The sequence below is a fragment of the Saimiri boliviensis genome, chromosome 6 (genome assembly GCF_048565385.1).
Source record: "Saimiri boliviensis isolate mSaiBol1 chromosome 6, mSaiBol1.pri, whole genome shotgun sequence".
NCBI lineage: Eukaryota > Metazoa > Chordata > Mammalia > Primates > Cebidae > Saimiri > Saimiri boliviensis.
The window spans coordinates 98,767,763-99,921,195 of NC_133454.1; the positions used below are offsets into that span (position 1 = coordinate 98,767,763).

The following is a 1,153,433-nucleotide window of genomic DNA, read 5'->3' on the forward strand; positions in this document are numbered from 1 at the left end:
CTAACTGGTTCTTAAATTTCCATTCCCTAACGGGCTTGAGGAGATCGTATTTATCATACTGAGATGCTTGCTTTTAAGGATCAACGCATTCCAGCAAGGCTCTGGATTTCAGATCTCTGATCCATCCTCCTACCTTGGGCTTTTGCTATTCACAACAGATGAGAATCCTTGGGGACTAAGAAAGGAACACTGTCCTCTGACTCCCCTGTGAGAGACATAAAGCAAAATCATTCATTCATGGACAATATAACCTTGCAAAATATCTGGAGCAACTTGACCCCTCAGAAGTCTTTTGAATGCCCCACCTGTACCAATTTAAGCATTCAATGGCAGCAAATAACCACTGCGAAAAATATTCCCACTCCAGCCTTTAGCAGCTGCCTGTGTATGCCTGCAGTTTTTTTTTTTAAATTGCATTTTAGGTTTTGGGGTACCTGTGAAGAACATGCAAGATTGTTGCATAGGTACACACATGGCAGTGTGATTTGCTGCCTTCCTCCTCATCACCTATATCTGGCATTTCTCCCCATGCTATCTCTCCCCAACTCCCCACCCGCCCCGTCCCTCCCCTATTTCCCCCTGGACAGTTTTTCTTAAATTTCTTATCCTCTAGACTGCTTATTCCTGATGCTTAGCCATAACTATACATTTTATTGTTGCTATAAATTTAAGTCTTGAAAGTTGTCGGTAGTTTGTGTTGCAGAGCTGGTCTGGAATATGTGCCTTCTAATTCCATATTTCTGTTCAGTGAAACAAGGAGGCAGAGAAGGAAACCAAATGTATTAAAGGAAAGCCCAGGTTTACGTGCAAGCTCATAGTCATACCTTCCTACATCTGATCAGCTTTCACTCTTTCTTTCCTATAATTTCAGTTTAGGTGCCTGAATAGAATTATCTCCATTTCAACCATGAGTTTCAATGCTCTTTTTCAGTTTATTTTAAAAAATTAGAATAGTAACGCATACACATGCAAACTAGAATTCAAAAAGTGTAGAAAAATAGAAACGGAAAGTAAAATTCTTCCATTTCCTGTCCCAATCCTGGGGCGACTACTTAAGCAGCAATTAAAATTTACATGGTATGTTTTTGCCTCCATTTCTGGATATATCAAATTAAGTAGTAGCTAGTGATTCCCTGCAAAGACAGGACCACTAATAGGCTCAATCTTCTGCCTCTCTTCTTTATTTCTATATGTCATCTCTAATTTTTGTTAGGTATATTGTTATTGTCACATTTTCAAGGTTTACATTCTGTCTTGTAAGTGTAATTCAGTTTTTGTGCTTTGTATATAAATTCTAATATTGAAAACCGACAATATTCACAGTGTTGTGATTAAGAAAATATTATTTACTATATAATAAACTAATGTGATTAAATTAAGAGAAGTATCGAAGTTAAACTCTTAAAAGAGAAATTTCTAAGTTTCTCAAATGGATCCTCTTGCTTTCCTACCTTCTTTTCCATTTTCTGGGTCATACTTATCAGCCACTATTTCTTGCAGGGTAGTTTGTTCTTCACTTTCCTCTAGTAACTTTGGTATGGTATGGAGTATATATGTGGTAAACATATTGCAGTTCTTACATATGCAATAATGTATTTATTTTGCTTACATTTGGTTGATATTTGTTGACTTCATAATCATTAGGGCTCAATTACCTAATTTTGGTTGTAGAAATAATATTGTCTTAACTGTTTCACTGACTGAATTAAGTTTATGGTATTATTGTGAGATTCAAGGAAGATAAGTCATAAACAGCCACGAACATTCATAAACGGTCTATATAAATGCTTGAAAATGGTAGCTCACATGTGTCAGGTACCATGCCAAGCTCTTTACATTCATTTTCTCACTGAGCACTTTCAACAAACCCAAAAGATCAGTACGCTTATCACTACCGTTTTAATGATGAAGAGAGGCTCAAAGAAATTAAGTAATTTGATCAACACCTCACTAGCTAGTTGACAGTGGAGTCTTGTCCTGCTCTCTGACTCCGAATCCTATGTTAAAAATATGATACTAAAACGAAAGCTATTTTCCACTATTATCATCATCTCAGGTTCATGTTTTCAACCATGTGCCCTGTGAACTGACTTAACCATGTAATTAAAAATCAGTATATTATGGATTTTTTAAGTAGGCCAAACATCTTGGAAGAAAGGCTTTATAGTTTAGCTTGACCAATTCATTCCCTGACTTTGACCAACTAATTTCTCTAATTTGTAGGAAACAAAAGAAACTGGGCTGGGGATTTGTTATTAAGTTATTATCCTTGCAGATAAACATGGTACTAAGGATTCCCAAGAATACCTCATGGGCTATGAATTATCACAGCTTTTTTTCCTTCCACAGCAGAGTGAGATTTGCTTCAATTCACTCATGTTCTTTCATTCAATCTCCACAGTCATGCTAATGAGTTATTAAGTGATAGGGCTGAAATTGTTTGGGGTTGTGGATAAGAATAATGAATAATGTTTGTGAGGTTCACACCCAAAACTTGTCCTCATTAACACAATACTCTGACCCAAACTCTACCTACCTCACTCATTCCCATAAAGGACTATCTCTAGGACTTATATGATTGGGGCTACTGTTAATCAGATCAGGGGTGAACACATGACCTGGGGGTACCATTCATTCACTAGAAGAAAGCTGATTGGATGACTTTCTAAAAAAATTTTTAGTAAGCTGATTAGATTATTGGCTTTTTTTTTTTTTTTTTTTTTCTAAGAATCAGATAGAAGGTCCATGAACAACTACTCAGATTACATGAGGCTACTAAGGTGCCTGAAGATTCTTGGTTCTTTCCCTCTCCGGGCTTCTTGTTTCTTGCAATTCATTATGTCTGTATCCTATAACAAACCTCTCTTTTACTGATCAAATTGGAGTGCGTTTTAGTTCCTTGCAATTAAACATCACCCAGCAGAGAAAGAGATTTTAAACTTTCCTTAAGATCAGAAAAAAACTCTTTTCAAGTATAAATATGTCAAGGTCTATCCACTAAGAAGCATAAAATGGAATGCGTTAGACTAGAAAGAATTAACTTGCCAACCAAAAGCTAAAGACTTTACTTCTCTCTCTTCAGTTGGGCCCAGGTTAATTTTGGTTGGTTATAATGGTTATAAATGGTTTTTTATTCAAGAGGCATGAGACATACGTGATAAATGTGAGGACAATCATGTGTCTTATAAAGAGCTAATTGTTTGTGAAAGATGCTACACCAGTGACACACACAAGTCTGATATACCCTGGCGGCCAGCTCTTCTACAACGATTTCATTAAACCAACAACCCTTACATGAAAACATAATGTGACAAAACAGATATTGTCCTCTTTGACCTTGGCAGGATATGGAAACATTTTTTTAAAAAAGATCCAATATTTTTTTTTAAATAGACAACATTGTGAGACCTAATCACCCTGCATATTAAATTCAAGTGCAGGACTTAAAAGCCAACCATTTTCTCATTAACACTGTTGTTAATTTTTCATGCTGTATCCAATTTTCTCTATGTCCCAGACAAATCACTTACTCTAATTTATTAGCCTAAGAATTGCCAAATTACAAAGGTAAGAAAAAAAATTACATGTTTCTCCTTTCCTCCAGAATTAAGACTCCCATCACAGAGAAAGGGAATTCTTGACTCAAGAAATCATTTCTTCCAATCTTTTAAATTGGTATTTTATCAATTCTCTGTCCTCTGGAATGCTGGCAGGCATCACACAGAGTAGAACGTAATGTACTGTTTTGTGTCTTTGTAAAAGTCATTTTGCATTCATCTTCAGAATTATTTCATCCTTTTATGAACAGATTAACATATTTACTCATGTGTAAATGAACAATGGCTGAAGATTAGAGAGGTTTCATTTACAGACAAGACCTGACTCATGTAGAGTCTCAGTAAATAAATTCATAAAAATAGATTGAATTACCAGCTAAAGTTTATAAATTGTAGATACCAAATTATGGTCATGAACTCTAACCTTTAAGATTTTACTTTAAACAGGCTGAAAAATATTGGGAGAAAAAATATATATATTACAAAGATATGTACACATTTATACCTTCTAACATGTTTGTATCCGTATATACGTTTTTTTATTACCAGCCTGACAACAAAGGCAGACCTAAACCTCAACACCATATTAAAGATACATTTAAACTCTTAAGCTTGTAGTAATATCTTTCACTGTAATTAGAGATAAATATTTGTGGAAAGTTTATTTATTTAGATGCAAGAAATATTTTTTGGCAGTTGAGGGATCAGGGTTATATAGCATATTACTTTTTAATTTCTTTAGAGATAGGATCTTGCTCTGTCATCCAGGCTGGAATAGAATGTCACAATCACAACTCACTGTAACCTCAAGCTCCTGCTTCAGCCTCCCCAATCAGCCTCCTGAGTAGCTAGGGTTACAGGTGCATGCTACCACACCCAGTTAATTAAAAAAATATGTTTTTAGAGATGGGGGTGTTGCTATGTTGCCCAGGCTGGTCTTGAACTCCTGGCCCCAAGCAATCCTCCCACTCCTGCCTCCCAAAGCTTTGGGATTACAAAAGTGAACCACTGCACCTGGCCCTATGGAGAGTATTTTAACTTAACTTATTTGCCTTAGTGGAATGAAATACCCTAAAACTGTAGGAAAGTCTGGGAAATGTCCAAAGCTTCAGGGTGATCAAGACCTTGGCCATTCTTCATTATTTGGGTGTCCATTCCAATATTACTTTGCAGATGTCAATGCTAATATTAGCCAGACATGTCCTAAATCTTTGAAGCTAGAGCATTCACTCATCAACCTATCATGAGAGATCATCCAAAGAGTGAAAAGTTTAAAAGGACTAAAACTTTAATTAACAGAATTTAACATTAGCCAGACTTCTCTGGCTTATAGACATGTACTCCAAGCTACATCATTCAAAGGTCAATTACCATTCTTTTTTTTCCAGTAAAATATATTTATCATCAAACATGCTTTTTTTCTTTTTTTAGATAACATCTTGCTCTGTCACCCAGGCTGGAGTACAGTGGCACAATCATGGCTCACTGCAGCCTCGACCTGCCAGGCTCAAGCAATCCTCTTGCCTCAGCCTCCCGAGTTGCTGGGAACACAGGTGCATGCCACAACGCTCAGCTTACTTTTTGATTTTTAGTAGAAACAAGGTCTTTCCATGTTGCCCAGGCTGGTCTAGAACTCCTGAGCTCAACTGATCTTCCTGCCTCAGTCTCCCACAGTGCTGGGATTACAGGTGTGAGCCACTGTGCCTGGCTAAACATTCTTAAATGAATTTACTGATATCTTTTCCCATTTATACATATCATGGCCCCCAAAAAGTGCTATAAAAATAGCATGGTTTTCAAAAAATCAGTAGAGAAGATTGTGACTGAGTGTTACAGGACAGCAAGTGGAGAAAACAGAACGGCACCACCGATTTTCATTCCCGTCACTTAGAGAGAAACAGGCTCATTTGCCCTGGTGCTGTGGCTAAGGCTAATAGTTAAGGCTTTGGTTGGATTATCTCTTTGGCCTAACTCTGGACTGAATCTTATGTTAAGTAAAGTGCCCGGCACAAGAGGGTCTTATGATATCGTTTACCTGTTGCGTGGCTTCCAATGCTGACCTCAATCCAACTTCCTTTAAGTGCAAGTCACTGGACACTAAAAACACCTGAAAAGATATATAATGGATGTGCCATCTCCCTTCTAAGCCTCATCTCTAGAACAGTGCTAAAACAGAATACTTTACCCTCCTGTGGGTAGCAGAAGCATTTTCTAACAAATTAAAGGAACTATATCCATAGATTCAAGCTAAAGAAATTATAATTTTTCAAAATTTTCCAATGAAAGAGAACTACATAAGAATTTTAAAACGGCTAACATACACCTCCTTTCAGAATTGCCTCTGGGTCAGCAATAATTATTTGGAGGGTTATGAAAGGAGACTGTATCTACTGAATTGTTTTTAACATTGGTCCAAAGTGGCGGTGATGAAGGGGTTCTTTAAATAGCTTTGAGAATGCTGAGCTTTAAAAACAGTAGGTGATGTCCTCAGCATCCCAGCCAAGCTATTCACTGCAAACACTACCAACAGCCACAGCACTGCTGACATGGATATAAATATTCATATCAATAAATGGGATACTGCTGAATACACAAGTATAGCCAGAATAACCTGCATGTTGTCACTTCACAAAAGTCTCTTATGTGCTATTTTGCTGGAAAAGCCTATCCCAGACAGATTGCGATGAGGGGTCCAGCTCTTCTGGTCCCCCATAAAAGCCAGCAGAGCTCATATTAATAAAACAACCAGGCTACTCACCTGTTCCCTTTGTTCAAGGCTGTCCCGACATCACCGAAGACAAATCTATTAATTTATAATTTTGAGAAAAATAGTGATCAAACGATGTACACAAGTCATGCATATATATCAACCTGGGAAATCAAAAGGTTCATTCAGTTTTGGGTTTGGACCATTTCCTCCTTCCTATTCCCATCCTCCCACTCCCATCTCGGTTTTTTATTGAGTAAATTTATTTGAATATTCTCTGAACTCAAATACATTTTACAGTTATTACTGGATGCTGTACTCATGGATATCTCACTTCTTTGGGAAAATGAACTATTAACATGTGAGAAGTACAATGCCAATTTACCATAGTTTCTGAATCTCAGAACACAGATTCCATTCATAAGATGTGAAACCAGCATATTGCTTCCACTGCAGCTTATGATTAGCTCTGGATTTTTAAGTTTGGTTATTCAGCCGGTTAAAAAACAATGTAGGAAGTTACTGTCCTTTGTACACCTTACTTCGACTTCACTGGTACTCAGAAATATAGCCAGTCACAGGAAAGAATTAATATATTAGACATAGCATCATTGAGGTAGATACACACATACAACTCACCAAAAATACTTTAATGCAGAAACAATGTGTGATGAGTATTGTTATTTTTCTTGTTCCTACAGAATTGATTTAAACAAATTTTCTCAGGTAAAACCTTCCAAATTACATTTTTCAGCTTTTTGAAACAGGAACTAAGAAGGTAAACATGGTATTTCAAACCTCATCACAATTTATTAATGCTACAGACAGGAATACTGTGTTTAATCTCCCAGGATCTCTAACCATTTGATGCTTCAAACCTTTTATCTTCATTATCACCATCCTCTAATGAGACAAAAGCTATGTGGAGTAGCCCCTTCTGTTGTCTGAGACAGTAGTAGATCCTACTTAAATACTTTGGCTTCTTTCAATAAATCTTCAGCAGGTAAGAATTACCTTGATGTTCCTACTTATTTTCCATTTCTGATCTACTACTGTGCAAAAATCAGAAGAAAAAGGAGCTATATGTCTTCACTGTGGGGAGATGGAGTTTAAGGAATTGAGATGAATTGAAAAAGGAAAAGGAAATGCACTCACATATGTAATACCCTTTCTCTTCCTGTTATGAGTTCTAGAGAGCTCATGGGACTCCCATTGCTTGTTCAAATGCCCACTCATAGCCAAAGGCCAAAGCCCTGGTTTTCGTATCCTATCATCCAACCCTAGTAGCCATACACAGAAGAATACAAGGTCTTGCATCTGGGAGTTCCATACCACCATGGAGACCTGGCCCAGACACTGGTCAGGAGGATACCATTACAACCCAGATCAAAGTTACCCTTTGATACAAGCTGAGAGATGCACAAAGAAATAAGTGCTCAGGGTAGTATTTCTCCAGAGAGCTATTTTAGATTCCATATAAGAGTAACTGGTGGCCTTGGATAAATCATTCCTCTCATTTATGTGCTGAAAGGGAGAAAACAAGTCAACAACTGATGCATGCAAAAGCATTTGGAGGTGATAGATGGAGACATTATGGTGCATTTTGTCAATGGCATGCCATTAGAGAAAACCATTTCATAGAGTAAATTAAAAAAACAAACCAGCTACGTGACATACTTAGAATTGCCACCGGCCATGCCTGTTTTTCTCCTCCAGGAATGAAGCTACATGGGATTGACGTGGTCATTAGCGTGCAGACTCCCTTTCCTAGGCTAGCTGCCTGTATTTGTCTGAGTCTTATGCCCCACCTCACCCATCCCCATACCTATGACCACTCATAAAACTGGAGAAACCTGTGCATTCCAGATCTCAGCTGTCTTTCATTGTTAACTATTATTTATATCTTTTATTACCATTTACCTTCACGTGTCAATATCTGTTTCCTGCACCTAGTTATAAGACTCTTTCATGGTAAATACTGGGTCTTACAAATGAAGTTTACCAGCACAGCACCTGGTTTAGAGTGTTCAGTACATATTTGTTGATTTCATCTGTGATTAATCTCGCCTATCTTTCTCGCATACCTGACTGCTATTTCCCAAACAGTGATTAATTCATTAAGAAGGTGTTTCTTCGGACTTCGATGCTGGGAATGTGGAGAGAAGGCATGGTTTCTGACCTCAGAGAGCTCATATGTGGACAAGCAACAAGGACGTATGTATGGGAGGCTATGGCAGCACCAAAGGGGGCAGTTCTGGGTCGAGGTAGGTTGGGGGACCCAGAAAAGGCTTCCAGAAAATGGGAGTCCCTTTCAGGATTATATAGTTGCTACCTAAACATTATAGCCCATTTGTGCAAAGGCATGTTGGTGAGCCCATGCAAACACGGAGCATTTGGGTTCCAAGTCATTTGTGTTTCAGGATATCCAGCTAAAAAACTCGACCTCTTCCCAGCGTCATCCACTAAGGTCGGGAAAGAAATGGGTATGAAATCACAGGCCCTTTCCCCTTGGCAAGCAGGCTCTGAGAGTGTTCAGATGCACCTCAGGGTAACTGTGGCTTCATAACAATCAAAGCTGATTGATGGGAGGAGGCTCTCTGTGTTCATGTGTTTAGTCTATCCATGCTTTTAGTTCCACTGTGACTGTGCTTACTAATGGAAATGCATTTCTCTCTCTCACCATTACCCAGATATAGACGCTCTCGGATATGAAAGAACCTTTTTACCTCAAGATTTTGTCTTGTAAGGCATCCCTAATTCAGGAAGGAAATGAGGAGGAGTTGACAAAAAAAAAAAAAAAAAAGAAAAAAAAAACCCACCACAAATGTTTTGTCAGGTAGTTCAAAGAGAGAGAGAAAGTTAAAGAGCTCATTTTCTGTATGGTTTCTTACACAGTCCAGTTCAAGGAGTTCGCTTTCTCGTCAAGGGCTGTAACCATCAGAAAATAAAATAAATGTTAATTTTTGCCCTCTGCCCCTGCTGTTTATTGTTGTTGTTTCTGTTTGTTTTGTTTTGTTTTGCTTTGCTTTAGGAAATTACAACTGACAGAATAAAAATCTTCAACCCAGGGTCCTGACGATATTACAGTATCAATTCTGACAAATCCACTGTGATATGCAAATGATTCCTTTTCTACAAGTGTGGAATATGAGGCTGAAAGAAATAAAAGAGCACATCCAAGGCTACGTATCACGTCTGATTCCAAGGTTGAGGGCTCCTACCAACACCCAACAGCTTCTAGACCGGACATGCACATGTATGTCAAAATGCATGACAAACAGTCATCCATGTTCTGAGGTAGAAAAGGTAGAAATTGAGCACCAATCTCTCTTGTAGAAGGAGGAATTAGAAGCCTGTAAGAATTGTTGCGGGTGGAGGGTTGAAGCAAAGGAAAGTGAACCCTTATGGGAATACTCATGGGAAACCTCAGATTCTGAGGTTTCTTTCAAATAATCTGGTTTTCTCCTCACAGACTGGCAGGTTGTCCTGTGCTACAAAATGACACTATGTTGGGCCAGAACTGATCTATCCATCTTTGATTACTTCTGAATGCCAAGCTGAAAAATTAGTTCATGCCCCAAATGGAATGTCCAAATGCCAAGGTGGGGCATTACCTTTGAAACACTCTGTGATCATGGTGAGGCCACTGACCCTCTCTGAACCTCTCCTGATCTACAGAGGCTGACTTTATAGGGGAAGACTGGAGCTTCCCAGGGAGTCTTGTGAATCTGTGTTTTTCTCTTCTGTGAAAGAGCAAAGTAGGAGGAGGAAGGTAAAGGGGATACTTAGAAAAGGAAGGGGAAAGTAGCTCTAACCTTTTGTAAGGGCCATGCTAGAAGGCGGACACATCCTGCTGTTGAATGCAAAACAGGAGGAAAAAGACCATTTTGTGCTAAGAACCTGACATCCAGAAGTGGTCCTGGAGCCTTTCGTGAAAACACACATTAAGACCGTCCAATCCTGGAACCTTCCCCATAAGCAATTTTTCCTACCCCAACCTAGCAGTGTTTCCAGATGCCTCAGCTTATGGCCAAATCCTCCAAACAAAGTAGATCTTAATTCACTTTTGTTTAATAATTAAACAAAAATCATCTTAAAACTTTCAGGAAGACCGGGCGCGGTGGCTCAAGCCTGTAATCCCAGCACTTTGGGAGGCTGAGGCGGGTGGATCACGGGGTCGAGAGATCGAGACCATCCTGGTCAACATGGTGAAACCTCGTATCTACTAAAAATACTAGAAATTAGCTGGGCATGGTGGCACGTGCCTGTAATCCCAGCTACTCAGGAGGCTGAGGCAGGAGAACTGCCTGAACCCAGGAGGCGGAGGCTGTGGTGAGCCGAGATCGCGCCATTGCACTCCAGCCTGGGTAAAGAGAGTGAAACTCTGTCTCAAAAAAAAAAAAAAAAAAAAAAAAAAAAAAAAAAAAAACCTTTCAGGAAAGTGGGAATAGGGTATGAAAAGGGACTAGGAAGCAAAATAATGTCTGGATGTTGACTCTGCCAAAGCTGCACATCCTTGCTGGATGAGCGTGGGGATGGGGCATTATTCTGAGACACAGCAAGTGTTTTATCTACAACTGACAAATCCCAAATCCTCCCAGCTTCCGTTTCTCCCTACTTAAGACCTGGGTCATGGTATTTATTTACTTAAATGATGGAGATGAAGGCAGGCTTAAAGCTGGCCACCTGTCAGAATAACAGTGACCTGTTTCTTAAAAGGATTTCAGCAACTTCCCAACGTAAGACAAAAGGGAATTGTGTGGAAAACATATAGAAAAGAGCTCACTAATTGCGCTAAAAGAGGATGGTGAGGTGGAGTGGAAAGATTTTAAGGGCAGAGAGATGCTGTCAGAACTAAGCAGATCTGTGGGTGCCCTACCAAGCAACTTGAAAGAGTAGAAATCCCCTCCTCTTTGGAGATTAGAAGTGATTTTGCAAAGTATGATAGCCAAACTAGGAAGTTAGGCACCCTTATCGCCTCTCATTAATGCCCTTGGGCTTCTTCCTATCCTTATGAAGAGAGGCTTGTTACAGTTCCTAAGCAATGCAAACAAACTTTCTCAGAAACAACACCACTTCTGCTTTTGAGGCTGGAGAGTCAACAGATAGAATCCTAACTGGAGGCCAGGCAAGGTGGTTCAGGCCAGTAATGAGGCAGGCCGATCACCTGAGCTCAGGAGTTAGAGACCGGCCTGGGCAACATAGGGAAACCCTGTCTCTACTAAAAATACAAAATTAGCTGGACGCAGTGGTGCAGGCCTGTAGTCTCAGCCACTCAGAAGGCGGAGAGGCAGGATAATTGCTTGAGCCCTTGGGGTGGAGGTTGCAGTGAGCTGGGATTGTGCCACTGCACTCCAGCTTAGGCGACGGAGCAAGACTCTGTCTTAATCTCTCTCTCTCTTACACACACACACCCAAAAAAGAAGGGGTACAGAATCCTGCCTGGAAAATCTAAAGACAAAGCATGGATGACCTTCTTTAACAAACACATGTGAACCACTTACTAGGTATCAGGCAGTGATCTCCAACAATGATCTCGTGTGGCACTTAGAAAACTTCCTCCTCCTCATCACTCCCATTTTACAGAGAAAGTGAGCACCCAGGCGAAGCACTAGTCCGCGGAGAGGCCAGTATGTGGACAGGCACACTGTCCCAAGGGTCTGTGCTCTTATCCACTGTTCTGTGCTGAGCCTCGGCAGAGAGGATGTGGTGCCATGTGAGGTTGTCATAGAGCCACATCGCAGGGTGTTTCAGAGAGCTGCTACCTGAGGGATAGAGTATATCCCCAGGCTTGTGCCAGTCTTTTATCAGCTCTCAGAGGGTATCAACTTATCAAGTCCAGACACAGAACGATTAAAAGGGCATGGGTTATGGACGGATCTGCTTGCAAACCTTCCATTTTCCTAGGGCAAGTTAATTAATTTTGGTACCTCTTACTTTCCTATCTGTAAAGCAGGGCTAATGTGACCTTACTCAGGATTCTGTGAAGATTAGAAGCAAAATACACAACCTGCTCGACAGATTGCCTGGTGATGGAAGGATAGGAAGTGCCTAATTTGTAAGAACTGTTTTGAATATTTACTTGTTGTAAGGCCCAGTGAAGAAAGCTCTGGGCATCTGGACAGTGATTACGAATCCCTCAGAGGCAGTTCCTGCATATGAAATGGTGGACTGGCTGAACAAAGCTTTATCCACAGAGTCTGCCTTCTAGATTTAGCACACAAGGTAGCTCCCTGCTTCCACAAAATGGAAAGCAATTTTATTAAGTGCTTAGTTCAATTAGTTTGTGTCCAGACAAAACTCTTAAGGGCTGTGCAGACACAGTTGTCATCATGATTACCCACGTACATCTGGAAGGCTCGTTTTTCCAGAAGCCAGAGGCCTAAGCCTAACTTCTGGTACAAGAACCAGGTGAAATTTCCATTTAGTAGTCTACCACCCACCCCAACTCCTTAGGAAAGGGCTCGAAGTCAATCCATTCTTCTACTGGTGTAGAAAGTCAAAGAAGGATTGTTCACTTGTCATAGTACCTCTTTTGGTCCATGTTAGCTACCATGGCCATGAGCTCCTTCAGGGAAGCCCACGGGAAGCTCAAGCATCTTCTCTACAAGCGTGGACCCAAATGTCCATCACACCTTACAGTGACATCCAAAATACAAAATAACTTAACAACTACAGCATACCAAGATGGTTATATGTGAATCTGAGTGGGAATTCTGGCCTAGAACATTCTCTCAATTCTGCTGGTACTGAAATCAAGAACTCCTTTCAAGAATTGCACCAAAGGATCCACAATGGGTAGGAAGGAAGGAACATATATCCAGAATACAATCCAATGAGCCCTGGAACATAAGACTTTGGAGATGCATTGCAGATTCAAGATTATGCTGTCTTTCTTCAGTGGTTTTTCCGTGTGATGTTTTCATATTTTTCCTGGTTTTTGGCACCCTACTGCCTACCCACTCTTGGTTGCCGTTTTCCAACCAACCATTCTGTGGGTAGGCATCATTAAAAAACTGGTGAGGAGACGGTGACTGCTCTTGGGGAAAATGAGAATGTGCAGTGATTACTCTGTCATCAGCTGTTTCCCAAAACTCACTACCACAAACTTGCCCAAAATACATCCACAGCCTTAACTGCAGTTTCTCCATTCCTGTAGAAATTGCAACAGCCAAAGATGAAACCTAAGGCAAGACAGATGACAGTGTGATGGAAGGAAAGAGTATACTGAGTGCCTTATCGATCTACCTGCCAGCCTGTGAATGGTGGGTAATAAAAATTTATTGAAAATCAGGGAAAAAAATCACTTATTCTAATTCTTCTGAAAGGCATTACTGATGTAGCATATGAATAGATCCTTCCTTCCCCAGGAAAAAACTACCACCCTCCCACCAGCCAACCCTCCAAACAGCGCAAATTTAAAAATCTTGCAATTTTATTTGCATATAAAGGCCGCTAGATATAGAATATCACAATAAATTTAAAGAAACAACTGCTTTCCTAAATTTCATTAACAAGGTAACATAAAATAGAATAAAGCTCAACAGCATTTACAATGGGAAAACAGAAATGACTATTAGCGACAATATTTTGTGCTAGCGAAGATTGCATCGACACACAGTGCAAAATGGGAGGGGGAGGGGAAGTAAGAAGACAATTCAGGGTATTTAAATAGAAAGGACAACTAAGCCTTATTTTAGTTAGCTTCCATTGCATCCATTTAAGTCTATACACGCCTGTAACTGTACCTAGATTTAACTCAAGTTCTTTAAGAACTTGAGTTCTGAGAAAATATGTCAGTTCCTTCCGACTTCTGATGTGCTGCTATACAGCATCCCTTTGCAGTTGTACTGTCCTTGGCAATATTAAACTCCTAACATAGTCATAATACACAAAAAATACTTATATATATAAACCCATATTGAAAAGGAGTCTGCATGTTCCTTTTTTTTTAACTGTATGAAATACCTGCTCTTGATAGATTCCATTTCTGTATTTTTAAAGCTAAAATAATTTAAAAGAAACAAACAAACAATGAGACCTTGTATAACCACAATAGGAATCTCACTAGCTAAACCATCCTTTAAATGATGGCCATTATCTTCTCAATGCAGCTTTCTTTATAGTGAGAGTATGAAGAGAAGTCTTTTCCATGCCTACTTCTGTTGAGAAGATTGCTATAAATCAGGACCACATCTGCAAAGAAGAAGCATTACCAAGAAAACAACGACAAAACATCAAAAGTTAAAATATTTCAAACAATACTCTTAAACAGTTGTGCAAATCCGGGTTGGTTTTTAAAACACTGCCTACCTGTTTCTTATTTTTTTTCTTTCAGCTTAAAGCATATTAAAATAAGACTTTTATCACTTTTTAAAAGAAAGCTTGGCTGTCCTTTGGCGAACACTAACAATTTACAATGGCATGGCCTTTGAGAAAACAGAAGTCATTTTACAAATTCACAATGTTCCTCTGATTTCAAATGGATGCCCCATTTAAAATAAAATAAAATAAAGAGAAGCACAACCTCTAGCATCATTTGTGTTCCAACAATTTACAAAAAGAACTCACAGGGTTTGGAAAGAAGTAAGAGAATGTAAGTTATAACTAGAAAAATGGCAGTTTATAGACCTTCCCTCACATTCCAATAGGGCATTTAGAGCTTCAGGAACCCTGTGGGTTTGGAAGGTCAAATATAATGGGAGGGTTGGTCGGCTGAAAGCTGACTGTACACGTCGAGGCATTGATGTACGTTGTGTAACCGTCAGTCATGATGCCATAACCTGTGGGGAGAGAGTGTCACATTTACTGTAATATATACAAATGAGAGTGACGGAATGTAGGGTTGTCAGACAAGGAAAACAAACAATTTTTGTCAGTGGGCAGTTAGATGAAATTCAATAGCACCTCCTCAGATATAATGGATATACTGACTTTCAGAAGCTACTGCCCAATTTTATTCTATTTTCTTTAAATGGGAAAATCCACCCCTTCAATTAACAATGATTTTTTTTTCTTTATTTAAATGCCAAACTTGTTGGAAAAGGGCTATAATTTTTTTACTAGGGAGAATAAAGAAAAAACATTTTATTTCCTCCTTTTAAAATAGGATTTTCATTTAAAAGCCTTGTGTTGACTACTGAGTTCTAGGGAATAAAATGAATAATATAAGGATTACTCCTCAGGGGCAAACAAAACCAAATTTCAAGTGGGATACGGGGCAGGTGAGAAGGAAAGGATACTGCATTAGGAGTTAAGAAACACAGATGCTCAGTTTACTTATTTAGGAAATAATCTCTTAACTGCCTTTATGAAAGTTAACCATACATGATTTTTGAATTGTGTGGCTTTATTACTAAGCTCCCTTTCATTCCAAAGTGTCAGCTAGTCACATGTCCAAGTGATGTGTAGAAACATCACCCTAGGACACTGTTTCCTCAGTTTACCTGGATACTAGATCAAGCAATAACACATCCCATATGCAATATAAACCTTTTGTGATTTACTGGAGAAAGCTGTTTCCCTAGGTCTTTGGTGTATATAGTCCTCGGATAATTTTCAACATGTTAAAATGTTTAGCATATTTGCAAGTTTGCACATTTCCCTGAATACCTTATATTTGCCTTATAGCCTCTTCAACTAAGATTGTAATTCTATGCTGGTATCAGGCTCTTACGGCATATAAAAATATAGCTGTGAAAAAAATAAAACTACCAAGATGTATGGAAGTAACTGAAAAGGCTTTTTTCCACATTTGCTAAAAATTTCTCCAAGTAGGCCTGTGGAGAGCTTAATGAGGGTCAATAGAAAAATCTCTTAAGAAAAGAAAAGAGGCATTTAAAATTTGCGCTGTTTAGTTCTGGGGTCATAAAGTCTTGTTATCTCTCTCCATCAAGAGGTTGGTATTTGCCCTCTTCCTGCCCTCTTCAGCTGTCTTAAGTGAATAAAAGTGAGACAAGTTTATTTGAATACGATCTCCTCTCTTTTAGGCAAGTTTATTATTTTGGGGCTTCAGTAGAATTCCTCAACTATTTGGCTAGTTTAAAGGTAATTAACGATTTTTTTTTAAAAGATAAAACGCAAACTCATAGGCATGCTGCAGAAATTCAGACCCATTTTCAGAATAACGGCCCCCCAGAAATGTTGCTTAATTTAGAAATGAGGTCCCACCTCTCTGGTCTCCCCTTCAGGTGTTCCCTTCATCATACCTTAGGGCAGTGCCCTCCTCTTCAGGGAGCACAGCTCAAATCCAGGGCAGGCTGACATCCACTCTCTGGGAGCTGCACCCTGCTTTCCATCCACTCAGCTGGTACCTGCACTTGGAGCAAGCTGAATTTTCTCTGGCCTCAGTAGGATGATTTTCAATATGCTCTTTATTACCTGCCTAACCAGGAAGCCACTGGATTTGCGGGCTTTGAAAAAGCAAACTTTGTTTTTTGCTTCCTCAGGCACAGAGCCTTAAACACCTCAACTTGACTGCAGATTCATAAATAACTCCAGAGAGCCTCTATAAGCAGGAGCTGGAGAGAATATAGTAGCTGCCCACGTAAACATGGCCACTGCACACAGCGAGTGTAACTGGGAGAGTCTGGTAGGGACAGAGATCCTCAGGCTTGCTGAAAGAGGGCTTTGTGTCTCTCCCAAAGCCCAGTTACCCCTAATTTGAAAAAGGCAGCTCAGAGAAAACCCAGATCCCTGAAGTTTCCTGTGAGGCTTTCGGTTCTGTGAACCTGGCTCAGCTTACCTTGAAAGGCAGATAAATGGCAACTGGACCAGTTCCCATTTAAGAGAGATTTAATTATTCTGCTTAACCTCAGCCTGAGCTAATAGCTCTGATGATTTCTGAGAAGTCTGATATAGTTTTCTGAGGTTAGTAAGGAAATGTCTTCCTGCAAATGTGTGGGTTCCCGCCACTTCTGTTACATTATCTTTCATTGGATGTCCCAGCTATTTTTCAGAGACTACCTTGTCTTCCTGAGTCTTTGTGTTAATTCCATATGAAACACAGTATTTACAGGTAGGAGGGGACTACAGAGGCTTAAAATAGCTTCTAATATCCAGGCCATTTCTTCTAACTCTCTTAAGGAGAAAATGACTCCTTGTGTACCTCAGGGTTGCTCTAAAGCAGTGGTTATCAAACATTCCTCCTTAAAGCCCTGAGATTCCAGAAGCTGCCAGGGGGAGTGCTGGGTTTGCAGTAAAGTAGACCAGACGTGGTTCCTACTTTCCACTCTCCTTACAAGAGAGAAGGTCCGTATGAAATATTTATCAGCTTTATATGCAGATGTTTCTCATAAGAGTTCATCCTATAAAAGGCTCCCACTGTTAAAAAGTTTGAAAACAATGACTCCAGTTAATCCTAGTTGTAGACTGAGATTGTGGATAGTGACATGGCATGTTTTGAATTCTTTCTGCTATTCTTACCTTCATGGATTCCACCAAACACGTGGAGCTTGGGCCGGACTCGCCTCTGAACCGTGTTTAACAGCTCCACACAGCCCACTCTTTGAAGCTCCTTTGGAACCCAGTCTCGGAAACCTAAGAGCAAAATGCAATCAATACACTTAATTTTCTTTCTTCAGGTAAGGTTTCATTTAGACTTTCAGGAAGCCATAACTCACAGAAGGTTTATTACATTATCTGTAATACTAGCTTCTCCATTAAAGCTCACAATGGCTTTTAAGAAACTTTTCACTCGTCACTTCGTCTTCTTTAGGTTCTTGAAATTTTTTTTTTTTGCTTTCCATTTTTTTCTTCCTGTTAATTAACATTTTTTTTTCTATAACAGATTTGATTTATTCAGCGATGGGTTTCAAATCTTCTTCATGAGCTCAATGACATTTATTCCCAGCAGTCCCATATCTCTTTCTCCCTCAATTCAGTTACTTTCTCTTTTTTGTTACATCTTTCTTATAGCAGTTTACTTCTAAGATGGTTCAAAGAAGAAGGACCAGGAGGGGCTGCCTGTAAACTGGTCACGAGATACCTGGCTCTCTTTGGATACACTAACTCTTACCCCTTGTGGTTCCCGATGACCAAAGCTTTGGAAAGCCAGTTTGTTCCTGTGGTCCCATCCTCTCCAGCTACAGGCAACAATGTGACCTCATGGTGGCATCCAGCAAGCTGGGGCTAATTGACTACTTTTAAAGTAAAAGCCACTTAGTTCTACACTTAATGCAGAAAATCCATAAAAACTGACATCAATTATAGCAAAAGTCAGCTATCTGGATGATTATGGCCTGGAATTGGAATCCATACGCCTCAGCAGGATAGGGCATAAAAAGGCAGTAGGATGAAAGGCTAAATCGTAATCTCTGGAAATCCATTCCACAGAGCCATTAGGTTATTTCTATTATTTAGAAATAACAGGGCAGTAAGGAACAGCTTTCTGCTTTGTTGGGCCAAACTGCAGACGTGAATGTTTAGTGTCTCTATAAAGACACATTTGCTGCGGGGTGAGGAGTGACCAGAGAGTCTGAGAACAGATGAAAATTGGGGCCCTAGCAAAAATCTATCCAGCATTTTCAAAACTTTTTCAATGGGGGGAAAACCTTAGTCTACATTGATTGGCATATTACCTCATGCATGTGTTTTTCCTGAAGGGGGAAATACTTCATTTCATATGCAAACATCTGAGAAAGCATCTTGCTCATACCATGACAGTGAAGTCCCATGGCACTGTGACTCCCCTCACCAGTACGAAAAAATTCAAGGCCAGTCTCTCCACTCCCCTCTCCAAAGTTGTGTTTTCACAAAAATTTCAATAGCTGTATTAACTAAGGTTCAATATTATCTTATTAAAACTTTGCCCGACCTTTTATTTGGGAACTCTTTGATGTAGCTCTCACTCTGCTTGACCCACAGCCACTCTCTCATTTACTCCATCTTTACCATAAAGAGAGGGATGCTAGCTTCCCTACTAAGAGTTCCTGCCTGAGCTGACTGAAATCCTTGGGAGCGTAGAATTCAGACTTACTCTTATTGCCATTTGCTTTAATACCAAAATTAATGACTTGATAAAGTTTGTTTTGCTCAAAGTTATATTCCAAATAATACCCCAGCCATGTAAACGTTTCTCTGCTGAAGATGTCCAAGTCCCTTGAAATAAACAGCCAAAGGGAAATCATGCCGGCCCCCAGTTAGGCTGTTCAGGCAAAAGGATGAAGGTAGCTGTAATAACTCTGTAGGGTGCTCTCACTGGCTAACTCATGCTGATCGGAATATTTAGCTAGCAATTTAATGATGTTGCTACTCTAATGGTTGTAAAATAGGGAACTTAATTAATTAGGACTTGATAAAAGTTGTTGACAAGTGTAATATTTTAAAACATGGGTTGGGGTGATCTGGAGATGAGAAAAAAGCATGGGAATGGTGACTCTGAAGCGTTAAAAAGGTCAGGAACTGGGGACCCTGTGGAAATCTGTACAATTCCCATGTCTGCAACAGAGCTGGCTCTTCTCTTGCTTCCCTCATCACTAAAATGTGCCACTATGGCCTCCGCCGTGGAGCTCCCTTCCACTGTTTCTTTGTGAAACATGGACCGCTTCCCTTGTAAGAGAGGGAAAGTGTCTTGGAGGAGAAGCATCAAGTGTCTTGGAGGAGAAAATATCTACAAAGATTAAATTTGCATTAGGAAATGAATGTTAGTCTTTTAAATTTATTTTTAGGAATGGCAGAGGAGGGAAGCAACATGGATAAAAATGCTAAACCACAAGAAAATTTGTGGAAATTATATTTGTATAAAATGTTCTCCCCCTCTCCAAACCAAGATGATTAAGAAACTCTTTTAGCACTGTACACTGAAAAATTTGTTAAAAGGGCAGATTTCATGTTATGTGTGTGTGTGTTTTAGCCACAATTTTAAAAAGAAAGAAAAAAGAGAACACTCTTCTATTAGAAGTGGAACATCTGAATTTCCTGAGCACACCTCATTTGTTTACAAAGGGTCCTTGCATAATGAGTACTGAGTAGATGTGGGATCAGGGTGGTAGTCCTGGTTGAAGAATGTTTTGTAGCTAAACCACAGATAACAAGCTCATGAAAAATTAGAAGGTAGTAAGTCAAATGATCATTCTCTGACCCATAATGTGGATCACTAGCGGATAGGCTTTGAAGCACACAGACCATATAAATCCGGATGCAGACTCCATGTTCCTCTAGGATGAGTATCCTTAAGTAACTTTCAGCGCAAGTTCTTATTGAAATACCTTAGCTTAAAAAAAACGATTCTTTTCTAAAATTATCAGCTCAAATGTTAAACTTTAAAGGTCTCCCAGGTTCCAGCATTATATGGAAAAGGAAAATGAGCTCCTTTGAACAAAAATTTCCATCATTTCATTGCCATTCAAAAGCCCTGTGATTGGGAGGTCCGTGTCTTCCTTCCTTTTCCACCCCACCCCCTTACTCCAAAGTGAATACAGTTCTAAAATAAATTACCAAGCTCAAAAGACTGTGGTGCACCATGCTCATTTGATTTTTCCCTGACTTGACTAAATCAAAAAATTTAATTTCAAGAACACCTGTAAGCCCAGCAGAACTGCTGAGTTTAATTATCATACTGAGTTTCTTTAAAGACATTGACTTTTCTTTTCGTATTCACTTTTTTTTTTTTTTTTTTTGGAGGAAAATGATTATGTCCCTGAAGCATTATTCATTATGCCTGGAAAAAAAGGCATCTGGATGACAAAGGACAACCTTTGCTTCACTTACCTAGAGGAGGTCCATGTGTCATGAGTATGTCAATGCCCTCAGGGATGAGGTTCCACTTGTCCAGCAGAGACTGACCTCTGGGTAGGTTAAAGCCCCATCCATTAAACCACGGGGTCCTTTGGGGGAGATAATGCACATGGTATCAGGCCAGCAGAGCCACGGCTCTGCTCTGCAATATTTCTCTCTCGCACATTCCCCCACGGTTTGCATTGCTCTCTTTTCTCTTTTTGATGGTTGGCCCTGGCAGCAGGATGCTTTTTTGTTGACTGCTTCAAAACCAATCCATTTGAAAGCAAGCGTGGAGCCTACGAATTGTTCCACTAGAAAGGGGCACAGGAGCCTTTACAGTGGAGACTTTCCCAGCAGGCCTCTATCAAAATCTTGACAATGCTTTGTCTTCCCCCAAATCTCAGTGCTTCCTAAGATACCCAGCCCCGATCCAAAGCATTTCCACCCTTCCTGTAGTGCCTCAGAGCTAAGAAATTCTGCAGTACTCCTTCCCCCTCCCAATCACTGTGGAACTACTTCTCTAGAAAGATTCTCACTAAAGTCCTTGGAGAAATGGATAAGGGCTCTGATATAGACACCTCTGTCCATCGAGATGGTCTGAATACCCTGGAGTGACATTTCTGAAAAAACATGGGGGCTCTGAAAAGTGAGAAGGAACACAGTGAACAAAAAGTAAACGTAGAACTTTTCTCCTGCCACCAAAGGGAAGATTTGGGGACATCTTTGGTCACTTTGGAATCCACTCTCCTGACAATGAACATGAGCTTTTTGCCATCACAGGAACTTGCGCTCTAGGAATGAGTTTTTGAGACTGTTTTCCATGTAAAAGGGAATGGAGTCTTTGTCCATCCACTGAGCATTTCTAATTGGTGTTAAAAATGTCTCTACCATTTAAAATACAGGTAATGGAAGACTGATCAATTTCTCTCTGCAAATACTATAGTCTAAATCACATTAGAAGTAAGTAGTTCCCAGTGTTATCGTATTCCCAAACATCCAGATCTTATTGGTATTCTTTAAAACTGTTCTCTTTTGTTCTGTGAGTAAATTCCAATTTGCTGAGGCATACTTGTAAAAGACAAGTTGATCAATTTTCTGGCCAAGTCCAACTTTCCTTTTCAGCTTAACCTGCTCCTTCCATGACAAATGAAAGAGGTAAGCCTGTGTATAAAGTGACCCTAACCTTGTCAGTCACAACTAATCAAATGGATTAAAGCCAGTCACTGGTCAGACTAAGCAGATTCTTTCAAGAATTTGAACTCAGAAACATTGATACAGCATTAATTTGGTGGTGGACATGTATAGTCAAGCCCAGAGAGAGAAGAATGGTCATTAAAAGCCATGCAAAAATCAGTGTTACACGTGCAAACCTCGGTTCACACTGAGATGGTGGAGAAAGTTCCAGAGAGGAGAGCCTGTGTGGCCTTAGCAAGAAAAGAAGAAACTAGGAAAGTATCAGACTTTCTTCCTCACCACTTTCCAAGTCCTTAAGCCATGCCCAAGGTGCTTACTTATAATAAAAATATGAATATGAGAATAATACTTATTATAGCTATTATTTGATGCTTTTTTTCTGTGTCAAGGTACCATTCTAAGCACTTTATTTGTATTAATTCATTTAAGCCTCACAACAGACTCATGAGGTGGGCACTATTATCATCTCTACTTTACGATGTGGAAACTGAGGCACATATTGGTTAGGTAAACACTATTAATAACTTGGATATAAACTTAGGCCGACTGCTCCCAAAATCAATGTTTACCACCGTGCAATTCCTCTTCTTATATACTATCTGAATTAATTTACTTCTTGCTCTGGATGAGACTTTTCTGTACTCTTTCAAGTTTGGACATCTTGTTGCTTGAAGCCTAACGATTTCTGAATTGGAATAATATTATCAATTTCATGGTTCTGAAATCCAGTAATAACATGGTGGAATGAACACCTATTGCTTCTTCCTGTTCAGATCTTTCCCCCTTGTTTTGGTGACAACTTGAGAGTTTCCTTTGGAGAACCCCTCCTTTTTCCACTCAATACATGTGCTTCTGGTAAGACTGACTCCATCCCTGCTCTAGAATGAGGCTTAGCAATATATACATATGACCCAACTTAGGTCAATGAGAGTCACCCTCAGGCTTTGGCTGGTGCTATCTAAGAAGAGCTCAAAGTTTTCTCTCTGGAATCCTGAGTTTTAAGACCTATGTGAGCCCAGAATTGCCTGAGAGCTATTTTATCTGTCCTATAGATATCCCCGGCTTGAGAAACCATCACAAAGAAACCCATGGCAAAAAAGAGAGTGCTCTAATGATATTGTTGGACATGTGAATCCAGTCGAACTTGAAGCCAATTGAACTTTTCCTTCTAAAAGCCAATAAAATCTTGTTCTTTTTATTAGCTTTAGTTAGGTCCTGTTTCTTGAAACTTAAAACATCCTAATATATACAATTATTGTATGTACCTGAGGTCAGCAATAACGCCTTCTCCACTCCTAGATGTCCATATCCTAATATCTGGAACCTGTGAATGTTACTGTACGTGGCAAAGGGAAATTAAGGTCACTGATGGAATTCAGCTGATCTGAAAATAGGAAGATTATCCAGGATTATCTAGGTCAGTCCAGTGTAACCCCAAGAGTCCCTAAAAGTGGAGGAGGGAGGTGGAAAAGAAGATCAAAGTGATGCAATATGAGAAGGACTCAACCTGCTATTGATGGCTTTGAAGACAAAAGAAGGAGACCAGGAGGCAAGTAAAGTGGGCAACGGTAGAAGCCGGAAAAGTTAAGAAAAACCCAGATCTTCCTATAGAGCCTCCAAAAAATAAATAAATAAATACAATACAGCACTGCTGACACCTGGATTTTAGTCCAGTGAGACCCAAGTCAGACTTTTGATCAATGTATTTGGAAGATAAATATGTGTTGTTAGAAGCCATTAAAGTTGCTGTGACTTGTTAGAGAAGAAATCGAAAATTGATACAGTACCTACAATGTCTGAGCTGGCTATAAAATGCAGGGACCGGGAGTGGCCCTGGACCTCAGCTGACATTTGGCACCTACTCAGTCAACACAGCCCATCCCAGCCACACTGCCTTGCTCAGCTAGATACAGTGCTTTTAGAGAGGAGAAGGCAGTGTTCTCTCTCTTCGATTTGCTTGGGAGGTACCTGGCATTGGAGTTCTGGGGATAATGCCAGGTATTCCCTTTGAAGAGTTTGATGAATCGGTCTTTCTCTTTCTTGTCCTCTAAGATTCCCCACTTTCAGGTTCTTAAACATTTTTATTGGAGTCTCAAATAGAGCTTTTCTAGTTTGGGATGCCCATCCTTCCCCTTCATTTTACAATGACTCTCTTCTAAGGTTTGTCTTAAAAGTAAAAACAAAACAAAAAGGCAACTTCGAAACCCAGTGAAAACTCAGTGAGCATTTTGGACAAAGAGAGACAGAGAAAAATAAGCAAAAGCATCTGTTTTGCTAGATTTTGAAAGCAAGCTTCTGGGCCTATGGTTCTCATCTGGATGTCTGATAAAGAAGGGTTTTAACAAGTCCCAAGCACACTCCAGTAGTTGGTACAAGAAGGGGATCTGATTTCGCTGTCAGTGTCTTTCAGAGGACACTCAACCTCTGAACCCACAGGACACCCAGGGGCTTCCAGAGGCAAAGGAACAGCACTTAATTTTTTCAGTCTTTCCAGTTTTCCCTTACAGAATTTTCTCTTAAAATCACACAGCCATATTGAGGAAATCCTCAGTTTTATAAGTGCTCTGTAAAAGATAAGACAAACCCATGTTCCCTATTTATAGAGACCCCAAATTTCATTTGGTTAATGTTAAGCTTGTGACAAAATCCAGAAGTTTCCAAGTTAAAGGTGAAGTTTAAAAATGTCTGGCTTTTATTTTAACTCAGATCCGTATGTGTATGTGAAGTTGAATAGTTATATTCCAGGAAAAAAACAAACAAACAAACAAACATGTATCATGTGTGTTTATATAGAGCTTTTACATAAATTATTGGATTTAGTTCTTTGCAGTAATTTTTAAGCTAAGTATTATCAGCTCTATTTTTAGTTAAAAACCTGAACATCAGTGATATCAGGTAACCTGTCCATGTTCCCAGAACCAGTAAGTAGTAAAGCCAAGATCTGAACTCAGGTCTGCAGGTTCCAAAGCCTGGGCTCTTCGCTTGCACAATGCCAACCAAAAAACCGTTCAGCCCAATTTCAGTTTTGCTCTCACATACGTAAAGTAAAAATAAGGCTGCTCCACGCAGTCTCTTAGTCTGTGTACTGCACAACTCCAAGAGTTGCCAGGGAATTGTGCAACTGAGGTGGCCCTTAGTAAAAACATAGTATGATATGGCCGTTCTGGGGGCTTTCCAGTCCTCTAAATCCTCTAGGTAAGACAGTGCCACAAGTCAGTGGCAGGCAATGGGAAAAGCAGCCCACTGATGGATTCCAGAATTATTCCAGCATGACATAACCAATGGGGCATACAGAAGTGAGGAGATGTGTGTGCTAATTCTCATGCTGAAATTAATTCATTCACTCCCTTGAATCTTAGGTTAGCAAAAGGTCCTCGCTGGTTCAGTTTCCTCATCTGAGGAATGAATGAGTAGGTGGACTCAGTTACTGGATTTCAAGATTGCTTTTAGGTTGTGGAAATCTTATGCAGAAGTGCAAAGCACAAAGCAGGCAAATGCAAAGGTGGGAACTGGGAAGAAGGGACTTGGAGCCTGCTCACTCACTCAGCTACCTCCTTCTTTTCAACCTGCACCCCTGAGCACAGCTGGCCAAACCTGGCACTTGATGATATTTCCATGATCTAAAAATTCTGATATTTTATAATTCTGTGCAGATTACCCATGTTCTGAGTAATTGCAGTGAATTGCTCTCAGTGCTTATGAAGGACCAAGCAGTGTGAGAGAAATATATAGAGATCAGAGACTGAATGTGTCAGCACCAATGAATAATGCTTTATCCAGTTGAGTTTCAACTGAAACATGAAACTCCAGCAGTGAGCCCATCAAGGGTTCACTGGAAAATATGTGCACAGCCAACCTCCAGAGCCCCACAATGGGTTTTGTTGTGCAGCAATGGGGGGTGAGGGGGGAAAAGGAGGAGGGCAAATCTAAGGGAACAGTGTCTATTGCCTCAGCCAAAGGACTTAATAATTAGCTGTGACTAACAAATAGCACATAGGAACCAACTTTTAAGAAAATGTCCCACAAAGCATCCTATTGCCAGTGGGCCAATTTGAGCCTGCAACCTATCCCCACCTAGGGAGGGATAAGAAAACTAGAAGGAAGGGGAGCAACTCCATCTGCCTGAAGTCACTGGACCAAAGATTCAGATGGATGGAAGCTGAGGATGATTTCAAGGCACCCTCCCCCTTCCTCTTGAAATTGCAAGCACTTGGCCTCCCTGGGCTGAAATTCCAGGGGCAGGGGCTAAGGGAGTTAACACCGGCAGAACTTACTCCAAACAATGTCAATACAAAACAGGTTTTCTATATGGAAGCAAGTTGGGATGAAATCGCTGCAAAGGTCATCTGTGTTTGCAGTACACAGTACGGTGGTGCAGGCAGAAGGGAGCTGTCAAGCCATAAATCCAGGGAGGCCTGGACAGGTGAATAGCTATTTACTCCCCTACAAACTTCAGTGAGGGCTGGGTGCATCCTAGGAAAGCAGGATTTGGAAACAGGAAGTTGGTGCCTGTTATCATCAGGAGGGCTACTCAGGATCACAGCCCTAGTGTTACAGATCAACGTCCACAAATTTTCAATGGACAGACAGGTCCTGAGCTCTCTGCATCACAGAGACTTGGGTTCTTATTACTGTGGTCTCCTGGGCACCTTCTGCAGGGATTATGGCTGGCAAGCCTTGGGGCAGCTCTGCTGGGATTTGGCACAGAAGCTGTGAAGGGGAAATTGTAAAGATCACATAGCACCCAGACTTCAGGGGCTGGCTGGCTGGCTGGCTGTGCCACTTAGCGTAATGAGGACCTGCAGGCTCTTTAAAAGTTAGCCATTCTTATTTTGAAGGCAGTGGTTAAAATAAATGGGATTATGGAGTCAAGCAGACCCATGTTGAAGTTCCAGGCTGGCCAATTTTTGGCTCCTCTGGACTTCAGTTTTTACAAATAAAAACAAACTGTTTGCGCATGTGAGTAAAGTGAGTGAACTTACATAAAATTTTTGGCACAGAAGTTAACGTGCAGCTTTTAATTTACATATGATATATATTAACACATACATGTAGGTGTGTGTACATATATATATATGCATGTGTATATGCATATATATATGTACACACACCTACATGTATGTGTTAATTTATATTGCTCACATTTTTTTTCTTCCTAGAATTTCCCAAACAATGGCTCATTTGTGCCCCAAACAAATGACACAATTGGTCACATTTTTTTCTTCCTAGAATTTCCCAGACAATGGCTCATCAAATCATAGATCCTCCTGCTCAAGACTTTTGAAAAGTCCCCAATGAATAGGCAAGTATTACTATGGCTAGACAGAACCTGATTTCCTCTGGCTGATTATTTATTAAAAGGCACTTCCTCAGTTCACTTTTGAGTGGAAGTTTTTCAGAAAGGCATTCGCTCACTAGCTCCCTTGCTCACACTCTCACTGGCTCAGTCTTGCATAGACAATCCTGTGGAATGCAAGAGCACAGGGCAAAACGGTTAGTCAAGGCTGCTTAGCCAGCTAGTACAGGTGGTTAGATTTTGACAAGATCTTAAATTGGGGAAGTTCAGACAAGGGGTTACTTTGGGTCCTTGGAATATTTATAATAGGGGGCACAGAGTGGTTCACCGGAGGAATTGACAAGCTACTAATTAATGCCATCACTGCTTCCTGGCACCTCCATTAAGCAAAATTCAGAAACCAGGAGCCAATTTTCACATATACTTTCTTTTCTAAATGGTAGCCCTTCTGAATTGCAACCTTCTTCATGCCTGGCACTCCCAGCCGCCATCGGCCCCTCTCCAACTGCATGTCACACCAGGTCCAAGAGAAGCTAATTTAACCACCGCTGGTTAAAATCATACTGCACTTCACAGCGCCTTTCACATGCCATGAAGCTGTCATGATAATTCTTGATCTCTAGCTCACCTGACAGCTCAGCCCTCCCTTGACTGCAAAGCCTCCCTGTCAGTTAGAAATAGCAGTTTCCCTGGCACCAGATGTGTCATCCTGAATATCCAGATGAAAGGCAGACACCTGGCCCCTGCTCCCTCCCCTCCCTGCCTCATTTTCCCTTCTTAGTTCTGGATTTTGTTTAAGAAGGCAGTGCATCACCCCACCTCCAACTCCCAAGTCCCTCCTCTGGGCAGCCTGGAAGTTCCTCTTCTGCACAATTAAAAAGATGTCTTGGATTAACCCACAGAACCACTTCACACCTTGTGCAGCAAAGAGACACACACACCAATTGACAACACTAGGAAAGGAAAACTTAACATCGGGGCAAGATTTCCACCCCTGTGCAGCTGCTTGTAAAGCCTGGCTAGCCCGAACCACCGGCCCAGCTGCCTCCAAAGGGCAGTGCTGGCTTCTCTCTCACCAGCTGTCTGGTCCCATCTCTTCACTATGACTTTGTAGCTTGGTCTTTCCTTATGAGGTCCTTGGGATGAAAAGAGATACTGTTTTGATAAAGGGCAGGCCTGGGTGAATAATGCAGTCTGTGTGTCGTGGGCAGGAAAGGAACAAATTGTGCCTGAGGTGGTCACCTGAGCCCCATGAGCTACTCACGGGGACTTTTAAAACCCAGGCAGCCCATGCGGACATCTTTACAAACACACCCGCTGTGTCCCCTTTTTGTAACTAATAAAGAACAAGTGTCAGAATTAAGCCTCTGTTACTGATTTTCTTTTCCCCTGCTGGAAAGGAGGCGGTGTAAGCAGAGCTTGCTGTAGAAACCAAGAAACAAAAGACATCATGAGCAGTTTTTGAACTTAGTGTGCTCTGAATTATTAACAATAATCTTACAGTGTCTGCCCAGCCCTCTCAAGTATACCTGCCTTTAATCTTGTAAACAAGTCCATAGCAGGAAGAGGAGTATTTTCAATCTGTTTCCTTCTATACGGCTGTAAGGGACACAGTGCCCATCCATCATGCAAGGAGAGCCTGACAGGGCAGAGGAAAGATCATGGCAGGACTTCTGTCTTGGTGGACAGGTGAGGCAGATTTTGGACATGACTTGATGCTTACGTAAGTGGCTCTTTGTTTTGCTTCTGCAGAAATCAGAGGACAAGGTACCGAGGTGCCCTCAGTGAAAACAAAGGCTGGTCCTGCTCAGCCCAGGGACCCTGACAAGAGTAAAGGTGGTGAACTTAGCAGCCCCCAGTGGGACCAGCACTGATGTCCAATCCCTGGCAGGGAGAATTCCTCAAACAGGACTATCACAGCTCCTGTTATCCAGGTTTGAAAGAAAGGGAGGCTTAACAGATGAAGAGAAGTAGATGTAAAGAAAAGAGGTATTTGTCTTCTCTCTCCTTTTTCTGTCGCAGTCTTTTCATTGTGATAAAATATACATAACACAAAATTTGCCATTGTAACTACTTTAGGTGTATAATTCAGCAGAAATAAATATTCAGTTGGTGCAAAAGTAATTGCGGTTTTTGCCATTACTTTCGATTACTTTCACTACCACTATCCATCCCCAAATTCTTTTCATCATCCTAAATAGAAGATCTGTACCCATTAAACACTAACTCCTCCATTCCTTCTCCTGCAGCCCCTAGTAACCACTATTATACTTTGTCTTTAATGATTTTAGGTACTTCAACGAAGTGGAATCAGACAGTAATAGTCCTTTTGTGTCTGGCTTATTTCATCACGCATAATGTTGTCAAGCTTCTTCCACGTTGCAGCATGTGTTAGAAATTCATTCATTTTTATGGCTGAATGATCTGCCATTGTATGGGTACGCAGAGTTCATTTTTCTTTCCATCTAAGAGAGTTTCTGAATGTGCCAGGCACTAAGCTTGACCATAGGGAGACCCAGATACAAATCCCAGTTCCTTCCTTCCCTTCCTTCCCTCCCTCCCCCGCTCTCTCTCTTTCTTTCTTTTGAGATGGAGTCTCACTCTGCCACCCAGGCTGGAGTGCAGTGGCAAAATCTCGACTCACTGAAACCTCTGCCTCCTGGATTCAAGGGATTCTCCTGCCTCAGCCTCCCAAGAAGCTGGGACTATAGGCATGTGCCACCACACCTGGCTAATTTTGTATTTTTAGTAGAGACAGGGTTTCACCATGTTGGCCAGGCTGGTCTCAAACTCCTGACCTCAGGTGATCCCCCGCCTTGGCAGCCCAAAGTGCCTTTCTTTGTGAAGTGCACAGTTGCTGGATTGAAAGCCCAGTGAGGTTGGGCTCAGTAAGGTACCTCCCAGGGCATACACTCATTCAACAGACATCACCTGGAGGCCTATAATGAGCCAGGTTCTGTCATGGTAGGTGCTGAGAAAACAAAATTGAATACCGTTTCCAGAACAAATCCACAGCCAGCCAGTTCAAAGGTAGCATTGCCCTGGACAGAAGTCTTTAAACTTTTGCCTTCTTTTCTAAATAACCTAATTTCAGAGAAGCTTGGGGAACATCAGAATGATGTGAACATTAATCCAGCAGTTCCAAATGCAGACAGGCCTTGAGGCCAAGAGGTGACCTGGGGCATCTGTGACAGGACTGGTGTGAGTGGGAGAAAGGTCCTTCCATTTCCTCCTATATATTCCCTAATAAGGCTCTGCAGCTGAAATCAGGACCACAACATACAAAAAACCACATCCTACTAGAGACCGAGCCTGCAAGGGCGGCGTGTGTCACATGCCTGGCTGATTCCAGAACACTGGACAAGCAGGACAGGGGAGGAGGTGGGAAGACTGCCAAGTACTCAAGAAACTCACAGAGAATACCTGTGCCTCCTCTTCTCCATTTCGCTCTTTAGACATGTCATGGCAACCAGGCAGGTGGGTTGTTTTTCTAACTTAGATTTCCCAACAAAATAAGAAAAAGAGGAAAGGCGGGTTCAGGATTAGCAGATTTTTGTCTTGTTACATGGTGAACTCTCAAGAATTGATGTTAATAAACAAGGAGTAACTGATGAATCTCTGCCTCCCAAATACAGGAGCATTCATAATTTTATTACGTTTGGTTTCATTTAGAATGTGTTTGTGTGTGTGTGTGTTTTTACACATTTATGTTGCTAATACTGGTTTCTTTGTATACTATTTAATATTCCAGGGCATTATCAACAGTATACAGCTGGGGAGCATTTTCCTGGTAAGAAAACTTGCTACCTGAAAAACAGACCTAAAGAGGACAATTGATAAGTGGACAATAAAATACCATGCAGCCACTAAACATAAGGTCGATTGGAAGCTCAATGAGTCTGGCTCACTACTGTGTCCCCAACACCCGGCACAGAGAACAGGCATATGTCAGTTGAATTAAGTTAAGAATGAATGTTCATGAAAAGTTTGTAAGTTCATAAGAAAATGTGTATTTCACTTGACGGTCGGTGGAAAAGTAAAGTATTGCCTTTTATATTTCAATATGAATTCAAACATGTAAAAAACACCTTAAAGAAAAAGAAACAGAAGGACATGCCTAATAGTTAGATTATCACTGGGAATTAAGGGAGAGGGAAAGGATTATGGGTGATGTGAATTTTTTTCCCTATTTCTCTCTCTCTCTCTCTCTCTCTCTCTCTCTCTCTCTTTTAGTTCCTCTATAATGACTATATATATCATACGGGGGAAAAATTATTCAATGTAAAACTCTGCAGATAGCTATATGTAAGTGGAACATGGATGGAAAAATTTGGAGAATTCAACATCTACTTCAACTCTACTCTTTCTAAGGTGGTTTTTTCGCACGCTACATCCCCTTAATGCCCTAGAATATTAATGGAGTAGCGAAATTAGTAGATTTGGGGACTTTTGCTCAGGAAGCTGATATACAATCTGCCTTCTTTTTCTCTACTGCCCGTTTCCATATGCGGCAATAAAAAAGCAACTTCAGCAATAGAAGTCTTTTTTTTTTTTTTTTTGAGACAGAGTCTCACTCTGTCACCAGATGCCAGGCTGGAGTGCAGTGGCACAATCTGGGCTCACTGCAACCTCCGCCTCCTGGGTTCAAGCAATTCTCCTGCCTCAGCCTCCTGAGTAGCTGGAACTACAGGCGCATGCCACCATGCCCAGCTAATTTTTGTATTTTTAGTAGAGATGAGGTTTCACCATGTTGGTCAGGATGGTCTCGATCTCTTGACCTCGTGATCCACCCATCTCAGCCTCCCAAAGTGCTGGGATTATAGGCTTGAGCCACTGCGCCCAGCCAGCAATAGAAGTCTTATATTCATTCATGGAATTCACACCACATTATAGAGCACCTGCTTAATGCCAGACATCGCTCTGTTGCTGGTATATATCTCTCATCTGACTGAGAAATTTCAGTTTAAATGTACACAGCATTATATATCTGTATACCACTTTTCTGCTTATGAATAAGTCTCACATTTATTAGTTCACCAAGAGGTGAGCAAAATATTAATGCTGGGAAAAACAGTTTACATAAGTAGGATTTTGGGAGCTGGGCATGGTGGCTCATGACTGTAGTCCCAGCTACTTGAGAGGCTGAGGTGAGAGGATCCCTTGAGCCCAGGAGTTTGAGGCTGCAGTGAGCTCTGATCACACCACTGCACTCCAGCCTTGGCTGTCTCTAAAAATAAAAAATAAATAGACGGTGTAGCAACTTGTCTAAGGTCATCTAAGCTAAGCTGGCATGAACCAGAACATTGTAGTGCAATGATTAAGTCAAGAGAGTTAGAAGTTAGGTCTGGATTCAAATTCCAACTGCTTTCTACTGAGCAATTGACCTTCAAGTTCATCCATTTGATCTCAGTTTTCTCATCTATAAAATGGAGATAAGAATTGCAACCACACACGTGTGCTGTGCAGATTAAATGTGATAATATATGTTAATGCATTTAGCAGACAGTCTGCCTATATAGATTAATTAAATGGTGACTCTTAAAATCATCATTATGAATGTTAATATCATTATCGATATTAATATCACCATCTCTTTGGTTTTTTGTTCCCTAAGTTATCTTCTTTATATCACCAAGTTTACCTTTTCTATTTTTCAGATGTAGGATGTGGATACCAAAGAATTGAGTAGATCTATTACAAAGCAATGGACAATGGTATTTGATATGGGTGGACCAGCTTCGAGTTAAAAGAAGATGTTGACTTGGGAGTTAGAAAATGAGATTCTAGTCATGGTTTTTCCAATTTCTTTGCTATATAACCTTGAGTAAGTATACTCTCTGAACTCCTGTCTCTTTACCTGTGGAATGAAGACAAAAATTTCTAAGGCTCTAGCAAGATTGTCCAACAAAGACCTGTATGCGTGAGTTGCAAATAAAAGGAAAGCACCTTCTGATAAGTGTCTTCTAATTCCCAAGTCATTTCTTGTCCCTGTGGCCTGTTTGTGCTGTTCGAAAGCTCGGGGGAACTGAATAAGTGACAAGGAGGTCAGATGTAAGTTAAAGTGTTAGCCCCCATTTATCTACCATTTTGGCTCTAAACGACTAGTTTCAGTCCAGACCGATTTAGTAAAGTGAGAAAACTGTGACTGCAACCTGGCAGTACACACAATCAGAAGAATGAGTAAAAGGCTTAGACTGCCCTTCAATTCAGAGGTTAAAGCAAGCACACAGACCCGGTGTCTCCCTCACCGGGTGCCAGCCAACCATATATTATTAATTGGGCTCAACAAACATTATTGAGCACCTTCTACTGCAAAACTCTGGCAGGGTGCTCTGGGGAGATCTAAATGCAATGCGAGGCAATGCCCCACCCTTCACCAACCTGCCATCTGGTTGGGATAACAAGATCGTCACAGGCAAAACTGTTCTCCCCTATCTCTGCCCATTAAAATTTCACTGAGCCCTCAAGGCTCAACTCATAATTAGATTCTCCCCAAGAAGCTTTCCCCAATCCCCTCAGCCCTTTGTTTAATCCTCATTTCTGGAATTTGTCATGCTCTGCATTATTACTTGCTTGTGTGTGTGTTTTTTAAAAATTATTCCCACCTCATTCCAACAAGCATTTGAATCCATGTTGTGTGATGGGTGTGTCTGTCTTCTCCTAACAGATTGCAAACCATGTCCTATTTATCTTGGTGTCCCCCAAGATCTAGCACAGTGCCTGAATGAAATAGAGGTCAAGAAAATATTCATAATAATGAAAAAGGCAAAACAGCTTAGAATAAGTGCCCAAGGGAGTAAGCCAGATAATATGTGTGACTGGAGGAAGTTAGGAAAAGGCAAGGCAGATTAAGGTTGGGCTTTTAAAAAGCAAAAGTCACTTAAAAATACTGGATTAGACATATCATAGGCCTGTGCTGCCCAATATGATATGTGTCTACTGAGCCCCTGAGATGTAGCTAGTCTGCACGGAGATGTGCTGTGAGTGTGAAACACATATCATATTTTGGATGCTTATATTGCAAAAAGAATGTGAAAATATCTTAATAGTTTTTATATTGAATACATGTTTAGATGATAGATATTTGATAATTATGTTAAATAAAATATATCATTAAATTTTATGTTTTTACTTTTTAATGTGGCTATCAGAAAATGTAAAATTACATATGTATTTCACATTATATTCATATTGGAAAATGCCATCACAGACAAATAAATGCTTATACTATGATTCGGTAATCCCTGTCTAGAAATTATATCTTAATATAATAATCCAAAATTAAGTAAAAATCTACATCTGGGCATACTCTTCCATTCATTCACTCATCATACATTTGTGGAACTATGACTTCCCACCAGGTTCTGTATTTAGGAAAGATCAGAATTAGAGATGAAAGAGGATGAGGAGGCAGCCAGATAAACAGAGAGTTGTGTATAAAATATATGCAATGTATATATGCAAAGTGAGATGAGCACCTGAAGGAGCTCACACCTAAGTTTTCTGAAGCTAAGAAATGGCCACGGAAAATGTGAAGAAAAACAGGAAAGCTATTCTTTTTGTTATGGGTTATATGGGTTTTTCTTGGGATTCCTAAGCTTCCTTGGATTATTATGATAAAAAGGCAGACGAGAGATCATCCTGTCTCCACATTGAGCCTCTGGCACAGAGTGTGTGTGTTCTCTGTTTGTTCACTGTTGGCTCTGTGAGGAGCAGAGAGCACAGCATTTAATGGTACGGCTCTGAAGTCAGACCTGTGTCTGAACCTGCTCTAACACCTCCAGAGGTGTGTGTGCATTTGGGTAAGCTGCTGCACCTCTCTGAATCTGTTTCTCCATCTGTAAGGTGGAGATAATTACATTATTGATGGCAGTGTTACATTGTTGGGAATATTAAATGAAATAATCCACATAAAGCTCCTAGCAAAGCACATGGCACATAATAACCCCTAAATAAATGTTGGCTTTATTGTTATTGTAAAGATTAGAAAACAGTATGATACATAATTGATCAGAATCATAAAACAGACGGTGGAAACTGCCTCCTTCCTACACTACCATTCTAGGTGTACCGGGTCATTTACTTTCAGTTTCTAGAATCTTCTATAGCCATTGAATTTATTCAACATGGTTTCTTTTCTATTTTTCTTTTTTTTTTTTTTGTTACTGCCTTGAAGGATGATGAAATTATAAATGTTCTATATAATGTGATATTGAAACAACCCGATAATTATTTAGGGCCTCTGTCTCTTACTCAGTGGCATAACTCATAAAAGACATACTGCACCTTCATTTCACATTACACTTTTTTTCAGCCAGATGTGGTGGCTCCCGCCTGTAATCCCAGCACTTTTAGAGGCCTAGGCAGGTGGATCACCTAAGGTCAGGAGTTCAAGACCAGCTTTGCCAACATGGTGAAACTCCATCTCTACTAAAAATACAAAAATTAGCCAGGTGTGGTGGCAGGCACTACAATCCCAGATACTCGGGAGTCTGAGGCATGAGAATTGCTTGAACCTGAGGAGGCAGAGGTTTCAAGGAGCCAAGATTGTGCCACTGCACTCCAGCCTGGGAGATAGAGCAAAGCTCTCTCTCAAAAAACAAACAAACAAACAAACAAAAAAACCAAAAAAACAAAAAAACCTTTTTTTTTTTTCCTGAAGGTGTTAATCATTCAGCTCCAATCTACTCAGTCAGAATATTAAGCACAATTTATCAATCTCCAGGTAACATCTCATTAGTCAAAACCAAAATCAGGTCAATTGCTTTGTTGTGTCTTAAAGAGATGCTGATGAATTCAAGAAATCTTAGAAACATTTCATTTTACTCAGCTTTGCTCTTTTTCTCTTATTACTAAGCAACTTTGCATAAAAACATGCTCTGTTTTATAAATAGAACATTGTGCAAGGTTTTCTAGAGATGCCTTCTAAAAATAAAGCAGGTTATAGTTTACTTCTTTATAGCTTTCAAAACAAAACAGTCTGAGCTTGACTAAATTTGCTATATTTCATTTTTGAAAGGTATCTTTATGCGAGCCAGGTCTGATTTCTTGAAATGTAATTCCCCAGAACTTAGATTTCCTATATTTACACAAGGTGTGCTTGTGCAAAGTGATGACACTAGTTTTTTTTAACACATACCCCAGAATGAATACAACTTAGTGATGCTATACCTCCACCCTAAAAAAATATGTAATTCTTTTTTTTTAAAACTGCTTACTTTGAAGAGTAAAATAAACATTTTATATATATATTTACAGGTTATTTGCTGGCAGATCAACAGCATTACTTTGAAGCTAAACTACAGGTCCCCAACTTGTGAACTATATTCTGAATATACTATTTCTGGGTTGCCTGATTGGAACTAGAGTGTCATGGTATGGAGACAATGCTAGGTCCACAGGCAATCCCCCAAGAGCCAAGCTAATTAATATGATAACACATAATGTTCGAACAATGTGAACATGGAAAAAGCCTCTAATCTTCAGCTCTTGATACTAGGGACATGCTTCTCCTTGCCCTGTTCTGGTGACGGTCCCTAATCTACAGTTCAATGATGGCCCTAGAAGCTGGGTACAGGGACTACGAGTTGGAGAGAGGTGAACCAAGGTTTCCTGGTGTAACGTTCCTGGGCAGTATTTGTCATACTACGCCCAATAAATCTAAGATTGTTACAGATCAGAAAGAGTTCTATGGTTAAATAACTTTGAGAAATGTTCTTGCATTTTCCCTCCGGTTTTGAGGTATAAAGTGAACATTGCCATAGTAAAGATTCTGGTATGCCCTGCAGAAAAGAAACCTATTTGATGTAATGGATCATGTTCCAAACATATTAGACCCCCTATAAATCCTGTTTCACTTTTTTAAAATAATGGCTATTAATAATAGCTAACATTTACATAAAGCTTGCCATGTAGTATGTACTATATGAAACATTTCACATACACGAACTCAATACACATAGTATCTCTTTGAGGTCAATGCTTTTGATTAACAGATGAGGAAATGCAGGCAAAAAGAGGTTAAAGATTTCCAAAGTCACAGGGAGACCTGTTTAACCACCATGCCAAAATAAACCCTGGAAACCAATCTCCTTGAACGTCACTTTAGGAAACATTATTCAAAGGGCAGGTCCAGTCCCTGTCACTGCTTTCTCTTTTTACATTGGTCCCTTGCTGTCATGTCTCAAGTCCATGATTATTCTGAAACTGGACTGGGAAATTTTCAAAGGGTTAAAAGTTTCTCTCTTTTGCAACAGAGAGAGATAGAAAATTCATTCACATTTTGGAGGAAATCTAGGCTTACTCTTTGCTGGTGTATTAGTTTCATATGGCTGCTGTAACAAAACAACCCACATTTATTATCTTATAGTTCTGAAAGTCAGAAGTCCAAAATTAGTCTCACTATACTAAAACCAAGGTATTGGCAGGGCTGGAGTCTTTTAGAGGCTCTGAGGGAGAATCTAATTCCTTGCCTTTTTATAGCTTCTAGAGGCCTCCCACATTCCTTGGCTCCTGGCCCTAAATTATTCTGACCTCTGCATCTGTGGTCATAACTCCTCTCACTCTGACCTTTCAGCCTCCCAGTTGTGAAGACCCATGTTATTACACTGGACCCTCTCTGCTAATCCAAGATAATCGTCCCATCTCATGGTCCTTAATTTAATCAAATCTGCAAAATCCTCCCTACCATATAATGTAACATTCACATATTTCTGGGATTAGGATGTGGACATCTTTAGGGAGGGGTTCATTATGCTGCCTACCACATTGGCATGGCACTATTGGTGAGCTGAAGAGGAGTGGGGTAGGGATCCAGAATTGGCAGGGAAAGGGGGAGGAGACAAGGTCATGGGGCATCTCCCTTCCTCACTTGCTCCTCTTACCATCACCAGCTCATCTACCATGGCCCCAGAACAGCAGAGGTGAGATAAATAGAGGAGTGTCAGGCTGTCATTCTCAAACCACGGCATGTTTACCCCCAGGAAGTGACACCTGGATCCATAGGTCATCCTGATTTATCAACCTGGAGCAATAATTTTCATTTAAGATATTGAGAATTTTCTAATTTAAATCCCAACTTTCGTATTAATACAAGCATGTGTATTTCTAGTTCTGCTTAAAAACATTTTAAAAGCCCTTCCTATTTGCCATAGTATATGGAGATAACACAATCTATCTCCAATAGTAATAGTGATATATAAATAAATTGATATGCCTATGGCAAGCTTAGATCAGCCTGGTACATAAGAAGCTCTCAGTAAGTGATACCTTTCCCTTTTGTTGTTATTCCACTATCACTGAAACAATTACATAGTTATCTGCTGGATATTTTCAATACTTTAGCTTCACAAGAACTCTGGAAGATATAAACTGTTATTTTTTTATTTTATTTTTTCAGTTTTACAGACAATCGAATGAGGAAAGGTCCACAGTGTTTAATTATTCAATTACGGTCATGCCTCTGACTGGCAAAGCTGAGTTCCAAACTCAGATCTGGTTGCCTTCAGAACCTCCAGTTTCAACATTTCTTCTTCTGCAAATTTGCTGCCCAGGTTCCTCTGGGGCCAGGAGAATGTGTTAGAATCATGAGTTAAAACAGAATTAGCACAGTTTGCGAGGGTATCCTAAGGGGCTCTTGTTTGTATGCTTTCTGAGTTACTAGTTCTGCGAAGCACACACTTCTTACTTCCTAGATTTACCAGTGTTTTAGAAGGTGAGGGAACAGAATTCTGTTCTCTGGAAAGTGGGTTATTACTGTGTGGTATACCCACTCTCCCTGTCCCATCTAATCTTTATCTGGTGACACACCATCTCTTATGTGAAATGTCTGCTAGCCAGTCAAATACCTTCGTCTTAAAGCCTTTTAACAAGCACACTATCAAAAGTGGTGCTGTCTGCCTTTTTCAACAAATGGAAATTTCCAGAAGTCAGGTTTCTGCTGGCTCTCTCTAAAACAGAAAACTTTGAACCAGGCTGGCAGTGACACTCGATCATGGTGGCTATACATTTGGAAGCATATGTAATATACACACAAAATCTATGCTGCTTCTAAGGACTCTGGCTAAGCATACTGCAGTAAGGAGGGAAAATCATATTTCGAAACCTCACAAAGATGAAGAGCAGGAAGTTTGGTGAGTCCATGAGCAGTGACAGACATTGGACCAACAAACCCTGACCACCTGTCATTCACACCCCTCCCCTAGATTGGAATCTCTTCCGGTTCTGTGACCTGGCAGGAACAGGGGGCTGGAATTTCCAGCTCTGCCTCTACCAACCACTATTAACTCTGTCCCCTAACCCCAATCCCAGGTCAGTTCGTGGGCAATGAAATCAGTAAGTGGCAGAACTAGGATTTGGTCTCAGGTCAGCCTGTCTATAAACCTCCTGTTTTTTTTCTCCCTAACAAGATACAGGGCAAAGGAGATGAGGAAAACATTCCCAGCATAGCACAGGAGAGACACTAAGATCAGGAATGAAGAGACCCGGGTGTCAACCTCAGTTATGTCACCTGAAATAAGCTACTAAACTTCTTTATGCGGCATTCTTTCCTCTGGCTATTAGTGTTAAAGTTTAGCATCTTTGTTTTTTACTAACTGACAATGTAATCTGCCAACCAGAGATAAGAGTGCTTGGCATTTGAATTACTTAATTTTCTTTAGATTCTATAAATTCTCTAGACTGAGAACTCCCAGAGGGGAGCATTTTTGCCTTTGCTATATCTCCAATAGTCCCTGCCACTTACTAGGTACTTGATAAATATTTATGGAATGTCAGAACCAAGTCTGGAAAAGTAGCATCCTGTAGTGCAATGTTTCTCAAAGTTTAAAGAGCAGCAGGATCACCTGAAGCCACTCTTCCCTAGTAGCTGGGACTAAAGGCACATGTCACCACTCCCAGCTAATTTTTGTATTTTTAGTATAGATGAGGTTTCACTATGTTGGCCAGGATGGTTTCGATCTCTTGACTTCGCGATCCAGTTGCCTTGGCCTCCCAAAGTGTTAAGATTACAGGCGTGAGCCACCATACCAGGCCAGAACTTGCATTTCTAATAAGATCCCAAGAGATGCAGATGCTGCAGGAAGCACTGTTGTTGGGGTTAAGAGTCAGAGTCTAAGGCAACCCTCCTGCATTCAAATCCCTGCTGTTAGCTTCATTTACCTGTTTAAACATCAGCTTCCTCATCTGAAAAAATGTAGATAACAAAAGCACCTACCGTACCAGGTCCATGATGAAAAAGACTTTAAACAGTGTAGAATTTAATAAACATTTTGTTTGCTATTATTATTACTGTAGAAGTTTACTCTCTTGCTTTGATGTTTTAGCCTGTGTTTATATTTGTTCCTCAAACAACAATGAATATGAATAATTCAGAAATCCTGGACACTGATGGGACTCACATTTTTCCCATCAGGTAAAATTACCTGAGTAATAGAGGAGATTTCATATTCAACAAAGCAATATACTTTTAGACTTTGAAAGTGAGCACCTATATTTTCCAAATCAGGCAACTTCTAGGTTGCAGAGATAAATAAAGGCATCAGCCCCTGCCTAAAGAGTGTGACATGATGGCTATTCTCTGGTGGGTGAATGCCATGATGGCTATCACCTCGCTGAAACTGCCAGGGCTTGCTGTGGGAGGGACAGAGAGCTTCCTCTCTTTAAGCGAAGGAAATTAGCAGTGAAACAAATTAAAACAACAATCAGATTTAAGTGGCCTCTACCAGGAAATTAACTTTAATGAATATTGTCATCACCAGGCCTACCTCAGCATCGCTGGGCTCAAGCATTGGGATGCAATAAAAAACTGGGACCTAAATACTAAGTTACCTACCCACAACTCAGAATGAATTTGCTTTTTACTACCTTATGTTTGTTTTAATACATCCCATTCTCTGTTCATTTAGGTTTTGCTATGACTCTATTAAACTGCTTACACACCTTTGCAAATATGTAATACTATGTTACCTGAAATAGCGGCTTAAAAAAAGGACCGGGAGACAGATTTTCTTGTGTTGTCATTGTAAGACCTGAAAGCTTCTGTTTTCCCCATCAGATTTCAACCCTACAATGTCAAAGAAGACTTGGAAGGGGCTGCTCTCTGTTTCTAAGTAAGTCCTTTCCTTTTAGGAAAACAAGAACCTCGCTTGTCACCTATCTATGACTCTGAGATGAGGCTCTTCTGGATCCACACTTACCTGAATACAGGTATTGATCAACTTACCACCTATGCAACTTAAGACCATTCGACTTTACGGCCACAATCGCTAGCCACGACTGCTCCATGTCTGGCAGCGCAAACGTTGCCCAGCTGGGCGTACGACAGTGCCGACCAGCTTCCGGCAGCACTACCATCTCCGCGTGCACCATTTCAACTGCGCACATAGCCTACTCAACTTACGACCAAATCATCTTACCACCGGTCCGCGGTCCCGACTGTGGTCCTAAGTCGAGCACCGGCTGTACTGGCCTAAATCTAGTCGCCAGCCTTCCACTACCCAGGTGACTTTTGCACAACCTTCCCTCTCATTTAAAACACCTGCAGACTCTGTGCTTTGAAATTTAGGCCTGTGGTTCATGTGTCATCTTGACTTATTATCCCGGAAAATCAAGAGGAGGACAAGAGAGGCAGATAGAAGAACTCTGACCTCACTGAAGAATTCCCTGACTTGTTAACAGAATGCGCCTCCAGGGCCAAGGAGAAGGAATCTTTGGGGAAACAAAGCTGATGGGTCCTGAACAACCTAACCCAGTCCTACTCACAGCAGCCCAGATGGGTAACAGCATGGACTTGGGAGCCAGAGTTGGGTTTGAGTCCTAATTCTACCACTTAATACTTGGGTGAACTCTGGCACACCTTCTTGGGCCTCAGTTTCCTAATCTGCATAATAGGTATAATAGTAGTTCTTCCACTCCAAGGGATTATAATAAAGCTCAGTTAAAATATGCAAACCACCTAGAATGGTGCCTGACACATTAAGTGCTAGGTGTTTGTTAAATAAACAAAGTATATTGAGCCGTACCATGTGTCAGAGATGACCAAGAAATAACTCTTATTCTCAAGGAGTTCATGATCCATTAAGGGAGGCAGACTTGAGAAGAAGTGTGATGAGTGAGCATGCAGTGATAAACTTGCTTACAACAGCTTTCATTTATTATTTCATTTATCCTACTATGTACTTTCACTTTGTTCTCTAGTTAATCTCTACGAGTCCTGCAACTGACTTACTGCAGTCTTAAATTACCTACAAAGAATAGGGATGAGAAAGTTTAAGTTAAGTTACTGACCTAAGGGTCAAAGCCAAGTGGCTGAGCTGGGTCTGGATGCAAAGCTGCCCAACTTCAATGTTCATACTCTTTGACAAGATAAAGCGGTGAGACATTTGGGAAACTATGTGCCATTTGCTAATGCATCCCAGTAAAAAAAAATATATATATATGGTGGGGCCAGGGGGTCGAAGACCTGTTATTATTTTTTAAACCCATACATAACTGCTTAACCTTAAAGAAATTAGCCAACTCTTCTGAGCTTCAGCTTCTTTAGGTGAAAGATATCACTGTTCTCTATCCTATCTGCACTACCTCCCAGAATTATTTTGAGATCAATGGAGATAACAAGGGAGCCCTAAAAAGCAATTAAAATGCTAGAGAAGAGTAGGATGCCCTGACTCTAAACCTCCAAGCACAGTAGACCTAAGTGAATGATCTGCCACCCCACGTCTTCTTTGGCTGTTACCATGAAATCATATCTCAACTAGACTATAAGCTCCTAGCAGGCAGGGATACCACCTTCCCCTTAGCACTTGGCTCAGTGTTAGACTCTGAGATGGAACATGCTAAATGGTTGTTAAAGTACAAGACTCTAGCCAGGAGAAATATCTAAATAGAACAAGACAAAATACTTACAAAGAACTCATAGAAGGGCGTGGGATTTGTTGGAAGAAGACTGGTAGAACTAAAATAATGAACTGGGAAAGGAATAGACTCTAGTTATGAAGTTTCCCGGGTCCAGATAAACTCAGGTTAGGCCCTTGTACTTCCAAATTCAGAAAAGAACAAAACCTTCAAACCTCTAAAGGTTTGCCAATCACTAATTATATGGCAATTATTCTATTTTAAGCCTTTGCTAATGAGATCTGGGAAGTGTCTTAATTACCCAAAATTATGAAAATAATTTCAAACTTGACTCTAGGGCTAGTTTTACTCCACTTAGGAAGTAAAACCTAAGTGTATGTACATAGGGTTATTTTTTATTAAGAAACAGTCTACATTTGCTGGAACTGTAGGCTCTGATGTTTCCTATTATACACTCAAGTCTACAGCATCCTGGCACCTTAATGTCTGAAGGTTTGGGCACATTTGCAGTGTCACTATTATATTCTATTGGCTGCTAGTGGATTTCAGTAATTTCCAGAAAAAGGCAATCTCTTTGAATTATGGTGCCCCAGAAATCCCAGTCATTGCCAAGCAAAAAGAAGGTGGGAGTACAGACAAGAGACAAAATTCTTTTCTGAATTTGGAAGTACAAGGGTACAGTATGGTAAACATACTGCATAATATACACTTTTTCTCATTAATTGCCTCCTATAGCCCAAGTAAAAGAGAATTTCCTCAGGTAATAGTACATCCTATCTGTATTTAACTTTGTATTTTATAACCTGGATGTCATAAGAGAAGGGAGTTCAGTATAGCAGGTAACTATTATTTATAGTAGGTCCTAATAAGGCCCTACTTATTAACTATATTGCCATAAGCAAGTAACTTAACATCTCTTTGCCTCAGTTTTCTCTGGTATAAATCTAGGTATTTCATCACTCCTTCAGGTTGAATTAGCCATAACAGAGGTAAAGACCGTGACATGCGTTAGACCAGGAATTAGCAAGCTGTGGCCTGTGGTCCAAATCCCTCTTGTTGCTTTTGTAAATAAAGTTTTACTGGGGTCTGGCATGGTGGTTCACGCCTGTAATCCCAGCACTTTTGGGTGGCCGAGCTGGGTGGATTACCTAAGTTCAGGAGTTCAAGACCAGCCTTGCCAATATGGCGAAACCCCGTCTCTACTAAAAGTACAAAAAATTAGCTGGACATGGTGGTGTGCACCTGCAATCCCAGCTACTCAGGAGCCTGAGGCAGGAGAAATCACTTGAACCTGGGATGAGGAGGTTGCAGTGAGCCGAGATTGTGCCATTGTACTCCAGCCTTGGTGACAGAGCGATACTTGGTTTCCAGGAAAAAAAGTTTTACTGGGACACAGCTATACCTACTCATTTACATATTATCTACAACTGCTTCCACACCACAATGGCAGAGATGAGTAGCCATGACAGATACTATGTGGGCTGCAAAGTCTAAGATATTTATTACACCTTCTAGTCCTTTACAGAAAACGTTTGCTGACCCCTGTTCTGGACTCTGGGGCACTGAATGAATGATGGGTATTAGGGCAGCTGTAGGGCAGGTAATAGCCATTTTACAGCGAAAAGAAGCTCAATGGGGTTAACCTCTTTACTCAAGGTAGCAAAACTAGTACTGCCAGGCCAAGAATAGGCTCTGACCTTCTGACTCCAAGCCCAGTGTTTTTTCCACTGCAGTCTACTGCTGACATGTTCATTTCACTCAATAAACGATCAGAGCTGCCAGTAAATCAGTGGCTGAGGCCTCTCCTTTGACTTCTGCATAAGGCATACCTGCTTGAAAGTCCTATTAGCTGAGAGTCACTGCAATGATGCATGCAGAGGACACTAAGAAATCCCATTAGTACTGTGTTTCCCAAAGTATGTTCTGTGGAATGGTAATATGTACTGGCTTAAAACAAGGTGACTTGCTCAAACATATATGTAAAAATCTGAATTAAAGACGTGTCTTTAGTGCAGGACTTCTCAGAGCCTTTAGTACATTAACACACCTGTGAATCTCCAAGAGGACAGAGTGAGCAGCAGATCCCAAACCAACCCATTCCCTGAGTTACTGAGCAAAACTAGTGGTCTTCAGAACATTCTTTCAGAAATACTGCTTTTTGGTCTCAGAAATCATATTTTCCCACATCTAGGAAGGGACTACAACTCTCCCTACACAGATGGCATATTTCTTAATTAATCAAAAAATTAAAACCAAGGAAATGCCCTTTTAATTACAGCTGGAGCATGTACTGACCAAATAGTTCCCAGGAGTTATTGCTGGAAACACATGCTTTCTGATGCTGCTGAGAAAAGGTTTAAGTAGCAGTTTATTCTCCTCCTAATCTTTCCAGACTGTCATAATTCTGAGTTGACCACGACACAATCAAGATCATCTGTTCTATGTGGAAAATCAGAAATGGAACAAGTGAGAGGTCATATTATCATGCAATGTTTGCCACAATCCCCTTCTACGAAACCAATCACTTAGAAATATCTGTAATGTATGAAATACTAACAACTGACAACAATCTTAGGGTAATGACTTAATTATGCCTCCAAAAGATGCCCCCTTATTCCAGGAGCCTGGCAACAGATCTGTTTCTGTGGTTTAGGCGCATATTTCTCTCTCACTGTGTCCTTTAATTCAATCCCAACTCTGAAAACGGGAAACATCTCTAAAGCTTTGGCCTCAGCTTTTCCAGCACCACAGATTTCATTCTCTTGCCCCTCTCTTTTTGCATAGGTTTCCCCATTCCCGATGCCCAGTGGGAACAAATGCTGAGGCCTCATCACGTTGTCACAGTCTGTTCCCCAGGCTAGGCTCGGCTGCTTCTTATTCCTGATTTATCCCTCTGAAACTCTTATTCACAAGCCAAGAAACTGCTCCTTCACAGGAGTGTAAGTTCCAGGGGGCAGAACCCTGTCTTGTTTACCATTGTATCCTTACAGCCTAATTCAGTGCCTGGCATGTAGAAGACGTGAAATAAAAAGCTCAGTTTGTTGATCTCTGGCTCATAGAAAAACTGGCTCAGAGATGGCCATAAGGGAGCATTATGCATCTTTTCAAGACACATAATTTAAGACAAAATGCAAAAATTGTTGGAAATTTGAGGGTGGGAAGAATATGAAGAATAACAGAGAAGACCTCCCAATGATGGCAGTTTAAGAAGAAAATCCTGAAACTCCAGAAGGAGCGAAAGATAGAAGAGCGATCTCCAGACTGAAATACTTAGGGAGTCTCTTAGAGAGAACATAGAAATAGAGCCTAACAAATTAGATCTACGATGTGAGTATTTAGCCAGACAAAATCTGTGAATGTTTGGAGACATGTCTCTGATAGGAGAGAGTCTACAAAAAGCAATCGGGGAAGCTTTGCTGATTGCCTACTATGTGTGAAAAAGTATGTCAGGACAGCAGGAACAGGGGAGAGACAAGACTCCTTTCTAGATCCAACCATATCAGAGTCTGGTCAGAGACCCAAACGTGAAAATATTTTAAAATAACGGGATGTGTTGTCATTCACTTGTTTCACTCATTCGGCTACATAATAAATGCTACTGAGCACTCCTTGTGTATATCTAGCGAATAGTGGCTAGAGTGACACAGAGGCTGGAGTGACCAACTCCAGAAAATATCACATTGTAGGTGACATTTCAACTGAGTATCAATTGGGGCTCTTAAAAAAAAGTTATCACCATTAAGCCAGGCATAGTGACACACCTATAATCCCAATACTTTAGGAGGCTGAAGCAGGAGGATCTCTTGAGCTTGGGAGTTGGAGGCCAGCCTGGGGAACATAAAGAGATCCCGTCTCTACAAAAATTGTTTTTAAAAGTTAATTGGATATGGTAGCTTGAGCCTGTAGCCCCTGCTACTAGGGAGACTAGGAAGGGAGGATTGCTTGAGCCAGGAGTTTGAGGCAGTAGCAACCTATGATCACACCACTGCACTCTAGCCTGGTTGACAGAGTAAAATCCTATCTCGGGGGGCGGGGAAAAGTTATTGGCATTAAGCTTTCATTCTTATCTTTTTTGAAACAAGTCACATAATAAATTCTTCAGGCACAATATAAATTTATACTTTCTCTGTTCATAGACACACAGACTCCTGAAACCAATCCTTCTCCACTCCTGCTTCCCTATCCACTCTGCTGGAAACCTAGTGGGAAACACTACTTTAAAAAAAATCATAGAATGAAAAAAGCATTTATGATGGGAAGATCGTAAATATAATAGCAGTTAACACTAAGTGAGGGCTTACTGCTTGCTCCATGTCGGGAAGGCAAGTGTGTTTGATATGCGTTAGACAGAGTGTTTTACGTCTTTAATAATAATAAGCTTATTATTATTACTTAAGTATCAGTCTCTTCTGTTTTCAGCGGAGGCACCTCCGGCTTTGGAAAGTTAGATAATTTGTCCAAGGTCACCCAGCACAGATGGGAGTAAAGCTCTGGTCTGTCTGACTTCAGGGTCAGGCTTCTGTCTCACTGTCTTCATACATCACTTTCTCACTGTAGGAAGGGAGGGAGGGAGAGACAGAAGACGGGGCAGGGATAGCAGGGGGTAGTGAAAGCAGGTAAGTGATAGGCTACATATTCCAAAAGGTGTCATGGTAATTGGAAAGTATCCAGACTGCAGCAGGAAGGACCTGGGTTAAAATCATGACTCTGTAGAATGAACTCAGGGAATAAGAAACACTTTGTAGGCAGGTGGAGATAATAAATACTCATCTCCTCCTCCACCATCTTCTATCTCAAGAGGATGACCAGTAACTAGTTTCACGGATTTTTCTGTCTACTTGAAGACAGTATGAATTACTGACAGTTCTCACCATACAGAGGACTGCATAACTAAACAGCAAACTCATCTTAAGCAGGGATGAGCCCACCTTATGCTTCTCCCTAGCGATCCTATGCTTGGAACAGTATGTTGCCCTCAATCCACATTTGATAAATAGATGAATGCAAATTGTTAAAGGACACAAGATCTTCTGGAAAAAAGCACTAGTTTCAAAGCAGAATAAATGTCTTTTTTGTGTGTGTTATTGCTATCTCACAAGAGTTAAAGCAAAAAAAAATTTTTTTAAGAAAACTGACTAAAGCTTATTATAATGAGTTCAAAAGCAAGTTGAATAAGAAGACGGCTATTCACTGGAAAAGCAAAAAAGAAACCAAATGGATAGAATCCTTGTGTTAAATGAAAAGTTCGCTCTTAAGGCACAGAAAGGTAGAATAAACAATACTGAGAGAGAAAACTGACCCAGCATGATCTGCATTCCACCTGCATCAGAATGTAATGAAAATGAAGCCATGTGCTTGGGGCAGGGTTGTCACTTTCAATTGCTCCAAATTGTTTTGCTTGTCTCACAAAGTGCTTCAAACATATCAAATGCACTTGCCTTCCTGAAGAAGGAGTCGATAGCAGGACTGAAAATTAACAGTGGTTTCTAAATTACTCTCAAACACACAGAACGTCGCCCACTCCCCGCTTTTTTTTTTTTTTTTTTAATAAAGAACACATTTTTCCAAGATGACCTAAATCCATGATGGCTAAATCCATTTAAAACAAACATTCCAAATAAACTCACCTCAGGGCTGAAACAAGAAATAAAATATACATTTACTATGGTTCCAAATAATGTTATAAGTTAAGATTTAAAAAGGGTAAATAAATTAGCTCATTTAAAAAATGACATTTATTATAATCTTGCTCCCTTTCTACATTATTTTTTTATTATCTGCACATTTTGGGCTATGCCAGTTTATAAGATTTTCCTCACTTGTTTAATTTCTTCTAGCTAAAAAATATTTGCAGTAAAACATTAAACACTTTTAGATGTACTGATGATAGCATTATTTTCATAAATTCCCATCACCGTGTGTAACATGGAGCCAGCCCCACACTACCTTAATTAAATAGATTTCAGCATATTCTCTGACTTATTTCTCAGGGATTTCTGGGAGTCAATGATCATTCACATTGGGATAAAAGAACAGGACACATGGCAATTTCTTAACAGCAGCTACATTAATTTCTTTTCCTTTTTGGGAATTGTGAAATTAAGTTTGGGAGAAATGAACAGTCCCTTTAAAGCTTCCATCTTCTCTTTCATTCTTTTCCCCTGACAACACCTAGTCTAGGTATGCAGTCATTGCCTGAATGACCTGTGGCAAAGAAAAAAAAAATAAAGAGAGCAAAATCCAGGCTGGCTTCATGACAATGTCCACTAGGAGACTCCCTGGCTGAGGAAGGGCTCTGGGTACGTAAGACTGGCAGAGGTGGAATTTTGTTCAACCCTGTATTGTAAATGGAAAACAAGGCTCAAAGGGCTAACATGATTTGTTGAAGACCTTCGACTAATACAAAGGAACTAAATTCCATCCCTGCTGGCTCCCAGACCAAACATCTTTCCGTTCTATCATTAGACTGGTATTAAAGGGATTTGCATTCCAGTCCAGTTGTCACTACTTAGTGTAATCTTTTATTATTATAGTAAAATATGCATAACAAATAATTTATCGTTTCAACCATTTTTAATGTATAGTTCAGTGGCATGAAGTATACTCACATTATTGTGCAACTATCACTACCATCCATTTCCAAAATTTTTTCATCTTCCCAAACTGAAGCTCTATCCATTCAATGATAACTCCCCTCACTTACCAGCCCCTGGCACCTACCATTCTACTTTCCATCTTTATGAATTTGACTACTCTAAGTACCTCAAATGGAATCATACAATATATGTCGTTTTGTGTCTCGCTTATTTCACTTAGCATAATGTTTTCAAGTCTCATCCATGTAGTAGTATGCGTTAGGATTTCCTTCTGTTTTAAGGCTGATTAATATTCCATTTTAGGTATGTATGCTTTGTTTATTCATTCACCTGTCAGTGGACACTTGAGGTGTTTCCGCCTTTTGGGAATAATGCTGCTATGAACACGGGTGTACGAATATCTATTCAAGTTCATGCAATCTTTAAGCAATCGCTCTCTTCCCTAGCGTCACTATTATCATCTTTCAAGTGGCCATGGTGGCACGTGTACCTTCTTGAAGGTCCTATTTCTGATACCATCATTTCTCCATGGCCCACCCAGTATTTCACTGAGCTGGTTGCAGATAGCTGCAAACTCAGCCCAAATTTAGACCAATATAAAATGATAGCTTTGTAGTCAAAGTCAAAAGCCAGGAGTTCCTTCCAGGCCCTGGGAATTCTGTGTGCTGTTAGAGGAGACTACCAAGTCCCCTCTCCTATTCTCTCTTCCTCTTCCTCTCACTCAATGAGAATTCCCCCTGTAAAGACTCATCATTCAGCACAGTCTGCCTACCATTTATTGAGTGCCCACCAAATACCAAGCTCTGCTAAGTATTCACTAACTTGATCTTGGCATCACTGAAATTATTTTTCTTTGGAGGAAGACACTGTAATAGAATGGCATGTTTCTAAAAGTGCTTGATGTTAGTAGGCATGCTTCAAAATAACAAATTAACTCACTGCAAAGGGAAAAACAAACAATACAAGCAGCAGAAACAAACAAAACAATACAAGTAAGCAGAAGAAACCAACAGTCTTCCATCTCTGGTCATCTTTATCCATGTTTGTTCGCCTGCTGCAGCCCCCATGCTCTGCCAGGCTGTTTCATTCTTCCTTGCAGGCAGGATTTTAAATATCTACAGAGCCTGCTCAGCAACACAATTAGAGAGCTCCTTGTATATTTCAATCTGGTTAATGGCTTCCCAAGCCATTCCCTCACTAAAGAAGTGCCTAACAGCAAAGGCAGCCAAGGAGCACCCCTCTGGATTCCACACTCTCTTAATGGAAAGCAAGCAGCCCAATTTGTTTGCCAAGACTGTCAGAACCCCCCACCACACACACACACCAAGTCCCAGTCTAAAATGACTTTTTATGTCCAAGTTACCGATTTCTCTGAAAACAACAACTTATAACGGAAATGTGGGCGTTTAACTCAAGTGCTCTTTTGTAACGGTTGTTCTGAGAGCCAAAGCAACCACAAAGTTAACATTCTGTGTTTTCTAGCAGGGAAGGAGGGACAGAGGGAAAGGAAAGCTGTGGAAAACAAAACGTCATGTTATTTGATAAAATTAAAAGAACATTAGATTTGCACTCTTATGAACTTGGCTGCATAAACAAGAGGTCACTCAAGGTAGACAGGCAGCTGTTGGCAGGTGAGTTCTCCCCTGCCCCTCTGTGCCTGGCATTCAAGTCCTATCTGTATGTGACAGATTCCACTGGACCAAAAGCCATCCTAGGCTGCTGCTGCTGCACGCCATGGAATTTCATACAAGTTCGTAACTTCCAACAGTCTGATTTGATAAAAATCCCAAACCCACAGTAGCCCATTATATGGGCAAACTATTCATTTTATATTCACCTCCTTGTTGTGTCAGTGCGGAGGTCATCTAAAGAGGAGGCCTAATTAATCAATCTGTCAGAGGCAATGAGGAGGAGCATGTTAATAGGACTTTTATTTCACCCAGGAAAGCAGTGGCCTGACAGGGACTGGAAAATATGGCTTTGGTGTTGCTGTTTATTAGCAATGCTGAGACCAGTTGTAATAGGAGCCAAGCAGTGTGTGGGTGATAAAGTGTGGGGTGTCAAGAAGCGGCAGCAACCAGAAATTAGACTGACAAGAGCCAGCACTCGCTGGATATTGATAGCTGATAAATCGGAAGCCGGGTGCAAAGGGGCATACAAAAGAGAGTGGCATGGCAAACAAGGGTTTGCACAGTTAAACAGGGGCAAGGAAGAAAGGCAGAGTGTGGATTTTGTCCTCTGCTGATAGCTAGAAAGGTCTGCTGCTGAATGAATCTTTACTTCAGTCAACCAGTATTTCCGGAGAGGTTGTTCTTCGCGAGTCTCTGCCCTAGCTGCTGGGGATACAAGGATGCCCCAGACACCACCCCTAGCATCCAGTGCTGCATTTATGATTTTAAGGAGCAGACCCCCTTAAGAATGTGAAGAAAGCTATAGACCCTCAAAAGAGAAAATTCATATTTCCACCAAGGACACACAACTTAACATGCAATTTCAGCGAGTTTACAAAACTAAAGCCCACTCTGAGATGTTTTCAGAGAGAAGCCCCAGTTTAGGATGAAGGAAATCTCTGTCTGTTGCCACTATTTACTATGCAGGGGGTAGTTTTTCAGAGGTGAATGAGCAGCCTTTGTTGGGGGAGAATGAGTCAAATCAAAAGGGCATCATTTTCCTAAGAGGAGAAAGGCTTTCCAATGGAAGACTAAAGGACATCTTCACACCACTCACATCGAGCCCCACCAATGTCATGCTTTCGGCAGCAACATCCCTGTTGTGGGGAAGGAGCCATGATGTTCAGAGAAGTCAGCCAGCCAAGAAATCATGCTCCTTTGGAGCCCCTGTGCATGTAAAATTAAAAACAGCAATAAAATCTGTATGCTTTTTCTCTTACTAACCTTTCTGGTGCCATTTGAATTCACAGGCTTCAGCCACAAAACATAAGAGGGTAGAGGAAAGGCTTTTTTCCCCCCTTCTTTCTTACCCTACAATATGATCTCATAACTTTATTCCAAAATATTAATTGAGCATCTGTTACTGCCAGGCCCTGTCAGACCTGAAGATGCAGTGGTTAATCTAACAGCCTTGGCCCTGCCTTCATGGGGTTCCAACAGTCTCACTCCTTGTCTAGATCAGAATAATAAAGATAACAACTAAAGCAAAATTACTAAAAACAGATGTTGTGTATAAGTTGTTCTTATATTTCAGGTGCTACACAGAGTAATTTGTATATACTATCTCATTGATAATCACAACTCTCTAATAAATTAGGTGCATTTATTGGTCTCATTTTACAGATGAAAATCTGAACTCGGAGAAGTGAAATAAATCACCAATAACCTGAATTGAGGAAATGGAAGAACCAGGATTTTTGACGATAGCTGACTCTGGTTCCAAAACCTGCATTTATAGGATAAGCAATATGACCACTCCTAGGCGCTTCTAAACACCCAATAAACAAATTCACAGAAAAATAATAGCTGTGTATGTGAACTTCCTGGGGGCCTCCTCAGCACCCACATTTTGTATTTAAGAGTTTAACAGCATATGTTTTAGTGAAGTTTTCTAGTTTGCAAAGCATTTACACATTAAGTGACGCATTTTACCTTCAGAGAAACTCTGTGTAGGGTACAGATAAACTATATTATGGTCCCCTTTTTCAGGAGAATTAATAACCTCAGAGGAGGTCTGACTCAGGGCCACACAGCTAGCAAACAGTAGAAATACCAAACTTGGTCTCATAGGTTCTCTGGCTTCCCAGTATTATTTAATTTTTGCATTTAAAGGATTCATAAACTATCCCAGTGGATCCATGGAAAATAATCTGTGAGCACCATTGTATCATGAGACATGAGAGAAACAGCTTGGTGTGATGACAAGAGCCACGTGGCTCCTTCATGTTGGCATCACCCCTAACTAGCTGCAAGGTTCTGAGCAAATCACTTATCCTCTCTGAGTCTAGCCTTCGTTCTCTGTAAAGATGGGGATGGGGACTTTGACTACATGATCTATAAATTGTCTTCCAGCATTGAAACTCAAAGTGAAGCTAGATTTCATCCCCTTATTTTTTTCTCCTTTTGGGCTTCCTTTCTTCACCTTTTAGCTGCTTTTATTACATTTAGAGATTAGACGTGACAAAGTTTAGGCCCCTCTTGTCTAAGGACCTTTGCTGTCAGGCCTTAGAAATGTAATTCCCACTGCTAACCTGGCCCCTCTGCAATCTGAAGTCAGAGTTCAGACTGAGGGATGTGGTCTTTGCCAGCAGGCAATATTTGTTATGATGGATAATGGAGATTCCAAATGTCCAGTGTCCTCTTATTTATCATTCAAACCTGGCTGATTCAAAGATTTTGCCAATAAGGAATCTTTAGGGCCAAAAGTACAATCTATTTGAAATCTAACCAAGAACCCCACCACTACCATCCTCACTCTCACTCCATGGATGAAGTTATCTTAATTTAAAAGAAGCCTGTATTACAAATGCCCACTTAATTTTTACTATTTCCATGTGTATTTCAACAACATTAGAGAAACTTTCAAAAGAAGACAATTGTTTTATGAGATGGGACTCATAATTATGCAATTTAAAGGGAGGGAGGGGACATTTTCAGGTGCCTGTGAATGTCTGCAGATGAATTTCACTGATTGACACGCTGCAGTGGGAAGTCAGCTGGAGATCTGGAGGCAGCAGACCTATGCCCTAGTTCCAGCTCGATACAATTGTGGGCAAGTCATTTAACCTTGATTTCTTAAATTGGGAATGGAATCACACCAATTAATTTGGCCTCAAAGGAATGTGTGAAGTAGGAGGGAGCCGTAAGAGGATTCCCATTTCCTGCCTCTTCTCATTTTGCCCTTTGTGTTCATTTAGTGCTGCCCAGAGCCACCTCAACTTCACTTCTGGTAACTATGGAAAGAAAGGAGAAAGCAGATTATTTCACTTCTCTACTTAAAAATCTTAAAGGGCTTCTCATGGCCTAAGACTAAACTCCAAATTCTTGAGCTCCAAACAGAATCCTCCCTGCACCCAGTGCTCTAGCTGCACTGGTCCCTATGTGCCCTTTCTTCTTTCACCTCAGTCACCTTGATCTTGTTTCCTGTTCAAAAGGCCTCCCCTCTAGTACTGCCAAGTGGCCACAGTTGAGTCATCCTTCAAGATCTAGCTTAAACATGATCCCGTCTGGGGGCCTGCCCAGACCCATCCTGTGACCCATACCTTCTCTGTTCCCACAGCACTCTGTGACTTTCGTTCAGGCAGTTCCTGCAGTTTTGTAATTCATGATGTTTCTGTGTTCTCTCCCCTTCATAACATCAGTATTTCTCTCAAGGTTTTTCATCAAAACACTACAGTGCTTGTTAGAAATGAAGATTTTGGGGTCCCACTCAAACTTACTAAATCACACCTCTAGGGGTAAGGTATGTCCTGCACACACTAAAGATTGAGAATGACTGTACTGGTTCATGAGTTCTAGAGTGGCAGGAGTTACGCCTGATTCACTGTTGTCCATCCAGATCTATATCCTTTTCTTGAAGATGAGTTGCCTTAGGTTGTCTCAAGAAAGACATTCTGTCTAGCACTGTGAGGATACACAAACCACTATTAGGATGAGAGAGCAAGGAGAGCATCACTAGGTTTCTCTGCCAACATCATTCTATGTAGCTCTGCAAAAAAGATGGTAGAACTTAGAACAAAAGAGGGATGTGGGGAAGAAAAAGAGTCTTTGGGGGCAGCTAAAGATGAGGACATTGCAAAAGGGACCCTCCTGACTAAGGATGCCCAGCCCATACTGCACCTTGCCCAAATGTGACTTCTTGATGAAGTTATCAGCCATTTGCTGCAAGGATGCACAATGAGTTATGTGCAGTGAGTACTGAAGGGAAACACAACCCTTGAACTTTTTTTCCCCCTGCTGAGAACATTAAATAAATATAAAAGGCTAATCTCTCAGCAGCTAAAATTAAGCCTCTGATGACCACCAAAATAGAAGCAATAGATTCCCTAAGACCTTGAGAATTTGGGGTTCAAACCTAAGGGATACACTGTTATGTCAAACTGAAGACTCAGTCTAAGAAGGCTCCACACCTCTCAAGTGTTCCAGGCCAGGAAAGATACTAAGGAAGCTGCAGATGAGGATGGGTTGCCTCTACACCATCTATTGGCTCTCAATATACCCTTCAATTTAGTCTTTTCAACAGTCATCTCTTTGAATTGAGGCTTTGCAGGAGCTCTAAGCAAAATGAAGATGGAGACCACTTTATTTTATTTCTGGGACAATCAAATTTCTCTCCAATTGGGCAATCTCAAGACTGCCTATTTTTGTAAATAGTGCACTGCAACCCCAATGGTAACAACAAGCCCTATGTACCTACTTCTGGCTGTGTATGGAGACATTCTTACTGAATTCATTTCCTTAGACATTGGGAAAATAACTGATTTTTCCTTCCCATGGGGAAAATTGAGGGCATCAACATTTCTGGTCATTTTCTACAGTTTGTTCTGTGATTTCAAAATGGTAGATATCGTTGAACACTGATGAGATCAAGCAAAGAAGACCGGCTCTTCTGCTCTATGCTTCCCCACTTGCCTTGAAAGGGCAAATGCCCTCCTGCTATGTCTAACTTGATTACTTTCTTCAAAGGCTGGCCAGGAATCTCAGATCCCATCTCTCTGAGACTGGCTTTGCCCTCCTTGAGGAGGGGACCAGGACCCCTTTTGAATGGCATTCGCGTGCAGCAATAGGCATCAACAAGGAGGCTTTGGGGGCTCTAGGTGTTGCTGTGATATATACAATGGAGTTCTGGGGAGTGTCATTTCTTTCCCAAAGAGGACATCCCTGACCGTGTCATCTCCTGGCCACACACCTTTGTTTCATGCATTTCTCTAAGCAAGCAACAACTTCCTCAAAAGATTCATTTAAAAGGGAGGGGGCTTCTTTTTACCTTGGCAAGGAGACTATTGTTGCTTGAAAACAAAAGGAATCTGCACCTTAATCCTGATGACATTGCTACAGGAACCTTATTTACAATATGTCAAAATCCCGTTCTGTTCTTACAGCCTCATTAAATCTAAGCCTCATTTAACTAGTAGGACATTTTTACAATGGGTTTACTGGCATACTGTGATAAATGGCTGTCTAACATCCTTCAACAATAGCCGGGCTACAGCCATAACCACGATGTGTATAAACACTACATCAGTTTAACAATACACAGTGCTGAATAGCAGGAAGTGAAGGCAAACATTTTCCCTGAGCGTTTTTTGTATGTGTTTGGCGTCGGGGTGGGGGGAGAAAAAAAATCACCAGAGGAAAAAAATTATAAATTTTTTTTACAAGTTTAATGTTTCTGCTGAGGATAATAAAGATGGCCTTTGAAAGTCATGACCTAGTTTAAAAAAAAAGTTGCCTGAAATTTGATAATTTGATCCCTGAAACATAAAAAGCGTTTGCAATAGAATGAAAATGACCCTGTTCTCTCTCCTTTTTAAAAAATCCTGTATCTGAAAAATGAATAGAATGGTGTGTGAATATATGCAGCTCACCCTTCTAGAGCTGAAGTCCTGCTTGCTTATTCAAGAATATGGGTTAGGTTGCTGGGCAAATCAAAACAACTAGTGCTGGGCCAGATTCTGAAGACCAAAGCACTTTAAAAGAAATCAGGGCATCTATAAGCTCTTCATTTTTTCCTCTGTGATAGAGAATCTAGTGATCACATTCCTATTCAAGACTGTTAGGGCCTCTTCCAGGTATTCGTCGGTGCTAAAAGGTGGAGAAGCATAAGGTTTCCTAAATTGGAGGAGAAACTTAAATATACTCAACACATTTAGATCCTACCTGGATTTTCACTAGACTCTGATTTAATTTCACACCAAATGCTATTGCATAACTGGACAGCAAAGCCTCTGGTATTTACACTAGAGACTAAGGTCTGACATTCTGTCTAAATGAAATTTCCCAGTTGTCCCAAGAAGTTTTTACCTGTTTCCATGCTAGCAGTTTGAAATGTCGCTACATATTGCTGCGATGACAGGTGAGCAAAAACCAAACCTGGCTTGGCTGGTGCTCAGAGCAAACAGGCCTGGGAACCAACCTGGTATTTTCTAGCCCAGCCCAGCTGTGGCACTAGCCCATGCTCTGTCCCACCAAGCAACATTGCCAAGCGGGGCACAAGCTCTGCCAGTGGCCCTCTCAAAAGGCCAGTTAGGAGGGACTACACACAGTTTTCATGGAAAAGAAAAGACACTTGATCTCTCCCCTCTCTCATTTTGTGCTTTAAGAAAAAAAAAAAAAAGGGCTGCCTTCTGGAGTGAATTGTGGCAATAGTTCTATTTTTATTACTAAAATATACATTTGAAACATAAAATGTGTTTTCCATTCATAGCATTAAAAAGAAAAAGCTAAGTATGTATCCTTAGGTTATTCCAGTGCCCTTCGTTTTTTAATGCCAAAAGGCAGCTTCTACAACCTATACCTTCCTCCCCATATGGGATGGTAGGCAACCAGAATTGACGTCTGTGTGCCTCATCAACAGTGCAAATCAATTAAGCATTGCTATGCTCCCCAGGAAGCCGTCCATTTGCAGATCAGCTTGGCTTAACATGATGAGGTATGGGAGTTCCCACTCACAAAGGTAAAGAACCCTCACCTGGGCAGTCCTGCCATGCTCAGAATTGCCTCTGGGTACATGCAGCACTCATTAACCTGCCAGTCATTTTGCTCTGCAAGATTGACATAGTGACGCTTTGACCAAGAGGCTCCATGACTCAGTTTCCCCACTCTAACACAGACAGGACACTGCCCCGTGTGTTTCATCACATCCTGCATTCAAAACCTCTATGTCTTGCCTTTCAAGCACAGCATACTTTCTAAGAATTTCACTGTCTCTGCACACGTCTTTATTTGTCCTTATAAATACCATTTCTCTATGGAAAACCTACACTATATAAATAGTGGAAGAAATCTATAGGCATTCCTTTAGTTTTGCTGGCCATTCTCAAAAATAAGGAGTAAATATAATCTAGGAAAATTCAAATGAAGAACAGACAACTAAGGAAAATGCCAAGTTCCTTTTGACTATTTGAGGAGTTGTCTGGCATATAGACAAAGACTTTAGGATGGATGTGGGTTCAAAGAAAGGAGGTTTGAGTAGAACACATTTTCTAACCTGATGCATGGTTCTCATTTCAGAGGAATAAACACATGGCAATGAGGGGAATAGGGACTGGTACCCAACCAACAAAAATCAATCTTGACCATATATACCATAAACAGGATAACTGGTATTGGGGTGACATTCCATATGCCACTTGGGAGGTAAGGCAGAGATGATAAATTCATTCACTCTCATTCTCTTTCTGTTTCTCCCCAATCCTGTGTGTGTGTATGTGTGTGTGTGTAGTACAGGACTATTGTAGAGAAATCCATGTACTTGATTAGATAAACTTTAAGCAATATTGCAATCCTGAGATTCTAGATTCTATAATCTAAGAATTAAATAGAAAGAGGAATAGAAAGAAGCGGCCAGCCTTCACTTTCTATGTTTTAGTCCAATTTTTTCTCATGGGCATGAAATATTTATTCTGGACCTTTCCAATTCCTTAAACAATGCCATAATAGTTTCATATATAAGACCCTGTACACTAGCACTGTCTTTCTAGGAAGGTTAACCTCTTAAAGCACTCAGTGGGCACTAATTATTCATGCAGTTACACAGTTAGCAGTAAGAACAAAAATGGTTTGGAATGACAAATACTTCACAATAGGAACTAATTTATACCTGGAAAAAAAGTAATCTATATTCCTGTTAAAAATTAATACTTCTTCAAGAGGAATAAGCTACAGAGAGAAAATTCCATTCCTGGTGGAGGTCAATCTTCTTACTCTTTCTTTGATAAATTTTCTTCTCTATCCTTTAATGCAAGGCAGTTTGCTTATATGACTTCTGTTAGTCTGGGAAAAAAACTCATCAGCATTTATGAGTACAGCAGCATGCTTTGAGAATGCACATCCAGAAATGTAACCTGGACACATTCTAAAGGAACTCTGAGAACAAGACAAAGTGGAGACAAAATAAGGGAGAGGTTTCCTGCCCTGGTCTGTGACAGGTTCCAATAATTAAGGGGCTGGATCCTTACTGATGTCATAAGCTCATATTATAAAAGCTCATAAAGAGCTTCTCATTTACAGATGAGTCTGGCATTTTGACTTTCTAATTTTCCAGAGACAGTTCTTTATTTTTAAGTTGCTGAAAGCTGATATACTGAGAAGTTTAAAATTACCCCCTTCACATTTTCAAATTGTTGATATGTGTCCCACATTTGCAAAGTTTCAAACTCTAATGATACCAACGAATAAGGAAAGGTCAATGAGCTGTTATTTACTCAGTGCCCACTAAATTCCAGGAATTGTTACATGTGAGATTGTATTTAATCCACAAATGTATTTAATTTCACAAGTTTTATGTTGATAAGGCTCAGAGAGGTAAGGTAACCTGCCCAGGGTTCCACAGTTAATAAATCCTCAAACCAGTATTTGAACACAGTTTGAAGTCATACCCTTCCTAGTACACTGCAGAAAAAAGTTAACAGTATCTGCTGTCTGGGTATTCTAGAGTTAGTAACAAGAGTCATCTGGGGTTTACTTGTGGCCTCCCAAACTCAGTGAGTCCCCCCAGAATCTCTGTCCCCAGATACAATTTGATGACACAAATGAATCAATCCCAGTGCATTGAATTCCTAATGTCCAAATGTGGACAGCAATCTCTGCTGCTGCTATACTGAATACTTACCGGGCAGGGCTGCAATGTAAGAAATGGAGCCCCACATATGATAGACAATTCATGCTACAGTGCAAGGAGTTCTACTGTGAGACATGAAGCCTCAGGCTCTCGTGTGGGCTCTCTCAAAGCAGCATCTCCTATTTGTTTCTCAGCTTATTTTCTCTTGTGCCTAACGAGAGATTAAGATGAAATGATCCCAAAGGGCCTTTCCAGTTCTATGCATGAGAAATTGTTTTGAGGGTGGAAGAGAAAAAGTTAGAAAATAAAGAAGGAAATCGTAAAACATTAGAGATGGAAAGAAACACAGAGCTCAAATAGTACAACGTTCCCATTTAAATGTCAAGAAAGTGAAGGCCAGAGCGAAAAGATGACATCCTAAATTATGGGACTAGTAAATGAACCATGTAAACTCAGGGTTCCCCTGAGTTTCACACTAACCCTCCTTCTATAACACAGAGCAGAATGCACTTGAAATACAGCAGAAAATTAAGGGAAAATATTTTAGAAATCAGCAAAAAGATCACAATCATCCATATACCAACCAACTCAGAACCTGAATTAACTGGATTTTAATTTAGTTTGCCTTCCATTTTAGAGGAAAGATACAGAAAGATGTCCTCATCAGAAGTCAAATTACACGGAGCAATTCTAGGAATAAATACGCCGCCAACCAAAACACCTACAGCTTCAAAGTCAGTTGTCTTCACACTTTAGTGGGCTTAAAAACCACCCTGGGTGCTAAAGTGCCAATTTCCTGCTCTACCACCAAAGGCTCTGATTCATGTCTAAGAAGGGCCCAGGCACTGGGTTAACAAGCACTGAGGTCAAGGCTGCTACTTGTATTCAGGAACCATGTGCTCTAAAAGCGGATGAGTGAGAACAATAACATTATGTTAACTATGGTCATCTAGAGACTAGACTGACAACATTTTTAGGACAATTTTTGACAGTTCTTAAGGTAGAGGAATTTATGTTTAATCCTCAGAAATTTAAATTTACTCAAATACTCCACCTACCAAAGATGCCTGTTTATCCGTATTGAGCTACTTTCTGTGCACAGTGTGAGCACATTCATAAAGAAATCCATTTCCTACAGTGGGACTTTTCTGTGACCATGGGATATCTGGTTTGAAATACACAACGTCACTATGACAACAATAATTTTATAATAAGAAAACCCACAAACATCCCAGCCTAGAAAATAAAACCTAAACTACGGCTTTTGAAATACTGAGTCTCTTGAGGTTTTTCTGCAACTGCAAATGTTCAGGACTTCACAAGATGAAAGCCATGGTAGCGCCTTGAGGTCACATGGTAAGGGGAGGCCTTGACAAGATCATAAAATATTCAGTATAGCAGTTTTCAAATCCACAAAGTTTCACATGGAAGCTCATGCTCTCATGCTCTCTCTCTCTCTCTCTCCACCCCCCCTCTCTTTCTCTGTCTCTCTGGTATTATATTATTCCAAGAAGCAGAATGAGTTAACAGTTACCTTAAATCAGAACTAATGTCCTCCTGCTCCCTCCTCTTGGCCCAAACCTGCCATACGCGTGGTTAGGTTGGGTAACATACACCAGTACCAAACATTTCTTTCTCTTTGGAAATCCTGAACTGAACACATATTGTGGTTAATTAGCTTTGCCCAAAGGTGGCAACTGTTTTCAGAAAGCCAAACAGACACTCTTTTATTTCCAGAAATGAAAGGAAATGGCTTGAACTATCTGGAGGCTAACAACAGCAAGGAGGCTTTATTGGAGAGTCAGCCTGGTGTCTGCTTCACTTGTAACCCACATGGCCACTATGGGAACGAGAAAGCACTGGGAGCTTGGCTGTTACAAAGGCACACGGGGCATTTTGTACTTGGCGCACATAAGATCAGGTGCACCCTAAAATGAAGCAGCAATGGACAGATTGAAGTTTCACACCTTGCTTATAGCATTTTCTGTTTAAATCCAGAGGACCCTATATCGTTTATGAATGCTGCCTTTTCTGCATTATGCCGTATTTTTTGCTTTTTTCTTCCTGTCTTCTTTTGTTACATTTCTGCTTTCCTTGGCAACAATATAAGCGCAGAGTCCAACTTTCCCCCTTACCCCCAAAATGAAGAAAACCCTTTACTGACAAGAATCAAGCTGAGCATGGTAGCTCATGCCTGTAATCCCAATACTTTGGAAGGTTGAGACAGGGGGATCACTTAAGGCTGGGAGTTTCTAAACCAGCCTGGGCAACAGAGTGAGATTCCTGTCTCTACAATTTTTTTTTTTTAATTAGCCAGGTGTGGTGGTGCACCTGTAGTTCCAGCTACTCTGGAGGCTGAGGAGGGAGGACTGTTTGTTCCAAGGAGTTCCAGGCTACAGTGAGCTATGATAGTGCCACTGCACTCCAGCCTGGCAACAGAGCAAGACCTTGTATCTAAAAAATAAAGACATTAAAGAAATAAATATTTAAAAAATTTTAAATTTTAAATTAAAAAAAATAATTGGATGAATACTGGTTTTATATTATTGAGAGTAGGGCATGGTGGGAATTATGTCTGCTAAAAAGTAGCTTGCAGATTGCTGGTGGGCATGTAAAATGGGGCAGTCACTGTGTACAATGGTATGACAATCCCTAAAAATACTAAGCACAGAATGACCATGTAACCCAGCAATTCCACTTCTAAGTGTATACCCAAAGGAAGTGAAAGCAGGAATCTGAACAGGTATTTGTACAACCACAATCATGGCAGCATTATTCATAATAGTCAATAGGTGGAAGCAACTCATGTGTCCATTGACGAATGGATAAACAAAATGTGGTCTATAAATACAGGAGAATGTTATTCAGCATTAAAAAAGAAGGAAATTCTGACATATGGATGACTCTTGAAGGCATTATGCTAAATGAAATAAGACAGACACAAAAGGGCAAAGATTGAATGATTTCCATTTATATGAGGCACTTAAAGTAGTCAAATTCATATAGACAGAAGGTAGAATGGTGATTGTGAGGGGCTCAGGTGAAGGAGGAATGGAAGTTATCGTTTAACCGGTACCGAGTTTCAATTTGAAATAATGAAAAAAGCTCTGGAGATGGATGGTGGTGATGGTTGCACAACAATGTGAATGTACTTCATACCACTGAACTGTATACTTAAAATATAGTTAAAAATGGCACAGTGGTTCACAACTGTAAACCCAGCACTCAGGAAGGCTGAGACGCGTGGATTACCTGAGGTCAGGAGTTTGAGACCGGCCTGACCAACACGGAGAAACCCTGTCTCTACTAAAAATACAAAATTAGTCGGCTGTGGTGGAGCCTATAGTCCCAGCTACTCAGGAGGCTGAGGCAGGAGAATCTCTTGAACCCGGGAGGTGGAGGTTGCAGTGAGCCGAGATTGCACCATTGCACTCCAGCCTGGGCAACAAGAGTGAAACTCTGTTTCAAAAAGAAAAAAGTGAAAAATGGTAAATTGTATGTGATATATGTTTTACCAATAAAAATATGAAAAGAATCTGTTAGGAAAATGGTGACGCTGCAGCAGAGATGCCACAGAACAGGCCTTGGTGAGTGCTGCATTTGTGCCACAGCGAAGTTGAGAGCCAGCAAGTCTGTCCTTGCTGGAGTGGAAAGCACTCTGTAGCTGCTGTGACTCAAACTACAACATCTGCACTAGGAGAAGGAGTCCCAAAGACTGCCAGGCCTATTGCAGGATAAAAAGATGGAGACTTGCCTGACCTTACAGTCACCCTGAGGCAGGCATATGATGAAAAGAAGACCTTGAAAAAACAGAGATGTTCCCTAGAAATGGACTACAGGGGTGACATCTTCTTGATGAAGAGTAAATATTCTTCTGGCCCTCACATAGTTAAGCAAAAATCATCCTGACAATTTCATCTCTAGAATTTTTTGCCATATCTTATTTCAGATTCTGAAGGGAAGCAGCATTTATTTCCTATCACAAATAGAAACTTTGCTACGTTCCAGGAGATTAGCCTGTGTCAACATGCAAGCAGAGATGCTGGGTACTCATTGTCTTGCATAAATTCATTTGATCAACTTATCAATTGTAGGTCAGCAAGCTTTTATGGCTTCTTCAAGGGCTGTCAGACTCAGAGGTCTGGGATATAGGTGCTGGAGGGAGGCCAAGGGAAATACTGTACCTATCAATACAATAATCTGCACTAACAAACTTGGAAAGCTTTGCCCTCATTTTGGGCACATTTCTGAGAAAATAAAACTGAAAGCTCACACTGAACACCTGTTCTTCATTACTTCCTGCTTTCCAGGGTAAAGATGTCCCCATTACCAGGGAGTAATCAAAGATAGAAGCATTACCTTAGCCTAACAATACACTGAAAACAGCAAAAAGCAAACAAAATGGAAACCTACAAGCACTAAGCCCCAGGATGAACTCGTTTGCATGATTCTATGACACAGCTGGAAAGAGAGCAAAAATCACCCAAATTTATACACTCAACTTGGGTGGGAAGGAATAATGACTTCAGTATATGCTCTGCCTTAAAAAAAATCACTGCATAATTATAAAATAATATGAAGATACCAAGAGTCTTTTAAAAGTATGTTCAAAAATACTCTTAAAAAGGAAAGGGACAATTAGTGTCTTTTAAATTTTTAAGTATTATTTTAAACAATGACTTCCTTTATTTAGAGGGGAAAAATGCTGTTTCTATTTCTGGGCAGCAATTTATTTTCCTGTACTGGATTGCCAAGAGAAGTTTACTAATGTCCAAGTACTTGCAAACAAGAAGTCTACTAATGTTCCATTCCCATTCCCCTCTAGCTTCCACATAATTGATTAAATAAAAAGCCACTGTAGTATTTTTAATTGATGGAAAATGAAGTAAGTAGATGTATTTATTACCCACATGGCAAAAAGTATGGAAAAGGGCACAGTCCCTATCATCTGGTATTTATTTGATGAATGGAAAGTTTAATAAGATGTTTTAAAAGGCACATATGAAGAGATTTTAAATCTGGAAAGAAAAGGGTCATACAGAAGGGGACCAGTTGGGGAAAAGAGTATTAACTGTAGGAGGGAGAAAAGCTGACTTTCCTGAAGAACCTGTGATTTTCAAAAAAGGAAACATAACAGCAATAGTTCAGCAATTTTGGAATTGAATCTGTTCATTTTTATTCAAATGGGAAACTTACAACAGGAGTACAATAGGTTAGAAATCTCTCCCACCTTTTCTTTGTGCAGATTTATTTCACTAGAAAATTTTCTCTGCCATCCACTCAGGGCAATTCTGAAATATCAGTTACAATGTAATCCTGATAACAACCGAAGAACATGAACGCCAAATGATTGGAATTGTGTAAACGAGCTTCAAAGACAGCTCGTTTATCTCCTATCCCCAGTAAACACCTCGTAGTGGACATTTGTTAGTTGATTTCTCATACTCATTCCTCCATTTCCTCGCCACGACTTCCATCTGGGGATCCACAGTGAAGCAGCTGCAGGTCAGGCCCAGTGAGGTGGAGCTTCTGACCCAGGCTAGGGCCATTTGTGCATGCCACCGTTTTAGCCCTGGAGGTTGGTGCAGGCCTGGGCCTAGGAGCCAAATCAGCCAGCAGGCAAAGTCTGGATTTTGCTGACTCTTTCCTGCTGGCTTAGTTTCGCCAAGTGGCCAGCAGCCGTTTAGAAAGGCTGAAGAGACAGCGTTCCTGAGGATGGAGCTGACCAGTCGGTGAGAAACGCAGCTCAGAAGTGGAAAGGAAGAAACATTGTCCGGGTTACCTGGTAAGGCCGCGTTAAAACTCTAAAGCCATATCTACCTTTGAAGTTTCAAAATATGTGAGACAATAGATTCCATTTGTACAAGGTAGTTTGGGTTGAGTTTTCTTAACATAAAATTGCTTAGATCATAAAAATCCTAACTGATATGGGATTATGTCCAAACTGTTCCTCTCTCTGTGTGTGTGTATGTATATATATATGTGTATATACATATATATGTGTGTATATATATATATATATATATATATATATAAACAAAGTAACACATAATTAATTTGAACCCTAAAATAGTGAATTTTAGGAAATATAGGTCAAGGAAGAACCTGGTTGAAATTTACCCATGCAGTACCTAAAAAACAAAATTCAGAGTATGTTTAAACGATTTGACTAAAAACTGGTATATAGTAAGTGTTCAATAAATATCTGATTAGTTATATTGACATATATTTATGATACCTTAATAACGATGTAAACATTGTCCTAACAAGTAAGTAATAAATACATCAGCCTGTTTGAGTTGATCTTTTATCAGAGACAGAGGTTATCAGACTTGGATCTCATGAACTAGTAAAATTTCAAGGAATTTTAGTTACTAATAAGTTATCAAGTTTTATTCTACCATGAAAGATACTAACACACACACACACACACACACACACACACACACACCCCACTTGACTATCATCTACATTTCAATTAAAACAATTTCAAGTCTAAAAAGTCAGATGGACATAATTTCATAATAAGGGATCAGATGGACATAATTTCATAATAAGGGATCATCCTTCCAAAGAAAGAGAAATTGTTAACACTGCATTAAAAACACAACATACTTACACACATCATCCTTTCTTTCTCACTTTGCCATGGTGATACCAAAAAGTTTACCTTTAGTTTCTCATTGTACTTGATTTTAATAAACCACTTTGAAACTCAGGCTTTTCACTACTTCAAACTGGCTATTTTCCAATCATCTAGATAAACTGTTGGCATTTCACGTATCTGTTCTGTGCCATTGGGCAGAAACCTGCTAAGTTATTTTGCTTATCAGAACAATCTCTGATCAACTTCAGACAAACCTGGGAATATTCAAAGCTACGACTTGTTTATCTCTAATCAATTCACTTTTATGATTTATAGTTTTATAAAATTATAATTTCATAATTTGTGTTTGGTTTTATTGTGATAATGCAGGGACTTAGATGAGTAACTAACTCCTTTTCAAGGAACTTATCAAGTTGGGGAGGCAATACTAACACCAGCGAGACACTGTGGATATCCATCACAGGCTCTACCGTTTAATCCAACCCAGTTAAGAGATGGGCTTTGGTAGTAAGCAAACAGTTCTATTTCTACTACGCAGTAGCTGTATAATTTTAGGCATGTAATCTCTAGGTCTTAGCACCGTGGTCTGAAAATTAGTTAGTATACCTTCTTCACAAGGTATGTTGTGAAGATGAACTGTTCGGCAGTATCTGGCATATGGTAAGTTCTCAAACAGAAGAAGTGATGCTAAACAAATTAAAATGATCTCAAATGGTTCAGGCTGGAACTGCATTTGGAGTTCCTATAGATACAGTAAGCTGGTGGAGCTGTAATATGAAACAATTGAAATAGCGATGGGAACTATTGCACACTGTAAATGTTCCACAAGAAGACGTTTAAACTTGTTTGGTTTTTGTGCAGTTTTTTCTTTGAAAATAGGGTCTCACTCTGTCTCCCAGGGATGGCCGGACTGTAGATGGCAGAGGTCAGATCTCAGCTCACTGCAACCTCTTCCTCCCTGGCTAAAGCAATCTGCCTTAAACTCCTGAATACCTAGGATTACAGGCCTGTGGCATTACAGCTGGCTACATTTGTTTTTGTTTTTGGTAGAGATGGGGTTTCACCGTGTTGCATAGACTGGTCCTGAACTCCTGGGCTCTGGCAATTCACACACCTGGATCTCCCAAAGTGCTGGGACTACAGGTGTGAGCTACCATGCCCAGCCCAGCCTTTTCTTCTTTGTTTAAACAAAATAGTGTACATGGAAAACAACATATTTAGATTCCAAATGTGGCCCTAATTTGTGACCTTCGGCAGGTAGAATATGAAGCAACAGCAAAACCATACAGTTGACCCTTGAACAATACAGGTTTGAACTGTGTGGGTCCACATTTACAGGGATATTTTTCAACCACATGCAGACTGAGAATACATTTGCAGGATGTGAAACTCATGTATATGGAGGGCTGGCTTTTTGTACATATGTGCTGATTTGAGTATATGTGGGGGTCCTGCAACCAATCTCCCATATATACTGAGGGATGACAGTATAGAGTTTCAGTGTCTTTGAAAGCTACACCCAAGCTTGTAGTAATTATTAGGCCTTCCCCACAGCAGCCTGTCATTAACACATCATCCTGTTTTACTCCTGTGCACAGCACTTCTCAGTGTCTGATATTCTTTGACTTTTCAGTCTGCCTGTTCCTTGCTAGAATGTAATTCCACGAGTGCACATGCTTTGCTCTTAAGTCTGCAAAAGAAGGTGCTCTTAAGCCTGCAAAGGAAGAATAGATCTATAACTATTGAGTGACAAAAATGAAAGAAGGTATTATTTGTTCCTGCAGATTTCTACATAGAATCTAAACTTCTGAGCTATAAATTTGTCTCTGAAACTTAATAGACTTATCTTCCCCTTTGAATCAGGATTCAGCTAGGAGAGCAAGGTATGATAGATTCAGGTAATTCAATCTAGGAATTGATATTAACATGGAGCATTAGTTTCAAAGGTGTTAGAAGAGGAACGTGGATTTAAAAACTGAAGGATGCCACTCCCTGCCATGGGGCTTGAGTGATGAAGGGAAGAGGTGCTGCTGCTGGAGACCAGGAGCACCCCAACCCCACCCCAGCTGGAAAGGGCTCTCCAGGGATAGCTGGACCCTAGATGGCAGAGGTCAGTCTTCCCTGTGACGCAGAGGGGAGCAGGGCAATGGGGAATGGGGCTGAATGCAAACAGCAAAGGATCAGGGTGGCCTCTGAGTTTGAAAACATCAATACTGAAGGAGCAGTGATGCAAATGAACCTAAGGTTTGACCAGAAACGGGTCTGATCCTCTGTTATCTTCTCCCAGTTTGAATGCTTTTGCAAATTCAACTGAAACAGTGCTTTCTGGCCCCAAATACTTAATGCATTTTAATGCATTTGGAAGATAATTATTAAGACCTACACAACCATGACATTCAGATTCTATAACTCCATGCCAACTCTGGTAACAATAGGAAACCATGCTGAATTCATATACCTATTTGAACACACTTCTAAGCCCCTGAATTGAGTGCATGTGTGTGTGTATGTATGTATATTATAACATACCCTTTATGCATATACAAAAATTTCAAATTTTTCCTTCGCACGACAGAATTGTTGATACAGGTATTAATCTGTGTTTGATTTTCTCTCCCTTATTTCAAGAAGACCTCGTGCTCCTTTGCCTCAGGGGTGTTTGTAGATGATGGTTTAAACAGAAGTTGCAAAAACAGCCCAACCCCACCGTTCCTGGTTTTTGCTGTCACCAAGGGCACAAGGCCTGATCAACACGTATGGGAGGAAAGCCAGGTGACTGCCTTTGGGGACAGGGGTGAGAGTGAAGGGCTTCCAGACACAGTTAAGATTAATCAGGAGGGGGACTCCCCTATAGTGAAAAGGAAAGGATTGTCTGGAGTAGTGAGGACTCAGCTGGACTTCTTGGCAAGGGGGCAGGCTGAGCGGGGGAGTGACAAGCCCTCAGCAGGAGCAGCTGTGTGATGTTTCAAATCATGCCATCACTCCCAGCTTAGGAAGGGATCCCCAAACCCAAGTAAGTGAAAACAGAGACATTGCCTGATTTCAAGGGCCCACGTGATGCTAACAAAAGACCCACAGGAGTGGCCAGTATGGACCACAGTCCAGAGGTCCCCCACTAAATGGCCTCGATCTGCCCCAGGCCCTGGGCTGGGAGCCAAGGTCGACTGAGCCTTCATTACAAGTGTGATCTAATTCTTTCCCACGCCAAGGGACAAAGGCTCAAATTTAGATTTACTTCCACTCTAAAAATAAACAAACACATACATTGATGCGAAATTTCTTGCATCTGCATATCATAGTAGAATAACATTCACACCTGCTACACATGTTTAAATGTTTAAAAACTCGAGTTGCTGGTGCAGAGTTATTGCTCACGCCTTGGGCTTTCATCAAGAGATGCAGCTGTGAAAATTGTTGGGGGTAGGAGGAGATTGGTTTTCTTCAGAATCCTTAGCTCTGAGATGGCCCTACTATGGCAGAACCAAGGCAAGACAACATGTAGACTCCTTGGAGATCACTCGGAAAAGACCAACAACCACATTCTACAGCTCTCCCCAGAGGCCCCCAATGCAAGTAAAAGATGCCATGTAATATGACAGTGTATCCCAAGCTTCAGTCCTCATGTACTAGAGTCATGATTCATTAGCTACATCTGTGTACCACCTGTACTAATATTTACTAAGTATTTCTCTACATATGGAATCACTTTTATTACTTAAATAAATTTACTGTCATCCTAAACAAGAATATCCATGAAATCACAAGTGTGGTATACTACAGACAGACACACACACACATACTCTCTCCCTCTCTTTCTTTTCAGTATGCATGCAACAAATATATAATCACTAAAGGACAAATGTGCACCTGTGCACTGCCTAAGACTGTGTCACACTTTACCATGTGGCATAGCCTACCACTGCATGCACTGCTGTAAACACAGTAGTTGCTGTGGATATTCTAACCTCATTTTCTCTTCCCGTCAATCTCCGTTTACAAACTTTGATAACATTTGGATCGTAAATAGTCTGAATAGAAAGTGGCACTAAGAGTTGGAAGAGAGGCAGAGGAAAAAAGGAGGGTAGGAAGAGGAGAAGAGGTAAAATAATTAGGAGAGAAGCAGAAAGAAGAAAGGAGAGAGAAAGAAAAGATCCCCAGGCAAGATATACAAATAAAAATATCAATCATACAGGAACCTCCCCATTGTGTCTGTGTGTGTGTGCAACACAATCACACCAGAAAGTCTGTTCACCAAAACCAGGACTACCTCATGAAGGGGCGGTATTATCTTAAATGATTACACAATACTGGTCCCAAGCATAAACCTGAAAATAGACAGCGTTTATACGCTGATCCTCCAGATTCTTCCCTTGTAGTTCCCTCCTCCACTGGATCTTTGCCTTTCACACCATGCAGTCTTAACAGCAAGCTGTACAGCCAGCCCTCCCTACACCTTCCCCACTTACCTTCCTTATCAGCTCAGGAAGAAATTTCTGCAAAACTCTTCCCTTGGTCACTGATATCTCTGGGAACCAAATACATGAAGATATTTTTGATCCTTACTCATGCTATTTTGAATGTCTAGTGCACAGGAAGGAACCGATAAAAATAGAATTACAATGCCCTTACCGCCAAAGCAAAGGAGCTGATTAAGATTGATGTCAGAATAAATATACAATAGCAGGCCCTACATGTAATAGTCTTTGATGGAAGCGGAAAAGAAGTGTAGTTTTCACTGACTTTATGAGTGTGCATGTCTGTTTCCGTACTATCTACTTTTTTCTTAAAACATAGGCTATCTTGTTTCTAATATTAAAAGTAGTATTGAATAGTAACGACAACAATAATACAAAATAATGGCTAATATTCATTGAGCACTTACTAGATGACAGACATGGTTCTAGCAAGTTTACAGGTATTAACTCACCTAGTCCTCATAGCAGCAAACAACCTAATAAGGATGCATGCATAGTGTTACCCCTTTTGATAGATGAAAAAACTCAGAATCGGAGATGTAGCAGCAGCATAGTAGAAAGATCCAAGTTCAGTGCTACTTCTCCAATTAAGTATATTTTCCTATTAAGCACATTACTATAACATTAATATCTCTTGAACCTAGCCTCCTCTTCTGTAGTCAGAGGTACCCAAGGAGCAGGTTGAGGACTAAATAGAGAGGCGTGTGAAGGCCTTCAGAGAGTGCCTCCCAAAGGAGTAAGCCCTCAAATGCAATGCATTATCATTATCATCTTCACCATCATTATCATTATCATGATCACTCCTTCCATATTCTCCATTGATTAGCAGGCAAATTGTTTCCCTCTCTGCACCTAGTAAACAAGTAAATTTCCCTAAGGGAGCATGGTCTGATTCTTAACATTCTTCAAGGAAAGAACTCAGGGCTCATTGTCAGTGTGTCACGGCAGGTACCCAGAGAACTCCATGGAGAGTAGCTTCAGCCCAGCTAGAATCATGTCATTTGACCAGCAATATCTAATCTATTATTTGCTGCAACCTCAACTTGTGGGTGGTTATACTAGTGCTGGGTGATTGCATTTTTTTAGCTGTCCATTTAAATCATTCTATCCACTTTGATTTTGGCATATTCTTTTACACAAATTTATTATTCATTTTCTTTTTTAAGGTTTACCTAAGATGGGCCATCATGAAGTGAAAGGCTGGACAGTCAGCTCATGATTCGAATATAAGAGGTTTTGGAAAACCTTCTCCCTTCACTTATCCCCTACCCCACTGGCCCAGTACAGTCAAGCAAACAAGTCCCCATCATAAGCAGCAAGCACCACTTAAAAGTTGATCGAAGTACATATAAATTATAGTTAGATGAAAGGGAATTTTTAAAATGTGTCCAGAGCCAGGGGGATTGAGGGCAGAGAAATGGCCATTAGTAGAATTAGAGAAATGATCTTTCGTGGTAATAAAGTTTCTTTTTTATGTGATGAAAATGTCCTAAAATTGACCATGGTGAAGACTGCCTAACTCTGTGAACATACCAAGAACCACTAACTTATACACTTTAAATGGGTGGTTTGTATGATACATGAATTATATCTCAACAAAACTTTTTATAAAAGTGGACTGTCAACACTTTCATATCACTTACATGATTATCTTATCTAAATCACATATTATCTTATCTAAATCCTCTGTGCCCTGAGCTACTTTTATCTACATCCCCCAAATCTCCCACTCTTCCCAGCTGAGGGCCTGGTAGCTTAATTCTTCTTCAGACTTCTGTTGCTACATTCTTTAACCTAACCCTTAGTACCAAGTTCTGGTTTCAATGACTCCTTCTTTCCTTGCTTCTTCCCCACCTCTTCTGCCTCTAGCCATCCTGCATAGATCAGCTTTTAACCTCTAAGACTCTCTCCATGAATATGCCTCCACGGATAATGGATGAAAGAGGCTTGCAGGATGTGTCACCTAGGAAGGCTGCCCAGCTATCTATCCTGAGCAAATCATCAAACTTCTCTCACAATAAAGCTCCTTGGAAAAAGACTGAATTAGTGGTTCATTATCAGATTACTAGAGAATCATTTAATATTAGTCAGCAAGTCAGAAATTTAATCTTAACTTCTCCCTTGGCCTCAGCCCATTAGTTCTAAATCTTTCAATTCTATCTTCTCTGCTTGTCTTGGGTCTTTCTTCCCTGTTCATCTCATGTGATGCTGTTTCAAAGTAAGATCCTCAAAATCTTGTTCTTGGACAATTATACCATTCCTGGTCTCATTTCCTTCCCATTCCCTCAGTCGTAGTCCACACTGCTGCTAGAGTTCTTTCCGAAAGAATATAGCCAAAGAATTGTTCTACTTAAAACCTCTCCATGGTTCACCAAAACCACAAGATATGATCCAAACTCCCTCACCCGGCACATGAGGCCTTTATGGCCTTCCCATCCTACCACACATGTACTGCATTCTTTTGTTTGTTTGTTTGTTCGAGACGAAGTTTCGCTCGTTATCCAGGCTGGAGTATAATGGCACGATCTCGGCTCATTGCAACTTTCGTCTCCTAGGTTCAAGCAATTCTCCTGCCTCAGCCTCCTGAGTAGCTGGGACTATAGGCACGCACCACCATGCCCAGCTAATTTTTGTGTTTTTAGTAGAGACGGGGTTTCACCATGTTGACCAGGATGGTCTCGATCTCTTGATCTCGTGATCCACCCACCTTGGCCTCCCAAAGTGCTGGGATTACAGGCGTGAGCCACCATGCCTGACCATGTCTTGCATTCTTAATTGTTTCTACTCATTGGGCATGCTGTTCTTTCTGCATTAAATGTCCTCTTCCAGATTCTTGTCAGTCTTCCTGAAGCTTGTGCTTACCCAATCTGAATTGGGTGCTCATCATGTCTGTCTCCCAAGTCATCTTACAAAATTGCTGTAGCACTTGTGACAATGTGTTAAATGATCTACTTCTCTCTTTTACTAAGAGACCAATGAGGTTTTCTAGGATCAGTATTTTATTTTGTTCATTCCCATATTCCCAGCACCTAACACTGTGCCTACACTACAGTGAGCAGGCATTCAATAAAGTTAAATTAACAAACAAATGAAACTCAAGACATAGGAATAAGTTTCTACCACTGATGCAGGGATTCCAAAGGGTGCACATCTGCTAATTCGCTATCTTTTTCCTTTGGGTGCATATTTTCCCTGATTTGCTCTTTTTCTCTTGGAACCAGGATTTCTGAAAAACAGCTAATCAATTTAAAGCCCAGACTCAGAATAATCTCTATAAACCACATGCAACCAAATGACAAAAAACATTTTTCAACGTTGATAAAGTCAAATCATGATTCTTGTCAATCCCACCTACAGTGTACGCCATTTGTGTACAACATTTGGGTATGTCTACAGAATGTGTCTCTCAAATTAATCATAAAGCTGAGTGCAGTGGCTCTTGGCTATAATCCCAACATTTTGGGGGGCCAAGGCAGGAGGATAGTTTGAGGCTAGCAATTTGAGACCAGCCTGGGCAATAAAAGACCCCATCTCAACAAAAAAACTAAAAACCTAGCCAGGGGTTGTGGCACATGCCTGTGGCCCAACTACTTGGGAGTCTGAGGTGGGAGGATTGCTCGAACCAAGAGGGTCGAGGCTGCAGTGAGCCATGATGGTGCCATAGCACTCCAGCCTAGGTGACAGAATGAGAGCCTGTATCAAAAGATAATAATAATCATGAAAATCAATGGAGAAGAGGACCGTAGATGCAGTTTAGGTTACTATGGCTTAACAGGGATTTTCAGCCTGATGCTCACAGGGAGGCTTCATAATTTTGCTCCAAGTACCTTCACAAGCCAAGTGCCCATCAACAAATAAATGGATAAACAAAATGTGGTGTATATATACAATGGCATATTACTCAGCCTTAAAAAGGAAGGAAATTCTAACACATGCTACAACATGGATGAACTCTGAAGGCATCATGCTAAGTGAAATAAGCTGGTCACAAAAGGACAAATGTGTAATTCCACTTATGTGAGTTACCTAATGTGAGTTACCTAGAGTAGTCAAATTCATTGAGACACAAAATAGAATGGTGCTTATGGGGGGCTGGGAAAGGAGGAAATGGGAGCTAGAGAACTAAGTTTTAGTTGGAGACATTGGAAAAGTTTTGGAGAGAGTGGTGACAGTTGCACAACAATGTGCATGTACTTAATGCCACTTAAAATGGTTAGAATTGTAAATTCTACAATATACACATTTTATCACAATAAAAATGTTGAGTAGAATTAAGCATATCAAAATACGTAGTACATATGATGGATAAACATCCTCTAAGGCATTTTTATTTTAGTTAAAATAGTTGTATATACTCATTTTTGTTGTAAAACAGATTTCTTACTACGTGAGTCATGGTTAAAAAAAAGTTTAAAAACCACTGTTCCAAAAAATTATCTTTAGCAGCTATATGGTATTCTATTGTATGGATATAATGCATCTGTTAGCTATTCCCTTGGTTTTGGGTATTTTTTGGCTAATGTCTGTGGTCAACACTCTAAATACAAGTCTTGGTATGTATCTCTATTTTACATCTCATTATGCATCTATTTTTTCAGCTTGTTTCTGTAATCATTTCTGTACCTCACAACCAAACTCTCCATTAGTTTCAGTTTTGTCTTTTTATTTGGTTTGCATTACTAATCATGAACATAAACTCCCTCTTGCCAAATGTCCTACCTTGCTTCTGGAAATGCCTCTGTCTACCTCAGGTATCCAGTCCATGATTTAAGGCTTTCAACAGAAAACTTCAATGGCAAGAGATGTGAGCAAAGTATTTCTTTTGTTGCCACTGCCACCGTGATGCACAGCCTCTAAGATGTTCCCAGTGATACCCATTCTGGTATTCATGCCCCTATGTAATTGTTGCTCCCTTGGGTATGGATGTGGGCTAAACCTAGTGACTTGCTTCTAAAATAATAATAATAAAAGGTTCAGCCAAAGTGATGGAGTATTACTTCTGAGATTAGGTTACCAGAAGACCCTGCTTTCCATCTTCCTGCCTCTTCTGCTCCTTCGGATTCAAGCCAGTTACCATGTAGTGAGCTGCCCTGTAGAGAGGTCTATATGGCAAGGAATAGAGGAAGGGCACTGGCCAATAGTCAACAGAAAACTGTGAGAAACTGAGGTCCTCAGTCCAACAACCTGCGAGTGACTGACTCCTATCAATAACCACCTGAGTAATGTTGGAAGTGGATTCCACGCAAGTCAAGCCTTGAAATAAGACCACTATTCTGCATGACATCTTCATTACCATCTTGTGAGAAAGACTGAGCTAGAGGACTCAGCTAAGCTGTGCTTTGGTTCCTGACTCATAGAAAGCATAAGAGAATAAATTTTTGTTATTTAAGGAGCTGCATTTTGTGATGATTTTTTAACATAGCTATACCTAACTAGTATAACGACACTGTCAGATTGCTGGGCTTAATGTAAGTTTAAGAAGGCATTTACCATTCCAGGATTTTCAATTCATTATCACCACCACCACCTTAAAGTATTTCTAGCTTCCTGTGCCAGAAACAAAGACATTGGGATAAACAAATGGCTGTGGTCCTTAGAAGGAGTCGTTCCAAGACAAATAGGACCAGGAACTTAAACATTTTACCACTAGCAAGGTTCCTCTTAATGACATTACTCATCTCCTGTGTTTATCTTTGAAAGAGGAGGTAACTGTTTTTTCTTTGCCTATGGAGCATTCAATCCACCTTATTCTGGTAACAACACACAACTTTTCCTCTGAAAATGAACTCTTATTCCACTGTTAATTTGTGTAGTATAGGTGGGATCCATTCATACCTAGCTTGGGAAGGAACACATGACTGTACCTCACCAATCAGTGCATTCCATCCTCCTCCTCATACTGATTGGTCCAAACAAAGACATGCAAATCAAGCTGAAACAATGAGAATCTCTTGACTAAATGTAAAGCTGAAACTGCTAGCAGCCACCACAAGAGGAGTCTGTCTACAGATGAATGATCATTAACCAACACTTAAAGATCCAGCCAATAATAAGAAATAAAAAATGGATTCCAATAATAACATGTGAATCAAGCCATGCTTAGTGTTGGTTATCCCTGAGAACTTCTAAATTATGTAAGCCAGTAATTTCTTCTTTTTTTTTTTGTCATTTTGAGTTGCTGTCCTGTTACTTGCAACCAAAAGATTTTTAACTAATATCCCCCTCCTGCTTTAACTAATATCCCCCTCCAAGATTTCAAGCAAATTGAAGTTTTCCCTTATTACTGACAGCAATAATAGCCTTGAATGTAAGTTATGGTGAACTTGGTTCTAGAAAGGTTATTCTTTGATATCTAAGATGGCTAGATATGAAATCTAGAAATTGTGTTGTTTTGTTTAAGAAGACTTGGATTTCTTTTCATCTTTTTTCTCTCCTATGACAGAAGTGACTGACACAAATTTATCTATCTCCCTTTCTTCTTTCATTCTTCAAATATTTTGATAAATCATGTTAAATAAATGTTGAATGAAATAAGCCCCAAAAGTTGACAGCCAGCCAAATATCCTAAAAAAAAAATTGTATTGGGATAAAATTTATGTACAATAAGCTGTGTATCTGAAAACAGTTTTATAAAATTTTGCAGATATATACATACTATAATGAAGACACATGGCCATAATTGAGATATCAATATTTTTATCACCCCTAGAATATTCCTCATATCCTTTGCAGTCTGTGCCCTTCCCTCTGTCCCCAGTATAAGCAATCCCTGATTCTTTTGTCACTTTAATTTGTGTTCTCTAAAATAGTATACAAATGGAATCACAGTAAATGTATTCTTTTGTATCTGGCGTCTTTCAATATAATGATCTTCAAACTCATTCATGTTATCCCTTGTTTTATTATAATGCATTTCTTTTATTTGGTTAGTAGTGTTCTGATGTACAGGTTGTTTCCTGGCCTTGGTTATTGTGAATAAAGCTACTAAGAATATTTGTGTACAAGTCTTTATGTGAACATATATTTTTATTTGTGTTGAGTAAATATCTAGGAGCAGTATGGCTACGTTGTATGGTAGATATGGGTTGACTTTTTAAGAAACTGTCAAAAAGTTTTCCAAAAAGGGTGTTCCATTTCACATTCATATCTGTAGTGCATAAGAGCTCTATTGGTTGATCCACATATTTGTCACTCTTGGTATTGTTAGCTTTTTAAATTTTAGCCATTCTATTTCATGTGCAGTAGTATCTTGCTATGGTTTTAACGTGCATTTCCACCATGACTAATTATTTTTTAAATATTTTTTCACATAATGGCAATTTGGATATATCCCTTTATGAAGAATCAATTCAAATTTTTCATCATTTTTCATTGGGTCTTTTTATTATTACTTTTTATTACTGGGTTCTAAGACTCCTTTATGTATTTGGATAGAGTTTTATGTAATTGCCAGATTTATAGGTTGCAAACATGTTCCCCTAGAATATGTTCCCCTAGACTATGGACTGCATTTTGATTTTTGTAATCATGTGTTCCAAAGACTGAAAATTTTTAAATTTTTGTAAAACTCCTATTTGTCATTATTTTCTTCAATAGTTCATGCTGATTATGTTTTGAGTGTCCCAATCTAAGAAATTTTGCCTATTCCAAGGTTGCAAAGATTAAGTGTTCTTCTAGAACTTTTATAGGTTTCATTTAAAAAAAATTAAGTGTAAGATCTGTTTTGTAATTATTTTTGTATATGGTGTGAGGTGTAAGGGTCAAGGTTTTCCATACTGATATTTATTTGTCCAGATACCATTTATCAAAGACTACTGTTTCCCCATTAAATTGCCTTGACATCATGCCAAATTCATTTGGCTGTATGCATATGGGTCTGTTTCTGGACTTACTTTTCTTTGACATTGATCTGTATGTCCACCTTACATATTACTTTGAATAACAAAAGATTCATAGTAAGCCTGAAATTAGATAGTATGGCCCATCAACTTTTTTTATTTATTTATTTTACTGTTTCTGACTATTCTAAATCTTTTCTTATTTTCAAAAAATATTAGAATCAGCTTGTTTATTTCCAAAACCCAAAAGCCTGATGAGATTTTTACCCGATCAGTAGATTGAGCTGAATCTGTTGATCAATTTAGGGAGAACTAAACAGTTCACAACATGATATATCTTCATTTGTTTAGCTCTTCTTTAATTTCTTTCAGCAATGTTGTTTGGTTTTCAGTGGAGAGATTCTACACATCTTTTGTTATATTTGCTCCTAAATATTTTAAGGTTTTGGTACTACTATAATTAACATTTTAAAAATTCATTTTAGATTTTATGCTGCAAATGTGAAAATATACAATTGGTTTTTGTATATTAATCCTGTATCCCATAACCTCATTATTATTGACTTATTACTTTTAGCAGTTGTTTTGCAGATTCCTTAAAATTTTCTATAGTGACAATCCTGTCATCTGCAAAACAGAATTTTACTTCTTTGTCTCCAATCTTCGCTCCTTTTATTTCTTTTTTTATGTTTTATTATACTGTTGAGGACCTTTGTAACAATGATAAATAGCAGTGTTGAGCCAATAATCCTTACTTGTTTCTGATCTTAGTGTAAAAGCATTCAATATCAGTTATGATGTTAACTACAGGATTGTAGTCCTTTATCAAATTGATGAATCTTTTTACTCCTAGTTGCTGAAAGTCTTTATTATGAATAATATTGAGTCTTTTTGAATGTTTTTTCTGCATCTATTAAAATAGTCACATAATTTTCCTCTTTTATCCTGTTAATAGGGTGAATTAGATAAATTTTTTTTTTCACTTTACACCCATCTTATATTCCCGGTATAAACCCAAATTGATAATAATCCATTAACCTTTCTATATGTTGTTGGATTTGATTTGCTAATCTTCTGGAAAGTGTTTTAGTTTCTGCTCATGAGGCATGTTATTCGGTAAGTTTTTTGTTAATATATTTTTGTCAGGTTTTGGTATTAATGTCATGCTGGCCATAAAATATGTTGGGAAGCATCTCGTCTTCAAATTTCTGAAAGGTTTTGTGTAAGATTTCATTATTTCTTCTTTGAATGTTTAAATGTTGGTTTCTATGGTGGGCCAGAGACTTTGTAGAATTTACACAAAGAATTTGGTGTTTCTCTTATTTGCCTCTCTCTTTTTTTCCCCTAGAATCCCCCCTCACCCTGGTGGCTCTGGCTTCTCTAGGCTTTTTCAAATGGTTTCTCCTGCCAAAAAGAGTACAGGGTGTCTGTGAGAACTTTAGCCATATCATGACACCATTATACTCAACTGTGGCTACCCTCCAGGTAAACCCACAGAAATGAAAAACTGTATTGGAGTTGCTTTCTCTAAGTTTCAACTCCTCTCCAAAAACCTACTTGCTTCTGTGCACTCTCCCGAGCCCTTGGGTAGTTATTTTATTTGTTATAGTTATTTGTGGGAGATTTAGTCTTTTAGGAGCTTATTACTCCATAACTAAAAGAGAAACCCACAGTATCTTTTGTATGAAGTTCAAAACCCATTAACTATATATTGTTTAGATGTGTGTGCATTATAAGAAGCATCTAAATAAGCAAAGGAATTAAAAAAAAAAACTCAGATTAATATATACCTGGAGAAAGAATGTAGGAGATAAGAGACAGGAAAGCACATAGATAAACACAAATTATTGTCCATGTTCTAGTCCTCAGGCTCTTTGTGGGTTAATGGATGTTCACTATATTACTTGTAAATGGAAAAATAACATGATGATAATAAAGGTTAGGCATAGACCAATGATGGCAATGCGTCATAAATAAAGGATTTTGATTAATTTAGTTCTATCCATCTAAAAACAAATGTTCTCAGAATCCCTATCTTGTTCCTGGACTCCTGAAAAGGCTCTCAACCAACAAGATTCAGAGCGTTGTAGTCACAGGGCCTATGAAATGGCTAAGGATTTATGAGATTCATTTATAGGTAAAATTTATGGCCCATTCAAATTTAGGCATGTCTTAGACACATAGTTAATAACAACAAAACACCTTAAATAACATTGTCATTTTGAATGGAAGAAGAAAGAAAGCCATGCCTGTGTGTAGTGTTGTGGGATTTGTTGTTGTTCACAATATGAGCAGGCTCTTTGACAGAAAAAAGTCCTTGATGGTTTAGAAGCAAGTAACAACAAGAAAAAAGACTGAATTTAAGAATATTGAAGCAGTCTCAAATCAGGAGAAAACTTCAGCTTGCATGCCTAAAAGCATATCCACATGTCAAGGGCCGTGGGACATTTTCCCAGAGGGGCCTGGACAAGAAGCCTCCCTGGTCTTATTATCCTAAACTAGGCTGAATGGAACACTAGGGAATATGCCGGAGGGAGAGAGATCACACTGGCCAAAAGGATGGAAAAAGTGATGCAATCAGAGAGCTCTTTCCCATCTCTAATTTTATGACTCTGTAAAAATGAAAGAGAATTCAAACTACTTCAAAATAAGATCACCGGAGACCTGATGTAGATGACTGGATCTGTTGAAAAATAAGTTTATAAAGATGCATTTTTCTGGTTGATAATCAATACAATGCCAAAAGATATCTCCACTTAGCTACTGCTTCATATCAAATATAGAGTAAAATTTTAAACTGAAGCAGAGTAATTTCTCTGCCAATTGAGAAGAGTAGGGGGAGAATCTACAAATAATAATGCTGAAAAGTAAGACTTCCCTCTCCAACAACCAAAAGCTTGACAAATCATGCCTGTTGTTTCTTTTCTCAGGATATTTAAAAGACGGTAAGCAGAAAGGTCTCTTCCACCTGCTTTGATTTTGAAGAAAGTGTAAAACTCCAAAAGACATATCTCTAAAGAAAAAGATACCATTCAATTTTCTTTCCATTTTGAAAACTTGATGTCATTAATAATATATTATATGTATTTTTCCCAAATCAAAGAGAGAAAAAGTTTATTAGTAGCTGTCTGTTGCTTACACTGAAACAGCCCTAAAAACATATTTTAAAAGCTATGCCTTATAAAAGTGCCTTTTTTAGGGAAAAAAAAAAAAGAGACTGAAAAATTTGCTAATTGCTCTCAAATTCAAATCTCCAATCAACTGAACAGGATTGTAAGTAAATAGGGCCTCTTTGGGGGAAGGTAATCCTAATTATGTGGCAAGCTAAAGGGACACCCAAGTTTATGTCAGTAGCAGATTCTGATAAGATATGCACCAAAGGAATCATGTCTGGACTGTTTCAATTGCGAGGGTGTTGGTGTAACGTTGGTATTTAGCTGTGATCTAGAGATCAGCAAAGGTCAGGCTGGACAAAACAGCGCCTAATGAAGCTTCTAGTGTTTGGGGTGAAAGAGCCACAAAGCCTTTCAAATTAGCAGCTGAATCCTGACACTCATTAGTGATTATATATGCAAGGGCTGCATCTTCAGCCCAACCAGTAAAACAGCCTAGACGCTCTGCATACACACAAAGGAAATAAAGTACATACAAACATAAAGAGCTAGAACCTTTTAAATGCCTTCCCCTTCACATTCCGATGTTTTTCTTGTCTTTCTTTCTTTCTTTTTTAAATATTAATGACAGGACTGCAGTGTGCTTACTTTCCAATTTCATGTTAAAATAATTACCATCACCATGACTAAAATGAGACTTTCAGTTTTTTATTTTAATCAAGGAAGGTCTAGTCAGAAATTGCTCTGCTAAGTTCTGTACAAGACATAATACACTCTTGTTAACTAACAAAGCCAATAAATCAAGCTGAAGCACTTATTAAACTATCTCACAGGACTAAATTTATCACTGATGACAAATTTAATTTGGAGTTCTGAGAGTTTGCTCCTTGCATATACTTCAACAGATTTTTTGGAGGGGGCAGCTATTTCACAAGTAATGAATGCTAAATTTACTTGAAATTTTTAGAGATAGAAAAGACAACTTCCAATAAAAAACTGTGTTCTTCCTAGAGCTTTGCTGTCACTAGAAAAAAAGTTATGCATTAAAATTCTTTTCCAGTGAGGCTATCCTTTACAGAGTTAGGAGAATTTTTTAAATGGTAATAATGAGCATCTTACAAAGTAATTTATAACCATCACTCAGTTAGCCCACACTCTATCTCCACAGGTAGGTCAGTTTTTGCCCCTTGATAATGAAGATAAGAAAATTGAGATACAGAGTTTTCCCTACATAACAGGTAGAATAATTTTAATCTGTGGCAAGGTCATTTGGCACGAGGCAGGGTGGAAAGAAAAAAGTAAGGAAATGCACAAAATTGTATTGGGTCTTCTTACAGTAGTTAATACTGTATCTAAAAGGATGATATTCCCACTTTAAAAGTCAAAAAAATTACACTCAAGTCCACATAAAATTTTATTAATAGGCAGCTTTTCCTTGACACCATACTTCTAGACTATAATACGAATAATGTCTTATTTTCTGTTCCAGCCAACTGCACTGTGCAGTTTATTATACACCACAGCCAGGTTACACAAGTTATATTTTCTATAAACTTTTCCTCCTCCTAAAACATCGCTCTACAATTCCACATTAGCATTTTCCTGTTGTCTTTTCAAACAGTATTTTCTTTCTTGACAGTGCAATCAGCATATAAAAACCAAATTTCACCACCTGGTCCTGTTTAAAGCAAACGGAGCAGCCCGAACCACAGCCTGACAAGGAGAACGCATTAAGCACTTGAACAAAAGCATCCAAGTCGACCTGTTTTGCAGACTGATTAATAGAAACAAGCACCAAGGACTAATCACAAGTCGGGCCCTGTTTTGCAGATTAATAGAACAAAGACACATGAGAGGAGAGGAGCTTACAGCACTAGAATACAAATAAGCAAAGGTAGGCGCAAGGCTTTACTTGACTGAAGTCACGTCCTGTGAAGCCAGACCCAGGAACCCAAGTACTAGGCTGTCACATTCAGGGATGAATCAAAACGCAGCACCAAAATGGACTGGGATTTATCATTCAACTCAGACTGGGTGAGACATTTAGGTTCTACTTTCTTAGGAGATTCCAATTTTAAAAAGGAAACATATTTTTTTCAGCAGAATAAATGCGTGGCTCTGGTGCTTTTGGGCGTTTCCTTGTATTTCAGGAAAACCATAGTACTTCTTGTTGAGGAGAGACCCTTCCACCTTCCCATCTTCAAATGGAGTAATCTGTGAAGAACATGCATATGTGCCAACCCACACACACACACGGATCATAGATGTGATGACGGCATCAAGTTAGAAGTACAGGGTTAATTTCCAGTTACCCATAGACACACATTATATGGCTAGAGAGTATGGCCATTCCTCCTGACTGTAAAAATAAAATCTACCCTCTGTAAGAATGTGCAAAATCCCAGGAAAAGTAGAATGAGAAAGAAAAAAAAAAAGAACATTCATAAGAGAAAATCGCTGTTATACTTGTGGTGTATTATCTCTCATTTTTTGTTTTCTGCCTATATTTATATATGTTTTTTTATAATACAATGATCCATCTGTACATTTTTGGTGAGGATATGGCTTTTAAAATGCTAACTACTAAATATAAGAAGAAAAACATACCATTGCTCTCTGATGACTGATGCTAATTCTTCAAGGGACAAAACCATTCAAGGTGAATGTAAGAATGCTTTTACTTGAATTGTGAAATCTTCATCCATGTGAGTATGTGGTTAACTGAGAAAAGTTTGCACAGCTTGGGAAACATAATTTTTAAGAATCAAGATGTCTACTTTCTGTGTGATTTCTATTTTTGACGATTTCCTACATTTAACTATTTTCCTTTCATTGTTTTTTTTTCTACTCTTACTTGTAGAAACTCAGACAAAAAGCTTTTTTGGTTTCGTTCAGATTATTTGGTGCAATTATTTTCAGAGTGAGACAAACAGAATGGATTTTCTCAGGCATACTTTATATTCTGCTTTATTAATAATCCACTAATTCTGTTTATCACAAGAATCAACAAAGGAAAAATGCATTCATAATTATACATAAAGAGTTACAAAGTCTCAAAACTGACTTTAGGGCATTGTTAAGCCTGTGGTTTACAGGCTAGCCAAACTTCAAAATTTCCTATGAAATGTTTCTATTTCTCTCAGACTTTTCAGAACATAGTTCAAACTCTATAGAAGGTAATTCCTACAGCAAATAACCTTAAATACCAATACTCTCCTTAAAAACCAATACCCTCTGATTTTCCCTTCAATAGTAATCCTGAACAGCACATACAGTGTGAATGTAGGAAGGCACTTAATACCCTGAAAATTCGTTTGCCTTTCATGGGCCTGCCTCTGAAGCTGCTATGCAAGCCGGCAACCACACAGAATTCGCCTCCGGTAAGAACTATTTAAAAGCATAAAGGTCAGACCCAGCATCGTACACACACACTTGGGTTTTCCGTTTTTTCTACTTATTCTACTGCCCAACAGGTAAGTACATCTTTCAGAATTTATCTTCTTAAGGGGAAGGGCTGAATGTGGATAAGAAAAGGAACTAGTCTTGGCTGTTTCTTCTGGAAGAAACAGGAAGCATTAATGTTTAGTAACAGAAACAGCAGCATCAGCATAGCCTAAAATCCTCATTCTCAAGTACTTCCTAATGATTATTTTAAAACTATATATAAATACAAAACCCACAAATAAAGCCATGAGTTTTAAAAACAACTTGTCTTCCATAATTTTTTCCTCTTAAATCATAATACCAAAGGAAGAGAAGAAAAGTGGGAATGAGGCTTCTGCCAACAGCCTATTCCAACTAGGTAGTGTTGCCATCCATAATTTTTGATTAGGCTTTAGTCTAGCATCTTTTATTTTGTTCTTCAAAGATGAAAGCAAGAAAGGTTTTTCTATTGACAACTGATTCAAAACAATTAGAGGCCTCAATTATGGCTAGTGATTTAAGGGTTGGACTTTTAAATCATTAAGACAATAAAACTTTCTTCCCCTCTGCTAGTGTCTGTCTTCGACAATCCTCTTTCTAGAACCGTGGTGCTCCAAAGCTACTTCCCATGGCTCATGAAGCCTTGTGTAGGCATGGAAAGTCAGCATAATCTATTAGGTTCAGCTTTAAGATTGATATATCCCAGAAATTCAGTACATACGGTAGCTTGAAATGTAGAGAGAGAAACAATAATCACAGTTTATTAAACCAGGCAGACAACAGAGGCACTCAGTTTGATATGCAATCATTTTGCACATAATGTATTAAAAAAGTGCATAACCGGTTTTAGGAAAGAATGAAAAATCAGTAAGTTGACTCTACCCTTCTTTTCCTCTACTTTACAAACACAGCATTGGTTTTACTTAGTCTTCAGTGTTGATTTACTGTTTATTCATACGTAATATTAGCACCACTTTTCATTTAATGTGATCCATCCTGTAAACCCACCACACCAAGACCTTGGGCCTGAAAATATCTAAATTAATTATTAAATATCATTGGCACCTTAGATGCTAGCTTGGAAAATTTTATCCTAGGGAGACTATGATTTTTCTTAACCACTTCCTCTAATATGCCCTTCTATACTAGGTACTTCTGTTCTCATTGCCTTTTTAATTTCTTTTCTTGCTACAAATTTTACACTTGGACATTATTACTCATAGTAACTGTATTTACACTTTAACCAAGCTGATATTTTATAGTTGAGCAAAATAGTCTTCCCATATCCTCTCCTGAATGAATGCAGGTTTGTAGCTCCCTTTTGCAGCTCTTTGCAGAATGCATATGCATTCTGCCCACTCAGTGACTTCAAAACTTGACACTCATTTGGTGTTGGAGCAGCCCTCATGGAACAGTCCACGTTTAATTATAGTCAACATCCAAGATTACCTTTATTCTTCCTGGGTGTAAACACACTGCCAACATTACTCATACACTGGAAATGATACTCCATATAAGTGACCTTAAAAATGCCCATATATCTTCATTTAACAGACATCTATCCATTCTTCCATGCCTTTTGACCAAATGGGGTTCCTTTCCTAAGTGGAAAGGAAGTGGTTTCGACTTATCCAGATCATAAGCAACCTGCCATGCAAAGAAACTGTATGATATTCACTTTCAAACATTTTCTCTCTTCCTTTATCCCCCTGCCTCCACCAACACACATACAGGGGTAAGAATTTTCCTAGACTAAGTTTCCTATTTATCTTATTTCTACCCTTTTTGCTTCTTCTTTTCTACCATGGTAATACCACCATAGAAACAAAACAAACAAAACAAAACCAAAAAATAATAGCCATGGCAAAACTAACAAGTGTTACCTTTTAGGGGAAAAAATAATATTAATTGAGCATTTACTGAGTGCCAGGAACTTAATGTACAGGATACTATTTTAATCTCATGAAAAATATACAGAAGTCATAAAAAACTCAGAGGATTTGGGACTGATTTACAGTTCTTTGCAAAGTAAGTATTCTTGGATGAATTATTTAACTTCTCTAACCTTTAATTTTCTCATATCCCAAATGAGGGTAATATCATCTCCTTTACAGGGTTGCTTTGAAGCTTAAAAACAATCTTACATATGGAACTTGTATGTAAATGGTGCTCAATAAATAGTAGTTATTAGTATTTATGTACACATTTCAGAGATGAAACTGTGGTTCAGAGAGATTGTATAACGTGTAACAAGTTAGATAAATTCTAAATGATCAAAGTGAGACTCAAGCTTATTGGGAACAGTCTATTTCTATGGCCAAAGCCTATGGAGCTCTATACTACTGCCTCCCTCCCTCTGTGAGTAGAACAGAGTTGTAGATGCTTGAGCTATGCCTGATGTGGGGACCACAGGCCTTCCTGCTGCGGAGGCCCTGCTAGAAGTTTTGTAGCCTAAGGAATTGTTTGTTTAAGGGAAGAGAGAATTAGCAAGAATTTTTTTGGAGAACAGTTTCAACAAAGCCTTCACCGTCAGAGCGGATATCACTAGGCACTTCATGGGTGTACTAGCCCGATCAAACCTCCCATGGGCTTACAGATGAATCCCTGACAGGGTGGTTGACATCATGCCTTGACATCCCTCTCACAGAGCAGCCTAGAAGGCAGGGGGCTTCTCCTGCATGAAGCAGAGAACACAACATGGCTTTGATTATTAAGGCTCTATTATGAAACAACTTTGGCAGCATACAGGCTCATCAGAAGGGGAAGAAGGAAGTCCTGCAGCTCTGCAGATGTGGTGCTGGCATAAGAGAAGCACCCAGTGGAAGGAGCAACCTCATCTCTCCAAAGATATGTGTGTTCCAAAACCCATCTCACCTTCATCAGAGATTAGGAGAAGCATTAAAGGATCCAGTGTGGTTACCTAGACTCACCTGTAAACACATCTGAGCCATAGAAGAGAAACGCATCACAGGAAGACGGAATCAGCTAAGACTGGAACCAAGTAAGTACAGGCTAAGACTGTCGATGGGATCCTAGTGAGCTCACTGACAAGACATGGAGAAGTTCACCCTACACATACAGTTCAGAGTACAAAATAAGTCACCCATGTTTGTCAAGTAGCCTGAAAACAAATGGTACAGAATCTACGTGATGCTAAGAACTCCATCACTGAGAATTCAGCCACCGAGAAAAGGGAATACCGCATATTTGAGAATTGATTTTTAGTGTCCAAAGGATGTTCTGAGGGTCCGCCTGGTCTAGCTTCCTACCAGTCTCAGACTTGATGCCAACTACTTTGACGGCAGCCTTGAAGTGACAGTTCCTATATCTAAGAGTGACTTCTAGAGCTGTTCACAGTATGGGAATGAGGTATCTGAGCTGCAGACATGATACCAAAGAGCCTACCTTAATGTGAGGTTTAATGTGAAGTTTGTCCTACTCCATTCCTCACTTTTATTAAACCATGCTCACCCAGAGATATGCTAGATTTCTGAGGGTTCAGGAAGAATCTAGGTAGATGTGCCCTGTTACAAATGTTATTAAAGCCCATAGACATCATTTAGGGCTTTGCTTGGTTCCATTTTGCTCTGTCACTTCTAGTCTTCTGTTTTGTATGTCCATGATCTTGTATTGGAAATATTTTCTTTCCTTTTGTCACTGGGTGTCTAAGCTGTGTAAACCCTTAGTTCACCAGCCAGAGATATATCTCTACCACCTCCTCCCTCATTCATTCATTCATTCAGAAGAGAGGAGCCGAGCATCTACTATGTGCCAGGCACTGAGCTAGCTTAGGGTATGCATAGAGGGCAAAGTACAGGTCCTGGCCCTGATGGAGCCTGTAATCACTTTACAATCCCTTTCTGTCCACCAGAAGCAACTCTGGATTAAAAGAAGGAGCCTGTTATGTAATAGGAGAAAATGAAAGAACACCCAGCAGCTAGCCACGTCCAAAAGTGGAGGTCGAAGTCTTCCGTGGAACACAGTGTGGGCCCATGGCAGGTCTGACTGCAGTGGATGTACACTGCTAGCACATCCCTCTTGGTGCATATGCCCGGGGTGTATATGCTCTCTGTCAGCTGCTGCATGGTTCTTCAGAGGGAAAAAGCCACATGCAACCTATACATGCCTCCTGATATGTGTTGTGGAGGGAGTTGTCTCTGCGGTACAGGAACAGCAGGAGCCGACTCATGCCTTACAACATGTTAAGGACATAAATTTTTGTGTGTGTCTGAGACAGGGTCTCACTCTGTCACTCAGGCTGGGTGCAGGGGTGTGCTCACAGCTCATTGCAACATTGACCTCCCGGACTCAGCAATCCTCCTGCCTCAGCCTCCCAAGTAGCTGGGACTACAGGCACACAACACCAAACCTGGCTAATCTTTTAACTTTGTAGAGATGGGGCCTCACAACATATTGCCCAGTCTGGTCTCAAGCACCTGAGCTCACATGATCCTCTTACCTCAACCTCCCAAAGTGTTAGGATTATAGACACAAGCCACTGCACCTGGACATTTTTTTTGAAACCCTAGTCTCTGGGTCACTTGCTTTTTCTGTTCCCTCAATGGTCCTATTTTCCCCTAGAAGCATACCTCACTGCTTAATCCTGAGAGCCCCGGAAGGGTGCTGGCCTGGATTTTTGTACACCCTTTTTGCACATAAATGAAAATGGCCAGGTCTTCTAAGATGAAAAGCAGTTACTTCCTGAGTTGTTCAGGCCAAGGAGTAGACAGACATCTAGGATATCCTGGTTTAGTCTAGCAAACTCTACAAAGGAAGCCTGGATTCTAGTCCTATATTGCCCTCAAATTAAGTCTGTAGCTTTGGGCAAGTTACTTTCTCTGTCAGAAACTCTCTATGTTGGTCTCTGTCAAAAGGAGGCAATAATTAACAGCAGCTGACATAAAAACACTTGTAAATGCTGGCTATTCATTATTAGTAGTAATACATACCCTGCTTATTTTAAAGCATTGTTGTGAGCCCCAAATGAGATAATACATATGAAAGTTCTCTGAGTGAAATAAACCACCCAAATGTAAATTATTGTTGTTTGCCAAGTTGCTCTCTCAGAATGTGCAGGCAAAAATATAAATTATGCCAACGGTTGCTATGAAGCATAATTGAATGCAGGCAAATACTTCTTTAGCACCTCCACATTCTTCCATACTACCACCACCAACACACCAGATAAAGGCACCCGGCAGCCTTTAAAGGCTGAGTTAGACAGAGCTGGTGGAAAGGGGCGAGTGAGATCCCACACAACCAGCTCTTCATAAACTGGCTTTGGAAATGGTATTTACTGATTTGGTCATCAATGGGAGGTAGGAAGCAAAGTGATCAGTTTTGCTTTCTCTTTTTTCAAATAAACAGGGCAGTTGTTAAACCAGAAGTGAATCTGATCCCGGCTTTAAGAGCAGTCAGCTGCATTCTGAAACAGGCAAAAATGTAAACAGCCCTGTAACTCTAGACTAGGGCAGAACAACCATAGTTTCATAATGGGAGAGTCTACGGGCCCTGTGCCAAGAAAAATGAAATGTTACCCTGGGCCTTTAAACAGAATCATGTAAGAGCAGAGTGTGTATTTGTTTAACACACACACACAAGACCGTTTTCTGTGCCAATATCTTTCTGAACCCTCCTGAATAAAAGCTGAAATCTCTGAAAACGTGGTACAGAACCAATATTGTTTGCATAGTCTCATTCTTTAATGCCAAAGGATTTTTCTGCTGAACAGGGAGCTGTTTCTTTCTTTTCTTTCTTCTTCTTGTTCTTTTTTTTCTTTGCCCAAGTTAATTATAAAGTATGACTGTGAAAATAAAATAAATGAGCCCATTCCACCCATCCCTGTATCTGAATTCTATCATATGAGTTGCCAATTGGTTTTCTATTCCTTTCATTCAATATCTGCTGTTAATTTGTTCGCTATTTCAAGAACTTGAAGACTGTCAGCAAAATACATGATGCATTACGAAACTTATAATTGGAAATAAAAACATCTGAAGCTTTTCTGACAGAGTAAACATAAAGTACTATTGCACTGATCAGAACAAGGGAAACGTGAGCAACCTTGTAGCTATTTGTGTGCAAACAATTAGAAATGCTGCTGAGAGTGAATCAACACTCAACTCCCACTTTGAAAAATGCTGAGAAAATTACATCTAAATGAATGAATGAATTCAACATGGTTGTGATAGGAAATGAGGGGAAGAGAGGAAGGGAAAACAAATCTTGCTCACACTTCCTTTGAAAATGCGACTCAACTGACTTTCTCTTCCTATTTCAGCCATTTTAGAATTACACTGCCTAGGCCTGATCTAATTTTCCTGCTGGAGAAGTTAAGGCACTTCCTCCACAGTTACTAAATCTGACAAATTACACCTGGGTCCACTCTAACGTGAAAAAATGTGCTCTTTGTTCCTGACCCCTTGGTCAGCCTAGAGATCAAATTCCTGGACATTGGAAAGCCCCACTCATATTCATTAAAAGCCACGGGAGACCAGCTCTGTATTTCTGTTCAAGAGAAGAACAAGGTGCAGGCTTTCGCTGAACAATACAACTGCTCTGCTCCAGTCGGCAGAATATAGACCTTTCACTTTTTGCAGCTTGGCTGCCGATCAATTAGTACGTGGATTTTTTTTTTTTTTTTTTTTTTTTTCTGCACAGCATCTTAGTATCAAAAGAGGGAAAGAAGAGCCTAGTGCCACAAGTGAGTTTACCCCAAACTGCTTGTGTTAAAAAGCTGGCTACAGATTCAGTAATCAAAAATACAAAGATGATTTCAAAATTCTACCCTCCCTCTACCCTGGCCAGACATGCCATTAGTTACCACAGTGGCTAATATTTGACAGATTAACATTTTTTCCCCTTTCTAAGCATACTCAGCCTTTGGGAAAGACATTCCAGAGCTGAGAGTGAGTCACAAAGACAAAATTGGGCACCGCCTTGGTGGTGGAGAATCAATACTAGGTACACAAGAAATCCACAAGCTCTCCCATGGTAAGAACTAAGTATGAAGCTGACCCACCTGCCTGATAACAAAAGACCTTCTTCTTCTGCACTCCCAAAAAAGAATGAAGAAAGAAAATGACTTTAGGAGAAGTGAAGCAAATCTGTGGCTGAACTGTAAAAAAGACACTCGATGCCTTTCTTCCAGATTCTTGGAAGAATGAGATAATGAAGGAATATATACAGAAGCCAGAAAACCAGCCTTAAGGCCTCCTGATGTAAGAGTGCCCCCAGAGACTTCATCAACTCTTGCCCTCCCATCTAAGGAACCCACTTTCCTTCCTAGACTTGGCATCCCACTTAAAACGTCTTCACTTTAGGCCACTGAATTTTTAGACCCATCAAACAACATTCAAAGCCTCTTCCTTGGGGATCTAATAAGAAAGAACATTACGGTTGCAAACGTATATGAATGCTCTGGTGTGTTGTTGTTATTTTCAACATACAAATTCCTGTTAAATTGTAAATTAGAAACTATTACTTTAATTTTCCCTAGTCTTGAGGTAGTTTTCAGCTGTGCTGCAAGTTATGAACGTGTAATGAATACAGACTAGTATTCTTCTTCTATAGCTAGACAAAGTCACAATCCATATTTTCAAAATACATGAATTATAGCTATTTTCCTAGTCTGATGGCATTTGCTTTTGAGAAACCTATGATAGGCTGGAAATCATTAATATTAGGGTTCTTATTTTGATTTCTATCTTTAAAACCACTAGCAGTATCAGCAATGCAGAACTTAACACTTCCTCCAAAAAAGTCACTGAAAAAATTGGGAAATCAAACAATCAATTTACATTATTTTGGGTTGAAATATAGGTTGGGTTACTAAGCAGGAACTCACCTATGGGTAATCTCAGAGATGGAAAAAAAATCTAATTTCTGAAGGGAGAAAAGTAATAGCTATGGCATAGGTTCTCAGAACATTGCTTCTGGGCAAATTAATAGCAAATGAGGTTAAAAATTGTATAAGATATTAAAGTAATTCAAGCATACCCACAAATATGTATTGTGTTTTAAAATTGTAACTTTGGTGACCATTTAAGTGGGTGGCATTGAAAGAAACTAGGGCAGACTTCATTCCTCATGTTTTACAACTAAATGAAGAAGTTAATTGACTCACCTAGTGTTACCCAATGAGCAGAAGGTGAACCAGGGATAAAACTCATTCAATCTCACTCCTAGTCCTATAGTCTCCTTATGAAGGTTGACGAAGTATAGAGTACTTTGGAAACACCAACACATCACTATTAGTAGTAATAGGTAACACTTACTAAATGCTTACTCCATGCTAGGAAGTCTTCTATGTGCTGTGGATGCATTAATCCTATCTTCCTAACACCCATGAAACTATAAAGTTTTTTTCCCATTTTAGAGATGAAACAGAGCCAGGCAGATGTTAAGAAACTCATCCAAGTTCCCACTCCACTGTATAAGTGGTAGAGATGGCAAATACTGTCCTCCCTAGCACAGAAATACTAATGCAGACATTTCTAAATCAATGTTCAGATTATCAGTAGTTTGGGAATGTTAATTTTGATGAAATATGTCACAGTGAGATCCAAACTATGGATGCCTCCCCAACACATATGATGAAACTGAAATATCCATTTTGTCAACCTCTGTATTCTTGATCAAAATACAAAGTATCAACAATTCCAATGGATGGGGCAAAAACCACTTAGGGATCTCCCTCATTGTAAAGAGATGCTTAATAGGAAATGGTTGAAGCTTTGTGGGAATCTCAACAGGCATTGTGTTTAATGACAACTTCAGGAAAACATTTCAGAAGACTGATTAGTGCTTATTTCCTTGACTTTGCTACCCTTGCCAGTATTAAAATTAAAACATCTTAAATGACATCCATCCAGTTCAGGTATTAACTTTGCAGTTTGCACCACCACCAAAAACAGACCATGCCTGTCATATCACATCTCTGAATTACTCTGTTTGTTCGATTTCTTGAGATGCTGCAAGATCCGCCTGAGGACCAAAATCATTCCCTCATTCATCACAGCTGTAATTTGGTTTAGCTGAACCCTGTCCTAAACAGATTTGAATCAGCTCAGATAATGGAGGAAGTTTGTTGCTGTCATCATTTCTGCAACTATCAATCCAAGGATCTCTGAATGTCCTGCTTGCTCAGGAACAGCCTTAAATGTCCTGTGTCTTTTAAAGATTTTTCAAAAGTAATCTTAAATAATTTTTAAACAATTAATCTTAACTTGCATGTAGAGTGTCTCTGCCCATCAGAGGTCATCCCTCAACTACTGCACAGTCATTAAGAACTGAGCTGTGAAGCTGGAAATGCTCTCTCTCCTGCCCCTAACCCAGAAACACTAATATCAACATCCTACATGACCCAGAGATAAGTTTTCAGATTACACTTTGATGGGACTGATTTATGCTCTTTATTCTCTTACCCTTTACCACGTTCTCACACATTAAAAATAAGTAAATTGACATATCTTACTAAAGCTAGGTATAAACTAGATCTGCAGATTATAACCACCAATACCACATCCCTACCCACACCACGCCTCAGTCATGCTATATACCCTGGAATCAGACTTGCCAGGTTCAAATCAAACCTCTTACTACCTGTGGCAATTCTTGAGCAATTACTTAACTTTTCTGCACCTGGGTTTTCTTATGTATCAAATGAGAATTGTAATAGTGCCCATCTCCTAAAGGTATTTTGAGGATTAAATGAGATAACACACGTACAAAAAACTCAGGACAATGCCTGGCATATAGGAAGTACTTAAGAGTTCAAAATCATTGTTGGGATTGATTTTAAACAGAAATTTACTTCCTGTACTCACTCACCAGTCTTTCTGGATACCAACTCGTAAAGCTAGAAAAAAGTTATAGAAAATATCTCAGCCTTTTAATTTACAGAGGACAGGCCAAACTGTCAAGTAAAGTGGCCCATCTGAATTCAGTCTGCCTGTCTTTTTCTAGTCCTATCCACAACTCCTAGGCAAGGACTGGTATAGTCCTCTGTATTGGATGAGTAAAAGTTATTTCTTCTGCTCTATATACACACATAGGTTAGTTCTGCTCTATATACACCCTCAGAAAAATCCTAGAACTTGCTAATATTGACAATCGTTTAGTCTAACACTCCCATTTTAAAGATTTTAAAAAACTGACTCTAGGACCTAAATGACTTTCCCAAGTTCCTATAAATACTTAAGTGGAAAAACCCAAGGCCAGAAAAATTATAATTCACACCCTAAGCAAACTACCTGATACTCTCTTAAATCCACCACAAACTTTACCTATCTTATCCTCATTATAACCCTCTAAAATAGGTATCATCTTCACCTCTTAGAGATGCGAAAACGGAGGCTCAGACACTGTGAAGTAAGTCCTTTAAAACCTGAAAACTGTCAACTGATAAGAGTCAAGACTGACATGCTTCTTGTCTGGCCCCCAAGGATATATGCCCATTTCAAGTTTTTCAGAGCTTAGTTCTGGGAATTCTAGCCCCAGCTCTCAACCAGTAACTTCCAGACCACCTGTGCATCAGTCTTGCCCAGGGAACTTTAAAATAATATGAACTGCTCGGCTTCATCTCAGGAAGGAGAATCAGAATCTCTGGAGGTGGGGCTTCAGAATCTGTATTTCTACAGAGCTGGAAATTCTGATGTCCAGGGAGATTTGAGAAACCCTAATTTAAACAAGATATTTTATGACTGCTTCAAGTACAAAATGAGAGGGAAATGAGTTACCTAAGGCTGATGGAATGTTCAGAGTAGCTGAATCTGTGTAAAGGGCAGCATTGTGACCTCCTCTCAAATCCTTCTGTGTCACATAGACATTCACCTGGACCCAGTAGCAAAAACATATACAGCCAGCCCTCCATACTCAGGGATTCCACATCCAGGGATTTAACCAACCAATAATAGAAAATATTAGAAAAAGGGCCAGGCACGGTGGCTCATGCCTGTAATCCCAGCACTTTGGGAGGCTGAGGCAGACAAATCGCCAGAGGTCAGAATTTTAAGACCAGCCTGGTCAACATGGTGAAACCACATCTCTACTAAAAATATAAAAATTATCTGGGCGCAGTTGTGAGCGCCTGTAATCCCAGCTACTTTGGAGGCTGGGGCAGGAGAATCGCTTGAACCTGGGAGGCAGAGGTTGCAGTGAGCAGAGATCACACCAGTGCACTCCAGCCTGGGCAACAGAGAGAGACTCCATCTCAAAAAAAAAAAAAAAAGAAAGAAAGAAAGAAAATATTAGAAAAAGAATTGCATCTGTGCTGGATTTTTTTTCCTGTCATTATTCCTTAAATCATAAAGTATAACAATGATTCACATCATATTTATGTTGTATTAGGTATTACACGTAATCTAGAGATGATTTAAAATATACATGAGGATGTGCATAGGTTATATTTAAATACCACACCATTTTATATAAAAGGCTTGAGCAAGCTGGAATTTTGCTATCTGCAGGAGGTCCTGGACCAATCCTCCATAGATACCAAAGGAAGGATGCCTGTATATAGTTGGAAGCCTTAACTCTCATTGATCTTGCCTAAAGGGCTTTCTATCACAATCAAAACAAGTGTTGCATTTTGTGGCAGTACAGTATGTATTTTGTTGGAAATACAGCAATAAGGTTTCCTTCCATCCTAATCATTTTCCTTTAAAGCATCTAACTCTGAGCCATGTTTTCTTGGTACTGAGCTAAAAAACAACGTGGAAAACTGTTTGAATCATCACTTACCAAGGTGCACCGTATATCCTGAATCCCTTCACTGTTACCTCCGAATCTTGTAAGTAAATACTGTTTGTCAGGAGGGACTGAACATTGTCAAAGTCCTCTGGTTTCAATTTGGACACAGAGGGAAAACGGTAGTAGTCCTGTTTAACAAGGTCTGCCATGAATTCCTTATCAAATGTCAGTTCATGATTCCCAGCAATCACTATTTTATATTCATATGGCAGGTTTCCTGAAATAAGAAAAAAGAGCACCAATTAGCATGTTTATTTCCCATCACAAAGTACAACAGCCGAGACTATGTGATTAGCAGACAGCTCACCCAAATGAAATAGCTCACACATTCCTTTACATTTCCATGCGAACCGGAATTTATGACTACTCCTTTATGCTAACAAAAATGACAATAACGGGCGATACGAAGCTGCTAAGTAGCTAAAATGTTGCTAAAAAGACATTAAGTTTTCTAGTTTCATTTCCCTCTTCTGTATGCTACTTATTCATTGTGATGAATCCACACTTTATATTTATCCAGTAAAAATCACTTTAATCACGATCCTGAAAAGAAGGTCTGGACCTGCCTTGGTCCTCAAAACATAATCTAACCACCTACTCTTAAGAACTCAGATAACTACTGGATTTTTAATACATCCTTCATACAAAAGACATGGCATAGTCAAATATTCCAAGACTGACATACATGAAAGGAACCACATAGTACAATTTCATATTTCAACTCTAATTTTAAGTTTACCTTTTGGCTTGTGAATAAAAAGAACATTAGTAAGGCCCCCTGATTAGAAGGCTCACTTTCCTCCCATTGGGATGGGAGAAGAAACTGTAAAGCTTAACCCCCTTTTAATATTTATGGTATGGAAATGTGAGTTCTCGGTGTGTGCTTTTTATGCAAAAGTTTCCCGATCAAAATGAGATAATTCTGGGAAGGAGAATGAAAGCTATAAAGGAAAACCCAAACACCAGACTTCTGCATAGATTTATAATGTTTGAATAAAGTACAGGTCATACATATTAATAACTCACCGTGATGCTATAAGAACCAAAATCCAAAGGGAGATAGTGCCAGGCAGCTGTCCCCACCTGAAATTAATGCTCTTTCCTTTACTCTACCCATCCCTCAAGCCTCACTGTTGATCTGCTGTTCTTTTATTTTATTTTATTTTGGAGGAAAAAATGGCACCTTAATTCTAGCTTTCTGAGACCTGTGGGTCCAATGCAAAATTAATGTTTCCTGCTATTCCAGGAAGAATTAAAGTTACCACTAGCAGGAAATGGATACACTTGTTGTAAGAAATGGTTCTTACCAGCAAGCCGGAGTCTCAATGATTTCATTAAGAAAGCTTAGTGGGGAAGACAATTTTGTGGGGGAGATGAGGGAAACAAGTTCTGTCGTCAGCAATTCAAACTCTAAAGATTACACTGTGAAGTCCACACAGTCTCAGCAGCACATCGCAAACGTATTTGCTAATATTGAAGCAGTTTTGAAGACTGCCAGATCATGTTTTGTAATATTACTGCCTTTTCTTTAGCTATTAATTCTTAGATTTCTGACAATAATAAAATTGCATATATAGCAAGGGCAACAATGGGGAGGCTTAAGAGACAGAGGAAAGCAGTCTGATAGAAAATAACACCGCAGAGAGAAGAAACCAGAAATGTTGAGGCCAAGTATCAATGGGTATCTTTGACTACTAGCCCACAGTGCTGTGTGTCACATCTTTGGCCTCCATTATTTGCAAGGCTATGCTGAAGAGTTCACAAACGAGTAGGAAGCCTCCCTCAAATGAAAGTTTATGTCAATTTAGTAATTAGGAGTATGATGTACATAGCAAAGTTGCTTGGATAGAATAGTGGTATTTTACACAATTCCCACACTTCAAGTGCACAAATTCCCAGCACTGCACATGCTAGAAATTTGTGAGAGGCCCTACAACTCTAATATCATGGCTCTGTGACCCTATGGGCCTAATATTGCTCCCCAACCCAATTCACCTGTGCTCCTAAAGCGGGAACAGGCTAAAATGTTTTACCAGGAAGCAATCTGTTCCAAGGCAGGTCCTAACTGTGTGATTCTTAGAGCAAAGGATTTTACCTGTACAAATCACACTGCAGTTGCCCAGTTCCCCTTTAATCATTCACAATGAAGTACTCACTGTAAACCTTTTCATTATGTGCCACTGCTTTTGCAGGAAGCCTGGGTTTCTCAATTTATCCTCATTTCAGGACTTTGGTTCAGGGGCAGCGTAGGTGAGACTAGCCACTATGGCAAAAGAGGTATATTTTCCCCCTTCAGACTCGGTTTTTTTCTTTTTCTTTTTCTTTAAGTGAAACTGTTGCAAAGTAAATCTTTCTCAGAAAGACAGGCATCTTTGTTGTCTTTTAAATCAAATTTTGGAGACTCACATAAAATGGTAGCCACCAAAATGAAGAGCCACAGAAAAGGTGATGATATTTACACATCACCAGCAAACTCATCTCTTTCCGAGAGCCCAAGAGTAGCTTCCAACTTCCATCCTCTGTTACCGATGTTATGAGATTGTCTGACATATTTTCTTTTTTGCTGAACTGACCTTTCATCTATAATCTGCCAACCTTTATGTTTTATATGAAAAGTGTAAGCAGAACAGCTGACAAATCTCCTGTTACTTGATGGCATTTTCGTTTTTTTCCAGACTAGATTAATTTGGAAGTCTCTGCAGTGAAGCTTCAAACTTCTTGGTATTCAAATGGCAACCCTTTAAAATTGTCAGGCAAAGAGGTCCCTGCCTTTATCCATTTTATTCAGATCAGGCCATCTAAGCCAACCTGCTTGTCTAAAAAAAACCAAGGCCACGTATATATACTCTAACATGGAAAAAAAAAAAAGATTCCTCTGAATGACATAAAGAGGTCTACTGGCCAGGCACAGTGGCTCACACCTGTAATCTCAGCACTTTGGGAGGCCCAGACAGGCATATCTCCTTCACCTGAGGTCAGGAGTTCAAGTCCAGCCTGGCCAACCTGGTGAAACCCCATCTCTACTAAAAATGCAAAAATTAGCTGGGCGCAGTAGCAGAATTGCTTGAACTCGGGAGGTGGAGGTTGCAGTGAGCTGAGATTGTGCCATTGCACTCCAGCCTGGGTGACAAGAGCAAAACTCTGTCTCAAAAAAAAAAAAAAAAAAAAAAGAACTCTACCAACCAACCAACCAGTTTCATTGTTTCCAAGGCATGGTATACGTTCTACTAATTATACACAAGATTATTTTAGGTGACATGGAAATGTCAAGTAATTTTATATTTTAATACCACTTTTAAGAATGCATTGTTTGCACAAATACAATATAAAAGTATAAGTACTTACATATAGCTTCCTTTTTTCTATCTTTATATGTAAAATAAGAGGTGATTTAAAGAAAATTACTGAGCAAATAGTAGAGGTAACTTACAGGTATAACAAATTGGCAATGATAGCAAGTGGATGAAAAGTGGAAAACTTGCTCATCAACTCAGGTTAGAGATACAGTATATAAGTAAGACCATAAGCTCACAGAGGCAATATTTGAGTCTTTCCTATTCTGTATCTTCTGCACTTAGTGGTTTCACATAAATAGGTACTCATGAACTGAAGTAAACTAGGTCCTCACTACTACTTGACAGTTCTAAGTGCCCTACACTCTAGCCACTACCTCCCCAAGCAGCCATCACAAAATTTGTCCAGGCTCCAACTGAGCCCCTTGCCAGTCAGGCAATATATCCTTTAACCACATGTATAAAGGAGGGAGATTCTCTTCACTTCTGCCTTTTCACTATCCCATCACTCCATCTGTTTGTATCTTCTCCTCTTTCTAACAGAGGTTGAGCATCCTTTATCTGAAATGCTCAAGACTAGAAGTGTTTTGGATTTTGGATTTTTTGAGATTTTGGAATATTTGTGTTATACTGATTGAACATTCCAAATCCAAAAAATCCAAAAGCTTACATGCTCCAGTGAACATTTCCACTGAGTGTCATGTCAGTGCTCAAAATGTTTCAGATTTTGGAACACTGGATTTCAGATTCTCATAGTAGGGATGTTCCCTTTGCAGTTGGCTTCTTAATCTGATTCCTCCCACTCGCACAAGCACCTTCCTTTTCCAGACACCTCCTCTCTTCATATTTTGGGCCTCTCTCTATTTATACATTAAATCCTCCTCCTTAGTGAGTTTATATTTACCCACTCCAAGAAAACAAAAACAAACAATGCTAGACACATACACACACACGTGCCTCAAACATGATCTTAAACATGCCTTGATCTTGCTGCTGCTTTGAGATGCTTCCTCATTTCACTTCTAAACTTCTAAAAAGAGGATTCCATAAGCTTGCTGCTGGTAGGACAAATTCAGCCCTCAGATGTGTTATGGTTAGCCCTCAATTAAGTTTATATTTTTAAAGTATTGAACTAACATCTAGAACTCAGGAAATATCACCCAGAAGTTTCTGTATTTCCAGCTTCTTGTGGAAAATCAAAAGATCAGGCAACACTGACCCCCAGTCTGCCAACAGATCTCCCCACTCTGATTTCTTCTCATACAGCCCACTTACCACATTTGCTTTGCCTGATGGGCCACTATATTATTAGATTTAACAACGTACTGCCAAATGGTTACTCAAAAGTTACTCAACACAATCTGGCTCCTAAAGCTTCCCTGGAATGTCACTAATAACCACCTAATGGCCAAAGCCAAGGCTTTTTCTGAATTCTGACCCCTCTGTTAATCACACTACTGTGGTGTAATGCGTTCCCTTGATTACTGCTGTGGCACTCTCCAAGTTCTCCCCCTTCCTCTCTGATTCTTCCTCTCCTCTGTCTTCTTCTTCCTCAGCCTCCTTTGCATTCCATCTCATCTGCAAGTTTATTCCATGACACTCTCTTTCTTCATCTTTACATCTATGGATAATATTTAATAATTTCTTACTGTGCTTCTCACATTTGTATTCCTAATAATTCAATTTAAACTGTGGAGGCAGCATGGGGATAAGAATGGGGCCTCTGCAAACTCTGCCACGTGTTAATTGTATGACCTTGGAGATTCCTTATGCTCTCTAAAGTGTACTAGCAAAATGGGGATAATAACAACACCTACTTTATAAGTTTTGGCACAGATAAAATGAAATATAGCCTCTAAAGCACATGCATGGTGCCGAGTAAACCAGCAGTGTGTGTTCACTATTATTACCGCATTTTTGAGTTTTGCTTTTGCATGTGACTTGTCCCCCCATAGCCTGGAACGGATAGATGATGGCTTGTGGTTCCTTGCTGATCCAAAGTACCTAGTCCCATAGCTTCAAAATGGCAGACGCACAACTCAAATTTGTTGAGTAAGTGAAGGAATGAATCAACCTCCACAAGATTTTCTGGGAGCTTCCTTTGAATTCCAGGAACTTGGTTTGTCCTCTTGGGCTATGGCAAAGTTTAAGCCAATTGTCACATATTCTTCCAAGTCTAATCCCTCTTCAAGTGTCCTGTTCCTTCTCCCCAACATCCAGTCTACCCGAATAATCTCTAGCTCTTTTTAAACTACAGTTTTTGCAAATATAAATAGGGTAAAAATAAAATACTGCTTCTAAAGTTTGGTGAGGACTAAACAAGATCCTGCATATAAAGAACCTGCACAGTTTCTGACACTTTATATTCACTCAGTAGACATTAGCTGTGTTGTTATGTTATTGTCATGACCACCCTTCCCAATTGCCATCAATAAACCATTGGTTTATCCACAAATTGAATCACTCCCTGAAGCCAGACACAATGTCACTACTCTCGAAGCAAAGCATCTGGGAAAAAAACACTTAGATTTTTCTCATGGCAGAAACTGACATTTTCTAACATGTCCTTCAAGCTAACAAAAGTATTATTAGGTCTAATAAGCATTTGGATCTAAAGGTGAAGGTCAGTGGGCCTATGAGGCCTCCAACCTGCTCAGAATGCAAACACAGAACCTCTGTTGAGATGATCCTAAGCTCGTACAAGGTATCCCCTGAACACATAACTTCTTGCCTCCTTCTCTTGCCCAGATGTCTCTCTCTTCCAGGAATTACCAAATGCCAAAAAATGTGTCAAGAGTGGCCTCTCATTCAGAAATGAACAGTATAACCTGCAATAGACAGTATCCAGACTATTTCTCTAAGAGTGACTAGTCATGTGGAATATCTCCAATTTCTTCTTGGAATCAGGTGGGTATTCTTCTATGAGCATGTAGCAAGGAACAAATGAACTAGAAAAGTTTAAGATCTTCAGCTATGCACATGTCTGATGAACTCTATAGCAATGTTAAACAAACACATAGTAACTTATGTCAAAGTCAGCATCCCTCCCTTATAAAACTCTATACATTTAACGTGGCACTTATAATGGCTCCAATGAATCACAGCACATGAACCTCTAAGGTTCCTCCAAGACAATCTGGTGGTTTGAAGTTGTGCTCCCTGAGGCCTCCCTGGGGCTGGAGAAGGGCAGAGGGGAACGACCTTCTCTGAGTTTTACTACATCAGCTATGCTTTCCTTGATTTTATCATCTGGTGAAAGATTTCATCGTTTGAGGAAAGTTATCCCTGGCTTAAAAAAATTAAGGAGAAACCACCGATTCATGCAACTCCCATTTTAATGGATGAAGAAACTGAGTGCCAGAGAGGTGTTGCCGCTTACTAAGCACAGTCACAGGCCGCAGGTAGGGCCAGAATCTAGCTCTTTGGCTCCCAGACCAGTAGTTTTTCAGATGATCCCAAATATGTGACAACTTGATGAAGTTGGACGTAAGGCCTACTCTTACATGGCTCCTCCTCATGCCAGTCTCCATCTATGGTAATCTTTTATCTAAGTCTAGGCATTGATGATCCTTTTTGTTTGTACCCATGAAACAGAACTCTCCATTCTAGATGCTTCACTGGCTATATCACAGACTTCTCCTGTAAGGGACATGAGGCAGTGTCAGCCTCACACTATGACAACACACATCCTGGCTCAATTAAAACATGCATCAAATGCTACTGCAGCTTTTGGTGTAATTTCTTACCTACAGGCTCCCAGGATAATGTGGTAGCCTACGCAATGAAGAGAAGGCTATAATTATGAGGATTAGGATGCGACTTTGATAGGAGAAAGGAAGTCTGAGGTAATAAATTCAAACACCTACATGAACTAGGGAGGTAAAGAAACAATGTGAATTGAGCTGAACTAGGTGGAAGATAATAGAGAGCAATGAGGACTGGGGGCATACGTGCATCAGCATTTTAGAATAAACATAGATAAGCACTGCTCTGGCCAAACATGATTTCCTCCCTAGCTTGCCCTTCTCCCTCAATACAAGTTAATGTTCCTCAAAATTAAGTATCATATAACTGTAATCTGGTTTCTGCTATAAATCATTATAGAATGAATTCCTCTAGAAAACTCAAGTTTAGGTCAAACCAAAATCCAAAATCAATTCCAGAACATTCATTTTTCCCAAGAATCTGCCTGTGATATGGTTTGGCTGTGTCCCCACCCAAATCTCATCTTGAATTGTAGTTCCCATAATACCCACGTGTTTGGGGAAGGATCCAGTGGGAAGTAATTCAATCATGGGGATGGTTAGCCTCATGCTGTTCTCATGACTAAGTTCTCACGAGAGCTGATGGTTTTATAAGGGGCTTTACCTCCTTTTGCTCAGCATTTCTCCTTGCTGCTGCCATGTGAAAAAGGGTCAACTGGCTTCCCCTTCTAAGGCCTATCCAGCCTTGTTGAACTAAGAGTTAATTAAACCTCTCTCCTTTATAAATTACCTGGTCTCAGATATATTTTTATTAGCAGTATGAGAATAGACTAATACAGCCTACCACCTGCTGGAAGACAAGTCTTGCCCCATACTCTTCATTCTTCATGAACAGGGAGTATGGAAAACAGGGGTAACCACAATGGCTCATCAGGTTGTGGTTAATATCAAATATCCTTTCCCCAAACCCTTTTATAAATCAGAGATCTGGTAGGCACAGCTAACTGATCATATCTCTTATCTACTCCTGCTAAAACCAAGAGAAAAACCGCAGTATTCAGCAGTAGTTCTTGGTGAAAGAGAGCCTTCAAAAGCAAACATGCGTTATTGTTTTCCTATGTAAAAGAAACCTGGTTCCACAAAGCTGACATATTTTAAGATTGCCAATCCCTATGCCCTCTCTCCTCTATTCTCCTAAATTATAGATTTTGGAAATATATAAGGAAACCAAAGATGTCTGTGGTATCACACTCACAGTCAGTAAAGCTCATTCTGCAGGAGGAGGAAAAACAATAGAGATGACAGGACGGAAGAAAAACTTAACGATGGCTCCCAAGTGCTCAGGAAAATCAAATTCACAAGGCACAGGCTTCAAGCTCACTTTCATTTGGGCATGTGCTAGAAAGAAAAGCTAACTTGTTGGGATTTATAAGAATCAAACATATATATAATCAGACCTATTATCACAGCACTGTTTCTAAACAAGAGATATATAACAATTTGATCATATTTCTGAAACCTGTCTGCAATGTGGCAGTGCCAGGGGCCTGTTTTAAAATACTGCTGCTCCCTAATGCCAATGATATAAAGCGACTTTGTTATACCCAATGCACATACAAGGAGGAATTTTTTCCTATTTAAAATTATTTTTATATGTTTATTACTGTAACTGCAACAGGAACAGGGAAAATGTAAAACTTTGAAACCTTTTTATTTCACTGAGGAACGAATAAGAATAAACTGGGCTTGAAAACTGGCCAAGGAGAAAATTCTGCAGGAGGATGAAAGGCAAAAACTAATACCAATGGCTAGGAACATGGAAGAACTATGAAGCTCAGGATGGTCTAAAGAGACATTTCATCTAATCCTTTCTTGGCAATTACTGGGGGCTGACAGCAGAAAAGGCCTGAGTCCAGCCTGGCAGTGAGGAGGGGGTTCTATGAGCTATGAGGAGGCAGAGCCAACTTTTTGCTGCTGTACCCCTGGCACCTAAAAGAATGCTTAGCACTTAGTTGGTACCCACTGCATACTTGTTAAATGAATGAATGGACCTCCAGAAATCCCCCTTGGCTCCACAGTTTGAACTCACTTGCCTCAGCTACAAAACCACTAGAAACATTCAGTCAGGGCAAGCTCCGTCTCTGACCTCAGTCTGTCCCCCGTCAGGCTCCATTAATTTCCACAAGTCCTGACAGCTCTAACGTTAATACTCACACTTGCTGATGGAGCCACACAGCAGGTTCAGACTGCTACCTTCTCCTCTGAAACTCATGCATTAGGGTTTCTTCCATGCTTGCAATGGGAAACCAAGTCTAAGAAATATTAAACACAGAAAACTATATTACAATAATGTCAGGGCTGAGCCAGAAACCCAGGAGAATGCAGGGGGATTCGGAATGAAAGCCCAGTGGTCCACCACAGGAATTAGCACCAGTGTAAGACACCACAGCAGAAATGCTCCCTCCTCCACTTCAGCCTCCTCCATAAAGAGAATCCCAAGACACCAGGAGATGTGATAAACCTTTCTTCACACAAAGGAAACAAAAGTCCATTCCCTTTCCCTCACAGTAGTCACTACTGTATTGCACTGATGGCAGGTCACAACTGGGAAGTGCAAACGATGGGGAAGCAGGTCATTAATACCCATAATTTTTAGACCATGAAAACAGCCCAGAGATTTTATTGCTGCTCAGCAACTCCTTGTTTGTAAGCATTCTTGCCTCAACCATAGCCGTCTTCCAACACAACTTTTTGTGACCTAAACACACACATACACACCTCCACATACTCATTCACACTATATATGTATTTAAGACATCTGCAGGTAGGAAAAATGAATGACAATATCCTCCTTGCTTCCCAGCTGAGTATCTCTAAGTTGCCACTCGAATCAACACGGTATCTTCTAAATGGGAATCCCTAGTGGCAACTGTCCACCTAAATGCAACTCCAATTATATTCCAGTATTGCCATTTGGCGGGACAACAAAAATGAATCATAAAGGAGACTCTTCCACTCTTTATTTTATCCAAACTTTCCTTTACAAATGAGGACCTTGGCTTAAGAAAGGTTTATACAACAAATTCAATCGGAACAATCAGACTAGCTTCTAGAGACACTTCAGTCTACTTCCTCAAGCATTGGAAAACTGCATCCAAATCAGGGTTCCACTGGATAGTCACAAGAAGAATTGGTGAAGGCACTGTCAGTTTTCATCTGGATCAGCTATGTACATATTTAAATTAACTTGAACTTAGAGGAATATATAAATATATGGCATAAAGCAAAGAGTGCAAACTTTGGAGTCAGACAGATTTGGGATCCAGTTCCTGGTTCTGTCACTTACTACCTGTTAAACTCAAACTCCAAACACACTATTTAAGCTTTACATTACTGATCAGAAAAGAAAGAAAATAATTGTACAGTCTACCTTATGAAGTGGGTATGAGAGCAGGAAAAGATCAAATACAATACCTGCCACATAAAGGATGATAATTATTATTGTTATTATTATTAGGCTGGAGTGCAGTGGCATGATCTCGGTTCACTGCAACATCTTCCTCCTGGGTTGAAGCAATTCTAGTGTCTTAGCTTCCCAAGTGGCTGGGATTATAGGAGCCTGTCACAACGCCTGGCTAATTTTTTGAATTTTTAGTAGAGACAGGGTTTCACTATGTTGGCCAGGATGGTCTCGAACCCCTCAGCCTCCAAAATTACTGGGATTACAGGCGCAAGCCACAATGCCCAGCCTATTATTGTTATTTTTATGTTGTCTTCTGTTTTGCAGAGTAACTTAGTTCAGAATAAGGAGCCCATCTCCTACTTTCTACCTCTTTAAAAGAGTATTTAATAAATATCTTTAATAAACTAGTAGTGTTGGCTGACAAAGTCTCTGATGAGCTGAAGAATGATGTTTGTTTTTCCCCACAAAGCCTTTTAAAAGCAGCTGAGAAAAAGGTGTTCCTCCAGCAATAATTATAAAATAAGTGGCAATTATTCTGCTGAATAATTAGAGGAACAAATGCAAAGCCTGTGTGTTTGCAGTTTAAACCATTAAGTATGGTGATGATCAAATTAAATAAAAATAACATGAGGCATAAATGCCATATCTTTTAAAAGAAATAACAATTTTAGAGGCTTTAAAAATTTTTCCCCTCCTTAAGCCTACAAATAAGAATTTAAAATATTTTTGTAATAACTACTATTTTTTGCATGCTGAAATAACATTTGGGTAGATGATGCAGAATTTCAACATGCAGGAATTCTGCGGGGCAGGGCTGCAGGAGCTAGAATGGAGAGTTGACAGTGGAAATAAAATCTCTGCTTTAATAGCGCCACTGGGGCTAGATGAAAATGGTCTTCCAGAACTTGATTAAAACTAAATTGAAAAAGAACATATTTGGCTAATATTACATTAGACTAAAATATAGAAATGAACCCTAATACTCTCAAAATCTAATAAGAAAAAGCCATCTCAATTTCCAAACTTTCAAAGCATCTTCTTTAAATGCATCACAGATCAATTTACATGGTACTTTTGTCAATAAGCAAAACCAAATCACAGGTTCCAATTGGCTTATATTGGAAAGTGTAAGAGCAAATGCTAGAAAATGCAATTACTGCAAACAAACTCCATTTTCTCCCCTCTGAAGGGAATTTCGGGGAATATTTTATTGCCATCAAATAATATTTCTGAAGGCATCAATACACAGTTCTATCCTCTTTTCAGAGTCCCCACTCACTGTATAATCTAATCCACTCTACAGAATATCCTGAAATTTAGAGAAGTGACTATGAAAGGGGATATTACCTTGCACATACATCCTATGTCAATTTTAATAATATATACTCTGGACAGAAAGCTGCATAGAGCAAAATTTAGGATCCAATAAAATTGATTCTTCCCATTTTATAACTCAAAACTTTAATGAAGCATTTCAAGGATAAAATTTACAAAGAAACTTCTCAGAGAAGGTTATTTTGATCAATAGTGACAGTGATAAGATAGAGGGAATGGAGACCATATTCATTTCCTCTTCCATTTTGCTTTCTCCACCCCTCAATAAGCAATTTTTACTACCATAGGAGCTCCCCTGAATCAGAGCTACTGAAACTTCCTGGGCGAGGGGGGGGAGGGTGAAATCATAGTCTCCTTTGGATAAGCTTTTGGTTCCATTGGAGCCCCAGTTCCAACAGTCTCTGATACTTCTTTGGGAATGGTTTTGTGGCTTTATGCCACAAGCCTCCTGCTGGCATGAAGCAGTACAAAGTATGTAGTATAATTGGAAGAAATGATTTCTGGAAATTCCATCATGGCCCTTGGTGCCCAAGGTTCCAAGAAGCGGACTTGGAGTTTGAATTTGCTTTCTACATTTTCATTTCTTACTCATGGTTTTCCAATTTCTAGAGATCTAGGCCCCAGCATCTTAAAATTTATCAAGGGATAAATTTACACTGTCTTTCTAAATCCATGTTTTCTCCTAATTAGTATACTTAAGGCATAAGGGGTTCCAGAAAGTTCTTCCTTAAATAATTTGAATTAAGTATTTTAAAGAATCCAGGTAATCAGAACACGGTTGGTGAGCGCATAATCTGTCTGCTGAACATTGTTCCCAAACAAGACAGTAAAATAAAAATAAAAATAAAATAAGGTGTTCGGCAAGACAGTAAAATGGGGAAAAAAAGGTGTTTGTTCTATGAGGGTCTCTGTTCTTAGACATGTGAAGTCAGGTAAATGCATACTACTTTAGCCTTAAATTGTTCATTTAAAAACATGTATATTTCTCTCCCTCCTCATACATATGCATGCACTCTGTCAAGGAGCAGATTTCCCCTACTTTTTGGTTTGCCTCTGTTATGGGCTGAATTGTGCTCCCCCAAAATTCATATTTTAAAGTCTTCATCCCCAGTATCTCAGAATTTGACCATGTTTGGAGATAGATCCTTTAAATAAGTGATTAAGTTAAAATGAGGCCATTAGGGTGAGCCCTAAACCAATATGAATGGTGTCCTTATTAGAAGAAATTTGGACACACAAACCAGGATGCACATGCATGGCTGAAAGGCCACATGAGGACACGGGGAGAACACAGGTATCTACAAACCCTGCAAGAGAGGCCTGAGGTGAGACCAAACCTGCCAGCACCTTGCTCTAGGACTTCTAGCCTCCAGAACTGTGAGAAAATAAATGCTTGTTGTTTAAACCTTACAGTCTGTGGTTCTGTGGTTGATAGCTCTAGCAAGGTAATACCCTTCTTAGAAGGCCACCTTGGCCTAATCCTTCCTACACTAACACTGGGTGATGTCATAAAAATACACATCTCTTCATATACATTCCCTCCACATACTTAAACACTCACCCAACTTGACATCTTCCCAGATTCTCTATTAATGCCTACAGACAAAGGGCCAAACATTCTGTGATATGCTGTGTAGAACTTTCTGTGATCTGGCCCTGCCAGCCACCTCCCCAATTGTATCTGGAGCTGTGAACTTGGAGTTCACAGAATGAGGATTTTTCTAATGAGTTACTTTTCTCCCACTTGACTATGGACCTCAGGAGGGTTTGAACTATATTCTATTCATCTTTGTATTCCCAGAAGGCTTCAATCATTATTTACCAAATGAATGAATGAAGAAATAATTCTATATTGCCTAAGAATCATGTGAATATGATTAGAGATAGAGCCTCAATTTTGGATGCAAAATGGCCTTTAAGTGTTATAAATCCTATTTTTATTTTCTTCAAGGATGACACCAATTATATACATCATAAAGTATACTGTTCATTTGTTATTAATAAACTAAATCTGCTTTTTAACACCTATTATACAGAGGCTTTCTTTTTACTGGGAAAGGCAACAGGGCAAAGAAATTGGCCCGCCTGTAGTAAGGGCTCAATTTTGCTGAATGAGTGAACAAATAAATGGATGAATAAATGAACAATATACATCACATAAATAATGTTATAATCTCAAAAGAGAAGGAAGTTATTGCTGCATGGTTGACACTATGCACTTAAAGCTTTTTCCAGCCTTTGTTCCCAGGATTCGGTAACTCAGAGGAGTAATCAATAGATGGAGTTAATGGAATAGCCATTCATTATTTGAGGAAGGTGCCTGTATTTCTTCTTCACTGTATCCCTTCATCTGAAAGTTTTCACCCCTAGGCTTCTCAGGAAAATCACTGCTGTTTTGACAGCTGGCTTTGCAGAGGCCACTCTTTGTAAATGAGCCTACAGCCCAGGCCCAAACAGGACACATGTGTGCATCTTCTCAGGCCCCCAAGTCACTGGGTCAGAAGAAAGAATCCATGCTAATTTATATTCAAGGCCAGTTCTATCATTTTGCTTCCAACAGAAAATCAAGGGACAGCAGGGTGCTCCTGACCTCTTATCCTCTAATTCCAGGCTTACCGAAATTCCAACCTAGCAGAGTCCTCAGAGATTTGAATCATTCCTTCCATGGAATGGGAAACTAAGACCTAGCAAGGCTAAATGACTCCTCCAAGGTCACCCAATGACTTAGTTGCAATACAGAACAACTTCTACTTTTGCAGGTCAATCATCTCCTTCTCCACCATATCCATAATCACAGGGTCAGAAATATAAATGATTCACTTTGCAAATCAGAATATTTAGGTTCAGAGAAACTAAGAAGCTTTTCTAGAGACTGTGCCTACCATCATGAATCCTGGGTCCTAACATTACCAGCCCCTACCAGCAAGTATCGTGCAGTAACACCCAACACATATAGTCATTCATTTCTTTATATTTCATAGATGCAGAGGACTAATCAAATTTCATTGTTAGGATACTCTTTTGTTTTTAACCTCTACTATCATGGTTTAAGTCCTTTTTTTTTTTTTTTTTTTTTTTTTTTTTTTTTCATTTGTCTCATGGAAAGCATCTATTTAGCCATCTTAACCATGAGCTTAAATCAGGGAGTAATTTAAGATGATAGAAATTATCTCTCTGGGTCTAGCTACTGTTCTTCCAAGCTTTTCTTCTGTCTCTGACACTATCACTGAGGTATCTTTAATGAAATTCAATGGTAAAGCTCTTCCATGTTGCCAACATCACAACTTTTACTTTTATTTTCATTAGAAGCTAAGGGGCTAAATTTGCTTATCCTCAGCCAATACAGCACCTCCTTTTCATATCAATACCACCAAAGCGGTTTCTCAAGGTTGAAAGCAAAAGATTTCCTAGATCGATGCCTTTTTTTACCATATGTAGGCTCATCTCAAGCTCAGAATTTCATTTCTACATGTCTAAAATGCCAGCTTTCACTTTTCACTGTGATTATTTTCCTCAGAGTGCAAGCTGAGGCCTAGATCATTTACTTAAATGGTAAAAATGAAGGGTGACTTCCTTTGAAAAAGGCTACTTTTATTTATTTTTTAAAACTGAATTACCTTGGAGTGTTCTGACCAGAAACTGGAGATTGGATACACTCGTTTTTTAAGAAGGTATTTTTGCAGGGTTTAACTTAATTCTCCAAAACTGGTAACTCCAACCTCTTCTATTCAAACCCATACAAAACTTGTGAAGTTGATCCCTTACTAGGAAAGTGTGGCCAGATTTTGGTTTTTCAGGTTAAACATTTTTTTACTTTTTAACCCTGCCATTTGGCATTTCAAACATTCTCATATTCACCCACTTTGTGGTTTAACTCTCTCTTCCCTCATTTTTCTTTACATTTTGGCTGATTTCAAGGGTCTTGCAAAGTCAGGTCTCAACCTAATTTTCTAATCCAGTATGCTTGGATAAAAGAATTCCCATTAGATTCCATTAAATCCCACTAAGCCTCTGACTCTCTCAAAAGTCAGGATGAGATTTGATAATCAAATAGGGCCCCAGAATGCCATGGTATGATCACAGTCTTTCTGCAACCTCCAAAAAATATTCCCTGAGGTCCTAGGATGTGACCAGCAGTATGATGGGGCTGGCCAAGAACATAATGATGCACCAAACAGAACAGGGTCTCTGGCCTTATGGAACTTATACTAAGGTGAGAGCAACAGATTCTAATAAAGAAGTAAATAACCTACTAACATAACTCAGATTATAATTGTGAAGAAGAGAATTGGCAGGTGCTATGAAAGAGAGTAACAGAAGATTACCAAGATATGGCAATCCAAGGCAGTGTCTTTGAGGGGGATCAGTAAATATTTTCTGTCTGCCAAGCCCTTTTTCAAAGAAAAGTAAGGATAGCTAAGAAATAAACCTCTCACTGTAAGAAGGCAGGAAATATATGCATGCATGCACACACACATACCCCAGAGATGTTTAGAATAGTATATTGGCTGGCCATGCTGGCGCATGCCTGTAATCCCAACACTTTGGGAGGCCAAAGCAGGTGGATCACCTGAGGCTGGGAGTTCAAGATCACCGTGACCAACATGGTGAAACCCCGTCTCTACTAAAAATACAAAAAAAATAGCCTAGTGTAGTGGTGCATGCCTGTAATCCCAGCTACTCAGTAAGCTGAGGCAAGAGAATTGCTTTAACCCAGGAGGCAGAGGTTGTGGTGAGCCAAGATTGCCATTGCACTCCAGCCTGGGCAACAAGATCGAAACTCTGTCTCAGAAAGAGAGAAAGAAATAACAGTATATCAAGCACATGGTTCCTTGTAAATCTCAATTTTCATAAGAACACTCAGTGCAATCACCTGTAGTTGATTTGCTGACAATTAGCTAGAGAAAAATTTTTAAAAATCTACCCTTGTGATGAAAAGTTTTTCTGAAATATTCTATTTTCTCCCTTCAGGAGGCAATCTACTGGGTCTAATGTTGAAGCAACTGAGAGGAGATTACGGTGTGCGAAATTGGGCTAAATGTGTGCGTACTCTGAACGTCAATTACTGTTGTTGCCCTTGTAGTTAACGTCTGGGCGTGGCTTGGAATGGTTCAACAAAGCTAATATATTTCTTTTATTTTCTTAGGCTCTACTTTTGGCTCCTTGAAAATTCTCATTATTATCAGGAATAGGACTCTGGGGAGTTGAGGTTTGCCATAGCATAATGACTTCACTGAGAAGATGCCAAATAGGCAGTAGTAACACAATGTCCTCTGAAGACTCTATTGTCATTGAACTTCCAGGAGTCCTGAGGGGGAAGATGTCCTCATGACTAGGGCCATGCGCCTCAGTTCCAGGGTCACCTTCCATGGTCATTCTCTTTGGCCCCTACTGACTTTCCATATCTTGTTCACGTGACCTCAGACATTCAGTGGCCTCAATGGGATTTTTCTCTGAGCTCTGCCAAGATGGCCGGATAATGGCATTAGGAAGTCATGGCACCCTGTGTCTTAGCCCAGAAACAGATCATTTCTGTTTGCATGGTGGGGCAAGGGGGGTGAAGGAAAAATTTTGTTCAAAGAAAAGTTTATGAAGAAGTTTGAATTAAAAAAAAAAAAACTGAAAGAGTCTGTTGTTGTTGTGGGGGAGAGGAGGGAGGGATAAACTTCTACCCCATGTGACACCATATTTCTAGCCCCTCAGGGCCCTTGGAAAAATCACTGCCCTAGAACTTGGATTGTACAAATCCTTTAACAATTGTAAGACCTGAGATAGTCACTTTAGGCCAGTACTTCCCAAACCCATTTGATCTTCCAAATTATGTATAAGTTAAAAAGTAAATCACGGCTGGTGCAGTGGCTCATGCTTATAATCTCAGCGCTCTGGGAGGCTAAGGTGGGCTTATCACCCAAGGTCAGGAGTTCAAGATCAGACTGGTCAATATAGTGAAACTTTGTCTCTACTAAAAATACAAAAATTAGCCAGTTGTGGTAGTGTGCACCTGCAATCCCAACTACTCGGGAGGCTGGGGTGAGAGAATGGCTTGAACCCAGGAGGCAGAGTTGCACTGAACCAAGATCACGGCCACTACACTCCAGTTTGGGCAACAGAGTGAGACTCTGTCTCAAAAAGTAAAAAAAAGAAGTAAATCCGATTGCAGACTTCATCCTGAAAGATTCTGTTCTCTAGGTCTGAATGAGCCATGATCTTAAACAAATATATTCTTCCATTTTTGCTTTGCATCTCTTGTGATAGATAATATTCAGTGACCAGCATTACCCTAGCAAGGAGGAGGGCTAATAGGGGACTCCTGCCCCACTTTTAATCTAGTCCAGAGGCAGAAAGAATCCTCAGTACATCCATGGTTAAGTCTGGTTCCGTTATAAAGGGAAATAAGCTCAAAACCATTAAAATAAAACAGATAACTGTTTTCCTTTATTTATTTTTTTCTTTTCTTTTTTTTGGTCAGGCCTTGTCTTCTGTGCCCATCTCTCTTTCAAGGGGTCTAGCTAGGGATTCTTGCTACACTGTATTAGTGAGTTCAGATATCAACGAAGTGTCCTGCCATCTTTTGGTGGCCAATTGATGGTGACAGATAATTAGCTTGGATTGTTAAAAGTATACATCTTATGCTATCTTCAGAATCTCAGTGTCAAATATGTGATCTTCAGGATCTAAAATACTCAACTCTAGATGTATAAGACAGACAGCAGGTTAAACTGCTCCAAACAGCCATGGAACATAATAAGTGATGATGGATTAAGCCTCTCAGAACTTTGGAATCTGACTCCATAACAGGAACATGTAATCTTTTCCTCTGAGATCATTTCTATGGGAAGGGGACACAGGTGGCTGGAAGTCTCTCTTATACATGAAGCCTGGTATGACATGGGCAAAAGAAGAAACAGAAGAATGAAAGAAAAGAGAACAAGGAATAGAAGAAAACGCAACAAGAAAAGTAAAGATTTCAGAATGAAAATAGGAAACAAGATGACAGGCACGATATTTTAAAATGTTACCCAAAGCTATCTCAGTTACTGCCCAATTCTTATTACAATGCTGTCCCCTGCCATGCCCAAAGGACTCCATTCTAGGAAAACCATAGGCTACTTTCCCCAAAGTGTCATGCAGTGATATTTCATTATGAGACTCATAAAGCAGATGCTATTGATGGCACACTGATATCTTCACCCCACCTTTCCTCAATAGTACAGCCCCCAGGTTTGTTTTGTTTTGTTTTGTTTGTTTTGAGATGGAGTCTTGCCCTGTCTTCCAGGCCGGAATGCAATGGCACAATTTCTGCTCACTGCAACCTCCGCCTCCTGGGTTCAAGCAATTCTCCTGCCTTGACCTCCCAAGTACTCAGGATTACAGGCATGCACCACAACACCCAGCTAATTTTTTATTTCTTTAGTAGAGACAAGGTTTCACTATGTTAACCAGACTGATCTCGAACTCCTGACCTCATGATCCGCGTGTCTCAGCCTCCCAAAGCGTTGGGATTACAGGCATGAGTCACTGAACCTGGCCCACAGCCCCAGTTTTATTCATGTATTCATCTTCCCCTGGAAAGCCATGTGCTCCAGAAAGGTAAACCTATTCATGGACCCAGGCGACTGTATCTTGAATAGTTAGCATGTCTATTTCCCTTGCCAATGACCAGTTTAAGGAAGTGCCCGTCACTTAATCCTGGCCGATGCAACATGAAGAAAAGTCTATAGAGGGACTTCAAGGAAATGGCCATCACCTATACAAAGAGACATACTGTAAAGAATGACCTTGTTTTTCCAGTGAACATTGTCATGACTTCATGCCACACCTGGAACTTTGGCAGCAGTCACTCTCAAACCTTGGAACAAGGCCACCATGTGAGAGGCCACCATGGTGAGAGAGAACCTGGGTTCCTAATATCATCACTGAGTCCATGAATTATCAGATACTGAAAACTGCTTTGTGCCTGGACTTTTTTTTTTTTTTAATGAGAGACTAAATTCCTTGTTGCTTACAGCATTTTGTTTCTTACAGCCAAAAGCCACCTAATTGATCTATGTTTACATGTCCATAAGCTAAAAATAAGTAATGCTTCAATCAAACAAAACTCTTTGTATACCTTCTACTTCTTATTACAGCCTGGTAAGAGATTATTATTTGATTTGCTGTCTCTAGCAAGGATACTCAATGTCCCTGTAAATGAAATCAAATGATGATGACAATTGTGAGACAACACATCCAATGTTTACCTCTGTCAGTCACCATCCTAAAAAACTTTAGGTCGGGCACAGTGGCTCACACCTTTAATCCCAACACTTTGGGAGGCCGAGGTGGGCAGATCACCTGAGGTCAGGAGTTCAAGACCAGCCTGGCCAATATGGTGAAATCCATCTCTACTAAAAATACAAAAATTAGCTGGGCATGGTGGCACACACCTGGAACCCCAGCTACTCAGGGGGTTAAAGCAGAAGAATCCCTTGAACCCAGGAGGTGGAGGTTGCAGTGAGCCAAGATTGCACCACTACACTCCAGCCTGGGCAGAAGAGTGAGACTCTGACCCAAAACAAACAAAAAAAACCTTTATACGTTAACCTACTTTATCTATACAGTAACCTGATGAGGCAAGATCTATTATCCTCTTTTGCAGATGAGCTAAATGAAGTCCACAGGGTCATCATGAAAAAAGAGTGGAAAAGAATTGCCTGATTTAGGATAATAAGAGTATGCAGAACATAACCCTAATCCCCACAATCCATTTTATCCATGAGCAAGAAGGTGGTAGTGCACTGGATGCGTGAGAACCAAGGAAGAGCTCATTACAGCTTTAATTATGAGGACTCGTCAGTTGAGAATTTGATTTAATAAGCCTGAACTAGATTCCAGGAATCTGAATGTTTAACCACCTGCCTGAGACATTCTGATGGGCAGTCAGGATCAGGAGATAGGAACTAGGGGCTAGATAAAACTGAGCTGCCCAAGATTTGGGGGATATAACAGGGTAAACTGAACTGAATGGTCTCTCGTGATCTCTGAATTCCTTTTCAAGTAGGTATGTAAAAAAGCTTCAAAAGCTAGCAACCATGAGAGTGGGTATACAACCTTAATTCTTACTACAGATTTAGTCATAAACCAAAGTTAATTTACTGCCTAAGTCCTATAGGACCCCAAGAGTTATACGTATTTTCTTGTCTTCTTGACAGGCTTACTAATATACTACCCCCAATTTGCCTCACAGACAGCTAAAAACCTCTTGCAACAGGCATAGAATAGCCGCTAATGTGAAGAAAACTTTAAAATCCCACCAAGCCATGATCACAGTCATTTCAGGAACTTTGTATTGGAGATATTCCAAAGTCTGGATTGACTCTAAAGAGTTAAAATAAAGTAGGCATACATTTTCACCATGGCAATTGTCTGCCTACCACAGTCATAGAGCATGAGTGTGAACAAAGACAATGACTATAGCAGGAACAGCAAATGCATGGTATGAGTCACCACACCCCTACCCTATAGCATGAGAGACACTCTGATCAGTGATAACATCTTTCCCACTGAGTCTGGATATAGCATGAGGATCCGCCTTAACAAAGTGCTTCACCACTTTGGATTGATCAGACTTGGCAAATGTGATGAACTCTCTCTGCCACACTTGTGCTGAAACCCCCTCAGAAGAGGAATAAAAATTAAGCTTGCTCCCTTCTAGAAGGAAAAAACAGTGTGCATTCATTTTCCAGACACTCTTCGGATGTATCCAAGTCTCATTATTATTATTTCTATAGCTCTTCATTTCTTGTTCATAAACGGTACTTGGATACATGTTTGCTGAATTTAATTTAATATTTTCTACTACTTTGGCTAAAGGATGTTGCATTGCCCTAACACGAATATTAAACTCAGTGAAGCCCATGAACCACTGGAACCAAAACAGTTAATTAGCAAGTCACCAAGGCTGGTAGCAAGAAGCAGGAGGCACGGCTTAGGAAGCTGCCCATTTTTCTTGCAATAAAGAAAATAAAGACAGTAATTCTAAGAACATTTATTAACCCCCCAGTATGGGTAATTACCATCAGATGTGGGTCTGTCAGTCTTGCATTAACATAAGCTACTGCATCTTGATTTTCAATGGCACTGTAATGCCCATGATACTGTAGATAAGTGCTAACGCTGGAATTTTGAGAACCAAGCCCTGTGTCCAGCAAATGCTTTTAAAAGAATTTCACTCTCAATGGTTTCTTGCCCAGAAGAAATTCATTTTATGGTTAAAAAAAAAAAGGAAGAAGAAAGAAAGAAAACAAGGAGGCATTCAATTGAGCAAGCATTTTCTTAACTCATTTTAAGATAATCTCTTACATTCCCCAACAATTTCTCCAAGGGATGCAAATGCGGAAAGAGACCCTGTATGGGTTGGCTGTATGCTCCATTCTGTATTGGTATATGACATAAAATAATGGAATGGCAATAAAACAACAAAAGAAAAGAGAAGGGCTTTATAATAGTCAGGACACGCCAACCAATTTTAAATTGAATTACACAGCCTGCTAATCTTTATGATGGGATAGAATTTCTTTCAACATCACGCATTATACTAAAATTTGCAGCACTTCTCCCTCCCTACTTCTTAAGCTGCTACTCCCCCATTCTCCCCACACATCTCCCCAGTGAGAAAGCTTCTCTTCAACCCCAAAAGCATTGTTCCTGCTGACTGGGAAAGCAGGGCACAGCTCTGTGCAAGATTTCATTTTTATAGCTATTGTTAGTTGTTATATATCTAGATTCCATGCCAGGGCATACACAAACACTTTTATGAACACTGGGCATATTTTCCTAATAACCACAAGAACAAAATTTTTAACAAGGTAGATTCAAATCTACGTATACGGTAAAAGAAATTCTTTAAAACAACAATATTGAGGAGCTTTGTTAAGTTTTGCAAATGAATGGACAGAACACTGTATGCTATATATTTGATGAAGCAATCACACTTTGGAAATTCTGAACTATCCAGGTCTAGAAGTTGCAGGAACCATGCTGAAGTATAGGCCTGTGTGTCTGTGACATGTCCTTCCTCCTCTTGCGTGTTTCTCTCTGTTTAGGCAATGGAACAGGGTACTAATGAGAAGGGAAAGAGCTTGTTCTGTAAGCACAGACACCCTCATATTTCAAGCCCTCTGGCCCTGATGAAAACAACTATGAAAGGACAAAGATAGAACTGCCATGCCAAGCTTCTTGATCCTTCGTCCTTCTGTCATGGGAGAAGGCGTCTCCATCATCACCCTAGTAAAATCATGTATAAACTACTTCTAAGAGATAAAACCCTTCCTAAAATTTTAAGTTCCTCCCTGATGCCTTATACTATGGAATCTTACTTTGCGATGCATTTTGGCTTATTTATAATAAAAATGAGGAACTCACCCACCGTGTACACTGACTTGTGAACAACATATTCATGCTATCACTGAACTATATCCATGACATTAAAAATAAAAATAAAATAAAATAAAATATAAACAATTCCTAGGCAGGCAAAGAGATCATACATTAGATCTGAGAGCAACTAGAGTTTATGATAAATTATGAGCTACAGAACAGCCACCAAGAACCACATACGGTCTCTGCTTAGGATCTTTCTAGATATTCTATACACTCTTTTAACCGACAGTCTCCAGTCACTCTGAGACACACACTGACTGCTGCACAACATGTACTTACTAACAGCAGCCAAGGACTGTCTCTAGGAGACACCTGTGCACTTCTGCTCCATGTACAGTTGTCCTAGAGCCACTTGAGTTTATCTCCAAATCTCCAAACCAGTTTATCCAGCTGTACTCTTTAATGCAATCATCTCATGTAATTATAAATGGCTTTAAAAATCAGGCCAGGCACAGTGGCTCCACCTGTAATCCTGGCACTTTCGGAGGCCAAGGCGGGCAGATCACCAGATCAGGAGATGGAGACCATCCTGGCCAACTTGGTGAAACCCCGTCTCTTCTAAAAATACAAAAACTAGCTGGGTGTAGTGGCGCATGCCTGTAATCCCAGCTACTTGGGAGGCTGAGGCAGGAGAATCACTTGAGCTTGGGAGGCAGAGATGGCAGTGAGCCAATATCGCACTACTGCACTCCAGCCTGAATGACAGAGCAAGACTCCATCTCATTAAAAAAAAAAAAAAAAAAAAAAAAAAAAAAAAAAAATGGCATTCTAGAAGGATTCTGCACTCATTGTTTCACAAGTATCTTTACGTTCACCAAAAAATATGCCAAAATGAAAATGTGATAAATATGATAAACTTCAAATAAAGACGAGAAATTACATGTGTGATTTACCCAAGAAAGACAGTGCTGACCTGTAATCATTGTGTCCATTCTTCTTTTTTTTCTTTTCTTTTTTTTTTTTTTTTTTTTGAGACGGAATTTCGCTCTTGTTACCCAGGCTGGAGTGCAATGGCGCGATCTCGGCTCACCGCAACCTCCGCCTCCTGGGTTCAGGCAATTCTCCTGCCTCAGCCTCCGGAGTAGCTGGGATTACAGGCATGCGCCACCATGCCCTGCTAATTTTTTGCACCTTTAGTAGAGACGGGGTTTCACCATGTTGACCAGGATGGTCTCGATCTCTTGACCTGGTGATCCACCCGCCTCGGCCTCCCAAAGTGCTGGGATTACAGGCTTGAGCCACCCCGCCCGGCCCATTGTATCCATTCTTAAAGAAGGGAAGGCTTCAGTTCTACCTTAGAACACTGGCCAAAGCATGCACATCTTATACTCCACATTAATATAAATTATTTAGCTATATGATTATCATTTGTATAGGTTCCTGTGTTAGCTGGCTTTTTTATGAACTGAACACTTTTTGTTCCTTGCCACGCTGGGTAAGAAGCCTCTAACAGGACTAGGAGCTGTGTATGCACAGGATTATGGAGACAGAAGGTCCCACCTGCCTTCCTACCACCCTTAACCCTTGCATGCACTTTTCAAAGGACAAAACCTCCAGATGCACTAAAAAAGATATACATTTTTGTTTGTAATTTTGGTTTCTCTCTATTTTATAGGAGAATGATTAGTTTACTCACTTTCGTAGTATTAAATGTGTACGTTTAAAGATTCATTTTGGAATTCATATATAAAAGCACATTCAGGATCAAGCACAGTGGCTCACACTTTTAATTCTAGCAAGGCGAGGGCAGGAGGATCATTTGAGGCCAGGAGTTTCAGACCAGCCTAAGTAACATAGGGAGACCTCCATCTCCACAAAAAGTTAAAATATTAGCTGGACATGGTGGTGTACAATGATGGTCTCAGCCACTCGGGAGGACTGCTTGAGCCCAAGAGGCAGAGGTTACAGTAAGTAGTGATCATACCGCTGCACGCCAGTCTAGGCAACAGAGCAAGATCCTGTCTCAAAAACAAACAAAATATTTATATACACAAGAAAAAGTATGTATGTGTGGGTGTGTATACACAAATATGTATGTGTGTATAAATATACACACACAAGCATATATATACACATATATATGAGTCTAAAACTATAAAAATGATTTTAAGGAGATATATCTATATCTATGTCTATATCTATCTATCTATATATATATCTCCATACACACACACACACACACACACACACACACACATAAATTTTAAGGCTCCATGGTTACACTGCTTCCTAAATCCAGGATTTCTATGGATTCACAAAATGAAGAATGTACAATGAAAATACTAAAGTATCAGGTTTCCTAAATCCCCCCCAAAATTCATAAATTACAGTTAACTATTTTAGCATTCCTACTGGTGGCCCCAGTACTATTATTACTGTTACTACCACTACGGCCACCATTACCACCACTAAAAACATCATTATATGCTCTTGGTTGATTATCAATTCCAAATTGAGATTAAAAAAAAAAGGGGGGGGAAGAATTACACAGGACTTAGTGGACACTGAGCCTCAAATGACTAGGGAATATGACTAATTGAGAGTCAGCAAGTAAAGAACTTCCTAACATTGCTATCAACATTTTACAGACAAATCAAAGCTCAGCGGTTGTATTAGTTAGATGTCTGCCCTCACAGGCAAGTACAGTCTCTTCAAAACCAAAAGGAGCTTTACCTCCTAATTTCCAAGCAAAGAAGGGTAAGCGAGATTCATAAAAACGGTAGCGAGAAGGGAGACAACGCAGTTTAATTGTACAAATTTACCTGAAATTAGAAAAAAAAAATGCTGCTTTCTTTCCTGCTCCTACAATTTGAACAGTTAAAAAAGATTTTGTTAATGAAAAAAAAAGTTTACTTCAATATCATAGTGTACACAAAACTTGCTACAAGATAGATAGATAATACATGATAGATCAATAATACATGTTATAGTTAGCTGCTCAATTACTCATTGCGGGTGTACTATAAATATGGCTTTAACACAAATTCCAGATGTGAAAAAAGCTCAGAAATAAAGGCAACGTAACCAAAATTGAAAGACTTTTTTTCCCTACATAAATGCTAAAATCAGGCAACCAAAAACAATGTTCATTTGGGGGACAAATCAGAACAGAAAACTTATTTCAGTTTGCCTTTTTTTTTTCATTTTTTATTACCTATCTTTGTTTAATGGTTTCTGATAGTATTTATTTTTGTCACTTACGACTTTTTGATATTGTCATATGTCATTTTCACGTACAGTGAGTATTTGGAAACAAGGAGGGAAGCATTTGATTTTAGCATTTGTAATAGCCTATAAAACATACACCATTTTTTAAAAGAATTATAAATTTCCTTAATGAAAATGTCACCTTTTATTTTCAAAGTTAGGGGAGATTTTTATGATGATTCCAGAAAATAATTATCTTGAAAGAAATGACTTTTGATTTTGGTTGCAAAGGTTGTTGACTGTACCACAATAACAGCCAAGGGGGTGAGTGGGGGCTATCTGCCATCCACTGAGTATGTACTTATCAGGCCCAGGGGGATACCTCTTTGCACTTTGTACAAAAGCACCTTATGGGCAAGCAGCAGCCCCGACCAGAAATAACATATTGCAAAAATACTGAGACATTTTTAAATGAAAATGTACAATTACCCCCACTTCCTTCCCCAAGCAATAAAATGAAAAGGAAAACACACAAACACACACAAGAATAAAAAAAAGCAAAAACAAATGTTGGGATGTAATCATAAGTTTGGCACTGAATCACCCCCACCAGCCCCATTTAGGCTAAATTATGAAAGCCTGCTAATCAAACACCTTTGAAAGGACCATTCAATTCACAACTCTGGAACATGCCTTCCAGTTTCTACAAGGACTAACAGCCAAGCCAGAAACACACAGAGTATCTAAGCGTCCAAGTGTCCAGTACCACAAGCCAGGTTATCAAGGCACTTTGGATTTCATTATTTAGCACTTTCTGGTCAGCAGTCTAGTAGCGTTCCATTAAACAAACCTAGTTTATCTGATATTTGTTACAAATTTCATTAAATTTTAAAATTAATTAGGACACCAGGCAGTATGTTTGGAAGCCAAAATATATATTAGGTAACTCTCTAATGTAAATCTATCTTCTAATCTTTGCCAATAAAATGTAAAAATGAAACACGAAACAAATATAGCACCAGTCGATTCCACATGGCCACTAGTCTCTAGGATTCTGAAGCCCACCCTTCCTGTATGCTGCAGCTAATGCAGGATGTGGGATGTAGATATTGCCCCTTGGAGCTTTGGGACCCAGAGCATGTTAACCTCTAGGAGGTGCAGCATCTGGAGCTGCAGATCAAGAATAACTTCCTTATATGTTTGCTGGGAGGAGTGAATGAGATAAGTTTGTTTGCAAAATACACACCTAGCATGGTGACTTGTCACTTAATATACAGCAATTCTCATGATTATTAGAAACATAAATCCAAATCCTAATTTCATAGGACCAAGTTTTCATTAAGATACCATTATTCCTTAAAACAACAAAGTAAGAAACAGTGTTTTGATTTAGTTTGTTTTTTAAAACTAACTGCAATGCATGATTCTGAATAGGAGCTTGGAATAGATAAAAATAATGCCATAAATGGCATGATTAGGACAACTGGCAAACTTTGAAAACTGTCTATAGATTACATAACAGAGTTGTATCAGTTTATATTTCTTGATTTTGATAACTGTAGTGAGCCCATGTAAATGAACATTGATGTTCTTAAGAAAGACACATTGAAATATTTAGGGTAAAGGGCATGACATCTATGACTTACACTCAAATGCATCAGGAAAACACACACACACACACACACACACACACACACACACACACACACCCCACACACTACAAAGAGAATAATAAAGCAAATGTAGCAAAACATTAACAATTGGGGAAATCTATGTGAAGGGTGTGTGAGTGTTCATTGCATTATTCTTGCAACTTTCCTGAAACTTCAAGAAATATTAATTAAACAATAATCAACGGAGGCCACCCATCGGTGTGAGAATTGCCAACTACACATTTAAGGGGTCTGATGTGAGGCCCTTCTGGGACTTCGCCTTGGACTCCACTCCACTTTCACCTCTCTAGGCTAGTGGCCTGCCCTGCATGTGGGAATGGCTGCATTGAATTATGTAGACAGTGCCGTAATTGTGTCCTCTTCCCTTTCATCTTCCTTGTAGGACTCCAAGTGAGAATGTGTGGAGTGAGCTAATGATTTGCCACATATCTCTGATGAGTACTATATTATTTGCATCATAATATTTTCATTTCCTCCCCTTGCACATAATGCCACGTTGACAGCAAGGTCAGTTAAGTTACTATAAGGGATTTTTAATGAAAACAATTATAAATTTAAAATAACTGTGTTTAAAGCATTTAACAGTCACTAGGGTCAAGTGATTACAGCAGTTACAAGCCCCATGGGACATGTTCACACCAAAACAAAGTGAATAAATTACCTCAGCTGGCGCATGTAATCACTAAGTGACCACAGGGGTCAGGCAGAGTAGAACCCTGAAGACTTTCACGCAAAACCAATAATGAAAATTTATCAGTCAAAGGTGGGGGTGGGTGGTGAACGTCAAGAATAAGTGAGTCCAGTGATAGACTGGAAGCAGAACTGACTCTCCTTACAGCTAGAAGGGCCAGGAAAATGGCATTCAAAAACCCAGGGGACAGATGGAATAAAAATTCCTGGAAACAATACACAGGCAGGCTGGGGGGAGGTGGGGGAATTCAGATGAAAGTGATCTACGCAGTACCGGCAAGTTCAAAGCCAAACCAAATGTCCCTTTGGTATAAGGATGACTATCCTTACCCAGAAACCTGTTGCAGGGACTGGACACGCATTGGGAGGTCTCCCACGTAGGGCAATAAGGGATGAGACAGGATGTTAACAATAAAATGATAATGTTTAACATACACATGACATTTGACATCTTCTAATGAGGGTCCTTCAATTTCATCCTCACAACTCTGTGGCAACTTCCCCTTGTGATAGAAAAGAGGGGGCTGAAGCCCAGGGAAGGAACACATCTTGCTCACAAAAGCACAACTACAAAGTGAGGAAAACCAAACATTTACTGGAGGATTGCTATTTGCTACAGATTCTGCTGCGCACATCCTCTCAGGCGGCTCATAATCAAAAGAAGATACCAAAAATTCTAAAGTACTGTGTGCTAATGGTCTCAACATGCTGTGCAGGGGAGGAAGGTCTGAGGACCCATTGGGAAAGCCAGGGCTACTTTCACAACAGAAACAATCTCTGAATTTGGTCTTAAAGAATGAACACAAGTTCACAGAAGAAATGGAACAAAATTGGCAGACAGGCAGTGGGACCCACATGAGCAAATATTCATTATTCAACAAAAACAAATTCAGTGCTTACTACACACAAGGCACTGTGCTTGTGATCTCATCAACAATAAGGAGCAAGAGAGACACGAGTCCTGTTCTTACGATGCATGCTTTCACTCACTCATTCACTCAATACCCAGTTTTTGAGCAGCTCCTGTGTCAGGCACTGTTGTAGGTAGAGGATACAGTGGTAAACAAAACAAGTCCAGACCCTCACGGAGCTAGCTTTCAGTGGAGGAGAACTAACAGTAAAGAAGGATATGCAAAAAGAGGTAAAATAAGAAGACCTTACAAAGGAGATGGCATTTGAGCAGAAACTGATAGATTGAGGAGATGATTAATTAAAAGGTTCAAAGTGGGAACAAACTTGAAAGTTCCTGTAGTTAAGAAGAGAGAACAAGGGGCCAGGCGTGGTGGCTCACACCTGTAATCCCAGTACTTTGGGAGGCTGAGGTGGGCAGAACACCTGAGGTCAGGAATTCGTGATCAGCCTGGCCAGCATGGTGAAATTCTGTCTCTGCTAAAAATACAAAAATTAGCTGGACATAGTGGCTGGTGCCTATAATCCCAGCTACTCAGCGGGAGGCTGAGACAGGAGAATTGCTTGTGTCTGGGAGCTGGAGGTTGCAATGAGCCAAGATCATGCCATGGACTCCAGCCTGGGCGACAAAAATGAGACTCCATCTCAAAAAACAAAAAGAAGAAGAGACAAGAAGGGAGAAAATGGTAATACACAAGTCCAAAGAGCAAGGGGAGAGGCCAGAAAGAAGTGTGTGGTGGGAAATGAAGCTGGACAGATAGATTGGACCAGTTCATGAAGAGCTCTGAATGCCAGAGCAGACTATTCCACCTGTTCATGGTTCCTAAAATGTATTCCACAAAATATTAGTCTGATGGAAGGCCCATAACAAAGAGGTACCAAGTCTTCATCAGTAAAAATGCTGATAACAGCATCAACCATTCTCAGAGTGTTGTGAGGATTAAATGAGTTAATGCAGGTACAGGGTCAGGCAATAATGGGTGATCAATGAGTGTTAGTTATTATTGGGAGATTCCAGAAGAGATAAATGGCAGGTTGGGGCTTGGCAGTCTTTTTTAGGCACCACAGAGGTCAGAAGCAACGAATAAAATATAGTCATAGTTACAGGAGATTTAGGTACCTGGATTAATGGTACTGTGTGTCAAAAGGGGAACTTAGAAGAACAAGCAATATTTGGGGGAGATATATTTCAGTTTGAGGTATCATCAGTTTTGAGGTGTCTGTGCACCTTCCACCATCTACGTCAAAAATATCAGTCTCCAGTTAGATGTAACTATCTGGAGCGCGAGGGAGAGATTAAGACAAAATCAGCACTCCATTCTAACAATAAAACCTCAAATAATTAGAATAATTTCCTAGGTATTGGTAGGCAGACTTGGCCTATGACGAGAAATGGCATCATATCTGAAGGAAAGACGAAGTTCCCAGTCCTAGGCCTCCTACTGACAAATCTGTGCAAAATTGGGCAAGATCTTTGAAGTCCCTGAGTTCTAGCTGCCTCATTTACAAAATGGGGAAAAATAAGGACAATCAGAGGCTGGATGCTAAAAGTAGCGACTTTGCTTCTACGTTCTCAGTGCCTCCCACAAAGCAGTACTTGGCACTTAAGAGACACGTAGAATATATGCAGATAATCTGAGGATGAAGTCCCTTCACGTGCTGGGACACAAGGACCCTGCTCTAGGATTTAAAGGACTTCAGTGTTCCCTCTTGGACCACATAGTTTGGAAAAGTTGAGGACTTTTTTGTTTTCAAAAAGCCACTTTTTAATTTTGTTTAACAGTGATATAATTTTCATATGGTAAAATTCCTAAAACATCACCGTGTTCAGGAAAGTGTTTTCTTGGCTTTTCTGCTACGCTGATAAAGTACTCATTATGTATGTCTTGACTATGTCTTTTTCTCTTTAGGACAGGCGTCCCCAAACTACCACCTGCGGGCCGCATGTGGCCCCCTGAGGCCATTTATTCAGCCCCCGCCGCACTTCAGGAGGGGGCACCTCTTTCATTGGTGGTCAGTGAGAGGAGCACAGTATGTGGCGGCCCTCCAACGGTCTGAGGGACACTGAACTGGCTCCCTGTGTAAAAAGTCTGGGAATGCCTGCTTTAGGAGATGGGGAAATTTCAGGAAAGGAGAAAGGAAGAAGCTTAAGAATTGAAGGCTGGAACACGAAGTCAGTCAATGACTTCAGCTCTCATGGTGGCTCCACTGCGACCCAGCCTATCCTTCTACCTCTCTGGATCTCCATCCATCCATCAGTAGGACAGGGATAATACCATCTGCCCATATCAATTCCCCTGAAACAATAAAAGCATTAATGATCTAATATACTCAAAAGGTACTTTGAGTCCTTTGGAGGAAAGACGTCATATAAATTAAAGGCATAATAATTAATGTAATTTAAGAAAATGGCTGCCTATAACACAGAGGATTAGGTTCACATGGATCACAAATGACCTAGCCATCATGTCCTCAGGTCACTAATGATCCCTTCTAATGGAACAAAATCCAATCTTACTTATTTTAGCATATTCAACTGTGCTGTGTTTGGGTTCATTATTTTTCCCAAGTACTTTACTTAATTCTGTATCAAAATTGAACTACACTTTAAAGTTAATTTTGTCCTATTGGAAAGATGCACTTTCATATGAATTAGACCATGAAATAATTCACATAGAAAAAAAATTCTTCAATGTAAAGAAAGATAGACAGATAATATACATGAATCAACAGTTATTTGTATTAGGCAAATACTGTTACCCTATACTATTACAGACAAAACAAGATGTGTTACAGCTACCTGATAAAACAGACAAACAACTCGTAGACACCTACTGAAATCTTAGAATTACACATCACAACAATGACAACAATGATGATGAGAAAGAGGAAAGAAAAAGATATTAAAAAAAAGACCCTAAGTGGATTTCTTCAACTAGAAAGAGAAGCTTTCAATAAATCATAACTCTAGGATGGTTGCTAGGAAAACAAAATTATGAATCAAAAACTGAAAAGTATACTTTTAGGTACAGTTTTTGTGAACTAACTAAAGATTAAGAAATTACTTGAGTATTAAACTCTCAACAATAAGAATCAGAGATCCGGACTCTAGGGAACCCTCTGGTGTATCTTCCTTTGTAAATTGTGGAAAGAGTTATCTTATCTGCCCTTCTTAAAGCCTCTTACCTTTACCTCTTTATTAGATGTGACTATTAAGTATTCACAAACTTATATGACAACAAACATTCAGTGAGGCTGCTCTGCTCATATCCTTTCCGAAGTGATTCTCTGGGAAGTGCCGGGCCCTTTACTAGAGAAAAGTTGCCAGGTATCAATCTCTATTTTCTATTCAAAATGGCATCTCCAACCTTGCCCAGTTCACCAGCTCCAGTCTCTAATTTTTTTTTAATTGTTTCAAAAAATCAGAAACCTTAAATGGTGTGAACCATGTCTGGAAAGTATTATGTGAAGCAGTTTTTTTTTTTTTTTTTTTTTTTTGAGACGGAGTTTTGCTCTTGTTACCCAGGCTGGAGTGCAATGGCGCGATCTCGGCTCACCGCAACCTCCGCCTCCTGGGTTCAGGCAATTCTCCTGCCTCAGCCTCCTGAGTAGCTGGGATTACAGGCACGAGCCACCATGCCTAGCTAATTTTTTGTATTTTTAGTAGAGATGGGGTTTCACCATGTTGACCAGGATGGTCTCGATCTCTCAACCTCGTGATCCACCCGCCTCAGCCTCCCAAAGTGCTGGGATTACAGGCTTGAGCCACCGCGCCCGGCTGAAAGAGTTTTTTAAAAACAAATTTTAAAAGTTCCCTGGTAAACGGGCTAATAAAACCTGGTGCTAGACACTCTAAGACAGGAGTGGGTGGGCAGGGGGAGTTTCTGGAAGGAGGGGTGGCAATGCTGAAGGGGAGAGTGGGTGGGTCAGAATAAAGAGGGGAGCAGAGGTGAAAGGAAATGGGGAAGAGGGAAAAGGAAAGGAGAGGCCCTGCCCCCACCCCCAGTCTGTGTGATTCGGATGTTAATCAGCGTTTAAGGTAGAGGCCCATGTTAAGTTTTGTCTGGAGTACCTGGAAGGGGACAGCATCAGGTTTTTGGTGGCCAGGTAGGGCCACGGTGTCACCATTTTCTCTGCCGTACAGGCAGAATGAGCCACAGGCCAGCAGGTCACTATGACCCAAGAAACTTCAAGGCCACTTTCCCTGGTTTTGCCCTCCCCATGTCTCTCCAATTTCTGCCCTCCCAGGAGTAACAGACCCTCTACAACAGAGCATGAAAGAGCTGTCACTGCACAGCATGCTCGGAAAATGTCATAGTAGCAAATAACATTCCTGACCAGTCACTACTTGTACACATTGGGTGTCTTTTATCTTATTTAACTTCACAACAACCCTTAGAGGCTGGCTACACTAAGCATTAATAAGTCTCCTTTTACAAATGAATACATTGAAGATCACAGAATTAATAATGTTGAAACCAGGATTTAAACATAGGCAGGCTCAATCCAATACTCACCATGCTTTTAACCTGATACCACACTGCCTTTTTATACACAATGCACACACACGTGCACATCTACCACAGCACAGGATACACATCAGCCATTAACAGCAGTTACATGTAAACCATATAGGATATGCTGGCAATTTTATTTTTTTCTGTATCATTATTTACTTTTTTTTTTTTTTTTTTTGAGACAGAGTTTCGCTCGATTGCCCAGGATGGAATGCAGTGCATCCATCCTGGCTCACTGCAGCCTCTTCCTCCTGGGTTCAAGCGATTCTTCTGCCTCAGCCTCTTGTGTAGCTGGGACTATAGACACACGCCACCACACCTGGCTAACTTTTGTATTTTTTTAGTAGAGACAGGGTTTTGTCATGTTGCCCAGGCTGGTCTCGAATTCCTGACCTCAAATGATCCACCCTCCTTGGCCTCCCAAAGTGTTGGGATTACAGGCATGAGCCACTGTGCCTGGTCTGAGTATTTACATGTTTTTACAATGAACATGTAAGCTTTCATAATTAGAAAATCATTTGTCGTCATTTATTTAGTTATTTATAATTGAGACAGGATCTCACTATGCTGCCCAGGCTGGTCTCGAACTCCTGTGTTCGAGTGATCCTTAGGCTTCAACCTCAAAGTAGCTCAAACTACAGATGTGTGCCACTGCATCCAGCTATCAACATCTTTTAAAACCCTTTAAAGGGTGAAGATTTGCTGCTACTGAGGCGACTCAAAAATGTGTGACACAGACTCTCAAACACTACTGAGAGTATTATGAAGAAATTACAATCTTTATGAAGAGAAATTTGACAATACATAATTTTTTTAAAATACACATCATCTAAAGAAACAACTCTACTTCTAGGAATACATCCTATGAATATAATTAAGGATGTTTGCAAAGAGAGAGCAAGAAGGAGTTTCATCACTCCAGTGCATAAAATAATAAAAGAATAGAAATACCTTACCTGTCTAGAAATAGACATCTAGCTAAATAAATTAGAGTGCACCAGTGTAACAGAATGCTATGCTGACACAGAGCATGATATGTTCATTTTTTTAAGTTACAAGATTACATGCATAGTTTCATCAATTTAAAAATAACAGTCCTTAACAAAAGCCCTTAATGGGTAAAGATTTCCTGCTATTGAGGCTATTAAAAACAGAAACAGAAAGTAGAAAAATTTTTGAAATGCAATACACCAAATAGTAAGTAGTTACTTTGGAAATAGGATTATGAAGAAATGTATACTTTATAGTTTACACATATTAAATATTTCAATTTTTATAATGTCATATGTACCTTACAATGAAAGTATTCTTCTTGGGAAAAAGTATTTTAACCATATTCAGTGATGTGAAAAATGCTTGATAATACATTGTTAAGATGAAAAACAGACTACAAAACAATACTACTTAAGACTTACATTTTGGTAAAAGACATGTGTCTGTGTGTAGGGGTGTATATGTGTATCAATAGAAGACATTCTATATGATTCACACTAATATTAACAGTAGTTACCTCTGTTCACAGGTAATTTTGTTTTCTTCTTTTCACTTATATTTAAGTTAAAAGGAATGCACATATATAACATGTATTATAAGAATAAAATAAATAGCTCAGGCTGTGAAGATTTTTCCTGAAGACCGGCTCCTAAACTTTAGGCCAACAGCAGGATCACTAGAAAGGGAATATATTCTTCTGAGCGAGGCAAAAATTAATGTGTGTGTCTGCAATCTGGGATGTTGGTTACAGTCACAGTCTGTTATAGCCATGCCTAACACAAGGCTCCTACAAATATGAATGACCTTCTTACTGAGATTTTCCTTGAAGCATCTTTGTTCTCCCTTTTCGGGCTGCAAAAACTGAAGCTCAGAACTATTAAATGACAACCCAAAGCAAAGAAAGGCCATAATTAAAAGTTCATGGCAATGGTGCTGTGTTAAAAGGAATTTTTGACTGATTGGATTGTTATATATAAATTTTGACTGAAAGAACAGACCACCCAAGAACCCTGTCTTTCTAATTATAAAGTGGGAAACTAAACAGCAACAATATACCCTTCTTATTTCTGCACAGGATATAGGAATCACTAACAACAGCCAATAGAATACTGTAGGTTCTTTGAGAATAAAAGAAAAAGAAAGGGGAGGGAAAGATTAGGCACTATACATACAGTGTGACTGAATTTTTCTTTTTATATACAGAGTCTTGCACTGCTGCCTGGGCTGGAGTGCAGTGGTACAATTTTGGCTAATTGCAACCTCCACCTCCCAGGTCCAAGTGATTCTCCTGCCTTGGCCTCCCAAGTAGCTGAGATTACAGGCACCCACCACTACGCCCAGCTAATTTTTTGTATTTTCAGTAGAGGTGGGGTTTCACCATGTTGGCCAGGCTGGTCTCAAACTGCTGATCTCCTGATTCACCCACCTTGCCTCAGCCTCCCAAAGTGCTGGGATTACAGGTGTCAGTCACTGTGCCCAGCCCAGTGTGACATAATTTTAAAGTTTGGCCAAAAGTACAGGCAGGAAAAAACATCTTGTACCTTTTGGTTCATCCACTCACTCAATTGATTCAACAAACATTTGTGTACGCCGACAATGTTCCAGGCCCTACACTCAGAACAAGGTGTACCAAGAGCACTCATGATGCACACTGCTATCCAGTAGGGCAGAGAAACAAATAAACAATGGCATAGCCATGGGAAGGGCCACACAGATGGGTGACCAATGCATTAAGGGAAATAGCTAACTGAAAAAGAACCTGTCATAAAGGATGAGTTCTCCTAGACACGGTCATTCCAGGGAGTGGGAACAGCTTTTGCAAAGGGAGAGAGGTGTGAAGGGGCATGCTGCACTTGAAGAATGGGAAGAAACTGGGTGTAAGCATAACAAAAAATCAGAAATAAGAAGGTGGATGTGCGATCAAACGATAAGGTCTTCTAATGCCCATTTGTGCAGCATCCATGAGCATAACTGCAATATTTAAGAAGGCTACCAAAAGTATGCTGAAGATGAAAGCATAACAGGGACGAAATCGAGTGAACAGTAAGTAATCTCAGAAGCACAGGTAGGAGGAACACAATGCCGAAGTGAAGGAAGGCCACACATGGTAAGAGGCTTTACAAAATATACCTTTATGGAAAGTAGTATGAGAAGCCACCGATGTTCAAGGCAATAAAAACAATCCCATTTTAACTGATAGGTACTTGAGTTCACAAGTTTATTTTTAAGCATTTTTGCCAAGATAAGAAGGAAAACGTGATTAACTGTTGGGTGGCAGGATCCCAGTTCAAATCACCAAAGCCTATTCATGACTTATCTAGAACACATCTGAGCTAAAATATTAACGAGACAATAGAAGTTGACTATCACTTTAAAAAGTATTTCTTTGTCCAGGCGTGGTGGTTTACACCTGTAATCCCAGCACTTTGGGATGCCGAGGCAGGCAAATCACCTGAGGTCAGGAGTTCGAGACCAGCCCGATTAACATGGAGAAACCCAGTCTCTACTAAAAATACAAAATTAGCCGGGCATGGTGGCAGGTGCCTGTAATCCCAGCTGTTCAGGAGGCTGAGGCAGGAGAACTACTTGAACTGGAAGGCAGAGGTTACAGTGAGCCAAGGTTGTACCACTGCACTTTAGCCTGGGCAAAAAGAGTGAAACTCTATCTCAAAAAAAAAAAAAATGTATATTTAAGAAATATTTACCTGTACCTCTTTCCAGATACTCTTACAGTAAATCTTTGGCAATAAGAAGCCACCTGTGGCTCTGACCCTAGACTGGATCCCCTGAGGACAGACAGCACAATGGGCAGCAACCGGGTAGAGAGAGGCACAGGTTGTCTGAGCGGATGGAGGACTGGGATGTCTGATTAGCCAGAATGGGGACAGACGGAAAACAGGGGCTCTGTCACTCCCTCCAGCTGTCAGATCTAGGGATTCAAAGTTTCATTTCCCAATCCATGACAGAGATTTGGGAGGAAAGGGATCATTGGGGTGGTAGCTGCAGTTTTTACAATATCCTGATCATTTCAAGTGTTCGTAAGTGGGAAAGACTTGCCCAAAAAGACAGTATTTCCAGGCTCCCATCAGTAGCTACTCATTTCCAGGACTGGTCAATGAAATGCTAATGTCATAACATAATTCAGACTATTCTTTAGAGCTTATGTGACCGGCTGCATCAGTATAATTCTTTATAGGTATTTGCTTTGTTGTAATTCACTGCCACTGGAATTGTCTGTACCAAATGGTGAGAATATTTGCCCACCTCACAGTGCTCTTCCATTGGCCAACTTACACAGAGAGACTGTGCCGTGAAACAACTTTCACAGGAAGTAAACCACCTTAGACCCTGAACATGCGTACGCCTAAGTACTTGTGTTAAAAGGAGGCAGTTATTTGAAGAACCATGGTTTTAGCCAGGATGTGGTTCCTTCAACAGGGATTTCAAGCCCCATTCTGGGAACAGAGATGATAAGGAAATACACTTGGGACTTGGAGTCTGAAGGACATAAGTTCAAATTGATGAGGCCACTGCTGAATCGTTAAGTTCACCGAGACTCAGTTTCCTCATGAGTTAAAAGGAAGCTAATGATACCTAGTTCACAAGTTGTCATGGGGCTCGTATGAAATGACATATGTAATGCAGGGGAATAGCATCTAGACCTTACATGACCTAACATGCACAGACGATACATGATAAGACATGTTAGTTCACCCACTCAACCCTGCCCCATCCATTTTCTATCCCAACTTGACTATTAATTATCTGAGAAACCGGGGACAATTCATTCAATCTCTCCAGTCTCCATTTCCACTTCTATCAAATTAGGAGGTGGGACACCATGGCCTCCAAGGTCTCTCCCTGTCTTCATATTCTGTCTGGTTAGTGTCACTGTTATGAGGAATGCTTGTTTTTATACATTTTGGTGCTCCTTCTTTACACTCTGGATCCCTCTTTAAATGTCCAGGGTCAGCTCCTTTTAACTTCTACATTTGGGATTCTATGCCACTGGCTCCATTGGTTTCTTCTACTCTGGTAGTTGAAAGTTGTGTATAGGCCAGAGGCTATTCTAAGAACAGTATTAGCAGCTGGGCGTGGTGGCTCACGCCTGTAATCCCAACACTTGGGGAGGCCTAGGCAGGCGGATCACGAGGTCAAGAGATCGAAACCATCCTGGCCAACATGATGAAACCCTGTCTCTACTAAAAATACAAAAATTATCTGGATGTGGTGACACATGCATGTAGTCCCAGCTACTCGGGAGACTGAGGCAAGAGAATTGCTTGAACCCAGGAGGCAGAGGTTGCAGTCAGCTGAGGTCGCGCCACTGCACTCCAGCCTGGTGGCTGGCAGCAGAGTGAGACTCTGTCTCAAAAAAAATAAAAAATAAAAAATAACAGTATTAGCTTTATCACAGAGCATATCTTCATCACCACTGTAGGGTGGTGTATTATCATTATGATGCCCATTTTAGAAATGAGTAAATCAAGGCTTAAGAGTTTACACAACTTATCAAAGGTAGTGAATTCAAAACTGGCAGCGTCTTCCCAGTTGTTCAGAATCATTACATGTTACACTCCTTCTCCATCCTGTAATGGTATCTGGTTTGAGTTCAATCTTCCTGTGAACTAAGATGAAGCTGTGCTAGATTATCTGATAAATTACCCATATTAATAACTTTCTCTGTTACACCTGCTAGGTGACATATGTACAGATTAACCAGGGACCATCATCTCTGAACCAACAAAGGACTCATGATGGGATTCCCAGGCCTTGCAGCTGCTAGGTCAAGGGTGAGATTCAAGATGGGCAGAGCTTAAACACATCTCTCAAATACGTGCACTGCTAGCACACAAACAGCTACTCAACTTAAGAAGCTACAGCACTTTCTAGTGCAAGCCTCAAATCTGCATGTTTCTAGATGTCACAAAGCCCTGTCGTAATATCACAGAATGACAAAGGAAAAAGGCTCACCTTTTGGAGTCAGAGAGCCCCAGGTCTACTAGCTGAGTAAACCTGGGTGGATATTCTGCCTCTATGAGCTTCTAATATACTAAATGACCTTCAGTAAAATGGGAATAACATTAGCAACTTCAGAGGGATGTTACAGGTATAGAGGGAGTGCCTGGCCTGTAGTCGAAACAAATTAGCCCAGAGACAGAATAAAAGAGCTTGGGAGACAGTGAGGCTGATTTCAATAATCAGGGTAGTCTACACCAGAGCAGAAAGACAGAAATCAGAGATTAACTGGACTCTAAATGCCTCCCAAATCTGTGAGACCCATGCCCCACTGACAGCTCAATGCCCTATTATGGCAAAAGCCCTAAAGCCCTAGACTGACTGATCTGACCTCTGACTCCACTCTGCCAGGCCACCTGGCAGCTGCTGCTAGAAGTACCCTTTCAGAAAGGCTCCTGATTGAGCCAAGTGGTAGAGTGATATCACACACCATCTCTTACCCTCTGAGCACCATGAGGTTGCCTGGGTAACAGTAAGCTATTCTTGGCCCTCTCTATGGGATCCCAACTTCTCTACCCATATCCCATGAGCTCCCTTTGGTCTCACATTCTGTACCCCATGCTGAAACCTCTTCCTCCTGCCTCACTAGATCAGAGAGGAAATGAGAAGAGAAGGAACTGGCCATGCAGCTGTGCCTTAGCATTTTATTTCCTTATCATCGTATTTCCTTAGTTACGGCACATTTCCATTTATGGAGTTCTTTCCCTTATAAAATCTCCCAGTGTTCACTTCTAATCTACTAAATAATTCCTCTGGCCTCTTCTTGTTTTTGCCCTTTAAATATATGTGGATGGTTCATTCGCCACATTCCCCATTCAGTTATTAATGGCCCACAAAAACTCACTAGCAGCAATCATTTACTGATTAATCTACACAACAATCCAGAAAGACAGGTAGTATTAATCCTTAGTCCTGCAGGGAGAAACCAAGGGGAAAAGGCAGGTTAACTCAGTTGCCCAAGGTCAGTGGCTAAACAAGATTATAAGCAGGACTATCCTGTCCTGTTTTTCTATAAACACTTCCCACAGTGCTGTTGTCCTCTTTTAAAAATCAACATTGTCTATGCAGCTTGATAATTTTTGTGCTGAAATTCCATTGACACAGACTAGTTTAAAATTGTCAAAATTTACTCAGCAATAATTTTAACTGCTAATAGTTCATGAATAAAATTTGCTAAAATAAAGAGATTATTGTACTTGAAATTTTACAGAGGCAAAAAAATAGAAGTGAAAAGATCTGGATTTAGAACCAACTCTGCCACTATGAAACTGAGAAAATCACTTAACTTCTCTACATCTCTGTGTCATCTGTAAAAATGAGATTATGCTAAATGGTATTTAAAATATCTTGCTGTTTTAAATAACATGATTGAGTGCTCACTAAAACAGCACAAAATATAAATGCTCCAACATCCAATGCTGCCAAGACCAGGGTAAAACTGGTAGCCATACATTTATTCACTGCAAGTGAAGCATACAGCCTCAGTGCCCTTGGAAAGCATCATGCCAACATGCAGCAAAAACCATAAAGAATTTCAGATCCTTTGACTTAGCAACTTAAATATAGCATTTTTTCCTAAGAAATAAATCAATGGAAACAAAACGACATACACAAACAAAAACACACATTTCAGTGCTAGCTACCAGAGGAAAAATTGACATCAGTTTAAATGCTTATTTTTAGAGAGATGTCTTATTAAAGAAAGGCATAGCAAACCGTGTGAATGCCTTGCTGCTATTAAAAAGGATAAATATGAAAATTATGCAAAAACATTTCAATTCTTACCAATAAATACTATTAAATGTAAACAGCCAAAAGTCAAGGAGCAGATATGTACTCAGATGTCAACCATATATATGAATAGATAAGCAAAGTCACATGAAAAATCAAAATAATTATGTTATTAGTTAAGTTTATTGCTTACAATTCTAAAATATCATCTTTCCATTAACACATACATCTTATCATTTAATCAAACATTAAAAAAAATTTCAAACCCTACTTTGGTTTGATGGAAAACAAGACTGCAAAGTTTTTGCCTAAATCTCCCAAGTTATTTTTGTTGGCTGACATATTATTGACGCTGTAATGTTCCCAGAGTGATGTCTGCTCTTTACTATATAATTCTTTACATCTTTAGAGATTCTAAAATCTGAGAACACTTGTACTTCTTTCCCTTTGAAAGTGGAACCAGGATCCAACATTTTACGGTAACTCTGACCTGTGAGTGCTTCCATAACACCCAGAAAGTTACTATTATCCTTTTTACAGGACATGGCAATTTCATATCCCAGTTTTCGGTTTACAGTAATACATCTGATGTTTTCAGGGGCCTTAGAACACCCTCCAGCTCACTTAGAAAATCTGCTCCCAAGTAGCACTGTGCTATAGGAACTTTGCTTCATGGAAGGACTTTTATATTCCCCTTCATTTTTAGAAGTGTTCTCTTACTAGTAGGTCATTTGTATATCTTTGCTTATAATATCTGGGAAAGATTGCAGAGCCAATGAATTAAAAATATGATTCTAGGTCTCCTGTGTGCCAATGCATGCCCTCATTAAAGCAGAATGAGTGAGATGAGATCGGTTTCAAAGCTTTCCATCCCTTTGCCCCAGAGCCGCCAAGGCCAGGCACTGAAAGGATGCACAGTAAAATTAAATATCTAAAAATTCATCTTTAATTAACAGAATTGGATTAAAGCTAGACACCACCGCATATCATACGAGAAATGGCTGAGCTGGCTTCCAAGTGCTCTAATTCAATTAGGACGCAGTGAGTGACACTCGGACGGGAAAGGTTAATTGGGGCCGCCAGAACGCAATCATTCCTTACCTAACCAGTCATTAAACTTCTTAACCTCTGAGGGCAGTCCCAGCTCGGTGAAATCGCCTGTGTGGAGAAGGATGTCCCCATAAGGCATCTGGATACCATCTGTTCTGGAGTGTGTGTCTGAGATGCAGACAAACCGCGTGTGGCCCGCTGGTTTTGGAGTGTCATATGGGATGGGGTCGACCCTAAAGTAGACATAACAGATCCCATAACAGTTAAACATATTAGAACCCTTGAAATTGTCATCACACATACATATTTATTGTTATTTGTGAACACATCTAGACAAACTGATGCAAAGGCAGAAGGGCCCATTGTAATAAGGGACACTTCTGGGTGTAAAGGAGACAGCATCACCCATCTACAAAACCACTGGGCAAATTCAAAAAGACTTACTTACCTGGTAGGAAAATTAAAAGGAAAGAATATCTTACATATAGAGTTGAAATAACCCAGGAAACAGATAGAGTGATTAATGGTGAAGTTTAGGGATATTGAACCCCAACTGGGGAAGCAAAATTATGCTATTTCTCTCTCATCATGCTCCAATTGATCCCACTACTCATTAGGAAATGGATAACTAATTTATTCCTTCTTAAACATGCATAACTTAAGCAATGAACTAATTTACAGAGAGCGGTCTGCACATGCTCTGCCAACTGAGATGTGAAGAGACAGCACTTATATTTAATTTCCTTTCCACAACCATTCAACACCTGTATCTTCTTGTTTTTGCTAAGAGATTCACAAATCAAACTGTAGGGAGAGAAGGTGATGCCAAAATAACAGGGCTTTGAAAAAGGGAAAAAAAGATGCTGGATGTTAAAAGAACTTTGTCAAACTCATTTTGACCACGATGAATTATTTGCAGTCCCAGTTATACCTGACATTACTAGAAATGCTCAAGTGCCTTGGGCAAAGAATATATTCAGTGCAAATATTAAGCCTTTTAATGGGATGTACATATCTACATATGCATTAATATATGTATAGTTTTAGAGACCTTAAGCACTATGAAACTACACCAGGGCATAAGAATCAAAAGGCAAAATGATCAACCCGAAGCAAAGAAAGTGAAACAGAACATTCTCATTTAATTGAGTGTAACAAAGTGTACTAAATAAACTTGGTAAAGAAATGCAAATCTGACTCTTCAAGCATACAGTTTTAATTATTTAAGGGGTTTGTTGCAGAGTTAAGGAAGCTTTAACTATATTAACTCTACACTGACAGCTTCCTTTCTCTGTAGGAATGTACACTTATTTTTGGACGCAAAGAGAAGGTCACAAGAGAAACAAATATGAAGTGCAGAGATTAGAGTGTGAAACGTTAAATAAGGAACAATATTTCATATCCCAGCCTCAACCCTTGGTAGTTAACATGCAGCAGTGAACACACTGAAAGCTCCACATAAGACTCCCTAAACATGTTGCCTCTACAGGCTTTGTTTAAGTTGTTTTCTCTTTTCCTTAACAATGACAATTTCCGTGAGGGAAATAGAAGACATCAGTGTGCAACCTGGATAGTCTCACATTTCTTCAATAACTAACCTTTTTGTTTCCTCTTACCTGTGTCGGAGAAGAAGGAAAGCAAGAGGGGCAAGAAGAAGCAATGGCAGAAGACGGGGGTGGAGGGAGAAAGGAACTATGAACTGGTGATGACAGTGGGTCTAATTGGAAGCCCAAAAGGAAAGTTTAACTTCTGCAAAAAATTAATGGATTTTACCTGACAGAAATGTTAGAAATTAATATGCTGTTACAACATAGAAAATTCACTAATCCACTGAGATCTCATCAGTAACCTGGAAACCCTCCTCCTTAGAGCCAATGTTGCTTTTTTAGATGTAAAAATGTTTGATGTCTTCCTTTCCATCACTGAGACTTGGTTATACTCAGTCTCAGTGCTTACAATCTTAACAACATTTTATGTCTTCGAAAAGTAGTTTTCCCGGTGAATGACTGATTGTTCCCTGCTGAGGCTGACCCTCTCTCTCTCAAAGTGGTAAGTAATATTCCTATACCAACAGTTAAATGCTCGTTAGAATGGGACTGTTTGCATTTATACTTAATGTACCAACATTTGAATGAAAATGTAATAAATCAACCAATGTATCTCTAAATATATGAATAAATGTAATATCTATCTATTCTAGTGTTTCTTTGTTTTCTTTCATCACAATACTAACATAGAGAAGCCAGTTTAACACGCCAAAAAAAGACCACCCCAGTGCTCTTTTTCTGTAAATCAGCTAAGCTACAGACCCAGCTACTGCATCAAAATCCTTTGGGAAGCCATCTCAGCTTATCAGAGAGACATCATTGTCATCATTTTGAATTAGACTGGAAGTAGCACAGATGTAAACCTCTTGCTGTAAACAGGTCCCTGTTCTATGAATCTACCCACTTTAGAGTAGCCAGTCATCACATGGTACACAATTGATTCCCCATCTTGGCTCCATACTGAGCAATAAATTTTCTGACATTATGGGGAACACCAGGCAAATTCTGAATCACTTCAAGCTCTTTCCCCACCTCTCAACTCCTTCAGAGAAACATTTAAACATCCAAAGGCCAAGGAACAGTAGAGTGGAGGGGGCTCAGTAAAAAGGAGAAAAGTGTTTCTTCTCAGCTTTGAGCTAAAATAATAAGTATTTCTTCTAAGCTTTGAGTCTAAAGTAGACAGCAAGGCAAACAAAGAAGGCTCGTCCATCAACACCACCACCATGATGCCACCAAAGAGAAACTATCTGTAGATATTAGGGAGAACGCACAGAGGATTGATTCAAAGCAGGGAATGGGGGAAGTGAGGTGCATATAGATGCATATGAAAATTTATATAGATCCCCTCACCCAGAAGCACTAAGAATCTTTGTTTTCCATAGGACTAAGTACAAAGCAAGAGATAGTATCAGAAGAGAAGCCAGTTTAACACGCCAAAACTACTCCGTAAGACAGTATGACAAATATCACCTGGAGCTAATAGGAAGAAGACATTCCCTGCCTCCCCTCCCCCAACCACAGGCATCCAGAGTTGAAAATAAGACCTCTAGTAGAGTGGACAAATTCCAGTGGAGAGCATTAAAACTGAGACCACCCTCAGGAAACTACTCTTCCCAAATTCAGCATTTGATAAACACCTTGAAAAGTGAAGACAGCCAAGCATTTTCACTATAAAAGTACATCAATATCTGACTGCTATTGGAAGATCCTATCCGATCATGTTGTGTGAAGAGCTTCACACTACATTTTCATCCTTAGTTTACAACTTTACCATTTGCTGTTTGTGCTGCTGGGTTTTCAAATGACATAACATTTCCCCCAAGGCATCATGTCAAATATCCTAGCAAGTGAATATCTTACCATGGCAATCTAAACCCCAGAGCCAGATTCAAATATTAGAGCGAGATTTGCACATATGTTTGAGTACACCTGGGGGAAAACAAGATGACATGGGAAGATGAGAAGAAAACACAGCAACATAAAATCCCAGAGCAGGACAAAACCTTATGGGGCATCTGGTTCAACGCTTTACGTGATGCCCGAATCTCCTCTATCCCTTCTCTCTAGATGATATAATGTTCTGTGTTTGGTTGGTTGGTTTTTTGTTTGTTTGTTTGTTTGAGACAGGATCTCATTCTGTCATCCAGATTGGAGTACAGTGGTGCAATCATAGCCTACTGCATCCTTGGCCTCCCAAACTCAAGCGATCCTCCCACCACAGCTTCCAGAATAGCTGGGATTATAGGCACAGGCCACTGCGCCCAGCTTATTTTTCTTGTTATTATTAGTAGTACAGATGAGGTCTTGATATGCTGCCTAAGCTAGTCTTGAACTCCTGGACTCAAGTAATCTTCCCACCTTTGCCTCCTAAAGTGCTGAGATTAAAGGCATGAGCCAGCCCACCTGCTCTAAATTTTCATTTCAAGATTTCCAGAGAAGGAGAGCTCCTTCTTCCCCCTGTGCAACCCATCCTGGTTTTTGATAGCTTTACTTGTTAGAAAGTCAGATTCTGTCCCTCTAAGAAAGCTGAGCATGGTCCGAAGACTTTGGCCTGGAACCTGAAGACTGAACAATAATTTTAACTTAGTCATTGGCTTTGAGAAACTTCCTTGATTCCTTTAAGCTTCATTTTTTCTCATCTGTAAAATGGGAATAATAACGCCTAATCTGCTATTTGCTATGAGGATATAAACTATCAAGTACATTTGACACACAACAAATGCTCCAAAAATACAGCAGCAGAATAGTATAAGGGTGAAGGATGTTTGGCTGTAGAGCCAGACTGCCTGGCTCTGAAATCCACTCAACTTATTAACATGCAAGTCCAAGCAAATGGCTTAACCCTTGTGCCTTGGTTCCCCCATCAGTAAAACGGATATAAATATAGTACCTATCTCCTAAGACTTTTACGAGAATAAAAAACGATAATGTACTCAAAGCATTTAGAACAGTATCTGACACAAAGTAGATACCCAATAAATGTTAGTTGTTGTTGTTGTTTTTACAAGCAACTAATAGTATTTTTACTAGTAGTAGTAGTAGTAGTATCATTTAACTTCTCTGATCTCCATCTCTTTGTCTGTTATAGGGAGATAACAACAGCTACCACTCAGGGACTTTGTGAAAATTAAAAGAAATCATGTACACAACACGCAGCATATGCTGGGAGCAGAATCCATGGTCTTTAATATATTTGTGTCCTGCTTGTCCCTCCTCCTTAATCCTAGTTCTGTCCTCTGAAATCACAAAAAAGTAAGAATCCAGTCCCTTTTCCATTGGACAGTTCTTCAACTATTTAAAAACAATCTATTATAATCCCCTGAAATCATCTCCACTCTAGTTGAGTAGCTACAGTTTCTTCCATTTTTCCTTGTGTGACAGGATGGCTAATGTTCTCAGAATTTAGGTGATTTCCTCCTAGATACAATTTCACTGGTGAGAACACCTCCCTTTGTAGTGTCAGAATTCATGGTCTGTGTGAATTCATGGACCAATGAGCTGTTCATCAAAGACAGGTGCTATTCCAGGCCATGGGAAGGTGGCAGTGCTGAATAAAATGGCAGATTTTTCTAGAGAAGGCCTAAGCTATCATGTTAAACCGTTTTCCAATTAACTCTCCAAGTTTTATGCCAAGCTTCAAATCTTGTTCTTAAAGCCTTATCATCAAACGCTTACATATCTCACTGCATATTCAAACAAATAAACCATTCGTTATTTATTCAGTATTGACATATTAGAGTTTTTTACCCACAAAAAAATGTGATAATATTATGGCTTCCATTCTGAGTCTTATTCTGGCCATATTTGTTATTTTTTTCCAATAACAAATGAATGCAGTATTGCAAATCTCATTGGTAGATCTTCATAAAAGCTGTCATGTGGTTTGTTGTGACATGGATTTCTTCTTCAGACCATGCATGCAGTATAACTTTTATGTGCACCGTCAACCTATAATTCAGTGAGAGAATAGAACTGTACCCTCACAAAGCATTTTAAAGGGATTTCGGCAACCCCCATCCCACTTTAAAACCCTGTTGTGTTCTTATGCATTCCACTGACTTTTTTTTTTTTTTTTTGAGATGAAGTCTCACTCTATTGCCCAAACTGAAGTACAGTGGCACAATCTCAGCTCACTGCAAACTCTGCCTCCCAGGTTCAAGCAATTCTCCTGTCTCAGCCTCCCAAGTAGCTAGGACTACAGGCATGTGCCATCATGCCTGCTTAATTTTGATATTTTTATAGAGATAAGCTTTCACCATGTTGGCCAGGCTGATCTCAAACTCTTGACCTCAGGTCATCCACCCACCTTGCCCTCCCAAAGTTTTGGGATTACAGGCATAAGCTATGGTGCCTGGCCCACTAACTTTGTCTCTAAAAAGTTTCCAATGTGATATCAAGGCTTCCATTTTTATTCAGAAAATTTAGATAGTATGAATGTTCAAATTATATTTGTGATGTTCTATCATCCAACCCAGACATACTATTGGATAAAGACAGATATATCCTGCCAGCACAACAATGAACAAATAAATCACAGGTTTAAGTTACCAGAATTATGGAATTTTTATGTTTAAAAGAACTTAGAGATGATCTGATCCTGTGTTCCACTTCTTTGAGTATAATCTTCATGGTCTTTACCTTACTCACTTGTACAGTCCTTAATTTTTGTTAAGTGCTTAATAGTTTTTACAGAAATATTTTTCAGTTTTGCCCTGAAAAATAGCATCTTTAAAGTCATCAGTCAGATATCATGGTTTTACTTTTCTACAACACATTCAAATAAACATGAGCCAGGCATGGTGGCTCTTATTTGTAATCCCAGTATTTTGGGAGGCCAAGATGGGTGGATTGCTTGAGCTCAGGAGTTCGAGATCAGCCTGGGCAACATGGCAACACTCATCTCTACCAAAAATATAAAGAAAAGGCCAGGTATGATGGTGCGCGCCTATAGTTCCAGCTACTCAGGAAGCTAAGTTAAGAGGATTGCTTGAGCCAAGGAGGTTGAGGCTGCAGTGAGCAGAGACTGTGCCACTGCACTCCAGCCTGGGTGACAGAGCGAGACTGTCTCAAATAAAAATAAAAATAAAAATGAAATAAAATAAACATATAAGTATTTAAATTTCATTTAAGGTGTATCTTCTCTAAAGTGTCTTGCTTATTAACACTAATGATGTATATTCCATGCTTTGGAAAACACTCATCTGGTTTAAAATAATTCATCTTACCATGACGAGTTTAAGCCATAACTAGAACTCAGATTTTCTTTTTTTTCTTTTTTTTTTTTTTGAGACAGAGTTTCTCTCTTGTTACCCAGGCTGGAGTGCAATGGCTCGATCTTGGCTCACCACAGCCTCTGCCTCCTGGGTTCAGGCAATTCTCCTGCCTCAGCCGCCTGAGTAGCTGGGATTACAGGCACGTGCCACCATGCCCAGCTAATTTTTTGTATTTCTAGTAGAGACAGGGTTTCACCATGTTGATCAGGATGGTCTCGATCTCTTGACCTCGTGATCCACCTGCCTCAGCCTCCCGAAGTGTTGGTATTACAGGGTTGAGCCACCGCACCCAGCGAGAACTCAGATTTTCTAACTTTCAATTCACTTATCTTTCCACCCATTTAATTTTGCAAGCTATAATATACCCGCATTAGGAGAATAAAAATAATTTTTAAATTATAAAATGCTGCCAAATTGGTCACCTAAACTCTGCCAACCATTAATAGAGAGACTGTCCAAAATTATTGGAATTCATTGTCAAAAATATCCAAGTTTTAGTGCTCTCTATCCAGTCATGGATAATTTACGTGAGAAGTGAAGTAATGAATTCTCCTAAACTAAATAAATCTCCTTAGGTTACCAAAAAAGTCTTCTAAATGAAAAAAAATGCATATTACAGAGAGTAAACAATACAGAAGTTTGAGTTTCAGAATACTGATAAAGATATAAGGGTTCCTGATTCTCAGAGATGCCAGGACACATGTACATACTGTTTTGGTTCCACATACAGGTCTCTTCAGCGTAACTACTTAGAGTTGACTGATGAGTCTCATTAAAAAAGATCCCTGGTTGTGGGGTCCAGGGGCTTTTGTGCTCTTACTACATATGTCACCAATCAGCTGTGTGACCCTGGGCATGTCACTTCCCCTCTTCTAGCATCTGTCCCTGGAGTGTGAAAAGAGAGCAAGACCAAATGACCCCAAAGTTCCATGATTAGCCACACAGTTTATACATCACTATTTACCGATGAAAGACCAGAAACAATTTAGGCTCTGAAGTCACTTCAAACATGTTCTTTCTCTTTGCAACTTTATGTTATGCTTTCCCATACAATGCAAAGATAAATGCCATCCAGATCCATCCATATATAATCAGAATCGGCAAGAGTTTACATAAACAAAAGTGAAACTGCAATTTATGACTATAAAGTGAGCTTCTAGGTACATCTACTGCAGAAGAGAGCAAAGGAGCCAGAATTCTAGTTACAACAACAAAACAAAAATTATAGGATATGTGATTGAACTAAGGGGTTCCAGAAATGGTGTTGTTCTTGTTTTTTCTTTTCTATTTTTTTAACTATGAGTTGGTAAAAATTCTCTTAGTTTAGCCATCATGCCACAGAACAGTAATCGTGCTGAAACACAGTAAGCAGAACAGAACCAGATGTATAAATATATTCACATTTGTACCACAGGCACTGCTTTCCTTTAACTGCTGAACTGCTGTATCAACACTGTTCTATCACCAACTAATTATAGCTAACAAAGCCCACTGCACGGAGTGTGTCTCCTCTATCTTTCCCTCATACAGAAGTACAGTGCCGACATCCAATGAATGTTAAGTGGTAACAATTTAATTCTTTGAGCACTGCATGCAATATGAATTCATGGTCCTTCTCCTAGTGCCATCTGAGGTGTTTTTATGTCCATCAGGCTAACTACTGTGTCAGCCACTGAAACCTCTCAGATGGCATATCGCTGGGTCATAAATATCCCACTGGAGATGTATTGTCCAGGGTTAAACGTTTCCCTCCCTTCTAACACGGCAATCACGTTAATCAGCCTAAAATTCTGGGTAATGGCCTTGCATTTGAGGGAAAAAAAAGGCATGTGATACTGTACTGAGTGCCCTTTATTCCACACAGTATGTTGGTCTCTCAGTTGGTCAGGCAGTAGGTCAATAACCATCACTTAAGCACCTACCTGTGTACCAGGTAACCTGGTAGGTGTAAGAAAGACAGAGAAGCAATAAAGATGGTTCCCTGAAGGATTCTGCAATTGATCTGTCAATTTACCATTCAACAAATGCATACTAAGATGCCTGGTAACTGCTCTGCCATCTAGTTATTTCACAAGCATTTATTGAGCACCTTTTATGGACCACAGACTTTGCCAGGAGCCGGGGAGACAGCTACCAGCAAGTGTGAGATGGTCTATGTGATATGTAAATAGATGATTTGTGAAATAACATGCAAAGTGTTATAATTAAGAATGTTTGAGGTGCTGTGGAGTAAAGGAAAAAATATCCATCACTGCCTATGGGCTAGGAAGAAAAACATTGCAGTGGGCACAGAACACAAGGTAGTATGTCAGTTTCAAGTGCATGAGACAAAAGACTGGCACTCTTAGGAGCTCAGAAAAAAAGAGGCATGAAAATGGTCTGAAGCTGGGACTTCACTTGGAATTAAAATAAACACAAGACTTGGAAAATCAGGAGAAGGGCATCTAGAGAACTATGAAGTGTGGTGTGAAAGCACTTAGCCTGTTCAGGGACTTGTGAGTAAACAAGAATGGGAGAAGCAGAGTCATGATCATGGTAATCAGTAGAAGACTTGAAAGGCTGTGGAGATTGGGGTCTGAACCTCAGAGAGCCAGACTATGGGGCTTGAACCTGGAGGGCATGGAAAACATCTTTCTCCCTCTACCCAGTAATAGGTTCAGAGGGCCACAGGGAAAGCTGAATTTTAGGAAAATTGCGGTTGCTTCCTACAGGATGGGAGTTGGGGGGATTCTTGAAGAAAGGTTGGTTTGAAATTTATTGCTAAGAATCTAGGAATATAGTGACAAAGCCAAATCCATTTGAGAAGAAAGCACAAAGGAGAGAATGTGAAGGAAAAGCAACAGAAAATTAATGGTTATCATAAACAGAAACCATCATGATAATCTCATAAATGTCTACTATAAGAGAGAACTGGAGAAGTGGCCAAAAATGAACCACAACATCCTATACCACTAAGTCTCCTACAGCTCTGTATTATACCCATCTTTATACGGATCAGGACACTAACTGATCTATACTTATCAGGACACTAACATCATTTTTTGGCTGACTGCAGTGATGATGATGATGATGATGAGTCATGGCAGCAGTTTTCATTTAGAGGCCAGGCACTGTGCAAGGCACTTTACATGGATCATTTTCATTTGACCTTTACAGCATAGGCTCTTTTTCCCATTTGACACACAAAGACACTGAGACTCAGATTAAGCAATATGGCAAAGGCATAGGGCTAGGAGGAGGCCCTGCCCCAGTGTGACTGCTCAGTGTGTGCTTTACTCCAGCTTCTACAATCTCTTCTTATACAAAACAGCACACAGAGATCTAAGAGCAGATTCTGTTCTAAAATGGGCCACATAGTTTTAAACATGACTGATTCTTTTTTTTTTTTTTTAGATGAGTCTTGCTCTTGTTGCCCAGGCTGGAGGGCAGCAGCACAATCTCAGCTCACTGCAACATCTGCCTCCCGGGTTCAAGTGATTCTCTAGCCTCAGCCTCCTGAGTAGCTGGGACTACAGGCGCCTGTCACCACGGCGGGGTAATTTTTGTACTTTTTAGTAGAGACGGGGTTTTGCCATGTTGGCCAGGCTGGTCTCGAACTCCTGACCTCCAGTGATCCGCCCACCTCAGCCTCCCAAAGTGCTGGGATTACAGGCAAGAGCCACCATGCCAGGCCCTGACAGATTCTTAAAAAGTAAATTTATCAATTCAACCCAAAGTTTGGAAAAACAGTACTGATATGCCTAAAGCTATGTTTTTAGAATTACAGTTTTAAAATCAATCATTACCATACCATGAAAAAAATGTGAATCATTTCCAAACACTGCCCAGCCTCAAACAGGTCTTCACCTAGCTCACTCCAGTAGAAAGAACATTAAGAGCCATCAAAAACACAAACTTGGGCTGGGCGCGATGCCTCACGCCTGTAATCCCAGCACTTTGGGAGGCCGAGGCAGGTGGATCACGAGGTCAAGAGATCGAGACCATCCTGGCCAACATGGTGAAACCCTGTCTCTACTAAAAATACAAAAAAATTAACTGGGCATGGTGATGCCTGCCGTAATCCCAGCTACTCAGGAGGCTGAGGCAGGAGAATTGCCTGAACCCAGGAGGCGGAGGTTGCGGTGAGCCGAGATCGCGCCATTGCAATCAAGCCTGGGTAACAAGAGCGAAACTCCGTCTCAAAAAAAAAAAAAAAAAAAAAAAAAAAAGCAAGTTTTTCTTTTTCTTTTTTTTTGAGACGGAGTTTCACTCTGGGTTGGATGGTCTCGATCTCTTGACCTCGTGATCTACCCGCCTTGGCCTCCCAAAGTGCTGGGATTACAGGCGTGAGCCACCAAGCCCGGCACAAACTTGCTTTCTTAATGTTGCAGGGGAGAGAGTTGGGAGTGGGATTTACTAAAAGCATTGGATCTAACTGACTAAACAAGATTTCTTTCGAATTAAAATTTAGCCCAAATTAAGAACAAATTCTGTCTTTCCTTCCTTTCCTACTCATCAAAGCCTAGTTTCCCCAAAGCTCAATGTCTCACAAGTAGTTGTTAATGGACTTCATTGTTTAGTTAATTGTGCTTATCTGAAGAAGGTAACTTCATATTTGCATGGCTAATGGGCCTTCTTTAAAGTGTGTGGCCATTTTAGTTGGCTTTTAATGGTCTTTATTGTTTTTTCCCAACTTTGGGTTGAATTGATAAACTTATTTTCGAGGACCCATTCACGCCTAAGACAAAAAGACCATTTTTTACTACCTATGGGACATCATATATGTGAGTTTGAAGACAAATACTTGTTAAGACAACATAATGTCAACAGTTAACCACCTTTCAAAATTAATCCAACACAATGATTATTAAGACTTAACATTTGTTTTTGGGGAGATGGTTTTGTACCTGTAAAGAAAAATATTACCCCACCTCTTAATCCCTTGCAGAAAAGGCTGGTTTTTTATCCAGCCACAAAAATTACATAGTTCACACTCAAAGAACACATGAAAGACTACTTTCTTCCCTCTCTGGAAATGCATACTTACTACCTTAGCAGAGTACTTCATAGTTTCCTCATGATTATCACAGGGTTGGTACATCCAAGTTGTAGACATCGTGGGTTGAGTTGCCCAAGATTGCCCAGCTAGTATGTGGTTAAGAAGAGAATCAAGTCTAAGTTTGACTGCAATTCCAGTGGTAAGTAACTTCAGACAATAACAAAGGGAAATGCCATCTACTGTGTTGTGCTACAACTGGAGTGGCATGTCCAGAACTCTTTCAACAGGAAAAACTTTGTCCACTCCCGTTTTAGTCACTCAACAAACATTTACTAAGCAACAACTGTTAAGGCCGGTTGCCTGGCCGGGAGCTCGGACACGCCCATCCCTCTGCGCGCCTGAAAACTCACCACTCCATGCTCCACATCAACCCCTGTATTCAGCATCTAGCTCCACCACATGGCTTCCCCAACGCCCGCTTCTGCACTCCGCAGGAGGAATCCGCACTCAACACTGAACTCTGCACCCAGCCCGCTGTTGGAAAACCCCGCCAAAATTTAAAAGAAGCCACGCCAAAACCTGCCCAATAGCATTGTGCCACATCCAGGTCTCACTCCCCTGGGTGGCCCGCTCACCCGAAATCCCGCCTACCTACCAATAGCAGCTTGCCCTCATAACCAATCAAGACACTCACTCGCCATAAAATCCCCAGGCCTTGGGAAGTCAGGCGGGACTTCCCTGGTCCCTTTCTCCGGACCATGGAACTTCGCCCGGGAGTTGAATAAATTGGCATTTAATTTTCTTATGCTGGTCTCAGTTTCCTCATTCCAAACTTGGCAATAACCCTTACAACAACTATATGTTAGAACTCTGATAGTGCTTTATTACTAATAATCAGGCCTAATATTTAGCACGATTTACTATATGCCAGGGGCTTTTTCTAAATTATTACCTTTTATCCTATCGAAATCTCTGTGTGATGTTTGCGTATGGGTATGTGTGTGTGTGATGTTTTGTATTCTCCAAACTTCACTTAAGGTCAAACATTAAGCTTGGGAGTTGGAATTTGGATTCCTGCTTGTCTAAACCATGAGCTTATGTTCTTTGTACTTTATAACTTTGTAACTTATAGATAACTAAAAGCAATGCAAATAATTTTGTCTACAGATGTAAATAAATTATGTCCAGTGGAGGTTCAATTGACATCCCCTCCACTTTTGATCCATTGGCAAATTAATTTCAGCATGTTCTTTATTCCATATAAATTCATGGTTCTACAAATCTGTTACAACTGTCTTAGTCCTCACATTTTCATTTGGGAGGGCATACATACCAAACTGTAATCAATGTGACCACAAATTGTATATACTTCTGTACATACTAGGGGAGGGAGAGTGACAAAGAATAAAGTGATTAAGAGGTCACTTCTGCAAATAATGAGGTCACTTAGGGAATCCACTCCTGGGTTTGGACCATGGCTCTCCCACTGCCTAGGTAAGAGACTCTGGACAAATTACTAAACCTCTCAAAGCCTCATTAACCTCGCCTACAAACTAGGGAAAATAAGCCTCATAAGACTATCAGTACAAAATTAAGTAACTATTTTTTGTTTATTTGTTTGTTTTGTGACGGGGTCTCTCTCTCTTACAGGCTGGAGTGCAATGGTGCAATCATAGCTCATTGCAACCTTGAATTCCTGGGTTCCAGGGATCCTCCCACCTCAGTCTCCCAAGTAGCTGGGACTACAGGCATGTGCCACCACACCCAGCTTATTTTTATTTTCTTATTTTTTGTATAGACAGAGACTTAACTATGCTGCCCAGGCTGGTCTCCAATTCTTGGCCTCAAATGATTCTCCCACTTTGGTCTCCCAAAGCACTGGGATTACAGGTGTTAGCCACCATGCCCAGCTTAAGTAACTATTGCTTGTAAAGGGCCCAGTGCATATCGAATGCTCCGTAAGTGTTAGTCATCATTATTGAGATTCTTCTATGAGAAATATTGATGAAAGAAATTAGTTCTATTTAAAAATAGGGAGATCTTCACTAAAGATGCATTTTACCTGGGACTTGAAAGGTTAGGTCACCAAGCAAAGAACTAGAGTAATGTTATTTGACATAAAAGAAACAAAATTTAAATTAAAGAGAGAGAGAGAGTTATGAAAGGGTCAATGAAGGTGAGTCATAGTGCCAAATTTACAAAGAAGGTAATTCCCAGGGGGTCACTGCATTTGTAATGTGACCTGAATTTTTCTAAATTTGTTAAAGCTTGTACCTCTCTACTTCGCAGTTGTATAAAGATTACTGAAGGCAAATAGGAATGCATTATCCAGGTACCAATTTACATAAAAATCTAGACACCAAATCATCATGACTATAGTTGTGACTACTCATCAGTTCAAATACCCTTCAGGAAAAGTGGTTAGTTTTTCTAAACTTGATAAGCAACAAAAAAATATGAGTTCAAAGTACAAACCACATTTTATACGGATCAAACTTTATACAACATACTTTAACAGTTAGCTTGCATTTGATGTCCACACATATGCATCCCTATACACACATGAAAATAACACACAAAGCCAATTACATCCTTGTTCTTATCCTGGACATAACTGCTTTCTTTCTGTACTTGGTTATATGTCATTTCTACATTTTATTGGTATTGTTATGGTTCACATCAAAATTTACCCTGCTCTATTTCCAATCAATTGCTTTCTTGGATACTTTGGACAGGAGAATAAACTTCAGATAATTCTCAGTTCTATGTCAACATTTGCTAGAGGTTTACTAGAAAGTCTTCATGCACCATGTTTGCATAATCCCATCAGTTTGCTCCTTTTTATTCCTTCATACACTCAAGTGAATGCTAAACTGTAGAAGACCCACTATCTATACATATGAGTTCCACAAAATTGCCTACTGTAGAGGCTTGCAGGTCTCCTATAACTCAGGACTATCAACTGTCTCTGTTAGAACAATGGTGGATAAGATGAAAACGGTTTAACTTTGAATTTTGGGCAGGAAGATTACTTCCTCAGAAAGCCTTCTCCTAAAAACAAAAACAAAAACCTTACAGATACTCCCTGTGCCCTACTATTAGAGCTCACCCCAACTCCGGCCTCTGGAGGTTCTGCCCTGTGATTGTTTCAAGCTCTCTTCCTCATGAAGAGGTGCACACGTGACTGCCGCCATCGATAAAAAGCTGAAGTGAGTGTACTTAGCTAAAGGGCACTGCAATAATTTTTCTCCTCCACGTGAGAAAGTTAGCCTTGAAAATTCTCTGGCTCACTGCCTGTTTTTAAATCATCTTTTGGGGAGGCGTGGCCAAAGAGGCATGTTAAGTTCAAATCAGCCCCTCTTCCTACTCCCTTATCAATTGTTATTTTAAAATAATAATAAGATAGTAGCACCTATCAAGCCTTCAGATTTGCTTTCAAGACAGTGCTAATGACTCAACATTTTAATGGGCGATGCCCCCCAATGTCCATTGTAGGAAAGCAGTTCTGGCTGATAGATTAAATTTGATTAGCACTGGGGCTGGCGCTGTTCCGTGAAGGCAACGTGATTCCTGTAGGACTCTAGGGTGAGTGGTGGCCTGAGAAACAGTCAGTGAAAAGATTTGTAATCCCCAACAACAAATCAGCCCCTGGTTCCAAAGAAATCATCGTGTCTTTCCCACCCCTGTGGCAGCATGTCATCTATACTAGTAAATACACTGAATATCTTGAACCCATTTCAATAAGTGCAGCACGACTAGAATATAATTTTTCTTTGTTTGCCCTGACTCTTAAATGTTTGCTTCCAGAGCCAAGGCCCATCAGTACTCCCATTGTGGCCCCGTAGAAGGGATGTGAGAATAGTCAGGAATTTTGATGGGAGTTTACCAAAGCAAAACTTCCCAGTGCACTGGTGGCAATTTAGGAAGCAGATAATTTTTACAAGCACTTGGCCTGAAGGGTATTGACAAGTTCACACACACATTTGATGCTTCCACTGCTTGCAGGGCTAAAGAAATGGGCTATTTCCATTCTCCTCTCGCTCCCTAGTGAAAGAATGAAACCTCAGCCAGGCCTGTCAGAGACCTTACTAACCAGAAAGCACAGCCTGGAGAAAAAAATGCACTAAGACCTCCCGCCAGGTTCAGTTGAGGCCCCTGCATGATGAGAGGCCAAGAATCAGGCACATTTGTGAGCAGTACTGTTAGGTTTCTGAGTTAAAGTGTTTTCTCACAAGAAATTGAGTTTAAGTCACTCAATTTGTTCTACGCAAACTGGACTTGTGTGAGAAAGTCCCAGTTAGGACTTACATCCAAAGAAAGTTAACTACTTTGCCCCTCTGACCTGCCTGCTATTCCCTTCCATCTTTTTCATGTATATTGGTAAAATCTTTCATACTTTTTCAAAAGTGGACTCATACATAATTTCAATTCGTTCTCATTTTATCAGTAAAAAGGACACTTAAAAAAAAAATTCCCATTGGAGTTTAAGATCCAGAAGGGTTGAGTGACTTGTTCATGGCCAATGTTAAGAGCAGAACTGGACCCACACACTATAATTCCTAACAGTAATAAAAATAATCACTACCATCAATGAACACTATTCCCATGCTTAGGCACTGTGCCAAGCACTTTATGAACATTACCTCATTGATTCCTTGTAAGAACCCTATAAGGTAGATATTATTAGTCCCATTTTACAGATGAGAAATACTAGACTTGTGAGGTTACATAATTTCCCCATGGTCAGAGATGCTATAAATCATGAGGCCTCTGTTATAAGGGGAATGTAACTCCTCAGCTTACCACTATTATAGTGCCTCCTAGTCCAGTGCTTTTGTCTATGCAAACTCAGTGCTAGACTGAAAAAATACGTTTTTCCTGATTTGCAATAAATTCCTTTTAAAATAGCAGATCAACTTATGAAATTCTAGTTTGGTCCACTTTGATATTGTCAAAAGAAAAACACTCTAAAAACTGAAAAGGGCTATCTTTTTTCAGGTGTTTTTACTGATCCACGTATTATTTGCTTCTGTCTCTTATTTCATTTAAAAGAAAAACAGATGGTTTAATATAAATTCCTGCATGAAGTTTTCTAGACTCCCCAGCAAACTTTACGAGCATAGTAAGTTCAAGAGACAGATAGCATGGATTTAAATCTCAAATACACAAATGCACAGTCCCTGGAATATGGGCAAGTTTCTCAACTTCATATTTCCATTTTCTCACGTCTGCATTAGGGGTAAAAATACCTCATAAAGATGTTATGAAAAAGAACTCATGAGAATGCATTGAGCATGGCGTAAGTGACCAATAATTACTGCAATTGTTTTGTTGTTATTTTTGCCTCTGCAAAATTTCTCAGGATTGCCCTAATTTCACTAGGTTGAAAAAACCTGAGTACTCGCCTTGATGAAGTGTTCCAACTACAGGTCTCCCATAAACAGATAATAAAGCATCCTACACCCTAACTGGGAAAAAAAAAATCATGTCATATACTTCGTAAGTCAACTCCATCTCTTAAAATTATTATTCATCTGATACTATTAAAACCACCATCTTCTATAGCACCTCAGTACTCTTATGAGATAGGTGTTCTAGAACACAATATCCTGTGTTAATTCGGTCAAACAGGAGCCACCTGCAAGCTAGAATGCTAACAGAAAAACAAATCCCTGATCCACAAAGGGGAGTTTCCCCAAAATATAAGAAGTTATATTTTTACTGTGAAAACGCTTTTTTTACCCTAGTTATATAATATATGCTTACTAAAGTTAGGGATAATTAAGTTTAGTGAAATTAAGAATATGTATATAAAAAGCAAAGAAAGATGAACCCATAATTCTGCCTCCCAGAGATAGCTACTAGTAACATTTTGGTGTCTTTCCATTTCATCTTTCTGCTATGCATTTTAAAAATATAATTGGAATCATTCTGCATGCAAAATGTTATATTCTGGGTTTTCTTTCTTTCTCTCTCTCTGTGTGTGTGTGTGTGTGTGTGTGTGTGTGTGTGTGTTTCTCTCTCTCTCCACTTAGACCATTATAAAGTCAGCATTTTCCATGTTACTGCAGACTCTTTATAAATGTTTTCACTGGCTGTGGGATATTTCATAGGTTAGTTTTGTCATGATTTTCTTAACCATTTCACTTTGCTGTACCCCCCAAACATTTTTAAGCTGTCAAGCCTAGACAAGATTTCGAGACACACAGCCCTAAGGATGGGGCCTGCCTGTGGTAGTGAACTGGCCATTTTGGGAACTAGCTACATCACTTTTCACCATAAGTAAGACATATCGTGAGTCCTACTCTTCAAATGCCAACAGACCCTGAGTCCAGTGATGTGTGAACCCCAAATGCCAGTAGTTCTGGTCAATAATTACAGCAACTCCTCCAAGACAAATAAAATAATGTTCTCGACAGGCCCGGCCACCCACGGTGAGCACAGGGAAGAACGCACACACCTCCCACCCACCTTTGCAGTCTGTGTTCCAACGCAAACCAAGGGCGCAGATGTGAATTCCTTCTTTTCTCCTCTTGCCCTACTCAGTTTATTTCTAAAAATCACTGTTCCGTCACCACTCAACACCATTTGCCATGAACTGCCCCATAAAACATACTTTTTAAATAATAGACCATGTTCCTTATATTTTATTTTTTTTTTTAAAAGAAGGCAGAAGGGCAACAATTAGGTAGAAAAAAACAATGTCGAACTTGCAGTAGTCATAGAATGTCACGCTGAAATCATAAATCACAACTATCAAGGCTCTCTTAACACCCTCATGCACATGCATGATCATCATCTTAAAATCCAAGATTCAAAGCCAAGTCTTCGAATTTAAAACTGGTTGTGTGGTCTTAAGAAAAAGTTCTAAGTTGCATTTGCATTTCTTATGGTTCAAACAAACATGAATTTTGGTTTAAGCAGTTAAAGGTTAAGCAAAGAGAAAAAAACAGCATTTTTGCACTTTTAGGTACAGTAGTTGGTGAAGATTTTTTGAAAATCTTCACCGTTCCTGTTAAAACAAGACTGAGAAACAGGAAAGAAACTGCTTCAAGTTGAAAGTCAGGATGGCTTAATGGAAAACAATGGGCTTTGTCAGGATAAGAGCTGGGCCTGAATTCTAACTGAAGCCACATGCGAGAGGGATAAGTAGCCACTTCAAAGGGTTCTTCGGGTGTTAAATATGGTACCTGCAATGCCAAGCACCATCCCTGGCACAGAGCAGGTATTAAAGTGTAAGGATTGCAGAATTACTGTAGACAAGAAGAAAATCCTATGTTGCAAGAAGGAGGAAGCTGTCAGGGAGTCATATTGCACTGGCAATGTATGAGTGTAAATAATCATAAGCATCAGATCAAGGACCTAGAGATTAAAACCTAGGACTATTGCTTCTTTTCATTAACTTCATGAAGCAAACCAAGAACTGAGAAGGAAAAGTACACCCTTCCTAGACTTCTTGGTTTGTCTTAAGGCAGCCTGCCAACTTTAGAGACCTCAGGTACTTTGTGAATTTCTCAACAACTCCAGAGACTGGTTCTCTGCCTTCACGTCAGTCCCCTACCCAGGGCCGTGGCAGCTTTATGCCTGCCACTCAGCTCAGTCCAAGGCCAGGCTCCTAAACCGACCCTGACTGTAGACGGCACTCAGAAAAACCCTAATCCAGGCTTCAGGCAGCTTCAGGGACAAGTCATTCTGCTTGCCTGCTTCTGCTTGTGTTTCACTTCAATTCTAGTAAATGGGCTTCTACCACTTTCCTGTTGTTAAGCTTTGCAATCCTACCACAGCTCCAGGGACTGCAGTATGCCTGGTCCTGTTCCTTGAAGGGTAGTCTCCAGTTTTATAATTTCTGCTCTGAAACTCCATCTGCTTGGCATTTTAGGGGTTGTTCTGTTTTGTTTTGAGACAGAGTCACTCTGTCACCCAGGGTGGAGTGCAGTGGCATGATCTCAACTGCAACCTCTGCCTCCAGGGTTTAAGAGATTTTCGTGCCTCAGCTTCCTGAGGAGCTGGGATTATGGGGGCCTGCCACCACACCCAGCAAATTTTTGCGTTCTTAGTAGAGATGGGGTTTCACCATGTTGGCTGGGCTAGTCTCGAACCAAGTGATCCACGTACCTTGGCCTCTCAAAGTGCTGGGATTACAGGCATGAGTCACTGTGCCCAGCCTGCTCCACATTTTCTTTGGGTTAGAAGATCTCCATGTGTGTCTGCCCTGAGGCCTGACATCATATGCTGACTTCTCTGACACCAGTTCTCTAAGTACATCACTCCGCAAGCCATGTCACGTATTGTCCTCTCCAAATCTGCAGTTCACACCAACCCCAAATGCAGATACTCTCCCAGATTCCATAGCAATGCTGGTCTAGACTATTCTGTCTGTGCCACCATTTCCTGGATGCCATGGCATATGAAAGCAGAATTATTATCAACTACTTAACTCACCCCACAGGACAAACTGTTCTCACCCAACTCTACAAACTATTTTCATAATGTTGAACTTTTCTTCTTCCTCCTCACAGAGACCATTTTAGTCTAGATCCACTGAACTGGTCACTCAGGCATGACTCAGTTCACTTGACAGTCCAGCCACCCCAAACACCACCTCAACACTGTTACTCTCTTGCTTTAGTGATATTGAGATACTCCGATTCACAGATATGTAGCACCAGAAAGCAGTTTTAGAAACTTATTTTATATCTTATAGATAAGAAAATGAGACCCAGATATTAATATCAAAGTGTGAGTCAGTGGCAAGGCTGAAACTAGGAATTTCCAGACCTGGAGTCCTTCAGGCCACTGTTCACATGGTCCTTAGATGAGTGATATGATTTTGGCTGTGTCCCCAACCTAATTTCATGTTGAATTGTAGCTCCCATAATCCCCCCATGTCATGGGAGGAACCAGGTGGGAGGTAATTGAATCACAGGGGTGGGTTTTTCCCCTGCCCTTCTCATGATAATGAGTAAGTCTCATGAGATCTGATGGTTTTATGAAAGGCAGTTCCCCCGCACATGCTCTCTTTCCTGTCACCATGCAAGACATACCTTTGCTCCTTCTTCACCTTCTGCCACGATTATGAGGTCTTCCCAGCCATTTGGAACTGTGAGTCCATTAAACCTCTTTTTCTTTATAAATTACTCAGTCTCAGGTATTTCTTCATAGCAGTATGAAAATGGACTAATAAAATGAGTATGTCTATGAACCAACCAAAAAAAACAAATCCTTTGCACATTCCCCTGGAATCTCAAATTCTTCATTCCAGCCCAGTCTCCACATCTTTTTTTAATACTCCCATACTGACATGTTCTTTTAGGAAATCTCTGTCTTCCACAGGCCCCCAAAGATTCCTCAAAGTAGAGAAAATCTTTTCCTTCTCAAATTTTTCACTCAGGTTTAGATGTTTAGCTGAAAAAGTTAACAGACTTGAGTGTTCCTTCTGTAATTCCATGACTTATGAGAGTGAGGTTTCCATTTGTCACTCTCTCCTGCATTATCATCAATCCCTGCAGGCTTTCATTGGAAAGTCCAGGAACTAATAACACAAATAATTCTAAGTAACTTCAGCCTAAAACCTCAGAATGCTTGAAATCTAAGGATCCTTGGAGACCATCTGCTCTAACCAGTATTAGTCTCATTTTACAGAGTAGGAAATGAGGCCTACACCATTTGACTCTCAACCCGATATGCTCTTCCCCATGCCACTCCCCAACCTCCAAATAATGAATTCCTCCATATTTGTATTTCCAAGGGAAGATGTCATCCTGGGTCATGTTTCTCTGTAGGACCTCAATCAGTGGAACTATCCCCAAAATATGTCTGTGGGTCTGGATTGCATTTACCTCATGCTTCTTCATGACTTCAATTCCACATGGTTTTATCAAGATTATCGTTTTAGAAAGAAAAGAAAATAGCTAAATCCAAATCTCTAATCCACAAGTCCATCACTGCCTCCTTGACAGAACAGCATGGCCTACAGATTCAGGCAAACTTGTGTGTCACGGACAAGTTGTGAAACCCAGGTCACCCCTGCCAGCCGCTTTTAGCCTTGGGTTTCTTATCTGCAAAATGGGAATAACACCATTCACTTCCTAGAGTTATGAAATAATGTATTATGACAATTAGCACTTGGCTTGATACACAATAAGCATTTCACAAATGGCAGCCATATTATTTTTGTTATTATTATCATTTCTATGGATTTCGCTTTGTCTGCTTTGTCTCTTTTTAACTGGTTTCCTTGTTCTAACTTAAGCCATTTGAGCCTATGGTCCAGAAAATGTTAGAAGAAAGAGAATGGGTTCCCCAAAAGCATTGTTGAACCAAGGTAGGGCAATAAGATGAAGAAACAATCATCAGAATAAAAAAATCAAAATAATAAGGGGGTTAGTTTTACACTCTAGGCTATCATACAAATTTTGTATGAAGACTAACACATTGGGCATTACATTGAACCATTTTCCCTCATAATTAATTTATGAAATTATCATTTCAATTTGTTAAACAGTCCTAGATTCAGATAATTTGTGTGCCTGGCACATAGCAGAAATTTAATGAGTGAATGAATAAAAGAATGACTATGCCAAATAAGCAAATATATATTTCAAAACTCTGAAACAACTGTATTTGCTATTTTATTTACAAGGTTAAACTAAGTTTTAGAATATTTCTATCTTAACTGGAGGTATCAATTCAAACATTTTGTTGGAGAAAGTACATGATTTCATATAATGCAAAATATAAGAATTCAAATATACTTTTGGAAATTTCTAGGTATTTTCATTTATTCATGATGGCTGATAGCCCAAAAGCAGCTATTATGTCAAGGCAAATTATTAGCTCTCACAATAGTATAATAAACAGAGTTATAATTCATGTTTATTTAGAAATATTCTTTCTAGTTAAGAGATTTAGCACATGTTCATCTATTATGACTGTTAGTTTCCTTTTGTTTTCTTTTAAGGAAAGGGTACTTGCTAAACAACCAATCAATAAACATCTCTAATCGGCTATCTTGGTGCCCTTAACAATGGAATGTGCAATTATTTCAGTCTCCCATATTCCCATTTATATAAAATGATCTGGATCAACTGCTGGGTCAACTTTCCTACAGTCAGTCCAATATATTTGCAGAGAAGTGAAAAGTTGCTATAGTAATATGTATGAGAACTCTTCATGACAATGACCATGAGGGAGTCAATCAAAGAAACATTTAGCCTGGTAAATCTGAAGTGCCTCATGGTCAGAGAGAGAAAGTCAAATGTGAGAACTCACTAATGAATTTTATTCCTTGGGCATGTTGAACTGAAACCATAAGGGCGTTGCTAGGAAGATATAAATAAATATGAGTAAAGATAATGTCTGTGGCTGGAAAGTATGAAGAACTCTTCTTTTGTGTGCCCACGACCTGGCTCCAAGGACAATCCTGAAAGAGGTAGTTTCACAATTGTTCTCAGCAATACTTGTATTGCAGGAGTTGGTCAGAAGAATATCCAGTAGAATACACACATACACATATACATACACACGTGTATATTTTGTATGTGTTTTATTATTATTATTTTACCTATTCTCGTAAATGTAATAAAAAGAAAAAGTCTGGCTGAGTAGTTTATAGTCACACTTTAAAACCAATAGTGGTTCTCAAGCTGAAATTCTAGGATCATCCTGTGTCTTTCTCTTTCCTGTAAAAGTACAGTTCAGCTATTCCTGGGTAAGAACTGCCTTGCTTATATGTACTTTGTAAACTTTTTCCACCTTTTTCTTTCTCTTTCATCTCCTTCCTCCTTTATTCTTTCTTATTATTTTGTTTTTGAAACAAGATTTTGTTCTGTCACCCAGGCTGTAGTGCAATGGCCTGATCACAGCTAGCTGCAGTGCAATGGCCTGATCACAGCTCACTGCAGTCCTGACCTCCCAGACTCAAACAATCCTCTGCTTCAGCCTCTCAAGCAGCTGGAAGTACAAGCATGTGCTACCACACCCAGCTATTATTATTATTATTGTTTTTTGTTTTTGTTGGCAGAGGCAGAGTCTTGCTATGTTGCCCAGGGTGGTCTCAAACTGCTGGTCTCAAGTCATCCGCCTGCCTTGGCCTCCCAAAGTGCCAGGATTATAGGCATGAGCCACCTTGCCAAGCTCTTTCTTCCTTCCTTCCTTCTTTCTTTTCTCCCTCCCTCTGTACTTCTTTCTTCTTTTTTTCCCCGTGGCTTCAGAACACACTAAAATTTGAAGAGAAAAATTGAAAGCAGAAAAAATGTTTTGAGTCAAAACTAATTCTTTTCAAATAGTCCGCAAACCTGGTCCTCCTCAGTTGGACAATTACAGCCAAAAGAAGGATCTAGTTTCAAAGTGCAGCTGCTCATTTGAAGTGGGATAAGCAAAGTTAATTTTTTCAATGACAAAATGTTGATGAATGGAATAGAAAATAAAGGTATCTTTAAAGCTAGACCAGAAAATTTTTGATTTTAACTCCAGAAGGTCATCAATCTGGAAGTATTATCCAGAGAATTTTTCAAATCACGGAGAAGAGCTTCCAGGAAATCTTAAGTGACTACTAATGAAAAGTATTCCTTTGAGTCCAGTTGAAATTAAAGTCACAATAGTCGCATATGTAACTCTATGCCCTGAAACACCCAGCTGAAAGGGAATCTATAGGAGCCCACTGGGATCCCAATGTTCACAATTTTCTTTGTAAACCACATAGCAATAGTAACAAAGGTCTTTACAATTTTTAAGAATAAAAATTTATTGTAAATTGCAATCATTTAAGTTCTTATGACTTCGTAATATTTTGCAGACCAAAACAAACAAAATCGTCTTTAAAACCATAGTTAATTGTGATCATACGAATATTTTGCTTTGTGGAAATTTACTGTATGAACATACTTAATTTGTATACATTTTAGTTTGCATGACGTGTCAATTAAAAGCTTGCTAATTAAAAAGAAACTATACTCAATCTTCTCCTTCCATATGAAATGTTTTTCCCAGATACACTTTTTAAAATAATACGGGAGCACAAAATTGTGAATCTCATTCAAATTCTTATTTAAAAAGTTATATGCTATATTAAAAAGTTATTTATTTTTTAAAAAATTATTTTTTAATATAATTTCAAAAATAAATTATTTTTATTCCATGTGATACATGCTAAATTTAATACGTCTACAAATAACCAAAGATTGTCTTTGTATCAAGCCCCTGCACTGTGTTGGCACATCATAATAACTGGCATGCCTTTTCTTTCTGGAAACAGTCTTCATATACAAGCAAAGGGCATAATGAGCACTAGAGCTGCTTGTTGCCTTGTGGGGTTTTATCAATAATGTAGTTAATAAACTGAGATTTTGTGGGTAACCACACTGTGTTAGAGGTTATCTAAGAACTCATACCTTTCCTTCGACTTCTACCTTAGCATTCATGAATTAAGAAAACCTCAGGGGAGAAGGGAGATGGTGTTGAAATAGAGCAATCTGATTTGCCACCAAAATTACTGATTTTTGAAGTCAGTAATTATTTTTATTGTGTTAAATTATTTATTTTCAAGAAAATAAGTGGGAAAATCTTACAATGACTTCTGAGTCCTCCATCTTAAGGATACCTCTTAAAGGGCCAATTAAGATATGTATTTCATACTAGTTACTTAAAAAAAAGACTAACAAGTCACTTTTTAAAATTATGTTAACCATTTTCTTTGACCAACTGCCTGAAAAGCTTCAGATTGTTTTATATTTCCAACCAACGCTGACTGGCATTTACTCTTAGTAAGCAGAAGTTGTTGCAAACGACAGAAAGTGATTAGCAATCACTTGCTACACGATAGAGATAGTCTTAAAACTCCCATTTACCCCCTACTGAACCAATATCTTAGCTCATTCTAGAGAACATGAATGAGTATTTCTCCAGCAACTAACAAAAGTGAAAATCCAGGCCCTACCTCTGTAGAATGCAACAAATTTGGTCACAAAGGAAAATGAAAGCAAGCACCCTAATACTAACTCAAGACACTTGGGGAAAAACAGCCTGCATCCCATAACATTTTATGATACCAAATGAGATGCAGGCAATGTAATTTCACTTATGTGATTCACTTACAGGCGATGCAAATGCAATCTTGCTGATTACATTTAAAACAAAGGACTGAATCTGCTTATTTATAGAGCAGGCCCATAGTCCTGCAAAAATCATGCTACCCCTCACTTGGTGTGAAAGAAAAAGAAAACAATCAGGCTAAAGACCTTTACATCTCCACAGAAAGAAAAATGATGTTAATGTGAACCCTGGGTTGACCCAATATGCTTAACAACGTGGCTTTTTGGTGACCTCAATAGAAAACAAGGTCAACTGTGTGACTAATCGTTAGCTGAGGTGTTCAACCCACATGCAAACATGTCCAATGTTTTGTTTTTTAAATAGACAAAAGAAGTGTTCTGTAAGCATTTTCATCTATGTTTAATTTTTAAACCTTTACATGGGTATGCGTATACACACACACGTACACACACACGCTTATTTCAATATAGACGGCATAGATGTATAATTTCTATAGTGAAATAAAGACTATGTATTCACAGTTGAACTCTGCACAATGCATATTTTATGAACTCTGCCTACTAAGTTAGGGTCTTGAGCATTTCAGAGCCACTATTTTTAATCATCACCAAAAACTAGAGCTTTTATTACATAATTTCCCCATTGTGAAGTTCAATAGTTCAGCTGAATATGAAGTTCAACAGTATCAACCGAATGTGAAGTTGCTGCCAAATGCCATCTCTGAACTTCCCAGAAAAGCAACAGAGCTATAAGAATTCTTGTATGTCCTGTGATGCCCAGTTTTTAAAGGTCTAACAGGTACTACGGGCCCAACACCAGCAAATAACCAATGCCCAGCCACCAGCCACTGCAACAACATCCTAGGAATCTGGCTGCAGCCTTACTGATATGATAGCTAGATCTGTAGCAACCTAGGCAAAAAGGATCATTGCCAAAGCCAACACGGGCCCAGCTGCAGTTCAACATAAAGAAGTTTAATGTGATATCTCATATCTGCCATGCCTCATTTTCCAAAAGGAAAACTGCCTGTGGCTAAAAGTGCTCCTTGTGGAACAACCTGTGACCACAGGCTTTCTCAACCCTAATGAAGAAGATGCTCTTCAGTAGCCTACTAAGTGATGCCAACACGAATGATAGATAACAGACCCAAATTTCTGTGCAAGATCACCACTTCCTTTTGGTCAGAGACATCATTTACAAACAGTAACCTCTGTGAACTTCTTAAAAATGGTAGGGCCTTTGAAGTTATTCTTGATCTTTGATACTCAACCATAGTCAGGTCTGAAAACTGCACTCAAATTGAGCTTTGTAACATGTACTGGGTTGAAGCATCCCACTTTTCATCTTCATATCTCCAAATGGAAAAGACCTAGAAGCATATAGGTTTGCTCATTTCCCCACACAGCAAGCAGTGGGCCAGAAACCATGTAACTTGTTTGAAATATAAGCCATTATCCAAGCCAAAGCATATGGCCACACACTTCTCAACTCCCACAACCAAGCAAAAATGCAATTGCTGTCCAAGTGTGCACAGGCTTTGAATAGGAAATGGCAATGGTTTCTGGAGCCCATAAGGCCAGAAGATGCTGCCAGACTTGAGAAGAACCAAAGGACAAAAGAGTGGTAGAAATAGGAGGACATATTCTCAAATGAAAGTGGAGTGAAATCCTCCAAGGCAGAAAATAGCTGCTCCTGTTTATTTCAAACTGCTTTCCATCACAGGGTGCCTCCTTTGGAAGCCTACCTTCTTTCATGTTTGGGAGAAGAATTCAAACCTGATGCATGTCTACAGGGAAAAACTAAGAAATATCATTGTTAAACCTTTCAATAGAACTAAGGCAGATGCCCAAAAAATCTTATTTTAGACATGTTATTGAAGAAATTCTTCCTTGCTTCTTTTACTTAGTTGGCATTTATTGTCTGCCCCAAACCGTTAAGTTCCTTAGGCACCTACAGATTATTAAGGGTCATAAAAAGTCACCTTCTGTACTGGAAACCAGCAGTCCTGCTTGACCTTGAACACATCACTCAACCTCTTTGGGCTGCCAGTAGGCTGTGCGTAAAGTTCTCTACTTCTATTTCCTTAACAGTGAGTGCAGAACACAAGTATCTTAAGAATCTTGATATTCTATTAACAATAATACACACGATTTTATTAAATATTATTTATTTCAAATGGATTTGATTGTCTCTCTAAACAGGCAAGACATGCTAGGAGTCTATATTATCCTGACTGCTAAACCCAATAAAACATTCCTTCATTAATTTGTTCACCAATAATTATATATGTGCCAGGCATTGTACTATGCATTGGGGATAAAATGAGAAGCAAAACAACCAGGATCTCTCCATCCCACGATACTTCCGATAAATTTTTATTGATTCATTTACCATAACATTTTCAATGACACCCAACTTTCCCCAGACATGCCACTCTCCTTGCTCATTTCCTCCCTCCCTATCCTATAGATCAGCAGTCCCCAACCTTTTTGGCACCAGGGACATGTTTGCTGAAAGACAGTTTTTCCATGGATGAAACTGGCCCTCCTCTGATCATCAGGCATTAGATTCTCATAAGGAGTGCACGACCTAGATCCCTTGTATGCACAGTTCACAATAGGTTTTGGGCTCCTGTGAGAATCTAATGCTGCAGCTGATCTGACAGGAGGCGGAGATTAGGCTGTCACGCTGGTGCAACTCACCTCCTGCTGTGTATCCCAGCACCTAACAGGCTAGGGACTGGTAAAATCCATGGCCCCGGGGATTGGGAATCTCTGCTATAGATAGTTTGCAAGATTCTCATCAAGCCGAAGTCTTTCCCCTATTCAAATATTTTAGAGTGAGTTTCTCATTTCCAAGTAAAAGTGTCAGAGGTCTACCCAAGGTAGCCTCAATCAGTGCCAAAATATGAGTTCCTAGAAAACCATTCTTAAAGTGTTGATGAGTGAGTGACAGGAGATGGCAGGGGAATTTCAGCAAACTGAAAGGAGGATCACTGGAGCAAGCACAGTAGGCCATTAACTAGTGCTTGGGTGAGCATGTTAGTAGTAGGGGTGATTCTATAGAGGGTGGGGAAATTTTGAGTTCAGAGAGAATTTGCTGTGAGGACAAAATGACAGGAGAAATACATATTGAAGACTGTTTATTGATTTGTCCAAGATGGATTTGTTACTGAGCCCATGGACAACACAGAGGATTCAAGATCAGCCAGCATCAATCCTGCCCTTATAAGGCTTCCAAGTCTAGAAAGGACAATATTGCTATGTATGGCTATCTCCTTATAGGAGCAAATAAAATGGAGGGAACTAGTACTGGGAAATTCATGGATTTAAGTCATGTGACACTGTGTAAGGCTGACCTTTTGATCTTTCTCCCACATGCTTCTTTGTTCTGGGAACAGGCCTTGAGAAACAACTAGAAAAAGGAAATTGGCAAACCCTTTCTTCTACTCTGGCAAGAGGAAAGCTAACTCTCTCTTTATACTCTGACTTAACCTTTTCTCAAGATCTTATGTTTATATCCCTGAGTCACCTGGGCTGGCAAGGTACACACATCTACTAAGCATTTTGTACTTTTAGTGACTTCTTCTAATTGACCCCAACTTTGCCTGCCCTCAGCGTTCATGTATATCTACCCACTCAAGCACACATATGTTTATAAATTCAGGCTCTGAGTGTTCTGTATCTAGTCATGCCCAGCTGCACTGGAAGGTCTTCCACCGCTGATGATGATAACACCAAAATGAAACACTTCTATAGAACTTATAACATTCCCAGAAAATTTCGTAGGTGCTATACATATAGCAGTTGATTTAACCTTCACAACAGCCCTTTGAGAAAGGTACTAATTGCTTCCCTCATTTATTGAAGAGAACACAGAGAGTAACTGGGCTATAGTCGCGCAGATAGTAAGAGGCAGACCAAGATTCAGACTTTGGCAGTCTGCTTCTAGAATCCATGTTCTTAAACACTATATTGCTTCCCTGTCTCCTCGGGCAATAAAGCCCAGAAATATATTTCCAGATCCTTAGACATTTATTTCAAATCTATTTATTGAAGACTTACAGGTTAAACTCAACTACATTTTCTTAATTTACTGAGCATTCACATTTATTTTAAAAATCTAACCAAGAGACCAAAATGAGGAAGAGAGTACCTGAAACAAATGCACTCAATTATATGTGCATGGAATACATTCATGCCCCCCAATCTGACTCCATGTGTGAGCGAACAAGATACATAAATCTGAGTAGCGTGGCTGTTCATGTAAACAGTTCAGAACCTTATCATCCCTCTCTGAACTGACTCCAATTCATCGAAAATGTAGGAGCTGGTTATATATGGCACCCTCCATTAACTGAAACACACCAATAAATTTCCAAAATGTAGGACTCAGCACCAAAAAGAAAGAAATGGGTAGAGAAATCCCCACATATATCGTGGAACTCCGTGCAGTCTGTGTCTCCCCTGTGCAGTCTTGAATCATGCATAATGCAACACCGCAACTGCTAACAGCAGGCGCACACCAGATAATTTACACTTGTTTTTATGGACACGAGGAACTGATCTTTGAAGCTGTCCCTAATGAGATTCCGCTTGGCCCTAACAGCATCCTGAGAGAGTGTTCCGGTTTTCTACTCGGCATCCGGTGCATATTTATAATGCAGAATACAGGCTCATTTAAATTGTGTATGTGGATTTTGGTGTCTTCCCTATTTTAAAGAAAGATTTTCATATACTAAGGAGCACTGACTCCTCAATTACTAAACCATACTTTACCTAAACAATGTCACTGCCAGCCCTACAGGTACTTATCAAAGAGGTAGGTCCATCAAAGCGCCTTTACCTGCAGGGTAAAAAGCTTCTCCAGCTCTAACCCTGCACCCAAGTCCAGAGACTCAATTAGGTCTTTAGCCAAAGGGCATCTCCAGAAAGTCTAATTATACAATACCTTCCTTAGTAGACACAGCCACAGGGAAAGTTACAGAGAAACCTGAAGCCAGTTATCTAAATTAAAAACTTCCTGCCCCAAAAGTGCTTGCGATGCAGACTTCTCTTTCTTAGTATCTTCCCTCTTTTAATTTCTGCTCCATATAAAATTTTCTTAAGCCTGGCACTTTACAGCAGGATCTTTTTCTCCTCATTTGGTTTTCAAGGGGTTTATAGTTTAGTTACCCACAATTAGAATTCCATTGCATACTTACTTTGAATTTCCTTTGTTTTACCTTTCAGTAAAGGTTTTTAAGAAAAATATTTAATCAATGTCATACCATGTATTTGACTGTGTTATCTGTATTTAACCCAAATCACAGATTTTTGTCAAAAAAGTTGTTCTATAAAAATTTTAAGAGTTTACTTTTAAAAAAAATTGTAAAGTCATTAGATATCAGAGTACAGAATAAAAATTGGTTTGCCTTATTCAAAATGCACGATTCCCATGATGACAGATGACCCATTTTCACGGTCTTCATTTCAAGTAAACTCCACATATTAGGAGCAGTTGTCAGTCAGCCTCCATGTAAGTGGGCTGAAATGTATCTTAATTAATTTCAGGCTTCTAACCAATAATTGTTGACTCTAAATAGGATCAATAAATGAGCATTTTACAAGTAGTTAAAACAATATACTTTCCAATGCCTCCATTTTTAAAGAACAATATAAAAAAACCCCAATCTCTAGGGTCAAATTGAAAGTGGAAGCTTTGATATTTTTTCCTATGTTAGAAATGAGAGTTTACTACTGTCAAAGCAAAAGTCAGCTGAAGGCAGAGATGACAGCATTAGTGTACGAGTATCAGAAATACTCACTCTGAGCTTCATCCAGCTCCACCCTGAAAAAAACATGGGAGACTTACATAAGTTACCCTTTTTAAAGCCAAGTACACCCTCAAGACTACATACATATTCTCAAAATGAATGAGTGATTTACAAGGCAGCCCTCGCTTCTTGGGGAAGCACATGTTAATCCCTTGAATCCTTGCAAACTCAGTTTGTATTTATTCATTCATTCAACAGGTGTTTTATAGAGTGTCCAGAATGTGTCTAGCTTTGTGATAGGTGTTGTGAATACAGACAGCAAAAAAACAAATAAAAAGAAAACGATAAGGTCATTTTCCTCACAGACCTTATATCCTAGTGGAATATAGACATTTCACAAACAATTCAAGAATATATTTATGATAAGTGCTACCAAAGGACAGTACCACTCACAGGTTCTGGGACTATGTATAAAGAGACACATAATCCAGAGAGAAGGATAGAAGCTCCCTAAAAAAGTGGCAAAGCCAGAGAGATAAAACGGTGTATAGGGAAGAAGACTTTCGATTTTCTTTTGTGGCTCTAAGTTTATGGCCAAGGATCAGCCTGTTGCTCTACGACTATCTATCATTATCTCTCTGCTTGAAAAAATAAAAAATACAGGAGGTGTGCCTAGAAAGCTGGACTTATAATGCATCTTTCCTTCAATATCAGCACTCAATCCAGATGGTTTTGAAGACCTTGGGAAAAATTCGGTGGACAGATCACCAAAGTTGGCACTAACTCTTGCCAAAAGTCTGGCTGGCACCAATGCACAGACTAAATTGGCCATAAAAACCTCACTGTAGTCTTGCTCCTCTCAAAGGAAATCATTTTGCAGTCAACAATGAGACTTACCCAGAGGCCAGTCTTAGGGCGAGGCCTAGAATTTTGAGCTTAACTCAATTGTAAGGTTTAGGGCAGGAGTTTCATGTTTCAGATGTGCAGTCAAGTAATCTGATCCCATCAGAGTTTTAATGGCTGCTAAAAAATCCAAAGTGTTAAATCCTTTTTCCCAGCCTCCCCAGAGCAATCAAAGGGTGCTTTTTTCCAGCTCCCAATCTCCTCCCTCCAGTTTCTTATTCTCAGACTCAAATAGTTACTAAGTCACTAATTTAATATATTTACTACTCATTTCTTAATCCTGAAGTCTGATTATAATCTGTATTCTAAAGTAGTGGTCAAGCACCTATCTGCCCCCTTTGAAAAACACTGAGAGAGAAGACATAAAAGGATAGTGAAAGTGGAATATTAAGAGCGGTGTTTTACTTCAGGGATGACACTATTATCATGAATCCCTATAAACCTGAGAACATTTTTGACCAAGCAAATTCCACAACTCCAGTAAAACACGTATCACAGAGTTACACTGTCCCAGGCAGCGGGCAGGGAGCTAAGTGTTTATTAAGTCTCTGCCCCTGGCTATCACGTTGACAGAGACTCAATCCTTCCCTCCCTGTGTCTCCCTTGGGAGACAGCAAAACCCTAAAAACTTCTTGACAAGAATAAAACAGACACACCAAACTTAAAGGCATGAAAAAAGTTATAGTGATGATGGACTATATATCACTACTAAAACTGCAGAAGCTCATGTTAATGTTTTAGAAACAATAATTATACACAATATTATTAACAATAATAGCCACCATACATGGAGCATTTAGATACTATACTAAGTGCTTTACCGGGCTCTAAGCATTTCTTCTATAACCCTCACCATTACTTTTTGAAGCATATATGATTATGATCCCCACTATAAAGATAAGACACCAGTAGTAGTTCTGGGTATACTTTTTTTTCTTTATTGAACTTCTCAAATGACTTCATTTTTTTTAACACTTTAACTGTGCCCAGATTTCTGCTAAGCAATAGTCACTCTATTCCCAAATGCTCCCCTCTAAAGTACAAACTTTCATTCTTCTCCCCCCCCTTTCATGTTCTTTTGTTTACCGCTTTATTAAGATATTAAGCTCAACCATAGCTCCTGCATTCTGTGGCACAGCACCTTGCAAAAACAGTGCTATCTGTTTATAACATAGCATGACCCTCCCTGCAGAGTGTGAGACCAGGACTAAAATCCACTAATGACTAGAAAGCTCATTTTAATTCTACACTTGACAAAATAAACACCTCATAAAGACAGGCAGGCAGAAGCTACTTCTCACTCTAGACTGCTTTGTCTTAATAATCTTTAAAAAAGAGGAAGTGACTGAAGGGAACAGGCCCTAGCATTTAAAAACACATACACAATTATGGCATAAAGAGACTGGGATAAAAAGCAAAACCCCTTATTTAAAGTTAAATTAGTTTTTCCCTCCAACGGTGGGTACCTGTTACTAAAGATCTGTATTAGACCATTGTTGAATTGCAAAGGCTCTTTCAGTGCAAATCCTGGCTACATTAGTAGGATCTCACTGAGCCCATCTGAAAAATCAGGGCACTTGATTTCCCTAAAACCGTTCCCAAAAGGGTTCTTTTTTTTTTTTTTTTTTTTTTTTTTGTTCTCTTTTGTCCACAGAAAATGAAGCTCCACTTACATGTTGGAGGAAATATTTCAAAACATTCCCTTTTTTCTCAAAGTGCAGAATTTATAGTAACAGATAATTAACAACAAATGACAAACAATCTGAGCGGTAAAGGTCCCAGTTTGGTTGCCAAGATGATGGGATCAAATTCCAAGATAAACAGTGGAGCGTGCCGACAGCCATTAACATCGTGGTGGGGTCGAGATGGAGAGATTCGAAACAGAGGAGCCATCCACCACCACCGAGGGGCACAAGGTGGAACAAACAGACTCCCACCGGGTTATTATTTCCCTCCCGAATTCTCAGGACAGTCAGTTGCAAGAGTGGTTGGAACAGGATTCTCACTACTGTACCAAACAGGATACTCAAGCCTTTACATGTATTTTACATGAAGGAAGCAGTAGACTCTTCGAACTGCATTATGGAAGAATTAATATCCTTTAGGAGTTAACACCTCCTAGTCTGTTTGTTCTTCCCAAAGACTCACCCCTCCCCATTCTTTTCTCTGAGTTTATTGAGTCAAGATAGGTTTCAGTGCTACAAGCTGTGCCCAAAATGCAGGGGTGAAGAACAAAGTGAAAACAAGTTAACCTGTAAAAGTCAGAATTTGAGCACAACAGATGGTAAGTCTCCTAGATACTAACAGATGGTGAACCTTGGGAAATCACAACTTCAGATATTCTTACATTTCTCGAAAGCCAGTTCAGAGTTCACTATTTGTCAAATGATTTTTTTAAAAATATTGAAATACAAGCCTGAAAGTTTTGAATTACCCAAAATTTTTTTCTTTCTCAGAGATCAACATAGGTCAAAGTATCAAAAATTGCTATCCTAATTTTTCATATGCTAGATTCATTGGTATATTGAGCCAGCATGTGTACCCTAGAAAGCTAAGGTGCAATTTTGTCTCATCTCCCTGTTGATGAAGTCTAGGGATACTGACCCACTCCTAGTTAAAGTCAAGCCCAAGGCCAGGACATCATAACTGCCAAGAAAGAGTTATGATCTCACAAATACATCTGCTATATATTCTCTCCTGTTTTCTCCCTCTCTCTTTCACAAATACCCCCATTTCTCCTCCTCTTCCCTCTATAAAATTAATCTTCCCATTATATTCCCTGCCTACCTGCCTTGGGCTGTTAGAGCTGCCATAACAAAATAGCATAGACTGGGTACCTTATAAACAACATGCATTTATCTCTCATAATTCTGGAGATTAGAAAGTCCGAGATCAAGGCAGATTCAGTGTCTGCTGATGGCCCAATTCCCAGCTTATAGGCAGGCATCTTTTCACTGTAACCTCATATGAAAGAAGAACAAGGGGTTACTCTGGGGCCTCTTTTATAAGGGCTCCATCCTCATGAAAAAATCACCTCTGAATGGCCTCACCTCCTAGTACCATCACCTTGGCAGTTCGAATTACAAAATACGCATTCTGGAGGGACACAAATACTCAAACCATAGCACCACCCAAGCAGAACCAGTACATAAAAGTCATATCATTCTTAGATATAGAATGTATTAAATAAAAGGTGCTGAGAGCAATAGGTATGATTTTTATGATTAAAAAAATCAAATACAGTTTGATAGGCTTCGATGGTTATCTTTGAAGTTTCCAGGCAAAGCAAAATAAAACAAACTGGAGAAAAATTTTCCGAAACTCAGGACTTAAATGGAGCTAGTAAAATGCCTATGTCATAGCAGACGGCTAACTCTTTCAGGAAATTAAGGAAACACGCTGAGATTGCTTAGCTGATGGGAGACTTCATTTTTTCTTGATTCCAGTTTAAAGTCTTTGTTCAAAACATATTTTAAACTAAGTATACAAATATGTACAAGGTTTGAAACTTGGTCTTTGGCCCAAATACCTAAAGTCAAATACCACAAGTAAGCCACTTTTCTTAGCCAATCAGTATAAATGCCAAAAAAGCCCACAGCATGACAGGAAAGGATATTTTTCCAATCCAAGAATTATCAAATCTTTGAGCTGGAAGGTTTCAGAGACTGTCTGTATAAAGAAATAAGTGAGTTTCAGTAAAGCCCATGTTTTGATGTAGAGTCCTGCAGTCTTTTAAGGAAGCCACTAGCAACAGAGGAACTTCAGTAATGGTCTAATTCTGACTTTGAATTTTAAAGCTAAATACTATCAAGTGTGAAAAAGTTATCTGTTCACTATCTTCCATGATGATGTTAGCTTTTTTTTTCTTTTTTTTTTTTTTAAACTAGTTTTAACAGGTCTGAGGCTTGATAAAAACTTGCACAAAAATGTAAATCAACTAGAGTAGCTTATATTCTTGATTTGTGGTAAAGAAGAAAAAATAAAAAATCTGCAAAAATGTTATTTTCTCATTTACATATATTTTGTCCCTTCTACAGGAACAGAAATTGAATAAATCCAATCTTCAAAGCAAAATAGAACAAAAATATGCAGACCCAAATATTCCAAGAGCCAATAAATCCAACAGAGTTTCCTCTTTGCAGTTAGTGTTTCCACACAGACAAAGCCTCTAAGTGTACTTTTTACGTTTTTTTTTTTTTTTAAAGCATACTAATATGGTGGTCTGCAAAAGTGTGGCAGTTTTGTCTATACTGATACTGAAATAATAGTATAACCATGCTAGGATAGCTACTTAAACATCTAGTTTCCAGTGTGCTATGAAAGTCTAAAAGGGAAAAAGACATGGGAAGGAAAGACTAAGGAAATACTGAAAAAGAAGGAAAACAAACAGACGAATAGATCGTCCAAGACTTAGTAAGCCTCTCCTTTTTGGAAACAGTTCAGAATTACCTAGAGTTTGCTATACAGGATGCAGTAAATTCAGCAGCATTAGCTTTGTTTCTACATCTTAAAAATCTCATCTTCTGAAACTTTAAATGCTCAGAAGCAAACCGAGTATGTCACAAACACAAACTACCTATTTCATTACTGCCTGTTAAGTTTGTCTTGCCACTTGAATAATTTTTACCAAAATATCCCCATGTAAGAAGTTTTAAAAACAAAAATTGTATTCAGAGCAGGATATAGATAGGTTCAATCCATAAGGAAAGGTGATCTGATGGCTCCCAGTTCCAGGATGTATCTATGCATTGACTATGGCTATGCTTTCTTTATGAATCTTTCTTTATCCCTACAAATGTAGATAACATTCAGAACCCCAAATCCAGGTATAACATAGAAGATAGGATTTGTTTTATTTCATCAAAATTATTTACCCTTCCCAAAATTCAAGTAGCCAACAAACAAACAAACAAACAAACAAACAAAAAGACCACTGTCCAATTATGCAACATACAGCTAGGGTTCTAGAAACAAATTCCTATGGACCAAAAAAAAAAATCTACTTTTAGATTGCTTCTTTAATGCTTGAGTGCAAACAAAGAAATGTACAGAATAGGGAAAAAGTCAGCTCTAAAATTAAGTCCAACTGTCACAGAACACAAGATGGGTACCCTCAGGGAGTGTATAAGAAAAATAACTTATTTTTAAAAATAAATTAGAGAAGAAAATAAAAATACCCAGATTTTATATATAAAGTGCAAACTAAAACAGCCATTCAGCATTTCTACTATGAATTTCAGATTGAAAACATTTTACAAATCATGGCCATGCTAATGTGCAGGACAGTGATGAATCTATAATTAAAATGAGAAAGTGCCTTACCAACAAAGAAGTGTAGGTCTAAATTTTTTTTTAAATAGTAAATGCAGCCAGACTCTGCAACAAAATAAATGTCTACCTTGTTAGTAAGTGCAATTTTCCAGAGTCCCAGACACATTTGCATTCATCCACTGATAGGACTTTTCTTCTGTGTGAGTGTTAGGGGTCATTTCTCTTCTCTCACCACCATATCTCAATGATGTCTCTATTATATTCTTTCCCTATAGAATATCACTAATGATGTGGGATTTGTGTTCTAATTTTGCATGGACAAATATAAAGGTAAGGAATACAAGAAATCCTGGACTGTTCAAATGAGAAGAGATGATGCTAAGGCCATCAAGTCTATTGGCTGGTATGGAACCTGAAATTCAGAGAGGCCCTGTTTGCTAAAGATCAGAGTTGATTACTGACCACGACAGGACTAGAATGCAGATTCCCTGAAACACTGTCAAGAAGACTATTTCTGTATACTCTTTTGGCTTCCCCAAATGGATTTGAAAATACAGTCATACACTGCATACTGACATTTTGGTCAATGACAGACCACATATATGAAGGTGGTCCCATAAGATTACAATGCAGTTGAAAATTTTCTGTCACCCAATGATACTATCTGTCATAATGTCATTGTGGTATAGCTTATTACCCATGTGTTTATGGTGATGCTGGTGTAAAGAAACCTACTGTGTGGCCAGTGGTATAAAGTATAGGACATACAATTATGTATAGTACATAATACTTGACAATGAAATAAACAACTCTGTCACTGGTTTGCTTATTTACTGTACTATATTTTTAATTGTTATTTTAGAGTGGACTCCTTCAAATTATTAAAAAACAAAGCTAACTGTAAAACCCTAGCTCCCTCAGGCAGGCTCTTCAAGAGGTATTCCAGAAGAAGAAACTGTCATCATAGGAGATAACAACCCCATACCTGTTACTGCCCCTGAAGACCTTCCAGTGGGACAAGATATACAGGTGGAAGGCAGTAATATGAATTATCTTGATCGTATGTAGGCCTAGGCTAATGTGTGTTCATGTCTTAGTTTTACACACACACACACACACACACACACACACACACACATTTTTTATTTCAATAGCTTTTGGGGTACAAGTGGTTTTTGGTTACATGGATAAGTTGTATAATGATGAAATCTGAGATTTTAGTGCACCCATCACCTGAGTAGTATACATTGTACCCAATAAGTAGTTTTTAAATCCTTCATTCCCCTCCCACCATGCCTTAATTTTTAACAAAAAGCTTAAAAAGCAAAAAATAAAATAAATTTTAGTGTAAAAGCAGCTTTTAGAATAAGAATATAAAGAAAGAAAATACTTTTGTACAGCTGTTTTTAAGCTGGGTTATAAAATAGTCAAAAAGTTAAACAAAATTAAAAAGTGCATAAAGTAAAAAAGTTACAGTAAGCTAAGTTTCTTTCTTTATTGTTGAATAAACAAAAATAAAGTTTATAAATTTAGGGCAGAGTGTTTATAAAGTCTACAGTAGTGTACAGTAATGTCCTGGGCCTTCACATTTACTCACTGCACACTTACTGACTCACCCAGAGCAGCTTCCAGTCCTGTATGCCCCATTCATGTAAGAGCCCTCTACAGGTGCACCATTTTTAATCTTTACACCCTATCCTTCTTATACCTTTTCTATGTTTAGATATGTTTAGATGCACATGGCCTTCAGCATTTAGTAAAGTAGGATGCTGTGCAGGTTTGCAGCCTAGGAGCAATAGGTTGTACTGTATAGCCTAGGTGTATAGTAGGTTATACCATCTAGGTTTGTGTAAATACACTCTATGATGTTTGCACAAAGATGAAATTGTCTGGAAGATGCGTTTCTCAGAATGTATCCTTGTTGTTAAGTGACACACGAGCATACTTCTTTAAAAATTTCCAATCACCATACTTCTTTAAAAATTTCCAATCAGTTACAAGACGATGAAGGAGGCAACACTGTTCTCATCTTCCCACACCTGAGCAAGTTGAGTTATACTGAACCAATGAACAGCCTTTGGCCTATTCCTTGACTATAATATAAAATAGAAGAATGTGTTACCCAAGGAAGTGAGGACAAAAGAAAATAGAAGATTGGCATGAGAGCAAGACTTTAAAGCAAATCTTACAGGCAAAGCATAAGGACTTGGAGAAAAATCATATTTTTTCTCATCTTTTAAAAAAAGTTTTGTCATAAAAGTGTTACATACTTACTATAAAAATAATTCAAATCATAGAAAAGTATAAGAAATAAAAAGTAAAAGGCCTTCATCCAACACTACCTACTGCAAATTCATTTCCAAAAGTGTTCCCTAAATAATCATCAGTAATGTTATTTATCCTTCCACACACTTTTATAGTTATTTAGCCAAAAGACACCTTTTCTATAACGCTCTTCTGTAACTTTGCTTTCATACGTAAGGATATCTAATACAGAACTAAAAGATAATTTACTTCCTACCACATTTTTGAACTGAATAAGAATAAAATCTCAGATCAGACAAACAAAATCTTAAAATACTTTGGCATGAAATTATCACTCAGATACCCTAAAAGCTACAGATCTCTTTTTTTTGTTAGTGATGCCCAAACATCACTGACAGATACTACACAATACGACAACAAAACAAGTTGAACCTGTCAGGCTTCATATAGCCAAGTAGTTTAGAAAGGAAAATGTTAACAGGTTCACCTGCTAGTAGACAATACCATAAATATTACCATAGAATCTGTTTACCAAGTGGTATCTTTTGGGCACTATATGTCATTGTTTATCATCTCATTTAATGCTCACAACCACATTAAAGGGTCATTAAACCTATTTTACAGATGAAAAGACAGGTTCAGCAATTTTTCCACCATCACCCAGCCAGGCCAGTAACTGGCAGGATCAACATTTGTATACAGATCTCTGATTTCAGGCCACATTCTCAGCTACCATGTGTACATTGTCCTCATTCCCCAGCCTAAGCAGTGCCTTTTGCACTCAATCCTGGTTATGTATAAGAGTTAACTGTTGATGTTTCTGTTTTAACCACAGACAGAGGTGGGAAGTCTAAGAAACTGAATGAGGTACAGAGAACCCAGGTCCAGCTCAAGTGGAGGAAGGCCACTGTGATTCCACAGAGAGCAACCAGTCAGCACTCAGCTCACAAGATTCCATCCCCACTTGGGATAGCCATGCCCATGGAGTAACTGGAGGTAGATAAGACACTCCTAGGCTGTTTATAATCTTGACAGGCACTAAACCAGGACACTTCTCAACCCTGACAAACCAAAATCTCACCTAGAAAAGATTGCATGACTCTTTGCTGTTCATGGCTCCTTGAGGAAGAAAGGACAAAATTTAGCAATGACTTTATTTACTCATTTATTTACACTCCACTGCTTTTCAGAATGAATTGGCAATTTAAAATTAAAAACCCAGAATCAATGAAACAATTATTAATGACAACAGCTGACACTTATTGAGCATAGATTATATATAAACATTAACATGTAATACTGTTTCATCCTCCTACCCTTCACAGCCTTTTGGGATAGGTACTACATTTATGGTACAGATTTTACAGATAGAAAAAGAAAACATAGGGAAGTTAGAATATTTCTCCACACTTGGTTACACAGCTAGTCAGTGGTGCAAGCAATTTTAAATCTGATAATCTGATTCCACAGGTGATGCTGACCACCAGGCTACCCTGCCTCATAGAACAAGGGTAAAAGAACAAGCACAGAGTTAAGATTCAAGGGGTGTTAACAACAGAAGGCACAGACAAGCAAAGTGGCTAAAACTGAAAACAAAACTTAATTTGAGTTCCCTACTCCTCAATCCTTAAAGAAAAAGATGAGGAATTAACCTCAGTAGGGTATCCTACTGTCCTGATTTTCATGGGGCTGAGGCGTTCCAATAACACAGGGCTTTCAATGCTAAAAGTGAGATGGCTGGATACCCTACTAATAAAGTTTCCTAACATTTGATTAGGCCTCAGATCGTGAAACACATACAAATTCTTTATGGTGTTTTCAGACCTATATTGGCTCCTTCAGCACCTCCTCCCACCATCATTAAAAATATTAAATAATTTTCTTATCATTCTGGTTGGGAAAGATGAAGGGGTTGTGGAGAAATGAAGCCTGTTAATTGCTGGGTTTCAATCATCACATCTATTAGTACGTTCAAGAGTCTGGGTAAGTGAGGCACACAAATGCTAGGTTAAATTTTGCTCTGCCAACTCCAGCTGTGCTTTAATTTCCTTTCCCAAGGTCATACAGGATTGCTTTCTTAAAAAAAAAAATATTTCCTACGTAACAAGCAGAGATTCAAGCCAGTCATTCTTAGAGAGCTTGGTAATGAATCCTGTCAGAACTCAAAGACGAAAACTAAACCAATGCTTCATAAAGCTGTTTGAAGCATCAGTTCTGAAATCAGCAATGAGCTTCATGAAGATGGGGACTGGATCTTATTTATTTTTGTTTCCTTCATAGCATTGCTTTGCAAATAAACATTATCTTAACCACAATCTTAATCTTAGCAAGTCAGAGCTAAAAAAAAACCCCTTAACTATTATTTGGTACAAATGTTTACCGGTGAGTAAACTGAGACTTGGAAAAGAAAATTTGTTAGTCAAAAAGCTGAGCTGGGACGAACTGAATTAAATGGGAAGTGACCTCTTCCTAATTAATGTGAAAAAAAAAAAAACAACAACAACAAAAACCCAACTACCACCACAAGGCTGTAGGAAAGAAATGAGACATCATTAAAGGGATGGGGATTTTAACTATAATCCAGGTGATCTGCCAGGGGTCTTCAGAGATCTCAAGTGTAAGTGAAAAAAGAAAGCAAATAATTTAAAAATTCCATGCAAAATAAATGAGCAACTATGCAAGTGGAAAAGACAAAATATCTTTACCATGGGGAGAGGAGGAAATTTCTGCCATGGCATGTTGAAATTTTCAGAAAAACTGAAGAAATTTTAGACTAAATATTTTATAGATATTTTCCAGTCAATTAAAGTTTCTATTTAGATTTAAGGCCAATTTTTTTTTCTTAATATAACAGAAATATGACATGATTGCATTCAACCAAGATCCCTGACCACCTACTATAGGCCAGTCACTGTGTGAGGTCATCAGACCTACAAAACAATGCCATGTTTTCAAGCAAGAAAGAGTGAAGCCAAGGAAAAGGTGAGTCAGCCTCCTAACAATATGTACCATCATTCAAACATTCAAAATGTCAAGACCTGACAGAAAAATTCCAGTGAAAATCTCCAAGCATCAATCCAATTCCTCTACTCAATGCATAACGAAATCAATTGATGAATCAGCCAAGTGTTTTCAAGCATCTGTCACCTGCTCAGAAGAATAAGCCTTTCTTTAAGTACAAAATGTAGGTAAGAGAATAAGAGACAGATAGGCAGACAGGCAGATAGATAGATAGGTAGATAGGTAGGGAGGCAGTTAAACAGATAGATTAAGGAAAATAATAATGGAGGTGGTATAAAGTATAGCCAAGTAACTTGGGCAGGCCCAATCATTTTAGATTGGAAAGGCTTAAGTGGAGGGACCTAAACTGGCTGTGAGGCATTTGATGAGCAGAGTGTAAGTATGTTAGAAACTCACTTATGTGAGAAACAGTGATGGCAATGGCACCAGGATGGAAGGGGCTAAAGTGTGCTCAGATGACAGGGAACAAAACTGTGTGGCTGGAGCAGAGGGTTCAGGTGGGAAGCTCTCACTGACAATAAAAGAGAAAAGGCACACTAGAACTAGCCTGCAGAAGAGTCCTCTATTCCAAGATTAGGAGTCTGGTGAAAGCACTACACAGCTGTCTAAGTTGCCCCTTTTTCAAACCCTTTTTTTCGAAAGAGGTATAATTTGATCCTTCAAATTTGTTATGGCTAAATGTAAGCAGATCAGCTTTAAAGTTACATGATTTTTAAAATATCTCTGTGCATTCACAGTTTGCCAGTGGAATCTGAAGACCAAAAACAAGTGAGCAGATGTCTGCAGACCTGAAGACTAAGCTGAGGTTCCCCAGCAGTCATTTTCCAAGGAATCTGAGCAAAACACACTTTCTTTTGCCTGAATGGAGACAGCATCTACAAAATTCCTTGTAGTTCTTTAATTAAAAAAAAAAAAATAGCAAAACAGAGCTGAAGCTATTCTAAAGTACAGCTTACACAAATACTTCAGCATATTTGAAGAAAAACAGATAAATAAAAACAGTAGAATGAAAAGAATAATTGAACATATATTTATTGTTCACTTAGAAAAATTTTATCCATCTTAAAACTTTTTCCTTAAAATCATGTTAGGAATCCTTCATAATCATGAATATATTCTTATTTAAAGAAAGTATGAAGTTCTTAGAAATAATTGAGCACTAACCACTTACAAGGACTGTTTTTCTTTTACCATTTTTTGGTCACTCAAGCATTCTGTTTTAGAATGGCTGCTTTGCAGCGATATCTCATCATAGGTAACTGAGTTGCTCTCCAGAATATACTTGCAAAGTAACATCCTAGTATTTACACTAATATCCAGGCAGTCAAGGGAAAGACCCTTTTGTTTGGTTAGTGTTTCTAAATTCCAAGGGGTTTGTGTGTGTTTAGGGTGTCCTACTATTCTTTTTTTAATGCTCACATAAAGCAATTACTAAAAAAAGAGCTTATGACTTGGACATGCCCCGAGTTCAATTCTTCCAGGAGTGGTAAAAACAGTCAACAGAGCCCTAACCTCCTTTCTATCTTGACCATACAATAGTTTTCAAAGAGGTTTAGTCCTACTATGAAAGACTTATGTTAGACATTGGAAGGGTCTCATAGAGAATGAGCACCAGGCCTTGAATAAACAAGAGAGATGGTGACCTTTTGCTCCTTTCTGCTGAAAGCCCAGCACATCCTGTAGCAGAGGACCAGAAAAAAAGTTGATGTGCAACCAGGTGCTGCAAAATCCTTGCCTCTGGGTTTCTGCCACACTTTGTTCCTTAAACAGTCTAAACCTCGACATGACTTAAATAGTATTAGGGAGTGAGAGAAAAGTACAATTCCTGGAACCAACTGTTCCACTGTCCCTTATTCCTTTGTTCCCCATATTGTTTGAGTCCTGAAGCATGCAGCACACGTTTCACTAGCAACAGGCAAGACAATGGATCTAGCAGTAGCTGGACAATTAGTCCCAATTAGGCCTATTTCCCAGCTGAATGTAAAGGGGTAGTGGGGTGAGGTGTGGGAAAAAAAAATCTACAGAAATTTTAAAGAAATATTTCAGAATGAAGGCTAGCAATACAATGCAAAGCAAATTGAACTAGGGGTCAGGAATCTCAGGCAAATTTGCTGTGTGGCATTGCAAATACTTTAACCTCTCTGTTCTTTCCTGTTCTTATCTATAAATATGAGCAACCAACCGCCAGCCCTCAGAGGCTCTGAAGATCTGATGTCAAATTGTGGTTGAAAGTGCTCTGAAATCTTGCAATGCTACACAGACATATGGGATTCCTCCTGAGCTGTATTTGAAACCACAGATACCCATCTGATTTGTAAATCATTTACCTTTTATTCTCCCTAGCAGAAGTCTGTAGTTAATGCTTTTCTTTTTTTTCTACTTTCTTGATTGCTAATTTTGTTAAGTTCATGAGCAATACTTACATATGTACATGTGGAGGCTGGAATCTGCTCTGGTTGATGTTGTAGTGTGTGAATGCCTGGGTGGGGTTTGAGCTGTACTCATCCACCGTTACAGTAACTTTGCCTTGAGAAGGAATCCCATGTGCCATCCTTCCTCCCTATAGGCATGAGCAATTCACAACTTTACAGAGCAAAAGATGGAAGCAGGCATGGTGCGTTTCAGCCAACCTCTGAATCCAAGGATCTACTCATCAATACCGCTGTGCATTTCTGAAAGAAAAAAAAATACATGTATAAAATAAGAACAAAGAGAAAGAGGGTGTTCTGAGAGACATTAAATTTGACATCTAGATGTGAAACTAGTTTAGGGAAAATCTGAATATGTGTTGTTGGCTTGTGGATACAACTGTTCCCAACTCTCTTCCCTTCGTGCACTTCAAAGCAGATATTACACTCTATACATCATTGCCGGGTGCTAGCAAATCATCTCAATGGACTTCAAACTAAGATTTCCTCTTTAATTATAATTATGGCACTTAACGTGAATTACGGAACGGGCATACCCACAGTTGCCATGGTATCTGACTATACATGGTTTGTGCTCAAAGTGAAGAATCTTCCAAACCTTCCCTGCTAATTGGAATGTTTGGTTTTTACAAAGTTGGTGTCACATAATGATTTGAAAGCTCCATGTTTAAAACAGCCATATAACACAACGACAGATAAGAACTTAAAATGTCGTGCGTATAACAAATACACGTGTATAACTATTATACGCACATAATACCCACGCGTGACACATATTTTCTTCTCTCACAAGCAGCTCCCAAAATACATAGGTAGGCAATGCTTGGCATTTCTCTCTGGCCCAGAACCTTATGGTAAGGCAAATCCTTCTTGTTAAATGTAGTGTCATTTCTTTCAACACTCCAGTCACTCTGGGAAAAGCCAAACGACTCCAAGTCTGGACCACCACTTTGAATGTATTCATTACCTCCCCTCTTCAAGCCCCAATGGAGCGGTAAAGGAGGGCGGCCGTTACATCTGCCACCTCATTCTTGGTGCAACATAATTCTCAGTAGTTGGTTTCATTTTTTAAAAAATTCCATTAGTTCTGATTTTTTTTCCATAAATGTCAATATATTATTTGCTACACTGGGTTGAGAAATGAAGATATCTATTTTTATGGTAGGTGTGCAAAGGCTGAGGAAAGCAAATTCTCATGTCCAAGTTCTTGAAATTGATCAGTGCGGTAGACAAGAAGCCGTAGTACACTCCTTGAATAACCCTTAGGTAATCCATGCTCTTACTTTAAGTGCCCCAAATCAGAAGAGGTTTGCCGTGTGCACCATTAAGCTCTGAGAATCTTAGCTGCTATTTCAAATAAAAATATTTAGAATAATAAAATTAGATTTAAATTTGGCATGAAACATCTTAAATATCGAGCAAAAGGCAGATGGCCTGCCATAGGCCATTTATTTTATTATTTTACAACCTGGGGCTTGTGTAGTCCTCCATATGCTAGCTGGGCTAAGAAATTCCAGAGTGTTCTACTCAAATCATTGCCTCCTTCCTATTCGCAAAGCAAGCTAAATCACACCCACCTTGCCTGCCTTCCTAATGCACAAGCACACTGCCAAGAGATGAATCCCCGTGCTCTGGCATTTTGAACAAAGTGTCACTTTGGGTTCTCCTTCTTTTTCATGACTTCATGGGAGGTATGCGTCTTTTAAGGGCTAGATGATAGACAACCAGGCTGGCAGGATTAACTAAATTAAAATCTTTTCCTGCTCTTCTGATGTAAGATATCTATAAGAACTGCTTACAAATCATAATGTAGCAGTTTTCATACCAAGTTTGCAGCTGTTTCCTTAATTTCCCCCACAATTATATTTTACTGTTATTTTGCATAACAGTAAAACACAACACCTGCTTCAAATTGCAGTCCTGTTCTAAGTACTGTAATTCTCTTTTGAGACACAAAGTACCGAGACACTACTGAAGCGCAAAACTGCATAATTGCGTGGCGCTGAAAAGTAAATACAAATGAAAACATCTTCCTGTTATAGAAATGACTGTCATTAAAAAGAATGTTAGCTATCAAAGCACAGAGGGGGAAAAATACACATTTTCAGACTGTGAGAACTTAGTGTTTGCATAAATTAGAGAGTGGTGTAAAAATTACTTGACAATTCTTATGTTCCTTCTTCCATTAATGTCTATTGTGTGAAATACTGAACATTGAGAAGCAAAGGAAATAAAATTCACGTCTAGACCACTGTGACCTCTGAGTAACCATCACTGCACCCAGTGCTAGAAACACTTTAAATATTTCTGGAGTAAACACTCTAATTAAAACAAGCAAATGTGGCCTAGAAATAAAATATACATACCTAATATTTAAACATCTATGCAATGACTTGTAGCAGTTAGCATGATACCCACCCAAGTTCTACTATTTGAAGCTAAGAAAAGACAGAACTTAGCAGCTGATCAATTTGCACTCCTAGATGATCCGCTTGATCCTAAAGTCATCCTTCTCTATCAGTGAACATCTATGCCTCTTTGCACCTTTGCCTCAGTAAGACAAATAGAACATCTTTTCATCAGCAAGCACAGGCCCCTGTAACTCTGAAAGGCTAAATGGGTGGCTGGCACCTCATTTGAATTCATCTTTGCCATGTTCCCTTTCAAATGTTTTATCGAAACAGTGCACCTGCAGCGTCTATCTTCTTTAATCTGGAGTCCTTTGAAGAAAATGTCAGACTGAGGCAGAGAGCTTCAAAACTTTCCCAGCACCTTTACAGACAAGTCAAGAAAAGGCTTATTTTTTTAAAATGCTATGTTCACTCCCACCCATATCTCAAAATGAACATATTCTAAGAATTTTAAACACAAACACCTGGAAAAGACTTTTTTTTTTTTTTTTTTTGTAAACTCTCAGGACAAGGGACAATGGACAACAATGGACAAAACCACCTCCTATAACCTGAGAAATTTGGAGAGAGCATGAAAGAAGACAGAAAGATACACTGCCTAAAACTACCAAGAAGCTGTATATTTAAGCAGTAAAACTTTCCAAATGATCAGATTTTGGTGCATCTCACCCTCTTCACACTTACTTTAACTTTTTACACAAAATATTTAAAGAGAGCACTATTCTTTTCACAAATTTTCATTTTATACTTCAATACACTTGCTCCACAAAACAAAGAAACCCACTACGAAATATCAAGAAGCCTAAAGAAAATCTAAAAGGGGCTGACACTGCCAAATAGTCATGCTGGTACTAGTTTCATTTTTCTCTTTAAAAAAAAAATCATGTGAATACATTTTGCATTTCCTAGACAGCAATCACTTCTGTCCTTTAAACTGTACAACTAGCAATGTTCTTTTTCAGGAATCTGGTTGGAAAACCTTTTAAAGTCGGTTGGCAATGAAGGGATTAAAAGCTGAGGAATTAAATAACTGTCTCCACCTCCTAGACACCAAAAGTCCAATTTACCAAACTTTCAAAGCAACAACTCATGACCTCTCTATCCGTGCACTGCCCAGCACAGCCTATGAGGAAAGAGCCCGCGGTTTCCTCGTTTCAACAAGGATGCTCATTTTAATCACTTGTCCCAAGATCTTCCGACCGAGCCTGGCGGGACTTGGGAACTTGCCTGCTCCAAATCCGCCAAATTTCACTCTCTCCTCCCTCTGCCGCGCTGATCCAGTGCGTTCTTAACTCACGCCCCTACTCTTTTATGCCCACTTCCAGTGACTGATCCCTCTATCTAGGAGATGCCCACACGCCTTTCCGGAGGGCTTCTCCGCCAGGGGTTTTTGGGGGGGATGCTGACATAAAGTTCCACGTGCTCTGTCCACCAAGCGCCCTCCCTCCCATCGCACTTACACCTGAACTTGTCTCCAGCACTGCGGACACCCGGCTGACACATTCTTTCGGAGAGGGAGGGCAAGACTTTTCTCCCGAGCCTCTGGTAACTCGTGGAGTCTATATAAGGTGGGGCGGTGGGGGGCGCGTAATTCTCTACTTTGGATTGGTTTGTTTGTTTTAAATCTAGGGTGGGCAGTTGCGGGGTGGGGGTGCTTCATCAACTACACCACACACACACACACACACACACACACACACACACACACACTCGCCCTGCCCTTCCAGGCTCACGGCCGGCTCTTCTCGGTTACAACTCCCCCTTTCTTCCTGGAGCACCAGAGCCTTGCTCGCTCAGTCCCCCGTCGCCACCTCCGTCCCCTCCGCAGCCGCCGCTCCAGCCGGCCCTGCCGGCGCTAGCGCTCGCGGCCCCGGGCTCCGCTGGACGCCCGTCTTTTTCCTCTCCCTCTTCCCTAGCTCTGGATTGATTGATGACCACCGGCGGCCAATGGCTCTGACACTACGCCATCCTCGGTCGGGCATCACAGCCCCATGTCCCCGACGTCAGCCTCCTGGGCGCGTTGGCATCCCCGAACCCACAGCGTGGAGCCCGAGCCCCGGGCCGCCGCCGCCTCCCAGCTCTCTGCCAGGGCGCTGCCAGGCTCCTTCCCTGGAGCGGCGGAGAAAGGAAGGGAGGGAGCCAGCGAGCGTTGGAAGTGGGTGTGGGGCCCACGGGGTCTCCCCTTCTTTTGAAATCTTTTTTCACTTAAACTTTTGCTTGTTTCCCCCCGCCCCCGACCTGTTTGTGTTTGTTTGCAGCATATCAAATCAATTACACATTTTTCATGACCCGCATTTGCACTTAATTTGGGGGGTGTGTGTTGGGGGGCTGGTGATGTACTATAAATCAACTCCACTGAGGCATCCTTAATTTATTTTCTTGCTGATGGATTCCAACCCGCTCTCGAGCCTCTAGAAAAATGCCCCCTTCACCTCCTAGGCCGCAAAACCCCGGAATTCAAAGGCTTTACAAAGATAACCTTGTTAAATGTAAATAGCAAAGAAACTCCTGCCTCTGTAAAGAGAAGAAATCCAGCGGCAACGGTTACTTTTCCTCTCCCAGCCCCGACCCCGGCTCGGGTCGCCGGGTCGCCCCGTAGGCTGAGAGCGCGGAGACCCAGGCAGCGGCGGAGAGTGAGGTTGGGGCGCGGGGACCGGGTGAGAAAGAGCCCGGAGCGAGAGCGGCGCGCGCGGGCGGCCCCGGGGACGGCCGCGGGGCGCAGCCGGAGCACAAAGCTGCGCGGCGCCTTCCCCCCGTCACTGCACCTGGCCTCGGGCCGCCGCGGGAGCCCAGGGATCCGGCCAACACAATGCGCCCGGGCCTAGGCCGGGGCGGCTCGAACACAGCACCCCGGGACTTTCTAGTAAACAGCTCTCGGAACCCTCGTCCCCACCCCCATCCCAGCCGCCTGGCTTTCGCCGCAGCTTCTCGCCTATACCCCCTCCTCTCCTCCTAAGAAATCCCGGCGGAGGAGGGGGCGAAAAGGTGGGGACCCCCAGAGGTCGGAGGCCGATAGCTGGCAGGGGTTGGGGAGAAGAGAAGGGGCGCAGGATGGAGAGTGGGAGGAAAGACAGCTCCTAAAAAAGAATTTGATTTTGGTCCGGGGTTGAAAATCAGCCCACCCCGGGCGCCGAATTGCCCGGGAGGCGCCCGCTCGAGCGGACGTCAGGGGCAGCGGGGCAGCTCGGGTTCACAGCCTCCGAGCCCCTCGCACGCGCCTCTGACAAGGCACCTCTCACCCGGGCTCCGCTTTGTGTGTGCATTTTTTTTTCCCTTCCCCTCGCGCTCGGCACCGGGCTCCCGGCCGCCTCCTCCCCCTCCCCCGCCCTCCGCCTCCCTTCCCGGGGCGGATTACCTTTCCCGGGCTGCGCTGCGGGTCCCGGGGATGCCTTCAGCGCCCGGCGAGCAGGCGATCCATCGCCGAGCGACCCGAGCCGGCCGGAGGAGCGCTGGGGGCGCGCGGGGGCGGCGAGGGGCGCGGGCGGGCCAGAACCTTCGACCCCGGAGGTCCCGCCGCGGGCTGGGGCTGGGGGCCAGGGGGCGCGGCACTAGAGGGAGGCGGGGGGAGAAAGGACCCGAGCAGCCTCGATCTGGGGAGAGAGCAAGCGAGGGGGCGAGGAGAGGGAGCGAGGGCGCGGCGAGCCGAAGGGAGCGCGAGCGGTGCAGTGACAGGGACTGCCACTGGGGTCAAAGGAGCACAGCTCCAGGAAGCAGGGCGGCCGAGGCGCCGCTCCGTGCGCGCTCCCCGGCGGGACCCCGCGCCCCTGCACGCCCCTCCTGCAGTCCCTGCCCACTCGGACCCCCACCGGTGCCCCGAAACCCCAGGGTTTCAAGAGGAGGAGGGAGCCCAGGGCGAGGCCCGGCAGCCTGCTGGTGCTCCCGGGTCAAGCAGGCGGCAGGAAGCTGAGCTGCAAGTTCATCATCATGAGTGTGATCTGGGTAAAAAATGATAGGGGAAGGGAGGCGGGCTAAGGTGCCCTAGGAAAATAAGGGAGCTTTCCCTCAAATGGTGTTTTTCTGCAAAGAGAACACCCAGGTCCCCCCACCCACCGACCTGCCAGGCTCTGTCAGAAGTCCTGGCACCGTTCCAGGACGCAGGGCTCACCGCGGGGGTAAGGGGAGCGGCTGGGACATTTCACTCAGACCTAGGAAGGCGACCCTAGGTTCCCTCCCATCTGCTGAGGCTTTCCTTGGGGAGAGCTGTGCTCCTTTTACCCCAAGCCTTTCAACACGCCAGACACACACACACACACACACACACACACACACACACACACACACACTCACCTCTTTCTCTCTGCAATGTTGTTGCTGAGAAAGAAAAGGCCAACCCAGCTGATCATTTTTTTCACCTCCGTGAATTAAGGCAGGTTCAGGACAGAAAGGTGAGGAGAGGCAAAGACTCTAATTGTTTCCATTTCCGTCTTTTGGATAAAATTTTCCTCAAAAGATAAGTACTTCAAAAGCATTTTAAAAAATTAAAGTTAGTCCAGTTTTGTCTGCTACTTTGAAAAATGGAAGAAACGGTTTTCAGAATTGTATGCAAACAGCACAAGGAAAGGAAATGCCGCTGAAATGCTGGAAGACAGAAGACAAGGGAGAGAAGGCTTTTAGAAAACTTGGTTGGCAGGATTGTCTCTGAAAGATGAGGTGGCCCTGTGATGTTATGTCATTGTCATTGCTGAAAGATTGGGACAGCAACCAGATCTAATTCCTTTCTAGGAGTCAGACTGAAAGATCTGTGCATTCTCCGAAGGGAAATCCAATGTATATGTGTGTGAGAGAGAAGTATGCTAAGTCTACTATGTGACAACTGACTAGACATCCTGGCTGAAATTATATCCCCTAAAAATAAAAAGAAGCCATTGCAACCTGGTCTATGGCCTCTGTGCTGAGACTAATTGGTTTCCAGGGTCTGGGGAGGAAGGGAGAGAGGCTTGTAGGAGCCCCTATAAAAAAAAGATCAAACGGAATTCACTTGAAAATATTTCCCTTTTACAATGGGCTTTCCTGGCACTTGAATTTTAAGTAACCCATCTCTTATGCCTAGGCTGAAATGAAAGGGGAAATGGTCTTACTAATGTATTTATTTTATTTTACAGCATGCCCAGAGTGTCGGTCCTTGTCAAATGTGCTGGAGTGGAAAGGACAGTGTCTTTCCTTGCCCAGCACAAATCAGAACAAGTGACATTGACATTAAAGGGTGCCAAAGATGGGGCGTAGGAACACCTTTAAATTTTGCTTTCTTTTGTCTTCTCACCCATCAGCACACGCTGACTAGAATCAGGTTTTTGAAGAAATGCTTGGTTTTGTTTCTCTTACTCTGTGACTGAGTAGTACATTCCTCATATCTAAATGGTTTGGATTTTTAGACTGATTTGGGCTGATTAAATCAGTTTTTTTTTTAAAGCATCAATAGCCAAATAATTTCTGTGGTTTCTTCCTTAAAAAAAGAAAGAAAGAAAGAAAACTAGCAGTCAAACAAAGCAGACAAACTAGTTTGAACATGATTCTGAATCTAAAAATGTGCACTTAGACGGTAAATAATCATGTGTTCTACTTGAGTGGCACATTTTACAGGATATTTAATGCCATAAAAAATCAAGTGAGTGATCCTTTACAAAGTTCATGAAAATTTGTATACCATTTTACCGAGTGGGGAAAATTGAGGTAAAAAGGCTTAAACTTGTAATTTGTAGGGCTAGAAGAAGTCAACTTGCTGATGGATCAATTATCCAATAGTGACCAAGGTATATTTGGATTATGAATTTTTATTTTCATTAGGCTACCAACAAGCTGGAGTTATGAAAATGAATTTAAATAATAAACCAGGAGCAAAAAGACACTCACCTTTCAAATAATTCTCTTTATGTGGATTTGAACATATTGCATTTTGTTAAATCATATTGTCCACAAATACAGCTACCTACACTAAACGCTTAATTTAAAATGATTGGATGTGAACCACATCTATCCCACCTCCCATATAAGCTTTGAAATGTCACCTCATTATAGCACATTTTAAATCCTATAAGCAGCAGCTTTTTAAAAGATAAATGAGTCTATAAGTTCCGTTTTTGTTGTTGTTGTTGTTAAATTCAGCTTGTATTGTGTATAATGGAAAAGAAAAGAAGGGTGAAAATCAAATGCTAAGTTTATGATTGGAGTCAAAGAAATATTACAATTTTTTTTATTTTAGTGGAATTCAAAGCTGGACCCTTTCCCCAATGATTTCATTGTAAGACCTGGTAAATATGCTTCCTGATAGCCCACTGCAATACCTTTTAAATTATCTTTCCAGAATGCATTTAAGAAAGAAAATGAGAAAGAGGAGTGTGGGAGAACTTTGGGTGGAAGCTTGGAAAGAAAATGATGCTTCCCTTGAAAGCTCAAATACTTTATTTGGAGTTGGCTTTCATCTTCCCTATGAGAACAGGTTTTCGTGTACTTCAGAGATGTGTACAGCTTAAAACTTGGTTCCATACTGTGATTCTTCTTCTCAAAAACAAATCATTGAAATTACTGCATTTTATTGAATAATTTCATTGAAATGATATATACCAGTTTAACTGTAGGAACAAACCTTAACTATTTTACTTCTTATTTTCTTTAAGTTGTAATCATTTTTATCCTTTCCCAGCAAAAGCTAAGATGTATATTATCAGAAATCAGAGGCTTTTAATAGAACTACCACCATGATGCAATTAGAAAATAAAACTGAACCCACAAACTATTTGTTTTCTGAATTCTCACAGTTCTTACATTTTTTTGACTTGTTTCATTCAAATGCTTTCATTGTAACCTCTCCAAGTTGAATAACAGTGTCCTGTATTTCTTTGGGTCCTTTATCTTTATGTTAGGAATAGTTGTTAAATGACTGTATGGGTCAATAAATGAGAAAGTAAAGAAGAAAACACATCCGTGAATGAGGCAAATACACAATGAAGGAAAATCCACACCAGATCTGCAGGAAAGGAAGTGATGTCATGAGGCAGTGTTATAGGATAAGAGCTAAGGACTTCCCAAGGAGTTAAAATAGCACATGTTAAAGGTCTTGCTAATGGCTTTAGAAACATGAAATAATCCCAAGACTGTTTCAAAGATTAATTTTCTTATAGAGACAAGGTTGTTACGTATCATGTCCATTTAAAGGTAGCCCTCCTTCTAAATACAGAATGCCACAATAAAAATAATTGTGAGTAAAACTTGTTCCTTAAAATTTACAGAGATGTACCAAGACATTCGCAAAAGAAACTTATATGATTAATCTAATTCTTTGATTGATTCTTTTTGAAATCCTCAAAATAAATACATGAATAATGTTGTTGTTTTTTAAAGTGTAGTACTTTATGTTTAAATTTTTCTTTGGTTAACCAGTAAAAATGTTTATGGGTTAAAAAAAAAAAAGAATCAGGAAGCACTAAAACTGATGAAATTTTATTTCATAAGGTAAATGTTATGCTCATTATCATCTTAGAAGGGCTAAATTTAATTCAGCTTTGCCTGCAGTTTAAGTAGCAAGCATTGGGAAAGAATCTTAAAATTTAGCAAAATACTCACAAATTCTTAACATGCTTACTAGCCAATATCTAGCATGTATTAAGAAATCAGATGAATATTATTTATGCAATAATTAATTTTAAAAGTCTGAAGCTGATACTGAGCCTGGATTCATGTATTCTTAGTGTTAGTAACCATCCTAACAGACATCTGTAATCACTGTGTTGACCTAGAAGGAATAGGCTAAGGCACAAAACATAATTTAAAGAGTTTGCTTTAGCCAAAGTGTGAGGACAACTTCCTGGAAGATTCACATCCAAGTAACATTGGATATGAGCTTCCTTTGGCCTTTGTTACAAACAAATTTTTAAAGACAAAAATGGGGGACAGGGAGTACCCTGACACGAAGTTTTCCGTAAAGAATTCTCATTGGTTTGCAGGAAAACATTGACTGGTGGTTGGCTGGACATTGTTAAGCTATAGGGTGTGAGTTATAGTTTCCACTGCAGCATTATTAGGTTAATTTATAGCTACTAGGGACAATAACAAGCTGTTTCAAGAGATGAATATGTAGCGCAAAAGGTGCAGGTTAGATTGGACTTACTGTCTCATTTTAATGTCTCTCTGGGCCTGATAATTTAAAAGGACCCACATTCCTCAAATAAAAGTTCTTTTCTCACTTTTAATCAATTAACACTTGCTGAGTCTTTCCCCAGATCATGGTCCCAATTATGGAAAAGTGGTAGCATCTAGTGGTACTTGGGCAGCCTTGTCAAGGTGAAAAAGAGCTTTCTCATTGAAGTAAATTCAAAATAATCTCTCTTGAAAGGCGCGGTGGCTCACGCCTGTAATTCCAGCACTTTGGGAGGCCAAGGCAGGCGGATCACAAGGTCAAGAGATCAAGACCATCCTGGTCAACACGGTGAAACCCCGTCTCTACCAAAAATACAAAAAAATCAGCTGGGCATGGTGGCACGTGCCTGTAATCCCAGCTACTCAGGAGGCTGAGGCAGGAGAATTGCCTGAACCCAGGAGGCGGAGGTTGCAGTGAGCCGAGATCGCACCATTGCACTCCAGCCTGGGTAACAAAAAAAAAAAAAAAAAAAGATGAGCGGTATAGAAACCCCATAAAAACCTGGTAAAGAAAAGGTATATGAGCATTTCGAAGTTGAATAATTCAATTGGGCAATCTAGCATAAGATATCTGGGCAATCTAGCATAAGATATCTGTATTTTGGGAAGGCAATGTATAATGTAACTTTCCTTCTCAGCAAAAATAAATGAATGAATGGATATAATTTGTGTATGAGAGACCAGCAGAATATAAAAACCTTTTTCTCAGTATATTATTAATGTAATGGCTTGATTACAGTATTCAGCAAATATTTTTAAGCTCTGCTCTGTGTGGGGCATAGTTCTTAAACCATGCTGATGGTCTAATGATATAAAAAAGCAGAGTTCTTTCCACATTATGAAGTACACAATCTCAGGGGAATGGGGTGACACTGACTTACAGCATTACCATAAATGAATGCAAATTATGGCCGTGTGAAGAAAACAAAACAGGAAAACCTTTTCTCCTCTGACGTTGAATGAAGTTCTCCCTGGTGGAGGAAATGAATATAAGGAGGTCACAGGAAAAAGAGAAGCCAGTGTGGCCAGGTATTGAGAGTGAAGATTTGCATGGTGGAAGAGCATCTGGGATTCATCTGGATATGTAGGTAGAGGCCAAAACTACAAGACCATGCTAAATATATTTGAAGGTCACAGTAAGGGCCTGTTTAAGATGTTTGATATTATCCTGAGGACAACAGGAAGCTGTTTAAAAATTTTAACTGGAAAGGGTAATATGATTAGATTAGTATTTTGAAAAGATCACTCTTACCCCATTGTGTAAAATGGATTTTAGGGAACTAGAGTGAACACAGGGAGGCCATTTGGGAGCTATTGCTATCACTGGGTTGGAGTTGATGATAGCCTTAGCCAGGACAGCTTTGGAATAGAAGATGAGACCCAGAGAGAAATGAATAGAAGAGTTTGAATACATTTTACCTAAGAAAAACAAAGATTACTGGAATCTGGAACGACTGGCTAACAGCACTGTGGTATCCAGCCAGAGAGACTGAGAGCCATACTCACCTAATGACTTTCTTAAGCATCTAATTCCACACACACTCCAGCCTCCCTATGTCTCTAAGCCATCTTCATTCTATCTTATACACACCTCTTGGGATTCTGTGTTTCAGGAAGAACTGCAGCATTAAATGCAACACTGGTATAAAATGTCACTAATCTAACTTTGTTCAAACTTACAGATCCTAAAACTAACTTTATCCTCCTTTCAATGCTCCATACCTATTTCTGGCCCACAAAAAAAACTTGTTCTTATTTCATGTGAGATGTAAAATGCAAGAGGCAAATGTATTTGTGTTTTTCCTTAAAGCTTTTGAATGCTACATCAATTCCTTATCTGTCTTCATCAGAACTAGTTCACAGATATTTAATATTCCATGCACTATTCTGAGATCCTTAATGAGTGGTCGCTTTTTATTGAGATCTTCAAAGAAACAGATATGCTTTCGAGGGAACACACAGAAGCCAACTACAAATAAGAATATTATTCTCTTGGTACAGGGATTGTGCCATATGGACCCCATCAGCCTCGAAAAGTCCATTGTAAGGAAGATACTCCAGTGGCTCTTTCCTTATAGATATAAGCTAAATTACTATGACCCTGCTCAGCAACTCAGATTGCCAAGAAAAGATGGGATAGAACATTCAGAAAATTTAAGACTAATACATGACAACTATATTTTCTAATCTTTATTCCTTTCTTAGCATTTCTGCATTTTGAAAGTTCTACAATTTCTTCTTCTGCTCTCCTTATTACCCATAGTGACCAACTGTAAACAAAGTAAAATCTGCACACAAGAGAACAGTTCAATAGCCAAGATCTAGGGCACATGTTTTACTAGATGCATAAAATGAAAGGAAGGTTTACTGGAGGACAGTTTAAAAAAAAATCACAGTGCTATATCCAAATCCCTATTTCATGCTTTAGTACAAAAAGAACTTTTAAAAGATTTTTTCCTTTCAAAAGCATTCTATTGATTGTTTTGTGAAAAACTGGAAAATACAGACAAGAAAAAAGAATTTTAAATTAGCCATAATTTTATCGCTCAGAAATATCTACTGTTAACATTTTGTAATATAGTTTTTCAGTCAAATATATTTCACAAAAATGGAACAATAATGGAATGCCAAGAGCGGAGAAGGATTTGAATTCCATCTCTGCCTCATAGTACCTGTGTGACCTTGGATAAGTATCTTAAGCTTTCTATGTCTTGGTTTCCTCATTTGTAAAACAGAAATATTAAAATTGTCTATTCAAGGAGTTGTTACAAGAATTGGGTTAATATTTTTAAACTACTTAGAATAATGCCTGATACATATCAAACATTATTATATAGTGTTATAATCCACTTAGAAAATTTTAATACACAGTCATTGTAAATAAATTAAATACAGAAGTAATTAAAAAGTGAAAGTTACTCCTCTTTCTTTGTTATATCCCATCACCTAGATAGCCTGTTCTTTCAACTGAATAAAACACTGAACATCTGTCCATGTCATTACGCATCTTTTTATGATTCTTTAGAATCTAACTTTCATTTAAAAAGTGCTATGCATGTTATAAGTTCAGAATAACTCAACAGTCCATATTGTATTTCAGGATATTGAATACATTTTATAATCATAGGGATTACTGTAAGAAATTTAGTAGTTCTAAAGCATATTAAGAAAACCCTTCTGATATTCATATTTTGGAGATTGATTGAGTTCATGTTTGAAAGACCAAAAGCTTTTCATTCAGTTTCCTGTGAGTTTAGCACTGATTATTTTAGTTCCTTCTCTTTAAGGCATGAACAATGTTCTAGAAAACAAATTGAAGATAATATACTTTGCTGACTATAGGCAGTTTTTATTTATGCTGTTTAAATTTATAAACAAAAAAAGTTGAAAGTTTGTTGAAAAATGGTGACCAATATTTAAACTTGATCAACAGTTATTGATATAACACTTGCATGCTTCAGAATTATCTGGAGTGTACTATGGGCCCTAATCTGTGGCATTTATCTGACAACAGGAGCTTCAAGATGTAACAGAAAGAACATGGGAAAGTGTAAAATTTAAGAGAGAAGGGATTTTAGAATTCTTTTGAACTTGTTAGTTCTTTGGCAAATTGTATGGCTGCTGCTTTTCCATCAGGTGGGATGTGAACTGTATGGAAGTATATACAGCCATTGTTTATGTTATAACATTTGCACATCAAAACTGAATAGTTTGCCATAGTCCTCAAACTTCACCATAGACCCAGGCTAAACTAGTTAAACAAATAATGTTGTATTTGGGTGTTAAGGGGTTGACCTGGTGTGTTATAAAATTTCATTTTAGAAAAGGCTATAGTAAGAGAAAAATGTGTTCAAGAGCAGCTATTATCTGGTATCTGAATTCACTTGTTGGCAAACTGGTTCTTGCATGTCTTTGAGGCATATGGAAATTGATATGAAAGTGTCTAGTGTAACTAGAAATATAATTTGATGAAAACTGAAGCAGTGAACTGTGAGAAACTGTTAAACCAGTGTCATCAAACAGCGCTTCAAAAATAATGAAACAGGAATACTAGCACTTTATGAGTAATATTAGGTAAAAATGAGAAAAGCACATGGTATGTGCAAAAAGTTTAAATATATGAGGTCATGCTTTTTAATTACTATTATTGTAAAGACCACTCCAAAATTCTACACCCAGACTCCTTTCCATTTATCTCTAAGTAGACAATGACATCACGTCTTCTCTAAATTATTCAGACACAGGATGGGATTGGCTCATTCAATAGGGAATGCCGTGTCTGGCATTGGCACAGTACTTAAAGCTTCTCTACACGTTATCCCCAAACTGAAAAGCACCTTTGATGGGAGCCAAATGATTTTTAAAAATTTTCCCTCTAGACTTTAAGCACTCAGAAACACACGAGAACAAAAATAGAACTGCACCATAAGGTATAATCATAAAACGTCATAGAAGGAAAAACTTAAGAAGTAAAAAATGCTCCAGTCATCTGAAGGCTAGCAGTTCGTGAAGTCATTAAAAGTCATTCCATACGGGCTGAGTTTGAGGAAAAGTCAGAGGTTGCTTTGTTCTTGACTCTGAGTGAAATCAAAACCTACCCAGACTCTATACAAAGGCAACGGCGACCTGCCTTTCTCTTGCCGAGTATATGCTACTAAACACACGTAAATGACTTATGTTCAGAAAAGTCTGTGATTCTGTTCATGTTAATCCATGTCGCAGGCTGGCAAAATGCCCAAGCACAATCAAAGAAGGGGGTAGAAGCCTGCCTTTTCAAGCAGGCTAGAAAATTTGTACCAAAAGATCACAGGGCCACAGAGACAGCTGGAAAAATTGGAGCTGGGGCTCTGGCTCTGATTTTTGTGCCAGTGTTACACCTAATGCAAAGGGAATGCAGATGATAGATTGAGAGTTATGTATGTTTAGTTCACCAGCCCTGTGCTTACACAGAGGCAAGAATGTAACATTTTTTTGAAGTAATGTCATAATAAACATAACATTTAAAACAACTTTACTGTAGCTAAAAAGTAACACAACAGAACCCAGCAACAAGTTGCTAATAAAACAAGAAAAACACACGCAAAGAATAAAGAGTGAAAGGATAGCTCTAAAATTAGTCAATATAAAGATTCTTTACTAATGTCCTTTAATAATCATTTCTTTGGAAAAGTAGCCCCTACAAGTGTTTTAACACACATAGAATTTTCTGCAAGATAGCTTAGGTCCTTTGGCCACGAGGAGTTTTCAGATCAAAGGTTTTGGGACATTTGTGATTCTAAAAAGAACATTGATAATTTTTCTTGGCTTTTGGTAGTGATTTTATTCATAATGCATAAGAAAAAACAACGTATTGGATGTAATTCTCTGTATTATTTCTCTGTTTGAATGGACCATTTCATTCAAGGTGTTATTTAATATAATTTTGTTCAGATGAAGTGTGTCACCCACAACTGAAATACTGTGTATAAAATGGAGATAATTGAAAGTTTTATTAAGATGCTGTTGAGAGTCTCTGGGGTCCATGCCGATTCAGGCTGTGTTTGCAGGCTTCCACACTCTGTGGCCTTTGACAGGCATGAAGAAAAGCCAGACCAAAACAGTTCTCACAACACAGCCGGTGGTCACAAAGAGCAGCCCATGGAGATGTCTGTCACGGAAAAGAGTGGTCTCTGGAAAAGAACCAAAGAGTAAAAGAGGTGGAAATGGAATTCGAGAAAGAGAGATTGAAAGTAGATGAAATATAATATTTGAACACTTAAAGGTAAAAATTAAATCCTGAAAAACATCAGTAGCTAGAATCATATGGATATATTTCTTTTTCTCTTTTACCTCCAACAGTGTTATCAATAAAAAGAGTTTGGAAGTACAGGTGATCAATCAAACAATTATGTTTTAAAAAATCTTCTAGAACATTCTGGCATCTTAAGAAAAATTGACTTATAAGTCCCAAAGGAGGAATGGAATGTTCCTAGAAACAGTGAACCTACTCTCTCACTCCATTATTTATTGTATTTTTTTTATTTATTTTTCATCTTTAATAAAGCAATATCACATTCTATATATTGATTATCTCATTTGCTGTTTTTTCTAACTGTATTATTGCTATTCATTTGCTTTTATGCCAAAATTATGTTCTTTTTAGGAGGGTCTTTTGATGACTGACTGATAATATTTTTTAGGATATACATTTATTTAAAATATCTACACACATGTCTTGAAGCTTTTTTTCTTAAAGCTTAAAGGACTGTAAACACACACAAACATATATGTACACACACATAAACTCATGAACCCCTAATATGTAAATTCTTTAAACTAGCCTGATTAAGATAAAATCATAAGTGAATATGTAGCTGAGCTTCTATTCTACCATTCTCTCACTGGTTTTTTTCCTGGTTTTCCAAATAAACAGCAGGCCCTAAGGGCTCTTTGAACTCACTAGAGTGTTTAGTTTAGCAATCACTGGTTCATGTAGCTTATCTTTTCCTGGTATTTCTATGTGATTTAATAGTTCCAGCCTGGCCCATGGAATGAAAACTTCTGGGTCTGTTTCTGGAAGCATTGCACTCCCCATTGCCATCTGTGATAAACCAAATAACCTTTCTCTGCCTCAGCTCTTTTCTTATAATCGTGTCTATTTTGCAGCAGTGGAGTGAAACTTGACAAAGCAGTTGCAGTTGTTCACCAGGGAAGCAAAGCCTTCTTCCTAGTCATGCAGGTATGTCTAGTAATTAATTAATGAATAAGTACCAACTTCTCAATGGTGATGTTAATTAAATATCCAACACTAAAGCGGTATTTAATTGTCAAGGGTTTAATAAAACAGATCCGTATTCTATTAGATAGGGATTCTTTTGTTATAAGTAGTAGAATCTGACCCTGGCTAAGATCAGCAACAGAAAGTTTATTGAAAATTAACAGGATTACATCTATCAGAAGGCTTGATGTGGTGGAGGAAATTTTCCAAAGTTGATTGTATTAGTATATATCCTGTCCCACATGTTCTTCTTACAGTGTGATATTGTCTGTAGTCCATTGAGAGGTGGGTGGGTCTACGTTCTTTGCCCTCATGCCTGAATGGACTTCTACAGTACTTCAATCAAAAGAATATGCAGAAATGACACCATATAACATGAAAGGCTGGGTCATCTATAAAAAAAGATGGGGGTTCTGTGTTGATCTCTCTTGGGGCATGGATCTTTGGATCCTTGAGCTGCCATTTAAGAAGTCCAGCCACCCTCTAGCCACCATGCTGGATAAGCCATTTAAAATTGTGAGAAATGCTCACAGGGCCCCATCTGTTCTGCTGACCAGGTGCCAGACATTTGAGCAATTCTTCAAGACCCTGCCTCTGAGCCACAATATTCAAAAAAGAGTCGAAGAGAAACAAGATGCCTCTGCTGAGCTGTCCCTGCTAAAACCTTGCCCCAGAGTGCAGAATCTTGAGAAAAGACAGATTTTGCTATTGCTATTCTTTTAAACCAGTAAGTTGGGGGTGGTTTGTTACACAGCCATAGTAATTGGAACACTTGGGTAGGAAGCAGGAATAAAAGAAGAAAGAATGATTTATAATCCTTTGGATATATACCCAGTAACGGGATTGCTGGGTCAAATGGAATTTCTATTTCTAGGTCATTGAGGAATCGCCACCCTGTCTTCCACAATGGTTGAACTAATTTACACTCCCACCAACAGTGTAAAAGTGTTCCTGTGACACATATACACCATGGAAAATTATGCAGCTATCAAAAACAATGAGTTTGTGTCCTTTGTAGGGACATGGATGAACCTGGAAACCATCATTCTCAGCAAACTGACACGAGAAGAGAAAATCAAACACCGCATGTTCTCACTCATAGGTGGGTGTTGAACAATGAGAACACATGGACACAGGAAGGGGAGCATCACACACTGGGGTCTGTCAGAAGAAAATAGGGGAGGGACAGTGGGGAGTGGAGAGTTGGGGAGAGATAGCCTGGGAAGAAATGCCAGACACAGGTGACAGGGAGGAAGGCAGCAAATCACACTGCCATGTGTATACCTATGCAACAATCTTGCATGTTCTTCATATGTATCCCCGAACCTAAAATGCAATAAAAAATAAATAAAAATACTATTCAAAAAAAAGAAGACAGAGTAAGAAAGTTGAGAACCAAGAACTAGAGAAATACCTCACAGCATTTGTAGTGTTGTGCTGCTGCCGCCAGGATGACTCAATTCAAAATCTCTCTTCAATCCTTGTATCACTTGCTTAAGATTCAAAGTCCTGGACAGCATATCCGCACACCAAGCTGAGACTGTAAATCTAACTCCTACCTGTAACTGAGTGATGCGGGAAAGATTTGGTAGAAAGAGCCCCCAGCAGCTCCAATGACTCCCCAGTAGGAAGGCATGATTTTCTAGCTCCTGGATCTATCACCCCCACTAAGACAATAACATGAAGGGAAAGAAATTCTCGGAAAAGAAATTGGAGTGTCTTTTAGAAGGGCAGATGGATGTCAGAAAGTAAAAACCAGTCAGGGTCCACTCAGAACACATTTTATTCTACTTAAATAAGCAATTTTCTGTAGTAGTAGTATCCTTGAATACAAATGAATTGTAAGTAAAATGTACCATCTTGTCTGCTAATAGTCTTCAAGATAAAATAATTCACTGGAGTTAGAAGATATTAGGCTGCTCTATTTCTTTTTCTTTTTTTAAAAAATGATCTTTAATAATTTAATATTTAGCACCCAGTCTATAAAATATTCACAAACATAAGACAAGAGTATGCAGATTATAAAAATACTTAAAGCTACCTTAAACCTCTTCTAGAACAAAACTGAGGAATAAATAAATAATAAATCAATAAAATACTGAAAAAAATTCCCTTTGCCATTGTTTCTCAAACTCTAGTCCTTTTTCATTGGTATTTAACCTGTTATCAAATGCTGTGGCCCGACACACACAGATACAATTGCCTCAATCATTTCCAATCTAATAAACTGTTTGATTTCTTGAAAATACTAATATTACTCACTGATTGCTGGACTGCATTGCAGGTTTACAGTATTTGATTGAATTGAAAGGCCATTGATCCAGCAGCCTCATGGATAGAAAATGTAAAGAATAATTTTTCTTTATTGTCATTTTTCATTCCGGTTTTAATATGCCTTAGTTATTTAACAGGAGACATTGCTCCTTTTTAAATGATAGTATAAGCAGCAGTGACAAAATGACTCTTCATCATTGAGATTTCTCTATGATATTAAACAAGAGAAATAAAGACATTTTTAAAACCCAGGATGCCTTTTTATTTGTAGAAAAAACAGCTTTAGAAGACTTATGATTTTCCTAAGTATTTCAATCAGATTACATACATTTAGATCAATATGTACTGAAACAGTACATCTTTGCTAAGAAACTTTAATAATGCACATGCATAGAATAGACCTGGTAATAGAACAAAATACAAAGTATTCCTTCCAATATGGGGAGTCTTACATAGTTTCAGACTTTGTTGGGAAAATTAGAAGATATATATATATATCTTCTAATTATATAATCTTTTAAATATATCTTATAATTATATAACTTATATGGATTATGTATCTAACATGTTATACATCCTTATATCTCATATATATATTTGGGAAATTGGGAATTCCAAATTCTGTTTGGAGGTTTTTCTTCTTCTTTTTCTGCTACCTCTGCTTTTATTTTAACAGTTTGATTTGGCTAATGAAATCTGATGAAATCAGGAAAGTGGCTTGAGTGTGGAAAAACAGCATAAGAGTGAAAAGACCAATATCAATAGACAGTCTCTAACTGTTGTTCTCTCAGTATTTTGTAAAAGCAAGATTTCTCAACTCCAGCACTACTGAAAATTCTTTGTTGTAGGAACTGGCCTGTGCATTGTGGGGTATTTGACCCCTACCCACTAGATGACGCCAGTCTTTTTATTAAATTGGAATATATATATATATAATTTTCCATTTAATAATTTTTAGTATACAGTTCAGTCAGTTCAGTGGCATTAAATGCATTTAAATTGTTCTGTAATCATCACCACCAGCCATCTCCAGAATATTTTTATTTTTCCAAACTGAAACTCCATACATGTTAAACAGTAGTTTCCCATTTCCTTCTGCTTGCAGCCCCTGGTAACCACCATTCTCATTTCTGTCAGTATGAATTAGACTACTCTAGGTACCTCATGTAAGTGAAATCATACAATATTTGTCTTTTTGTGACTGGTTTATTTCACTGAGCATATTGTTTTCAAGGTTTATTCATGTTACAGAATGTGTCAAAACTTCCTTTTAATAGATGAATAATTTTCCATTGTATGTATATACCATATTTTGTTTATTCATTCTGACAATGGACACTTGAGTTGCTTTCACTTTTTGGTTATTGTGAAAAATACGGCTATGAACATGGGTATACAAATATCTGCTTGAATTCCTACATCAATTCCCTTGGGTATTTACCTAGAAGTGAAATTGCTGAATGATACGGTAATTCCCTGTTTTCTCCTTTGAGGCATGTAACTCTGTCTTGACAACAAAGAATATCTCCAGACACTGCCAAATGTACTCTTGGGGTCAAAATGGCTCCTAATTAAGAACCAGTTGTCCAGGTAACAAACTTTTTTGAAAAATGGTGTTACCACAGAGCTGAATCCTGGATTTTTGGTTTAGAAGAGACATTTGAGGATTTGAGTGAATCATCTCCACCTGCTCTGTGAGGCTTGTATTTGACCACCAGAAGTGTTTGGGAAATCAATCACCTGTAGGGTTACCTCAATCTCGTCCCATCAATTCTTTGTTTCTTAATCTCTTTTAGTCTACTGGTTCACTCCTATCAGGCTACAAATGTTTGTGCCTCTGTATCTTCTACCTTCTAGTCACCAACAGACATCTTATCATGCTAATCTATGAAACTTCAACTCCCAATAATGGATTCTTCAATTAATTAACATCTGAAACTGCTTTATATATAGTCACCTAGATTTAATTATGCACTTTGGTTTATCTTTTTGCTTGACATAGTCATAGCAGGACAAGTTTAGGAGTCATGTCTCCTAGATTTGAGTCCTGGTTCTACCACGTGTTAGCTATATGAACTTACATGATTACTTAAACTCAGGTTGTCTGATAGAACTTTCTGTGAAGCTGTTCTATGTTTTACAATTTGAACTGAACAATGTAGTAGCTGCTGTTGAGCACCTGGAATTGGCCTGTGTAACTCAGAGACTAAATTTTAAATTGTATTTTAATTAAATTAAAATGTTAGTAGCCGTATGTGATGATATGGTTTGGCTGTGCTACCACCTGAGTCTCATCTTGAATTGTAGTTCCCATAATCCTCATATGTTGTGGGAGAGACCTTGAGGGAGGCGATTAGATTGTGGGGATGGTTCTCCTATGCTCTTCTTGTGATAGCGAGTGAGTTCTCACGAGATCTGATGGTTTTATGAAGAGCATTTCTTCCCTTCACTTGGCATTTCTCCTTCCTGCCACTATGTGAAGAATGACATGTTTGCTTCCCCTTCCACCATGATTACAAGTTTCCTGAGGCCTCCCCAGCCATGCAGAACTGTGAGTCAATTAAACCTCTTTCCTTTATAAATTACCCAGTCTTGAGCAGTTCTTTATAGCAGTGTGAAGATGAACTAATACATGTGGCTAATGGTTACTTTTTGGATGGTGTATATCTAAGAATCATATTTCTCATCTATAAAATAATGACAATGATAATATTTGCTTCCAGGGATAGTTTGAGAATTAAATGAGATAATGTATGTAAACTACTCAGTTTAGTGCTTGGCACAGCAAAAGAACCTGGTAAATATCAGCAATATATTTACCTAGCTTTATAGGCAACATGCTTCACCACTCTGAAACTCAGTTGTTGCTTTTGTTTTTTAATCTAGTAATATCTAAAATCCTCTGAGTACTGATGTATTGGAATTAGGTCTTCCATAAGATTCATGTGTAAGATGCATAATAAGCGTTCGATAATGAGGATCACAGGACAGCTTTTGCTTAGGGGATGGATTTTTAAATCTTATTTGCCCTAAATTTCAAAGCTCTTGGAGTTATGAAAGCTTAAATGTCTAAGACAATAAAAGAAAAATGCAGGGTGAAAAAAAGAAACTTTGAGTAAACTAAAAATATTATTTGTTGAATTGATTTTGTTGTGTGTTAAAGTTTCTGGTATTCTAGTCTCACTGTATCCAATAGCCTGCCTCTTTCCCTTAAGAAAAATGAGAGTTGCCGGGCATGGTGGCTCAAGCCTGTAATCCCAGCACTTTGGGAGGCTGAGGCGGGTGGATCACGAGGTCAAGAGATCGAGACCATCCTGGTCAACAACGTGAAACCCCGTCTCTACTAAAAATACAAAAAAATTAGCTAGGCATGGTGGCACGTGCCTGTAATCCCAGCTACTCAGGAGGCTGAGGCAGGAGAATTGCCTGAACCCAGGAGGCGGAGGTTGTGGTGAGCCGAGATCGCGCCATTGCACTCCAGCCTGGGTAACAAGAGTAAAACTCCATCTCAAAAAAAAAAAAAAAAAAAAAAAAGAGAGTTGCCATGAACTGAGTGCCTACGATATGCATAGTACTGTCCTGGTTATTACCGCTTATTCTACAAGTTTGCAAAGAAGGTATTGTTATCCCTATTGTGAAAGTTGGGAAACTGAGTCTTGGGAAAATTAAATGAGTTGCCCAAGGTCACAAGACTAAAAGTGGAACCGTGTCTTACCTGGTGCTAAAGCTTGCCATCTGCCCACTACAGAACACTACACCTCTGTAGGTGAGTATATTGAAACTGTAATAGCTGCCCAATCATTATATGATCCAATTAGCTTATACATTTGGCTTCATCTGAATCCATATAATTAATTTTTCTGAGTTCTTTCCAAACCTGTTGTCAAGTACTATAATGTGTTTATTTGTATATTTGAGGAAGTTCTACTGTAAAGGATAGAAAACAAATTACTAAGATATAGCTCACTTTTATAGCTAACATTCGTTGACAATTAATCAAAACTAAGATCTAAGTGCTTCACCTGGAATATCACTTTTAGTCCTTTTAATCCATTCCTACACATGCTATTTTTACATTCATTTCATTGCCAAGCAAACTGGGACACAGAGGACTAATATTTTAACTCAGATTACCCAACTGCAATCAGGATTTGGACCCAATACTGTGTCACCGGCATCTAAGCTAAAAACTACTACACCATGCTACCCGCTGGTAGTACTAACACGAGGCTTGAGCAGGTCTGTATTTGTGTGTCTGCATTGGGCATACAGATTTCTTTAGCAGCATCCTTATCATAACCTGTCGTACTCTTTTTATTGCCTCCCTTGTAATATTCCCATTGCATTCCTCTCCTTCTGTAGTTGACTTTTTATTCCAGTCTCTTCTATCTTCTGCCAATTTCACTACTGGGTAACATTAGAAAGTATGTGTCAAAAAAAGAAACTCTTTATTTACCAGAATAATGAATTTTCAGAGCACTTGGCATAAAAAACAATTTCATGAATTAAATAAGTAAACAAGTCCAAATCTCAGTTACTTCTTTATTTTGCCACTATAGTTTGAAATGGTAAAGAACAGCTATGTTGTACTGAAGCACCTGCAATATTTTATGTTCTGTTAAGAGAGTTTGGTTCCAAAAGAAAATCTATGTAACTTTTTGCTTTTAGAAAAACTGCAATTCTCAGGACTACAATATTTAAGGATATTAATAAGAAATATCCAAGGGAAACACTAATCATTTGAGGGGAAAATATATTTTCTATGTCAAGCAAAAGATATTCCAGTGTTGTAAGTGGGCCAAATTATGAGAATTATTCATAGACCTTTTTTTTATAGCACTTACCAGAGCAGTTAGGATAATCTATGCCCTATTGCATCATAAGATAGGTTCAGGATTTGGCATTTAAGTATGATACATGCTAAATTGAAAATATGCACTTGTTAAAAAAAGAGAGTAAGAGGATTCAATGCGTAGTTTCTCACCTGTCAGGGGTTATCGGAAGCTGTAATTCAGGAAAAAATGAAAGGAGAAGATATAGGTTGCCCAATAGATTAACACTGCTTAGTGAACTTTCAACCACTGTCAGTGGGGTTTTTACCGACAGGCAAAGAAGTGATATGCTTTGATGATGGCAATCATGGGATCCACCATAAAGGTATTAGAACAGTCCTAGAATGTATACAGGTCACTGATATATATGCAAAAAGAAATCCCAAAGAGCTAACCTTAATCAATAGTTTCTATTCTTTCAATACTGCCAGCCCAGAAATAATGTTACATGCTGAACAACATCATTTTTAATTTCATCTGAAAATTTACATTTATCTTAACAAACTGCTTTGGGGACACACTCTGAGGTTCTACAGACTATAAGTCTCCATGTTTCTGTAAACTATATGCTTTCATCAGGGAGGAAATTATATATAATAGGCAATATGAATGATATGTGTATCTGATGTCAACCTTGCAAGAAATGTGTTGATTCTAATAGAATCATATGAAATTTCAATATTTGACTGTTTTTGATCTACAAAATGTCAATTTCATGTGGTTCAATCTAATATTTTAAGGTGTGAGTAAATCACAATGCAAAAATGTTATTTTTGGACTTCTAACAGTAACTGGAATTGCACTGGAATTTGTTCAAGCTTGAAGCTATGATGATTTAAATATTTTTTATTTCAAAGTGATGGACTGATTGTATTTCAAAGTGATGGACTGAAAAATAAATAGAAATTTAAAGTATACTCTGACATTCTTATTCTTCTTCTTTTTTTTTTTTTTTTTTTTTTTTTTTTGAGAAGGAGTTTTGCTCTTGTTACCCAGGCTGGAGTGCAATGGTGCGATCTCGGCTCACTGCAACCTCCGCCTCCTGGGTTCAGGCAATTCTCCTGCCTCAGCCTCCTGAGTAGCTGGGATTACAGGCACGTGCCACCATGCCCAGCTAATTTTTTGTATTTTTAGTAGAAACGGGGTTTCACCATGTTGACCAGGATGGTCTCGATCTCTTGACCTCGTGATCCACCCGCCTCGGCCTCCCAAAGTGCTGGGATTACAGGCGTGAGCCACCGCGCCCGGCCGACATTCTTAAGTATTATATCAAATTTGTTCAATACAGCAGACACTTTCAAAATTATCAGAAAAACAAACAAATCATACATAGATAATGCAAAACATCTAATGATTAGATCGAGTATTTTCGATGTTAGTCTGAATTGTTATTATGGTAAAGAAGAGCACAGGCGGCTTTTTCTTTTTAGAAACTCTATAGCCATACAAAGGCTCCGTGCCTGTGTAATAACAGGGAAATGAACGCAGGAAGCAAAAAGGCTGCTGACACCAGGTAACGTTTAAAATCCTGATTCCTTGATTTAGAAACCTGGAATTCACTCTATCTTTTAACCTGTATAGAGACCTTTCCAAGAGTGAAAATAAAATGACTCATTAAAACTACAAAAACAAAGATCAGCTAGTTCCCAGAAATTATAATTAGTAAATTATTCCCTCCCCATTTTTTATTTTGAAATATTTCAAAACTGCAGAAAAGTTGTAAAACAATGCAATAATTATTCACATACTTCTCACCTAGATTCACCAAAGTACTAACCAATTGTTAGTACTAACCAATTGATAGTCATCTCTCTCTCTCTCTCTCTCTCTCTCTCTATATATATATATATATATATATACATATATATATATATATTTCAATTCTGACATTCATAAATAAGCAAAGTTATATTTTAAGGTTTTTCAATACTCTTCAAGTCAGGTGTGAATCTCTCGCTGGCCACCAGGTTAACCAATATGTCAAAGATTCATAGAAAGATTCTGTCGTTGGAAAGTACCCAGTTATCTCAGGAACTTACTCCTAATCTAGCCCATTCCATACCGCAGAGTTCTAAAGTTCTTTCTTTCAAGAAAGAGGAAGCACCGATGGTAATTTTATTGTTTATCCACAGGGCATGTAGGTGACAGTGATATATTCACTTGGTACCCTCAGTAACAAAACAAAGCTCCAAAAAATCAATTTGAAGGGGGAAGGGATTACATTATCTTCCTCCTATCAAGGCAGGGTCTACATTTCACAGCAAAACCCTTTAGGGAATTTGTGTGTTCTTCTCACCTTATCTTGTGCCTCTTCCGAAATAACCTGCTAATTGATTTCCTTGCGTCCCGTTTGCCCCTGCACTCTCTAACTTATCTTGCACACAGCTGCCAGCGCAACCTTTAGTAGGAAATCCTCCTTCAATCCTGTCATTCTTCTGACCAGAAACGTTTGTCAGTGTCCTTTGTCAAGCAGAATAGATTTCCAACTTCTTAGTCTAGGATTGATATTCAGCTGGTATGACTTAGTATGGTTATAACAGTTTATACAATATTGAAATACTTCCATACCACTTGATAAAGAGAAATACTTAACTTACTGTCTCTATAAATGACCTAAGGATCTAGCCCAGCAGCAGCTACGACAAATAGTAATGCGGCTTGGAAATGGTGTCGACATGAAGGTGGATGATCAGTGGTGATTGCTTGGTAGGCAAAGGTAATGGAGATGCTGCCAGTGGTGGTGGCCTGAGCAGATCCTGACAGCTCCAAATCAAGCTATCAACTTTATTTTAGGTCTTGCCTTCAGACTAGACCTAAATATATCCAGTCTGTCAAAAAGAAGTAAATAAACCTGGGTGTGGTGGCTCATGTCTGCAATCCTAGCACTTTGAGAGGCTGAAGCGGGAGATCACTTGAGGCCAGGAGTTCGAGACCAGCCTGGTCAATATGGTGAAATCCTGTCTCTATGAAAATTAAATTACAAAATTAGCTGGGCATAGTGGTATGCACCTTTAGTCCCAGCTATGTGGGAGGCTGAGGCAGGAGAATTTCTTGAACCAGGAGGCAGAGGTTGCAGTGAGCCAAGGTTGTGCCACTACACTCCAACCTGGGCAACAGGACTCCGTCTCAAAAAACAAAACAAAACAAAACAAAACAAAAAACACAAAGTAAATATATAAGAAATATGCCCATGTCTCACCAGTAGCACTGGTATACTCTAGTCCAGGCCACCATCAGCTCAGCCTGCACATTGGAGATCCTCCTCCTCCACTGGCTAGCCAGGGTGACCTTAATGCTTAAATCAAAACACACCAGGACACTGCTGAAAGCAGCAGCTCCTTGAGCACAGTGGATGAATATTCACACTCCCAATCATGGTCTACAATGCCATATGGCCCCTGCCTCCTCTCTGTGTTCATCTTCTTCTTCTCTTCCCTTACTCTAGTCACACTGGCTTCATTTCCATCCATCAATTATGCCAAACTTGCAGCCCTCTTGGGAACTTTAGTATCTAGTCTCCCTTCCACCTGGAATAAATGTCATAAGTCTCCTTCATGGTTGCCTCCTTCTCATAAGTCAAGTCTCTATTCAAAGTCAGTTCTTCGCAGAGGCCTTTCTTGACCAGCCTAGTCTCTCTCTACCCCATGACCTTATTTTCTTTATTATATCACAGGCTTATTTTCTATCTTCCTTCACTGGATCCTAAACTTCTAGGAGGCAGGGTTATCTGTTTTGTTCATTGCTTTACCCAAACACAAAGAACAGTGACTGGCCTAACACCTAACATGTTTGTTGACTGACTGAATGACAAAAGCACTGAGCATAGTACCTGGCACTTGTAACTAAGTACGTTAGTTATTTTGTCATCACAGTATTCTATGTAGTTATATGTCTGTTAGCCTCTCCTGATCTTTTGGCTTTACCTCGCTTACATTTATATCCCAGCACCAGCAGAGTGCTTGGCACTAAACTGATTTTGTCTAATCCAATTTTTTATTATAATAAATTATAATCAACCTGTTATAGACCTTGGACAGAGACTTCTTGGAGTAGCTTTATTCTTTTCTTTCTCTTAGTTTTGACTTTGGGAGTAGAAAGAATCAGATTCCTTATAAAGATTTGTCATAAATTTCTCAAGTTATGCATGTTGCCTGTAAAGCAAATGTTATAAACTGGCAGCCCGGAGGTTCAATATAGTGCTGGATGTTATTTGTTTTGCTCAGTGGTGGATTAAAGTTTTTTGAAGGTACATTTAAAAATCAAAAGAGTTTTTCTTAGAAAAAAGAAAATCCTATTTCAGGTTTTTATTTTAAAGGAAGGTCTGGACACAGCAAACTCAATTTCGTGCAACAATTGGCTAGAGCTGAGTTACAGTTGCTCACTTCAACCTGGGTATGAGCCCCTGGGGCTGCCCTAGTTACCACCTATCCTTTCTGATTCATTTGTCATCTGCCTGGATCCCAGGAAGAACTCGAGTTTGTGATTTCTATTGTAAAGGAAGTTTCCATAAGGGGTACAATGTTTTTTTTACACTTTGCTGTGTGGAATTAGAATTTTCCCAGCTTTTTCAATCCAGGATCCTGGTTTTATTTGATAGGATAGGAGTTAAAGAAGAAAATTTCGAAAAATACACTAGATTAGTTATGAGATGGAAATGAGCAGTTAGGAAAGGAGCAAATTCAGGTTTTATGGGAAAAGAAGCTTATACAATTTTTTTTTAAGGACACATAATTGTAAATTTTTTTAAAAAAATTGCTAGTATCTTTCCCAGGGCCTTAGAAGAGGCTGGAGCAAGAGAGGTGCCCTGAGGCTTATGAATTATTAGCTCTATTGTAAGTCCACCCCTCACTGGAGTGAGAAGAGAGGTGGAAAGCTTTATAAGCAATCATTTAGACATTAACATCTGTTCTGACTACAACGTCCAGCGCGAAACTGAAGAACCGACAAAGTGCAATACAGTTGATAGAGACTGAAGCGTAGGCTTTGTGCCAAAGCATATGTTTATTTTTTTCTTCATTATCTACTTTATGCTGGATATAATCCTCTTCTTGGATCTAAGATTCTTAAATCCTCTACAGTCTGTTTCCCAGGATCTTATGTCAGATGCCTTTGGCCAATAGGAGCCACTGGCTGGAGATGGGAGGGTGGGATGAGTTTTCACCCAGACCTCTCTGTCTGGGTGGCATCTTCATAAGCAGCTGCGTCTCCTCCTGTCTGTAGCTTTTACTGGATAAACCCTTTATGAATCTAACTTCCAAAAGGAGACATTAGCCCCCTGGGCTTTGTTTATGGGTCCCTTCCCTTTGTCTCTCCAGCAGAGTGGTAGTACACATTTCTGTTTGTTGTTAATCTCTGGGTTACTCCACTATTCCCCTTTGGCTTTTCTGTGCCTCCGTCAGCAGACAAGTAAAATGTAATCAATCCCCTGTAATCAATTTCCTGCATTAAAATACACTTCTTTTAAATACTAAGGGTGGATTCTTTTTCTTTTTTTTTCTATTGGACTCTCATGCATTGATTGGTATTGGGACAATTTTGTCTAGCTTTATTCATACATTGTACTGATGCTTAATTCTATGATCTTACAATTCTTATTTAAAACTGTCATTTTTCATACGGAGTCTTCATATTTTTGCCACTGTGTTCTTTACTTCATGAAGTTGGCTTTGGTTGGCTTGTTTGATTATTTAAAAGTATCTTTGAATTACCCATATTATGACAAACTTGGGTTGTATAAAAGTGACTTTCTTGTACAGATACGCATAGAGCAACCCTTATAAATGAAATAATGAAATACTAAAGTATGTCCCAAACACTATTTTTATAAAGTATGTGAACTTGGTATGGATCTAATATAAAAACATATATTAGAGGATGATATAAGTAATCCTCAATTGTATAAACTTTTTTTATTATAGAAAATTTCAAACATATACAAAGTAAGTAGAATTGCATAATGAATTCCTAGATTACTAACATCACCAGCTTCAACAATGATCAGTACTCTGTTCTTATATTATCTACACCTCCATCCAATCCCTACTTCCCCACTGAAATATTTTAATTCCTATAGTTTTTTATAGTAAAATTTTACACATGAAAATATAAATATATATACACATATATGTATATATATGTGTATATACATATATGTGTGTGTGTGTATATATATATATATATATATAGATATATATATATATATATTTTTTTTTAAATAAAGACAAGGTGTCTTTCTGTCACCCAGGTTAGAGGGGACTGGTGCAATCATAGCTCGCTGTAACCTCGAACAACTGACCTCAAAAGATCCTCCCACCTCTGGCTCTCAAAGTGCTGGGATCTGAGCCACCACATCCAGCCTAAAATAGACAAATTTTAGTTGTACAAATTTGACTGATGGATGTCCCTAGGTAACCTTATCTTTAACATAATATAGAGTTTTCAATCTCCTAAGAAGGTTGCCTCCTGTGCCTCCCCCTACCAGGCAATTCTTGTCCTATCCCTGAAGGAAACACATTTCTGGTATTTTTTAACTCTTGTATTAGTTTTGCCTCTTTTATAATATAGGCAAACATAAATATATACACTATGTAAGGGAAATCAGAAATATGTACACTTTTGTGTCTGGCTTTATTTGGTCAGCATATCTGTGATATTTATTTATGTTGTGTGTATTAACAATTCACTCCTGTTGGAATTGCATTGTATAGATATATTGAAATTTCTCCAGTTTGCAGACTTGGGAAGTTTCCTTGTTTTGTGTCCTTTGAATAAATTTTTAGTGTATGTTCTTATACATGTTTTTGTTTCGTTTTGTTTTGTTTTTTGGTGATCATATGTTTTCATGTCTCTTGGATAAGTAGGAGTAGAATTATTGAGTCAAGGAGAGATATTTAACTTCATACTAAACAACTAAAACTTTTTTTTTTTTTTTTTTTTTTTTTTTTTGAGACGGAGTTTTGCTCTTGTTACCTAGGCTGGAGTGCAATGGCGCGATCTCAGCTCACCACAACCTCCGCCTTCTGGGTTCAGGCAATTCTCCTGCCTCAGCCTCCTGGGTAGCTGGGATTACAGGCACGCGCCACCATGCCCAGCTAATTTTTTGTATTTTTAGTAGAGACGGGGTTTCACGATGTTGACCAGGATGGTCTCCATCTCTTGACCTCGTCATCCACCCGCCTCAGCCTCCCAAAGTGCTGGGATTACAGGCTTGAGCCACCGTGCCCAGCTCAACTAAAATTTTTTTATAGGTGAAGGGCCTTTTTACTTTCTCATCATCAATATATATGAGAGTTCCAGTCATGTCAGAATGTTGCAAATACTTGGTATTCTCACACTCTTTGTATTTTGCCATTCTAATGGGTGTGGAGTGGCACCTCATTGTGATTTTAATTTGCATATCTCTAAGAAGTAATGGTATTTCGTAACTTTTTCATGTGCTTCACTCTTTGAATTGTCTCTTGAAACTTTTTGTCCAATTTTTCAATTGAGTTGTTTGTCTTTCATTATTGGGTGGATGTAGAATTTCTTTATATATATTCAGAACATATATCTTATAAATGTATTCTTGATATCTGCGACTTGCCTGTATTTTATTTTATTTTGTTTTATTTTGAAGCAGCTCTCACTCTGTCACCCAGGCTGGCGTGCAGTGGCACAATCATGACTCAGCTCACTGTAGGCTTGACCTCCTCTGAAACTTTGGTGATTCTCCAACCTCAGCCTCCTGAGTAGCTGGGACTACAGGTGCATGCCACCATGCCTCCCAGCTAGTTGTTTTGTATTTTTTGTAGAGACAGGGTTTTGCCATGTTGCCCAGGCTGGTCTTGAATTCCTGGACTCAAGTGATTGGCCCTCTTCAGCCTCCCAGAGTGCTGGGATTACAAGTCACCACACCCTGAACTGTTTATTTTAAATAGTGAAATTGGAATTTGAATAGCAACGACTTTTTGATGTAGTTTAATTTATTCATAATTTCTTTTGCAGATATTGCTTTATGTCTCCTGGCTAATAAATCTTTCTCTACTCCCAAATTATAGTCTCTCATATTTTATTCCTAAAGCTTTGTAGTTTTATTTTTACATTTTTATCTATAACCTAGCCCAAATTAATTTTCATGTATGGTATGAGATAATTATTGTGGTTTATTCTTTTCCATACGTACACCAGTTGTTCCAGAACAAGTTATCAAAAGGTTTTTCTTTCTTCATAGAATTGTTTTGGAGCTTTTATCAAAAAATAACTGATTGCATAAGTGTGGACTTATTGCTGGACTCTCTAGTCTGTTCCATTATCTATTTGTCTGTCCTTATCCAATATGACAAGACTGCAGTCTTTATCACTGAAGGTTTAATGTAATTGTTTAGTATAGGTCCTTCACTTGTATTCTTTTTTCAAAACTGATTTGACTATTATAAATCTTTTGCATTTTCAAATACATTTAGTATCAGTTTATGAATTTCTATAAAAATGCCTGATGAGATCATAAAAGGGACTGTGTTGAATCTACATATTATGTTGGGAAAATTTGCATCTTAATGCTATTGATCCTACAAATTCATGAACATAGCATATCTCTCCATTTATTTAGTACTTCTTTAATGTTTTGGTTTTCACTGTAGAAGTTTTTGAATCTTTATAAACTTGATTCTTAATTTATATGTTTTTTGCCATACTAAAAAATTTCTTTTTCAAATATTTGTTGTCACAATAGAGATATTCATTTGTTTTTAAAAAAACTGACTTTATATCTGAGAACTTGCTAAAGTCACTTATTAGTTCTATTAAATTGTTTTCACATAAATAATTATGTCATCTGCCTATAGAGACAGTTTTATTCTTCCTTTCCTTTATTCCTATACTGCTATGTTAAATAAAAGAGTGAAAGGAGATTTTCTTTTTTATTTTTATTTTTATTTTTAATTTTAGGGGAGAAAGCATTAACTGTGACTTTTTCACAGATATACTATATCAGATTGAAGAAGTTTAAAAAAAATTTTTTTTCCTATTAAAAAAATTCTCTCTGTTCCTTAGACTGAAGTGCAGTGGTGTGATCATAGCTCTCTGCAGCCTTGAACTCCTGGTCACAAGCAATATTCTCATCTCAGCCTTCCAAGTCATTGGGATAATAGGTGGAAGCCACCACTCCCAGTATCTTTTGTTCTGTAGTTTGCTGTGAGTTCTTATCAGTAATAAGTGAAAAATTTTGTCAAATGTCTTTTCTACATATATTAAAATCATTATATATTTTTTGTTTGTTCAGTTGTATATTGTATTGTATCTATTAATTTTCAAATATTAAATCAATCTTGCATTCCTGGGATAAACTCTACTTCACCTGGTGCATTACCTTTCTACATTTTTTAAAACTTCCTCACATTTTGTGTTGTGGTTTTTTTAACATACATTTTCAGGAGAAAATTTGGTCTACTATTTTTCTGTTTTCTTTACTCTTTTTCTTTCCGTCTTACTTTTTTTCCCCTTGTTCTTCCTTTCCCTCTCTCTCACTTTTTCTTTCTTTCTATTGGGATATCAGAATTACTATTGCTTCCTAGAATAATTTTAGAGATGTTTCTTCTTGCTCCATTGTCTGAAATAGTTTGTGTAAGATAAGCATTACTTCTTTCTTAAATATTTCATAACATTTACTGATGAAAACATTGAGACTGGAATGTTTTTGTTTATTTTTGTGTGTATTTGAGGAAGATTTTGTTAACAAATTATTTTCTTTGATAGTAATATCAGCGTCCAAATATCTCATTTTATCGTGTTCACTTCTAAGTTGTGTCTTTTCAAATAATTAGTTGATTTTATTAAAGATGTCAAATGTATTCATATAATATTGTTAATAGTATGCCCTTATTTTCATTCTGATGTCTGAAAAGTCTATAGTGGAATCTTTTTTATTACTGGTAGTGGTATTTTGTATTTTTTCATGCTTAGTCTTTCTAGGTTTAAATTTTTTTCTTAATACTTTCAAGGAACTAAATTGTTAACTTTATTGATTTTATTCATTGTTTTCAATTTTACTGATTTCTGCTCCTTACATTCCCTTTTTCTACTTCATTAGGATGAAATTTTCTTCTCTTTTTGTCTAACTTCTTAAGACTGAAAATAAAGATCAATAATTGAAGCTTGCTTTTTTCTGCTATGAACACTTAAAGCTGTAAACTTGACTGTAAACATTGCTTTAATTGCATCTTGTCATTTCAGATGTGCTAAATTTTGTTATCATTCAATTCAGAACATTTAAAAATTTCCTTTTGATTTCTTTCTTTTTTGACCCATGGATTGTTGAGAAGTACTTATTTAATTTCCAAGTAGGTGAGACTCTCAAAATATCTATTGTTACTTAATTCAATTGTGGTTAGAAAATATACTCTATAAACCCTACACTTAATCTTTTTAAATTCACTTATTTATTAAAATATTATTTGCTTTTATATTTTTTGACATATAAAATCTGTATGTATTCAATGTGTACAACTTGATGAATTTCGGAATAAGTATACATCCATGAAAACATTATCACCATGAAAGTCAAACACATATCACCTCCCAAAGTTTCCTCTCATGCCTTTTATTACTATTATTTTTGTGGATGTGGTAAGAACACAGAATCTCTTTATTTTAACAAATTTTAAGTATATAATATAGTATTGTTAGCTATAGGCACTATGCTGCAGAGTAAATCTTTTTTTTCCCTGCAATCTCTACCTCCCAGGTTCAAGCCATTTTCCTGCCTCAGGCCCCCCAGTAACTGGGCTTACAGTTTCCCACTACCACATTTGGCTATTTTTTAAAAAAATATTTTTAGTAGAGATGGGGTTTCACTACATTGGCCAAGCTAGTTTTGAACTCCTGACCTCATGATATGCCTTCCTCAGCCCCCAAAATGCTGGGATTACAGGCGTGAGCCACCACGCCTGGCCACTGCATAGTAAATCGTTAGAACTTATCTTGCATAACTGAAACTTTATCCCCTTTGACCATCACCTCCCTGTTTTCCAATCCCCCTTACCTCTAGCAACCTCTATTCTACTCTCTGTTTCTGTGCATGTGATTATTTTAGGTTCCATAGATAAATGAGATCATATGGCATTTTTCTTTCTGTGTCTAGTTTATTTCCCTTAGCATAACTTCATCCAGGTTCATACATGTTGTCACAAATGGCAGGATTTTGTTCTTTTTTAATGCTGAATAATATTCTGCTATATATACGTATGCCACATTTTATTTATTCATTCATCCATGGACATTTAGGTAGTTTGCCTATCTTGGCTATTGTAAATAATGCTGCAATGAGCATAGGAGTGCAGATATCTCTTTGACATCTTGATTTAAATTATTTTGGGTAAATATCTAGAAGTAGGATTACTGGATCAAATGGTAGTTCTATTTTTAATTTTCTGAGGACTCTCCATACACTTTTCTATAATGGTTACCCCAATTTACATTTCCATTAACAGTGTACCAGAGTTCTATTTCCTCCATATTTTTGCCAACACTTTCTTTTTAAAATAATAATAACTATCTAATAGACATAAGGTGATAGCTCATTGTGGTTTTAATTTGCATTTCCTTGATGGTTAGTGATGTTGAGCATATTTTTGTATATTTGTTGGCCATTTGTATGTCTTCTTTAGAGAAACGTTTGTTCAGGTCCTTTCCCCATTTTTAAGCCAGGTTATATTGTTTTACTGCTATTGAGCTGTATAATTTCCTTATGTGTTTCAGATGTTAATCTCTTATCAGAGATATGGTTTGCAAATATTTTTTTCCCATTCCACGGATTGTTTTTTCATTTATTGATTGTTTCCTTTGTCGTGCAAAAGCCTTTTTAGTTTAATATAACCCCACGTGTTTATTTTCATGTTTCTTTTTGCTTTTGTTGTCTATGTTTTTGGTGTCATACCCAAACATTAATTGCCAAGACCCATGTCAAGGAACATTTTCCCTATTTTTTTTTAGGAGTTTTACAGCTTCAAGTCTTATGTTTAACTCTTTAATTAATTTCGAGTTGATTTTTGTGTATCATATATAATAAAGGTCCAATTTCATTATTTTGCATGTAGATATCATTTGACCAACACTGTTTATTGAATAAACTATTCTTTCTCTATTTTGTATTCTTGGCACTGCTGTTGAAGATTACTTGACTGAACATGCTGGAGTCTAGATTCTGTTATATTATTGTAAAGAGTGAGTTTTGTCTTAGTAGGTAGTGAATATAGTTGGATTCAATACCTAACTTCTGTTAGCCCTGTGGTCAACAACTGTGGGAATCTATCTATGCTTATTTATTTAAGTTTCTACTAAATTATCCTGCTGTCTCTGTTTTTCTTGTTTTAATATAGGAGGGCAAAAAACATGCTCAGAAAACTCTCTGTATTGAGCTTGCCTCCTTGAGTGTTTGAGTTAATGAATAGAGAGACTATGACATATACAATGCTGAGTTCAAATGCTGAAGATTAATTCATTCAAATTTTACTGAATAAATATTTCTTAAACCTGCTTTGTATCAGGTACTCTGCAAAGTTTCAGGAATACAAAAACAAAGATTTTCAAGGACCTTATAGTCTGGTGAGTGGGACAACCAATACATATATAAATATAAAGGAATATAATAAATATTTTAACAGAGACACAGAGTGAATTTGTAGGAGCACATAAGAGACGTATCTAACCCATCCTGGTAGTATTAAAATAGGAATTTTTGTTTGTTTGTTTTCTTTTCTTTTCTTTTTAACATAGGGTCTTGCTCTGTCACCTCCCAGGCTGGAGTCCATAGTGCCATTGTAACTCACTGCAACCTCAAACTTCTGGGCTTAAGTGATCCTCCTACATCAGCCTTTTGAGTAACTGGGACCAGTGTGCACCACCACACCTAGCTATTTCTGTGTGTGTATGTATTGTAAACCAAGGTCTGTGTTGCCCAGGCTGGTCTCAAACTCCTGGGCTCAAGCCAACTACTTGTCTGAGCCTCCCAAAGAGGGGATTACAGGCATGCGTCACTGTACCCAGGCTAGAAAGTTTATTAGAAGGAGGTATACCCTAACCAAAAACATGAAAATATGTAGAGACCACAAGGATGAATAAAAATATATCCACACATTTCTAGCATTTTTGTAAGATGTTTTATTTCATTTCAACTCAATTAAAATTTACTAAACATTACTGTGTGTTTCACACTGATGCAAACACTAAGGAAAAAATAAATTCTTATGAAGCGGCTCACAATATACCTAAGGAAAAGGAAGGAAAAATGGACACTCTTTTCACACACAAAAAAAATTCATTAGCCATCATCAAGACTTTTTAAAATACTTTTTTCCTAATTTTTAGGTAAAAAAATCGAATCTCAGAAAATTTAAATAACATACATGAAGTTATTATAGATAATAACTGAAAGAATCAAGAGTAAAAACCAAATCCATCTACTCCTAAATTCATGTTATTTCTACCAATTTTATAAGACAATATTAAGAAAAATTCCAACTTTATCAATTTTTATTTCATTTTTTAAAAATAAAAATCAATATGTCACATGTATGTATTTTAAAAATCAATTCTGACAATTATAATTTAAAACTCTTAAAAAAAACTAAAATTCTCAACCACAAACATCTAAAATGGAGAATTACATTCCAAAGCACAATAATTTATGTATTTATCTAGTGTTAATATAGTATAATGTTTGGAAAATGATAAAACATAATGGGTAGCTATACAATTCTGTGTAAGCTCTAATTTAAGCTACTTGTAATGTGCCCTTAATTTGGTGTTTTCAGAGTTTGCCCTGAGATTTTGCTAGTTTATAATGTGCCATTATAAAGAGGTAAAAAAGTAACAGAATGAAGACATATGGTTCTATGTCAGATATCTTTACAAAATAAACAATTAACAATATTTCAAATGATTCCTGAACACTCACCTACAATTCCAAGGAATTAACACAAGCAAACTTGTATTCATTCATTTTCACATCAAGAAATATTTAGAGTATATGATTTGAAATGATAGAACCTCACTATTGGGTTTACTTGATAAAATATGCAGGACATTACAAGTGTCATTTTATCTAGTAGCTGAGTTCTGTGACATGGAAACTAAGTTTGAACCATCTGCCACACTCAAGACAACAGCAAGTCATCCCCTGTTATGGCTCAAGAGAAAAAATATGTTTCAAATCATAAGGGGGACACAGTTAAGTCCTTGGTTAAAAACAAAACAAAGCAAAAAAGCATATTCCAATAAGAGAATAGCAAGAGAAATAATGAAGTGGCAAAAGTTAAAAATGACCAAATATTCCAAAGTGCACTGTGCACTACTTTGTACACTACCAGAGTTCTAGCACATGTAGCAATACCAACACTTCCTAAAAAATGCTTGGGTTTCAGATTTGTTTCTAGGGCAATTGTGTACAATCACAAACAACTTTCTAATTTAAACAAGTACTAAATGGTGTCTGAGTTCTAAGTTTAGGCCAGAGAAACTCATTTAATACTGAATAATTTGATTGTAACATAGTAATACTGTATAACATAAGCACTATTGAGAACATTCAAGAAAACACATTTTATTTTCTTCCTTGGAACTCTAGAAATACATTTTTCTTCATTGAGGAAGTGGCTTTAGTAGTCCACTGGGGTAGGGAGAGAAGAACAGGTTTCGAATTGGGAAAATGGAGGAAATTGCAGGAGGTAAGACTGGTAGGGGCAGTAGAAGTTGCAATGCTAGATGTGACTAGAATTTATTGGGTGGAGTTTCTGGAAAGGCACTTTAAAGAGGGCTAACTCAATTTGAGAAAAACACTCTTTGCTCCTTGCTTTTCCTGTCCTTAGTGCAGATGTAATGGTTGGAGTTGGTGTAAATGTCTTATAGATCATAAACAGACTTTAAATATGGAAGACATCCACTAAAGATGGGAAATAAGAAAGGATACACTTGGAAAAATTGGTAAAAGTAGAAACCGTCTTTCAGCTTGACACTGCCTGCGTTTAAACTTCATTTACATGAGATAAAATAAACATGAATCTTGTTTAAGTCACTCATATTTTGGACATTTGTTCCTAGCAACCAGATACTAGCCCTAAGTGACACAAAGGACATAATGAAAATTTATTGAGAACATTCTTTTTGCCAGGCAAAGTGAATCTGTTCTGAGGATAACAGATGAAAGACATTACTCTTACTTTCAAAGTGCTTAGTCTATAGCGAGTAAACCAATAACTATAATAATGTGTGATGAGTGTTTGTATGTTAGAAGAGCACTTAGGAGGAACACTCAATCTCACTTGTGCCATTTTTTCAGTTAAAAAAAAATCTCGTGTTATTTGGTCATGATCCTGATTTAGCTAAAGAATTTCATTATATTACAGCTGCAAAATACTTGTAGGATTAGATTTTTAATTTTCATTTCTCCTACCCCAATTTTTTTCTCATTTCAGTGAATGGCACTCACTCATCCAATTTAGATTTTCATTTTGCCTTTGATGATTTCTCTAGCTGTGAAGCAGTTCTATATGTCTGCTTGCAATTAGTTGTTTTGAATCTGTAAATTGATATCTATCAGCAGTTCTGAAAAATTCTTAGCCATTTTCTCTTCAAATGTGGCTTCTGCTTCTTATCTCCTTCCTGTTCCCTGAGGCTCAATCAAATGTGTATTAGACCTCTCCCTGTCTGTTCTGTGCTCAGTTTTGAATTTTCTATCCTTTTGTCTTTCCCTGCTTCATTATTGATATTTTCTTCTACTTCACTAATTATCCCTTCAACTACGTCAACCATCCATTGAATTCTTCATGTTGTCATTGTATTTTTCAATTATTCAATTTCTATTTGGTTTCTTCTTTCATTTGTTTTGTCACTTTTTAAGAGTTTCTGAGTCTGTTTGAAATTATTAGGATTGAATTTTATCTCCTTGAATATAGTTGATTTATATTCTGTGATCAAAAATTCCAAGATTTGAAGTATTGATTGGTTTATTTCTATTCATTTTACATCTGCTAGTCTTGTCTTCTCATGTATCTAATTAGGTTTGGTTTTATTCACAACTTGATCAAATATTTGTAGAAAAATGTGTAGAGAATACCATCTTTCTCTAGAAAGGATTTTTGTTGTAGACAGGTACCTGTGCATTAGTAATTAAACATTTTACTAACCCAATTTCCATGCCTGAAATTTTTCTGGGTCATGCAGATAACTGGAAGCTGGGTGCCATCTGTGCAAGCACTGTTTTGCCTTCATTTCACCTACCTTTCATGATATATCCTGTCAGGGTGCAAGGCCAAGGTAGAGATGGCTCAGCAGAGTTCCCACTCTTGGCAAACTCTGCACTGACTTGTATTTCCTACACTTCTTGAGGATGTTAAAAGTACAACTCAACCTCTGGGCTTCCTCCCCTGGATGGGCAAATACAGGGAAAAAAAACCTCAAATATTTGGCTTGTGTCTCTGAATTTTCATTCCTTTTTGGATGTTAGTCTATCGATTTCTCATGTATTTGTTAGGTCTTTGATTACCTTTAAAAGATTTTGAAAAAATGATTCTTAGTAGTTGTTACGGTCTGAATGTGCCCCCCAAAGTCATGTTGTAACTTGATGGTGAAAGTGAAAGTGATAGTATTAGGAGGTGGGGCCTTTAGAAGGTGATTAAGTCATGAGGGCAGGTTCCTCCTGGGTGGGATTAGGGTCCTTACAGAAAGAGCTCTGGGGAGTAGTTTTGCTCTTTTCTGCTATTTTGCCATGTAAGGACAGTATTCATCCTGCTTTGCCCTTTCTGTCTCTTCTGCCATGTAAGGACACCATCTATAAAGAATGGGCCTTCACCAGATACCAAAGCTTCCAGCAACTTGATCTTGGACTTCCCAACCTACAGAATAGTGAGAAAATTCTGGTTGTAAATTACTCAGCCTGCAACATTTTATTATAGCAGCACAAACAGAATAAGTCATTAATTTTCATCCCTGTGATTTGAATAACCTAATCTGCCATTATCAAAACTAGAAGTCCAGTTCCATCAGTATTTCTATAAACTACATCTTGAGTCAATCCACTTCTGTCTATTTCAATACGAACAACTTTGAAAAGTACCACCATTTCTTACCTAGACCATTGCAATAGTCACTTAATTTAATTTCCCTGCGTTCCTGGTTACTTCCTTCAGTCCATGGTTTCTCAGTCTTTGCACTATGGATATTTTGGTGCAGTAATTATTTTTGTGGATAGAGGCAGGAGATCTGTTTTGTGCATTATAGCATATTTAGCAGCAACCTTGACCTCTATCCACTAGATGTGAGTAACACTCTCTCCATTCCCTCTGCTTTAAGAGAGCCCAAACCATCTCCTAGGAGGAGACATTGCTAAATGTCTTCTGGGGAACAAAATTACCCTCCATTGAGAACCCCTCTTCTAATCCATCTATTACACAGACAAAGGTAAACTTAAAATATATAAGTTGTAAGCCCTCATTATTGAAAGTCCTTTAATGGCTCTAAGAAAATAATTCCAACCCTTTATAAAGCCCTTCAAGGGATTACATAAGAGGGTTTCTTTTTATATTCCTAATCACATCTCTTCCAATTTTCTCTTCAGACTTTGTTTTGCAACAAAACAAAAGTCTTTATATTGACTTTTCTTTCTCTCAAACTTTTGACAGCTGTAGGAACTTTGCATATGTGGTCCTTTTACTTTTGCCCTTCATCTGTCTTCTCATCCTATAGATCTGAGTTTTGTTGTCGTTTCCTCAAATCAGGCATTCTGTTGAATGAAAGAATGAATGAATAAAGCAATTTCAGTTCTAGGTTAGATACTACCTTAGAAGAGACACCTTATTCAAGACCTTCTTAACGAAACAAGCCAAACCCAAATAAAACAAAACCCAAATCAATCAACCTCCGTTATCCTCTGTATCATGGCAATCTATGATTTTCTACTAATTTTCTGAGTCCCAGAAAACACAGGTCCAAATAACACCCACTGACCAGTCATCAGTACTTTCTTCAATCTTTTTTCTCTAATGTTATCACTTAGATGGTTCCATGAACTTATGGCCAAACTAATGGTTTCTAAGAAAATTAGAAAGAAAACCAAATTTCTCTTTTTCTTTTATATTTTCCTCTCCCCTTCCTCCTTATTTCCGAAAACTGCAGTTTTAAAGCACACATCGAAATTATACAGTGTTTCTTGATGAGAATTTTATTTAAAGTGCTTTAGTTCATTTAGAAAAAATAAAAATATTAATTTGACTTTAAATTTATATTTTTTTCCTTTATAGATCTGGAAGGATGTTAAGTGATGGGATTTTTATTTAGCCTATTATTTCAAGGTTCAGCACACTGATGCCTCTGCCTTAAGGTAGAAGTTAGTTTAATTCTTCAAATCTCTGTTGAAAGAATTCTGGTAAACTCTATTCCAATCACCAGACATTCACATTAGCTAACTTCCTGATGGTGGAGAAACAGTCTGCAAATGCTGAATATGGAAGGCAGGCAGTAATGCTCTTCACAGTATTTTTTCCACTACTCCTGCTGTAAGTTAAGATTATAAAAGATAGAATATGAATTTCAATAAAAGTTTTAAATGTTAAGATTGTAGTAGAAAATATTTTGAAACCGTATACTGTCTTTTCATACGTAATGTTTATCTTCATTATTTATATCAGACTATGAGAAACAGATGCAAGATGTCTGTAGTTTTCTCTAGGGAGAAATAAGTAATACTAATGAAATACAGATTATGCTTAAACAGATAATCAAGAAATTAAAATTTATGGCACTGAACAACTCTTGGCATGGAAATGGTCTACTTGAAGCTTCTGAAGAATATGTGTACCTGAGAAGAAATATTAGATACACTGAGAAGAGAAAAAAAGACGTACTTGAACTGTATGCTTCTGTAATATTAAGATGAGGTCTTAGGAAAATCCTGAAATACAAATGAATCTAAACCCCATTTTCTCCATCTGAGTAATATATGTGGCATTAATCAGGATGTAACTAGAGGAACATCTGGGAAATTCTGATTCATTTATGAAAGAGTAAGTCAGGCTCTACAAAGGAAAGGGCACAGGACAAACAAATATTTTACCTAATTTTTCAGCATAAGAAACAAAAATTAAAACTGACAGGTGAGTAAGACGTGGTGTAATAGGGAAACTGCAAAAAAGGAGCTCCAGCTTCAAATATTTTCTCCAGCTGTGTGATCTTGGACAAGTTATTTACTTTTATCTTACTTATTATTTTACTTTTTCAAATAAACAAATTTTATTTGTAGAGAAGTTTTAAGTTCACAAGACAATTGAGCAGGAAGTACAGAGCATTCCTATTAATATACACTCTCTGTCTTCGTGCATGCACAGACTCCCCCATTACCAACGTCCCCACTGGAGTGGTACATTTGCTATAACTGATGAACCTACATTGACACTTCATAATCACCTGAAGCCCATAGCTTATATTAGGGTTTATTCTTGATATGGTATATTCTATAGGTTTTGATAAATGTTTGGTGACTTATCTTCATCATTGTAGTATATGGAATAGTTTCACAGCCACCAAAATTCTCTGCATTCTACCTATTCACCCATCCTTCCTTGTTCAAAAGTCTGCTCTGCAAAAAACTAATATGAAATTAATATGTAACTATGCCACCCTTCGTTTAATTAGTAGTAGCATGCTACATATTTGTCTGACCATTCACTTTTAATCCATATATGTCTGTATATTTAAAGTGGATATCTTTTCAACAACATATAATTGGGTCTTGTTTTTTAGTCCACTCCTACAATCCCTGCCTTTTAATTGGTATATTTAGATCATTGACTTTAAATTATTGATGCAGTTAAATTAATGTTTACCATATTTGTTTTTGGTTTCTACTTTTGCCATTGCTTTGTGTTTCTATTTTTGCCTTCCATACTCTTCCTCCTTTTTATGGTTTTAGTTATTTTATGTGATTTCATTTTCTTTCCTTTCTTAGCATATTAGCTATATTTCCTTTTTTTAGTTGTTGCCCTAGAATTTGCAATATACATTTACAATATATGTTTACAATTAATCCAAATCCACTTTCAAATACTTCTTTACAGATGATGCAATTACCTTAGAATGACAAAATATTCCTAATTGCTCCCTTCCATCCCCTATATCATTGCTTTCATTCACTTCACTTATACATAAGCACACATAATTCTATAATTGTTGCCATTACTAAGTGGAACAAACTGTTAATTGTTAGATTAATTGAAAATTTAAAAAATAAAGGTCTTTATTTACCTTCACTTAATCAGTCTCTGATGTTTGCTCTTCATTTGTGAAGATCCAATTTTCTGACCCGTATCACTTATCTGAAGAATTTTTAACATTTTTTGCAAGGTGGATCTACTGGCCACAAATTTGTCTGAGAAAATCTTTATGGATTTTTTTCTCTCATTTTAAATATTTTACTCCACTTTCTTGCTTGCATGGTTTCTAAGAAGGGTGTGATCCTTATCTGTGAGCCTCTATATGTAATTTTTATCCTCTGTCTTCTTTCAAGTTTGTTTCTTTATATTTATATACTCTGTATATGACATACAGAAATTTACTTTTTTTCCCTTTTGCATTTGTCCAGCTTGATGTTCTTTGAGTTTCTGAATCTGTAGTTTGGTGTCTGAAATTAATTTGGGGGAAATTCTCAGTCATTATTCCTTCAAATATTGCTTTTGTTCCTTTCTCTCTTTCTTCTTCTTCTGGTATTCTCAGTGTGCATAATTATATCTTTTGTCATGATCTCACAGTTCTTAGCTTTTCTGTCTTTTTTTTTTCAGTTTTCAGTCTTTTTTCTCTTTGTTTTTCAGTTTTGGAAGTTGCTATTTTTATATCCTTACATGCAGAGATTTTTTTTTTTTCTGTCAGCCATGTCCAATCTGCTAATGAGCCCATCAAAGGCATTCTTCATTTCTGTTACAGTGTTTGATCTCTAGCATTTCTTCATTATCTTTTAAAATTTTTCACCTCTCTGTTTACATTATCCATTTGTTTTTGCTTGTTGTATACTATTCATGAGGGAGGTAGAAACAGTGTTCTCTGGTCCTGTGATCAGATCCCAATCTTTGGGTGAGCCAACGGCCCTAGACTGTGAACTTCACCAGTGCTTCTGATCACCAGTGCTTTTTTTTTTTTTTTTTTTTTTTAATCCTCCCTTAGGGGAGACAGGATGGCTACAGTAGGCTGGAGTTGGGTGTTTCCCTTCCATAAGGTTAAAACTCCATCAGGTTAAGATCCAGTGAAATAGTTTCCCATGAGGGCGTTTTTCTTTAGTATTCACTTTAAGGACCTGTTAGAGATTCTGGGTAAAATTCACAAGGTTATTAAGGCCCTCCCATGTCGGTGACCCCTGGAGTTTTATTTCTCAGGCTCGTTCACAGTGAACCTCTAACAGTTCATCAGGTAGCTTAGTTTTTTCTTCCCCGGTATTTGTCCCTGCAAAGGTTTCTGCTTGTAGGTTTCTGCACTGACACATTGAGATTTTTTGTATAATGAATGTCTAATGTCTATCTCTATAACTTTGGGGGCAAAGGTTTGCCCTGTGAGCTCGCATCTCTGACAGATCTAAGAAGAGTTGTTGATTTTTCAGCTTGTTTAGTTTTTAACTTGTTGTTAGGATGAAGGGTTCTAAATTCCTTACATGTTGGGCCAGAAACTGGAAGTCAAATCATTTACTTTTTAAAGGCTCAGTTTCATTGGGTGTAAATGAATGAGTCTGTCCCCTCAATGATAATTAACTGTTGTTAAAGGAAAGAGCTATTCAGAAAAAAAAATCATATTATAAAGATCTATTTGTTTTTCATTCCAAACGAAAATTGCTTTATTGCATCTCCTGGAAAACGTGTACATTTATCATTTAGATTACCTATTTTGTTGAATAGAGTACTTCAATGAGAGTATTAGCACTGTTTTTTGCTACGGTCTTAATAACTGAATAAAGAAAAGAACCGAAAATATGGAGGCACTTTTCCAATCATCATGCTGAAATTAGATTTTGGATCCTATGGAGAATCTGGACAGGACTTCTCTGAGAACAATAGATGCTCATCAAATGACTGTGTTCATTCCAGGTTTAAGATTATGTAAATGCTAAAACCTTATGTAATACTACCACCCATTTTAAGATATTTAAAGCACCAGGAGATAATTTTTTTTTTGCTATTTTAGAGACTAGGAAAATTATATGTGTTGGAGTTAGAGATAGTGCTATAGTAAGTCAGAACCAGAGTTTTCAGAAAATTTGAAAAACTGAAATGATAGTTCAACTTTGTTTAACACTTTAATCAGTTTCTGAAAAAATAAGAGTTTACCCATGGACAAAAAAACTAAAATGAGATATGAATAGAGAAAATTCCAAAAATACCATGTAAACTTCAGAGCTCATCTGGTGCTCATTAGAAGTCTCAGAATATTTCAGAACTGCAAAGGAACCTTCCTTTGTAAGGATGAGTGAGAGGGATGAAGGCATGAATGGCTCCTGGGATTTTCAAGGAGCGGGTTCACAGGGTTGAGATTCATTCTAAGTGTTGAGTAGAGCAAGGGGACAAGGAAGAAAATGATGATCGCACTGAAGCAGAACAACCAAAAGGATTTCCTGAAGATCATGGGTCAAAAGAATAAAGTAGATATGAGAGTTCGGGGATTTAAATTGGCATCAGCTGTTGAAAAGTTTGCTCTTAACACATTGCTTATCCAGACCCAGATTTGCAGAGGTAAATGTTGGCCTTCTAATCTACTTAGGCCCCAAAGACACGAAAATAAGCAGGTAATTATGCAGAGGAAAACAGAGATGGAGATGATGCGTACATCAAGTGACAGGGCTGATGAATCTTTGACAACAGAAATCCTTTATGTTCTCCAACATTTAGGGAGTGAATATTCTTCTCCCTAAGGAACTGCCTGACCCTCTGCTTATTATTTCTTTCCATAGATTATATTGTGCCCCTCATGATTTCAATTTATCTGTGAAGTAACAGTTCCTGAAGGAAAACACACAACCCCAAGAAGAAGAGTTTCTCCTGTGCATATTTCTACTGTTGCCTGTGTAACTACATGTGGCAATGGGTCTCAGCTTTTTCAATTCTGAGCATAAAAAATTCAGCAGAACACGTGAAGTCATTAACTTATATTTACCAATGTCACTTTGTTCACTGGGTAGCCTTTTAGCTTTGTGCTTCTGTTTGAGAGGGACATTTCATACCCTGATTTACACACTCAGGAGGCAAATGTCTCAAGCTTTTCAATAGATGCACACTTTCTCAACAGCTCTGGCTTAACGTTGCATCTTTTCCTCCTCATGGTTTCTATCCTGCAATACATCACATTGCATGAGCTGCTTGACTTCTCATTTGTTCTCATAGTTTGTATCCTACTTTTTAATAAAGTTTTCAAGGTATGAATTCTGGCACATGTATGTGGAAGATACACGGTACATCTGAGCATCACTTTGTGGTGGTTGAGAACCAATGGTTTATCAAAATGGTTGAGTAAATTTTTTAAACTATTGACTATGACTAAATAAATAAAATATTAAACTTGGCATAAGATATTATAAATATTAAAATCTATATATTACAAATGGAGGAATTTAAATAACTTTTTAAAAATATGCAATGCCCTGAACTTTTAGTACTTAGTTTTTTTTTTTTTTTTTTTTTTTTTGAGACGGAGTTTCGCTCTTGTTACCCAGGCTGGAGTGCAATGGCGTGATCTCGGCTCACCGCAACCTCCGCCTCCTGGGTTCAGGCAATTCTCCTGTCTCAGCCTCCTGAGTAGCTGGGATTACAGGCTCGCGCCACCACGCCCAGCTAATTTTTTGTATTTTTAGTAGAGACGGGGTTTCACCATGTTGACCAGGATGGTCTCGATCTCTCGACCTCGTGATCCACCCGCCTCGGCCTCCCAAAGTGCTGGGATTACAGGCTTGAGCCACCGCGCCCGGCCCAGTACTTAGTTTTTAAAATACAAATCTTTGATTTATGCTACAACTAATTTTTGAAACTTTTACATAAAGATTTTGCAGACAGCTCACTCCTTCTTTCTTTATTATGTTCTCCCATTTGTCTTTTGTTTGGCACAAACTCTCTCTGCTCTTCCTTAAAATTTCAGTATAACTCAGAAGGTTACACAAACCTCAGCATGAGAAACTTCAAAACCTTAAACCTCTTTTTGTTTTCTTTTAAAGCTGAGGAATGTATTTTATGGGGTCTGCCCAAGAGAGTTCATTATTGCAAAGCCAGTTGTGGCACCTAAATAATTAACCTATAACCAATATATGTGTGAAATTTTTGCTTTAAGCTTGCCTTGGTGACTGTCTGCCATTAAATTAGTAGGATAAATAATTTACACCAAAATGTGGACCTGAGATAACACCATTAAATTAATAGGACTTATTCATTAATTGTAGGGAATTAGATGAAACACAATTCCCCAAGTGTGAGCTATCCTGTGGTGTAAACAGTGTGTTCATTCCATAGTTGCATAGAAGAATAGATGAAGACCCTGGAATTGCTCAGCTGCTGCAATATCTAATTGAATAGGGTATTTGTAAAACATTGTACCAAATATACGTAGAAGAAAGGAGGGGTGTCTGTGAAGCTTTGGAATGACTAGAAGCAAGAGAAAGCACAACATTTCTTGGCTTAAAAAAAATAGAACTATCCATTTTTGTTTTCAATTAATGGTAATTGTTTTTGAACTCTGCTGGTCTAAAATCACCAGAGATAATATTCCCCAAGAAAATATGATTCTGTAGGTCAAGGGTAGGACCTAAGAATATTCTTTTTAAACAAGCACTGCAAGTAATTCTGATGCAAGTGATATGGACCAAATTTCAAGTAACACTATTCAGTGTGATTCGATGGGTTTGATAACCCTGTGGGCAAAGTCCCTATCTTGTTTACTTGTACAGCTCCAGTGTTAAGCTTGGTGCCCTTAATCAATAAATATTATTTCTCCAAAGAGTACTTTATGCCTAGCTTTGTTGTGAAAGGTGGTCAGTAAGGCAGATGGAGCTTTGACTGCTCAGATAGACGGAGAGGTTTTTTTTTTTTTTTTTTTTTTTTTTACACCTCATGTTTCACTTTTGTTGGTACGTTGTCTCAATGTGGCTCCTTTCCAATAATTTTAAGGCAATATATTGACATGCTGGTGGGGGTATAACAAAAATCTGTCAAACGAAGCAGTTGAAACCAAGAGTTAGACTGTTTCATACATAATGGAAGCATCAGTGCTCACAGGAAGATACAGGTAAGAAGGTGTTGTGTTGCCTTCTTTATGTTTTGCTCTCTCACAAGCCAATAGGGCTGACCTTATTACCTGGCGTATTCTCTCCCTGAAAATGTTCTCCTGTTGTTAGAACCAGGCTGTGCCCCAGCCTAGTGAAAAAAACAGCATGAAACAGATAGTTTTCAGTCTGATGAGTGTTAACATAAAATGTGCTAAAGGAGAATACAACGTGTTGCTATCTTAGGCTAGGGTAGTCATAAGGAACATTACTGAGGAATTGCTGTTTAAGCTGAGAGTTGATAAGTCAATGGAATTTAGCTAAGCTAAGAATATGAGAGGAGGGATAGATAGGGGAGATTTCAATGGAAAGCAAACTGAATGTATGGTGAGATGACTTAGGAAGGAAGCCGAGTTTGTAACAAAAGCCAAAAAAAAAAACAGTGAGACTGCATAGAGAGTAATGGGAGACAGGCTACAAAGATTCACAAGGGCTAGACCAGTGAGAACTTCTCAAGTCACTGAAGTTTTAAGCAGGATGACTAGTCACTTAGTGAATATTGCAATTAAGTAGATTTCTGAACTGTATCAAGATACAAATAATCTCCAAGTTCACAGATTTCCTTGAAATCTGATTCTGACAGAACTTACTAATTTTCTATCCTCACTCTTACATGCTTTGGGAACCCCAATTTATTTGAGGCCAACAACATACCCAGACCAGGGGATGAATCAGAATAGATCTAACACAATCATGTCTATTTTATTTGTTTGTCAGCTACTTATTACCCCAGGGGCCCTTGTGTCTAGGAGTCACACATACGTGGCCTATATCTGGCCAATCCAATGTATAGGAAAGTGTACTCAGGAACTCATATTAGCTTATCACTGATGTTATAACAAATTGCTGCAAATTTAGAGGCTTAAAACACACACTTATTCACTTACAGCTCTGGTAGTGAGATGTCTAAAGTCAGTCTTGTTGGGCTAAAGCGGAGGTGTCAGCAGGGGTCTTCCTTCTTGAGACTTCAGGAAGAGTCAGTTTCCTTGCCTCTTCTAGTTTCTGGAGGCCACCTACATTCCTGGCTCATGAGTCCTTCCTCATATCATTCCAACCTCCCACTTCTACCTATCTCTCCTACTTCTCTTCTTTTTTGTCAAAGCTCCTGCTGTTTCCCTCTTATCAGGACACTGGTGATTATATTTAGGGTCCACTGAGTAATCCAGAATAATCTCGCCATCTCAACTTAATCACATCTGCAAAGTCCTTTTGCCATATAAGATTTCATTCACAGGTTCTGGGGACTAAAATAAGAATGTGGTAGCCACTATTTAGTCTACCACAAGGTCTCTGGGTAAATGTTTATTTCCTGATAATAAGAGATCTCTCTTCTTTCTTTCCTTTCTTCTTTCTAGGATTTTTTTGGGAGATAACTTGATGCCTGAAGCAGCTGCTGTCTTTTATGTAAATGACATCTAAGGATGAAAACAACACACAGTAAGCACAGAAAGATCTCAAGTTATTGGTAATAATGCTGAGCTGCTGTAAAGAATCGTAAGGAACATGCCTCCAAATTTTCTGTTAGATATGATCGTTAATTGTCTTTCCCTTTTCTGACAGTTGATTGGTTTTGTGACCTACAGCTGAATACAGTAGTCTCTACTTATCCACTGTTTCTCTTTCCTTAGTTTCAGTTACCCAAAGTACAGTGAAAGAAGATATTTTGAGAGGAAGAGAGACAGGAAGAGGGGGGACCACATTTTCCTAACTTTGGTTACAGTATATTATTATAATTATTATATTATTATTGTTCATCTCTTTACCTAATTTATAAATAAAATTTTATCATAGGTAAGTATAGAAAAAATATGGTAATATATATGATTTGGTACTATTCATGGTTTCAGGCATCCACTGAGGGTCTTGGAACATATCCCCTTGGATTAAGGAGACTACTACTGACTCCTTAATGCTCTATTTGACAAATGAAGTTTGGTCTTATTTGCAGCCAGCAAAATTTTATGATCAAGACTTTAATACTTATACAGAAACAGGAACTTCCAGTGATAGACAAGAATGAAGAGAACATTTGTTCCAGCTTCTTTATTTTAAAGATTTGGGGCTCAGAGAGGTGATATACTTCTTCAAAGCCAACAGCCAATTAGTTCACAACTGGAATTACAATTTCATCTCCTGGCTCTGGGTTTAATAATATTCTCCCACATCATAAAACTTTGGAGCTATTGAAATGATAGCTGTGAGGGGGAAAATAGATAAAGAACTAACATGTTAAGCTTTCCCTGGGATGTAGGCTTTAATCAGGTTTCAAGTTCTTCCAACATAATATAATTTAATGGGGAGAGCTCTTGACATTAAGAGGTGAAATTTATATTTAAAAGGCTAAGATCGTGACATATTAAAGCACTTCAAAAATGTTGGCAACAAATACCAAGAGTAACTGATGGTTGTTATTATTATACAAGAACAAAGAAGTTCAACCTCCGGAATTAAAGGTGTGTTAGTGTCATTGTTGCTCATGGGGAGGAGTAGGCACCTGACTTTCTTTTTTTCCTCAGAACAGCTTTATCCAAATAAAGCACGGTGTGTTTCATCACCCATAATGGAAAGTGCCTGTCACTCCTTGAACATCATCATATGGTTGGTGGCCGGTGGATAATGGACCACTGAGTGTCAAGGTGACTGGCTTTCAATGCACACAAAACTAAAAATTATAGACCTGTCATTTCACAGGCAGGCCACAATTAGCTGTCTATGCAACTTGAAATTTCCATTTTGCCAGCTGAGTAATCACTTGACTAGAGTTTTTCATTTGGAGGCATTTCTAAGCCTTTTTGTGTGCAAGTCTTTTAAAATGTGGGTCCTAAAGTAAATAAACAGTGCACTTAATCAGATGTATTCTTTTTAGAAACACCCTTTCGGAAACACACAGACAAACCCCAATATTGTTGCAATAGTAACAACAATAATGTGACAAAACACTGTAAGCTTTGGGTATTTTATTTAGGGATCTTATAAGTTCACATTGTGAAAAGTAAGAATTGTTTCTTAATACCTCAGAGTCCAGGATTTAGAAAGAGAAACTGAGATTTTGGCAGTCAGTAACTTGATAAGGTCACGAAAGGAGAAGTAAACTCAGAGCTAGGGGTCAAAACTTGAGAATTTCAGAGTTGGAAACATTCACTGATTCAAAACTATGCATTTATCACTTTTCTATTTACATTTGGTTTCCAGTTCCATATCTGAGTCCTATCTTTCCTCTGAATCTTCGATGGATAGAGAATTGATGCCAAGTGGAGTCTGTTGAAAAATTGTGTTGTAATTGCCATTCAGTTGCTATATGTGAAGTAAACTTCAGGATTCTGCAATCTCAGATCAGATTCTAGACCATCTAATTGAATCTGGATCTTCTTCACCCTCTTCCTACCCTGTTCCAGGTCCACAATACTCTCTTTCCTTCTCCCTTGGGTGATTTATACCTAAATTTAAATTGCTGAGCCACAAGGATACAAGTGAAGTTGACAATCAATATGAAATAAGGAAAAGATCAGAAATTTGATTTCAGAAGTGTTTGAGTGAAATTTTCCCTGTAAATTGTGGCAACCTCATGATTTTATTTAATTTTCCATCATGTTTTGAATTATTGGAAACGTTCGGCAAGGTTACACGGAATAAAAAAGATTTTTCTGGCACAGTAAAAGAACTGAATTTGTGTTGTACTGAAATAGACCGCAACTAGGCTGTTGATAGTGAAATATTGACAATTCTATTGTTTTGAATGACAGAGTGTCATATCTACTGGGAATTGATTTCTAAACTCCAGTCAAGGAGTGACTGAATTTGCAATTAGAGTCACTCTGTTGTGTAACTCAGATTATGCAAGGATCATTCTGAAACAGCAACCAAGATATAAGGCCAGATTTGGTGCATGGCTTTTCTTTAATTTCTAATTTTGTGTGTCTGCGTTCAGTTTTTAAAGGACCAAAAAGCATTTTTCCCCATCTCTCCAGGAAAAAAAGGAACATTTGTAGGATTACAAGATTCTTGATAATCTGTTTTATAAGAATCTTAACCCAGAAATTGGTTAATATTCTTTCTCTTATTTAGAAAATAGTAGACTTTGTCATTGATTCCTAATGATTAGCACAAAAAGAAAAAGGCTATTTAAAACCAGGATAAAATCTCTTTAATTCCAAAAGTGTCCATTTAAGAAATATGAACTGTGAAGATAAGCAATGTCTATTTTCTCTAAAGGAAGGTATTTTCAAATGAACAGAGTCTGAGAGTCGTATCACAAAGTATGCCTTCTTTTGAAAGGAGTCAAATTAGACCACAATTTTATTTAAAAATTTATGATAAATATACTGTGAATCACAATTGATAAACATTCCATTTCTTCAAATATAACTGAATTTTAGAGCAGGCAAATGTGGATTTAATTAGGTGAAGTCAGATGAGTATTAATTATTCACCTTTCCAGGGTGAGAATAATAGCATTGTTGCTAAAGAAATGAAATAAGGCATGATACTTCTTTCTTCTTCATTCTTTTAAGGCTGCTCTGATATAACTGACTAAAGATGGGATAACAAGAGGACAGACTGAAAATTTGCCCTTCCTTTCACAATTGTGAGTAGATAGTCTTTGGAGAGCGTAGCATCCTACATTGAAATAAAATATAATTGACTGCCTGCTTGGAGACATAAAAATATTCTCATGTTTGGAATGTACACATACTTGTTTGTTTTGCTCTCTTGAACACTTTCAAAATAGCTAAATAAAATCTGTCCTAATTTTTAGAGTTTTGTATGTTTTCGAATTGGAAATAGTGGCCAACAGTGAGTGATAATTCACACTGATGATAATCACACCAGACTAGGTTTGTTTAATTTTGTTATAGTCTCCAAAATGCATTTGTTAAGCATCTGCTCTGTTACACATGTAAGATGTCATGACAGATGTAGAGTCTACAAATGAAAAATACTTAAAACCACTGCAGTAAAAGGTCAACACTTACTTGAATACAATTTGTTAGTTCCAAGTGTCAAAAAGTGGGTTAAAAGAACCTAAGGCTAAGATTTAACAGATGTAGGGTCTAGTTCTGACACTGACAGTGACTACTTGTTACCTACCTCAATAATGGTCGCTTCTAAGAACTGTGAGTGTGAAGGTGTATGTTAAGTAGTGTAAGGGGTGTGGCTGGAAGCAGCTGGAGGAAATAGAGGCAGAGAAACTCAGCAACTCTGAGTTGCAAAAAAACAGGAGCTTTTTTAGTGTCCCTGAGAAGCAGAGTGAGTCTGTTATTATGTCTGCATACTAATTATACCTGTACTCTACATACTTTTAACTTTAGGTAACCTCGTGTTAACTGCCTTTTTAAGCTGAGGAATCCAATACCCATGAAGATAAAATGACTTGACCCAAATTGGACAGCTTGTCGATAGTAAACCTGGAACCAGACTCTAAAGATTCTGATTTCTTGTGTAAGATACATTTTTCCCCTAGATAACTTTGTTTTAAACACAGGGTTCTGAAAATAAACCATCTTTTCAAAGTAGCACTGTATCTCCATAGGTTGTTGCAAATAGTTCTTCAAAAGTTGAAATAACTATATCATCTTAACAAGTCCATTATAAATTCCAATTCAATATAAAAATATGATTTAGGTATATGTTAATTAGACTATCTTTTAAATTCCATGACCATAAAGGAAAATAGCTGTAGATATACAAAATAAGTCTATTCTTTATTTAAATAGATGTTCCTTGTGGGAGACGTGTTTAAACAACAGAAGCAAAAACACAGAGTCAAATTCTGCAAGGGCTGTTCAGGTAAAAATTTTTGGTGAAGCTGAAAACTGCTCAAAGAAATGTGTATCTGTAGAGATGTGGCAAAAGTTTGTCTTAACCTTGAATCAGCTGATATTGTTTTTAAAAGTAATATTCCATTTGGCAAAATCTGAGAGTCATATCACAATGTGTGCCTTTTTTTGAAAGGTGTTAAATTAGACCACAATTTTATTTAAAAACTTATGATAAATATACTGTGAATCACAATTGATAAACATTCCATGTCTCCAAATATAACTGAATTTTAGCCTCTAAGAGAAATTACAATACACCTCTGTAAATGTATTATTTTGTATTAGATGCTACATTTGTAAAGAAAGTGAGAAATAAATGCTCAAAACAAAATAAACAGAAACCAAATAAATGCTGTGGAGATCATTTTATTTATAGATGAATGTAATGAATAAATTCCAAATTAGTACAGAACTCATAATGCCTTCTACTTCTCTTCCAGATCTCAGTTTATTACCATTTTGTAACAGACTTTCTGCATATTGTAACTCACTGATGCCATGGTGTTGTTTCACAGGGAAAAGTACCTTTCTCAACAGAATAGAGGTTAAGTTTTATGTCTTAGTTAAGCTATTTTTTTGCAGATCACCAGAATTATGTATTACTATAAATAATCTTAAAATTATATGTACATAAAGATTGGCCATTGAATGAATGTATTATTCTTTGTTAACATTATAAGTAGGCTCATATTCCACACTAAAATGGTCATAAATAATATAGTGACTGCTAAGTCAGGTTAATTTTAAAAGCAGAGTTTTGTGGTGCATCTTAAATGCCAGCATTCGCAGTGCCATAGTTAACAACAACAACAAAAAAGTCACGTACGTAGTTTGTTCCTCCGCCCCTTGCCCCACAAATTCATCTGGATAAGTTTTGTGGGGCTTTTTCTTTTCATGAAAATTATTCTGTCACATCATGTGCGTGTATCTGTCACTTCATTTGAATTGCATATGAATTATACCTTGAATAGATTCCCCAAACTGGAGAAGCGAAAATGTTCCCCTTCTGAATATTTTAGACTTGTATGAGTTCTCTAATATTTTTGTTTTTGTGCAAGGCCGCTTGCAAGGCGGCCTGGAGCCTTGAATGCTGACAGCCTCCATTAGCATTAATGCTGTTCTCTTATCTCCCGGCGCTCTCCTCCGCTCCCCCCTCGCTCTTTCTTGTCTGATGGTTCACTGACACCGTTGACAAGGCTGACACCACCAATCAGCTTCGACTCAGCAAGGTCACTGTTCAGACTTGACTCGTGATTGGCTGCTGCGCTTCAGCGTGTTATTACTGTCTGATTTGATCGGAGGCAGGGGGTGGTCTCCAATCAAACAGAGAAAAGGTCCTAGAGAAGGTAATTAAATCCTGTCAGAGGCAATTATCGGTTCCAGGGCCATGACTCTGGCCCTGAATGCAGATGATCTGAAACTGTATTCTTGTAGAAATTCAAGAGGGCTCCTGGCATGGTTCAGTTAGGCATAAAAGAAGCAGCAGGCTTTCTGCAAACAATGCAGCCCTGTATTTTGAACCTTTCTGCCTCTTTTTCCCTTTACCCGAAGACTTCTGTTTTCACTGATCAAAAATATTCCTTTTCAGGCCACATTCTAATTAATTTAATAGACAAGGTTTTCCTTTCTTGTACATAAATAATGACAAGTTTTACCCAAGAACTTCTGCCCCTAAACACGGGTTGTGACAAACAGCCTTTATCAAAGCAAACCAAAGCATTTAATGGAAGGACACCAATCTGCAGTTTAGACCAAGGGATAAAGAAATTTTAAAGACTCTAACGTGGATGTCCTTCCTGTGGTGGCTTTTGCCCTGTCCGTTTATACATTGCAGTGCACATGATAGAGTTTGCTGCTGTGAGAAATCTTGAAGTTTCTACAAGGTAATCTAGTGATGGCAGCTTGCAGTTAATGGCTACAGTTTTTGTTTTTTTTTTTAACACAGAGAAAAACTGCAGCAGATTTCAGTATGTGGGGTAAATGCCTCCCCAAAAAATGTGTAGTGGAGTTAACATTTTAAAACTGAGTCCTGAAAAATAAAGACAGCAAGAAAGGAATGCTGTAGTTTTAATTGGGAAGAGAAAACAAACACCGTGGGTGTACTTTTGCTTTTAAATAACGAGAAGACTTCAGTTTTGTGTCCTGTGTGATTTCTCAATTGCTATTAAATAAGCTTTGTGATGTTGTTTTTGTCCAAGGACCCAGGGCTGAAAAGTAAACCTCTATCCATATCCTGAAAAATAGTAATTGTTCTCAGTAGTATTAATCAGTTTAGCATGAAAAATATTTGATCCAGCATAAAGGATGTATCATAGTTTCTATACCCACACACTACTGGCTTTAACAGACTTTATAAAATACTGCACTCAATAAATGCCAACCTTACAAATAGCCTTTATTTCAGTCTTTATGTTTTCTGAGCATGAGTATTATTTTTGCAAGAATAAGATGTTCAAAACACCATTAAAACAATTTCTGTATTGTTGCTGATGAAACAGTTTAACCACTAGGGTTTCTCCCCAGGGAACAGTTAACTTTCCTCTAATCTTGGTTGTTTTCTTTGTTTCTAAAACACCATATTCCTTAATATGCCTGCCTTTATTTGTTTTGTTGAAACATAAACAGATGCTCTAAGCAAAACACCATTTAAAAAAAGTAGTCCCTGCTACTAGTCCATTAATCAGAATGAGGTATCAGGCTGAGAAAGAAATTGGTGGGAGAAGATGTTAATAATAATGAAAAACGCTTTGGACACTGGTTGGGTGGATTAAAAAAAATCGCAAGTCCAAATCTTTACACATGACTCTGAAAATGATGTTTAATTCATTCCATATTGCGTTTTGGGAACATCAAAGGCTTCATCAACTTCCTTAATAAAGATAAAATAGATATGTAGAAAGAAGCAAACTACTCACAAATCTGGCAGCATATTTTAGATCATTAGAACCAAGGTTCATTGCTAGTACCAAAATATTTCTCTTTCTTCCATCTGAGTGACAACTCTATCTGTATCATTTTTGAGCTAGGGCATTCATTTTTATTTGATCCATCATTGTATATTATTGTGTTAAGTTGTTTTGTTTTGTTTTGTTTTGAATTGAAGTGCTGGCTGTTTTTAACGAAGACATTTTTTTTCAGAAAGAAATCTTTATTTGTGAAAAAAAGGAACAGTCCTTGTAATAAAACAAACAAAAATTGAAATGTTTTCCCCTGATATTTAAGATCAGTGATTCTAAAAGAGAAAAAAAAAAAGAAAAAGAAGAAAACCTGAATGATCTGAAACTGTATTCTGGTGGTAACTCAGGAGGGCTCCTGGCATGGTTCACTTAGGCATAAAACTGTACCTAGTTTATTGAAGAGTTATTTGTATTCCAGGCAACATCATTTTATTTGCTCTGGTTGCATCTTTCAAGCTTCCTCATTGGATTGAGAGCTACTTAATGGTAGGAATGTTGCACTATTCCATCTGGTATGCCCAAGAAACCAGTAAGTAGAAGACTACATTAATTCCACGGACCTTTATGGGGCTCATGTAAGCCTCTATGAGATGGCCCTACCTCCAAGTTGGGATTGTGGAAATCAGCAGTAACTACATTGCAACATGACTCAATCAGAGAGGGATTAACTATATAAAATATCTTATTAAAGAGTAGACCCTGGTGTGGCTGCTATTACCCGTGTCAAAGTCTAATTTGCTCTCTAAATAAAGATAGAAGCTTCTTTATGCTATTACTTAATTCTGTGAGCATTCAAGTCCTAAATATTAGGATTGCCTTAATGCAAAATATCTGAGATCATTTGAATTATAAAAGTGGGCTGTCTGCATGATGTGTCTTTAAATGGTTTGTAAACAGAACTCTCCAGGGGACATTATGTTTGTTCAGTATTAAAGTGTATTTGAAAATTTACAGTGTTTATGCAAAACATAGAAAATAATTCACATTTATCTCCTTATGTTCAGTTGCTTTGGTCAGCATTATTGGAACGGGAAGACAGGATTTGCCTTTTAATTGGTCTTTTCCAGATTTCTGGTGAGATTCCTAGCACCACCAACTGCAGGAATACACAGCCCAAACAAAGCCCACTGGGGTACATGTTCAGGATGGTGCATATGGGAACAATAATTTATGAACAGTAATAGGAGCTGGGTATGCAATTCCCTCCCCAACACCAGAGTAAGTATACCCCACTGATTACTGAGTGCACTGAAAATACTTAAGTAAATAAGATAAAAAGCCATCTACACATCTCTTTATTTGTAAGTTAGAATTCCTTGAAAGCAATTGAAAAAAAAAAGAATGACATGAAAATAACTACGAAGCAATATATACTAAGATATATATATATGTATTTAAAGAAAAGCTGGTGGTGAAAAATTATCTGGGCCTTGCTACACGGGGAATAAAAAAAAAAAGCTTTCACCTTTCTGTGATGTTGCTGTGAATTCTGTGTATTTCAGGCTGCATATTCACCCCTCTAGGGATCTGAAAACTTATCAGATTTTATTAATTTATTGGCTCTGCACTGAGGAGTACTGTAAACCAATTTTAAGTACTTCATTTTGGTATTTATTCACTGCTCACTAAAAGAAGCAGCCAAGCATTCTTTCCTAAAAACCCTGAGGGTTTCCATAATCAGTTATATTATGGTTTTCTCAACCTGAGGATATGAAATCTAAATACATTTAAATATTTCATTAGATATTTCTTAGTGGGTGTCACCTTCCTTCTTGATTTGCAAAATTAGGAACACATTCTTTCAGCAGCAGCATCAGAATTTCACTTGAGGTTGTGATTCCAGAAGATTGTCTTATCCCTATTTATTTCAGGTGGCAGTTTTACCCTCCTTCCAGAGACAAAAACTGAAAATGTGACTGGTGAGATAGACAAGCTAACTTCATAACAAATTTGAAGTTGAACTCTAAGATCAGAGAATGGTGTGCTGAACTAAAAGTTGGAGAACACAGTTCCAGACCTGGTTCTGCCCTGATTAGCCACTCGGAATATTAGCTGTGATCGGTCCTGCTAAGCATCGGCTTCATTTCCTTTCCTTAATCCAGGATTGGCACATAACATACAGGACGCTTAGTAAAGTCTGAATGTCAGACAAAGAATGATATTTTAGTAAACGTATGTCCCAAGTATTGCAGGGCACATACTTACATTAAAAGTTACTTTATGCTTATGAGAGATTCAAATTTTCCTGGACACCTTGTATTTTCTTTGCTAAATCTGGCAGCTATGTCCACTCTACCTGCAGAGATACTCGAACCCTAGCGTAGGCCAATGCAGAAGTTCTCCAAATATGAGGGCAATGTCAGTGTCAGTGCAAAAACTGCCCCTCGATGGAATTTCTACTCAAACTTGGAGGTTAATTTCTTGCCTACTACCTTTATCATCTTCAGAAACCCCTGCAAATATTTTCTTTTATATTCTAATATCCAAACTCGTCTGTTCATCTGCTGCTTCCCAATTAATCATTCCTTTTTGTTTCATTCTCCCAATTACTTGCACACATTCCCAGGGGCTCATAGTCCCATTATTCATAGAGTCCTCTTTATCTCAGTGTTGGAGTCTCCTCCTCTTGCCAGAGGCCTTTGAACCAGAGCAATTCCATCTTGAGTAGGGGCTGGGTAAAATAAGGCTGAGACCTACTGGGCTGCATTCCCAGACTGTTAGGCATTCTAAGTCACAGGATAAAATAGGAGGCCAGCACAAGATACAGGTCATAAAGACCTCACTGATAAAACAAGTTGCAGTAAAGAAACTGGCTAAAACCCACCAAAACCAAGATGGTGATGAGAGTGACCTCTGGTCATCCTCACTGCTACACTCCCACCAGTACCACAACAGTTTACAAATGCCATGGCAACATCAGGAAGTTATCCTATATGATCTAAAAAGGGAAGTCATGAATAATCCACCCCTTGTCTAGCATATCATGAAGAAGAAAATGGGCAGCCAACAGCCCTTTGGGCTGCTCTGCCTGTGGAGTAATCATTCTTTTATTTCTTTACTGCCTTAAGAAACATGCTTTCACTTTATGTACTTGGCTGAAATTCTTTCTTTCTTTCTTTCTTTCTTTTTTTTTTTTTTTTTTTTTGAGGCAGAGTTTCACTCTTGTTACCCAGGCTGGAGTGCAATGGCGCGATCTCGGCTCACCGCAACCTCCGCCTCCTGGATTCAGGCAATTCCCCTGCCTCAGCCTCCTGAGTAGCTGCGATTACAGGTACACGACACCATGCCCAGCTAATTTTTTGTATTTTTAGTAGAGACGGGGTTAACCAGGATGGTCTCGATCTCTTGACCTTGTGATCCACCCGCCTCAGCCTCCCAAAGTGCTGGGATTACAGGCTTGAGCCACTGTGCCTGGCCTGAAATTCTTTCTTGCACGAGATCCAAGAACCCTCTGTTGGAGTCTGGATCAGGACCCCTTTCTGGGAACTTGTCTCTGGTAACCATGAAGGGACAACACTAAGGAAATCCCTAACCGAAAGGCCAATTTTGGGTAAGTGGTGGGGTCTGATAACATCTTTCTGGTGACCACAGAAGGGACAACACTGAGGAGACCCCTGACCTAAAATAAAATGATCTGCACACACCAATTTGCTGACTTTGGGTAAGGTGCATATACTCAGGTAAAGGGTTGCATATACGCGGATTGGAATTCAGGTTCAACTTAGGGGAGCTGGAATCTCTCCTGAGACATAGAGGGTTAAAGGCTCCTCTCAATAAAAGGTAAGGACGCATGACCAAACTTGGATTTGAGGTCCAACTTACGAAGGTTAGAGTCCTTCTTAAGATTCAGGGGGTTAGAGGCCCCTCTCAGTAAAGTCCCTCTGCTAAGCATGGATTTGGCACCATGGGATGTTAACTGCTATTGTCTTTGAATTAATCTACCTTGCACTTTGCTGACAGCTATAAGTGATAGGATTAGGCACTTATAGGACCATAGGACATGGGGAGCTTTTTTCTCCCTAAAAAGGGTAGCTTGAGAGCTAATGGGACTGCTGGAACTGCTGGAAAAGATCCCTTCATCACTGACAAGCAATTGCCTGAACTTTTCATTGCCACTGGAATGGGTGGGTCTTTTCAGTGTCGCTAGGATGGGTAGGTTTTTCTCTGGCCTCTGTGAGCTGCTCACCTTCCCCATCCTGCTGCAGACAAGGCTTTTCTCTCTCTCTTTCTCTTTCCTATCTTTCTATTACTCAGAGTGATCATCTTGCCCAGAGACCACATGTTGAAAAACGTCCTTAAGAGCTTAACTTTGTAATGCCATGGCCATGCTTTCTGTTGGTCTCCTCTGCCACAAAAGTGGCCCAGGTTGAATCCCTGGCTTAGGAAATGAGGTCCTTTCTTGTTTAATATCTATCTGTGTGACCTTTGCCATTTGTTGATTGTCTTCCCCACCACCAATCATCTTAAATTTTCCTTTCCCAAAGCACCTGTGAAGTTACTATTGATAAAGTTCAAAAGCCAGATATATTGGCCATTTGGCCTGGCTAAAGTTGGGCAAGTAAGAAATTTTAAAAGGACTTTTTTTTTTCTTTAGAGTGCTGTGTTTAAAAGTCAGTTTAATTAAAAGGGGTTATCCAAGCTCTAACAGACTGGGACTCATTGGGAAAAGCAGAGGAGGCACCACAGACCCTGTTCTGGGAAAAACCTCTATTTTCCTCATGAAACGCCAGGAATTGGAAGTGCATCGATCCCTCTCAAAGTCTAAGGCTTTCTTCTGTTTTGCAGAACACTGGTGGGTTTTTTTGTTTGTTTGTTTGTTTGTTTTTTTACTTTTGGGGTAGCAGAAATTACTTTACATTATGAGAGAGCTTTAGTGTGTAATAACTAGGTAGGAAATTAAGTTTTGGAATGGGCTGATTCCCTCTTTTTGGGGGATCCAGGATCTGGTATAAAAATGGGACCCTTGGCTATACACAGTGGTTCACACCTGTAATCCCAGCACTTTGGGAGGCCCAGGTGGGCAGATCACCTGAGGTCAGGAGTTCAGAACCAGCCTGGCTAATATGCGAAACCCTGTCCCTACCAAATATACAAAAATTAGCCAGGAATGATGGTGGGTGCTTGTAATCCTAACTACTCAGGAGACTGAGGCAGGAGAATCTCTTGAACCCAGGAGGTGGAGGTTTCAGTGAGCTGAGATGGTGCCACTGCATTCCAGCCTGGGCAACAGAGCAAGATTCCATCTCATATAAATACATAAATACATAAAAAGGGACCCTTAATTTTTGGAGATCTGTTTTGCCTTCCAGTTGTGTTTGTTTATTAGGCCCTAAAAACTGCATACTCTCCTGATCCTGTTACTCCAGGGGCTCCACCCTGAAGCCAGAGATCCAATTAAGGAAGTGGTGAATAAAAAAATCTTACAACTACTGGATCTTCTTCTGTCTGCCTGTATGTTTATATGTGTTGTCAGTGTGATGTTTATGTATGAAAGAGCTTTAAATGGCTTAAAAATAATAACCTATTAAATATTTTGTGAGAAAAGTAAAAAGTGTAATGTCCTTTGGTTCACATGACTTTAGTAATCTTTGGGATATGAAAATAGTTTGAAAGATTATTGGTAAAAGTTGCTAAGAATTAACATGATAACATGTAATTGAGACTACTGAAAAAACAGTTTTATATGCAAGGTGTGTAAAGAAAGTGAAATGTGTTTTTGTAAAATATTATAAAAAGGCATGGAAATGTGGATTTTTTTTTTTTGGCCTAGATTAAAAGGTTAAAGGACTGTTTAAAGTTACGTAGAATAAAGCTGAAGCCTTGAGCAAATGTGAAAAGTTTGTGAAAAATTAATCTTGTAAAAAAATTCTGTGTGTGAACATATTGGCTGAAGTTAAAGAGGTATTATTCAGTTTTTTTCATAAATTGAGCCTTAGAATAAAAGCACAAGAAGGTTTTCTGAGAGTACTCATCTGCTCTTTTACAAAACATTTGTAGAGAGTTACGAAAGGTTTATAAAAATCTTACCTTATGGTTAAACTGATTTAGATTGTATAGATTTATCTATAAGATTTTATTAAAAATTGGAGTTTAACATTAATAGTATACTAATGTAAAGGTGAAATTGAATTTATTTGTTATGAAAGTCATACAGTAATCATTGTCAAATATGAAATTATGTTTGCTTTTCTTTGGGCTGTATTTGTATAAATGTGTTATTGTTATGTGTTCCAAAATTATGAGAAAATCCTATAAATCTGATACAGCTCAGTGTATGTTATTAATAATTTAATTGTTATAAAAAATTGTTGTATGCCACAGAAATAATCAATATTTTCTTTTCAATTGTGGCTTTAATAGTGACTCTGCTAAGACTTTTTGTCATTCATAGACAATTGTTGTTTTGCTTTGATTCTCTTTAAAGATGGTTTATATTCAGCCATAAGACCCTAACAGGTGTTCTTAGATGCAGGTTTCTAACAACTTCAGAGATTGTGACATTAGAATAGAGAAAAAAATTTTCAGGGCTCTCATGGAAAGCTAGAATGTTCATGATTATCAAGCAGAATCAGAGTTAACTGAATGGACTAATAGAAGACTGAATTAATATGCTTTGACTTTTTGCTTAAAACGTTGCTGATTCTTTGTTTTATTTTTCAGAGTCAAGGAAACTTTTATTTCGAGCTATGTGCAACTTGTAACAATTGAGTAATGTATACTCCTGTGAACAAAATTTGGAACATATTTGTTTCTCTCTACCTAATTTCTCCAGAATTTGGAAACTATTTGTGAGTATTCTTAACTTATGGCAGTACAGTTTTTTGTACAAGTACAATGAGAATCTGATTTCTTTTGGAACAGGACACAATTGGAGAAACTGGTTATTTTGCCAAGGCTTTGACTTGGAATGGCTTTGACTTGGATTCTTCTTAAAGAATCCTGTGATAAATAAGGGACCTCGAGAGAAAAGGAATTTACCCAACTCAAAGGTATTTGAGGGTACAAACCCATGACTGCGCTCAGCTTCAAAGAAAAGAAATTCGTATCTCAAATTCCTTTTATGGAACAAAGTTCCAGCAAAGCCTATTTAATAAGCCTATCTGAAAAATAATTATTCTTGTTGAACTTCTCACAAATAATCAGTCCATGTATAAAACTAAGGCTTATGTTTGCAAACTAATCAGTCTTGTTATGATTTACCTTTAGCAAAAATGGGAAACTGGAGAGAAAAAATTATGTTTCAAGAACTATGGTACACCTGTTATTAGATTCTAGTTTTACCAGTTTTTTATTCATTTATTTATTTACTTGTTTATTTACTTTTAAGATGGAGTCTGGCTCTGTCAGCAGGCTGAAGTACAGTGGCATGATCTCCGCTCACTGCAACCTCCACCTCCTGGGTTCAAGCGATTCTCCTTCTGGCCAGCCTCCTGAATAGCTGGGAATATAGGCATGTGCTACCACTCCCAGCTAATTTTTGTTTTTTTAGTAGAGACAGGGTTTCACCATTTTGGCCAGGATGGTCTTGAGCTCATGATCTCATGATCCACCCACCTTGGCCTCCCAAAGTGCTGGGATTACAAGAGTGAGCCACCATACCCAGCCCAGTTGTTGTTTTTGTAAAGTTGTTGTTGGTGTTTTTTCCCTGCATTTTAGGCTGACCTTGAGTATTCCTTTGAAGCAATCAGTGATCTCTAGCTGCTGCTCCGAAGAAAAAAGGACTGGTAATGTAAAAATCTGAATCAATATCCTAATTCTAAGCACATTGTAATCAGCTAGCAACCCCATATCTGCTTTGTTCCAACAATAACCCAGTTCATGGAAAGCCTTCTAATTTAGTTTACTTGGACAATTTTACTTATTTTGCTTTACTGTTGTGGAATATATTGCTGCTGTACTCTGTGTAGAAATGCAGGGTAAGCTTTCTTAAATTGAGCTCTTATTAATCTTCCAGATATCACCTTTTGTTAGAACTCAAGAATTATAAGTGGCCCTTGCCAATCACAGCTATCTGACTGAGCTCCTCTCTACCCTGAATACAAGAGACTCAGTAGTTAGGTGGGAATATCATCACCCCTGCTCAGCATGAAAAAGTTACATAAGATGGATCTTTGCCCCTCTACAACCCTTAGGATTAAGAATTCTCCCAGGAGGTGGAGGTTGCAGTGAGCTGAGATGGCGTCACTGCACTCCAACCGGGATGACAGAGCAACACTTTCTCAAAAAAAAAAAAAAAGTTATCTTGTAAAAGGGGGTGGGAAATATATCAGAGGCGTTTGAACCAGAGCAATTCCATCTTGAGTAGGGGCTGGGTAAAATAAGTCTGAGACCTACTGGGCTGAATTCCCAGAAGGTTAGCATTCTAAGTCACAGGATGACATATGGGTCATAAAGACCTTGTTGATAAAACAGGTTGCAGTAAAGAAGCTAGACAAAACTCACCAAATTTAAGATGGCAATGAGAGTGACCTCTGGTCATCCACACTGCTGCACTCCCACCGGTGTCATTACAGTTTATGAATGCCAGGGCAACATCAGGAAATTATCGTATATGGTCTAAAAAAGGGAGCCATGAGAAATCCATCCCTCATTTAGCATACAATCAATAAATAACCACAAAAAAGGGCAACCAGCAGCCTTCAGGGCTGCTCTGCCTGAAGTAGCCATTGTTTTATTCCTTTACTTTCTTTATGTCTTTTTGGTTTTTTTGAGATGGAGTTTTGCTCTTATTGCCCAGGCTGGGGTGCAATGGCATAATCTCAGCTCACTGAAACCTCAGCCTCCAGGATTCAAGCAATTCTTCTGCCTCAGCCTCTGAGTAGCTGGGATTATAGGCATATACCACCATGCCTGGATAATTTTGTATTTTTAGTAGAGATGGGGTTTCACCATATTGGCCAGGCTAATCTTGAACTCCTGACCTAAACTCCTGAACTCATGATCCATCCACCTCAGCCTCCCAAAGTGCTGGGATTACAGGTGTGAGCCACTGTGCCAGGCTTTATACATGAATTTTATCATTATCTTTGAGAATTTTAGCATCCATATAGAGATTTTACTAATATCCTTTCTTTGCATAATTTTGCTTCTTCATCTTTGAAGAAGTGTATCTTCATCTAAAAAAAATATGCACCTAACACTAATGGTCAGAATGTGGAGAAAGAGGCAGAAAAGGAAAAAAGGAGAGCAGGACCTCATTTCAAGGTTGTGATCTGAAGAGGTGAATTTTTTATTTTTTATTTTTATTTTTATTTTTTATTTTTTGCATTGGTAGCAGAACTGATATCAGGCAAGTGGAAACTTGTTAAAGGATAATCATGTCTAGACAATTTTATCAGAAGTATCTAAAAACTGTCTTCTCCCAAATTCACCATGAGCCATCTATCTCTGAATTAATATCCAAGAGAATGAATTGAACAATCATGGTCAGAGTTTGCATCAAATAGGTTGTAATTAAAGAGTGCCTATAATTATAGGGCCTCAAATAATCTAACAAAGCATTTTTTACAACATAATTGACACCTTAAGGTCTGCAGAGATGAGATGCCAACAGATGTATTTCAACAGCTTCTAGGAATTAGTATGGGAGTAATAAGCCCAACAGAGCTAGATTTGAAACTTTACAGAAAATAAGATGATGACGAAGTGAAGGTAAATGTTATGAACTTAGCAAACCTGATGAAGAGCTAGCATTGATAATGAGGAGGATGATGAAGGAGAATGAGAACAATTGAGCTTCATTAATCTCATGAATCAGCTGGGACAAAAAAAATTTTGACATGTTTACCATCACATTCGCTTTTCATGGCTAGAACCATCTTTAGTAATCAGTTATAACTTAATGTCCTGTTCAGTGGGGCTTCTGAATGAATCTCTTTCAATCCAGCAAGCCAGGCAACTCAATCAATACATTGAAAGTGACATATGAGATGAAATTCCATTTCTTTACCTTAGACTAGATTATATGAAACAACCTTTGCAGCATTAAAATTCTTTCATGTTTAACATGAAAAAGATCTCAATGAGTCTATCTCTGCTTTAGGAGATGATACAGACTGTAGCGTATTATAATCAGGCCACTCACACCAAATTACTTCAAGTTCCAGAAAAAAAGGAGATACAGACATTTGCTATCTTCAATCCATTTTTCAAAATTTTAAACACAGAAAACCAAAAAAGACGTTTAAATTTAATTTTGTGCAGATGAATGGGAAATTTCATTTTTGACATGTCTAACCACCACATTATCAGATATATAGATTTCAAGAAACCAACATTCAATTTTGTGAGCTTTTTTTCATTCCCCATATATGTCATGTTGTAAATCCATTTTGAAGATACAATGACAGAGTTGTTTTTTTTTTTCTTCAAGATTTCATTGGATTTTTTTTAAACCAGAACCTAAATCTAGCTTTGAAAACAAAAGTATTCTCAAAACACAAGAACAACTCTTTCCTTAAAGATCATCTGCATTTCTCCTTTTTGTACTGACAGAATGTGGCACTTTCCAAATTATCCACTGTGTTGGAAAATTGTATGGGGGGAAAACACTTAGTTTTTTTGTTTTTATTTGTTCGTCTGTTTGTTTAAAAAAAGAAAGCTTATTAACTTATCTTTAATAATCTTACCACTCCTCATGACACCAAAAGTTGAAGAAATGTAAGGTAATACATATTATGAATTTTATTCCACTAAACAATATTGAATAAGGCCAATATTGAATATATAGTTAGTTGAATTCTATGAAAATCTGATTTTCATAGAATGTCAACTTTTTTGTGTGTGTCATTTTATACTTTTAAAAACATACTGTTTGCCCTCTTCACAAATATAATTAATGATCCATGGAGAAAACTTGGAAAAGACAGAAAACAAAGGGAAAAATCATTCATATTTCTTTTACCCAAAAGTTTCTGGGCTTTTTATATTTCCATGTTCTTTGTGCTTTTCCCTCCTTCTCTCCCTCTCTGCCTATTTCCTTCCATCTCTCTGGCCCCATGAAGTACCCATTGTTATTGTTTCTGTTTTACCTCCAGCGCCATACTACGAAAAGTATTTCCATAAAAAATGTACATGCTTTCTTTATAAGTTTTTAAGATAAATCTTACAGTGAAACAGACTGTAGAATTTGATGAGATTTACAAATGTGTATAACCGCATGATCTACATTAAAATCCAGATATAGAACTGTCCCACCTTCCAGTTAATTCCCAGCACCAACCCCAAGATAACTAATGTTTAGTTTTTTCTGTTCTTGAATTTACTTAAATGGAATCATACAGTGTGTAGTGCTTTTGATTTGGCTTCTTTTGCTGGACATAATGCTTTTGAGGTTTGTTCACGTTGCTGCACAAAATAGTTCAATCTTTTTTATTGCTGAGTTGAATCTTATTTTATGACTCTCCCACAATTTGGCTAGGTTATCTGTTCTCTGGTTGAGGAACATTTGAGTTATTTCCAGTTGTCTATTTTGAGTGAAGCTGCTGAAAACATTCTAGTACAAGTCTCTTTTGGACATATACATGATTTTCAGTGGTCACACTGAATTTGTTTGCTGTATATACTTAATCCAACTGTGAATATTGCTCAGTAAATTATTTTCTGCTTTAGCAATCAGAAACAATGCTGTCTTGTAAATCTGTATGAGCTTTATATTATTCTTTTAAAAAATAAAATATAGATAACATAAAATTTCTCAGTTTAACCATTTTAAGTGTACAGTCCAGTGGCATTAAGTATATTGTGCAACCATCACCACTATCCATCTCCAAAACTCTCTTGTCATCCCAAACGGAAACTCTACACTCATTAAAAACTCCCATTCACACTCCCTCTAGCCCCTGCTAACTACTGTGTTATTTTCTGTTGCTATGAATTTGACTATTCCAGGGACCTCATATAAGTAGAATTGTACAACGTTTGCCTCTGTGTGTCTGCGTATTTCACTTAGCATGTTTCTATGATTCACCTATGTTATATTATCTTTCAGAATTTTATTTCTTTTTTAAGGTTCAATAATACTTCATATATGCATATGGTAATTTTGTTTATCCATTCATCTGTTGATGGATATTTGTGTTGATTCTACTTTTTGACTATCAGGAATATTGCTGCTATAAATTTCGGTATACAAGTATCTCTTCAAATCTCTGCTTTCAATTCTTTGGGGTCTTTACCTAGAAGTAAAATTACTGAATCATATGATATTTATGTTTAATTTTTTTGAAAAACCTTCATATTGTTCTCCAGAGTAGCTACACAATCACATTCCTACTCCATAAAATGTATGAGGGTTTTGATTTCTTCACTTTCTCAACAACACTTTTTATTTTATCTTTTGTTTTGTTTTATTTTTTGATAATCCTAATGGGTGTTAAGTGGCATCTCTTCGTGATTTTGACTTTGGGAGTTTTTGTGCCTAACTTTGAATATATTCCTGATTATGTGTTTAGGCAACATTTCTAGAAACATTGTGTGTCCAAGGTTATGTCCATTATGGTCCACATAATATGCGGGACCACACTTCATTCCAGAAAGGATATGCTACTTTATTCTATCAGCAGTGATATGAATTCTTTTTAGATTGGTATTTCCTTTCTTTTTTAGACAACTCTAAATTATTCTAAACCATTTTCTTGAAGGTTTTCAGTATCTGGGTATTTTGCCTTCATTGTGGTAATTATCCAGTTATTTGGAAATATTTTCATATTTTGCATACTGGTGATCACCGATGTTTGTGCTAATGGCCACTAATTAACTACTATATACGAATAACTTAAAATTTTCTCATCAATTAACTTTTTTTTTTGACACCCAGTCTCACTCTATCATTCAGGCTGGAGTGCAGTGGCATGATCTTGGCTCACTGAAACATCTATTTCCTGAGTTCAAGCTATTCTCTTATCTCAGCTTTCCTAGCAGCTGGGACTACAGGTGCCCGCCAATACACCTGGCTAATTTATGTATTTTTAGTAGAGACGGGGGTCTCACCATGTTGGCCAGGCTGGTCTCAAACCACCGACCTCAGGTGATCTGCTAGCCTCCGCCTCCCAAAATGCTGGGATTACCGGCATGAGCCGCTGTGCCTGGCCATCAATTAACTATTATTCATCAATAATTTGTAGGTTGTGCTTTCCTTATGTCCCTGTTCTCCGTGTAGTACTTTGTCTTCTTAAGGGATATTGCTATGGTCTGAATGTTTGTGTCCCCTAAATTTATATGTTCAAATTTTAACCCCCTAGGTGATTGTATCAGAAGGTGGGGACTTTGAGAGGTGATTAGGTCATGAGGCAGAGTCCTCATAAATGTATTAGTGCCCTTATAAAAGAGACCCCTGAGACATTCCTCACCCCTTCCATCATGTGAGGACACACTGAGAAGATCCCATCTATGAACTGAGAAATGAGCCCTCACCAGACACTGAATCTGCTGGCATCTTGAACTTGAACTTCCCAGCCACAGGAACTGTAAGCAATAAACTTCTATTGTTTGTAAACTGCCCAGTTTATGGTATTAGGTTATGGCAGTCCAAACAGATTAAGACAGATCTTGATAAATTATAGTAGCAATTTTGTAGCAATAATTATTTCTTATATTTGCATAGTGTTTTAACTATTTAAGCATTGTATTGTTTAAACTCTTTCACACACATTATCTTTCTGGAGTCTCATAAAATCCCTTCTAGGAAGGTAGGAAATGTACTGTTATTGTTATAGGTGAAGAGACAGATGCAGAGAAGTTAACTGTAAGGCCAGCAAGCTAGTTAGTGATAGCGGTAGGAGTAGAGGCTGACTCTTCCAACTCCTATTTAAAGCTCTTTCTTGGATACTATACAACCTTCCATAAATATATAAAAGGAGTCTTTTTAAAAAACACCATATGTATAACATTTAACATAAAATAAGTGAACTCAAATAGAATTTGCCACTTTGTCAGGCTCAACACACATAATTTTGATATGATGCCAGGATCTAATGAGGATAGGCATATAATTTCATCATTACACTGAAAATAGACATTTTGAAGCAAGCACAGTGGACAAATTAGCTCATCATGGACAGATGATAGTTGTTATTTTCAATTACTTCATGAGTATTTTTCTCAATAATGCTGTACAGTTGCAACTGTCTCATTTTACTTGGCGTCCAGTAAGACATGTGGCCTCTAGGGCAAGAAAAAGAAAATCTTTGTGATGCTTTCTTAGTCACAGAAAACTTATTAATATGGAAGGTGTCATACCTTTAAAAATTAAAATGTGTCTTTAAAAAATATAATTAAAATTTTACAACATTTTTAAAATTAAAAATTTTGAAATGATCACAGCTGAACAAAAGGCAAGAATTTTCCAAACGCTGAGCCTAGCTTCCTTCTGTAGGAATGACATTCCTGCACAGGTGTCTGCCGATTCAGTTTTGGCTTTATACTTGGAAACCCTGCCGAGGTAAATAAATTCCTAGCTCACGGCTGTCAAACATACTAAATCATTTTTTTAAAAAGGAAGTCTTTATGGAATTCCAATATAGGAAATTGAGAAAAGTAGGACAATGCTAGTTAAAGCAGAGGTGAAAGGAGCCTGTGTCCCTATGCCCCTTAAGATTTATATTATTTCTTATCATTCAGTTCTTGCTATGCTTGGTAACAGGGACTTAGTGAAGGGCAAAAGCAACAAGGTCCCTGCTCTCTTGAAACTTACAACCAATCAGTCCAATAGAGGAGACAGATAATCAGATTATTCTGACATCAAGTGTAAAGCTACAACTTTGATGCTTATGTGCAGAAGATGTGCACAATAAATTATAATAAAGAACATAGTCTAATTGAAGAGGTCAGGGAAGTATTCTCCAAGGAAGTGGTGCTTGGGCTTGAAGCTGAAAATGAATAAAAATTTACTAAGTGAAAAGAGGAATTAATAATATGCTTAGAAGGGGAAAATGTATGTTATGAGCAAAGGCCTGTACCCAGATGTAAATAAGAGGAACTGAAAAATTAAGAAGTGGGCCTGGGCCAAGTGCCGTGGCTCACACCTATAATCCTGGCACTTTGCGAGGGCCAAGACAGGAGGATTGCTTGAGCTCAGGAGTTCAAAATTAGACTGGGCAACATGACAAAACTCCATCTCTAGAAAAAAATACAAAGATTAGCTGAGCGTAGTGGTGCATGTCTGTGGTCCCAGCTTCTTGAGAGGCTGAGGCTGAAGTGTGATGATTGACTTGGGAGCGGGGGGTGCAAGGCTGCAGTGAGCCAAAGTCCTGCCACTGCATTCTAGCCTTGGTAACAGAGTAGCACACCTTGTCAAAAAATAAATAAATAAATAAAAAGGAAGGAAGGAAGGAAAGAAGCCAGGAAGGAAGGAAAGGAGGAAGAGAGGGAGGGAGGAAGGGAGGCAAGGGAAATGAATGGAGAAAGGGAAGAAAAAGAGAGAGAAAGAAATAAAGGAAAGAAAGAAAGAGAGAGAGAGAACAAAGGGAGGGAGGGAAGAGAGAGAAAGAGAGAAAAGAAAGAGAAGGAAGGAAAGAAAGAGAGAAAGAAAAAAGAAAGGAAGGAAGTGAAGGAGGGAGAGAGGGAAAAAGAAAAAGAAAAAAGAGAAGACAGAAGGAAGGGAAGGAGGGAAGGAGGAGGGAGGAAAAGAAAAGGAGGAAGGGAGGGAAGAAAGAGAGAGAAAAAAGAAATAAAAGAGAAGGAAGGAGGGAAGGAAGGAAGGAAGAGGGGAGGGAGGGAAGGAAGGACAGAGGGAAGGAAGGAGGGAAGGAAAAAAGAAAAAGAAAAAGAGAAGGAAAGAAAGAAAAGAAAGAGGGAAGGAGAGAGGGAGGGAGGGAGGGAGGAAGGGAAGGAGGGAGGGACAGAGAGAGGAAAGAAGGAAGGAAGGAAGGAAGGGAGGGAGGGAGGAAGGGAGGAAGGGAGGGAGGGAGGAAGGGAGGAAGGAAAGAAGGAAAGAGAGAGAGTGGGCCTGTATGGGGGAAAAAAAGAAAAGAATATATAGATCAAGAGAAGGTGAGGTTAGAGGGATGGGTAGAGCTGAGCTACGTAAAGAAAGAGATGACTGGCTGTATTAAGGAGTTTTGTCCTTGTCATAAGAACAATGGAGGTTATTGAGAGTCAGTGACACGGCTCAATGTACATTTTGAGAGGATAACCCTGCTGTGGTGTATAACTCTGGGAAAGGGCTGACAGTGGATGGGAGTAGACAAGTCAGTAGACTAGCTCTGTAAGCCAGGCAAAGGAAGACAAGGGGAAGCATGGATGGACTAGGAAGTAAAATTTACAGGACTGAGAGGATATCAAGGGAGAGTCATGAGAGGAAGGAAGATGCTAAATGCAGGATTCCGGCTGGTGTAATAGATAATGTAACTGATGGGGGGAGAATTCCTTTAGAGCGGGGGACAACAAACTATGGCATATGGGACAGATACTGCCTGCTGCCTGTTTCTGAAATCCAGTTTTATTGGAACACAGCCATGCTCATTTGTTTATGTAGTGAGTACGGCTACTTTTGTGCTGTAAATGCGGAGCTAAGTAGTTGCAACAGAGCCTGGCTCACAAAGCCTAAAAAATTTATTATCTATGTCTTTACAGAGAAAGTTTGCTGACCTGGCCCTAGAGACAATACGTATGTGTGTGTGTGTGTGTGTGTGTGTGCACGTGCACGTGCATGTGTGTGTGTGTGTATTTCACATATTCAATAAAATATATATATATATATATAGAGAGAGAGAGAGAGAGAGAGACATGAAAGGAAAAAATACATAGACAAAAATATACATTTATGTATATATTTATATATACATATATACACAGGTACACATACATACGTATATATACACACAAATATATGTCCATATATATATATATATATATATATATATATATATATATATAGTTGACCCTTGTGATTGGCCATTCTTGCATTGTTATAAAGGAATATCTGAGACTGCGTAATTTATAGAGAAAAGAGGTTTAATTGGCTCACAGTTCTGCAGGCTGTACAGGAAGCATAATGCCAGCATCTGCTTCTAGGGAAGCCTTAGGAAGCTTACAATCATGATGGAAGGCAAAGGGGAACAGACATCTCACATGATGGGAATAGGAGCAAGAGAGAGTTGGGAAGTAGGTGCCACACTTTACCACAACCAAATGTCAGTGGGACTCACTCACTATCACGAAGACAGCACCAAGCCATGAGGAATCCACCCCCATGACCCAAACACCTCCCATCAGGTTGCACCTCCAACACTGGGGATTACATTTCAGTGTGAGATCTGGGCAAGGACAAATATCCAAACTATATCAACCCTTGAACAGCACAAATTTGCACTGTGCAGGTCCAAATATACATGGATTTTCTTCTGCCTCTGCCACCCTTCATATGTCAAAACCAGCCTCTCCTTTTCTTCCTCCCCCTCAGCCTACTCGATGCGAAGATGACAAGGATAAAGACCTTTATAATGCTCTACCACAACCTAAAAAATAGTAAATATATTTTATCTTCCTTATAATCTTCTTAACATTTTCTTTTCTCTAGCTTTCTTTATTGTAGGAATACAGTATATAATACATACATAAAATATGAGTTAATTGATGGTTTATCTTTGGTCAGGCTTCTGATCTATAGTAGGCTATTAGCAGTTAAGTTTTTGTGGAGTCAAAACTTTTATGTGGATTGTCAACTGCATAGGAGGTTGGTGCATGTAACTTCCGTGTTGTTTAAGAGTCGTGTGTGTGTGTGTGTGTGTGTGTGTGTGTGTGTGTAAAAACCATGAGATTGGGAGGTAATGTGTTTGGTTTTGTTCTTGTGTGTTTTAAGTGCTCTGAAAAAGCCAAGAGATGAAGTCATGTAGGTGGTTACATATGGGACTTCAGAGGTGGTATCAACGTAGGAGTCAACTGTATGAAGGTTGAAATGGTCATAATGAGTATGGATTAGACCATGTAGGGGGAGATTAAAGTGAGAAAAAGAAGATGGCTAGGATAGAGCCTGGAGAAATTTCGTTGTTTATGAACTAGATAGAATGGTGATCAGACAAAGTATGAAGCCCAAGAATGCAACATTACATAAGTCAAGTACATTTATTTCCCAGGGCTGTAGCACCAAAATATCACAACTTAGTGGCTTAAAACAAATTTGTTCCCACACAGTTCACGAGGACAGAAATCTGAAATCAAGCTGATATTAGGGTTGGTTTCTTCTTGGGAGCTCATAAGGAGAATGCGAGTACATTCCATGTCGGTTTTAGCCACTGGTAATGCCATCAATCCTTCGCATTCTTTGGCTTGTAGACACATCACTCCACTCTCTATGTCTGTCATCACTTAGAGTTTTGCCTATATTCTCTGTCCCTGTGTTTCTTCTCCTCTTCTTATGAGATCACTAGTCATATGGGATTAAGGACCTGCCTCACTTCAGTTTGACTTTGTCCTAACAAATTGCATCTGGAATGATTCTATTTCCAAATAAAGTCATATTCTGAGGCTCCTGAAAAGGACATGATTTTAGAGAGACACTATCCAACCCACTACCCTGCAGGAAAACATAATTTCTAAGAGCAAGCAGGGTGAACAACATCTGATGCTGTGGAGATGTCCGAAGAATGGTTTTAAACTCATCCTGGTTTATTGGAAAGTAGACACCCAAAGGTAGAATTTAAGCCGATTATACTTGTATCTGAATGTGCAGATTCCCTTCCTGTCTCCCATCATCTGCAGCTTTATTGATGACTTGCATTGGAGAGCCTGTCTTTATCTTTGAGAGATGCCCCACTTGGTGTCCCTCATGTGGCACAGGGGTCTTGGCTCTGGAGCAATGTGAGAGTAGACATGCCACCTTTAGAATTTCTCTTTTTGACCTCTGCAACCACTTGATTTTCCTTGGAGATCTTTCCTTAAGTATATCCAAGCCTGTTCCTATTTAGAGTGCACAAGGGCTAATGGGATCACTAGCTGAGGTGAAATAGTTGCAGATGGTAATGTGAAGACTAATTTATTTTCAGAGGCTTTTAGGAATTCATGTACTTTTAATGATAGCTTACTATAACCACAAATCCCTCATTTTCATTTTTTAAAGGGAGAGGATATTGCCCATTATTAACAACACAGGAAGACAGAGTAGGCGGCTAATTGACCCAGCTAAGCTAACACAATTGTGGCGGGGTTATGAAAGCTGAAGGGCTTTACTATGCTCCTAGGACTTTTGTCTCACTTTTTATATCGACTTCTCTGACCTCTCTACAAGCCATTTTCACCCGCTTGTCTCTCTTCCTCAGTCAAGCTCCCATCTGGCAGGCCCACAGTGAGGTCTGTTGGGTGGTATTTTCTGTGATCCTTTCTTCCTTTCTCTTTCTTTCTTTCTTTCTTTCTTTCTTTCTTTCTTTCTTTCTTTCTTTCTTTCTTTCTTTCTTTCTTTCTTTCTTTCTTTCTTTCTTTCTTTTTTATCGAAAAGCTGAAGTTGCCTGTGCCCCTGCCAATAGGATGATGACTTTTTCTTGGAAAGGGTGAAAAGGGGCGGGATTACATCCTGTCAGTCACTCTGCTCTGGTGTCCTATTATCTGCTGTTTCTTAAGCTTAAAGGTGGGAATGACATTTTGGCTGACACTAGCCTGGGAGAGAGAAGGAGGGAAAAAGGAAGGATGAGAAATAAATAAATAAATAAATAAATAAATATATATATATATATATATATATATATATATATATATAATATAGATACAGAGAGAGAGAGACATGAAAGGAAAAAAATAAAGACTTACATAGACAAAAATTGTTAATTCCAGGAGAAAAAATGTTAATTGCTTCCCTGGTGTTTGAAGAAAGCTAGATTGCTGATGCCAGAGATCGATAAATTCATGAAGGCCAGAGGCTTCGCAAGCAGTCTGGCATGCAGGAGTTCTCCTTTGCTGATGACCTCTACTCCTTCTGCTCCCATCTCTTCTGATACCGGACTCTTGGTCCTGCTTCCCAGACTTAGGTCTGTCTCTGATGAGTTGTAGGCTCATATTTAGTTTTTCCAGGTCTTGAAGCTTGAATTTTTTGGAGGGATTTTCACAAGAGTTGCACTCCTGGCTGTTACCCATGCCCCATGCCTCTATACTGCCTTATACTCCACCTATCCCACCCAAGAAAGCCTGATTGCTTTGGGACACAGGATAACAGTCTGGGTCTGAGACCTAGAGATCTTCATGGTTTAGGAAATGACACATAATCCTTCTTGGTTAGAAAAGTGTGAATTTTGAAGTCAGGCCCACCCAAGATGAAATGTTGGCTGTAATCACTTTTATTTTTACTTAAAAAAATTCCACCAAGTGCATTCCAAAAACAATACACGAATGTTTATATATAAAATATACACAAAAAAACATGGGCTGAAGAATATGTATACAATGGAGGATCTTTATCACCCTGAGGTGAGTCTGGAAACCAGGTAGAACTAGGCAGGGAACAAAGGAAACTTCAGATTTTTCAGTAATAATTTAGGTATCTTCTTTTTTTTAAACAAAGAGCAAAAAAGTTAACTATAAAAAATTCTGGTCGTGGGTTGCTATTCTCCCTATTTTTCTCTGTTGAGCATATTTTCATAAATTTGTTTGCCATTTTTATTTCTTCTGTGAATTGTTTGTTCATAATTGCTTTCTATTTTTTCATTGGGTTGTTTATCCTTCCACATTGCTTTGAAGTTATTTATATTAGTCGAACATGTTCATTGTAGCATCTGCCTATGGTTTATCATTGCCTTTTTTTTTGGAATCTTTTGACAGGCAGTGAGTGACAGAAGTGGTAACAGAAGATGACTTATTGAAACTTTTCCTTTATGCCTTGAGCTTTTGATGTGATGCTAAACATTTCTTCTTACCTTAAGTTCAAAATGTTTGCTATTTTCCTATATTTTCTTCAGATAGAATTAAAGTTTTATTTTTCCTATAAGTCTCCAATCGCTCTGGGTTTAATATTTTTTAGCATGAGTAATTTACAGATTTAGTTTAATTTTTACCTATTAGGAAATCCAACTGTCCTGAAACTATTTAACGTTTTGTTACAAGAATACTGTTGATTTTGTACCCAAAAAATGTGCTGAATTCTCATACATTTTAATAACCATAGATTTTACTCAACTTTCTATGTAAATTAACTCCTAGTACTGCAAATAATGACAATTTTGTCTATTAGTAAGCCTCACATATCTTATTTCTTTTTCTCGCCTTACTGTAACATCAGAATCTCTAGTACAATGTTACATAGTAGTGAAGATAATGGGAATCCTTATCTCATTCTTGACATTAATAAAAATGCTGTCAAACTTTTACTACTAAGTAGAAGTTTCCTATAGGCTTTTGTTAGATATTATTTTATCAGGTTAAAGAAGTTTCCTTCTATTTCCAGTTTGCTGCAAATACACTTTTTAAAAACTATAAATAAATGGGACAAAGTTATGTCTTTCTTTCTCATATGGTAGTTCTGATGTGAATGCTTTAAATTGGTTGTTTGAACTTGATGCTCCTTGAGGTCTTTGAGGAGCCCAAGTAACTGCTCTACCTTTCCTTAGACCATTGTTCTTATTGGGGAAGCAGAGAAGAAAGACTTGGCAGAAGCATGAAGATCTGAAGACCCAGGCCCCAAAGTGGCATACAAAGATACTACTCTCATTCCACTGGGAAGAAATTAGTCACGTCACCATGAAGGAGGCCAGAAATTGTAGTGTACCACCATCTCTGCCAAAATACATATTTTATTCATTTTTTCAAAATCTCTATTTCTAGTTATTTTTACTAACATCATTGCTTATTTGTGTTTATCAGAGATAGGAAAATACCAAAGTGTTTCTGACACCAGTTGCGTAGGGGCTGTTTGCTGATGTGCCAACCAATTCTCCAGCAGTCTCCGGCTGGTAATCCTTTAATTCAAGTCAGTTATGACACCACATACCTGGAAATAGCATTAGGTCCCACAGGTTGCAGTTCCATGACTGGGCCCCTCCAGATGCCAGTTAGAAGACCCCAGTTGTGATCTGTGCTTCTGACCAACCAGCTATAAATCAGGGTTTCCACACTCCCCTTCCTCAGGTTCCATTAAATTTCTAGAGGTTCTCAAACAACTTAGGGAGACATTTTACTTATGTTTGCTGGTTTATTAACAAAGACTGTAAAATAGGATAAAGATATTCAGAGATAGATTGGGTGAGTCTGGAAGAGTCCTGAGAGCAGGCACTTCTGTTCCCATGGAGTTGGGATGTGCCATCTGCCCAGCCAGTTGATGCGTTCACCAATCTAGAGGTCTGAACTCCATAGTGCAGGATTAATCACATAGGCATTAACAACTTTTAACTATTTGCAGCCCCTCTATTCTCCCTGGAGAATGGGAGGGCGGGGCCAAAAGCTCCAAGCTTATAATCATGGCTTGGTCTTTCTGGTGACCATCCCTTAGTTAGGTCCCTACCAGGAGTCACCTCATTATAACAATAGTTGTTCTTATCATCCAGGAAATTCCAAGGAATTTAAGAGCTCTGTGTCAGATGCTCCTATCATTCAGGAAATTACAAAGATCTTAGGAGCTCTCTGTCAGGAATCAGGGTAAAAGACCAAATATTAGAATAAAAGATTCTCCTAGCATCCCTGTCTGCAAGGGAATTAGAAACACTGTCTCAGATACTGGGACAGGGACCAAGTATTATAACAAAAGCCCAGGCATGGTGACTCATACCTGTGATCCCAGCACTTTGGGAGGCCGAGGCTGGTGGATCGCTTGAGGTCATAAGTTCCAGATCAGCCTGGCCAACATGGCAAAACCCAGCTCCATTAAAAATACAAAAAATTAGCCAGGCATGGTGGCATGGGCCTATAGTCTCAGCTACTAGGAAGACTGAGGCAGGAGAATTGCTTGAACCTGGGAGGTGGAGGTTGCAGTGACCTGAGATTGTGCCACTGCACTCCAGCCTAGGAGACAAGGTGAGACTCTGTCTCAAAAAAAAAAAAGATTCTTCAGCACTGCTATAACTCGTGAAATTACAAGAGCTTTATGAGCTCTGTGTCAGAAACTGGAGGACTGGGGACAGAGACCAGGGTATATATACATATGTGTTTCTTATAATTTTATTTTTATTTTACACACACACACACACACACGGGGTGGGGGGAGAGAGAGAGAGAGAGAGAGAGAGAGAGAGAGAGACAGAGAGAGACAGAGAGAGACAGAGAGAGAGAGAATCTTGCTCTGTTGCCCAGGCTAGAGTGCAGTGTTACAATCACAGCTCACTGTAGCCTCAACCTCCTGGGCTCAAGCAATTGTCCCACCTCAGCCTCCCAAGTAGCTAGGACTACAAGCATGCACCACCATGCCCATCTATTTAAAAAAAAAATTGTAGAGATGAGGTCTCACTATATTGCCAAGGCTAGTCTTAACCTCTTGGACTCAAGCAATTCTCTCACCTCAGTCTCCTAAAGTGCTGGAGTTACAGGCATGAGCCACCATGTTCAGCTTCACACTATTTTTTTCTCCAACAGTTCTTAAAGTTTTTTCTATTCTATTGGTTTTCTTTTTCCCCCTATAGACTCTGACATTAGTGAAAAAAATGACAAAATCCAAATGAATCCTGGAGTTTAGTTAATAGTAATATATACCAAGGTTGATTTCTTAGTTTTGAAAACTGAATCATAATGGTGTTAGACACTTGCATTTAGGGAAAACTAATTGAAATACATAATATAATTTTATATCTGTAACTTTTCTCTAAAGCTAAAATTATTCCAAAATAAAAGCATTCTTTTTAAAAAGGCTTCAGTTTTGTTGACCATTACTACTCTCGTCTTGTTTTCTTTTTCATTGACTTGTGTCTTTCTTGGCACCACTTCCTTCCTTCTAATATCTTTGGGCTTAGCCTGTGTTTCTAACTGTTAAGTTCAAAGGGGTGTGTCATGTTGCCTAGAGGTTGCTACTTGAGCCATATGAGCTGTCTCAAATCACATAATACCTCTTAACCTGCTACTCCCTTTTTATATGAGTACCTATAAAATAAGGTAATGATGCTTTCCTTCTAAAGTGGATACAAGGATTAAATGAAAGCATACATTTAAAATACTCAAAACACAGTAAGCAGTTAATAAATAATTGTTGCAATAATAATACTAATCATTATCATCATTATCATCATCATCATCATTATCCTTACAAGGAGAATCCATGGTAAAGTGTTTTGGGTGTTTTGAACAATATATAATGAAATTTGATGGGGTTAATTTTTGGGTAATACTAGTTACATTACCTGCATGTGCACTTTTTTCATATTTTATTCACAATTTTACTTTCAAGTGTCATAAAATTCCTTAGAATGCTAATCAAAACTGATGACAAGTTATGTAGAGAGGTGTGGAAATAGGTATGCAGGAAAAAAATAAGTACAGAAATTGTATTTGCTTTTGGTGTTGTATGTTATATTGGACATTCTCTACTGGTCTTTCCATCCCATGCTCCACCCTTCTACATCCTGTTCTGCCTCCTGGGAATCTAATCCCTATGAACTGAGTCAACTGGATTCCCTGTCCTTTGTCAAGGAGAGATGTCAGTAGGAAACTAGAAGGTGAGAAGAAGGAACATGCAGAGTATTTTTTCTCCTGGCTCCTCTGTTGAGGACCACAACTCCTTCTAGGTAGTTCTCTTTACAATTACAGCTATAGATGCCTCCAAATTCAGGTAACCTATTTCTCCTTATTTCTTCTCCACCAGCCTGTCAGACCTAAGAATGGTAACATCCTAGAGTTTGCTAGTATTGCAATAGTTCTTCCTTTCTTTCAGGTTTCTCTTAACCTTGCCAACATCTTTGTGTTGCAATGATGAAGTTACCCTTCACTAAACTCTTCTCAGTTAAGCTGTTTAAGAGTGTTACCAATATTACACGAATGCATGCTTTTCACCATTTATAATTTAATTTGCCACCATAGCTGAGTTTTGAAAGCTGTTGTTAAAAATGGCACCCAAAGATCCAGAGAAAATTAATCCAATATACTTATCTGCAATTCCAAACATTAGTAAATGAAAGCACTGAAGTAATGACTGCTACACTCATCTTTAGATATACTGCTTTTTAAAAATACTATTATTTCAGTGCCTATTCCCAGGGATAATAGAGGGTACATGAACACATAAATTAAGCAGTCAACATTTGGAAGTCTTTGCTATATTCCAGGCATCCTTCGAAGCTATTTTAATCCTTGAAATTGCCCCATGAGGTAGTTGCCACTAGTATTCATTCTGTTTTATAGATGAGAAAGCTGAGATGTAGAAAAGTTAAGAAATGTATTTAGGATCACATGGTAAGCAAGTGGTCAGAATATGATTTTAACCCAAGCATTTGGATTCCCACACTAGTATGTGAAATCACTGAGTCCAACAATGTAGTTATGAGATGACTTTCAAGCCAATTTCAAAAAGTACCAGTCCGAGTTTTGGCATGAAATAGATGACATATTAAAAATTGACTAATTAAGGAGTATTTAATAAAGATCATATTTCAGGGTTTAGGGAGACCAACAAGGGATATTGCCATGCCTCAGGGCTAGTAATTGTGAGGAAATGTTACCACCCCCAGTCCTAAAAAACAAGTGGAGTAAATGAATGGTTATTGGAATCTGGAATTTTTACTAGCTATAGCTTTAGCTATAAGAGAAGGCTGCCAAGCAAGAGCTATGGTATTTGACTGAAAAATGCAGACAATCTGCCATGAACATGCAATGAAGGAGCCAGGAGAAGAAATACTTTTCTTTCATTTCCCTTCCATCTACCCATCTCCTGCTGATCTCTCTTATTGTTCAAACCCAGTTAGTTGTAAGCCAGAGAGCCAAGAGCCCAGATGATATAACCTGTAAAACTTTACCTCCCAGGGACCAGGGGTCAGAGCAGGGTGGGGAATAATATGGAGGGAAAATGGAAAATACCCAGAAGAGTGAATTTTTCTAATTAAGGAAATATTTTTGCTCCTGTAATAGTTTTATACAAGACTGAAATCTAAAATAAAATGACTATTATTTATCAAGGAGTTAACAAAGTTTCCTTCTCCTCTTTATTTTCACTGCTTTTGAAAGGAGTTAAACTTTTGTAAATATCCACACATACTGTTTGTTTCGTTAAGTCTCTATGGCAAAAATGTTTATATGTCTGTGAGTCTGTAGATTTAACTCAGTGGATGGAAGCCACAGTTTGGTCTACTATCTACTCAGGAATAGTGACACCTTTAGGCTATGTGTAGCATTGTCACAATACATAAAGAAATGTTATAGCCTAGAATAATTTAAAGCCATTCACATCTTTAATGCTGGAGATTAGTAGATCCAATCATAGAAGTTTCCTAGAACTTCAGCAACTGTATGAACTTTATGGATTATCTGTTTTAACTTCCCACTCACGGAGGGAATACTCTCCATTAGAAAATCCTAAAGTATCATTTTCCAATCTATAAATCAATTTTCCATCCATGAATCCACAAATCAAGGAGACGGAACTTCCTGAAATGCTATTTCACTACTGATCTGCAATTCTCACGTTTTTCATAATGGGCTTTTTCTACCTCTCCCGTCATTTTTTCTACAGTATCCTATTTTACACCAATACTTAATTTTTAAAATTTTTCTTTAAGTGATCTAATTTTTTCAGTGAACAAAAGTTAGACTATGACAAAGAGGAATGGAAGAGTGAGTTAAAACTCTGTTCACCTGTCTAAGCATTTTTTAGAGAAAGAGAAAAAAGTTAATACCTTATTCTTGGGGGAAGTTAGCATACTTACCAGGAAAGGCTTTGTGTATATCAGGGATTGTGTATTATGTGTTTCACTTGCTTCACACAATAAGGTGGATACTAACACATTTTTACAGATATGGTCATGGACATTAATTGATTTCCGATGAGTAGACAGCTAAATCCAAGCCCTAACTCTGTCACTTCAACCAACGTTTCTCAAGGAAGTAAAGAGAAAGAAGGAAAAATGCCTCTGGAAGGGATGCTTGAAAATATTTGTGGGCATTTTTCTTAAATGTCACAAAAATTGGGGAATGCTGTTGGTGGCCAAGGGCAGTCTTAAATATCCTGCAATGCTCTGGCCAGTCTAACATTACAAAGAATTCATCTACACAATCATGCTCAATTAAGAAATATTGACCTATACCACCCTAAAATAAAATGGAAGAACACTGAAATTGTTTATGTTTTCGAAGTAAAAATTATTATTATTATTATTATCTTAAGGATTTGGATATGTATCTATGTCTTTTTAAAAAATGTGATGGGGAAGAAGTTAAATTTTTATAGAGAAATCTTATGGATATGGATGACAAAAGCGAAAGCTGAAAGAAAGCTATCATACTCTAAAGCGAATAGAGGACTATGTGACTGTAAGGTCACATTCTGGAAGCCTCATTTTACATCATGGTTAAAATTGGTATGAGAAAGTAAAGAACTATTGTGTAAATTGCCAGTATTTATTAGTGTTTCAGGCAATGCTTTATAAGCAGCTGAACTGGCTTTTGAAAAATGCTTCTGGGAAGCCTTATTGTTAAGCTCATCTCTTCTTTCCCAGTGGAGAAGTTATGCCCCAGCCATTGGCTCGTGTGCTTTTTCATTTATGTCAGATAATGTAAATTGCTGGAGAAGGAGCGAACATTTTGAACTTGCTAAACGGGCCTCTCTTTTGCTCTGATTAGAGAGGTGCAGACAAAGAGATGGATCTTCTTTGATGATTCAGCTGCCATGTAAATCTTCCCATATGCAGACACTTTCTACTCCATGCCCATCTCTACACGTGCAGGGATTCTCTAACACAGTGATTTTAAATTTGTGTTCAGTGGCTACCACATGTTTCCTTGGGTGTAGGGATTGGGGTGTAAATGAGGGGTAGGGGGATTGTGGACTCCAGGCACACTAGAGTATATATCAGAATACTAGATTCCAGAACACTAGAGTATATATCAGGTTCAATTCTTGCTCTACCACTTATTGGTTATGTGACCTTTGGCTAGTTACTTAGCTTCTCCACATGTAAATTGGAGAGAAAATTGTAGCACTTACATCATGAAGTTGCTGTGAAAATTAAATGAAATGATGGGAATAAAAATATCTGACCCATAATAAATAGTCAATGAATGCAAAATATTAGTATTATCGTTGAACTCCATCTTATCTCCCCAGCTTCAACTCCTTCTTAACAATTCCTCACCATATTCTTTAGTTATGTCAGATTAACTAGTTAGCATTTCCTAAATGTATCAGTTCATTCTCACGCTGCTAATAAAGACATACCCAAGACTGGGTAGTTTATAAAGGAAAGAGGTTTAATGGACTCACAGTTCTGCAGGGCTGGGGATGCCTCAGGAAACTTTAGGAATCGTGGCAGAAGGGGAAGCAAATACATTTTTCTTCGCATGGCTATAGCAAAAAGTGCAGAGCAAAGAGGGAAAAAATAAAACCATCAGATCTTATGAGAACTCAGTCAGCATTATGAGAACAGCAGCATGGGGGTAAGCGCCCCTATGATCCAATTACCTCCCACTGGGTCTCTCACAAGACATATGGGAATTATGGGAACTGCAATTCAAGATGAGATTTGGGTGGGGACACCCAGCCCAACCATATCACCAAACTATGTTTCTACTGTGACTTGTGCTACAGTTCTTATAAGAAATACCACTCTTCTTTTTGTGCACAACCCCACTGTCTTTTTAAGTTCATGTCAAATGTCCACCAGGTTCACTTATCAGAATGAACTGTGCTCTCTTGACTTCTGTGGTAGGCACACAGCAAATATCCAGTCCTCAACTCCTCTTTTCTGATCTAACCCAGACTTTGTTTAAAGCCCAATATGCCAAGCCCCAGAAAGGATCATGCTTGCTTTACAGCAATTATTATGTTGGTGCAAAAGTAATGTGGCTTTTGCCATTAAAAGTAATGGCAACAATCTATTTTCTGTGTTCCCAAACCCCATTGTACCTGAGAGTGCTCATGTGACTCATTTCTGGACAGTATGATATAAGGGCAGGGCTGCTAGGACGATCTACCAGGAAACCTTCGCTTTCCTGTTAAACGAACTGGTGTGGCTGCAGTGCTTCTCATATGTCCCTTTCCTCTTTCCTTCATTGGAGATGGTAACTCCATAGCAGCAGTGGCTGTCTGTGACATTGGGCTATAAACACGAGGGAAAAGTCAAGACAATTGATGAGAGGTTGGCTCTATCATGACTGAGTTGTTAACTTAAGACTTGAAGCCACTTACCCTCATATTTATAAATATGTGAGAAGATTAGGCTTTATGTTTTTAAACTGCTGAAAGTCAAATTTTCTATTTGCAGCTAAATGTGTTTCTCGTTAAAGAAAAGTAAAATTTTTAAAAAATCAACAGCTCAGATATTTTTCTGTTAACAAATATTATATATACTCAGAAAATTTGTAAAGTACAGAAGGGTCTTTGGTAGATTATTTTTCTAAATATTTTGAATCTCTCCTTATAGGGGGAATATGTTTATTTCCCAAGAACATAGGATTTGGCAGTATGGCTTGTTTTGATCAATGAAATGTGAGAGAAGGGGCATGTGCCCCTTTCAAGAAAAAGCCTTTATTTTATTAAACCTCTGTTATGAGACTGCAGTATCCCAAATTGAGGAGTATCCTTCAGGCATGAATAAGAGAGAAGAGAATGTAGAGCTCTTATATCCAATCCCAGAGTGGACATGAAGACAACACAGAAATAAGATTTGGGATGATTTCTTTTTGAATCATAACTGAACCTAAGCTGACAGATTTGGAACAAGAAGAAGAAGGAGGGGGAGGAGGAGGCAGGGGAGAAAATGTGTAATTCCCCTAACAGGAAGCAAACACTGTTAGTGATTTTCTTCATTAAAATAACTGTTGGTAATTTGGTTAACTTACTAAATTACTAATAGAAGATATTCTTACTATTAGTACTATAATTACTATTAGTAATCTTATTGCATATTGTAAATATTTGAGATAGGTCATATTTTTCTCAAAAACCTATAATATTTTCCCTATTAAAAATCTGTAGCTTGTTATCAATGATTACTTAATGTCTCATTGTTCAGAAACCCTTTTTATAGACCACAAAGAGGGCATTTGTTTCATTTTATTCGTGTGAACATGAAGTCCTCCCTAGAATTTTTTACTTATTTATGTAGTTAAGAATCCAGCAGAATACCTGATATATAAGCTCTCAAAAAATTTTTTCAGGAGAAGTAATGAGGAAACCAACAAAAATCATAAAGTGGACAGAGATACAACAGAAGGCATGGAACAAATGTCAGTAATACACAACACATTTTGCCTGGTTCCGTTTCTTTTTGGAGTTAAACATTTATAACTTCTGGGTCTATATTCTCATTATAGCCCATTTCTCACTACCTTGTTAATATTCATGAGAAGATTCCAGAGAACCATGTGCTTAAAGGAGACTTTTTTTTAATCAAGTCATTAAGTTATTCATTCATATAAATTACTGATTTTGACTCAATAAATGCCTGTTATATGCCAGCTGTGTTCTAGGTCTGGCAGATACAGCAGTGAATATGACAGGCAAGTTCTCTGCTTTGTGGAACTTTGCATCCTGCTGATGACGGAGGGGAAGCAGAAAACAAAGAAGTTAAGAAATAAATGGATGAATAATTTTGTATAGTAGTAAGTGTTATGAAGAGATTAAAACAGGGAGTCATGAGAGCAAATGGGGAAGCAGGAAGGGAGTGGGTAGCTTTATCCTGGGTGGTGAGGAAAGTCCTCTCTCAGGAGGTGACATTTGAATTTTTGGCCTGAATGACAAGAAGTATGCAGCTACGTGAAGATGTGAGGGATCAGTGTGCCAAACAGGGAACAGCAGATTATCTCAAGAAAGGAAAAGAATAATAATAATGTGATGAGTGAGGAGAGTAGGAAGAGATGAACTGAGGTAGCCAAGAGTTCCCAGAGTCTGAAAGACCATGGTTAGGACTTTGGATTTATTCTAAGAGGAATGGAGATGCAAGTGGAAGGATTTATGCATTGGAGCAAAATCAGAGTAAAGTTCGATTTATATTTTCTAAAATGTTCATTTGGCTGCTCTCTGGAACATAGGTTGCTAGGGGATAAGAATGGAAGCAGAGAGAATAGTTGGAACCATTGTCATTCTCGAGAGAAGGGACGATGGTGTCTTCGACTAGGGTGGTGTTGGTGACAGACGGAAAAATGAATGCTCTGGTAACATGTTTTGAAAGTAGGGCCAGCAAAACTTGTTGGTAGATTGTACATGTGTTGGGTATCTTTTGTGATTTGTGCAGTGTTACTGGATGTGGACACTAGTGTCAAATGTCTCTGCTAGAATCCTGTCTCTACCACTTACTAAAATTGGGCAAGTTATTAAACAGCGCTTTAGTTTCTGTATCTGTGAGAAACTTCATAGAGGTGAATAAATGAGTTACTGAATGTGAAATGTTTAGCACCTGGCCCACAGGCAGCATTTGATAAATTTTAGCTATTACCATCATCATCCTTATTATTATTAAAACCATGCAATCTATAGATTTCTTTTATTCAGAATCAAGTGTACCCAAAGCACTTGGCTTTAAGTAGGTAGTGAATAGAGGACGTGGAACAAGTAATGCAGGTTTATCTCAGGAGACTCCTGTCTCTCAAAGGGATAGCTTCTCCAATTTTGCTCTACACTGAATGGATGGAGACTTATTTTCCTATGCCAGTGATAAGTCAGTGTGGGATATAAAAGGCTGTTCAGAATGAAGCATAATACTTTTTTTCATCTTTCATAATTCCCCCTAAGATCTTCCTCTTTATTCCTGCACATTATTCATCTGTAATATAAAGGAGATAATATGGAAATTAAAGTGCTAATTTCAGCTGTTATGGGAATCAGACCATAGTATGGGGATTAAGAAACTAAGGAACAGAAAACACACACACACACACACACACACACACACACACACACACACCGCACATACCCCACACACCCCACCTTCCCAGAGAGGTTGCTTTGAGCCTGTGGATTTTTATGAACAATTTTTCCAGCATTGAGTGGAAAAAAATCCCCTTTTATTGATAAATTTCTGAATACTGTAGGGTTTAGTGGCACTCACAGTAATTCGTGGTTCCATTCATAGGTTTCTTAACCAATAGACTATGAGAAATGTTGAAGGCAAAGTATATGCTCTGAAGTCTGTCTTATTGTTAGATTTTTTTTTCACTAATAGTAAAAGCTGCCATATGTTGAGTACCAACCACTTGCCAGACACTGTGCCAAGTTTCCCACGTATTTGATCTTATTTAATTCTTACTATAACCCTGCAAGATAAGAATTGTTATTCCCATTTTGGAGAAGATAAAACTAAGGCTTAAAGAAATTAGGTAACTGGTTCAAAGTTATTCACAGTAGATAGTTAAGCTGGGCACTTGAACCTAGATCCATCTCTAAATGCTATGCTCTTAACCACTGTATTATAATACCTATATCTGCCAAATATTTTATTGAACTTTATGTAAATTGCATATGAGCTTTAGGTGAAATAAAAATCCATGAAGATAAAAATATAGCTTTTTAGTGGAGTAAAGGCAAGCAGATTTATAGATGATTATTTTGTATATGATAATTCAGGTTGCATAGGATACGGTAACTCAATTTTAGAATCATGGTCTTATATTGCTCACCCTGTGGTTTAAGCACAAATGTATAAAGCTTGCTTTCTTCTTTTTTTCTAAGTTAAAAATCACTTGTCCTGCACTTTAAAGACAAGTGGACAGGAGAAATAAACCTTGAAATATTAGATTCATGTATGGCTTGGTTTTGTCTTCAAATCACTGGTCTAATCACTTCTGACCATGAGCCTTGTCAATTTGACATTTTGTTTATTTCAGTAAGAAATAATGTAAACTAAAGTCATAATGTCAGGAGAGTATATAAAAAATCCTCCCTACTCTATCTCATCCCAAAGCAAAATGCAATAATATTGCCTTTCACAGATTAACTCTTCAGTTCATAAGAAGAAAATATCCTAGGACTGCACTTTCCAAGATGGTAACATTAGTCTCATATGGCTATTGAAATATAGCTAATCTGAACTGAGATGTGCTCACAAGTGCAAAATATGCACCAGATTTTGAAGGCTTATGACAAAAAAGAACATAAAATATCTCAATCATTTGTATTGATTACGTGTTTAAATGATAGGTAATACTTTAGAAACAGTGAGTCAAATAAAATAGATTATTAAAATTAATTTTACGTACTACTTTTTCCATTTTTTTTTTTGAGACGGAGTTTCGCTCTTATTACCCAGGCTGGAGTGCAATGGCGCAATCTCGGCTTACCGCAACCTCCGCCTCCTGGGTTCAGGCAATTCTCCTGCCTCAGCCTCCTGAGTAGCTGGGATTACAGGCACGCGCCACCATGCCCAGCTAATTTTTTGTATTTTTAGTAGAGACGGGGTTTCACCATGTTGACCACGATGGTCTCGATCTCTTGACCTCGTGATCCACCCACCTCGGCCTCCCAAAGTGCTGGGATTACAGGCTTAAGCCACCGCGCCCAGCCCTACTTTTTCCATTTTTAATGTGGGTACTAAAGAAGTGAAAATTGCCCGTGTAGCTCACATTGCTTTTCTGCTTGATAGCACCATTCTACAGTCCTACATTTAGCATATTTATTTTTGAAACCCATTTTGGAGGTTAATGAGGGAAGAATTCACACCCTCAAATACACACAGAGTGGTTGTATAATGCTCCAGTTCTGATACAGTGTAAAATCAATACCAAATCCTCATCTAATTGCTGAGGATAATAAACACATTCTTAAGTTCCACAAAGCCAAATATCTTCTTGGAAACTCATGTGAATTATGGAAGGCACCCAAGCCCTGCAGTGAGGCAGGTCTGATTTGAAGTACTGAATAGTCATATGACCTTCAGTATTAGCCACCTCTTGTGTATCATTGTATGTCTTTCTAGCCCCACCTTTTGCTACAGCCACTGCTGTCCTGGCCATTTCTGCACAGGCTTGAACCAGCTTTGCATAGATCAAAGAAGTCAGTGCCTGCCTCACTCTACTCATATTTCTAGCTTACTGCCCCACGGCTTAGACACAGGGAGCCCATGAGAACACTTGGCGTTTGTACATGCAAATCTGATTATGCAAGGGAGTAAGCAGCTGTGGGGCAACCTTGACTAGCCAGAGGTAGAAGACTGATGATCAATGCTTCTCCCTTTTCTAACCTGGTGCACAGTTACTTGCCACATTTCACAAGCCTCCTAATAAGGGATAGACATTTGTCACCTTCAGAAGTGGGCAACTTTATAATGCATCCATGTACTGGCTTTTCCTTCTTCCTGGTTCCTTTCCCTTTGTCCTGCTCCCTGGCTCACATCCCAAACAAACCACTTGCACACAAACCTGTGTGTCAGGCTTTGCTTTGGGGGACCTAGGCTGATGTGCCTTAGGGAAGTGCACCTTGGGAAATCAGGATCTCAATATTCTCATAGATAAATTGTGGATAATAATACTTATTTTGAAGAACTGTGGGATTAGAGATAATGTATAAAGCACCTAGCAGAAATCTTTGGTAGCCATCATTATCATCTCTCTTGGTATTTGTTGGGGTAAAAGTTTACATCAAAGACAAAATAGGGCCCTTTATGGATGTTCTTTCACATGAGCCTTAGGAATGGCTGGGATTTTGAAGAGTTTTCTGATGGGAGTCTCCACTTTGCATTCAAAGATAACCTAAGTGGATTAGAAATAGAAATATATGTTGAAGGTAAAAAGATATCCTTGGGAAACTCATCCATGTGGAAATGAAAGGGATAAGGAAATGCTGATGTCATGGGGCATGGCTCTGGCCTCGGTTCTATCACCCTCCCCTTCTGTCTCTGAAGTATGAATGTTAGAAATACATAAGCACAGGAGAGATCACACACTCCCAATGGGTTTAGAGAAGAAAGCTGCTCTCTCCAGTTTGTTTTTTCAAAAGTGTTGAGAGCTTAATGTGCATTAAATATAAAAATCAAACATTTTTGCTATAAATACACCTAATTTTTATGTATAGCCTCCCAATTACTGATATTGGAAAATTAGTGATAGTCAGTTCCAGGGAAACTCAACTGATTTGGTGTTTCCTGTTTCTTTCTCTCCTTGATGTTACATCTAAGTTCATGGAAGAAAAGGAAAGGGAGCCAGGCATTAAATACCATGAAGTTACTGGGGTCAGGAAAAAAGAGGATGTCTAGTGCTTGGATGCTACATTTCCATGCTGGCAGCTGCCGAAATGTACCCAGGCCTCCCTGGTACCTAGTTTTTCATTCCTACCTACTGTTTCACTGTGTAAATCTTCTGCTATATTTTCCTGAGTTTGATAGCATAAACTGTTTGGGTCCTTGTGTATCTCATGCCCTGGCTCTGCTATTCTCAACTTCATAAGGAAAAACATTTTCTTATTCCCTATGATGCCTTGGGCATTCTGTGAAGTTGTCTCAGGCAACAGATACAGCTGTGGTAGGTAGAATAATGACTTCCCAAAGATGCCTATGTCCTGATCCCTGGAATTTGTGAATATGTTGTGTTTCATGGAAGAAGGAAATTAAAGGTTGCAGATAGAATTAAGGTATTTAATCAGTGGCCTTAAAACAGGAAGATCATCCTGGATTATCGAGTGGGCCCCATGTAATCACAAGGGCACTTAAACGTGGAAGAGGGAAACAGAAAAGTCAGTGGTACAGTGATTCAGTGTGAGATAGGCTTGGCTGGTTATGGTTAACTTTGAAGTTGAAAAGGGGAGGACATGAGAAAAGAAATATGGAAACCTCTAGAAGCTGGAAAAGGCAAGAAAACAAATTATCCCCTAAACCCTCCAGAAAGGAATGCAACTCTGCCCATACCTTGATTTTACCTCATTGAGACCCATTTTTGTCAGCCTTGCACTGGAGAAAACCAATAACTCTGACCAGTTACATATTCTTCCAAATATACTAACTATGCCAAGACCCTGTAAGAACCTCTTAAGCTGTATTATCCTCCCCTAAGTAAGAAAGTTTGGAATGCCTTAGCTGCTGCTTAGATAGGAGAAGTGTCCAGAAATTAAAAACAACAACAACAACAACAACAACAAAGATCCTCCAGTTAATAGATAAACAATATTATTATATCAGCCAGTTATTATTTTAAAATACTGTTTTGATTTAATTCAATGATTTTCATTTTTAATGTGGATTGTATGCGTATATGTGTGTTTCTATACAACACACAGAGATGCAAATGTGTGTATACTCATTAACAATGAAGGAAAGAGGAAGGACAGGTAACAGTAAAACAGTGAAAAGAATATAGAAGGCAGGAGGAACTAGAGAGAGGGGAACTCAACAGGACAGAGAGAAAGAAGCAAATCAGTGAGTGAGGATCTGCTGAACAGCTGCCCAGGAGTGCGCCTGCAAACCAGAACCAGACAACTCGTGGCTGAGGATGAGTAGACTTCTCCAGGGCCTCCTCTAGGAAATAGTGACTCCCTCTTCCTGCCAATTCATATGAATGCTTTATTTTTTTGCTCAGATTTTCTACCTTTCTTCAGTAACTTGTTTTCCATAGCTTTCTAATATTTATTCTCATTACTAAAATTTCCTAGGTATTCTACTGGAATTTTGTAACAGTTGTCAACATTTAGTGAACATTTACATTTATCTAACACCCCTTATGTGACAGATGTGCTGTTAAGTAGGCAGTGGAGATGAGATACATGCCAAGTGAACAATGGTAATTGTTTTTCTTACTGAATTCCTGTAAAGGGCAGAAATAATAACATAGATAGTCAAAAGAGATATAGAGTTATTTACCCCAGCATTTTTGCCACATTCAAAGAATTTATAGCTTTTTAATAAAGACAATTATAATTTACTTATGCAATGTAGCATCTAAGTGAAATGTCTGCATAAGAGTTTACAGTTTGTTCTATACAGAGCACTCTCTTACCAAATTTATGAGCACTTATTATTATTATTATCATTTTTTCAGTTTTACAATTAAGAAAACTGAATCTCAAAGAAGTTAAATGTTTTTACCCAGGTCATTTGAAGTGGGGCTTGAACCCAGGTTTTTTAAAACTTCAAATCAGATGAATATTTTAACATATTATCTTACTATATCATATGCCAGATATAGTAATAAAATGTGAATTTCGTGATGTATTGTACTTTATATTTTCTTTTACAAGCTGTTGAATTTATGTACATAGTTCATTCAGTAGCCATTATATGTTTGGTAGCAGTTTTTACATAGACTGGAGCATTATAATTAATTTTAGTACAAAAGAGTTTACCTTTCCACATTTAATTGACAACAGATGCTCTTTCATTGGGTGGAAGGACAATTTCAAAGTTTTCCTGTGTGAAATCTTCAAGAGTGCAGAAGTGTAGATTATCCTAAGTCAAATAGTAAATTCCAAGTCTACCATTAAAAGACTAAAAATGTGAAAGCCACTGGTAAAACAGGGCGTGCAAGCAACCATTCTCAATGGCAAAAGTTTTCTAATTTCAGTCTTTATTGATTACACTGAAGAAAGAAAATTTTTAATAGAAAAAAGTGTGCTTAAAAATTCTGCATAAGATTGACTGATAAATTCATAATGTTAAAAAATGATAAATTTTTAAATGTAAAAGCTTTTCCAAAAGTTTAAATTGTATTCTGAGATGAGCTCTTAACACTAGTCATCTGCAGACATTCTCTGACCCCGCTGAGGGAAGTGTTACTGCCTGTGATGTTTTTCTCCCTGGAGAACTCCAGGAAAACTCCCACTCTGTCAGTTGCTAGCTCTAAATCTTAGTCTAATCACAGTTCCAGATTAGCCATGTGGCTATGAATGAGTTACTTAATGAGTCTGGGACTCAGTTTCTTTATCTAGAATTTAATTCATTGCAAAATTTATTGAGCCTTTGTATGACTAACTCTCATTGAGCTCTTACTATGTACCAGAATATTCTAAGTGTTTGGTATAGATAAAATTTCAAAAACACTGTACGTTATGAGCTGTTATTATTTCAAATTTACAGATGAGGAAACTGATGCCCAGAAAGATTAAGTCACTTGCCTAAACTCACACAGCTAGTAGAAGTGCTACGACTAAGACTTGAGTCTAAGAAGTTCACCTCCAGCATCTTAGTTAACCACCTCATTATGTGTCAGGATGGGTACAGCAAAAAACAGGAAACTCAGCCAGAAAAAAGTTTACAATTAGAATATTTATTATCTTACAAACCTGAGATTCCAAAGACTGGTGATACCAGGGTTGATTTAATGGTTCCATGATATCATCAAGGACCTGGGCTATTCCCTGTCTTCCACTCTGCTTCCCTCAGCACATTGGCTCTTGTCTCCCAGGCTTGACTCTTTCCATTCAAAGGATAGCTGCTGTAACTGTAGGTATCACATACTCATTTTTATCAGGGGGGAAATCTTTCCCAAAAGCCTCAAGAGACTGGTCAAAACTGGGTTACATGTCCATCCTTAAACCAGGCACTAGCAAAGGAGAATGAGACTATAATTTTGTTTAGACCAATTATGGTTAACCCTTAAGTCTTGGGGAGTGCCTATCTTTACTGAGCACTTTTCCTCTGTGAGAATTTTATAAGTAAGAAAGGGTGGGATGCTTGGCAATTGGGTAGGGAAGGATGATGACTACCTCTGTAGTTAAAAGCCAATTCCCATGTTCATTGGATTTACTATTTTGTCTCTTAGCTTCTTTCACCTCCTGGATCCAACAGTAACCAAGTCCTAATCAGACTTTCATCCAGATTTACAAACATAGTATAGTTCTTCATTCACTAAAACATGAAGTCTCATCTTCAGAGAACACAAAAGTCCTGTCCTACCTGGGTGCACATTCCCTTTACCTCTCTAGTAACAACAGCTTCTCCCCACCATGTTATATATAGCCAAAGTGGAGGAGAATTGCTTGCAGTTCCCTGTGCACACAAAGTTGCTTTGTTTGTATCTTCAATTCATACTGCTCCTTCTGCCTCAACTACCTTCCTCTTCTTGCCTCCCTGGAAACTGCTACCCCAATAGTATTGTGTACAATTTAGTGATAGATAGAAAATTTGGGAACAAGAGAATCCATGTGCAAAACAGTTTTGTATCATCTCAGTGAGAGATAGGGTGGTAAAGTGGATCCAAAAGGAGGTTTTACAGTTTTGCTTTCCAAGGTTTCGGTTACATACCGTCAACCATCATTCAAAAATATTGAAGGGAAAATTCCAGAAACAACCAATTCATAAAGTTTTCAAATATGTGCTGTTCAGAGTAGCATGATGAAATCTGTCCTTCTCCTTGCTTAGAACATAAACCATCCCTTTGTTCAGTGAATCTACACTGTAGATGCTGCCTACCCGTTAGTCACTTAGTAGCCAGCTTGGTTATCAGATGGACTACTACAGTATTGCAGTATTTGTGTTCAAGTTACCTTCATTTTATACCACAGGGGCTCTGAAGCACAATAGTAATGTCCCTGGCAATTCAACTTTGCCAAAGGGAAGACATTAAGTGTTTCCATAAGTGAAAAAGTGAAAATTCTTGACTTAAGGAAAGGAAAAAAAATTGTATGCCTAAGTTGCTAAGATCTATGGCGAGAATGGATCTCTTATCCTTAAAATTGTGAAGAAGGAAAAAGAAATTTTCCAGCTTTGTTATCACATCTCAAACTGCAAAAGTTACAGTTATGCTGTGTGAGAAATAGTTAGTTAATATAGAAAAGGCATTAAATTTTTGGGTGGTAGATAGGAACAGAAAAGTGTTCTGATTGACAGCAACGTGTTGTGCCAGAAAGCAGTGGGCCTGTATGAAGACTTAAGTAAGGGATCCCCTGAAACGAGTGACACCAAGCCATCTGCTGCAAGTAGGAGACGGTTACACAGATTCAGTAATACAGAAGGCCAACTGGAGCCTCATGCTACATCATAATGCCTACCTCATTCACCTCACATCATCGCATCACATTGGCATTGCACCCACTCACATCATCACAAGAAGGGTAGTATAGTACAGCAAGATATTTTGAGAGACAGACCACATTCATAGTGTGTTTTTCACAATATGTTGTTGTGTGTGTAGGAGACTAACAGCACAATAATAAAATAGAATAATTATATCTCTTACTATACCTTCTTTACAAACTTTATCATAGGTATACATGTATAGGAGAAAACATAATGTATACATTCAAAGTTTCAGGCATCCACTGGAACCTTGAAAGTATCCCTTAAGGATCAGGAGGACTACTGTATATGAAGAAGAATTTGCTGAGTTAAAATTGACAAGTAGGAGGAAGTGTCAAATTTGGGTGTCTTTGAGGATGGTGAGGCCAGATAATCAAATTGAGAGTGAACATGGAGAAAGGTCAGTTCTACTAAGCACATCTTGCAACTAAAGTAATCGTGGGATCACTGTGAGGAAATTGTCCATCAAGAGCTGAATGACAGAATATGAAGCTCAGGATATAAGCTTGACCTAATGATTTAGAAGTCATATGATATGATTTGGCTGTGTCCCCACCGAAACCTCATCTTGAATTCTAGTTCCAATAATTCCCACATGTTATGGGAGGAACCTGATGGGAGGTAATTGAATCATGGGGTGGATCTTTCCCATGCTGTTTTTGTGATAGTGAATAAGTGTCATGAGATATGATGTTTTTATAAATGGGAGTGGCCCTGCACAAGCCCTTTTGCCTGCTGCCATTTAAGGTGTGACTTGCTCCTCCTTGCCTTCTGCCATGATTGTGAGGTCTCAGCCATGTGAATCTGTGAGTCAATTAAACCTCTTTCCTTTATGCTAATAAAGACATACCTAATCTCAGGTATGTCTTTATTAGCAGTGTGAGAACAGACTAATACATCATAGTATACATATGATAGATGGAGCCATTTTTTTCTGATTTTCTTCTCTTTACAGAGAGGATGACTGAAAAGTGGGCATGTGTGAGTCCATGGAACTAGGGAAGGACAGAGAAACAGCCCGTAGCAGAAGCAATGGAACATGAGTCATTGGACAAGAATGGAAACCAAGATTAGGGAATAGCAAGGACTAGTGGAAGAATTAAGTCTAAAGTAGCTTGTAAAAGTTGAGAAGATGGTCATTGGATGTGGGCTAAAAGTGAAGAAAAAAATTCAAGAAGTATCTGAAATGAGTACTCGGAGATGAAGTGTGAAGTTAAATAAAAATTAGAGGGCTAAGAAATATGAGATCAAGGAAGAAGAGTTTATAACATCAGGCAGAAGTGGTCTGAGTGATGCTAGCTTGAAGACATGGCAGGTGCCCACTGGAAAGCTTTGGCAGTCTTGTTTGTGGGTGGGTGGGTCAGGATTATTTGGAGAAGCAGAATTCATATAGATGCACAAGCAGGAACAATTTGGAGGTTACTCCTCAAAGGTTGATAGGATAAAAAGAGAAAAAGGAAGAAAACAGAAACCTGATGACCAACATACTTACAAGGTAGGCAAGGAAGAAAAAAAACCACAAAATATCCTAAAACAGGTCAATTACCACTTAAGAGAAAAAATGGTTGAGGGGAAGAATAAGGCAGTATCTATGATCTCCTCTGGCTCTGAAATTGTATGTAGAGAGAGTTCAGAAAAAAAGATCTCATTCATCTAATCCACTTATTAATTTACTGATATTGGTAATGGATTTGGGGACAGTAGGCATAGAAATATAATTCCTTCAGAAAGCAAGAAAGAAATATGATAGATAATTCTGAGTTTTTTGTGTAAAACAAAAATATCCTCAAATTTAGTTTTTCTTCCCTGCTTCTCCAATGAAGGATGACATGACTGCTTGTTCTCCTGGGGGAGTAAATAAAATGCTAGGAATTCAGGGACTCCAGCTTCTGACTGCCACTCTGCTTTATCTGTAGGAAGGGAATTGGTGACATCTGTCTTAGTAAGGATCTGGTGACAGCCCAAGAACACACAGGCACTGAGGGAGACCACATCCTTTTGAATCCCTTTGGATTGAAGAGCTTGCCTCTGAAGGCCTTGGGAATCAGAATAAGCTTGGAGGATTTTTATGAGGTAAAATGGCAGGCAAGTTTTGATGAATTGAAAGGAAGAGAATTTCACATGCCATTAAAATCTTTCTTTAAAATAACATATGATTTCATCATACGGCATACTGTTGCATCTTGGTTTGATTCACAAGCTTGGAAGAATAAGTGAACAAAAGGAGTGGCATAAATTTCTGGAAAAAGTTTCCTTGATTCCTCTCTGACAGGGCTGCCTTATGACTTAGGTAGACCCCAGAAACATCTGTGTTCATGGGATCCTTCTGCCATGAAAAAAATAAAAAATAAAAAAATTATGCTTTACAACTGTGTTAGTATAAAGACAAATTGAATCCAGGCTGGGTTGAATATTATATGTTAATTGTTGCTAGATTCATTGTCTTTCTTTGGTGAGAGAAATAACAAAAAAATTTTGTGGATGCCTAACAGTATTGTTGGTGCTAACCTTGTTGTGCCTATTGTGGCCCCTGAGTACCAGCCCTGTTGCTTAGGAACACCTTTCTGTTTTTTCTGACCATGCCTGAGTCCCACTGCCATACCCTGTTTCTCTATGGAACCCTGCTTGACTGATCCTGCCTGTGGGAATGCCTCCAATATTTATTGTCTGTCTGACTCATTATGCAATTAGTGTAGTCTGTGATCTATTAGCATTTATCTTTTATGTATGAGTCTTTTTATTCTAAATAAATTTTAAGTTGTTTGAGGCCAGGGACCATGGCTTATACTCTTTCTTCTCCTCAGTATTTACCACGTTCGGTGATAGCTGCCATTTATTGAGCACATGCCATGTGCCAGGCAGAGTTCTGCTTACACATGGAGTTATTCTCACTTTCCAAAAAAACTGCATCTAATGGAAGAAAAGCAACCTGGTCCAGGCCTCCCCTCCAGACCCAGAATATCAGTGTAAGTTTCAATGGTTCTGAAGTCAACCATTTTTCTCCTCAATAATGTCCACATGTGGGTTGTGGTGATGATGATGAAGATGAATGGGGGTGGGGAGAAGGGAAATAATATGAAATCAGTGTAAAATCTCAACAGGTGTTTAAATTATGCATAGTAAAACTTAAAGCACATCTTGTTTAGATCTAGCAATTTTTTCATAATTTACTTGAAATCTTTAAGTGTTTTTGATTATAGGATGTATTCATTTACCATAGTGACAACAATGGAATAAAAAACTTGTCCTTTCCATAGGGAAATTAAATTCCTCACTTCAATATCTTGAATGTTGCTCACATTTCAAGATCTTGTCTTCTTATTTTATTTTTTTAAAAAGAGAGACTAGAAAGAAAAGTAATTTATTTCCAAGGACAATATGGTCAGGTACTAATTCTCCCTTTAATACGTCATAATCACACCCCATATTTTAACCGATGTTGGGCAATGTCAGGGTTAAGCCCAATAACATCTATTCAAGTAATTTCAAATTTGAAGCAATATTAGTTATCCATGGATAAATTAAACACCAGTATGTTCGTATCTTATATGCTTTCATTACAATTCATGGAGAGACTTATGGTCTTGCCATTTTGTCATGATGCCATATAGCAGTCAATGAATATTAAGTTGTTTCTTTCTTAGCTTTTTTCCACCACAGTTTCAAGTGGGAACAGATTTCACCCATGTGTTGCAGTTTGTCCATTTAAAATCTTACCTGCCCTGTATGTGGGAAATCACAGAAACCCAGAAGAGAACACTATTTTTACATATACAGAGTTTGGTGTCATAGAAAGAGGATTTATTGTCTGTCTGACTCATTATGCAATTAGTATAGTCTATGATCTATTAGCATTTATCTTTTATGTATGAGTCTTTTTATTACAAATAAATTTTAAGTTGTTTGAGGCCAGGGACCATGGCTTATACCTCTTCTTCTCCTTGGATGAGCTGTGCACCCAAGTACACCTGATCCTTCCTCTACCACTTAAAGCTGATGTGGCCTCAGGAGTGTCTCTTGATTCTATATGCTCATATATAAAGTGGTGATAAAAAGTATTTACCTTTACAGGTTACTTGTAAGGCTAGGACATTTGCTATGGAAAATACTTCACCTAGTCTCTAGCGTGTAGTAGGTGCTTACTAGATGCTAGTTTATTAATATTATTGGTATTATCATTACCATCTCTGAATGGTGCTGAAGGACTAGTTAGAAAAGTTAAGATAAAAACAGCTCTTGAATGTATTCACTTGGGCCTTGATATGGACTGGGCCTTTTATGTTGCCGAAATAGCCAGGGAAATATGACTGTAAAGTCACATTAAAATGTTTCATGCAGGGAAAAATAAGTGGTCTCCTAACTTGATTTTGCTCATTTATTTTTCCAGCAAGCATTAAACCATAATCAGGCTCTTACAACTGGAAATATCACATAGCAATTAGAGTTTCACATGTCACAACTGAGGCCTTTTGGGAAAGAGATGCTACTGACACAGCAGCCCATTCTATCCTCTGCAGCCTAACGTCCCCTTTGTTACAAACAGCATTTTGTAATACACTTCTACTACCCTGAAATGAAACTCGTAGATAAAATAACCTATCTTCTCATTGGGTTTTTTAAAAAATGCCCTAAGTATCTATCATTAAAGGGAAAAGAAAAGGAAAGTAATATACAATAAAATAATCGAAAATGTTAGGGCACAACTACATTGGGAAACTTAATAAAGTTGTCAGACACTTTTGCTTAAAAATAGTATCACCTTGACTGCAACACCTACAAATACAGATTGATACAGATGGCTGAATTGGCAACTCAGACACCAAGAGCTGTATTACATCTTTGTTGTTATTTTCTGAAATGGTGAATGACTCTTGTTAAAGTTCCAAACATAGCCAAGCACGATCTTTCCCTAATTTATGCAGTTGTGTCCCTGGAAAATTTATTGTGTATTAAAACTGTGCAAAAATATTTTGTGTTATATGCATATATGGAGTTAGGCTCTATGCCAAGACAGTTATAAAGAGGTTTTTCATGGACACAAATGCCTGGAGGGACATCCCAAACTTGTCCAAACTTGAACTTGGGACAATTTTTCATTGCATGCAATTGTCTTGCCCATTGCAGCGCATCTACCATCAGTGACCCTTTCTCATTTTAAGGTTAGGAGTGCTTACTAATTACTGGGACCAAGAAAAAAATCATTAATTTTTCAAAACATCCTCTAGGGGGCGGTCCTGCTCCCATTGAGACTATCGCCATAGTCATACTAAGTTGCAGTTCTCTCAGCAGCCCGCCTTTGCTTATTCTTTTTTTTCTCTGCAGGAGATGCTCTTCCTCGACTTGGCCTTGCTATTAATGGCTTAACCCTAAAGACCGGCATCAGATATCTCTGGTCTAGGAAGTCGTCTGTAAAGCTCCAGTTGCCTTCCCTTTGTGTTCTCATAAGACCCTCTGTTTAAGGAATTTCTTCTTGGATTGTATAGTATTATCTGTTTTCCTATATCATGTAAGCGCTCCTGAAGGCAGAATCAATGAGTCAATTTATTTTTCTTTTTTTTTATTTACTTAATTTTACCTCTTCAAATTTAAATTTATTGGTTTCAGCCTGCCAGCTTTGAAGAATAGAAGTTCGGAAGAGGAGTGGTTCCCTGCAGTGCATCACGGTTGCCTTGCCAGATATACAGTCAGACTGCTTCTTTTTTTTTTTTTTTTTTTTTGTTTTTTTTTTTTTGTACTTTGGGCTCTGGGGTACATGTGCACATCCTGAATCCTGCAGGATTGTTGCATAGGTACATACATGACATGGTGGTTTGTCCATCCCCCTCATCCCCAACCCCCACCCCTCCCCAACCCCCACCCTCCCCACCCCCACCTACATCAGACATTTCTCCCAGTGTTATCCCTCCCCATCCTCCCCGCCTCTCCTCTTTCCGTCCCCTCCCCTCCCCTTCACCCCCTCACCTAGCCCAGTGAGTGTTGTTCTCTTCCCCGTACCCAAACAGTTCTCATTGTTCATCACCTGTCTATGAATGAAAACATGCAGTGTTTGGTTTTCTGTTCTTGTGTCAGTTTGCTGAGAATGATGGTTTCTAGATTCATCCCTGTCTCTACAAAGGCTGCTTCTTTAATCGGGCCCCCGATCTATTCCTCCTCACTGGGCAAGTCCTCCCTGTAGGAGCTTCAGCCACTCCAGCAAGGGTTCTACAGACAAAGTTCCGATTTCTCCCTGGGATGAAGCTCCCCCAGGGAGGCGCACCTGCCATCTTTGCAGTTCAGTAAACTGGGCCATTCCAGCCTGACAACTCTGGAAAATACAAACGGTCCAGGCAAGTAAGGGTCCCGGGCAATGCTGCTCACCTACTCTACCAAAGGGCAGTCAGACTGCTTCTTGGGGCGGGTCCCTGATCCTGGACCTCCCATTAGGGGTCTCCAGCCACCTCCTACAGGCATGTTCTTGCTGGCAACTTGTCAGTGACGCCCTGGGATGGAGCTTCCATAGGAAAGAGCAGGCTGCCATCTTTGCAGTTTTGCAGGCTTCACTGGCGATACCTCCAGGTATGGGGAATAACTGAAGCAACTAGGGTCTGGAGCGGACCCCCAGCAAACTGCAGCAGCACTGTGGAAGAATAGCATGACTGTTGAAAGAAAAACAAACAGAAAACAGTTAACATCAACAAAGAAGACCCCACAAAAAATACATTCATAGGTTAGCAGCCCTCAAAGATCAAAGGTAGATAAGCCCACGAAAATTAGAAAGAATCAATGCAAAAATGCTGACAACTCAAAAAGCCAGTGTGTCTCTTCTCTTCCAAATGATAGCAACATCTCTCCAGCAAGGGCACAGAACTGGGCTGAGGCTGAGATGCCTGAACTGACAGAAGTAGGCTTTGGAAGGTGGATAATGATGAACTTCACTGAGCTAAAGAAGCATGCTGTAATCTAATGCAAAGAAACCAAGAATCATCATAAAACAATACAGGAGCTGGTAGCCAGAATAACCAGTTTAGAGCGGAACATAACCAAACTGATGATGCTGAAAAACACAGCACAACAACTTCACAGTGCAATCACAAGTATCAATAGCAGAATAGACCAAGCAGAATAAAGAATCTCAGAGCCTGAAAAAAATCTCAGAGCTTGAAGACTATCATTCTGAAATAAGGCAGATAAGAATAGAGAAAAAAGGATGAAAAGGAATGAACAAAACCTATGAGAAATATGGTGTTATGTAAAAAGACCGAACCTACTACTGATTGGGATACCTAAAAGAGATGGGGAGATGGAACCCAGTTGGAAAACATACTTCAGGATGTCATCTAGTAGAACTTCCCCAATCTAGCAAGATAGGCCAACATTCAAACTGAGGAAATGCAGAGAACCCCAGTAAGATACTCCATGAGAAGATCAATCCCAAGATACATAATAATAAGATTCTTCAAGGTCAAAATGAAAGAAAAAATGTTACGGGCAGCCAGAGTGAAAGGCCAGGTCACCTACAAAGGGAAACCCATCAAACTAACAGAAAACCTCTCAGAAGAAACCCTACAAGCCAGAAAGGATTGTGATATTCAACTTTTTTTAAAGATAGAGCCTCGCTCTATTGCACAAGCTGGAATGCAGTGGCATGATCTCGATCACTGCAACCTACACCTCCCAGGTACAAGTGATTCTCCTGCTTCAAATACCCATCATGTGAAAAGACACACATACGCTTAAAATAAAGAGATAGAGGAAAGTTTACCAAGCAAACGGAAAACAGAAAAAAGCAGGGGCTGCAATCCTAGTTTCTGACAAAATAGACATTAAACCAATAAAGATTTAAAAAGACAAAGAAGATCATTACGTATTGGTAAAGGGTCAATTCAAGAAGAAGAGCTAACCATTCTAAATATATATGCACCCAATACAGGAGCACCCAGATTCATAAAGTAAGTTCTTAGGGACCTACAAAGAGACATGGAGACTCCCATACAATAATAGTGAGACACTCCACTATCAATATTAGGTCAACGAGATGGAAATTAACAAGGATATTCAGGACCTGAACGCAGCTCTGGATCAGGTGGACCTGACAGAACTCTCCATCCCCAAACAACAGAATATACATTCTTCTCATTGTCACATGGCACTTAGTCTAAAATTGATCACATAATTGAAAGTAAAACACTTCTCCGCAAACACAATAGAACTGAAATTGTAACGAACAGTCTTTCAGGCCAATGCAGTCAAATTAAAACTCAAGATTAAGAAATTTACTCAAAACCACACAACTACGTGGAAATTGAACAACCTGCTCCTGAATGACTTGAGTAAATAATGAAATTAAGGCAGAAATCAAGAAGTTCTTTGAAACTAATGAGAACAAACAGATGATGCACCAAAATCTCCAGGACGCAGCTGAAGCAGTATTAAGAGGGAAACTTATAGCACTAAATGCCTACCTCACAAAGCTAGAAAGATCTCAAGTTAATAACCTAACATCTCAACTGAAAGAACTAGAGAACCAAGAGCAAACAAAACCCAAAACTAGCAGAAGACAAGAAATAACCAGGATCAGAGCTAAACTGGAGGAGGTAAAAACATGAAAAACCCTTCAATTTTTAAAAAAATCAACAAATCAAGGAGCTGGTTTTTTGAAAAAAAAAATTAATAAAATAGATGGGCCAGGTGTGGTGGCTCACAGCTGTAATCCAAGCACTTTGAGAAACAGAGGCAGGCAGATCACCTGAGATCAGGAGTTTGAGACCAACCTGGCCAATGTGGTGAAACCCCATCTCTATTAAAAATACAAAAATTGGCTGGGCATGGTAGTGGGAACCTGTAATCCTGGCTACTCAGGAGGCTGAGGCAGGAGAATCACTTGAACCCAGGAAGTAAAGGTTGCGGTGAGCCGAGATTACACCACTGCACTCCAGCCTGGGTGACAAGAGCAAAACTCCATCTAAGAAAAAAAAAAAAAAAAAAAAAAAAAAAAAAGATAAACTGCTAGCTAGACTAATAAAGAAGAAAAGAGAGAAAAATAAAATAAACACAATCTTAAATGATAAGGGGGATATTACCACTGACTCCACAAAAATGCAGAAAACCATCATAAGAATACTATAAATACGTCTATGCACATAAACTAGACAATCTAGAAGAAATGAATAGATTGCTGAACACATACACTGTCTCAAGACCAAACCAGGAAGAAATTTAATTGCTGAATACACCAATAACAAGTTCTGAAATTGAGGCAGTGATAAATAGCCTAGCAATCTAAAAAAGGCCAGGACCAAATGGACTCACAGCTAAATTCTATCAGAGGTACAAAGAAGAGCTGGAACTATTTCTACTGAAACCATTCCAGAAAATCGAAATGGAGGGACTCCTTCCTAAGTCATTCTATAAGGTCAGCATCATCCTCATACTAAAACCTGGCAGAGATACAACAAAAAAAGAAATTTCAAGTCAATATTCTTGAACATTGATGCCAAAAATCCTCAATAAAATACTGGCAAACCAAATCCAGCAGCACATCAAAAAGCTTATCCATCACAACAAAGTAGGCTTTATCCCTGGGATACAAGGTTGGTTCAACATACACAAATCAACAAATGTGATTCCATCACACTAACAGAACTAAAGACAAAAAACACATGATTGTCTCAATAGATGCAGAAAAGATCTTTGGTAAAATTCAACGTCTTTTCATGTTAACAATGCTAAATAAACTAGGTATTGAAGAAACATACTTCAAAATAATAAGAGCTGCATATGACAACCCCATAGCCAATATCATACTGAATGGGCAAAAGTTGGAAGTATTTCTTTTGAAAACTTGCAAAAGACAAGTCTACAGTAACCAAAACAGCACAGTACTGGTACAAAAACAGACACATAGACCAATGAAACAGAATACAAAACTCAGAAATAAGACCACACATCTACAACTATCTGATCTTCAACAAACCTGACAAAAACAAGCTGTGGGAAAAAGATTCCCTATTTAATAAATGGTGCTGGGAGAACTGGCTGACCATATGCAGAAAATTTAAATATACAAAAAGTAACTCAAGATGAATTAAAGAATTAAATGTAAAACCCAAAACTATAAAACCTTAGAAGAAAATCTAGGTAATAGCATTCAGGGTATAGGCACAGCCAAAGATTTCATGATGAAGATGCCAAAAACAATTGCAATAAAAGCAAAAATTGACAAATGTGATATAATTAAACTAAAGAACTTCTGTACAGCAAAAGAAACAATCATCAGAGTGAACAGACAACCTACAGAATGAGAAAAAATTTTGTAGATCTGCAGTCTTATTTCTGAGTTCTGTATTCTTTTCCATTGGTCTATATGTCTGTTTTTGTACCAGTACTGTGCTGTTTGGTTACTGTAAACTAAAGAGCTTCTGCACAGCGCAAGAAACAACCATTAGAGTGAACAGGCAACCTACAGAATGGGGGAAAATGTTTGCAGTCTATCTATCTGACAAAGGTCTAATATCCAGAGTCCACAAAGAATCTAAACAAATTTACAAGAAAAAACAATGTAATTAAAAAGTGGGCAAAGGACATTAACGACACTTCTCAAAAGAAGACATACATGCAGCCAACAAACATATAAAAAAAGCTCAACATCACTGATCATTAGAGAAATCCAAATCAAAACCACAATGACATCATCTCACACCAGTCAGAATGGCTAAAAACTCAAAAAATAAGTGATGCTGATGAGGTTGTGGTTAAAAAAAAGGAGCACTTTTATTTATACTGTTGGTGTGAGTGTAAATTAGTTCAACCATTATGGAAGACAGTGTGGCAATTCATTAAAGACCTAGACCATTTGACCCAGTTAAATACCATTATTAGGTATATACCAAAAAGAATATAAATCATTCTATTATAAAGACACATGCACATATATGTTCATTGCAGCACTATTTACATTAGCAAAGACATGGAATCAACCCAAATGTCCACCAATGAGAGCCTGGGTAAAGAAAATGTGGTACATATACATCGTGGAATACTATGCAGCCATAAAAATGAGATCATGTCTTTTGTAGGGAGATGGATAGAGTTGGAAGCCATTATCCTCAGGAACAGAAAACCAAACACCACATGTCCTCCCTTATAAGTGGGAGCTGAATGACAGGAACACATGGAAACATTGCTGGGGAGCAACACACACTGAAGCCTGTTAGGAGGGGGCAGTGGAGGGAGGGGGAGCATCAGGAAGAATAGCTAATGGATGCTGGGCTTAATACCTAGGTGATGGGATGATCTGTGCCACAAACTACCATGGCACACATTTACCTGTGTAACAAACCTACACATCTGGCACATGTATCCCTGAACTTAAAAATAAAAGTTGAAGAAAAAAAAATTAATTTATCTCTTTATCCTTAGTGCCTGACTCATGACTGTCACATGTGAAAGATGGATGGGAAGAATATTTGAAAAAATTAATAAATAACTATTTTTTACCCAAATATTAATTAGCTACTTTTAAAAATATACTGTGATTGGCTCGCAGAAAGATAACTCAAAAGTGGATCCTGTTATCAAGATAGTGGTAGTCAAGGAGGGGACTTAGATCACTCATGGCCATTTTCAAAAAACAAGTATAAACCATGGCATGTTAATTAGATATGAGTTGAAAGTGGTCTACATGGTGCCATGTATTTTATTTAGAACTGGTGGAGGAAAAAAATGCCTTTGTAAAGCGTCAAGTTTAAGAATCATTAATGTTATTTCAGGTGGGTTACATAGGTTATTCTGATATGGAGCAGAACAGCACAGGACTGTTTTAAACAGCAGTTTTCATACTTGGAGTATTTTAAAGTACTTTAAAGTGCTTTACAAAGTAATGAGTTAAACATTGGTAGTGAGAAACTATGTATGCTAATAGAGAAAGCCATTATGCTCTTGACAGTAGCTCAAACGGGACTGTGGAAATTAGAAGCAGTTTTATTGATATTGGCCAGGATTTGGGATTAATCCTTGCTCCTTTAGAAAATTGCCATGGGATCTTTAAATTGCACTTGGATGGCTGCCGTGTTTAATAAGATTGTTTTCTAGACCTGAAACTCAACCAAAAAGTTTTTGCACAGACATTCTACAAATAAAGCATATTTGGAGGTAGCAATTTTTTCCATAATGAATTTGGATAATGAAAGACTTTTACGGAAGAAGCAGCAGGAATAAAAAAATCCCCATGACCCCTTCCTGGCTTTTAGAAGTAACCTCATTGGAGATTCTGAAATATTCAGATAAACGTGTTCCAATTTTGCCTTTGCTCTTCAGAGTTCTGGCTGGGACTATTATAAAGGTGCCAAAAATCTAATGAGGAAGCCTGTTCATGAACAATTTCCATGCCACTTTAAACAGACTTGCAAGGTTAAGAAGGTCTGAATAAATATGCAAACGTTATGATATCCAATGGAATAATTTCTCATGTCTTTGGCTTTTCAAAACTTTTGTACAAGATTCTGTCCAAATTCTATCCAAATATGAATGACAATTTAATTGGAAAGAGTAAAGCAATTTGAAGTTTAACATTTATTTTAATATATTGTATCATCTATTAATATGAAATGAAATGTTAATACTGTTATTAGTATGTTTGAGAAATGCCCACTATAAGCCTACAATGAATTTTATAACATAAATGATAGATATTAAAACTAAACATTTACTAAAATTCTTTAACATTTTATGCTTGAAAACTATGTCACTAGAATTCACTATTCATCTACCCAGTAGAATTTGATTGGGACTGAATGCTAAGACAGGAATACAAGTTAAGAAAGGAAACTTGGTAAAGAACCGGAAAGCAGAAGTTTATTGAATCCAGATTTTAGAGTTAGCAATAGTGAGACTATATATTGGTTCTGGAATTTAAATTAATCTCAAAACTATCAGCTTTTAGTTATGAACTCTGTCTTTTCATATCATACAGAGGTTTAATATGCTGAAATCATTGCCTTGAGGTCTGTTTCATTTCTAAATCTTTAAAGTCCATGCAGAATACATTCATCAATCCAGCTTTCAAGGAAAAACAAGAAGGAACTTTGTTAAGTATGAATATCCATATTGCTTGCCTTACTGCATACAAAACAAAACAACACATTTTTTATCAGTAAAAGTTACATAAGTTTGACCACAGATGAGCTTGCCTTACTTATCATAAGCAACATAAGCAAAATATAGAGCTTGACAGTGCTTAGGGCTCACAATGTAAGTTAGCCCCAGTGCGAGTGTTAGAAGTTGGGGATGGTTAAGGGGCAAGTGCTTCCCAGTTGTCAACATTTCAATGTAACCCCAAAACTTTGCAGAGGTGGAAACCAGTAAGGAATTGTAACTATCACAAGTATAAAAGACTTTTCAAGAACATGGGAAAAATCTGAAGGATAAGTATTATTTTTAAAGAATATACAATTTACCTATTTTTCTTGTAAAATTATTTATAAAAATTAGGCCAGGCGTGGTGGCTCAAGCCTGTAATCCCAGCACTTTGGGAGGCCGAGGTGGGTGGATCACGAGGTCAAGAGATCGAGACCATCCTGGTCAACATGGTGAAACCCTGTCTCTACTGAAAAAAAAAATACAAAAAAATTAGCTGGGCATGGTGGTGCGTGCCTGTAATCCCAGCTACTCAGGAGGCTGAGGCAGGAGAATTGCTTGAACCCAGGAGGCAGAGGTTGTGGTGAGCCAAGATTGTGCCATTGCACTCCAGCCTGGGTAACAAGAGTGAAACTCTGTCTCAAAAAAAAATATTAATAAAAATTAAAAGTAAACCATGAGGGCCACCTCATGGCAAAATCTACCTCTATGACGTTCCCCTTGCCTGCAGTTTCAAACATTGTAGTGATAATATGTCTTTCTCAGGGATTGTAATGATAACCCTAATTAAGACAAAAGCTGCATGTTAGACCAGCAGGAACTCTGATTTAGGACGTAATTCAGTTTGCGTAATCTCACTTCTGCCATGAACCCTGACTCCTCGTGAGACTATAAAGGCAAGGCTCACTCTACCATATTTGCCACTGTATTCCAAATGCCTCATGCATCTAGTATGGGTGTCCCTTAAATATTTCGTGAATGAATAAGTAACATTGTTTTGGCTTTGACTTCTATCTTGGTCTCAGCCTCTTCATTTGTAAAATAAGTGGGTTAGGCTAAATGTCTCCTTGTCCCCTTCCAGTCTCAGACACTGTTTCTTAACTACCAGCCCTTATTAAATATACAGATTTCAGGACCAAAATCAAAGTCTCTGGGGATGGGGCCTCAGCAATTGCCCTTTAAATGCTTCACAGATGCTTCTTATGTACAATAAATTTGTTCTAGGACCATACAAGTATCTTAAAGTAGGTTTAGGGGTAGAAATTTTGACTGTATCAAAGTACTTATATATAAAAGGCAGGCAGATGGTGAAGGTGACCATCTTGATAATTTGGCTCTCTAATTCCCAACACTCTGAACTTACAGATTATGAAATTTTTGTAAGTCCTTTCCACCCAGAGAATTTCCTCCATTCTTGATGGAGGTAGACAAGGATATAGTATTTCCAGGTTTGGTTAGTTGAAAAACCGTAACTTTAAAGCACACCATTCTTTGTTTCTTCATGAAGGTAGAATTTTCAAGCTGTTAATTTTTCCATATACATATATATTGCTAAACTAGGCTTTGAAATATGATATTATAAACATAGAAAAATCTCTTTAACTGACAGACCAAAATATAATTGGCTTTCTTAATATTCAAACACATCAATCTTTTAAAATGTTAATTGACATCTACTTTCCTGGATGAGTGTTTTCTTTCATAAAAGTGTGATTTAAAAAATCCTAAATTTAAAAGTTGGCATTGGTAAGTATAAATTTTTCATATTGACAACAGAAAAGACAACTTTTTCTACTCAAATTCCTACTAACCACAGAAAATACGAGCAAGACATGATTAATAAAACCACTTTAAGTCCTTTAGTTGACATTCCCAAAGACCAAAACTAACAGTTGGATTTAGGATGCTCAATTGCTTCTTTGTTCTTCCAAACTTCATACTCTTGATGAGGTGTAGATTGATATGACTCCAGAGAAGCCAAAGCAAAGATATTTGGTTTATATATCTGAACTCTAGTGAAAGTCAAATAGGTAGGCTTTTAAGGTAGACCCAGAGGCCAGATTTTCAGACATCACTCAAGCAGAACTTGTGCTGGGCTCCCTCTTATTTGGATGACTTGTCCAAACCAAACACAGCCAGTCATTTCCAGTTTCTTCCAACAGTGTGCATAGTTTCCAACTGCAGAAATGGAGAGACAATTTGCTTGACTTCATGTCAGATGTCAGGCCTGCTGACCTTCAAGGAAAGCTGAGCTTGACAATGGTGAACATTGCCCAGAGTATGCAAAGTTAAAATATGTGGTCCTTTGCCAGAAATACAGATGGATGTAAAATAGGAACATTTTAAAGATTCAAGTTTAAACAGTGTTCTTTAAATAACACATTATACTGAAACTTATTTTTTTAATCCAGAGCTATCATATACTTTAATTGTAGGTTCAAAGAGTATTATCGTTTGATTTCCAGTACATATTGTTACACGCACACACCGACACACACACACACACACATACACACACACACACACAAAAAGCGCATAAGAATATCTATAATACACTACCCTTTAAATAAGAAAAAAAGAAATTTGATTTTCTGCTCTTGTATGCAATAATAAAATAAAATAAAATAAAATAAAAAGAAAAAAGAAAAAAATTTGAAAAAAATATCAACTTTTTTGTGTAGAAGAGATACAGAGAGGGTAAAGCAGAAACTAAAGAGATTGGTTACATGATGGAGTGAGGTGAGAAAAGGATGGAAAGGATGGAGGAACTGAAACAGGTTAGCAGGAATGAGGAGGGCATGACATTTTTCTAAGTATATATTAGAGAGCTGTTACTCTTAGAATCATAGTAATGTTTCATGTATCTATCACATACCCAAAATAATAGACAATAAAAACCAAGCAGGATCTGAGGGGAGCTCAAAGTGGAACAAAAACACTAACACATCTGCAAATGAATAACATAACTATATTCAAAGGAATGGGGAAGAAAAGAAATAGGTTTGGAGAACACTGTCTTGGCTGGATATTCTAAAGCTAAAGGCACAAAGAACTATTATGCATGCATAAATTCTGAAATATTACAAGTAAATGTATTTCTCAAAGGTTTATGGTTTGGCAATTCTGAAACAATGGGTGTGCTAAAATTGAACAAATAGGTAAATATCCTGAAGATAATAAGAACTGGGTTTTTCATTGTCAGGGAAAAAATTTTAAAAATAAGGAAACGTTAAAGACTAAAGCAGCAGTCCCCAACCATTTTGGCACCAGAGACTGGTTTCCTGGAAGACAATTTTTCCATGAATGGGGTGGGGTGGGGTGATGGTCTTGGGATGAAACTGTCCCAGCTCAGATCATCAGGCATTAGATTATCATAAGGAGCACATAACCTAGATCCCTCACATGTGTAGTTCACAATAGGGTTTGTGCTGCTATGAGAACATAATGCCACCCCTAATCTGACCGGATGTGGAGCTCAGGTGGTAATGCTCCCTCACCTGCCACTCACTTCCTGCTGTGCAGTTCAGTTCCTAATAGGCCACAGACAGGGTACCAATCCAAGGCCCAGGGTTTGGGGACCCCTGGACTAAAGAGAACACTGAAATGTTGTACTGGAATCTGAGGTATCAGCATAAACTGGTGGATAGATAGTTAGATAGATAGATAGATAGATAGATAGATAGATAGATAGATAACTACAGATATGGTATGCATGTGGATTAAAGTACACAAGTATCTTTCCTAGCTCTGTCTGCTACTAAAGGGGCTTAGAAGCAATGGCATCCCAGTAGTAATACACATGCAGCACTCAGATTTTGGTTTCTAAACACCATTCCCCAGTGAAAGGAACCAGGGCCCACAGAAGTGGTTGGTTCCAGGGCTAAGGTCAGAAAAATACAAAATGAATCTGAATATTTTATACTAGCATAATGTAAGGATATGTTCACTAAAAGATGGGGGCCAACTAAAAAGAGTCAAATCTAGAACAATTTGAGTAACAAAATAAATGACAATATTGGATTGTAACCTACAGAATACCACAAATATCTATGAGTCCACACTAACATAAATAAATGCTTGGTTAAATAAATAAATGAGAAATAAAGGAAAACTATTCCTTAATGTAGAAGTATAATTAATAAAGGTACAAGAGAAAGGAAATAGACAATCAACATTAAGCAAACAATGTAGTATCCCAAATTAGACCCTGGACAAGATTCTGAACTAAAAAGTAACATGAATGGGAAAATGAATAAGATTCAGATAAGATCTGTAGTCTATTTAATAGTTTTGAGTTAGTGTTTGTATTAGTCTATTCTCACCCTACTAATAAAGACATACCTGAGACTGGGTAATTTATAAAGGAAAGAGCTTTAATTGACTCACAGTTCTGCAGGGCTGGGAAACTTACAATCATGGCAGAAGGGAAAACAAATGCATTCTTCTTCACATGGCAACAGGAGGGAGAAGTACCAAGAGAAAGGGAGAAAGCCCCTTATAAAACCATTAGTTCTCATGAAAATTTACTATCAAGAGAACAGCAGCATGACGGTAACCACGCTGATGATTCAACTACCTCCCATTAGCTCCCTCTCATGACCCATGGGGATGATGGGAACTACAATTCAAGATGAGATTTGGGCAGGGACACAGCTAAAACATACCAGTGTTAATTTCCTCTGATCATTGTACTGTGGCTATGTGGGATATGGACAGAAGAAGCTGAATGAGGACTATATAGACCATATCTCTGTGATTATTCTGTAAATCTGAAATGTGTTCAAAATGAAAAGTGAAAAAAATGAAATATAAAGTGATGTGTAAAAAATTGTTTTAAAGTAACTTTTGGATCTCTTAAAGGTTTTTGAAGAGCTGATGTAGTTCACTCTTTACCCTGAACTGCAAAGATTTGCACCATGAGCTCACTCTTACCACTCCTATGTCACCTCCAACCCTCTGCCATCCATGCTGGCTTCTTTCTTTTCCTTGAGTATGTCAGATGAATTCTCAACTACACACACACACACACACACACACACACACACACACACCCCTTCCCCAATCTTTGATCTTCTCAAAACTGACTCCTTCTCATTGTTCAGTAATATTTCTCAGTCAGCTCTGACCAGGTTATATTGTATCTCAAAAAATATAGTTTTATTTCTCATGTATGCTTATGCTTCATGGCCCATCCTTTAATGGTGAGTCAGCCATGGATCTGCTTCCCATGTCTTCTTCATTCCAGGATCCATGCCCAAAGAGAAAACTCAGTCTGTAATTTGGCCAACTCACGGGAGAAGGAAGAGAACAAGTCAGCTTTCAACAGCAAAAGATGTTTCTTGGAGCTTCTCTGTAGAGCTGGCAGGCTGGTGCTTGTGCTCACATTTCATTGGTTGAAGTCTATCACATGGCTAAGCCTGGTGTTGATGTAATTGAGAAGGAAACTTCTCCTTTAGAAGACACTGCAAGTCATATGGTAGGAATGTGTAATTTTCCAGGAAAGAGAGCAAGAATTTGGGAACAGTAAATAATCTATTATAAGACTCCTTGAAACTTTCTCAGAGGAATCTTCTTGTAGCACCTGCATCTAAAGTTATCATTCTTCCCGGGTTACTTAATATTCTATTATTTTGTTTTTCTTATCACTTTCTAGAATTATCTTACTTTATTAAGGTTTCCTTTTATGATTGGTCTTTCCCACCAGAATGTAAATTCTACGAGAGCGGACAATTTATCTAAATTAATTATCACTCTGTCCAATAGTTCCTTGCTCATATTTAAGTGCTCAATAAATATTTATGGGATAAAAGAAGGACACAGCCTGGAACTCCCAAATTTCCATGTTTTTATACAGCACATCATATGCAATGCCTCACCAAGAGCAGGCGCTGATAAATATTTGTTAAATAAATAAATGAATGCATGTTTATATTGAATGAAATTAAAGATGAAAATACATACATATATTTATATACACATTTTGGTATTTTCTATGACTACAACTGAGAAAAAAAATTTCCTATTAAGAAGGGACATTTCTATGCATGGTTTTTTCTCCTAGTGCACTTGGAAGAAGTAGATGAGATTTGATTTTCCTCATGTAGTTCCAGCTAATCTCTCCTATAAATGAATAAAGCATTTGAGGATTCAGTCTGGCAAATGTAGAGCAGGTCTGCAGAGCAGACATATTAACAAATTGTTTTGGAAGTAGAGCAGCAGCAGGATGGGAGATTGAAAGAGGCTGGGATACAGGAGACAACCAGCACAGACACACTGGTGTTGCAAGTGCTTTTTCCTTCTTTTGACAGGTAAGAGCTTCTATTGATAGCTCATTTTAATAAATGGTACTTCCTTGCAAAATTCTCTATCTTCTTTTGCATTGGATCTAGGAGAGTCCATATTAATTCCTTGTTTGGACTTCCACTTCCTCCCCTAAAAGGCAAAATTATGATCTAATTTCTTTAAATGAGTATTACCCAATAAAGTTTGCTTTATTTAGCATGACTGTTTGCAGGCTCAAAGTATGCACAGACCTGCTCAATTTTAGCCATAGGGATAGATGGAGTCAGTGCTATGACTACAGACATCTGGGTAGATGTTGCATTCCCTGATCATAGTTTTCCACTATTAATAATTCATTCCTGTGGCTTTTAACTATATAACCTACAATTTAAAGATTACTTTGCCTCTTAAATTTGAAAAAAAAAAACATAAAAAATATTTTGAATCTTTTAGTCACAATTTTTAAATTAGGTACAAGGAAAAAAGTGCTAGAGATGGCTGTTATTGGTGGGAAATGGGAAATGGAAAAGCATGGGAAAAGTAGAACTATGACGCTGAAAATTTTGTTTAATTTCCCAAGTATACTGTGAGCTGGCTTCGATCTTAGGGTAAATTACCCACAGTTGTCACCATAAGCCTGCAACCCATTACTGCACAAACTGAATTAAGATGAGGTCTGTAATAAAATCTGTTAAAGGAGGTTTAGCTAAGAAAAGTTATCAATGGACCAGTTATTCCAGCAGTCTTTCAGGGATACATTTTCATAGCATAGATACCATTAGTGTGAGTTTCTAGAATATTTACTTCTTTTCAATGTTTCTCAAATGCAGAGTTTAATGATTCCAGACAATAAACAATATTCATAATGGTTCGATGAACTGTAAATTTTTGTACCAAAATATTCTGAGAGTTAACATTTAGTCTGCCATCTGTCGGTGATCTATTATTGAGCAAGATACTTAACCTCTCTGAGCCTCAGTTTCTTCATTTGGAAAATGGCTACACTAATAATATCTATTTCAGAGCATATTGCAAAGATTAAATGAAAACATGCATGTGTAATGTTAGGATATCATCAGTTGTAGGTCCCCCCCAAAAATCCAACTCTAACTCAGATGAAAAGGAAACATATTAATTCATGCAACAGGAAATTGAAAGTGAAAGACTGGCTTTAGGCATGGTTAGATAAAGATGTTCAATGAATGTATTCAAAATTTGCCTTTTCTCCAATTCTTAGCTGTGCTGTCCTTTGGATTGGCTTTATTCTCAAGTATTTTCTCTTTATGTGTTGGCAAAGATGACCACCAGAAGCTAAAAAACAGCACCTCTTTTTTATAGTTCCAGAAAAAGGCCGAGGATTGAATCTTGCTTGTAGCTTGTGGGTCATGTACTCTAGACTGAAATCAAGAGAACAAGTTCTCAGATTGGCTGATCCTGGAGACAGTTGGTTGTGCCAGCCTCACTCAAATAGTATGGACAGAAAAAGGGTGAAGGGCAGCACCTTTCACCCAAAAAAGGTGATGTTGCATCACTACAAAAAAAAATATGGAGAGTGGGCAAAACAACGGCTGAATGTATTTAAAGTGCAACACAGTGCAAGCCATCCATGAATATTTGCTGTCATTAATGTCATCAATTTTTGGGAGAAGGAAATAGATGCTGACCTTAAGCAGAGATCACCAGGGGAGAATCTGGGTGACTAAAAGCTAACCAAAGATATGAAATGTGACAGCATGACCAATTCTTCTTGAACTTCCCATTCCCAGTACCAGCACAGTAGTTGGCACATAACAGTGCTCAAAAATGCATGGCAAGTGAATGAATGATATGTTAGGAATCCTGGTTAGTGCTTCTCTTCCAATGGCCGTTATAATAGGAATAGAACTAAAGCTGTTTCTTGGTCTGTTTTCCCAATAGACTCTTTCTTCTGAGAGGCCTGTTGTAGGGTGCTCTAAACTTTAAAGTGCATGTGAATTACCTGTGATCCTGTTACAATGCAGATTCTGACCGGGCATGTTGGCTCATGCCAGTAATCCCAACACTCTGGGAGGCTGAGGCTGGTGGATCACTTGAGATCAGGAGTTCGAGATCAGCCTGACCAATATGGTGAAACCCTGTCTCTACTAAAAATGCAAAAATTAGCTGGGCCTGGTGGTACATACCTGTAATCCCAGCTACTTGGGAGGCTGAGGTAAGAGAATTGCTTGAGCCTGGAAGGCAGAGGTTGCAGTGAGCTGAGATTATGCCACTGCACTCCAGCTTGTGTAATAGAGTGAAACTCAGTCTCAAAAAAGAAAAGAAAAGAAGATAAAAGAAAAGAAATGAAATGATGCAAATTCTGGAATAGGGTTTGAGATACTGCATTTCTAAGAAGCTCATAGGTGGTGCTATTTCTGCTGGCATGCAGACAACCCCTTGAATACTGTCTTAGTCTGTTCAGGCTGTTATAACAAAATACCATAAACTGTGGTGCTTATAAACAACAGAAATGTGTTTCTTACAGTTCTGGAGCTGGGAAGTTCAAGTTTATGGGGCTGGCAGATTCAGTGTCTGGCGGAAGGCTCTCCTTCTTGCTGTGTCCTCACAAGGTGGCAGGGACACGGCAACCCCCTGAGATTTCTTTTATAAGAGCACTAATCCCATTCAAGAGGGCTCCAGCCTCATGACCCAATCACCTCCCAAAAGGCCCCACCCCCAGTACCATCATACTGGGGGATAAGATTTCAACCAGTGAATTTAGGAGGTACACAAACATTCAGATTATAACAAATGACTAGGCTCTCAAGCTCTAACCTATTTCCAAGTGGGAACTGACATGAAGCTTTTACCAAGTTATTTAACACCACTGTTCACTAGAGACCCTACTTTAGGGTGTTCTTGTCATTTCCTTCATGGGTAAGGAGGGAGAAAGGAAGTAAGAGAGAATTTATGCTCAGAGGAGTTCTCCTAAAAGTCTGTGAAAATGGAGTAAACCATGTAAAATGTACTATTAAATAGATGAGTGAATCCGTTTCTAGCTCTTAATCTCTATATTTTAATTTATCATACAGACTACTCTAAAAATGTTAGAAAAATGCACCCATAGCTGTTTTTAAAACCAAGCATCATGAATTTTAAACCTTATTTCCTTTGGCACTTTATGGTGTGCAAAGCATTTTGGCATTTATTGCCTTATCTGATTTGGCTAGTCTGAGATAAACGCTGACCTTCTAAAATAAAATAGTGAAGATGCTATGATCAGTCTGAATAACCATATTTTCTCTTTTGGCCATATATCTCATTTTAATACACTTATTATCATCCTCAATCCTTCCCCCATCAACTCCACTTCTAGGATTTAGAATTCTTGGCTCCACACCTGAGATTCATAATTGCTTCCTTCTGTTTAGGCAGCTGCAAGAAGTTCACATGAAAACAGTCTCCTTCCTCTTTCTGTAGCCATGACATTGAACATACATTTTCCCTCCTCAGCAATTACATGGAGGTTACATAACCTACTTGTTGAATTGAAGTAGCATATCTAGACTAATAAAATTTAACCATTGACAGATACTTACAGGTGATCTGTGGGTAGACGAATCAGAAAGACATATTTGCAAATGTAACATAGCTAAGCAGAAAGATTTAAATGGATCTAGACATAGGAATCCAAGGAGAAAAAAAAGTTACCCTAAAGCACACTTGGCCTCTCCAAAGCACGTCCATGGCATCAGGCATGCCCTCAGGAAACTAGCGGCCGTTATGAAAGTTTCTGTCCAAATGTGATTATTCGAAGGCCAGACATTGGCAAGCTCTTAAATAGATAGCCTTATGTGTGCAACACCCTTTCTAACAAAGAACTATAAATTCAGCTCTGATGCAAAAACAGCCATAGACAATATGTAAATGAATGGTTGTGGTTGTCTTCCAATAAAACTTTATTTACAAAAACAGGTGGCAGATGAAATCTGGCCTACAGAATTGATTTGACAGAAACAAATTAGTGGCATTTCACTATTTTGACTTGTTTTAATTACCATGTTTGCAATGTTCCTGCATATTGTATATTTTCTATGTATTCAAAATGTTTTGTGGCATATAAGTCACTTTTGTTTCATGTCTTTTAATTTTCTTAAAAAAATTTTTTTTATTACATTTTAGGTTTTGGGGTACATGTGAAGAACATGCAAGATTGTTGCATAGGTACACACATGGCAGTGTGGTTTGCTGCCTTCCTTCCCCTCACCTGTATCTGTCATTTCTCCCCATGCTATCTTTTCCCAGCTCCCCGCCCCCCGTCCCTCCCCCATTTCCCCCCAACGGACCCCAGTGTGTAGTGCTCCCCTCCCTGTGTCCATGTGTTCTCATTGTTCAACACCCACCTATGAGTGAGAACATGCGGTGTTTGATTTTCTGCTCTTGTGTCAGTTTGCTGAGAATGATGGTTTCCAGGTTCATCCATGTCCCTACAAAGGACGTGAACTCATCGTTTTTGATGGATGCGTAATATTCCATGGTGTATATGTACCACATTTTCCCTATCCAGTCTATCATCAATGGGCATTTGGGTTGGTTCCAGGTCTTTGCTATTGTAAGAGTGCTGCAATGAACATTCTTGTGCATGTGTCCTTATAGTAGAATGATTTATAATCCTTTGGGTATATACCCAGTAATGGGATTGCTGGGTCAAATTGAATTTCTATTTCTAGGTCATTGAGGAATTGCCACACTGTCTTCCACAATGGTTGAATTAATTTACACTCCCACCAACAGTGTAAAAGTGTTTCTATTTCTCCACATCCTCTCCAGCATCTGTTGTCTCCAGATTTTTTAATGATCGCCATTCTAACTGGTGTGAGATGGTATCTCAATGTGCTTTTGATTTGCATTTCTCTAATGACCAGTGATGATGAGCATTTTTTCGTATGTTTGTTGGCCTCCTGTATGTCTTCTTTTGTAAAGTGTCTGTTCATATCCTTTGCCCATTTTTGGCAATGGGCTTGTTTGTCTTTTTCTTGTAGATCTGTTTTAGTTCTTTGTAAATTCTGGATATCAGCCCCTTGTCAGATGGGTAGACTGCAAAAACTTTTTCCCATTCTGTTGGTTGCCGATTCACTCTACTGACTGTTTCTTTTGCCATGCAGAAGCTGTGGAGTTTGATTAGGTCCCATTTGTCTATTTTGGCTTTTGTTGCCACTGCTTTTGGCGTTTTGGTCATGAAGTCCTTGCCTACGCCTATTTCCTGAATGGTTTTGCCTAGATTTTCTTCTAGGGTTTTTATGTTGTTAGGTCTGATGTTTAAGTCTTTAATCCATCTGGAGTTAATTTTGGAGTAGGGTGTCAGGAAGGGGTCCTGTTTCTGCTTTCTGCACATGGCTAGCCAGTTTTCCCAACACCATTTATTAAACAGGGAATCCTTTCCCCATTGCTTGTTTTTGTCAGGTTTGTTGAAGATTGGATGGCTGTAGATATGTTGTATTTCCTCTGAGGCCTCTGTTTTGTTCCATTGGTCTATAGCTCTGTTTTGGTACCAGTACCATGCTGTTTAGATTACTGTAGCCTTGTAATATAGTTTGAAGTCCGGTAGTGTGATGCCTCCAGCTTTGTTCTTTTTGCTTAGAATTGACTTGGCTATGCCAGCTCTCTTTTGGTTCCATATGAAGTTTAAGGTGTTTTTTCCAGTTCTGTGAAGAAGGTCATTGGTAGCTTGATGGGAATAGCGTTGAATTTGTAAATTACTTTGGGCAATATGGCCCTTTTCACAATGTTGATTCTTCCTAACCATGAACATGGAATGTGTCTCCATCTGTTTGTGTCTTCTCTTATTTCATCGAGCAGTGGCTTGTAGTTCTCCTTGAAGAGGTCCTTTACGTTCCTTGTTAGTTGTATTCCTAGGTATTTTATTTTCTTTGTAGCAATTGTGAATGGCAGTTTGTTCTTGATTTGGCTCTCTTTAAGTCTGTTACTGGTGTATAGGAATGCTTGTGATTTTTGCACGTTGATTTTGTATCCTGAGACTTTGCTGAAGTTGTTTATCAGTTTCAGGAGATTTTGGGCTGAGACGATGGAGTCTTCTAGATATACAATCATGTCTTCTGCAAATAGAGACAATTTGATTTCCTCCTTTCCAATATGAATACCCTTTATTTCTTTTTCTTGCCTGATTGCTCTGGCTAGAACTTCCAGTACTATATTGAATAGGAGTGGTGAGAGAGGGCACCCTTGTCTAGTGCCAGATTTCAAAGGGAATGCTTCCAGTTTTTGCCCATTCAGTATGATATTGGCTGATGGTTTGTCATAAATAGCTTTTATTATTTTGAGATACATTCCATCAATACCTAGTTTATTGAGGGTTTTTAGCATAAAGGGCTGTTGAATTTTGTCAAAGGCCTTCTCTGCATCAATTGAGATAGTCATGTGGTTTTTGTCTTTGGTTCTGTTTATGTGGTGAATTACAAAATCCATTATGACACTAAGGGAGATACAACCAGAGGTTGAATATAAATGGGTAGAATTAATCTCAGTAAATTAACTGTTACAACAGTTACTCTCAATCCTTGACTCTCAAGAGTTTAATACAGTAAATGTTTATTTCTCACTCATGATATAGTCCAACATACCTTTTGGTGACTCTGCTATATGGTGACATCCAATGACTGAGAATGGCAAAGCTCTGCCATCCTCAACACATTTTGTCCATGCACATGAGAATCCAGCTTGCAGTTTGGAAACCACTGTGTGGAGGAGGCAGGCCTTGCTTTGACTGTTTGAGTCTGAAAGTGACACAAGACCTTCACTCATCTCCTGATGGTGGTAACTTATTACATGGCCTTACCCAAGAGGGAGACAGAAATGCAGGTTAATCCTATACCCAGGAAGAGGAAATGGGTTTGGTGAGCATCTAGCCCATCTTGCCACATAATTAAAATTTAAATACTAGATTTCAAGACTTTGTTTCTGCTTTTTTTTTTTAGTTCTTTTGTAATTTATGGCAAAGATTAGTACGGTTTTATAAAAAAAAAAAATTGATGGAGGAAGAAACATAAATAGAAATACAATGAGATATCTTCTTACCACAGTTAAAATGACTTTTATCCAAAAGACAGATAATAATGAATCCTGGAATAGATGTGAAGGAAGAGAAATCCTCATACACCATTGATGGTAATATAAATTACAGGTAGCCACTAAGCCACTGTGGAGAAATAGCATGGAGGTTCTTCAAAAACTAACAATAGAACTCCCATATCATCCAGTGGTCCCACAGCTAGGTATATATGCAAAAGAAAGGAAATTGGTATATCAAAGAGATATCTGCACTCCCATGTTTGTTTGCAATCCTATTTATAATAGCCAACATATGAAATAACCTAAGTGTCCATCAATGGATGAACGAATAAAGAAAACGTGGCATATATATACAATGGAGTATTATTCAGCCATAAAAAGAATGAAAATTCTGTTATTTGCAGCAATGTGAATGGAACCGAAAATCATTATGTCAAGCGAAATAGGTCAGGCACAAAACGACGAATATTGCATGTTCACACTCAAATTTGGGAGCTAAAAAAAAAATTGTGCTAATGGAGATAGCGACTAGAATGATGGTTACTGGAGGATAGGAAAGGTAGCAGGGAGGGGGAGATAAAAAAGCAAAAGGTTGGTCAATGGGTACAAAAATGCAGTTAGAATGAATAGGATTTAGTATTCAGTAGCACAATAGGGTGACTATATGTCTATAGTTAACAACAATTTCTTTTATATTTTAAAATAACTAAAAGAATAAAATTGGAATGCTCCTAACCTAAAGAAGTGATGAATGCTTGAGGCGATGGACACCCTAATTACCCTGATTTGATAATTACATATTGGATGCCTGCATGAAAACATCACAAGTACCCCATAAATATATATAACTATGATAATAAATATTTATAATTAATTAATTAAAAATAAACATATTTTAAAGAAAACAAAGCTAAGCATGCTTGATTTTTTTCTCATTTTTTCTTTACTTTTCTGGTTTTTTTTTTTTTTTTTTTTTTTTAGATAGAGTCTTGTACTGTTACTCAGGCTGAAGTGCAGTTTTTGTATTTTTAGTAGAGTTGAAGTTTTGCCATGTTGGCCAGGCTGGTCCCAAACTCCTGACCTCACGTGATCCACCCACCTTGGCCTCCCCAAATGCTGGGATTACAGGTGTGAGCCACTGTGCCCCACTTCTTTGCTTTTCTTGCCTCCCTTCCTCTCTCCCTCCCTTCCTATCTTCCTTCCCTCCCTCCCTCCCTCCCTCCTTCCCTTCCTCCCTCCATCCCTTCTGCCTTTCTTCCTTCCTTTTCTTTCTTTCTTTTTTAGAGACAGAGTCTCACTCTGTTGCCCAGGCTGGAGTACAATGGCACAATCATAGCTCACTGAAGCCTCAAACTCTAGGGCGCAAGTTATCTTCCTTTTTTGGCCTCTTAAGTAGCTCAGACGACAGGTATGCACTACCACATCTAGCTGATTTTTCAAAATTTTTACAGAGAGAGGGTCTTGCTATGTTGCTCAGGCTGGTCTCAAACTCTTGATTTCAAGTGATCCTCTTGCCTTGGCCTCTTATAAGCGAACTTTCTTTAAAAACATTTTAGCTGACAAACACTAATATAAAGCATATATTTTATAAGAAAAACCAAAGAGCCAATGATAAAACTATATACACCTTGCTTTTGGGTCTCTACACTTAAAAGGTATATCTGCTTGCATTTGTAACTAAACCCATGCTATTATAACCATATGTAAAATTTGCATTAATTTTTATAATTTTCTCAAGATTAACAAATATTAGACCACGAACGAAATAGAAAATCAGTAGGTTAAATAACAAGAAAAGAAAGCATCTTTGAAGAGAAAATTCAAATATATTTTAAAACAATTTTTATAATAAATTACCATTAAATAAAAAAGACTAACATCACACTTAACCCACGAATACAATCTGCCTGTTATTGAATTCAGACAAACATAAGAAAAAGTAAGGAGATCACTAGAAATCAAGGCACAAAATGAGTATGAGAAAACTTTTCACATTTTTTCTTAGGTAATTTAGAATGCAAATGGAAATCAAGTTCTTATTCCTTTGATGCTTATGTATGGTCTTCTTATTGAGAAGGCTCAAAAGAGATCACTGTATTCCTCCTTATTTTAGGATGTTTATATTAATGCAGGATAACCTGGCCAGAAAAGCAAAGGGAAGTAAAGAGGCTGTTTAATGAAGGGAGTTTAGCACCAGAAATTCCAAAAGAATAGATTAACGTTGTCTGCCTCTAAACTCTTCAAAGAAAAACATAATTGTGCCTTTTATATCTTACCCCGTGCTCCAACTGCAGAATTCCTTAACTCCCAGGAGGAGCCTCATAGAGATGCTGTGCTGTTTGATTTGGCACTATTCACAAACCTTGGCAGATGATCAAATAGAGGGCACTGAAGTGCAGGAAAAGCCTTAAGAAACTGTCTTTGCTGTTGTCGTTACTGCCTTCATGAATTGAAATCTCAATGGTAAGCATAAAGAAGCCATAGATATTAACCGAGCGTGCATAACTCCAATTTAGATGTTTAACACACGTTGGCTTGGAGAAAGCATGCACATTTACAGCTCTATATGCTCTCCCTTTCGTTGTATTTGTCTTATCTTTCAAATAAACATGGTTTCTTAAAATAAAGTCTTTTTTTCCCCCAGAACTCCTGAACTAAGTGTATAGACATGATGCAATGAATGAGTCTTGTCTTACAACTCAAAAGATCTGGGTTCTAGTTCTGATGCTACCAGTTCCTAGCTCTTTAACCTTGGGCAACTTGCTTAACTCCACTGAGCCTTGGCTCATGGGTCTACTAAATAAATACTGCCCACTTCACCAATTTTCTCTTAGAAGCAAATGAAAATTATATTTAGGATCACATAAAAATAATATATAAAAGCATTTGGTAAAATATAGAGAGCAATGTTGTGAGAAATAATTGCTGTGATGAAATAGAATTTTGCAGCAATGCAAAGGGTCATTAAAGGACAGAGGTTTTAAACAATTGATTTATAGTGAAAAGATAAAACCCAGGAGAGAATCTATTAGATTGTTAGTGAGTTTAAAATATAAATGTAGCAAAAGTGCATACTTTTAAAAAAGGAAAAGAGAAAAGAAAATGAACAGCAAATTGCAAAAGGTTATACTAAGTATGGAAATAATTAGGAAAAGAGTGAAATTTCTAAGGCATGAAATTCTTTAAATAAGATTAATTATATATTTGGGAGAGTTTTTGAAATGGATTTCATGATCTCTAGATGATTTGTCTCAGCTTATATTCATTCATTCTTTCATTCATAGAATGTAAGCTCTTTGGGTTGTGTTCCCTGACTTATTATAAGGGTACAGAGAAGGTGCTCATTGACTATTTGTGAAGCAAATTAACTGATGAATTAATGAGATCATTAATTCACAGTTTTTTGGAGCATTCATTGTGCTAGTTGTTAGAGGTGAAAGAATTCTATAGAGACAGTTTCTGCCTTCTGGGAGCTCTTATCCTAGTGCGGGAAACAGGTACATAATGATACAATAATATAATATGAGTCCCATAGTCCTATGCTGACCAGTTCTGTTCAGAAAATAATCACAAATGTGAATGTAAGCTGCACCACGATTTTTACTTAAATTCTTTAAAATTTTCTTTTAAATTTCCATTCATTTTACTCTGTAAGAAATTATAACAGTACATGTATGTGGAGAGTTATTTGGTGGTTATTTCCAATCTCAGTCCCTTCCCTCTTCCCAAAAAGTAATTCTTGTTATGAGGTTATTTTCTGTACACACACACACACACACACACACACACACACACACAATCTGTGTACATATATATTCATATGTATATATACACATACATATATGCCTGTATATGTATGTGCACACACATGAATTATTGTTTTCAGGTGTATGTTAATTAAAATAATAGCATAAAGATATATTATTTTAAAACTTTTTTTCCCTCCACAACATTTCTTGGAAACCTATTAATACTAGTACATTTAAATCTAGTTCAATCTTTAGAATGTTGGAGTAGTGGCCACAGCAGGGCTATCATTCACACATGGTACCCTAGGGAGTTGTGTAGTAAACAGCCCGTACACCTGTTTGTGGCAGCTTTCTGCCCTGTTTACATAAACAACATAGCTACGCCATAGCTCATCTAGTTGTTCCTCTATTGCTAGACAGACACATAGGTTGTTTCCAGTTTTTCAATATTATCAACCATCTTTTAATGAATATTTTTGTACAAGTTATAATAGCTAAAATGTCGAAACAATGTAATAAAATTCTTCATCTATTTTAAATCCTGGACTTGAACTCTATGTATTGTGTGCACACTTTGCAGCAGAACTATTAAAAACCAAAACAAAATATAGCCTTTTGAGAAAATGGGAGGGACGAATAAACCGCTTTAACTCTTTAAACTCAGAAGCTTGCAGAGATTAAAGCCCTCTCTCTTTATTTGGGTATTTGGTAGGCACAGAAATTAAACTTTTCAGACTGTCTTTTTGCCTCACATTGATTTGATTTAGTTGTGGGATTCTGAAGATGTAATATGTATGCACCATTTGAGGCAAGCTGGGGCTTTATGTGTTTTTGAATGGCAACATTTCTTTTCCACAAAAGATAACTTTATGACAAGTTACATTTATATTGAACTGCTTTGACATTGTGTAAGAACAGATTCATATAGCTTGATACATTCGGCAGAGATAGATATTTCCTCTATGATGCCTTTGATCTCTTTTCTGTGCAGAATGCTTTTGAATATTGAGGGGGCTGTTTGTCCTGAGGCACAGCCACTTGTAAACACGTAGACACCCCCGAGGAGCTATGTATTACTCAGGTAACAGTTGCAGGGACCTATTCCATCTGGTGCCAAAGACAGCTTTTAGTGCAGACTGCTTAAGGAAACAAAGGCTAATGAAACTGACTTAATGAAATTGCTAGGCATTAGAAATAGCATTTCCACAGGGGGAGCAAATGGACAAGAGCCTTCTTGTTGTCATTTTGACAGTGATTTGTAGTATTGATTCTAGCCTTTGGCTGGAGCTTGAACTAAGTACAGCAGAGGTCCGAGTACCTTGACCTCAAATGAAATGTTTACTTCATCACAGAAGGAGCTGGCTTCCTGTATTTGAAGAGAGAATGGTGGCATAAAGATTGGGAGGAAGAGAAGACCAGAGAAAGCAATAGAAGCCAATCCCCAGGCTGGAGGGTCAAAAGACACACTCAGGGGCCGCACGAGGTTGCCTCCTTGATAGGGGACCTGATAAGCTGACCTCAGCTATCGTTTTCTTTCCAGATGTTTGGTGGAGAATTCTAAGGCTAGGGCAAGTCTTCTTATAGTGGCATTCCCAGACACCCCTGGGGCTGGTTCTGCGGCACGGGCAGCCTGCCTGACTGCCTTTGCAGGTCGAAGCACTCATGTCTCCTCTTAGGTTTGCATAAATATATATGACTCAACTTGCTCCTCCGCTTAGAGTTACGGATTTTTCAAACTGGAAAGGAGCATAAAGATTACCTATCAAAATCTCCTTCACTTGGAAGATGAGGGAACCAATCTCCAAAGTGGAAGGAGTGGCCTCTGCAGCTAGGTCGTTCACCTCCTTAGTGATTTCACCAATTGATTTCCCTCTCAACACTTTGAAGATTCCTGACAATGACTCCTCCTCCTCTTCCTCTCTGAATTATCACCACTATCATCACCATCAGCATCATCTTCAGATTCCTTGAATGTGCGTTCCATATCTTCTACTTAATAGCTACAGTTCTGTCAGCATTCAGTGTGACCCAGCAGCATTTGTCCTTGTTGCATAACGAAAAGAGCTCTGGATTCAGAAGCAGATACACTTGAATTTAAAAACAGACTTAACTCTTTATTTTCATTTGCATGACCTTGACAGTCACTTTATTCCTCTGAGCTTATTTCCTCATCTATAATGTGAAGACAATAATGTTTGCTTTAGAGTTCCTATGAGGCTGAAGTGAGAATGCTATCATTAGTGTCTATTGCCTGTACAGGATAGGTCCTCAGTAAATGGATACCTGGGATACTAGTATTGCTATTATTTCTCGGAGACTTGGCTTCTTGTATTTGAAGAGATGCTCTGAAAGTTATCACAAGTTAGTCCTGACTCAATTGTCTTAGCTTGAGCAAAGCAGTTTCTCTCTTGGCCAGGCCAGGTGGCTCATGTCCGTAATCCCAGCACTTTGGGAGGACAAGGTGGGAGGATCACTTTCACTTGGGCCTAGGAGTTCGAGACCAGCCTGGGCAACATATTGAGATCCTGTCTCTACAACAAACAAAAAAATGAGCAAGGCATAGTGGCATGTGCCTGTAGTCCCAGCTACTGGGGAGGCTGTGGTGGGAGGATCACTTGAGCCTGGGAGGCAGAGGTTGCAGGGAGCTGAGATGGAGCTAGATGGGTAACAGAGTGAGACACTGGTGAGAGAGGGAGAGAGAGAGAGAGAGAGAGAGAGAGAGAGAGAGAGAGAGAGAGAGAGAGCGCTTCATTTATAAACTGAAGAGTTGCACAAGATCCTTTCTAAAGCTCAGTGCATATTTTTTTTGTTTGTTTTCTTTTTTTTTTTTTGACATAGCATGATGTAGTGGTTCTCTGGTTTTGGTGAACATTCCAGTCGCCTGGGGAGTTCATGCCTAAGGTTTCTAATTGAGTAGGTCTGGGAGAAGGGCCTAAGAATCTGTATTTTTTGACAAAGACACCAAATCTTAGTTTCCTCTTGCTATAACTGAGAAAAGTAATAATACCAATGTGGCAGGAAAATGGTGAGAAGCACATGAAATAATGTCTATAAAGCACTTAGCATAGTTTCTAGCATATGACAATTGCTCTAATTGCCTAGTAAATATTAGCTGTTATTCCTCTTTCTCTTTTGAACTTTGGATAGCATATATTTGTAGTTGGTAGGCTAAATTTGGCTGATAAACAGAACTTTCCACATGTGAATGAGGCACAAATATTTGCGATTAGGGGATTTCTAGCTTCTCTTGAAAAACGAAGAGACCTAGCAACACCAAGCCAGAAACCATTTACAGTGGCTGTGTCTGAACGTTGGCTGCTCCTTTAGCTGTGGATTCCCTATTTAAAGCAGTCCTCACTCAGTCTGCCTTGTTGATTTACATTTCTTGTTTGGCTCCTATAGGCGTTTGGGTTTGTAGATTTCTGTTGTATGCCCTAATTAGTCCTCTCTATCCAAAGTTTTAGAAGAGCTAAGAGACCATTCGTTCATGTGTTATTCTAGCTATTCTAGATCAATTAACAGTTGTCCATGGGCAGAGGCACAGCCCCTGTCACAGCTCCCTCTTAACTTAGCAGAAGTGATAAAGGGAGTAGCTTGTCTTCATAACTTTTATGATTTAGGGGCATAATTTAGGATGAGTTCCAAGGGGCAGCATTATGAAAGTCTACTGAAATACTTTGCCAGGGAACCTAACCCAAGCTGAGATGTTGCCCAACAGAATCAAAGCAGGGTTTAAAGTCAGCTGTTACCTTTATTACACATTTAAAACTTGGCAAAGGAAGTTCTTTGGGTTGAGACCACATGAAAGAAATCAAGGCAGGTGAAGGGTGGTTCAAGAGAACAGATGGACTGGACATCTTAAACCATTAGAGTGATGCTGCAACTTCCAAAGATACCTGCTTGTATGCTCTGAAAGTTATCACAATCTTTGTATTTTTTTCTCTAGCTACGGGTGTCACACATGAAAAAAAAATGTGAGGCAAGAAAGGGCTTCATACAAAGGTATTGAGGCCACATTTGTCAAACCCAGGATCCCACGCAGATTTGGGAACTATGTTTCAAGCTGAGCTTAAAACTTTCAACTCTCAAAAGTGCTACTTACCCCAAGTAAAAGGCAATTTTCCAGCTCAAAGAATGGCAGTTCTGCAAGGTTCAGGAAAAAAGGTCAGAAGACTCCTTGTACATCAATCAGCTCTTGGAAAACAACATGTCAATGAGTTAAGTGAACACGAATCAGGCACATATGGATTGAATTTCCCTTGAAATACTCCTGGGGTCCAAGTTTAAGGGGTGGAGGGGAGGAGGGGTGAAAATTCTTAGGAATATCTGCAGACCCCAAATGCTTGAAAATACTTCCAAGATGTCGACTGGCTATGCTGCAAGCCCTGCTGGCCTGAATCAATGCTGAGCTGAGCTGACCTTTGCTTTCTGGAGATGAGAATGGATCTAAGGCCCATATAACAGTCAAGGACTTCCCTACCCTTGATCTAAACTTCATTCCATGGCATGAAAATAAGGAGATCTGGTAGCGAATGGCTTTGAAAACACAATCCATAGGAAATGTTCAAGGTTACCAGTTCTTATTGCCACTAGACTATGTTTTTAAGCAAGTAAATCAGTCCGTTTTCTTCCTTCCTGGAATCATAAGAAAAGCAACTTGGAAATTATATAGATGTGAGGGGAAAAAAACAAGTACAAGAAGAGTTTCCTAAAACCATTATGCATGGAAATGTGTGGAATAGTGAAAATATTTTTTTGTAAATAGAGATTCCTATAAAGTCTTAAGAGCGAGCCCAGTGCAAACATTGTGGTAGATTCTAACCCCAAACACTAAACAATGAACGTAGTGAGAAAAAAAGCATGTAGATTTTGCATTCAGCATAAGATTCATAGATGTTGGGGCTATTTAAATTTGATTTTAGGGTGAAATTGGACGAATGCAGTATCAAGGATAACCTACTTCACTATATCCATATATGATCTAAAATTGGTTAGTACTGAATCCTTTCCCAAGAAAGCAACATAGGATACTTAGAGTAGAATGGGATACATACATTGTAAACTCTAAAAGAAAACCTGTTGAGAAACAATAAGATATATTTCATTTTTTTTGTTTTATAGAGTATTTTGTAGTTGTACTATAATTTCAGTGCAAGAAAACTATAAGACTTCTTGGTGGCAGAGGAATTATTATGGCTTTCCCCCGATATACACCTTTTTTTTTTTCTTTTTTAAGGCAGGAGGTAATCAGGGATAAATGTTAATGGGATTTTTTTTAAAACAAATGATGTACTATCAAGAGAAAATTTTTTCACAATTGTCAAATTGTGTAGACAGTGTTCAAATGGATCATTCATTATTAGCAGCACCACCAAGTTGAAAACATACTTTTTCTAGTCTGCAGTTGATTGATGTACATTACTCATATCAGACTAATGGCACTTTATTTTCCAACAGTAGCAAGTAATGAGTGACCTTGAGTGCATATTGTTTTCCTGAAAGGGTTTGTTGCTCTGCTTCCTTCATAAGCACCCCAAGGAAACAAGGCCTCTGTATTGGTGTTTTGCAGCAAACCTCATTTCTTTCATGGCTTTCTGTAAAAGAATTTGATACAGGGATAGAAGCTAACCTCAGTGAGTAAATGAAATATTGATCCATGCTACTCTGGCCTTGCCTTCACCTTGTCCCAGGGCGGTGAGTTACTGACTTTTCCGTTTTGGCTGTAATAGGAATTATTACAACAGGCCTGTGCAAGTAATTACTTGGCATGGTAAAAAAGGAGGGTCCATCATATATTTCTGTAGAGACGTTAGTTTCCATCAGCCCAGCAGTCTGCTTTTTTGGCTCTGTCTTTCCTACTCTTGATTCAATTCTTTTAACCATCATTAATCACACTCCTTGTCAGCAGAAGTTTATCAAAAGTATTAAGTGAGCAAGGTTGCCTGGCCTCCTTAAAAAAAATCAGCCAACATGGGGCAGTAAATTTCAAAATATGGAAGGTTGGTTCCGTGATATATATGAGTGTCTCTTCAACTAGAATGAGCCGTTTGTTTTAGTGATAGATATTGTAGTTTGAGCTGTGATAGAATCCTTCTCAAGTTTATATGTCGTGGGCTATCGTTTATGAGAGACCATGTGTTTCTAAATGGTGAAGGTCATGGCTGATGGCAAAAGTAAAAGCAGTGGTAATTCATTAAAAATAGTTAATAGGGCCTGCGGCTGACAGGGATAAATCGGAACATGTGGCTTGCCAACCCACCGGCACCTAAGATGACATTGTGTTTCTTCAGTCCCAATCTGCCACTTGCAATTGCCAGACAGCTGTGAGCTGACAGACAGATGGAAACAAGATCACTTGTTTCTTGTTAACAGATTTAGAAAAACTTCTCAGAAAGAGAAAAAACCCTCTACTCTTCAGTTTGACTTGGCTGACACGTATTTCAAAGTTGTTACTGATTTTTTTTTGATCACAAATATGTTTATTACTTAAAATTCAAATATTATAGAAACACATGATGTGGAAAAAATGAAAATCTATATTATATCTGAAATGTTAATTTCTTTTTTAAAAATGACATGACGCAAAATATGGCATAATGTTAAGATTTGATACGCTGAGAGATGGTTCTGTGATGGTTTCTTATGATGGTCTACATTATATTCCTGGCTATCTAATTAGTTTACAACTAAATGTTTTTCCATTTTCACAACTAAAAGGAAACCAGCCACTGAATTCCATCTCGCAGAGAAAATCACTTTTATCATGTTGTGTATTTGTGTATATCCCTCTAGATTATTTTTTTACTGTATGTATATATATATGTGTGTGTGTGTATATATGTATATACATATATACACACACACATATATATACACATACATATATACGTATATATATACACACATATATATCTATACATACATATATATGTATGTGTATATATACACACACTGTACTATATGTCACAGCGTTTATTTGTGTCTATGTGTGTGTGTGTGTGTGTATGTGATATACACACACACACACACACACATAGACACAAATAAACGCTTGTGGCATATATAGTAAAGAAAAATATGTTCAATATAATAATAATCAAATATATAAAATATATTAAATGTTAGATTATGTTATAACACCAGTTTGCAACATCCTTTAAAAATTCCAAGATTTAAATATGAATATTTGAGTAAATTCATGGACTCATTCATTCATTCATTCAGAACGTATAACAACTGTCAACCAAACTATAGCAAAATATTCACATCCCTTGAAGGCAACACAGGGCCGGAGTTCTACTTCCAGCTTTCATTCAGAATTTTCCTAATAGATGCTTCTGTTCCTGGGTCTTACTATAACAGATGTCCTCTTTGAAAACTTTCTGGCTAAATTTCAAGACTCCTAAAAATGAGAAAACTAAAAGGATCCTGCTGATTACAATCAATAGAGTTTGATGATCCATTTAAGACTGTAGATCAACAAAGGAATGTATGGAAGTAGATGCAGCCCTTAGGCAATTTCCAAATAAGCAAGTATGGATTTTCTATACATTACGTCTAATGAAGACGGTTTTAAAAACAATAGTGTTTGGGGATTTGATTTTTGATTTTTGTTTTTGGGTTTTTTTTTCTCTTTCTCTCTAATTTGAGAAGTCAGTGAAAAATGACACAGTGGTTTGATATAATACTGGGAGATAAACATCTTCACTTTTCACTTTGGATTGCCTCTTTTCCCTAGAAAAACAAATTGGCTAATAGAGAGTGTTTGCTACCTCTGGATGGAAAAGGATAATAACTAAGCTGCATTGGAGAAACAGTTCCTGAATATAAGGAAATATATAAGTAGAAAAGGAAAAAGAAAAGCTGTTTTTGTTTGTTTGTTTTTTCCTTTGCAATCAGAGCCTTTGCCTTTGCCTGCAAAATCTGAGTTGATAACTCCAGGCCTCTCTACCTGCATACACAGTCTGGACAACAATCCTGCCTGGAGAACCTCAGTCTCACAAAAAGAACTCTCTCTTTCCATGATTTCAAAAGGCACAAGTAATTCAACAGTACAATGAGATTTGAGTTTTGCAGACTATGTCTTCAACTTAGCTTTGAGTTTTTTCATTTGTTGACAGTTTAGGCTTTGGAGGCCACCACCATCACAACAAAACTGCCCGGGCAACAGTGGTGCTTTTCGCTGAGGAGTATTCAGCAAGAAGACAGAACATCATTGCAAATTAACATGTGTACAGGGAAAGACACTTAGCTTCAAATTAGCGAGGGAGAGCAGGAGAAATGTGTTGTGCTTAATTCAAGGCCAAGTGACGATGGGCACAGAGGATGTTTCTGGTTACCATCGTCTCGAAGAATACATTCACAGTGGTTACAAATTGACTTTTTATAGAGAAACTAAGACTGTTTCTAACCTATTGCACTGATATTATATTTAGTTAATATTTTATGAAAGAAAGTCCTCCCATTAGAGGTGGCAAATTGCTTTATAATTATAGTACTTTACAGAACGACCGTCTGCTCCATTTTATGGCAAAAGCACAAAAATACAGCTGCCTTTCCCATGTAACTCTTCTGCAGAGTCCTTGTGGTAAGTGACTATCCCTCCCATGATTGTTTTTCTTCACTTCAAATATTAGTTTAATTTGCAGAGAAAGTCATGTTTCATACTCGGTATGAGTTAATGAAATATTGATGCAGAAATTTCAATGAAGCAGGTCTGGGACACATGAGGGACCAGAGGTGAGCAAAGATACCTTCTCAGTCTTCTAAACTCTGATCTGACTCCATGCCACTCTCATAGTGGCTACCAGCCATTAAACATGATGGTTATTTAGTAATGATGACTATAATGAATTGGTGGGCAGAACAGCATCAAATTTTCATAAAAGAGTATAGATTGAATGGAAATGGAGTCGGAGCTATTTTCTCTTCCTTGTTTCTCTTCTTTTGTTTTTATTCTTCAATGAGAAACAGCAGATCTAAGTTCCTAGCAGGCAAGGAACATGTTTTATTTATATTTGTATTCCAGAGTATATCACAATGTTGGCACTAAATAAATGTTTCCATGAAAAATCTCTCCTTTGATTGAAATGTGCTGTGTAGCAGAAGCTGTTAGTGCCCTGACATGTCATGTTAGAACTCCTCGCTCCTGTGCACACCAGAGAAGTCTTACTGAGGCACCTGGTATTTACTAAAGGCACTTTCCCTGATCACTAGTGCAAGCTCCACTTGTACAGGGGACCCTGGGAAATTGATGCCCAAAGAACAGCTCTCAACAAATGATGAATGGAAATTGGTAGATAAATACCCCTCAGGCCAGACAACTCGAAGGTGTATTCTACAGACTTTTTCTAGAAGTCCCCAGTGGAAGTGAACTCCAATTACCCACATAGTAATAAACATTCCTTGTCCTCACTTCATTTCCTTTCTTGTCTCACTTCCCTATGTCCCCTTCAGCACTTCCAGGGATCGCATCCCAAATAAACCACTTGCACTCAAATCCTTATCTCAGGTTGGGCTTCTAGGGAATACATCCTCTTACACCAGGATATCAATTGATAAGAACTGATGGAAAGTTTTCTAAGTGTCTAACTTTGTGCTGTGCACTATGAGACTATTAAGGCATTTAAAATATTTACATTTACACAGCTCAGAAATCTCTTATTTTGTTAATTTCTATTTCAATAGTTTTTGGGGTACAGGTGGTTTTTGGTTACATGGATAACTTCTTTGCAAATTAGATTGAAAGATAAGATATACACATTTAAAACAATTAGTAGACTAGACAGCATTATACAGGGCTAAAATAAAATCTAAAGTGTGTATTACAGATAATCAGAGACAAGGAAAGTGGAACAAGGTTCTACATGTACAGTCAGGACAAAAAGTCATAAAACGGGCTGCTTGACTTGGGGGCGCTCATGGAAGCTGATGTGGGGGACTCAAAGGGGACAGTACACTTAGCACACAGGATGGTAGATCTCCAAGCCTAGTATTCTGCATGCAGTGATGGCTCAATAGATACTCCGAGAATGGAAAAACGAACTGGCAAATGAGTCAGTCATGAAAACTCAAATGAGCTATGCTATGTATTCTACCAAATTTTTGAATTAAATAAATACATAACAGTAATCATCTCTTATATATTGGGGTTTTAAGTATTCGACTTTCTACTTTGCATCTTTTTTCCTATTTCACCTACATCAACTTGGTTCTCTCCCTAAGAGATCTGCCACTTGGTAGCTGGGGGACCACAGGCAAGTTAATCAATCCCTTTAGTTTTAGGTTCTTCACCTGTAGAATGTTCAAAGGTTGACTGTGACCCTGGGGCATGATTTATTTGGCTAGTCCCTTGACTTCCAACAACAAAAAAAGTCCCAACTTTCCACCATTGTCTTATCCCTGGCCCCCTCCTATATAATTTTATTAATAAGTTCCTGAAAATATTAGGGTTTTCCATCCCTATATTAGATAACATATTCCTGAAAATATTGAGTTATATTGAATAACTGAACATATATGTTATCTAATATAGGGATGGAAAACCCTAATATTTTCAGGAACTTATTAATAAAATATATATGTGTGTGTGTGTATATATATACATATATATATATATATATATTTAACTTTAACAAAACATTTTGAAACAAGCAAAATATTTGAACCTAAGACTGTGTGGCTTTGAAGAAGTCATTTAATCTAAGGCTCAATTGCATTTTCCAAAAATGAGGATATTGCTTTTTTTACTAGAGATAATTATGTAAAGCACCTGGCTTAATGAATGATTAAGAAATCGTACATTTTTTCAACTGAATTGAGATATAATTTACATATTATAAATGCATGCATTTTAAGGACACAGTTTGATGAGTTTTGGAAAATGTGTATGCCCATATGACCACAGTGGTCAATGTATGGAACATCTCTGTCACTTTGAAAGGTTCTCTTGTGCCTCCTTGCAGCCAATCTACCACTTCACCCCAGCTCCAAGTAAACATTGATCTGCTTTCTGTCACTATAGATTAGATGCATCACTTTCTAGAATTTTATATAAATAGACTCATGTAGCATGTGCTCTTTTATGTCTGGCTTGTTTTGCTGAGCATTTCTGAAATTCATTCATGTTTTTGTGCGCGTATCTGTGGTTTGTTTCTCTGAAATAAGTGGAAGATCTTCTTTTACTAATCTACCAAGAAATTTCTTTCTTTCTAGGGCCCTTTGGACATTATCATATTTTGCAGTTATAACAGAGGATGGATGAATCATAAATAGATTTAAATGATACAATACCTAAGATAATTTTATTTACTTCTTTTTCTAAATAACAATAATAATAGCTAATATTTATTAAATACATGTTTTATAATGAGCATAAAACAGAAAATAAGAGGCATGTTAATTTTCCATTGCTGTGTAAGAAATTATCCCAGACTTAGGGGCTTAAAAGAATAAACATTTATTATATCAATGTTCCTATGGGCCAGGAATTCAGAACTTGCTTCAGTTGATGATTCTGGCTCATGATCTCTCATGAAGTTACAGCGGAGATGCTGGTTTGAGCTACCATCAACTGAAAGCTTAAATAAAATTAGAGAATGAGCTTGGATGGCCCACTTATGTGGCTAGCAAGTTGGTGCCAGCTGTTGGCAGGAGGTTTCTCCTCACAAAGACTCTCCACAGGGCTGCTTGCATGTCTTCTCAACATGGATTCATTTCCCCCAGAGTGAGTGAGCCAAGTGAGAGCAAGCAGGAAACTTGCAATTTCTTTTAGACTTAGCCTCAAAAGTCACATACTGTTGTTTTTCCGTATCACATTAATAGCACAGGTTAGTAGTGAGTGTGGGAAGGACAGTTGTCCAATAAAGTTGTTCCTGACAAGAAGATATGTTGAAGTCCTAATGCCAAGTACCGGTAAATGTGATCTTATTTGGAAAAAAAATGTTTGCAGATGTAATCAGGTTAAGATGAAATTATACTGGATATGATGGGCCTTAAGCCCAATGTCTGGTGTCCTTATAAGAAGAGAGAGATTTGGAGACAGACACACAGGGAAGAGAACAATGTGAAGATAGAGGCAGACACTATGGTCATGCATCTACCAGACAAAGAGTGCCAAGGATTGTAGGTGACCATTAGCAAGAAGCAACAAGGAGGGACTCTTCTCCAGAGCCATTGGAGAAAGTATAGTCTTGCCAAAACTTTTACTTTGTACTTCTAGCTTCCAGAACTGTGACAAAATAAATTTCTGTTGTTTTGAGCCATTCAGTTTGGTACCTTGTTATGGAACCCTCAGACACTGATACAGGGGTGAAATAATGGCATGAATATCAGGAGGTGGGGATCACTGAGGACCATCTTGGGGGCTGGCTACCACAGGAGGGGGAAACTTGCTTTGATGGAGTAATTAGGGAATGTGATAAAGTTTCAGCTGATAACTGAAAATGTCAAAGAGTCAACTAGGTAAAATAGGTGAAAAAGCATTTCAGGCAGATGAAACACCTTGTTAAGACTTTATGGCCAGGGCAAGTTTGGTGTGTTTGAGGCATGGAAAGAAGGCCAATCCTGGCTATTCACTAATGGGTAAAGGAGAGAGAGATTCAAAATAGACTGGAAGGATCAGCAGAGGCCAGATCCCTCCCCATTAGAAGGAGTTTAAATTTTACACAAAGGGCAGTGGGTGGTGTTTTAAGCAGGGAGTGGCATGCTTTTGTTCATGCTTTTAGAAGATGACCCTGGATGTCATGTGGACAATAGATTGAAGAGAAACAAGATTTAAATGAGAGACCAACTAGGAGATTACTGCAACAGTCCAAGCAGGAGGTGTTATTGCCTCAATAGAGGGTGAGGGAATTAAGATGAAAGGAAATAGACTATTAGAGATATACACTAGAGAACAAGTTATAGGGCTTAGTCATTATATGTGGGGTACAGGGGTGAGAAAAAAGAATCAAGGATAATGCCCACTAAATGCAGACTATTCTTTCCCAAGTACTTGAAACCTCTATTAATTTTAAATGAGCTTTATCCATTGTGAAACTTCAAGCTTAAAGCTCTTTGTCATTCTCTATTGCCTACTGGAAAAAGGCTACACTACATAGCATGGCACAAGGACAGTCTCAATTAGTCTTTTGCCTGAATGGCCAGCCTCATTTCTTCACCTACATCTAGTCACACTGAGCTGCTCATTCTTCTGGGAACACGGCACAATGAAAAAACGCATTCCCTTCTCTCTGCCTGAAGTATCCTTCCAGCTCACCTCCATGAAAGCTTCCGTATTGACAAGGCGTTTCATCACTTCCCCTACTTTGTTCTCATAGCATCCCGCTGACCTCTTTCTTTCTTCTTATCTCACCATATGTTTGTGATCCATCCCACCATATGCTGTATGTCTGTATGTCCCATTAACCATGGGCCTCCTGAGAGCCAAAAACAAATCTGATTCTTATTTGATATCACTGTCTGCTCCTAGCATAATCATAAGCACATGGTAGAGACTCAATTAATGATTGTCAAATGAATAACAGAGATAGCAGAGATGGCTGGAAATGTTTCACAGTTACTGGTAGATAGACTTATTTCTAATGAATATCAAGATGTCATGATTTCTCTCTAAGTTAGAATCAAAGAATCCCAAAGGCCCACCAGAAAAGACAAAAATATGATGCATACACTTATGAAATCATTCATTTGACAAATACTGAGCACCTGTTATTTGTCATGGTTCCAAGTGTCAGGGGCGTAGCAAGAGATAAAGTGGACTGGCCTCAATTCTCATGTATATTACATTCCTTTGAGAAGAAACAAACAATGATTAAATGTACAAAAAAGTGAGTAAGGTAACTTCACATGGTTGTGAAAACAATAAAGCAGAATAAAGTGATTGAAGCTGAGTGGGGGTTTCTGAAAGGTGCTTAGAGAAGATGTCTGTTAACCAGTAACATAATAACAGGAGAGAAAAGTTTCCAGGCAGAGACTTTGACTTCTGACTACAAGTCTCAGAGTTAGAGAGAAAGAAAAAGAAAGAAAGAAAGAAAGAAAGAAAGAAAGAAAGAAAGAAAGAAAGAAAGAAAGAAAGGTTGAGGGAAGGAGGGAAGGAGAGAAGAAGAAGAAGAAGAAGAAGAAGAAGAAGAAGAAGAAGAAGAAGAAGAAGAAGAAGAAGAAGAAAGAGAGAGAGAGAGAGAGAGAGAGAGAGAGAGAGAGAGAGAGAGAGAAAGCCTAAACCAGACGTGGCAGCTCACACCTATAATCCCAGTATTTGGGAGGCCAAGATGGAGGGATCACCTGAGGTCAGGAGGGTGAGACCAGCCTGGGCAACATGATAAAACCTCATCTCTACTAAAAATACAAAAAAATTAGATGGACATGGTGACAGGTGCCTGTTATCCCAGTTACTCAGGAGACTGAGACAGGAAAATTGCTTAAACCCAGGAGGTGGAGGTTGCAGCGAGTCGAGATCATACCATTTGCACTCCAGCCTGGGCAACAGAGCAAGACTTCGTCTCAAAAAAAAAAGTCTATTATATACCCTAAGCTCTATTTTCAAATGCCGTGTCAGGCTTTATATTGTTTAAAAAATCAAAGCGAACAACAACAACAAAAAAAACCAGTATATTTTTAAAGAAGTTTAAAATTTCAGTGAAATCATACTTTACATACATTTCTATAACCTACTTGCTTTTATTAACTTGATATCATGTGTTGTCGTTAAATTTGTTTTACAAAAATTTGTAATAGCTATATAGTATTTCTACATGGCTGTAGTATCATTTATGTAATCAAACCTCTACTTTTGTCCATTTATATCATTTTCAATTTCTCATAAGTAACAGGAGGGTAAACATCTTTAATTGTAAATACTTTGTACATAAATGATTTTTTGGTGTGTGTGACAAATTCTTAGGAGAAAAACTGCTGAGTCAAATATGTTTTCATTCACATGACCAATTTGCCCTGCAGAAGGTTTGTAACAATTTACTGTCCCACCATGAGTAAGTGGGGGTTAGATGCCTGATTAGAGTTAGCTTATTTTGTATCATATGAACAAAAGGAGAATCGTGCAACTTATTCCTGAGAAAGACCACCAACATGGTTGGAACAGCCATCTGAAACCTTCAAGACAACGTTCCAGTAGCAGTTGTTTCTACAGACATCAGGACGGTAGGTGCAGCCCTTACCCACTTGAAGTAGTTAAAAATCAGCCCCATTATTCTCAGTGGACAGAATGAGAGGAGTCTCGTCTACTGAAACATGACATGGCTGATTTTTTATTTTCTTCAAGCATCTGACCTAGAAAAAATCTGAGAGTTCCTAAACTTTACTACACTAATCACCAATTTCATAGAAAATGGACAATTTATGCAAGAAAATCACTGAGACTTCAAAGGAACAGCAATTGCTAAATCTACTAGCTTCTGCTTTTCAATGACTATCTCAACAAAACATTCAGGGAAGACACCATTCTGTACCTACCAACCAACCAACAAACAAACAAAAAACAAAAAAAGCAACACATAAGTAATTGTATGAGTGAGAAAAAGGTAATCTAAATGCATTGTTCCTACAACTTTTAAAAATTAATAAGTCATTTAAATTGTCTCTTGTAGTAATTGAAGTTTATAACTAGAAGGGTTTTGAGATATCATCTTGACTTATGATTTCTTACCTTTGAAGAAACAAAGGCCCATTTTCATGTAAAAATATTTTTGAGAGTCCCAACTTAATTATAAACTCTTTTAGTTTATAGTTTGAGAACATAATCATGACAATGAATCTATGAATCCAGAAATAATTTTTAAGTTTATTTTAATATCCCCAAAACAAACCTACACACTTCTAAAATAGAAACACATACGTAAGGAAAACACATCATGCATTTAGTTAGTGGATCACTTGCAATGAACTCCAAGCACGTTGCTTGCTCCTTCCCCACCTCAGGAGTTTGTCTACTGCAGATTAGGAATTATTTAGCTTTTAGTATTAGCAGTGAGAAAACTAAAGTGCATGAAAGTCATGTGCATCATACAAACCATGAATTAGCAAAGGAGCTAGAACTGGAGCCAGAGCGCCTGATTTTTTCTCTAAAGCTCCTTCCTGAGCTGGATTGGGACTACAGCTAATCAAAGGGTGTCCAATCTTTCGGCCTTCCTTGGCTACATGAGGAGAAGATTTGCCTTGGGCCACACATAAAATACCCTAATACTAACAATAGCTGATAAGCTTCAATAAATGCAACAAAAATCTCATAATGTTTTAAGAAAGTTTACAAATTTCCCTTGGACCACATTCAAAGTTGTCCTGGGCTGCTTGTGGCCAGCAGCTGTGGGTTGGACAAGCTTGAGCTAAATCATTTACCACTGTGATCCGGAAAGTCACCTCACCTTGCTAAGACTCAATACCCTAATTCATGTAGTGAATAATTATATAATTCATGTAGATGCTTCCTCTGAAAGCCCAGTTTCTTACCCAGACCAGGTGCTCTGTATGCATTAGCTATGTTCATTATTGTTATCTTGATTATTTACATTTCCACAAATATCTTTGCTTTAGACTTTATGACAAACAAATGAAAGTGCACCAAACCTTTACAGTTTGGCTGCCAGGCCTCTCTGCTTATCAATTCTTCAATTACCTAATGCAACTCATATCATTCAGGGCTTCAGAGATGCCTTCCCATTTTGATTGGAGGAGAAGTGGTTCCCTCTCTATAACTTATCAACTAACCTTGCCTCTTGGGTATTTACATAAAGAATGGGAATTTATTTGTCAAAAAACTGTGAGAATAAATTGCCCTTAACCATTCTCCCACAACTATGTGCTGTAAGTTTGTTGGCATCATTTATTTCTATCTCTCTGCAGGCTGATACAGTTTGTTTTTAAAAAGTGAAATCTTGTGTGTCTTGACTAGTGAGATCATGAACTATACTGAAAAAATGCTATTTTTTCTGCTATGAAAATTGGTTTATTTAATGGATTTTCACTTAAATGCATTGTTAAGCTAAAACAAACAAAGGAAACAAAACTGAAAAGCAACATCCTTATTTCCCAACACAGTAATTGGAGCCTAGAGAAATTCAGAGATCCTTCTTTCCACTCTCCTGTCTTTTCTGCTGTGTGGTCATTAGCCTTGTAGCATAATCAAGATGTAACTCTAAAGCAAACTTCATTAGGGATAAAGCAAACTTCCTCAGGAAATAAGAAATTTGCTACATTTTGCAGAGGACTATCATAAGCATTTCAAATTGCTCTTCTATATGCACGAATGGCAGAATATTTGATGCTTTTCTTGCCGGACCATACGTATATACCACGAGTTATATACATTGGATATGTGCTGTCTGTGACAAAAATAGGTATGGGAAAGAGAAGCTTGTACTATTCCTTTAATGTAAATATTAAACCAGACTGACATCAGTTATATTGGCTAAAAGCTTCCTGAATCTGCTGCAATAAAAAAAATGGTTTGCTAACATAGGAGTTGGTGATCGGCACAGTGATTAAGTAAAAAACGGAGTCAAGTGAACAAGAGAAAGGGAATGTAAGTTAGGGGAGGAAATGTCCATGCTGCACATTTATAAGACAAAGACAGAATCTTTGCTCAAACACTCATAAGTTGATCTTGGACAAATCACCTAACCTCTTCGAGCAGTTTTCCTCATTTTATAAAATGGAAATGATAATCTTGGCCAATTTACCTATCAGGGTTGTGATGAGAATCAAACCAGGTGATGAACATAAAAAGATTTTGCAAATTTTAAGTGTTTACAAAATTACAGGAGTAAAGTTACAGATATTTCAGTCTCTTTTGATTTGTTTTCAAGAAAGAAATTAGATAATACATAAAAGCAGACTCAGCTTTAGTTCTTTATTTTCACACGTAGTGAAGTACATATCATCTGAGAGAGAAAACAATGCTTTTATTCTTGCATTATTAAAAAAACAAAAATGAGATCTCTCGTTGAACACTGTGATCTAATCATGCGTGGTTGTATTTCATTTTCTGTATAGTGGACATTCTTATCTGACTATCAAACGTTAGGGTCACAATGTTGAAACTCCATATTCACTTTTATCTCCTACCTCTCTAACAATCAGCTTGGTGCAATCAGTATCAGGACTGCCTTATCTGCCCTCTAAAGTATTTTTCTGTTAATCATCAGGTAATTCAATTGAGACAGTGATCGTGTCTTAAAAATAACTGAATGTATACAGTTTCCTTTTTGATGAACTAATTCCCTAAAATAGGTAAATTTTATCTTTGTGTGTGTGTGTGTGTGTGTGTGTGTGTGTATACACACATATCTGTGACCTTTTAAAACTTACTAGCAGCTCTAAAAACATCATTTTTAAACATAATTTTAACATAGATCATCCTAACCAACACCATAACAGAATATGTGTTGTTCCCTTATTTTAAATCAAAGATCAACTTTAAAAAAAGTTCTCCATACATATGATCAGGTTATGAATCAGATATAGTAAGGAATGTTTCTTTTTAAAAAGTTGGGGTTTTTGAAAACAGAAATATTATTTGTTCTTTTTAGGCAAATCTGGATTTTTTTCCTATTCACTGCTATCATCAGTTATATTTAATTTAAATCTCTAGTTAATGTCCAGGGCCCCTTGTCCCTGGGGAAAGTTATATTCTGAAGATTTTTTAAGAAAGATTCTAGTGCCTGTGTGCTCACCACTGAGCAAAGGGGAAGATTGAGAGTGAAGTTTTACGGATGAGTTCCATAAAAAAACAGACACATGCATGTTTTCTTAGTGACGCTCGTATGCTTTTAGTTCACCTTGTGACACTAGTGGCTGCTCTATGGCAGACAGCATGTGTCTGGTGGCAGCACCCACATGTAAAAACCCAGCATGCAAAGCCAAAATTATCAATATGTGATTTACCAGTGAAACAGCCTGCGTTTGCTCCCTTTAAGAAGAATGGTGCCTGTATGTGAAAATCACCGAGCATGCACTGTTAGTGGCACTTGGTGGCTTATTCATTATTCTGTTTGGTAGATTGGAGAGGCAGAAGAATAAAAAGAGCTATTGTTCTCATTTCCATGTGATTTGACTCAGGCATGTTTAAAGGGTAGCTCTTGTACCATGGAGATGAAGATTTGATCCTGCACTACTCCTAAGGTAAATATTTTTACTTAATTTGATCTAAATGAACATTGGACTCTACCCTTATTTTTTTCTCCTGGTATTTTCTCTTCTCATTAAAATCTCTGATGCTGCTTTGTCATAGTTTCCACTGACAACAGGGTCTCATGCTCATTATATGCTGGCTCTGAGTTTTGGGACAAAGGTCACTTAAAGAAGAGAAAATCATGTTAAAGAAAACTTGGAGAGAAAATTTGAATATGGCAACAACTATAAATCTGTGGTTAATATAATGAGTTTTGACTACTTTTTCTCTAGAGAAAAACTCAAGCCATCAAAGAAAATTTCTTAACCAGTAAACTTTCATTTCACAAGCTATTGTCTTTTAACTTCTTACTGATTCATCCTCTTTTGGAAATGCAAGCGCTTAATGACATATTGACTCCTGCTGAAACCACAAGCCAATTACAAATCTTTCCAAACAGATTTTTTTTTCATGGGGTGATAAGGATGGGAAAATGTGAAATAAAATAGAAGTTAAATTAAAAATTCATTGAGAAAACAAAATAAGAACAATTTAAACATGAATTTGATTGTAAGTGACAAAGTACAAAAAATGAGGTGGTTTATCTTTTATAGAATCAAGTATAAAACCTTCAAAATAATAGGAAAGATGTGTTAGCAAAACCAGGCAATGTGATAACACCAATTGTTATTTATTGAACACCTTCTGTGTGTTAGGCATGTGCTAAATATAGTGGTTAAATATAGTATTTATCTCATTAAGGGTGTACCCAGAGATAAGTCCATTTGGATTGTATAATAATATCTCAACTTCTGCATCAATTTCATTTAATATCCTTGCTCTAGTGTGTGAAGTATGTATGTTATTTGCATTAACAAAGACTGACCTGAATGCTGTGTAGCCCACAAAGTGCTGACGGATGAAAGGGAAGCTACCGTCACATCTATACTCTTCCAAAGTTGGATCATGTGAAGTTCCCCTTCCAGAGAGCTCTGGTTTACCATCCCAGGCAATTCCATAAATCTGTAAACATCATTTTGTTCATGATTTTCTTTTGTACAGTTATGGCTTTGTTAATTTTTTTGCATTAAATGTGAATGAATTAAACATTACTTTGTGTGTGCTTGTATGAATGTAATCTTATGAATATGATGTACAATGGCTATGAAAGAACTTAACTAAAAAAAAAAAACAACTGGCCAAATTTGAAAACAATTAATGAAGGTAATAATTTGTTAGTTGCATAATGCTAATCAATATTAACTATTGAAGAAATTATGTCCATTATTATGGGTTTTGGTGTATCTTTTGGGATAAGTAATTATTAGCATTCAGAATACATAAAATTTATTTTTAAAAAAATTATAGGGATTCCACTTTTATTTATCATAATTAATTCTTTAAGGCACTTTTCAGGAACAAATCTAAGTATAATTACTCTCATTTTACTAAATGAGAAACTAATACCAATAAGTTTCATGATCTGCTCAAGGACATACATATGATGAATTTGGAGTTTAAACTGTCTGACTCCAAAACTAATGTTATCAAACCCTGTTACTATGAAACAATGCTTGTCTAACAAACTCACCAAGTGAGTTTATAAACTTTTTCTGATAGCTATACCATTGTTTAGAATAATTATTGAAGTTGTCTTTAAGTCATGTCCTTGGAGGCTATTTATGGAGCTCACAAAATAATGTTTCATTACTTTGCAGTCATCTTTGAACAAAATTTGATAACCTATCTTGTTGATAAGAGCTTTTCCTGACTGCAACTTGAAAAACTTCTAAAAAGACCAAGATGTTGGCACCATTGCTACTTTTTAAAAAATATGAGATACAGCCCCTAGGTGCTGAAAGTGGAGTCTCTAAACTGGCTTTAAAAATGATAATACTATTGCTTCCCAACTAATTTTGTACATCTGTTAAAAATATAGTTTTATCAATTATAGACTGAAAGATATTAGCATTTGGAGGATATTGAAAGACTCTGAGATTCAGAAAAGATAACATAGGAGCCTGTAATCCCAGCAGTTTGGGAGGCCAAGAAGAGCAAATCACCTGAGCTCAGAAGTTCAAGACCAGCCTGGCCAACATGGCAAAACTTCGACTCTATCAAAAATACAAAAAATGAGCTGGGCGTGGTGGTGTGCACCTGTAGTCCCAGCTACTTGGAAGGCTGAGGTGGGAAGATTGCTTGAGCCCAGGAGGTCAAGGTTGCAGTGAGCCAAGATTGTGCCACTGCACTGCAGCCTGGTGACAGAGGAAGACTCTGTCAAAAACAAACAAACAGACAAAAACACAAATAGGGAAGTTAGGATAATTTTGTTTTGCAAAAAAAATTTCTGAAGGATAAATTCCATAGAGGACAGTGGAATAAGTTATTCAAAGTGCTAAAGGAAAATAGCTATGAACCTAGAACCCTATGCCCAGTTTAATTATCATTTAAGTAGGATTTAAGACCCTGCTTTTTGGCAAGACCAACATGGCAGGTAGAGGGTTAGAAGTTAAGAACAACAACATTCTAGTAGAAAATGCCTGTGTGATGCATAGGCCAATTGAAGGAAAATATTTCTAAGAGAGCTTTCCTGAGACCATGGCAGTCACATGTATCTTGTCATTTGCAATGAGTTATTTAGAGACACTTTTACAACACAGTACTCACAGATTTCTACTTACAAAACCAAGCAACAAGATTCCCATAAAAAGATGAGCTCACAATAAAAATTTTTTAATTTAAATTTAAGACTTTCATATTAAATTTCAGTACAAAAGTATCATAGAGGCAGTAAATGCAACACACAAAAGAATTAGCAGTTCTGAAAAATGAACAGATAAATTCACAAAAACTCCAACATAATTATATTTTCATTGAAATTAAAACTCATAGAATATTTGCAAAAGGATGCATACAAACATGACAGTTTACTTCTGAGAAGGGAGACCCAGGAATGAGTCAGGAGTAGGGAGGAAACTTAAGTACACACTGTCTTTTAGTAAAACGTATGGATTTTTACAACGTAACTTTTAAAAACACACTTAAAATAAAGCAGTCTGGTACTATGATGTTATCATTGGATAAAATAGACTTTCAGGAAGAAAATGAAGATGATCATCTTTTGATCATTAAATTCTTGTTAACAACAGAGATAGAAACATCCTATTTCTGAGTGCTCTAAAAATACAGTTTCAAAATACACAAAGAGCTAGACAAATACACTATCACAATAAAGATGTTTGAAATTGGTAAGTGGAGTGAAAAAATCAATTAGGCATATAGAAAATGTGAACAACATAATCAACAGTTTTGATCTAATTGACATATATAATCCTGTACTCAACAGAGAATATGTTTTCTTCTTGAGGCCACTTGCATGTAGAAAAATTGACCAGTATCCTTGGCAAAGGAATCTCAACAGATACCGAAGAATCATTATCCTGTAGCCCACATTGTATGATGCAAAAACATGAGCAATCAACTATAAAAAGGAGGAAGAATCCCAAAGAGTTGGAAACACAAAGTTATTCTTGTAAATAATTCATGGGTTAATGTAGAAATCTTAAAGGAATCTGTGAAATGCCTGGAACTGAATGACAGTGAAATCACTACATATCTAAACTGTCAGAATGCAGCTAGGAAAAGACTTAAAGGGAAGCTTGTAGTCTTAAATGCATAAATTTTAAAACAAGAAAGATTGAAAATGAATAAGGCGATCAGTTCAAGGAGGTAGATAAAAACAGTATTGCATACTTGAAGTAAATGGAAAGAAACAGTAAGTGCAGAAAAGAATAACACAGAAAAAAAACAAGAAGAGAAGAAATGAAAGTTAAAAGTTGGGGCTTTGTAAAGACTAATGCAATACATAAACTGACAAGACTGATCATAGGAAAAAGAAACAGTACATAGACAAACAATATTAGGAATGAAAAAAAGAGGATAACTTTAGATGCATTGAAGATCGTAAGACCATAAGAAAATATGAGCAACCGTATTCCAGTACTATTGTAATCTTACATAAAGCAGATAATAATTTAATTTAAAAAATCCATGACTTACCAAAATTAAACTAAGAAGGAACAGATTATTGTAATGTACATCTAATAATTGAAGAACCTAAATATATACTGAGAATTTTGTTTACCAAAAGGAAGTATCAGACCCACACAGGTGCCTTTAACATTGACACATATGCTTTATATGAGTTATTCCAGAAATTAGACTGAGAGGAAAAGCTGCCCATCCACTGTTATAAGTCTATCAAAGCTCGACAAAAAAGCATTTAATGAGAAGATTACGGACCTCACTCACCAATGAATACACGTGCAAAAAACTTGAATAATATATTAGCAGAATAAAAACAACATTGTATTTAAAATACATGGTGACCAAGTGGTATCGATTTCAACAATATAAAAACATGGCTCTCATGGCAATGTTAAAAAGTTAGAAGGATCTTCACGTTCAAATAATAGGATACTTGTTTAAAATGGCTTGAACGAGAAGGCATTTATTTTACTCACATAAGAAATCTGTAGGTAGTCAGTTGCTGATATAGGTTCAGTGGCTAACCAATATCAGGCGTGATGATTCTTTAGTCTTTTACCCATGGTTATACAGGGGCTGCTGGCAGCTCCGATGTTAGATAAAGTTTAGAAAAGGGAAAAGGAGGATGGGTAAAAGGTTCCATCTGCCATGTTTTTCTCTTTTATTTTTCCTGGAGTCTTCCTGGCAGAATTCCACTTAACAGATCATCAGCCAGACTGGCCAGAATGCCACCGGTAGCTGAAAGAGAGTTTGTAAAAGCAGCAAAAATATAATCATAATTAGCTTCCACCATTGCTGCCCTAAACAAAATCAAGATTCTGTTAATAAGAGAAATAGGGAAGAATGTTTCAAAGTCAACAAGTAGTATCTGCTTAAAAACCATGCAAAGAAATTAATTATGTTAACAGATTAAAAGAGAAAATTGATACAATCATCTCATTAGATGAAAAAAGGCATTTAATAAAACAATAACTACTAACAAACTAAGAATTTCAGGAAATTTCTTCAACATAATAAAGAGTGCATGTGAAAAACTTCTAGCAAACCATACTTAGTGCTGAAACTTTAGAAATATTATCTTTAAAGTAAGAAACAAAAGAAGGATACCATTATCTCTGATAAATACACTAATATATAATTACATGTTATGTATACATATATGGTATATAAATATAGATAAATTATAGTAGATTCAGTAATTTGGTGACATGCTATCAATCAAATAAAATTTTAAAATGAATGCACTAGGTCTTTACCTATCAACACTGATATATGTCAAACATATATTAAAATACTGAGTAGCCGAAGGATATATATTGTGTAATGCCATTGATATAAATTTGAAAACTTTGAAACTACTACTATTTATTAGCACCTGACTTTGCAATAAGTGTAGAAGCCATATCACCACTTTATCTAGGAAAAGAAAGAAGGAAAGGAGATAGATGAAGGTTATAAGAAGGCTTCTACTGTTTAGAAATACTTGTCTTAAAAAAAAGACTAAAGCAATTATGTCAAAATGTGTCAAATCTGATCATGGGTCCATGGTTCTGTTTTGTGTTCTTTTCTGCACACTTTAAAATGTTTCACCCATTTCATAGGGATAAAAACTTCAAGAATGTCTTTTGTCTCTGAGGTCCCCAGTCTGTGACAAGTTCTAGAACCCCAAGAATGTTCCAGTGGTTTGCCTAATGTCCCACATGAGGGAACAAGACTCTAGAGCTGCAAGTGTGCTAACCTCAATCATTCTGTAGGCTTCCTGGACGCTTTGGTTCTCACCTCCTACCCTCAACTGGCACCTTCTGAGGTCTCTAAACTGAAAGCCTATTGGCCCTGATTCTTGCTGCTTTTATGGAGCCCTGTAATAGTTTTCCTAGGTGGAAGGAAGACAGGCATCCCTCAGTTTCACCCTTAGATGAGCAACTTACAGCCAAAACTCATTGTTTCCGGCCCAATGGCCTTGTACTATGTAACATATAGGTCTACCCTTCTCCCTTCCTGCCATGCTGGAACAGCTTCAGTAGCAATGCAGTGTGCCTGAAATCAGCCTTCTCACTTGCCATGACCCCAAGATCCCTGAAAGGACCCAGTTCTCACTATGGGCAAGTGAGTACAGGTTCTTCTCTACTTTCAGGTGTTCCTTGTGGCTGTGGGTTCCCACCTCTGCTGTCATCCTTACTACTTCTTATCAGGGAAGTGATGGGTGGGTCAGGGCAAGAGTAGGAGAAACTAGAGGTTCTGTGGAATTATTTGCACCTACAGTCCTGGTTACATAATTTGTGGGCTTTCATGCAAAATAAAAATGTGGAGTTTCTTGTTTATGAACCTGTGGAGCCCCATGTAACTGCATGGGTCACACAACTATGAAGCTAACTCTGTCACCTAGCCTACATCCTCAGCTGTGGTAAGTCCTCTTGCCTCCTCAGAAATTGTCCCGCTAGCCTACCTTCACCTGCCAGCCAGATAGCTCAAAGGATAAAATCTCTCCATCCTCATTCACAAGGGCTACTTCATGGGCAGTGGATGATTGGCTGTACAAATATCCATGATCTTTGTTTCCATGGTTAATAATAGGAAACAAAGAAGGAAAACAGTCTAAAACTGATATATTTCCCAAAGTCTAGGCTAACTATCATATGCTGGGCATTTACTATGCACCAGAAACTGAACTAAGAACTTCATACATATTATTACATTTAATTCTTACAGAACCTTTGTATGTAGGTATTAGGGTATTCTAATTTTAAAGATAAACAAAGATTACAGAACTAGTATGTTTTTGAGCACAGTTTTGTTTTACTTGAATTCCTAGTCTCTTATTCCCGTTTCTAGACAAGAAAAGAATCTGAATGGTCCATTGATTTAGAATACAATTGGTTAATGTTGAACAATATTGATTAAAGACCCTATTCAGAGGGCTAGATACCATGAGAAGAGCCACAGACTTAAATTTCCTATGAAGTTTATACATTCCCTGAGTACACGGCACTTACAAATATTCATATCAATGCACTGTGTGGTGGACATTAGGACTGTTCACAGATATTTGCTTTTTTTTCTGGCACATGATAGGACTGCACTGTCCCAGCTACATATGGCCATGTGACCTCCTGTTTTTCAATGGAATGTAAATCAGAAGTGATGTGTGTTACTTAAGAGAAGAAGCATTAAGATTCTGTTTCTCTGCTACGTATCTTTCCCTCTGCCATGGAGATCAACAGCACTCTGGAGTGTGACTGCTCTGTCATCTGGGGCTCCAAAGTGAAAATAACTACAATGTAAAGCAAAGCTCCTAGATGACCTGTTGCAGACATGTAGTATTGTTTCTAAATAATCCTTTGTTGTTTGAAGACATTGAGGATTTGGGTATTGCTTGTTATTGCACCACAACCAATCTATCCTGATTCATATGAAAGGAATGAATGCTAAGGGGAGGCAGCCCTATCATATCATTTATTGCAATAGAAAATGAAATAGTTGCAGATAGCCTGACAAGAAACACCAAATCAACTGTCTATATTTGATTTATCTTTCAACTTCCAACCCAAATATGATAGCAACAGTAAAACACATATCCAGTGTTTACTATAGGCCACTGTTCAAATGTTTTATGACTATTAACTCATTTAGTCCTGATGGCAACACTGAAAAGGAGGTATTTTTATCTTTCTTTTATAGAGAAGGAAACTAAGCACAGAGAAATTAAATTGCCCAGGATCATACAGCTAATAAGCAAGGAGAGATGGAATTTGAACTTCAGGAGTCTGATTCCCAAAGGCATACCCTTGACTTCAAAGTTCTACTTCCTCAGTGTAAGTCAAAACTTAAACCAATTCCAGGAGCACAAAAGCTGCTTCAGAGTTGTAAAGAATATAGATTGCTCACCTCCTCCTTATACAAGTAATCCTTCTCCTCCCTGCCCCATCCCCTTTGCATTCAGCAATAGTACTCTGTTTCCTTTGAGTAATTCCCTCTCCACCACTTTCAGCCAACATGGCCTGGATGGGGTTGACACAAGTCCTGCTCTAAGGATACATCTGGATTGCCTTAAACCAGCCAGTCTGTTTCCTCTCTTGGATTGGTTTGGGGATTAGAGTCAGTGTGAGGAGAGGTTAGCTGGTGTTTCTGGAGAAAGGAAGGTTTCTTTCTCTATCACTGTAATTGGCAGAGTGTGAGTGTGAAGGCTGCATCTGCAGCCACCTTAAAGCTCTAAGGGACATGATGGAAATTCACAGAGCTTGAAATGGAACCAACCCACAGGAAGCAAAGCCAAGCGCCAGATGCTACTGTCACTGTTTGAGCCCTGAATCAAGCCACACCTGAAGGCAGCTGTACCTGTGGACTTCTAAGTTTCATGAGCCAATTAATTCCTCTTTTTACCTTAATCCATTTTGAGTTGGTTTTCCTGTCACAGCAAAAAACTCTGAACTTTTTCAAAAGCAAATAAAATGAACAAGAGCAACAATAAAACACATAACATTCTACAAGAGATATAAACTAGTCATTACTGCTTAAGGGGTGAAGATCAATCTGAATTATCGAAATGACTGAATCCAACATAATTAAAAAGCAAGACAAATAGCAAAACAGCAACTACATTTCATCAACTTTGGAACATCTCTAAAAATGTATTTAATTGCAAAGGAGGCACCCTGTAGATCTTAAATAACTTGTTATACCTTTCTTTAAAAGCAAATGGCTAAGAATTATTTTTAACTGGCACCGTTAGTCATTAATGGAATACAAGAGACACTGTTCAAGCACTGGGTTTACTTCTTAGGATGGCTAAAATGCATTTTATCATTAGGCCTTCTTTGTAAAAAAAAAATCATAATAATTCTAGAGACCCTTACATGGCAGGAATTATTATCTATTGGTTGAATGACCAAAGTGCCTATGACTTTAATAAAGACTTTCAGTAATTTCTAATTTTATCTATCAAAATAGTATTTACATACATGTGGAAATTAGTCACATAGGGATGTACTGGCTCAGTTCACAGTCATGCTTACTCTACATGTGGATTCTCAGGGCATCAGATAACTAATATTCCCTCTCCAACGGATGCTGAAGCCCAGTTTCTTTCTAAGTTTTCCAATTATTATAGTTGCTGGATTGATATGATCTACAACAAGAGTTGGAAAATTTTTCTTTACAGGGCCATACAGTAAATAGTTTAAGCTTCTTGGATAATGTTGCAACCACTCAACTCCATTGTTGTAGCCGGAAAGCAACCACAGGCCCCACATGGACAAGCAAGCATGGCTGTTCTCCAAGAAATGTTTATTTCCAAAAACAGGTGGCTGGTCAGGTTCAGCTCAGAGGCCATGGTCTGTCTACACCTTATCTAAAATAACAACATTTTACTATTTTAGATATGTTGAGAAGTTTTCTCAACCCTTGAGATTCTTGTTCCCTAAGTTGGAGTGGTTTCATGTGGCCAGACCATTTGACTTGGGGAAAAAAAGCAAATATCCTGAAACATACATCGTATTTCTTCCAGTTAGTGTTAACTGTAATTGCTAATCATTATCAAAGGAAGAGAGTATAAAAATAATAATTTAATGAGAACCATTATATGCCAGGACTGTGTTGTCTGCTTTATTTATGCGACATCCTTGAGTACTTACAACACCAGAAAAGATGAATATGTAGAGATAGAAAAGCCTCATAGGAAAAGGAAAATTTGTAGGTGTGAGACAACCAGTGCAATGGAAAGAACTTGAATTTTGGACAGATATAGATGTGATTTCAAGTCCTGGCTTCACTCCTCCATTCCATGTGACCTTGGCCAGATTTTATACCTCTCTTGAGTTTCCTCATTCATAATTGAAAATATAAAATTATATGAGAAAATTATATCATAATTGTAATGTATAATGTTACCTATCTTTTAGAGACATTGTAAGGGTTTTTGAAGTGAGCCAAAAAAGCATGTAGCCCTGAAACATGGTAAGTACTCATTAAACCTGAGCCATTCCGTGTGTTGCACACAATGATAAAGTGACTTGTTGAAGGTCACATAGTAGTATGGGTGGAATTAGGATTGGCACTCCAGCCCGACTGACTTCAAAGCTTGTGAATTTTCCACTGCATTGCACTGCCTCCCAGCTATAAATTTGAAGTGGTGTTATTCGACTCATGCATGGAAATTGCTCGGTGTATCAAAATACTAAATCTCCAAAGCAAGTCACATGAGGTGAGTCATCTTTGTTGGGCCATGGAAGCTGGGTGCATGTTTCTGGAAGTAAACATGACATATCCAGCATATCTTGTGGCTGATGCTTCCACGTAATCCTCAATTTGCCTTTCCTCCACATGCAGATGCTAAGGGAAATACTCATGACTTCTAAGTCTGGTTCAGATTCTCTTGGCTGCCAAATTCCAAAACAGCTATAAAATGTGATTTGCCCTCTTAGCCTCTCAGGAATCTCTCCGTTACCTCAGAGAATCTGGGCACAGACAGGACTCAGAGTGGAAATCGCCCAACCTCTCCACTACCACTCTCTTGAAAGAGACAGATCAGATCAGCATCTCTCAACTGTGGCTCGTGAGGTGTCTGTGGCTATGTCAAGAACATTCTCAAACAAGGTATGTTTAATGTATGCATTTTAGAGTTGGAGACGAATGGAGAGAACATCTGTATCTACAATCTCATTTTGCAAATGTGAAAATCGAGCCTCAGAGAAGTTAAATAACAAATCCAACACGTCTAGATTCCAGTCCGTGATCATTTCCCCCACTCTCTATATATAGTCTGGGGTAACGAGAGGGAGAGGGACACTTAAACCAGGGTTGTGAGATTTAGCAAATAAAAATACAGGATGCCCAGTTAAATTTGAATTTCAGGAAGTAATAAATACTTCAAAAATATAAACATGTCCCCTGCAATAGTTGGGACAATGTTTGCAACATATTTATACTAAATAATTATTTTTATCTGAAATTCAAATTTAATGGGTATTGGTATTTTTACCTGGCACCTAGTCCAATCAAATAAGCAATGCCAAATTTCTATTTTCTGAAAATCATTTGAAAGTGTCCAGTTAGAATCTGGCTTAAGTGGGGGAAAAAAAAACCACACACAAAACCTGAGTAGACAGGAAGAACTCAAAATTTCATTAATTAAAGGTGAAAATAATCAATGACTAGAAATGAAGTCAATGAAGCTTAAGAAGAATAAGGAAAAAAGAAGAAGTAAAGGAGGAAGGCAGAAAAAAGAGACCCTCTAGAAGCTGATGATCTCTCTGTTATATGAATCAGCTTGACAAAATAAAGCTCAACCTACTGTCTTTTTCTGCTGTCCCCCATTCACCACTTATTCTTCCTGCTCCAGTGTTACTTTCCCTGTCACCTTCCTCTTCTCTGCTAAAATTGCATTACATTTAAGTTTTAAATTTTAAATCAAAGCCATACATTTAGATGATTTAAAACTCAGAATACTGAAAAGCTTAGAAAGAAAAGCTCTAGTCCTTTTCCTTACCTTTAGGTTCTTTTGAGGAACCTAAATTAGGGTAGTCAGATTTAGCAAATAAAGATACACGATGGTCAGTTAAATTTGAATTGCAGGTAAGCAATAAACATTTTAAAATATGAACATGTTCCATGCAATAGTTGGGACAACGTTTGCAATGTTCTTATATTAAATAATGATTCTTTATCCGAAATTCACATTTAACTAAGTATCCTGCGTTTCATCTGTCAAACCTAGCCTAAATCAAATAAGCCATGCTAAGATTTCTATCTTCCAAAAATATTTGAAAAACTACTTTTAAACTTCATATATATTTCAAAGGTGACCAGTAGTTCTTGTTTCCCCAGAACTGAGGGGTTTCCTGAGACATGGGACTGTTAGTGATAAAAACCAAGACAGTCTCAGACAAGCGTGTATTATTCATTGATCACCCCATTTCTTATGTTAAAGATATTCCATCTCTCTAATCAATAGATCTTATTTTTGCTTATCAGTTTGAGACATTATCATTAATCTCCTACTTTGAGAGGTATCTGTTTTGGTTATTTTTGAACAATTAGTACAAAACCGTTTCCGTACAGCACAAGTTCACCAATTTGGCCTAAAAGCTTTCAGAGAGTAGCTTCAGAAAGAATGTGTTTTCTCTAATCAGAGAAAACAAGAATCACGTTGTATGAGTGTCAAACTGCCATTTTATTTTCCCACTGAAATACTTTCCCCCACCTAGGAATCCTTTTAAATTTTCTCAACTTTAATTGCCTTTTCCCCCCACAAAGAAGTCAATTTAAATTAAGCAGAATCCATCACTGTGATAATTTTTTAATGAGTAAAGATAATGTACTCTACAGAAATTGAAATGAGGTGTTCCCAGGATCATTTGTGAAGTCTCGCAAAGTCCTCCTAAGACTCAGCTGAAATTAATGAATCTCAGAGTTTCAGGACCGTCAATACCATATAACTGAGGACTAGGTTTGACGTAAAAAACACAGGCACACAATAATAATAGTTATACTTTCCAATATAGCATTTATCTTCTTTCTTTCCAAGACCTTGAGGAATTTTATAAACATTAATTAAGCTCACAGGTGTGATTTATTAGATTAACTCACTGATAGCCATCAAGGGGTGTTTAATAGAGCTGGATTAAAAAGAGGACTAAATTAATGTCCTAGGAAGATTGCCACGCTGGGGTAGAACCCCCAGTATTGGAGGGAAGGTCAAGAGAAAACATATGCTCCTTAGCTCAAACTTCTGGAACTAACTCTGGTCTCAATACATAATGACCACCCTTTCATGCTTCCTAACCTCCATTGAAAAATACTCCCTCCACAGCTTATTGAAGCCTCTCTTTATTGCTTCATCCTCATTCTTCTCTTGGGTATCAAAGACAAACAATGGCTTGTGAAACAGGTGACCTTTAGTTCAACAAAAGAAGTTACTATGCTTTGTGGAAATCTGAACACATGTTTGGTGATATTTTTAGGGTAGAAGAGATAGTCACAGTACTGATCCAAAAACTAGATTTTATTTTATAGGTTACTTGGGCCCTTTTTGGATTGAGGGTAGGGTAAGAAAAACATTTTTGGTTCTGTAGCAATGTGTTGTTTTGACAGATTCCTTTGTCTTAAGAAGGCAATTGACTGCAAATTAAAAATAAATTATCAATAATAGTTTTCAATCATAGATTGAGTTTATGGAGATAAAAAGAGAATTTCCATTATCCATCCTGTGAGTTCAAGGTTTAGATTAGCAAGGTTAATACAAGAACAGTAAACTAAGTAATGTTTTATTGTCTTGTTTAAGCAAACCCTGAATCAAGAGGGATCGAATATGAGAAAATTGGGGAATTGGAAACCTAACTTCTCATAAAGTATGGGATTCTAAAATAGATCTAGCACCCTAGACTTTAACCTTTTTCCTCCAGGATGAGCAAATTCAATCACCTCACTGCACAGATGATAAATTTGAGTTCTGGAGAATTAAAGTTATTTAAATAATTTAAGAAAGCTAATTAGTGGCAGATCCAGGATGGTAGACCATGCCTGTTCCTAATTTCTGTACCTCTGCTGTAAAACCACATGGACACATTGGCCGTTTCCTTTTAACACTGCACTGGCTGAAAGCTTTTCAGAGACAGAAACCAGAGGCAAGTTTGCTTATCTGACAGACATAAAACAAGGGGAGCAATTAGTGTAGCTTTCTTGGGAGGGTGACAGTAATTTTTAAAAAAACAGCCTATTAAATATGCAAAGCAATGGAGGAAGGCAGCCACACGTCATAGATAATCCAGAAAGAGAATAATTCACCTTTGGGTAACCGAATGTGCTATAATCTATAATGTTTAAGCCAATGTTCAACATCTAAAAGGCTTAGATGGCTATACTCTTAGAAAAAAAACAGGTACCAGGAATTACAATATTTAAAGAAACACTAGGTTGATCTTGGGAGAAAGATGGAAATAGTAAAGGCCCATGAATAATAGTGTCTGGACTTAAAGAACCCTAAGCAAAAATTCCATCTACAATCTCCCTGTCAGATAACCATCCAACTACTCATCAACTTCACAAAAATAGGGTGCTCACTAGTTTGGGTGGCAGGCCTTTCCTTGCCAGGCAGGTTGTGTCATTAGAATGCTCTTCCTTATGCTGAGCCAATATACTGCTCCCCTATGGTTACTGTCGAAGAATAGCTATTGTTCCGTAGCTCAGCCCTACAAATATTTGATGTCTGTTATTTTCCACATTGTACTGAGTTTTCTCTGTTGGTTCCTCTTCCTTCACACTGTCCATGGTCCATTCTCTGTCTTGTGTGCCCTAGTAGAGGTCCCACGAAGCTGAACCCTATAGAGAGAAACATGGGTTATGTCTTGCCACCTGATTCCCATTTGAGTTTGGCCGAGGGGAAGGGCCAAGAGGAACTTGGAGATCAAAAGAAAAAAGAGGGAATTTCCTTCTTGCTCTTTCCTGGTATCTACTTTTTTGGTTGTGTTTATGGCCTTTTGTGACTGTGGTTCCTGTCCAATAGTCCTTCCTCCATGAATCCCTTAACCTTGTCTACACCTTTGTAAACAGCCACTACATTAAAGTCCCTTGAACCATCTAAGCTGGATTCCAGTTCCTGCTAAGACTTTAGTTGATACACAAGTTAAAGAACCATTCTGTTTCTGGAACTTCTCCTCAATTAATATGCTTTTCAGATATTCTCATTATTTTGGTTGCTTCCATTTGGTCACAGTCTAGTTGTTCAAGTGCTTCCTAAAGAGTTTCATCTGTAGTGTGGGCCAGAGCAATTCAGATTTAATCTATTAGCACATCAGTTTGATCTCCCTTGCTAATAATATCCTCTCTCTATTAATTCATGTTGCATTTTTATTTATATCTTTTTCTTTTTTTTTCCAGCTGTCTTACACTGGTGCCTCACCTGGAGCTTACATTCAGTTCAACTCCTAGATCTTTTTTTTTTTTTTTATGTGATTTTTCTATTAAGCCAGGTCTCTCTCATCTTCTATATTTTACTCCTTGTCAGGAGACTGAATTATTTAAAAGGGCTGGCCCTGGTATTAACATGCTGGTCCTGAATGGTGACAGAGCACAGGGGCACACTGTTTTTAAAACACTGTTAGAAAAGAACATTTTAGTTTGTCTTGTCCTAGACTCTGTTCTCAGAGACTGTCATAAAATTTTCATGAACATTAACTTCCTTTGACTTCCATGGCCTTGTCTGTCCTGGGCCCTGTATTTTCTTAACTGTCTTGGGTTTTGTTAACCACTTTTCCTTTTTCTCCTTCTTTAGGTTACGGATTTCCCAACATTCTCTCTAAGGCTTTTATCACCTCTTTGCAGAACCAAGAATGCACACCTACCAAAGGGCTACTTTGTGCTCCACTGGGTAAGTTACTTTCCTATCAATCCTCCCAAAAACCATCTGAAATAGTTGTGTTCTTACTTGATCAATTAAGAACTTGACCTTATGCCCTAAAGAATCTAAGAAAAGAGAGGTTACCTCATAGAAGTGAGCCAGACCATGTAGATGGTGGGCTTTCAGGGCAGGTGGCCTGGATGATCTGCAACGACCTTTCTGTTTATATCGCCACACAGTAATAAGAGATGAATCTGAAGGAAACATGTTGTACATGTGGATGGCATAGTGGCTTCCCAAGAGGGACACGAAGCTACCTTTATCACTATTACTGACCAGCATTGTCATTTTATAAGTAGATTTGTCTGAGGCCCTTAATGGTAAGAAATTTGGGCACAGGGTTGATTTCCTATATTTTGTGAGAATAGAAGACTAACATTCTCACCCTAAAGAAAATGTTATTATTATCTTTACTACACTAATATTTTGTTAAAGAGGATTACAATGTTATTTACAGTTACTGATCTGTGAATTAATAGAAAACGCTGCCCTTTAAATACAGTAATAACATGTTAGTTACTAAGAAAACTGAGGCCTGAGAGGTAGAGAAATTCTGATGAACATAAACAAATTGGGTATAAGAATGAAAAGCAAATCATTTTTATAGTAAACACATATGAGCAAACCTGGAATAATATTGTTTTCCAATTGTCAATAACTGCCACCTATTGATTAACAGATTTTTATAGTATGTGATATAAATATATCTTGTCTACTAAAATTGGAAAGCAAAAGAGAAGCTCCAAGATTTCAGAATTTCTTAAAAAGAAAATTGGGGGAAGGGGAGAATACACACACACACACACACACACACACACACACACACACACTCATTCACAAAATAAAACATACTATGCCAAGCCACACTCTAATTTATCAACTGGAAAGGAAATTGGCATGTCTTTTCCTGCTGATTTATTGGTTAATTCCAACAATTCATTGTAGAAAAGGCCACCAATGAATTACAGTGTGGGAAAAAATTAAGCAGAGCATTTAGAAAGGTGTTTCAGAATACAACCTTTAGAAACAACTTACATAGCTATTTTATAGCCAGTTCCAAAGCAATTGGTGCATGTGAAATGCAGTATACAGTTACAGAAAATGCACCAGAAAATGTCGTGCATACTGCTTCCCATATTTAGAAGAATATGCCATGTCACATGAACATTAGACTTCCCCTTTATCTTTAAGCTAGAATCAGATAACATTAGATCTCTCTTACTATTTGTTATAGAAATCATGTTGGAAAGGCAGTGGAAAACATGAACTATGTTAGCAAAGTCAATGATGGACACTCTGCTTTAGTTATAGAAACATTCATCTTTTAGTCTAAAGAGGATAGAAACTTTCATGGGGTGGAACAAAATGCTGAAATCTTGCATTACAAAAATCAGGATACCCCATCACTATCATGCACCCTGTGTCCCATCCCTAACCCTAAGGATCCAAGGCCAGTAGGAGAAAGGAATTTCTCCACCAACAATTCCATTTCTAATTTCTCAAATCCGGTTTAATCATCCAGTTTCTCCTCTTTGTTTTCAAAGGGAGTCTCTTTAAAATGATTAAAGATCATTTAATAATTAAAGATGGTTAATTTTATGTGTCCACTTGGCTGGGTCTTAGTCCCCAGATATTTGGTTAAACATTATTCTAGATGCTTCTCTGAGATTTTTCTTTGTTTTGTTTTTGTTTGTTTCTTTTTTGGATGAGGTTTATCTTTAAACTTGTAAATTCTGAATGAAGTAGATTATCCTCCATAGTGTGGATGGACCTCATCCAATCAGTTGAAGGGCCGAATAGAACAAAAGACTGACCTCCTGAGTGAATTCTGTGGCAGACTGCCTTTAGACTTCAACTGCAACATCAGCTCTCCCCTGGGTCTCCCACATGACAGCGTTTGAACTTGAAATGTAGCATTGGCTCTTCCTAGAACTCCAAACTGCCAGACCACGGCAGATTTTGGACTTGCCAGTCTCTATAATCCCATGAGCCAATTCCTTAAAATAAATGTCTCTCTCTAGACACACACATTTTATTGGTTCTGTTTCTCTGGGGAACCCTGACTAATACCATGTGCAAAGTAAATTGTTGTTTAAAACTGTAGAAATTGTGGATGTAATATATAGTGTTAATGTTGGAAGGCAGGAATAATACACTCTTCATAGTCTTCCTCTTGTTATTATACTTCAGTGGGAAAGGAGGATAAGAGCAAATGCATAGTGAGTGCTTACTATGTGCCAGACATTATGCTTATGTATTTACTTGTTTGTTTATTTTTAGAGACACCATTGCCTCCTCACAATATCTCTCTGAAAAAGGTAATATCTCTAACCCATAGGTAAGAAAAAGGGGACCCAAGGAGATTAAACTACTTTCCAGTGGTCACATAGCTAGTGTGAAGCCTCTGTGGAAATGTCTGACTCCAAAGTCTATATATATTATGTTTATTTGAGTCAGTGCTTTCTCTATTTTTTATACTATTTTCTCATGTGACATGACAAATACTGCTAGAAGCACATCTATATACTAAAGTGCTCCTTTGTAGGGTGAAAACCACCATATTTTAGAGCTACTATGCACTAGGCACTGTGCCACTTTTCCTATATCCTCTCTAATCCTCATTTTAACCCTGTCAGCAAGGTAACAGTACTTCCATTTGACACCAAGGGATACTGAGGCTTAGATAAATCATATAACAAGCCCCAGGTTACACAGCCAAGCTGGGGTTCACCCCCAGGTTTATCTGATTCCAAATCCATCCTCTTAACTCCTACACTATGCCTCGTGCTTGTTTTCTAAGAATTCTGTGTCAGTGTGTACCCATAAATCACAACCCTTGGTTTTCAGACAAAAGAGCTTCCATGTTGTTGATTTTTTTTTTCTCACTAGCTCAAGGAAATAGCAGAAGGGTTGCTATGCTGCAGCAGGCTATTTTCTGAATGAAAAAAAAAAAAAAAAAAAAAGAACAGAAGTGTTTCCTAAAGAAAGTACAGAATATGTGCTATAAATTCTAATGTGGTCTTTCTATTGACAGCAGAATCTAGGGTTGCCTGAGCCACAACACTCTAGTTTATGTTGCAGCAGCAGAGGCTTAACAGCAGGACTCCTTCAGTCTTCCTGGTTTGCTCCTACAAAGTGATCAATAAGCATCCTCCTTCTCTTTTTCTGTGCCTTTTGGTTGTGCTTACTTGGTCTAAAAACAAAGAGGGGGAAATAAGCACCTTGTAGGGGGGTTTCTCCTACTTGCCCTGTTTCCTAATCACACCAAGATGTCATTATCCAAAGGCACATACACGTCGAGAAAGAAAAGAGAAATAGAATAAAACTTCAAGAAAAAGATACAAAAATGATGCTGCAATAAAAGTGAATTTCTGTGGATGGGCAAAATGTGGATACCCTTTCTGGATGTTTGTAAATGGACAGAGAAACCTGTCTTGCCTCAGAAACTCAGAAGCAACGATGTGCTTCTTGATGTATATGCCTCTGTAGAATTCAGGAAGGTGAGCACATTTTTTACTGAGGGAGAGTGACAGGAATCTATCAACCTGGCGTATCATCCCACAATTACAGCAATTTATAGTGTGCTTCTTGCAAGGTCACCTGCACCCACAACCAAACAAAAGCACTCTCTCTGCCTTTGTTTCAAAGCAATCTAATGTGCTTACTACAACTCAAGTTATCCAAGATATTTTTCAATTAATTTCTAGTCACTTAGACATAGCATCACATGAGCCTGGCATATATCACGTTTTTCATTGGTTGGAAACACCCAAGTATTTCAGCCTCTTATGTTTCAGAAGAACTGCTTTTCCTTTTTCTTTTTCTTTTTCCTTTTCTTTTCTTTCTTTCTTTTTCTTTTTTTTTTTTTTTTAGACAGAGTCCTGCTCTGTAACCAGGTTTGAGTGTAGTGGCACAAACTCGGCTCATTGCAACCTCTGCCTCCCAGGTTCAAGCAATTCTCCTGCCTCAGACTGCTGAGTAGCTGGGAGTACAGACGTGCGCCACGACGGCCAGCTAATTTTTGTATTTTAGTAGAGATGAGGTTTCACTATGTTGGCCAGGATGGTCTCGATCTCTTAACCTCATAATCTGTCCTCTTTGGCCTCCCAAAGTGCTGGGATTACAGGCGTGAGCCACCATGCTGGCCCTTTTTCTTTTAAAGTCACTTCATTCAGCTTTTCCTTTTCTCTTGAGATAAGGAACTTGCCATGACAAAAAAAAAAAAAAAAAAAAAAAAAAAAAAAAAAAAAAGTTCTGATTTTAAGAAGGAGCTTTCCATTCTGATAAGCTGCCTATATTTTCTATCACTGCCTGAAATTGTCTGAAGCAATTAAAAGCATGGCTAATTCTTCTGAAAGGAGGTTGAAACCTCTGCAGTCAGAAGGAGACTCTTCCGATAGAGCATCAGGCACCAGAGGCTGGGTCTTCAACCCCTACTGGGAATGTGCAAATACAGGGAATTAAATTTTTAGGTAAAAATGCACTCGTGGACATTTATTACAAGAGAAGAGACTAGAATGCTTAGCAGTAGGGCCTTCCCTTCTCCACCCTTGTCTGTCTTCAGTGTTTTGCTCTCCACAAAATCTTTTTTTATTACTACTGGTTGCAGTGCCTGCCTGGCCTCCCTGTGCTGCTGGCCCCAGCTGTAGGGGCTTCTGCTCTGTTTTCCAAAGCGCTAAACTCATCTCATCATTTTCCATCTCACAGTGCAGATTCTCAGAGACTCACAAATCCATCATCCTGTTCCCCTTCAGATTTATGGAGAAATGTGTCGTTGAAACACCTCCTTGCTGAGAGGCTTTTTCAATCTATTTGACACACTGGGACCACAAGAAAGGTTTTTCTTTTTCTCTTTTCCAGTCCCCATCCCCACCACTGTCCTGCCCCACTGTGCCCCTGTCCCCGACACCCATTTCAACGTGGACTCACTTTCTCTGTGATTTTTTTCTGTTATCTTCTCTCAGTACTTTGCGGGGGAGTGTAGCTGTGTGATTTGGAGGCAGTATGGACTCTGATGTCAGACCTGTTTGGATTCAAATCCTGGCTTCATGACTGAACGTCTGCCTCCTCCATCTCTCCATTTGTAACTGTTCCTCCATCATAGCAAAGGTGCACTCAGATCTGTAAAGTGCTTAATACAGGACATTTGCATATATTTTTAACAATACAGGACATTTGCATATATTTTTAACAAACATAAATGGTAGAAATTAATCTTTACTCAGTCACTTTTCCTCTGATCTATTTTCTTCCTCTGTCTTTTGTTTTATTTGTGTTTTTGTGAAATCACAGGTTGCATGCCCTGTCGTTTAAATTAAAACGTCACCAGTGGGATGGATCCTAAAAATCTGGGAAACAAAGCACACTGTGCAATGTGTGAATTTTGCAGTGGAGAAAATCGACACCCCTGGACATACCCTCAAGGTGAGAGCTAGAAGGTTTCTTCTCTTCTCTCCTGGGTATTGTCAGATGGAGGCAACAATAGGACAGACTGTTTTGGAGGGTCCGGGATTGGCAGACCAGCTGTTCATGTGGAATGTAATTGGTGCCACAGATCCGGATGAGCAATGAATCAAGTCCAGGGAGTTAGGTAGGCAGGGCTGGGGAAGGTGGGCAGCATTGGGAAGTGGGCAGCATCCGGGTGCTGAAGTTTAAGTCTTCCTTAGTGAAGGAAGCCAAGATGAGGATGCTGATTCCAGGGAGTAGGATGTTTGCTCTCATCTCTCTTATTTCCTTTGGGTTATGTAAACTCCTAGCTCCATATGTGACAACAATAGCCAAAAACTTCATTTTTACAAGCATACACAGATCTGCAGACAATCTATATGGCTAGTTAGATCCACCAGAAGCCCCACAGATGAGGTCTCAGTGTCTGTGGATACTAGTTTAAGAAGTCTATCTAACTCTCAAGTAGTTGCTTGTTTACTAGTTTTTCATAGACAGGTTAAAATATCCTGAAGACTTTCTAATGTCCTTTCCCACTAATTTATACCAATCACACAATCTTTTCTTGACTAATTTCATTTCTCAGAAACATCAAAAAGATAAAAAGTATATTCTGGCTGAAGGAGAAATGTGTTTCCAGACAGCATACCATGCCCTATGCCTGTGCATGGCATTTTTTCCTTGCTGAATTTGGATCAGACTCAGTACCCTTCCCACCAGGTATCCAGGTATTTTCCTACAAATTGATTAGAGTTGGCATGTGAACATGCTCACTTAAATTTCATTTATTCCCAGCTTCCTATGGACCAAAGACTAGGCCATATGTCTAGTTCTACCAACGTAAAATGAGTGGAAGTGATGTGTGTCATTTTTGGGCAAAAGCAATTGAAAGCTGACATGCTTCCCCCATCTACTCTTCCTTTATTGTGAGTCTTAGAGGTCATGTGTTCCAGGATGCATGGGTTAAAATGGAAGATGGCTGCTGATTCTGAGCCAACCTCAGTGTCTCTGCCCACATGCAATGGAAAGTCCAACACCAAAGCACGAGGTTTCTGTAGAAAGGCTTGTTGTGGGTTGGCTGGCAAGGAAACAGGTGGCAGCACCCAAATCTGTCTCCCTGAGCTGGGTAGTGGTGCAGGTTTTGTAGGTAGAAGGTAATGAGACATGGTCTGATTGAATCCTGCAGTGAAGTGATGCTGGAAGGTGTGATCTGACTGCATCTTGCCAGAGGGTGATGCCAGGGCTCAATCTGATTGAATCATGGCTCATATCAGCATGTGGTGTTCACTTCTTAACTCAATCCCTGTTCCTTGGTCCAAGTACCTAGGTTCCACCAGTGGTTGTGCACTTCACTCATTTGTATATGCTCAGGTTACATAACTTGCAACCTGGGTTCCATGGCAACAGAAAAACAACTCACCATTTTATGACACAAAGTTGAACCAGATTAGGCTGGTTCTGCAGGTACACTGCCTCATGTGTGCAAATATTTTACATGATACACCTCTATTGGAAAGCACCACTGGGTTTAGGCTTTGTCTATTGGAGCAGAAGAATCAGACATAATCTGATGAGTAAAACTCATAAGATAAACCTTCTTTGCTATTAAAAAGGTAAAGCAGCAAGCTTTAATTAACATGGTCAGCTGTGGGTAAACAGAGTTAGCTTCCTGGATCCAGAGTACCAAGGACCAGACTCAGGTCTGAGGCATCCTGTGTCCATTCATACTTGAAGTTCTGACTGTGTCCCTTGATGGATCCCTCTCTTTATTTCAATAGGAATAATTTTCATAGATGAAGAAATGAGGCCCTATAAGCTAAAATGGCTTGCCCAAGTTTATACAGGTTGTGTATTAGTGGGTGAGCTAGAACCAGAAGGCAGATCTCCTGACTCCTGACTCCTGACCCAGGAATTCTTCCTTCTCCCTGCTGTTCCATTTCCCTCCCTCCCGCCTTCCTCCACACTGATGACTGGGGAGCAGTAGGGGTTCCAGTCATAGATTTGCTTCCCTTGATAGTATGGGATAACCAGCAAGGTAACCACAGTGCACACACTCTAAATTACGAGACCATTAGTCTTAGGAATTATCTTTAAATTTGCAAACTCTGCCTCCTAAGAAGGCCTCCTTGTTTTTCAATCCTACCCTAAACTAGTCATTGAGTTTAGCAAGCAAAGATCTTCATTGTAGCGTCAGACATGACTTTCTCTCCTTCTTGATTGACTGATTAATTAGTTACGTGTACTTGGGTCCAGCAGGGAGCCCAGTGACAGCTGTGACATGAAAATTATCAGAAAGTTACAAAAATATGTAGCAGTGTTGACTTGCTGAAATGTGGAACCAGGGATTGATTGGAAACAGACACGTATAACGATCACATCTTGAAATTACCTGTCACTATGGAGGCCTTGAGAAGAATCCTTTTGATTAGGATAAATTAATTGAGTTCCTATCTAATCACCTGCAAAGAAACTAGTAAATATTCTCTATTCTTATTTCAGCTTTTTTTTTTTGATCTGGAATCCTAGAGTTTAAAACAACAATGCCTATAGAGAAAATGATTTTTAAAAAACTCAAAACCAAGTCACACCATTCCCTGCTTTAAAATCCTCCAATGGTGTCCCATTGCTCTTAGAAATAAGATAAACTGCTCAACATGGCCTTTAAGAACCCATCCTGTTAGCCTTCAGCTTCCCCTCAGCCTCATCATGTATACCCTGTCCTGCCCTCTGGCCACACTGATCCCTTCAGTTCTCACCACAGCCCCCACTCACTACAGGGCCTTGGCACATGCTCTTTCCCCTTTCTCTCCCTTATCAACTCTCTTATTCTTCAGGTCTTATATCACTGCATCGGGAATGCCTTCCCTTATCTCCTAATAGATCATATCTCTCTATTAAAGACTTTCTTGGTGTCATGTGCCTCCCTTCATGGCACTGTGACAGCTATAAGTTTACTGTGTGTGTGTGTGTGTGTGTGTGTGTGTGTGTGTGTGTGTGTGTGTCTATTCAATCAGAGAATTAAATTTTCTTCCCCCTAATTAGAAAGTTAAGTTCCATGAGGACTGTGACTTGCCTCTGTTTGCTGCTGCTTTTAATATTTTCCCCAGTAGTGTGTTCCCCTGGCACAGAGCAGGCCCTCAATTTATATCTAATAAATAAATGGATGAATAGCTAATTGACTCAGAACTACCACCTGGTATAAATTTAGTAGAAATCACAACCAGGCATTTTTCTTGAACACTTTGAACAAAGACAGTGTATAAGCAGTCAAGAATCTTAAAAGAATCCAAAGTTTAGTATGATTTCTAAGCAGCATATTTCCTGATGCACAAATAAAACAGTAGCTGAAAATTCCATCCTTCAGATTTCACTAGTGTGATTCTCAGATGGTTTAGCAAACCTGGGGCATTCATAATTCAGAAGAATCTGAAAGTTGTCTGGTACCTTGCATGTTTAATAAAAGGATCACTTTTATGCTTGACAATTTCTTCTGACTGCAATACTGCTATGAGCAAAAGGACACATATATTAATAATGTTCAGTTGCATCAGTCAGGCTCCCAACAGGAAGCACTTGGCTCTCTCAAAAGGGATTAACTAGAGAATACGTAATGAAGATACAATTTAGAGAGATGTGGGCAGACTTCAGGGAACCAACAAAGCCTGGTGAAGCACCCAGGAATTAGCAACAATTGGGAGCTGTTACTATCACAAGGCCCAGAAAAGCAAAAGAAGGGAATGGTGTTAGAGAAATATGATGAAAATGCGTGCTCTAGAGAGAGGCTGCCTATCAGGAGCTGTTGCCATTCCAACTGTAGCCATAGAGGAAGGTAACCACTACCCGATCCCTGAAAGGAGCAGCAGAGACAGGGAGGAATAAATCCTGGGACATTTGTCTCTTCCTGCCCTACAATCTACTGGCAAACCCAACTGGAAGCCAGAGGTGAGGGAGTTGGGGACTGCAGTCAATAGAGGTCAGCTTCTGTGAGCCCGAGTAAGGCAAAGAAGTATGAAAATGGATTTATGAAGGGATAAGGAGGGCAAATAGAAAATGACCAGCATGCCTTTTATTTATAGAGGATTTATTATGTGCCAGTGTTTTAAATTCTACATATATTAATTCAGGCAATCTTCACTACAACCTCATAGGGTAAGCACCAATATTTTCCCCCTATTATAGAAGAGGAAACTGAAACATAAAGAGGTTAACTAACTTGCCCAAAGCCATACAGCTTGTTAGTTGGTAATGAAACTAAAATTTAAACCCAAGCATTCTGACTCCAAAGCTATTCACTTCACCATCATGTGAGACTTCAGAAGAGGAATTCTAATTTGGGGGTGAAGATTTAAGGCTGTGCTTGTGCCAGGAACAAATCACCAGTGTAGGAGGCATGAAGAAACAGACTCAAACTTTTTCTCAGTACTAGAATAAATACAAACTCACCCTTTAGAGTTTGGAAAAAAATCACAATTTATTATTACATATCAGCAATTTAGTAAATTGATGTTTGGGGTTAGTAACTACTAACTGTAGTGGCTCAAATATGTGAACTCAAATATATGAACACTGATTAGGCAGGATGATGAAGGATGTAATTGAAGCTTAACTCAGAAAGAAAAATATCTGCAAGTGTGTCAGCACCATCTAACCAAATATTAATATTAGAGATGGAGTTAAGGAATTTTAAGTAGAAGGAGAGAACACATCCAAGGCTTGTAAGTCTCATATTCATCCCTTTGCTCCATGACTTTGATATTCTATCTAAAAATGAGTAACACTGCTAATATCTGATACAAGTTTGAGAGTTGAAAGTCTGAAAACAAAATAACGTCAATCATATCTTGTTGCTATATTAAATAACTTACTGTTTTTAGTTATTTTAGCTGTCATTCTGGAAAATACAGATACACAAAAGGAAAAAAATAATAATAATTATACCACTTAGGGAAAAAAAAGAACTGTGTAGTTGGAATGTTATCCTAGTCTTTTTTGTTTGTGTCTCTGTATATTTACAAAGTTGAGATGATACTGAATGTATTGTTTGAAATTTTATTTTACCTATAGTAAAATGAAATTTCCATGTCATTTTTCCTTATGTTGTTACCAATAATAAGGTTTTCTTTTATAGAGATAGATCACATTTTATCTACTCAGTCCTCTACTGCTGGACATTTAGGTCGCTTTCAGTTTTTATTGTCAACAGCATGCTCACGACCAAACATTTGTATATATACTTGTAGAGAAAATAACCATGAATTATATTTACTTTTTCTATTTGGACATTTCAGACACCCCTTACCAAAAGACAGGGATTTTCTTTAATATTTGGATGTCTTACATAGTTAGATTTGGAGGATGGCAGGCCTGAGAGAATTTGATTAAATTGGCTCTGCTCACTAATATACATTAGAAGCTTTAGTATATGCTCTAAAATCTGGTTAAAAATATCGATTTCATTCTTAGTTAACTGAAGTTCATACTGGATAACTTTCTTAAAGACCCTAAAATTTTGTTTAAAAAAAGCTCAGGTCAGAATCATCTTTCTTGAGAAAAACAAAACAAAACAAATAAACTATGCATTGTAGACTGAGCATTTTTAGTTAAAGAAATGTGGCTAACGAAAGCAGACTTCTCTGTTTCATTTGCCACACAATGCAGTAGCTAGCTGTATTAGGATGCCAAAAAAAAAAAAAAAAAAAAAAAAAGGGTGGTCGCGGGGGGCGCTCACAGACCTGTAAGTCTATAAAAAGAATGTATCATGTACTGTGGTGGCTCCTATCTGAAGTCCTGAAGGCATTTTTAGATGCTTGAGCAGTTCAGTCATAAGATGAAAGGACTTTGATCTTTCCTGCTAACTTAGCATGAAAAGAAATTTTAAAACTTGGCCCTTTATGATAATAGTATTATTTCTAAGCAAATGCACTGGCAAAATTCAGAGACACTCCAGCATTCTAAATCATAAAGTAAAATATATGGGTGGCAGCGGGAGGAGGAAGAGATCTAATTTCTCAATCGAAGGGAAAGACATCCAATTATCAAGGCTAAGGATACGTCCCCATTTGGTATAAACACTGGGAAAACGTGTCCCTCCCAGATCTTGCTATAGGTTTCCTGTTTGTGGAACAGGGCTCGAGCTGTCTGTATGCTACTAATTACTACATTTTATTCTATTTCCGCATTTCAAAGACTCTTTGTCAAAGTCTTTTAGAAAACCTTTGCTGATCTAGCAACTATTTAATATACAAAATGAGAAACATATCTTCCTTCGAGAAAAGTAAAATAATAAAAACCTACTGTGTGCTAGCTTTTGTATGAATCATGTCCTTAAACCTAAAAGGACAAAAGGAGAGAGAATTGTCTGAGAATCCCAGAGCTAAAAACACATCTGCCAGATCACGCAGCTAGAAAGTGGCAGGGCTAGGTTTTTAATAAAGTCTACCTGACCCTAAAGCTCATGATATTTTGAATATACTAGGTATACCACATAGTAACATATGTAAGTGTACAACATATTGTAATACACTATTGTCTCAGACATTTGATCTTTGTTTGGCTGTTGCACATTCAATCATACTCCTCCCCAGTTTCCTTTTGGGTGGAAGTCCTCTTTGAGTGTCCGTTTAATGGGAAGGCAGTTCTTATTAATTCCCACTGTAGAAGTCCAGGAGGTCATATTCCTTTTCAGCCCCCCAGTACAACTGGGAAACAGTGACCAAGGTGCCATTGTGATTCTTATTCACAGAACTTTGGTGCTTTGGTGATTCAGTCAGACGTAACAGTTCAGAAGTTGTGTGCGTCATAGCAGTAGGTATGGCTTGGGGACCAGTCATTTCCTTCGATAAGACATAGAGTTTCCTGGCCCCTGAGTCACTTCAAGGTGGTATATTTTCTATGCTAAGTCCTCCAGCCTGCCATTGATTCTGTGACTTACCCTTCCTTCCAATAAATCCTCTTTTGCTAAGTAGCCAGCATTGGTTTCTAAAGTTTCCAACCAAGAGTCTCAAGAGATGTGAGTTTTTTTTTTTAGAATCAGTAACAGGCCAGAAAAAGAACATTTACATGGCACTGAAATCCATAACATAGTTTCAAGGGACCCTCTGCTAATTATTTCTGGGCTATTAACAGCAATATATCCATTCAGATCAATAAGAAGTAGACAAATTATTAGGGCCAAGTATGGTGTTAGTGATTACCTTCACACTTGAACCCATACTACTGGGGCTGTCCCCCTTGACCACTTAGAATATTACAACTTTAAAGGACCCTGGTGATCATCTAGACTAAACCCTCAGTTCTCTTTATGAGGCCACTCCCTCATGAGCTATAAGAAGGATATCACATTCTCTTTACCCTTTGGACTTCAGTATTCACAGTGTCACTCTTAAGGCTTCCATTGTCCCTTTTGAACATTAGCCCAAAGTTATTATGCTTAATGCACAGTTGCTTAATGCATAGAGAATGACAAAAGGGTCACAGAGGGAAATCTATGCTTCTCATTTATTTTGTTTTGTGAGATTTTACTTTCAAGTGGCCTTTCCCGATAAGTCTGATGAATTTTCTTTAAAAAATAATAATGAAAGGAGGGGAGGAATATGTCATCAAGAAAAAAAAAAAACTGAAACGAAATCTGCAAATAATTTAAATGATTTAGAAAAGCAAAAGATAACTAACTGAAAAACAGAGAAAACAGCAACAGTTCATAATTCTACCTGGCAGCCTAAGGCAGCCTGAAATATGGGTCTGACAAGCTGTCACAGAGAGGGATACTCTTGGGAATGCCTTATTAGGAGTTTACTATGAAATGATTATATGCTCCAGTTAAACAGTCTGCATGTGTCCGCAGACTGTGATGGCAGGTGCACACTCAGGAGCCAGGCATGCTGGGAATGGGAGAGCCAAAGTTTCTGTTGGCAACAGCAAAAGCACCAGGACTGACCAGGAGAGGCTGGTTGAGATTTGGCAGCTGGTACTCAGAAAAGCAGTTGAACAGTTTGAAACACGGTGTCCAAAGGATATTGTAAGCTTAGAAGCAGCTAGGGAACTGTTTGAGGGAGGCCAGAGTTGAAACTCAGGAAGGAAGTTGTAACTACCAGTGAGGAGAGAATTCTTCCCTGGTACTTGAGATGTAGAGAATGTAGAAGGATTCCACTCTCAGTCTGAGGGTCTATGAAGGAGTAAGTTTGCAGGCTATCAGGGACCCAGATAGTCAGGTGAGAGCCATGCCAGAGTTTTTGTCTTAGAGACAGATGGGGTGATAAGGACTGTAGGCCACTGGATTCAAACTCCATATTGGCCACTGATAAGGTGACTGGCTTTTTGGTACTACTTAATCCCTTTAAACACAAGTGTCCCCCTCTGTAAAATGGGTAAGAACAACAGTACTTACCTCATAGGGTGTTATGAGGATTAAATGAAAGAATTATTTAAGATATTGAGTCCATAGTGTTTAAGAAATGTTAGATATCCTATTAGTGGAGGAGATTATGGAAAGGTGGATAATTGTAAGTGCTTACGTCTAGTCTTGAAGGAGGAAATGTTATAACTCAGAGGCTTTAAAGACATTTTGGGTTATCCCTGCTATGATAGCTAATGGGCTTGATTGACCATATAATCTAATTCTAAAGCCTCAGTCTGTATATACTTTCTTCTCTACTTGTAATTAACCCAGACACTGGAAAAAACCTGAGGCTGCCGCAGAAGGAGACAGACAAGTCAAAAGCAGACCCCAAGTCAGGGCTCTGTGTTCTGCCACTATCATTGTTTGTCTTTGGAGATAAAGGTAGCTTTGATCTGATTATTTCAAATGAGTAACTATACTAATACCTCACCTGCCACAATTAGTTCTAACATTTTATTTATGTACTATAATTCATATCTAATTTTAACACATGACCATGTTAGACAAATAAATGTCATCTTCCCTACCAATGTGATACTGGTGGGCAATAGGTTAAAATTTCTCATCTGATTTGTTGACTGAGCTAGGTGAACTTGATCAGGCAATTTGTTAGGAGAGCTGAAATATAGTTAGGAACACTCTCTTGGCTTAGAGTTTGCATTTGTTTTTTCTTTTATCTTTTCCCCAGTCATAAATCTTAAATGGGAAAGAAAGTGAAAAGGGAATGAGGAAAAAAAAAAAAAACAATGAATCATGCAAAGGGATGTCTCACTACCCATGCATTCATCCTCTTAGCTGAGCAGTGGAGATTACAAATCAATCATACTGCACAAAAAGAAGTCTCACAGATTCCACAATTCCACAAAGGAAACCATTTCAGAAGATACTCTTAAGGTTCTATTTTCCACAAACACAGTTGATCCAGCATGAATGGGCTCTACTGAGATTAACATGGCATTCTGATTTGGGAATCAATGAAACACAATGGAAAGTATAACAATTTCCATTTATGGTATTAGATGAAAATGGCAGAGCTGAGAGTCAGAATTCCGGAGAATCCTTAGTCTACATGACTTGTTGCCACTCTGGTCCTCAGCATCATGATATGTAAAATGAAACAGTCAGTGTGGACAGCAAGTGGTCTCTGAATCCTTTCAGGCTATTACTTCACCTGATTTGAATATTATTTTACCTAATTTTTTAAATCTTTCCCATTCAAAGTAGATGTGTCCTTTTAGTTAATGTGTAAGCAGTGTATGGCTGGATTTAATTTTGCTTAGTCTGACCATTTTGCTTTTTAAGTTGTAGTATTTAAAACACACTTAATTGGGGGGTTTATATTTATTTATTGTCTGTTTATCTCACTTGTTATTTTCTTTCTCCTCTTCCTTCTTAGCTTCTTTTGGGCAAATCCAGTGTTTGCAGTCTACGTATTGAAGCAGGCTAGTTATACCTTAGTTAGTTAGAAATTTGGTAGTTACATGTTCTTTTAGTAACATACAGCCTTGATTTATAGAAAAATGACTACTTTTAGCCATTCACAGATAACATAAGGACCTTGGAATACTTTTCTTACTCACTTTGGGCTTTTCTGTTATTGTTATTATACATTTTAATTCTGTGCATTTTAAGCCCCTCAAAGGAATACTTATTGTTTTGTATGTTCAATACGCATTTATATTTCTTTAACTGTTTAACCTTTAGTTAGTTCTTCATTCCTTCTTATATTTTCATGTTTCCCTCTGGGATCATTTTCCATCTGTCTGTTGGTATTTGTTTCAGTCTCCTAATGATGAATTCACTCAGTCTTTGCCTGTCCAAAAATATCTGTATTTGACCTTCAGTTTCTAAAAATCGTTTTACTGAATATAAAATTGTGTTCACATTTTTCTTTTAGTACTTTAAAGATGTTTTTCCACTGTCTTCTGACTTCCATCATTTCTTTCAAGAAGTCAACTGTAAATTTTACTGTTTGTATTTTAAAGTCAATACATTAAAAAATTATCCAGCTGCTTTTTTCTTATTTGTTTTCTTTCAGAAACATTATTATTCTGAGCTTAAGTGAGGAGTTTTTTTTTTGTTGTTGTTGTTGTTTTGCTTTTGTTTATATTTTGTGTTTTGTTGTTTGGTTGGCTGGGTTTTTTGTTTGTATGCTCTTTTGAAGTTCATAGGGATTCTTGTGGCTGATATATTTGTCAGTCTTGGGAAATTTTTTCTATTATCCTTTCTAATTTTTTGTATTTTATTTTTCTCTGAGCTTTTCACTGTGTCCCATATGTCTCTATGATCTTTCCTATTTTCTATCATTTTTGATCTCTGTGTTTTGGCCTGGATATTTTCTACCAATTTATCTTCCAATTTCATAATCAACTTTTCTCCTATGTCTGACCTGCTGGTAAACCCATCTATTGAGTCTTAATTTCAAGTTTCAACTATTATGACTTGTATCTATAATTTCTATTTTATTTTCAAAATCAATGCCAGGTATCTAGTGAAATTTTCCATATTAACAGCTATTTTCTTGAACATATGAAGTCCAGCTACATTAAAGTCTACCCCTACTAACACTAAGAAATGAGTCATCGGCAGGTCTGTTTCTGTTGTCATTTTTTCTCTTGGTTCTGTTTCTTGACATACCTGGATGTATTTTTTATTAACAGCCAGATATTGCTAATAATAAGTATATCACCCTACACAGAGTTGATATTATCCTTGGTAAGCAAATAGAATGGTAGCATTCTGTATCTAGTTTGTCCATGCTCCTAGAGTGTCATCCTTAGGGTTTTCCAACCAATATTCTGATATATCTAGCAGGAGCCCTCCCTGAAGTGGGTCACAAGTACTTGAGTATCACTTTTTCTTTGTCTTCACAGCACCAAGAGAAAGTAGAAAAATTTGCTTTATCACATGATTCTTATTCTACTTTTCTGTGGAATCAGCAAATGTCTTAAGGGAAAACAGGCAGAGAGCTGGGCTTACTTCTCTGGGTCTTTTTTATAACCAGGTTGGTGAGCCTCCACCTCACCAATCCCATTACCAAATTCTGGCTATCATAGCAGTTCCAAGCTCTGATTTTTGGCTCTGAGCCCTTTGAGATTGCCAAATTTTCCACTGTGTTCTGTACCTTTTAACAGAAGTTATATGCCCTGACCCTCTAAGTGAATCCTTGGCTTCCCATTCAAAAATCAACAAATTCCCTGGGGAAAAAAAAAGTGGTTATAAAATGTAGGTTCATCGCTCTGTGATTTTATTTTCACTGGAATCTTAGCATTTCAAGTATTATTTACATCACCAGTTTTTTGATGGTTTCTTCTTCTTTAAAAAAAAATACTTGGGTTTTTATGGTCATTCTCAGAAAATGTAGTCTGTTACTGTGGTGGTAACACATGGGTATAAATTCTTTTTCATCCCCGTCCTTTTGAGAGCTGAGATCTTTGACCCCTATCCTTACATTTGGGCAGACATAGAACTAATTCAACTAATGGACTAATGGACTACAGCAAAATTCATAAATGGCCATTCAATGTCCACCTTATGCTGCTGGAACACTTGTTCTTAAAGCCATAAAACATCATCTTGAAAGTCTACTTGGAGACTGCCATACTGAATTGACCACAGAAGTGGTCTTGTGAAAAGTTCCATCTTTCTGTTCTTTAGAGATCCCTTCCAAGTTCCATATATACAAGAGAAAAAGCATCTTGGAAGTCAATCCTTCAGGCTTAGCTCTTCTTATTCTCCAGCTGTTTGAGCAATCCTAGCTGAGGCTCAAGGAGACATCAAGGAGTAGAGAAGAGCCATTTCCACCGTGTCTTTTCTGAATTCCTGATCCACAGAGTTCATGGGCATTATAAAATGGTTGCTTTTTTATGCCACTAAGTTTTGGGGTGATTTGTGCTACAACAGATAAGTGAAATAGCCCTAGCTATTCTAACAGAGCCAGATATAGAAGTCACTTATAATTTACTTGATTTTTTTATTATAAGAGAAAATAATGGAACAAGAATAGGATTGCAAATAGATGCAGAAAATATTTCATAGACATGTCTGGTTTAACCTAGGAAATTAGAAAAAATGGGATTTCTTTTTTTCTTTTGGATGTCATCCTCTTTGATATTCTAATTTTCCCACTGCCTCCACCTTGGATTAGCACTTCAACAAGACTTATACTCTTTGTGAATTACACACGTCTTTAACTTCCTCTCCCTTCATTCCATTCCATGGTCTGGTGAAAACATACCACCTTTGCTCCCATTGCTTCAGAACTGTACTCTCTGCTTTCCAACTGTTAAACCAACTATGAATTAGAGGAATCTATGAATCATGTAATCTTCAATCAACATAAAAAATGATCTAGTCTAACTGCTAATCCTAAGCAGATATTCCCATCCCTGAGAGGTTGTTACCTAGCTCATGCCAAGCCATATATTTCTCTTTGCAAATTTGAATTTGGAAATTACAAGAAAATGCAAGCCAATTAGCAAAGGATATCACAGGAGTTATTCAGTAATATCTACCATGACAAAGGTGTTGGGAAATAAAGAATAATAAAACAAAATGATTGGCCTCAGGCCTGATAACAATTTATCAGGAAATAAACATACCACTACCTCTTCTATAGTGTTATATGAGATTAAAATGCACAAAGAACAATGCATTGAAAAGGAGGAAATTATCCTACTTAAGTATATGAGAATATTCTGGGAAAGTCCCACAGACAAAATGACAACATCTTTCAGCTGTGCTTTTTCCTCAGTTGATGTAGTTTCCAGGTTTTTCCGCATTCTCGTTGCCACCCTTCATCTGGACACTGTCTAGTTTTTCAGTATCTTTGGAAACACAGTTTTCCTAATATTATTTAAATAGCCTACAGGTCAAGGGACGGTCACAACCCTTAACCTGAAGGTGATACCTCTTTATGAAACCTAAGATTTCATCAGCATTTTTATCAGCAAGGTCATATTATAGGATCCATATACAGCTTAATGTGTATTAAAATTTCCAGAATTTTTTCCACATGAGTTATTTTGAAATCAGATTTTTGTGCTGTTCATATTTTGAATCTGCATTCTCAAGACTTTACTTTAATTCTTCATTTGAATCCAGTGTTTTAACCCCTAGAGACTTTTGTTGGTGGGGGAAGAGACAGGATGGGAAGGTCTGGTCTCAGATTCTGACAAATGAGTGAGCTCTTCCAGGTCTGTGTCTGCTGCAAATTTAATGAGCAAAACTTATGTGTCTTTCTCCTAGGTGGTGATTAAAAATATTGGCCAAGACAGAGTCATGTAATCCAGGCTTGGACAATCATATATTAATACATTTCTCCTATTAAGTGACTTACTTGCATTTTAATTGTGGCCTTCTGAAGAATAGATACCTTTACCCAAATAAATGATGAAGATGATAGGAATATTAGGCATCACGGAAGTCCACTTTGGGAGATTATTATTAAACATGCGGTTCTTCTATGCATCTTACATCAGACTATTTGGAAAGACTGTTTATTCTATTTTGAGGCCTCTCTTTCATAAACTTTCCTGCACACAGGAATCGCCTGGAGAGGTTTTAAATATACAGATACCTGGACCCCACTCCCAGAGTGGTACCGCCTGCATTTTGAAAGTTTGTGAAGCTACCCAGGTGATCTAATGTGTAGTCAAAGTAGCCACTGCTTTTCTAGAAACTCATCAACTGTAGAAGAAAGAGCATAACATTAGCGGTCAAAGTGGGATAGACCCCAGCTCTGTCATGTAATAGTTGTGTGATTTGGACAAACGGCTTAATCTCTGAGCTTCTGCTTTCTTATCTATAAAATTAGGGCTAAGAATGACCTAAATATGAGGTTTGGGGAGGGGTTTAAAGGGAGATCATGTACATTATTTCTGTTCATAGGAGGCGAATAGTGGCTGTCATCTCTTTCCTCTGTCTGTCCAAAAGTCCCCTAAGTTAAGCTATAGAACAAGGTCAGCAATGGCTGAAGGGCAGATTTGACACATGAGCTCTCATCTCTGGTGTTCCTTCCAGGATCAGATAACCTCACCTTTGGTGACCTGTGGCTGAACTTTTCTGCTTCATAGAATGATTTATACACCATTTAAATGCACAAATGTAGCTTAGCTGGGAAATAAAACATATATTTGACTTTAAATTGCCAAATAGAAAAGAAATGTTTCATTTTCCAACTGTGGCCACAGAAGAATGTGTAACTGCTCAAGTTTCATCAATAAGCCTTTCAAATGTTCCCCTGTATTCTCAATTTCTCATGTAATTCAACTTTTCATTAATATAGGACTTTTCTGGGGTGGAACTCAGCAAGAAAAATAAATACTAGATCTTTTTTTTTTAGCTATTCTTTTTGGAAAATCCTAACTAAAATACTAGCCAGGTAAAATGAAAGTTTTTAACATCTGAACTATCAATTGATAGTTTAAAGGAACTTTTTAATCGGAGTGATGTGAGTATGTGTAATAAAAATTCATGTGTTGTTTTCCAAATGTAAAAATATTTATCAAGAAATCTGAATAAAGCATTGAAATATCACTAAAATTTTAATGTCATGCAAGACTATTGTTCCATTTTCATTCTGCTTCCAGCCCAAAGGTACAACAGTAATTTAAAAAATAATGTGAACAAAAAATCTTGAGTTTATCTCATCTCATCTTCTTTCCAGTCTTTTCTCCATGCCTCTCATCTCATTTATTCTAAAAACGTTTATTGAGATGCTAGTGTTCATTAGGCATTATGGATATCAAGACGAATGAGATAAGTGATCCCAGACTTTGAAGAACTCACAATCTAATGTGAAAAATAACTAAAACCCAACATAGTTAATAACAACTGAATAAGGTGTGTAGTCTGATCAGCTGTATTGTATCAAAGACAGTTTCCTAGTTTTGATTTTGTAGTATAGTCATGTAAGAGGTCCATATCAGAGGAAGCTGGGAGAAGGGTACACAATACTATTTTTGTAACTTTTGGTGTAACTATAATTGTTTAAAAATAATAAAGTTTTAAAAAATCTAATGTATTAGAAAAAGTACTAATGTAGGGCAGGTTTTTCTAGATAACTAAATAAGTAGACATGGTATAAGGGAATAAGGGAAGGCTTCTCAGAGAAACGGCATAAAATCTGGCTCTGAAGAGGCAATTCAAAATGTCCATAGTGTTGTAGTTGCCTTTGGCTTCTGTAACAACTTTCTACAATCTTGGTGGCTTAAAATAATTCAGATTTATTTAGTCACACTTCTGGAGGCCAGAGGTTCAAACACTAGTTTACTGGGTTTGAGTCAAGGCATCAGCAGGGCTGGTTCCTTCTGGATGCTCTAGGGGAGAAACCGTTTACTTGCCTTCTCCAGCTTACGGGGGTTCTCCACATTCCTCAGCTTGTGACCCCCTCTTCCAATCACTCCAGCCTCTTCTTTACGTTATCATGTTTTCTACCTCTTCTTTTGCAGTCAAATCTCCTCTGCCTTCTCTGTATAAAGACTAATGTGATTACATTTAAGGCCCACCTGGATTATCCTGGATGATTTCTTCTTCTTAAAATCCTTAACTTGGCTAGGGAGGTGGCTCACACATGTAATCCCAGCACTTTGGGAGGCCAAGGCAGGTGGATCACCTGAGGTCAGGAGTTCAAGACCAGCCTGACCAACATGGAGAAACCCCATCTCTACTAAAAACACACAATTAGCAAGGTGTAGTGGTGCATGCCTGTAATCCCAGCTACTCAGGAGGCTGAGGCAGGAGAATTGCTTGAACCCGGAAGGCAGATGTTGCAGTGAGCCGAGATCGTGCCATTGCACTTCAGCCTGGGCAACAAGAGCAAAACTCCATCTCAAAAGAAAAAATAAAAAGACCCTTAACTGACTGACACTGCAAAATCCCTTTTGTCATCTAAGTTAACACTCACAGGTTCCAATAATTAGGACCTGGATATCTTGGGGGTGCCTATTTAGCCTAACATATCTGCAAGGGTATTGTTCCCAGAGGTTTCCAGCTGTGAAAAACAACTTGCACAATTGAGGGATGGTGAATTATTGGTCGTATTTGGGGTACAGGGAAGGGAAGTAATGGGATATACAGTTAGCAAGAACAACATATCACAGACTGGGTGGATTAAACAGCAGAGGTTTATTTCTCACAGTTCTGAAGTCTAGAAGTCCAAGATCAAACTGTTAGCAGGTTAGTTTCTCCACAAGCCTCACTCCTGAACTTGCAGTTTTCCGTCTTCTCTCCGTGTCCTCACATGGCCCTTTCACGGTATTTGCACCTCCCTGGCATCTCTTTGACTTCTTATAAGGACACCAGTCATATCAGATGAGGGCCCACCCCTACGACTTCATTCAATCCTATCTCAATCGTCACCTTCTGAGATTCCAGGAGTTAGAACTTCCAACATACATATTTGACGGGAACAAAATTCAAACCCTAATAATTCGGATCAAGTTTTGAGTAACTTTGTGATCTGGCTAATGACCTTGTTCTTGAAAGTTATAGTAAGCCAAAGGAGGCTTTTAAGGACTGGAGTGACAAAATCAGATTGTTTGTTAGTTTTTTATGTCAATAACTGAAAATAGAAACAAGGAAGTAGTAACTTGCAGCAAGGAGAACAGGAAAAAGCCCAGTACAGTACCCAGGACATAAAAAAGGAAAGGTGAGGCTGAGCAAGGTGGCTCACACCTATAGTTCCATCACTTTGGGAGGCCAAGGCGAATTGATCTCTTGAGGTCAGGAGTTCGAGAACAGCCTGGCCAACATGGTGAAATCCTGTCTCTACTAAAAATTCAAAAATTATCCAGGCATGGTGGTGGGCACCTGTAATCCCAGCTACTGGGAGGCTGAGGCACGAGAATCACTTGAATCTGTGAGATGGAGATGGAGGTTGCAATTAGCCAAGATAGTGCCAGTGCACTTCAGCCTAGGCAACAGAGTAAGACTCTGTCTCAAATAAGAAAAAGAAAACAAACAAACAAACAAACAACAACAACAACAACCAAAAAAAAACGAAGGAAAGGTGATGTTTGCACAATCCTAAGACACGGGTAATAGATATAGCAAAATTTTGCCTGTTTTCTTCCACCAAAAATTCATGGAATCTTCAATAAAATGTAACAAACTACTTTTTGTCTGCCACATAGCTGAATTTAAAACAAATGCCCAGGTGCCAGAACCTAAGCAGGAAATCAGAGCCAGAATGATGAGAAGGGATGCTGGCACCTTGTGTATATCAGACCAGATATTGGACCTGTGGTCTGGAAGTGGGTATTTTAAAGCTATGTAGGGGACAGAACCACACTTATGGGACCAAGGAGCTCAACGATCTGCCCAGCCTATAAAAAGGGGACTTAAAAAACTCTGACTTCTTATTCTGGGAAGCCACAGGAAGCCTGCTGACTGTCCCGGAATGTAGATGGGGTGGGAATGGAGGTGGAGCACAGTAATCTTAAAAAGTGAAATCACTATCTTTACTTGAAAATACTTTTTTAAAATCTAAATTTGAGTCAAGGAAATCTCAAACTGAGAGAGAATGGAGGAAAATCTAGCCTCAAAAAAATGAATCAAAAAATTTCCCCCAATACAAACAGCATGAGTTTCCAGATTGAATGAGTCCACCCTGTGCCCAGAATAATAAATTTCAAACACTAGAAACCAAAATAATTTTTTACAAGTGTTCAGAAAGAAAACAACAGAACCCATACATATAACCAGAGTGGGTTTAGAGAGAGAATGTACGTTTGCATGTGTGTATACGCACACACCTGTGTCAAAGAGAATCCTCATTTTCCAAAGTTCAAACTCGATAAATAGTGCCTAAAAATCTGAAGTTAAGAAGTGGCAACATAAGCATATTACTTATAAATGTAGAGTAAAATACCAAAAACGAAGCAAACAAAGTCATCGGGAAATATGGAAAGGGTTTGCACCGGGGCCTGGAATTGGGGATCAGTGTTCTTGTAACCCTGACCCTTCCCTTCACCCACAAAGCCCTTGTCCCCTTTGAAGGAGATGACATTAAATGACCATCTGTTCTCTGCTCTTTTGCAAACGCCTGTTCCCCGGTCACTTCTCTCAACCTCTGGAGTTTTAGTACTGGCTCTCTGTCCTTCCCTCCACTGTTCTCCTGCCATTATTCCTGGGAATTTCAATGTTCACATCCTGCCTGTCACTATCCTGACCTCATTGCTTTCTACGCACTTTTAATCCACACCTCCCTCCCCAGTCTTCCATGGTCTGACCCTAGGACTTTTCAAAAGTCTTAATGCCAAATGCCTCACACTCTAAACATCAAAATCTTAATGAATAAATACTCTCTTTCTATTTCAAATTACCTACTGTACCAAAACCACTTCAGTCACTCCACTTTTACTACCTATCACCCACTCTGGTCTCTCGTTCCTCCTCATCCAGTCTGGATCCACGGTTGATGACCGTAAAATGTTATATATCCTCAATTGCCTTGTCTGCCTCCCCTTCCATCATATTCTACTGGCATACCCCAAAACCTGTTTAAAATGTATTGCTGTATTTCATCAGTTAAATAGAACTATAGACAAAACAAAGTCACACAACACAAATCCATATAGACCGGTTCCATTTTAAATTTATGTTCGTGATCTCAAGAAAATCTTCAGCACAGCCCGGAAATTCTGCTATATTTCATGACTCAACTTGCTTGTCTGTTATCTAAAATAATTATCTCAACATGTCCTCTACTTTCCAAACTCCAAAATATTTTCTTCTCTTTAACTTTCAACTAATGGTGGCTCTAAAATGGAAGAAAAAAAAAATCAAAAGAAGCAGGTTTAGTTCAAATTCCAGTTTTGCTACTCACTACCTGAATGAATTCTGTGAGCCAGTTACTTATTTTTTCTGGGACTCAGTTTACTCATCTGTACAAGGGGTAGAAAATAACAGTAGTGTCCAGTAATGAATGACATGTAGTTTCTGCTAATAAAATATTCTCTTGAAGAGGGAAACCAAAAACTCTCTCCTTTCCACCGTCAAATCTCCTGTCCTACCAGGTATTTGCATGTATCTGTGAACGCTGCCTTCCTTTCTAGTGCATACAGTTGTTTCAGGACCCCCATGAATACCAAAATCTGAGGATGCTCAAGTTCCTGACATAAAAATGGTAGAGTATTTGCATATAGCCTAGGCACTTCCCCAATATACTTTAAATCATCTCTAAATTATTTATAATATTTAATACAATGTAAATGCTATGTAAACAATTATTGTACCATATTGTTTTTAATTTGCATTATTTATATTTTTATTGTTGCATTGTTATTTTTTATTGCTCTTCCCCACCGATATTTTTGATCTGTGGTTGCTTGAATCCACGGATGTGGAATCCATAGACTGGATGTCCGTAGTCCCTGCTTCCCCTTCCGGAACAGTGAATGAACTGTTTCTGAACCTCATTGCAACCCCCCTACATGAGTGTTGGATCTCTTTCCCTATCCCCTGTTCAATGACGTTGTTCCTGCAATTGTTCCTCTTCTATCATTTCCCATGACTTTTCCTCTGTCTACTAAGTTATGCCATCAGCATATAAACATTACGTATTATCTTCCATCTTAAGGGTCCTTCAGTGCTGTCATGGCTTGTTTCTTGATTTCTTTTGTAAGAAAACTCCTTGAAAGAGCTGTTTACATTTGTTTTTCTTTTTCTGACCTCTGCCCCCTTTATCTGTCTAAATCAGAGTCTCACTCTGTCAGCCAGGCTGGAGTGCAGTGGCATAATCATAGTTCACTGCAGTCTTGAACTCCCAAGCAATCCTCACACCCCAGCCCCCAAAGTAATTGAAACTACAGGCATGTACCATCACACCTGGCTAAGAGTTTTTATTTTTATGTTTAGAGATGGAGGTGGTCTCATGATATTGCCCAGGCTGGTCTTGAACTGCTGGCCTCAAGCAAAACTCCTGCCTCAGCCTCCTGAGTCGATGGAATTACAGATGTGAGCCACCACAACTAGCCTCTTGATCACTCTTTTGAGCCCACTATTGCAATACTTCCTGTCAAAGTTTGTCTTTCCAAACTCTCAAGTACTCTGGCCTTCTTCATTAAACATCTCAGAAGCATTATCCTTCGAGGTTTCTAGACTCCATTTGGTGTCTTGGTCAGCTTGGGCTGCCAAAACAAACACCAACAACTGGATGTCTTACAGAGCAGAAATGTATTTTCTCACAGTTCTGAAGGCTGAGATCTCCAAGATGAAGGTGCTGGCCAGTTCTTTTTCTGGTAAGGACTCTCTTCCTGCTGTAGAGACGACTGTGTTTTTACTGTGTCCTCTCTTGGGCTTTCCTCAATGCATGTATGTGGAGCAAGAGAGCTCTCTCTTTTCCTTTTCTTCTAAAGCCACCTTCTAAAGTGCTATTGAAGTAGGACCCTCACCATTGTGATCTCACTTAACCCTAATTACCTCCTAAAAGCCCTATCTCTAAATGCAGTCACACTGGGGATGAAGGCTTCAACATATGAATTTGTTGTGGGAGACCCAACTAGGTTCATAGGACACCATGCTTGCTTTATTCTTTCTTAGTACTGGAGTTTCTGCTCACATATCACCTCCTCAAAGAGGGTTTCCCTGACCACACCATTTACAGTATCTTTCTTTCTGTGATGTCGCTCTTGTTTTCTGATTTTTAATAGCGCATTAGGTTTAAACACCTGGATATTTGGAGTAGACTGCTTTGGTTTAAATCCAGACTCCGTCATTTACAAACTTTGTGATCCTGACCAAGACAGTTAGCTACCAGTGCCTCGGTGTCCTCATCTGTAAAATGGGGATCACGAAAATACAGTCATCTAAGTTAAAGAAGTTAAAATATGCGAAAAGCTAAGAATGTTGTCTTGTACAATTTCAGTTATCAATAAGTGTTAGCTATTACTTTTAGATTCATATTTGTCTATTTTCCTCATTAAAAAAAAATAAAAACTCCAAGAAGATAAGAACTTTCTGCCTTGCTGAAATACACAGTATCCCCAGTGCCTAGACCACTGTCTGATGTTCCACATATATTCGTTGAAAGAACAAAGGTATAAATGAGTGGTTTCTTGGAAGAATTTTTAAAAGTGTGGTTTACAGTGTCAAATGCTTTAGAAAGCTTGGCAGATAAGGACATAAACCGTTTGTCAATCAAAAGGTCATTGGTGATTTGAGCAGTAGTAATAGCCATAATTTATTGAGCTACCTTGCTAAGTGTGCTAATCTACACAATGGCCCTACAAGGAAGCCATTATTATCACCATTTTATAAGTGGGGAGTATTTCTGCAGCTCTATGGGACAGAAGTAAGACTGAAAAGGATTGAGAAATGAAGAGGAATTAAAGATGTACAGTCACCTCTATTATAACGGGCAGCTTGTTTAAACATATTAACCTATAGGAGAAGAAATAAATTCAACTGGTCAGAGACATAATCTGTCTACCAATGTTATCAAAGAAACCAGGTATGATTGAATCAACAGGAGTGGAGTGAGAAAAATATAAAATAAATGCACATTCTCAACTTTACACATTTTTTCTCCTGGGTCATTTTAAATGCTAACTTGATAATGATTTTCATGTAATTTATTCATCAGATACTCTGCTTGAAAATACAGAGATGATACATTTTAAAAAAGTCACCATCTTTGTAAGAATCTTACTGAATAAGAAATATCTTTTTACAAATTAAACTGTTGAAGAGATTTCAACTGGGTTTGGAATCCAAATCAACTGAATCTCTGGCAGAATATTTTCAGAAAAAAAAAAAAAAAACCCTGGAACATTTGAGAATTACAGTTCTGCACCTCTGCAAAGATTTTTATGTTCTTCCATTGGTGGGTGAGGGGGCAAGAGGAAATTTTCTGGGTAGGCTTACAAAAACCAGCTTTTAAAGAGCTTCTGATGATTCTGAGCTACGTTTCTGGACTGGGATTTGAGTGTTTACACCGCTGTTTCTTGGATAATTAAAAAGGTAGGTGCCTGTTTCAGAGAATCTCTCTCTTCTACCTTGCTTTATTTGGGTGGTGTGACCCAGATTCTTCTGTATATTCATCCTGCCTGTCACTTTTTGGAATTAAGTAAGGCAGCAGCAGCAAAATAAAGATGTAATAGTCACTTTGGATATTTAAAAGTTTTGTTTTTTATTTTAAATGGGAAACTCAAATGTCATTGTTTATTTTCAGGGCAGCGAAGGACTATGAGCAATTCTCCAATGGTGAAGACTGATCCCAGTCATGTAAAAAGAAGTAAGTATTCATCAATGTGTACGTTTCTTTATCTGTGTTAGTTTTCTTGAGCTATGTCCCTCCTCAGCCCAGTCTCACTGCTTCTGTTTTTCATTAGCTCTTTATAGTACTTTTTCCTTGTGCCTTAGTCTTAACTCTTTGCTTGTCGATAAAGATGCCCGGTAGGGATTGTCAGGGGCCAATGAGAGGTTAGAAAATGCCATTTGCCAAAATAAAAATGATAATTTTATTATGCATATCTGACTTGGAGTACTGAAAATTAAAACTGAAAAATAAAGTTAATCCCCAGTCTTTTTTTTTTTTTTTTTTAAATTTAAAGCTTCCATGTTGCTGGGGTGACCTTTTCTGTTCTGTCCTGTTCTAATGTCATCATATGAATTTTAAGTTCTCCCCTACCCCTGTGGCTATGTTAGGTTGACAGTTAAGCCAGGACTCTGCCCTGAAGCACTGCACTATTCTCAGCTCCAGGCAGCAAAGGGTTAACAGAGTCTCCAGCGCCTACCGAGTTGTAAAAGAAACTGCTGAAGCTGATCAATGACCACTGTTAAGACCTGGAAACCAATTATAAACCTGAAATTTGTGATGAACAAAGCCCTGAAACACTGGGATGAAAACTACTGAATTAGTCCAGTTCATTAAAATCATTAATAGTCATGAAATGAAAACCACCAGAGTCCAAAAAGGCTTAATGCTCTATCCATATTAATTAGATGGGAGCAAATCTGAACTGAAAAGCAGCACATGCTTTGTAGAATTAGCAATTGGTCTCTACAGACTACACCGATCTCTATTAAAATTCAGTTTAATTAAAATTGATCACGTTAAGAAACTGATGTGGTTAATTAACTGAATTCCTGGACTTCTTTTCATACGTTTCACAGACGCCTTTTACACTGCGTTTGTGGGTGACACTTCATGTTGCACACAGCAAATCCGGTTGCAAAGGTTAACTCTCTGTGTTCCTGGAGAGGGTACAGACCACGGTGGAGGGGTGTGTGGGGGCGAGTCAGAGGAAACCCGGCTCTATGAGGAATCAAACCCCAGGCTAAATTCAAGGAAACTCCTTTAGAAAATTTGTCCCATTCATGGTGGATAAATGAATGTGTATCAGTGACAAAGAGATTCTCTCTCCCAGGCTGCCACCTCTGGAGGAGCTGAGAAATATTGCCAAAAAATAAGAGTCACTCATATCGAAAGGAGGACAGTCGGGAGTTGGGTAAGTGTGGCTAATTCTGTACCAGGATTGCTGAAGGCATCTTAGGTTTACTGCCTACACACCTCCTTGTTCTGTTTGGCTCAGAAGTCATTTTGTGTTTTTTTCCATCTGCAGAATGGGATAATGACATTTCTAGATTTCACCAAGGCCTAAAATGACAGCAATAGCCCCTCTGCCTTTCAGCTGCTCCGCTGCTCCCGGCCAAGTCTACTCCCCTTCTTAAGTCCACCAAGCACATTGCTGCTAATGCAGCCTTCCCAAGACTGCAGCTTATGGTGTCACCGACCTGCTCGGAACTCTGTAATGATTGTGCACTGTGTACAGGACAAATTCTAAACTCCACAGATTTAAATCTAGAGCTCTTCATTATCCGACCCAACATAATCTTACCTTCCCTTGCCTTTTAGCTCCCTGTGGCATGTACTTCTTTGTTTCAGCCACATTGGCCAGTTTACAAACTTTGAGTTTCTTATTTGCTTTCCACCTTGCACTCCTTTTTCCTCCTAGAAACTTATTTCAACCCAGCCCGTCCTTAAGAATTCTACTGGAATCCCATCGCCATAAAGTCCTTCTGTCATCAACTGACCACAAAAGATCTTTCCTTCCCCTGCCTTCTTGTAGTTGGTATGATCTCAACTCTCAATTGGTTCTTGTTCCCCAGAGTCCAAAATAATTACTCACATGTACATATCAGCCCCTAAAGATTTTAAGTTCTTGTCAGGCAGAGGCCACATCTTACATTTCACCAAATCTGAACATGCCCCTGACACAATGTGTGCTCCATAAATGTTGTTTACAATGAGGATAATAACTTATCCTTTGATAGTTTCTGGCAATTTTTCTCAGCAAGAAAGTTTCTTTGTTTCTAAGACAAAGTTTGAGCTTTGTCTTAGGATGAACTGGCAAAGGAATTTGAATGTGATGTGCTAATAGCAACAATAATGATAGATGGCATTTATTAAACTCATGTGTCAAACACTGTGCGTAAGACCTATGTTTTACAAGGAAATCACCTTTTCCCTCCATTTGTTGCCAGAGTTGCAAGTGCCTCTCTCAGCGTTTTCTTCATCATTTGAATCTAGGATGGTGTCTTCCATTTCGTTTCTAATTCTTGTATATTTTTGTTGCTCTTTTTCTAACGTAATTTGACTTTCTGATTTTTGTGGTTGTTGTTCCTGTTGTTTTTCAGGTATTTTCAAAGAACAAGTTTTGAATATATGCATTCTTTGTTTTTATCTTCATTGACTCAAATTTAGCTTTTATTTTAAAATTCTCATTTGCTATTTCTTGGCAGATTTCATTGTTTGTTTTTTTTTTCTAATGCCTTAATAAGTTAAAACCTTCTTAATAAGTATTTAATTCCATTTTCCCCATTTTCCCTGTTTTGATCTTTCTTCTTTAATGATAAAAGCATTAAGAACATACAAATGCAACTTTTATTGTGATGCTTAGATTTTTGATTAAGTATTTTTATTTTTGCTTCTTTCTATAAATCATTTATAATTTCAGATGCGATTTCTTTTTTTATCTAAGGTCTTTTATAAATTATTATTAGGGACTATTTTTAAAATGACTTATTCCTAATTTCATTATGTTTTGATTAGAGAGTATATCTTACATGGTTTCTTTGGTCAAGTATGTAATTAATTCTTATAAATATTCCACACACATGTATACAATGTATTTTTTTCTATTTGAAATTTATAGAATTACATTCTTCAATTATTTTACGTATGTCCTTATTTTTTGGTCTAATTCAACTGTCCAGTTCTGAAATAGTCGTATTAAAGGGTACCACTATATTGTATATTAATTAAACTCTACTTATATTTCTATGAATTTTGCTTTCTGTTCAGTTGCTATGTATTTTGATACACAAAGGTATACAACAATTATATCTTATTCTTCTTAAAATTTTTTAACCCAAATTCATTATGTGATTTTAATATTATCACTCTTTTTTTCTTATTGTTTGACTTCGCCTGTTATCTCTTTGCTAATTCATTCACTCATAAATTTTTTTGGGGGGAGGGACTTTTTTTTCAAAATATATTTGTATGTAGGCTCTTTTAAAGAAAATGTATGCTACTTCTTGTTATAAAAGGTTTTTTTGAAAATATATGCTCTATCTTGTTATAAAACATATTTGAGACAATTTGCAAACTCTATAAAGTTTCAAAAAATAAAAAAAAAAAAGCTGGGAAAATTAGTGCTAGTCGAAATATAAAAAAAAAAAAAAATTCAGCCAGGTGCAGTGGCTCACATCTGTAATCCCAGCACTTTGGGAGGCCAAGATGAGCAGATCACCTGAGGTCAGGAGTTGAAGACTAGCCTGACCAACATGGTGAAACCTTGTCTTTACCAAAAATAGAAAAAGTAGCTGGGTGTGGTGGGTGACACCTTTAGTCCCAACTACTCAGGAGGCTTAGGCAGGAGAATTGCTTGAAGTCAGGAGGTAGATCCTGCATTGAGCCAAGATTGTGCCACTGCACTCCAACCTGGGTGGCAGAGCAAGACTCTGCCTTAAAAAAAAATGAAAGAAAGAAAGAAAGAAAGTTCCAAGCCAAAATATTTGCTCAACTCTAAAATTTAAATTTCATGGCACACATTTTGTATTAATTTTTTATTAATTAATATTGTCTTTTTTGAATTTTATTGTGCTTTGTATTTCAAAAGTCATTGCAAAACTAAAAGCAAGATTGATTAATTAATGACTGGCTATATCCATATGCCTCTCTTTCATTCTTTATTGCTGATTTATCAAGCAAACTATTCCAATCCCTGCATTCTCACCACATCAATTAATTTAGAAGGGCAATTAACTGTATTTACCATTGCATTAGTGGTTAATTTCCCTTTCCTAAAATTCCAGATCAATCTCATATTTTTCTATTATTTTATAAAAACAAAATACAACTCTTCTCTGCCCAGTCTCCCTCAAGATTTGTCTCACTGGTTTGTCTGCTATTACTTATTCTTTCCCCCATCTCTACCACTTTGACAACTCAGGTTTAGCTGAGAAAGTTTAAAACTTTTGGTTTCAATACATCATTAGATCTTCCTTTGAAATATGGATCTTTGTTTCAAGAATACTTATATAGTTCACATATTATGCACTCTCAGGCAATTTTTCTAGCTACATATTTTTCATGTTTTATTGTTTCTTCTCCTCTTCTACTTCTCCTATCTTAAGATCTCTGTTCTGACTCATTTATTTTATATATATATATATATAAGCTCTTTCCTCAAAAAGGGCTATGGGAACTTAAATCTTTGAACTATTTCTTATATACAAACACATTTCCAACCCCCTGGTGGTTGAGGTATTTTCAGTCCTTCCCTATCAATCTTCTGTAGATGTTATTCCATAGCCAGAATAGTTGTTTTCTTTTGTAAACCATTGTCATTTCCTTTCAAATAATACTTAAAATTAAATAAGGCATTTTACTCTCCATACTCAAGAGATTTTTTAGCATAGAGAATTTAAATGTTGCCACCAATTTCTTCTCCTTCTAGATCTTATATTACTCACGTTTAGTTATCTTCCAAGTCTCCTACCTTGTCCTTCATGATTCCCATCTTTTTGTATTTTTTGCAATGTTTTGAAATACATATTCCATTTGATATTCTTGGATACTAATTAATTCTCTCATTCAATTTACAAACTAAACTTTTGTTTCAAAAATAGAATCTCCTAGGCATTTGCATTACTTTTGTTGTATTGTTTTAGTAGTTACCTGTCTTTTTTAACAGCTATATTTAATTGAGAACCACCTTTTGCAGATGTTCTGAGTTCCTAGCAGCTAGAATTCTTTCTCTAGCTGCTAGGATCCCTTACATGGATTATAGTTTCCCATTGCCTACTCTATAGGGTCAGGCTGAGTTCTTGGGACACTCACTTGAGAGTGGTGTATCGCAGATTTATCTCTGTCTGTGTGGTGAGTTCAGTACCAGCTGACAGGTGGTAGTAAGTACTTGATTGAGGCTCTCAAGGAAGGGAGAAAAGGAAATCCTCTCGAAATAGTTTTCTTGGAACCGCTCTTCTTCCTAGAATGCCACAGATTTCCAAAACCTATGTTCTCTCAAAGATCACGGTACACTGATTTTTGCTGCAAAATTCTCCACAACTTCAGGCTGTGTCCAAAGCCAGAAGAGTAAGTCTGACCTCAACTTTCTATGTCTGGATCTACAGAGCCCAGAGTCATATTTGTACTGTACATGGCCCTGCCTGTTTACCAGACAGACTCAGGAGAGAAAGACTGCTGTTAGGAACTGAGATTAGAGAACAGCAGAGATACATTCAGGGTGCCATATTCCCAGAATTACCCTGAATACTTTTTAAATGTTTTAAAATATGAAATATAACACTCATACAGAAATGTGCATAAATCATAAATATCAGTATAATAAATGATTATAAAATGAATCTTGTGTAACTACTACCAAAGCCAAGACATAGAATATTGGCAGCTAGTCATAAAACACCTGTGTCTTCCTCATTTGACACAATACTTTCTTTGCCCTTCTAAAGGTAAATCACTATTCTGTCTTTTATAGTAATTAGTTTTCTTGCCTCTCTGAAAAGGTCTTACACTTATGCATGTATGCTCAAATAAATATAGTTTAGTTTTTACTTTCAAACTTTATATATACGGCATTATATAGTATGTATTCTTTTGTGTTTTGCTCCTTTTTAAACTTCACATATATGATGTCATATAATATCTATTCTTTTATGTTTGCTTATAATATTTACTCTTTGGTCTATAGCTCATTCCTTTTTATTTGCTATAGAGTATTCCATTGAATGGATTTGCCACATAGCTTGGTGTATTCTCCCATCAATGAACATTTGGGTGGTTTCTAATTCAATGCTATTTCAAAATATTGCTTCTGTAAACATATACAATGCATGTACTGATTCACAAGTATACAAGCTTCTCTAGAACATATAAATGGGAGTAGAATTGATGTGTTGGCAATAAGGTTGCATATTTTTAATGTTATTAGAAAATACCAAGTTTCTAAAGATGTTGTATCAATTTATAATAACCAGTGATTTATTAGAGTTTGTTAGCAGTTTATTAGTGTTCTCATTGTTTCATGTCCTTTACCAATCTGTTGAATATGTAATGTTATCTCATTTTGGTTTTAAGTTGCATTTCCTCATTAGAAGTCAAGCGTCATTTTTTATGTAAGAAAAAAAACAAACACAAAAGAGTCATTTACAATTTGAGAGTGAAAGTAACATAGCTGCACTCAATGCTTGATAGAGTGGTAATTCTCATGGCAATCTTGAGTTAGGTACTCTATTATCACCCCCATTTTATAGACGGGGAAGTTTGAGTTTTGATGAAGACATACAGCTAGTCAATAGCAAAGCTAAGATTTGAACCAGACTTGAACTTCTCAGCACTGAGTCTCCTATGCTTTAAGAAGCTAACTGTAACAGCCATGTGGATAATAGTCTAGAGATAGGAGTTACTAATGGTAACGAGAGCAGGCAGGAGCCTGTAGTACAGTATTTGTTGAAAATGTTCAGAGGATGAGTGAGTCATACAGGTGTAGCTTTAAAGCTTGTTAGCTAAGCCCTTAGGGGTAAAAAAGCAAAATGTCACATGAATTTAGATTTCATCTTAATTATGCCATAAAGATTTGAGTACTCATGGCACCCAAATGAGAATTATTTTTAATTTTAAGACTCAAAGCTCTTTAAAAAAAAAACTTATTTTTTTTCCTGGCATAAAAGGGATATATTTTATCTCTGATATAAGGGATAAAAATTGCCCTTAATCTCGTTACCCAGAGATAACCACTATTAATATTTCATTTTATCCCTCCAGCAGTTTTGAGCGTGTAGAAATGTATTACATTTAAACAAAGTTGAGATCAGACTGTATATGCTGTTTTATAACCTATTTGCCCTAAACAAAATACTGAGAACAAATTTCTTGTCATTAACATTTCTTTTGCACATGATTTTTAGCAGTAGCTCACTTTAAAGTTGTGTCATAATTACTTTTTAAGTGTTTCAGATACTACATGATAAGCATATTTACAGATAAATCTTAGCCACCGTTCTGATTATTATTTCCTGTGTAACATTTATAAAAGTGTGTGTGACTGTGGATCACAGTCCATAAATTCAGGTTTGCAAAATATATCTCACCTGTGTCGTTTCCTTAGATCAATTCAAATTTGATCCCAACTTCCTTTATCTCTTACTGGTGGGATATCAGGTTTTTCCTTAAGATTTTTAAAGAATCTGAGAAGCTTATATGGTACCAGGAATGTAGAGGAAAGACGCAATCACTCTAAGCATCTGTAGTCAGTATGGACAACAGCAGTGGTCAAACCCCTGTTGTCCCTCAAAGTCATGTAATTCTTGGCTTCTATACCACTTGCGGCACAGGAAGACTTTCCAAGCCTGAGAATCTCAGTGCCCATCATCCAATCTCTCCAGGGCCACAGCACAACTGGTCCTCTCTGAGTTGCTGCCACCACCCTGAGTGCTGCCAAAACCAGGACATGGGTCAGTAACTGCTGCCTCCCTTCCCGGTCTGGGAGAGAAAAGTCCTGTCTCAACCTTTTCATGTTCTCCAGGAGCCCCTTTCTCTCCATTTCTCTCTGTGGTGATTTTAGGCTTTTATATGAGATAGGACACATTCTTGACTTTAAGCAGGTTTAGCTTTCTAATGTGTAACAAACTTTTCTTGGGACAAAGGAATCTTAAGGTTTTGCCACCTTCTTGAAAATGAAGAGGAAAAAATATATAAGAATACCACTGGTCAAATCGCCTGTGATCCTCTTCTTAATGTTTCTAATACGTCCTCTTGTGATGTCTAAAACACTTGCCAAGGTGATTTCTGTCTAGTGGAATAGATAGAGGGTAAAAAGATGGAAGATGCCATATAAAAGGCATGGATGGAATCTAATGAAATTAAAAGAACTCAGGGCATCAGCTCACAGAGGAAAAAAATAAAGCTTGAGAATGGGTAAATATTAGACATTTCAAGAAGAGAACAGAGGGATGAACAAAGGCACAAAAGTGAGAAATGGGAAGTGTATTTAAAGCCTTACTACTCATAGTGTGGCCCATGGACCAGCAGCACCAGCGTGACCTAGCAGCTTGATAGAAATGCAGACTCTCAAGACTGGCTCCAGACTGACTGAATCAGAATCTTCATTGTGACAGAACTGCAGTGATTTATAAGCAATTATGGTTTGCGCAGCTCAGCTTTACAGTAGTGGTTTTCAAAGTGTGATTCCCAGATCAGCAGTATCGCCTTCCCCCATGAACCTGAAGACTTCTTGAGCCCAGGAGTTTGAGAATGGCCTGGGCAGCATAGTGAGACCCCATCTGTACACAACAAATTTAAAAAATAGCCAGGCATGGTGGCATGTACGTGTAGTCCCACCTACCCTGGAGGCTGAGGCAGGAGGATCTCTTGAGCCCAGGATCGGAGGCTGCAGTGAGGTGTGATCATGCCACTGCACTCCAGCATGGACAGCAGAGTTTGATCCTGTGTTTTATTAAAAAGAAAAAGAAATGCAAATTCTTGAGCCCTAACTCAGACCTACTGAATGAATATCTCTGGAGAGAAGGCCCAGCAATGCTTTTTAACAAGTCTTACAAAGTGATTCTGACACATGTGCAAAGTTGACAACCACCACTCCAGAGCAGGGTTGCAAAAGCCTTTATGGAAAAGGACCAGATACTAAATATTTTAAGTGGGCTTTGTGGGCAATAAGTTCTCTGTCATAACATCTCAACTCTGTCAATGTAGCAAGAAAGTACGAATAGGCAATCTGTAAAAGAATGAGCATGGCTCTACTCCATTCAAACTTTATTTATAAAACACTAGAGGACTGGATTCAGTCCATGGGTCATATTTGCCAATCCTTTTGCTAGAGCACAGATTTTCCAACTTGCATGTGCATTAGAATCACTTGGGGAGCTTCATAAATCTTGATACCCAGACCGTATCCCACACCAATTAACCAGCATATCTATGGTTGGCTGAGGGATCAATATTTTTTTAAAACTTTCCAAGTGTTTTACACTCTCTCTGGAATGCACAGAAAGGGATGAGGCCAGACGCTACAGAACAGAATAGATGTCCTGAGAAAGAGGGGTTGAGAGGGTCAAGGGAGATTCAGCAGGAAGGGCGGCTAGAAGCCTGAAGGTAGAGGCCTTTCAGATTGGGATATTCCCCAAGCACCACGGGATTTGAATATCCATACAGGTCAGGGCACAGATTTTCATTTTTTTCTTAACCACATGTTACTGCATTTAAATCACAATATTAAAAATGAGAAACGTCTGAACAAGGAATAGGCCAAATGGCTTTTAATTCCCCAACAGCAAAACCCTGTTAATACCTTGCCCTGTGTCAGCAAAATAATTGTGGTTCAAGTGAATATAAAACACTTCCATTCAATCTTCTCCCTCCTCCCTAAGGCAAATGCTTTCTTATCATGGAGAAACAGTACTCCTCAAACTGTCAGACTGCATCAGGGGAGTTGAACAAGAATTATAAAGCCAGGCTAAATCAAGGCATCAGCTGGGAGGGCAAAATTCTCCTGCAGGTGCATTTTCCTTAGTTCTTTTCCTAACCAGAGCCTTCACTAATGCTACTGTGGAAATGCTGAGAGACTTTTGCAAGAAGACGAATTAAAATGTTTTGGTTGCATATAGCAGAAACAGTCACTGGCTAACTCAAGTGAAAACAAAACATGAAAAGATCTGTGGTGGCCCAGAGAATAGAAGGACAGGCTAAAGAACTGGTCTTGGAAAGGACAGAACCGTAGACGATCTGAGCCTTTGTGATAGGAGCTGTGCAAGGTCTCTTCTCGGGGCTGCCTTCCCTGAGGGAACTTTGCCTGCTTTCTGCTCTAGAGTCCCACCATCCAAGGTGCCACATCCAAGGAGAACATCTGATTGGCCAGGCATGGGCCCCAAGACCTTAATGAACAGTCCCACCTTGACTGATGATTCCCCAAAGTCTACCTTGAATTTTATTGCCACAAGAAGGAAGAAGAGATGCAAGGAAGGCAAAAGTAGCAGATGCCCATTACAGCGAATAACAATCAATGTTTTTTAAACAATGCGTCTGGCGATTCAAACAGGATTTGTCACATATTGATCATGGGACTGGACACACAGTCTCTTCCAATCCTCAGTGGAGAACGCTTATCGAGTCATAGGTACTGGGGCAGGAAAAACTTAAAAATACAACCCCCTCTTTTACAGGGGAGAAAATGGAAGATGACTGAACAACTTTCCCAAGCCTCTTCCTATTCATATTTAATGTTTTATTGTATGTGCTGCCGAAGCGAGCACTCATATTTAATATTATTCATGAAAAATGTACAATCAGATAAGGGTCCAAGCTGGACCCTTCATCTAGAGTATTCTGCCCGTGGTTGTAAAGTGAGTGTTTTTTAATTTCCCTGAAGACCCTGTGCATGAGTCATGGTTGCTCTTTTAAAGATGAAAAATAACAGTATCTCACATTTGTCCAGGGGTTCTTATTTAAAAAGCACCAGTGGCTGGGTGTGGTGGCTCACACCTGTAATCCCAGCACTTTGGGAGGCCAAGGCAGGCGGATCACCTGAGGCCAGGAGTTTGAGACCAGCCAACATATAGTGAAACCCCAAATCTCCTAAAAAAAAATACAGAAATCAGCAGGGTGTAGTGGCACGTGACTGTAGTCCCAGCTACTTGGGAAGCTGAGGCAGGAGGAGAATTGCTTAAACCTGGGAAGTGGAGGTTGCCCTGAGCCAAGGTCGCACCAGTGCACTACTACACTCCAGCCTGGGCGACAGAGACTCCATCTCTCAAAAACTAAAAATAAAATAAAAATAAAAATCACCACTTCCTAGTCCCCATATTCCAGAGATTCTGATTCAGTAGGTCTGGGTAAAGACCCAGGAAGCTGCTTTTTCACCCAAGTACCTACATACCGTTCGTCTGTACAGTGCATTTTAAACAACAGTGTGGTTCCACACACAAGTGTTTGCAGAGACCAGAGAGGTCATGTGGGTAAAGCCAGGAGAGCATAAGACAACGAGAACAGGTGAGGATGGTGACTTGGGAAGTACATGTCCTGCCTAACGGTATGTGGACGCCATCTGTTTTCAAGCACCCTGCAGTCTAAAGAAAACCTTATTGGAGGACGTTTTGCTGTCATAGATTCTATAGGTTGTGAGTGCTGTTAGTGCTTTCACATGAATTTTATCGCTCAATGAACTTCTAAGATGGGAAAAAAAATAATCATTACGAACAGCTTTCATGAATAAAAAGTAAGGAGGGAAGTTTAGAGGTGGTCCCCCAAGGCTTCGTGGCATCTGCCAAATTTGAACACAAATCTAATTTCTAAACCAAGGTACTTTGCAATACACCCAAGTGATGCACCCCTCTTTATTTTTTTTAACTCCTCTCTGTCATGTGGTCTGCATAAACAACATTCCTTTTAAATGTCATTATGTCTGTTCAATCATAAATAGGGCAGAAAAAAACAAAGCCTAGCTGTAATTTTTTAAATATGTGAAAAGCGTGCAAAACCAGCAGAATCTTCAGAATTTCAAATTGTGATACAAAGCCTGGCATGTCATTATGCAAAATTACCAAAAGCCTCTTGAAGATTGACCCAGTTTGCATAGTTTTCTCCATTTTATCCAATAAAGTTAAAATATATTATTCTCATAATACAGTTGGATGATTTAGAAACACAAAATATGTTTGGCACAGATTCACAGTTCCTTAGTAAAACAAAAGACAAAGTCCCCACAATCGTTAGAAAGTTAGTTATTTATCTTGGCCGAAGACTCTGACTGTTGCCATGACACAGATTAAAACAGCACTTTTCAAATAAGGTGGTTATTTCATGTCTAGCTTTGAAAGTGCTGGGCTGAGTCCCTCTTTCAGTAATTGGAAATTCTGGACCTATCTTATTCAATGCTTCAAACCCTTGTAGTATTTCTATATGATGTTGGAGTCTGAGAACAGAATTAGGACTAGGTTAGAGGTTAACTGTGTAACATCAGTCTTTCACAAAACAAAGCTTGGTTCAGGGAACATGCCTTGACCTACCTTAACCTAAAATCTGTGTGATAATGAACCAAGTTATAACAAGGTTTTACAGTACATTGAAGACCTTTTGTGGACGTCAGAACTGCTCAAAGGAGGAGAGAGAAATACAGCCCCTTCTGGTTATAAGGGAACATATTTGTGATTTTAATTGGGTAAAAATGAGGTTACATACTTACAAAATTACATTAAAATAAAGAAAATTTTATAACAAAGGAAACAGAAACTGAGTTATTGTCTACAATATGTAAAGAGTGCTTAAAAATCAATGAAAATTAAAAACCAACCAACTACAAAGATGGTAAAAGGATATTGACAATTTATGAAAGAGGAAATCAAATGCCCAATAAATGCATGAGACACATAAAAAAATCCTACTTTTACTAAGGATTAAACAAATGCACATTAAAACAGAAATAAGACAAAAATTGTCATCTATCAAACTGATAAATATTTTAAAAATAATACTTAATAGTGGAAAATGTGCCGTGAAACATGGATTCTGAAATAATGCATGTGGAAGTGAAATTTCATACAATAATTCTGGAAAGCAATTAGGCATATTATATCATAATGGTAAATGTTTCCTTGCCTGTATGAACATATTGAAAGTAAAATGTTAGAAATGCAGTCTAATATTGGTTTCTAATAATGTATATTTATTATACTTTTATTGTAATATTTTTATAATAGAAAATTGGATGATCCTCAAATGTTCAATAAGAGGATTGGTTAAATAGTCCAGAGCTATTTGGAGATAGGGAAAAGCCAAAATGTGTTTTCTCTTCTTTCACACTAACCAGCAATTCTGATACCAGATGTATATATGTGGGGGAATCTCTCCACACACTAACCAGTTCTCCAGCAGACACCATCTGGGTGTCCTCTAATTCAAGTCAATTCTGACACTATCTACCTGGAGTTAGCATCAGATAGCACAAGCTGAGGGCTCGATTCTACAAGTCTGTCCCCCACTTTAGATGTCCATTGCAGATGGTAGTTGTCACCTCTGCTTCTGACAGACTGGCTATGAATTCAAGGTTCTCACAAACCCCTTCTTGGGTTTGATTAATTTGTTACAGGACCTCACAGAACCCAGGGAAACACTTTTCTTATGTTGACCTATTTGTTATAAAGGATAGAACAGCCAGATGGAAGAGAGGCACAGGAAAAAGCATGTGCGAAGGAGCATGAAGCTTCCAACCTTCTCCAGAAAACCACCTTCCAGTCACCTACCCATATGCAGCTATCTGAAAGCTCCTGATCTTAGTCCTTTGGAGTTTTGTGGAGGCTTCATTACTAGGCATAATTGATTATGTTATTGGCCATTGGTGATCATCTGACACTTCAGCCCCTTTCTCCTCTTCAGAGGTTGGAGGTTGAGGTTAAGGCTGAAAATCCCAACTCTCTAATCATCTCTTGGTCTTCTCAGTAACAAGCCCCCATCCTTAAGCTATCTAGTGGACCCCAGCCACTAATCATCTTATTAGCATATAAAAGACACCCATCACTCCGGAGATTCCAACTGTTTTAGGAGCTGCACATCAGGAAACAGGAACAAAGACCACATATATATTTTATAATATCACAAGGACATATCCATGGGATGAAATATCATGCCTTTATTTCAAACATCAGCTTGTAAAGAATATTTAGCTTTTTGGAAAAATTTTAATTCATGAAAAAGGAAAAATACAAAATGTAATCTATAGAATAATCTTAATTTTTTAAAAAATATACATTCTGTGTTAGCTCACTTGGGTTGCCGTAAGAGAATATTAGAGACTGGTGGATTAAACAATAGACATTTGTTTTACAGTTCTGGAGGTTAGAAGTCAAAGCTCAAGGTGCCAGCCACATTGGTCTTTGGTGAGGCCTCAGTTCCTGGTTTGCAGATGGCTGCCTTCTTGCTATGTCCTCACATGACCTTCTCTCTGTGTAGGGTGCACACTTCATGTTTCTTCCTTTTCTTATAAGGACATCAGTCTTATTGGATTAGGGTCCCATCCTTATGACCTCATTTAGCTTCAACTACCTCCTTGTTAAATCAAGTTTAGCCTGAAGCTGACTCCTTACATATTTTAAGTTTGGTGTAAAGGTTTTCTTGTATGTTGTGAACTATATATAATAAGTGGAGGTGTAAACAAACCATAGCCTACACTTGTGCCAATCACTGAGTTTTGGCCAATTAAATGTAGCCAACTGTTGGAATCATGTTGAAATAAAGCAAAAACTGAACTGTAACCTATCCAGCTGTTTCTGCACCTCATTTCCATTTTCTGCATGTTACTTTTCTTTGTCCATAAATCTTCTTCCACCCGGTGGCTGTGCTGGAGTCTCTGGGCCTGCTTTGGCTCAGAAGGCTGCCTGATTTGTGAATCATTCATTGCTTAATTAAACTCCTTTAAATTTAATTTGGCTGAAGTTTTTACTTTTATCATCCTTAAAGGCTCCACCTCCAAATATAGTCACATTGGGATTAGGACTTCAATTTGGGGACACACAATTCAGTCCACGGCATGTTTCATATTCATAAAGGAAAGGTAGGAAGCCAGTCATGGTGGCTCACATCTATAATCCTAGCACCTTGGGAGGTTGAGGTCGCCAGATTGCTTGAGCTCAAGAGTTAAAGACTAACTCAGGCAACGTGGTGAAACTGCATCTCTACGAAAAATTAGCTGGGTGTGGTGGCATGTGCCTGTAGTCCCAACTATTGGGGAAGCTGAGGCAGGAGGAGGCAGAGGTTGCAATGAGCTGAGCTCAGAGGCAAAGGTTGCAGTGAGCCGAGATTGTGCCACTGCACTCCAATTTAGAAAGAAAGAATTAAAGAAAAATAAGAAAGAAAGAAAGAAAGAAAGAAAGAAAGAAAGAAAGAAAGAAAGGAAAGAAAGAAAGAAAGAACAAGAAAGAGAGAAAGGGGGGGAGAAAAGGAGGAAAGAAAAAAAGAGAAAGAGGAAGAAAGAGAGAAAGAAAAAAAGAAAGGCAACAGAGTCTTAATATTGATTACCCTGAACCTGAGTAATGGAAATACACATCTCTTAACTTTATGGTTTTTCTTGTCCTCTTCCCTCTCCCTTCCTTGTTTTTTGTTTTGTTTTGTTTTGTTTTGTTTTCATAATCATTATGTATTATAGCAGGGGGAAAAGGGTAAACAAATGGGAAAATTGAGTCAGCACTCAAGTTTCATAGATGTGGGGAAAAATCATTAAAATTAAAATCATAAAACTGGAATTTGAGTTACATTATTTTGGTTAAAAATGGTATGTAATCTTATGCTTCAGATTGTAATCTTATGCTTCTTATGTTTCACTTCCAGAAGTGAAACAAAGGAATGAAAAGAATATTCATCTCATGAAATCACTGTGAGAAATAAACTAGATGATATATATGAAAATTATTTTGCAACCTGAGCACTAGTTTTAGTTTTTTTTTCTAAACTTCATTCATTTTAAAGACATTTGGAGACCATTTCCTCTGGGCATAAATGTCTTCTACCTGGGATGGGGATCTATATTTCTATCTATAGTTATACAAATTTCTATACCATCTAGATCTGTATCTAAGTCTAAGCTTTGATTTCTGAGAGTTAGCAGCTCACTAGAGGTAGAGAATAACAATTAGGACCATGTTAAGGAAAAGAGATAGGGCTGGGAGGTAGCAATACAAAATCAAGGAGATGAGGAGAGGCAGAAAAGGGAAAATGTGAAATAAAAAGCCAGCCAACTAGTTATACAAAACATGAGCAGAACCTCAGGCACACATTGTATAATGGTCACATGTTAATTTTATGTTCATTTATTAGCCTCTTTGCTTTTCCAGACCAAGTCTTCCTTTTCTGACAGGGCCATCAATTACAAAGACATGACTTGTTAACATCGGAGATAAGTACATGACTGGCTAACCAATCAGAAAACCTCATCCCCTGGGAGGTGGTGATTGGTTCAGAGGTGATCAAGTGACACTAGCGGGGCTAAAGACTTTTTGCAGCACTTTTAAACAAGAGTTCACCTTAACTGCTCCTTCTGAAATCGTAAAAAATTAAAAATATAGTGAATGAATGATTATGAAAACTAGGACATTTTTGAGAGTGAAAGCGGTTGCTATCCATACATATGTTGCCATGACAGATGTAAACTGGACGTATCTTGGACAAACTGTGATATGTGGTCACCCTAATTAAGGACCGTGCAAATCCAGAACTACTTAGAACTGTCATGTAGAGAGTACATGCCTGCAAATGACACCAGGAAAAAGCAATGGGAGAGAGCCAGAAAAAGAGTGCCGGTGACTTGCTTGTACATGATGTCTGATGCTGCCCACTTTTGGAATTTTCTATTTATAGGAGGCAACACATTTCACTTTTGCTTAAGAAGGATCTTGCGGAAAGTGAAGAAGAGCAGGAAGGGAGAAGGCATTTGAATGAAGACTGATGTTCTCTTCTTTGGCCTGAGGACTTAGGACACATTTGCTGCCTGATCACTGTGGCCCAGAAGCCACAGCCACTGCTGAGAGATAAAGGCCCCATGTTCCCTGTACACAGCTTCCTCAAACCCTCTCTGAGGCTCCTATGTTCACAGAAACAGGTCTGGTCCTCAAAAGGATAACTTTCTACCATTCAAAAGAAAGTTTTTCGTTTTGAGCAAGACATCACTTCTGATTTTCCTACCTTTGACATGGACTAGACTAATTAACAAATTCTAGAGGGAGAGACACTTCCAAACATCTCTTGACATTCTGGCTTCACAAAGGTTAGGAAAGCTATTTTAGAGAGGATGGAGCCTTTCTCTTTTTCCTGGGAAAGTCTGAAGAAGAAAGGGGCTATTGAGAAGTCTAGTAGATTCAGCAGCTAACACATATTGTGTTTAAATAGGCATCTTTTGTTAACCTGAGGTAGAGACGGTGTGTTAGGCCATTCTTTCTTGCTATGGAGAAATATCTGAGACTGGGTAATTTATAAAGAAAAGAGGTTTGTTTGGCTCATGGTTCTGCAGGTTGCCAGGAAGCATAATGACATCTGCTTCTGGGGAGGCCTCTGGAAGCTTCCAATGATGGTGGAAGGCGGAGAGGGAGCTTGCACATCACATGGCAAAAGCAAGAGGAAGAGAGAGGTGGGGAGGTGCCACACACTTTTAAAAGACCAGATCTCATGAAAACGCACTCACTATTGTGAGGACAGTGCCAAGAGGATGGTGCTAAACTATTCATGAGAAATCCTCCCCCATGATCCAGTCACCTCCCACCAGGCCCCACCTCCAACACTGGGGATTACATTTCTACATGAGATTTGGGTGGAAACACATCCAAACTATATCAGGTGGGTAGGTGGGTGAGGAGGTTGACCATCTTTTCAGATCTAAAGAAAGTCAGCAAATCTCCCGGGAAAAAAACTCACATGACTGGCTGTTATATCTTTCAGCCCAGCTCAGGGAGTTCTTAAACTCATAGGATCTATGAGCTCCCAGATTTATGGGCCTTGAAATAGACTTTGTAAGTACACAAAACCAACATTCTTTATTAGAGATGACACATTTATTTTCTTCATTCATTCTTCCTTTTGTGATGTCTTCTTTTCTTATTTCTCTTTATTTATAATGAATACTTATCTCTCTTTCATTTTCCTCCCTCTACAAACATCATCTATTCTTTCTCTTTAAAACTTTCTTTTTGGAAACAATTTCAGTTACATGGAAGGATTGAAAGACAAAGTACAAAGAATTATATACCCTCCACTGAGCTTCCCTACATGCTCCACTAACATTTTCCCACATTTGCTTTGTACTCTTTCTCTCCCTTGCTATCAAACTTTCTCACTCACTCTCTCTCTCAAATGCTGTCTCCTTCTCCATAAATATAAATTTATTTTCTGAGCCGTTTGGAAATAAGTTGTAGACAAGATGCCCCTTAACCCCTAAATATTTAATCATAAAAATAAAGATATTTTCTTTCACAACCACAGTAACGTCCTTACAATCCAAAAATTAGCATTGAAACACTGTTATCTAATTTGCAGAGCAAATATACAGCAAATTTCATTTTTCTCAACCAGGATCTAATCCCGGATCACACCTTGTATTTAGTTTTCCTGTTTCTTTAGACTCCCGTAATCTGGAATATTTCCTCCATTTTTCCTTGTCTTTAATGATCTTGACATTTCTGAAGGGTATCAGCCATGTACTTTGTAGAATATTCCTCAGTTAGGGTTTATCCTTCAGTATGGGCTTCTTCATGATCAGACTCCAGTAACACATTTTAGGCAGGAACAACATGAAAATGATGTGTGTCTTCAATGCATTATATCAGTAGTCTCGTAATGTCTGTTTGTCTTGTTTCTGGTAAGTCAGCTCTGACATCTTCCTTAATGCTATGTCTGCCAGTTCTCCATTGTAAAGCTACCATTTCCCTTTGTAATTTACAAGTGTCTTATGGGGACATTGAGGATATTTAAATATCCTGTTTCTCATCAAACTTTTACCCACATTGTAGCCAGTATATTCATTCTTACTTGAATCAGTTATTACTATGATGTTGGCCAATTGATGATTTTTCTAATTCCGTCATTCATTCTTAATTGATTAGTTGATATTCTATTATTAAAAAGAGCATCTTCTTCTTCTCTCTATATTAATTAATTTATATCAGCATTGATTCGTGGATTCATATTCTATTCAATAGTGTTTAGTAGGTTCTAATCTGTAATCATAATTTTGACATTTGTATGGTCTCGATTTCTCTCCCTTTTCATATTTTTCATTTTCCTGCTTCCCTTGTCCCCTTGGTTCCCTATTCCCAGCCTCCCAGCCCCATCTCTTTTCCCCGTCCTGGTCCTAAGCCCATCCTTTTCCTTTATTCACTAGATGGTCCAAAATGCATGCAGTTTCTCTTCCAGCCCGTCTTTCCTCATTTTCTGGGACTGCATCTGCCAATGGAGCAAATCTGCTACTTTCTAAAGGTGATCTAATCGTAAAGATGCCAACTGCAGTTAAGTGTCTCAGTATTTCCAAGGGTTTATAACTCGGCTATAAAAATTCACTTTAAGCTACAGCTTGACATATAATTTCTCAGCCCAGGAGTGAACTTCTTTAAGCATTTCCCTTTAATTCAACACTACTTGATTCAATGTATCTTTCATCCTCTAATAATATATGTTCATAAGTTGGTACCACATCAATACAAATCCTGAGGGTAAATATGAAAAAAGAACTTCACTGATTCAGAGTTTATGAAAAGAAAACAGTATTGATCTTCTATGTTACCCTCTCTTCTATTCCTCCTTCTACCGGCAAATCCTCAATCTATGAATCCAAAAATGTTTTCTTATGTTCAAAATAAATATATTATGGCATTTGTAGGATCCTGGCTTCTTTGCAGGGGTTTGTGTCTAATTTTTGTTTCACAATCTGGGTTCAAATTAAGGGACATCATTTGACTCAAGGATTGTCCGGATATTCTATATTTTGATAACCAGAATTTGTAGAACTGAAATATTTAGAAATATTAGTTGCAGGAGACTGGGCAACTAGCTGTGCAGCTATAGACAAATTGTAGCAAGGGAAACATGCAGGAGATTGGTATTCCAGGTCTGGCCCCCTACAGCCACTAACAATATGAGTCCAGTCACCTCAGCTTTTCTCTGACTCATTTTCCTCATCTGTAAACATAAACAGTTTTGGGTCAGGCGCGGTTGCTCACACCTGTAATCCCAGCACTTTGGGAGGCCGAGGCGAGCAGATCTAGAGGTCAAGAGATCAAGACCATCCTGGCCAACATGGTGAAACCCCGTTTCTACTAAAAATAAAAAATAAAAAATAAAAATAGCTGGATGTGGTGGCATGCACCTGTAGTCCCAGCTAGTGGGGAGGCTGAGGCAGGAGAATTGCTTGAACCCAGGAGGCGGAGGTTGCAGTGAGCCAAGGTTGCGCCACTGCACTGCAGCCTGGTGCCTGGTGATGGAATGAGACTCTGTCTCAAAAATAAATAAATAAATAAATAAATAGAAAGAGAAAAATAAACAGTTCTGGACATAATGACCCATAAGGTCCCTTCTAACTCTAATGCAGCTCTATAATCCTTCAGCTCCATGAAAACAATTGCTCCTCTATTTCGTTTTAATATGACAAAGCAACTCTAACCTGGGACTGGTAATAGTGAATAGAATAGGACTGGAGTCGTTGCTGTCAGAACAGTAGATTTAGTCAAGTCAGGAAAGAAAAAGAAAGAAAAAGGAAAATAACTAGAAAAATTCAGTGGGAAAAGTTTGCTGGTTTGCCTAGTTATTTGTTTAAACTCTTTTAATTCATTTGATCAAAGTGGTCTCCTGTGTATCCAGTCTCAAAGGGCGGTAGAGGTAGAACATCTTTGAAATTGGCTGTACATACTTTCTGTCTTTCTAGTCCTTTATTACCATATGTACAGAAGGAAGGATGCTTTCCTGGATAGAGGAAAGTATTTAGAAATCTTAAATACAGAATCAACCACTGAACCTAGTTGAGTGCCTTAGACTTAATGAGCACTACAAAGCTAGCTATTGAAGAGAATCACACTGAATCTATATAGAGCCTTTCTAGTTCTTTGACAGTTTCTTTATGTTTCTGTTAATTACTTCTCTTCGTTGTTCTATGTCTTTAAACAAAAGGTAGTTTCAAGCATTATCACTGTTTTTATCTACTTACTCTGCGTTCTCTCCCTAAATGATTTTGACCTATTTTCTGGTTACGCTTAGCTTCTGAGTGCTAATGATCCCCAGATCTTTATTTCTGGGCTTGACCTGTCTTCTGATACACAGATTTGCATTTCTAAGTACCATTTTCAACAAGAGACCCATCAGTATCCTAAATTCGACATGATATAAATGGAAATATTTGTTCTCACCAAGAAATAGGTGAGATTAGGCAATAACTTGTATTATGGTTAATATTCATATTCCTTTCGTTCCTGGCATGTTGTCTAGAAATGGTGGTGTCATCTTCAACTTTTCTCTTTACCTTATCTACTTTTTCTCATCACTGAAGCTAATCAGACTGTGTATGCTAGTCAAGTTGGTCTCCTTTTCAAGTTTCCTGTATTTAAATTCTGGCATTGACAAGAAATAAAGGAACCCAAGCCAGTCATTCTATCTCTTAAATGCTGCTTTCTTTCTTGGTTGGGTTGCAGGGAGGATTAAACTGGATCTTGCAAGTAAAGTGCCTAGCACAACTCCTGGCACATAGTGTGAACTCCATAAATGCTGCTGTTCTCTTGCTTTTATTACGTTTTCATTTTCCCCCTGCAATCCTTTGACATCCCTGTGTTACCTTCTTTTAGCATGTATGTCAGTCTGCCTTGTGGTATCCTTAGGTACTCATGTGTTGATTTTACCCAGGAAGCTAAGCTCCTGGAAGCAGCCAGTTCAGCTGGGCCCTCTGCAATCAGCCATCAGATGACCAGACAGTAAGATAACTCATGAAAGATTACATATTTAGGGCTGAGCCTGAAAATGGTGAGCTTCCCCTCAGCCATATCAATGACCTACGTTGCAATGACCAGAATTAATCACAAGGCTCCATTGTGGAGAGGGAGGGTAAGGACTTGCTATCTTCCCATGTGCTCAAGAGGGAAACAAAACAGTGTGGAGAGCACATAACAGTGTCTCTGCCCCACAAAGTGTGTGAATGGGGGAGAGGCATACAAAAAATGCAAGACAAAACAAAGACAGTGCAATTCATTTCCCCCAGATGCCTGAAGTTCCTTTACTGCAGTGTTTTCTAAACTTTGGTCATTCCAGAACCACATAAGAAATTTTGCTATGATTCTATGTGTCCTTTTTTTTTCCTTTACATGCACTTCCTTTATTAAATGTTTTTTTTTGTTTGTTTTTGTTGTTTTGTTTTTGTTTTGTCCAGGCTAGAGTGCAGGGGTGCGATCTCTGCTCACTGCAATCTCCGTCTCCCGGGTTCAAGTGATTCTCCTACCTCAGCCTCCTGAGTAGCTGGGATTACAGGCATATGCCACCAGGCCTGGCTAATTTTCGTATTTTTAGTACAGAGAGGGTTTCACTATGTTGGTCAGGCTGGTCTCAAACTCTTGACCTTAATGATCCAACTGCCTTGGCCTCCCAAAGTACTGGGATTACAGGCATGAGCCACTGTGCCCGGCCGTCTATTGTTTCAAATAGATTTTTTTCATCACTGCGATAAATAAAAAAACAGTATTTTTCTAATCTATGTCAAAATAAATCATGAGTACTAAAATAAATTCACCCATTGCTCACCTAAAACATTTTGCATAGCACAGGGATTCCACATTTTGAGAAATACTGCCTTACTGCGTTACACACACGCACATCCCCATACACATGCACAAACGTATACACACAAACATCTACACACATTTTAAGTGAATACTGTTGGGCAGATGTGTTCAGGAAATATAGAATAAAAAAGAAATTGCGATGCCTTTTCCTTGAAATGTATTTTCCTTTACCTCTTTTTTCTCTCTTTCCCTCGTTCTTCCTTTCCATCTTGCTTCCTTCCTTTTTTTCTGTACCTCTCTCTCTCTCTCTCCCTTTCTCTCTCTCTTTCCATCTTCCTCTCTTTCTTTTACATTTTGAAGAGGATGAGAGAGGGCGAGATCTTGGAAGAAATGCGTCTTTTATTAGCTCGCCACAGTACTTTTCTTGAGACATGGTGAATTATGGTCATGAAGGTGACATCCTAGCAGAATGAAAAAGTCCTGTCCAATCAAATGCCCTGTGAAGTTCTAGGGTGACCCCACTACCCTCCTTCCCACCTCCCTCTCCCATCTTCATTTCCTGAGCAAGCACTACCCTCAGCATGCCAGGCTTCTTACCACCATTTGCAACTCCACTCGTCAGAACAAAAAGCATGGCAAACTGTGCAGTCTTTCAAGGTGAATGTCAGCAGTAGCAGAACCAGCTGTGGCCATTGGGTGCAGGTCAGGTTAGCCTTATCAGACTTGGCCACAAGGCTGAAACACTGGAGTTGTTATTTTTACCCGTCCTCAATTATGCTGAAATGAGGAAAGCCTTCTAGCAAGGTCTGGGGATTCAGGACAGGACTCAAAATGGCCCAATAGGAGTACCTGAGAAAACAGTTCATTTTCTCACTGATGGAGTTTTACATCTAACCAGTAAATTTTATCGGAACCCTCTAACTCTAGTAAAATACAGCAAAGTGCAATAAATTTCACTTTATGGGTTTTACAGCTTAAAAACAGCCTCAGGCAGTCTGGTTACTGAGGGAACCTGGTTAGAGCAGTCTCCAATGGTTGGTTTCTATACGCAGGTATCAATGGAGATGACCCCATACAGGTTAGTGACCAGCCATTCAGGTAAGGTGTTACCTCCCGCTTGAACACCACTGAAGGTATGATGTAATATCTGTGTCTACACCTGTAAAGCAGGTTTTAAACAGCGAATAAAAAAAGAAATTAAAGTACTAAACACAAAGCTCCTAGCTTCCCTGGGACAAGAATAAATGCACTTCATTAAAGACAGGAACTTAGTCACTGACATTACAAGATAGCTGACTGCTTCATAAAGTCCTTTGGCCATTTTTTGTTTTTATTTTTATTTATTTATGTTTTCAAGTGGTTTTGAACTTGGAGTAAATCAAACAACATTCCTTAAGGAAAACTCTTCCAACTGTACCTCAAACAAAATATTTTTATAATTTTCCCTGAGGTAGCCTTTTGCTTTTTCAATTGGACTTTAATTGACTGTTTTCCTTACCTTAATAAGTTATTAAGACTTGAGAAGTTCTGTAATTCTAACAAGGCCTGGTCACAAAGGCAATTTGGATCACATGGGATCTCCCCCTACCAAGACTTCAACCAGCAAACTCTGATCCTATAGTTTCTTTATTTTTGTTATTTTTTAATCACCTAGGATTCATGTTGAGTCTTTGTAATGGATCTACTGTCTAAAGCCTTTTGCCTTTGTGTAATGATAAGACCCACTGGCATTTACTATTTAGCAGTCATGGTTGGAAGCACTTTATCTGTATTGCCTTGTTTCATTCTAAAAAACAGCCCATGAAGTATAGCTTTATTCTGGCCCCTTTTCAGAGAAAGACACCAATTTTCCCAGAGTTACAAAGCTAGCGAGTGGGAAAACCAGAATCAAACTCCACTTAACATCCTCCATAGGTTCTTGGACATTGCTACTTTCAGCGAAACAATATACAGCAGTTCTTCAAATGATACTGTTTTCCTTCAAGTCATTTTGTTATAACATTGATGGAAAACAGATTGGTTTGTTATAGGTCATTTGGCTTAAAGTTTCCTTTTTCAAGAACCTATGGACAATGTTATGCGAGGACTTACCACACTCCCTTCTGGTGGGCACCTGGATGGTAGATGCAGTGTTCCCCATCAAAGCATTTATGTGCATGACTTGATAAGTATGAGAGTTATTCTTTTGTCCTGAGAAGGATGAAGTTGTTTTCAAAGACCGTTAAAGAACACTTTATAGTCTTTACAGTTGGGATGGAGAGTAGGGCAAGAACCCAACCATTGGTTCTAGGTTCACTAAAAGACTGGGAGACATTGTGCTTTGGGAACTGAGTGATATATTAAGCCCAAAAGAGGGGGAAAATCCAGAGTCAGGGTATCTCACTGCACTGGCAACTCCCTCCAACCACAGACCACAGGCTCTCCCTCCTAAGAATTCATTGGCAGAAGCAGTTATGAAGCAAATGGCTTATGTGGCCGGTAGATATTCTCAACTATCTGTCCCCAGAGAGGCCTCAGGCACCCCACTCCCCATTCTCCATCTTCTATCCCAATTGTGTTTTATATTCCTTGGCGGTCCTCAGCACTGCTTCATATAAATATGCTTACCTTGTTTTCTTATCTCTCTTCTCACCAGAATGTCAGCTCCACAAAAGCAGGGATCTTATTTGTCTTGTTCATTGATCCCCAGTGCCTGGCATATGGTATAACCTTAATAAATATTTGTTGAGTAAATGAATAAAATGTAGACAGGAGATGTACCTGGAAGCCAGAAATAATTCAGAGGTGTTCACTTGTGACGGGGGAGGGTGATTAAATGTGCTGAGATGGAAGTCACCAAGTAAGAACTAAGAGGTATCATCATTTTGAACTGGCGAAGTCTTGCAAAGTTTGGTTACAAACAAAATTTCAATATAAGCATCACCACTTCCATTTTACAAATTAGAAAGCAAAGCCTCATAAAAATTAAATAAATTACTTGCCCCTGGTCCCACAGACCATATGTGGAAGAACAGGAATTTGGGACTCCATCTCGCTGTTTCTATAGCTCATGCTGTCTACTCCACCTTGTTAGTGAATGTCTACCACTGGGGCCTGTCTTCTATCTATGAGGTGGAAGCAACAACATGGGCATAAATCTCTCAAAGAACAGCTGCAACGTATCTTTTATTTTGACAGCTCTATGCAGGGCCAAAATTAAAACAAAACAAAATAAAAACAAATGCGGCCAAAGTTCATGGCCTTTGTCTGCCAAGGCACAGCCAAAACAAAGGGGAGATCTCTTTGATGTAGGTGAACTAAAATGATCTCTTCATGGTCAGCTTAAGACCTAAAAAGGTTTGTAAGCTGCAGTTACACAAAAGTGACATTGAGCTATCCTTTTTCATGGACCACATAACTCTCTAGGTACCACAGCATGGGAATGATAATGTCACAAAGAAAGAGACTGTGGTGTTAAATGTGTGAGGTCTTCTTATTTAAAGCTAGCTTATTTTCATTTTGGTTGACAATTATAGGATTTGTTGCCTTCACTGTCCTTGAAATATCTTTTCAAACAGCAGTGGTGGTGTCTTTGCCCCACCCCTTTTTCCTTCACAACTCCCAAGAGAGTTCTGAACTTTTATTTTGCCAAGTGCAAAGAGAGTCAATGAGTAGTCAATGGTTGCAACTAATCAATATCTTATCCCCAATTCAATTTCAACAATGGAGAATAAAGTGACTTTTAAAAGGAGACCAAAGGGGAATTTTGTTAAGAGCATTTCAGGAAATATATAAAGTAGGGATTAAAATGACATCTTCTGTCTTTTGCTAAGAGATTTCATTTCTATAAACAATTCTTAGGAAAATAATACTAAATGCAGAAGTGTTATGCAAAAAGCTCTTTGTTGAAACAGTACATATGATAATGGGAAATTGGAGAAAACCTAAGCAGCTACAGCAGGGAAAATGGTATGTAAGTTATAGTTACACTCATACTGGAGATATGAAGCAATAATCAAAAGATTATGAAATAACATAAGGAATTGCTTACACTTTAATGCAAAGTGGGAAAAAGTAGAAAAAAAATGAGTATTTGGTATCAGAGTAACTATTGAAAACCTTAATAAATAGGAAAAAAGATTGTAAAAAAATATACCAAAACGTTTAAAGGTCTAGATTTATATGACAGGATTAGAGATTATTTTTCTTTCCTCTATTGGCTTATATAAATTTTTCAGGTATGTTTTATGTTTATATAAGGAAAACATCCTGATACACTTTATTATTTTTAGCTTTGTTTTTAAAAGAAAGATTTCCAACTGCCTTGTAGGAAAATAAATTCATATCAAATAATTTCTATTTGTTGATGAATGTGACTTCCAGTCTGCATGAGATGAATCACCCAGCCTCTTTTAAAGCATTGGGTCTGAACTAGAAAGACATCTCTGAATATCCCTGAGAGAATCAAGTGCTGTTTCAGAAGTATCCTGGTGCCATGAGAAAACGGGGATGAACAGACCACAGTTCTTTTCATATCTGAGTCCTGTTAACATCACTAAATGAGAGAACACACTGAGTGTGGTACCTGGAATTCTGAGGTCATTCTGAAAATTCATGGCTCCTGGTATACACACTCCTTGTCTTATTATTCAGTCAACACTAATTAAAGTGTTGCTTTGAAAGGATTTTGCAGATGTAATTGAGGCCTCAAATTAGTGAACATTAAGATACAAAAAATGTCTAGGTGGCTCAATCTAATTATATGAACCCTTTAAATTCAGGTCTTGAGGTCAGCATCAGGGAATCCAGAGATCCCAAGCACGAGAAAGATTTGACACAGCCTTGGTAACTTAGAGATGGAAGGGGCCATGAGACAAGAAATATAGACAACTGTAAAGGTAAAAGTGATTGACAGCCAATAAGGAAAGAGGTACGAACCTCCAGCTTACAACCTCAAGGGACAGAATTTGGCCAACAACCCGAATAAGTTTAGAAATGGATTTTTCCCGGTGGCTCAAGCCTGTAATCCCAGCACTTTGGGAGGCCGAGGCGGGTGGATCACGAGGTCGAGAGATCGAGACCATCCTGGTCAACATAGTGAAACCCCGTCTCTACTAAAAATACAAAAAACTAGCTGGGCGTGGTGGCGCGTGCCTGTAATCCCAGCTACTTAGGAGGCTGAGGCAGGAGAATTGCCTGAGCCCAGGAGGCGGAGGTTGCGGTGAGCCGAGATCGCGCCACTGCACTCCAGCCTGGGTAACAAGAGTGAAACTCCGTCTCAAAAAAAAAAAAAAAAAGAAAGAAATGGATTTTTCCTCAGTGTCTCCAAATAAGAGCCCATTCTGGTCTCTGCACCAAAGAAAATAGTAATAATCTCTGTCTTAAAGTGACAGGTGAGTCTAAGCAGGTGACACAGCCATATGCTGCTGGTCTTCTGAGCTCCAGGAGAAATGCATGTTGTTTGAAGCTGTTAAGCTTGTGGCAGGCAATATGTTACTCAGCAACAGAAAATTAGTACACTTGGTATAGAATATTCATTGTGAGTGAAGGAAGTTTTGAGCTCTATAAACAGGGAACACTTTTACGTTACTCTCACTCCCAACTCATTTCCTAGATGCATTATCACTTCAGAACACTCTGTAGGGTATTGGCAATGATTTTTCTCCTTTAGAGATCCAGTATTAAGTTAGAGAAGAAATAGTGTTCATAGTAATAATAAATAGATAACATTCAGAGAGCATTTATCATGTGCTAGCGTTTTGCTAAACACTTAATCTGCGCTCTCCCATATAATCCCCAGAATGGTCATTTTAAGATGCAGATTATTACTATTTTCACTTTGTGTTTTAGGGATTAGAGAATTGCAGACATGTATAAATCTTTACCTGATATTGTGATATAATGGGAAATATATATATTGTCTCTGCCCCTGGTTCCTGGCACAAAGCTGCTAAAACCTTTGTAGTTTCCTAATAGGGGTGCTAGGTATATCTTTGGTTCTAATATTTGGTCTTTGATTCCAGTTCCTGACATGGTACTCCTAATCTCTTAGAATGTCCTGGGTGATACATGTGTCTCTTGTTCTAAGGAAGTGACTTTTGATAAACTACTGGATTGGAGTTGGTCACCAGAAAGACCAGGCAATAATTAGAAGCTTGGAACTTTCAGCCTCAGCCCCTGTCCTCCAGGAAGCAGAGAAGGGCTGGAGATTAAGTTAATAATCAATCTTGCCTATGTGATGAATTCCCTGAATTCTGGGGTTTAGAGAGATGCAAGGTTGCTAAACATGGAGATGGTAGGAGGGTGGTGCCCTGGAGAGAGCAGTAAGTTCAAATGCCCATTTCCCCATACCTTGCCCTATACATCTCATCCATCTGACTGTTAGTTTATATCCTTAGCAATATTTTTTCTGATAAAATGGCAAGAATAAGTAAAGTGTTTCCCTGAATCCCATGAGCCACTCTAGCTAATTAAGCAAACCTGACGGGTTCTGGGAACCACCAACTTATAGCCAGTCAGTCAGAAGTTCTAGAGGCCTGTACTTGTGATTAGCATCTGGAGTTGGGGGCAGTCTTGTGGTGCTGAGTCCTCACCCTGTGAGATCTGACTTCCACTCCAGGTAGGTATTGTTAGAATAGAGTTAAATTGTAGGACACCCCATTTGTGTCCACTGGAGAATTGCTTGCTGTGTAGGGGAAAATTCCCAAAAATCTGGTGTCAAAAATGTTTTATGTTTTGTTGAGAATATGTTAGAAGAAAACAGTTGCTTAGTTGATTTTTTGTTTGTTTGTTTACTACCATACAGAACCAAAATCCGTATCTGTCTGATCTTAACCCCATTTGCCTGGTGGAAAGTTGTGGATGGTGCTCAGAGTTCACTGTTCTCTTTCTGTTTCATATGCTCAGGTATGTTGCTAAACATAAGATGCTGGGAAACTGAAAGGAATACATAAGAGAGATGGCAACAACTTAAAAATGCAGAATAAGGTTGCTTTGAAATGAAAGTTGACAACCAATGAAATAGATTTCTTAAAATTTACTTTTCATAGAAGAACAGATAATGGAATTACATACTTAAGATAAATAATTATCTGGGCTTGGTTTACTGAGATTTTTCAACTATATTTTGTATTTTTGAATTAAAAATCTATCAGGGAAGTTTATTTGCAGTACATTAATAGCCAACTACATAAATAGAAATTACAGACTCCACCAAGAGAGACATAATCATCTGATTCTTTTTATTAAATTCTGCTAGCATAGAGATTTAGAAAACCAAGAAGTAAATTCTGTAGGACAAAGTAAGTTGTATCTGTACTATAACCATTAAGAATTATTGCCAACTATTGACAATTATTATCAACTATGAGTAACAGGGTTATGAATCTCAGACAGGCCAAGTATGAAGAGCTCACTCCAAAGCAGCACTGTCCAACAGAAATGTAATGCAGGATGCATATGTAATTACAAATTTTCTAGTAACAACATTACAAAAGCAAAATGAAAGAGGTGAAATAAATTTTAATACTTTATCTAATTTAACTCAATACATCCAAAATACTATCATTTCAACATGTAATTAACATAAAAATGTTGAGATATTTTGTATTATTTTTCATACTGTGTTCAAAATTTAGTGTGTATTTTATATCTAATAGTATTTCAGTTTAAACTAGTCACTTTTTTTCTTTTCTGTAACTTTTAAGTTTAATTTTATTTTATTTTACTTTAAGTTCTGGGATATATGTGGTGAACATTCAGGTTTGTTACATAAGTATACATGTGCTATGGTGGTTTGCTGCACCTAGCAACCCATCATCAAGGTTTTGAGCCCTGCATGCATAAGATATTTGTCCTGATCCTCTCCCTCCCCTTTCCCCCTATCCCCCAACAGGCCCCAGTGTGTGATGTTCCCCTCCCTGTGTCCATGTGTTCTCAATGTTCAGCTTCCACTTATGAGTGAGAACATTTGGTGTTTGGTTTTCTCTTCCTGTGTTAATTTGCTGAGAGTGATGGTTTCCAGCTTCATCCATGTCCCTGCAAAGGATATGAACTCATTCTTTTTTATGGCTGCATAGTATTCCATGGTATATATATGTGCCACATTTTCTTTATCCAGGATATTACTTATGGACCTTTGGGTTGGTTCCAACTCTTTGCTATTGTAAATAGTGCTGCAATAAACATATGTGTGAATGTGTCTTTATAATAGAATGCTTTATAATCCTTTGGGTATATACCCAATAATAGGATTGCTGGGTCGAATGGTAGGTCTGGTTCTAGATCCTTGAGGAATCACCACACTGTCTTCCACAATGGTTGAACTAATTTACACTCTCATAAACAGTGTAAAAGCATTCCTGTTTTTCTGCATCCTAGCCAGATCTGTGGTTTCCAGACTTATTTATCTATTTATTTTTTGAGACAGAGTCTGGTTCTATCTCCCAGGCTGGAGTGCAATGGCACGATCTTGGCTCACTGCAACCTCTGCCCCCTGGGCTCAAATGATTCTCCTGCCTCAGCCTCTTGAGTAGCTGGGACTACAAGTGCATGCCTCTATGCCTGGCTATTTTTTTTTTTATTTTTAGTAGTGACAGGGTTTCAGTGTGTTAGTCAGGATTATCTCAATCTCCTCACCTGTGATCTGTCCATCTTGGTCTCCCAAAGTGTTGGGGCTATAGGCATGAACCACCATGCCCAGACGTTTCTAGACTTTTTAATGATCACCATTCTAACTGGTATGAGATGGTATCTTGTGGTTTTGATTTGCATTTCTCTAATGACTAGTGATGATGAGCTTTTTTTCATGTTTGTTGGTCACATAAATGTCTTCTTTTGAGAAATGTCTGTTCACATCCTTCACCCACTTTTTAATGGGGTTGTTTTTTTTCTTGTAAATTTGTTTAATTTCCTTGTAGATTCTGGATATTAGCCACTTGTCAGATGGATAGATTGCAAAAATCTTCTCCCATTCTGTAGGTTGCCTGTTCACTCTGATGATAGTTTCTTTGACTGAGCAGAAGCTCTTTAGTTTAATTAGATCCCATTTGCCAATTTTGGTTTTTGTAGCCATTGCTTTTGGTGTTTTAGTCATGTAGTCTTTGCCCATGCCTATGTACCAAATGGTATTGCTGAGGTTTTCTTCTAGGATTTTTGTGGTTTTAGATTTTATGTTTAAGTCTTTAATCCATCTTGAGTTAATTTTTGTATAAGGTGTAAGGAAGAGGTCCAGTTTCTGTTTTCTGCATATAGCTAGTGAGTTTTCCCAGCACCATTTATTAAATAGGGAATCCTTTCCCCATTGCTTGTTTTTGTCAGGTTTGTAGAAGATCAGATGCTTGTAGATGTGTATTGTTATTTTTGAGGCCTCTGTTCTGTTCCATTGGTCTATATATCTGTTTTTGGTGCGAGTACTATGCTGCTTTGGTTACTAAAGCCTTGTCATATAGTTTGAAGTCAGGTAGCATGATGCCTCCAGCTTTTTTCTTTTTGCTTAGGATTGTCTTGGCTATACTGGGTTTTTTTTTTTTTTTTTTTTTGGTTCCATATGAAACTTAAGGTACTTTTTCTAGTTATGTGAAGAAATTCAGTGGTAGCTTGATGAGAAGATGAGAATAGCATTGAATCTATAAATGCGATTTTGGCAGTATGGCCATTTTCACTTCCTATCCATGAGCATAGAATTTTTTTCCATTTGTTTGTGTACTCTCTTATTTCCTTGAGTAGTGGTTTGTAGTTCTTCTTGAAGAGGTCCTTCATATCTCTTGTAAGTTGTATTCCTAGGTATGCCATTCTCTTTGTAGTAATTGTGAATGGGAGTTCACTCATGATTTGAATCTCTTCTTGTCTATTATTGGTAAGTGTTCTATACCCACACATGCCTACTGCCTCTCACAATATTCAACAGCACAGTTCTAAAGTTTATTCTCATTGGGGGCAATGTTGTACACAATCAGGCAAAAGTTGAAATTGATTCTAGAGTATGGAGATCTTACTTTTTTATGTATAAAGCACAGATGTCCGTACAGGACACAAAAATGTATATAGTTTACCTGTGGTATTAAAATTTCATGGCAAGTATATTAGCCAAGAGTTCTCCAGAGAAACAGAGCCAATAGGACATTCATATAAATGTAAAATATATGTAAGTATATATACAGAATTTACTTTTCTTGGTTTTCAAAATCTCATATATTTACATATATACATATATATTTCATATATTTGAAAATTTAATACCATAAATAAAATGTATATCTTTTTATGTACTGTATATAATCTTTATTGCTTTATATATAAAGTACATATATATATAAAGTGAGTAAGACTTCCTTACTCTCTAGAATCAATTTCAACTTTTAACTGTTTGTGTACAACATCATCCCCAAAGAGAATGAACATTTTAGAACTATCTTATCCAATACAATGAGAACTAATAAGCACATGTGGCTATGGAGCACTTGAAATGTGACCACTTTGAACTGAAACATTATATAAGTATAAAATACTTTGAAGACTTTTAGTATGAAAAAGAATGCAAAATATCTCATATATATATATATATATATATATATATATATATATATATAAGAGAGAGAGAGAGAGAGAGAGAGAGAGAGATTTATGATAAGAAATCCATTGGCTTATCATGGAGGGTAGCAAGTACAAAATTCAAAAAGCTGCTGTCCCAGTTCAAGTTTGAAGGCCCACAGCCTACAGTAGAACCAGGAAGAGCCAAAGTCCCTGTTTAAAGGACTTTAGGCAGGAGACTTCTGTCTGCCTGAAGGGGGTAGGGTTGACTTTTTGTTCAGCTCAGGCCTTCACTGATTGGATGAGGCCCACCCACATCAGGGAAGACAATCTGCTCCACAGATTTAAATGTTAACCTTGCCCAAATAGACCCTCAGAGAGAAACACCCCAAATAACATTTGACCAAATGCCTAGGCACATTGTGGCTCTGTCAAGTTGACACATAAAATTAACCATCACAGGGTGATTATGAAAAAAAGTCTAAAAGGCTCCTTAATGGGTGGGGGAAGTGGTTGAAGAATGCTATTCTAGAGAGACCCACTGCATGACTGAGGGCTGACCCTTCCTGTTTTGAAGAGATGAAATGCTGTAGAAAGAAGCTGAAGCTTTAGCAAAGCACAAAGGCCAAGATTTTAGTCCCCAGAACTGTGCCATCCAGTGTGGTCACCACTATTCTAAGTGGCAATTTAAATGTAAATTGAATTAAAATAATAATAAATGTAGCACTAGCCACATTTCAAGTGCTCAGTAACTCCATGTGGATAGTGGCTACCATATCCGACAACAGGTGGAGAATTTTCATCATCGCAGAAAGTTCTACTGGAGTGCTGCTCTTGGGTGTGGTGAGTCAGGAATCAAACCCTATTTCTGCCAAATTGCTATGTGTAAAACCTTGGGCAGGTTACTATACCTTTCTTTGTCTCTTTTTCTTTACCTGTAACATGAAATAACAATGAAAGTACCTGCTTTAGAGAGCTATGTGAGTAGTCAATGAGTTAATGCATGTAAAAAGCCTAGTACAGTGCCTGAGATATAATTAAATATTTCAGAAATGACAGCTAGTATTTCAGTCATCTTCTTCCTGTCAAATGTTTTTTTTAATCACTTAATATTTGTAGTATTACTGAACCTGAAAAAATAGGAAATGAAACATCCAATCAAATGACTTGATTTTGCTACTTAGATAACATTAGCTTGAAATAATCTTGATCATTATTTAAGATGTGATCTTGACAACTCCATTATCACAGTATTTAAAATATCATTTTTATTTCAGACTGTTTGTGTGACAGAATACACTTTAATTAATGCCTCAAATACTGATCAAGTATAATTTCATCAGTATCAAAATGTAGCTGTTATAATGTCAAGAAAACAAATTGCACTAATCTGTGGTATTTATTCACTCACACAGAAATGGCACTGGACCTGGTGAGTTCATTGGCAAATGTCCTGTGGGAGGTAGCTGCTTTCTCTTCTTTCAGCATTGCCCACGTCGGTCACTTTATATAATCTAATTCAGAGCTTCTGCCCTTGTTTTCTTCCCTCAGTCACTTTTGCAATGGGTACAAACCTTGGTATTTCTCATTACAAACCCCGAGCAACTCACCATCTCAGTTGGTGTGCATTGCTTATAAAGTGCCACACCAATGAATATACCAGTTTCATTCCTGCATTTGGGTACCTGGTGAAAATCAGAATTTCTGCATGTGGCCCACGGCGATCAGAATATGTCTGGCTTCTGACCAGCTAAGTTCACGTATAATCTGATTATTTAAAAATCTACCCAGAGATGCTTTTCCAGGAGAATAGGTGGTAGTAACATATTTATCAGTAAAGAAAGTTTCCAAAATTTCAAATCCTATGTGATACAAAAATAGGTTTTATTTGTTTAAAGTAAATGTCAGGCACTGTTGGTTAAAGCAATTCTACAAATGAAATGTGGCAAGACACAATATCTCCCTTAAGCAGTGGCTGCAAATCAGAATACACTTATAGTTAGTAAAAACTGGGAAAAAATAAAAAGCTGATGGGCAATGCGTACTCCATCTGCTTGTTTCAGGCCTGGAGAATATTTACTGCATAGAGCTTGAGCTTCTATTTTAGTTACACTTTGGATTTAGATAAACTTTTTTACATAAGATATCCTAGCTGCTTGTGTAGTTTGATGGGTTTCTGTGATTTCCAAACTTATTTTTTTCCATATGTAATATTGAGCAGAACACAAACATGTATTTAAAGTAGATGAAAGTGGAACTGTTCTGGTTAGAAACAAGATGGATGCCCTCCTTCCTTCCTCATCTCAACTACCACCTTCCATCCAAATTGCCCGGTGTCCTAAGGCTCTTTGATATTAAAAGTTTGGAGCATATTTCTACATCCTACCACTAGACAATCTTGCATGAAATCTCTGAGGAAAAATAAAGTAAAACCTAGGGCTACACAGAATTTGGTTTGAAGGGATTGTATTGAAATAGTATTGAGGGGTATTTACAGTAGAATGAACTATTCAACTTACGTTATTTTATGGAGCACACTCTCGCTAGCTAGAGGTCCTCTTTGGCGGGGGGGGGAAGCTAGAAATCTGGGGCCAAGAGATTGAGTTCTAGTCCTGAACCCCACTCATCAGCTGGGTGTTCTTTGCCATGTCATTTAACCTCTAGCCTGTTTCTACTTTGACTTCTTCATCTGTAAAATGAAAGATTGAAATAGGTATATATACTCTTGTTGCCAGGAGTTAAGTTCTATGATGCCATGATTCAAAACCAAGACACATACAGGGAATTCAACCTAAGTGAGTACGGGATATAAATACCAATTGAATATTGGTAATTTCATATGGTTCAACCCATAGTACCTAGAAGGATACAGGTAGTCACATACTGAACGTGCATATATATTACAACACTGTAATTTAAGAGTTTATTATATAGAACACAGTAGAAAATTCAAGAAAGAGAAAAAGGGAAATTATGGAAAATTTATCTTGAGTCATCTATCAGTAACTTTTTCAGGGAATTAAAAGTAAATTCTGAGATACATAGCATAACGTGTCCAAGATGCGACATTCCCAAGTCATCTTCTCTGTCGTCTATGGTAAGCCAAGGAATGGTAATAGGAGCCTGTGTTAATTCTATCTGAAAACACCATCTGGTTCTAAGCACTTATCTAGGCCACGGATGTCACAGCCTAGATGTGGTCACCATGATATTCAAAGGTCAAAGAGGGGTCTAATTACATGCCCCAGTACTTAAAGGGCAGAGCCACCAGAGCATGAACATAATCACTCAGGCCAAACAAGACCCATTTATAATTTTAATTATCACTGAATCAGACAACTCTATCAAATACCAATTATTTGGCTGTTGCTGAAAATAACTGTCTTGTCTTGTTAGTCTCTAGAATAACCCCTTGAGGGAAGTTGAAATGTCCCCCTTAATGTAAATATTTGATAAAATCCATCAAGCAGAATTAGACTCATTTAATGACACTCTGTATTGGTGGTTTATTTTATTTACTGTAAAGGAACTTCCAATATAAGAAGAATGTGGTTGAAAGCTTGTTAAAACCGTCCACCATCACCAGCCAGGAATGTGTCTTGGGAGCACAAGGCAGCTTCTACTTCAGAGTTCACTTTATTTTTTTTTCCCAAAGAAATAGTTCACCTCACAACTCAGTACAATTTTATTTAGGGTCTTATTTGTCTAGTCATTTGATGATAAACATTTTTGTGCCTGGGTACTCGGGCTATACATTAGAAAAGGCACAAAACCTCCTCTCAAGAGTTTGCAGCCTACATACGTCCATGTTCAGGAAAAAAAAGTGAATTACATGCTAAAGAAAAATTTAATTCAGCCTAGAAACAATTTATTTTTCTTTAATTATAAGATTGTGTTTTGCATAAAGAATCCAAGAAATGTTCCACAAATGATTAATCTTAATGTTAAGCAGTGGTTACCCTGAGCACTCTATTAAATGAACCGAATGAAACTGCCCAGTCAATAACTGTGGAAAATCATTAATTTTGTGCAGTTTCACTTAACAGCATCTGGGAAAAAAACAATAAAAGAATATCCAGACTGTCCACATTTTTAAAAAATCGACTATCTTGAAAACGAGTATCTTTGAATGAATTATTTTTCAATGTGTCCAGGGCTGTCACTTTGAGATCTGTCTTCTTGCGAATGGCTCTCAAAGACAGGCATGAGCTCCACTTTCTGCTGCCATCATTTCTTTCCTTTGCTTTTTTACCTACAGCAATTAAGACACAAGTAATACGTTATCTGTGCTGCTTTGATATTTCCATTTCATTTGCAACTTCAGCGCTCCTCAGTCATTTTTGACACTCTTATAATTTTTATCTGCAATTATGCTTTCATTATCTTCCTTCCTGATATTTTAGATGTCCAATAAGCCTCTCAATTTCCTTAATTACCAAGTAACCTTCCTTCCCCATGCCAAGGGCTATTTTTATTCCTACAATATTTATTACTAATTGGCACCCACACACTTTTATACTTATAATAATTTTTCTGTTCTGTCCTTTATTTACCCTCTGTTTCTCTCTTTGAGAAACACTTTACCCTCCTCGGTAATACTCGGTGCTTGTTCTTGGGAGTGGCAATACAATATCAATTTTCCTTGAACATAGTTTGAGGTCTTACTCTAAAATGTATGAGCGTCGTTTTATTCTTCTTGAATAGTTGCTCCAGCTTCCCTCCCTCCCTCCCTCCTTTCCTTCCTTCCTTCCTTCCTTCCTTCTTCCTCTCGTCCTTCTTTCCTTCCTTTCTCAGCAAATATCATCATACCAATCACAGGTCCTGCACCAGAGTCATAAGTGATTCCTATGTGCTGCTACTTGGTCTTGCAGTTCTTTCATTTACCATTCGAATATTTTGCACTTCGCATTCTGACCTTGGAACAAAGAGTTTGTAGTTTGGGACACACAGAAGCATTGACATTAATTCACTATGCATTTGGAGCATGTCTCAGAAATGCTGTCTCACTTACAAGTTCATGTTTTCAATTATTTCTTCCTATGAGTAGAAAGTAGACTTTTGTGTGGTACCTTCTACAGTGTTCAAAATTCAACAGATATTAGTATGTTGGATGTGAATCACCAGAACTTGGCCTTTTAGGAAAAGTAACACTACCTTTAAAATACGTATCTTTTGGGCCTGGACACATTAGTTCATGCCTATAATTCTCACACTGTGGGAGTCTAAGGCAGGAGGATCTCTTGAGCCCAGGAGTTCTGGGCTGCAGTGAGCTATGATCAAACCACTGCACTCCAGCCTGGCCAACAGAGTGAGACCCTGTCCCTGTCTCTGTCTCTTTCCTTCTCTTTCAATCTGAATCTCTCTGTCTTCTGGCTCTCTCTCTCTTTCTCTCTCTCTCTCTCTCTCTCTCTCTGTATATATATATATATATATATATATATATATATATATATATTCAATTAAATGAGAAATATTAATTGCAGATATATCAATGTAGATGAAAAATGAAAATAAAACCATCTGTACTACCCCAGAGGTAACTACTATGAAATGTATTCTTGAATGTTTTTTAGTAGCCTGTGTTTTAACTAACCAAGAATGCTTCCCTCTCTGTACTTTTCCACTTTACAATTTATATTTATGCTTCTCTCCTGGAGAAAGGTTTATTATTTTCTCAAGGGGCTTATGATATATTTTTGCTTTTTCTTTCATCTAAGAAGTCTAAATTTTAATTTCCCTATTCCTCAGAATAACTTTCTCACAAATTCTCTAAATATATTCACTTTTCATTCAGTAAAGTAAGTTTTTCTGTTGGCTTCTTTCCTTATTCTGCACTACACCCAAAACTAACATACTTGGGTATTCTGCTACCCCTCTACTTTAGATGGAAGTTTTGATTTCACACATTATTAAGTCAGAGATTAAAAACCATCTCCTGTGCTAGGGACAGAATGAAGGACAACCAGCGATTACAATGAGGTATCTGCTTTGCAAGTCAAGTGTTTGCCCCAAAGCTGTGTGATTGGAAAATCTGGCAGACTTGAGTCCAGTAAAAGAACACTTAAACTAAAAGTATATTATCCGAAAGTGCACATTTTTATTTAAGTCAGGATAAAGCAAAATGAATCATAATAGGTCAATAATAATGACTTATGGCTTCCTTCATATGACACATTTACAATAAATGGTAATTTACCATTAAAGAGAGATATATTTCTTTTGTGTGTGTGCAAGAAAAATTAGCATTAGTCATAATGAGAAAGAACAGGTTTTCCATTCCTACATTTAGGATTTTATTCAGTTATTCAGGCTTAGAATATCATATGCAAACCACTTTCTCCCAGGTTTCCCCCTCCCGATTCTCATTTAGAAAATACAGGAAGGATTAAAATGTAACCATTTATGACATCATTTCAACTGTACAATGATGGACTGCAGATCCATTCAGTGGAGCCATTTGGAATGTATTTCATGTTCCAGTCATTAGACTTGCTACATAAGTTCAGACATGGAATTGTATAGGTAGAGAAAGAGAAAGGTAATATCTGTAGGTGATTGTATATAAATAAAAGAAATATATGCATATAATTTAGGCTCTTAACTATTACCTTGATGTTTTAGTATCCTTTGCTCTTGCATTCATCCCTCCTTCCCTTCTTTCTTTCTTTCCTTCCTTCTATGCAATACATGCTGATGCTTTACCTGAGGTATTAACTCTGTTAATTGACAAAATCATGGCCATTATTATTTTCACCAATAAATTAAGATCTCAGACTTGGACTATCTTGGTGAAAAGTGATTGACTCTAATTTGTTTTGTATATAACCCCACTTTCACTCTCCAGGAAAAGAAGAATGTATAAGGTAGACTACAAAAATACAATTCTAAAGGTTCAATCTTTCTAGCCACCTTTTGAATATTTGACTAAAACTCTCCTCCAGCTCAGAAAGATGCCAGATTAAATTATAGAGAACATCCTAACACTTTAAAACCTGCATATTTTATGTCTGAGGTCTATAAACTGGCTCACAATAACTTGATTAGAGAAAAGTCTTGAGTAATTGGATGAAGTCAGGCACAGAAGATTTGCCCAATAATCAATGAATCTCAGGCTCCTAGCTCTGCTGGTTCCATACTGCTTTTCTCTCTGTCCAAATGGCCTTTTCAAAGCTGAAGCTTCAGAAAAAGAATATCAAATCTTTGAAACTGAGCTAATTTCGTAAGCTTTTTGAAAGTAGATTGGATTTAACAGGGCTGTGCTTTTGGAAATGAATGGTTGATATAAATCAGAGGTAGTGGAAAGGTAACGTTTATCTGATTTGATTTAGCAGCAATCTGGTCCAGATGGCAACGTAGAATTTAAAGATATTGAAATATATGGTTGCAGCTGGAGACTGTATAAACCTAAATATAAATAATTCAGATGTGCTTATGCATTTAACAATGTCAGTTTTAAATAGAGATAAGAGCCAAGACTTTAGGCTCACATTTGAAAATGGGAAAAAGACTAAATGCAGGTGCTCTTATGTATATGACCATATTTTAATGCCTAATTTAGCTCCAATCTGAAAGTGAAGGTGGAGTTCATCAGATGTACCTGTCTGGTCTAAGAGCATGAAGCAAATGTTAGCATAAAGTTAAGTCTGGAATATCAGAAGCAAAAGGTCTGATAAAACTGTGTACAATGAACACATGATTGACTGGGACTTGGAAAGACACAACCTTTCTCTCCATGCTAGAATCACAGACCTATCTTTTAAAAAGAAAAGAAAGAAAAGAAGAAAGAAAGAATGAAAGAAACAAAGAAGGAAGGAAGGAAGGAGAGAGGGACAGAAGGAAGGAAGGAAGGAAAGGAAGGACAGATGGAAGGAAGGAAGGAAGAAAAAGAAGGAAAGAAAAAAGAAAGAAAGAGAAAAAGAAAGAAAGATGGAAGTATGTCAGCTTGAGCCAACAAAGGTTTGACACCATTCTGAAAGGAGATTGGAAAAAAGTCCCAGGGTGCCAGAATGATGAGAAGAGTTTCTAGTGTTTGGTACATGGCTTCTTCTACCATTCAGAAAGAACTCTGAGTTTAAAGACTTGAGTTCAAATTCTGACTGTCACTTGATAGCTCTGTGGCTGTGGCCAAGGACATACAGGACATAATCATCCATGCCTCCTAGGGAGCCATGAAGTCTTCTTGAATCAGAAGTATTAAGCCCTAGCTCTTCTGCTTTGACCTTTACTTCTCTTTTCTGTCTCTCTTTCCTTTTCTTTCTTCTAACATATTATCCACTAGACCTCAGAGCCAGGGTTGGACTGAGACTGTGGGCTGAACTGGGGCCCTCCTGAGATTCAGTCATTCTTTCTCTCAAGTCAATCCTGTACACCTTCATTTCTCAAGGGCAATCCCTTAACATGTTGTTCAGGCTCTGTCTCTTAATTCTGCTTCCTTAACCAAGGGCCCACTGATAGGACCTCAAAATGATGACTTGATACTTGGTAAGATCTTAAACTAAAATTAGGGATAGAAGAAAAAAGTGATGCCTATAGAAAATATTGCAATGAAAAATTAACAAGTGTGTATAGGCTGTCTGAGGAGTGGGGAGGGCTGATGAAGAAGTAGTGAAACATCAAAGATGACTCCAGGATTCATACTTGGTTCTGACTAAACCTCACACCTAGAATCAAAGACCTGGCTTGAAAAGGAAGAGCCTACTTGGGAGATTAAGTGACTTGTCAAAGGCCACGGAGCTAATTATAGTTTGGCTTAGAGAAAAGGTCTCTTGGCTTCTGACAGAGAGCCTGCTCATTCTATCTCCACAGAAACATTGGATGAAAAAACTTACTAAAGCCACAGGGAAAGCAAACTTGATCTAGAAGATTTTCATAATTAAAAATGTCTATGGGAGGATGATGGAAACTTGCCATGCTTTCTAAAATAGATCAATGCCATCATTTTTCCTGGAGACTATTTTAGGAGGAGAAACAGGAAAGTTTAAAAAAAATGTATGGGAGGAGGAGAGTCAGGAAGTTTGGACAGAGGAGTATTCATCCTGACACACCTAACATCACCTCAATGCTTGAAATCTTTTTATAGAGTTATTTTTCCAAATTAAAGGTTTGATTTCGTTAGGAATATTCTTGAAATGTCAGCCTTCACCTCACCTGCCCATCACAGATGGTTCACAGCCCTGTCTCATTCCTGCAAGCAGAGCCCAACCTCACCAGGCAGCAGAAGAAAACAGTGCTCTTTCTTGTATCACATGCCCTATGGCAGTTAAAATGAATCATGCCTTTATATCAGTGTCTTACAATGCATTCTGACTCACCCCTGTACTTCTCTTGTAAGCCCATGGAGCTGCACTCTGTGGCAATTATCCACTTACATGCTCTACTATGAGTGGGAAGCAGAAGGAAGGCTCTTGATCATCTCTCTATTCCCAGACCTTAATACAGAACCGGAAACAAGGTAGTCACACTCTAAATGTTCATTGGACAATATAATGGCAACCGCTTACATCTGCATAACAATTTAGTAATTCATTCATTTCTTCATTTGTTTATTCAAACATGCATCCCCAGAATGGTCTAGTATTGGAATGACTACAGGGATTATGGCACAACCCTACCCTTGAGAAGCATGTCAAATCTTTCAATTAGACAGTTTAAAAAGCAATGCCAATAGAGTGTAAAAAGTGTTGTGACAATAAAAGTGTGAGGGGCTCCATGTGGGAGGACACAGACAGGTATCCAGTTCACTGTGAGGGACAAGGAAGTCTTATCCGAGGAAGTCATAACTAGTCTAAGACATAAAAGACTAGAAGGAAAAGAAAAAAGAAAGGAAAGGAAAAGTGCATAGTGATTAACAGGTGGCAAGATAGTGAAAAAGACATTACAGGTGTTACAGGTAAAGGTGGAAAGGCAAGAGTACAACAAATTCAGGAACTGCCCGACCTTCCATTTTCTTTTTTTTTTTTTTTAATTTATTTGTTTAACTTTAGGTGCATACTATATCTGGCATTTCTCCTCATGTTATCCCTCCCCACCCGTTCCTCCCTCCCGACTCCACCTCCCTGCTGTCTCTCCCCTACCTCCCCCCACTGTCCCCTGTGTGTGATGCTCCTCTCCCTGAGTCCATGTCTCGTCCATTTTCAAAACGACTTTCATTCCCACGAGCTCATTTGACCCTCATAGTCACTCTCTGGCATAGACAGTGTTTTTTGAGGGGAGGAGTGAATTAATTGTTATGTCTACTTTACAAGTGAGGAAAGAAAGACCCAGACTCAGAGAGTTTAAATAACTAGTTCAGGTCACACTTGCCAGGGTCTTCTGCCTCCAATCTCTGTGCTCACTCTACCATATCGCAGTGAAAATCATTTAAGCCTTACTTGATTCCTGAGGTCCATGATTTCTGAATGACTCAAGCCAGGGCTTCGGGCCGACCCCTGGGCTTGAAGGCCATGCTGTCTCCATGCTTGGGATAGCGGTGACCTCGCTCAGCCCTGTGGCCTCTGGCCTTTGCCTAAGCACACAGATGCCCAGAGGCTTTAACTTCAAAGACATGCCAAGCCAACCCCTAGAGGCTCCAGCAACCTGTGGCTTCTTCTGGAATCCACACTCTTTGTGCCAGCAACTTCAACTGCCAACTGAGAAACAACTTGCTCCTGAGCCTGTGCTAAGGCACTGTCCGTAAAGGCCCTTGAGAAACAAGAATTGTTTCAGAAGCAAGTTGTCACCTATGCTGAGATGCCCCCTCAGGACAGCTCTAAATGGACACCAGACTGCACCAAAGGCACAGTCCTTCTGGGACAGGGATGGCCACCAGAATTTCAGTTCTTCCTCCTCTCTCACCTCCTGCATTCAGCCAGCCCCACATCCAGAGAACTTGCTTCTGAAATTCCTGTGGAGTCTATAACCTGCCATTCATAACCTCCATGTGCTCAAAGCATGCCCAACCAACTCCACTCACGACATGGCAGACACTGTTCCAATTGCTCTATGTAGAATAACCTGTTTAATTTTCACAGCAACCCTGTAAAGTAGATAACATTGCTATTCTCATTTTACTGATCAGAAAACTATATCAGAGAAAGGTTAGGCAATCTTCCAAATATTGAACAGCTTAATGCATGAAAGGGTTGGGTTATGAACCCAAGCAGCCTGACTCCAGAACACATACTTTAAACAGCTATGCTGTAAGTCATGTCATAGATGGAGCAGGTGAAAGAAAGGGAGATGGAGCCTGCAGATGGACTCTCATATACCTCCCTGTGTGCTCTTACACCATCACCTCTGCCTATGATGCCCTTCCTCACTGTCATCTTTCCATTCTCACCATTCTGTTCGCAAAACTAAATTCATCTCATTTATATAGCAACAAGTAAGTGTGATCTCCCTGTTGGAAGGTTTCTTTTACTTCCCAACAGACACCAAATCAGGCTGAATTCATTACTCCTTAATCACTGTCCCTAAAGCTATATAGTAATGATGTTGTTATGAGCCTGACCCCTCATACCCCCAAAAGGCACTACTTTCTTTGAGAGTAAGGACTCCTGCATTTTGTACCCCTTCTAAAGAGCACAAAGCCTGCCATATGCTGAGAACCTCACAAATGGTTGAGTTGATCAAACAGAGAAACATGCAAAGGCTGCCAGTGAAAGAGGGTTTACATTTGTACCTCCACCAAAGCAGTGAGAAAAACAACAGATGGAAGCTGCCCCCAGCCATCATTAACTTAATAGAAGTGAAATCTAAAGGTAGAGTAAGCCAGCAGGAGGTGCTGAGTCCCTCATCACTGACGATCTTTAAGTAGGTCTGGGCAGCTCGTAAAGGAGCGGTTATGAGGGGGATTCAGGTTCAGCTGGGAGCCAGATAAGGTTCTGAATGGTGACTGTGATTTTCACTGCTAAGGTCCCAGGAAGTTTGCCTGGACTAGAACAATAGTCTCCTAAGTAGATTCACTGCCAAATCTGCTTCCACATGAATGCCAATTCACACACACACACACACACACACACACATATAAACATACATATACACATACACGGGCACACACACACATACATACACACACATAAACACAGGCACATACATACACATGTGCACACAGACACAAACACATATATATGGACACAGAAACACACACATATACACACAGGCACACACATACACATATACATACACACACATGTGCCTGACACTTTCACTTTTTTAGGAAAAGCCTCCCAAGCTCCCTCTTGCCCATAGCAGGTGTTCTCAAAACTGTTCTGTGTTTGGTCTTCTTCATAGTGTAACTTAACTTACTGACCTCCCTGTGGAGTAGGAAGATGGGGCTGGGAAGACTCAACTGAAAAGTTGCTCTAAACCCTTCTCTGTGTGACTGCAAAAGTAACCTTACCTCTTGTATTTATGTTAAATATTGGGGATCTATGGGAAATTTTAGTTAGGGGAAAAAAAGCTTTGCTGATTGAAAAAAAGAAGTCTCAAAACCCCTGGCCTCTTTCATGAATCCAAATTACTGGGTACTCAAGACCCCACCACTACAGCCCAACATAGCCTTTCCTGGCTCTATACTCTGTGCCATGTTGGGTTTCTTACTTTTGCCCCAAAATGCTCCTAAGGTTCATATTTCTGTGTTTCTGGATATGCTGGAGGTGGCAGGCATCCCTCCATCAATCATTTTCTTTTTTCAGTGAAATATTCTTTTCTTAACAGCTCCATTCATTTGTCATCTCCTTTACAAAGACTCTTACATGACTTGCAGTGATGTAGGTACTTAACATAGGTTTAGCAGGTGCTGACTTAGGCACCATTTTCCCAAAACCATGACCTCTTCATACCTCCAGTGCCTTTCACATCTGATGACACACAGTAGGGGCTTCATAAGTGCTTATTAAGTTGATGACTATGCCTGAAGAAAGGTGAGGGATTACACAAAGTTATAAGAAAATCTCAGGGTAACTCTTCAAAAGCAAAAATAAAATAATAACATTTAATAATAAAACTGCCTGCTCAGGGCCTGCAGTCCAACTCCAGTTTTGCTCCAAATGTTAATGGCCTTGAACTTCCTGTGTGAAATCCAGGACAGGGTCCATAGGAGTGAACAGTAGGACCTGAGGAGCAGTTTCAGGTGGGACTGTTTTCCAGAGTCTGCAATTCTACCCTATTCCTGCATGTTTGTACCATGATCTAAATCATGTATTATCCCTGGCTGTGTGCAGAATTAAAGGAAGTGAGAAAATATATAGCCCTATGTGTAAAGGTAGAATGCCAGGGAAATGATAAAAGATTCCAAACTGAGCCTCTTCCAACTCAATGAGGCTCAGGTTGGAATCTTTGGAAACATAGTATCCAAGTGTTGCCATACCTGGACCAAAGGCATTGGTTCCAGTTCTCACCAGGTGAAAAATACCCACAGATCTGAAGAAGAAAATGATGTCAGTTCTTCCAAGAATAAACTGGGCTCTTGAGCTGTATTTACTCTGTGAAACATGTACTTGTCTTAAGGGATTACCCAGAAAAGCTCAATTTCATTTCCACTCAGGAAGAATGTTTTCATTGTGAAAATTCAACAGGCAGTGAAGGAATTGTGACAGTGTGTGTGTTTGCAGAGGTTAAGGAGAAAGTTTTGGCTTCATCTTTCTCAAATTGCTTTGCCATATCTGAATTTCTAGAAGCTAATATTTTTGTAGCACCAAGGTTCTAAGAGTCATTAACACCAGGAACTTTAATTTACAAAGACCAAATCTCAAGCAACTCACAAGAGCTCACCTTCTCCCACAGTGATTCTAAGACAAGACTAATGAGAGTTCTGATCCATTCAAGTTTCTAGTAGCCAGCCTCCAATATGGTGCCACATGATCCCTATCTTCCGGTATTTTATCTCTTTGAGTAGTCCCTTCCCCCCGCCATGAAGCAGGGTTGATCTGTGTGACAAAAAACAGTTTAGTCTCCTCCTCCACACTAAGTTAGGATTTTCAGAAGTTATGTTAGCAGAGGGATTGCAATTTCTACCTTGTTCTCTTGGATTACTCAGTCTTGGTAGATCTAGTCACCATGCTGCAAGTCACTGATGAACACTATGGAGAGACCCATGTAGAATGGAACTGAAGACTGTCATCATCCATAGGCAGCATCAAATTACCAGTCACAGGAGTGCGCCATCTTGGAAGCAGATCCTCCGACCCCAGTCAAGCCTTCAGATAACTGCAGCCCAGGCTTACTTCTGACTCAGGCTCATGTGAGACTCCAAGAACTGCCCAGACAAGTTACTGCCAAATTCCTGGCTCACAGAAACTGTAAACATTAATTAATGCTTATTGTTAAGCCACTAAGTTTTGGGGATAATTGGTTCCACAGCAATCAATAATACACAAAGCATGAAGGTATTCATTCATTTGTTGACTAAATATTTTTTTCAGTATCTTTTCTGTACCAGCAGCCTAACCGATCCTACCATGAACTCTGACAAAGGGAGTATAAGAGGAGAGAAACAGAGCTGGGGATGACAACAAGTTACTTACTGCCTTTTCTTGCAATCTGACTTGTCCTTGGGTTCACGCTGGGCAGAGACTTGAACTTTGCTTTCACCAACAACTGAATTTCCTCCTTGGGTATCTGTACTAGTTACAAGTGACAGATACTCTATGACCGTTTTGTTTTTTTTAAAGGGGTTTATCAGCTTATGTAAGTAGACAGTACAGATACTATTTAAGTGATTTACATGTCTTCTTATAATTCCCAAACAACTTCATAAAGGAAGTACTCACATGAGCCCCACTTCATAGAATGGGAAAACTGGGGGACAGAGAAGTAAAATAGTGGTTGAATTTAGGTGCTCAAATGACATCATTCATAACCTCTTTCTCCAGCTCTTGGCTCCATTTTTTCTTATTGGTTTCAGATTCAGACAGATTTTCCCTAAGTGGTGGCAGGTAACACCCCAGCAGCTCGAACTTACCAGCTTAGTACTCACCAGAGAGAAAATACATTTCCTTCCCAGTAGTTTCTGAAAATGTCCTGGGACCGGTACCCATTGGCTCTGATCATCCCAGTTTGCTCCCTGGCCTCCTGTGTCCTAAGTTTTGGCCACACTTATGTCACATATCCACCCAAGAGTGAGGTGATGGAGTAACTCCATCTGAACTTCACATACTCAGAGCAGGGGAGGGGTAGCTTTCCTAAAGGAAAATCCAGATCTCATTGCCAAGGTAAAGGGAGGTGAATGCTGTTGGCAGGCAAATATAATTGATGTTCACCAGAGCGCCCTTCTCACTTTGTTGACTGGAGTATAGGGTGCATAGTGGGAGAGGGTAGGAAAGAAAACTGGTAAAGTCAGTTTGGATCAGATAAAGCCATGTGTTTATTCCTTCATTCCCTAAATGTTTATAAATAAGCTTTTGCTAAACTTTAGGAGTAAATACAGCGGTGTGCTGGAGTTGGGTTTTATTGACCTGTGAGAGCCAATCATTAACATTTCAAAAATTTTGCAGGATACTATCAAACATAGCCATTTTAAGAATTACATGGGCCAGGTGCCTGTAATTCCAGCACTTTGGGAGGCCGAAGTTGGTAGATTGCTTGAGCTTAGGAGTTCCAGACCAGCCTAGACAGCATAAGAAAATCAGGGATGGATTTATTTTTCTATTGATTATCTAGATAAGAAAGTGATGGAAAAAGTTAATGATGCAAATGTATCCATACATTACATTGTAAATAGCACAAGATACTGAACTAATATTCCTCTGGTATTTGCAAATGTCTGATTCAGCAAAGATGACTCACATCTTTGATGACAAGTGAAGTTTCAGTGTTTCCCCTTTATCTTATGTTCTAAAAGAAAATACCAACTAACACATTGGAACTACACATGTTCATCAATTGCAACTATAGATTGGCAACAAACACAGGAGTTGAGCAAGAATTAACAAAAGCATTCTGTAAGAATCAATTGACTAAAGGAAGTTTACAAGAGTATTGTATGTTTTTACTATTTGTAAAGAGTATGCTGCACATCTGTTATATCAATAAACTTTATAATTAAATAATATATGCATATGCATGCATAAATTCCTTGCCCCTCTTCCTCCAGGGAACAAATTATTCAGCATTTACTGAGGTGTTACTTTATAAAAGAGTGAATATGCAGTATTATATCAATCTAATAATTTTAGACTATTTTGTAGTCAATGGGAGCCATTGGGGTTTTCTGAGCAGAGGCATGGCACAATTAGATTAACATTTTAGAAACTTTAGCAGTGATATGAATAGATAGAAGATAAAGTGGTTAGGGAGGTCTCCTAGAAAGTCCATTCAAATTCAAACGCAATTAATGATATCCCTCAGCTAAGTGCTAGACATTATGCTAAGAAATTTCATATGCTATTTCTTTTACTCCTTATAGCAACTCTATTGAGGTAGATATCATCATGACAAAGGCAATGAGGCTAACCAGAAAGATACAGATTTAAGAAGGAAATAGACTGACTAAGCACTGCTGACTGTAGCCTAGATGTAGACTTATTTGACTGTCTGGCAACCAGTCTCTCTAGTGTCCTTTGAAAAGTCACCCCTCCCATTGTACCTATCTGCCCTTGCCACCCAAGGAATAAACACATCAACCAGACTAAGCCAAACAGCCTCCCTTCCCTTGTTTGAAAATTAAGGAATGGGGGAAATGGGTGGCAGGCATGAATTTCAGAGAAAGTACTTAGCATAGCTGGCTAAATCGTTAGTTCTGCCTGCACCCAGAACAGCACTGGTTTCTGTCCTATTTCTAAACCTAGTTTCCATCCTCCAATAAATTATATTTTTACTGAAGTTTCCCAGAATTGGCTTCTATTGCTTGCAACCAAAAAACTCCCACCACTACTATGCCTAATTAGAAGAGAAGGTGCAGAACTGGGTGATGTTTACAGCTTAATGTTTCAGAAAGAAGATAGTAAATACTCCCAATTTTGTAATGCCACAGACACAAGTGACTACAATTTGTTCTATAGGTCTCTTTTGCTCTGAAGAACAATCTCCATTTTAACATTTGTATACGGTGGGTTTCCTGAGCTCACATAAAAGGGAACCTCAGCTCCTTTATTTCTATCAGTTTCCCCACCAGCTGCACTGAGGTGCATATTAATGATGGCTCGGCAGACCCTGGTCTGTGAGGCTCAGAAGCATGAAAGATACACCTATAAGTGTGTGATCTGTGCTATCAAAGGCCACAGGAAGATCAGTGGGAAGGAAAATTGACACAGCGACAGAATCCACCCCTTATCAAACAGAAGGTCTTGACAAGTCCTCATTAGAGGGGTCTCTGTGTTTTGGACTGATTGAAATGTCTCAGTCTGCAAGGATCCCAAAGCAAAGGTCAAAGTAGCCTTGCAATTGGGCCTTCTAGCTTCTCTTTCTGTGGAGGGGATGAAGAGAGGCCTTAAAATCAGTCAGGACCAGACCCTGGGCTAGCAGGAGTGCTTAATCAGCTGCCCTAGGTCTCAGACAAGAAAATTCTGACTGTTGCCAAGGAGGTATTAATGACGGATACCATAAAAGGCAGTGACCTCATAGCTCTCAACTTCTCTGTCAAACCCCTAGTTGGCAACAGATCAAGGAGGCAGGTTGCCACACTGATCACATCTGGCTGCGTGTATAAGAAAGATCAAAGTGGCAGGCCTATAAGTCCAAGAGAGGCCCAGTTGCCAGTTTCCATCTCTCCGGCCCACTGCCTGGCACCTGGGGGATGCTCCATACGGGTTTGTCGGTAAGAGGCAAGCAGTGGAAGAAAGAAAGGATCTGACTGCTGCTCTGAGCCTGAGGGGAAATGTCTTTCTCATCATTAACTCCTGGGGCTTTGGTCCAGATGGGAAGAATCGCCTCCTGTTCCACTCCTGCCTCCTCACTCCTCAAATCCTAAGTAAGATTCAGATTCTTAAGAAGGCAGATGGAGGCCTGGGACTCTTCTGACAACACTTCTTTTTGTTCATCCTGGGGACCGCTCGGAAGATAAGCATAGGAGAGCTCCAGCCTGGAACCCCTGCTGTAGCTAGTCCAGCTTTGCCTATAACAGAAGCTCCTTCAGGCTTTAGTCTTTTCATTTGTTGAAAGAAAGCATGAGCCAAATTATTCTAAGGGGTCTGTCCAACAATAATCTTCCATGTGTTGGGCTAACAGAATCGTGTCTGTCACTGCAGAGTGTATCTTTACTTAAAACACAGATTCCCCAAATAGGGTTGCAGGCCTTCTCCTCTTGACAACGGCCTTTCATGTTGTTACCATTATAACCTTCCACTGACATTATCAAAGTCCAGAAAGCAAAAGCTTGATGCCAGAGATAACAAGGCAAAAGAACCCACCCCACAAGGCCCGAGTCACGGTCATGCACTGACAGCCACCCCAGCCACCGAGGCCAGGAATACAGTCTCTCAGTTAAGCCATTTCCTGGAGCGAAAACCAGCGTTTTTCCACAGAGCCAACCATTCAAAGCTGCCCTTTCTGCCCTTTCAAATTTAATTTGTTTCAAATCTTGTAGGAGCCACAGAATTATTTCAGGATTGGAGTCAAGTGAAAACAGGTGTGCCACTCTTTCATCCATACCCCCTCCTCTTCAAAGGGGCCTGATTAGCCACCAGATTAATCGAGCTGGCCAATGGGGAGAGGAGTCCTGCAGCTTTCCTAAGCATCAGTCACTGAGATGCTGACCCAGAGTCTGGGGGTCCCAGTATAGGACCTCTGACCTGGCTGACCTTCTCGTGCCCTATCCAAGTGCCCATGCAGTGACAGGACTTGGCTATGGCCTCATCCGCCCTGTGCCAATATCTTTTTCTGCCCTTGTGCAGGCCATTCTGGCCTTGAAAGCCAAGGCATGGTGGTCCTGCCTTCCAAGATAAACCAGAGTTCTGTTCTTGGCTATCTCAGGATTTACTTTGGCAATTCCATTTAGGCTGACCTTCCTAATGTGTCAATATTTAGGGGGCTATGCATGGAAAACATTTGCAAAGTTTAAAATGAAATAGAAAAGTCTTATTCAAAGACAAAAAATGGAGGTCAACAAAAAGTCAAACCAAAGGGAAAAATTATTTTCACGGTGCATTCCTCAGAAGGGGAGCTGTTAGCACTCAGGGCCACTGTAAAGGGAGATTTTTACCCCAGATCCTGGTGGAGAGGGCTGCAGGGCCCACACCTGGGATGGCTTTTCTCTTCTCTCTGTACAAACCCCTTTGGTTTCTTCATTTCTTCTCATGGCTAAGTACCATCTTGATGCTGCCAACTCCCAAGTTTAAATCTCTAACCCTTGCCTCTGTCTTGATTTCAGGCTTATATATTAAGTATTGATTAGATATCTCTTCTCAGCATCTAAAATGTTCAAAGCCATTCCATCCTAAATATTGCTTTCCCTCAGACTTCTCTGTGGCAGCACTGTCCTTTCATTTGTTCAGGCCCAAAACCCTGGAGTCAGTCATCCTTGCCTCCTCTCTTTCCACACGCCACATCCAATGTCAGGACATCTCATCTGTTCTACCTGCAGAACATGTCTCAAGTCCAACCACTTCTCACCCTTTGCATCACTACCAACTTGCTACAAGTCACCACAGTTTTCTGCCTAAAATAAGGTAGTAGGCTCCTAACCAGTTATCCTACTCCCACCCCACCCCATCTATCTTGACCCTGGTTGCAGAGAGAAATGACAATGATTCTTTTAAGATACAGTTAGGTTGTATCACTATCTGTTCAACACCTTCCAGTGGTTTTCCATCTCATTCATACTAAAAGCCAAAGTCACCACAAGGGCTTAAAAGATCCTCCAATATCAGTTCCCTGTTCCACTTCCGACCAGTTAACCCCTGACCTCATCACCTGTCCTCTTCCCCTCACTCACTCTGTTCCAGCTACACTGGTTTTCCTGATGGTCCTCAAGTTCAGCAACCATGCTCCCACCTCAGGACTTTGCTCCTGCTGTCCCCTCTGCATGGAATGCTCTTCCTCTTCCTCAGGTATCTCGGTCTTATTTGCTTCTTCAACTGTTTTAGCTCATTGCCAAGATTTGCCTTTACAGAGGAGGCATCTCCAACCCCTCTACATAAAAGAGTAATGGTCACACTTCCCCCTGCATCATAGCTCTCACTATGTTGCTCATCCTGCTTTATATTTTTATGTGACAACTGTCTCCACCAGACTTATTATAGACATATGTATTTGTTTATTTTCTGTATCCCTCAACTACAGAATAATTCCAGTGGGATGAAACTTTATTTGTTTGCTGCTATATCCCCAGAACCTAGACTGATGCCTCATACCTGGTAGACATGAATATGTAATTTTAAATATAATTAATACTCAGCAGCCTTCAAGTCCTCTGACATTCTCAACTTTTCTTTGCATGATCACTCCAAGTTTAAAGGTGGAGCATGAGTCTGGGTCCTGACCAATTATTACACTTCGCCCCCCCTCCATCACATACACACACACATGCAAAAGGATTGGCTCAGGGAGGATATTGTAACTCACTGGGATCCAATAAGACACAATGAAACTTTCTCTGACTTCTGTAAAACCAATATTACTCCCTTCCATTTAATTTTAACATAAAAGGGACTGGATCTGCTGCAGCCGTTTGGACACTGTGAGAAGAGTTCGGGCAGCCTTGGAGATGCATTGATGGGGAGCAGTCACCAATCTTAAGGACAATATGATTCCATTGACCATGACTTACTCATTTCACATAGAGAGACTTGAACTTCAGAGAGAAAATGCAGGAAAAATAAATGAAGAAGCACTTGTCCTTGCCCTTGTCCTCTGCTGAGCCTTCCTCCTTCAACCATTTAGAATTGTGATGACACTTCAAGGTAAAGCGGGAATGGAAAACAGGTCATGTGCCATATCCAACTCTAATTGACAAGTGGTCATTTCCTGGAGCTTAATACTGAGAAAGATTTAGAAACTGTGAATAGCTCAGTGGGGGAATGCAACATGATTGAATAGTAATGCTGTTATAAGCACAAGACAGGGGAGTGATGTATTAATTTTCCTGTGCTTGAATAAAGCATAAAATTGAGATAATTTCAGGAACATGATATGAAATATATATGCATAATAAGGGGACAGAGAAAAAAAAATGTGATTAGATTAGGAGGAAACCCAGGGCTGGCTTCTGGCAGGTGAACCATGAGTGGAAGCCAGGAAATACAGATAGTCCCCAACTGTTTTATCTAGAGCAGAGGGGCCATGTCACCGAGAGGTTTGAGATAAGGCTGGAGATGTTCCACCAGGGACAGAATGATTGATGAGGGCCTTGAATGCTAGACCCAAAAAGGTTGATTGGATGCAGGCAGCAATAGGGAGTTTCTGTAGGATTTGGAGCAGGTGAGGGTTGTAATAAGATAGATGTTTGAGGCAGATTATCCTGTCAGTTGGATCCAGGATGAATTGAAGCTGTGAGAATTGGTGATGGGGAGGCTGGTTAGCATCCTGCAGCAATGAGTCAAGGAAATGCACTCTGGAAAATGTCTTAAGCAGACCTGTCATGAGTACAGCCACAGACTGCTTAGCTGTGTCCAGACCTATCCTGTGGACATGCTCAGAGAAACCTCAGAACATCCATAGCAAAGCTTTCGGAGCAAGGGATCTATCTGAGAAGTTTTGGAGGGGTCTTTCCATCCAGTTCACTTGACAGTGGCCAGGGCAAGGAGAGACGCCATTCTGAAGCAGCTGTGAAAGCTTCTGTGTGGAAAGAATTGTGTGCCTTTTGTTGTTGTGGCACCAAAGTTCAGCTAACTAGGGTCCTTGAAGTGTCCACTAAATCATACATAGGAAGGGATGATCTGTTAATCACTAAACTCATATAAATGTAGGCTATATACTTAGATCAGTCATGGTATGGACAAGGGATACAAATGCAAATGTTAGCAGCTTCCAGGTTGGTAAAATAACAAAGCAAAGCAAAGTGGAGACTGGTGTACCAGGAGGCAACATTCTGAAAAAGCAGCAGCCTTTCAGCTCTCACTGGTGGTTTCCATCCACTAATGTAGGCTAAATACTTCAGTTTTTAGATGAGAAGTCTTATTATGTCTAGTGTTTCATGTTAAATTCCCTCATTCTTAAATGTTCATAGCTGTTTTAATTTTCTTTTAACTGCTGATTTCCCTGTTCAGATCTCTCAACTCAGAAGCTACAGATGTGGGTTTAGTCCCTATTACTGGGTGTAGCTCTTGATTCAAGGGAGGCAGATGATGAGCTCTGAAACAGGCAGCCTGGGGTGAAATCCTTCGCCAGCCCACTTTTTCTCTCAATAACTGACCAAAGAACTCAGCACTGCACAGCTTCCATTCCATTGTCTATCAAATGGAGAAAATAACAAAGTAATTAAGCATTTGCCAAGTGTCAGGCACTGTCTTAATGCTTTATGCATTCTTACAATGACCCGATGAGATAGTTGCTATTATATTTTCTCCATTTTTCAGATGAGAAAACTGAGACGCAGGAAGTTTTAAGTATTCCTTCAAAGTACTGCAGTAATAATAGAGGTGAAGCAGTTGTGGTGATTGCAAAGCACATTCTAAGCATTAGTTATTCTTGTCATTGATCACGACGCAGAGAAAATGTGGTATTAAAAATCACAACTGTTGGCAGCTGTTTCTGCCCTGGGGGAGTGGAAACTTCTTTCTTGACATGGCTCTGTATTTCAAAAAATGCCTGGAAAGTTCTCTTGGAGTCTAATGCTGAGGCTTCTAAAGGATTGGCCCAAATGATGCATCTGGGCAAAGAGCGACGTTGAACTGTCCTTCAAAACAGTGGCAGGATTTGGAGGGTCTGGGAGCCTGAGCAGAGGGAATGAGGGGGCTGAGAAGAAGGAGGGAGGTGAAAGGGGTAAGGAAGACATTGATGGGGAACAGCTCAAGCACCCTGGTGAGATCCTGGAGGAACTGGAGGAGGAGATGGTCAAAGAGTTAACTTATGCTTTATAGGACTGGAGGAGACATCGCGATTATTGCCAAATCAGGCTACGTGCACTCACCTCTATTGCTGCTGAGCCTTGAGTAAAATCCTTCTACTTACAAAGACTGCTTCAGAAAAGCAGAGATAAAAGGATTGTGTACCTTTGGGTAGAGGTGAGACTGGGAGATATCTAATATTTACGAAGCCTTTTCACTGTGCCAGTCCTCTTCCAAGTGCTTTCCACTCATTTAATACCAAAAATGACCTATGAGTTGTTCTATTAGCTCATTTTTACAGATGAGAAAACTGAGGCAGTTACTCAGCTACAACTGACTCCGGATTCTGTACTCTTAACTTCTATGTTATTCTGAAACAAAGACAGAGCTGCCAAAGAGGAGATCTCTGTGAAAGCAAGGATTCAAAGGAAAGAGGTGGTAAGAGCAAAAGTGACTAAAAAGACTGTATGCTCTGGAGAATGTCTAGGGATATTGGGAGGCTCAGGGAAGAGGTTGCTTGTTGCTGGTTTTTCCACTAACCTGCTAGGTGGGGACTTGAACCATTTTCACTTAACCATCAAAACAAGGTGATTCAGCTTCAACTGATCTTTGGATGACACTGTTTATTTTCAAGATTCAAATAGGATCTCCAAGTGACTAAAGCCTATCATTCTAAGTCACTTCAGACATTAACCTTATCCTTGACCTGTGCTGATGAGTGATTAGTATACCCAGGTAGTATGTCCCATTTGTGTTAGCTGCTTCCCTGAGTGTGCAGAGAAGGTGATAACACCTCAGAAGCCTCCTAGGCATCAGAGTAAACTTAACTGACGATTTTCTGAGTGAGGAGGGTAAGAGATAATTTTGCTATGTAGAGGACTATCAATCACTTTCAAAGATACAACTAATACCTGGATCTAAAAAGAGGAAATGGTTGAGCAAATTCATTAGGGAGGCTTTGATTTTATCTGCTTATGGGCAGAAAAGAGACAAAACTATTGTGTGTTTGAACTCTGTTAATTTGTATAACACGTGCTCTACTTATGTTTTGAAAGAGATATAGATCCACATGGTGGATACTCTTTTTTCCTTATTGATTTGCTAAGCACAAGCATTGAAATTACTTTTAACTCACAACAATGGAAAAATCTTTTAATGAAAATACTATCCACCAAAGGTTAAAAAGTTAAGGTCTGTCACAGAGGAAAATGAGACAGGCATGATCAAAATGCAATGCATTTTGCCCTTAGAGAGATCAGGCAGTACCCAAATCTGTTTTATCCCCAATCTCTCTCTCGCTCGCTCTCTCTCTCTTTCTCTCTCTCTCTCTGTCTCTCTCTGTCTCTTTCTCTTTCTCTAATCTCCCTCTCTCTCCCTCTCTCTTTTTCCTAGTAATCCACTAAAGAAGTGTCAATAACTTATATTTTATTAATGATTCATTGTCAAGTTTGGCAGTGTAGAAACAGTCTCCTTCTTTCTCTAATGCTGTTTTTAGTTCCCAGAATAGAAGCTGAAGGGAGAAAAAGCCACATGAATTATAACTTATTTGAAATGCCCCCATCCAGTACATCAAGGGTTACTTTCCAAATCCCATTTTCTCTTATCAGTAGTGCATTACTCTTCGCACTTACACATTTTGCATCAGTATTTTCTGTCTTGGAAATTAGGCATGTGAAGCAACTACAAGTGGTGACTGAGCTGAGGGATTGGCATATGTAGTAAGCATTTACAAAAAGAATCAGATCATGCGACCTCAAAAAGGTGAGCTTCTTTTAGGTGGGATTTTGTTAGGCTGATTGTGGTGAGCTAAAGTAGAGCCAAAAGGGAGGAAAGAGACTCAAAGTGAGAAAAAGGCACTTATGGAAGCTCAAAATTAAACAAAGAAGCCTTTTTGAGTATTAAGAAATAAAAACAATGGATCTGGAGCCATGGAATGGTGCCCAGGGTCCCCAAAAGCTCATTTGCTTTTAAGATTGTTTGGGCTTTAATTAGTGAAGCCTTGTCGAGAAGGATTAAAAATCTTGAACTTTGAAAAAGAGCAAGTTGCAAGGCCAAATGGGAAGAAGGCTGAGTGGATACAGATGGCAGTATAGAACTCACAGCTTGTTTAGTCAAGGATTAGAACTCTAAGATCTGAGGTGGGGCTGGTAGTTTTATTTACAAGAGAAGTTCAGACCACTTTATTCTGCTTTAGGCATGAGATAAAGCCCATCATGAAGAAACTTACAGAAATGATGCCCCTCTGTTTGTAGTTTTAAGCTTTCTATATTTATCAAGCATCAATAGCTCACATTTTCCCCCACTCTCAATGCTCCAAAGCATATTGAATTACTTACAGTCCTTCCAAAGCCCAAACTATTTTATGTGTCTAAATCCTCTACATAAAAATTTTTTCTGCCTCTACTTGTAAACTCCCATGAATCCTTTGGAAATGTATCCACCCATATCCTCTTCTCTGAAGACCTGTCTGAATCTTGCAACCAGTGGATCATGGTCCCCTTTTTGTCATCTACTTAAATCCACCTGTGCAGTTGCACTTATCACTTTGTGTTGCATTTATTTGGTAACACATAGAATACATGCAAAGGAATGCATATGGAATATATATACATTTTAAATAATGATCATTTAAAAATACCTGTGTACCTACCAAACAGCTTAAGAGAATATTGCCAGTAACTTAAAACTCCTGCATGACTCACCCATCCCTCAGCCTATTTACTCTGAAGAGGAAACTACCTGAAGAAATTGTATGTTTATTCTGACCTCGTTTTCTTTCTGCTTTTATCACATATATTTCTGTTCCTAAACAACATAGTGTTCAGAGTTGCCTACTTAGAACCTAATAATGTGATTTTAGGATTCATCTATATTGATGATTGCTCTCAAGGGGTAAAATTTGGTTCTTGGAATGCAGAAAACTCCTAGTCTTAATATGTACAGCAAAGTTATACACATGATCTAAAAATACATGATCAAAAAAATTTGTCTGTGGCATTAAAATTTCATTGATTTGTTCAGAAAAAAAAGAAAAAAAAACTAAAAAGACTTCATAGAGGTATGATATAAAAAAAAAAGATTGGGAAACACAAGTGTGGGTCATATATTTTTATTGCTGTGTAATATTTCAACAGATAACTAAACCATAATTCATCTACCTATTTAAATGATTATGTATATATGGGTTGTTTCAAAATATTTTTATTATTAAAATGGTGTTGTGCTTGTAAACTTGATAGTCTAGATGAAATGAACCAATTGCCTGAAAACACAATCTGCCAAAACAAACAATAAAATAGAGAAGTAATCTGAATAGGTCTACATTTGTTAAAGAAATGAAATCAAATATTAATAACTTTCCAAAACAGGAAGCACCAGTCCCAGATGGGTTCACTGGTAAAGTCTACCAAATATTTAAGGAAGAAATTTTACCAATTCTCTAAAATCTATTTCAGAAGATAAAAACAGAGGGAATATTCCCTAATACTCTATGAGGCCAACATGACCCCAATACCAAAATGAGACCAAGATATTACAAGGAAAGAAAACTATAGGCCAGTATTGCTCATAAACATAGATATAAAATTCCTCACAAAATATTGGCAAATCAACTACAACAATGTATAAAAAGATTTATACACCACAACCAAGTAGAATTCATCCCAAGTATGCGAGGCTAGTTTAATGTTCAAAATTCCATTAATGTAGTACATCACATCAACTGGCTAAAGAAAAAAAATCACATGGTTTTATCAATGGACACAGAAAATTATTTGATGAAACCCAGCATCCATTCATAATAAAAGCTATTAACAAATCAACAAAGTAGAAGTAGGTGGGAACTGCTTACATTTGATAAAGACCAACTACAAAAATCTACAGCTAATATCATAAGGGTGAAAAGCTTAGAACTTTTCTGCTACAATCAGGAACAAATCAAGGATATCCCTTCTCACCACTGCTTTTCACCATTATACTACAAGACCCAGAAAATGCAATAAGACAAGAAAGTGAAATTAAAAGTATACAGATTTGGAAAGAAAAAATAAAACTGCCTTTGTACACAGATGACATGATAGCCTATGTAAAAAATCTGAAAGAACTGATTCTTTAAAATTATAGAACTAAGTGATTATATCATTTTCTAGAATTATAAATGCAACATATAAAATTAATATGTAAAGGTCAACTGTTTTCCTATATGCCAGGAATGAACAAAAGTATTTGAAATTAAATCATATGACCATTTACATTAGCACCCCCAAAATGAAATACTTCAGTAAGATCTAACAAAATATGGACAAGATCTTTGTGAGGAAAACTACAAAACTCTGATGAGAGAAGTACAAAATAAATGGAAAGATAGTCTGTGTTCATGGATAGGAAGACTCAATAGTGTCAAGATTCAATTCTTCCAAAGTTGATCTGTAGATCTTATTTATATAACTCAACAAGTTAATTTGTGGATATCAAAAAACTAATTATCTAAAGCTTATAGAGAGGCAAAGAGCCCAGAATAGTCAACTCAATATTGAAGAAGAACAAAGAGAATTGACATTACCTGCCTTCAAGACTTGACATAAAGCTGCAATAATCAAGAGGGTGTGATATTAGCAAAAGAATAAACAGACAGATCAATAGAACAGAATAGAGAGCCCAAAAGTAGACCTACATAAATACAGTCAACTGATTTTTGACAAGGAGCAAAGATAATACAATGAAGCAAAGATAGCCTTTTCAACAAATGGTGCTACAACAACTGGATTTCCACATGCAAAAAAAAAACAAAAAAGAATCCAGACATAGACTTTACACCATTTACAAAAATTAACTCAAAATAGATCATAGATCTAAATGTAAAACTAAAAACCATAAAACTTCTAGAAGATAGCAGAGAAAATCTAGATGACCTTGGATATAGCAATAAGTTTTTAGATATAAGACCAAAGTCATAATCCATGGGAAAAAATAAATAAGCTGTGCTTTATTAAAATTAAAAGCTTCCACTCTGCAAAAGAAAATGCCACAATTAATTAGATGAGAGGCTGGGCTAAAATATTTGCAAAAAGAAACATCGGATAAAGAACTGTTATCTAAAAATCTATAAAGAACCCTTAAACTCAAAAATGAGATAATGAACAACCTGATTTTATAAATGGGCAAAAGACCTGAACAGATACCTCACCAAAGAAGATACACAGATAACAGAGAAGCATATGAAAAAATGTTCAACATCATATGGTATTAGGGAATTGAGAATTAAAACAACAATGAGATTACACTACACACCTCTTAGAATGGCCAAAATCTAGAATACTGACAACATCAAAGGATGGCTGGGATGTGGAGCAACAGGAACTCTCGTTTATTGCTGGTGGGAATACAAAATGGTACAGGCATGTGGAAGAGGATTTTGCTGTTTCTTACAAAACTAAGATACTCTTACCGTCTGATCCAACAGTCATGCTCCTTGGTATTTACCCAAATGAGTTAACAACTTACGTTAACAGAAAAACTAGCAATAGGGTGTTTATAGTGGCTTTATTCATAACTGTGAAAACTTGAAAGCAACCAAGATGTTCTTCAGTAAGTGAATGGACAAATAAACTGTGGCACATCCAGACAATGAAATATTACTCAGCACTGAAAAGGAATGAGCCATCAAGCCATGAAAAGGCATAGAAGAAGCTTATATGCATCTGTAAGTCAAAGATGCCAATCTGAAAAGGCTACATATGGTGGAATTTTAACTATATGTCATTCTGGAAAAGGCAAAAGTATGGTGACCCTAAAGAGATCAGTGACTGATATGTGTTTGAGGGTAGGATGGATCCATAGGTAGAGCACAGAGGATTTTTCAGACAGTGAAGCTATTCTGTATGATATTAAAATGGTGGATAGATGTCATTACACATTTCTCAAAACCCAGAGAACATAAAATGTAAACCATGGACTTTGGGTGATAATGATACATCAGCATAGGTTTATTGATGATAACAAATGTACCCCTGGAGTGCAGGATGTTAACAGTGGAAAAGCTGTACCTGTCTGGGAACAGAGAGTATATGAAAATTCCGTACCTTCTGCTCAATTTTGCTCTGAACATAAAACTGCCCTAAAAATAAAGTATATTTAAGAAAATGATGCATGGGCATTCTTATACACAGCTACTGGTGCATATGTGCATCATTTAATTTAGAGAATGCCTAGAAAATGAATTGATTGGTTCTATGGCACACACATATCCAAATTTACTAGGTTATTCACAGAAGTTGTTTCAATTTACATTCCCACCAACAGTGCATAAATCCTCATTACTCCACCTCCTCACCAACATTTGGGATTGTCATATGTTAAAATTTGTCATTCTTGTGGATGTCAACAACAAAGAAAACATATTTGGGATTTAGTCTATTATTAATAAAGTAGAGCACCTTCTCATATATTTATGCCAATGCAAGCTTCTTTCTCTGTATTTATTTATTTATTTTGTCATTTTTGGTTGCCTTGTTTTATTGATGGGTAGGAATTATTTATGTTCTGAATATTGTTCCTTTGCTGCTAATGTACATTATAAATGCCATTTCCAGTATATGTTCTTTTTTTTCATTCTATTATGCTTTTTGGTGAACAAAATTTCTGAATTTTAATGCAGCCAAATTTATCAATTTTTTAATTTATTTTTTATTAATTTCTGCTTTTATTTTTGACATGTTCTGTCCTCTACTTTTGTTGGGCTTAGTCTGTTATTGCTATTCAAAATTCTTAATTTTTAGCCTTCCTTCTTTTTTTATATAGAAATTTAAAAGACATTACATTTTCCTAAAGTACTACTTAAACTTTTTCCATCATTTTTCAGATATAAGTATTTTTAAATTTCTATTGTGATTTACTCTTTTACTCATGGGTTTTTTTTTTTCCCCTCCCAAATGTATGAGATTATTTTAACTGTCTCTTTGTCATTGATTTGTAACATATTGTGTTATTGTTAGGAATGCGGGTTGCATGATACCCTTTGAAATTTGCTAAACCCTCTTTTATTGCATAAAATGTAATCTGGGTTCCATGTGTGCTTGAACAGGATATATATCCTCTTGTTATTGATGTGATGGTCTATGTATGTCTGCTAGATTGAGTTTCTTAATTGTATTTTAGAAATCTATATTATCTTAGAGAGCATGAATTATCATTTACTGAGAGAAATGTGCTAAATATCTCCCATTTTAGTGGTGATTTATTTGTTTTTCTTTATAGTCTTGTTAGTATTTGCTGCATAAAACTTGGTAGATTATTAGGTACATACTATCAGAATTATGTTATATTTTCTTATGTTACATAACGATGTTATGTTATATGTTTATCTCATGGATTTTTTTGCCTGAAAGTCCATGCTGTCTAATGTTAATATAATTATGCCATCTTTATTTTTACCAATATTTGCCTGGAGCATCAGTTGGGGTCAAATTAAAAAAACAGAAACCCCTTAAATATCCAAACACAGGGAATTTAATTCAGGGAATGGGATACACAAATGACAGACTTCTGAGAAACCCAACAGGGATGGCGAAGCAATGTGAAGATTAGCAACAGCAAGAAGTTGCTACCATGAAGAGGGTGGCGAAACAAAGGGGAGAGAAAGTGATAGTAAAACGCAGGAGTGGCAGTCAACCACATTAGCTAGAACCACAGAGGGGCTGTAACAACACAGGAAAGACCCTCGGAGCTGGAGACTGCCAGAGAGAAAGGAAACCCCTGGGCACAGTCTTCTGCTGACAGTCCAAACTCAGCCTCCCACTGACCAAACTCAGAAACCAGCTGACCTGGAGAAAGCAGCTACTGGGCATCAGCATCACCAAGATTTGCTCAGTAGAAGCCTCATTCACACTGGCTTCTAGGCCCTTTTGACATGTCCTAGTATTCTTTGAGCGCTTCCATACTTCATGGCACAAAAAAGATATTTCAGGCTTGAAACATCTTGTTTTTTACTTGCAGCCCTGCAGAAGGCCCTTTCTTATCCAGCTCAGCTGGACTTATGCAGGGCCGCCATCCTGAGCAGAGACTCCTTCATCACATGGACTCTGTGACCTCCTGCTCTTCCAAAGTCTGAGGGGGAAACGGATCCCAAGACCTTTTCTTTTCTTTTCTTTTCCTTTGCCTTTTCTCCTCTCCTCTCCTTTTCTTTTCTTTTTTTTGAGACAGAGTCTGACTCTGTCACCCAGACTGGAGTGCAGTGGAGTGATCTCAGCTCACTGCAACCTCCAGGACCTTTTCAAACTTTGAATATCCTAATGTTTCAGGTCTGGCTCTGTGAACTGCATAGAGATGGGAGTCTGTTTTTATGTCCGGTCTAATCATCCTTATCTTTTCACTAGATAATTTGATTCTTTTTCAGTGATTTTGATCCCTAACATAGTTAGATTAAATTCTACCAATATATTTAGCATTTTCTATTTGTCTCTTTTTGTTTCTTTGTTTCTTGTTTTGTTTTTTTCTTTTCTTGTCTTCTTTTATGTTGTTTTAGTTTTTTTCTTCTTAATCCATTTTTTTTCTAGTAGCTTTGATGTCACACACTCGTTCTCCATCCTTTTAGGGATTAACCTCGAATTTTCAACATGCATTTTAGTTGCATGTTGAAAATTTGAAGTTAATCCCTGAAAGGATGTAGATCAAATGTTTGACATCAATTTAATTTAACAAGCTTTACAAATAAAGCTCTACCTTTTCTACTTAATTTCCCATTTCCCGCCCCTGCTTCTTTCCTTTCCACCTCTTCTCTCCTTGATTCTCCCTTTTTCCTTCCTTTCCTTTGCTTTTCATTCCTTTCCCTTTCTGAACAATTTACTCCTAAATCCATTAGGTAAGCCGAGGAAGGTTGGAATCCCCACCAGAGTGAAATGGCAGAGCACAAATGGAGTGAAGCAGGTATCTACACAGAGTAAGCAGGGCAGCCTCACGTGGCATGGAGTGTTGGAGCTGTATTTGGGAGAAGGTTGTCTATGTAGGATGGTTGCCTGGGCATGATGTTGGAGCCTGTTCAGAATCAGTGAGGCAACCTCATGGAAGGGCAATGTGATGAGAAGTATCAGAGCTTGAGTGGGGGAGGTTGTGTGTACCCACCAGAAAGCAACCTAAGCAGAGCAAGGAGGTATTCATGTGGAGGTTCAGGAAGGTTCAGTGATGAAGGCAGGCTTCTGATTCAGGATATTGAAGCTCAAGAGGGGTGAGGAGAGTGCTCATGTGGGAAGGCAGCTTGTGGGGGTGTTGAAGGCCAACTGGTGATGGAGAGCTTCTGAACAGGATGGTGGCTCTGCATCAGGGAAAGGAGCCAGAGCAGGGTGAGGGAGATCTTCTCTTGGGAGCTGCAAGGGAGGAACAAGGTGACATCTTTTTTATGCCATAAAATAAAGAGGTATTCAAAAAATGTTGTGAAGATTCAAAATTACACAGAAGTGCACCTGATGGAATTCTCATTGATAAAACCAAGGACAATTTGACCATCAAATTAAGTAAGGGGAATAATGGATTACAACCCATTTAATAAAATAAAAAGGCATGTGTTCAAAGGGGATGGGAAGATCTCCCTCACCATGCTCTGGCTTCTTCCTTTCGTGCTGAACCATCCTGATCAGAAGCTCTGAATCACCACTTACTGCCTTCCCAGGTGAGAACTCTCCTCACCACTCTTGAGCTTCAGTACTCTGAACCAGAAGGCCTGCTTTTAACATTGAACCTTCCTCAACCTCCACAAGGATACCTCCTTGCTCTGCTTAGGTTGCTTTCTGGAGGGTACACACAACCTCCCTCATTCAAGCTCTGATACTCCTCATCACATTGCTCTTCCACGAGGTTGCCTCACTCAACTTATGATAGGGCTACATCTCAATAATCCCACCATAAACTGAAAAAGGTCTACAAGTCCCATGACAATTAGAAACCCAGCAGGACAGTCATTAAACCTTAAAGGTCCAAAATAATCTCTTTTGACACCATGTCCCACATACAAGGCATACTGGTGCAAGCGATGGACTCCCAAGACCTTAGGCAGCTCTACTCTGTGCCTTTGCAGAGTTCATCCCCTGAAGCTGCTCTCATGGGCTGGCACTGAGTTCAGTTTATCCAAGCACAAAGTGTAGGCTGCCGGTGGATCTATCATTCTCGGTCTGGAGGACAGTGGCCCTCTTCCCACAGCTCCACTAAGCTGTGCCCTGGTGGGGACTCTTTGCAGGAGTTGTAACCCCACCCCACATTTCCCCTCTATGCTCCCCTAGTACAGATTCTCTGTGAGAGCTCGGTCCCTGCATCAGCTTTCTGCCTGGGCAACCTGGCTTTCTCATATATCCTCTGAAATCTAGGTAGAGGCTTCCAAATATCTTCAACTCTGGCACTCTGTGCACTCACAGGCTTAAAACTGCATGGATGTAGACAAGGCTTATGGCGTGCATTCTTCAAAGTGGCAGCTTGAGCTGTACCTCAGCCCCTTTGAGCCCTGGCTGGAGCTAGTATGGCTGGGATGTGAGAAGCAGTGTCTGGAGGCTGTACAGGATAGTGGAGCCCTGGGCCTGGCCCATGAAACCATTCTTCCCTGCTAGGCCTCTGGGTCTGTGATGGGATGAGCTGCTTCCATGGTCTCTGAAATGACTTTAAGGCCTTTTCTCCATTGTCTTGGACATTAGCGCTTGGCTCACTTGTAGTTCTGTTAATTCTCTAGCAAGTGGTTTCTCCACAGCCTGTATGAATTCCTCTCCCCCACAAAAAAAGCTGTTTTGTTCTTTTTTTTGTCTCTGCCATATGGCCAGGCTACAAATTTTCCAATCTTTTTAATCTGTTTCCTTTTAAATAGAAGCTCCAACTTTAAGTCATTTCTTTGCTCCTGCATCTGGGAGTGTAGGTAGTTAGAAGCAGCCAGGCTACATCATAAATGCTTTGCTGCTTAGAAATTTCTTCTGCTAGATGCCCTAAATCAACACTATGAAGTTCAAATTTCCACAGATCACTAGGACAGAAGCACAACACAGCCAAATTCTTTGCTAAGGCATGAAGTGTGACCATTGCTGCAGTTTCCAATAAGTTCTTCATTTTCATCTGAGACCTTGACAGCCTGGCCTTCACTGTCACAATAAGTATTTGCTTGCAACCACTGAACCAGTCTCTAAAAATTTCAAACATTCCCTTTCCTTCGTTCCTTCTTCTGAGCCTTCCAAACTCTTCTAAACTCTGCCTTTGACCCACTTCCAAAGTTGCTTCCACATTTTCTGGTATCTTTGTGGCAATGCCCCACTCCTCGCCACTAATTTTCTATATTAGGCTCTTATTTCACTGCTCTAAAGAAATACCTGAGACTAGGTAATTTATAAGAAAAACGATTTAATTATTGGTTCATGGTTCTATAAGCTGTACAGGAAACATAGCAGCATCTACTTCTGGGGAAGCCTCAGGAAGCTTTTAATCATGGTGGAAGGTGGAGGAGGATCAGGCACATCACATGGCAAGAAGAGGAGCAAGAGTGTGTGTGTGTGTGTGTGTGTGTGTGTGTGTGTGTGCGCGCGCGCGTGTGCTGGAGGGCGGGGGTGCCACACACTATTAAATAAAAAGATATCATGTAAACCCAGAGGAAGAGCTGACTTATCACCAAGGGGATGGCCAAAGCCATTTATGAGGGAGCTATCCCCATAATCCAAACACCTCCCACCAGACCCCACTTCCAACACTGGGGCATTTCAACATGACATTAGAGCAGAGACAAATATCCAAACTATATGACCTTCCATGTAGGGTGTTACTTTGAAGGGGTAAAAGACTCTAGTAATTGCCAAGACTGAGTTTTTTTCACTGCTTCAAAGTGGTGAAAAAGATCAGACTTGATTTTTTTCAAGTCTGCTTCAGATTGAATCTATCAGGTCCAGAATCAGACCTGATGTGTCTTAAAGAAAACAAAACACTGCCCTAGGCACTAATCAAAGAAAATGTGACATGTTTTCTCACTTTCAACATAAAATCATTCTTTTTCTTTGATCTTCTATAGCATCGAAAATCAAAGAATCTGAAGGAAAAAAATAAGTAATTAACTGAGGAGAAAAGATAACTAAGATCAGAGAACAGGTTATAACAAGGTACTTCCCCCAAGGCCATCACTAGCTGCTATATGTATTCCCTTTCTCTGCAGTTTCTTCCAATTTTCGGATGGGATGATAGTTTATTTTCACAAAGAAGACAGACAAAAGTTATTGTCAACTAGAATGCATACTCTCTGAGAGCAAGACTAATACCTCTGATTCTTTTAGACAGCCTAGGACATGTCTGCTGGGTGTGGGGCACCAGATTTTGCCACCCCCAAATACAAAGTATTACTGAGCTAAGACAGTTAAGAAGCAGCAGATTCAGGGAAGCTCTCTACTCTCCCTCTATTTGTATTAAAGCAGGACATAGATTTATTATAAAGACAAAAGGCATCTCACCCCTCTTTGGCCAAGGAGACCAAAGGTTAACCACAAAGACAGCTTTTGACCCTGATTGTCTAGAGATGGTACTAGAGGAATTTCCATGAACAAGTTTCACTAACCAGGCTTTACCTGCCATCGTTTTGCCTTCTCACAACTTGCTGCTCCAAGGAGACTCAAAGTTCTTTTCTTTTGTCTTGTCACTTCTCTAAAATATACTGTTCTTTATTGAAGATGCTCTATAAGCTAGAATTCAAATCCACCTCTTTGAGAAATATTCAATTCCTAGGTGTCTCCCATGGAGGTTTGAAATACATATGTTAATAAACATGTTTGTTTTTCTCTTGTTAATTGTCTTTCATTATAGGGATCCATTGGAACTAAGAACCTGTGATGACTGAAGAAAATTATTTTTCTTTCCCTACATGGGCATGTTGAAAAGAAAGCAAAAAGTATAGATTACTTGATGGACTGATAAAGTATATCATACAGCCTTTAATGAGAGAAGACAATATAACATAAAGCACACTATGAGTCAGATATCCTGGTTTCAAATCCAGGCTCAGTTACTGCTAGAAATATGAACCTTCTCTAAGCTCAATTCTTAATTAATTTAATCAATAGCTTAGCTTTGAGGAATTCCTGAGCTAATTTGGTTGAGATAATTGTTATGAAAATCCAGAAAATCTCTCAAGGAAGAAGTTACAGAGAAGAAGGTCCTGACCAGAGCCTTAAAAGTGGTGACTATTTAGATAACAGGAAAGGAACCTAAGACATTTTTACAGAGATGCCTTTGAATTCCTGATTTGTGAGGCGTTTGGAGAGCTCCTAAAGCTACTTTAGTTTTCAACTTCCTTCCCGTTTCATGAGAGTAATGCCACGTAGTAGTTACATTCCCACACTCTGGATTCATTGCCTGTGATCAAGTCGTAGAATCATAGTTCTACCTAGTTTGTTGTCTATGTTAAAGAGAAAAAGATGAAACCTCAGATTTTTTTCTGTTTTTTTTTTTTTTTTTTTTGAGACAGAGTCTCATTCCGTCGCTAGGTGCTAGGCTGGAGTGCAGTGGCACGATCTCAGCTCACTGCAACCTCCGCCTCCCAGGTGCAAGCAATTCTTCTGTCTCAGCCTTCCGGGTAGCTGGGACTACAGGTGCGCACCACCACACCCAGTTAATTTTTGTATTTTTAGTAGAGACAAGGTTTCACCATGTTGGTCAGGATGGTCTTAATCTCTTGACCTCGGGAACCTCAGATTTTTTAATCTGAAAAGTGAGAGACTACCACTCTCACAGGGTCGTTGAGAGGATTAAGTGAAACAACCAATGTGAGTGTCTAATGTATTGCAACTGCAGTGAATATTAATTTTAACTCATTCCTATTAACACTGTCATGTTCCCTAATATTTCCTTCTCAAGTCCTGAGTCTCTGGAGTATTGCTAACTTGCTTGATCTGCCTGCCTCACCCACCTTTCACCCTAGGTAGAAGAACATATCCCGGATTAAAGGTTACATCCTGTGAAGACAGACTGTGAAAGCCCAGCCACAATAGATGGATAGACAATGTGTTTTTTGTTCAGAGCAGCCACCAACAGTGATGACAATAGCCATCAGTGAGCCGAGGTCAAAGATCAGCCATCCCTCTGTCACTTCATTCTTCTTCTGGCTGCCAGTGGAGTCCATAGGAACTCAATCTCAGGTCTGAAATCTAATCAAAGTTCATCCACCCAGACTCAAACCTAGGACACCAAAGAACAAATTCATAAGACAAAGTCTTCACTCAGCCTTCTGCATTTGGTGATTGTAGAAACATGGTACAACTGCCAAACAGATGAGAAACTTTGGGGGAAATTGGTGATTCAAGCCTTGAGAGTGAGGATTAGCAGGAGAGCTTGATGAAGACTCTGGACACACTTGGGTAGCACCAGAGTGAGAGCCTGCCATGACTCTCCAGGTAGGCATTCGAGGAAGCTTAAAATGCTGGCTGACCTGAATGAAAAATGGGAAATGAGAGTACAGAGGCTGTTTTTGACAAAGTTCCTTTTTTGTCTCTGCCTCAGGGAAAACAGGAACGTCAGCCCTTCCTAGACTCCCCGGGGCATGTGTACATTTGTCCTGGATGCAGCTAGAATCCATCCTTTATGATACAGTTTATTCCTTGATGCCATTGTCTGCTAGGAGATTTCCTGTATACTGAAAGTGTGCAAGCAATACTTTTCAATTACTGTACATACATCCTGACACACCGTGTGGCCTTCACCAATAATAGTAGCCACAAAGCATGCTTCTTGATAGTGTGGACAAAGTCATTTCTCTTTTTTGTTGCTTAAGAATTCTGTTATAGGTTCAACTTGCTAAAGTAGTTGTGCAGATCAACATGTGAGAGAGAGAAGCCTGAGTAGTCTCCACTAAATGAGGGTGGGAATGAAAGTGAGAAATGTCTTTGAGGCCCTTGGAATGGGCCTTTGCTGGTGGAAACCCTGCTCAACAAAGAGAAGGAAGTATCCAGCATAGGGTGAGGCTTGCATCAGCAAAGGGAAACCCAGCAACCACATTAGTATAAATGATTCTGCTATTCTACCTGGCACCCACTCTTTTTAATGTGGTAGGTTGATTTGTCTTGGAGAATAATTATGTTTTGAGTGCTAACTATTGCCAAGCATTATGTTCAACACTTTAAATCATCCACCCCATTTAATCCCTACATCTTACAAAGCTGATATGACCTTGTTTTTGCAGATGAGAGAATTGACATTTTGGCTTAAGAAACTTCGTTGAAAGCTGGAATTCAAATATAGGTCTGTGTGAGTCCAAAACCCATGCTTTCAACCATATCGTCATCAACCTCAGTTTCTAGAAATACAAAATCTGCACTCTTTTCTCTGCTGCAGTCTGAAGGAATTTATTAGCAGCTGAGACTGTCACAAAGAACCTCTACAGGACTGTGGCAGAGGGTTTGGTCACCTTTTATAGCTCTTGAGATTCATTATGATATATAATCTTTTAATTAAATATCTATAGACCTATATTGCTTCAAGATAAAGTTGTTTTCCCCTGTTCTAACCCATCCTATGTCTCATCACCAGAGGAGTCTCACTAAAGTATAGCTCATCTTGCCATTTCTCTGCTCAGACACCTCCCAAAGCCCCTGGTTGTCCCCTGGGCCAGAGTTACTGTTGGATGCGCAAAGCAGGCTGCACCTTCCTTTCCAGGGTGACTTTCTATTTTCTAGTTTTCAATCCTGGGGTTTAAACCAGGCTCTGTGGAGCTCTAAGCCCATAGCTCTGTTCTAAGCACATTGTGGGTCACCGTAGACTCTCACTTCAAGAAAGGTCCTGTGGTTTCATAAAGATTGGAAAGTGATTCTTTAACTCAACCATATGGCAATTTCTTCAACAATCCCCTGCCTACACCTCTGCTTAAGCTCATCCTTCACATAAACTGATCTTCCTTCCAATGCTGTCTTCTAATACCTCATTCATCCTTCAAGACCTGGTTGGAATGCTACTGCCTCCATAAAGCCTTCCTCAGTAACCCAAACAGAAAGCCTTTCCCTCTGCTTTAGGTACTTCCACAACTCTTTTCTTACACTGCTCTTGTAGAACTTGCCACACTAAACCTTGTAGCATGGCTGTTTGTGCCCATCTCATGTTCTCTCTCCCACCTGACTTCAATGTCCTGTCCTGGGGTTGAGCAGGCAGAAATCACATGTCTCCATTATGTCGGTGTGTTATCCTAACATCTAATACTATGTCTTGATCATGTGAGGAATTTAATAAATATGTGTTGATATAAACTGAATTCATACTGATTATTGGGCATCGTTTTAAAAAAATGGCTTTGGTAAGTTGTCTGGTTGGTGAACACCCGTCTTTAGTTCTTTGAAGCCAAGTGGAGACAAAAAAATAAAGCAAAATGTGCCATGCCAACAGGACTTTCTTGTTCATAGTGATAAGGCTGTAAGTGCTGCTTTCATTGTCTTCCTTCAGCTCAAGACATCCTTGTCCAGGCATGAAATTGGTGCTTTGGTGTTTTTGTTTTCATTTTTGCAAATATTCTTCAGGATATTTCTCTCTCCAACTAGAAGGTCTGTTGAGGGCCAGGCATAGGGCTATCTCTGGAATAGACACCAAAATCATTTATGGTTTCAGTTTTGCCTCCCTCCAAGTTTCCAAATTCTTTAGCATGTAGGGGACAAGGGAGAGCTTTCCCCTTGGTCTTCTGAAGGTTTACTGAAAAATCAACTCACAAAAGGCAGATAAATCGGCGGCACAAAAATGTATTTAACGTGTATACACAGGAGCATTCAGAATGAAGATTGACAGATAGAGGGGAAAGTGTCCATTTTTATGCTTAGGTTAACAAAGTATGAACTGTGTAGAAATATGATGAGACAAAATGGGTACGACGTAATGCTAATGGACTAAGTGGGGAAACCCAGTGAGGCTGGTCTGTCTAGGTCCTTCTTGGCTTCTCTTTGCAACTTTCCTTCCTTCTGGGTGTGGGCAGGCCCTTCTCTAGAATGGGGAGTCTTATGACCTATAGTCAAACAAGGTAGGTCAGATAATTTCTTTTAGTGCAGTTTTTATACTGAAAGACAGAGGGAAAATTAGAGCAGTATTTTTAGGTTTTATGGCAGGCTTGGGGGAAGTTCTAGCTTCCATGGCCCACCTTGGGGAAAAGGGATTGCAGTTTCTATGGCTAAAGCTAGCCTCAGGGGAGAATGGGACTGAGAGACAAGAGGGCAGGAGAAGCTCACAAAAACACTTTGTTTCTGAGGCCTTCATTTTGGGATATTGTTTTCTGAACCTCAATGAGCACAAGAACAGGGGCTTCCATTTTTCTTGTATCCCTGCTAGTGTCTCTCTGTCTACATGGGCACACAGTGTGAGTCCTGAAATATGATAGCAGCAACTCTCCACTCTGAATTTCACTGCACTATGTCTCTTCCCTTGGACTCCCATCACTTTCCACCTCTTTTAAAATTACATGTATGTGCATGTTTCACTTTTCCCTCCAAGCTGCAGATTTTCTGAGGTAGAATTTATGGATTCACAGTAACTACTGCTTAGCAATCCATGTCTGTTAAATGGATAGATGAATGAATAAATGCATGTTGGGGGACATCTAATCTTGGGAATAATCGACAGAAAAAAATTGTTCCAAAAAAGAGAAAAGGAGTTGGATGATTCTCAGTGGCTCTTGATTTCAGTACGAAAACCTAGCATATGCTTGGGGCACATTTATACTTATTTGTAGCCCCAATATCAGGGTCTAATGGACAGAACCAAAAGATGTATGAGGGAACCTATGGAATATTCATTTTGGCTGTCATTGATTGTAAAAGGCTTCTAAGAAAAGCCATTCTGATAAATAATAATGATAATAATATCTAATGTTTATTGATCTCTTGCTATGGGCCAGCCACTATGCTAAGAGCTTATGCATCTTATTTCACTTAATCTTCTCAATAGCCCTGTAAGATGGATGCTGTTTTTAACCTTTTAAAACTAGCTTTTACCCTTTTAAAACGACAGCTTCATAAGAGGTTAAATAAGGTACTCAAGGTCTCAAGACAGGAAGTGGTAGAGCTGGGATGCCAATCCAGTTGATACAATGTCAGAGACTAAACTTGTGACCTCTGCTACAAAGACTCATTTATGAAATTTCCTTTCCAGAAGATGCCAGAAGCTCCAGTCCTGTTTGCAAGGTTGTCTTTGACAAAAATTAAGAAAAACTTTGTTGCATAATGTATACTGTTTCCTGAACATCTGTCCAAAGCCATCTAATTAAAGAAAAATGATAAGACATTTTGATACATTATAGTGCATTTGGGAAGATCCCTGGTGAAGGTAAAATACCAAATATTTCCTGTACAGTTTGGTTCTCATATCTACTGGTGGTCAATAAATGTTAATTTAATTGAATACTTTCAATTAGACTTGCACAGCCCAAAGTTATTTCTGGATGGCAGTTTTTGGATGCTATTTGCTCTAGTGGTGTCTTAATGCAGAAGGCCAGAATCATCATAAAAACAGAGACTGGAATCTCTGGGAATATAAGAAAGAGAATAACTTTGAATTTTATGTTATAGAGGATCCCTTGCAAACATTTTAAGACTTTTAGTTTAGAGGATAATATATTCACTTTTCTTCTTTGAAAGTCATTTTTCTTTAGTCAGCAAATACCTTTTCAGTGCTAGGCACTGCTGTGCATCCCCCTGAGGATATGGTGGTTAGCAAGGCAGCCAGGTTCTCTCCTCTCACTGAGCTTTCAGTCTAGAGTTAAGACGAGTCTTAAACAGGTGATTATAGTCATGTGTAACTGAGGCAAGAACAGCAGAAATATAGGGCGCTGTGGAAGCACATTGCAGGGGATCACTTTCCCAGGTCTAGAAAGTAAAGAAAAACTTCCTAAAGATCTAGGATCTTAGAGTAAAATGTTTAAAGAACTAAACATTTTTAAGCAAAAATGATAATGATTTCATAAAGCATATAGCTATTAAATCCTTTTTGAAAGATGGCAGAAGGTCTTTAAAATGTACTCTTGGACAAATTGCTAGTTATCTAAACAGAGCAAGGTGCACAGCTGAAAAAAATATTCATGATGCTTGTTGAAGGGCAGTGAGACTGGCTTTATTCAGGACCATCTCAACAGAAATAGGAACAACTGAGATGCAGTTTTGCAGTGCAGGAGAGAGGTGACTGTGCTTGCAGGGGTGAAAGGAGATTTTTCCTTTTTCCTCCTGAAGGTTTGGTAATTCGAGTCTATGAAATAAACTGACAGTAAACAGATTAACAGGAGAAAAGGAATACAAATGTATTATGTGCACATGTGCATAGAAACCACACAAAATATGATACTCAAAGAAGGACCAGATGGTTGAAGCTTAAATAGCATTTTGAGCTATAGAAAAAGGCTCCCGGACCGTAGTGGTGCCAAGCTACGGGAGGATGAGGAGAGAGACTGCACTGCAAACAAAGGTTGTCTTATTATGCCGATAAAGCCTTCTGAGGCTTGCTAACCTCAGAAGACTAGGTGAAAAGTCTGTCTGGCGGTGTATCCTGGGCCTGGAGGCCTTTCGTCTCCTCTCCTCCATAGGAATTAATCTTCTCTAGTTAATGTAGTTTCTAGGGAAAGGGTTTACAAAAATTGCATGCCTTTCCAGAGGGACTTCTCTTCATCAGATGAGGAAAAACTCAGAGAAAACCCCTCCTTGCACTTCAGGAGAGAAACAGGACCGAGGGGAGAGGGAGATCAGAGAGACTTTGTTTCTGATGCTGCTTCTTTAGATCTAAGTCCCCAGCTTGTCAAAGTACCATACTCTGGGGTGTTGTTTTCTGAGCCCTGGTAGCCTCAGCTCTGGGTATAACAAGGAAAAGAGGAAATTTATAACCAAGAAGCAGAGTGGTGGGGGGTGGAGAGGCCCAGTGCAACAATTAGTAAGGAAACATTAGGAATAAGTGGAGGATAGTAGCTAAAGCAACCTAATGGGATTCTTGCTGAAGGCAGGCCAGGGTGACATCACCTGGGGGATGGTGGAGCATGAAGAGTCTGATTAGTTACTAAAGGTGATCAAAGATGGCAGAGAGCTGAACTGACTTAGCAGGGTTCTTGCTGGAACTAGATGATGCTGAGATGAACACAAAAGTTCAAAAGTAGAGGCCTAGTTGAAAAGAGTTCAGAAGGGCCTGAGCAGAGTTTGGTCAAGGAGAAACTTGCCGTTTAACACACACAGCTGTGCTCCCACAGGAGGAGGGATTCTTCTGGAGACTTTCCTTTCCTTATCCAAGCTGCTTCCATTTCCTTAGCCCAGAAATGCTGAATGCTGGAAGAGGGATGCCATGGTTTGAATGTTTGTCTCCTTCAAAAGTCATGCTGAAATCTGAATTGTTTTCAAAACAGTACTGGGAGGGAGCTGACAGGGCCATGAGGGCTCCACCTCCATGGTGGGATTGGTACTGTTACCAAGGGTGCCTTTAGTCTCCTCTTGCTCCATCTCTCACTCTCTCACCTTCTGCCATGTGATGATGCAGCCAGGAGACACTTACTAGGTGCCAGCACCTTGATACTGAAGTTTTCAGCTTCCAGAACTGTGAACCAGTAAATTTCTGTTCATTATAAATTACCCAGTATGTGGTATTCTGTGATAGCAGCACAAAACAGACAAAAACAAGGGCTTTATTGTATTTCTAAATCTGGCACAGATGATATCAAGTAGTCTGTTAATTTTTTATATAGGTGCCCTTTGTGTCACATTTTCTGCTGGCTTATGTCTTTTAATCACACCTCACAGCAACAGGAGCTATTTAACAGGGTGCCGCTGTAACAACTTTTTCATCCTTGGATGCAATTTCAGAACGGTACTCCATCAAAAGGAGCAGCAGGATTCTATTAGAACATCTCTTATCTAATACAGAAACATAGTTCTTTCACTGCCGATTTTTCCAGTTCACAAATGCTAAGAGTTTCAATACTATTACAACCATATAGTTCAACGCAATTTAAAACCTATTTTTAAAACAGTAGACTGAATTCATCTTTAATACATAGACCAAGTTTTCTATGTGTTCATATGCCACCTAGTGGGCTATATTACATACAAAAAGTAAAACTGATCTTTTGAATTATAATCTAGCATTTTCTTCCTAAAATTTGAGGTCCAAATGACAAATCTTAGCCAGTAAAATCTCTAAATTTAAAAGGTAACATTACATATTCAGCATAGAGTCAGTTTGAAGGAGACCGAAGTTTGGAATTCCTTTTAAACATTTCATCTGGGAGATTTAAAAGGAGAGTATCAGAGAATACCTACATCAAAGGGTGTAGTTTTGAGTTGCCATTGACGGTAGTGGAAAGAGAGACTGGTGAAACATAAAAGTAGCCTATTTTATCTAAGGGGGTTAAGGTGTGTAGCAAATAGAAAAACAAGACTTCACAATCCAAAGTAGCTGACAGTTTTAAACATACATTCTATTTCACAACCTCCTGAAGGATTGGGCATTTTTAAGGCACCTCTGTCTTAGGTTAAAGCTGATGTTCAAAAACTATTTATTGACTGTCCACCATGTACTGACAACTAAGCTAGGGACTGAGATAAAAGAATGAGAATGACTGAAGAGAACCCCTTCCCTAAAAAAGCAGAGAGAAGCTATTTCATAACATTCTGGATTTTACCACTGAATTTTACAAGTAGTATTATGACACTGTTTTACACATGTTTTTGTTGGTGCAATCCTAACAGAATTCATTATTCTGTTACTAAAGGGCAGCGTGAACTCAGTTAAGGTGATTAGAGCGTAATGACTTTCCAGAGTTCTAGGACTGTTAGGAGAGCTGTAGCAGCTATGGAAGTAACATTTTTGTTCTTTGTTTTTATCAGACATGGGGTCTCACTATGTAGCCCAAACTGGTCTCAAACTCCTGGGCTCACATGATCTTTCTGCCTGGACCTTCCAAAGTTCTGGGATTACAGGAGAGTGAGCCCCTGCACCCAGAACTAAGGAAGCAAACTTGTTGAAGCAATTTGGTCTTTCCCCTGACTGAAGATGACAGAAATCTTATCAGCTATCATATGGCTTTGGGAGAATTCTTTGTACTTGCATGGGGTTAGCTTGAGAACTGATCATCTTCCATGGAGTGCTTGAATCATTTCCTATAAGGCCCAGAAACAAAGCAATGAAACGAGCTTGGGACAATGAAAAGGGCCAATGTCCACCAAGTTGGAAATTCAGTGTATAACATGATTCATAGACTTCTCCAGGGCTAAATGAATAAAGAGAGGAGAAGCTACGAGACTTCCTGCTGTTCTATTGTTTTGGTTAAAGCAGTAATTGTCTTCAACTTTCTTTTGGCTTCCCAAGCCACTCTCCAAAAAACACCATCAAAATTTCCAAAGCTTCCAAGAAGTCTAAATAGCAACCTGATGCTTGAGTAAAACACATGGAGTTAATCATGGAAGTTTAGGTCCAATACTTTCTACTCTCCCACAACCTACTTTTGATATACCCTTCCTCTCTGGATCCAGCAGTATAATCTCTATCAAAAACTGTTTCATGCAGGTGACATGTACCAGAATGAGAACCCTGGCACTGCATGATATCAGATAATTTGCTGAAGGCTGGTGAAATCTTGATAAGCACTCAGGAGGAATGCAAAAAGAAGAGAGTTGATGTAGTTTTTACCTGTAGTAAGAGAAGTATAGTGAACTGGGTAGCATGGGCGCTTCTGGTCTCAGGGCCACTCAGGTTTGAATCCCATCACTACCACTTACTAACCATGGAAATTTTTGGTGAATGACTTAACCTCTCAAAGGCTATTTCATCATCTATAATAGGAAAAAATGACAGCATCTCAAAAAGGTTGTTATGTTTATTAAATATCATAGGGAATGTATCACAATGCCTAGCATATAGTCAGTTTTTAACTTCATTGAGGCAGCACTATTATTATTACTTTTATAATTATTAATACTTCCAGTAAGCTTCATTTGGATGATGTTTAGTTACTATATTTAGTTCTGGATGACACATCATAAAAAGGCTATATAAGTGAGAGATAAATTAAAGAAGTTTCCAACAGATCTATTGTGAAATCATGTTGCCCAAGGACTGAGTGTGAAAATTACAGTCTTGGAGAAACATCACATTGGACTTCAACTGTTGACAGGCCTCTCATTTGTAAGAAGGATCAGCCTTGCTCACTGTAGCCATAGATAATAGAACAAATCAGAGTGAATAGGAATTACAAGTACCTATATCTCAGGTCGATGTAAGAAAGAATTTTCCTCAGAACTATCAGAAGGGAGAAGGACTACGTGGTAAGGTGACAAATTTCCTGACCATGGAGATGCTTACATGTGGAAGACCAATTGCCATGGGTATTATGTTGGGGAGATACAGTTTAACTATTCAGTGAGTATCAGATTAGGTGGTTGTCCAGTGTTGGACACTGGACAACATTGTTGTCCTTCAATGTTGAGATTTTCTGACTCAAGGAGAAAGAAGAAAAAAAAAAGACAAGAAAAAAATGCCAAAAGAAAGAGATGGAGGGTGGCAGCCATCCCTGTTTCTTTTGTTTTCTCCCTCTCTTCTGGGGAGTGTGGGATTTAGCAAGGGTCATCACTAGCCCATAAAGCATCTTTGTCCATCTTCAAAAATGCCACCCCTTCTTAGCTGATGTAACATCAAGTGTTCAGCACTAGACAATGTGGGGATGTCCTTGTGAAAATTATAAAAAGAAATTTCTTCCCCTGGGCAGAGGCATCATGAGAGGATTAGAGAGTAAATTTCAGCCCCCCATCACCTTCTCAATCTGCACCACTGTTAGGTGGCAACCCTGGTTTTACCTTTCTGGCCCCTTTCAGTGTGTATGTGTGTGTGTGTGTGTGTGTGTGTGCATAGTCTTTCTTCTCAGAGCATTGTTACCCAGTCAGAGATAGAGTCCATGCACCGCTTTCCCTTTCTAAGTAGGCAAGAGAAACTGGTGGTTGCCTTTAAGTCTTTTCTAGCTCTTAGAACTTGGGAGTGTGACTTGAGCAACATGATCATTATACCGAACAGCATATGCTTATGAGAAAGCAAAAATTCTGTGGAAAGCATTGTATAATATTGGATCAGTAATGATGGATGCTTATGAGTTTTGGCTCCCAGCATGCCTTTTCCATCTTTATAGTATCCCAATTTCTCCTTGCATCGATGACCGAGGTAAAGGGTAATGTTGGGGGCTGATCTTCTGCATATCTTTGCTCTCTGTGTCCTCTCATACAGCCAGGGTTTGAGCATGTGAACAGAGCCTGGTCAGTCAGCCATGATCTTCTCTCCTGAGACCTTGAATGTTGGGCTACTGCTCTGGATCCAAGATAAATAATGAGAAGTTATTCACCTGCCTGACTGCCCTGGGTACCAGAGCTTTCTGTGTCTCCTGGTCTACTTCTTGCCTTCAGCTTCTTGGGCTTCTTGTTTATATGTAAGCTTTATTCTCTGGCATCCCTTCAATTCTGTAAGCCCCCTATTACCCTACCTGTGATCTCCTGGTGGTTTTTGTTGTCAATTGTATAGATTTCTGTTGCTTGCAACCAAGCACTCTGAAATACCAATACTAAAGTTGAAAATAGCAGCATTTATTAATGATACGAATGGCTCATAAATCATAAAATCTCCACTACTAAAAAGATTAAACTCTTTCCATGCTGAGATGATGTATTGCCTCCTGGCCTAAATGCCAGTCCTGCAGTAACAAAAATTATGATGTTAGCTTTACATTTATTGAGCATTAATTAAGTGTTGAGCTAAGTGCTTTAATACAACATCTCACTTAATTCTCACAATTCATTCAAAATACACATTAAGATTATACTCATTTTATAAATAAAGAAACTGAGGCTGAGAGGGACTTCCTCAAAATTAATGGAGAAAGTGGCAGAGCCAATATTTGAACCCATGTCTGAGTCACTCCAGAAACTCTGCATATAACTACTATGCTGTTCTGACTCTTATTCTGCCTGACTGACTTACACATGGGGAACATTCAAAAAATATCTTTGCAAATGATGAAATAGTCATGATAAATCAAATAATGAGAAATTGAAAAAAAACCTCACATATACATTGTGAATTAGCTTCAGGAAAAGGCAAATTCAGCTTATTTACAGAGTAGCTGGCTGTGTCTCAGCTTTCAATATTTATGTGTTACTCTTGGGACCCCCCGTTTTCCCCTGTTTTGGGTGCACAGTGCATGGGAGCAGCCATGTATTTCAGCTGGGTCTTTCCTGCCTGTTAAATGTCTACTGGGCTAAGCACTCTCCAAGCTCCTAGCAAGTTCATTAGTTACCTGAAAATATCTACCTCATCTGTCATCAGCACTCAAATGGCCTGAGGGATTTTTCATTTCCACTCCATTTTCCAAACTCTTTCTAGCATTTACCTCCCACATCTGGAATCAATCCTGACCAGCAGCAAAATGCTGAATAGTCGGGCTCCTCCCAGGGCAGCCTTTCTTTCTCCCAAAGAGAGACAAGAATACATCGCATATGAATTAGCCATTCTCTTCTAGAGAAAACTGGCGGCAGAGGTAGCTTCTGCATTCTAATTTGCTCATCTAGCCCCTTCGTCTTTACTTGTTGAAGCAAAATATTTAGTTTAACGAACGTTTTCACTCATTGGAGCTGAAAAAACACACATATTTTAAAACTAGATTTTATTTGTGTTGCAAATCATGAGTATCCTTCAAAAATATCCCAGTTCTTTGTCCCTTTACCCCCTTGATAGAAAAGATTTAGACTACAGTCTTAGGAAACATCACTGACTTCCAAGCCTCAGCACCATTGCCCCACCACTGTTGCTGCAACCACTTTCCAGAGAAAAGAGAATATTGGTTTGCCAGTGACAACTAACTCAATTCCAAGGATGATTTAGACATTTGATTTTATGTTGTTTGGGGGTTGATTTTGTTTTTGTTTCTAGATAGTGTGGGGGCCACCTTCATAGACTTCCAGAATTGCTTTCAAGGGGACAACGTTCAGATCCGCATGAAGGAAATATAGTTAATTTATTATAGATTGTTATTTTCCTTTTGGAGGGGAAGGACTGGATAGGAAAAGCTGACTTCAGGGAACTAAACTCCACACATCTTTTAACAATTATTCTTGAGAATATCTTCATGAAAATAATACCAGAAAGTAAATGGCACCAAAGCTGCTTTCTGAGAGCCCCTAAGAAAATGTGAAAGGGATAAAGTCAATCTCTTAATTGGATAAACTGAATCATTAAGGACAGCGCATCCTGTCCTTAATTTTAAATCATCCAAAGTTTTGTTTTTGTTTTTGTTTTAGAAGAAACAGCAATATAAAAAATCCAAAATGCCCAGTATAGCACAAGATACAGCCGTTAGCACCTGCAGGGTGATTATCTATGCTGACAAAGTGAAATATTACTATGGATAATAAAAACATACAAAATACAAGAGAGAAAAACTAATGAGAGGCAATCAGGGAGCTAGAAAGGCAGTTTCCTAGAAATCCTACGAAGGATTTCATAATTTCAGATAGTGAATAAGGTGCTTCTGCTCCCTTTAAGGTCAATAATTGAATCATCAAGTGTTTTTAAAATACACTAAGTTGTTAACAATTTTGGAATGTCTACCCTGCACCAGGCATTGTGCGAAGTCTCTTCTCAAGTGATAGCATCCACTGTGCTCCCAGCACGTGCACCAGGCACTGTGGGGAGGCAAATGAATTGCAGGAGCCTGCTCTGTCCTTTCTTACATAACTGGCCAATGCAATGGTGAAACCCCTGAGAAAGCAAATCCAACCTCTGGATTGAGGGGATAAAACCAATGTGAACAGTAAGCTCTTTGAAAGGAAAACTGCTTCCCTTTGGTAGAAAATAAGGGGGAAGGGGACCCATGCAGGGAGCCCAGCAAGCAGAAAAGGTGGGCCCTAGGGAGTGTGATATTACACAGGAACATAATGGGGTTGACTGCATACTTGTCTAATTACTGCAGCTATTAAAATCTCTATAATTTAGATTCAGGCAGAAAAAAAAATGGCTCGTATAAATGCACACACATGCTCCTGATTGGATTTTATGAATCCATTCCTCTCGATTCTAAAAGGACACCACCCTGCTGTGTACATGTGGCTGCTAAACCTGAATGACCTTCTCCCCCGGCCCTGCCCTTTCCCCCTGACTAGTGTACTCTGTTACTGTAATAAGCAGTTTGGTTAGATAAGGCGATGGTTGATGGGATCATCTGTGTTGAAGCCGAATTATAATGCTCAGTCAACGGATTTAATCTAAACCAAATGTTTTGGGATTCTGAAAGCTCCAGGAGAAGAGAAAATATAAGTTTTATATTTGCTGAAGTTCAAACAGAGAGCAGACAGAGAGATTCCAGAAGCTCAGAGAGTGGTAGCAAAAAAAAAAAAAAAAAAAAAGTGGTGTTTCTCCTGAGTTCAGTCAAAGGAACAAGTGGGTACACTTTGCATTCACCATCTTCTCCTTTAGTTTTCTCCTTTATGAACTTTCTTTTCTCTTGACACATTATCTGTTTAATGTCAAAGTGAACTTGATACAGTAAGTACTTAGCATGTGTAGGTGCTCAAAGACACTTCTGGAATAAACAATAAACAAGTGGGCAATGGTTAGTGTAGGGGTTTAGTGTCCACACTGTTAGTCTCAGACTTCACTCAGCCCCTTCTTAGCCATGAGACTTGAGGCAAATATGCCTAACATCAGGGCCTCAGTTTCCAGATATGCAAAGTAGAGCTAATACTAGCTGTGCAGATTAAACAGGTCAATGCATCTAAGTACTAGCATAGTGTCTGATACATAGATGGTAGCTTCCTAGTTAACTTTCATTAGCTTTTGCAGCTGTGTTCTTACCTACCAGGCGAGACTTCCCCTCCTGAGAACCCTGACCATTTCCTTTTAACTGGTCCTTCCTGCACCCTTCTTTCTTTGTTTTAGTTAAAGATGAGATTTAAGCCTAAAACTTAGGGCATCTCTTTGAGAATTCCTCATTTCCTGGGTACTTCCCATATATAAATGGGATATACGTACTAATACACTTGTTTGTTTTTCTCTTGTCTGTCTGTCTTTTGTCAGTGGTCTGTCCCAGCTAAGAATGCAGAAGGTTTGTGAGAAAGTTATTTTTCTTCCCCTACAGTACATATGGCTAATTTTGAAGACTACTACTTTCATTAAAAACACAGAAAAAGTGCTTATCCATGCTTCATTGTATCTAATGCTAAAAATAACTTTTGGAGGCTGAAGAGAAATATTACTATTCTTATTCAACAGGTAAGAAAATAGTTACGTCCCATAGATAGTGAGAATCAAGCCAGAGTTGAAACTCAACTCTATATTTGATATTCAACAAAGGTTTAATGAGCACCTACTCTGTTTCAGGCACCATGCTGGGTTCTGGGAACAAAACAGTAGACAGACAGAGCAGTCTTGAAGGGTATCTTCCTGCTTCTAGTCTAGTGCTCTTAATCTGAGAATTGGCCAATGACAGTGACATTAATTCATAATCCAATATGTTTCTTCATATAAAAATTTAATAGCTTTAAGGAGGTTTCTAAATACCTTAAAAAGAATCAGAAGTCACTCTGTGCAGGATTTATGACTGAAACTACAGTAAATAGTGACTAAATTAATAGAAGTATAGTTGTAACATGACTTAGGAATAAAATAATTGGAAAGTCATCTGAACACTTGGCAACATCACCATCTTACATAAGAGATAAATGCACTAAAAGTGCAGCAGTGAAGACAACTGTGGGTTCCAACCCAAGGTGCCCCATTTTTGTATCACCAAACAGCCGGGATTTCCAAGCAGGCTCTGTGCATTCACAGGCCACTCCTCTGCTGACTTTCAGTCCCCAACTGCCAGGCCTATTGGTGTTCCCTGTTATTCTCCTGACAGACAAAGGAAAGTAGCATGTATTCCTTCTGCTACATGCTACTAGGAGCCAGCAAAATGGTTTTGTGATTGTGAGACATGTCGACTTAATTAGCTTTTTTCCTTCCAGGTAATAAGAGTTTTCTCCAAGGAATGACCAAAATTAACAACACAGTTTGAGGAAGTTTATATTTCTTTCTCTTTGCCCACTTAAGATTCCTAGATGCAAAAATCACATCCACAGATGCTAAGAAATCTACGTGGTTTATTATTTTTGAATGTAACAAAATAAGATATTACAGTGAAAGTTAGAATCGCTTCATTTGACGTGTATTTAGAAATTGTCCATTTGAGAAGTATGGATTAAGTGTCCTTCAGGCTTTAAAAATTAAGGAAATGAGAAGTATCCTCTCTTTTATCAGAACTTCTTTATTTAGAAAGTTCATCCATAGTTATGGGAACCCCCAAGTATAGCATGAAGAAACATTTTTTGCACACATGCATTTTGTGAGATTATGGCTTTCCAAAAGATTCTTACAGGAAGACATAAATCAAATCAGCTTGAGAACTGCTTCATCATTGTCTGTCAAAGTCTCAAATGTTGTCAATTCATTTATAAGTAATTTCACATAATTTTTGGATGTTTCTTCAAACTTGGGATTTGAAACCAAAATTTATAATCATCAGATATATATTTTAAGGATATAAGATGTCTAGTTTATACTACGACATTTCTTTCATTTGCACAATTTCAAGAAGTGTTTTTTGCCTCTGAAAAGCAGAATGAACTTTCCAAGTATAACTCCACTTAATTTGACTCTGAGGATTGTAGTTCCTGAACAGCTGACTGAAATGAAATTCTACAAAGCAGATCCTCTATTCCCATTTTACTGTTGTAATTTCGGTTTGTGGCCCAGGTCAAGAGTACAAGGATTGAACCCCGTGTCCCCAACATGTTTCTGTGGGGTGGGACTGATGAGTTTTATCAATGAGCCTTTGTGGATAGAGCTCTATCCAACTAAATAAAACCAAGAGTCTCCCTGCCTAGGCACCTATCATCTTGTTGGGGAGACAAAACATGCATTCAACACATACGCATTTTTTTTCCAAGAGGCCACATTATAAACTAGAAAAATCTTGAGAATGTATACAGATTTCACTAGCATACAAAATGTCCATGGCTAACGATGTTCTGGATTATGGTATGTCTTACTATGAATTTATGGATATATTGTCTGATTTGTCAATGTTCATTCTTCAAAATATGCCCATTGAAAAAAACTGAGTTTTTTTGAAGGATAAATTTTATGACTAAATTTGTAAATAAACCACGCAGGATTCTTATTTAGATTTGCCAAACTTAGAGTCTTCAGTGATCTAAATAATTGACCTTCCTGTCACAGTCTTCCGTTTATAAGCAGGTGAAGAAAGTTTTTCTTTCCTGTAAGGTAGAGAAAGAGAAAAAAACATATATATATGTATATACATGTACACACATTTATATACACACATAGTAGGAAGTTGAGTACAATTTGCTATTTTAAAAAATTATCAGAATAGGTGCATTAAAGCTTGATAGGGTTCGTAAAATTTATAGAGGCATCCCCTTCAAGGCCTGATGTGAGTTATGAAATCTAATTTTGTTTTCATAGCTCTGTGATAAAATTTTATCAATGTTATAAAAGGGGTCTTTACTAAGACTGACCGGAAATCTGAACTATCTGGCCAGGCAATAAAAACACATTCCTTAGCTGCAAAGTGTCAGACAAGCAAGGTTTAACTAAAATTGATCGATAAGTCTTCCTTTTACAGTTGAGTGCATTCACTTTACCTCATAGGATAATAGTTTTTTTAATGGTTTTTCCATTAATATCAGACATCAGTGTTAGTAAGAAACAAGAAAGACATAAGAGAGAGAGAGAGAGAGAGAGAGAGAGAGAGAGAGAGAGAGAGAAGGGTCATCAAGAAAGAGTGTGATTTTTGTTACTATTATGGGTTGAATTGCATTCCTCCAAAATTCACATGTCAAAATCCTAACCCCAGCACCTCAGGATGTGATCTTATTTGGAAATAAGATCACTGCAGATGTCATTAGGTAAGATGAAGTCACACTAGGGTAGGCTCCTAATCCAACATCACTGATGTCCTTATAACAATGGGAAATTTTGGATTCAAGAACACAGGAAGAATGTCAAATAAATATGAAGGCAGGGATCGAGGTGATGCTTCTACAACCGAGAAATGCCAAAAGATTGCCAGCTTTTCTTAGTCTGTTCAGGTTTCTATCATGAAATAACTTAGACTGGGTAGCTTAGAAACAATAAAAATTTATTTCTCACAATTCTGGAGCCTGGGAAGTCCATGATCAAGGTGTCAGCAGATTTGGTGTCTAGTGAGGGCTTGCTTCCTGGTTCATATGGTGCCTGTTTCCAATGGTGCCTTCTTGCTGTGTCTTCACATAGTGGAAGGGGCATGGCAGCTCTCATGGGCTTATTTTATAAGGGCAATAATTCCATTCATGAGGCTACTGCCCTCCTGACCTAATTAGCCCCTAAAGGTCTCAGCTTTTACTATCACATTGGGGACTGGTATTCAACATGTGAATTTTAGAGAGACATAAACATTCAGTCCACAGCACCGGAAAACCACCAGAAGCTAAGGAGAGAGGTGGCACAGATTCTTCCTCATAGCCCTCAGAAGGAATCAGTGCTGCTAACACCTTGATCTTGGACTTCTAGTCTCCAGAACTGTGAGACAATACACTTCTGTTGTTTAAGATACCCATCTTGTGGTACTTCATTATAGCCTCTACTGTGGTCTGAATATGTCTTCCAAAATTCATGTTTTATAAGCTGAATCCCTAATGCAGCAGTGTTGGGATGTGGGGCATTTTGAGAGGTATTTGGGTCATGAGGGATTTACTCTCATAAATGGATTAATGCTGCTATAAAAAGGGCATGTGGGAGTGGGTTTGCTTTCTCTTCCCTTCCACCTTCTGCCCTGTGGGGAAGCAGTAAGAAGACGCTCACCTGACACCAGTGCCTTGATTGTGATCTTGGACTTCCCAGCCTCCAGAACTGAGAGAAATAGATTTCTGTTCTCCCACCTTGGGTTGGGCATCCAAACGTAGCTTACCTTGCCTAACTCAATTGTCATCAGGAAAATCATTCAAATAAGCAGCAACTAAACCATAAAATGATCACTTCAAGGTATCTAGTGAGCTCATTTTCAGAATGGCCAAGACCACATCTAACATTTCTGTTGCACTGAAAACTTACAAGGGGTTTCTAGGGTACCTAAATGGAAACAGCAGGCTTTGAGGGTACGCAGATTTGGGTACAGATCCCAGCTCTTTCACTTATTGGCTGGTGCCTTTGGCAAAGATATTTCACTTCGTAAAAGCCCAGCTTTCCCATCTGTAAAATGTAAAAGTAGTAAAAGACATATCTACTTCATAGGGTGGTTGTGAATACTTATTCAGAGAGACAACACCTGTGTAAAGGTCCAATATGGAGCCTGGTACAGATGCACACTCTAAAAATGTTGGTGCCCTTCTCCTTCCATGTTAATGATCTTATTTGAGGCTTATACCAAGCAACTTTCCCAAGAGTACAGGAAGGCAAGACTCAAGCCAGGCCTATGTCTCCAAGTCCAGGAATCTTTCCCTGGAAGGAGCCACCTCCACACCTTGGCTACCACAAAGTCATGCTATGACCTCCCTCTGTTGCTCTGGTGAGACTTAAATTGGGCTTATGAAGGTGAAGTGGCCCTTTATGCAGATCCTGGTAAGCACCTGTAGAAAGTCCCTACTAAGCAGGTGATGAAATTCCAGGAATCAGCTGGAAGAGAAAGAGAGGGGGAAAAAAAGTCATATCTGTCTAATCATATCTTATTATTGAATTAGAATCAGATTTTTAAAGTTGGATGCAACTTTAAAGATTAAAAATCTGCTCTTTTCACTTTCTAGAAAAGGATGTGGCAGATTATACAGTATCTCAGCCAGTCAGCATCAAGTTGAATGATCTCATGAATCCAGCCCAATGTTCTTTCCATTTTAATTAGTGTTCCAAATACCCACAATGTCAGCTCAAGAATGGAAGAACCAGAACAGATCCAAGGATATGTAAAATAGTCTCAGAATAAGCCTTTGTCATTGAAGAGAAATGTGGCTTTAGTAGAATCAAGATGCTTCCTAACTCTGATTCTTAGACCAAGACAAAGTGAAGGTGGATTTCAAAATGGCATTATAACTGCAATTTAGTAGAGGGGGAGGGGTGTATCAGCACTCTTTCATATCGGCTTTTTTTTTTTTTTTTTGAGAGGAATTCTTGCTCTGTCACCCAGGCTGAGATGCAGTGGTGCAATCTCGGCTCACTGCAGCCTCCACCTCCCAGGTTCCAGCAATTCTCCTGCCTCAGCTTCCCAAAGTGCTAGGATTACAGGTGTGAGCTACCTGGCCAGGCTCATACCTGCTCTTTAGAAAGAGTGAAGTTTGCTCATCTGGGCCTGCGGTACCCAGGAGCTCCGGAAAGAGCTCATGGTCATTTTAGAGTAGACAGAGGATGTGAGAAGCAGTGACTCTTGTTTAGAAATCTTCTAAATTGGCTGACTCCCATTTACATGCTGTTTCTGGCAGCAGAGATCAGTCTGGGTCACCTCTATGCCACTGAGCAAATATGCTCAAAATTATTACTATTTCAGACAAATGTTTAACTGTTCTCAGATTATCTATGACACCACAGGCCAAAGTCACAGCAATCTAAACTGAGAGTGAGTTTACTTTACTTTGTGATTTATGGAATGAGAATTCTGGGTGCTCTGTGGGACTAATTTAATACGAAACATTCAGATGTCTGTCTTATAATGCCATTCATCTTTCCTTAGCCTGCCTGCACCAGGGAGCATGTGGTTCAGAGAGCAGCCTCTCCCTTCTCAGCCACAAATCATCACACTTGTGAAAGGGGGTGACATGTCTTCCTTTCTAAGCCAGGCTGCCTGCAACAAGAGGATCTGTCTGGGCTCTGATGGAAGAAAAGTGTTTTTCACTCTATCTGGCCGTTGGGAGTGTTTTGAAAGGTACAGTTAGCAAAGTAGGGTTCATAATCAACATTGCTTTGGACTGCCTTTTGATGATGGGAACTTAGTCTACACTGTCTTAACAACAAGTGCAGATTTGTTTTATAAGAAGGCAAAGTGCTGTTCTATGGATTGATGTAATGCATGTGAGAAGAAAGTTCTACAAAAAGCTAAACTCTGATTCAGTGTCGTACTTATATTTGAAAAGCAGATATTTCAGTGCATGGTTAAAAAGGAACAAAAATAAATCTTTTTAAGCCAACAAGTTACCCTAAGTCTCACATTCATACAACAAATATTTGTGAATGCCTCCTATGTAGTAAGGGCTATTCAGGCAATGGGAACATAAAACACCCTACTTTCAAGGAGTTTGCAGATCAATGTGAGAAACGGTAAGTCCTACAATCAGGGTGAGCAACAGTGGTAAGTCCTACAATCAGGGTGAGCAACAGGTACAGGGAAAGCACATGGAAGGAAACTCTCCACACAATCATATAAAATAACATGAGAAAGCTGCAGGAAGAAAATGTGCAAAATCACAAAAGTGAGAGAAAATGTACAATCTTGGGGAATGGGGAAAAGTTTAGAATGGGCGGAGTGCAGAACGCTGTGAGCAAAGGGCTGAGAAGACAGATTGCAGAGCCAGGGGAGCTCCAGATTCCAAAGGCCTTAGGCACACGGGAAGGAGTTTGTCCTTCATTTTGATGGCAACAGGGGGCCACTTAAGCTCTTTAAGCAAGGAAGTGACATGATATGATTCTTATTCTAGAAAGAACGTTCTGGCTACAACTTTGATAAAGAATTTGATAGCAGCAAGGCTCCAGGGGTGGAGTGTGCAATGACTAGTTGGAAAATTAGAGGTATTATCTCAGTGAACGATGGCAGTGGTCTGAAGTCAGATAGGTAAGTAAAAACTCTGAAGTACTTACAAATCCTATAAATGAATCCACTTTACTCATATTAACAGTTGTATGTTTGTGCAAATAGAAATCAACCTCTGCCGTCAAGTCATTTCCTGAGTGAGGCAGAGTCCTGTTGACCCTGGTATGTGCTGCCACTGCCATGTGAAAACTCTGAGAAGCCTCTTGAAGACATAGCTTTGGTTAAATGTATGGATGTGGCCCATATCAAACTTCCCATGGGAACTGGCTGTTATCTAGTGGATAATACTGCTCCATGATGTCCTAGAGAATATGAGGATTTACAACTCAAAACACAGCAGAACACTGTCACACCCAGTGAGCAGAGCTCACATTTTAACACTAGGAAAGCTGTTACCAAGTGTGGCCTTTGAGAGTGGGGTAGTAGAAGACACAGTAATAAAAATAAAAATCTGTAATGGGATTTATCCTATCAAAATGACTACATTAAACAAGAGGTAAGAAAAGGTCTGATAAGAGGGGTTTGACATTGGAATTGATTTGAAAATATTTCCTGAATGCCAATCAGAGACTATCTTGAGTTTTGCCACTCTCTGCAAGATCCACTTCTTTAGACAGACTTGAGTATGTACAGAAGTGTTACTTAAGATCTCAACTGGTGTTCATCCTGATATTGTCATCAAAGTCATAGATTCTAACCTCAATTTTGTGTTGGCTGCTTAGAAAATATCATCAAGGTCACCCCACCAAAGTCAGTTTTAAGTGTATACCCAAGGACAAGCCTCTCAGTGACTGATTAGGAATAGCGACAGCCTAGCTGATTCCATTGCTAATTTCGTTCCTCATTGGTAATGGAAGAAAAGAACCATAACAATGGCAGAAATACGTGTCTATGCAAAGAATGCCATGTCCACAGCTTCCCAAGGAAAGATCAGTCCACACTGTTCCATGCACAGGAAAACTGTGCTTTGTGTCACGTAGCCCTGACATCCTAATATAAAGGAATGAGTAAAAGCCATCCATTTAATCATCTGTTCAAAAACAAAGAAAGTAGTTCAGATGGTACAGTGACCCTGGAGCCAAAAGAAATAGAAGGCATAAAAAAATATAAACAGTAGCTATGAAGCAACAGAAGCCATGAGTAGGCAGGTGCCATATCTTAGTGTACCACAGAAGAGCCCTTGGATAAGTAGAAAGTTCACATGAGGATCAGGAAGCACAGAGAAATAGGGAAGTCAACAGCAGGAATGGCAGACTACTTGGGTGGCCACTGGGACCCAGACAGGCATGAATCTTGAACAGAGGCCACCATGAAGCCTGTTTGCTGGGCTTTCCTGTGCGTCCTCACTTCCTTGTTAATCCTCCCAACAAACCTCCATCACCAGAGGCAAACTAAGAGAGTCTATGTAACTTGTAACTTGAACAAGCTTAACTTAATACACAATGTCTAGTCTAACATTCACATTTGTTCTCTACTGGCTTCCCACTGCCCTATCTATCTGTCTGTAATCTATCTGTCTGTCATCTATCTGTCTGACCTATCAACTATCTTTCTTTGTATATAGCACTGATATTATTACAGCTTGATATATCAAGCACTGATACTATTCCTGTGACCATTAAAAATAGCAAGATTGTATCAGCACGCAAGGCAGCTTAATAAACATGGAGAGCTTCAGCACCTCAAACTCACTTGTTTAGCTTTCCAACGTCTGGGTCCTCGTTATAATCTCTGGGTGCTTAGCTATGACTCAAGAATATTTCCATCATTTCTTAAGGGAATTATGGAGATAAAACACGAGTACACTTAGTGTATTAAATACACTGATACACACACATACATATATATACACATATATATGCATATATATATATATATACATACACATACATATATTGCAGTGGGAAGCCAGTAAAGAGAACTAATGTGAATGTTGGACTAGATATTGTGTATTACATTAAACTTGTTCAAGTTCTATAAATAAAGTGCACTTATATATATATAATCTCCCAACTTCATAGCACTCCCTACAAGGCCCTCACAATCAAGCTCATGAGTGCCCCTCCGAGCTCATCTCGTGCCTGGTACTCCAACATTCAAGGCCTATCCAAGCAGTCACAACTATTGCATTCACATTTGCATGCCCAGCACCTAGATCAGTCCTAGTTATTTATTTTTTTTATTGCATTTTAGGTTTGGGGGTACATGTGATGAACATGCAAGATTGTTGCATAGGTACACACTTGGCAGTGTGGTTTGCTGCCTTCCGTCCCCTCACCTGTATCTGTCATTTCTCCCCATGCTATCTCTTCCCACCTCCCCCCCCGCCCCTCCCCCATTTCCCCCCAACGGACCCCAGTGTGTAGTGCTCCCCTCCCTGTGTCCATGTGTTCTCATTGTTCAACACCCGCCTATGAGTGAGAATATACGGTGTTTGATTTTCTGCTTTTGTGACAGTTGGCTGAGAATGGTTTCCAGGTTCATCCATGTCCCTACAAAGGACGTGAACTCATCGTTTTTGATGGCTGCGTAATATTCCATGGTGTATATGTACCACATTTTCCCTATCCAGTCTATCATCGTTGGGCATTTGGGTTGGTTCCAGGTCTTTGCTATTGTAAACAGTGCTGCAATGAACATTCGTGTGCACGTGTCCTTGTAGTAGAATGATTTATAATCCTTTGGATATATACCCAGTAATGGGATTGCTGGGTCAAATGGGATTTCTATTTTTAGGTCCTTGAGGAATCGCCACACTGTCTTCCACAATGGTTGAATTAATTTACATTCCCAACAACAGTGTAAAAGTGTTCCTATTTCTCCACATCCTCTCCAGCATCTGTTGTTTCCTGATTTTTAAATGATCGCCATTCTAACTGGTGTGAGATGGTATCTCAATGTGGTTTTGATTTGCATTTCTCTGATGACCAGTGATGATGAGCATTTTTTCATATGTTTGTTGGCCTCCTGTATGTCTTCTTTTGTAAAGTATCTGTTCATATCCTTTGCCCATTTTTGAATGGGCTTGTTTGTTTTTTTCTTGTAGATCTGCTTTAGTTCTTTGTAAATTCTGGATACCAGCCCCTTGTCAGATGGGTAGGCTGCAAAAATTTTTTGCCATTCTGTTGGTTGCCGATTCACTCTACTGACTGTTTCTTTTGCTGTGCAGAAGCTGTGGAGTTTGATTAGGTCCCATTTGTCTATTTTGGCTTTTGTTGCCATTGCTTTTGGCGTTTTGGTCATGAAGTCCTTGCCTACACCTATGTCCTGAATGGTTTTGCCTAGATTTTCTTCTAAGGTTTTTATGGTATTAGGTCTGATGTTTAAGTCTTTAATCCATCTGGAGTTAATTTTGGTGTAAGGTGTCAGGAAGGGGTCCCGTTTCTGCTTTCTGCACATGGCTAGCCAGTTTTCCCAACACCATTTATTAAACAGGGAGTCCTTTCCCCATTGCTTGTTTTTGTCAGGTTTGTCGAAGATCAGATGGTTGTGGGTATGTTGTATTTCCTCTGAGACCTCTGTTCTGTTCCATTGGTCTATAGCTCTGTTTTGGTACCAGTACCATGCTGTTTTGATTACTGTAGCCTTGTAGTATAGTTTGAAGTCCGGTAGTGTGATGCCTCCTGCTTTGTTCTTTTTGCTTAGAATTGACTTGGCTATCCGGGCTCTCTTTTGGTTCCATATAAAGTTTAAGGTGTTTTTTCCCAGTTCTGTGAAGAAGGTCATTGGTAGCTTGATGGGAATAGCGTTGAATCTGTAAATTACTTTGGGCAGTATGGCCATTTTCACGATGTTGATTCTTCCTAACCATGAACATGGAATGTTTCTCCATCTGTTTGTATCCTCTCTTATTTTGTTGAGCAATGGCTTGTAGTTCTCCTTGAAGAGGTCCTTTACGTTCCTTGTTAGTTGTATTCCTAGGTACTTTATTCTCTTTGTAGCAATTGTGAATGGCAGTTCGTTCTTGATTTGGCTCTCTTGAAGTCTATTACTGGTGTATAGGAATGCTTGTGATTTTTGCACGTTGATTTTGTATCCTGAGACTTTGCTGAAGTTGTTTATCAGTTTCAGGAGACTTTGGGCTGAGATGATGGGGTCTTCCAGATATATAATCATGTCATCTGCAAATAGAGACAATTTGATTTCCTCCTTTCCAATTTGGATACCCTTTATTTCTTTTTCTTGCCTGATTGCTCTGGCTAGAACTTCCAGTACTATATTGAATAGGAGTGGTGGGAGAGGGCACCCTTGTCTAGTGCCAGATTTCAAAGGGAATGCTTCCAGTTTTTGCCCATTCAGTATGATATTGGCTGTTGGTTTGTCGTAAATAGCTTTTATTGTTTTGAGATATGTTCCGTCAATACCTAGTTTATTGAGGGTTTTTAGCATAAAGGGTTGTTGAATTTTGTCAAAAGACTTCTCTGCATCAATTGAGATAATCATGTGGTTTTTGTCTTTGGTTCTGTTTATGTAGTGGATTACGTTTATGGACTTGCGTATGTTGAACCAGCCTTGCACCCCGGGATGAATCCTACTTGATCATGGTGGATGAGCTTTTTGATATGCTGTTGCAATCGGTTTGCCAGTATTTTATTGAAGATTTTTGCATCTATGTTCATCATGGATACTGACCTGAAATTTTCTTTTCTTGTTGAGTCTCTGCTGGGTTTTGGTATCAGGATGATGTTTGTCTCGTAAAATGATTTGGGAAGGATTCCCTCTTTTTGGATTGTCTGGAATAGTTTCAGAAGGAATGGTATCAGCTCCTCTTTGTATGTCTGGTAGAATTCAGCTGTGAACCCATCTGGACCTGGGCGTTTTTTGGGTGGTAGGCTCTTTATTGCTGCCTCGACTTCAGACCATGTTATTGGTCTATTCAGGGTTTCGGATTCTTCCAGGTTTAGGCTTGGGAGGATGCAGGTGTCCAGGAATTTATCCATTTCTTCCAGGTTTACTAGTTTATGTGCATAGAGTTGTTTGTAATAATCTCTGATGATGGTTTGGATTTCTGTGGAATCTGTGGTGATATCCCCTTTATCGTTTTTTATTGCATCAATTTGGTTATTCTCTCTTTTCTTTTTTATTAATCTGGCTAGTGGTCTGTCTATTTTGTTGATCTTTTCAAAAAACCAGCTCCTGCATTTATTGATTTTTTGAAGAGTTTTTTGTGTCTCTATTTCCTTCAGTTCTGCTCTGATCTTAGTTATTTCCTGTCTTCTGCTAGGTTTTGAGTTTTTTTGATCTTGCTCCTCTAGCTCTTTCAATTTTGATGATAGGGTGTCAATTTTAGATCTCTCCTTTCTTCTCATGTGGGCACTCATTGCTATATATTTTCCTCTAGAGACTGCTACAAATGTGTCCCAGAGATTCTGGTATGTTGTGTCTTCGTTCTCATTGGTTTTGAAGAACATCTTTATTTCTGCCTTCATTTCATTGTTTATCCAGTCAACATTCAAGAGCAAGTTGTTCAGTTTCCATGAAGCTGTGTGGTTCTGAGTTAGTTTCTGCATTCTGCGTTCTAACTCAATTGCACTGTGGTCTGAGAGACTGTTTGTTATGATTTCTGTTCTTTTGCATTTGCTGAGGAGTGATTTATTGCCAATTATGTGGTCAATTTTAGAGTAGGTGTGATGTGGTGCTGAGAAGAATGTATATTCTGTGGATTTGGGGTGGACAGTTCTGTAAATGTCTATTAGGTTTGCTTGTTCCAGGTCTGTATTCAGGTCCTGGATATCCTTGTTGATTTTCTGTCTGGATGATCTGTCTAATATTACAATGGGGTGTTAAAGTCTCCCACTATTATTGTGTGGGAGTCTAAGTCTCTTTGTAAGTCATTAAGAACTTGCCTTATGTATCTGGGTGCTCCTGTATTGGGTGCATATATATTTAGGATCGTTAGCTCTTCTTGTTGCAGTGATCCTTTTACCATTATGTAATGTCCTTCTTTGTCTCTTTTGATCTTTGTTGCTTTAAAGTCTATTTTATCAGAGATGAGAATTGCAACTCCTGCCTTTCTTTGCTCTCCATTTGCTTGGTAGATCTTCCTCCATCCCTTTATTTTGAGCCTTTGTGTATCCTTGCATGTAAGATGGGTTTCCTGGATACAGCACACTGATGGGTTTTGGCTTTTTATCCAATTTGCCAGTCTGTGTCTTTTGATTGGGGCATTTAGTCCATTGACATTTAGGGATAGTATTGTTATGTGTGAATTTGATACTGTCATTTTGATGCTACCTGGCTGTTTTGTTGGTTAGTTGATGCAGATTCTTGATTGTGTTGATGCTCTTTTACCATTTGGTGTGTTTTTGGAGTGGCTGGTACTGGTTGTTCCTTTATATGTGTAGAGCCTCTTTCAGGAGTTCTTGTAGAGCAGGTTTGGTGGTGATGAAATCTCTGAGTGCTTGCTTGTTCACAAAGGATTTTATTTTTCCTTCACTTATGAAGCTTAGTTTGGCTGGATAGGAGATTCTGGGTTGAAAGTTCTTTTCTTTAAGGATGTTGAATATTGGCCCCCAATCTCTTCCGGCTTGTAGGGTTTCTGCTGAGAGATCTGCTGTGAGTCTAATGGGCTTCCGTTTGTGGGTAACCCGACCTTTCTCTCTGGCTGCCCTTAGCATTTTCTCTTTCATTTCAACCCTGGTGAATCTGACGATTATGTGCCTTGGGGTTGCTCTTCTTGAGGAATATCTTTGTGGTGTTCTCTGTATTTCCTGGATTTGAATATTGGTCTGCCTTGCCAGGTTGGGGAAGTTTTCCTGGATAATATCCTGAAGAGTATTTTCCAGCTTGGATTCATTCTCTTCATCACATTCAGGTACACCTATCAGACGTAGATTAGGTCTTTTCACATAGTCCCACATTTCTTGAAGATTTTGTTCATTCCTTTTTGCTCTTTTTTCTCTGTTCTTGCCTTCTCTTTTTATTTCATTGAGTTGATCTTCGACCTCTGATATCCTTTTTTCTGCTTGGTCAATTCGGCTGCTGAAGCTTGTGCATGCTTCACGAAGTTCTCGTGTTGCGTTTTTCAGCTCCATCAATTCACTTATACTCCTCTCTATGCTGTCCATTCTCGTCAACAGTTCGTCCAATCTTTTTTCAAGGTTCCTATTTTCTTTGCGTTCGGTTAGAACATGTTCTTTTAGCTCACTGTAGTTTCTTACTACCCACCTTCTGAAGTCTGATTCTGTCATTTCATCACCCTCCTTCTCCATCCGGTCTGGTTCCCTTGCTGGTGAGGAGTTGTGATCCCTTTTAGGAGGAGAGGTGTTCTGGTTTTGGGAGTTTTCATCCTTTCTGCGCTGGTTTCTTCCCATTTTTGCGGGTTTATCCACCTGTTGTCTGTCTCTGTCCCAGGGAGTTGGTGCTTTATGAGTTTCCCTTGCACTACTGCCTTTTTTGATTTTTCTTTCAGGTCTGACCCACCCAGCTAGCAGCACGCCTAGCCACTGCCTGCCCGCAGGGGCTTTGCTGAGCTGCTGTGGGCTCCGCCCAGCTGCCCTGAGCTCTTCCCTGTAGTCCTTTTTATATGGGCGTAGATAGAACTGTCTTGGCAATGGTGGCCCCACCTCTGTTATGGCGGACTCTCTCTGTTGTGGCAGGTTGCCTCGGCAACGGCAGCCTGCCTCCGTAGCGGTGGAGAGTCTCAGTAATGGCGGAAGCCCCTCCCCCACCGAGCCGGACCATCCCGGTTCAGCTGTGCTTGGTTTGAAGGGCTCAACCCAGAGGGTTTCCAATTACTGTTTTTGTTTTTGTTGTTGTTGGGGGTGGAGGGGTGGGACCAACCGAGCCTGATCAGCTGGCTCCCTGACTCAGAGTCTTTTCTTTTAAGTTGAAGGACCCCAGGTTCCGGTCGCTTGTTGAAAAGGCGCCGGGATCTCCTGTGCTGCAACTCATGGAGTCGGCTCGAACCGCGGCGCCGGCTCCTGGCGGATTTTTTGCCTAGGAATCTCCTGGCCTGACTCGCTATTTCAGATGAATGGACTATTCTGCCGTCTCAGGGCTCTGCTCGCCAGCTAAGAGGGCTCCCAGACCAGTGGCTTTTGTACGGAGAACCGCAGCAACAGGGAGTGGTCACAGCAGCTGCGCGGGCGGAATCAGCCCCACCGGGGCCAAAACAGCGGCACCAGCTGGGACTGCGATGCTGGCGACCCCTCTGCCTGGGTATCTCCTGGTCTGTGGGCAATAAGAGTTCGTCTGGAAATGCGGCGTCCACTCACCCTCTGCACTTTCACTGGGAGCTGAAGTCCTGAGCTGTTCTTAGGCGGCCATTTTCCCAGCATTCTCCGCTTTTTTTTTTTTTTTAAAGTAAATTAGTTATTTTAAGAAAAGTAGCCATGAAGTACTTGCAATGTAGCTAGTCTGAACTAAGACATGCTCTAAGTGTAAAATACACACAGGATATGGGGACCTTAGAACAATAACAAACAAGGAAATATGCCTCGATAATTTTACATTGATGATATGTTGAAATGCTAATACTTTGGATATATTGAGTTGAATAAAATATAGTAAGAATATGTATTTCACAGATTCATTTTTACCTTTTTAGAAAATGTGGCTACTAGAAAATTTCCAATGACCCATGTGGCTCCTGTAGTCCTTCTGTTAGATAGTGGCTACTTTAGACCTTCCTTTGGCAGCTTGAGCAAGCCACATTCTTTCCTGAGTCTCACCTCTGCCTGGTACTCCGTCCCCTGCCACAACCCTCACCCTTTTTCTTGCCATTTGGAATGGCTGATTCATTCTTTTCTTTTAGCTTAACTGTCACTTCCTTAAACATGCCATTCATTAAGTATGTCATCCCGACCTCCCCTCCATTTATCTCTAACTGAACTTGGTTTCCTTTGCAAGATTTAACACAATGTGTAATTATTTATTGCACATAATTATTCTATGTGTTTATTTAACTTCTAAATGTCTCTCCTCCCCAACACACAGTATGAGCGCCACAGAGACAGGGATTACATCTGTCACATTCACCTTTGCATTTCCAGCACCTACAACAGTGAATACAGTGAGTACCTGAATATATATACATATATATTTTCATATATATATATTCCTGTATATGCCATGTATATACCAGCTGTTCTCTCTCTCTGTCTTCTGTATATATATATGTGTGATATATATATATATGTGTGTGTGTGTCACATATATATAGAATATATTATATATATGTGTATATATACACACACACACATATATTCTCTCTCCTGTATATGTGTGTGTATACACACACACACATATATACAGAATATATGTATATGTATATGTGTATAAATATATATATATACACACACACGCATACACTACACACACACACATTTTTAACATTGAGAAAGTAATAAAAATCATAATCCACAATGGAATTTATCCTATCAAAGCAACTATAATAAACAAGAGGCAAAGAAAAATTTATTATCTATTTGCATATAAAAATATATAAAAATGCGTGTCTAGATAGAGAACATACCTAGTTTATACACAAATGAGGTGTTAGAAAAACTAATTTTCTTTGTATTCTCTGTTTTCCAAGAGAAGTGTCTGTCTTCCAAGGAAGTGTTTGTCTCTTAAGCTATATGGATTTCATTGGTGAGTCAAGAGAACTATCTTGAAAATTATTTTTTCCAAGAGAATTTGTTACAGAACTGAAATAATATCCTGTGGATTTTCACACCCCTGTGTGAGCCTGTCAGGGATGGAGGTGCTCGTGCGCAGACTTCCATGTTAACTAGACTTAGAGCAAACAGAACAAAGAGGTTTAGCCTTTTCACTATTAAGTAGCTCATTCATTGGAGAAAGAGCAATGATGGAAAATAGAAATATTGTCCTGTTCCAAAGTTCTCCTTCTTTGTATATTTAAAAATAAATAAGGAAACTCCAGGAAACTGGTTATTTTCCACACTCTCAAAAGTATTCTGCTCCTTGATATATGTACCACAGCACTGATATTATTCCTGTGACCTTTAAAATAGCAAGATTTTTACCAGCACTGAAGACAGCTTAATGAACATGGGAAGCTTCAGCATCTCAAACTCACTTGTTTAGTCTTCCGATGTCTGGGTCCTAGTTAAAATCTCTGGGTGGTTAGTTCTGACTCAAGAACATTTCCTTCATTTTTTAAGGTAATTGTGATGAAAAAACATGAGGATACTTAGACTCAAACACTCTCATACAAAGCAAATGCTTCATTGTCTTCATAGCCCCTGAATACAGGCATTGTTCTTGAAACTGGTACTTATCACTTGGGCCATTCCCTGCTAATAATAAACAGCGCTGTCCTTGGTGGGCCCAAAACTCTTGGCAAAGTTTCTTAAACTGTGGCCGAGGACTACACTTCTTCCCAGATGCTTGTTAAAATGCAGATTCCCTATGCCACTTTAACCAGTGCTGGAATCAAGCCTGGTAATCTAGCATACCAGGTGATTTTATTTTATCTAGCATACCAGGTGATTCTTGTGCACACTAAAATTTAAGAATCATATGAAGGTAGCATCTCTTGCCAATACACAAATTGTTCCAGAAAAGAGTTTTTTCTTTTTAAATGAAAGACTAGATTTAAACACTCTTAGAGGAGAAAAGCCAGGAAGACAGGAGAAAAGGCCAAAAGGCAGGGAGGGAGAAGGAGGAGGGAAGAGGGATAAAAAGTGATGGAAACAAGAACAGAGATACAACCAGATTTTACACTTTTAGGAGCACTAACCTAGGAGCCCTGGGAACTTCCCTCCTCTCCTCCACCTCTCTCCAGCATAGTCTGCAGAGTAAATGACAGCACCCTTTGGGAAATTTCCTTTAAAACACAGCTGCCAGTGGTGGCACCTAGAGATGACCACCCAGTTGCTTCGGTTGCTGACAGAGCTGACATTCCTGAGCATCTGTACCTGAGCTAAAACCCTAATAGCAGTTTGCAAGGTTGAAATTACTGCTCTAGGACAGACAAGCTAGGACCTGATACGTCCAGCAGCTTAACTGAAGCTTGTATCTACCTGCAAGCCCACAGAGGAATAGCACAGACAATGAGCAATAGCACATCCAATTCAGAATCACTATTTTACTTGCTGCAGATATAAAATTTCCTGTCTCCTTTCTTCCCTCTCCTTCAACCCAGTTGCATCATGGCATATGCATTTTCTCTTTCCTCTTATATTTCTATGTACACATTTGGTACATACAGGGTGATAGCCTATTGCTAGGAGTTGCAGATTCCAGACTCAGAGAACTAGAAAATGCTATAGCTGGAAGCAGACACACACTGAATATCTACAGTTACACAGTCAATTTACTTTTGTCAGCTTTTGCCTGAATGGTCTTTGTTGATCTTGCTTTGTAGTTGCTTATGGTCACACAGCCCCAAAACATGCCATTTATGCAGAATTTTAAATTATTGTGCTGAGAACAAAACTGCTACTCTTTCTTTCCACTTACCCAGCCTGGCGGAGGGGACACAGGGTTGAGGTACGTTCAAAGCCAAGAGAGAACCAGAACCAGTGGTTCAATAAAAACAACTGAGAATCACCATTGGGTCTAAATTTCCCGTCACTGGGGACATTTGCATCTGATTTTGTGATGTTCTAGAATAATGCAGATTTGTGTGTTTTGAGCACTCACTTCCAAATAATTTTTTAAAAAAATGCTGCCATGGTGAATTGTGAATCTCTCAATGACACTCAGCACACCTGGGCTATTATTGAAGGTTAGCTCACAAATGCTGCAACAGCCACCAGCCACAATTTCTAAGTGAGTCTCTGACAAAAGACAACAAATTCATATTTATCCTTCTGCTGTTATTTGTCTGATTGTTGCTTTGTTTTCTTAATTAACAAAACAATAGTTATGATAAATAATCAAGGAAAAAAACAGAAATTTAGGATTATTGCCCTTCAAAGCTACCTTTGCATTTTGAATCACTACTAATATATCCTGTTTACAAAGCTGCTATAAGCACCCAGATAAAATGCTTCTTATTTATTAATACTGTTAGTTAATTCCAGAAAGAATGCCATACTTTCAGGCATATTGATTTTAGTTTACTTGCTTAAAAACATGGAACTTTACCCCAACACTTAATCAGGCAACAACAGCTAGAAAGGTGGGCAGAAAAATTCAGTTCTCCTGAGGAAAATCCCAAATGCTTCCACACTGTTGATTAACATCTGGATCACCTTAAGGGTGTTTGTGAACCAGCAGGAAATAAATTTTCGGAGAAGGCCATGGACTTAGGAATGGTTGCTTTAGTGTTTAATAATAAATCATTTTCAGTTGATAGAAAAATACTGAAATCTGACTTATATATATGAAGCTGATTCAAATTTGATAAACATGTTCCCAAAGGAAATTACTGCGTTTATTAAAAGCCTAGAATGGCTGAACAGAATTGCAATGGTCTTATCCTACAGTCCTTGCTGAAGGTAGAGAAACTGCTCCCCAGTCCACCTTTCAGCCAACCAAAGAGGAAGGTCAAGAGTAAGGAAAGAGCAGGGCTGTTTTCAGTCAAAGCTAAAAGTGGTTATGAAGTACCAAGATATCCAGGGCTAGCTGTTGTCTACAGTGTCGCTGACTTGCTGGTAAAATGTGATGTGTTGATGACTGTTACATTACATCTAAAATCCCATTTACTAGTAATAGAAAAGTTCAGTTAAGACTTTTGCCTTATGTCTCCTGGTGCTTGATACAGCATTGTGTGATATTACCAATTTTCGCTTCAGGCATATTCACATGCAACAGTGAAGACTTCACAAGAATTTGCACATTTGATCCAGGGTGAAATTATGCCATTTTCATAGCAAATAAACTTTTCCCTGGCAGGAAAGTGATAGGTACTTTTGCACCTAGCGAAATGCCTTTGTTTTCAAGGAATTTTAAAAAAATTGTCTGTAGAGGGATTGTGATTGAGTCATTCTAGGGAGAGGCCCAAGTGGCAAGAGTCCTTTTGGCTTCCTTTCCAATGGGGAGCAAGTCTCTTAACTCTTCTTGTTTTGTTTTTCTTGCTTAAAAAAAAGAAAGAAAGAAAGATAGAAGTCACATGCAATCTTTTTCTCCTATATGGCACACAACTGCATTGCAATGCCTTCTCATCTCTAACATCACAACACACAGAGAAAATGTCTATAAAAGGGCAAATTGCTGTTGATGTAACATGTGATTTCACCTCAATGTGCTTTGCTTTTTAGTGGTGTCAGAGGCAGCAGGAATTTATTCATGCAGCCCTACTGATTTGCAGACTGGGAGTAAATACTAGGCCTTCTGCAGCGATTACCAAGAGCCCCCTTCAGTAGAAATGATATACTGCCTTCCTGCATCATATTAAAGTGGAGGATTGAGAAGTGAGCCCAGTTGAGCTGTTCTGTACACACCTAGCCAGAGTGCAATTTATATTCATACAGAGCTGTGAGTGGTTTTCAGAGGAAGACAGGGAAGAAGAGCATTTTTCTGGAAATTTGTCACCAAAAGCAGAAACTAAACTCTGATTTCAGTCACTGTTATTATTTTTTTTTAAATGGTTCTTTCCTCTTATAAATTCTTCCCTTTCTGTAGAATTGATACCTAAGACTGCTAGGTATCTCCCTTGATTTCTTTTTAAAAAATAAACCTTCCGTAATTTTTCTTTTAAATAGTTCATATATCCTTTCCCTAAGTTTTTATATTGAGGACATAGTCTATGACTTCTATCACTGGGCAAATATTGGGAATTACCAAGCTTTATTCTCATGAACAGAATCTAACTGTACCCCATAAAAAGTCCTGCACTGTTACTACAGGTGAAACTGATGAGAAATTGGAGAAGAAAGGATTGATTTGTATGGCATTTGGTGGCCACCAGCCATTTCATTGGTATTCAGTAACTTTAGGATTTTAATATGGAGGTCTGGAAAATATGGTGGCTGAGCCAGAAAATGTCACTAGGGTCAAATTTAGTGTTTAGTTGTCAGAGTCTTTTTGTATCATCAAATATTCCATACGTGGAATGGAATGTTTGATGGAATGTTTGATTATACATAAAAAAGCCTTTACATAAGCCATTTGACCCTATGAAATTATATTTCACTAATAACTAGTAGTATCCTTTTTTTTGTGGAAGAAAATACACCTAAGATAGTTATTTTTCTGGCATTATTTTGTCTAGTTTTGTTGTCTTCTCAGGAATGAATTTGAGACATCAAATGTCACTTTATGTAAAATGCAAAGGGTAATAACCTTTACAAAATGTCACATAGGGCTGGGTGCAATGGCTCATGCCTACAATCCCAACACTTTGGGATGTCGAGGTGGAAGGATTACTTGAGCTCAGGAGTTCAAGACCAGCCTGGGCAACAAGGCAAAACCCCACCTTTATAAAAAATACAAATATTAGCTGGGCGTGGGGGTACATGATTATAGTCCCAGCTACTTGGGAGGCTGAGATGGGAGGACCATGTGTGCCCAGGGAGGTCGAGGCTACAGTAAGCTGTGATCATGATCACTACACTCCCGCCTGGGCAACAGCAAGAATCTGTCTCAGAAAAGAAAGGGGGAACTGTGTAAATATAAAAGAGATAAATAATCATAATGTCATAACAAACATATGAGTATGTGCACACAGCTATACCAGCAAAATATAGCAGAAAATGATGGTTCTGATAGGAGTTAATTGTGGAGATGTGCCAGAGACAGCAGCTTCGTGGATGGCGACACCACAATGTCTGTGGCTTGAGGGCCCTGCTGCCTTCGGATTCTGGTATAATTTGCTCTGATTTCCATCAATTGCTTTAACTCTGTCAAAAACAAGAAATTGAGGAACAAGTCAATGTCATGGAAAATAATTAAAAGTCCAGGATGATGAAAAGCTTGAAGACCCCTCAAAAATTCTTGGCTCCCACCCTGGGCTCTCTCATTACACTTTTGACTTCTTATCACATCAGGTATGTGTTAATACTCTTTGGATTTCTGTAGAATGGAAATTGCTAGAGAGGACTTCTTTCCAGGTTTATTACAAAGTCTGAATTAGAAGCTAACCTCGGGCTGGTCTAAAAATTAGGACAATGAAAAGATAGAAAGCAGCAATGAGAACAGTGTTCAGATTTTATATCAAATGGCATAAAGTACCCTTTAAATTTTGTCAGGGGTTTGTGTGAAATAAGCCATTCTAGTAGCATCTGGGTTTGTTTTGCCAAATCCAATTGATTTTTTAAAAAAACCTGATTTCATTCTTTGATGACTAACTTTCACATACTGAATGTTTTTTTGATATTATAATGCATAAATAAGTTCTTTTAGAGTGGTTTTGAAACTCCCAGACTGCTTTATTTTCTTCCTAAATACTTAAACCACTAGGTCACAGAAAAATCATGAATGGAATGATTAATTAATTAAATGTCCCTTAACAGGTCTATGCATGTAGTTGCATTTCTATCTTTTCTTTTTTAAAGCACTTCAAATATTTAGATTTCTAAAAAATGATTATTACTAACTTAATTATTTCAGGAAAAACAATAAAATGGCAACAGTAAAATAAGTTTCTAAAAAACAACTAAATCAGACTTTTCTAAACTAAATCAGAGATTTCCTGTAATTTCCTAGAATGCATATAACTCACTCAAAAGAACTGAGACAATAGAGGAAACCACTAATCCTCTTACCATGAAGGTAACAATGGGGAACCTACTGTCATAGGAAAGGAATAAACTTTCATATGATGCAATCTATGTATTTAAAGAATTGAAGATGCAAAAATGAATATTTGTCTCCAAAGCTTTATCAAAGATACACAGAGCTAACAGGGAGGAAAATGGCAGAAAGAGTAATATTTGCATTTCCAATTTTTTTCTCTTCCATTCACAGTTTTTATTGTTGACGAGCTTGCTTCTGGGAAGGCAGCCGACATCTCTCTCTCTGTGGTTGGATACCCTTTTGGCTAGCTTTCCTGAAGTATATTTAGCTTTATTTATCACACAGGCTCAATGAACACAAGGCTGCAAGGAAGGTGTGGTACAGGCAACAGAAGCCCATCCTAGGAATATGAAAGACTAAACCTAGATAACGAAGGGACTGGGAAGGCACCTCCAAATGCACACTTGTTTGCTGACTACTCGACTGTACTGTAATTATTTCATGTGTGCATATTCTTAATTAGATTGAAAACTCTCGGGAAAGGAGCCTAGCTTACGTTTATTTTCTACGCTATGTACTTTGTGGATACAGAAAACTACTAAAGAATACTTGCTGATAATAAGAACCTCATCCCTGATGTGTTCTAAGTACCCTGCAGTGAGGGTCACCAAGAACCAGGGTGATGGGTAGTGATGGGTGATGGGAGCAGCAGAAAATAAAAAGGATAAAAGGACTGGAGCCTCGTCCATGATGTAGGATGGTGCGGGGGGAATATTTTTGGCTTCCCTCAGAACAGTGCTAGGCATCCTAATAAATCCTGTCTTCCCACTTTTTGGTCTCCATTTCTATCCCTTTGTCCCTTCTGGGCTAAATGTAAAGACATGATTGCAACTGTCTTAGAAGTTTTTGGTTTGCCTACATTACATATAACATAGTAATAATAACTTTATGGTGACTTCTTAAAAGAAAATATCTGCTGTTACTATTATAGGGATACCAGGCAATTCATTACCTAAACTTTTAGTTTCCTTCAGAGTGGTAACGATGTTCTTCGGAATCTCCTGAAAATTATATCTTTGATAATATATGCCTACCTACAAAAACAGGCTTTTAATCCATCAGGATACATAGGATAAAGAACTAGAGTTCACTCAATAACAAATATATGTTCTTTTCAATTTCTGCCATTTATCAAAGAAAAGTACCAAGAAATCGACAAGATAATAATTCTAGAATATATTTACTTATTAGTAAATAAAAGTAATTGCAAACTATATAATTACTATTAATAAAACATTAAGTTTTAAATAATTTGGAAAATAGGAAATCAGTGGAGTCTCACTTTCCTCAGGGTTCATACTAGGGAAATACCTTCAAATGAGGCTCTCAATATTTCTGCAAATAAGGCCCCTGGATAAGGTTCAAGATTAACTGAAATTTGACTGAGTTCTTCAATGCAACAGTATTGACATGAGGTTCCAGCACATAAATATATAAATTTAACTTCTAAAACATGGAATAGAAACACTTGAGGGGAGGATACTTATTCAAAATCATTGTGACGGGACATATAAGTTCTTTGAAGGGAAGGTTGTTTTAATTCTTCAATTACTTGATGGAAAAAAAAAAAAACTATCACACATACCTTTTGGGGTTCTGAAACCATGTCCCATAGACACACAGATGACCATATCTCTCTCTATGTCATTCCAGGACTGAATTGGCTCACCATTCGGAGTGTACAGTGCTCTGGCTGGGTGGGTCATTTTGAGACGAGAGGAGCAGTCTTCCAGCAGCTGAGACACAGAGAGACAGCCACATTTGAATATGGAATGGCACAATATAATCATGTATCAAAGAACCAACTCTTCTAAGAGAACTACTATCCCAGTTTGATTATTTGACCACTAATAGTTGTTAGACATAGGTATAGAAGGGAAGGGAAGAAGGGTCCACAAATGTTCCCTAAAGTGTTTAAACAATGAGGAGGAGCTTTTGGACTCTCCAGCAAAGTTAACCCTATAGTTCTGTATTTTTCCATGGAAGAAGTCTTCTCACTTTTTAAGAAATTCCTAAATATGATAAGCACTGGATTGAAAATCTAGACTTCTCAAAATAGCTAAAACATTTGTTTAAATGACTAAGGAACTAGAATGACAAAAGGTGAGGAGACCCAGGCTCACTCCTGTTTACGACGTCAGAAAGGTAACTCTGCTTCAAAAGAGTCTCCTCAATGATAAAATGAAAATTTTGGTCTAAGACTTCACTGGCCGTATGATTCTATAGCTAAAAAGTCTTTTGCTTTTAACTGATACATTTTAAAGCTAGAAAGGCCTTATTAAACTTCTCTCAATTTTTCTTGAATACACATTCATTAAAACACATGTACTGATACAGCATCAATGGTACCAGAAAGATTAGTCAACATGCTGCCAGACTCTTGAGGGCAAACCCATTAAAATGTGAATAAAACTTTAAAACAAAATAATAAAAGCAAGCGAGAAGAAAGTGAGAGGTTTCTACATACCTGCTCGTATGACTTTCACCTATTAGAGGGCCAAAAGCCTGTTCTCCCAAACTGCAGGTGCCAAGTCCACATCAGCCCCCCAAATCACCACTAATATTTCTGTATATAGATCTGTTTAGAGGCTACAACTCACAACAAGGCAGCATGGTAGGGGTCTGGGCTGGGCATGTGATGGCACCTTGCATCTGGAAAATTCATCAATAATACGAACCAAGACAAGAAGAGTGATGGGGTGATGCAATTCAAAAAGTGCAGCTTTTTACTCAGTACTTTGAGTAAGGGACAAATGGATTGAATTTAATGATAATTGAAATTATCCAAAAATATATTCCTCCGTATAGAATGGGATAGTCAGAGAAGACCAACAGGAGAGTGGTCTTAAATGCAGCCTGACTCCTGCCAAATAACAGCTAGTCAGAAACAATTTGATTAAATACGCTGCATATAAACCAATCCTTCAACTTAGCATTGAGGGCGGATTCTGACAGCAAAGAGAACTAAGCTATTCTGTCTATTATCAAAAGACCTTTCCTTGTACAAGGAAATACAAATATAAAAATCAACAACAGTAACAATGTAAGGTTTATGAAAATATTCTACAACATAAAAAGGAGTACATGATACTCAAGGTGACGATTTTAAAAAAGATTTACAGCATTAGTACATTTTCAAGAGTATCAGTGTTGTATTCACCCCAAATTCAATAAGCTATAACTTCCATAAATACACATACACACAGAAACGAGATAACCACAGCTTAAAGGAAAGAAGTATTGCTCAGATACAGGAGAGAAGCTGAGGCTGCTGATAACAGTAATATTGACTAAAATGTATTGACACATTTTTAGGGGCTGGGTATTTTTCTAAAAGTTCTCAAGGACAATCTAATTTTATTCTGTGGACATAATTATCATCCACCTTTTGTTGATGAGAAAAATGGAGGACAAAGAGGTTAAATATCATAACCAAAGTTTTATAGCTGCTACTGAGAGAAGAAATAGGGTTTCAAGTAAGGATGAAGAGAAAGCTGAATGGCAAGAGGAGAGAAGGTAAGAAAGAAAAAGACTCAATACTACAGAAATTCAAATCAGTATCAGGACAGACCAGGTGGAGAAAATCTCACAGGATACAGAAAAAGAAAAAGAGATAAAATGTATGAGAAAATTAAACATGTAGAATGTCAAGATATCAGATATTAAACCTATACATTATTGGTGTTACTGGAGAAGAATCTAGAATAAATTAACCTTAAACAACTTTCAAAAAATAGAAGAAAACTTTCCTGTTCCAAATAAAGATCCATGCCTTCAGGTGAAGTAGGCTGACCTAGGGTAAGGCAAAGTTTATGAACAATATGACTAAGATTTAAATATCACAGAGCAAAAGGTATGGATTTCAAGTATGGGAGAAAAATTCAGTTATATTTATACTCTATTTTCTGTAACACTGAATACCAAAGAAAATGAAGCAAAATCTATGAAATTAAGAAGTTTTTAGGGGAAAAGATTTTAACATAAGAATTCTATATCCAGCCAAGTTACAATTTATGGTTAAAGGAAACAAATGATGTCTTCAGAAGACATATCACACACACTTATATTTTGGATTATTAAGAAAGGAATCAAATTCCTTGACTATGGAAAAACCTAATATAAAATGACTAATGTTGAGCATTAAGACTATTAGAACATGATATGCCTGCTACAAAAGTAATCAGGAAATAAATGAATTAAACTTTTAAAGTAAGTCTTCACAGAGAAAAAAAATGTGAAACATGACCAAAAACAGAGTGACCAAAAACAGACGAGGGCAGAAAAAAGAAAACCAAAGCATTCTTTCTTTCTCTTTCCTTTTTTTCAGACAGGGTCTTACTCTATCACCTAGGCTGGAGTGCAGTGATGCAGTGGCATGATTAGGGTTTATTACGTTTATTACAGCCTTGACTTCCCCAGGCTCAGGTGATTCTTCTACCTCAATCTCCTGCATATCTGGGACTACAGGAATGTATCACCATGTCTGGCTAATTTTTGTTTTTGTAGAAACAGGGTTTCACCATGTTGCCCAGACTGATCTCGAACTCCTGGGTTCAATCAATCCTCCCACCTTGGCCTTTCAAAGTGTTGAGATTATAGGCATGGGCCAATACACCCAGCCTTCTTTCTTATCATTCATGAAGGCAAAAGACGCTGTTTCCTTCTCTTTTGTTTGTTGAGTGTTAATTTTAAGCTTATAAGCAATGCAGTAAAACATAAAATCAGAACAAGAGAAACAGTTCTTGTAAAGGAGTAAGCAAAAATCACCATCTTGTGAATTTAATATGACCTTATTCTTAGAAAACTTAGGTGAATCAAGTGAGAAATTAACAAAAATAAAGCAATAAAGTGTCCAAATACAAAATAAATGTTAAAACATTAATTGTTTATCTGTTCAATAAAAATAGGCGTTACAGTCAGGGAAAATGTATCCACAAAACAAAATTAACTAGAAATAACAATTATTTAAAAATCTAAGACCTTGTAAAAAAAAATAAAATTTCACTGATGGACAAGAAAAAAACTTATACATAAGTCTTTTTTACATATATAAAAATAAGCATATTATATATTTACATATTATATATAAAAGTATATTTTATATATGTAAAAAAATACATAAAGAATATCACAGCCTAGTTTTAGAAATTGAATAATGTAAAAGGTGTAAATTCTTATGAAATTAATTAATTGCCTAATACCACTACAGTCAAAATCCTATAAGATGATTTTATGATGTTGAAATATAATTCCAAAATTTATCTGTAAAAGTCAACAGGAAAGAACATTCAAGTAAAATCTCACAACAAAGTGCAATGGGCAACTTCTTTCAGATATTAAAATTTAAATCTACATAATTGTAAAAGTAATACTTTATATAACTTAAAAGCAGAAGCTAGTATATGCAAGATTTAAGCATAACATTGGTATTCCAACTCAAAGGGGAGAGAAAAAGATTAGTCAGTGAATAGAGTTAAGATAATTGTAAGCTAACAAATAAAGCAGAGAAAATAGCTTCACTCAAATTTTACACCAGAAAAAGGAAAAGTAAGAGAAAAACAGAACTGCAAAAAAATTAGAAGAAAAAGCAGGTGAATATTTATATGAGCTTAAGATGATAAAGGACTATCTGAGCATTAAGAGCAATGAACAAACTTATGAAATGTATTACTTTCGATACTTTAAAAAACTCCATAGACACAATAGTAAATTGGAAATTTCTTACAATAAATCTGATAAAGTTATACATAATACCCATATTAGTAAAAAGCTTTTATCAATATGAAAATAATATATAATAGAAAAATAGCAAAAGACAGGGAATTCAGAGATGACCAATAAGTGATAACATAAAACAAATTGTAATCACCTCAACAAGTAATCAAAAATATATAAATTAAAATATGGGTATACCATTTTTCTTCTGTTGAACCTGTAAATATATGTTTTTAAATGACTGGATTTTGTTGCAGTGTTGTTGATATCTGCATGTATACAACAGTTAGATGGGAATTCTCAATAGCTAGTCATGGGGGTATAAACTTCTGAAACATTCCTAGAAAACAATTTGGTAATAGGGATCAAAATTCTTAGGCAGGTTTATTAGCATGACCTAGCAATCCCTCTAGGAATTTATTTAAGGAAAATAATCAGAAAATAGATATTGGTTGATGTATCAATATGTTAATTACAGTACTCTTTATAATAGCAAACAATTAAGAACAACCGAACTGGCAAATAATAGAAAACTGGATGAATAAATAATACATCCATTTGATAGAAGATTATAATGCCATTGAAAACAATGTTTTTTCTAAGAATGTTAAGTTATATGGGGAAAAAGTCATATTAGGTAAACAGAGCAGCTTGCAAAACTGTATATGCCACGTGGTCTACTATGATCACAAAGGCAAAAAAAAATTATTGTTTAGAAATAATAGAAGTATACACATTAAAATTGTAATAACTGGTTATTTGTGGGTGATGTAATTTTCATTTTATCTGAGAGAAATTTGTGTAGTTTGAAAAGATCCCACAAAGACGTATTTTCTGTATTTTTCTTTACCACTAAAATGTCAGTCTTCTGTAGAGATCATGTTTTCTACTTATAAACAGAAAAAATATATACATAATTAAAACATACTTTAAAGGCAAAATATAAATTCGATATATGGTTATTTTACTTGGTTTCTACTAAGACCTATTTACATGTAAACTCAATACATTTACCCAAAATACTTTTTAAATATGAAAATAAGGCATTTTCTCTGCTGTAACTGATGAAATGCTGCTGCTTGAAGGAGACAATGACACATCGTGCATGGAAGAAACAGACCAAGCTTTGGCCGAAGGATGACTTGTACTCATGTTCAATATTTTGTCTTCATTCTCTCTGATAATATATTTTCAAGGACTTTTTCCTTTATTTCGATTAACATTTAAAAAGATCTGGAAGGCATGAAAACAACTCCTTTAAGGGGAAGATAAGATTTCTTTCTACTTCTAATTGCGACACTGTGAGGTTTTAGGAAATAAAGGAGGATTAGTAATGCTTTTTTAGTTTCATTGCTTATTTTAACAGATCAACATAGTGTGTGCTATAAGATGTACCAGCCTAACATTAACTTTGAGGTCTAAAGTGTTCAAGCCATCTTCCTTAGTAGACCGAATCTGTTGACACTAAAGTGTTCTGAAATATACCAGGATGTTTAAAAGAAAGGTACTTGTTATTCTTCTAGGATCCACTTCTTAAACTTTTCATACCCTGTAGTTGACAATTCTGCATATATTAGTCTGCTAGAAATAAGTATGTTAAACAGAGCAACTTGATGTAACTCTCTACAGGGCTTGTTTCCCAAAGAAAAGTTGGGCCGGGTGCAGTGGCTCATGCCTGTAATCCCAACACTTTGGGAGGTCGAGGAGGGTGGACCGCTTGAGGTCAGGAGTTCGAGACCAGCCTGACCAACATGGTGAAACTATAAATAAATACTATAAATAAATAAAAAAATATACCTTTTGTATGTTTACAATTTTGTATTTATTTATAGTAGCTATAGTAAATACTATATTAGTGTTTACTAGATTAGCCAGGCATGGTGGTGCATGCCTGGAGTCCCAGCTACTTGGGAGACAGGAGAATCACTTGAACCCAGAAGGTGGAAGTTGCAGTGAACTGAGATTGCGCCATTGCACTCTAGCCTAGGCAACAAGAGAAAAATTCCATCTAAAAAAAAAAAAAAGTATTGTTTAGAGGAGCAAAACTATAAACCTACCTAGGCGTCTTGTAAAGCTGTTCAAAAAGTAACTCAGTGAGATTTGTGCATGAAAAGTGAGGTTTGTGCATGGAAATGTAGTGCCCAAGTCATTCTGCTCTAAAAGAATGTAACAAATAGAGATGAGTTGAAAAGAAAAAAATTGGAGATTTTCAGTACAGTTAGGTTCTATGATATCTAGTCAGAAAGATTCTTAATTCCCAGTTTTTCGAATGTATCTAAATTTACTCAACTATCTTCTTTAAAGTATATACCATAAATTAAGCGTTTTTACAATAACAAAGTTCATTATGAAGGAACAATGTTCTATAATAATTGCTCACCCTTAGTGTACTTTCTGAGTTTTGTTTTCTTAGACCAGGTCTCCTCAGGTGTGGCACATGAGCATCATGAACTATTGCATGCTCCCTGTGGGCATGAGGTACTTGCCTATCTAAATCAGAGGGACCTCTTTTTCATTCCTTTAGCTTCTGCTCATGGATTCAGAACCATTCCTGGGCCAAGGAAGAACACTCTGATTTTGAAATTCTGTAGAATCAGAGAGCTGCTGCAGGAATGGGAGAAGACAAAAGCTTCAGGACATTAAAAGGAGGGGCACAGGCAATCATAAATCAGAGAAAGATGCTGGTCCTGAAGAGCGAGCCACAAACCCTGGAGAGAGAGCCGCCTTGGTTCACTGATGACTGATAAGCCGACAACAGTTGGAGATGAGAGTAAGTCTAGCAACGTTCAAAGAGTGGGTGGGAAGAACACGGTTAAATCATCCAGAATAGCCACAGCAGCGAAAGCAGTTGAGAGAAAGTCTGCATTGGATAGGATTCAAATACCATCTGGGGGTTTCATTACATAAGGTAGAGAGAAGCACTTTGAAATGTGCTCTGTTTATCTTTCTTCCAGCAAAAGTCTCAACCATTGAAACTCTGAGCTTCTTTGGAGTCAGTGTCATTAGCCAGACACTCCCAGTGAAATCCAAACCCTACACTTCCTGCTGCCTGTTCATTTCTCACACACAGTCCATCCTCCAGAGGTATTTTATACAGCCCGACAGTGTGAAAGGATACATCCCTAACTGATCACAAAGAATCCCATGCAAGCCCTTAAAGACAAAAATGCACAGCATGGAAAAGTAAAAGATTAGAAAGAACTTTTTTAATAAAGCAAAGAAAGAAATTATATGCAGAAAAATTTCTAGACATTCTCTAAGTGTCCTTTTACAGATCTAGGCCACAGTAGTCTTCCCAAAGCATTGTTTCACCATGCTATTTCTTTATTCACAGGCAGGTTAGTGGTTCATGAACTTGAGTTTAGGATACTGTTATGGATTAAATTGTATCCATTCCAAATTCATGCTTAAGCCCTAACCCCTGCTGTGACTATAATTGAAGACAGAGCCTTTAAGGAGGTAATAAAGGTCAAATGAAGCCATAAGGGTGGAGCCTTATTCCAGTTGGACTGGGTTTTTTTATATACAAGAAAAAGAAGAGACACCAGAGTTCTTTCTGTCTCCACATGCACACAAAAGAAAAGCTATGTGTGAACACAGCAAAGAGGTGGCTGTCTGTAAGCCAAAAAGGGAGGCCTCACCAGAAACCAATCCTGCTGGCACCTTGATTTTGGACATCCAGCCTCCAGAACTGTGAGAAAATCAACTTCTGTTGTTTCTGCTGTTTAATACTCAGTCTATGGTATTTTGTTATGGCTGACTGAGAAAACTAATATATATAGTATATGGGGTCTACCATATACTTTTAAACAATCTTTCCAGTCACATCTATCTCTTCCAATTTCTCTGTCCATGGGGCACCTATTTCATATACCTTACGAATTCTAACACCCATATCTACACGTGTGGTGCCCCTCATCCTTGCTAATGCTTTTTCTGCATAAGGTGTTGAATCTCCTCCATTTCTCAAGTTCCTTCAGAGTTCCTGATTGATTCCTCTGCAGAGCCTTGTCTGTCACCCTAGGTGAGCACTGTGCTCCACTTTTCTAAACTGAGAGTCCTGCCTTCACTACTAATTTTACCTTTATCACATTCTGTCAGTACTTCTCTCAGAGGCATATCAGCTTCCCTATCATATAACTTTTCCATATTTAAAAAATTCTGTACTTATAATATAGAACACATAGAAAAACATGGAGGAAAGAAAAATAAAGGTCCCCCATAATACGACCATCTAATAAAATCATTATAGTCTTTTACTGTATCTGTGTATAGTTGTGTGCAGAACTTAACTTCATATACTTTACATAATGTTTCTTTCACTAAGTATATCTTTAACATCTTCATTATTATTTCAAAAAAGTTATTTTGAGTTATTATATTCCATCCTAGTGCTATAACTCATTTAACCAACTCCCTATTGATGAGGTTTTAAATTATTCATAATATAGCTCTGTTAAAAATAGGCTTGCAATAAATATTCTTTTTTTTCTTTTTTCTTTTTCTTTTTCTTTTTTTTTTTTTGAGACAGAGTCTCGTTCTGTAGCCCAGGCTGGAGTGCAGTGGCACAATCTGGGCTCACTGCAACCTCTGCCTCCTGGGTTCAAGCAATTCCCTGCCTCAGCCTCCAGAGTAGCTAGGATTACAGGCATGTGCCACCACACACAGCTAATGTTTCTATTTTTAGTAGAGACAGGGTTTTAGCATGTTGGCCAGGCTGGTCTCGAACTCCTGACCTTGTGATTCACCTGCCTCAGCCTCCCAAAGTGCTGGGATTACAGGCGTGAGCCACCATGCCCGGCCTATAAATATTCTTAATAAATAACTGTTGCATACGTTCATGAATATACCCTTGGTATCAAGTTCTACAAGTCACTTTCTTATGATATGTACAGTAAAATTATCTTCCAAAGAGTTCCCATTTCTCTACATTCCCTTTAAGAGTGCCCATTTCTCTACATTCCCAATTAATCCTTGGATATATTTTTTTAAAGCTTTATCAGTTTGAAATATTAATTTAAGGAGACCACAGACTCCACTGCTACTTACTACTATTGATGTTAAGCTGTCAATTATACGGCATCCTTAAGTTTACAAAAATATTTCCACAGACATAAATTAGAAACATAATTCACAGCATCTAGCATAGGGTTCTTCATATATAAATATCATAAAAAATTACATGATCATTGAATAAAAGTTGTGAAATGCCTTTTATATGCTACACCAAGAGTCACATAAATCAAAAAGTCACCCCCCAGTTAGATATAGATATAAGTAAGCTTTGTCAATTATTGCCAGTTTTTGCTACTCTGAATCTAATAGGCTATCTTCCCCCACTGTCTCTGCTCTACCCATTTACCTGTTTATTAATCATGGTGTATTCTCTCAGAAATTTATGAGTTGTAGGTGCAATAGTTAAGTGCATTTTAACATGTGGCATCTACAACATGACCTCTGATTTTTTAAGAAACAAGCAAGGAAAATATATTTCAGCTTGGTTACAGTGCTTTTTCTAGGTAGCTCTCTTCCGAAAAAGCTTTCACTATCTTTTTAAAAAATCACTTTCTTTTTTTCCCTGCATACATGAAGATCCTTCACTTGTAATCCTAATTTTGAGTATACATTTTCTATATTTTAATCTCTTACTTCTCAAGTACAACAAATTGGTTGTCATCTTCTGGTATGAAATCGCTCTCATCATTCTTATTCAAATGCCCTGTCAAAGAAGAGTGGTCTCCCTTACACTTTGAAAATGGATTGATGTCCAGGGACAGGATCCTCTCAGATGGCCCTGCTACTGTAGATGCCATCACCAGCCTCCATGAACTTCTCCAAGCCAGTCTATTATACCGTCTTGCCTTTCCACATCCCAAACCATTAACAACATCTCTACATGACTTTCACTTGTCCCAGAAAAATTCATGAAAACAGTTCACAAAACTAAAAAGACAAGCTACTATTTAAGACATCACTGCAACAGATAAGATTTTTTAAAAGACTACTCAAATTCATTTATTATTTGCCTAAATTCTTCATTTAACATTTAAGAAAAAATGTCAGAATTTTTTCCCTGAAATTACAAACCAAAAATGAACTGTTACTCCTCTTTTCCTTAGTCGACATTTTAACTTTGGGAAGTGAGAATTCTGACAGCTCTAGGTCTTTGGGTAGTAAGAATATGATAGGCTTTCTCGAATGAGTACCATTGTTTTTCTTAAATAGAACATATCTAGTAAATGATTCACGATGGGTGAAAAATATCATTCTTGTGAACTGGATTTAAAATGGATGAGAACACATGCCACTGCATCCAGCCTGGGTGACAGGGCGAGACTCTGTCTCAATAATAATAATAATAATAATAATAATAATAATAATAAATAAAATGGATGAGGAAAATTATTTTAGAGTTTAGATTTTACTCTTTGGTAGGAGTGGGTTGAACTGGCACTGTTCTCTGCTGGATAAGTGTCATATTCAGATTCACATATATGTCTGACAGCATTGAACTTCACTTTGTCACACACATAAGCTCATTCAATCATGAGATCAATCCTACGAGGAAAGTACTGCTACTATTTAATGGACAAGCAAATGAAGTTCATAGAAGTAAAATAATTTGTTTGACTAAACAATCTAGAAATATCAGAGCTGGGATTTGAACCCAGGCCTACCAAACACTCTTTTCATACTAGATTTACCTCTGAAATAGTTTTGCCCCAGGCATAAGTGCCATCTTCAGGTCTGCCTCCATTTAGATAAATCCACACTCGTTTTGTGTTGGGCTGCTTATACAGGCTGCTTGGCTTGACTGCTATATGTTTAGTTGCAATTGGAAAATTTCTTTTGGATTCCATTTCTTGAACTTCAGAAAGGTGAGCCTGTCCAGAAAAGCCCAGAGAATGTTGTATTTAGAGAACTGTCTGTTTAGTGTTTGTAAAGAATGTGATAAAATCCAGAAGCATCTTGTAATTAATAAATTACATGGAAAAATATTTTAGGAAGTAACTATTAAGTACATTAGTCTTTTTGTCACTGACTCTAGCAAATTCCCCTTGCTTCAATGAAACACTAAAGGCAATAAAAATCATTAGAAGAAGAAGAAGAAGGCACTCATTTGGGCAAAGCACTTAACTCTCATTTATAACGTGAAGAAATGAAGAGAGATGTGTTTTTGGACTTTTGCATGATGTTTCTCCTACTGAGAGATTTCTCTGCATCTAACAAATTAGTTTTTTATTAGAATGACATCATTTCCTCTAACCAAGAAATGTGTACAGGAGTATACATGAGTGTTGTTTCAGTCCTTACTTGCTATCTTTTAAAATACAGCAGCCAGGCCGGGCGCGGTGGCTCAAGCCTGTAATCCCAGCACTTTGGGAGGCCGAGGCGGGTGGATCACGAGGTCGAGAGATCGAGACCATCCTGGTCAACCTGGTGAAACCCCGTCTCTACTAAAAATACAAAAAATTAGCTGGGCATGGTGGCGCGTGCCTGTAATCCCAGCTACTCAGGAGGCTGAGGCAGGAGAATTGCCTGAACCCAGGAGGCGGAGGTTGCGGTGAGCCGAGATCGCGCCATTGCACTCCAGCCTGGGTAACAAGAGCGAAACTCCGTCTCAAAAAAAACAAAAAAATAAAAAAATAAAATAAAATAAAATACAGCAGCCACCCTTACACTTTGCCAGATTCCTGACAGGCAGATTTTTATTCTACTTCAAGCATGTCCTAGTTCAATGCTTTGCATTCATTCCCTGGTCAGTGATTTATCCTTCTTAGCTTGGCACGAAGTCATATTTCTAGGGATGTCAACTCCTTTTGTTCTAGTAACCTTGACTTGGGCACGTGCCTAAGATTTAGATTGAATACATTTCACGAATTTGAGAAATCTTATTAAATAGGAACATATCATTTTGATGAAAAACTTCACAAAGCAAAAAGTTTTCCCTGGTCTCTCTCTCCCGTCCTCTCTCAACAGCTGACCTTTATCTTTTCGACTTTTTTATGTCTGGCAAACCTGACTGATTAACCAATTGGACTGAAACCACTTTTTTAATTCTTCACTTCTGAATGTCTCCATTGCAATTAGTATTTTGCTCCTTGCTCTTTTTACATATTGAGACATGCCCTTAGGAGTAATGAGCAATGAAGTCAGAAGGCTCAACTTGACTACAATTATTACAATTACCTTTGTACATATCCACTGGGCCTTTTTCTCTTCTTTGCTAAGGTCATAATTTCTGATCTCCGTTCAAACAAAACAGGCTCTTATATGAGCTGACTGTCTTTTAGACAGCTACTCTCCAAATGCCAACTCAATGCCTGGCATATGCTTATATGATCATAACTGATCAGATGCTGAGAATATATTAACAGCATCATTTAAAAATCTAATAATGTACTTTTAAATACTCATAAAAAGGGCAGAGCATTTAATGTCCAGAATCCCAAAGAGCATACCTCTGTATGTCTCATAAGTTCCATGAGTTTAATTTCCTCTTGAGTCTTTTCGGTCCATCCTCCTTCAACCACCACGGGCTGCACAGGGCTTTTGGTAGGAACCATGGTGGCAGGCTGACATGCCACTACTCGCCGCCCTGGGGAAACAAGTCTCTAGAAATTTTGTTTCTGATGATAGGCTTTCAGATTTCAAATAAGTTGGTTTGGCTTTCTATGCATAAATCATTCCACACAGGAGCATAGACTAAAATACTACATATATCATAAAAGTAAAGATGTCCAAGGTAATAATATCTAACAACACCTCTTAAGATGGGAGCTTCAGGCTTTAAATGGCTATGATTCTCATACCTACTCTACAGATGGAAGAGGAAGATAACATGCTGATTTCCTCACTGGTCTCAGCCTCGCATCCATGACATGGTACAGCGGTAATTTAGTCAAATAGAATTCATGACCTTATATAGCCCCTATCATCCTTCTAGTCTTGGAACATATGTTTTATTCTCTTCACTAATAATAAGCTTTTCCCCCACAATTAGCTTAGCAGAGTGGGGATTAAGTATTTCTAAAATAATATTAACCCAAGAGACAGGAACTTCTTTTTCTATCTAATAATACCCTGTGAGCACGGTTAGTTTTTGACACCTCCGCTGTGCCCTTTATGCTGTTAGAAAGCTGTAGTAAGAGAAAATATTTATTGAAATACTGTATTCTAAAGAATCACAGGAATGATTTAATAAGTGCGATGATTCCAATTCATGTGTTCTTTCAACTAGACCACTTAAAATAATTATAAAAGAGGTTTAAAAAGTCACACTTATGAAATTGTTTTCTTTTTCTGTGTTGAAGATATACTCAGCTCACATTTCATATTGATCTCTAAACTTGTTAAGTAAAAATAATGCTTTCTCTTGCATCTTCTTTCCAGAAACCTATATTGAGCAACAGCTATGGGTGAGGTGTTATGTTGGATAATACAAACATGTTGGAGAATGAGTTCCTGCCTCAGGTTTGGTCGGGAAGGCAGACATCAAGGAAATGATTACACCAATAGTTGATTGCAACTGGGAGTTGCTAACCTAGTCTGAGTCATCACAGAAGGTTTCTTAGAGAGAGTAACATCTAGGTTCATAAAACAATAGAACTACTAAAATGAAATTGAGTTTCAATTTTGTTGCCAACATAATCTTAATGTGCAGATTGTTTCAGAGTATAGCTCAAACAAAACTCTTTGAAAATAATCTGTACTTGTAAAGGATAAAGCATTTGCGTTCCTCTAGCTCAACTTTATGGAAATAGATCCAGCACTAAAAATAAATGGCAACAATGACTTTTCAGGGAAACCAGAACTCTATGTCCCTAATAAGGATTCATATGTGATTTATGGATGTGAAGAAAACATAATTGAATCAATCAGTCAAGAGTTACAGTGACAATGCCACTAAGCAATGCACTTTGGAGAAGACCATGGTGGCACATCACAAATACATAAGACAAATTTATACTAAATATAGTTTTCATACAACTCTACTTACAGAGTGCACATAACATTAATTTATGACCCATACATTTTTATAAATAACATTTCAACAAATATTTTATTTATAATGCATTTTCAATGCTACAATTTTGCTCAACTACAGAGAGTTCAGCAATAGTTTATCATTTACACTGTTGAGAGTTAGAGATTGAGTACAGAAAACAGGCAAAAACATGCATTTTTTGTCAACTTGCTTCTAATGGTCATAAGAAAATTAATGCATTTGCACTATAGTTTTCATAAAGAGACAATGTCATCACAAAAGGTTTTAGTTTGAGGGAAGGTTTTTATGATAAGCTATTATTTACATGGGTATGAATAACAAAAATTGAAATCAAATGATGATATATGCAATGAATGATTTTTCATTTTTTATTGCATTTTCCCACATATCCTATTTTATTTCACATGAGATCAGGTGATAGTAATTATAACAGCTATCTATTTATTAATGAGGCATGCCTCTTCTCTAGTCCTATTGCTTCATTTTGAGGATGGAACCACGCTGATATTGCAGATTATTTTTCTGATTGGAAATTGGGGAAAATAACTGGGAATTCTTGGCCCATTTTTTATCTTAGAAACTAGAAAACACAAATGCTTTGCTTCTTTCATGCAATGAGTCTTGCCCAAGCAGCTCTCCCCATTTCCTGTCTTATTGGGAGGCCCACCCTCATTCAGAATCACCTGTGTCTGCAAGGGTACGCCCATCCAATTTGAGGTTTCAGTTAGCAGACGTATTTAGCTTTCACACTAAATTAAATGCTCCAACATTACCTTTACATGTAACACCGGTAATGATTTAGCAGGATCTGCCATTCCCGAGTTTTATTTATTTATTAGTTTTATAACCCCAAGTGCGTAAATGAGTTGCCTTTTCAGGAACCCTTACTCCAATATTTATTGAATATTTATTATATACTAACCATCTAGTAAAGATTTGACATTTGTTACTTAATCATGAAAACCCTACAAAGTAATTACTAGAATTATGATTAATATTAGCAATGTTTATGTTTATCAATGAAATATAAAATCAGCTTAGCACAGTGTTTTGTACATAGGATATGCTCAATAAATACTTGTTGTATTTACCAATGGCTATGACAACATAATTAGCAATTATTCATACCTCCTGTTTTACCCATCACTCAGGAAGCTCACAATCTTACAGGTCCTGAAGATAACTGAGCTAAGACTTGTTTTCATTTATCCTCATAATCTCACCAGTAGAAAAAGTCTTTCATGAGAGTAAATGTTTTATAAGCATGTGTTGAATTTATATTTAATAGCAGAAAACGTACCAGTTTGTCAATAGTGACAAGATTTATGTTAGCATTAAATTCTAAGTGAAACCACATCAATGGATCCCTCCAGAATGGACATCACTGACAAAATACAGAATTTCAAACAGTGGTATTGTAGATGACAACAAATTAACTTCAAAAATTTTAAATACTTAATTGTAATAAAAACTGAAGACAATATAAAATCAGAATTCAATAAAGGTAGCCATGCCAGGTGCTATTTTCAGTATTTAACTTGACACGGTAATAGAACTTGAAAAACACCCTAGAGTGAATGGTTGAAATTCCATTTATTCTTTACATCAGTCATTCTACAACTATTCAGAGAACAAAAGAGAAGGGTGTAGAATTTATAATCTAACATTATAAGACTGTCACATAAACAGGTAATCATAATAATGTGATGAGGACTATCAGAGGGGAAGTTCAGGGTGTAATAAACCACATTACCCTAGGCTTGGAATGCTGAGGAAGGCTTCTGGGAAGAAGTGACAAGTAACCTAAGAAGACACAGAATGAGCAGGAGCAACCTAAGAGGACAGGAGAGGGAAAACTTTGAGGTAGAGGGAACTAAAATATGCCAAAATCTCAGAGTTAAGAAAGTGTATGGTATGTCTGGGGAGCTAAAAGAAAGTTAAAATGTGTGATGTGTAGTGGGCAAGGAACTTACAGAGAACAAGATTATAAAGGGCCACGCTAAGCAGTTTCAGCTTTGTCCCAAAGATAATAGGAAGCCTTGCAAGATTTTATGCCTAGAATATCATAACACCTTTGCATTTTTGCATAATCATTTCAACTTCAGAATGTCACCATTACTTATAGAATGGAAACCACTGTCAAGATGTGAAGCAGTGGGGAACAGTTAGAAAACTGTTCTGGTGGTCCAAGGAATATAGATGATGGTAGCTTGAACTTGGGTAGTGATATATAGGCTGAGAGAGTTAGAATCATTTGAGATCAATTTAACAGATTCAAAGTAACAAGGATTACTGAATATTTGCTTGGGGAAGGTAAGAGAAAGGGAGATGTCAATAACAACATCCAGGGATTTGAAGAGTAACACCTGGGTAGATGGTAGTAGAACCTACTACCAGCAGAAACAAAGGAGGCATTGATGCTGGGGGAATATGACAGCTGAAGTTTTGGACATGTCCACAGAACATTCAAGTCAAAATGTCTAGTAGGAGTAGTAGAGGAAAGTAGTAGTAATATTTTTCACTTACACTCAATCCTTCTTTTGGTAAGAACTGGATAATAGTTATTTCAAACCACGGTTCAATCTAATGCAGTTAGGACTAGTTGTGCTATTTATTGAAGCAAGATTCATATGCTTTTAACACAAGACAGCAACAGGAGTTGAAATTCTGCTATGGCAATTACTGAGCTTGAAATGTGCTCCTTCCTAGACTCAAGTCCTTAGTACAATGTTTCTCCCCAAAGAACCATTTGTATCTCAAGCCCTGGGAGTAGTATAATGTCAGAAACCTAAGATTCTGTGAAAGGAAGAATGGAAGGAGACCAATATAGATCACTATGACTGTGAATAGCATGTCTCATGCTGTATAAAAAGGAGGAGTCATTTTAAGTTACTGACACTGACTTTTCAAGATTTTAGTACTTCCTCATTCAGATTTTAAAATTAAAAAAAAAAAAAAAAACTTTCTTCCCCACTAATACCGAAGGAATGACAGCAAGGTTTGTTTAAATATTAATTCCAAAGCCCAAAATATGTCCATTGAGGGATTATTTCAAAAACAATGGGGTAGTTTCTCTTGCTCAGATAACCTCCTAATTTTTAAAATGTATGCATAAGTCATTTGATATTCATTTTCATATAAAACTTACAAATATAATATCAGAACAAAAAAGATATTATTAAGTTTTAGACTTTGCTCAAATGATTTATGCAAAACAGTATTTATAAAATACTCATTAGTTAAATACCTGATATCTAATGGTAGAAAATAACCATTAGCAATTTGAGGTTACATTTTGAATTAAATATGGTTATGTTTGATACAGCTCACACTGACCTTTTAACTGTCTCATTTTGTGTCTCATGGTGTTTAGATCAGCCAAAATTCTGTGCTTTTTTAGCCAGTTCTGTTTCTGTATTTTTTTTGCTTTCTGCAAAGCTAGAATAATAAAAATACAAGATATTTTATCAACAGCAATTTATCATGCACACCAATAATTTATAAAGAACTTTCTGCTCGAAGAAATAGATTCAATTAGAAACAAGTAATTAAAAGGTAAGGGTCATTAAAAGAAATCTCATTTGAAAGATGACAGGGCTTAAGGCATTTCTTTATGGAATGGAGGGGTTAAAAAAAGAAAAAGAACAATGCTGCTTTATTATATAGATTTACCATATGCAATAGCCATATTTCATTTTCCACTTCCACAAACTATTTGGAGGTGATGAAAGCCTGGCTTGGAACCATTCATTTTTTAAACATCCACCTACTGCCTAAAGGGTGCAATTCTTAAAAATGAAAATGTGCAGACAGGTCGTCCTCAGTGTGAATTAAACTCATTTGTTATTTTCTAATGTATACCATTATTCTCAGCCTTATAGACCAAGGATCTCTTTATCAAGTAAATTAGACATTTTTCCACACAGAATACTCCATTCTAGTATGAAAAAAAACAGGCAAATGTGCAAATATGAAAGCATTGCTATCCTTGTGCACATATTAATTGATGAACCTTCTGTTCTTTGTACAAATGTGATGTTATTATGTTGATATTATACACATTTAATTCATTTTCTTATGATGGCATAAAATGTATTTCTCTCTTCCTTCATACACTTGCTTGAAAGAAAGTAAAAACCAAACACTTACCGTTTGGAGGTAGAAATGGTTCACCACAAGATACCCAGATGGCAATAGGATTTCTGAGAATGAGGGTAAGCAAAGACTCATCTATATCACCCAAACTATCAGACGTCACAGATTTTGGAAATAATTTGTTTTTCACTTTCATTCTTGGGTGTTCTGGTGGAAAAAAATGACACATTTATCATTATTCAATAAACAATGAATAAATTTGCTTTCTAAATTTGTTTATTCAAAATATTTTTTTATTCATTAGTAACTTAACTTGAGTTAAACAGGCAATGCCAGAATTGGAGGCTGATGTATAAATTTGGTCAGAAACTTCATATACAACCAAAAAATTAAACTAATGAGTACCTATGCAACAATCTTACATGTTTTTCACATGTACCCCAAAACCTAAACTGCAATTAAAAAAAAAGAAAAAGAAAAGATTGTAAATATATGTTTTAATTTCTTTCTTACACATCATCTTGTTCTGAAAGAAATTTGAGGTGGCTTACCAAAATACCTACTCCGAAATGGAAAAAACAGAGATAAGAAAATCAAGTACAGGGAAAAAGGTATATGGGAATAGACTAAAGCCAGGAATAAGGTACCTCAGTGTTCTTATATTTTAAATGAATATTAATGTCTCACTCTGCTGTTTCTTTTTTTAAAAGAAAAAACTAACATGCTTAGAAGAAATAGTCTTTAGCCTATTTACTCTGATGACCATCCAATAAATGTTAGATATTATTTTTATTGTTAAACAGATATAAATACCACCCTGTTTTGACTTGCTAGAGATAAAGCAAAATTTGGGCTCTGAGCTTCCTAATGACCAAAGCAAAGAGAAAAACACAATTTCCAGTTTCGTATGGCCCACATATAGTGAGAAATTTTTTAGAAAATGTACTTTTCCTGGCTCGTAGATCTGAGGAAAATTCATTTAAAGGTCCTCATAAAGAGGTTATTCATGATATAGCTAACAATATCCTTCAATAGAAAATTAATATATATTGAGAATTTACTGTATATTTGGTATTTTACTAAGGCCTATACACACATGGTCTCATGTGATTCTCAAAATGATACTCTGAGACTCTGAGTTAGGCCTTATTAACAGTCTTCTTTTACAAATATGGTAACTGAGCTTTAGTGACATAGCTGGGTGGTGGCAGAGCCAGGATTAGAATCCAGGCCATCTGCCAGTGAAGCCTGTGCTCTTAACCACTGCCTGCATACTAAGCACTATGCTGAATTCTGACCAACAGCTGTTTCTTTAAAGTTCCTTAATGCAAACTGATGGCATAACACCAAGCCACGAAAGGGGGCAGCCTACTGATGGCCTTGCCTAATTTAAGAATACCCTTTAGAGTGTAAGAAGGAAGAGATGGAATCAAAAGAATACCCTTTTGACAGTCCTACATGAATAACACTACTCTAACCAGGCTTTAAATCAGAATTTAATGAAGAGTGTTTGAAGTTACAATTTTATAAAACCTGAAGTTCAGATATTCTATATGCCAAATAAAGACAGAAATATGCTTCAGCAATCAGCTATGCATTAAATGTTCACATAAATATTTCTTAAAATTCATTTGAAGACAAAATGAGTAATGTTCTATACACAAACATGGTAAGTAATTTCACCGAATGTTTAGTAAGTATCAACCAGGCACTGTTCTAAATTGTGTGTGTGTGTGTGTGTGTGTGTGTAAATATAAATATATACACACATGCATATATATATTCTTACGAGTATACATTCACACTTATGAGGACAGAATGAATATATTCATGATGACCGGACAAATACAAATATTGAAAATATAGATATATTTGTGAAATATAGATATATTTGCTATGGTTTGAATGTGTCATCTCCAAAGCTATGGTGTTAAAACTTAATGGCCAATGTAATGATATTAAGGGAGACAGAAACTTTAAGATGTGATTAGATCATAAGAGCTCCTCTTCTTGGGAATGGAATGAAGGCCCTTATGAAAGAAGCTTCATACAGTGCTGGGCTCTTTTGCCCTTTCTGCTTTCCATTGTGTGAGGACAAAGCACTCTTCCCCTATAGAGAATGTAACCCTCACCAGACAACCAGATCTACTGTTCTCTTGCTCTTGGACTTCCTAGCCTCCAGAATTGTGAGAAACAAAGTTTTGTTCTTTATAAATTAACCAGTCTGTGGTATTCTGTTACAGCAACACTAATGGACTAAGACAGTGTTATATATATAATGGAGACATATTAAATATATATATATACACATATATGTATGTATAGATATACACACATATGTATATACACTCACATATATACACACACATATATGTGTGTGTATATATATCCACGAAATAATTGACTATTTACAAATAGTAAAATATATAAAGTTTATGTAAAAATTTAAAATAGTAAAATATAGTTAAAAATGGATCCCAGCTTTATAAATAAGAAAATTGGAATATAAGAGTAGTTAAAATGCTTACCCAAAGCCATTGAGTTCGCAAGTGACAAAGCTGGGATTTGAACCCTGGTATTCTGGCTCCAAAACCCAAGTTCTTAACTTCTAAATTATGCCTGTCAATACAACCACGGAAATCTTATACTGAGAAAACTCTACTGAATCACTACTACCAAGACTTGCTTTTATTTAGCAGTGTTGTTTGGGACACACAGAGTCACTGCCCTCAAACTGCAAATAGTCTAATGAGACACACACAGCTATAAACAGATCATTATCATGCAATGTGCCCAAAAATGCAATAGATGGACAATGACTGGAGCTTCTGGGAGACAGTTAAAAGTGGAGGTGACAGAGACAGGGGAGGGGAGTTGAAGGACAGTAGAAGCATAGAGAGGACACCTTCTCTTCTAATAGTAGCAAGAGATTTCCATTGATCCAGCCCCAATTTCTTAAGTGGTCTCCAGTTGGTTTTGGTTCTGAGTAAGAACAAAACATGATTATGTTTCATAAAGCAGCTTAACTGTCAAACATATTTTATTAATTCTATGCAATTAATTTATTGTTTCAGTGCCAAAATAAAAATTTGCATGAATTTTTAATTTTTCTTATAATTCTGCAAGGTAAAAACAACATGACAATTTCAGTGACACTCTTGGAGTCACAAAAGTAGCTTCCTATGATTTTGAAATTCTGAAAAAAGTGACTAAATAATCATGTTTAACATTTTCATGATTAAGCATAAATAGAATCAGCTAAATGCTGTATAATGTAGCCAACCTTCCATAATTCCAACCATTATCTGTTCTTTTCCAACAGAAGCCACATCTTGCTTTTGTTTCTCGGAGTCTCTCTGGAGAAAGGATTCATCTAGAGCCCATAAAACCAAGTCACGCAAGGTAAAGATTGGGGTTCCATCTTTGGTATATACTTTGGAGGCTGCTCTGGAAAGCCCAAGTTGCTCCGTGCATTCTGTAAGAAGCTAGATAACACAGGCAGTAAGAATCTGACAGGCAAAGGTGATGGAATTGGGAATAATCATTAAGAGCTTGTCATTCTAAAAGTCTGAAGAAAATCATTGAATTTGAATAAACAAAAAGCTGAATTGCTACTGATCTTCATCTTTGATTAGAGTATTTTCGATATTAGACTGTCCTACTTAATATCACAACATAGTTCAATCCAGCTGTAAATTTCCAAGCTCCAAAAATTTAACATGGCAGCTGACATATATTAATACATTTCAGCATCAGAATATTTTCTAAGAAATGTTCAACTTAAAAATCCACTTTCAATTTTGTTGCTTTATAAGGTATATAATTGTTGTAACTTTATACTGATAAACTGCTTTAAAATAAGTAGTTAACCTTCAAACCAAGAACTGACAGGTATTTTTACCTTTCTTTTGCAGATGGAAAAACAGGATGAAAGCTTAAAATTTTTGCCCAAGGGAAAGCTAACTGTGGATCCCCGGGTGAATCTTGGAGTCACTAACATCTGTACTTTGCTTAGTCTATTGAACAACAATACCTAATTTTTAAAACACTATTCTCAACCAAAAAGGTGAGGGAATAGATATGGGTGCTTGCAAGGAAGTCTGCAGGGTAACTCCATATCATGTCAAACATCACTTGTAAAATACATTGTTAAAGGCACTGGCCAGAATGAATAGACAAGATAATCACTAAGTAGTGCAAGGACAAAGCTGGTTTGGGGCATTCTGGGTTCTCCTCTCTTCCCATGACTATGGGGAGCAACTTGAAAGGTAGACCATTTAGTTCCTCCTAATACAACTCCTGCTTCCCCAATTTGAAAATGAAATGAAACATCCTATCAACAAATAGATGCCCAGATGTTCCAGATGATGAATGCAATGTGTCCCAAAACACAATACATGGCATCTCTTGGATGATTCAGATGACATGCAACTTGAAGCTGGCATGAGAAACAAGAAAGAAAAAGGCATTCAGTCCATCACAAGAAGGAAGAAAATCTAGCACCTTTGTTTTCCTCTCCCTTATAGATCTCTGCTCAGGAGCCAATCTAAAAACTGTATTTTCATTTCTAATTTTTCTAAGTCTGTATCCACAGACATACAATCAAATAAATGTCTTTAAGTAAACAGAGATCTTGATCTCATCAGCTTAAATTGGTGAATCTGGCCAAGGATATTTATCACTCAATCTCACTGCTTTTACTTGTCAGAAGAATTGCCATTATCATTACCTCTGAAGATGCAGGCAGCATTTAAGTGATAGCCACTTACCATGGGGAATGTTCCAGCCACAATTAACTTCCCATTATGATATCCATCCCCATTTTTGTATGCAATTATTTTCACTGCCTTCTGGTGCATGGCTGCTATGCCACTGTGAGATGCAGCTTGTGTGCAGGTCTTCATCCGTAAAGACAATAGATGTGCTTGGTAATAACTTAGAGTTTTTTCAGCCTCGTCACATGATAAATCAACCTAATTTATTTTTTAAAATAAATTCAACATTTACTCAAACTTTCTTGTTTTAGTTTGCTTTACTTCAGTCTCTTAATTTAATAAATGTATATATACATATGTGATGTCTAAATTTTGCAATGCTCCCTTCATGTGTTATAGATATTGAATACTAGAGTTGGAAGGATATTGGATCCAAATTCCTCAGTTCCCTCTCAGACCTGTCACTGAGTCACTAGGTGATTCTGGGCATCTGGCTTTTGTTTCTGGCATTGTTTTGTTTTTGTTTGTTTGTGTTTTGCTTTCTCTCTGCCATGGCCAGAGAGAGCCTGAATTAAATTAATAATACACCAACATTATAGATAGCCTCTAAATTTTTCACTTTAGAATGATTCCGTCATATGGTGGAAGACGTTTATGAATGAGGAGGGGAATGAGTGTAGCTTTAGCCAGTTGGTAGTAAGGGTGGTGAACACTGTTCCCCTTTTCATCCCAACCTAGGACACCGCCCTGAGGGCAAAGCTCTGTCTGAAATTCTGTAGCATTGGGGATTCTTTCCTACCAGCTCCTCACCATCTCCTTAGCATTATCCCACTATCTTCAAAGCAAACCAGAAGCCTTCAGGTTTCCCAGAGGACTGACTTCCTTTCTCCTTCAGAGCTATTGCTTCTGCTGGTGTTTTCTGTAACCCCGATGTGTATCAGGATTAGGGAAAGGAGGAAGGTGATGTGGAGATGGGATGAGCAAGCCCTGAAGAGCACACCAGGCTGGACGATATTCCACCTTTTAGGAATCGCTCCTTTTTTTTTTTTTTCAGGTGTGGAAGTTTCCTTAGTTCTTTTTACTTGTAAAGTTGAAAGGGTGGTTTTTTTTTGTTTTTTTGTTTTTTTTTGTTTTTTGTTTTTTTTGGTAACATTTTAAACTAAGGTTACAGGAAAGTGGTAGAGGTTTTTTTTTTTTCCCCTCCATGAGCTCTAAATACTGTTAGACATGGATGTGTGAATTCAGGCACCCAACCTGAACAGTCATTAACAACAACACATCCAATTCCCCCTGAAATGTTCCATGCTAGTAAAAAGAAGTTTTTTCCTGTAGATATAGGCAAAAAGCTATTCCACAAAGTAAAGATTTGCAGTGACTTCCTCACCTAAAAGCAACACTGAGAACAGTGAAATGTGTCAGTAAATGATTAAAGCTGCAGAAGTGCCCAATTAACTTCAAAGAGTGTATTGAACTATTAATAGACAATGCATTTTAAATTACAATGAGGAAGAGGAAATCAATGCAGGTAGAATGGTAAAGGTGCATCTGAGGAAGATGAATTGGATAAGTGGAAATGAACTTGAGTGCAAGGCAGATAATGAATGCATCAAAGTTTCCAAATTGTTGCCATATGTGCATTAGCAGAGCTCAGATCATTACATACCTCAGCCACATTGATGACCTTGAACGGCCCTTGTAAGGAGGGCTTTTGGGTCTTGGAGCCTGAAGCACAGAGGAATGTAACCCCTGGAAGCAATTGTTTCAGTCCCTTCTCTGTTCTCATGGATTGTCCACAAGCCAAGCAGAGCATCGTTTTTCTCTTTCCATCGGGTGAGAGATAATAGTATCCCTAAAATGGGAGTCAGAGATGCCTTTATACAGGAGCATCTAAATTGTTATAGCATTGCTATAGAACATTTTCAAAATAAATATAGCACTTTTAACATCCCAAAATGCTAAATTTAAAATCCCAACATAAAGGTATTATTTTGTTCCCATATATATGTGTGTATGGATGTATGTATGGGGGTGTGTGTGTGTGTGTGTGTGTGTGTGTGAACGCATGTATGTATGTATGTATTTTTTAAAGTATTTCCAAATTCTGTAATGACAATTCAAATCAATGAATATAAACTGTGTGCAAAATCAGTTTCTTGGAGGAATGGCCAGCTCCAGATTTGGGGCAAGAAATATACAAGATAAGCAAGGGATATCTTGTGCCCTGAAAGAAAAGAAGCCATCATCATGTTCAAAAGACATAGGAGCCAGGAGCCTCTATTGCCCCAAAATGGGATAATTATGGAGCAACAAAAAGAATGATAACTAAAACATTTTGAAAATATTTATAAAATCCTATGAGTGTATAATGATACTAACAATATAAGTAAAAACAAATAAACAAAATCCAAACAAATAAAAACAAAACTATTTCCAATCAGGATGTAGAATCTCTTTCTCCTTTACTTCTTTCCTTGAATCTGGGAAGGGCCATGAGACCTGATTTAGCCAACATAGCACTAGCAAATGTGATGCAAGCAGATGCATAAGAAGTGCTTTCACAATGGAGCTTGTTCTCTTTTGGCTGCCATTGAACTTGAGGTAACCTGCTGGAGAAGACATGTAGTTGAAGAACCAATGTTCCCAGCTAACAGCCTGCCAACCACCAGACAGGTGAAGGATGCCATCTTTGACCATCCAGTCCACATAAAAACACCCAGCTACTGAAGAACCACCAGATGACTGTAGCCACATTAGTGACCTGGGACAAGACCAGCAGAACTACCCAGCTGACTGCAGCTCAAATTGCTGGCCCACAAAGCAAAAAATGAGTTTTTTGTTTAAGCCACTAAATTTTCAGGGGTTTTGTTACATTGAGTGAAATCAATAGAAAGACTTAGGCATTCATCCTACATTCCCTTACAAACCATATTTTTGAGTAGTCAAATATTGAATTAATGAGGTAAAGTTCTTCCTTCTATTAAAAGTTTACTTGATCAATGTAGGAAAATATGATAGAATTAGACAAGATTGACCCTTTTGAAACAAGAGGGCAATGTTAAATGAAATGTCATTGGGGAATTGTTAAACATGAAATCAGGTTGTAAACACCTGAACCTACTCAAAACTATCAGGAATAAAAATGGAAAATCCACACATTGCTTGTGTGAGTGATAAATAGGAAACATGTAGAAAAACCTATGAAGATTCTGGCCAAAAAAAAAGTTAAACATAAATCTAATTACAACTATAGGACTCAATTCCATTTACAGAAATTATGGGCATGGGGAAACAGTCAAAAGATGCCACAAAGAAGAAAGTAAACAAATTCAACTAAGGGGCGTTCAGTATGATAATGGAGCCAGACTATGCAGCTGAGTGTCATATGGAGACCTTATTTGAATCTTGACACCAACCAACAAACCATAAAAAAAAAATTTAGGGCAATCTGGGAAATTTGATTAAGGACAGGGTATTAGATGGCCAAAGAATTCTTGTTAATCTTATTATCTGTGAGAATGGCATGATGATTGTGCCAAAAAATGTCCAAAATTTTTGGAAGAATGTGTCTAATATGGAGGTTAAATAATATAATGTCTGGGGTTGGCAAACATGAAAAAACCTAGATAATAGTTAAATATGAATGATGGTAAATGAAGATTTATTGTCCTAGTCTCTCTACTTTGGAATACATATGAAAATTTTCATAATACAAATTTTAAGAATGTTAGATTAATATAAACTACATAATTTTTTTTCACAATTTTCCTTCATTCTTTCCTACCTGAATCAGAGTCTGTGTTATTTCACTCAAAATTCAGCATTCAACTTACATGAACATAATGTTTTCTAGGGAAAAAAAAATTTTTTATTTTATTAAATTACTCTTTTACCCTATTTTTATCTTTGACAGGAAGGGACCACTTACTGGTTGATCAATGTTTTCTTCTTTAATTACAGATGATGTACAAACACCAGCATAATTTGCTGATGTGATTTCCTTATCCAAGGCAGTGCTATGAAAGGCCCCAAGTGCTTTTATATTTTTCATGTAATGCCACTTTTGATTGGCAGTTCCATTGCTGTATGGCTTGTATTTCTAAAAAAAGAGGCAAAATATGGAGTCAAGTGAGTTCATAAGAAGGTTATAGTATCTTGTTTTTCATTGCATAAATCCAGAAAATACAGCTAATTATTCATAATCATACCATGTAGTGACGACTACTACTCTTGAAATTTTAGTGATTAGATAAGCAATCTACTTTGTATTTATAAATATGCATTCTTTGATTTATAAAAATAGAATAATAAAATGCATATAATTTGGTAACTGCAGGTTTTTTTCTTAACAATATTCCCTGAACCTTTTTCTAACATCTTGTAAAAACACATACCATTTCATTTTAGGGATATTTTACTAATCTTCAATAGTTAAACATATAGGTTCTTTCTCAAAATTTATTAAAATAAACAATTAGTGTAAATAAATATTTGGGTAAATCCATGATAATTTGATAATTTTTTAGGACAAATTTCTAGAAGTAGAGTTGCTGATAAAAAAATCATTTTAAGCCGGGAGCAGTGGCTCAAGCCTGTAATCCTAGCACTTTGGGAGGCCGAGGCGGGTGGATCACGAGGTCAAGAGATCGAGACCATCGTGGTCAACATGGTGAAACCCCGTCTCTACTAAAAAATACAAAAAAAAATTAGCTGGGCATGGTGGCGCGTGCCTGTAATCCCAGCTACTCAGGAGGCTGAGGCAGGAGAATTGCCTGAACCCAGGAGGCGGAGGATGCGGTGAGCCGAGATCGTGCCATTGCACTCCAACCTGGGTAACAAGAGCGAAACTCCGTCTCACAAAAAAAAAAAAAAAAGAAAGAAATCATTTTAAAGATTATGATATATCAAAATGCTTCCTAGAGATATTATTTTACCTTGCACTTCTACCAATAGTAAACTAAATGACCCATTTTTCTTATATTCTTGACAAAAAATGGGCAATACTTCCAAACACAAATATAATAAATTTAAAAATTGTATCTTGTTGATATTTTAATTTACATTTCACTGATTATCAGAGGTTTTTCTTTTAAGTACATTCAGTTAAATACATAATAAAAACAATATATTTATTCTAATTATAATAGTTGGCTCAAGTACAAATAAAGAAATAGTTTCACTTTAGCAGAACTTAAACCCATAGATTAGTTCTAACTAAATAGATTATAACACCTCAAGCAACTTTTATAAGTAATAACATCTACTTTACAAAGTGAAAGCTTAATAGAAAAGAAGAAAATAAATGAGTCCCAAGAAGTGATTTAATGGGTCAGACAATAAAACCGCCTTCAGAGGTCTGGAAAACCAAAGACTATATTTTCAAGGGACAGAAAAGGGTCTAGTAGCATTAACCCATCATGCTTCATTTTTATTATTTTACATGAACTTTAATATTTTCTCACAAACCAGTTGTTTCAATAAATACAACACCAGCAACAAAAAATTCCTGAAACGTTGAAATTACCTTGGGGTCAAATTATTTCTTATGAAATGGTAACCCTGGGAGAAATCATCCATATCCATAATTTTATGAAAACTATTAAGGTACTAAAATTTTATGTGTGTGAGGTTGTATCTCACTGTGGTCTGTACTGAAGAGGCACCTGACAGAGAAGAACATAATGTTGTATGTACTCTATCTCCTGGAATAATTTCTTAGTCCATATTTATTATCAGGATAGAAAACTTAATTAAGCTTTGGTATTTGTCCAGATTGCTATGTCTCAATTTTGGATTCAGGGCCTGCAAAACAAGTTGCCTCATTGCTATTAAAAACAGAATGAAACAAATGCTATTTGGAGGCAATCTATTCTGTTCAACAAGAGGATGGAAAACACCGTCGAGGACACAGAAAGTAAATGCATAGCAGGAATGCTTCTATACTTTCTCTCTTACCAGCAAGGAAAAGTACATATTCGTTTAGGAGTGTTGGTTATAAACATGTGAGAATGACAGAAAAATGTGAAAAAAAAAATCTTCCTAGGTCTTTGTCTAAAACTCAAATGAAGCCAGACTTCTCTGGAGTCTCCCAAAATTGTCTGGCTGCTATAAGCATTTGCAACAGTGAATGAAAAGAGAATTTCAAATGGGTCGTTTAGTAGAATTAACATTGATGATCTTGCAACCTTCTGGAAGACCTCCCTGACTAGGCTCTTTCCCTCCAGCTGCCAAGGGCTTTGAAAAATTGAGGCCTTGCATATGTTCCTGATGATCAAATTTAGGTGCATCTAATAGCTGTCCACCTGCCTGCAGCCACCACTGAGACCATAAGCATCATGAATGCTGTTGGGACAATTTCTCATGCTTGCCATTGGGTTTGATTTCAGTAACTAGCATAGTGCATGACATGAAGCAAGCTCACAATCACCATCTGTTCGATTAAACTAAATTAAGAGGTACATGAACATGTTCAATTTAAAATCTAGGCAGAATATCATAAATATTTTAACAACAACATTCAAGTAGGATTCTATGACAGTTTTTTTTTTTTTTAATCTCCACTATAAGGAAGCATAAAGCTTTACTTAAATTTAATTAAAAGGCCATGACTAACCTTTAGCCATACATGCCTTACCTGGACAATAACTGGATAGCCACAAACTTCATTTCTAGTCTTGGTCATAGACACTGCCAGCACAAGGTCAGGGTTACTCACCAGGTGAAAAGTCCTTGGGAAACAGGATTAGTCACATTACAAAGTAGCATGACCAGATTAGACACCCTCTGTGCCACTTAGCAGTGTGTTGCCTCTCAGCTCCATGCATGCTCTGTAATAATGAATGTGAATCCTTTAAGAATTTCTTCCCTACAGTAAGTGTGATGTTAAGCTTTCTCAGTAGAGAGTGCTGGAAGAAGACTGCAAGATGAAGGGGCTCTCCTGCTCTTTCTGGCTGTGACATGGGGTCAGCGGTTGGGAGTGAGAATATCCAATGATGCTCTGCTCCAGCCAGGTACCCAGGACACAGGTCTCCTGGCACCTTCACAGCCTGGGCTTGCCTATTGCTCCTTCACTCACTGCCCATCTGACAGGCAGTAAATTGGGGGATATATACTCGTGTGCATTACATATGTATATAATATATATCATTGACATGGACACCACATGCTTCAGCACCCCATTCCCTCTGCATGCTGGTGTACCCACTGCATCCCCCTATATGTTCCAGAGGATTACATCCTGTGCACCCAGTGTTATGGTTTGAATGCCCCTTCAAAAATCATTTTGAAACTTAATTCCCAATGTGGCAGTATTAACAAGTGGAGTCTTTAAGAGGTGATTGGATCCAGAGGGCTCTGCCTAGATTAATTCATTCATAGATGAAAGGTATAATGGATTAATGGGTCATAATGGGAATGAAACTAGTGGTTTTATAAGAAAAGGTATGTGACATGATGTTCTGTGCTATATGATGCCCTGTGCTGTATAATGACCTGTGCCATCTCAGGACTCTAGAGTCCCCAGCAGCAAGAAAACTCTCACCAGATGTAACCCTCAACAGAACTTTCCAACCTCTAGAACTGTAGGAAATAAATTTCATTTCTTGTAAATTACCCAATTTCAGGTATTCCTTTTTTGTTTTTTGAGACAGAGTCTTGCTCTGTCACCCAGGCTGGAGTGCATGATCTCAACTCACTGCAACCTCTACCTCTCAGGCTCAAGTGATTCTTCTGCCTCAGCCTCCCGAGTAGTTGGGACTACAGGCATGTGCCACCATGCCCGGCAAAGTTTTTGATTTTTAGTAGAGACTGGGTTTCACCATGTTGGCCAAGCTGGTTTCAAATTTCTGACCTCAGGTGATCCTCCCACTTTCACCTCCCAAAGTGGTGGGATTACAGGTGTGAACCACCATGCCCAGCCCAGTTTCAGGTATTCTGTTATAAGTAACAGAAAATAAACTAGACACCCAGCCACCACAGACAAGTTCTGGCCAGGCACACAAGCAAAATTTCTCTGCCATTCAGTGGAATGGAACCATACATTTTCTAATGAGTCCTGAACCCCAGCATTGGGGAGGGGACCCCATTGCAAGTTTATCCTTTCTTAGGCAATCTCTAGGGTGATATGTATCATATACATATGTAATGCACATGAGTATATATCCCCTAATTTACTGCCTGGGTACAATGCGGAGGGTAAAAAGACTGTGGTTAACATAAATGGAATTTTCTACTGAGTTCTACTACATAGTGTAACCCATGGTTCTCTAGGTTTCACCAACTTATCCAAACAAATGGGTTTTAAAAGCCACCCATTTATATGAAAGAGAACAAAGCAATATGCTAAGGGAAACTGTGCAGTAAAGCTCAGAACTACTGCCACTGTGCAAACACACTTCTGCCATGGGACGTATATTGTTCTAAATCATGCCCACACCTAATCAACAAGACTTCTGCAAAACCTCTCTTGTCCAAGTCTATCTGAGTGTCCCTAGAGCGTGACTTGCACTCATGAGCAAATCCTGTCCCACTGATGCTCCACCTTTTCTCTCTGGACTCTCATGTTTCCAATGAGGGACCAACCAATCCAACATCTGCCTTCCACTAACCGACTCTCTTTTCCGTGGCTTGACATGAGGAGCTCCCAAGATGACAAAGGTACAGAATATTCTGCAACATGGGAGGTCTCTGAAAGAAACAGTCCTTCTCTTTTGTGTTACAGATGGTTAGATTTTCCAAGGCAGTGCTGCACATGACTCAATATTTCACAGAGTTTTAGGCAAACTTATCTGTTCTGTTTTTCCTTAAAGTCTTCTCCTTCTCCTTCTTTCTCCACAGCAGTCATAATGAAAGGGGAAAACACACACACACACACACACACACACACACACACACACACACACACACTGACAGACACTGAGCAAGATTCAGAACTAGTATTCTCTTCCAGCGACCAAGTATTCCTGGGTCAAACTCGTTATGCATGGCTTTCTCTTGCCATAGGGTCACAGCTCTCATTCCCCATGCATGTCCACTCAAATTCATCAGCCATGCTCAAATTCCACTTTAGGTTTAAGATATATTGGTAAATACAATGCAGAAATGAGAAAACACTGGGATGTCAGCTCCATAAGGGTAAAGATTTTTTAATCTGTTTTGTTCTTTGTAAAGCAACAGCTCCTAAAACACTGCCCTCAGTAACCCTTGCCAGCTGAATGAATGAATTCTGGTTCCATATGGCAAACTATTAACAGAAACAAAAACCTGCTATCCTACCTCCACATTACAAAGGCAGCTTAGCCCAGGTGAATGAGCTAAAGAAACACTTTCACCACGTCTATCTACACGGTTGGTTTTCCCGTCTTTTCTAACACCAGCCCAGCAGGTTTTCCCTGCTGGAGGCTTTGCTCATCTCCGTGAGCAGGGTAAGACCAGCTCTTCTCCTGCCTACGCAGGGCCCGCTGCTGCCGCCTGCTGAAGCTTGTGCAACCTCCCTCAACGCACTGATTCATAAGCCTTTTCATCGCAGACCTTTTGAGAATCCAGGGAAAATCACAGCTCTTTCCCAGAAAAAAAATAAATCGCACAGATGCACAAACATACATTTTGTACACTATTTCAAGAAACCAAAGAGGCCCCTGGAGACTCACCATATCACACTAATGGTAGAATTTGAAGCAAAACAATCTAAAAAACAGGGGATTATTTTCTTTTTTGTTAGATTAAAGAGATGTTCAATATGCACCAAAAAGAAAGAGAAATGTGTAATCAATCAGCATGAACCTAACAGTTACCAATATTCTGCCATTCTTGTTCCATCCATTTCCCTCAACTTCTAAAATTTTTATTTATAATAGAATGTCTGACAGCAAATCTAAGATAGCTTTTAATTTTATCCATAAATGCTACAATGTGTATCCAACTTATCAGGACTTTTTTAACATAACCATTAAACCATGATTGCACGCAAGAAAATTAATAAGACATCCTTAATGTCATCAGATAGCCAAGCTGTTTATATGTTGCCTGATTATCTCAAAAATAACGTTTTTACAGTACTGTAGTTGGTTTGAATTTAGATCCAGGACCAGATATTAAATTAGGTTGATATATTTGCTACGAGAGAAATTAGTTTATACTATGCGAGTGGAAACCACAAATTGGTTATTTTATGAAGGTGGAAGAGAGAGGGAAGGTGTATGTTGAGGGAAGGATGGGGAGTAAGTTAACGAAAAGTATCAAAAAACTTGAAAATTGGGGGCTTTTTAGGATTCTTTTTTTATTATACTTTAAGTTCTAGGGTACATGTGTGGAACGTGCAGGTTTGTTACATAGGCATACACATTCCGTCTCTTCATTGCATAAAAATAAAATTAATGAGAGTTCAGTCTTGAGCCCAATGGCCAGATGAAACTGTGTACCCAGGAGATGAGAGCAAACATTCCTTCTCTGAATCTGATTGTGAATAAATTGTATGTAGCTTACCTAGCATTTACATTTGATTTTATTCCCTTCCTCTTCTTTGGCTAGGATAAAGAATTATCAGCTAAGTTAAATAGAAGACCCATAACTCTTAAATAAAGTTCTGCTTGCTCTGTGTCATGCCAGACTTATTAGGCTCCTATTTACCTTTTGATATATTAAACCCACTTATGATGGGATTACCTGCTGTCTTCCTTGTGTATCCAGCGCTGATGACTACTATCAGATTTCTTCTCCATCAAAACCACCTCCATGCCTGACCGGAGATTGGGACCGTGAACACCCAAGACTAGCTGAGGAGCAGCATGGCTTATAATCTGCCCATCTCTGTATTCGAACTGCTGATGGCAAAGCTTGTGCAATTTACTATGCTTTGGTGAACAGCTGAGATAAAGAAACCTCCATTAGTGGCAGAAAAACGTCCCATGCACTTGATGTGCTAGAGATTGTGAGTTCTGTTGGTGAGAGCTCCACTGTGAACCACGTTAACTTGAAGTGACAGACCTTATCATTAGAATGACAGCAATGCTACTAGCACTGCACTTCTAAGCTGACATAAGAAGTAGAATTCTGACCTCATTTTGTATCAGAAATAAACGTTTACCAGGAGAACATTTGAAAAATTCATTAGAAAAAAGAAAAGAACTTCAGTTAACAAGGTAATGTAAAGATGAAAAGGTGAAATTTAAAATTAAGTAAGATAATGGGGGCAGGAGCATGTAGAATCAAAACAGAGAAATAAAGAAATTCTGTTCAAACTATGATTGTTTCTGTCCTCTATCTATGGTATCCCTGGAAATGGAACACCATTCTCCAAGTTTTTCACTCACCTTTAATAATTCATAGAATATTATAAAATAATGATGTACCAATAATCTAAATGACTCTCTTGCTTAAGGATCTTGCAACATTAAGCAGAATTAACATATTATATATCACAACACACTGTAAATTAAATTAATCTATAAACATCTGTTAAGCTCCTACTATGTGGATGGCCTAGTGCTAAATGTTGAAGTGTCAGAAACATTTAATTCACATGTTCCAGTAACTGCTGTAATGTCAACTAATTGTCTAAAGATTATGGAATAATACAAAGTACTATATATTCCTGTCATTTCATTGGACATTGACAAAAAAATTAAACTAAAAAGGAAGAAACTTCATTTTATTAATTTCTTAAAGACATCAGGGCATCTTAAATGTTTATTTATAAGTTCACTCACACAGTCATTCAACAAATATACAGGGTGTGTGCTAAGTTTTCAGAAGGCAAAAGTGGATAAGAATAATGTTTAATAGAAAAAAACACACAAATGAGTAAGTTATTATACTGCACTGAACAAAATAAATCAAAGGGCAAAGGACCTTCCCACAAAATTTTGTAAATATTTTCATCAAAAACATAAGACAAAAATGTTCATGTTGATAGAAACAGCAGCTAACAGCAGCAGTGCAAACTCGTAGGAATATATGTGTCCTAAGGTGAGAGAACTAACAGGAGACAGAAATCTTTAACAGGAACCCTTTGTAACTTTTTACCTGTATTTCTTCTGTGGTTCCACATTTTCAAAGAGCCCTTTTTCCATTTTCTTTGGAAGACTGTCATCATCCTCATCAAATTCATGCAAAGTTTCCTGCCAGGCATACCTGAGAAGTGTGTCACAAGCCTTCATTCGAAGATGGGCTCTGGCGTGCGAATCTCTATCAAGGTTCAGAAGCAAACACAAGTCTAAGAATTCTGCTTTGTGTTCACATAATTTTTTTCCTGAGGTGTAGGCTAAGCACATTCCGCAGGATGTTGCTGGATCTATCAATCTTATTTCCATAAGGGTGCCTAATGTTTGAAATTCACATCTTACTAATACATCATTTCGATCTTTTAATATAAGTCTACAAATAAAATCCCCCAAGCACATAATAAACAGCATTCTTCTTTGTCATGTTTACCCAGAAAAAAATGGGACCACATATTATATTTCAAAAAACATGAAGAGTGACTACTCAGTAGTTTGAGAAATTCATAATGAACATGTAATGAGACTCCTGTCTACCCCATAATTGGGTCATAATTCTGACTGGAACAGTATAGCCTAGATTACTCAGTTTTGTAGAGTTTACTCATTAGACAAGGTTAAGAAATCTTAACTTTTCTAAGATTTCCCCACAGATAAATCTAGAGAGAATCAAATAGCATCTGCTCACATGCATCAACTTTTGAGAGATGATAATATACTAAACAGGGTACACAGTTATCATTTGAATACTTGGGTCAGCCTTCTGGCTTCTTGTTAAAACGAAGATATAAAGGGAAGCAGCAGCAGCCATACAGATCTGCATATACAAAGTTCCAAGCCACTGTTGAGAGCACATTTGCCTTGAGTGGGATCATGATATGCGGAATGCTTGACTGAGGAAGAATGAACACACAGGCAAAGCAACAAGCCTATTTCGGCACTCTAAATACGCATACCTGTAAATAAAGTTCTCTGGGAAAGGCTGATCTCCAAGGTGCTTGTGATAATTTGATGTAACTACAAGCATTATTAAATTACCAAAATTTTCAGGGACAATTCCTGTGCTAGCAGAGCTGACCGTACTCTTTTCAAATGTAATAGAAGTATTGTACGTGGATATGCAACTGGTGGGTAATGACTGCCTCATTCAGAACTGCAGGCAGCACAAGCGGCTTCTCAAGGCGAAACTCTCCCTTTACAGTTAAAAAACAACAGTGCCATCTTGTGTTAAAAATAAAAACCACAGCTTCCTCATCAGTTCCATTTCTTTGAGGAAAAGAAAAAAAAAAAATGTCTTTCTTGGTTTTAACAAAGTTAGCAAAATGCAAACAAGATTCTTCACTCAAATCCAGATGTTTAATTTTCTTACTCAGAATTTCTCTATGAGCTCTTGAACTTCCTGGCAAATGAGGTATTGTCGTCAGTTTTATAACAGGCATTTTTTAAGTCCATCTTGCTTTATTAATTGTTTTTTCATAGAACAAATCTTTCATTAGTTATTACTTTAATCAATATTTATTGAAAATCTATAAGATGGGTAAGTTATCAGTGCTCATGGAGTTACATTCTAGTAGGAAGAAAAGAGACAAGTAAATGAATAAACAAGGTAAATGCCGTAAGTTGAAGAAAATAGGATATTGTGATAGAAATTGACTGGGATTGGGTGAGGTTTACTTTAGCAATGGGGTCAGAGAAGGCTTCTCTAAGAGGTGAATTGAGATATAGAATACAGGAAGAAGCCAGCCACGTGAGAATCTAGACGGAGAGCATTCCAAGAAGAGAAAAGAACAAATGAAAGGGCTATGGAGCAAGATTATGGTTACCCCATTTGGAGAACAGAAAGACACTGGTGTGACAGGTATGCAGTGAGTGAAGGGATAGTAGTTCTAGAAGAGGCTGAAGAGGTAGGCAGGCACCTGTGATTCAGTGAGGAAATGAGAAAGTTTCCCCCACTCTCTATGTTCCCAAAGTCTTTTTTTCCTGCAAAGCACAAAAATGGTAGGCAAGTATCACCAGAATTTCTTCTCCCTTTTCTTATTGTTTGTGCCAGACAACTTTATGATTAAAAAAAAAAGGCAGGGGGAGTGGGGAGGGGATCAAAAAGGTTTCTTCTAGATTGATGTTCTAGCTGCTGGCGTTATGGATGTTCCTCCTTAAATCATCCCAATTTTCAAACAGGCAAAAACCTCCAAACAAGCTCATTTAAGAAAGTCTAGGAAAATGTTACAGAGACTTCCTAATATAAGATGATTTCAGATGATTTCAGGATCATGTCATCAGAAATGATTCAAAAGACTAGTGACAGCATGGAAAATAGATAACCCAGTGTATTTAAAGATATTCCAAGTAGTTTAAGGGCTGTCAAGCAGAAGAGGAATAGGGCATAGTACAGAGAAATACATGAAATCATAAGATGGAGATGGTCTAAATAATTATTTAAACGTTAGAATGGCCCTCCTTGAAAACAGTGATCTCTCTGTTAGTAGGAGTATTCAAGAAGAGGCTTGAACCAAAGAGCCTGTTTGGAATATGCAGGAAATGCCTGCGTTGTGCTCTGAGCGAACCCAATCACTTTTACCTCAAGGACTCCAGGCCTTCATGAAATCTCTGATTCAGAACAATGAGGATCTTTGCTCTCAAAAATGTTTCTCTTTTTTTCTTTCTGTTTATTTTTTTTCCAAGTGTAAACTAAATTACTCAGAGGCTAGATGATACACTCTTTAGAAGGGGATGTGAAAGTTTGTGGTCAGTTCCCTGACTGTTGAGAAGGATATTATCTAGGACTAATTATTCTCTTTGAAAGACGCCTTCTGGTGCCTTTGTTAGTGTCAGTCATAGGACCAAATGAATCACCCATCAAAATGAGAAAGTTTGGTTCCTAAAATAAAAGTTCACATTCTTACAACTGAAGATAGAAAGAGTTCATAACGATGATATATAAATTATTTTCACAATTATTACAGTGGTAATTGCTCAAGTACTTTTGGTTTTATAAGTTGGAAACACATGCAATCTCTCCTTTGTTTATTTGGTAAATGATGATTAGAACCCATGTGACAGAGTCTTTGCTCTCAACAGTTCCCAGGTTGGTAGAGGGAGGGGTAGGCAAGAGGGAGAGGAACTGACAAGTACTTTGCCACTACAATCATTGCTGTAATTGACTTCAATGCTAAAGAGTTATTCTACAGATAAGTAAGGGGCAAGTAAAGGCACTGCAGGTGGAGAGAAATTAATATGTGGCTTGGAGGTCTGCAACAGAACATAAACGAAATATGCAATACGCAGGCAACAGTTTTTTGTTGCTCAGCTGGAGGTTGGAATTCACGTGGCAGAAAGAGACATTGACCATGGGAATGCAAATGAAGGTCAATGACAGGCATAAATGAGGGTCAGAAGGGTTTGGGATTCCAGAAGAGTAAGTTTTTCTGTCTGCAATAGGTAGCCATTAAAAAACTATGTGAAAAGCATGGTGCCTTAGAAAGTTAATTGTCTCCAGTTTAACTTAAAGGGGAACTGGAAGATATTATGGCAATAGAAAGCAATCAGAAAGCTATTTCAATGATCCAGAATGATAACTGTATATTTACATGTGTCTAACTTGAACTTGTTAGGGAAGAAGCTTGGTTGATCCTGAAGTTTATAGAAATGAAACTTGATGAATTCCTCAAATAAATGTCTACAATCCTAAAATTCTAGCCTTTTAAAAATAATAACATTATAATAATATTATGGAAAGTAGATCACTGTGATGGTTGAACACTGAAGCTGTAGTTGTATCATTTTGCCAGAAAACTAATTAAATACTAGTTCTTCACCTGCCATCAGTTTCACAAACTTGGCATGAGTTCCCTGCATGGGCTTTGTGCTGTTATCAGGCTAATGAGCTGAGTTCAAAAAACAGCCAGGTAGCTATACTGATTACTTACAGAATTTCACTAGAAGCATTTTCTGTTGTTAAAGTATCTTTTTGCACTTGCTTTTCTTCTGGTTCTGCAACCTGCTTCTCATCTCCAAAAACTGCTATAGGTTTATGCACCACAAGCTTGCTTCCAGATACAATGTCATTTTGGACTTCTAAAACAAGAGCTGAGCAGAAGTTCAAAAATTGCAAGGACATATTAATTACAATTGCAGAGCATCAGGAATTTGAAAACACATACTAAAATACAAATGCAAAAAATTTCCATGTATTTGATCTATTCATAGGCTACTTATTAAACTCAGTTTAATTTTAATTTTTGTAGATTCTTTACTCTCAAGATATTCTTAGTTAAAAATGCTAAAAATAGGTCTTGCCAAAAATCAGTTAGTTATTCTATATTGTAATTATTCAAATGGGCTGCTTTATTTAGATACATGTTTCTAGATCATTCTCTGGAATCCAAAACTCATCGGTGGATGTCCCAGTCCTAGTGAAAGCCTTGAACAACATATGCAAAGCTTTACTGTACAATGTTCGATGTACATAATAGGGCAGTGTTTTAAATCACACCATTTTTTTTCCTCTTTTCATTTTCTCTACATGGATTTTCATCCTAGTTCCTAGATAAACCTTAAAGGAAGGAGAGGATCATGAGGAAATTAGAACTTTTATAAAAGAAAAGCGAAAGTCCAAAATAGTTTTTGACATTCAAACAGCATACTGCCGTCAGCCTTGGAAGTCAGTATGATACAGTCATGATCTATAGTTTCTCCAAAAGCCTGTAGCTCCCACTTAGTGTATCAACGGTTTAACTTCAGGGTTGACCTGGAGCAAAACCACCATTTCTGGGCCGAAGAGGATTTGGGGCACAAGACAGAGCATGCCAGAAAACTGGCACGGGGTATCTTGATTGTCTCTACAGGCTTCACTTTGGGTATCTTAGTTAAACAGGGGAAACCATGAGAATATTGCCCATTGTTCAGGACACTGTGATGATGTCACCTTTCAAGCTACCCTTCCTACTTTAATCTGAGGCACAGCCAGCCACGTGAACTGGGATCTGGTTTCTGGGAGGTGCTGCTAGGACCCCAGAGTTGCTGAGAATCTTGTTGGGGAGATTTCCAGAAAGGGATGTCAAGCAGGGGTGAGGTGCCTCTGTAGCAAGGACTGCAGAGATGACTGCTCAGTCATAGCCAGGCTCCAGAGGGCCACAGGAAGCAGAGAGAAGGCTGAGTGAGGAAGGAAGCACGCCCACCCAGAGTACTGTCTGATCCAAAAGAACAAACCACGAGCCACTTCAGCCACAGACCTCAGACAGCAGAGCCCAGGAAGCAAGAAGATCTGCATCCCAAGTGCTTTCTATCTTAGAGAGGAACTTAAAGTGAGAGTCTGGAGACTGAGAAATCTAAAGCTCTCTCTAAAGGGACTAATTAAATTAATGGATGGAACAAAATATAAACATGACTGGAGAATACATGAGGCTCGCAAAGAAGATCAGATCTGTTAACAGCAATGTTAACATGTAAACATGATTGGAGAACACATGAGGCTCATGAAAAAGATCAGATCTGTTAACAGCAAAATAAAATTACATTTTCTTTACACATCCAAACTACAGTGTGAACTAAAATACTCAAACATGTCAAACATATAAGCTAAAGAGTTAAACAGCAAGATGCAGAGGTGAAATATGACCTGTTTAAACAAACTTTGACTTTTTTAAAAGCAATATCATCAAACATTTCATTTTGGCTGCATATACTAAGGGAAATAATTCCAATGCTTACCTTCTATTTTACGTGTGCTGCAGAAGATTTGAATTTTGGAAATGTCTGATACTAGGTTCCTCAGGAAGATTTGTTTCTTTTGCTTAGCAATGAACAGGTCAGGATTGATCCAATGTTCTCCACATGAAACATACACCTATCAAACAAAGCATCTCTTATCCTGTATATAATTGTCACAGCAGCATTATTTGTAATAATCAAAATGGGGAACAATAAAAAAAGTCTTATTAGTATAATAGGTGAATGATTAAAGAAAACTGTGGTGCCATGGAATACCACTCAGTACTTTCAAAAAAATCAAACTGTTGATAAAGGCAACAAGCTCTGATGAATTTCAAGAGTTTTGTACTAAGTGAAAAACTGTCTTTGTATCTTACCTTATTATTTTTGCAACATTCTGTGAATCTATAATTATTTCAAAATAAAAGTTTTAAAAAAATACTTGTTTAAGAAAAAGGGAGAAGGAAGGAAGAAAAGAGAAAGGAAGGGAATGAAAGAGGGAAGGAGGCTGAAAGAAAGGGAGAAAAGAAAGGAGCAAGGGAGGGAAGGAGGGTGAGAGGGAGGAAGAGATGAAAGAAGGAAGGAAGGAGTAAATAGAGATTGGCTAAATTAGAGATGGCAAACTATCCCTAAAATGCAAATCTGGTCTGCTGCCTGTTTTTGTGAGTAGAGTTGTATTAGAACACAGCTATGCCCATTCATTTACATGTTGTCTATGGCTGCTTTCATGCTTCAGGAACAGAGCTGATGTCCAGTAGGCACCATATCGTCCACAAAACCTGCAATATCTACTATCTGATCCTTTATAGAAAAAGTTTAATGACCCCTGGTATAAACGAATTTGTAGTACAAACATCAAGATGTCAAAACATCAAAATGTCAATGTGGATAGTTCAGGTGACAAGATTATGGATGACAATTTTCCTCCTTTGTTTATATGTATTTCTTAAATGTCCTTAAATGGATAAATATTTCTTTAAAGATGAGAAAAGAAAGTGATATATTGAGAAAGACTCAGGAAGAAGAAAGAGAACCTCAGTGCTGCCTTTTCTGATCATTACATACTCATTATTACAAATATTCTGTGTATGAAGACCCAGAGGAAACTTTTCAAAAAAAAAAAAAAACTTTTTTTTTTGAGATGAAGTCTCACTCTGTAACCCAACCTAGAGTACAGTGGCACAATCTCAGCTCACTACAACCTCTGCCTTCAGGGCTCAAGTGTTCTCATGCCTCAGCCTCCCGAATAGCCTGGATTATAGGCACCCACCATCATGCCCGGCTAATTTTTTGTGTTCTAGTAGAGGTGAGGTTTCACCATGTTGTTCAGGGTGGTCTCAAACTTCTGAGCTAAGGCTACCTGTCCAGCTCGGTCTCCCAAAGTGCTGGGATTACAGGCCTGAGCCACCACACCCAGCCAAAAATTTCTTCTTTTGAACAACAGGTTTCTTTTTCTCTTGTGGACATATTTAATCATGTAACTAACTGTTTGTTTCCATCTTCATGTTACTCTTCAGAGCAGTGACAGATTAATTTCTAGCAAATATACAATCACTCCTGGCTCCATCTTATCCTCCTTCCACTCACTCTCACTTTGCCATGGTGGCCTCATTTAGACTTAATATTAAATTAATTTTTTGTATTGTATGATTTAATGTAATCTACCTTAAATTCATTAATTAAAAACACACAGTGATTAGCATAGCAGCACAAACAAAAACAGTAAAAACAAAAGCACAAAACACTTGAAATAGATGGCATTAAGATTCAAAATGAGACTTAGCAGCCTCTGAGAACAATAGACTCCTCATCCTGCCATGCCGCCTCTGATACTGGCCATTGATACTTCTGTTTAAGACTCTCCAGGGGCCGGCTGCGGTGGCTCAAGCCTGTAATCCCAGCACTTTGGCAGGCCAAGGCGGGTGGATCACGAGGCCAAGAGATCGAGACCATCCTGGTCAACATGGTGAAACCCCGTCTCTACTAAAAATACAAAAAATTAGCTGGGCATGGTGGCACGTGCCTGTAATCCCAGCTACTCAGGAGGCTGAGGCAGGAGAATTGCCTGAACCCAGGAGGTGAAGGTTGCGGTGAGCCGAGATGGCGCCATTGCACTCCAGCCTGGGTAGCAAGAGTGAAACTCTGTCTCAAAAAAAAAAAAAAAAAAAGAAAAGAAAAGAAAAAGACTCTCCAGGGGTTTTAGGTTCAGAGCCTGAGTTGAGTTCTGATGAAATGGTATGAGCTTTGTTTTCTGTTCAAAGAATTGTTGGCATCAGTCAAGGAAGGGTTTTTGCTGTTGTTTTTGTGTTTTTGTTTTTTATTTTATAAACTGATGCCTCAAATTCTATAAATGGGGGGAAAGGATGAGCTGCTAAAGTCCTTATGCTTTTCCACCTTCTCCAGTCACCCATATAAAGTATGTAAAAAAGTAGGCATAATTTTTTCCTGAAAAAATGAAATTATCATTTAGTAAGAAATCATTAAACAACTACATTTTGAAGCTCTCAAAAAGAGTATTTACTTCCTTCAGAGCAGGAGATAGAAATTGCAAATGATTAATAATTTGGCTTTCTCCAGTTTCTTCCTTAATTTCTAGAGTCTAGGCTTGTGATGAAGTAGATTAATTCACCCAGGCGTGGTGGCTCACACTTGTAATCCCACCACTTTGGGAGGCTGAGGTAGGTGGATCGTCTGAGCTCAGGAATTTGAGACCAGCCTGGGCAACATGTTGAAATCTGTCTCTAGCAAAAATACAAAAAATTTTCCAGGTATGGTGACACATGCCTATAATCCCAGCTACTCCAGAGACTGAGGTGGGGAAATTGCTTGAGCATGGGAGGCGGAGGTCACAGTGAGCTGAGATTGTGCCACTGCACTCCAACCTGAATGACACAGTGAAACCTCATCTCAACAACAACAACAACAAAAAAAACCCCACAAAGATTAATTTATATACCACTCTGAAAACCATGCCAGACACATAAGAAGCTCTCAACAATATTAGCTGTTAGTGTTACTTTCTGATGCTTGCTCAGTTAGAATAATTCAGAAAGAAAATAAGAATTACAATGGTAAGCATCTGAAGATTTATATTTAAGGGGATTCTTTCTTGGATGGGGTATTCATAAATTAATATTGCCAGTTTCAAATCCATGTCTTTACCAGTTCATCTCTTTGCAAGTCTTTTAAGGCAAATATTTCCTTCCCCTTTTCATTGAACAATCTCCGAGCTGCAGAAGGTAAATTTAAAATCTCAGTGCACCTGTAATAAAAGACACAAAATTGTTCTTGATACAGAAAGGTTCCAGCAGCAAAGCGAGAAAATTTTAAAAAATCAGGGGCCTGAATCCTTAATGGCAACTCTCTCCTAGGGACTGTTAGTCATAAGTTGGACTCTGGGGCCCGTCAGACCCATTTGAGTCTCATTTTCCTCTCCAAATTGTGGCACTTGGGAAAATTATTTAACCATCTAAGGCTGGATTTCTTACCTTCCAGGGTTTCTGCGAAGATTAAAGGTTGATTTTGAAAAGGGCTCTTAGCACAGTGCCAGACATGACCAATAAATAGGTAGACACATTGCTACTGACTTTTCGTTCTTCAGTATGCCCCACACTTTCCTATTTCAGTGCCTGTGTTCTTTCACCTACCTAAAACAAATCTTTGGCTTTTTCTGTTGCAGTTTTGCTCTTTCTCCAAGGTTGTCAAAGTCAAATTTGTCATCAACTTCCTCATCTCCCTCTACCAGAAGTGATGACCATAGCCCTTTAACTACTTTTGAAAAAGAAGTTTTTAGCCTGGTTAAACATTAAACATTGATTTCCCACTCCCACAACCCCCTGCCCTCCCAAACAAGCACTGGACTTGTGGATACTGAGATGAATGACAGTTTCGTGGTTCCCTGAGGAGCTCCCAATCTGGTCAAGGTAGAGAAAGGTCAGCAACTTAAGTTTAATATGAAGTCACGGGTGCTGCTATAGGCACCTACCAGTGTGCTATCAGAACAGAGGAGAAGACAATTAATTTTCCCAGGGAAGCCTTATCTAAGGGAGTGACATTGGGTTGGATTCTAACACATATTCTTGCTAAATATGTTTTGTGTTAGAATGTACTGTTCATGCCCCTTCCCAGCCTGCACCCCAGACGACCCGCACCCTAGACGACCGGCACCCCGGGCCTGAGGGCTCAGGCTTCGCCGCGGCCCCTGAACCTAGGACCGTGGCCTCAGGTGCGTGGCATCGCGCAGGGGCCGGAAGGGGCCTATGGGGACTCCGCGCTGCCTTGCGCCGCCTGCGGATTCCTCGGAAAGGGCACCCTCAAAAACCGAGGACGCTTCTCCCCTTCCACTCTGTTCCCCATCGCTGAAAGTTCCTGAGGCTGAGAAGTCTAAGCACGTTCAGTTGTCTGATGAGGGTCTGGTCTCTGCTTCTGGGATGTTGCCTTGAACCCTTTGTCATCCAGAGAGGAGGAATGCCATGTCCTCACATGGCAGAAGAGGAATACAGGGAAGATGGCCGCCTAAGAACAGCTCAGGACTTCAGCTCCCAGTGAAGGTGCAGAGGGTGAGTGGACACCGCATTTCCAGACGAACTCTTATTGCCCACAGACCAGGAGATACCCAGGCAGAGGGGTCGCCAGCGTCGCAGTCCCAGCCGGTGTGGCTGTTTTGGCCCCCGCGGGGCTGATTCCGCCCGCGCGGCTGCTGTGACCACTCCCTGTTGCTGCGGTTTTCCGTACAAAAGCCACTGGTCTGGAAGCCCTCTTAGCTGGCGAACAGAGCCCTGAGACGGCAGAGTTGCCCATCCATCTGAAATAGCAAGTCAGGCCAGGAGATTCCTAGGCAAAAAATCCGCCAGGAGCCGGCGCCACAGTTCGAGCCGACTCCGTGAGTCGCAGCACGGGAGATCCCGGTGCCTTTTCAGCAGGCGACCGGAACGGGGGTCATTCAACTTAAAAGACTCTGAGTCAGGGAGCCAGGTGATCAGGCTCGGTTGGTCCCACCCCTCCACCCCCAACAACAATGAAAACAAAAACAGTAATTGGAAACCCTCTGGGTTGAGCCCTCCAAACCAAGCACAGCTGAACCAGGACGGTCCGGCTCCGTGGGGGAGGGGCTTCCGCCATTACTGAGACTCTCCACTGCTACGGAGGCAGGCTGCCATTGCCGGAGGCAACACGCCGTTGCCGAGGCAACCTGCCACAACAGAGAGAGTCCACCATAACAGAGGCGGGGCCACTGTTGCCAAGACAGTTCTATCTACGCCCATATAAAAAGGACTACAGGGAAGAGCTCAGGGCAGCTGGGCGGAGCCCACAGCAGCTCAGCAAAACCCCTGTGGGCAGGCAGAGGCTAGGCCTGCTGCTAGCTGGGCGGGTCAGACCTGAAAGAAAAATCAAAAAAGGCAGTAGTGCAACGGAAACTCATAAAGCTCCAACTCCCTGGGACAGAGACAGACAACAGGTGGATAAACCCGCAAAAATGGGAAGAAACCAGCGCAAAAAGGATGAAAACTCCCGAAACCAGAACACCTCTCCTCCTAAAAGGGATCACAACTCCTCACCAGCAAGGGAACCAGACCGGATGGAGAAGGAGGGTGATGAAATGACAGAATCAGACTTCAGAAGGTGGGTAGTAAGAAACTACAATGAGCTAAAAGAACATGTTCTAACCCAACGCAAAGAAAATAGGAACCTTGAAAAAAGATTGGACGAACTGCTGACGAGAATGGACAGCATAGAGAGGGGTATAAGTGAATTGATGGAGCTGAAAAACGCAACACGAGAACTTCGTGAAGCATGCACAAGCTTCAACAGCCAAATTGACCAAGCAGAAGAAAGGATATCAGAGGTCGAAGATCAACTCAATGAAATAAAAAGAGAAGGCAAGAACAGAGAAAAAAGCACAAAAAGGAATGAACAAAATCTTCAAGAAATGTGGGACTATGTGAAAAGACCTAATCTACGTCTGATAGGTGTACCTGAATGTGATGAAGAGAATGAATCCAAGCTGGAAAATACTCTTCAGGATATTATCCAGGAAAACTTCCCCAACCTGGCAAGGCAGACCAATATTCAAATCCAGGAAATACAGAGAACACCACAAAGATATTCCTCAAGAAGAGCAACCCCAAGGCACATAATCGTCAGATTCACCAGGGTTGAAATGAAAGAGAAAATGCTAAGGGCAGCCAGAGAGAAAGGTCGGGTTACCCACAAAGGGAAGCCCATTAGAGTCACAGCAGATCTCTCAGCAGAAACCCTACAAGCCGGAAGAGATTGGGGGCCAATATTCAACATCCTTAAAGAAAAGAACTTTCAACCCAGAATCTCCTATCCAGCCAAACTAAGCTTCATAAGTGAAGGAAAAATAAAATCCTTTGTGAACAAGCAAGCACTCAGAGATTTTATCACCACCAAACCTGCTCTACAAGAACTCCTGAAAGAGGCTCTACACATATAAAGGAACAACCAGTACCAGCCACTCCAAAAACACACCAAATGGTAAAAGAGCATCAACACAATCAAGAATCTGCATCAACTAACCAACAAAACAGCCAGGTAGCATCAAAATGACAGTATCAAATTCACACATAACAATACTATCCCTAAATGTCAATGGACTAGATGCCCCAATCAAAAGACACAGACTGGCAAATTGGATAAAAAGCCAAAACCCATCAGTGTGCTGTATCCAGGAAACCCATCTTACATGCAAGGATACACAAAGGCTCAAAATAAAGGGATGGAGGAAGATCTACCAAGCAAATGGAGAGCAAAAAAAGGCAGGAGTTGCAATTCTCATCTCTGATAAAATAGACTTTAAAGCAACAAAGATCAAAAGAGACAAAGAAGGACATTACATAATGGTAAAAGGATCACTGCAACAAGAAGAGCTAATGATCCTAAGTATATACGCACCCAATACAGGAGCACCCAGATACATAAGGCAAGTTCTTAATGACTTACAAAGAGACTTAGACTCCCACACAATAATAGTGGGAGACTTTAACACCCCATTGTCAATATTAGACAGATCATCCAGACAGAAAATCAACAAGGATATCCAGGACCTGAATACAGACCTGGAACAAGCAAACCTAATAGACATTTACAGAACTCTCCACCCCAAATCCACAGAATATACATTCTTCTCAGCACCACATCACACCTACTCTAAAATTGACCACATAATTGGCAATAAATCACTCCTCAGCAAATGCAAAAGAACAGAAATCATAACAAACAGTCTCTCAGACCACAGTGCAATCGAGTTAGAACTCAGAATGCAGAAACTAACCCAGAACCGCACAGCTTCATGGAAACTGAACAACTTGCTCTTGAATGTTGACTGGATAAACAATGAAATGAAGGCAGAAATAAAGATGTTCCTCGAAACCAATGAGAACGAAGACACAACATACCAGAATCTCTGGGACACATTTAAAGCAGTCTCTAGAGGAAAATATATAGCAATGAGTGCCCACATGAGAAGAAAGGAGAGATCGAAAATTGACACCCTATCATCAAAATTGAAAGAGCTAGAGGAGCAAGATCAAAAAAACTCAAAACCTAGCAGAAGACAGGAAATAACTAAGATCAGAGCAGAACTGAAGGAAATAGAGACACAAAAAACTCTTCAAAAAATCAATAAATCCAGGAGCTGGTTTTTTGAAAAGATCAACAAAATAGACAGACCACTAGCCAGATTAATAAAAAAGAAAAGAGAGAATAACTAAATTGATGCAATAAAAAACGATAAAGGGGATATCACCACAGATTCCACAGAAATCCAAACCATCATCAGAGATTATTACAAACAACTCTATGCACATAAACTAGTAAACCTGGAAGAAATGGATAAATTCCTGGACACCTGCATCCTCCCAAGCCTAAACCTGGAAGAAGCCGAAACCCTGAATAGACCAATAACATGGTCTGAAGTCGAGGCAGCAATAAAGAGCCTACCACCCAAAAAAAGCCCAGGTCCAGATGGGTTCACAGCTGAATTCTACCAGACATACAAAGAGGAGCTGATACCATTCCTTCTGAAACTATTCCAGACAATCCAAAAAGAGGGAATCCTTCCCAAATCATTTTACGAGACAAACATCATCCTGATACCAAAACCCGGCAGAGACTCAACAAGAAAAGAAAATTTCAGGCCAATATCCATGATGAACACAGATGCAAAAATCTTCAATAAAATACTGGCAAACCGATTGCAACAGCATATCAAAAAGCTCATCCACCATGATCAAGTAGGATTCATCCAGGGGATGCAAGGCTGGTTCAACATACGCAAGTCCATAAATGTAATCCACCACATAAACAGAACCAAAGACAAAAACCACATGATTATCTCAATTGATGCAGAGAAGGCTTTTGACAAAATTCAACAACGCTTTATGCTAAAAACCCTCAATAAACTAGGTATTGACGCAACGTATCTCAAAACAATAAAAGCTATTTACAACAAACCAACAGCCAATATCATACTGAATGGGCAAAAACTGGAAGCATTCCCTTTGAAATCTGGCACTAGACAAGGGTGCCCTCTCTCACCACTCCTATTCAATATAGTACTGGAAGTTCTAGCCAGAGCAATCAGGCAAGAAAAAGAAATAAAGGGTATCCAAATTGGAAAGGAGGAAATCAAATTGTCTCTATTTGCAGATGACATGATTGTATATCTGGAAGACCCCATCACCTCAGCCCAAAATCTCCTGAAACTGATAAACAACTTCAGCAAAGTCTCAGGATACAAAATCAATGTGCAAAAATCACAAGCATTCCTATACACCAGTAATAGACTTCAAGAGAGCCAAATCAAGAACGAACTGCCATTCACAATTGCTACAAAGAGAATAAAGTACCTAGGAATACAACTAACAAGGAACGTAAAGGACCTCTTCAAGGAGAACTACAAGCCATTGCTCAACGAAATAAGAGAGGATACAAACAGATGGAGAAACATTCCATGTTCATGGTTAGGAAGAATCAACATCGTGAAAATGGCCATACTGCCCAAAGTAATTTACAGATTCAACGCTATTCCCATCAATCTACCAATGACCTTCTTCACAGAACTGGAAAAAAACACCTTAAACTTCATATGGAACCAAAAGAGAACCCGCATAGCCAAGTCAATTCTAAGCAAAAAGAACAAAGCAGGAGGCATCACACTACCGGACTTCAAGCTATACTACAAGGCTACAGTAATCAAAACAGCATGGTACTGGTACCAAAACAGAGATATAGACCAATGGAACAGAACAGAGGTCTCAGAGGAAATACAACACACCCACAACCATCTGATCTTCGACAAACCTGACAAAAACAAGCAATGGGGAAAGGACTCCCTGTTTAATAAATGGTGTTGGGAAAACTGGCTAGCCATGTGCAGAAAGCAGAAACAGGACCCCTTCCTGACACCTTACACCAAAATTAACTCCAGATGGATTAAAGACTTAAACATCAGACCTATTACCATAAAAACCTTAGAAGAAAATCTAGGCAAAACCATTCAGGACATAGGTGTAGGCAAGGACTTCATGACCAAAACGCCAAAAGCGATGGCAACAAAAGCCAAAATAGACAAATGGGACCTAATCAAACTCCACAGCTTCTGCATGGCAAAAGAAACAGTCAGTAGAGTGAATCGGCAACCAACAGAATGGCAAAAAATTTTTGCAGCCTACCCGTCTGACAAGGGGCTGATATCCAGAATTTACAAAGAACTAAAGCAGATCTACAAGAAAAAAACAAACAAGCCCATTCAAAAATGGGCAAAGGATATGAACAGATACTTTACAAAAGAAGACATACGGGAGGCGAACAAACATATGAAAAAATGCTCATCATCACTGGTCATCAGAGAAATGCAAATCAAAACCACATTGAGATACCATCTCACACCAGTTAGAATGGCGATCATTAAAAAATCAGGAAAAAACAGATGCTGGAGAGGATGTGGAGAAATAGGAACACTTTTACACTGTTGGTGGGAATGTAAATTAATTCAACCATTGTGGAAGACAGTGTGGCGATTCCTCAAGGACCTAAAAATAGAAATCCCATTTGACCCAGCAATCCCATTACTGGGTATATATCCAAAGGATTATAAATCATTCTACTACAAGGACACGTGCACACGAATGTTCATTGCAGCACTGTTTACAATAGCAAAGACCTGGAACCAACCCAAATGCCCAACGATGATAGACTGGATAGGGAAAATGTGGTACATATACACCATGGAATATTACGCAGCCATCAAAAACGATGAGTTCACGTCCTTTGTAGGGACATGGATGAACCTGGAAACCATCATTCTCAGCAGACTGACACAAGAGCAGAAAATCAAACACCGTATATTCTCACTCATAGGTGGGTGTTGAACAATGAGAACACATGGACACAGGGAGGGGAGCACTACACACTGGGGTCCGTTGGGGGGAAATGGGGGAGGGGCGGGGGGGTGGGGAGGTGGGAAGAGATAGCATGGGGAGAAATGACAGATACAGGTGAGGGGACGGAAGGCAGCAAACCGCACTGCCAAGTGTGTACCTATGCAACAATCTTGCATGTTCATCTCATGTACCCCAAAACCTAAAATGCAATTAAAACCCCCCCCAAAAAAAAGAAAGAATGTACTGTTCATGGTAAATGAACTTCAGTTCACTTTATGCTCATCAGCAAGACATAGCTTTTTAAAGAATGTTTCTAAATTTTATTTCCTCACTGGAATAAATCAATTAAAGGATAAATGGCAGTTTATCCAAAATGACTAGACTGGAGCTGAGTGTATGGGCATGAGGAGAGTGTAGTCCAGGTGAAACTGAAAAAGAAAACAGAAACCAACTGAAAGCACTTAGGATTCTAGACTGATGAACCTGCCTTCTAGTCCATAAGCAGCAGAAAGCCACTGAAGGCATTAGAGCAGATACATAGTGTTATCAGGTCTGCTTCTTAGAAAGTTAACTGTCAGAAAGGTGGAAAATGGGCTGGAGGTTGGAGGGGATGGACCCTAGACAGCAAGTTTTAGGAGAGATGTAAACAGGTGGAATTGTGAGGAAAAGTAGAGTTAAAAAGGAGACCGATGGAGCATTTCCGAAATAATACTGTGGAATTATCCTGCCTGTGGAAGAAGTAAAAGATTTTTGCTAAATATGTTTTGTGTTAGAATGCACTGTTCACAGTAAATGAACTTCAGCTCACTTTATGCTCATCAGCAAGACATAGCTTTTTAAAGAATGTTTCTAAATTTTATTTCCTCACTGGAATAAATCAATTAAACAGATAATTAGGCCCTCCATTTCTCTAAGGGTAGTTTAGAAGTAGACAAAGCAGGCTGGGTATGGTGGTCCACACCTGTAATCCCAGTACTTGGGAAGGCCAAGGCAGGAGGACCACTTGAGGCTAGTAGTTCAAGACTAGCCTGGAAAACATAGCAACATCCCATATTAAAAAAAAAAAAATTAAAAATTAGCCAGCCATGGTGGTGTATGCCTGTGGTCCCAGCTACTTGGGAGGCTAAGGCAGAAGGATTGCTTGAGTGTAGAAGGTTGAGGCTGCAGTGAGCTATGATCATACTATTGTACTCCAGCCCAAGCAACAGAGTAAGACCCTGTTTCAAAAAAAAAAAAAAAAAAAAAAAAAAAAAAAAGTGGCTGGGTGTGGTGGCTCATGCCTGTAATCCCAGCACTTTGGGAGGCTGAGACAGGTAGATCACCAGGTCAGGAGACTAAGACCATCCTGACCAACATGATGAAACCCCATCTCTACTAAAATACAAAAAGATTAGCTGGGTGTGGTGGCATGCATCTATAGTCCCAGCTACTCAGGAGGCGGAGGCAGGGGAATCACTTGAACCCGGGTAGCGGAGGATGCCGTGAGCCGAGATTGTGCCACTGCACTGCAGCCTGGGCAACAGAGCAAGACTCTATCTCAAAAAAAAAAAAAAAAAAAAAAAGGAAATAAACCAGTGAGAACTAAGTCCTTGCTTCTCATATCACAACTCTGGAGGCTGATGGACTAGTGAGGAATGGGAATGGCCATGGCCATGTCCCCCATACATAGGTTGGCGGGGTAGGGGTGGGAGGTAACTGCAAGAGAATTGAGTGCCAGTCTAAACATTTGCCTGCTTCTGTTTGGATGATACCCAAAGACCCATTTTACATGGAGCAGGGGAGAGACAGAACCTTGTGAGAGGCGGCTATCTAAGAGAAGGCCAAAGGGAGAAGAAAATAAAATACAAAGCAACAGAATGAAATGAAATACAAAACAAAATCAACAGAAATGCAAAACAAGAAAATTTTTTTAAAAAGAAAAAACTCAATTGGTTCTACTTTCCCCCAAGTGATATATTTGGGGATCCAAGCAGTTAGTGTGGCCTGAGAAGAGCTACCATCATTCTATCTGTCCCAGTCACACTTTCCTTGGGAGAACGTTCGGACCAATGGAGTATTCTGTTTCGGGACAACGGGTGAGAGGAGAGAAGGAATAGGTGGTTAGGGACTCTTTCTTCCTCATTTTTTGCTTTTTGAAACCCTGATATTAAATGTTGAGTTTTGCCCAAGTAGTGGGAGAGGATTTGGATAAACAATTTCCTGTATATTTAATTTCTCTAACTAGTTCACAAACTGGCCAATATAAATGGGGAGAGAAGAAGATAAGAATTGGTTCTTAAATACCCAGTAAGGTGGCTGGGCGCAGTGGCTCATGCCTGTAATCCCAGGACTTTGGGAGGCCAAGGCAGGCAGATCATGAGGTCAGGAGATCGAGACCATCCTGGCCAACATGGTAAAATCCCATCTATACTAAAATACAAAAAATTAGCCAGGTGTGGTGGCATGCGCCTGTGGTCCCAGCTACTCAGGAGCTGAGGCAGGGGAATCACTTGAACCTGGAAGGTGGAGGTTTCAGTGAGCCGAAATTAGGATACTGCACTCCTGGAGACAAAGCAAGACTCTGTTAGAAAACACACACACACACACACACACACACACACACACACACACACACACACACATCTAATGTGGGCTCTGCAGTGAGACTGCCTGGGTTCAAATTCTAACCTCTCATGCACTGGCCATATTACCTTGGAAAAGTTACTTAACTTCTCAGATCTTCATCTGTCCCATCAGTAAAAGATGGCTATAGTAGCCTTTACCTCATTAGAGATTTTTACAGAGTATGGATACTGTAAAGTGCGTGGCATATAAAAAGTCAGCAACACATTATTAAAATTGACCAAACACTGCAAGCATTTCATATCTACTCTCTCATTTAATTCTCACACCATTTCTGAGTAGCCCATTTTACTGAGGAGGAGACTGAACCTGGAGGTTAAGTTTCTTGGCCAAAGTCACTTCGACAGTAAATGAGAGAGCTGATATTCAAGCCTACATCTTTCTGGATCTTTTTTTGCCTCATATGGTCTCCTGAGAGGGCATCATCTTAGAATGATATTAGATCTACAAAGTAAGGAAACCAAGATGCAGACTCGGATTTCTCTGTTATGTGGAGGCAAAGGCCCTAGAAATAAGGTCTTCTTTCTCTCACCACCAGAGTGGATGGGCAACCATGAGGTCTGCTTGGGTTTATAGAGAGTTGCAGGCATCTTATCTCTGACTTTACTTTCTCAGTGCTGGAGCAAATGAGGAAAGCAGGTGGAGCTGATTCCTGAGGACTGTATTTCAGTATAACCCAAGGTGTCCCAGAGACAAAAGGGCAGTGGGGAAAAGAAAGGAGCTATGCCTCCCAGATCACAGTCAGCTACAGCTCCACAGCAGTGGAGCTATTATGCTAATCACTTGCCCAGACACTCTGCCCCAGAAACTCTTCCACACTCTTCCAGTTCTTTCCAAACAGTAACAAAACCTTCAAGAAGCTACGGTCACGTGCTTTCTCCTTGTCTTTATTTTCTTGCTTTGGATTTCTGTCTCATTTTCTTTCCTCCCCACGTGGCCTTCTACAACAGCTGCTCCTTACAATGTTCTCTCTCTTTCCTGGTTATGTATAAACCAGGAAATATATCATATATAAATGATCCCTTGATCATTTTCAATTCTGTATGGTTAAATGCTGCTGCATGTGGCTGTATGATTGTTTAAGTAAGCAAATTTTCTTCCCCAAAAGTTAGTTAGGAATTCCTTGAAAGCAAGCAATGCCTTTTTCTAAATAATAATAATAAAAAACCTCCAGCAGATAGCCTCCAACACTGGTTGATGTACATAATATAAATACAACAGATGCCTGTTGATTTAATAGTTGAGGAAAACAAGGTGTGAAGAAGGGCAGGGCTTTGTTAAAGTCTTCCAGCTAGTTAGTGGCTGGGGTTAAAATAATTCCTTTGCCTCCTAATCCAATGGTCTTTCCAATATTCTATGTTGCCAGCAACTTTATAGAAAGTAGAAGGTACCAACAACAATAAAAGTTCTGTATTATTATTCTAAAATGGAATTTACTATACTATTAGATCATCCTTTAGTTTTATAGATGGAAAAACCAACAACAAAGAGAACCTCAGAATTGTCTAGAGTGAATTATTAAATAACTAAAGATAGCATAATTTTTCTTAAACTAAATAAAACTTTCCCCTCATATTGGACAAGGCAAAAAAAAATTCATAACAAGTACTCCAACCTTTTGGTAGTGATCTAATTCCTGATTTGGCAGGAAAATACTGATTAAAGAAAAAATTACAACATATTTCATAAACATGATATATGTTAATGCTAGGGTTTAGATGTTTGTCTTCTGCAAACCTCATTTTGAAATTTGATCTCCAGTGGTGGAGGTGATGACTAATGGGAAGTGTTTCAGACATGATGGAAGATCCCTCATGAACAGACTAATGACCCACCTTGTGGGTGAGTGAGTTCTTACTCTATCAGTTATTTGAGAACTGATTGTTAAAAAGATGCTGGTACCTTCCCTCTCTCTTGCTTCTTCTCTGCCATGTGGTCTCTGCATTTGCCAGCTCCTCTTCAACTTTTGTCGTGAGTGGAAGCAGCCTGAAGCCCTCACCAGAGGCAGATGCCCAATCCTGAACTTTCCAGCCATCAGAATCATGAACCACATAAACCTTTTTTTCTTTATAAATTAACCAGCCTTGGGTAGTTCTTTATAGTAACACAAAACAGACTAGGACAGTCATATTATAAAAATTTGTTTATAATAAGTAAAATATAAAAATTTAACTCCCTCACTCTTAATTTAAGCAAATATAAACCAAAGGTCCTGTAAATTGTGAAATATATTTTTAATGATATTAATTTATATTTAGAGAATTGGTCATTCAGAAAGCTAGGGAAATTTTCTAGAACTTGATATTTGGCAGAAAAAATAGTATTAATTACCATTAGTATCATAGGTTCACATAGTTTATATAGTTCACAGATTAGAAACTCCAGAATCATTATATTAACAACTGTTTTCTTAGGTAGGTATATATATATAAAATATTTTACTTTTTATAAACCAATTATATATATATATATATATATATATATATATTTAAATTGGTTTATAATAGCTAAAATATAAAAATTTAACTACCCTACCTTTAATGCAAGCATATATAAACCAAATATAACATACTATATTTAAGTATATATATATATCACATATACCATATATGTAGTATGTTATCTGTTATAAACAATCATTCAGGTATATAAATGAAAAAAGATTTGCATTCAGGATATTAAATATTTACCTTTCCAAAAATTGGTGAAATTCTATCTGGTCCATTTCTGTTTCAGAATATTTAGTGACACAGATTTTCTCTTTCTTTTCAGTGTTAACACTTCTGAAACAAATGATCCAAGATTTGATTGATATGTCAGAATGCATTGTCAATTATCTCTTGACATACTTTAATATGTGAAAAATTATAAAGTTAATTTATCATGATTTACCCTAAAGTAATCTCTTTCTTTAAAAAATACAGTTTCAAAAACAATCACAATGAAATATTAAATTTCATATTAAATATTAAATAAAATAACATTATAACATAAATATTTATACTACAAGCAATTTTATAAGACAATGCATTTCACTATTTTGTTTCTCTTCTAATAATGTTTTCTAAAAATATAATGCTGAACACTATGAAATACAAATTTTTCAACTCTGAAGAAAATTCAGAGATTGCATTCATTTTACCTGTAATTTTTTATTCATATAGTATCTTATTATTAACCCAAAGTTTAAAAGTTTTAAACAAAAAATAATGATGATCATAGAAAGAGATGCTTAATTTGAATATATATCTGCTTAAAGTCTCAAGTTAGAAAACTGTTTTGTGCATTTTTTAGAATCTGTATATTTTATTAAATGAAATAAAGTTACCAAACACTGTAATCATTCCTTCATTACAAATGGTGATCAAATATAGCTAACCATTTATTCATTCAGTAGTCATTAATTTCAGGCCTATGCGGGACCTTAATCATGTGGTTGACAAAGTGACTCTCTAATACCTTAGTACTTGATTCATCAGAACACAACGAACTATGATCGTAACAAGCAGATTGCACATCTGCTATGAATGAAGCATCCCTGTTCTCTATCTCATGTATGGAACATAAGCAGATAATCATGAAATAGAAAGGTAGTTGCTGTACTGGTGGAAGACTGAGGGCTGGGATAGTGGAGTACATAGTAGCCACAACTAACCCGAGAGGACAGAGTGTCTCATTCAGGCTCAACATCTGGAAAGGAAGTCTAAACTCATTCTCAGAAGACCTTGGTGGTGGGTGGTTTAAGAGTGGGAATAGGGGGAGTGTCAATAGGAAATACAGCTAGAGAAATTTACTGGGATAGGTCATAAAAGGACTTATAAGCTGTATTAGGGAGTTAGAGTGAGTTCAGAGATCATAACTTACTAATAAGTAATACATATATTGAAATCATCTAAAATATAAAATTTACTTCAGAGCCTCATCTTGGACCATTCCTCTTAAAATTCCTTAAATATCACTTATAAAATTTCCCTTGTTTAACTTACATTACTGAGAGATGAAATTTTTCTGTGTCACAAGAACATTTATGAAAGTCCTAATTTATATGAACTCAACAGTCTTAAGACTAAATGACAACTCTTGTCATTCACTAGAGTAATAATCGACTAAGTAATGAACAAATGCTATTTGATTTTCCTTAGGCTTTGTAGATGAAAGAACCAATAACAACAACAAAATCTCCTCAAAACTATCTCTAGTAAATTATTAAATAGCTAAAGGACAGCAAGTTACTAGAGCAGGATTTGGTTATAGTATATCTGTATTTCATCAGTCTAGCATGACAGTGCTTATAAAGACACTAAACAGTCCAACACTCTTTCTTCTTAAAAGTTAGTTTCAGGTTCAGGCAAGTAATATATCCTTATATGTCGATGGAAGTTATTTCTTCTGAAAGATATGTAACTTGTATTTATTAAAGGCATACAAGGAACAGCAGGACTTCTGGCTGGCACAACTCTAGGATGCCATTCATACAGATAACAATGTGTAGCTGGGACCACTGGCATGCACCACCATGCCTGGCTAATTTTTAATTTTTTTTTTAAATATGGGATCTTGTTATGTTGCCCAGACTGGTCTTGAACTCCCAGCCTAAAGTGGTCCTCCTGCCTTGGCCTCTCCAAGTGCTGGGAATACAATGTGAATGGTGCTCTCCGAAGCTGGGCAACACAGCCACCTTGCAATGTAAGCCAAAACTTTCCATTTAAAACTTCTGAGAACCAGATTTACATCCAGCTCCACTGGTAGGGTGGAGGTGTGTGGGGGAATGCTATTGATGCTCTTATAGAATATTTTCTGAATCCGCAGAGAAAGATTAAACCATATGTAGCAGAGTTTTAGTGTTAAGTGTATGTCAGTGTATTTTAATTATTTGGGAGTAATTAATTCATGTGGCGAACAAAGTAATTCTAATACCTGAATACTTGATGAACTGGGATACTCTGTTCCATGAGCATAGCATATAGGCAGCACAGCATTTCACACACTCTCTGCTAGAACAGCTGTCTGCATTTGCCATTTCAATCTCTTAAAATCTGTTTGGATTACCTGACTGAACCACGAATTTTCAAACATTGATGTGATAAGAACATCTGTATTTAACTTTGAGGCACAATTAAAGATACAAAACAAGAAAAGAAATTAATGTAGAAAGGAACAGAAATTTTGTGTTAAGTTTGGGTGTTATTTTTGAAAAGTCATACACTACTTTAAGGACATTACCCTCACATTTTACATCTAGCAGAATGAGCTAATTATGAAATGTATGCGTCAAAGAATTCAATTTCAGGCTTGACTTTACTTTGAAGATTAATTTTTTACTTTATCATCTGTACAGGCAGTTCAGTGGTCAACCAATCTAAATGTTACTCATTGTTCAGCGATGTATGAAGTATATTTTAATCAATGTGAAGAAAGTAATATTAAACTATTATCAGCAGCCTCAAACATTCTAAACATCTCAAAAGAAAGGTCAAGAGGTAATATCACTGCTAATAATATGAAAAACAATGTGTTAACTCATTCTTTACATCAGAGCTCTTCAATGACCTATGATTCCTTGTGTCATAAAATGAAATGAAAATGTAGCAGGTGAATTTTCTCCAATGTTGGAGAAATATTGGCTGTTGGGAAAATTATATTCCAATCATAAGGTAAGCAGAAGTGTCGATAAATGATTTTCTGGGGTGACAAACTTTTAAAATGTTATTCCAAGGAAGACTATAAATTATATAAAGTTATGCTTTTGAGAACTATATCTGTTCATTAAATATTCTAAAGATTTAAACATAATTGTGTATAATTTAACTAAAATAAGGAGTTACAAAAGCATATTTAAGAAGGATGTTGAGTTCAAGTATTTGAAGACGTATTTTTAAAACTCAAACAAAAATGCCAATTCAAATATACATTGATCATAAAACTTTTAAAAATAGAACTTTTAAAAATCAGAGCCACTCATTTCTAATCCATTATCTTCTAAATCAGCAGAGTTCAAATTAAATTCCTGATGAAGAAAAGAAATGAATCTTAGTCTCTATTTTCATCTTCAAATATCAATATGGGAGCCCTTTTGCTAAACAAATACAGAATTCCCACAGAGAAACATCCGTAATGAAGAAGACAAAAATCTGTAGAAACTAGAAAGTGTATTTAATAAGTATGAACAAATTGTTCTTACTGCGTTTTCCGTCCAGGTGAGATGTCTGGACCAAGGATAGTAAGGGATCTGTTTTTATTCTTGTCTCCATTCCGCAAAACTCTGAGTCGCACAGGGGTGTATGGCTCTGTTGTCTTACAGATGGGTTTCTTCATAGGAGGACTGCTCGGAATTAGCAGTCCTTGTATTGGCCAATCAAACTCCTTCAGAAAGAAATAACAAAAAAGTAATAATAAATATAGGAGAAGAGTCATTTCTAGATTTTAAAAAATATTAAACACTCTGTTTATACCTTTAATCTGTGATTCATTCAACAAAAATGTATTGGAGTACCTCAGATGCTCCAGACAATTCTAATTAATGTTTTTTGAATAAAGAAGAAAGTTATTTTTAAAATCTCTGTAACAACTTGTGTTATGCTGCAAGATGAATGATTCATTCCTTCTGAGAGAAACATCATTCTAGAAAAATAGAACTGGATGAACTTGGAGAATTTTTGCTTACATGTTAAATATCTTTAATCTGTGTGAAGAAGGCATGTGACAAAAGCGGTTTTAAGATAGCCTGAAATAATACCACCTTAAACTAGATCTATTTGGCAAATGGAATGTATTTGGAGAATATTGCAAAAAAAAAAAAAGAATAAAATAATGAACATATACACATTTCAAATATTTCAGTTGTAGAATTCAGTTACTTTTTTATTGTTTGTATCTATTCATCCATAAAATCATTTCTTGATTCATATATTCTTCAAATATTTTTTAATGTTTACCATATATTTGAGGCATGATGTTATGCACTAAAAATAAAACAAAGAACCATACAAGATACTCTTCCTCGAATAATTTATAGCAGGTCTTCAGAAACTTACCTAAATATAGACTGGCAATTGCAATAGTCTGAGTACGATGGCAGGGTGCAGGTGTGATGGAACCATACAGGAGGAGAACCTAACTCAGAAATGTCGTAGAACTGAGTCCCGAAGTCTTAGAAGGAGTTAATGCAGTCAAGGATGGGTCAAAAGAAGGATAGAGTAGATGTATCAGACTTGAAGATTAATAGAATATGATGTTGGGGCAATAAAAGGAGGCAAGGGGGCTTCAATGTTCACAGCCTGAGTAACTGGGTGGATGGTACTGCTGTTCACAAGACAGACACTTAACGTGTGAAAGAAGAGTAAATGTGGGAAAGGATGATCAGTGATGATGTGGGGCAAGGTCTGAGTTTGTTCTTTCTTTTCTTTTCGACTTTCATAAACAATTGTCCTGACAGCATCTCCTATTAATCTGTAATGACCATTCTGTAAAATATCACTATTGCATATAAATGTAGATCTGCTTTTGCTTCTCTTCAGTTTGTCAGTTTGTCTTTCCCTTCACAGTAAGGTACTGCTTTGATTACAATATATTTTTATGTGGTTAGTCTTGGTAACTGCAAGGGCAAATATGCTCACCTTGTTTTTCTTTTTTGGGAATTGGCTCTTTTTGGCCCTTTGCTATTTCATATACATGTATTAGCTTGGTTAGTTTTTTAAAAAAAATCTATTTGGGATAGAAGTGCTCCATATTAGGTTAAGAAACTTGTACTTTGTTAATATTTTTTCTTAAATTTGTGTTAAATCATATAAAGCATTTTTTCTTTCATTTACTGAGATTTGCCTTGACTAAACTCTCATCACTTAAGTGATAATTACATTAATTTTTTAAATTTTAAACTAATATTGCATTCCTGGATAAATCAAAATTGCACATGATATACGACACTTTTTATAAATTGTTGAATTAAATGTGCTAATATTTTCTTTAGGATTTTTGCATGTACATTCATAAATGAAATTAACATGTAATTTTCATTTATTATCTTGCTTAAGGTTTGGCATGAATGTTATGCGAGCCTCATGAAATGAATTGGAAAATACTGCTTCTTATGAGAAACACACTCACCCATCTAAACTCAGAGAATGGAGTTAGAGGCACAACATCTCACTACTGTTAAGACTCCTGCCACAGTTACGAGAGATGTAAGGACTGAAGCTACCATGCCTTTCCATTTTCCAAACCAATCTTCTAGCCAACAGGTAAATGGGTCATCAATTCCAGCATTTTATGCCAGTTCATTGGTTAGAGTCGTCAGTCCTTGTAAAGTTTTTGTGATGGTCCCATCTGGGGCAGTATTATTGGGAATGAAAGTACAGCATTTCCCACTCAGCATAATACATACATCTCATTTTTTCTGCTAGTATCATGTCTTAGCACAAGCCTGCTTTCCTAAGCAACTCGGTTGGTGGCATCTAACTGGCTAACCACTTCTTTGAGGGTATCCCAAGTATAACTGATGTTGAATCTCTGTTGTTTATAATAGATGTAGTTAATTCAATTCACACTCTTAATAGTTGACCACCAGAATAGCGCTGACTCCAACCCAGCAGCTATTTGGTTTTGGGTCTTACATTTATTAGGCAATTCCCTAGGGACTCCAATCAAGTCAACATATATGTTAGGATCAAAAGAATTTGTCAAATCTCTCTGGTTTTGGTGGCCATGTGTATTTTCGGGTATCCTGTGGAATGCCAGGGTGAATGGAATGGCCAATTTTACTAAAGCATCATTCCTGGTGCTTTACCTACAATACCACCAGCCTGGGGTATATGGAGAGCTGAGTGATTGCCATTGCTTGACTCACCGGTGATGCTGAAGATGTGGATACAAGTCGACAGTTTGCCCACGGGCTTATTGAATTCTGCCCACTGCCTAGAGAGGCAAGAGGAGTGGTTCATATTCCCTACAGAGAATGAGGGGATTGCTCTGGGATCTGACCTATGCAATACAGGAAAGAGCAATGACAGAGTCTTACAGGTCTCATTTCCCCATGCATCCTTGTCCTGGTATAGAGCCTACAAGCAACGCATTCCTTCAGGATCAGTATTCCATCCTAGGGGAAACAGAACCACCTGTGCCTGAGGTCATCCTGCAGCACATCTGTAGCAGATACTCTTGTTGAGGGCTTGTATCAAAAATTTTACCCATTTGACCCAGGCATTCACATCCCTGTATCCCGTCTCATTTTCTAAGGTTTGCCTTAAATCCTTTACCTTAATTATTTTTACTTGTTTAGGGTCATTATTTGGTAGACTAAAGTGTTTATTAGGGTCTGGGTTTGGAGTAATCCCAGGGAAATGGGAGGCTGAGTTCCTGATTAGTTGAGAACAAATCACCCTAGGGGGTCTTTCCCTGTGATTCTGCACCTAACCCATATACCCAAGATGCTACTTTTGGTTCTTGGTCTAGAACAGCTGGATTCTCAATGGTGGTAAGTACAAGATTGCTTCTAAATTATGGCAGTTATTTGGCAGGGAGCCCTTGGCTCTTTGGACAGATGTAGTTTATTCTTCAAAGGTCTCCAGTTTGGAGTTACCTACCCCATGTTTACCGTCCAACCCTGAAGTTGGGTAGTCTACAATACCTCATCTCAGCTGGGGCAGTGTGATGCCCTAATGTAACCTGTATCTGGTTCAGGGCAAAGATATTTATCTGCCTGTGAAAGCCACCTCTGATTTTCTAAATTCCCACATGGTAAGACGTGGCAGAATCAAATCCTACAGTGTGGGATGCTACCATCTTGGTTACATTAATGACCAGCATAATTGGGTAGGGAGGAGTCCTGCCAGTTTCCATTCTGACCTTCTGCTCTTTGCATAGTAGCCCATCTCAGCCATATCAACTTCCAGACATGGGGCTAGCCCATGTTTTCTTTTTACATTTTTCTCAGAGTAAACTTTAAGGGTTCCTCAGGTGACCTGTGTACTTTCCACTGGTCTTTTTCCCGCCCTTCCGGGGTCTCTTGTCCCAGTCCCATAACTCTAGTATAGTGAGTCCACTCCCATTCAGCTGTTCACAGGCGGTCTCAGTGGTTAGGAGCACTGGATAGGAACCTTCCCAGCTTGGGTGGAGCTTGTCTTCTTTCCAAGTCTTAATCAGCACCAAGTCAGCAGGCTGGAAGTGGTGAACTACAAATTTAAGAGGCAGACTTTGATCCAGAAGTCCTTTTAACCTGAGGGATGACAGGGTGGAGGATATGGCCAGTATATAATTTCTTAAAAATTGATCCTTGGTTTCCATAGTAGGGAGATCTGTAGCCCTGCCCAAATATGGGGGCCCATATAATAACTCATAGGGGGACCATCCCAAGTATTTTCCTGGGCCTGCCCTAATCCTAAAGAGTGTTATTGGGAGATATTTGGTTCAAAGCATTTTAGTTTCTAAGATTAGTTTGGTGATACGCTTTTTGAGAGTTTGATTTATTCTTTCTATCTTTGCAGAAGAAGAAGGAGGCCAAGGGGTGTGATAATCCCATCTAATTTGTAAACCTTCCATAATTTCCCTTAAAACCCTTGAGGTAGCTTCCTTTCTAAGCTCATGCAGTTCAAATAAATCACTTCTCTTCCAACAAAGAGCAGCCTGAAAGTTCAGGCTGTAAATCACAGATAAACAGCTTAAGCACAGAAAGGGAGTGGGGGAGACCTGGGTTATCACCAAACTTCACACTCACACTATGGGCCCCAGTAAAAACATTGGGCCTTATTAAGCACATTCCTTTCCCTTTAGGCACACTAAAGGAAGCTAAAAGCAACTGCCGGGAGAGGCCTGCAGCTGGAAGATGTCTGGGAACAGACACAGTAACTCTCCCTCCCAGATAAGTGACACAAAGGAATATTGCATGGTGATATGCAGGTTCTAATAGTCCATTTTTAATCAATCCTTCTATTACTGGCTGGGGATCTTTTCTCCCTTCAATAGCAATGGGGTATTATTTCTTGCAAACTACTTCTGGTTGTTTTAGTTCAATTTGTAAGGGTGCGATTTTTAACCCTCCCCTGTTGCCTTCCCCAATTCACACAAGGGGACTAATTTCTATTTCCTCCTCCTCTGTTATGAGGCCTATCATTACCTTTATTTGTCCTTCTTCTATTACTCATCTTAAACCCAATCTCACAATTAGGTTATTATTCAGGAGATTAGTTCCTGCTTCAGAAACATTTAAGAGTGACCCCTCAATTTCTGGTGGTCCAAATTAACATTTTTTTTGAATATCAGAACCTCAAATTCCTCCCCTCTTACCACTGATACTGTCAATTTTCCCTTAGAGAGTTCTGTACCCTTTGGTTGGTGAATTAGGGAGGAAGGAGCTACCCTGGTATTAACCAAAATGTTAGTTTTTCTCCCTCAGGTCCCATCTTCAAATTTATCAAGGGTTCCTGGTGGGACCTACTCAGAAAGAACCCCCAACCCCATTCCCCCAGCCCCAGTCTTCATCAACAGTCATGAGGGGGATCATTTTTTCTTTTCTTCCATTCAGGACATTCTTTCTTAAAATGCTCAGGCTTTCCACACATGTAGCATCCACTCATAGCGTTAGGAGCTATTCCCTGCATTTCCTTTCTTTCTCTGTGTCGAAATCTATCATTCTCTTGTCTCCTTCATGGGGGATCTTGATCTAATCTTTCTCTGACTACCTCTTCCACAGTGGAAACCATGATTTTCACTTTTTGTTTCTGCTTCTCTTCCTCTCTCCTTACAAAGACCTTCTAAGCGTCCCTCAGTAATTCCTCAATCGGGTTTTCATTCTCTCCATCAATCTTTTGCAGTTTCTATTTTATCTTCCTACGTAGCCCTTCTGCAGCCTTATTGACAGATGCCCCTGGTGGACTTACAGCCTGTCAGTAAAACAATGACAAAACCCTTAATGGTTATCTCATCCATTTACCCTTCCATAACCTGAATTCTTTCTACCGTCTCCTGACAAACAGCTACTTTGCTGTAGGCAACCCACTGCTCCTCAAGCAGCCTGATCCTAAACTCTCCTCCACCTCCCCTTCTCACTTACATCCACCAGTTCTGGGCTCTGTCCCTCCTCAGTGGCCGCACTGCAATCTTTCCCTGCACCTCTTTGTTGCCTGAACCTCCAGAACCTTCCCAGAGCCCTGCCAACTTCTCTGCCTCCTCTCACTTTCTCTTGTACCCTTCCTTCCTTTTACATTATTTTTCTCCCTAGTCTCACCTTCTGGGTCTCTCTCTGATCTCTGTCTTTTCCAGTCTCTCTCTCACTCATTTTTCTTCTATCTCTCTCTCTCTGTGCCATCCCCTGTTTCCTTTCTCCCTTACACTCAGTTTCTTCCTCTTTCTCTCTCTAGGCACAAGCCAAGCTGTGCTGTGCCCTGGCTCCCTCCTGACTGTCTGCAAAGACAGACAGCTCAGCCGAAACGACAGATTCAGCAGCAGCTTTATGAACAGTTTTTAGCAGCCAGCTCTCACACACAGCTGTGTAGCTGACTCTCCTCTGCCTTCAGGGTCAACAGCTTAACTCTTTCTCTCCCTCTCTGGCCCTCTACATTTGCTGTTTCCTCCACTTTCTCTTTCTGATTTCCTTTCTCACTTTTTCTCTTTTTTCCTTTCTTCTTTGAAGTGGAACAGGGGGGCTAATTACTTGATCCAGCAGAGAGCGTAACCTATCTCTTCTGAGGAAGATGGGGTTTTATTATTCACATAAAGAATTAAAGCTTGGCATACCCAAACCTCATCTGAGACAAACTTAGGCCAAAAGACCAAAGGTTTACTAATGAGGTATTTGGGCCAGATGAAATAGCAATACTTTATCATTTTTTGTTTTTCCTTATCCCTGGCTTGGGGGTTATTTCCCCAAGCCTGTAACATCCTTCCCAGTGGATTATCCGGGGGGATGCAGGAGGGGTCCACCTTGGCTCCATCCTTTCTTTGTTCCCTAGGCCTAGAATATTTTGCTTCCCATTTTCAGCTGGTCCCCATGTCTGCATTTTCCTGTGTACTCAACTCCTCTTACTGGAGGTTTCTTGCACATCCTTCAACTGCTTCATCCATCTCCAGCTGTTTCCCTCATGAGATAATGGAACCTAAGATTGGGACTTCGCACTCACTTTATATCTAGGATACATCTCAGACACACACACATTCAACCTCTGAAAATGCCCAATCACCAAGGCAGTACCTACAGTCCAATTTTCCTACCTTGGCTCATGCGTGAGGTTGCCTGGTTGCTGCGGCGGTGCCTGCTTTTCTCCCTATGTCACCTTCACTGTCTTCTGAATAACCGTCTCAGGTTTATCTATGGCTTCTATGGGGAGCTGGGACACCCGGACAGAGTGGGCCACCTAAATCAGGTGGGACGCCTCTCCCCTCTCAGCTGGAGTCCCACTCCATGCAGGCAGCTCAATAAATCATGTATCATTGGGAAGGACATCCATGGTGTCCATATGTAGGTACTTGTGATGTCCTGAATTCTCAGAGGCCTCTAAGGCCATGCCTCTTGCCCTCTTTGACTACTAGGTAACCTGCTGGCACCTGCTTACCACTAGTTGAGGTATAAGTTATTCTGCCTGCTCTCTGGTTTTAGCCTCATCCTCTCTGAACCTCTGTAGAAAAACTGGTACAATTCACAGTCTTTTTTCTTGGCTCATGCTGGGCCTCCTTGTCTCTCCATGCCACTCCTTCACCCTTGACTCTATGTTGGCCTTCATACCCTGAGTTTCAAACATATTAATTCATCCAGCCACTGGCTTAGCTGCCAATCACACAGCTTCTGCTAATTTGAAGAACTCTTTTTTTCTTTTAACAAAACTCAGATTTCTAGACTGTTGCATTACTAGAGTTTAAATTTAAGAACATCTTTAGGGGCCAAAGCAATGAATTCTTGGCTTCAGGCTCCATCTGTTCATTATAAAAAGTGCTGCAACTCATTGATTCAATCAGTGAGAAAGCATAGGGAATTGTGATTGTTAAGGGGAAAGAATAAAAATTTTGTTGTGACCAGAAAATACGACAAAATAGACAAGTTGTTTGACTCTGCTGCAAACAACTAAGAAAAGAAAAGCCAGGATAAATTATTTCTAAAAAATCTTTTAGACTGTACCATTGACCTAGAAATAAACTAATACATACTAGAGATCCAGCGAGATAAGCAGAATGTTGAACCTAGCTTTTGTCTAGATGGAATTTGGTCTTGCAGGGGAAGGGCTCAGATTCAGAAAAGGTAAAAAATCTAATAGGAGACCACCTCCCTTCATAAGTAGAAATTACACTAGGCTAAATTTCACTGAAAAAGTAAACCATAAATAATACTTTTCCAGGATGTTGCAAGTAGAACAGACTATCTCAAACATTTTCACTGTGAAATGAGAAGAAATATATTTTCACTGTGAAATAAGAAGAAATATCTTTTCACTGTGAAATGAGAAGAAAAATAATCATTGAGGATTTGTATCACAGGTTGATCCTTGGAGTAAATTATATTAGACAAAGATGAAGAGAAAATTAATAATCTGGAAGAAAAGTGTCTGAAAATGTGATGCAAAAAATGCATCACAAAGATAGAGTGGTGAAAAATATTAAAGAGGAGTTAAGAGACATGGAAGTCAAAATAAGAAGGTCTAGTGTGCACCTAATCAGATTTCTATAGAGAGCAGAGTGAAGCATTACCTGACTTGAAATTATACTACAAAGCTATAGTAACCAAAATAGCCTTGTACTGGCATAAAAACATATAGACCAAAGGAACAGAATAGATAGCCCATAAATAAATTCATGCACTTACAGTGAACTCATTTTTGTCAAATATGCTAAGAACATAACCTGCAAAAAGGACGCCTTCTTCAATAAATGGTGTTGGGAAAAATGGATATCCATTTACAGAAGAATGAGACTAGACCCCTGTGTCTCAATATGTGCAAAAACAAAATCAAAATGAATTAAATTCTCAAATATAAGATGTAAACTTGGGGCCGGGCGCGGTGGCTCAAGCCTGTAATCCCAGCACTTGGGGAGGCCGAGGCGGGTGGATCACGAGGTCAAGAGATCGAGACCATCCTGGTCAACATGGTAAAACCCCGTCTCTACTAAAAATACAAAAAATTAGCTGGGCATGGTGGCGCGTGCCTGTAATCCCAGCTACTCAGGAGGCTGAGGCAGGAGAATTGCCTGAACCCAGGAGGTGGAGGTTGTGGTGAGCCGAGATCACGCCATTGCACTCCAGCCTGGGTAATAAGAGTGAAACTCCGCCTCAAAAAAAAAAAAAAAAAAAAAAAAAGAAAAGATGTAAACTTATGAAACTATTAGAAGAAAATATTAAGAAGTCACTTTAGGACAAGAATATCCTGGGAACAATTTCTTGAGTATTACCACAAAGCACAGGAAACCAAAGCAAAAATGGACAAATGGGATCACATCAAGCTAAAATGCTTTGCACAGCAAAGGAAACAAGCAACAAAGTAAAGAGACAACCCACAGAATGGGAGAAAAGATTTGCAAACTACACATCTGAGAAGGGACTAATAACTAGAATGCATAAGAAGCTCAAACAACTCAATAGGAAAAACATCAAATAACCTAACCAAAAAATGGGCAAATGAGCTGAACAGACATTTCTTAAAAGAAATACAAATGGCAAAGAGGTATATGTGAAAATGCTCAATATCACTAATGATTAGAGAAATGCAAATCAAACTGCAATGAGATATCATCTCACCCCAGTTAAAATGACTTTTATTCAGAAGACAGGCAATAACGAATGCTGGTGAGAATAAGAAGAAAGAGAAACCCTTTCTGCCCTACACTGTTGGTAGAAATGTAAATTAGTATAGCCATTATAGAGAACAGTATGGAAGTTCATCAAAAACTAAAAATAGAACCGCCATATGATTCAGTAATCCCACTACTGGATATATATCCAAAAGAAAGGAAATCAACATGTCAAAAAAAAATCTGATGTCCATTGCTCATTACAGCATTATTCAGCACTATTCATAATAGCCAAAATATGGAATCAACCTAAGTATTCATCAACAGATGAATGGATAAGAAAATGTGGTATGTATACACAATGAAATATTGTTCATCCATAAAAAAAAATATTCAGTCCTGTCATTTTTAACAACACAGATGGAGCTGGAGGACATTTTGTTAAGTAAAATAAGCCAAACACAAAAAGACAAATATTGCATGTTTTCACTCATATGTAGGAGCAAAGATAATAAATAAAATTTAACTCATGGAGATAGACTAGAATGATCGTTGCCAGAGGCTGGAAAGCATAGTGGGGAGGAGGAAATAAAGGGAGGTTGTTTAATAGGTACAAAACTACAGTTTAAAAAGAATGAATAAGATCTAGTAGTCGGTAGCATGATAGGGTGACTAAACAACAACTTATTGTATATTTTTAAATAACCTGAACAGTAGAAATGGAATGTTCCTAATACAAAGAAATGATAAATCCTTGATGTGCTGAATCATCTAATTACTGTGATTTTATCATTACACACTATATGATATGCCTGTCAAACATCATATGTATTTCATAAATTATGTATAACAATTATGTATACATAATAATTATAAATAAATTTTTAAATAAAAAATAAGAGAGTAGAAGAATATAAGAGAGAAAATATTTGAAGAGTTGATGGCTAATAATTTTTCAGAAATTCTGTAAGATGCCAGTCCACAGATTCAAGAACCCCAAAGAATCTTAGAATCTGAAGGTGGGTAAATAAGAAATCTTCTCCAAGATATATTGTGCTGAAACTGTAGAATGCCAGAGAAAAGAAAAGGTAGTCAAACTGACCAGAGGAAAAAGATACCTACACAGGATACATTTAGAGTGATGGCTGAATGCCCTATAACAACAATGGAAAGTAGAAGTCAGTGATGATAAATTTAGCTTGCTAAGTGAAAATACTTTATATGAATGAGGTCAAAATAAAGATTTTTTCAGATAAGTAAAAATCGGAAGAGCTTGCTACCAATAACTAAAAGAAGGTTGTATTCATCTTAAAGAAAGTAGCCCAGGTGGAAGGACTGGAACATAAGAAGGAATTATAACCAGAAAGGTGAAAAATTGGGGGTAATCTTAAATACATGTTGACTACACACAATGTGATCTAATAGAAAATTTTTATAAGATAAAATTATATGATATTACAATAATGGCATACAAGTCACAAATCATATGATTGTATTATTTGAGAGAAGAATGTAATAAATTAATATATTTGTTAACGTTAGATTTTTATCATTTACATATGTGAGCTAAAACATTCAGAAATAAACAGAATGAAAACAGAGGGTATAATTTCCAAACTAGTTGATGTGGAAAATGTAATGAGGAAAAAAAAATCATTCTAAAAGAATACAAGAATGGGGTGAGGGGAGAGAGACAGAAAAGCCAGGGCAAATAGAAAGCATATAATAATCCAAATACAATGTATACCTGTAATTACAACACATAGAAAAGACCAAACACTTCAGGCTAAAGACAAAAACTGCCAGATATATATATATATATATATTTTTTTTTTGAGACGGAGTTTCGCTCTTGTTACCCAGGCTGGAGTGCAATGGCGCGATCTCGGCTCACCACAACCTCCACCTCCTGGGTTCAGGCAATTCTCCTGCCTCAGCCTCCTGAGTATCTGGGACTACAGGCTTGCGCCACCGTGCCCAGCTAATTTTTATATTTTTAGTAGAGACGGGGTTTCACCATGTTGACCAGGATGGTGTCGATCTCTTGACCTCGTGATCCACCCGTCTCGGCCTCCCAAAGTGCTGGGATTACAGGCGTGAGCCACCACGCCCAGCCCAGATAAATTTTTTAAATGAACTATATGCTGATTATTGGGAGTCCCTCTAAAACAGAAGAATATATAAACACAGAAAGGAAAGGGTGCAAAGAAGATATACTAGGAAAATAATAAAGAAAAGAAAGTTGGAATATTTCTATTAGTATTGGATAAATGAGACTTTTACTAGAACTAGGGACAGTTTCTACATAATAATAGAAATTTCAATTCACCAGGAAGATATATTTTGAACGTGTGCGTGCCTAAAAATTAAATCTCAAAATATGTGAAGCAGTATTTGACAGATTACAAGACAAAATAGGTAAGTTAATCTCCATAATGGGAGACTTAAACATACCTTTCTAATTAATTGATAGAACAACAGAATTAGCAAGTTTGATCTCTTGCCCCTAACAGCTGCAATTCAAAAGCTTTATGGAAGTTGTCAGGAACTTGACCACACAACTAGGCCTTAAAGTAAGTCTCAATGACCATCTTTTAAACTAAGCAATACAACCTCATTAAGTTGGCCACTGGGAAGGACAGGCCACATGTAGGTAAGCTTGTTCCATAGAGGATTTTCAACTCTAGAATGTTTCCACTGGCCTGGCTTACTGGTCCCTTCATGTTTTATGGCCCACCTAAAACAAAAGACAAAAAACAAAAAGAAATTTAGCAAGGTTAAATATCAATTTAAAATATTCATTTTATTCATTGAGTATTTACTATGTACTAAGCAAAAACTCAGTTTGAATTAAAAACCTGAATCTGACAATTTGCTGTTTAAAGAGACAGAAATGGGAGTAACTTATTTAAAAAATAATAAATTTTAAAATCAGGAAAGCATTAAGGCAAAATAGATAACTGTATTTGAGGCAAAAAGTAAAGCAGGATAACAGTCTTTTTATAATAACAATGACATAAGTAACAATGTTAACATAAAAATCAAGCAAAACTTTAGACAAAGAGAAGTTAACTGACATACAATTACTGTGGGACATATTATTACAAGACCAACAAATCACAAAGTACCAGGTAAATTTTTTAAAGCAATAAATAAGAACACAGAATATCTGAACTGCTGTAACTAATAAATGTAAGTATTTATATACATTGTAGCATGCTAATGGAGAATATACCTTTCTCAACAATTCATGGAATATTTGTAATATTTGCCACATATGCACAAAGTAAACATTAATATAGTTTTAAAATAAAAATTAAATAAGCCACATATTGTGACAAAAGAGAAAATAATATTAGATATAAATGCAGTTTTACAATTTTGACCACAAATTATATTATGTCATAATTATATTAAATATAAGTATTATATTAATTTTATAGTAATTATAAGTAAACACACATTCTCTCCCTTAAAACTCTATCATATGAGATAGAGAGAAAAAAATAATGTGATCAATAGATATTTGGTAAGCAATGAAAAAAAATACTTGAAACCTTAAAGGATACATCTAGAATTATATCCAAAGATAAATTTAGAATATTAAGTGCTAATTTATTAAAGCTGAGTAGAGAAAAGAAATTAATAAAGCATTCAACTCAAATTATTTTTTAAATATAAAATTGTCATAAGGAAAATAGGTGAAAGGAAATTATAATAAAGATTCAAATAAATATCAGTAACATGGAAAGTAGAACCTCAGTAGAATAGTTTAAAGAAGTATTTATCAGTTTGGCAGTTCCTCAGAAAGTCAAATATTAGAATACCACATGATCCGGCAATCCCATGCTTAGGTGTATAAACTCAAAAGAATTGAAAGTATGTATTCAAACAATACTTGTGCATGAAAGTTCTCAGCAGCACTATTAATAGTAGGCAAAAGGTAGAAACAACACCCCAAATATGTCTTTGAAATAAAAAATATAATAGCAAATCTCTTGCAAATAAATCTAGATAAATAAGAATGTAAGACAAACCAAACAAGAAAATTGAGCTACATATTTAACATTAACAAGATGAAAAGTAAGAGTATATTATGCATGCATATATTAATAAATACAGCAATTCTAATGAATAAATGAATTTCTGGAAAAAAACCTCACAGATTTGAAATAGAAAATAATAAAAACATGCTCCTGCTCGTATATCTTTGTAGGACATAGGACAGATCTTTCCATGTGATATAAAATAAACCATAAAGATACAGAAAACTAATTAATTCATCCCATGAAGGGAAAATAAGCTACATAATAAAGTCAGTCCATGGTAATTTAAGAAGTGATACAGCAATTGTGTTTATAATTAAAGATGTAAAATTCCTAAATCAATATTAGCCAATAAAATGTAACATTGTGGAAAGAGTATTATTATAATAGCTAAGAAATACTGGTCCTAGAAAGGAAATGATGGACATTTGCTAATATAAGACACCACCGATTAATGAATGAGAATGCAGGATCAGTGCATTACCCATAATTTTCTAGCATACATGATGGTCATCTGAGCCTGCAAATTTTCTGCAATCCCTCAGCCCCATCAGACCCATCCATAGTACTTGATCTTATATTTTTCTTCTTTGTTATGTGAAACCACACATTCATTATCTGAGCAATGCTTTTTGTATGTCTTGTTTCATAGAGTGTTAGCTACATGTAACAAATACCCAGTAACCCAAACTGAAGTTTAAAGAGAAATGGAAAGTTCATTAATTCAGACAACATATTTGAGTTAGTGGAATATTAGCAAATAACTTCAGAAGGTGGTAAGCACCTGCGACTGCAAGTGAAAGTGATAGGAACACATATATTTAAGTCATACCAATTTTATTTTATTTTCTGGAATATGTGATCTACCTCCAAGAATTTGCTTCTTTTGAATACCTTTCTTGTAGTTTTCTCATTCACATGTCAAACTCTGTTGGACTTGGAGATATAAAAGCTTGCTTTCTTGTTTCTCATAGGACTGTCTAGTTTATTGTTACTCCAACCACTTCCAAATATCCCCAGTCGCTTTGAAGCACATATCAATAGACCATCACACTTACTTCACTTCCCTGTTTCATTTATATCAGTTCTCCTGTATCCTCTCTTCTCATTTATTGAAGAGTTTACTATCCTGGCTTACTTTTGTTCTCTCTACCTCTGCTTCTGTAATTATCCAACTTCTCATCATTATCCAAATAGACAATCTACCCTGGTTTCTCAGGGCCTCCCATGACTTTAACCCCTTTTGCTATCAGCCTACCCTTCCCATGAACAAAACCTCAAACTGGTCAATACAAATAACTGCACCACTTTCAATCCTATTTTCAACAACACCACCCTTTCACCACCACCTCCCTTTTCTCTAGTTCATGTATTTAAGTATCTCTACTCCAAAAATTCCTCAACTCTTCCAGATAATCCAAGCCACTGCATTGATCAGCTCTTCATATTCTATAACCTCCCTTCCAGGTAGGCTCTTCCCTTTGTACTCAGCTAAGATTCATGCTCCGGCATCACAGCCACTGTCTTGTGCTTGTCCTCAGCCCACTGCCCCTTCTCCTTCTCTGTATTCACTTGAAAAAAATATGAACCAACTCTGGTTAAGTTCGCTTCTTTCCCCACTCAAAGACTATACTTGTAGAGTTGATCAGTGGTTGGAGAAAAGCACAAACAACCATGAATAAAATTGCTACAAATGATCAGATCACAGTGTGGTTGGGAGAGCAATGTGGCTGTATTAGGGAGTGTTTAAGAATTTGAGGACTTTAATCCATCTGGAGTTAATTTTGGTGTAAGGTGTCAGGAAGGGGTCCTGTTTCTGCTTTCTGCACATGGCTAGCCAGTTTTCCCAACACCATTTATTAAACAGGGAGTCCTTTCCCCATTGCTTGTTTTTGTCAGGTTTGTCGAAGATCAGATGGTTGTGGGTATGTTGTATTTCCTGTGAGGCCTCTGTTCTGTTCCATTGGTCTATATCTCTGTTTTGGTACCAGTACCATGCTGTTTTGATTACTGTAGCCTTGTAGTATAGTTTGAAGTCCGGGAGTGTGATGCCTCCCGCTTTGTTCTTTTTGCTTAGAATTGACTTGGCTATGTGGGCTCTCTTTTGGTTCCATATGAAGTTTAAGGTGTTTTTTTCCAGTTCTGTGAAGAAGGTCATTGGTAGCTTGATGGGAATAGCATTGAATCTGTAAATTACTTTGGGCAGTATGGCCATTTTCACGATGTTGATTCTTCCTAACCATGAACATGGAATGTTTCTCCATCTGTTTGTATCCTCTCTTATTTCGTTGAGCAATGGCTTGTAGTTCTCCTTGAAGAGGTCCTTTACGTTCCTTGTTAGTTGTATTCCTAGGTACTTTATTCTCTTTGTAGCAATTGTGAATGGCAGTTCGTTCTTGATTTGGCTCTCTTGAAGTCTATTACTGGTGTATAGGAATGCTTGTGATTTTTGCATGTTGATTTTGTATCCTGAGACTTTGCTGAAGTTGTTTATCAGTTTCAGGAGATTTTGGGCTGAGATGATGGGGTCTTCCAGATATACAATCATGTCATCTGCAAATAGAGACAATTTGATTTCCTCCTTTCCAATTTGGATACCCTTTCTTTCTTTTTCTTGCCTGATTGCTCTGGCTAGAACTTCCAGTACTATATTGAATAGGAGTGGTGAGAGAGGGCATCCTTGTCTAGTGCCAGATTTCAAAGGGAATGCTTCCAGTTTTTGCCCATTCAGTATGATATTGGCTGTTGGTTTGTCGTAAATAGCTTTTATTGTTTTGAGATACATTCCGTCAATACCAAGTTTATTGAGGGTTTTTAGCATAAAGGGTTGTTGAATTTTGTCAAAAGCCTTCTCTGCATCAATCGAGATAATCATGTGGTTTTTGTCTTTGGTTCTGTTTATGTGGTGAATTACGTTTATGGACTTGCAGTCTACCCATCTGACAAGGGGCTGATATCCAGAATTTACAAAGAACTAAAGCAGATCTACAAGAAAAAAACAAACAAGCCCATTCAAAAATGGGCAAAGGATATGAACAGATACTTTACAAAAGAAGACATACAGGAGGCCAACAAACATATGAAAAAATGCTCATCATCACTGGTCATCAGAGAAATGCAAATCAAAACCACATTGAGATACCATCTCACACCAGTTAGAATGGCGATCATTAAAAAATCGGGAAACAACAGATGCTGGAGAGGATGTGGAGAAATAGGAACACTTTTACACTGTTGGTGGGAATGTAAATTAATTCAACCATTGTGGAAGACAGTGTGGCGATTCCTCAAGGACCTAAAAATAGAAATCCCATTTGACCCAGCAATCCCATTACTGGGTATATATCCAAAGGATTATAAATCATTCTACTACAAGGACACGTGCACACGAATGTTCATTGCAGCACTGTTTACAATAGCAAAGACCTGGAACCAACCCAAATGCCCAACGATGATAGACTGGATAGGGAAAATGTGGTACATATACACCATGGAATATTATGCAGCCATCAAAAACGATGAGTTCACGTTCTTTATAGGCACATGGATGAACCTGGAAACCATCATTCTCAGCAAACTGACACAAGAGCAGAAAATCAAACACCGTATATTCTCGCTCATAGGCGGGTGTTGAACAATGAGAACACATGGACACAGGGAGGGGAGCACTACACACTGGGGTCTGTTGGGGGGAAATGGGGGAGGGGCGGGGGGTGGGGAGGTGGGAAGAGATAGCATGGGGAGAAATGACAGATACAGGTGAGGGGACGGAAGGCAGCAAGGCACACTGCCATGTGTGTACCTATGCAACAATCTTGCATGTTCATCACATGTACCCCAAAACCTAAAATGCAATAAAAAAAAAAGAAAAAAAAAAAAAAAAAAAAAAAAAAAAAAAGAAGCTGCTGCTGACTGACAACCTCAAAAAAAAAAAAAAAAAAAAAAAAAGAATTTGAGGACTTTTCTGCTTGTCACAATGATTGGATGACACTACTGTCATCTAACTGGCAGGGGACCAAGAATACTAACCATCCTTCAAATTATGAGAAAGTTTGTCATGCACCCCACAGATTTTCAAATTTCCCTCTGAGCATTCATGTTGAGGAAAATTGGATTCTAAAACCAAACTGTATTTTACAAAATAACATAATTTTCTTTTTATCGAGATAGGGTTTAGCTATGTTACCCATGCTGGTCTCAAACTCTTGGCCTCAAGCAATTCTTCCACCTTGGCCTCCCAAAGTGCAAGGATTATAGGGATGAGCTACCATGCTCAGCCCAAAGTATTTTTTCATACACACTGAATTTTATAGGAATTCAGCTCCCTCCAATATCTCAAAGAGGGACGCTCTGATTTTTTTTTTATCATTCACTCTTTTGGAAAAATCACATCATTGATAGCGTTATCATTTGTGGTATTTGAGTCACCAATACAACATCGTCATAAACTTTGGTATTTATAGTTCATGCGTCCCGTTGATTCTATGCATAGAAGCAACTATCTGCAAATGTAATATTGTTCAGAATAGCTGTGCTGAGAATTTATATTACAATACATACAACTTTTACTTTAAAGTTATATTTCTTTTATTTCCATAATTATTACTGGTCAACCATTTCTATAAAATTACATCAGTAGGTAGGTTATCATAACTATGAGTTTTATTTTAGGATAATACAGAAATCATTACAATATATTTTTTATAAAGAGGGAGCATGAAATCAGGTAGTGCTGACAACCACTGTTTTATATTTTATAGCCACAAACCTCAAGTGGACCCTTAGCACCACTGGACCATCCCACTGCATTCCTCCATCACATTGACTCCAACCCCTGAGAGGCACACGACTTCTTTCTCATCAAACCTCTCACTTTCCACTGACCATTTCTCAATGTCTGCTGGAGCCCTTCTTATTTCACTGAGAAAACAGAAGTGAACAGAAAAGATTTCTTCATCCTCCCACCAGCAAATGTACTCAGCAACCTGCTTCTGTTCCCAAACACTCTGCCTGCCCACCTGCTCTCCACTATAGTGGAGCTGTCTATGCTCTGACTGAAGGCCAGCACTTGTGTGTGTGCCCCAGATTCTTATCCTCCCTCATCTAGGACTTTGTTCCTACTTTGTTCTGTTAATTTTCCTTTCCTTCTGCATCATTCCATCTGTATAATGTCTGACAATCTAACATGGTAAAAAGAACCCTCTTGGCACCCACATCCACTAGTTACTGCCTTATTTCTGTGTGTCCCTTTGCAGCAAATTCCTCAAAAGACTCATCTCCTTTTTTTGTATTCTCTCCCCTTTCTCTCTTAAACCCATTCCAATTAGATTTTCATCTCTGAAACTCCAATGAAACTGCCTCATCAGGGTTTTCACATAAGCCAAAGGTCTTTTCTTAAGGCATACCTGAACTAACAGAAATATCTGACAAAGAATATTTCCTCTTTCTGACCTGGCAGACCTCATCATACTAAAGCTATCTGAAGAGCTAAAATATTCCGTGTTAATCCTCTGGTAAGCCCAGTAAGAGAAGTGCAGTGTGGGTACTAAGATTGTTGAGCAAGACCATCTTCTTTGCAACAGAAAACAACTGTGTTTTTGAAAAAAAATCCCTGGTATATTGAAATGCTGTTTTTGAGATTAAGAACTGGGCCATGCCTGGTGACATGACTGTGAAAACTGAGCTGCCCATCATGAGCCAAGGGTAGTAATATCCTTCACGACATATGGTGAGACAGATGCAACTATGTCCTATATTGTACAATGGAAGTGATATATATATAGGATCATGCTCAAGTAAATCTAGGTTTTTGTACTGAGTCCTCTCCCTTAACTTACACCTATGGTCTGAAGAGATTTTCTCTATGACCATTCGACTAATAGCACAAGAACTCAAGCCTGGTTCAGTGTGATGCGTTAGTGCTGGTCAGTGTGCATGGCTGTTACATTCAAAGTCCCACTTGGGTGTGTTCCTGAAGGGCAGTAGTGAGAAATTGTCACATTAGGCTGAGCTGTGAGTGGAATACTTGATCATCTACTTTGTAAAAAGTAATAGGTAACCAGAGTTGTGGATATACATTGATGCATTATTAATGATTTCACCTGCTGACCAGGAGCCTCAAGAAAACAAAACTGGAAGGTCAGGGAAATGGAATTCTGAGGGAAAAGTATGTGGATGAATCCATGGGGAGGGCATAAAGCTTGTGAATCTTTGTTTTTCCTGTAAATGCCTACCAGAGAGAATCTATCAGAAAAAAATTCTCAACAACCAAGTGGATAGGATGCTCAAAGTGCCCCCATCAGAATATTTATCTATTGACCTGATGTCACACACAACATTGTCTCAAATTAAGAGACCCATTTTATGGTAAAGGAGGTACAATAGTGAACCACAGGATTCACCTGTTTTACATTGTACAGTATCTCCCAGAAGCAGTTGGCATCAGAAGATGAAAGAATGGCCCTGAAGTCTGAACGAAGGCTCCAGCTTGGAGAAACACTGGTAAGATTGGGGTGTTATCCTAAAGGATCAGTATATGCAATAATCCCAGGAATATATGGTGGTGTGTACTTAACAGCTAGAATATATGGGTTCAGAAACCAATGGAAGAGGGAGAATTGGCCTTTCTTGCCATCACTTTCAAAAACTTACTTTGGAATCTGTATTCCTATTTCTAAAATTTTAGGCTTTGCTGGGTATTGATTTTCACTGTGGTAACACTTCTGCCAGGGGATGCAATAAGTCTTCCACCAACCTGGGGGGCTTTAGTATTACTTGGCCACTTTGGGCTGCTCATGCCAGTATATCATAGGCCAATAAAGGGCTTACTCTACTGATTGGAGATTTGATCTTGATTGCCATGAGGACTGAAATTTGCCCCTACACAGTGGAGGCAAAAGTCTGAAACCCAGGGGACCGTGAGGACATTTGGTAATGCTTCTATGCTCAGTGAATAGAGGAAAGGGGCAACTGCATCAGTCACAGTCTAGCTGGGCAAATAAATTAAGGATTGAGACTTCTCAAGGATAAAGTCCTTGGTAAAGTAACTCACACTACCCAAAGCACTTGCCAAGAATAAGAGAAATCTAAAACTGATAGAAAAGGAGGAAGTTGATGCCTACCAATCAGTCTTAGAACCAACTGCAGCAGTGAAGGTGGAGACTTGCTTTGCAAACCCTTTTTGAGTCTCCTTTTAGGAGACTGCAACTGATGACCACATTGACATACTTACTAAACTGCAACCCCAAACGCTTGAGGCGGAACTGAGGGCATCTTGTTCTCCTGTAAGATATGGATATCGTTAGAGGTGCAAGTGCATCTGAATGGCCTAAGAGATGGACTGTACTGGGCCCAGTTTATGTGCCTCTCTAAATTCACTCAGCCCCTTTCTCCTCCCTGTTCACATGCTCAGTGACGATCCTAGGGCACCACAGTGGTCACTTCATCTTCTACCAGCACTGATTCTCTTATTCACTCCCAAAGAGAGGGCCAGGCTTTGGCACAGCTTCCTGCATACCCACTGAACCATGGAGTGCTCATGTGTATGGAGTGTTCCTTCATACCCACTGAACTACTGGAGTGCTCCATTTCTTTCCACCACTTCAGGTCTCATGTCCCACAGAGCATGGGCTCTGGCTTCCCCAGTGAGTGCCTAAAAGGCCCTGAGGGGATCGGTAATATAACCTAGAAGTGAGGGGGACTCAATGCCTCCTGGGACAAACTTTGACTAATTAGAACCTAGAGACAAGAGGAATCAATAAATAAATATTTTTCCTTTCCTTGTGGGTCCTCCAAACCTGGAAGAAAGGTGTCCCAAGTGAGTTTATTTTTGAAGCTATGGCCAAATCCGTCACACTCCAGCTAGTACTTTATTTCCCTCCTTCCCTGCCCTGCTTTCATTTTTCTTTCTCTTTTGCTCACCTGGGATTGCACCTCCTAATAAACCTCAGCATATAAACTTCTTCAGGCTACTGTTTACTAGGTAACTTGAATTAAAGTACCAAAAAACAGGGTGGAGGGCAATTTAAATCTCTAGCTGATCATACTCTCAGGTAGGGTATCTTGCCATAAAAGAGTCTATGTTCAGTCTGAATTATCTCTCACTGGGCATGGTGGCTCATGCCTGTAATCCCAGCACTTTGGGAGGCGGAGGCAGGTGGATCACGAGATTAGAAGTTTGAGACCAACCTGGCCAACATAGTGAAACCCTGTCTCTACCAAAAATACAAAAGTTAGTCTATTGTGGTGGCACCTGCCTGTAGTCCCAGCTACTCAGGAGGCCAAGGCAGGAAAATTGCTTGAACCTGGGACACAGAGGATGCAGTGAGCTGAGACCATACCACTGCACTCTAGCCTGAGTAACAGAGTGAGACTGTGTCTCAAAAAAAAAAAAAAAAAAAAAAATTATCTCTCAGCTAAGAAGTTGGGTGTTGGGGATGGAATTTAATCTTCAGGTTTAAATATATAATAGAACAGATATATATATATACACACACACAGTATATATATATATATATATAATATATTATATATTATATATATATTATAAGCATACTTGTATGGATATAAAACCACATCTTAGTTTACTTCTACAGTTTTTCATCCTCTGGTTGCAATGCCTGTATAACTTCAGCCCATCAGGGTGTCTTTAAAATGAGCCAGTCAAGTTCAACTTACACTGTTAATAAACATTCACATAGAGCAAAGGCCATTAGACTGCAGAGTTCTGACACAGCATGACCTTTTATGTAAAAGCCATAGACCTCTTAATATTCTGCTTTATAAATGAAGAGCTGACAAATCCTTAACTGTAATGGCTCTATCTGGCCCAGCTATAATCACAGCCCATGTGCACAACACAAATTAGAACTTTGCAGCATCGGTAAGCTCTCTGGAATCCTAATTCTTAAAAGCTAGCACTAGGTGGAGACAGTGATTCATGCAATGCTTGCAGGCAGCCTTTTCCTTGCCCCTGGAGAAATTGCTTCTATTTAATATTTCCATTTTTTTTCCTTCAGTGTGGATAGGGGTGTTCTTGAACAATTGGTATTTCTGATAGAAACATTATATACAACAAAACATCTCAGGCTTTGGAAGGACCTACTTGAAAACACTCATGTATATACACAGTTCACAGGATAGCCAAATAAACTTCAAAAGCAATTTTATTTATTTAATATAGTGTCTTTATTAGCTCTGCCTTACCATTAAAGTCAAAATTCTATTTATGATATTTTATGAGTATTTAATTCCATGGATAGGATTATGAACAAAGTTTTAGTCTCCTCTCAGATTCATTTGAACTTAAGAAAAAAACTAGGGTCTGTGTTCAATATTTGACTGACAGTTATCTCCTCTCTCAAAAACGAAGTCCATAATTAATCATATCAGTTTCAGTAAGATTAATGAAGCCACAAACCTACCACAATGCTCTTTTCATGTAATCGTTTAAAGTAAGAGAAAACAAAAATACTTTTGATAATTTTTTGGAGTTCAATGCCTTTCATGGAACTACAACTATGAAAATTTGTGCAAGTCTGTACACATTGTAACAAAAAGATATTTAGTACTCTTGGAAATCAATAGCAAAACAAAAACAAATCTAAATGTGTCCTAGTTGAAAAGAAATAGTCTTTTCATATTCTATCAGGACAAAATTTTATTGTTTCCAACAATGTAATGAATCTAGTAATAAAATTAGACAATATATCATTTGTATCTGGTACAGTAAATAATAGATATGCCAGCAAATTTCAGCTCAAATAAGCAGTGCCTAACAAACATGAAGGTTAAAATGATCAGATTCATACCCCATGACTGTTAAAGAAATGCTTTAGCAGGATCTAAGATGGCAAAATAGGAACAGATCCGGAGTGCAGTTCCCAGCAAGAACAACGCAGAGGGTTAGTGTCCACAGCATTTCCAAACAAATTTTCACTGTCCACAGACCAGGAGATTCTCGGGCCAAAAAGAACCCTGAGTTTTCAGCACAGCAATGTCAGCTGGTGCCAGGTTGGCTCACAGAAACTCACACAAATCTGGGCGGCCTTTTCAACTGGTGCCTGAAATGCCTGGGAGACAGAGTCACCCATTCAGCTGAAAGGGAGGAGGCAGAGACAAGGAGCGAGGTGATCTGGCTTGGCAGGTACCACTCTCACCAAACAAGCAATCTGAAATGCGCTGGATTGAGAGTTTTGCAGCAAGCGCAGCTGGACCCAGGATGGTCCAGCTCAGTGGGGTAAGGGTGACCACCACTACCGAGGCAGTTCACACAGCAGCTGGGTAGAGCCTGTGGCAGCTCAGCAACACCTCTGCTGGCAGACTGTTACTAGACAACTCTGTGAGGTGCAGGGCATCTATGAGAAAAGGCAGCAGTATGACAGGAACTTATAAATAAAGCCAACCTTCCTAGGACAGAGCACCTGGGAAAAGAGGTGGTTATGAGTTCTGCTGCTGCAGACTTAAAAGTAGCAGCCCAGCATCTCTGCATGGAACAATGGAGCTCCCATCACAGCACTGGAGCTCTTATAAGGGACAGACTGTCTCCTCAAGCAGCTCCCTGACCTTTGTATACCCAAAGAGACATCTCATAAAGGAGCGCTCAGGCTGACATCTGACAGGTACCCTTCTGGGATGAAGATAACAGAAGAAGGAACTGGCAGCAACCCTTAATGTTCTACAGTCTCCATGGGTGATCCCCAGGCAAGCAGGGTCTGGAGTGGACCTCCAGCAGTCCTGCAGCAGAGGGGCCTGACTCTTAGAAGGAAAACTAAAAAACAGAAAGAAATAACTTCAACATCAACAAAAAGGACATCCACTCAGGGACTCACATCCAAAGACCACAGGTAGATAAAGCCACTAAGATGGGAAGAAACCAGTGCAAAAAGGATGAAAACACCAAAAACCACAATGCCCTTCCTCCTCCGAAGGATCATAACTCCTCATAAGCTAGGGATCAAAGCTGGATGGAGAATGAGTCTGATGACAGAAACAGGCTTCAGAAGGGCAATAACAAACTTCTCTGAGCTAAAAGAACTGTGCTAACCCAATGCAAAGAAACTAAGAACCTAGAAAAAAGGTTAGATGGGATGCTCACTAGAATAAACAGCTTAGAGAAGAATATAAACAACTTGATGGACCTGAAAAACACAGCACAAGAACTTTGTGAAGCATACACAAGTTTGAATAGCCAAATCAAACAAGCAGAAGAAAAGATATCAGAGATTGAAGATAAACTCAGTGAAATAAAATGAGAAGGCAAGAATAGAGAAAAAAGAGTGAAATGAAATGAACAAACCCTCCAAGAAATGTGGGATTATGTGAAAAGATCTAATCTACGATTGATAGGTGTATCTGAATGTGATGGAGAGAATAAATCCAAGCTGGAAAATACTCTTCAGGATATTATCCAGGAGAACTTCCCTAACCTAGCAAGACAGGCCACTATTCAAGTCCAGGAAATACAGAGAACACCACAAAGATATTCCTCAAGAAGAGCAACCCCAAGACACATAATCTTCAGATTCACCAGGGTTGAAATGAAGGAAAAATGCTAAGGGCAGCCAGAGATAAAGGTTGGGTTACTCACAAACAGAAGACCATTAGACTCACAGTGGATACCTCTGCAGAAACCCTAAAAGCCAGAAGAGAGGGCGGCCAATATTCAACATCCTTAAAGAAAAGAACTTTCAACTTAAAATTTCATATCCAGCCAAACTAAGCTTCACAACTGAAGGAGAAAGAAAATCCTTTATGGACAAGCAATTGCTGAGAGATTTCGTCACCACCAGGCCTGCCTTACAAGAGCTCCTAAAAGAAGCACTAAACAAGGAAAGGAACAACCAGTACCAGCCACTCCAAAAACGTACCAAATGGTAAAGACCATTGACACAGTGAAGAAACTGCATCAACTCATGGGCAAAACAACCAGCTAGTATCAAAATGGCAGGATCAAATTCACACATAACAATATTAACCTAAAATGTAAATGAGCTAAATGCCCCAGTCAAAAGACACAGACTGGTAAATTGGATAAAAAGTCAAGACCCATCAGTGTGCTGTATTCAGGAAACCCATCTGACATGCAAGGACACACATAGGCTCAAAATAAGAGGATGGAGGAAGATTTATCAAGCAAATGTAGAGCAAATAAAAGCAGGAGTTGCAGTCCTAGTCTCTGATAAAATGGACTTTAAACCAACAAAGATCAAAAGAGACAAAAAATGGCATAACATAATGGTAAAAGGATCAATGCATCAAGAAGAGCTAATGATCCTAAATATATATACATACCCAATACAGGAGCACCTAGGTACATAAAGCAAGTTAATGACCTACAAAGAGACTTAGACTCCCACACAATAATAGTGGGATACTTTAACACTCCACTGTCAATATTAAACAGATAAATGAGACAGAAAATTAACAAGGATATCCAGGACTTGAACTCAGATCTGGACCAAGTGGACCTAATAGATATCTACAGAAGTCTCCACCCCAAATCCACAGAATATACATTCTTCTTCAGAACCACATTGCACCTACTCTAAAATTGACCACATAATTGGAAGTAAATCACTCCTCAGCAAATGCAAAAGAGCGGAAATCATAACAAACAGTCTCTTAGACCACACTGCAATCAAATTAGAACTCAGGATTAAGAAACTAACTCGGAACCGCACAGCTTCATGAAAACTGAACAACTGGCTACTGAATGTCAACTGGATAAACAATGAAATGAAGGTAGAAATAAAGATGTTCTTTGAAACCAACGAGAATGAAGACACAACGTACCAGAATCTCTGGGACACATTTAAAGCGTGTCTAGAGGGAAATTTACAGCACTAAATGCCCACATGAGAAGCAAGGAAAGATCTAAAATCGACACCCTATCGTCAAAATTGAAAGAGCTAGAGGAGCAAGATCAAAAAAACTCAAAAGCTAGCAGAAGGCAAGAAATAACTAAGATCAGAGCAGAACAGAAGGAGATAGAGACCAAAAAAAACCTTCAAAAAATCAATAAATCCAGGAACTGGATTTTTGAAAAGATCAACAAAATAGACCACTTGCCAGATGAATAAAAAAGAAAAGGGAGAAGAATCAAATAGATGCAATAAAAAAACAACAATGAGGATATCACCACTGATTCCACAGAAATACAAACTACAACCAGAGATTACTACAAACAACTCTATGTGCATAAACCAATAAATCTGGAAGAAATGGATAAATTCCTGGACACTTGCACCCGCCCAAGCCTAAACCTGAATAGACCAATAACAATGGCTGAAGTTGAGGCAGCAATTAATAGCCTACCAACCAAAAAAGTCCAGGACCAGATGGCTTCACAGCCGAATTCTACCAGACATACTAAAAGGAGCTGGTACCATTTCTTCTGAAACTATTGCAAACAATACAACAAGAGGGAATCCTTCCCAAATCATTTTATGAGACCAATATCATCCTGATACCAAAACCCAGCAGAGACTCAGCTAAAAAAAGAAAACTTCAGGCCAATATCCATGATGAACCTAGATGCAAAAATCTGCAATAAAATACTGGCAAACCAATTGCAACAGCACATCAAAAAGCTTATCCATGACAATTGAGAAGGCTTCATTCCAGGGATGCAAGGCTGGTTCAACATATGCAAGTCCATAAAGATAATCCACCAGATAAACAGAACGAAAGACAAAAACCACATGATTATCCCAATAGATGCAGAGAAGGCCTTCAACAAAATTCAACAGCCCTTTGTTTTAAAAACTCTCAATAAGCTAGGAATCAAAGGAACATATCTCAAACAATAAAAGCTATTTACAACAAACCTACAGCTGATATCATACTGAATGGCCAAAAACTCAAAGCATCCCCTTTGAAATCTGGCACTTGACAGATTACCACTCTCTTACCACTCCTATTCCATATAGTATTGGAAGTTCTAGCCAGAGCAATTAGGCAAGAAAAAAAAATAAAGAAAGGGTATTCAATTAGCAAAAGAAGAAGTCAGATTGTCTCTATTTGCCGATGACATGATTGTATATTTAGAAGACTCTATCATCTCAGCCCAAAATCTCCTTAAACTGATAAGCAACTTCAGCAAAGTCTCAGGATAAAAAATCAATGTGCAGAAATCACAAGCATTTCTATACACTAATAACAGACTAACAGAGAGTCAGATCATGAGCAAAATCCCATTCAGAATTGCTACAAAGAGAATAAAATATCTAGGAATACAATTAACAAAGGATGTAAAGGACCTCTTCAAGGAGAACTATGAACCACTGCACAAGGAAATAAGAGAGGACACAAACAGATGCAGAAACATTACATGCTCATGGTTAGGAAGAATCAATATGAAAATGGTCATACTGCCCAAAGTACTTATAGATTCAATGCTATTCCCATCAAGCTACCTCTGACCTTCTTCACAGAACTGGAAAAAATTACCTTAAACTTCATATGGAACCAAAAGAGAGCTCACATAGCCAAGACAACTCTAAGCAAAAAGAACAAGGCTGGGGACATCATGCTACCTGATTTCAAACTATACTACAATATAGTACAGTATACTACAATATAGCTACAGTAATCAAAACAGCATGATACTGGTATCAAAACAGAGATATAGACCAATGGAACAGAACAGAGGCCCTGGAAGCAATACCACATATCCACAACCATCTAATCTTTGACAAACCTAACAAAAACAAGCAATGAGGAAAGGATTCCCTGTTTAATAAACTGTGTTGAGAAAACTGGCTAGCAGTGTGCAGAAGGCAGAAACTGAACCCCTTCCTGACACCTTACACTAAAATTAACTCCAGATGGATTAAAGGCTTAAACATTAGACCTAACACTATAAAAACCCTAGAAGAAAATCTAGGCAAAACCATTCAGTACATAGGCATAGGCAAGCACTTCATAACTAAAACACCAAAAGCATTGGCAACAAAAGCCAAAATAGACAAATGGAACCCAATTAAACTCTAGAGCTTCTGTACAGCAAAAGAAACAATCATTAGAATCAACTGGCAACCAACAGAATGGGAAAAGGTTTTTGCAATCTACTCATCTGACAAAGGGCTAATATCCAGAACTACAAAGAACTAAAACAGATTTACAAGAAAAAACAAACAAACCCATCCAAAAGTGGGCAAAGGATATGAACAGACACTTTTCAAATGAAGATATATATGAGGCCAACAAACATATGAAAAATTGCTCATCATCACTGTTTGTAAGAGAAATGCAAATCAAAACCACATTGAGATACCACCTCACACCAGTTAGAATGGTGATCATTAAAAAACCTGGAGACAGCAGATGCTGGAGAGGATGTGAAGAAATAGGAATACTTTTACACTGTTGGTGGAAGTGTAAATTAGTTCAACCATTGTGGAAGACAGTGTGGCAATTCCTCAAGGACCTAGAAATAGAAATTCCATTTGACCTAGCAATCCCATTACTGTGTATATACCCAAAGGATTATAAGTAATTCTGTTATAAAAACACATGAACATGTGTGTTCACAGCGGCACTGTTTACAACAGCAAAGAACCAACCCAAATGCCGATCAATGATAGACTGGACAAGGAAAATGTGGCACATATGCAACATGGAATACTATGCAGCCATAAAAAAGATGATTTTGTGTCCTTTGTAGGGACATGGATGACTCTGGAAACCATCATTCTCACCAAACTGACACAAGAACAGAAAATCAAACACTGTGTGTTCTCACTCATAGGCAGATGTTGAACAATGAGAACACATGGACACAGGGAGGGGAACATCACACACTGGGGTCTGTTGGGGGGTCTATGGGAGGGACAGCAGGGGGTGGGGATGTTCAGGAGGGATAACATGGGGAGAAATGCTGGATATAGTATGAGTAATGGAGGGATGGAGGCAGAATACCACATTGGCATGTATGTACCTATGCAACAATCCTGCATGATCAGCACATGTATCCCAGAACCTAAAGTACAATTAAAAAAAAAAAAGAAAGAAAAAAATGCTTTAATGTTTTGCTTTACAAAAGGTCCTATTTATTCTTTAACTGACCATTTTTCAGTTTTTAGGATTACCTAAGCAACAAGATAATAGCATTTAGAATGTATCTGTAATTAATTTAAAATGGTATGTTTCTGTAAAAACAGTGAATGGTATATTATTCATATACCTACAATAATATATTTTGTGTATTAATTCAGTTTATAAGATTGACTTTAAGTACTCCATCTCTAAAAAAAAAAAAAAACAGGAAGGGATAAGAGAAATAAATATGTATACAGTAAAAAAAAAAATAGCAATAATGACCTACTTTGAGGAATTTGAAAATAGCCCATCATAATTCCATGGATTTAAACTGTTTTGAAGCTTTCTAAGGTTCTAGTACTCTAGACAGGGAATAAATCATTCCAAATTTGGAACTGCATGCACAACCTGGTCTTAAACACTGCATAAGGGTTGAAAGGTAAGATGCACAGCTGAAACTTGAATACATCAAATACTACTCTCTAGTCCTTTACCAATATCACTGTATGAAAATAAAAACAATAAGTTTGTGTCCTTTGTAGGGACTTGGATGAATCTGGAAACCATCATTCTCAGCAAACTGACCCAAGAATAGAAAGCCAAGCACTGTATGTTCTCACTCATAGGTGGGTGTTGAACAACGAGAACACGTGGACTCAGGGAGGGAAGCATCACACACAGGGGACAGTTGGGGGGGTAGGGAAGAGACAATGGGGGATGGGGAGGGAGGGGAGGAATAGCATGGGGAGAAATGCCAGATATAGTATGCACCTAAAGTAAAATAAATAAATTATTTTAAAAAAGAAATATTTTAGTTCATATTTATTTTGCAACTTACAATGAATATTAAAGGTAAATTAATACTTATGTAAATAATATGTTTTAAGATTTAAATTTAAATAACTTTATCCCAAAAAAATAGAGCACTAAAAACTGCAGCATTAATTAGAAAGCCGACATTTACAAAGATCAAGTGATTTTTGTAAATTAAACACTATTCTACTTTATTTCTGGAATATTTTGTACAAACTAATAAATACAGTTGACATTTGTTCATCTGCCTTATTGTATATTCACGCCCCTTAGCCCTATCTCTTTACATTATTTTGATAACTAGCAAATTATTTGAAACAGAAACTGGACTTCAATGGCAATTAACGGCTAAGAAGGAGAATGCTTTGTTATGATCATAATCCATCTTGTGTAACTGGGAGTTTCTAAGAATAAGAAATCATTTCAACAATGACACTGAAAAGAATATTTATTTCATCCTAATTCCATAATTTTATGTTTTATCCCTCTCAACTGATTTTAAGTACCTTAATATGATCTAAAATTATTTTTAAAAGATTAATCATTAAATAGTAGAAATATATAGTACATTAATAATAATTGCCAGTAGTAAAAACATATTTAGTCTAGAAAAATAAATAGATATACAGATGGATAGAAAGCCAATCCTGACATTTCTTGGAAGTTAGCTTTTAACATAAGTCTTTTACCTGCTATTTTGTTTTGTTTTTCTAGTTGGTTGAGCATCCTGGTTATTTAGATTCTGGATACATAGGAGTAATTTATATTCAGCACTAAAAACCTATCATTATCTCCCATAGTCAGAGTTTCACACTTGGTATAAAAGCAAAGCTCACTTTGTAACTCAGTAGTCTCTATCAAGTGCAAGATGTGTAAACAATAAACCATCCCTTCTTCAACAATACCTGCTTAGGATGGAACTGCGTGTAATCCCTGAGTTCCTGAATCTGTTGCATTTATCACCTATCTGAGCTGAATAGGTTAGCTTTGATATTACAGATACTTGGTGGATAAACTCCCTAAAGTTTCCATATTTATTTAAATGAAAGCAAGAGAAATGAATGCTGTCTACTAAGCACTTGCTCTCTCTCCCCAGCGCCAAGCTAGATATTACAGGGAATCCAAAAGAAGTTTGAGAGGACTTCTGCTCTTAGGAAAGTTTTATCATTTAGGAAAAAGCTCAGAGGGCTGGAAAATTTTGTTTTTAAACAATATATAATCTAATCAAAAAGAAATAGCACTTTCAACAAGAGTTACAACATGTAATCTAAAAGGAAAGAAGAAAGTATCAGCTATTTATAGAAAGAAGCCATAGGTAAGAGAATCTTTGAAAGATGCATGAATTTCATATACAAGGAGAACAGTTTGAGGTGGTGAAGGGGAAGAAGAGAGGTGCCATTTCAAGAAACTGAGGAAGAATAATCTTTTGATGTTATATAATAACTCCAAAACGTATGATTATTTGAGTAAAACCTAGTTCCAGCTAGAAGAGAGAGTGATTCATATCTGCAGCTGTTCATTTCCCAGCCTCAGTTACATCAACTAATTTTGCTTAAAGTGCTGATTGTCTCTATTTGTCCATATCAGAAAAAATGTTAATCCCCCAAATCAACTTTCTCTTCTTTCCGTATTAGTAGTCTTTAAGCTGGGTACATGGCTACCCAGCTATTACAAGATTTATTTGCATTTAAGTATAGCTATGTATCAAAGCTCTGGCCAAAGAGGTTGTGAGTGGATATGATGGGCACCACTCACAGTCCTTACTCTTAAAGCAACTGGACATCTACTCCACTGGCCCCTCTTCTCCATCCCACTGCCTGGGAAATGATAAGAGCTAGACTAACTGCTTTAGACCCACAGGCGGATGCCACATGGTAAGAATGTCAGAGCCACCTAGAAGCTGCTGCACCACCTATCTATAAACTACCATGCAAACAAAAATGAGCTTCAAGGTAAGCCTAAATTTTCTGGAGTCTCTTTGTCACAGCAGCTTAGCTTAACACACTTTCTAGTATAATCTTGGTTCATTTCATTACCCCAGTCTTTTACATTTTCCTGTGTACTTCCTCTGAATGTTTTGCTGCTTTTTCTGCTATCTACCTCTGGGAAGTTTTCATGTTTCTGCCACAATTAAGTCTTATCTTTCCTAATTCTTATTGCTGTTTTTGTTAATTCTTGTCCTGTTTTTCCTTCTTCCGATGTTCATCCAATTCTCTAAGTTCTTTAAGGAACACTCATATAGGCAGGGAGCAGTTCTTCTGAAATATTGGCACTAAAAAGATGTGCTTTTTTAAATCTCCAGGGCCACCCCTAGGGTATGCAGTGCTCTGGAAAAATAGTTTTTTGTTGGGTACTTGTCTATGTAAACAACACAATTTCAGAATTCATTCCAAAACTTACGGGTCCGTGTGAGGCATAGTGCTTTATTGACAAAGATTTAGCATAATGGATAGGAAAGAGATGCTTACACATTTGTTTATTGCTCAAGTGCTGCATGTGAAGATTATTCATAAGGTCTAGACATTATCTCAGGTTCAGGAAGTACCTCTTTGTGTTATTTATCATCGACTGTGCAGTTCCTGGCTAATTTCATATCTTTCCCCTCAAGAAGTCCCACTGTCATGGCTCTTTGGAATTTATTTTTAATTGACATAGCATAGATCTTTCTGCCTCTGCAGTTCCTTAATACCATGATGCAATGCTGTTTACATAATTACTCATAATACTGCAGTATCTATCATGCCATTTATGAATACCAACTTACAAAGACTCCCTCAAAGGTCATTGCTGGGCTTCACTGATGATAACCAAGTACAAGTGTTACCCAGAGTATGTAGGAAAAATGTGAATGATTATTTGTTTTCTAATCATGTTAAATTTACTTTATGGAATTTTACAGCATAATCATAAACCAACACAAGTCCAATTACATGTATATATTTGAACTTTTTCTGCTATAATCATTGCATTCAAGAATGTGGTTTCTTTCCATGTTAACCACATCCTCACCCTTATACAAGTGGGGAGGATGGATGAGGGGCCAGTGGGCAGAATGAAATGATCAGTCTCATTTGCACAAAGAATGTTCATCCTTTCTTCTGCATGGTTTAAGATCAACAGGAGAGCATCTTGCATCGATCAGCAGTATGAGAGGATACAGATCCAAATGGCTTGTTGAGGTTTCAGAGCAGTAATCTCTAAAGCCCTCATAAAAGATAGGTGTGGTAACTTCCAGAGGATTGCCAAACAAACACGTGGCTTGGAGCCTGCAGACAGGGTGAGTGAATACCTTGGACATGAGTGGAGGAGTGCAAAGGATAAAGCAAATCTGCTGCCATTCTCCACACAAGATTTCCATAGACCAGAGGTGGTGCCATGGTCATAATACATACAGGCGAAAGCCAACACATAAGTGTACACACATAACAAACTCAGGAACAGGCAGTGAATTTTCCAAAGTCCAGAGCCTCAAACTTGTTCTGTATCTGACATGAGTGAGAGTCACCCCAAAATCATCATGTCTGTACCATTCTTGAGGCCCAGTCTCCATACCATACCACAAATGAAATATTGTGCTGGCCAGTAAGAATGATCCACCCATCAGGTTGCCCTCTGAACCTATAAGCTTCTCAGGGTATCTGTCCAACCCCACACAATGATTAAAGGATCAGAGAGGGTCTTGAAGTGAAAAAATGGGAATGGGACACACACCATCCCAGTCTGTACTTAAAGCATTCTAGTCACCAGAGACATCTTAGAAAATTTCAAGGCAGACACTTCAAGGTAAAGGCACCTGAGGCCTGAGATCTGGTCAGGGGACACACTTGCCTAGTCTGCGTGTTTACCAAGGATATTGTGGGATAGTCTTCAACCATCTCTACTCAGAATAGGTCCAAAGAGATTAGCAATTATAAGGAAGTGAGTGATAGCTTTTCAAAAGCTTCAGAAATAATTCCCCAAACAGCTCCATATATAGTCTATAGTGAGTCACATTTTAGTTCTGTGTCAATCAAAGATTTTAGGAAACAAATGAGAAATAAGAACAAGAAACTGAAAAACAAAGAACACCCCAGAGGTCCCACATGAAAAGGACAAGAGCAGTTAAGTAGAGAAAAGAAATGATGATGTATGAGAGCCTTGAGTAGGGGAAAGGAATGAATATTAATAGGAAGTCTACAAATGTAATGAAATAACAAGGATGTTTTATCTAAAGTCTGCCTTGGGAAACACCATCCAACACATTTTCACCACCTACATTTCTGTTGCCAGGTGCCACGCATCCCAGGAACTGAGACAGTTTCTATCCTTGAGGAGTCCCAGTTTGGTGAGCAGGATGGGCCAATGGAAAAGGTGCCAGTGACACAAGTGATCAGGGTAATCATTGGTTTTGTAGAAAGTACTGCAGAGAACCAACCATAGCGCCACTGATTCTTCTTGAGGGGTTTGAAGAGTCAGCAAAGAAGACATGGGAAGTTGGTTTTCCAGGACTCGGAATAGAATCTGGCCGATAGGACACATTCAGCTATTTACTCAGTGAGTGAATAAGCTAACCTGGACTCAAGTAGTCCCCTTTATCACAGTTCTGCTTTCCTCAGTTTCAGAAACCAGAGATCAACCACAGTCTGAAAATACTAAAAGGTAAAACTTCTGTTGAAAGACAGAAAGAAAGAGAGGAAGAGACCACATTCATATAACCTTTATTACAGCATATTGTTATAATTATTCTATTTTATTATTAGTTATTGCTGCTGTCTTTCTGTGGATAATTTATAAATTAAATTTTATAACATGTATATATAAGAGAAAACAAAATGTGTGTGCGTATATGTGTGTGTATAAATATATATATACATATATATATGGTTTGATTTTTTTTCTTGTGTTTTAGGTTTTGGGGTACGTGTGAAGAACATACAAGATTGTTGCATAGGTACACACATGGCAGTGTGATTTGCTGCCTTCCTTCCCCTCACCTATATCTGTCATTTCTCCCCATGCTATCTCTCCCCACCTCCCCACCCCCATCCCTCCCCCATTTCCCCCTAATGGACCCCAGTATGTAGTGCTCCCCTCCCCGTGTCCATGTGTTATTGTTCAACACCTGCCTATGAGTGAGAACACGCGGTGTTTGATTTTCTGCTCTTGTGTCAGTTTGCTGAGAATGATGGTCATTAGAGAAATGCAAATCTTTTTATTTTTTGATATGGAGTTTCACTCTTGTTACTCTAGCTGGAGTGCAAGGGTGCAACCTCAGCTCACCACAACCTCTGCCTCCTGGGTTCAAGCAATTCTCCAGCCTCAGCCTCCCGAGTAGCTGGGACTACAGGCGTCCGTCACCATGCCCAGCTAATTTTTGCATTTTTAGTACAGACAGGGTTTCACCATGTTGACCAGAATGGTCTCGATCTCTTGACCTCGTAATCCACCCACCTCAGCCTCCCAAAGTGCTGGGATTAAAGGCGTGAGCCACTGTGCCCAGACTATGGTTTGATATTATCTATGGTTTCAGGCATCCATTAGAGGTCTTGAAATGTGTAAGAAGGGAGTCTGCATATTTAAAATCTAGCTGATGAATTCTGACTTCTCAATTCCCCATATATCAGTATTCAAAATTACTGAATTCTTAAATCTTTAAAGTGAGAGAACATAAGTAAACACACAAATTCCCTTACTTCTAAGTAGAGTAAGAGATAATTTGCATGATATAATTTGCAAGACATCATAAAATTCCCCACACTCAAAATTACTTCTCAGAATTAAGTACAGAAATTCCATCATTGCCAATCAATTTCTTTATCCTTAAATAATAATTCTTTTTTGGCCAAGGCCACTGCAAGATTTACAAAACAAAGAATTGATATGTTATAGTCTGTGGTATAATAATGGTCCCTCTAAAGATGCTGGCACTCTAATTTATAAAAAGGAACGTTACTTTAGAGGCAAAATTAAACTTTCTGGGTATGATCAAGTTAAGGATTTTGAAATAGGTAGATTATCCTAGATTATCTCTGTGGAGGCCCTAAACCTAATCATAAGTATTCTTATAAGAGAAAGGCAGAAGGAATTTTGGTACTACAAAAGAGGAGAAGGCAATGTGACCACAAAAGCAAAGACTGAAATGATGAGGTCTCAAACCAAGGGAGGCTGGCAGTCACCAAAAGCTGAGAGGCAAGAAATATATTGTTCTCTAGAACCTCCAGAGGTAGTATGGCCCCACTGATACTTGATTTTGGCTCAATGATACTGATTTTTAAATTTCTGGCATCTAGAATTATAAAGATAAATTTGTTCTAAGTTACCAAGTTTGTGGCAGTTTGTTACACAGTAGCCAGAGGAAACTAATACATAATTTCAAAATAAGTTATAAATACCAACAGTAATTATTTATTTGCTTTGAGGTAAGTTTAGACTATAGAAATAGAGGAAATTTTTATAATTATATTTGCATATTCCTCTTTAGCTAGACTTTTATTACTACAGATTTTTTGGAAGTCATTTTCATTCATTTCCTTTTATTTAAAAAAAGTTGTAAAATTATAATCAAACATTTTAAGTTTTTGTCCTGACTTTCTATAAAACTGATAATATTTGCATTATGTTTTGCATAATCATCATTTTTAGTAACTGCATAAAAGTTCATAGGAGAGGGACTTGATTACTTGATTAGGTATCTGGTACTTGCCTCCTTCACAAAGACGAACCAAAACAGTAGGCAGATTTTCACACTTACAAGAGATCATCTAAGACAGAACATTGGAATTCAACAGAGAAGTAATAGAAAACACCAAAAGCAAGGAAGGAGGGAAAAGAGGCAGATCATTCAACCAGGATAGACTGGGAGTCTGGAGAGGATCCCTAATGTGGGGAAACGGTAAGTAAGAAATCCCTAGCAATCTCCATTTGCACCATAGACTCCTGTGGTTGTAGACATGGGAAAGCCCCTCAAGACTCACAAGTCCTGAAACTAACATAGTGAGTTTCTTGGAAGCCATATAACAGCAGAGAGAGAGCTCAGAGAGAGAGCTCATGCTGGATCCTCAAGACCTAAGCAGCTATAGCATGGCACCATTTTGAGAGCCTAGTTCCCACCAGACTACATCCTACCCTGGGGCCCAATGGCTCCTATATCTACAAATCCATGGAGCCCCATTGACAACTCCCACTTACAGCTACCACTGTGGCTTCCTCCTGCCTCCAGGGCTGAAGTGCAAGCTGTCAGTTGTGACCCCACTGCTTTCACTAGAAAACTGTGTACATGTTCCAGCACCCCAAGGACAGACTGCCACTGCTGCTGGCAGCTGCCACCAGGCCAAAGCGTGAGCCTTTGGTAGTGACTCCACCACCCCCAACAGAAGAACTGCCACACATTTGCCAGTGCCCTAAGGATAAGCTACTCCACATGTACCCACCACCTGGGGTTAAAGTGTACACTCCCCAGCTGCCTGATGATGGTTTCTGCTAATGACATCAACCTTGCCCTCCCTAGTAACAGGGCCACAGCACAGCCACTGATCCTTCCACCAAATCAAGCCTTTTACTAGGGACCTAAGGATTACCCCATTATCTGCCTACCAGAGCCAACATCTGCATGCATCATAGGGGACCTGAGGTCAAGTCTGCCCAGCCCAGCTCTGCCTTATCCAGTGCCTAAGCATACCAGCTGGGGACCTAGAGATTGCCCAGCACAGCACACCACCATTGGTATATGAGCACTTCTCCCAGAGGCCTAAGTTTGGGCCCACCCAATCTGCCACTACCATCACAGATGGTGCCAACCCACACACACTAGGGCTCACCTGGTATCCCCATCCTCAGCAAAATTTCACCACAACTAACAACTCCACCCTAATCCACTGAGTAAATCACAGACACTACTGACCCAACCAACACCATAAATACATCTTCATGAAAAAGTCCTCCATTACAAAAGCAAATTCTAAAAATTAGATGAAGTGACTATTATAACAGATGTGCAGATATCAACAACATAAAGACACACACAGAAAAAGGCATGAAAAATCAAGAACCAAATAATAATAAAGGGATCATTTCAGGAAGAGGTTATAACATTTCTAAACATATATCATTATATAATGACTTTCTTTGTCTCTTTTTATTATTTTAAATTAAAGTCTGTTTTATATGTTTTAAGTATAGCTACTCATGCTCACATTTGTTTTCATTTTCAGGGAATATGAAAATGAAAACCACTCCTTTAGTTTGCACTACTTTACTTTCATATTCCGTGTGTCTTCATAGATAAAGTGAGTTTCTTGTAGGCCACTGTATTAGTATTAGTGTGTTCTCACAGTGCTATAAAGAAAAGAGGTTTAATTGGCTCATGGTTCCACATGCTATAAAGGAAACATGGCAGCATCTGCTTGGCTTCTGGAGAGGCCTCAGGAAACTTACAATCATAGTGGCAAACAAATAGAAAGCCAGTACTTTACATGGCCAGAGAAGGAGGAAGAGAGAGACAGGGGAAATGCTACATCTTTTTTTTTTTTTTTTTTTGAGATTGTGTCTTGCTCTGTCACCCAGGCTGGAGTGCTGTGCCATCTTGGCTCATTCTGACCTCTACCTCCCAGGTTCAAGTGATTCTTCTGCCTGAGCCTCCTGAGTAGCTAGGATTATAAGTGTGTGCCACCCTGCCTAGCTAAATTTTGTATTTTTAGTAGAATTAGGGTTTTGCCATGTTGCCCAGGCTGGTCTCAAACTCCTGACCTTAGTTGATCCACCCACTTCAGCCTCCAAAAGTGCTGAGATTACAAGTGTAAGCCACCATGCCTGGCTGATGCTACATACTTTTAAACAAGCAGTTGTGAAAACTCTATCAAGAGGACAGCACCAGTGGGATGGTTTTAAGCCACAAGAAACTGCCCCTGTGATTCAGTCGCCTCGTGCCAGGCCCCACCTCCAACATTGGGGATTATAATTGAACATGAGATTTGGATGGGGACACAGATCCAAACCATATCAGCCACATGGTATTTGATCATTTTCTTTTAATCCATTTGGCTGTTCTGTATCTTTTAAATTAATCTGTTTACATTCAAGGTTATGTTTTGATGTGAGGACTTATTTTTGTCAATTTATTATATTTTGTTTTCTTTTTTGGTATAGCCATTGTTTCCTTCTTTTTCTTTTATTTTTATCATTGTGGTTTGGTGGTTTTCTATAGTGGTAAAATTTGAGTCTTTTCCTTATTTGTGTGTTTGCTCTACCAGTGGGTTTTATACTTTTGTATGTTTTCATGATAGTAGATATCATCCTCTTGCTTCCAAGTGTAGGATTTTAAGCATTTTTTATAGGGATGGTCTAGTGATGACAAATTTTCTCTGCTTTTGCTTGTCTTAAAAAGACTTTATTTCTCCTTAATTAATGAAGAATAACTTTTCTGGATATAACATGTGGTCAGTTTCTTTCTTTCAGCATTTTGAATATATTATCTCATTCTCTTCTATAATGCCTCTCCTAAGAAACCTGCTCTTATTCCACTAGAGGTTTTCTTATAAATGACTAGATGCTTTTCTCTTGCTGTGTTTAGAATTTTTTTCTTTGTTATTGACTTTGCCAGTTTTACTATAATATGAAAATGGAGAAAACCTTTTTGAATTGCATCTATTTGAGGACCTTTGAATGTCCTGTACTTGGATGTCTAAATCTGGACTTGGGAAGGTTTCCATTATTATTTCATTCAATGTGTTTTCTATCCTTTTTGTTTTCTCTTTGCCTTTTGGGACACTGGAAATTCAAATATTTGATCACTTTATGCTGTGCCATATGTAACACAGGCTTTGTTTTTCTTTTCAAAATTTTTGTTTGACTGGGTTATATCAAAAGGCCTGTTTTTAAGATCAGAAATTCTTTCTTCTACTTGATATAGTCTATTGTTGAAGCTCTCAAATGTATTTTTTATTTAATTCAATGAATTATCTGATTTCTAGGATTTGTTTGGTTCTTTTTTAATGATGTCTATCTCTTTAATAAATTTCTTATTTACATCTTGCGTTATTTTCCTCATTTCTTTGTATTGTTTACCTGTGTTTTCTTGTATCTCACTGATCTTTAATATCATTATTTTGAATTCTTTCTTTGGCATTTCATAATTTATTTTTCATTGGACTCTGTTACTGGGAAATTATTGTGTTCCTTTGGAGGTGTGATCTTTTCTTGATGAACCAAATAATATTAGACATAAAGGGAGAGATAAACTGTAATACAGTAACAGTTGGATACATCAACATCCCACTCTCAATATAGACAGATCATGTAGACAGAAAATTAAGAAAGAAACATTGGATTTAAATTGCATGTTAGACCAAATGGACTAAACAGACTTTTAAAGGATACTTCATACAATAGCTCTAGAATATACATATTTTCTCATTAGGACATGGAAAATTCTCCAGCATAGACCATTTGTTAGCACACAAAACAAGTCCCAACACATTAAAAAAAAACCTGAAGTCATATCAAGTCTCTTCTCAGATCAAAAAGAAAAGTAGAAGATAATAACAAAAGGAATGTTAGAAACTACAAATACATAGAAATTAAACATTCTCCTGAATGACCACTGGATCAAGGAAGAAAAGAAGGAGAAATTAAAATAAAATTCTTGAAATAAATGGAGACCAAAACGCAACACTCCAAAGCCTGTCAAATACAGCAAAAGCAGTGCAAAGAGGGAAGTTTATGGCAATAAACAGCTACATCAAAAAATTGGAAAGATTTCAAACAATCTAACAAAGTAACTTAAGAAACTAGAAAACAAGGGGAAAAAATCCCAAAAGCAGAAGGAAAGAAATAATAAATATCAGAGCAGAAATAAACAAAAATAGAGTCTTAAAAGATAATACAAAGGATCAACAAAAAAGTTGGTCTTTCAAAATGATAAGCAAAAGCAATAGACTGTTAGCTAGAATAATCAAGAAAAAGAGAAGACCCAAATAAACTTAGAAATGAAAATGGAGACATTACAACTGATACCACAGAAAACAAAAGCTCATCAGAGAGTATTTTTAATAACTATACATTAGCAAACAGGAAAACCTAGCGGAAATGGGTAAATTCCTGGACACATACAACCTACCAAGATTGAAATAGAAAGAAACAGAAAATCTGAACAATTAATAACGAGTAATGAGATTCAATCAGTAACAAAAAGTCTTCTGCAAAGAAAAGCCCAGGACCTGATGGCTTCATTGCCAAATTCCACCAAACTTACAAAGAAAAATTTACCAGCTATCCTTATACTATTCTAAACAACTCAAAAAAAAATTTAAGACTATAGAATTCTCTCTAGCTAATTCTATAAGGCCAGTGTTACCTTAATACCAAAACCAGACAAGGATACAACAACAGAAAGAAAACCACAAGCCAATATCCTTGATGAATTTAGTTGTAAAAATTTTCAACAAAATACTAGCAAACTGAAATCCAACAGTACATTAAAAAGATAACACACCACAATCAAGTGGGATTTATCTCAGGGATGCAAAGATGGTTCAACATACACAAATCAATAAATTTAATAAAAACACATCAAGAGAATGTAAGACAAAAACTGTAAAATAACCTCAATAGACACAGAATATTTGATAAAATATTTGATAAAACATTTGATAAAATTTAACATTTCTTCATGATAAAAACTTTCAACAAATTAGGCATTGAGAAAACATACCTAACATAATAAATGCAATATATGACAAACCCACAGCTAACATACTGAATGGGAAAAAAGCTGAAAACATTTCCTCTAAGAACTGGAACAAGACAAGAATACCCTTTCTCACTAATCCTATTCAACATGGTACTGGAAGTCCCAGACAGAGCAATCAGGCAAGACAAAAAAACAAAAAGGAATCCAAATTGGAAAAGAAGATGTCAAACTGTCCCTCTTGGCAGATAATATCATCTTATAGCTATATATAGTTTTAAAAACTTAAAAATTCCACAAAAAACCTCTTAGATATGATAAATTGGTAAATTTATAGGACTTTTGTCAACATACAATATCAACATACAATAATCAGTAGCATTTCTAGATACCAAAAATGAACTGAGAAAGAAATCAATGCTCATTTACAATAATTATAAAGTAATAAAATAAAATACCTAGGAATAGATTTAACCAAAGTGAAAGACTTCTGCAAGGAAAACTACAATACATTGATGAAGGAGACACAAATGGAAAGACATTCCATGATCAAGGATCAGAAGAACTAATATTATTAAAATTACCATACTGCCAAAAGCAATCTACAGATGCAATACAATTCCTATCAAAATGCCAATGTCATTTTTTACAGAAATAGAAAAAAAATTTTAAATTCACATGGAAACAAAAGAACTCCAAATAACCAAAGCAATCCTAAGCAAAAAGAACAAAGCTGGAGGCATCATATTACCTGACTTCAAAATACATTACAAGGCCACAGTAACAAAATTAACATGGAATTGGTATAAAAACAGACAAATGAACCAATAAAGCAGAATAGAGAGCCTCAAAATAAATCCACATATTTAAAGCTAATGGATTTTTGACCAAGATGCTAAGGACATACATTGGGGAAAAGACATCCTCTTCAATAATCAGTTTTGGGAAAATTGGATCTCTATATGAAGAAGAATGAAATTAGACACTTAGCTCTCACCACATACAAAACTCAACTCAAGATGAAATGAAAACTTAAACCTAAGGCCTGAAACTATAAAACTAGAAGCAAACGGGATAAACACTTCAAAACTTTGTTCTAGGCATGGATATTATGACCAAAACACCAAAAGCATGGCAGCAAAACCAAAAATAGATAAATAGAACTATATTAAACTAAAAATCTTCTCCACAGCAAAGTAAACAATTAAGAAAGTGAAAAGACCATCTGTTGAATGGAAGAAAATATTTGTAAACTATTTGTCTGGCAAGGGGCTAATTCCAGAATATACAAGGAATTTAGACAATTCAACAGTAAAAAGACAAATAATTCCATTAAAAAGTGAGGAAAGAATGTGGATAGACTTAAAAAAAAAAAAACAAAACGCACATACAGATAGCCAACAGGCATTTGAAAAATGCTCAATATCACTAATCATCAGAGAAATGCAAATCAAAACCACAATGAGATATCATCTCACCCCAGTTAGAATGGCTATTATTAAAAAGACAAAAAATAACAGATGCTGGCAAGGATGCGGAGAAAAGAAGCTCTTATACACTGTTGGTGGGAATGTAAATTAGTATAGCCATTGGAGAAAACAGTAAGGAGATGACTCAAAAAACTAAAAATAGAACTACAATACAATCTAGCCAGCCCACTACTGGGCATTTATCCAAAGGAAAAGAAATCAGTGTATCAAAAGGATACCTACACTCCTGTCTCTACTGCAGCATTATTCATAGTAGCAAGCTATGGAATCGACCTAAGCTTCCATCAGTGGGCAAATCAATAAAGAAAATGTGGTGTATATATAAAATGGAATAGTATTTACCCATAAAAAATAAAACTATGTCATTTGCAGCAACATAGATGGAACTAGAGGTCATTATGATAAGTGGAATAAGCCAAGCACAGAGAGATGAATATTGCACATTCTCATTTATATGTGAGAGCTTCATGAAGGTAAAGAGGAGAATGATACCAGAGACTGGAAAACTTGGGATCGTGGTTGGGATCGTGGGGAATGAACAGAGGTTGCCTAATGGATACAAATATATAGTTAGAAAGAATAAGTTCTAATGTTTGATAGCAGAGTAGGGTAACTACAGTTAGAAAACTGTATTGTGTATTTGAAAATAGCTAGAAGAAAGAACTTGAAAAGTTTCCAACACATAGAAATGGCAAATACTCAGCGGGATACCCCAAACACTCTGACTTGATCATTACACATTCAATGCTTGTAATAAAATATCACATGTAGTTCATAAATATGTACAAATATTATATGTCCATAAAATTAGTGTATACAAAATACCATAGATTGCCTAAGTCCTTATTATTAAATGTTTCTTCTAATTTTTAAAATTACAAAAAATATTGAATGAATATATTTTTTCATAAAATATTCTCCTCTCAGTATGTAGGATTACTACCTCAGGCTAGATATTACCACCTTAGGCTAGACATTTAGAAAGCAATTACCTTTCTAAATGTCTAGCCTAAGGTAGTAATCCTACTTAGGACTGGTGGCTCACACCATCTCAGCACTTTGGGAGGCCAAGGTGGGCAGATTGCCTGAGTTCAGCTGTTTGAGACCAGCCTGGGCAACATAGTAAAACCCTGTCTCTACAAAAAATACAAAAACTAGCCAGGCGTGGTGGTATGCCTGTATTCCCAGCTACTCGTGGGTGCTGAGGTGGGAGGATGTCTTGATCCTGGGAGGTCTGAAATGAGCCAAGATTTTGTCACTGCACTCCACTCTGGGTGACAGAGTGAGACCCCAAAAAACCAAACAGTAAGAAATGTAATTGCTAAGTCAAACAGTATTTACATTTAAATTATTGATGTATTTTGCCATATTGTTCTCCAAAGAAGTGGTGCTGATTAGAATTCCTTTTTTGTAAAAGTCAGTAGGCCAATACCTACAGATTTGACCATACTGTTTAAAATTACTGAACTCTGATTCAGGGAGTGATAAAAATAGAAAGAAGTTCTCATCTATTTTCACATGAATCTGAAGACTTAATGTGATCTCAGACTTGTCTGGATTAGGGACTTCTGTACACTGGATGCTTTTAACTCACACCACTTATGTCTTAACCAACAACTGATTAATTTCTGTTTCCCTTACTACACTACAAGATCTGTGAGGACAGAGATCCTGACCCTCCTGCACATGGTTATATCTGCAAAGTCTAGCACAATGTCTGAAACATAATAAATACATAATAGATAAGAAGATCCTGGCCAGATATAGGTGATGGGGAGGAAGGCAGCAAATCACACTGCCCTGTGTGTTCCTATGCAACAATCTTGCATATTCTTCACATGTACCCCCAAACATAAAATGCAATAAAAAAAGATCCCGATTTAAAATTTCTCTTTTTTATTGATATGTAATATCTGTACATCTTTTTATTGATACATAATATTTGTACATATTTATAGGATACATATGATACTTTGTTCCATGCCGAGAATGTGTAATGATCAAGTATGGCATTTAGGATATCCATTACCTCAAGTATTTATCATTTATATGTGTTGACAATATTTCAAGTCTTCTTTTTAGCTATTTTGAAATATACAACACATTCTTGCGAACTGCAGTCACCCTACAATGCTACAAAACGTTAGAACTTATTCCTTCCATCCAACTCTGCAACTGTAGCCATTAACTAACTTTTCTTCATCCTCCCAATGCCCTACCAATGCACACACACTTCTCAGCCTCTAGTATCTATATCATTATACTCCCTACCTCCATGAGATCAACATTTTTAGCTCCCATATATCAATAAGAATATGCACACAAGGAGGGGAGCATCACACACTGGGGTCTGTTGAGGGGGAACAGAGGAGGGACAGAAGTGGGTAGGGAGGGATAATATGGGGAGAAATGCCAGATACCGGTGATGGGGGGGATGGCAGCAAACCACATTGCCATGCATGTACATATGCACATGTACTCCAGAACCTAAAGTGCAACAACAACAACAACAACAACAAATATATATATATATATATATATATATATATATATATATATATATATAATATACAATGTCTGTCTTTCTGTGCCTGGCTTTATGTAAATGTACATGTAGAAACTTGATTATACTTGTATTCTAACAGTTAAAAAGGAATAATTTACTTTCAAATATAGAAATAAGAATTCTAATTTTAGAGCCTCCAAGCTCTGAACTACATAACTGTGCCCATTAATCTCTTACTCTCCTATTAATATAAGAAATTTGGAGAAGGAGGAACTTCAAGATAGCTGACTAGAAGCATCTGGGACTCACCTCCTCCACAAAGAAGAACCAAAATACCAAGTAGTTCATCACACTTTTAGTAGATCACCCAAGAGAGAATGTGAAATCCAACAAGAAATGTTTAAGCCAAGAAAGGAGCAGGAAGTGAGGCAGCCTGTTCACACTCGGCAAGTCACTGTGGCGGAACACCTCTCAAGGGCCTAAATGTCAAATTATGGCATTATGGTTTCCAAATAAAATCATAATGAAAGCATTAAAATCAGGTAGGTATTTATTAGTTGCATAAGTCTTGCACTTCTGAACTACCCTTTAAATACAGTGAAATACTGAGCCAGTGCATGCCAAGGGAATATCCAATGCATCTTATCTATGTTTTACTTCTCAATGTAGTGACCAAGGGTGAACAGGGAATACTTTCACTTACCAGCCTTCAGGTCTAGATGCTTCTTCTTTTGATTCTGAAAGGAATTATGGGTTAATTTTTCATACTTATAATTTCTCAGTGAGGGAAATGAGGTCCAAGAAGACTTGTCCAGCAAGTTAAAGGAAACACTTATAATAAATTCAGATGCCTACAGTCATATAAACCACATGGGAAAATAGCCCATATTTACACATAGAGTCTTGAATGCCCAGAAAGTGACCTAGTTTGAAGAATAATTTTAACAGTTCAAGTGCAACTCTGATAAAATAATGCACCCAATAAATATTTGTTGAGGAAAACTGTTAAAATCAGGATGTGAGATGATTCTCTCTCTGTTCTTTAATAGTAAAATTGGAACATTTTCTCTGAGAGGCAAGAAGCAATAGCAATTTCCCAAAATTTCTGAGCCTCTAAAAAGGATCATTTATATTTTCATTTAACACTGTACTTTATACAAAGAAAACTCTTAATAGATACACATGCAACCAATCCTATATTTGTCACAGCTTGATATTGTGGACATCATAATATTCAGTGTATAAGAAATGGTGTCTATTTCTATTAGGCTGTCATCTACTAGACTAGACTATAGGACTTTTTCCACTTTGTTTCAGTGCATAGAACAGCATCTGGCATAGAATTCTCACTGAATAAATTTTGTAAAATGCAGAACAATACAAACTGCAGATCTATGTGGCCGTGGCACCTTCCCTGGGCCTCCTGCTTCACTCAGTGGGCAATGAGTCCATGCAACAAAGGGAGTGCCCAACTGACATTTGTGTGCCTTCTTTCTACTTCTACACTTCTCTGAGGCCTCTGACTTCTTTAGCCAAACAGCTCTAAACTTGTTTTTAGAGACTGGAATGGAGCATACCATGCTACCAGTGTGCAGCTCCTCATACTGAAAGGTAGACAAGAGATAGCTCTGTCAGGCATGGAAGGGCAAATATTGGACATGGGGATGCTGTGGCCACCTGTGAATTTACCACTACCCATTGTGGTGCTGGATAGAGTTGTGGCTGTGCAGAAATTGAAGTGGCCCATGGGCTTTCATTTGTGGTTTTTTTTTCTCAACCCTGCAAATTTTAAGAGAAGTCTTATTTAAATAAACAGATTGATCAATAAATGAATGAAAATAATGCCTTTTACATAACAAATAAAATCAATAAATACACCAGTAAAAGAGAAATTAAAAGGTTTTTCCAAAGATTCTGATAATGGTAAACTCTGTAAAATTGGATAAGAACCTCTTTTAGATACATGATTTGACCCAGAAACCCCACTACTGTGGATCTGCCCAAAGGAAGAAAAATCACTGTATCAAAAAGACACCTCCACTCATATGTTCATCACAGCATTGTTCACAATAGCAAAGTCATTAACTTAACTTAAATGTCAACATGATTGGATTTAAAAAAATGTGGTATATATACACCACGAACACAACACAGCCATAAGAATAATAAAATTATGCCATTTGCTGCAACATGGATGGAGCCAGAGGTCAGTAACCTAAGTGAAATAACTAAGAAACAGAAAATGCCACATGTTCTCACTTATAAGTGGGAGCTAAACAATGGGTACCGTGGACACACAGAGGGAAAGAATAGACACTGGGGACTCTGACAGCGGGGAGGGTGGAAAGAGACTGAGGGTTGAAAGATTAGCTATTGGGTACAATGTTTACCATTTGGGTGAGAGACACACTAGAATGCCAAATTTCACCACTATGCAATAGATTCATGTAACGAACCTGCACATGTACCCTATGAATGAAAATAAAGGAAATAAAAGAAGCATACCTACTTCATAGAACTGCTATAAAGATTAAACAAATTATTATTTGTAAAGGAATAGAATAGTATCTGACTCACAGTCAGCACTCTGGAAGGGCCAACTTCCATAGTTAAATGTGATGCTATTGTTAAATAACATAGATAGTGTGTGATTATTCTTATTATATACCAATTTATATTTAATCTCAAAAGCAGGCATGGTTTCTGAGTGTAGTCAATTTAAATTTTAGGCTGTTCACCAAACTAACTACAAAGCCAGTAGATTTTAACCATCTCAAAATATTTCTAGTATGTTACCACTGTTGGTTACTGTAATATTAATTCAGTATGAGTTTAGTAAGTCAGCAGGTGGAAAGGCTGTGTTTTAACTTTGTCTTCCCTATCTGTTCAATGTTTCAATCATTTAACATCTATGCTAAAGTTACAGAATAATAAGAAAGATCCTAATCTCCAACTAGGTTGGATTGCTTCACGGATATCACATGCTGGGAACACCAAAGCAGCTGGGGCATAGAAGCCAAGAAGAGCCACCAGAAACAAAGATAAATGGATTGGATAAGCTGTAAAAATAATCATACTACTGCAAACAAATGCCTTTCTACCATCTTTTAGAGTGAAAATGTAATTGCTTATACCTATTTTTATTTAATTACATTTTAGGATTCTATTTTTTTCTTGAGATAGCTAACCAAAAGATAGCTAACCAAAATTTTTAATTTCAAATGGACATAAATTACATGTCTAAAAACTCATGCATGTTAAAGGTGAACTAGAGGCAGAGCAAAGAATTTTTATTTTTCAGGTCTTACAAATAGTTTCTGATTATTGCCCTCAAAGTCAATATTGCTGTTGTTTTTCTTAAAGCACCTTTTGAGAAAATGCTTCTCTACAACGTCTTCCGAAGTGAGTTAAAGTTATAAGCTACTGAACAAAAACTTTCAAATTTTACATTACAACATCAAAGCATCTGTGAATATATTATCAACAGTGTCAGCAGCACAATGAAATTAAGTTAGTATACAATATCTACCGAAACTTTCATAACATTGCTTTCTTTTTCACACAAGTCAGACTGATTTGAAAGATAAGCATTTGTTTGAAAATTAATAGCAACAGTCTTTTGTTTCATTTTATGCAGCTTTAAAGACCAAAGGAGCCTTAGGAATTAATTGCAGGCTTCTAATAAACACAATGATGTAATGACGTATTTAACATTACTGTGTTTTGTTTGATTCCAAATAAATTGCAGATTTTTTCTGGTGTGATACTAAAACAATTACCATTTGCAAAAAGGATAATTAATCTGCAATTTTTTCACATTAGATCATATATCTCTAAAGAGTGCCCACAGATTTGATAGTCTTCAGCTGCTGTGTATTTATTTTTCATTTTTTTTCTACTGGTGTACCACCCCATCAGTGCTGACATTTAAATGAGTGAGTATTCAACACAAATGTGATCATTTGTACAGCATCCAATGCGGCCCCATACTGAGATGATTGCTTCTGGGAGCCATCCACGGGTTCTCAAATAGGGGGGAAAAGCCAGGCAAAATTTTATCAATTTACATTTTTCTGTGATTAATTTTTATGCAAATAGGGGCCCGACCGTGCTCCCATCTCACCTGAATCATCCGGATCATCAAAGACAAATTGAGCATCACTTATTTAAAAAATAGGCTTTAAACTACTCTACAGCTGTGTTAGAAAATACTAAGAGCGGGGCATGAACTTCTCTAATATAACGGGAATAGATAAGAAAATGTCTTTTATGTGCATTTTGTACACAATGCCATAAACATAGAACTTAACAAAATTCAAAGTGAAAAAAAAAAAAACCTTTGCTTTGAATATTGTTTGGTCCTTGTAAATATTCAACAATGGGAATAGCAGTGTATGAAGCAACATTTCCCCAGTGAACACATAATCAGAAGTGTTTCCCACTAAGCAAAATATACTGACATGTCTTTGCCTACTTTTTATTGCTTCTGGAATAAAGTGTCTAATAAACAGAATTATACAGAGAAAACAAATATCTTTGTGGTTGGGGGTTTATATTGTCGATATTACGTTGCAAAAAGAGACATAGCACTTTTAATCCCATGCAGTATAATTCTAAATTCATATAACTTACACAAAAGTAATAGAACTATTTAGTTCACATTTGAGATCCATTAAAATTATATAAATCTATTAGATTTTTTTCAAATAACATTATTCAGATTTATGAAATACAAATAAAAGTGTTTTCCATGACATTGGAATCAAGTTAACGGTGCAATTTATATTTTAAAAAATTGTCAGAGCTTACAAATGCCACCTCAGCAGTGACTAAGTTCAATCTGCTATTTTTAAGAAAAAGCTGTATTTTCTCACATTATGTATTTTTAAATGTGCTTATAGTTTTGTGTTCATTACTTAGTTATCAAAATCTTCCCAGATGTCTGTCTCCCTCTCTCATGAAAATAATCACCAGAGCAGAAATAAATTGTTGACAATTCTCTGAGAATGGAAACAGACCACAGGGGGTAAAAATCTGGTTATCTAAATGGGCGATGTAATCGAAGGTTCAGCTAAGCTAAGGGAATTTCAACATAAACAATGCTCTTACTTCCAAGAGCAGGTTCTCCTTTATATACAATAGCGGAGGAACGCCAGTCTTTTTCTTACTGCTGTGAGAAAAGTGCTGAACAGGAACAAGATTAGAATCTTAAAAGCTGTCCTGGGGAGCAAAATTACTGTGCATCATACAGGTGAGGAGGTAAAAAGAGCAAAAATACATGGAATTTATTCCGTGGTTTTTAGAGTTTATTTCAAGAAGACAGAAATAAAGATATCTCAATCCATAGTGACAGTTACTCCATGTGAGATGGCTGTGTGTGTATGCGTATGCACGTGTGAGTGTGGGTATGTGTGTATACAGAACTATGTCACTCGGCCTCCTCTCTCCTCACCAACAAATACGCCATTCAACACTACATTTCACATACAAGAAATCTTGTCTCCATTCTCACTGCCTCACTTCAAAAACAACCTGAGATAAACAGATTTTTCTCTCACAAAAATTCACCAATGTTAGCATGGGAAGCAACTGATAAGAAATAGGAGAATAACTGGATTTCTACAATTCTTGACACAACACACTAGGTCTGTCTCATCGGATCTTAGGGTGAGTCAGTTAGACCAGCCAGCACAGAAGGTCATCTGCTGTGATTATATCAGAAGTAGAAGCAGTTCCTATCGTTCATAACCTGGAGATTTCACAGCCTTAAACAAAATTGGGCGTAACGTGATGTTCGATCCCTAAGGATTTGCAAACTCTATCTGTGACTTTAAGCAGCAGCTGTTTAGTTGAAAGCAGGTCAGCTGGCAAGCACACAGCTGTTTTTTGAAAGTCCAGGATATTTGCCAGTTTAATGTAAAAACCAGCCTGTCTCTCACAGAAGTAAATTGGCACCTCCCAAATGACAGGGGGAACTGTTTCCACATGTGCTGACTGAGTACATTTGGGGACAATGGGAGAAGAGATGGGAGAAGGCGAAAACTTTGGGAATGGCACCCCACTAACTTAGGCAAGAAATACTGTTTTTCCTAAAAGGACAGGGAGTCCAGGGCAGTTGGTGAGTTCACAGGGTCTCAAGGTCCATGCATCTAACCTTGGCCACAATTTTCTCCACAGAGATCAGATGATTCCTTCATTTCTGAACAATTCTTTCCCTGTGAATCATCCCAAAAAAGGCGACACTGACTCCTTAATTTAAAGAAAAAGCACAACTTTTGGATTCTGTTTCCTACACTTCAAGTCTTCAGCACAGGAAACAAAATCACAATACTTCTTGGCAGTAATTGTGAATTTTAAAAGATTTTAAGGCAAGGAGCTTTAGAAGGAGAGAAATAAATGAGAAAAGAAAACTTCAGCATAATTGGACTACCATGTGTGAGCAGGTCCAGTAGAACACAATCATCTCGGTTTCTGAATTTTAAAATTAAAATGCCTGTAAATTTTAATCAATCAAACAGAATGATTTTCTCTCCTTTTTATTATAGAATGAATGATAAATCATGTTAAAACACTGCAGTATGCTGAAGTATGTGGGTTTCTCTTTTTTGTACATTTACGGCATGCCTATTTATAAGTTTTTGAAAATTAAGATATAATTTACATAGAGTAAAATGTGCAAATCATAAATATATAGTACAACGACATTTTTCAACATTTAGACATCTGTGTAAAAATATGACAGCAAACAGTAGATAGACTATTTTTATCACATCACTTTATCCTTACTAAAAATACATGGAAAAAAAATAAATGAGGTAATAAACTATATGAGGTCCAGTGAGAAAGGTGGGGCCCAGATAAATCAAGGAATTTGCCACAGGTGAAGAGACTTAGTTTCAAACACATGACCATCTGATTCTAAAGTCCACATCCTTCCCCCAAGCCACAGTGCTTCTATCAAGAAAGGACCATGAGAACATGATAATCAACATTTATGGAAATAAATTCCAAAACTAAATTATGCTGAATTATTTTTTAATTAATAGTAAGAACATTTTATGAGACAATACATTAAAACCGACATCCTGATATTCCCAACACTCAAAGAAATGACATATTTTCCTTTTGGGAGGGAAATTAGTATTAGGTTCAGCAGCATCTAGCAGAAAACTTACATTAATGGTGGATTAAACATGATAGACATATATTTTTCTATAATGTATAAATCCAGAGATTGGCAGCCTAAGTTTTTTCTTATGACATTTATTTAGTTATTAAAAACCCAAAGCCTGTCTTTATCTACTATTCTTACATCTTTTCCTTCCCTGTGGTTGTTTCATGGTCACAAATAATTGCTGCAGCTCCAGCCATCATGTTTACTCTCCAGACAGCAAGAAGGAAAAAAGGCAGTGGTAAAAGATTTCCTGCCTAATACTTTTGTCAGTACCTTTTAAGTAGTTTACCCAAAGATTTTACATAATGACTTCCACTTTTTTTTTTTCTTTTTTTTTTTTTTTTTTTTTTTGAGACTTACTTAGTCTCCCTCTGTCACCAGGCCTTAGTGCAGCGGTGCAATCTTGGCTCATTGTAACCTTTGCCTCCCATGTTCAAGTGATTCTCCTGTCTCAGTCTCTCAGGTAGCTGGGACTACAGGCCCATGCCACCACATTAAGCTAATTTTTGTATTTTTAATAGAGATGGGATTTTACCATGCTGGCCAGGATGGTCTCAATCACTTGATCTCGTGATTCACCTACCTCAACCTCCCAAAGCGCTGGGCTTACAGGTGTGAGCCACTGCACCTGGCCAATGACTTCCACTTTTTATATCAATGCCCAATTATATCTATACTGGAGACTGGGGTATTAAGTATTTTGGCTAGACCTCTTTCTACCCCTTAAAATCAAAGAGAAAGGAAGAATGAAAATTTGTAGACAATTAGTGGTTTCTTTTCCAGAAAGAGAGAAAAAGCTTACAATTTAAGTACTTAGAATAACAAATTTAGGAAATTCTAAATATAATAAGGTAAACAGTTCTGCTCATGACCTGACCTCATTGCACTGAAAAATACCATAAAAAAGAATGGTATTCTTTCTGAAGTGACCTAGTGAAAATAACTCTTACTGTCTTTAAGAAAAATAAGAAACAGAAGCCAAAATGTAAAATGCAATTAGTTTTTGTTTGTTTGCTTGTTTATTTGTTTTTGTTTCTGTTTTTTTTGAGACAGAGTCTTGCTATGTTGCCCAGGCTGGAGTGCAGTTGCACAGTCTAGGCTCACTGCAATGTCTGTCTCCAGGGTTCAGGCGACACTCCTGCCTCAGCCTCCCAAGTAGCTGGGACTATAGGCATGAACAATCACATCCAGCTAATTTTTGTATTTTTAGTAGAGACGAGGTTTCACTATGTTGGCCAGGCTGGTCTTGTACTCCTAACCTCAAGTGATCTGCCTGTCTCAGCTTCCCAAAGTGCTGGGATTATAGATGTGAGCCATGTGAGCCACCTCGCCCATCCTATTTATTTGTGTTTAAGGGAGAGAAAAACCGCAAATGAAACTGGACCATTTGATAATATTTCTTAATTGTCTACAATGCTAGAAACTGTTCTGGGCACTTGGGATACAGACGTGAACAAGACAAACATTTTTACTGTTATCATGGAGCTTATAGTTAATACACAAAGAAGATCTCAAAATAGCATCATGCAGAGAATTAAAATAAGTCAACATGATAGAGATGGACTGTGTGACTAATTTATACGGGGTCATCAGGAAAGACCTCCCTTAAGAGGCTACATTTAAACTGCGATTTGAATGACAAGAAAAAAATGAGCCATATAAAGCTGACATGAAGCATTTGGGGCCAGAGGAACAGCTGGTGCAAAGGCTCTAGATGAAGCTTGTCCAACCCTTGGCCAGTGGGCCATATGTGGCCTAGGATGCCTTTGAATGTGGCCCAACACAAATTTGTAAATTTTCTTAAAAGATTATAAGTTTTTTTGCAATTTTTTTTTCTCATCAGCTATCAGCTATCATTAGTGTTAGTGTATTTTATGTGTGGCTCAAGACAATTCTTCTTCCAATTCAGGCCAGGGAAGCCAAAAGATTGGATGTCCCTGCTCTAGATAGAAAAAAGCTAAGTATGCTCTAGAAGCAGTGAGAAAGCTGGGAGGCTGAAGCAGAATGGGGTGAGGGAAACCGTTATATACAGAAGATGAGGTCACGGAAGTGGGCAGGAGCCAGACAGACTTTGCGGTGTTTTGCAAACCAAGAAAAGAAGTTCAGATTCTATTCTAAACATAACAGAGAGTCCTAAGCAGGAGAGTAAAATTAACTGATTTTCATTTAAAAATAATGACTCTGGCTGCTAGTTGGAGAACAAACAGTAGGAGAGCAAAAGTAGAAGCAGGAAGAGCAGTTAGGAACCAAATGCTGTAGAATGGATGATGGTGACTGGGAGTAGAGTTTGGTGAAAATCAAAATAAATGGACAAATTCAGGATGTAGAGGATGTAGGAATGCAAGCGAATGCAGGCATGGGAATCAATGAATAGATTCTTCCATTGAACTTGGGGAGATAGTAGGTATTGGGATGGGACTAGTGAAGGAAAAAGAAAAGAGGAAAAATTCCCAGCTGCTCAGCTTGAAAAAAGTGGGATGATGGTGACTGGAGTAAGGAGTAAGTTTGGGAAAGGAAAATAAGCACTGTATTGGGGATATGTTCAGTTAGAAATTCCAGTAACAGCTCCAGATGAAAATGCCTGGCATGAAAGTGGATCTATGAATCTGCAGAGGTTGAAACTGGAGCTGCAGATTTGGGAATCATTGATATTTCTACAGCATTTCAATTCATGGGAGTAGTGAGATCATCCAGGAAGTAGAGAGGTAATAGAGAAGTCAGAGAACACAGCTCCAGGATATGTGACATATAGAGTTAAAACAAAATAAGAGGGGGCAGTAAAAGAGACTGAAAAGGAGTGTCTAGTGATCTAGGAGAGAAATCAAGAGAAGAATATGTTTCAAAAGTAGGAAGTACTTAAACAAGTTGAATACTTTATAAGATCAAATAATATAAGAACAGAGAAATGACTTTTGGAAAACCTGTTTACATAGTACAGAGGAATAAGTTATTTTTTTAATATTTCATTTAATATGAGTGAAACTGTGTTCCAGAATCAAGATCATTTATATTCCTGAAGAAACAAGACAATCCAAACAAACAAAGACTACTGTATTGACTCCCAAGTTCAATCTGAGAGCCCTATTGCAGTCCTTGGGAATTCTGAAAAATAAAAACAAACCTGAGAATCCGTAGTCCTCCTCATCCTCTCTCTAATGCACAGAAATGCACCATATCACATCAAAACACAGACATTTAAAGTACATTTAAGTAGCCTTTTGCTCTCTTCTATGCTTTACACATTAGCAACCAGCATATTTGTGCTTTCTAAGGTGGAGTGCTACCAAGCAGTATGAATTATTTCTGCTCAAACGCATTCAATAATGTATTTAGAGAGTTGGAGAAGACATCTTCTTTAAATAATATATAATATTGTACGTTCAAGATATTTCTCATACCTTTACCTAAGAAGCCATTTTTTTTTAAGTAAATGCAGTGGGATGCCAAAAATAAAACCAATTTGTGGTTTTTCTTGTACAAGGATGAACTAGAAACCTCTCAGACTACCAAAACTTGCTGTGAGTGATGGGAAGAGACCGTCCAGAAAAGACTCGTGTCTTAATTTGGAGAGGTGGGTGATGACTGGTCATATGTGCATATGTGTGTGCATATCTGAGCCCAAAACACTTAAACTGGAAAGGTGAAGAATGGTGTATCTCTACTAGAGCCAGCCCCAAAACCTGCCAAGAAATAAACGCTCAGATGTAAAGATATTTTTTCAAGAGACATTGTGAAAACAAAAGGTACAATCAGAGCTGCCTCAGAATCTAGGTGACAAAAGCAGCACAGAATTGGGGAGTCAACAACAGTGGAACATATATATCCAGTTAAGTTTGTGCATGCAATGTAAAATGCATTCAGTACCTTAAGAGAGACACACACACAAAAAATTCTTATTCCTGTAGGATCTCATTTGAAGATACGCTTTCCAAGGAGCATAATCCAGAATGATCACTGTAGAGACTGTACAAAGCACAACACCTTTTGGCATCTGGAGGCATTTTCAGTGTTAGGAATGCACTGAAAGATGCTCCTAGGAGGAGTAAATCCATGCTGTCATGGAGGCACCTGTGGGATGGGTAAGAACTTTATGAGTCGATGACTTGTGTGCCCTCAACAAGGAAGCAACAGCCAAAGAATATGAGAGACAAGATATGAAACACTGGAGACACTCAGACATAACCAGGGAGACACAGGAAAGATGATGTAGAAGAGTGAAGGTGCTGGAGCTGTGCAGGCGAAGCTCTTAGTCAGAAAATGTGGCTATTTGTTAGGTGATCTTATTCTTACCTGGGGTGATAAGGTCTTAGGCCATTTAGGTTACATTGATAACAAAGTGTGTGTTTTATAATACAATTCTATGTTTATTTTCTTCTTATTAACTGTACTAGGCTATTTACACAGTGGATTGTAGCTAAAGTTATTTAGTAAAGACGTGCCATGAATAGACAGTTTCACTAACGCTAATCACGCAAGTGCAGTGAAGCAGCTTATGTTCCAGTAAGTAACATGGGTGAGAACTTCCCATTCTTGTGACATTTTCCGGGCCAGTAGACTTGAAATTATGCCATTCCAAAATAATTTTGGGGTGGGAAGCTTCCTGGTATAATACAGCCACATTTAAGTGAGTATTATGAAGAAACGCTGATGTGAGAAAGCTGTAATATTGCTGGCATAAAAATAGGTGCTGCCAGGGAGTGAGGCAACTGACAAATGGATTTGCCAAGGGAGGGCTAAGGGACATCCCTCGTAACCATGAGGAGGCTGGCTTGAAGCAGCAGGTGCTGAGCTCCAATGAGAATCCAAGACCTCAAGAGCAGACAGGAGGGAAGGCTCCTTACAGAGGAGGGAGGCAGGGTACTTGGGAGTGAGTGCGACTCCAGAAAGAGACTGCAATAATAGGTATACATCTATCAAAACATCAGAGTGTACACCTTAATCATATACCATAATAATAAGTAAAAAACCGAGACAAAGGGGTCCCATGCGAGGTCACCAGGTTTAGTTACGTATTCCCAATCAGCAAAATGCCATGATTCCAATTGCCTGATTCTAAAAGTTAAATTGTATTGGTGCTGAATATTAATAAAGCTCTTAAATAATATAAAGGAAAACTCAGTGGCAGCTGGACCGGACAGCTCAAATTTGGAAGCTTTAAACTAGATGTTTATTTAGGGCATGCTATGCACCACCGATGTCAATAAGTCCTGTGGTTACTGTAAACATAACTATACCAAGTGTACAAGCATGCACATATGACCTCTGCTGTCTCTCCCCTGACTCCTCTTGTCTTTTCCAGCTTGAAAAATATATATGCTTTTGGAAGGACTGAGTATGCATAACAACAAAATAAGTTTACTTATAAGAGATTTTACCAAAAACATACAAGTAAATTTTTAAAAAGTAACATGGGTAGCAAATTGCATTCCTTCAAATAAACAATGGGAACACATAAGACAAAGAGAAAACAGCTTTTATAATATTTTGGAGAAAGAATGTAAATATACTGAAGATGGAGGATGAGAATAAAACAAGGAGAAAGAATATCATATACTTCACCCATGTATGTAATATTCATTCAACAAGCCATGCTTGAGACCTAGTGTACGCCATGCACTACTGCATTGCTGAGAAACCAGAAATGAAAATGGCATGCTCCCTGCCTTTCTAAGAGCAAATGTTACACAAATAAAGTACAGTGTAAAATGCACTGTCTTAAGGTGCCTTAAGAAAAACATAAAATTATACTTCTTCTCATAAGATCTCATTTGACTATAAGTTAACTATAAAATGCTAACAAGTCATTTTAAAAGAAATGCTGTATTTTTCTTTTAATATGAATGTATCCACAGGTTAAACTCAGAGATCTGAATTCTACTTTCAGAAGAACGAGAGGTGACCACCTAGCTGAAGGTTAACCTTTTGCAGTGAACAAATAATGACTGACAAACCAAGACAGGCTATTTAACAGGATAAGCTCCCTATGGCTGAATGAAAGATCTGACTTCCAAGGAATTATTTAAACCCAAACTCAGTGAGGCAATCCTGCCAAAGATAGATGCCAACCTGACTTTTCATATTCAAGCTTTCGAAGCCAGGACTCAAAGCTAGGCTGCGGCAAGTTCTTAGAAAGAAATTGCCTTCCAAGTATTACCCCATTATAGCTGGTGCCCCCACAGCCTGGCTCTTTCTCCCATCACCATGGTGACTTGCTGAGTCATATCCTCAGCAGGTATATGTAAGTACACTGTAAAGATACGTGGAGAGGCCATGATGATACTGAGAGACACAAAGCTGAAGGAAGGGTGAAATTTTTAACCACTAAGAAAACTGAAGAAACAAAGTCCAAAGTCTAGAAATCTGGTATACACTATTTTGGAAGACAATGCAGTATTTCAGGGAAAGTTACTACTGCTTGACTGTCAATACTAGTCTTGATATAAAAAATCTAAAGTAAAAGTAGAGAAAACTTGTTTTTGTGTATTATATTCTATGAAGAAGAGAAGCACTGAAGTCGACCCAACAATATATTGCACAGCTTGTGGTAAACTCAATTCAGTTTGCATATTTCATAAGATATTTGAGACCAAGCAAGTTAATTTTGATTTTCACTCATAAAGTAGGCTTAACTTTCCTAAATTTTAAGATTTACTTAATTTAAAAAAGATGGCATGAGAAAAAAAAATTATATAAAAGTTACTTTTCTAATATATAGCAAATGTTGAAAACTTAGGTTACATCCTACTTCTTCCAAATACTATTTGTAATTTATTTCTAAATAACCCCTGGGTCAAGGAGAAAGTGTCAAAATTTTTAAATATTCTGAAATAAAATACTTTTAAGTTAATGTAGCTTTTTTATAAGCTAACAAAATGAAAATGAAAACACAGCATCAAAATTTAGAGATTGCCTGTGATAAAGCACTACTTTGAAGGAAATTAACAGCATTAAATTTTATATTAGTAAAGAAGAAAGATGTAAAGTCTGTAATCTAAGTTTCTGCCTTACGAAACTAAAGAGAAGCAAATTAGGCATCAAGCAAGCAAAAAGAAAGAAACAATAAAGATTAAAGCATAGGTCAACAAAATTGAAAACCAATGAGCAATAGATAAAAATCAATGAATGAAAATCCTATTTCTAAAACTGATAAACCTTTAGCTAGACTGACACAGAGAAAAAGAAGACAACAATAACTAATATCAGAAATGAAAAAGATCATCACTGCTGATCCCACACACACACTGAAAATACAAGTAAATACTATAAACAACTCTATGCCCATATATATGACAAATTAAAAGAAATATAACAACTACTTGAAAGACAAGAACTACAAATCTCTTTAAAGAAGAAATACGTAGTTTTAATAGGTCTATTCAAGATGTTACATTTGTAGTCAAAAATTTTCCAAAACAGAAAAGTACAGGCTCAAAGAACTTAATTTTCAAATTCTACCAAACAGTTAATGAACCATAATACCAATGCTATATAGTTTACTTCAGAAAATAGGAGAGAAAACTTTGCAATTCATTTTATGAGCCAGCATTATCCCAATACCAAAACCCACCTAAAGATCTATCAAGAATAGAAAACTACAGACCGTTATTCCTCAGGGATGTAAATGCAAAAAGTCTTCAGCAAAATATTACCAAATGAGATCCAGCAATATTTAAAAAAAGGAATGAAACATCATACAACCAAGTGACACTCTTTACAAGAATGCAAGGTTGTTCAACATTTGAAAATCAATTAATGCAACTTACCATACAACCAACTAAATAGGAAAATCATGTAATGATCTCAATAGATGTAGAAAAATTATCCAACAAAATTCTAAATGCATTCATAATAAACATTTACAGCAAATCAGGAATAGAATTGAACTTTTTTATGTCCCTCTGCTTTTCTTTTTCTACAGACTCACTCAATTGCCCAGTACAGTGGTGCAATCTCCACTCACTGCAACCTCTGCCTCCCAGGTTCAAGCAATTCTCATGCTTCAGCCTCCCAAGCAGTTGAAGTTACAGGCATTCACCACCATGTCCAGCTAATTTTTGTATTTTTAGCAGAGATGGAGTTTCACCACATTGCCCAGGCTGGTCTCAAACTCCTGACCTCAAGTGATCCACCCACCTCAGCCTCCCAAAGTGCTGAAATTACAGGTGAGAGCCACCCAACCCAGACTTTTTAACTCTTACAAAAGGCATATATATGGGTGTGTGTGTTTGTGTGTGTGTGTGTGTGTGTGTGTGTGTGTGTACATCCTATAGCTCACATCATATTCAATGATGAGAGACTGAATGGTTTCCCCCTAAAATCAAGAGCAAGACGAAGATTTAATTTATTACTACTGCTATTAAATATAGTCCCAGAAATCCTTGCCAATATACTAAGAGGAGGAATAAAAAGAAGAAATAAAGGCAAACAGGTTGGGAAGAAAGAAATAAAATAGTCCTGATTCACAGACAATATGATTGTCTTTTTAAACAACAATGTACAATAAAACACCTAGAATTAGTAAGAAGGTTTAACAAGGTTGGGAGGTACAAGATCAATGTATTTCTATATACTGGCAATGAAAGAAATAAAATGTTAAACTAAAACTCAAAAGATCACTTTACAGTTATACAAAATATTTTTTACGAAAGAAGTTTTATTGCTATTATTATGGTAAGAACAACTCACATAGGATCTACCTGCTTAGCAAATTTTTAAATGTACTATACAGTATTGTCATTTATAGGCATAATGTGATACAGCAGAGCTCTAGAATTTATTCTTCTTGCATAATGAAATTTTATAATTATTGATTGACAGCTCCCCATTTCTTCCTTCCCCCAGTCCCTGCCAACCACAATTCTATTATTTGCTTCTATGACAGAGACTGTTGTAGATACTTCTTGTAAGTAGAGTCATGCAGTATTTATCCTTCTGTGACTGGCTTATTCACTTGGCATAATGTCCTCAGGTTCATCCTCGTTGACATATATGGCAAGATTTCCTTTTTTTTTTTTTTTTTTTTTTGAAATGGAGTCTTGCTCTGTTGACCAGGCTGGAGTGCAGGGGTGCAGTCTCAGCTCACTGCAACCTCCACCCATATTAAGATAAAGCACTTAGGTTTAAGTCTTTTTAAAATGTACACAGTATCTACGTGGTAAAAACTACAAACACTGATTTAAAAAAAAAATTGAAGACCTAAATAAATAACCATATGCATGAATTGGAAAGCTTAATATCATTAAGATATTAATGTCAATTATTTCCAACTTCATCTATAGATTCAATGTAATTCCAATAAAAATCCCAGCAAACTCTTTTGTAGATTCTGACAAGCTGGTTCTAAACGTTATATGGAAAGTCAAAAGCAATTAGAATTGCCCAGTAATTCTGAAAAATAACATGCTAGAGGACTCACACTACCCAATTCCAGACCTTTCTATAGTTACATGATCAACACAGTATGGCATTAGTGCAAGGACAGAAATAAAAATCAATGGAGCAAAAGAGAAAGCCCAGAAATAGACTCACATAAACATAGTCAACTGATTTTTGATATAGGTAGAAAAGCAATTCAATTGAGAAAAAATTGTCTTTCAGCAAATAGTGCTGAACCAAGTGGATGTCTCTATGAAAATAGACAAAACCCAGAAGAATCTTGATAAATACCTCATATCTTATATAAAAATCAACTCAAAATGGATCACAGACTTAATGTTAAAATGTAAAACTCTTACAATATCTAGAAAATAATAAGAGTTTGGCTATGAGTTTTAGATACATCCCCAAAGGCACAATCAGCACAATCATCCAAAAAAATTTTTAAATTAGATGCTATCAAAATTGAAAACACTTGCTCTGTATAAGCACTTAAGAAAATGGAAGATAATATGCAGACTGGAAAAAAAATTTGTAAATCACATATCTGATAAATGACTTGTCTCCACTATTAATGAACTCTAAAATTCAGCAGTAAGAAATAACCCAAGTTTAAAAAGGGCAAATGATCTGAACAGACCATCATCAAAAGAAGATAGAAAAATGGAACAAAGAACAGGAAAAGAGGTATAAACTCATTAGTTATACCAAAAATTAAAACCATAATGAGCTATCACTACACATCAGAGAAAGCAAAATGAAACAAAAACAAACCAAAAACCCTGCCAATACCAAGGGCTATAGAGGATGCAGAACAACAGGAGCTTTCATTCATTTTTGAGGAGAATATAAAACAGTACAGTCCCTTAAGAAAACAGTTTGGTATATATTTATAAAGACAAACACACCCAATATGCTATGGTTTGGATGTTTTGGGCCCTTCAAAAATCATCTTGAGACTTAATCCTACTGTAAGAGTATTGGAAAGTGTGACCTTTGCTAGGTGAGCAGTTATGAATGCTCTGCACTCATGAATGGAATTAGATGCCCTTATAAAAGGGCTTGACAAAGGGAGCTCATCCTATTTGCCCTTTCTGCATTCTGCCTTATGAGGACACAGCATTTCTTCCCTTTGTGGGACACAGCACCAAGGCACAATCTTGGAAGAAAAGATCAGCCTTCACTTAACAACCAAACATGCTGGTGTCTTAATCTTGGACTTCCCTGCCTCTGAAGCTGTGACAAAACAAATTTCTCTTCTTTAAGAATTACTCAGTCTCAAGTATTTTGTGAGGGCTTCACAAAATGAACTAAGACACATATGACCCAGCAATCACACTTGCTAGGTATTTTCTCACATGAACAGAAAATTTTTGTTCACACAAAAACATGTACATAAGCATGCATAGCAGCATTCTTCATCTTCGCCAAAAACTTGAAAACAATATGCCTTTGAATGTTTGAACAGATAAGTTTTGATATATTCATACAGTGGAATCCTATTTATTATGAAGGAATGAGCTGTTGCACACAATATAAATGAATCTTAACATGCATTAGTTATATGGGGGGAAAAAAGCCAGACCTAAAAGGCTATGTATTTTATGATTCCATTTTGAATGACATTATGTAAAAGGCAAAGCTGTAAGGACAGAAATTGATCAATAGGTGCCAGGGACGGGGTAGAGGATAGAGACTGATTACAAAGAAGACATGCAAGGAAATACTTAAGAGTAATCAAACTGTTTTTTATGATACTGGAGTGGTAAATACATGACTGTGCATTTGTCAAAACTCATGGAATTTTATATTAAAACGACTGGCTTTTACTGTCTGCAAAGTAAAACAAAACAAAACAAAATCAGCATTTGGGGGAATAAAAATGAAATGCAGCCTGTGACAAATCAATCTATGTGTACAACAAATATACAACATCACCTCACTGGAGGAGTAAGGAAGAAAAGTGCTTATCTAATACCTGGGAAAAAAGTATTTTGTCTAGATATTGAAAGGTCATACCTAGACAAAAAGGCAAACACAAAAAGAATTGTATATAAATATTGTGTGCTCACTGTTAAATTTGTTTCCCCTAGTATTACAGTTTAGTTATTCTGACACTCTGTTATATGCATACTAAAATTGGACCAAAAAAGTGATATACATGATAGAAGCCTGGTTTCTCATTATCAAACAGAAAAGTTACAAATGAGCTTATCAATAACCAAGACAGGAATGTTAGAATGAACCCACAGTGCTGGATTAGAATGAAACATAACAGTATCAACTCATGTTTATTTTACCATTATGTGTGTATGTGTTTGTGTGTATGTATATACACTAGCATCCAGACCCTGATTTCTAAATAGCCTTCTGCAATAAAGAGATAGACTTGAACAAAATAGCTGATTCTATACTGAGGCAAGGAACAACAAGATGAACCTTGATTCTGTTGTAGTGTCACAAAGTAAGAAAGAGTTTAAAAGGAAGGGGGTTGGAGTTGGGCACAGTGGCTCATATCTGTAATCCCAGCACTTTGGGAGGTTGAGGCAGGAGGATTGCTTGAGCCCAGGAGTTCAAGACCAGTCGGGGCAACATAGTGAGACCCCTAATTCTAAAAAAAAAAAAAAAAAAAAAAAAAATTAGTCCAGCATTGCATGCAACTGTAGTCCTAGCTACTCAGGGGGCTGAGTTGGGAGGATCACTTAAGCCCAGAAATTCAAAGCTGACATGAGCCATGACTGTGCCACTGCTCTCCAGCCTGGGCAATAGAATAAAATCTAGACTCAAATTAAAATTAATAAGTGGGGAATGGGGAGGGAGTATAGTGCCTGTCAAAAAAACACAGCAGAAACCAATATGATTAAGTTTCCAAAGACTAAAGCTGAAACAATCTGAGCAAAAATAAATAATGATAGTATTGAATTATCACCCAAAGAATAAAATAATTATCCATGAGTCCATATAAGCAGTAAGTTTAATAAATAAGTAAATGAGGAAGAATGAAAGAATTGATATATTTTCTTTGCAAAAGAATTCCAATCAGTAAATGTTTAAAAAATGAGAGAAATAAGAAATCACCATTAGAACATCATAGCAATGAATGCCACAGAGAAAACCCACCAATGAATGCTAAATTAATGGGCGGAAGGTTTGAAAAAAATTGGATATTTGCTCAAACTTATGGTATCTCCCCTCAAATATTTACTAATTATTGTGATGTCCAAACTATAACCTTTAATAGTCCTCCCTCTAGGAGGTAAGAACTTAATTCCTCCCTCGATAGAAGGAAAAAACAGTAACTTGACAGTGGAGAAATCTGGCAGACACCATCTTAACCAAGTAATCAAGGTTAACATCACCAGAAATATGTAATATTGATGTCATGCACCCCCTGATACAATGTAATAAAAAGAGAATATTACTTCTATGGTATTTTCCTCCAAAATCGATAACTTCAGTCTAATTTTAGAAATTCTTTGCCAAATCCGAATTCAAGAATATTCTAAAAAATATCTGGCCACTATTGAGAAGGGTCAAGGATATGAAAAATGAGGAAATTTTGGGAAACTGACATAAATTAGAGGAGACTAAGGAAACACAACTACTGAAGGCCGTGTGGTATCCTGGATTAAATCTGGGAACAGAAAAGGGGACATTGGTGGAAAAACTGATGAAACCTTATAAGGCTTTAGTTTAGTTAATACTATTGTACCAATGTTGATTTATTAGTTCTGATAAATGTATTGGTTACATAAGATGTTAGCATTAGAGGAACTTGAGTGAAAGAGCTGTAGGAACTCTCTATACTACCTTGACAATTCTTCTGTAAATAAAAAATTATTTCAAAATGAAAAATAGTACAAGTATTATATCTAATCTAATTTCCTTAAGTACTCTACTTGAAAATTATTGTGTTTTTGTTTTCCAAAAATTTTCAATAAATTAAAGATTGTTGACAATTATAAGAGTAGCAACATGTGAATGTAATGCCAGCCTCAAAATCTGAAAACTTTGGTCCAAATTCCAGACCCACCAAAAAGCATGATCCCCAGGAACTTAGGGATTCTTTGAACCAAGTTTTCTAATCATCAAAATAAGGAGTTTGGACAAGGTGACTCATACATCACTTCCATCTTACAAAAGGTGGGGAGTTAGAAAGGAGATAGCTTATATTTTTAAGAAAATATAAATCTAAAAATATTTTTAATGTAAAATATATACCACAAATACAAATGTCAAATAAAATGAAATATTTGTTGGCAATCTTAAGAGCATACTGGAGACCATCTCACAGCATTGTTATCAAATTGCAAAGAGGACTGGGGCTTGTGACACGACTTGTTCCCCCCTTTCAGAATGAAGTCAGCATGTCCACCGAGATGGCCAAATAGGAAATGCTCTGGAGCGCAGTTCCCAGAGAGACAGACACAGAAGATGAGTGACCTCCACATTTCCAACAAGGTACCAGGTTCGTTTAAATGGGATTGATTGGACAGTGAGTGTAACCCAGGGAGGGTGATCCAAGGCAGGGCAGGGCACTGTCCCACCTGGGAAGTGCAACCCATTGGAGGATAGGGGCTTTACTGCCTTGGCATGCCAGTTCAGATACTGCACTTCTCCTATGCCCTTTGCAACCCACAGCCCAGGAGAACAATGCTGGGCTAAGTGCCACAAGTTGCCAGTGCAGATCTGAGTGACAGCTCCAGCTGGCCCAGCACCACGAGTTGTAGGCACAGAACTGGGTGGAGGTTTTGGCTAGCACAGAGAGCAACTGCAGGATAGATCTACCCACCCCCCAGAAAGAGGAAGAACTAAAAGCAAGGAGACAGTGTTACAGCTTGGCAGATGCCACCCCGACAAAGACCAGCAAACTGAAGCCCTCTCCCTTGAGAGTTTTGCAGCCAGTACATCAGTTCAAGCTCAGCCAGGGATGATCAAGCTCAAGGGGGAAGGACATCCACCATTGTGAAGGCAGGTCAAATCTCATCTGTGTAAACAAAAGCCAGAGGAAGCCTACACAGTGGCTGGGCTGAGTCCAAGGCAGCCCAGCAGTGCTTCTGCAGGCAGACAAGGGACAGACTGCCTCCTCAAGTGGCTCCCTGACCCCTGTGTAATCAAAAAAAAAAAAAAAAAAAAAAAGCCTCATACAACAGAGGGGCCTGACTGTTAGAAGGAAAACTAAAAAACAAAAAGAAATAGCTTCAACAACAACAGAAAGGATGTCCACTCGGAGACCCCATTCAAAATCACCAACTTCAAATATCAAACGTAGATAAACCCACGAAGATGGGAAGAAATCAGCGCAAAAAGGATGAAATCATCAAAGACCAGAATGCCTCTCTTCCTCCAATGGAGTATAACTCCTCACCAGCAAGGGAAAGAAACTGGATGGAGAATGAGTTTGACAAATTGACAGAAGCAGGCTTCAGAAAGTGGGTAATCACAAACTTCTCTGAGCTAAAGGAACATGTTCTAACCCAATGCAAAGAAACTAAAACCTTGAAAAAAGGTTAGAAGAAATGCTGACTAGAATAACCAGCTTAGAGAAGAATATAAACCACTTGATGGAGCTGAAAAACACAGCACAAGAACTTCATGAAGCACACATAAGTTTCAATAGCCTAATCGATCAAGCAGAAGAAAGGATATCAGAGATTGAAGATCAACTCAATGAAATAAAACAAGAAGGCAAGAGTGGAGAAAAAAGAGTGAAAAGAAATAAAGCCTCCAATGTGAAAAGACCTAATCTACACTTGATCGGTGTACTTGAATGTGATGGGGAGAATGAATCCAAGCTGGAAAACTCTCTTCAGGATATTAGCCAGGAGAACATCCCCAGGGTAACAAGGCAGGCCAACAATCAAATACAGAAAATATCACAAAGATACTCCTGAAGAAGACCAACAACAGGGTATATAATCATCAGATTCACTAGGGTTGAAACAAAGGAGAAAATGCTAAGGGCAGCCACAGAGAAAGGTTGGGTCACCAACAAAGGGAAGCCTTTCACACACACAGTGGATCTCTTGGCAGAAATCTCACAAGTCAGAAGTGAGTGGGGGCCAATATTCAACATCCTTAAAGAACAGAATTTTCAACCCAGAATTTCATATCCAGCCAACCTAAGCTTCATAAGAGAAGGAGAAATAAAATCCTTTATGAACAAGCAATTACAGAGAGATTTTGTCACCACAAGAGCTGACTTACAAGAGCTACTGAAGGAAGCACTAAACATGGAAAGGAACAACCACTATCAGCCACTGCAAAAACATACCAAATGGTAAAGACCAACAATGCAATGAAGAAACTGCATCAACTAACAAGCAAACCAACCAGCCAGTAACAAAATGGCAGGATCAAATTTATATATAACAATATTAACGTTAACTGTAAATGGACTAAATGCCACAATCAAAAGACACAGACTGGCAAGCTGGATAAAAAGTCAAGATCCATCAGTGTACTGTATTCAGGAGATCCATCTCATGTGCAAAGACACACATAGACTCAAAATAAAGGGATGGTGGAAGATTTACCATCGCCTCAGCCCAAAATCGCCTTAAACTGATAAGCAACTTCAGCAAAGTCTCAGGATAAAAAATCAATATGAAGAAATCACAAGCATTTCTACACACCAATAACAGACTAAAAGAGAACCAAATCAAGAGCAAACTTCCATTCACAATTGCTACAAAGAGAATAAAACGTTTAGGAATACAACTAACAAAGGATGTTAAGGGCCTCTTCAAAGAGACCTACAAACCACTGCTCAAGGAAATAAGAGAGGACACAAACAGATGGAAAAAACATTCCATGCTCATGGTTAGGAAAAATCAATATTGTGAAAATGGCCATACTGCCCCAAGAAATTTATAGATTGAATGCTATCCCCATCAAGCTAACATTGACCTTCTTCACAGAACTGGAAAAAAAAACACCTTAAAATTCATATGGAAACAAAAGAGACCCTGCATAGCCAAGACAATCCTAAGCAAGAAAGAACAAAGGTGGAGGCATCATGTTACTTGACTTCAAACTATGCTACAAGGCTATAGTAATCAAAACAGCATGGTACTAGTACCAAAACAGAGATATAGACCAATGGAACAGAACAGAAGCCTTGGAGACAATGCCACACATCTACAACAATCTGATCTTTGACAAGCCTGACAAAAACAAGCAATGGGGAAAGGATTCCCTGTTTAATAAATGGTATTGGGAAAACTGGCTAGCAGTGTGCAGAAAGCAGAAACGGAACCCCTTCCTGACACCTTACACTAAAATTAACTCCAGATGGATTAAAGATTTAAACATTAGACCTAACACCATAAAAACCCTAGAAGAAAATCTAGGTAAAACCATTCAGGACATAGGCATAGGGGACTTCATGACTAAAACACCAAAAGCATTGACAACAAAAGCAATAATATACAAATGGGATCTAAGTAAACTCTAGAGCTTCTGTATAGCAAAGGAAACAACCATTAGAGTGAACTGGCAACCAACAGTATGCGAAAAAATTTTGCAATCTACTCATCTGACAAAGGGCTAATATCCAAAATCTACAAAGAACTAAAGCAGATTTGCAAGAAAACAGACAAACAAACCCATTCAAAAGTGGGCAAAGGACATTAAAAGACACTTTTCAAAAGAAGATATAAATGAGGCCAACAAACATATGAAAAAAATGCTCATCATCACTGGTCATTAGAGAAAGGCAAATCAAAACCACATTGAGATACCATCTCATGCCAGTTAGAATGGTGATCATTAAAAAATCTGGAGACAACAGATGTGAGGATGTGGAGAAATAGGAACACTTTTACACTGTTGGTGGAAGTGTAAATTAGTTCAATCATTGTGGAAGACAGTGTGGTGATTCCTCAAGGATCTAGAAATAGAAATTCCATTTGATCCGGCAATCTCAATACTGGGTATATACCCAAAGGATTATAAGTCATTCTATTATGAAGAAACATGCACACATATGTTCACTGTGGCACTGTTTACAATAGCAAAGACCTGGAACCAACCCAAATGCCCATCAATGATAGTGGCACATATATACCATGGAATACTATGCAGCCATAAAAAATGATGAGTTCGTGTCCTTTGTAGGGACATGGGTGAATCTGGAAACCATCATTCTCAGAAAACTGACACAAGAACAGAAAACCAAACACCACATGTTCTCACTCATAGCAGGGTGCTGAACAATGAGAACACATGGGCACAGGAGGGAACATCACACACTGGGGTATGCGGGGGGTATCAAGTTAGGGGAGAGATAGCAGGGGGTAGGGAGGCTGGGGAGGAATAATACTGGGAGAAATGCCTGATGTGGGTGGCAATGGGGATGAAGAGAGCAAACTACCATGGCATCTGTGTACCTATGCAACAATCCCACAAAATCTGCACATGTACCCCACAACTTAAAGTACAATAATAATTTAAAAAAAAAAAAAAAAAAAGAATAAGTCAACTACCTCCTTTAGTCACCAACCAGAAAAAAAAGGTTGGTCAAAGCCAGTGACTTCAATTAAGAGGAACTATCTGTGCTGGCTGTGGAAAAGCAGTCAGGTCCATTGTCAGTTGCAAGGAAACACGAAGGGATTACTGCAGGAAGAAGCAAGTTAGGGCATCTAAAACAGTCTTCTGGTTAAGAGTAATGAATCTTCCTTCAGACACACATTGAATTGCTTAATTCTAACTTTTAGGTTGAATTACAAATCCATTCATTCAAGCATCACAATCCTCTATATCAAATGAATACCAAAAATATCCAGGAAAGAGTTCAGTACAATTGACTTCAATAGTGTTTGCAGTCTTTATTATAATATTTAGTATCCTCTTCTCATTTAAGTAATTATCAGGGCTGCTATGTCTATAGAATACTGTCTTAGAAGAGGAGGATTCTTTGCCTTCTACTTCTTGAAAGCAATCTTACTAAGAATGACATAGGAAGAATTGCAAGCCTTCATTTTCTAAATTTCAGGGCCCTTCTCTGTAAAGTCAAAGGGCACTATAAAATGTGTCAGGGAGCCATACATGCAGATATTCACATTCCACTTAGAAATCCTTCTGGATTGCAGTCTCTAAGTGAGTCTCTGTGAAAAGAAAATATTTAGGATGTCACTCTTCCCAAGAGAGCAAGTTTTGATTGCAGAGCATGTTACATTAGTGAAGCTTTGTTGGCAGCTGGTGAGTCAAGCTTCTGGGCAGCATAATGCATTTTTTCCAATACTATGTTAAAACAGAAAAGCCTGTCGAAGAGTGAGCCATGTTTCAATTATTTAGGGAGAAAACCAAGAGTATGTAAATTTTACTTTTTTGCTACTTATTTATTTTGTTATAACTTCAAACTTACAGAAAAGTTACAAAAAGAAAAAAGTTCCTATATATTCTTCACCCAGATTCAATCACATATAATTATATATAGATGTATATACAAATTTGTAAAGAGATAATGAGACTGTATATATGCTGATCCTTAGCAAATTTTCATCAATTAGTATTAACATCCATTGATATTTCTTGCTGGAGTCAGTTATTACCATGACAGCTGTGAAATTATGATTTTTCTAACTAATTCATTCAACATCTATTAGTTAGCATTAGTTGGAATTCCACTATAAGAAAAAGCTCCTCTTCTTCATCTTTTATTTATTCAGTCATTTGTGTCAGTATTGACTCATGGGTTCTTATTTTGTTCAATGAACTACAAATCATTATTTTCATTATTTTTGGATGCTAAAATTGTCAAGTAAAGGCATTCTGAAAGGCTTATAAGCCATATTAAGTGGATTTTCCAAAGTTATTTTGCCATGGAAGCAAATGGTCACTTTGCCTTCAAACCATTTTGAGGCAAACAAACAAACAAAAATTACGTCTTTCTATTTGAACAGAAACACAAGAAATCTTTTCTCTGCTTAGAAACTCCTGTCTAGACACATTACTCTTTAACAGGACAAAATCCCTGTTTTGCTCCCTATCCAGGGCTGCAGTTAATTACACAAAGAGACAGATACTGAGCAGCCTTAAGGCTTTCTCTGCCACCACGGCAAGGCTGAGCTCCACTCCACAAGCAGGTAGTGAGTGAAGACAAATGCTGTTTGACAAGGCAGCATATCCTAGCACAGTGGCTTAGAAAACAGACAAACCACTCTGTGTTTCCAAGCAAAGACAGAGGAATATCAAGCAGATTGTTTCTGACAGAAATCATATCACAGCCGCACTTCCAGACAAAGTCCGTGTGAATGAAATGATACACTTTCTGTTTCCTATCTTCCCCTTTAAAAGAAAGTGAGTATATCAAAGGTACATTGAAGGTGACAGCTCAATGTAAGGTGGTTAGCAAGATTTTATAAGCTTGGTTTCCCTTTGGAAATATTAAAGAATCAGCAGCAACTGTTCATCGATTTGGATGTTGCAACTATTCCTCTTGATTCTAATGAATTTCCAGGTTCCTAAATACTGCAACATAAGTATGCTATGTTCAGTGAATGTGTCAAAATAGAAAATTAAAGTCATGACTGATCTTTACTTCACAGGGGAACACAGAATAGAAAAGACTTTCCTAAAATTTATTAAGCAACAATTAGCTAGAAAATTAGTTTCCCAAATGTAAATGAACACTACAATGTAATTTTTAGAAGCTACCTATGACTTACACATTAATAGATACAGAATGGACATAAAAGTAAAAAATTTATCTTCAAGTAGTATAATTTGGAAGGGAAATAATGTTTTTATCCAATGTAGAAGTAATTATGCCAATGCATTTCTTATTAGATTTCAAAGTGAATTTGAATGATTCCTATCAAAGTATAAACAAAGTATTTTAATATATTATTTCTTAAAAATTCTGTATTCCTTATAGTAGAATGATTTATAATCCTTTGGATATATACCCAGTAATGGGATTGCTGGGTCAAATGGGATTTCTATTTTTAGGTCACTGAGGAATCGCCACACTGTCTTCCACAATGGTTGAATTAATTTACACTCTCATCAACAGTGTAAAAATGTTCCTATTTCTCCACATCCTCTTCAGCATCTGCTGTATCCAGATTTTTTAAAGATCGCCATTCTAACTGGTGTGAGATGGTATCGCAATGTGGTTTTGATTTGCATTTCTCTAATGACCAGTGATGATGAGCATTTTTTCATGTTTGTTGGCCTCCTGTATGTCTTCTTTTGTAAAGTGCCTGTTCATATCCTTCACCCATTTTTGAATGGGCTTGTTTGTTTTTTTCTTGTAGATTTGTTTTAGTTCTTTGTAAATTCTGGATATCAGCCCCTTGTCAGATGGGTAGACTGCAAAAATTTTTTCCCATTCTGTTCATTGGCGATTCACTCTACTGAGTGTTTCTTTTGCCATGCAGAACCTGTGGAGTTTGATTAGGTCCCATTTGTCTATTTTGGCTTTTGTTGCCATTGCTTTTGGCGTTTTGGTCATGAAGTCCTTGACTAAGCCTATGTCTTGAATGGTTTTGCCTAGATTTTCTTCCAGGGTTTTTATGGTGTTAGGTCTGATGTTTAAGTCTTTAATCCATCTGGAGTTAATTTTGGTGTAAGGTGTCAGGAAGGGGTCCTGTTCCTGCTTTCTGCACATGGCTAGCCAGTTTTCCCAACACCATTTATTAAACAGGGAATCCTTTCCCCATTGCTTGTTTTTGTCAGGTTTGTCGAAGATCGGATGGTTGTAGATATGTTGTATTTCCTCTGAGGCCTCTGTTCTCTTCCATTGGTCTATATCTCTGTTTTGCTACCAGTACCATGCTGTTTTGATTACTGTAGCCTTGTAGTATAGTTTGAAGTCCGGTAGTGTGATGCCTCCTGCTTTGTTCTTTTTGCTTAGAATTGACTTGGCTATGCGGGTTCTCTTTTGGTTCCATATGAAGTTTAAGGTGTTTTTTTTCCAGTTCTATGAAGAAGGTCATTGGTAGCTTGATGGGAATAGCATTGAATTTGTAAATTACTTTGGGCAGTATGGCCATTTTCACAATGTTGATTCTTCCTAACCATGAACATGGAATGTTTCTCCATCTGTTTGTGTCCTCTCTTATTTCATTGAGCAGTGGCTTGTAGTTCTTGAAGAGGTCCTTTACATTCCTTGTTAGTTGTATTCCTAGGTATTTTATTCCCTTTGTAGCAATTGTGAATGGCAGTTCGTTCTTGATTTGGCTCTCTTTAAGTCTGTTACTGGTGTATAGGAATGCTTGCGATTTTTGCACATTGATTTTGTATCCTGAGACTTTGCTGTTTATCAGTTTCAGGAGATTTGGGGCTGACACGATTGAGTCTTCTAGATATACAATCATGTCATCTGCAAATAGAGACAATTTGATTTCATCCTTTCCTATTTGAATAACCTTTATTTCTTTTTCTTGCCTGATTGCTCTTGCTAGCACATGCACACGAACGTTCATTGCAGCACTGTTTACAATAGCAAAGACCTGGAACCAACCCAAATGCTCATGGATGATAGACTGGATAGGGAAAATGTGGTACATATATACCATGGAATATTACACAGCCATCAAAAACGATGAGTTCGTGTCCTTTGTAGGGACATGGATGAACCTGGAAACCATCATTCTCAGCAAACTGACACAAGAGCAGAAAATCAAACACCATATATTCTCACTCATAGGCGGGTGTTAAACAATGAGAACACAGGGACACGGGGAGGGGAGCACTACACGCTGGGGTCCATTGGGGGGAAATAGGGGAGGGACGGTGGGGTGGAGAGGTGGGAAGAGATAGCATGGGGAGAAATGACAGATACAGGTGAGGGGAAGGAAGGCAGCAAACCACACTGCTATGTGTGTACCTATGCCACAATCTTGAATGTCCTTCACATGTATCCCAAAACTTAAATGCAATAAAAAAATAAATGAATATAAAAATAATAAAATAAATAAAAATTCTGTATTCCACTGAGTTTTTAAAGGATACATAAATGTTATATCCCAGGAACAATAAATCAAACAATTAAACTAATATGTAAGTTCTAACCTAACTGCTATTTTTAGAAGTCAAGAAAGAGCCCTCCAATACACAGCATGCTGTGAGCCCAACTGTTGGATGGAAGACTAACAACGAGGATTCTTGAAGAACAGGGAGGGGCAGAGCTCCAGATAAGCTTTATGTGGAGAAACAGTTTACTTCAGGCAAAGTAATTAGTAGAAAACTGACTCGAATTATGCTGTAATTTCTATTGCTGTAAGTAATCCTTCAATTATCCCTCTAATTTTCTTACACACTGTCTTCACTTTAAGCCGTACTGCTAAAGACCTGTGAATCAAAAGTCACATTGTAGATTTTTGAAAGAGAGCTTCTATTTTCTTACAGAAATTAGATTATAGTTGGGGGACATATTCTTGACCAAACACTCTCATCAAACGAACCACATGTCACCAAAATTATATCCTAAAAATTCTAAGTGCTATAAATTTCTATAACAATGTAGAATAGTAAAATTACCTCCCAGTTTTAAGCAATTATTAATGTGCTATAGACAAGAATCCCATGCAAAGGGCCATTAAGACTTACACTTTATGAAGTAAACTTGACCTAAAACTAATATACTATTATAGAAGTAAACAAACAATCTCATTCATCTATAACATCGTTTTTGAATTTAGTCCTTTTTTTCATATAATTTGATGGCTCCACATATCTTTAAAATGTAGATAGATAGATAGATAGATAGATAGATAGATAGATAGATAGATTTCTGTATAGAGGTTTTCATATATTCCATATTGATTTCCATATATTCCCCGCTTTCCCCATAAAACTTTGAAAAGTTAATTGAATAATAAAAATCATTCCAGAGTGCACAAATTCGTAAGGTGCCTCAAAGCATTTTAGTAGATGCTTAATAAGATTGCTGTTGCAGACAATGATGGAGCTATTTCCACTGAGGGAGCGGGGTAAGCATTTTAATAAATAAGAGCAGATGCAATAGTTCTCCCATTCACATTTCCTACCTCTATAATTTATTCCTGTGGTTTTCAACCTGAGTACCACAAAGATAGTCATGGAAAGCAAAAATAAACACAGTGTGATAAGTGCTAAGATAGAAGCATGGAGAATATGAAGTATATAATAGAAGAGACACCTAATATAAACTTGGGGAGTCGGGAAAACATTCTAGAGGAGAAGATACCATGACTGACATCTAAGCAAGACCTTAAGGATAGGTATGATTTAATGAAACAAAAGGAGGAAAGATTTCCTGTCTGAGGCATTTTATGGGCAAGGCCTGGATGAATACGCACAATATGTCAGAGGAAATGAGAGAAGTGTCATGTAGATGAAAAGAAGTACATCTAGAAAGACACATTAGATGAGTCATGGGACAATTATAACCCAGGGTAAGCAGCACAGTACCACTGACAGACATTAAAAAGGGAGGGACCGGATGTATCTAAAATAAGAGCAACAATGTGGAAAATGTGTTAAGACTGAAGGAAGGGTAACCAATTAGAAGGCAAGAAGAATTTTCGAGCAGTGGGTGAATCCAACAGTGTCCTACAAATTAGGCATGTTGAGGTGAGGAGACAGTAAGGATGATGATGGCTAGGTTTCTGCTTGGGCAAGTAGTAGCTGGTGATGCTATTCACTGAGAGAAGGAACTTTTGGAGCAATGATAATAGATCAGTTTTTGAAATGCTGAGATTGAGTTTCTGGGAAGATCCAAAAGGAGATATTCAATTGCCTATTGAACAAAAATGTTTTTTCTCCAAAATTATTTCTGAGAACATATAAGAACTACTCTTTAAATGCTGAGGAAGACAACACATTTAGTTTTATGCACAAATGGAACCAAAATTTGCCAAAAGTATTTATGGTCAAATAAATGAATATTTATGGCCAAATAAATTTTCTTATTTGACAATTTGCGTTCAATGTATAGAATAACAAATTTCTCTCCATTAAAAGAAACTAATCTAGAATGCCTGAATCAAAAGACTGGCTTGCCATCCTCTACACTTCACTGAATGCAGCATTTGAAGGGTGGCCAGGAGATGATAATAGTTAAGAATACAGTTAAGGTCAGACTGCCTGGGTTCAAATTCCTATGTTACCTCTCAATAGCAGTATAATCATGGACAAGTTTCTTAATTTCTCTGTGCCTTAGTTCAGTTTCCCTATCTATAAAATCAGATAAGAAATATTATCTACCTCATTGTGGTGTTGTGTGATTTAAAATAGATAATACGTGTAAGTGTTAGAAGAACATTTTAGAACTGAATGTATAATTGCTTCTATTTCTAGAAACTATTAGCATATATAATTGGATGAATGTTCAGTTCTTCTGAATCCACCAAGCAGAAATTAAGAATAGCATAATATATATTGTATTAGTGAACTAATATATCTCCCAATATGATTTTTTATATTCTCTCCAACATGATTAAAAATTCAAAAGGCTGACTTGCTATTTCTATGTTATTTATATATGCTACCTCTATTTTGGTCAATTTAACAACAAACTAAAACACAGTGTTGATCCTCTACAATGAAAACTTCTTTGCTGAACATGTCTCCTTTCTCATCACCATCAAGTGCTCCACAAACTTGCACCCATCACTGTTACTCATCATTAGTCTACCAACAACAATGGCTGGCTTCCTCACACCTTTTAGACAACATGGTTAGCCCCAATACAACCCCATTAGCAGCCAGGTTTTCTATGTTGCTTGCTAGATCACTTTCTGCTTTCTCCATTCCTTTGCTGGGGCCCAGGACACAGCTGAAATAAAACGCTGAGTTCTAACCACCTGTCACACCACATATTCATAGGATCCAACTTTAGTGTGGCTCATGCTGCTCTAAGCGATCCTTTCAGCCATTTCAGTTAATTTCAATTCAGCCTACTTTAACAAAAACACACTACTATATATGCAGAACATGCATTAAAGTATAAAATAACATTTTATACTTTATGCATTAAAGTATAAAATAACAATACTAACCCTACTCTCAAAGAACCTATAGTATATCAAGGGAGTAAAACGCATCTTGCAAAGCTGGGATGAGAGAACTGGTGTGGGATTCCACTTCTCTCCTACAGAGTCTCTTCAGTCTTCACCATCAGCCAATGACAATTTATAGCTCACTGAGATCATGGCTCCTTGATACAAATACCTACGGAAACATTTTTTCTTCACCTCCATATATTTCTAGCTTCTCATGCTGTTTACCTTTTCCCTCCATTCTTTTTAAATTTTTGATTTTGACTCATGGAAGCTTTCTCCCACATTTATCTACTCCTTGACCAACATCTCCAACCCTTTCCTTTTTGCCTTCCAACATGCATATAGCTCTTATTCCTGGGAAAAAAAAAATTATTTGGTCCTACTGAATACTCTTTATTTTCACATGACCCATTTTACTGCCAAACCTTTCAGTGTTTCCATTTCAACCCGACATCTACAACTCACACTCTTAGGCATCACTAATATCTCCATTATCAGCCTAGTCAATAGCTTTTGTCCTCTTCTTCTCCTTGATGTTTCCATAGATATCAATACAGATTATCACTCAGTTTTCTTTGAAACTCTCTCTGGAATTAGCTTGATGACACCACACAATGGTTGGGTCCTTTTACAATCCTGTGAACATTACTTCCTGGTTTGTTCGTTTGCCACTTCCCTTTCCTCCTAGTTGTGGATTGCCTCCAAGGGTTAGTTGTAAGACTTCAGTCTTCCCTTCCTATAGATTCCCATAGAGAACACATTCTTCTCCTGGCTTTCCTCTGGTTTGATGACTGGTGAGTCCTTATCCCCAACACTGTTCTCTCATCAAGTATCAGCTCATGTTCCACAACAATCTACTGAACAAAGAAGGGGCTCTGGAAGCAGACTACCTTAATCCATCTTCCTGCTCTGCCACTTACTAGCAGTGTATAACTGGGAATGTTGCTTAACCTCTCCATTCCTTAGTTTTCTCACCTTTAAATTGAAAATAATAATATCTATCTCATAAGATGGCAGTGAGAATTTAATGAAATAATCCATGTAATTGACAATACTTTCTCTGGAGCTTAGTAAGCACCCAATAAATACTAGCTCTAATAGTAACACAATTATAAAATTCCAGCTTCAAAATTTTATAATTCTAAGTAAAAAACCACCATATAAAATAACCTTCATGATTCAATAAGGAGCCCTCTAAGTTTACCGTCTTTTAAAATTGTCTTATACCACTTGATTATGGTAGTAGAAAAGGATATAAAATTCTCCTACTCATTCAGGTTCAAAATCTTAGCTTCACTTTTGGCCAATGCTATTCTCTGGTATTCACATGTAGAAATTAAGTTCTGGCCATTTTACTGTTAAATATTTCCCCTCTCTGTTCATTATTCTTCATTCTTACACCTGCCAGGGCCAACTGTGGGCCTCAGATTCCTCATGGGAAAGTCAGTGAGGCTGGAGTCCATAATATTTAAACAAATTCTAAAATTCAGTAATTCCTTGGAAGGTTGTAGTCATCCTGTTTAAAAATACATGTACCATGTGCATAGGAAGAATTTTAAAAGCCACATTATTAAGGAATTGAGACATGGGACAAGAAAAGGAGTTTCTAGGAAATTAGAGAAAAGACAATGTTTCACTCACTGAGACAGAAGGATTAAGAAGGACCTCAGATAGTGACATCTAGAACCTGACTACAAGGAACTTCATTCTAAAGTAAAGCAGACTTGAAGTAAGATTGCCTTGAAATGAGATCATTAAAGGATGATGAGTGGGGATTCTGAACATTTCCCTGTGTAGGAACCGGTTCCTCAGTCCTAAACGGATGAAGGGTGGTGAAACACTCCAAAACTGGGGTATTCAAATCTACAGTTTCAGAGGCACAACTGTATAGATGAAGGAGCATCTGGAAGAGAAAAGGTTAGAATGTCACTACAGAGGAGAAAATGTCACTGAGAGGCTTGGGGCTGAATGGGTCATTTGTGTGCTCCTTCAAGTCACTTGGGATCATAGAAAAACTTCTGTTTAGGAGAAAACAGGCTCTTTTTTTCTTTGAGATGGCGCCTCACTCTGTCACTCAGGCTGGAGGGCAGTGGTGTGATCTTGGCTTACTACAACTTCTGCCTCCTGGGTTCAAGAGATGTTCGTGCCTCAGCCTCTGAATAGTTAGGATTACAATCGCATGCCACCACACCCAGCTAATTTTTGCCTTTTTAGTAGAGACAGGGTTTCACCATATTGGCCAGGCTGGTCTTCAATTCCTGACCTCAAGTGATTTGCCCGCCTCAGCTTCCAAAAATGCTGGGATTACAGGCATGAGCCACCGCACCTGGCTACCTCTAGTAGGCTTTTAATATGACAGTGGAAGAGTCATAATCTGCAAGCAGAAGAGAAAACAGGAAGTGCAGAGGGCACTAATTCCATCCCCTCTCCTAAGAGGGATGAATGCATCTCCTTTGCAATGGTTAAAAGCGAAGCAACATCTTCAGGCTCATGAAAGATTCGTTGGAAGGAAGCAAGCATGAAGAAATATTCAGGAGAAAGGGAGGGAGGATTATGTGCATTAGGAAAAGGCAGTGGCAGAAGGCAAAACATAAAACCTTAGGAATAAATAATAGAAGGACAGTTTGGGTCAAGGAAGAAGTGCAGATAATTAAAGGGATGAGAAGTCTGAAAGACATGTTCTTAGCAGGTTACAGTTTAGTGGCTAACACAAACAGAGTAAGAGGTAGGGTGGATTTAGTCCTAAAATATAGAGGATAGTGAAAGTCTCTTAAAATTCACCAACGGATGGAAGAGAGGGACAGAGCAAGTCAGTATGACTGGGTCAGAAGCTCATTTGTAGCTCCTACAGCAGCTCTGAGCCTAGGTTTTAGAACTGCTTTAGGTATTTCAAATGTTTCTTTTTATTTGTTGTTATATCTCTTATGTGTGACAGTTTCTTAGGATCAAACATTCCACCTTAGTTTCTTCTATATAACACATAGCACCTGTCTCTAAAAACACAAAAAACTTTAAAACAAATTACCAATTTGACAAAGATGCGGTTTTAGCCAAGAAGACTGGGATGCTTCCAAATGGAAAGCAATGAGTTGCACTGCAGCCATCACGAACTGTATTGCATCTTTATATGCAAGACTGATTGCTCATGTTTTAAACTGGAAAGAGCAAGGACATATTTCTCATATACGTAGAAAATACAATGAAAATAAAATGTTCATACTTAGTTGAAATGTCTTAAATGGCACATTTTCAGTGACAAGGGAAAAATAATCACAATGAATGGGGGACAATTAACACATGAGAACTCAAATATAGGCAATGAAAAAGTAAAGCTGTAAAAGTCAAAGGTAATTACTTACCTAATCAGGGTATATAGAAATAAAAAGACCACCACTGCAAATTCAGAAGTTAAAATAGAATTCATGCCCAACAATGAGAACATATAGCAAGACTTTGCTTTGTTTCAGGTCACATTATTTTCTTCAAAGAAAAATGCTTTATGGAAACAAATTACAAGTCCAAATAAATCAGAAATCAACTTTTACCCTGCCCAAAAGACTTACTTTATTTTTAAAATAAATAAGAACAACTGAAGACATAATGATTCATATACAAGGTCTTTTATTCTTCCTGCAAATTTATAAATGTATTCATAAGCTTAGAAGTCTGTTTCAAGTATCAGTGTCATCAAAGATTATTGGTTTTCTATTGCTACATAACAAATTATCACCAACTGAGTAGCTTGAAGCAACACACACAGTTATTGTCTCACAGTTTCTCTCTGCATATGTGTGTGAGTGTGGGTGTTTGTATATGTGTATGTGTGTATAAAATGAGGTATTGCCTCATATGTTTATGGAGGCTGAGAAGTTTCATGATCTTCATAGGAAAGCTGGTGGTGTACTTATAAATCAAATCTGAAAGCCTGAGATTCAGGAGTGCTGATGGTGTAAGTCCTAGTGTGGGAGCAACAAAAGATTGCTGTTCCCACTCAACCAGTCAGGTAGAGTGCAAATTCCCCTCTCCCCTGATTTTTTGTTTTATTCAAGCCCTCAACCAATGGAACGACACCCATCCACATTGGGGAGCTACATTAGTTCATTTTCACATTGAGATAAAGAATTGCCTGAGACTGGGCAATGTATAAAGAAAAGAGGTTTAATTCACTCACAGTTCCACATTGCTGGGGAGAAATCATGAAACTTACAATCATGACAGAAGGCAAAGGAGAACCAAGTACCTTCTTCACAAAGTGTCAGGACTGAGTGAGTGATAAAGCGGGGTAAAGCCCCTTAAAAAACCATCAGATCTCATGAGAACACATTCACTAGCATGAGAACAGTATGAAGGTAATGGCCTTCATGTTTCAATTACCTCTCACTGGACCCCCTGCACAACACATGGGGATTATGGGAACTATAATTCACGATGAGACTTTGGTGGGGACACAGCCAAACTATATCAAGAAGGCACTCTGTTTCACTCAGTCCACTGATATAAATGCTAATCTCATCTGGAAACACCCTCACAGATACCCCGTGACCCAGTCAAGGTGACATATAAAATTAACCATCATAAGTCTGAAGTCCAGGCACAGCCTGGCCATTTCTTCTTGCGGTGTTTCACAAGGCAACAATCAAGATGTCAGCTGGGCTGCATTTTCATCTGGAGGTTCAACTGCAAAGAATTCACCTCCAGCTCCCTCAGATTTTTAGCAGAACTCACTTCCCTGTAGCTGCATGACTGAGGACTTTGATTTCAAGATGCCACCTACAGTTGCCTGCTATATGGCCTCTCTGCAGGCAGTTCACATTACAGTAGTTTGCCCCTTTAAGGCCAGTAGGAAAGTATCCCACTCTAGTTTGCTAGCACAGAGCCTCAAATAATGTTATGTAATGATATGAAATGACAGTATGCAACAGAGTGACATCCCATCACCTTTGACATTTTCTTTTTGTTAGAAGCAAGTCGTAGGATTTGTTCACACTGAAGGGCGGGCATTACACAGGGTACAAGAAGCTGACCTCACTGAAGACCAGTTTATGATGTATCTTTCATGAAAGATAAGCTGACCTAACCAACTTTCTAGTGAAAAATACTTTAATGAGAAATACTGTAAGTGTTTTTGATTTTTAATTTTTAAGTATTTTTATCTTGATAAATTCTCAAAAGAAATCTATTAAGATTTAATAATACAAAATGTTAAATACACGAATATTTCTTTGACCAGAATTTCTTGGAGTTACATTAAATTAGTTTTATTTTTTGCTTTCATAATGAATACAGTATATTTAGGTTACGTAAACTAATATTGAAATGTTCATTAATTTTTTTAAAACTTTACTAAACAATAGATAATAATGTACTCACAAGTATGAAAATATGATATATGACAGAGGTGATGTTAAACATTTAGTGAGGGAATAATGGACTTATCAATAAATAGTGCTACAACAATGAATTCAACAGACCAAAAAAAAAAAAAAAACCTCCTCTGTATTTTCTTCTATAGCTGAAATATTGTTCAATTAAAAAAATGTTTATCCCATTCTATTCCAGATTGATTAAAAGCCTAAAAGCACTAAGGCAAACGTAAAAATATTTAAAAGACACTTAGCACAGCCACGAAACAAAATAATAATAAATCTCACCAAAGTTTTAAAAACCTGTTTAACAAAAGCTACAAAACACAAGTTTTGAAGGAAATATTTGCAAAGCATTCTAGGTTATCTAAAACACGTAAATACTTCTAACCAGTAAGACAAAGACAAACAATAGAAAATGGGTAAAGACTATGAATATGCGATTCACCAAAAAGAAAGCCATCATGAACAATAACTGAAATGACGCTCTGCTTCGCTAGTAGTCAGAGAAGGACAAATGATAAATATTTTTTAATAATGAAGTACCATTTTACATGCATCAAATTAGCAAAAGCCAAGTCTGATAACACACCATCCCCTATGCTATAAATAAGTAGAACCACTTTAGAGAGCTATGTGACAATACAAATAAAGTTGAAAGTATGTGTGTACTTTATTCACAGTAATTCCATCTCCGTGTGAGAGAAACTCTTAACACTCACACACCACAAGACATATCAAGGAATATTCACTTAAGTACTATTTGTAAAATTATGTAGTAAGTAAAACTAATAATAAACATGTAGCAAAATATTATGTGGTAAATAAAAGATAGATTTCTATTTGTCATCTGACATGGCTTGGATTTGTGTTCTGCCCACATCTTATGTCAAACTGTAATCCTCAGTGATGGAGGAGGGGCCTGGTGGGAGGCGACTGGATTATGAAGGTGGATTTCTCCCTTGCTGTTCTCGTGATACTGAAAGAGTTCTCACAAGATTTGATTGTTTAAAAGTGTGTAGCCATTTAAAGCAGTGCCTAGAGGAAAATTTATAGCAATAAATATCCACATGAGAAGCAAGGAAAGATCTAAAATCGACACCCTATCATCAAAATTGAAAGAGCTAGAGAAGCAAGATCAAAAAAACTCAAAAGCTAGCAGAAGAAAAGAAATAATTAAGATCAGAGAAGTGAAGGAGATAGAGACACAAAATCCCTTCAAAAAATCAATAAATCCAGGAGCTGGTTTTTCAAAAACATCAATAAAATAGACAGGCCGCTAGCCAGACTAATAAAAAAGAAGAGAGAGAAGAATCAAATAGAAGCAATAAAAAACAATAAAGGGAATATCACCACTGATTCCACAGAAATACAAACTACAATCAGAGATTACTACAAACAACTCTATGCACATACACCAGTAAACCTGGAAGAAATGGATAAATTGCTGGACACTTGCGCCCTCCCAAGCCTAAACCAGGAAGAAGTTGAAACCCTGAATAGACCAATAACAAGGGATGAAATTGAGGCAGCGATTAATAGTCTACCACCCAAAAAAAGCCCAGGCCTAGACAGGTTCATAGCCAAAGACTACTAGACATACAAAGAGGAGCTGGTACTACTCCTTCTGAAACTATTCCAAACAATACAAAAAGAAGGAATCCTTCCCAAATCATTTCATGAGGGCAACATTATCCTGATACCAAAACCCAGCAGAGACTCAAAAAAAAAAAAAAAAAAGAAAGAAAGAAAGAAAAAGAAAACTTCAGTTTCCAAGAAAACTCCAATATACATGATGAACATAGATGCGAAAATCTTAACAAATACTTGCAAACCGATTGCAACAGCACATCAAAACGCTTATCCATCAGGATCAAGTAGCCTTCATCCCAGGGATGCAAGGCTGGTTCAACATAAACAAGTCTATAAATGTAATCCACCAGATAATCAGAACCAAAGACAAACAACTATAAGATCATCTCAACAGATAGAGAGAATGCCTTTGATAAAATTCAACAGCCCTTTATTCTAAAGACTCTCAATAAACTAGGTATCAGTAGAACATATCTCAAAATATTAAAAGTTATTTACAACAAACACACAGCCAATATCATACTGAATGGGTAAAAACTGGAAGCATTCCCTTTGAAACGTGGCACTAGACAAGGATGTCCTCTCTCACCAATCCTATTCAATATAGAATTGAAAGTTCTAGCTAGAGAAATCAGGCAAGAAAAAGAAACAAAGGGTATTCAATTAGTAAAGAAGGAAGTCAAATTGTCTCTATTTGCAGATGACATGATTGCATACGTACAAGACCCCATCGTCTCAGCCCAAAATCTCCTTAAACTGATAAGCAACTTCAGCAAAGTCTCAGGATACAAAATCAATGTGCAAAAATCACAAGCATTTCTATACACCAATAACAGAATAAAAAAAAAGCCAAATCAAGAATGAACTGCCATTCACAATTGCTACAAAGAGAATAAAATACCTAGGAATACAACTAACAAAGGATGTAAAGGACCTCTTCAAGGAGAACTACAAACCACTGCTCAGCGAAATAAGAGAGGACACAAACAGATGGAGAAACATTCCATGTTCATGGTTAGGAAGAATCAATATTGTGAAAATGGCCATACTGTGCAAAGTAATTTACAGATTCAATGCTGTCCCCATCAAGCTACCTATGACCCTCTTCACAGAACTGGAAAAAAACATGTTAAACTTCATATGGAACCAAAAGAGAGCCTGCAGAGCCAAGTCAATTCCAAGCAAAAAGAACAAAGCTGGAGGCATCATGCTACCTGACTTCAAACTATACTACAAGGCTACAGTAATCAAAACAGTATGGTACTAGTACCAAAACAGAGATATAGACCAATGGAACAGAACAGAGGCCATGGAGGCAATGTCACACATCTACAATGATCTGATCTTTGAAAAGCCTGATAAAAACAAGCAATGGGGAAATGATTCCCTGGTTAATAAATGGTGTAGGGATAACTGGCTAGCCATGTGCAGAAAACAGAAACTTCCTGACACCTTACACTAAAATTAACTCTAGATGGATTAAAGACTTAAACATAAGACCTAACACCATAAAAACCCTAGAAAAAAATCTAGGTAAAACCATTCAGGATATAAGCATAGAGGGCTTCATGACTAAAACACCAAAAGCATTGACAACAAAAGCAAAAATATACAAATGGGATTTAATTAAACTCTAGTGCTTCTGTATAGCAAAGGAAACAACCATTAGAGTGAACCAGGAACCAACAGAATGGGAAAAAATTTTGCAATCTAGCCATCTGACAAAGTGTTAATATCCAGAATCTACAAAGACCTAAAGCAGATTTACAAGAAAACAAACAAATAAACCCATTCAAAAGTGGGCAAATGACATAAAAAGACACTTTTCAAAAGAAAATATATATGAGGCCAACAAACATATGAAAAAGTGCTCATCATCACTGGTCATTAGAGAAATGCAAATCAAAACCACATTGAGATACCATCTCATGCCAGTTAGAATGGTGATCATTAAAAAATCTGGAGACAACAGATGCTGGAGAGGATGTGGAGAAATAGGAACACTTTTACACTGTTGGTGGAAGTGTAAATTAGTTCAGCCATTGTGGAAGACAGTGTGGCGCTTCCTCAAGGACCTAGAAATAGACATTCCATTTGATCCAGCAATCCCATTATTGGGTATAAATCCAAAGGAGTATAAATCGTTCTATTATAAGGACACATGTACACATATGTTCATAGCAGCACTGTTCACAATAGCAAAGATCTGGAACCAATCCAAATGCCCATCAGTGATAGACTGGACAAGGAAAATGTGGCACATATACATGATGGAATACTATGCAGCCATAAAAAAACAGTGAGTTCATGTCCTCTGCAGGGACACGGATGAATCTGGAAACTATCATTCTCAGCAAACCGACAGAAGAACAGAAAACCAAACACACCATATTCTCACTCATAGATGGGTGATGAACAATGAGAACATATGGGCACAGGGAGGGGAGTATCACACTGTTGGGGTGACTAGGGGAAGGACAGTGGGGGGTAGGGAGGTTGGGGAGGGATAACACTGGTAGAAATGCCAGATATATGTGACAGGGGGATGGAGACAGCAAACCACATTGCCATGTATTTACCTATGCAACAATTCTGCACGATCTGCACATGTACCCCAGAATCTAAAGTACAATAAAAATATATCTATATATTTTTAAAAAGTGTGTAATACTTCCTTTTCCTCCTGCTCTACCCAGGTAAAACATGTGTCTTCCTCTTCATTTTCTGCCATGATTGTAAGTTTCCTGAGGTCTCCCAATCATGCTTCCTGCAGAGCCTGCAGAACCTTGAGCCAATTAAACCTCTTTTCATTATGCATTACTCAGTCTCAGGTAGTTCTTCACAGCAATGTGAGAACATAATAATATATCATCATCAATAAATCTCAAAGCAAGTTGACAGATGTAGTTGTGAAAAACTGAAAATAGACTGGGTACAGTGGCTTGCATGTGTAATTCCAGCACTCAGGAAAGCCAAGGTGAGAGGATCACTTGAGCCCAGGAGTTAGGGACCAGCCTGGGCAACATAGTGAGACCTCATCTCTACAAAATATGTTTTAATTATCCAGGCACGGTGGTATGTGCCTGTAGTCCCAGCTACTCTGGAGGCTAAGGTGGGAGGATCACTGAGCCTGGGAGGTTAAGTCTGTATTGAGCTGTGACTGTGCCACTGCATTCCAGTCTGGATAACAGAGCAAGACCCTGGCTCAAAAAAAAAAAAAAGAAAGAAAGAAAGAAAGAAAATAGCAAATCTCCATTAACAAGACAGTGGATTTTAAAAATTGTGCTATATTCATAAAATAGATAATATACACGAATTAAATTGATTTAGAGATCAATGTATAACCATAATTAAATCTTAAAAACATGTTGACTAAGAAAAGCAAGAAACAAAATAGTATGTTAGCAGTAGATTATTTATATAAGGACTGACAACATACAAAACCATGCTATATCTTGTTGATAGACCAATAATAAAAATATTAGTGAATAGCCGGGCGCGGTGGCTCACGCCTGTAATCCCAGCACTTTGGGAGGCCAAGGCGGGTGGATCACAAGGTCAAGAGATCGAGACCAACCTTGGTTAACAAGGTGAAACCCGTCTCTACTAAAAATACAAAAAATTAGCTGGGCATGGTGGTGCATGCCTGTAATACCAGCTACTCAGGAGGCTGAGGCAGGAGAGTTGCCTGAACCCAGGAGGCGGAGGTTGCAGTGAGCCGAGATCGCGCCATTGCACTCCAGCCTGGGTAACAAGAGCGAAACTCCGCCTCAAAAAAAAAAATTAGTGAATAATAAACACTAATTCAGAAAATAGGTAACCTCTGAAGAACCACTAAGGGAAATATGATGAAGAAATGGTACACTGGGATTTCCAAATATAGCAGTGATTTTTAATATCTAAAAAAAATTATAAAGCCAACATGTGAACATAGTAAAAATCTGCTAAAGCTTATTAGTCAGTAATGGTGTTGGTTATATTACTCTGTACCATTTTCTGCTGGTTTGAATATTTGAAAATAATTTTTTTAAACAACAAATCTACCAGGTCTTTCTCCAACACTTTTCTGATTCAATGTTTATCCTTCTATAAAATATCTTCTAATATATTGTATAGCTCTTTCTTAATTTTATTTTTAGCATGGAAAATATTGATTAACATTTCGTTTTGAAGAGCACTCCACTGGAGACATTTAATATTCATAATAAAGACATCGTAAGTGGAGATTTTCCAATTTTAAGAAATTTTTATCTAATGACAAATTCCGTAAGGAAGGGATTGTTTTTGTCCTTTTCTCCCAATGTAATGCAGCATGTTGGCATATGCATAATAAACGCTCAGTAAATGTTGTTAGGCGCCTTAGAAAACAAAATCACTACTTCAGACCTTAAAAAGTACTCATTCCTTCATTGTTTCTAAAAAAGCATCTTAATTACATTACCATAAAAAAGGGCTAGGTGGTCTTTTTGCTCTTTCCTAATATACAGTAGATAATATTCACAGGCAAGTAAGAGAATATTATTGAAACAAATGGCAGGCCAGTATGGTTTTAAAACTGTACAACAATCCCTTCACTGCTTATTTACACATAATAGAATATTTATTTAGAGAGGTCATACACACATGCACGTGTGTGCATGCACATACACAATGAATATACATGTAATTTTATAATATAATTTCCATATTTTAATAGAATGGTATTAATGATGCTTTCATTTTTGTCTACAAGTAGCCTGAGAAAATGTTACCCAAACCAACTCCAAAGTTAATTCCAAAAGGGAAAGGTTTTTGGTGAGTCTGGTTTGAATGACATAAGAAACCATCAGGGCAGGAAATAGTCTAGGAAACACAACTACACTTGTGGTAGGCATCCTCTAAGATAGCACTCAAAGATCCCTGCCTCTTGGCATTTCCAACCTGGTATAGTGCCCTCCTGGTATAGACTGAATAGTGGCACTTCAAAATTCATATGTTGAAACCCTAACCTGTAATATGACTGTATTTGAAGACAGGGCCTTTAAGGAAGAAACTAGGCTTAAATGAGGTGATAAGAGTGGGACATGATAAGCTGTCCTTTTAAGAAGGGGAACAGCGGGCCTGTGTGAGGGGAACTAGGGGAGGGACAGTGGCGGGTAGGGAGTTGGGGAGGGATAACATTGGGAGAAATGCCAGATATAGGTGATGGGGAGGAAGGCAGCAAACCACATTGCCATGTATGTACCTATGCGACAATCTTGCATTGTTCTTCACATGTTCCCCAAAATCTAAAATGCAATAAAATATATATTTTAAAAAAATTAAGAAAAGAAGGGGAACAGACACCAGATATCTTTCTCTTTCTCTCTCTCTCTCTCTGTTTCTCGCTCGCTCTCTCTCTCCCCCCACCCCCGTTTGCTTCTTTCTCTTTTTCTCATCACTCACCCTAGAGCAAGTCAGCTGAAATACCCTAAGAAGCCCTGTGGAGAGGCCCCATTGGACCAGAAAATGAGGTCTCTTGCCAACAGCCACAATCACATGAATAAATTTGGAAGTGTATTCTCCAGCCCCACTCAAGCATTCAGATGACAGAAATGCTGACAGCTCGACTACAGCCTCATGGTAAATCCTGAGACAGAACCACCTAGCTAAGCTAAGCTGGATTCCTGATCCTCAGAAACTATCTTAGATCATAGACATTTCTCATTTTAAGTCACTAAGTTTGGGGTCATTTTTATACAGCAAGAACTTTTAACTTTATTCAAAACCAGCTTAAAAGCCTGCTGCTAACCTTATCTAACTGATATGATGCCAACCATTTTTATTCCATGATGTTTACCAATTGCTACCCTCATTAGAATCCTTCATGACCATCAACCTATCAGTTAGATGCACAGCCATAAAGAGTCCAATCACTGGTATTTAGTTGTATCCAAGCACTACTTTTAAGGAGATTAACATCTTAATATCCCTTTATCTTCTAACCACCAATATCCCAATATTCCAAATGAAAAGCATGTCTTAGATAGTACTCTTGTGATTTAAATTTCATTCATTATGGCAAAGTTTAAAGCATCTTACATTCTCCTTTTCTTGGTTCTATACCAGGTATACTAAGGATTACAGAATTTCCTTTTTTGTTAATGTTGTTAAGTCCTCTTCTTATTGTTAAACAGGCTTTTTGCCATATTAAAAACTATTTACTGGTAGTAATGGGTTTTCGCTGAAATGCTTCAGTTTTCCTTTTCTCTTGCTCATCAGCTGCTCTGCTGTTTCCCTTTCTCCAGCTGCTTATGTTATTACTTGCTTAATTTTCCTCTTCTCTTGTTGATCCTCTCAGCCTGTGTTTTTCTAATAGCAATACGCCTATCTGATGGCATGTAAAAACCATATTTCTCTTCTAACATTTATGGATTTTGTCTTTCTATCATTATCTTCTGAAATTTAAAAGCTGAATATTAGCCTGAATTCTACTGAAGAGACTGCAGAATATTTGGAGAAAAGGATTGTTATTTCAAGGACATGAATGCAGCAGTTTGGATAGAAGAATGAAGACATCCTTAATAACACTCTTCATGATGCCGGTTTTCAGTGGAAATAGTTTTCTCCAATACATTTTAATCAATGCTGCAAAGTTAGGACTTCAGTGAATTTCCAGGTGAGTGAAGCCAGCTGAATGTTAGCTGCTGTATACAGGACCTGGGTGGAACCTCCAGTGGTAGGAATTAAGAAGGAAGCCCACACAGGTCCTAAGGTCACTAACTGATCAAGATCATCTAAGCTGTTAAATATCTCCATGCAAAGGTTAAAATGATATCATAAAAAAAATACCCTCCATGTACTTAAATATCTTACATTGTGGCAAATTGTATCTAGAGGTCCAGGATTTAGAAGGGAAAACAAATGGAAGCACAGTGAAAGAGGGGGGTTGGGTCCCATCTGTGTCACTTTTTAACTGAGACCTTGCATTAATCTAGTTTCTATGAGCCTCAGTTTCTTCAGTCATCAAATAGGATTAATAATACTTCCCTTAAGGAGTAGTAACAATGATTAAATGAGATAATGTGTGTGTGGAATATAGAGAGTTCTCAAAAAATGGTGGCTCTTTTAAATTCCTCAAATTAGTGGTGAAAGGAGAGTAGCATGAATAAGAAAAAGTGTCAGAGTCCCCTCAGATAACATGATTCTATTAATTCTCAGATCTTAAGGCTGCCATAAAATGTTTGGGGTAACACATCCTGTTCACCACAGTTTTTGTTATATAATGTCACTGACGTTTAATGTAGTGACATATATAGAAACATATATGTGGAGGAGATTGGCATGTAAACAAATAACTAGGCTACAGGAAGTGAAACATATATGATAAGTGTTAAATGAAAACTGAAAATGGACTAACTGACAACATGACTTGGGTTGGGGTGGGTGGCATCAAAGAAGGTTCAAATATATGAGTATTTAAACGGAGTCTTTAATGAAGAGTAGAGGAGCGTTCTTCATGGACAAAGCAGTGGGTGGAATAATACCTGCAAAGGCCAGTAGACTCGAGACACCAAAGTATATGTCATGGGTGCCAAACGTGCTTGCAGTTTAAATTACCATGAGTGCTTCAAAAATAGGGATGCCTGTGTCCCATCCCTAGAGACTGAGTTTAACTGTCTGGGGTTTGACCTAGGCTTTCTGATGATTAAAACACTTCCCCAGCCAAGTGATTCTAACATGTACAGAGTTTGGAAACCACTGGCATATTACGTTTCTGTCAGTTTTTCTGCCTGGCTAACGCAGCAGAAATAATCAGAAATGAACCTGAAATGCTCTGCTGCAAAACTTAGACTTTATACTCTAGTCAGAAATTGTTTCATTGTCTAGTCTAATAATTTTTAAAACTTGGTATGAAGTCCAAAACATGAATATGTATTTATTTATTAATTGATGCAGAGACTACTGTAATAATATAGCATGTACAATATAGGTATATTACATGCAAAACAGGAGAAATAAAAAATGATTAGCTAAAGAATAAAACAGTATTTTAAAGTATGGTTGACCCTTAAATAATACAAGTTGGAACTTTGAGGGTCAACTTATAGGCAGATTCTCCTCCTCCTTTGCCATTCCTGAGACAGCATCACTAACTTCTACTCTTCCTCTTCCACCTCAGCCCACTCCACATCAAGATACTCACATAAGGACACTATGATAAGCTCCATTCAATGAAAAGCAAATACATTTTCTTTAGCTTATTTTATCGTAAGAATATAATATTTAATACATATAACATATAAATTATGTGTTAACTCTGTCTCAAAATAAATAAAATAATACTTTTTAAAAGGATCAACTACAGTTATTTCATTTATTGATGGTTAAAAAAAAACCTGTCTGTTCTCGCTAAATTATTAATTTTTTTTCTTTTGAGACAGAGTCTTGCTGTCTCCGAGGCTGGAGTACAGTGGCACAATCACAGCTCACTTGCAACCTTGGCCTCCTGGGCTCAGACAATCCTCCCACCTCAGCCTCCTGAGTAGCTGTGACTATAGTCACACACCACCATGCCTGGCTAATTGTTTTGGTTTCGTAGACATGAGGTCTTACTTACTATGTTGCCCAGGCTGGTCTTGAACTTGTTGTGGGCTCATGTGGTTCTCCCACATTGGCCTCCAAAACTGCTGGGTTTATAGGTATAAGCCACCATACCCAGCCTCACTAAATTATTATCATTAAAATATTATTTTTGAATAAGCAATAAGATAGGATATGCTTCATTATTGGTCATAATGTTGGTTTGACATTTCATGATACAGAAGTTCTAAGATCCTTTTAACTGCAGATATTTTGTAACTTAGTTTTAACAACTGTCACGCCTAAAACTAAAAACATTCCCCCCATACCAGAAAATATATAATATATATATATATAGAGAGAGAGAGAAGAAATGCAATATTGGTTGAACAAATTGAATCATGGTTCTCATTTTTCAAGCTCATTATCACTTATGTAAGAATTTTATTAACATTTGATTAACAAATGTTTAATGGCCTTTATATCTATTATTTTGTCTTACAAATTAATCAGATGGCATTGAAAGAAAATTCTAATAAAAGAGGCTCCAAACACTAGGAGTTACATTTTGGAATATTTTTAAACAGGTAGAAAACATTTTCATGTTTTTAAGTTTGACATGGAGAGGAACGTGTCAGTTTCTGTGAAACAGAAAAGACGAGACAAGGTCATTGGTATTTAACTCAGATCCAGTGAACATTACTAAGCTCCTAAGTGCCAGATGCCCTATGCTCCTCACAGGTCTGTCCTTTTATGTTTGCTACAGCCCTGTGTGTTATTCGTCTCCATCTCTGTGTTTCAGGTAAGAAAACTGAGGCTCACAGAAGTGTACTAACTACAGTAGTAACAATACAACCAAAAGGTTTGGATCTGGAGAGTTGAAAACTGAGAAAAAGGCTTGCAAAAGCTACCAAGAGATATTTATTAAGGAGACCATGAGAAGTGAAGAACATTTTCCTGTGGTACACTCTGATGAGATTAGACAGCATGAACTTGCGATGAGAGGTATTTAGCACAATTTTGTGACTTTTTTCCACATCCTGACAATTCAGAGGTCAGCGAGAAATTAGACAGAGGGGATCACAAAATGAAGAGGCCAGATGGAAATTCTAAGATGTGGGCAAAGGAGCTTTTATAATAAATCACTTTCCTAAGGTGTGGCTTTTACAGGTAATGCAACCAAGAAAGGCCCTGCTAAAATAGAATAAGAATGAGATTAGGGTTCAGTGTGAGAGTCGGTGTGAAAGATGTAAGAAATGGAATATAAGACGGTTGGGAAGGAAGTGTTTGAGAGGGAAAATCGTGAATTTTCTTATATCCGATAGAGCTGGGTTTGAGTCCTGACATGGCCAGCTGTTTTGTGACCTAAGAAAGTTACCCAGCATCCATTGATCTCAGTATCCTCGTCTATAAAATGAGTTATAATAACACAGACTCAGTGGGTTGTGCAGTTTGTAACAGAAAGATCTTGGTAGGTATAACAGCTCAGCTGTACAGAAGGATCTCAACAATGGCAGATACTACTATGAATATCATTATTACTGAGTTATCAGAGATAGAAAGACTCAAAGATGAGAGCCAAAATGAGGCAGGGCAAATACATGGCCAAAGTTTGTGGAGATAAAGATTCTTTGAGGTGAGAAACTTAGATAACTAAGAGCACAAAATATATGATATGTTTGTAGAATAAGTTCTAAGAAAAATCTTAGGGTGTTGTGTAAAGAGTACTAGGGTTAATGTGGAGGTGAGGGTGGGGAGGTGGTGCAGTGGGAAGGAATGTTTAAAGTGCCAGCAATGACAAAATTGTTCACAAGAATTGTTTTCATATATTTTTCAAATCCTTTTCTACATAATTTCTCACATGATAAAATAGCATAACTGGTATTATCTTTTAAAAATTAAAATTAGATCATGTCACACGCCATATAAATTCTTCACTGTCTTCCCTGCTCTTAAAACCAAATCCAAACTCCGCCAAGTCCACAATACCCAGATCTCCATGCTTAGCAATATTGCTCTCCCTCTTGCTTTTCTGCTCCAGTCAATTCAGCTTTTCTGTATTTAGAATAAACCAAGCCCTTTCTTGCTTCAGGCTCTTTGCTAATCTCTCTGTCCAGAAAACACATTCACCCATGACCCCCATCACCAGTCTGTCTTTGTATCACCAGCAATTCCTCAGCTCAACTCTCACCTTCTCGGAGAGAAAATTTTCCTGACTGTGCTGTCTAATGCAGCCTTCACCACTTTACTCTTCATTCTATATCCCTTTCAACCCCTTCATGGAACATGTAGCAATCTATAAGCACGTAAATTTTGTAGTTTCCAACTACAATGCAAATTTTGTGAGGATGTGGCCCCAGTTGTTGTCTATTACTGGAGCCATGGCACTAATAACATCTGGTAAACAATAGGTCCTGGATAAGTATTGTCAGTTGAAAAAATGAAAGATCAAAATACGAGAAATGAAATCTTTATCTGTATCATCAGTAAATGAAACAGCTCTTCTGGTCAATTCTCCATGCCTCCAAAGCCAGACAACTTCACAGATCCTTTGAAACACTATTTTTAAACTAATTTTGTTGATTTCCCACTCATGATTTCTTATTCTCATAAATATAGCTTCCTCATCTCTACTGCTCTAGAAAATTCTAGAAAAACAAAAACAGTACCCATGACAACTCTAAAATAACACATTGAAGAAGATAGAGATATCTGTCTCTAGTCATTACATCAACTCTCCCCTAATCTCCTAAAACTCCCAAACTAAAAAATTTAGAGGTAATCTTTGGCCACTTCTCTTTCCTCATTTTCAGCACTTTAAATGTATATCCTGAAATATCTCTCAGATTATTTTATAATTTAAAAAAATTTATAAATAAATAGAGATGAGTCTCACTGTGTTGACCAGGCTGGTCTTGAACTCCTGGCCTTAAGCCATCCTCCTTCCTTGGCCTCACAACATGCTGGTATTACAGGCATGAGCCACTGCATCTCTCCTACTTTATAACTTAAAGTAGGGAAAGTCTTCCTAATTCTCACATAAAATCCAAGTAAACTTTTGCATGAAGCTATTCACTATAAGCAAAGTCAAAAGAAAAACTATAATCCAGGAAAAATATTTCTAACTCAAATCACAAAGGGCTGCCTTCCCATCATATAAAATTCTTACAAATTAATAAGAAAATAGTAAAATCCCAATAGAAAAATCGGTAAGGATATTGACTGTTCATAGAAAGGGAAATAAAATATAAACGTAAAAAACTGTCAACTTCACTTTAAATAATAGAATTGCAAGGACAGACCATTTTTTTTAACCTTGTCAATTGGCAAAGGTTAGAAGTTTGGTGGCACCTTGTATTATCAAACCTATCTATGAAACAGGCACATTTACATGTTGCTTGTGAAGGTGTAAATCATACCAACTCTTTGGAAAACAATTTGGCAACAACTATAAAAATTAAATACATACATACCCTTTTCTTTATTCCAACTACTTACAAAAATGTATTCTATGTATTTATACACATATGTAGTGAACAAGGTACAAGGTTAATCATTACAGCATTGATTTAAAAAGCAGAAGACTAGAAACAACCTCAATGTTCATCAGTAGAAAGCAACTTAAATAAATTATGGTATCCATACAATGGAATAATACGCATTTAAAAAGTAAAAAACAGAGGGAGAGCATTTTGTGTACTGACAGAGAAAAATCTCAAACATGTTGCTAAGTGAAAAAAGTGAGGTACAAACAGTATATGGAATATTACCACTTGTGTAAACGGAATGAATGGGAATATCTTCATATTTCCCTGCATATACATTAAAAAAATCTCTGCAAAGATCCACAAGTAACTAAGAGGAGTGATTTTTTGGTGGATGTGGGAATGGCCTGACAGGGAAGGTAGGGGACTATGTAGGAGGAAAAATTGTTATTATATACCTGTTTGAAACTTTGATGTTTGAACCATGTAAATAAACTACCAACTTAAAATAACTAATTTAAAAATTGGGTGGTGAGGTTAAGAAAAGTAAAAGCATAGAGAGTGCTGCCTAAGAGCCAATCTTCCTCTTAAATAACCCTGGGAGCCAAATGGCTCTCTATTACTAATTAGATATACAATAAGTAATTAGGAAACATTTATTATATAAGGGAGAACATAATATGGATCAATTCTACTTTATGTTATCAAAGGCCTTCCACTAGCAGGATCACTTTATCTACCTCAATTTACCTTGCACTAGTCTCATAGGTAATCACTCCAGTCTTTTTCTAGTCCCTACTCACCCATTCTTTCCCTTGCTAATGAGGTTTCTACACATGGAGTCCTTTGCTTTGCCAACTCTAATCCCACATTTCATTCAGCGCACAGTCTCATATCCTTCTACTAGTTTAAAACAACAGAAATTTAATATCTCACAGTTCTAGGGCATAGAAGTCCAAAATGAAGGTGTCAGCAAGACTATAATCTTTCTGAAACTTATAGGAGAGAATTCTTTTTTGCCTCTTCCTAGATTCTGGTGGTTTCCCACCAACTCCTGGTGTTTCTTGACTTAAAAGCTGCAGCCCTTCAATCTCTGCCTCTATTGACACATAGTATGTTCCCTTTGTGTATCTAACTGTGTCTCTGTCTGTTTTCCCCTTATTAAAAGGACACCAGTCATATTGGATGGGAGCTCACCTTAATTCAGTATAACCTCATCTTAAATTGATTGTATTTGCAAATATTCTATTTTCACATAAAGTTATATTCACAGGTGCTGGGGATTAGGACATCAACATATCTTTTGGGGACATGATTCAACCCGTGACACTTTCTCTAGTTGATGTCACCTTGTTTTTAGTCTGTTTCCCCTAATGTTAAATTCTATAGCATACAGATTGGTACCTTTACAGTCTTTCTTGTTTATCTAGTAACTAGTTTATCTAGTGTCTTTTAGATTTTATGAGTGTGTGTGTGTGTGTGTGTGTGTGTGTGTGTAGGCATACACCTACCCCACACACATTATGTGTCCTCAACTAGATTGTAAATACCTCAAAAGCAGGAAATATGTTTTCTCCTAACTTTATTTGTATTGGTGCTAGACTCATGGTAGGTACCCAAAAGTGACTAAAAGATTGGACGAATGATGACCTAATGTCACACTGTGACTTTTGTAAGTTTTAACCATCATTCGCCCATCATGACAACAATTCGGCTCCTTGTGTCACTCAAAGAGTGAGATTCCAAAACTATCATTAGTTCATCAGTACCATACAGGAAAGGTTCCACTCTAAGGAAGAATCAAGATCAATAAACAATAGACTTGGTCCCAAGAATCGAGATAATTGCATAACAGGGAGGCAATCTAGTCTTCAGCTTTATGTCCAGCTGTCCAGAAGCATGGCAAAGCCCCTGCCTTAGTTTATAATTATGAACAAAAAGCTACCATTAGAAATGTGTTGTATTCCCTCAGAATAAAATACATGCATATATCCATGTGTATGCATATATGTAATAATACAAGTATTGATTCTCAATTAAAGGCTTAAGATTTTTCAGGCATTTAAATCAATAAATCACAGTACAATATGGTAATTTGCTGCTGTCTCAATTCCATCCTGGGCAATCAAAGGCTCATGGTGGAACAAGAAACAACGAGGAAGACACTTAGTAAGTATAAGAAAAGTAAAAGCAGAGGGAAGGGAAGGGAAGAAAATAAGGAGAGACAAAGAAAGAGAAAATCCAAAGAAGAAAATAATTCACCTAAATATTTAGTCTGGAAACATATAGTTACATACTTTAAAATAATAAGCAATATACAAATGACTCATTTGTACAAGGTTGACAATATATGTCATTGTGTTGTACTGACAAATGCTGTTCATTTTCAGCAGCAAAATTATTATACAGGAAAATATCAGTGATTAGAATATATAAATTGAAAATCTTATATTTTGAAAAATAACTAAATTAAAGGACAAATATATTGGAAAAATTATTTGTATCAAATATAACATGCAAAGGGTTAATCTCTAAGGTGTAATTAGTGTATTCCAACGTATTTTTTTTCTTTTTTTTTATTGCATTTTAGGTTTTGGGGTACATGTGATGAACATGCAAGATTGTTGCATAGGTACACACATGGCAGTGTGCTTTGCTTCCCTCCGTCCCCTCACCTGTATCTGTCATTTCTCCCCATGCTATCTCTTCCCACCTCCCCACCCCCCCGCCCCTCCCCCATTTCCCCCCAACGGATCCCAGTGTGTAGTGCTCCCCTCCCTGTGTCCATGTGTTCTCATTGTTCAACACCCGCCTATGAGCGAGAATATACGGTGTTTGATTTTCTGCTCTTGTGTCAGTTTGCTGAGAATAATGGTTTCCAGGTTCATCCATGTCCCTACAAAGGACGTGAACTCATCATTTTTGATGGCTGCATAATATTCCATGGTGTATATGTACCACATTTTCCCTATCCAGTCTATCACCGTTAGGCATCTGGGTTGGTTCCAGGTCTTTGCTATTGTAAACAGTGCTGCAATGAACATTTGTGTGCATGTGTCCTTGTAGTAGAATGATTTATAATCCTTTGGATATATACCCAGTAATGGGATTGCTGGGTCAAATGGGATTTCTATTTTTAGGTCCTTGAGGAATCGCCACACTGTCTTCCACAATGGTTGAATTAATTTACATTCCCACCAACAGTGTAAAAGTGTTCCTATTTCTCCACATCCTCTCCAGCATCTGTTGTTTCCCGATTTTTTAATGATCACCATTCTAACTGGTGTGAGATGGTATCTCAATGTGGTTTTGATTTGCATTTCTCTGATGACCAGTGATGATGAGCATTTTTTCATATGTTTGTTGGCCTCCCGTATGTCTTCTTTTGTAAAGTATCTGTTCATATCCTTTGCCCATTTTTGAATGGGCTTGTTTGTTTTTTTCTTGTAGATCTGCTTTAGTTCTTTGTAAATTCTGGATATCAGCCCCTTGTCAGATGGGTAGACTGCAAAAAATTTTTCCCATTCTGTTGGTTGCCGATTCACTCTAGTGACTGTTTCTTTTGCCGTGCAGAAGCTGTGGAGTTTGATTAGGTCCCATTTGTCTATTTTGGCTTTTGTTGCCATTGCTTTTGGCGTTTTGGTCATGAAGTCCTTGCCTACACCTATGTCCTGAATGGTTTTGCCTAGATTTTCTTCTAAGGTTTTTATGGTATTAGGTCTCAAGTTTAAGTCTTTAATCCATCTGGAGTTAATTTTGGTGTAAGGTGTCAGGAAGGGGTCCTGTTTCTGCTTTCTGCACATGCCTAGCCAGTTTTCCCAACACCATTTATTAAACAGGGAATCCTTTCCCCATTGCTTGTTTTTGTCAGGTTTGTCGAAGATCAGATGGTTGTGGGTATGTTGTATTTCCTCTGAGGCCTCTGTTCTGTTCCATTGGTCTATAGCTCTGTTTTGGTACCAGTACCATGCTGTTTTTATTACTGTAGCCTTGTAGTATAGTTTGAAGTCCGGTAGTGTGATGCCTCCTGCTTTGTTCTTTTTGCTTAGAATGGACTTGGCTGGCCGGACGCGGTGGCTCAAGCCTGTAATCCCAGCACTTTGGGAGGCCGAGGCGGGTGGATCACAAGGTCGAGAGATCGAGACCATCCTGGTCAACATGGTGAAACCCTGTCTCTACTAAAAATACAAAAAATTAGCGGGGCATGGTGGTGCGTGCCTGTAATCCCAGCTACTCAGGAGGCTGGGGCAGGAGAATTGCTTGAACCCAGGAGGCGGAGGTTGCGGTGAGCCGAGATCGCGCCATTGCACTCCAGCCTGGGTAACAAGAGCGAAACTCCGTCTCAAAAAAAAAAAAAAAAAAAAAAGAATTGACTTGGCTATGCGGGCTCTCTTTGGGTTCCATATGAAGTTTAAGGTGTTTTTTTCCAGTTCTGTGAAGAAGGTCATTGGTAGCTTGAAGAGAATAGCGTTGAATCTGTAAATTACTTTGGGCAGTATGGCCATGTTCACGATGTTGATTCTTCCTAACCATGAACATGGAATGTTTCTCCATCTGTTTGTATCCTCTCTTATTTCGTTGAGCAATGGTTTGTAGTTCTCCTTGAAGAGGTCCTTTACGTTCCTTGTTAGTTGTATTCCTAGGTACTTTATTCTCTTTGTAGCAATTGTGAATGGCAGTTCGTTCTTGATTTGGCTCTCTTGAAGTCTATTACTGGTGTATAGGAATGCTTGTGATTTTTGCACGTTGATTTTGTATCCTGAGACTTTGCTGAAGTTGTTTATCAGTTTCAGGAGATTTTGGGCTGAGATGATGGGGTCTTCCAGATATACAATCATGTCATCTGCAAATAGAGACAATTTGATTTCCTCCTTTCCAATTTGGATACCCTTTCTTTCTTTTTCTTGCCTGATTGCTCTGGCTAGAACTTCCAGTACTATATTGAATAGGAGTGGTGAGAGAGGGCATCCTTGTCTAGTGCCAGATTTCAAAGGGAATGCTTCCAGTTTTTGCCCATTCAGTATGATATTGGCTGTTGGTTTGTCGTAAATAGCTTTTATTGTTTTGAGATACGTTCCGTCAATACCTAGTTTATTGAGGGTTTTTAGCATAAAGCGTTGTTGAATTTTGTCAAAAGCCTTCTCTGCATCAATTGAGATAATCATGTGGTTTTTGTCTTTGGTTCTGTTTATGTGGTGGATTACGTTTATGGACTTGCGTATGTTGAACCAGCCTTGCATCCCCGGGATGAATCCTACTTGATCATGGTGGATGAGCTTTTTGATATGCTGTTGCAATCGGTTTGCCAGTATTTTATTGAAGATTTTTGCATCTGTGTTCATCATGGATATTGACCTGAAATTTTCTTTTCTTGTTGAGTCTCTGCTGGCTTTTGGTATCAGGATGATGTTTGTCTCGTAAAATGATTTGGGAAGGATTCCCTCTTTTTGGATTGTCTGGAATAGTTTGAGAAGGAATGGTATCAGCTCCTTCTTGTATGTCTGGTAGAATTCAGCTGTGAACCCATTGGGACCTGGGCTTTTTTTGGGTGGTAGGCTCTTTATTGCTGCCTCGACTTCAGACCATGTTATTGGTCTATTCAGGGTTTCGGCTTCTTCCAGGTTTAGGCTTGGGAGGATGCAGGTGTCCAGGAATTTATCCATTTCTTCCAGGTTTACTAGTTTATGTGCATAGAGTTGTTTGTAATAATCTCTGATGATGGTTTCGATTTCTGTGGAATCTGTGGTGATATCACCTTTATCGTTTTTTATTGCATCAATTTGGTTATTCTCTCTTTTCTTTTTTATTAATCTGGCTAGTGGTCTGTCTATTTGGTTGATCTTTTCAAAAAACCAGCTCCTGGATTTATTGATTTTTTGAAGAGTTTTTTGTGTCTCTATTTCCTTCAGTTCTGCTCTGATCTTAGTTATTTCCTGTCTTCTGCTAGGTTTTGAGTTTTTTTGATCTTGCTCCTCTAGCTCTTTCAATTTTGATGATAGGGTGTCAATTTTAGATCTCTCCTTTCTTCTCATGTGGGCACTCATTGCTATATATTTTCCTCTAGAGACTGCTTTAAATGTGTCCCAGAGATTCTGGTATGTTGTGTCTTCATTCTCATTGGTTTCGAGGAACATCTTTATTTCTGCCTTCATTTCATTGTTTATCCAGTCAACATTCAAGAGCAAGTTGTTCAGTTTCCATGAAGCTGTGCGGTTCTGAGTTAGTTTCTGCATTCTGAGTTCTAACTCGATTGCACTGTGGTCTGAGAGACTGTTTGTTATGATTTCTGTTCTTTTGCATTTGCTGAGGAGTGATTTATTGCCAATTATGTGGTCAATTTTATAGTAGGTGTGATGTGGTGCTGAGAAGAATGTATATTCTGTGGATTTGGGGTGGAGAGTTCTGTAAATGTCTATTAGATTTGCTTGTTCCAGGTCTGTATTCAGGTCCTGGATATCCTTGTTGATTTTCTGTCTGGTTGATCTGTCTAATATTGACAATGGGGTGTTAAAGTCTCCCACTATTATTGTGTGGGAGTCTAAGTCTCTTTGTAAGCCATTAAGAACTTGCCTTATGTATCTGGGTGCTCCTGTATTGGGTGCGTATATATTTAGGATCGTTAGCTCTTCTTGTTGCAGTGATCCTTTTACCATTATGTAATGTCCTTCTTTGTCTCTTTTGATCTTTGTTGCTTTAAAGTCTATTTTATCAGAGATGAGAATTGCTACTCCTGCCTTTTTTTGCTCTCCATTTGCTTGGTAGATCTTCCTCCATCCCTTTATTTTGAGTCTTTGTGTATCCTTGCATGTAAGATGGGTTTCCTGGATACAGTACACTGATGGGTTTTGGCTTTTTATCCAATTTGCCAGTCTGTGTCTTTTGATTGGGGCATTTAGTCCATTGACATTTAGGGATAGTATTGTTATGTGTGAATTTGATGCTGTCATTTTGATGCTACCTGGCTGTTTTGTTGGTTAGTTGATGCAGATTCTTGATTGTGTTGCTGCTTTTTTACCATTTGGTGTGTTTTTGGAGTGGCTGGTACTGGTTGTTCCTTTACATGTGTAGAGCCTCTTTCAGGAGTTCTTGTAGAGCAGGTTTGGTGGTGATGAAATCTCTGAGTGCTTGCTTGTTCACAAAGGATTTTATTTTTCCTTCACTTATGAAGCTTAGTTTGGCTGGATAGGAGATTCTGGGTTGAAAGTTCTTTTCTTTGAGGATGTTGAATATTGGCCCCCAATCTCTTCCGGCTTGTAGGGTTTCTGCTGAGAGATCTGCTGTGAGTCTAATGGGCTTCCCTTTGTGGGTAACCCGACCTTTCTCTCTGGCTGCCCTTAGCATTTTCTCTTTCATTTCAACCCTGGTGAATCTGACGATTATGTGCCTTAGGGTTGCTCTTCTTGAGGAATATCTTTGTGGTGTTCTCTGTATTTCCTGGATTTGAATATTGGTCTGCCTTGCTAGGTTAGGGAAGTTTTCCTGGATAATATCCTGAAGAGTATTTTCCAGCTTGGATTCATTCTCTTCATCACATTCAGGTACACCTATCAGACGTAGATTAGGTCTTTTCACATAGTCCCACATTTCTTGAAGATTTTGTTCATTCCTTTTTGCACTTTTTTCTCTGTTCTTGCCTTCTCTTTTTATTTCATTGAGTTGATCTTCGACCTCTGATATCCTTTCTTCTGCTTGGTCTATTCGGCTGTTGAAGCTTGTGCATGCTTCACGAAGTTCTCGTGTTGCGTTTTTCAGCTCCATCAATTCATTTATACTCCTCTCTATGCTGTCCATTCTCGTCAGCAGTTCGTCCAATCTTTTTTCAAGGTTCCTATTTTCTTTGCGTTGGGTTAGAACATGTTCTTTTAGCTCATTGTAGTTTCTTACTACCCACCTTCTGAAGTCTGATTCTGTCATTTCATCACCCTCCTTCTCCATCCGGTCTGGTTCCCTTGCTGGTGAGGAGTTGTAATCCCTTTTAGGAGGAGAGGTGTTCTGGTTTCGGCGTTTTCATCCTTTTTGCGCTGGGTTCTTCCCATTTTTGTGGGTTTATCCACCTGTTGTCTGTCTCTGTCCCAGGGAGTTGGAGCTTTATGAGTTTCCCTTGCACTACTGCCTTTTTTTATTTTTCTTTCAGGTCGGACCCGCCCAGCTAGCAGCATGCCTAGCCACTGCCTGCCCGCAGGGGCTTTGCTGAGCTGCTGTGGGCTCCGCCCAGCTGCCCTGAGCTCTTCCCTGTAGTCCTTTTTATAAGGGCGTAGTTAGAACTGTCTGGGCAATGGTGGCCCCGCCTCTGTTATGGTGGACTCTCTCTGTTGTGGCAGGTTGCGTCAGCAACGGCAGCCTGCCTCCGTAGCGGTGGAGAGTCTCAGTAATGGCGGAAACCCCTCCCCCACAGAGCCGGACCATCCTGGTTCAGCTGTGCTTGGTTTGAAAGGCTCAACCCAGAGGGTTTCCAATTACTGTTTTTGTTTTCATTGTTGTTGGGGGTGGAGGGGTGGGACCAACCAAGCCTGATCACCTGGCTCCCTGACTCAGAGTCTTTTCTTTTAAGTTGAAGGACCCCGCGTTCTGGTCGCTTGTTGAAAAGGCGCCGGGATCTGCCGTGCTGCGACTCACGGAGTCGGCTCGAACTGCGGCGCCGGCTCCTGGCGGATTTTTTGCCTAGGAATCTCCTGGCCTGACTCGCTATTTCAGGTGAATGGGCTATTCTGCCGTCTCAGGGCTCTGCTCACCAGCTAAGAGGGCTCACAGACCATTGGCTTTTGTACGGAGAACGGCAGCAACAGGGAGTGGTCACAGCAGCCGCGCGGGCGGAATCAGCCCCGCGGGGGGCCAAAACAGCCGCACCGGCTGGGACTGCGATGCTGGCGACCCCTCTGCCTGGGTATCTCCTGGTCTGTGGGCAATAAGAGTTCGTCTGGAAATGTGGCGTCCACTCACCCTCTGCCCTTTCACTGGGAGCTGAAGTCCTGAGCTGTTCTTAGGCGGCCATCTTCCCAGCATTCCTCCAACATATTTTTTAAAATTTCAAAAACTCCAAAAGAGAACAGGATATTAACAAATAATTCACATAAAGAAAAATACAATTAGAAAAACAGATTACATGGAAAGTTGTAATCAGATATATGTAAATTAACCTAGCTTTTAAAATTATCCACCAGATGTAACAAAAAGAGCTAAACTTAAAACATTCCTTTCAGTTGAATTTGGGAAGGAAATCAATATGTTCACTTGTTGCTTGTTAGATTACCAATAGATATAATCATACCTTAAACTAAAGGACAATATATAGCAAGAATTATTAAGATGATCATACCTTTTGAAAAATGAGTAAAGTCCTAGGAGTTTATCTTAGGAGCACAAAGGTACATGATTAAGAACATTCAATTTCAAACTATTCTACAAGGCTACAGTAATCAAAACAGCATGGTACTGGTACCAAAACAGAGATATAGACCAATGGAACAGAACAGAGGCCCTGGAGGCAATACCACACATCTACAATCATCTGATCTTTGACAAACCTGACAAAAAGAAGCAATGGGGAAAGGATTCCCTGTTTAATAAATGGTGTTGTGAAAACTGGCTAGCAGTGTGCATAGAGCAGAAACTGAGCCCGTTACTGACACCTTACACTAAAATTAACTCCAGTTGGATTAAAGACTTAAACATCAGACCTAACACCATAAAAACCCTAGAAGAAAACCTAGGCAAAACTATTCAGGACATAGGCATAGGCAAGGACTTCATGACTAAAACATCAAAAGCATTGGCAACAAAAGCCAAAATAGACAAATGAGAACTAATTAATTTTAGAGCTTCTGCACAGCAAAAGAAACAATCATTAGAGTGAACTGGCAACCAACAGAATGGGGAAAAATTTTGCAGTCTACCCATTTGACAAAGGGTGAATATCCAGAATCTACAAAGAACTAAAACAGATTTACAAGAAAAAACAAACAAACCCATCCAAAAGTGGGCAAAGGATATGAAGAGGCACTTTTTAAAAGAAGACATACATGAGGCCAACAACCATATGAAAAAATGCTCATCATCACTAATTATTAGAGAAATGCAAATCAAAACCACATTGAGATACCACCTCATGCCAGTTAGAATGGTGATCATTAAAAAATCTGGAGACAACAGATGCTGGTGAGGATGTGGAGAAATAGGAACACTTTTACACCGTTGGTGGGAGTGTAAATTAGTTCAACCATTGTGGAAGACAGTATGGTGCTTCCTCAAGGACCTAGAAATAGAAATTCCATTTGACCCAGCAATCCCATTACTGAGTATACATCCAAAGGATTATAAATCATTCTATTATAAAGACACATGCGCACGTATGTTCATAGTGGCACTGTTTACAATAGCAAAGACCTGGAACCAACCCAAACACCCATTGATGATAGACTGGACAAGGAAAATGTGGCCTATATGCACCATAGAATACTATGCAGCCATAAGAAACAATAAGGTTGTGTCCTTTGTAGGGACATGGATGAATCTGGAAACCATCATTCTCAGCAAACTGACACAAGAACAGAAAACCAAACACCGCATGTTCTCACTCATAGGTGAGTGTTGAACAATGAGAACACATGGACACAGGGAGGGGAGCATCACACAATGGGGTCTGTTGGGGGGCGCCAAGGGAGGGGCAGTGGGAGTTGGGGAGTTCGGGCAGGAATAACATGGAGAAATGCCAGATGTAGGTGACAGGGGGATGGAGGCAGCAAACCACATTGCCGTGTGTGTACCTATGTAACAGTTCTGCATGATCTGCACATGTACCCCAGAAACTAAAGTACAATTAAAAAAAAAAAAAAAAAGACATTCACTAAAATTTTGTCCATAAAAGCAAGAATAGGAAATGATCTAAATATCCATCTCTAGGATAACAATTGAATTGCTTTTTAATCTCATAAAATATTATAACATTTAAATTATCATTATCAAGTTTATTTAAAGGCATTATGTGGTAATGGTAAGTAGAAAAAGCAGAAGTAGTAAGCACATGAATGACAACTAGGTAAAAATATGTATATCTGTGGAATATCATTAATTCATTCAGTAAACATGTACTAAGCAGCTATTATCTACAGGTCTCATGTTAGGAACAAAGGATATAGTTTCCAAACTCACACAATCTTAAGGAACACATACATGTAAAAATACATATCATGATGAAGAAAGTACTACATGATATTTGTTTAAAAGAATTATATAAAATAGAAATTATATGTGATGTTGTAAATTCTTACGTGTGTTTTTCTCATTTATTTATTTTCTGTATTACAAAACATTACATTTTCATTGTAAAATACTAGGAAAATGTAGAAAAATGTAAAGAAGCAATTATCTCCAGAGTCCCAGCATGCAGAGACAGTATGTCAAGTTTTCATTCTGTCCTTCCCAACTGATAATTTCTAGACTTTTAAAAACATAGTTAGATGACATATATACATTTTATATTCTATTATCAATTAAAATTATAGCATAAGCAAGTTCTCATGCTATTAACAACTATTTGGAAATGTTATTTAATGTTTCATAATATTTCACTGAATAGATGAAATATAGTTTATTTAGCAATGCCCCCATGGTCAGATGCCTTGTTTCCAAATCATTATCACCCTTAATAATGCTGTAATGAATAGAATAGCTTTGTGTGGATTTCCATTAATTTCTCTGTTATAAACTTCTAGTATCTTATTTAATTTTAAAGCTTTAAATTACTAATAGAACTCAGACGTATTTTGCCATATGTAACACTTCATAATTCTGAATATGAAGTATGTTATCTGTAGTAAATTCAACTAAAGTATTTGAGAATTAACATGATTGGTATCTTAAAGAGAAAAGTAGCATTTAAGACTATCATAGAACATGCAAAGAGTTTACTTCCATGGGCGCTTCTATTATAACCTTTTCCAAAAGAGAGAGATATATTAATGCTCCCATCTCATCTGCAGAGAAAAAGACAGTAGGACAAGTGCTAACTCAAATAAAAAAGCCACATTCTAAAATAAGTAATTTTTTCTATATGAAAATAATGTCTATAGTTTATATATTTCCAGAATTAAAGTCTACACATTTGAAATTCTTAAAATATCTATTACTATGAATATAAAAACACTATTATGAAATAAAAGCTATGTATACATTTAAAATCACAAAGCCCTTGAGCACAGAGGAGTAAAATTCAACAAACTAAGCAATTCTTCCTGTTTAGGGGCAAAAGTGTAACATTAAATATTAAACTTTTTTGGTAAACAAAAGAAAAAAGAAAATGCTAATGTGACTTTTTCTAAGATCTTTATGATTGCTATCATTTTGTCAGGTGACATATTTTACGCCTGCTTGAATAGGTTGCTTGAGATTGCAGTAGGTAGTAAAAATGTTTGCCTATTCAATTTTAAGGTCATAAAAATGAAAAGTTCCTTTAATGAGTATTAATTCTCATCATAATCTCCCATATCTTCACAATAAATATGGCAGGTAGGCATTCACCTCACAGATGAGGAAACTGAGGCCTCGTGTGTAATAATAATACAATCCATCTGACACATGGTGGGATGCAGCATGGTAAAAAGAACTGGGTTATCAAATGAGACTATGAAAATGAGAGACTTCAGGAAGACACCTTTAGAATTGAAGCTTGTTGGCGGGATATGAACAGTAGTGATATATAAAATGCACAAAGTGCCAGGTTTTCTTTCCACAACTATTGACAAAGAAAGGAAGGAGAACATTTGAAACCTGTAATAAACATTCTTAATTCAAATATCACTTAAACTCATTAATCATTGGGAATTCATATCTGTATTTATCTTTAAAAGGAAGCATAAAGAGCTCTGTTAGACAAAAAAGAAAAAAAAAGAGATAAAAGAATGAAACTTGAAGAAAGGCCATAAATATAGGACTTACATTACTGCCTTAATAACAATTCTTCACTAATAGAATACATGACACAGTACCTTTATATAATGAAGACTAAACATAGCAGAAACTACATAATGGCTGTTCCACTGTGGATCAATTTCAGTCTAACATATCAGAAATGATCACTGATCCCAAAGATGTTATGGAATAGTAAACTTACGATATTGCGCTGCTTTTCAAGTTTATGTGACTATGATTATTTAATTTTCTTTTGTGTGTGTTCAAGTATAGCTGTTATGTGACTACACATGAGAGAACCTGAAATTAATTTGTCTGTATGAGATCAGTGACTGTACAAATTCTTATGAAAACTAACATGCCATGACAATAGTAATTTTGATAAAATTACAGCAAGTGCTGCAATTCTCTGCCATCTGGCTGTCTTGTCATTACTACTTTGATGTGCTTTTTATTACTTATTTATTTACTTCAACTACTTTATTGGTATAGTTTTAGAGCATGTAAATTTTCACAATGGAAGATTTTAAATGTTAAAGGAAGACTATCTTCATATATAAATGTTGAACTTTTCACAAAATTATGAGACTCTAGCCTTTTTGATAGAAAAAGTATTACTTAAGAAAAGGTTATATTTTAGAAAGTTTCTTAATTCATTTGCTATAATTTGTTACTATGTTCAGTCCTTAAACCACAGCAACCCTATCTAGGAAGCTGCCCCTGAATTTTTTCTACAATGCAGTACTATATATTTAACTACTGATTGCCTCCCTACATGTTGAATTCAGTACCTTCAACTTGATTGCATACATCCTAAATTTTCCATCATCATGTCGTTCCTATTACATGAGTACTAACCAAACCAAGATCATTTGCATCATTTATGAAATATAGAAGTCACATCAAATCTCTATCTACCATGAGTCCTTTTTGTTTTACAGACTAAGAAAAATGAAGATTCAAAATATTCAAATTAGTTCATAATTGAACCTTCATGTGTTTAAGGTTCAATTTTATTTAAGGACTAGAAACTTCTGTTTCCTTATGGTCAAATGATATCTCTTCATATTCATGTTGCCTAAATTCTCTACCTCCAAATCTCATAAAAATTCGAGTCTCCACTGTGTGTTAAGGGCACAAAGGATGAAGTCTGATACAGATCCCCAAAGAACGCTTTTTCTATTTGGCAGATAGTTGACATATTTAATGGTAACTCTTTATCATGCAGGAAATGATTTTGCCCATTTTCCAATGGGTCAGGATGTATAGCATCAACCACACAGAAATAATACTTGTTGATGACTTGGAAAGAAAGTAGAAAATTGCAAGTAATATTTTTTTCTGATAAATAATAATACAAATGGGGTTGAATAATATTAGCCAAAAAAGCAACTTAGTGACATCTTAATAGTGTGTACCATCAGGATATTTGATTATTTACATTCACGATATCCACACCAAAATACATGCTAAAAAATTTTTCGAAAACCTCTTTTGACTTAGTTGGCATAGAAAAACTTGTAGATGGTAGAAAATAGCTTAGCTGTAATTCACTTGGAACTAATTTCAGTCATTGCTAAAGCATGCTGGGTTGAAAATTAGTGTCAAATGACAAAATGGCATGACTTCTTAAAAGCATTTGAACTCAAATTTATATGCCCACAATGCACCTGAATTAAAGTTTTCAGGGTCTGTGAATAAACCACAGTTACATATTGCAATGATAGTCTCATCTCAATCTTAAAGAAAATTGTGCCTATGATTACATTCAAGATTTAGAAAGACGTATCTGTGAGATATGCCTTTCCTTATAATCTAAAGCACAGAATTAGTTTTAAAATCAATAATGTAAAGATATATAGTCTGTAAAACAAAACATCTGATTTTGGATGCTGTAAATAACATATAATATAATAAAACTATTTTTTCTATCACAGATAAAAGTTGTTAACTTTTAATTCCTAAAAGCATTTCAAAATAAAACTAAAATAAACATTAATACAAATGCGTAAAACTATGAGGTTGTTTTTGAATACAGACCCTCTTGTATATTATCCAAATACTTTTTCTAGTGGTCCAATTTTACCTTGTGTAAAAAGTTTTAAAATTATCAGTAATAGAACAAGTGTCTTCTTGAAATGTTCAAACTCATATTTGTCAGTACCATTTATAGTTCTTCTCATTATACATTCCCTGTCAAATACAATAAATAGAGTTACTGATGCCCTGTCCATCATTTTTACTGCAATTTCACATCTGAATATAGTAATTATTTAGTAGCCCTTAAACCATTTCTGTTTTCATTATTTACTCACAGCATGATAAATCTGAGGTAGTAAAAATTCAGAGAAAACATAACAAAGACCTGGGTTTTCAAATGAACTAGCAAATTTAAAATGCAGAAACTGCAAAGTCACACTGTGATAAATGTATTTGATGTTTTTCTCCTAATCAAATAAATATACAAGATTGTGTTTTCCCCATAAAGTTTAATTTCTTATTTTGAACATGGGCTTTCTACTAAATGGAATTTTTGTATATAGTTCTGGGTGTAATTAATGGTATCTCTTTATTACTAGGGAGTTTTGTCTATCTACATCTAAAACTATGGCAAACTAAAGGCTTTAGATGGGGCTTAATTAATGTTAAAGAGTATATTTTGTTCATAGCACTGTGCAGTAAATCAACATGCTTTCAGTTTACTCCCTCTTTGAATTAAGCTAAGTATGGCCTGAAAGTATGTTATGAAGAATAAACTTCATAACACACTTTTCCGGCCAAAAAGTATGTTATGAAGAATGAAACACGGGCTAAGATTTTATGATGACAATGTTGAACATAAAAGAAAAGAACTGCTACCTCTAAACTTCCTTCGGTAAGAGGAAATTTGGATTCTTTTCCTATTCCATTTCCTACTCTTCTGCAGGAAGAAAATTTATCAGATCTCTCCATCTGCCAACCCAAAGGTCAACCCAAATGATAACTTTCTTTTCAAAACAAGTGATCTTCTAAGGCAAGAAATCAAAAACATTCTCATTATATATTTTATCATTCCTAAAACAAAGGCTCTTTATCAATCATAAACAAAATGGGGAGTGGAAAATTCTGTATATTTCCCAGGGAGAAATCTATTTTTTAATTGCCATTACAAAAAAAGTCAAGTAGAAAGAGAAGACTTTTTTGCTTAAAATGTTACTTCTCTGTTAAGTGGCTCTTCAAAGAAAGGTATCTTTTAGATTGAGAAAACAATGATGAAGCTAGTAATATTTGTTACAATAGCAGTGTATGAATGCTTATAATATTTCACTTGTGGAGGGGACAAATATAGGTTTATAAGCTCTTTAGTATATATTTTTAAATTGATATTATTTTAGCAAACAATTTTTTGTCATAGATATTCTATGTTGTTTTGATTCTTCTCTTGCTAATATAAATTTTAGAATGATACTTACTTGATGAGAAAATACTGGTCACAACTGTATTCATGTCAAATCAAGTCTCTAAGCCCCATAATTCTACCTAATATTTCTTTATAATAAAACACATTTTGAGCTTTGCTTTTTTTCTTGACTAAGGGGCTGACATTTGTGGTAATTTTCAATGAAATTTCGGCTTACATATTTTTTAAAAGTACATTATTGACACAGATGTTCTACTTTTTTTTTTTACTATGGAAAGGCCAAAGAAGAATTATTTATCTTTATATATCCATAACAAGAATTTATTTACATGGTGTCCATTACAGAGACACACTGACAAAAGGAAACCCCCTTCATGTAAGATGATAATTTTCATAATATACAGTTAAACTGGTAAAAGTAAGATCATCAAAATTCTTCAATTTTTACTTCAATTTGATATAAAATGATGTGAAATATAGTTATTGTTGGTATCAACTTGAAAAAAGAAACATTTTATATACTTGGACCAGTAAGTCATGTATATAAATCATTTTTTTCCTGGCAATTTTGAACTGCTTATCTTTCACAGGATTTCTTATGGCTATTTACATTTTCACTCAGTGAAAATCAATTACCTTTTTGCAATAAGCCTCATTTACTACCTTTGAGTATAATAGAAACACCATTAGGATGATGACATTACCGAAAAGAAGGGCACCACACAGTTGGTAGACATAAATTAAAGGCCCTTTCACATATGCATTAGAAATACTGCTGTGACTGAAATATGCATAAAGTCTGTGTCTATTAGAGCTATTAGTGTGTGGGGGTGATGATTTTGAAGGGGGAGGGAAGGATTGGTAGACTGTGATCTACTACTTTGACAAAATTATGTATTTCCTTTTTTGCCTGGTATGTGCCATTGATGCAATAAGCCTGGGCCCCCAGCTGAGTTGCATTTGGAAATGCCACTGAGCATGGTATACGCGCTTCACTTCCCTTTGCCGAAGCAAGACACTGTCAGGAATAGAGTGCATATGTGCCGCCAAGCCCACTCCTCCTCCATCACCCTGACCTCCACGGCTTTGAGGATGTCTGCCTGGGTGAAGCCACCACTCATGCGGAAAACAGCTCCTGCAGATCAATTCATAGGATTTAGGGACATTTAACTTCCATCAAGCTCACATCATCTTATTGGTATTTGAGGACTAACTTATTACTGAACATTAATGGCCATAACATAGAGAATTGTATATTTTCCAGGGCAAGAAAAAAAAGAAAAAACACTAATCTGGAAATTCCCCCCTCTGAGACTCGAAAACAGAGGAAACCACACTCATACCCAGTTATTTTTATCTGAGTTCTTATAAGCTTAAGTAAAACAAAATTATAATGCATATTGACCCTCGGGGTATGAGTGAAGGTTATGTACCTCATAAAAAGGTGTTAGGATAACAAATTATAATTTTTATGAATTGTTTTCAGATTCATTTTTCTTTTAGGCAATCTTACAAATATTGGAGACCTGGATAGTTCTTCATTAAAGAATTTTGACTCATGAACATGTAAGGATTACATGAAAGGTTTAAAAGAAGTACAGTAGAATGGCAGGAACTAACAGGTTGTCATTTTTGAACCTCAGAAGAGTTGGCACATGGTAGAAATTAGTATTTTCTTTTAAAATAATAAATATGTAAAACTTTGTTTTCATTACTGACTTCTCAAATCTATATCATTGTGCTTTTCAAAAAAAAATCCCCTAACCCTGGTAATATTAAAATAGCTGACAACAAAGAGCTGTATATGTGACTTATCAAGAATTAACATTGTCTAATTTTAGATATTATTACACTTTTATGAAAAGATTTATTGTAATAATTTCAATTTTTTAAAGCATTTAAAATGCCAATCTTACAAGAATTTGAAAAGCAAAATACTGAAAATGTGTCCTACAGATGTCATTTTTAGCACTTTTTGTGGAAAAGGAAAATTTTATATCACAAATCTCTATGTCTTATATAATAATAATTCCAAAATCATAATTAAATCTATATATCATATTTTATTACCATAAAGAAAGCCAGCAATATTGTGAAATTAATTTAACCATCACATTCTTATTATGTTCTCACAAAATGAAAAAGAAATTTTCTCTCAAATAAGCATTTAACCTCAATCTGTGCTAGAATAATAAACTGAATCTAGAGAGACAATGACATTTGTAGTGTAGAGCCTATAACTCTAAAACAGCCATAATATTTTTTCTTTTAAGTCATTATGGACAAACTAAATCATGTGATCTTATGCTACAAATGTACTGAGATATTTTAATATGTTTGAATTTCTGTAAATAATATTTTTCTAAGTAGGATACATTTAGTTAAATTAAGTGACACAATGATACCTCTGCATATAAACTCAGTTCTGTGGAGAATAATACCATAATGAAATAAACTTCCCTTAGACAACCTCCTTTGTGCTTGGAGCCTGACAAATGGGGCCAAATCCCTATGAAATTTGGCTTGCTGAGTTCATCACCTGCATTTTATATGTCCATCAAATAAATGAGAAGCCCACAAAGTTCATATAGATCAGCATCTAAATGAACTCCCAAGAAATACTGCTTCAGATTAATGACTCAGAAATCAACAGGATATAGGTCATAACAAGTGAACAATTAGTTTCCATCAACATTTTAAGTACTAATATTATGTGACATGGTATATTTTAATTTTAATTCACCAGCTCATGTATTGTAAGAATACTGTATTTCCTAATGTTTTCAATGTAATTCCCTTTAATAAGTTAGACTACTATGGATAGAAGCCATACTCAGAAAACAAAAATGAGCAAATAACACTTCAGACTGATATAATACAATCGTGCCTCAGATACATAATTGTATTATATAATTATGATGCATACATACATATGCCGCAGTAAAAAATTTTGTAAGGAAAAATACTAATGAGACACTGTAAACGAAAATTGAAACTGAAGGTGTAATTGAGGTAACCATACAAATAACAGGCATACAAATAATAAACGGATTGGACAGATTTGTTTATCATTCCTTTGCTATAATTAAAGGTGAGCTTTCTTGTTTCCATTGAAAGAAGAGGGTTGGTTTGAAGTTGTGGGGACAGTTCTTTTCCTTTTCTTATTTTAATTAGTTTAGCAAAGTGGAGTTGAAAGAGCTAATGGGAGGATAAAATAAACCCAAACTGCTTGCAAGTACTTTGGGACAATTACCTTACTCTTTTTAGATTCAACATAATCAGCTCCTGCAATTTAGTGGATCTATTTTAAAAGATAGCAGCTCCTGCTTTAACCCTAATCCTTGTAAAAGAAGGCACACCTGGCAGAGGTGGGAGGTCTTGGCTGTTTAAAGAAAGGATGGACAGCCCTTCCAGAAATTCCATCCCAGCTGCTTAGGGAGGGGCAGTTTCATCTGTCTCCAGAGCACAAGTGCTAAATAAGCTAATTGCAGCAGCAATGATTTATGCACAAGATTGCATGTTGTCTGATAATTACAGGCACAAAAATTGCCCACGCTACAAAGCTGGCCCAAAAAGTCTGTTTCAAGTGTAGAGAGGTAGAACTTAAACCATAGTCAAAAGAAATTATAAACAACTTACTAGGGGTAAAAAATCATATGTGTGTATACACACACAAACACACACATGTAATTTTATATATATTTATATACTCTGTTTTACATGTTCTTATTTTTGTTTCCATTTTCATGTCATTTAACATCTATTCTAATTTCTGCTGTTCTGATTTTGATTTTTCTGTTTTCTTCATTCCTTCTACATTTATAACTGAAATTCTCCTGTAAGAAAGAGTTATTCCTTCTCTCCCATTCATTTATTTATTCAGGTTACATTTATAAGAGTATAAATTCATGAATATTTATCTGAAGTTGTGGCTTTAATTTCCTGTTTTGCTCAAATCGTTTCAGCCTTGGCCACTGAGAGCTTTTTCAGATTGGCTCCTATGCCCCTTCAACATGCCCCCATTTTGTTTTTAAAGCAATTTCTAACTTTGTGGCACCAATCTGCTCTATTTTAAGTAATCATTGTGAAGTTGCTCTACTCTGGAAACTGAATATTTCATCTGAAAAACTACATATTTCTTCAAGACTGATCTTGTATCTTTCCCCACCTAGCAGAGTAGCTGGCAAGAGACAAGCACTTGTTGAATGTACTTCAACTGAAAGCTTATTTATTCTCCTTATTCTGAAAGTGAGAAAGGTAAAATCTATTCACCATATTCTGTGTATGTTCTTAAATTTATGTTCACTATTTAATCACTGATGATTTCTCTCATTTCTTTTGGAATGAGAGAATGAGTCCTAGTTTTCCTGAACATTAGAGATAATCATCATCAATATCAGTTTGAAAAAGTCATCACTGAGCCCTGACCCACCTACGTCTCTGTGACAGACACTATTAAAAGCACATTATGGGAGTGTCTTCTTTACCTGTCTCTTAGTCTAAACCTGAAAAAAAAAATTAAAAAATGTAATCCACAAACACAACATACATACTTTATGAATATTTAGTAAAACAGGATTATAAAATAAAATCAGTGTACACTTGTCCCTTGGTATTCCTGGGGGTTGGTTCCAGGACTCCCTCTGTATACCAAAATCAAGTGCCTTGTATATAAAGTGGCACAGTATTTGCATATAACCTCCACACACCACGCCTCTTCCCACATACTTTAAATCATCTCTAGATTACTTATAATATCAAATACAATATCAATGCTATGTAAAAAGTTGTCATACTGTATTGTTTATGGAATAATGAAAAGAAAAACTCTGTAAATGTTCAGTATAGATGCAAGTTTTGTAGCCCTAACTACATTTTGAACCAGAGGTTGGTTAAATCCGCTGATGCTGAACCTGCAGATACAGAGGGTCAATTGTAATGATCTTAAAATTAATAGTTAGAGGGATTTATTTTTTTTTCTTTTAGCAGAATTCAATTCCAATAGATATTTATGGTATGCTCATTACATGATAAGCATTAAACTAACCTATCATAAGAGTTAGGTATTACTACTATGACCATTATGCAGATATGGAAAACTGAGAGATGGAGAGGTAAGTAACTTGCCCCAGGTCACATAACTCCTAAGTCATCAGCCAGTATTTAAACTGAAGCAGCCTGATTATAGCACCTACATTTTTAGCCATTCTGCCACACAGCGTTTGCAAGAGCGAAACACTTGAAGCAGAGCTACTCTCATTGAGGTAGGGAGTGGAAATGCTTACATAGCCTCCCCTCTAGGCTCACAGTGTCCCTAAACCCTAAGGCTCTAAGGAACAGAGTTTGAAAACCCAAGTTCTGAACCAATTCCCATTAGTCCTCAGGTTTTGCCACCCTGAGTCCAGAGCTGGATTCTCCTCAGAGTGTAGCCAGTGCTGCAGCAGAATTACTTGATGGGTCTATAAATGTGCACATATGGCAGCATATTGAAAAGGCGTAAGAGCCCACTGGCTTTCTAAAGTTGGTTTTTCCCAGAGACTCCTGAAATTCCCTCATCACTATAATGTCCCAGAATTTACCTTGCCAGATGTGCCCATTAGCAACTTAACATTTGTTTGTTTTTGCTAGTGATTACCAGGCTCTTACCTAATGAAGAGAATTGGCCTGCCTCTAAATATTTCTTTCCCTTATCAAGATTAGCTTTAATTCTGACTTTCATCTTCCCTCAGCTAACCATTTTTCACAATTCATCATAGTTTTAAAGGTGATTCAACCAAGCATTAGTTTCTTATTTACTGTTTCTTAGAAGAGCAGAGAGCAGAAACAGAAATTTGATTCAGTTAATGAATTTAAGTGCACATATCAGAACTAAGCATTTAGCTACCTGGAGAGTATTTGTGAATTTTTTCATTCTTTTTAGCACCATACTTCATTTTATTTTCTTGATTGCTTATTCTATTTGTTAAACCAACTGAAAAATATATATGATTCCTTGGCATAACTTCAACTTTTTGTGCATACTTGCATGTTTAGTAATTTCTGCCCAATCTTTGAAAACTAGAACAAGACTTAAGGAGACTCTGGGATTAAAATAATTTGTGCTACGGATGTTATGATGATGAAGTTCTGATTCTTAGGGTCAACTGACAAATAAAATACATTAGAGGTCAGTTCTAGATTTCATAACAGATTTTTGAAAGAGGAAAGTATCCAAAAATTATTTTGTTTGACCTGTTTCACTTTCTGGCCTCTTGGCAGGCTCCCTGCCATTTGTGTCGATATGTTTCTGTGGTTAATAGTGCTCTTGGCATGGAGCATGGTTGAAGACCCAGACAGTGAATCTTACTCAAATTCTATCCTCTGACAACAGGACAGTTCTTCTGGGGAACAATTCTATTGCTGGAAGCGCTTTCCTTTGGATGTGCCTTAGCAAAGTATCTTTTGATGAAAAAAAAGAGGGAGGGAGAAGAGAGAGAGAGAAAAAACAGGGTAAGTTTAGAAGGTAAAAGTGAAAAAAAAGTGGGACTTACGAAAGAAATGTTTTTCCTATGTCATAAAGTCAAATTTTTTCATAAGTTCTGATTTCATCATTTGATGAAGTAACTTTCAAGTGGTAGTATCTAATCAACATTATAGTAAATGTTTGCTGTGGATAGTTATGTAATAATCAATTTAACTATAATACATAAAAATTGATTCCAAAATTATTATTTTAACTTATTCATCCCTCATTAAACCACCACTCTATAACAGGTAATGTGTGCTGTAGGGTTATAAGCTACAGTCGTGAGTCGGCTGGACTTTACACATTAGCGGTTTTTGTATCAAGTTCAGGATTTGAAATAATAAAAAGTCAAAAGAAAATGCAACAAAAAGAATTTTAAGGGGACATATACAAAGAATTATTTAAACTCAATAGGCAATGTTATCAAAATATAATGCTTTAAAATGTAATAGGCACTATGTTTAAGAGATCATGCTCTACATTTCGACTGTTTCAGATCCTGATTCTCCCACTTGCTAGCTCTTTGACTTTGAACAACCTTCCCGACACTTTCTCTCAGTCACTAATTTGTAAATTATGGATAATATTAATACCTAAATTCATATGGTAATAAGTGCAAGATGGCGTCCTGGACAATAACATGGTAGGCACTTAATACATTTGAGTATTATTTTTAAAGAGGTAAAGGAAAAGGAGCCAGAAATGCTAGATGTATCACCTTTAAAAATTAAGATAAAGTTCCTATGGAACAACAAAAAATATGATAAAGGTTCAAGAAGGATATGATATTCAAAGATAATGGGTATTAATTATGCTATAAAACATTTACAGAAGATGACAATTACTCTTTTAAAAGAAATAACCAAGAAATCATTGTTAATAACAAGTACTTAAAACAGCACCTGGCTCATAATAGTTGTTACATAAATATTGGTTAAACTAATAAAATAAAAGGTAATTTAGTTCTATGATTCCCAACAAATTGATGTGATTATTTATTTTTACTGAGGTGGCTACAATCATGAAAACCTAAGCCCAAAGCATGAAGACTAACAATAAATGCATAAAGAGAAAGATTTAACATTATCCAATATCAAATAAAGATGGGTCAAGCCATAGCAGTAATGAGTTTCAGAAATGCATTGAAAATAATATTGGGTACTGGAAGATAGAAATATGGCTATGCAAAAATGGCCAAAACTTTAAAAAATTACAATAAAGGACTGTAAAAATAGACACAACGGAGCCTATGTCTTGGAAAAAAAGCAACTGAATATGTTATAAACACTAAGTGTCTTCCAAAAATGAAAGTCATTTAACTCGTCCAGTCATCCACCTAGCAATGCTGAATTACATACACTTGTGTATTTGCACAATATTTGCACAATGGATGTCAGACTTAACTATGCACTATCTGGAGGATACATACACATCATTACCCCCCATTCCCATCCTACTTGGGTGGGACCTGAGAACTCATTTCTAGCAAATTACCAAAAGATGCACATGCTGCTGGTATGGAAACCACTGTTATAGTTAAAAGAAGAGTAGATTTGGCTTCTGGATCCCAAGATTGAAACCACAACTCTTCCAGTTACTGGTTGCCACTAAAGCTAGTAATTTCAAATATGATTCTCATAGCCATAAAAGGTTCAAATATTTTCTACTGAAAAACAAAAGGAATTTGCACCAACAAATTGCTATTATTTGCACAATAATTAAGGGTTTAACCCTTTAGGGCTCAGAACAGAAAAATCTTGGTGCTAAAATACAAGGTAATCTTGTATTTTATTAATAATAGTTGACTTTATTAGCCAGCCACACTACAGAAAGAAAAAAATAAAAACACTAAACAAAGCAAAAAATGTCTTAAACTCTGTCTGTCCCAGAGGTCAGACATGATATCAGAAAACAGCTGTGAGCCCGACAAGCTGGGTCAATAGCATCAAGAAGTTGCAAATCCTCTGGGGTTGATATGGTGAAGCACCAAGGTATCATATGTATTCATCTGCATATGGAGAAAATATCGCAAATATGTTTTGTTCAAGATATTAATAGCACTATCCCATGCTAGTATTATATTTAAAGTATACAAGTATATATTATACTAAAGGGATTTATGCTTATAATGTTAGTTTTAATCATTAGTTAATTCAACAGTACTTCTTGAGTTTGTGGTATCTGTGTTGTACACTGTTCCAGGCTCTGAGTGTACAGGAGTGAAAGAGCTGGGACAGTCCCTGTCCTCGTGCAGAAAGGGCATTAACTTTAAAATGCTTATATTCTCAAAAGAAAGGCAGACAATAAGATGTAACAAATAAGTAAACCAGACAATTTTGGACAGCACTAAGTCCTATGATGGAAATAAAAGAGAGTGATAGGGTTTGGCTTGGGATGACTTCAAATAACTGTTCTGCTGAGCACTATGTCCCAAGCACTATTTCTAAGCACTTAGTCATCTATCAAGCAACTTATGTTACACTGACTTTATGCCTGTACTATTCCAAATACTTTATAAACATTGATTTACTTAATCACATCACAACCAATAAGACTGGTATTGTTATTCACAATATTCTGATGAAAAAAAATGGAAACAAAGATTAAGTAAATAGACCAAGGTCATACAGCTAGTAAGAATTTGGAACCAGGGATTTTTATCTCCCAAGTCTGTGCTCCTAACTCTTATATTTACATACTGGCACTTGATTTTTAATATATTATCTCATTTAACCCTCACAGCTATCACCTGAGGAATCATACCTCACATGGCAGAAGCCAATTGAAATTACAAGAGAGAAAGAGATTCTGTCAAGGGTAGAATTTGTACCCTAATAGTCTGACTCCAGTCTTTTCTCGACCATTTCATCTTATTGCCTCTAGATGACTGTTATGGAGAAATCATCACGGTCTAAAAGATGAAAGAAGTAAAAACACTAAAGCAAAATGACTTTATGTTTGTATGTCATACAAAATATTAGACCAAAGAACGAAGTCTCATTTCAAGATTTTATCACCAAACACCATGCAAAGTTACTTATTTTATGGGAAGCCCACAAACACAGGCTGTATTCTAATAAAATCCAATGATGAAGCATCAGCAACTACATTCTGGTCTTTCTTTTGAGAAGGAGTCTCGCTCTGTCACCCAGGCTGGAGTGCAGTGGTGTGATCTCAGCTCCCAACAACCTCCACCTCCTGGGTTTAAGTGATTCTCCTGCCTCAGCCTCCTGAGTAGCTGGGACTATAGGCACGTGCACCACACCCAGATAATTTTTATATTTTTAGTAGAGATGAGGTTTCACTGTGTTAGCCAGGATGGTCTCAATCTCTTGACTTTGTAATCCGCTCACCTTGGGCTCCCAATGTGCTGGGATTACACCTGTGAGCTACCACACCCAGCCACATCCTGGTCTTTCTTTCCCCACTTATTCACTGTCTTTTCCTTTAACAATAAAATTCTCCAACAATGCAGGATGAAATAAAGACCATATTAAGCATGGAGGTTGGGGGATTATTAGAATGAAATTCAAAATTAGGATTCTTGGCTAACTATCTGAGTGACCTCAGACAAATTATTTAATTTCTTTGAGCCTGTAATTTGAGGAGAGAGGATTATATCAATGGTTCAAAATTTGTTTATGTAATGGAACACACAGAATGTAGTAAAATGTTAACCTATTAATTTATAATAACCACATATACGATTTTGTGCTAGACCAGACACCACCTTACCGTCATATACTAAGTTCTAGAATAAACAAATGCTGGCACATCCCAAAGTCATTTTTTAAATGTTTTTCTGAAAAAAATAAGGAAGATCTATATAATCCCTTCTGTGAATTGGACCAATTCTTCCATGTCTTCATTTTTAGTAGCAGGACACTGAGGTTCCTTAAAGCATAGTTTGAACGCTAATTGAACGGCTATTCAAGTTTTTATTTCCCAGCTCACTATGACTGCTTCATACTAGTGAGCAGGTGAGTTGAAATATTTGCATACAACTCATAGATATCAAACATATCTATAAAATTATATTTTAATAAGAAAGACACAGTTGTGGACATTGCTTCTTGTGTGGCTCAGGATCTTTCACCATCCTCTGGCAACCTGACCTTAGTTTCTGTCTGAAAACCAGCACCCATTTAGTCTCAGTCCAAGTGATTCAAGTTAAACTGACTCTACCCTTAAGTCCAATGTCGGAGCACATGACCTGGATCTAAGGCAATCGGTACATCATAAAAAACTCTTCCAAAAAGGGCTTTGTTTATATAGTCATACAACACTTAAGAAGGAAATAAGTTCAGAGAAATGCTTCTAGGTGATTCCGTAATTGTAGGAACATCATAGAGTGTACTCCACACACCTGAGATGGTATCGCCTACTATACATCTAGGCCAGATGGTATAGCCTATTTCTCCTAGGCTACTAACCTGTATAGCATGTTACTGTACTGAATACTGCAGGCAATTGTAGCACAATGGAATTTGTATATCCAAACATAGATAAGGTACAGGAAAAATATGTGGCCACTGTTGTCTATGCAGTCTGCCACCGACCAAAATTTCCTTATGCGGTGTATGACTGGTAATTCAGAGACTTTTGCTGGAACAAACTTTTCGTGGGTTCATATGTATCTGAAATCTGAGAAAGTTTGAGACAAAACTGCTGACATCATGTTCCTTCCTCAAGCATCCTGAAGGCAGAACTGAAATGGAGAAAAATGGAGTCTGATGGTAACATTTGGAAATATATCAGTTGAAAAATGTTAGAGAAGCCAATATTTCTACCGGATTTTTTTTTTCAGATTACATGCTTAAATCAGTTTGCACCAGGAATTTTATTACCTGCAACTAAGAGTACAAACCAACACAAATAGGCATTAGTTATGTTGCTGTGTTCTCAAATTCCTAATGGTCAACAAAATGGAAAGACCTATTACAGTTATTGTCATTACACCACATGCCATTTTTACAATATTTCCTCCCTTCTGCCACCACTCAAACCCTAAAGTAGTGTATGTTATATTTAATTACTGCGGCTATTAGGCCTAAACTATTAGGCTGCTGAGTATGTAATTTTGATTTGTTTTCTTTTGTTTTTATTATCTTATAAGTGCTATCTTTTATATTTTCCTTTTTGTGCTAGTGTTCACCATGGTAGGGATTCTTCAGTTAGAAGATAAATCAGGAAATAATCTAAACCAGACCTTTACCAGATTGCAGGAGTATGGTAGATAGAATTCTACAAATGGCCCTCAAAGATGTCTTGCCCTAATTCCTGGAATCTGTGAATACAAATTAACACTACCATATTTATGTCATATGGCACAGCTGACCTCAAGCAAGACAGGGAGATTATTACCTGGGTAAGCATAATCTACTCACATGTAAGTCCCTATAAACAGCGAATTTTCACCAGTCAGCAACAGAAGGAAAAGTCAGAGAGATTTAAAGCACAGCGAGGATTTGACACACCATTGCTAGCTCTGAAAATGGAAGGGGCTGTGTGCCAAGGAACATGGGTACTCTCTAGGAACTGACAGTGGCCCTGAGTGGCAGCCGGCAAAAAAAAAAAAAAAAAAAAAAAGACTTCTGTCTTATAACCACAAAGAATTGAATTTGACCCACACTCTGGAATTATTTGGAAGTTGAGTCTTCACCAGAACCTCCAGATAACTTTAATTTCAGCCTTAAGAAGCCTTAATTAGAGAATCCAGACAAGCTCATTTGGACTTCTGACCTATAGAACTGTGAGACAGTAAATGGCCATTGTTTTAAACTGCTATGTTTATGGTACCTTGTTACACAGCAATGATAACTAATACAGGCAGTTATTGCTACAATAGCATGTGGTGCTGATGTTTCAGGACCAATAATAAACTATTTGGGCTTTCATGACATAGTGAGAGAGATCTTGTTATACTTTTTGTTCAACCTTGAAATAATGAAATCTATGGTATGCCAGTAAACCATAAGGAGTCTTTTATAAGATGTGTACATATGATAATAAAACCTTACGTCTTATATATGCTTATATCTAGATATCTACTTGTAGTCCCATATACTCATATGTATACGGCTGGCATGAAATATGTATACAATCCAGCTGGCGTGAAAATCTGACTATGCCCAACTCTTTTCCTTGATGCAATTTCCCTGTGTGAAAGCAAACAAACCAATTCTCAATGTTAACTGAAGCTGGAACATGTGCATTATTAGGAATTCTTTGACAAACTCTGCATGGAGAGTTATTTTTTATTTAGTTTTTTTTTTAATTGAGAGTATATAATGTAGTCCAGGTACTGGAATAAAAATATGGAGACAAGGGGAAAAAATGTATACGTGTGTAGATTTCCTTACTAAAAAGCATTCCAGTCTCACCAACACACACACACACATGCACACATACATATACACACACTTTTTCCTACATGTACTTCTTACAAATAAAACAGGAAAAAGACTCTAAAATTTAGGAATTTAATTTTTGCTCTTCCTACTCCAAGAAATTTCTGCTTGTACAACCCACTTCTTACTCATGGCGGAAGGCAAAGTCCTCCCCCTCCCACAAGTTTACTGAATTTGACCCTATGTTTTCTTTCTTTTGTCTTTTTTTAACTCTCCTTGGACTTACTTATTTTGTTACTCTTACCAAGGAACAGACTTCCAATGAAGGCTTTTAAATAGCTTAGCACAAAATTCCCTGCTAGAAATATGCTAAAATACCTCCATCTGCTATTAGAACCAGGAACTCATTTTGTAGCTTACTTTTTAAAAACATGAACAGGAATTGCTGTAAGTTTAGAGAAACACTTGCTGTCTCATCCTAATGGTACCATTCATTGAGAAGTTCAAGATAACTTTTTTTTTTTTTTTTTAACAAACTTTTCTTCTTAGAAGTATTGAACCTGCCTAGATCAGCTCATAAGTGCAGTCAAGTAATCTCCTTTCCACAGAGCTCTCCAACTGCAGGTAGTCTCTATTCTCAGTGCTGGATATGTCCACCTGGGAAATGTTTTTCTCTTTTAAACTTTTTACTTTGAAGTAATTACAGATTGATAGGCAGTTATACAGAGCAGACCCAAACCCCTTTCCCAAGCTTCTCCAGTGGTAATATCTGACATAAATATGGTACAATATCGAGAAACTGACATTGGTAAAATCCATAGCATTTATTTAGATGTCACTAGTTATGCATGCACTCATATGTGTGTGTTTGCATGTGCGTACCTCTATGCAATTCCATTACGTGTGTAACCATATCACAATCAAGATACTCAACTATTTAATCAAAATTCCCCCTTAGTTATATCCACATCCATCCCCTCCCCCACATCCCTTGCCCCTGGAAACTACTAATTTGTTCTCCAACTCTATAATTATGTTATTTCATGAATGTTACATAAATGGAATCATAAAGCATGCATCCTTTTGAAATTGGCTTTTTTCATTCAGCATAATTTCATTGTGGTTCATACAAGTTGTGTGTTCTCAAGAGTTTATTCCTTCTTAATGTTGAATAGTATTCATGTTTAACCATTCATAGGAAAAGGCTTTCTGTTTGTTCATATGAAGTGCTACCAAATGTCCTCAGTCATACTCAGAGAATACCTGCATCCTAGTAGCCATATATGATATGCACCAAATAAACACTAAGGTATATTATTTTTCTCAACTTATTTCTGAACACTGAAAATTTTTTAAGCTGTCAAATTTTCAGTGGCAAACATGGGTTCAATTATGCCAAAGTTAAATTCATTGAAAAAGAAAATGAAAAACTTTTGAAATTGAATCCTATTAATCTCAAAGAGTTCCCTGGCCTCATTAAGAAAGAAAAAATGCCATATGTGAAATTAAGGGTAGGAAAAGAGAAAAAAAAATCTCTGGTTGTTTCCAGAGAACTTATACCAGTTAAAAAATTATGATCTACCTTGTGATGAGAGCTTTCTGCTTGATATATGAGCTCACTTAAACAGAAATTAAAACAAATCCGAGGTTTCTGGTAAGAGATGACACATATAAAATGATCCACTCTCAAACTGGCAGAACTAGATGGCAGTTTTTCATGAAATGTCCTTCTCTTTCCTTTCAAACAAAACAAATCCCAACGATCCTTCTTTTGGCCCCAGATCCTTCTCTTCCACAATGTCTTCCAAACACACAGCCCTCCATTCTTTCTCACACTTATGGCATTTGTGAGGTGGTCTATCCTCATTGAGTATTATTATTAACTTCTACCATGTGTTCCAGGTTTCTGTCCATTGTTCGTTGTCATCTTTTTTATAGTAACAAAAAAATGGAAACCTCTTAAAGTCCTATAACATGACATTAGTTACACAAATTAAGGTTCACACTAAAGGCTGATAACGTAGTCATATACTTAACGTAAGGAAAACATGTTCACAGAAAATCTTAATGTCTGTTATTGTGTTGTCATTGTCGAACACATAAAATAGCATGTCCTCAGTTTTGTAAGTGTAACTACAGCAGCCAAATATTTATAAAAAGGGACAGACAAAACAATTAATAATCAAGATGGAATATATTTCTCTTTTTTTCTGTTCATTTTTTAAAGGTTAGTGTTAATATGCATTAAAAAAACAATAAAAGTCATTAAAGTTTAAGTTTTTAACCTTTTCAACTACATTTCAACTTTCTCGAGAGCAGACTATCACTTTTATTTATATCCTCCAACTTTGCAATAGAGGTGATTTATTTAATATACTCAATTTCTTTTTTTCACAAAGGCTAAAAACACATTTTTATAGCATGACTATAGTTTGTCACTACTAAGTTACTTAATTGTGCATATTCATATTTAGGTTGCAAAATTCCTTGAAGACTGATGGATTTTTTTTTAACTTAAAGACCACTCTACTACTACATAGTACAATTTTTTACATCCTATGAGAACTCAAAAAATGCATTTTGAATAACATTTAAAATTTAGCAGCGCACAACTTCTCTAAAAGCAGGAATTCGGATTCTGTAAAGAGACTTTAGATTCGTTAAAGACAGGAATTTGTTGCATTTATAATATTTTGCACTTTATACTAATAGTAACAACATAATATTATCATCATAAAAGCTGCCATTTACTGAACATTTACTGTACCAAGAATTGGGTTCAACTTTAATATTCATGATCTCATTTAAATGTCTCAATAATCACTATCCCTCTTTTATATTTGAGGAAATCAAGTAATATTAAATATTTTACCCCAAATCACACAGTGATTACGTATGAGATCTAAGACTGAAAGGTACACTAATCTGACTCTAGTTCAGAGATGCCAGTTAGGAAGTTATGCCATCTCTCTTAATAAGCACTCAATAAGTATTTATCAAATGAATGGATAAATATAAAAATGAGAAATTAATGCATATTACCTATTATTATGAACTGACTTTTCAAGTTTTAGTAAATCATAGAATGGGAGAGAACACAATGAAGAAAGTTTAGCAATAGGAGTTAAAGATTTAAATCCTGATACTAAATTCGCCAGCAGAGGCAGTGCTAAGAGGAAGGTTCATAGTCCTAAACACCTACATCAAAAAGTCTGAAAGAACACAAAAAGACAATCTAAGGTAATATCTCAAAGAACTAGATAAACAAGAACAAACCAAACGAAAACCCAAACAAACCACACGCAGCAGAAGAAAGGAAATAACCAAGATCAGAGCACAACTAAATGAAATTGAAACAAACCAAAAAAAGATAATGAAACCAAAAGCTTTTTGGTTCTTTGAAAAGATAAATATAATTGATAGCCCATTAGTAAGATTAACCAAGAAAACAGAGAGAAAATCCAAATAACCTCAGTAAGAAACAAAACAGCGACTGAAATACAAGAGATCATCCAAGGCTACTATGAACACATTTATGCACATAAACTAGAAAACCTAGAGGAGATGGATAAGTTCCTGAAAAAATGCAACCCTCCTAGCTTAAGTCAGCAATAATTAGATACCCTGAACAGACCAATAACAAGCAGTGAGATTAAAATGGTAATTAAGAAATTACCATTAAAAAAAAGTCCAGGACCAGAGGGATTCCCAGGAGAATTCTACCATTCAAGGAAGAATTGGTACCAATCCTTTTGACACTATTCTACAAGATAGAGAAAGAAGGAACCCTCCTTAATTTATTCTATGAAGTCAGCATCATCCTAATACCAAAACCAAGAAAGGACATAATCAAAAAAGAAAACTATAGAACAATACCAATATCCTTAATAAACTTAGATACTAAAATCCTTTTTTTTTTTTTTTTTTAGATAGAGTCTTGCTCTTGTCACCCAGGTTGGAGTGCAATGGTGCAATCTCAGCTCACTGCAACCCTCCACCTCACAGTTTCAAGCAGTTCTCCTGCCTCAGCCTCCCGAGTAGCTGGGATTACAGACACATGCCACCATGCCTGACTAATTTTTATATTTTTAGTAGAGATGGGGTTTGACCATCTTGGCCAGGCTGGTCTCAAACTCCTGACCTCGCAATTCACCCACCTCGGCCTCCCGAAATGCTAGAATTACAGGCATGAACCACTGCACCTGGCAATACTAAAATCCTTAACAAAATACTAACTAACCAAATCCAACAACATATTAAAAAATAATCCACCACGATCAAGTGGGTTTCATACCAGGGATGCAGTAATGGTTTAAATCAATAAATGCGATATACCACATAAAAGAATTAAAAACAAAAATCACATAATCATCTCAATAGATGGAGCAAAAGCAATCAAGAAAATCCAGTATATTTTAATGATTAAAATTCTCAGCAAAACTGTCATAAAAGGGACATTTCTTAATATAATAAAAGCCATCTATGAGAAACCCACAGCCAACATAATTCTGAAATGGGGAAAAGTTGAAAACATTCCATCTGAGAACTGAAATAAGACGAGGATGCCTACTCTCACCATGTCCTAGCCAGAGCAACCAGAAAAGAGAGAGAAAAAAAGGGCATCCAAATCAGTAATGAGGAAGTCAAACTGTCACTGTTTGCTGATAATATGATTGTTTTACCTTGAAAACCTTAAGGAGTCCTCCAGAAAGCTCCTAGGACTGATAAAAGAATTCAGCAAAGTTTCCAGATACAAGATTAATGTACACGAATCAGTATCTCTTCTATATACCAACAGTGACCAAGTGGAGAATCAAATCAAGAATTCGATCCCTTTTACAATAGCTGCAAAAAATAAAACAAAATACTTAGGAATTTACCTAATCAAGACGGCAGAAGACCTCTACAAGGAAAACTACAAAACACTGCTGAAAGAAATCATAGATAACACAAACAAATGAAAACACATCCCAGGCTCATGCATGGATAGAATCATTATTGTGAAAATTATCATACTGCCAAAAGCAATCTACAAATTCAATGCAATCCCCATCAAAATACCACCATCATATTTCACAGAATTAGAAAAGGCAATTCTAAAATTCATGTGGAACCAAATAAGAGCCCATATAGCCAAAGCAAGACTAACCAAAAAGAAGAAATCTGGAGGCATCACACTGACTTCAAACTATACTATAAAGCAATAGTCACCAAAATATCATGATACTGGTATAAAAATAGGCACATAGGCCAATGGAACAGAATAGAGAACCCAGAAATAAATCCAAATACTTAGAGCCACCTGATCTTAGACAAAGCAAACAAAAACATGAAGTGGGGAAAGAACACCCTTTTCAACAAATGGTGCTGGGGATAATTGGCTAGCCACATGTAGGAGAATGAAACTGGATTCTCATCTTTCATCTTATACAAAAATCAACTCAAGATGGTAAGGACTTAAATCTCAGACCTGAAACTATAAGAATTCTAGAACATAACATTAGAAAAACACTCTAGACATTGGATTAGTTAAGGATTTCATGACCAAGAACCCAAAAGCAAATGCAATTAAAACAAAGATAAATAGTTGGGACTTAATTAAACTAAACAGCTTTTGCATGGCAAAGGAACAATCAGTAGAGTAAACAGATAACCCACAGAGTAGGAGAACATCTTTACAATCTATACATCTGGCAAAGGACTAATATCCATAATCTACAACAAACTCAAACAAATCAGTAAGAATAAAACAAACAGTCACATCAAAAAGTGGGCTAAGGACCCAAACAGACAATTTCAAAAGAAGATATACAAATGCCAACAAACATGAGAAAAAATGCTCCACAGCACTAATGATCAGGGAACTGCAAATCAAAACCACAATGCAATATCACCTTACTCCTGCAAGAATGGCCATAATCAAAAAATCAAAAAACAGACGTTTGCATGAATGCAGTGAACAGGGAACACTTCTACACTGCCAATGGGAATGTAAATTAGTACAACCACCATGTTTCCATAGTGTTTCCACTGTTTTCACAGTGTAGAGATTCCTTCAAGAACTAAAAGTAGAACTACTATTTGACCCAGCAATCCCACTACTGGGTATATACCAAGAGGAAAAGAAGTCATTATACAAAAAAGATTCTTGCACATAAATGTTTATAGCAGCACAATTCACAGTTGCAGAATCACAGAACCAACCCAAATGCCCATAACACAAGTGGATAAAGAAACTTTGGTATATTCATATAATGGAATACTACTCAGCCATGAAAAGGAATGAATTAACAGCATTTGCAGTGACCTGGATGAGACTGGAGACTATTATTCTAAGTGAAGTAACTCAGGAATGGAAAAACCAAATATATATGTTCTCACTGATATGTGGGAGCTAAGAAGATGCAAAGGCATAAGAATGAAACAATGGACTTTGCTGACTTGGGGGGAAAGATGGTAGGGGGCTGAAGGACAAAAGACTACACTGCTCAGGTGATGGGTGCACCAAAGTCTCACAACTCACCACTAAAGAACTTACTCATGTAACCAAATACCACCTGTACCCTAATAAATTATGGAAATATAAAAAAATAATAAGTAGGGATAGAACTAAAACACACCAGAATTTAGACAGAAAGTGTATATATGGAGATTAAGAGTTCCAAGGTTCTTGAATTATTTGTGAAATGGTAAAAATACTAGTTTATATTAGGCTTTAGTAGGTCAAAGAAACATTCATAATCCTCAAAGTAATCACTAAAAAATAATAATAAAATAATGTATAAGTACCAAGATAACTGGGAGGAAGGTAATTAAGTAACATAATATAATAAATTTTAGAGAAGACCAAAAAAGAGATTAAACAAAACACAGAATAGATGGAACGTATAGAAATCAAATAACAACATGTTAGATTTAAACTCCAAAATACCAGTAATTAACATTATTGGTATAAATGGTCTAAAATTCTTCCATTAAAAGACAGAGATTGTAATATTTCATTAAAAATACTTTTTTCTTTTCTTTTTTTTTCTTTTTTTTGAGATGGAGTTTCGCTTTTGTTATCCAGGCTGGAATGCAATGGCACGATCTCGGCTCACCGCAACCTCCGCCTCCTGGGTTCAGGCAATTCTCCTGCCTCAGCCTCCTGAGTAGCTGGGATTACAGGCACACGCCACCATGCCCAGTTAATTTTTTGTATTTTTAGTAGAGACAGGGTTTCACTATGTTGACCAGGATGGTCTTGATCTCTTGACCTCGTGAGCCACCACGCCAGGCCCTAAAAATACTGTTTTCATACAAAACACTCCCTCAGCATTAAAGATAAAGTTTGAAAGTAAAAGGTCACAAAATTATATCATGCAAACACTGACCAAAAACCTGGAACCATTATATTTAATATGAGACAAAGTAAATTTTAAAAAGGAAGAAAGTATGTGAGGGTATTTTATAATAACAAAAGGTTTAATTGACCAGAAAGATAAAACAATTCTAAAATTGTATGCACCCAATAATCTGAAATCATAGAAAAGAAAAGTTCATAAAACTCAAAGGAGAAATAGACAAAACTACAAATTAATGGGCTTTTTTTTTTTTTTTTTTTTTTTTTGGCAATGGAATTTTGTTCTTGTTGCCCAGGCTAGAGTGCAATGGCATGATCTCAGCTCACTGCAACCTCTACCTTCTGGGTTCAAGGGATTCTCCTGCCTCAGCTGCCCAAGTAGCTGGGATTACAGATGCGTGCCACCACGCCCAGCTAATTTTTCTATTTTTAGTAGGGATGGGGTTTCACCACGTTGGCCAGAATGGTCTCAATCTCTTGACCTCGTGATGCACCCACCTTGGCCTCCCAAAGTGCTGGGATTATAGGGGTGAGCCACCATGCCTGGCCATTAGTGGGAAATTTTAATCACATATCTTTCAGTAAATAATTTAACAAGCAAACAAAATATCAGTAAGTATACACAAGATCTGAAAACACATTTATCAAACTTAATCTAATTGAAATACACGGAACACTGCACCCACAAACTTCACAATACATATTTTCTCAAGTACACATGGATTAAAAATGTGCATGTGGTAGATGGCAATAAAAAAACTCAACAAATTTCAGGCTGGGTGTGGTGGTGCATATCCATAATTCCAGCACATTAGAAGGCCAAGGCAGGTGGATCACTTGAGGTCAGGAGTTTGAGACCAGCCTGGCCAACATGGTGAAATCCCATCCATACCAAAAATACAAAATTAGCCAGGTATCGTGGTGCATGCCTGTAATTCCAGCTATTCAGGAGGCTGAGGCATAAGAATCTCTTGAACCCAGGAGGTGGAGTTTGCAGTGAGCCAAGATGGCACCACTGCACTCCAGCCCTGAGCAATAAAGCAAGACTGTATCTCAAAAAAAGGGGGGGGGGAGAAATCTCAACAAATATCAGAATTAAAATCATATCAAAAATGTTTTCCAACCACTATTAAATTAATCTAGAAGTCAATAGAACAATATAAAGCTGAAATAGTTCATATATTTGGAAATTATGAAATACCTAAATAGTCCACAGATCAAACAATATAATAAAATGGAAATGATAATGAAAATATAAAATAGTAAAATGAGTGCAGTGAAGCTAAAGCCATGCTTCAAGGTAAATTTGTATCCTTAAATGTATACATCGTGAGAAGAAAAGCCAAAAAAAAACCAAAAAAAATCAATGAAAATGGGCCATACAGAGGGTAAGGTTTTGGGTAGATAAAAGGAAATAGCGGTGTTTGGGACAAGCAAACCAGCATGAGCCAAGTACAATGAGCTTGGCTCTATCAAGTACATGGCAATTCTGAGACTTAAGTATAGTGGGTCTGACAGCTAATGCTTAATTTCACTTAGGGAATGAGTCAACTCTAAAGAATAAGTCAATGAGTATAGCATTCAAAGTAGTACTTCAAAAGCATATCACCAGGGAGGAGTGTTCAAGATGAACTGCCTTCTCCCTACAGTGACACTCATCACTCTCTCTCATTGTAATGACTTGTTTAATATCTCTCTTCCCTGTTAGATTCTGTCGGGACAGCTCTGTGAGTCCAGAAAGTGTACCTGTCTTCTCCACACTAAATCCCCAGAGCCTAGGATACTATAAAAGAGTGTTTAGAACCTAGAACATGCTCAATAAATATTTATGCATTAAAAAAGGATAGAATACATAGATGACATTGACTCAGCCAGAAAGCCATTGGAATGAATAGCTGGGCTCAGTTTTGGATTGACACACAAGTAGATCATAGGGCTATAGTTGGCTGGCAGACAGGATGGTCTTGAAATATACATGTGAATGCTCAGACTATTTGTTCTCTCCATTTTCTTAATTCCATTAATCATATTGCTTCATTCATTTATTTTCTTTATTATTATTATTATTTTTTAGACAGAGCCTCACTCTGTCACCCAGGCTGGAGTGCAATGGCACAATCTCAACTCTTTGCAACCTCTGCCTCCCAGGTTCAGACGATTCTCCTGTCTCAGCCTCCCAAGTAGCTGGGAAAACAGGTGCATGTCACCATGCCTGGCTAATTTTTTGTATTTTTAGTAGAGATGGGGTTTCACAGTGTTAGCCAGGATAGTCTCAATCTCCTGACCTTGTGATCCATCCACCTTGGTCTCCCGAAGTGCTGGGATTACAGGTGTGAGCCACTTTGTTCATTCATTCAACAACTTTGTACGGAGTACCTACTACATGCCCTGGAGGTATAGATGTAAACAGTTCCTGCTGGAATGAAGCTTACATTCTAATTGGGCAATTCAGACAGTAAACAAATATGAATATAACAGGTAGAAATAAGTGCCATAAATTAAAAATAAAGCAGGGAAAGAGAATGACAGGGTATGAGCATGCATGCATTATATCTCAGAAAAGGCCATGAAGCCAGGGTGACTAGAGCAGAGGAGGGGAGGGGAGAGTGGTGGTCAGAGATACAATGGGACCAGTAAAGTAGGATATGTAGCATGAAGACTTTGGTTTCACCCTAGAGAAAATAAGAAGCCGTTGAAAGATTTGAAACTGAGGATTCCCATGATCTGACTTATGAATATAAAAGGATCATTCTGGCCCTTAACTAGAGAATAAATTATAGGAGGACAAGGGTTGAAAGAGATACGCAAGTTAGGAAGCTAACCTATAGATCATTTTGACAGCTTGCACTCTGGTCTCATCCAAGTCCACCTAAATGTAATTTTTTATCTCTACCACCTGTCTCTTTTTCCATCCATATTACCCAATCCAGAAATCATTACCTACTATTTTCACTGTTATAATACTAGACATCCTAGTTTGGGGGTGACGAGTGTGAAAAAGGTAAGAGTGGAGCTTCACATTCATGCCTTAAATAGTTCCATAAACAATACCGAATAGAACAGAAAGATAAATAGTACATTGTTAAAATGGAAACTCAGTGGCATAGTTGAAGGTTTGGGTACCTCACAGCAGCAAATAAAAACAAAAAATAATCATAAAAATGCTTACTTGAAAATCTTTGAGAATTTCTGAGTTAATGTACATTTATAGATAGAAGCCTAATCTTTTAGAATGCTTGATTTTGACTTTGTTTCAAAGAAACAGGTGCAATTATGTTTGGTCACTTTATTTTAATTCACAGAGAACATACGAGAATTAATTTTTAAAACATACCAAAACCCAAACAGACAACAATCTCAGCCAATATCAAGATATTTGACTTTTCTAATTAAAAAGCAAAATTATATCTTCACAACTTTGAAACACACAATAATTTCATGTTCTTAAATATAATGCCATACTCCCAAATATAAAAGAGATAAAGGCAAATGCTTAAAGCTGAGTATCATCAATAGCTAAGAAAAGTAATGTAATAAAACATGAGATTTTATTCCTAGAAAGTGTAATTGGATTTAGTGACTATCAAAAGCAATTATTATATTAACATTTACCTTTATTGGTAATAGTTCTAGAAATAAGAAATGTATCTGTGGCAATTTAAACAATTCACTTTTCTTAAAAAGACAGTCTGACTATTGTCAAAACTGACCTGTGAGTTCACTGGGTCTACAAAAATTATGTTAATATTTACTCAACAGAAGGAGGAGAAAGTTCAAAGTAAATAAGACAGCTACAAATTACCACCAACTATATGCAAAGCTACGTAAATGATTTAATATAGTAATCTTATGCTACTGAATACTCAAGAAAATCAGAATATAATTCAATTTTTAATATATAGGTTTTTACAATTTATAATTATATAGACATGATCATTATTTGTCTGCTTAAAGAGGTTCTCACTGCTATTAATTTGCCTTTCTTTGAAAAGCAGACTATAATAGTTCCTTTAGCTAGCACATCTCAAATCTGTTACCAAGAGAAAAGAATTAAGAAAAAAAGCATGTCACTTCTTTCAAGCTTCATTTCTTCTATTTTATAAGGGGAAATAGGAATCTTATAAAAATTGGCCAATGCAGTAGAGTTTGAATTTATATTCTCCTAAAATGGTAAACATAATAAATTGAGAACCAAACGCTCAATTTTATTTCATGCCAATTGTAGCTAGAAAGTACATAATTATAGCAGGAGGACTGACTTTACAGCAATTGTAAAAATGTAAATAAGGCTTTAAAACTGACTAGGAATTATATTTTATAAATGAAGCTTTGATTTTAATATAAACAATTATCTTAGGACATGATATGCATTATTTAAAATGTTCTTCCTTTGTTACCATTGAAATGGTAGTTATACTTTAGAAAACCAGAGGACAGAAACACCTGTTTCTTATCAATTCATATCTCCTAGTGATTACAATAATTTTCTGTACAAGATAGACTTTAAAATTTTAATACTGCAATATTTTAAAGTTTATATTATTAGATAAAAGTTTATTTTTAAAGTATCAGTGGAAAATATGAAACAAACTGTGATATGACATTATCAATTTTAGTCCAAATATTCTTAATAGCAAAGTATCAAGTGTCTACATTTAAAATGCTTTGCATAATTTGTATTGATTTTGTCCTAATGCAAATATTTAATTATTAAAAAATTTGGAAAATAAACCTTTCAACATGCAATAAAAACTGTCAATATTTTGTAATATTTTCTTCAGATCACGAGCCCACTTGGTTAGCTGTCTACCTAAAATTTGGATAATACTAAATGTATTTTTTTATAAGTTGTCTTTTTATTAGTTCCAAAGCTCGTAAGAGATATTAAAGTATATTTTAATTGAAAAAAAAATCAAATGGCTTTTAAATCTATGTTTTCTTTTAAAAGAATGAAGTCCATGCCAAGTTGAGTCATGAAGAGAAATGTCAGTGCAATCCCTGGCAGCTGCTCGCTTCCCTGGGAAGGAAGGGCTGGTTAGGAGTACAGTAGCTAGCAAACCCCTCAGCACTCCGCAAAGTCACTAGTGGGAAAAGAACAAAGGCCTTTCCAGTGCAACTAACACAGATGTGCCCAAAGGCAAACTGTCAGAAACAGTTAAGATGACAGCTACTCACAGTTCATTATTTCCTTCTCACAGGTCACTGGGTGACAAGCTGGGTCAGCATGCTTTGTTGGCTGTCCCAGTCCCTCTCCACCCCCTATTCCATTTAAATAAGGGTAAAGGACTACTTTGGATAAACTAATGTAAACAAACACATTCCAGACACTTAATGCCAGAATATGGCATTTACTTTACTTTGGACCAAACTTAGAATTCAATGTACACACAACTTATTTTATCGAAGCAAGGAGAGAAGCACACTTCTACGCCTACTTTTCAGTGATTATTTGATAGAAAGAGAGAGAGAGAGAGAGAGAGAGAGAGTGAGTGTGTGTGTGTGTGTGTGTGTGTGTGTGTGTGTGTGTGTTTTAAGAGGGAAAGAAATCGAAATTACATCTACTGCGGTAAATTGTGAAGGCGGAGGGGAAAGAATGTAGATAAATCCCTGCCTTAAGAAAAAAAAAAAAAAAAGGCAGGAAGAGTTGCTGGAGCCTAACACAGAAACCCTGAGGAATGCCCAGTAAGAAAAGGCCTCTAGGAGATTTTTAATGAAACCATATCCCAAACATATTTACTAGTCAATTCCTATTGACTAAAAAAGCATAAATCTAAATAAATCCCCATTAAAAATTCTTTTCTATCTCTACTTGTTTTCAGAACATTTTCACAACTAACACTTGAATGCTTACTACTTTCCTAGAACATAATGGCATCTCACTTAATTCTGACAACCTCAGATAGGTCTTGTGGTATGGTAGCTGACATTAAATGCCCTGTCTTTTTGGGCCTCACTTTTTCTAATACTATATTCCTTTCTTCCAAAGTGTGGTCATCAGATTGCATTGCCTCAGGGGAGAAGCAACAACAGAATTCCAAAGCCAAATCCCTAAGCTACCCAGTGCCCTATACCCTTAAAGAAAATACTTTCAAGCAGGGAAAGGGTAAAATAGGCAAAGCAGGTAGTTATCATGAAGGACAAGTTCAGCGTGGGGCAAACACACAGACCCCACATATGTTTCAGGAATCTGAGAGCAGAAGTAAACTGTGCCTCTTTCTTGAGTAGAGCCCAGGATAATGAGATCCCAGGATAATGACAAGCCCCAGTGTTCCCTAAAAAAATGGCTGAGTAGAAATCACTGCCAAATAAGTCTAGAGAGGGCAAAAACAGCCTCATAGAGCAATATTACATATTCCCAAGTGCCCCAGTGTTTCTTGAGTTCCCATTTTAGATTAAAATATCAGACAAGGACTTTCCCCAAGGCTCTTACAGTCTAGTGATGTGAGAATAGCAGAGAGTGGCTTGGCTATATGGTTCCTCAGCCTGTGGTCCTGTTGTAGATGGAGCAGCAGAGTTGAGATTCTTGTGTGTGATTAAAAAATAACTAGCAGGGAAAAGAATACCTGGAACCTAAGTTTTCATATCTTATAATACAGCAAGGTATTAAATTTGTTACTTTGTGTTCTATCTTCAAAACAAGTATAAAAGACTTGAGTTTTAAATAGAAAATTAAATAAATAATAAATTGGATAGTCAATTTTGCTATCTATCAGAAAAATATGTTCCCCTCCTGTCAAAATCCCAAGTGAAAATATGTAATTTAGGAATATAGAATAGCTTTTTAATTAAAGTAAAAGTTTCTTGTCTCTTTTCATGCAAGTGACATTGCTATCTACAGTTAATGTATTTAAATTTAGGATGGCTGGGTGTGGCAGCTCATGCTGATAATCCCAATACTTTGGGAGAGTGAAGTGGGAGGATTGCTTAAGGTCAAGAGTTCAAGACCAGCCCAGGCAATATAGCTACACCCCATTTTTATAATTAATTAATTAATTAAATTAAATAAATTTAGGAACTTAAACTTAAACTTTAGTGAACATGATAAGAATTATATTACTCCTTTAAGAGTACTTCAGTAAACAGTAATTTCAAACAGGTTTAGATTAAAATTATAATTTGTAAAGTCAGTTTATGATTTACAACATCAACCCAAACATCATAATAATAATGAACTTTAGTTTCCAATTAAATAAAGAGGATCAGAGAAACTGTTCTATTTTTTAACCAAGGATAATTTTTCAGTTGGTTAGCAATATCAATGATGTTATTTTTATTCTAGGAATCGAAATGGGGTAGATTTGTTGTCACCAGTTAAGACCATCTATTGTGCACTTAACCTGAGTCCAAATAATAATGTTCTCATGGAAAATAAAAAGGATTGCCCATGGGACAGTTTTCTTCAACATACCTTGCTATTTTTAACAACTGGATATATGGTCTGTATTGCCTTTGCTTAACTAGGTTATTTCAGAGTATTTTAGTGAAATCCCAGCAACCCATCCTGAGTATATTTATAAACAATAACATACAGTACATCAATCTTCAACAAAATACACATAAATATCACATTTCTTGATCAAATATGACCCAAAAACTACTCTGTTTGAAAGCCAAAGGGCTTTTGAGATATTTCAATAATCTTCAAGAAATCAATCTTACATGAAACTGAAGGAAAACATCGAATGTCATTGAGCAATAAAGCTCAGTTCTGTCAGTACCCTACCTCTGAGCAGAAGCCTTAGGATGTTTCTCTTCCAGTTTCCTCACCAGTGCTACTGTCAGCTGCCCCGTCTCCTCAAGAGAACCTTCTGGCATTAAATGGGTGTCTGAGGGTTCTGGCAGTTGCTTCAGACCAGGGTTGCTGGCACTTTCTTGCAGAATCTAATAAATTAATTATAGGAATAATGTAGCTAATTTTCACTGAGTGGAAATATCTAAACCATACATGCCAAAAATATAATACTGCAGCTTCCATGGTTCCTTCAGTCTTCCTACAACACATAAGTCCTTTGAACGTAGCCAAAACAAAAGAAGGCAATCCTAAGAAAATGCGTATCACCATCTATTTAGCAAAATGTTTATATAAAGATATATGTTTATGTAAATATCAATGTGTATATAGATATTATATTATGTGTATTATTTTAAACTATCAGTAACATTAAGTTGTGAATTTGTGCTTGCCTCCAAAAAACAACTTGAACATTTTTTCTCTTTTCAAAATATATTTTAGAGAGCTATTTCTGTCTTGCCTCTGGCTCCCTACACTGACCTCTTTTGCTAAGTTTCTGCCACGTTCCTGATGAGCTGTGGTCCAGGCACCATGGTGAATGTGATACTCTGTCTGGGTTACATCTACTTCAGCATTTAGCTCCTCTAGGTAGGTCAGAACAAATTGAGGATAAGCCTGTAAGAAAGGAAAAAATAGTAAGTAGTATCAGCCTTATAAACAATAGCCAAAAGTCCATCCAACTGGAAAGAGGGGAAGATAAATAGTTAAAAGGTCTGGCTAATAAACTTTGTACTTTATTATCAATTTCATAAAAAAATCAAGCCAAATTACTTAAATATTAAAATTTCTAATTAGTTGTTAATTTGATCAAGTTTAGCTAGGTAGCTAATTTTTCAGCCTTAGATAAGATTAAAACAGTAAAACCATCTTATACATTAATAATAATACGTAAATTTATTGAGTTATCTCTATATACAAGGTATTATTGTAAATACAATACATACATGTAATTGTGTAGTTGCTGTACTGTTTGGAAGTATTCAAATTTGCTTTAGAAGACAAGAAAATAAACACAATGAAGCTGAAACAGCTTCATTAAGCATAGATAAGATAGTAACCTGAGAAGTGTTAGACACTAAGTAGAGCATATGTCTATGAACACTAAAAGGCCTTGAAAGACAACATAAAGGCCCTGCGTGGTAGCTCACACCTGTAACCCCAGGACTTTGGGAGGCCAAGTGGACAGATCACGAGGTCAGGAGTTCAAGACCAGCCTAGACAACATGGTGAAACCCTGCTTCTACTAAAAATACAAAAATTAGCTGGACATGGTGGTGCATGCCTGTAATCCCAGCTACTCAAGAGGCTGAGACAGGAGAATTCCTTCAACTGGGACCTGGGAGGCGGGGGTTGCAGTGAGCCAAGATCGTACCACTGCACTCCAACCTTGGCTACAGAGACAGACTCCATCTCAAAAAAGGAGAAAAAAAAAAAAAAAGAAAAGAAAGAAAGAAAGAAAGAAAGGTAAAATAGACATTTAGTATTCATGACTAACTAATAAACAAAGCAAAAAATACTTATGAAATACTAAATACAAATAGAGCACATGAGGTGCACAATAATCATGAGGTCTTTAATTAGCCACCCATTGCTGACTCTCACCTGGGGTCTTCTGCCAGATAAAATCCATCACTGCTCATCAGGCTAACTGAGGAGTACAGCTATGGGTCAAGTGACTCACACACAGCTCTCATGGAACAAGTGTGTGTCACTGTCCCCGGCATCTTTTATTTGTTGGGCCCCTCTGGTCAAGTTTTCATTCTGGTTCTTGTAACTACATCAGCAGCAGGAAAGAGTAATGTCGCATAAAGCAAGGACACGTAAATAATGCAGACGAGATTCAGGCTAATATGACCCTTCAACCCACTCTTGTAATATTTCAATTATATTAATGTGGCCCATCTCGCTTTCTTTACATTTTGTTTTATGTTTTAAATTGATTTAATAGGTCATGATGTGAATATTTTAATTTCTTCTGTGCACTTTTCTGTACCATGGGCTATAGCCTAGCTTATCAAGTAATACGCTTGGAGGCCACCCTTGTGTGGAAGTAATTTCCCACATAACAATAAATTTGCATTTTAATCCTTGCAACAGCACTTTGAAGTGGGTACTATTATTGTGCCCATTTTAAAGGTGAGGAAGCAGGCACAGAGAAGTTAACATGCTTCACTGTCATCCTCCTTGATTAATAGTCTCTCAAGCTTAAATATGCTGCCTCAATTATAATATAAACTCCTTACTGTACTTTTTAAAATGTGGAACTAAAATTCTAAAAAACAAAAAATATGAGGAAGTGTACAGTAGATAAAGGCGCTAAGGTCCTTACGTTGTTCTAGAAAAAATACATACTGAATAACTTTTAACTTTGTTAGAAGATGTAATGTAAATATGCATGTTTAAAATTTGAGGCACTTCCCAACCTTAAATGCGTACTACGTAAGTGTTAAGAGTCACCAGGAAGACAAAGAGTAACAAAATCAAAATGAAAGGGAATAACGAGAGTTGGCAAGAATGTGAAGGGTTGAAAGCCTTGCTATTCCTCAAAATGTTAAATGTGGAGTTTTCATATGACCCAGCAATTTCACTTCTAGTTATATACCTGTGAGAAATGAAAACATACATACACACAAAAATTTCGGTACCAATGCTTATTTTATTCAGTTTTGAATTATTGGAGATTTTTTTCAAAAATAACATGTATCCCTTTGATTATTTAAATGAGAACTGTTCTACACATGCAAATATATGCATAATAATTTTTGAGAATATATAAAAAGCATGCTGTTAGTGAATAACTCTGAGAAATGGGAATAGAGTTTGAGAAGAAGAGAATTTACTTCTCCTTAATGTGTTTGTTCTAATATTAATTTTTATAGCATATCACTTTTATAAAAATTAATACTTAAATAGGAATTGGATAAAGTGATATTATTGCATATACTATTCAGATAATTTTGGAAAGAGATTTTTGAATCACTAAGCTAATCCAAAATATTAACAAAACAAAGTTTAATCTAAAAAAAATTAGGATTTTCATTTTGCCTTCAATCTTATGTCATCTTTATTGCATTATGTTACTTTTTGTTTTCTTACTGTCATTCAAGACAATTCAACTGAAAAGAATGTGATGGGTAATAAAGAAGTAAATTATTCCATATTGGTTCCACTAAAATCATCAAAGCCCAAATTCAGCAACAAAAGACCACTATGTTTAAAATATGAGAGAAAACATAATTTCAAATATGTTCCACAATATCAGAATATTAAAAGAATTGACTTATAAAGAGCAAAACAAACAGTAGACACATTCCAAGACTGTAAGTGACAGCAGCATGACTTAAATTCTGACAAATGTAAATCCCATATATTGTTATGGTAGTTTTATGCTTCACATCCTCTAATAGAAGTAAAGACATTTTATGTCAGTTTATTTCTGAGGTACTTTCCCTAATACTAGAAAGAAGATGTACCTGGAATATGGGAAATTTCAATATATAATATATCCAGTGAAATGGAAGAGGAAGTGTCCCAAAGATAGGGCCATGATGTGGCTGAACATTCTGTGAGACATTAAAGAAACAAAGACCAAAAGTACAACCAAAATGCACTAACAGGCTTTGCTTCCTGGAGTTGTAAGTCTGTCCAAGATGCAGACATATATAAACAACACAAAGTGACCAGAGCTATTATTCATCTTCCCATCATGCATTTTAGGACATTTACAAATTGTCCTGAAACTTCCCCTTTGGAGTCATTCCTTTTCCAGGTAATACCTAGTGTAATACTTTAATACCACAGTTCTTCAGTGTTATCTACTATAAGACCAGGTGATTTTGACTTCCAATGAGGCAACCACAGGGTTCAGTCATCATACCACCAGTACAGACAACTACTTCCTCCAAAATCTGAAATTCAAATATTTTCTTCTAGGAAGTCAATAGCCTAATCTCTCAACTTTTCCTTCCTTCAGCTTCACCAATGCATCACCCTAAACTGACCTCTAATGTCTTAAGCCCTCATTATTTTCCAAGTCCATCAGCTCTTTGGCTGATAATGCATTCTTCACATTCTAACCCATTTTTTACCATCAGAAGATAAATTTTAACAAAGTGCATCTTTAATCACATGATTCTCATTTCAAAAACTTCAAAAAGTACATACTGATTAACAACCTACAGTCCTATCTTGGCTTTAAATTCCAGCTATGTTATTTACTGGCTTTGTGACCTTGGGTACGTTCAACTTTCATAACAGAGAAGTTTTCCCACTGAAGATTGAGTAAGAACATGCTTGGAATTTCACATGTACTAGATTCACTCTCAGGATGCAACTGTAGCTCCATGGTTGTTAATAGAACCCTATCCATTTAGGAGATTTTTTCCCCCCGTAATAGGGCTGGGGGATCATCTCCATTACTCTCAAGGTGTTCCCTTCATGTCTGCTAGAAAGGCTATGTTTCATCTAACTTTGGGGCTCCACAAGAGTGCTCATGTTTTCAAGAGAAGTATGGCAGGTAAGTCAGCAGAATTTCACATGGAACTTTAAACTCCAGATACTCTGCCTACTCTTGGTCAATACAATAATCAGGCATGTTTTTGAAGAGGCCCTTTTTTTTTTTTCTTATTATACATGCTTGTTACAGAAAACTTAGAAAATATAGTTAAAAACAAAGAAAATAATTATCCATCTTTCCACCACCCATTTCACATATAAACTTCCAGTTTTGTCTCTATACATGTTTCTTTGGTACAATGTAGTAAAACATTGTTTTCTTACCTGATCTTTTCAATTAACAACATTATGATTTTTCTTCATCATCATAAATTATTCTCCATGATTTGTGATGCCAGTATTTGGTATTCATAATAAAGACATGCCACAATATATTCATACAATCTCATTGTTGATTTCTTAACCTGTTTTCAATATTCACCAATGTAAATAGTACCATAATGGACATCCTTAAAGATATATTTTGGTGCATACTATTGATTAATTTCTTGGGGTAGGTTGCTATAAGTGAAATTTCTGAGTCACAAGGAATATGCGCTTTTGTAAGGATTTTGATGAATGTCAAACAGACCTCCAGAAATATTGTGCCACCCACTTTGATGGTCCCAAAAGTTCCCTGCTCATTGTATTCATACTTTCATGTAGTGCCCTCCTATACTGTCAACTCCAGAAAGCAAAGCCCACTACTAGATTTTCGTTGATTATACTTATGGTCTTTGCTTCTGTCATGGCTAGCAGAATATGCAGCCACATCATGGCCTTACCTTTTGGGTACTTCCTCTTCCACTATGTGATCCAAAGAATTTGGCAGAAGCGGTGGATGCCACTTCCAAAGTGAGGTTATAAGAGACACTTGAGCTTCCATTTTGTTCTTTTGTTCTCTCTCACTCTTTTGGTTGTCTAGCTCATGTTGTGCAGGCCCACATGGCAAAGCAACTAATGCCTCTGGGCTAAGTAAGTATGGGCAAAGTAAGTATGCTTAGAAGCAGATCTTCCAGCCTTAGTCAAGCCTCATTGCTTGCAACCTGTTAGTCTCGTAAGCAACTTTAAGTTAGAACTACCAAGGTAAGTCAGTCCAGGTTCCTGACCCACCAAAACTGTAACATAATAAATATTTGCTGTTTTAAGTTACTATGCTTTGGAATAATTTGTCACTTAATTGAAAAATAAATCAATAGATAACTGACACATAAAACTGGTATGTTAGTTTTCTTGTATCTTTATCAACATCGTAGTTTTACAACTCCCTATTGCTCAAGGGAAGAAAATACCATCTCATTGTTTTACAGTTATTTTATCTCTAATGAGGCTGAAAATTTTATTTGGTTGGCTCTTTTAATTTTCTCTTGTCATGTATTTCCTTTTAATGTCCTTTGTCCATTTTTCTATTGAAGTGTTTATTGTTTTCTATGCTTATATATTGAGTTTTTATATATATTGAGTATTATATATTGAGTATTATCAGGTTTTATATATTGAGTATTATCTCACTCTCTAATGTTTACATTGCAAAGATTTTCCCCATTTTTCATATTCTCCTATTTATTTTTGCTTAATTATTTCAGATTTAGGAGTTTTTAAATTTTTATACACTAAAGTCATTACTTTCTCCCTTTATGGATTCTGCCTTTCTTTGCATACTTATGAAGATCTACTTATGAAGAAGTCTACTCACTATTACACTCGGTTAGATGCTTTAATCCAGGATCCAGATCCAAGATGGCCACTTAGGAACAGCTCAGGATTACAGCTCCCAGTGAAAGCACAGAGGGTGAGTGGACACTGCATTTCCAGATGGATTTTTATTGCCAACAGACCAGGAGATTCCCAGGCAGAGGAGCCCCACAGGTCACCAGCGCGATTGTTTTGGCCAGTGTGGCCGTTTCAGTACCAGTGGTTGTTTTGGCCTGCAGGGCTTCGTTGCAGCACCCCAGAACAGCAGTTCTCTGTACAAAATACACTGCTCCGGGTGCCCTTTTACCTGGTGACTGGAGCCCTGGGAAGGCACAGTCGCCCATTCATCTGACTAAAAAGGGGTCTGAAAAAGGGAGACAGGCCAGGAGATTCCCAAGCAAAAAAAAAAAAAAAAAAAAAAGTCCCATGAATCTCAGCACCACTATTTAAGCCAGCACAGTGAGTCACCACATGGAAAATCACAAAGATCCCGGTGCCTTTTCAACAGGTGACTGGAACACCTGGGAGAGAGTCGACTGTTCAACTAAAAAACAAAAGGCTCTAAGGCAGGGAGCCAGGTGATCAGGCTCGGCTGGTCCCACCCCACAAAAGAACAGCAATCAGAAACTCTTTGGATTGAGAGTCTCACAGCAAGCGCAGCTGAACCAGGGAGGGTCCAGCTCTGTGGGGGAGGGGCATCCGCCATTGCCAACGCACTCCACCACTATGGAGGTAGTCCACCATTGCTGAGGCAGCCTGCCATTGCTGAGGCAACCCACTGTTGCCAAGGCAACCTGTCATTCCAGGAGAGTCTGCCATTACAGAGGCAGGCCACCTATGCTGAGACAGTTTTAACTACACCCATATAAACAGGACTGCACGGAAGTTCACACAACAGGTAGGTGGCGCCCACAGCAGCTCAGCAAAGCCTCTGCAGGCAGACAGTGACTAGGCGGCCTCCTTGCTGTGCAGGGCAGCCCTGAAAAAAAGGCAGCAGCACAACAGAAACTTATAAATAAAGCCCTAATTCCCCGGAACAGAGCACCTGGGGAAAAAAAAGGGTGTTTATGAGTTCTGCTGCAGCAGACCTAAACGTATCTGCCCAGCAGCCCTGAATGAAAAACGGAGCTCACAACTCAGCACTTGAGCTCATATAAAGGACAGATTGTGTCCTCAAGCAGCTCCCTGACCCCTGTATATCCAAAGAGTCACCTCATAAAGGAGAGATCAGACTGACATTTAGCGGGTATCCTTCTGGGACAAAGACAGCAGAAAAAGAAAGTGGTAGCAACCGTTACTGTTCTGTAGCTGCTGCAGGTGATCCCCAGGCAAGCAGGGCCTGGAGTGGACCTCAGCAGCCCTACAGCAGAGGGGCCAGACTGTTACAAGGAAAACTAAGAAACAGAAGTAATTTCATTATCAACAAATTGGACGTACACTCAGAAACCCAATCTGAAAGTCAGCAACTACAAAGACGACAGGTGGATAAATCCACAAAGATGGAAAGAAACCAGTGCAAAAAGGATGAAAACACCTGAAACCAGAACACCTCTCCTCCTACAAGGAATCACAACTCCTCACCAGCAAGGGAACAAGGCTGGATGGAGAATGAGTGTGATGAAATGACAGAATCAGACTTCAGAAGGTCGGTAATAAGGAACTTCTGTGAGCTAAAAGAACATGTTCTAACCCAATGCAAAAAAAACCTAAGAACATTGAAAAAAGATTTGACAAAATGCTAACGACAATGGACAAATTAGAGAGGAATATAAGTTAATTGATGGAACTGAAAAACACAATATGAGAACTTGGCAAAGCATGCACAAGTTTCAACAGCCACATTGACCAAGCAGAAGAAAGGATATCAGAGGTCGAAGATCAACTCAATGAAATAAAACGAGAAGGCAAGAACAGAGAAAAAAGGGTAAAAAGGAATGAACAAAGTCTCTAAGAAATGTGGGACTATGTGAAAAGACCTAATCTACGTTTCATAGGTGTACCTGAATGTGACGAAGAGAATGAATCCAAGCTAGAAAATACTCTTCAGGATATTATCCAGGAAAACTTCCCCAACCTAGCAAGGCAAGCCAATATTCAAGTCCAGGAAATACAGAGAACACCACAAAGATATTTCTCAAGAAGAGCAACCCCAAGGCACATAATCGTCAGATTCACCAGGGTTGAAATGAAGAAGAAAATGCTAAGGGCAGCCAGAGAGAATGGTAGGGTTACCCACAAAGGGAAGCCCATCAGACTCACAGCAGATCTCGCAGCAGAAACCCTACACGCCAGAAGAGAGTGGGGGCCAATATTCAACATCCTTTAAGGAAAAGAACTTTCAACCCAGAATTACGTATCCAGCCAAACTAAGCTTCATAAGTAAAGAAAAAATAAAATCCTTTGCAAACAAGCAAGTACTCAGAGATTTCATCACCACCAGGCCTGCTTTATAGGATCTCCTGAAAGAGGCTTTTCACATAGAAAGAAACAACCGGAACCAGGCACTCCAAAAATAAACCAAATGGTAAACAGCATCAACACAATGGAGAATCTGTATCAACTAATGGGCAAAACAGCCAGTTAGCATCAAAATGGCAGTATCAAATTCACATATAACAATAATAACCATAAATGTAAATGGACTAAATGCCCCAATCAAAAGACATAGACTGGCAAATTGGATAAAAAGCCAAAACCCATCAGTGTGCTGTATCCAGGAAACCCATCTAACATGCAAGGATACACAAAGGCTCAAAGTAAAGGGATGGAGGAAGATTTACTAAGCAAATGGAGAGTAAAAAAAAGAAGGAGTTGCAATTCTCAACTCTGATAAAATAGACTTTAAGGCAACAAAGATCAAAAAAGACAAAGAAGGACACTACATAATGGTAAAAGGATCAATGCAACAAGAAGAGCTAACGATCCTAAATATATATGTGCCCAATACAGGAGCACCCAGATACATAAGGCAAGTTCTTAATGACTTACAAAGAGACTTAGATTCCCACACAATAATAATGGGAGACTTTAACACCCCATTGTCAATATTAGACATATCAACCAGACAGAAAATTAACAAGGATATCCAGGACTTGAACTCACACCTGGAACAAGCAAACCTAATAGACATTTACAGAAACCTCCACCCCAACTCCACAGAATATATATTTTTCTCAGCACCACATCACACCTACTCTAAAATTGACCACATAATTGGAAGTAAATCACTCCTCAGCAAATGCTAAAGAACAGAAATCATTAAAAAAAGTCTCTCAGACCACAGTGCAATCGAGTTAGAACTCAGAATGCAGAAACTAACTCAGAACTACACAGCCTCATGGAAACTGAACAGCTTTGCTCTTGAATGTTGACTGGATAAACAATGAAAAGAAGGCAGAAATAAAGATGTTCTTCGAAACCAATGAGAATGAAAACACAACATACCAGAATCTCTGGGACACGTTTAAAGCAGTCTCTAGAGGAAAATATAAGGCAATGAGTGCCCATATGAGAAGAAAGGAGAGATCTAAAATTGACACCCTATTGTCAAAATTGAAAGAGCTAGGGGAGCAAGATCAAAAAAACTGAAAACCTAGCAGAAGACAGGAAATAACTAAGATTAGAGCAGAACTGAAGGACATAGAGACACAAAATCCCTTCAAAAAATCAATAAATCCAGGAGCCAGTTTTTCGAAAAGATCAACAAAATAGACCACTAGCCAGATTAATAAAAAAGAAAAGAGAATAACCAAATTGATGCAATAAAAATGATAAAGGGGATATCACCCCAGATCCACAGAAATTCAAAACATCATCAGAGATTATTACAAACAACTCTATGCACATAAACTAGTAAACCTGGAAGAAATGGATAAATTCCTGGACACTTGCCTCCTCCCATGCCTAAACCAGGAAGAAGTCAAAACCCTGAATAGACCAATAACAAAGTCTGAAGTTGAGGAAGCAATTAAGAGCCTACCAAACAAAAAAAGTCCAGGACCAGATGGCTTCACAGCCAAATTCTACCAGACATACAAAGATGGTACCATTCCTTCTGAAACTATTCCAAATAATCCAAAAAGAGGGAATCCCTCCCAAATAGTTTTATGAGACCAACATCATCCTGATACCAAAACCTGGCAGAGACTCAGCTAGAAAAGAAAACTTCAGGCCAATATCCGTGATGAACATAGACGCAAAAATCTTCAATAAAATACTGGCAAGCCTATTGCAACAGCACATCAAAAAGCTTATCCACCATAATCAAGTAGGATTCATCCCAGGGATGCAAGGCTGGTTCAACATATGCAAGTCCATAAACGCAATTCACCACATAAACAGAACCAAAGAAAAAAACCACATGATTATCTCAATTGATGCAGAGAAGGCCTTTGACAAAATTCAACAGCCCTTTATGCTAAAAACCCTCAATATACTAGGTATTGACGGAATGTATCTCAAAATAATAAAAGCTATTTATGACAAACCAACAGCGAATATCATACTGAATGGGCAAAAACTGGAAGCATTCCCTTTGAAATCTGGCACTAGACAAGGATTCCTTCTCTCATCACTCCTATTCAATATATTACTGGAAGTTCTAGCCAGAGCAATCAGGCAAGAAAAAGAAATAAAGGGTATTCAAATAGGAAAGGAGGAAGTCAAATTGTCTCTATTTGCAGACGACATGATTGTATATCTACAAGACCCCATCATCTCAGCCCAAAGTCTCCTGAAACTGGTAAGCAACTTCAGCAAAGTCTCAGGATACAAAATCAATGTGCAAAAATCACAAGCATTCCTATACATCAATAACAGACTTAAAGAGAGCCAAATCAAGAATGAACTGCCATTCACAATTGCTACAAAGAGAATAAAATACCTAGCTTTACAACTAACAAGGAACATAAAGGACCTCTTCAAGGAGAACTATAAACCACTGCTCAACAAAATAACAGAGGATACAAATAGATGGAGAAACATTCCATGTTCATGGTTAGGAAAAATCAATATTGTGAAAATGGCCATACTGCCCAAAGTAATTTACAGATTCAACGCTATCCCCATCAAGTTATCAATGACCTTCTTCACAGACCTGGAAAAAAAACACCTTAAACTTCATATGGAACCAAAAGAGAGCCCGTGTAGGCAAGTCAATTCTAAGCAAAAAGAACAAAGCAGGAGGCATCACACTACTGGACTTCAAACTATACTACAAGGCTACAGTAATTAAAACAGCATGGTACTGGTACCAAAACAGAGATATGGACCAATGGAACAGAACAGAGATCTCAGAGGCAACACCACACATCTACAACCATCTGATCTTTGACAAATCTGACAAAAACAAGCAATGGGGAAAGGATTCCCTGTTTAATAAATGGTGTTGGGAAAACTGGCTAGCCATGTGCAGAAAGCAGAAACTGGACCCCTTCCTGACACCTTACACCAAAATTAACTCCAGATGGATTAAAGACTTAAACATAAGACCTAACACCATAAAAACCCTAGAAGAAAATCCAGGCAAAACCATTCAGGACATAGGTGTAGGCAATGACTTCATGACCAAAACACTGAAAGCATTGGCAACAAAAGCCAAAATAGACAAATGGGACCCAATCAAACTCCACAGTTTCTGCACAGCAAAAGAAACAGTCATTAGAGTGAATCAGCAACCAACAGAATGGGAAAAAAATTCTGCAGTTTACCCATCTGACAAAGGGCTGATATCCAGAATTTACAGAGAACTAAAACAGATTTACAAGAAAAAAACAAACAAGCTCATTCAAAATTGGGCAAAGGATATGAACAGACACTTCACAAAAGAAGACATACATGAGGCCAACAAACGTGAAAAAATGCTCATTATCACATGTCATTAGAGAAATGCAAATCAAAACTACATTGAGATACCATCTTATGCCAGTTTGAATAGTGATCATTAAAAAATCTGGAGATAACAGATGCTGGAGAGGATGTGGAGAAACAGGAACACTTTTACACTGTTGGTGGGAGTGTAAATTAGTTCAACCATTGTGGAAGACCGTGTGGCAATTCCTCAAAGACCTAGAAATAGAAATTCCATTTGACCCAGCAATCCCATTACTGGGTATAAATCCAAAGGATTATAAATCATTCTACTATAAGGACACATGCACACAAATGTTCATTGCAGCACAGTTTACAATAGCAAAGACCTGGAACCAACACAAATGCCCATCCATGATAGACTGGACAGGGAAAATGTGGCACATACACACCATGGAATATTACACAGCCACCAAAAACGATGAGTTCATGTCCTTTGTAGGGACATGGATGAACCTAGAAGCCATCATTCTCAGCACACTGACACAGGAGCAGAAAATCAACCACCACATGTTCTCACTCATAAGCGAGTGTTGAACAATGAGAACACATGGACACAGGGAGGGGAGCACTACACACTGGGGTCTGTTGGGGGAAATAGGGGAGGGACAGCAGGGGGTGGGGAGTTGGGGGGAAATGGCATGGGGAGAAATGCCAGATATAGGTGAGGGGGAGGAAAGCAGCAAATCACACTGCTACATGTATATCTATGCAACAATCTTACATGTTCTTCACATGTACCGCAAAATTTAAAATGCAATTAAAAAAAAAAAAGAAAAGAAAATTTAGGCATAAAAGCTGTGGCTTATAAAGTCCTTACCTTTGAATAAATACAACCTTCAGTTCCAAACACCCACTTCTGAGATTCATCTCCACTACGTCTGTAACAAAAAAAAATGTGATTTAAAGATTGACACTTTTTCTCCACAGAAGCACTTGTAGGTTTTAAATAAAATGATCATTTTCCGGTAGCCTGGCAGGAGGACTGCCCACACTCTACCAAAGGTGCTGCCATCATCCTTTGTATTTCAGCAGCTAAAGCTTTCCCTAAGACAACTAATCTCTCTCCTCCAATGCTCTGATTCCCTTAGTTGGGTATGTGTGTACATGTGTGTGTGTTACCAGTAGCAACAGTGATCAAAACTTTTAGAAAACAAATACAATCAATAAGAACATTATGGAAATTTCTGCCCACAAAAAAGATCCTCTATGAAACAAAGAAATAGACTTAATTAAGTATAAAGATTAAAAGGACAGTATAAAAAAAGATACCATGGAAAATTAGGAGCCTCAGGCACCTAATTCTGAAACAACTAGAGAATTTTATCAGGGACTATTATATTTTCTCAGCTAAGTCTGGGTAAGAAAAAACTAAAATGTGATGAAACTAATTATGCCTAAATTAACTAATCATGTATTCATTAATATTTAGAAATCTTACAAAGGTAGAACAAAAATGAATTCAATTAAGTGTAACAGGATGTTAAACAAGACTTTTCCTACTGCCTTTAAGTTTTGACAGAAACATCAAAGGTTGAGAATAAGAGGTGTCAGGTAATGTTCTATTCTATTCTAAAGCAAGGTACTATGTGATCTGGGCAGAGTATGTAAAGGCCGTAGTCCAAAACTAGTTCAGTACGCATTAGTCTTTAGCCTACATCTAGACTATATAAAAGAATATGAAGAATTCATAGGCATGTTGAAATGGGTGCTTAATAACAATGTAGATCTTTAGAATCATAGCCTCAGAGGTTTTGTTTTGAAGGTCTGGACCACCCTGCCAAAAAAAGTCTACATTAACAGTTGTTTCAAGTTATTTCAATTATAAAATTCTGGGGAATTTAGATGCATGTTGTTTACGAGCCAAATTTTAGAAAACATGTACTAGAATAATGAGGGCAGTGAGGAAATCAAAAATCAAATGTTTAAACTTAGAAATAGTAAGAAATATGTTGTTTCTGGGTTCTGGACACAGAGCTTCTAACTACCTTGACATTCCTTGAGTGATAGGAGAATCTTTTGTTCTAATGAGGGGTTCTTGGAAGGCTCCTGGATGAAGTCTGGTCACCAGAAAAACGAAGTCATGACTAAATCCTGGAACTTTCAGTGTTCCTGTCCCTTCTCTTGGGAGGAAAGAGGAACTGGAGAATGAGTTCATAATCAATCATGCCTCCATAAAAATCACTAAAATACAGGATTTGGAGAGCTTCTAGGTTTGTGAACACATTATGTGCCAGGAGGGTGGTACATCCCAGCTCCAGAGGAACTGAAGCTCCTGTCCTCAGGACACTTCCAGACCTTGCCTTATGTACCTCTTTGCCTGACTGTTCATCTGTATTCTTTATCACATCCTTCATAATAAACTGGTAAACACAGTAAATATTTCTGAGTTCTGTGAGCCATTCTAGCAGATTATGAAACCCAGTGAGAGGGTTATGAGAACTCCGACATACAGCTGGTTGGTCAGGAGTACACGGGACAACCTGGGACTTGTTATTGGTGTTTTAAGGGAAGGCAGTCCTGTGGGACTGAGCCCTTAACTTGTGAGATCTAATGCTAACTTCCGGTAGATAAAGGCAGAACTGAATTGAATTGTAGGACACCTAGTAGTTGTCCACTAAGAACAGAAGAATTGCTTGGTGGGAAAAAACATAACACATCTAATATCAGAAGTGAAGTGTATAAAGTAGAGAAAACAGTTTGTTTTTCCTGTACAAATATATTACAAAGGAGAAATGATTTGATGATTGAGCAAATGAGGTGGAGGTTAGAGAGCAGTCAAAGGTAAGTCTCAGATGTCAAATTTGGGAAAAGAAGAGGAACATGACACTATTAAAGGAAAATTTAACTAGGATGGAGCAGAGTGGGACAGAGATATGAAAAATAAAAGGAGTTGAAATTGTTACATAAAAGTGTTTAATATTAAATAAAATATCTTTCAAGGTATAACTGATCCCTAAGCTAAGGATCCCATTCTAAGGCTTTGGCAATGTAAATGTAGTTCAAAATAACGTCGGCATTAGGTGGGGTGATGAAGGTACTGAGGGAAATTGTCTTTCTAAGGAGCTTTCTTAATAATTAATAAAGGAAAAGAGAAGCTTTTTAAATTTTGACACCTGGGGTCCAGAACTAAAATGATGATTATGATGATAATGATTATCTATGAAAAAATACACAGACTGTGAGAATTTGAATGGAAGTGAGGGGCTATCCTAGTTCAGTTCCCATCTTATAGATGAATAAAATGAGAAGCAGAGAGATGAAGTGAGCTGGGTAAAATCACAGCACTAGTTAGTATCTAAATAGAAACCAGAACCCAAAATATCTGACTTAAGCTCAACATCTCAATTAGATCAGAAAAGTATAACACAAGTTATTTTGTGTAAGTGGAAGACTGAAAATGGAATCAACATTTTAGTCTCACTATTATAATTTGACAGAGTCTCGATGACTTGATACATATTGATATAATCATAATGTTTTATACAACTGTATTAAAATAATCACCAAATAGTTTTATACTATAACAAATTCTCCTGACATACTGAGAAAGTTCATATTCCAAACCCTGAATGAAGAAATAACAAAAACAATATTGCTAGTCTTTAAAGCTGTCAATCCCAAGCTTAGAAGTATACTCCTTTAAAATAATAAAAAAGAGTGATTGCTGTAATGTTTTGAGGGAAATATGTTGGGTTGTGATAAAATTTAGATCATTTTAATGTGTAAGAGCTGTAACTCAATGCAGCTTCATTGCTTACCAACAGTCTCTCTTGTTTCATAAATTATTGTGAGTATATTTCTTTGAGATAAATAAAATGGCAAACGATAATTTTTCAAAGTATAAGACATCTGCAATTGGCAATTAGACTGATGCTAACCATACAAATCTGCACAATTCAGGATTTTGTCTTTTAATTGAATTAGTGTTGCCTTAATGATGAATTATGTTGATTTCAGTTTCGACTTTCTGAACTTACAGCATCTTTTCTCAAAATTAATACAACAGAAAAGATGTCCAACAAACTGCCAACTGTATGAGGGCAGAGACCATGTATGTCCTCAGAGTTGATCACAAGGCCTGGCATGTAACAAGCTATTAAAGTTGTCTTTGAATAAATAAAAATGTGAATAAAGTGTCAGAATGTTACTACCCTAAAAGTTAATCATAAAGCCATTTGAAAATGTTTTAAATTTAATATATGGCTGTTTAGGGAATTTAAATATCTTCTTGGTAGATGGCTAAAGAACAGAAATTACTCCTTTGTTAAGAAAATAAAAAATAATTCTGAAAGAAATACAAATTTACTAGCATTTGTCAATTTTTATTAAGCTTCAATTCTGTTCAAGCATATATTTTCCTAGAAAATTCTACTAAAAACATGTAGTCTTATATAACATATAACCTCTGGGAACTTAGTAGTACTTCTGTTGGTGGTCTACTAAAATCTATAAATGTTGTCCCTAAATTTTACCAAAGTTATAAAAAAAACAAATCTCATGTAGTGTCACGTTAGGATAAATAAAAAGGAATCACTCTAATTTATAATAACTTCTTAAAGAAATAAAATTTCTATACACAAAGTGTATCTGCTTATTTTTTCCTTTTTGTGGAGAACGGGGTCTCGTTATATTGCCCAGGCAGGTCTCGAACTCCTGGGCTCAAGCTATCCTCCCGCCTCTGCCTCCCTAAGAGCTGGGATTACAGGCGTGAGCCACAGCGCCCGGCAGCTGCTTATTTTTTCAAGACACTGTATACCTAGAAAAATCAAATTTGGATCCAACATGCAATAATGCTCAGATGAGACTGATTTAGATAATGATGTCATAGACTTTCCTCTTCTTGATCAAAAAGCATCAAGCTAAAAATATTTTTTTAAAACAAAACAAAATTTAAAAATAACAACAACATCAATAATGGAAGGAAGGGAAAATAAAGGAGCTATATTCCATCCAAGAATCAGTCATAATATCATGACATACACCAAACTAAGGTTGAGAGACTTGAATTCTAGTCCTGCATCTAACATTAACTAGATAGATGAACTTTAGCAGATCATTTAGTCTCTAGTGGTCTTGGAATTTTTTTTTAATAACGATGATATTCTTATCACAGCTATCACTATCACCACCTCTATTACCACCAGTAAAGAAAATTTTAAAGTAGGTGCTCTTTGGAATCCTTCTTTCTCTGAAATTCTGTGACTTTCAAGTGTTCTTATTTTATAAGTGAGAGAATTAAGAATGATCTGTCCTGGGAAGCTTGATAAGTAGTATAACCCCATTGAGCATGCATGTGTGTAAATGTCTCTATAGGTGATATAGCTATGAATTGGATATAGATCCTACAAGACATCTATAAAACATATATATGTATGTGTGTGTGTTTATACACTCATATATTCATCATTTCCTGGTAACTATATGGAGGACTGTTATCATGATTCATGATCACAAATTTATTTTTCCAGACAGCCTCAAATGGCTCTGATGTCTACCAACACTACCTGGACAAAAGTAGAATGCATGTAGAGGATGGGGAAAGGGATTTCCAGTCCATAATTCATTACATAGTAAGAACAGAGACAAGTTCCATTCAGTAATTCACATACTGTGAAACTACACATGGACACTTTTCTATTTGCTGTTGACATTTCTAATGGTATTATCCGTATGTGTGAATACAACTTCTGTCTGCTGCTATTCCTTAGCATTATACAGCTACACTTGTTGGTTGTATGTAAAGGTGTTCGTAAAACAGTGTGTGTTTTTAACCTAGTCTGTTAATGTTGGCTAGTTGTCACTCCATTTTTAGCAAGACATAAATTGCAATTAAAAAATGGATGTAAAAAAACATAACTGAAAGATTAACAGGAAAGGTGGTAAAGATTACTTGAAATTGGACAGAGTTCCATGAAAGTCTGAAACTTCTTTTATGGATCACCTTTAAGATAGAATATTCAGCTCCGTATTTATTTTGATTTAAGAAGTGTACAGACTAAAGATAGAAAAGAGGTCTCCTTTGATGGGTCCATTACTCCATTGATTTTATATGTAAGGGCTGCAAATTCATAAGTCTTTATGGGCCAGACACGTATTAGAAATGCATGAAGCAGTGAAAGCCAGTGTGAGGGCTACCAAAGGGAATGGTGGAGAATATGGCAAACAGGGGGACATATGTTCCATTTAAAGGGGACATCACCACTCAGCTCCTGCATTACTGGTGTCATGACAGAATTCAGGTCCAGTGCTGCCCATTTTTCAGATTTTTTTCAAGGAAAGCCTTAAGTATGTTACTTTTTATATGAAATCTTCCTATTTCTATTGGCTCATGACTAATTCAAAAATTGTAGTAATATGCAAGCCAAACAAAATCTACAGGTTAACAGTTCTTAACCTTTATAATCTAATCTTCCTCTGTGTATGTGTGTGTGTTCATGTGTTTGATATTACCTTAGTTTTATAGTTGAACACTGAAGTCCAGATATCCTGCATATCTGCATTTCTTAAAAATGAAGCAATATCAATATTGAATGGTGCTCTAAAAAAGTAACTTTGATTCAACTAGTTTATCTGTTTTGGAAGAAGCATTTTAAAATGGTTTTTGAAATGACTAGGTCACTTGGTAATGACATCGTTGGTTTAACTTTCATCCATTGACAGTCAGATGTACAGACAGAAAAAAAAATTACAAGAGAAAATATGCACAAGCACTTGCTATATTGAACAAGAATAAGATGATTAACACCAAATGAAGCATAATTGAACTAATGAGGCATGATATGTTTATAATATTCTTTGTGAGTTGTCAAGTTGCTACTTTAAGTATTAGTCCTATTATTTCTAGCATATAAAGGCTATGTCTGGATTCATAGCTTTTGTTAAAATCACATCATACTACTTAGAAAGAGGCAAAAAAAATCTCTAGAAACTGCTGTCACATGAAGATATTTATTGTTATTTATAATGAAATATGGTTACCTTAAAAAACAAGTCACATAGATATTTTAGATGTCCTGGAAAAGATAAATGTGTTTGAAATTTCTCAGAAGTAAGGTAAGCTCTAAAAATTTTGGTCCTTACTGCTTTCTAAAAAATGAAGTATAACTACATAGTGAGTGAGAACTTCTAGTTTTCTGAATTTCCTATTTTGCCTTCACCTTGGATTTTGCTTTTCAGATAAAGACAAGTTAAAAGATGAGCAGGAGAGATGATCCTTACACAATTAGGAAGATATGCCTTTGTATTAATGCAACTTGCCTTCAACTTAAGTACTTCCCTCCCTCCTTTCCTTCTTTCCTACGTTAAACAAAATCTTTTTAAATTTTTGTTTGTTTGCTTGTTTCATGAACATCTCTTTTCTTGCCCAAGCTCTCTCCTCTACAAGGAATAAGAACATGGAGTCTTCAGCCTCGGCCCACTCAATTCCATGACAGTCTTAACCAGAGTAGAAGCAGACCTCAACATTTCATCACTGATCTGGTCTTAACCTACTGAGGTAATGGGCTTAGCTTCAATGCACTAAGACCAGATCAGCTGATGAAACATTGCAGTACTTTCAGTATTTGCTGTGCCTGAGGAGAGTCCTGGGCATGAAGACTACTCCCATCAAGCTATCTATAACTTTCCAATCACCTGCCATTTTAACCTAGGCTATTGATCAACTGTCCCATGGAGAAAGGTCTTCTCTCACTGCCTCCTTCTAAAGTAATCACTTAGTCATTTCTTACTTACCATTTTTATTTTCTCTTAATTTGTTTTTAAGCTAAAAAAAAAACAGCTTTATTGAAAAATAACTGACATACAATATTGTACCATTAGTAGGCACATATTTAAAGTATAAAATTTAGTAAGTTTTTAAATATGTATACATCTGCACAAGCAACACAACAATCAGGATAATGAATACATCCACATATAGTATGCAAAATAGATCACTCTCAAAGTCTCCTTACTCCCTTTTGTAAACTCTCCCTCCTGTCCCTTCCCCATCTTCCTATCTTCAGACAACCACTAGTCTGCTTTGCATTACTCTAGATTAGTTAGCGTTTTCTGAATTATATATAAATTGAATCAAACAATATGTACTTTTTAAAAAATTTTCTACTTTCCTTCAACATAAAAGAGTTTATCCCTTTTTATTGCTGAGTATTTTATTGCTGGATATTCATGTGTGTATCAAGAGTTTATTCCTTTTTATTGCTGGGTATTCTATTATATAGATTGTTTATCTATTCACCTATGGATGGACATTTGAGTTATTTCTAGTTTTTTTCTGTAGGGTTTTAGAAATAAAGCTGGTAAGAACATTGATTGATTGACACAGGGTCTTGCTCTGTCACTCAGGGAGAAGTGCAGTGGTGCAATCATGGCTCATTGCAGCCTTGATCTTCCAGGCTCAAACAATCCTCCTGCCACTGCCTCCTTAGTAGGTGGGACTACAGGGGCACACCACCATGCTGAGCTAATTTTTAATTTTTTAATTAAACTTTTGTAGAGGCAGGGTCACACTATGTTTCCCAGGCTGGTCTCAAGCTCCTGGCCTCAAGCAATCCCTCCCCACTCAGCATCCCAAAGTTCTGGGATTACAGGTGTGAGCCACTATGCCTGGCCACTATGAACATTTATGCATGAACAAAGTATATATTTGTATAAATGTATGCTTTCATTTTCTTTGGCATAAATTTCTAGGGAAAGAATGGCTGGGTCATAACGTAGAGAGACAAATGCTTAATATTTTAGGAAAGTATCAACTGTTTTCCAAAGTAACTAAACTATTTTATATTTACACTAACTACTTAGGAGAGTTGTGGTTATCCCACATCCTCATAAATACTGGGTATGGTCAATCTTTTAAGGATTAGACATTCTAACAAGCATGTCATGATGCTGCATTGGAGGTTTATTTGGCATTCTCCTAATGAATAATAGTGTTGAGGCTCTTTTCATATGCCAGTTGTATAACTGCCTTGTTAAAGTACTGTTCAAATCATTTATCTCCCCATGTTTTCTTGAATTGTGTGTGTGTGTATGTGTGTATGTGTGTGTTTCAAATATATATGATTTGCAAATATTTGCAACTTATATGCGGCTTGTCTTTTTATTCTCTCTTCATTCACTTTTTGAGAAAATAGAAATTTTTAATTTTGATGAAGTCCAACTTGTCAATATTTATTTTTGTGGATCATGATTTTGGTGTCATATCTGAGAAAATTTTGCCTAATACAAGGTCACAAATAGTTTCGCCTACGTTTTCATCTAAAATACAGTTTTAGATTTTACAGTCAGGTCTATGATCATTTTTAGTTAATTATTATTAAGCTATTCTTGCACTCTTGGAATAAACCCCACTTGGTCATGATACATATTTGTATAAATTATTGTATTCCATTTGCTAAATTTTTGTTAATAATTTTTTACACTTACAGTTGTGAGAGATATTGGTCTATGATTTTCTTTTCCTATAATACCTTTCTGTAGTTTTTTTGTGATCAGGATAATGCTGACCCCCTAGAAACAGATGGAAAGCATTCCTTCTTATTTCTTTTCAAGATAAGATTGGGTAGAACTGGTATTTATTTTTTCTAAAATGTCTGCAGAATTTCCCAGTGCAGCTAGTGACCTTCACTGAATCTGACTAATTTGTGTATTTCATGTAGAGATGGGATTCTGCCACGTTGCCCAAGCTGGTCTCGAATTCCTGGGCTCAAGCTATCTGTCCACCTCGGTATCCCAAAGTGCTGGAATTAAAGGCATGATCCACCATGCCCAGCCTAGTAGTATTGTTATATTACCTATATAGTCACCATTGCCAGTGCTCTGTATTTCCATCCAGTATCATTTTCCTTCTGCCTGAAGGACTTCCTCTAACATTGCTTGTCATGAAGATCTGCTGGTGACAAGTTCTTCAGTTTATGAATGTCTTAAGTTCTTTATATTGTCTTAATTTGTGAAAGATATTTTTATTGGGAAAAGTTTTCTGTATTAACAGTTTCCTCCCCACCTCCTCTTTTAGTATTTTAAAGATGCTCTTCCACTGTCTTCTTACTTGCATTGTTGCCAACAAGAAATCTGCCGTCAGCCTTATTTTAGTTCCTCTTGTACATAACATGCCTTTTCTCTCTGCTTTTAAGATTTTCTCTTTATCACTAATTTTAAACAATTCTATTATAATGTGCCTTGGTTTTGTCTCTTTATGTTTCTTGTGTTTGGAACTTGTTGAGTTCCTTAAATCAGTGGGTTATAGTTCTCAATTTTGCATATAGAAATAGTTCAGACATGATTTCCTTCAATATTTTTCTGTTCTTTGCTTTAACCTGTCAGAGACTATAAATACTCAGAAATTAGTCCATATGAAATTTTCTCACATCTCACTGATGCTCTGTTCTTTTTCTTAAGTATTTGTTTTCTCTGTGGTTTTCCTTGTGAGCAGTTTTGTTATATTTTCAAGTTCACTGCTATTTTCTTCCACATTGTCTAATATGGCATTAGCCAAGTTCAACATACTTTTTTATCATATATTGTAGTTTTCATCTCTAGAAATCTGAGGGTTTTTTTTTATATCTTCTATGTATTTAGTTAACATGTTCCATCTTTCCTCTAGCTTCTTGAATATAGAGAATACAGTTAAAACAACTGTTTTAATGTCCCATCTAGTAATTGTATTGTCTGTGTCATTTTTGGGTCAGTCATAATTGGTTGATTTTTCTCTTTAGTATAACTGTGGACTAAATGAGCTGAAGTATATCTGGCTCCATGTTCCATGGTTTCACATTGGCATTGGCATTGCAAGTTCACGCTCTAGTTTCTAGTACATGTGTCTCTAGTTTACAGACATCATTCTGCTCCAGAAATCTTATTACCCAGTCTGCATACAGCCCTATATCAAACTGAGACTTGCTTTAGGGTTGTCTGCCACTACTTAGGAACTATGTATGTAGGACTCTATTAGCACTGAAGAGTTTTCATGATGCCAAGCTACCATATTCCTTTCCCATCTGCCTGAGTTTTTCAAGTGATGCACCCTGCTCATCCACTAAGGTATCTGGTACCACTTGGCACTCACTGGCAATTGTCTGACTGGACTTCAACTGATAAGCAGTGTAGTGTTGTGGCTAAGTGTCTGCTTTCAAGTTACAGAGCTTGACTGTCTGGGTTTGCATTCCTGCCAAATCACTTAGTAGGTATGGCCTTGAGCAAGTGATTAACTTCTCTATATCTCAATTTCTTTACCTGTAAAGATAATAACGTTACCTACCCTATCAGAATGTTGCAAGGATAAAATTGAACAATGCAATTTAAGGATATTAGAATAGCATCTGGCTTAGACATTTTGTTGTTAGAGTAAGCAGTGCAGTGTGGATCTATACTGGAAAATTTGGCCTGTAGATCACATTCTTAATCTTTACATGACATCCTTATATCTGCTTTGCATATTAGAGAAAATTTCCCTTCTGCTTTTATGACTGGATCAACTGCTCTGATTATTTAAGCCTAAATACATCCTATGTGCTTATCTAGCCTGAAGTACTTGGTAACGGCTTTTAAAATCCCGAAGTATGATAGGAATTATTTTTTTCAGCACTAACTGAAAACAAAATATAAAAGATCAAGAAAAAAGAAAGTGACTAGGAAACAATATTTTGAGACTCTTGGAGATAAATCAACTTTCTTCCTCAATCTGTTTACTTTTAGCTGTATCTTCCTAAATCAGAAAAATAATAATATCTCTATTATTTTATATATATATATTACTCTACACACACACACACACACACACACACACACACACACACACATATGAAGGACACTTATGGTCCCTCACAAGCCAGCATTTTTTGGTCTCTGTGATTTTTCTTTCACAGTTCAATATTTTATATTCAAAAGATGGAAAAAAGTTAAGAATATAAACAAAAATTTGATATTTTTAATTAGCAATCAAAATAAATATAAAGAAATTAGTTCTGATAATTATAGCATAAAGCAGAGGTTGTCTACAACACAGGTACATGTTGAAGGCCAACATTTCACCTTTTCAAATATTTTTAAAACACTACCAAACTAAGTGGCATATATTTTCAAGATTCCTTTAGATTCAGAAATGAATACTATTATTATGAACAAAAATTCACAATTGAACTGCTCAGAATTCTTGTAATTAGCATTTATTAACTTGAGCTAAATAACTCACAAGTATTACCTTTTCTGTAGCATTAATTTATATCCTTCCAGTGATGTTCCCTCAGCGGCCTTGACTCTGATAGGATGACCAATAGCCAGGCAGCCCTGAGTTATCGCTCGGCTCAGGATCATTCCAGTCTTCCAATAAATAGAGAGGGGGCAGAAAGGTCTAAATAAGTTAAAAGAACCAGAAAATTCAACAATGTGTCACAAATAGTGAGGTCATTATGCCTGGATAACCCTGGATATTAATGGTTGCCAAAAGTGAAACACTACCCACAACTTAGCAGTCAGTGAGCCCTGCTCAGAATCAGTAATCTTCTGTCCAACAAGGGTGGCGTTTTACAGTTCAGCGCAAAATAAAACAGACCTTGATATCTTCATTTGTCTTTTTTTTCTGTGCATATTTCACAGTGCAGCAATTTGGGGTCCATCACGTGTCACTTGCTATAGTTATAACTACAGAGTTTACTGGAAATATGTATGCACAGAAAGAAAAAAAAAAAAAACAGTGCAGTGAACTGAAAAGACTGAAACAAATCCTTAACCTTTGCATCAATTTAAAGTTTCACTCTGGGTCTAAATATCATGGGTTAAACACTTTAAGGTGGTTTGTGAATTGCTTTTGTTTTAAATGTTAGGATTTTCTGCCAAGGAAATTAAAGGGAAATATTGCTGGAAGGACCATTTAACCATTTTCTTACTTACTGAAACAATACATTTTTTTTAATAAGTGATAACTACAGAGAAATTTGTCAACATCTACTGGAGATTTATAGCATGTAAAATTCTCTCCTAATAGATTAAAGGATTCATTTTTAAAAGAGGAAGTGAGAGTTCAATCTTAACGGATGTTCAAAATTGTTTCCTTTTTAGCATTTAACTGTATTACTCATGTATTTGCAGTGTGGAAAAGAAACACAATAATAACTGATGACTTAGGAAAAATATTTCTAAAAAATTTTGGTTTTAATAAGCACAAAATAAAATCCTTGTTTGACCACGTTTGTCTATACAGAAAAGAGAACTAGTTAGGGTGATGAAAGGCAGCCATCATTTATTAAGCACTTTCCATATACCAAATACCAAATATGTGCTTGAACATCACACATGCTTTCTCACTTCATCTTCTCAGCAACTGTGCAAGGCGGGTATGACTAACGTCATTTATGGAAGAGAAGGCAGTAGGTCAATGCAGCTAAGTAACTTTCCCAATGTCACACAAGATATTTCAATTATTTTAAAACTCCAAAAGTATACTCTTTTGGTAGGCATTTCAATTATTTTTGAGGAGATTTTAGACATGTACATGCTTTCTGCTATCGTGAAATTCTAGAAAGAGATACATTGGAATTAAAGAATAGGGGATCTGAGAAAGGACCTTCCATAGCAACTGGTCCAACTCTTTTTGATAAAAGACTAACATCTAGATACCATGTGTGACTGTCTGCTGTCATATAGCTATTCAGTGGGGTGCTGAGACTATAACACTTCCATCATGCTCACAGGTAAGGCTATAAAGAGAAGTGTTTTATATTACAATGAAAGTTTTGAAGTCAAAAAGACCAAGAATCTTTCCTCTGCTATTACTAACCTCAGTTTCTTCAGTGGTATAATAAAAACCTGCACAGTTCCTATAACACTAAATGAAATAATGAAGGTGAATAAGGTGCCTAATGTAATGCCTGACACATAATAGATATTCAACTAAGTGGAATTGTCATTATTATTAAATCAGAAACAAAATACCATGTAAAAAAGGTAAATAGTTAAGCCAGTCTCCAGGCTGAAAATCCAGATTTCAGGAATACCTCATGTAAACTTATTCTGCTTTGATATATGAAATAATAATATGTCTTAAGTACCTTTGTGTCTTAATTATTCTATATGTTTATTTTTAACTTTCATAGAATTAAAGAACAATAGTTAAGGGTAATCCAAAATTTCATTTGAGAAATCATGTCAATCTTCCCTCCTCCCAGCAAACTTCACTGGGTGACTTCACATTCACAAGAGTTTTAAGAAGTAGCAAAATAATCTGTGATTAGGGGCCACAGGGAGATACAAGAAGGATAGGTGTGAACTACACCATCTCTTTTCAACAAAAATACATATTTACAAAATGTACTGTAGTAGTAAGATGAAAGGAGAGGACAATTTTATGTTCTTCTATAAGTCATATCCAATAGTACAATAATAAAGGGAAAATATTAAGTATTACCAATACACATGAACAAAATGTATTAGGCATTGTTCATTTATACTCAGGGGTTTATTTTAAAATATGTCCTTGCTAAGACGATATGCAAAGCCGGTATATGCTGCTAATCTACCAGACTCAGGGAGGCTCAGGAGTAAATCTCAAAATGAAGACTCACTAGTGGAAGCACATTCAGACAAATCTCATGAAAATGATGAGTCTGTGGACTATAAACAAATTCTATGCTTGGTTTAAATAGACTGTGAGATATAAACTAATCAGCAGCATGTCTGATAGTGAACTGAATGCTCACTTGAGAATCTACAGAAGTCCTGTGGGCTATACAATACCAAGAGCAGAGATAGCATTTATAATAGCCAACAATTTATCACACTTTCACTTGTGTGCTCCTGTGCATGAGAGCACCAGGTGCCTGTGAGTGTGGTGAGCCAGCAAGTAAGGGGAGTTCACTCAGCAAAAGCAGACACTCTTAGGTACTAGGTACCTTGGTGATCAGCCACACACTGGCTTCAGGCCACAGGATCGATGACACCGTCTGACTCCTGCTGCTTGCTTCACTGCTTGAGAAACTCCACTTTCCAATGGAAACTGAGGCATGAAGGACAATATTGGGATCTACCTATATCATGAGAAGAAGTATACATTTTTAACTCATAGTCTAAGAGGTAAACTCCTCAACACACTTACCCTAAAAAGTTATCCTAGAATGTTATTTATTCTGATTGATATCTCTTTTTAAAAAGTAGCATTCAATCCCCTTTAATTCAATTCAATCAGTATTTGTTGACCACCGACTCTAATATGCCAGACCCTATGCTGTGTGGTGTGGAACATTATAAAATATTTTTCCTGCCCCAAAGAAATATACAATTTCTCTCTCTCTTCCCACCCACCTTTTATGTTAAGCTCCAAATGAATGATTAAATAGTGTTATTACAGGCATGCAAAAAATGGTATGCTCATTTCTGCTGGAGTAACCTAAAGGTGGAGCATCTTGAAAGAGGTAACACGTAAACCTGGCCTTGAAGGATGGGGACAGTTTGAGAGGAATAATAAAGAATAAAAAGGTATTCCAAGTAAAGGCAAGGAAGTTTAATCAATGTGTCTTAGGATTTGCTGGTAGACTCAAAAGGTAAATTTGTCCAAACTGTAAAAAGTGCCAAGTGTAAAGCTATGGAGTCAGGTGAACAGTAGGGAGCCAGTGAGAGCTTTCAAACTATCCAGCTAGCGGCAGATTTTAGTTAGGTGGATCTGGTAAAGGTAGAGGATAACAGATTGTAGAATGAAGACATCAAAGGCAGGGAAAATATCTGGGAGTTCATACAATCTCCTAAGAATAAAGGAACATGAGCTGAGACTTAAGAGATAGTTGTGGGGAGGGACAGGAAGGTACTGAAGCGGGAGACATTGCACCCACATCTCTTGTGTTCCTTATTAGATTACATATGTCAAAGGTGTTGTGCACCTTCTAGCAGTTCTCACTTAGAACCTGATTGTCAAAGTATTAGGCACTCACAATACCTGTAGGAATTCTATTACTTCATGCTGAATAAATCGTATCTCCTAAATTATATGATCACTTTCACTGAGTAATCATTCTAGGTTTTTTAGTACCAATATTTATTTGTGTATGCTTACAAGAATATGCCAATTTATACTTAAAACCCAATACATGATGTTGCTTTAATACTATCAATTTATTTTCTAACACTAAAACTTCCATGCTATATCTGTGCTAATGCTAGATATTGCTGAGTAGAAAATTATTTTTTAATGCACAAATTCAATGATGATTTAAAAGGAAAATTGTTACAAGTGTGATCAGGCAATATCAAAGGGATAAAACTAATACATGCGGTAATTATTCTATAAGGAAAGTTACTTCTCAAGAGAAGAAAATATCATATTACTCCTATTTGTGAAAATGAAATTTAAAAAAAGACAGCAACACTACCACATAAGTGGATTTGACTTACAGCACTTCTAGTGGCTGGCTGGATTCTGGAGGGGAATCCCCACAGTTTCTGAACAATGATAAACTACATTCTACTAATCCATTCACCACAGGACTCAGCATTTAAAGTAGCACTCTTACTCAACCTCCTAACTCCAAGTTGCCATCACACTCAAAACTCCCCTCTGCAACTGGGCAGAAGATTGTTTTGACTGAAATTAGTCAGACAGAAGAACCATACTGCCAACTGCTTCTTTGTACAGCACCTGCTGCCAGCGCCTACATTCTTGTTATCTCCACAACATGGTTTAATCTTTTAACAGTTGGCTTATTGGTGAAGAGTGAAGGGATCCTTTGTCTCTGCCTTGGGCTGGCACCTAGTATTAACACCATGCTGTTCTGCAAGAGATATTTTGCTGGACAGTTCCCAAGTGATTCTACATAGAGCAGACACAGCAAGGCCCACTAACTCAGCTTTATTTTGTGTTATTTAAAAAAATAAAAATTCTTGCCAAGTCTGGAGTTCTGATGCGCTTAAAACTGACCATGGCCATTAAATTTTTCTTCTGTGACTTCACTTTTTAAATTAATTTGGTAGCTTAGCTTTAGACCAAATGGAATTGGGAAGTTAAGAACTATGAAAGTTAGGATTTAAGAAAAAAAAAGTGCTCTGACAATCTGCAACATAATGTGCCATATGTATGTGTGTGTGCACCCATGTACACACATGCATGTTCATGTGTATAACAGCATTTAGACTGAGACTGGTATGTAAATGAATACTAACATATATGTCACTAAAAACGTTTTTAAGTCTTATTGAGAATCAGAAAACAAATTCTCTTTTATCCTTCTAAATACTTACACACATAGCTCCCTTAAGTGACCATTATGATTTTGCTTGTCTGAATAAACTGTGCTGATGTAGAAGCAGTCAATGATAAAATAATGCATATACATGCTGGGCCAGTTAAACCTTGTTTATTTTTTTTTCCAAATGGCTCATGAAGGTAGAGTAGCCGTCAACATTTTTGTGCAAATTCAAAATAAGAAAAGAATCACTTATGATCATCTCTTGCACATCTACTAAGAAACAAAGCACAAGACAATATAATGTTTCATGAAAGAAGTTCATAGAGCACAACCCTCATTTTGAACAAATTGTTTATTCTATTGCAAAAAAATTTTACATGATGTTCACTTTTGATAATGCATTTAGGGTCAATTTGAATAATTTTACGCATATTAAAATCACAGCTAATTTTTAAAATGTTATAAAATCTCTTTCCTCATGTAATTTCTGTTCTCTGTTATTGCTTCTATGCTTTAACTCTATAGATGATCAGTCCACCCACTTCCAAGGCCAATGAATGGAAAGAGTTATAAGTAGAAAATATCAGCAAGGCAAAATCATGCAGTCAAACAAGGCAAAATATCTAAGATCTAATTGGACTGAAAATAAAGAGAAGGACTTGGGGTTTTAATTCAAGTCCTGTGTCCTATGCTAATGGCAATCTGTTCAGAATTTAAACTGGAATTTTGTATTTGCTTTAGTATATGAATAATTTACAGAAAATATCATTTTTCAATGACTTGCTCTCCAAAGAAGTAGAACAGCAAAGAGTGTTTGTCTTTTCCCAGCCTCCTTTATGACAAAAAGAATAATGCCAGAGTAACACAGTAATTCAGTAATTATGAATGCATTCTACTATCATCCGTAACCGCTGAATTCACAAGCTAAACTTTAACAAGTATACCATGATTCCAAAATTATAACTTGATGTTTCTCTTGCTGTTTCCATACAGAAAGTTGTCACTAATGTCCTGCTGATGTCTGTAAAGCCATGTACTGAAAGCCTAAAATTAAAATAAATTTCCTTTTATTTTGGCAGAACATACGACCTTCCAAACATCAGAGTCCATTTTTCTGCTGTATTTTCCCATAACCAGGCATTCCTCACGCTATTCTTTTCATGAAATATTTTCTTTGATATTAACTACCATGAAGTTTAAATCTCATCCATTTTATGGAGACATCTAATTTGATTGCCCTTAAACTGAGTCAATCTAAAAATGTTGCCAATTAAAGCAACAATAGAGAGATGCTGAAAAATGTATTCACCAAATTGTCAATGTGTAGTAGATTCCAAAACTGTTATTGAAATGGATAAAAGAGCAACAGGTTGTAATGTCAGGGTTATAGCTGACTCCTACATTACAAATGGGGATTATATGTTCCAAATTTTTCTCTGTAGGAAAGGTTCTACTTGTCAATAAGAGATTTAAAAGAACAGTCAGGGGCTGAGCACTGATATCTCTATCTCAAGCCAATTTTAAAACATATGCATCAAGAGTATCGGCTTTTGCCTCCCTTCTCTCAATCCCTGTTGTAATCCTCTTAGTGTGTTCTTTACCTCAATGAGCAGCAAGATTCTACAATAAAATGCCCAACAGATATCCATCACCTCTGCCTGAATCCATCTTTAAAAGTGCTCCTTTTCAGGTTATTAAATTACTATTCCCAATAGACTGATCACCACTCTGTAAGTAATTGGAGACATTTTTCTGAAAGGATTTTAGAGGCTTCACAGCTATGGAAGAGCTGTTTGTCTTTGAAAGTTTCTTTTTACTTTTATCAAATTTTTGCTTTCTTACAATTTTGCTTTCTACTATTTTTGTCGAACTAAAATTTTTAAAGCTAAAAATGCCATAGCATATAAACATTTAGTTAAGATGATTGTTTTCTCATTTTTACTAAATCATTAGAACCATTTAATGATTCTCTCATTCTTCAACATTTTAGAAATTACAGTTATCTTATTATAGTTATCCCACTTTGACATAAAAACAAAGAGAAAAGTCTCCTTTGGGTTCCTTTCTTCTGATATCTCTTTGATATCCAGTTGTTTTTTAGGTTTGAGTTGGTCTCTGTTGAATTAGTCAATTGACTAGTAAATTCAATTCAGGTCAGCTAACTGAACATCTAGATACTGCAGCAGAAACAGAGATGATCAGGATACCCTTTGCCTCTGAGAAATTTTTAATCTAGCAGGGAGGATAAGACAAGGACTTCCTGAGTTATCTTCCCAATATGAAGATCAGATCACATCTTGCCTCTGCTCAAATATTTCCAATGGCTCCTTGCTTTCTACAAAACAACCAGAATTCCCTAATACTGAATTAAGACCTTTCATGATCTGATCCTAACATCCCCAGAAGAACCTCCCATTCTCTCCCATCTACCCTAATGTAACCTGAAATATGCCCAAACTTGGAGCCTAATTGATTTTAAGCCATGCAAAAAGAAGTCGTAAGAGGAACAGCATCTAGTTCAATATCACTGTAAATGGTGTAAAGGGGAATTGTCGTATCTGGTTGGGAAATGGGGTTGGGGTAAAGAAACATTTCATGAAGCACTCACAAATCAGATGGGGTAGAATGATGGGCAGGATTTTAATAGCATTTATTGAATATGCCAAACTCTGTGCCAGGATATGGCACAAGGGTGACAGAGAAGGCTAGGTGTGGTGACACAAAAAGAAGGGTGGAATTCTAGTCAAAGAGGTCCACATGGGCATAACAACAGAAATCAGGGAGTGCTTTCAGAAAACAACAAATAACAATCTGGCTCAGCTATCACCCAAAGACCATATTAGAGAATATTCAGCCTTGCAAGATACGTTATGGCTAAACAAGCAAACAAAAAAATCCATTCACCAAAAATGTATTGTGCATTTGCCCTACATTGAGGACTTTGTCTTAGTGCTTAGGAATACAAAGACGAGTAAGACAATGTCTGCGCCCAAAGAATCCTCAGTTTAGTGGAGAGGAAACATAAAAGCAAATACCTATACCAAAACACAAACTCAACACAACTTTCAAATGAAAATAAGGAGTCCTGAGAATACAAAATAAAGATTAATTTTTCCAGAGTATCTGAGAAGGCTTTATGGAAGAGGTTGTTGAGTAAAGCCTTAAGAAGCAAGGAATGGTAACGGCTGGGGGAATATCCCAGGCAAAGAACAATGCAAGGCATGGCACAAGTATACAAAGGTGGAAAGTATGTCATGGTATACAATTTATTAGCTCTGACTGTATTTAGAGTATATGGAGGAGCAAGAAGAAGAGAAAATCGGAAAGGTAAGTTGGGAGTGAACGTAGATTAGAGGAGAATCATGGAGATCAATGAAGTCCAGATGAAAATTTGGAACTTCAAAAGGCAACAGCCAAGCATACATGCTTTTTGAGCAAGAAAATAGTGCTGCAGCAAAAAAAACCTAACAAGGAATGCCAACAGGATCAGACCTACAGTAAATAAATCCTAATGTCAGATTAAGGTAAAAATACAAAAGACATTAATGAGCACACCATTCTACTTACTTTAATTTTCTAAATTTGCTCAAAACCAGGTAGAATTAGAAATATTTGATTCTATTTTGAAGACTATACTATTTAGATCGATATGCTCCTTGAAATAACCAATATTTTCCGTTTAAATTTTGACATAATTGAGAAACTGAATGGGTAGAAAAAGAAATTTAAAAAGAGCAGGTTGGGGTGATGTGTCTCTTGCATTGACTCTTGGAAATAAAGGACCTAGTTGATAGGAAGTCCTACTTTCTTTGGACTGCTCTATCTCTATGAATGACTTTTGATTTTGATTTCATGTGTTCAAAAACTAAAGCTTATACAGCTAAAATGAATGACAACTGTACACAGAGTTTGCCAGCTAAGAAAAACAATAGAATTATTCCTTGTTTGGAGACAGATTTAAAATACCTCTCATAATTCAGATGGAGGAAAAAATCTTCTTTACTGGAAAGATACATTTCTAAGTGTAAATTGATATGGACCTTCTGGATTGGGTTGCCATGAGTTAGGTTTCCTAAAGAACTGGTGTTCCTTAGATTCATCGACCTATATAGTGAATAGATCAGATCCTAAACTATAGAGATAGCAACCCTCTTAAAGACTTCCTTAAATAACTCCAACTTATTATTATAGCTATTAATAGTACAAATAAAACATGCCAAACAATAGGGCTTAAATAACATGAATCAGGTAGAAGTTTTTCAAGTAGGAATGGTATATATTGTTTCAGTTTTGAAGTGCCTGGTTAATTAACAGGAAGTAAAGAATAACATCTGCCCCAACATTTGTAAAAATAATTTATAGTTTAAAAATCTGTCACAGGCCAGAAGCCATTGCTCACACCTGTAATCACAGCACTTTGAGAGGCCAACGTTTGCAGATCACTTGAAGTCAGGAGTTTGAGACCAGCCTGGCCAACATGGTAAAATCCCATCTCTACCAGAAGTACAAAAATTAGCTGGGCATGGTGGTGCATGCCTATAGTTCCAGCTACTCAGGAGGCTGAGGCAGAAGAGTCCCTTGAACACAGGAGGCGGAGGTTGCAGTGAGTCAAGATCGCCGCACTGCACTCCAGCCTGAATGACAAAGTGAGACTCCAACTCAGGGGGAAAAAACAAAACAAAACAAAAAAAAAAAACTGTCACAAATATCCATCCTACATTGGCTGAATGTCCAAGGCATGAAGCGCACCTTTTAAGGTACAATTACTAAAATCTGACCTTATTCTGTAGGAAATGGTTCTCCAAGTCCACCTTTTCAAACTGGTCAGGTATCTGTTGACTGGTACAGTTGAAATTAATTGGAAATCCCTCACAAACTTCCCAACTAAGAAAAGTAAAATACGTAATTATTTTTATTAGAACACTATGCATTTATTTACAATACTCTTTAATCATAAAACTCTTTGAGGATTACTAATAATTTATACATCTTATACTCTGTTAGTAAAAAAAAAAGTATAGTTTATAATCTTTTTAATACAGATTTGTATAGTGCCTTGCTAGCTATAATTGGTAAAGGGAAGACTTTGTAAGTTTACCTGACAATTATTTATGAGATGGGAGGATTCCATGCCTAATTAGTTATTAGTAGAACAATGAAACAAAAATGACTTTTACCCTTACAAAATTACTTGTGGTGGAGACCATATCCTTGTTAAATTTATATTTCAAATACACTAGATTATGAATAATAAAGAATGTTTTTATACTTATAATGGTTAAACATGCTAGTCTTCTAATTTCAAGAGAGCCTTAGGAGACATTACAGTTTAGTGAGTATATGCAAAAAGCACAAACTTAGACTCTGAGTTTTCTTCTTAGTTCAGCCAAATCATTTATCTTAAAAGTGATCCAATTCTTATCTTAAAAAACACTACCTGGCTCAACACAGATATGTTAGGACATACTATGCAGCATGATATTCAACAGAAACAAGTCCTTGAACTGGTAATAGCAATTTCTGTCAATACTCTGAGAAATACAAATAAGAATATGATTATTAAGATATAAAATAATCCACTTTTAGAGTATAGAAAGAAAATCCAAATGGAGTGTAAAACTTGAGTAAATTATCTAACAAAATTAGTTTGCATTCAGTAAAGGCAGTTTCACATTGTTATACTTTGGGACCTAGAACTAATTTGAATAAATTTAATAAAACAGTATGTATTGCACTTGAGGAAGTGAAATTAAGAAGGACTTTATGAATTAAAAATGTAAACTCCTGGCTAAAAATGCAAGGGAAAGAGTTGAGGCAAGTTTAACAGCTTGGGGAAAGATTATTGCACACAAATTAAATCCTCTTATAAATAGAAAACGTCTGTAAAAAGAATGCTGATGACTTACTTTCTATCTATAATGAAACAGGTTCAAATCTTGCCTGGAAAGTACCAGCAGTCATTGGGAAATAAAGCTATTATTTAAACAATCACCAAAGAGTATGTCCCTCTAGACATATTTAGCAATAGGTTGTTACTGGCTGAACTGAGTGAACTCATCAGACTGCTTTTGGTTCTCTGTATACACCTTCTAGTTCAGCATTTACAACTGCTTATTAAGGAGAGCTATAATTTGTTAAATTATAAGATTGTTAAAGTTAGATGAGACCTTATAGATAGATTACCTAATCCAAAATAGGATCTTCTGCAATGTCCAATATGGTAGTCACTAGCTACCCATTTCTATTTAAATTTAAATCAATTTACTTGAACAAAATTTAAAATTCAGTTTTGCATTCATACTAGTCACATTTCAAATGCTCAATAGTCACAGTGTGTCCGTCATCACAGAAAGTTTTATCAGATGGCACTGAATAGTGGTTAAGCCAGGCATCCCCAAACTTTTTACACCGGGGGCCAGTTCACTGTCCCTCAGACCGTTAGAGGGCCGCCACATACTGTGCTCCTCCTCTCACTGACCACCAATGAAAGAGGTGCCCTTTCCTGAAGTGCGGCGGTGGGGGCCAGATAAATGGCCTCAGGGGCCGCATGCCGCCTGTGGGCCATAGTTTGGGGACGCCTGGTTAAGCACTCAGGTACTTAAGACAAATGATCTGGGTTAGAATTCTGGCTCTACCAGGTACCAGCTGTGCGACTTTGGACAAATTACTTCCCTCCTTGTACCTTGGTTTCTGTCTCTGAAAAATGGAGTTAGAGTAATACAGAATAATAGGATTAAGATAATTGTTGTGAGGATTAAATTGATTCTTACCCAATTAATTTGTAACTGTGCCTGGCCTGCAGTCAACAGTCAGTGAAAGCCAGTTTATATTATTTGCAGATAAGAAACTGACACCAATCTGCTCCTGGACAATCAGGAGCAGAGATGAAGCAAAATGCCTCCTTAGATCTCCTAACTCCTCCTCACTGCCCCAACAAGGCCCCAGAAGGTTGCTTTTGCTCTAAATGTATCATCATCAGATAAGATGTTTGAATATGAACACTCACACAGAGAACATATTTTATATTTTAATAATTCCATTTAAAATGATTAATTTAGAAATAACCACTAAAAACAGCTTTTCCATTCCAAACAAAATTGTTGTTTCTGCAAAGCAGAAACTATACTCTGCTCACGGACCCATACAGTTTTCTAAAATTAAGGGAATAAGCCTTTTAGGCACTACCTCATTATGCCATGAAATAAGTCAATAAAAATTTCCTTTTTAAGACTATTGAAAGAGCATCTTTTAGTGTTTCAAATCTCTCACTCTGAAAAATCCTGAATTAAGTGATTTGGATTACTTTAACCACATCTTTAATAAGATTACTTGTTAATTTACTTGCCACATCCAGGTAGCAGAACAGTATTAGGATCCAAAAAGGTCTTATATGCAACCACGATGTCACCTCTGGCAGATGCACTCACTCGATCAAAGGTCAAACCCAAAGCGAGGTTTAGTGGAGATCTAAAAAAATGGAAAAAAATCAAAACTATCTTCAAAATTACATATACACTGAAATTTGAGCACAAACAATAAAACACACATTATTAGTGTCTAATAAAATTCAGAAATAAGTGAATTTCCTATGATATAACTGATATTCTATATTAACACCTGAAATATATACTTCAGTTTATTTAGCTGTTCTATAATATGTCAAAATAATTTCAACATATGTAATTTAAAAAAATAATTGCAATAATTAAAGCAAAGTAGTTGAGAAAAACAATCATCATTCATATAATGTTCATTTTCCATGATTAACAGTAATCCCATACATCTATAGTAATCTTAGGAGCTGATAATTAAATGAATTCTCAATATTTGGCTATAAACAACCATTTTTTGTGAGCTCAATAAATGCGATGCTGATTTAATTTTCATATTACATATTGTTAAACACATCGTTTTAGATGAATTTGGAAATTAAAATCAAAAACAGATTTTAAATCAAAACAATGGCCACTATTGTCAACTATGAGCCATTTTTCTCTAAATTACTAAAGACTTGCTATTTATCTCTAGAATTAAAAATCCACAGCATTGCCTGTGTAGTCTTGTTACCAAAAATATTTAAACTGAATCTCATCATGAGAAAAAACTCAGACAAACCCAGAATGTGGGACATTCTATAAGAAAAGTGCTTGCACTCTTGAAAATTAAGTTAATGCCATGAAAAACAAAACAAAAGATTAAGAGAATATTCTACATTAAAAAGAACTAAAGAAAATTTAATACAAAGAAGCATATTTGGATACTGGATTACAAAGAGCTCTAAAGCATATTTTGGTTAGCTTGGATATAGAGCGTATATCAGAAGATATTACACTACTGTTGACTGTGTTAGATATTATAATGTGGTGACACATAACTCTTCTTCAGTTATGTGACCTGAAGCACTTAGGAGTGAAATTTTAATGTCTGGAATTGCTTTCAAGCCATGAGAGAGAGAGAGAGAGAGAGAGAGAGAGAGAGCGCAAGCATGCAAGAGAGAGAGATGGAGATATAAAAGAGGAAAACAAAGTGGCAAACTCTTTAAAAGTTTTCTTAGATTTGAAATTTTTCAAATAAAAATTTGAAGGAAAAATAGAGTATTCAAAATAGAAGCAGACATTGGCAAAACTCGTCTTTTACAAATGAGTAGCTTGACCCCTTATATCAACATAAGTTAGACACAGTAGAATTACCTACTGAAAATGAATACTGTTTACTTGGTATATATTTCATATTTTCTCAATATATTTCAAACTAGATGGTGATAACTTTTTAGACATATACATTTTAAACATTCCCATGGTAGCAAAATGCTGTAATGGTTTCCTGGTGCTTTATGTTGGATTGGAAACAACAAAAATACATTACAGTGTTAAAATCACAATAAAATACAAATAAATATATGTACTGGTAAATTTCTCCAACTACAGTTCTCAGATGCCTTTTAGAATATCTCAGATTTTGGGCATTTTACCAGTTATTCCACAAATATGATCCAATTAGCCAATAACAAGTGTTTAAAATTATTAAAATGCTGTATGACAGCAAATGTCATTAAAAGTATCAAAACTAATGTCATTACTTTCATTTTGACAATAATATTAAAAAGAAATAATAATGACACATTTTATGAAAGCCTATCCTTGTAATTAGAAGAGCTTACTAGATTATTCAAGAATTCTTGCCTCTTTAAAATTCATCAGTTTTTATCATTGTAAAAACAATTCTACTTATAATGTAATGAAATTATATTTTGAAATTTATCTATGGACAAAAACTTACCATTCCATTCCTTATAGATTTCTTAATTCTATAAATTACACAGCATAAGAAATCATCAAGTATTTTAATTTTACTGGGGCAGAAGAAATAAAATTTTGTAACATGAGACACACAACTTATTCTAGCCACTTATTCCAAATCCTTCATGGATTTATGAGTACATTTGTTTCAGTATTTGAAATTTTAACTATTTGAACACATAGCAAATCCAATCAGCCCTTGCTTTAGTAAGATTTAGGTTTATTTATGCTATTTTCATTATAGTTAATATATGATTAGTTATACTCTATATGAAAAATTACTTCCCCTCATTCTGTTCTACAGCTAATAAGCTAAAAAAAAATTAAAAATAGGCAGAAAAGTATGTTTAAGTTTTCTGACAAGCAGTTTCAGAGTTCATCTGGATGTGTCCTGTCAAAATATGCATACATTTCCAAGATATTGAACACAACAGCCCAGCTCATCAGTGCCTGTATACTGTAGCCTTTTTCTTTCTTCAGAAACGCAGATAATTTTATGCAGGAATTTACCAATCTACAAAAATTTACACAATGCTCAGCAATAACCAGTAATTATTGTGGGATAATGTAAGTTGCTTTTGAGGAATATAACTTTGATAGGATAGGGCTTACAAGCTTTACCAATTTATCTTTAGCTGTCCTGTTATTGGTGCTTAAAAGGTTAAGACTTTATTTGTGAAAACATAGAGAGATAGAGGGGAATCGTGTTGTCTACAGCTTCATAAATCTTGCTTAAGATCCTTTTCAATTACCATCCATTTCTCCTTTAAAAAGGGACAAAAAAAAATAGAGGAGTGGAAGCAGGTCAGGGCAGTGTGCGACAATGACAGTGTGATGGGCTTGGGCCCCCCGTGGCGTTTCCATCTGCTATCATTAAGGTGACTACTCAGACATGAACAAATCCCTCTTGCTGTGCTGACAGGCAGACTTCAAGAACTATGACAAGGCATTAAGACAGAAAGTCAGAGAGAGAGAGAGAGAGAGAGAGAGAGAGAGAGAGAGAGAGAAAGAGATGTCATATTCCACAAACAATACTGCCTTGCAAAAACACCTCTGAAATTTTATTGGAATTCAAAATTTTTAAAAATGTTTCATAAAGGGTGCTACTTGGCTTCTCAAATCTCCTTTCAAATTAGCTCACCCCTGGAAAGACTGAGAACAGAAAACAAACCCTTTGCTCCTACCTGTATGCTCTACCATAAAAGACCCAAATTTTTTGCTCATTCTTCAGCAAAAGTGGATCCTTAATTTCTTGACCATTCTCATCAAAAAGCCGCATTGAAGAAAAATTGAGGCCTGTTGGGTTGATGGAAGAATCTTGAAGCCTTTGATGAATCTTGAAACGAAACTGGTTGGGGGCGGGTCGGGGCAGAGGGGATAAAGAATAATAAATAACCTAAATGGAAACATCTGTAATAAACTGTCTCTACTCTGTAACAAATGAAGTTCAAATAAATGATAATTAAATTCATATAGAATGTTAAAAGAAGTGTGAAATGACGGCAATGTTTAGCTCAGTGTAAAGTAACAAAATGAGCATGAGCTTTTAACCAGCAGGGGGTGCCACAGGCTTGTGATTGAGCTCTGACCCTTTGGCTCGGGGACTGAAAGCAGATGTGGCAGTTTTACAGAAAGAGCATTTAGCTTCTACACATGGTAACGGTCCTCTTTGATAAGGGTTACACTTTTCTTGTCTGAGCTACATATTTTGTTAGGGGCCTTCCAGACCACGTTCAAGTTTTACAATCACCAGTCTCCCTGTCCCCAACAAATCTCAGGTAACTAATAACAGGAGAATTGCAAAAATTAAAATGACTTTTCATGTAAGTTGGTTCATTTACAAAGGTCTCTTTCTAGATGCATTTTAATTATGAACCCTGAAATAGCTTGTCAACAGCTTCAACAATGGATGTTTTTAACTTGTAAGACATCATTGAAGTGTGAGGTACGGAAAGCTGTCATTTAATATTTAAAATAATAGCATCGTCATTGTTTGCTTCTATCTTGCGTTTAGAATCTCTAAATTATCAAGACATTTCTAATTTAGGGGATGTTTCAAATATAAAGTAAATCTAACAGAAGTGTGCTGTATATGGTATTTTTAAAGGCATTTTTCATTATCTTCTGTCAGCTTTGTTTAAGTGTTTCAGCCTCTGCTCTTTCCTGCTCTGCACGCCACCCTATCCATCACTCTTCCCCTAGCCTTCTGTCATGGGCTTCCTTTTCATCTCTTCCTTGTCAGTTCTTGTGTCTCACGATTTCTTGTTACTCTGTAATCCCTGCAGGGTTGTGGATATAGCTGTGGTCTTTTCTGGCCTAACTGCAGTTCAGGGTCCTTTTTTTTTTCTTTTCTTTTTTGCTCCTCTATTAATTCCCATTGGGGGTATATTGAGAAGTGCTAAATGCTGAGGCTCAGAGGAAAGAAGGGAAAGTTACAGGTCTGCCATGCGTCTCAGGTGTCTCACTGATTGGCTGTAAACTCCTGACTGAGCAAATATTTCCTTTGACCTGCAACTACATGTATAGGACCTAAGAATTAGGCTTTGTCCTAGTTAGAGATACATAACAGTTTCTCCAACTTCAGTGTTTTCATTAGCTGAAGATTTTTAGTCTTGAGCCTTGGAAAGTCTAGAAATGATGACACTTTCTTTCATTAATGTAAATAGTCCTCATCCAGCATAGCCAATTCCTTTGAATTAAAAATGATAATTACTCTCCTCTTTAGGTGTTTAAGAGGCAACGGTGTTAGAACAGTAAAAATCTATATTGTCTTGGTTATTTTTCCATTGAAACTGCAAACATATTTAAAAATCTATAGACTGTATTTCTAAAGCCCTACATTTATTTTTGTGTAGTCTCAGCCCTTGAGCTTAGTTTTGTTGCTTTTCTATTATTTCAGAAAACATGTTATGCTGATCACTTTTCAAATCATAGAGATTTTGCTTTATAGGCATCACCTGTAAGGCATCATTCCTTTTTATAAAGAGGAATGATACAAAAGATTTAAGGCCTGATCCAGGAAAGAAATTGGTGCAGGGATGTGAAGCAGACATGCGATGGGATCACCTGACCACTTAACCAAATTCACTTTCACAGGAGTTGCAATGCAATCTCTATTTTCTCAAGTTGGTGACAGACTGCATTTTAGGTGTTCAAAGATGAGCATTCAATAGTCTATAGGAGGTGAGGGCCTCTGTGCCCTTCATCTTTAGGTCATTGGTTAGGCCTTTGTGGTGACAACCAAACATTGTGATAATTGTCACCCATTTATCTTTAAAGCTATCATCACCAGGCCTTTATAGGATAAGAATTTGTTCAAGAACCTGAAAAGAGTGTGAAACATCTTAGGCTAGTGATTGAAACAAATGTCCACACAAGGGAGCAGTTGTCCATGGGTAGTGTCACAAGGGCTCTCTGAAAGAGCTTTATAATGCCCCTAATTAATGCTTTTGCCCCAGATTTATCACATACAGAAGCACAGCATAGCTCAATTTCTGTGTGCTATAAGTCAATACAAAAAAAGTTTCTGTAGAATAGTATCTTCTTCTTCTTCTTCTTTTTTTTTTTTTTTTTTTTTTTTGAGATCGGGTCTCACTCTGTCGCCAGGCTGGAGTGCAGTGGTGGGATCTTGGCTAACTGCAACCTCGGCATCCCAGGGTCAAGCAATCCTCCCACCTCAGCTCCTGAGTAGCTGAGACTACAGGCACGCACCACGATGCCGGGATAATTTTTTTTTTTATTTTTTGTAGAGATAGGGTTTTGCCATGTTGCCCAAGCTGGTCTCAAAACTCCTGAGCTCGAGAGTTCCATTTGCCTCAGCCTTCCAAAGTGCTCGGATTATAGGCATGAACCACCATGCCCAGCTTAAGATCTTCTTGTATAAGATAACAATTGCCATCTTCAGTTTTAACATGAACTCAGTGGTAAAATATTCTAATGTAAAAAGAGGGGATGACAGGTAAAAAACCCTATGAAGGCCTTTATGTCATAGTGATTTGTATAATCAGTTATGTTATGGTAAAAAGAAACCAGGCAAGGCTCCGGATCCTTCTCTCTCTAATCAAAGCAGCATTTCTTCCTCTCTTCCAGGTCCAGCTAATGATCCAATGAGAGCATCCCAATTCATATGCAACTTTTTTGATTGGCTGTAAAAGCCAGGTAATGGATACCACCAGGAGAGGTAAATCTGAGGGTGCTGAACTAAAGGGAGAAAAAGGGAACAAGTTACTGAACAAAGGCAAGGCAACAGAGCCCAAAACACTGGTGTGCACTCGGGTGCATAACCCCAATTTGTAAACAACAGGCTGTTCAGTGTCCTTTTATGCAAGACAAAGACCCAAAATAAAGACCCTGAACATGTTGGTTCTGCCTGAGAAACATCCCAATTGTCTGGAAAACAGAAAAAGGTAACAGTGCCTAAGATGTGAGCAAAACTAGCTGGACTTGCTCACAATGAGCATGGGAGAAGACCAAGGCTGCATGCTAATTACTCAGAATACAGGGTTTAGGAATACCCTAGACCCAGGGCATACCTTTTACTTCTTTAAAAATTGTAAACAAGAGGGAAATCCTAATGTATCAAAACCAGGGCTCAGTATAGACAGATTCCAAATATAAGCACGATGAATGTTAAGAATCTGTTAGGTACGGAGTCCAGGAGTTAACACTACACTAAAGCCGAAAGCCTAAGAAATTCAGAAGTCAATCTTTGCAATATCAGTCTTTACAGATCAACAAACCATAGATCTTCTGCAAACAACCTTAAGATGTAATTGTCTAAATTAGATACAAGTAACTTGCATGACACTTAAAGGCATAAGTAAATTGTCAGTAAACTCACTCTTTCCATCATGTCATCAGTTTGAATTGGGCTATCAGATCCCAAATCTTTTTTACTGATACAAACAGAGATCTCTCCAGTGTTTTTACCATTTTCAAATACCTGAAAAATAAATACATTCAAAAGTAAAAATAAATACATGCACACAGACATGCATATATTCATACACACAGATAAATTTAGGCAGTCCTCCCTCTTCACGGTACCATGTCAATTGAAAACACTGTACCTGGGAAGTGAGCAAAGAAAGGACAGACTGTATAAACACACGCAAGTAAGTAATTGGCAATGGAAATAAACAGCACTAAAAAGAAGAAGTCTCCTGCTTCTCCTTTTGGCTTCAGTGTCTAATTTGACTGGCATACCCTACAATCTTATAATAGAAGAAAATGTGGACATTAAAGAAGGAATCACTGACCACAGTGGATTCTTAAATCCAAGCAAGTGCTAAAAAAAAAGTCAACTAGCAACCAATTAACTAGCTCATCTTGATCTTCATAAAACCACAAATAATGTGAGGAATATTATACTTTGGTTTATACTTAAATATATCAGTGTTCAGCTCATCTTTTGGCTCACTAAAAGGAAATTTAACCTGACAGATTTATTGCATAACAGTATGATGAAAGTCATCAATTTTGAGTGCATATATCCAACAAGTTGTTGAGAACAGAGATAAAATTCATAACATTGCATTATGTAACACTCGCTGGGGAAAAAAAATGCTAGCAAACGTTCTAGTCAAAAGGATCTGAATAAACCAATCCCGACAGGATGGCTTCACCAGAGTGAACACCACCCCTTCGACCACGCTGAGGATCCATGTGGGGTGTGCCATTCACCAGGCAAGAAAGGAAGCAGCTGAGAGAGGGCCCGATGAATAATTTAAACTCCTGCTTTTTTTTTTTTTTTTTTTTTTCTCAAAAGCTCTTTTCTTCCCTCTCTGATATGCCCATCACATCAGCAGACCCATTTATTTATTTCTAGTGCTATTTCCAGAGAAAATAATTTGGGAGAATACTTATTTAAAAATTCTTAAAACCATCTTTTTAAAAATATTTTTTGAGAAAGTTTGACATTTATTTAATTAGTTTCAACCTGGTTTTGGAAATAATGTGCTTCAGTAACACTTCTACAGCCTTTAGACATAAAAAGAGAAAAATAAAAAGAGTAATAATGTCAAGAATTGTAGGTTTCATTCCAGTCAGTGACGTTCATTGAGCTACTGATAGTCCAGTAGAAACACTACAACTCTCAGCCTTGGTACATTGATATTCCATGCCCTACAGTATCTTTTCTCAGTGGGGATTATTTTTAAGTAATAACCCTGAGTAAAGACACAATTCTGAGTTTAAAAAAATTTCTCTACTTTTCCAAGGAATCTTGTAGACCCAACTTCTGCCTGCCAACTTAAGAAAATCCTGTGGGAAAAGACTTACTGTCCTAATAATCTCTTCAGGGCTCAACTTTGGAATAAAACTCTTAAGCAACAGAGAAATTTAACAATGAAGGTCACAATTCTTAGTGGCATGTATTCTGCAAGGTTAGTGCTGACAAAAGCTCAGTTTGGAGAACTTATTGATGTTCCTTTGTCAAGACTTGCTAGACATGGAGTCAGAGTGCAGCAAATTATATTCTGGAAAATAGCAGTGCCAAGTGCTAACTGCTAAACTGAGAAAGCAGAGAGGTCTTGTCAACACCTAACACCTTCATTAGCTCACTACTTTCTTCACTACTGATAATAAGGCTTCCCTTCTATGTCCAGAAGAGTGTTCTCAAAAATAAAAATAAAAATTGGCTATAACCTCTGCAAATCCTGCAAGGGCATTTTTAAAAAAAGATGTTTTAGTGGTTATATAAATGTTTAGATGTTTAAGTGAAGGGAGGTTGCCCTCCACTAGTCATACATATAATGTGTTTTCACTGTGTGTCCAGAAACCTAAAAATTCTCCAAACTGAAATCTTATGAGATTCTGTTTTTCTTAAAGCTCAGCTCTAGTTTTTAAGCTCTATATTAATATGCCTATTTTAAAATGCAATATATATATATATACACACACACAAATATGTTTATTTACTTATTCCTCCTTTGCATGAGGAGTATTTTTATTTCTAATACTCAATGTTTAAACAAAGAAAGCTCTCTAAAGAGAGAGTTTCTGTAATTGACTTAGATATAGGAAAATAAAAAATAGTCTACCTTTATTTTCCTACTACCCAATTCTTGGCTTAAGAAAATTGGCTGCTGTATTGGCTTCCCAGTAGTTCTCTGCATGGCCTCACCTCCCTACAGCTCTAAAATTAAATTCTCACCCTTAGAGTGGGATGATGCAGAAAGCCAGCTGAGGCTAGCCATGGGTCCCAAAGAATAAGGCAATAGAACCTAAAAAATAATGATACAGATCTTGTTGAAAAACATAGCAGCTAATGACCACTGAAGAAACATCCAGAAATAGGAATTTACTTCTATGCCCTTAGTCACACAAAATACAGCTTCAAGACAGTGTTTTCTATGCACCAGTCTTTTTACTTTCCTTCATGTCAATATTGACTTTTCTTAAGCTAAACTAAATTAGATTAACACCCAAGTTTCATTGTAATGTCAATTCATTCACTCAACAAATATTTACTGAGTGCCTACTCTGTGCCAAGCACTGTTCAGGTACTTAAAAAGCATCAGTCAACTAAGATTCCAGCTCTCAATATGTTTGCCCTCTGCTGGACTAGAGGGAGGCGCCGATGATAAACAATAAGCAGAACACGAACAAATAAGTACATCATATAGCATATTCAGGGTATGCCTGCATCTTGTAAGACCTTAAGTTTATACAATTTGGTGGGTCTTCTTTAACAAAAACAATGCAAAACTACTAATGCAAAACTAGTTATAAACTACTCAGAATAAGAAAACAACTTACACACATTAAAAAGCTGATACATAGCAAAAACATTAAAAATTCAGAAAAAGTCACAAAATATTTTCATTAACTATCCAAAGCACATTTATTTTTACTGCATTGTCTTTGATCGCTTCTTCATATAGTAGTTCTGTAACATTTTCTATAGAGAGAACAGGAAGATAATCTAGCCTTATCTCTAGCATGGTTAATCAAAAATAATTATTTTATTCTTGATTAGAAGTTTCTTTTGGCATTACAACTTTATTGGCCATTTCCATTAAAAGTTTAAGATTTCATGCCAAATTTTGGAAAACCTCAATCAGATTTTGTTAAAATATGAGCTGTAAAATGTGAAAAAATTTTCTAACGATTAATTGGCTCTGTTAATTTCACACCATGTTTCTCTTCCACCACCCACTCACATACATTTGGTGCCAGGCACTTAGTGTACCAATCAGAAGACAGTACACTATTGGGTCAACAGGCAGTAGCTGTCTTCCTGGAAGCTCTTTCAATACTAAAACAGCTAGCACTAACTGAATTTACAGAGAAGTGACAGCAAAACACTAATTAGATTCCTCTACACCCAAACTCAGTGTATCCCTAACTCAATTTCTCTTCAGTCATACCTCAGCAAAAATGTCTGCAGTCATTCAACATGACATGGTACAAGAGAAGGTATGAAAGAAAAGAAATTGAAGTGGAAAGAGACAACGGGGTTAACCCATTAAAGTTAAAATATATTATGTTTCCAAATTTTACAGGAATTATGCAGGGAAGGGGCCATGGAGCTTAGGTTTCATTAGCTCATGGTAAATGCACCCCGTGTAAGGGAAAAGGTGGTGTAAAGGAGAAAAAATACAGCAGGGCAGGAGATATAGGCCTGGGATCAACGAGTGTGATGGGTGTGCTAGTCATCACATGAAATGGGTGATCCAGATAAGCCTCAAAGAGAGACAACATTTGAGCAAAGATTTAGAGGTAAAAGAGTTAGCCCAACAGACAACTGGGAGAAGAGTACTGCATGCAGAGGGAGCTGCCAGAGCAATGAAGTAAGACAGGAACGTGTCCAGTATGTTCCAGGAACTGTAAGGAAGCTGGTGTGACTGGAACAGAGTGATGGGGAGAGAAAGTAAATAAGAAATCAGAGAGATAAGGGATAGAGAATGAATTGTTGCAGGGTTTGGAATAGTGTAGTAAAAGGATCTGACTTATTAACACATTTTTAAAGGATCATTATGGCTGCTGCCTTGAGAGTAGACTGTAGGAGGCAAAGGCAATCCGAAGCCAGGGTGACATTGGCTCAAACCAGAGTGTTAACAATTGACATGGTGAGAAATGGGCAGTTTCTGTTGTCCATTCAGAGTTATGCTATTTGCTATTTTGTTTATTAGCAGGACTGGGAAATAAACTTTGTAGGTAGGCTAATATTTCAGAAACATGTTTGCATTTATGGATGTAAATAAATCAATGTAAATATAACTGTTCATGTGGAGTATTTGTGAAGGCATCAAAATGTCAACAAAGTACTAAAAATATTTTAATTTTAGAGACAGTGACTTAAACTAGATAGGGAAACTTAAACTATATAAAGAAAGCTGACCTGAACGGGCAGTTAGGAGCCAGTGTGGTTCTTTGATGAGCTTGCCTGGAATCACTTGACATCTATCTAAGAACTTGTGCAAGGCCTAGCTCAGTACTATTATCTGGCCTTTAATGCTATAAGTCTGGTTAAGAACTAGCTGTGGGGGAACAGCAGGTTCCCAAACTCTCCATAACCACTGGCAGACCACCCAGGAAGCTCTTCTGTGCGTGAGCAGAAGGCCAAACACCTAAGCTTCAAAATGCCTCAGGATGCAATGCTGTCAAGAGGCAATAATAGAAAAATGACACTGCAGTGTGTTGCCAAACTTGGTTGGCCGTACATACTGTGACAGGATTTATTACTAGAGGTCTGGTGAAGAAAGGAATATAAAATAGCCACACAAAACTATCTGGCATATTTCAGGTGAACATAATTAAACACATAATTAATATATAAGGTTAACTTACACGTTGTCGTGGACTGGGGTTCCCTGAAACTGACTCTGAGACCAAGGTTTGCCTGCAGGAAGTTTACTGAGAACTCTCTCCAAGGCTGGTAAGGGAATAAGTGGAAAAAATGGACAGATGGGCAGATTGAGTTGAACTGTGATGCAGTTGCAGCAAAGGCCTCTGGTGGAAGCTCTAGAGTCGGGAAGGCACTTAAGGTTGTCCAGAATCAAGGGAAGGAGGACATGCCTTTGCATCTGTGTACCAACCAAATGTTGGATGCAGGCTGCCCTGAGAATGGGAGCCTAATCTTGGGAGAAGCAGTTCCTTTACCTGGAGGGCAATTATCTAAGAAGGATGTAGCTGTGGCAGTGGCACAGAGGGGGATGGGTATCAGATTCCCTGAGAGGGAAGCTGGGCAGTATGGCACAGCATCCACTACACACACATATGGTAAGTCAGAGTGCAAGACACACTGTCATCTACATGAACTCGCTCAATACTCAAAGCAACTGGATTTTACAGGTGACTCTCAGAAAGGTTAAGTGACTTCACCAAGGCACATCTATTCATAAGGGGCATGGAAATCTTTAGAAATCAAGTCCAATGACATTTTTAACTACAGATATCAAACTTTACTATTCTATCTAATATTAGAAGTTCTAATATATAAAAATTTTAAAACTTCAATATATAAATCTTAAAGGCATAGAAAAATATTATACAGTTCAGTTTTTACCTAAACCAAAGAACACAAAAATTAAAGTAAAATATTTTTCTTATGTAAGAAGCTAATTAGCCATGAAAAAAAATATTTATACAACCAGAATTCAAAGTCACTTTCAAAGAGAGAAAATCACCTTTAACTCAATTAACATTATATGTACACTAAATAAAATATATGTACTACTTTTTCCATTTTTATAGACTTGCAAGATAGTTTTTACCATATCCATATTTTTATATTTTCTCAAATATATAATATAATATAAATCAAACAGTAAACATCAAATTTTAATATTCAAAGTGACAATCACAAAGCAAATACCAAAATTATGGGATTCTGGCAACGAGAATTTAATTAAAAATTCATACATTTATACTATATATTATATAAGAAAAAGAGTTTCAATACCTAACACAGATATCTTTAAATATTATTTAACAAGTAAGGAGCCACTAAACTAAATTTTGTCCCAGGAAATGAAAATGTACTTAAGTAAAAACAGATTATATAATTCTGTTATTTTTGGGGATGGAGTTTCGCTCCATCACCCAGGCTGGAGTGCAGTGGCACAATCTCGACTCACTGCAACCTCTGCCTCCCGGGTTCAAGTGATTCTCCTGCCTCAGCCTCCTGAGTAGCTGAGATTACAGGCGCCCACTACTACACCTGGCTAATTTTTTGTATTTTTAGTGGAGAGAAGGTTTCACCATCTTAGCGAGCTGGTCTTGAACGCCTGACCTCATGATCCACCCCCGTTGGCCTCCCAAAGTGCTGGGATTATAGGCATGAGCCACTGTACCCAGCCTAGATTATATAATTCCTAAACTTCATCAATCTAAATGGCAACTGGACCAAAAATCAAATATTTTTTTTAAGCCCAAAAAGGTAGACCTAAGAAAATAATTTTTTTGGAAAGAGATATTTTAAATTTCCAATGTAAGGTAAAGCAGAGCCTGCCATTTAAAAGTATGTAAAGTAGGTGGCTGCCTATGGGGTAGGGTTTTAGGAGTGAGCCCAAAGACTCTAACCTCAAAATCTCTCAGCCACCAACTTGCCACTACTTGACATTTCAGTTAGAGATTCACTCCGTTGTTGCAATTAAAATACTACAGCCACATGAGGGGAAACTATATTCAGCCTTACTGGTTATTGATGCTCTAAGGCTGTGATTTTCAATCTCAGCTCCCTGGAATCCCTCAGAGGCCTGGGGTTGGGGCTGAGATTAGGGTGTTGGGCAACAGTGGTTCCACATGAGAAATCAGATCTGATGAGTGACTCTGTGGAAGCAGCTACCATCCTGGCTTCAAACAGGGTAGACCCTACTTTTATCTATTTCACATAGTGGATTCTAAGAACTGATCTCAGAAAAAAAAGAAAAGAAAATTAAACTACTATCTTAACTACTATCTTAGCTCCAAACAAAATATGGCATATCTTTTTCCCAAGAGCAAGTTTTGAACAAAGGGTGGTAATAAGAGTCTGGGTTACCTGCCAGCAGGAATTGAGGGATGGAGCAGAGAAAGGGTGAAAGGAGACTCCTGTAAAATGGCCCTCATCGGCTTCACAGTGACCCTGGGAGTGGGCCCACATTCCTTCTTTGTAAGTATCTAAGTCATTTTCCATTGTTTTCTTATAGCATTTTAAAAAATACTCTTACCCCACTTTTCTGTGACTATTGACAACATTTCCAAAATAAGGCATATGTTTCTGCAAAAAGATTTCAATTTGTATTTAATTGCAATTCTAAATTCAATATATGAAAATGTATACAATTTTCTAGAAGACAGTGGCAAAGGAAATTTGTTTGCGTGTCATGTCCTAAGCCAAGTAATTTCAACAAGCCCTTTATAAATGAGAATATCTCAGGGAGAATTGCAACAAGGATTACACTTTTTCTAAATTAACTTAGTGCCTAAAATTATATTTAATTGGGATTAAAATATCAGGCATGTTGGTCCTTGTCAGTAGCTGAGTATGACGTATTTTGTAAAAAAGAGCTTGGCAAATAAAGGTTTTTGGAGATTCCTGGCTCCAATGTATTTATTTTTATAGAAAGTCTGTCTTTTGATGAGAAAAACATAGTCATGTGCCCCTGAAATTTTATTTTACTAGGATAAATTAACATTGTAGGATTAAATATGAACTAATTCATCAGACTTCTCCCAAATTATCAGCTTAGAGATCATATTCTTACCCTTAGATAGAGTATATGCTTTTACTGCCATTCAGTTTCATTTCTTTATATCAAATATTCCTGTAAACATAATTTTCCTCTAAAGTGAACGGGCATCCTGAAAAGCTAAAAGCTATACTAAAGCTTACTATCTAAAATAAAACATTTATATTTTAAGAAGTAATACATTTTTTTCATCATGAAGCACTATCAAAACTAAGTAGAATCTTAAGTAGGTGTAAATTCATCACTTCATTTTCACTTACTAGAAAATCTGCATTCATTTACGTTCAAATGAAGAGTTTATGCTCGATGACGTTTATGGTGAGTCAGGCTAACATAGATGTCAGTGGGTAATCCAGGGGACGGGAACATATGTAGGAAGGGAATCTAAGCAACTTGAGCATATCAAACACTCTGTGAAAAAGCTAATTGAGAGGTAAAAACAAATTAACTACTATGGAGAAGGACAATCTCCCTGAGAGAGAGAGTGTGTGCCTGCAACAGTAAGGTTCAGTGGTTGCATTTAGACCGAGTAACTGCTGGGACAGTAATACAGCTCTGGCCTGTGGACTTTCCCCGCTGACTGCCCACCTGGCAATTCTCCGGGCACCTTCTAGGATGTCAGGCCTGCACAGGGAAAGCCTGTCTCATTACAACAGGCACTGCATGGGAGCTAATGCCCAGACCAATTGCTCTTCCCTGATTTTGATACAGACGCAGTTTTTCTCTTCAGCAGCTCTAGAAAGGGAAGATTGTATCTTCCTACAGAGATTTACACCTGACTGCAGATGGCTGTCAGAAAATAGGCTAGTGTGAATACACTGGCATGATCCACAAGAAGGAGGAGGAGGAGGACAATGAGGACAGGAGGAAGAAAAAGTGGTGGCAAGATGGAAAGGAGTCCTGCAAAGAAGAGTTGTGAGATTTCAGCACCTGCCGCTATTTAGCTATCACGTGAGATGCGTAAAGGCTCCCCAAGATCTCAGTTTCTTCATCTTTAAAATGGGTGGTCCAGTATTTGTCTACTATTGTGAAACATGCATATGAAGATTGATTATCTTCATTACATTTTTCCCAACCTTTAGTGAGTGTTCTTGAAATCACAATAACCTTGAATATGCCAATGTTGCTACTCTAGCCACAATTCCACTTCAAATGAACACAAACTTGGCTTGTTTTACTACTTGTACTTAGGCCGCATCCTAAATTTGTTTCCCACTGTTTATTCAAATAACTTAGGTGACACAACAGAGTATGCTAGGGGTTATAAATACATGTTTGGGAAAAGTGGTTAGATAAGAAAGGTAAGGATCAAGGAATGTACAATGAAAATAAGAATGCAATACACATGCAGAACAGTGAAAACACAACTGACCTCAGTTATCATTTAATTGTTCCATAGATTCCTAAATATTCAAATAATCTTTCTATTAATACAAATGAATGATTATAAACTTAAAACTTTCTTAAAATGACCACAAAATAGAAGGCAAATCTCAACTGCTTTCATGGTGCTTTTGTGCCATTAAAAGGATAAATTTAAGTATTCAATGCATAGAAAAGTTGTATCTTTTCTGTTATCAACCAAATTAGCCCATTTTCAAAAGATAAAGAGGTCTGGAAACTTAAAATAATGAAATTTTAGTAAAAATTTTTGCTAATCTGTTCATATTGTTGTCATATTGGTCCAAATTGCATGAAAATAATCGTGGGCCAAAAAGGTATTCTATGCTTCTCTGCATCTTCCCACAGTATCTAGCACAATGTCTCTGGACAACGGGTATTTGATAATATGTGGATTTACTGGACTATTCATTTAAAATATTTCTTTCTGTCACTGGCAGAATAAAAATTGTTAGATGCATACTACCTGGACGATGAACTAGATGCTGGATGAGACATCCTTTATAAAAGAAATCTCTGAATTATCCCTTTAACAAAGCTTAAACTTATTTACATTAGAAGAGAACACTATAACTAAAAAATATAAAAATAGAAAGCCTAAAAGAAATATCCATATCAGAGCCCTATGAATCTTGTGATTATCCAGGTTACTAAATTCTACCATATTTCTCTTGCTCATGGTCAGAGTACATTTAAGTGAAGTTAATGAAGATTAAAGACATTCTAGGTCCTAGGAGTTCTGGAAGTTGTCACAGGTGGAAAGGGAAGCTAGATATCAATCAGAAAATTGTTCTATGTAAGTACTGCTGATAAGCCGCCTAAAAAAGACCTCAGAAGAAAGAACCTGAACTGCCAATGTTCCATTTGTTGCTATTTGCTTTCTCATTCTAAGCAAATATTCACTTTCAGACCTAATTTCAAAGATTGCCCCCCATCCCAAGCTGGCTCCCAAGTTTGACAAGCTCTAGCCCACAAAGAAACTGGATCTGCCTCTGCTGGCCCCAGAGAAACTGGATCTGCCTCTACTGGCAGCAAATAGAAAACAACCCTCAGAGCATCACTGACCAAATGTGTGTGAAATGCACTGATTCCAGTGAAAGGATGTGCCTGTACTCATCTTCCTCTCACTCCTCCACGCCTTCTCCCACCTACTCACACATCACACATTCTTCTCCTCATCAATTCTCTGTCACAATTACCCACCTTCCTACTTGATTTCCCACTCACCATCCCCCTACAGATTTGCTAATACCCTTTCCTATCAATCCTTTCTTTCCTGCTCTCCCAAAGAAATGTTAACATTACAGACATTTCCATGGGGATAAAGAGGAGGAGGAGTTGTATGGAAAGAACAGGACTAGAAGGGAGAAGACACTGAGCCATGGCTCTAGCAGATGTTCTCACAGAGACTGAGGGTAGTGGTATTAACAGGGAATAAGGGGTAAGAGAAAGTTTAGAATAGTAAACTATTGTTGCCTGAGGGGCTTTGTAGATGATGGTGCACATTGAGTGAAAACATTGACGGTAAAAACAATAAGAAACTTCATCAGCCTAAAAGATGGTATGACTTGATGGTGAGAAAATGTACCAGAGTATAAATACAAATAAAATGTGGTTGTGACTATATAGGACATACGAGTGCACATAAAAATGATGTGAAAGGTGAGAATAATCATTAGGAACAATGCAATTACAGGTGATACAACTCTTTCCTAAAGTTCCTCAAATGGTGTTTCAATTTTTTTTAAACAAGGAACTTTCCCATGGTAGAAATGAGCATCCACACATAGGCTGTTCTCAGTTCTTTACCTTGTATGCCCATTTAAACTTGTCACTGTATTATGTCACATGATTGCAAAAACAGGAGTGAGGCAATATGGAACACAGAAATGGTGGTCCTTTTAAGTTGATCTTCTAATGTTAAGACCCAACCAAAAGCTGCTATAGTTCACTGATCAATGAAAGATGTGATAAGGATGAAAATCTCAGTGGACAGGTTAAGAACACCAGATACAATATGAAAAAGCAGCCCAGAGGATTTTAAATTGCACCCTGCCTCCAGCCCTTGGTTGAGAACCACTGCTCTAGAAGATGATATTGGCTACAATACATTATTTTGGTTCTTGAAGTTGAGCTCCAAAGTTACACATATATGTAACAGAGTGATAAAAATCATGAAGAAGAATAGGAAGACAATCATCCGCATTTGTAATCAAATACTTTCTAAGATTGAAATGAACAGAAAAGAGGAAAAATGCTTTACTAGAGCTATATAAGTTACAGTAAGTTCAGTTATAAATGGAAAATATATTTGTTTATTGATAGGTCACTTAGCACTCTATGATAGTACATGCCACAAGGTGGGATAAAATTGTTCATAGTAGGAAAAGTTGTGGCCCTTGCCCACAGTGAATCAGAGATAACTGAGTTAGAGATGGTGCCCAAAGGAATGTAGGCCATTCCATATGCACCTATGGGAATTAGAGTTTAGGTAACTGATATGAGTTGATTCTGGAATTAATGCAAGATAGTACACAGTGGCCTTTGCTCCATGTGTCTTCAGTGGGAATTAGTAAATTATCCCCACCTGAGAGGAAATACAAAATTCCCACAATCACCATTACCAATTCCAAGATATTTGTAACTCTGAATATCTAGGGTATACTTTCCTAACTCAGTTTTGTCTCTACTATCTGGCTATTTCAGACATTGAGCTAGTTTTTAAAACTACAGATTTCAGTTGTTTTTCTAACAGTCCAAATATCTACATCCAACAATGATAGCGGGGGTGCGGGGAAGGAATATATTACCACAAATAATACATAATAATTTATTTACAATATTGCATCTAATTTTATGTGAGAAATATGTCAGTCAATTTGGCTTTGACTTCCTTTTGACAAACTTTCTTTTCTAGCCTAACTACTAAAAAGGGTAGTCCTATGTAGCACCTGTCCCTGACCTTTCCCTACCCTCTGGCCATGGGTAGTTAAATTTGCTTTAAGTACCTAGTTAAGACTGGATTGACCCAAACAAATTCTCTCCTTAAATGATTTGAACCAAGAGACAAAACAATTCTAGTCAGTTAATGATGATCATTTAAACCTAAAGGTTAGGGATAGGAGTCCCAATTTTCCTTCACATACATATGAAGAAGCTAAAAAAAAAAAAAACAAGTTTGACTCAAGAAATGAAAAACTCTCAGAGATACAGAGATAAGAGATCATGGGGCATCAAGAAAAAGAGACATGGAAAAGTAGTGACTTTCATAAGAGACTCTGCTATATTTTCTGACATTCATTTGTCTAAGATTTTCTTTATATGTTTTCAACAAATCTTATTTTCATTTGAGATAGCTTAAGAAAGTTTATGTTGCAGGTATAAGACAGTTTTCATGAAAACATGATATCATTAGAGCTGATGGAAAAGGGGGAAGTAATGAGAGGGGAGAGAGAAATCGAAAATTTCACTTACCCTAAGCCCATCCCATTCCGACAGAAGATGGAAAACGCGTGGCTCTGATACAGAAATAGTGCTATTCGTAGGACTCTGAGCTGGATCTCTGAAAATGCCAGTGATCTCTTTATATGCCTGGGACATATTACTGCAATTCATGGTGGCTACAACTAAAGAGTGATGAATAACTGGAAGAGTAGACCAATAATCACAACTTCTTTTATTTAGCAATTTTCTGATGTGAAAAAATTAGTCATAAGCCAGAAAACTTTCCTTTAAAAAAAAAAAAAACTACTGACTTGTGCAATTTTCTAATAAAAAACATAATCATTATTATTAGATTTAAGGAAATTAAAATTCAAGCAGACATAGGTATTCCCATACCTCACATTATCCTTTGCATTATCTTTAACTTGGATATATTTCCTGCCTGCTTTATCTTCAGATGCTATTGTCTCAAATGTCTGAAGGTAGCAATCATTTTAAATCAGACCCCGTATATCAACCTACACAGTGAGACATAGGCAGTTACCTAATCATCAGAAAGAATTTAAACTAACTATAGGACTAAGCACAGTAAACTCCACTGACTTCATTTGTTATACCTATTCAAGTCTGGTCATTCTAGCCACAAAAGTCTTTCTATTTCTTTACTATCGAATTGTCCTTCTAAAAATACATCTTAAAAAGGAAAATTACTAAATAAGACATAAAACTAATCATTTTTTAGCTACGGCTCAAAGGAGAAATTCTCCCTTTCCACAATTTTGGTATAAATGGTTTTACTGCTAGCCTATCCTATTTTACTGATTTAAAAGTATAGAGAAGAGTTTTAGCTAATTAGCAATTTAGAATGAGAATTTCTTTGTGGAGTGCTATTGGTTATAATTAAAAAGCTGCTTTGGTAACCTTGCTATGATTGTCAGTCCAGCCTATACAATAAAATCATTTGAGAGCTTTTGAAAAAATGCCGATACTTGCACCCCAACAGGTAGATTTGGCCTATAGTATGTGGTATTTCAGCACCACTGAAAATATGCTGGTAAATGTTTAGGAATCTGCCTAAGGAAGGAGGTGATTATTATAAATTCTGCTGATGTGAGGACAATATGGCACATAATTTGCAAATAATAGTAAAATATCTAATACTCCTTATTGTAAATTCCACATAGCCAACTCATTCTCACAGAATGGTTTTACGGATTTTTGCCCAGTCTTGTATCCACATCCATCCTATGATTCCAACTGAGAAATGACTGTGGTTCTGACCTGAATGTTGATTAATATTTTCATCCATGTTAATAAGACAAAAATGAAACAAAGAAGACCATATGTAGGACTGCTCTTGTTAGTGGATGACATGAGCAAGTTTTTTGCTGAATCAGATAATGAAAAAATATTTCAATTTTTGTACTATTCACAATGCAACACAGAAATTTTGCGCTTTTAAATTTCATCTGCATTGTGAATATTTTCTGTCACATACTTAAATCTAGACCACATATCAACAAACTTTTCTTTAAAGGGCCAAACAGTAAATACTTTAGGCTTTTCAAGTCATATGGTCTCCACTTTGCCATGGTAATATGAAAGCAGCCAAAGACAATACAAAACAAATAGGTATGGCTATATTCCAGTAAAAATTTATTTACAAAAAAAAAAACAAACAGGCAGATTTGGCCCATAGTATGTGGTATTTCAACTTCCTCATCTAGACAATCAATAAGACATTAAATCAAGCCCTCATGTATAGTATTTGCCAATTTCTACTGTATAAATACTCTCAACTATGGCCAATTTTCAGATGCAATAAGCCATCACTGAAAATAAACTTAGGAAGAAATGCACGGTAGCACACACCATTATACAGTGTTTACACCAAACTAACATAATAGGCATAAATAACTTTAAGAGAATAGTTCATAGTAAAATCTAATTTAAAAATTAGGAAGTGAAGTGTTGACCTGTTTCATTGTAAGCTACATGATTTGTAAATAATGGCTATATAAAACAATCGCTGGCTTACAAAATTCCTGACAACTTAACAATTAGAGCCTGCAAGCTGGTAGAAGTTAGTCATAGCACAGGAAGCCAATTAAGTCAAAATATCTGTGGGTGGGAACATTGGTACCTTTAAAAACAAACAAACATTGGTACCTTTAAAAACAAACAAACAGCCGGGCACGGTGGCTCACGCCTATAATCCCAGCACTTTGGGAGGCCGAGGCGGGTGGATCACGAGATCAAGAGAACGAGACCATCCTGGTCAACATGGTGAAACCCCGTCTCTACTAAAAATACAAAAAATTAGCTGGGCATGGTGGCGCGTGCCTGTAATCCCAGCTACTCAGGAGGCTGAGGCAGGAGAATTGCCTGAACCCAGGAGGCGGAGGTTGCGGTGAGCCGAGATTGCGCCATTGCACTCCAGCTTGGGTAACAAGAGCGAAACTCCATCTCAAAAAAAAAACAAAACAAAACAAAACAAAAAAACAAACAAACAAACAAACAATCAAACAATCAAACAAATACTCCAGAAGATTCTAACATGCAGTCAGTACTGAAAATCATTTTTCTAAGCCTGAGGATGGGGCTGATATCCAGGTTTCTTGAGATGTGGAAGAGAAACTTAATTTCTGAGAGAAACTAGATGTTACAAAGGAAAAATCTGAGGAGAAAGGAAGCAGAAGCAAATGGAGCTGAGTACTTTATAGGGGGGAAAATCATAAAAAAGAATGCCTGGGATGTGGGAGAAAGAATTCTGGAGAAAAGACGAGGGTGACCAACCATCTTGGTTTGCTGGATGCAGGCTTTTTAGTACTAAAATAAGGGAAGTCTCTGGCAAACCACTAGAAAAATAATTTATTTTATTTTAATTAATTAAAATTTAAATGTAAGTAGCCATATGTGACTAGTGGCTACTTTGCTAGACAGCATAGTGAATCTAAACAAACACAAAAACATGGCTTCTTTGCATATGTAAATTTTCTCTTTTGTTTGCTGGTATGGAAAGTATTTTAAAGCACATTAAAAAGGAGTGAATAAGAGTGGTGAGAGAAGGCATCCTTGTCTTGTACCAGTTTTCAAGGCAAATGCTTCCAGCTTTTGCTCATTCAGTATGATATTGGCTATGGGTTTGTCATAACTGGCTCTTATTATTTTGAGGTATGTGCTTTCAATACATAGTTTATTGAGAGTTTTTAACATGAAAGTATGTTGAACTTTATCGAAGGTATTTTCTGCATCTCTTGAGATAATCATGTGGTTTCTGTCTTTAGTTCTGTTTATGTGATGAATTATATTTACTGATTTACATATGTTGAACCAGCCATATTCCCCAAAGCAATTTATACATTCAACTCTATTCCCATTAAATTACCATTGACATTCTTCACAGAATTAGACAAACCATTTTAAAATTCATTTAGAACCAAAAAAAAAAAAAAAAAAAAGCTTGTATGGCCAAGACAATTGTAAGCAGAAAGAATAAAGCTACAGGCATCACACTACCCAACTTCAAACTATACTACAAGGCTACAGTAACCAAAACAGCATAGTACTGGTACAAGAACAGACATGTAGATCAATGGAACAGAATAGAGAACCCAGAAATATGGCTGTAAACCTACAAATATCTGATCTTTGACAAACTTGATCAAGCAATGGGGAAAAGATACCCTATTCAATAAATGATGCTGCTGTGGAAGAAAAACAAAAATGAAATAAAATAGAACAGAGTATAGTTTAAATAATAAGCATAACACAAGTAGTAGGTAACTAAAAATAAAGATCATTTAAGAGTTGTACAGAGGCTAAGAAATTTAAGTAATCGCTCTCTAGTGAAGCTTCAAGCTTATCTTGCATTTGCATTCTTGGCTAGGTTGTAAACTGTATTAAGAAAAAAGTAAAGGCTAGCAAACTAGATACCACCCTTAATTGCACTCCCAGCTATAGATCCCAGGCATAATATGGAGAAATGCTCTCTATTGTTCTCGATCAATTTTGCTCAAACCCCCACCTGGTCATGTACCCTACACCTACTTCATCGATCACAACCCTGTCACTTGTACTTTCTAGAATTGTAAGCCTTTAAAAGGGCTAGGATTTTCTTGGTCCGGGAGCTCATTTCTTGAGACGCAAGTCTACCAATGCGCCCAGCCAAATAAAGCAACTTCCTTCTTTAAATCTGGTGTCCAGGAGGTTTCATCTGCAGCTTGTCCTGCTACACTGTGAGAACTGGTTAACCATACAAGGAAATTAAAACTGGATCCCTTCTTTACACCTTATAACTCAGATGAAATAAAGACTTAAATGTAAAACTCAAAACTATAAAAACCCTAGAAAAAAATCTAGGCAATACCAAGCAGGATACTGGCATGGGCACAGATTTTATAATGAAATCACCAAAAGCAACTGCAACAAAAGCAAAAATTGACAAATGAGATCCAATTAAACTAAAGAGCTTCTGCACAGAAAAAGAAATAATCATCAGCATAAATAGAAAACCTACAGAATGGGAGAAAAGTTTTGCAATCCATCTGACATATGAAAAAAGCTCAACATCACTGATCATTAGAGAAATGCAAATCAAAACCACAATGAGATCCCATCTCACACTAGTCAGAATGGTGATTATTAAAATAATAATAAAAAAAACAGATGCTGGCAAGGTTGCAAAGAAATAGGAACACTTTTACACTGTTGGAGGGAATGTAAATTAGTTCAACCATTGTGGAAGACAGTGTGGTGATTACTCAAGGATTTAGAACTGGAAATACCATTTGATCTAGCATCTCATTCTGGGTATATACCTGAAGGAATATAAATAATTCTGTTATAAAGATACATGTATGTGTATGTTTATTGCAACACTATTTACAATAGCAAAGACATGGAATCAACCCAAATGCACACCAGTGATAGACTGGATAAGGAAAATGTGGCACATATATACCATGGAGTAGTATGCAGCCATTAAAAGGAAGGAGATCATGTCCTTTGAAAGCATATGGATGAAGCTGGATGCCATTATCCTCAGCAAACTAACTGAGGAACAGAGAACCAAACACTGCATGTTCTCAGTTATAAGTGGGAGCTGAACAATGAGAACACATGGACATAGGGATGGGAACAACACACACTGGGGCCCATCAGGGGAGGGTGATGGGGGTAGAGCATTAGGGAAAAGAGCTAATGCATGTTGGCCTTCTTATCTAAGTGATGGGTTGGTAAGTGCAGCAAACCACCATAGCATGTGTTTACCTATGTAACAAACCTGCATATTCTGCACATGTAGCTCAGAACTTAAAAAATAATAATAATTAAAAATAAAAATAAAATGAAAAAAAGGAGTATACATGACAGTGACAATTCCAATCCTAAGGTTAAATATTTGCTATCCAGCTCATGTGTTAATATGTATAAGCAATAGAAATTCTTCAGAAATAAGCAGTGAACTTGTGAGAAAAAAAAAATACTTTTTTTCCAGGTTACACTACAGTTCATATGAATAGTTGCTGATTCAAATGAGTGGGATGAATGTCATTAAGGCAACTACACTCCCCACTCCCTTTTTATATTTTTCTTAGCAGCTGCATCCTTCTAGAAAACAACCATTCTCCCTCACCTGGTTTCTCTCTTAATCGATAGCAAGTACTTTGCAAAATTGCTGAACGGGTTTGTAATCAAGTCAAAAACCTGGAAAAGAACAATGCTACTGCATTATAGAAACCCTTGACCTTGATGTCTTGAACATTACTTTCTAAACCCTTAGCTGACTAGCAGACTATGAGAAATAAATTATCATGTATAACATGGAATTACACTTACCAAAAAGTCTGTTTTTACACTGTAATGTTCTCACTCAAAATACATACATGGGAATGTCATCAAAAGAAATGTTATAGATAGAAAATATAATCTTACTTGCAGAATAAAAGAATATTAAGAAAGGTGAAGGTTGATTAAAATATAATTTACTTCAAATGTTATCACATACCCATAAAAATAATCCAAAGGAAATGACGAGTTGTAGTAACAGTGATTTCTTAAATGGAAAAAGGCCATACTTTGAGTAATTCAAATTTTATTAAGTATAATCTCTTGAAATGTAGAATATGAAATTATAGGACAATGTTAACTTGCCAGACTTAACATGAATAATCTGCTATGAAAAACAAAAGTATTTAAATTCCCTAAGCTTTTTGTACTAAAACCACTTTAGCCAAGTGTAAGTTATTCTTTATCTCTCTCAAAGATGCAATAGCAAAGTAGTGGAGGACATTTAGCGATCTTGTCCTGACAAATAACCAATTCACCTTTTTTCCCAGTATATTCTTAAGTATTGATTTTACCAAGTGAACTCAGACATGTGTCACACTTATCCAATACAGATCCTTTTCCTTGGAAATGTAGTTTGAACATCAATCAGTCACCTGGCCTTTCACCTTCAATTTCTATTGGCACTGTCTGTCAACTATTAAAGCTTGCCCATTTCGCCAAAAGTTAGTTTTAGAAACTGAAATATATCATGACCACTGTGAAAAATTTGTTTCTTGGAAAAGTATGCAAATGTTCACATGATTAAATTGCTTCATTAAAATTACTTATCTGACTTGAAAACTAGTTAAAGCTTATAAATATACATTTCAAAGGTACCTAGGTATTTTCTTTTAAAATCTATTTCCTGAATAATAATATTATGACTTATATTACTACCAACTTGAGGAAGCCAACATTAAAAGAAATTCAAGCTGTGTGGCATTGTTATAAGGGTTTTCAAATAGAGCAGAATGCTTCTGCTCTGGCTGAATCCAATGAGAGGCACAGAATGACACCCACCTTGAGCTGTAGGCCTCCTGGGACAAGCGTGTTTGCTGGAAGGCTTTTAATGTGTTGGTAGACATAAGAGGAGAATTGCTCCTGCTCAGCCTGTAATTGGGGGCCAAGTTTAGAGAGATGACCTCTGTTGCTTTTGATAGCTGTCTGCAATTCATCAATCAGCCTGCTCACCTGAAGGGGTTAATTTACAAGAGTTGTTAGCAAGAAGTAATTGTTGATGTCACACCTATTAGATTTTTGAGTACATGGTTTGATGGGGGGAAAATGACTTCAATACAAGAATTTAAGTACGGCTCTATCCTCAAGTAAAAACAATGGAAGAACTATACATTCCTACATCTACAATTTTTTTTTATGAAAAAATGTGTAACATTTTCATTTTAGTAATATGAAATAGGTAGCCCTTTACAATTGCTGAATGAAAAATATCTCTGGATATGAAAAGAAACATATACATTTGACAAGTTTGCAAATAACTTTTAAACTGCTTAACAAATTAAAACCCTCCTAGGACTTTAAATAATTCAATATATGTAACCTATCACCAAATACTTCATTTCACATTTCACTATATGTACCTTCCTTTTTAGAATATTTTATTATGTATTTCATTTAAATTATATATATATATAAAATTCATTATCATTTTGTTGACCTTTAAAATTAATCTATTGTCTTCCTCCCAAATATTCCAATACCCTTTTCCTAATTTCATAGATACAGTTTTCCAAAATGTCTGTAACTTCAAAAATAATGCTCTGTTCTGGAAAATATTTTAAATACATATTAACGTCAAAATAAAGCATAGTTTTTCCGGAAACACCAAAGACTAAGGATTCTGTAATCTTGATTTTTAAATTTCTAGATTTCTACATGGTATATTTAAGACATACATATGAACTTTATTGGTGGGTTATGAATAGCAGTAGTTAACATTTTAACCCATATAGTTTACAAATTAAGAATCATAACCATTGTTTGACTCTTCACTGTTCATGTGAACATATTCTCTCTACTAGGCTGGATTCTTACATAAAAACTGGTTGATATTATGGTAGTGACCAAAAGAGATAAAGAACAAAAATCTACCTCATCTGTGATTCTTCAAAGTAACCAAATTAGACCCATTTAGAATTATGAATGAGTTTGAATAGAGCATTGGTATTGAAAACTTGGGTTAAAATCCTGGCTCCATCACTTACTGATTGGCAGGTAGTAAAATCCTTGTCCACAAATGAAGAATAACACTGGCTTTACATATTGATAATTAAATGAGATAAAAAAAATGAAGAGCACACTGTCTAACCTACAGTAAGTGCCCAATGCACTGAAATATTTTTATAGTGCTTCTTTTTTAAAATCTAGGTGTTTTCTCCATATCAAATCTTAATTTTTTTGTTTCTTGGTCTATCTTTCCTATCCCTATCACTATTTCACATGAGGAAGACAAAACTTCCAAACTATTTGCTGTATAGATTCTACAGTTCATTTAAATGTTCACAGATAAAATGGGAAATCCTTCTCCAAGAGTCTTTGATGTACTTACAGCTCATCCACTTCTCTATCAGCTAAAAATATATTTGCCCCAGCCTATATTCTAATTCTGATTTTAAATCCATTATTTCTATCCCTTCTACAGAGCTTTCAGGAAAGTCAGTGAAAGCCAGTTTGTACTATTACTGATATAACTTGAATATGTATTATCTACTCTACCTATTTAGTTCAAGTTTATATGTATCTCTATATATACAAATTTTAATTACACTTGACTTTCACCAAGACCTTTGCAAGCATTACACACATAGAAAGAAGTTAAAATGATTCCTATTTTGTTTCCCATATCTCTCTCATTTGTCCCTCTGCAACAAATTGTCTACGCCCTTTAAATAATCCTTTTTTCTAAAGAAAAGGTTAGCAAACTTACTTTAAAAAGGGCCACATACAGGCAGATCACGAGGTCAGGAATTCGAGACCCGACCAACCTGACCAATGTGGTGAAAGTCTGTCTCTACTAAAAACACAAAAATTAGCTGAGTGTGGTGGTGTGCACCTGTAATCCCAGCTACTCAGGAGGCAGAGGAAGGAAAATCATTTGAACCCAGAAGGTGCAGGTTGCAGTACGCCGAGATGGCACCACCACACTCCAGCCTGGGTGACAGAGCAAGACTCCATCCCCCAAAAAAAGAAAAAAAAAAGAGCCACATAGTAAATATTTTTGGCTTTGTAGGTTATAAGGTCTCCGTCAAAATTATTTAATCCTACAGTTGCATTTGGAAAGCAGATACGGACAATATGTAAATGAATGAGCATGGCTGTGTTCAAATAAAACTTTATTTAAAAAAAAAAAAGCTACGGGCTAGACATTTATCCCCAAGGCTGTATTTTGCAGATCCCTCTTCTAAATATGTATCTTTCCTATCCATTCTTTCCTTTCTTATAAGTAATACTTAGGTTCATACCATCAATATCCTCATCCCCCTCTTCAGTTTGGATCTACTAAGTGGTCTCCCTATTCCCATCTCTTCCCCTTCATGCTATCAGGCCACCTCCACCAAATTAATCTACCTTGAAAAGTATATTAAACCACCTATTAAGCTCCCTCAGATTCCTAAGCTTGGTATTCAAGATTCCAAGACCTCTTATAATCTGGTCCCCACCTGGCTTTATGGCTTGTATTCACATCAGGCCCCTCTCCTCTAACCAAATGTCTCTTCTCACTGTCCCGCTGCCCCATCACGCACACACATACACACATCCCTTCCATTTCTAAGTATCATAATAAGTTAGATAATGTTTAACCCAACACTCTGATCTCGCAAATGAGGAAATTCTGTCCCAGAAAAGTTAATTTGCCCAGGATACTCAGATAATTAGTACTGGCAATGAAATAAAAGTATAGGTCCCATGATGCCTAGGTTACAGTTTTATAACTCATTCCTCTCTTATATCCAAGTCCACTCATCAGAAATCCCACTTCCTCCTGCAGACTTTCCAGCACTTAGTACTTGGATATTACTATGTGGCACTTAATCAAAGTCAGCTGTCTATTGTTCATTATTTACTAATAATTCTATTAGAATTATATGTGATATATATGTGACATCAGAATTCCTATGTGATTTGTTTTGGCCAACGAAATATGAACAGAAGTAATATATGCCACTTCTTAGCAGAAGCCTTGAGAACGATTATGCAGTTCTGCCATCGTTCTCTTCCCACCCCCACCCCACCATGAAAACAATATTGTCCCAATGAAAGCTGCTCCTTCTAGCTGTATCCCAGACTGAGAAAGACATACTGGTGAGAGCCACAAACAACCCATAGCCAAGATGTAAGGTGAGCAAAAAATGAATACGTGTTTTTAGTCACTCAGATATTGGGCTCATTGACTTATGCAGCACAATTTACCAAAAGCTGATAAACATATTGTGTTCTACTAAATCCCTACAATTCTATATAATTTATATAGTAGATTATTAAGAGTCAGCCCTTAACTGTAAATTTAATGAGAGTTTCTAAAAATTTACATTATCTATTCATAAGGAAGCCCCCTCATGCCAGTGGAATCTGGACAAAACTTTGGTATCATGGGAATGGAAGGCAGAGGCAATACAGGGAGGTCAGGAGGAATCCTAAGAGAAACTGAAAGAGAAAATGAGATAAGGAAAACAAAATTAATGAAAAGAAAAAGAAAAGAAGAGGCAGGAAGAAGCTAAAAGGATAAAGTGATTGGGGGAAGTAAGGAGGGAAGAAAAAGAAAATAATATTATATATAGGCTATAAAATGCAGTGACAGGATTCTCTCGTGATCCTTCTTTCTTTACCTTTTGGAATGAATTTCTATGCTTTCCATAGTAGTGTTAATCTTATAAGAAAGTTGTGACATTTAAAATATGGAAATGACAGATGATCCAGTATTAGTCAATGCTTTCAGCCTCATCTTCACCATGAGATCATACTACCCTCCAGCAGTATTATCCTCAAAAAAATACTGGGTAATAGTGTATAACATCCTTGAAGCTAAAGACCAATATAGGACAAGTGGCTTGCATATATGGTTACCTGACGAAATTAAAATCCAAAAACCAAAGGCCCTAAATAGAAGGACTCCATTTCCAAAAAATACTGGTCCTCTCTGAATCCATCTCCAGCATTATGTGATTCAGGAAGATATAATGTTATGCAGTCTTGAAAGTCTACTACGTAGCACGCATTGTATTTCTCTAGTCAATTATAATGTTCTCTATAATTTCATATACTGCATCTTGTACTATAGCAAATCATCAAAAAAAGCGGGGGAGGGTAGGAAACTCAAACTTTGATTTGAGGGCATTTTTATACATGACTGATTTTACTGTCACAATCCATAGCCTTTCACTGATAGGGGATTTCATGTGACATCAAAAATCAACCAACCATACAATTGGTGATGTCATTTGCACTCCAAAGGGCTATTGGCTAAAGTCTTAAAAATTTCATCTGAGATAGATTTTTGGTTGCTTCAAAGACCTTCTCTACTATTTCTATTGGCCCCAGGATAACATGTTAACATATGTAAAACATAATCACATCAATTATCACCTGATTTTTAAAAATAACTTAAAACTATCAAGGTATCTAGCAAAGATTAACATATCTTAAGCACAGGAGAAAATATATGAAGAATCCTGCCGCTGACATTTTGATAATGTTTCCATTCAGTTTCACTAAAACTTTATGTTACTTTACACATTCATAAGGTCTTTTATCCTCAAATTGTTACATTTTATTCTGTTATTATGATAGCATGTCATCCTAACAGACAACACTACACTAGAGTGTAACTCATATACTAAAATAACTCATATACAAAAATAACTCCTATACTAAAATCAGTATATGTAATATATACTCATACACTAAACTTATATACTAAAATCAGTATAGGTAATATAATACTTCTGAATTATTTTACATAATATGATTTTTCCCCCAAATCACAGATGTTGCTAAAAGGGGGAAAATGTTCTTTAAAATTCTTCATCATGAATCTGTTTTTTTTTTTTTTCAAATCCTTTTTTTTTCTCTACAAAGGCAATGTGAATAGGGGCAAAAGAAGACAAAACTTGACCTTTTGTGATCCCAGCATTAATGGGTCTGTTCATAATTCAATCTATGTGTGTGTGGGAGCATCCATGTGGAAACATAGAGGCCTGAGAGACATAAAGCCTTTCCCTTTAAACATTATCTGACCCTATCAGTCCCATTCACAAAAGAAGGCTTACGTATGCATATGTTGAAAAAATGCACCATCTCATTGTGCAGCAGAAAGCCTACACATTCTACCCTTCATTCTCCATGGAAATGTAGCACGGAAGTGACACTTGTACAGAATTTGGGAGAGTGACAAATGAGCAGAAGGTAGCAAAAAAATATTGAATCTTCTAGTGAGAAAACAAACCAAACTTCCGAAAGAATACAAATGTGCACATGTCTATAAACATACAGACAGGTTTTTGTATCACATGTATGGCAGTTTGATAATGTTTGTATGATGTATGCATGCAATCTTTGAATTCAATTAAATTCTCAAGATGATTTACAGTCAGAACAAAGTGTTATTCTGTTTATAATCAGTTTTTAAAAGGATACATGTTGAAGCTGTGTATTCCTGAGCCATACATTGTGAATACTGTACATTGGCTATTATTAATGACTCTTTGAGGAGCTCCTCGTTCTTCTAGTGATGAGTTCAGCTGTCAGCCTGAATTCTGTGTGGGCTTGAATCCACCTATGTTATTAAAGAGAACTCCAGAGCACTTTGCACAGAACTGTCACTTGAAATCAGTACAAAGGGTGGCAGCTTCTATGCTAGGAACGTCATCTAGGCATGTAACACATGGCATGGTCTCAAAGCCAGGTCAGTGCTTCAATTTAATATCCAAAAATTTTCTAATTAACAACATATTTAAGATGAATCAGGAAGGAGGCAGGGAAATAAAATGAGTATTTTCAACAGCCTAAAATCTCTTCTTGGTTTCAAAACGAACAATACAGTGTTTTAGAGGCTAAGAAGGAAACAACCCTGATTTATGAAGATTGGAAAAGACATGGAAAGCTGAGAGCAAAGTGAACTATTTCTTGCTTTGGAAGTTGCAGTGGGTGTAAGTAACCAGGAAATCTGAAGTGCATAGCACTTCTTATTGCCAGCACTTTAAATGCTACCAAATTTTTGTTTTTGTTTTTTTTGTTTTCATTTTGGTTTTTTTGTTTTTTGTTTTGTTTTGTTTTTGCTTTTTGTTTGTATTTGACCCAGAGTCTCACTCTGTCGCCCAGAATGGAGTGCAGTGGCATGAACTCAGCTCACTGCAACCTCTGTCTCCCAGGTTCAAGCGATTCTCTTGCCTCAGCCTTCCCAGTAGCTGGGATTACAGGCATGCACCACCATGCCCAGCTAATTTTTGTATTTTTAGTAAACATGGGGTTTCACCATGTTGGTCAGGCTGGTCTCAAACCCCTGGCCTCAAGTGATCTGCCTGCCTCAGCCATCCAAAGTGCTGGGAATACAGGCATGAGCCACCGTGCCCAGCCCAAATACTACCAAATTTTTAATAGCTTCCTAGAACCCTTCTGAGGTGGGAAACATTTTGGAGGTAGATCTAACCTATTTTCAGCCAGAGGCCCCTTGTGTGCTGCTTTTAGGTCTGTTCAACAATCTAACATCCCCATCCATTCATGGGGGATGGTACAATTGAAAACAGACGTCCTCAGTGTCTTCATAACTCTTCTGGCAATGGGGCTATGTTGATGGCAACAAAGATGATGCCAACTATACCTATGGGGACAGCTATGAGACTGTGTCTCGCAGACCTCTAACTACAGGAACATAAGTGACCTTATGTCCCATCGACTGTGCTCTGAAATCCACCAGCAGGTTAGTACCAATATCTGAGGATACTAAGGTAAGTCTATCCCTGAGAGTCACAGGACTCCTCTGATGGCCAAGTTTGGCTCAAAAACACACCAATAGTTTTGCCAAACCTTTAGATTGCACAGTAGTTCAGGATGTTTCCACCCAACCTTCCTTTCCTTTCTCACTTGGAGTGGGCCTGCATTTCAGTCTGCAGATTACTCAGCCTTAACCACTGATGTCTCCATTTTCTCTTATAGCCATTTCTTCTGATAACATTCTTACACATTTAATCTCATCTTTGTACTTACATTATAAAGAACCTAGAATGATGCACTTTTATATTGACAATAATAAGCCATATAGAAATTTCCAAAAGACTTAATGTGGCTGGACACAGTGGCTCACCTCTGTAATCCCAGCACTTTGGGAAGCCAAGGTGAGGAGATCACTTGAGGCCAGGAGTTCAAAACCAGCCTGGGCAACATAGCAAGACCCTATCTCCACAAAAAAAAATTAAAACGAGCTTGGCCTGGTGATATATGCCTAAAGTCTCAGCTACTCAGGAGGCTGAAACAAGAGCTCACTTAAACCCAGGACTTCAATGCTGCGGTAAGCGATGATCACACTGCTGCATTCCAGTATGGGTAACAGAGAGAGATCCTCTTTCTTAAAAAAAAAAAAAAAAAAAAAAAAAAAAAAAAAAAAAAAAGCTTAATATACTTTAACATATATCATCACCTCAAAAGTGGTTTTATGATGCATATATTATTGTTACTTTCAAATTTCATGTGGAAAAATTACGTGAAATAAAATAAGATTTTAAGATAAAACTGCAGGTAGTAGAAGAGGAGCTATAGCTCAAATTTTATGATGTTCAGTTTGGGTTTTGAGAATTGTCTAGGAATGTAGTATTTGTATAAAAATCATAGGAAAAATATTGAAGTAATTTCACACCGAAATTTTTTCTTTGTTTTCCATCAGAATTTCCCTTCTTTGAATGTTGATTAGACTTGATATTTTAGACCTAAAGTTTTAGACTCTTTCTAATCAAAGTTTTTTTAGGCTATTCGATGGTCTAGATTCCCCATCCACTCATGGGGTAAGAAACAACTGAAAATGGTGTCATTTTAAATGCCTTCATAACTCACCTGGCAAGAGAGCTAAGTTAATGGTAACAAGGACTTTTCTAAGGGTCTTAGATTTTTTTCTAACCAAAAATTAGAACTTACACATCCAGGTTAATATAATCACTTTCCAAGTAATCACATAGAAATTATCCTCAGAGGCAGGAGAATTGCCTGAACCCAGGAGGCGGAGGTTGCGGTGAGCTGAGATCGCGCCATTGCACTCCAGCCTGGGTAACAAGCGCGAAACTCCGTCTCAAAAAAAAAAAAAAAAAAAAAAAAAAAAGGAAGAAATTATCCTCAGAGGCTATAGAATATATTTAGAAAGTATCATATGTATATACACACATAAATATACACATAAATGAGTATGTATTCCACTTGCTGTGTATTTGATTTTTGAAGTAAACAAAAGACTTTCTGAGCCAGAGCTGAAAAAGCAAATATATGGCTAAATAAGGCACTGTATAGGAAGAACACTGAAATACATAGTGCTAAAAAAACATAAAGATGATGATAACAAAGAAGAAACACCAACTAAACATAATTTACATTAGATTTTCCAGAAAAGATAATTTTCATTTCCAATGCTGCTAACAAGGTAAGATTTAAAATTATATATTTCGTATACTGATCATTTTCCAAGGCCACTTCAAGTTTTTAGTCCATTGAAATTATAATTTTGCATAAAATATCAAAAGGTAAAATAATTACAGTGTTTAAAAGGAAGAAAAAATCTGTAATTCTTTTAGATTATTTTCTATTTAATCTCTAATAATAATTGGTATGCTATAGATATAATTTTAATTATACTAATTAATCTAGAGAGACTTCTTTGCATTTCCCAAAGTTTACAAAATACATGGTAGATTCGTTTTTAACTTACCGTGAAAATGTAAGTAAATTCTCCAATTCTGGTAAAACATTTTTCAAACACATAGAGAATGACATTTTTCAAATTTATAATTAACAACCTAGACTTGTAACTTGTTAATATTCAGGAGAATGAGTCAGAACTATAACTTAAATCTATATAATAGCTGTTTATTATACTTTAGAAATAGTTTAACTTTATTTTTTCTTGTGAAATATAATCTACTGAGATAGCTAATCAATTTTTACAATGTAGTCTTTAATACCAGACAAATACGTCCCAAATACTAATATGGTCTCTAATGTAAGCTAGAATTTACACAGGAAAATTTGGTGCATTGTACTTTTTCATCTATTACAAAAGACATGGTTAGTAAGAAAGATGTAATCATAATGATAAGAAATATTAAAACCCTGAAGCTTGAATCCATTTCTTTACCAAAATATCAAAAGATATATATATATATAAAGCTTATTTTTTTAAATATTCAAATTATCTTACTTCTGAAATTACTTTGGATTTTTACTGACAGTAGTACAGGGAAACTAGAAAATTCACATTATTTCCTTAGAAAGATTAAATGCTTTTGCATTCCAGGAAACAACATGAAAATCATTTTCCCCTTTTGTCTAACACCAATTTTGTATTATTTCATTTATGGAATATGCTGTCAACTTCACAGCATGAGCTTTGAAGAGAAGAAGGTTTGCTTTAATAATAATATTGTTCTTCATCACAATATTGCCTACAGGATCTTCTGATTAGCTCACTTAGGTTTAAGATTTGTAAACTATAGTTTTTCCTGGATAAAATATGACTTTGTTAGCATTTCTAAAATTCAGAACAATAACTCTGTTCTTAGAAAAGCAGATTTAACAGCAAGATTTGATATTTATCAAAAATTCAACAAAATTTTAATGTTTTTTTTCCCATGTTGGCAGGTTTTATAACTTCCAATTTCAAGTTGTATGTAACAATTTACTAATTGAGGAAATTTATGAGAAAATCTTCATGAGACTTTTTTCAGTAAATTATAATTTGATTTATTCTTTTAAGCATACAGTATTTTTTCATGCTGTCTTTATCAATAAAACAATACCCAGTTGTGATCAGTTTGTTTCTATCATAAGTTGTTTTCAGTTAACAAGAGTTGATTTACTATAAGACCAAAAGTAAAATTTATCTTAATTTTAAAATTAGTGTTCATTGTGGCTTTAAAATACAGTTTACAGTTATTTCCTTACTTCTTCTTGCCCTTTATGGTGTTCCCTTGTTGTCATTGAAAGAATTCCTTTTTCTGTAATTTTCTCCTTTTGTTCATTCATGGCCAGTCTCAACTAGAAAAAATAAATAAATAGCATGAAAGCAGGTATCTATTGACACCTAATAGCAACATTTATTTAAATAACTAGTTAAGCATAATCATGAATGTGATTTGGTATTCATTTTGCTGATATATGATAAACTCTAAATTTCATTTTTATATTTAAAACGTTTAACACACTGAATCTTTTATTTTCAATATTTTATTGTTTTGAGCATTACTAAAGATGACTTAGGGCAAGAGAGTCCTAAACTGCAGATATTAAACACTGATGAGTACTTTTTTAAAGCATTTTATTAAAATGAACATGGCAACTTAAAAAAAAATAGGTAAATATTTCTATTTAAACCTTTCATTACAAGTAGGGAGTGCTGTTATGTCAGGATAAGAAGTCAAGGATGTAAATCAAAAGTGTCAGTTCAGTAGTCTAGAATAGTGCTAAATCATTTATAATATTTCATAACAAAGGATCATGTATCTAAATACATGAACAGTTACCTCGAACCTGCTCCATTTACAAAATTAGATAAAGGTTTTCTACTACTGCTGTTAACCCATGTGCTATAAAAAAGTGAATGTGACCCATTCTATATTTCTTTATAAATAATCCTTGTAGAAACAAATGCTATTTTCATACAAAACATGACATTTTAATGTTTTTTATTAAATACTTATTTTCCAACAAAAGAAAGATGTTAAACTCCCAAATAATAATAATTGCTCAACAGACTGACATTAATAGAAAGAGAACAAGAGCCTGATAGAGAACCCTCTGAATTGGACTATTTAATAATTCTTTAGCAATGGACTTGCCATACCATATTTCCTTATAGGGCATTGGAGTAAAACCAAATAACGAACATATTTTTACATATTGTTTTGTTAGTGTTGTTAAGTAGGCCTTCTCAATTGCATACCTGGAAAATCATGTTTAACATGAATCTTTAATCCATAGCCTACCTGAAGACTTATTCTCATATTTGGCATAAAATAGAGGAAGGGAAGTTCAAAAATATGATCTCTTGAATCTAGATGTGTATTATGCTAGAATCATAGTTTTAAACCTGTAGATACTACATTGATATGAAAAACAGCTCAGTATATCAAAGAATCTGTTTTGGTAGAGAGGAAAGGCCCAGGAATCTTCTGGTGATTCTGATGATCACCCTAGATAAGGAGTTGACAAACATTTCTGTAAAGGGCCAGATCATAAATATTTTAGGCTTTGTGGGAGCAGGGGGAGATTACAACCTACATCTCTGTTGCAGTTACTCCACTCTGCCATTGTAGCATGAAATAGACTGTAAATAAATATATGCACATATATGAGTATGGCTATGCTTCAACAAAATTTTAAAAAACAACCATAACAACATATGGCAGGCTGAATTTGGACAGCAAGCAGTAGTTTTCCAATCCCCCCAACCCGTTGCCCTAGATTGAGAATCAGTAATAGTTTTTGAAAAATCATTATGTGAAACTATTCCCAAGGAATATATTTGTTGCTGTTGTTAAATGATAAAAAAATAAATAAATAAAACTATAATACTAAGAAAACTTAAATATCAAGCTCAACTTTTACACATGGAAGCCTACAGCACATTGGTCTCAAGTGTCTGTTTATTTTAACAGGAGAGTTCTCATCTCTAGAGAAAATGGTTGTAGAAGAGAGGGACTGGAGAATATTTACCAAGTTCATCTATTCTTTACAAATGCAAAATTTTCCAGAGCAGATTTTTTTTTTTTTTTTGAGACAAAGTCTCACTCTATCATCCAGGCTGTAGTGCAGTGGTGCAATCTTGGCTCACTGCAACCTTCACCTCCCGGGTTCAAGCAATTCTCCTGCCTCAGCTTCCTGAGTAGCTGGGATTACAGGTGCATGTCACCACGCCCAGCTAATTTTTTTGTATTATTAGTAGAAACGGGGTTTCATCATGTTATTCAGGCTGTTCTCAAATTCCTGACATTGTGCAGAGCAGATCGTTTTTAAAGGGAAGCAAAACAAAACAAAAACAGAGCTCTGAAACTCTTTGGTGCCACAGCAGGTAATGCCAATTCCGATGAGTTTTCTGGGCCAGGACATTTAGAACTGCTGCCAAGGAACTTTTTATTTAAAAGGTGGGAATTCTTCACCTTTGAAAGCTCTGCATTGGGAAAAACTCACCTCCATTCTAATATTCGACTTCTAAAGAAGCACTAACTAATCTACAAACAGGCCAATGTTACTGAAAAGCATCACATGCATAGTCCCAAAGGGAAGTACAGTAAGATATTAAGAAATAAATGGTCACCAAAATATAAAGATACACACATGGGGCCTTTTCTGGAAATAGATAAAACATTCCAAAAGACACATTTTAATGAAATCATTTAGAGAAAATTATTGAAAATAAAAAGTTAAATTAAGAAAGGGCATTTTCAGCCTGAGGTATTAATAATAGGCAGTGCTAACAGCATCTTTCCCTTAAACCCCATGACATAATAACAATGAAAATCTAACAAGCTAAATAGGAAAATTTCATTCATTATTTTTGTTGATTTTTAAATCGAAAAAAGGCTTTGCTGCTAAGATTTTTTAAACTTGTAACAAACGTTAGCCATACATACTTAGGTTAAAGTTGGGTTCATTCGGTACTAATGGAAACCAGAATAGAACAATCAAGAGACTAGGCAAGAACAGTATCCGAAATGGAAGAAACAAGAAACATAATGGCTCTGTCCAAGAAAACTGAGCAAAACTGTTTCAGGAAAATGGTCTGGTTAAATAAATAGAAGATAAAAAGAAAAAAAATCACATCAAGCAGTTTATTTAGAAACTAAGGGAAAAAAAATCCACAAAGGTGTACCTGAAGTAATAGATTCCAATGAAACAATTTCCATTGGTTGTTACCTTCCAAACTGTATCTATTTTACTCAAAAACTAAGGTTTCAGGCATTGTGGCCTCTCCAAAGCCCTAAGCGGTCATAGTTCAGTAATATATAGTTCTTTTCAAAACATGCAGCGCTTTGTGACCATAGTTAAAAGGGCTCTTAATTTCAAGGAATGCTTCAAGCGTTTGCTGGCCCAGGAAGCTCTGTTATGCACATCCTAGAGGGAAAAACAGGCTCAAGACCTCCTGCTGGAGAAATACAGCCATAACAGCAGTGATCCCATCTTAAGTGCATCACTAACTGCTGATGGATTTTCTTTTTAACTCCTCCTAATATAAAAATCATATAGATTGTGTAAAAATTTTAAAAACATATTAAGATTTTTAAAAATCTATTTTATAGGAGAAAGTTTTATAGTAACACTAGAGTTCAATTATTAGTATCTTTAGAAAAGGTATAGTAATTCAAACCAGCTAGTGTGCTCTGTCTACCAAATTCATATTGATATTCCAGATAGGAACTAGCCAAAGGGAGAAATGCCTTTTAGTCCAACCAAACTCTCATTGCTCTGCACTGTAGTTCTGCGTGTTGTTTTCTCTGTATTCAGACGAATAGTTAATGATATTCAAATGTGAATTATATGAAATGTGTTATATAAAATGTGCTAATAAATCAACATGACCTAACAAGAAAACTGTATCTATTAATATCAAAATTCCAAGGTTTTCATTAGATCAATAGATTAATTGATCTTACTAATATTTGATCCATACTTTACATGCAGATCAATATAGGTAATACTGTTTTAGCAAAAACAACAAGATAATCAGCCTTCATATATATTGACAAGTTTCCCAACGGTTTGTTAATATACAAAAGACTGGGACAAATTACTTATTTATATATACAAAACATGGTTATAAAGGCCAGCTGCAGGTATTTTTTTGGAAAGTGCATTTTAATAAGGTCCTATTCAGTTACAGAACAAATGGGGAAGAAGTAGTTTGCACTACAGAGTTTAGCGCAAGAGCTTTCTCTTTTTCTAACCACGAAATCAATCATTTGTCCAGACTGTGGGAGTCAGAGTTAGTTACTGAAAAGAGCTCCGTATATAAACAAGTCAATAACTCATTGTGTGTTATTGTCGAGCTGAAGAAGTTGGCTTTCAAAAAGCTGCCCCAGCTTCTCTCAGAATGAATGTCACTGTATTCAGGGACTGGGAGAGAGTCCTTTGTTTCTAGCCATTGCTGGCTGCCATTTATGTATGGGAACGGGAGGTGGCTGCTGGGAGAGTGGGGGAAGCCACTATTTGGTATATGGATGTCCAGAAAAAACTCTGAATTTTGTCAACCTAGTTAATTTGCATCTGGAAATGCATTACTGAAATTGATTGAGAGTGCCACACAAAAAATATCTGGTAAGAGAATTAAACAATAAATGAGTCTGTACCCTTTCAAATTGGATAGGAATAATATTTTTGGTTGCCTACCTGTCCACAAAAATGAATCCAAAATTCAGGCAACGGTTTGAAAAGTTCAAATGTATAAAATCAAACTGGTGGAAAGGTCAACATATCAAATAAATGTTCCTGCCATAAATAGTAAGAATGATTCTTGGGACTATCAAATGGAGTTTTTAAAGGGTGTGTGTGTGTGTGTGTGTGTGTGTGTGTGTGAGAGAGAGAGAGAGAGAGAGAGAGAGAGAGAGAGAGAGAGAGAGAGAGACAGAGAGACAGAGAGAGATAGAGAGAGTATACACATATGCACTCATAAGTTTCTTTTATTTATTTCTATTACACATATAAGTTCAAAGAGAAGGTATTATACTTTAGGATAATAGAGTCTCTTTAAAGAATGATTTTATGTGCTCAACATTTGTGATAAATTAAGGATACATTCCAACTATCTTTGACTTAATTTAAATGCTTTTTAAATTCCTAAAATTTGTAAGATATTATAATCTTATTTATTTGATCTTAATAAGTGTTAAATAGCTACCATTAATTCAGAATCAAACTAGGGACCATGAAGAAGCACAAGACCAGGTTTCAAGGTTTATAATTAAGCTGGGTAAGTTTAATAAATGAGTTTTTTTTTTAAATCTTTTAGCCTCTCTAATTTTTACAAAAGCTTAGCTCTTAATCAAAGTTGCAGCCGTGGGCAAGGAAGGAATTGGGAACCTGAGCTGAAACTAATTGATCTCATTTTTCCTCATAATTTAGAAAATCATAGCATTAAATAATATGACATGTTTCCACATGCAACAAATTGTACTAGATATTTTTCCAGATACAAATAGGTTAATAGTAAAGTGCAATACAGTTAAGGAGACAATTAAATAACAACAGAAATTAAGAAACAATATATGGCACAAGGTACATCATAACTGCCAAAGGGAGACATACAATTCATAAGTAAGAAGGACAGAAATATTATTTAGGGATGGAGTGGCTTGAGATGGAGAAGCCTAAATAATAGATAGTATCTGGCTAGAAAAAGACGAGAACTGATAATATGAGACATTATTAATAATTCATATATTTATTATTTTTAATTAATGATTAATTACATGATGAAACTAGTTCCAAGTAAAATTAGGTAAGTGGCTGGACATGGCTTTGGGAGAGGGAGGGGAGAAGGCCAGCCAAGCCTTGAAGAAGCAGCAGAGAGAAAGGGCATGCCTGATCCAATCAGCTAAAGGAGCAGAAGGAATGATTCACATTGGGAAGTAAAGGGCTAGATGGTTAGTGTAAACCCACACTTAATCTATTTCTGAGCTTAAATATAAGTGGAGCATATGTACCAAGAGCCCAGTCTTACAATGCAGGCAGAACTGAAGACTTAATTCTCAGCTCTGCATTGGCTCAATTCCATTTCCTCAAGCTATATGTGCTTAACTCAGTTGCAATCTTAGAGATGCCTTAACTAAGTCCTGACCTCACCCCTACTTTCAGTAGTGTAATCTCACTTAAGTCCCTCTATAAAGAAAGTCAAGACTGCCACTTCTTATCTTGCAGAAGAGATAGAAACCTTTCATTTATAACTCTTTGTGAATTCTGGCTCTGCCAAGAATTAGCTCTAAGACATTGGGCAATAGTGATGGTTAATACAGCCCAATCTTCCAAAGTCAGAGATTTCTCTCCTATCCTTGCTAATTCTTTGAAAGAAGCTAGTTTTACCATAGCCTGTAGCTTCTTGAAGGCAGTTTAAGAGAGAAGGTATGAAAGAAACCATCATAATATTTATAATCAGCAAACCAAAACATAACCATTTTAAAAAAGCATTATTTTAAAAGGTTATAATTTGTCTAAAAGGACAAAAAAGGGAATTCTCCATAATTTACTTAGCACTTAAGGAAACTTAATTATTATTATTATTTTTTGAGACAGAGTCTTGCTCTGCTGTCCAGGCTGGAATGCAGTGGTGCTATCTTGGCTCACCGCGACCTCCACCTCCCAGACTCAAGTGATTGTCCCACGTTCAGCTAGTTTTTTGTATTTTTGGTAGAGATAGAGTTTTTCCATACTCCCCAGGCTGGTCTCAAACTCCCGAGCTCAACTTCGGCCTCCCAGAGTGTTGAGATTACAAGTGTGAGCCATGGTGTGCAGCCTTAAATGGTTTTTAAGATACTTTTTTTCCTGTTTTTGGGGTTTTGTTTAAAGTAATAATAAATTATAGCTCTTACACATTCTGTGGAGAAAGTGGTTCTAAATTAAACCTGACTCAGTAGCCAGATTATAAATTTTTCCTTAGATATTCTGCCATGATCAGAAATGCCATGTGCCCTAACCTGAACTCAGCTTGCCTCTCAAACCGCTTCTCTACTGCATTTCTTCCACTACCACACTCAGTTTTGGAGGAACTATGTTCCTCAATCCAAGAGTTGGGCCCCTAATCCTGGCCAGGCCAATCAGCCTCTCTCTTAAGAGATAGTAATGAAGGGAGCCACTTAGAGGTATAAAGAATTAGAGAAAATCTGTCCCATAAGCAGCACTGTAAAGAGATTTTAGCTCTAGGTGTCTGGAGATTTCCGCTCTCTACAGACCCTTTCCTTGGCCTTCCCTTGAATTCCATGGGCTACCACCTGCCATCCTATAAAATTCTGGTTTTGCCTAAGTTAGCCTGCATAAGCTTCCATTGATTGTAACCAATCAGCCTAATAGATATGTCACATATGTCCTCATAGTAAACGTCCCATGAGTTTAGAAGACCTGAGTGGGTCTCTATTCCTTGTAACCTAAGGTATCCAACTCAAATATCTTAATCATGTCACAAGTTTAAAGAATTCCTTCATATGTTATAATGGGTAATATAACCAGGATAATGATTTTTAAATTATCAACGTGCTTTTCTTTCAGACTTCTGCAAGTACAAAGCTACCAAAACTACCCCACAGGCATCCCTAGAACTTGTCACAATAATACTTTTGCTGGGTGTACAATGGAGTTGTGCAACAAGACAATATCCTTGAAAAAAAAAAAAAAAAAAAAAAAAAAGGCTGTTTCCTTGAGAGAATTTGCCTCTCAAGAAAAACCCTTACTCCTCCCAATTAGCATATACACAGCTAAACTTAGAAGACTCAGTCCATAAATTTCCCCTTTTAAAGTTAAGAGTAAGGACTCTGTCCGTTGTTGAACCTTTGCTGGAGTGAGGAATAAGAAACATACAACATAGAAATAAAATAAAATCTCAGCCCCTTCTGTCCTAGAGAAAATACAGGAAGAAGTCTGAGAAAGGGAAAAGGAAACCAAAATAGCCAAATGAGTAAGTCCTAAGTGCTCCTTCTGCAGGGTGTAGCTTAGGGAGGAAGACAAGTACCAGGTAAATGGAAACAAGTCCTGAGGCAGAAGGGATTTCTGCTCCCCTCCCTTTAATATGAGACACAGGAAGGAGCTGTTCTGTAGCAACCTAGGATACAGCCACCTTGACCAGATGGCATATCAAAGGCAGGCAAAGAGAAACCTGAGATTTAGGTTTCCTGAACCACTCTTGGTTTCTATGTGTCCTAGGACATGGAATTAACTGAGTTAAGCTGGGAAGTTTGTCACAGGATATTGGCATAGTCAAAGAAAGATGGCTCTAGAGTGATGATAGTGATACAGATCAGGTAACCCAAGGTCAAGTGGGTGTTTCGGCCAGATGTTGGAAGGAGTTTCTAATAACACAGAAAGTCAAGTTTAGGTTGGATCATCTAGGAGGCACTACCATAAAAAAATGCCTGAGCCAACCAAGAATGGGCCACAAGTTCATATGCTGCAGGCCATTGGGGCATCCAGCAGCCAAGTGAATATGGGCCATCCTTCCATCAACCAGCAGCTGCCATGCCAATGTGTACATTCCAAAGGGCAGCATGACAACAGAGGCCCCTCCCCCCGATGCTTTCAGGATATGAAGGCCACACAGCCCCTTCTTCCATATTGCACCTTAAGGAAGCCAATGGGGAAAGGAGAGCCTTTCTGAGAGAAATCATGACCTCAAATGACTATTTAAATGACTAAGTCCGGGTGTGGTGGCTCACACCTATATTCCCAGCACTTTGGGAGGCCAAGGTGAGTGGATCGCCTGAGGTCAGGAGTTCAAGACCAGCCTGGCCAACAGGGTGAAACCCCATCTCTATAAAAACACAAAAAAATTAGCTGGGCATGGTGGTGCAAGTCTGTAATCCCAGTTACTCAGAGGCTAAGGTAGGAGAATTCTTGAACCTGGGAGGTGGAGGCTGCAGTGAGCCAGTATCACATCACTGCACTATAGCCTGGTAACAGAGCAAGGTTCCTTCTCAAAAAAAAAAAAAAAAAAAAAAAAAAAAAAAAAAAAAAAAAAAATTGATTAAACTCAGCTTTAAACTGATTTAGACATTCAATTCTTTTGCTCCCACTATCCAGTGGGTGAGAGCTCAGGAAGAAAGTAGTATTAGTGTCAGAATATAACTCAGTCATTTAGTTATTTTGCCGTAAATTGTATACATGCATGTCACATAATAATTTGATAGACTAAGCCAAGAAACAAAGGCAAAAACAAGATTTATAAGACAACGGAGAGAAATAAAAATGCAGCCACATGCACACCTTTAGGGTAATAAGCTTGCACTTACCAAATTGAGAAGGACAATTAAGTATATCAAATAAAACATGGTAAGTTGTTTATGAATTCTCCAAAACATCTTCAGAGTTCAGCTGAGAATCACATGTTATCCATCAATGTATCTAATTTACTACTGTACTCATTCCTTATCATTTAATCTATGTCCACACTTCCTCCTACATAATTGCTTTTCCCCTAATTTCTTCTCAATTTTTAAAAGATCAAATATAATTAAAAAGAAAACCTAAAATTTATAAAAATAGACAAAAGGAGATAAATTAATATCACCTTTGCTTTTAAAATTGCCAACAGTCTAGTAAACTTTTATGATAATTAAAAAAAGAGAGTAGTGTAAATTAATGTAGGACAATGGAAGGTGAATAAATTCTTATTTAAGAACCGCATTAAACTATATTTACTGGTTCTTTAATGTGAATGGAAATGAGAACAAAGATGAGGATGATAAAAGGGTGAGATACTCACTGTCCACTCTGTCACCCTGTTCTGGGGACTGCAGATACACTGTGTCATTCAGTTCCCAAAAGAACTTTAGCAGGTTTGTGAAAATGATGCTTAAAGAGGTTAAGTAGCATGCTTATGAACACAAGGCAAAGAAAATGAAAAACTGGGATTCAAATCCAGGCATGTCTAACTTCAGTGCTTATGATTATTAATTTTGTCTTGGATACAGCAGAAAATATGATAAAAGGAAAAAATAGCTAGATAGTAACAAACTGGCAATTTTTAAATTCATATTGAAGCATAAAATTATGAAAGCTCGGAGTCAAAAATCAGAATTCTATTAATATGATTTTTGATGACATAATGTGAAAATAAATTACATTTGGAGCCTTTAATCTAGGAGAATTTATTTTGGAATATTACACACACACACACACACACACACACACACACACACAAACAGGATAAAGATCCACTGGCTGTCTGCAATTATTAACGAAACTTACCTAACCTCTACTTTGTCTCTAAGATTATCAAAAACAACACCCAATGTCATTATGTTTTCATACTGAAAATCTTCATTAATGCATTGTAATACAAAAATTAGTGAATACTCAGAGGTGCTATTAATGGTTTTGTATTTAATATTTTAGACATTTTCTTAGGCACATGTGTAGAAATACAGGTACGTGTAAAGTGTGTGAATGTTATGTTTACAGAAACAGTATCACATCACCATATTAGTTGACAACTTACTTATTTTGCATAGCAATACCTTCATATGTTCCTTAAAAACATGTTTTTTTTGTTTTGTTTTTGATACAAAGTTTCGCTCTCATTGCCTAGGCTGGAGTGCAATGGCCAATCTCGGCTCACCACAACCTCTGCCTCCCAGGTTCAAGTGATTCTCCTGCCTCACCCTCCTGAGTAACTGGGAGGCTGTGCCATCATGCCAGGCTAACTTTGTGTTTTTAGTAGAGATGGGGTTTCTCCATGTTGGTCAGGCTGGTCTCAAACTCCCGACTTCAGGTGATCCACCCGCCTCAACCTCCCAAAGTGCTGGGATTACAGGCGTGAGCCACTGGGTCCGGCCCCTTAAAAACATCTTAAGCAGACCTATAACTATCTATTCACCTATACTGATTGGTCAAAAGGTACAAAGTTTCCACCCGAAGGAATAAGTTTTAATGATCTATTGCACAGAATGGTGATCATAGTTAATAATACGTTGTATGTATTTCCAAAATGTTAAATGTTCTCACTGCAAAACAGTGTTAATTATGTGGTGATGGATATGTTTATTAGCTTGATGTAATCAATCCACAATGTGTATGTCTCACAGCATCACATCATATGTCATAAACACATATAATTATTATTTGTCAATTAAAAATAAAATTGAATGTAAATAATTTTCATTCAGCCTGGCTCAATTTTTTCATTTCATGCCTAATTGAAAGCTCTCCCCTAATCACAGGGTGAGTTAGACTTGTGACACAAGAAGTTTGGGATACGGAGAGAAGCACATTGTCTTTCTTTTTTCATAATCCTGAACTCTGCCATTATTGGGGACACATCATTTTTGCTTCCATTCCATTGGAGAGAACTTAGTCACATGACCATTTCCAACTGCAAGTTTGGCTGGGAGATAGAGTATGGTTGTATTTCAAAAAAAGAGAGGAATGATTCTAATGGAAAGCTACAAGTCTCCACCACAGTGTTACTCTATAGAGGTTAACCATGCGATCTACTGTTTAAAACAGGACCTGCTTGAGAGTGAAATAATACAGGCAGACATAACAAGTAAATTCTAGGAGTGTTTTAGGAACATTCTCTTCCCCTATTTCCCTGTTTACTAAAGTCCACTCTAATCTCTTTGGGTCACCTTTTCTGAGGCAGTTTGTCATCTCCTTTGTGTTACCAAAACAGTGTATTCACAGCTTGAGCACATCAGCTCACACATTGGTTGAAATTATTTACTGTCTTTCTACTTTGTACTGTCTTGTGGTGTGCCTACACCTCCATTCTACACCCATGGCCATCCAAGAAGTTACCGACTTCCCAATCCATTTGGTCCTAGTAGAGAGACAATAAGCATGGCAAATCCCACCATGATGGGGTGGGCTAATTGGCTCAGTCCTGACTAACCACAGAACAGCATAATTAGTTCAGGAAGGAGCAAAACTGAAACACTCAGGAATCTTTCCACGGGCTTTAACATGTGGGAACTGAGAGAAAGATGGTTTCTTTCTCCATCCACTGGGTCAGCTACTATTCATCTCTACATATTGTTGTCATAAGGGAATACAGACTCTAAAATTTGGATATAGTCTCCATACTGCATCAAAAAATGTTTAAACCTTAAGCAGGCTAAACCATACATATATCTACATTTTGGATTTATCTGGTTTTTGAGCTCTAATGTAAGACAAAAATCTGACAATGTCACTGTCCACTCCAAACTCCTCAGTTACTCCCTACTGCCTACAGGTTAAAAACCCAAGCTCTTGGCCAAGTGTGGGGGCTCACACCTGTAATCCCAGCTCTTTGGGAGGCCAACATGGGCAAATCACAAGGTCAAGAGATTGAGACCATCCTGGCCAACATGGTGAAACCCCATCTCTTCTAAAAATTAGCTGGGCATGGTGGTACATGCCTGTAGTCCCAGCTACTTGGGAGGCTGAGACAGAAAAATAGCTTGAACCTGGGAGGCGGAGGTTGCAGTAAGCCAAGATCACACCACTGCACTCCAGCCTGGTGACAGAGTGAGACTCTGTCTCAAAAAAAAAAAAAAAAAAAAAAAAAATACCCAAGCTCTTTAGCATGGCATTACTATCTGGTTTCTCCCTCCTCACGTGCCTCTTCCCCCAGCCCCTTCCTTAGGTTATGTCACAGTCGTTCTTATGTTATACAACTATTTCATGTCATCAACACCCCTACATTCCTGAAATTATAAGAGAATCTCAAAATCCACCCTTCAAACCCCATCGCATTATGAAGCTCCTTCCCAACTCTGGGAATTCCCACCATAGTTACTTGTTATAACCACAAATTTTATTGTGAGTTGTGGAGAATACAAGGATAAAAGGTAGATTACCGGCTGGTCCTGGTGGCTCATGCCTGTAATCCCAGCATTTTGGGAGGCCAAGGCGGGCTGATCACTTGAGGTCAGGAGCTCCAGACCAGCCTGGCCAACATGCTGAAACCCCATCTCTATTAAAAATACAAAAATTATCCAGATGTGGTGGCATGTGCCTGTAGTCCCAGCTATTCAGGAGGCTGAGGCAAGAGAATTGCTTGAACCCAGGAAACTGAGGTTGCAGAGAGCCGAGATCATGCCACTGCACTGCAGCCTGGGCGATAGAGCCAGACTCAGTCTCAAAACAACAACAACAACAACAACAAAAACAAAAACAAGCAGATTACCATCACTCTATAATGTATTATTCACACAGAGTCACACACACACACACACACACACACACACACACACACACCTGTGCCATTGTTCAAATTGTTGCTCTGCCTGTAATTGTAAGGTTTGGCTCTCTGTCCACACCCAAATCTCATGTTGAATTGTAATCACCAGTATTGGGGAAGGGACCTAGTGGGAGGTTATTAGATCATGGGGACAGATTTGCCCCTTGCCATTCTTGAAATAGCAAGTGAGTTCTCACAAGATCTGATTGTTTAACAGTGTGTAGCACTTCCCTTTCAACCTCTCTCCTGCTCCACCATGTGAAGAAGGTGCCTGCTTCCCCTTCACCTTCCTCCATGATGGTAAGTTTCCTGAGGCCTCCCTGGTCATGCTTATGGTACAGCCTGTGGAACTGTGAGTCAATTAAACCTCTTTTCATCATAAATTACCCAGTCTCAGCTAGTGCTTTATAGCAGTATGAGAGCAGACTAATAAAAATGCCCTCCCTCAACTAACAATCACACAAACACTCAGACTCTGCTCTGGTTTACCTCCAGGAAGCCTGCTCTAACTTCTCAGTCCTAGGCCCAGAAGCCCATCTTTGGTACCCTCTACTGTGCTCCTATATTATTATGCAGGGTGTATCACGGCCCTTAGCAAGGTGGCAAGTGGTGTCCCTTACATGTTGATCTCTCCCACCAGACTGAGCTCTCTTAAGTAGGCTCTTAGTCTGTATTCATCTCTACATCCCTCGAGCCTAGCAAAGAATAGATATTTAGCAAATACCAGTTAACCTGAACAGAGCTATACTGAACATTGTGGCTGGGATATATAAAATTATTAAAAGAAATTCTAGAAAGCCCTGAAGTCTGGTGCAATACATAAATATAAATAAAGGGGGCTAAAGAGTCCATTTTCTGAGGCCATATTCATCATGCAGACTTGGCCTTTTTAAGGTTAGAAAAGCTATTAAAGGGAATCCTGGCACTGGATTTCATTACTGGCTCCGTCCTCTCTGGAGCCCCAAGTGTCCACTCCTGTTGTGAAAGGCTGATATGGATGCCTTACTTTGTGGTTCTTCTTCCCAAGCATTCAGCCTCGTGTTCTGAGGGGGCAGGTATCCCACAACTGCCAGTTACCATTCTGACAAGAAGCATTTTTAGGCAACGAGACACTTACTGTATAAACTTGTAATAAATATATAACCTCGGAAGACTTTTTTTTTAGTTAGTTTTGACTTTCAGAACCTGATTTGGATTCTAAATTTTTACAGTCCTGCATTTCTAATCCCGTTCCTTTTTCAAAAACAGCTAGAACTTTTGTTGTTAAGAGTGGTTTGAATTTGGATGCTAAGGAGGACTCATTTACTTAGTCTCAAATGGATTCCATTTTGCATTCCAAAAAGTCTGACCTCTCAACTTTATCTAGAACCCAGATCCTTTGATATTTTGATGTTTAATATTTGAATTCATCATGGTCATCCATCATTAGAGGTAAGATGATTTCTTGAGGACTTACTATGTGCCAGGCACTGTGCTTGTGCTCGCACTGTCTCACTTATCTTTAAGAAAGTACTGTACTGGGGAAGAGTCAAGTATGTTTGAGCTATTTGTCCCAAAACATGACCCATTTCTCTAGACACAAACTTTGAAATCTCCACAGAAAAAAATAATCTCTTTCCTTGTGTCACAGGTAGAGAATTTTGTATCATCAACATCATTCAAAAATATATTTATGTAATACTCATTATGTGTCAAGGTTAGGAAACAGTGGTTAACGAGTCAGACATTTCCCTTATGGAGCTTAACATCTTAGAAAGAAGAATGCAGAATGGCTAAATTAAGTTCATTAACCCATGCATTATCTCATATATTTATTATTTTTTATGATGAGGACACTTAAAATCTATGCTCTTAGCAATTTTCAAATATACAATCCATAGTTTTTAACTATGGTCACCATGTTGTACATTAGATTTTGTGAACTTAATCTTCCCAACTGAAATATTGTATTCTTTAACCAAAATCTCCTCATTCCTCATTTCCACCACCAGTCATTGGCAACTATCACTCTATTCTCTGCTTCTATACATTTGACTGAAAAATACTCATTTCAAATTTAATCATCTTTCTTGAAATAGTGCTGTATAGCCTTTCAAATTCAGACAAATTAGAGTAGAAAGTACCTGAAACACTGAAATGTTTCATTACAAATGTTTTGAAGTCCCTTTTTTCATATTCAAATATGCACACCAACTGCAACAAGATTAGCAATGTCAATTTTTTCCAACTGTGGTAAGATTTCTTAAAAGACATGAAAAAACTGGTAAGTTTGACTTGTAGTGAGTACTCTGCTTATATCTAAATAAGCCCTTCTGAAGTGTCTGAAAATACTTGAAACAGTTGCTTTCCTATGTTATATATTCCCTCCCAATATCATTCTCATAATTGATAGGGATGCATACCAATAAAAATAATGTATCTACCTACTTTGAGGACTATTAAGAAAATGAAATGCAATAACTTTAGTTAGACCAGAAAAATCTCATCATAAACTACAAAGCACTGTGCAAATATTTTTAGTGTCAAATAATTAAAGATCAACTTTTGTTCTGGTTCCACAGAAAACATCACACATTCCAAAAACAAAAGTCTGAACTGATAGATTACTAAAATAGCTGCTTTCCTCCATCTAAGTTTATTGGCAAAATATTCTCTATTTCCTCTAATCCAAAAAGCCACACTGGTATCTACTCTGGGATTTTTAAGCACAATTTCATAGGGCAAATGCTTCCCACAACTATTTGGATATCCACACTCTAACCCAGACAGATTTGCATTTATAGAGAAAGCAGAGCAGGATATTCCTAGCTCAATGCTACTACTATCTAGTATCAAAGAAATCCCATCTCCATTTTCTAATGCTTAGTCTGTATTTGGAATTCATTTCTGTGGAAGGTCATAGAGTCAAACACTACAACTGAGAAAGGAACTGTTATTCACAATGCAGGCAGTAAGTGTGAGCCAAGATTGCAAGGGCAATCAAATCTCATGCTTCAAGAAAGAAAATCATCATTCGCAAGGTCAGAAAGGAATTTCCTATTCTCTATTAATAGGAAATACAGGCAACTTGACAAATGAATTGTGAGGGATTAATAAAGTACTAATGATATCCCCTTCCACCAAAAAAAAAAAAAAAAAATCAATGGCTTAGCTGTGTAGGTGATGTGATCCTGTGTAAGAAGTCTCTGTCCTGCGTTTTGTATCATTTGAATTGATATACATTTAGTTCATTTCTACCAAGTGTCTTGGTAATAATAACCTCAATTTTTCAGTTGCCACTCATAATAATTAAATTTTATTTTCATTAATTCACTAATTTCTGATTATTTTAACAGCAATGCTTAAGCATTAACTTTATTGAACAATTAACTGCTATTGCTATGTCACTTTAGTTTCCATACAATTTTAGGTTTTTATAATGTAAAAACTTATTAATAGGTGACTATAAGCACTTAGCCATTTAAGTAAGACTTCCCTTCATTACACTGAATATGTAAACTTGAATGTTTTATGAATAAGGTTTCTAAGACTAATAATATATTTTTAAATATATGTACTGAAATATCATTTTTAGTTATGTTAAAATAATTGAATCAACTTAAGATACAAACTTAATATATTTTTCATATTTGTTTTCACTATGATATTCATTACACATTTGGAATTCACACCTCATGGTTTACTAAGTGATATTACTTGATTTGTGACAACCTTGCTTCTAATAACCCTTTATCTTAGCATTTTTATATAAAAACTTTTTTTTTTTTTTTGGAGACAGAGTCTCACTCTGTTGCCCATGCTGGAGTGCAGTGGCGCAATCTTGGCTCACTGTAACCTCCATCTCCTGGGTTCAAGCAATTCTGCCTCAGCCTCCCAAGTAGTTGGGATTACAGGCATGTGCACCACACCTGGCTAATTCTCATAGTTGTAGTAGAGATGGGAGTTTGCTATGTTGGCCAAGCTGGTCTCAAACTCCTGACCTCAGGTGATCCACCCACCTCGGCCTTCTAAAGTGCTGAGATTACAGGAATAAGCCACTGAGCCTGGCCAAAAACTTTATACTATATAAAGGTTACATGCTTCAGCAGTTGACATTCATTGATTGTGGGATTACAGATGTGTTTCTTATGCTAGATCACCTAGAACACAATTATAATGAACAATTTCCTCCCTTTGCCTTAAAAAACAAAAACAAAAACAAAAACAAAAAAATTTACAAGAGTACTCCTGATTTTCTAGTGGGCTGTTGCTGCTGCTATTGCTGTTATTTCTGAATCTGAGTTCCAAATGTCCCAAGAGAGCAGCATCTAAGATGTTAGTACCTGATTCCACCAGCAGGTGCTACTTGTACATCCAGGGTTAGTCCTGTCTCAGAATGACAAAAGAACAGCTTAATGAAGGACATTTCTTTAAAAAGTTACAAATATTGCTGTGAAACATTTTTTAAAATTCTTATCACACAATTTGGCACTGTTAAGAACACCATTTTCTGGACCCATTTCCTTACTCTTTTGAATTAACAAAGCCTCAGCAATGCTAAAATTAACGTTCATTTCTGGCACTAGCTGCATTTTTATTTCTGTAAAAGATTGATTATGAGTAAAAAGTATAAGTACCATCCAATCCTTATGGTTTCTAGGGATTCATTATGTTTGTACACAGCTTAGAAATGAGGAGATTCTATTAAAATTCATTATAGCATTGCAGGAATTTTAAAAAATATTTCCCTCTTTCTTAGCTATTAGCTTTCTTTTTTTCATACTCAGCCTGACCCAGCCTGTGAAGCTGTAAGTTGGCAGCTGTGATTGCAGTACAGATTTCACACAGTGTAATTACTGCAGTGACACTAGGACTGAGAGGCACAAAGAAAAAAAGAGGCCCTACAGGTTATTAGCACTAAACACTGGGAGAAATCAAACGGGGAGTCAATGCGTAATTTCGAGGCCTATCAAGCCTCATCAAGAACAGCAGGGAGGAAAGTGCTTCACTTCATCATCTCACTCTCTGACTTTTGTTGAAAATTACAGTAATTAAAAAAGAGCTAAGTACTTCTCAGGCAAGGGGTCTTTTCTTTACCCATCACCTTTTAGTTGGCTGCTGATTCTGTGTGACCTTTTCCTTGGCTCTGTCTATCGCAGTCAACACAGATCTTTGTTGAATGGCTCTCTGAAACCTAATTACTATCTGCTGGGTGATGCAGTATTGATCAGAAAAGGTGGCACAGCAAAATAAGAGTACCAACACTGTGGCCCCAGCAATCGAAAAGTAATTCCAGCCCCATAGAAACGGCTCTTCCATCCCACTTATTAGAAGCAGCTGTGATGTTGCCAAATCGATACACCACACTGGATTGCTTCTTTGACTAAAAAGCAGTCTTTCTTTTCAGAAGTCATGTACAAGCAGTGGCCTCTGACTTCAAAGGACTTTGCCCTAATGCACTGTGTGAGTGAACAAATTCTATGTTGGCAAACATCTTCAGTACAAGTAGTGGTACTGTTGTTATTTTTCTAAATCACTACTTATATTTAGCACCATAATGGAATATCAATGTGGCCAATCCATCCAATAAAGCTTCAATTGTATTAACAAAAGAGCCATTACACATTTCACTTCATCAGAAAGAAAATGTTCAAATATATTAGAAAGCATAAATTAATCTAAGTAAAATAGTTTAGTACTCAAACATTAAACCATTTTAACAAAAACTTATTTTCTAAAAAGCAATAATAGTTAATCTCATGTTCTGGTATATAAGACAGGTCAAATGTAAGTCATGATTAATAGATTTTTAGTAAGTAAACTATGCATAATTTTATGCAGAGTATTTTTGAATTATTTTATTTCAAATAAAGAATAGCAATGTTCTATGTGCATTCAGCATAAAGATATAAGCAAACAGTCAAATATCTTTAAATTCTAGCCTTTAAAATTGATATGTAGGTAATTATATCTAAGGCATAAGTTATGATTTGCTTGGAATTTGATCAAACCTTATAATATAGAATCGACTTTTGCAGCTGGGGGTGCATAATAACCATTTTAAACTGTTGTCATAACTAAAGCTAAGAAGACAGCTCAGTTTAATTTCTATTTGCAGACATCTATAGTTTGAATAATTAACAATTCATTGGGAAAAGATTTCATCAACAATTATTTTATTTGTTATTCACAATTGCATTATATTTTCAATCCTTCTAGGTCTAATATAACTGAAATATATCACATTTATTTAAAATATCTTCCTGATTAAATCATTGCATGAGAAGTCAGATCATTAACAAAGACCATGGTCTGTGTATTGGGGTTTATTTAAAGATATTTACAGGAACTAGATAAATCAAAACCAGCAATGCATTTTTGAAGAATTTTCCAAACATTGTTTTTACAACTTTCTTTCCAAGGATATCATTCTACAAAACAATTGCTGCATATCATTAATGCTATAAAATTATAGATATATTCCATATCTAATCAGAGAAGTACATTTCATTTACCTATACATGTTTAAGGCAATAATAAAAATTACTATGGCATACAACAATTAGCACAGCTGTGAAATCTGAGTCATGGACCATCCAGCTACATGTGTTATTTTTCAAACAAGCTCTACACCACTGCCTTTGACTCCTAATTACAATTTACTGAAGCTATTCTGCCAAGCCTCAGGTCCAGCACTTCCCACTGTCTAATGTTCCCATGTAAATCCCCAAATTCCCAAACTTCATGAGTTCACAGTGGTCTTAACAAACAAAAATTGAAAATTTCCCATGGTAACCTGGGATTTTGCTGCAGTCCACTGAGGTGCCTTGGTGCACAGTTCAGGAATCAAACTAAAGTCAGTATTTTTTTCAAACCATGTTTTATTTGTAACTTAATTTATAAAACAAAAACAGTATTTCTTTATAAGTTCAAAGATATAACAATGCTTATTCTAACACTAATCAATGTGGTGGGAAGGGCAGTTTATGAACACAGTAAAGGAAATTAGCAGTCATGAATGACCACTGATGTCTTACATAAAAAAATAATAATTTGGATTCCTGAATTTGTTTATTTTTATTTCCCATTCATTTGTTTTGTTCTAATCTTTGATTCCACCATGATGCTAATTCTAAGAGTTTGCATAATGTATATGGTCTAAATAATGTTCATAAATTTTTATTTAGCTTCTGCAGAGCTACATATGTATTAGAATATATTTAACATTTGCTCATTTGCCTTTTACAATGTTAAAATAAGCTAAAAGAGAGCTTGAAATAGTATAAAACCCACACAGAAATCAAAGCTGCAAAAAGGCAACATGTGTTTAAGCATATTGCACTTATCTAATTGTATATATTTGTTAATCTAGCTTATTTTAATGGGAGATGGTATGACTTATAAGAAATATGCTTAGAAATTCTCATCTGGACCCTTTCAGGAACATTAAAACAAAACCAGTGCTTCAGATAACCAAACATTTATGGTAAGGATAATAAGAATTCTCCTAACATTTCATGGGCTTTTTAAGCTTTCTTATTTGTGAGCAAAAGTGTTTCATGACATTCTTTCACTTCTATTTTAGATAGTACTTTTCTTAGATAGTCCTATTTAAAACTGTGCTTTTAAATAACAAAGAGTTATTTTATCCAGTCTTGCTTCTATCTGTAAATAATATAAAGTAACATAACATACTGGATCACTATAGTTATTTTAGGAATGCAGTGGTGGGTCAAAGCAGCCAAGGAAGAGAAACCTTTCTGAGAATGGGCAAAGGAAAAAATCATCAAATCCTATAAATATGATAATTATTTGAGGTTTTAGCCCAAAATCTGAAGTATAGTCATGCCTATATACCAGCATTTTGATCAACAGACCACATGTAAAATGGCGGTCTCATGAGACTATGATGGAGTTGACAAGCTTTTATCTCCTTGTGACATCGTAGCAAATCCATGATGAAAAAAAGAAACAAACCAAGCAAATCCACCAGGGACATATTTCTTAAAAGAGTGACACCTCCTGTAAACTTCTGGCTGGGTTTTCAGGAAGTATTCCAGAAGAAAGCATCATTATGATAAAAGATAGCATGAAAATAGGAGATTCATGTTACTGCCCCTGAAGACCTTCTAGTAAGACAAGGTGTGGAGGTGGAAGACAGCATTATTGATCATCCTGACCCCAAATAGGCCCAGGCGAATGTGTGTGTTTGTGTCAGTCCTTCATTTGTTTATTTATTTTTAACAAAAAGAGTTTAAAAAGTAAAGTAAAAAATAAAAATTAAAAAAAGTTTATAGAAGGATATAAAGACAATATTTTTATACAGTTGTACAATTTGTGCCGTAAGCTAAGTGTTATTACAAAACAGTCAAAAGCTTTTTTATAAAGTAAAAAAGCTATAGAAGCTAAGGTTTATTACTGAAGATAAAGAATTGTTTTAATAAATTTAGTGTAGCCTAAGTGAAAAGTGTTTATAAAGTCCACAGTAGCGCTTAGTAATAACCCCAGGTTTTCACATTTACTCCTCACTCCCTCACTGACTCACTTAGAGCAACTTCCAGTCCTGTAAGTGCCAGCTGCAGTAAGTGCCCTGGCTGTTGTGCCATTTTAAACCTTTTCTACTATGTTTTTACTATATCTTTTCTCAGTTTAGGTACACAAATACTTACCTTTATGTTACAATTGCCTACAGTATTCAGTACAGTAATATGCAGTACAGGTTTGTAGCCTTGGAGCAAATAGGCTATAGACCACATACCCTTGGGCAAGAACAAATTGCCTAATTGTTAACTGAAAAATAATCAAATAGTTCTAGGTATCAAGTTGCCTTCCCAAAACAACAGTACATAAGAGTGCCTGTTTACCCAACCCATTGATGACATAGTATATTATGGATGTTTTTAATTTTTGTCAATGTATTAGGTAAACATTGTAATACATAAGGAATTTCATTGAGCTATATTTTGCATTTCTCATATTATACATGATACTGAATATCTTTTTATATGCTTGAAAGCCTTTTTTTTTTTTTTTTTTTTTTTTTAAGAGACATGGTCTTGCTCTGTCATCTAGACCGGAGTGCAGTGCCATGCAGAGATCATAGCTCACTGCAAACTTGAACACCAGAGGTCAAGCACTCCTCCTACCTCAGCTTCTTGTGCAGCTGGGAATACAGGCACACAGTGCCATGTTCAGCTAGTTCTTTTACTTTTGTAGAGACAGAGTCTCACTATGTTACTCAGGCTGATCTTGAACTCCTGGTCTCCCAAAGTGCTGGGATTACAGGCATGAGACAGTGCACCTGGCCTGGAAGCCATTTTTTAAATGTAATTTTTAGAAGATTTTCTACATGTCTTTGATCATTTTCTATTAGATTATTAGTAATTTTCTTGTTTTGTAGAAACTCTTTATATTAAGGGAATTATCCCTTTGTCTTTCATGTGTAGTGTGCACAGATTTGAATTCCTTTGATTAGGATGTTGTAGTGCTAGAGTGACCTTTAAAATTATTTGGGTTCTTCATGTAAAAATCTCTATAACAAGCTTGATATTTGTTATTCAAGTACGCTGCTCAGTTCAATGCCAGATAAAATTCAGAGAATTAACACAGTTCATGTGCTTACCATAGACAAAAATTCACCTAGTAAAACCTATTAAATAAACAGCCTAACCTGTATAGCAGGCATCCCCAAACTTTTTACACAGGGGGCCAGTTCACTGTCCCTCAGACTGCTGGAGGGCCGCCACATACTGTGCTCCTCTCACTGACCACCAATGAAAGAGGTGCCCTTTCCTGAAGTGCGGAGGGGGGCCGGATAAATGGCCTCAGGGGGCCGCATGCGGCCCGCGGCCCGCAGTTTGGGGACGCCTCCTGTATAGTATGATATAGCAGCAATAAATGCAGTTCCTGTGTTTAACCTATTAATTTCCTATTTGACTAGAATCAATTTAGTATCTACTGTATTGTGTTTAGCTATCAGCATGTAAATACAGGTAATTTCATTGCTTTTTGTAAGTTCTGCTTTTTTTTTTTGGTCTAATGTTAATATTCATGACTAAAAATTTCATCACTTGTTCTATATTATTAGCAATTCAACTTTGAAGCAAAATTTTCCCATTATTTCTCTCTCAAGTTTCTCGATTTATTTTATTGATGAGTATTGTGAAATTATAAGAAAGCTATTTAAAAACCATTACTATTTGCAACTATTTTATGCATGAACCAGTCATTTCAATGCTGTGAAACAAACTGAAATACACAAATAAATTGGATGCTAAATAGATATAAGAATCCATAAAACTTTACAGCAGACAGAATGTACCTTAATATACACAAATTTAAAAACAAAAATATTTACAAGGTTGGGGAAAGTTTCAGAATGTAATGCAAAGCATGACAATGGAATCAAGTGTATTACAAATGCTTGAAACAGCCTCAAAAGAGGGGTTGGAGAGAAATATGCTGACCTAATTAACTAGAAGTGAGTGAAGTATGCATGATATATGTGTGTCTTCTTTTTTCAAAACAAAGAATAAAAGAAAAAGGAAGGAGAGAGAGAAAGAGCAGAATATTATTTGTCTGTGTGATTTTCTCACAAACAGAACCTTATGTAATGTGCCTAGTTGAATCAGTGAATTTCCCAACCTTTTTGCAAATAGAAATGACTAATGAGCTATAAATGTGAACCACAAGACTTCCAGGAAAGCTCTTTATGCCCTACCGTGCTTCTTTCTTCTTACTGCTTGGAATATACATGATTGTTAGAGTTCCAGTAGTTGTCCTTGAACCATGAGAGGAAATCCAGAGAATCTGAAACTATAGCTCTGATATCCTTGGTACCCTGAACTAATGCCAGCAATTGTCTCCCTCTAGACTTCTCATCTACCAATTAAAGCCACAGTTAGTTAGGTTGTCTGTAATACTGTACTCAAATCTAATACTAATACAACCCGTAAAACATATGTCATTAATTTAGATGGAACTATTATGCAACTATATTTCATTCCATTCATGGTAAGAAGAGGCTTGGAAAAGGAGACACAAATTTATTTAAGCACAAATCTAAGAAAATTTGTTGTATGTCCAAGCAAACATGTCAACAGAAAATACTCTTACCACAAGTCAATATGAGATTTCAAAATCATGATAAGTTCATCAATTCTAAATGTTGACTTGTTAAAACTTAAACCCTAGCTGTTCAGTAAAAGTGTTTTTTATGTACCAAACATCACCCTCAAAAAGTTTAATAAAGCAACTTTTCATTTGTCAGGTATTTGCCATTTAATTTCGTCAACTCTTTTTTCTCTTACCCTTTAGATTTTACTAGCAGCAAGCCTTTAGGAAAATTCTCAGATTACACCTTTCTTTTCACTATTCCAGAAAAGCTACCCTAGGCCAGACTTCAACCTCCTAATCCATAATTACTATAATTGCTTTTTAAATGGTTTTTCCCTCTTCTCACCCATCTAGCTCATATAATCTAATCCTTCTATTTCATTACATCATTCTTTCTATAGAGTGCTGACCATAGAATCCTGATCACACTTATTTTATTCTTGTATACCTTATTTTTCTACTAAATGGTAACATCATAGAAGACACTGTACTCAGTGTCTTTTTCATAGATCTCTTCCTGTCTTCTCATTAGAAACATCTGGAGAGCTCTGAAAAAATACTGATGCCTCTAGCCAACTCTTGAAGAATCTGATTCAACTAAAATGGGTGACACTCAGGCCCCCATATCTTTTGAAATGTCAACCCACCATCACCCATCAATGCTGAAGATACAATGGTGAACAAGCAGACAGTATAAATCTTATGCTTCAGTCACTTCACAACGTTAAGCAATGCCCTGGTTGTGTGTGCACTCATACACATACACACATGCATGCACACACCTAACAACCTCTCTCTAATATAACTTATTCATCTTTTGAGTTTGAAATCAAGTCCCACCTCCTTTGTGAATCATGCTTTGATGACAACCATCAACACTGGTCTCCCATTCTTTTAACCCCATTTGATGCATTTAACCCCACACCCTCAATCTCTAATTTAAACTTCTTTGGCTGTTTTATATATATATATATATATATATATATATATATATATATATATATCACATAATTAGCACCTTACTATATGCTGCCAAGCTGTTCAACTGTAAAACAAGTGCAATGACCTAGCTGACCTCAAAAGTTCCTTCCTTTGACTCTAACAATCTATAAATTTATGATTTGTCTGTACTGCCCAATTTAACACTCAATATAGATTATGTTTTCCAGTAATTATATGATATTTGTATATTTTCTGTGGCTAAGTAAATTTCAGGACCCTTAAAGATAAGGAACAGGCCAGGCATGGTGGCTCACGCCTGTAATCCCAGCACTTTGGGAGGCTGAGACAGGTGGATCACCTAAGGTCAGGAGTTTGAGACAAGCCTGGCCAATGTGGCGAAACCCCATCTCTACTAAAAATACAAAACTTAGCCAGGAGTGGTGGCAGGTGCTTGTAATCCCAGCTACTTGGGAGGCTGAGGCAGGAGAATCACTTGAACTCAGGAAACAGAGTTTGCAGTGAGCCGAGATCGCGCCACTGCACTCCAGCCTGGGTGACAAGAGTGAAACTCCACCTCAAAAAAAAAAAAAAAAAAAAAAAAAGGAACATGGTTTTATAGCTCTCTGGTATATTTCTGCCCTTAACATAATGCTTGATGCTTCAACATACATTTACTGATAGGTTAAAACAAATGATGCAGTATAAAAAAATGGGGACAAGTCACTTCTGTGACTTGAGGAAGTAGTTTTCTACAAATAGGGAGAGAAGGTTTTAAGAAAGACTGTGTCAATCTTTCTTAAAAGAGCCCAGCTCCTTCACCTACCTGCTATGCAGCGCTATAACTTAATGGAATTTCTCCATATCATTATGCCTCAGTTTTCTCACTTGTGAGATAGAAATAATAATAGTACCTACTCATAGGTTGTTATAAGGAGTAAATGTGAGTGTGAGTGTGTGTGTGTGAATTAACATACTGCCTGTTACATAATCAGCATTTAATAAATGCTGATTATGTAATTTTTATTTTATTTAATTAGGTTAATTATTGTTTATTAGATAAAGGAAATAAAATAAGATTGAGTATTAAAAGAAGAATAAAACATCAGCAATATTTGTCATAACAAAGACATGGAACCAACCCAATGCCCACAAATGATAGACTGGATAAAGACAATCTGGTACATATACACCATGGAATACTATGCAGCCACAAAAAAGGAATGAGATCACGTCCTTTGCAGGGACATAGATGAGGCTGGAAGCCATCATTGTCAGCAAACTAACACAGGGACAGAAAACCAAACACCACATGTTCTTACCCTTAAGTGGGAGTTGAATAATGAGAACACATGGATACAGGGAGGGAAACAACACACTGGGGCCCATTGGGAGTTGGGGGAAGGGTGAGGGGAGGAAACCTAGATGATGGGTTAATAGGTGCAGCAAACCATCATAGCACACATATAACTATGTAACAAATCTGCATGTTCTGTACATATATCACAGAATATAGAATAAAATTTTTAAAAAAGAATAAAATGAGCAGTTTTATGACTGTGGGAAAATTGGGAATATAGATTCAGATTAGTTTAATAAGTGAAAGAATATAAAGATATTAAGTGGCAGTTCAAATAAAATTAAGCACCTACTCAGAGCAAGGCTCTTTCCTCAGGTTCTATGGCCTGAAATGTAGACAGAGAACTAGACCAGACAATTACTTATACATGCTCCCTCTTTGTTCTCATTTCCCTTTTTGCCATTATCCACATGAAAAGAGCAGTTGAGTGGTTCATTCATTCATTCATTCATTCAAGACATATTATTATTTGCAAGACACTGTAATAGATGCTGAGAGAATTACGAATTCTGCCCTCACGAACCTGTGGTATAGTTAGGTGGTCATAGTTAGGTGCTTTAGAAAGCAGAATGCACAAAGTTGGCTACAGATAAGGGAAACTGGGGCACCATCTAGGAGCAACTGCAATAGTCCAGATGAAAGGTACCAAAGGCCTAGCTTAGGCTGAGCTAGGACAGATTCTACATCACACACAACATATGCCAACATCATTCTGGACCATCCACCTACTCTTCTTGGGTCCAAGTCAGTAGCCCCAAAAAAAAGTTGCCTGTTGGGTTATTTCCAGTTTCTTCTTTCCTCAAAGCTACAATTCCCAAAACTAGACCTGCTGGATCTATTTATTTTTTAAAGAGTTCATATTGATGTGAAAGACTTAGGGATGAGAGAGAAGTATGGAGTAGGTAATAATGACCACATTAATTACAGTTTCAAAATTTAATTAGAACCCCTTGAGCCTTCTGTTTTCCAACCCTTTTGGCAAAACCTACATCTTATTTTTAAAAGAATATTGATATTCCTAAAATAAAACATCTTAAATTCTGTTCACTTGAGGATAAGAACAAAAACGAATTTGCCTTTCACACGTGTAATCTGATGTTTTATCTAGCCACCTCAATCACAGCATCATACCACATACTGTAAAGGCAAATGTTCCTCAGCATCAGAGATGTCTAATGCCTACTATATGTTTATTCTTCATTTGGGCACAAGAGGCTATTGGGATCAATATCTGGGCTTAGATAAGACTGGATAGGAAAATCAGCGTTTTTATGTGACAGTTCTACACCAGAATCTTTATAGCAGAACCTATCAGAACAGGCCACAGGATCCATCACTGGAACAGAAAGAAGGTAGACATTTTCCTTGAAGGACCAGATAACACATGTTTTCAAGTTTGCTGGCCATAGTTTCTGTTGCAGCTACTCAATTCTGGTGTTGTAGCACAAAGGCAGCCATAAACAATATGTTAAAAAAATGTGGCTATGTTTCTTTTAAAGTTTATTTACAAAAACAGGCTACATGCTAGATTTGGCCCACATGCTTCAGTTTGTCAGTCCTTGGATTTTAACAACTAATATTTATGTATCTCAAGCTACATGTCTATTATAGTTTGACTGGATACACCATATCTCTTCACTCACTCAAAGACCCAAACTGATGGAGAAGTCAACATCCCTACCAGTCATAGTGGCAGAAGACAAGAAAGCTTTGAAGTATCTTGAACTGGAAATCAAATACTCCATCTTAGAAGAGAATAATCATTATTTCCTTAATGATTAATGATTTACAGCTTAGAGGCCAGGAGTCATTTATGGCCTACCCAGTCACCAAGAACTTTCTACTATAATTTTACAATGTCTGGAATGAAGACAGCCTAATATTTTGGCAAAGAGAATCAGTAACTACTTGATCAAGCTTAAATTAAAGGTTGTTTCAGGAAAAGTTTTCTTTCATTCAAACAAGTTTCATGTATATAGTACTGACAAATTGTAGCTCATCAAGGTAAGCTTATAGACACTTCAACTGATCAAATAATCATTCTAGAAAGATATGGTTGAAAGACTCATGATCTCTCAAAAGAGTTATTCTTCTGTGAGAAATTCATTTGGCATATTTTACTTGATATAATACATTAGGAAAGAGAAATTGATAGAAGAGAAAACAACTAATTGAATGAAAAAGCTGATGGTAAGAGTGACAGATTTCCATCAGGTAAAAGGTATAAAACAGCTTGGATATGCCTATACACAATTTAATTATCAATCTGTATTATGCTTCTTAATCATAATTTTTAAAAAATTATATATTTCCCTATTATCTAAACTTCAGATCCAAGATGATGCCTTCTAATATCTATCAACCAAATTTTTTCTTTCTTAATATATTTTGAAAAAAGTAATTATCATCTTTAGTGTAAGAATTCTAAGATTATTTAAATATATATATATAGACACTAGAGGTCATATATTAATTTTTAAGAGAATGAGACACATTTCTGAAAAAGCTATTTATTTTTAAATTGATGAGATTAAGTTGAAAATGTTTTCCATCTCTATTACTGCCTGCTTACTGACATCAATATAAAGAAGGTCTATAAAGTAGTACAGTTGACCTTCAAACAACATGAGGGCCAGGGGCACCAACACCCACCCCATGCAGTCAAAAATCCTCATATAATTTTTTACTCCCCTAAAATTTACTAATAGCCTACTTTTGACCAGAAGCTTATCAATAATATAAACAGTTGATTAAGTCATATTTTTGTTTTATGTATTATACACTGTATTCTTACAATAATGTAAGCTAGAGAAAAAAATAGTAAGAAAATTGTAAGAAGGAGAAAATATATTTACTATTTATTCAGTGGACGTGGATCATCATAAAGGTCTTCATCCTCATCCTCCTGTTTAGTAAGCTGAGGAGGAGGAGGAAGAGTCTGGTCTTGTTAACTTAGGAGTGGAGAGGCAGAAGAAAATCTGCATATAAGTGAACTCACGCAGTTCAAACCCATGTTTAAGGATCAACTGTAGTTACAAGAAGGACTCTCCTTGTCACACACTCTAAGAATAAAGGTGATAAAATTCAACGAAATGATGCACGTATAAATAGAGTCATAGATTCATAAGAACTGGAAGAAACCTTAAAAGGAATCAATACAATTACTACACCAGTCAGTTCTCAAAGGGAAAAATAGATGGCCATGAGGATTATGTATCAATGCCTGAAGGATAGAGGCTGATTTACTTTGAAAATCACATTGATATTACAATATAATTTTAAATGTGTTAAAATCTTTTTGTTTTAAAATAAAAAATGATAGAAAGTAAATTTACTCTGCTAAGGAAAACACAAAGATAAAGTGAGGAAGAATTTAGAGTAGGCCAACAATTAATTCAGTGTATGGCATTACATCACCTGAGACCCATTCATACTGGTATAGTATAATTAGGGATATTATTTACATTGTATTTGATTAAAAAAATAGTTTCACATTTTAAGATGAAAATATAAAACTGAAAGTTGATTTTTTTTTTTTTTACTGCAATGCAATCTCCAAAAAGGAATTTCAAGCTATTCAACACTTATTTCAGTAACATCCTCCATTTCATTGAATCAAAGCTATTTTATCTCTGGATTGTATAAATCAGAGACTTTCCAATTCACCCTTAGGCACCATTTCAATTGGAGAATGGTAGACCACTAAAGTAAATGGATAAAAGTAAACAAAAATTTAGGTTACAGGAAACAGGTTTGACTAGATATCTGCAATAGCATCACTTCTCAACAACTGCCATTAACCTTGGTCAAAATATGAACTTACTACAATCAATTCTACAAGATTTCCCCATGCTCCTTTTCACACACACCACACACACACACACACACACACACACACACACACACACACACACTTTAGACGTCTTTTTAGACATCTTTTTGGGGAATCCAAAAAATAAAATGTGGCCAAGTTTTCATCAAGTTAGAATGTGCATATTCTATAAAGGATCTCATTCATGCGCTGTCTGTCTAAATGATTAGAGTGCCATGACGCCAGCTGCAGTCGGGGAGGTGTGGCTGGGGTAGTCTGATCCAAAGAGCTGGTGGGAGTCAGGAATGAGTGGAAGCCCTGCCCCCTTCTGAATTGTCAGGGCAGGAGCCTTGCACTTCCCCAACACAGCTACAGCCACCCAGCTGCAGCTGCAGACTCATGCATCCCTGAGCTCTTGGGAGCCAGGAGCAGGAAGGAGCTCCACTATCTCAGGTGCAACTGCAGCCGCCCAGCTACATCTGTGGACCCAGGCATCTCTGTACTCTTGGAGGCCTGGGAAGGCCCCACCCAACCCTGCAGGCTTGGAGGTGCCTACTCGCTGCCTGGCCTCTCCCAGCTCTGATCTCAGAGCAGAGTTGAGGCTGAGCTCAGGCATTGTCGAAACCTGGCTGGGTGTGAACATGCTGAGGGCAATGCTGACATGCCAGACCCCTGATGCCTTGGCTCCCTCTAGACTTTGGGCACTAACAAGCACAAGACGGGAGCCAAGGGGCATGCTGAGGGCAGCTCAGTGCTGGCCTGCAGGTGCCGCTTGGCATGAACAGCGTGGGTGCCATGTACAGCAGCAGGAGGCAGATAGGCTCCTGGGTAGAAAGGGGTGGGTCCCTAGTGAAGCCCTATCTTCAGGCTCAGGGAAAGCCTAAAGCCTGGGATGCAGGATGCCAGGCTCACGGACTGGAATGGAAATTTGCGGTGATTTTTCCAGGCCTGCCTATAACCACTCATGGATGAATCAGCATGTACTTCTGTGCCTCTGAAGCCCATAAAAACCAAGGACTCAGCCAGACTTCAGAAGACACTGGGACAACCAACTGTGGAAAGGAACTACCCACTCCAGGGTCTCTATTGTTCTGAGAGCTGAACACTCATCAGGACACCCTGGCTGTGGAGGAGCTACTGATGCAAGTCTCCTCTGACCTGTTCTATTGGTCAATAAAGCTCCTCTTCATCTTGCTCACTCTCAACTGGTCCTTGTACCTCATCCTTCTTGGACACAGGACAAGAACTTGGAGGCACCAAATGGTAGAGCTAAAAGAGATGTAACACAAACAGGGCTGAAACATGCACCTCACACACCACATTGCAGTCAACAAGAAGGAGAAATAAAAAAAGGAGAGAGGAGCTGAGGCTCTTCAAGGAGCCCAGACCTAGGAGCTTCCTGAACCAGGGCTGTGACACCCTTTTTGGGGCTCTGCAGTTCCTGACATCTCCAAGCTTCCGGGTGCCACTACATTCCCCATTGCCAGCCATGGAAGCTGCTTGCAGGATGCTTCGTCCAGCCACAGCCTCACAGGAAGCTGGCATCTGTGCCAGTGCCTGGAGCCACCCACCCAGCCACAGCCAGTGTTCCTGGCTGTGTGCAGTGGTCGGACCCCACACTTGCTCGCTCACACACCCTTCACTGCTCTACTCACCCTTGGCAAGCATGGGATCCAGGCCAGTAGAATAGGCCAAGCTCAGCCTCCCAGGCTGAGTGGGCCCAGTGGGCCCAAGCACAACTCAATCAAAGGCATCACTAGCCACAGAGGTTTCCAGCTGGTGAAGTGACACCCCAAGGATCTTGTGACATAAACATACCTTGAAATGTTATTAGGTGGCCCTCTTATTTGAATGACATTTATTTCAAAATTTGACAAGTGTCAATTTTTTAAATAGATATGCAAAGTTTTATTCTTCAAAAATATGATTTCCTGTGCTATGTCAGTTTAGAGAGCTCTGAAATTATTAGCATATAGCCACAAAAGCTGTGAATTTCTTGAGTGAAAGAGCCTTTTGACTCATAAGAAATATACAATAATCCCAGTGCAGAAAAAATTCTCAAGAATTCTTGCCTTTTGGCTGTTTCCAAAACTGCCTGGAGAGAAAATTTTTTTAAGAGTTCCAATATAGACATTTGATAGCTAAAATTATCAAATTTTAACTATTGTTAAAGATCATAGACCTTTACAGCTGTTGTATGTGGTGAATGAAATAATACTTAGATTTGTGCATTGTGGCTAAAGGAACTAGGCCATTTTATCAAGACAGAGAAATATAACAATAGCAGCTGTCTTTGAATTTATAACAAAATTCATTCATTTTCTTAATAAATGTCATTGGTTATCAGTGAAATCCAAGTACCAACCTAGATGCTGAGAACACAGTGGTTTCTGTAGTGAATATTTTTCTTTCTCCTTTATCTTCTTTTTAAAATTATCCAATATCCAAACTGCCTTTTAATTTTAGAATTCCTCAATGAATGCAATATTGGTGAAGGATATTGCTATATTTCCCTCCTTGAAAACCAAAGGGGTAGGGAGAACCCTTCCCTGGGAGCACAAGATATAAACACATGAGTAAGACAGCCCATCAGGTGCTTCCACCTGAACTTTCCATCTGAAGTGAGTAACCCAAAGATATAAAAGAGGGTTATTATCCTCCATTGCCCCCTGGTTTCTGCCCATTTCCAAGCCTGTTCTTTAATTGTCTGTTCTCTATTACTCCAATAATATTTTTATTTTATTTTGTCTTAAGATATCCAGTTGGATTTTGTGTATTATAAACTAATACCCTGATTAATTAAGTCTGTATGAAGCAAATAAACAATCAAGGAGAATTCACAATTAAGATGTATAGAGAAAGGCATGAGGGCTGGGCACAGTTACTCACACCTGTAATCCCAGCACTCTGGGAGGTCAAAGTGGGCAGATCACTTGAGGTCAGCAGTTTGACACCAGTCTGGCCAACATGGTGAAACCCCGTCTCTGCTAAAAGTACAAAAATTAGCTGAGTATGGTGGCATGTGTCTATAACCCTGGCTACTCATGAGGCTGAGACAGGAGAATCATTTGAACCCAGGAGGCAGAGTTTTCAATGAGCCGAGATCACGCCACTGTACTCCAGCCTGGACAACAGAGGGAGACTCCACAAAAAAAAAAAAAAAAAAAAAAAAAAAAAGGAGTGATATCAGCAAGATGGCCAATTAGAGTTATCTGGCACTTGTACCCCCAACAAAAAGGAACCAATAAAATAAAACAATTAATAAAAACTATATTTTGACTAGAGTAATGGGAAAGTACACTATAGAGCACCAGTAGAGCAATAAAACTCTTACATAGCACAAAAGCCCAGGATAGCACCATAGAAAGGGGAATAAGGCATCCTTCCCCTTCCCCACTGTCTCCATCACTAGCATTGGTTTAGAGTCAAGGGAAGCTTCTTTTTATGGGAAAAAGGGTAAGGTTGAGATCACCAGCAGATCCCATTACCACAAATGTCAAGCAATCCTTGCTACAGTACAGTTCCCCAGTATTCACAGGCCCCAAATCTAGCTTGAAGAGGCCAGGAATTTGTGTAGCTGAATTGCCTCAGGCTAGGAAACCACTTGAGACCTTTCCACCCCATAACCTATGGCTTGGTGCCATCTTGAAACCAGGCCCCCTGCTAGGGTATTCCATCCCTGGGGACCAGTAGCAACTGAGTCTCTCCATTCCCAAGTCCCTGCCATCATTCTATCATGTTCAAACAGGTGTCTTCAGCACCATAACCCTGATTGCCCAAAGCCTAGGCCAGATGAAAGGGCCAAGACCCCAGCATCTGAACCCATGTGGCACACCATCCCCCCAAAAAGCAGGGGAACCTGTACAACAGGGCAGATGCTAAAAGCTGGCAGGTGGCTTCACCCACACATACCCCCACTACACAGCTGGCCAATGTACCAAGCATACGTGTGCTCATACTTGACCCAACTGCTAGTGCTTGAGGCATTCTTTGGAAAGGCCATCTTGTACCCAACTGACACCTAACTACAGGAAAAAGTGACTCCTTACAAAGGTCCCTCAAAAAATTGGAAAAGACAACTATTGCACTAGATGCACAGGTATCAATGTAAGGACACAAGATACATGAAAAGGCAAAGAAATATAGTACCCCCAAAGGAATGTAATCAGTCTTCAATGAGAGATCACAAAATAAAGGACATTTATAAAATGCCTAAAAAGAAAATCTAAATAATGATCTTAAGGAAACTGAGCAAGATACAGCAAAACATAAACGATTCAATAAAATTACAAAAACAATTTATGACGTGGGTAAGAAATTCAAGAAATAGATATCATGAAAAAGAACCAAAGTGAAAATCTGAAGATGAAGAATTCAATGAATGAAATAAATAATATAATTGAGACTTTCAATAACAGGCTAGATCAAGCAGAATAAGTAATTTCTGAAATTGAAGACAGGTCTTTTAAAATAACTCAGTCTGAGAAAAAAGTTAAGAATAAAAAAATAAGCAAAGCATTTGAGATTTATAGAACATCACTAAACAAAGAAACATTCACATTATAAAAATAATGGGGGAAAGATATGGAGAAAGGTACAGAAATTCTATGTAGCAAAGTAATAGCTGAAAATATGCCAAGTGATTGAGAGAGATATGAACATCTAGATTCAGGAAACCCAAAGATTCCCAATTATATTCTACCCAAAAAGTTCCTCTGTAAGGCACATTATAATCAAACCATCAAACATCAAAGACAAGGAGATAATTCTAAAAGTGGTAAGAAAAAAGCACCAAGTCACATATAAGGAAATCTCCATTAGACTATTAGCAGACTTCTCAGCAGAAATCTTTCATCTCAGGAGAGAATGGAATAATATATTCAAAGTGCTGAAAGAAAAAAAAATAGCCAAAAACTATATCCACAAAGCTATCCTTAAGAAATGAAGGGGAAATAAAGAACTTACAAGACAGCCAAACACTGAGGGAATTCATCACCACTAGACTGGACTTATAATAAATACTTAAGGCGGATGCTACAACTGGAAACAAAAGAACAATAATAACTGTCGTGAAAACATGTGAAAGTATAAAAAAATTACTAGTGGAGGTAAATTCATAAGTCAAACTAATAATACTCCAGTAATGCAATGGTGCTATGTAAGTCTCCTAATCCTAATCATCTAGCATGAAGGTTTAAAGTAAAAATGTTAAAAAAAAATAATAACAGCTATAATTAATGGCTCAGGAACATATAACATATTAAAAAATAAATTAAGGCAACAAAAACATAAATTGTTGGGAGAAGGGGTGTCTACAGTATTTTTATGAGACCAAAGGTGATTTGCTTTCAGTTTTAAACCATCTGTTATTGGCTACAAGACTCTTGTCTTGGTGCACACCACCATACCTGGCTAATTTTTTTTTTGTATTTTTAGTAGATACAGGGTTTCACCATGTTGGCCAGACTGGTCTCAAACTCCTGACCTGGTCCTCAGCCTCCCAAAGTTCTGGGATTACAGGTGTAAGACACCATGTCCACCCTGACATGATCATATATACAGAAATCCAAAAAGACCCTACCAACACACAGTTAGAATAAACAAAATCAGTAAAGTTTCAGAATACAAAATCAACATTAAAAATTTGTAGCATTTCTGCATGGTAATAATGAACTATCTGAAAAATAAATCAAGGAAACAATTTCACTTACAATAGCTATTTCAAAAAAAGCTAGCTAGAAATAACCAAGAACGTGAAAGATCTTTACACTGCAACTTATAAAACTTTAACAAAAGAAATTGAAAAGGACATAAATAAATGGAAAGCTGTTCTATATTAATGGATTGGAATAATTAATTGTTGTTTAAATGTCCATGCTGCACCAAGCAATCTACATGTTGCAATGCCTATCAATATATCAATGACATTCTACACAGAAATAGAAAAAACAACTTTAAAATTCACATAAAACACAAAAGACTCCAAGTAGCCAATGCAATCGTGAGCAAAAAGAACACAGCTTCTGGAAGCATCACATTTCCTCACTAAAAAATATACTACAAAGCTATAGTACTAAAGTAGCATGGTCCTGACACAAAAACAGACTCATAGACCAGTGAAACAGAGTAGAGAGCCCAGAAATAAATTGATGCACCCATAGCCAGCTGATTTTTTAATATGTTGCCAAGAATAGACGTTGTAAAAAAGACAATTTCCTCAATAAATGGTGCCAAGCAAACCGGATATTCACATGCAGAATAATGAGACTAGACCCTACCTCTCAACATATATAAAAATCAACTCAAATAGATTAAAAACATAAATGTAAAGCCTGAAACTATTAGAAGAAAACAAAGAGGAAATGTTTCATTATACTGGGCTCTGCAAAAAGTTTTTAAAATAAGACATCAAAAGCACAAACAAATAAAAATAAACAAATGGGTTTACATCAAACTAAAAAGCTTTTGCACGGCAAAGGGGAAACTATTAGTAAAATGAAAAGTCAACCTACAGAATAAAGGAAAATATTTTTATACTATACATCTGACAAGTGGTTAAAATCCAGAACATAAAAAGAACTTAAACAACTCAACAATTAAAAATTAAAAAAATAAAATAAAATAAAACTTTTCTTTTTTCCGGATGGAATCTTGCTCTGTCACCCAGGCTGGAGTGCAGTGGCACAATCTCGGCTCACTGCAACCTCCGCCTCCCAGGTTCAAGCAAGTCTCCTGCCTCGGCCTCCCAAGTAGCTGAGATTACAGGCACCTACCACCACACTCAGCTATTTTTTGTGTAGAGACGGGGTTTTGCCTCAGGCTGGTCTTGAACTCCTGACCTTGTGATCTGCCTGCCTCAGCCTCCCAAAATGCTGGAATTACAGGCATGAGCCAGCACACCCAGCCAACCCAATTTTTTTTTAATGGGCAAAAGACCTTAGTAACTATTTCTCAACAGAGAATATAAAAATGGCTGACTGGTATATGAAAAAGAAATGTTCAACACCACTAATCATCAGGTAAATGCAAACCAAACCCACAATGATATATACCACCTGCCTCTGGTTAGAATGACCATTACCAAAAGGAGAAAAGAAAACAAGTGTTAGCTGGGATGTGGAAAAAAGGAAACACCTACATACTGTTGGTGGGATTAAAAACTACTAGCACAGCCATTATGGAAAACACTATGAAGGTTCTTCAAAATATTAAACATAGAATTACCATATGATCCAGTTATCCCATTATTGGATATACAGCCAAAGAGAATGAAATCACTATGCCCAAGAGATATCTGCACTCCCATGTTTATTGTAGCACTATTCACAATAGCAAAAATGCAGAATCAACCTAAGTGTCCAACAACAGATAAATAAAGCAAATGAAATTGACAGGGAAAATGGAACCAAGTTGGAAAATATTCTTCAGGATATTATCGGGGAGAACTTCCCCAACCCAGCAAGACAGGCCAACATCCAAACTCAGGAAATACAGAGAACAGCACAAAGATGTTCCTCAAGAATAGCAACCCCCAGACACTTAATTGTTAGATTCACCACCACTCCTCATCAAATGTAAAAGAATGGAAATCATACAAACAGTCTTTCAGATCACAGTGCAATCAAATTAGAAGTCAGAATTAAGAAACTCACTCAAAACTGCACAAATACATGGAAATTAAACAACTTGCTCCTAAATGACTACTGGGTAAATAACAAAATTAAGGCAGAAATAAATAAGTTATTTAAAACCAATGAGAAAAAAGATGCAATGTACCAGAATCTCTGGGACACAACTAAAGCAGTCTTCAGAGGGAAATTTGTAGCACTAAATGCCCACAGGAGAAAGCAGGAAATATGTAAAATCAACATGCTAACACCACAATTAAAAGAACTAGAGAAGCAAAAGCAAACAAATTCAAAAGCTAGCAGAAGACAAGAAATAACTAAGTTCAGAGCAGAACTGAAGGAGACAGAAGCACAAAACCCCATCAAAAAATCAATGAATCGAGGAGCTGGTTTTTTTTTTTTTTGAAAAGATTAATAAAATAGATAGACTGCTAGCCAGATTAATAAAGAAGAAAAGAAAAGAGAATCAAATAGACACAATAAAAAATGGTAAAGTGGATATCACCACTGATCCCACAGAAATACTAACTACCATCAGAGAATACTATAAACACCTCTACACAAATAAGATAGAAAATCTAGAAGAAATTGATAAATTCCTGGACACACACACCCTCTCAAGACTAAACAAGGAAGAACTCAAATCCCTAAATAGAGCAATAACAAGTTCTGAAATTGAGGCAGTAATTAATAGCCTACTAACCAAAAAAAGCCCAGAAGCAGATGAATTTACAGCAGAATTCTACCAGAGGTACCAAAAGGAGCTAGTACCATTCTCCTGAAACTATTCCAAACAATAAAAAAAGAAGAACTCTCCCTAACTCATTTTATTAGGTTAGCATCTTCCTGATACCAAAACCTGTCAGACAGAACAAAAAAAACAAAATTTCAGACCAATACTCCAGATGAACATCAATGTGAAAATCCTCAATAAAATACTGGCAAACTGAATCCAGCAGCATATCCAAAAGCTTATTCACCATGACCAAGTTGGCTTCATCCTTGGGATGCAAAGTTGGTTCAACATATGCAAATCAATAAATGGAATTAATCACATAAACAGAACCAATGATAAAAGCCACATGATTATCACAATAGATGCAGAAAAGGCCTTTGATAAAATTGATCACCCCAATAAACTAAGTATTGACGGAACATATCTCACAACAGTAAGAGCTATTTATGACAAACCCACAGCCAATATTGTACTGAATGGGCAAAAGTGGGAAGCATTCCCTTTGAAAACCGGCACAAGATAAGGATGACCTCTCTCTCCACTCCTTTTCAACACAGTATTGGAAGTTCTGGCCAGGGCAATCAGGCAAGAAAAAGAAAAAAAGAAAGGGTATTCAAATAGAAGGAGAAGAAGTCAAATTTGTCTCTGTTTGCAGATGACATGATTTTAGATTTAAAAAACCCCATTGTCTCAGCCCAAAATCCCCTTAAACTAATAAGCAACTTCAGCAAAGTCTCAGGATACAACCAACATGCAAAAATCACAAGCATTCCTACATACCAATAATAGACAAACAGAAAGCCAAATCATGAGTAAACTCCCATTCACAATTGCTAGAAAGAGAATAAAATACCTAGGAATACAACTTACAAGGATGTGAAAGACCTTTAAGGAGAACTACAAAGCACTGCACAAAAAAATAAGAGAGGACACAAACAAATGGAAAAACATTCCATACTCATAGACATGAAGAATCAATATTGTGAAAATGGACATACTGCCCAAAGTAATTTAGAGATTCAATGCTATCCCCATCAAGCTACCATTGACTTTATTCACAGATTTAGAAAAGCCTATTTTAAATTTCACATGGAACCATAAAACAGCCCGTATAGCCAAGACAATCCTAAGCAAAAACAACAAGGCTGGAGATATCACACTACCTGACTTCAAACTATATTACAAGGCTACCCTAACCAAAACAGCATGGTGGTACCAAAACAGATATATAGACCAATGGAACAGAATGGAGGCCTCAGAAGTAATGCCACACATCTACAACTATCTGATCTTTGACAAACCTGACAAAAACAAGCAATGGGAAAAGAATTCTCTATTTAATACATGGTGTTGGGAAAACTGGCTAGCCATATGCAGAAAACTAAGACTGGGCCCCTTCTTTACACCTGATACAAAAAATTTACTCAAGATGGATTAAAGATTTAAATGTAAGACCTAAAACCATAAAAACCCTAGAAGAAAACCTAGGCAATATCATTCAGCACATAAGCATGGGCAAAGACTTCATGACTAAAACACCAAAAGCAATGGCAACAAAAGCCAAAATAGATAAATGGGATCTAATTAAACTAAGGAGCTTTTGCACAGCAAAAGAAACTATCATCAGAGTAAACAGGCAACCTACAGAATGGGAGAAAATTTTTGCAATCTACTCATCTGACAAACGGCTAATATCCTATAAAGAACTACAAAAAACTTAAACAAATTTACAAGAAAGAAACCAATCCCATCAAAAAGTGGACAAAGGATATGAACAGACACTTCTCAAAAGAAGACATTTATGCAGCCAACAAACATATGAAAAAAAGCTCATCATCACTAGTCATTAGAGAAATGCAAATCAAAACCATATTGAGATACCATCTCATGCCAGTTAGAATGGTGATCATTAAAAAGTCAGGAAACAACAGATGCTGGGGGCGATGTGGAGAAATAGGAACATTTTTACACTGTTGGTGGGACTGTAAATTAGTTCAACCATTGTAGAAGACAGTGTGACAATTCCTCAAGAATCTAGAACCAGAAATACCATTTAGCCCAGCAATCCCAATACTGGGTATATACCCAAAGGATTATAAATCATTCTACTATAAAGACACATGCACATGTATGTTTATTGCAGTAGTGTTCACAATAGCAAAGGCTTGGAACCAACCCAAATGCCCATCAATTATAGACTGGATAAAGAAAACATGGTACATATATACCATGGAATCCATAAAAAAGAATGAGTTCAGGCCAGGCTTGGTGGCTTAAGCCTGTAATCCCAGCACTTTGGGAGGCTGAGGCGGGTGGATCACGAGGTCAAGAGATTGAGACCATCCTGGTCAACATGGTGAAACTCCGTCTCTACTAAAAATACAAAAAAATTAGCTGGGCATGGTGGTACATGCCTGTAATCCCAGCTACTCAGGAGGCTGGGGCAGGAGAATTGCCTGAACCCAAGAGGCGGAGGTTGCGGTGAGCCGAGATCGCGCCATTGCACTCCAGCCTGGGTAACAAGAGCGAAACTCCATCTCAAAAAAAAAAAAAAAAGAATGAGTTCATGTCCTTTGCAGGGACATGGATGAAGCTGGAAACCACCATTCTCAGCAAACTAACACAAGAACAGAAAACCAAACACTGCATGTTCTCACTCATAAGTGGGAGTTGAACAATGAGAACATATGGACATAGGCAGGGGAACATCACACACCTCGGCCTATCAGGTGGTGGGAGCTAGGGGAGGGATAGCATTAGTAGAAATACCTAACGCAGGTGATGGGTTGATGAATGCAGCAAACCACCATGGCACGTGTATACCTACATAACAAACCTAGATGTTCTGCACATGTATCCGAGAACTTAAATTATTCAAAAAAAAACAAATTGTCCCCGTAAATATGTACAATTGCAATGTGTCCTTTTAAAGAGTAAATAAATAAATATTTAATACGTAAAAAATAATAAAGATTAGCAGAAAAGGGGAAAGACATATAGTTAGAATTAGTGGAGAAATACTCCCATTTTTTAATTTTTTTGCTCATGCACCACCAACTTTAGCTTCCAAAACTCTGCTCAGCAACCTGCAAGAAGATTTCAGACTCACTGTCAGGGCAGTCAATTGTGTGGAAAATAAAATAAAACAACATGTCAAAACCTGGTTTTCTGCCTTGCTTTAAGATTTGGATGCCAATCACAAAGTTATATTCACACCAAGTTTTGTTGGTTGTCAAAGGGAAAGGAGCTTTGCTAGAATTACAGACTGAAGGCTAGAGTTGCCATGCAAAAAATCAGGTGCTTTAAAAAATGGATCACCTAGGAATAGCTTAGAACTTTTAGTAGATAATCTGAGCCTGTCAATACACTGAACCTGAAGCTTCAAGGGACAAGCATCAGACTCACTGGTCATTTAAGTAAGTGTATCAAACATATTAAGCCAAGATACAACTATAAATATAGCAATTGGGTGCTAATATGCCCTTCATTTTCTCACTTAGATGATGCTCTCAAATACGTCCTCACTGCTTTCCCTGCTTCCACTCCTCCATCCATTCTCCCTAGAAAAGCCAGGGAGACCTTCCTGAAATATACATCATCTCATTTAACTCCTTTGTTTAAGGTGCTCAAAGGCTTTCCACTACACTTAAAATAAAATTCAAACTCCTCAAGCTGGCCTGCTGACTTCATATGACCTGGACCTCACTTGTTTCTCAGAACTCAGCCCCTCCACTCTCTCCAACACTCACTTAGCCATACTCTGCTTGTTCCTCCATAAACTCTCCTCACTCATTCTATTTGGGGTCTTTTGCACTAGCTGTTTCCTATTCCTGCAACTTGATTAGACTATCTTTATCTTTCAGGTTTTAGCTGAATTGCCACTTCCTCAGAGAGGGCCTCCTTGATCAGCCACTCACTCACTGTATAACTTAACTGTCCTGGACCCCATTTGTGTCCCACCACAGACCCGTGAGGCCCACCTACCTCTGTCCCTTGCCACCTTGGGTCCTATAGCCTTGCTTTCTTTCCGGAATAGCCTCAGTGGCCACTCATACTAGTTTATCCAGTCATAAAGCCCTGACCACAGCCACCACTGCAGCCCTCAGAGGCCAAAAAGCCCCACAGTGCCAAATAATAAGCAATTTCCACCAGGCCTGTCTACTGGGTTGAATCTGGCTTCACCAGAGGCTGCTTGAAGGAACTTGCAAGGCAGTTTGAATCCTGTGGAAGACTGGAGACGGCAAAGAAGCAGCAGATCAATTTCTCAGCTTTATTACCCTACCCTTCCATGGCATTCTGAGATACACCAGCTTCATAAAGACTCTATGAAAACATTGTTCAAGACTAGCATCCAGCTGTATATGTGGCAGATCTGTGGCCAGTTTGCTAATGCATCTCTTTGAATTGGCTTTCCTACCTCTGCCTCTCCCATTTTCCCCTCACTCTTGCTTCCCTGTTACAGTGCCCCCAGTAAAGCATTATCACGCAAGATTTTATCTCAGGCTCTGTTTTCTAGAGAGCCCAGGGTAAAACAGTGACACTATTTTCATTCACTTCCTGTTATTTTCTTTTTAACTCTTTCTTTATATGACTATCTTATAACTCCAGCCTCACGGGCACCTAGACCACCACACTTCAACATACGTACACAGAATGTAAAAGTTTGGAACTTGTTTGAGCACACTTTATCTGTCTTGTTCACTAGGGCTGTGAACAGTACCTGACACATAGTAGGCACTTAGTAAATACTTGTTGAATGAATAAGAAGACCACAACAGTACAGTATCTAATGCCATCAGTGTGTGCCAGTTTGACAGCAAAGGTAACTGGAGATTTAATGGGACTAAATCTATCCTGTTGACTGCTATGCTGCCAAGCCCTAGCAAGATACCTAGCATAATACCTAGCATACAGCTTCTCTCAAAAAAATAAGTTTAACTGATTCATAAATTGGAAAGCACTGGCAAGATCAATGACTGGAAATCATTGGCAAAAACAAGAAGGAGTCATTAGAAGCTCATAGTCCCAACCTCCTGAAAGAAAAAAAAAAACTTAATTGGAACATCATGAAAAATGATCCTTTAAGGTGAAAAATATACACTGACAAGTGTTTCTATGTTAGAAAACCAAAGAGAAATCAAATAAACTATCTGGATTCCTTGACCATAGACTTCACATAGCAGCACAAAATAAAGCTGATGCCTTTTAAGCAAATTGAAGTCCAACACTAGTCAGGAAATCAAAGGGTGCAGTTACTAACCTTCACAGAGTTGGTTAAAAAAATCCAACAATATTTGTTTCATTGTTTACACAGCTGAGCATTCATAGTCTAATCACTAATCATTCATCGCTAACACAAAGTGATAGGAACCCATTCCTTCTCCAAATAATGCCCCATTTTATTTTTACTAGCTATTTCAAGTAAAGAAGGAAGCATTAATAAAGACTGAGTAACCCATTTATAGTAATAATACCTGATTTTGTTATAATTGCACAGCACTTGCATATAACCTATGCACATCCTCTCATATACATTAAATCATCTCTAGATAACTTATACCTAATTCAATGTAAATGCTATATAAATAGTTGCTATGATCAGGCACTCTTCTAGGAACTGATTGTTATCAGTTATGTTGTGTTTTGGGGGGAATAACGACAAGAAAAAAGATCTGTACATGTTCAGTACAAATTTCAGAAAAAAATGGACGGTTCAGCAACCATCCATTTTTTTCTGAAAATTTTTGATTCAAGTTTGGTTGACTCCATGGATCTGGAATCCATGAATACAGAAAGCCTACTATGTTCATAAATTAGGCCTTTATCTATGTGTTGAAAATTTTGTCTCTGGTCTATCATTTGTCTTTCAATTTTTTTTCTTTCATAATACTTCTAGTAGTATTCCCTTTAGCATGACTTGGCTTATGCCATATATATAAAACCTTGCAGCAAATATTAACAAGGAAGATGGAAGAGAGTCCTTGAGGTCCATAGACAATATCAAAAGGTACAGGAAGGGTGGTAGAGATGAGCAGTATGAACTCTAAAAGGGAAATTTTGTTGATTGATAAGGGTACAAAATCAATGGATAGACTGTAGGTGTCAGTTCTCATTAAATCATGAGTGTGAGTGGTAGACGTGGGAAATAAGAAAAGAACAAATTCAAATAAAGGTCATGAGAAAAAGAGTGATGCCCATGGAGGGTTAGGTTTCAACAGAAACAAAGAGTGAAAAGATAAAAATTAGAAAGGCTGAAGGCTTTGCTCCAGTCCAGTAGGCCTTCTCACAGTATTGAGAATTCACCATATTCATTTCCATCTATCTACCTTTGCTTAGCCATACAATTTCCTTTATCTAACATGCCTCTTACACTCTATTCCACCTATCCAGTATACATTATTGTAAAGAACTGTGTATTACAAATAATCAGAGGCTATATATTAAACTTCATTGTATCTCTTGGCATGTCCAGCACATGGTAGGTTCTCAGTAAGCAGATAGGCTTCCCTACATAGATAAATGGCACAAATCGTATCACACAAACCAGAAACCAAAGAGCCATGCCTTCTCTTTCAGTATCCAGCTAATCACTAAGTCCCACCAACTGTGACTCACCAAAATCTCTCGAATATTTTCCTATCTCTTAATTCTCACTCACACCATTAGGACCCCATCAGTTTTCACTTTATTGGCATAGCATTCTAACTGTTCTTTCTGCTTCCAACATTAGCCCATATTGACTTATCCACTCCTGTATTGACAATATTGTTTTTCCTAAAAGTTCAAATCTAATCCCATCATTTTCTAAATAAAACTTTTCAAGGGAAAATCTCTTTGCATGATACCAAGGACCTATTGACCTGATGTTGGCTGCCTTTCCAACTGTGTGTCCCACCATTCCTCTCCATTGAACTCTGTGATTCAACTGTGTCAACTCAGTATTTAGAAGTCCCTATATGCACCACGGCTCTACGAAGCCACTGCTCTTTGACAAAAGTTGGTTCCTCTGCCCAGAGTTCCCTCCCACCTTCCCTAAGGTCTGGTCATGATTCACGATTTAGTTTAAACATCATATCTTCTAGCAAGACTTCTCTGATGTTATGTATACATACACATATACACATACACACACATAGGGAAAATGTGTCATTCCCTTCTCTTTACTACCATAGTAACTTGTTCAGACCCTATGCTACAGCAATTGTTGTGGCAAATTGAATAATTCATCTATACGACTGTTAAGGTTAGTTTTTATGTGTGCTTGAATGGGCTAAGGGATGCCCAGACAGCTGCTAAAACATTATTTCCGGGTTTATCTAAGATAGTTTCAGGAAGAGATTTGCATTTAAATCAGCAGACTGAGTAAAGAAGATTTGTACTCATCAATGTAAGTGAGTATCATACAACTCCTTGAGAGCCTGGATAGAACAAAAAGTGTAAAAAAGGTGAATTTGTTCTCTTTTCTGGAGCTGGGACACCCAACTTCTCCTACCCTCAGACATTAGAACTCCAGGTTCTCAAGACTTTGGACCCTGGAATTTAAACAAGTGGCCCTAAGTTCTCAGGCCTTTAGTCTTAGAATGTGAGTTATACCATTGGCTCTGCCGGTTCTTAGCCTTTGGACTTAGACGGAATTACATTACTGGCTTTCCTGGTTCTCTAGCTTGCAGATGGTATATCATGGGACTTATTTACCTCCATATTAACATAAGCCAATTCCCATAATAAATCAATCCTCTCAAATATCTCTATATATAAGCTATAGGTTCTGTTTCTCTGAGGAGCCCTACTACTAATATTTCAACTAAATTACAGGCTGAGCATTCCTAATCTGAAAATTTGAAATCTAAAATGCTCCTAAATTTGAAATTCTTTGAGCACCAACATGATGCTCAAAGGAAATGCTCATCAGAGTATTTCATATTTTGGGTTTTCAGATTAGGGATGCTCAATGAGTAAGTATAATCTAAGTATTCAAAAATCTGAAAAAAATTAAAAATGTGAAACACTTTTGATCCCACTTCTGTTTTCTTGATTTTTTATTCTCTGAATAGTTATTGCACAGGGTTTTCAGAAAGCAAGTGCCCAATAAACATAAACAGTGACTGACTTCTTTCACTTGGAAAAATAATAGATGGCTCACAAGTCACCAGGCAAATGCTCCATTGCCCTCTGATTGCCTTCCCTCCTACAGAGAGGACTACCACATCAGACATTGAAAAGCCACTCATTAGGTCTTTGGAGAACAAAGCAAGAGAACTCTTTAATCTGTCAACCATGTTGACTCACAGAGAGTTGCTTACTTGATTCTACCAAGGTCTTATTGGTCAAAATATTTTGCCTAAGTTTATGGTCCAGGACAAAACAAAAATACTTTGAGCAAGTACTCATATCAATTCTTAACACATGTAGCAAGTTGATGGCGGCTGACAGTGGAACTGAAGTGGAGAGAAGTTCAGATTCGGGCCTGCTTTGACTAGCTCTTGACCTTAATATTAATGGGAAAATCGCCGGGTGCGGTGGCTCAAGCCTGTAATCCCAGCACTTTGGGAGGCCGAGGCGGGTGGATCACGAGATCAAGAGATTGAGACCATCCTGGTCAGCATGGTGAAACCCCGTCTCTACTAAAAATACAAAACATTAGCTGGGCATGGTGGCGTGTGCCTGTAATCCCAGCTACTCAGGAGGTTGAGGCAGGAGAATTGCCTGAACCCAGGAGGCAGGGGTTGTGGTGAGCCGAGATCGCACCATTGCACTCCAGCCTGGGTAACAAGAGTGAAACTCCGTCTTAAAATATATATATATATATATATATATATATATATATATATATATATATACATATATATATATATATATATATATATATATAAATGGGAAAATCTACAAGGTCCATCCTTCACAAAATCAATGAGAATAATAAGGAAATAAATACATTGAATTTTTTTTTTTAATTGCATTTTAGGTTTGGGGATACATGTGAAGGACATGCAAGATTGTTGCATAGGTACACACATGGCAGTGTGATTTGCTGCCTTCCTCCCCATCACCCTATATCTGGCATTTCCCCCCATGCTATCTCTCCTCAACTCCCCGCCCTCTGCTGTCCCTCCCCTATTTTCCCCTGACAGACCCCAGTGTGTGATATTCCCCTCCCTGTGTCCATGTGTTCTCATTGTTCAACACCCACCTACATTGAATGTTTTAGCCCCAGCACCACTGCAGTCATTTGGTTACAAAGAGCACTCAAACTAAAGTTTGATTATATCATAATAGGTAAGTTTTTTCAGCATAATAGTAAGTTTTTTCAGCATATCACTAGCCCTTGCCTCTGATTCAGTGTTTAATGTTGACAAGATTTCTTCTTGCTGTACCACATAGGTGCATTATAAACACATGTATAATAGGTAGGGGATTCATTGACCTCACATTTGTCTGTAAGTTTTCTATACTAGAGTTTCTGATGATATTAACTCAACCAAAATGAATTTATTTAAATAACTGTCATATTGAGTTATTTTTTCAGATTACATACTCATTTTGAAAAATTTAGAAAATATGGAAAAAGACAGAAAAAATAAAAGTTACCTATTATTCCACGACTTAGAGAAAAAAATAGCATGTATTTCCCTTTATACATAAAAACATATTTTACATAACTGAGACCATATTTTTATTCTCTTCCATAACTCTACTTATTAGTTAATTTTATATTGTGAGCCTTCTTTGTATTATTAAAATAGCTCTATAGCCATCATTTTAATGGCTCCACAATTCCATCTAATGTATGTACCATAAGTTACTTAATCTTTTCCTTATTGATGGCCATTTACTTCTTTTTTTGGACAATGTAAATAATACTGTGATGGATATTTTTTGCATATAACATCTTCTTCATTTATTATCATTTTCTTAAAACAAATCCCCAAATGTTTAATTGGTATGTCAAAACTTAGAGTGTTAAGGCTTTTGATAAATGTTCCAATGTTAATTCCAGAATATTTGCCCAGATATTTACTGATTATCATGTGTTCCCTAATTAAACTGCAGCAGCCACCACTAGAACAAGATTTTTAAAATCCCACCCTGCAGCTTGTTGAGTCTTTTCCCCTCCAGGCATCTATCTGCCCCCTTACCATACTGTACACTTTGAGAATAAGAAGGAAGTCATCACACTTTGAACTGTCCAGGGTTTTCACAGCCTTCCTCCTACCTTACTTTCTAGTCAAGTGCTTAGAAGAGAGTTGCAACACATGTGTTTCTAAGGTGAAAGAAGTCAAAGCTAGCAGTCTCCTACAAGAACCCCTAAGGGAGGGAGGGAGTAGGAATTGTGATATAGTGAAAAGGAGACTTCAGTTAGAGTGGGTTGGAAGTTGCAGAGGCTAGTCCTGGTTTTTCCACTAACAACTGTGAAATCTTTGACAAAAATTTCACTGCCTTAAGTCTCTTCTAGAAATTAATCGAGAATGACTAAATGATCTCTAACAAATCTTTAAGAGCTAAAATGCAATTATTCTAGTGATTAAGGTTTTCTTCAGGAGACCATGAATCATTGTGTTTGATAGTAGCTCCTATTCCTAAATGTGAGCTTTCATCCTGGAAGCTCAGTGGAATTTTTTGGCAACTGAAGTTGTACTGAATATAATTTGGCTTTCTAATCAAGATCCTTCTTTCCTTACTCCTCGCTCATTCTTCAAGCCTCAAATCAAAGGTTACTTCTTTAAAAAGATTTCACAACCTAAATTAGTACCCCTTGGTTTTTCTTTCATACTGTCTAATTCTTTAGCTTTATAACACTTATCAGTGTTTATAATATATATTTACATGTGTTTATTTGTATAGTGACTTTCCCTACTAGTTTATTAGCTTCTTAAAAGCTGGGACCATAAATGTTTTTGTTTCTTTTACCTTCTTGTACCTAGTGCCTAATAGTTCCTAGATAATAGTTGATTCTCAATAATAAGTGGTATTGAAAATAAATATTGAGAATAAATATTAATAATAATTATTTAGTACCTAGGTAATTTTCACATATATTGTTATTTGACTCTCACAACATTGAAGTTTCAGATAAGGATACTAAGCTTAAAAAAATTAATTCCTCCTTGTTCCCCTCCTTTCATCCAAGATCTTAACATCAAGGCCCTGTCTTAATTCTTGAGTCTGCTTTTTAGACTCTCTTCCACCCTAGACTACCTCAAGAGCCTACAGAGCTCTCTACTTCCCCTCCCTGTTGGATGGAAGCTTCCCTAAATCACACATTTCTTCTTCCCATCTTATTCCATTCACCCTAATCTTTCCTACAACAAATGATGATGAGGGTAGAAAGGGAAAAACACTGTTTCGTTACACTCACACACTTCTGACAGCAAAGATGTGGTGATTTTCCATACACCAACCAATCCTCCCAGTCACTGGACACCAAATGGGTATCCTACAATTTAATTCAATTCTGATACTAACTTCCTGGAGTTAGCACAGATACCACAGGTTAAGGGTTTAGTTGCACAAGACTATCCGCGCCCCCCACAATTCTGCCACGAATCACAAGTAGTGGATCCCCAGGTTACCCACACTTCTGTCTGACTTGGCTACAAACCTAGGGTTCCCATGACCCCCTCCTCAGGTTCAGCAATTTGCTATAATGACTCACAGAACTCAGAAAAAATCATTTATTTACTATTACCAGTTTATTATAAAGGCTACAACTCAGGAACAACCAAATGGAAGACATGTATAGGACCAGGTATGAGAGTGGTGCAAAATTTCTATACCCTTTCCCCATGAACCACCCTCTGAGCACCTGGATGTGTTCACCAACCCAAAACCACTCTGAAGCCATCATTTAGGGTTTTTACAGAGGAGTCTTTATATAAACATGTTGGATCTATTGACCATTGGTAAAGTCAATCTCCAACTTTTCCCCAAAGGTCAAGGGATAAAGCTGAAAGTTCCAATCCTTCTATTATGGTAGCCAGCCCTCATCCAGGGACCCCAGCCGTAAGTCATCTCATTAGCATGTAAAAATATTCTTCTCACTCTAAAGATTTTAAGGATTTTAGAAACTCCTGTTTCAGGAACCTGGGACTAAAGGCAAATATTAAGATTAAGAAAAGATTCTCCTATTACCCCTATCACTCAGGAAATTACAAGGATTTTAGGAACTCTATGTCAGGAAAAGTGACAGGACCAAATAGATACATTCTTAGGTCGCAGGATGGAATAAAGGAAACTGATGTAGTGATATGCAATAAAGGAAACTACCTTAATGAAGTGTAAGTATTTTGAAAATATCCTTGTTTCAAGACAATCTTTCAGAAAGCACTACACATTCAATGTAAAAAAAATCCATAAAATATATTTCTTTATGATCACAACTACTGAGTCTCTTAAAGAAAAGATATTGAAAGTGTTCAGTATTTCTTTGTATAACTGGATATACTAATATCCTAATTCCTTTTTGCAAATGCTAAAAAAAATTGTTAATAAGTGTAGCAATAATGATAATTACAATGACTAAATGTAAACTATAATAGATAATTCATTGCTTTATTAATTATTTTACTTAATCCTAAAACTTATACAAGGTAGGCATTTTTATTCTTACCTCTTAGAAATAGGCTTACAGACATTAAGTGAATTACCTGAAGGTCATATCTGTGCCGGTTTTCAGATGCAGATTTTTCCAATTTGAGTATCTGTACTCTCAACCACCATGCAAACTGAATCCTTCTTTAAGTAATGTCTGCCATCCATTACCACTGGAGTAAAGAGGGAGTTGAGTACTTGGACTTTCCAGCTAACTGATGCTTACAGCTTAATGTGCCTCCAAACTTTTACATTATAATTATACCTAATGTATATCTTCCAAAGTCTATATCGCTCCTTTCCTCTCAAGAACCATTTTGGGAAATGATGATGCAATGAAAAGAGTGTGGAGTTCAATAACAACCACAACACTTACTGGTCAAGTCACCTTGAATATCTTACTTTAGTATTTTGAGGTTATTTCATCACCTCTAACATGGAATCATCTATCTACATCACTGTTGCTATGATAAATGCTTGATATAAGTGCAAGTATTTTATCAAGTATACAGTTGTGATCCTTTTTGATATCATCACCATGAAAATGAACATTAATAAGACCCTGGTGTGGAGGGATAACATGGGGAGAAATGCCAAATATAGGTGATGCGGGAGGCAGCAAACCATCTTGCCATGTATGTACCTATGCAACAGTCCTGCATGATCTGCACATGTACCCCAGAAACTAGAGTACAATAAAGTAAAAATTTTTTAAAAATCCCTTAAACAAACCATCAAAACTAATATAATTATAAATAAATATATGTGTACATGAAAAAAATAAGACCCTTAGCTGTTACTGAGAGACATAGGTTATTATTCTCCACACAGCAAAACTATTCAGTAATCTGCCTCTGTTACTAAAGTATATATGTAAAGGGTTGTCATGGAGAGTAATCATTCACCCTATGATTGCAATTTTAGCCAGTGTTTCATTAAACTCTATCATTGTCTCAATGGTAGATCCAGAATTCTACACAGAAAAATGTCTATGGCAACAACTTCAGGGATCATGGAACTTGTCTTGAAGGGATTTGTCTTGAAGGCAATTTTTCACTAGCAAGTATATATTTTTACTTAATATTATAAAACAATAAAAATATGAATTCTAAAGATACCTTTTTTGCACTCTCAATAATGTGAAAATATCAGCATGCCACATCAAAATATAATATTATTATTTGGGGAAGTCATGGATATAGCAGGGGGCTAAACCTCTGCCACTAAAGCGTGCCACTACTTGCTAGCCTTGTCACTACTTAAAATTCCTGCCCTTAATTCTACAATCATGTTCTCGTCCTCCTCTTTACTTTCTTCCTCTATTTGTTCATTGATATCCTCTACCAAGGTTTTTGGCTTATCATTAGTCAATTAGAGTGACCCCTTTCTACCAGTAGTGAACTGATTAGTTCTATCACAACAGGGACAACTTGGTGTCTTGGCCTTCTCAAATATTTTCATTACTGTTCACACCTTAAAAGACCATCCTTGTCACCAGAAATGCTTTTTAACTTATAGTTTTGATTCTTGAGGTTGCTCCCCAAAGCTGATCTCTGAATTTAAAAAATCATTTTAAATTTTCTACAAAAGAAATGAGTGAAAAAAATCAAAGCAACTTACTACAGGAAGAAACGTAATTTATTAACAACATGTAGTTGTCAATAAAACAGCTTATTTTTATTTTTATTCAGAGGAGGTGATTTTGGTTTAGTGGAGACACAAGCAAAATATAATAGCTGATTTCAAAGAACTTCTTTAAAAATCCCAACAACCAATTTTAATTACTTCATCAACAATTCACATTTATTGAGCATCCACTGGAGCAATTTGGAATGAAACCATGAAAGCTCTCTGTCTGTGAGATATAAAACCCCTGGAAAAGTCTCTTGAGTACTAACAATCACAAACATCCAGAAAGCACGTCACTTTGTATTACATGCACTCAGAAAAGATAAAAATTTGCTTCTATAACAAGCTGGACCCTAGTTTATTAAGTGCATCAACAATTTACCATTTAAGGAAACTTGGAGAGGATCAACAAAACTTAAGGATCCTGGCCAAAAACAGTAAGTCCAAAAGCTTGTGAAATTTTCCATCAAACTTGGGAAAAGACTTTGTGTTTTCAGCATGCCTGGGACTTAACAGAAATATAAGGCAGGGCATCAAGACTGTCACATGGCAGATACTAATTGTTCCGATTAAAGTCTAACAAGCTTGCTTCCCTGCTGCTCAGAGACTGTCTCTGACTTTTGATCCTGACATCTGTGTCTTACAAGAATTTCACTCTGCTCTGACATTCCTTCTGATGTTGATCCAGGAATTAATGGATTGTGAAAAAGCGGCAGGATATCATTTAAAAAATAGAATTCCTAGTGTACAAGTGATGAAAAGGTATCAGAATTCACATACTTTTGTCTGATACCAACACCACTCTCAGGTTTGGGTGTTTTGGTTTTTTAATGCTAATCCAAAATAGGACTAAAAATAAAATTTAGTTATAAAGTTATAACAAAATAGTAATTCAATGTTCTTCCATCATGTAGGAAAAATACATGTTTTTATAAAATACTAAAGTAAATGCCATATGAAATAATCTGGTCTGAATGACTACTTTTATATAGAGTTGATCATAGATATACAGTTGATCAATGTTTATAAGGAATCTGGTAGTTTTATATGAAGAAAATGCTCATATATGCTTAGAAAATTAAACAGCTTTTAAAAAGTGACTTGAAACTTGTCCTGGTAATACTTATGCTATCTTTCTAATAATTTATAATATGTTTGGAGATTTAGGACTCTAGTAAAGTTTGATCAAAAAGGGGAATTTTAATTAAGGAAAGTATCTGTAATTTATAATACAAAGAAACTTTAAATTAAAACTGTCTAAAGATGTGTTTTAAATTAAGGAATTCTCTTCAGGATTGAAATTTTACACATCAGAAGATACTGCCTTGCATTTCATGATTCTGGATAATTACTAGATGCCAGTGGATAACTTAAACATAGCTTAGATTCACTGACATTAATGTGTGACATGCATTACAGAATATATTTAGTAATTTTAAAAGAAAAAGTAAAAGGACTTTTGAAAAACCAGGAAGAAGTGCCAGGTTGGCAATGATATAAATTTTGAGTAAGGAAAAAATTCTCCTTTTTGTCACAATGATCAGAAAGTCAACAATTTAAAAAGGAACACAAGTCAATTGTTAGATCTATAATTAATGTAAAAATTAATAAGGTTAGACATTTTATTCATCTATTCAAGCAAATATCTAATTTTCATATTTAAAAGAATATTATTTTTAAAAGGAACAAATTTCTGTTAACTTTGTTTAAATAGACTGCTTTAGTAATTTTTATATTTCATGTTATTTCCAGAAATAAGGTGACAAGTTCATTAAAATCAATAAAATTTATTGAGAGCATGCTATCATTGGCTACTAATAGCCAACCTATATTGATGGGGTTTTTTTATTATCTTATAATGATATGTAATTATTTAAAACTTTGCATGTTCACTTTTTTTTTTTTTTTTTTTTTTTTTTTTTTTTTTTGAGACGGAGTTTCGCTCGTTACCCAGGCTGGAGTGCAATGGCGCGATCTCGGCTCACCGCAACCTCTGCCTCCTGGGTTCAGGCAATTCTCCTGCCTCAGCCTCCTGAGTAGCTGGGATTACAGGCATGAGCCACCATGCCCAGCTAATTTTTTGTATTTTTAGTAGAGACGGGGTTTCACCATGTTGACAAGGATGGTCTCGATCTCTTGACCTTGTGATCCACCCGCCTTGGCCTCCCAAAGTGCTGGGATTACAGGCTTGAGCCACCGCGCCCGGCTGCATGTTCACATTTTTATGACATGTCAAGCTTCCAAGTATTCCAGAAATATATGAGCACTAGCCAATTGAGTATTACTTGCTCTTAGGAGAAAAAAAAACTTTCTAGCCCCCAAATCTTCTCTAATTGGCTCTTGCTACTTATCCTCTCTTAGAGCACGTTCCACACTTTACAATATCGATGATTGTCAGTCCACTCCATTAGACTTAAAACTTCTTAAGGACAAGGACCAGGCCTATTATCTTTATTGTTATATCCCTGAACTTAGAGGGTATTTATTAAATGAACAATGGATAATGAATGAATGTGACTTACTAGCTTACCTCAGTGGTTTCTTTGTATCTATTATTTTATGTTTCCTTAAATACTCCTTAAATAAGAGAAGGGTATAAAATATGTAATATATCTAATATTATTAAATTAAAATTAAAATTATTAATAAATTTGTGTCACCTGTATACTTTTACTTTGTGGCCATTTTATAGAGTTGAACATCTGTCATATAACAAAATATTCATGCTCAAATATGGCTTGAATATTCTTTAAAAGTATCGACTGTACTTAAAGATAGCAAGCCTAGAAAAGTGCGATATTCAGATCAGGAAGAAAATGCTACAATATCTACAATTACATCTGCACTCAGAATAGCTTCTTAAAAGTCTCTTGACATGTGTCATTTTCACCCAGTACCCTTTTTTTCTCCCACCTTTCATTTCTAAAATAGTCAACCACTAAATAAAAATATATTAATAAGTGGTACCCAAACTAAAATACAAAACAGGGCAAGAGAGAGAGAAAAAAAAAAGACAATGAAATGCAAGATGAAGTGTTAAATCAGAAAGGGGCTGGCTACATTAAGAAAAATAAAATTTTGAAATTTGCAAGAGTTGGACAGGGATTTAAACGTATGATACATGACAGTGGGATAAAAATAAGACGGTTGGGAGGAAAGAAGTGAAAATGAAGAGAACAAATTAGACAAGCCACTCATTGTAAATCCTTAAAAGACTGTAGCTCACCATCAATACACAAGATGTGTGAGAGCTAGCATATCTATTTTTATGCTGCTCGGTTTTTTTTCTCTTGTGTGCTTTTAAAGTATAAAATGGTATTTGCTTTTAAATAAACCAATTTTGTATTTCCAGTTTGCTTCAGTTTGATACAGGCAAGGGTATACAATGTGAATTTTTCATCTTCCTCCATAGCGCATTGCAATGTCAAAAATCTCAAAAGTAGTTTGAATCATGCACCATGAAAAAATACAAGACACATAGACTATGCACCCAGGTACCCTGCAGCATAGGTCTCCACTCCAGTCACCAGTCTGACACGATGGACACTGTGGTTCTCTCAATACTAGCCATTCTCTTTTAACTTTAAAAGACTGAACTTTAAAGCTATACAATTTTATGCCAGGTGCAATGGCTCACACCTCTAATCCCAGCACTTTGGGAGGCAGAGGCAGGTGGATTGCTTGAGTCCAGGTGTTTGAGATCAGCCTGGGTAACATGGCAAAACCTCATCTCTACCAAAAAAAAAAAAAAAAAAAAAAAAAACTGCAAGAATTAGTTAACTGTGGTGGCATCTGCTTGTGGTCCATGCTACTTGGGAGGCTGAGGTGGGAGGATCACTTGAGCCCAGGAGGTGGAGTTGGCAGTGAGCCAAGATTGTGACATTGCACTCCAGCCTAGACAACAGAGCAAGGCCCTGTCTCAAACAAACAAACAACAAAGTTACACAATTTTAGCCAAGACAACTTTGTATTCCTCCAAATTTATAACAATGAGATAAAATCAAAAAAGAATATCAAAAGGACATAACCAGGCTCAGAACCAAGATAACCAACATAAGAGAGAAGAAAGGATTGAAGTTCTTGGACTACTGGTTCCAAAGTGTGGAAACAGATAGAGTCTGTTGAGAGTTTGGTTCCTCTGTTCCACATATGCAGAAGTTCAATGAAGGCATTTCCCAGGAAAAAGGCTAGGAAAAAAACAAGTAAACAAAAACCAGCAGCTAAGCCACCGCTTGGAAAGATGACTTTACGGAAAGCTGAGGGGATGGATGGAGGGCAGTGGAAGGAAATAGAATACATGACTTTGCCGATTAAAAATTCCAACATGCATTGAAAGGCTGGGTTCTGGACTTGCTGGGAGGCAGGGAAAGCAATAAAAAAACTTCTTCTGGACAGTGAAAGGTGAGCACAGAGGAAAGGATGAGAGAAAAAATAACCAAAAATTTCATTTCAATGAGACTGCAAACCAAAATGCCAAAGCAGATAAAAAAAATAAAATGTCATGAAAGACAGCTAAAAAATGTTGAACAATGAAAGATGAATTAATTTAGATGAAATAAGCATTCTAGTATGCTGTAAGAGATAAACAAATTATTCATAAAGAAAATAATAAAAAGGCAAAAATGAACCTGGAGCAAGCGGATACTAAAAAGAATCAATTACAAATAGTGAGAAAACTATAGTGTCCCACTCACCCCCTAGAACTGAGCACTTGCATTCTGACCAGAGAAGCTGAAGCAGAGGCTTGCTCTGTTTCTGAGGTCACAGGGATAGTTTGCAGTCACTCGTTGCAGACTGAGACACCTACATAACGGCTGCTCTAGATTCCCTATGTCATCCATTGTCATGATCTGATACGGCATCATCTCTGAGCCTAACCTAGGCTTCTCACTCCTACCCAGAGGCTTCCCTGTTGATGCTGAGGTGGAGGATGCCATGGGAACATGTTTGGTGTTCTCATATGTACAGTCCAGGAGTGTGGAAGAGTTGATATCTCCTTCCACAAAAGATACCTGTCCCAATAGTTTTATAGGTTATATTTTATAAACCTGTAAGGAATAGATCATTTATATATCCTTGTCCCAATGATAAGAAAAATATAAAAGTTAGCTATCAAAATTCTACAGAAAACATAATTTTGAATAATAAAATTTTAGAAGCACTGATTCTATTAAAGATAAGATATCACAATCACTGCTTCTATTCAACATTACACTGGAATATTGACCCAACACAACAAAACAAAGAAAAAAGAAAATGTCAAGTCAGAAAGCTTTTAAAACTCTCCTTGTATACAAATAATACAAATTCTACAAACGAGAGCATCTACAAGGACCAATAGTAACATTCAAAAAGTGCAGCCTTCTCATATAACATCAATAAGCAACCGGAAATGTACTCATAATTTTAAAATTCCATTTTTAGTGTTTGCAATTTCTGTGGTGCAATTGCTCCTACCATGTCCAATTTCAAGGTATATGACTTGAATATGGTGTTGGGAAGAGATGTACATAATTGGCTCTATAAGTACTATAAGCCAATCATGGCATACCATTGCTAATACATGCCAAATTTGGTTGATGAATAAAGTTTTACTTAGAGGGAAGTGTATAGCATAAGACATGCTTAATCGCATTAAGAATGACTTAAATAATCAATTTATGTGTTCAAGAAGGTAGAAAAAATACAACGCCCCAAATATAAGGTGATACCAAGAAAAACAATAAGATATGCAAGCCCCTTGTATATAAAGTAACAAAATATTATTTAAGGATAAAAAAAGATGGCCTGAAAAAAATATAGAAATATACACACCATATTCCTAGATAGGGAGTTCCAATATCATAGTATTCCATATTAAATGGGATTTGAATAGATTGAAAACTTTTATCGAAACAAACCAAATGGTGGCCAGGAACAGTGACTCACACTTGTAATTCCAGCACTTTGGGAGGCCAAGGCCCATGGATTACTTGAGGTCAGGAGTTCAAGACCTGCCTGGCCAACATAGTGAAACCCCGTCTACACAAATATACAAAAATTAGCCAGGCATGGTGGCAGACGCCTGTAATCCCAGCTGCTCAGGAGGTTGAGGCAGGAGAATCTCTTGGACACGGGACGTAGAGGTTGCAGAGAGCCAAGATTGTGCCACTGCACTCCAGCCTGGGCAACACAGCAAGACTCTGTCTCAAAAACAAAACAAAACAAACAAACAAACAAACTCAGATGGCAAATGGCTTAATAAAAAGGTAAGAGAACCTAACTTTTCTCTCCTTTTGTTGCAGTCCTTCAAATTCAGTCACGCCATTTCCACTCTGTATAAAGTAGAATTGGCACTGACAGCACTCTCAGTAGGCTTTGGATTCTGAGCCAATGGAATATCACCATAGGCACCTTCTTATCTATAAGAGTTTTCTCTTAATTCAGCAAACCCGTCAGTCACACTGTGAAACCTTTGTGCTGGAGGAATTCTAGGTCACAATATATAAGATAATCATATTACTGTTTATCTACAAGAGGCCTGAACAAACTACAACCTAAAGTCCAAATCCAGCCTGTTGTTTTTGTAAATAAAGTTTTATTTACATATTGTCTATGGCTCCTTGTATGGTACAAGGAGCTTAGTAGTTGTAACAGAGATTAATAGTTGTAAGAGAGACTTTATGGTATATAAAGCCAAAAATATTACTATCTAAGCCTTTCCAGAAAAGAATTACAGACCGTTGGCCTAGAATATGACATAACATTGCCTTTTAAAAAAGCATACTGTAAACATATTTAAGAAGTTAGGTTTGGCTATCTAGGATAATAATTGACAGTACTGCTGGGGTGATACTTCCAGAGTTAATGTTATTGGATCACAAAAAGGAAAGGTACTTTGTCTGCTTCTTTTTTTTTTTTTTTTGAGATGGAGTTTCACTCTTATTGCCCAGGCTGGAGTGCAATGGCATGATCTTGGCTCACTGCAACCTCCACCTCCCAGGTTCAAGCAATTCTCCTGCCTCAGCCTCCCAATAGCTAGGATTACAGGCATATGCCACCACGCCCAGCTAATTTTGTATTTTTAATAGAGACAAGGTTTTTCCATGTTGGTTAGGCTGGTCTCAGACTCCCGACCTCAGGTGATCTGCCTGCCTCATCCTCCCAAAGTGCTGGGATTATAGATGTGAGCCAAGGTGACCAGATTATCTGCTTCTTTTAAGCATGATTCTTATTCTTTTGACCAATTAAGAGCAGAAATAGTTCTTACAGATTTCTTGAGTAGATGCCAATATTAATTCCATCACATGAGTTCCAATAGTATTTTAAAATTATTAATAATTTACCCTGGTAAAGTTATACATAGGTATTTCCAATCACTTACATTCACATTAGCCCTCTTAGCCTTAGCAATCTAGAGTTGTCAGATTTGCAAATAATAATGTAAGATACATTTTTTTAAGCCCATTCAAAAATGGGCGAAGGATATGAACAGATACTTTACAAAAGAAGACATACAGGAGGCCAACAAACATATGAAAAAATGCTCATCATCACTGGTCATCAGAAAAATGCAAATCAAAACCACATTGAGATACCATCTCACACCAGTTAGAATGGCGATTATTAAAAAATCAGGAAACAACAGATGCTGGAGAGGATGTGGAGAAATAGGAACACTTTTACACTGTTGGTGGGAATGTAAATTAATTCAACCATTGTGGAAGACAGTGTGGTGATTCCTCAAGGACCTAAAAATAGAAATCCCATTTGACCCAGCAATACCATTATTGGGTATATATCCGAAGGATTATAAATCATTCTACTACAAGGACACGTGCACACGAATGTTCATTGCAGCACTGTTTACAATAGCAAAGACCTGGAACCAACCCAAATGCCCAACGATGATAGACTGGATAGGGAAAATGTGGTACATATACACCATGGAATATTACACAGCCATCAAAAACGATGAGTTCACGTCCTTTGTAGGGACATGGATGAACCTGGAAATCATCATTCTCAGCAAACTGACACAAGAGCAGAAAATCAAACACCGTATATTCTCACTCATAGGCGGGTGTTGAACAATGAGAACACATGGACACAGGGAGGGGAGCACTACACACTGGGGTCCGTTGGTGGAAAATGGGGGAGGGGCGGGGGGATGGGGAGGTGGGAAGAGATAGCATGGGGAGAAATGACAGATACAGGTGAGGGGACGGAAGGCAGCAAACCACACTGCCATGTGTGTACCTATGCAACAATCTTGCATGTTCATCTCATGTACCCCCAAACCTAAAATGCAATAAAAAAAATAAAATTAAAAAAAAGATACATTTTTTAATTTGAACTTTATTTAAACATTTGAATTTTAAAGAAACAATGAATAATTTTCAATATAATTATGTCCCATGAAATACCAGAGACATAGTTATGCTAAAAATTATTTGCTGTTTATCTGAATTTCAAATTTAACTGGTTATCCTATAATTTATATGGCAACCCTACTTCTATCTCAAAAGCTGAACCTTACCTCATATGTATATATATCTACTATGTACCCATAAAAATTAAAAATGAAAAAAATAAAAGCTGAATCTTACTCTCCTATCACTGTCCCCAATGACCATGAACATTCCTGGGACAGATGAATTTTAGATGACTTTAACAGAATTTTTTAAATAAATACTTACCTCATATTCAAGGCCAATGGATAAAAAGAATCATCAATGGATACTAAAACCAGTAGGTTAAAAGTTGTTATGAAAAATGAATATTTGTGGCCGGGCATGGTAGCTCACGCCTGTAATCCGGAAGCAGGAGCAGTGGGGAACAAATGTCTCTAACATCGAACTGAGGAAGGAAGTGGCTTTTTATTCGGCCTGCGGGGAGTGACAGTCTCATTCACCGAGCTCCCCAAGCTGCAGCTTCTCTTCTCTTTTATAGGTTTACAATGCTAAAGGGGAAACTGAGGTGGAACTATGTCATTGTCCATTTGCTGGACGTCCAACCTTACAATCTTTTGGCTTCATTGATTTGCTAATTCAAATGCAGTGTGAGCAGGGAGCGGCAGGGGAGGGGGCTTACAGAGAAAAGACAAAAGCAACAAGTTGTTTGTTGGCAGAGGTGTTTCCAGGAGAGAGCCCGGTCCATGGAGACATGGGAGCGTGAACCAGTGCTGGGCTCTAGCCAGCAGGGATAACATTCATTTGCAGCTTTTTCAAGGTTAACAGATAGCAGAGATGCTGCGAACTAAAAAGGGAGTCATTTTCCCAGCTCTTTGGTATTTTATTTTATTTTATTTTTCTTCTTCACTCTCCTTCCCATTTGGAAGAGGTGGGAGGGAGAAGGTGAAATTGAAGGAGGCGAGGGGGTCTCCCCTCTCAATCCCAGCACTTTGCGAGGCTGAGGTGGGCAGATCACGAGGTCAGGAGTTCAAGACCAGCCAGGCCAATATGGTGAAACCCCATCTCTACTAAAATACAAAAATTAGCTGGGAATGGTGGCGCACACCTGTAATCCCAACTACTCAGGAGACTAAGGCAGGAGAATTGTTTGAACCAGGGAGTTGGAAGTTGCAGTGAGCCAAGATGCCACTACTGCACTCCAGCCTGGCAACAGAGGGAGACACCACGTCAAAGAAAAGCAAAAAGCAAAAATATGAATATTTGCATGCTGCTCACAGATTGTTTGCGGTTAAAAAGGGAAAAGTATAACTTTATACTTTTACCTCAAAGCCCTTTGCTGAGAGTGGAATGAGGATAAGTTCCAATAAGTTCCTGGTGATGTCAGGTACCTGAATCTATCCACGTCCTCAGATAATGAGGTCTGAATCTGAGGTCCATGGATTTCTAAGGCATCTGTGGATAGAATTGTGGTGATTCATGACCTTCAATGGAGAAAAGATGAAGTCTCTATTTATTCTAACTTCTTATTAAAATGTAACATGTCCTTCCATTATAAATGCAGACATCACATTACAGTGTGTTTAGCAATACCTGGGACTTTCAATATGAGAAATCACAGATATTTTGATAAAACGTTACAGTTGTATATTTTTAAATATTGTTTATACTCAACTTTGAAATAGAAACAGGAATAGGAAGCAAAGTTTTGTTTATTATTACTAAAAATGTTGCAAATAACAAAATCCTACATTACAAAGATTCAGTACTGCATACTTTTATATCTTCTTTGATGAAAGCCGGTATAGCATGGCATACCGTGGGAAATTACTTAACCCTTATGTACCTCTTTCCTCATTTCCACAATGAGATAATAATTGAACCTGTAAATGGGGTTGTTTTAAAGATTAAATGAAATAACATATGTAAAAGTGCTCAGGCCTGTGGCTAGTACACAATAAGCAACATGAAATGTTTGTTATTACTAAAACTAAATATTTTTAAGGTGATATTATAAATATTATGCGAAATGTTATAAAGGTAAATTCTGATTATAAAACATAAAAGCTATAAAACCAAGCTAATCAGAAGTGTGTTCATGTATGTCTTCTTTGATTAATTCTTTCTTCCCAACTGGTAATTGTGCCACAAATAAGTATTGAATGAGTTATTCTGTTCCTAGCTAAAACAGGTAACCAAATGAGAACTATATTATCTTCTTTCTACCCATTTTACCAGCACACCTGCATGTGTGCTCACAAATTCCATCCTTTTCCCGTTACATCAGATGAACTGTCTACTCTCCTGCAATTATATGACTGATCTTTTACAACACCAGTTTTTCCTCCTTTATCTGATTATTTCTATTTTGCAAGCAAACATACCTTAATATAATTCACTTTAAGAAACCCTCCCCTGACCACTCAGCCCCTACTCTGCTTACCTCTACTCTGCATACCTTAACATTCTGAAAAAGTTGTCTATATTTCTTCCTCTCTACTTTTTCCCATTTCCCTCAACTTACTCAAATCAGATTTTCATCCTCACCACACCACCCAAAGGGTTCTTCTTAAGGTCACTAAAAACCAACATCTAGTCAAGACCAGTGGTAATTTTCCATTGTCTTCCCACTTTAATCAACAGCAATATCTGACAGGCTTCATCATTCCCTCCTTAAATATTTTCTTCTGTGAGTTTTGTGCCTTAACAACCACCTATTCCTTTTCAGCTTCTTTAGTTGAACCTTCCTTTACTCAGCCACTGGACATTGCAGGGTCCCAACTTCTGTTAGCTTTCTTTTCTTTATCCATCCTCTCACACTTGGTGATGTCAACCATTTCTGTGGGTTTACTTACTATCTATATTAAAATTTACATATTAAACTTGTATCTCTTACCCAGATCTCTTTTCTGTCTGTCCAATTACCTACTCAGCATCTTGGCTTGACTATCTAATGGCAGACAACCTCCCCTGTACCCCAGTCTTCTTCATTCAGTAAATGGAGCCAACGTTCTGGGCTCAGGCTAATGAAGTAGAACACATCTTGCATTCTTGGCTTTCCCTCGCACCCAATATCTAATCCAATGCTAGATTCTTTCAGAACTATTTCCAAAATATATCCTGAGTCTTATAATTCCGCATAATTTTCACTACAGAGTTCATGCAAATCAACTTCTACTGGATAATTCAGCAGCCTCCACTCTTTGGAGGTTTGTCTGCCTCCACGCTTACCCTACAATGCCTCCTCTACATAGGAGTCAGCATTATCTTTTTGATGCACACATTAGATCATGTCACCTCCATGCTTAAAACTCCCCAATACCTCCCAAGCGTGAAAAAGAAACTCCTTATTATGCTCCACAAAGCTCTCCACAATCTGCATGATCCCCACCTCATCCACTCCCAGTCATCATACTACATCCCAATGGCCTTATTCCTCTGCTCTTCAAATGTACCACTCTGTCCTACACCAGGGCCTTTGCACTTACTTTTGCTTCTTCTTAGAAAGCTCTTCCCCCAATAAGTTCACATGACTGGATCTTTCTTATCTCCTCAGAGACTGCCTTATCAACAAAAACCAAACCACTAACCATTCTCCAAAACGATGTCCTATTTCATGTTCTTGAGAGCATCCAACAGCAACTGAAATTAACTTTCTTCATGTTCTGCCCTACCCCTCAGTAAGCTCTTTAAAGCAAGAACTCAGCCTTGTATACATCTACATTTCTCAGTTCCTAGATTGCTTGGCAAATAATAGGTACTCAAATGAATACACGCCATTGAATGTGGAATTTGAGGGGTCAGGGGAACATGATGTTCAACGGCTACTTGGAAATTCAGGGTCTGAGTAGAAATACAAAATTTGTAGTCACTGACACAGAGGTAGGTATATATACACACTACTGAAGCTACCCAGAAAGAAACAGTAGGAAAAGAAGTCAGAAGTGTCCTGGACTTAAATAAGTTAAGTATGTTCCCTCTAAGGAAACATATGTGGCAAAGGCAGGGAGAGGTAGTGATTTTAAAAAAGGAAAACACAATTAATAGTCTGAGAGGAGAAGTAAGACTCAAAAGAGTTCAGAAAAGCCAGGGAGAATATGGCTTTCCAAATCAATTAAATAGTGTCAAATATTACAGAGTGGTTGAAGATGATAGAAAGCCAGTGAATTGAATAACTATGGATCATTATTACCCTTTTCTACCTTTACTTAATTAACTGTATTTTTAAAATTAAAGAAACTCAAATGAAATAAAAAGTTCTGGAACATTTATAATATATGGTTGACATATCTCACAGGGGCAGTTTTCAGGCAGAGCTGATTGAGACAGAGTCTGCAGAGTCTGATTGAGGCAAAAGTCATTTAAAGGGTTGAGCAATGACTGAGTAGTAAGAACAATAAAGCAGAGAAAAAAACTCCTCTTCCGAGTTGTTTAGCAACATAGAGGAATGCTGGAAAGGTATATCAAGAGAATAGAAGAATTGTAGAAAGACCTCTTCAAGCAAGGATAAAGGAATAAGCATGAATGGGAGAGAGGCCAATACATAGAGATAAAGGAAAGTACAAGAAAGAATGACGGTCAGTCCGCCAGACACAATGAGATGATGTGGGACCAGAGAAAACAAACAAACGGGGTTAGCCTTGCAACAAGTAGAGTCATTTCTTCCTCCTTTCATTTTCATTAATTGAATGAGCAAATATAAATGTCTACCAGTGTCTGATACATGGGAGGTGTTTGATAAATCTTAGTTTCTCCCCACACCTATGCCCATATAGTTCTTACCAGAAATTAATCATTCTTCAAGTATATGAAAGAATTTGGTGTGCCAGCTTCTCAGGCTGCCAGAACTTTCTGGTTTTCTCTGCTTTTTTGAGTGAAGCAAGCCAGTGCCCTCCAAAGCAAAGAGAAGGTGGTTCTTTCACAGAAGAACCCTTTACATGGCTGAAGACATTCTATGTAACTGACTACCAATTGTTCCCAGTTCCAGTGAGGTACTATACTCCTGTGTGGTCCCAAAGTAGGTACCTGAGGAAAGTTTATTGATTGAATGACTAATAGCATTTATAGTTAGCATTTACTGGGCTCTTATTGTGGAGTTAAGAATGAGCCAAGCACTATTCCCAGACCTTTTCATATATTAATTCATTAATACTAACCCTAAGATATCTTCATTCAATAAATAAAACCTTGAAGCACAAACAGGATTATCTTACTCACATTCACGTGGTAAGAGGCAGAGTAGGGATTTGATCCCTACTCTTAACCTCTGAATTCTACTGCCTCCCTGTATCCATGAATGGATAAATATCTCTATCCCCCTGGAATCTATTATTTCTCTATCTAGGCAAGGAAGTTTCATAAATTCTCAAGAAGCCTATTTTGCAGAGACAAAACTTACTTGGTTATCTATGGACTACTTCAGAAAACATTTATGACTTTTAAACTTGAGACAAAGGGACTGCTCTCATCTTTACATGATCATCTGTCCTGACTCCATGAGCATATTCAAGACTCCATCTTTAGCAGTCAGACTGAGCTTGGGGATCAGAGTTAGACTGTATTTCTCACATTACATTATTCAAACTATCCTAACCATAAAATCTACCAATATATAATAATTATTATGACAATAAAGCACATATGACGTCTCAACTGACTAGACTAGGATGCACTCAATTTTCTATTTAAGACCATATGTATTTCTCAGAAACAAATATTTATTATTCATAATTGCACAATTGCATCCTCAAAATGAGTGACTACTATCCGCATTCCTACTACCTGAATTGTTTTTCAATTATTTGCCTTATCACCCCATCCCACCTGCACTGTTTTAAGTTGTGAGGCCTAGGGATTTGAGAGTTAATTTCAGTATGAGATGAATCAAACATGCTTCCTGAATTGAGATTACATGAGTTAATTACTTACAGACATGCCTAGATACTTTGTTCTTTAATCAGAAAATATTCAAATGGAATAATCATTTTCAGTATTTTTAAGGTCTCCGGTATATAAGCTGTCAATGGTGCAGTTTTCTTTTTGGTATTTTCTGCTACAGGAATACATAATATAGAGTCCATAAGTAGTTATAGTTTAAGTTCCATGTAAGGTGTCATAGAATATCTCAACCTCCAGGTTAATTTATTGAGCTTTAAAAAAATAGCTAAGTAAGTTAGGTAATACCTTTTAAAGTTTTATAATGTAAATAAATGAATTAATTTTTATAGTAGTAATATAAACTTTTATACTCACAATCACAAACATAAATTCTATATGCATGAAACATTTTATTGTAAAAAATAAATATACTAGAGGACAAATATACTCTTACAATGTGAAAACTTTGTTTTCCTGATTAAAAGAAACAAGAAACTACTTTTTTTTTAAAGTGGCAGAGGTGATTAAGTAGAAATTTAACTGCTATATACCAAAATGTGTAACTCAGAGGACAAACCTAGGGAGAAATGTATTACATTTTTATATAACTGGTCATTTAAACACACTTACCCCATAAGGCATGTTTTCAATTCAGTAAGAAAGATGAACATACCTAACTGGGTAAGGATATGAATGGGTGAATTATTATAAAATACAAGTGAATAATAAACCTCCAGAAATATATTTAACTTCACTAATAATTAACAGATTTTTTTAATGAGATTTAAAAAAAATCTATCAGGCTAACATGGATTAACAAAAGCGAAGATGCAAGTAAATGGCATATTAATTCATCTTTGGATACAATGCAGGCTCAAACTTCTTTTTAGCTATTAGGAAATATCTGGGGGAAAATTAAATCTGTTTCTTTTTTCAATAATTCTAATTCTAGGAGTTCATATTCAGTATTACTAGCAGAAATATGCAAAACTCTGTGTCCAAGAATATTAACTGCAGGGCAGCAATGCTCTTTATAATAGAAATTGGAAGAAACCTAAATATCCATTAGTAGTTACATATAACTATTATGTAAGATGTGGTAAAACTGTACTATGTGAAGAGGAAACTCTTCTGGATGCCTCTGTCCTCCCAGGAAGAAGCTTTTCTCCTTCTCTCTGCCCCTCTTCTGCTCTTCCTTATTAGATGATCAAGACATGGACATGTGCATTGGTGCAACTGTGTAAGGTCATCATCTGTATAAAGCCCAATCTCCTCTCTCTCTCTCTCTCTCGCTCGCTCGCTCTCACTCTCACTCTTGCTCTCTCTCTCTTTCTCTCCTCTCTCTCCCCTCTCTACTTCTGTCTCTCCTCTTTCTTTCTCTCTGTTTGGCTTGCTACTCTTTTTCTACCAGGGCAGTGGTTTGCTGTCCTCCAAGAAAGACATGCAGCTCTTCATTCACTTCACCCAGTCTGGATGGATAATATCAATTCAGGGACTATTTTAGCCTCACGTCAAATGCTCTTCTCAAATTTAGTCTTATCATTAGTAAAGTAGAGGCTGAATTTTAATTCTTCTCAGGTTCCTGAGTCTATTTATCAATTTGTTTAACATCTAAAATAGGAGTATTAAATCCCCAAAGCCTAACAAAGACATTAAAAGTGGTCACCTTCTACGTATTGACATGTAAAGAGGTCCATGACACAGTAGATAATAAAACAAGAATATTACTTATATTACAGACTATTACTTGTTTATAAAAAGGGAGCATGTGTGAGTCATATATTAGAAAAAAAGAAGTATTTATATTGTTAAGTATGTACATATGTACATGTATCTACACACATATATATGAATATGCCTAGAAAATGTTATTAACAGCAATTATCTTTGGGGAATAGTTTTGGTGGGGGAGACTTTCATTTTACACTTTATAAATTTCTGTAATTTTACAAAAGATCATTCATTCATTTATAGGACAATTGCTACATTTAAAAAAGATGGATAAAAATATTATTTCATTGTGAAAATGAAGTTTTTTCATCAAAATAAGGTGAATAGGTGAACACATGGTGCCTTCATTCTTTCTGTTGTACTGTTGCAAACAGTAAGTCTCCATAATTAGAAACGTGTGCATATAAAATCCCCCAGACTATTACAAATTAGTCTTTATTTACCAAGGTGAAAATCCTGGAACAAGGGTTAACACTTTACCTATATGAAACTTTAGTTGATGAGGCATAAAATTATGAACAACAATTTTTAAAAGAACATTTCAAAATGTATAATGTGAAAGTAGATTTAAGCATTTAAAATAACAGTAGAACTTGATTTTAAAAAAATTTTTTTAAGAGTCAAATTCACTCTACTGCACAGTGGCAGGATCTGGAGGAATTATCAGTGGGCCTGAGATAGGTAAAATCCTCAGTGTGGTGGGGAGGGGAGGCACCTCCTGACCAAGACCTCACTGAGCATTATGCAGATTAGAAAGAGCCAAACAGGCTCTGATTCCCCCCAAGGATTGATGAACAAGTACAAAATAATAGGAAGTGACAGGAAACAGACGACTGAGGTCTAATTTAATGTCATTTGTAGAAACAATATACTTTAAATTGGTCTTTAGAAATTACAGGTTACAAATAAGATCACAGAAATGTGTTTTTATCATTTTAGTTCACTAATACAAGTTTCTCTGTGAAGAGAAAGGACTATTTGTTCTATAATACAGATAAATTTCAAATATATGCTAATTTAGGGTAATTTATGCTTCTTACCTTCAATAATTTAACATAAGAAATAAATTATTATAAACACTTCCATAAATATGAAGATGCAAATTAATATTTTCATATGTTTAATATTTTAAAATATTCATGTCATATAAATCTAACCAGGACATTTTAACAGTTACATATTAAACTGATGTATATACACAAATACAAGTGAGTTATTTCATCAAATCTATGTTCGAAATGGGAGAGAAGTCCCACAATTTAAAAATTAAACTTATCCAAAGCAAATTCAAATGTCTGAACAACTAAAAATAGAAATTTCTTAGAAGTGCAGTGGCTCACACCTGTAGTCTCAGCAACTTGGAAGGCTGAGGCAGGATACCTTGAGCCCAGGAGTTTGAGGCCTGCCTGGGCAACATAGTGAGACTCAGTTCTTCAAAAATAAAATAAATAATTCATAAATAAATAAATTTTAAAAGTAAGAAATTTCTGTTGAATACTACTATTATAATTAGAGGTTATGACTTGTGTATTTGTAGATGGGACATATTCATAATATAGATGTGTATGTCATGTGTATATGCAGTTACAAAATTTCCAGTTAACCAAAATTTTAAATCTTTTTTTTAGCCACCACTTAAAACTTGCCAGCTACTTCTTTGCCTAAAAATGGAGGCAGCGGATCTCCTTTAAAATCGGGCCTTTTTCCTTCTAAAATGAAGCTCTTGAGTGGTCCTTGTTTCATAAACATAAAGGAAAAAGTCAGTTAATGCTCTGGGGAAAGAGTGTGACAGATTTTTATTTAAGGCTGCCCATCTCATACCTCTGCCATGCAGAGCCAAGGAGCATTTAGGGCAGAATGTGATGGAGTTCCTGCTCTCTTCCCTTTAGAGCAATTACAGCTGTTAGTGCAGCTTCACTAATGCAATGAGATGGTCCCCACTGAGGTGCGTTAATAGGGAAGGACACCAAGAAACTTCAAAAAGAAGAATCCCAGAAAAACATCGGAATTCCTGCTAATCTGGGCAGAAAGGGGTTGCAACTATTAATATGAATATTAACATTATTTTCCCCTAGTGGCAAGGGATCATAGAAAAGGGATATGACAGACATGGGTAGACAACTGATAGACGCTTAGATATACACTGAAATTTCCTAATGCTTATGAATTGGAATTTATAATACATACACACAAAAACTTTGAGGTAAATTTATGCTGTAAAAGCCTATGGCATTTAAATTCACCTTTCAGAATCTACGGAGGTGCTGAGATATTACTCTGCACTCTTGAGCAGAACTTTGACTTGTTCAGATGAAGTGGCAAACATTTGCAAAAGGGGCAGATCTATACTGTGGAGTCCAAACTACTTAAGAACCCCTACCCATCCATTTAGCCCACTGCAGACCTCAATTCTACTGCAATGACAAGTGGATGTCATAAAATCAAACTAGAGATTTTGGTCTCAGATCAGCTAAGGCATCTGGATGTCATAATCTCAAGGCAGGTACTTCATGCACAGAAACTACCTCCAGCTATCCCAATGCTTACCTAATAGATATGCCTAGACAGTACTAGTTATTCACGGACTTAATTTGCCCAGTATAAGACAGAGATGGTATGTGGCCTTTAATTTTAAAAGATCTACCTCAATTTCCCACCTCTGAACCTACGCTGAAGCCTAGATTCTGTGCTGATTGGGTTTCCTGCTTTTACTCTCAAAACAGCCAGAGCAGTCTTTCTAAAGCATAAATCAATTCCACTCATCCCTCAGTGTTTGGTGTGTAAATCTTTATTTTAAAAATTAACACTACATGTGAATTCTACTTCAATAAATGTTTATTAATTAACATGAAGTCAGATTGCATTTCTCTTAGAAACGACATTACAAATGTGGTGAAAAGGGCAATAAAGAAGAATTCTTCCTGCTGGGGTAAATCTCTCTCCCTCCTCTAAATTGAGCCTACAACAGGGAGAGGGAGGTGAGAGAAAAGATTAAAAAAAAAGGCTATAGAAAAAGGAGAAGCACATTCAACTTTTAACATTTTACAGAAGTGTCAAAAGCAAGCAGTCACTTCACAAAGATAAAGAAATTATGGGAAGAAGTGGGTGTAATGTCATTACTTTTGGTCTGTGCTGATTTGCACATTTGAAAATAGGTAAGTCTATTTGTAGGCATATACAAAATTATTATGTATAATCTGAAATATATGGACTTCAAAATGATTTTAAGTCAATTTTTTTAAAAAAAAAAACTAAGTTTTTAGACTCTCTGATCTGGAGGGCTATAAACAAGTCAATTTTGAAAACTTGCCATAGTAAGTTATATCACAAATGGGTCAAATATATATGGATCCAAAGAATAGCACAAACTAGTCCATATTATACACCTATACAATAGACATAAAATAGAAAACTAGAAGCACCTCTGTAAGAAAAGATCCAAATGTTATCACTGGAAACTATATCTTAGATAGAAAAACAATATACTTCTGTATGTGCCATCTCATTGTTTGTACACTGAAATTATGTTTCAGGCAAGTATACACTCAACTCAAAAAAGAATGAATTACTAAAAGACAGGATATTTTAAAAATAAGAAGCAGTAAAATGTATACTGGTATAAATGATACATTTAATCCCATATGCATGCTAATAGGGTTTTCTTTCTAACTTTAACAAAAGTCACTAAAGTAATATCCCTTCATTTTTATAGAATTGTCAGAGAAATAATATGCAAGTAGAATTCAACTGAGAAAATAGGTTTTTTTCATAATATGTACTCTATCTCTCTGCCCACATCTCCTAAATAAGACAGTGTGTCCAATCTGCTTTGGCTATTGGCTATTGTTTGAAAATCTATGCTACACATTTCAAAGAAATATCAGCATTACAAAATGCAGAAATATCTCCTCTCTAAAGTATGTACCCACTAAGTGGAGAAAACCTTTTTTTCTGCATTTTTATCTTTTACTTTTTATCTTTTGTCATTTGCTCTAAAAACAAAAAAAAGTCATAATAGAAAGATTTCTAAAGCAGAAAATATAATTACAGATTTTTTAAAATAAGAACACTGAAAGAGAATGAAGAGAAAACATTTCTAATGTGTACTGAAGTTCTCAGAAAAGCCAAAACACTAGGAAACTAATGCAGTTGATAATACACATTGGTATCAAATACAAGATGTTATCAACAATTCATCTCAAAAGCTTTTCTCGATACTCTAAGAATAAATGTTTAGAAGGAAAAAAAAATTAAAGCAACGACTTCCTTTTAAAATCCTTTCTATGTTTCCAATTTCAAGTCACTACTTAAATGTAACAAAAAAATCTGTTTTCCTTAAACAGACATCACTTTTTTAAAGCTATTATCATTAGAATGATGTCTTGACTTTTATTTTCCCTGACATCAGGTTATTTGGGTTACATTTATTGCCCAGTGTCTAATGACATTTGCAGAGAGCTTCCAGAACTAAATTTTATCTTTTATGATATCAGCATAAATATACTTTTATAAAAGGAGAAAAGGGTCATAATAAAATGTAACGGCTAAATGTCAAACAGATGATAGGTTGGAGAGGATTAAAAACTCAGAGTCTAACTCTGTGTAACATTAATACTTCAAACCTGTAATTTCTAACTTTCAACTTTAAAGCTGTCTACCTTCACTCTCCTTCACTCACTCCCATTAACTAATATATTAGTTGTGTACCAACACAGGAAAATATCCCAATATTATGGCAAGGTCCTAATTTTTAGTAAAATTTGGTGGGTAGATAAATAATTTTCCTGAAATTGGGTAACACAATATTCTGAGCATATGAGGTGCTGCTATAAAGCAATGAGGCTGATTCTCATGCATGGTTTGAAGAAGCAGTGAAGGAGTGATCCGGCAAGGGCAAGTTTAAACAAGCTTTGACCTGGAAGAACGGAGCTCCAAATGCTGGCCAGACTGTGCCAGAATTGTTGCTAAAGAAACACACACATTCACACACACATATACACACACACAGCCCACATTACAAAGCAAACAATTTAGAGCAAAAAACAATTTACAGTTAAAAAAAAAGTTTAGAGTAAAAATTTTAGAATACATTTACATTTTTAACAAACGTATCTGCAAAACAGTACATGACCCATAAAAAGAAGCTAAGGGGATAAAGTTACATCAAAAAAAATTTTTTTTAACTGATCTCAAAATTTTCACCAAGAAAATAAGACAGACTCTCATAATACTTCAACCTAGCTTCAGTATCAGAATCAACTCTAGAGAATTTTTAGTAAACTAGCTGCCTGGTCCTGCCCCAGGTCTGCTAAATATAAACATGGGCAGAGGTGGGACCTATGTGATTCTGATGCTGTCAGGCTTAGAAACCCCTTACCGCAAGAAAGACAATGTTGAAGATCTGATATTTAGTGTATTCAAATAAATAACTGAAAGAAAGGTGACCAAAGAGTTAAATTTACTCGAAGAATTAGACTTATTCTAAAAAAAACATTTGACAAAGGTTTTCATTCTTTCACTGTTTTATCAACAAATATACCAACTAAGAACAATGCACTGTGCTTGACAAAGACGGCAACTGGTTGGATTTGAGCAGAGAATGATGATATGATGATGGTAATAATAGCTAATATGTATTGCTTTCTATAAGCCAGGTACCATATAAGAACATATAAATTTTACCACTTTTAGGTATTACCTCATTTTTAAGTGTTTACAGGTATAATCCCACAACAATCCTATTAACCCCATTTTACAGATAAGAAACCTGCAAACAGAAGTTAGTTAACTTGTCCAAGATCTCAGAGCTGGTTAAACAGGAAAGCCTGGACTTGAAATGAGGCAATCTGACTTCAGCCTCAACATTCTTAAACAGTATAGGATACTGGACTGGCCAGAAAATTTTTAAAAATTAGTCTGAAGACATGCCATTAATTTCACATGAACAGAAAAGAGAAGACTTAATACCAATAACCTATATTCTAAGAAGTCCATGTCAAAATCACTGGTGAAGATAATTTCTTTGACATAAATGACATTCTTATAAAATTCATACCACGAAATAAAACACTCAGTAAGGATTATTATGTATAATCCCTGAAGCATTTAGAAAAATATCTGAAATGTGTAATGGGCAATATTTACTAGGAATTAGGTCCTAATGAAAATATGTAGCTACGCAGTATATTCTTGATGAAACTATTTTTGATACTTAATACTAAACTTTTTAACAAACTTAACGAAAAATACTTTTTGAATTTCCAAAATTTAAATTCACACTGCAAAGATGCAAACATCATATTGATGATATTAAAAAGAATACAATTAAGGTAAATCCAAATGGTTTTGAGCAACGCAGTATTGCTAAATTAACCTCACAAGACTGAAGTCTGCTTACTGTACTCAGGCTGTGTAATTTCTGATGCATGTTTGTTTTTAAAATCAGATGCATTATGTTATAATTATACTTTATATTTTGTATTAACATTTTATGTAAGACACATCAACTTTTTAAAAATTTAATATATCTGCTTTTTAAATTGATGTTAAGACCGATTTTGAATGTGCAAAGTGCCATTTGAACAAGAAAACTCTATTAGTCAGCTTGAGCTACCATAAGAAAATTCCAATGACTGGATAGCTTAAACAACAGCAACTTATTTTCTCATAGTTCTGGAGGCTGAACGTCCAAGATTAGGGTGCCAGTATGTCAAGTTCTTTTGAGGGCTCCCTTCTTGGGTTGCAAACAACTGCCTTTCCTGCTGTGTCCTCACATGGTATAGAAAGAGAAAAAGATCTCTGGTGCCTCTTTTTATAAAGACACTATTCCTACTAGATAGATCAAGGGCCTATTATTATGACTTCATTTAACCTTAATTACTTCCATGAAGGCCCTATTTCCAAATACAGTGGCATTTGTGGTAAGGGCTGCAATCAGTGAATCTAGTGGGAACCCAAACACCAAGTCCATAATATTCCATACCTGGTCCCCTAAAATTCATGTCCTTCTTGCATGAAAGACACACTCACTCATTTAACTCTAATTGTCCCGAGGTCTTAACTCATCAATTGATGGTAGTTAAGTAGTTCTTGACTGTTCTACTGACAGTCTTCCTTCATTCTGTCCCACTTTCTCTGCCCCCTTTAGTTCAAACTGGTAGTATATCTGCTGATAATCCCATCTCTATGCCTGGTCTCTGCTGACATAGCTAGTTAAGTTTATGAATCACACCTTTGACCTCTTTATCAAAGGGTTGCTCAGCCACACCTTTAGTGTTCTCTTCAGAACAAGCTTCCTCATTTTCTGCAATATGGATGGGCTAAGAATTTTCTAATGCTTTAAGCTCTGGTTCCTTTCTGCTTAACAATTCTTTCAATTCATCTCTCTCCTTTCACATTTTACTGTAAGTACTCAAGAGGCTTTCTCAAAACTTTGCTAAGAAATCTCTTCAGCTGAAAATCCAATATCATCACTTGCAATTTCTACCTTCGGCCAAACACTAGAATACAAGTCAACCAAGTTCTTTGCGACTTTATAAGGATCGCCATTTGTTTTGTTTTTCATTTTTGTTTTGTATTGTTTTGTTTTGTTTTTGAGATACAGTCTCACCCTGTCACCCAGGCTTGGGTGCAGTGGTGCAAAGTTAGCTCACTGCAACCTCCGCCTCCCAGGTTCAAGTGATTCTCCTGCCTCAGCCTCCCAAGTAGCTGAGATTACAGGCATACACCACCACATTCAGCTAATTTTTTGTATTTTTAGTAAAGGCAGGGTTTCACCATGCTGCCCAGGCTGGTCTCAAACTCCTGAGTTCAGGTGATCCGCCCACCTCAGCCTCCCAAAGTGCAAGGATTACAAAGTAAACCACCACACCTGGTCTCCTCTGGTTTCTAATAACATCTTGCTTATTTCCACTGAGACCTCACCAGAATCACTCTTAACATACATATTTCTAGCATCAAATCAAAACTCTCCCAGTCTGTACTTATTATCCAGTTCCAAAGCCACTTCCCCATGTCTAAGTATTTGCTAAAGCAATATCCCACATTCTGGTACCAAAATCTGTCTTATTCAGCTTGGGCTGCTATAACAAACCATCATAGGCTGGGTGATTTAAGCAGGGAAATTTATTTTCTCAGAGTTCTGGAGGCTGGAAGTTTAAAATCAGAGTGTCAGTATGGTCAGGTTCTGGTGAGGGGTCTCCGAGGGCTCCTTTCTGGCTTGAAGATGGCTGTCTTCTGGCAGTGTTTTCATACGGCAGAGAGAGGGTGTGTATGCTCTCTGGTATCTTGCCTAATAATCCTGTTGGATCAGGGCCCTACACTATGACATCGTTTAACATTAACTACTCTATAAAGGCCCTATCCCTAAATATAGTCACATCAGGGGTTTAGGACTTTAATAAATACATTTTGGGAAGATATAAACATTTGGTCCATAGCAAAGAGATTTTGTTAATTAACAGACATATTTATAATGTTTAACCTTGAAAGCAATACAATTAGTGCTAATAAAAACAATAAACTATATATTGAAATATCAAATATTAAAATATTATACATGATTCTGAAATAGTTACATTGGTACAACCCTTTTGAAAGACTTATTAAAATAGTCACACACTTAGACTCAATAATTTTCGAGCACATTATTCTAAATAAATAATTGCAAAGAAGTTGATTTCAGTAAAAGAAAACAACGATGTAATTATATTACAATAGGAGAATGGTTATTAAGTACAATAGGACATAACCATAGTTGACCCCTTCAGCATTGCTCAGACATATCACTATTATTAGATAAATAAGTTACAAAGGGTCTGTATGTGTGTATGTATGTATGTATGTATGCATACATGGAACAATGAGAATCTTATAAATTGCTGATGAAAGTGTAAACTAATACAATAGCCATATAATGTAAACAGACAATAGCCCTCAAAGATATGCATAATATATACTTTTTTGATACCAATTTTACTCTAGATATATACCCTGGATAAATTTTAATACAAGCACGTGAGTTTTATAAAAGGTACACAAATATTTGTAGGAGCATTGTTTGTTAGACACAAAATGTCTATCAACAAGTAATAAGTAGACTGTAGTATATTCACACAATAAAATGAATCAAATACTGTGTGGAAGTTAAAAGTCAATGTATGACATCTTTATATTTCAGCATAAATATATCTTATAAATATGTTGCAAGTGCAGAGTGACGTATATCACTTATATAAACTATAAAAAAGGCAAAACACATATATATGTGTAATATATACATATACATAAACATATATGTTTTAATATAAACATATGCACTTATACATATGATTGGTTTGTCTGTATCCCCACCAAATATCAACTTGAACTGTATCTCCAAGAATTCCCACATGTGGGAAGGACCTAGCGGGAGGTAATTGAATCACGGGAGCCAGTCTTTCCCATGCTAGTCTTGTGACAATGAATAAGTCTCATGACATCTGATGGGTCTATTAGGGGTTTTTGCTTTTGCTTCTTCCTCATTTTCTTTTGCTGCTGCCATGTTAGAAGTGCCTTTAGCCTTCCTCCATGATTCTGAGGGTCCCCCAGCCATGAGGAACTCTAAGTCCAATTAAACTTCTTTTTCTTCCTAGTCTCAGGTATGTCTTTATCAGCAGTGTGAAAACAGACTAACATGACATATATGTAAATATATACATATGCATATATATAAGGACACCCTAGTCAATAAATGGTGCTGGGATAACTAGCAAGCCACAGGTAGAAGAGTAAAACTGGATCCTTATCTCTCACCTTACACAAAAATCAAATCAAGATGGATCAAAGATTAAAAACACCTGAAACCATAAAAATTCTAGAAGACAACATCAGAAAAACTCTTCTAGACATCGGCATAGGCAAAGAATTCATGACTAAGAACCCAAAAGCAAATGCAACAAAAACAAAAACAAATAAATGCAATTTAATTAAACTACAAAGCTTCTGCACAGCAAAAGAAACAATCAGCAGAGTAAACAGACAACCCACAGAGTAGGAGAAAATATTCACAAACTATGCATCAAAGAACTAATATACAGAATCTACAAGGAACTCAAACAAATTAGCAAGAAAAAAAAAATCCCATCAAAGAGTGAGCAAAGGACATAAAGAGACAATTCTCAAAGGAAGATACACAAACAGCCAACAAACCTATGAAAAAAAATGCTCAACATCAGTAATTATCAGGGAAATACAAATTAAAACCACAATGAGATACCATCTTACTCCTGCAAAAATGGCCGTAATTTAAAAATCAAAAAATAATAGATGTTAGCATGGATGTGGTGAAAAGAGAAATCTTTTACTTTGCTTCCGGTAATGTAACTGGTAAGACAACTATGGAAAACAGTATGGAGATTTCTTTCTTTATTATTATTATTATACTTTAAGTTCTGGGACACATGTACAGAACGTGCCGGTTTGTTACATAGATATACACGTGCCATGGTGGTTTGCTGCATCCATCACCCCATCATTTACATTAGGTATTTCTCCCAATGCCATTCCTCCCTATCCCCCATCCCCTGTTATCTCTCCCCTAGCCCCCCACTCCCTGACAGGCCCTGGCGTGTGATGTTCCCCTCCCTGTATCCATGTGTTCTCATTGTTCAACACCCTCTTATGAGTGAGAAGATGTGGTGCTTAGTTTTCTGTTCTTGTGTTAGTTTGCTGAGAATGATAGTTTCCAGCTTCATCCATGCCCCCGCAAAGGACATGAACTCATCCTTTTTTACAGCTGCATAGTATTCCATGGTGTATATGTGCCATATTTTCTTTATCCAGTCTATCATTGATGGGCATTTGGGTTGGTTCCAAGTCTTTGCTTCTGTGGACAGTGCTGCAATAAACACATATGTGCATGTGTTTTTATAGTAGAATGATTTATAATTCTTTGGGTATATACCCAGTAATGGGATTGTTGGATCAAATGGTATTTCAGTTCTAGATCCTTGAGGAATCACCACATTGTCTTCCACAATGGTTGAACTAATTTACAGTCCCATCAACAGTGTAAAAGTGTTCCTATTTCTCTACATCCTCTTCAGTACCTGTTATCTCCTGATTTTTTAATGATCGCCATTCTAAGGGACGTGAGATGCTATTTCAATGTGGTTTTGATATGGATTGCTAAAATGACCAGTGATGATGAGCTTTTCTTCATATGTGTTTTGGCTGCATAAATGTCTTCTTTTGAGAAGTATCTGTTCATATCTTTCTTAAAGAAGTAAAAGTAGAACTACCACTTGATCCAACAATCACACTACTAGGAATCTACCCAAAGGAAAAGAAGTCATTATGTGAGAAAGACACATGCATATGCATGTTTATAGCAGCACAATTCACAACTGCAAAAATATGGAACCAGCCAAAATGCCTGTCAATCAACAAGTGAATAAAGGAAATGTGATATATATACACGATGGAATACTATTCAGCCGTAAAATGGAATGAAATAATGGCCTTTGCAGCAACTTGGATGGAGCTGGAGGTCATTATTCTAAGTGAAGTAACTCAGAAATGGCAAACTAAAAATTGTATGTTCCCACTTATAAGTAGGAGCTAAGCTATGGGATGCAAAAGCATAAGAATGATATAATGGACTTTGGGGACACAGGGGAAAGTTGGGAGGGAGGAAGGGATAAAAGATCATACATTGGGGGCCGGGCGCGGTGGCTCAAGCCTGTAATCCCAGCACTTTGGGAGGCCGAGGCGGGTGGATCACGAGGTCAAGAGATCGAGACCATCCTGGTCAACATGGTGAAACCCCGTCTCTACTAAAAATACAAAAAATTAGCTGGGCATGATGGCGCGTGCCTGTGATCCCAGCTACTCAGGAGGCTGAGGCAGGAGAATTGCCTGAACCCGGGAGGCGGAGGTTGCGGTGAGCCAAGATGGCGCCATTGCACTCCAGCCTGGGTAATGAGCAAAACTCCGCCTCAAAAAAAAAAAAAAAAAAAAGATTATACATTGGGTACAGCATAAACTGCTAAGGTAAGGCATGCATCAAAAATCTCAGAAATTACCACTAAACTTATCCATGTGAACAAAAACAACATTCTCCCCAAAAAACTATTAAAATAAAATAATAACTATATATATACATATATGTGTTAGATATACATATGCATATATACTAATATATACATATACATTTATAATGTATATAATATAAAACATGACTGGAGATTTAGATAATGTTTACCTCTAGAGAGGAGGCACAGGGAAGAAAAATTACAGATAGATAGACAGAAAGATAGATACATGCTTTATTTCCTGAAAAAATCATCTGAAGAAAAGATTTGATAGAGTTGGATTTGGCTTACAGAAATGTCTATTCCAGTCTTTTGTGTCTGGAATATTTCATTATTTTGAAATAAGAAAAAAGAAGAATCATTTTCCTATTTCACATAGGAGAATAGGAAACACAAAGCTAGGAAGGAGTATGGTATGGTTATTGGACAATAATAATACTAGCCTGACTTAGGAAGAGATTCAGTATTAAAGAATGAGGAGAAATAAATATGAACTGATAGGTGAATCTTGATGATGTAACACTTAAGAAACCAGGCTGAGAAGTATAAAAGGAAAGATAGTATTTGTATTTGAAATACAATTTTCTCTTATATTTGAAATTTTGAGACTAAATGCTTTAATTCCAGGCAAGCTACTGTATCTGCAGCTTTCTTCTCTAATGGCTTCTTAAAGAACTGAGGGTGACTCAGGTCCTAGCTCAGCCTGGTAGCTACCATAGAAACAATCCAAAATGACATGGCCAGAGAAAAAAAACTGGAAAAAAAAATGGCAAACTAATATTGTGTAACTAGAGTCCAGAAAAACAGGAAAATGGGTTAGAAACGAAAAAAGTATTTTAAGACATTAAGGCCAAAAATATAACAAATATTAGAGCCACACATATCCAAGAAATTCAACAAATTTAAGAAGTTAAACCCCCCATAAAAATACAAATGGCACATCATTATCAAACTGCCAAAAAAAGTGATCAATATAAATTCTTAAAAGCAATAAAAGAAAAAGTCATTACATAAGGAAGTACTAAGCTAAGAATACTATCCAATGTTACATCAGAAACTTGTGATAAATAGAACAACATCTTTAAAGTCCAGGGAAGAAAACTTATTGACTTGGTCCATACTCAACGGAAAGGAAAGAAGGTCTCAAAAAAGCAAATCTCATTTCTTTTAAAAATAAAGTCTTAACAAAAGATATTAAGAGAAGTTATTTGGGCAAAAGGAAGACAACCTAAGTGGACACTTGAATTTATTAAGTAATAAAGAATATCAAAATTCATAAGTATGTGGGTAAAGAAAAAGAATTTTTTTGACATTTTTAAATCTCTTTAAAAATCTCTGTTTAAATAAAAATGTAACAATATTTTCTGGGGAAAATAACAGATAAAAATAAGATATGACAATAGTGGCACAAAGAATAGGAAGAATAAATAAAAACGTGTTCTTTACATTATAATGAAGTATTATTCAAAGATAGAGTATAAAAAGCTAAATATATAAATAAAACATCCTAGAGCAATTGCACAGACACTCATGCACACAAAACAAGCCAAAAAGATATAGCTAATAAGCTTACGGTAGCTGTGTTAGGCTACTTTCGCATTGCTATAAAGGAATGACAGAGGATGTATAGTTTATAAAGAAAGGAGGTTTAATTAGCTTACAGTTCTGTAGGTTGTACAAGATGGCTCCAACATCTACCTCTGGTGAGGGCCTTAGGAAGCTCATAATCATGGCAGAAAGTGAAGGAAGAATCAGCACATCAAATGGTAAGAGGAGGAGCAAGAGAGAGGAGGGAAGTCCCAGGCTTTTTTAAACAACCAGATCTCATGTGAACCAACTGAGCAAGAACTCACTTATCACAAAGGGGATGGTGCTAAACCATTCAGGAGGGATTTACCCCTATGATTCAATCACATTCTACCAGGCCCCACTTCCAACAATGGGAGTCACATTTCAACATGACATTTGGAGGGGACAAACATACAAATTATATCAGCAGCAATGAAGTGACCAAAAAGAATTATTTTATCCAAAATAAAGCTGTTAAAAAAAGTTAAAATAATGAACAAATGAGACAAATAGAACACAAATGACAAGAAAAAATAATTAAACCCAATCATACTAGTAATTATATTAAATGTAAATGGTCTAAACACTCTAATTACAAGAAATGGTCAGATTGAAGGAAAAAGCAAGGCAAAAATATATTCTTTCTACAAGACAGAATGTAAAGACATAGATAAGTTAAAAGTAAAGGATAGAAAAATAAAAAGGCAGCATTTTATAATAACATTTGTGAAAAGAAAACTGGGGTAGCTTTATTAACATAAAACAAAATGGACATCAGAACAAACAATATTAGCAGTAATAAAGAGGAACATTTTATAAGGATTTTTAAGTCAATTTATTAATAAAATATAGCAATATTAATATGAACCCAGTAACGGCACTTCAAAATATATGTAAAAAATACTGACAGAACTGAAAGAAAAAAGAGACAAATGCACAATTACAAAAGAATAACAGAAGATGTGAACAACATTATCAACCAGCTTAAACAAACTGACATTTAAGAACACTCAAACCAATAAGACAGAACAAACATGGAACATCAACATGGATATAATTTTAGTCATAAAGCAAATCTCAAAATTTGTCAAAAAGTTAAAATTATACACAGTATGTTCTCTGACCACAATGGAAACTAGAAACCAATTCAAAAAGATACACAAAAATTCAAAAATAATTGCAAATTAAACAACATACCTCTAAATAACAGATGTGAAAATCACAAGGAAAACTTTAAAGTCTTTTGAATTAAAGAAAAATGAAAACAGCATACTGAAATTTGATAGGCATAGCTAAAGCAGGGCTTTGAGGGAAATTTGTAGCATTAAATGCTTACATTAGAAAAGTAGAGCGGTCTAAATCAATTATCTAAGCTTTTACTTTATGAAACTAGAAAAAGAAATCTCAACTAAACCCTGCATAAGCAAAAGTAATAAACTAATAAAGCAAAAAAAAATCAATGAAATAAATAGCAGACCAAAAATAGAAAATCAATTAAGTGAAAAGTCATTTCTAGGAAAATATTAATAAAATCGATAAACTGATAGATGAGTTAAGAAAAAAATGAGAGGCTAGAAATTGCCAATATAAGGAATTAAAAAGCAAATTCTACAGGCTTCAAATGATGATGATAAAGTATTATAAATATCTTTATGTCAATAAACTTTTAATTTAGATTAAATGAACAAATTCCTTCAAAGATTATTAAACTAATAAAGATAAAAAAGAATTATGTAGGGGTCGGGCACGGTGGCTCAAGCCTGTAATCCCAGCACTTTGGGAGGCCAAGGCAGGTGGATCACGAGGTCAAGAGATTGAGACCATCCTGGTCAACATGGTGAAACCCCGTCTCTACTAAAAAAATACAAAAAATTAGCTGAGCATGGTGGCACATGCCTGTAATCCCAGCTACTCAGGGGGCTGAGGCAGGAGAATTGCCTGAACCCAGGAGGCGGAGGTTGCGGTGAGCTGAGATCGCGCCATTGCACTCCAGCCTGGGTAACATGAGCAAAAGTCTGTCGCAAAAAAAAAAAGAATTATGTAACATAAATAGCTACATGTTGGACATAAAGATAAGAACACTGAGGAATACTAGATGCGGGAGAGAAGAAGGGTTGAAAAACTGCTTATTGAGTACTATGCTCACTACCTGGGTGATGGAATGATTCATACCCCAAACCACAGTGTCACACAATATACCCATATAACAGACCTGTACATGTACTCTACTGAATGTAAAATAAAAGTTGATATCATAAAAAGGTAAACAAATAAATAGCTATACATCCACTAAAAATTTTTTAATTCATCATTTAAAACCTACCTGTAAACAAAACTCCAGGCTTGGATGGTTTTACTAGTAAATTTCACTAAACATTTAAGAAATAATAGAGGTGATAAACAAACTTGGAAAATAGAAGACGAAGAAGTACATCTCAACTCATCTGATGAAGCCAGCATTACCCTAACGCCAAAATCAGACAAAGATATTAAAATAAACATAAACTATAGGCCAATGCCCCTCAAGATCAGAAATATAAAAATTGCTAATAGCAGCTTGGTGCAGTGGCTCACACCTGTAATCCCAGCACTTTGGGTGTTCAAGGCAGGTGGATCACAAGGTCAGGAGTTTGTGACCAGCCTGGTGAATATGGTGAAACCCTGTCTCTACTAAAAATACAAAAATTAGGTGGCGTACACCTGTAGTCCCAGCTGCTCAGGAGGCTGAGGCAGGAGAACCACTTGAACCCGGGAGGTAAAGTTTGCAGTGAGCCTAGACCATGCCACTGCACTCCAGCCTAGGCGACAGAGCAAGACTCAATCTCAAAGAAAAAAAAATCACTAATAGTATTCAACAAATTCAAATAATACATATAAGGAGGATAATATATAATATATATGTACATACTACATGAACAAGTAATACTTACCTCAGAAACATAAGACTTATTTAACATTTCAAAATGAATCAACATAATTCACTATATTAACAGTAAAAATATGTATATGGAAATCTCAATAATTGCAGTAAAAAGTATTTGACAAAATATGTTATCTAAATTATGACCTGAATAAGCAGAAATGAGATCCACAAATTCTCACATAGTCCCCAGGGAATAAAAAGGTAGCAAAGTTGTAAGCCAGAAAGGCCTCAGATATTAAGAACCAATGACTAATTGGCATTTATACCTGGAATGAAAGGATGGCACAGCATAAGGAAATAAATAAATGTAATTCACCACATTAACAAAATGGAGACTAAAAATCACAATGATGATCTAAATTAATACAGAAAAAGCACTTGGCAAAATTCAATACACTTTATGATAAAAAACAAACAAACAAAGTAAGGATGGACAAAAATAAAAGCCATATATAAGAAGCCCACAGCTAACATCATATTCAACAGTAAAGACTGAAAGCTTTTCCTCTAAAATCAAAAACAAGAAAAGGATGCCCACTCTCATTACTACTATTTAATACAGTACTGAAAGTCCTAGCCAGAACAATTAGACAAGAAAAAGAAATAAAAGGTATTCAAATTGGAAAAGAAGCAGCAAAATTATCTCTGTTCACAGATGACATTATTTCATATATATAAACCCCTAAAAATTCCACACAAAAATCTGTTATAACTAATAATTTCAGCAAAGTTGCAGCATACAAAATTAATGCATAAATATCAGTTGCATTTCTATACACTAACAATGAAAAATCCAAAAAGCAAATTAAGAAAATAATCTCATTTACTATAACATCAAAAAATAAAATACTTAGGAATAAACCTAATGAAGTGAAAGACTTACATAGTGAAAACTACAAAACATTGCTAAAAGAAGATGCATACAAGTGAAATTCATCCCATGTTCATAGATTGGAAGATGTAATATTGTTAAAATGTCCATACTATGCAAAGTTATCTGCTGATTTAATATAATCCCTATAAAAATACTAATAGCATTATTTGCCAAAACAGAAAATAATGCTAAAATTCAGATAGAATCTCAAGGGATGTGAAATAGCCAGAACAATATTAAAAAGAAGCAGAAAGTTGAAGGCCTCACACTTCTTGATTTCAAAACATACTACAAAGCAATAATAATCAATATTATGTAGTACTAGCATAAAGACAGATATATAGACTAATGGAACAGAATAGGGATCTCAGAACTAAACCCTGCATATATGGTCAAATGAACTTCAAAGGGGTGAAAAGACTACACAAGGGGAAAAAGATTATCTCTTTAATAAATGATGCTGGGGAAAGTAGATATCTACATTTACAAGAATGAAGTTGGCCCCATAAGCATATACAAAAAAAAAAATCTCTAAATGGATTAAAAACCTAAATGTAAGACCTAAAGCTATTATATTCCCAGAAGAAAATAAAAAATAGAGAGAAAAAGCTTCAGGACCTTGCATTGGCAATGACTTTTTGTATGTGAAATCAAAAGCCCAGTCAACAAAGGTAAAAACAGACAAATGGAATGACATCAAAATTTTAAACTTCTGCATGTCAAAGGAAACTGTTAAATTGGTTCTTAAAATCCATCCAGTGAGGTTAAATACCAGAGCAGTTTTATATCAATAATTATCAATTTTTTTAAACATGAAAAAATCAACAATCAACAGAGTGAAAAGCAACCCATGGAATGAAAGAAAATATAAGCAAATGATTTATCTAGTAAGGGCTTAATATCCAGATATATAAGAAACTTCTACAACTCAACAACAACAACAACAACAACAAACAGACAATCCTTCAAAGACACATTCAAGTAAACTATAATGAGATATCACCCTCACACTTAGTAAGATAACCACTATGAAATGAACAGAAAATGACAAGTATTGACCAGTATGTGGAGAAATTAGAACTCTCGTACACTGTTAGTGGAAATCTAAAATAATACAGTCATTATGGTAAACAGTATGGAATTTCCTCAAAAAAATTAAAAACAGAATTACCATATGATCCAGCTATCGCACTTCTTGAATATCCAAAAAAAAAACTCAAATCAGGATTTCAAAAAGATAGTGGCACACTCTTGTTCAGCACAGCATTATTCACAACAGCCAAGAGAGGTGGAAGCAACACAAATGTCCGATAACAGATAAATGGATAAAGAAAATGTAGTATGTACATACAAAGGAATTACTCAGCCTTAAAAAGGAAGGAAATGCTGTCACATACTACAACATGGATGACCTGAAAGACATGATACTAAGTGAAAAATGTCAGTCACAAAAGGACAAAAACTGTATGATTTCATTCATATAAAGTATCTCAAGTAACCAAAGTCATAGGAAGAAAGTAAAAAGTTGGTTGCCAAGGACTGAATGTAAGAGAGAGGGGGAATTTGTGTTGAGTGAATATACAGTTTCAGTTTTACAAGACAAAAAAGTTCTAGAGATATGTTTTACAACAATGTAAATATACTTAACACTACTGTACCGTATACTTAAAAATCAGTAAATGTGTGAATGTAATGCTGTGTGTTTTTTTTTACAAGAAAAAATAGTCATAAAAAAAGATAGAAAAACTAAAAAGGAAAAAAATATTAAGGGCCAAAATGCCTATAATGACTACACTGCAGAGGGAGCAGGGTGGCCCACTTAGGCCAAGAGCAAGATGAAAAAACGTACTAACTCAGCAAGAATCAGGCTAAGACTACAGCTTCCAGGGTGGACTCCCACCCACCCGGAGAGCATCCAGCATCAGCTATGGACCTCAGTAAGAGACAAGAGCAATCATCTCTGCAGTCAGACACCACACGGCTCAAAGGACTACCTTTCTCTCCCTTAAACCATGATGACTCCAGAATATTTTACTCACATGCTATCTCAAAGAATTTAGAAAACTGAGTAACCTCTACTTAGAAAACTATGTAGCAACATTTTAAGTTGACATTTAAAATTTTTTTATCACTAGCTTAAAAACAGTTACAAAGTATGAAATTTCTAGCATGTTATAAATATTGCTATTACCAAAGAAAACTGTTAAATTGGTTCTTAAAATCCATCCAGTGAGGTTAAATACCAGAGCAGTCTTATATCAATAATTATCCATTTTTTTAAACATGAAAAAAAATCTCTTCTTTAACAATCAGAAAGTTATGGAACTTTGGTTGGTTTTGTTTGTTTGTTTGTTTGAGACAGGGTTTTGTTCTGTTGCCCAGGCTGGAATGCAGTGGCACAATCACATCTCACTGTAGCCTTAACCCCAAGGCCCAGGCAATCCTCCTATTTCAGCCCCCAAGTAGCTGGTACCACAGGCATGCATGCACCATCACATCTGGCTAAATTTTTTATTTTTGTAGAGATGGTGTCTCCCTATGCTGCCCAGGCTGGTCCTAAAATCCTGGGCTCAAGTGATCCTCCTGCCTCAGCCTTCCAAAGTGCTAAGACAATCAGAAAATTTACATCCTTCCTTTTTCTCCTCAAATTTGTATTTCTATCCCACTTCTTCCTTAACAGGAATACATATATAACAGCAAGGAAAGATTTGGAGCCCTATCACAAGTTTATGACACTAATATTTTCAAAGTGTCCCTCTTTTTGGTGCCTGGAGGTTTTACACCACAGGATGATACACCATAGTAGATTTGGGATGAGGAAGAGGTGTGATTTGCTTTTTTAAAGGGTGATTGGAAGATGGAAAGGAGAAAAGAGATGGCATTCACTTATACTGCAGGCACGTTCTTAAGCAGAATCGTTTTAGTAAAAAGTGCATATGGGAGTTAGGAATCTGGACGTTCATTCTCTTAAAACCACTGTACATCTCCTACTCTTCATATACCTGCAGGGGAACAACCCCAGTTGTTACATGACAAGCCCCTCTCCTCCATAAACACAGATGACTTCTTGGAGGGAACACAGAAAAACGGCGGAAAGATAAACATCTGAGCATCTTTATCTAAAAGACTGAGCACTGCCTAAAAAAACTGGTTAAATTATTTGGTCTAAATCAAATTTAGTTTCACTTGTCTCCCACCACTAAGTGTGAAAGATAAAAGCAGATTTAAACAAAATAAGGAAAACACTTTCTTGGCATGTCTTGTATAATATGAGTAGATTTGCTCTCTTGCAGTGTGTATCTAAATTCAACGCTAGCATATGCTTTCCAAACTCGGTGACTGCCTTTCTCCATCCACACTATCCAACCACTCCAGGATCTCAGACCTTAGACTGAGGAAGGTCATCTGACCTTAGTCTTACATTCAAAATAGGCCTAAAATTTAGCCTTTTTCATTATCTGCAAATAAAGTTACACATACAATCAAAAAGGTACAGTGACATGATACCCTGGAGAAGACAGTCATTTTGAAACCTTTGTCCCATCACCAAACCATGCCCCCAACATGGATTATGAATTTATATTTTTTAGAAATCTTTTAATTATCATGTAAATAGAACAATTATACCACATCATTTTTTGTTAATAGAGTTAATTTTAAGGATAATCATGTAAAATATACTTAATGGTTTTACAATCCTGTTTTGGCATTTCTTCATTATTTAATATGCTGTAGACTTTAAAAAAATATGACCAACCCAGCAATCCTATTACTGGGTATATATCCAAAGGATTATAAATCATTCTACTATAAAGACATGTGCACATGAATGTTCATTGCAGCACTGTTTACAATAGCAAAGACCTGGAACCAACCCAAATGCCCATTGATGATAGACTGGACAGGGAAAATGTGGTACATATACACCATGGAATATTATGCAGCCATCAAAAACAATGAGTTCCTGTCCTTTGTAGGGACATCGATGAACCTGGAAACCATCATTCTCAACAAACTGACACAAGAGCAGAAAATCAAACACCGCATGTTCTCACTCATAGGCGGGTGTTGAACAATGAAAACACATGGACACAGGGAAGGGAGCACTACACACTGGGGTCTGTTGGGGAGAAATGGGGGAGGGACGGGGGTGTGGGGAGGTGGGGAGAGATAGCAGGGGAGAAATGTCAGATATAGGTGAAGGGGAGGAAGGCAGAAAATCACACTGCCATGTGTGTACCTATGCAACAATCTTGCATTTTCTTCACATGTAACCCAAAACATAAAATCCAACAAAAAAAAATAAAGAAAGAAAAATAAATAAGAAAGAAAAAAAATACGACCAATCTCAACCTCTGAGAGGTCCTATCTATACCCACTGCCATTACTTCTTCAATTCCAACTTTTTTCTTTAATTCTATTCACTCTAAGGTTTCATTATCTTCCAAAGACCACTAATATACTTTTTTATGTCTCATATAACCTGTCTGAAATGGTATCTTGTTCACTCCTGATTTCATGCCATGGCCTATCTGAATCTCCTTTTCAAACGCTGCCCATATTTCAGCTAATAAAACATGCCTAGCATTCTCTAATGATGACGGGTTTTCGTGCCATTACAACCCTATCTTGCTGTCTTATCTTAGACAAGAACCTTACTGCCATTGGTCTTAATTACTTTATAATATTAATAATAAAGATGCTGGTGATGATAGCTAATCCCCACTGAGCACTTACTAGGTTCCAAGTACTATTTTTTAAAAGTCTTTGGTGGCTCATGCCTATAATCCTAGCACTTTCGGAGGCCAAGGCGGGTGGACCACCTGGGGTCAGGAGTTTTAGACCAGCCTGGCCAATATGGTGAAATCCCATCTCTACAAAAATACAAAAATTAGCTGGGCATGGTGCTGTGTACCTGCAGCCTCAGCTACTCAGGAGGCTGAGGCAAGAGAATTTCTTGAACCTAGAAGATGGAGGTTGCAGTGAGCCAAGTTTGTTTCACTGTACACCAGCCTAGGTGACAGAGCAAGACTCCATTTCCAAAAAAACAAAAACAGTCTTATATACATTATTTAATCCTCAATGAGGTAAGTATTACTGTTTTATTGTCGATAAAATGAGAGGACTGGATTGTACGGCTTCTAAAGTTCATGTCAACCTTAAAATGTTTTCATTTTATTTTCTTGCTGGTCTTTCTTTTATGTAAGTTCCCATAATACATAGAATCTGAACCACATATTTTAGCACTTATTTTTACACTGATAAGTATATTTCTTAATAGCTTCACGTGGGTATGCCTTATTTCCAAAACAAGAATAAGACCTTCCTAAGGGCGAGGCCGTAGAGAATTCTCCTATCTTTTCAATACTGGTAAATACACAGACAGAGCACGTAAGTGGTACTCAGTACTTCCATCATTTGAGTTTGTCTTCTTTAGTTCTCTAATTACTTTTTTGGGTGGGGAGGTACCCAAATAAGACAAGGTTAAGTCAATGACTGCTAGAATTATAGTCCCTAAAGATGCCACACTATATAGCTCATTTATAAGGATCCTAAGAGACACCGAAGGGCCTAAAGGTGTCAACCTGGTGGCTGGACGGCAAGTAGATTGTGAACTACAAATGTTTTGTTGTGTTTTCAAAGTATTTCCTTGTTTTGCTTTACAGGGACTGGAGCACCTTACCTACCCAACACCAAATTAGATCCTGATCATGTTAAAATATTTGTCAACTTGTTAATCACAGAACAAGGAATCCAATGCCAGAAGTATAACTGGAGTATCTGACCACTCTTTTTTCTTCTAAAAAAGAAATGTCCAGTGGAATTTTCAGTGATGATGTTGCTATTGAGTACTTGAAATGTGGCTAGGGAGACTGAGGAACCCAATTTTCAATTATATTTAATTTTAATTTAAACAGCACAAGGGATAGTGTACTGAACAGTACAGTTCTAAAAGATATAACTCACCTGTGGTTTGCCAAGGCTGAAGCCTTTTCCAGCACCTTTTATTTATGCTATAATTGTTTTCTTTGAAGCTTTCAACATTTACTTCCCAGTCACATATATTAAGTGTTGATAAATGAACTCTTGCCATATCCTTTTTCCAGGCATGACTAGCTATCTTTAGAAACTTCAAATATTTTAGAAATGTAAGAGAATACTGATTATTTTGAGGAGATTATATAAAATTTTCTAACATAGTTGAGAAAATTTTATGGAATAAAGCAATAAATTAATTCTATATTCATTCCCACCTTTTGCAACGTATATAAAATAAGAGCAAAGAATGAATCATATTATTTGAAAATCAGAAGTTTGTTTTAAGATTGATGTTTACTCGAACTAATGCTACTAACAAGAGGTGAGAGGAAGAGGTGAGAGAAAGCCACAATATACGTCTCTGAATCAAATAAAGCAAAGCAATGATTCCCAAGATGTTTACAATTTATCAATTATTAGTCAGACTTCTCAATAATCAAAGATCTTAACTATCAATTATTGACAACACTGATCCACTCCAATAGTAAATAGAAAATACTAGTCAATCCTAGAGAGAGTTGGTTTTCCTCCCCCTAAGAACGTGCATTCAATACTGTTTTAGTTCTTCAAGGAAAAAAAATTCATATTCTTGTCCATTCTCACAAACCTCTCAGTGAGCATTATTGTTTCGGGAGGAGGGGGCAGGAGGCAGGGGGCCCAGGATGTTGACGGAACAGATAGGATGTCAGGTGAAGATAGAATGCTATGCCCTCTCTAACCAGCTGAAGACTCGGCATGATTGTTTTCTTACAAATAATACCTGTGGGTGTTGAAACTGTTCAGGGAATCTATCAAACACACTCTTTCACTTTGCTGCAGTAACTCTATAAAATTTATTCTCATTTCGAAAGAGTCATAGGCAATAATACCTGTAGGTGGTTGAGTAATTTAAAGAACATTTGTCAGGTCTACTTTCAAGTACTTTGCCTGGACAATTCTATCTTTATTTACAGTCTTTAAAATGCAAGATTTCTAATCAATGTGATTAGAAATTTCAACATAGGACATTTTCATCTAATTAAAGAAGGATATCTTCATCTAACTAAAGAATTATCTTAAATATAAATGAAAATATAAATTATGATGTATGAGAATAAATTTTTGGTCAGAAAATGAAAATAAATATATGTTATAATCACTTCCAAATTTTACAATTATATAAGTCATTCACACATAGATATAAAAACCAAATATGCAACAGTATATTAGAAAAATGCATTAACAGTATATTAATGCCAAATTATTCATCTCGGGGAAACTTAAAGGCCTTGCTCTATAATTAAAACAATGGTCCATATTCTGTGAAGGGAAAGTTAAGTTTAAAAAAAAAAAAAAAACCACAACTTTCCCTGTTAAATCAATCTATATCCATAATAAGTTTACCTTATCTGTATTATCATTAAAACAAATTTAGATTTTTATAAAATTTTCTATTCAGTCACAAGTACAGAGGATGTTTAATTTTAAAATATTTCCATATTAGTTCATTCAAAAAGTATTATAAAATAAAACAATTTAAATAATTTTTAATTAATCAAGAAAAGGTGATAAATAATATTTTTAATATGTTGGTAAAGATGGAGACATAGTCCTAGATAATCCCAATGGAATTCACTTTTTGTCAAAAGGTTCGGAATTGCATAAGCAGAAAAATCTATTTTTCCTTCACTAGATGCAGTTTTTAAGTAAAAAATACTTATTTTTAAATACCATTTAAAAGGTAAGTTGGACCTTATTCTTTGAGGGAGGTTTAACATTAATAAAAATAATTTTTCTAATTGAAAGACACTCAACTGAGATGTCAATAAAGCTTTCTGTTTTTATAGAACTGAATTACCATGTAAAAAAGAAAAACTTCTGTTTTTTTCCAAAGTGAGTTATTTAATAAATAGTTTTCATGATAAAAAGTTCAATTTTGAGATAGACATACATATTTGACACTTGGTAGTATAATTCTAAGAGAATTAGAGAAAAATACACATTGGAAAATTTTCTCCTGACCTAAATAGCTTTATGACAAGTCAAATGAAATGCTCCATGAAGATAAACGTGTCATGGATAAATGATGGAAAATAAACAGTATTTCAATATCACTTCTTGTTTTATTTCACTGTTGCTTTCCCCCCTCTCTATAATAATTACCTATGCACAAACTCTAGATGGCAATATTGCACTTACTGTACTTTTGAGAAAATTGTCACAGTCGATCCCCACATATCCTCTTTATCAACATTTTATGTGCCATGGATCTATAGCCTCTTATTATAAGTGTAATGAAGCAGAAGTTATTGAAGCATTTTATTGATTGCTCAGATCACAAGTTTACTGCCATACTGAATTGGCACCTTACTCACTGAAGCAAACTGCTGACACCTTTTTTAAAAAGTGACAACTACATCTATTTCATGACCAGAAATCCATTTTCATCTCTATCAAGACAAGAATGCAATTTTCACTTCATTTAACTGATGTTAGGTCTGCTCAAAGCATGACACTTAGAAAGAGACACAAGTTTAAAGTTCTTAAAATACTTCAAGTAACTAAAACCAGCTTAGTTTCAAGGAAAAAAAAATCAACAATCACTCAAATCTACAAACAACCTAATATTCTAAAAAATTACTTATCAGAACCTTCATAAGTAGTTTTCATCTTGAAATGACTGTCACACTATTTTCATGTTTTTAATAGTATACTATGTTTACATATTATAAATTTCTTTTAAGGTTTCAAAGGATATTAAAAAGTTTGCTAAAAATTAAAATATTTTAAGTGTTGTCCCAGAAAGGCTAAGTCAAGGAAACAGCTCAATTTTTAAAGTATATACAGAAAATGAAATAGAAATAGTTATTCCTTCAATAATGTAGAACCAATAAATTATTTTAATTGACATAGGATCTGAAAAGACAAACTTTAAGCCCTTCTTTTTTGAAAAATTAAAATTAAAATTTTAAAATCCTTTTAAAATACTTTATGCAATCAAAAAATTTTGTCAGTACTAAATATAATTCAAGCACACTTTGAGCTGAATCAATCCTGGACAGAATAATATTATATTGTTGTTTGATACCTAATTACCAAACTTATTGAAAGTGTGGATAAAGTGAGCCAACATTAACTTATACAATTTTTTAAACAAAATCTAAGTGCTTTGGTAGAGCTTAGTTTTAGCACATTAACAAAATACATTTCAATTTTAAATTGCAAAAACAATATATACTGAAGTTAGATGGTTATTTCCTCATCAAATAATATGCCCACAAAATAAATCTGCAATATTGTTCCAATTTAAAAAGTAAAATATAATTTTTGAAATAGAAATTCAGTACCTGAGATTGCTAAACATAATACACCAAATATGGAACTTTTACATAAAGCATATAACAGCATCCAAAAAGTTACCTTGCTTATATTAATAAACAAAAGAGACCATATATATGTAAAAAATTTTAAATCACTCAGGCCAAAAATTATATAGTCTGCAATATTGTTCCAATTTAAAAAGTAAAACCTAATTTTTGAAATAGAAATTCAGTACCTGAGATTGCTAAGCATAATACACCAAATATAGAACTTTTATATACAGCATATAACAGCATCCAAAAAGTTACTTGCTTAAATAAATAAACAAAAGAGACCACATACATGCAAAAAAATTTAGATCACTCAGGCCAAAAATTATATAGTCCTCAATAAACTTTATTCAGTAATGATTTATTACAAATAGCCCAAATACACATTTCCAAATTAAAATTACAGAAATAAAACATTTTCCTGCAGCTTTACACATAAATAGAAATTGCAGTGTTTTTCAATACACTGCCAAAGTTTAGAAAATACTCCAAGAATTTAAGAAATATTAGAGAATACTTTTATTTATTTTTCTTTCAGTAATCAAACCAATTAAAATTTAATCTCAAATTTAGTCATTTTCTTTCAAAGTGCTAAAAACTAGGAGAAGAATTAAAAATTCCTTAAAATTTCTTAAATCGACAGATGCATTTTTTTCATGTATTAATGAATTCAGGGACTATGACTCTTCCTAATTAAGATGGTGCTTATCTTAATATTACAGTTAGATGCTCATTTCCCTTTTTTCTCTCTGAATTTCAAAAATAACTATGCAATTTAGAACAACGGTTACGCCATAATATGAACAGCTTTAAATGATTAAAACTGAAAGTTTATGATGCTTTCAAAAATTTCACTAAAAAAAAAATGAATGCTATGCATTCTTATGTAAAAATCTCCAGGAATTTTGTTGGTTGGGGGGAAAATTCAAAGGAATATCTAACTTGGGAAGACATTTTCAGAAATGAGTGTTTCTCAAAAAATCACGTCTGTACTTAACACTGCCCATCAGACATTCTGAATCATTATTTGTATAGCTGCCTGGCACAGTTCCATGCACGTTTATGCAACTTTACAGTGTTTCTGAACAGACTGCCATATTTTGTTTACTGACAGCAACTAAAAGCTCTATGTAGGATCATAAATAAAGAAGATCATGTTTAAAAATCACTAATATCATTTTAAAAGGTAGTGCAGCCTTGTGTTTTGGCCTCTGCTTAGCTGTGTTAGGCCTATGAGTGACAGCTTCCCTGCTTGAAGCACACAGAAAGCACAGCCTTCCTCATTCACTGACAGGACTGTGGCCTTTTCACACGTTCCTTCCACAGCAGTGTTTGTCCCCAAACACTAGAACTCGACACAATGGCATTCCTACTTCAACACCCCCACCAACAGCACCACTACATAACAAGAATGCTAATGAGATGGAACAGGCCCTGTCACTGAAAGTGTTAACTACATTTCATAGGAATGCATTTATGCAATTGCAAAGATTACCAATTAAATAGATTCTGCTTAGCTCCAAGCAATTTCTAAGATGTTTCCACTTTTAAGGAAATAAATGTGATAAATGTAAGACTAAGTGACTTTATGCTGTTCTAAATATAATATCTCATTTTAATACACACGAATCAGTACATATTTAAGACCACCCTAATGTAGTGTGCTTAATTCAGTTGCATGCTATAATAGCCAAGCTGAAGTTAAAAATTGAAAAATGAGTAAGTTCGTAAACATAAAACCAGTAGCCCTGACTTTTCTTTTAAAGCTGTATTATCGCAATTTATTTAAAAGAAATTTCCTTTAGGAATGACAAAATTTAAAGCCTGTATTGCAAAAGACAGCCAGATAATATTGCTGTTTTATATGTGACATAAAAAGTGGAATAAATGGAGATAATATCAAGAACTAATCTAATCATATAATTTATAAACTTTAATTTGTTAAGGAAATAGGAAATCATCTACCTCCATTTCACCTATCTAAAGATTCTTTAACACAGTCTTATAAAAAAACTAAACAGAAAAGACTATTCTAAAGGTCAAATGAAGTAAGTGCAGTTCAAACAAAGTTCATTAATGCTTAAGGAGAATATTTGCTAAGAAATCTCACTCACAAATAAAGATATTGTCAGGCTTAACATCTAACCAGTGATGGTCTGATAGGGGTATCACTACAGTGACTTTTCTAAAATTCAAATAATTTAAATTAAGTGTTGGTTAAACATTACAGAAGAAGAAAACCTCAAGCATACATAAAATAGAGCATATCTAAAGAAACAGAAATTTACATGGAAATGCATAATGAGCAAATTTCTATTTTTCTTCATTTTTGTATTTTAAAATAAAATTTAAGTATTATATTAAAACTTGAATGTAAAGCTTTGAATTATTACAACTTATGGAAGATAAAAGCTTTAGTAGAAATGGTAAAGAGTATGGGTTTCAAAATAGTCTTAAATTTCACATAATGTTGAAATCTTTAGAGTGGCCAAACAGACAATTACAGAGACACTAAAATGTTAAATTTTGTTCATAATTTAATATTTAATAAAATAAATTTTTCATCAATTTTGAGTCATAAAGAAATTTTTATTCTGAAAGCATTTTTGTCTTACAATGCAACAGAGCTCTTTTAAATTTAGTATAGCAATTTATACTTATTTAAATTTTACATGTTTAAGACAGCAGAAGAAAAAAATGGCATTACTTTCTGGGATGTTTCTTATTTCTAACACCCAAACTTAGAAAATGTTTAAGTTTGTCGTTAGATTTTATTTAAACAGTGCTTTTCTTGAATTGGAGAATTGTCTCATTATTTCTTCTAACATTAAATAACTTTAAATTTCAATAAGTGGAATCAAACCACATAATTCCAAATAAATCACTATAATGCAATTCATCATGATCATCTTACAATATCATATCTTAAAACTTAAATAATATTTTAACCAAAATAATTTAACCTAAATGCGATAAAATATTTTATACTAGGTTTTTATATATAATGGCTTAATAAAGAACATTAGATTTTTATTTCTTTCATTGTATTATTATGAATAGCCTTATTATTAATCCTGTTTCTGGATCTGCTGAAACTACCAAGGCAAACCAAACACATTTTGGAAACAAAAGTTTCATCAAAAGATGTTTTTTGCTGAGTCTGGATACCTTAGCACAACACTTTGTTTCAGTCATGCAAGTTGTTCTTTTCCAAACCAGACAGCAGGAGGTGCTGTGTGAACACTAAGACTGACTTCCCATTCCCACCTCCCCTTCCTCGCTGCAAGCAGAGAATAATAGCATGATGCTTTCACAACACTCATTTTTTTCAGCAGTCTGCGGTCTCAAATAATGAGCCCAATTCTAAACTGGAACCTACCAGTTCAAAATGTAAACCTAGTCCTTATTTAACTTGGTAAAAATATGTGTTTCAATTCTTAAAACCAAGTACAAAAAGGATTTTTTTAAATGTGCTAATTCCATTTTTATGTTATAAATGACATCAGTTATTCTGCTTTACAATGTGAATTCTACTTTAAGATAAATCAAAAGTCCTAATACATGGTTATAAAAATATCAGCCTTTACATACACACATACAAATATGAAATGAATACACAGAAATTAAAGGACAAAATCCAATTTAACCTGACTCAAATAAACTAATTATGTTTCTATACTTATGACTTCTGAAACAGACAAGTTAAATAAGGTTAAATGAAGTTAAGTTACTCTTGACATGAAGTTGATTCATGATTTCATTTTTCAGAATGTGATTTGTTTATTCTAGTCTCCATAAATCTGATTTTATACTGGAAAAAAGATAGAAGGCTAAACATTTAAACCTTCAAATGACTTAGGAGTGATTTATTTTCATAATTAAAGTAATCATCTATAGAATTTCCACATAAAAAGTTGACTTCACTTTGCCCAAGTGAAGTATGTGCTGCAAGAAAAGATGAGACATATGACATCTTACACCAAAAGATAGATACGATTAGCTCCATTATTGCTCGCTTTGAGATTACAGAAGCAGTATTTTTGGCTCCCTAATGGGCACTGAGCTCACAAAATAAATGTCATAGTTCTTCTATCACACAATGCCAATCATTGCCTCTATACAACCAAGTACATTTTTAAAACATATAATAAAGCAATTTTTAAAAAGGGATGACTCACCTGTTTATAATATTTTTTTGCAGACTTTAATCGTTGGTACAGGGCCAAAAGAACTCCTTGGATGTACATCTTAGCTCCTGAGGGGCTGAAACCTTCTCCCTTAGAGACCCAAAGTGGTCCCCGCAAAGGTGTGATAGAATTTTGCAGGCATTTTTCAAGCAGAGGAACTATTCGAGAAAAGAAGGGAAAAAAATTCTTTTGACCCAACTGTAATACACTGCCTGGAACACAGCCCCAATACCAGAGCTAACTCTTAACATCTATTATTTATATCTGACCTGGGTTAAGTCTTAGAGAGGCAATTCCTGCATTACTAGTGGCCACCATGAAGGATGTATTTATATTGAGACACCCCCCATGCAAGACTCATAAGCTTTGTGAGCACACCTGAATAGTTCTGAAGTGTGCCTAACTAGCTGCACAGAGTGTCATGGTGTGCACTGATTGCCTTATCTTCTCATTTATCACAGATGAGTTGGAACCAACCTTGCTGAAATCTACTTGCATTGTCCTGATAAAATTGTAAGATCCATGTTGTTTCTGTATATAGCTTCTTGTAGAGGATATACCTAAAACATCACATCTGGAAATTATTCATAAAATAAAATGCACACCTTTATAAACCAACCTATTTGAGGATTTTCATTGCATTCCTTAAGTAACTCATAAAACAGGATGGCAAGACTGTTTAAAAACAGGGGTGAGAATCTTAAGCAACCATTTTATCATGCCTTTCTTTTTTCAGTTTCTGGAATATAAAACAGTGAAGGATTTAGGAATGCTATTCCAGCATGCATTTTGTAAACAGATAAAAGATATTTACTTATGAATCTGTACTGCCATATCCATAAGGAGTTGACAAACATGTTTATATACTTTTTCACACGATTAGCTTATAAAGTCTTTCTAGTCTAAAATACTCCAATAATAACATGGCAGCTAGCTAACATTTTTCAAGATTTAATTTTCCTCTGAAAATCCAGAAATCAAGAAATAAAAATGGCACACTTGGGAATCCAGAAAAACAAAATGATATTTTTCTTTACTTGGTCATTATTTAAGTATACACATGTGAAACAAACTTAAACACACAAAATAACTACATGTCTTGGCTACCTTATTCTGATACATATTTCTGCTAGAAAAAGGAATTAAATAGATCACCAGCAAAGAAAATAGGTCATGCCGTTAGTTATGTTATATGTTGTATATTTTATGCAGAGAGGCCTAGCATAGCAATCTGAAAATTGAATTACAATTAGGTTCAGCTGAGCTGCTGAGAGGCTGAGTTATGCAAATGGCCTTTACTACTGGTATTCTGCTAAATTTTGCTCTTAGTAAAAAAGTTGTGCATTTTATGACACTAAGTTCCACAACTCTCTACCAAAACATAATTTAAAGTCTGTCTAACATTCAACACTAAGGAGAGTGTTGAATACAAGGTTCAAGATTTTTCTATTAATATAGTATAAATAAAGTTAAGAGGAAATTATGAGCCAATGATTATTAAAACATCTTCTTAGATGTGTGCATAAAATTCACTCATCTAGCTTGATAAACTAATTCCTGAAATTCATCTATCAACCCCATTTTTTACTCTCTTAGAGTAATTGCTCTTCTCTATAAATCTTATCATAATAAACACCTCAATCTTTTTTTTAAAAAAAGCTCACATATAAAGGAATAAAAATTAAAAGAGAAATAAGCTTATATCAGAATTATAACTCTTCAACCTTTAAAATGTATAATATAAACCAATCTTGATTAACTTTTTTAAAGGAAACCTAGCTTAAGAATCATCAGTGCTTTTAGTTTACTGCTACACATTCATATATTACTATGTGTTAGATTTTAATTTACACACCTTTAGTTGATATACTCATTGAACCTGATATAGTTCTGGAACATTGAAAGGCACTACATAAATAGGTATTAAATTGGAATAAAGTTTAATAAATCCAGCAGTAGGTGATAAACTTGAATGATTTACACCCTAGAGTTAATCTTGAATTTAAACATGAGAAAATGTTATCAGATTCTCTATCTATGCTTGTCACAAAATAACTTTCAGATTCTTTATGTCAGCCCAAGGGATTCCAAAAAAAGCACTTACTAGATCTTCTAACAACAAAAATTCTACGTTTTTCGAAGTTTATACTCTCCATAAGAATTTTAGAAAAAAATACAACCTAGAAAAAGAATTAAAATTATACCACAGCATAAGCAGTGTCAGAATTGATACTGGATGGAAAACAGCTCCCATGTTCCACATGATTTATATAATTAGGAATACTATGGAAACCAGAAACGGCAAAGCAAAGAAAGCAGTATTCACAAGCAGGTTTTATAAGGGACTTCAGAATCTGCTCTGAACTTGTTGAATAATCTGTTCAGTATTCCAGAATCTCCCTGCAGGAAGCAGGGTCCTCATTATAACCACTAGAGCACTAATAAAGGTTAGCCTCTGAACTAGGGATTAGAAGGCTCTTTCTTTTTGGAAGCTGCAAACTAGTAACTTTGATGATCTTCTTGAAAAGGAAGACAAAGCACACTCCAAGAACAAACAATGTTTCCACTAACTAGGAAGGTACAGAAAACATAAGAAAATGATACGCCTAAGTACTTGAAAAGGACATATAAATCAGCCTATGTTATACTGGAAAAAATGTATTTACTAAGTAGTTAGAATTAAAGAACTGTCCATTTAAAAAGGAGCCTTGGCCTAAAATGTAGTTTAAAATATTATTGAGTACTTGATTTTTTTTAAAAAAGAAGTCATTTGACTTTTCAACCTCAACTGTAGATTTTAACATGGATGTGAATTATTTATGTAAGTGTTTCAGTGGATATTCCTACTATTCTACATCAAATCATAGCTCATAAGTGCTCTTAACCAATGGTTAATTCTTCACTTTTATGTAGAGTTATCTTTTTCCCTTATTTTTGTGTCCTTCCAATCATGTGCTTCGCTGTCTTCAAACTACTATGTAGAAATATTGCCTCACTTAAGAAGGTGAAAGCCCTTTACTACAGATGTTCTACGTAATTTCTCCTGTTTGCATGATTGTGGTAAGAACTTTTCTATATTTTCATTAAGCTAGCCCTCAGCATTTCATATTAAATAGTTTGGAAGTTAATCATTCCTTAAATTCAGCAATTATGCATACATCAGTCAAATGGAATCATTTCACTGGTGTCATTTCCACCCCTGGAAAGGTGAAAAGCTATGCGGATGATTACTTTTTATTCCTTTTGTTTCATCTCAAGTTATGGCTACAGGACAAAATGAAAATTAATCCAATCATTTCAATGAGTGGACAGTGTTCTGGTAAGTTTTAAGACCATGACTACAACCATCCACAATCATTTAGAAACTGTAACTTTCTATAACCTAAAAAAATTTGATCCAAATTTGATAAAAAAAAAAAACAATATACCAAAATTTCAAACCACAACTAGGATGTGAAATTGTTTTTATTTTAATTTTCCTTATGATTATGAAGAGTAAGGAAGAAAATCAATATAAATAGAAAGTCAGAAGATTTGGGAAGGAAGCATTAGACAGGAGAAGGCCAGAGGCAGGTATTTTTTAAAAGTCATTGGAAGACCCTTATGTACTTTATCCTACTTCGTCATAAATCATGCTTTTATAGGAAAAGGCACATAATAAAATTTAAATGACAGCAATAATATTAGATTAAGGTCAAAATAACTCTTTTAAATAAAAAAGGTAATTTCTTCTAAGAACCTTAAAAATCAGTTCAAAAGCTAAATAAGAAAATAAACTGTCCCGTCTTGCATAAGATCTTATATTAAAACTATTTCATCACTGATAAGAAGCTTGAACTGGCCAGGCGTGGTGGCTCACACCTGTAATCCCAGCACTTTGGAAAGCCGAGGCAGGCAAATCACCTGAGGTCGGGAGTTTGAGACCAGCCTGACCAACATGGAGAAACTCCATCTCTACTAAAAATGTAAAATTAGCCGGGCATGGTGGCACATGCCTGTAATCCCAGCTACTCAAGAGGCTGAGGCAGGAGAATCGCTTGAACCCAGGAGGTGGAGGTTGCAGTGAGCCAAGATTGTACCATTGTACTCCAGCCTAGGCAACAAGAGCAAAACTCCATCTCAAAAAAAAAAATAGAAGCTTTACTTACTTGGATACATGATGGAAACAGTACACGACAAGGAACCAAAAATCTCTCCAAAGAGAAACCACAAAGCTAATCAAATTTGTCTATCAGATTTAGATTGGAATATTCTGCCATGATCTATACCTAGGGAATATATATCCCTCTCCAAAAGCAACATCCTACATTGAAAGTGCCACTTTGCATACTGCATTTCAATGTAATGTTGAAAGCTAAAAAGATCAGGATTTTTTTAATAACATTTCAAGAAGCACAGAGAATAATCAAAGGCTTTAATAACTTGCTTACAATAAAAAAATTAAAAGTCATGCCAATTAAATACCCATAACCATAATTTACATATTGTAATTTTCACATTTTAGTCAGAGTACATGAGACTACGAAAGAAAAGCACACTGCCAGGGGCATAGTTACCTATAAAGAAATTTCTATATACTCTTTGGCAGCAAGCTGCAGATCTCAGCGTCTAAAATACTTGGCTATTGCTAACAAGATATCATTTAGAAATACACCAAGATACTTGGAAATTTCCCACTAATTCAATTGGCATTTGTTTTGGTTTGGCTTTTTGGTTGCTGTTTTTATTGAAGTTGATTTAAAAAGTCTTCTTTGGTCAAAACAAAGTTAAGTTCTTAAAAGATACTAAGATGTGACTGCTTCTCAGTCCAGGAAGTATGCCTGCAGGGAGTTTGAGCTAGTGCCAAGGTATGTGTGTATTATAATGCCTCTTATGCAGCTTTAGGTAATAGTTGGAAATCTCCTGGTCCCACAGCAACCACCAGACACCTGCATGGTCTGCAGGGAAGATTGAATGATGGAGAACATACTGCTTCCTGTGTTGCTTGATGTATATCAGTGTATTTTTTATCCAAACAAAACTAAACTAACAGCTGCTGTGTACTTTTGTTTACATGCTATATGTCAAATCTTATTGTCCCTAAGGTACTTATGAGAAAAGATTTAGCCGCCGTTTTCTTAAATACCGATGCCTACCCAAATTTGGATTTTCCTCCACTGAACAAAATGACAAGCACACGATTGCTGTACTTAGAGCAATCTTTCACAGCTGCTTTAGTTTTTCAGTGATCCTATTAAACTGACGGCATATTGCCTGTGGGGTCTACAGTGTTATAATACTGCTGTAAGAGACATTGATTTGTATGATAGGATCAAACAGAATAGTGGTGCATTGAAGGGAAGAATTTCATAGGTCATATTGTTTTTACCTGAGTAAAATTTAATTTGGACATTATGACCTAAAAAGAACACCTGGTTATTTTAATTGCTGATGTGTGGATGAAATGTTGACATTAAGGCTTAGGAAGTATGAAATCTTAGAAAGTCCTCTCCATTTTGAAAATGCAGCCTGAGTCATGTTTTTTTCTTAAACTGAACGAAGTAGCTGTGCATTAAATATGCTGGCACATCTTCTGCTTGAGCAAGTGGACCGAAATGGTGTGAATTGTTAATGCCTTGCTGCTTTGGTTCACGGCTTGTGATTGATCATTTGTAACTATATCTACTCCTTGTTCCATGAAATCAAGTATGGAGTAATGGGTTCATCAGATTTGGGGGTTAAATTGAGAGTGAAGAGGTACTGTGTGTGGAAATAAGAGTTGCCATGTTCAGGGCTGGCCTTGTAACAGCATGGAATCTAAAGGCGATATTCAAAACCACTTCACTCATCATACGCTTACTGATTCTGAATAGGGCCCATTTGCAGGGGACATTTGGTAGTTTTCCAATACGCTTTATGTCTCTTTCTCCTTCCACCACCATGCACATCTTTTTTTCATACATCCCCAGTAGCACATTGGTAGAACAGGTCAGCATACACAATTCATTTATTTAAATGACTTGATTTATACAAGTAGAAATAAGCTGGGATTCTATTGTCTGATCTTGCTTTTCCCTTCAACAAAAATAATTGTGTGTGTGTGTGTGTGTGTGTGTGTGTGTGTGTGTGTGTGTCTTTGAAAATACAAGGATTTTGTGAACTCAATTTCTTGGACATCTAAAATATTTGATATATAGTAGTAATGTGAAATAACTTAATTGGTTTGGTATACATGCAATTTACAGTTACTTAAAAAAAATTGAGAATTAATTATACCTAGTCTATTTTTATGTGGCCATGGCCTATACCAATACATAAAATTGAATATGCATGACATGGTTTTGTAAACTTTAAAGCTCTGGACAAAAATTTAAAGTATTATCTTAGAGTTACTTTTAGGAATTATAATGCACAGAACTCAACACATAAATCTAACACAAAACAGAAGTAATGGTCTTTAGAAATGTCATTATAAAATTACTTGATCTAATAACTGACGTTTTTATTACTTTAGAGTATTTGTATTTATATTACTATCTCAAAAAGCTTAACCCAAATGGTATTAAATGAGGCACAAATTAACTTTTGACTCAGTCAGAAAATAAGTAATAGAAAACACAGTAAAACTTAGGAATAAAATTAATTATACAAAGCACTTACATATGTAAATAACATTCAAAAGGAAGCTAATTATAAAATGTCTTGAAATTCTGCTGTTACACTGTACAGTCACATTAATACAAACATAAAAATGTAGTTAACCTTTTGTTCTTTTTTCTTTTTTTAAGACTCAAAAATAGGAATATTAATAATAATAATAATACCCAGAACAAACATAACTAATTGAGAGAGACTTGGAAGTCAGCTAATGTGGGTAAAACAGTTTGGTGCCCTTGAATGTAAATGCTAAGTCAACATATTACTTACATTTTAATGATTTATTTAAGATGTAAATATATACATCATGAGAGATTTATACTTTAAATGTGACAGACTAAAAAAAGCCTTAATCATTCAGCAGTGAAAATGGAGGGTTCCCTTTGACATTTACTTCATGTTTGTTTTAGAAAGACAGAATCTTCTATAATTAGTGTTTTATATATTTTTGTCTATATTTCTTCTCTCTTTTAAAAGCTCTTAGAAGAAAGAAAATCTCTGCTGAGTGGTGTTCTTTTACATGACTGTTAAACCTGCTGAGAGCTATGTAAGGCATTGTTTTATAACAGGTAGTAGCAATTAGGCTGTTTGTTTTCATTGGCAATTATACTTATTACAATATATTTTATAATAAACTTCTGAGATCATGGACAAGTCATTAGAGTCAGAATGAAATTTTTAGCTTTAGAGTTCTAAGGCTAAAAAATAAGAGACATTAAAAACCAGAAGACAGACAAACTTAAAGATTTTGACAAAGCAAGGATTTGATTTAAAAATTGCATGAATGACTAAAACAAGTTTACTCAAACAAAACCTAGGAGTGATGGTTATATCTTCATGAATATAAAAGAGGGACTATGTTTTAAAGATTTCAAGAGGGAATTTCTGACAAATATTAAAGAGTCTACAAATAGATTAGACTACTTTCATAATTCTGCCTTCACATATTTAATAAAAGATGACAGTGATCCACTTATAATCAGAGATTTCCAACTGCCACTAAAATATTTTTTTAAAACTCAAGCCTTAGCAAAATTCTTGATAGCCTCTGTAGATCAATAGTAAAAATATAAATCAGTGATTACTTAAGCACATTCTGTTTTTGATATAAGCAACAAGGGTAGATCAAGTCTTATGCTGGGAAGTCACTAGAAGACCCTCAGGACCATGTCTGAGAAATTCTGGAACCAAGGCAAAGTCACAGAGACCACAATTCCAAGGAATAAAGACTTCCTGAGTAGCATCTTTTCTTCACAACAGGCTCTTAACTGGCTGCCTTTGTGTATATATACCAAGTCTTGACCTAGGGAGATTTAAGGACTGATTAATTACTACCAGCACTTGGCACCCTTTTCAGCAAGAGACCTAAATTTTTACATTTCATAAAGTTTGAAAAGTAAAGGTAAACGGTAAGGAACTCAAGAATTGAAGAGAGGCAAATACACTTAAAGAAGAAACTTTATCCATAAGCCTGATCGTAATTCCCTAAAAGTTGTAGAACAGATTATAAAACGGTATGTGAACCCTCAGGAAAACATACAGTAATCATTAAGACCCAACATACAATCATTGGTTACTAAACAAATATTTAATGAACACAGAGAGAAAGACTCTTGTGGAAATCTTCTACATGAAGCTTGAGATTTTCAACACCAGCATATAACCATTATTTCTTCCAGTGGGAAATATATCACAATACACTGTGGCTACCATCTATTTGTATTTATTTGGGTTTTTTTGTTTGTTTGTTTGTTTCTTTTTGAGATGAAGTCTCACTCTTGTCACCCAGGCTAGAGTGCAGTGGCGTGATCTTCACTTACTGCAACCTCCACCTCCCAGGTTCAAGCAATTCTCCTGTTTCAGCCTCCTGAGTAGCTGGAATTACAGGCACCTACCACCATGCCCGGCTAATTTTTGTATTTTTAGTAGAGATGGGCTTCACCATGTTGGCCAGGCTGGTCTCGAACTCCTGACCTCAGGCAATCTGCCTGTCTCGGCCTCCCAAAGTACTGGGATTACAGGTGTGAGCCACCGCAGCCGGCCCATCTATTGTCTTTAAGAAAGGTACTGCCAAATCTGTATGCCCCTTCCTAGATAAATGAGTGTATCTGTAGGAAACAACATAGGAGAACATGTAATGCTTACAAACCTCCTATTTAATTCCTCTATTTAGAATTCTTGATTTCTTGCTTTTAAATGATTCTATTTAGAAGTCAAAGAGAATTATATCACTTAGTATCTAAAACAAGGCAAAAAAAAAAGTTATGAGTGGATGCTATCTTGGCTCACGATGTCTTTCCTGAAAAAAGTTATAAGAGGAATCAGAGTGAATAAATAACCACACACACACACACACACACACACACACACATACACACACACACACACACACACACACACACACACACACCCTGCTTGGGGCTTGACTATAGGCTGCAGTTTATACCATTCTGAGTCACCCCCAACCCCCACCACCAGCAATGCTGTTCCCAGAGCCTAGACTGTCTGGGCTATTGCAGAATTCCACATTTGGGAGAACAAGAGCAGTGCTGGATATGCAATGATAGTACTAGGTATTTTTATAGCATCCAAGAAGGGGGAAGGATTTTGACTAGACCTAGACCCTCTCTCAGTCCCTGAATTTTCTATTTACGTTAGGGAGCATCCCTAATTTTTAAACGATTTTACAATATCTACTCTATTATTTAGCCCTGTGCTAAACACGGGAATACAGAGAAGTTTACAAAATCTTCACCCTCATGTAGTTTACAGTCTAGATCAAAGACATACATTAAACAAATAACTCCCCCAAGAAGTTTTTTTAATTGCAGTTGTGATAACTACTATACACTGGGTGCTATTAATGTAACAGGGATAACCATCTGTAATGCCTACTTTTACGTGCCAAATTGATGGAATCACAGGGTACCCAGATATTTGGCTGAACATTATTCTGAGGGTGTCTGTGAGAATGATTAAATATTTGGATAAGATAAATATTTGAATCAGTAGACTAAGTAAAGCACATTGGCCTCTCTAATGTTGGTGGGCCTCATTTAATCAAATGAGGGCCTGAACAGAACAAAATGACTGAGTAACTTGGACTGCAACTATGCATAGATTCTCCTGGATCTCCAGCTTGCCAACTACAGAGCTTGAGTCTTCTCATCTGCCATAATCACATGAGCCAATTCCTTAAAATAGAGAGAGAGACAGACAGAAACAGAGACAGAGAGAGAGAGAGACTATAAACATGTTCTGTTTCTATGGATAACCCTAACAAATATACCATCCTAGATGAGATAGGTAAGGGGAATAGGAGTAAGAGCGTGTCAAGAAGTTTCTCAGAAGTAATATATAAACAAAGACCTTAACATGAGTAGGCAATAGCCTGCCAGGAGGATAGGGTGAGATAAAATCCAAGCTGAGAAAACATGTGATAAGGTATTGGGGCATGAAGGAGAGTGTTTGGGGAACAGAAACAAAGTGATTTGAGTGCAGAGTGGAAGGAACCAGTAATACTAAGATAGAGAAGTTGGGAACCAAGGGACCAAACCATGAACGCCATTCAGACCATAATACATTAAAGTATTGGTAAAGTATACAAGCTATGAAAGAATGAAATAATTTTTAAAATAGTGTTTGTAGAATGACAAAGTTAAAACACTTGTGTCTAAGTTAGAGACAAGTGAGCTTGCAGACTCCACTAAATAAACAACCATATTCAGCCGGGCGCGGTGGCTCAAGCCTGTAATCCCAGCACTTTGGGAGGCCGAGGCGGGTGGATCACGAGGTCGAGAGATCGAGACCATCCTGGTCAACATGGTGAAACCCTGTCTCTACTAAAAAATACAAAAAAAAAAAAAAAAAAAAAAACTAGCTGGGTGTGGTGGCGCGTGCCTGTAATCCCAGCTACTCAGGAGGCTGAGGCAGGAGAATTGCCTGAGCCCAGGAGGCAGAGGTTGCGGTGAGCCGAGATCGCGCCATTGCACTCCAGCCTGGGTAACAAGAGCAAAACTCCGTCTCAAAATAAATAAATAAACAAACAAATAAATAAATAAATAAATAAATAAATAAACAACCATATTCTTGGAGGATTAATATAATCTGAAGCAAGACTATTAGCATACTGGAAATCTCTGCCCTAATCACAACCTAGCCAACATTTTTATAATAACTTAGACAAGGTCAAGTTGGTATGCTTACTAAATTTAAAACTGAAAATAATGATGGGAGAAGCTATTAACTCCGGGGTGACAGATTAAATATCTGAAATATCTGGACAGTCTAAACTACTAAATAAAAACCTTAGAGGTAGAAGTTTAGTAGGAATTCATATGTAAAGTTCTGTTCTCACGTCTGACTAACTAGCAATACAAGTATAAGATAAGAAAGAAGTAGCTTAAAAGCAAATTGTGAGAATAAATTTGGGGGCTTTTATTGGCTCCAAGTTCAATGCAGATCAATTATATAATGCATCTAATAGTAATAATAATGCAATTTTAGGTCACATAATGACCCGGAAAAAAAAAAAAAGAGAGGGTAGGGCTGTTTAACTCTGCATTGATTGACCTGGAAAATTGCGTACAATTTAGGACCCCACAAGGAGGAATACTGAAATAACTAAATGGAACAGAGAATAGTTAGCAGGATGATGAGGGCCAGATAAACAGTTGAAGAGACTTGGGATATTTAACTTCAAAACACTTAAGTGAAACATATTCAAATATATGAAAGGCAATCACAGACTAAAAATTAATTTCAAGACCAATGATAAATATCTAAAAGACTAGATTTCAGTTAGATATAAAACAGAGTTTTAGAGAAAGTATAGCTGTCAGAAATGGAACAAGTGTGACAGCATGGATACTTGTTGCAGACAATTTAGAGGAGATTCATAAACAAAATGAGATTTTGGTGATCACCAAAGGCCCTTCTGATGCTGAGAGCAAAAGTAAATCAATCAACAACATTGTTCTGAAGCAGATATTGAAAAAGAATTGTCATTATCATTTGTTTTTATAATGCATTGGGCATCAAAAATGAGAATCTTCTAGCTTTAAAGTTCTGTAGAATATAGCAAAATACTAGTCAGAGTGGTCAGTGAATCATTAAGTACCAGAACTACCAACAAAAAGCAGTTAATAGTGAGTAATTCATTGCAAATTTAATTCAACAAAGAAAATTTTGAAATTCTAATTAACTCATCACCTAAAAGTATTTTCATCTCTTACTATTGTAAGCACTGTAACATAGACTATGCTTAATAATTGTTTATTTTGAATATTAATATTTTTGCAGATCTACCATATGCCCAGTTTCATCAGATATTTGGAGAGTTTTGGAGATTTTTTTAAAAGTAAAAAACAAAAATTTCTTTTTAGTTAAAGAGATAAGTACCATCCACAAAACAGAAATATTATCTATATAAACAATGTTGTGGTTTACAATACAGATAAAATCAAAAGAAGTTATGAAAAGGAAGTATTAGTAAACAAACTAAATAAGGTAGGATTTAAATAGTATTTTTAAACTTTGAAGGCTGATCTGCCTTGTGAAAGACTCAGAGAACCCAGCTAAGCCATCCCTGAATTCCTGACCAACAAAAATTGAGAAATAATATGTGTTTTTTTCTTTAATCTGCTAAATTTTGGGACAATTTGTCATGCAGCAATATATAACTAATACCGATTTTAGAAAAGAGCTAATATAGTGTCTTCCATTATTATTCAAAGTATTTGCTGCTCTTCTCTGAAAGAAAAGTGCACTTTCCCACCTTATTCATGCTAGGTTTAGCTGTGTCACTTGCAATGCTCTTCCCCGAGGAAGCGCCATACATCCTCACACTGTTGAATTAAGAAGATGGCATGTAACTTGCTTTGACATATGCAAGTGTCGCAGCAGTCAACCCACACCAACGTGTAGCATGAGTGAAAAATAATACTTTTGTATAAGCCACTGAGAGTTATGTGGCAAAATAATACACTGAAAGTTGTGAAGTCATTTGTTACCATATAATAACATGATATATCCTAACTGATGCAACTTGCTGAACTTTGAATAGATGGAGAAGAGGAAGATTATTCCAAGTGGGCATAAAATAGCATAAACAAGGATAAGGAAGCTGGGCATCTCACAACTAAACTGTCTGGAACATTAAAGAGACTGATCTAACTACAACTCAAGGTCCATATTGGGTACTTGTGAGTTGTGGGTGATTAAGTTGGATGACTGAGCAAGATCACATAGTGAAGTTTCTTGAATGTCAAAATCGAGAATGTGAAGATTGTTCTGATATGTCACATTTTGAACAACAAAAAAATTGAGGGATATTTAGGGAGATTACTCTGACAATACAAAGGATTAAGATTTAGAAACAGAATTTAGCTGTCTAACTAGTGGGTAAGATTATGTGATAACATTTAAGAAGTACAAATAGCTAACTATATTTGGTACCTCTTGCCACAGTAATGTTGCACAACAAACCACTACAAAACTCAGTGGCATTAAACAATAAGCATTTACTTAGCTCATGAGTCTGCAGATTAGCAGGGTTGTTCTGCTGGTCTTGGCTGGACATGCTCACATGTCTTGGAATCAGCTAGCTGTCAGCTGAGCTAGGGTGACCTTGGCTGGAACAAGTGGGGCAAATCGGTTCTGCTCCACTTGCTTTTTTTTTTTTTTTAATAATTTATGGAGGTGAAATTCACATAACATAAAATCAACCATTTTAAAGTGAACAGCTCAGTGGCATTTAGTAGATTCAAAATGTGCAACCACCACCTCCATACAGTTCCAAAACATTTCCATCATTTCAAAGTAAAACCACTTATACATTAAGCAGCCTCTCCCTAGCCTCCTTTTCCCTCAGGCCATGACAAACACCAATCTGCATTCTGTCTCTATGGATTCATTCACTCTGGATGTTTCAAATAAATGGAATCATACAATATGTTACCTTTTGTGTCTGCTTCTTTCCCTGAGCATAATGTTTTCGAAGTTCACCCATGCTGTAGCATTATCAGCACTTCATTCCTTTTCATAGCTGAATAACATTCCACTGTATGTATATACTACAATTTGTTCCTACAGTCATAGAACATTTGGCTTCTTGGACTTTCGTGGACATTTGGCTTCCACTTTTTGACTATTATGTATAGTGCTGCTATAAACATGCATGTACAGATACTGGTTTGAGTACCCACTTTTAATTTTTTTTGCATAAATATCTAGGAGTGGAATTACAGGGCCATGTAGTAATTCTGTGTTTTTCTTTTGGAAGACTCATCAAATTGTTTTTCAAATTAGCTGCACCATTTTCCACTTCCACAAGCAATGTATGAGGTTGCCTTCCAATTTCTTCACATCCTCAATAACACTTGTTATTCATTCTCTCTCTCTCTCTCTCTCTCTCTCTCTCTCTCTCTCTCTCTCTCTCTCTCCCCTCTCTGTGTGTGTGTGTGTTTTGTTATAGCCATCCCAGTGTATGTGAAGTAGTACTTCATTGTAGTTTTTGACTGGCACTTCCCTAATGACTAAGTATGCTGAGCATCTTTTCACGTGCTTATTGCCATTTGTATACCTTCTTTGGAAAAACGTTGATTCAAGTCTTTTGCCCATTTTTTAATTCACTTGTTTGTTTTTTGTTGTTGAGCATGAGTTCTTTATATATTCTGGATTTTAAACCCTTTTCAGATATATAATTTACAAATTTTTCCCATTCCATGGTTTGTCTTTTCACTTTCTTGGTAATGTCCTTAGATGCACAAAAATTTCAAATTTAATGAAGTCCAATTTGCTATTTTTTCTTTTTCTTTCCTTCTTTTTTTTGCTCATGATTTGGATGGAAATAACTTATGGAGGTAAAATTCACATAACAATGTCTAAGAATTGACTGCCAGATCCAAAGTCATGAAAATGTGCTCCTACGTTTTCTTCTGAGTTTAATGGTTTTTGCTCTTTTCGATTGTTGATCCATTTTGAGTTAATTGATGTTTATGGTGTGAAGTATGGGTCCAACTTTATTCTTTTGCATGTGGACCAGTTCTACCAGCACCACTGGTTGAAGACACTATTCTTTCCAATGAATGGTCGTGACACTTTTGTCAAAAGTCAACTGGCCATATATGTACTGGTTTATTTCTGGACTCTGAATTCTATTCCATTGGTCTATATGCCTATCCTCATGCCAGTACCACACTCTATGAATTACTGTAGTTTTACTTGTAGTAAGTTTTGAAATTGGGAAGTGTGAGCCTGCTGCAAGTGGTCTTCAAGGTTAAGAGTACAGTACAGACCTCCATAAGACTGTCTACTTAAGACAACAGCCACCTGTTTGGGGATCCTCATGCCACTCTCACTTCTGACCAGCTAGCTACAAATTTTGGGATTTATACTACTCCTTCAGGTTAAATAATTTCCAGATGTCTGACAAAACTCAGGAAAGTGCTATACTTATGGGGTCAAATTGGTCTGAAACCTTGAGAAATACAGAAATGATACTGGAGAGCAAATAACAAAAAAGTTTGAGACTTACAAAGGGGCTTTGACTGAGTGGTGTCATGTTTTGATGGTGCTTTAATATGCAAGTGCTATGTAGAGCCTTAAGATTTGCTTGTGTGCCTTTAATTCAATGGTGTCTAGCTGCCTATATTGTGTTATGTGGTTGAATATACAGTTTTGTAGTTGCATTTTTACTAATGGGCCTGTATATAGAGAATAGGGAAACAGGCCTTAAATTTTATACTAAGCAAGGACTACACAGAATTTGACCTTGATGGGTCAAAGCAACTAAATGCAGCTGGGATTATTTTCCAATAGACTTGAACTTCAGAAAATGCTGGGATTGAATATGACTTTAGTATATTCAGGTGGGCTGTGGAGGGCTTAGCTCTGTTAGCTGATCATGCCTTCCTTGCTGTTCAGGCTACTACTGCTTACTTAACTCAGTTGTGAACTTCACCTGAAAATTCAGGCAAGTCTGAGATTGGGATTGGATCATTTTAGGTATTGCAAAGTGAAAAATATTTGCTGTTTTTCTGTGTCTTGAAGGCAAATCTATAGGCCAGCACTTTCAAGGATAATGGCAACTGAGTCCTACATGCATGACAGTGAGGTTTTGTCTTTAAATTATTAATATTGGGCCTAGATAGGTAGCATTACATCTGCTGTCTTCAATTCTATTCTTCATTATGTTACATCAAACTGTATTCTGAGCCAAAAAGGAAATGTGGATGAGCTAACATTAAATTCATATGACTTGTTGATAAACTTTTAAAGTAACCTCCACTAATCAAATTTGGCTCTAAATTTGTTTATCGCATAAATTTTAACCATAGTTCAAAATTTCATAAACCCAAACTGTGGCTTCACCTACAGAAAGGTGACAGATTTTTTTTCAATAAAAGGAGCACTCCCATTTTCTTCAGTTAAGACAGAGAAACTACTCAAAGAAAGTATTACAAATCTAGAAATCAAATTTGCTAAAGGAATCAAGGAGAAAGTAAAGTGTCTTGAAAATATGCCTAATTATTATGATCAGAATAGAACAGTGGATGCAAGAAAATAAAAATTAAAAAGGATAAGCTGATTTTGCTGTAGGAGATCAGAGGTTTCCCTACAAAAACGGTAAACATCTGACCCAAGCACATATAGTTGACAGACTGGAAAACACACACACACACGCACACCCCTGAGATCTTAAATGCTAGGTGAAGGAGATTCATTCAAGTCCCATTACTCTTAAAGAGGTTATTATAAAAGGGTAAATTATTTTATTTGTTACAAAATCAGAAACAGTAACTGGGACCCAGTGAAACCTAATAGAAGAATAAATATAAGATCTTGCAGAGCAGACTGAGAACAATCACCCAGAGGAGACAGGATCTCAAATACTTCGAAGAGTTGGTATTTACATTACAGATAAATTTATAGTAAGAGCAACTGGGGAATCTCTTTTGAGGATAGGGCAATTATACAGAGTGCACATAAAATCTGGACAAATTGGAGAGAAAGATTGGTATAAAATGTCACAAAAAGGTGCTGGGCGAACTCTAAAAATAGATAGGCCTGAGATTAAGGAAAGACAAAGACAAGATTAATTATATTACAGTGAATCCAGGCAGAACAATAATTGATCAAAGACTCCGGATCCAAGCTAGATGTTAGAGTGTGGAAGAAATACTTCTGGGGTACGATTATTGAACTCACGGAAGTGAAAATAGATAAGACTGGTTTGAACAAAGGATGCTATTGACAAAACTTCGAACTGATTGACTTCATATCTCTCACCATGAGACACTCTGCAAGAAAAATATCTAGAGGCATATGTTAGAAAAACATGAGTATAGACCAGAAAGCAAAAGAAAAGTAGTAGTAAAAGAAAAGAAGGTACTCAATTTCGGCAAACAATGCTAACCCCAAGCCTGTTAGAAAAGGGAACTTTCTGAAAGGAACAAGTGTATAGTAGAGACAAACCTTAAACATTGCAGAAAAAGAAGCACCTGATGGAAACATTAACTCAAGACCAGGAGCATTTAAAAACTGAGGAAAGGCCATGTCTTTAGGAGGAAATGGCAGTAATGTGGTCCTCATTGGGACCCATAACACATAAGCCTCAGAAACACGAATAGCTGCTTCTATCTGGAAATCTGCCAAAAGTTATTCTACAATTGGAACTGATGTGGACACGAAGGGGAAGCTGTGCCCATGAAGTAAGTTTCTTAGGCTTAAATAATTCCATAGGCAGAGGCCGTTATAGCAACTACTGTGACTAAGATGCTACTCCTAAGACAAGATGGATGCTATGCCGTTAGACAGTGATCACCCCCAGTTGAGCATGAGGTTTAGAAGAACTGACTCAGTAAAAAAAAAAAAAAAGATGTTTGGAATTATTTAAAAGGGGGAAAAAATACCTTAAATAAGGCTTTATGATTGGTGCTCCCACCAATGCAAACTTCCGGACATTGCAAGAATGGAACACTCTCAGTTTCCTTTTTAGAGCACAGTGACTCACGCCTATAATCCCAACACTTTGGGACGCTGAGGTGGCCGGATCACCTGAGGTCAGGAGTTTGACCAGCCTGACCAAGACGGTGAAACCCCGTCTCTACTAAAAATACACACACACACACACAAATAGCCAGGTGTGGCACCAGGTACCTGTAATCTCCGCTACTCAGGAGGCTGAGGCAGGAGAATCACTGGAATCCAGGAGGCGGAGGTTGCAGTGAGCCAAGATTGTGCCACTGTACTCCATCCAGCCTGGGCAACTAGAGCAAGACTCCACTTCAAAAAAAAAAAAAAAAAAAAGAGTAACAGCAATAATGATAAGATGATGAGATGATGGAAGCTAATTTTATACTACTGAAACATTGTACCTTACAATGTTAACCAAGTGTCAGGCACTTGTTCTAAGAACTTTACATAAAATTCACCTAATGTTTGCAATATTATTACAGTAAATATTATAATTCCTATTTTATAGATAAGGAAACTGACTCTCAGAGAAGCTAAGTAACCTGTCCAAGGTCACGTAGTAAGTGGCATACCTGGGATTTGAATTCTGGCTCCAAAATCAGAGAAGTTAACCAACATTTTGTGCAGCCTCTTTGAGAGAGAAGGCAGTGTGCACTCGTCAATTTTTCCCTCAAGATACTGTAAACATAATGCCATAACTAATGCCTTAATGGGAGATTGCTTCCCAAGAAGTTAGGTCACAAGTTATAGAACCTGGTCAACAGTATGGGCCAACTGGCATCTTAGAAAGACTGACGATAATATTTTCTCTTCTCTGCCTTCCCTCAGTCTCTGTTATGGTCTTTGGCAACAGTCAATGTGGATCTGAATTATGCCAAACATAGGGTCCTGGAAACATCATTTTGCATGCAATGGGCACATTTTCTGGGAGTGGCTTCTGTTCTGAATGTGCTGGGTATGGTGCTGATGTTGTGATAATCATTTTGTTTGGTTGGAAACAAGGCATATGAAAATGTTAGTGTAGACCTAATTCAACTTCTGATGTCCTAAGGGATGACACCCACTCCAGGAGTCCAGACGGTAGCTGCTGGAGACATTCCAGCTCCAATCAGGCATCCAGAAGCCATCTGGCTGATACTGGGAAGAATAAAAATTAGGACTTTGATTTCTTTGCACTTTAACTTGAAGAGCTTGAAATTTTATTGGATTTTAACTCAAAAAGGTAAGATAATTTGATTTTGAAATTTGCTTCTGTGTAAACTTTAAAACTTCAGATTTTAATTTAAAATTTTATTCTTTTAATTTTACTGTCTCCACAAAAAGTTGATAATGGGCAAGAGCTAACATTCAAATTCATCTCTATGTTATTGGAATTTTATGATGAAATATATTAATCCTGTACTTCATCTCATTTCAGAATCTCCAAAAAAAATTATCAGAGAATATGCAACTATTCTGGACAGTATTGCTGGGCATAATTTGGGGTGGGAAATGAAATAGAAAGTGAACATTCAGTATGTCCAGAATGGCCTTGGAATCAATTGAATTAATGTAGTATTCTAACTCAGTTCAGAACCACTAGGGTAAACTTAACAATACTCATTATGATCCAGAAGGATCCACAAAGAACGAGGGTATGATTATTGGAAAGGATGCTTCATGGAAGTCCTAACAGACTAAGGATCTCCTCCCTTGAGAGAAAGAGTGACTCCTCTGGTTCACCATCATATAATAATTAAGCCAAAGAAGTTAAGAGATCAAAAAGTTTGGAACTGTTAGGAGGAAAGTGTGTGTTATTTAAAACCTCCCTCAAAATCAGACACTGTCCATATCTGTCTGCCCTTTGAAGTGTTTGTATAACATCAAACAGCTCATATATAATTAGTAAATAGGAGAATGATGTCAGAATGATACAGAAATTTGGTTTATGAATATGTGCTTTGTCCTAAACAAAGGAAGCCAAAAGGGTAGAAATAGAATTCTATCATTTATCAGGAATGAAAAAAAAGTATCTTAGCTTGGCTAATGTACTTACCACCCCAAAAACGTGCACTCTTGGCCTTATATAACTCTCTAATTGTGGGAATTTCATTTCTTCCTGTGCCTTCCTTAAAGGAAGCCCCACTGACCCAAATCTCCACTTCACTTCCATTTGCATTGTCTCACAATGCAGCTTTAATACCTTCTAAAGCAGCGCTCTGAGATGCCTACCCGGGCTATTTACATTATCTCCTAAGTTAATCATTATTATTTTAGATAGTATGATGGTTTTAAAGGTTAATAGATTTCAAATGGGGGTTTTTCCCAACCCTAGTTTCCCCATATACTGTTATTTTGGTGGGCATGATTTTGCAGAATGCATTTCTATGTGCCCTCCATCTTATTGGGTTCCACATCCCTGGATTCAACCAAGTATAAATGGAAAATATTTCTTTAAAAATAAAAATAATACAAGTTTAAAAACAATACAATGTAACAACTATTTATGTAACATTTACACAGTATTAGGTATTGTAAGTAAACTAGAGATTATGCAAAGTATAGAGGATGATGTGCATAGGCTATATGCAAATACTATTCCATTTTATTTAAAGACTTGAGCAACTGTGGATGTTAGTATGGGGGAGGCTTCCAGTAACCAATCCCCCACAGACAACAAGGAATAACTGTATTATGTACCAGAATGTTGACCATCTGTAGGAATATGGTATCTGTATACAGCAGGCATACTCTTTTCTACTGTAGAAAGGATAGATCTATACAAGAACCATAACAAAATAGCTTTTTCACATGTAACAAAAAAAAATTTCTTTATTAAAATCTTCTGGCCGGGTGCGATGGCTCACGCCTATAATCCCAGCACTTTGGGAGGCCAAGGTGGGTGGATCACGAGGTCAAAAGATCGAGACCATCCTGGTCAACAAGGTGAAACCCCGTCTCTACCAAAAATACAAAAATTAGCTGGGCATGGTGGCGTGTGCCTGTAGTCCCAGCTACTCGGGAGGCTGAGGCAGGAGAATTGCTTGAACCCAGGAGGCGGAGGTTGCGGTGAGCCGAGATCGTGCCATTGCACTTCAGTCTGGGTAACAACAGTGAAACTATGTCTCAAAAAAAAAAAAAAAATCTTCTAGGGTAGAGGTTAAATTGAGTAATGACTCCTTCCATGTGGCTGGCCTCACATCAATTAAACTCTCTCTTTACTGGAAAAAAAGAAAAAAAAAAAAAAGGCTGTTTTTTTTGGGGGGGTTCAATCAGTCCTCCTACCTTGGCCTCCCAAAGTGCTGGTGACCCTATAGGGTCACGCCTATAATACCAGCACTTTGGGAGGCCAAGGTAGGAGGACTGATTGAACCCAAAAGTTCAAGACCAGCCTGAGCAACAGAGGGACACTCCATCACTAAAAAAAAAAAATTTTTTAAGTAGGCACAGTGGCCTGCACCTGTAATCCCAGCGACTTGGGAGGCTGAGGTGGGAGGATTGCTTGAGCTTGAGAGCTCAAGGATGCAATGAGCTGTGGTTGTGCCACTGCACTCCAGCCTGGGCAATAGAGCAAAACCTTGTCTCAGGGAAAAAAAAATTGTCTACGGTTTAGAATAAAATCTAGAAACAAGCAATTTGCCAATCTCTTGGTCTTTCCAAAGATTTACTTGACAAAGTAAAAGTAGTTTAATATTATATCAAATGTGCTTATTTCTCATAGCATAGAAGGAAAATTTGAAATTATACCTAATTCTAAAAAAAAAAAAGCAATAGGGGAAAATTTTTATTTTGTGTATCTGTTGCTTTGGTACAATTACACTTCTAATCTGCACTTATAGTAAAAAGTAATTGCTATGATCTTAACATTAGACATTATTAAAAGGTATTTTTCTGATATGATACAAAGCAAGTAAAAAAAAATAGTCATACATCAAATCAAAAGAGTATCTGCATTCGTTTAAATTAAAAGATAACTTTCACATAAAACTTGACCTTTCTCAAGTTGAAGTTTAGAAGACCATCAAACACAAATGTTTAGGGACCTCAATCATTTGATGTACAACATCATAGAAATAAATAAAGAAGTTCAAAAACCTAATGTTAAGTGATCAAGGTGCTACAGACTGGAAGTTCCTCCAACAGGATTAGCTTCTTTACATATTTTAAGTCCAGTGAACTTGTAATGCTTCCACGTTAGTGGTTGCATAGGCTAATTTCACCTGGCATAAGCTTTTATAAGGATGCAAAAACAGAGGGCAAGGCATGCATTAAAATGTGATAATAGCATACTTCTGGGATATGTGAAGCATGAGGCATGAATCCGAATGCCTCTGGCATCCATGAAGTATCACATCTCAGAATCAGTGCTTTTCTGTTTTGATAAGTAATTCTGTTATGCCATATTTGGGAGGAGGGAAATCAACTTTCTAAATATGTATCTTTCATCTTTTTTCTTATTTATAAATCTTTCATCTTAACCAAAATTCCTTAGAGTTTCAATTCCAGCAGTTTATTCAAAGCTGATGTTTTAATTCCAGGTGAACTGGAAATAATTCAAGTCTAGTTAGGGTCTTAAGAAAATATGTTGTTTATTTTTATTAATGTAAGTTTAAGAGTAATTTCAAAATATTGTTGATCATAAAGAATATCTTAGGCAGAGTGATGGAAAAGGGACGAAAATGCAAGAAAGGAAGAAATCAACTTTAATAATGACGCTCATTACCCCCAAAAAACAAAGAAAGGATTCTTTGAGTTACATATTCTGTAGGCAAATAACCTTATCTAATACTTCTAAATAATGAGTAGGTATCTACAGGAGATTTGAAATCTTCAGAAAAAAAAACACATAATAAAATGAAAAATAGTTATGATATCTAATACAAACATTTTTTTAAAAGATCAAGAAAAACAAATTTACTTTCTGAATACACATATATATAATCCTTGGCCAAAAAAAATTGAGTTAGAAACAAGTATCAAAATATCACAGTTAATATTCAGTAAGTATTAATTAAGGGTGACAAATTAAGGAAATAATCTTCCTTTTTTTTTTTTTTTTTTGAGACCCTCCTGGGTTCAAGCGATTTCCCTGCCTCAGCCTCCTGAATAGCTGGGACTACAGGCGTGCGCCACCACGTCAGGCTAATTTTTTTTATTTTTAGTTGAGATGGGGTTTCACCATGTTAGCCAGGATGGTCGCGATCTCCTGACCCCGTGATCCACCTGCCTTGGCCTCACAAAGTGCTGGGATTACAGGCATGGGCCACCGTACCCAGACAATAGTCTTCTTTTATATAGTACAAGTCAGAAAATGGGAAATAAATGGAAGTATCCACTGTAGCCACATCCCAAAATCACTTCAGTTGTCTGGACCTAGCCTTGCAGTTAAAGGCATATTATTTAATATCTTGGCCCTCCTCAAGCATGAAGTTCAAGTTTGGATGAAGTGATAGAACCATGTCAATGACACATTTAAACTCACTAATGTGGTATTTCTTTTCAGAGGTTAGCAAAACAAAACAGTACTTTTAGAGATATTATATGGCTAATCTCTTTTGACAAAGACAATGAAATTATTTTAAAGCACATTTCATAACTTTTTTTTCTTGGCCAAAGATGAACTACTTTTAATAGTAGCTATTAAGATTGCCTGGTACAATTACTAGTAGCTATTAAAAGTATTTTAGAAAACAGTGTATTAAAAAAATAACAGCGGAACCAACTAAATGTCCAAAAGTAGACAGTTTCATTCATTCATGCCACATTTATGAGTGTCACCTATGTCCCAGGCACTGTGCTAATTACCGGTATTACAACAAAGATAGTCTCTGTTCTTGCCCTCTTTTATGTTATATTGTGGTAGAAACAGATCATGTGGGAGAGTCATCCGAGATTCATTTATTGAGTGCCTGTTCCCAGGAAGTCTGTAGTCTGGTAGGAATGGTGCATATACCAAAAAAAAGTAACAAAACAATAAACTAATTACACCCTGTAGGTAAAGTACTAGGAAAACAAATGTAGTTCTGACATAGATGAGACGGTGATGTGAAAAGACAGAGGGAAGCAGAAAGAGAGAGAGAGGACAGAGTACAATGGTTAAAAGTGCTGCTACTGGAGCCAGCCTGCTAAACTTTGAATCCCAACTCCACCACTTGCTAGTTGTGTGATGCTGAATAAATTACCTAACTTCTCTGCACCTCAGTTAATACAATAAATAGAAATTCTAGTTTCTCTGAGAACTAAATGAGTTAACATTTGTGATGAGCTTAGAACAGTGCCTGGTCCAGAATAAGTACTATGTAGTAGTAGAGTTAATAATGCAAGGACCTAATGCGTGAATTTTTCTATTGTCAAATTAATTCCTAATCTGTCAATTCTGTAACACGATATATATATATACTTTGAGGGACAATGATGTGCTACAGCCAACTTGTACTAGTCTGCAAAAAGTAACTGTTCTCCTCTCTTCTCCAAATTCTTTATTCAGTGACTTAAAACCCTTCCCTCTGAACTCAGTGGTATTCAGTGGTAGCCTGAGATTGGCCATGGTAGGAGCACCTACACCATGCAGTTGCTAAATGCTACAAATCAGGGCTTTTATTTTTTTTCAGAGTCAATTGTTAACATTTATCAGGATACCACTGACAGACACATTTAGTAGAGAGTTCTTCCTAGTGGCTCCAAACTGAACTACATCTAGAGTGGTATACCATTTGGTAACTTTTGAATAAGCTCTAGAAGTTTTAAATGTTTTCCAAAACATTTAACACCTTTATCTGATCATACAGTAATGCAATTTCTCTAATTTGTCTTTGGAAAGCTGTATCCTATATAAATTGGTTGTTACATTATAACATTTATTAATTATTTTTATTTAATTATGGTTTACTAAAGTTAAAATACCCATCAATTTTTTAAACATTCCAAACTTGTGCTGAAATAAAAGATTCCTAAAATCTTAATGTCCTTTTACAATTTCCCTTTGCATAAGAGTATTTATCCATGCTATAATTAAACTATGTTTTAGTATATGTTTTTCTTTTAAATGTCTAAAGCAAAAGCAAGATATAAATGTCTTTCAAAATATTATCAAATGGTTTACAAAAATCTTTGCCACTTACCTTTTGAAATATCTTCAATTTTTCTGCCATACAAATCATAAAAATATCTGGCTGGTAAATTTAGATTCATTCTCATTGTGCAAGTATCTAAAATCTGTGCAGAAAAATAAAAAAACTGTAAATAATTTAGTAAAGTAAACTCTGGTTAAAGGGAATACACATTTAAACTCCTTTCTATACTACACAGCTACTAAAAATTACATTGTAACATAAAATTTAATGATTTATAAAATGTTCTAATATATGAAATTTAAAAGCAGTTAAAATTGTTAGATCCCAATTGTACTTTAAAAAACACACACACACACTCAAGCATTAGTAAAAAAGAAAGAAACAAAATGCAACGAGTATTAAATAGTGGCTATCTATTATTTAATAAATGGTAGATCTTTAGAACTCTGAGGGATTTTTATGTTATTTGTGTAACTTTCTGTATGTTCCATTTATTTTACAATGAGAGAATACTACCTTTTAAATTAGATTTTAAGTACCTACTTTCTTTAGCTTTTAAATGTTTTCCAAGTGTCTTAAAATAAATTATAGTCTGATCACAGTTCACCTTGATAACTTACATGGTTTGCACACTAAAAACTGAACTTAATAATCACATTTCAGGTTTTTCATGAATATGAGTCTCAAAGACTTCAATGGTTTTTAATACACACTTTTTTAATATTATTATATTGTGTTGTTGTTATTTTACATGTAGCCCTTGAACCCAATGTGGCAATCATCTTTCCAACTTGAAGATTTTAAAATGCTTCAGCTAGAGAAAAAGTTCTACTCACAAGCTGAGGAAAATTAAGGAAACAGAAGGGGCTTGGGGAGTGTTAGGTAACCTGAGGCAGGTTACTAGGTTTTCAGAAGTAACTTCCAAAACATGAAACTCACCATATGTCATTTAAAAGTGCGAAATACATTCCAAATCAAAACTGAAAGTACTCTGCCATCCATTTTTACTATACCCAGCTATAATATTACTTTTCCATAACCAAGAACTACTACTGAAGGATAATGTTTTTGTTTTGTTTTGTTTTGTTTTGTTTTGTTTTGAAACGGAGTTTCACTCTTGTTACCCAGGCTAGAGTGCAATGGCGCGATCTCGGCTCACTGCAACCTCCGCCTCGTTGGTTCAAGCAATTCTCCTGCCTCAGCCTCCTGAGTAGCTGGGATTACAGGCACGCACCACCATGCCCAGCTAATGTTTTGTATTTTTAGTAGAGATGGGGTTTCACCATGTTGACCAGGATGGTCTCAATCTCTTGACCTCGTGATCCACCTGCCTCGGCCTCCCAAAGTACTGGGATTACAGGCTTGAGCCACCGCCCCCAACCTCAGATAATGTTGATTATATTAATATGCTTATAGTAAACAGAATATCTTTTAACTGCTCAAGCCATCTTTCAGATGCTGATACTGTCTCTTTTTGCTTACTTCTGTCCCTACTTTATTATTGGAGCCCATAATCTAGTCCTTACCCCACCACTTCATTAGCTTTGTGAAAATGTATGTATTTCAATAGCTTAGTGTTTATATAGAGGCAAAGTTGTAGTTTCCTTTCATCCTGAAGAACAGCTTTCAAACATTGTGACTGATTTGGTTTATCTAGTGGCTCTATCAAATGACAGGTTGAATTTTAAAGGCAAATATTAAACTAAAAAATTAATTTGACAGACTGGTCTTTCTTGCTATATATACCAGAGGTTCTCAGCCCCTAATCTACTCCTATACATGACTAATCATGTCCCCATGTGTCACGTGCTCCCATGGCATTCACAGGGTTGTATATTCACAGGTTCTTGCACACTAGCTGCAATGCAGAGCACTGAGCAATTCAGAGCAATGTATTGCTGCTGTTTCTCTCACAATCAAGAATGCATACCTGCTCATTATTAGGAATAATGTTACAGGAATATTCTTAAACTGTCTCATTTATGAGGAAGAGATCATTCACAACATCAATGCTTTACCTAGTTAAATAACAAAGCACTTGTAAAGAACGTTAACAACCCTAGTGATTCTCTAAATGCTATTCTTCCTGCCTTCTTTTTCACTCTTGTGGGTCAATTTCTTCAGTGACTACTGCCCACAAGCTCACCTAGGACCCCCATCCCATGGACTGAAATCTTTACTAAAGATGCTGGGAGCCAGGCACGGTGGCTCAAGCCTGTAATCCCAGCACTTTGGGAGGCCGAGGCGGGCAGATCACGAGGTCAAGAGATGGAGACCATCCTGGTCAACATGGTGAAACCCCATCTCTACTAAAAATACAAAAAATTAGCTGGGCATGGTGGCGTGCGCCTGTAGTCCCAGCTACTTGGGAGGCTGAGGCAGAAGAATTGCTTGAACCCAGGAGGTGGAGCTTGCAGTGAGCCAAGATTGTGCCACTGCACTCCAGCCTGGTGTCTGGTGACAGAGTGAGACTCTGTCTCAAAAAATAAAAATAAAAAAAGATGCTGGGAAAGCAATGTTCAAAATATAAGAGAGAAGTATCAGGAAAAGAAACTGGAGTTTTGTCTGTGGCTTGAAACAAAAAGAAGAGTAGAACGTACTGACTGACACTGACATGGGATCCATGCTTGTTTTTATTTTAATAGTCTAATTAACACAGTTGGTGTCCGACTGGCAAAATTCTCCTGTCACTGGAGTGAAAGCGAAAATGGATCACTTTCACCACTACCCTCATTGACAGAAATACTCGAGGGAGATAATTCAGTACAAATTGCTCCTTAGCCAATCATGTCTGAATACTGTTAAAGATCTACAGTTGGTCTCATACACCCTAAGCAAGACACAATCTCCTCTTTACAACCTCACATTCTTTCTCTTTCCATTCCTTATGTTCAGTTCTCAAATTAAGTTATTACTGTATTTAAAAGTATAATGATATTCTTTGGTACAATTTATATTTCCTAGTTATGAGTGAAGGTTCAAATATCTAAATATCCTCTAAAGTTATAATTTACCAATTAAACTAAGTAAAAATATAATCTACTTGAAGATGGTCCCATTTATTTCAACCAAAATTCCAATAATTTTAAAAAATTATTTTAAATATTGCTGCCTTAATAAAATCAGTCCCTCCTTCCCTCACCTTGTAGTAGTTCACAATGTCTATTGTTCTCACCTTTATGTTCGTGAGTACTCACCTAAAAGTGAGAACGTATGGTATTTGGTGTTCTGTTTTTACATTAATTTGCTTAGGATAATAGGCTTCCAGCTGTATCCATGTTACTGCAAAGGACATAATTTCATTCTTTTTTATGGCTGCATAGTATTCCATGGTCTATATGTATCACATTTTCTTTATTCAATCCACTGCTGATGGTGATGGGCACCTAGGATGATTCCATGTCTATGCTATTGAGGACTATGCTGTGATGAACATATGAGTGCATGTGTCATTTTGGTAGAATGATTTTTCTTTTGGATATATACCCGGTAATGGGATTGCTGTGTCAAATGATAGTTCTAAGTTCTTTGAGAAAACTCTATACTGCTTTCCACTGTAGCTGAACTAATTTACATTCCCACCAACAGTGTATAAGCATTCCCTTTCTCTTGCCAGCATCTGTTGTTTTTTGACTTTTTCATAATAGTCATTCTGACTGGTTATACCACTTTCTAACTCAAAGATTCCCCCTTTCATTGAGCTAAAACATCAGTAAAAATGTTTGTGCAAACCAAACCTTTGTGCAAGTTTTAAGAGTTAACTGAGTTTTAAGACTAGCATTAGAAAATCAAACACTGAAATTTATTAATGCATGAGCAACACTGTCATTCCTTCCTACTTGCAGAAGGAACAATCTTTGCAGTGTTTAAGCAATGTTTGTCTTCAGTAATTATTTTCTCAGAGTAAATTATCAGTGGTAAGAATTAGTATCACTAGTATCACTATAAGTTTCTGTCAAAAGCCCTGAAATGAAGCTTCTACTCTAAGGTCATTCTTATAATTTACAATTGAAACATTATGGTGTCATCTTGCCATAATATTAAGGTTAATTAAAATAGCATTTTTACTAATCTGTACCTGTTAAGCTTGTTAAAATATTACTTTTACAAATTTGCATTTTGTTATTTCTTTTTTTTTTTTTTTTTTTTTTTTGAGACAGAGTCTTGCTCTGTAACACAGGCTGTAGTGCAGTGACATGATCATGGCTCACTGCGTCCTCAACTTTTCAGGGTCAGGCAATCCTACCACTTCAGTCTTCTAAGCAGCTAGGACCACAGGTGTACCCCACCACACTCAGCTAATTTTTAAATTTTTGTAGAGATGGGATCTACTTATGTTGCTCAGGCTGGTCTTGAGCCCCCTGGGCTCAAGCAATCCTCCTGCCTCAGCCTCCCAAAGTGCTAAGATTACAGGCATGAACCACTGCACCTGGCCTGTTAATTCCATACAGCTTAAGTTTTAGAAACTCTTCTGATACTAAAATTTTAAATCATCATGCTGTAAAACCAGAATCTTCTTGAAAAGCACCTGGGAAGAAATATTCCACAATCTTTTCAGTTTAATCTACTTGTTTATGATCTGGGAGTCACCTCCACCTCCAAACATATCTGGTACAGAGTTTGCAGCTCCTGGAATGGCCAGTACCTGTGGGTTGCCACTACCCCGATGAGAGAATATACTTAGACCGACATCACCGCAGGTCATATGAACCAGGTCAATAAGCCATCAGACTCAACAATGTCAGTTTTCCTCAAAGACAGAGAACTTTGAAACGTTTTAATATGGTTTTATGAGTTAATGCCTGGAAGCATAAGCCCCAACTTATACTTCCCCAACACACTCTTTTCAAAGGATTCTCTACTGCAGGAGTTAGCAAACTATAGTCCAAAAGCCAATTCCTATCCATAGTCTGTTTCTGTGTGGCCTATAGGCTAAGAATGGCTTCTATATTTTTAATTCTTAAAAAAGAAATCGAAAGATGAATTATATTTTATGATAGGTATATTATGAAATTCAAATTTAAGTACTTAAGAAAGTTTAAGTTTTCTTGTAAAACAGCCACACTTGATCATTTATGTATTTTCTATGGCTGCTTTCATGCTATAACAGCAAGGCTGAGATAGTTGCTACAGAGACCTTATGGCTTACAAGACCGAAATTACTTTCTGTTTGCCTTTTATGGAAAAACATTTCCTACTCTGGTATACTGCATCAACATTCACATGAAGCTCTATATTTTCCTGTTCTGTATAAATCAGCCTGAACTCCTTTATCCATTTCTAAAACCCTTCCATTGCATACTCTGAAGATATCTCCCTGATCAACAAATTTGAGTAGATCCACAACCTCTTTTAAAAGAAACTAGGTTTTCCTGAGGTTAACTTCTTCAAAGCCCTCCCAAGTGGTGAGATTTCATTCTTTCATATCACACAGTCTCAAGTTTGAAAAGTAGTATTACAATGCTATTTCAAGATAATTTTTTGTCAACCCTCTTATTAAACAAAAATGAACAAGCTCTGTCCCCAACCCTCCAGGATCATGATGTTAAAGCATACCATCTTCCCTAACTCTAGTCATTCTTCCTCATTCATATAACTTTTACCACACATAGCTAGCAATATCCTAACTCTGGGTGACTTTCACTTTCCACTTTCTGTGTGCATGCTGAGAGGCCTGATGCTGCTGGAGAAAGTCACACAACTGAACACATCAACATTATCATCATTCATAATCACCAACATCCATGGTCCCTCAGTACTGCCCAGTGACTTCTATTTTCATTTCTTTAGTCAATCTCTCTCCCACTTTCCACAAGGTATTTCCAATCATCTCTAATCAGCTTATCTCCATCTAGACTTTCCTTCCCTAATTGCCTCTTCATTTTCAGCAGACGACATGATCTACATCAGAGAACAATCTGAAGTCTCATCTTACTGCTATCAAAGCTATAAGCCTATTTATTTCTACAGCCATCACTCTTTTTCCTTCTAGTTATATTACAAGAGTCCCTGCTCCTAAGGCCAATATTCCACTATGCTTTAAATTATGTGTGCTCTCAGCTTTTAAAGCAGTTTATATTATCTATCATTTCTTCTCTATCATGTATAATATTCAACTACTGCTTCTCAACTAACCTGTTACAACTGACACTGAAACATAAGTCTCTCCTATCTTGAAAATTAAATCCCCCCATACCTACCTGGTATCTCCCTCTAGCTACTCCTCAACTTTACAGATAAATGTCTTAGATTTGTCCATGATCTCTGTTTCCTTTCCTTTCTTCCCATTCATTCTCAGCCTGTTCCAGTTTGGCTTTTTTATCATTACTTTACTGAAATAATTCTCACAATGACTAACAATGACTACTATATTGAAAAATTCAAAGGATATTTAAAAATTCTCACTTATTTTGAGCATTGTATTAGTTCATTATCACACTCTTATTAAAGACGTACCTGAGACTGGGCAATTTAAAAAAGAAAGATGTTTAGTGGAACTACAGTTTCACATGGCTGAGAGACCTCACAATCATTGTGGAAAGCAAGGAGAAGCAAATCACATCTTCCATGGATGGCAGCAGGCAGAGAGAGAGAGCTTGTGCAGAGAAACTTCTCCTTATAAAACCATCAGACCTCAGGCCAGGCACAGTGGCTTATGCTTGTAATCTCGGCACTTTGGGAGACTGAGGCAGGCAGATCATGAGGACATGAGTTAGATATCAGCCTGGCCAACATGGTGAAACCCCATCTCTACTAAAAATACAAAAATTAGCTGGACGTGGTGGCAGCCACCTGTAATCCCAGCTACTTGGGAGGCTGAAGCAGGAGAATAATTTGAACCCAGGAGGTGGAGGTTGCAGTGAGCTGTGATCATGCCATTGCACATCAGCCTGGGCAACACAGCAAGACTCTGTCTTAAAATAAAATAAAATAAAATAATATCAGATCTCATAAGACTTAACACTATCACGAGAACAGCATGGGAAAGACCCGCCCCCACGACTCAATTACCTCCTACCAGGTCCCTCCCACAACATATGGAAATTCAATATGACATTTGGGTGGGATCATAGCCAAACCATATCATTCCACCTCATGTCCTCACATTTTGAAACCAATCATGCCTTCCCAACAGTCCCCTAAAGTCTTAACTCGTTTCAGCATTAACTCAAAGTCCACAGTCCAAAGTTTCATCTGAGACAAAGAAAGACACTGCCACACCTATGAGCCAGTAAAATAAAATAAAAATCAAGTTAATTACTTTCTAGATAAAATAGGGGTACAGGCATTGGATAAAGACAGCTGTTCAAATGGGAGAAATAGTCCAAAACAAAGGGGCTACAGGCCCCATGCAAGTCCAAAATCCAGCAGGATGGTCACATCTTAGAGCTCCAGAATGATCTCCTTTGACTTCATGTCTCACATACAGGTCATGATGATGCAAGAAGTGGGTTCCATGGTCTTGGGCAGCTCTACTCCTGTGGTTTTGCAGGGTACAGCCTTCCTCCTGGCTGCTTTCACAGGCTGGCATTGAGTATCTGTGACATTTCCAGGCGCACAGTACAAGTTGTCAATGGATCTACTATTCTGGTGTCTGGAGGATGGTGGCCCTTGTCTCACAGGTCCTCTAGGCAGTGCCCCAGTAGGAACTCTGTGGGGGCTCCAACCCCACATTTCCCTTCCACATTGCCCTAGCAGAGGTTCTCCAGGAGGGCCCCACCCCTGCAGCAAACTTCTGCCTGTGCGTGAGGCGTTTTCATACATCCTCTGAAATCTAGGTGGAAGTTCCCAAACCCCAATTCTTGACTTCTGTGCACTTGCAGGCTCAACACCACATGGAAGCTGCAGGGCCTGCACCCTCTGAAGCCATGGCCTGAGTTCTACATTGGTCCTTTTCAACCATGGCTGGAGATGCTGGGATGCAGAGCACCAAGTCTCTAGGCTGCATGCAGCACGGAACCCTGGGCCCAGCCCAGGAAACCATTTTTTCCTCCTAGGCCTCCAGGCTTGTGATGGAAGGTATTACTGTGAAGACCTCTGACATGCTCTGGAGACATTTTCCTCATTGTCTTGGGGATTAACATTTGACTCCTCATTAATTATGCAAATTTCTGCAGCTGGCTTGAATTTCTCCTTGGAATATGGGATTTTCTTTTTTATCAAATTGTCAGACTGCAAATTTTCCAAACTTTTATACTCCGCTTCCTTTATAAAACTGAATGCCTTTAACAGCACTCAAGTCACATTGAATGCTTTGCTGCTTAGAAATTTATTCCACCAGATATCCTAAATCATCTCTCTCAAGTTCAAAGTTTCACAAATATCTAGGGCAGGGGCAAAATGCTACAAGTCTCTTTGCTAAAACATAACAAGTCACCTTTGCTCCAGTTCCCAATAAGTCCCTCATCTCCATCTGAGACCACCTCAGCCTGGACTTCACTGTCCATATCACTATCAGCATTTTGGTCAAAACCATTCAACAAGTTTCTAGGGAGCTGCAAACTTTTTCACATTGTCCTATCTTCTTCTGAGCGCTCTAAACTGTTCCAACCCTGAACTATTACTCAGTTCCAAAACTGCTTCCACATTTTCAGGTATCTACCACAGCACCCCACTCTTGGTACCAATTTACTGTATTAGTTCATTTTCACACTGCTGCTAAAGACATATCCAAGGTTGGGCAATTTATAAAAGAAAAAGGTTTCGTGAACTTACAGTTCCACATTTCTGGGGAGGCCTCACAATCATAGCAGAAAGCAAGCTGGAGCAAATCATGTCTTACATGAATGGCAGCAGGAAGAGAGATAGCTTGTGCAGGTAAACTCCTGCTTATAAAACCATCAGATCATGTGAGACTTACTATCACACAAACAACATGGGAAAGACCTGCCCCCGTGACTCAATTATCTCCTACTGGGTCTCTCCCACAACATGTGGGAATTAAAGATGAGATTTGGGTGGGGACGGAGCCAAACCGTATTAAGCATAAACAAATATTGAGATATAATAATCCACTATTTTGTCTCCTACTTTCTTCCTAGGGTCATGCCTATTCATTCAGTGGGGTTTATCAAGATAAGTCCTAGACTTCTTTCTGCCTCTCTCTTAAGGTAATCTAAATGGTACCCCAACATTTCATCTTCCATCATCTATATACTAACAACTCCCAAATTGATATGTTTCTTTTAATTACTCATTCAAAATATTTTTTGACTACTAATATCTTCTAAGTGCCTGGATATGGCAGTGCGCAAAAACAGCCAGGTTCTTGTTCTCATGGAGCTTTTAGTCTAGTGGTGGTCAAAGACAGTTGTAAAATAATAATATCATTAAATGTAGAGTAGGTAGCATAAAGAAGTCCTCTGAGAAGAGATAAATTAGATTTATCTGGAAACATGGAGAATATTGAGACTGGGGAACCATTTCAGAGAACATAGCATATGAAAAGGCTCCATGGCAGAGCAAGCAGGATGTAATCCAGGAATCAAAACGTCACCATATAAATGGGGAGAGTAGCCTCGTAAGAAAGGAAAGAAGCCTTCCTTATTCCACCTACTCACATTTAATGACATGATCATTTTACAAATGTCTTTTTTTTTTTTTTAAGATAATGTCTCACTCTGCAACCCAGGCTGGAGTGCAATGGCATGGTCTTGGTTCACTGCAACCTCTGCCTCCCAAGTTAAAGTGATTCTCCTGTCTCAGCCTCCTGAATAGCTGGGACTACAGGTGCATGCCACCACACCTAGCTAATTTTGTATTTTTTAGTAAAGATACAGTTTCACTATGTTGGCCAGGTTGGTCTAGAACTCCTGACCCTGTGATCCACCCACCTTGGCCTCCCAAAGTGCTGGGATTACAGGTGTGAGCCACCATACCCAGCCTTATTTTAAAAATGTCTTTGTCCACCACTAGACTTAAAGCTCCATGAAAACAAGGCCATGGCTGGTTTTGCTCACCACCATATCCAGGCACTTGACAGACATTAGTAGTCAAAAAATATTATGAATTAATGAATAAAAGTGTTAATACATATTATTTCTAATTTAAACTCATTTTATCATAAACATTATTTGATCAAGATTCTGATAAGCTAGGACAAATTTCTTACTGATTTTATACAATTATGCTATAAAGTATGCATAATTCCAGAAGATTTTTTTTCAAATAAAACCAATTCTTCTTAGCACCAAAGCACTCATATTTTGCAAGTCTTAAGAAATAAAATAAGAAAACCTCTTCATGTGTGTAGTAATACTGTTAGCTGCCTATCCAATATCCATTCTCTACCCTCATCCTTACTATAATGATTTTGTTTAAGTATTCATACTTCTCCCTTTTGACTCAAGGAAGGCTAAATTATCTTGATGTGTCTAAATTACCTATTACAGACTCACACCCCTTGTTAGTGAAAGGCTTGAGATACAGACACATAACCCAGTTCTGGCCAATGAGACATAAGAAGAGGCTTCTGGGAACTTAATCATTCATAGAGAAGAGATGGTCCTTTTCTGCCTCTGTATAGTTGTACCTGGCTGTGCAGCCATCTTGCTACCAACATATGAAAGGGCAGAAACTCCAGAAAACTGTAGAGATCATAGCTGGAATCCTGTTATACTATGCTTGGAGCTGCCCTGCCTCTGGATTTCTTGCTTCCTTTTTTGCTTAAGTCTGTTTGAATTAGGAATCTGTTATTTGCAGCTAAATTCATCCTAACTAATAGAAAAATAAATATTTTTGTCCCATGTTTCTTAAGTGATGAAAATTTATTCAGCTAATTCAGTGAGAATTTGTATGCCAAATACATTACAACAGTATTCACTATATAAACCTAAAAAGCAAACCATTTAATTAAAAATCTAGGGAATAATTTTAGAAGAAAATTTTCAAGCTGAAAATTATGAAAACGAATGGATAATTATGAAAGTAATTATTTGGATTACTAAAAATACTTCACCTTTGGCAATTAATTGTACTTGCTCAGTAGAAGAGAACTACCATTTATTATCATTATTTTGAGAAAGGGAATCTGTTTTTACAGAATTTTTTTTTCCTAACTGAAAGGCTGTCTAATACGAATTTTCAAGGAATTAAGATGTAATAAAATGCCATAGCATAAGTCTCTGCTAAGGCCAACATTTTAAAAAAGTGACTTATAATCGAAACTATTATCATTATGTTAACCAGAAAATGCAAGAAGATTGTGCTAAATTTGTACCCATCTTATTAATTACCTTAAAAGGTGCTTATCTGAATAAATCCTAGAGCTAAATTCGCTGGCCTGTTATTTGTCCTATTCTCATAAAGGTAAGGGAAAGAATTCACACCAGATCTATTTATTTGCTCTCACTGGCAATGAACACAAATATGATTTAAAAACACAATTATTGCTTGTGTATTTGTGTTCTGTGGTGTTTTGGCATTTTATTTTTAGAATGTGAATGACAGGTACATAACCATAGGAAATTTTCTTAAGAATAATTAAATGGCCCAAATTACAATTATAATCATATTATTATTTTTGTTTGTTTTTAAAATCTATATGTCATTTCTCCCCATGTACCCCCAAACCTAAAATGCAATAAAAAAAAATTTTTTAAAAATCTATATGGATTTATAATTTACATGAAATAAACTGTGTCTATTTTAAGTAGGTGTGGTTGATGCAGATAGAACAACGTATATTCATGTGTAACTATCACAATGAATATATAGAATATTCATTGTGGTAGTTACAGCTTCCACAATTACCTATATTCTTTTTCAATTACAACTCAATATCCTAGCCCCAAGCAACCAATTATCTGTTTTTTTTTTTTTTTATCACTAGAGAATACTTTATCTATTCTACAATGTCATTGCATCTAATATTTTGTACCTGGTTTCATTCATTTACCACAATGCTCGTTCTTTTTTATTGTTGAAAAATAGTCCTTAGCATAAATATATCATAATTTTTAATCCATTCACAGGTATATGGACTTTTGGATTGTCTGTAGTTTAGCTAATTGCAAATAAAACAACTATGAACTTTCACTTAGAAGTCTTTGTATTTACAGATGTTATTCATCTTGGTATGCATCTAAAAATGGAATTGCTAGATTGTATTTAAGTGTAAGTTTAATTTTATATGAAACTATCAAACTGTTTTGCCAAGTGGCAATATTATTTTGCATTCTTATCAGTTAAATATAGGATTTGCCATTGCTCCACATTTTCACCAGCACTTGGTATTTTCAGTCTTTTAGATATTAGTCATTCTAATGTGTATATAGTGGTAACTCATCAGGGATTTAATTTGCATTTCCTTGATGATGAATAATACTGAGAATCTTTTCATGTACTAATGGTTGATTTCTATATTTCTTTAGTAAAATGTCTCATTCACATCTTTTGACCTATTTTTATATTGAGTTGTTTGTTTTGTTACCGTTGAGGTTTCAGAAATGTTTATATATTCTGAACCAATGTTTTTATTAAATATGTGTTTTCTGGATATTTTCTCTTATTCTGTGGCTTGCCTTTTCATTTTGATAATGCTGTATTTACAAAAGCAAAAGTTTTTTTGATTCAGATAAAGCATAATCATTTTCTGTTCATATTTTTTGTGTCCTAAAAAGTATTAGCCTACTCAAGGTTACAAAGATTTTCTCCCATGTTTTCTCTAAGAACTATTACAGTTTTACTCTTTATAATCAGATCTGTGATCGATTTAAATCAATTTTCATTAATGGTTTTGAAGTTCTCATTACCCAGAAATATCCAACTGTTTCAGCAATATTTATCAAAAACACTGTCTTTCCCCCCACTGAATTACTTTATCAAGAATGATTTGCTCATGTATGTGTAGGTCTATTTCTGAATGCTCCATTTTGCTTCTTTGCTCTTTATGTGTATTTTTATTCCCATATTATCCTGTTTTGATTATTTTAGTTTTATAATAGCTGTTGAAAACAAGTAGTGTAAATGGAATAGTATTCAGCCTTTAAAAAGAGGAAACTCTTGTCATTTGCAACAACATCAGTGAAACTGGAGGGCATTATCTTAAGTGAAATAAGCCAGATGCAGAAACACAAATACCACATAATTTCACTTATATGTGAAATCTAAAAAATGAAACTCAAAGAAGCAGAGAGTAGAATGGTGGTCACCAGAGGCTGCAGGAGGAGTGGGAGGACTGGGAAGATGTTCGCTAAAGCACACGAAATATAAGCCAGACTGAAGGTATATTATATATTATGGTGGCTATAGTTAATAACAGTATATTGTATACTTGAAAACTGCTAAGAAAGTAGATTTTATGTGTTTTTATGACCAAAAAAAGGTAAGTATCTAAAGTAATTCACCTATCAATCAGCTTGGTGTAGCCAGTCCACAATGTAGGCATATTTCAAATCATCATGTAGTATACCACAAATATATACAATTTTTGTCAATTTAAAAAATAAATAAGCCAGGCATGGTGGCTCAAGCCTGTAATCCCAGCACTTTGGGAGGCCGAGGCGGGTGGATCACAAGGTCAAGAGATCGAGACCATCCTGGTCAACATGGTGAAACCCCGTCTCTACTAAAAACACAAAAAATTAGCTGGGCATCGTGGTGCATGCCTGTAATCCCAGCTACTCAGGAGGCTGAGGCAGGAGAATTGCCTGAACCCAGGAGGCGGAGGTTGCAGTGAGCCGAGATCCTGTCATTGCACTCCAGCCTGGGTAACAAGAGGGAAACTCCGTCTCAAAAAATAAATAAATAAATAAATAACAATAATTAATAATAAATAAATATCAAAATACAATTTTTTAAAAGAAATCAGGTAGTATAAATCCTTCAAACTTGTTCTTGTTTAAAACTGATTTGTCTCTCTAATTCCTTTGCATTTCTGGCATTTCCACACATACTTTAGAAATATCTTGCCAATTTATGCCCTTTCCCTCAAAGAGACGGCCAGCTGGAATTTTGATGAGTATTGTGTTAACTATATAGCTAAATTTGCAGGAAATTGGCATCACAATAATTTTGAGGTTTCCAATCCATGAACATGGTATATCTCTTGGATTTCTTTCATTTCTCTCAGCAATTATTTGTTGTTTTTACTGTATAGGTCTTGCATGTATTGTGTTAAACAAATAGCTAAGTATTTCATGTGTTTGAATGTTGTGGTATTTGATTTTTAAATTTCACTTTCTTTTTTGCCTTTTTTTTTTTGTAACTCTCGTCTACTTTAATCCTTTCAAGTTGGCAAAAGCATCACTCTCAATCACAAACATACAGCAGTCAATTAGTTTTATATTTCTGAATGGCTGGTTAAAAGACAATCCTAAATTATAACTTAGTTTGACTTAGATTGTAAATAATTCAAGAGTGAAGTTTAACTTGCTACTATTTTAAACACATGTGACCTTAAAGATCATCTATAAAATGTGAGAAGTGCTAAGTAATCTTTGATATTACACATAATCTTTGATATTACACATAACCTTTCAATAACTAAAAGGAACCATTTCAAATACAGAGAATTCTAATTAGATTGGCATAGTTAAGGCCAAAAATATAAAGCAGACATTGCTACCTTATTTATCTTCAACCCTTGCCTTTAAGAGGCAAATGAATACAAAACACAGGTGAATCTTGCTTAGTTCTGAGTCAGTGAAGGAATTTCCCCAGTAATTAAATATATTCACATAACCAGTTATATAAATCTAAATATAAAACCAATCTCCAGTAAGTTTTAAAATGGCACTCACCAGCTTTGTGAAAATTTGAACATTACTAACAAAGTCTAATCATGTCTTTAGAAGGGGTGAACAGGGATAGCATTTACTGAATTGGAATTACTGTTGAAATTCAAAAACTGAACATACCCATTTAACCACAAGCCAGTCTTAGTTTTAAATCAGGACTATCCAACAAAATATTCTGTCAGTCATTCATGATCTGAATTCTGGTGTATGAGATCTATTAAAGTATGGTACACATTAAAAAGTCATGTTTTTGTTTTGTAATAAATAAGGCAGTGGCCAATTATTACTCATTAGTAGCTTTTTTGAGATAAGCTATCAAATCTGCCCTTTCTGCTTTCTTCTTAATGGCAGCAAAGATCATTTTTGTTCCAGGGATACACTTCTTGGGATTCTCCCAATACTTCATCAATGTATCCTTTCCTCATGTGACACCTTTGTTCTTATTGGAGTCTGTGTAAGAGAATAAAATGGACTGACCTGTCTTCTGCCCAAGGAGACCATGGAGATTAGTCCCAGTCTTGTGCTTGCCTCCCTTTTCAATGATGTGGCACTGGGCACACTTCTGGAAAAAAAATCTTCTTGCCTTTCTCAACATCACCCATATTTAATCTCTTTTTCAACACTGGCGCAATGAAGGTTCCCACTCTGAAGTCAGACATCCTACTCTCCTTAATTTTCTAACTGTCACTAGCATACAGAATTACGCTGACCCTGTATCCTGCAAACTTGCTGAATGTATTCCTTAGTTCTACTAGCTTTTATAAAGATTCTTTAGGGTATTTTGTGTTCTTATCATGTTGTCTACAAATAAAACAGTTTTATTTCTTCCTTTCAAATCTATACACTTTTTACTACTTTTTTCTTGCCTTATCACAGGTTAGGGCTCCCAACCGCATGTTAAGCTGAAATGAAAAGAGAGGTTATCTTTGCCTTGTTCCTGATCTTAGGGGAAAATAGTTCAGTCTTTCATCATTAAGTATGCAGTTAAATCAGTGTTTAGTAGACATTCTTGGCCAGATTGAAGAAATTCCCTTCTATTTCAAGTTTCCTATGAAAAAATTTTTTAATAAGTGAATATTAAATTTTGTCAAATTCTTCTCTGATACCTACTGAAATGAGCATATTTATTTTTCTTCATATTCTCTTAAGGTGGTAAACTACATTTTCTGTTGTTAAACCAAATGATATGATTTGGCTCTGTGTCCCCACCCATATCTCATCTTTAATTGTACTCCCATAATTCCTACGTTTTGTGGGAAAGATCCAGCGAGAGATAATTAAATCATGGGGGTGATTTCCCCCATATTTTTCTCATAGTTTTCAATAAGTCTCACAAGACCTGATGGTTTGATAAGGGGAAACCGTTTCACTTGGCCTTCAATCTCTCTCTTGCCACCAAAATGTGAGACGTGCCTTTCACCTTGCACTACAATTGTGAGGCAACCTCAGCCATGTGAAACTGTAAGTCCAATAAACCTCTTTCTTTTGTAAATTGCCCAGTCTCAAGTATATCTTTATCAGCAACATGGAAACAGACTAATACATCAACTTTACATTCCTGAAATAAAACTCACTTGATCATGATGTATTGTTGGATTTGATTTGTTAATACTTTATGAAGGAATTTTGCATCTATGATCAGGAGGATATTGATATGGATTTTCTTTTCCAGTACTGTCTCTGTAATGCTAGTCTCAACATATGAGAGGGGAAGTCTTCCTGTTTTCTCCGTTTTCTAAAAGGTTTATGTATAACTGATATTATTTCTTCATGAAATGTTGATGAAATTCACCAAGATCATTTGGTCTTGGAATTTTGTTTTTTAAAAAGTTTTTAATTATAAATTTGATTTTTTAATACATACAGAGATTTTGAGATATAAATTTTCTTCTCTCTCAGTTTTGGTAATTTATGTTGTATTAGAGTTCTCTAGAAGGACAAAACTAATAGGATAGATGTATACATGAAAGGGAGTTTAATGTCTATTAAAGATAGACTATCTATATATATATAATAAAGATAATCTATTAAGATGTATATATGAAGCGGAGTTTAATGTCTACATTAAACAACTCTCCACAGCTAGAGAGTGACCTGCTATCTTTTGTTATTTATTTCTAATTTAATGCTTTTGTAGTCAGAAAACATACTTAACATAATTTCAGTCCTTTTAAATGTACTGGGAATAGTTTAATAAGCAGCAAAGGGTCTATAACACTAAATGTATCATGTACATTTAAAAGAATTTCTTTGTGGATACCCAAATTTGTTTCTGGTATTATTTTCTTCCAGTGAAAAATATCCTTTAATATTTCTCATAGTATAGATCTGTTGGACACAAGGGCTTTATATTCTGTTTGACTGAGAATGCTTTTACCTTGCTTTCATTTTCGAAAGGTATTTCCACTGTAATATAAAATAATAAGATGATCGTTTTTTTCTTTCAGCACTTTAAACATATTATTTCTCTCCATAGAAGATCTGCTATCTTCTGTCTTGCATTAGTTCTGAAGAGATGTCAGCTTTTATTCTTACATCTGTATCCCTGTAATTAATGTGTTTCCTCCCCTCTGGTGGCTTTTAAGCTTTTCTCTTTATCATTGTTTACAGCAATGTGATTTATGTCTTTAATCTGGTTATCTTCCTACTAGAGGTTCACTGAGCTTTTTAGATATGCGGCTTGTTCTCCATGAACTCAGGAAAAATTCTGGCCACGATTATTTCAAATATTCACATCCTTCTCATTCTTTCTAGGGCTCCAGTTATACATTTATTAGAGTGATTGATATCTCACAAGTTACTGACACTCAGTCCTTATTTCCAGCCTTTTCCTTTTGCTTCTCTACACTGCAATTTGGATAGCTTTAATGGTCTGTCATGAAGTTAATTTATCTTTTCTTCTCTAATATCTAACCTGCTGTTAAACCCACTCAGTTTTTGTTGTTGTTGTTGTTGCTTTTTGTTGTTGTTGTTGTTTTTGCAGTTGAGATATTGTATTTTTTAGAACTAGAAGTCCCATTGTTTCTATTTTAAGTTTCTAGTTCTCTTCACATTATATTGATATTTTTCTTGAATTACATGAGCATATTTATAATAGCTGTTTAAATGTCTTTTTCTGTTAACTCTTTTGTGGTCTGTTTCTATTGATTGACTTTTCTTCTGGATATAAATTACCTTTTCTGGAATCTTTATCAATCTGACACTAATTATTCCAAATGGAAACAGATGTCTTGTGTCTTTGTTTTTATTGATTATGTTACATCATTTTTAAGAGCGGGCACATTAGAAGTTTTCTAACAAGTTCAATAAGACCTCTCCTGTCCAACTGGTCTTAAGGCAAATGTCTCCTTACCCTGCACATACTCCCATACTTCTTTCCCTTATACATACTGATTAGTTGTTTTTTTTTCCTGGCAGGCCTTGTGGAGTTCACCCTATGTATAAGCACCTTAATACTCAGCCAAAGACATGAGGCAATGCTTACACAAAATTTGAGAACTATTCTACAAATAGCTCCCTCTAATGGCATTGCTCTGCAAATTTCAGCCACCTAGAACTCTGATGTCTTTCTCTTCAGTTTATGGGGAACCATTGTGTTTTTCTTAGATTCTTCCCTTCTCCTCCCTTCTCTTCCCCTTTCTTCCCCTCTCCTTCCCTCTCTTCCCCTCTCCTCCTCTCTCTTCCCCTCTCTTCCTTTCTCTTGCCCTCTTCTCCTTCCATCTCTCTCTGTCTCTCTCTCCCTCTCTTTTTCTCCCCCTCTTCCCCTTCTCATTCCCTCCCTCTCTCTCCACTACGATCTATAAATTGCCTCCAGATATAAAGACATAGTGAACTTTAGGACGCACTTCAACTTTTACCCTGCTCTTAGGCATTACAGCTGATACTTCCTGTTGTCTCATACCTAAAAATAGTTGTCATACAGTTTGTCCAGTTTTTCAGTTGTTTCGAATGGATTGACTAGTCTGATACTAATGACTCCAACTGGAAACAAATGTCTTATGTTTTTATTTTTAATGGTTATATTAAATAATTTTTAAGAGACAACACATTAGAAATTAAAATTTAAGAAAAAGTAACATTAAGGGAAGCTTTAAATAATAAATAATATTGCTGTAAAAATCAAAAAATGAATTATAGTACTGGCTACTTCACTTGATCCACTTTGGATATGGCAGTTTGCTTGTCTAAGTTTCAGTTTTTTGAGTAGCGTGACTAGATGACTTCATAAAATCCTGTGATTCTAATGTCCAGAAACTCAATATAGGTCATCAAAGATACTTTAATGATCAGGTATGCATGGACATTAATCTAATAAATGCTTCAATGTAACCATTATTGTTATATGTTCTTAACAATTAAAATGTATTAAAATATAAAATATGCATATAAAAACTATAAAACAATTTTAATAAAAAAACAAAAATACATTTTACCTTTTCAAATTTAATATGTTTATGCCTTTACTGCCCCTAAATAATATTAAGGACTATCTTGAACTACCATAAGTAAAGTAAATGAATGTTTAGACTGATAATTCTCATTTGGTTTTATTTCCACTAAATATACTCTATTCTTTTGGCATGTTTTAGGATTTCATTTAGGAAAAAAAATTCTGACTATAAATGATTATAATATTCTAAAATAACTTAACTTGTATAATCCTTGAAATTCACATTAAATAATGAGAAGACAACTGGCTATTCATAGCCTCTTGAGAATAAACCATATTACTAAATTCCATTATTTTTTTAAATCTGCTTTTGTGCTTTTAATCAGATATTAATCTCTGGCTTAAAAAACTAGACTAATTTTAAATAACAATAATATCAAATAGTAGCAATGGACTTTTCCTCATATTTCATAAAAAGCTCTTTAAAGAAGTTCCAAGATACACGACCTCCTTTGTCAGAATCCATGTTGAGCATCCTTATTCAAATTTTGCTACCCCAGGTACTTCTTTTTGAATCTCTTAAGATATTCTCTAAATTAGTTTACCCACACTATTGGGAAAATCTCCGCTGCTATAGTTACAAATTTGTGTGTCAACATTCCACAATCATACCATTATATTGTGTTATTTTAATTGAATTAGATCTTTCTTAAGCTTGAAATTTTTATTAATTTTGGTTTAAGCTTACTAAGTTATTTTTTAAATTAATAAATGGCAAACAACATAGAAATATAAATTTATCCTGGCTTAAAGGCATCTGATATAGTTTATTGCTTATTTATAACTTGACATTCATATAGGAGCAATTCCCTCAATACTCATGTTTTTCAGTAATAACAGGAAAAAGTAATTACAATGAAATGTTTACATATAAATGTAAAGGGAGCATTATTTTCTTAAGCTAGACTTGCTACACATAACTACTCCCTTTCTGTCAACTTGTAGATGTTTTCTGCTTCCTGACTTCTGAACTCCCTTCACTCATTCTGATCTAACAACTAGTTATCTAATTTCCCCCAACATCTTTTTATTCTGTCTAACAAGTTATTCTTCTCTCTTAAATCACATGAGAAGTACAGGAGAACAAGCAAAAGGGAAGTCTATGAAAAGTTCTATCAATTAGTAAGTTTGAAGTTTTAGAACAATGGAACAAGAATTGTCAAACTTTAGAGTGGCTACGAATCATCTGGAGACATTTGTTGAAATATCAGAGTCCCAGGACCCACAGTCAAGAATTCTTAACCCAACAGGATTGAAGTTGGATGTAGGAGTCTGAATTTTGAACAGAAAAGCCAGACAATTCTGGTGCAAGTGTTCTGCAGACCATATTTTGAGAAAAACTGCAGGCCTTTTGCCTGCAGTCAGTATATGATGCCTCCAAGTGACAGGGGAACTATTCTGTTTTTGTTGAAGTAAGCTAACACTATATTTGCCAAATGATGCTGTAAAAACCCCAAGAAACTGGGCAAAACAATCAACTGGGATAGTATGAAAATATTAGAATTATTCATTATCTATAAAAATCAGTAATTAATTATTGATCAATTATTGTCAATATTAAATAAAAGATTGACACTTAATAATTATTTTCCAAAAAATGCAGAACATCAGAAAGGCTCAGAAATTTGAGACATCAGGTACCTCTAAAAGTAGGGCTGAAAACAGGTTGACTAGATAGAAAACAGATAAACCTCCAGAACCCTTCCCTCACACCAATCAGTCAGGCAACTATACTTTTGCTATCAGAAGAGAAGACAGAAGATTTGTTCTCTGGAGAGATTAATCCAGAGGAACTGGGAATTGGAGACACCAGGCAGAGCTCAGAGTGAAGGCAGCTTACTGAAAAGAGGAGAATTAAATGAAAGTCTACATATTGAAAGTGAAACTTTTAGCTCCCTTCTCCACTTGGCTACTAGATTGCTCAAATTAGCAGATTTGCTTTGGTGAAATTGATTAGCTCCAGAGAAAAGACACTGACACAGGAATGCAACCCCAATGAAAGAAGAAGCCTAGTCAAAATACTCTCCAATGAAATCCATCTGTCAATAAAGTAAGACAAACCTATGCTCACCTTTTCTTTCTTTTCTTCTTTTTTTTTTCCTTTCTTTTCTTTTCTTTTTCTTTTTTTGACAGAGTCTCACTCTGTTGCCAGGCTGGAGTAAAGTGGCCCAATCTTGGCTCACTGCAACCTCCGCCTCCCAGGTTCAGGCAATTCTCCTGCCTCAGCCTCCTGAGTAGCTGGGACTACAGGCACAAGCTACCACGTCCAGCTAATTTTTGTATTTTTAGTAGACACAGGGTTTCACCATGTTGGTCAGGATGGTCTTCATCTGTTGACCTCATGATCCACCCGCCTCTGCCTCCCAAAGTGCTGGGATTACAGACCTGAGCTACCGCGCCCGACCCTGCTCACAACTTTTCAACCAGCTTTTCAGTTCTTCACTTTTAAATACTGATGGAGGAGTAACTCATATTTAAAGTAAGTCTGTAACATTAAAGACCAAAACCAAATAAAACAAAAACCCCAAAATAAACAAACAAAAACCAAGTACTTAGAGAAAACACAGACTGTACAGGAAGAAGCAAAATATTTATTGGTTTGGGAGGCAAAGATAAGCAAATCTCCCAGATAAGAATATTAGAAGTTCAGTTCATAAGATTCAACATATAAAAGTAGGAGTTCCATAAAATCATAACAGAAAAAATATAGTTAAAGGATATTGTCAAATATATATATAATTCAATAGAACATCTAAAAGAAAAGGATGAGACTTTTCAAACTGAAAAGACAACGTGAGTATCCAGCACATCCTGAAAAAAAGTTGAATACTATCAATAAAGAGATGGTTCTAAATGTTTTCATCTTTTGTGTTTCCTACAAAGGATGATGAATCAGTATGATATCAGACTTCTCAACAACAACACTGGAAACAAAAATCAATGGGGCAATACTTTCAATAATTGGCAGAAAAAAATATGTCCCACAATTTTAAAAAATTCACTATCCATCTTCTCTTTTTTGGAGAGCCACTGGAATATGCACACAATAGAGTAAATGAGGTGCAGGAAAAGTAGGAAACCAGGGAAAAGAAATCCAACACAGGAGAGAGTGAACAGTAATTCCCATGTTGATAGTGAAGAGAGATCCCAGGAGCAGTTCAAATTGGATCAAGAGGATGGCAATTTTTTTAAATTGTTTCATTAATTTCATTATCTTTTTCATCATTTTCTTCACCACTGTAATTTCATGCTATTGGTGATAGTAGCAAAACAAGCAGAAAATCCAAATGAGTAAGATATAATTATTAACTACTGGAAAAAAACTTAATCACCATGATGCCAACCTCAAAGTTGTGTATCCATCGTAGCCATATTTCATTTCCCATTAAATAGGCATCTTATGCCTGCAAATTTTTCTAAATATCTTTTAAACCCAAGGATATGTATGTTTAGCCTGAATCCTATAGCAGCATGTGCAGTGTGCTTACTGAAACCATATCAAGCAATTATAAAATCATCAGATTCAAATCACAAAGAGATGTGCTATGGTTCTTGTATTCCAGAGTTTAGTAAAGAAATACACCTTTCTGGCCCTCATTTCAAACTTCTTAATTATTTACTAAAGTAAATAAATGGATTTTCTTTTGACTTTCCACTTATAATTAAAATGTAGTCATTTTCCCTGGACTCAATTCTGTGCTCATAGAGGACTTTTATGCTTTAATTATCTTATTGTATCACCCATCCTCAATAATTCTCTTTTTATCCCACTGCAATAAACTTCACCATATTAGAATCCTTTACATTCTACTTCAGTTTTATATTATTAGTAGTAATCTAAAAATAGCTAACATTCCTAATATTTTACCATAAAAGAGAAAATAATGTATTTTTCTCTTAAGACTATGCCACTTCCCTATTTCTATTACTGATTTAGTGTTTCATGTATAAATAGAGCATTATCCTATGATTATCAGCAACACTTTCAAAATTTTATTTACAAAATAATTAGCAAGCCTTATTTTTCCCTTCTAAAAAGTTCTTATTGACACCCAAGATCATCATTTTGTTGCCTCCTCTCCTTTAACTCATTCTTAAATGCGATACTGAGGCTAATATTTACAAATACATTTGTTACTAAATCATGTTCTATCATGAGTTCTATCATGAATTTGTGAAAATGCTTTAAATTCTACAAATTGTAAAAGAAAAGTAAGCAAAAGACTTCCTTGATCAGTTTTAAATAAATTGCTCTCTAGAGACAAAAAACAAAATAGCAGAGACATTTTTATTTATACTCAACCTTTCATCTAAGAACATATAATCTGTGAAAGTGACTATTACTCCAATTTTACCACCAAGGCATAGAATTACAGAGATTGAACTGAAGTGAACTCAAGAGGTTCTCTAATATACCTTCTATCTCCAAGAATGACTGTATTTTAACAGTCCAAGAGATACATCCATCTTCTCTATTTTTTCAAAATCTCCAGGGAAGATGTTAAAACTTGCCTTAGCAATTTGCTCAGTTGTGTAATATCTCTTGTTTTACTCATAATCCAAATCTATAGATAAGAAGGAAATAAAACTCAAGTTTCCCAGCTCCTCGATAAACGCTCTTAACCAGTTGTGGTTGTAAAACAACCACAAAAATAAATAAATAATGAAGTAGATATTTTGATTAAAATTTCCAGTATCTAGTGAACTATTCAACTGTTCCAAGCAACATTCCATTTGAAAAAGACTTATTTAACAAAATTATCATGATTTAATAATAAAAATTTTCCATTAGAAAGAAAAATAATTTCTGTTAGGTGTATATTATGAGTCCCAAAGGCGATACTAGAAAAGATTTAATGGGGTTCAACTCAAAGATGGCCGAATAGAAACAGCTCTGCAGTGCAGTTCCCAGCGAGAGCAATGCAGAAGGCAAGTGATCTTTGCACTTCCAACCAAAGCACCAGGCTCCCCACCTTCAGCCCCCTTTCTCTCAGGTGTATGGATGACTCTATCTTGCAGGTGCCAGTCAAAATGGCTGCTCAGAATAACTAGCTTAGAGAAGAGCATAAATGACTTGATGAAACTGAAAAACATAGCATGAGAACTTTGTGAATGTATACAAGTTTCAATAATCAAATCAATCAAGAAGAAAAGATATCAGAGATTGAAGATCAACTCAATGAAATAAAATGAGAAGAGTCAAGATTTGAGAAAAAAGACTGAAAAGAAATAAACAAAGCCTCCAAGAAATATGGGATCATGTGAAAAGACCTAATCTATGTTTGATAGGTATGCCTGAATGTGACAGAGAGAATGGATCCAAGCTGGAAAACACTCTTCAGAATATTATTCAGGACAACTTCCCCAACCTTTAGCAATGCAGGCCAAAATTCAAATACAGGAAATACAGAGAACACCACAAAGATATTCCTCAAGAAGAGCACCCTAAGGTACACAATCATCAGATTCACCAGGGTTGAAATGAAGGAAAAAATACTAAGGGCAGCCAGAGAGAAAGGTCAGGTTACCCACAAAGGGAAGCCCATCAGACTCACAGCAGATCTCTCAGCAGAAACCCTACAAGCCAGAAGAGAGCAGGAGGCCAATATTCAACATCCTTAAATAAAAGAACTTTCAACCCAGAATGTCATATCCAGCCAAACTAAGCGTCATAAGTGAAGGAGAAATAAAATCCTTTATGGACAAGCAATTGCTGAGAGATTTTATCACCACCCGGCCTGCCTTACAAGAGCTCCTGAAAGAAGCACTAAACATGGAAAGGAACAACCAGTAGCAGCCACTGCAAAAAATGTACCAAATGATAAAGACTATTGATACAATGAAAAATCTGTGTCAACTAATAGGCAAAACAACCAGCTAGAATCAAAATGGCAGGATCAAATTTACACCTAACAATATTAACCTTAAATGTAAATGGGCTAAATGCCCCAATCAAAAGGCACAGACTGGTAAACTGGATAAAAAGTCAAGACCCATCAGTGTGCTATATTCTACAGACTCATCTCATGTGAAAAGACACACATAGACTCAAAATAAAGGGATGGAGGAAGATTTACCAAGCAAATGGGGAAAAAAAAAAAAAAGCAAGGGTTACAATTCTAGTCTCTAATAAAACAGACTTTAAACCAACAAAGATCAAAAGAGACAAAGAAGGGCATTAAATAATGGTAAAGGGATCAATGCACCAAGAAGAGCTAACGATCCTAAATATATACGCACCAATACAGGAGCACCCAGATACATAAAGCAAATTCTTTTTTTTTTTTTGCTATTAATCATGCCACATGATTTTTAATTATGCATAAAGATCTATCATATCACCCAGGGACCATTTCACCCACTGCTCTGTTTGGCTGCCAGTCTTTTGTCTCTCTCTTCAGCAATGGTGAGGCGGATACCCTTTCCTCGGGGAAGAGAAATCCATGGTTTGTTGCCCTTGCCAATAACAAAAATATTGGAAAGTCGAGTGGCAAAGCTGTTGCCATTGGCATCTTTCACATGAACCACATTGAAAGATCCAGGGTGCCTCTCTCTGTTGGTAATCACACCAATTCTTCCCAGGTTAGCACCCCCAGTCACCATACACAGGTTACCAGTGTCAAACTTCATGAAATCAGTAATCTTGCCAGTCTCCAAATCAATCTGAATGGTATCATTCACCTTGATGAGGGGATCAGGGTAGCGGATGGTGCGAGCATCATGAGTCACCAGATAAGGGATTCCTTTTGTGCCCACAAAGATTTTTCGTACTTTGCACAATTTGTACTTGGCCTCTTCAGGTGTAATACGATGTACAGCAAAGCGACCCTTGGTGTCATAGATCAGACGGAAATTCTCTTCCGTCTTGTCAATGCTGATGACATCCATGAAACCAGCAGGGTAGGTTATATCAGTTCGGACCTTGCCATCGATCTTAATGAACCGCTGCATGCAAATCTTTACTTCATCTCCTGTCAGGGTATACTTAAGTCTGTTCCTTAGGAAAATGATGAGGGGGAGACATTCTCTCAACTTGTGAGGACCGGTGGATGGACAAGCAGCAAACACACCAGTCAATTTATCCAGCATCCAATGTTTTGGAGCTGCCACCCACTTCAGATGCTTCTTGGGACCACGAGCCATGGCTGTGTTAGGCAAGGAAAGAGGACCCATAAAGCAAATTCTTAATGACCTACAAAAGAGACTTAGACTCCCAGACAATAATAGTGGGAAACTTTAACCCTCCACTGCCAATATTAGTCAGATCAATGAGACAGAAAATTAACAAGGATATCCAGCACATGAACTCAGATCTGGACCAAGCAAACCTAATAGACATCTACAGAACTCTTCACCCCAAATCCACAGAACATGAATTTTTCTCAGCACCACATCAAACTTACTCTAAAATTAACCACATAATTGGAAGTAAATCACTCTTCAGCAAATACAAAAAAACGGAAATCATAACAACCAGTATCTCAGACTGCAGTACAATCAAATTAGAACTCAGGATTAAGAAACTCACTCAAAATCACAAAACTACATGGACACTGAACAACCTGCTCCTGAATGACTATTGGACAAATAATGAAATGAAGGCAGAAATAAAGATGTTCTTCGAAACCAATGAGAATGTAGACAACAACGTATAAGAATCGCTGGGACACATTTAAAGCAATGTCTAGAGTGAAATTTATAGCACTAAATACCCACATGAGAAGCGAAGAAAGTTCTAAAATCAACATCCTATTGTCAAAATTAAAAAAAAAAAAAAAACTAGAAGAGCAAGACCAAACAATTTCAAAAGCTGACAGAAAACAAGAAAGAACTAAGATCACCCTGGTGTGAGTCCGTCCTGAGTGGCTGTTCTTTTGAGCAGTCGTCGTTTGTCTCCGTCCGCCTTCTCTTCCACCTAAGTGCGTGTCGCCACCCGATGGAAGATTCGATGGACATGGACATGAGCCCCCTGAGGCCCCAGAACTATCTTTTCGGTTGTGAACTAAAGGCCGACAAAGATTATCACTTTAAGGTGGATAATGATGAAAATGAGCACCAGTTATCTTTAAGAACGGTCAGTTTAGGGGCTGGTGCAAAGGATGAGTTGCACATTGTTGAAGCAGAGGCAATGAATTACGAAGGCAGTCCAATTAAAGTAACACTGGCGACTTTGAAAATGTCTGTGCAGCCAACGGTTTCCCTTGGGGGCTTTGAAATAACACCACCAGTGGTCTTACGATTAAAGTGTGGTTCAGGGCCAGTGCATATCAGTGGACAGCACTTAGTAGCTGTGGAGGAAGATGCAGAGTCAGAAGATGAGGAGGAGGAGGATGTGAAACTCTTAAGTATGTCTGGAAAGCGATCTGCCCCTGGAGGTGGTAGCAAGGTTCCACAGAAAAAAGTAAAACTTGCTGCTGATGAAGATGATGATGATGAAGATGATGATGATGATGATGAAGATGATGATGATGATGATTTCGATGATGAGGAAACTGAAGAAAAAGTGCCAGTGAAGAAATCTATACGCGATACTCCAGCCAAAAATGCACAAAAGTCAAATCAGAATGGAAAAGACTCAAAACCATCATCAACACCAAGATCAAAAGGACAAGAATCCTTCAAAAAACAGGAAAAAACTCCTAAAACACCAAAAGGACCTAGTTCTGTAGAGGACATTAAAGCAAAAATGCAAGCAAGTATAGAAAAAGGTGGTTCTCTTCCCAAAGTGGAAGCCAAGTTCATCAATTATGTGAAGAATTGCTTCCGGATGACTGACCAGGAGGCTATTCAAGATCTCTGGCAGTGGAGGAAGTCTCTTTAAGAAAATAGTTTAAACAATTTGTTAAAAATTTTCCGTCTTATTTCATTTCTGTAACAGTTGCTATCTGGCTGTCCTTTTTATAATGCAGAGTGAGAATTTTCCCTACCGTGTTTGATAAATGTTGTCCAGATACCATTGCCAAGAATGTGTTGTCCAAAATGCCTGTAGTTTTTAAAGATGGAACTCCACCCTTTGCTTGGTTTTAAGTATGTACGGAATGTTATGATAGGACACAGTAGTGGTGGTCAGACATGGAAATGGTGGGGAGACAAAAATATACATGTGAAATAAAACTCAGTATTTAAAAAAAAAAAAAAAAAAAAAAGAACTAAGATCAGAGCAGAACTGAAGGAGATAGACACACACACACACACACACACACACAAAACCCTTCCAAAAAAAAAAATCAATAAATCCAGGAGCTGGATTTTTGAAAGGATTGATAAAATAGGTAGACCACTAGCCAGATTAAGAAAAAAGAAAAGAGAGAAGAATCAAACAGATGCAACAAAAAATGGCAAAGGAGATATCACCACCCATTCCACAGAAATATAAACTACTATCAGAGATTACAACAGACAACTAGATGTACATAAACCAGTAAATCTAGAAGAAATGGATAAATTTCTGGACACTTACACCTTCCCAAGACTAAACCAGGAAGAAATTGAATCCCTGAACAGAATAATAACAAGATCTGAAGTTGAGTCAGCAATTAATAACCTACCAACCACAAAAAGATCCAGGTCCAGACAGGTTCACAGACAAATTCTACCAGATATACAAAGAAGAGCTGGTACCCCTCCTTCTGAAGCTATTCCAAACAACATATATAAAAAAGGAATACTCCCTAATTCACTTTCTGATACCAAAATCTGGCAGAGACACAACTAAAAAAGAAAATTTCAGGCCAATATCCATGATGAACATTGATGCAAAAATCTTCAATAAAATACTGGCAAACCAAATGTAACAACACATCAAAAAGATTATCCATCACGATCAAGTAGGCTTCATCCTGGGGATGCAAGACTGGTCAAAATATGCAAATCTGGCCGGGCGCGGTGGCTCAAGCCTGTAATCCCAGCACTTTGGGAGGCCGAGGCAGGTGGATCACGAGGTCAAGAGATCGAGACCATCCTGGTCAACATGGTGAAACCCCGTCTCTACTAAAAATACTAAAAATTAGCTGGGCATGGTGGCGTGTGCCTGTAATCCCAGCTACTCAGGAGGCTGAGGTAGGAGAATTGCCTGAACCCAGGAGGCGGAGGTTGCGGTGAGCCGAGATCGCGCCATTGCACTCCAGCCTGGGTAACAAGAGTGAAACTCTGTCTCAAAAAAAAAAAAAAAAATGCAAATCTATAAACATAATCCATCACATAAACAGAACCAAAGACAAAAACCACATGATTATCTCAATAGATGCAGAGAAGGCCTTTGACAAAATTCAACAGCTCTTTAGGCTAAAAATTCTCAATAAACTAGGTATTGATGGAATGTATCTCAAAATAATAAAAGTTATCTATGACCAACCCACAACCAATATTATACTGAATGGACAAAAACTGAAAGCATTCCCTTTGAAAACTGGCACTAGACAAGGGTGCCCTTTCTCACCATTTCTATTCAGCATAATATCAGAAGTTCTAGCCAGAGCAATCGTGCAAGGAAAGGAAATGAAGGGTATTCAATTAGAAAAAGAGGAAGTCAAATTGTCTCTACTTGCATATGACATAGCATCTCAGCCCAAAATCTCCTTAAGATGATAAACAACTTCAGCAAAGTCTCAGGATAAAAAATCAATGTACAAAAATCACAAGCATTCCTATACACGAATAACAGGCAAAAAGAGAGCCAAATCATGAGCTAACTCCCATTCACAATTGCTATAAAGAGAATAAAATACCTAGAAATACAAGTAACAAAGGACATGAAGGACCTCTTAAAGGAGAACTACAAAACCACTGCTCAAGGAAATAACAGGGAACACAAACAGATGGAAAAACATTCCATGCTCATGGTTAGGAAGAATCAATATCATGAAAATGACCATACTGCCCAAAGCAATTTATAGATTCATCCTATCCCCATCAAGCTACCATTGACCTTCTTCACAGAAATGGAAAAACCCACTTTAAACTTCATATGGAACCAAAAGAGAGCCTGCATAGCCAAGACAATCCTAAGCAAAAAGAGCAAAGCTGGAGGCATCATACTACCTGACTTCAAACTATACTATAAAGCTATAGTAATCAAAACAGCATGGTATTGGTACTAAAACAGAGATATAGACCAATGGAACAGAACAGATGCCTCAGAGGTAACACCACACATCTAAAACCATCTGATCTTTGACAAATCTGACAAAAACGAGCAATGGGGAAAGGATTCCCTGTTTAATAAATGGTGTTGGGATAACTGGCTAACCATGGGTAGAAAGCTGAAACTGGACCCATTCCTTACAACTCATACAAAAATTAACTCCAGATGGATTAAAGATTTGAACATAAGACCTAACACAGTAAAACCCTTAGAAGAAAACAGAGGCAAAACCATTTAGGACATAGGCATAGGCAAGGATTTCATGACTAAAACACCAAAAGCAATGGCAACAAAAGCCAAAATAAATAAATGGGATCTAATTAAACTCCAGAGCTTCTGCAAAAGAAAAGAAACAATCATTAGAGTGAAACGGCAGCCAACACAATGGGAAAAAATTTTTGCAATCTACCCATCTGACAAAGGGAATATCCAGAATCTACAAATAATTAAAACAAATTTACAAGAAAAAATTAAACAACCCCATCAAAAAGTGGGTGAAGGATATGAACAGGCACTTTTCAAAAGAAGACATTTATGTGGCCAACAAAAGTGAAAAAGTGCTCATCATCACTGGTCATTAGAGAAATGCAAATCAGAACCACATTGAGATACCATCTCATGCCAGTTATAATGGCAACCATTAAAAAATCTGGAGACAACACATGTTGGAGAGGATTTGGAGAAACAGAAACACTTTGACACTGTTGGAGGGAGTGTAAACTAGTTCAACCCTTGTGGAAGACAGTGTGACAGTTCCTCAAGAATCTAGAAATAGACATACCATTTGACCCAGCAATCCCATTACTGAGTATATATCCAAAGGATTATAAATCGGTCTATTATAAAGACACATGCATATGTACATTCATTGTGGCAATGTTTACAATGGCAAAGACCTGGAACCAACCCAAATGCCCATCAAGGATAGACTGGATAAAGAAAATGTGGCACATATGCACCATGGAATACTATGCAACCATAAAAAAGGATGAGTTCATGCCCTTTGAAGGGACATGGATGAATCTGGAAACCATCATTCTCAGCAAACTGACATAGGACAGAAAATCAAACACCACATGTTCTCACTGATATGTGGATGTTGAACAATGAGAACACATGGATACAGGGAGGGGAAGATCACACACTGGGGTCTGTTGGAGGGTAGGGTCTAGGGGAGTGGTAGCAGGGGGTGGGGAGGTTGGGGAGGGATAACATTAGGAGAAATACCTAATTTAGGTAAAGCGGGGATGGAGGCAGCAAACCACCATGGCATGTGTATACCTATGTAACAATCTTACAAGATCTGTACACGTATCCCAGAACTTAAAAGTATAAAAAGAAAAGAAAAGATTTAATAGTAACTTTCTGGGTACCAGGCATTGTACTCCATGCATAACATCATATTAAATCCTTGCAACAACTCTGTGAAGTAGGGACTGCTGTTATCTCCACTTTGTACATGAAGAAACTGAGGCTCAGGGAAACAAAGGTGTCCAAGTTCTCACAGCTAGCGAATGGTGAAGCCAAGATTCAAGTCTAGGCATTTGGTTATGTTTTACTGTCTCTCATACATTCTTAAGACATTTCAGTTACTATATTATTATTAGGTTGCTTTAAAATTGGTTGAAAAATCCTTATAGGTATAAAAATTTGTGTGTGTTTCAAATTCCCATTAGCTCCTCTGTATTTTTTTCATATCAAAGACGTTCTAGGAAGTACCAGTACCTTCTAAAAATCATGCATTTGTATGACAAGTAACACTTTAAATTTTGTTTTTTAAAGTTTGCTTGATTGTTTCATAATTTTTCTTAGTTCCCTTAGATTTATTTTTAAAAACTTACATGAATACTTTCAAACTGCATTTTAGTGATTTGGGGCTTTGCTAATTCTTCAGAGGATCAAAAATGCTTTTAGGTCTTACTACTATTCTAAGTGAAAAGAGGCAGATTTGAGACTGGAAGTTAGGTTGGACTGGCTTCAATCTAACTAGCTTATAAAATATTTTAACTAATTAGAATGTTTTCTCTAGTATAAATACAACATTTTAACTAGGTAAATGGCCAACTATGTTATGCAAACAATTTCCTGAAATATTATTTCTTTGCTAAGGTAATTTATGGTAGTAGTATAATAAGCAGACATATGAACAGGTTTATATATGATTTTTTAGTTCTATATAATGTCTTCTAATATTGCAGGTATTTGTTGACATTGATACTTAGAAAAAACAACACATTTCAAAAGCCACAAAACTTTGAAATTGAATTCATAGTTCAATATTTAATACAAAATTACCTTTTCCATTGTTTCTTTTCCCACTGTAATCTCATGTCCATCCTGCCCCATGCCATTCTTAAAGAACAGAATTCGGACTGAGGTCCTCTCAGTAAGTTTCTTCATTCTAACAGAAAGAACAGGCTTGGTTTTCCGTCTTTTGACATCAGTAGGAAGCATCAACCCATTCATTGTCCAAGTTACTTTCTTCATTAATAACAGATGGTCTAGAAGATAATTTTTTAAGTCAAGTAAATATTTGGCTTCAAAATTAAAAATGGACACATCATACTTCCCTCCCTCTATTACCTGTGTAATATACACTGTCCAGTCTCCATTTAGATGCTGGTTGTCTGAAATGCTACCACCAGCTTCCTACTAACCATGACATAAGCTGTAGCAAGCTGTCTGCTCTGATAGCCTGCATAAATCATCATTTCTGAAGGGAACAGATGTTCAGGGTATGAAAGAGTAATACCACAATTTAGTTCTAATTAAAATTCACCTTAGCATGCCTCTATTACTGATTAGATGCACCCAGCTGAAAGGGACCACTGAAAAGGTCCAATGTCCTTTGCTTACTATAAAACAACATAGATCCTGAACTTTTAATGTCTTTAGGGTTGGGAAACATGTATTTTCTCTTGAATATTATTTCTTATCCATGATGCTTTAAAGATGATGACCTCCAAATAGTAACATTATACTATAATTCTTCTTCTGTGACTATAAGGAAGGTGCCTTCTAGGACATCCTTGGTGAGAGATTTAAACTATTTGATTGAAAATGAGTAACAGTTTTTCATTAACAGTTTACTTTGACCTATATAGTTTCAATGATGTGCGTAGAAATTTAAGTTTCAAAATTCCCACTAATATAAATGGGAGTGCAACTAAATTATTACGTATGACTTTGAAAATGTAAGGGTAAGAACAGGAGTGCAGTATATTGCAAACTAAGTTGCTGTCAGCATTCTCTTTTCAAGAGGTTTTGTTTCATAAATAAATAATTTGCACCTGAGTTACTTATTTGTGCATTCAATTTATTTTAATCATATTTTCTTCTTATATAAATTACAAAAATACAATGATCCCTCCCTCATCTGCTCTTATTTGTTCTGAGAGAAACATAATTTTATTTATAGATAACTGAAAGTAGCTGCATTTATTGCTATTTTGCATTGAAATTTGCCGAAATTTTCAAAAGATATTTCTCTGTTAGCACTTACCTTGAAAGAAGCTTGACCTCTATGACTTACAAATGTTATTTTACATAAAATCTGCTAATATTCTTATGAAAAACAAGCCAGTGTTGTAAATAACCTTCAAGTCTCAGAATGGCTATATTAAATGTTCAACAACAACAACAACAAAAATCCCTCTATTCTTTCACCCCTCCTCTTTCTCTCTCTGTTACCCACACACATATACACATATAAAAACAAATATACTGGGCCGGGCGCGGTGGCTCACGCCTGTAATCCCAACACTTTGGGAGGCCAAGATGGGTGGATCACGAGGTCAAGAGATCGAGACCATCCTGGTCAACATGGTGAAACCCCGTCTCTACTAAAAATACAAAAAATTAGCTGGGCATGGTGGCACATGCCTGTAATCCCAGCTACTCAGGAGGCTGAGGCAGGAGAATTGCCTGAACCCAGGAGGCGGAGGTTGCGGTGAGCCAAGATTGTGCCATTGCACTCCAGCCTGGGTAACAAAAGTGAAACTCCATTTCAAAAAAAAAAAAAAAACAAATATACTGTGGCAGATAGATAAACAAAACTTGCATATTAAATTAAAACTAAATTATAAGACTATAGACGTAAGCCTTCAAAAAAAGAAAAAACATTTTAACAGAAATTTGTATTTTCATTTTGTAAACTGAAAGTAATAGGAATTAGAAATTACAACAGAAAAATGAGCTATAAGTTAATGAGTTCATAAATAGCCAAAAAATTGAAAACAGATACTCAAGTAAATACATGTACACACATGTTCATAGGAGCACTATTCACAATAGCCAACATGTGGTAACCAAATATCCATCAATAGATGAATGGATAAACAAACTGTGGTACAATGTATATACATAAATAGAGTATTATTCAGCTGTAAAAAAGAATAAAGTACTGATACTTGCTACAATATGGACAAACCTCGAAAATATTATGCTACATCAAGGAAGCCAGATATAAAAAAGGTGACATATTGTATGATTCCATTTACATGAAATATCAGAATAGGTAAATCTATAAAAGCAGAACATAGAGTGATGGTTGCCAGTGGCAGGGAAGAGAGGGGGTTGAAGAGAAGCTTAATGGGTAATGGGTTTTATTTTGAAATGATGGAAATATTTTGGAACTAGATAGAGATGTTACATAACAGTGTGACTAAATGCTACTAAATTACTCACTTTAAAATTATTAATTTTGCATTATATGAATTGTGTTATGTGACCTCAATAAAAAAGAAGAAAGATAAAGAGGAGGAGGAGGTCCTATAGGTGCCAGTCATTGTCAGTCAGTATTCACCTAGGAGAAAAAAAAAATATCTCACGAGGGGGACAAAAAAGAACAAATTATTGTAGTTTAACAGGCATTCACCCACAATCTGGATGCCCTTAGAGGCTCTGCATGGTGAAGAGGTATTAACTCTACCTTCAAACTACATTTGAAGCCTAGCTCTGTTTCTTAGTGACACTAGATGCATTATACCTCCCTGAATCTCAGATTTCTCATTGACAAAGTATCTAGTGAGCATCACTCCACTACCTGATAGGAATTAAATATCTTATATGTAAAATTACCTAACATACTGAAGTGACTCCATAAATGTTAGCTTATTCCCTCACCTCCCTGAAATCCTATTGGTTATTAAGGAGCTCTGGAGTATATAAATTGTTACATCAGTCACGGTCCAATCAGGAAAACAGAATCCACTCAGACTATTTGAGCAGAGGGAACTGACTCCAGAGAATTAGTTATGTAAGTGATAGAAAAGGGTGAGAAGCAAGCAAAGGACAGTTAGGCAATGCAGAGATTAGAAAGAGCAAGAAACCACTCCCACTAAGGCGAGAGACAGGAAATGTTACAGGTGCCCAGATTTAGAGAATCTTGCTGATAAAGTGTTTTCCCTTTGATTACTTTGATCAAGGCCAGGACTAGGGTGAGGGGAGTGAAGGTCCTTGAGGCAAAGTTTAAGGAAGACTGTGCAGGTCCCTCACACAACCCTCAGAGTGAGTGCCTCCTCAAATTGTATCTCATTAGTGCTTCACTCACCCAACTCTAGTCTCAGCCCCGGCTTAACCTGTCTCTTTTACATACAGAACTCCTTAAATTCCATGAAAAATAATGCAATAGCCAGACTCTATTTATATAATTTATAGATATTAATTTAGTTCTCTCAACAACTTTATGAGATAGGTAATATTATTATCCTTATTTACGGTTGAGGAAACTGAAGCACAGAGGCATTAACTTGACCAAGATCTTACAGCTGGGATGTGGTGGCACTGGGATATGAATTTAGTTCAAGAAGCTGTGCTCCTAATCACTGCACTCTTCTGCCTCTACCATCTCTCTCAAATTCAACGTCTAAAGCAAAATCTCATATCTTTCTGCACAAACTGACTCACCCTTCACAGTTCTTATTTCTGTCAGTGTTTCCACTTCTTTCACAGTTATCCAATCTCTCAACTAGACCTTGAACCCATACTGCTTATTCATTTCTCTCCAACTATTTTCTTATTCATTCAACAATATATATTGGGTGTCTACATGCCAAGGCACCAGGGTGACAACTGGAAGAAAGACAGAGCTGCTTGTGCAGTTCACAGCCTCTGCCTGAGAAACTGACAGTGGAAGGTCTGTTTGAACAGAGAGGCCCATATAATGAGAAGTTAGCTGTGAAAATCTGGGGAATAGTATTCCAGGCAGAGTGAAAACCAGGCACAGAGGCTCCAAGTGAGAATAGGCTTGGCATGTCTAAGAAAGAAAAATAAAGTTTGAATACAGAGAGAATGTATATGGTTAAAGCCGAAAAGACAGAAAGATAAAGGATTTGGATTTTATTCCAGATGTGATGGAAGCTGTTGGAAGATTCTCAGCAGGGTGGTGCTATGTGAAGAAAATACAGTTATCCCTGGGTATCCATGGAGGCTTGGTTTCAAGACCCCTAGAATACCAAAATCTGTAGCTGCTCAAGTCCTATATATAAAATGCAGTAGTATTTGTATTCAAGCTACACACACCCCTGTGTACTTTAAATCACCTCTAGATTATTTATACTACCTAATACAATGTGAATGCTAAGTAAATAGTTATATGCATTTTGTTTGTATTAGTTTTCATTGTTGTATTTTTATTTTTTATAGGCCTTTTTTCCTGAATATTTTTGATTCATAGTTGGTTGAACACACAGATGCAGAGCCCATGGATACAAAGGGTCGATTATAGCGCTGAGTGTAGTAGACACTGTTGGTGCCCCACCAAGGTGCCTTTTACCAGGCTAGTGCACTCAAACTCCAGCTGCTGTGAGTCCTGTCTGTGACTATCCCACAGTTGCACCCTTCTGAGAATTGCCTTTGACTGCAAGAAACCTAGTGAGGAAATGTGTGCAAGGTTGTGCTCTCCTCCCTCTGACCTAGGGAGACAGCCCACAGCCAATGATTGACTGAATCTGGGACAAAGTAGCCAATCCCCTTGCCTCAAAGTGGGGCATCTCTCTAGTGTCTTTCACATTTCAGACTGGGGCTAGATTTCTAGTGAACACATGGCTTGGCTGTGCTTCTTCCTCTGCTCTAGGCTCCTTCTCTCACTCCCTTACATGGTTCAACTGAGAGTATTCCCTCAACAAGTCTCTTGCACCAAAATCCTCACCTCAGGCTCTGCTTCTAGGGAATCTGACCTGAGATACAGTAAAGGAAGGGAGACCTCTCAGCTATTCTTTCTTCACAGTAACTCTTAAAAGCATCATTTTTTTTCCCATTTTCAACCAGACATATTTGTCCATTTCTCTCTCAGCCTCCTAAAATCTGCAAGAGCTTTCTAATCATATATGATTCTCCTCCATCACATCTGACATTCTATACTCCAATCACTGCTGAATTTTCCTAAAACATCAATTTTATCATTACCTAAAGAGAAAACTCTTGGAGCTAATTTTTGAAGTTTACTACTAGCCAGTCAGCCAGCCAACCAGCCAATCGGGGGCAGTCAACAAATACCTGTTGAGCGTATCCTATGTGCCAGATCCTGTACAAGGAATATGAAAAAAGACCCAGTCCTTTTTCCTAAGCTTATGTCTAACAGAAGAGCTTACGGATAATCAATGCAATTAAGACAACTGATGCCATTCAAACTTTCTGTTCTTGTCTTTCCCTAGTTTGAAGCATTATTTTACCTAAGCAAATCTGTTCATTATCCCTGTTCACTTTTAACCCTATACTTCACCTATCAGACTCAAGTCCTTCTCAAGATCCAGTTTAAGATCTTCCCTTATTGCTCCAGCCAACAATGGCTTTATTGGTCAAAGCCATTCAACAAGTCTCTAGGACAGGCATCCCCAAACTTTTTACACAGGGGGCCAGTTCACTGTCCCTCAGACCACTGGAGGGCCGCCACATACTATGCTCCTCTCACTGACCACCAATGAAAGAGGTGCCCCTTCCTGAAGTGTGGCGGAGGGCCGGATAAATGGCCTCAGGGGGCCGCATGCGGCCTGCAGGCCGTAGTTTGGGGATGCCTGCTCTAGGATGTTCCAAACTTTCCCACATCTTTCAGTCTTCTTCTGAGCCCTTCAAACTATTCCAACCTCTGCCCATTACCTAGTTCCAAAGTTACTTCAATTTTGGGTAATTTATAAAGGAAAGAGGTTTAATTGACTTACAGTTTGGCATGGCTAGTGAGGGCTCAGGAAACTTAAATCATGGTGGAAGGAGAAGCAAACACATCCCTCTTCACAGTGTGGCAGGAAGGAGAAGTTCAGAAGGAAGAGGCAAAAAGGCCCTTATAAAGCCATCAGATCTTGTGAGAACCCACTCACTATCATGAAAACAGCATGGGTGAACCACCCTCATGATCTAATTACCTCCCACGAGATCCCTCCCTCAACATGAAGGGATTGCATATCAGATTATAATTCAATATGAGATTTCCATGGGGACACAGAGCCAGACCATGTCAACCCAGAAACCCTCCTATTTTAGCAACAGAAAGTGATTCTTCTGTATATCACCAACTCCCAGGACATGTTTTCATATCAAGAAATGTGGCTGGAGGGCTGACAGCCAGGGTAAGCATTATTACATCCAGAGATAAGAAGAAAAACAGAATCTGACTCTTCCATGCCAACACAGAGAAACTGAAGATGGTCAGCAAAGACTTCGCAAGGCTTCAGCCCTGGTGAGGAAGAGGCTATTCTTAAAGTGTGGGGGTGAGTGGAGTGAAAGCAACAAAATAATGAGGGGACTGTAGGGTATGTGGGGCAGGGAGCCAAGCAATTCAGACAAGATCCTTAATACCATCTAAATCTACCTTGAATTTCTAGGAAAATATACTAGCCATTATTAACTAATGCTTCCTACATTTCTTTCATTAACTTTCTCATCTCCAAAAATTCCAAACGTTTCAATTCCTAGGGCTGAGACTATCTGGTACTTTTATAAGAATCAAGTGCCAGGCATGGTGGCTCATGCCTGTAATCCCAGCACTTTGGGAGGCCAAGGCAGGTGGATCACCTGAGGTCAGGAGTTCGAGACTAGCCTGACCAACATGGAGAAACCCCATTTCTACTAAAAATACAAAATTAGCCAAGCATGGTGGTGCATGCCTATAATAGCTACTTGAGAGGCTAAGGCAGGAGAATTGCTTGAACCTGGGAGGGGGAGGTTGTGGTGAGCCGAGATCATGCCATTGTACCCCAACCTGGGCAACAAGAGCAAAACTCCATCTCAAAAAAAAAAAAAAAAAAGACTCAGGAAACAGCTCCCCTATTACCCCATCCCTCACCCCATATTGGAAGTAGAAAAACATGAGTATGGCCCCACATATCATTTAGCAATGAGCAATGACTCTGAACCTTTCCAAAGGTGGCATCATCTCCTCTTTCTCACTTCTGCACCTACTTTATACAAGGTACTAAGAAAATTACAGAGAAGTGTTAAGTGAACATGAGAGCTTCTTTCTTCTTCTCCCTTCCCTGCAAAAAAAGTCTCAGGGGATAGAATGCTCAAGAAAGAGCATTCCTGACAGAATGTAGGAAAGCTGAAAATCTTACATCTCCTTCATCTCTAGGTCCCTCAGAGAGTCATTTATCCCAGTGTTCTACCTCTGACCACTGTCTGGTTTCAGACAAACATTAGCATAACTGTTAGCCTCTCTGCCATGTAATTACTCTTGGGCCAGATTACTTTGGCTTGTGCCAAGCAAAATGAATACTGCCTTCTTTTACTTCCAGAATAAAAAGCAGCAAACTTACAACTTCAAATACATAAGCTTATTAAAAGTCTTCTTAATTTTAAAAATTCATTCTCTTGCAGTTGGGCAATAAATTTGAAAACACAATGCCCTGTCAAGTAGGTATAGATAATGACATTAAATATGAACAAGCACATCACTTCATCAGTGTAAGATGAGTTTCTAAAATACAAGTGCTCTGACAGTAAGAAAACATACTGCTATATTCAATTATATCATCTGCCCAAAATACAATTGCTTGTATGTTTGGTAAATAGATTAAATCCAGGTCACATTCCTGTGTTCAACTGAGTTTCTAGTCACTCCCTTTTCTCTAAATACTTGCGCTCTTTGTTTCTGCATGTTCTTAAGTGTCATCATGTATTGCTATAGGCATGATGGCTATATTTAACTAATAATGACAGTGGTTGTCATTAGATTTTAACTCAGTAACACTAGTCTGACATATCATTTGAAGTATGTCTTCAATTTACATTTGATTAAAATTACAAACATCCCATCTATTGTGCCAATCAAAATGCTGTCACCTTTTCCCTGAACTTTTCTATGAACTTTTTAAAAACAAATTATGGCAGCTTAAAGCTAAGGCTAGCCCTGGGTCATGAACATATTTTAAAATACGACTTTTGGAACAGAGCAGAGTAAGGCCACTTGGGGCTCCTTTTATAAAAGGCCTTGATTTTGACTTGTACCCTATATATTAAGAGTTCAAAGCCTTTAACTCAGATTCTCTTATCATACTGGGATGGGAATACATAACTGCTTGGCAGGTATTTTAATTTGGTTGTATTTATTTCAAAATGCAGACCTAGCAAATACCTTTGTTAGTAAAATCAAATACTTGTGACAACTTGTATGAAAAGCTTGTGAAACGTACCTTGAAAGGATGGAGCAAAAGAAGGAAAATAAATGAGGGCAGGTAAAAAAATAATATTTTAGGTAATTATCATCTGCCAGGTTTTTATATCATCTTATTTACTTCTCATAATACATCTGTGAGGTATAAACTTTTTTTTTTAAGATGGAGTCTCCCTCTGTTACCAGGCTGTAGTACAGTGGCATGAGCTGGGCTCACTGCAACCTCTGCCTCCCAGGTTCAACTGATTCTCCTGCCTCAGCCTCCCTAGCAGCTGGGACTACAGGCACGTACCACCAAACCCAGCTAATTTTTGTATTTTTAGTAGAGACAGGGTTTCATCATGTTCGCCAGGATGGTCTCGATATTTTGACCTCGTGATTCACTCACATTGGCTCCCAAAGTGCTGGGATTACAGGCATGAGCCACGGCACCCAGCTGAGTTATAAACTATTATGCTCAATTTATAATAAGGAAACTCAGGCTTAGTGAGATTAAGTGACCGGTTTGCTTTCCTAGCAGTAATGAAGAAAGTAGAAACAAATTTTGTTGTTGTTATTTTCCTGAACTAGTCAGCTATTCTAGGAAGGTAAAAGTGGTCACAGGGTTCTGACTATAGCCTTGAAGTCTTAAGTTATGTTTATAAGATGGTATTCTCAGTTTTTGGTTTAGACTAGGGGTTTATAGACACTTAATTTTCAAATAACTTATCTTTTTTTTTTTTTTTTTTTTTGAGACGGAGTTTCGCTCTTGTTACCCAGGCTGGACAGGCTGGAGTGCAATGGCGCGATCTCAGCTCACCGCAACCTCCGCCTCCTGGGTTCAGGCAATTCTCCTGCCTCAGCCTCCTGAGTAGCTGGGATTATAGGCACGCGCCACCATGCCCAGCTAATTTTTTTATTTTTAGTAGAGACGGGGTTTCACCATGTTGACCAGGTTGGTCTCGATCTCTCGACCTTGTGATCCACCCGCCTCGGCCTCCCAAAGTGCTGGGATTACAGGCTTGAGCCACCGCGCCCGGCCCAAATAACTTATCTTTATTAGAAATATCCAATAGTCATTTCAATTATTATTTCCCCTCTATTACAGATAAGGACATTGAAGTACAGACCAGTTTGTCCAAGACCATACACAGGGAGTAGAATCTTGCAACATTATCTGACTTCAAGTCTATTGTCCATTAAAATAAACAATAATGCATTTCTCAAAACTCTCCTAACAGATGTCTAAACCCTTCAAAAGTGACAGTTTGAAAAAAACCACTCTGAAAGAACTATAGAATATACAAATGAATTCACAGGTAAAGTAACAAGTACAGTAGGCAGAAAACTAAGAGATTTGATTTAAAGGTAACTGTTTCATTTTCAATTTTGTAAATGAAAATTAAAACAGGTGTTTTATTTTCAAAATTCCCTCTTCCTTTTGTCTCCATGACATTATTTGTTATTATGCCACCCCTTTTATTGCCTTTATAACACTTACACTGTCAATAAATGCCTTATTTAGTTGTTTCCACATTTATTGTCTATTTCTTTTTCCACCTCATTAGAACCTAAGCTTCATGAGATCTCCATCTTGTTCATACTACATCCTTAAGGACTGGGGCAGTCCCTTGCACATTGTAGGGTCTCAGTAAATTTTGTTGAATGGATAACTGGATAAATAAATGGTCTTCCTTAGACAAGGAACCATAGTTTTTATTACCTGCCACACACTGTCTCAACACTAGTCAGTGACTTATTCTTCTGTCCACTGTCATCTATGTACCCAACTTGAGGTGATAAGGACAATAGTAATAACCCTTCTCAGTTAATATCCTAGTGAAAATGAATATCAGAATTCTTTGCAGTTGTAACAGAAAGTCTTTATCTAAACCCTTAAGGTCAGGTATGATTTTATGTCTAGGTATTTTAATACATCAAAATGTTAATATGGTGCTTATATCATAATCATGCATACATCAAATATTATGTATATGATACAGGTCAAGAATAGTAGCCCACAATCAAATACACTAATCATTTTCAACAATATGATTGACAAGTTACACTAAGTAAGGCTCTGCTACCAAATGAGTTACGAAAAAACTATTTGGTCTTTTATAGTCTTGGATTTTGGAATGAAGGATGAGATTACAGACATGCAGCACTAACTCAAGGGTTGTGAAGAGTAAATGTAATACATTTAAAGCATATAACTGTGTGCATAAAGCATTCAAGTTAACAGGACAGTACAGCTTTGCAAGTATCTGTAGTAAACAAATGTAGTCTCTGTATATGAATATAATTCAACATTTCATGATTATGTCAATAATCTACCATCTCACACCAGTTAGAATGGCGATCATTAAAAAATCTGGAGACAACAGATGCTGGAGAGGATGTGGAGAAATAGGAACACTTTTACACTGTTGGTGGGAGTGTAAATTAGTTCGACCATTGTGGAAGACAGTGTGGCGATTCCTCAAGGACCTAGAAATAGAAATTCCATTTGACCCAGCAATCCCATTACTGGGTATATATCCAAAGGATTATAAATCATTCTACTATAACAGGAGTCCCCAAACTTTTTACACAGGGGGCCAGTTCACTGTCCCTCAGACCGTTGGAGGGCCACCACATACTGTGTTCCTCTCACTGACCACCAATGAAAGAGGTGCCCCTTCCTGAAGTGTGGCGGGGGGCCGGATAAATGGCCTCAGGGTGCCACATGTGGCCCGTGGGCCGTAGTTTGGGGACACCTGTATTATAAGGACACATGCACACGAATGTTCATTGCAGCACGGTTTACAAGAGCAAAGACCTGGAACCAACCCAAGTGCCCATTGATGATAGACTGGACAGGGAAAATGTGGCACATATACACCATGGAATATTATGCAGCCATCAAAAACGATGAGTTCGTGTCCTTTGTAGGGACATGGATGAACCTGGAAACCATCATTCTCAGCAAACTGACACAAGAGCAGAAAATCAAACACCGCATGCTCTCACTCATAGGTGGGTGTTGAACAATGAGAACACATGGACAAAGGGAGGGGAGCATCACACACTAGGATCTGTTGGGGGAAAACAGGGGAGGGACAGAGGTGGGTGGGGAGTTGGGGAGAGATACCATGGGGAGAAATGCCAGATATAGGTGAGGGGGAGGAAGGCAGCAAATCACACTGCCATGTGTGTACCTATGTAACAATCTTGCATGTTCTTCACATGTACCCCCAAACCTAAAATGCAATAAAAAAATTAATAATTTGGTGTTTTTTTAATGATCTGATATTTGACAATATAAGGAGATGCTGCCAACCACATGCAAGCTACAGATTTTCCTACTGGCTAAGAACACATTTTTGGTCCATCTCTTATAATTGTCTTCCAATCCACGTCCATTTTATAAGTAAGGATATTCTAGTCTCTCATTTGCAGATTTAAAACTTTGGAATAGAAAATACATAAAATATTTTCCTATAGTTTTGCCCTCACTTATAGAAATGTAAGAATCATATGCGATCTCAGAAGAAAATGGTAGTATTTTTCTCCATATAATGCCATCTTCCTCCTTTTGAATATATACAGAGAAGTGAAAGTTAAAATGTACAAATGATCTCACCTAATAAATATACTCTTTAAACTAAAAGATAAAACGGAATTTGGGAAAACCAGTCCTCACAACTGTAGCTGATGAATTAAGTAGTGGTTGCCCTACAGATGAGTATCACACAGGCTGGTATCAGCTTTGGCAAGACTAAAGCAGCCATTGGTGTAGGTAGCACTTTAGCATTCTGTCTTGAGATCTAGCAGCAGAAATATTAAGATATGATGTGATGTGAGTAGTGGGTCACTTACTGAAACTTGTGCTTTTAACATAACAATTTAAAAATCAACAAATTCAGTAGACATATAATGGAAGACAATATAATGCATGAATCCAGGTTCATTAAACTAATGTCTTTGTTTTTTGAAAAACAAAATATGACAGAACATTTCATTGTTGACGCAGATATGAGAAAAAGTGTTATGCTGCTATTTAGAATGTGTCTTGTATGTCATGGAATTGAAGTATTTCCAAATCATCAATAATTAAAATGATGAGAATCCATCATTTCACTGACACTTCTACATGAAAAGATGGCCTATTTTAAACGTGCTCACACATATCCTTGTCAATCACAAGCTGTCACAGCAAATTATTTCATTTTGTAGATCACATGGCAGTTAGTAGAAAATCTCCGGGCTTAAATTTAGTATTAGGTGTAATATCAAGAACTCCTTTCACACATTTTTTTTTTTTGTGACTACATATTCACAATACAGGATATAAAAGATTTACAATTTTATTCATAACATCAAGTTTCACTTCTGGTTAACAAAGCTCAGGACTGAAATGAATCACTGCAAATGATAATTCTGAAAGCCCAGTAATAGAATAGGACATATTGGAGAGAGTGGAAATACAAAACTAAAAAATTCTAAAGACAGTATGATAGAACTTGGACCTAATGAATCAGGTCTAAACAGTGTTTTCCCTCATCTTATTTAAGATATTCAGGCAATCACGGGACCCAAACCATTTATTATGCTATGTTTGCATTACTTACAGCTCCTAGCAGTTATAAAGGAGCTGAATTCTTATAAACCCCATGGATCTGATCCAAGAATTTTCACTGTGTCGTAATTAAGCAGAAGATTCAGGAAATTGTGAATAAAAGCTAAACCACATGGTCATGAATGAGAAAACTAATATGCCTTTTCAAACAATTCATAATTTCAATGAATTATTAACAAATGTTAGAAACTTTAAATGCCAGAAGTACAATACCTCTTAAGGCATCATTATCAACAGTATTTATATGAAATATTTATATTTTCCTGATCTTTTCCATATACAATTAATGTTTCTGATTAGGTATTCAACTTTAAAATGTAAGAATTATTCTAATACTGCATTTCAACAAGGAATGCTTCATGTCAGGCTTGACCTTGGCCTGACCTCCATATGAAAGCTTTGTGTTTCAAGGTATGTGATGAATAGCTCTCTGGCTTTCTATTAGATTCAATGCCACTGGTTGTCAACAGTGATGCTCAAAAGGCATGGAAAAATAGTTAAAATATCAGAGATGTTCTGTAGGATTTTTTCTCTCTTAGTAAATCTGGAAATAGTTCCTAGGCAATTTTCTCTATCTACATTGCTTTTCCAGTGAAAAAGAAAAACCAATGAAGTATTGAAAGGTAATTGCCAAAATATATACTGACTTGTTTAGCCTTCCAATACCAGAAATAAAATAAGAACCATTTGATTTATGTTGTAAAATAGTGTTCTCAGTTTGAAGGATTTATAACTTATCTACTGAGTTTAAGTTCCGTAAAGGCCAGGACTTCTATCCCTACTCTGGGGCACACATAGTAGGTACCAAATAACTATGTATTGATTTAAATTTTGATTGAATTGCATTAAATTGAATTTAAATCAGAGTTGAAGAAATAATGATAAAAAAAGAAATCAGACTATGAGCTCCTGCTTTTCTCTTTCTCTGACCTGGTCTAGTATCTAGCACATATAGACTCTCAATAAATGTTTGTTGAATGAATAAAAACCTGCAAATTAAAATAATGACCAGTTACCAATTGTATACAAAATATTCATGCTCATTTAGAAAGATACATCAGTAACACTCAATTCTGCCAACTGATTTTCCCATTTACCTTTAACATGTTCAATTTTCCACTTCTGATCATGTCTCTTTAAGTTCATCTACCACTTTCAAAGTTATTAATATATGTTTTTATTTTAATGGTACACTTGTAGCTAGTTGAAAAACTATCGATTTATCTATAAAACAGATGACAGAAAGGTAGTCTTCAAGCTGATTTAGGTGGTTTGAAAAAGTGTATGTGAGTATGTGAGTGATACGTAATATATCATATTAAGTTAAATATTACCTTTCATATATAAATATATATATATATTTACATTGATATTCTTAACATTGTGAAAGAAACCAAATATAGTTGTTTACGCTTATCTATAAGCTTAACTTAAATAAATGGCTTTTCCCCATTATACTTATCCTAACTCTTTTTAATGGACATGCGATATGCTAGTCTGTGTCCAAGCTCACCTACAATTTCTTTTCTCAAAAGACAAGGCACATCTGCCACCTGCTCTACTCCGTGTCCCAGCAACAACTGTCGAGCAGCATAAAGATTGATTATCAGTCAAAAACCATTGCACAACACCAGATTTTGGTGGGTTAAGCTTGCTGATCCAGCAAGAGATGGTGTGAAATTTTCAGGAGTGTGTGCCAACATTTTGGTGCTAAAAGAACAGCAGTGCATGTCACAATGAAACACAGCCAAAGATATGCAGACAAAGCAGAGAAGTTTTTTGTTCTGGACTTGGCTTTTGAAAAGGATAAAAGAGAAAACAAAAAGTAGGAGGAAATTAGTTCGTACATTTAAAAATCATCCACCAAGCTCAGTCATGTGTGTGACATTATTATTTTAGGCCTACATGTCCAGGAGATTTTCATCGTAGCTTAGCTATAAATAATTTTTATATGTCTCTTCTACAATACCATTATGAAAGGCAAGCATTTCTTAGTAATAACAATAATCAAAGATCTTAATGAAGCAATATTTACATATATATATATATGAATTTTTTTAAAGTCACAGAAAAGTATTTGCCAACTAAGACTCATGTTTTTATATAAGCAAGTGATTCGATGAATATAAAATTAAGGCAGCCAGCCATATTTTAAACTTAAAGCAAAATGTGAAAAATACACGAGTCTACACGATCACATAGGTAATTTTCAATGAGCATTACAGCAACAAGTTTCTTTACAAGAACCAAATTATCTTATATTTTCTACTGAATTCAAGAAATTGCTTATTTCCTGAAGATCAAATATTATTAAAAAGATACAAATCCTAGTACGATTTTATACAATAACATTAACAGAAGAAAGATTTTCATCACCTCATCTGTAATGAACTCCAGAATTACTTTCCTTCTACTTATGCAATTACTGCCTAGACTTGCCTTTGATTCACTAGCTTTAGAGAAGTTGCAGAAAAAATTACTTCTAATAAAGTATAAAAAGCATAGGAAAGTACAGCAGTTAGACATACTGAATTTTTATGGCAAAATCCTTATTCCTCATGTTATTTAAATGCGATTACCATATATAGCACTTGATATCAAACTCCGGCTACAACATGCTTGGGAGAATATTCTTAGAGAGTAGTGCTTTTATTTCACTCTTAAAATGTATTCCTTTCCACTGAAGAAAGAAAAATGCTATTTTGTTTTAAATTTTAGAAAATCTCCACATTTCTGAAATGTTGGAAGCAATTAACTTTTTGGAAAACCTTATCTGAAAATGTGTGTAGGATTATATTTTAAGGTAAAAAATAAATAAGCTGGAACATTTATTATGATAAATGTTATTAGGAGAATCATATGTATGTAAGAAATATATGTTCATTATTGGCCACATTTTCATAATCATGTTGATACCATCTGAAAAAAGATCAAGAGTGTAAATGAATAAATGATAGTTGAAACTTTGAACTATTTTCTGAGATAAGTCTAATGAATTATGTCTGTTGAGTGTCACAGAAACTAAACAGTAAATTCAATAATCTCTGATTTAATTTATTATATTTTCACCATTTAACCTCCTGCAGGCTCCCTAATGTCTATTCAGATCTATATTAAATTAAGCACCAATGCTAATGAAGGGCAATAAACGTGGCTGTCAGTGGATTTTTCTTTCATTAAGCACATTATCCTCTTACTGAGCTGTAAATGCGTAAACATTAGTTTTGTTAAACCATGCAAAAAAGACAGGATGAAAATCATTTTTTAATTGCATCCCTTAAGCAATTTACTATGTATTGGGGTAGGGTCTTTTTAAAATCTTTTTTACCTTTAATTTTTTTGAATGGATCTAAAAAGGGCTCTCCCGTTGAAACATAAACATCGGCTTCATGGGGTATGTCTTCAGGTTTGAGGGCTTCCTTGCCGTCTGCCAAGAACACTCGTCTTGCAGCCATGTTCAGATTCAGCTTTTCTGTGCACTCTTTCAGCAGCTAGAGGAAAGCAAGAAGTAAGACAAAGTGATTTATGACAAAGAAAGTAATATATTTCCCTCAAAACAAAACATTCTAATGATCAGAACAGAAACCCAATTGAGTCACTTGCCAAGTTTAGTAACTTGACCAATACAGTTATTTTCTAGCAGTTGAAAATACAGAAATAAAAGGTAAGTCACAGCATGAAGCATATCTTATTACTGACTAATTTTAATCTTTAAGTGATCTGTCATTTTAATAAAGGTATAATGCCATTGTATTTGTTTAATTAAATACACTATATATTAAATTTGTTTTAAAAAAGGAGTAAAATTCCTATGGAATCTATGTATATATAAGCAATCTGCAGATTCAGATTCTTAAAAAGAAAATATTAACAATAAGTTTATCACTTTTTATATTTTAAAGAGAGGAGGGAAAAAAATAAAGCACAGAAAACTTTGGAACACTAGTTACCAAGGTGATGGTTGGTACAGTAACTTTGGCAAAGACTGTTCTAGATCCATTTTTGTAAGCTGTTACTTTAATCACTCTTGGTTGAAGTTTGTGTCTTTGAGGCAATCTCTGCCAATTCTCGGCTGACCGAAATTTTAAAGAAGAGAATTCTGCAACCCTGAAGAAAAAGAAAAACAGAAAAATTGATACATGTAAAACTTTTAAATAAATTTTATCCTGGATTTTTTTAAACAGATATAAGAATTAAAGATTGTTGCTATGTATATAAGTATTCCCAACAAAACTGTTTATAGGATAAGATTGTCGTTACAGAGTAACACTGTCACTATTTAAATATTCAAAAAAATTTAAAACAGTGCTTGCCTAAACTGCTTACATAAAACATATATATCAGAATAAATGAATTTTTATCATTTTACTTATAAACCACAACACTCCTTTAAAAATATATATATATATGTAAAATATACAACTAAAAATTCTATACACATGTTATGTTCTGATAGCAAAAAATAGTAATATGGTCTTAACATCATGAAACAGCAAATGGCTAAGATTCTACCCAAGTTTTCATGTTGATCAAAGTTCTTTAATATTTTGAAAAATGATTTGAAATTCAAAAAGATTTTATTTTAAAATTTTATTCCAAGGTTAATTGTATTGCTCTAATTTCAAATTGTTTGGAAGTAGTAAAAGTGCAGATTTCTAAGTTTCATATTTGCACAAAACTAATTTTTGATCTTTATGATTTTTCTCAGCAAAAGTATGTGGTAAACTGACTAACACATCAAATTTTCTTCATAATTCTCTAACCAAGTTAATTCATAATGACACAGAAGCAAAGTAAACATTTTAAAATAAAAATGTCACATAAATTAAAAACACAACATATCCACATATTCAAACATCTGAAAATAGTGAGGTATTAGTTTCTTGGCTTTATTTTTGTTTTTACCAATGTTTTCTTCTGTCTATGAACTCTTTTGTTAACAGTTTATGATAACAATCCTGATGTGAAAACATATTTACAAAACAGTTTTATAATAATTTCATTTTACTCGATTCTGTTTCAAACTATTGGTTAAATATCAAAAGAAAGTATTTTTATCTTTAAATAAGTATCGTGTAAGCAAAAAGATTTCATGATCCTAGTCTGATTCTGCTTCAAATATTCTTTTCAGAGTTTCTGATTACTGAGGTTGAAGTGTATCTCGTATTTCCCATAGTGTAATTAACAACACTCTACTCTGGTGCTTTCAAAGAAAAAAACAAAACAAAACAAAAAACTCTAGAGCTGTGTTATATTTTAATGTCTGAGATAGTCAATTGAAATATTATAAATTCTATTCAAAGGAAAGAACTTCAACAGCAGGTTAAAAAGAACAGAGAATAGCTTTGATTACCTCAATTGACCCACTGGAGCACTGACAGGTCTGTTTCTCTTGGATGCTGATATAAAACAAGAATTGTTTTTACTGTTTGATTTGTAGCTCTGTAGGTCTGATATTTCATCATGGCTGTGATCTGATGCTGTTTGATGTGTAGAGCAGTCTTGAAGTCCTGACCCTTCTGATACTGCTGCTGAATGCACAAGTCTGTTGGGGCCAAACTGAGGCTGCAAATAATCATCAGTAGTTTTAATAACTGCTTTTTCCTGGGATGACATAAACTCTCTGGAAGAAACAATGCATGGAAGAATACAATTAATTGATTTGTAATCATTTATTAACAAATACCACATAATAACAAGTTGTATGCTATGTGCTACACAAAATACTACACATTTAGCCATTATTTTGTTTAATGCCTACAATATTCCTGGGAGTGTGTATTATTTTTATTCCCATTTTACACATTTAAGAAATTGAGGCTCAGTGAGATTAATTAATTTGCCCAATGTCACATAATCAATAACTGTCAGGGTGGGAATTTGAACCCAAGCCTATCCCAAAACAAAACCCACATTCATAACCATTAAGGTTCATTGCTTGACTTAATTCAACCCAAAGGAAGCTTGCATAATGTTTAAAACAATTTAAGTAAATTTTTAAAATTCTTAGGTCCACTTTATTTCCTAATAATTAACACTCTGCTGTTAAAAAGATGTGGGTCCTAGTCTAAAGAAACTTGCAAACCATCTCCCAATAAAGAATATTTTTTTTCCTTTTTTTTTAAATTGCATTTTTAGGTTTGGGGGTACATGTGAAGAACATGCAAGATAGTTGCATAGGTACACACATGGCAGTGTGATTTGCTGCCTTCCTCCCCCTCACCTATATCTGGCATTTCTCCCCAACTCCCCACCCCTCACTCCCCAACTCCCCACCCCTATATCCCTCCCCAACTCCCCACCCCTCACTGTCCCTCCCCTATTTCCCCCCAACAGACCCCAATGTGTAGTGCTCCCCTCCCTGTGTCCATGTGTTCTCATTGTTCAACACCCGCCTATGAATGAGAACATGCAGTGTTTGATTTTCTGCTCTTGTGTTAAATAAACTGAAACTGAGTAGGTATTAACTTTAAGATAAAAAGAATTCTTGAAGGCCATTTTAGGATGGGTGGGAATAAAGTTGGTAAGGCTTCACAGCAGCCTGGAGATTAGCATCACTAACTCATCTTGGTTTCTTCAGGACTGTCCCGGTCACTGATGGTCACACATTCCAGGAAATCCCTCAGTCTCAGACAAACTAGGATAGTTGGTCACCCTACTGGTATTTAGGCTGTAAGAGTAGTATCTGGATGAACTATGATATGTGAACAGGGGACCACATGACCTGGAATAATATATTAATCTATGCAGACACAAAGTTAGGCAGATGGATTGGTATAGAATGTACTGATATGATAAAAATAATACATGTTTCAACATATTTGCAAATATTGAGCTGTGTGATGATCAGGCATAGAGGATAGTCAGGTTCCATGTATTACTGTAATTAGAAGTATCTTTGCACAAACCAAATCTGCTTCTTTCCAATTTGTTCATTCCTTAACAGTTATTGCATAATATAACCCCCCAAACACACCCCCAATTGTAAATTAACATATGTTCAGTGTCAAAAGCTCAGCAGAGACAGCCTCTCCTCCAAATCTTTGACATCCACAAATGTCATTATAATCACAATTGTTTCTTCTGGCCTATCCTCTTTATGCTCACAAAAGAGTAAAATGGTCAATTATTTCCTTTGAAAAAATGAATGGTAGTCACATGTCACAGGGAAAATAGATGTTCGTGTGTGTGTGTGTGTGTGTGTGTGTGTGTGTGTGTGTGTGTGTGTGTATGTGCACGCGTATATGTGTGTTGATGCAGCAGACCAAGGAGAACTACGCAGGAATTCAAGCAGTTGTATTCTGCTGTTGTTGTTTTCACATGCTTCTATCCAAGTCTGCCCTAGACTGAGTATAGTACTGGGGAGAGGAGTGGCCTTCCCTACACTCTGAAGTTCCAACCAGGTTCAAAACTGTGGCAAACAGAGCCTTGAAAGGGTCTTTGGACTCTAGCTCTGGGAAAGGTGGGACCTCCCTTCGGACCCCCTAAGTTACTCAGATTTTGGTAACAGTGGTGAGTGATGGCTTATGGTAGCAGTTATTTCAAACTGGCAGTGTTTCTGCAGTAACAGTAATGGAGCTTCACATGGTCATCAAGCTCTTCAACCTGAGGGAAGAACAGTAAACAGCCAAGTGAAAGAATCACAGCTCTCATATAGTTCCCAGTTTCCAATAAACAGTTACTTGAAGAGAAGATTCCCATATTTTTTTAAATGGAATTCCCTACTTAAAAGCAGAATAAGTTGTCTTTTAAATGAAGTATTTTGTTCATTGTAAAATATTCTTATAAATATGCTAATGATTTTAATATAATACATTATTCCACCATCATAAGGCAAAAAGTTTTTTATTTTTTGATATTCTGAAGTTTTAATCATGTTATATCTTCAACCCCATTGCCTTCTGACTTAACACTGTTTTGTAACAGTATTTTGTAATATTATTCATGTTGCTCTATCATCTTTAGGGATTTTGCTGGAATGTAATATTTTATCAACTATATTGATATAGCCCTCTTCTACCTAGTTATGCATATGTTATATATCATTTTTGTTACACATATCTTGCTGGTCTTCTGGTAACAGCACTTGCATTATTTCAGGAATGCAAATTCTTCCAAACTCCACATGATCCTGATTGGGTTAGGACAATAGATTATAGGAGACAGGAGATTTACCCAGTGAATGGTAGAAATAATTACATTTAAATATATGGTTCAACTATGTATTTATTTATTATCTAGTTTTCTCTAGTAATTTATATTTAAAAGTGGGAGAAGGGTTAGTTTTTCATGTTAAACAGTTAATATTGCTGGGCACTGTGGCAATGCCTATAATCCAAACACTTTGGGAGGCTAAGGAAGGCAGATCACCTGAGGTCAGGAGTTCGAGATCAGCTTTGTGAACATACAAAATACACAAAAATTAGCCTGGCATGGTGGCAGATGCCTGTAATCCCAGATACTCTGGAGGCTGAGGCAGGAGAATCGCTTGAACCTGGGAGGCGGAGGTTGCATTGAGCCCAGATTGCACCACTGCACACTCCAGGCCGGGTAGCAGAGCAAGACTCCATGTCAAAAAAAAAAAAAAATGCTAATATTATTCATCCACTATAAATAGTCTTCAGCTTTGATTTGTTTTCCAACATTGATGACGGATTTTCAGTATTTTTTTTTTTAAGACAGAGTCTCACTCTGTTACCCAGGCTAGAGTGCAGTGGTGTGATCTCAGCTCACTGCAACCTCTGCCTCCCAGGTTCAAGCAATTCTCCTGCCTCAGCCTCCCGAGTAGCTGGGACTACAGGCATGTACTACCACATCCAGCTAATTTTTATTGTATTCTTAGTAAGAGATGGAGTTTCACTGTTAGCCAGGATGGTCTCCATCTCTTGATCTCATGACCTGCCTGCCTTGGCCTCCCAAAGTGCTGGTATTACAGGTGTGAGCCACCGCACCTGGCCTCAGTAGTTCTTACACACTCTCAAACTCACCTTTTTAATAACAATTGACATGTGTTTCATAGCTGTTAGGTGTTGGAGAGGATGATCACATACCCTTGCAAAGCCAACTTGTCCCACATGAGAATTAAACCCACATAGTTGGTTTATGAAATTGGTGCTGGAACGAAGGGAGTTAGGTTCATTTAGCTTTGAAGAAACAGAGAGGCACACTTAGGTTTCAAGTGATAAGGCTTAGTATGAAGATATATAGAAAGTTAAAAAAGTAAATAAAACCACTCCTGCACGGCACAAAGAGAGCTGGAAGGCCATTCATGGCTGAAGATACACTAGTGACTTAATTCAAGCAGACTCCATGGTTTTTGACTCAGCACCTCCTATCTCCTGTATCGACCTGCCTCTTCATACATCATTATTTTCTGATTTACCTCTAAACCTCCTCCTCTTTCCTCATGACTTCTGCTAACTTCCTCTATGTCTCTTCATTTCTATGCTAAATTGCTTTCTTCAGTCTCTGTCTACTAGATGACTTACATTCAAATTCCTCAAAGAGTTTAATTTCATCACTACCCAGGATAGGACACCCCTGTTGGGTAGAACTCTTATGCCAGGCAATCTCATGTTACTGGCAAGCCTGCATATGGGAAAGTACCCATCAGTGGCCCAGCTAGAGATAGGACAGCAGGATACACCCTGGAGGTACACAGGAGGTAGGGTAATATGGGCTCTCAGTGCCTCCCAAACAAGGAAAACATAATTGGCAGGGAACTTGCATGGTCTGTCTGGTATATTAAGATGAGTAGAGACACTATGTACTGATTGATTTAAAAAGTATTCACTAAAATACATAATATAATTTAAATTTCTGCCAGTTTCAATGAAACAACTGCTGAAATAGTGCTCTGATTCTTGTCATTATTTTAACATTAGTCGTTCATTTCTAATCACAGATGACTATAAGAATATAGTACCATGATTGCAAGCCCAGTCTCTGGACCATCTGGCTCAATAGTCTATTGTCAATGTTGCCCCAAAGGGATGTGGGTCAAAAGGAAGGATCAGGTTCCTTGACAGCCCTAAAGATGGCAATCTTGAGGGTGAAGAATTTAACATAAACAACTGCCAGCATGATAACCTGATCATCATATTACACGACTTTATTACATCCTCGAAATCCACCCCATTTATTTCCGAGAGTCCTCAAAGTGGTACATTATAAATTTATAAAAGTATCTCCTACATCCCTAAAAAAATATGTTGGTATATTTAGAAGACCCCATCATCTCAGCCCAAAACCTCCTTAAACTGAAAAGCAACTTCAGCAAAGTCTGAGGATATGAAATCAATGTACAAAAATCACAAGCATTCCTATACACCAATAACAGACTTAAAGAGCCAAATCAAGAGTGAATTCCCATTCACAATTGCTACAAAGAGAATAAAATACCTAGGAACACAATTAACAAAGAATGTAAAGGACCTCTTCAAGGAGAACTACAAACCACTGCTCAACGAAATAAGAGAAGACACAAACAGATGGAAAAACATTCCATGTTCATGGTTAGGAAGAATCAATATGATGAAAATGGCCGTACTGCTCAAAGTAATTTACAGATTCAATGCTGTCCCCATTAAGCTACCAATGATCTTCATAGAACTGGAAAAAACACCTTAAACTTCGTATGAAACCAAAATAGAGCCCACATAGCCAAGACAATCCTAAGCAAAAAGAACAGAGCTGGAGGCATCAGGCTACCGGACTTCAAACTATACTACAAGGCTACAGTAATCAAAACAGCATGGTACTGGTACCAAAACAGAGATATAAACCAATGGAACAGAACAGATGCCTCAGAGGCAACGGCACACATCTACAACCATCCAATCTTTGACAAACCTGACAAAAACAAGCAATGGGGAAAGGATTCCCTGTGCAATAAATGGTATGGGGAAAACTGGCTAGCAGTGTGCAGAAAGCAGAAACTGGACCCCTTCCTGACACCTTACACCAAAATTAACTCCAGATGGATTAAAGATTTAAACGTAAGACCTAACACCATAAAAACCCTAGAGGAAAACCTAGACAAAACCATTCAGGACATAGGCATAGGCAAGGACTTCATGACTAAAACACCAAAAGCATTGGCAACAGAAGCCAAAATAGACAAATAGGATATCATTAAACTCCAGAGCTTCTGTACAGCAAAAGAAACAATCATTAGAATGAACCAGCAACCAATAGAATGGGAAAAAATTTTTGCAATCTACCCATCTGACAAAGGGCGTATATCCAGAATCTACAAAGAACTAAAACAGATTTACAAGAAAAAATCAAACAAACCCATTCAAAAGTGGGTGAAGGATATGAACAGACACTTTTCAAAAGAAGACATATAGGAGGCCAACAAACATATGACAAAAATGCTTATCCTCACTGGCCATTAGAGAAATGCAAATCAAAACCACATTGAGATACCATCTCATGCCAGTTAGAATGGCAATTATTAAAAAATCTGGAGACAACAGGTTGGGGAGAGATAACATGGGGAGAAATGCCAGATATAGGTAATGGGGGGATGGAGGTAGCAAACCACCTTGCCATGTATGTGCCTATGCAACAATCCTGCATGATGTGCACATGTACCCCAGAACCTAAAGTACAATTAAAAAAATGTTGGTAAGAGTCATAGCTGTTTCCACTCTTTCCTCACTGCCTCTTGCTGCCACTGCATGTCACAAGAACAATGAGGTCTATGCCAAGGTGATAACTCAGAGTGTTCACAAAGACTCCAGTGCTTGTGGCCAGAACAGTCTAGTACAGGAATAATGAAAAGAAACTCCTCTCCAACCCTGTCCTAGTAAGTTACCTAAACTCTGAAGCAGCTCAACTTGTGGGTAGAGCCCCAAGGAGTCTTCTTTGAACAGTTCCATTAGCTTTGGCCCTTACTTGCCCAATTACAGGGACTCTCATCCAGGCCAGGCAAGTTATAAATTGTATATCATGCCCTCCATATTGATAATGATAGTAACAATATTAATAGCTAATGCCTATATAGCATTTATGCCAGTCACTGTTCTAAGTACTTTATATATATTTATCATTTAATTTTCACAACAGCCCTATATTATCATTCCCCTTTTATAGATGAGTAAACCAAGGACTTACGGTGTTTGAACTTATATCTACAATCTTACTGTGATGGTTAATTTTATGTATCAACTTAACTAGGCAATAGGATGTCCATATATCTGAGGAAACATTATTTCCGGGTGTGTCTGTGAGGATGTTTCCAGAAGAGATTAGCATTTGAACTGGTAGATCAAGTAAAGCAGATGGCTCTCCCCAGGGCAAGTAGGCATCATTCAATCTGTTGAGGGCCTGATTAAACCAAAAAGGCAAAGAAGGTTGGAATCTGGCTTCCTCTGCCTTACTGCTTCAGCTGGGACATAAATCTTCTCCTGTTCTGGTCACTCTTGTTTCTCAGGCCTTCAGACTCAGATTGGAAACTACACGAATACTCCTCTGTCTCTCAGGCCTCTGAACCACACCACTGGTTTTCCTGGGTCTCCAGCTTGTAGATGGCTAATCATGGGACTTCACAGCCTCCAAAATTGAGTGACCCAATATCATAGCCTATGTATATATAATATGCAGTATATGGGCTGGGCATGGTGGCTTATGCTTGTAATCCCAGCACCTTGGGAAGCTGAGGTGAGAAGATTGCTTGAAATAGGGAGTTTGAGATCAGCCTGGGTAAAATAGCGAGACCTCATCTCTAAAAAAAATTACAATAAATCTTAAAATCAAATAAATTTTTTAAAGTATAAATTTCAAAATAAAATAAAGTATTATAACCTATTGATTCTGTTTTTCTGGAGAACCCTAATACATTTGCTATTTGTTTTCTGTTTTACCTATCTGTTCTATGTTCCTTTTCACTTCTTTCTTATCTTCGTTTAGACTAAAAAATAATTTTCCATTATTTCATTTCCCCCTCTATTAGGTTGTACATTATACATTTAACTTTATTTTTTACTGGTTACACTACCCATTACAATATGAATACTTGTCCTATTAAAGTTTAACATAATTACTTATTATTTTCTAGATAATGCACAAGCCTTAGAACACATTATATCTGTTTATTATTGCTTCCTAGGGCTGATGAACAATACCTTTATTCCAATTTTCATGAATAGATGTATCTGTCTTTCAGGGGTCCTGGCTTTATGCAGGGAACCCAGCTCCAAAATCTTCCTCGCTTGAGCTTGAGGTTTTGCATCCTGTCCTTCCCGTGCTTCTTAAGAACAATTAATTATATACCATTTACATTATAATTTCTTTTAAGATCTACATTTTTAAAATCTACATTAAGATCTATACAGCTATCTTTTCTAAAATTCAGTAGGTTGTATGATTGTTTTGCTGAATTCTGTCTTTTTCAACTGATACTCAACTTAATTTAGTGCTGGGATCACTTTCATTTATTGGCCCATTATGTAGTCTCCATGAACAGGTATAGTTCCTTTCCATGTGGATTCCTAAACTAATTGTTACAGAAAATGGCCTTTTGACCTGGAACCAACCCAAACACCCATTGACGATAGACTGGACAGGGAAAATGTGGCACATATACACCATGAAATATTATGCAGCCATCAAAAACGATGAGTTCGTGTCCTTTGTAGGGATATGGATGAACCTGGAAACCATCATTCTCAGCAAACTGACACAAGTAACAGAAAATCAAACACCGCATGTTCTCACTCATAGGTGGGTGTTGAACAATGAGAACACATGGACACAGGGAGGGGAGCATCACACACTGAGGTCTGTTGGGGAGTAAAAGGGGAGGGTCAGCGTGGGGTGGGGAGTTGGGGAGAGATAGCATGGGAGAAATGCCAGATATAGGTGAGAGGGAGGAAGGCAGCAAATCACACTGCCATGTGGGTACCTATGCAAAAATCTTGCATGTTCTTCACATGTACCCCCAAACCTAAAATGCAATTAAAAAAAAAAAAGAAAATGGTCTTTTGTCCAAAAACAAAAAAGAAAAACCCCTCACCTTCTCCTCACCTACTATTGAGATTTTCTTTTTTTTTTTTTTTGAGACGGAGTTTCGCTCTTGGTAACCAGGCTGGAGTGCAATGGCGCAATCTCGGCTCACCGCAACCTCCGCCTCCTGGGTTCAGGCAATTCTCCTGCCTCAGCCTCCTGAGTAGCTGGGATTACAGGCACACACCACCATGCCCAGCTAATTTTTTAGATTTTTAGTAGAGACAGGGTTTCACTATGTTGACCAGGATGGTCTCGATCTCTTGACCTCGTGATCCACCCGCCTCGGCCTCCCAAAGTGCTGGGATTACAGGCTTGAGCCACCGCGCCCGGCACGAGATTTTCTATAATATTCTGGAACCTGGGCTAGTTGTATAACATAATTTTTCTTTTAAATATTTCTTTGTCAGTCTGATCATCTTGTCCTGGAAGTGCGTATGGAGACTGCAAATTTTCCATTACACCTGTAAATAACTCACATATAAACAGACAAAGTAACTCCTTCTTCAGTACGATTTCTATGCCAACCCCATATGAAGGAATGTGTCTCTTCCCTGTGCATCCACACCTGCCCTGGAATGTCTGATAGCTGGAATTACTATATCTCATCGGTTATTTCCTATCATATAAAATGCTAGCTCTTAATTTCTGTCAAATATTTCAGTTTATCATTGTATTATTTAAGCTTTTGCCATGATATAGAAACATTCTTTTTAAGCCTGAAGTTTAAATTCCACTGAATTGGATTAATACAAGAACATTAATCATATTACTTCATAAGTATACTTCCTTTAAAAATCTATTTATATATCTACCTATCTACCTACCACTTACTTCTCCATCCATTATTAGTTTTCTGTTAATGTACAACAAACTACCACAAACTTAGTGGCTTAAAATAACATCTGTTTATTACCACACTATTTCTGTAGGTCCAGAGTCTGAGGAAAGCTTAGCTGGATCCTCTGTTCAGGATATCACAGAGCTGAAATCAAGGAATCAGCTGGGGCTGCAGTCTCAGCTGATGCTCAGGGTCCTCTTCCAAGCTCATTCAGGTTGTTGCCAGAATTCAGTTCTTAAACAGCTATAGAACTCATACTAACTATCATATTTTTTTGAGGCCAGCAATAGCTTAGCTTTCTAAGTTCTCTATAATCTCTATCATTTAAGAGTTCATCTGATTAGGTCAGGCACATCCAGAATAATCTCACTTTTAATTAACTTAAAGATAACTGATTATGTGGCTTAACAACATCTGCAAAAATCTTTTCTCTTTAGCCATATAATGAAACCTAACCTGATGGTGATATTACATTATATTTACAGTTCCTACAGATCTTAAACATCGTGGGATTCACAACCCCCTTGATATTTCAGGGTAGCATGTAATTACACTTACTCTCTGAAATTTTCATTAAATCTAGTTTACAAATTTTTGCTTCATAAAGCAACAACTAAGTAATCTTTAAGGCCTAAAAATATAAGAAAATATTATTAGGAAGGCGTACAGGAAAAAAAAGGTAAGTTAGACCATAAGAATTAAGGAGATGACTACAGATTAGACAAGAACAATTTTCTCGTCATTGCCTCTTTTTAATGTCATTAGTAAACCTTAGTGACTTTTTATAGGAATTTGAAGAAAACTCCTAGTAAAATCATACTTCTTGGTCTCACATTCAACAATTTTTACCAGTGGTGCTGCTCATTACTTCCCTGTATTATCTCTCAGGTATAACTGCACCGCATTGCCTTCCACAGTTCTTATCTGCATACCTTTTTACCAATAGTGTTCACTCAGCTAATCTGTACCTATTACTGTATTCCTTTCAAGAAGTAAATATTTAATAAATGTTAATCTCAATTTAAAACTCAATTTTCTAGAATCACTTTCACAATAACATTAACTGTCAGGTGAAAGAACTACTAAATAGTTTCACATATAAATTTATAATTACTGATCATGATTAACTGCAAAGGAAAAGCCATGGTTACTGAAGGAAAAAATTCCAAGAGTTAGGGTCATAGAAAAGGCCTCACCAAAACTGTTCAGGATGACAAGACACATGAGAGAAGTTAATCCCACCAGATCCTAGTTATTCCTTATTCCAAATCATTTCCCCAGGCCCTGTGAATAAACCGATGTCCTGTTTTGCATATTGTCATGTTTGCTTTGTTATCTGTTATGTGGTATCAGATGATTTCAGATCCCACTCTGCAAGAGTAAGATCCTTGTTTTACATCTGCTACATTTCCACAGGAACTCAACCAGTGGTCGATACACAAGAATTATTCTTTGGTAATTATGACATTATGCAAAAATGTATCAAAAATGCCCCTGAAAAGAAACAAACACTATTTAAGAAATAAAATATAAGAAAGCTGAAGCCAAGAGTTATGTCAGGTAATGTTGATTATTTATGTAAGTCATTTCCCCCATTTCTTCTTAGATAAAGTATCAGTTATTTTTAAGAATTCATCTTCCTTACATGCCCATGGAAAGTATCCTATGAGTAATCCTATCAGCTCCACCAAGTATATCTTCAATGGTCTAAAGCCAATGATGGTAATTTCATTTTCCTTTACCTTGGCAGGTTAAGTAATCAGCTTGTGATCTAATTTTGGCCAATGAGACATGAGAAGTCTTTTAGAGAAAGGTTTTTTGCCCTAATGAAAAAGAGATATACGTGATCAAACATCTATCTTCTTTACTCGGACATTGTAGAGTGAACATGTGATGAGCCATCTTGCAAGCAGGAGGGGTCAAGCCAAAGGATCTAGCCAATATTCTGAGGATGGCAGAGGGAAAGACACAATGAGCCAGACTTTTTGATAACACTGCTGAACTGCTGAATTTAACCCTAAAACTGCTCTGTCTCTGAATTCTTCTTATGTGAGATAATGAATGTTCCTCATTTTTAAAGTCACTTTCAGTTGAATTTTGTTACTTTTCACTGATAGTGGCCTAACTTACACGATCAACTTTCCACTACTGCACTAAATATAATGGACATGTAATATAATCAATAATCTGAATTACTTTTGCTTTTAGCTTTATTGAACACCTTTACTAATATTGAATTAACTTCATAATAACATAAAATATAAACTATCTGCTATTTTCTAAAAATTCTATTTTAATCAGAAATATTTCACCAGAAATTTCAGCATAAGCATAAAATGACACGGAATTTTTACTTTCCCTCTTGTTGAAACACAAAACATCCTTGCTAAGTTTAGATTTCTATGGCATAAATTTGCATGTGGCTAATAATTCTATTCTTAAGCAGGAAATGTGGCTACTTTGACAGACTGTGGCTCAAAAACAAACATGCAGGTCTAAGTTATCACACAATTTGGATATGAATTCAACAGCAGGATAATGAAATGACAGTTGCCAGAAATTTGTACTTGCTGTCATTTCATACCAGTGTTACCTGTCAAAATGTCTCTTTTTCTTATACAGAAGCCATAGAATTTTTATAGATAGCAATTACTTACAATATGAAATGCAGTACATCAAATCTAACAACCACTCTTTAGCCCTTCATTATTTGGTAGTCTCTTTGTTAAATGTAGTCAACCATTTTCTTCTAAATTATTTATTTATACTGTATATTTGACAAGCATATATTTCTTGCCTTATATTTTTATGGCATTTAAACCTTCCTAAAGAGTTTTATTTAATATTATCATTTGTAAAACTTATCTTTATTATAGTACCATTTTAATGGTAATTAAGCTCTCTAATTGAAATATATACAAATAAAATATAAACATAAAGGAGAATGGCCATAAGTATGTTGAATAATGAATCATCAGTTTAAAATACTGGAAAGCAACCAATAAAAGAAATAACCCCACTTAGGTTTGGTGAATGTAAGCTTTTATAAAATCTCTTGAGTACAAAATGCACAAAGATTTTATAAAACTTCATCTTGCCCTTTCCCCAACTTGCCTAAACTTCCAAAGATACAAATAACTTTCTCTAATTGCTAGATTCTCTGATAAAATATAATTTAAACATCATAGAAAATTAATAATAATAGTAAGAAATTCCCCGCAGGTTTTATTTCCAATTCCAGAAGAAAGCGTAATTCTAATTTGGCCTAAAAATATTTATAAGGGTTTTCCAATTGCAGAGCAATTTCAGGGTATTTTATTTTCAGGATACATTATTACAACACATAACAAATTTTCATGTGCAACTCAATGATTGAATAATAACCAAAATGTTATGTTCAGACTACATATATACTACCTAGAAGATATTCAACAAATGTTTATTAAGTTAAACTTACTTACTTTTGCAGAAGAAAAACTTCTAAAGAACAATTTCCAAGATTTGTAAAGACACATCTCAGCATAGCACTGAGGGTATAAATTATTTCACCCAAAAGGAAAAAGTGGGGTTTTTTTTTTTTTTGCTTGTGTAGAAGTATACAGAAATAAAAATAAGGCACATGTAAAATTTAAAATGGGGGGGGGTTATAAATATTATATACAACTTTTCCAGAAGAAAGTTAAATTTTCAGAAAGAAACAATGATCTAGTTTTTTAATATTTTATAAATAAAATATTATATTTATGTGTAGATCTGCAGAGATTTTTAAAGACTTGAAGGAAAAAAATCTGGAAAAAATTTTGAACTGAATAAAGTATAATTTGTGGGGTAGCAGGCATCTAAAACAGTAAAGGTGTTACCATGCTTCATTCCCTGCTGCTGTTTCCTTCTCACTCCCTTCTGCCACCTGTTCCATGGTGGGAAGCAACAGTTCATTTTTGGAATGATGAAGTTGCTAAACTTAAACTGTCCATAGAAAAGGCAATATATCTACATGTTTACCTTTCAAAAAGGATCTAAGATTCATTCGAAGCAAAAGGTACCCAAGATAAATGACATTAAAAAGTGACTGAATACATTAGGTGGTTGTTAGTATCCTCAAAAGCAAAATTTGTCTGTGACAAAGTAGCCTAGATTACGTGCAACAAAAAACTGGTTAGCATTTGCTTTTTAAAAACCAATTTCAGTTCTCATTTAATTTACTAAAAGTAATTTTCCTCCTCAGGGAATTGTAAGAGTTGGTAATGTGCTGGGTTGCCAGCAGGATAAAAAATACTCTAACTTTCCACTATAAAAATCATTAAATCACATTCCTTAGATGATCATTGGCTGAAAATCATTAAAACAATATATTTTACATGTGAGATGGAAAAAATATATTCATTGTTTACAACATTCTCCTCATGTAAAAATGCAATTGTAATTTGGAGATCTTCCACTTCAGCACATGGAGTGCTGGATATGAATATGGTGAAATTGTGCTTGGATATCTGTTACTAATAAATAACTGATTCTGTTATCCATGTCTCCAAGGCTATTGCCCTATTCTGGGTCACCTGGGAATACATCAGACTACAGCTGGGCAAGACAAATTTACTATTGTACTACTTTCCTGGAAGTAGCCACAGAAATGAGGCTACACTTTTTTCAGTCACATGACCTCCAATTGGTGAATCATAAAATGTGAAGATGAAACCTTTGGTATAATAAGCTGAAAACATTTATAATGTTGTTGCTGATTTTCTTGTGAAGAGGCATGTCCTGGCACAGAGGTTGTCACTCTGTTACAAGCAAATGCAGCATGGAGTGACCGCAGAGGAAACACATGAACAGAGGGGAAAAGACTGGATAAGGTAAATATAATAAAAGTAAACTAACAGCATCAGATAATAACAAGAAAATAAAGTGGTCACTGTATGGCTACTTTGAATGGATTTAATATATATACACATATATATGTGTAGGCATATTTTGTAAAAAGTACAATGTATTAATTAATGAAGAAAAGCACAATCTCTGTGATATAAGTAGGAAAAATAAATTGACTTTAATAATCGTTTCTCATAAAAAGACCATAAAGATGGTAGAAGAAAGGTGGCAAGGAAAACAAGAAAGAGACAAAAGAAGTTTTAACCTCAATCAGGGGGAAAATATATTTACTCAAAGAGAAAATTGCCTCTCTCTGATAATCATATTAATACCAATAGCTCTTAGATTACCATTAGCCTTTATGAACTTGACCCCTTTCAGGTTGAAACTCATCATTTTCTTTTTCATGAAGGTAAAAGACCTCTGAGCACTGTCTACAGCTTTCCATTCGATGGCCAAGAAGAGGGTTACTTCATTTTCATGGTTTATCATAATCAAAGTTGATGGTAACAGGTAATACTGATAGAAAAGAAGTTAGGATTCAAACAAAGAAACAAAAGAAGCACATTGAAACAAAAACTATAAAAAACAGGCAGTAGAAAGTGCCACATGGGAAGAAAGACTAACATATGATGAAGAGGACAAATAAAGCCAGTATTAACCAGACTAACAAAGAAAGCAAATAAGAAAAAAGCAGGAACAGATTGAATAAATGAAAATATATTTAGCTTTACCAGAAAAAAAATTGAGTAGCCAAAAATGCACAAAAATAGTTAGAATAAAAAGTGAATGTATTACCATTTTGAAGTAGAAAATTGGAAAAAAAAAACTAAAGGCAAAAAATATACGTGCAAGAACACATTACATTATAATTGGCATTTGTATAAAGGAACATTTAATCCTATTTAGAAATTTTTTTTCTAATAAGTCTAATGAGTGACTTGTGTACCTACAATATAACACACAGGGAATTCATTTTTTAAAAAAGCTACACTGTATAAAGGATCTCAGACACTGCTAATATGCACTTATAGCTGAGAGGAATAAGGCAAAACAAAGATGAGCTGAAAGTCAAAGTTTCACTTTCATCTTAACCTAGTGACACACACACAAAAATAAACACTCAAAGTGGTCTAGGAAAGAAGTATAATCTAGCATTTCTATAAGGAGATTAACATAATCCTTAATTTATGAATAATTTGTTGATTTTCTTACAGTCTGTTTTCTATTTAACATAAAGACTATGGCATCACACTTAGCCAGTCAATAGTTTATCAATGTATAAAAAATACCTTTTAGTACTTTCACTTTTTTTGTTTTTGAGACAGTGTCTCACTCTGTTGCCCGAAAGCTGGAGTGCACTGGTGTGATCTCAGCTCACTGCAACCTCTGCCTTCTGAGTTCAAGTAATTCTTCTATCTCAGCCTCCCAAGTAGCTGGGACTACAGGTACGTGCCACCACACCCAGCTAATTTTTTTGTATTTTTAGTAAAGATGGGGTTTCACCATATTGGCCAGGCAGGTCTCAAACTCCTGACCTTGTGATCTGCCCACTTTAGCCTCCCAAAGTGCTGGGATTATAGGTGTGAGCCACTGTATCTAGACAGTTCTTTCACTTTCTAACAGAGTAAAAGTACAGAAATAATATCCCTGTCTCCTCTGCTTTATATTTCTGATAAATGCTGTAGTGTTAGATCCACTTGAGTTCATACCATACTTTCTTTACTTAATAGCTGTGTGAGCTTAGTCAAGTTAATAAACCTCTCTCTGCCTTTTCTTCCTCTTGGTAAAATGAAGATATTTAGACTACCATCTGTTTTATATTCCTGCTAGTGCTGTTTTGAGAGCAAAATTGATATAACGCAGGTTAAGTGCTCAGCATGGTGACTGGCACTTAACAAGTACTACCTGCCATTATCCTTATCATCATTATGCTACCTGTTCAAGTCAGATCCCAGAGATAATTTATGTTTATTGCATCATCTATATTTTTTTCTTCCGAAAAAGGAGAAAAAATGGAAGAGCTGTACCCTAAGCAACAACCTCCATGACTCAACACATCTCAAAATTACTTATTTATGTCACCTCTACTTGAACTTTCTGAGACAGAGTCTCACTCTGTCACCCAGGCTACAGCCAAGTAGCATAATCTCAGCTCACTGCAACCTCTGCCTTCCTGTATTCAACCATTTCTCCTGCCTCAGTCTCCTGAGTAGCTGGGATTACAGGTACCCATCACTATGGCCAGCTAATTTTTTTGTATTTTTAGTAGAGACGGGGGTTCACCATCGTTGGCCAAGCTGATCTCCAACTCCTGACCTCAAGTGATCCACCTTCCTTGGCATTCCCAAAGTGATGGGATTACAGGCAGGACCCACCTCACCCAGCCAAGACTGATTGAACATCTAAACTACTTTCTCTAAACACTTTGATCCCCTTCAGTATTCAGTTTAAGCTGCTGAAATAAGGTTCTTACCTTGGTAAATCATTGAAAATATATTTGTAAATTGGGTTTCTAGTATTCTCATCCAAGGTGCCTTCAGGGCTACTTCGCTGTAATACTTCCATTGTTTTAGTTCAGGGAGATAAAGAAGACTGAGAGTGCTTCTCTGTGATCTTCTGCTTCTATTTTTGCCATTTTCAGCTAAAAATGATAAAGAATGTTATTTAATTTTAAATGTAAAATCCTACATAGATTACAAATAGAGGCTGGGCATTAATCACAACTTACTTGTCATCATGTTATTCTAGACCATATAGCAATTATTAAATGTGAAATTCCCTTAGAAATTAACAGACAAGAGCCTAAAGAAAGAAAAATATATGAATCTAAGTCTATAATTGGTATAATACTGTTAATGTTTGCTATTTACTGGAAAACTGCTTACATAAATTACAAGTAGAATTACTGAAAAAGCACACCACAATTTTTTTTTGGTCTGTCCTTCATTCCTCTTTTTTGGAACTTACCTTCCTCCTGATTCTGTCTGTCAATTATGTGGCCTTGCCTTCAGACATGGAAATGAATGTCTACAAGGCTGGCCAATCAAAATTCCCTATTCTCCCACACACAGAGATTGGTAAATCAGAGTCCTGATGAAAAAAGCAAGCAGGGGTCTATTCTCCTGGATTGCTAACTTTCAGAAAAATGTAAACCTCCACCATTGAGATAAAGCCAAAAGAGATGAAAACAGACATAAGAAATGGAGAGAGATAGAAAGTGAGATTCCTGATGACAATATTTGAATCCCTGAAACTGGCTATTAAAAACAACCACCTCTTTAGTTTCTTATGTACATAAGTCAACAATTTCCTTGCTTTGTTTAAGCTAGTTTGAGTTGGGATTTTCTTATTTGCAATCTAGAAATATTGAGTAACACAGACAATCTAAACTTTATGACCAAAACAATATGCCCATAAGAAATCGTGTCAAAGAATGTTATTTATAGCAGCAGTCCCCAACCTTTTTAGCACTAAGGAACCAGTTTCATGGAAAACAATTTTTCCACAGAGCAAAGAGTAGGGGATCAGTACTTGGGGTTTGGAGGTCCCTGACCTTTCTAGAGTGTAATCACGGACTCACAATGCTGATTAAAATGGCTACAAAATCTCATCTCTGAAGTATCCCACTAAGACAATAAAGAGGAGTCAAAAATTAAGATGACATGCCAGGCCTAAGGAAAATATTTTACTTTTAGGGTAAAAAAAATTACATTTACTTTTTTACTGTTGTTCTGAAATAAATGCTTTCATTCATTCACACGTTATTCATTGAGCACCTACAATATATCTGATATTGTTCTAGGCACTTAATACTTTTCAGTGAACAAAGTTGGTTGCTTGAAATTAAGAATGAATTTTTCTATGTACTATGGCCAGAATGTTTGTGCCCTCACTGCCCCCAACTGCCACCATATTTCTATGTCGAAACTTAATCCCCAATGTGATATTATTATGAGGCAGGGCCTTCAGGAAGGTAACTAAGTCATAAAGCTGGACTCTTTTTAAAATGCAAGGGCACATTATCAATAAGGAAGTAGATACTCGCCAGACACTGCTAGTGCCTTGATTTTAGACATCTCAGCTTCCAGAACTCTGAGGAATAAATTTCTATTGTTTGTATGTTATTCAGTCTGAGGTATTTTGTTATAGCAGCCCAGAGTAAGATACTATGGAAATAAATATATACATCGAACAGTTTCCTTGCCTCATCCAATATATGCTAGTGATACCTGAAGTAACTCTCCAATAAAATTATAGTTTAAAAAAATTTATGAGAACTGAGACTAGTCTATCCTGTTCACTTTGCATTCACAGTGCTTAATTCAGTGCCTAGTACATAGTAGCTATGCAATAAACATTTGTTAAAGAAATATTGGAAATCGTGTACTTCCGATGCCAGAAACACATTTATCCACAACAGCAACATATAATCACAGGAGAAAGGATCCCTTACGGGATTAAAGTATAGTTTTGACAAATTTTCAATGTTAATTTTTTCTATCTACCCTAGCCAAATAATTTATTATCCAAACTGGGCCTGTCTCAGGCAAATCAAGATGTCTAGGTTCTACCTATCTATACTTAAATAATAGCCTCCTTTTTGAAATGAGAAAGTACCAACCCATATCTCCATGGTTGCATATGTACCCATGGGACTCACCAAAGATTTACTGTTTGCTGCTTTTTAAAGAAGGCACCAAAAAGTCTGTTTTTATCTTGATGAAAATAATGTTTTACTCTTTAAGCAAGAACAGAAAGCATTTCCTCCTCACTAGCTCCATTCCCAGTAGTGAGTAGGATTTCCTACCTCAGCTATCTGGTTTTCCTTTACCTAGGGGTGATACATGGGGCCTTTTTGCATTTTTTATATCTGGTCCTAAAAGGCCTTTAAGTTAAATTGCTGGATTTCCCAGAATATAAAAAAGATGAGCAAGAATTGCTCTGCAGCAGACAAATTTACCCCAGCACAACTATTCTGGGGCAGTGAGACCCTGGAAGAAAATGACTCTGTGGAGTGTATGTGGTTCTGTAAGAGAGAAGGAGAGGAGCAGGAGTGAGGGAGAAAAGGAGAGAGAGAAGTGGATTTGAAAGGCTAGGTAATGTGAACTGTGATCTGGGGGAACCAGTGAAGGGTACTCTCAGCACAATACTGAAGGAATTGTGTTAGCCACTATGATGGTTAATCTTGTGGGCCAACTTGGCAGGGCCACGGTGACCAGCTATTTGATCAACCATTGTTCTGGGTGTTCTGTGAAGGTGGTTTTTTGACGAGATTAACATATAAATGTGTAGACTCCGAGTAAAGCAATTTACCCTCCATAATGTGGGTGGGCCTCATCCAATCAGTTTAAAGCTTTTATAGAAAAAAGACTGACTTCCCCTGGGTAAGACGGAATTCTTCCAGCAGATTGTCTTTGAACTTTAATTGTACCCCTTCCCTAAGTCTCTAGCCTGGCAGCCTACCCCATCAGATTTTGGATTCACTTAGCCTCTGCAATCTCAGGAGCCAATTCTTAAAAATCAATCAATTAATCTCTCTCTCTCTCTCTCTCTCTCTCTCTCTCTCTCTCTCTCTCTTCATATATACATATTGATTAAAGAATGAGTAGAGAAGGAAAAGGAGAAAACAAGGTGGAAGAGAAATTGGTGGAGGGTAAGAGAACGAATTTTGTTTTGGACCCATGGAATTTGAAGTCTCTGGCAAGCAGGTAAGGACACCACTGGTTGACTGATGAGTAAGAGATGTCCAACATGAAAGCCTCCCGTGAATCTGCTGGAGTTTGGTGGAGCTGGTCTTTCCACATCTTGGGAGGAGAGCTAGTAAGGAGGAGCTTTTCTGCAGGTGACTCTGGCTTCCAGAAGGGGGCAGCGGAAAGGATGCTTTAGAAGAAAGAACTTGGCTAAGTATGTGCATTTCAAGCCAAAGGTCTCTAGAAACTTCTTTCACAGGTAGGGAATTCAACAACAGCGCCCAGTGCAGTGAAGCACTGTATTGGTCCAAGAAGAAAGTGATGACAAAATAACACTGAGGCCAATTCACCCTGCAAGTAGAATCTCTGAGCTATGTTTGGTTTGGTTAAGAATGGAAATTCCACTTTCATATATGTATGTATAGATAGATAGATAGATAGACAGATAGATAGATAGATAGATAAATAGATAGACAGACAGACAGATAGATAGACAGACAGATAAATAGATAGTCATGCATTGCTTAACAACGGGGATACATTCTGAGAAATCCATTATTACATAATTTCATTGGGCAAATATCATACAGTGTACTTACACAAACCTAGATGGCATACTACACATCTAGGCTCTATGGTATAGCTGGTTGCTCCTAGGCTACAAACCTGTATAGCATGTTACCATGCAGAATACCATGGGCAATTTTAATGCTATAGTAAGTATTTGTGTATCTAAACATAGAAAAAGTAATGCATTGCACTACAACATTACAATAGCTATGTCACTTGGTGATAGAAATTTTTCAGTTCCATTATAATCTCATGAGTACCACTGCAAATGTAGTGTATCCTTAAGCAAAACATTCTTATGCAATGCATAACTACACACACACACGCACACATGCATGCACGCACGCACGCATGCATACACACATTTTTTTGGTCCTGTTTCTCTGGAGAACCCTGACTAACATATCCTCTTTCAAAGACCATGTTGACTTGCAAGGCTGAGGTGGAACTGGTGCCAGAAAGACTTTCCTGAAGCAAGGACCAGTAGAGCCAGTCAGATGATGGATCAGTTATGGTGACGTGGGTCAGCAAGAAGCTATGGCAATGACAGCACCACCAATAGTACTGGCAGCACCAACAGACAAACTAACTGACATTAGGGGTCATACTCATTCTGGAAGGGGCAGCTGGAGAATCTTCATTTTGAACAGCAATTAACACCTAAGGTTCATAGATAATCTACAGGAGATGGGAAGCTCAAAGATCATGAGGCTACACTGCTATTAAGTAAGCATATGGAGGAGTAAAAGGAATATAACAATTTATACCCAAAATATTATGGACGAGTTGACACAAGACATCATAGTTTTCTCTGGTACTTTCTAACTATGTGACCTATTGACATAAGACATCATGTCTTTCTCTGGCACTTTCTAACTATGTGACCTTCATTAGAGAAATGCAAATCAAAACCACATTGAGATACCATCTCACACCAGTTAGAATGGCGATCATTAAAAAATCTGGAAACAACTGATGCTGGAGAGGATGTGGAGAAATAGGAACACTTTTACACTGTTGGTGGGAATGTAAATTAATTCAACCATTGTGGAAGACAGTGTGGCGATTCCTCAAGGACCTAAAAATAGAAATCCCATTTGACCCAGCAATCCCATTACTGGGTATATATCCAAAGGATTATAAATCATTGTACTATAAGGACACGTGCACACGAATGTTCATTGCAGCACTGTTTACAATAGCAAAGACCTGGAACCAACCCAAATGCCCAACGATGATAGACTGGATAGGGAAAATGTGGTACATATACACCATGGAATATTACGTAGCCATCAAAAACGATGAGTTCACGTCCTTTGTAGGGACATGGATGAACCTGGAAACCATCATTCTCAGCAAACTGACACAAGAGCAGAAAATCAAACACTGCATATTCTCACTCATAGGCGGGTGCTGAACAATGAGAACACATGGACACAGGGAGGGGAGCACTACACACTAGGGTCTGTTGGGGGGAAATGGGGGAGGGACGGGGGGTGGGGAGGTGGGAAGAGATAGCATGGGGATAAATGACAGATACAGGTGAGGGGACGGAAGGCAGCAAACCACACTGCCATGTGTGTACCTATGCAACAATCTTGCATGTTCTTCACATGTAACCCAAAACCTAAAATGCAATTAAAAAAAAAAGTCTAACTATGTGACCTTAAGTATCATGAATTTTTTTCAGCCTCAGTCTTCTCATGTGCAAAACAGGGTAACTATGTGGTTATGAGGAATAAATGAAATGGTGAACTTGAAAGCATTTGGCACAGGGCTTGGCACATGGTAAACTTTGAATAAATGTCTGAATCTACATGAAATAAGAAAAAGTATCGCTCTATACATAGTTTAGTGAGAGAGGGTGGTGTTTTCTCCACCCAGCACTCCTCTGTTGGCCCTCTTACTCTCCCTCCCCCTTTAAATGTTTCATGATAGGGTGGGTGAAGCTCTCTTCTAAAGCATCTTTAACAACCATTGCCTGTTGAATTCTTTCATAGGTTCAGTCCTAATTGGGAAATGCTTGTGAGTGAAAATCTAGCTGTGTGTAGCAAATCAAAAGCATATGATTAAAAAGAAAGCCCCTTGCAGAACAAAATCCACTAACTGTTCTGGTGTGTTTACCATATAATCCAATTATTAAAACATAAAATTTGCATCTAACTATTCAAAATAACCTGAAAAAAACAGCAATAGTTTTATTTTTCACTTATGCACAATTATAATCCTAACTTTCAGTGAAAGAGGTAATTATTTTAGTGGTAGGTGTAGTTTGTTTGTTTATTTCCCATAAAATAGTTCCGGAGTCAAAGCTAGATGCAGTGGCTCATGCTTATAATCCCAGAATTTTCAGAGGCCAAGGTGGGAAGATCTCTTGAGCCCAGTAGTTCAAGACCAGTTTGAACAACACAGTAAGACCCCATCTCTACAAACAAATTTTTCTTAAAAATTAGCCAGGTAGAGTGGTGCATGCCTGTAGTCTTAGCTACTTGGTAGACTGAGGCAAGAGGATCACTTGAACCCAGGAGTTTCAAGGTTGCAGTGAGTAACATTGTGCCACTGCACTCTAACCTGGGTGTCAGAGTAAGATCCTGTCTTTTTTTATTTATTTATTTAATTTTGAGACGGAGTTTCACTCTTGTTGCACAGGCAGGAGTAAAATGGTGCAATCTTGGCTTAACACAACCTCCACCTCCCAGGTTCAAGCAATTCTCCTGCCTCAGCCTCCCAAGTAGCTGGGATTACAGACGTGCCACCACATCTGGCTAATTTTTATATTCTTAGTAGAGATGGGGTTTCTCCATGTTGGTCATGCTGGTCTTGAACTCCCAACCTCAGGTGATCCACCAGCCTTGGCCTCCCAAAGTGCTGGGATTACAGGAGTGAGCCACCATGCCTGGCCTAACCTTGTCTCTTAAAAAAAATAAATAGAGGTTGGGCACAGTGGCTCATGTTTCTAATCCCAGTACTTTGGGAGGCCGAGGTGGGCAGATCACTTGAGGTCAGGAATTTAAGAACAGTCTAGCCAACATGGTGAAACCCTATCTCTACTAAAAATAAAAAATTAGCTGGGTGTGGTGGTGGGTACCTGTAATCCTAGCTACTCAGAAGGCTGAGGTAGGAGAATGGCTTGAACCCAGGAGGAGGAGATTGCAGTGAGCCAAGATTATACCACTGTACTCCAGCCTGAGCAACAGAGTGAGACTCCATCTCAAAATCAATCAATCAATCAATCAATCAATCAATCAATAAAATGAAAAATACTTTCAAGATACTTTCAGTGGGATTAGTTATATAAATGTGAAATCATTACCATTATTAAATGAAATATTTCTTCTGTAATGTATCTATAAACAGTGTCATCCTCACTAGAACATATTCACAGACTAAGTAGAATATGCAAAAATACAACTATAACAGGGTTTCAGATAACACCCCTGCACCTCATTTAATTGCTAATTAAATGAGAACTAATTGTTCATTAGAAATTAAAGAAATAAGAATGTGTTAATTTCAATTTGACTGACACTAAAAACTATGGTATTTTAACAGAACACAGATAAAGGCATTGCCTTATGTTTTATTAACACATGCATAGTTTATTCACTGACACACAGAAAAACCAACCACAATTTTGCTTTACTTCCTATTTCTCAACAATTTTAGATCATTATGTGTTCCCTTCTGATGCCCTCTCCTAGGGTAATCTTCTATCCCTTTTCACAAAAGACATTCATGTCCACAGTGGTTGAGTCTGGACTCTGGAGCCACAGTAACTGGGTTTGCCTCCCTGCTTGCCACTTTGGACAAGTCCTATAGCATCTTTGTGCTTCAGTTTCTTCATCTGCAAAATGGGGATAAAAATAGTAACCATCTTACAAAGTTGCTGTGTTTGGTACATAGTAGGTACCATGTGTCAGCTGTTAGAGAACAGAGTACTAGTGGTCCTCAAGTTGGAACACTGAGTACCAATAACAGTTCATGTAGATTTTCCAAAAGGCATGCAAATGCGGATAATTTTAAGAAAATCACTTTCTTTTTTTTTTTTTTTTTTTTTTTTGAGATGGAGTTTCGCTCTTGCTACCCAGGCTGGAGTGCAATGGAGCAATCTCGGCTCACCACAACCTCTGCCTCCTGGGTTCAGGCAATTCTGCCTCAGCCTCCTGAGTAGCTGGGACTACAGGCACGCACCACCATGCCCAGCTAATTTATTTATTTATTTATTTTTTAATTTTTAGTAGAGACGGGGTTTCACTATGTTGACCAAGATGGTCTCAATCTCTTGACCTCATGAACCACCCACCTCAGCCTCCCAAAGTGCTGGGATTACAGGCTTGAGCCACCGCGCCCGGCAAGAAAATCACTTTCTAGATTCTTTCCTTCTATATATATGTACTTTAAAAAAAATACATCTGCCTAAGAAGCTGCCTATCCTCACTAAAGTTTAATCTTGGACAGTCTCTATTTCTCATTTTACAAAAGAAAAGCACTTTCTTTTGGCCCATTCCAAGGTTTCAAACCAAGGAATAACTCCACAATTCCTTTAATCAAGAAATTATGCATGCTCTCACTAACTTGTATTATTAATATATTTTTTCATAAATTTTCTTTTTATGGTTTGATAAATATCAGAAATGGTAATATAGTCATACTGTTTTGAATAATTGCATGGTACTAGTAATTATAATAAAAAAACAATCCTGACAAAATTTTTCTACACTCATAACCTTATGGTCAAATGTCATTTTAAAAAAACCTTGTTATAGTGTGTTATTACATATAAAACCTGTTATGTAAGACAGAGTAGACTACAAAAAGCTTTAAATTATAAATGATAAAATTCTATGAGAAATGGAATAAATACGTAAGTTTAAGGAAAAATAGAAATGTAAAATTTCCAACTGTTGAAGAAGATCTTGTTAATGTGTCTAATGTTTTAAAATCACTGTAGTATTCAGGTCTGGGGCTAAAAACATATGTGTATGTGTGACACCTTGTCATATTTAATAAAAGAAGAAATTCTATCGCCATCATCTATATTCACACACACCCTGTTGGTTCTCTGTTTCTCTAAAGAGCTCTACTACACATTCTTTCAGATGGAGCATGTCAAAAGCACACAGGAGTCAACTTAAAGGCAATTCCACTGGCCAAAAATAGGACACTCTGAAGAGTAAAAAAATAAATAAATAAAAGAGGGAAACATCAAACATATAAATCCATGAGTATCTAATAACACTAAAATTAAAATTTATACTTTCTCATCATTCACCTTTGGAGATTGCTAGAGGACCAATTTATTGTTCTGGAAAAGAAATGTACTTTTCCTTCTTTCCTGAGTTGGCTACAATTCAGAAGCAGCAAATATATGATGAAATAAAATTCTTCTTAATAGAAAAATCACAGCAAATAAATATAGATCTAATAAAATAATTAGAAAATCACCATTGCATAAAGTCTAATGAAATAACAGATCCAGATAATGTTTATCCAGGTAATGTCTGCCATCATGAGATGAAAAGACAAAGGGAAATTTACAACAGATGAATCTGACTGATAACACTTATACTATTGATTCATATTAACGTCACTAAAATAGTACAACTAGAAATTGTTTCTTCTTGTGTAAATCCACAGAAATTATAAACACAGGAATACCTGTGAAGCATTCTTGCCATAAACACTGAATCTAACCAAGTTGCTAGGTCTAATTTCTGGTTGTTGTTGTTTTTCAGAAATACGTGAAGTACAGCAACATGTTAAAAAGTCATGGCAGAGAAAACAGACAAAGGAGAAATGTTACAAATGAAGAGATTTAAGAATCATTTCAACTAAATGCAATGCATAAATATCATTTAGTTCCTGATTTGAACAAACCTTCATAAAACATACATTTTTGAGACAATTGGTGACACATGAATATACACTGCTTACTGCTTAATATTAAGAAAATTACTTTCTTGAATATGAATAGTACTACCATGATAAATCTTATTTGTTAGACATGTAAACAAAAGCATACATGAGTACAATATGTTTGGAGTTAGCTTTAAAATACTCCAATAGAAAAGAGTAAGAGAGTAAAGCTAAGAATGTCAGAAAGCTGATGATTGTTTAACTTGGGTGAAGAGTACATGGAGGTTTGTTTTACTGTTTTTCCTTTTGTATGTGTTTGCAAATGTTCATTAAAAATATTTTAAGCAAACCATATAGAATTTATAGTCTATTAGATATATTTAAAATACACATAATGGTTTTATTTATTTATTTAATTTTTTTGAGACAGAGTCTCACACTGTCACCAGGGTGGAGTGCAGTGGTGCTATCTTGGCTCACTGCAACCTCTGCCACCTGGGTTCAAGCGATTCTCCTGCCTCAGCCTCCAGAGTAGCTGGCATTACAGGCGACTGCCACTATGCCCAGCTAATTTGTATAGTTTTTAGTAGAGATGGGGTTCCACCATGTTGGCCAGGCTGGTCTTAAACTCCTGATCTCATGATCTACCCACCTGGGCTTCCCAAAGTGCTGGGATTACAGGTGTGAGCCACCACGCTTGGCCAATAGTTTTATTTTTAACATAGCATACCAGAAATCACATATTTTCCAACTATTTAAGCTTATAACAAGAAATGTTAAGTGTCAACTTAAAATGTACAAGAGATTATATGCTTTTCAAAATTGTATTAGAGAGTACATGAGCAAAAATAGTTGAAGGTGTTGTTCTAAAGAATAACTACCTCCAGCCTCAGCAGTAAGGAGAGAAAGGAGAGAATTCAAGTGGGACAGAGCTGACAAACAACTTCCTAATCCTATTCCCCAGGTAAATTGGGACCTGCTTAGCTCTCCTGCATTTCCCTAGAGGAAGGATGAGAAACAGGTTCTCACAGTTCCTTCACAGTGAACTACGTGCTTAAGATTGCCATAGAATCACCATAATTTAACACTCCTTTTGTAGCTTGGTCTAGCTCCCTAAACCAGATAGTGATGATCAATGCATTAGTTCAAAATCCAAATTGTGAGGGAAGGTTAGTAAAGTTCAAAGTAAAGCATACTGTCAAGTGAGAAATTACCTTCATGTAATGGTAGCCACCAAATACATTACGAGGCAGGCTAAATCCGAGGGCTCACAGAACAAATTAACATGTTCATTTCATATAATTTACTAAATAAATTTAAAACAAAAGCAAGAGGAAAACAATGAAATAGGTTGACACTCTTAGATAGGATGTGAGTGGCAGGGCCACCGAGTATGTATCCTGGGTTATATGCTAGTCACATGTTCTGCTTTCTCTGTGCCATGTCAGCCTTCCCTATAATAATGTGTTATAAGAACCAAGGTTCAGATTTGAGTCAGGTGTCCTAGACAGAAGGTGCCAGGGGTCAAAGGCACATACTTGATAATGAGAGACAAAGGGGCAAGTATACTAAAGGGTTTTATTTGCATTTCTTGGGCATAGTACTGTGGGCCAATATAGGACCTTACTGGATGTCATAAGTGAGTGGCATGGCACAGCTGTCAGCCCAGAAGTGACAAGATCATAAACGGGTCTTTCTACCTTTCTATCAAGTAAATACATACTTGTCTATTCTACCATATCTCATTTATTTTATTTGTCTTGGCAAGTTTTACAGGTTGCTAACTTGCTTACTATGTATATTTAATACATCTTTTAACTTCTGCTTTTCTTAAACTACTTTCTTACTCATATCTATATTAATACATGCTAGGAGTTTCACCTGTATCTTATAACAAACTAGCTGACTTCCTATCTATTGTCAAGATTTCTTATAAATGTCATCATCTAATTTGTTTTCTTCTACAGCAGTATTGAATATTCAAACTCACATTTTCTAGCGGAATAGAGATGACACAGAGCAGAGAAAAGCATGCATATGGAAGAAAGACACAAGTGAAGACAAGAAATGGAATTACCATCATCTTCAAAGATTCAGGTCTCTTTTCTCTAGCTTCCAACACAGCTAGTAAACAGATTTTACCTCTGAAAGGCCAGTCCTAATGAACATTGGAAACACTTAGGTAGAGTTTTAGGTCATATTCCACGAAGCAAGAGTTTGTATCTGTGCCTTGAAAACTGCTGCAGCATTCCAGCAGCAAATACCTTATTTTCTGCCACTCAACATGGCCTCAACTATTTAATTGCCACTTACCTCCACCAATGATGAAACGGCATTCCCATACTACCGTGGAAGCCATTATACACTGTGGTATGAACTTTAGGCGTGTTAAAATATTGGCAAGGTAGCTAATGACTGTTGGTGCAGAAGATATAAGTGGCTGCCACACTCAACCTTACTAGGAGTCATGGAGATCTCATTTGCAAAGGCCCATCTCCAACAGAGCTGGTCCAGAAAGTTAACCATTAAATTGAATTAAGAAAGACATTTGATTTCTTCATTAAATCTACCTTTGTGGTATTGTGTAAACATGTAAATCACATATATACACCTGCATTGCCAAATTATTCTTTTTAAAATCAATTTTACAACAATTAAAATACAGTTTACTGTGAAACAGTCTATTCTTCTAGTGTAATAGTTATTTCCCTGAGTAAACTTGCATTATCAAAACTCATTTTATAATAGTTTATTTTTTTTTAAGTGAGAAGGTTAAGAACTAGAGTTCCAGACTCTCAAACAAGTTATTTTTCCTGTTTAAATTTCAGTGACAAAGATTTTTGCTTGTTTCATTTTAATAGCTGTAATTGTACAACTAGACAAACTAAATGTCTTAGGATAAATCTAGCTATCTAGCTTTTGCCTTAATCTACACTACCAGACTATGTTTAGCAAAGCAGTTCTTGCATATTCTTATCACTTTATTATCTTGTCATCTATTGTTATGATGAACAAACCAATTTTACGTAAACATAAACAAGGTACCTTGTGGCCCTCCAAATGTGTTTCCCCTAAAACCACTTTGCTAATTTTCCTGACCCCATCATCTATCCATTCAATCAACAAATTATTGAATACCAACTATTTCTAGACTTTGAAAACAAGACAATGAATTCAATGTTGACAAGACAATATTGTTCCCGCAACTGGTTGAATTTTCATTATAATGAATGTAAACACAATTTTAATTAACTTGTCTTATTAAAAACAAATTGAATGATTATAACTGAAGTTATTATAGAAATGCTCATTAAGGCCAGGCGAGGTGGCTCAAGCCTGTAATCCCAGCACTTTGGGAGGCCGAGGCGGGTGGATCACCAGGTCAAGAGATCGAGACCATCCTGGTCAACATGGTGAAACCCCGTCTCTACTAAAAATGCTAAAAATTAGCTGGGTGTGGTGGCGCGTGCCTGTAATCCCAGCCACTCGGGAGGCTGAGGCAGGAGAATTGCTTGAACCCAGGAGGCGGAGGTTGCGGTGAGCCGAGATTGCGCCATTGCACTCCAGCCTGGGTAACAAGAGCGAAACTCCGTCTCAAAAAAAAAAAAAAGAAAGAAAAAGAAATGCTCATTAATATTAAAAAAAGTGTATTTAAAAAATCTATTCTCGGAATTAGCAATCATAATTTTTTTGTTTTTAGTATTTAATCTATGATTTTTCAGATTTTTTTTAAACAAAGATGTGGCCATATTAAATATACAGTTCATATACAAGGCTGTTTGGGAGGCTGAGGCAGGAGGACTGCTTGACACCAAGGCTGTTTAGGAGGCTGAGGCAGTAGGATTGCTATATTGCTAAGCAACATAGCAAGACCCAGTCTCCAAAAAAAATAAAATGAAATGCATATAGCTGGGATCACTGAATGAGAATATTCCTGTGTTACTAAATATTCATTGAGAACATGATTTTTTATTACCTATTTAATATCCTAGTTAGTGGCGCCAAATGTTTCTTATTGTAATTAAAGCTATGATTCTTGTATATATACCTTTGACCACACCACTAGAAGTTAAATCCCTGGATCAAAATACACGCACATTTTTAAGGCTGTTGTGTATCTCCAAAATGAGTTATTTTTTGATAATGAATCAATTTCTAAAATTACCAGAAGTATTATATGAAAGCCCATCTAACAGTACCGATTAGTGGAGCAAAATATTATTTCTTAATTTTGCCAATTTTAGAAAAATGTTATGACTGATAGTGAACATTTAATTTTTAAATTTTAATTATTCAATTTTCAAAAATTACATCAATACTCAAGGAGGAATATCAAGGGATTATCAGTGAGATTTTATAAATTAAAAATTATTTTAGTTCTACTTAGGAAAATATTTAATTAATGGTAGAAATTCCTAAAATATAGAATATGTATGTTAAGCTCCTAGATACTTTAACAATAACTAAGTTCAAAATATCTAATTAGCCCAGTGTCCCCTTTCTCATATACTTAGGAGAACATATCCAATTATCTTGAAAAAGGCAATTAAAATTACTATTAATAATCTTGATACTAAGACATGTTATAATTCATTTGATAATTACATTTCCCACAAAGATACTGTCAACATAAACTGTGAAACTGTAGATCTATCCTGTTTACAAGTATCAGAAACAATATGCTCATTGTTCTGTTGTACTTAAATGCTGCATTGCAGTTTTTCTTAACAGGTAATATGTGACATGAAACATGTCTGATTTTATGCTTCATAATTTCCATTCTGTTGTTTAACACTTAAAAAATTATATTTATGTATCACACATGTCAGAAAATGATTTAAATAATTAAAGAAAAGTAATAGCAACCATGCCCTTCATTTCAAATGCAAAATAGAAATCTTTTGTTCCTAGATGTTAAAAATCAACTTTAATCAGAAATGCAAAGATTTATATTTTTTAATTTATGTAGCCAGTATTAAATACTTGGTTGAATTGTTTATGTTTTATATTTTCAGAAATTTATTATGAATCAAAATATTAAGTCATAAAAACTGGAGACGTAAAAAAAATGCATCTCAAGATTGACTTATGAATTTCAAAAATTCATATTTCTATTCATTATTATGGTTTTTTTATAAGAAGGAAAAGAAAGAAGTATAAATGTAATTATTTTAATTTTAAAAGCACTACAGGAAAAGGTATTAATTTAAGCCAGACTGAAGTTTACATTATTTATTGCTATTTTTCTTCAAAAATATGCATTAGAATAAATATTTTTCTAAATACTAAGGTAAATACAATGCACTGTTCTGGCATATTTATTTCTTTGAAAAGGTGTTCTGAATTTTAGACAACATAAATACTAGGCACTGTGGTGGTTGCCATAGTAACAAATAAATAGGAGCATAAAAATACATGCAATTTTTCAAATGTATCCACTTTTTTTCATAAATATTCATATGTTATAGGTAAAAGATTATTCAACTCTTGCTTTAGCTCCTATTTCAGGGGAAGATACATGCAAATCTATAGAAATAGAAGATTATCATGTAGCAATGGAGCAGGCTCAAAAAAGTTTTTAAATATTATGTGGGAAATCTTAAGATCTTTTAATGTACATTTTCCAAAATGAAGGCAGAAAAAAACTTCTTTTACTCTATCTTTTTTTTTTTTTTTTTTTTTTTTTTTTGAGACGGAGTTTCACTCTTGTTACCCAGGCTGGAGTGCAATGGCGCGATCTCGGCTCACCGCAACCTCCGCCTCCTGGGTTCAGGCAATTCTCCTGCCTCAGCCTCCTGAGTAGCTGGGATTACAGGAACATGCCACCATGCCCAGCTAATTTTTTGTATTTTTAGTAGAGACGGGGTTTCACCAAGTTGACCAGGATGGTCTCGATCTCTTGACCTCGTGATCCACCCGCCTCGGCCTCCCAAAGTGCTGGGATTACAGGCTTGAGCCACCGCGCCCGGCCTCTATCTTACTTTAATGGACAGTGTTCTTTAGGTAAGGGTAAAGCTCATAAACTTTTTCTCCCAAGCAAGAACTTTCCTTTTATTTTGCATAAGTTTATTATTCACATGCATAAATGCAGCACATCACCTTGGAAAGCTGAAAGCCCTGTTGATCCCAAAGAAGAAGTTGTTTAATGCTCATCCAGGAACTACTGCTTGAATAAATGATCTTCTCTTTTTCCACTCCCCTGATTAAAACACAGTCTTCCTATTTACAGGTATCTGAAGTGACATGGTACTTATAAAGTCTTCTGAATTTTACACTTATAGTTTAAAGGGATGCAGAGGGAAGCAATTCCACAAGCCATCCTGTGAAGTTTGTTACCTATTAAAAGGTATTGGTAAGCCAACCACAACAGAACAGAAAAATTGCTCAACTATTATTGAGAAACAAATCCTTCAAACCTGATTACAAAAATTTGGACCTCTAATTTGCTTCAGCAACAATTATTATGTAATGTTCTCCTGAGGTGAAATTTAAAACTTTGTAAAGATCACCATCTGAGCAGAGTGCCAAAGGTAAGGTGACAAAACAGTGCTCTAGGGCTCACCTTATGCTCACTTTATAAAGAAACCATGTGCTGTCATGGCTAAGGACTGACTAGTCTATTAGAGGAAAAACAATGAGAAACATCCTTATCATGTGTATGCACAATACTATTTACTTTTATGGAAGAGAAATCATTTATTTAAATAATGATATACAACAATAATTATCATTATGTTTTTACTAAACAAGTTCAACATAATTCAACATGAACATAATAAAAACATGATAGAAAAAGGCACTGCCCTCAGTGAGCTCATACTTAGATACTGTAGCAACATAAGAACTTTCAACTATTGTATTAAACTTTCAACACAACAACTTCATAATTTGACTAGTCTAGACACTCCAAATACTAAGAAAGTATGACTTAATTTCCCATCTAAAATGTACAGCTTAATCTCAAAACAAAGATAACAGCTTTTGAGTTAACTTGAGAGTTCACCTAATAATAACATGACAATAAATCTCTGGAGAAATATCACATCCACCTAAATTCACATAACTACATTCTGCTACCTTTAGTATTCTAAAACAACTACTCAGAATTTGGGATGACCCAAAATGAAAGAGAAAAGATTATGCAGCCCTCTAGGAGTAAAGAATAAATTGTCTCATCCTTATTGCCATTTGGCATTTAGATTAGATCAGATTTAACTCAGATTACAGTTTTCATTTTGCCAGTTGGGAGATACAATTAGAATGACTATTTTATTCACATTGCATTCCCTGACATAAAGGCCTCGGTTTACTGTCTCTTTTTTTATACACTATAGCACATGTACCAGTGTGTGCATACACACATACACAATACACATTCATATGTACTTACAAACATATATGCTTAATATATTGTTTCTTTGACAATACACATAATTTCCATGTTGAATTTTCTAACTTCAGTAAATTTGACTTGCAAACTGAGGCGATGACTACCTCTTCACAATTTTCACAATCTCAACAAGGTCTTCTAGATTCAGCTGGAAGCAACATAAGAGAACCTAATACTTTGTGAAATTCTTCATACAAGTTGGTGCAAAGCATGACCTTTTCTATACCTGAGCTATCTAGCAGCATAGCCTGAAGCAGCCTGCCACAAATAGGACATTTCTTTGGAATCTAATACTTTATCTTAAATATTCAAAAAGTGAAATATCCAATTTACTTGATAAATTATTAGTTAATTTTAATATAAAATGGTTCCAACAGATGGCTTCCATTTGATAATAAACCACATCAAGAAAATAAACACAAAGCATTTATTACCCACAACATTGGTGACATTGCCTAAATAATGTGGTCCACTATCTTCAGTGTTCTTCAGAGTGCAGAAACATCTAGAACTTGATGATTTTCACAAAACCAACTGTCAGTTACAGCTTTAGATAATATTTTCTTAAACGCCTTATTCTTAAAGATAAGTTATAGCTTCAAGTCTGATGCTCGATATTTACTTAAAATTATTTGATTATAATGCCAACACCCACTCATCAGTAACGCTAAACTTCGAAGCATGAACAGAATTAAGTACAGTGAAGTATCCAACCACCTTTGATTACTGGATAGTAGCAAGAAAATTCTTCAGTTTACAGAGTCTAGTATAAATAGAAATGTCCATGACTGAGAGTTATGGAATTAGATAATCAGTCTCTAAGAAGTACATTGTAAGCTTTTTTTTTTTCCTTGAAGGGATAATTAGTTCAAACTTTATAAGTCCAAAAGTAAATTAAAATATTAGTGAAGGGCTGGGCTCACGCTTGTAATCCCAGCACTTTGGGAGGCTGAGGTGGGCAGATCACGAGGTCAAGAGATTGAGACCATCCTGGCCAACATGGTGAAATTCTGTCTCTACTAAAAATAGAAAAATTAGATGGGCATGGTTGTGTGTGCCTATAATCCCAGCTACTCAGGAGGCTGGGAGGCAGAGGTTGCAGTGAGCCAAGATCATGCCACTGCACTCTAGCCTGGTGACAGAGTGAGGCTGTGTCTCAAAATAAGAGCCAAATATTTATGACTGTCAACAAAGAATAGGTCACATGGATGTGACTACTACAAAAGGAAAGAAAAATACCTTTTTATTCTCTTCTCTCCCACTCTTTTTAACTAAATCTCTCTGCTTTCACCATCACAAAATGATGGAAAGATGTCAATGGAGACTGGAAAAGGGAAAACCTATCCATTTTGAAAGCAAAGGGGAAATTATTTTGGTAATTAGACAGCTTAGTTTAACTGGAGACATGAATATAGAATCAAAAGAGCCAAATATGCCAGATGAACTTTCTATGATAGAATGACAGGTCACATCAAGCAAGAAGTGAACAGTGTAATCTATTTCAATGTCATAAACCTTTTTATTCCCTTTTCCAATTCAGTAGGATAGAAAAAAATGGTTTAGGAAAAAAGGAATTTTAAAATTGACTTCAACACTCAACCAATGGCTACTGACACATCTCCCTTTCAAGGATCTGTTTCAGAATAAAGTCAGCTTTTTTATTGATGACTGACAGTAAGGAATCTTAACCTACTTTACATTTTGGCCCCATCACATCAGATCTCTGAGAGTTGTAAAATTTTAAAGCAGGTATTTCCTTTTATTTTTTGTTTTTCCCTCAACGTTTGTCCTTTTTTTCCCTGTAGAGCTCTTATATGACTTGTTAATTCAACTAAGTGGTGTTACTGAGACAGCAGTGCAACACCACTGTAAATACAAACCCAAATTAGGTAGAAATTTTGAGAGGGAACAAGAAAGCACTTTGTGAATGAATTGAAAGGATTTTCTATGGCTAGAGAGGGTAATCATTGTTAGAGTGGTGCTTAAAATATAAGTGCTGGGAAAAACACTTGAAACTTGCAGAGTGTGAAGAATAGCTGTTATTTGGTTAGAGGAGAAATAATGCAAAGATCAAGTGTGTGGCATCGAGGGATGAACTCACTTTTCATGAAGAGAAATCTCTGTCATGAGACAAGCTGGCTGACTACCTGAGAGGTCTGGAAACATGACTATGCTGGAAAGAAGTCTCTCACTGGGGAAAGGAAGTCAAACATTTGGCTTATATTAGAGAATCAGGCAAGAGCCAATAGTATGTTGAATTGAGCTGCCTGTGAACCAGGAGAATTGTTGCTCTTCATGTAATTGACATACCTACTTTCCCAGTCTTTGTTACCATTTAAACCAGGCGTCCTCAAACTACGGCCCTGCGGGCCACATGCGGCCCCCTGAGGCCATTTATCTGGCCCCCCACCGCACTTCAGGAAGGGGCACCTCTTTCATTGGTGGTCAGTGAGAGGAGCACAGTATGTGGCGGCCCTCCAACGATCTGAGGGACAGTGAACCGGCCCACTGTATAAAAAGTTTGGGGATGCCTGATTTAAATATTTAAAATAATAATTTAGATATTGTAGGAAAAGTTTGATTACTGAGTTATTATTTGATCTTAACTTTCTTCCTTTCTTTCTTTTTAAGTCAGAGTCTCACTCTGTTGCCCAGGCTGGAGTGAAGTGGAATGACCTCTGCTCACTGCAACCTCTGCCTCCTAGGTTCAAGTGATTCTCTAGCCTCAGCCTCCCAAGTAGCTGGGATTACTGGTACCCAACACCGCACCTGGCTAATTTTTTGTATTTTTAGTAGAGACGGGGTTCACCATGTTGACCAGGCCAGTCTTGAGCTCCTCATCTCAACTAATCTGCCTGCCTCCACGTCCCAAAGTGCTGGGATTACTGATGTGAGCCACCATACCTGGCTGATGATCTTCACTTTCTTTCTAAGCCTCCATACCAGGGAACAATCAATCAGGGATGCTCCCAGGCTAGAAACGGAAGAGTGCCCCAAGGCATTATTTGTACCTTTACACCCAGAAAGACATGGGAATGAGTAACTAAGTAACTACCCCCAATTGCTCTTCTCTCAGCTCTCTTAACACCAGTCACACTCTTTTCTTCCCCTCTTACCTTAGGACATTCCAAAATGTTTAGGGGAGCTACCTACCACATAAACAAGCTATGCCAGATAAAAGGGACTTTATTTTGTAACTAAAAATAAAAGGGGGGATTATTAATATCTACCAAGCCAAGACTCTAACAAATAATTTATTTAAGTTAATAACTGAAGAAAATATAGCTAAAGAGAATGGCCCTGTAGCTTCAGGAAACATGAAAGTAGTGCACTGTAATGCAAAGACCACTGGGACTAGGTCATGGAGTTCTGAGTTCTGGTCCTAGTTTGAGGCCAGACCTGTGGTAAATCCTAAACTCTTTTCTGTACATTTTCCCTGCCTGTCTGAAAAATGAGGGTGTGAGATACTGACAAAAGGGAGAAACTCAAAAGTTCTCTGTCTCTAAAATTTTAGTCATTTAATAGAAGAGCTTTTACATATAAAAGTTAACGTGGTATGACAGAAAATGCCACAGATCTGGACTCAACTGACTTGGGTTTGAATTTTTGCCTCTGTCCCTTCCCAGTCTCATTGCTTTATGTGCATGATAATAGTATCTGCCTTACCTACCTCACAGGACTGTTGCAAGGATCAGTGAAAACATACACAATATGTAAAAGTGCTTATTAATTATAAATGTTAGCTCCTATTTTTGTATTTAGGTCTGTCTCCTGAATTGCCCAAGAAACAATGTCTAGACATGGTAGAAAGTATTCCAGAGACTCTTTGCTATCAGAGAAGATACAGTTATTTACAATTTACAACTTCAGATTGTTTGCTGCCTCAGCTACTGGTTTGCTAACAATAACACAGTTGGACAGCCCAGGTTTCTATTAATACATACTGAGGTATGGAGAGCTGTTCCCTGTCATGGGAAAAATATGTAAGTTTTCCAAACCAATTCCTCTAAAGAAAGAAGTGGGGACTTTGGCCAAAAGTCAAGCACAGTATTCCTCCCTCTGCTTATCTGCAAGGGATATGATCCAAGACCCCCAGTGGATGCCTGAAAGTGTATACAGTAATGTATTAGACCCTATTTATAGTATGTTTTTTCTATCGTATATATGATAAAGTTTAACTTATAAATTAGGCACAGTAAGAGATTAGCAGCAAAGAACTAATAATAAAATAGAACATTTATAAGAATATACTGTAATCAAGTTAGGTGTCTGTGTTCTCTCTCTGTCTCAAAATATCTCATTTTACAGTACTTACCTATTTTTGGACTGCAGTTAACCATGGTTAACTAAAACCACTGATAAGGGGAAACTACTGTAGCTATGTTGGTTAGTGGTATGTTAGAAGTGTAAAGAGGAGCAAAGGATCATTGGTTGGGCTGTAGAAAGGATCGACTTAAAAGTCTAGATTAACACTAAGGTAAGGAATACCATCAGAAAAGAGTTGAGGGGATTTGGAATCAGCATTGTGATTCCATAAGGTGTATGTTAGTTGGACCTACTCTATAGATAAAGGAGGTCCCTGTGATGCAAAACCTTGGGAGGTCACCAGATACAGAGAGTAATTAATACATTTGGAAATCTTACCCACTACAAAGATTATTAAATAGGGCTACCAAATGCTAGAGACGAAATGCTTTTTACTGATAACTTGCTTTTATATTATAATACCTAACTTTTCCCTCAGTAAATATGAAATTAATTTTAGAAGGTTCTCAACTTTCCAAAATACAAAAAGTTCATCTGTGAAGGCCTAACACTTTTACTTTAAGTATATAAAACGCAAACACACACAATTGAATATAAAATAAAAAGAATGGTTTGAAAGCAGCATGTAAAAATCCATTTTATTAATTTATAATCATATAACCTTCTTCATAAATAAAGATCCATAAAGATGGATCCAAGATGGCATGCAACTGCAAAGGGATGGAATTTCAAAGACCAAACCAGAGCAAAAGGTTCAAAGGGAGGACTTAATGGAGACACAGCCTCATTAGCATAAAGAAATTCAACTCAACTCATTACATATCAATTACTAACTAATATCTTTAGAGGGACAGTAACATATAAACTAATTTATGTTAGTAAAGTTGAACCAAATATATTTCTAATCTTTTTTTTTTTTAAGACAAGAGGCTTGCTCTGTCACCCAGCTGGAATACAGTGGCACTATCTCAGCCCACTACAACCACTGCCTCCAAGGTTCAAGAGATTCTCCTGCCTCAGCCTCCTGAGTAGCTGGGACTACAGGCATGCACTACCACACCCAACTAATTTTTGTATTTTTAGTAGATACAGGGTTTTACCATGTTGACCAGGCTGGTCTTGAACTCCTGACCTCGAGTGATCCACCTGCCTCACCCTTCCAAAGTGCTGAGATTACAGGTGTGAGCCACTGCACCCAGCCTGTAATAATTTCAAGTGCTCTAGGTTTGGTAATTCTTACTGTATCTAATTCCTTGACCAGCACTTGCTCCAAATCCAAGGCAGGAAACAAGTAACAACAGCACTTGCATCCTGATGACAATCTTAGCCCCCTCTACTACCTGAGGCAAGAAACTGGAAAAACAGGATATATTGTGGGCTAAGATCAAAAGAACTGTTACAGAGGACCTAGAAATATCTCATTTTACATTTGGCTACACTTCCTTACCACATCTTTTGCAGGATTACCTGACTTTAACCAAAGACTAACTTATGACCTATTTCTAAGAGTATCTTTCTCTATACTGAAATTTCTGAATATTATATATATATATATATAAAATATATAAATCAACAAAATTCAGATTTTTAAGATCCTAAATTTAAATACATATAGGTTCATTGTACTATGGAATAATCTTTCCTTTTCTTGTATTCAAATAAGAAAACTTCAGTTGCGGCTGGGCGCAGTGGCTCATGCCTGTAATCCTAGCACTTTGGGAGGCCTAGGTGGGCGGATCAGAAGGTCAGAAGTTTGAGACCAGCCTGGCAAATATGGTTAAAACCCGTCTCTACTAAAAATACAAAAGTTAGCCCAGCGTGGTGGTGGATGCCTGTAGTATCATCTACTCAGGAGGCTGAGGCAGGAGAATTGCTTGAACCTGGGAGGCAGAGGTTGCAGTGAGCTGAGACCACCAGCGCACCTGTACTTTGTCTTAGCAACAGAGCGAGATTCCGTCTCAAAAAGAAAAAAAGAAAGAAAACTTCAGTTGCCCCAAATATAATAGAAACTAAAAATAGTTAATAGTGATAGAGGAATATTCATAGAAACTAACATTGCAGACTAGGATTTATAGTACAAAGATTTTATAAAAATATTAGTCTTTCGAATTAATATATCTGACTGCCTTTCTCTAATGCTCCTGCTTCACCTGCAGCACATCAGACAAGGTAATAATTTATGATAATCATATGAAAATATATAATTAATATTCACCACCTCTCATTCCTCATCACTTTAGATGATCAGTAATGCAGAGTGAAAATGCTGTCAGATTTCTAATTGCTTTGTAATGGGCTTGAAACAGGGAAATCATTAAAGGCAAACAATCTGTCATTTGTCTGTTACTTTAACTATCTATCACACCAAAAAACTCATTAAAGAAATTGCTAATGAGCTACAACAGACTAGATTCATGGTGCTTGTATAGCAGATTAAAAAGTAATACTATGAATTGCTTAAAGTATTTTAAAAATATGACATTTTTGTGAAATTCATCAGAAAAAACATCTATTCTTCAGTATATTTTTTAAGATATGTGGTTTCATTATTTTGGCATTTAATCCATCATTGCAGAAATCCCTTTAGCATACAAGACTTGTTTTTCTCGGTCTCTAAATAATTAAACTGAAAGGTTTCAAGAAGCTGAAATGCTAAATGTGTTTATTACTAGTAAACTGACATAAGTAATAAAAAAATATAGTAACTCTAATGCTAAGTGAAAAATGTATTTTTAAATGTGATTTTTACTCTCATATCTCTTGTGGATTTAAACTAGTGAAGTTGCAATGCTTTATTCATCTTAAATAATGCTATCATCATACAAAAATTAGATTTGATGACTGAATTTGAGCATAATAATATTAAACTGTGTATAATAACATTAAGTATTTTGAAATCTTTGAAAATATTCACCAACACTAAAACGTTTCATGGTTTTACTTCATATAATTTTAGGGGAGGAAATAAATCATTTCTTTAAGTGAGCAGACAAAATTTCATATGTCTTTTTGAATTCTACCTTTCCATATGACATACTTAGCATTTAAAAACCTAAAAAATAACACTAATCTTATTTTAAAAGTCATTGCCTTATATTTTTGAAAAATATTCAAGTAACAAAGATAACAACGATACTAATTATGTTTTCCATTGCTAATGATGAATGAAGTCATGAGTTTAATTTCCTATAACAAAAGATGAGGCTCATTAATAAAGTCAAACTTCTATATATGGTGACCTATTCATATCTATTAGAATTCACACAAATTTAAAAACCTGAATGCAACAGCATGTTTAGCCAGGTGCCATAGTTAATATACACTAGTGAATTCCACACTAACTTCAAAAGGTTCCGTAACACCCTGGAAGCATCTTCATTATACTCTCTAATTGACTTAAACAAATTTCAAATCAACTGTTTAACACATTTTAACCCACAAATTAACACCCCTTGATCATTCAGATTAACCTTTCTTCCCTGAGTCAATTACATGCCAAAAATAAACTTTTCAAAAAAAATTCAGTATTAAAAAAATAAAGTAGAGAAAGTAGCATGCTTTAACAAACAGTATAGCCAGTCCCTCACTTAGGATGGTTTGACTAACAATTTTTCAACTTTACATGGTGTGTATTCTACTAAAACATGTTCAGTAGAAACTGTACTTTGACTTTTCCCAGGCTAGTGATGTAGTAAAATAATCCCTCATGATGCTGGGCAGTGGCAGGGAGCAGCAGCTGCCAGTTAGCCATGCAATCTCTGAGGGTAAACAACCAATACTCTATGGAATACTGTGTGCTAGATGATTTTACCCAACTGTAGGCTAAAGTAAGTGTTCTGAGCACAATTAAAGGAGGCTAGCTTAAGCTATGATGTTCGGTAGGTTAGGTGTATTAAGGCACTAATAGTATTTTCAGCCTAAAATGGGCTTATCAGACATAACCCCGTCACACGTCAAGGAGCATCTGTATATAAACGCATATCCCCACGTGACTGGAAGAGATCACCACAAACTTCAGGGTAATTCGAAAGTGCACAGAAAAACCAGAGTAGTCATAAGAGAAAAGGGTAAAGAAGTGAATGGGGGAAAAACAAGTTGGTATTTGTATGATTATTAAAGATAAACAGAAGATGGATTACAGACAATATCTTTAATAGGCTCATGGAATGATTAAAACATCAGATGTGCAGATAGGAAAACAGGACCAAACATCCTAGATAAGATAAAGACCTATAAGAGATCTGAAAAAAGTTAGAAATAACTGACACATAATGCTAAAATACAAGAAAAACACAGTAACAAGTGTGGTTCCACAAAAAAGTATTTACCTCTTCCTATTTCTCTCCTGCTTAGTCCACTGCCTTGCACAAACTCAACGAAAGTTCATCAATTATGACTATTGTTGAAATGGCAAAGGAGAGAACAGACTGAGTTAAGACAACCAACAAAGGGAAAAATGCAAAAATGAAAACCATTTCTAAAAGATGAGCTAGGATTGTTCATTAGAGCTGATTCTCAAAACTAGCTAAAGCTTTATGCTAATCTGCCAAAAAAAGAAGACAGGACGTTTTTCATTCTAGTCATTCACCTCTCCATTCCTTCAAAGCACTATTTAAAACTTAACACTTTATACATCTTCCTGGATTAGCTTCATCTTGATTCAAGGATTTCAATCATTCAAGTAATCTATTCTACGTGTTGGTGCATCTAAAAGTTATTAATCAATGCCACAGCACCTGGTATTTCCTCTGGCACAGCACTTCCTATAGTTATTTCAGTTCCTGTTTAAATGTCTGTTTACCCAGATAAACTAAGATTTTGAGATGACTACAGTCAACTTTGTTTTATGTCTCTTGTAACTAACAGAGTGTGGGGTACATAAGAGACACTCAACAAATATGTGTTGTGTGAACAGATGAATGAAGGCTGTATATCAGGCGTCCCCAAACCACGGCCCGCGGGCCACATGCGGCCCCCTGAGGCCATTTATCCGCCCCCGCGCCGCACTTCAGGAAGGGGCACCTCTTTCATTGGTGGTCAGTGAGAGGAGCATAGTATGCAACGGCCCTCCAACGGTCTGAGGGACAGTGAACTGGCCCCCTGTATAAAAAGTTTGGGGACGCCTGCTATATATATATCATCTAGCTAATTCTTGGTGGTTTTTCTATTTCCCAGTAGATTCTAAGTTGCTCTAGATAGAATCATTCAATTTCAGAACATAACCATAATGTCCCGTAGTACTTAAATACAGCTTAGTTCACTGGTATAAAAATCCTAAAATTCGCCGGGCGCGGTGGCTCAAGCCTGTAATCCCAGCACTTTGGGAGGCCGAGGCGGGTGGATCACGAGGTCAAGAGGTTGAGACCAACGTGGTCAACATGGTGAAACCCCGTCTCTACTAAAAATAGAAAAAATTAGCTGGGCATGGTGGCGCGTGCCTGTAATCCCAGCTACTCAGGAGGCTGAGAGAGGAGAATTGCCTGAACCCAGGAGGTGGAGGTTGCGGTGAGCCGAGATTGCGCCATTGCACTCCAGCCTGGGTAAGGAGAGTGAAACTCTGTCCCAAAAAAAAAAAAAAAAAAAAAAATCCTAAAATTCAGAAATAAAAATCAAGGAAATGAAAGAATTGGTGATGGAACTACCAAAAGAGCAAAGTAAATATAATCCTAGGATAGGAAATAATTAGCAGAATTACACTAATATATATATATATATATATATATATATATATATATATATATATATATTTCAAGTGTTATCCAGCAATGAGAAGCACAATTGACTAATATGACACATAAAATTAAAAATCTGTAAACGTCTGATGGACATTAACTTATGGGCAGGCATGTACTAAAGTGATAGATTTAATAACAGATATCATTTTTTGCTATCACCATGGCAAAGGATCTTAAACTCCTGATACATCTATCTACATCTATAGTACTTGATCAATCATTTTGGAATCAAATATTTAATGTATGCCTACCTTGGTTACGTCAGATGCTGATGACACAAATTAAAGTTTTATGTATACTTTTAATTTATCCTGAAGTCCAACCAAATGTATATTTCAACAAATACTTCAGTTCGATTTTATTTTTCCAATTTAATTGTGTCTTGCTTTCATTTCCTCTCTGAAAATTCCTAAAATATTGCTATGAAATGTCTAATATTCTAATATATCAAAACTGATCAACAAATATTATTAATTAATAACAACAACAATAGCTAACCTTTACTGAGTACTTACTACCTTCAGGCACAACTATCTCACTTAATTAGCACAACAAATATATAAGGGAAATACTATTTACTCCCATATTAGAGGAAGAAACCAAAGCACAAAGATGAATTAAATTCATATAGCCAGTAAGAGGAAAAGCCTTTATTAAACATATATATTCTGACCCCAGAGTTCATGCCCTTAACCATGATACTAACACAGTTTATGTTTCTGCTATATTAGTTTTACATAAAATGCATAAATTGCCTTCTGAAAGTAAGATACTGAGAAACAAACCTATTAAAGCTATGTATCATTAGAACTTCAGAGAAAGAGGCAAGATAGTTGGTTCTTAGTGTCTCTGAAGAGAGGTGTTCTTGCTCTCAGAAAGTTTGCAACCCAACTGGGGAATCCGAATACAGTCTAAGGAAAACAATATACTGTGATATACAAAGGACTTGCTATGAAAGTTGAGAGGCGGTAGTAATTTCTAAGGACCAGGCCATCATAAAAGGCTTGATGGAAGAGATAGGCCTTAAAGGAGGAATTAGTCTGATAGGAAGAAGAAAAGAATTAGGGTGTTATAAGTAAGAAGAACCATTTGAACACAATGATTGATGAAACACTGTTACCAAAACACCAGCAATTCCAACTAGGTATTGCTGCTTGGCACCCAGAAAGCCAATCACTGAGACAATGATTATTGCTAAAGAAGGCTTTAATCAGATACTGCAGCCTAGGAAATGGGACATCAGTGTCAAATTCATCTCCCTCACTGATTAAAATTAGGGGTTTATATAGCAAGAAAGAAATGTTAACTATGTATGAGAAAACATGAACTACGGAGGGGTAAAGAAGCAATAATGAGGAATGAAGAGTCTGGCATCTCATTGTCTAGATGCAGTAATCTGGTTTCAGTTCGTTGATACTTTTGGAGAGGTCTGGGCATCCTTTCTTGAGTAAAGAACTCAGATAAAAATAAACCAAATGTGGCTGGGAGCAGTGGCACATGCCTGTAATCTCAGCACTTTGGGAGGCTGAGGCAGGCAGATTACTGCTCAGGAGTTCCAGACCAGACTGGCCAGCATGGTGAAACGCCATCTCTACCAAAAAAAATACAAACATTAGCGAGGCATGGTGGCACACACCTGTAGTCCCAACTACTTGGGAAGCTGACTTAGCAGATGGCTTGAGCCTGGGAGGTAGAGGCTGCAATGAGCTGAGACTGTGCCACTGCACTCCAGACTGGATACCAGGGCAAGACCCTGTCTCAAACAAACAAACAAATAAAAAGATAAAACAAATGCAAGTTTCAAGCTTTCAGATGGGAAATATCCATTTCTATGTTTATTCAAAACAAAACAAAAAACCTATTTATGGGACTATTGGGTTGGTTTCAGTACCATTAAAAGATCCAATTGTTTGAATGTTTCATGTATGGAGATAATAGGTGAGGCTGGAAAAGCAAAGATCATATTGAAGAGGAAACCTGAATGCCCGGTTAAGGAGTTAGGACTTTATTCTCTAGACCTTCCCTGCTTAATACAGCAGCCACTCGTCACATGTGGCTACTGAGCATTTGAAATGTGGCTAGTTCAAACTGAGGTGTCTTCCAGCACAGTACACACCAGCTTTTGAAGACTTAGTAGGAGAAGAGAATGTAAAGTTTCTCCTTAATAATTTTTATATTGATGAATTTTAAAGTAATATTCTGGATATACTGGATTGAATAAAATATATTGTTAAAATTAATTTTACCCGTTTCTTATGTGTCTAATGTGACTACTAAAAAATTTAAAATCACATAGGTAGCTTGCTTTCGTGGCTTACATTATTTTCGTATTGGAAAAATTACTACTCTAGAAAGTGAAAAATGAAAGAAGATTAATGATCAGAAATTTATGTAAAACTTTTGGTACAAACAGATAGACGGAGTATGAGACAGTTGGTCTCACTCAGTAAGCCAATGGCAAGAAAAGAAAAAAAACAAGGCTGTAGTGAAGAAGTGGGACTGTTACAGTTTAAAAGACATTTAAGAGAACAGTTAAATAGAAAGTGTGAATTTTGTCTGGATTCTGATTCAAGCAAACCAACCAGAAAAATACATTTTGAATTAACTGTGGAAATGTAAGTAAGGTCTACATATTGCATGACAGTCAAATAATGACATTATGGAGATAAAAGAAAAATTTGGTACATTTTAGGGATGCAAACTAAAGCATGTAGAGATGAAATGAGAAATTATTTGGGAATGCTGGGAAAAAAATCTATTCCTTATTTCCAAACCTCAATAAGTAAATGAGGTAACACAATAAACTAACTGAATAGTAAATCAAAATAAAGTGCTTTTGCTGAAAAAAAAAAAAAAAAAAGAAAACAGAAAAAAACCAGAGCATATCTACCTATACAGGGAAGACCTATGCAAGCAGTGGATAGAGGGGAGTTTGAGGGCTAGAGATGTTCAAGGGAGCATCATTCTGACAGTACTGTTTAGGAAAGCATTCACGATACCACTTAATTCCATTGTTTCAGGTATTTCCATGTAACAACCCAAGAAAGTATGATGGAGCCAGGACTAAAACCAGATGCTCTTTGTATGTGTTCAAACATGACATAATTCTGTGGAGAACCTAATCTATACTTTCATCTTTAGATTTTTTTAACTTGCTTGTTTCATTCAGTTATTCTTTATAGTTCACAACATCATTAAATAATTGATCATATTAAATTATTTTATTTATTCTGCTTAACTTTATCTTAACTGCTTCTCAAACTCAGATTGGTAGAAGAAGGATAAAAAAGAAGGAAAGCAAAATCTAAGCAGTTAACAACAAAACTACTTTAACATCTCCAAGTGAAATGTATGTGATGCTGGCCAAAAATAAGATGTAGTTTTCATCGCCAGGTACAATGCAAGGAAGAGTTGTTAATGTAAACAGCACAAAGAAGAAATAATAAAAGGAAACACAGGAATCAAGAAAGGGAAAAGAGGGGAGAGAAGAACACCACCAGCAGCAGCAGCAGCAACAACAACAACAAACCCCAACAGTGCCTATTTGTAGTGGCCCCCAACTGCTTCAAAGAAGAGCAGTTCATTCTGCTTTTTTCGGTAAAGTTGAAAGATAGCATAGCTGCCCTGGGAATGGGTAGACTTGCTGAGTCCTTGTTCTGCTGCTAGCTGTTTGGCCTTGAGCCTTAATTTCTTTCCTCATCTATAAAGTCGGAATAAATAGCACCTGTCTTACTTTTCTCACTGGGTTGAAGTGAAAGCGAAGTGAAAGCAAACGTGAAAGAATTTTGGAACGTTTTTTATGTTGTAGGTTGGTTACTAAGGTCTAAAAGGAATATTAATAATTACATCGACTATCTTTTGGAGAAAAAAAATTAAACCGACCTCATCCTCCGCAAATCTAGCCATACCCGGCATAGGATTTAATTCTCTTAATTTTCGAATGAGAACATTATAAAGGAACTGCAGGGACGAGGGTGGCATGAGATCTCTTCATCCTTCTCACATTTTTGCCCCCGCATACCTCTCAGAGTTCAAGCACCAACCGAAACAATTGAGAGTAGCTCAGGGTAGGGTAAACGGAGGACGCTTTGAAGAACGGAGGGAAAGCCTGGGATGGCGGGGTCGGGGGGTGCTCTCTGAGGAGGAGGAGAGAAGCGACAGTCGCGGAGCCAGGACAAGAGAGACTTAGAGCAAAGCCAGAGGCACCTTTCTTCAACGCTCGGGAACTTACTGCTAGTAAACGCCACTCCATAGAAGCGGTGACTGGTTACCATAGCGACCGCGTCACGGCGGCTGGAGCGTCGCTTCTGAGTGGTGCCACGGCCACAGCTGCTCGACTAGAAACGCTTACACATCGGAGCAGTGACTTCCGGCGGAAGAAGAAGCCGGTTCCGAGTTCTGGCCGACCGCAGGCCGGGAGTGGTCAGCAGCGCCTGTGTGAACTTAGGTAGGTTTGATCTTCTATGAAGCGCGGAGAGGGTGCCCGCCAATGTCTGGGTGGGTAAAGCCGACGGTGAATGAAGATGATTTCCAAGTCCCGAGCTTGAGGAGGCCCCGGCTGCTTCTTTTAAGTGTATATAGCTGTGGGAAGAGTTGCCTGATTTCTGGGGCTCCTGGTAGGGTCTCTTCTCGAGTGTGGGAAAACTGGGGCATCCTAGCGTGGAGTTTTCCTCTCTCTTCGTGAAGTCTCAGCGCCTCTCCATTAACAGGGGTCTCTCGTTCTCTGCCGGCCGGTGCTGACGTTATTTCTCATATCATGCTCTCCAGGCAATCTGGAGGAAAAGCAAACGAGAAACATTCAGAAGGAATGCCCCCAAATTCATTTTAATTCTTTGGTGTTTTATTTGTTTAATTCGTTCATTTTGTAAATATTCATTAAGCTCCTTCAGCGTGTTTAGTGAGTGCTTACTTGTGTGCCAGCTTTACCATAAGGCTAGTGGAAATACCTTAAAGGTTGATACACCATCTGGTTCATTATCAAATTCTTTTTTTTTTAATGCTGCTGTATATTCATTAATTAATGTATAAATCGTGAAAGACCTAAAACGTGTTTTATACTTGTCGGTACACTTATACATGGAATTATTGGGGCGTTTTACATGAAAATATATGCTTCCTCAGGTTTGCCTTATAATCATGATTTACTCAACCGAATATTAAAGAACTTACAAAAGCACTACTTAATTTTTTCTTAGATACATGACAGACCGTAATGAATTGTCTTTAATATTTCAATTCAGCTGATCTGAGAAGGCCTACTTCTGGTTCCATGAATGATGACGGTTGAGCAGATGCCCATAAAGGATTGGTACAGCATCCTCGGGGCAGACCCATCTGCAAATGTGTCAGACCTAAAACAAAAGTATCAAAAACTCGTATTAATGGTAAGTCTTTTCTTTCGAATTTTAAATCATGAGGGGGGGAAATCAATTTTTATATGAAACCCACAAATTTAGGTTTCAGAAATATATAGGATACCAGTGGCAGGAATCCAGGTATTAATTTGATTTAATTGGATGTTTCAGTAATATTGCTGAAAAACTTGATTTGAGGTAGGAAAGCATGATGGTTAGGAGCTGGAGATCTGAGCCAGGCTGCTTGAGTTAGAATCCTGAGTCCATCTCCAGCTGTGAGAATGTGGACAAGTTACTTTTTCTTGTCTGTACCCAGGAAGGATTAATGAAATAATCCATGTAAAATATTTAGAAATGTTGTTACATAATAAACAACAGTAGCCACTAGTCGCATCTGGCTGCTGAGCACCTGAATAGCTACTGTGATTTGAGATGGACCATAAGGGTAAAATATACATTAAATTTTAAAGACAGCATTTAAAAAAGAGTTAAAACAATCTAATAGTTTTTAATGTTTATGTTGGTTAAAGTTTACTGGTTTTATTTTTCCTCTACTGTGTCCATCAGCTGATAAACTTATTAAAATAATTCTTGATCTCTTATCTAATTTTCATATCTAGCATTTCTACTGGCTCTTTTTTTAAAGTTTCCATCTCTTTCCCATCTTTTTACATATATTGCCCACTGTTTCTACTATATCTTTTAATAAACTTATCACAGTTAAAGTCCCTGTCTGATAATTCTTTGTAGTTAATAATTGAACAGTTTTTATGTGGATTATATGTTGAAATGATAATATTTGGAATTACTGGCTATTTTGTGTTTTATGTACATAATATGCATGCATGTATTTGCACATATTACAGTTTGTTTCTCTTGCATTTTACTTTTTTTTTTTTTTTTTTTCCGAGACCGAGTTTTCGCTCTTGTTACCCAGGCTGGAGTGCAATGGCCCGATCTCGGCTCACCACAACCTCCACCTCCTGGGTTCAGGCAATTCCCCTGCCTCAGCCTCCTGGGTAGCTGGGATTACAGGCACGCGCCACCATGCCCAGCTAATTTTTTGTATTTTTAGTAGAGACGGGGTTTCACCATGTTGACCAGGATGGTCTCGATCTCTTGACCTCGTGATCCACCCGCCTCGGCCTCCCAAAGTGCTGGGATTACAGGCGTGAGCCACTGTGCCCGGCCCTTTGCATTTTACTTTTTTAACATTGTATATGTAGCCTGCATTTATAGCTTACGTTTTATTTCTGTTGGGTAATACTGATTTAGGCCATTTATACACTAATTATCAGTTGACTCAGTTTTTTGAAATGAATTGTAGTATTTGTAAATATGTAATATCTTTCTGAACTTTTATATTCGTTTTTTCAATCTATATTGTGGTGCTGCTTAAGCCAATGTCTGTAATTCTATACTGAAGTCCAGTTTACTCAGTTTATAAAGAGAGAAAAGAACCATTATTTATATAGAATTTGTAGCCTTTTTAGTTTATACCAATTACATCAATGATGTTTTGCCAAAACTGTTAATGTTCATTGTTAGAGACATTAGCTACTTCATCATCAGGAATGTACTAATATTCTTGTTTTAGGTAGTATGTTGAACTAAATGATCTTAAGTTACCTTTTTCCTCAGAATTTTTAAAATTTCTGTCAGCAAAATCAACTTTACTGAAAAATATCCTAGTATCAAATCATTTTTGTACCTCAGTTAATTGGGAGATGAGGCTGGAAAAGTAGACTGGATCTCGATCATGCAGGTTCTTGTAGGCCATGTTGGCCTTTAATTGGCCAATGGGAAGCAGTCTGCACATAATGTGTAGCATCTGTCAAACACAAAAGTGAATAAACCAATTTGCATATGCACTAACAATGTATCAGAGAGTTCTGGCTGCTCTACATCTTTGCCATATATTTGATGCTATTAGTCTCTTTCATTTTGGCTATTGGAGTTTTCACAGTTTGGCCACCATTGACATTTTGGGCAGGATAATTCTTTGTTATTTGGGCTGTCCTGTGCTTTGTAAGATGTGTGGCAGGATCCTAGATGCCAGTAACAACGAAAAATGTCTCCTGGTTGTCAAAATTGCCACCTTTCATGAAAATCACTGGAGTACTCTACAGTGTCTGTAGTAATACCCTATTGTGGGGTTGTTGCTTTTTAAAAATTTCTCTGATTACTAATGATGTTGAGCCCTTTTTAATGTGATAATTGGACATTTGTATAATTTTCTTTCATGAAGTATATTTAAAATACATATATATACATAATTGATTCTGTATATATGTTGTGAATATTTTCTCCTAGTCTGTGATTTACCAGGTCATTTTCTTAATGGTGTCTTTTGATGCACAGAGTTTTTTGTTTTGACAAAATATAATTTATCAAATGTGTGTTTTATACTTAATGGTTTCCGTCTTCGCTAAAGTTATGAGAATGTTCTTCGATGTTTTCTTCTAGAAGTAGTCATTTGCTTTTGCCTTTAGACTTATGATTTCTGTGTATAGCATAAGATCTGAAGTCATGTTTTTATTTTCCTCAGTATGGATATTCAGTTGTTCCAGCATCATTTGTTGAAAACTTTTTTCTCCATTGGACTGCCTTGGCAATATGAGTCTATTACTAGACTCTATTCTGTTTTATGTATTTGTTTACCCTTTTACTAATACCTCCATCTTGATTACTGTAGATTTATAGTAAGTCTCAAAGTCATTATGAAGTTAATACTCTAATATTATCCTTCTTTTCCAGTTTATTTTAGTTATCCTACTTTGATTTGCACGGAAATTTTAGAATCAGCTTGTAAATGTCTACCAAAAAAATCTTGCTTGAGTTTTAAACTGAGATTGCATTAATATATATCCACTCTGGTAGAATGGGCATCTTAATAATATTGAGTCTTTGAATCCATGAACATGTATCCTTCTCCTTCCTTAAGCTATCTTTCATTTCTGTCATCAATATTTTATAATTTTCAGTGTAGAGGTCTTACATATCTTTTTTTGAATTTATTTCTAGTAATTTGTTTTTGGTTCCATTGTAAATGGTATTTTGAAAAATATTTCGTTTTTCAGTTGTTGATTGATAGTATATAAAATTATAGCTTATTTTTATATACTGGTCTTGTATCCTACAATCTAGGTAAATTTGCCTTTTAATTTTTATAGCTATTTTTTGTCGATTTCTTAGAATTTTCTACCAGTACAATTGTGTCATTTGCAAATAATGAGAGCTTCAATTCTGTCTTGTCAATCTCTATGTCTTTTATTTCCTTTTCTTGCCTTAATGCACTAGCTGCTTGCTTCTGTTGAAATGTTCAGTTGAAATGTTAAGAGCAGATATCCTTGCCTTGTTTCTGATTTTAGGAGCAAAACCTTCACTATTTTACCAGTAAGTGTACTGTTAGCTGTATGTTTTTTAAAATGCCCTTTATCAGCTTGGGGAAATTATTTTAATTAATACTTTGCTAAGAGTTTTTATAATAAATAGGTATTTAAAATTTTTAGATCCTTTTTTTTGCATTTATTGAATTTTACATTTATTTATTTTCCTAATTTAATTTGTTAATGTGGTGAATTACATAGATTTTTCTTAAGCCTACTTCTCATTCCGAGGATAAACAAACTTCACTTATCATGAAGCATTATTATATTTAAATATTGAGAGAGATTCTAGTTGCTATATTTTGTTAAGGATTTTTATGTTTAAGTTCATGCTGTATATCTGTAATTTTCTTTTCTCGTAATGTTTATGTCTAAATTTATTATCATAGTTATCCTAGCCCCCAAAAATGAGTTGTGCTTTCATTTTCTTTCTTTTCTGAAAGAGTTTGTATAATACTGCTATTTTTTTTCTTAGTTAAATGATTAATAGAATTTACTAGGGAAGTCATCTGGGCTTGGAGGTTTCTTTTTTTTTTTTTTTTTTTCTTGAGGCAGAGTCTTCCTCTTGTTGCCCAGGCTGGAGTGCAATGGCACAGTCTTGGCTCATTGCAACCTCCACCTTCGGGATTCAAGCAATTCTCCTGCCTTAGACTCCCAAGTAGCTGGGATTACAGGTGCTTACCACTATGCCCAACTAATTTTTTGTACTTTTAGTGGAGACAGGATTTCACCATTTTGGCTAGGCTGGTGTTGAACTCCTGACCTCAGGTGATCTACCTGCCTCGGCCTCCTAATGTGCTGAGATTACAGGAGTGAGCTACCAGACTTGCCCAGAGGTTTCTTTGTGGGAAATGTTGTAGTTATTTATTTATTTAAAGATAAAGTGCTTTTAACCTGTCTGTATATTATATTTGAAGTATATGTTTTTGTGTATAGCTCATAATTGAGACTTAAGAAACATTCCAATCTGTCAGTCTCTTTTTTTGGGAAGTATTTAGTTTATTTACATTTAATGCAGTTATTAACAATGCTTGGATTTAAATGTGTTCTTTCTTTCTCTCTTTTCTTCCTTCCTTCCTTCCTCCTTACTTCTTTCCTTCATTCCTTTCATATTTGTCCTGTCTGCTCTTTGTCCCTCTGTTCTTCCTATCATCTTTTGGGCGTATCAAGTATTTTTAGTATTTCATTTTATTTCCTCTGTTGAATTTTTGGCTATAACCTTTTTGTGTTTTTTAGTGATTGTTCTAGTGATTACAATATCCATCTTTAAATTATCACACTTTACTTTCAAAATACATCTTATTACTAAACAGCTTAAGAAAGTTACAACAGTATTCTTCCAATTATTTCCCTCTTTCTCTTTTGTTTTTAGATATATTTTGCCTCTATATATGCTATCAACGCTATAGTATAATTATGATTTTAAATATTTCTACTCTGTTCTTTTAAATAAATTTTGTGTGTTTATGTGTTTGTATCATTTTTGCCCTTTCTGATGTTTCTGTCTGGTAGTATTTTCCCTTGGCCTATGATGTATTTTGCCTGTTTTCTTTTTTTTGAGATGGAGCCTCACCTTGTTGCCCAGGCTGGAGTGCAGTAGCACAATCTCAGCTCACTGGAACCTCTGCCTCCCAGGTTCAAGTGGTTCTCCTGCCTCAGCCTCTCAAGTAGGTGGCACAGGGTGTGCCACCATGCCTGGCTAATTTTTGTTTTTTTTTTGAAACGGAGTTTCGCTCTTGTTACCCAGGCTGGAGTGCAATGGCGCGATCTCGGCTCACCACAACCTCCGCCTCCTGGGCTCAGGCAATTCTCCTGCCTCAGCCTTCTAAGTAGCTGGGATTACAGGCATGCGCCACCACGCCCAGCTAGTTCTTTTTTTTTTTTGTATTTTTAGTAGAGACGGGGTTTCACCATGTTGACCAGGATGGTCTCGATCTCTCGACCTCGTGATCCACCCGCCTGGGCCTCCCAAAGTGCTGGGATTACAGGCTTGAGCCACCACGCCTGGCCTAATTTTTGTATTTTTAGTAGAGACAGGGTTTCACCATGTTGGCCATGCTGGTCTCAAACTCCTGCCTTCAAGTGATCTGCTCACCTTGGCCTCCCAAAGTGCTAGGATTACAAGTGTGAGCCACCATGCCCAGCCTTGCCAAGACCAGCTCGGTTGAAGAAACCCCAACCCAGGCGGCACTGAGGGAATTAAGAAACAGACACATGGCCGGGCGCCGGTGGCTCAAGCCTGTAATCCCAGCACTTTGGGAGGCCAAGGCGGGTGGATCACGAGGTCGAGAGATCGAGACAATCCTGGTCAACGTGGTGAAACCCCGTCTCTACTAAAAATACAAAAAATTAGCTGGGCATGGTGGTGTGTGCCTGTAGTCCCAACTACTCAGGAGGCTGAGGCAGGAGAATTGCTTGAACCCAGGAGGCGGAGGTTGCGGTGAGCCGAGATCGTGCCATTGCACTCCAGTCTGGGTAACAAGAGCGACACTCTGTCTCAAAAAAAAAAAAAAAGAAAAAAAGAAAAAAAGAAACAGACACAGAGGTAAGACTGCAAAGTGGAAATATCAGAGGGCTAACAGCCTTCCGAGCTTAGAGCCTCAGGGGCTAAGAAGCCTTCAGAACTGAGAGCCTTGAACAGATTCTGACCCACAAATTTATTCTCTCTAAACAGGTGATTATTAACAACCAGGTGTTCTGTGTTTTCTCATAGAACAAAAATAAACCAAGCAGGCAGCTAGTGCCTGCATGACACTGATCGAAGACAGACTAGGAAGTATTCTCCATGAGGGAGCCACAGGGGCAGGGTCACATATCCCATGCTTAAAGAATTGTTTTAACTGGTATATGACATACATACACAGTTTTGCTACTCTAAAATGTTCCAAGCAGTTTTCCGCTTGGGGTGCTGGCTCAGTTTTTCTTGCCGTCGTTCTTAGCAAATGATATAATTTATCATGTTAGGACTTGTCCCACACAGCCCTTTCTTTTTGAAAGCTATTCTCTATTTTTATTAGCTTGAGGATTCTAGAGTGAAAGGTTTTTTTTGTTTGTTTGTTTGTTTGTTTCTTTAAAAGTACCTGTATTGTTTCCTCTCTTCTCCTTTTGGGTTTCTAATTATATGTGTATTTGATTGTCTCATGGCTACTGAATGCTCTGGTTTTTTTTCTAGTCTTTTTTTTTTCCCAGTCTTTTTTTCCCCATTTGTGTTTCAGTTTGCGTAATTTCTATTTAATTGTGGTAAAGTTCACTGGTTTTATTTTTCCTCTACTGTGTCTGTCTGCTGATAATCTTCTTAAAGGAAGTCTTGATTTCTTGTCTAATCTTCATATCTCACATTTCTACTGGGTCCTTTTTAATAATAGCTTCCATCTCTTTCCCATCTTTTTACATGTATTGTCTACTGTTTACACAGGGTCCTTTAATAAACTTATCACGTTAAGTTTTGCCTTATTGATTGAATTTTCATTTTAGGGAAGTCTGTTATATTTTAGAAATATAATATCTTTTTAAGATTAGTAAAGTTTTCTCCTTTTTCTTCTTTTAAGGTCCTTTTTTTCCCCCACTTTTGCTTCTTCCTCCTTCCCCCACCCCCTCTCTTTTATTATAGAGGTGCTTTTCATATATCTGGTGGACTTTGGTTTTCTGTTTCTATTTTAGAATGAAATATTACAAGCGGATTTGGAAATTCACGTGCATGACTGGGGCTTTCATCAAGCAATGGCTATCATTTTGTTGGATAACCTTAAATGTCAGCATCTGAATCCATTTCCCAGAGAAGAATTCTCAAATCGTCTGCTGGGAGATTTGGTGGGAACTTGGGCTCCCAATGCTCTGTATGTCCATGCTTTTGTTGTTGCTGTTTGTTTGTTTTTAATGTACTGCTGTGACTTAGTCATCAGCGCCATGCCTCATGTTCCTGAATCCAGAACATCTCTGGTCTTTCTCTCACAAGGTAGACCTGTAGCTTTCTGCTGTGGATGCCTGGCTTTATATTGAGGAAGAGAGATGGAGGTCTAACCATTTCTTTGGTCTTAACCAGTCTTTCTCTTTTTTCGCTTTGCCCCTCAACCCCATTCTTAAAGGTACTTAATGCTTTCCATTCCCCAGTTTCTCCAGCCTCTGTGAATGAACTCACTTCTTTCTCTCTTTCACTTTAGATTTAGCTTTCAGTTTTTGCAGATACACTGAATTTGTTATCATTTATTGATGGATTTTACATCTCTTCAAATATTGACATTTTTCACCTGTTTTTTAATCTTCTCTCCTGTTTATTCTTACACATTTCCCTCCTGTTTCTTCTTACACATTTATGCTTTTTAAAAAAATTATTATTTCTTTGCTGTTATTAGTAAGGAATTTTGGAAGGGATAACAGTGTGAGCGAGTTGCTGTGGCTCACACTTGTAATCTTAGCTACTCAGGAAGCTGAAGCAGGAGGATTGCTTGAGCCCAGGAGTTCAAGGCTATAGGGATATATGATTCAGTCACTGTGCTCCAGCCTGGGCGACAGAGCAAGATCCTATCTCAAATTAATTTGTCGTTTAATGGAAGCCCTGAACTATTTTCTTTTCCTTTTAGAGGCCAGGTACCCTTCTGTGGCCATATGCCTTTGCATTTGCGCTCTGTCCATCCACTGCCTCACCTGATTCTCACTCATTGTTTCAAAATGATCTTAGTTGTAATCTTGCCTCCCCAGCTCCCTGCCATGCCTCTCTTCCCTGTGGTTACCCTCCCCTACTCGTATTGTATTTTATGGTATTTCTCTAGGACAGGGACGGTATAGCTGTTAGATAAGGAGAATGAGGGTAGGTGGACTGTGATAAAAGGTTGGATTTGTTTTTCCCCTGCTTTTCTTTTACAAGATGAGAGAGACTTGAACATGTTTACATTGTATGGGAAGTAGCCACAGAAAAGCTTGGGATTGAAGTTACAGGAGAGATTGAATAATTAACAAAGGCAGAAGGGGATGGGATCTTAATCCTAGGTAAAAGGATTAGCTTTAGGTAAGAGACAGGAGAGACCTGTCTTCATTGTTACAGGGAGGAAGGAAGAAAAGATGGTTGCAATAGCCAGTTTGCTTGTAGGTTTGGTAGCAGAAAGTTGATGAGCTCTCATTTGGTATCTTTTTTTAATTCTCTGTAAAGTAGAAGACAGTTATCTGTCGAGGAGGGCGAGAGATGAAGTGAAGCAGCAAATTACAGGAGACAGAATTTCAACTAGCATTATTCTGGGAAGGCTTCTTGTAGGTAGCTATGTATACTATGGCAGCAAGAAGTCTTACCTAACAACCTGGCAGCAGGCAACAAGAGACAATAAATCTGATATGGTTTGGCTGTGTCTCCACCCAAATCTCATGTTGAACTGTAGCTCCGTAGTTCTCATGTTTTATGGGAGGGACCTGGTGGGAGATAATTGAATCATGGTGGGGGTTGGGGGGTGTCCCATACTGTTCTCCTCATGGTAGTGAGTAAGTCTCACAAGATCTGATGGTTTTATAAGGGGTTTCCCATTTCACTTGATTCTCATTCTCTCTTGCCTACTGCCAGGATTGTGAGGCCTCCCCAGCCATGTGGAACTATGAATCCATTAAACCTCTTTTTCTTTATAAATTGTCCAGTCCCTGGTATATCTTTATCAGCAGTGTGAAAATGGATTAATACACTATCTCATAGCATTTTGCCCTTCTTTAGCCTGAGTTGATGTATTAGTGGTTCTTATATTACAGTTTAGTACAATAATTTATCATCTTACTTACGGCCATGGGTTATTTTCAGTTTATTCTGTTTAAGAATGAAAAGAAGTATAGAGTAGTAAGTGTGTAATTAGTAGCATGCGTATTGTACTTAGCAGGTTACAAATGCTTTAGCCTCTTATCTGGTTTTACCCTCTGTAAGGTAGGTTTTATTATCCCTATGTTTGTGTTTGAGAAAATGAAGGCTTAGTTACAGTTAAGTGGTTTGTCAGAAACACAGAATTAGTAAGGGTTATGGTCTAGGCTTCATCACGTGTTCTCTGACTCTAGATTCTCTTCCATTATATCACACTTCTCATAATTGACATCTAAAAGGGTTTACTGTTGTTTGAAGGCATAATTTTTATTTTTTCTGGATTTCCATGGAACTTCATTTGTGCATAGTTAATTAAGTATTATGGAAGGTCAGACATAATTACTACTTTCTTGTAATTTTGAAAAGATCTAGATTTTTTTATGGCTTATAAAGTAAAAGTTATTTTTCTTACTCCTTTTGCATGATAAGTTCAGACTTTCTAATAGACTTAAGGAGAAAATTATAAGGGAAAATCATATTATTTATCATGTTTGTCAGACTTTTTGAAATAAAAAGAGGCTTCTAAAGTTCATATTCTTGTTTTCCAGTTAGAATTACCACATTTTGTTAGTCTGTGTTTTTCAACAATGTCACAAAACAGTTGGGGAATAAAATTACAGTTGACTAACAGCATTCTCTAATTTTGTAAAAGAAAAGCACATGTATTACATGTACTTTTTCAAGTTCAGAAGACTTTGAATTTAATACCTCCTACACAATTAGTTGTTTTGATAAAATATTGCTAGATTGTAGGCTGCTTAGTTTACAATACATGTTGATTTAGGAAATACTGTTTCTTTATTTCAGTTTTTGTAAATGTAATGCTTATTCAGGGTCCTGATTCTGAAAAAATGCTTACAAATTGAGATATTTTAGAATACTTTAAAGATATATCTATATGTAAAGTGCAGAATTAGCTTTAAAGACATTATTCACATACCATACATATTACTTATTAGAGATATACATGTTAGCCTGCTGTGTAATAATTTACTATATAAAAAACAAAAGTAACTGAATCAACATTTTTCAGCACTGTTTTATTAATAGGGACTTATCAGTAAATCAGTTGTGAATTGATTTTTAAAATATTTTTTAGTTTTCTGTTAAAAACGATTTAAATAATAATCCGTTGTTTTGAAATGATCTAAGGTCCAGAATGATTAGTTATGTTATTCCCATATTTTTTGCAGTTATGCATGTGAAAATTGCTATTTACTGAAGAGAAAGCTTCATCTCAAAAGCTTTGTTAAATTGAGAACTGGGGGTCTTTTCCCATTGATGCTGATAATATTACAGGATACTTTTCAATTGGAAAAGAGTTACTGTGTTGGAAAATTATATGCCACTGTTATATGTTCTATAATCATAAAGAAAATCTGTGTAATTAGAGTCAGGAGTGTCTTATTCTTAATGTTGGAAGGGTGTAAAATACCACTTAATACTTAGGTGGGCATTCAGAGGGTCTCATTTGATTAGAAATGGTTATATATAGATTAGCTTTAAGCTAGTTATGTAATCCATTTTAGTGTCTTGAAAAAGAAAGTAGAAAGGGTACCCGTACTACAGTCAGAAGAAAATTACCACATTGGAAAAGAAGGGAGTTAAGAACAATTCTTTAAATAGGTCTTTTGAGTACACTACAAAGCAAAAGTGATCTTGATTACAGGAAAGGTACTTAGGCATTAAGGGAAATTTTGTGAAAAAAATCTAGAAATGTTATAAGTAAAAATCAGGAAAATATAACTTGTCTTGTAGTCTACTTTATAATTTCCGTTACCATAGTTAACTGTTTTGCTGTCATTTAGATATTAATATATATAATGCACGATGCGTAACAATAGAGTTGTCTCATAGAGACTATTATAAACAATTCTTTTTTGTGATAAAAATGATAGGAATAACATTTTAAATGGTAAGTAATAACTTTAATATGTAGCACTGTGTATAAGACACTCTTGTAATCACTTCATGCGAATTAACTCATTTAACTCTGCAAAGTAAAATATCATTATTATTCCTAATGCATAGATGAGTAAACCAAGACTCAGAGATTAAGTAACATACTGACTAGTAGCAAGAAATTATGACACACTCTATATATACTTTGAAAACTGTATGAAAAAAGCAGGCAGTCAGTTACCTTTCCAGTGTTTTTGTTTTTGTTTTAATTTTTCTACTGTGTAAATGCAGCAATAATAGATTGTATCTTTAGAGAAAAGGTAGTATTTATAAATGGCACAGTGTTTTCTTGTTAACCCATCTGGAGGTCACTGAACTCCATCCATTTTAATGAAGGCTTTATTAGCTAGGCATACTTGATTAAATCAGTGATCAGCTCAACCATCAACCCCTCTCCTCTCCCTGGAGATTGAGGGCTGGAACTGATAGTCCCAACCCTCCAATCATGCTTTGGTCTTTTTGGTCACCAGCCCGGCTCCTGAAGCTGCCTAGGTGCCTCCAGCCACTAGGCATTTCATTAGCATACCAAAGATCCTCTTCACTTCAGAGATTCCAAGGGATTTAGGAGCTGTTTGCCAGGAACCAGGGGATTCTCATATTACAATATTGTAGGTATTCATGACTATTTCATAGTCATGAAACTTCAGATACTGTACTTAATGGACAATTTAAAGATTTTCTACAAGTAGTTTTGATTGCATGTAATTTTCACATTGCCTTTGGATATGGACACCTATAAAAATTGTTCTTCCTTTGTAAGTGTTCAAGTTGCATGTTGGCCTTTGTAAGTGTTCAAGTTGCATGTTGGGGAGTTAATGCTATTACCAGTTGGTGGAATTGGAAAGCAAGGTTGCACAGCAAGTTTTGCTTGTAGTTTATGGAAAAGAAATGCCCCCCAGGTTGCTGTATTGTAAGGAAGGAAGGGCAAGGACCAGCAAATGCTGTTAGTGTGGGAATATATCCTCCCCATACCTGACGCAGCCTTTCATCCCAATGTTGCAGAATATATCTCTTCTGCACAGTTAGGTGTGGGACCCAGTTTCAGCCTTTTGTTTTCTGCTCTAATATCTTGTCCTTTCTTCAGGCAGTTCTTATTTGATATATGCAATTATCTTAAGCCAAATAGGGCTATCAAAACAAAAGTTCATTTCCAGAATAATTTCCAGAATAGGCAAAATACTCTCAGGGCAAAAACACCTTCAGTTCTTTGATTGTTTTTCCTTCAGTTTTGGCCTTACTATCTTGTCAATTTTTTGATGCTTTTACATTGTTTTATAATATAGTTCATCTTCATTTTGTAGTTCTAAATGAAAAGGTTGGAACAAATAGACTGACACTACCCCATTGTAAACAAAAAGCCCTCTTCCCATTTCTTCCTATTCAGTGGAGGAAGTCCACCATCCATTAAAGTACAACTCAAAGAACTTTTTGAACATTTCCTTATAGTTACTCAAGGAGTCTCCCCACTTCTTAGGTGTTCCATTGATAGTCATAACTCTGTTGTTCCACTGTCCACATCCTATTTTTACTCTAATTGCTTATGCCTGTAGCTGCCTCTCAGCTAAAAGTGAAGTCCTTGGAGGCAGGGATCCTGTCTCAGTTATTTTTGTGTCCTTGGTAGCACCAATTTCATGAACTCAATGTAATAGATTCTTAGTACATGTTTTGGTTGAATTGTACTGGATTTTGCTGAAGTAGAATAGAAGGGTTAAGAAGGAAGTTGGCTCTGTTCATTTGGTTTCTCTGTATGAGTTGCAGTATTGTTCTCCCTTTTCTGTTACTCCTTACAGGTTCAGTGGTGATGTTAGATAGCCCTTGACCCATGTGAACTGATGACAGAATAGAGCCACAGCATGTGAAGTGATTTGACCTATAACAATCTGAACCAGTGTTTTGTCCACACCTGTCCTCAGAGGCTATCTAGCTGCTAGATTTCATTTTTAATAATTCAGCTAAGAGTGTGGAACATTTTTCTCTTGAGGTTCTCAATAGCTAGTCTGAAGACATGTTTTTGAGAGCTTTAACTACTGTTCCAGAAGAGAATGTTGGAATCAGGAAGAATAAGCATATTAGGTAGTTAAAGGAAAATATCTGAAAAAGAAAATAGAGAATATAAGCATGTAATTTTCAGTTTACTAAAGAATACTGTTTTTAGGAATAATAGTCATGAAAATTATAAGGGAAAAGAGTTTTTGAAAAGCCTTTGTTGACACAGTTTAATGCATCTTTTAGTTTAGACATGATTGCTTCACAATCAGTGATTTTTGCACACAATCTTATAATTTTTAAAGGGTTTTAAACATATATCACAAATTATTCTAGATTCTTTATATGAGGTTTTTAGAAAGTAAATATTAAAAGTAACTTCAAGTGGTGAAGCATTCAATTGGAGCAATTTATTATTACATAATATAAAAGGCCTAAAAAGCTGGTTATTCCAACAATGTTTTGTCTGAGCCATGATCTTCCCAGATACATAAGTAGATTTTAGAATCTACTCTTACAGTGACCTTTTTGCTTGTACACCTCCCTTAAACTTTGGTGACTCTCTAGATGTCCCTGTTTAGTGAATTTCATCTTATGCATGTACTACAGTAATGTGTCACAAAAGCATTTGATATAAATTATATATTAGATGATATTTGTTGGTTTGTTTTGTGTTAAACTGTATGAAGATATTAGAAATGTAAAAATTCAGTCACTTACTTGGAGGCCATATGATTGCCTCCAATCCCCATGGGGCTTAAGTAAGATAAATATTGTAAATTAAATTACCATTTAAAGAGTTGTTTCTTTTCTAAGTTAACTAAACTAACACAAAGATCACTAAAAATATAAGGCTTCTTGAATGTTCTTTTTTCCCTCCCTCTTTTGACAAGATTGTGAAAAGGTGACAGTAATAATGTAATATTAATAAGGCCTACTCCTGGGGAGGAAGCAGAATAAGATGGCCAAGTAGAAGCCTCCAGTGATCATCCCTTCTGCAGGAACATCAAATTAGACAACTATATTAAGAAAGGAGGCCTGGAGTAGGATAGGAAGGACAGTCTTTAATCACCTACACCATCCCTCCCTCATCCCTCTACAGTGGCACGTGGCATGGAAAGAGAATCCATGTGCTCAGGGAAGGGAGAGCACCATGCTTGTAGGATGTTGCATTCACAGTGCTGCTGTGTCACAGTGGAAAGCAGGCAGAATTCAGCCAGCACCCACAAAGAGAGCATTTAGACCAGCCCTAGATGGTAAGTTGTCCATCCCAGAGGTCTGAACCTGAGTTCCAGCAAGCCCTCCACCATGAGCTAAAGTCATCTGGGGTTATAAATTAACTTGAAAGGCAGTCTAGGCCACACGGATTCTAATTCCTGGACAGGTGTTATGCTGGGCTCAGAGTCAGTTCACTTGGGGTGCACATGACTTGATGAGACACCAGCTAGGGTGACCAAGGTAGTACTTGCATCAACCTTCCCCCAACCCTAGGCAGCACAGCTAAAACTCTGGGAGAGACTCCTTCCTTCTGCTTGAGGTAAAGATAGTAGAGAGTAAAGACAACTGTGTCTTGCAACTTGGATACCAGCTTAGCCACAGTAGAATAGGATATCAGGCAGAGTCCTGAGCCAGCACCCCCATTCTAGGCTCTGTCTCCTGGATGACATTTCTAGACATACCCTGGGCCAGAGGGGAACCTTCTGCTTTGAAGGGAAGGACACAGTTCTAGCAGAATTCATTACTTACTGACTAAAAAAACCTTCGATTTTGACATCACTTGTACCCAGGCAGTACTTGCCGGGGGCCGTGGGTAAGACTCAGGGCTGTGCTGGCTTTAGATGTGACCCAGCGCATTCCCAGCTATGGTGGCCATGGAGAGAGATTCCTGCTGAGGAAAGGAGAAAGAAGAGTAAAGGGACTTTGTTTTTCACCTTGGATACCAGCATGGCTACAGTGGGGTAGAACACCAAGTGGGTTCCTGGCATACCCAGTTCCAGACTGGCTCCTGAACAGCATCTTTGGACCTTCCCTGGGCCAGAGGGAGCCCACTGCCCTAGAGAGACTCAGGGCTGGCAGCATTCACCACAAGCTGACTGAAGAGTCTTTAGACCTTGAATGAACATCAGTGGTAGCCAGGCAGTACTTGCTGCAGGCCTGGAGTGGTGGTAACCATAGGGGAGAAACTCCTTCTGCATGAGGAAAAGAGAGGAAAAAGTGGGACATTGTCTTGTGGTTTGGGTGCCAGCTCAGCCACTGTAGAATAGAGCACCAGGTAGACTATGATTCCAACTCCAAGTCCTGGCTCCCAGCTAGCATCTCTGGGTTTGCCCAGGGCCAGGGGGAGCTCACTGCCTTAAAGGGAAGGACTCAAGCTTGGCTGAATTCAACACCTGGTAGTTATAGAGCCCTGGGACCTTGAGTGAACATAGATAGGTAGCCAGGTAGTGGTCACAGTGGGCTTTGAGCAAACCCAGTGTGGTGGTGACTTCAAATCTGAACCACCACAGTTTCAGTGGTGATGACCACATAGGTGCTTGCGTTACCTCTTCCCCAGCTCCAGGCAGCTCAGCAAAGAGAGAGAGAGAGAGAAAGAGAGAGAGATGGAGGAGGAGAGGGAGAGGGAGGGAGAGAGACAGAGTACAAAAGCCTGCCTAGTAATCCAGGGAATTCTCCCAGATCTTACACAAGATCACCAAGGCAGTAACTACAAGTCTGTAAGAGCCACATTACTGAGGTTGGGATGCCCTCTAAATGAAGATATAGAGGCAGTGACCAAAGAGTTAGATTACAACACACAAGTTTCTCTGAATAATTGGAATGCCTTCCCAAGAAGGACAGACACTTGGAATGCCTTCCCAAGAAGGACAAACAACCACAGACTACGAAGACTACAATAAATACTGTACCTAATTCTTCAATGCCCAGGCACCAGTGAACATCCACAAGTATCAAGACCATCCAGGAAAACATAACCTCACCAAACAAACTAAATAAGGCAACAGTGGCCAATCCTGGAGAGAGAGAGAGAGAGAGAGATATGACCTTATAAATAGAGAATTCAAAATAGGTGTTCTGAGGAAGCTCAGTGAAATTCAAGATAACACAGAGAAACATTTCAAAATCCTATCAAATAAATTTAAGAAAGAGATTGAAATAATTAAAATGAATCAAGAAGAAATTTTGGAGCTGACAAATGCAATTAATATCCTGAAGAATTCATCAGCATATCCTAACAGCAGAATTGATCAAGCAGAATAAAGAATTAGAGAGCTTGAAGACAGGCTCCTTGAAAATACACAGTCACAAGGGACAAAAGAAAGAAGAATAAAAAAAGAAGGAAGCATGCCTACAACACCTAGAAAGTAACCTCAGTAGGGAAAATCTAAGAATTATTGAACTTAAAGTGGAGGTAGAGAGAGAAGTAGAAAGTTTATTCAGAGGGTTAATAACAGAGAACTTCTTAAACCTGGAGAAAGATACTAATATTCAAGTACAAGAAGGTTATAGAAAACCAAGCAGATTTAACCCAAATAAGACTACCTCAAGATATTTAATAATCAAACTCTCAAAGTTCAAAGATAAAGAGAGGATCCTAAAAGCAGCAAGAGAAAATAATCAAATAGCATGCAAAGGAGCTCTAATATATCTGGCAGCAGACTTCCCAGTAGAAACCTTACAGGCCAGGAAAGAGTGGCATGACATATTTCAAGTGCTGACAGGAAAAAAAAAAACTTATTCTAGAATAGTATATCCAGCGAAAATATCCTTCACATATGAAGGAGAAATAAAAGACTTTCCCAAACACAAGCTAAGGGAGGTCATCAACAACAGACCTGTCCTACAAGAATACTAGAGAGAGTTCTTCCATCTGAAAGAAAAGTACATTAATAAGCAGTAAGAAACCATCTGAAGGTACAGAATTCACTGGTAACAGTAAGTAAACAGAAAAACTCAGACTATTATAACATGGTAATTGAGGTATGTAAGTTACTTGTATCCTGAGAAGAAAGAGTAAAAGATGAACCTATAAAAAGTAATTGCGCCGGGCGCGGTGGCTCAAGCCTGTAATCCCAGCACTTTGGGAGGCCGAGGCGGGTGGATCACGAGGTCGAGAGATCGAGACCATCCTGGTCAACATGGTGAAACCCCGTCTCTACTAAAAATACAAAAAATGAGCTGGGCGTGGTGGCACATGCCTGTAATCCCAGCTACTCAGGAGGCTGAGGCAGGAGAATTGCCTGAACCCAGGAGGCGGAGGTTGCAGTGAGCCGAGATCGCGCCATTGCACTCCAGCCTGGGTAACAAGAGCGAAACTCCATCTCAAAAAAAAAAAAAAAAAAAAAAAGTAATTGCAACAATAACTTTTCAAGACCTAGACAGTATAATAAGATATAAAACAGAAACAATAAACACCTGAAAAGTGGGGGGACAAGAGCACATAAATGTCTTCTTTTGAAAAGTGCCTGTTCATATCCTTTACCCACTTTTTGATGGGGTTGTTTATTTTTTTCTTGTAAATTTGTTTTAGTTTTTTATAGATTCTGCATATTAGCCCTTTGTCAGATGGGTAGATTGCAAACATTTTTTCCCATTCTATTGGTTGCCAGTTCACTCTAATTGTTTCTTTACTATGCAGAAGCTCTGGAGTTTAATTAGATCCCGTTTGTCTATTTTGGCTTTTGTTGCCAATGCTTTTGGTGTTTTAGTCATGAAGTCCTTACCTATGCCTATGTCCTGAATGGTTTTGCCTAGGTTTTCTTCTAGGGATTTTATGGTGTTAGGTCTTATTAAGTCTTTATTCCATCTGGAGTTAATTTTAGTGCAAGGTGTCAGGAAGGGGTCCAGTTTCTGCCTTCTGCACATGGCTAGCCAGTTTCACCAACACCGTTTATTAAACAGAGACTCCTTTCCCCATTGCTTGTTTTTGTCAGGTTTGTCAAAGAACAGATGGTTGTAGATGTGTGGCGTTGCCTCTGAGGCCTCTGTTCTGTTCCATTGGTCTATATCTCTGTTTTGGTACCAGTGCTGTGCTGTTTTGATTACTGTAGCCTTCTAGTATAGTGAAGCCAGGTAGGGTGATACCTCCAACTTTGTTCTTTTTGCTTAGAATTGACTTGGCTCTTCGGGCACTCTTTTGGTTCCATATGAAGTTTAAGGTGGTTTTTTCCAGTTCTGTGAAGAGGGTCATAAGTAGCTTGATGAGGATAGCATTGAATCTATAAATTACTTTGGGCAGTATGGCCATTTTCACGATACTGATTCTTCCTAACTGTGAGCATGGAATGTTTTTTATCTGTTTGTGTCCTCTCTTATCTCCTTGAGCAGTGGTTTGTAGTTCTCCTTGAAGATGGCCTTTACATCCTTTGTTAGTTGTATTCCTAGGTATTTTATTCTCTTTGTGGCAATTGTGGATGGCAGTCCATTCTTGATTTGGCTCTCTGTTAGTCTGTTATTGGTGTATAGAAATGCTTGTGATTTCTGCCCATTGATTTTATATCCTGAGACTTTGGTGAAGTTACTTATCAGTTTCAAGAGACTTTGGGCTGAGACAATGGGGTCTTCTAAATATACAATCATGTCGTCTGCAAATAGAGACAATTTGACATCCTCCTTTTCTAACCGAATACTCTTTATTTCTTTTTCATGCCTGATTCCTCTGGCTAGAACTTCCAATACTGTATTAAATAGGAGTGGTGAGAGAGGGCATCTTTGTCTAGTGCCAGATTTCAAAGGGAATGCTTCTAGTTTTTGCCCATTCAGTATGATATTGGCTGTGGGTTTGTTGTAAATAGCTTTTAATATTTTGAGATCCGTTCCATCAATACTTAGTTTTTTGAGAGTTTTTAGAATAAAGGGCTGTTGAATTTAGTCAAAGGCATTCTCTGCATCTGTTGAAATGATCCTGTGGTTTTTGTCTTTGGTTCTGTTTATGTGGTGAATTACATTTATTGACTTGCATAAGTTGAACCAGCCTTGCATACCTGGGATCAAGCCTACTTGATCATGATTTAAGCTTTTTGATGTGCTGTTGCAATCGGTTTGCCAGTATTTTACTGAAGATTTTTGCATCTATGTTCATCCTGGATATTGGCCTGAAGTTTTCTTTTCTTGTTGAGTCTCTGCCAGCTTTTGATATCAGGATGATGTTGGTCTCATAAAACGATTTGGGAAGGATTCCCTCTTTTTGGATTGTTTGGAATAGTTTCAGAAGGAGTGGTACCAGCTCCTCTTTGTAGATCCGATAGAATTCAGCTGTGAAACCCATCTGGACCTGGACTTTTTTTCGTTGGTAAGCTATTAATTGCTACCTCAACTTCAGCCCTTGTTATTGGTCTATTCAGGGTTTCAACTTCTTCCTGGTTTAGTCTTGGGAGGGTGCAAGTGTCTATAAATTTATCCATTTCTTCCAGGTTTACTGGTTTATGTGCACAGAGTTGTTTGTAGTAATCGCTGATGGTAGTTTGTATTTCTGTGGAATCAGTGGTGATATCCCCTTTATCATTTTTTATTGTATCTGTTTGATTCTTTCTCTGTGTCTCTCTCTCTCTCTCTCTCTCTCTCTCTCTCTCTCTCTCTCTTTGTTTTTTTAGATTAATCTGGCTAGTGGCCCATTTTGTTGATCTTTTCAAAAAACCAGATCCTGGATTTACTGATTTTTTTTTGAAGGGTTTTTTTTTTGTGTCTCTGTCTTTTTCAGTTCTGCTCTTATCTTAGTTATTTCTTGCCTTCTGCTAGATTTTGAGTTTTTTTGATCTTGCTTCTCTCGCTCTTTCAATTTTGATGATAAGGTGTCGATTTTAGATCTTTCCTTACTTCTCTTGTGCGCATTTATTGCTATAAATTTCCCTGTAGACCAGGCGTCCCCAAACTTTTTACACAGGGGGCCAGTTCACTGTCCCTCAGACCGTTGGAAGGCCGCCACATACTGTGCTCCTCTCACTGACCACCAATGAAAGAGGTGCCCCTTCCTGAAGTGCGACAGGGGGCTGGATAAATGGCCTCCGGGCCGCATGTGGCCGGCGGGCCGTAGTTTGGGGACACTTGCTCTAGACACTACTTTAAATGTGTCCCAGAGATTCTGCTACATTGTTTCTTTGTTCTCATTGGTTTCACAGAACATCTTTATTCCTGCCTTCATTTCATTGTTTATCCAGTCAACATTCAAGAGCCAGTTGTTCAGTTTCCATGAAGTTGTGCAGTTCTGAGTTAGTTTCTTAATCTTGAGTTCTAATTTGATTGCATTGTGCTCTGAGAGACTGTTTGTTATGATTTCTGTTTTTTTGCACTTGCTGAGGAGTGATTTACTTCCACTTATGTGATCAGTTTTAGAGTAGGTGTGATGTGGTTTTGAGAAGAATGTATATTCTGTGGAGTTGGGGTGGAGAGTTCTGTAAATGTCTGTTTGGTGTGCTTGGTCCAGATATGAGTTCAAGTCCTGGATATCCTTGTTAATTTTCTGTCTTGTTGATCTGTCTAATATTGACAGTGGAGTTGTAAAGTCTCCCACTATTATTGTGTGAGAGTCTAAGTCTCTTTGTATGTTGTTAAGAACTTGCTTTATGTGTCTGGGTGCTCCTGTATTGCGTGTGTATATATTTAGGATCATTAGCTCTTCTTGTTGCATTGATCCTTTTACCATCATGTAATGCCCTTCTTTGTCTGTTCTGATCTTTGTTGGTTTACAGTCTATTTTATCAGAGACTAGGATTGCAACTCCTGCTTTTTTTTTGCACTCCATTTCCTTTGTAAATTCTTCCTCCTTCCCTTTATTTTGAGCCTATGTGTGCTCTTGCACATGAGATGGGTTTCCTGGATACAGCACACCAATGGGTTTTGACTTTTTATCCAATTAGCCAGTCTGTGTCTTTAGAGTGGGGCATTTAGCCCATTTACATTTAAGGTTAATATTGTTATGTGTGAATTTGATCCTGCCATTTTGATTCTAGCTGGTTGTTTTGCCCATTAGTTGATGCAGTTTCTTCATTGTGTTGATGCTCTTTACCATTTGGTAGGTTTTTGAAGTAGCTGGTACTGGTTGTTCCTTTCTATGTTCAGTGCTTCTTTCAGGAGCTCTGGTAAGGCAGGCCTGGTGGTGATGAAATCTCTCAGCAATTGCTTGTTCATAAAGGATTTTATTTCTCCTTTGCTTATGAAGCTTAATTTGGCTGGATATGAAATTCTAGATTGAAAGTTCCTTCCTTTAAGGATGTTGAATATTGGTCCCCACTCTCTTCTGGCTTGTAGGGTTTCTGCTGAGAAATCTGCTGTGAGTCTGATGCGCTTCCCTTCGTGGGTAACCTGACCTTTCTCTCTGGCTGCCCTTTCTATTTTTTCCTTCATTTCAACCCTGGTGAATCTGTTGATTATGTGCCTTGGGGTTGCTCTTCTTGAGGAATATCTTTGTGGTGTTCTTTGTATTTCCTGGAATTGAATATTGACCTGCCTTGCTAGATTGGGGAAGTTCTCTTAGGTAATATCCTGAAGAGTGTTTTCCAGCCTGGATTTATTCTCTCTGTCACATTCAGGTACACCTATTAAACATAGATTAGGTCTTTTTCACATAATCCCATATTTCTCAGAGGCTTTGTTCATTTCTTTTTACTCTTTTTTTCTTCTAATCTTGCCTTCTCATTTTATTTCATTGAGTTGATCTTCAGTTTCTGATATCTTTACTTCTGTTTGATTGATTCAGCTATTGAAACTGGTATATGCTTTGCGAAGTTCTCGTGTTGTGTTTTTCAGCTCCTTCAATTCATTTATATTCTTCTCTAAGCTGTTTATTCTCATTAGCATGTTGTCAAATCCTTTTTCACAGTTCTTAGTTTATTTATATTGGGTTAGGACATGTTCTTTTAGCTCAGAGGAGTTTGTTATTACCCACTTTCTGAAGCCTGTTTGTGTCAATTCATCAGATTCATTCTCCATTCAGCTTTGTTCCCTTGCTCGTGAGGAGTTGTGATCCCTTGGAGGAGGAGAGGCATTCTTGTTTTGGGTGTTTTCATTCTTTTTACACTGGATTCTTCCATCTTTGTGTATTTATGTACCTGTGGTCTTTGTCCTTTTTTTTGATGATGAAGTTATTTCTTTCTGTTTTTTAGTTTTCCTTCTAACAGTCAGGCCCGACTGCTGGAGGTGCAGTCCATACCCTACTTGCCTGGGGATCACCTGCAGTGGCTGCAGAATAGTAAGGGTTGTTGCCATTTTCTTCTTCTGTTATCTTTGTCCCAGAAGGATACCTGCCAGATGTCAGCCTGAGCTCTCCTTCATGCGGTGTCTTTTTGGATATACAGGGGTCAGGAGCTGCTTTAGGAGACAGTCTGTCCCTTATAGGAGCCGAAGTGCTGAGCTGTGAGCTCCATTGTTCTGTTTAGAGCTTCTGGGCAGGTACATTTAAGTCTGCTGCAGCAGAACTCATAACTGCCTTTTTTTCCTAAGTGCTCTGTCCTGGGAAGGTGGGCTTTATTTATAAGTTCCTCAACTGCTATTTCCTTTTTTCAGAGATGCCCTGCCCAGCGAGGAGGTAGCCTAGTCACAGTCTGCCAGCAGAGGCACTGCTGAGCTGCCGTGGGCTCTGCCCGGCTGCTGTGAGAACTTCCTTGTGGTTTTGTTTATAGAGGTATGGTTAGAACTGCCTCAATAATGGCAGTCTGCCTCAATAATGGCGAACTGCCTCTGTAATGGCAGACTGCCTCATTAATGGCAGACTGCCTTGGTAATGGTGGGCTGCCTCAGTAATGGTGGACTGTCTCGGTAGTGGTGGACTGCCTTGGTAATGGCGGACGCCCTTCCCCCGACAGAGGTGAAGTGTCCTGGGTCCAGCTGTGCTTGCTGTGAAATTCTCAATCCAGAGCATTTCAGATTGCAGGCCTTTGTAGGGGTGGGACCCACCAAACCGGATCACCTGGCTTCCTCTTTTAGCCCCCTTTATTTTCAGTTCAATGGGCAACTCTGTCTCCCAGGCTTTCCAGGTGCCAGTTGCAACAGCCGCACAGATTTGTGTCAGTTTTTGTGCAGAGACCCGCTGTGCCGGCTGAAACAGCCATACTGGAAACTTGTGGTGCTTTTCCATCCAGGAATCTCCTGGTCTGTGGGCAGTAAAAACTCATTTGGAAATGCGATAATCACTTACCCTCTGTGTTCTCGCTGAGAACTGCACTCCAGAGCAGTTCATAATTGGCCATCTTCTACTATCTTATCAGTTCCTTTTTTTTACTATTGTGAATAGTGCTGTAATGAACATACACATCCATGTTCCATGTGTCTTTGTTGTAGAAGGATTTATAATCCCTTAGGATTTATACATATAAGGATTTATAATCCATTATACCCAATAATAGGATATTCCCAATAATGGGATATACCCAATAATGGGATTGCTGGGTCGAATGGTACTTCTGTTTTAAGTTCTTTAAGGAACCACCAAACTGCTTTCCACACTGACTGAACTCATTTGTACTCCCACTAGAAGTATATAAGTGTTCCCTTTTATCTGTAGCCTCGCCAACATTGTTTTTTTAATTTTTAAAAGATAGTCATTCTAACTATACACCACTTTATTTTATTTTATTTTATTTTATTTATTTTATTTTTTTTTTGAGACGGAGTTTCGCTCTTGTTACCCAGGCTGGAGTGCAATGGCGCGATCACGTCTCACCGCAACCTCCACCTCCTGGGCTCAGGCAATTCTCCTGCCTCAGCCTCCTAAGTAACTGGGATTACAGGCACGTGCCACCACGCCCAGCTAGTTTTTTGTATTTTTAGTAGAGACGGGGTTTCACCATGTTGACCAGGATGGTCTCGATCTCTTGATCTCATGATCCACCCGCCTGGGCCTCCCAAAGTGCTGGGATTACAGGCTTGGGCCACCGCGCCTGGCCACTATACACCACTTTTAAAGATCTTAAATGGGGTATATAGTCAGCCATGTAAAAAATTAAAAGCTAAAAATTTAAATTTTGTTCAAAATATATTTACTCATACTGTGTCATTTGATTTTTACAAAACATTGTGAAGTGTGTGGTCATATTTTTAACTCATTGTCTGAATATTAACTGTCTTTTATGTGTCAGGCACTGTGATAGGTGCTATGGATTTAATGGTGAATGTGGACAAAGGTCCTTGTTCTCATGAGTAGCTTATAGTTTAGCTAACAGTCTTTTCATTTTTCTTTTCTTTTTTTTTTTTTTTTTTTTTGTTGTTGTTGTTTTAATTGTACTTTAGGTTCTGGGGTACATGTGCAGATCATGCAGGGTTGTTGCCATTTTTCAAATAAGGAAATTTTATGCAGTTGAATAACTTTTCTAGGGTCACAAGATTTGTAATAACAGAACCAGAATCAAAACTTAGTTTTTAATATTTTAAAAATCAGTTTTGCTCCAGTTATCTCTTGTATCTTTAATTTTCCCTTTCCGTTAGTTTTTTCCAGTCATCCAATAAAGTTTCTTCAAAAAAATTCTTCATTGACCTTGGTTCTTAGAACTGTCACTCCTTTCTTCTTGCCAAACATTACTTGACTCCTATCCATTGGCTTCTCAGCCCACTCTCTTTCACCACTGTCAGTCTTTTAAACAGTGACTACTAAAGTGGCCAGTGTTCCTTATTTGCCAAACATAGTGGATTTATTGTGTCATCTGATACTGTCATAAGTCTTGAACCTTGCAACTTCTTCCTCTCTGGGTAGGAGCCTGTCTTTCCTGATTATCTTCTTGCCTGTCTGACCACTGCTCTGTTTTCTTTTCCAGCATCTATTCCTCCATGTGATATAAATGTCACTGTCTTCAGAGTTTATTTGATCCTCTTCACTTACAACCAAATCAAGGATTCTTCATCTGAGGCTCAGGGGACTTCAGAGGTCTGTTAACCCCTCAATTATATGCAAATTTTTGTCAGATTCTTAGAGGAGTTCATCACTCAAAAAAGTTGAGACGGACTGCTCTCTGTGTATTCCTTTAAGCTTTATCTGCTGCATAAGTGACTTCCAAATTTATGCGCCCTGCTTCATACGTTTCCCTTTTCTGACTCCTGCCTTTGATCTTCAGCAGCTTTAGCACAGTAGTTTTTTTATTGCCAGTCTCCTTATCTATCCTCTTACCCATTCCATCCTATTAGATGTTAATGTCTTTGTCTTTGAAACAAAAATATGATTATGTCCCTATCATGATAATAATGTGGAGTTTTAATTAGGGGCAAATCCACATTTCTTAGCATACTAAAAAACTCCCTATGATCTGACCCCAGTCTAGCTTTTCAACTTCATCTCCCTTACTTTTCCCTGTCCAGCCATTCTTTCACTCATTCTCAGTCTGACTTACAGTTCTCCTTTTTATAACTCTAATACCCATTTTAGTACTTTCTTGTTTTATATTTGCTACTATATTTGCTCGTTCTCTCTCCCTGGAATATCCTTTCCTTCCCAATCCTCCACAGTTTCTCCATAGCCAACTCTTACGCATCCTTCAAAACCTAGTCAAATACCACCTTTGTAATAAAACCTTCCCTGACTTACTCCAAGTGAACATCTTTTTCATGCTCCTATCTTATTCATCTTTCCCAATGCATCATAATAAATTGTTGTCATGCTTTTTTTTTTTTTTTACCACTAGGACAGGGATCAAGGAGAGTGATCTCTGTTTATCTATCATGGTATCTCCATCAGTCGGCACAATATCTGGCTTGTTGTAAGGTGGTAAATAAGTATTTTTTGATGGATAAACGTATTTTTAGGATGCCAGTCTTACATGTGGGTTATATTTTCTCTAAATCACAAAACCTTAAAAGTTTAAAAAGTTTTAAAAAGCATGTTTCATTTATTAACTTGTGTAAAAGATAAATGAATTGTTTACTGCTTCTTTAGGCAATATTTTACTAAGCAATAGGTGGCAGTAGTGTGTTGTACTTGGCTTTGCCTTTGTGATTTTTTTTTTTTTTTTTTTTTTTTTTTTTGGCTTTCATAATCTTAAGGTGGTATCAAAGTGTAAAGGACACACTTGCAGTACTCTGTTACCTAACTTTTTGTAACATGATCTTATTTTAAGCAAGTGAGCATCTCTTAGAAAATAAAGCAAACCAAAACAATAACAAAACACAGTCAATGTCAGTCAATGTATATCTCTCTCTTGCCTGTCTAAACTATATTCAGATTCAGTAGAGAATTGTAGACTGCATGGTCTTACAGCACTTCCTCACCAACTGTTTAATGGTTGCTTCATAATCACAGTGATTTGCAATAATGAAAACCAAAAATTAACTCAGAGAATATGTGTTTCTTGATATGCTAAGAAGCCTACTTAGGCCTTTATCTAAAAAATAGTATATTAAGTTCATTGACTTTAACTACAGTTATTAAATGCTTTGTTTTCTTCTTTTCTTCTTTTTTTTTTTTCTGTCGGTATTGAGGTCACCTATCTTGTTTACTGAGCTTCATTAGGTGATGTTCTTTCATCATTAGGTAGTTAGAATTAAGGATTGTTACAACTTCTCCTGTCTTACACATGTAATCCCATTGTTAATTTTGAACACCTATATATGAGAATGTTACATACCTGTATACATATTTATGTGGGCATATAGTTCATTTCAGTTGTTATTTTCTATAGCTTATAATATTAAATCAGTTAAAGTTTTATTTAAAAAACAGTTGTACATTTTAGGTCCACAGAAGGTTTTCTGCAGATAAAAGAAATAGATAACTTTTATAGGAAACAGTTTCAGCATTGATTCACATAAGAGATAGGTAAAAATAATCATATCTTCTTTACTGTTTTTTTCCTATCTCAGGAGTAAAGCACTAAAGGGAATTCAAAGCCACTGTACTAGTATCATTAATATGGCAGAATGATCAATTAATAGAATAAAAACATGAAAGCATTGACAGAACATACTACTTAATTAGTAGTACCTGATGGCCTTGGTGGCCACAGCAAGAGCTCTGAGTTGTAGGAGAGCCCCTCTGTAGGATCTTTGTTGTGTGTGCATTGCCACTCTTATTTAGCAGGGATGACTTTAGTTTGACATCAGTTTCTTGAGTCCTTAACTCTGTATACAAAAAACTTTTCCCTGAACCCAGAGAATAGGTGAAGTCAGCAAATACCCTCCCTCCTGTTAATTGTCATTGGGGGAAATTGGAGATAAAGTTTCGATATCAGAATTCTCTCTGTAGCTCATGTTGAATATATCATCGAAGACTTTGTTGATTTGATTTGGGGGAATGGAGATGTCTGGGCTTATACTTATATTGGCTACTACATAACCCACTGCACAAGATTTAAAATTGTTTTCATATCTTATGTGCAATCATACAGGAACAGGGATTATGCTACACTTGCATATATTCGAAAGAGAAAAAAGTCAGGTTACTAACAAAAGGAATTGGTGCAAGATTTGCAAGATTCTATTTTAGAGTTTGTAAATCTCACAGTTTAAGGTATATTATAGAGGTTTTTTTTTTTTTTTTTTTTTTTTTGAGACGGAGTTTCGCTCTTGTTACCCAGGCTGGAGTGCAATGGCGCGATCTCGACTCACCGCAACCTCCGCCCCCTGGGTTCAAGCAATTCTCCTGCCTCAACCTCCTGAGTAGCTGGGATTACAGGCACGCGCCACCATGCCCAGCTAATTTTTAGTGTTTTTAGTAGAGACGGGGTTTCATCATGTTGACCAGGATGGTCTCGATCTCTTGACCTCGTGATCCACCCGCCTCCCAAAGTGCTGGAATTGCAGGCTTGAGCCACCGCACCCGGCCCATAGAGGTTTTAAAAAAAGATTTTGCCATAAATTGCCATGGATTCAATAATTCAACCACGTATCTTAACGTTTTACATTTCTTTATCTTTATTTTGGTGAATTCAGTTTCTGCAGATCTATCTCTTAATTCTTTTTTTAAAGGTTTTCTTTTCTTTTTCTTTTTTACTTTAAGTTCCAGGATACATGTGCAGAACCTGCAGATTTGTTACATAGGTATACATGTGTTGTGGTGGTTTGCTGCACCTATCAACTCATCATCTAGGTTTTAAGCCCTTCATGCATTAGATATTTGTCCTGATCCTCTCCCTCCCCTTGTCTCCCACCCCTCGTCAGGCCTTGGTATGTATTGCTCCCCTTGCTGTGTCCCTGTGTTCTCATTGTTCAACTCCCATTTATAAGTGAGAACATGTGATGTTTGGTATTCTCTTCCTGTGTTAGTTTCCTGAGAATGATGGCTTCCAGCTTCATCTATGTCCCTGCAAGGGACGTGATCTTGTCCTTTTTTATGGCTACATAGTATTTCTTGGTGTATATGTGCCACATTTTCTTTATCCAGTCTATCATTGATGGGCATTTGGGTTGGTTCCAAGTCTTTGCTGTTGTAATTGTGCTACATAAACATATGTGTGCATGTGTGTTTATAGCATGCAATTTATAATCTGTTGGGCATGTGTCCAGTAATGAGATTGCTGGGTCAAATGGTATTTCTGGTTCTAGGTCCTTGAGGAATTACCACACTTTTTTCTACAATGTTTCTCTGATTGTTCAGAGAATTAGAAAAAAAAAAAAAAAACTACTTTAAATTTTGTTTGGAACCAAAAAAGAGCCTATATAGCCAAGGCAATCCTAAGCAAAAAGAACAAATCTGGAGGTATCATGCTACCTGACTTCAAACTATACTACAAGGCTACTGTATCCAAAACAGCATGGATCTAGTACCAAAATAGATATATAGGCCAATGGAACAGAACAGAGGCCTCAGAAATAACACCACAGATCTACAACCATCTGATCTTTGACAAACCTGACAAAAACAAGCAATGGGGAAAGGATTTCCTGTTTAATAAATGGTGCTGGGAAAACTGGCTAGCCATATACAAAAACCTAAAACTGGACCCCTTCCTTACATCTTACACAAGAGTTAACTCAAGATGAATTAAAGACTTAACTGTAAAACCCAAAACCATAAAAACCCTTGAAGAAACCCTAGACAATACCAGTCAGGACATAGGCATGGGCAACGACTTCATAACTAAAACACCAAAAGCAATGGCAACAAAAGCCAAAACAGACAAGTGGGATCTAATTATACTAAAGAGCTACTGCACAGCAAAAGAAACTATCATCAGAATGAACAGGCAACCTACAGAATGGGAGAAAATTTTTGCAATCTACCCATCTGACAAAGGGCTAATATCCAGAATCTACAAGGAACTTAAACAAATTTACAAGAAAAAATGAACAGCCCCATCAAAAAGTGGACAAAGGATGTGAACAGACACTTCTCAAAAGAAGATATTTATGCAGCCAAGAAACATATGAAGAAAAGCTCATCATCATTGGTCATTAGAGAAATGCAAATCAAAACCATAGGATACCATCTCACACCAGTCAGAATGGCAATTATGAAAAAGTCAGGAAACAATAGATGCTGGTGAGGCTGAGGACAAGTAGGAATGCTTCTGTACTGTTGGTGTGATTGTAAATTAGTTATCTGAATTCTTTATTTGAAAAACACCAATACTGGCGGGGGTGGGGGGAGGGGAGGTGGGGAACATTAAAAAAAAAAAAAAAAAAGAAAGAAAAACACCAATAGCTACCTCAAATATTGCACAGCTTTTTTGTCTTTCGTTGTTCTTTAGTCTCTTTTCTCTCTTTTTCAACACACTATCCTTCTGTTTCCTTTCTTCCTCCTTCTCTTCTATTTTCTTATTCCCTTTCTCCTGCTGTCTCCCCTTTCTTCACTACCTTCTCCTCTTCCCCTTCCTCTGCCTGCCTCTCCCACCTTCCTGCTTCCCTCTCTTTCTCACTTCCCCCTCTGTTCTTCTCTCTCTTGCTCCTGCTTCTTAGAGCTACCAGAAATCTCAGAATTAATCTCCCAGTTTTTTCTCAAAGGCAGTCAGTGATATAGTGATATTTGGCAAAAGTTTTAAAAAACATGTTCAGAAGACCAAGAGGTCTATTTAAAAATGTTAATGGTATTAAAATGGTTCTTCTGGAGAATGGAGGCAATCCTTAGAGATTTGGGTGTACATTTCTTCATATTGTTCTGTCAGTGTGTCTGGCCACATAATCACACTGAACCATCACTTTAAGGCTCTCTCTGAGAACCAAGAGGCTATCTATGTTAAATGTAAGATTCCGTTACAGGATTATTCACAAAGATTCTATAGTAAGGGCTGCTATTACATTATGGAGCCAAATTGTGAGCTGTAGGAAAGCATACTGTTTTTGACTGCATGTAGTCTTGTGTCACTTCAAGATTAAGAAATGTGTTGTTAGGCAATTTCATCCTGTGAGAACATCACAGAGTGTACTTACATAAGCCATCCACATATAAATGGTGTAGCCTGCTACACATTAGCCTTTATGGTATAGCCTTTTACTCCTAGGCTACAAACCTATACAATATGTTACTATACTGAAGATTATATGCAGTTGTAATGTAGTAGTATTTGTGTATCTAAATGTAACCATAGAATAGATATAGTAAAAATATGCTATAAAAGATTAAAAATGGTACACACCTGTGTAGGGTCCATACCATAAGTAGAGCTTATAGAACTGGAAGTTGCTCTGGGTATCAGTGAGTGGTAAGTAAATGTGAAGGCCTAGGATATCACTGTACACTATTGTAGACTTTATAAACATTGTACACTCAGGCTAAGCTAAATTTATACAAAAATATTTTTAAAATAATAAATTAACCTTAGCTTATTGTAACATTTTTACTTTACAATTTTTTTTTAATTACAGAAACAGGATCTTGCTCTGTCACCCACGTTAGAGGGCAGTGGTGCGAGCATAGCTAACGGCAGCCTCAACCTCCTGGGCTCAAGTGATCCTCCCACCTCAGCCTCCTGGGTAGCTAGGACTGCAGGCCGGTGCCACCATGCCTGGCTTATTTTGTAATTATTTTGTAGAGATGAGGTCTCACTACCTTGTTCAGGCTGGTCCTGAACTTCTGGCCTCAAGTGATCCTCCTGCCTTAGCCTCCCAAAGTGCTGGGGTTATAGGCATGAGCTGCCACACCCAGCTCCACTTTATAAAGTAGGTTCGTTTACAACAGCATTTCCACAAACATGTGAGTAATGCATTGTACTGTGACTTCATAACAGCTATGGTGTCACTGGGCGGTAGGAATTTTTCAGCTCCATTATAATCTTATGGGGCTGCCATTGTATATGTAGTACATCATTGACTGCAACATCATCATCTGGCACATGACTGTACTCTCCTTTAAATTCTTAGCTGTTCACTAGCTTTCCCAAAGGAACTGAGAAAGGTAATTTTTTATAGACACTTAAAAATCACAAATATTCTTTTCAGTTAATTAATATGCATATATGTATATATATATGTCTGTGTGTGTGTTATGTGTGTGTGTGTGCATGTGTGTATCATCCTTCTTCATGAAGAAAAATGTTGGGAATGCTCTTCTAGTTGTGTTACTGAACTGAACTTGGGTCTGCACATCAGGGTCACCAAAGCCACGCACTTACATCGAAATTTGCGGTGAGAGAAAGTGAGACATTTATTTCAGGGTGCCAAGCAAGGAGAATTGGGCAGGTCATGCTGAAGACTCAACCTCCTCTATGGCTTACATATAAGAGTTTTTAAAGGTGGGGAAACAGGTTACAGGCAATGGCATATATCAACATATGAAGTATATACATTGATTTGGCCTAAAAAGGCAGGACATCTTGAAGCAAGGGCTTTGGAATCGTAGGTGGATTCAAAGATTTTTTGATTTGCATTTGGTTAAGGAAAGAGAGCTTTGTGTAAAGACTTGGGGTCAGCAGAAAAGAATATTAGATCTGTCCCATGGGCATGACTTCTCCAGGCCACTCTGGAAGAAATTTTAAACAAAGAAATATGGTCAGAGTTCAGTCTCCAGTTTCTTCTTATCTGAAGTCTGTGTACCAGCAGATCCATTTGGTGGGGGTCCAGGTTTCTGAAAAACAGCTCAGAGGCATATGTTAAGATGTTTCTTTAGTTTCCATAGGTGTTACTGGAAAGGAGTCCCTAGTCCAGACCCCAAGAGAGGGTTCTTGGATCTCATGCAAGAAAGAAGTCAGGGTGAGTACATAAAGTGAAAGCAAGTTTATTAAGAAAGTAAGGAAATAAAAGAATGGCTGCTCCTTAGACAGAACAGCCCTAAGGGCTGCTGGTTGCCCATTTTTTATGGTTATTTCTTGATTGTGTGTTAAACTGGGTGGATTATTCCTGCCTCCCCTTTTTAGACCATATAGGGTAACTTCCTGATGTTGCCATGGCATTTGTAAACTGTCATGTCACTAGTGGGAATGTAGCAGTGAGGACCACCAGAGGTCACTCTCGTGGCCATCTTGGCTTTTAGCTGGCTTCTTTACTGCAACCTGTTTTATCAGTAAGGTCTTTATGACCTGTATCTTGTGTCAACCTCCTGTCTCATCCTGTGACTTTAAAATGCCTTAACCATCTGGGAATGCAGCCCAGTAGGTCTTAGTCTCATTTTACCCAGCTCCTATTCAAGATGAGTTGCTGTGGTTCACACCCCTCCGAAATAAGGAGGAAAACATTTTGTAACTTTAACTTTCTTCGCCATGATTTTAAGCTGTTATTACCTTTTGCTTATCAAGTTGCTCATTTACTTCTCAAGGCTAGCTGAGTGCGTTGAATTTTCCTTGAGGGAACTTAAGATTTTCCTTTATTTCCCTGCTTGTGGTGGAAAGCAGCAGACCCCGTTGAGGAATCCCTGTGCTGTCTCAGTTGTCAGATATTATGTGCAGATTTATTAATGCCTTATTACTTATATAATTCTCTAAAATTGACCTTTTCGATTTTATTTCACCACAGATATCTGAAGAAATGAGTTTTTATTATCTTTAGAGGTGCAGAGTACCTCAAGCTATCGTGATTATTAGACTCATAAATGTATGCAAACTCTAAATAAAAATGACCTATAATAAGCTTTTAGTCAGTGTTTATGTGTATGCTGCTCTTTGAAATTCCTCAGTGATAATCTGTTTGGAATGTGTATCTACTGTAATGTCATGGAAATTCAACAGTGGTCATATTGGGGCTTTGCAAGACAGTACTTGAGTGGGACCTTCCCCAGAATCATTGGCAAAAAAACATAAAAAAAACACACACGCAAACACCAACCAAGTCTCTTTGGTGAGATTCTGATAAGATCTATTGTTGTTTTGACACTTACTCCCTTTTTGTAGTACAGCATTGGTATGTGAAACATTAACAGTATGTACTTTCTGTTCTTGTTTCTTTTACTTAACATATGTTTTAGATATTCATTTATATTATTGAGTGTGTCATAATTTGTTCTTTTTAATTACTGAGTAATACTTCTTTTCTGTAGTTTTAATAAAATGTATTTACCTATACTGCAGTTGATAAACATTTGTGGTTCCAGTTTTTGAATAAGACTGTTATGAATAAGACTGTTAATTCATTCTTTAATGAGTCTTTTTGTGGATGTGTATTTTTCATTTTTGTTGATCGTGAAGTTGATATATATGTAACTTTATGAGCAATTGCCAAATCGTTTCCTGTGAGCAGTGTATGAGAATTCTGGTTATTTCATATCAACACTTGGTGTTATCAATTTTTTTTTTCTTTTTTTTGAGACAGAGGCTTCCTCTGTCATTCAGACTGGAGTGCAGTGGCACGATCTCCACTCATTGCAATCTCTATCTCTCCAGTTCAAGCAATTCTTGTGCCTCTGCCTCCCGGTTAGCTGGGACTACAGGTGTTTGCCACCATGCCTGACTAATTTTTTTTTTTTTTTTTTTTTTTTTTTTTTAGACGGAGTCTCGCTCTTTTTACCCAGGCTGGAGTGCAATGGCACGATCTTGGCTCACCGCAACCTCCGCCTCCTAGGTTCAGTCAATTCTCCTGTCTCAGCCTCCTGAGTAGCTGGAATTACAGGCACGAGCCACCATGCCCAGCTAATTTTTTGTATTTTTAGTAGAGACGGGGTTTCACCATGTTGACCAGGATGGTCTCGATCTCTTGACCTCGTGATCCACCCGCCTCGGCCTCCCAAAGTGCTGGGATTACAGGCTTGAGCCACTGCGCCCGGCCTTAATTTTTGTATATTTAATAGAGACAGGGTTTTACCATGTTGATCAGGCTGATCTCAAACTCCTGACCTTAGGTGATCTGCCTGCCTTGGCCTCCTGAAGTGTTGATATTAAAGGTGTGAGCTACAACACCTGGCCAGTCATTTTTATTTTAGCCATTCTATTATGGCTAAAATAAAATAGTAATATCTCATTGTGATTTTAATTTATATTTTCCTGATAACTAATAAAAAAGTTTAAGCACAAGTTTATATGTACACATTGTTTGTTTATCTTCTTTTAAAGAGTATCAGTTCAAGCTTATTCATCTGGTTTTTGATTCGTTTGTCTTTTTATTATTTACTTATAGGTTTTATTCTTGGATTCTGATACAAATCCTTTGTTAGAAATATATGAAGCCAGTATTTTCTCGCAGCCTGTAGCTTCTTTATTTATTTTCTTAGTGGTATCTTTGATGAGTGGAAAGTTTTAAGATTCGATGAAGTTCAGTTTATCGATTTTGCATCATACAGTTTATGCTTTTTATTTTCTGTCAAAGCTCTCTGTGCCTACCTTAAGCAGCAAAGATATTCTCTTGTGTGGCCTTTATAGATTACTTTTGTGTGTATGATTAATTCTGAATTAATTATGGTTTATGGAATAAGATAGGGATTGAAATTATTTTTTTCCCCACAGGGATGTCCAGTTGCTTCAAAACTATTTGCTATGTAAATACTTTCCTTTCCTCATTGAATTGCTGTGGCAGCTTTGTTGAAAGTCAGTTGACCATATATGTATGGTCTGTTTCGAGGCTATCTTTAGGCCAGTACTACAGTTTTGATTACTGCTGAAATATTGATAGAGATTGTATTAATATATCAGTTTAGGGAAAATGGAAAAGCAGCTTCTTATCCATGAACATGTTGTTTCTTCCATTTATTGCGCCTTTGATTTCTCTTAGTGCTACTTTGTGCTTCTCGGTGTAGAAATCTTACATATATTCTCTCTGGCTTATTCCAAAGCATTTTTTGTGCTGTTGTTAATGGTAATTTCTTAAAATTTTATTCTCTTGTTTGTTGCAAGATTTGCCAATTTGTTAATTTTGAGTCTGTTGCTCCCAAGTCATTAATTTTTTTCAACTCCAGCAAAGTGCATTTCAGTTTAGTACTGAAAGAATATGGAAGTCAGTTAAAATAAATAAACTTTGCAAAATTAAACTTAGAACATACCTATTCTGTTAATTAAGGGGTATCAGTATTTTGTCTACTTGATTGATAAATGCTGTCTTCAGAGGTCCCTGTTTGATTCAGCTGGCATTTTTTGAGACTATAAGGAAGTTCGTGGTTTTTTTTGTTTTTGTTTTTATATGGCTGTTTCTGGTTTCTTCATTAGGTAATAACCCCTAGAATACACAATGCTTTAGCTTACATCTGTCTTTTATTTGATAAGTGAATCAATGAAATGGTACTAGCGTGGGCTCTCAAGAGTAGGAAAGTCTTTGGCTAGTGAGGATTAAAAAAAAAGAGCAAGATATAAAATAATACTTGACAACAGAAGGAAAATGACTGTGATCTTTTGGGGTCATAATGAGTCTGCCTCCCACATGATATCTCAGATTTAGAAATAGTAGAAACAAAATTAACATACGCTTTAGGATCAGAAAGTCTTTAAACCTAGGATTAGGGGCTTGTTTTCCCATTAGCAATAAAAAAAAAAAATTTAGTATTTTATGTGTAGCCCTTTTAATTGAAACTTCTTAAAACATTTAGTGCATTCCAATTTTAACTCATAGATATATTTGGACTGGGTTTTAATTTCTCATGGCTGTAAAACAAACTATCACAAACTTGGTGGTTTCAAATATTTATTCTTCTGTAGTTCTGCAGAATTCCAAAATAATTATGACTGAGCCGAGATCAAAGTGTTGGCAGCACTGCACTCCCTCTGGAGGATCTGGTGGAGAATCCATTGCTTGTCTCTTCCAGCTTCTGGAGGGTGCAGGCATTCCTTGGCTTGTGGCTACCTCACTCCAGTCTTCAAGGGAGGCATTTCAGATCTCTCTCTGCACTGTCATCAAATCACCCTCTCTCCTGTGTGTCATATTTCTCTCTGCCTCTTTCCATAAGAACACTTTGAATACATTTAGGGCCCAACCAGATAATCTAGCAAAATTCTTCCCATTTCATGAACTACAACATAATCACATCTATGCACTCCCTTTTTCCAGATAAAATAACATTTGCAGGTACTGGATATTGGGACTTGATATATTTGGGAGCCGTTATCAGCCTACCACAGACAATTATTCGTGTTCTTAGACCTTCACTTTGCTCTGAAAGTTACTGTTAGAACAGATTGGATGGAGCTTTAAGCATCCCAAATGATAATACTTATTTTCTTGCTATAATTGCCATTTTTTAATGAAATGTACCCATTTAATAAATGTTATAGAATCTGAATAGACTTAAAGCCTCAGATGGTAAGCCACTTATTTCAATTAATCAGGAAAATACCAAATTAGAGAAAGGGATTGAATTGTACTTTGACTATCACAGAACTGTATTTGACTCGTAATTAAGTTTAGTAATATTTTTTTAGTTTAAGGCAGCCAGTAGTTAATTCCTGGTTTTGTAGGGCTTTCTTAGTCAGATTGGTGCATGATCAGGCCTAATCTGTTCTATTCTTTGTTACCAAGTAGACTTCCTATATTGGCCCTTGAGAAATTACCTACCTTTTGATCTTTACCCCTAGTCTATAGCTACAAATTTAGAACAAGTTCTCCAGGGCCTTAATGCATGTGACATACTGATATTAAGAGTTTTCCCATGTAAATGTGTCATAAATGTATCCTGGCATATTTGAATATGTTATATGTAATAACATTTAGTCATACTAAGCTTGTTAGACAAATCTTCCCTTAGTGTTAGAGGAATGGGTCAGCTAGAGAACTTCAATGCAGCCAATTCCACTTTGGCTTAGGGATATTGCTTGAATATCCCAATTTATGGATTGCCAAAACCTTAGTATAGAAATAACTTTTATGTGCATCATTTGATAAATCATGGGCAAAGAAGATTAATCAATAAAGCCTTAGTTTCCTTTTCTTCAGTCCTTAATTAGTTTAAATATTTGGTAACTGATAGATTTAATAGGAAGGGAGATAGTTTGCCAAAGGAAAAATGGAAGCCTAATTGTCATTGTATGCCCTAGAATCTCTCACAGTCTATGTGATGCTTACCAGGTTCTTCTGTGTAACCAAATACCAGAATAGCATTTACTATGCTAGAGAGGATCTTCAGCAGTATGGAGAAATTCATCGTGAAAATGAATCTATTATTAAGGTAGGCTGTGTTTTAATTAAAACTTACATATCTTACCAATTCTAAATTGAGAATTGAAATCATTTTGCTTCATGGTACTTGACACAACTTACTGAGTGACTGGCCTTAGGAATTTAGATAATAATCAGCATGATACTTGCAAATTTTTGGTGCTCCTGATAATGTGCGTAAGGCAGTCAATGAAAGAATTTAAATGATTGTACCATTAATTGAAGAATATATCAACCATCCACCTTGGATGGGTCATGAAATGTGCATCTCTGGTTATTTGCCTTTTTTTATTGTAAAAACTTGGGGGAAAAAAGTAAGAAATTAAAAAAAAAAACTATTCTACATTAAAAGGACATTCCTAAGTTGACTTTTTGAAATTAAAAAATGAAACTGTCAAAGTGATTATTGGATAAATACTATCTTTTGATGATAGATTCATTTTCTTGATGAACTTCCCACTGCTGAAGGTCCTCTAGCACAGCAAACGCTATTTCTGGTATTTGATTACATAGAAGAACCTGGTAAGCATCACACCGGGTGGGAATTCCTTATTTACTTAAGGGTAAGAAAATTTACATATCTGAATTAGTGCTATTGTTATCCCCAGAGTGTTTCAGTGAAGTGTCTCTAAATTTAGATAATCGTTTCCCATTTGTTGAGAGATTTCTGAAAAGCAAATGACATATTGATCTTTTCAGAACTGTTAGATAAAAAGAGGAGGGAAAATCACAGAGAACATAGACGAAAAGGAGGGAAGGAGATAGGATAAGTGATAGTAGAAGTGATACTTATTGGATAACTAGTGAGCTACATGTACATGAGCATTTGAGAATTTATGAATTGGCATAAAACTTTCAGGTTTTGACCCAATAGTGTAAAGAACTTAACTGCATGTTGAAAACAAACATTTTTAGACTTTTTAGAAAATTCCCATAAGAAAGGTTCTTTAATGAATTGATTTATATCCAAATATTTCAGTTCTTTAAGTTATTTCTTACAAATTTGGCCTAGAATAACCAGTTTTCAATAAAAATGTATGCTTGGGGATTTATAACTTTAAAATCTTCAGGGTTGGGGAAGAAGATGAAAGTTGTCATGTTTATAATTAGATATATGTTTATTTAAAATTATGATTGTATAATCTAATTTCATCAGGAAAAACTAGTAGTCAATTTTATAATGCTATCTATAACCAAGCACATTGTATAAGGAAAGCTTCATTCTCTGCCTAGTTTGTGCTCTTCCTGTTTCATGTCCTGCTCCTCTGCACGTACCTATTTCTATTTGTGTTAGTCATCCTCTCTAGGTAAATTGTCCATGAGACCAATGATTCCGTGAGCAAATTATCCAGAAAATGCTGTCTTTGCACGTTGTGACAGATCATGTCACTGGTGGATTTATAGCTACTCCAGTGGTCTAATTAACCTGGCAGTTGTCTCCTGTACCCAACACTGTTGTTTCATTGCCTTGGCATTTAGTTTTCATCTTCTCATTACCTTCGTAACTAAAGCTAAGATTTATATATTTTTTTTTAATCTCAGCTCTCCCCTACCCTTATTTTTGATTGGCAGTATCATCCAGATAAACAAAGTACAGATGTACCAGCAGGAACAGTGGAGGAACGTGTACAGAAGTTCATCGAAATTGATCAGGCATGGAAAATTCTAGGGAATGAAGAGACAAAAAGAGAGTATGATCTGCAGCGGTGTGGTAGGTACTTGTGTTGAGGAGCCACAGCATATTGGCAGCTCTTAGAAGCACAGTCTGCAGCCATTCCCGGGAAGCATTTTCCAGCATTTGCACCAGGCATTATTGTTGCCTTTATTCCTCCCCTCCATCACTGTTTTTAATTATGCCCTATTCTTAGCAGTGATTATTGTGTATCCATTGAGAAGTTAAAACTACTAGGATGTGCCTTCTTGTGAAGCCTTGAAAGCTACTTTTTATAACATTTGAAAAATGTTTGATTACACATTCTAATTAATATGCTTGATATGTTTAAAAATTTTTTTATTAAATGCATATGGATTAAAATTTTAGTTACTTTTAAGACTATACAGTATAAATGACAATCCAAATGAAGACACTATAGATAGGATGACATCATAAAGCACTCTGCTGCCTTTCAGCTCATTTTAGACTGGGTTTCATGATTATCTTCAGGATAAACTATTCCTTATGATTGGTATAAATGATATTTTAGGAATGCACATTACCTAAGCAATTTAAAAAGTCATTTCTGTTATGCTTTTTAGAAAACAGCTTCTTAAAACAGTGACAAGCTGTTGTGAGAAAGAGAGAGAGAAATGTAGGTCAGGTTTGTCACACATGGACTGCAGTTACACGAAGTGATAGGCTGTCTCTCAGCACTGGCCTAGGGACAGGAGTCCCTCAGCCTTGTGTTTGAACCTTCAATATGTACCCCACATGCTAATGGGAGGAGTCAATAATCAGTTACAGCCCGTGGGGAAAACACTCAGTCGTTCTCTCCAATAGCACATCAGGCTCAGCATCGACTAGGATGTGTTGATAAAATCTGACTGCCTCTGTAGTTGCTTATTGAATCCCCTCCCATGCCCTACAGTGGCACACCATCAAACCTCACAAAATGATTTTGAGGCTTTGTTACTACTAAGGTTATGAAAATTTGATTTGAGAAAGCGAGACTTCATTTTTAAAACACAGCATTATAAGATAAAGCCAGCGATATTTGTAAGACTTCCCTATTTATTTTCAGAGGGATTTCCGCAAACAAAAGTGTTTCTTATAGGCTGTGTGTGATACTATTGTGTGGAAAGACTTGAACTATTTATGTACTGGAGTATTTGTTTATAAGAGTGACTTATTTGTAGTACTAATCAACTCTAAGGCCTTACTACTTTTTAAAAGACTGATGAGCTTAATATTTTCTTAAATATAAGAAACTGATGGACTGCAGTTTCATTAAGTGATAGGCTGTCTTTCAGCACTGGCCTATGGACAGGAGTTCTTCAGCCTTGCAAATAATTTGGATTAATTTTCAAATACAGCTTGAATATTGAGTTCTGCTTTTGCTGGGTGCATAATGAGCATCTGTCTAATGCATTTATTTTTTAAATATGTTTGTATTTCTTGCAAAAGAATGTAGAGGTGGCTTCATTTGATAAGTTCTACCCATAGGTGTATACTTTTAACCTTGGGTCACATAATTTCTATAAAAGAATTGAAACTGATGCACATAAATGTGTTGTGTTTTAGAAGAAATCTATGTTCCTAAAGCCACTACGGTCTACTGGAGATGATGATTCTTTCATGTGTTTTTGCACATCCTACCATGTAGGATGCCAGTTTGCTTATGATAAGAATAATTCACACAATGTTAACCCTAAAGAATATAGGGTATATACTTTCAGTGTTGCTGTACCTTTATGCCACTACACAGCCTATGTACTGTTAAGAACATATTAGTGAAGTTGACTAGAAGCCTGCTCTCTAAAGAGAAAGAGGTAGGAGGGTGTCAGGAATCATAAAAATATTCTCTCGAGAAGCTCCAGGGAGGGCTAGGCCAGAAACAGAAAGAAATAGGAAACCAAGTTAAAAGTGAGCATAGAATTGCATGAAGGAAGGTTTAAGAGATGTCAGAAGACAAATAATCAACATATTCATGCCTTTTTCTTTGTCTTTGAAAGGTCCTTGGAACTGTGAATTTCTTTTGAACTTTGAGTCCTAGTTTTAAGCTCTTAATAGAAGTGCCTGTGGCCTACTGTGTCACAGAGTACTCCTGTAGGTCATAGATGAGGTCACAATGAAGTTTAGACAAACCAAATACTGTGAGAGTTGGACCTGATTCATGATTCAGATAAATAGTTTGGAATTTATACAGTATCAGTTTACCCTTCAAGCTTTTCAGGCAGCATATTACTGAATTCAGCTGTTTTAGAAGGACAACTTTTCATGACACTTGAGTACCTCAGATTTAAGTACTAAATATTTCCTCCTTTACCAGAGGCTACAAATACTGAGACTTCTTTGTTTCCATTTTAAATGGAGGTTGACCTGTTTAAGTAAGAAGAGTATCCAAATATAACTTGCATTTTTAAACCTTTCATACAAGAGCTATTTTTCAAAGCCCGTATAATAAACCTACTTTCATATTGTTATTTCTTTTGAATATCATTATTAAGTTTTTCTTCTTGACTCATCTTCAGTAAAATGGCTCCCAAAAGAAGGGAAATGAACTTGAACTTCTCTAACTAAGGATTTAGGTTTGCTAGAAGGAAAACCTTTGAGAGTAATAATTTGTTAAAGAACAGGATAGGTTACCAAGAGAGAGAGAGTTTTTTATAACCAGGTCAAAGCACTCTTTTTTTCTGGGTCATCCCCTGGGGACATGGAAATAGCTTTGTTACACAGAACTTTTTCTACATGTGGTGACAGTTCATTGTAAACCTTTCTTTTCATAGAGTGCACTTTAAATATGTTTGTTTCCTGCCCACCATTAACTTGCAGTGTAAAATAAAATTGAGCTGTGCAATACTTGGAAAGAAGGTAGGAAATGCTTTATTGGCTGGTCTTGAATGCTTTCTCGTGTTTAACAGCTCCATATTGGTGCTCTGTCTTAAGGAAAGCCTCATCAATATTGCCCACAGCCAGATATTTATCTAAAAGATAATTTAAAGGAGCACTTGACATCCATAGTTTTTTGCTTCTCAAAAGAAATGATCAAATGTATTCTTTCCAATAAAGAAAAGATAATACTCCAGGGCAGATAACCTAAAGTATTGCACATATGTTTGTTTCTCCCTCCTTTCTACTTCCGTATGCTTAGTTGACATTTTAGGACAATGTGGGCCAGGCTAAAGAAAAGTAAATTTAAGAAAAGGATGAGTAATAATTAGTTCCTAGAGATTATACATTTTGAAAGCAATGTTAACTAGTGAATTTAATCAATTAGTTCCAGTTGGGATATTTACCTTATTGTCTCTGAGGATGCTTCCAAAGGCTGCTTCCAGTGTTCCCTTGAAAGGCATGTAGTTATTTAAGATGAGGCTTTGCATTTCAACCAGATGAGCACTTTGGAAAACCCTTTCAGGATTTATAAAATGTTCACATGAATAATATCTGTTGAATAGATTTTGGTGCCTTTATAAATCTTGTGGGGAGTTGTCCTTATATATTAAGCACACTAAAAACACATCAGAAGTATATCATGGGAAAATAACAGTTGTCATGATTCAGTGGCTTTGTAATGTGAAAGTCACACAGATCTCTGATGTCTTAGTGGCTCTATAGAGTGACACAGCTTATGAGTGAAGATACTTCTCTGTGATCTAGAGAGTAACAAACCTTCAAATAAAGTTACTCAGATTAAATAGTGTTTTTTAAAAAATAGATTGTGTTTGGAATCCTTGCTGATACATTATTTTATATTAAGATATATCTTGGTTCTCTGTTAGTGAATTATTTTGGTAATGTGGAACCTTCACTCTACATAAGGATACCCAAAAAGCCTGGCTCGGAGGGGGTTGGGCCAGACACTGTAAAGTGAGTGTGCCTTTGCTCAAAGCTAATCAGTTACTCTGCTTAGGTAGATACAAGAGGTCATTTCTAGTTTGTATTACACAGTTTATGCCATCCTTTTATTAGGGTAAATATTTGGGAAGATAAGCAAATAAATGGAAGCAAATGAATGGAATGGAAGATAAGTAAATCTGAAAACAAATGAAGAACATACCTTAAACCTCACCAACATGTGTCAGATAAATCAACATGTAATTTCTTAAACTCAAAATAAGAATCCTTCCTGTAAAGCATGTTAATGTTATAGAAGCTCTGTAAGAGAGAAGGATGTAGATGATATGAATTTTGGTTAACTGTTAGGAATAATGACTTAAGGCTAGTAGATATTTGTGTAATTATGTCCTAAAGCTGACCTTTACAAAATACTTGAATTAGTGAGATTAGGGTTTCCATTTACGGTCATAATATTTCCATTTGATTTTAGGAATTTCAAACTTGGTTGTAAAAATTTGCTTCAGGTAAAACTTGGGAGATAAGCATCAGGGTTTTTTTTTTTTTTTTTTTTTTTTTTTTTTGGTGAGCGTTTCTGAGAAAAGTAATAATGTGAAATGATGCAGAAAATTCATCTAGACAGTGGGGAACTGGCTTTATCTTGAGTGGGAGAAGAGAGTATATAGATAAAACTTTTTTGCAGGTTCCCTGGCCCCAGCTTACTTGTAAGAAGATGACTACTCACATTACTTGCTACTTTTACTTGAATGCAAATAACTGTTCTTGCAATGAAAATGTATTTTAAGATCATTTCTCATTGGTTTTGAATAAAAATTTGGCTAGATTCAAATAATGCTATAGAAAACTATGGGCAAGATTATACTTACAATTCTGTGACATTTGAACACACTTGGGAGTTCTGATTTAATAATGGAGAAGTGTAAGATTTTAGGAAGTTTTTGTTTCCAACTTTAACCTCTCTCCCAACTTCCACTTGGTTACTTGACCCAATTGAAATCAGTGTGTCCAAAATCAAGACTGACTGAGTCACCTTTCTTATTTTTTCTTCAACCTTGGTTTCATATTACACTCTGGTTACTTCTACTTTGCTCCATTTACAGTCAATGAATCAGAAATACGAGTTGACATTTGTTCTTTTTAAATGTTGTTTCCCCTGTGTGAGCTTTTTATTATCACCGCTACCACAGTAGTCCATCCCCAGATTATAACACATACCCAGATTATTTCCATCACTGCTAATTGGCCTTCCATTCTCTGTTGTGCCTTCTCCCACAGTACTTTACATTTTGATTGATCTAGCAGCTTTCTTTATTCTCACTCCTCTAAGAACATTTATAACCCTATACCCTCCGAAAACAACACCTACCCATTCATCTGGAATTTAAATGGGACAGAAGCTTTTAAGCTTGTCCCTGCTACTTTTTCCGACTTCATTACCTGTTTCAAACTTTATATGAATTTTGTCCTCTGGTCCATTTAGGGGCTCCCAGGCACACATCTGTTTATACTATTTGTTATTAATCAGAACCACTCTCCTGTTCTGATTCTTATTCTTTGTTCGAAGTCCAACTTAGGTCTTAGCATCTCCCCTATCCCTAACTCCCTGCCACCCACCGGAGCCTGCTGGTATTCTAGTCCATCATCATTTGTGCCCTCTGAACTAAAGCCACATAATTATTTTGAACTTTTTTCCTCTGGTTCCTGTCATTTGGTTAATGTTTGATATTTTGGAAGGACTGAAAAATTATATAGACTGTGACTTTGATAAAAATGTGTCCATTTTATTGGGACCTACAATAAGAAAGTACATCAGACTTCAACACTTTTATCAATGTAAAATCAAGAGTTGCTGCTTTCCTCCACTGTGGTACTTGAGGCATTTTTCTCCTACCAATAATGGATTGGATTTTAGTCATTTTCTTATGGTCTGGTGTAGATGCCAACACAAACACTGAGAGATAACAGCAGTTTTAAAATAACTGTCATTTTATTAAGCACTGGAATTGTGGTAATTCTTTTAAACATTGTTTAACAACCTTGTAAGGAAGGTATTAATATCTGTTTTTCAGAGACTGAATCTAAGACTCAGGTTAAGTAATTTGACTAAGGTCACATAAAGTAGTTGATGTGTGGGGGGATTTCAAAGCCATTTTTTTCTTCAATCACTGTGCTAGGCTTCCAAGTTTTATATGAGTTGTGTATAATCCACTATTTGTAGTTCCAAATAGCCATGTATGAGGGATATTTGAGGGTCAGAACAAGAGACCAGGACTACTTCTGCTGGTCTTTTACCTGTTTTGTATTGAAGCAAAAAAAAAAAAAAATCAGTTTCTGGTTTTCATTTGGTGCCTTCAATGACCACTGGATTTACATACAGTTTATAAAAGCTCCACAGTTACTCAAGTTCATAATCAGGTCCCAAGTTTGTATTTTTTCTTCAGTGTGGAAAGCCTTGTAATCATAACTCTTCAGTTTCATCTGGGAAAGGATTGTAAGGTTTATGACTTAAAAGAACAGGCTTCAAATTAAATATTGCCTGTTTCTCAATCTCTTATCAAGCAAGGTACAGAATTTTTCAAGAACAGAGGCATGTTAAAGACAAGGAAACTGATTATGTTCCGGTTAGTTCTTACATAAAAAATTTAATTATGTATATTGAAGTGTTTTTCTAAGAATGAGGTGATGGTTTAAAATTAAACTACTTGGTTTTAAGATAGTAAGATACTGAGACCTAAAGGAGAAAAACTGCTGTTTATTTGTAACTTACACACAGATGTCTTTAGTTTGAAATAAACTTTAAACATTTGAAATGGCATAAAAATAAACACAGTGGGCTAATTTTAAATGAGAGCATTGTGGGTTTGTGATGATCATGTGAATAACCTGACATTGCCTCACATGAATAATATGGACAGAGCTGCAGGTGGACTTGATCTTTTGGTCACTAAGGGGTTGAATGAGACTTCGAAATGTCTCAGCCATAATGAATAAAGTTAAATTCCTCTCCCCTGTAGCTTTTTGTTGCTGTTATTTTTTATTTTTACTTTATTTTTCAAATTGTAGCTACAGATAGAAAAGGTTTCCTGGGATTAGGAAGTGTAATTATTTAGGCATGAAACAAAGAGTTGTTTTAGAAATTTTACTATCATTAGGAGGAAGCTTAAAAAGACAGGAATTCCATTGTCTTGTAAGAAGTAAGAAATATTTATTGATTCCCAAATGGAGCTGAAAAAAAAACCTTTCCTCTTTTAGAAAGTTGTGAATGACCCAGCGAGAGCTCTAGTAAGCTTTACTGAACCAAGCTGCTAATAGTTATTTAATGTTATTCTTCAGTGTGAAAGAATCTCCGTAGATTTTCCTTTTAATCTCTTTGAATTGCAGGCTCATAAACCTCTCTGATGAGTCCTGCCAGTGTTTTCTTAGATCCCACTGTTGAGACAATGGAGCCACAGAATTCTTTCACCTCTTGTTGTCAGACAAATCCAATAGAACACAAGGTCAGAAGGGCCTGTACTTCTAAAGGTTGAAAGATTCTTTTTCAAGTAACCACATACATTATTTGATTTTTAACATTATATTTCTCAAGAACCTCTCTTTATAATGTACTGACTTCTGTATGTAAATAGATTTGGAAGTTTTTCTTGTCTCCATAGTTGGCTAAGCTTATGAGCACAGCACATGTTATGAACAGACCTTAGTGTTCCTAGATACCTTAGAAAAAGTTGAACCCATTTACTTCAAAAGAATAAGGAATCATTTAGTATCATTGGAGTCACTGTAATAGTACACCATATGCCAGACAATGCTTTTTCTTTCCAAATGGCTGTGTTTAAAAAAAAAAAAAAATGCTTATTACCATTATGTATCAAAAATTCCAGATTTAATGTCTTGGATCTGTTCGTTTAATTAAATCACTCTCTAAATCAGTTTATGTTTTCCCAACGCTTTTAGTAGTGTCATGTTAATAGGGGAATTTTAAGAGATAGGATTTACCTTTCTAGATACCTATTAAAATGTTTTATTACCAGAGAAAAATATTTATAATATGTAATACTACAAAAGAATACTAATTTATCTGTTTTGAAAATGCCATGCCTGATTAGTAGACAATTATTAAAGCTAATTACAGGTTCCTGTAAGTTACTTTAGAGGATGGGAAGAATTAAGTTTTTTAATTATAACCACAATGGTAGACAAGCAGAGATCATTGTTTAAAAAGAAAAAAAAAAAAAAACATTGATTTGTTTGTGCTCCTTCTTTGTAATTGTAGTGGGGTTTGAGGAGAGGGAATTTGCTGTTGCCCCATTCCTGGACACCTGCCTCTCAACAAAGGATCTTGGTCACCCCCCACCGCCCACATTTAGATTCACCTTTCACTTGTGTGTACCACGTCTGCTCATTATACAGTTCTCCAGGGATCCAATTTTCCCCTGAGTTAATCACCCCTAGCCTTTTTCAGAAATTGTTAGATTACCAACCTTTTAAAGAATACTCACTTTATCAGTCTATTCTTTTTATCCTTTTATTTTCTTATTTCAATTTAAAGTGTAGCCATAAATAGAGTCTCAACACACTATCTTTAAAACTTAAAAATATATAATCCATACAGAGAAGTGCATAAATCTAAGTGTGTAGCTTGATAGATTTGCACAGTGAACACACCCATTTAACCAGAAAGCCTGTTTGTTTGTTCATTTGTTTGTTTGTTTGTTTGTTTGTTTTTGAGACAGAGTCTTGCTCTGTCACCCAGGCTGGAGTGCGGTGGCAGGATCTTGGCTCACTGCAGCCCCCACCTCCTGGGTTCAAGCACTTCTCCTGCCTCAGCCTCCCGAGCAGCTGGGACTACAGGTGCATGCCACCAAGCCTGGCTAATTTTTGTATTTTTATTAGAGATGGGGTTTCACCATATTGGTCAGGCTGGTCTCAAACTCCCTACCTCAGGTGATCCACTCACCTCGACCTCCCAAAGTGTTGGGATTACAGGCATGAGCCATGGTGCCCAACCCAGAAAGCCTTTTATGACTTTTTCCAGTTACCACTGACTCCCCATTTCCCCCAACATCATAGGGTAGTTTTGCCAGTTACATCTCATGTAACGGAAATCATACAGTATGTTACCTTTTTCATCTGATACTAGTTTTTCAAAACCAGAATCCCTAAAGGAACTTGGACTGTTTGTGCCCATGGTATAGAATAATCAGGTCAACATACAGATATTTAGACAGCCACAGAATATGAAAATATTTTAATATACTCCTTGTAACTCTGACCTCGGGCAAGGTACTAACCCTTTTTGTGTATTCTCTTTTCCTATTTACCATGAGATATGGTCTAAGCTAATCTTTTAACCAAGAAATAGATAGCTACTCTAAAGTTCCTATGCATAGAGATGAAGAAAAAATAGTAATAAAACTGTGAAAGCCACTTTTTGAGTAGGTGGAATAATAGCAATGGTTGCACATGAAATAGTAACAATGTGAGAATAACAACAGTTTCCCAGTAGATTGGCAGTTATATTTGCAAGTAATTTCTAATTTATTATTTTTAAATAAAAATGGCATCATGGATCTATTTGAATAGGTTGTCTTTTTGTACAATTAATATATTACAGGTGTTCAAGATAGGTAAGATTAAGAAAGCTGATTCATCTTGTCATTATTTCTGCCTTGTCTGATTTGCTTTGATTGATTTAAAAATTCTTAAACTATCTATAAGATACCCTGGAATACAGGTAACTCCATTATAAATTTATTATACCTGTTTTTCCCCTAAATAGGATTTAAGTGTCAATTATTACCCCCATTCCTTAAATCCGAAACAGTGTTTAATCTTTCAATGCTAGCAAACAACCCTGGTCCTTCTGAGTAAGACATTAAAATGTGATTAAAATTTTTGTCCCCATTCATGAGAATTTTAGACAATTTTTTTTTTAATTAGGAATATCTGAATAGCATATAGCCTACTATACTTTACATAGAATGTGGAAATTAAATTGTTTTGTTCAGAAATTACTTAGCATACAGATAGATTCTGCATAAGCTATCCAGTAGACATGCAGAGATAGAGGAAGGATCTCTGACCACTGGGCCTTAAGATCCTTATCTTTGGATCTTAAGGACAGTCTAATAGACTACTGGTACCCAATAAATATGAACTGGTATAATATCTGATATACTTTAATAGAAAACCATGGTGAGTTCAAAATATTGTATAACCTTTTTATCTACTTTAAAATTATGTAACTCACTAATAAATTTTGAACAGGCAGTTATTAAATATAATTAAATTTCGGGCATTCACATCACAGAACAAAGGGAAGCACTCTCAGCAGGTGAACAAGAGACTAGTAAGACAGCTAAAGGAAATTTTACTGGGGTGTGGAGTGGATTTTAGTAGGGTTTTTTTGTTTGTTTTTTGTTTTCTTCTTAAAAATTATTTACTTCTAGAAAAACAGTACAAGTATACAGGAAATATAACATGCCTTTAAAAACAAAGGCAAATGCTTCCCATCTTTGGTTGCCGTCTTTGACCCAAAGAACACTTGGTTTAAACAATAGAGTAGATGCTCCTGTTACAAATTTAGGTGGAATTCCAGGCTTCCTTGGACCTTCCATCTGCAGCAAAAACTTAGGTCCAGGAAACAGCAATGGAACATCAACACAATACATTTGTGTTGTGGGGTTACTGAAATACTGAAATAATTACTACTTTAAGTTACTTAATCTCTTGCAAACAATCAAATGTAAAAATGATTAATAGCCTTTACAATTGCATAGAGCTTTATTTTTTAAAGCACTTTTAGTGTGGTCTCATTTGATATGGAGAACACCTTTTTATTAGTCTGCCTCAGCTGCCATAACAAAATACCATAGACTGGGTGGCTTAAACAAAATTTAATTCTCATGGTTCTGGAGGCTAGCAAGTCCAAGATCAAGGTACTGGTTGACTCAGTTTCTGATGAGGGCTCTTTTCCTGGCTTGCAGACAGCCTCCTCCTTACTGTGCCTTCATAAGGCCTTCCTCTGTGTATGGGTGCATGTGTAAAGAGATTGGTCTCTCTTCCTTCCCTTTAAGGCCGCTAGTCCTATTGGATTAGAACCCCACTTTTATGGCTCCATTTAACCTTAATTACCTCCTAAAAGCCCCATGTCCAAGAACAGTCAAATTAGAGAAATGCTGTATAAAAACCACAATGAGATACCATCTCACACCAGTTAGAATGGGGATCATTAAATAGTCCGGAAACGTCAGATGCTGGAGAGGATGTGGAGAAATACGAATGCTTTTACACTGTTATTGGGAACGTAAATTAGTTCAGCCATTGTGGAAGACACTGTGACAATTCCTCAATGATCTAGAATCAGAAATACCATTTGACCAAGCAATCCCATTCCTGGGTATATACCCAAAGGATTATAAATCATTCTACTATAAAGACACATGCATACATATGTTTACTGCAGCACTGTTCACAATAGCAAAGACTTGGAATCAACCCAAATGCCCATCAGTGATAGACTGGATAAAGAAAATGTGGCACATATACACCATGGAGTACTGTGCAACCATAAAAAAGGATGAGTTCCTGTCCTTTGCGGGGACATGGATTAAGCTGGAAACCATCATTCTTAGCAAACTAACGCAAAAACAGAAAACCAAACACCATATGTTCTCTCATAAGTAGGAGTTGAACAATGAGAACATATGGACATAGGAAGGGGAACATCACACACTGGGGCCTGTCAAGCGGTGAGGGGCTTAGGGCAAGATAGCATTAGGGGAAATACCTAGATGATGGGTTAATGGGTGCAGCAAACCACCATGGCAGGTGCATACCTATTTAACAAACCTGCATGTTTTGCACATATATCCCAGAACTTAAAGTATAATAGTTACACACACACACACACACACACACACACACACATTTTTTTTTTAAAAAAAAGAACAAATTATGGGCTAGGGCTTCAACATATGAATTTGAGGGGGACACAATTCAGTCAACAGCAACCCTCCTGAAGCAGATAAGGAAGACATAACTACTGTTTTAGAGATGAACAAACTGATACACCTACTGTTAGAAAGTTAGTAACATATTGTAATTAAGGTTCAGATATTTATTTTTATCCAACTCCACACTGCTTTCTTAGTTACATAATATCTGACAAAAAAAACAAACACACAAAAAACATTGCCCTATTGCTTACAAAATAGAGGTCACTAGTAGATTGCAGAGAATCATCAAAATTAACTTTACGCTTTTCCATGTTGCATGGTTGTGAAAAATGGGATTGATTTTGACTTAAAATTTATAAGAAATGTTATGCTCTAGATTTTTCAGTCAGCTGAAGTCAGGTTGCTTTAACACTGCTGTCGAGTACTATTGCTGTCAGTGTACTAAGTGAAGTTTTTTTTTTTTCCTTTTTTTAATTACACTTTAGGTTCTGGGATACATGTGCAGATCATGCAGGATTGTTGCATAGGTACATACATGGCAAGGTGGTTTGCCGCCTCCATCCCCTCCGTCACCTGTATCTGGCATTTCTCCACATGCTCTCTCTCTCCAACCTCCCCACCCACTGCTATCCCTCCCCTAGCCCCCACCGACAGACCCCAGTGTATGATGCTCCCCTCCCTGTGTTCATGTGTTTTCATTATTCAACACCTGCCTATGAGTGAGAATATGCAGTGTTTGATTTTCTGTTTTTATGTCAATTTGCTGAGAATGACGGTTTCCAGATTTATCCATGTCCCTACAAAGGATACAAACTCATCATTTTTTATGGTTGCATAGTATTCCATCGTGTATATGTGCCACATTTTCCTTGTCCAGTCTATCATTGATTGGCATTTGGGTTGGTTCCAGTAAGTGATAAGTAAGTTAGAATTGTAGTGACCAGGCTGGGGTTGTCTTTTTAGCATTCTTCATGGTTCCAGTTAAAGTATCATGTTTTATAATTAAGTGTCATGTTTTATGTTTTACAGAAGATGATCTAAGAAGTATAGGACCAGTAGATGCTCAAGTATATCTTGAAGAAATGTCTTGGAATGAAGGTTGGAAATTTTTTTTCTCTTGACAACATTAAAAAGCATAGGAATTTTCTCTAAGGAGAAAAACTCATCGGGTATTTGGAATCTTATGAAGAAATAATAGTGTAACTTTCCATATATATGTGATGAGTGTTTCTGTTTGGAGTGTTTCTGTTTAATTGTAAACTTTATTTATACTGATTGATGTCCTCCTGTGTGACTAATTTCCAGTTATTTTTATATTCTAATTAGATGTTAGGATAAAGTTTCATAAAGGTTGTTTCGTTTTTTACTTTAGTTTTTGTATTAGTTGTCTGTGTAGTATGATAAATAATGTCAAACAAGATATTTTATTTTCATTCCTTTTAATGTTGACAAGATGAATTCCTATTAGAATTTTTTATTTTCTCTTTATGTAAAATCATAAACTGTCAGGGCAGGGCTTTTAAGTTATACTTGGAGGCTTGATTTTTTTTTTTTTTTTTTTTTTTTTTTTAACTCTCACATACTGATTGTCTTGTAGGAAGAAAGAGTATCTGTCATTCCCCTTGATGCAACATGAAGTCATGTATTTTTGCTTTTCTGTTACTAAAATTTTAGAACTTAAATCCAGTATAGTTTCCCCATTCTTCTGATAGCTCCTTGATTGTTCTGGTTAGACATCATTAAACTGGGAAAACACACTTTACTAAATGGAAGCCTTAAGTACCATACTTAATTATCTGTGCAAATGAAGAAAATCTTACTATTTGCTTGAATCTTTATATACTTTTAACCCTTAACCTTATTGTTCAGCATGAAGTTCAGATTCCCTCAAGGTTTATAAAAACCTGCAAAATGAGTGTGGATAGGAAGAAGATAAAAATAGAGCCATCTGAAACCAAAATTACTTTTTAAACGGCAAATTCTTAACTTTGTGCCCCTATGAAGTGGGTCATAAGCCTTATTAACTTAGAAAGGAAGTCATGTGTTTGCCTCTGGGACCATTCTGCCCCCAACCCCTAAAGTGAAATCCTAGAGTAGAAATTCGGTGTATAGTTAGAAAAGTTGAGGTTTTGTGTAACTGGAGCTCCTTTTTTGTGTAAGTGGTGGTCTCATCAGAGTAAACAGGAAGAAATGCTACTGTGAAAACAATACACTAGTGACATAGACTTTTCACTACTAGTTTGTGGTAGGGACACTCTAGAACATGTCATTTATCAAGGAGACTTACCCAACTGAAAAAATATAAATGCACATATGTATTATATACACACATGTACTTTTTATTTTTTTTGCCAAATACACAGACTTCAAGGGACTAAATATGTTTTGAATTAATAGTTTGTACATGTATCCCAGAACTTACAGAATTTGAAGATACAGTTTGTCTCTTTATCAACTGGTATGTATATGTATGTTTATATGTGTTTAATCTCAAATTAGTTCTTGCTATAGTTGATATGGGTAATATATTTTGTTTATAGTAAGTGTGAAAATAGTGATAACTGGTTTTTATAATTTTTTTACCTTTTAAAAATAATATAATGTTAATATCTTAATTTCAAATGAGAATATGGGGCTGGGTGCCTGTAATCCCAGCACTTTGAGAGGCTGAGTTTGGAGAAATGCAGAGGTCAAGAGTTTGAGACCAGCCTGGGCAACATGGGAAGACTCTCAGAACAGACTGTGAGAATAGAAAACAACCAACCAACCATAGCAGGACTGCATCTCTACAAAAAAAAAAAAAAAAATTAGAAATATATAAAAATAGTTTAAAAAGAAAAAAAAGAAACATAATATGGATAAGTGTCTTAAGCATCTGTTCAATCAGTAAATACATGGACTTTCTGATACAGTGAAAATGCTAACATATGGAAGGAAATATACAAGAAAAAAAATCATGAAGCATTACCATCAATGTGTTATTTGTCCCTGGAACTCCCTAAGGAAACTTGACAGTAAAGAAGATATAGAAGAATCCCATCCATAGCCAATGAATTAGTAATAAGCAGATAGTTAATCTTAAAAGTATATGACACCATTAGATGCTCATTTAAATTAAGGGTTTTTATAACTGTAAAGATGGAAATGATTTTTATCTTCATGAGAGAAAATACTGAGCAATAGCTACATGAAACTATTATTCTTGTAGGAATATTTAAAAATGAATCATAGAACTTTTGAGCCAAAATTTTTTTTCCAATTGAAAAGAGCAGTTTTAGCAGATGAAATTAAATAAAAAGTGTGATCAACTAGGAAAGGAAAATTTGTTTAAAGATCCCTTTAGGATCATTTTCAGAATAGCCATCGAAGGTGAAGCCAGAACAGAAGAAAAGTTCATCAAACCCTATAGGATAAACATAGCCATACTATGGGTTGTCCGATCAAAGGACAGTATGAAATGATGCATTTTATTGTGCTTAAAAGGCATATGTGAGCTGTTCAAATACTGAAGCTAACCTTTACCCTTACAGTTAGTCTGTTACATCGTTTGGTCATTTTGTTGGCCTTCATTCAGAGTATGTAAAATGATTTCTGTAAAAATTATCACCTGGTTAAAAAGCTTGATGGTAAAATAATAATATAAACAGAAATTTTAAAAAGATGGGAATTTTTTAGTGAACATTTAACATTTGGAGTCATCTATTACAAAACTCCCCAGTAGCCCATGGTGTCCTCTGTGTCATTTACCAAGCATATGTCAACTCAAATTTTTTCTCATTGTTCACTGAGGTGATAAAAAAAAACAAGGGACTAGGGGATATTTCACTTAGGAAAATCAATAGTTAGAATATGTACATTTTAAGATAATTTAATAATAAAAATCACTTTGAAAACATGCTCTAGTATATACATGTTGGTTTAGATAGGGAAGATGTTTGCATTTTGAATTCAAGATTAAATTATGTTTCTCTATGGAGAACAAAGGCATTGCAAAGAATAAAAAGCTGGATTAGGTGAATGAATTCGTTTTCCTTACTGATTTAAAAAAACACATAAAGTTGGCTTATTTGTCAGTTTTTCTAAGGCTGAACTTGATAGGGTGCAGGTATAAGACAGTTGAATTTTTCTGTTTTTTAAACTACATATGATGTCATCTAACTATTAATCAAATTTGATAATTGAATGAAGATATCTGATTGTATGAAATCAGTAGTCCTTTGAGACTTATTTAGCTTTAATAATCAATTATGATAGTGGTAAAATAATGTGATTGATAGGTTTTCTTTGAAAGTTACTTCTCAGAGACAGTAAAATGGAATGACCAGTAGATCAGAGATTCTTTAAGTCAAAGGGCACAAGAATTTCAACTTCCCAGGAAAATGATACACTTAAAATTTCCATGATTAGGAGCCTAAGTATTGCAATGTACTGCCTCCTTTGGGCATCTCACCTCAGCATTTTGTTGATTCATGTATCATTTGTAAACACCAAACAGAAACACACACATACCCCCACAGGATTGGGTAAAAAGAAAAACACGCATGGTGTTGTGTTTATAGACTTAAGTCAGGATTCTTGTACTAGGGTGACACTAGAAGAGAAAGTATCCAGATCTTGCACTTGATAAACAGTCTAGTTTTCTTTAAAGGATAGATTTCATGCAAAAGCATCATGCTCCTTAACAGTGAGACAGATGGGGCTGTTTTTCTTTTTCCTTCATTGTTCTATTTTAGACAAATACATTGTTGAAAATAATGTAAACTTATGAATTTTAAGAAAACTTCAAGTAATTTTCATGGGTTGCTTCTGAGCATGCCCTCTCCTCCCCAAATCCTTGGACTTCTATTTAATTCATAGCTTCAATCCATCTCCTGTACAGAGAAAGATTCTTTGGTAGATAATTTTTAGAAACACTGCCCTTTTCAAGAAACTTTTCCCAGTTCTCCTTTAAATAGACGTTATCTTTACTGAGCTTCTTTCTTTTGTTTTACAATCGCTGTTGAATAAACTCTGCACTTAGGGGTATTAGTGATATAGTTACTTAGTAGCCTTTGAAACACTATTTTGTTTTATTTTGCAGATGATCAATCTTTTTATTTGAGTTGCAGATGTGGTGGAAAATACAGTGTTTCCAAGGATGAAGCAGAAGAAGTTAACCTGATTTCTTGTGATACATGTTCACTAATTATAGAACTCCTTCATCATAACTAAAATTGTTCACAACTTGAAATACTTTAGCTGTGGTATTTAGACATGATGAGAAGCCACTGAGCGTTGTCCATTCAAGGAAATGGATTTTTTTTTTTTTTTTTTTTTTTTTGGTCAACCCTATTATTTGCAAAGAAAATATACAATTATCAAGCAGAGACCACCTCAGATTAATAGAGAATGATTGTAATTATTTATGTATAAGTTGTATTCATAAGTTGTCACAAAAAAAGACTTGGATTGTATTTGGTGAATTCCCATCTGAGAACTTTATTATTTCATTTTTTTCCTTGACACAAAGTAAGAATTTTTCTCTTTCCTAATATTAGCATGTCTCCTCTTTTAAGTGGGTAACAGTATCGTATTTCTTTATAGTTACTAAGTTTCTGATCTAACAGATAATGTTTCTAGTTGCTAAAATTATAGGCATGTTGTACACCTAGAATCTTTGTGAATAACATAACCAGTTCTCCCATAAGCAAGGGCTGGTTATGGATATTCATGAAGTTATTATTTCAAAGGTAATAAAGACAAAATGGCAAGTATAGAAAGTGTTGACTCCAATCTTGGCCCTTTATTTCCAAAGCTTGTAAACACTGCCATCTTTAAATTTAAATGTAATTTAGGAAATGGAAGTTTTTTTTATTTTAATTTTTATTTCTTTTTCTAAGACGGCTTCTCACGCTGTCAACCCAGCTGGAGTACAGTGCATGATCTCGGCTCACTGTAACCTCCGTCTCCTGGGTTCAAGTGATTCTCTGGCCTCAGCCTCCCAAGTAGCTGGGATTACAGGCGCCCACCACCATGCCCAGCTAAATTTTGTATTTTTAGTAGTACAGATGGGGTTTCACCATGTTGGTCAGGCTGGTCTCGAACTCTTGACCTCAGGTGATCTACCTGCCTTGGCCTCCCAAATTGCTGGGATTACATGTGTGAGCCACTGCGCCTGGCATAATTTTTGTTTAGTAGAGACGGGGTTTCATCATGTTAGCCAGGCCGGTCTCGAACTCCTGACCTCAAATGATCTGCCCACCTCAAACTCCCAAAGTGCTGGGATTGCAGGCGTGAGCCACCGTGCCCAGCCAGTTTTAAAAAGAATTATTTGAAATTGGTGTATTATTTTCCTTTTTATTTGGGGTATTAAGATATAGTACTGGGGCCAGGCATGATGGCTTATACCTGTAATCCCAGCAGTTTGCGAGGCTAAGGCAGGCAGATCACCTTTGGTCAGGAGTTCAAGACCAGCCTGGCCAACATGGTGAAACTTCATCTCCACTAAAAATAATTCTTTAAAAAATTAGCCAGCCATGTTGTTGTGTGCCTGTGGTCCCAGCTACTCGGGAGGCTGAGGCACGAGAATCGCTTGAACCCACAAGGCAGACATTGCAGTGAGCTGAGACTGCACCACTGCACTTCAGCCTGGGCTACAGAGCAAGACTCTGTCTCAAAAAAAAAAAAAAAAAAAAAAAAAAATTTAATGCTTATATTTATGAAGAAGGAGCCATTGCACTGCTGCTACGATGAAATGAGCTTTTATAAAGTATTACTGACTATAGCCGACTATAGATGGCATATGCTTTTAAAGATGTATTTTTCTGTGGATTTAATATTCTGTATAGAGTATAAGTCAGAACTCATTTAAATAACTTTAAGGGATTTTACCTAATTTCAAATGAGTGGGATGAGCATGTAGCTTAGCAGCTTTTTATCAATCCTGGCATTGTTAGATTGAACTTAAGAATAGTTACTATTCTGACTTGTAAATGTAGCTGCTAAAGTATGAAGCATATTTAAGAAGAGCAGAAGAACAAGAATTCAAAAGTCAGATAGTCATTTAGGTTCCTCCTCCCAAAGTATTTTTGCATCATAAAATTTAGATGACTTTTGGATTACATTTTTATTCATATATATTGAACAGAACCTGCAGAGTGTGGGTTGATTATTCATTACATTTAACAATTAAAAACAACTAAAACTGAATAGCAAATAGTTTATTGGTAAGTACATGGTTTCAACAGGAGTAATAAATTCACATTAACAGGAGACAAGTCAAAAGAATAAATGCTTACTAATTATCAGAAAATCTGTGGCTATTAGGGCTGGCACGTAAAAATCCAAAATCACTCAGAGGCCAAATCTGTAAAATCAAAATGAGGTTGAAGACAATTAGTGAAAGTAATGTCACAGTATCATCATATTCCCATTTGCTATCTGTCCCTTTTCTCTGTGCCAGATAAACACTTCTCCTTACTCATCAATCAAGAATAAAATTTTCTACATCAAAGACTTGAGAAAATAAACTTATATGTATGTATGGTTAAACTCCAAAGTTTGGAACATTCAAATATTATACATAAAATTATATGTGTGTGGTGTGTGAATACATATGTATGAATATATGGTCTGTGTTTTCTTTTACTGCTTTCAAATAAGAGTTAACTGTACACTTTCAACCTAAGGGGTTGAAAGTATTTCAATATGGCATCCGTTTAAATGTAAGGAATCCTGTAAATTATCCAACAGCTCCACGTATTCATGTGTTTTTCTCCTTACTGCCTTTGATAAAAAGGAGGGGCCAGTGAAACCAATCTTCCCTAACAATAATAAATTCACGGTAAATCTATGACTCACAGTACTCAACTGGGATATCCACACATTATAGGTAGTTTGAACCTAGGCCACTCTTCTGTACACGCTTATTAAAATATGCCCAGGATGCGATCATGGTTTTAAAGAGTTGTACAAGAGAAATTTGAATTTTTGGAAATTTAAATTAAAATTTTCTTAGGCTATAGCTAAAGTAGTATGGATTTTATTATTATGTCTATAGGAGCAGGGGCAATGGGGGAATAATAGTTTGCATATAGCTATTAAGGCCAACAGGTTCATAAAATGTATTCAATGCAACAGTTAAGTATACTGACAGCCTGAAGATTTTCAGAGATCATTTTGAGAGAAACTTTTTTTCTAGCTCAGAAAATAAACCTTACATTTTAAGCAGAAAATGGTACCTTAAAGAAGATTCGTCCTCTTATTAGTCCGTACGGAATAGGTCCATAGTACCTGGAATCTGTAGAATTCTGTAGATTATCACCTTCTAACCAAACATGACCCATTGGCACCTAGAATTAGAGAAGAAATGCAGCCCTTTAAAAAAATAAAACCTAAGTTGGGTACTATAATTTAAAAGCATGTTCTAAGGTTCTCTTTTATAGAATAGATAGAAATCCTAATATTGCATGTTTGCTTTTCTTTCTTTCACAATAAAATAACTTTTACTAAACATCAAAGCTTTCAACTTTTTAAAAGACCTATCTTTTTTTGTCATATGGTTCCCAAATATTAATTTGTTATACAAACCCCAAACCGAGGTTATAAGAGATCAAAACAGTGTGACAGGGTCATTAATTTAATAGACTTCAAAAGAGGTCATTAGGATGCTGACTGAAAATGTGCCCTTATGTCTCAATAACAGCATAAGCAGGGCACCACTCACTCAGCAACATCCTGGGGCCAATACGAAGGCCAGACCTATTAGAATGCTCATGATAAACTAAATGGTAATTGATTGTGACATCAATTACAAATAATCTCATCATTTTATTGGAGTGGGCTTGTCAGAATTCTAATTAAGATCCCTGTTCTGCCTTTGTACAGACCATATCTTCAATGCATTATACTTCCATAATGACCATGAAGAACCAGAAGGACCTATTATAAAATCATCAGTTGTAAAATTAATGATGGTGACCTTCTCCTAAATGAAAAGACTATCTCCTATAATGTTCTATGTATAAACTGGTAACAAGATTTTTACTGAGTGACAATCATAAGCATATTTAGAACAGCACACTGCTTCTTTTTTAAAAGCTGCCTGCAATATGAGACATTTGCTTATTACTATCTGTTCAATATAAACTTAAAAACTTAATTTTCCATCAACAATCTTTAAAATTGCTTTTTAAAAGTTTTTGTTTTACAGTTTTGTTATCTAAGACAGTTGAGTTACTGACCAGATCAAAATGATCTCTGTATGGGGAAGGAATTTATTTTCACTATTCTTTTGAGCAGTTTTATTTATAAACCTTACATGAAGAAAAATATCACTGCTGGGTTTAACAAGACTTTTTTAAATCTCACAAATTACCTTTTGAAAAGTAAATGTATACAAGAATGTAAAATTTGAATTTCACTTAATTAAGCGATTTTAAGATTCTGGAAGGTCTTATGTACAAATATTTGCCAAAAACCTTCAAATTAACTCTGTATTTTGATACATTTAAATGTTAAATTTATTTGTAGAAAAAGGACGTAAGTTTACTGAAGGAATATCAGAAAGTATATGATCATTCACTTTATTAGTGGAACTAGTTTGTCCAAGGGCCAATAGCAAGGCCACTTCCTCGCTGTCTAATAAAATAGACATATGTGCAGTGAAGCATAAGACTGCTCTAGTAGAAAAATGTGTACATCACAGTCATCGAAAAAGGAACAAAACAGTGAATCTGGAAAAGCGAAATGTTCTTAAGTGTTACTTTGATACAGCTATAAGGTGAACATCTTTCATGTTTAAATTTCCACAGTTTCTCCCTCAAATGTGCTTTTTTCTGAGTTCTAAAAACAGGTTATGCATATGAATAAATAAAGCCATGTAGTTATGGATACTAATAAAAGAAAAATATTCTACAAACTAATAAGGCAACATACTAACAATCTAGGGATACCTTTGTCTGACCATCCCATTGATGGTAAACCAAGACCTGTGATGATCTCTTCATGAAGCTTTCCCTAAACTACCCTGCCCATACCAACTTGATTCTTTCCAGCACTTAACATAAAGTCAGCCTTGCTTGGGGCCCTATGTTATAACCTTTAACATTATTATTTTTAACCTGCTTGGCTTTTCTGTCCGTTTTTACTATTTTATAACAGAATAAACCAACAGACAGTAATGCTTTGATTTTAATTTTTTGAGTGTTAATGACTTTTATTACATTATAGTTTGGTGCAAAAGTAACTTCAGTTTTCGCTGAAAAATACATGTAATGATAAAAACCGCAATTACTTTTGCACCAATCTAATAGATTTTTGCCAATCTGCCTGGTGAAAAATACTATCTTTGTCTTATGAGTTAGGCTGAATCTCTTTTCATGTTTAAGAGGCATTTTAAATACCAGCCCTTTGTGGTACAAGTGGCAAATATTCCCAGTTTGTCATTTCTTTTATCAGCCTTTGGTTTCATGTCTTCCGAATTTTGATTCTTTGTTAGAAAGGTTTCTTTTTTTACATTTAACTATTTTTTTCTTTGGGAGTACGTCCTGACAAATGGCTATAAGGCTTGGATGAATGTTTTTAATTTTGTAGAAAAACGACCTAAGTTTACTGAAGGAATATCAGTAAATATTCCTCATTTTTGTAAATAATGACTGATTTAGCACCTTGGTAATATTTTTCAGTGCATTTATTTGATTGTTGGCAATGTAGAATATTTTTGTGTGTTTTCTGATTGTATTTAATATCCAGTGAATAGTCTGTGCCTACTTTATATGTCTTATCTATGTGAATTATATAACGCAGACAGCATTCATACATTTATTGCAAATATTTTTTCCAATCTATTTTTTGTCTTTTTATACTTACTATATTCCACAACGTTTTTAGTATTTTATACAGTATTTACTTTTATATCCATATGCTTTCTTAAAAAATGATTTTAATTATTTACAGCACCTAAACCAAAAGTGGAATTCAAATATTTGCTGGTGGTTAAATACTTGTAAATACAAATTATTTGAAAAAACAATGATAACTGCCATTAGCTAGGTCACTTTTGTAGCAGTTACGACCTGAGTTTCTTTAAAATTAGCAATATACAATGAAGTATCATCTCTGGAGTAATTTTTTTTTTTTTTTTTTTTTTTTTGAGACAGTCTTGCTCTGTTGCCCAGGCTGCAGTGGCATAATCTTGGCTCACTGCAACCTCTGCCTCCTGGGTTCAAGCAATTCTCCTGCCTCAGCCTCCCAAGTAGCTGGGATTACAGGCACCCCACCACCACACCCAGCTAATTTTTATATTTTAGTAGAGACAGGGTTTCACCATGTTGGCCAGGCTGGTTTTGTACTCCTGACCTCGAGCAGTCCACCCAACTCCGCCTCCCGAAGTGCTGGGATTACAGGCATGAGCCAACGCACTCGGCCATTTCAGGAGTAATATAACTGCAGAAAGGAATCTTCTAAAAGAAACCTAGAACATATCACCAGTAGCCTTTCATTTGATAATTAGCCTGTACTAAGTTAGAAGTACTAAATTTGATATTTAGTCAAGGAAAAAGAAAGAGGTTCAAATATGAGACATGCTAACTCCTCAGTACCTAAAATCCATACATGTTAATGACCATTCATCCATTTACAGTAAAGGAATAATGCCTACATCTTACAGACTTAACATTTCATGTACCATACACAAATCAAGGAAACAGCTTTATCACTGATGTTACCTTTAATCTAACAAGATCTCTATAAACAAGAAAACCTCTTAAGTATAGATCTTTTAAAATCAAAGCAGTCACCTTTGCTGATCCACCTCTCTATAGATTACAGGTTGAGTATCTCTTATCTGAAATGCTAGAGACCAGAAATGTTTCAGATTTAGATTTTGGAATATTTGCATATACATGAGATATCCTGGTGAAGAGACCCAAGTCTAAACACAAAATTCATTTTTCATATATACCTTATACATATAGCCTGAAGGTAATATTATACAAAATTTTTAATTTGTGCAAGGAACAAAGTTTTGATTATGACTTATCATGTGAAATCAGATGTGGAATTTTCCACTTGTAACAGAAAGCAGATCACTAGTTGACTGGGTCTAGGATTGGCAATAGAAAATTGACTACAAAGGGACAGAAGGGAACTTGCCAGCATGGAAGAAATATCCTGTATTATTGTAGTTGTGGTTAGATAAGTGTGTACATTTTTCAAAATGTCTGTCTTGTGGCATCACACAGATGCTCAAAAAGCGTCGTGGCATTACACAGACACTCAAAAAGTTTCTGATTTTGGAGCATACTGGATTTCATATTTTTGGATTAGGGATACTCAACCCATACTCAGTCTACCAGTAAAAAAACATGTTCGAAATTACTCCCCCTTTAAAATATATGATTGTTGGTATAGGAGAAAAGAGTGAATACTTTCTTTCACTTTTAAAATCAACTTTATAGAGGTTATTTCATATAAAGTAAAATTCACCTATTTTGACACGTTTTGAAAAATGTACACACTCATCTAACCACAACTACAATAATACAGGATATTTCTTCCATGCTGGCAAGTTCCCTTCTGTCCCCTCATAGTCAATTTCCTATTGCCAATCCTAGACCCAGTCAACTAGTGATCTGCTTTCTGTTACTAGAGACAGTTAGGCCTGTTGCTGAATTTCATATAAATGGAATTAAAAAGTACCTGTTTTGTGTCTGCCTTATTTATTTTGTAAATTTTTATGATGAATCTATCTTGTATGTAAAAGTCACTCATTTTTTACTGCTGAGAATTATTCCATTGTAAACCAGAGTGTTTATCTATGAACTTGGTGATGGGTTGTTTGCAGTTTGGTGCTAGTAAAAACAAAGCACTATGAACATTCACGGACAAGTCTTATTTCTTTTCAGTAAATATCTAAGGGTTGAATTTTGGGTCATCAGTAAGTCTTTGTTTAACATTAAAGAAACTACCAAACTTTTTCAAAGTGATAATATTTTTACTCCCAACAACCAATGTATGACTGTGCTCCTGCTGTTCCACAACCTCTCCAGCACTTGGTAGTATCAGTTTTTAAATGTTTTGCCATTCTAGTAGGTGACGGATATTAAGTTGTGGTTTTAATTTGCACTTCTCTGATGAAAGCATTTTTTCCATTGTGCATACTAGTAGTATCTTTCATGAAGCATCTATTATTAAAATATTTTGGCCATTTTAAAAATGGGTTATCTTCTTAATCGTTGTACCAGTCCTTTATTTACCATGGGTACAAGTCCTTTGATGGAACTGCATATATTTTCTCCCAGTCTGCATTTTTTAAAAGATGTTTTGAAAAACAAAAGTGTTTAATGTTATCAAGGACTAATTCATAATTTTTTTCCTATTGTATTTTGTGCTTTTGGTGTCCTAAGAAATCTTTATTTGCCTCTAAATTATGAATATATTAGACTATATTGTAGAAGTTTTATAGCTTTAGCTTTGATTAGGTATTTTGAGATAACTTCTGTGCATGAGGTAAAGTATTCATTATATCTATTTTTTTTCTTTTTTTCCCCTTTCTACTGGATTATGTTTTGATTTCCATTTTGTTTCTTCAGTTGCAATATTCAATATAGATCTTATTCTTGCAGTTGTTACTCTAGGGTTTACAATATGCATCATTATCACAGTCCACCTTTTCTTAAGGTATAGCTATCTTCACATACCACTTCATGTAAGATAAGAAAGAAAAGAATTTTGCAACAATATGTTTTTCATCCTTATCAGTGAATAAAGAATTCTGGATTGACAGTGTTTCCCCACCTAACACTTTAAAATTTCCATTTTATTGCCTTCTTGCTGTTTCTTATAATGGATCAGCAGAAATTCCTTGTTCTCAGTTGTAATATGTTTTTCTCTGGTTGTTTTTAAGATTTTCTCTGTCTACCCTGGTTTGATTGTCTTTGTATTTATTTGGCGAGAACTTCTTCCTGTACCTCTTGGATCTTTATCATTTTGATCAAAATTGGGGAACATAAATGTATAAATCACCTTCTTTTCTACCCACTATCCTGGGGCTTCCACAGCCTTCATGTTAATCTGCTTAACCTGTCCTATGGGTTATTCATTGTTTTTCCTCCAGACTTTCTCCTTTCCTCAGTTTGTATAATTTTCATTGATGCGTCTTCAAAGTCCCTGATCTTTTGTAGTTTCTAACCTACTACTGTAAAGACCATCAAATGTATTAAGCTCTAGAAATTTCATTTGGTTCTTTCTTATACAATTTATTTCCTCAATATATTCATCTCTAGCTCTTCAAAAATAGTTATAATTAGTGTTTTAGAGTGTTTCTGTGATTTCTGGGTCTATTTAACTGATTTACCTTTGATTATGAGTTACATTTTCCTGCATCTTCACATATCTGGTAATTTCTCATTAAACTGGACGTTCATTTGCTGAGTAGATTTTGTTGTCTGTTTTTATAGAGTGTCAAATGTTGAGGGGTCTGGTTTCTGTGAAGTAGTTAAGTTAATGGCAGTCACCTTTTTCCTTTCAAGCCTTGTTTATAAGCCTGCTAGGTTGGGTCTCTATCTTATATTTTATTCTAAGGGCTATTCTAGCCCTACTACTAAGGCTTGATTTTTTCCAGAATCTCTACTGAATGTTCTGGATATCAACAAGATCTATCCACACTGGCTGGTAAGAACACAAATGTCTCTCAGCTCTGGGTGAACTCTCAGAGTTTTTTTGGCTTACAGCTCGCCAGTAGTCATACATTGCTCAGTCTCTTAAGTTCCACCATAAGCAGGCACAATTTAGTATGGAGCCCAAAAGCCAAGGGAATATCTACATAGATTTCTGGAGATCTTTCTGTTGCTCTTTCCTCCATGATAGTTGAATCCATAAATCTCAACCATTTAAGCATCTCCAATCTTTACAACCCCAAACTTTGTCTCCTGAACTCAGCAAGACCACCTGTGCTTTGCTTGAATTTCTCTTCCTTGCACTGTTATCTGAAAACTGCTTTAAGACAGAAGTTGGGGCAAGTAAAGGCTTATTTCGTTGGCCAGTTATTATGTCAGTGCCAGAAGCGTATGTTCAAAATTACCTAATTCAAAAAATTTTTTTGTTCTTTGACACAAAATCTCACTCTGTCACCCAGGCTGGAGTGCAGTGGTGCAATCTTGGCTTACTGCAACCTCCGCCTCCTGGATTCAAGTGATTCTCCTCCCTCAGCCCCCTGAGTAGCTGGGATTATAGGCATGCACCACCATGCCAGGCTAATTTTTATATTTTTAGTAGAGATGGAGTTTCACCATGTTGGCCAGGCTGATCTTAAAGTCCTGGCCTCAGTTGATTTGCCTGCCTCGGCCTCCCCATGTACTGGGATTACAAGCGTGAGCCACTGCATCAGGCCCTAAAATATTTTTTTTAGCATACTTTGTAATTTTGTATATAAAGAAAATTATCTCAGTGAAGATTAAAATTTTTGATGTGTGAAGTGTGCTTTGGCATCTCCATCTTGCATCCCCTTCAATGGAGTCTTCCCTTTCCCTATCAAAATCTCTGGAAAAAGATTTGCCAAACTTAGCATGCAATTACATACAGACAAGGAAGTTCACTATGGTATTGTCTGCATCTCAAGATTGGCAATGGTATAAATGTTCCTCGGTAGGCAGAGGTTAAATAAAATATCTTTCATTTATATATTAGTAAATAGCCAGTAAAAATAAATACATAAAACTAATGAAAAGATTTCCATAAGACACCCAGTGAAATAAAATAAGTTATAGGGCAATGTGTATAAATGCAAAATATTTAAAATATATATTACATATTTCAAAATATACATTTTTTATGGCCAATGCATACTATTTAGGTAATTTAAAGTATATATGTGTATACATACACAGAGTTTTGTGTGTATGTGTGTCTTAAAATGCAAAATGCTTAACCCTTTCGGTGGTGTAATTTTAAAAAAGGAAACATCATCCTTTATGATGCAGGATAGGGGGAGCTTGTTGAATTTTTTTTAAAAGGTGGTTTTGGGTTGGGGTTTTTTTTTGTTTTTGTTTTTGTTTTTTTTTTTGGTCTTTGGTAGTCTGGAAAGAGAGTGACCTAACTTCTAATCTATATAGTAGGATATGCTTCTTTGTATAGTTCAAGTCACTCGTACTACACAATTAGCAGTACTGTCATCAAATCTACAGATGACAAAAATATTAGATGACAAAAATATTAGTCTAGCCAAGAACACATTTAAACAAACATACAGTAAAACATTTATGGTTTGGGTCTGAAACATAACACCTGATTTTTCTGGTATGGAATGAGGCAAGGAACAGAATAAACATTTCCTTTCTAACTTTAAACACAGTCATTTTCTGTTACATTAACCTACTAGTTGTCAGTAAGCCGAAAATTCAAACCAGATAATGGAAAAAGAATTATATATCAATATAATAAATATGAACAGGATAAAATGGTAGATTAACGTATTTTTCTTTCCTTTTTTATGCTCACAGAGAATAAAATGTGTTTTTTCTTAAGCTTTGATAACTTTACAACTAAGGCTGAAAAGCACTCTAATAAACTCATTTATATTAAATGTTTTGCAAATGGTCCAAAATGGAAATCCCTAATTCTGTCTTTGTTCATTACTTCTCATAATCAAAACTTTTAAGTTGGATTAATTTTGTACTCTTCTAAATATGCTATGCCATTTTGAATGAATGCATAAGACTGAATAATGTATGAATATGTGTTTTCATGAATGCCATAAACTGTTTTTACTTTTGCCCAAAGCTGAATTATCCACGTGTCTCAGATACAGCTAACTTCACAGCTAAATTTTAAGGCATTAAAGGGCCTTTAAATCATTCTTGTTTTTCCTTTCTACGTCAGAGGTTTACTTCCTAAGCCATGATAAAACCTAATCTCAGGGCTGGACAAAAGAAGCCTCCAGTTCTCAGCTATATTTACTGAGGTCTAGTTAGGTGCCTCCTTTTTAGTACAAGCAACAAATGTAATTGCCTCATGACCTGTGGGTGTCCATTTAACAAAAGAGGTTTTTGTGAGGCAATCCACAGGTGTTACCTTTCTTGATTCAAGTGAACTATGATGAAAGAGTCTACAATCTCAAATAACACATTTTCTAAACTGCAATCAAATTCATTTATTTGATTAGGCAAATAACATCTAATTAAGAAAAGTTCTGGCTAAAAAATATATATTTGACCTTCAAAAGTTTCAAAAACCATAATATCCTAAGAACAGACTGATTTTTATTTATTTTTATTATTTATTTATTTATTTATTTTTAAGACAGGGTTTCACCATGTTGGTCAGGCTGGTCTTGAACTCCTGACCTCAGGTGATCTGCCCGCCTTGGCCTCCAAAGTGCTTGGATTACAGGCATGAGCCATTACGCCCGGCCAGAACAGACTGATTTTTTAATTAACACTTTATTTGCCATACATTTTATAATTTGTAACCAGCAATGGTAGGGTTTGCATTGACCCTACCTATTGATCGTACTTCTTTAATGGTTCTTCTAAAATGACTGCAAAGAAAAGTAAACAATAGTCATTAAAGAAACAAACATAAATTATGAGGCAAGGTGAGGAACAAAGTTTTTAAATTTTTTTAAATGATTTTTTCATTTTCCTGTAACGTACAGGAAAAAGAGAGCACACACATTTTATGAAAGCCATCAGATCAAAGTCTTTTTTGCTTGTTTTTGCTAAAAACAAATGAGAGTGACAGATCAATGATACTCTGGTCTCAAACGTATTTCATTTTGCATACATTTCAAATATTTTGTGTCTAATGAGATAATGAGTGAGCTATAAAATGCATAATTCCCTTGACTATGAAAAAAGTGTATACGATGAATGCACATTCAAAAGATGTCATTTTAGACCAAAAATTAATACTATGTAATTGTTTTTTAGCTTATTATCTTAAAAGAACACAGTATCAAGTCAAGTTACTATACCTACTATGTGGCCAATCTATATTCTGCTTAATCATGACTTACATAACCAAAGTGTGGCCGTAGTAAGATCCTATGCACACAAAGTACTAGAGATATTATTTGAAAATGAAATAATTGATTAATATTGTACTAAAAAGATCTCATAAAACCCAGTTTGACTCATGTAACAGCAAAATTAGAAGCACCATCAGTAAATCATTGTTGGCGTTTACCCTTCCTATAATGCCAGCAGAAGCTATAAACAAAAACACATATAAAAAAGTGAAGAATTAAATGTCCTGAGATATAATAAATACAAGAGGCTTTTAGAACACAAAGGTAAGAAAACATTAATCTTTAATTTTTAAAAATGGGAGTGTCTCAATTATTGTCAATTATGTGTATCTACTCAAGAAACAGTCTTACTTATGTTCTGTTTTCATTGTCATTCTCCTCACCCTAACTACTTGCCCACATTCTGTCTACCTGAGCTAATTAAGGCAGAGGAGTATCTGGAGTCCTGATAGAAGTGCTTCCAAATGCTAGATGCATGATAAGGGATGACATTTATAAGGACCAGGCACAGAATAGTTAATACACTGATTATTTTAATACATACTATTTCTATGTGGTTCTGCTTCCTTTTCTCCCTTTTAAAATTCAGCCTCATTACTATCCTATCTACATCACCGCTGGAGTATATTATTGCCATTCCCTCCTTAAAAATAGCGCCACCTAACATTCATAGCCAGTGATCACCAAAGAGGAATTTACACAAAAGTTTCAGTAGGCTACACCTATAGCATTGGGGTTTGAGTAAGGGGTATGCTTTTTACTAACAGGTTCTTGTTCGTTACTGAACTTATTCCTGCTGAGTAGGTTTAAAGCTTAGTGTAACGCTTGACTTGCTCATTCTCGTAGGGACTGCACTTTCATCTTCTCCCTAAGCTCTCAATACCTCCATCTAGCCTGAATAGTAACCTCTGGTGGGTTGTTTAGGATAGTGGTTAAAAATACAGTCCACACCATCACACATAGTCCTGACTTCCAAATATAGCTCTGCATACTAGTTAAGCACCTTGAGCAAGTTATTTAAACCTCATCTATACAACTGAGACTAATAAATACCCTACAGAAATACTATGAGAACGAAATGAGATAAGACTCCTGGCACCCAGGAAGCAGTCAGTAGGAGCACTTACTCGCAGTTGCCATGTTTGCCATTGTGAACGATGTCTACTGGGCTTTCTTTGTCCCTAGTTTCCTAGGCAGTCTACCCAGATCTCTGCAAAGTTAACTGTGCTTTGCTATTTTAATTATGAGTAAGTACCATATCAATTATGCCACCTGATTTAATGAAATTCAGCTTTTAAGATAAAATCTTCCTAGATTAGCAGTTAAAAACTAACATTTCTTCCCCCCCCATCCCCCCCCCCCCGCCCCAGATGGAGTCTTGCTCTGTTGCCCAGACTGGAGTGTAATGCCATGATCTTAGCTCACTGCAACCTCAGCCTCCCAGATTCAAGCTATTCTCCTGCCTCAACCTCCCCAGTAGCTGGGATTACAGGACGAGCCACCACACCCAGCTAGTTTTTGTATTTTTAGTAGAGATGGAGTTTCACCATTTTAGCCAGGGTGGTCTCGAACTTAAATGTGCATGTTCATAAAGCAATGTTTATTAAATATTGAATGCTTAGGCCCTTCAAGTATCCACTTCTTCAGAACCATTTACCAACTAGTCAGAATATAGGGGATGGAGAAGAGGGTTGGGACTGAAGGCAGTTTATAGGCCTTTCTATCCACGCCTCTCAATGCTATTGTTCCAGTCTTTTACTTCTTTCTCTCTGTAAATAGAATGTTACCTGCTATTTTGGGATCTGTATTTAAAAGAAGCATTTTTATATTCTCATTCACTTTAATACAGCTTGATCTACATAGTTGCTCTGCTTCCAGAGGATGAGCCCAACTTAATTCAACACAGGGTATTTCAGAGTAGTAGAAAATGGTGTTAAGTATTACAATAATAAGTTTGCTCTAAACAGTAATCAGATGCATACTGCACACAATATATACTAACATGTTTCCACCAGAAGTTTTATTCCTGGCACTCCACTTAATTCTTCCCAAAATCCAAACTCATCCTTTATGGATTTTTTTGCTACAGATGAATCTCTGTAGCTCTTTTCAATCTCCTGTTGTTGCTATGCATAGCTGCTTCACATAGAGATTGGCTAGAAAAACAGATTTGTATCTGAAAGGGTATTAGAAATAGATTATCAGTAGAAAAGTTGCCATACTTCAAAAAAGAAATGATTAAAATTAAATATGTAGGTCTTTTTGTACTTGATGTTACTGATGCAGTTTTTTAAAATATATAAAATATATCTGATGCAGTTTTTTAAAATATATAAAATATATCTGAGAGACACTTCTGCTTGTGTTTTACTCATCAAAACACAACTCTAACGTACCAAACCCAGCAGATTATTTAGAATAAAATCTAGCTTTGTGAATACAAAATTGCAAAATAGGCAGGTGGATGACAGATGACATTTTTTAGCGATGATGCATGATACAAAGAGAAGCTGAAGCTCTTTAAGAAGTAAGAGTGATCTAGGGGCTAAGCGCATTGAAACATTGTTTTGACTAAGAAAAATAGACTGTGGACATAAAGGAGGGAATAGCAAAGCATCCAGATGTCATTTGGGGAAAGCAATGCTTTTTTGCTACTTATTATAAAATTTAATTGCCACAGTATTAATGTAAAATATAATCTACCTTAAGATTATTAGACTTCTGCACTTGTCCAAAATTGTATATATCTTCTTTCCATTTCCCAAATTAACATCTCCCCAACAACCCTATTTTCTTGTGCTACCTACTCTGTGGCAAGCAAGAACTAACAACTTGGGTGTCATTTTTAAGTCCTTCAATTCCCTTTCTTCCAGGATCCAATCTTGTCTAGATTATTTCCTTAATCTTTCTGCAATCTTTGTGCTTCTTTTTATTCTCAATGTTATTATCTCAGTTATGCCTCCCTCACAGCCTATTAACTGGTCTCTGCCTCCAGGCTCTTCTACGCCTAGCCATCCTCTGTTTAAATCTACACTAACATGAGAATGGACTCACAGAAACTAAGTAATAACTAAGCCTGATCATGTTATCCCCTTGCTTGAAACATAAATCCCCTTGCTTGAAACATAAAAGGTACTGAGCCTTGTTTACTTTTATTTTTAAGGATGGGGTCTTGCAATATTGCCCAGGTCAACCTTGAGTTCCTGGGTTTAAGACATCCTCCCACATAACCGACTAACAGCTTGGCATCTACCTTTAATTTTTATCTCTTCTTACTACTCATCCCTCCTACTCTATGTATCATACACTGGAACTCTTACTTTTGGCAGCTCCCCAAAAGCACAATGCTATAGTCACTTCTAGGCCTTCAGAATATGCTGCTTGCTTTGACTAACTCTGACTTACTCTTTAAAACTTCAACTCAGATTTCACCTTCCCATTCTGGAATAATCCCATCTACCCTAGTCTGGATAAATATCCTTGTGTCTTATTAAAGCATCTTGTGCATAATTCTATTACATCATACTGTAATTCTTTGTCTGCTCCTCCAATTTAACTATAACCTCCTAAAGTTACACTGTCCAATATGGCAGCCACTAGTCATATATGTGGCTACCTAAATTTTAAAATTACCTAAAATTAAGAATTCAGTTCCTCAGGCACACTAGCCATCCATGCTTCATGTGTTTAACAGCCAGATGTGCTAGTGGCTACCATATCAGACAGCACAGATACAAAATATTTCCATTATTTCAGAAAGTTCTATTGGTGTTGCTGGGGGCAAAGATGACTACCCTAACGTGTACTGGCCCTCAATTAAGTGCTCAGTAAGTGTCTGTGGAATTAATGAATGCACACATAAAAAAAAAGAAAGTTGAAAGGTTAATGTCTGGAAAATTGTGCATACTCCTATAGCCTCCTGAAAGCTGTTTAAGTCTGCTCTCCCAGTCTACCCTTAGATGTCCCCGCTCCCAAGTCAGTGGTCTGGCCACTTGGAAGGCAGCTCATTAAGGAAGATGTGTGTTGGGACTGGTCTGGGGTCAGAAGTCCATTGTCATTATCAGTTTGTGTCCCTAGACCTACTTTGACTTTACTTACATTGGGAAGTCAGGTCAAATTTCAAGTCTCTAGACAACAGAAGGTTTCTTTAATCCTTCTTGCTTTCAAGATCCATACATAATGTACACAAAGTAGATGAGAATCTTAAGTTGCATCCAAGAATTTTAAATTACCTATAATTGTAAGTACTTTGTTAAATACTGCTTAGTCTATTTGTATTTAGCTGGATGCAGGTACTAGCTCTGCCATACTAAGTGATTTATACGTTTTCCTAAAGTAATTATGAAAATTCTATCCCAGGAGGAAAACACTCTCATGTCTAGGTTGGCAGTGCAACAACTTGCAATGCCAATATTTTCTTGCTAATTTAATAACTTTAGCCATTTTATAATATGCTTACCTGCTTTTTATATCTGTTTCTCCTCTTTTTCATTCTTGTTTTAGGTAGAAAATCATTTGGTTTGGTGAGAATATTTTTATGGGCTGAGATTAAGTTGTTCACAAAAATCTGTCAAATTTTAATTACCCAAAGTTACTAATATCAAAACTTCATTTAGTTGCTCACTCCAAAAGACAGTTGAATATATTTCACCTAGTCAACAGCAGCTTTTCTAGCAGACCTAGATTTTTTTAGCAGCCGGGCGCAGTGGCTCACGCCTGTAATCCCAGCATTTTGGGAGGCCAAGGCAGGCGGATCACTTAAGGTCAGGAGTTTGAGACCATCCTGGCCAATATGGTGAAATCCTGTCTCTACTAAAAATACAAAAATTAACCAGGCATGGTGGCAGGCACCTGTAGTCCCGCTACTCAGGAGGCTGAGGCAGGAGAATTACCTGAACCTGGGAAGCAGAGGTTGCAGTGACCCTAGATTGTGCACTGCACTCCAGCCTGGGCGACAGAGTGAGACTAAGCCTCAAAAAAAAAAAAAAAAAAAAAAAATTGTTTTAGATTACAAAGCCACATAACACTTGGAATATATTTTCCTTACTACCAACAGAGTTTGGAGTCTGGCTCAGAAGCTTACACTGAACACCAGTGTTACAATTTTGGTCTTTAATTTTTGCAAAGGACTTTTAAGCAACTTTAAAGAACAGAACAACTTTAAACATCCAGATAACTTGCAGATAAAAATACATATAGTGTTTTCCTTTTATTCAACTGTATCCTGCCTCTCTAGACTCATAGCAATGGCACCGACTTTCTAACTTTACAGAAGTTAAAATATTTCTAGGCGAGCAACACATACAAATTTCAGGACAACCTGCTACTCTTTCAGTAGAAATGCTGATCTTCATATATACATCTTTTCAAACATATAAAAATAAAATATACTACAACAAAATAATATTCTTGTAAATTACATATTACTGTTAAACTGAGCTCAAATTTATTCTGAAAACGTTTAGAGAACACATCAGAAAACACTTAAGTCGAGGAGCCTCAAAGATCACTCTTTAGTGTTGACATCTGAACAAAAACACTTCAGACTTGTAAACAATGAATGAAATTTATCTTCAGAATTGTGTTAGCTATAGGATGAAAAAGTCACGTCACCTCCGCAGTGAACTTCACTTTAGCAAAAGAGTAAACATATTTCCTCCACATCAGCTGCAATCAAGGCATTAGCAGTATGCCATGATTGATTGTCTTAGGAGCCGTTGCTGAGAAATGGATGTGTAGCACAGGTTTTTATCACTATGGTCTGCAAAAAACAAGTCCCTTGTTTAGATACCCTAGTTGTAATAAGTAACATTATTAGGTAGTTCTTCTATTTAAATGACATAAGGATTTCGTATATCAGCAGCTTATAATACACAAGCCCTTTCAATCTGATGATTCCTCTCTCTACAGAGAAGTACTTTTTTGTGTTGATAATGCAAGTGGCAATAGAAGACCAGATGGTTGACTTTTAGCTAAGGGAAATGACATTTAAACAAACAGAAAGACAGCATTTAGAATATTCAGGGATTCGAACTATACCCTAAATATATAGTACACATTAAAGGACTATTAATGTTAACTATATAATGTGATCATTTTGTAATGCTAATTAGTAAGATTGTTTCTTGGGTTGTTCATCAGTTGTATTTAAATATTTTCTAATATACTGTAAAACAGCTTTATTACTGCCATATTGTTATATTTCCAAGTTCTCCTTTTAATACATTATACCACCACTGCATCTGAGATCATTTAATCATTTCATTCTGAAATGTATAACTTTCTCTACTTCTTACATTTAAGCCAGTAATAATATACTCTACAATTTACAAAGGAAAACATAAGAAATAACTACATTCCTCATTCACCTCCCATCACTCTGCTATGGCAGTGGCTTATTATTTGGTGAACAATGTTTCACCTTTTGTGTATAATGCTGACATTTATGGTATTGAAGACAACCAAAAACCTTTACATAGCCAGATATTTTTGGCAGCCCTCAGATAAAAGTAAAAACATGATATTTCTAATAAGAACAGATTTGTTTCCTGTAACAATAGCAAAAGACTGCTATGCACAAACCATAGGAAAATACTGAAATTTCCATAATTATGTCCTATTAATATATCTATTCGTAATACAATGATTAAGATACAAAAATTCAATAAATAAGGCTTTAACTGATATTTTAAAAATGAGTCTTCATTTTACAATGAACAACCAGAGAAAAGCAGCAGTGTACACATTTATAAACTCCAGGTAACAATTTTACCCATCCTTAGGCTGTCAACCAATAAAAGGACTAAAAGAAGAAAATATCTGTATAGTAGTTAAATATGTTCAAAAGGCACATGTTTCTCTACAGAAATGCAGAAACTCTTATTGCCACACAACCTAATTAGTAGGCAATCAGTGTTGCAAGGGTAACAGCCTTCATTGCAATAAAAACCACCATAGCATTTCAGGGTCACCAAAGCTTCCTTCAAAATGAGAATAAGGTAAGCCCAGAATAGCTCAATTCCCCTAATACATTAAGAAACTTAATCTTAACTAAATTCAGTATTCTATGGTGATAAGTCAATTCAGAGCCTGGTGAATTTTTATTCTGCTTAATGAAAGGCCTGAAAAATATGCCATCCTAAATACAAGTTACTTAGGAAAAGAAACATTTAACCAGCACTGTGCTCTCCAGGTACACAGTAAGAGGAACATTCCAACATTTTCTACAATTTTCACCTGCCACTGTGTAAGGTGGTCATGTAGTCTTACCATTGGAAATAGCTTAGCTTTGAAGTCTATGAAGACTAGAATGACCACAGATTGGCCAGTTCAGCAGTGTGGTAGGCTCCAGGAACATCTTCTGAGAAGTCATAACATCATGCATTTACTTGGGAGCAAGTTTGCAATAGAAACTAGTAGAAAAAACGAGTAGAAGTAGAAAAGAAACTAGCACCCTATTCATATATATCTAGATCTGTCTACCCTTCAAGTATTTAAAAAATAACTAATAGCTGCCAAATCACAGATAAAATGATAGGAAATCAACCGCGATCAAAATGAGTCCCTGTCACCAAGATCAAGGGGTCAGCAAACTTTTTCTGTAAAGGTCCAGATAGGAAATAGTCCAGGTGTTGCAAGCCATATAGTTTCTGTCACAACTACTCAACTCTGACATTTTAAAGAAAGCAAACACAGACAACAGATAAATGAATGGGCATGATTGTGTTCCAATGACACAATAATTACAAGAAATGCAGCAGGGAAAATGATTGTGCAGGGTCTTGCAGGCCACCGTAAGACCGATGGCTTTTATTATGAGATGGGGAACCACTGGAGTCTTTGAGCAGAAGAGTGACATCATTGCTCTTAAAAAGCATCATCATCAAAAAGGATGACCTTAGTTGCTCTGTGGAGAATATCAATGGAAGGGTTAGAGAAGCAAGAAAAGGGGGAGGGTATGAGCAAAGAAAGCAGTTCAGAAACTACTGCAACAACATGAGAGAGACTAATTTACTTTGCAAACTAATGGAGGGTAGCAGTGACAGTGGCAAAATGTGGTTTGATTCTGATTATATATAAAAGATATAATCATGATTTGCTAAGGGACTGGATGTAGAGTGAAAGAGAAAGAGAGTAATTCTTTACTGTGATTGGGAAGTGTATGGAAAGAGCCAGTTAGGGAAAGAAAATCAGGATTTTAGTTTTGGATACAGTAAGTTTGAGATGACCATTATTCATTGAAGTGAAGATCCTAGACAATTAGACGTGATTCTGGAGTTCAGGGAAAAGGTTATAGTTAATATAAATTTGAGAGTAAATTTAAAAGTACCTACTGTACTTAAAACTGAGACAGGATGAGGTCAACTAAAGTGTAAGTGTATATAAATAACAGAAATTTAAAATATGAACCTTTAGTTAACTCCAAGATTTGAAGAACATTCCAATGTTTGGATATGAGGAGGAACCAATAAAGTAAATTCAGAAGCAGCAGTCAGAAAGATAAGGAAAAAACCTAGAAAGAGCAGTGTTCTAAAAAATAAGTGACAGCAGGTTTTGAGAATAATTATTTCAAATACTAACAATAGGTTAAGTATGATGAGGACTGAGAGCTGATCACTGGAGAGACAAGAGAAGTCATTGGGGACTTTGACAAAAACCATCAATGAAGTGGTAGAGACCAAAGCCTAATTGGAATGAGTTCAAAAAAATAATAGGAAGCTCTGAGTGGAGTAACTACACACAACTCTTCCCTATAGGAGGATGTGGTATTAAGGGAGTTTGTTTCATTGTAGATTTTATAACATGTTTGTTGATAGGAATTTACTATACAGGTATTGATCGACTTACGACCAATGCAACTTATGACCATTCGACTTTACGACCACAATCGCTAGCCATGACTGCTCTGTGTCTGGCAGTGCAAACGTTGCCCAGCTGGGCGTACGACAGTGCGGACCAGCTTCTAGCAGCACTACCATCTCCGCGTGCACCATTTCAACTGTTATCCCAGACTCAGTACGGCAATTTGTGTTTTGGGTCTTGGATATTTTTCATCAAACCCCTCCCAAGATGTCTACCAAGAGGAAACTGTCTTTGTCTACGCCTCAGCCTGCCAAGAAGGAAAGAAAGGCCATCGATCTCAACATGAAAATGAAGGTAATTAAGCAGTACGAAGGAGGAAAGAAAGTGAATGTGATCTCACGTGATACAAAGTTATCACACTCAACTGTGTCAACGATTTTGAAAGATAAAGAAAGAATTCATGAAGCTGTGAAAAGTTCTGCACCCATGCGATCAACAGTTATAACAGAGCAATGAAGTGGACCCATCCACGAAATGAAGAAATTGCTATATATTTGGATGGAAGATCAAATTCAAAAATGGACACCATTAAGTCTTTTTACTGTGCAGATGAAGGCGAGAAGTCTATTTCAGACTCTGAAGGAGCATGCTGGAGAAGATTACAGTCAAGAATTTGTAGCAAGCACTGGCTGGTTCTAGAGATTCAAGAAAAGATTCCAGATGCATAGTTTTCGAGCGACTGGAGAAGCAGCAAGTGCAGATGAGGAAGGAGCATGTAAGTTTGTTGATAGTCTGGATGAATTAATTACAGATGAGGGATATCTAGCAGAACAGATTTTCAATGTTGATGAACTTACAAATGAAGAGCTAATCGAACTGGAAGAAGAAAGAGTGGCGGAAGAAGAAAGAAGAGAAGCAGAGAAAGAAGAGGAGGAGCCAGAAAGAAAGCTCACCACTAAGGGATTATCAGATGGTTTGTCTTTACTGAATAAACTTCATATACATTTCAAAGCAATGGACCCATCGAACGATTTGCAAGGACTGAACTGATGGCGCACGATGTGTTTCGTCCATATCGTGAAATTTATGAAGAAAAAATGAAACATACAATTCAGACAAAGCTCACCATGTTTATGAAAAAACCAACTCCGGTAACCCCAACTGCTGCCTCAGATGACATCAACGATCCGCAGCCAAGCACCAGCGGCCAATAAAATGTTTTGTACATGTTTATATATTTTGATATGTTTTGTAACTGGGAAAATGTTTCCTGTGGTATTTTTTACACCTGTATTTGGTATTTTTGTATGCACCTGTATTTTGTAATTTTGTATGTTTTGCAAATATTAAACCAGTTGTACTGGTAATGCAGTGTTTTACTTAAACCTGATGAATGTAAAAATACAGTAAGAAACAAAATAGTGTAGAGATGATACAAATGGCATATAATGAAAGAAAATTATGATAAAATATGACTTAAAGATTTTTATAACATCATTTCACAGTACTGTACATATAGCCTACTCAACTTAGGACCAAATCGTGTTATGACCAGTCTGTCGGAACCAATCGTGGTTGTAAGTCAAGCACTAGCTGTATTTCAAAATGCCTAACTATTCCAATTACCCTATGGATTAAAAGCATAGTCCTGGATTATCATACAATATTATTCTAATAAACATTATGAAGTACTTTTCTTCTTAATTGGCTTTATAACAAAATTTTAGTTTATTTCTGAGTCCTAGCCCTATATTCCCTAAGGGATTGAAGACTAAATTAGAGGTTTACTTTGCATTTTGCCTGCTGTGCAAACTGATATGAGAATGCCAATTCATTCTGTTTATTTCTTATTTGCTACATGCTACTATTTCCAACTAAATTATTTTTTCTGATAAAGTAGTGGCTTCTGGCAGGAAACTGAGAAATTCCTGTAGCATACACAGAAAGGCAAGGTACTCAAGATGTTTGAGTTCATGACAATTTGTTTCTTTTGAGAGTTACAAATTAATTTCATATCCTTACAGTAGCCAGTGCTCAGTTCATAACCCCAGGAAAGATTTATTGGCTTCAGTACCCTCACAATAAGCAAAACCCACAGCAATAGCATCTTAATAGGGACCGCTTAGCTTCCAAATACCTAATAGTAAAGAATAAAGCTGAATTATAAGATTGCTTGCCATGTGGTCTTTTAAAACTCTGGAATGGAAAACAAACAAAAAAGAACTCTGGAATGAATAAAATGATCCCACATCACTGTATCACTTAACCAATGGTTTGTTTATATTCTTTTCTACCAACCTACCAACAATGCTATTTTTTTGATATGCTAAACTCTACAGGCTAGGTTCCAATGAACAATTTAGTACTTTGCTTTCTGAAGCATGTACATACAAGAATAAACTTTTTTTGCCTAGAATTCAAAACCTATTTTAATATTCATTTTATTAAGCAGCTCAATCAAGATATGAATAGTAATATCTTCATCTTATAAACAAGAATGAATTTTCTAAGAGGATGCAGAAGTAAGGGGAAGACACTCATTTCATAAAATAGCATCAGTGTGCTTCTGAGATAGCTGAAAAAAAGGACACACAGACAAGAAGGGTAGACCCTACAAACATTTTGGCTATCTTTTCAAAGCACTCCAAATTTGGATGATATATTGTTATAAATCACCTTGATTAACAGAACGCATTTGCTAAAGTGGTTCTCTAATAGCTACACAATTCTTATGACTTGAATAACCCAGCCTAGAAAAACTGGCAAGGGAGAAACTCTCAAAAACACTGGCCTCTTTCAGAACCAGTACTGCCCCTGATCAGAAATACTTCCCTTTGTTTCTTTATTTTTTTTTAAATAATAAAGACAAATACATTTTAAAGTAAGTATAATTTGATTAGATGGGAACAGAAATAGATAGGCAGAGGGTATTCTGAAAGTAGTAGTAGTGGCATGGTGAGGATAACAGATTCTAAAGCCACTATTTGTATTTCAATTCTCATTCTTCCTCTGTTTGAAATTGGGCAATTTATTTAGCCTCTTTTTAAAAATTACCTATCAGTAAAATATTAGTATTACCTACCTCACTGAGTTGCTGTTGTAATAATTAAATAAGTTAACCTTTGAAAAGATTCTCAATGTATGGTGGAAGTATAAAATAAGTGCTAACCAAAATTATTAGAATGATGTATTGTAAACTTACAAAGGTGTCCAACAAAAAGTGAATGGGATATACCCGGAACAAAATGGCAATGTTATCTAATTTGTACGTTTATCAAACATATAAAAACTCAGTAACAGAACACCCTACTAGTGTTCTACTGCACAGTAGGGTAATTATGGTTAACAATATTGTATTGTATATTTCAAAACAAGTGAAAGAGCAACTCAGAAGGCCGATGTGGGAGGAGCATCTGAGCCCTGTAGGAGGAGGTTGCAGTGAGCTGAGATTGTTCCACTGCACTCCAGCTTGGGCAACAGAGCAAGACCCTGTCAAAAAAAAAAAAAAAAAAAAAAAAAAAAAAGGCTGAAAGAAAGGATTTTGAATGTTCTCACTATAAGCAAACAAAAAATGTATGAGGTAATGGATATGCTAAATGTCCTAATTTCATTTGTATACAATGTATATACATATTGAAACATCATACTATTCCCCATAAATAATGTACAACCATTATGTGTTAATTAAAAACAAAAACAAAAAACTCAAAGAATATTTTCCTCTAATAGAACTTTAAAAAATTTACATCTTACAGTGCTGGTTATATTCTCTGGTAACTTAGCAGAGACTTTATCTGAATTCTTTTGTACTGACATCCACCTCTAATAACTCTTAAAAAAAAAAATCAACAGTAACAATGATACGGTATTAAGTACCTAGAGGATGTTATTTATTTGTTCTGTTGTTCTGTCTGTCGATACCATTTCTGGTTTCAAGTACATACATGTTGCTACAGCAATTTAGAAGTGACTAGAATATCTCAGGAAAAGCTAATAGTCATATGAAGGTGAAACTATATGGAAAATCTAACATTATTTAAGGAGAACAGGATACAGTGTCCATGATGAAAGCAACGGTAGAAAAATGATACCTGACAGCACACTATCATCTTTAACACTGTTATCATCATAAGCTAACAATTACTGTGTATTTAGCATTGTAGTAATAAACATCAAAAACACTTGTACAGTTGAACCATAGTCGATTACAGATGGTAAATAAATAACTGACGACTTAACAGTCTATTGGTCAAACTTACTTATAGGACAATCAGAGGCTACTATGGTTCAAAATAAATTTACACTGGCAATGCAATTATTCAATTATGTTTACATTGAGGATGAATACAGAGATAATGTTAGTTAACAAACAGCTGCATTAATAATTTGATAGCGACACAGAAGAGTTACAGTAAGGTAGAAAATTAAGCTGTAATTATTAAAGTAAGAAGAATATAAGCTGAGTATACAAAAGGCCACCTCTTCCAAGCTGTTACAGAAGCCACGTGATTGGTGAAAGGAGCTAATGCATTTTATCTACTCTTCATTCTTCCATTTTACTGTCCTTGCACTTTTTCTAGCTGTAAAGGCAAGGTGGTTGTATATGATTTTGATATATATACAATTTTGATTCTCAAAATTTAAATATGATGCTAAAAAAAAACATAGGCTTTATTTGATTTTGTCAGATTTCCAACTAACAGTTAGTGGACAATCTAAGCCAGGATCCCAAATGCATTTAGTTATCATATCTCCTCTGTCTGCTCCAATAACACTCCCTTGATCTTTCCATGATTTTCATGACCTTGACAGTTTTGAAGAGCACTGGTCAGTTATATTGTAGAATGATCCTAAATTTGGGTTTGTCTTACATTTTCTCATGATTAGACTAAGGCTGTAACATTTTTGTCTTGCAGGTGCCCTTCTTGGCGCTTCAATCCAGAGGCTGCATTATATTGATAATGTCGTGTTACTGATGAAGTTAACTCAGTTAAAGTAGTGCCTGACAGGTTTCACCTCTAAGGTTTTTCCCTTTGTAATAAGTATCTTGGGAGAGATACTTTAAGTTTATGCAAGCCAGGTGAGGTGGCTCATGCCTGTAATCCCAGCAATTTGGGAGGCTGAGGCGGGTGGATGATCTGAGGTCCAGAGTTCGAGACCAGCCTGACCAACATGGAGAAACTCCGTCTCTACTAACAATACAAAATTAGCTGGGCGTGGTGGCACATGCCTGTAATCCCAGCTACACAGGAGACTGAGGCAGGAGAACTGCTTCAACCCAGGAGGGAAGAGGTTGCAGTGAACCGAGATTCCACCATTGCATGCCAGACTGGACTAGAGTGAAACTACATCTCAAAAAAAAAAAAAAAAAAAAAAAAAAAAAATTATGCATAAATTGTATTTCTCCTCAAACCTCTGTCCAATAATTTTAGCATCCACTGGTAAATCTTGCCTGTAACAATATTACTAAGATGTTTTTGTAGGGTTTTAACTAAATATATGTGAATAAATAAAGTAACTAAAATATATGAAATATAATAGCTGAATTGTTCTTGATGTAAACATATTAAAATTCTACTGGATGCATTTTTTCCTACATTTGAAATATGAGTAAACATTATTTTCTTTTGTCAGCATTCAGTTAATGTTAATCAATTATGACACCAAAGAATAACATAATTGAAATATTACTTACATAACTATGGCTTTTAAAGAAATTTGATGGACTAGTGGTGAGGATTTTGTCTCCTTCCAAACCAATTACTCTTTTACAAATATTTGATTTTGGATCACTTGGGCTTTTTGCAATCACAATGTCACCTCTGAGGGGGAAAAAGTCAAAGAAATATCAGTATTATTTATTAAGAATAAACACATGCATGCCCCTGCTTTAATACTTTTATAAGGCAACTTGAACAAAGCCATACCCTTTATCCTCTCATATACTGACTCTTTGATAGATTTACTGCCTTTGAGAAGCTTTGTGACTGACTACTTTAGGTGAGAATCCAACAATAAGAGTGATGAAAAAGCTATCTAACATTTCTGATAATTTCAGAAGATTCTAAATTTTCAGATAATTCTACAAAAATTATCTTTTTGCATTGTATCCACTATGCTTTGCTCCTGTGTCCAAATTTCCAAATTCTTAGAACCAAAACTGTGGAAAACCAATTCTATATAGGCTGGGTACAGTGACTCACAACTATAATCCCAGTGCTTTGGAGGCTAAGGCAACAGGACTGCTTGAAGCCAGGAGTTCATGGCTGCAGTGAGCTGTGATCTTGCTACCCTAAGCAACAGACTGAGACTGTCTAAAAAAAAAAAAACCTCCACACAATTCCATATAAATACTAACAAATTAAGTAAATTTTGCTGTCCAGCCAGTAGCACTGATTGACTCTAGAGCATACCTAAAAAGGTAAAAACATCATCCATGTTTCCCTAGAGCTCAAATAATTGAGAAATGATAGCATTTAAATCCTATAACCCATATAATTTATAGTACAGCCAAAAGAACTTATATTTGAGAAAAAAATCAAAAGATAAAACAAAATAAAATGCTAAAGGCTGCCCAAACATACACTCTGAAAAATAAAATGAGATCTCAAACATATAAAACCAATAAAGATCTGATTACATACAGAAGACATGATTTACACAGGGAGTGACTATCTGGTAATAAAATATACGAAAGATCCTTAAAAGTAGAAAGGAAGGAGACAAAGAATGTAGGACCAATGACCACAGTCAAACAGAACACAATGCTATTTCTGCATAAAACAAGCAATATGTGAATTCTGTTGACTAACACATTTAAAAGGATTTAACATATTTGCTTATTAATTGTACCAAGTTCCAGAAATAATTTAATGTTACTTATAATAAAACATGCATATGTCAAAATAATATTAAAAGCCATAAAAGTAAAAGGAAAATGATGATGAAATCTGAAACCTAATAACTGCTCTATAGAAGCATTAAAAACGGGTTCGAAACTCTTTGGGAGCCAAGTCAGAAGAAATTAAGACCAGTTACATGGAAATCACTAATTTTAAAATAACGTTTATTTTGGGAGGCAAGACAAAATTTTCCCTAATAACTAAATCAAAGAGAAATTCACAAGAAGCATTTTTATGTGAGAATAAGATACCATCTTTATCAGAAAATTTACAGAAAATGCATAAACAGTATTTACAATGATGATTTCTTGAGGCTCTTCTTGGTAAGAGTTGAAAGGTAGCAAATCATTAAATTCTGTAATTTAGAGGCAACGCAGTATTGCTTTTTGAAAATAGAATAAACTATTTTCTTTCTAACCAACTAGAACCATGTCAGTGGATCTGTTCAGATAAACAAATTTGCAAAGATTGTAACATACCATCAAAGTTGATTTTGGATAGCTTTGGAGGAAGAGACTTTTTCCATGGGTGTTTAATGAAGCTTAAGTTATTTGATCAAATAATCAATATGACTCTTAAAACAAACTTTGCATTTGAATGGCAACATAGAAATCATACTTCAATCATGCTGTTTCATAGAAAGCATATAAACTATATTTCTGGTAGTCTAACTAGATATATGTATAGTGTTTAGATCAAAACAGATAGCCCTTGGATTCTTAACTCCTTCAAATAGTTTTAAAAGGAAGCTTATTAAAAAATTTCTCATTTATATTTATAAACATACTTATTATTCTATTGCACAGTAAGCTTTTGAAAACCAGTGTCAACATCTCATTAATCTTAACATTCTCTATACTGTATAGTACATCTTAAAAATTAGGTGCTCACTACTATTTGTTTAAAGAGTAAGTAGTAGTAAAAATTTGACTGTCTCAAGGTTGAGTGTTCTGTGCAGCTGACTGAAGAGAAATCCATGTGCTTTAGATACCAGATATGCAAATTTTTATTCTTTTGCCTAAATGGGAGGTTATTTTACATTTAGAAACAGGCAGCCAACAACAAAGGACCCCTTGCCAGGGTCAAAGATTCCCCTAAAATCTTGAATTCTATGCTGTAGGTAAAAGAAAGAGAATACTTAGGACAGTAATATTTTTGAAGTAGAAGTTACCAGCTAGCTATCTTGGCTCTAAAAGTTACTTTGGTATATATCTCATAAATGCCAGATTTTGAGCTGTCCTGAAATCTGGATGAATAGAGTACATAATGAGATCTTCAAAATTTCTGAATTCATTTACTGAATGTAGTTGTTTCCCTTATCTGAATAAAATGAGTAATTTTTAAAAAAATAAAAACTATCCAGCTCGGTATTCAAAAACTATTCAGCCAACAGGTTCAGCTCCTCATTCAGGATGCCCAAATATTATTGTGAATATCGAAAGTCACTGGCATGGAACATAGAAGCTTGTCTTCATGCTACAGTGAGGCCAGGTCTCCAGTTAATTCAAAGGCTATATAAGGATAATTTGATATAAGTTAAAAAGAAAAGGGAGCAACACACACCTATTATACAAGTATTTATTTTATAAATTCTGTATCTACAGTTAATTATCTAGAAGTTGTATGGGTAAAGGATTTGAAGAAGAATTACCTATGGAGCATGCCAAACCATAAAGCTTGACCAAGAGTTTCTATCTGCAGAATCTAAGGCTGGTGAAAGATCAGTAAATGTAAAGACCAGTTTATACACTATTGTTCATGATTTTTAATAATGTGAAATAGGTTATAGCAAAGGTGAATAGTGAAAGAGAAGTGCCTAAACTTACTTATTATGCCATAAACTAAATACTAGCTCAAGGGAATTAAATTTGTAGCTTACTGAAATGAAAGCTGGCATAGATTTTTTTCAGAATTATAAAAAACAAATGGACTCAAAATTTTAGGATGTCACAGAGGTGCTCTTGAGAAAATATATTAAATTATTAATACTTGATATTCATTTGGAAGAAATCATTCTCATGGATTTAATTAGAATAATGGGTATCACAAGGATTGGAACCACCATTTGAAACAGGATTTTAAAAGGTTTAGTGATTATTTGCCCAGGAATTATTCAACTTAATATAATTAATCAGGAGACTCATAATATATAAAATTCCTGGTTGTCAGCCATATACAATAATGCAATCTGAAAATCATCAAATGGGATGGGCACAGTGGCTCACACCTGTAATACCAACACTTTGGGAGGCTGAGGTGAGTTGACTGATTGCTTGAGCTCAGGGGTTCGAGACCAGCCTGGGCAAAATGGCTCTACAAAAACTACAAAAATTAGCTGTGCGCAGTGGTATACATGTGTAGTCACAGCTACTTGGGAGGCTGAGGGGGAGGGTCACTGGAGCCCAGGAGATTCAGGCTGCAGGGAACTGAGATCATACCACTGCACTCCAGTCTGGGAGCCAAAGCAAGATCCCATCTCAAGAAATGTGTATCAGAAAATTAAAAAAAAATTAAAATAATCAAATGCTCATCATAGGCCATATATAGAGAATAAGTAGGACAGCAATCAATAGAACTACAGGATTATTTTTAAAATTAAAGAACAAAAACACTGGATATGTAATATAATCCCTAAATTCCTAATGCTTAACTCAAAACATTCTAAAACCCAATAAAAAAAAGTCAACAAAGCTCACATGTATATTGTAAGGGACTGCTAATTAGTTTTTACAATGATACAAGAAATACAATGACCCAAGAGATTGTACATGTTTGAGAAACTATTAACCATTTCTCAAACTGAAAGAAAATACTTGACTCAAAATTTTATCAAGCTGGTCATTAATGTGGTTATTTATAAAAGAGTTTTTAAAGATAAACTTAAGGAACTGGAGAAAAGGTATCATGTGTATGTGTATTTTCACTGTAAATTTAATACATCCATGACTGGAATTTACCTTTGGATACCATAAAAATGTCGACTAAGGTTTTCTGCAAAGACAATATCTGAATTTTGAATTGTAGGCTCCATTGATGGTCCAGAACACTGAAAAGAGAGGTAATTTGTAATCTGAGTTCAAAATGCCTTTTAAATTTAATATAAATCATTTAAACAGGCTTAAAAGAAAGAAAATCAAGCAAATGTTCTTAAAGCTTAGGGGATGATTCATAAAAATTAGCCAGTTCTCAAATAAGTTCAACTCCAGAGTAACCAATAAGTCTGAAAACATAGACAAACACAGAATAAATGGTTTATTGATTTCACATTATAATGCTTGAATAAAATAACATTATGTATGTTTCCAAATTTAGGCACCCTATAGAATGTCAGTTCCATGAAGGCAGAGATCTTCTCCCTGATGTTCCCAGCTATATAACCAAAGCCAAGAACACTGTCTGGTACAAAACTGATAAACCATACATATTGGTTGAATGAATGAGGGGATGATTCATTTTCTTATTATTATTAGATATGATCCAGTGAACATGATAACTTATTAAATGGTATTATACTATTCTCAATGAGTTTATGCCCGTCTTCCTCTTCCAAGAGAATTACTTACTCATTTCATGGGGCTGCAACTTAAATTTTCTTCTGAAAAATACTAGCATGATGAGATGGACTTTAAAGATTTTCATGGCCAGGTATGGTGGCTCACACGTGTAATCCCAAAATTTTGGAAGAATCACTTGAAGCCAGGAGTTCAAGACCAGACCTGGCATCCTAGAGAGACCCCATCTTTACAATGAAGCAATTAAAGATTTTCCTATTTGTATGTCTCAAAACAATAATATTGATATATACAGGTTGAGCACCCCTAATAAAAAGCCTGAAATCTTAAATGCTCTAAAATCTAAAATGTTCTGAGTGTCTACATGATGCTATAAATGGTAAATTCCATATCTGACTCATGTGATGTATCACAGCCAAAATACAGTCCAGATTTTTGTTTCATGTACAAAATTCTTTCAAGTATTGTATAACATTACCTTCAGGCTATGCACACAAGGTACATATGAAATATAAATGAATTTTGTGTTGAGACTTAGGTCCCATCCCAAAAATATCTCATTATGAATACAAATATTTCAAAATCAAAAAAAAAATCTAAAATCCATAACACTTCTGGTCCCAAGCATTTCAGATATGGGATACTCAACCTCTACCTCAGAATCGGAAAAAATTATCATAGCCACTTAAAAATCTAAATACAACAGTCTCTATTTATTTGTAAATAAAACTTTTTACTCAAAAGTTCCTACTCAGGCAGAAATAACAAGAAATGCAATGAAAGTTTGTTTGCTACCTTTGGAAGTACCAATCTAACTTACAAAAAAATCAAGACAAGTTTCGGCCAGGTGCGGTGGCTCATAGCTGTAATCCCAGAACTTTGGGAGGCTAAGGTGGGTACATCACTTGAGGCCAGGAGTTCATGATCAACCTGGCCAACATGGTGAAACCCCATCACTACTAAAAATACAAAAATTAGCCAGGCATAGTGATGCATGCCTGTAGTCTCATCATGGAGACTCATTCAGGAGACCAAGGCACAAGAATTGTTTGAGGCTGGTAGGCGGAGGCTGCAGTGAACTGAGATCACACCATTCCACTCCAGCCCAGGCAACAGAGTACAACCATCTCAAAAAAAAAAAAAACAAAAAAAGAAAAAAAAGAAGGGAAGGTTCAGTTAAATATATACATTTCCAGCTTAACTTGAGGTTAAGACTGCTAATCTAATAAAGTAAACCTAATTTAAAAAAAAAAAACAGTAATAATTTAAAAAACCATTGACTGGCTGGTCAATCAACTTATTCTTTCATTTACATGGCAAAAGGCTTGAATCAACAGCCATGGTTCATAGTTTCCTCATACAATGTTAAGAAAAAGTATTAGTTGGGGATAGGGAGCAGCTTTAACATTTTAATATAGACATTAGGCAGAATAATCAGTCTTAATTAGATTAATAATCTGTCTTATGTGATTAAATTTGTTTTAATTATAGTTAAATATTGTGGTCATGAGGTATAATTTTGAAAACTAGACTAATATGTGTTGAAATTTCAAGTCTCCTACTGACTAACTGTGGGACCTGGAACAAGTAAATTACTTAAGCTTTCTCAGTTCATTTCCTCATGTGTATAATGGATTACTTATAAGTATCTCACAGAGGTGTAAAAGATTAAATGAGTTAATAAGTGTAAAACATCGAATATATCCTGAAACACAGTAAACAGGATTCAATAAATGGTAACAACTATTATTTGTATACTATTCAAAAGGACCTTTTGTGCCCATTAGAAAGAGAACACAGAAAATATTTAAGTAATGGTCCTTATACCTTATATCAGTGCCAATTTAAACACACTCTCTCATTATCCCAATATTTTAAAAAATTTATGTTTTAACTTTCACATTTTATTCACTAATAACTTCAACTATCGTAAAAGGAAAAACAAATTTTCCTTCTATTTGAAAAAAAGTATATATTTAAGATGAATATTCTTGAACATAAAAACTTACCATGACAACACCACCAACGTATTCAAAAGCACAATGAGCTATACAGCCATACTGAATAGTATAGCCAACAAGTCGAAACGTTTTCCCCAGAACACCACGAAGCATAGTTCTATGTAGACTCTGCCACCATTGGCCTGATGGTAAATTTCAAAAAGTTTCATGATCAATACTATTTAAAAACACTTAAGAAATAGCTCTATTGTAAAAATATTTTACAATCACCCCAAATGTAGAAAGTGCATAATACAATTTGGTGCAAGAAGGCAAGAGTTTATTATCAGTTCTACTAATGATATTTTAAATGGCAAATGATAGCCACTAAAGATTTTGATTTATCAAAGTTTATATTCAAACGTCACTGGGTCTATATATGAATTATATAATTAGTAGATTCTGAACTAGTCTGTCCCCTTTCATGTCTTACTTATTTCTTCTACAAGGCCGATGCTTAGGAAAAGATACTAACTCTTTCAAAGGACTAATAGCAGTTTTTCCACAGTTGTTCCTTGCTATGTATTTTTCTTGCCATGTAATAGGAAATAATGGAGAAATCACTAGAATAGGTATACGGAGATTCAAGTTTCACATTGGTTATTTTACTAACTTGTATAATCTTGAACAAATTGCTTAACCTTTCTGGAGCCTAGTAGAAATAATATCTCAGAATGATTCTTAGAATCAAATTTAGCAACATATGTCAAAGTACTTCATAAATTATAAAGTTACATTCATTTGTGAGCTATTAACTACTGACATAACAAAAGGAACACATAAATACTATGAAACAACAGCATAAAAAACCATTTCAAAATTTTTAAAGCTACATAAAATTTTAAAATCTTCATCTATAATGTTTCTGTCCTTTCCTATTTAACTCTATAAAGTATGTGTCTTTTCCTGTTTAACTGTTACAACTATGTATGGTGCATTTCTCAACTAATAGCCTAACTCTTAGGCCTATGCTACATTATTCTATTCTCAAATTTATTAAAATACATCAATAATAATATGTAGCTTCTGCTTAACATGTCAAGCTTCACATGTAATACCTGCATAAGACAGATATTATTACCATCCTCAATTTATAGATAAGAAAATAAAAAGCCTAAGAGTAGTAAAGTAACTTGCTTATTATTGCTCATTATCATCACAAAGTTGGTAAAGGATGAAACCAGTAATAAAAAGTCTCCCAACAAAGAAAAGCCCAGCATCAGATGACTTCCTCTGAATTCTACCAAACATATACAAGAACTAACACCAATTCTTCTCAAACTACTCTAAAAAACTGGAAGTTGAGAGAATTCTTCCTAATTGATTCTACCAGGTCAGCATTGGCCTAATGCCCAAACCAGACACACCAAAAGAGCAACTACAGGCCAAAATCCCCAGTGAACTCAGAGGCAAAAGTTGTCAATAAAATACTAGCAAACTGAACCCAACAACACATTAAAAAGATAATACACCATGATCAGGTGGGATTTATCCCAGGCATGCAAGGATGGTTCAACACATGCCAGTCAATCAGTGTGATATAGAATAAAGAACAAAACCCATACAATGATCTCAATAGATGCAGAAAAAGCATTTGATAAATGTCAACATCACTTCATGATACAAACTCTCAGGAAATTAGGCACAGAAGAAACATACCTCAAAACAATAAAAGGCAATATATGACAAACCCACAGCTAATATCATACTTAATGGGGGAAAAGCTGAAAGTCTGTCCTCTAAGATCTGGAACAAGACACAAATACTTACTTCCACCACTGTTATTCAACATACTAATGGAAATCCCAGCCATAGCAATTAGGCAAAATAAAGGAATAAAGGGCATCTGAATTGGAAAAGAGGAAGTCACTATCCTCGTTATGGATGTCATGATCTTATATATAAAGAAAAACCCAACGACTTCACCAAAAATACTTTTAGAACTGATAAATGAATTCAGTAAAGTTGCAGGATACAAAGTCAGCATGCAAAAATTAGTAGCACTTTATACACCAAGAATGATCTAGCTGAATAAAAATTCAGTGGGATCAATAAAGCATTCCCATTTAAAATAGCTATAAAATATTTAAAATATAGCTAGGAATAAATTTACCCAAGAAGGTGAAAGACCCCTACAATTAAAACTATAAAAACACTGATTAAGGAATTGAAGAGGACACAAAAAATAAAAATAGCCCATACTAATGAATTGGAAGAATTAATATTGTTAAAATGACCACACTACACAATGTGATCTAAAAATTCAATGCAATCCCTATCAATATACCAAAGTCATTTTTCACAGAATTAGAAAACAATCCTAAAATTCATACAGAACCACAAAAGACCCAAAATAACCAAAGCAATATTGAACAAAACGAATAAGGCTGGAAGTATTACAGTACCTGACTTTAAAATACACTACAAAGTTATAGTAGCCAAAACAACATGGTATTGGCATAAAGACACACAGACCAATGGGACAGAATAGAACTCAGAAATAAATCCATGCTTTTAGAGCCAACTGATTTTTGACAAGGTGCCAGGAACATATACTGGACAAAGAACATCTCTTCAATAAACGTACTAGAATATTTGGATATCCACATGCAGAGGACAAAACTAGTCCCCATATCTCTCAACATATATAAAAATCAACTTAAAATAAATTACACACTTATAAATAAGACCAAAACTATAGGGGAAACACTTCAAGACATTGATCTAGGCAAAGATTTTATGGCTAAGAAATCAAAAGAACAGGCAAGAAAAAACAAAAATAGACAAATGGGACTTAAACTGAAAAGCTTTTTGCACAGCAATAAAAACAACAAAGTAAAGAGACAACATGTTGAATGGAAGAAAATATTTGCAAACTATGCATCTGACATGAACTAATATCCAAAATATACAAGGAACTCAAATAGCAAAAAACCCAAATAACCCAATTAAAAAGTGGGCAAATGATCTCAATAGACATTTTTCAAAAGAAAACATACAAATGGCCAACAAATCTATATACAGAGAGACCTTAATGTCACTATCTTCAGGGAGATGCAAGTCAAAACCACAATCATATATCATCTTACCCCAGTTAGACTGATTATTATCAAAAAAGACAAAGTAAGTGCTGGCAAAAATGCAGAGAAAAGAAAATTCACACACCCTGTTCGTAGGAATATAAATTAGTACAGTCACTAAGGAAAACAGTGTGGAGGTTTCTTTAAAAACTCAAAACAGAATCACAAAATAATTCCAGCAATCCCACTGCTGGGCATTATTCTAAAAGAAAGGAAATCAGTATCTCAAAAGGATACCTGTATCCCCATGTTTATTGCAGCTGAGCTACTATTCACAACAGCTAAGACACAAAATCAACCAAAATATCCATCAACAGATGAATGGATAAATAAAACATGCTATATATACACAATGGAATACTATTCAGCCACAAAGAGAATGGAATCCTGTCATTCAAAGCAACATGAATTACCCTGGGGCACATTATGTTAAGAGAAATAAATCTGGCAAAGAAAAATATCTTATGTTCTCACTCATCTGTGGGTGCTTAAAAAAAATTAAGCCTATGGAAGTATAGTGTACAATTATGGGTATCAGAGGCTTGAAAGGGGAGGTGGGAGGAAAAATGAGAAATTGGTTAATGGATACAAAATTATAGCTAGATAGGAGAAATGAGTTCCTGCCTTCTGTAGCACTGTTGGGTGAACACAGTTAGCCATAATTTATTGAATATTTTCTTTTTTTTTTCTTGAGACAGTCTTGCTCTGTCACCTAGGCTAGTGTGCAATGGTTTCATCTCTGCTCACTGCAATCACCACCTACTGGGGTTCAAGTGATACTCCTGTCTCAGCCTCCTGAGTAGCTGGGATTACAGGCATGCACCACCACACCTGGCTAATTTTTTGTATTTTTAGTAGAGACAGGGTTTCACCATGTTGGCAAGGTTGGTCTCAAACTCCTGACCTCATGATCCGCCTACCTCAGCCTCCTAAAGTGCTGAGATTACAGGTGTGAGCTACCATGCCTGGTTAATGTACTGCATATTTTCAAAAAGCTACAAGAAGATCTTTAATGTTCACAACATAAAGAAATGATAAGTATTTGAGATGACGGATATGCTTATTACCCTGATTTGATCATTATACACTGTATACATGTAACAAAATCACTGTATTCCATTAATACATACAATTATTACATATTAACTAAACATAAAAGAAAAAAATAGAAGCAAATCTAGAATGTATCTTAGTAGGTTTGTTGTTACTTGTAGTATTATACGTATACTTCAGATGGTAAAAGTGAGCAAACATTTAAGTTGTTGAGTATTAGGTCTCTCACTGTGAGAAAAAGAAGCAACGAATACGGAATGGGAGATTAAGAATGAACTTCAGTTATCAAAACGAATGTATCTAAATAAATAAATATATATATTTGTCTGACTGCCTATAAAAAATATGTCATCCTAGCTCTATCCACTTTGAAAAGGCCATGCAGGAAGCAATGACACTGCAGTAATTATTAGCACACTTAGTGCCCACATTTTTAGTTTCTAAGTATCATTCTCCACCAGACCAGAACAGTCAGTGCTCAAAGACTGATGAAAACAAAGGAACCATTACGAGGAGTTATACAATGGGCAAATTTGGGACAATTATGAGCCTAAGAATAATAACAGTAAAAAATAATACATTAAATTAAAAATGAAAATTTTAAAAAGATGCACATGTTGGGGACAGGAAAGTTCTTTACCAAAACATGACAGCTAATAAATGTAAAAGGAATGATAAAATGATCACCAGTGTAATAATTGATTCAGACAAGGGCCATTAATACATATTAAAATACACTGGGTGAAATATTGTTGATCAACAGGATATCTGAAAAGTATCAAAGTAGATAATTTTTTTTTACAGAGGTAACAATGTATCTTTACAATAAGAAGAACTGGCAAATACTATCTTAACTAAATAACCAAATTTAGCAGCATACTGATATCATGCAGCCTCTTGCCAATGGAATGACAAGTACATCATCATCTGTGTGCTATTCTTGCCCAAAATGTGTAACCCAAATCCAATCAAGAACAATAAAGACACATCCATATTGCAGACATTTGACAAGACAGCCAGCTCGAACACTTAAAAAGTATAAATTTAATGAAAGGAAAAATCATACTAAGAGTATTGTTTTCAACTACAAGAAAATAGAAAGCCATGACACCAAATACAATATGAAATCTTGAACTGGATCCCAGAGCAAAAGAAAACAGAAAGCTATAAAAGACCAGGGGACAACTGGGTAAATATGAATACTGTACATAAAAATATATCACTGTTTCAGTGTTAAATTTCTTAACAATATCATAGTATGCAGGAGAATGATCTTGTCCATAGGAGATAAACATGGAATTATTTTGAGAAAAATGCTATGACTGCAACTTCCTTTCATATGGTTCACTTCTGCTAATAATCATGTATACAAAGAGATGAAGACAAATTGATACACACATATATACATACATACGCTTACTATATATGGAAGAAGACAAAGCTAATGTGGAAAATGCTCATTGTTAAATCCAAGTGAAGTGTACATAAATGTATACTGCACTACCTTTTTTGTAGAATAAAACTTCTAAGAAACAAATAGTTGGGAAAAAAAGGGTGACTTCATTCATTCAATAACTATTACTTGAGCCCAGCAGGTTAAGCCTGTCGTGGGCCATGATCTTACCATTGCACTCCAGCCTGGGCAACAGAGCAAGACCCAGTCTCAAAAAAATTTAGAAAAAAACACCAAACCTGTTTATTTTGTTTCATTAGCAGAGGAAATAACTGCCATTACTTTAAGGTTCAAAGCAGTGAATACTGCTTCAAATGCGACTGCAGCATCAAAACAACATGGAAACCTACTAACAACCAAAATTTAAAATTAAAAATCCAAATTCCCAGGCTCCCTGCGATTCCTATGATTCTCATCCTGCATCACAGAGCTAATGAATGAGACTCTCTGGGAACACAGCTGCAGAGTCTATAGTTTTAATAAGCTCCAGGAAGGAAGTCCAGTAAAGGACTTTATCCTGTCCTTTAAGAGCACTGACACATACTCAGTATTTTCAGAGACTTGACAAAATTTACTCATTCATTATCCTTAAAGTAAATGTTAACTTTAGGATAATTCTATAAATTTTCATCAGGTAAACATTATAATGCTAATATTTCAAAGTATTTCATTAGTCCAGTGGTATTTTCCAAAGTTCACATTTTTACATATACCCCAAATCGAAACTCACCTCATATTTATAAAAAGAGTAAGAAGTTGATCATTTTATTGTAACAAAGCATCACCTTCCAAAAAGTAAAATACCAAAACCACCACATTTATTCACCAATAATCCCCCAACTACTAAATGATCTATTTCAAAACAACATAGCAGTTATATGAACAACAGAAGAATAATATTAATTTAAAAAGAATATCACTTAGCATTATCATAGGCTAACCCTCACAGTGCCACAGTTCTTAAATGGCTCTTAGAGACATAAGTTTTATAAATCACCAACAAAGAAAAAAAAGTTTATCTCTTAAATAATCAAGAACTCATATGATTCTTATCCTATTCTTTTTCTTTTTAAGACAGTCTCCCTTTGTCCCCTCGACTGAGGTGCATATGGCACAATCAGAGCTCACTGTAGCCTCCAACTCTTGGGCTCAGAGAATTCTCCCACTGCAGCCTCCCAAGTATCTGGGACCAGAGGCAGACGCCGCAATGCCCAGGCCCATCCTATTCTTTGTTACACCTGACTTATCATCCTTTCTAAAAAATGTCTTCTCATTTCATCCTATATCCCACTCTCTTACCTCCAAAAATACTTCCCTTAAGTCTTACTGACAACATGAGTTGCCTTGCTACAAATTAAATTAGTATCTAGCATTTTAAGATAAGCCAAATTTCTTCTAAGTTATCAACAGATATTAAAATTCAAATAATCTATATTTTTATGAAATGAATACATGACATTGAGAAAATCTTATATGTTTTATGTTAAATTTACTTCAGATGAGTTTATTTGGGACTTTCAAAAGAAAATAACCATCTCTAATCAAATCAGAATGACACCCAGAATGGAGAAGGAAAAAATACTAACTCTCAAGAGCTGTTCAGTAAATACCTGAATAAAAAGTGAGAAAGTAAATACTGATTAGGTTTAATAAAAGCTTCCAAATTCTGTTTTGAATGCAAAACTACTTTAAAAAATAAATATATAATATTACAAACTACCACAGAAAATTATGCTGAGGTAATAGCCTACCTGGCAAAGTAATGTGAAATTACACATAAACCAAATATTTTAGATTTAAAATAAGTGATTTTATTTTAAAAATAAAAAAAAGATTTCAGTTCATTTATTTCATGAGTAACTCTTTCATCATAAAATAAAAATGTTTTCAAACAGCAAAAATACAAATACAAGGCAAAAGTCGTCCTTTTTAAAGTAACATAATGCAGTTCACTAGAAATACTGGCAAGCTTTCTGAACATTCATTCATTTAAAATGTGGTAAAAGTTATGAAACACAATTTGAAATACGATAGGTTAGAACCAATTAAAACAAACTTGTGAACTCTGTATAAATTTATTATATTTGCTGACTTTTCTAGTAAAGACGTTATATGGAAAAGAATAAGGGTACTACATATAAACAGAGGTGGTAGTACATTAATGGCATGCATCAGGTATAAAATTGATATTTTCATTATTTTTATAATTTTAAGAAATTACTTTAGTCACTTACATTTAGTTAAAATTTTAAAGTTTAAAAACATTTAGACTGAGGCTGTATAATTTATTATTTTTAAAGACAAAGCTACTTAACAAAAAAGCTATGAGATAAAAATCAAGTTCTATGAATAAATATTTTAAAATTAAGTACTCTAAGATCATAACACTGACAACACTAATTATCTTTTCTAGTCTTGGCATACTGTTTGGGTGACTGATGGGATAATTTCACTTCATTTTCTCTCAGTCTATACTGGATCGTGTTAGAGAAAAACATTAAAATAATTAACACTCCTAACCAAAGTACTTCATAAAGTTTTTAGATGAAATAAAAGCTAAAAAAAATCCATTAACTAATGCGCTGATTTTTAAAGCAAACACCTAAACCCTCATCTAAAGGAAAAGTTACCTAAGAACCATCGATTTTTAAAAATAAGTTATTCAGTATTCATATTTACTCTATACTTTTATATACCAAAAGCACATACTTTCACCAAAAGCCCTTTCATTAGCAGTTTCAGCTAGCATTACTTTCATTATAAAAAATACAGATGTCTATATATTTTATATTAAGTTTATTTATCAAAAACATTTCATCAATAGCAACTGAAGCAGTCAAAAACAGGTAAAACATGACAAAACAAATTATTTCAATTCCTTACAGCTAGACATTTTGATTAATTTCATAGTAGCTCTATAGCCAAAAGAATATAAAAGTATTTAATATTTGATCTCGTATATGAATTTCTACCAAGAGTAATCTGTCACTCAACTAAAAAAAACAAGATATCAGTAATCAACTTTTCTATTTGGAATAGTTTAATAAATTCTGAATCATATAGCTTACAGTTTGTATACGTCTTGCATAATTTTTAAGTCATATAGCTTAAAATAATATTATATATTATAAATAATAAAGAGAATATTCTTTGCCTTGATCACCTGATTTTTTTTTTGTTGTTGTTGTTTATAAAATTAATCATAGTTAGCAGGGGAGAAATAGCTTTGAGCTTCATGAATGACATCCAAGAGATGGGAAAGGATTAGTTCTCAGTTGCTGCCAGTTATAGCGCCAGGTGGCTTTTTCTGCAGTGAAGGTGTTACCGATAATCCCATTACACTGGTACTAAATCTTGCAGACATCAAAATTATCACCAAGGTTCCTTTTCATCCCATCCTTTCCAAATGACTGGAAGTCGCTTCACCTGAAAGAAGTCAAATCCACATGCAGCTGCTGTTTTAGCAGGCAGCAAACTCCCTGAGAATGTCAGTCGTGATTCAATTTTGCTGTGTTGGTGGCCCCCTATTCCCTGTCCAATAATACATCTGTTAAAAAATCCTACAGCTACAAATCAAGTTTAATCCTACCAGGGACCTCATGTTGGTCTTGTCTTCCAAAAAGGCAGCAGGTTCTGCTGTCTATCTCTGCTAGTATCTGGGGAATACCCTTTAAATCCCAGTCCTACTTAGAAGAATAAGCTAAGGATCACAAAACATGACCTCAAAAACCCTGATATGACTATATTCTGACCCAGAGGCATTCATTCTAGGTGAAGATTAGAACTTTGCATAATAAGATTACACAGCAAGTGAATGATATCAAGGGACTATCCATATGCAGCCGCCTGGTTTTGTATAGACAGCCTGTGCTCTGCAATATGCAGGGCAGACGAAAAAGAGCTTGGTCTTTCTAGCTGAAATAAAATAGATTCACATAAATTAGTTGGCCATTTCCAGATTCCTAAATCCCCTATTACATCTTTTATTGACAGCTCCTGTGAGGATAGCACAAATGTTATTCCTTTTTATTCTGTGCTTCTATAACAATCATGCTCTGTAATTGAAATGTACATAGATTATGTCTAGAAATTAACATCTTGTTTGCTGTAATCTTGGATTACAATTGACTGTGTACATAATAAAATTAGGAAATCAATGGACGGATTTATCATCTCCAAGAAACCAGAGGTATTGTTTAAAGAATAGTTTAACATTTTGTGCCAACACTTTAAATGCAGGAGTCACAGGGAGTAGTCAATAAAAATGTCAGTGAGTCAAAGAATACAGCAGGCACTGACTAATAACTAAAAATGATATTACATAAAATTAGGTAATATCCCTCAAAATGTAGCTAATGTGAAAAACTTAAGAGATTTCATAAATATAGTTTTCTCTAAGTCATACTTGAGTAAGGTCAATTATATGTGACCGTTTTTGATAAAATATATATGCCTACAGGATTTTATATAAATTTCCTTAATCATTTTATAATACTTTAAAATATTTGAATCAATTCAAATCAATTATAATTCAAGGTTTTATAATTCTTAACTGTAAGTTTTTAAAATAGTTATCAGTGAAGAAATCTCTCCTCACATTTAAATATGTACATAACATTTCAAATGCATAGAATCCTAGAGAAATTAAAAAATATTATTTTATGATCAGTGTCTTCCACCCATGACATTGACAGCTATACCAGCTTCTCTCAGCAAATGTATATGAAAACAGAGATTCATATACATTTACAAAAACATCTGTCCAGAATAACTCTATGGATGTGAAGAGAGGACATCGTAAGCTTTATATTTAAAAAAGTACTAAGATTTGACATGGAATCTTGTAAAACTAAGCTCCTTGGTGTACTTGCAATATGGCTTACTTGAGCAGTTCAATTTGCCCACAAGGTTTGAGGAACACTCCACATTTATTACATTAGTGATTACTGACTCATCATCACAATCTCTTTAAACATATCTATATAATGTTTGATAGATACTCAGAAGTCAGGTGACACAATTAGACTTTATGTATCATATAGAAAGACATAAGCCAATGGTATCAGTGGTATAAAAAGAACTTTATGTAATTTTGACTACATAGCATATGAATATTCTTTGGTTACCTTGACTAGGGTATTACTAGAAAAATAATGGGATATGTAAAAATTACATATTTTTGTTATGGCATTTTGTTATAATCATGTAATTACTTTAGAACTATACTATCCAATAAGGGACTAGCCTTATGTGGCCTCTTGAAAGATGACTAGTCCAAATTGAGATGTGCTATAAGTATTAAATACACATTGGACTTAGAAGACTTAATACAAAAAAGGGAAAGTATTTTGTTAATGCTTATATTGATTATGTATTGAAATATAATATTTTGGATACAGTTAAATAAATACATCTGATTCATATTATATTTCTAACGGAAAGCACCACTTCAGCAGGTCTTATATTTTCAATAATATGTTCCTAAGCCAAATGAAATGATGCAACTAATAAAAATACTGAAGCAGAGGGTTAATTATGGAAGAACAAACATTCCAGTGTCAAATCTGGTAGATAAACTTAGCATAGAAGGTATAAAATCCTATCATTTTAGCTCCTATTTTATACTTTCGGTTTAAGGACAGTGGTGGGAGAAGAGAAGACCTGCCAAACTGCTGACCATCAACGTATAAAAAAAGAATGATGTGATGTAGTTACAAAATGCTTTAGTCCAACAAACATAGGTTTAAAAAAAATTGTCTCTTGAGCAATTTCATAAAAGACGACTGAGGTCTGTGTTACTCCCTCATGGAGCTCAATAGATAGCAACTCCAAAAAACATGTTTGGATCTTGAAAGGCATAAACTTTTATCTATGGTGTTATTACAACTGTTTATAGTCAAATTTTTAAAATACATTTAAGTAATAACTATAGAGATTTGAGGCATTTAGTATACTTCAGAATATTCACAAAATAAAAAGATCAACATTATAAATTATTAGTAGGCTGTTTTTTATTAGTCTTTTCATCATATCATCAATAAAATTCCTTTAAAAATCCTCTAATAAAAAGGGTTTTATAGAAATAAAACTGAAAATAATTTAATTCAAGAAAGGTAATAATTCATTTATAATGACCAGACAATTGATACAATTAAAACACAAAGTCTATTTTTGTCACACATTGGAATATGATTTTAATATAAACATGTTCTTAAGGTACTAACTCATTTTAAATGTTGTTTTTCATAATTATTCCCTTATAATATCTATCTGAAACACTGACGCTAAAGATGAAATTGAAATATATCAATCAGATGAATAAAATTTAAATCAATTTTTAATGACATAGTCATGCTACTATTTTTAGCCTTTTGCAATTATGTAGGTTTATTCCTTTTCTGGTTACAAGTATCACACAGAAATTACACATACACACACACAAAAGCAAAATAATAATAACAAAAAACTTTCTAACCATCAATAGATGAGTGCAATGATATTCAGTCTGAGTTAATCTCCAGACATCCAAATTCATGAATAAAAATTCATCAGTTTTAAATACACTGAGCCTATTAAGCAAGAACAAAAGCATATGCACAAAAGAGCTTTTAATATATTTCAAAGCCCACAAGAGCCATGGTCTCATTAAAATTATAAATTACACAAACATGGAATGAAGATTCAAACTGCAGTGCAGCTAAGCAGATTACAGAAAACCCCGCGTTCCATATGATAACACACCATGGCCCTCCCAGATGGGGGCTTGGAACAAAAAGGCCATCACCACAGCTAGGGAAAACCTCCTTGTGATCTCTGGTTTCTGTTCAGCAGATGACAGCCAAATAATATGTTGATTATTCTGTTTGCGCTGCTAAGCTTGTAAGATGGAATAAAGCGATATGATCTATTGTGAACCCAATGCTAATGTGTTGCTCCACTCATAAATAATATACTGAATTTATTTTCAAACTATCTCTTATCTGAATTTCGGTTTTTAAATGCATGAATTAAAATAAAAGCCAGGATAAAATAATACTTAATTTGATGCTTTAAATTAAAAAATGCAATTGACAATTGAAAAATATCTAAATGCTTAGTGAGGAGTTACTACAATCACTTTTCTTTAATTTCAGCACTGTAATGGGAGACAAAAAAAAAAAACACTTTTAAACAGGCAATTACTTTCATTATGAAATATAAATATAAAATTAAGTAATACAATCATGAAGTTAATAATATACTTTATGGGCAAGATAAAAACTAAAATATCAGGGTATGCAAAAACACTTTTCTACAATATCATAGCCCATAATCAGAACATACAGTGAAAGCATTTTTGAACAATAAAAATAAATGAAGGCCTCATAAATGTTCATAAGTTGCACAATAAATCTTAGTCAAAATTTAAAAGAACTTTATAAAAATAATTTTCAAATAGCTAGCATTCTATTTTATTTGGTAACAAAAGTTAAAACCTAATTTTTCCCTCAATTTAAAAAAAAAGGTATATTTAAAATCCTAAGCTTTACCAGATTATGGCCAAATAAAGTAATGGGGATTGTTTTATAAAACTACGTATTTCATCATATTTATGAATACTATCATTGTTTAAACTATTGAAAACCATAACATTTACCTCTTCATCCCCAAATTCCTCCCTTAATACTCTAGTAGACTCTCCTTAAAGGCAAACTAACAAATAAAGTAATATATAAAAACTGCATTTAAGGTGAGCATGAATAAACACACTATTTTCTTAAGGAAGTATTTTGTAGCAAGTACATCATTATGGTCATTGGGCTAAATCCACCTCATTTTTCTGTCTCCAGATAGTCCAAAAGCACTGCAAAACTGCATAATATGGAAATACAGACTAAAGTTTTAAATCCAAAAGGTAAAGCAAAATTAGTGAAAAACCAAAAAAAAAAAAAACATTCTTGAAGCAGATAAATTTTACTTAAACAAAAATGAAAAAGCACTAAACATACATGATAAACCAGATTACTTTAAAGACAAAAACTTCTGTTCATTAAAAGCACTATTAAGAGAGCCAAAATACAAACTCATACAAGAAGAATTGGTTGCAATACCTATCATCAATGAAGGACTCATATTTTGAATATATAAAGAACTCCTACAAATCAAAGGAAATGACAGATAGGCTAACAGAAAAGTGGGCCAAAGAAGTGAACAGGAACTTCACAGAAGAAAACAATCAAACAGCCAATATACATATGAAAAGGTACTCAACTTCATTAATCATTGAGGAAATATAAAGTAAAATCATTAGGGATTACTAATTTATACACACCAGAACTGGAAAAATGAAAAAGATGGGGGTAAAAAAACTAGTGTTGGAAATGTGGAGCAACTAGAACTCTCTGACAACTATAAATATAACCTGATACAAACATTTTAGAAAACTGTTTGGCATTGTTGCTTAAAGCTGAACATATACATACCGCTGATTCAGTAATTTTGCTCCTAGATATATCATCAAAAGAAATGTGTAGATATATAAGAAATATGTACCAGAAGATTCATAATAGCATTATATAAAAACTATGTAAATGTCCACTAATAGTAGAATGGATAAATAACAGTTACATATTCACAGCTATATGCAGCAATAAAAACAAACTACAACTATGTGGATAAATCTTAAGACACAATGTTGAACAAAGGAAATCAGACACAAAAAATTATACTGTTTAATTTTCTATATATAATAAAAAAATAAGAAAAATGAATCTCTGCTATTAAAAGTCAAGGCAGTGATTCTCCTTGTTGGGGAGGAGACACAGTGACTAGAAGAAAGCATGAAGGTGTCTTCTGGAGTGGTAATAATGTTCTTTTACTTTATCTGGGTGTTGGTTATATTGGTATATTTGGTTTATGAAAAATTCATTAAGCTATCCACTTACAAAGTGTGCACTTTTCTGTACGTGTAGCTTTCTTTAAAGAAGGCACTTTTACATAAAAACACACAGATATACAAAGGTAGTCAAAATTCTTGTCATAAGAAATTTAGAAACTGACATGTATATAATCTAAGAGAGAAAACTGAGGGTTCTTACCATATCTATTTGAATAACCAAATTTTCAACTAAATAGCTAACTTCTTGGATGTTTATAAACGGAAGACATTTATAACAGTCATTCACCCTATTATCTTACCCTGATTCCAATCATGTATTCAGAGATATCTAGTGTTCCTGTTGGGAGTAACTGATACTGCTATTATAACAGAGCTTTTAAAATAGTCTCAGGACTGAAAATTTGCCCTTATATGTAGGAAACTAAAGTGGTACAGAAGATAAGGCAGTATACAAAGTATATGCTTGCCGTTTTCACTCTTGCTCCCAAATGCATAAGGTTTAGTTTGTTAATCATGAATGTATATTACTTAATAGCAATTCCTTGAAAACTTTCGTTTTAATTTTTCAGTGAAATTTTAGAAAATATAATTTACTCTTTAATATCAATGCCATACAAATTAAATAAAGCCTCATGACAATCTGATAATAAACTATACATCTCATATCTACCACTTATATATTTCCCTTGTTTCTATGCTAGAATCAGCATATGATTTATAATACTTTTTTCTAATATTTAAAAGATGCTTTAAGAGATAAGCTAGGAAGGATCATCCAAAGATTATTTTAGTTGTTTCGTTTGTATAACAAATATTTATTTATTCACTGCTTACTATCTGCCAGGCTCTAGTGAAAATAGAATACAAAATAGCTAAGTTTACAGTAAATACAGCAGGCTTACCCCTTTCTTTTAGTCTCATTTGATTTACAAATAAAATTATTTTCAACCACTAACATATTAACATATTCAAAAGTTAAAATGAATTTAAAAGAAATATAATAAAAGTCCCATTTTCCCTGTTTTCTTCTTAATCCCCACAAAGATTTAGATTTTGTATACACCTCCAGATTTTTTAATGTAAAAATAAGCAAATACGAATATATAGTTTTACTCCCCTCCCAATTTACACCAAAAATGGTTGAGTATACATTATGTTTTGAATTCTGCTTTTTCCAAATAACAACGGTATATGAAAAACTTTCCAAATGTGCATATAGAAAAAAATCCTCTTTTTTTTTTAACAGCTGTAGAGTATTTCATTGTATAGTTATGTCTTAGCTCTTTTAACCAACACCTTACCAATAGACACCAATGGATTTCCAATCTTTTGCTACCACATAAAAAGCTACAATGAAAACTCCTGTACATGTTATTATGTAAGTATACACAAGAATTTCTGTAATAAATTCCCAAAACTGGTACTGAGATGAGGTAAATGCATTGGTCTTTTTCTAGAAATTAACAATTTGTATTTCACAGGAGTTGCATCATTTTGCACTTCCACAACATATACATCTCAGATTTATCCTGAAAAAAGTCTCTCTTCAGGCCTCTAAAATAGTTTGTTCATGAGGCAATTTCAAAAGACAAGCTCACTGCAATAAACTCCATAAAGCTCTTGGTTAATTTTTTCCCAGATGCAAATGTAAAATTTGTTGACTTAGTAAGTTTAAAAGCAAATAAATTTTCAAATTTAAAAACAAACCTTACATAAACTCAGTAAATCAGCATATTAATGCCTAAATGTGCTGGGATAGCAACTATTTGTCTTTCCAGTATTTCCTGTGGTCTAAAAACAAATATATTCCCTACTCCAGTTTTTTAAAAACTTCACATTCAGTACTTTATAAATGGATAAGAAGTCAAATGCATTTTACTTCTAAATGAATGTTTTCCTAAAACACTTAAATGTTTTCATGAAGTCAAATCTGTGTTACTTGTATTATATTTTTTAAGCCATAATTTCAAAGGTGATCTAATCTTTATGATCACCATTTTTAATAGGCACTATCATCTAATGTGTTATTTTTATTTCAATGTCTATCCTATCAAATGTTTAATAATTAGAAAACAAACACTTAAGTCCACTGAAATTCCTATTTGATTTCATCCTTAAGTAAATCAGTTTCAATAGCCTACAACTGTTTTGCTAGAAAACATGTAAAGGATCATTTTTATTCCCCAAATAAAGATAGGCAAACTATGTTGCATATACATCAGGCAGAAATCAGCCAGACAGAAATCAGTCTGAGATCTCAATATCCTGTAAAAACAAAGTGGCTAAACTAGTTGCTGATACTAAAATGAATTTTAAAATGCTAGCACAAATTCTCTGCTCTTATAGTCAGCAGATGTGACAGAACCATACTTAAGCTCTGACATAAGTAATACATAATGTTAGGCAAATGTGTTGATTTTAAATATGAGTCAAACAGAATGCACTGACAACAAAAAGTAAGAATTACCTAGGAAATGTAAAATAAAACAAATGAGGAAACACATCACAGTGGCTCTGAGGACATAAAAGCTTATCAGGCTAGGATAATTTAGAAGAAAACAGTCCAACATAGCATATGATTCTGAGGAAATAATTTTATTTTAATTCTATAAAATGACTGATGTTCACAATAACAACTCAGAGCCATTAAAAAAATTTTAAATGTATTCTGTTAAGAAAACAAAGATGTTCATTTTTCTAATGAATGAAGTACTCAAAGTAAAATGTCTCTATTAAAATCAGAATATACAGTGGCTGGTCTTTAGAAGATGAACTGTGATAATGTAAAATAACATTATGGGGGCTTTAGACAGGAACATTTTTTCCCCGTTTTTTTTTTTTTTTTTTTTTTTTTTGTAATGATTTCTCCTTGCCATAGACATGCAACTTTCTACGCTAAGTCAGTTTTTAGTCAACAGTCAAAAGAATACCTGATTTTTTCTGCAAGTTATGTAGGCAAATTTTCACTCAAGGAAATGTCCTGATTTCATTTTACTTTAAGTTGTAACTGCCAAAGTAGATATGTTAGTCTGGTTTCCTAGCTCCAATTTGCTATATGACCTTGTTCAAGTGACTCTGTCTCTCTAGTCCTCCTTAGTTTCTTCATCAGTAAAGTGAAGGAGTTATAGAAGGCATAACTTGTTACTAAATAGAATGAGTGTGCTAACAAAGTGAAACAGAGTGACTGCAGTAGGTCCTGTATCTACATCAATGCTATAACTAGATCTATCTGTATGTACTCTATATTTAAACTATCTCAAACTACTATATGTCATTTTACTATATATATAAGGCCTACAATAAAAGAAATGATAATCATTTTAGAATCTTCCCCAACATTTAATATTGTTACAGTCAGGATATAACAAATTTTTCATTAACTCACTTAAAATACCACTATAATCAATTACCCTGTGATACTGAATTAAATATCTTCTAGCCAAAATAAATTACTCACCTGACAGATTAAAAACACAAAAACACATGATATGCAACCAGGATATTTTTTAAAAAACATTCTCAGCAATGTCATCAAATACTAAAATCAACACAATGATCTACCAACAGTAGAATAGATGAATAAATTCTGGCACATTTAATTCAAAGGGATAGTACATAGTAACAAAAATGAATGAAGTAAAACTACAAATAACTACATGGATAACTCTTCAAAACATAATGCTGAGTAAAGGAAGAAAGAATACACAATTCCATAAAAAAAGAGGCAAAAAAGTAAACATATTGCTTGGGAATACGTATAAAGTAACAAAATTATATTGAAAGTTGTATAAATAATTACCATAAAAGTCATGATACTAGTTACCTCTAAAGAAAATAAAGAGTGGCCAGGTGCGGTGGCTCACGCCTGTAATCCCAGCACTTTGGGAGGCCGAGGCGGGTGGATCACGAGGTCAAGAGATCGAGACCATCCTGATCAACATGGTGAAACCCCGTCTCTACTAAAAATATAAAAAATCAAAAAATTCGCTGGGCATGGTGGCGCGTGCCTGTAATCCCAGCTACTCAGGAGGCTGAGGCAGGAGAATTGTCTGAACCCAGAAGGCGGAGGTAGTGGTGAGCTGAGATCGTGCCATTGCACTCCAGCCTGGGTAACAAGAGCAAAACTCCGTCTCAAAAAAAAAAGAAAGAAAGAAAGAGTATACCAAGGGTCTCTGGGATGCCAGTAAAACTCTGTGGTTACATAGATGTTTGCTGTATGTTTAATTTATAATTATTCATTGTTATACCTTTATATTACTGTATCACTACATTTTACAACAAAAAATTATAATTATATATTTTCTAAAATAACACTAATATATTTTTATAAAAAAGGAAGGACTCCTTTCTGCTATCAACAATTTCTTTGCTCTACATTTCTATTTTTTATTGCAATATTTTAATAATAAATCAGTTACTATGCCTAATTCTCCACAATCCTAATTAAAAGTGGATTTCAGAGGCTTACTCAATGGCTACAAAATACTACCAGGCCTTTAAATAATATAAGATCAGTTATCCTGCTAGATCTTGGCTTAGCAGCTCCATGTTGTATCTGTCACTCTACCTTCTTTTCAAGAAAATGTATGCTTATTTAAAAAAAATTCCAAATGATAATTCAGGTAATAATTTGAGGCATGCTGAATTCCAAAAAATGCAATAGTTTAGTTTTAAGGTAGGAAGAAATACACTTTTAATTTTCACACATTTAAAAATAATTCTGGGAGCACTTGTGTATGCACACAACATGAAGGCCCATGACTTAACGGTAGGTCACAGTCTCTACAGATGAAACCCACACTGTGAGTACTAGAAAACATGATAGCAGGATTATAGCATAGATATACAATGTCTAATGTAAATTACACTGGGGAAGTTTTTATATTTTCTTTGGAAAAACAAAAGTAAAGGGAATGGAAATTACTACAGAAGATATAATAATAGTAAATTAATCTACATTACCAAAAAACCACACGATTTACAAAATCCTCAAAGTCCACCACCTAGAAGCATCCCTCAATGTGAACAGTTATTACAAGTTTTAGATACTGCTCAACGGGAAGCAGACGATGAAATTTTTAAACAAGACTATCAGTACTTTCATCAGGCTCCAGGTAACAATATGATGGCAATAGTATAGCACCTTTATAATAATAGTTGCTTTTGTTGAATACTATTGTTTTTTGTGAATGCAGCCAAGGATTCCTTTCCTTAGTGGGTCCAACTAACTAGTTATTTGCCCGTCTATTAAATGCCAACTTGACAAAATTACATTGTGTCCAGCAGGGAGCCGTATTACAACAGTCATAAGTGTTAAGTTGAACATGAAACTGACAGAAAAAAAAGGAGGGAAAAGCTCACTTACCGTAAATCTGTTCTATAATTCATTCAATTTTTAGGGAAGTCACAGGGCTTCCAGTAAAAAAAAAATGAAGCATGTCTCAAAGCGTATGTGGGTGATCCATGATTTCAGGAATCCTAAAGCAGGAAATCAAAATTATATTAGGTGAAAGCTTTTTTCAACCATATTGAATTGAATTCGCATATACTATGACTGAATGACAACTGCAAAGGTGCATCTTCCCCTTAATGGGTCCATGAGATCTTGAATTCAGGAATTTGATGACACTTTGGAAAAAATAACTTAAAAAAAGAGTATATTAATGTCCTTTATCCACCAGAGAATTTAGGTCAAAGAAGAAAGTAATAGCTAATAGATTATATGATATCAACCTAGAAAGAACTATGGTCCAAGAGTTAAATGAGTTGACAAAGCAACCATCAACAGTTCACTAAACTCTTCTAAAGTGAGATATAGAGAGGATACAAACATTAACTTCTACGGGTTACCATGAACAACTGAGGTTAACTTTAAAGAAAAAAAAGGAGCAGAAAAGCAGACTGCAATGCTGGTGATATAAGACTAATTAGATATGCACTGAATATGAGGAATGTGGTGATACTGTAAAAAAACCTCATGACCAGTTATGACAAAGGCAAAACAATATTTTTGATACAGACTTGGATGTCAAAACCTGCCTCATTGTCAACTATAATAATTCTAGGTCAGTTCTTATGACTGAGAAAAAAAATTCATTTTCATTTGAAATGTTCAAGTTTGCTTGTAGTGGGTTTACATGTGACCTTTCAGTGTCTACCAGGAAAAGCAAATTTTTGTCTTTAAAACAAGATAATGTATGCATATTCACTATTAAATATATATAATTACATATACAATATCATATATCAATATGTTATTAATATATAAATAATAAAACATTTACTTGAAATTTAAAGAATATGTAAAATACTTCCTATTTTCTGGCAAAATGACACAGCAGTTTGACTTGGGCGAATGATACAAGGAATATGGTTACACTCTAATAATTACCATTAATTTGACTGAAGCTGCAAGAAACACTGATATATTAACCTTCTACTCTTTAGTAGTAAACTATTCATTGCATTACTTACCATCTTTTGCTCTCCTTAGTCTTCTCATCCTATCTCTTGCCTTTGCCTTTACACATTTCACTTTTCTGGTAACTCCTCATTTCTGCCAATCTATCTTCCTTCTCTTTTGTAATGCATTTCTGTATTAATCCAAAATTTTAATGCAATCTCCTCTCTTTATGACCCTACCACTTTTTTTCTTTTATCCCAGTACCTTTAAAAATGAGTTTTTTCCTATAACAATAGTCTGTTTAAATATATCCTTTCATTCACCTACAAGCACCACGCTTGATCTTAACAATCTTAAAAATCTCACATAATTGGAAGACACAAGTAAATATACTTAAATTATATGTTATTCATAACAGTTTTCCTCTGAGTTATTTAATTAAAGAAACTGCTTTAAATTCTATCTTGAAACGTGAAAATTTCAAGGAAATTTAATCTCACACACTCGTTATAAAAAACTTGAGAGACAACCACTTTCTAATAGTTAATTTAGGTAACTTAGGATCTTACTACATTGATGTGAATAAATACTGAGTAACCACCTTCTCTAAATCAATAGAATTTTATCGCAATTTATTCATAAGTGTGTACATGTAATGTGCAATATCCACATTAAAAAGCCAAAGTACGTTAAATAACCCCCTATTTCTAATATATATTATAAAGTCTGAGAATAAAAGTGATCTTCCTGTTCAGCACTAAGTATTAACATTAAAGGTATTAATATGCTGTAAAATAATTTCATAATAATTACTCACAAGACTTGAAATTTTTAAAATTTGTACATAGATTATATAATACCATTTATAATATAATAACCTAAAAAGAGACTATAGTAAGTTGAGAAATGTTCACCCTTCCTGCCTCCCCTACCCAAATTCATGTTCACCTGGAACCTCAGAATATGATCTTATTTGGAAAAAGGATCTTCACAGATGTAATTAAGGTAAGGACCAATGTGAGATCCTACTACAATTAGAAAGGACCCTAAATCCAATGACAATGTCCTCATTAAAGACAGAAAAGGACACAGGAAGACACAGAGAAAAGAACAATGTAAAAATGAAGGCAGCCTGGAGTCACACTGACTCAGGGCAAGGAATAACATGCCACCACAAGCTGTAGAAGTAAAGAAGGATTCTCCCTTAGTTTTCAAAATAAACATGGCATTGCTGACGCCTGTCTTCGTGTTTTTGACCTCCAAAATTGTGAGAAAATTAATCTCTGTATGTTAAGCCACCAAGATTTTGTTCATTTGTTATGGTAATTTTAGAGAACTCACATAGATTTTCAAACCAAAAAATGGAGTGCTGCTGCAATAGATACCTAAAAATAGAAAAAGCCTAGACTGCATTGAAGACATTTTTGGTAGAAAAATAAATCTTAAGAGAATTCTGCTAAGGGCTCAGAAGGAAAAGAAGTAAAGAAAGCTTCTATTACCTTAAAGAATACATACATTATCATGAACAGAATGTTGGTAGAAACAGGAACATTAAAAAGGTTTCTGATGAAGTCTGAAGAAGGAAATGAAGAACATTAAATTGGAAAGAAAAAGCAGTCCTGATTGTAAAGTGGCTTTGAAAACTTGACTGAAATGTGTCCTATATGGCGGAAATTAGAACTTGGTAAGCAATTAACTTGAATATGTAGTTGAGGAGATTTCCAAGCAAAGTATTAAAGTGTACACTGTTTTCTCCTAGCTGCTTACAGTAAAATGTGAGAGAAAAGAAATGAACTGAGGAAGAAATTGTTAAGCAAAGAAAAGTCCATGATTTGGAAAATTCTTAGCCTATCTAAATTGTAAAAGTTGATAAAGCATGCGCTGGAGAAGGACCAAGGATGTGGCTGAAAACCCTTTTCTGAAGAGATTAGGTGTGTGACTAACAGGTCCAATCAATCTTTTCAGCAGAGGCTAGGAACAGAAATGAGGTTATCCAGGAAGGATCTTTGAAGAATTCTTATAATGGTAGAGATCCTCTAAACATGCATGGGAGACCCACATTAAATATTTAGTAAACCATGCTATAAACAGATGTGCTGTCACCCAGACTTTATTGTTCTGTCTACAGAGAACAGGTAGAGTAGATTTAGTATAATTCTTAAGGGCATTGGGATTTTCATAATGGTAAATAAGCCCTGGCTTCAACTTAATAGTTTCCATTATCCTCTTAGAAGAGTGAGCTTGTCCTGTGAGGCTTCAAAGCCAGGCATTGACTTCTCTCCAGCTATGAAAAGTTCTAGGTAGCACCTTCTTCCAACAGAAGGCTGTTTTCATCTACACTGAAAATTTGTTATTTCATGTACCCACCTATATCAACTATCTTTGCTAGATATAGACAACTTGCTACAGCTCACCATACACTGCTATGTTATGGCTTCTTACCTTAAACCTCATTAATACAACCTCTGCTATCTTCCAAATGTTCGCCTGTAGCTTCCTCACCTCTCTCAGCCTTCACAGAATTGAAAAGAAACAGGATCTTACTCTTGATTAGGCTGTGACTTGAAGGAAGGTTGTCGCTGATTTCATCTACCCAGACAACTAAAACTTTCTCCATATCAGCAATAAGGTTGCTTCTCTTTCTTATCATTCATGAGTTCACAAATTTTTCCACTGCATTCATAGCTTAACTGTTTGCAAGAGGCCTACCTCCTGGCTTGTCTCAGGTTTCAACAGGCCTTCCTCAGTAAGCTTAATCATTTTCTAGTTTTTTATTTAAGGTGACAAATATGCAATGCTTTCTTTCACTTGAACACTTAAAGACCACTGTATGGTTAATTGTCCTAATTTCAAAATTATCGTGTCTCAGAAACACAATGAAGTGAATAGGGAGTAAATAGGGAGGTCAGAGAAGGAGAGATGGAGGAACAGCTGGCTGATAGAACAGTCAGCATGCATACATTTATTAGGTTAACCATCTTATAAGGGCACAGATTCTGGTACTCAAAATAATTACAATAGCAACGTCAAAGACCCTGATCACAGATAACCACTGCAGATATAATAATGTTGAAAAAGTTTGAAATACTGAAATATTGCAAGAATTATCAAAATGTGACACAGATACACAAAGTGAGCATGCACTGTTGGAAAAATAGGACCAACAAACTTGCTCATTGCAGGGTTGTCACAAATCTTCAATTTGTAAAAAATGTCATGTCTTCAAAATTTGGTAAAGTGAAACACAAGTAAGATCATGCATGCCTGTAGTTTTTCTATAAAAAATATTAAGGGACCCTGAAAAGCCAAAATAATTGTATTACTCTGTTCTCACACTGCTGTAAAGAAGTGCCCAAGACTGGGTAATCGATAAAGAAAAGAGGTTTAATTGACTCACAGTTCTGCAGGAAGGGGGAAGCCTCAGGAAACTTACCATCATGGTAGAAGGAGAAGTAAACATGTCCTTCACATGATGACAAGAAGGAGAAGTGCCAAGCAAAGAGGGGAAAGCCCTTTATGAAACCATCGGATCTCATGAGAACTCACTCACTATAATGAGAACAGTATGGGGGTAACCACCCCGATGATTCAATTACCTCCTACCGGTTCCCTCACATAATATGTGGGGATTATGGAAACTATAATTCAAGATGACATTTGGGTAGGGGAATAGTCAAACCATATCATTTCACCTCAAACCCCACCAAAATTTCATGTCCTCACATTTCAAAACACAATCATGCCTTTCTAATAGTTCCCTTGAATCTTAGCTCACTCCAGAATTAACCCAAAAGTCCAAGTCCAAAGTCTCATCTGAGATAAAGCAAGTCCCTTCCACCTATAAGCCTATAAAATCAAAAGCAAGTTAGTTACTTCCTAGATACAACAAGGGTACAAGCATTGGGTAAATATATCCATTCCAAATGGGAGAAATTGGCCAAAAAAAGGGGGCTATGGGACCTATGCAAGTCCAAAATCCAATAGGGAAGTCTTTAAACCTTAACGTTCCAAAAGGATCTCCTCTGACTCCACATCTTATATCCAGGTCACACTGATGCAAGAGGTGGGTTCCCAAGGCCTTGGGCAACTCTGCCTCTATGGCTTTGCATGGTACAGCCCCCTCCTGCCTGCTTTCATGGGCTGGCTTTGAGTGTCTGCAGCTTTTTCACATGCATGGTGCAAGCTGTCAGTGGATCTACCATTCTGGGGTCTGGAAGACCATGGCCCTCTTCTCACAGCTCCACTAGGCAGTGCCCCAGTAGGGATTCTGTGGGCGCTTCAACTCCACATTTCCCTTCCACATTGCTCTAGCAGAGGTTTTCCGTGAGGGCTCTGCCCCTATAGCAGACTTCTGCTTAGACATCTAGGCATTTCCATATATCCTATGAAATCTATGAGGAAATTCCCACACCTCAATTCTTGACTTCTGTGCACCCACAGGCCCAATACCACGTGGAAGTCACCAAGCCTCTGGACTTGCACCCTCTGAAGCAACGGCCTGAGCTGCACCTTTGCCCCTTTAAGCCATCACTGGAGCTGACACAACTGGGACGCAGGACACCATGGCCCAGGACTACACAGAACAGGGGGAACTCAAGGCCCTGCCTAGAAAACCATCTTTTCCTCCTAGAAGCCTGTAATGGAAGGGACTGCTGTGAAGGCCTCCAACATTTCCTGGAGGCATTTTCCCCATTGTCTTGGTGATTAACACTGGGTTTTGTTACTTATGCAAATTTCTGTAGCTGTCTTGAATTAGTCCCCAGAAAATGGCATAGTCAGGCAAAATGTCACCAGTCTCCTTGCTAAAGCATACCAAGAGTTACCTTTGCTCCAGTTCCTAGTAAGTTGCTCATCTCCACCTGAGACCACCTCAGCCTGGACTTAATTGTCCATATCACTATCAGCATTTTGATCAAAGCCATTCAACAAGTCTCTAGGAAGTTCCAAACTTTCCTACATTTCCCTGTCTTCTTCTGAGGCCTCCAAACTGTTCCAACCTCCGCCTGTTACCCAGTTCCAAAGTCGCTTCCACATTTTCAGGTATCCATACAGCAGTGCCCCACTCCCTCAGTACCAATTTACTATTACATTAGTTCATTCTCAGGCCAGTCTCGGGCATGCATAAACAACTGCCTGAGACTGGGTAATTTTTTTGTTTTGTTTTGTTTTTTTCAAAAAAGGGATTTAATTGACTTACAGTTCTACAGCGCTAGGAAGCCCTCAGGAAACTTAAAGTCACGGCAGAAGGACTTACACACAGTGGTTTCAAATGTTGTTATTATTATTTTAAGCCCTGAGACAAAATTTAGTACAAAGTTGTAATAATCAAAAGAATGTGGTACTGGCATAATGACAGATCTATAAACCAGTAAAATAGAATGAATAGCACAGAAATAATGCTGACATAAATGGCCAAATGATTTTTGACAAGGGTAGCAAGACCATTCAATGGTGGAAAGGCAGTCTTTTCAACACATGGCATTGAGAAAACTAGGTATCAACATAAAAAAAAAAAGAAGTTGGGCTTTTGTCTTATACCATATAAAATTAACTCAAAATAGATCAAAAACCTAAATGTAAGAGCTAAAACTATATAAATCTTGATTGGCCATGATTCATTGGATACAGCAACAAAAACAGGCCACAAAAGAAATAAAAATATATAAACTGGACTTCCTCAAATTAAAACCTTTTGAGCATCAAAAAATACCATCACAGGGAGAAAGTATTTGCCTATCACATATCTAAGGGTCAAGGTCCAGAATATATAAAAAATACATAACTCAACAACAACCGCAAAAAAACAAAACAAAGCCATCACAATTCAAAATCGGCAAAGGTTTTCAAAAGGCATCTCTCCAGACAAGGCATACAAATGGCCAATAAGCACATGAAAAGATGTTAAACATCCCTAGGCATTAGGGAAATGCAAATCAAAACCACAATACTACATCATATGCATTAGGATGACTATTATAAAAAATAAATAAATAAATAACAAATGTTGGTAAGGATGTGGTGAAACTGTAACCCTTGTGCACTAATGGTGGGGATGCAAAATGGTATAGCCAATGTGGAAAACAGGTTGGTGGTACCTTAAAGAGTTAATCATAGAATTTCTTTATAATCCAGCAATTTCACTGTAATGCGTACACCCAAAGGAGATGAAAACAGAGATTCAAACATACTTGTATGCCAATGTTCACTGTAGCACTATTTAAAATAGACAAAGGTAAAACAACCATGAGGTCTATCAACAGATGAATGGATAAACAAACTCTGGTGTGTGTGTGTGTGTGTGTGTGTGTGTGTGTGTGTGATCTTATATATAAGTTATAATTTACGTATGCAATCTTATATATAATAATCTTACATACAATCATATATATGATTGTATATATATTATACACACACACACACACACACACACACAGATTGTCCCTTATTTAACAACGGTTTCACTTATGATTTTTCAACCTCATAATGGGTTTATCAGGGTATTAAATGCATTTTCAACTTACGGTATTTTCAACTTAAAATGCGCTAATCAGGACATAACTCCATCCTAAGTCAAACAGCATCTGCAATAGATTTTTCAGCAATAAAAAAATGAAGTTCCAACACATGATACAAAATATGTGAACTCTGAAAAACATTATGCTAAGTAAAAATTATGCAAATATTAACAAAAGAATATTGTATGATTCCACTTATATGAGGTGCTTATAGTAAGTTGGCAAATTCATAGAGAGTAGAATACAGGTTATCAGGGGTTAAAACAAAGGAGAATAACAAGTTAGTTTTTTGGGTACAATATTTCTTTTTCGAATGATGAAAAAGTTTTGGAAATAGTGGCAATGATTACACAACATAGTAAGTATTCTTAATGTCACTTAATTGTATACTTAAAAATGATGAAAGTGATGAATTTTATGTTATGGTATATTTTTATCACACATAAAAAAATTTTTGTAGAAAGCTCAAGACCTTGAGCCAGTTCAGAGAGCAGACATGGACACTAATACTTCAATTAGACAATCAAAACTTGGCTACTGATAAGCAGTAAAGTGAACATATTCTAATGCTCAGTGAGAGAAAAATCATCATCACATATGATGATAATCTATTAATTTTCATGTGAGTTGACTCAGGAAATGTTAGTAGAAAAAACGTAATTTGCTTTACATTAAAAAAAATTCAACCTTAGAATACCAAATAGACTATAAAATTATTTTCAAATTTTTCGTTTTGACTAATTGAAAATTGTAATACCAAATGACCTTTAATATTATTCTTTAAACCTTTCCCTTTGGGGAATAAAAAAATACAGAAAGCAAAACTATAAAATTAAAATTCTAAATATTTTAAGAAGCAAATATTTTATTACAAAGGAATCTGTTTCAGCACTGGATAACACTGTTATAAAATCCTTTAATCTGAGTTGAAAGTGAAATTTCTATGTCCTGGAGAAACAAAGAGTTCTAATTTTTTTTTTTTACAAGATTAAAACAGGTCTTATGAAACTTCAAATCTTTTACCTCCCAGCTACCTATGTCCCACTTACTACCTCAATCAGTTTCTCATCACTTTTCCTCACCCTTTTAATCACTATGAATATATACCCATTTTATCAGGGCAAATATGCTTCATGTTTTATGTTAATATCCATAAATTGGCTACATATAAAGCTACCTTGAGGAGGAAACTAAGGCTATATTTGGACTGAAGTGGAAAATAGTGGATAAGAGTATGAATTCTGGAGTCAGACAGCCTAACTCTATTGTGAATCCTCGATCTTCTACTTACAAGCTTTCTGACCTAAATAGAACAAGTTACTTATCCTTTATGTGACACCATTAATATAAAGCATTCAAAACATTCCAGAAACTACAATAAGCATTCAATAAAAACATTACTTAGTATAATTAATTACTGTACGTTCATGGATAGAGAAGTGGAGATAGTAAAGAAAATACTGAAGATACTTAACATTTCAGCTCTACCATGTGCCTTTTGTTTCAAATATCATGCCTAAATGGGACTGTGGTTCAAAACAGCAGATTTACTGCTACTCTCTTCAAAAACTGCACTGAAAAGATAGTATGTTTTAAAAAATAAATAGAAATAAACAATGAGAAAAGGAGTGAAAGGCATCAACATACTAGAGATTTTGAAGAATTTCTGGAGGACCAGGCATATAAAAAACCATAGTGATAGGTTGAAAAGAACGGAGTGAATAACAGTCAAGACATAGCTGGCAAAGTATGGTTCACAGGGCAAATCTCCCAGCCCATCACATGCTTTTGCATTTTTAAATGGCTGAAAGAATAAAGAAGAAGCATATTTTCTAACATGTGAAAACTACACAAAATTCAAATTTCAGTGTACACAAAGTGTTACTAAAACACAGCCATGCTCATTTGTTAATGTTATCTCCAGCTACTTTCCCATGGCAGAGTTAAGAGATCATATTACCTGCAAAACCTAAAATATTTACTAACTGGTCCCAGAAAATGTATGTCCACCTCTAGTCAAGCACAAACACACGAAAATGCTTCAGGAAGATGGGATGCTTCATCCTGTGGCTCCAAAGGGGTTCAGAGCTAAATCAGCAGTTCTGGAGGCTAAAATAAATAAATAAGTAAAAAAGGTATGATCTGCCTGAGAAGAATTTGGTGTCTAAGTATAGAGATTGGAGAGCCAGTATAGGGGCATCTTTATTTGGCTATTTGAGAAGGACTGGATCAGTGTACTTGCTCCTTAATTACACACTTTGAAGCAAAGCACACCAATAAATTAAGGCACACCAATACATTAAGTCCTACCAACCTACAAGAAAATTGGTCAGACTGTTTTTTTCCATTTAAGCTAAAGATTTGTTGGAAAAACAAAGACAGAGAAAACCTACTCCAGTTATCTATATTATTCAACTCTTCCTTTATTTATGAACATGAATAAATAGCCTACATTTAAGGAAACCACAAGCATAAGAAAGAAGGTCCGTAATGAAAATAACTAATCTGAATAAGCAACCCTAGAGAAATCAGGTAATTCAGGGAGAAAAAAAAGGAAAGGAAATCTATTTAATGTTGGCAGAGATACTGAAAAGATACTGCATCTGTAAAAGGAAAGGCAGAGAATTAAAAGAATGGAGTATAAACATAAAACATATGCCTGTCTGCCATCACCTTCTCCCATTCACAAAAAATAGAAAAGGCGGAGAAAAAGTCAGAGGAACAATCCAAAGGAGTGTAATGTTCCTAAACTTTCAGGAAAAGTCACTCCTCTCTCCCCTCCAAAAATCTATTCCACATACACACACACACACACACACACACACACACACAGACACACATACACACACTCTCTCTCCCCTCTGCTCTCCCCACCCCTACCCCACCAAAGTGGGGTCTTGAAAGGACTCAGGGAACACAGGGCAAATGAAATAAAAATACATAGAGCTGTAGACACTTTTTTTTTTTTTTTTTTTTTTTTTTAAATCTAGAGCAGAGGTTGCCAAATGAGGGCACATGGGTCAAATTCAGCAGACTCTATTTCAGCAAATAAAGTTTTACTGGGACAAATTCTTGCTCATGCAGTTACATGTTATCTGTGACTGCTTTTGTGCTCCCACAGCAGTTGAATAGTTGCAATAGAGACCATATGGACCACAAAGCCTAAAATATTTACTATTTGGTCTTTTATAGGAAAAGCTTGCCAAATCTTGATCTAAAGCTGTGTGATTTAATATAGTACAAACTAGCCACATGTAGCTGTTTAAATAAATAACCTAAAATAATTAAAATTAAATAAGATTAAAATTCAGTTCCTCTGTCATATCACTCAAATTTTAAGTACTCTATAATCATATATGTTTAATGACCATTATACTGGACAGTGTAGATACAGAACATTTCCATCAACACAGGAGGTTCTACTGGACTGGGCTCATCTGGATATTATCACGATAGATTACTTAACTGCATTTTAATTATTGCTTTAACAATTCCTACACTGAAAAAACATACGTAAGTGCTACAGTCTGAATGTGTCCCCAAAAAGCACCTGTTGGAAATTTAATTCCCAGTGCAATTTGAGAGGTGAGGTCAATTGAGAGGTGTTTAGGTCTGAGTGCTCCAAAATCATGAATGGATTAATGCAAACTATAAATGGGATTGAGGCAGAGAGTTCACTCTCTTTTTTTCTCTTGCCCTCTCTTGGGCCCTTCCACCATGTAATGACACAGCAAGGACACCCTCACCAGACACCAGCCCCTCAATCTTGGACCTTTCAGTTTCCTGAACTGTGAGCCAAAAAATTTCTGTTCATTATAAATTAACCAATCTCAGGTATTTTGATACAGCAGCACAGAATGGCAAAAGACACTCAGAGAAGCAGGAAGAATAAATACATTTAGAAAAACACAGAAATTCGGGGTTTTAGAAATAAAAATAATGGCTGGGCATGGTGGCTCATGCCTGTAATCCCAGCATTTTGGGAGGCTGAAGGAGGTGGATCACTTGCGCCCAGGAGTTTGAGCCCAGCCTGGCCAATATAGTAAAACCCCCACCTCTACTAAAAAAAAATAATAATAATAATACAAAAATTAGCTGGGCACAGTAACATATACTTGTAATCCTCGCTACTTGGGAGGCTGAGGCATGAGAATTAACTTAAAACTGGGATGCAGAGGTTACAATGAGCCAAGATCATGCCACTGCAATTCACCCTGGGCAACAGAGTGAAACTCTGTCTCAAAAAAAAAAAAAAAAGAAAATAATTAATGCATAAATCTAAGACATCGTTGTATGAAAATATCACTGAAATAGATATTTCTAAAATCCTTCAAAGTCAGGGAGAAAAAATGTAAATTGAGAGAAAATTCAAAGATATAATACTACAAATGAGAAACTAAATATGATCATAGATATGGAAGAGATTATAAAATAATTCAAGATTGAGAATGTAATGAATGATATCAAATTTGAAAGTAATAATAAAAAAAGTTTCCTAAGAAAACAGAATTCAAAATGAGGTAGAATAATTATATAGAACAAGAGCCATTAGCAATGTTTTAAACTGTGGTAATAAATGGATCCAATTTGGTTCTGAGTTAATGAAAACAATGGTTGCTAGGATATCTAACTTTGATCTTATCCTGCAAGAAACTCATCAAAACATACTTCATATCCAGACTCTTAAACTGAGAAACAGTAGTCAAAATAATAAATTTCACTCTAATACTACCCATTGGTCCAGGAATTATATATTTCTTTAGAGAGGAGCTTTAGGAGCCTGGGGTTCCCTTCATGCAAAATCAGTAGATGTGATTTAAGAAGCTTCATATGGAATAGTTTAAATATTTGGCCTACTCCCGGGCTTCCACAATTATTCAAACTGAAAGGAAACTGTTCAAATGTCAGCCAAAATGTCCATGATAATTAGAACATCACACATGCTTTAACACAGTAGATTAATGCCTATGAGACTCTGGTTGACATGTAAGAGGAACACCAATCAGCCGTTATTTAATTCCTCATGTTGGCTACATGCAAATATGAAGAAAAGTCCCAGACTGAATAATATACAAACGTTGGACCATTCTCTGAAATGTCTTTTTCTTTTTTTGCTAAAAATTTTAATGCTTTTGTGTTGACCATTAAAAACATCTTGTTTGCCTTTATTTTTTCTTGTAGATAGATTTATTTGATGAATCTTGAACTAAAACATGTTCACCCTTGGGCGCATTTACCCTATTACACTGCACATTCTTAGACATGACTATACAATGGCTTTTTAAATTTTTATTTAAATTCCCCAGTTTTCTGTTTATACCTTAAAATCTACTAAAATTATGATGACTATAAGTACTCTTTTGACCTGGTCAGTTCCAGCTTATTTCTGCTTTCCTAGCATCCAATATAATTCAGTATTTCAGCACTTTCAAATATGTCCTAAATAATCCACGGACCAAAGAGAAAATCAAAACAAAAATTAGTAAATATTTTGAAATAAATGATTAAAACATAAAATGCCATAGTTGTAGGAACAGCTAGAGCACACCCTAACTATATATGATCTATCAGAAAACACAGAAAATCAATAAATGAAGTTTTTAGTATAAGAAGGGAGAACAAACAAAACCTCAGCAAATCAAAACTAAGGAATGCAGAAAGAAACAAAGAGTAGTAATCAATTCAATAGTAGAAAGTAAACACTGAGAAAACCAATAAAGCCAAATTTGGGTTTTTTTAAAAAAAAAGATTAAGTGAAAACTCCCCAGCAAAATTTAACAGTGAAGAAAAAAAGAAAAGAAACTCATTATCAATTGCTGATATTTATTTATCAGCAATAAATAAAAGAATAAATTACTACAGTCACAAAAGGATAGTAAGAGCTCATTCCAGCATAGCAAAGTAAGCTTATAACAGACCAATCCTACCATAGATAACAACCATAAACTCTGAACAAAAGACAAAAATCAATTACATGAAGGCTCTACAGTTGTATTTTTGTTTTGTTTTGTTTTGAGATGGAGTCTCGGCTCTACAGAAACAAACATGCTGGGTAGTCAGACTTAGGTAAGACAAAATTGCCACAGGGTGAGTTTCCTGTTCTTACTAATTTAACCTGAGGTCAGCACAGCACAGTGTGGCTAAAATTCTGAAAGGAAGCCAGCTTCCTGAAGAACCTGAAGACACACACTAACCAATGGAAAGTTCAAAATGAAATCTGCCTAATTTATGTGTGACTTTATTTATTAATAAAGTGATGATGCAGCCGGGTGCAGTAGCTCACGCCTGTAATCCCAACACTTTGGGAGTCCAAGGCAGGCAAATTACAAGGTCAGGAGTTCAAGACCAGCCTGGTCAACATGGTGAAACCCTGTCTCTACTAAAAATACAAAAATTAGCTGAGTGTGGTGGCACGCACCTGTAGTCCCAGCTACTCAGGAGGCTGAGGCAGGAGAATCGCTTAACCCCAAGAGGCGGAGGTTGTAGTGAGCTGAGATCATGCCAGTGCACTCCAGCCTGGGCGACAGAGGAAGACTCTGCCTCAAAAAAAAAGATGAGTAAACATAGCAAGGAAAGATCTTTCTTTTAATAAATGGTGCTAGGTCAATAGGATACCAATATAGGAAACACAAACGCATCTTTACCACTACCTCACACCAAACACACACAAGTCAATTCCAATGAAGTGCAGACACAAATATTAAAAGTAAAACATCAGGGCTTTTAGAAAAAGAAAACATGGAGATAATCTTCAAAATTTTGGAGTAGCAAACACAGCCACAAAGCACTAGCCAAAAAGACAAAATTGACAAGTCAAAATATATATTGACTAAAATCAAAAGACAGGAAAATGAAAAGACAAGCCACAGACTGACAGAAGATACTTGTAATGAATTTATTTGAAAATGAACTTATCCAAAATGTAAAAGAACTCATACAAATCCATGGGAGAGAGGCAGACAATCCAAATTTGTAAAATTAAAAAACATGAATAGACCCTTTGAATAGACCCTTTCACAAAAGCGTTTACCCAAATGGCCAATAAGCATATAAACAGGTGCTCAACTTCATCAGTCCTAATTCAAATGACAAGGCCATACCACAACCCTCTTTCTTTTCATGAAAAGAAAGAAAAATGTTGTGATGGTAAGGATAAGAAGTAACAAAAATTCTCAATTGCTCCTGGTAAGAGTATAAACTGGTATGATTGCATTGAAAAAATGGCCACAAATGGGAAACTATCCAAATCCCTTTTAATAGCAGAACAGATAATGAATTGTAATACATTTATATAATACCATACAGCAATAAGAATAGATCAGCCATAATACACACTAACAAGAATCATTTCACAAAAATAATGTTAAGCAAAAGAAGTCAAACACGGACTCTAACAGTGGATCTAATGGAATCTAATAGTTGATCTCAAAGAAGCAGAGTATAATAAAAGTAGAAAAGTACAAAAACAGTGAAAGAAATCTGTGGTGCTATAACTCAGGACTATAGTTTCTCTTTGCGAATATAATGATACGAAGGGGGCAAAAAAAAAAAACCTACCACAGGTTGAGGAATTCCCTTTGTGTAGGTATGACTTTAGTATTCATTCCTTCAATCATGCAGCTGGAATACCAGCAGGTCCAGGAGAGCCTTCACAGTATCTCTGCTATACACTTTACCTGCACAGACACAAAAGTGATATGGACTGCTGGGCCAGAGAAGTCATTGAAAAACCAACTGAAGAGGTGTCCACTTGTATCAGAGGGTGCTAATTGCCTATCATGTTCATTGTATGTTTTCTATTTATCTCAAATTGGTTTCCTGCAGGATTTACAACAGTCAATCAAGGAAGTCATGGGGAAGACTGTGGATATTGCCAAAAAAAAAAAAAAGAAGTTGGGAGGGAACAGTTTAAGATACAGATATTGGAGAAATTCAAGAGCCAAAAGAAACCACACCAGAGGAATTAACAGAAGATGACTTGACGGAGATGAATGCTTCCAAACAGTGCCAGATGATAAGAAGTAGAAGAAGCAGTGCCAGAAAACAAGCTGATATTAGGCAATCTGGCAGAAGTGTTGTTCCAGTTATTCAAGACTGCTTTGACTTTTCCTGACATGGATGCCTACTATAACACAGACATTGAAAATAAAGCAAACAACAGAATAAGAATTGATACTGTACAGAAACATTTTTAGAGAGCTGAAAAAGCAAAACAGACAAATTAGGATGAACTTCCATAAAGCTATATTGAGTGCACCTACCTCTCCTGCCTCCCCTTCTACCTTCTGGTTCTCTGCCACCCTTGAGATTGCAAGACCAACCCTTCTCTTCCTCCTTCTCCTCAGCCTACTCAACATGAAGAAGATAAGAATGAAGACCTGTATCATGATCCACTTCCACTTAATGCATGGCAAATATATTTTCTTCCTATGATTTGCTTAACATTTTCTTTTCTCTAGCTTACTTCATGGTAAGAATGCAGTACATAATACATATAACATACAAATTATATGTTAATCCACAGATGTTATTGGTACAGGTTCCAGTAGTCAAAAGTAGACTATTAGCAGTTAAGTTTGGGAAGAGTCAAAAGTTACATGTGCGTTTTCGACTACATGGGTGTAGGGGTCGGCACCCTGATCCTCACATTGTTCATGGGTTGACTGTACTTTATAAGCCTATTTACCCATCTATCTTCCCAAGCTGTGAACTCAAGAAGTAAGAAGACAGTATATTTTTCTCCTGTAACCTGAGCTCTGATGGACTTCCTGGAATTTAGTATGTCTTTCATAAAGAATTAATTAATAACACACCTAAACATGTAAGTTTTAACTCTTCCTTTCCACGAATACTTCATTTATGCCCATGTTTTAGAGTCAACTCTACAACTTTTAACTCTTCCTTTCCATGAAAACTTCATTTATTCCCATGTTTTATAGTTAACTCTACTGTATGCTGGTAAGTTCAAGAATCTGAGCTTATTTGGGAGCAAAGGTTTTATCTCTGTAAAAAAAAAAAAAAAAAGCAGATTTATTCTATGATAAGTGCTATACCAGAGATATATCCTAAATTCATGCATGCTTTGGTGTGTACGTAGATCATCTTTCCAGAATTATAGATGAAGTTGGAAAATGATTCTTCAGTTCTAGTAATGAGGCAAAAGCACCACTATCATCATCTTCGGAAAACTAAAGCATTAAGTAAATACAGTAGGAAACAAAGGAATATGTAGTACAGAAGCCTATAAAAACTAATTATACCATTATGTTAAGTGAAATCACCAGGCACAGAAAGACAAATAGCACATGATCTCACTCATAGGTGGAATCTAATAGTTAATCTCATAGAAGTAGAAAGCATAATGGTGTTTACCAGAGGCCAGGATGGTTGGAGCGGGGATGGAGAGACCTTGGTGAGGGATACATAATTACAATTAGATAGGAGGAATAAATTTCAAAAAATCTATTTTATAGCAACTTGACTATAATGATGATACATTGTATTCTTTAAAAAATGCAAAGAGTGTAGATGTTATGTACTCTTACCATAAAAATGATAACTATCTGAGGTAATGCATTGCTAATGAGCTAGATTTAACCATTCCAAAATGTACATATATTTCATAGCATCATGTGGTACACAATACAAACAATGCTATCTGTCAAAAAATAATAATTATCTGTAGTATTTCAAAAATTTCAGAGCATCAAAAATATTTGTGTGGGTGGAGGAACAGAGAGCCTCAGGAAGAATAGCTAATGGATGCTGGGCTTAATGCCTAGATGATGGGTTGACCTGTGCAGCAAACCACCACAGCACACCTTTACCTATGTAACAAAGCCGCACATCCTGCACATGAAGCTCAGAACCTAAAATAAAGTTAAAGAAAAAAAATATTCAAGAAGTTTCTGATATTGGACTGTTTTGTCACTTTTTGCTTTGGTCTTAGTGCTTATTTACTACGGGATAAAATTAGCACATACTATTTAATGTGTTTGTGTTAAGTAATATGTTGCTTTCTATGTGTTAATTTTATCTTCTCCAGATTTTTATTACCATAGATCTAAAATGACAAGATTAAGTCCAAGCAGACAGTAATCACTCAACAGTTATTTATTGAGTAACTTAGATTTAAGATTCAATATGAAAGCAACCTTGATCAAAGCTTTCCAGTTCATATAGTGTGAAATAGTTTTTTCCTAAATATGGTTCTAAAAAACAAGCAAACAAAAATCCTCCCCAAATGAAAAACTCCAGTCGCTATTTAGCAATACTACCTTCAATTTATCAAATAGAATCAGCCCAAAAATTTCAACAGGTCAGTGAGATTTAAAACAGTTCAGTGGCAAGAATTTTCAATGAAGTCTGAGTCTAATTAAAAGGTATCACAGATCGCTGTCAAAGTCAGTAACTCAGCAGTGCAGGAATGATTTGGGAGTCCTTTTTAATTTAGACATTTGTCAATCATGATTGCCTTTAAACATCACTTACCCACTGAGCAGGGGGATCCCTGCTAAATTTTCAGAAAAAAATCAAACACAAAAATACGACTCAAAATACATGGTTTTTTCCCCACATATAAAATTCCTATTTTAATAATAAACTCTAGATTCAAGGTTCACAAAATAAAGTAAGTACATTCCTAATTCTTTCTAACAGTTTTTTGGGGAAAGATACTCAAAGTATTTTCTGTTATTTGCAGCGGCTTTAACAGCAAACGACAATTAAATGTGTGAACAAGGTTGTCAGAGTAACACTTGTCATTTACACCGCTGAGGAAAGACATCCACGACTTCCAGAAGCACTAATTAAAATTAACGAAAGCTCCTTATCGGAACTTATCAGAGAGGTATATTTTGTCAGACGCAGGAAAACCAGAAAGCCTCAAAGTTCAAGAGTTTTCGCTCTAAGGTCTAAATCCAAATCACCTACCACTAGGCACAAGCGAACTAAGCCCGGACGTTCAGCAAGCAACTCATTAAGGTTAAGAGGCCCCATCCTTTCCTTATAACACAAAATTAAGAAAAAGACATCGTGGGGAAGGCGGAGTGAATTTTCTCTCAGAAATCAACAGAGAAATGAGCAGGAAAAAAAGTCCCTCCTCAAACACAGGAGAGAAAGGTGCAAGCTACTAACAATTGCTTGATAAGCCCTAAGCCCTAAGGTTTATCGGTTCACCAACCCTTTCTTTAACTCAGTGTGAACGAAGGCACTCAAAAGGAGAAGAACGTTACGTGATACTACCTACCTCTGGCCCCAAAGAACCCTGAAGACCCTCAACCAGGACACAGGTGGGCCTTTCTCACCTGGGCTCCACGGAAGTCGAACGTCCTTACGTAAGAGCACTTTTCAGCAATACGCCTTCCTATTGGTTGGCTCGGGAGGGACGTCTCAGTCCTATTGGTTACGAGAGCCGTGGTAGGGGCGAGGAGGCGGGAGTTTGGGAACGGCTCTGACAGGCCGGAGGTTTGCGTTCCCAGAGTTCCTATTGGGTTAACCTGGGAGGCTTCAAAATGGCGGCAGTGGCAACCTGCGGCGGTGACGCCGGGAGTGTTGGATCTGCGGTGGCGACAGCCAGCAAGAGCAACGTCACGAGTTTCCAGAGGAGGGGTCCTAGAGCCAGCGGGACCAACGACAGCAGCCCTCGACTGGTGTCCATTACGGGCACGCGACCGTCGGTGCGGAATGGACAGCTGCTGGTATCAACCGGGCTCCCAGCCCTGGACCAGCTCTTAGGTCGGTTCAGAGTGGAGATCTGGGCTTAGCCCAGGGGAAACAGGGAGGGGACCTGTCGGGGAATCCGACAGGATTTTTGACCCCATATCTCTCTCTGACCCCTAAACCTTCGGCCGTGGAGAGACTAGCCTGGTCTGATTGAGATGGAGGGGAATACGGGTTGTGTGGAGACTTTTGAGCGCTGTTAACTAAACATGTTTTAAGTGCCCCCGCTCTCTATTCTCGTTCCCTGCCCACTAACCCCTTTTCATATTACGGCGGAATTCGTACATGCTTTTTAACCTGACATGCTTTCTAGTCAAGGGAAAACATTAATTTATGGAGATGGTTTAGCTATTCATTGAGGATACCTCGCTTCTGCTGTCTCCCGGCAGCTCACGATTTAGACCAACCTACGAAAGTTTTTATAATTGGGGGAGACAACCTTCGTTAGAAAATGCTGGGAAAAAAAGGATTTCCCTTTTTTGACCTTCAGACTGCCTATTCTCTGGGTCTAAATTTTAAAACATTTTGACTTTAAGAGAGCGTGTTTGTTAAAGGTTTATGTTGACTCATAATCCTTATAAACTAATTAGAGCCTGTCGTTGATATTTCGTCACACTCGTGTCTGCGTTAAATCTGTGTGTATATTTTTTCGGTTTTTTTTAAATATTCATTTTGCTTCCCAGAATTGATTGCTGCTGCATTCCAAACGACATCTTTAAATTTAATTCACATTTTAACAAGAAAAGGATGTCTAGTTCTTAGGCTTTCTTTTAAAATCTCTGGAATTTTATGAGAAGTCTGCTGAAGAATATGCTTGTTTCGTAACTGTTACATGGAAAGGATTGACCAGATTAGGTTGGTAGGACAGATTTGCTGTGTTAATAAAGCTTCTATATTAATTTCTGTCTGAATGCTGCTTCATTAAAACCCCATCTGTGTTTACATTTCGTAACTTTTTTCATAGTGTGTGGTATATGTCTGTTAAATCTTGTACACGTTCATAAAATATCACTGTCATTGCTTGTTCTTGTACTTTGCTTGACATTTCTCTCGGTTATCTCCTCAAAGTAGGCTTTTCATAGGTTTAGTGCAGAGAAAGTAAGAAGACAAGCAACCAATGAGAAAGAGTATGGCTTCCTGATTCTGTCATTTCATTTCCTGGTTATTTCTACATAAGTTTAAGTATTTTTCACTTAATTGTTTCAAGTATATTTTCTTTGAGTTGCATGGTACTCTTGTTTCAAGTATATTTTCTTTGAGTTGCATGGTACTCTTGTTTCAAGTATATTTTCTGTGAGTTGCATGGTACTGTAAACAGAAGTGATTCAAAATATCTAGTTAGCAAATATTTAGTTCATCGTTTTTGCCTTGTGAGCCTCAATAGATATCCCCTTATGTTTGAACTTTAAGTTTGGAAGCTATTTCTAGGCCTTAGGTATTTTTTAATTCCATAGGATATGTAACTTCATTCACTTGATACTAAAACCTTCCAAACGAAAAGGTTATGTTTCTATTTATAATGTCTTCACTTCCTCATTAGAATAACAAAACCTGCCTAGCATAGTTCCTGGCACTTAGTAGGTTCTCACTAAGTTGTTGATTACAAGAAAAATAATGTGTAGAAAAAATCTGAGACAAGAAATGATGGAATATGTAGGATGGAGTTTCGTGTTTGAGCTCTGAAAACAAATTAAGTGATATGATCAGTCTCAAAAAACCACTGACCATGTGTGCTGATCTTGGCTTCAAATTTAGTGCTCTCCACTAGGCTACAGCTGTCTGAAATTTTTAAGAATTCTTTACAGGGGCTTTTGGCCATTTATTGAACCTCAGATTAATGATTTAACTATCATCTCTTAAAGTACCTATCAAAAAGAGAACCCAAAGCACCTTCTATATACGTTTCTTCAGAGATACAAACTTGAACAGTAATTTTTAAATTTTCCATATTAGCTTGGAATGGGGGACTTTAGTAGTGTATTTAACTGTAACAAGCTTATGCTAAATATTGCTGTTCATTAAGATAATGGAAACAGTATTGGTTGTTGAATACTTTGAAATATATTTTTCATACATGCAGTTAATTCTCAAAATGCAAAGTTGAAGAAGTCTTAATAGAATTGACTACATCTTGAAAAATAAATATGTCCAGAAGTATTTTAGCTTTATCCTCTTAGTGACATTTTTGTATTCCGATTTTCTGTATAAGCAATTTAGACTATGTTGTTATTTAACTCAAGTTGTGACAAGCCCAATATGACCATATTGTGACAAAACATGATAATAGGGTGTTATGGTATTAGAATGGTAAGACTATACTGTGATATTATGATTAATGGCTAAAATATATTATGTGGTTACTGTGTAACAAGTAAATATTATAGCTTCCATGTAGTACAGTGACATTTTACTACTGCCACTATGACATCATTGTGATTTTAAACATAGATGCAAAATATATTTGAAAGGCATCTTACATGCTAGTTGTTACTCATTTGATGATACACTATTTCCATTACTTATTCCAAAATGTTTCAGAAATTTGAAAATTCCTAACATCTGCATCTTTCAAATGTGACCTAATTATATTAAATGTTTTTGTTCTGACAACCTAATTTTATTATGAGATATTGAAATACATTTCACAAGTTAGCTACATTTAAATTTTTAGAATTCTCAGCTTATCTAACCCATGTTCTCAACTTTGCCCTTCTAGGATATTTATATTGTTATTTGAGGACATTATATGTAAATAACACTTATATTTTGGAAAAGGGAAGATAGATGTTCCATCGATTGAATAAATACTTCATTTCTTTTTCAGGGGTTTCCAAAGAAAGATTATAGCAGGAAAAGAATTCTGGTAGAATTCCCCTCTGCCACCCCCATTCCCCATAAAAGTGTACTCCGTGTTAGGACCATATGTCTAACCTAGGAGAATTATCCATAATTTCATCCTCCAGAAAGATGCTTAAAGAAAGGGTAACTGCAGATTTGACCTCTGTGCTGTTAAATTTTGATCGTCAAATAGGGATTTGATGTAAATAATAGTCTAGGAAGAGTACTCTGAAAGGAGTGTGATGGTAGCAGCCATTTTTTAACACCGATGTCAAAAAGTAAACACTAATGGGCTTATTTGCTTTACTATATGTTAATGTGTAGCATGGGATAATATACATTGAGCTTGGACTACACATTTAACACAATCTTGGTTAGGATATTTTAGCAACGAATAAGCTGTACATTTAAGAAAAATGCACTCTTTTATTGCTATGTAAAATTGTTTCCTGTGACTTAATCTACAGAACTATTTTTATGATTCCTAGCTTTATTTTGATTCTCATGTTTACCCAACCAATAATTGTATCATAATGAAGAGTAGTCACGATATTTTATCATGCTCAGGGAAGAAAAAGTAGACTTGTTATCAAAATAACTGCAATTTAATTTGAGGTCCAGCATTATTTCAGTAGTTAAGGCTATTACTGTGAACCAAGGAAACAATATGAACTATGTTGAAACAATATGAACATTTTCCCAGAAATACTTTTTTATAATTTTAAGCAAAATTATTCCTTTATATAGAGCTCTGAACAGACTGGCATAAATCACTGTTACCTTTCCTGACTTTCATTTCTTTTCCCTTTTACTTTCTCTAACATTGAAGAAAGGCTTTCATATTCTAGTGTACTAATTTGACTTCATTTACTCAAAATTATAGCTTAATCTGAGGTTTGTGTTGGGGACAGTGTGGGGATTGAATGCTCTCCTTATTAATACAGTTGTCTTACTACTGTGTGAATTGAAACAACAAAAGCCCCTTTGGTTGTCTTATGATTTTAAAAATCATAAGATAGGAAGATCCTGGCATTTACAAGATCTTAAATTTTCTGATATTATTTCCTAGGTATTAAATACTGTTTCTGGTTTTAAGAAAAAAGCCTGTTTTTAAAGGATGTAAAATCTGGATGAAATTAATTCTTTAAAATGTCAAGCTTGCTGATTATCTTTAGCATTTAAACTCCTGTATTCTTTTGTGTACATGAAGTCCTCTACTTGTATTTTTAGTAAGCTGGAAATAAATACACATCTTAAAGAGGTCCAGAAGTAACACCAAGAGATTATTTCCTGGCCAAGTGTGGTTGCTCACACCTATAATCCCAGCACTTTGGGAAGTCAAGATGGGTGGATTACTTGAGCCCAGGAGTTTGAGACAAGCCTGGGCAACATAGATAAATCCTGGCTCTTCAGAAAATACAAAAATTACCCAAGCTTGGTGGTGCACACCTGCAGTCCCAGCTACTCGGGAGGCTGACAGGGGCAGGATCCCTGATCCTGGGAAGTCAAGGCTGCAGTAAGCAGTGATCACACCACTCCCCCTAGCCTAAGTGACGGTGAGACCCTGTCTCAAAAAAAGAAGAGTTTATTTTCCTTAGTGACTTAGAAAGTGTGTTGGTAATTTTTCTAAGTTAGGCTGAAAGGGGAGAGGAAGTGGTAAATAAGGCCATTTTACTCCTTTTTGTTTGTTTTCATTACAGAAATAAGGTGATTGCTTCGTTGCCCTATTATCTGTAATACATTTTAGTGGACTGTTGGGAAAAGGTATTTCAATTTTAATTGGGAACTATTAGTGTGAAGTCTATGTTGCTTTTGGAATTAGATAAAATTACTAATGGATTACTAAATTTAAAAGTAAATTAAAAGCTAGCTTTCAAAGAATACATCAGGGTATGCTATTGTGGTTGGTTGTTTTGGCTTTTCATTTATTTATTTTTTGATGGGAGCATGACTACAAACATTCCAACTTTTAAGTTAAAATGCAGCTAGACCTTCCATTTATTAAGTAAGAGACATCAAAATACCTTATACAGAGGTAGCTTGTGGATATGCTTTGAGATCGTGTCTCACTAACTCAAGTTTAGAAGAATAGAGAAATATTGCTGCTGTATGCATGTATATATATGTATAGGTCAAAATTATCTTAGTACACATAGAAAAAAAGCTTGATTTTTTTAAACCTTTAGTTAATTTAAACAACAAAAGCCCTTTGGTTGTCTTATGATTTTAAAAATCATAAGATAGGAAGATCCTGGCATTTACAATATCTTCTAAATTAACGCATTAAATTAGTTAATGAGTTACATCTTATTCCCCATAACTAACATTCGCAGTGACCAAACTTTACTAGAACCAACCTAAATGTGAATCTAGTGAATTTACATAATAGAGCCTTCTTATGTTTTTGTAAAAGAAGTTTGAGAAGATATTTGGTTGACAAAAATGATTTTAATATGTCCCCATTATGTCTTAATGTCCAAATTTTCTAAACATTAGAATTTTAATACACATGAGATTTTTAGGCCAGCATGGTCACTCATGCCTATAAACTCAACACTTGGGGAGGCCAAGGTGGGAGGCTAGTTTGAGCCCAGGAGTTCAAAACCAGCCTGGGCAATATAGTGAGACCCCATCTCTACAAAGAAAGAAAGAATTAAAAGAAAAAAAAAAAAAAGAATTAGCCAGTCATGGTTACATGTGTGTATAATCCCAGCTCTTTCAGTGGCTGAGGTAGGAGAATCCCTTGAGCCTGGGAGGTTGAAGCTGCAGTGAACCATGATTGTACCACTGCACTCCAATCTGGGCAACACAATAACACCCAGTCATCTCCCTACCCACCAAAAAAAGAATTACCAGAATGGTAAAGGACGCTCTTTCTGAGTACCTCCCTGTTCCAGGCACTTGTGCTTGGTAATCACTTCTTTTAATTGGAAAACTGTTTCGTGATCTGTTCTCATTGTCCCATAGTGAATGTTAAAAAAATCTTTACTTCGCTCTCTGTCCCAGTGGAGGCCTTATATAAATTCCTTATTTGAGGAGGCATAAATGTAACTCAAGAGGTTAGATAAGAAAACTAAATACTCCCTATAGGAAATAGGTTTAAGTAATAAACTTTGTAATAGTACCTGCTCTAGCTTAGATACCATAATGTCTCTTGTTTGCTTACGTTACTTCATCTCTTATATGGACGCAAAATGGCTGTTAGTAATTGTTTATTTTTGCATTTAAGGGAAAGTAAGGAAGTGTGATGTAAGATGTTCAAATGGATTAAAACATTAGTACGTCATTATGAAATTAAACATTAGTCTAATCTTATCCCAAAGCAAACCCTTTATTCTGATCCTTTTGTTTGTTTGTGACTGGGTCTCACCTTGTTACCCAGGCTGGAGTGCGGTGGCGCAAACACTGCTCACTGCAGCCAAAACTTCCCATGCTCAAATGATCCTCCTGCCACAGCCCCCCAGCATGCCTCACTACTAAAAATACAAAAAAATTAGCTGGGCATGGTGGTGCGTGCCTGTAATCCTAGCTACTCAGGAGGCTGAAGCAGGAGAATTGCCTGAACCCAGGAGGTGGAAGTTGCAGTGAGCCGAGATCGCTCCATTGCACTCCAGCCTGGGTAACAAGAGCGAAACTCCGTCTCAAAAAAAAACATTAAGACATTTTAAAACAATAGATTTTCTTCATTAATTCCTTCACCAAGAGTCTGAAATGTTCTACATATTGTCATACAATTGATTTTTAGCCTCACTGTAAATCACTTAGCATAAGTCACATGTTACATTTTATTCTAGGTACATCTATGTTACCAGATTTCAAACCGTTTGAAATATAACTGTTATACTTATTTGCAAGGCAAAAAATAAACACTATCAAAGGAACTTTTTTTGTTTTGAGGCAAAGTCTTGCTCTATGGCCCAGGCTGGAGTACAGTGGTGTGATCTCGGCTCAGTGCAATCTCCACCTCCCAGGTTCAAGCGATTCTCATGCCTCAGCCTCCCGAGTCCCGAGTAGCTGGGATTGCAGGAGCAGACCACCCCACGTGGCTAACAGGATTTCACCATGTTAGCCAGGATGATCTCGAAGGGCTCCTGAGTTTATGTGATCTGCCCGCTTTGGCCTCCCAAAGTGCTGGGATTGCAGGCATGAGCCACCGTGCCTGGCCTGTCAAAGGAACTTTTGTTACTAACTGTGACTACAAAACTTTTTGCAGAAAGTTCTTTATTGGTGTTCTAAATGTTTCTTTCATAGCTTTGTATGGAAAAAAAAAAAAAAAAAACCAAACTATTAATATCGTCTCCAGTTGTCCAACAACTTTGAGTATTTTTAAATTATACTTTAAGTGCATTTCTATTCATTCTTTGATATTCATTTTTTAAATTTTTAAGTGAATTTGTGTTTGAGACATTAATCAAATTGGTAATAGTTTTATAAACTCAGTAGTTTGAGTACTGAAGAGCAAAGTATCAGTACTCAAATGTTTTAGTGTAGTTCTAATTTTTTTTAATTACTATTTTTTTCTTTTTTTGAGATAGAGTTTTGCTCTTGTTGCTCATTCTCGAGTGCATTGGCTCAATCTCAGCTCACCGCAAGCCCTGCCTTCTGGGTTCAAGTGATTCTCCTGCCTTAGCCTCCTGAGTAACTGGGATTACAGGCATAAGCCACCACACCCAGCTAATTTTGTATTTTTAGTAGGGAAGGGGTTTCTCCATATGTTGGTCAAGCAGGTCTCAAACTCCCTACCTCAGGTGATCAACCCGCCTCGGCCTCCCAAAGTGCTGGGATTACAAATGTGAGCCACTGCACCCAGCTCTAAAATTATTAAATTGACTTTTAATGATTCACCATTTGAATTATATATTTCATGATTATATTGCCTTAATTTTTTTTTTTTTTTTTGAGACAAATTCTCGCTCTGCCACCCAGACTCTAGTGCAGTGATGTGATCTCAATTCACTGCAACCTCTGCCTCCCAGGTTCAAAAAATTCTCGTCTTAGGCAGGACGCATTGGCTCACGCCAGTAATCCCAACACTTAGGAAGGCCGAGGCAGACGAATCATGAGATCAGGAGTTCGAGACCATCCTGGCCAGCATGGTGAAACCCCGTCTCTACTAAAAATACAAAAATTAGCTGGGCATAGTGGCGGTTGCCTACAATCCCAGCCACTCCAGAGGCTGAGGCAGGAGAATCTCTTGAACCCTGGAAGCAGAGGTTTCAGTAAGCCAAGATTGCGCCACTGCACTCCAGCCTAGGCAATAGAGTGAGACTATATCTCAAAAAAAAAAAAAAAAAATTCTCGTGTCTCAGCCTCCTGAGTAGCTGGACTTACAGGCATGTGCCACCACATGCAGCTAATTTTTTTGTAGTTTTAGTAGCGACAGGATTTCACCATGTTTTTCAGGCTGGTTTTGAACTGCAGGCCTCAAGCAATCCACCCACTTCGACCTCCCAAAGTGCTGGGATTACAGGCCTGAGCCACTGTGCCTGGCCTAATTCACATATTTAAAATAACACTGTCCAGTAATATTGAAAATGTATTTTTGTGGTGATCTTTTTTTGTTTGAAATGGCAAATGTGTTCCTTTTAAATTGTAAATATATTTAGAGCATATCCAGACTTTGTGTATATTAGTCATAATAAAAAAGAATTAGCTTTAATCATGAGTTTTTTTTTACTCAAAGGCTTACTAAATTTGAAGATAAATATTAATGTAGAATTTCTATAATCTTATCTATGTTGTACTTCTATAGTAGTTAAGTTACTGAGCACATTTAAGTCTTGGGCATTGAGTTAATTTATTAACAAGTGTTAAATATAACATTGGAGTGTTTAAGCACAGTTACGTTGAATGCTGAATGGTTCTGTCATAGGAGAAAGATGGATAGTACAGTAAATTATGAAAGTAATTGTAGGCCAGGCACAGTGGCTCATGCCTGTAATTCCAGCACTTTGGGAGTCCCAGGTGGGTGGATCACCTGAGGTCAGGAGTTTGAGACCAACCTGACCAACATGGTGAAATCCTGTCTCTACTAAAAATACAAAAATTAGCTGGATGTGGTGGCAGGTGCCTGTAATCCCAGTTACTCAAGAGACTGAGGCAGGAGAATCAATTGAACCCAGGAGGGGGAGGTTACAGTGAGCTAAGCGGAGATCCTGCCACTGCACTCCAGTCTGGGCAATAGAACAAGACTCCATCTCAAAAAAAAAAAGTAAGTAATTGTAATGTGTACTGTGTAATTACATATAACATGTAATTATTTCATAATAGCACCTTGAGCAAAGTATTGCAAAGGTAATTAAAATGTTGTTTGCAACTGTAGTTTTAAAGTTACTGAAGTACCTTTCTTTCATAAAGCCTAACTTTTATGATAAAGATAATGGAAAATGTAGATTAATTTTCGTCTGGTTTGTTTCACTTCTAGGTGGAGGTTTAGCCGTTGGAACAGTTCTTCTAATTGGTTAGTACAAAATACATGCTTTGTTCTCCTCTATTATTGTTTTCTCTTGTGCATAATCATCGTGTGCATTTCCTATTCCAAAATTAAGTATTTAAATCATTAACACTACAGAAGTTAAGAGAAATTAGAGAGGAATTGACTTAAGTTCTATTTTAAATTCTAATATTGATCTGAACTTGAAATAAATTCAGCAAATATATCTGAACATATAGCTCTTATAGCTTAAAAATGTTCATGGTGCATTGTGCTCCATTTTTTTAAAAGACTAAAATTAAAATTAGTGTGAATTGAAATTTTTGGAAAATTTCAGTATTAAAGTAGAATTATTACAGGGATCAATTCGAGAAATTGAAATACTAAGTCCATTGTATATGTCACATAATTTTGTCATTGTCTTTTTATTGAAACAAAAGTAGCAAAGTAGTAAATCATAGTTTCGTTCATCTTTAAAGTGACAAGAGTTTTTATTTAAGTGTATAACCATAATTGCACCTTCTAGTCTGGCATTCTTTGTCTCTTGAACCATATCCAGACTTAAATACAACAATCCAAATGTACTGTGACCTGAAATCACCATACTAGGACTATAAAATAAATGTGTTAATCTAGACAAGTTATTAGTACTAGGTACCAAATATTTATTGACCCCTAGGGTAACAAAAAAACGTGGTAACTATTTTGGATGAATTTGCCCCAAGAGTGAGTGAAATACAAAGTGGTGATGCTTAAAATTTGGCATGTACATAGGAATTTGTCAGTAAAGGAAAAAGTTACATAGAACATTTTATTCCTCATCTATACAGGATAATTGAAGAGTAGTAATATTAGTAGTGAGAGCTGCCCTTTAACTCTTATTGTTGATCATATTTTGTGCAAAATATATGATTTTATTTATTTAATGCAACAACCTCATAAGATGCTAAATATACTTCATATTATCTCCATTGTATACATGAGGAAATGAGGTTCACAAGGCTGGAATAGTTTTCCCACTATGCCATAGTTAATCTGAGAACCAGGACTTCAATTCTATGTGACTCCAAAACCCATTTTTTAAATCATTGTGCTCTTAAGTTTTCTCAAATGTTTTATTTAATATCCACAAATAGTAAAATAGGAATGACATCTGTTTTTAGATTTTTACACTTTCAAGTAGTAAAGTAAAACTCACATTTGTGGAGATTTTTTCTTTTAATGAATTTTCAAATTTCTTGACATTTAAGAATCCTTTACAAATTAATGCACAATAGGGATCAAAGTTGCAGCACTATAAAAATTCTTATTTCACATGATCAGCATTTCTCCATTCCAGTCAAAAAGTTTTGTCTTTAAAATAGAAAGCAATATATAGGGAGTGCTAAAAACATCTTCAGGTGTACAGTATTTGTTAGATCAGTTTATATAATTGCAGTATATTGCTACTAAATATGTAATACATTAATTTTCTTAAATTATGCCATTTTATTTGAGCCTGTGTTCTCTGAACTCAGACATTAATTTCCATGTGGCTCTTGGCTGCTAAGTATCTGCCTACTTCTTACTGGTTGTTTACTTTGATGAATACAGTATAATCTTCTGGAAATTTACCTAGAGTTTAGTGCCTGAGTATCCAAATATTAGACAGCTTTTAATAAAAGCTAAGTAAAATATGACTTATGAGATACTTATGTCACCCATGAGACATTAAATTACTGTTTAAGGACTGTGAAGACAGAATTATTCTTAACAGTACATGTAAGAGAGAAAAATAACCTGTGATCAAGAAATTTTGGAAATGATTATCTCAGTTACATTTTTAAGAATGTATCTTAAGGTGAATAAAGAATGCCATGGTCAGAGCTCACTGAAGCCTCTAACTCCTGAGCTTAAGTAGTCCTCTCTTCTCAGCCTCCTAAGTACCTGGGACTACAGCTACACACCACCATGCCCTGCTAATTTTTTATTTTTATTTTCTGTCAGGATAGGACCTCACTATATTGCCTAGGCTGTTCTTGAACTTCAGGCCTCAAGTAGTCCTCCTGCCTCTGCCCTGCAAAGTGCTGGCATTATTGGTGAGAGCCACTACACCTGGCCCCCATTCTCTACTTTTCTTCGTTCCCAAGTCTGTGTGATTTGTACAATGAACGAAAGCCACTTGAAGATGGATTTCAATATATAAAAGTATGAGGATTTTAGTTCAGTGTTTAGGAGCCTAGTATATTAGTATATTGCTCATCACTGAAAGACTTTTTTAATTCCAGAAGGAAGAGAAAATTAAAACATGAAGATTATTTGCATTAGTAACACTTTATTATAGATTTCCAACTTTTTAACCATTTTCTCATGAAATAGTTTATTCATTTACCAAGGCAGTTTATGTGGAAGTGTGTACCTGTGCATGAGTCTAGGCTTTCAGAATACTATATTTACAGCTTCGGTAACATTTTAACTGTGGAAACTAGAGGTAACAGCACTGCAAGAGAAACCTGGAATAAGTTTACTCTAGACCTTCCAGAATACAGCAAAATAAATGTGAACACACGAAAGGAAATTCTCTGGGGAATAATTTGAAGACCTAAGGGACTCCACTGTGTACTTTAAAAATTTAAGATGGTTGTCAATTAATAAAACAAAAAATCAAAGATAGATTTTTCTTAAAATGTTTAATGCTTAAGTACTGGAATAGGCTTTGAGGTATTTTATCTAAATTGTTTTCTGATAGTCTGTTACCTGGGTAAATTTGGAACACCTTAAAAGTTTCAAAAGTTAATTGATAGCATAAATATTTAGAGTTTACACAGTCTCTTTAAATAAAGCATCTTTATTTGCAAAGATATTGAGCATCAAAAAGGTTTAATAGAAGTTGTCAGTAATTAAAATAATAGGTGACATTTATCAATATATATTTTTTAAATCATTTACATTAATTATATGATTTTAGTTTGCCACATAGGAGATAAATGATATACTTTTGGACAATTCATTAAACCTGTTTACAGTGTACTTTTGTATTAAGTATTTCTGTGTAACAATATCAACACAAATTTTACAGTTTATAAACACACATTTATTTATCTTATAGTTTCTTTAGGTCAGGAATCCAGGCACACTCCCACTGAGTCCTCAGCAAGCCTGTAATACAGGTGTCAGGCAGGGCTGGGTTCTCATCTGAAGGCTTGACGGGAACTATCTGTTTTTAAGCTTATGTGATTTTTTGCAGCGTTCAGCTCCTTGCTGGTTGACAGCCAGAGGCTGCCCTCTCCATAGGGCATCTCAGAAGTTGGCATCATATTCCTTCAAAACCAAGAAGGGAGAATGTCCCTCAGCAAAAATGTTACAGGCTTTTGTAACAGAAGTGACATCCCATCACCTTTACCATAACCTTTTGTTTAGAAGCAAGTTGTAGATTCTGCTCCACTCAAGTAGAAGAGATATACAAAGGCATGAATACCAGGAGACAAGAATCATAGGGACCACCTTAGAATGTGTTCACCATAATTTTAATTCATTATTTCCTATAATAGCAAAAACAGCATTCTCAATAGTCCTCTCACAGGATATTATAGTATTTTCTTGCCAGTCATCTTCAACCTTTCTGAATTTGCTGAGTTAAATTTTTCTTCTACATCATGCAATAAATTCTGAGCTAACCAGCCTGGGCAACATGGCAAAACCCAGTTTCTACCAAAAAATCCCCAAAATTAGTTGGGTGTGGTGGTATGTACCTGTAATCCCAGCTACTCGGGAGGCTGAGGTGGGAGGATTGATTGAGCAAGGGAGATAGAAGCTGCAGTGATCGTGCCATGGAACTCCAGCCTGAGTGATAGAGCTGGAGTTCAGTGGCATGATCTCCAAAGGAAAATTAAAAATTCTGAGCTTTTTTCTTATGCAGGAATTGGCAAATTACAGCCTACTAGCTGGTCACCTATTTTTGTAAATAAAATTTTATTAGAATACAGCCATGCTTATTCATGTACACATTGTCTACAGCTGCTTTTGTGCTACAAGGACAGAGCTGATTAGTTGTAACAGAAACTGTATGAATCACAAGGCCTAAAATACTTTCTGATTCCTTAAGAAAAATTTTGCCAATCCCTGTGTTGTTTTATTATATTTGATATTCTACTAAACTTATTTTAGAGTGGTAAGGGACTGAAATAGGACAACTGTTATCAGTGCAGTCCTTTAGTAGAATCACCCGACTTTTAGTCCTGAAGCATTTAAGGTCTTAAAATGTGTTTGGCACTCTCAGGCAGGAAAAATCTCTGGATGTTGGTTGAACAGTACATATATAATGTATAGGTATAAGAAGTATGAAAAAGACTTAAATTGAATCAAAATATGGGTAGAAATAGAGCAGTGATGAAGAGAAGAATTGCTCACATGGAAAACTTTGACTAGTACACAATAGAGCATATCAACAGAGTATGCATGTGTAATAACTAGATCCTTCTAAAGTAGAGAAAGTACGTATTTAGCACTAGTAAGAAGGAAAATTTGACCTTCTTTCCCTGGATCTCTTGCTTCAACTACCTACTTGTAGAATTCACACTGTAAAACTCAAGGACCCTTACACCATCCCCTAGAACAATAGTGTGTAAAGACCAGGCTGTATACCTGTTATCTACTCCTAGGATTTTTGTTTGTTTAACTTTATGGCCAGCCAAATCTATCATGCTTCCCCTCCTCCTTATCTTTGGTCATTATCTAAAACCAAATTAAGACCAAATGTAATTAAGCTGTTCTGATGGTCTTATCTTTTGTCTCCATAATACTCTGTATTTTTCTCTTTAAACTCATTTCCTATTTTATTCTCTTCCAGACCTTTTCTGTTTGCCCTCTTATAACATCTATTTCATGTGAAACTGATATTCTAAAATCTTATTAAATATTTTATTGAAATATTTAACATTTATTGAGGATTTACTGTGTGCTGGGCATCATGCTAAGCCCTTGGCATGTATTGTATCATCTAATTTCATGGCAATGAGATGAAGTGTTGTTATTTTATAAGTAATGAGGTAGTCAAATAGAAGATTTGAGAGAAGCTAAGTAACTTTCCCAAGATCATCACACATATAGTAGCTGAGATTCACAATCAAATTTCTCTCTCTCTTTTTTTTTTTTTTTTTTTTTTTGAGTCAGATTTTCACTCTTGTTGCCCAGGCTGGAGTGTAATGGCACAATTTTGGCTTACTGCAACTTCTGCCTTCCTGGTTTGAGCAATTCTCCTGCCTCAGCCTCCTGAATAGCTGGGATTACAGGCATGTGCCACTATGCCTGGCTAAAATTTCTCATTTTATACTACAACCTGATAACTTGTCTTAAAAATTCCTTCTGGAGCTATTTCAACTTCTATATCATCTCATTGCTGCCATATACTGACTTCTTACTTTCATTATTTATTAGAAACTGTCATGATCTCTAACCTCAAGTAGTCTTTTAACACTGACCAGAAAACTTTTGTATAAATATAGTCACCTCTTTTTTATTTTCAGTTATCTCAGTAGCCTTTTAAACCTTCATGTCTTCAAACATCTAACATAGTATACTACTTTATCCTAATCCTCCAGAATAACTTACAGTTATGTCACACAGAAAAAATATAGTTTGATCAGATGAGAGCTCACCAAGAGTAAAATCAATCCTCAAAACTTAACTCTATTCACAAATGCAAAGGTATACTGTACCTTATTCTATTTGAGAATCATCTTTCATCTGTACTTTAAATCTCATCTCATTCTAACTTTCGAAGACCTAGCAATCTCAATTTCCCTTCTCTCCTTATCTTTAACCTCTTCCACTATATTAGTTCTTTTCTTTCTGTACTTTATACTCAAATCTGCTTTTAAGCTTTATTTAAAAACAAGGGGGAAAAAATCTTCCCTCTTAACCCAACCCTTTCTCCACTGTTGCTTTTTCTCTTACCTTTCAAAGCCAAGCCTCTTGTATAATCTGTACTTACATATTTTGTAATATTTCAGTCATTCCTCAATCTACCTCAGATTCTGCAATTTCACTGAAACCACCTTAATGATTTTCTCACTGCTAAACCTAGAGGATACTTCTCAGCCCTCTTCTTTTTTAATCTCTGTTGTACTTGATCTTGTTAATCACTCTTTTCTTGAAGTCCGCCCTTCTTTTCTTCCTTTGTAACATTCTGTTGTCATTTTCCTTCTGTCGTTCTGCTCATGTTTTTAAAGATTCCTTTGGCTTTATTTTAAACAGTGGTATCCTATTCCCTCTTCTAGAATACATATTCTCCTGAAAGTTCTCAGTTTCTGCCATAACTGGAATGACCACAGAATAAAAATAATCAGTAATCTTTAGACATTGCTACATACACAGGATACATACATAATGTAGAGAATATATTTAACTCCCTATTCAACATTTCCTCCTGAATATCTTACAGTCACCTCAAAATCAGTGTGTTTGAAGCTTTCCTTGGCTCCAGATTCTGCTCCATTCTTCTATATCTGTTTCTCTTCCTATGGACTCTGGAGTATCGAATCTAATAAGCGACACATGCCAAAGACCTGAGTGATATGCTTGTCTCTCATACATCCAGAAAACATAAAATCCTGATGACTTTTATCTTTTAAATATTGTGTTAATTTTGTCTATTCTTCATCCTTACTGCCAATACCCTAATTCAGGCCATAATCAATAACTCCCATGGAAACTAGTATAACAGGTATTTCCCTCGCTTCAGCCTATTATTGTCATAATGTTGCCAGAATGCACTTTCTAATGTAAAAACTAATCATAATATATCTTGACTTAAGACCTTTCTGTGCTCCTCGTTGATCTTAACATAAGATCCAAGCTCCTTAACTTGCAACTGTAAGGCCTTTAACAATCTGCCACTGCTGATTCACTTTAGCCATATCGCTTCTCATCCTCTCACTGTCCTTCCTTATACTTTTAATTCCATTCTCTCTTCTCTCTCCAGATCTTTGCTTATATTCTTTCTTACTGTCTTTTGTTTTCTTAACTCTTAATTGTTTTGGAGGTCTTCACTTAGACATCTCTTCTAGAAAGTTTTCCTTAACTGCTGGTTTCCTTCCCCATACCTACACTGAATATTCCTTCTGTATACTTCTGTAATCATCTTTATTTACCTTATCATGGCACTTATTACACTTTTTTATCAGGTAATCATGAAATTACCCGATTGTGATTACTTATTTAATAGAGTGTAAGCTCTGTAACCATGGGAGCCATGTAAGAGCGTATTGAATGAATGAATGAGTGATTCGAAAGCCTGGGTAAAGGCAATTAAGTTATATCAGTAAGAAATAGATAGTCATGCAATCTTTTGAGCAGTTAAGAAATATGATAGATGCACTGCAAAAATAAAGTAAAATGTGAAGTGGTGGAAACTACTCATTGCCCTAATCTATACATGAGATAATGTTTGTTACTACATGTTTAAGACTTTTGTCACACATTTGCTATTTCACTTTTCTATTTCTGTATTTCAGTATGTATATCAGATTCTAAATGTTTAACTGGTTGTGCTTAGACTGCACTGATATGAAATCCTATTTTACTACATTTTTCCTAATTTAATAGGTACCTCTCAGGAAAGTCAGTTTCTATTTTTGTGCTGTATAAATGTCTGGGTGATGAAGGAGAGACAGAAAGTAGGATGATTCCCAGTTTTTTACCCTGGGAAGGTTTAGAATTAGTACCATTAAGTGAAATTAGAAAAGGAAAAGAATGAACAAATACTGAGGTGAGTTAAAGAATTCAGTTTAAACATAATAACTTTTAGGTACCAGTGAAAAACCCAAGTCATTCAACCTAATAGGAAGTTGAATTTTCTGGCATGAAATCTAGGCTAGAGAAAAAAGATTTAGGATTTCTCAACATTATTTAACTGTTTTATTCAGTGTGTGTTTTAGTAGTATCATAGACAAATGGCAGAATGGCTAGGTTTATACTTGAGGATCCAGGATGGAACTTTGGGTGATCTGTTAATTCTCTGAAATTACATGACAATTCGTGTTTGACTCTGTGTGTGTGTGTGTGTGTGTGTGTGTGTGTGTGTGTGTGTGTGTGTTTTCTTGAGAAAGAGTCTCGTTCTGTCGCCCAGGCTGGTGTGCAGTGGCACAGTCTCAGATCACTGCAACCTCCACCTCCCAGGTTTAAGCGATTCTCCTGCCTCAGCCTCCCGATTACCTGGGAGTACAAGTGCATACCACTACTCCCTGCTAATTTTTGTATTTTTGGTAGAGAGGGGATTTCACCATGTTGGCCAGGCTGGTCTCAAATTCCTGACCTTAGGTGATTCTCCTGCCTTGACCTACCAAAGTGCTGGAATTACAGGCGTGAGCCACCATGCCTGGCCTTGAATGTATATATTTTAGAGTACCACATATAAGGCATCAAATTTGCAGAGTTGATTTGAGACTCAAAAGACTAAGAACAACTGTAGTAAAAACAAAACTGTACCAAAATCTAAAGCCTATGCTTATCGGTGTTTAAGGAATAGATAAAGGAAAGTAAGCTCATGAGAAAGATTGAGAGCATAGCCTCTGGAATCTGCATAAATTTAAATCATGGCTCTTCTGTTTACTAGCTGTAGAACCTTAGGTAAGCTGCTTACCCTCTCTGTGCCTGTTTCTTTATTTGTAAGGTAGAGATTAATAGCATTTATCTTAAAATGTTGTTGTGAGGGATGGGCGTGGTGGCTTATACCTGTTATGGCCACACTGTAGGAGGCCAAGGCCAGCTGATCACTTGAGGCCAAGAGTTTGAGACCAGCCTGGCCACCAACATGAGGAAACCCTATCTCTACTAAAAATACAAACATTTGTTGGATGTGGTAGCAGGCACCTGTAATCCCAGCTACTCAGGAGGCTGAGCCAGAAGAATCACTTGAACCCTTGTGGCAGAGGTTCCAGTGAATCGAGATCGTGCCACTGCACTCCAGCCTGTGTGACAGAGTGAGACTCTGTCTGAAAAAAAATGTTATTGTGATTATTAAATAAACCAATGCAGGAGAAGTGCAGTGCAGTGTTTAGTATATAGTTAGTGCTCAATAATATTAGTTATTTGCTATTTTTAACAGGATGTCGAGTACCCTAGAATTGGTGAGTGTAGCCCACAGTGAGAAAAAGAAGACAAAGTCTTAAGTTTTCACTTTCTCACAATTGGGGTAAGCAACTTCCTTACAGGACCAAAGAACTAGCAGATACTTCATCATATTTCTACCACTGTCATTGCCATTAGCAGGCAGTAAAGTCAAGGACTGGAGAAAGCAGGATTACAACATTTATGGTAAAAAGTAAGGCAGATAAGGGGATACAACTCCAAGAGCCTCAGGGGTAGACATTGAAGTTGCTTGCAAGAAGCAGAACTTGACTTTCCTGTTTCCCAGCCGATTCCTTGCTAACCTCTAGAACCTGCAAGCCCATCAAAGTGAATAGTGCAGGATGAGAGTTACTGGCAAAAAGCCTGCTTTGTATCTGCTTGATTTTTGTCAACATTCTCAAACATCAAGACTATCTCCCGTTTCTAATATAGGAAAAGGAGGGAGGCCTGCTAGAATAGATTATGGAAACAAACACAGCTAGAAGAATAATGAATGACAGTAATAGTATTTCTAAAGAGAGACTGAAGATGAATTACTAGCCCCCAAAACACTGGATTCTACCTCTTTGAGGGGGTTCTTCAGTGACATATAGGGTCAGTATGAAGTAAGGCACCACTCACAAACCACACTTACCACCTAGATGGAAACCACCATAATTTTAGAGGATATAAGCAGCAGACTTAATGCACCAGGTCAGAGTGAGGCTAGGGACATCTCTCTACCTGTGCCAGGCAGGGAATTGCAGAAACTGATCTCACCCACTCTTCTTTTTCTCTACTTTGCCAGTACAGGAGCTAGGACTTGAAGAAAAGACTTGTAGGAAGGGGTATTTTAGAACTTCCTTTTCTTGCTGCTGTCCACCTCCCCTTAAACCAACCCTACTAAGTATTTCAAGCCACAAGCCTTAGTGGAAAACGTTGTATTGACTGTTAAAGTTTTTAATTGGACAGTTTCAAGTTCTAATAACTGAAACTAGTGAAAATCATGGAATCAACTCCAGATGTCATTAAAAGAGGAGGAAAGGAAGATCTGGCTTGCATAGCTGAAAGTAGTGACTAGGAAAACGTACATAAAATCATTTCATATGTATACATCAAAAGCTTCAGAGCTCTATATAAACTGTTTACATACACAAAGAATGGTAAAAGAAACAGGAGCAAATTTACACAAACTGGGGAAAGGTAGGGAGGGAGAGTACCTTGGTTTCCTGAAGAAAATTGTCAATGGTAATAGCTGCCATAGATAAAAGGTAAAGATTTGCAAATATCCAACAGATTAGACAATTACAAAATCATTGGTGATGGAGAACGGTTTTGGTGGAGTGATTATACAGCTCATTTGTTTTAAGAAAAAAATTGATATTCCTGTTGTTTCTATCCACTAGGCTTTGTTCCACCCCTTGGAGCCCTAATGTACAAATGAAATTCCATTTCCATTTTATAGTCCAACAGATATTTGAAGACAGCTCTCTTATGTGTCTTGGGTCTCTTTCTTTACGCTAAATATTTCCATTTCTCAATTCACATAATTTCTGCTCCCTTCACCATCACTATTTTTGAAGATGCTTTAGTTTGTGTAAGTCCGCAAACTGAGTGTATCATCACCAGGCTGGTTGACTACTGTGGAATAGAACAGGACAAGCATCTCTCCGAACCTAGAAATTAGACTCTTAATTCAGGCCAAAATTACATTTGCTTTTTGGCAGTTCTGTCACATCATTATCATTTTTACTTGCCCAGTGTTATGGGGATTCACTAAATAGATTAATTAAATGCTTATTGTACAACCTCAAAATTTGCTTCACAAAATTGGTAATTTTCAGCTTGATGAGTTTAGTGTTTTTGCTAATCCCTAAGTAGGTGATCTCCCTATTAGTTTTCCCTGCCTCATAGGACTCTTGGAGAAAATAGTAGTGATAACTATTATAGAATGTATGTGTATAAATGTTGTGTTTTCAAACTACAGTAGATGTGGATGATTTATAAGACAAGATAGATTTTTGTTTGTTGTTTTTCCCCCCACTTTATTCTATAAAGTATATGTATACTTTGTGCCTGGCACTAAGGATATGTTAATAGGATGCATTCCCTGACATAATAATCTTTTAACTTTATGGAGGAATTTCAGGAATTTTTTTATTGCATTTTAGGTTTGGGGGTACATGTGAAGAACATGCAGGATTGTTGCATAGGTACACACATGTCAGTATGATTTGCTGCCTTCCTCCCCTTCACCTATATCTGGTGTTTCTTCCCATGCTATCTCTCCCCATCTCCCCACCCCCCATCCCTCCCCCATTTCCCCCCAACAGACCCCAATGTGTAGTGCTCCCCTCCCTGCGTCCATGTGTTCTCATTGTTCAACAACCGCCAATGAGTGAGAACATGGGTGTTTGATTTTCTGCTCTTGTGTCAGTTTGCTGAGAATGATGGTTTCCAGGTTCATCCATATCCCTACAAAGGACACGAACTCATCGTTTTTGATGGCTGCATAATATTCCATGGTATGTATGTGCCACATTTTCCCTGTCCAGTCCATCATCGATGGGCATTTGGGTTGGTTCCAGGTCTTTGCTATTGTAAAATGTGCTGCAATGAACATTCGTGTGCATGTGTCCTTATAGTAGAATGATTTATAATCCTATGGATATATACCCAGTAATGGGATTGCTAGGTCAAATAGAATTTCTATTTCTAGGTACTTAAGGAATCGCCACACTGTCTTCCACAATGATTGAACTAATTTACACTCCCACCAACAGTGTAAGAGTGTTCCTGTTTCTCCACATCCTCTCCAGCATCTGTTGTCTCCAGATTTTTTAATGGTTGCCATTCTAACTGGCCTGAGATAGTATCTCAATGTAGTTTTGATTTGCATTTCTCTAATGACCAGTGATGATGAGCATTTTTTCATATGTTTGTTGGCCTCATGTATATCTTCTTTTGTAAAGTGTCTGTTCATATCCTTTGCCCACTTTTAAATGAGGTTGTTTGTTTTTTTCTTGTAGATCTATTTTAGTTCTTTGTAAATTCTGGATATCAGCCCTTTGTCAGATGGGTAGACTGCAAAATTTTTTCCCATTCTGTTGGTTGCCGATTCACTCTAATGACTGTTTCTTTTGCCGTGCAGAAGCTGTGGAGTTTGATTAGGTCCCATTTGTCTATTTTGGCTTTTGTTGCCAATGCTTTTGGTGTTTTGATCATGAAGTCCTTGCCTATGCCTGTGTCCTGAATGGTTTTGCCTAGATTTTCTTCTAGGGTTTTTATGGTGTTAGGTCTTAGGTTTAAGTCTTTAATCTATCTGGGGTTAATTTTAGTGTAAGGTGTCAGGAAGGGGTCCAGTTTCTGCTTTCTGCACATGGCTAGCCAGTTTTCCCAGCACCATTTATTAAACAGGGAATCCTTTCCCCATTGCTTGTTTTTGTCAGATTTGTCAAAGATCGGATGGTTGTAGATATGTTGTGTTTTCTCCGAGGCCTCTGTTCTGTTCCATTGGTCCATATCTCTGTTTTGGGACCAGTACCATGCTGTTTTGATTACTGTAGCCTTGTAGTATAGTTTGAAGTCTGATAGTGTGATGCCTTCTGCTTTGTTCTTTTTGCTTAGAATTGACTTGGCTATGCGGGCTCTCTTTTGGTTCGACATGAAGTTTAAGGTGTTTTTTTCCAGTTCTGTGAAGAAGGTCATTGGTAGCTTGATGGGAATAACATTGAATCTGTAAATTACTCTGGGCAGTATGGCCATTTTCATGATAGTGATTCTTCCTAACCGTGAACATGGAATGTTTCTCCATCTGTTTGTGTCCTCTCTTACTTCCTTGAGCAGTGGCTTGTAGATCTCCTTGAAGAAGTCCTTTACATTCCTTGTTAGTTGTATTCCTAGGTATTTTATTCTCTTTGTAGCAATTGTGAATGGCAGTTCATTCTTGATTTGGCTCTCTTGAAGTCTATTACTGGTGTATAGGAATGCTTGTGATTTTTGCACATTGATTTTGTATCCTGAGACTTTGCTGAAGTTGCTTATCAGTTTCAGGAGATTTGGGGCTGAGACAATGGGGTCTTTTAGATACACAATCATGTCATCTGCAAATAGAGACATTTTGACTTCCTCCTTTCCTATTTGAATACCCTTTATTTCTTTTTCTTGCCTGATTGTTCTGGCTGGAACTTCCATACTATATTGAATAGGAGTGATGAGAGAGGGCATCCTTGTCTAGTGCCAAATTTCAAAGGGAATGCTTCCAGTTTTTGCCCATTCAGTATGATATTGGCTGTTGGTTTGTCGTAAATAGCTTTTTTTTTTTTTTGAGATACATTCTGTCAATACCTAGTTTATTGAGGGTTTTTCACATAAAGCGCTGTTGAATTTTGTCAAAGGCCTTCTCTGCATCAATTGAGATAATCATGTGGTTTAATTTCAGGAATACTTGTGAAATACAACTAGGGGTTAAGAAGGTGCTACAGAGCACACTTACTTGAGTATAGCTTCTCAATAATGGGACCACCTAATCTTGGCCTGAAGGATGTGAGCAAATTCGTTAGCCAAAGTTATGAAGGAATTTATCCAAGGATCCTGAGGCAAGAAGCAATATCCCTGGTGCCAAGAAGTAGTTTGCTGTCTCTGGAGTTTATGAGATATGGAAGGAAAGTGTTGAGAAAGAAGGCAATACAATATTTAGAGAGGCTTCTATGGCTTGCTTTTTGGGTATTTTTCTCCTGAGAGCAATGAAAAGCCATTTTTGAAACAGGGGAGTGACAAGATTAGATTTGCTTTTTAGAAAAAAATATTCTTGAGTAGTGTGGACAGTAGATTGGAAGGAGGAGTAAGGTTAGAAATACAAGGGCCAATTTGAAGGCTGATGGTGAGAGGTAAGGATGAATTGAACTATGTTATGGCAGTAAAGAAGGAAGGAAGTGGATGGATTTTAAAGATGTAGGAAGTTGAAGCCATGATTATTTGTGTGGATAAAATGGGAAGGAAACAGCTGAGAATAAAAACTATAGTAGCTAACATTTATTGACTACTTAACTATGCGCAAGACACTGATTTAAGTATTTAATCTTTGCCACAGTCTTATAAAGTAGGTATAATTTTATTATCCCCATGTTATAGTTGATGAAACCTCAAGCCCAAAGCAAATGGTTAAGTAACTTACCCAATTAGCATGTTACCACCAGAAGATGGGCAGCAAGGAAGAGGAAGAAATATGGTTTCCCCTTTGGACACATTGTGACATTCGGTTGGCACATTGAAGTAAAAATAACATAAAACATATTTGCTAAGTACTATGTCTAGTCAATAATAAGCAAATAAATAGCAATAATGTCAATGCCTGGAGCTTAGGACAGAGAAGGCTGAGCTAGAGATAAAGGAAACATCACTAAGGATGGTATGGGGAGTAAGAAAAAAGTCAGAACCCTCACTCATTTAAGAGATAGGTAGAAAAAGACAACCGTGCCATCTAGTTTGTTTATTATCCTTCATTACTCATAAATCAGCCAGTATTTTTTATCATCTGCGAGTGCATATCCCTCCTTTAAGTAGTTCTGATCTGATATAGTTCACTCTCTCACTTGAGTATTGTAATAGGCATTCTTAACTTTATGAATGTTTTAATTCTTCTAATTAAATAGTTTAGGTTTCTTTTCTCATTATTAAAATGTTGTTAACAGTCATGTATATTTTCTTTAATTTATATGTATTGAGGGGGTACACGTAGAGAGTTCCTTCCTTCCTTCCTTCCTTCCTTCCTTCCTTTCCTTCCTTCCTTCCTTCCTTCCTTTCCTTCCTTTCTTTCCTTTCTTTCCTTCCTTTCCTTCCTTCCTTCCTTTCCTTCCTTTCTTTCCTTCCTTTCCTTCCTTTCCTTCCTTCCTTCCTTTCCTTCCTTTCCTTCCTTTCTTTCCTTCCTTTCCTTCCTTTCCTTCTTTCCTTGACAGAGTTTCACTCTTGTTGCCCAGACTGGAGTGCAATGGTGTGATCTTGGCTCACTACAACCCCTGCCTCCTGGGTTCAAGCAATTCTCCTACCTCAGCTTCCCAAGTAGCTTGGATTACAGATGTGTACCACCGTGCCCAGCTGATTTTGTATTGTTTCAGTAGAGACAGGGTTTCACCATGTTGATCAAGGCTGGTCTTGAACTCCTCACCTCAAGTGATCCACTCATCTTGGCTTCCCAAGGTTTGAGATTACAGGTGTGAGCCACCATGCTTGGCCACAAGTACAGATTTCTTACATGCATATGTTGCACAGTGGTGAAGTCTCACTTCTTCATATACTCATCACCCAAATGGTGAGCACTGTACCCAACAGGTAATTTTTCAACCTTCACTCCTGTCCCACCTTTCTACCTTTTGTAGTCTCCACAGTCTGTTATTCCACTCTGTATGGCCATGTAGTCTTTGTTTAGCTGTCATTTATAAAAAAAAAAAAAAAAAAAAAAAAAAAAACGTGGCATTTGGTTTTCTGTTTCTGAGTTGTTTAGGAGAATGACCTCCAGTTCCATCCATGTTGCTGCAAAAGAGATGATTTCATTCTTTTTTATGGCTGAGTATTATTGTTTGGGTGGCGTGTATCTGGGTTTCTGGTGGCAAATCCATATGGTTCTACAGCAACCACAATTATTGGCTCTTCAGAGGAAAGAATTTAACTGAGGCACCTAAGGCTGAAAAAGAGACCAAGGCCAGTTTCAGAGCAGCAGTAGAAGTTTACCAAAATACTTGAAAGCAGAAAAGAAAGGAAAGTACACTTGGAAGAGACTCTAGCAGCCATCTTGGAGGTCAAGTGCAGTGTTTGACCTTTTGACCTTGGGTTTTAAATTGTTGACATACTTTTGGCATTTTGTATCTCATTTCCCTTGATTATTTCCTTGGTGTGAGCCATTTGCATGGGCGGTGGTCTGCTAGTACTTCGGAGGTGAGCATGTACAGTGTGTTTACTTGAGTTGTAGACATGCTCACCTGAGTCCTTCTTCCCTTTTATGGTGGGCTATCACGTGAAAGTCATACTCTGTCATTTTGCCTCTTAAATGCATGCTCAAGCCCACTGGCCCAGTTTCTGAGATCTTATTGGAAGCTGCCAGTTACCAATTTCAGGTGTTTTATCTATTGAGAAACTGCTGCTCTCTCCCTAGCATCGACTGCAACCAATCATCATTTTAGAGAGGCAGTGTGACAATTGCTGGACCACCACCTGATGGTCGCCTGACATTCTTGTTGGGTAGAGGGAGCCCTCTCCTGCCCTGCTCCTGCCTGACTAGCTATTTACTGTAGCAGTATTCTGTGCTATTTATACTACATTTTCTTATCCAATCAGTTGTTGATGGACACTTGGGTTGCTGCCATATCTTTAGTATTATGAATAGTGCTATAAACATATGAGTGCAGGTATCTTTTTGATATAATTATTTCTTTCCCTTTCATTGTATACCTAGTAGTGGGATTGCTGGATTGAATGGTAGTTCTATTTTTAGTTTGTTGAAAAATCTTCATAGTGTTTTTTGTATAGAGAACAGAATAAATTAGTACAAATTTATTTTATACTAATAACAAAAAACAAATTTATTTTGTAATAATTACAAAATACTAATTTATTCCCACAAACAGTATATAAGCATTCCTTATTTATATTTTAAAGAGAGAAAAGTGGCACTATTATATCACTGTTAACAGAAATATTTTTCTTTATGCAAGTTAAACTCTGCTGTTCGGCCACAACCATGTAGAGCCTGTAGGCCAGCTTAGAGGATTTAGTTCTTTTTCTCAAGAGCAACGAGAAACCACTGAAAAGTTTTAAGTAGAAAAATGAGATGATCAAGTTTATGTTTTGAAAATGTTACTACTAAATTAAAGGAGGAGTGTTAGGGTGGATGCAAAGAAATAAGAGACAGTTATAGTCATTTAGGCAAGAGTTGTTAGTAGTATGACTAGTGGAGTGACATGGAGGGAAGTAATTAATTCCAGAAATACTTTAATAATACATTTCAAAGGGTTATAAGGATGAGGAGAGAGGTGGATTGGGTGTGTGGGGGGGGGTGGTGTGTGTGGGTGGGTAGGGGGCTGTGTGTGTGGGTGTGAGAGAGAGAGAGAGAGAGAGAGAGAGAGAGAGAGAATGAGAGAGAGAAAGAGGAGGTATTGGGACTAAATCCTGGCTTTCTGAAAACTGAAAGAGGGTCACATTTGGTAGAAGAAAATAATGAGATACTGAGTTTCATTTTGGGCATGTTGGACCTTATTCTTCTGTATTTAGTACTAACAAAACCCTAAAAACAGCATGAAAAGGCCTTGGTAGGGGGGTATAGTTAAGTATGTTTCATAAATTTACTAGAATATTATTCAGCCTTAAACATGATAGTTACAAGACTATAAAGCATGTTAGATTAAGTGAAAAAAATAGGATACCAAATCCAGTCATCACTGAAAACATAGAAAAAGTACTGAAAGGAAATAAAATAAACTTTCAATAATGATTATTTGAGGATTGTGGGTTAATTTTTTAAAATTTAAATTTTCCATTTTATAAAAATATTAATCTTAGAAATTAAAAATTTTAATAGTTTTTTTTTATATTATTGTTTTACAATGACCTTGGTTTAAAGGTTGCTTCTCTAAACTGACTTAATAGTAATTAATTCAGGTAAAATCAGTCCTCTTTTAAACATGGAGTTTGTAGTTTGTTCTAAAGTTGAATGTAGGCAAATTATACTAAGTAAGCATTTTTCCAGAGTTACAGCTGTATTAATCAGTAGTCAGTACTGATCATCTCTCCCATAGTTGTCTCTGGTAGCTTTTCCATCTGTCAGCTGTAAGTAGTGCAGAAGCATTGAAAACATTTTCCTTTTCTGTAACCCACTAAAATTCTCATAAAATGTCCCTAAATCATTAAGTACCTTTTTTGAGTTGTAGATTTGTAGATATTAAACTTTAACGTGTGATGAATAATGTTGAAGAACTAGCTATGTTTTTTAATATATAAGATTAAACTTGGTGTAAATTGACTATACTTTTAATCATGGATTTCTTCTAAGATAGTATGCTAAGAAGGTATCTAAACAACTCACCACCTAATATTTTGGTTGTACTTTAGGGAATTGTTTAAATAAACTTTATTGAATTTTAATTTATATACAATAAAATGTGCCCATTTCTTTATTTTATCAGATTATTTTTGAGTCAGGTTCTCGTTCTCTTCCCCAGTGTGGAGTACAGTGGCACAATCATGGCTCACTGCATCCTTGAGCTCTTGGGTTCAGGGGATCCTTCCAACTCTGCCTCCCAAGTATCTAGGACTACCAGTGCACACCACCACATCCAGCTAATTTTTTTATTATTTTTTGTAGAGATGAGGTATTGCTGTATTGCTCAGGCTTGTCTCAAACTCCTGGCCTCAAAGCAATCCTCCCACCTTGGCCTCACAAAGCACGAGGATTGCAGAAGTGAGTGACTGTGCCAAGCCCATTTTCTTATTTTAGTGACTTTTTAGAACTGTATATACTCATGCAGCCACCACCATAATCAAGATATAAAACACTTCTGTCACCATACAGTGTTTCCTGGTGCTCAGTTTCCTGACCCCAACACCTAATCTTTCTGTCACTAGAGATTAATTTTGCTTTCTATAGAATATCATGTAACTGCAATTTTCCCATATATACTTTTTTTATATCTGGCTTTTTTCACTTAGTATAATGTCTTCTGAAATTTATCCATGTTGTTGCATGTGCAGTCAGCCCTCTGTTTTAGCATGTACCACATTCTTGGATACATAGGGCAAAATGTAAAGTACTAAGCATCCTTGGATTTTGGTATTCATAGGGTATCCTAGATATCCAATCCTGGATATCCTTGGTATCTAATCCCCTGAGGATACCAAGAAAGTACTGTAAATTAGTAGTTTCTTTTTATTGCTGAGTAATAATCCATTTATGAATATATCATTTGTTTTCTCCATTCAGCAACCAGTTGATGGACATTTAACTTATTTTCAATTTTGGCTATTAATAAAAAAGCTGCCATAAACCTTCTGTATAAATCTATACAGACCTGTATTTTCAACTCTCATGGGTGAATGAATACCCAAGAGTAGAATTTCTGGATCCTATAATAAGTGTATTTTTAACTTTTTTGGAAACTGCCAAACTGTTTTTGTTTTGTTCTATTTTGTTTGAGACTGAGTCTTGCTCTATCACCCAGGCTGGAGTGCAGTGGCGTGATCTTAGCTCTCTGCAACCTCCCGCTTCCCAGTTCAAGTGATTCTCCTTCCTCAGCCACCCGAGTAGCTGGGATTAGAGGCATGCGCCACCATGCCCGGGTAATTTTTGTGTTTTTAGTAGAGACGGGTTTCACTGTGTTGGCCAGGCTGGTCTCGAACTCCTGACCTCAAGCAATCCACCTGCCTCAGCCTCCCGAAGTTCTGGAATTACAGGTGTGAGCCACCACAGCTGGCCTGCCAAACTTTTCTAATGTAGTTACACTGTTTTACATTGCCATTAGCAATATTGGAGCATTTTATTTGCTCCACATGATTGTCAGTTGAACATCTTTTAATGTTTTTTGGCCATTCATGTATCATCTTTTGTAAAGGATGTGTTCACATCTTTTGCTCATTTTTATGTTGTATAGTTTGTGTTCTTATTGCAATGTAAAAGTTGCTAAAATATGTACTGGATACCAGTCCTCTACCAAGTATATGTATTGCAAATACTGTCTATCTGTGGTTTGCCTTTTTATATCTTCCTATTCACTGTCTTTTCAAAGGCAAATTTTTAAAATTTTGATGAAATTTAATTTATCCATCTTTTTCTCCTGTTCATGCTTCAATATCCTAAGAAACGTTTGCCTACTCCAAGGTTGCAAAGACTTTCCCTACATTTTCTTCTAATAGTTTTAATTGTTTCGGCTTTTAAGTGTGTGATCCATTTCAAGCTAATATTTAGTACTAGTACAAGAGGTAAGATGGAAGTTTTTGTGTTTTTCTATTGAGTGTACTATGAGGCAGGATTGAAGTTTTTATTGCTTTTTGTTGTTTAAGTATGGAAATTCAGTTATCGTAGGACCATTTGTTACAAAAACAATTATTTCCCTACCTTTGTCAAAAGCCGATTTTATTGATTTGTTTCTGGACACTTTTATTTTCCACTGATCTATTTTTCTGTTCTTTTGTTAATTCCATGTTACCTTGATTGCTGTAGCTTTATAGTAAGTCTTGAAATAAAGTGTTAAGTCTTCCAAATGTGTTCTTTGTTCAAATTTATTTGACTGTTATATTAGTTCCTTCTCACACTGCTCTAAAGAAATACCTGAGACTGGGTAATTTATAAAGAAAAGAGGTTTAATTAGCCCATGGTTTTGCAGGCTGTACAGAAAGTGTCGCTGGGGAGGCCTCAGGAAACTTACATTCATGGCCAAAGGCAAAGGGGAAGCAGGTGTGTCTCACATGGCAGGAGCAAGAGGAAGAGAAAAAGTGGGGAGGTGGTACACGCTTTTAAACAACCACATCTCATGATGACCCACTATAATGAGAATAGGACCAAAGGGGAAATCCACCTGTATGAATCAATCACTTCTCACCAGGCCCCACCTCCAACTACAGTTTGACATGAGATTTAGTCACGTCAAATTGTAAATTTTCCAAAGGGAAAATCTACCCTCATGAACCAATCACTTCCCACCAGGTCCCACCTCCAGCTACAATTTGACATAAGATTTAGTCAGGGACACAGACCCAAACATTATCAACTGTATTCTGTGACCTTTGAATTTCTTTGTAAATTTTAGAATTACTCAGTCAATTTTTCCAAAAAGCTTACTAGGATTTCTATTGGGATTGCATTAAATCTACAGATCAATTTGAAGATTTGAGTCTTCTATCCCATGAACATGATATATCTCTCCATTTATTTAGGTCTTCTTTACTCTCAGAATGTTTTGTACTTTTCAGTGTAGAACCACTTCATGCACATATTTTGTAAAATTTATCCAAAATGTTTAATTGAAAGTAGGATTTCTAAAATTTTCATTCCCATTATTTGTTACTATTATGTATAGTATAATACTATACTGAAATTTAGTATAAATTTAGTATAAATTTATAAACATAGTATAATACATTAATGTATAATTAATATTTAGTATAGTAGAGTATAATTAGTATAGTGTTAGTATGGTATATTCTTTAAATACTATAAAGCCAAATCCAGTAATATGATATATGTGTTACTGTATAAAATATATTAATGCAATATAACCATAGGATAATTATATAATGACAATATAATTGCCCTAATATAATAATTACTCTATTGTATTGCATTACTATATAATTATATAACTACAATATAATTATATTACTATATATGTATATGATTATATCATATATAATTATAATTTGATTTTGAATGCCATAAAACCAAAACCAGTAATATTACACAGCTAAGGCCTTCTGTACAATATTGATTAGAAATGGTGAAAGTGGATCTGCCTCCATTTTTCCCAATCTCAAGGGAAAAGCATTCTATCTTACCATTAAGAATGTTATCTATAGGTTTTTTGTAGATCTCATATGTAAAGTTGAAGATGTAATATTACTGGATTTGGTTTTACAGTATTTAAAACAAAATTATAATTATCTAACATAAATACTTAAACTGGATTTGGTTTTATGATAGTCAAAGGATTGTTTTCATATATTTGCATGAAGCATGTTAGTCTGTAGCTTTCTGTTTCTGTGGTATATTGGTCTAGTTTTGGTTTTAAGGTAATACTGGCCTCATAAAATGAGTTTAGAAGTGTTTCATTCTTTGCTCCTTTCTGAAAGAGTACATGTAGGATTGGTGTAATGACTTCCTAAAATTTGATAATGGTGTGTAGTTTTGTAAAACTCTTTGGTTTGGATGTTAGAGTAATAATGGGCCTATAAAGCAGGAATCGTTTCCTTTTCCTTTTTAAGGTGTTTAAGTATTGGTATTACTTCTTCCTTAAAATGTTTAAATTTACTAGTGAAGTTCCCTATACCTGAAGTGTGTATGTATGTGCAGTGGGTAATTTTGTGGATATCAAATTGATGTAGTACTTGGAACCAGAAAGTCTATTAAAAGTACCTATTTCTCACTGACATTCTTTATAAATCTCTTAGCCTGTCTGTACCTCAGGAATACATAATTATTGTTCTACCTCATATACTTGTTTTAAGGAAAAAAATTATAAAAACATATGAGGGTGCTTGCTGTTTGACAGCCATTTGATTCTTCTCTTGCTATATATTTCTAACTGTAACTTTTTCTTTTTTTCAGAGGAGGATAAATATAATATTTACTCATCTTTGCTCTTCAAGTATTTCCTGGCAGAAGGAATTGTCAGTGGGCATACTTTGTTGGTTGCATCTGCTAACGAGGACCCTGCCAACATTTTACAGGTATAGAATATATATGAACTTAATATTGCATTTTGAATGTTTCATGAAAAAATATTGTTTATATGTGTAAACAAGATATGTGTTTATATATATACAAACAATATTTAAATGCATTAATGGGACCATACGTTTCTTAAAATCTCAGTAAAAAGTATCAACTTTATTTGAACATGGCGTTACATTTTAAACTAGTGTTCTTGAACAGTTTTTTTAAGGTTCATATGAGAGGTGGGGAAATACTAAACTATGAAAAACTGACACTAATTAAAATCATAAGACCAGGCATTCACAAAAGTCATGCTTAATAGCAAAAAGTTCTAGTTTACACTTATTATTGGAGAAAGGGGAAAATATTCTTTAATTTTTTACTACTAATTTTAACATCTTCATTTTGACTGCTACTAAGCCAAAGCAAATTTTCCAAAATCTAAGCTTTTCTGTACTACTAACGAAGTATGACTTAACTGTTACTCTTAAGATTCCTTAAAAGAAATTTGAAATTTGAATTTTCAGCCTAAAACTATTAGATAAAAGCATAGGAAATCATAACTATATGAGTTAAAGCAAATAATGGAACGAAAACAAAAGGGATGTCTATATAATCAGCAAATTGGCTTGATAAGACATTTTAAATCTTTTACATTTCTATTTGGCACAAGAAAAAATAAACTGGTTCCAAGGCATTACAATATTTGCCATTTTTACTGCCAGCTTTAGGCAGTTTTTTTCTCTTGAATTTGTAGAGATGAGGTCTCACTATGTTGCCAGGCTGGTCTTGAATTCCTGACCTCAAAGGGTTCTCTGACCTGGTCCTCCCAAAGTTATGGTATTACAGGCGTGAGCCACCGCACCCAGCCTACTGCAAGCTTTAATCATAGTTTCATTCTAAAGGTATCTAAGGAAATTAAAATGTTCATGCATATAAAAGTTATTATATCTAATAGGTAATATTCTACACAGTCATATAATAAGAGAACTCTGAAAAACATTAGGTGAGGAAAAACAACTGCAGATTGGCGATTCCTCAAGGACCTAGAAATAGAAATTCCATTTGACCCAGCAATCCCATTACCTGGGATATATCCAAAGGATTATAAATCGTTCTACTATAAGGACACATGCACATGAATGTTGATTGCAGCACAGTTTACAATAGCAAAGACCTGGAACCAACCCAAATGCCCATCAATGATAGACTGGACAGGGAAAATGTGGTACATATACACCGTAGAATATTACGCAGATAGACTGGACAGGGAAAATGTGGCACATATACACCATGGAATATTACGCAGCTATCAAAAATGATGAGTTCGTGTCCTTTATAGGGACATGGATGAACCTGGAAACCATCATTCTCAGCAAACTGACACAAGAACAGAAAATCAAACACTACATGTTCTTACTCATAGGCGGGCGTTGAATAGTGAGAACACAGGGACACAGGGAAGGGAGCATCACACACTGGGGTCTGTCGGGGGGAAATAGGTGAGGAATGGGGGGGTGGGGAGTTGGGGAGAAATGGCATGGGGAGAAATGCCAGATATAGGTGATGGGGAGGAAGGCAGCAAATCACACTGCCACGTGTGTACCTATGCAACAATCTTGCATGTTCTTCACATTTACCCCAAAACCTAAAATGCAGTTAAAAAATAAAATAAAATAAATAGAACTGAGGGTCCTAGGAATTTAACCGTGTCAGTAGTCTTTTTTACTTTAACTGAAGAAAAATTGTGACATTTACAGGTATTTTAAGATTGGGAAACTAAAAGAAGTTGGGAGGAACAAAATCAGGACTGTAATATGGACATATAATGATTTCCCATAAACTCTTTCAAAAATACCCTTGTTAGATGAGAGGCATAAGCAGGAGCTTGTCATGGTGGAGAATGACTCACTAGTGAAGATTTCCCAGACATTTTTTCTGCTAAATCTTTGGAAAAGTTTCTCAAAACACTTTATAAGCAGATGTTGTTGTTCTTTTCCTCTCCCCCAAGAAAGTCAACAAACAAAATGCCTTGAGCATCCCAAAAAACTGTTGTCATGACCGTTGCTCTTCACTAGTCCACTCGTGCTTTCACTTAATCACTTCGACCTTTTGCTAGCCATTGCTTTGATTGTGCTTTTTCTTCAGGATCATACTGGTAAAACCATGTTTCATTGCTTGTTATAATTCATTGAAGACATGCTTCAGAATCATGATCCCGCTTGTTCAAAATTTCCATCGAAAGCTCTTTTCTTTGCAGCTGATTTGGGCACAACAGTTTTGGCACCCATAAGTGGAAAGTTTGCTCAACTTTAATTTTTTAGTCAGAATTGTGTCAGCTGAACCAATTGAAGTGTCTGTGGTATTGGCTATTGTTCTGCTGTTGATCGTTAGTCCTCTTCAATTAGGGCATGAACAAGATGAGTTTTTTCCCTGCAAATTGATGGCGAATGGTCCGCAGCTGCAGCCTTCATCTTCACCATCATCTAGTCCTTTCTTAAAATTAGTTATCCATTTGTAGAGTGCTGATTTCTTTGGGGCATTGTCCCCATAAACTATTCTCAAAGCATCAGTGATTTTTACCATTCTTCATCTCAAGGTTTACCATAAATTTGATATTTGTTCTTACTTCAATTTTAGCAGAATTCACATTGCTCTAATGGGGCTCTTTTAAACTGCTATTAGTACTTCTTAGTGCCTCAAACCAGATCCTGTTAAGACAAAATTAATATGAGTTTATTTTGGTGCAGAAAACTTTTGCAAGTTATGCATAGTTTTTTCATGATACACTTTTACCGTGAACTTTTTAAAGACTCTTTATATCTTTGTAAAATATTACCAAATTATATGCATTGAGTATGGGCAGTTTTTTATGTATCTGTTATATCTGAATAAAGCTATTTCTAAGAAATATTGAATTTCAGAGTAAATTTATGTTCAAGTACAAGTTTTGTTTTTTAAATAATTGGAGCAACTTGTTTGTACATTACCTCTTTTATGAAATAAGGATAACACTTGACCTTGTGAAAGTCTTCCAAAAACATGTTATGACCTTAATTTTATCTTCCTTCCCTTTACTTTGGTTGCCCTAGCAATTCTGATAGAGATAAAATTTCAGATATTTTATTTAGAGGACTGTATATTACTGTGGTCATCTCTTAAGCCTCATCTAATTTGGTTCATCAGCAGCACTTGGTATCATTGATAACTTCTTCCCTGATATACTTTCTTCTCTTAGTTTCCAGGATACTGCACTTTCTTGGTGTCCTCCTCTGTAGCCACTTTTCTCATTCTTCTTTGCTAGTTCCTACTTATTTACTTAAGCTTTTACTAGATGTGTCTTAGGACTCAGACCTTAGAACTCTTGTGTTGCTGTTCTTTCGCTGATCATGTGTGTCCCAAAGATGTCAGTACTATGTACATACTGATGACTTTAAAATTTATGATTTACTTGGACCTACCCTGGGCTGCTACTGCCTTCTATACATCTAACTGCCTACAATTGTATATCCAGCTCCCTACAGTACATCTTATTTTAGTCTATTGGAGATCTCAGATTTAACATGTTCAAAACCAAACTCCTGAACTGCTCTCCCCAAACCTGTTCCTATTTTAGCCTTTCCCATTTCAGTTAATGCCATCTCACATCTTTCATTTGCTCAAGCCTAAAACCAAGGAATCATCCTTAACTCTTTTTCTCCTCTACTCTCCTTCAATTACTCAGGAAATACAAATATATCTAAAATATGACTACTTCGAACATAAATTATTTATTGCTTGGCCTCCATGTTTCTGTCTTTGCTTCTTTTCAGTCTGATCTCACCAGAATATTCAGAGTGATCCTCTTCAGATATAAATCAGATCATGCCACTCATCTAAACTCAAAACTCTCCAAAAAAGACCGCAGTCTTTATAATGACTTTCAAGGCCCTAGCTAATATTCTCTTACCTCCCCTTTACCTGTCTGACCTCATTACTTAATATCTCTCCCTGACTTTATTCTGTTTATATGAACTGCCTTGCTTGCTAGGCATGCTTCAAAATCAGGGCTGTTGGATTTGCTGTTCCCTTTGCTAAGAACTTTTTTGCTTCTCTCAGACTTGGCTCAAATGTTACCATCTCATCAGGGCCTAACCTAACTACCCTAATAAATGTTACAGCTTCCTACTCCTACTCTCCAGGCCTCATAATCCTCTTAGCTGCCTTATTTTTCTCCACAGCCTTACTTTCACCTTATATGCTTTATAAACTACTTCTGTATTTGTTGTGTTTCTTCCGTACAAGTCGTCCCTGTTTTAGTCATTGCTATATTTCTATTGCCTATTACAGTGTATGACGAATGCTTACTGTATATGAATAGTCTGAGGAAACATGATACCCAAACTTTTGGTCAAATATTCTTCTAGGTGTTCCTGTGAGGGTGTTTTGAATAGAATTAACATTTAATTTGGTAGACGTGAGTGAAGTAGATAGCCCTCCCTAATTTGGGTGGCCCTCAACCAGTCAGTGGAAGACCTCAATAAAACAAAAGTGCTAACCATCCTCTGAGTCAGAGAAATTTTCCTGCCTGACTGTTTTTGAACTTGGTAATTGGCTTTTTCCTGTTATCTGACTCTTACTGAAACATCAACTCTTCTTGGGTCTTGAGCCTGCCAGCCTGCAAATTGGAATTACACCTTGGTTCTCCTGGTTCTCAGACCAATGGACCTGGTTTGGAACTACACTATTAACTGTCTGAGGTCTCTAGCCTGCCAACCTACCCTGCAGGTCTTGGTATTATGTGAGACAGTTTCTTACAATAAATATCTTTGCACACACACATACCCCCTATTGGTTCAGTTTCACTAGAGAGCCTTAAATAATAAAATTATTAATGCATTAAAGCAGGGGTCCCCAACGCCCAGGCCATGGACCAGTACTGGAACCAGGCCGTGCAGCCCAAGGTGAGCAGCAAGTGAATGAACAAAGCTTCATCTATATTTACAGCGGCTCCCCATTGCTCTTATTATTACCTGAGCTCCACTTCCTGTCAGATCAGTGGTAACATCAGATTCTCATAGGAGCATGAACCCTGTTGTGAACTGCACATGCAGGAGATCTAGGTTGTACAGTCTGAATGAGAATCTAATGCCTGAAGATCTGTCACTGTCTCCCATCACCCCCACATGGGACTGTCTAGTTGCAGGAAAACAAGCTCAGGGCTCCCACTGATTCTACGTTTTGGTGAGTTATATAATTATTTCATTTAATAATAGAAATAAAATGTGCAATAAATCTAATGCTCTAGAATCATCCAGAAACCATCCCAATCTATGGAAAAACTGTCTTCCACAAACCAGTCCCTAGTGCCAAAAGGGTTGGGAACTACTACATTAAAGGATTCTCTTGCTCCAGACTATCATAGATTTCGTTTTGTTTTAAAGTTGTTATTTTTCTCTGACTTTCTTCCATTCTCTTCCCTAGCTTTATTGAGATATAATTGACTAATAGAAATTTATATATTTTATATATATGAATTCTTTTATATATATGTAAAATGTATACAACATAATTTGCTGTATGTGTAACATTGTGAAATGATTACCACAATCAAGTTGATTAACACATTTAACACTGTACACAGTTACCCTTTCTGGTGTGGTAGGAACACTTTAAATCTACTCTTTTAGCAAATTTTAAATATACAATACAATATTATTAACTATAGTTACTATGCTATACATTAGATCCTCAGCACTTAGTCATCTGATAACTGAAGATTTATAGCCTTTGACCAACATCTCTTCATTTCGTCCATCCTCCAGCCCCTCACAACCACCACTCTGCTGTCTCTAGTTTTGAACTAAGGAATGTATTCTAGTGTTGTCATATTCATTATGCTTTATCTTGTGCATTTATAATGTATTATCAAATATATTACTGCTGACAAAAAAACTTAATTGTCTTAAGCATTAGATTTGTTTTTATATAGCATTTCAGATTTGATAGTCAATGAAGTTATATGTTAACCGTAAAATTGAATGTGTGATCTTTAGGAAAAATTAACTTGTTTACTATCGGTGTCATTATTTGCTTTTAAATAAAGCCACTTATGTAGATGAGTACTGACAGTAGTCAAAGCTCCTATATGCTGAATAATCTACAGAGTTGACATTTCCCTAAATTAATAATATTTAGTGATTCATTTTTTAACTGATTGAATTTTGATTATGTTTTCATATTTCGCACAGGCTACTCTGAAAGTGTATCTGGTTTTGTACTTAATACAGTCATTTTACCTGTTAGTAATAGTTCTGAAATTCCTAATATTGTCATTTTATATTTCTTACATATTGGAATAGTAAAACAGTATATGATTTTTTGGCACACTTACAATGTTGTACAAACTGTGATTAAAAGAAGAATATGCCATTCTCATTTTCCTATGAAAAAGTACAAGAGTCTTGTTTTTAACATAATATCTATGTTAATGTGGTCTGGTTTTTGTGTATGTTTAGAATAGACTATATTTAAAAATTATAACTGATGAAAATTTAAATTATTTATATTCTTCATAACACCAGTGCAAAGACATGTCTAACATCTCTCTGAAAAGAATAAACAAAATATTTTTGTAATGTAAAATATGATGTTGAATACTAACACAGATAAGTAGGTTTTTCTGCATAATGTTCACATAGGATTTCAGTATGCAGAACTCAATTATAGTTATATTTAGAACTTTATTTTTATCAAATAGTCCAACAATGAATGACCAAAACCAAGGAGTTAACAGTGTTTAAGAGATACAATGTAAGAGAAAAATACTCTAATTGTTTAGTTTTAATTTTATGATATATGATTGGGAATTTCTAGAACCTATAACCAAGGCAAATATTTCTGTACAAGAATAGGGAAAAGACAGTCTTATAGACCATAATTATCTTAAAGCTGTGTATAACTAAAAGACAAGTAAAAGATAAAAAGCCCATCAGCTGCCTAAGATGTGTTATATAACCACCCAGCAATTTATCCATCATCCTTTGAAAACATATTCATGCCTATTGTAGTCAAAGCTCCTTCACGACGAAGTCAGCATTAAGATGTAATGCTGAAAAATTACACCCCTTAGAAAATCCTATAGAACAGTATACATGATGTTATTAAAGCATTTAAAAACACATATGGTAAGTATTTTTCAGTTAACTTTTTTGTCTAAAGGAATTTTCTTCCATCATCTCCAATATAGTTGTAGTGATGAGTATTTTCCCTGAAAACTTTCTATGAGAATGTTTCATAAAATAGTAAAAATTACCTTTTCTCTGTTCAAAGATTTAAATATGTATTAGTGGACTGATTTTTTCATGAAATAAATTTTATACAGATGCACACACAAAATTTTTATAGAGCTTGAAAATATTAATATTTTACATACTTTTAATAGTTCTTAATAAGT

At 37.1% G+C, this 1,153,433-nt stretch overlaps 7 protein-coding genes and 3 long non-coding RNA genes across 27 annotated transcripts in view; 6 read left to right on the plus strand and 4 right to left on the minus strand.

Annotated features, from left to right (window-relative positions):
- Positions 1-1,380: 1,380 nt before the first annotated feature.
- MPPED2 (metallophosphoesterase domain containing 2) lies at positions 1,381-193,268 on the minus strand. 7 transcript variants are annotated; one of them, XR_012518130.1, is made up of 8 exons: positions 192,064-192,729; positions 186,292-186,540; positions 140,855-141,036; positions 97,850-98,075; positions 20,974-21,089; positions 17,689-17,802; positions 6,316-15,047; positions 1,381-5,664 (listed from the first exon to the last, which is right to left on the minus strand). XR_012518130.1 is itself a non-coding variant. In XM_074401278.1 (8 exons), the coding sequence occupies exons 4-8, from the start codon at positions 140,940-140,942 to the stop codon at positions 14,929-14,931; spliced, it is 663 nt and encodes a 220-aa protein (XP_074257379.1). In that variant the 5' UTR covers positions 140,943-141,036; positions 172,460-172,482; positions 186,292-186,540; positions 192,064-192,729; the 3' UTR covers positions 1,381-14,928. The 7 variants fall into 7 exon arrangements, 6 of the variants coding, with proteins under 6 accessions (XP_074257379.1, XP_074257377.1, XP_074257380.1 ...); XM_074401278.1 differs by adding an exon at positions 172,460-172,482 and having other exon boundaries at positions 1,381-15,047; XM_074401276.1 differs by lacking the exon at positions 192,064-192,729 and adding an exon at positions 192,996-193,268 and having other exon boundaries at positions 1,381-15,047.
- On the plus strand, positions 190,177-240,767 carry LOC141584873 (uncharacterized). Its single transcript, XR_012518131.1, has 6 exons — positions 190,177-190,276; positions 198,764-198,884; positions 203,487-203,559; positions 237,366-237,447; positions 237,645-240,245; positions 240,387-240,767. It is a non-coding gene; the product is annotated as an uncharacterized LOC141584873 (long non-coding RNA).
- Positions 240,768-344,512: 103,745 nt separating this feature from the next.
- LOC141584755 (uncharacterized) lies at positions 344,513-351,892 on the plus strand. The gene is made up of 3 exons (XR_012517960.1): positions 344,513-344,718; positions 349,394-349,489; positions 351,800-351,892. It is a non-coding gene; the product is annotated as an uncharacterized LOC141584755 (long non-coding RNA).
- A 1,957-nt stretch (positions 351,893-353,849) lies between these two features.
- On the plus strand, positions 353,850-407,649 carry LOC141584874 (uncharacterized). Of its 2 annotated transcripts, none has more exons than XR_012518133.1 (4): positions 353,850-354,943; positions 377,536-377,598; positions 378,734-378,814; positions 406,918-407,649. It is a non-coding gene; the product is annotated as an uncharacterized LOC141584874 (long non-coding RNA). The 2 variants fall into 2 exon arrangements; XR_012518132.1 differs by lacking the exon at positions 353,850-354,943 and adding an exon at positions 377,233-377,324.
- A 55,025-nt stretch (positions 407,650-462,674) lies between these two features.
- On the minus strand, positions 462,675-952,692 carry DCDC1 (doublecortin domain containing 1). The gene is given in 39 exon segments (XM_010332310.2): positions 462,675-463,824; positions 482,929-483,094; positions 485,575-485,725; positions 496,409-496,588; positions 498,167-498,303; positions 503,050-503,151; positions 503,863-504,015; positions 507,092-507,293; positions 508,578-508,781; positions 510,187-510,372; positions 512,449-512,619; positions 515,155-515,248; positions 519,183-519,383; positions 520,542-520,703; positions 524,443-524,602; positions 526,226-526,361; positions 529,388-529,487; positions 541,944-542,036; positions 545,435-545,616; positions 557,575-557,698; positions 687,266-687,423; positions 687,815-687,949; positions 700,212-700,272; positions 711,591-711,709; positions 714,277-714,411; positions 721,338-721,443; positions 723,901-724,026; positions 727,043-727,206; positions 730,699-730,800; positions 750,230-750,400; positions 760,364-760,456; positions 860,124-860,290; positions 884,846-884,939; positions 917,424-917,629; positions 933,663-933,825; positions 934,285-934,441; positions 935,688-935,957; positions 952,531-952,656; positions 952,658-952,692. Coding segments are annotated over 38 exon segments (5,454 nt in total). The 3' UTR covers positions 462,675-463,824; positions 482,929-482,966.
- On the minus strand, positions 910,258-911,151 carry LOC101042308 (small ribosomal subunit protein eS4, X isoform-like). The gene has a single exon (XM_039471342.2). The coding sequence runs from the start codon at positions 911,126-911,128 to the stop codon at positions 910,340-910,342; it is 789 nt and encodes a 262-aa protein (XP_039327276.1). The 5' UTR covers positions 911,129-911,151; the 3' UTR covers positions 910,258-910,339.
- Positions 911,832-913,116, plus strand: LOC120364676 (nucleophosmin). The gene has a single exon (XM_039471341.2). The coding sequence runs from the start codon at positions 911,922-911,924 to the stop codon at positions 912,804-912,806; it is 885 nt and encodes a 294-aa protein (XP_039327275.1). The 5' UTR covers positions 911,832-911,921; the 3' UTR covers positions 912,807-913,116.
- Positions 952,693-983,907: 31,215 nt separating the features above from the next.
- DNAJC24 (DnaJ heat shock protein family (Hsp40) member C24) lies at positions 983,908-1,068,284 on the plus strand. 4 transcript variants are annotated; one of them, XM_039471182.2, is made up of 5 exons: positions 983,908-984,011; positions 984,805-984,948; positions 1,024,009-1,024,147; positions 1,036,933-1,037,001; positions 1,067,626-1,068,284. In XM_039471182.2, exons 2-5 carry the CDS (start codon positions 984,838-984,840, stop codon positions 1,067,706-1,067,708), a joined length of 402 nt encoding a protein of 133 aa, XP_039327116.1. In that variant the 5' UTR covers positions 983,908-984,011; positions 984,805-984,837; the 3' UTR covers positions 1,067,709-1,068,284. The 4 variants fall into 4 exon arrangements, with proteins under 4 accessions (XP_039327116.1, XP_074257382.1, XP_003920003.1 ...); XM_074401281.1 differs by lacking the exon at positions 1,067,626-1,068,284 and adding an exon at positions 1,041,012-1,041,264; XM_003919954.4 differs by lacking the exon at positions 1,067,626-1,068,284 and adding an exon at positions 1,040,984-1,041,264 and having other exon boundaries at positions 983,909-984,011.
- Positions 1,043,088-1,113,856, minus strand: IMMP1L (inner mitochondrial membrane peptidase subunit 1). Of its 5 annotated transcripts, none has more exons than XM_010332690.1 (8): positions 1,113,812-1,113,852; positions 1,110,063-1,110,181; positions 1,094,953-1,095,065; positions 1,075,133-1,075,266; positions 1,072,569-1,072,657; positions 1,068,405-1,068,531; positions 1,044,123-1,044,233; positions 1,043,088-1,043,248 (listed from the first exon to the last, which is right to left on the minus strand). In XM_010332690.1, the coding sequence occupies exons 4-8, from the start codon at positions 1,075,235-1,075,237 to the stop codon at positions 1,043,180-1,043,182; spliced, it is 501 nt and encodes a 166-aa protein (XP_010330992.1). In that variant the 5' UTR covers positions 1,075,238-1,075,266; positions 1,094,953-1,095,065; positions 1,110,063-1,110,181; positions 1,113,812-1,113,852; the 3' UTR covers positions 1,043,088-1,043,179. The 5 variants fall into 5 exon arrangements, with proteins under 5 accessions (XP_010330992.1, XP_039327115.1, XP_010330896.1 ...); XM_039471181.2 differs by lacking the exon at positions 1,110,063-1,110,181 and adding an exon at positions 1,102,512-1,102,571 and having other exon boundaries at positions 1,113,754-1,113,850; XM_010332594.2 differs by having other exon boundaries at positions 1,113,754-1,113,850.
- A 113-nt stretch (positions 1,113,857-1,113,969) lies between these two features.
- The window catches only part of ELP4 (elongator acetyltransferase complex subunit 4), a 257,653-nt gene continuing 218,189 nt past the window's right edge, over positions 1,113,970-1,153,433 (plus strand). For 2 of the 4 annotated variants that reach the window (XM_074401284.1, XM_074401282.1), the window contains exons 1-3: positions 1,113,972-1,114,241; positions 1,123,489-1,123,524; positions 1,145,891-1,146,012. In XM_074401284.1, coding sequence (XP_074257385.1) covers positions 1,114,019-1,114,241; positions 1,123,489-1,123,524; positions 1,145,891-1,146,012 — 381 coding nt within the window. In that variant the 5' untranslated portion in view covers positions 1,113,972-1,114,018. Of the gene's footprint in view, positions 1,114,242-1,123,488; positions 1,123,525-1,145,890; positions 1,146,013-1,153,433 lie in introns of all 4 variants that reach the window. The other 2 variants (XM_074401283.1, XM_003919962.4) reach the window with 2 other exon arrangements.

Bases quoted from the DNA above. Each gene is read 5' to 3' on its own strand.
- MPPED2 (XM_074401276.1), bottom strand. From the start codon at position 186,419: ATGGCACATGGGATTCCTTCTCAAGGCAAAGTTACTGTAACGGTGGAT. The intron at 21,090-97,849 runs GTAAGTGATGAT...TCTCCCCCAAAG, and splicing joins AGGATATACGGTGCACCTTG to GACCCCGTGGTTTAATGGAT. The intron at 15,048-17,688 runs GTAAGAATAGCA...CTCTCCCCACAG, and splicing joins GTTTGGTGGAATCCATGAAG to GTTATGGCATCATGACTGAC.
- LOC101042308 (XM_039471342.2), bottom strand. From the start codon at position 911,128: ATGGCTCGTGGTCCCAAGAAGCATCTGAAGTGGGTGGCAGCTCCAAAA.
- LOC120364676 (XM_039471341.2), top strand. From the start codon at position 911,922: ATGGAAGATTCGATGGACATGGACATGAGCCCCCTGAGGCCCCAGAAC.
- DNAJC24 (XM_003919954.4), top strand. From the start codon at position 984,838: ATGATGACGGTTGAGCAGATGCCCATAAAGGATTGGTACAGCATCCTC. The intron at 984,949-1,024,008 runs GTAAGTCTTTTC...TTTGATTGGCAG, and splicing joins ATCAAAAACTCGTATTAATG to TATCATCCAGATAAACAAAG. The intron at 1,037,002-1,040,983 runs GTTGGAAATTTT...TTTATTTTGCAG, and splicing joins AGAAATGTCTTGGAATGAAG to ATGATCAATCTTTTTATTTG.
- IMMP1L (XM_010332644.2), bottom strand. From the start codon at position 1,075,237: ATGCTTCGTGGTGTTCTGGGGAAAACGTTTCGACTTGTTGGCTATACT. The intron at 1,068,532-1,072,568 runs GTAAATTCCAGT...TTTCCCCCTCAG, and splicing joins CATTTTTATGGTATCCAAAG to AGGTGACATTGTGATTGCAA. The intron at 1,043,249-1,044,122 runs GTACCATTTTCT...TTGATTTTACAG, and splicing joins GAGGACGAATCTTCTTTAAG to ATTTGGCCTCTGAGTGATTT.